The sequence below is a fragment of the Anabrus simplex genome, chromosome 1, assembly GCF_040414725.1.
Source record: "Anabrus simplex isolate iqAnaSimp1 chromosome 1, ASM4041472v1, whole genome shotgun sequence".
Taxonomy (NCBI): Eukaryota; Metazoa; Arthropoda; class Insecta; order Orthoptera; family Tettigoniidae; genus Anabrus; species Anabrus simplex.
Window position 1 is genome coordinate 1,164,294,602 of NC_090265.1, and position 837,429 is coordinate 1,165,132,030.

The 837,429-nt window shown below is 40.0% G+C and overlaps 3 protein-coding genes across 3 annotated transcripts; 2 read left to right on the plus strand and 1 right to left on the minus strand.

The window, feature by feature from the left end:
- Window positions 1-187,886: 187,886 nt before the first annotated feature.
- LOC136858363 (putative protein kinase C delta type homolog) lies at window positions 187,887-582,697 on the plus strand. Its single transcript, XM_068225429.1, has 6 exons — window positions 187,887-188,259; window positions 318,137-318,197; window positions 406,972-407,149; window positions 470,495-470,526; window positions 516,401-516,530; window positions 582,596-582,697. The coding sequence occupies exons 1-5, from the start codon at window positions 188,116-188,118 to the stop codon at window positions 516,424-516,426; spliced, it is 441 nt and encodes a 146-aa protein (XP_068081530.1). The 5' UTR covers window positions 187,887-188,115; the 3' UTR covers window positions 516,427-516,530; window positions 582,596-582,697.
- On the plus strand, window positions 560,875-699,063 carry LOC136858139 (uncharacterized). Its single transcript, XM_067137464.2, has 8 exons — window positions 560,875-566,968; window positions 648,795-649,009; window positions 653,866-654,039; window positions 677,138-677,292; window positions 680,250-680,388; window positions 686,835-687,023; window positions 694,049-694,189; window positions 697,192-699,063. Exons 1-8 carry the CDS (start codon window positions 561,451-561,453, stop codon window positions 697,336-697,338), a joined length of 6,678 nt encoding a protein of 2,225 aa, XP_066993565.2. The 5' UTR covers window positions 560,875-561,450; the 3' UTR covers window positions 697,339-699,063.
- Window positions 699,064-755,181: 56,118 nt separating this feature from the next.
- Window positions 755,182-835,965, minus strand: LOC136877143 (pancreatic triacylglycerol lipase). The gene is made up of 11 exons (XM_067150958.2): window positions 835,696-835,965; window positions 832,986-833,142; window positions 792,978-793,132; window positions 788,885-789,004; window positions 786,890-787,036; window positions 781,120-781,345; window positions 779,798-780,042; window positions 773,609-773,750; window positions 772,908-773,034; window positions 758,316-758,522; window positions 755,182-755,311 (listed from the first exon to the last, which is right to left on the minus strand). The coding sequence occupies exons 1-11, from the start codon at window positions 835,705-835,707 to the stop codon at window positions 755,209-755,211; spliced, it is 1,641 nt and encodes a 546-aa protein (XP_067007059.1). The 5' UTR covers window positions 835,708-835,965; the 3' UTR covers window positions 755,182-755,208.
- Window positions 835,966-837,429: the final 1,464 nt, after the last annotated feature.

The following is an 837,429-nucleotide window of genomic DNA, read 5'->3' on the forward strand; positions in this document are numbered from 1 at the left end:
GACCGGGATTTGAACCACGGTACCCAGTGGTGAGAGGCCGGCGCGCTGCCACCTGAACCAAGGAGGCTCTTATGTTTTAATCATGCAAGGTATTAGAAAATATGTTCAATGAATTGGGGTAAGAATTGTGCGTATATTGTTGTTTTCCTTATTTTCTTGTCCATTTATGCTTATGAGTAAAATGATCTGTAGTGTAATTTCTCTTTATAATTGTACTATGGTAACAAACTGTGTAAACATTCATGATAGGACACAACTGGTTTAATTAAAACATAATTATTTATAGTAAGGAGTTTAATATGACAAACTGTGTTGTTGGTGGACACTAAGTAATGTTATAGTAGTAGAGAAATCAGTTGAAGAGGATGCAGACATTTCTAAATATTATATACAAGGAGTGAATAAGGTTTTAGAACTGGTATTAGAAGGCGGGTCATCTTACGGTCATTGTAAGTAATGTAGTTATGGTGAGATTTTAATTTGAAATGCGGTTTATATTATCATTACTTTCTGATATTAAATGATAAGATGGTTGTTTCTTTTAAGTATGGCTGATATAACTATTTGACCTACGCGTTATTAATTTCTGCTCTCTTTGCCCACATTGTTAGAGAGGTTTTTTTTAAATGTACTTTTCCAATTCCTTTTTCTTTACTTTCATATCTGTACAATATTTCTAAAATTTTCCATGTTATAAACTTATCCTGTTGTTGTTCATTTTGAAGCAGATTGTGATTCCATATCTCTGCAAGGTCTGAAGTAACTAGACACAAATGCAGATGGTAAAGTCTATTAGCTAATCTTTGAATGTTTTAATGGGAATTTTTAAAAATCTTTTTTGAGTGACTTTCTGATACATTGTTTGTATGATGTCTCTCATAATTTGATTTATGCCCTGTTCTTTTGTGTGTATTGCCATCTAAACCTGGTTAAAATTTTGTTAACACAGTGTACGTATTGTTTATTGACCCCACTTCATTGCAGTGGGACATAAAAATAAATTATGTTTTTCATACAACAAGAGCTTTTTAATTGATTTTTTAATGTGGAAATTTTGCTTAGTACTGTTAAACTTGGGTTGGAGGTTGGGAACTGGAGAACTTCAAAAAACTATTTTATGCCAAGTTAGTTTTAAATTTGTGGCCCTTGAATGAAAGTCTGATGTTGTGTCAGCCTGAACTGTTAGTAGATCTTCACTAGTATACCATTCAAACTAACTCTAGATACTGTATATATTGTGGTGTTATTTGTAAATTGCAGACTGTGATTCCTATTGCAGTGAAACTTGTACAGGCTCACTTTCAAACTTCCAAAATATTGCAATGGAGTGCTATTCAAAAAACAATATATGCTACAATTGGTACAGTACTTTTCAAGATATTTGTAAATTCAATTGTTGTGCCTGAAAGTTCTTGAATAATTTGTTAAGAAGGAAGCCATATTTTTCAGTGTCAACTTAGTTAATGTAACTTTAAAACATTTCAGTCTGTTGTAAACACTAATTATAACACATATAACACTAAACAAAATACACACTATTAAACAAATCCTCAGATTCTATCAAATCACTTTGACTTAAATGTCTGGAATGTGGGTTAGGATATTCTTATCTGTATTTACGCAGTGTCTTTCACTAATCAAGATTTTTCTTAGCTTATTATTTAATCAATAAAAATAATTACAAAATACTCTTCAATTCAGTTCTGTGCCTTTATTTCTAAATCATTAACTTGCATTTACTCCCTAATATACAAAATACATTATAACATGAAGAAGCAACATTTCCCCTCCCCTCTCCAATGAACATTGTCATTGAGCACAACATCCCCCTCACTCTCCCAATTTCCCTGCCCCTCTCCACAAAACAGAGTTCATTGCCTACAGAATTTCCTCTCACCCCTGTACTTAGCTACCAAGATCAAGCAAGGACACTGACCATAGTCCAGAACCAGTTGCTGAAGGTAACAGACGATTGATTAGCAGCTTAAAAAAGTCCAGAAACATTTCTGTAAGTTAATAGCATGACAGCTGAAGAACATTACAATCATTATTTGTTGTTTCTTGTTCATAATATCACCAGCTCACAATCAGTGACAAGTTTACACAATGCAAAATATATTGTACATATATACGTGCATGACTTAAAGTGATTTGATAGAATCTGAGGATGTTCTTATAGAACAAAAGATGTCATATTTATAGGATGTTCTTATAGAACGAAAGATGTCATGTTTATTAGTGCGTATTTTGTTTACAGGTATGTTACACGTGTTATAATTAGCATTTTTAACAGACTGTAAAGCTTTAAAGTTACAGTTCTTGATTTCTCAAATTTGTGAGTTTTTGATGTCATGAAATTTTAATATTGTTGCTTTATTTTTGAAATTAGGCTTAAAGAGGGATATGATGCTGATGTGCAGGATGGAGGTTACTGTACATATAGTAGCTGAAAAGCAGCACAGTTACCCAGTAGACTACATTTTGAAAGCAATCAAAGACAACATGCAATCCTAAAACCGGCTGTGAGCTTGCATCCGGGAGATAGTAGGTTCGAATCCCACTATCGGCAGCCCTGAAGATGGTTTTCCATGGTTTCCCATTTTCACACCAGGCAAATGCTGGGGCTGTACCTTAATTAAGGCCACGGCCGCTTCCTTCCAACTCCTAGGCCTTTCCTATCCCATCGTCGCCATAAGACCTAATTGTGTCGGTGCGACGTAAAGCCCCTAGCAATCCTAAAACTACGTTGAGAGAACTGAAGGCCATTAGTGGTCAAAAACCACACTCTGTCATGACTGGTACTTTCATATTTATATAAACAATAACTGCAAATACAGTAGAAGTCAGCTGTAGTGAGTATGGCATATAGTGAGAACTCTGTTTTAATAACAGGTTTTTTTTCCCCTGTCCCTTGAAACTTCCTATATTAAACTGTATATTCTTACGAATAAAACTCCATCTATTTCATTATTCTAATTTATTTCAGGATGACCTAATAAATGCACACACACACGATTCTAACCAGTTGTGAATGGCCACACGTAGTAATTACAAGTCTTTCTACCTTATGGCGCAGCAGGGGTCCAGCCCGCTCCTTTACCTGGGAAGCTAATCCTTACTTTCACTTTCCCCAGGTCCAGTCACATCCAGCAGCTGTGTGTAGACCTCTGGATTTGAACACAGTGCCACTGGCTACACAACACACGATGACTGTTCGTTAATTCGATTCCACAGACAGTCCAGTAATTCACACAGTCACATGCAGTTAAAAACTAAACAGCTCAACAGTATTCAACAGCAGGACGATACTCACAACAGAGAACATTAACAAAGGTCGATTTACCTTAACACTTGTGATAGTGGCTTCTCTCGCTCTGCCTCAGTCCACAGAAATACACAAACACACAGTGCAGTCTTCCGTTCTGTCGTCTCCAGTTCATGCACTCACTGGTCTCTCTGACACCACATCAACTCGCTCGCAGGGGCTTTATATCTCGATGTTGGGCCACTAGAACATTCGGGATTCAACTGGAGATCTAACTTTCCTCACGTATCTTCCAGAAATCGCATGGAAAAACTAGATGAAGGGAACAATGGAGGAAGGACCGTGGGCTGGGAAGTTCCCCGAGCTGGCTTAGTCATCCTCTTTCAGGTAATACCGAATAGGCTGTGACAAGGCTGACGGTCGCTTGAGCACGTAACATCTTCCTCCTTCGAGAGCTGATCGCCCCGATCAGTTACCTTCTTCATCTGCTGCCCGGTAAAGTGCCAATTGGTCCAGATCCACCCCCTTCATCTTGCTTCTCGGGCTCCGTTGTATGCAATAGATGATGTCGTTTAGCCTCTTGACAACATGGTAAGTGCCTTCCCACGCGACTGGAGTTTGGGGGACAGACCCCTCTTCCTTATCAGGTTATACAGCCATACCAGGTCTTCTTCCTGATATCCGGTAAAATCCTCTTTGGTCGTATCGTGCCTTCATTCGGTCGCTCTTTCTTCTCAATCTCTTCAGGACAGTGTTGGGTACATCCTCTAGATTCCTTGTCATATCAAGGCAGTCCTGGTCGGTAGGGGCAGGATGATCGTCATGTCGACCGGACGCTAAATCCACCGGGAGGCGCAGTTCTCTCCCAGACAACGTCCTAGGTGGTGTGTATCCAGTGGCCTCGTGCACTGCAGATCAGTACAATAAGAAGAACGGGGGAAGATTGCGATCCCAGTCTCTCTGATGTTCGGTGATGACTATTCGCAGGTGATTCTCGATAGTCCTATTGAATCGTTCCACCATTCCGTCCGATTGGGGATGTAGAGGTGTGGTCCTTGTCTTCCGGGTACCCAACAAACGTTACAGATTTTGGAAGACCACTGACTCGAAGTTCCAGTGGTACGCCGTATCTACTGACGAACTCGTTCACGAGGGGTTTCGACACCGTAGTCACCTCCTGGTTCGGAAGCGCACGTGCCTCCGGCCACTTTGTGAAATAATGACGTTGAGTGTATAACAATTTCCTGTGTCACTGGTAGGGAATGGTCTGGCCACATCAACTGCCACACTCTCGAGGGACGCGCCCACATTAAAGTCTTCATTCGGCCTTACTTCTCCGACTTGGTCCCTTGCTGGCAGCACACTCGTTGCACCTAGTGCAGAAGCCTTCCACATCAGATCAGCACCTTACCAAGTAGAACCTCTCTTGGACCTTTTCCAAGGTCTTCTTGATTCCGAGGTGCCCTCCTGAAGCTCGACCATGAACTTCTTTCAGAACTTCCGCTACCATACTGCGTGGGACAACCACCTGCTCCCGGAAAGTCTTCCCGTCGCTGCCTTCCCAGACGCGCTTTAGCAATCCATCCCTGGTCACCAGCGAGTCCCATTGCGAACAGTACGACTTAGTTTTGGGGTTGAGGTCACTGACGTTTATCCATCCAGGCTTTGGTACGCGGGCGATATGCCACTCGGCCAGCAGTCTGATGCCCTCGTCGTACCTCTGCGCATTAATCCAAGCTTTGCGACTCCAGCTTTCCTCGAACTGTACGGTGGTCCTTCAGCAGGGAATGTCTGTTCACCTTCCCTCTTGGAGCAGAACTGACAGTCTTTGGTACAAGGCCTTCAAGACAGAGCATCGGCGTTGGAATGGACCCTTGCGGTGTTCGATCACATAATTGTACTGCTGCAGTTTCTCTAGCCATCACGCGAGCTGTCCTTGTGGGTTCTTGAAATTTAGAAGCCACCTGAGTGATGCATGCACAGTTCCAATGAGGAATTCTTGGCCATACAGGTACTTATGAAAAATGCGGGATGGTCTTTACAATGGCCAGCAACTCTTTCCGGGTGACGCAGTAATTTCTTTCCGGTTTGGAGAGGGCCTTACTGAAGTATGCAACTACTAGCTCTTTGTTGTCCATGACCTGAGACAGGACGCCCCCAGTACTAAATTTGCTGGTGTCCCTGTCGAGCACAAATTTCACTCCAGCTCTGGGATATACCAATACCGGTGCTGTACATAGCGCGTGCTTCCGGTGGCATTCCTCTGTCCAGGTAAACCGTCATTCTTCGTAAGACGATGCAACAGCTTGACAATGTTGGCAAATCCCCTGGCGAATCAACGGTAGTAGGTGCAGAGACCCAGGAAGCTTTGAAGCTGAGACGTGTCCTTAAATACTGGCCACTCCATCACCATCATGGTTTTCTCAGGATCCGTTCAGACTCCTTCCCATGAGACGATATGGCTGAGGTACTGTACTTCCTACCTGAAGAGCTGGCATTTCTTTCGGGCTCAAGTTCAGCTGGGCTGCTCTCAATTTTCCCAGAATCTCCCTCAAATTCTTAAGGTGTTCGTCGAAGGTGTTTGCAAGAACGATGACGTCATCGGGGTAAGTGCAGCCCTCTCAGCACATATTCCATAAGGCTCTCAAATGTTGCCGGGGCGTTGCACAACCCGAATGGCATTACCTTGAACTGCCACAGACCATGTCCATCTGAAATTGCAGTCTTCTCTCGGTCTTCAGGAAAATCTCTACTTGCCAGTAGCCACTCTTCAGATCCAGCGTAGGGAACCACTTCGACCCTGATATCGTATCCAGAGTGTCTCAATCCGGGGTAGCGGGTAGCTGTCTTTCTTCGTGACGTCATTTACTCTGTAGTCGACACAAAATTGAGTTAGTCGTCCTTCTTCACCAATACTACCAGGGAGCTCCAAGGGCTTACCGAGGATTCTATTACTTTCTGTTCTTTAATTTCTTCGATCATCTGGTCTACTCATGTTGCTTCACGAGTGGAACTCTTCAAAACGGAGCCTTGATCAGCGCGCTGCCACCCACATCAATCCGCGATGTTGTACGAGTTTCGTCCGGCCGAAATCGTTGCTGTCCAAGGAGAAGACTTTTTGATACTCCAGCAGTAGGTCTTCCAGCTTCTCTCGTTGCCCGCGTTCTAGGCTTCGGTGGATTTTTCATACACCTTCCGCAGGGCCTTTGGCAAGTTCCACCCTGCTCTCGCGCCTGTGTCTGGCTAATCCGACTCGATGGCTTCGTATTGAGCAATGCATACGACGGGCTCACAAACTCCAAGCGTTGTGCCTTGGTGGATGGCGAAGTCGTAGTCATTCAAGTTAGTCAGTCGAACGTAAGGCTGATGAGAGGTGCTGATCAAGGTTTTGGCGATCAGTAATCCCTTTGTTTGACCATCATGATATTCCGGCTCCGCAATGGCAGTCAAACCTCCAGCAGCTCCATCCACACACTCAGCTGCCTCCACCTCGGTCCTCGCTGGGATGGTCAGGTCCGCTCGCAGCTTAACCTGGTGTAAAGCAGTGCCTTCCCGTGCTGGTTGCATGGCAAATTCTTCATCCCCATATCGAAGCATGTTGGAGCTCATATCCAGGATGATTTTATGTTCGTTCAGAAAGTCGAGTCCATGATTATCTCATCCACGATGTCCGCAACGAGAACCCGGTGGTGCTTCACTGTCCGCCGCCCTATGGAGAATTCCATCACTCTCTTGCCGTGGACAGGCATCATCTCTCCTGTGGTAGTAGCCAGGCTGAGGTTCACTGGCAGGGGTCGTATTCTCCACCACTGCGCAACTGTTGGCCTCACAATGTTTCTCGTTGCTCCAGTGTCAACCAGCATGCTCCGCGCTATCCTGTCAACGACTCCGTCTACCATTAGGCTGCTACTATCTGATCACACTCTCGTTATGCGTGCGTGGGCTGCTGGGGCTTGACAACTTTCCTGAGCCAACCTTCGCCGCCGCCCCCCACCCCGCAAGGCTGGCTAATAGTAGTATCCCTGACTGGTGTATTTCTTGGCTGTTGGGACATCAGATGGAGGCTCCCGTCTTCGGCGGTCTTCGCAGTTCCGGCTTATATGGCCCTTGGTACCACAATTCCAACAGGTGACAGGTCTTCGAGGTACCCAATGGCTCGAGCGTTGTTTCGTTGCCTCGCTCGCTGGGTTCCGCTTGGCTTCATAGAAACTTCCCACTGCTTCAAGGAAGTCGGTCAGGGACTTATCGTCCTGTAACCGCGGAGTTTCGTCCACTTCCAATTGGCACACCCTAGTTTGTAGTCTCGACTCCTGCTTCGCAGCCTCCAACTCCAACGCGTGGCTGAGAGCGTCTCCTAGGGTCTTGCGGCGAGCGAGGCGAAGGGCCCGTTGAGTATCTGGGACGCGTAATACATCTATGAAGGTCTGCCTACCGAGCTGTTCGAGGAACTCTTCTGGTGCTGAAGGATAGGCCAGGTGAACGAGACGGGCGACATCTGTCTCGAATTCCTGGAGTGTCTCCATACTCTTCTGAGTTCTGGTTCGAAGCTGGGTCTGGTATGCCTGTTGTAGGTGGCGATCTCCATAAATGGTGTCCTTTGGGCTAGCGCGGTGTAGTTGTTCTGACCGTCTTCTGGTAATGCATGTAGTACATTGAAGGCTTAACCCTCAGAGCCACGACGAGGGCTGTAGCTTTGTCCCCTTCACTCCAGTGGTTAGCGGAACAGGCTGTCTCGAACTGCCGCAGGTACGTACTCCATGGTATCTTCCCATCGAACGTTGGTGGCGTCACCTTGGTCGAACTCGGTACTGCAGACGATGGCCCATATCCGTAGGTCCCGTCTCGTACGTTATCGCGTAGCTGGGCGACATCATGCTTCAGGTCCTGGCAAATAGCATTGAATTTTTGATCGACTGTAGCTATTTTATCGTCAACCGTCCCTATTTTTTCATCAATTTTCTCATGTCTTCAAGTTCGTCTTTCATTTTAGTTATTTCTACGTACAGAATATCCTTTATCCCGGGGTGACCCTGCTTGATCTGCCTCTATATGTTTTCTACCTTCTTCTGGCCTTCTTTCATCTCCTTTTGATTTTCTTCCATCTCCATCTTCTTTTGATTTTCTTCCATCTTCATCATTATATCAAAGAGCGCATTTAACTGTCCTCAATTTTCGTGTGGCCTCTGGTATCAACAGGCTTGCAGTAATTAATAAAAGATGAAAAAGAGATTTGTACGTGTGTGCATTTACTATACACCGACGTTCTGGAATGTTCCCAATGACGGTCGAAACCTTCAGTATCTGGTCCGCTGATTCACGCTGATTACAATGATGTATCACACAAGGGGTCTATTCTAACTTCTGACACAGTTTTGTTATGAATAAAACTCCATCTATTTCATTACTCTAATTTATTTCAGGATGACCTAATAAATGCACACACACACACATATATATATATATTTAAACGCACACAATTGTAACCAGTTATGAATGGCCACGCTTAATAATTACAAGTCTATTGACAAGTCTCTCTACCTTTTGGCGCAGCAGGGGTCTAGCCTATTTCTTTACCTGGGACGCTAATACTTTCACATTCCCCAAGTCCAGTCACCACCTACAGCAGCTATGCGTAGACCGCTGGATTTGAACGCAGTGCCACTGGCTACACAACGCACGATGACTATTCGTTGGTTTGATTCTACAGACAGTCAAGTAACTCACACAGTCACATGCAGTTAACAACTAAACAGCTCAACAGTATTCAACAGCAGGACAATACTCACAACAGTGAACATTAACACAGGTCCATTTACCTTCACACTCGCGATAGTGGCTTCCCTCGCCCTGCCTCAGTCCACAGAAATAGGCGAACACACAGTAGCCTACAGTCTTCCGTTCTGTCTCCGTTTACGCACTCACTGGTCTCTCCGACGCAACAGCAACTCGGTCACAGTGGCCTTGTATTTATACCTCAATGTTGGGCCACCAGAACATTCAGGGTTCGACTGGAGATCGAAATTTTCCCGACGTATCTTCCAGAAATCGCATGGAGAAACTAGATGAAGGGAACAATAGAGGAAGGGCTGTGGCATGAGGTAATACCGAAGGTGTTGTAACCAAGGTTGAAGTTTACAAAACACAACTTTTATTGCTTCACTTTATGATATTTACACAAATAACTGAAATTTATTTTGAAGCAAAAAGGAATATTGAATCTTGAGAAAAGTCTGTCTTTATACAATATGTACAGGTTTGCAGTCTTTATATACACTTCTATCTTGAAAAGATAGTATTTCTGAATTGACACTTTGATAGTCGAGAACTATCTGGCACACTAACATAAATGTTCATGAGAGTCCTAGTTTGTTGAAGTGCCTGAATTCCTAAAAAGCAAGTTCAATTGATTGAAGAAATTCCACCTAGCGAAACTAAGGGAGCTTGCATAAGTTAGGGAATGAAAATGGCTTGTAAAAGAATTACGGAACATAGGCAGCGGACACAGGTAAGGAGCGGTGACCAGAGGTGAAACCTCGTACTGCCAGAAATTCAGTCCACCTGGTCGAAGCACATTTTCAAGAGGAGTAGCCTCCGTGCTCGACGTAGGGTGTATTCTGGAGCTGGACACCGGGGCAAGTGGGCGATTGAGCAGGAAGGGAGCTCCTATTTATAGTACACTCGATGGTCAGGCACGCGCACTGAGGGCTGCGCGTCGAAGCTAGCAGAATGATACACAGGCGCGCGTGCAGCTGGCTGGTGGAGCGAGACGAGAGCGCCGGACATACAACACCCTCCCCTCCTAAATGCGCCGGTACGGCGTGAAACGGCGGCGGCGCTGGCGGCGACTGCGATGCTGGGGCGGAGCTGCTGATGTCGCTGTTGTATTGTCCGGGGCTGGAACTGGGCGGAGTGGCGCTGTCTCGTCCTGAAAGGAACCCATTGTTATTAAATGATCTAAAGCTCGTTCTGCAATAGATTTATCAGGTTTAGCAATAGCATCAATAGCTGGACAGGGGCGGTAGCGCAGACGTATCTGATCTTGATGGCGGCAGATACGTTTCTCCGTAGTCTGTATCTCGTAGAGACGATGACCCAAAGATCTGCAGATGACTCCAGGTATCCAGAGTGGGTTGGATTTGAATGTCCTGGTGTAGACCTTGTCGTTGAGGGAGAACTTCGTTGGTGAGGTCTTATGCTGGGCCGGAAGAGGCTGTAACAGAGAAAGTAAAGTTCTGTGAGGTCGTCCATGGAGCTTCTGTGCAGGAGTGATATTATCAGCGCCGGGTAGAGTTCTGTAGTTGTTTAAGAGTTGGAGCAAGGCTTGGTCTTTAGTTAAGCCTGAAGAGACAGCTTTCTTCATACTTCTTTTAAATGTTTGTACGAAGCGTTCAGCTTCACCATTAGATTGAGGGTGAAAAGGTGGTGCTAGGATATGACGAATGCCATTATGTGTACAAAAGTTCTGAAAAGCAGTAGCTGTAAATTGAGGTCCGTTGTCCGAAATGAGGACTTGCGGTAAACCTTCTGTAGTAAAGATTTTCTGGAGAGCACGAATGGTAGCTTCGGTTGTAGTAGTCGAATGCATATCCACGACATATGGAAAGTTTGACAGTGAATCGATGACTATTAACCACATGGAATTGAGGAAAGGACCTGCGAAATCGATGTGAACTCGTTCCCATGGAGTAGTAGCAGGAGGCCATGAAGCAAGATCAGAAGACGGGGCGTTCTGATTCGTTTGACATTGCTCACAATGACGTATTAGCTTTTCGATGGCGGCATCAATACCGGGCCAGTAGCAGTGTTGACGGGCGAGTTGCTTTGTTCTGGAGATACCCCAATGGCTTTGGTGTAATAATCCGAGAACTTGTTTCTGTAGGCTAAGTGGGATAACCACGCGGAAGATGGTGCCTGCTTCTAGTAATACAACTCCGGCACGAGTCGTGAGACGATGCTGCATACGATGATAAGGTGCCAGGTGGGCAGGAAGTGTGCTCTGAAGAGGCCAACCGTTGCGGATGTAAGTACGTACAGTAGCAAGTGTACTGTCCTTATCCGTAGCTTTAGCTATGCAGGTAGCATCAATAGGAAAACTGGATACAGTATCTTCAAGTTCTATGTCCAACTGAAGACATTCAGATTCTTGAGAATCGAAGGCAGTATCAGGACCAACGGGTAAGCGGGAGAGGGCATCAGCATTACAATGCTGGGATGTGGCTCGATATACAATCTGATAGGAATAATCAGAAAGGAACATGGACCATCTTTGAAGCTTTCTGAGGGAATTCTCTGGGATCTTATTACCAGGATGGAATAAGTGTACGAGAGGCTTATGATCGGTAATGATCAGGAAATGGTTGCCATACAGATATTCATTGAAACGGCGAATACCAAAGATGATGGCTAAAGCTTCTTTCTCTATCTGTGAGTATCGACGTTGATGGTCATTAAGTGTTTTCGAAGCGAAGGCGATGGGGCGTTCTTGTCCATGACGATCCTTCTGGGAGAGAACGGCACCGACACCGTAGTCTGAAGCGTCAGTAGCTAGCGTGATGATCTTGTCAGGCTGAAAATGAGTGAGTTGTATAGCTTGAATTAAGGCGTTGTTGATTGTTTTCCATGCCTGTTGGCATTGCGGAGTCCACTGAAACTTAACACCTTTTTTACGTAGAGCGTTTAATGGAGCTGCCACTGTAGCGAAGCGTGGAATGAACTTATTATAATAGTTCGCTTTGCCTATGAAGGACTGAAGCTGCTTGAGGTTCTGAGGTGCTGGCATGTTTACTATCGCTGAGACATTCTGTGTACTAGGACGAATTCCATTCTTATCAAGTATATGTCCTAGGTAGTGAACTTGAGGCTGAAAGAAGGTACATTTAGCAAGATTCGCTCGTAGTCCATTGTCTTTCAATTTCTGGAGAAGAAGGCGGAGATTGGTTAAATGTTCCTGATGATCTTTTCCAGTAACAATAATATCATCCAGGTAGTTAGCACAACCGGGAATTGAGGCGGTGAGTTGAGCCAAATAGCGCTGAAAAATAGCCGCTGAGGATGAAACACCGAATGGGAGCCGCTGGAGCTGGAGCAGTCCGAGAGGAGTGTTGAGTGTGAGAAATTTCTTAGATTCTTCGTCTAAAAGTAGCTGGAGATATGCTTCTTTAAGATCAACTCGAGAGAAGAATTGTCCACCAGAGAGACGACGGAATAAGTCTTCTGGACGTGGAATATGAAAGATATCGGTTTCGAGTTGTGCGTTGACTGTAGATCGAAAATCGCCACAAAGTCGAACATTACCATCAGGTTTCTTGATTACCACGAGTGGAGTAGCCCATTGACTAGAAGTAACTGGTACAACAATTCCAGTTTGTATCCATCTTTCTAATTCTTTCGTGACCTGGTCTTGAAGTGCTAGGGGTACTGGACGAGCTTTGAAGAAGCGAGGCTTAGCTCCGGATTTCAGCTGTATGTGAGCTGTATAGTCTTTTGCTGTTCCGAGCTGAGAGTCGAAGACTTCAGGAAACTGCGCTAGGAGAGCGGTAACGTCAGAAGTAGGATGCAATGTAGATACGACGTTAATGTTGTCATGTATCTGGAAACCAAATAAGTTAAATAGATCCATGCCCATAATGTTTGATGCAGTGTAGTTGTTAACTACGAGAAGAGGAATGGCCTTCTGAATTCCTTTATAACTAGCCTGAAGTTTGATTTGACCTTTGATGTCAATTTTCTTCTTGTTAAATGTCACGAGCTGGATGTCAGCTGGAGAGCATGAAGGTGAACCTAAGTCGTGGTAGGTAGTCAGGTTAATAATGGAGACAGGTGATCCTGTGTCTAATTGAAAATCGACAGATCGATCAGAGAATGAGAGAGGAATGATGATTTTGTGAGAATCCTTTGTGGGAAGAATAAGATTGATCTGATCAACTTCCATGTCTTGGCGGGGCTGTATATGCTTCCGGCGTGCTGCAGTAGTCTTAGCAGGGCGGAGCGAACTTTGACAGACAGTCTGAATGTGTCCAAGTTTATTACATCGTTCACAAGTAGCTTTGAAAAAACGACAGTCACGACGTTCATGATGCTTGAAACAACCTCGGCAGGAAGGCAGGAGTTTCGAGGTGCTTTTAGAATTGGGCTTCCTTGTAGCATTACGAGAGGGAACCTGGCGAGAATGCTTGGTGGAGAGCGCCTTATTCGTACGGTTCACTGTAGCAGAGGACTTGCGGGCCTGAGGCGAGACTTGTGCAACTTCGTGTGGAGAAGCTATGGCTGCGGCAGTCTTGGTAGTAAGCTCATAAATCGTAGCAATACGCTGGACGTCTTCTAAAGAAGGGTTACTCTGCTTGACAGCGTCAAAACGTATTTTGTCTTCAGGAGTATGTAAAATTATCATGTCCCGAATGAGAGAATCAGTGTAGGATGAACCACAACCGTCCTTGGAGCAGATGAACTGGCAGGGTTTAGCTAGACCACGCAATTCAGTTATCCATTCAGTATGTGTCTGATGGGGTGGCTTTCTGCTCTGAAAAAATTTATAGCGAGCAGCCACTATGTGAGGAGCTTTGGCATAGTGTTCCGTGAGACGAGCCAAGAGCTGCGTGAAGGGTACCTCAGATAAGTGTTCTTCCGGACTTAATTTACGTAGTAATTCACACGTAGCATTGCCAACCGAACTAAGAAATAGTGCGCGGCGGCGGTGGTCATCTGTGACAGAATGGCAGATGAAATGCTGTTGCAAGCGGGCTAAATAAACTGACCATTCTTCCTTAGCTGGATCAAAAGCAGAGAACGGAGGAATAGCTGATGGCTGTGTAGAGACAGAAATAGCTTGAATAGCCTGAAGTAATGCTGCCTGTTGTTGTTGCATAAACTGTTGTTGTTGTTGCTGTAAGGCTTGGAAGACCGTAGCGAGTTGTTCCGCAGTAGCCATTGCGAGATGCGTGCAAGAAAGAGTAAGGGAAGCTGTGTGTCAGAACTGGTTGGAGTGTCGTTGTTGTTTAGCACGTCGCCGTAGAGTTGACAACTGGGCCTGTTGAATTGTAGTGTCGTGTTTACCTCGTTGCTATAGAGTTGGCGATTGGGGCTGATGACGTGTAGTTTGTTGCTTTTTACCTCGTCGCTATAGAGTTGGCAACTGGGACCGAAGAATTGTAGTTTGTTGCTGTTTTTACCTCGTCGCCATAGAGTTGTGTTGTAACCAAGGTTGAAGTTTACAAAACACAACTTTTATTGCTTCACTTTATGATATTTACACAAATAACTGAAATTTATTTTGAAGCAAAAAGGAATATTGAATCTTGAGAAAAGTCTGTCTTTATACAATATGTACAGGTTTGCAGTCTTTATATACACTTCTATCTTGAAAAGATAGTATTTCTGAATTGACACTTTGATAGTCGAGAACTATCTGGCACACTAACATAAATGTTCATGAGAGTCCTAGTTTGTTGAAGTGCCTGAATTCCTAAAAAGCAAGTTCAATTGATTGAAGAAATTCCACCTAGCGAAACTAAGGGAGCTTGCATAAGTTAGGGAATGAAAATGGCTTGTAAAAGAATTACGGAACATAGGCAGCGGACACAGGTAAGGAGCGGTGACCAGAGGTGAAACCTCGTACTGCCAGAAATTCAGTCCACCTGGTCGAAGCACATTTTCAAGAGGAGTAGCCTCCGTGCTCGACGTAGGGTGTATTCTGGAGCTGGACACCGGGGCAAGTGGGCGATTGAGCAGGAAGGGAGCTCCTATTTATAGTACACTCGATGGTCAGGCACGCGCACTGAGGGCTGCGCGTCGAAGCTAGCAGAATGATACACAGGCGCGCGTGCAGCTGGCTGGTGGAGCGAGACGAGAGCGCCGGACATACAACAGAAGGGGCTGCAATAGGCTGACGATCGCTTGAGCACGTAACAATATTACAGCGGGAACCCTATCATTGATGCACGAGCGATTAAGTGTGCGTATTTTTTTTTTTCATTGTTGATATTTGTGCACTCCAGCGATTATATTGAATGCGATTGGCCATCTTCGGTATAGTCAAGACCATCTACAATACCTCAGACCTTAACCAACCTATCTAAACTATCCATAATGGCAGCACTTGGAGTGCTAGCATGTGTTTGTTTTGATTAGTGTTAAGACATGTTCTTACCAAATATTTATGGAAATTTGAATATTATTAATCGTAAATTATATTTCTTTATATTCTTAAAAGGCTTTAGAATCTCTTTCATTGTCATAAGGAGATGTTTGTTCTTAAAAAAGCTAATTTATTCGAACAATGTCCGTGGTGATTTGGTTATTGCTTTTTCTCGTATTCTTATCTGAAAGAATGTCCGGCTCCATGGCTAAATGGTTAGCGTGCTGGCTTTTGGCCACAGGGGTCCCGGGTTCGATTCCCGGCAGGGTCGGTAATTTTAGCCATCATTGGTTAATTTCTCTGGTACGGGGGCTGGGTGCATGTGTTGTCTTCGTTATCATTTCATCCTCATCACGATGCGCAGGTCGCCTATGGGAGTCAAATCAAAAGACCTGCACCTGGCGAGCCGAACCCGTCCTGTGATCTCCCGGTACTAAAAGCCATACGCCATTTAATTTCATCTGAAAAAAATTTTCTTTATATTTTTTTGCCTGTGCATTTTGTTTATAGTTTAATGTGCTGTATTCCTTGATGTAAGTCCCAATATAGGGGTAGTGCACAAGCTTCAGTGTTCAGATTTCCATAAAACCCAGTAGTAAGTCAGAAATGGTTGAAATACATTCATAGGGAAAATTAGAACAAATGATAGGCCTAATGGTGTTGTGTGCATTAATAATTTTGATAACGGTACCAAAATTATCGTTAGGGAAGATGTTATACCCATAGAAGGTGATCGAGTTCGGGTGCCACGCAAACTTCTGAAGTTACCTAATGATGCCTATCCTAGCATTTTCCCCTATGAGCCAGAAAATCATGACCAAGATTTATGCTTGAAAGGCGAAAATAATTTTAAACGATGGTGCAAGAATGATGTAATTTATCATTTTCAGTGTTTTTCAACGGAGGTGCGTTAACTAAACCTAACCCCATTTCTCGTGAGTGAAAATGAGGAGTACGTTCCTTTTTATAATATATTACTAGAGGATGATGTACCATCAATTCAGGTGAGTTTTAAGATGACTATTGCTTTAGATGGTCAAGTGTATCCTCAGCAATTCACATGGGTTTTGGAGAGTTGACATTTTGTTTGCATGTTTTCATAATGGTCTTTGGTTAATGTGATGTCGCATAGTATTTCATGTAAGGTTAATAATGGTATTTGTTGACATCTATTTATCAGCAGCGGCTGCTGAGAGGAACTGGCGGAGGGACACACTACTTTTTCACAAATTTTCATTATTACTAAGCACACATGAGTAAAGAAATTCATACCCGGATACACATCATACAATGTTAAATACTTGATCATTACTCACCTACTTCACTGTTATCTTCATTTTAAGAGAAACTGTGGAATGAAATGTTGGTGTCCGTTCGAAGAAGGCAGCGATCCTGACTCTTCATCACCCTAAGTATCTTGAACTATTTAAATGTACAGCACCTACTGTCACTAACGTATCTTGAACTATTTAAATGTACAGTACTACTGTCACTAATGTTTCTTGAACTATTTCAATGTACCGTACCTATTGCCACTGAAGTCTATCTGAAATACGTTCACAGCGCTTTATACATTATGGAACTACCGTTGGATGGCCTTGTAATCCAGAAGTCCATTCAAATTACTGTACCGACTGATAGGCCTACTACTGAGTCTACAGGACGAATGAAGTACAGTCTACTCGCCCTGGCCATACAAATGAAGAATACGGTAGGGCCTTGTTCAACGACCGCAGTGTTATCCCTTTATTTAAACACGAATTCCATTCTTCTATGCCTTAAATTCACAAACTTAGAAATGACTTTATCGTCAAAGTCAGGCATATCGTAAATAAGCACTTTCGCAATAGAAATCGTTGCCAGAGCAGATAGTCGTTCTTCGGTCATTGTGTTGCGTAGAAATGTCTTAATACGAGCCAGTGTCGAAAAACAGCGCTCTGCTTCGGCTGTGGACATGGGTGTCGTCACAATTATCCTGAGAAGCTTTAGCGTTTCTTTGAACGTTGATTTCAGATTATTTTCTAAAATAAAAGCGAGGAGTGGTAGAGCTCCTTTACCTTGCCTGAAATCTGTCCGTTTATAAATCACTTCTAATTCCGTCTTTAGCCTTTCTTTCTGCAACATTGGATAATGTAACACAGTAGAATTTAATACATTTTGTGGAAAGTTTATAGAGAATTTGTCAAATGAATCGGAGTACAGTAGTGTTGCAGCTTCAATATACCCAGTAAATGCAAACCTATCATGCACCTGATTCATTACATCACATACTTCTTTCGCTGCAATGGTCCTTGTGTCGCTTGCTCTACGTCTTTTATCGGAATTATTGTAGTATGTGAGATCACGTGAAATTGTATCCATTTCTCCACGTTGTTGTGTCACACACTTTGCGAAGTCAGAAATAGCTTTTTTTTTATTTGGACTGAATCTGTTTCGCGTTTTTGTAGCTGATTGTACAAAATGTCAACATGCGGCATTAATTTGTGAAAAATAGACAACCAGAACATGAATATGGTATCCTCAACAGCACATCGCAGTCCACTGGCTTCATTTACGCTAACAGACGTTTTACCTTCTTCCATTCTACGAAAGCACTCAATCAGTTTATCTATATTCTCGTAAACTATATTCACCGTACGAATGTTGTCGTTCCAGCGAGTAGTGATTGTCCGAGGGAGTCTAGTCTTCATTATTTCATTCAAGAGGTCACTTCTGTGAGACGAGTTGGAATTGCGGACTGGTTACAGAAATATAATTTGACTTGGGGATTGTACGAACAAGCCTTCTGTATTGTCAAATTTAGCTGGTGTCCATAACAATGAATGAAATGTGCATTAGGGTAGTGTACTTTCAATTTCGCCAGCACACCCCCTGTTCTTCCGCTCATTACGCTGGCTCCGTCATAACTCTGACAAATAAATTTATGTGGTGTGTCCCTTAATGGGATTAATTTGCTCTAACAGACATTTTGACTTAATCCATCCGCTGTCCTGTCGGTTGGATTCATGAACCCCCAGAATCTTGCATGGACGTGACCCTCTAATGCATATCGAAAAACAAGTACCAATTGGCATTTGTTTGAAACATCCGTTGTTTCATCTGCTTCTATTGCAACGAATTGGGATTCCCCAATTTCTGAAGAAATGTATTCTCTGCACACATTCAACATACGGTCAAGAAGCTCGTTCTGAATGGTCTTTGAAGTACCTTTAAATACAGAAGCTTTGGCCAGGCGTTCTTTCATAGCAACGTTAGCTGGGCACTAGTGCTTTTTGTTTCACAAGGTGCACGAGTTCCCCCTTAAAGTCACCATACACCTGCCACTTGTGTTCCTGGTACTTTACTTCGCACAGCATATTTCTCGCATTATAACTAAATGTGTAATGGAAACTGATGCAAGTTTGTTTTTGTTGTGAAGAAAGACACACTTCAAACTACGCTTGGAGGCATCAATAAAAAGTCTCCAGTGGGTAGGGTCACACTGTGGTACTTCTAGATTCAGCATACACTACAGAATGCTGTTGCAGTAAACCATACTTCCCTCTTCAGAAAAGAAGAGTGCAAATTCTTCTTCGAAATGACCGTACCAGTAATACTTCATCCCTGGTGCCAACATATTACTTTAATGGAATCTAGAACCAAGTATGTCTACAGATTGTTTTGCAAGATTAAGATCTCAAACAAAGTAATTTAATACACTTTACTCATAAACTTGGGGTTGATTTTTCAACATCTTCTGGTGAAAAATCACAGTCGGAGATAGCACCAACCATTTCTGCCTCAGATTCAGAAGACTACAAAGCTTTTAAAATATGTAAGGTGAACCTTATTCAATACTATAACAATTTGTTGTGTAGACGTAATTACAACATATTATATTTATTCAGAACTAGTTTCGACGCTATACTGCGTCATCATCAGCTGAACAGAAGCATCGGAAAACTGGCAATCGTATGAATATTATAAACATCAACATTATCACAAATTAAAAACTTATAATATTACAATTAAAATTAATATATTGAACCAGAACCTCCGTGGCTCAGACGGCAGCGCGTCGACCTCTCACCACTGGATACCGTGGTTCAAATTCCGGTCACTCCATGTGAGATTTGTGCTGGACAAAGCGGAGGCGGGACATGTTTTTCTCCGGGTACTCCGGTTTTCCCTGTCATCTTTCATTCCAGCAACACACTCCACTCTCATTCCATAGCATTTCTCAGTCATTAATAAATAACTTTGGGAGTGGCGACCCCATCGTTCTAATAGCCTATGTATGATTCATTCATTCATCCCTGATCCGGTCAATAACTGGAAAACAGGTTGTAGGTTTTCATTTTCATATTGAACCAGAAAGGCATAGGCCATGGCACATCAGGTTATAAAATCTTTAATAATGAAAGAATGGCTGAGTTGTGACATAGGAACAGCTGTCCGAGGGAATGCTCTCGTCTCTAATACTCTGTGTAAGTGTGAGGGAGACAGCAAGAGAGGAAAACAAGGTCAAGTGACGTCAGGGCCACATGTATCTCACCTCCCCATGGAAACGTCTAGAAATGATTTTTATAACTTCTAAACGGCTTAATATATATAAAAGAGACAAACACCAACATGTAGCCCACATTTCAAATGTACAATGTTCAAAATTTGAGATCAATCCACCTAGTAGTTTAAAACATACGACAGGTAGAAATTTGGAATGCATAAACACCCCTCTGTCGCCTGACTCAGTGAGCTCGTTTCCAGCAGAATATAAATAGGTCAACGACTCAAAGGTATAGCCAGTTAAAATATACAACTCGATCATGGCTAGAAGTCATACTGCTCCATCGCGCTTCGCGAGAGATGTGTAAATCATATTCTAAAACTTTGAATTTGTGCGAGATTGTAGTAAGTGAAGTTTCAACCGCGTCGTGGACTTGTGAGATGTTATAAACTTCTATCAAACTGAGTTTCGTAGTCTAAAATTTACGGATTTCTTGAAAAGTGATCTTGTTATAGAGACTGTACATTTAGGTAGAAATGAGAATACCAGTGTTTAATTTACCATTCGACAGAATTATGGACTTTGTTAATTCCTCATACATTTGAATCCTGTCGTGATCATTTACAGTGACAGCCATATTCTGAAATTGTGCGTGATAATTTAAACCTTCAATTAGTGACAATTTCATTAATTTGGAGACGCATTTCTCGTATACAATTACGATTGTGAATTATTTGAAGTACTATTCCACTCAAATATTCAGTAATTAATAGGACTGAGTGTGGCTAATTTCACGTTCTTCCTTGAAAATTCTATTAGTGTCATAAGAAAAGACTGAATATTAAGGACATTGTATGGTGATATTAGGTCATACGAACTCTTATTATGAGAACTCATTCATAAAAACCACCTAAGCAATGAATATTAGGATTCAAGAGACTGTTCTAGAAGTGACTTTAATTACATTTATTCGAGTATTTAACGTACTGTGATCGTCATTCTTATACTTAATTACGACAAAATATGTGATTATGATAAACTGCTAGTGTCTCATTTCATGTCTTATAAACTGTGTGGTGAAAGACTGTGCTTTGCCCTGCAGAAGCGATATAATTTTATTATTACAGTAACTTGACTTATAGCTCGGACTGTGACATAGACTGTACTATTCCAAGTCACGTATCTAATGCCATAGCACAAACGTGCGAGTATAAACTGTACATTCGGACTTATTTCAGTGTGGAATACAATTCATTAATGATAATTAATAGTCCTATAACTCGCTGTGTAGTGCCAATTGAACTTTCCCGTGTTTGAAAATTTATTTTTGAAAACACCGGAAATCTTGGCGAAGTGTCGTAATATCACACTATGTAGAACGTCATATCCAGCGTTGGATTATTCGTGGTGTCTTCGAGGGACATTCGTGGTATCTAGCGAGTGATTAATCGTGGTATCTACGAGGGATTAAACATGGTGTCGTCGTGGGATGGAACGTAGTACGCTGTTGGTGCTGAGTTCGAGCTCAGGCTGTTCGCTGCAGAAGCTCCAGTCACAAAGCTGCAGAGCTGTACTTCATCCATTCTTACGAGCAGAACACAGGTGATATAAGTGTATTTTAGCTTTTCTTAAACGAGTAATTACACTTTGACAATAACTGACCTTTTAATAATGAACTCAGTCACTCAACAGTGCTACGTTGATCAAATGAAAAGTGCTTCGTAACTTTTGATCATGAGAATTCTGCCTGTAGAAATTGTAGGAGACCTCAAGTCATATTTCAATGAACTTTAGGTTTCTCTTCGAAGTTGTGTAAACTGAAATCATTTCACAATAACAATAACTGTAGGGCTTGTCATATAACAAGTGCACAATTTAACAAATATATTTGTTTAGATGAACTGTAGGATTTCTTCGGCAAGTGATTGAAATATTTAATTTGACCTACTAAAGCAAGTGTCAGTTAATATTGTGTTCAATAATTTTAGAAAGACTTTAGGTTTTCACCACAAATGATGAATTTAATTTGCAATTTAAAAACCTTGGTAAATCAACAAGTGGTTGAATTAAGTTCTATGAACAGAGTGTTATTTTGAATTTGAGTCTAGAGATTCTAGATGAACTGTAGAGTGTATTGAGATCTCAGAAATCTGGTATTTATTCTGAACATTATTAACATCGAGTGGATGTATTGGATTATAACAGCACATATATTTCATTTACGTGATTGCATTCTGAAGAGATCAAGTGAAAATTTAATGTTGACGAATGAGAAGCAAGGTGATTCACTTGAGATTATCAATAAATATTGTCAAAAATTTTTAATTACCATCTATTATTCGCCCTGCGAAATCATCCTTCTCTGTACCGACTCCAATCGCAACCGCACACTACCTGAGATCCTTCCCATTCTCTGGCCCCATAACTATTTCCCGGTAAAATATGTATTTAAAAAGATATAGTGTTTGTCCTTCCTTTCTGAACAAATCGAAGACTTGCAGGTGTGTTGTACCAAATTATTAAAACCATATGCGATCGGGTTCACTATAATTATTGTAATTTTAGGTGCATTCGAATTAAAATTCATAACACAAAGTTATTAAATAGTTTTGTTCATAACATTCTTTGTGATTAATTAAATACACTTCATAATTCTGCGAATAGTGCTATCGTAAAAACAGATTCAAGAGAGGAACAATCATGCAATTGTTCCAGATGTTGCAGTACTGGTATATCACGTCCATGGGGAATGGGTAAAACTGAAGATGAAATATTGCTTGGATCCCTGCTGTTAAATCCCTTCGCATTCACAGAACAGAAGTAGAAGTGCGTACTGTGGTCTGTAGGTTGTTATTTTGGTTATTTTGCACCGCTGTTTCATTGACACGAAACTTCCACACATATAGCAAGATGTATCTGTTGCGTTATTGCAGCAACAACGTGGCATGTTGATGTAAGTTCAATAAAAAGTTTAATGCACTATGTCACTCATGTAGATGACACGATGACAAAACTCTCTTTTCACTAGCAAGCGAAGAACGACTCAGGCGTGACGCACAAAGCACTGCAACAGAACAGTGCCACTCAGCAAAATCTGCCACTGTTGTTGGCTCTAGGCTGGTTGTCATTATACAGGATTGCCAGGTTACTGCAGATCGCATTAATAAATGCATGATATGGAAATAGTTTTCTTAGGGAACCTGAAGTATTTGTCCCGAATGAGTAAATTATAATACCATTATAATGGGTCCGTTATTGGACATAATATATTTTCAGGCTAACTCATTCCTGTTGCCAATGTTTCGCCCCCATGGTGCTAATTTGAGCTCGTCAGTTTGTAAATAGCACACCTTCCAAGACGCATGGCTTAGTGCATACTGTGCAGCCCACTGCGTAGGCTATGTGAAGCTACCGGCAGTGCCAATTGATTATGAGAGACTTTGCTTCTTTTACAAAAGCTCAAGTTTGCCAGGGTAACACATGATATAGATACAGATTCCCTAAGGGAATCTGAATGACCAATTATACAGAAATCTTATTTAAACCAACACTTCTACTAACAACATAATGATTGAAGTGAATAAAACCTAACTGAAGCTAAGTTTTAAACATTTTTGAGATGTATTTCTGGTTCATGTGAATAAAAGACTAGAATCTACTACATAGGATATAAACTTCACGGTTTTGATCCGTATTGAATTGTGATCACAATAATAATTATTAAATTAATGTCGTATGGTCCACATTTTTCAATACTATATTATGCATTATTATTGAATTACATTACTAAACTACGGACTAGCTTCGGCCTTGGCTGGCCATCTTCAACCTTAATGTAATACAACTAATAACTAAACAAATGTAAAAACAAACAACTGACATGAAAACTAATGTACAAACACACAATTAACCAAATCTTTAAAAAGCATGATGTAAAAGTAGTTTTCAAAACCAACAATAGGAATGCACAAGTCTTACATAATGCCACATCCATTAACAAGTTCAGAAGCTTTTCAAAATCAGGAGTATACAGGATTATTTGCAACAGTTGTCATTCTTCTTAAGTCGGACAGACCGGGAGGAATTTTAATATAAGATACTCGGAACATGTCAATGCCCTGAAGTACAATAGATTTTCAGCTGTAGGACAGCATATGCATGACTGTAATCACAAATTCACTGACTTAAAACAAGATATGGAAATTCTCAAAATCATCAGCAAAGGACCCCTCCTTAACATTACTGAAAGCTGCTTCATACATATAGATTAATATTTTAACCCGAATCAAGATCTTAATGACATTTCAGAAAAGCCAAATATCATATTTGACCTTCTAACTTCCATTTTTAGAAACGTCAAATCAACAAGTCATATTCAGTTTTTCATAATATTCACAGCACCTTTCCTCAGCCGCCATCTCTTTTCACGCATCATTCGACCCCGCCTTAATTACCCCCTTCCCCTCCCCATCTCTTTTTCCCGAACTCTTCCCTTGCCCCGCCCCTTCCTTTTCCTTTGAACCACACAACCGTTAGTATGAGGCACCACACACCGCATACTGCAACGAGAGGCAAGTCTCATATAACGTATGCCATTTGACTACCACGCGCTCTCTCTCCTTCTACTCATTAATTTCATCTATCATTTATTCACGTTAACTTAATGGACATCGCAATGAACTGCGAATTTATACCAGCCACACATTTGAATGTGTCAGTTTTAACCATATCTTCTTGTGCCGTCCTGACAATGTCTAACAGCATTGCAGCATGATTTTAACAAACACTACAGACATTTCATTTTATTTCGATGTGAAAACACCATCTAGCAGTTCTGCATCAGCTGGCGGTTATTTACAGTGTCATCCAGTGGCTTGCATACTGCTAACACCACTCAAGTAGATTCGGTGATTGATGATCCGACCACAGAATCAACATCTACCAGTTCCCGTTTTGCAATTGAAATTGTAATGGTTAGCAGTGATGCAACTAACAATTCTATGAATATCAATATAAGAAAGAGTCTGGATGATGAGCATACTCCAGAATTTAGAGCCTAATTTACTTTTCAGATTTTACACTTAGTTCATCCCATATTTTAATATTAATTGTATGTTTGTACACTAGTTTTCATGTCAATTGTGTGTTTTTACATTTGTTTAGTTATTATATGTTATATTATTAAGGCTGAAGATGGTCAGTCAAGGCCGAAACCAGTCCCTAGTTTAGTAAAGTAATTCAATAATATTGCATAATATAGTATTGAAAAAGGTGAACCATACAACATTAATTTAACAATTTTTATTAGAATCTACTACACCTAGATGTATTTTGCTTTTTCCGGGCAGGCTAGATACATCTTCATTTTGGTGTGAATAAAAAGTACATTCTACTTACACTAGTGTCCAAAAGTTAAGCGTAATCACTAAACGAGGCCATACCGCCTGATAGGAATGTCAGACGGATTGCTGAACAAACGGAAGCCGACTCACACACCATATGTCACATAACTTGTCCAAAAAAACCAGTGTCAGAAAGTTTCTGATAGCTAAGGTACACCTTTGACAACAACTAACAAAACTTGGTAATGTTTTCCACAACAAAGTATGCTGTTAACGGCCACACATGCTTCGCAGCGACGTGGAATGCTCTCTTATCAGATGGTCCAAGAGCTCTTGTGGCGGTCGATCCCATTCCTCCGAAAAGGCAATGCGAAGGTCTTTTAGGGTCCTTGGTAGAGGCTGACGGGATGAAATTCGCCTCCCCAATGCATCCCAGGCATGTTCTATAGGATTCACATCCACAGACCTCGCTGGCAGTCCATGCAATGAATGTCCTCCCCAGCCATAAATTCATCCACCAGAGCAGTGCGGTGCGGTCGGGCATTATCGTCCATTAAGCGGAAGTCTAGACCAACCGCACCTCTGAAGAGTCGAACATGTGGTTTCAGTACCTCATCCCTGTATCTCCGAGCATTAACAGTGTTTCTCAGACCACCCATGAAGGTTTGCAGGTCCGTACGGGCATTCAACATGACGCCGCCCCACACCATGGCGCCTCCAGCACCATACTGGTCCCGTTCCATGATATTCCTGTGGTTGTATCGACTATCCGTTTCTCTCCAGATTAATGTTCGACGGGAATCGTTCTGCAAACGAAGCGGAATCCATCTGTGAAGAGCACATGCCTCCATTCATTCATGATTCAGTTTCGATGTAGACGGCTCATAGTAAACGGGCCCGTCTCTGTGCTGGACACACACCGTTTGCCGGGAAACAGCAACCCCTGAGATGGCTGCAAGCTCTGCTGATAATTGTCTTGCAGGTGCACTCCGATTTCGTCGGGCAGTTAAGGCCAGATATCGGTCCTTTTGTGGGGTGGTTACTCTTGGTCGACCTGGTACTGGCCTACGACTAACATCTCCTGTGTCTCGAAATTGTCTCCCAAGCCTGGAAATGACTCTTTGTAGCACATTCAATGATATGGCGACTTCGGTCTGTGTCTGGCCTGCTTGCAGGCAACAGAGTTTTCTAACCTGTAAAACGGAGTCCAAATGGCATCGTTGTGCCATTATGTTGTCACTTTCACCACGAGGCTACACTCCGCACACTATTAACAGGACAAACACAACTGGCTGTGTTTATCTTGCGGTTACGTCGCTAGTCAAAGCAGGGAACACTCCTTTCCTATACAGAGCGAACACGTAAGGTTGGTAGGTGCATATGTCGTGCGATTTGCGGTCTATTTCCTGCTTACTCGTAACTTATGCTTACCTTTGGGACACTAGTGTATTTTGTCTAAATATATCTCAATTTTCATAAGACTGTCGTGGGACATGCTAGCTTTCTCCACTGCTTGTGAGTTCACATCATGGCGATGTTCATGCCAGTTGGACAAGAGAAAACATACCGTGTTCAAAGATATGCGAGCAAATGTAAGGAACTCTTACATTTCAATAGTGAAAATGTAGACTTTTTAAACATCGGAATTTTGAAAATGTAGACTTTTTAAACATCGGAATTTTTGGGAGTAACTGAAGAAACGTGAGGGGGAAGTCTCATCCCCCATAAAATTGATGAAGATACTTCTTCGTTGCATGGGTTATCCAGGCTTTCAGGGTGGAGTAGCAAAGGACTTTGGAGCTGATCGAACAACTGTATGTAAAACTGTTAATTTTGTTATGGATTGTGTTCTCGACAAAATTTCCTTCCACAATGCAGGAAATTAATAATGCTAAGTTACACTGGCAAACACATTTTCATCTGCCAAATGGCATAGGTGCATTGGAATGCACATAACTAGAAATAAAGAAACCATATGTGCATGACGATGAGTACATAAATCGGAAAGGGTATGTCAGTATCAATGTGCAAGCTATTGTCAATCCCAATGACAATTTTACAAGCATACGTTCAGAGTGGCCTGGTAACGTGCATGATGCTAAGGCATGGAGACTGGAGGCGTAGCCCAATTACGAACATCATTTCTTAGTTCAATGGTAATGCTTGGTTGCTTGGCGATTTGGACTATGGAATATATCCACGGCTTATCACTCCGATTAAGCCGGCAGGAAATGCTATTGAACGTCGCTTCAACTTGTCTCATGCCAGAGTGAGAGAGAGTAATAGTGGAAAGAACCATTGGTCATGTCCGATCCTTGGTGATCCTTGGTCCGAGTTGCCGCGGAAAGGATCCCCAAATAAATTGTCACGTGTGGCGTGCTGCACAGCGTTGCTAAGCACTTGAAATGTCCCATTTGAGTATGACGTGGAAGACAGAGAAGAAGCAGAGGACAAGGATGATCACGATTTCGAAGAACCTGTTGGCAGACAACACGAGTACATGACTAAAGTTCGTGGTAAATAGAAGCCCTGGAACATGTTAGATTTTATATGGTCTTTTGTAATTTAGTTATATTTTACAAAGTTCTTGGTAGTTAAAGAAATAGCTCTTTTTTACAACTGGCTTTATGTCGCACAGACAAAGATGGGTCTTATGACGACGAATTAGAGAAATAATATAAAATGTTTGTAAATAAAAAGTAATGAAAAAATTATTTTTAAGTTGAAAATCTATATATATATAATAAGAGTTTCGTCTGTACATTGCTCAGAATTTAAAAAAGAATGGTATTTCTGTATCGATCGTGTCCGCAGCAACGAGGAGTTGCACTTCTTAATTTTCTGTAATTTCTGTCGGTCTATGCGTATGGTACTGTATGTACACACATCACGAGAGAACAGCTGAAGAGAATTTACCGGTAACGAAAATCGGTAAGTCAGGGAATAACTCACTACAATCTAGGCCATAAATGATGTTATTCACACTGAGTGAAATCGTTGTTTAGGGGAAGGCCTAAAATTTAATTCCCAAATATTGATGTTATTAGTGGTCCTATCGACAAATACTACATAACTAAGGGTTATTTAGTATTAAATTTCCGATCATTTACACTTTATACAATTTTACCCCACCGGATATGATAACAGGGACATTCATGAATTTGGATTTTTGTTATAAAGTCCATATCAACACTGAGCACCAAGAAGATGGGTAAACATAATTTAATGAAAATTGGCATGTAAAGTCGGGAATAAGGAACTACAGTCTACGCTATAAATAATTTAATTTGGGGTCATAAGGCTAGTGCCTCTATCACCTGAACCACTCAGCCCGACGAATTTAGACTTTTGTTGCTTTTTCCATATTGCAGAGTCGGAAAAGTGAATGTCTACAATATAGAAAGCATTTCCGACAAGGAAATATTGTTCAATCACGATGGATTTTGTCATGATTGTCTTCAGGTCTAAAAACGCATGGTTTTTGGTGTGTATCAACAGGGAAAATTGTGAAGATGATAGTGAAAATGAGAAAAAATTCTAAAGGAACGATTGTTTGAATATAAGACAAGAGGGTGTCATGAAAGAAAGAAGGACTCACTTTGGATAAGATGCCCAAATATTACAGAATCTGAAAAGTGAATGCCTACAATATAGAAAGCTCATAAAATTGATCAATAATAACATTACATTGACCATTGTCTGTCGTGATATGCGTTGTGGCTTCTGCTGCCATTCATCTCCGACAGATGGGATGGGATTATTTCTGCGTAACGAGTATAACAGCCTGCCTGAATATTGGCGGGAAGTAGCTGGGGAGTTAGATAACTCTCTTCTTTAGCATGTCATTCCTCTGGTTCATAAATTTCCTCATACCACTGGTACATAACACACTGGTTCATCATAGTATTCCAGCTATTCGATCGCTACTCTGAAGCACTGATTGGAATCAGCAGTGTGCACACTTAACGGAATAATGACATACAACTACTTAGAAATTAGTTACAGGAATGTACACAGCTGTCTGCGGTCTGGTCATTCCAGCTCTTTATGTTAGATCGGCAGCGTAATACTGTTTGTTAAAAGTGAGGAAATGTGCTGTTCTTAATTTGATCACGTATTTCATATAGCATTGCTTTTAATTACGACATTCCTACTATACATAAACTTAACCATATTAGGTATTTGAGTTGGTCCTGTATTGACACGTCTAAATCTATTATAGAAACTATTTAAAATAGTTTAGGTTGGGTCCACCTTATCAATACACTTTTAATGATTGAAAATTATTTATTCATTCATGTATGTTTCAGGAACAATATGCATTCCCTTCATCAGTGAAGTCAAATCAAAGCATAAAACTATGTTGAATAGTTTCTTTAATAGATTCCTACTGGCGTCATTGTAATGACCTATGTTGACTTCAGTTGAGAACACCACAAAGACAGTCTTTTGGAGGATGTAAAAAGGCAGGTGGTGAGTGAGTGTATGCCATTATAATGAAAACTACTTAACTCAATTTGTGACTGGTAGTAGGTAAGTGCACCTAGCATCTTAATGAAAACTCCCAACTTGACTGTGACTGATAGTAGGCAAGAGAGCCTGCCATTACAATGAAAATTCCCTTCCCTTCGCGTTTCTGGAGTAACATTAAGAGCTATGCATTTTAATACAATCTTACCTCCCAACATGTACACTACTTAACCTAGAATTCTGTATACAGTGTAAAATTCCATAGCAAAGCACGGGTACATCAGCTAGTGTGCAATAAACAAAAATTAAACTAGTCTGGTGAAAACAAGGAAAAATATAAATTAAATAAAAAGTAGGCTTAAAAAGGCATCCTTCCAATTTTACGACGCACAAAATTTATGAGACATCACGATGGTTGGCGCATGACAGGAACTGTGCCGCTTTATGCGTGGCAGTTGAGAAGGCCCTGCTCCCTTACATCACATGGGTGTCTTGCCTTGTGCACCTCTTTCTATAGTATTGTACCAAGATCAGTTGTATTTTTCATTTTATTTTATATTTACTCCATTTTTAATTTATTTTATACGCACATGGATAGGGGTGAACAATACAATACTATAATACAATTACAATCAAAGTAACACATACAGTGCAATCTACAATTGATATAAGGTATAACAATGGTCATCTGTTTCAGACATTATATAGGCTTTTGGACTTCCAGTATGCCGTGTCCAGAAAAGAAGGTGAAATTCTTTACGTTTCGCAGAAAACCTTGCTTTGCGTATTCAGAAGAAAATCTCGACCGTCCACGAGAAAGGCTTCTCAAACAATTAGGTTTGTAGTTAAACGTTATAATAGAAGTGGAAGTGGTATGTTCATTCATCACCAGATGGCTCCCCGGACGCGGTACAGCGCTAGCATTCGAAGCGGAAGCTGATGGAACCATCAGAATCAGTCCGAGAGTGTCACATAACATAACAGATGTATGCACATATGAAAGTATGACATTGACATGGAATGAAACATCTGGCGATGACGTCTAAATTCAAACCTCATTGTTTGAGAAGCCTTTCTTATGGACAGTCGAGATTTTCTTCTGAACACTCAGAGCAAAGTTCTCTGCAAAACGTAAAGAATTTCACTGTATTTTCTTGACACGGCTTAAGCCCAAAAGCCTATATCATGTCTATAAGTACGGGCCGTGAAAGGATCAATGTCCTCTGTTTCAGCTGAGCTGTCCCAAAAGTTTTACTCAGTTTCTCAAGCACTTTTGTTTCTTCTCCTTTTTCGTTTTCTTCTATTGCTGAAGTAACAAGCCTTTGCAGGTGAGGCAGTGACAAATATTTTGTTTTGTCGGCTTCATTGGACATCAGCTTTTTCTTACACCAGGTCTAATATACAAGTTTATTGTAGATGTGGCTTTGGATGTTGATACGGTCGTATTTGCTGATAAATTACCGGTACTTTGCTAGTTTTCATTACCAGGACTGATCGCTTCGGTTGCTGAATCGTGTTTGGCACCTACTGGAGCACTTACTAGCACTTTGTTGAAACCAGGGTTTTCTTCTTTGGAAAGCAATGAAAAAAGGTCTTTTTCCCAGTTCTTTACCTCAATTCGTCCTTAACTGGTTTATTTCTGGTTACTTCGATGTCCATTTTCTTCTTTATCTGACTCTTCATATTTATGAATGATGTATTCAACTGAGCAACACTAATATTTTTACCCGTTACATGGGCGTATTACTTTGTAATACTATCATACATATTCTTTTTTCTTGAACTACCCTACCTTAGGTACGGTACTCTAAATTTATCACGGATAACAATGTGTTCTGATAATTTAATAAATATTTGTATGTTTCCATAAATTTTATAAGCCTTCAACTTCACTGAACGACATGCTGCAGTTGTGAATTTGCACGGAGAGCGAGAGAAAGAGAGAGAGAGAGAGAGAGAGAGAGAGAAGTGTTGTTGACAGGTTGCAACTTGAATTCCTTCAAGCGGAAACTAAGATGTATGTATATTGTGATCAGGGGCGGTGCGTGGTATTGTTGCAGGTTTGCACAACTCCCAATAATTCTACGCTTCATTTGTCGCCTTTTCTTCCTATTTTGCAGTTTAATAAACCTAACATGTACTCTAAAATGTGTTACGGCCAAGCACCTTTTGTCGTTCGATGTACTAATACTTCGTAACGAACCATTAAACTCCGCCATCTTCAAATCAAACTCAGGGGGTTGACTTTCCTACGCCAAACTCCCTAGCGCACAGCGCGCCGCTACTTAGTTTCAGCAGGGTCAAGCCTAAGCCTGTATACGATGTATAGCATCAGGTAGCAAGCCCGCCAGTATCGGTCCTAGGGAGTTGCATGAGACCAGCAAGTCCCCTATCGAAAAACAACTCCAAATGTCCCCGTTAGATTGCACCACTCTGCAGAGATGACTTCATCCCTGCTTTCTCTCCACTCCAACGAGCTAATATTCTAGCTCGTTGCTCCACTCGCAACGGGAATTTCTTTTCCACGCCACTAGGGTAAGGGTAAGCTGCACAGCACCATTCACAATGTTACCAACATTGGTACTTCATGGGCAATCATAAACTTTTATTAAATCCCAAAATTTGTTTTGAGGATATACTTTCGGAGGAAACGTTTTCTCATCAGCATAACTTCATGTTATACATTTGCCAACCGTAAAACGAGCTTTGTGGCAACATTGTCACATGTTTGTAAACGGCTGGACTATTGCGACATGGAGTTGTTGGTGTTAATGTAGACGTTATGTTTACATTTATCACGTGCAGGTCTTGGTGTGTTTTCAGATGATTGAGTGTTTTGGTTCTAGATAATTTTTCTGTGCGTTATTATTAAAACTGATGGATTCTAAATTGTGAGTAAGAGTTCGTCACAAAGCTGCCGGTGTTTGTGTAGTTTAGTTTCAACAAATAGTGTATACGGTTTTGGACAAACTGAAACTACGCCATGAACTATCGTCCATCTATTTAGCACAAGAAAGCAAAGCAAAGTCACCTACGTACAGGCCATGAAGGCCCTTGTAGGAGTGGAAGGTAAAGGCTTCCACCATTGTTAACCTCGGCACATGATGGGGTAGAGTGGTTAGCTCTACGCCTGGCCACCTTTGCCCCTAGAAATTAACCTGGTACTCATTTTTGGTGTAGGCTGAGTGAACCTCAGGGCTGTATGCACCTCCGGAAGTGGAAATCTCGTTTCTTAAATTTTACGACTTCCTGACGGGGATTCGAACCCACGTCCTTCCGGGCGAACCGAGCACGCCTTTACCGCCTCGGCCAGGCAGTCCCTATTTAGCACAAGAATTCAGATCATTGTCGGGTCCTGTTTGTTTAGCAGAGTTTATAATAACCAACAACCTAGAGAGGACGTTCACTGAACTGAGTGCTTGAAACTGCTGAAGTCTCACATACGACCAGCCGCCACTGATTGTGATGTCTTCCAATTGACTTTGCATGTTAACTCAGAATGCTGAGTTTAACACTTTTAACATGTTGGCATGTTTTCCGCTCCAAGTGGAAAACATGTCAAGTGAATTCGTTGTTCGTGAGATGTCGGCACAGATTCGGCAATTCCGTGCTGTTTCCATTCCAACAGATAGCCTAAACGACGCAAACGATGTACTTCTCGTGAAGTTGGATTATAGTTACACCACTCAGCAATACTCCTTTTTTCTTTCTTATGAGCTAGAAATATAGTAAGCGCACGTATGTCGTTCTCTCTGCACTATATCGGTATTAAAATTTATAGTTAGAAATGGGCCTTGTTTGTGGGATGTCTCATCAAAGGAATACAGAGATAAAGCGAAGAAAGCCGATAGTTTCCAGGAACTCGAAATTATCTTTAATTGTTCCCGCGAGTTCATTGAAACTAACGTCGCTCCGCTCTCAGTACAGCCGAGATTTGTAAAAGGTTCAGAAAATTCGGATGGGGGTGGGGGTGAGGGGAAGCGGACGAAGTTTATACTTCAAAGTGGTTTGCTTTTGAAGCAATGAGCAGGATGAGGGGAGGAAATGTGCCTAATAAAACTGCATTTCTAAATCATAACAAGAAGCAACAGTGGCAATAACAAAGGCCAAATACTCTTCATCGTTTTTTCTTTAGTGGCTTTACGTCGCACCGACACAGATAGGTATTATGGCGACGATGGGATAGCAAAGGCCTAGGATTTGGAAGGAATCGACCATGGTCTTAACTAAGGTACAGCCCCAGCATTTGCCTGGTGTGAAAATGGAAAACCACGGAAAACCATCCTCAGGGCTGCCGACAGTGGGATTCGAACCCACTATCTCCAGGATGCAAGCTCACAGCCGCGTGCCCCTAACCACACAGCCAACTCGCCTGGTAATCCTCTTCATCTGAGTCCATTGTCCTTGTTTGAAAATGTTACCACAAATTGATATAATGAACTACCTGTATGTAGAAAAAGGAAGTCAAGTTTAACATGTTTATTACGTGTGGACACAATGTTAAATGAAACAGTATTCAACATTTAACATGTTGATGGTGTCGCCAGTTAACATTTAACATGTTATTGTTAAATGTTTATCAGTAGAGACCGGCCTTTAGGCTACTTGTTTTCCGGACAGAGAGGATAAAACTACCTAGACTTAGCTTCTGTTTATTCACCTCAAAATTAGTTGACGCTAAGTCTAGGCACTAGATTCTACTAGGTAGATTCTATCTTTTATTCACTTTACTCAATAAGTGCATTACAGCACTAAAAATGTAATATCAGATTTTAAAGAAATGTGACATGATGTGGGAAAATTAATGCCGGATCCTGATTCAGGATGCAAACGTCATCCTAAAAAACAATAGAAGATGGTGGCAACGAAACGACTACAGGTTACTGGTATTTGGTCATAAAAACCTGGACATAAAATAATGGGCTATGGCATTGTCCTGTCGGAAATATCTACAATCGTTACATTTCTGCGTCAGTTCATTAAAAAATGGACACAAAATTGTTCTCACATACAAAAATATATGTCCGGTTCCTCTATACATCACAAACCGAACCTGTTGTACACCACTTTTTCATTAATTTCAAAACACTATTTTTTTTTAGAATGCTAGTCAGGATGTGTACGAGCAAATCTCTGAACATCAAGTTCAAGGAAAGGATTAACTCAAAATTTCAAGTTTCGAAAACCGAACATAGTACAGAAGAAGTCTGTTACAGTGAGAATTCATAACGGCAAAAACATTTACTCACTATAGCGGACTGTTGTAAGTTTTTTTTGTAAAAATCGGGGGATGACCTTCACGCATTGAAATCAGTATGAAACGGCAAAATGTTTGTTCAAAACTTGCGTTTTTGCAGATTTCCATACTACGGCATACTCATTAGAATTTTTCTTTTTCCAATTCTGAGACAACATGAACGCATATGTTCAATTTTATTCTGAAAGATGGAGTAGTATCACTCCAGTGACTTCTGTGGCGAACATTTCATTTTTCTTATTCAAACAGTGTCATCTAACCTATCTTAACCTTATACATATCATGAAAATATATTTCAAGCGCTAGTAAAGTAACTCTAAATGTGCATAGGAATAGCCTTTCCGATTTTTTAAGAACATGCTATTTACTCGGAGCGTCGACCTAAGAAGATCCTTCGCCCCTACTTTGCACCATATGTTGTGAACCTGTGTGTATTTGGAAATGGCGGATCTGTAAAGTGTTGAATGTGAGGACGATACAAACACCCAGTTCCCAGGCCAGGGATATTAGTCATTTACAATTAAAAACCTCTGACCCGGCCGGGAATCGAACCCGGGGTCGCCGGGTGAAAGGCGGATGCGTTGCCCCATACACCGCGGGACCGGACGTTTCCAAAATTTAAAAATACAGTGATGCCTTGATAGTGCATTCCTCATTAACAAGATTTCTCACTTAGTACGTCGTAAATTAGAAGTCCCGGTTCACATCGTATTAAAAATCTATATAAAAAATGCCTCATCGCGTCACAAATTTTCACTATTAACGCTTAATACAATCACATCTTTCCTAGCCCTGAAAATGTACTTTGTCATCCCTTGTGAAAGGAACATGATTTGCAACACAGATAAGAGCCCTTGCCACAGGAGAGGTGGTTGGGAAAGGTTGCGCGAAAACGGGAAATGGCCTTGAATTCCTGAACTTTACAGGGTAAAATTACACCTTCGGGAAACAAGCCATTAGGCTCGGAAAGTACAATTTTGTTCTCTGCTTTTCATTGATGTTGATGAATAACCCAGTAAGTCTGTTTGTGCTTCTATTTTGCAATACATTCAGAAGCAGAAATGTATTCTGTTCCGAATGATACAGTGAAGGGTAGCAAATATTTGTCACGCGATAGACTATAGTGTAGTCAACTTCATACAATTACGTTCCTAATCCGGAGGGAGTGGTGCATATTTATTTGTCTTGTGGTGCCCCAGTTATGGATACTGAAAAAGTCGTGAAATCGCTGACTAATAAAGACAAAATTAAAACCAAGGAAATGGACAGGTATCTGAATCTTTCAACAATGGCGCATATGTTTAAACTCGACTCGAGTCGATCAAAGTGCTGTCGCATTCAAGATAACGGTCAAAATCATTCTCTCATACACGGCCGAGTTCAACCTCTAAATAATTCATAGTCGATGAGTGTGACCGGAAAACAATGTTTAATAATCCATTAGTACAAAAAATAAGGCTTCAGCTGAAATTTGTTTTAGAAAGAGTGTGATCTACAATAAACCACTGATACTTTTATAGGCCCCAGTGCAAATGTTTTTATATTTGTTATCTGACGTTTTACACACCTTTTAATACACTGATGTTATTTAATAAGACCCAGTGGAAAAGGTTTTCGTATTTGTTCTCTCATCCTTTTCACATCTTTTAACATTCTCATCTCATCTTTAGAAATGATCGTTCACTGTATCCGTACATAAAGGACTTAAAAATACGCATGTGACATGTCGGGGAAAAACAAAGCAAGTGTTTACATATTCTTGTTTGATAGTTTTTATTTGTGTATTCAATAGTACGATTTCTCGCTTAACCCATTCTCTTTCTTTGTCCCCTGCAGAACATCCTAATTAAGTGTTGGCGATCCATTTAGCCAGAGTCCATTTAGATCGAGTCCATTTAGCTGCGGTCAAAATTAGATAGACACACATGAACGCAGCGCGTCGAGCCCAGCTCTTGACAGTAATAATAATAATAATACAGTAATAGCCGATTTACTTTTATTTACCGATATATTTATTCATTTACAAAAATTATGAAGCGAAATCTGAAAAAAATGCAAGAAAAACATGAAATAGAAAACCTCGGGTAAAAGGAGAAGAAACAACAGTTCTATTCATTCGAAAAGTCTACAGAAGAATTTATTGTAAGATTTACACTTGAGATGTTGAAATATTTATGGATACAGCTCTACAGCATCTCTCCAAGTGCTGCCATTATGGATAGTTTAGATAGGTTGGTTAAGGTCTGAGGTATTGTAGATGGTCTTGACTATACCGAATCGCATTCAATATAATCGCTGGAGTGCACAAATATCAATAATGAAAAAAAAATACGCACAACGAGAAACATTCTATCAGAATCTAAGGGAAATGGAAAAGAATGTACTGGAAGATTACTTCTGGTTACTAAAAAGAGGAAATCCAATTGTAGCTCACAAGCGAAGAGCAATGCAAAGAAGTTTCTTATAAAAAGTCAAGATATCATAAAATTTAAACTGTAGATTGTCATTCTAGAACATTTAACCAGTAAAACAGTGCAAACCGGTATGGATAGATGCTTTTAAATGGTGTTTTCCACAAAACTGTTTACACAATACATTACTTATCTTTATATTATTCTCATAAATATAACAGTGTAATATAGAAGTGTTCAAATGAGTAAAAATAACAAGAAAAATTATCCCTTACATGTGATAGATAATAAAGTGTATTCTGTATGTAAGTGAGAGTTTCATATATTCATTTTGATTTTGCAAAGAAACCTGGTGTGAAGGAGAAAAACTGTTGATCCAGGTTCAGAATGCTTGTAATGATGAAAAATCATTATGCAATGATTTCAGTTTCTTTGAACAACATGTTATTTTTGTTTTGGATAGAGATGCTATAATATGGGCCTCCTTGAACAATTGTTTCTTTAAGTACTTCTGATCTACTCCTTATCTTCCTGTCAAGTTTATACAAGTTTATATTTCTTTCCTATAATTCTTAACTTAAATCACTCAGCTCTTGAAGAGCATCAAACTTTATACCCAAATTCAAAGTAAAAGGACAAGATATAATTTGTCTTCAACAGGTAGTCATAATGATACCGCTCTGTTTTGGTTTTTGCAGTATCCTTCTGTGCTTTTTTGAAATGATGGAAGTAGAGAATGACTGCTCGGAGGAAAAAGGAGATAAGAAAATGGAAATAATAGATGGAAAAAAGAAGAGAACCCGATAACATGATTGGAACTTGAAAGGGCAGTGAAAGCAATGACCAAAGGTAAAGCAAGTGGGAAAGACGAATTCAATGCTGATATGATTAAGGCAGCAGGAAGCATTGGATTACAGTGGCTATACAGAACCTTCAATACCACATGGAAGTATGAAAGGATACCTGAAAATTGGCAACAAGGAAGCATTGTACCATGGTTCAAAAAAGGAAATAGGAAGAAATTTGAAAATTACAGAGGTATAACCCTATTATCACATGGGCTAAAAATAATGGAGAAAGTCATAGACAAAAGACTGAGGGATATAATAGAAACACGGTTAGAGGAAGAACAATATGGCTTTAGACCAAATAGATCAACAATAGACTCTATATTTACAGTGAGAACGATAATGTAAAAGCATCTGGAAAGGAACAAGGAAATCATCTTCGTATTTTTGGATTTGGAAAAAAGCTTATAATGCAGTTAAGAGAAAACATGTATGGGAATGCCTACTGACAAGGAATTTACCAATATCATTAACAAGATAAAAATGTTGTATCATGAGAGTAAAAGCAGTGTACAAGTGGGGAGTGGAACATTTTATACAAAGAAAGGTCTCAAGCAAGGAAGTGCTCTGTCACCATTATTGTTTATTATATTATGGATGAAATCATAAACCGTGTAAAACAGAGTCTCAATAGTGATGAAGTGAATGCTTTGGTATTTGCAGATGATGTAGTGATGATTTGGGGAAAGGGAGAAAAGGAAGTACAAAGGAGACTGGACATTTGGAATGAAAATCTGAAGGAGTTTGGAATGGTAATTAGTAAAAAGACAACTGTAGTCATGCACTGTGGAAAAGAGAAAAAGAGATGCCAAGTGAACATAGACGGAGAAGGTTAGAGAATGTAGAACAGTTTACATATCTGGGTAGAATTATTAATGGAAGTAATGAAATCAATCCTGAAATTAATAACAGACAGGCAGGGGATACCGCGGGTGTATTCTACGTGTGCGTCCCCCACCCGCAGGGGGTAGTGTGTTTGGTCCGCGAGAGGTATTTTATTTCCCTCAAGTCCTCCGGTAAGCCGAGATTTTCAATGAACTTAGAATTGAAAAGTGGATTTAAGCGTTCATCAAGTTAAGAATCCGAGATAGGCAAGCAGCAAGGTTGTTATTAATTTCGTTGTGTAACATGTCCGAAGGTTATAAGTAGAGATTGTCATACGATCATCGAGACACTATTTTGCGGCATGATGTGGTATGGATATCGAATATTTTGAACGAATGACTAGTGACAAGAGATCTTCGACATTAAATAAAATACGGATGTAGTAGGATGTCATATTAATAAAATCATTATCACCTGGTTTAATGTAGGTTATGTTCTTTGTGAAGTTGCTTAGTACGAATCTTTGTAGATAGTAGACATTCACAACTCTCTTCAGGAGGACAGTTCCGCGAATCCAGATGCCGTTTATCATTGTTAGATCTTATTGATTATGTAGTATCAGCTAGATATTGTGCATTTTAGGCGGCGAACGTGAGTCTCTGGCGCATGCTGTTTTATTTCAATTGAATCATTGCTGAATCCAATTATCATATCCTTTAAATACTGGATGATCGCACATTTAAGGATGGTCATGCTGATGACAGATCACTATTAGGAAACTCAAGTTGATTAGCACTTAGGCAATTTATGAGAAGAACGATAGAATGATAGGGCGTTGAAAGATGAAATCTTGGATAAATGAACGACAGAAACAAGTGAGACATTTTTTCTTTCATTTTATTATTTTATAACGGGCCGACAATTCATAATAATGAATTATTTTTTTCTGAGTGAGGATATGCCTTCAGCAGGTTCCATATTTGTTTTCATCAAGCTAGAATTTTCAATTTTAATTAATTTTAATGATCGTGAATTACATAAATATTGGCACACAAAGATTTTAATTTCATTTATCTGATTATTATCCAATCATTCCACGATGCAAATATTATTGTAGTAGCTTAATTATTATGATTTCATTACATTGGGAAAATCCTTCCCAGAAACTAACATTTGATATCTTCTTATTCAAATGAGGTATATTTTAGTCTTGCATAATCTGATGAACAATTATTTATTACAATATTTAGGATCTTGCGTTAAATGCCAGTAGAACTGCATGGGTACCCATCGAATGTCCATGCCCTGAGTGGAGACTTGTGCATCACCGTTGACTCCGGCCGAGGCTTAATTTCAACACCTACGAACCCTCAATATCCCCGGGCAATGGACGGTTAAAATATATATATAAATTGTGAAATTACGTTTGGAAGCTATTTGATATTTACTCTTCTGGAATATACTGGTCATCTATTCTCATATTATTTCCATTGACCTTATCACAATTGAAATGAGTTATTGTTCATATTTAATTACATATCATAAAGAAAATAATAAAATGCGTTTTTAGCATGGAAAGTTATTGGTTAAATTAATTTGAAAGATCATTCTTTACATCAGTTCTCGTTGGTTTTTTGTTTAGGAACAGATTCGGAGAATATTAGTATTTTGGTTTGTTAGTCTTTCAAGATAAGCTTCCAGAAAATGACAAGTTTCTCAATCGATAACACAAGTCTGCTTCTATTTACATTAAATTATTGCATTAACCATTATCATGCTCAATATTAACTCATTGTTAAAAGTAAATCATCAGTGGACGTATAACAAGGTTATAATATACATATAGGCGTTTGGGCTTATGCCGTGTCAAGAAAATAAGGTGAAATTCTTTTCGTTTCGCAGAGAACTATGCTCTACGTCATCAGAAGAAAATCTCGACTGTCCTCTCGAGAACCTCCATTAATCATACTATCACCTGGCATTGCATATCGAAGATCCTACAATTATTCCTTTCATACACTTTACATATAATATGGCATAACATGTCTAATTGAAATCCTTTGCTCTCATTGAAACACTATTATCACGTTATTACATTCCCTAACTGGGGTTTGTCTTATTTGATGAAGACTACCTGTCCTCTCGAGGACAGTCGAGATTTTGTTCTGATGACGTTCGTTGACGGTCCGATGGCTTTAAGCAACTCTGGATATATGCCATCAAAGCCAACGGCTTTGTTTACCTTTAGCATATTCAAGGCTTTTTCAAGTTCCTCAATGCAGAAGTCACGTGAGTAGACTGGTGTGGTTTTAGATGGGACCTCTTTATGTACAGTTCATTCTTTACAGTTCGTGTCTGTTCTTTCTAATGACCTGGAAAGGCTAGATCAAGCACCAAGGAAACATTTGTGGATAGTACTTAAGAATCTTAGAAAGGGAGGGATACAGAAAATGAACAGTGTTTTGGGTAAATCAGGTGAACTCATGATAGATCGCGTTAGACTCTAGTTCCGGTTACCAGTACATGATGAAAAGGGTCTTCAGAAGGTGATGGCAAAGTATTTTGTGAGTGGAGCAGTTGAGCAAGGTCACATCACTGGACCCAAAAGGAATGGCGACATAGACAGTGGATTTCAGGCTCAAAAAACGTACAGAAGAGAAGGTCTTGTTGGCAAGTCTAACATACTGCTACCTCCACTTCATATCAAACTAAAGCTTATGAAGCAATACGTTTAAGCTGTAAGCAATTAAGTTGAATGCTTTCAATGACTTTGTTATCGATTCTTAAGCATCAGTAATACCAAAATCAAAGAGGACATCTTCATAGGTCAAGATATCAGAAAACTTCTTTCTGATGCTAATTTTGAAAATGATATGAATGCAGCAGGACGATTGTATAAAAAGGAAGTTGCTTAACACGGAAATACGAAGTGGAGAAGAAGACAGACATTTGTGGAGCAGTAATTGAGGAATCCGGGAAAACAAAAGCAAAGGTTAAGGGAAAGGAGACATGGTGGTGTACAGACAAAATGAAAAAAATAAAAGAAAGGAACAAGGTAAAGAAAGAAATAGATAAGGAAAAGCAAAAAACGTATCAGAGGGATGAGAAAAGATAGAAAGTTTACAGGTGGAATACAAAAGATTGAAACTACAAGTAAAGGGGGTATCAAGGAAGAAAACGAGAAATGTTGGTCTGCATCTGCGAAGCTCGTTCGAGAGTTATTCAAAGAGTACCTCGTTGGTGACGTTGAAGAGTGCCTTGGCAAGATGAAAAAATGTGAAATGCCATGTTAATCACAAACTTACATAATATGTGCATTAACTTGTTTCCCCCTTGTGCAGAAGACCTGTTTTAGTTCTATGAACGTAATGTTTAAAACTAATTAATGTTGGGTGATGTGGTTGATTATGAATGGGTTGACATGAGAAATTGCAAACATTGCTGAGAGAAGCATGCAGTATACAGAGTGGTAACTAGCATCTATTATTATAACACAGGGCATGCACAGAATAATTGCATGTACTTTATATCCATAATCACATTTCTGTATATCGATATGACTGATGCCATCATGTAATGAAGAATACTTTTAAAACTGAAGTAGTAAAACAGATTACCCCAAAATAAGCAGATTCACTAAAAAAGGAGGACATTTTGGATTGAAGAAGGGATGAGGGGAGGAAATGTGCCTAATAAAACTGCATTTCTAAATCAAAACAAGAAGCAACAGTGGCAATAACAAAGGCCAAATACTCTTCATCGTTTTTTCCTTTTAGGTATAGTTCCGTTTCTATGTGTTTCGACGTGACAGTTAACCGGAAGTCAGACATTGGTGCCAAATTGTTACGAGTACAAACCCCTATCCGCCACCTGGGACGCGCCACGTGGGAGTACCACCTCTCCCCCTGCTACGCCAGCTGTGCTAGGAAAGTTAATATAGTGACGGTATGTTACATATAATTTGTTCATAAAACTCTTAAATCTGTTTACTGCAGCCATAATACTTACTTATCATTAGCAGATAATTACAAATGATGTTTGGCAAAGTGGCTTTACGTCGCACCGACACAGATAGGTATTATGGCGACGATGGAATAGCAAAGGCCTGCCTGAATATTGGCGGGAAGTAGCTGGGGAGTTAGATAACTCTCTTCTTTAGCATGTCATTCCTCTGGTTCATAAATTTCCTCATACCACTGGTACATAACACTGGTTCATCATAGTATTCCAGCTATTCGATCGCTACTCTGAGGCACTGATTGGAATCAGCAGTGTGCACAGTTAACGGAATAATGACATACAACTACTTAGAAATTAGTTACAGGAATGTACACAGCTGTCTGCGGTCTGGTCATTCCAGAGGCCGGAGCACCGTCTCCACTCTACTACTTTAAAGTGCCAGGCCATGTTTAATGGAAATACTTATATTTTAATATTCGCTTATATCTACCAATGTATGGAAGATACCGGCAAGAATTTTTTTGTATTTCGACTACATAGAATAAACAACTGATATATAGTTGTCGATAACGTTTATTTTTGGGAAGAGAAAAACACTTTCGCACTTTCTCTCTCAATATCTACTTTGAAAAAAGCATTTACGACACAAAAGGATATACGCAATGATATATAATGTATTTCTAAATACAATTCTATACAAAAATTAATTTGAACAAGAAAAATAAAAACGTTAAAATTAAAAATTCAAACGCATGTCACTAGTAAAAACAAGACAGTTTTACGATAAAATTCGCGTATATGTAACGATGTAGGCCTATGGCAAATACTAACAAGATATTTTATACGCGTGGACTACATAGTATGAGAATAATTCTGAATTATAAATAATAGTAGTTGATATTATAGTTTTTTGTTTTCCGGAAGAAACTTTTCTCGTTTTCGGTTCTAGTATCTATTTGAAAAAGTATTTTACAATGCAACAGAATATATGCACTTAAAAATCTACGGCGCTAAACTCCTGATTTGCTTTGGCCTACCAAGCGACCGCTGGTAAGTTCGAAGACCTGCAGTTGACGAGGTAACTCATGGTCGGTGAGACGAACCCTCTCGGTCATTACTCTTGGTTTTCTAGACAGGGGTTCTGCTCTCACCCTCAGATATCTCCTCAAATGCGATCACTAAGAGTCACTTTCGTTGTGTGGACCTCGAACCAACCCTCAGGCCCTTGTAAACATTCTTGACCAGGTCTGCAAACGAACCCATGACTTCCGGGTGAGAGGCAGGCACGCTATACTTTACCCGCGGGGACGGGAATGTACCGGTACGTAATGATAGAGGACTATATGTGACTATAAAATTTAGGAGAGAGAAAGTGAAAAGTAAATTGAAGTATGATATGGGCGGAGAATCAGTTGGAGGGGCATGTTTAGGTCCAAGAAGCTCCCTGCAGGAGACAGGAAATTGAGAAATGTTGTCGTGTTTATTGGGAGAAATTTCCACAAAATGTTCTCCATAGACTTTGGCAATTTAAATGGCTGAAGCTAGCACTACCGCTTGGCTGCAAGAGGGTTAATAGTTAAGATTTATACAATGTGTTATTTGCAGTTTTCTGTTATAACTAAAGTCAACTTAGATTTAAGCTGTTGAATTATCGCTTCTCTTGATATTTAATGACATGTCAGATGGAGACGTCCATCAATCCTGATAAGAGGTAAAAATATTTAGCATTTCAGCGTTGTCTGGATCCCACGTTATAAATACTAATGAAGATTCGAAAAATGAACCCCGAGATCTCGTCGCGATTTTGTTACGTCACCTATCTTGGACGCGGGAATGGCGTAATATGAACTTAGCAACAAAAATAGAACTTCATGAATATCTCTGTTATCATAGCTGGTATGGTAAAAATGTTTAGGACGTAAATGATAAGAAATTTAATTTTATATAATTAATATTATAAATATTTATATAATTTTATTTATGTAGTATTTTTCTATACGATGACTAATAGCATAGTCTACCATTCCAGTATAAACGTTGGCTCCGGCTATTGATCCACGGGTCGAATACGAGTGGTCCCCGGTGATATTTCGAAACATAAAATAAGAATTTAAATTAATAGATAAAGAGTAAAAAATAATAAGATTATGAATGAGAAACTTCTTGCAAACTAATTTATTTTATACGTTGGCAGTGTGACATAGAGAAAGATATGAAGGACAATAAAAATATAAAAATAGTAGTATAATTGGATGGTTCGGCGGCCTCCTCCCGCGGGAAATTTGAATTCTGGCGGGAAATTTGAATTTTTGGCGGGAAATTTGTAAACAAAGCTTTTTGACAGCTGTCATCGACAACAACGCATCGCTAACCTCACTGCTGCCATCTCGACGGGCCTAAACCTCAGTAGTGCCAACTTAACATAACTAGCGCGAGGTAAACAAAGCCACGTGTTTTTTGACAGCCACGTGCTTTCTGACAGACAACAACGCATCGCTAACCTCAGTACTGCCATCTTGACGGGCCTAAACCTCAGTAGTGCCAGCTTAACCTAACTAGCGTGTGGTAAACAAAGCCACGTGTTTTTTGACAGCCACGTGCTTTTTGACAGACAACAACGCATCGCTAACCTCAGTACTGCCATCTTGACGGGCCTAAACCTTAGTGGTACCAACTTAACCTAACTAGCGTGTGGTAAACAAAGCCACGTGCTTTTTTGACAGCTGTCATCCGCCATATTTAAACCACAGAGCACTGTGCTGCCCTCTTTATCGTAGTAGATGTAAAATTCGTCACCTGTCATCGGCAGTGCTGCCATCTTGGCGGGCCTAAACCTTAGTGCTACCAACTTAACCTCACTAGCGTGAGATAAACAAATCCACATGCAGCTGTCATCCGCCATCTTTAATCTATAGAGCGCAGTGCTGCACTCTTTAGCTACTTACCTTTGAAATGTGGTGGCGGATAATTTGAAAAATGCTTTTTTGACAGCAGCCATCTTTAATCACCGTGCTGCCCTCTATGTGGCTGCGGTAAATTCCACGTGCTTTACAAACCTATATGCTTTTCTGACAGCTGTCATCCGCCATCTTTAATCCAGAGAGAACAGTGCTGCCCTCTATGTGGTGGCGGCAAATTCCACGTGCTCTTGTTTGGAAATAAATCAACATGCTTTTTTGACAGCTGTCAACCGCCATCTTTAATCACCGTGCTGCCCTCTTTGTGGCGGTGGCAAATTCCACGTGCTTTACAAACCTATATGCTTTTCTGACAGCTGTCATCCGCCATATTTAATCCAGAGAGAACAGTGCTGCCCTCTATGTGGTGGCGGCAAATTCAACGTGCTCTTGTTTGGAAACAAAGCCATGTGCTTTTTTTGACAGCTGTCATCCGCCATCTTTAATCACCGTGCTGCCCTCTTTAGCTACTTACCTTTGAAATGTGGTGGTAGTAAATTGTACGCGCTCTTGTTTGGAAACAAACCGGCAATTTCGTTAGCTGTCATCCACCATCTTTAATGAACAGAGCACCGTGCTGCCCTCATGCGGGGCAATTTCGTTAGCTGTTATCCGCTCGCATACCCGCAGTGAGGCATGTTTAGACTTGAACACACACATACTACTGTTCAAAACTTATTACAACTTGACTGCATACTAGTGTTCGATGTTGTTGAACACTGCATTGTATAACTGGAATCGGGCACTGTTTAGAAAGAAAAACAAAATATCTTCTCAACATACTTACTAACTGCTCTTCCTCCTCAATCAAGCTACATCTCTATCGAACGTGCATTGCAAAAGCAAGAGTATTGCAAGTTTAGACTTGAACACATACTACCGTTTATAGTTCGATGTTGTTGAACACTGCATTGCAATCAAACACTGTTTAGAAAAAACATGAGCTAGACAATAACATACTTACGAATCTGCTCAACACCTTCTTTCTTGCTTTTCTTCTTTGAGTAATAAACAAAAACTCTATCTTGCAAATAAGGAGCGGGAGGAAGGTAATACCTAACCTAAAATAAAAGAATATGTCAATTCTACATTATTTATTTACATCTTGTATGTACAAGTTTTATCTCGAATCGTTTTACCCTAGTGATGTTTGCGTACTTCTCGATGCAATTCTTGTATGTACAAGTTTAAACTTGCTGTGCTACGCTCTCAGCGTACCTCTCCCTACAATATGTACAGTGAATTGTGATGTAAGGCAGCGTAACGTAAGTACACACCTCTAGCATAATGTTTACACACACATCTGCTTTATGTAAAGTAGTACCTATCAATACTACTATGCCCCCAGGCTAGCGTGTTGGTAGAATTTGGAATGACAAACCGTTTGCAATCAACATTATTAAGGGCTACCTTACGATTTAAATGAGTGTACAACTGGTGCTTCTTGCTTCTAATGACAGACATTTGCTTATGCAAAACAGGTGGATTACTTTTAATGCAATTGTTATAGTTTTCAAAACTTAGCTGATTCTGAACGACATTCTTTTTAACCCCCTTCAATCTCTTTATTTGTAATTCATTTAAGAGTTTTATGCAATACGACTTGGATTTAGTACCTACAAATGAATCGATAATATTCCCAGCACATTCATCTTTCATTTTACCTAGAACCTTTTTGTTCACTAGCGGTAGATGATATTGATTATTTGCAGGATAGTTACTTGTATCAAACCTACCCAAGTCTGGCTTTATATCATTGTAATAGTCATCAGTTTTGATTTGATAAATAAACGAATCGGTATCTGTGTAGAGCAATTGCGCATTATGCGCGTACTTCTTCATCATATAATCGTAATGGAATTCATACATGAGTGTTTTAGCCAATTCAAGTACTGCAAAGCCGACGTAGGTAGGTTTGTCATACTTAACCTTAACACGATTCATCTGTATAATAACTAAATTCTCATGTATGATGGTGCAGCTGTGGAAATTTGGTTTACTTATTAAATAGTTAGCACCATACCTTTTCTTAATATTATCCCAGTTTGTAATCAATTTTATATCAACGCGTTTGACAACATTTTCCATAGTCGTACCAAACACACTGTTATTCATGAGCTTGTAGAAATCTTTTTCAAACTCGTTAACCGCATTCGTTCTTAAATTATTGTTCAGATCGATATATGGCTTTAGCCACGGTGACTGATTAAATTCTAGTACGCGATGAATTTTGGATAACTTCAAACCATGCTGCAAACACTGTTTTAAATTTCGGTAATGAATGATATACTTAGATTTTTCGCACAAATTAGCAATGAGCATTTTCGTCGTTGATGCGATGTACGGGGGCTTCATATTTTCAGGGCAGAACGGTAAGTCATTATGAGAAGTGTGTAACTCTTTAGGACACTGTAAGTCAACTTCGAGGAAATAGCGTTTATCAGCTTCATCGCCTAGGGCGTGTAGCTGTAAAGCATCAATTTCGCACTGCGTTAGCCAGCGGAAACCACTCACCGGTAGATGCTGACTCATCGCCCATCCATACTGATTATTAGCATCGAGGTAAACGATATACTGAGAATCCTGACTAGAATCGAAACTCGGCATGTACTTATTATTTGCCTTGGAATACCGCCCGCTGCACTGACTTAGACCGCCTCGAATAGATGATTTTATAAAGTGCACCATATCAATATCAGTTAGCAGTTCCAAATTCACCTGCGTGTGTTTTAACATCGCGTCCCAACTTAACCCAGGCGCAGTAAAATACTGCCATGGGTCAAGGCTGTAGGTTTTCTTGCAAACACAGCGAAAATTTTCAAAAACATCAGCTAACAAAAGTACATCCGTCTTTAAATATAAATCGGAGTATTCACCCAGCGTTTGAACGTGGAACTGCTCCCAGATATGTTGTGCATGTAAATAGTCATCATCACTAATATCTGCTGAATTCAGCGAGCTGTAAAAGGATTGTTTCGATGGTAAGGCACGTTCTCCGAGGCGTTCTAAGCAGTCAAGATATTCATAACAAAAACACCCTTACGCCGAAGTAAATTAAACTGCGCTTCTTCGGGAAAAACGCGTCGAATTTCCGTAAATTGTTCAGGCTGTAAATGACTAGAAAGTTTATCGAGGCTACTCGCCATAAAGCGAAACGAGTCAAGGAATCTCAGTTTTATAGAATGCTCAGCATCTACTTTTACAGACTTTGCAAACGCAATGTACCGCTCTTTATTCTGAGGGATTATATCTACTTTTTCATCTGAAGCTCCAAATTGTGAAATGACGAAATGAGAGTCGTAACCAGATAAGTTATAAAAAATTACAGGGATAAATTTAGGAACTCTATACTTAAGATTACAGCTATAATGAGCGGCACATCTGTAGAAACCAGTTAAATGATCATGATCAAAAACTTTAGGGTCATTTTCGGAAAATTCCCCATCACAAATGCTACACTTTGTAGCACGTTCATGATCATTTAACTGAATTTCGGTGAGTGGCTTCATAGGAATATTACTATTTAGAATACGACCAAGACGAACTGCATCACTTTCAAGTCTTTCTAAAAATACTTTAGCAGCATCATGTCCTCGATACAGCTCTAACTTGTTAAGCGTACTATCGTAACTACACTTGATGTAATACGCGAAGCTATACGGGACATGCATGTGCGTAGTATTAGTGAAAGAGTTGTCAGGATTAGGTAAGCATGTGCTGCATGGCGTGAGGATGGCTTCAAAGTCTGCATAAATCACGAACGGTACCCACATCTGCTTGTGAAAATTTGTAAATTTTAAAACATTATTGCCTGTAGTAGGTATCTCTGTACGTACATGATTGCAGTCATTCTTGGAATGCTTCGTTAACTGATCTTCAGTTCTAAAATACTGCAAGCATCCATCACATAGCCACTTTTTGTTACACCTGTTTGACAACTGACTACCAACAAGTCTACTCAGATTTTTAATCCAGCAAATGTGGCTATTCTCACTGTTTTCATTATAGAGTAAATTAACAAGAGTACTCTTCTTATGACATGTATAATACAGAGGACCTACTACAGACTTTTTCTCTACACCATACACATTAATGCTAATGTTATTTAGTTCCTCAAAGCGTTTAATATCCTTTATCTGCACAGGAAATTCTATACTATCGAAATTTAGCTGCGTTGAATAGTGTGGATAGGATGATGTTCTCTTAGCTACGTCTGATTTCGCAGGATTTAAAGCCGACATCACCGCCCATGCAAAACATGCTTCGTCATTGTTTTGGATGTTTACAACAGCTTCTTTTCGCGGAATCCATGTCGGCAGCTCGATGTACGATGAACCTCGCATGGGATTGTACTTATTGATGTTAACTTCTAGATACATTATTTCAACTAAAGCCCACCCTGATTCCTTTTCCTGGAATTCCTCGCTCTTAGTTGAAATAATGTTAGAGACATCCCTAAGTACATCACCAAAATTAGTCGACTGACTTATGACAAAATTCTTCGTATTAAATGATTTAATGTCCGTTATTTCGGATTCATCCGTGCTTTTAATGTACAAAGCGAAAAGTTCAAAATTAACTTTAAATAAATTATGATTGGACAAAGATTTAGCAAGAAGCTGCTGTACATCCGGTTGAACGCAATTTAAAAAGTTTGAAGTGCTCTGAAACTTTTGACTGGTGCGAATTCTGTAACTAGCAATCCTACTTTTAAATGCTGTATTAATTTCCTCTATGTTTGCGTTACTACCACTTCTACACGCATTATTTTTATGCGCATTACTCCGTAAGTGTCCCTGAAAATGCGAAGATGGTACATCAGTGTTACAGTGCTCGCAGTGAATAGTTTGAAGTTCATGATTTTTTCTAGGTTTTTTACTACTAGTACTTTCTACAGCTACATCAGTAGCTGCACGCTTTTCCCCTACTACTACCTGAGGGCAAGTAGATATTTGGTGTACCTCTACTAAGTGAGCCTCGTATCGCTCTACGTTAGCGAAATACACACTACAAACTTTACATAAAGCAGATGTTATGCTAGGGTGTTTTGATTTCATATGGCGCATGAAGTTATCTCGCCTTGTAAACGTTACATTACATTCCTCGCAGCAGGGGAACATCTGAAAAGAGAACGACCAATAGAGATTAGGCGGAAGTTACGATGTTCGGAAGAAACCAAGTTTCAACGTATAGAGGTCGGAGATGGCTGTGAGTTTGAAATTATAAGATTAACCTCTTCTATAGCATGAGGATTGAAGAGAACGACTATTTATGAATAGACTAAAGTTACGATGTTTTAGAAGAAACCAGGTTTCAGCCTGTTGAGGTCAGACATAGCTATGTGTGTGTTTGAAATTATAAAATTAACCTAGCCCATAGCATGAGGATTGAAGAGAACGACTATTTATCAATAGACTATACGATGTTCGGAAGAAACCAAGTTTCAATGTATAGAGGTCGGACATTGCTGTGAGTTTGAAATTATAAGATTAACCTCGTCTATAGCATGAGGATTGAAGAGAACAACTATTTATGATTAGCTTAAAGTTAAGATGTTCGGAAGAAACCAAGTTTCAACGTATAGAGGTCGGACATTGCTGTGAGTTTGAAATTATAAGATTAACCTCTTCTATGACATGCAGATTAAAGAAAATAACTATTTGTCAATAGACTAAAGTTACGATGTTTTAGAAGAAACCAAGTTTCAGCCTGTTGAGGTCAGACATAGCTATGTGTGTGTTTGAAATTATAAAATTAACCTCGTCTATAGCATGAGGATTGAAGAGAACAACTATTTATCAATAGTCTAAAGTTACGATGTTTTAGAAGAAACCAAGTTTCAGCCTGTTGAGGGCAGACATAGCTATGTGTGCGTGTTTGAAATTATAAGATTAACCTCGTCTATAGCATGAGGATTGAAGAGAACGACTATTTATCAATAGACTAAAGTTACAATGTTTTAGAAGAAACCAAGTTTCAGCCTGTTGAGGACAGACATAGCTATGTGTGCGTGTTTGAAATTATAAGATTAACCTCGTCTATAGCATGAGGATTGAAGAGAACGACTATTTATCAATAGACTAAAGTTACGATGTTTTAGAAGAAACCAAGTTTCAGCCTGTTGAGGACAGACATAGCTATGTGTGCTTGTTTGAAATTATAAGATTAACCTCGTCTATAGCATGAGGATTGAAGAGAACAACTATTTATGATTAGCTAAAAGTTACGATGTTTTAGAAGAAACCAAGTTTCAGCCTGTTGAGGACAGACATAGCTATGTGTGCGTGTTTGAAATTATAAGATTAACCTCGTCTATAGCATGAGGATTGAAGAGAACAACTATTTATGATTAGCTTAAAGTTACGATGTTTTAGAAGAAACCAAGTTTCAACGAATAGAGGTCAGACATACCTTAAAATCTTCGCACTGCAGACTGTTACTCGGATGAATAAAGTGCGTACTTTCAAGCCTGTAACTCGAATGATAATATTCTGGTCGTATCTAAAAAGAAAAGAACAAACATATATGAATGTAGTGTAGGGTACATCAGTTAGCCTAGCTATCTTTACAACTCAAAGTTCGAAAACAGACCTTAAAAATGCACGTGCTGCAGACTGTTACTCGGATAAATAAAATGCGTACGTTCAAGCCTGAAACTCGAATGATAATATTCTGGTCGAATCTAAAAAGAACAAACATATATGAATGTAATGTAGGGTACATCAGTTAACCTAGCTATCTTTACAACTCAAAGTTCGAAAACATACTGCACCGTACGGGGTACATTATTCGTATTGTGCCTTTTCCCTCACTGCCTCAAATACTCCGGCTAATACTCTAATATAAAATGTTGGATGGACAAATAAATATAATCATCTCCTAAAAATTAAGGACGACGCGCAGATAAGAATAAAATAATTACATCAGCTTAGGTCTGCGACCAAATCATATTACCATCATCTGTATCTGCAAAAAAAAAATCATTTGTATCTTCCATCCCATCCAACATGTGCATTGATTTATCTACATCGATACTGGCTTATCTCGGTGAATAACACATGAGAACCATATTTTATCATCAAATCATATATTCGTTCGCTGCACAATACCTTTCAGGGATACTCATTTCAATTAACCTTTTTATATATCGTGGACTCAACTGAGTAATGCACAGCCTTTTCCCCAAATCCGTCCGCAAAATCAATTCCAATTAACTGTAGTCAACAATAAAATAGATCTTTGACTTTATCTATTGATTATTTATAATTACTCCATCTAATACCTCTTCCAATGATGAATTGAATAAATAACAAGAATTCCAGTTGAAATCCTTATCTCCTATTTTATTGAAAAAAAATTCGTTGTACTTGGAGTGAAGTATAATTACAATTACATATTCTGTTACACTCTTAGGAATTCCAATTCCAAATTGAGATACAATTCAATAATTTTCTTATCATATATAAAAAAAAAATGTTGACATTAACATTACAATCTCGTTTCAATATTTTTGAAATACTAATAATTCATCGAAATGTTATTAAAACCTTGTAAAATATCCCCTAAATATTGTCGAGATGTCGTTGGAATGGTCGAAACACCTTGGAATATCGGTGAAAATCATGTTTCAATATTGCTTAATAATTATTGAAAGGTCACTGAAGTGACTGAAATTCCATGAAATATCGGCGGAATAATGTTTCAATATAGCTTAATAATTATTGAAAGGTCACTGAAGTGACTGAAATTCCAAGAAATATCGGCGGAATAATGTCTCAATATTGCTTAATAATTATTGAAAGGTCACTGAAGTGACTGAAATTCCATGAAATATCGGCGGAATAATGTTTCAATATTGCTTAATAATTATTGAAAGGTCACTGAAGTGACTGAAATTCCAAGAAATATCGGCGGAATAATGTTTCAATATTGCTTAATAATTATTGAAAGGTCACTGAAGTGACTGAAATTCCATGAAATATCGGCGGAATAATGTCTCAATATTGCTTAATAATTATTGAAAGGTCACTGAAGTGACTGAAATTCCAAGAAATATCGGCGGAATAATGTTTCAATATTGCGTAATAATTATTGAAAGGTCACTGAAGTGACTGAAATTCCATGAAATATCGGCGGAATAATGTCTCAATATTGCTTAATAATTATTGAAAGGTCACTGAAGTGACTGAAATTCCATGAAATATCGGCGGAATAATGTTTCAATATTGCTTAATAATTATTGAAAGGTCACTGAAGTGACTGAAATTCCAAGAAATATCGGCGGAATAATGTTTCAATATTGCTTAATAATTATTGAAAGGTCACTGAAGTGACTGAAATTCCATGAAATATCGGCGGAATAATGTTTCAATATTGCTTAATTATTATTGAAAGGTCACTGAAGTGACTGAAATTCCAAGAAATATCGGCGGAATAATGTTTCAATATTGCGTAATAATTATTGAAAGGTCACTGTAGTGACTGAAATTCCATGAAATATCGGCGGAATAATGTCTCAATATTGCGTAATAATTATTGAAAGGTCACTGAAGTGACTGAAATTCCAAGAAATATCGGCGGAATAATGTTTCAATATTGCTTAATAATTATTGAAAGGTCACTGAAGTGACTGAAATTCCATGAAATATCGGCGGAATAATGTTTCAATATTGCTTAATAATTATTGAAAGGTCACTGAAGTGACTGAAATTCCAAGAAATATCGGCGGAATAATGTTTCAATATTGCTTAATAATTATTGAAAGGTCACTGAAGTGACTGAAATTCCATGAAATATCGGCGGAATAATGTTTCAATATTGCTTAATAATTATTGAAAGGTCACTGAAGTGACTGAAATTCCATGAAATATCGGCGGAATAATGTCTCAATATTGCGTAATAATTATTGAAAGGTCACTGAAGTGACTGAAATTCCATGAAATATCGGCGGAATAATGTTTCAATATAGCTTAATAATTATTGAAAGGTCACTGAAGTGACTGAAATTCCATGAAATATCGGCGGAATAATGTCGAAATATCAAGAATATTAATTATCACTCAAATATCAACTAGACACCATTATAATAACGTTAGAGTTTCTTTGTATATCCTAAAAAAAAAAATTCATAAATTTATGATCTTTGCTTTCTTTGTTTTCTCAAGTCTTCATTGTGTAATAACGAAAACAACATAAGTAAGTTCCATAAATATGGTTCAAGAATCACCATACAGCTATATATATATGTATATATATCGACTCAAAATAAAACCGAAAATGAAATATTCTTTATACTAGGTAAACTAATTCGGTCATAAAACCATCTGAAAAATAAATAAATAGGATTAGCCTACCATAACATACGTATGCAAACAAGCTAATCAAACATCTAGGAATGCAATACTTCCATTCGTAAATAAACATCTTTCTGCAAAATTAAAACAGAAAATGGTATCGGAAATTTGCCTGTCCATAAGCAGTAGTCATTTTAGTCATGAAGACGTTTCCTCCCTCCAAACCTGCGTTCGACAGAACTTCAACTTAGGCTTAGTTTATTATGTGAGATTCAATTGAAAAAATAAATAAATATATGTTGACTTTCAGTCGCGAATGCCTTGTTTTAGGATATAATTTTTGATGACCATATACCATAAGTAGCCTGTAAATTCATTTACCTCTTAGAATCGTATGCATGTGCCACATAACCCAACTTCGTATACTGCTACGTAATTCACACGACGAAAACATCAACTGTAACGTAACATTAGCATTATGTCGCTTAAATATTACCAACTGCTCCAATCTATTCGTATTTCTCTAAATACTCATTCTGCCACTAATAATTCCTTATTACTTATACACTTCCCTATCTCCATTCTTTAGCTTATAATCTCTAAAGATTATCGGTCATAACAACGATTCCACCTAACAAAATCATTCGTTGCTCTAACTGTAGTGCAGTATACGTATAATCCATTCACATATTCTCATCATCTATCATGGGTTTACGGCATTCCGTAACACAAGCAATCACATATTCTCAGCAAAACAATGCGAGTATTAATATTTCAGGTTCTACTTACTTACTTTTAGTGTCAAATTATCGTCAAATGAAATTCTATTAATTTAGAAGACGGTCTAATACCATTCTGCATTGGACTGGAGTTGAATTACCCAGTGAAAGGCATAAGTCTTCAGAATTACATCGATAACGTCGGTTTTCAAAGCTTCACATAAAATAAACAAGCACTCCTACTCGTTGATTATAGATTTGAAACGTCAAAGACTACCTAACTCCGTATCTTAAATAAACTATAAGGATTCCTTTTTAATGACCCTACTCATAGAATTTTATCTTGAAGAATTAAACATTAACCATATTGCAATCATGTATTAAATTAAATATTTACTATCGTTCATTCAAATATACGTAACTTTAACTACGAGAATTTAAATATAAGGAACTTGACTTATCTTGCTTTCGTTATTCGACTGGGATGGTCTTCATTCTGGATCTCTGCCTCCCGACTCGACTTGCGGTTCACGTCATCATTGGTTACTGGTGACTGGCCTCGGGTGTGGGTGATGTCGGCTGGCACGGGCTCCCACCGGATTGCGATCCCATTCTTGTGGTTTAGCTAGCCATCGTATCTCCGTCGATTACGTGCGGTAAAAAACATAATAAAAGATAGCATTAGGGAATAAATAATTTCGAATATATATATTTTAGCTATCTAGTAGGTTATTCGTGAAGATGCAATATTTAGCCCAAATACTTTCGGTATTTCTAGTTTGTCGCTAGCTTAAAGAATAAGCTGCCGATCTCTAATTCTTCTTTAAAATTTCGGCTATCAGTTCGTGTTGGCAAATCTTATGGGCGATTCACTTCTTTCACGCCCGATGCTTTCACTTCGTACTTTATGGCTTATTCACCGCCGTAGTTATATTATTCGCAGATTTCTTCTGTAAATTCAACCTCTTCTTTTCTTGAATATCAGTTCTTGCTGACAATCTCGTTCTGATGATCAATACCAAATTTTTTTTTAAAAGTGTCGTCTTTTTTTACTCGGGACAACAATCTGATTCTCTTATCACGGCCATTTGGATTGCTAAGGTCCGATCGTCGCAATATTAACTCATGGCCTACTTGATTAGTTATATCTGCATTTTCTCTTCCATTATGTAACCTCCGTCATTTTTATCGCGATGCATGGCAAGTATTAGGGATGCAACTCCCGATCATGACGCAAATCGGGCAATGAAATGGTACATTTTACTTCCCCGTCAAAAGGTAAATAAATGTACTGCTTGCAGTATATTTATTTCGTTTCTACTTCTGTATAAAAAATGGAGCTTTCATTGACCCTTTTGTTTCAGATCGTCCCACATAAACTTAATAACGTGTTTTCTTTAATATTTAGATCCTATTCCTGGTCTTCTTCATAATATAATTTTAGACTAGATGCGTTATATACATTCCTGTAGGTTCCAGTTAAGTTCTCGACTACATATGCGTTGTTGCCTAACGCTTTCCTTATTACGTATGGACCATCATACAAATGAACAAATTTCGCGAATATTCGTTCTGATACATTGGAATTAGGTGCTTTTCGAATCAATACTTTGTCATTAGTCTTAAAGGGTAGATGGAACTTTTTATTTTGGACCCTTTTTAACCGTTTATTTGCTTGCTCTACGAGTTTGGCTGTCACCATCTGATTGATCTCGACGCTACTGGGGTTGGGTTCATCATTTTCCCCTATAACTTTATCCCAAGGTCTTTGTGGTTGTTCATTCAAGTGTATCATACGGGGTATCTGATTAGTTGACTCATGGATAGTATTATTCATGCATTCCTCGATTATATTTATAACGTTGATCCATCTCCAATGGCTTTCTGAACAATATATTCTACAATATTTTGCTATTTCCCGCATACATCGCTCTACGGGGTTCGCTGATGGGTGTCTGACCGAACAGAGTATATGTTTAATTTCCAGGTTCTCCATCATCTCTTCAAACTCTACTGACGTAAATTGGGTTCCCCTGTCAGTTAATATTTTTTTCGGCTTCCCCATTCGAGGTATTATGTCTCTACTTATTGCTTTAAGCACCTGCTTAGATGTTGCTCTTTGGATTGGTTGTAATACTGTGAATTTTGAAAATACGTCCATGGTAACGATTATATATTTATGTCCTCTAACAGCTGTTGGCAACTTTCCATATATGTCCATTGCAAAAATTTCTCTCGGTGCTGTTGGTATTATAGCTATCGGTTGATGCTTGGTTAGGAATGAATTGTATTTTGTTCTTTGACAGATATCACATGTTTTAATCACGTCCTTGATGTTTTTCGTGATTCCTTTCCATGTGAACCTCTCCAGTATTGTTTTCGTTACCTTTTCTATTCCCCCATGTCCGATTATTCTGTGAGTATGCCAGATTAGTCCTTTTTGTAATGATGCTGGTACTACTATTCTCAATTTATTGAAATCCTTGTTAATACGTTTCATTAGCATTCCGTTTTTTAATACAAATGGATTGCTTTCATCTTGTAAATCCCCGTTTTCTGAGTTATCGTGCTCAATTCTCCTGATCTCCAATATTAGGTTCTCGTCTGCTCTTTGCAATAGTGCGATATCCCCTAGTTTTCCCAGAAATTCTTCATCCTGTTGTACCAATTCAATATGTTGAACAAGTTGTTCTTTCTCTACCGGGTTTCTACTAAGTGCATCCGCAAGAATGTTGTCTTTTCCACTACAATGTTCGATTTTAATGTTAAACTGTTGCGTAAATAACATCCATCGTGTAATTCTTTCACTCGACATGGCTGCTTTTAACCCAAACTGTAAGGCTTTGTGATCTGTTCGGATCTTTACTGGGAAGTCGTATACTATCTTCTTCCACTGCTGTAGGGCATATATAATAGCTAGTAATTCCTGTTCAGTCGTCGTGTAATTGATTTCATGGTTACGTAATTTTCTACTGGCAAATGCTAAATAGGTTCGACTCTTTGGATCCTCTGTCGTTTCCTGATATAAGTAAGCACCAATTCCTATACTGGAAGCATCAGTCTGTATTATAAATTCCTTAGTGTAATCAGGATATCCCAGCTTTATGCTGTTAGCTAATAATTTCTTCATTGCGAGGAACGCTTCTTCGGTCTTTTCGTTCCACTTCCATTTGTTGTTTGCCTTTAACAACTCTTGCAAAGGTGCTGCCGTTTCCGTATACCCTTTGCAATGGTTGGCAAAAAATTGTGTCATTCCCAAGAATTGCCTGACTTGTTTGATCCGCATTGGGCGTGGGAATTCGCATATCGCTTGAATTTTTATAGGGTTCGGTTTTACCCCATCTCCATCAATGACATGTCCAACGAATAAAATTTGTTCCTGACAAAATTTTGATTTTTCCAAATTGATTTTAAACCCTGTGTTTTCTAAATTCTCTAATAACCGATCGAGTTTATTACAATGATCATCAAATGTTTCACTTGCCAATACCAGGTCATCTACGTAACACGTCACGTATTCTTTTACCTCAGGTAACAAATTTCTATCCAGGGCTCTTATCAACACAGCGCAGCTGTTTTTTAGTCCAAAGGGCAATCTGCAGTACGCGTAAGTTTGATTGTTGAACATAAAACCGGTTAGTAGTCTGGACTTCTCTTCTAGCAATATATGATGAAATGACGAAGTAAAATCTAGGCTTGTGAAATATTTCATATTTCTAAATCTCCTTATTATTTCCTTGATCTTTGGGACTTGATCATATTCTGGGATTAGTTTTTCATTTAATCTCCTAGCATCTAGGCACATTCTTAGCTTTCCATTACTTTTTTTAACGATAACGATCGGATTCAGATATGGTGTTGTTGTTTTAACGATTATTCCGTCATCCATCATTTCTTGAATAATTTTCTTTACTTCTTGAAAATACTTTTCGGGAACATCGTATAATTTTCCTTTGAACGGTGTCCAATCGTTGACAATTATTTTATATTTAAAATTCGGTATTTGACCAGGTTTGTCTTTAAATATCTCTGAGTGCTTCTCTATGATTGCGTATAACTTCAGCTTCTCTTTGGCCTCTAGGTTGGTTTCAGCAATTTTTTTCCATAAACTTGGTTCTTCTTTTTCTTCATCGACCGCTAAAATCTTTTCCAAACTTTGTATTATTTCTTCTCCGCTCTCGGCTTCAGTCAGTCTCCCGCTTGATTCATATTCATCCATTAGCCCCTGTACTTCCAATCCTTCGAATTTCATAAGTTCTATGTCTTGAATCACGTTATTCAATTTAATTCTCTCTTTAATTATCTTTCCATCATCCTCAGTGATAGGAAACCTTATTTCTTGCTTTCTTAGGTCTATAGTCATTTTTGTAGTTGTCATAAAGTCAATCCCAAGGATCACATTGTATCTTATTTTATTCATCACTATGAATGGTTGTTCGAATATTAGTTCGCCGATCCTGATTTTCAAATATGTTTGTATTTTGCATTCAATTGATTTATCGGGTATTATTCCCCGTATCTTTGTCTGGGCAATTGGTATTATGGGTACCTTCTCCTTTCGACTGATTTCGTCGAATAATACTTTCGATATGACGCTAATACTTGCCCCAGAGTCGATTAAACAGTGTGTCTTCAATCCATTCACTCGTATCACAATAATAGGCAAACGTGCTTTATTTTCTTTACTTCTTTCCACTGGTTCATCCACTAACTCGTCTGGGTCTACGTCCCACGATTCGATTTGTAATATGTACCAACTTCCAATTTTGTTATTTGTTTCATTCCAAGTACAACTTATTTCATTTGCTAATTCAACATCGGCGTTTTTTTTTACTCCCGACGTCCAATTCGTATGTCTGGGCATCTGGGTTTAGTTTATGTTCGTCTTTCTTCTTCCTTTTAAATTCTTGGAGCTCCAAACTTTCGGCTCCTTCTAAATCCCCATTAATGTTCTGGTTATTAATTGCATCCTCCCATTTCTTCCTTTCCTGGGTTTCTCTCCTTGAATTTTGATTATATTGCCTGTTTCTGTTTTCTCTATTATAGTGATTATTTATTTGTGTTCCTCGATATGTTGTATTTCGTCTAAAACTGCCTCGATTTCTGCCGTCTCTGTACTGAATGGATGGTCGATGATAAGGCACAAATTTTTCATGTATTTGCCTTTCATTCCCATTACCATTCTGTTTACACTTACATCGGCTTTGTTCTCTTAATCCCCCTTCGTCATCACTATATTCCCTTTTCTTGGGATTCTTATCGGTATCTCTTCGCTCAGGAAACGATCTTTTCTGATTGTTTTCCCAGTTCAGCACATTTATCTCCTCCTGGTTACTTGTATTTCTATTTATTTTTGGCGCTGTATGACTAGATGTCATATCGAGTTGCCTCAATATGTTCTCCATCTCCACTGCTGATTTTACATTTGCCGCCGCCAGCAATCTTTGAGTTTCCGGAGGGAATTGTTTCTGAATAGTTCTTATCGCTTCCAACTCACTGGGCGCTGAATCTAGGTCTTGGAACCTATGGAATTGGTACGAAAAATAATCGCTGTACCTAGTCTGCCCTATTGATGAATATTTTCTAGAATACAGTTCCAGCCTAAGGTTTTGTTGGATTTCTGGGTTCCAAAATCTTTTTAAGAAAGCAATCTTAAATTCCTCATAATCGTGAAATGTATATTTAAATGCTTGATACCATACGTTCGGATTGGCATCCAGATGTTTCTCAATTACTCTGAGCTTCTTCTCGTCGGGAATTCTATTCTCCCGGAAGTACTCTTCCATTTCTCTTAAAAATCTCTTCGGAGACATTGCTGCAGAGTTATTGAAATGCTTAGGTCTGTCATCGTAAGTTTTGATGATATTGATTATCGCTGGGCTTCCATTCCCATTATTTCCAATCATCACGTCCTTGCTACTTCGTTCTGTTTCTCCACTTATCGTGGGTGTCCCTTCTCTTTCGTTGATCTGTATATCCACCATCCTTTGCTCGTTTAATTGTTTTGATACCTCTGCTTTCGTTATCTGTATTTCCCCTCTGATGTTCTGAATCTCTTTCTTCATTTCGTCTATTCCTTGCTCTGTTCTAAGCATTCTCTCTTCTGCTTCGTTTTTATTCTTTCTCATTTCATCATTTATCATCTCCATTTTGCTTCCAATCTGGTCATGTGCTAGAGTGAATTTATCCTCCACAGTTTTGTTTGTGGACATTACATTTTCATTTATCTTCTTTAACTCCTCATTATATTGACTCCATTTTTCCTGAGAATCTATACTTATCGATTCCATATTCTCGGTCAATTTCTTGATCTCGTCTTCTTTCAATCCTTGGATACAATTCTTACTTTCCGTTAGTTCGCTTCTAATTTTATTTATTTCACCGTAGATCTCTCTGTTCTTGTCTTCCATTTTCTCCATCATTTCTGTTTGCAGATCATCTAATCTGGCTTTCATCTTGGAAACTTCTTCTTCAATTTTTCCAATTCCTGTCTTTATCATTTCCTCTTGTCTCTTCTCCATTTTTCTTATCTCTTCCATCTGGTTTCGATGCCTTTCTTCTTGCTTCTGCTGATATTCTTCTTGCTTCTGCTGATATTCTTCTTGCTTCTGCTGATATTCTTCTTGCTTCTGCTGATATTCTTCTTGCTTCTGCTGATGTCTTCCTAATATCTCTTCTAACTGCTTCTTCTGTCTTTCTTCTTGCCTCTCCTCTTGTTTCATCATCATTTCTCGTAACATTTCTATCATTCCTTTTTGTTCTTCTTTCGTCTTCTCTAGATCCTCGGTTATCTTATTTATCTTCTCCTCCTTTTCTTTCAATCTCTCCTTCTGTTCTTCTTTAGCCTTTTCAAACTCCTCGATTATTCTGTTTATCTCCTCATCCTTTTCCTTTTGGTATTCCTCAACTTGTGACCTCAATTGATTAATAGTCGCCATTTTATGTCTATTATTGCTCAACCTCGCTAAAGACTCTATTTTGCTAATTGTTTATAGTTTACAACCAATAAAATATATCAGTATTTCAATTCAGTATGAGATCAACAATCCGGTCCTCCCCCACATAACCAACCATTCCATCGCCCCAGTTATTTATGAGACTTGAGAAAACAAAGAAATCATTCTTGATATTTCGGGACTTATTAACTTATTTGCTATCTCTACCTTAATAGAAAACAAAAATCATACAGCGATCTAACTTAACATTATTAACTATCTTAACTAACTATTTATCTGAAATATTCCTGCTACATATTCATTATCATTATCATCCACTTCTTCTTCAACTCCCATTCTCGATCATATGACTCTTTGCTTAGTTCTCCATTCCTTCTTCTCTAGGTTTCCTTCATAATTATCGACTCTCAATCATTTGCTTCCTATCAGTTCTGCTTCATATCTGGGTAAATCTTTCTCACATCCACCATTTTCTATTTAACTCTTCATGTTACATCTCCTCAGTTTTACTTCGTTCCTGGATGTCAATTATTGCAATTATTCTTCTCTAACGACGAGCGTTAATTAATGTCGCAGCTATTTTCCAGAGACTGCTCGGCATTGTCAAATAATGTGCTAACAGTTAACTAATAACTTGGTTTAGCATCCACAGCCTTGCTTTAACAATGAGAGCAAATTAATGCTCATTATTCATCTCATCATCGGACTGGGTGTCCTCACTTTACTTCCATGTTAATGCTGTGCCCCTGGGTATCCTCAGTTTCTGCTCCACGAATGGGCGCCAATTTATGCACCGTACGGGGTACATTATTCGTATTGTGCCTTTTCCCTCACTGCCTCAAATACTCCGGCTAATACTCTAATATAAAATGTTGGATGGACAAATAAATATAATCATCTCCTAAAAATTAAGGACGACGCGCAGATAAGAATAAAATAATTACATCAGCTTAGGTCTGCGACCAAATCATATTACCATCATCTGTATCTGCAAAAAAAAATCATTTGTATCTTCCATCCCATCCAACATGTGCATTGATTTATCTACATCGATACTGGCTTATCTCGGTGAATAACACATGAGAACCATATTTTATCATCAAATCATATATTCGTTCGCTGCACAATACCTTTCAGGGATACTCATTTCAATTAACCTTTTTATATATCGTGGACTCAACTGAGTAATGCACAGCCTTTTCCCCAAATCCGTCCGCAAAATCAATTCCAATTAACTGTAGTCAACAATAAAATAGATCTTTGACTTTATCTATTGATTATTTATAATTACTCCATCTAATACCTCTTCCAATGATGAATTGAATAAATAACAAGAATTCCAGTTGAAATCCTTATCTCCTATTTTATTGAAAAAAAATTCGTTGTACTTGGAGTGAAGTATAATTACAATTACATATTCTGTTACACTCTTAGGAATTCCAATTCCAAATTGAGATACAATTCAATAATTTTCTTATCATATATAAAAAAAATTGTTGACATTAACATTACAATCTCGTTTCAATATTTTTGAAATACTAATAATTCATCGAAATGTTATTAAAACCTTGTAAAATATCCCCTAAATATTGTCGAGATGTCGTTGGAATGGTCGAAACACCTTGGAATATCGGTGAAAATCATGTTTCAATATTGCTTAATAATTATTGAAAGGTCACTGAAGTGACTGAAATTCCATGAAATATCGGCGGAATAATGTTTCAATATAGCTTAATAATTATTGAAAGGTCACTGAAGTGACTGAAATTCCAAGAAATATCGGCGGAATAATGTCTCAATATTGCTTAATAATTATTGAAAGGTCACTGAAGTGACTGAAATTCCATGAAATATCGGCGGAATAATGTTTCAATATTGCTTAATAATTATTGAAAGGTCACTGAAGTGACTGAAATTCCAAGAAATATCGGCGGAATAATGTTTCAATATTGCTTAATAATTATTGAAAGGTCACTGAAGTGACTGAAATTCCATGAAATATCGGCGGAATAATGTCTCAATATTGCTTAATAATTATTGAAAGGTCACTGAAGTGACTGAAATTCCAAGAAATATCGGCGGAATAATGTTTCAATATTGCGTAATAATTATTGAAAGGTCACTGAAGTGACTGAAATTCCATGAAATATCGGCGGAATAATGTCTCAATATTGCTTAATAATTATTGAAAGGTCACTGAAGTGACTGAAATTCCATGAAATATCGGCGGAATAATGTTTCAATATTGCTTAATAATTATTGAAAGGTCACTGAAGTGACTGAAATTCCAAGAAATATCGGCGGAATAATGTTTCAATATTGCTTAATAATTATTGAAAGGTCACTGAAGTGACTGAAATTCCATGAAATATCGGCGGAATAATGTTTCAATATTGCTTAATTATTATTGAAAGGTCACTGAAGTGACTGAAATTCCAAGAAATATCGGCGGAATAATGTTTCAATATTGCGTAATAATTATTGAAAGGTCACTGTAGTGACTGAAATTCCATGAAATATCGGCGGAATAATGTCTCAATATTGCGTAATAATTATTGAAAGGTCACTGAAGTGACTGAAATTCCAAGAAATATCGGCGGAATAATGTTTCAATATTGCTTAATAATTATTGAAAGGTCACTGAAGTGACTGAAATTCCATGAAATATCGGCGGAATAATGTTTCAATATTGCTTAATAATTATTGAAAGGTCACTGAAGTGACTGAAATTCCAAGAAATATCGGCGGAATAATGTTTCAATATTGCTTAATAATTATTGAAAGGTCACTGAAGTGACTGAAATTCCATGAAATATCGGCGGAATAATGTTTCAATATTGCTTAATAATTATTGAAAGGTCACTGAAGTGACTGAAATTCCATGAAATATCGGCGGAATAATGTCTCAATATTGCGTAATAATTATTGAAAGGTCACTGAAGTGACTGAAATTCCATGAAATATCGGCGGAATAATGTTTCAATATAGCTTAATAATTATTGAAAGGTCACTGAAGTGACTGAAATTCCATGAAATATCGGCGGAATAATGTCGAAATATCAAGAATATTAATTAAGTATCACTCAAATATCAACTAGACACCATTATAATAACGTTAGAGTTTCTTTGTATATCCTAAAAAAAAAAAAATTCATAAATTCATGATCTTTGCTTTCTTTGTTTTCTCAAGTCTTCATTGTGTAATAACGAAAACAACATAAGTAAGTTCCATAAATATGGTTCAAGAATCACCATACAGCTATATATATATGTATATATATCGACTCAAAATAAAACCGAAAATGAAATATTCTTTATACTAGGTAAACTAATTCGGTCATAAAACCATCTGAAAAATAAATAAATAGGATTAGCCTACCATAACATACGTATGCAAACAAGCTAATCAAACATCTAGGAATGCAATACTTCCATTCGTAAATAAACATCTTTCTGCAAAATTAAAACAGAAAATGGTATCGGAAATTTGCCTGTCCATAAGCAGTAGTCATTTTAGTCATGAAGACGTTTCCTCCCTCCAAACCTGCGTTCGACAGAACTTCAACTTAGGCTTAGTTTATTATGTGAGATTCAATTGAAAAAATAAATAAATATATGTTGACTTTCAGTCGCGAATGCCTTGTTTTAGGATATAATTTTTGATGACCATATACCATAAGTAGCCTGTAAATTCATTTACCTCTTAGAATCGTATGCATGTGCCACATAACCCAACTTCGTATACTGCTACGTAATTCACACGACGAAAACATCAACTGTAACGTAACATTAGCATTATGTCGCTTAAATATTACCAACTGCTCCAATCTATTCGTATTTCTCTAAATACTCATTCTGCCACTAATAATTCCTTATTACTTATACACTTCCCTATCTCCATTCTTTAGCTTATAATCTCTAAAGATTATCGGTCATAACAACGATTCCACCTAACAAAATCATTCGTTGCTCTAACTGTAGTGCAGTATACGTATAATCCATTCACATATTCTCATCATCTATCATGGGTTTACGGCATTCCGTAACACAAGCAATCACATATTCTCAGCAAAACAATGCGAGTATTAATATTTCAGGTTCTACTTACTTACTTTTAGTGTCAAATTATCGTCAAATGAAATTCTATTAATTTAGAAGACGGTCTAATACCATTCTGCATTGGACTGGAGTTGAATTACCCAGTGAAAGGCATAAGTCTTCAGAATTACATCGATAACGTCGGTTTTCAAAGCTTCACATAAAATAAACAAGCACTCCTACTCGTTGATTATAGATTTGAAACGTCAAAGACTACCTAACTCCGTATCTTAAATAAACTATAAGGATTCCTTTTTAATGACCCTACTCATAGAATTTTATCTTGAAGAATTAAACATTAACCATATTGCAATCATGTATTAAATTAAATATTTACTATCGTTCATTCAAATATACGTAACTTTAACTACGAGAATTTAAATATAAGGAACTTGACTTATCTTGCTTTCGTTATTCGACTGGGATGGTCTTCATTCTGGATCTCTGCCTCCCGACTCGACTTGCGGTTCACGTCATCATTGGTTACTGGTGACTGGCCTCGGGTGTGGGTGATGTCGGCTGGCACGGGCTCCCACCGGATTGCGATCCCATTCTTGTGGTTTAGCTAGCCATCGTATCTCCGTCGATTACGTGCGGTAAAAAACATAATAAAAGATAGCATTAGGGAATAAATAATTTCGAATATATATATTTTAGCTATCTAGTAGGTTATTCGTGAAGATGCAATATTTAGCCCAAATACTTTCGGTATTTCTAGTTTGTCGCTAGCTTAAAGAATAAGCTGCCGATCTCTAATTCTTCTTTAAAATTTCGGCTATCAGTTCGTGTTGGCAAATCTTATGGGCGATTCACTTCTTTCACGCCCGATGCTTTCACTTCGTACTTTATGGCTTATTCACCGCCGTAGTTATATTATTCGCAGATTTCTTCTGTAAATTCAACCTCTTCTTTTCTTGAATATCAGTTCTTGCTGACAATCTCGTTCTGATGATCAATACCAAATTTTTTTTTAAAAGTGTCGTCTTTTTTTACTCGGGACAACAATCTGATTCTCTTATCACGGCCATTTGGATTGCTAAGGTCCGATCGTCGCAATATTAACTCATGGCCTACTTGATTAGTTATATCTGCATTTTCTCTTCCATTATGTAACCTCCGTCATTTTTATCGCGATGCATGGCAAGTATTAGGGATGCAACTCCCGATCATGACGCAAATCGGGCAATGAAATGGTACAATACCTTAAAAATGCACGTGCTGCAGACTGTTACTCGGATGAATAAAATGCGTACGTTCAAGCCTGTAACTCGAATGGTACCTAAAAAAAAGAAAAGAACAAACATATATGAATGTAGATGTCTATTACCTAGCGTAGAAGTTGCTTTGCAAACAGTAACTAACAGTTCTAGCTTACCTTAAGATAAAGGCTGAAGAATAATATTCACAGCAGACAGTACTTACACGGGAGATGCGTACGTAATAAACGCATACAGAGAACTGTGAGCGCTTCACGCAGACTGCAGCGAGTAAATATGCTGCTTGTTACCAAGCGGATGTGAAAATCGCTGACAACTGCAGTACAGTCAGAACGAAGTGTTTATGCAACAAGAGCTCTCCTGAGGGTCTTACACTGAGTCCAGCAGGCTGACGTATTTAAGCCGGAATCGAACCTCCTGTTGATGCCGAGGTGTCAGAATTTAAGAGTTCTGCAGCGGATCGAGCCTTGGAATGTTAGCGCGCGATCCTCGACTTCTGGACTTAAACGGGAGGGTACTAAGCTACATCCGCGGTATTCCTTACCTGTAGGCACTTAAAGGTATTGAGCTAAGACTACATTTAGCTAGATCATGTAGTTACACATTATGACGATCGCGCAGGCCCCCCTCGCCTAGCATTTGCTATTTTTTACGGCTTCTAACAGTAGGAGTTCTAACCCGCTATCTTCCGAAGTAGCGAGAATGATTGAAGAGTGTTGAGGGTGATTCATTTGTCGGATGGAGGCGTTAAGCTATGTGCAGGCTTCTTCGGTGGGAGTAGGCTATGTGCCGGTACCGGGACATCTAGTTATAAAACCCGCTACAACAAATTTATCGCGTATACTGCGATTTAAAATCCTAGTCAGGAAGGGTAACCGGTTGTAAAACTATGGTGTATGATCTAAGAGGCGGTGTGTGCAAAAAAGCCAGCAATAAGTAAGGGCTGTTGATAGGGGGCGTTAAACCTTGTGCAGGCTCCTTCGAAAATGATTTTGAGTACAAGACGTTGATGGTGATTCATCTGTCGGATGGAGGGAATAAGCCTTGTGCAGGCTTCTTCGGTAGGAGTAGGCTATGTGCCGGTACCGGGACATCTACTTATAAAACCCGCTACAACAAATTTATCACGTATACTGCGATTTAAAATCCTAGTCAGGAAGGGTAACCGGTTGTAAAACTATGGTGTATGATCTAAGAGGCGGTGTGTGCAAAAAAGCCAGCAATAAGTAAGGGCTGTTGATAGGGGGCGTTAAACCTTGTGCAGGCTCCTTCGAAAATGATTTTGAGTACAAGACGTTGATGGTGATTCATCTGTCGGATGGAGGGAATAAGCCTTGTGCAGGCTTCTTCGTTAGGAGTAGGCTATGTGCCGGTACCGGGACATCTACTTATAAAACCCGCTACAACAAATTTATCACGTATACTGCGATTTAAAATCCTAGTCAGGAAGGGTAACCGGTTGTAAAACTATGGTGTATGATCTAAGAGGCGGTGTGTGCAAAAAAGCCAGCAATAAGTAAGGGCTGTTGATAGGAGGCGTTAAACCTTGTGCAGGCTCCTTCGAAAATGATTTTGAGTACAAGACGTTGATGGTGATTCATCTGTCGGATGGAGGGAATAAGCCTTGTGCCGGCTTCTTCGGTAGGAGTAGGCTATGTGCCGGTACCGGGACATCTACTTATAAAACCCGCTATAACAAATTTATCGCGTATACTGCGATTTAAAAACCTAGTCAGGAAGGGCAACCGGTCGTAAAACTATGGTGTATGATCTAAGAGGCGGGGTGTGCAAAAAAGCCAACAATAAGTAAGGGCTGTTGATAGGGGGCGTTAAACCTTGTGCAGGCTCCTCGAAAATGATTTTGAGTACAAGACATTGATGGTGATTCATCTGTTGGATGGAGGCAATAAGCCTTGTGCAGGCTTCTTCGGTGGGAGTAGGCTATGTGCCGGTACCGGGATATCTAGTTATAAAACCCGCTATAACAAATTTATCGCGTATACTGCGATTTAAAATCCTAGTCAGGAAGGGCAATCGGTCGTAAAACTATGGTGTATGATCTAAGAGGCGGGGTGTGCACAAAAGCCAGCAATAAGTAAGGACTGTTGATAGGGGGCGTTAAACCTTGTGCAGGCTCCTTCGAAAATGATTTTGAGTACAAGACGTTGATGGTGATTCATCTGTTGGATGGAGGCAATAAGCCTTGTGCAGGCTTCTTCGGTAGGAGTAGGCTATGTGCCGGTACCGGGATATCTAGTTATAAAACCCGCTATAACAAATTTATCGCGTATACTGCGATTTAAAATCCTAGTCAGGAAGGGCAACCGGTCGTAAAACTATGGTGTATGATCTAAGAGGCGGGGTGTGCAAAAAAGCCAGCATTAAGTAAGGGCTGTTGATGTGTTTTAACCTCTCCGTACAATCATGATAATTTATGTTAGGAGCTTACACAGGCTACGTGAGTTACAAGTTGCTTATCAGCACACCGTGTCTTCGTTCAAGGTTAGTGTGGCCGGAAGCCGAGTGTACAATTTCAGCTAACACATACATTCCACACCTCGCTTCAGACTGCGCCGATACAACTTCAAAGATAGTGTTCTATGTAGTAGAACAGAAAATGTAACCCATAACCCGTTCCTAAAGCTTAAAACTGTAAATGTTTGAAGCTCCTGTTTTTACAGCTAGATGTGGTTCCTAACGTAGCAGGACCGGGATTAAAAATATGTTTTAAAGCCGAGTGCCTCCTCCTGACGCAGGAGTTTAAAACGCGAGAATTTGTTTTACGACCGGTTGCCCTTCCTCACGCGAGATTTTAAATCACAAGAATCCGTTTTACAACTGGATACCCTCCTAGGATTTTAAATAGCAGTATCTAGCCTCTTACATCATACACTATTGTTTTCGACCGGTTGCCCTTCCTGACGTCAAAGAACTGGGATTAAGAATCTGTTTTACAACTTCTAACACGAGAATCGGGGATTTACAGCTAGACGCACTTCTTAGATTTTAAATCGCTGTATCACGAACTATTGTTTTACAGCCGGATGCCCTTCCTGACACAAAACTAAGATTTTAAATCGCAAGAATTTGTTTTAAGACTAGTTGCCCTTCCTGACGCAAAACTAGCAGTATCTAGCCTCTTACATCATACACTATTGTTTTCGGCCGGTTGCCCTTCCTGACGTTAAAGAACTCGGATTAAGAAAATGTTTTACAACTTCTAACACGAGAATCGGAGATTTATAGCTAGATGCTCTTCTTAGATTTTAAATCGCTCTATCACGAACTATTGTTTTACAACCGGATGCCCTTCCTGACGCAAAACTGAGATTTTAAATCGCAAGAATTTGTTTTAAGACTAGTTGCCCTTCCTGACGCAAAACTAGCAGTATCTAGCCTCTTACATTATACACTATTGTTTTCAACCGGTTGCCCTTCCTGACGTCAAAGAACTCGGATTAAGAATCTGTTTTACAACTTCTAACACGAGAATCGGGGATTTACAGCTAGATGCTCTTCTTATATTTTAAATCGCTGAATCATGAACTATTGTTTTACAGCCGGATGCCCTTCCTGACGCAAAGCTAAGATTTTAAATCGCAAGAATTTGTTTTAAGAGTTCGATAAACATGGAATGGTCTTACCTGGCTGATAGAAGGCAGATCTTTACCACATACCCGTTGATAAACACGTTAAATGTGAACGGAAGGAGGTGCAACGTGGCCAGCGTTCTACCACACACCACACAAGTTGACAGTACATAACGCAGTAGTTTTATCATACCAGTACAGAGTGAAGTAAACAACCATAGTTGTCAAACACACTAGTTCTCCGATCAGCGCGAATAAAACTGAAACACCACATACATTAGCAGAAAGCGAGGGACCAAGTGAAAATTTACAGACCACAATGAACCAAAATGGCTCAACTACACATGGTAGAGACCACAAATTTTTGACGAGGTTTTAAGGACTCTTTTGTAACGTTTTAGAAAATTTCGAGGCGTAATAGTAAGTTCCACATGTCTAAAATGACCTGAGAGGTCTGCCCCGATTTTGAGGTTAAGTTTAACACACACGTAACATCGTTAGCATAACTAAGTCAGTTCACATTGTTGGTATTAGCATTCGAAGGATCACCGAAATAATGATGATATATTACGCTTGCTTGCTGACGTGTAAGCCAGTTTATGTGCCATAGCATTAATTATTCAACCTTTTGTGAGTAAGAATTACATATTAAGAAAAGGGGTAAATAAATGAAATGGTCCAAGAATTCAATATACTAATATCGAGAGTCAACTCAAGAGAACAGAGTAATAATTTTGAATATTTAAGATGGATCATGGAATCCAGTGGTAAGTTACAGTAATTTTTCCTCAGCCAAATTAAGTCAAATTTAATAAACGTAACCTGAACACCTAACAGCAAATTATTAGTTCGAATACCATTATAGTTTCCACATTCGTTTACATGAAATACTATCAATCGTCCACATATTACATAATTCCAGAGGTCAGCACATATAACAGAAACCTACCAAAACAATGGACAGAGAGGATAAATGAATGGAGGATACAGGGAGGTAACAATGTATAAGCTTATTACAAGATGGACCTTGGAGTATTCACAACGATAAACCGTCTACAGTAGCCAGGTAACCCAGAACATGAAGTAGCTTAGGAAAACAAGTTGTAAAGGGACAGAAAACATAGTAAACCAAACCATCCATAACCATATCGCAGGGATCAAATGGAAAACCGTCCAAGAATAAAGAAGCAATGGCAATAACTGGAGACTTAGTCGACATAATAATAGGTGAAGGGGAGCTTACAAATGTGTCCTCAAGGAATACCATGCAACAATTACCAAGGTCAACAACCACATGACAGCGGACAATTACAGAAAGGATGATAGCAAACAACTGAAAAGAATAGAAGATTATATTACAGTACCAACCAGAACCAGCTCAAAGCAACAGAAATAAGGGCCAAAAAATTCAAGGAAAATTTCATCTCCATATAAATAATCTTCGAAAACAACATGCACAGGTGTTTCATCAAGCTTTCAAGAGAACCTCTGGAAAATCCAGGACTATTAATATGGTGGCGAAAGGACAGTCCACCCTGTGAGATTAAGCCAATCAACACAGACACCCTTCCAACCAGTCGGAGTTCACGGGATATAATAAAATATAAACGATGGAGAATGATAGATAAGACGATCCCAAAGCTCTTGAGTTTTGGAGAGGAACTTTCAATCAATCAATCAATCAATCAATCAATCAATCAATGACCTTGACTTTAGGGCGAAACTAGTTCTAAATAAATGTTTCATTTGTAATATAACCCGCATCACAAAAATGTTGTATTGGTAAGGTGAAACGGTTAAACTGAACTTTTAATTTTATATGTAATCACAGTTGAATTCGGACCATTCTACATGAACTTTATATCCCTTTATGCTATATGGATGCCAAATCATACAGAATACAGAACAAAGATATATGAAGGAGAACCGGCGTGAAAGACGCTCTTGACGACAGCCGATCAGCTAAAATGGAAATGGGGAGAAAACGTAGCGAGACTAGACCAACATCGATGGACTCACAAAATGACAAAAATCGAGAAGGGCAGACTGGTTTGCAAGATAGGGAGGAAAACAATGGATAAGAAGAGCAAAGACAAGGCAAGAGTGGAAAGACCTAGGGAAACCTTATACGAGTTATCCACTCAGACGGGATATACATTTGGTTCAGGCCCTGTTATATGCTAGGTCGATTCAAATACCATATTACAGAAATTGTGCATGGGTGAAATATACAACAGTGCGCTTCCACAAAGAGGGACACCTGAAAGTCACCTTCCTGATCACTCCAGGATAAAAGAGTAGAGGTGCCAAGAATACAACAAGAGGTTTTTATAAAGTGGTGAACATAAAAACCATCGCGCACACTGTGGAAAGTAGTCGTATAAGTGTGAAATATGTTATAGTTCGTTCTCCGGTCAGGAAAGAAATATACAACATACAATAGTACTCATCCACGATCCACGAAGAGGGAATCATGGTGGTCATCATCTGATCCCTTAGGGAAGTAGCAAGACTGGTGTCAAATTGACATTAAGACTTTCGCATAAAGTGTTGATCTTCTAAGTCATCATGGAACACATGGTAAAAAGTGGACACGCAAGTGCAACGTATGTAATTGAGAATTTCCATGTGGGGAGAAACTCAAACTTAAAAGACACCTCTACACACATCCTCAGGAGAAGCTATGCAAGAAAGAAATGTGCAGGGTAAGCTTTAGCGAAAAAGGAATCTCAATCCTCCCTGGCGAAAAACTGTACTAGTGCCAATAATGTAATGTGTTTTTGCATTGTTTATCTCGAAAGACACAATTAAATCCACTCAAAGGTGAAACTACACAAATGTACAACGTAAGGTAATGAACTGAAATGGAAATGGCATATGGCTTTAGTGCCAGGAGTGTCCGAGGACAAGTTCAGCACGCCAGATGCAGGTCTTTTGATTTGACTCCCGTAGGTGACCTGCGCGTTGTGATGATGATGATGATGATGATGTTGATGAAATGATGACGAAGACGACACATACACCCAGCTCCCGTGTCAGCGGAATTAACCAATTATGGTTAAAATTTTCGACCCTGCCGAGAACCGAACCCCGGATCCCTGTGACCAAAGGCCAGCACGCTAACCATTTAGCCATGGAGCCGGACATACATTCTCAGGAAACAAACTAGGAAATAATCTATATAATAATGCTCCTCAGGCAGGACCTGCTCACTTGATATGATAAACTGAGCATTGTCCATGGCCCTTAGGGGATTTACAAGGCTATTTATTTATTTATTTATTTATTTATTTATTTATTTATTTATTTATTTATTTATTTATTTATTTATTTATTTATTTATTTATTTATTTATTTATTTATTTATTTATTTTATATACAATAAGACCTACCTTTGCCAACTTGTGTGCACAAGTGCTTCACCTCGCAATGTATTTCATTCTTATTAACATCGGAAACATCTTCAGTCCATAAAAACAAGGACAGAGAAATGTTTCCATCTTATTCTCGTATAATTCTTTTTTTAATAAGTTCCTTTACATCGCACCGACACAGATAGGTCTTTCGGCTATGATGGGATAGGAAAGGGCTAGGGCGGAGGAGAGAATGGCCGTGGCTTTAATAAAGGTACAGCCTCTGCATTTTCGTCATGTGAAAATGTGAAACCACCTAAAACTATCTTCAGGGCTGCCGACAGTGGGGCTTGAACCCACTATCTGCCGAATGTCAGCTCACATCTTCATGTCCCTAACCGCCACGGCCAACTCGCCCGGTTGTATACATTTAGAACATCTACCTTTCATCGTCACCATAACTTCCTTGTCAGCAGGTCCCTGCTAACATTCGTGTTTGAAGCTGTGAAACCACAGCAGTACATTCTGAATGGTTGTCTTTCTTGCACATTCCAAGTCACCCTGTGGCATCATTGAACAGTTGTAAGAAATCAATTAAATCCTTCATAACAACTTCGTCTATTGACTCCATTTTACTTTTTAGTTTTGTTTTCACCTATCACTAGCGTCAGCACTTGACAAGACTGCCAGAATTTTGTCAAACTGATATAAAAAACAATTTTACCATTTGCAACATTTTGGGTATCGACGTCTTGATATCGTGTTTTTTCTAGTAATGCCACCACACCAGTTCGTTTAAATTATTCCACAACCAATACTTCTGTACTTCGTTATGTAGGAATCCTTCATTGAAAGTATGCCTCAATAGTATATTCAAACAGTGTGTTGATTGAGGGATTCAAGAAAAGCCTTCTTGAACTTCAAACGTCTTCTTCGTACTCCAACCCTGATCAGTTACAAAAGTAACCTTTCGTAGATCTGACAACTGAACACCCAACAAGCCACTCCGTTGTATAATTTCTTGAATAATATTGTCACCAGACTTTGGTACTTTAGGGAAGAGGCATGTGAATATTATTCTACTTTTGAGGACCGAATGATGAAAGATATGCACAGTGAACAACAGGAAATATTTTTAAATAATTGTCTGTATTAGCTGAAAGATTATCTCTGATTGCCTCTACGACTTCCGGAATACTGAGCGACGAGTGTTGTTGACTAACTCATGATATTGGCATGTAATAGTTGCAGACAATGAATCTCATGTTAGATCCGTATTGACGGTTGAACTTCTTACAAAATTGTACAAAATTATTTTGATATCCTCTTAGTCAGTACTATAATTTTTTTACGTTCAGTTAAGATGAAACTTAACACAGACATTTGTTTTGGCCCCGCATTGGCTCATCCTCAGTAAGACATATATAATGAATTAAAAACATCCGACGCGAAAAATGAAATCTTAGTTAAAAGCGTTTTCTTAAAAAAGCATGATATATATATTTTGTACCCGTCCAAATGGTATTTTATTGGATTTAGAGTGGATGGTTCAATTCTCGTGATGTAACACAGGTCTACTCACAAACCATAGAGTTAGTAAATGAAACACTAGAGGTAGCATTGGCGCTGCAGTCGCGTGCGAAGTTGAACGAGCACGCTGTTTGGCAAAAGCTGGATTGTTTGGCACTGTCACTAATGGAACTTCCCGATAAATTGAAGTATATACTTCTTTGAAGGAAAATGTCAGTTTCCTGTGCAGCTTATGGCTGCATAGAGAGGTTCATAAAGGGCCATGGCATATCATTTCACAGGTATTTTCTGTGAAATTTATTTCCGTACGTATAAAATAATACTTTGCATGACACTCATTGTCATGTGAATTGGCCTACTTGGGCTGACTTCACAACTGATATCCCTGTCGGCGTGAATGAGATTCTTTGGATCTTACCTTGAAGACTGAAATTAATGTTTTACGAAATATAAGGGATGACATTTTCCTTTCAGTGAATGGCCATGTGCGTGATACCGAGCTAGTGGCTGCAGGCTTAGGTCACGTAGCTGTCAGTTTACATTCAGGACATAGTGGGTTTCAACCCCACTGTCGCAAGCCCTGAAGATGGTTTCCAATTCTCACACGATGCAAATGCTGGAGCTGTACCTTGATTAAGGCCACAGTCGTTTTCTTCCCATTCCTAGCCTTTTCCTATCCTATAGTCATCGTAAGACCTATTTTACAATGTAGAGACTAGATATGCCACACCGTGTGAACATCTGAGTCCTTTACTTTCGTCAATATTATTATTCCTTTAAATGTCACATAGGACTATATACAAGCATAATGTATTATTAACTGAACGAGTTGGCGGTGCGGTTAGGGCCACGGAACTGTAAGCTTGCTTTCGGGAAATAGTGGGTTCAAACCACACTGTCGGCAGCCCCGAATATGGTCTCCGGGGTTTCCTATTTTCACACCAGGCAAATGCTGGGGCTGTATCTTAATTGAGCCCACGGGCACTTCCTTCTATTTCCTAACCCAGCATCGCCGTAAGGCCTATCTGTGTCGGTGCGATGTAAATCAAATTGTAAAAAATAATCTAAGTATTTTTTTTCAATTCTCTTCAATCATATAATTTACCACTCTCCCTTTCCATTAACGGAAATTATTTTACAAGTTAAAATCTTAAAGTGAATCATACATTTCAGGAAAAGCTAAATAAAAACTCCATAATAGGCTGAAACCACAACCGAGAGTCATATTTCCACTTGTAATGACGTTTAGAAAACATCGACAATAATAATAATAATAATAATAATAATAATAATAATAATAATAATAATAATAATAATAATAATAATAATAATAATAATAATGGCTTTACGTCCCACTACGTAGGCCTACTTGCACGGTTTTCGGAGACGCTGAGGTGTCAGAATTTTTTCCCCACGGGAGTTCCTTCATGTGCTACAAGAGGCTGACTTATTTAAGCACCATCAAGTAGGGCCTATCACTGGACTGAGCCAGGCTCGAACCTGCCAACTTGGGTTCAGAAAGCTTGGGTCTAAACCGGCGATGGTAATATTTTGTCTACTCTACCCCAAAATCTCGCCAACGTTTTTAGGCCTAAAATCTCGCTCATCCGCTTCGTACGAGAGAGGACATTTTCGGTCGTTGGGCAGAATTATACCAAATTTCTGGTCATTTACACAAAAAATAGCGAAATATACGAGCCCTCCTTCTAAACGTATGTTGTTAGAAGACTTAATATGAACAGCAAATTGATTTTTGTTACTTAACTGCACCTGAACACCGTCCTCTTATTACGCATTTAATCCTGTATCCATGCTCTTTGGGCTTTCTTTTTTACTGGAGAGGAGCATCACAAGTATACTGTAGTATCTGAGAATATTTACATGTAAGAATTTTAAACCTTATGTATATCCACACAGTTTTAAAAGGCCCCGTTTTAACATTGATGAGTACGGTGGAATGAGCTTTTTGCCAAACAGCTGCGATTTCAACATGCTCCGCACGCTACACTGATTCTCTCGTAGACGGTGGCGCCAATGCTACCTCTAGTGAATCATTTACTAACTCTATGTCACAAACGAGGATCAGCTGGTTACCAGGCCGTTCCTCTGCGGGCGAGTTAAAACTGTGTCAGGTGGCCAAGGACATCATACGTCATAAGGTTTACGTCACATAGCGAGTGCCGGAGACGAAGGGGAGTGAGATTCCAGAAAAAAACTGCTCCAAATATGGAATAAAGAATCACGTCGCAGAATAGCTGTCGACCAATGAGAATTAGCGAATCCGTTCTATAGTCAGAGAACCATTCTGGAAGGAAGACGAAAGGTGTGTTTTAGTAAGACTGGGAGACAGATAGAGTACGATAGTCACTGCTAGAGCTGTTGAAGAAATTAGTTGACTATGAGATGATACTGCTCGACGTTATGGTATTTGAGTATGCTAATTTAATTTTCTGTACAGACGAATCAGTCTAGTACGATATCTCATTGCAGTACATTTGCCTGGGTGAAAGATTCCAAACCACGGACAGTCACTGCAAGACGTTACGTCGAGTTTTGCCGCAGAAACTTATGGAATGTTCTATTAGGTACTACGAAGGGAGATAATCATTGAAATGGAAGCTTCTTCGAGAGTAAACCTGGCCGAGGAACATCATTTTCAACAGTGAAATGAAATGTCGTATGGCTTTTAGTGCCGGGATATCCCAGGATGGGTTCGGCTCGCCAGGTGCAGGTCTTTCTATTTGACGTCCGTAGGTGACCTGCGCGTCGTGATGAGGATGAAATGATGATGAAGACAACACAGCCCTCGTGCCATTGGAATTAACCAATTAAGGTTAAAATCCCCGACCCGGCCGGGACCCTCTGAACCAATGGCCAGTACGCTGACCGTCCAGCCAACGAGTCGGACATTTTCAACAGTAATATACCGTAGTGGAATATTCGAGATTACGACAACTCATTGAAGTGCTGTAAACTGATAAATGAGGTCAAGATTTGAAGCTTTATGTAGGGTTAAACCACATTGTGCATCATTGCGCCAGTTAAGTATTGTAAGGCAAACTATTAGTCTACAACGTGTGTGGATCAAATTTTAATATAAAATTTTAGTTTCACCAACATCAACGAAGGCCAGTTGTCATCAACCGACCGACCAAGAAGGAAATCCTGGGGAGCTCTAAAACGCAGCTGGAGTGATTCTACACTATTTGACTGCACATATATCCTGATGTGATAAGACGACGCGTGTGAGCCAGCACGATGGATTTGTTCATCTACATCTACAATCCGCCATAATCCAGAGGAGGAACCTACATCTACACCTATATTCAAGACGCCGGAGATTTAGATCGGAATAAGTACTTTTGTCACATTTTCCTTTCTTTCGGTAGATTGCTAGTTGGATTGTATTCTTATATAATGAAACGTTAGATTTAGTTAGAGATGTAGTATTTAAATTGTGGTGATGTCAGAGTGGTCATTGATTTATTGGTTCATTGATTTCATTTTGTTGATTTCTTGGAATATTGTTGTGTTGATTCAGTGATTGATAACCCCAGTTGTTACCGTAGTGAATGTCACGAAGTTACGTGTATAATTAAGGTCTTCAAGAATGGATTACGGGGAAATGAAAGCTAATAATAATAATAATTGTACCGGGTGGTACACCTCCATCTCGCTAATTCAAACTTTGCGCCTGTTGAAACTCCCCTACTGGAGGAAGTCTGAACTTTATCTAATGTGTTAATTTTCAAGTTTCTCAGAAGATGTCACTACTTGGAAATTTTGAAGTTTCTGAACTGGGTCGTTTTCGATGTATTTTTGTTTTACCTGTAGTAAGAAGTGTGAACTTTCTCTTCTAGAGGACACTACTGAAGAACTACAATGGTGCACCCTAGTGCGAAGTGAAAGAACTGTTTTTTGGAGAAATTTTTATTTCAAAAGTTTGTTCCTTGTTAAATTTCTTTCTGTTATTGTTTAAGTTGGCTGTATAACACTTTCCTTCCCCTTGTTTTGAATCTAGCCAATCCCGAATTTCTCGAATTAATTTTCCACCAATAATGTGTTTCTTCTTCACCTTGTGTAGGGGTTTTCTTGGTTAGCTAATAAAGTTTTTGTGGGAGGGTGTTCTCATTCCTGAAACGCCTCGAACTTTCCGCGAGAGTATATAAACTGCTGATTTTTGGGTCTCCGCGCCACTTCTGTAACATCTTTCAGTGTGTAAAGTACGTAGCAGGGGGCGGGAAGCGCCTCTTTCTTCGGGCAGCAGTTCATCCACAAGGTAATGGCCGTTTAATAACTTTTCTTGTTAGCTCAGCAGTTTAACTCTCGGGGCAGGTCCGAAGCTTTTCCACCATGTAACTTTTCCCTAAAATGTAAAGACACTTTGTATCTATTCTCTTTTAAGCTACATATTGGGATAGAGAGTGCTTAACCCTCTCGAGCTCCCACTCATATTGCATTGAGGTGAACTTATTTTTCACAACCGTTCCTTCCTTAACGTAATGTAAATTGTTTCCTTCTATAAGTCACCTCTTTAGTATGGGATTAGCCCTCGCATTAACGGCCTAGTGCCAAGTAGGTTTTACTCAAAATGTGTTAGGAGTGCAAGAATGCCTCCTCTCAAGTTGGTATTTTAGAGGCTATGTAATTAACCTTTTCTGACTTAATAGGCCTCAGTAGGTTGGGTATTTTACCCCTGTGTTTATGTCCTTAGAGAGCAGCTTGAAGGTGGAATTTGGTGTGGCCTTTGATAGGCTAGAACGTTGAGAGCTGGTTGCTCTTTCCCAAATAAAAAAATTGTGTTTTCTGCGCGCCTCGAGGAGGCTTTACTGTGTAATTGGGAGCAAGTGCTCCTGGGCATAATTGGGGTCTTCTGCCCCTTTGTTGAATTCTGTATATCGTAAAATTGGGCTAATTGCTCAAGAATTGTGTGTCTGGCTCTCGGAGCCCAAATCCTGTAACTCTGTAATTGTACATTCTCGAATAGTGGCTTTGCTACTCTGTACCTGCCATTCTTGTTATTTCTTGATTTTGCAAAGAAAATATAACCTTGTTAAATTTTAAATTAACTTTAATTTCGTAGCCTGAGACCTGTTCACCCCTGCACCTTCTTTCGCCTCTGCTGTTCCACAGATACCTCGGAACAAGTGGTAGCAGAGCGTGGTTGAATGGGTCTCAATCTAGCCCCTTTTGACGGCTAAACATTGCTTTGATCCGAACTCTAACATTTTTCTCAGTTGCTGGAATTTTTTGATTTTTCTTTTTCGAAATTGTTCTAATAATAATACGGATGATGTATGACTTCATTAAAATCATGACGATAAAGATAATTATCGGATTATATTAAAGCAATGTTTTAATGGAAGCATTGGTAGAGAATGACTTGTGAAGTAATTCTGACCTTAGAAGGGAAGGTGATAGCTGTGGACAGTAGGCAGCTTATTGAGATAATGCGTTTAGGAATAATAATCATGGATATAATAATAAGTCGGAACAATTTAAAGTTGTTGTTGAGAGTTAAATGTGAGCGATGATTAATTTTTATGATAATAATAGAAAACATAATGACCGCTAGGGTACATGTTAGTCGTAAGGGTATTGTGATATATGGTGATATGGTTAATTATTCAGGGAATAATAATAAATTTTGGCTAAACAACTTGTATTGTGTAAAGTAAAGACTTAGTCATTTTTGTATGAGGTTATATGAGTGCATTATTCGATGTATCCCTAACTGATGGTGGTGATAATTGTTTTTTATTAATCCTATTTGGGTCATTCATCGCATGTCATGGTGATTCATTGTTATTATCTGCAAATAATGCGAAAGTCTTCACCCTAATTCTGAAGGGAGATAATAATATAATAATAATAATATTGATAATCTTGATTGATAAAATCTGCTGATAAATAATTGGGGAGATTGTGTAATTGTAACTCCATTGAAAATAAATGAGTTGCAAAAATAATTAAATGAATCGTCAAGAATAGTATTTTCCTTTTCAATGAATTTCAAAAGAAAAACTCATTGCCATGAACCCTAGGTTACGTGTAGCAAAATCGTTACCAAAAATTCATAAGGCTAACACCCCTATACGACCAATTATCAACTTTAAGGTCAGTCCGTCGTACACATTATCTCAATTTATTAAAGATTATCTTAGTACTATCGAGTGAATACCACGATAAAGACCTCCATAGAACTTTGCAAAATAATATATATATATATATATATATATATATATATATATATATATAAAATAACACGTCCTGACTGACTGAGTGATTCTTCATCACCGAGCCAAAACTACTAGACATAAAGCTATGAAATTTTGGGGATACATTTATATTACAATGCAGGTGCTCACTGAGGGATGATTTTTGGATATTCCATCGTTAAGGGGGTGAAAGGGGGGTTGAAATTTTATAATGAGTGTGTCTATATCTCAAAAACTTAACACTTTAAAGACTTGAAAGTTGGTATTTGGTATTGGAATCTCCTTTTAAAATAAGGAACATTCATTTTTTTGTTTTTGAAAATTCTGTTATCAGGGGGTGAAAAAAGGTTAAAAATGGGTTGAAACCTTTTATGAGGATACTTATATCTCAAAAACTGAAGATGTTACAGAAATGAAAACTGGTGTTTAGAATCTCCTTTAAAAGTATAGAAACATGTATTTTATTGTTTTTGTAAAATCCAATTAATGGGGGGGGGGGTGAACAGGAGTGGCAAGTGGGATGAATGAAGAAGAAAATACTTTATCTACAGTATATCTCAGAAACTTCAGGTGTTTCGGACGTGAAAATTTGTATTTTAATATCTTTTAAAAATAAAGAAACATTTTTTGTTTATGGAAAAACCACTTGGGAGCGGGAGGTAAAAGGACTGAAAAAGGAGATGAATTTTTATTAGGATACTGATATCTCAAAAACTGGCATGTTACAGACATGAAAATTGGTATTTGGAGTCTCCTTTAAAACTAAACATATATATATATATATATTTGGAAAATCCACTTGGGGGGGATGAAAGAATTGGAAAATTAGTTGAATTATTTGTATGAGGAGACATATTTCAAAAACTAAAGATGTTGCAGATGTGAAAAATGGTAGTTATTTTTAATCTCTTTTAAAAAAAGAAACATGCATATTTGGGGAAAATCAACTTGTGGCGGGGGGTGGGTAGATTACAAATGAGTTAAATTCCTTTTGTGAGGATTCATATATTTCAAAAACTGAAGATGTTGCAGTCATGATAATTGGTATTTGGAAGCTCCTTTATAAATAAAGAAACGCATATTTTTTCAGAAAATTCACTAAAGTGTGGAGGGTGAAAGGAAGTGAAAGAAACTGAATTCATTTTATGGGGATACTTATATCTCAAAAACTGAAGGTTTCAGACGTGAAAATTGGTATTTGTAATCTCTTTTAAAGGAGCACCATTTTTTGCGGTGGGAAGTCAGCTTGGTGGTGGGGGGGGGGGGGTGAAAAAGGAGTTGAATTCTTTTTATGAGGATACTTATATCAATAAATTAATTTAAAAACCAATCGATACTTTGTTTTTTTTGCCTTGGGCAAAATTAAAAATACATTAGCACACACAGAACATGTTTCGACCACTTAGTGGTCATCTTCAGCTGTATAAAGATAGTTGAGATGAAAAACATTTGGACAGTAAGCACATTAAACCTTAAAATGATGTCCCATGTGATCTTGAAAACTATTGCTCTAGATGCTCTAAAAGAAGGGTAGGGGCGGGGGGTTGGGGGTAAGGTAATATGTGTGGATGATACTTAAATTACACTTCGCGTCTACAATTGTTTGAAAAACTTATTAACTAATATACATATTTAAAACATTTAAAGTGTCTGTGGTGATACACTTTTCGTTATAACACTAGGTGGCATGAATAAAAAAGTCAATGTTTGTAACAGTCTTCAGGCATTTGTGAGAGGGTTAATTAAATTAAAATTCGCGTCTACATGATGTTAAAAAACTTATTTACTAATAAACATATTTAAAAAATATCTTTAAGCGTCTATGGTGAGGCACTTCTTAAAAACACTTGGTCTTGAATAAAAAGTCTATGCAGAGTATATTCCAGTCTTCGGGTATTTGTTGTTTGTATTTTGTGATGATATCTTCTTAAATGTTACTCATTATGTTATGGTAAAAGCCGTATTGACTGTTTGATTTGCAAATATTACTCTTTAGATTGTGGTGAAAGGATGTGTTGATAGTTTGAATTACAAAGGTCCTTTGGTAGCTTCTATGTTATATAAAATGGCGGTCTTCTAATTACGGCAGCTTGCCTCACGATCTTAACTGGAAAGATGTTTATTCCGCGCCGCCTTGAGGAACTGTCTTTGTACACGACCTAGTGTGGTAGCGATGTGACACGATCACACATGTGAAAATAAGTTAATAAGTTTTCCAAACAACTGTAGACGCGAATTGTAATTTAAGTATCATCCACACATATTACCTTACCCCGCCCCTACCCTTCTTTTAGAGCATCTAGAGCAATAGTTTTCAAGATCCCATGGGACATAGTTTTAAGGTTTAATGTGCTTACTCTCCAAATGTTTTTCATCTCAACTATCTTTATACAGCTGAAGATGACCACTAAGTGGTCGAAACATGTCCTGTGTGTGCTAATGTATTTTTAATTTTGCCCAAGGCAAAAAATAAAATATCGATTAGGTGGTTTTTAAATTAATTTGTTGATCGTACTCATCGATGCGGTCATGAAGTGGAGGCTTGCAAAACAAGGATACTTATATCTCAAAAACTGAAGATGTTACAGACGTGAAAATTGGTATTTGGAATCTCCTTTATAAATGAAAGAAAAACGCTTTTTTGGGGTGGTAAATCAACTTAACAGGGGGGGGGGGGGTGACATGAAAACGAGTTGAAATCTGTTCATGTGGATACAAAAACTGAAGGTATTAGAGATGTGAAATTTGTTATTTTGCATCTCCTTTAAAAAGAAACACGTACTTTTTCCGAAAAGTACTATTAAGGGGAGGGGGTAAAAAGAAGTGAAGAAGTTGATTTTTTATGAGGATACTTATACCTAAAAAACTGAAGATGTTACAGACGTGAAAACTGGTATTTGAAATCTCATTTAAAAATAAAGGAACACAATTTTTTGTTTTTGGAAAATCCGCTTAAGGGGGTGTAAAGAATTGAAAAAGCAGGTGAATTTTTAATACGTTGAGTGCCAGACCGAATTTCATAGGATTGTAGTCAGTGCCGTTAGCTAATAACATCAAGTTACTCCCTGGTGCCCAAACGTTCACAGACTTAACCAAGCAAATGATCGCTGAAATGAGGATGTATTTATGGTATATTAGGTTAACTTATTATGTATATTAGGTAAAATATTGCGACCCCATATGGGGTCATATTGGTTATTACGAGTTATACACATACACGCGCCCCCATACGGGGCCGTACTTATACAGTAGTTGCTGTCCCGACGCTTAATCATACTTACCTTTTCCTCTGCAGGGACGCGTTATATGCTGCTGATTATGAGAGATGTGTTAGCTTGTTCATACTGGAGCCGTAAAAATGTACGATCCCTGATTTTAGGTCAGGAAATGTTTGTAAGTGACGATCTTCCGATTTTAGGTTAGGAAATTTTCGTATAAAATGTAGTTATATAAAGTAGTGAAAATCGTGTGAATTTGCTAAATTAGGATGTAAGAGCATAATATTATAAGAAGAATTAGTAGTTAAGGAATATTGAATAAGTATATAATTTTGTTTCTATAAATTTTAATTTGAGTAAGAGAACCTACTGTAGCAGCGATGATTGTGCAACATGGGAAACCAGTGAATATATCGTTGAAGACGATCATAATTGTTGCAACAGCTAGCTTGGAAACCCGGAGTGCAGTGGGGATGTGTATGCTGAAGACTGTAATTCATCAACGTGGATGAACGTGCGAGATCGCTATTTGCTCTGTAATGGGTTCAAAATCACTGTAACTATATACTACTTCGTCTACATCATCATTGTCCGACTTGTTCGATATATCGTCGAGAATATCTGGACTATTTTACTGCTCGATTTACTCATAACGACTTAAAAACAAAAGGAAACTCAGAGCACTGCACACTTCCATAAACAATCCGTGCGCGAGATAGACAATGACTTTGTCACCCTACAAAGCACTCTTGATGTACCCATATGGGGTCGCGCCAAAACATGAATTGAGGAATGGAATGTGGACTATGCGCGTACTTAAATAGACGACCAGCAGATGGCAGGAAGAGACTTTATACAGCTTTGAAATACATATTTACTGAGTACCCAAATGGGTTCGCACAGTTCTCGATTTAGAATGAACGCACGACCCCATATTATGGGGACATGAAGTTCAACAACTTGACTACTCTCGCGTACCCATATGGGGTTGCTTGGCACTCAACGTGTTAAAATGAGTACCAGTATATCTACAGTATACTGTATGTCAAAAATGTAAGATGCTACAGACATGAAACTTGGTATTGGAAAGTCCTTTAAAAATACAGGACCATGCATTTTCTTTTTGTTTGCGGACAATGCACTTAACGGGGGTGAAAAGAAGTGAAAGAAAGAGTTGAATTATTTTTACTAGGATACTTATAACTCAAAAATTGAAGATGTTACAGATGTGGAAATAGGTATTTGGAATCTCCTTTAAATAAAGAAAGATGTATTTTTTTCAATTTGAGAGACGACTGTTTCTCACATGTACAGTTCTATGTCGCATGGCCATCTTATCCCCCAAAGGCAATATCACAAACGTGGCTAACAAAGTCTTTCTGGGGTATCCTCCTGTGGGCAGGGGCAGTAGAATAACACCCACAGTATCCCCTGCCTGTAGTAAGAGGCGACTAAAAGGGGCCCCAGGGGCTCTAAACTTTGAAGTGTAGGCTGGCGACCAAGGGGCCCTCAGCTGAGTCCTGGCATTGCTTCCACTTTCTTGTGCCACGCTCCTCACTTTCATCTATCCTATCCGACCTTCTTTTGTCGACTCTTGTTCTTTTCCGAATCCACGCTAGTAGGTTTACAAGGGCTAGGGAGTCTTGCATTTTTACGCCCTTCATGGCCCTTGCCTTTCTTTGGCCGATACCTTCATTTTACAACTTGCAATGTGTCAGATCCTTTCCATTTTTCTCTCTGATTGGTGTTATATAGAGAATGGTTGCCTAGTTGTACTTCATATTAAAACAGTAATCAACACCACCACCATCTTTCTGGGGTAAATGAAACTCATATTTTCGGCGAGTCCTTATATTTTAGGGATTTTCAGATAATGTCTTAGCACAGTACCGAGGAATAATTACTTTTATCAACTTACAAAATCCATGCGAGCGAAACTGCGGGTAACTGCTAGTAACATATGTGAAGGTATCAAAACACTACAAGATCCTTTCATTTGATGTTGTCAATATGTATGCCAATATCCCCGTTAAAACCACTATAAATTTAATACGGAATAATTTAACCAAATTCAGTAAATTAAGCATTGGTGAAGTAGATGAGTTCACAGGCTAATTAAAATTCAATTGTTTCGTTTTTGAGAATTAAATCTACCAGCAGACAAGTTTACCTATGGGAGCACCATCCTCGAGTTTTTTGGTGAATGTATATGTGGACCACTTAGAACACACAAATATCATAAATAAGATCAGCACTATGGAATACTGGACACGTTACATCGACGATGTTCTAGCCATCATAGCTAGTTGCATTAATTAAGGAAAGGAAATTTTGGAACTACTCAACAGTTTTCATCAGAATATTAAATTCACTATGGAAATGGAGAACAATAACACATTTAGTTATTTAGACATAACATTATCTCACCATAAGAATAATTACCTGGCATTTAAAATTTATCGGAAACCAACTTACACTGCTAACAAAATTAAACAAAGTTCAATACATCCTGAAGTTCATAAAAAAGTTGCCTATAATAGCATGTTAGGAAGAGCTTTAAAAATCACGCTCTCAAAGAAAAATTTGAAAAAAGGAAATCAGGACCGTCCACGAAATAGCCTTGAACAACGGATTCAGTACAAAATTTATAAATAAGCTAATCAATACACATACTAACAAGACCACAACTACTTTGACGAAAGAGTGAAAAACTAAAGAAAAATATACCACATTCACATTTAGCAATCATAATATACATATAATCACTAACATCCTAAGAAAACAGAACCTAAAAATTGCTTTCAAAACCAGCAACACTAATGAACAGAATTTAACTCTCACACAGTAAATACTAACAATAAATACATAAATTCTGGGATATATAAACTGCAATGCAAGGGATGAGGGTCAAGTTATGTTGGAAAAACTGGTAGGAATTTCCTCATAAGATATACAGAACACCGCAACGCTTTAAAATATAATTGTTTCTCTGCCATGAGTGACCATCACAAAGACTATAATCATAATTATACCACAATAGATCTAAAAATTCTACAGCGTGAACAAAATCGTCCACTACTCAACATCTTAGAGAATTTTTACATTATTATGGATCAATATAAGAACCCAGCCCTCAACTTAAATGAGATAAATGAAAAACGAACATAATATGGGAAACTTTCATTCCAATTATTTGTAGTAAAAAGCAGGAACAGAAAAACTCAGTTTCAGTCACCGCTCCCAGTATTCTGCATACTCCCACTCTCCCGCAAGCCCTGCCCCATTCCTCACTCCACCTCTTCCTAGTAACATGTCTTGCGTCTCGACTGCGGGAGCAAGTAAGTCGAGAGCTGGACTCCGTAGTCAGAGAACATGGGTGATACAAGCGGGCCACGTAACGTAAGTTAATTTTCGTTCTTCATAACTTACTTTAAATGTTTTCCTGTTGGTCACCATTTTTCAACTCTTAATTCGATTTGTATTATCCATTTTACAGACTAAACATCAGATGGTTCAACTTCAATAATGATTATGTATATCAGCCCATGTCGGAACATAACAACTAAGCCAACAGTTTACAGATACTAGTTGAACCATACCAAGGAACAGCAAAAACATGGAAACAAAGAGACCTCAGGCTCAAGACTGTTTTAATGATCACCGTCTCACAGTTTTTAACTGTCATCATGCTTTTTAAGAAAGCACTTTTGAACTATGATTTCATTTTAAATTCATTATAAATGTGTTACTGAGGTTGACTCAATGTGGGTTCGAAACATGTCTATGTCTGTGTAAAGTTTCTTCTTAATTGGACGTAAAATATTATACGGAGGTCGAGTCATAAGTCATAGCAACTATTTTTTTTCTGGCAAACAGGAGACAACACGGAAAATCTAGGATATGCATTTGGAAACGTTCGGTACGTACTTGCGTATGATGCCACTAGATGGTGTGTGTAAGTAACAGTGTGGGTCTAAGCATGCCCCCAATTTCATTGTATGAGTGAGAGCGTCACAAAATGGAAGCCAACAAGCAGAAGCAACGACCTTATATTAAAATAGCAGTTCTCCGTGGCAGAAATGCACGCCAATGTCATGCAGAGCTTCGGGAAGAATTCGTTGTGTGACTATGATCTAATCCCCAAAGTCAAGAAGCCATTACGTGGACAACGGTTTGCTAACAAAGAGGACATCGTAACAGCATTACAGAGAGAAGTGTCACATGTTAGCGATACACATGCAGCGAATGGTATTCCGCGCCTGCCCCACCCCTGGCAACGCACAGTGGAAACCTTGAGTGATTATTTCGAAGGTCTGTAACCAGTGGAGACCTGTCCTTTGTACGTAGTCTTATGCATTTGCTGTCTATACCATAATAAAACAATGTTTACCAATGGCCTGTGTTCTGTCACTTTCCTACGAGAATCTCTTGAAGTTAGAATTTTTTCTTCAGGCACTATGCATAAGTACATGCCCTATATTTCCAAATGCATATCTTAGATTTTCTGTGTTGTCCCCTGTCCGTGAGAAAAAAATTCCATGACTTATGACTCGACCCTCGTAGTACTAGCAAATGCACCCGTGTTTCGCTACGGTATTCTACACTGTATACGGATATCGCAGTAAATTACTGTACATGGAGTGAAAAAGAATTTTTTAAATTGCATCTCTCTTAGCATTATCCAATGTAAAGTGCGAGTTGCAGAGTTATGATGATAACGGCATGCTCGCTTGCCTACTGCCATTCACAACCGAGCGGGGATGTTTTCATTATAGTGAGAGGCCCCATTACCTACTGTGCGGTCACAATCGACTTCGAGAGTTTTCATTACATTTACAGCCGCCCTTTCCTACTTCCAGACAGATTATAGTTGAGGAGTTTCCAGTCAAAATTGAGTTGTGCTGTTATAATGACAGGCCCCTTTTCTTAATGACAGTCACACCGAGATTGTGATTTTCCATTATAATAGCAAGGCCACTATGCCTAATGCCAGTTACATTTTAGATGGGTAAATTTGTTTATAATGGCGGGCTCACTTGCCTACTCCCATACACAGTTGGTTAGGGGAGTTTTGAACAAAATTGCATGCTCTCTTGACTTCTGCCAGTCAAATCAAGAAGGGAATTATTAATTACAATGGTAGTCCATCCTTACTATTGCTAGTTACAAAGAAGCTGGAGAAGGATCCCATTCCTACTGCCAGTCAAAGTCGATGTGGAGAGTAATGATTACAATAGCATACGCCCTCCTGCTGAGATTCACTATCGATGTAAAATATTATGTATAATGGCAAACACACCCTTTCTACATCGCTACAAATCAACTTCAATGAAAGTAGAGTACCTAGAAGAAAGCTGGACCAGAGTTTCGATAGAAGAATTCTGGACCAGCGGCAGCCACTGCGCATGCCCCGTGCGCTTCACTCCCTGAAGGGGCCTCTCACTTGGCAAGGCACGTGCGGGGGGCGCCTCTCGCTGTCAAGGCTACACACAAGTGTGGAATGTCGCTCCTTGCGGTAGCTTACTACTGCTATGCTTAGGGTGGGTGGGCGTGATAGGTGACATCACTTGTTTTGGTGCGTAATTGAGTATCTTTTTACTGAAAGGTATTGTAAGAGCAAAACAAGTTCACTATTAACCTCACTCTTCTAGTAGAGATTAAAAAAAAAGATCCTCTATTGAGTGTAATAAAAGTGCTTAGCTCAATTATAAAAAAAAAAAATATTCTACCCTACTTGCCTATGTGATTACCTCTTGAAATGTTTATGTTGGTGACAGGAAAGACATTTTGACAAAAATCATCATGTTAGATATGGTACTAAATTTATATATTTTTTTTGCAGAGTTCTTTTTACTTGTTAGGGTGCATGTAGGAAATGTTAACTACACTTACCCAGAGGTCTTTATGTAAGAGGTAAATATTTCTTGAAAGGCAAGGTTCTGTGAGTAGATTTGCTTCTAAAAGTTACTTGGTGGAGTTTCTCTCACTGTTCAAGGTGAGACAGCTACATGTTAAATAATTGCAGCAACTGGATTTGCTTGACAAGGTTACTTGCTGCCCAAAAGGTGAACAGGATATGAGATTTTTTTTGTAAAAAAGAATCGCTCCTCTCCTCCAGCTTTGGTCTGTTGAAGGTTAGCGAGTAACAACTCTAGCCAACTGGTTGGTGATGAGTGAAGGACAACACAAAAGTGCTTAGTTTAATTAAATAATAAAAATATTTTTCATGACTACTTACCTTTAATTATTTTTTCAACAGGATGCACATCTAGCTGTAATTCTTGACGATAGATACACGCATTGTTTACTAACCTTACATCAATAAATGTCATCTATGAAATATCATTGTACTAGGTAAAAAACAAAATTTAAAAAAAAAACTCGGATAAAGTCTGAAATCAGAGGTTGATTAAGACATTCCGTTGTTACGAACGCGATAGTATGAATTTTTACATACGGAATAAAACAAAAACATCTCGCCATTTTTGTTGGATACGTCGGCAACTGTGTATACTCATCGAGGTCAAACAGCTCATACATGAGAGTGTCATGTCTGTGATTTCTTATTATCTTTGTCCAAGATGGCTAACACAAAAAAAATGCATTATGATCTCTGAACTAATAAATTAGTTAGGCAAACACATGATGTGCTATCTCATCAAAAATTATATCGAATATATATGTTTAGCACGGAAGATGAAATAATAAATCGTCTAATGAATCGGTTAGGGGTGCGTGAATTCACCGCAAAGAACAACAGCAAAGAACTTCAGTGAACAAAGACATCAAACACGACAGTGTTTTAACAAAACAAAAGAACGTGCTGCCACGTAGCTGAAATATTGGTTGAAAAACTGTAAAGCATGGTTTCTTTTTAAATAAAATATTACGAATTATTTCTTAATCAACCTCTGAATTGAGACAGTGTGTGAGTGAAAGCTATAATTTGTCACACCTACACAGGTTGGTGATTTGAGGATAGAAAAATAAAATCTGGTAAAGGATTCAAGGTTATAGCATTTGGATGGTGTAAAAAAAAAATATGTGTATGCATATATAGGTTAGGATGAATTATTCAAGCAACTCGAATAATAAGTGGAACATCACACTGTTTTATTTACCTGTTAGTTCAAAATACATGATTAAATTCTTTCTTACATGCTTCACAGTCTTTAATCATTGGAATCGCTCCGTCAAAACCATCAACCTCGTCTTGTCCTCTGTAGCAATAATGTCTGACACACGGGCTGCAAACTGCTATTTCCAGTTTTGCTTTTACATAGTAGGGTAGTTTCTCCCATGCTTCATCTAAATCTTTAGCGGCATATGTTGAGAGAAACCCAGATGGTAAATAGCGAATTAGATGTTGTGGCATTCGAAGTAAACTGCCATGTGTATAGTATGATGTAATACCCTCACTTACTAATGAGAAATATATTGTACGTAAAGGATCAGGTTTAATACTTGGTGTACAAAGTTCACATTTACACTGGATGTTACGGTTTCTCTTCTCACCAAACTCATTCTTTACTTGTCGCTCCATGACTGATGACACGCACACACTGTTGCCAACAAAGAGAATACCTTAATATTTATTCACACACTTTTTTAAATAGTGTGCTACAGTTTACGTTACGTCACACTGACATGGTGTATACTCCAGTTAGCTTTAAAGTACACTTCTCTTAGCAGTTACCTAGTGTTAAAATAGCGAACTAGAGAGAATAATTTTATGATTGGCAACGAGGAGGATCGAACTTGTACTCATCTAGATGTGAGCGAATTCACTTGCTTTATATAAAAATTTTAATGCTAGGTGTAAGATAATCTCACATTATATTACCAGACGCAACTTTATTGTGTGTAAAATTATTATTTTGTAGACATATGTTTGAAGCAGAACATTCCTTTGTAGTGTATATCTATCCCGGATGTTTTCTGCAAGCAGCTTTCGCATAAACCGGTTAACGCCTTACTTCTTTCGCGGTCATTGCTGGTCATGGTCGTGCTTTGACCACGGTTTCATCAAGGCTACAAAAAAAGAGGATGCGTGAACTCAAGTGCGGATCGCTACGCAGCTTACTAGCAGATGTTGTATCCAGGCAGGTTTTTTGAAACTAGTTGTTTTTTTGTTTTTTTTTCAAATTACATATCACCGTTAGAACAGGTATATATACTGCGATCGCTTGCTGTAGGTACGTTACAGTTTCAAACTGCCTTCGAAATGCCGTCCGTCCAAGAAACTCTCTTTGAAAAGCTTCTCGCGCTGCGGGAAATAGTTAGATTAATGGAAATGTGTGAGATAAATAATATAGTAGAAGTACAGGGCTCATTTGAAAGAGCGATCGTTAACAGAATTCGGCATATGACTAACGAAGAGTTTCGGCTTCTCGTTAGGCTGCATACACGTATTTTGTTACGGCGCGAAAGCCCGAACTTCAATATATTATTTATCCACAAATTTAGTTTCTTTTCGTGCAACGCGATGTTAGCAGAACTAAGAGAGCTAATGGACGATCACGGAAGTGATGGCGATATTTTTGGTGAGTTTTAACTTTTTTCTAAATTTCAAGACTTCGTCTATTGTCGGATTGCGAAAGATTTTAATCTTACATTAACTTTTTCTTTCTATATAGGAGAAGATTAAGAAGTGATCCTGGAGGAGGAGGAGAATTTAATTTATTTGAACTGTTATAGGTGAGTGCAAAAATATATTTTATTTATCTTGCTTTCTTTTCTGCTCTTAGGAAGATAAACTAATTAAATATAATTTTTTTACGTCGCACTAACACAGATACGTAAAGGAGTAGGAAAAAGGTTGGAATTTAATATTAAAAAAATTACAAGAGGTTATCTTTAGTTAAATTTTGTTTATTATATTTTATTAAGATACATGTTACACAAATGTTTCGAATTAATTATGCAGAGTTGAGGTGGAAATATCTTCTTGCTTGATGTAATGTCCAACGTTGTCATCAACAAAACAAACAGCACAGTTTCTTGGGCAAGGGAAGTCTGCAACAATAGAGAGAGGACACTATAAGATGGTAAATCTATCAGACATTAGAGTAAAAAATTAAAAATATATTATACTAGCGTACTTACTATTGATTTTTGTTTAGAATACATATTCCTTCGGAATCCATGAATTATGCGTGGCGTCGAATCCTAGCCACGATACGAAAACTTTGTCGTTCTTTCTTTTTAAAATTTTATCAATGAGGTATATTTTAGGATGTTTTGTCTTCTGCAGTTCTTGTTCATAGAACGCACCAAATATTGGTTTATTTTGATAGTCGTGAAGCAAGTAAGTTCTCGGTGATGTTTCTTTTACTTTTCTTACAGTAAATAATTCATTACTCCAATTAGGAGTATAGCCCTTTGTAAAATATCGCTTAATTTTACTTATTCGTACTGTGTCACCTACTTTAAATTTTGGTGGATAAGGTGACTTCTTTTTCTTCATTTCCCGTAATTTGTACACAGTAGCAAGTTGTTGTAGATTGTTTGTGACGTCTATAGGTTTCATACCAATCGTACGATGTTTTCGATTATTATATTCATCTAATAGTTTTGGTAGCATGCGAAGCCAGTGGTATGATCCGCACGCCGAGAATTTCCTCCACATCCACTGCTTCAGTGTTCGATTGAAGCGTTCAGCTACGCTTGCCTTCAAGCTGCTCCCTGTCGAATAGTGCTTAATTTTTCTTATTGTAATCCACTGTTGAAAAATCTTATTATAAAATTCTTTTCCCCTGTCAGTTTGCAGATGTTTTGGATAGCGTTTACATTTTGAATAGATGCGTTCCATATTCTCCACTACTTCGTTTCCTGTTTTTGTTTTAAGTGGAACTGCCCAGGCATACTTTGAATAAACATCAATAACAGTTAACATGTATTTATATCCACTATTAACTTTCGAAAACAGAGACATATCAACAAGATCCGCTTGATGTAAATCATCTCTCCCCCGGCTAATAACGCTCCGTCTTTCAAAATTCTTTCGCACTGGAGCGTGGAGTTCTTTCGCTATTTCTTCTCTGATATTGTTCATAAAGTATAGGTAAAAGAATTCGTTCTGTGTCGTCTATTCGTTTCTTGAATCGCAGTCGATCTATAGCCAGTTGTTGCCAGTTGCTTCTTCTGTCTTCACATCCAATTTCATAGATTACTGAAATATCCTTTGAGAATCTAACCGCTTTAAATATATTTGCGAACGGAAGTTCGTCCCACCGCGCAGTGTTCATTTATTCGATGTACCTCGACTTTCGAAGTTCTTCTTCGATTGACAAGATTTCGTTTTCGTGTGACGAATGACCAGCACTTCTAGATGCTATTAACTTTTTCAATCTCTCCACTAGACTGTTTGGATCATTCCAGTGAACTAATTCGATCTTCTTTCTTTGTTCATTTTTCCACTTGGCTACTTTTGATCCTCTTCCTGTACGTTTGTATTTGTGTACACTTACAAATTTTGGTGTGCTCCTTCCTTTTTTCACTTTTGCATCTTCTACTAATGGCTTGATAATTTTTTGAAATTTGAGCGATTTCGTGCCTCTCATTGGCTTGCCTGCGTCATACTGTTTCCTGTGCACGTTAGTGTAATTTAATATATGACTGTAAGCTGACAGATCCTTATCATCATACAACTGTGCGTCCGGATCTTTCTGAAATATTAATTCAAGGAGACCTTCAGTTAAAGGATAGTTAAAATTGTCAATTATAAGATTGTTATCGCGAAACAGTACTTTTTTTCTCCCTAAATAGTGTTCTCCATGAACTACTCGAACCCCGAATATTCTATCAACTTTGTGTCTCAATTGTGGGTTAAGATAATTTTGCAGGAGAGTTGTAACCTTTCTGTCCAGAGTTTCTTCTTCTTCTTCTTCCGATTCTTCTTCTGCCTCATCACTTATATAACTATTTAATTTTCGATTTTTCTTTGCAACTAATCCATTCGAGTTAACTGTAAGCTGCTGTAGTTTATTTAATGGTGCAGTTATTGGTTTAAATGTTTCTTCTAACTTTAGTTGGTTTAAAGCCATATCTGCTTTAAGAGAGTTATATTTTTTTTTACATCTTTTCTTAATTTTGCTAGTCTATCCTTTACACGACTTTTTTCCACTATGTTCGCCTGCATTTTTTAAACTGAAGCGTAACGTCTATTGTTTTACTCATATATAGTATATTCAAAGAGTATATGGAGCGGAAGATCGTTAGTATTCCATTGTTCTGGGTCTTTTAGGCGGAATTGAATTTCATCACCTTCCTTTACAGCAATTGGTGTACCTACTTCTAATTCGATTGGATTGTTCACGTGATTAATCATCGCATATACCAGAGAACCACGTGTACTTGTTAACGGTGTAAGTGTACCCGTGTAGGGAAGCTTATACATAAGACGACAGTTTTGTAGCATATATATTGGTGACTGATTTGACGGTAGACTGTTAATTTGAAAAAGAGCTTTTCTTGGTTTTTTGTGCAGTTCCTTTTTCATCACTTCAAACTCTTCTTTTGCAGTTGCAAACGTTTCTAAATACTGTTTGTTAACAACATCTTGCTCGTGGATAGGTGAATCAACATTTGTAATTCGTTTGTTCTTCATATTTAATTCTCCGTTAGATTCTACTGGTAGAGAATTTTTCTGAAGTTTAGATACGACAAGTTTTAACTCGTCAACTTCTCTCCGTGCAGCTGCATACTGTTCTACAAAGACTTTATTTGCAACATCTTTCTCATTTAACGGATTATGTACGTTAGTAATTCGCTTATTTTCCATACTCAAAGTACCACCCCCATCAACGTTTAGTTTCTGTTGATTGCTTATTTCATTCTTCAGTTTTTCGAGTTCTTCACGCGCTGCTGAATGTTTTTCCAGGTATGCTTTATTAATCGCATCCGTCGAATGAATAGGTTTGCCGATGTTTGTTACTCGTTTATTTTGCATATCTATCGATCCATCGTCATTCACTTGTAGTAGTCTACCTTTTGTATGCTTTTCTAAAAATAAAAGCGAAATTGCATCTTGTTCCTCTTCAGGATCTGCCACACCCGATATTCTCTTGTTGTTCATGTTGAGGATATTGTCAGTTACAGGAAGGTGATCATCCACAATATCACGTAAAAGAGAATCAACATATTCTATGCGTGCAGAAACGTCGTTAACTCGTTTCTCTAAATTTCTCTGCACATGGTTAGTGTGCGTACGCATTGTGTCAAGCGAAACTGCTTCGTTTCCATTCATCGCTGGAGCTATTCCTTTCAGCCTTTTGTTCTTAAAATCAACTGCATCCTCTTCTAGTTCACATATGTCATGTATTTCATTTTTAAGATCTAAAATGTCACGTTGTATTTCTTCTTTATTAATACTGTCCTTAACGGTTTTTAACACATAATTTTTATTACAAGCATCCTCCATGTTTATAGGATTGCCGACGTTCTTTAAACGTTTACCATGAATACTTAAGTTTCCGTCAGATGTTGATGTTACGTAATTTGTATTAACCATCATTTTTTCATCTACATATGATTTAGTAGCAATATCATGACGTGATGATGGTCGCGTTACATACACGTTACTGGTTCTGTTGTTTGATGCCATCGTGATGTTCTTTCTCTACTCAACAATTCGAAAATGAGTTCGTTAATGTATACACTCTCGTATTTATATCACATAAAATATATCGAATCCATTTCGATATCGACCTTTGCTTATTTCGCTATCCTTATCGATAACGAGAAAGCTGAATTTCGACTGTGACCAACAACGATAACATAAATCAGTGAACTGGTTGTAACTCATATCGGTGTTCACGTGATCGTCGTAGACATGCCGAAGATTTCTTGCATCTTGTTTAAACAGAATAATGAAATTAGCGTTGTCTCTAATAAGTTGTTTGGGAATGCAGGAATAGGTCTGACATAAGTAAAAAACATCCACGATATGGTGTCGACCTCTACTAAAGTAGTCTTTCATGTGCTGCTGTTTGTCGCTTGCTACATCGTCAAAAATAAACACGGAATTTCTTTGAGCTTTTTCTGGCGGTATTACTTGCTCACGATCAGAGTAAAACTCGCATTTTATTTCTTTAATAGATTTTAAAAGCTTCTCTAGCTCAATATATTTCTTCTGCGACAATGATTTTGAGTAAACATACACATTCTCAAAACGTAACCCGTTCGGTTGCAATAACAAATTAATCATTACATTAGTCTTCCCTGCATTCGATGGTCCGCATATGAGACAGCGTATTGTGTCCGGCAACAGTTTACTATGTTTATTTTTCTTTCCTACTGAACGTTTTGTGTCGTTCAGATTTGCAACAGGTAAAGATATCGATTGTTTTATTGTCTTCACCATCACTTTCTTTTGATGATGATAATTTTCAACGATCGAGTGCACAGTGGATTTCTTTTTTCTCAAAGTTATTGTTGATTACTAAATAAACACGAACTTTTTTTTTACCTTCTGTTTTACTTATCTAGTTCCAAAATGGTTCGTGCATCACACTACACGTAGTATTAAGAAGTGCTGGAAGAGCTGTCCTGTTATAGTGATCTAATACTATGTTGCCAACTTCACAACCTCTCATATACCGACAAGAAGGCGACCATTTTCTATGTTCTGTTAACGGATCATCATCTTTATCCCACGAAAATAATTCGATTCCGCAAAAAATACATTTAATTGCGTCTAGGTATCCCGTGAAGTAAAATCCAGCTTTAGCTAAACTTAAGGGGTCTATCCACGGTACACGCCATCTAGCGAAAGTCCTTATCCGATCTACCTCAGATTTTAAATTTAACGGACGAGGAATGTACGCCATGTCGCTGTAAAATGAGGAGAGCAGAAAAATATCTCTCTTATATATATATATATATATCTTTCTACCTTTCAGAAAAAAAAAGAAAAAAAATAAACTTACATACATTTTTAGTACTCAACAGTTGCACATCGTGTAAAAATGTAATTCGTATATAACAACACACTTGATAGCAGGAGCTCTTATTTGAGTATGCTGCGTCGAAGACGCAACGTTGTAGCAGCTCCATGTAAACGAGTAGGGAAAGGAGGAATAATAGGCAAAGTTCTTAATAAAGCTATAGATAATTTACCAGTAGAATTGCACATACCAGGTTATGAATTCTGTGGACCTGGGACAAAGCTAGAAAAACGACTTAAGCGTGGTGATCAAGGAATAAATCTATTAGATAAGGCATGTAAAGAACACGATATCGCTTACGCTACATACAAAGACCAGAACAGAAGGAAAGAAGCAGATGAAATCTTAGCCTCTAAGGCTTGGTCTCGTGTAAACTCTCAGGACGCATCATTAGGAGAAAGAGCAGCTGCACTAGCAGTTACGGGTATTATGAAAGCGAAAACTAAAGTAGGTGGTGGTAGACGAAGAAGAAAATCAAAACATCGAAGAGAACGAGTAAAACCAAAAAAAAGACAACATGCTGTAAAAAAAAAGAAAGGTGGTTTTCTTCCACTCCTTCCGATATTTGCAGCCTTGTCGGGCTTGGGCGGTCTAGCAAGTGGAGCTGCGGGCATAGCATCGGCTGTAAACAAGGCGAAAGCTGCACAGGAAGAATTAAAAGAAATGAAGCGCCACAATCGAATGCTAGAAGCGATGCGTGGGAAAGGGCTTTCTACTCGAAACAAAGGAAAGGGCATTTACTTAAATCCTCCAGCATACAAAAGATAATGGAAGGTCTGCCGAATAGAGCATTAACTAACATAGATCTGTATCGTTATGCATATCGTTTAAAAATTCCCTACTTCAGAGGTGTGTTTATGCGAGATACGTTACCGAAAATTTCTCGTAAAAATGAGAGTTGTATTTTGAATTTAGATCCGATAAGTAAATCTGGTTCGCACTGGGTTGCGTTCAGTAAACGAGGTGCGTATGTCTACTACTTCGATAGTTTTGGTAATTTACGTCCCCCTAAAGAGGTATTAGAATATTTAAGAAACTGTTACATTCGATATAATTTTCATTCTTATCAAACTTTTAATTCATCAATTTGTGGTCATCTGTGTTTACTATTTTTATACTGTATAAATAAAGCAAGACCTTAGTATTTGTGTTCAGTGTGCACGATGCCGTATGAAAGACGGATTACACTCGAGGGTAGAGGCTCGAAGATTGATGTAGTATTAGAAACTCCGATTTATTTGAATAGAGCTTCTTTCTATGAAATAGGTCTTGCCGCACTATTTACATCTAATAGTATTCGAAATGTCACTAGTAAAAATAATAAGTTTGCTATATATTTGAATGGTAAAAAAATTCTTTTGAGTGTAGCAGAAGGCATTTATGAATTCGAAGATCTTGTTGCAAAAATAGAAAGTTTGCTAACTATTAAAAATGTGAAACTATTTCTGCGGGAGTACACTCCAAAACTTAGTTTTTTTATCTCGACTACTAACAACAAACCTACTATGCATTCTCCGTTTGACATTGATTTCAATGTACCGAACAGTGTTGGCACTAGCTTAGGTTATCTGTTAAATGTATATGAGAAATATGCTAACCATGAATCACAGCTGAATGAAATAGGTAACGTAATCGTTAATAGCACAAATAACCAGATTGGTATTAAAATGAAGGGAGACAAAACAACTGTACTCACATTACCGGAAGGTAGTTACACTTTTTCGGAAATAGGAGCTCTAGTTCAAGAAGCAATAATTAACAACTTTCCTATTCTCGAAGAGGAGAATGACCCTCTAGATGGAGATAGTAAACTTATTACTATTACTTACGAAAAGACCTATCTTCGCTGTAAAATGTCCTCCAACCTAGACGTAGACTTTGATGTTTCCGATTCAATTGCTGATTTGTTAGGATTTTCACGCCGAAAATATGATGCTAATAAATTACATATTTCAGGAGAGATTATTAAAATTAATAACGTGAACTCGATTCGTGTATGTTGTAATCTCGTGTTAGGTTCCGGTTCCTACCTCAACGGTAAACAAACACATTCGTTATACAATTTTAAACCGCTTGTTCCAGCAGGCTATTCTATCGTAGTTCAACCGTCAACTATAAGCTTCTTACCGGTAAACACTAGTGTTATTCAACATATATCCGTTGTACTCGAAGATCAGTTCGAAAACCCAATCGACTTACAAAATGAGGATGTAACAGTAGAGTTAATTATTCGTCCAGTAAAAATACAGTAATCATATATAACATAAAGCGTACACTTATGTACTATCATTCGAGTAAGGAACAGTTGAACAACAACATCATGGTAGTAATTTACAACATCCAGTCAAAAAACCGAGGATTAAAAGAGGAAGCAGCTAGAGTAGTAAAATATAGAGTAAAGCTAAAAAAACAATCTCATCGTGTACGCGACAAGAAAAAATTAACCACAAACAATAAAGACTTTTTACAATCGCTAGGCTACCGACTACTATAAGTTCTATTTCTCCTACAGAAACTACTTTACTCTCTTTTCGTGTGCGTAATCAAGGTAACATCACTCTCTTTTTGTGTGAATTCACTTTACAATGCTACCGACTACCCCCCTAGGATAAAGCATATAAATTCTAATTCTCTACCAAAAACTACTTTAGTCTCTTTTTGTGTACAATCACGCTAACATCAAGGAGAAATATGTTCAACGTAACGGACAAAGTTATATTTGACAACAGAGTTGCTAGGCGGGAAGTAAGGAGCTATCATCCATATGCTGGCACGAAATATGAAAACAACGATGAAATTCGAGTTCCTGTACACAACCAAGAACATATATTTTTACCCTCTGAAGCTGATGTTCACATCGAAGGTGAAATAGTTAGATCAAGCGCAGATAATACACCATCAGCTACAGCCGTTCCCGATCAAAACTTTGCAGCAAATCTCTTCGATGAAATGCGTATTGAATTGAATGGGAAAGAGATTGAAAGAACACGACGTGTAGGCACAACTAGTGCTATAAAAACTTTCGCCTCTTATTCTAAAAATGAAATGTTAGCGCTGCAAAATGCAGGCTATTTTCTATCAATTTCTACACCACCAAACGAAGCTAATATTGCCCACGCAACTACAAAGCTGTTCCACGCAATTATCCCACTGAGTCTTCTTTGTGGATTATTTGAAGACTACAGGAAACCATTCATAAACTGTAAACTTGAATTTATCTTTATTCGTTCTAGAGATGACAAATGTGCACTGTTTTCAGCCAACGCGGAAGATACAGCTAAGGTCAAAGTACGAAAAATGTATATAAAGCTACCAACTCTAATACTGTCCGACGAGGAAGAAGTTAAACGCATAAAGTTAATCCAAAAAAATCCTTCTATTCCTGTAGCATTTCGATCGTGGAGTTATCACGAGTTACCTACTATTCCAAATTCAACGAAAATTAATTGGACTGTTATGACTACGTCACAAATAGAAAAACCGAGAGTTTTTATGCTTGCTTTCCAAACCGATCGTAAGAAAATTAATGTTTCTTCTTCTCTGTTCGATCACTGTAATATTCGATCCGTTGGCGTATTCTTAAATTCAAACTTTTATCCCTATGAAAAGGCTGTAGCTAATTTTAACAATGGTGACTACAGTGAATTGTATGATATGTTCATCAAGTTTCGTAATGCGTACTATCAGCTTGATGATAATCGTTCCGAACCGAACATATCACGAAGTGAATTTCACTCGCATTGTCCTATTGTTGTTGTTAATTGCATGGAACAGGTTGAATCGATAAAATCTTCTTCTGTAGATGTTCGCGTTGAAATTGAAACGAACGAACCTATTCCAGCCAACACTACTCTGCATTGCATTATTATTCATGATCGCATAATAAATTATAAACCACTAACGAATGAAGTATTTTTCTTCCAATAATCTTGCGCGAGTTTTTCTTCCTTTTTTTTCCTTGCTAATAGTGTATATAAACGAGAGAGTGAAGATTCTCTGCTTCAGTTCTTCGATATCAAGCACACCATGAGTGCAAAACCCAGAGGAGTGATAGTTGACATTCAGAGGTTACCTACTGGAGGTTACGAGATAGCCTGTTGTAATATAGATTCGTCTACAAATGTGTTATCTACTGCTCTATTAGGTATGAGTGTACCTAATTTAGATTTCACGCTTACGTCGTTTTTCAATCTTCTCAGTGAACAACAATACCAATATCTGGTTGTGTGCAACTGTGTTAATGAGTTACGTCTATTAGCACTGCAAGAGTATCCTCGTACATGCATAATTGACTTGAACACTATAGAAGGTGTACCTGATTTAAGAACAATGCGTAACGAGTGTTTCCCTGTTGACTGTCCGCGCCATTTACCACATGTTGCAAGACATTCAGGCAGCTGTGCTATGTTCAACGTTCACGCAGTTCATAGTTGGCTAAAATCGACAGATGGTGTGATGAGAATAGTGTGTTCAGTGATAAACAAATTTAAGAAAGAAGGTGTGAGCAGATTCAATAAATTTGAGTGGGCTTTCTTCCCTGAAAACATATTATCTATTTACGAACAACATCAGTTAAGTGCGCTCTGGCAGTATCTACCAGATCATCTGAAGGCGAACTTACACCAGGCTTGTCAGGATTCAGGAGCTAACAACAACGACATCGTCCGAGCTTGATATCAGCTACTAATACATCAATTATTAAGGTGAAAAAAAATATAGATATAATACCATCCTTTTTTCCTTGGTTGTTTTTTTTTCGGTTTTATTCTGCTTCTAACTAATTTATTTATTTTTTCTCCTCTGCAGGTGTCTCCTCATAGTGTGATCAACAACAACAACAACAACGACGTCTGAGCTTGATATTAGTTACTATTTCATCAATTATTAAGGTAAAGAAAAAAAAATAGTTTCCTTTTTTTTTCTTGCTTGCTTTTTCTGTTTTATGCTGCTATCAACTAATTTTTCTTTCTTTTTTTCCCCTCTGCAGGACTCTCCTCTGGTGGCGGTAGAAGATTCAGTCTCTGCAGATCTCTCCTCGTGGTTGCAGTTACAAATTCAATCAGAAGTTTATATTTTGAAAAACCTCTGTAGTTTCCTATTCAATAAACTTGATTGTAAAAAAGAAATATGTTCTCTTTTTTTTTTTCATTCTCCTACTCCTACTTTAGTTAAGAGTACAAGGAATAAAAGGAGAGGCTGCGCAGGATAGTTTGAAAGAAAATCAAACTTTTTGATCATCTAGTGTAGAGTTTTTATTTTTTTCGAAAAAGAAAAAAGATTAAATAAAGGTTTACAATGCACTTTAATATATAAATGATAGAAAATTAACTTACAGTACAATACTAGTTAGTACAATAGTATACAATGTACTTAAACAGCGAGTGTAATTCTATAAGATTCCTTTTTTTTTCATAATTAAATAAATATAATAGTATGCAATGTACTTTAAAAGTATAAATACAGTACAATACATTGAATAAAAGAAACAGCGAGTGAAATGTTTATCTAGTTTGAAATTCTATAAGCTTACATTTTTTTTCATTAATTACAGAATGAAACAAAAGTTTCTCTAAAATAAAAAATGATTAAAGTAATCATAGGAGCTTCTCCTCTTATTACTTAATATTCACCTTCAGAGAAAATTACATTATTTTACATACAGAGGGGTAAACTGATGACAAAGTGGAGGAGGTGTTCACAAAAAAAGCAAACCTACTTTGCAAGATAGCTATACATTAGTTATACTTCTTTTCTCTGCAAGACTGTAATGTCCAAATGGTAATGTATTAATTTTGTTATCTGTGATGTACCTTTTGTCATCATTAGCTGTGAGTGCTAGTTTGTATTGACGAACCGTGAACACAGAATGAGAATTGGAAGTAATGCACACTTGTAGTTTGGTCACTTGTTCACCTTCATACAGACAACGTCTATACTGATCAATTGTAAGGTGATCGACAACATTTTTTTTGACACCCTTAGCTTTACATGTAGGTTTCTCTTTTTCACACAACTTAATAGCATACATCTTTGGTCTCAAACCTACAAATTCTTCAACAATACTTCCACCGTTTTCATCCTTCATCAAACCTATTTCACCTGAATTTTTTCTTTCAATTTGGAAAGGATTATTTTCATCATAATTTCCTGTATCAAACAAAACTGAATTTTCCTTCATAAACTCATATATATCAAATGAAAAATTGTATATTAAACTGTCGGTGTCAGTGTAGAGTAGTTGTGAGTTTGATTCTGTGTTTCTCAAAATAACGTTGTAGTGAAAATCGTTCATTTTCATTTTTGACAAATCTAAAATTGTAGCACCGAGGTAAACCGGTTGATTGTGATGAATTTGAAGTTTCTTCATTTCGATAACCATACACTGTTCGTCTACTATAATACGACGTTTGAAGTTTGCTCTTGAGATCAACGTACCAGCACCATAACGTCCCTTCCACTGTGTGACCCATCTGACGTCGCGCAGCTTCCTTACGTTCATTAATGAACGACCAAAAATTGCGTTATTCATTAATTTATAGAAACTTTTCTCGAACTCATTTTTTGCTAACTTTCGTTTCTCTGTGTTCAAATCAATGTAGCATTTTAACCATGCGCTCTGATTAAACTGAATCGCTCTGTAAATGTGAGCTACTTTCATACCTAATTCTACACACTGTTTTAATAGCCTATAATGAAGAACATACCGTTCCTTGTTGTAAAGAGTGCTCATTAGTTTCGTAGATTTTTCAGGACACAATGGATAATCGGCATGTTTATCATGAAGTTCTAGCGGGTAGATTAAATCAACTTCTACCATAAACCCAACATCAGCTTCATCTCCTACATTCATAATGTCTAAATTCTCAACGTTTTCGACCCATTGAAAGCCGCCCGTTGGAAGAAACTGTTGCATAGCGAATCCATACAAATTGTTCACGTCAAAGTACATTATGTATGATTCCGGTTTGGACTCATCGTATGTTAACATGTACTTGTTATTTGCTACTGCATGCCGCGTAACGCATTGCACATTACCACCGCGTATGGAGCGTTCGAAAAACTGCAGCATGTCGATATCCTGAAGTAATTCTAGCTGGACAGCTGTTATTTTCTTCATAGCACTCCATGCCATAGACGGTACCGTGTAGAAATGAGCGGCATCAATACCATATGTCTCTTTTCCACTCAATCTAAAGTTTTCAAATACATCGGCCAAGAGTAAAGTATCGATTTTCAAGTAAAGATCCGAATATTCACCCAACGATTTACAGTTAAACTTATTCCAAATAAGCTGAGCAAACGCGTAGTTTTCTTCCGAAACAGTTTCACCCTTTAAAGAGCTAAAGAATGAACTCCTTGACGGTAAACTAGTGTCGTCTAACACCTCCATACTAGTAACATATTCGTATGGAAATATCCCTTTCCGAGAAGCGAGTTTAAACTGTAAATCATCGGTGAAATACCGTCTCGTTACAAGCTTTGACTCGTCACTAAGTAATAGCGACATTTTGTCCAGCGAAAAAGGAATAAAGTTGTAAGTGTCTATAAATCTTAGTTCAACACACTGTCTTTGGTTATAACGTATAAAGTTTGAAAATCCTTTGTATCGTTCCATGTTCACTGCTAATAGTTTAATGTTCGTTCTGTGATTTGTCACAACATCCCCTCCCTTCCTATGCAGTTCTCTAATTATGAAATGACCATCATAGGCTGTCAAATTATGGAATGCTACCGGCAAGATAGAAATTTTACGATACTGTAAGTTACACAATTGATGTGCTGATCCCCTGTAAACACCCGTTAAATGACAATGATCGCGAACTTTAATTTCATTATCTGCAATTTCCTTCTCACATATGTGACATAATGTAGACGAAAGAAATTCATTTTCTTGCTCAACAGTTAATGCTAACATTGGTTTCGTATCAAAATAATAGGGCGCAAGCGTGTCCACCAAGTTATACATCTCATCTACGAACCATTTTACACAATCACTACCTCGATAGAGTTTGAAAGAGCACAAATCTCTGTCAAAACTACAGTGTAAATAATATGCTACGCTGTATGGCACATGTTCGTGAATTGGAGTTGAATGTGAGGTGTCATCACTTAGAAAACAAGTAGACACAGGTTTCAGTATGCATTCTGTGTCAGCATACACAATAAAAGGCACTGGCTCTTTAACCTTATACTCGGTAAAGTACACTAGCCGTTCGCTATCCGAAGGCATTATACTTTTGCCCACCGGAAATTGTATACAGTTATTAGTATGCAAAGCTAATTTTTCCTTATTAGAAAAGTAAGACAAACACCGTCTGCAAATATAAATTCTATTATGGTTCTTCGTAAGAGATGAGCGCACAAGACGTGGAAGATTCTTAATCAAACAAAAGTGATACTTCTCACTGTCGCCAATCTGAAGCATTAGAAGGTCTACGATCTTTTCACACGTTTTATGTGAAATGTACAATGGTACAAGAGTAAACTCTTTTTTGTCATCATTCCGTCCTATGCACACCCAGTTGTTCTCGTCATACTGCGCTCCGAATACATTCACGGAGATTTCGTTTTGATCTTCAAATTTTCTCATGTATCTCATTTCCATCGGGATTGGTATGTCTTTTAAATTTAAAATTGCATTATAATGTGGATAAGAAGAAATGCGATCTACATGATGTTTAGCTGGAACTAAGCCAGCAACTACACTCCACGCAAAGCAAGCATCTCGTGTGTTCCGCAGATTAATAACTGCTTTCTTGTTTCGAATTGCTGTAGGCAACGTTAGACTAGTTGGCGACTTGCCCACGTGAAAACCTACATTTTTATTAATGTTTATCCGCAATTCGCGAATTCGTAGCAGAGACCATCCCGAATCACGAGCCTCGAACTCTGATAATTTTTTCAGAATCGGTCTCGTTACATGTTCGTTGTACCATTCTCTTAAATTAGTACCTTCAGTAATTTCAGCGTTCCTTGAATGAAAATAATTGTTATCGATTTTATCGTGAAGGACATGTTGTGTGCAGAGAACGGTATTTACTTTTAGTGCTTGTGTCTTGAGTGCTTCCTTCACGTATTTATTAAACCACACGTAAGATTTATCTAGGAACTCTTCGGGGAGTAAGAAATCATTGTTAACATTTACCACCGCTAGTGTGTACACTCTGCGCCGAAAAGCTTCCTCGATTTGTTTACACTGGAAAGCAGACAAATCTTCTATCTGAAAAGTTAGTCCATTAACAGCGCGAGCGTGAAAATAAATTTCTAACATCTGATTACGCATTTCCTCTAGCTCGTTAAGATTTTCAATCAGCTTGAACTGAGCTTCTTCTCGCTCGTCGCTAGGTTCGAACCGATATGAAATTAGTATTGATCCATTTACCTCCCTCATAAACGCGCGAATGCGTTCAAACGCTCTATCAAAATGAGTTTGCATTCTACCCGCATCTTCATCTGTCTGTAAATTAATGTCTAGTTTCCTACGTTTGCTGCTCGAAGGATACTCCATGACTACAAAAAAAAAAAATTACGATTTGGTGCTAAATTTTTCAGCAATCTCAAGACAAGTCCAGCAGTTGCTGTAGCAACGACTTATCAAGAATGTACAATCCGTCATTACACAGTATAACCATCGAGCTAGGTCACTACCTTCTGCATCGCGTGAACAGTGTACAGCTTCGCTAGGAAACTCCTCCTGAAGCTTCCCTAGCAATGTATTACGGTAATAGGAAATGTTATTTGAATTTTGTGACGAAAAGGAAAATTCAATTTTATAAATTTCTTCGAATGTATTATACCCAAGAAATAGTAGAAAATGTTCATTACTTGAAAGTTCACTCAAAAGAAATCGCACTACAGCAGCTGTCACTTCCTGCTGGCTTTCATAAGCTTTACTCAGGTTCGTCACATATACTGTATAATTAAAAAGAGAACCCCCTCTGTTCCATAGTTCAATACAATTAGCACTCACTTCTTGTTCTTGTTGTGCGCTCAGTTGTCCCGCTTCATCTTCAACAGGCTGTGAAGTAGCGACCACATCCTCCTCTCGATGTACTTGAAGACGACGACTCTGTATGCTTGGATATGCTTGATGTTCAGTTCCTGGTTTAATCTCAACTTTCTTCCACTTCATCATATTACCACCTCGGACCTGAAAAGAAACACCACATACTATTTTCAATTAACAAAACAATTATGCGAATACGGCGAAAAAAAAAATTACATTAAGAACGAAAATACTCTCTGCATACTTACTTAGTTAAAATAGATGTCGTAACTGATGACATTCTACTGTAGGAAGCACACTTGATGGTAGCCCCTCTCCATGCCTCTGTACATCATTTTCAAGTTGTTTTTTAAAGAATTTATTTCTTCTATTTCTTCTGCTGTAAGTTTTGAGAATTGCGCCGGCAGGAAAACACTCACAGTCTCCTCATCTTCCCCTTCTATATCAACGATTATTTTCCTCCCAAATCTTGTTTCTACCGCTCTCAGCGCTTTAACCTTAAATGGATGGTTAAGTTGCAACTCACTTAACTTTCTATTATGAAATTGTGGTGCCTTGGCAATTTTGTTTAATTTCATTAACATATCCATTTTGTTGAAACTGCTATATCTTTTTTAAAATTAACAAACTAAATAAACTTACACTTACTGAAGAGGAAAGAAAAGTAGTAGTAGTAGAGAACTCTTCCCACTAGATGATAGTTTTCATGTTGTGCTCTGCTCCTTAAATACTCCCTGCCACCACCTTCACTCCTCACCAGTAGGCTGGACTTGTCACTAGTTCACCTTCACTCAAAATTACAACCTACAATAAACATCCTGTTCGTGACAGAGATAACCTTCAACAAGTTAGAAAGCGGATCTTGCCTAGTAACAGCTGCACTGTAGCACTCCTTAGTGTTTCCCCCTCACCCCTCTAGTAAGAGAGGAGTGAGGGATCATTTTTTTTTTTACATAAACTAACATCCTGTTCAGCTTTCACCAGCAAGTGACCTATTAAAGCAAATCCAGTTGCCACATAGTTACTGTACCTTGCCCACAAGAGTAACCTTTCAAGAAAATTAATTACCTCTTACATAAAGACCTCTGAGTGTGTTGTCCTCATTCTACATGTGGTTGACCCCCTTAGCCAGTGAAAGCTACTCCAGCAAAATCCAGTCACAGCACCTTGCCCCCCCACACCTTTCAAGAATTAATTACCTCTCACATTAAGACCTTGCAGTATGTGTAGTTAACATTCCACACACGCCTTGCCAAGTGAGAGGCCCCTTCAGGGAGTGAAGCGCACGGGGCATGCGCAGTGGCTGCCGCTGGTCCAGAATTCTTCTATCGAAACTCTGGTCCAGCTTTCTTCTAGGTACTCTACTAATGAATATATATAGATCGACATGTGAAGTATATGTACTGTATGTTCACAATATTGCAAACCTTCATTTACAGATTAACGGCTGCTAAATGATACATCATATCGACAAACGGATTGTACCATAAGATGCCTCATTTACCGGTCTAAATGGCTGGTCTTAAGATATTTTCTCCTGTCTCATCTATTTATGGGTAAAATTGGTTAGAAACACTGATTAGGGTGAAATTTGGGCAACGTACTACTCGGTACTAATGTGACAGCTACAAATATAGAATTTGGCTCACGTATGGATACTGGGTGGGCCAATGTTCGTGTAGAATTAGATGATTCTGTCTTTTGTATAAGTGATTCGAACTACGAATTATATGTGTACAAAAAGAGAAATGTAGGTATAATTAAGAAATAGAGACAAATCTAACATATAAAGAATAAGACGAAACATAATAGGACCAAAGTTGTAGATCACTTCAAAGGTCTGCACCGGCATTAAAATTGCCTCAATATTCCGATATTTTTCGGGGGTAAAAATGAGATATTTAAAGATCTTGGAAGCTTCCCGTCGATTACAGGCTTAGACATCTAATTTTGCCAAATTTCATTTTTTTATCTCGTCTGGCAGATTGTTCTTCAATATTGCTTTGGGGCAGGGGAAGGGGGGGTAAAAAATGAAGACTTTTAGGAAGCTAAAGCTAACAAATATGCAGATAGTCATTATTACACCTGAAACGGATAATTGTACGAAAATTTCGCCAAAATATTCAATGTACAGACGCACAGTCATTACGATTTTATTTATATAGATAACGAATCTGCTCTATGCAAAACACCTTTTGGGCTATGTCCGCTGGATTTAGCCTACAAAACCGACCATTCATGATATCTCCCTTATTCATCCTCCTATCGAAAAAATGCACATGAGAAAAATGTTTTAGAAATGGACCATCAAGGTTGGTTGATTTCCAGTCAGGTTGGCCTTGTATATGTTGTGGGAGAGTAAAATCGCTATGGACGTGGCAATCAATGATGGTTTGTTATCCATATTACTTCTGTATAGCTTGCCACTCAGTTTTGAATACTTGCAGTGCACGATAGAATCTCATGACATACTTCCAAAGCCCGAGGTATTGCGCATAAAAATTGCTGAAGAATGTGATGCGAGGAGCAGTGACCAAAACAACGTGATGCAGAGTGACACAAGACAGACTCTGGACTACCTCAACAATAAATTATTTCATCTCCACCTGCAACTTGCCAGCACTCTGTCGCTCAATGATTGGACCACGTTAGACAGCATTAGCAACACACAATCCCAGCGTACACTGGAACTAGCCACTGCCAAGCAAAACAAGAAATTCAACCGCCTCTTACAAAAACAGAAACCGGAACCACCTGCTCCACTGAAGAAGAATGTAATAGTAAACCTCACAGATAAGCCACTCAGTGAACCCACTACCTCGGTCTTGAGAAAAGGACTCAACTACGCAGTAGCTCCGAATAGTATACCGGTAGAAGAAATAATTAGCAAAGTAGAAATTGCAATCCGGCACCTTCCTACCGAATCTGCAGAGGAGATCAGACAGGATGTATCATGTCTACTGAGATCCGCAAAGCCGCCGCCATCCAATTTGACTAAAGAAGAAATTCATGCCCTAAAAACACTACGTCAAGATACGGAAACAATTATCCTACCCGCAGATAAAGGCAACGCTACGGTGATAATGACACGCACAGACTACACTCGGAAAATAGAACAATTACTCACCGATTCTACATACAGGAAAATTAGGAACCCTACCAACCGCATTAAGAACAAACTCCACACACTAGTAACAAATTCCAGTATCCCAGCCGAAATACAGAAGAAACTGATATCCTCGGACCCGATACCTCCAAAATTGTATGGCCTGCCTAAAATCCACAAAGAAGGCATACCTCTGCGACCTATCGTGAGCGCTATAGGCTCTCCCACGCACGAGATCGCCCGCTACCTAGCTGGACTACTTCAGCCACATACAGGTAACACTGAAACCTACGTGAAGGACTCCCGACATTTCATCCAGCTCCTTAAGGACCAATCAATTGAAAGTACGGACCTATTAGTAAGCTTTGACGTCACGTCACTTTTCACCAAGGTGCCGCTAACAGAAGTATTTCCGCTATTAGATCAGAAACTTCCAGAAGACCTGTCAACACTAGCTAAAGAATGCCTTAGCGCCACTTACTTCTATTTCAACGGGGAGTTCTACGAACAGACTGAAGGGGCCGCGATGGGGTCGCCACTCTCTCCAATAATAGCAAACATGTATATGGAACACTTCGAACAGAAAGCCTTAGCTACATCTGTCCTGAAACCGAAATGTTTTCTGCGTTTTGTGGACGACACTTTTGTAATCTGGCCTCACGGGAGCAATAACCTACAGCTATTTCTCGACCATCTCAACTCCATACACGTAAATATTCAGTTCACCATGGAAATAGAAGTAGACGGAAAACTACCGTTCCTGGATGTGCTAGTAATACGTAACCCCAATGGGACGCTGAGTCGCGCAGTATACAGGAAACCCACTCACACAGACAGGTACCTACACGCCTCGTCTCATCATCACCCATCACAAAAGCAGGCTGTCCTAACATCACTAGTAAACAGGGCCATAGCGATATCTGACGCAGAGCACCTCGAGGAAGAAAAAGAACACCTCACGGAAACCCTTAGGAAAAATGGCTACTCGCTCAATAACATCCGACGAGTCCTTAAAAAATCAGAAGAGAAGAAAGAAAAGACCGCCGCAGGAGAAAACAACGGGAAAGAAGAACTGACCCGCCAGAAAACAGCGATACTGCCATACATTAAAAACACTACAGACAGGATCGGCAAGATACTGGGCAAATACAACATAAAAACTATCTATAAACCTCACCGTAAGCTAACCCGTTATCTACCACCAGTAAAAGACACAATAGAATTACAGGCCCCTGGAGTGTATCACATTGAATGTAGCTGCGGAGCTTGTTATGTAGGTGAGACAAAACGTCTGATCTCCACCCGCCTAAAAGAACATATCCGTCACACCAAGAACCAAAACACAGATATTTCAGCAGTAGCCAAGCATTCCTACGAAACTAGGCACGGAATATCATTTGACAAGACCAAGATCCTAGCAGCCATCCCTTGGAATCTGGAAAGAAAAATCCGCGAGGCTATCGAAATCAAGAAACATCCGAATAACATAAATTTAGAAGAAGGATACAAAATCAGTAATTCTTGGATGCCCATCATTCATAGTATAAGACATACAGACCACAACATAAACACACGGGCCGCAACCCCATTACACAACAGCGCGGGCAAGCCCCCGCTACCTGGCTGTGACATAAACTTTCCAGAAGCCTCGCGAGACAGCCAGGGCTTACGCCAGCCAGATAGGCTAGGATATAAAAGGCCAAGATCAAGGCCACTCTAGTAGTGTAACTCTGCCTGGGAGACTGATTACCTCGGATCGAGTAGGGGTATTTCAGTCGCCTTGACAATGAATACTGCAATGTATTCGAAACGTCGGCAAACTGTACGTGATATACGTACAAGTACAACACGGTTCAACCCGGAAAATAAATTAAATAATTCTTCACACCGTGGAAGCTTCACTTCTAAGAGTAGAATTTGATGTTTCTGATAATTTAAAATTAAAAACAGCTCCGTGATGAAACTAACGAGGGAATACATACATGCGTTTCACTCGGATTCAGTTGAAATTTGGTAGGAATATTCGTGGGAGGCAGTAGAATGCTAAGGTGAAAACTGCATGTCCCCAGCGCAAGTTTAAACGCCAAAATAGAACAAATAAATAGTCGTAAAATTTGAAGTGCCGCGGGAGCATCTGGGTGTGGCGGAGAGGGAGGGAGGGAGGAGCGAAGCAGCGGACGTGAGCAGCGTATAGTCGGGCTGCTCGCTCGAGTCGAATGAATGACCACCCACCCCACCCTCCCGGCCACTCTTTACTACACCGCACTTCGCACATACCTCGTATCTTCCCGATTAGAAACGTCAAAGCAGATCAAGAGGTGCACATTGATTAGTTGTCCGATGAGACAACGTTCTTACAATGACAGGTAAAATTTGACGTTCTTATAGTCATTTTTATGAATGGTGATTGTATATTTACTTTAACCATGTATGGTAATAATTGATTTTTTACACCTAGTTACAAAAAACGCCCACTACAGAAGTCATTCAATCCGTGGAATGTAGTAGTGTGCCTTCAGAATTGTTTTGCGGAGTGTGACAAAAAAGACACCCCTTTTTACGAAGATGACAGGAATTTGGGATTGGAGTTATATCGTCAGTAGATCAATGTATTTATATATATTTACTTTTACGAGAAAAACAAGCGTTCACAGGAATTGCGTTCTTGTCTCCGTTTTACAGGTCTAATTGCCGACAGGGTTTTGGATACCGAATATGACAGTGGAACTGGATGGCACATTGGATATGTCAGATGATGACTTTGATTTCGAGGAAGACAATATTGAAACACCGTTATTTGACCTCGTCTCCAAATATGTTGCTCCTAACCCTGCATCCACAACAACGGCTGACCGATGCTTAATCCCAATAACTTATAAGAAGCAGGTCGTCGAATACTGGCAAAACAAAGGTGGGAAACAGAGGAGCTTCGCATCAGTGAAACACAGGTTTTGTAAATTAAAGTTCCGGCAAGAGCTTTACAGGTGGGAGCAACAACTGGAAAACGGTGGCACAGTGGGAGAAAAAATAAATTTGTTACGAAGAAGACTTATCAAAAGTTCAAAGAAAGTAGACAACGAAACAAAATTGTTCACGATATAAATATTAAAAAATGGGCCTTAAAGTACGCTCGTCTAGTTAACTACGACACGTTTCGAGCGTCTCATTCCTGGGTTATGAGTTTTAAAAAGATATTCAAAATTGGATCAAGAAAAATTAGCAAATTCGTATCTAAAAAGTACCAATTTGAACAAGAAGATTCTAATTGTAACGCGACACTGTTTGTTGAAGAAGTGTCGCAATTAATAGAAAGTCACGGCCCAGAGTGCGTGTTTAATACTGATCAGTCTGGTTTTGATGAAGAGTCCCATTCTGGCAGGACCCATAATGAACGAGGAGAAAAAGTCGTATTAGCGGAAGCACAATCTATGAATTCACTAAGCCATAGCTACACAATACAGCCAATAATTTCGGCAGATGGACAACTCCTGCCGAAGTTGCTAGTGGTATTGAAAGAACAAATGGCAAATTTGGTCCTAATATAGAAAAAAAACTATTTACTGCACCAAATGTGTACACTTTGCCTTCAAAGTCTGGAAAACTGACCAAAGAACTTGTACAGAAATTGTTACGGGATGTTTATTGTGAGCTAGTACCAGAGTACAGTGTTTTAGTTCTCGATTCCTGGACCGGTCAGAAAGAAGAAAATATTTTAAATGCTAAAATTGGGAGTAGGAAAATCATTAATGTTCAAACAATTCCGAAAGGAGCCACTGGACTTATCCAGCCGTTAGATGTTTTGGGCTTCCGCATTTGGAAGCACTTTATACGTATTTTGTACGATTTAATTTTGTTAAACTCGTTAGACATCAAGGTACATTTAAGGAACAACATTTTAAAAGTGCAATCTTTGACGCACAACCAGTTCTCCACTCCGCCTTTTCGTAGCATGTGGCAGTACAGTTGGTACAAATGTGGCTATGTTAACAAGAAACATTCACAATTTGTTAATCCAGTCGATTATTGTTTCAAAGAAGAGCTTTCCTATAATCAATGTAATACTTGTGAAAGCGACAGCGCTGTAAGATGTGCATGGTGCACACAGTATCTGTGCCCTGTACACTTTTTTTTAAACAATCACTATTGCACTAATTACAACGAGTAACAAGAACTCGGGCGTGAATTCTTCAAACCTTATTGGCATCGTTGTTCAAACATCGTCCTTTGTACACTTGTTTCATGTGCTGTTTTCATATTTACGTTGTGCACATTTAATCGGGAAGTTAAGGGGAACGCGTTAACTATACGCTGCCTGGCTGCCGGCGCAGCTCGACAGAGCCCGGTTGGCTCACGTCCGCTGCTTCGCTCCTCCCTACCTCTCCGCCAAACCCCGATACTCCCGCGGCACTTCTAATTTTACGATTATTTATTTGTTCTATTTTGGAGTTTAAACTTGCGCTGGGGACATGCAGTTTTCACCTTAGCATTCTACTGCCTCCCACGAATATTCCTACCAAATTTCAACCGAATCCAAGTGAAACACATGTATGTGTTCCCTCGTAAGTGCAAATGGTGTTGTGGCAGTGTCAACGAGCATTGATGGTTGCATTAAATGTTTTAATTCTATGTGTTACCGTGTTTTAGCGGTAGGTAGAGGTGAAAGAAGGTGCGGGTGTGAATGGATCTCAAGCTACGAAATTATAGTGCCTGTAAAGTAAATTTAAAATTTAATACGGTTATATTTTCTTTTCAAAATAAATAAGTAACAAGCATGGCAGGTACACAATAGGAAGTCAAATAAGGTAGTTACAATATTTACAGAATTTGGGCTTCGCGCCCCGAGTTCACAATGCTTGGGCAATCAGCTCAGTTTTACCCCAAACACAAGTTTTAACAGAGGGGCAGAAAACCCCATTCATACCTAGGAGCCCTTGCTCCAAATTACACTGAAAAGCCTCCTCGAGGCATACAACATACCATTTTCAAAAGAGCCACTCGCTCTCAAATTTAAGCCTCTACCAGGCCACACCAAACTCCACCTTCAAGCTGTCCTCAACGGACATAAACAGGGGTAAAATACCCAATCTACTGAGGTCTATTAAACGAAAAGAATGTTAATTAAATGACCTCTAAAATAACAATTTGAGAGGAGGCGAACTTGCACTCCTAATACACTAGATTAAGACCTACTTGGCGCTAGGCCGTTAATACAAGGGCTAATCCCATACTAAAGAGGTGACTTAAGAAGAGAACCATTTGTTTTACATTAACGAAGAATAGGTTGAGAAAAATAAGTTCACCTCAAAACAATATGAGTGGGAGCTCGAGAGGGTTAGCACTCTCTATCCCCGAATGTAGCTTTACAAGAGAATAGATGAAAAGAGTAGTTACATTTACATTTTAGGAAAAGGTTACATGGTGGAACGCTTCGCACCCGCCCCGAGAGTTAAACTGCTGAGCTAGCAAAGAAAGAATTTATTAATCGGCCATTACCTTATTGATGACCGCAGCCGAGGAAAGAGGCGCTTCCCGCCTCCTGCTATGTACTTAATACACTGAAAGATGGAACAGAAGTGGCCCGGAGACCCAAAAATCAGCAGTTTATATCCTCTCGCGGAAGGTTCTAGGTGTTAGGGGAAAGAAAACACCCTCCCACAAACTTTTTATTGGCTAGGGTATAGAAACATATTCAAGTTGGGGGAAGATACCTATGATTGGTCAGAAATTAATAACAGAAATTCGGGATTGGTCAAATGCAAAACAAGGGGAAAGAGAGGGGTATACAGCCAACTTAAACAATAACAGAAAGAAATTTAACAAAGAACAAACTTTTGAAATAAAATTTTCTCCAAAGAACAGTTATTTTTCTTCCCACTAGGGTGCACTATTGTAGTTTTTCAGTGGTGTCCTCTAGAAGAGAAAGTTCACACTTCTTACTTCAAGTAAAACAAAAGTACGTCGAAAATGACACAGTTCACAAACTCAAAAATTTCCAGGTGGTGACATCTTCTGAGAAACTAGAAAATTAATAGGGTAAATAAAGTTCAGACTTCCTCCAGCAGAGGAGTTTCCACAGGCGCACATTTTAAATTAGCGGAGTGGAGGTGTACCGCCCGGTACAGACCTCCCCTCCCCAAAAAGTTCCTCCAGGGATGACACATGAAGTCAGTTTGAAACAAGTTCCAAGTTATGATGTGAATATGAAGATAGATTGCAGAAGCATTTATGAGATTTTCTTAATTTGGTTTGTTTCAGTTTCAAAATTTTGTTGTTGCAAGTGAAGTAAAGTCTTTCTGTTTGTATTAGTTGAATTCTGAGGATAAACTTTTAATACTTAAAAGTGAAGAAAAATTTTGCAATGTCCACCAAATATTGCTGTTGAATTCCCATGAAACGGTATTAAGGTTGAACAGGAATGTCTATGTAGTTGATGTAGGCTAAGTTGGATGGCCAGACCGGCCGTTACAGCTTGCGTCCAAAGGAAGCCGCTCGGACCCCTCAAGTACCCTGAGATACCGCTCACCCGCACTATGAGGGGAGCAGAGGTGTTGAAGCACGCCGCACCCGCGGTGAACATATACAGGCTGCGGGCAAGTAGCAGGTCGTGCGCCGCACATCAGCCTTGGCCGGGAGGAGAGCTCCGGCTCGCCGTGCACATGTCGTCCTCGCTGGGGCCGAGGGGGCCCGTCCTCGAACCCAGCCGCGGCACAGCGCCGCGCGGCTGCGGGGGCACTGAAACATTAAAGCTAGGCGGCAGAATTGTGTTGGACCATCATGTTTCTTTTGAGGGCACAGGCATGTAGAGAGATTGAGGGGCCAGCGGCGTGCAGATATCCATGGTATTTCATCTAAGCCAGCCACTGTGTGTAGTGGAGCAGGAGACGGGAGCGTGGTAATGGCCGTGACAAGGACAGGATGGCAGTTTAACAATCGGGGGAGGTTTACAAGAAATGCTTACATATAAAATAAAATAGAAGGAGCAGAATGCCTTAAGAGTGGAACTCACAAAAAATATAACCTTCATATACCCCCCCATGGCACTACAGCCCTTGAAGAGCCTTGGCCTACCAAGCGACCGCTGCTCAGCCCGAAGGCCTGCAGATTACGAGGTGTCATGTGGTCAGCACGACGAATCCTCTCGGCCGTTATTCTTGGATTTCTAGACCGGGGCCGCTATCTCACCGTCAGATAGCTCCTCAATTCTAATCACGTAGGCTGAGTGGACCTCGAACCAGCCCTCAGGTCCAGGTAAAAATCCCTGACCTGGCCGGGAATCGAACCCGGGGCCTCCGGGTAAGAGGCAGGGACGCTACCCCTACACCACGGGGGCCGGCACACCTTCATATTCCTATCAAATTATATGAAGCAAGTTGGCACACAATTTACACCGGTTTCACCTGGGACAGGTGAACCCTAAATATCCTCTCGGTGGCTGGATTGCTTACTAACAATGTAACCGGAGTAAGAAAATCGAGAATGATGCATGGCCCATGAAATCTGGGGGCAAGCTTGCCCGCGGGAACAAAATTCTTGACCATCACCTGGTCACCTACCTTCAAAGTGGTGGGTCTCCGTCCACGATCATACTTTTCCCTAACCTTTTCATGAGATACCTTAAGATTGGCTTTAGCCTTCTTCCAAAGATCTTTAATGTTGTCCGGATCTATTGTCTCGGGTAGAATGTCACTCAGAGACCAGAGGTTAGAGAGCGGCGTGTTGGGAACAAACTTGAACATCAAAGAAGCTGGAGTAAACTTGTGAGATTCATGAACCGCCGAATTCAAAGCAAAAGCTATCCAATGCAGGGACGTGTCCCACCTGGAAGGATCTTCATGATGATAGGCAATAAGTGCGGACCTGAGATTCCGGTTAACCCGTTCAGCCAGAGATGGTTGAGGGTAATAAGCCGAAGTAGTTACATGAGAGATGGACAAGTCAAAACAGAATTTACGAAATAAATTAGATGTAAAAGCCTTAGCATTATCAGATACAATATATTGGCACGTACCAAAAGAAGCAAAAATAGAATTTAAGCAAGTAATGTTAGATTGAGCGGTAGCCAGCTTAGTCGGAAATAACCAGGAAAATCTAGTAAACCCATCTACACACACAAAGATGAACTTGTTGGCATTACCCTTTGACTGGGGGAAGGGTCCTACATAATCAATATACAGGCGTTCCATGGGGCGCGACGCTTGCTGAGAAGACAAGAGGCCTACCTTGGTGGACATGGTCGGTTTACTAAGCAAACAGGATTTACAAGCCTTTACTAGTTCACGGATTTCACCGTCCATACCTTTCCAGATGAACATATCACGAATCTTTTCACGAGTTTTAAAGATACCCAGATGCCCTCCTAATGGGGTCTCATGATAATACTTGAAGATCATAGGTACAAGAACCGCTGGAACAACAACTTTCATCATCTTATCATGCCTCGAAGGGCAACATAGAACCCCATTCCTCAGAACATAAGGGACAACATGTTCCCCAGAAGAAAGGGTTTCCATTATCGGAGCCAGCGTCGGATCTTCACGTTGGTATTTCTCGATATCCCTAAAAAGCATGGGAGCATCTGTTAGGATGGCATTAACCTCAGATAGTATGGACTCGGAAGGTGATGAACTGTCGACCGGTTCGTGGGTCTCGACGTCGTTAGAAAACATACGGCTGAGTCCATCAGCAACAACATTTTCGATACCTCTGATATGTCTAACATCAAATTGGAAGGCAGAAATACGGATGGCCCAACGGGCTATACGACCAGTACGACGCGGTCTACCTAAGACCCAGCTTAAGGCTTGATTATCTGTCTCCAGGTCGAATTTGACGTGTTCCAGATAGAGACGGAACTTTTCTAAGGCGAATAAGACTGCCAAAACCTTCAAGCTCATATATGGAGTACTTTGCTTCTTGAGCCGAGAGAGTCCTAGATGCATAGGCGATGGGGCGCCTCCCTAGTTCAGTCTCTTGGAGAAGGACTGCAGCTACCGCCGACGACGACGCGTCGGTTTGGACGATGAATTTCTTCGAGAAATCAGGCATAGCAAGTACAGGGGCATTACAGAGAGCTAATTTAAGGTCTTCAAAAGCGGCTTGTTGAGAAGGTCCCCACTCGAATTTGATGCCTTTCCTACGAAGAAGGTTTAAGGGCGCCGCTCTATTAGCGAAGTTAGGAATAAACTTCCTGAAGAAATTCACCATACCAATGAACCTGGCGATACCTTTAATGTCCTTGGGAGGTTTAAAATCACGGATGGCCTGTGTTCTAGAATGATCGACTGCTACACCATCGGGTGACACAATATGCCCTAGGAATGACATAGAGGGCTTAGCAAAGGCAACCTTGGACAACTTAACAGTTAGCCCAGCCTTACGAAGGCGATCGAGAACTTCTCGCAGATGATCTAGATGTTCTTCAAAAGTCTCTGAAAATACGACGACATCATCTAAGTAGTGATATAAGTACTCGAATTTGATGTCGGAGAAGACCCTATCTAGTAGCCTGGTGAGCACAGCTGCCCCCGTGGGGAGCCCGAAAGGTACGCGGTTGTATTCATATAAATTCCAGTCCGTGGCAAACGCTGTAAGGTGTTTAGACTCTTCGGCAAGGGGAATTTGATTATAGGCCTGATTCAAGTCCAAGATGGTGAAGAACTTGGCCTTACGAAACCATGAAAAACAAGAATGAAGGTCAGGAAGGGGCACAGATTGCAACATCACCTTCCGATTGAGAGCCCTGTAATCAATGACAGGCCTGAAGCCTCCTTGGGGTTTCGGGACTAGAAAAATAGGCGATGAATACGCCGACTTAGAGGGCCTAATAATACCATCCTTCAACATCTGATCGATAATTTCTTTCAGAGCCTTCATTTTAGGTGGAGATAGCCTATAAGGTGGAAAACGGACAGGAATCGAATCCGTGACCTCAATTTTGTATTCAATAAGGTCAGTAACACCAAGAGTATCAGAGAACACCTCGGGAAACGACTGACACAGTTTGCGAATACTATCAGCCTGCTCCTCAGGTATATGTCTAAGGTCTAACAACATCTCATCCTGGGTAGGCGAAATAGAAGAACATGACACAGAATTACACTTTAATAGTGGGATTTTACAATTAGAAGCAAATTTGAATGTGCACGACCTAGACTGGAGATCGAGCACAAGACCAGTGTGAGAAATAAAGTCAACTCCCAATATAATGGGGCAAGACAATTGCTTGGCCACAAACAATTTAACTTTCCATGTAAACTTAAAAATGCGAATTTTGACCAGTAAGGAACCTAGAATTTCTAATGGAGATGAATTAGCCGATACGTATTGAACAGGAGAAGAGACATAGTCAGGAAGTTTACAAACCGTTTTCAATTTAGAATACCATTCAGCCGAAATAATCGAGCAAACACTTCCTGAATCTAAGAGAGCTGTTATAGGCTCGTTATTTAACTCAATCTTAAGAAAAGGAACAGGTGCGGGGGTATCCGCCGCAATCCTAAGACATTCTTTAGAGCATTCAAAAGATGAATTTGAAGGCTGATCGTTCTCTGCATTTACAACCTGTTTACTAGGGGCTGAGTCTCGAGAAGATGGATTAGTCGACTCAGCCGAAGCCACTAGTCACTTTTTATTATTGGCATAGGTGGAATTTGCACCAGAAGTTGAGCAGGAGGGGGTGCTATTTGAGTTTGGGCAATTCTTGGCGATATGTGAGAAGGCTCCACACTTAAAACAGCCTTGTGATGACCCGGCTCCATTCCTTGTCCCACTTGACTTGATCAGTGGACACTTGTTGCGCAGATGGTCAGGCGACCCGCAAGCGTAACATTTACGGGGATTGACTGGTCGGCGAGGTGGAGGCCGAGTGTTACTAAAGGAAGGCGGGGGTTCTTTCGCGACACGCAAGGAATCGGCGTATCTAACTCCTTCCGCTGAGACGGCCAATGCTTCAAGTTCAGAGAAACTTTGCGGGCACGCCGCGAAACACAAATATGACCTATAGGGAGGTGAAATTCCCTCTACAATAGCCTGTACAATCTGATCTTCAGGAAAATGAAGGGCAAACACCCTAGTATAAAACTTAATGTCCTGTATGAAATCAGCCAAGTTTTCATCCAAGCGCTGTACACGATAATAGTACTTCTGAATAAGGGAGGACCTGGCCCTAGCCGGGATGAAATTAGCTAGCAAATGGGCATGGAAATCCTCAATAGATGATTGCTCGGCAATGGCTCTTACGATTTTATCTGAGAGAATACCAATAGCATACGGATAGATAATTTGCAAAATTTGACATGGAGAAAGAGAAAACACAAGGGCATGATCCTGAAATTCAACTAGAAATCTTAAAAATGAAATTACATCACTGGTGGTATTAACAGAAAACTTAGAAATACCTCTGAGCAACATTGCCAATGGATGAGGCAAGCTGCTAAACCCGGGTGACATAGTAGGTAAAGGTTTCAATGGCAAGGAAGTTAATTCAGAACGGATGTTACTCAATGATGCACGACGTTCAGATTCGTTGTCCAATGGGGCAGGGATAGTTTGAGCAGCAACGGTTATCCTATTAACTTCTCCCTTGGGAGGCGCTTCCTCCCTACCTGCATTCACTATGGTGGGTTGATCAGATTTGGGAGGAACTTCCCCAGTTAACAATAGAGTGACCTTACTAGATAATTCGGAAATATTTTCCAGGAGCGTACTAGCTTCCTTCCTCTGAACGTCATTCAGTTTTAGAGACAACAGATCGTTAACCCTATTCGAAAAATGATATAGCCTGCCTTGCACACGCTTAATTTGATTAGGAGACGGATCATTTTCATCAAAAAAACTAACTACAGAAGCTAGCCCAGTAATATTCTCGACGATCGTGGAAAGAGAGTCATCAATTTCTTTCTCTCCCAAATTGGGGATGGAAATGGGCAAATCAAGGGACTCTCTAAGCTTGTTAGTGTCTACTGCAACCGTGCCTCCAGATTGCACATTTCTGATAGTTAATTCATAGATCAACTCCTCTTTGCGCAAATAATTAAGATGGAGAACATTGCGAGGGCCTGGCATGATGACAGAACAATTCTGAAAAAGTCAAAAAATTCCAGCAACTGAGAAAATGGTTAGAGTTCGGATCAAAACAATGTGTAGCCGTCAAAAGGGGCTAAATTGAGACCCATTCAACCACGCTCTGCTACCACTTGTTACCGTGTTTTAGCGGTAGGTAGAGGTGAAAGAAGGTGCGGGTGTGAATGGATCTCAAGCTAGAAATTATAGTGCCTGTAAAGTAAATTTAAAATTTAATACGGTTATATTTTCTTTTCAAAATAAATAAGTAACAAGCATGGCAGGTACACAATAGGAAGTCAAATAAGGTAGTTACAATATTTACAGAATTTGGGCTTCGCGCCCCGAGTTCACAATGCTTGGGCAATCAGCTCAGTTTTACCCCAAACACAAGTTTTAACAGAGGGGCAGAAAACCCCATTCATTCCTAGGAGCCCTTGCTCCAAATTACACTGAAAAGCCTCCTCGAGGCATACAACATACCATTTTCAAAAGAGCCACTCGCTCTCAAATTTAAGCCTCTACCAGGCCACACCAAACTCCACCTTCAAGCTGTCCTCAACGGACATAAACAGGGGTAAAATACCCAATCTACTGAGGTCTATTAAACGAAAAGAATGTTAATTAAATGACCTCTAAAATAACAATTTGAGAGGAGGCGAACTTGCACTCCTAATACACTAGATTAAGACCTACTTGGCGCTAGGCCGTTAATACAAGGGCTAATCCCATACTAAAGAGGTGACTTAAGAAGAGAACCATTTGTTTTACATTAACGAAGAATAGGTTGAGAAAAATAAGTTCACCTCAAAACAATATGAGTGGGAGCTCGAGAGGGTTAGCACTCTCTATCCCCGAATGTAGCTTTACAAGAGAATAGATGAAAAGAGTAGTTACATTTACATTTTAGGAAAAGGTTACATGGTGGAACGCTTCGCACCCGCCCCGAGAGTTAAACTGCTGAGCTAGCAAAGAAAGAATTTATTAATCGGCCATTACCTTATTGATGACCGCAGCCGAGGAAAGAGGCGCTTCCCGCCTCCTGCTATGTACTTAATACACTGAAAGATGGAACAGAAGTGGCCCGGAGACCCAAAAATCAGCAGTTTATATCCTCTCGCGGAAGGTTCTAGGTGTTAGGGGAAAGAAAACACCCTCCCACAAACTTTTTATTGGCTAGGGTATAGAAACATATTCAAGTTGGGGGAAGATACCTATGATTGGTCAGAAATTAATAACAGAAATTCGGGATTGGTCAAATGCAAAACAAGGGGAAAGAGAGGGGTATACAGCCAACTTAAACAATAACAGAAAGAAATTTAACAAAGAACAAACTTTTGAAATAAAATTTTCTCCAAAGAACAGTTATTTTTCTTCCCACTAGGGTGCACTATTGTAGTTTTTCAGTGGTGTCCTCTAGAAGAGAAAGTTCACACTTCTTACTTCAAGTAAAACAAAAGTACGTCGAAAATGACACAGTTCACAAACTCAAAAATTTCCAGGTGGTGACATCTTCTGAGAAACTAGAAAATTAATAGGGTAAATAAAGTTCAGACTTCCTCCAGCAGAGGAGTTTCCACAGGCGCACATTTTAAATTAGCGGAGTGGAGGTGTACCGCCCGGTACACTATGCAATGCATTAGGCCAATTCAAAGCACTGCTGAAGAGCTCCGGTATCCTATGATGCCTGAGCCTGACGATTCTGCATAACCCAGTGCAAAATGGAGTAGCTGAAAGAGTAAAGACATATACTCGTCAAGATGGCCAGATGTTTATTAATGCAGTCCGGACTTCCTCCCTCTTTCTGGACAGAGGCTGTTGCAACAGCAAATTACATTAGGAACAGGTGCCCCACAGGTAAACTGGAATGGTTCCAAATGTTTGTAAATTCAAAATATTTTGGATGTGATACTGCCTAAACCGTTTGCCAAACATGGGAAAATTCAACCCTCTCTACAAAAAGGGCATTTAGCTCGGATATGTGGAGCAGTCTAGAGATTTCAGACTTTGGATACCACAGGGATGAAAAGTGGAATTCTCACGTGATGTCAAGTTTTTAGAAAGAGATGGAAAAGAGCAAAAATACAATCGTGATTTTTTCCCAAGTCAATGCACAAATTTATATCTTCAACAAGAGCACTTCGGTGACAATTATCTTGACAAGGAGTCGAAGCAGATTGATTCCTTCATTAATGTAAATATAACTCCTAAATGCACAGAACATACAGAAAGCATTGCAGATTTGGATAGTTCAGAAGAGGAATTTCTTGGTTTTGAAAATGAACCAGAACCAGAATATAACAGTATTGACATTCTCCAGGGAATCCAAAACTGATTCGTTCGGTAACACAAAGTAGACCTTGATTACCAGCAATATGATGGAGGACGAATTGATATCTGTCTGAAGTTAAAATTCAGATGGCATTTTTAGGTGCAGAGAAAAATAAATGGATGCTGGCAATGGCAAATGAATTTGTCTCTATTCTGAAAGACAAGACCTGGGACCATGCAGACCACCAAAAAAATAGGACAACAATTAGAAGTCATGTTGTCCTTAGGAATAGTATGGAGCAAATGGCGAGATCACAAGAAGTAAGGTTAGAGTCGTGGCCAGAGGTTTTTTTTACAGATGCGGGGTATAGATTATACCGAAACGTTCGCCCCAGTAGCACAACTCAACTGCAATGCATCCAGATATATCTCATGCAGCGAGTGTGTTAAGCCAATACAGTGATTCTTTTGGCAAAGAACACTGGGAAGTGGCAAAGATGGTACTGAGGCACCTAAAGGATTCTTCTGACGTGGGAATCACTTTTGGAAGTGATGGCAGTAATTTAACTGGATATGTGTAATGCTGATTGGGCTGTATTCTGGCTTCACCTGTACAATGTACAGCAAAGTCGTATTTTGGGAATCCAGCAAATAGTGGACAGTGGCATTGTCTTCAACAGAAGCTGAATAGGGTATTTGGTCTTGAGTGACGCTTCAAATGAGGCAATGCACTTACGACGACTAGCAAGGGAGATAGGCATTAACAGCATGTCAACTTTACAGTTATATAATGAGAACATTGGATCTCTGAAGCTTGCTGGAAATGACGTTTTCCTCTCTTGGACTAGGCACATTGATGTGTGACATCATTTTGTACGAGAGGTTCTTTCATCTGGGGACATTCGTCTCGAATACTTGTTAACTGAGAAGATGCCTGCAGACATATTAACCGAGGGACTGTCGAACGTGAAGCCTCCGTGGCTCAGGCGGCAGTGCGCCAGCCTCTCACCGCTGGATACCGTGGTTCAAATCCCGGTCACTCCATGTGAGATTTGTGCTGGACAAAGCGGAGGCAGGGCAGGTTTTTCTCCGGGTACTCTGGTTTTCCCTGTCATCTTCCATTCCAGCAACACTCTCCAATATCATTTCATTTCGTTAATCATTCATTAATCATTGCCCCAGAGGAGTGCGACAGGCTTCGGTAGCCAGCACATTTCCTATCCTGACCACTAGACGGGGCTTCATTCATTCCATTCCTGACTCAGTGGAATGACTGGAAACAGGCTGTTGATTTTTTCACTACCGAATGTCTGGGTGTCAGAAGATTGAAATGTTGAAGCTGGTTCAGCCTTCAAGAGGGGGTGTTGAGAATAGTGATATATATATTCACATGACTATGACTGACTGAGCTACCGTCAAGTAGCACCACGCCACTTACACACTATATTTCTTTTCTTTTTTTTTTTTTCATTCTGACTCATGATTATAATCTCCATGTTTATTGTATCCATCTATGATTTACGTCTGTAATACATATAGTTATTCTGATATAAACTGTGCTGATCTTATTTTTTACTGAAACACCATGCCTCTACTTTAAAAATTGACATGTTTTGCAGTACCCTCACCTACTTACCCACATCTACATGTCCTGACTGACTGACTGACTGACTGACTGACTGACTGATTCATCATTGCCCAGCCAAAACTACTGGACATAAAGAAATGAAATTTTGAGGATACATTTATATTAAAATGTAGGTGCTTGCTAAGGAAGGATTTTTGGATATTCCATCGCTAAGAGGGTGAAAAGGGGGTGAATTTTCAAAATGAGTGTATCTATATTTCAAAACTTTAAAAGTTTATAGATGTAAAAATTGGTATTTAGAATCTCCTTTAAAAATAAAGAAACACGTATTTTTTGTTTTCGGAAAATCCTAATAGAAGGGGTGAAAAGGGTGAAAAAGGGGTTGAATACCTTTAATGAGGAAATTTATATCTCAGAAACTGAAGATATTACAGACCTGAAAATTGGCATTTGGGATCTTCCTTAAAAATAAAGAAACACGTATTTTTTGTTTTTGGAAATTCTAATTAATGGTGGCTGAAAAGGGGGTGAATTTTTAAAATGAGTGTATCTATATCTCTAAACTTTAAAAGATTACAGATGTAAAAATTGGTATTTAGAATCTCCTTTAAAAATAAAGAAACACGCATTTTTTGTTTTCGGAAAATCCCAATAGGTGGGGTGAAAAGGGTGAAAAAGGGGATGAATGCCTTTAATGAGGAAATTTATATCTCAGAAACTGAAGATATTACATACCTGAAAATTGGTATTTGGGATCTCCTTTAAACATATAGAAACATGTATTTTTTGTTTTTGGAAAGTCCAGTTAATGGGGGTTAAACAGGAGTGACAATTTGGGGTGAATTTTTAGAAAGACAATATCTACAGTATATCTCAGAAACGTAAAATGTTACAGACGCAAAAACTGGTATTTGGAATCTCCTGTAAAAGTAAAGAAACGTAGGTGATTTGTTTTTGAAAACTCCACTTAAGGGAAACTAAAAAGAGGGTGAAATTTTAAAATGAGTATTTCTACAGTATATCTCAAAAACGTAACGTGTTACAGAAGTGAAAAATGGTATTTTTAAATCTCTATTAAAAATAAAGACACATGTATTTTTTTGGAAAAACCACTTGGATGTGGGGGGTAAAGTGGCTGAAAATGGGGTTGAATTCTTTTAATTAGGATACTGATATCTCCAAAACTGAAGATGTTACAGACGTGAAATTTGATATTTTGAATATCCTTTAAAAATAAAGAAATACGTATTGTTTTCCAGAAATCCACTTAAAGGGGCGGGAGGGAAATGAAAAATTAGTTGAATTATTTGTATGAAGATACTATTGTCTCAAAAACGAAAGTTTTGCAGACGTGAAAATTGGTATTTGAAATCTGTCTTAAAAGTAAAGAAACACGTATTCTCGGAAAAACCAATGAAGGGGGAGGGAGGTGAAAGAATTGAAAAATTAATTGAATTAATTGTGTGAGGATACTTACATCTAATAAAAACTAAATTTGTTACAGACGTGAAAATTGGTATTTAGATCTCCTTTATGAACAAAGAATAAGGCGTTTTTTGGGGAAGGGGAATCATCTTGGGGGTTGGGGGTGAAAAGGAGTTGAATTCCTTTTATGAGGACACATGTCTAAAAAGCTAAAGATGTTAGAGTCGTGATAATTGGTATTTCGAAGGCCCTTTACTATTAAAGAAACATGTATTTTTTGCCGAAAAATTCACTTGGGGGGAAGGTGAGAAAGGAAGTGAAATAAATGGAATTTTTTATGGGGATACTTATATCTCAAAACAGAAGGTAACAGACGGGAAAGTTGGTATTTGGAATATCCTTTAAAAATAAAGAAATACGTATTTTTTTGTTTTCCGAAATCCACTTAAAAGCAGGGGGCGGGGGGAGAATTGAAAAATTACTTGAATTAGTTGTACGAAGATACTATTATCTCAAAAATGAAGGATTTTGCAGACGTGAAAATGGGTATTTGGAATCTGCTTTATTAGTAAAAAAACACGTATTCTCGTAAAATCTAATGAATGGGGGTGGGGGGAGGTGAAGGAATTGAAAAATTAATTGAATTCATTGTATGAGGATACTTACATCTAATAAAAACTAAAGTTTTCAAGACGTGAAAATTGTTATTTGGATCTCCTTTATAAACAAAGAAGAAGGCGGTTTTTGGGGGGAAATCATCTTGGGGTGGGGGTGAAAGGAGTTGAATTCCTTTTATGAGTACACATATCCCAAAAAAGATGTTAGAGTCGTGATAATTGGCATTTAGAAGGTCCTTTACTTTGAAATAAACAAGTATTTTTGTCGGAAAATTCACTTGTGGGGGGGGGGGTGAAAGGAAGTGAAATAAAGTTAATTCTTTTCATGGGGATACATATCTCAAAACAGAAGGTAATAGGCGTGCAATTTGGTATTTGGAATATCCTTTAAAATAAAGAAATACGTATTTTTGTTTTCGGAAATACACTTAAAGGCGTGGAAGCGGGGGAATTGAATCATTAGTTGAATTATTGTATGAAGATACTATTATCTCAAAAACGAAAGATTTTGCAGACGTGAAAATTGGTCGAAACAGACTTTCAACGTATTAGGTCGTGTTACGTACATGTAGTACGTGTTGAAGAGATGTTAAGTACAGAACAAAAATGGCCAGCCGGACACCAGTGGGATCCGAACCCACAACCTCCCGATTTCGCGTCGGTTGCTCTTCAACACTTAACATCTCTTCAACACGTACTACATGTACGTAACACGACCTAATACGTTGAAAGTCTGTTTCGATTACAATGCGGTCGTGAAAATTCAATATTCATTAACATGCCCCACAACGGGCGACTTAAACGCACTCTACAGTGTGCTAGCAGCAGTGCCAGACCTGTAGCTCAGATCCTTTCAAACAGAACAAAGATGGCCTAGGCCACCATAGCTCAATTGGTAGAGCAACCGACGCGAAATCGGGAGGTTGTGGGTTCGGATCCCACTGGTGTCCGGCTGGCCACTTTTGTTCTGTACTTAACATCTCTTCAACACGTACTACATGTACGTAACACGACCTAATACGTTGAAAGTCTGTTTCGATTACAATGCGGTCGTGAAAATTGGTATTTGGAATCTCCTTTAAACGTAAAGAAACACGTATTCTCGGAAAATCCAACGAAGGGGGGAGGTGAAGGAATAGAAGAATTAATTGAATTGTATGAGGATACTTACATCTAATGAAAACTAAAGTAGTTACAGACGTGAACATTGGTATTTGGAATCCCCTTTAAACAAAAAGAAACACGCCTTCTTTTTTTGGGCGGGGGTAAATCAACTTGACGGCGGTGGGGTGAAAAAGGAATTAAGACCAATTGATTTTACTGTTCATAATGTACTAATTCTGATAATAAACCGACCATTTTTATCATTCCCGGGTTTGTTTTCAAGAGCCATTTGTTCATTTGGAGAACTTAGAGTTAGTTTACAGTAGATTTCCCTGACATATAAATAAAAATTTGAACACATTTGAAATACCGGTAAATGATTGGAATGATATTGACCGTACAATTGTTCACCTCTATAATAAAGTCAATAATGCACGGAAGTACCTATATAATTCGTATCGCCAGAAATCCCGCGCACTTGCCTATACCGGTCGAGTTGGCCGTGCGGTTAGGAGCGCCCAGCTGTGAGCTGCATCCGGGAGATAGTGGGTTCGAACCCCACTGTCGGCAGCCCTGAAGATGGTTTTCAGTGGTTTCCCATTTTCACACCAGGCAAATGCTGGGGCTGTTCCGTAATTAAGGCCACGGCCGCTTCCTTCCCGTCCCTAGGCCTTTCCTATCCCATCGTCGCCATAAGACCTATCTGTGTCGTAAAACAAATAGCAAAAATAGCACTTGCCTACGCGCGACAATGGCGCTGGTCACATTGCCAGCAATGGCAATGGCAGCAGATGTAATTTACCGCCAAGTAGCGGTCTTGCATCTTGCTGTGGATCCAGAACATCAAAAATAATATTTGTTTATTTTTTTGCTAATAATTGACGTCGCACCGACACACGTAGGTCTCATGGCGACGACGGGACAGGATAGGCCTAGGAATGTGAAGGAAGTTGCCATGGCCTTAATTGAGGTACAGGTATTTGCCTGTTGTGAAAATAGGAAACCACGGAAAATCATCTTCACGGCTGCCGACAGTGGGCTTCGAAACCCACTATCTCCCGGATGTGAGCTCACAGCTGCGCGCCCCTAACCGAACGGCTACTCAGAAAACGAGTCAGATCACGAATTTTGGCGGATTCTCTCAGAAAACGTGTCAGATCGCGAATTTCGGCCGATTATATATAAAAAGTTAAGCATTTCACTATAAATTTCAGTCTAATATCATAGCGATGCACGGGTATCTTGCCAATCTATATATATAAAATAACTTGTCCTGACTAACTGACTGATTCATCATCGCCGAGCCAAAACTACTGGACATAAAGAAATCGAATTTTGGGGATACATTCATATTAAGACGTGAGTGCTCGCTAAGAGAGGATTTTTGGATATTCCGTCGCTGAAGGGGTGAAAAGGGGGGTGACATTTTAAAATGAGTGTATCTATATCTCAAAACTTTAAAAGTTTACAGATGTAAAAATTTGTATTTAGAATCTTCCTTTAAAATAAGGAAACACATATTATTTTGTTTTCAGAAAATCCCAATAGGAGGGGTGAAAAAGGGTGAAAAACGGTTTTGAATGCCTTTAATCAGGATACGGGTACTTATATCTCAAGTACTGAAGATATTACAGGCCTGAAAATTGGTACTTTCAATGTCTTTTAAAAATAAAGAAACACGTATTTTTTGTTTTTAGAAAATCCAATTAATGGGAGGATGAAAAGGATGGGATGAATTTTAAAAATTAAAATATCTCAAAACTTTGAAAGTTTACAGATGTAAAAATTGTTATTTAGAATCTTCATTTTAAAAAAAGAAACACGTCTTTTTTGTTTTCTGAAAATCCCAATAGGAGGGGTGAAATGGGGCGAAAAATGGGTCTAATGCCTTAATGAGGATACTTATATCTCAGAAACTGAAGATATTACAGACCTGAAAATTGGTGTTTGGAATCTCCTTTAAAAATAAAGAAACACGCATTTTTTGTTTTAGGAAAATGCAATTAAGTTGGGGGTGAAAAGGGGGTGAATTTTTAAAATCAGTGTATCTATATCTCAAAGTTTTTAAAGTTTATAGATGTAAAAATTAGAATTTAGAATCTCCTTTAAAAATAAAGAAACACGTATTTTTGTTTTCGGAAAATCCCAATAGGAAGGGTGGAAAAAGGTGAAAAATGGAAAGGGTGATAGACATAAAGCTGAAAATTACAGGCCAGTAAGTTTGACATGCGTTGTATGTAAGCTTTGGGAAGGCATTCTTTCTGATTATATTAGACATGTTTGTGAAATTAATAACTGGTTCGAGAGAAGGCAGTTCGGTTTTAGGAAAGGTTATTCCACTGAAGCTCAACTGGTAGGATTCCAGCAAGATATAGCAGATATCTTGGATTGAGGAGGTCAAATGGCCTGTATCGCGATTGACCTGTCCAAAGCATTTGATAGGGTGGATCATGGGAGACCACTGGCAAAAATGAGTGCAATTGGACTAGACAAAAGAGTGACTGAATGGGGTTGCTATATTTCTAGAAAATAGATCTCAGAGAATTAGAGTAGGTGAAGCTTTATCTGACCGTGTAATAATTAAGAGGGGAATTCCTCAAGGCAGTATTATCGGACCTTTATGTTTTCTTATATATATAAATGATATGAGTAAAGGAATGGAATCGGAGGTAAGGCTTTTTGCGGATGATGTTATTCTCTATAGAGTAATAAATAAGTTACAAGATTGTGAGCAACTGCAACATGACCTCGAAAATGTTGTGAGATGGACAGCAGACAATGGTATGTTGATAAACGGGGTTAAAAGTCAGGTTGTGAGTTTCACAAATAGGAAAAGTCCTCTCAGTTTTAATTACTGCGTTGATGGGGTGAAAGTTCCTTTTGGTGATCATTGTGAGTATCTAGGTGTTAATGTAAGGAAAGACCTTCATTGGGGTAATCACATAAATGGGATTGTAAATAAAGGGTACCGATCTCTGCACATGGTTATGAGGGTGTTTAGGGGTTGTAGTAAGGATGTAAAGGAGAGGGCATATAAGTCTTTGGTAAGACCCCAACTAGAGTATGGTTCTAGTGTATGGGACCCTCACCAGGATTACCTGATTCAAGAACTGGAAAAAATCCAAAGGAAAGCAGCTCGATTTGTTGTGGGTGATTTCCGAGAAAAGAGTAGCGTTATAAAAATGTTGCAAAGTTTGGGCTGGGAAGAACTGAGAGAAAGAAGAAGAGCTGCTCGACTAAGTGGTATGTTCCGAGCTGTCAGCGGAGAGATGGAGTGGAATGACATTAGTAGACGAATAAGTTTGAGTGGCGTTTATAAAAGTAGGAAAGATCACAATATGAAGATAAAGTTGGAATTCAAGAGGACAAACTGGGGCAAATATTCATTTATAGGAAGGGGAGTTAGGGATTGGGATATCTTACCAAGGGAGAAGTTCAATAAATTTCCAATATCTGAAATCATTTAGGAAAAGGCTAAGAAAACAACAGATAGGGAATCTGCCACCTGGGCGACTGCCCTAAATGCAGATCAGTATTGATTGATTGATTCATTGTTGAATGCCTTTAATGAGGCTACTTATATTTCAGAACATGAAGATATTACAGACCTTAAAATTGGTATTTGGGATCTACTTTAAAAATAAAGAAACAGGTATTTTTCGTTTTTGGAAAATCCAAATAATGGGGGGGGGGGTGAAAAGGGGGGGTTAATTTTTAAAATGCGTGTATCTACGTCTTAAAACTTCGCAGATGTAAAAATTGGTATTTAGAATCTCCTTTAAAAATAGAGAAACATGTATTTTTTGTTTTCGGAAAATCCCAATAGGAGGGGTGAAAAAGGGGTTGAATGCCTTTAATGAGGGTACTTATATCTCAGAAACTGAAGATATTACAGACCTGAAAGTTGGTATTTGGGATCTCCTCTAAAAATAAATAAACACTTTATTTTTTGCTTTTGGAAAATCCAAATAGTGGGGTGTGAAAAGGGGGTGGATTTTTAAAATGAGTTTATCTATATCTCAAAACTTTAAAAGTTTGCACATGTAAAAATTGAATCTCCTTTAAAAATAAAGGAACACGTATTTTTTTGTTTTCTGTAAATCCCAATAGCAGGGGTGTAAAAGGGTGAATAATGGGCTGAATGCCTTTAATGAGGATACATATATCTCTGAAACTTAATATATTACAGAACTGAAAATTTGTATATGGGATCTCTTTTAAAAGTAAAGAAACACGTATTTTTTTGTTTTTGGAAAATCCAATTAATGTCTGTTATAATCAGGAGTGACCATTTGGGCTGATTTTTTTGAAAGACTATATCTACAGAATATCTGAGAAACGTAAAATGTTACAGACGTAAAAAGTGGTATTTGGAATCTCCTGTAAATGTAAAGAAACGTAGGTGTTATATTTTTGGAAACCCCACTTAGGGGAACTAAAAAGAGGTGGAATTTTAAAATGAAAATTTCTACAGTATATCTCAAAAACATAACATGTTTCAGAAGTGAAAAATGGTATTGTTTATCTCTATTAAAAATAAAGAAACGAGTATTTTTAGTTTTCAGAAATACCACTTGGGTAGAGGGGGGAGGTAAAAGTGACTGAAAATGGTGTTGAATTCTTTTAATTAGGCTACTGATATCTCAAAAATGTTGATGTTACAGTCGTGAAATTTGATATTTGGAATCTGCTTTAAAAGTAAAGAAACACGTATTCTCGGAAAATCCAAAGAGGTGGGGGGGGGGGGGGGGGAGGGGTAGGTGAAAGTTGAAAAATTAATTGACCTAATTGTATGAGAAAGGGGCTGCCTGGCCGAAGCGGTAAAGGCGTGCTCGGTTCACCCGGAAGGACGTTGGTTCGAATCCCCGTCAGGAAGTCGTAAAATTTAAGAAACGAGATTTCCACTTCCGGAGGTGCATATGGCCCTGAGGTTCACTCAGCCTACGCCAAAAATGAGTACCAGGTTAATTCCTGGGGGCAAAGGCGGCTGGGTGTAGAGCTAACCACTCTACCCTATCACGTGCCGAGGTTAACAATGGTGGAAGGCTTTACCTTTCACTCCTCTAAGGGCCTTCATGGCATGTACGGAGGTGGCTTTGCAATTGTATGAGAATACTTACAATTATAAAAGCTAAAGTTGTTACAGACGTGAAAGTTGATCTCCTTTAAAAACAAAGAAAAACGCGTTTGGGGGGGGGGGGGGGAATCATCTTGGTGGGTGGGAGTGAAAAGGAGTTTAATTCCTTTGACACATAAATCATAAACTGAAGAAGTTAGAGTCGTGATAATTGGTATCTAGAAGAGCCTTTACTATTAAAGAAACAAGTATTTTTTGCCGGAAAATTCACTTTTGGTGGTGGGGGGTGGGAAGGGGTGTAAAAGGAAGTGCAAAAAAGTGAATTACTTTTATGGGGATACTTATATCTCAAAACTGAAGGTAATAGACGTGAACATTGGTGTTTGGAATCTCCTTTAAACATAAAAAAACACGGCTTCTTTTAATTTTTTGGGCGGGAGGGGGGGGGGCGTAAATAAACTTAACGGCGGTGGGGTGTAAAAGGAGGTGAGACCAATTGATTTTACTGTTCATAATGTGCTTGTAAGGAGCCTCCGTTGTTCAGGTGGCAGCGCGCCGGCCTCTGTGCTGGGTTCCGTGGTTCAAATCCTGGTCATTCCATGTGACATTCGTGCTGGACAAAATGGAGGCGGGACAGGATTTTCTACGGATACTCCGGTTTTCCCGGTCATCATTCATTCCAGCAATATTGTCCAATATCATTTCATTTCATTTGTCATTCATTAATCATTGCCCCAGAGGAGTGCGACAGGCTTCGGCAGCCGGCACAATTCCTATTATCGCCGCTAGATGGGGGCTTTATTCACTCCATTCCTGACCCTGTCGAATGACTGGAAACAGGCTGTAGATTTTCGATGTACTTATTCTGATCATAAACCGATCATTTATAATCTTTCCTGGGTTCGTTTCCAAAACACATCTTTTCCTTCGGAGAACGTTCTTAGATTACAGTAGATTCTCCTGGCATTTAAATAAAAATGTAAACACATTTGAAATAAACGATAGGAATGAGATTGACCGTCCAATTGTTCACCTCTATAATAAGGTCAATAATGCACGGAAGTATGTCATTCGTATCGCCAGAAATCGCGCACAATTGCCTACGCGCGACAATGGTGCTGGTCACATTGTCAACAATGACAATGGCAGCAGATATAATTTACCGCCATGTAGCGGTCTTGCGCCTTGCTATGGGGTCCAGAACATCTATAATAATAATAATAATAATAATAATAATAATAATAATAATAATAATAATAATAATAATAATAATAATAATAATAATAATAATAATAATAATAATAATAATAATAATAATAGTGTTCTGGACCGTCGTCAAAAGTGCGGACCGCGCTGGAAAAGGGTCCTGGACGGGCAATGACTAAGAATGCAGTCCGGCCGCGGGTTCAGTACTGCCAAGTCACCTAAGAGGACACCACGGCGTATCTCCTCAAGGATTTGATCCATATTAAAAATGCTTATAGGAAAAGATGGCAAAGATTTAGGGACCCAACTGACCGGGTGGAATACCTGGACATAGCCCGGGAAGTACGAAATCGATTGCTGGAAAGAAAGATTGAAAAATAGGAGGAAACTTGCCGTAATCTATTAGAAAACGAGTCAGATCGCAAAGTTTTGGCGGATTCCCTCAGAAAACGAGTCAGATCGCGAATTTCGGCGGATTATGTGTAAAACAATGAGCATTCAATTATAAATTTCAGTACAATACCGTAGCGAAGCACGGGTATCTTGCTAGTCTATATATATAAAATAACTTGTCCTGACTGACTGATTCATCATCGCCGAGCCAAAACTACTGGACATAAAGGAATGAAATTTTGGGAATACGTTCATATTACAAAGTAGGTTCTCGCTAAGGGAGGATTTTTGGATATTCCGTCGCTAATGGCGTGAAAAGGGGGTGAATTTTTAAAACGAGTGTATCTATATCTCGAAAACTGAACAGTTTAAAGACATGAAATTTGCTATTTGGAATCTCCTTTAAAAATAAAGAAACACGTATTTGTTGTTTCCGGAAAATCCCATTGAGGGGGATGAAAAAGGGGGAAAATTGGTTGAACACCTTTTATGAGGAGACATATCTTAAAAACTGACGATGTTACAGACATGAAAATTCGTATTAGGAATCTCCTTTACAAATAAAGAAACACGTATATTTTTGTTTTTGGAAAATCCAATTAATGGGGGTTAAACGGGAGTGACAAATGGGGTGAATTTTTAGACATTTTTAAAATTAGTGTATCTTTATCTCAAAACTTTAAAAGTTTACAGATGTAAAAATTGGTATTTAGAATCTCCTTTAAAAATAAAGAAACACGTACTTTTTGTTGCTAAGGAGGTGAAAAGGGGGGTGAAATTTTTAAATGAAGATATCTAAATATCAAAAGCTTAAAAGTTTACAGACATAAAACTTGGTATTTGGAATCTCCTTTAAAAATAAGTGAACACGTGTTTTATGTTTTCGCAAAATCCCATTAAGTGGGGTAAAAAGGGGGGAAATTGGTCGAATACCTTTTATGAGGATACTTATATCTCAAAAACTGAAGGTATTACAGACATCAACATTGGTAAGCACGTATTTCTTTCTTTTTGAAAAATCCAATGAATAGGGGGTGAACGGGAGTGACAAATGGGGTGGAATTTAAAAAAGTTAAGGCCTACAATGTATCATAGATACTTAACATGTTACAGACTTGAAAACTGGTACTTGGGATCTCCTGTAAAAGTAAAGAGACAGATAATTTTTTTGGAAAATCCACTTAAGAGGAACACAAAACGGGAGTGAATTTTTAGAATGAGCATATCTACAGTATATCTCGAAAACTTAACATGTTACAGAAGTGAAAATTGGTACTTTTGATCCCTTTCAAAAATAAGAAACACGTATTTTTTGTTTTCGAAAAAAAAAAAAACACTTGGCGGGGTGGGGGAAGGGGCGGGTAGAAAGGACTGAAAAGTAGGTTGAATTCTTTGCATTAGGATACTGATATCTCAAAAAACTGGAGACGTTACAGACATAAAAATTGGTGATTGGAATCTCAAAAAGAAATGCATATTTTTTTTTTTTCGGAAAATCCGCTTAGGCGGGGTGAAAAAATTGAAAAATTAGATTATTTGTATGTGTCAGCATATATCTCAAAAACTATAGATGTTGCAGACGTGAAAATTGGTGTTTGGATTCCCCTTTAGAAGTAGAGTAACACATATTCCTTTGATTTCGGAAAACTCAATTAAGGGGGTGAAATAATTGAAAAATTTATTGACTTATTTGTATGAGGATACTTATATCTTATGAAAACGTAAGTTGTTACAGACGTGAAAATTGGTATTTGGAAGCTCCTTTATAAATAAACACCTAAGGAGGGAGGGTGAAAGGAAGTGAAAAATAAAGAAACGCGCATTTTAGGAGGAAAATAAACTTGGGAGGAGGGGGGTGAAAAGGAATTGAATTCCGTTTATGAGGACACATATCTCGAAAACTGATGATGTTACAGTCGTGATAATTGGTATTTAGAAACTCCTTTATAAATAAACACATATTTTTGATTTTCGAAAAATTCACCTAAGGAGGGAGGGAGTGGAAAAATTGAATTCTTTTTATGTGGATACTCATATCTCAAAAACTGATGGTTGCAGACGTGAAAATTGGTGTTTGAAATCTCCTTTAAAATAAAGAAACACGCATTTGGGGTGGGGGGAGGAGGAATCAACTTAACGGGGGGTGGGGTGAAAAAGAAGTTCAATTCTTTTTGTGAGGATACTTATATCTAAAAGAAAACAGACGTGAAAATTGGTATTTGGAATCTTCTTTAAAAATAAAGAAACCGGGCGAGTTGGCCGTGCTCGTAGAGGCGCGCGGCTGTGAGCTTGCATCCGGGAGATAGTAGGTTCGAATCCCACTATCGGCAGCCCTGAAAATGGTTTTCCGTGGTTTCCCATTTTCACACCAGGCAAATGCTGGGGCTGTACCTTAATTAAGGCCACGGCCGCTTCCTTCCAACTCCTAGGCCTTTCCTATCCCATCGTCGCCATAAGACCTATCTGTGTCGGTGCGACGTAAAGCCCCTAGCAAAAAAAAAAAAAAAAAAAAACAACAAGAAACACGTCCTCTTTTGTTTTCGGAAATCCACTTACGGGGGAAAGAATTGAAATCTTTGAATTATTTCTATGAGGATACTTATATCTCTAAAAGATATGGATGTTACAGATGTGAAACTTGGCATTTGGAATCTCCTTTAAAAAACACGTATTTTTTGTTTTCGGGAAATCGACTTCGGGTGGGGGGGGGAGGGTGGGGTGAAAATAAGTAAAGAAGGAGTTGAATTATGTTTAAGAATAAACTAAGCTGGTTTGGTCATGTAAAGAAGATGGAAGAGAATGGAATTCCAAGACAGATGCTGGAGGGAAAAGTGCGAGGGCAAGAGAGCAAAAGGAAGACCTAGAACAAGGTGGATTGAATCATTGAAGAGCAACATAAGATGATTAAATTTAGACTGGGACAAGATCGTGGAAGAGGAATATGGAAGTAAAGAGGAAGATGGAGAAGTGCCATAAATACCCTGACCCGGCAGGAGCAGGTTAATGGGAAATGATGATGATGATGATGATGATGAGTAGAGAGATAAAATATACAAGTTAAACAAGTTAGCAAGCAAAGTAAATGATACATAAATTGAAAGCTTACTTACATTTACTCAGTCAAATTTTTCCATTTCCTGTAGAATCTGCGTATTTTAGTATTTTGCGAGTGTTCTCTGGAAGGTTCGTCACGTGCAATCGACCAACAGAAATCAGATATAATATTTACATCCTAACGTCCCTGGTAGCACCATTCTGCATCTTTGAGATCCTGGTGGAACCTTTCACCTTGCTCTTCACTTACAGCTCCTAAATTTGGAGGGAAGTAGTCGAGATGTGACGTTAAGTAATGAAGCTTTAGGCTCATATTACAACTGAGTTGGTTAAACTTGTCACTACATTTTTGAATGCATTCCATCCATCTTCCTCAGTTCTGGTCATTGTTTCTGTGAAGTTTTTATTCATCATCAGTTTAAGAATCTGTGGTCCATCAAATACTCCTCCTTTGATTTTTGCATCTGATAATGTGAAAAATTGAGCTATTTCTAAACCACCTAAATGGAGATGAATGGATGCCTTCCTTTCTTGGATGTTCTAGTAAGATGGCTCTGGCTGCTTAGGATATACCATCTATTGTAAGCCTACCCAAACGTACCACTATCTCACCACCATCCAGCACAAAAACAGGGCATTCTCACGACACTCACCAAGAGCATATGAGTAACAACACAGTAAAGGTTTCCACCTATTCAATACAAATATATTCACAATATTTTAAAAATTACATGGTACTAGTTTCGACCCTAGACCCTAGACCCTAGACCCTAGACCCTAGGGTCGAAACTAGTACCATGTAATTTTTAAAATATTGTGAATATATTTGTATTGAATAGGTGGAAACCTTTACTGTGTTGTTACTCATATGTTATTCTCAGTTCAATACGGACCAACAACATGAAATTTATAATCCTTAATACTCACCAAGAGGGCGATACAAATTTGTGAGCCATCAAATATCCAGGAGGAGATGGACACACACCTTTGAACTCTGATATTATGTTAAATAAGGAATCATTAATATGGACAATCATGAAATTTATATCATGTTACAGTTATACAGTATATAGCTGAAGTTTCTCAGGACCTTCTGTCCAGACCACAAATGTATCATCAACATACCTACACCAAATCATAGGTTTGATGAGCACTGAAGTGATAGCCTCCTCCTCAAAATGCTCCATAAAGAAATTAGCCACTACCAGTGAAAGTGGACTTCCCATACCCCATCCATCTGTTCGTAAAATTGCCCACTCCACAAGAAATAGCTTGAAGTGCAGAAGTGAAGTAGCTTAGTAAAGAATTTCACCTTATTTTCTTGCCATGCTATAAGACCAAAAAGCCTATATCATATCTACAAGCTATTACTGTCTATCTCTAGGACGATATGAATTTGTTGAGCCATCAAATATGTGAGAAGATGGACACACTCAAAGCCACGTTCAAGGGTAATGGTTACAGTGATGTACAGATTCATAGAGCCCTGAATCCCAGAGAGACAGCTGAGCATGCCCTATCATCAGGCCATGATGTCATGTTCCAAGATGTTCAAGCTCTTTCCCACACTAAACACTACAGGTCTAGGATTATATGGAAAGCTGCAGAGAGTTGAAAAGTATAAACTAAGCTGGTTTAGTCATGTAAAGAGAATGGAGGAGAATAGAATTCCAAGACAGATGCTGGAGGCAAAGTGCAAGGGCAAAAGAGCAAGAGGAAGACCTAGAACAAGCTGTGAAAATACATAGAAATCCTAACAATTTCAACAGGGACACTGGCTATCAATTCAGTAATATGTTGTTGCCAGCCATTAAGGATTTACATAGGTAGTTCTCTTCCCTGTCATTTCAGTATTCTTATTTCATTTTTGTGTTTTCGAAATTAGTACATTCCTCACCACCAGATGTTCCATTCCAGGCTTGTGTTAGTGTCATAACATATGTACGCCTGTTTTGCCCCCCTCCCAGACCAACTCTAGATGGTGCCGTCAGCTGCTACTTGGAATGCTAGTGCTGTGCCAGCGTATTGTGAGCCATCTGGTGATGAATGAATGTACCACTTCTGATTACTAACGGCCAAATTCAAACCCTCATTATTGGAGAAGTCTTCCTCGTGGACAGTCAAGATTTGCTTCTGAAGATGTGGAGCAAAGTTTTCTGTGAAATGTAAAGAATTTCACCTTATTTTCTTGACATAGCATAAGTCCAAAAAGCCTATATCATATCTACAAGCTACTACTGTCTATATTTAGGACATTTTCTGAGAGAGGGTCAGTTATGGATGATTTCCTGGTTAGATGCTAGTTACTCTGTTAGTTGTAGACAATTTATTTGAATGTGATAATGGTTAATAATATGCAACTGGATTATGATCTATTTTCAGTTATTTTAGACAAAAAAAGTCCAATATCTCATTTTTTCAGTTTCCCTCATTGATACACCTCTGATCCCTGCAGATATTTTCATGGTATTATTTTCTATATTCCACCATTTTTATCACTAGAATGATGTTTATTTTCAACTGCCTAGAACAATTGCAGCCGTCATTTTGACTGCAGTAAGAAAAAGTAAGATACATATTGTACAGAATTCAAACATCATGTTCACAGTATTTATTAGGTTTCATTATATTTTCAGTGTTATTTTAGTTCCTTTATTACATTTTACCAGTTGCATTTTACAACTATATATTTTGTTAATACGAAAGTAAAATACACATTGTACAGAACTCAAACGTCATGTTTACAGTATTTGTTAGGTTTTATCATCATTTCTGTGTTATTTTAGTTCCTTTATTACACTTTATCAGTTACATTTTACAATATACATAACATTTTATAACACTTTACAACTACATATTTCATAACTGCTTAACACGATATATTTGTGTTTCAGAGCAAGAACATCGTTTGTGATATCAGTTGCAATCAAATAAGTTACTGCTTGGTTTATCAGTGACACATTTCTTGCAATACACCTTCTTGATGCAGCATTCTTGGCATTTTCCACAGGTGGACTTGTCACATGACTAACAATAATTTTGTGTGTGTTACAGCAGAATGAGCACTGGTGACATTTTTTACCAGTGGCCTCTGTACTGCAAGGAAGGATTGTGGTCACCTCTTGGTCAAAGTGTGTGGTGATCTTAGTTCATTCAAGAAGTTTAAAATGAAGCATCTTTGAGAAATTTCCAAAGAATTACATGTGTGAAATAAAATCCAGGCATCTCAGTTACCTGCAGATTAAAATGTTCCAATTGCAGAGCAATCTACATAGGTCAAATGAGCAGGAGTTTTATTAATCGGTACTTAGAATACACTAACACCCTAAAATACAACTGCTTCTCTGCAAAGGGATAACATATGGCCAATTTCTATTTTATTGAACAAGATTTAGAAATTCTCAAAATCACTCAAAAATGTACTTTGCTTGATAATGTCAAGGAACGCTACATACATTTAGATCAATATGTCAATCCAAACTACAATCTGAACAAGTTCAGAAAAAACGAATGTTTTATTTAATACAATTGTCCATTTAAATGTCAATCAGTATTTCAAAAAGTTCATAATTCAACACAATATACACTCTCACCAATCTCCTCCATCCGCTCTCCCTCTCCCTCTCCCTCTCCCTCTCCCTCTCCCTCTCCCTCTCCCTCCATCTCACAGCTTAGATAACAATCAATCAATCAATACTGATCTGCATTTAGGGCAGTCGCCCAGGTGGCAGATTCCCTATCTGTTGCTTTCCTAGCCTTTTCCGAAATGATTTCAAAGAAATTGGAAATTTATTGAACATCTCCCTTGGTAAGTTATTCCAATCCCTAACTCCCCTTCCTATAAATGAATATTTGCCCCAGTTTGTCCTCTTGAATTCCAACTTTATCTTCATATTGTGATCTTTCCTACTTTTATAGATGCCATTCAAACTTATTCGTCTACTAATGTCATTCCACGCCATCTCTCCGCTGACAGCTCGGAACATACCACTTAGTCGAGCAGCTCTTCTTCTTTCTCTCAATTCTTCCCAACCCAAACATTGCAACATTTTTGTAACGCTACTCTTTTGTAGGAAATCACCCAGAACAAATCGAGCTGCTTTTCTTTGGATTTTTTCCAGTTCTTGAATCAGGTAATCCTGGTGAGGGTCCCATACACTGAAACCATACTCTAGTTGGGGTCTTACCAGAGACTTATATGCACTCTCCTTTACATCCTTACTACAACCCCTAAACACCCTCATAACCATGTGTAGAGATCGGTACCCTTTATTTACAATCCCATTTATGTGATTACCCCAGTGAAGATCTTTCCTTATATTAACACCTAGATACTTACAATGATCCGCAAAAGGAACTTTCACCCCATCAACGCAGTAATTAAAACTGAGAGGACTTTTCCTATTTGTAAAACTCACAACCTGACTTTTAGCCCCGTTTATCAACATACCATTGCCTGCTGTCCATCTCACAATATTTTCGAGGTCACGTTGCAGTTGCTCACAATCTTGTAACTTATTTATCACTCTATAGAGAATAACATCATCCGCAAAAAGCCTTACCTCCGATTCCACTCCTTTACTCATATCATTTATATATATAAGAAAACATAAAGGTCCGATAACACTGCCCTGAGGAACTCCCCTCTCAACTATTACAGGGTCAGACAAAGCTTCACCTACTCTAACTCTCTGAGATCTATTTTCTAGAAATATTGCAACCCATTCAGTCACTATTTTGTCTAGTCCAATTGCACTCATTTTTGCCAGTAGTCTCCCATGATCCACCCTATCAAATGCTTTAGACATGTCAATCGCGATACAGTCCATTTGACCTCCAGAATCCAAGATATCTGCTATATCTTGCTGGAATCCTACAAGTTGAGCTTCAGCGGAATAACCTTTCCTAAAACCGAATTGCCTTCTATCGAACCAGTTATTAATTTCACAAACATGTCTAATATAATCAGAAGGAATGCCTTCCCAAAGCTTACATACAATGCATGTCAAACTTACTGGCCTGTAATTTTCAGCTTTATGTCTATCACCCTTTCCTTTATACACAGGGGCTACTATAGCAACTCTCCATTCATCTGGTATAGCTCCTTCGGCCAAACAATAATCAAATAAGTACTTCAGATATGGTACTATATTCCATCCCATTGTCTTTAGTATATCCCCAGAAATCTGATCAATTCCAGCCGCTTTTCTAGTTTTCAACTTTTGTATCTTATTGTAAATGTCATTGTTATCATACGTAAATTTTATTACTTCTTTGGCCTTAGTCTCTTCCTCTATCTCGACATTATCCTTGTAACCAACAATCTTTACATACTGCTGACTGAATACTTCTGCCTTTTGAAGATCCTCACATACACACTCCCCTTGTTCATTAATTATTCCTGGAATGTCCTTCTTGGAACCTGTTTCTGCCTTAAAATACCTATACATACCCTTCCATTTTTCACTAAAATTCGTATGACTGCCAATTATGCTTGCCATCATGTTATCCTTAGCTGCCTTCTTTGCTAGATTCAATTTTCTAGTAAGTTCCTTCAATTTCTCCTTACTTCCACAGCCATTTCTAACTCTATTTCTTTCCAGTCTGCACTTCCTTCTTAGTCTCTTTATTTCTCTATTATAATAAGGTGGGTCTTTACCATTCCTTACCACCCTTAAAGGTACAAACCTGTTTTCGCATTCCTCAACAATTTCTTTAAACCCATCCCAGAGTCTGTTTACATTTTTATTTACCGTTTTCCACCGATCATAGTTACTTTTTAGAAACTGCCTCATACCTGCTTTATCAGCCATATGGTACTGCCTAACAGTCCTACTTTTAAGACCTTCCTTTCTATCACATTTATTTTTAACTACCACAAAAACAGCTTCATGATCACTAATACCATCTATTACTTCAGTTTCCCTGTAGAGCTCATCTGGTTTTATCAGCACCACATCCAAAATATTTTTTCTCTCTGGTTGGTTCCATCACTTTCTGAATCAGCTGTCCTTCCCATATTAACTTATTTGCCATTTGTTGGTCATGCTTCCTGTCGTTCGCATTTCCTTCCCAATTGACATCTGGCAAATTCAGATCTCCCGCTACAATCACATTTCTTTCCATGTCGTTTCCCACATAGCTGACTATCCTATCAAATAATTCCGAATTCGCGTCAGTGCTACCCTTTCCCGATCTGTACACTCCAAATATATCAAGTTGCCTATTATCTTTAGAAATGAGCCTTACACCTAGAATTTCATGTGTCTCATCTTTAACTTTTTCGTAGCTTACAAATTCTTCTTTCACCAGAATGAAAACTCCCCCTCCCACCTTTCCTATCCTATCTCTACGATACACACTCCAGTGCGGTGAGAAAATTTCTGCATCCATTATATCATTTCTCAGCCATGATTCAACTCCTATTACAATATCTGGTAACTCGCTGCAAGCAGCAGATAACACACAGTGCCCCACAAATACAGCTGCTGGAAACAAAATCATACAGAACCGAGGGAATAAGTTGAAACGTTGATTTCATTCTAGTCAGATTTCTATCTCTTTCTTTACAGACATCCTTCCATTCAATTCAACTCTCAACATAGAATAGCTCTTGGCAATTCCCTAAATCCAAAAATATAACTCTTAATTTCATCATCAGAGAGCAACAAACTCAGGTTAACTACTAAACAACAGTGCAATGAACTACAACTGCAGAATCAAAGTTTCACAGTACTGCACAATTTATTATGTTTTTTAAGAATATAGTTTGAACATACAATACCAATGTAACATTTTAACAACATTTTAAAACCCATCTAGTGCAACAGAAAGATCAATTCTTACTCACCTAACATTATAACACTTTATGGACAGTAACAGAACTGTGACATGTTTTCTATATTAATTTTTTCTATGGACTCATTTAATTAGTGCTGTCTGATAGTTTTTGAGTTGAGGATGACCAAGATGAGGGTCAAAACTAGTGCTAATTATATAAGATTTTAATTTTGCAACTGTGAATCTTTGTGTACTGATCAGATGGAACATCCCACCTTTGAACTCAGATATTATATTAAGAAATCATTAACATGGACAATCATGAAATTTATATAATATTCCAGTTATACAGTAGTTGTAGAAGATGTAAACAGGTCATCGTCTTGACGCTGACAGAGTCATGTATGAGTGGCTCATTTGGTCAAGAACATCCACTCCACATTTAGTGGAGTTAAAAATATTACAGTTACCACTATTTTTTTCTTAATTGTTAGCTACTTCAATCTGCTTGTGCATGGTACTCAGAATGCAAGCATTTTTTCTTTGTTTGCCCTGGTCAACAGTAAGAGTATTTTGTCATTCACCAATATGTTTGATGAAAAGCATTCTCCACTTGTGTATTTGCAAATTGGCAGATGTTCTAAGCAATATAATCATGTAGTACCTATCAATAAGAATTGTCCCTTTGGTCAGCAGAGAGTTTGCAAGCTATTGTGATGTAAGAAAATTGTCAGTTGTGACATTTCTTTCCTTATAAGGACAAACCACATATTCACCAAGATGCATACATCTGTCCCTTTCTTCATCTTTTACGAAGTACACGAAACCACTCAAGAAGTGTTTGGTTTCAAGATTTACAGCCAATCAGAATTTCAGGCCAAACTTATCAGGCTTATTCGTCATATACTGGATGAACTTACAATGCGCTTTACATAGTTCATTAAATTTGATATATTCACCAGCTGTAAATCACAGCTGAAAGTTCACAACAAACGGGAACCATAATTCAGAAGCTAGGGCAAATTTGTTGTTGATCAGCTGATTCAAACACATTGTTTTTCTGTCAAACTGTAGGAACATCAAAATTTCATTGAAGCGATCACACAACATGGTTTTGGGAATTACTGGAGGTCCCCATTTCATGTCTTCCCTTGTATATACTAAAGTAAAAGAAAAGCTTTCAGTTGTACCAGACAATCATCCCATGATTCTGACTTCAATTGTGTGTGAACTTCTTCAATGGGGCACTTTTGAATATGCTTCATTATAAATAAATCAATGAATCATTCAATGATCTGCATTTAGGGCTGTTGCCCAGGTGGCAGTGACAGATTCCCCATTAATTGTTTACCTAACATTTCCTTAAATATTTTCAAAGAACTTGGAAATTTATCAAACATTTCCCTTGATAAATTATTTCAATCCCTTATTCCTCATCCTATAAATGAATCTGGAAACAACAGTCACCATGGTGACGCGTCATTCCCTCCAATATTATCTCCATGCATACGGAGTAGGTCCTTGCTTGTACTTTTCCTTGTATTTTCCACTCAGATCCAGTTCTAGGCCTGTCCTATCCCATTCTCACCATACTCCTGTCCTATCTTTACCATAAGATCTCACTGAGTTGTTGAAAAAAAGAAAAGCAAAATATATATGAGCCGCTGAGGGCCAAAGTGGTCTAAGTCAAGAAATGTCAGTTTTTGAATTATACCACTCAGTGCAGTTATAAAGCATGAAAATTTGTTGTGAAGAAGTGGTATAATGATAACTCCCATGGGAGATGCTTGAGAGCGCCAGTTGCATTCTTCCCATCATGCCAGAGTGGAGCACATTTACAGGAATAGTGATATAAGTCAAGCATCACAGCCAAGACACAAAACTCAGTCAAGGAAATGGAAATGTCATAGCCATAACTTTCGATCTTCAGAAAGCACTGGTTTTCCCAAAGGTATCAACATCATAAACCTATTATTGGAGGAACTTGTATGTGTATAACTGTGTCATTCATGACCTCAGAACAGACAATGGCTTTATGTACATTTGGGATGAGACTTTGCTCATCAAAAGGCTCCCAAGAAGTAGGTTCCTTCCTTCTAAAGCATGTTGAACTCCATGCCCATGATGCTCATCATGTGATAGCATACAGTGACGCAGCAACTGGTCAAAATCGGAATTCCAAACTTGCAGTGATTTGGATAGAGATTGTAAAGAACTCGAGAAATGAAATCTAAGTGGTTGACCATAAGTTCATGCTATTAGGACACTCCTTTCTTCCAAACGATCACCATTTTGGAGTTATCGAGAGAAAATCAAGACTTGCTCAAATTTTCACTCCGGATGATTGGTGTAATACCATTCAAAAGGCAAGGAGAAAACAACCCTTTGCCATTTATAGAATGGTTCTGAATGACTTTGTCTCAACAAAAGACATAGAGAAAAGTGTAACATTTAGAAAGATGAACACGCAAAATGAAAAGTTCAGTTGGCTTCATGTTCGATGGCTTCGTTTTCAGAAAGACTCTCCTCATTTCATTCTCTACAAGGAATCTCTTGATGAAGGAATCCCTTTCAAAACTTTGGACATTACTCCTTCACATCGTGTTCGTGGCCGTCCTCGTTTGTCTTTGTCTGGTGTTCAACTCATCCATCTCAACAATGCTGTGCGACCTGTCACCGAGGCTAAGAAGAGAGATGTGATGACCCTTCTCCCATACATCCCTCCAGTGAATTTGGCTGTGGAGTATGGACCTGATTATTTCGACCCATTACAAGAGGAATATGACGTAGATTGTGAAATTGAGTAAACAGGCATCTTCCATTATAAAGTCTGTTTAAATTTCAGCATGATAATTTAATTTTCAGAAATACTGACATTTGGGCAAAACAATTTATTTATAATTCATGAGTGTCTGTACTGCTGAACTATTAGACCAGATTTAACAACAGAGCAATTATTTTAACTCAGTCTGTGAGAGAGAAAAGTTCTAATGGAAGCCGTATGTGCAGTTTCACATCTACTGTGCAACATTATGTTTTATTAACCATTATTTTATAAATACATTGCCATATTAGAGGTTAAAACACAACCTATACATTTTCCTTTTACTCAATTTCTCCAAAACATTTATCAGAAGAGTGGTACAACTCTTGATTTCGCTATGAGTAAACTGCAGACAGGAAAAGTGGTACTCCAAATTTTAGGAACAATAAAAAGCAATTTAAGGAACAAATAACTAAAATGTCTTTATTTAATATAATTTTAATATATTGTCTGCATATTTCATCAAATGAATCATGAATTCTTGTAAAGCCTGAATTTACATGAAATGAAACGCAAAACCTTTAATTTCTCAGAATGGGAAAAAGTTGACTTAGACCACTTTGGCCCTCAGCGGCTCATATATTTGTAAATTAAATAGTGTATCATTGAAAGGAAGTGACGAAAGCCTTAATTAAGGTATGGCCCCATCATTTGTCTGGTGTGAAAATGAGAAATGGAAAACCATCTTCAAGGTTGCCGACAGTGGTGTCGAACCCCCTTCACCTGCATATGAGCTAACAGTTACTCACCTCAAAACGAGCAGCCAGCTCGCTTGGTGTGATATTCTATCCTGATCTACTCGAATAAAAGTTCTATCCTATGTTTCTTTTTAATGAATGTTTAACATCATAACACATGTAAAAAGTGGATTGATGGAAGAGATAATGATGATAGTCTTTCTTGCACTTGCATTGACCTACAGTATATATTTGTGCTTAGCACAAAAAATGAGCATTCTGTGGAGCATATTGTGACAGGAATACTTTTAAAAAAATGCTATTTGTTTAGGGCGTCGACCCATGTGGATCTTTCACCTCTACTGGCACCATATTGTAGGAACCTGCATATAATTGGAATGGCAGTTGTGTGGAATGTTGTATGTGAGGAAAGGAAGATTAATGACGTCACAAACACCCAGTCTCCAGCCAGGGATATTAATCATTACAATTAAAAACCCCTGAACCAGCCGGGAATCGAACCCAGGGCTGCCAGATGACAGATGGACGCATTGCCCCCTACACCGCGGGGCCGGCCACAGGAATACTTACTACTAACTCTATGAGTTTGAATATCCAATTTCACTTCATTGGTGTGCATGAAATTTATTATGTCCAGTTCAGACTGTTTAGGGTAACCAGACATACTCTTTTATCCGGACATGTCCCCATTTTTAGATCTTGTCCGGGGTCTGGGTGGATTATTTAAAAAATCCAAAATGTCCTCCTTTTTTAGTGAATCTGCTTATTTTGGGGTAATCTGTTTTACTACTTCAGTTTTAAAAGTATTCTTCATTACATGATGGCATCAGTCATATCGATATACAGAAATGTGATTATGGATATAAAGTACACGCAATTATTCTATGCATGCCTTGTGTTATAATAATAGATGCTAGTTACCACTCTGTATACTGCATGCTTCTCTCAGCAATTCCCCAGCAGAACACTGCTGTGTTAATGTGTGACAGCTGACAATATGACAAGTGACGGGAGATAACTGGGATTTGAAGGAAATCTTTTTTAACCGGCTAGTGCTAAAAAGTGATATTGATTATTGTGGTGTTGAAAAATATATTCTGTATTTGCAAGCTAAATCCTTTCAGACTGATGATGTGAATTCTTTTGATCAGTTCTGCAATTTCAAAATATTCCTGAATGAGAGTAGTAATGAAAAGATCCCGTCAAGTTATCTTGTAGTCAGAAATGGGCTATTTCAATTCATGTTTGACTGTAGTTGACTGTTATTAAAACTTGCAGAATATTTTTGTTTCTATATCAGGGCACAATGAAAATCTAAAAAGATTAATTTCATTGGTCTCAGCACAATGGATTGGTAGTAGGAACCATTTCAAAGTAGAATCTGTGAAAATCTTAATGGTTCAGTACAATCTAAAGCAATTTATATGTGTGTCTTTTTACATGTTACACACACCAAAACTCATAAAGGCAACTGAATCTTCAGAAAAGTATCAACAAGGCATGAAAATTAGTTTCATTGTTAAAATTTTGTAAGAGTTTACTGTGTGATATGTAAATGGATACATTTTGTTCATGTATGCAAAAATTAGAATATATGTCTAAATTCAGACTCTCAATGGAGGAATTTTGTGTCCTCTTTTTTCCAGCATTGCCCTCCTTTTTAAATAGCTTTGACCCCCTTTTTTTATCTACTTGCATCCGCTCTCCCTAAGACTGTTCATTTTTTTTCTGATACTCATTCAAGAAAAGTGATCTTTTAACTATCAGTAACACACACTTCTAACAACTGTGCAGACATGGTCTTTCAATGACATCTCTCAGTGGAACAGCTCAGTTAGCAGCAGCTACTCCTTAATCCTCAATTTTTTCTCAGCTGGGTGGCTTACAGGCTATATTTCAGCTACCTCGCTGACTCTAAGAAAACAAATTGGCTGACACCTCGTTGGTAATCGGCCTCCCCACATCGTGCGTACCTGCATAGTTCCCAACTTTGACACCCCCATCTCCACTCAAGCCATCCTCAATGAACTCCACCTAGATGGCGTACCAGTTCACCAAGTCGCCAGGATTACAAAAGGCTCCGCACCAACGCTATTCGTCTGCCTCTATTTTGCCTCCGAAGACGACGTCCTGGAACTCATTTGCACTGGTGTCCGTATCTTCCGCCAGCTCCATCCAGTGGAACCCAGTCGTCGATATACACCACCTCCGCCACCTGCCGCCGCTTCAGTCCCACCTGCACCACCTGCATGGACAGTGTCACCATCGACATCAACCTCCTTCTACACTTCCCCCGCCACCACCATCACCACCACCATCACCACCATTATCACAACATCTGCCTACTCCCTTCCTTCAGTTCCTATCACTACTACAGTAATGACCCATATTTCCCCTATTATGACTTCAACTCTCCCCATCCAGCCCACACAACACCAACAACCTCAGCATCAATCCGAAACCCTCCAGCAGTCGGACGACACCATCTCATCAGCCCTGGACACATCTACAGACACGGCACGACGACCATCACCATTGCCGCCACCAACAGCCCAAGCCAATATGTTCAGCTGCGTCGTCCGTGGAGTCGACCCCGTAGTTCCTGAAGAAGAAGATGTCCGAGGACTCCACTTGGAGGACTACCCCGTCCGCAGAGCTTTCCGCATATACAACGCCCATGGACCAACTTACCTCGTGTGCCTCCATCTTCTGCATCCAGAGGACGTTCAACATCTCATCGCCCACGGAGCTCACTTCTACGGCCGTCTCTATAAAGTTGAATCTTCTCGCTCCTCTCCCCAACCCATGAACCGACATCCCACCAACACAACCCGCCGCCGTCCTTGGCCAGTTCCACCTCCATTCCAACCTAGCCATCACGTCAGTTTTCATCCTCGCCAACCAATTTTCTTCCCTCCACCGCTAACACCCAATCTTCTCCAACCCCTCCTAACTTCTATTGTTCATTACGCTTCTACATTTCACATCCTTGTTCTTCACCTTATCCATAACACTCCTGTCTAAGTCTCCAACTCCTTCCAATCTCACTAGCCAAGAGAACCCATACCAAACTCAATATTGCTGCTCTCACTTAAGATATCTTGAAAATATACACCACCAAAAAAAAAAAGAAAAGTTTGAAATATCAAGGATGCAATGCAATAAAAGTTAAAGAATAAACTTTAAACTCAAATGCTTTGCTTCCAGTGTCTAATGTAAATGAAAAAATAATAATGAAAAGGTCACAATTTTTGTTGTTCTTTAGTGAAGGTTGTCCCTTCTTCACTCTCCCTTAGAACTGGGTATGCCTCTTCTGGCATTGTTCAGCCCTCTGACACTCTGTGGCATGCTTGCGATCAGTATATTGACATCATCTTGAGGAAGCAAATCCCATTCCATCTGGGCAACTCTAATGAGGCCTGGGAGTGTCTGTGCAGGTTGTGGATGATCGTAAATGGGCTTTTTATAACCTGTCCCATGCATGCTGAATGCAATTCATGTCCATGGAATTAGCTGGCCAGTTCATATGGTGGATACCCGCCCCTCTCATGAAGCTTCTCACTGATGCACCTTGATGAGGGCAAGCATTGTCATCGACAAAAATGAATTCAGCACCATATTCATCCCTAAAGGGTTGTACAGATGGTCTAACAAGGGAACGATTGATAAAGTTATATCAAAACCGATGATGCAATTTCGCTGAGAGGATGAGGTGACCATAAAATAGCTTTGTACAAAAATTTAGCTGCCATTTTGAATTGGAAGGTGTTGAAATCTTGATTTAAAATCCATGTGATAACGCAGCTACTGGACAACCCTTGCATCGTGTTGGTAAGGCACACAATGGAGTAAAGTTGTAGTTGTGCTGGAGAGAGGTAGAATGAACCAGCAAATTACTGTGCAACAAGGTCACTTTAATGTTAGGGAACAAATGTGAAACCTAAATGAGGCGTATTAATTGCATGGCAAAAACACAAATATTTTTGGTACCATGCACAACAAATATGCTCTTTAAGACCACATTGTTCTTCACAGTTTTCCTCACTTGTTTGAAGGCAATATTTTGCATCCACTTTGAACTCTCCCTTGTGTAAATGATTGCAAACCATGAGTTTTTAATCATGTCCTTGAACCGTGGGGGAAGGAAATTGTACAGGAATTTACATGAATTGCACAACAAACACGCACCAAAGCGTAATGTGAGAGTAACACGCTCGCCCTGTCCTTGGCCTACTTCTGATGTTAAGACTATGTTGAAAGAATGAGACGCACTACACCGACGCTATAAACAGACTCAACTAGCTGACGTACATGAGCAGTACCGTGTTATTTGAAACCGAATTAAGCTTGTTAGATTCACAATTAAGTATTTATTTATTTTCCACCTAGTCGATACAATGATTGCTTCAGGCAATTTAATGGTTAAAAGTGGTACATGTTTCATATATTATCAACATCTTCAGCCACATAACACTGTTTAGATGAAAAATATGTATAAATTGACAAAGTAATGCTTTAGAGGAAGTGTCCTTAAAATTAACATAAGAATGACAACATTAAAACAAATAAATAACTCAAGAGAAAATATATAAATTATTTCTACAATTGAAAGCAGTCGTCAAGGAAACACTTGTCACCGAGCTCGATAGCTGCAGTCGCTTAAGTGCGGTCAGTATCCAGTATTCGGGAGATAGTAGGTTCGAATCCCACTGTGGCAGTCCTGAAAATGGTTTTCCGTGGTTTCCCATTTTCACACCAGGCAAATGCTGGGGCTGTACCTTAATTAAGGCCACAGCCACTTCCTTCCCACTCCTAACCCCTTCCTGTCCCATCGTCGCCATAAGACATATCTGTGTCGGTGCAACGTAAAGCAACTAGCAAAAAAAAAAACCCACTTGTACAATATTCCATAGAGAATATGTCCTAATGAATATTCTTTTCTTAATAATTCATGAAAAAAAGTCAATTTAAAAATTAAAAATATACAGTTTATAAGTAATTGTCAAAATGAAGAAATCCAGATATCACAGTGTGGCTCTTAATATTAATGCAGATGAAAATATAACTAATTCCTAGTTGTCAATTCTTATTAAGCCTGCTTTCCTTTGGAACAGTAACTCCTGTCATTCTTTCACAGTTTTGTGTCTGGTGTAATATTGATGATGAGTTCTTCCTTGCTCTTGCACTTGAGGAGGTGGAGGAGTGGGGGATATAGGTGTGTCAAGAACCTCGTTGCTGTCACCTATAGCTTCAACTGAGGAGGAATAAGTTGTAGGGCTATCTGTAGGTGGAGAAATTCCAATTCTTTTTTTGTGATCGTTCTCAAGCATTTTCAAATATACTAGAATGTGATAATATAATGGATTCTTATATTCTACAGCCTCATTAAGGTTATAATTTTTCTTTACAAGTTGGTCTAGATGAATGTATAGATCTTCATATGTGTTCATTAAGTTGCCCTTTTTTAATTTTTTTTATGATGGTCAGGTCTTGTTCTATGTTGGTAAATTTATGACCTGTGGCAGTCATGTGTGATCCCATAGCTGAGAATCTTCAATGTTTTTCAGCATTCACATGTTCCAAATATCTAACTTTAAAATTGCGGCCAGATTGTCCTATGTATGTATTCTTTCATTCAAAGCATGTGAGTTTATATATTCCCGAATCAAAAAATTTATCTTTCTTCAAGAGATTTATTGTATCATGGTTGAAAATACTGTTTCATGTTATTATTGGTGGAAAATGCAATTTTGAAATTTTTTCTCTTAAATAAATTTGTTATTACATGTATGTTTGGATTATTATATGTGAACTTGATGTATTTTTCAGTTTTACTAGGTTCGATTGCTAATTTAGATTGTTGCTTCTCCAAAAATTTATTAATTATTTTATCAATCATGTTATTGTTGAAACCATTCAAGAGGGCTTGTTGTCGGATAAACAACAGTTCTTTATTCCTTTCAGATTTGGATAAAGGAATACTAAACGCTCTGTTAATGTAACTATAATATGCTGATCTTTTCTGTGCCTCAGGGTATAATGAGTTGTTCTTGATAGTGGTCAGTGTGAAAGTGGATTTTCTGTGTATTTTGAAAGAAAATCCTTTTTCTTCTCTCGTTGTGACTATGTCCAGAAAATTCAGTGATCTTTCTACTTCTTCTTCTAAAGTGAATTTTATATTGGAATCCAAATTATTCAATATATTTAAAACTTTATTGCTATCGGTGAGTTTGTTATCTATTATAGCGTAAACATCGTCCACATAACGTGTCCAAAAATCCAAACCCTCTATTTGATTAATAATTTTCATCTGTTCCAAATAGTCTAAGTATATATTAGCCAATATTCCTGATGCTGGGGCTCCCATAAAGAGTCCTTTTTGTCGGTAAATTTTATTATTAAACATAAAATAATTTTGATTTAAACAAATTTTAAAACATTAATCAAATCTTCAATTTCTGGTATGCTTACTAATTTGTTCTTCATTAAATTCTTCTTAATGATTCTGATAGTGTCTTCTATTGGAATGTTTGTATACATGTTGGTTATGTCAAACGAACATGTCGTGTGAGATGATCCAAGTTTAAGATCTTTAACTAGATTACAAAAATCCACTGAGTTTTTGATAGGTATTTTACAATGAAATATGTGTTTACTTGATAAGAAATCATGTATAAATCTAGTTTTATAAATGGGGCTATTTTTGAAATTTATGATAGGTCTAATTGGTTCTCCTTGTTTATATAATTTTGGCAGTGCTCTTGCAGTCAGGAGTCTAAGGTTCATATTTATTAATGTTTGCACATCATGTTCATTAAACAAGAAAGACTTGCTTTTTAATAGTTTTTTAAGATCCCTCTGAATACGTGATGTCGGGTCTTTATCAACTGTACTAAATGAATTGTTATTAAAAAATGTTTCTGTTTTTTCAATATTCGCAATAAGATATATAATTATTTCCAGTATTAACGCTTGTTCCACATGCCAACAACTTCGAGCACTGTGTATTGGCAAACCACTTGCGAGGTGTCCCTCGATGAAAATACATATTTCTCCATGGAACGTCTCACTCTTGACTCACTGACAGTACAAAACACCATTGACAATATATTAAGGCAACAATCACCAGTCTGTCCAGTATTTAAATTTGATACTGTTATAGAGCATGAAGTAAGAAAGGAAGTTATGTCAATTAAATCTCGTGCAACAGGAGCTGATGAAATTCCCATTTCATTTGGGACCAACATAATCGACATAATATTGCCCATGATTACACATTTAATTAATACCTGCCTTACTTCAGGCAATATCCCAATTAAATGGAAAGATGCACTCATTGTGCCAGTCCCGAAAAACTCTCCTGCAAGCAATACATCTGACTACTGATCTGTCTGCATCCTCACAGCACTTTCTAAGGTTCTGGAGAAAATTATGCATAAACAATAGTGCATTGGCACTGCTGGTGGCTTCAGGTAGCCTATGCAGTGGCCTCCACGGTATGCACTAGCCTTGCGTCTTGGGAGGTGTGCTAAGTCCCAACTGACGAGCCCAACTTAGCACACGAGGGTGAAACGCAGGCAACCAAGAATAAGGTAGCTGGAAAATTTATAATGTCCAATAACGGACCATTATATTGGTATTATAAATTTACTCATTCAGGACAAATATTTTAAGTTCCCTATGGGAATCAACATCTATATTATCTGATGGCCAGGCAGGCATCAATTTTTGGAAGTGAGACATAGCTCTCATAGTGCATTGGCACTGCTGGTGGCTCCAGGTAGCCTATGCAGTGGCCTCCACGGTATGCACTAGCCTTGCGTCTTGGTAGGTGTGCTAAGTCCCAACTAACGAGCCCAACTTAGCACACAAGGGCGAAATGTAGGCAGCCAAGAATGAGTTAGCTGGAAAATTTTTAATGTCCAATAACGGACCATTATATTGGTATTATAAATTTACTCATTCAGGACAAATATTTTAAGTTCCCTATGGGAATCAACATCTATATTACATAAATAAATAGTTAAATACTTGGAAAAACATTCTGAACTTGATCTCTTACAGTCTGGTTTTAAGAAAGGACACAGTACTGCAACAACACTAATCAAAATCATGGATGACATTAGACGGGCTATGGACGAACGGAAACTGACTGTACTTATCCTACTTGACTTCAGCAGTGTGTTTGATACTGTAAATATTGACATATTGTTAGCCAAGTTACAAAAACTTCACATGGCTCATTCTGCTGATTCTGTTCTTGGTCTTATACCTCACAAATAGATGACAGCGAGTTGTTTCAAACGTGACGACTACAGAATGGGGACTAAGCTATCTGTCATTCCCCAAAGGTCTGTTCTTGGACCTCTTTTATTCTTAATGTATATTAATGACATTTCTTCTCATCCAAATGACTACAACTACCATCTTTATGCTGATGATCTTCAGATATACTCACACTTCAAAGTCTCCGACACTGACAAAGCAATTCACCAAATGAACTCGACTCTAAATTTAATTAGCTCGTATGCAAAAGAGAACTGCCTATTAATTAACCCGAAGAAAATGCAAGCTATCATAATAGGACAATCTAGGCTTTTAAATACACTAAATATCACACAACAGCCTACTCTTATGCTCTGCGGTGAAGCTATACCTTTTTAAAAGTCTGTAAAAAACCTAGGCATTGTCATGATTGACACATTAAATTGGAATGACCATATAACAAGTGTCTGCAGAAAGGTATATGCATCTCTCCACTCCCTAAAAGTGAAACAATCCATTCTTCCACATGGTATGAAAATAAAACATTCAAACTTTTCCAATAATTCATTACTGTGATGTCGTATTAACCAATGCAAATGTAGAACAAACTATGAAACTTCAAAGGGCAATGAACTCTTGCATACGATTCATATTTTCTTTGAATTTTAGGACACATATTTCCCCATATTATGAGAAGCTATCCTGGCTGAAAATCGATCAACTAAGAAACCTACATACTGTGACATTAATTTTTTGACTTCTGAACGAATCTACACCTGAATACCTATCCTCACATTTTAACTTCCTCTCATCTATCCATGGACATAATACCAGATTGACTTCTACCCTTATGATACTGATTAATCACTCATCTGTATACAGCCACTCATTTCAAGTGTCTGGGGCAAGGCTATGGAACACTCCCCCTGTCAGTATACGTAATAGCACTTCAATAGTCTCATTTAAATGGTCTTGTCAAGATTTCCCCTTAAATACGTGATCAGCTTGTATGAATGTTAGTGTGTATGAGTGCAAGTATGATTTAGAGCTAGGTGATGTAGATTAGATAATATTAATTATTAAAAAAACAATTATAATAAGTTATAGGCTAATATTACTCCAGTAATAAGTGGTATGTTTCGAGCTGTCAGTGGAGAGATGATGTGGAATGACATTAGTAGACGAATAAGTCTGAGTGGTGTCTTTAAAAGTAGGAAAGATCACAATATGAAGAAAAAGTTGGAATTCAAGAGGTAAAATTGCGGCAAATATTCGTTTATAGGAAGGGGAGTTAGGGATTGGAATAACTTACCAAGGAAGACGTTCAATAAGTTTCCAAATTTCTTTGAAATCATTCAAGGAAAGGCTAGGAAAACAACAGATAGGGAATCTTCCACCTGGACGACTGACCTAAATGCAGATCAGTAGTGATTGGCAGAGTTACCATACTCATGAGCAAATATTCAACATTAAACAACTTACAGAAAAGGGAAGAAAGTACTATACACCCATGTACTTCAGCTTTGTTGATTCTGAAAAAGCATTTCATAATCTCAGTTGGGGAAATCTCTGGAAAATCCTGGGGGAGATGGATACACCACCCCACCTTTTCCATCTGCTGAAAAGTCTGTATGACTCTTGCCACTCAGTTGGAAAGTTTGACAACATCCTGTCCTGCAAATGCCGCATCAGGAAGGGAGTCTGCCAAGGATGTAACCTGTCACCATTTCTATACATTGTTTATAGTGCATACATCATGTGAGGCATCTTAGATAAGTGGGATGGAGGAGTTTCCATTGGTGGAATTAAGATCTCAAACTTCTTTGCCAATGACACTGCTCTGATTATATCTCGCCAAGAAGAACTTGGAGAACTGATGTGCAAGCTGGAGGATGTTAGTGCTGAATATGGTACACATATCAGTGCCAGTAAAACCAAATTTATATTTGTGGACCATGAAAATCTGAATCAGCCAAATGTTAACAGGACTGGCAGATCTGAGGTGGTGAACTAAATCTCTATAGACACACACAGAACTAACACATCTGTCCTCGAGGAAATAGGACCGGGAAAAATATTGTCAACCTTGATATCAGTAGCGTAGTCAGGATCTGCAAATGGTGGGGGTTAAAGTTACAAAATTATGATGCAATGTAATGTAGGTGTTTGTATGACTTGACACTAATACAAGTGAATTATGTTGATATTCAGGTTGCAGTGCACTAACAAATGTTACATTAAAATACAGAACAAGAACAATTTCAGCCAAGGACAACAGTTTTACAGTGAATGGTATGTTCAGTTTACAATCTAAAATCCAACTTTTGAGGCTTCTTAGAAAATAAATTCAACAGATCTGTTGGATCTACAGTATGTCTCTATTTAGTTTATTGTTAGTTTCTGTTTATTTTCTTTTTGTAAAATTTCCATGGGGGGTTCTAACACTTAGTAACCCCCATCCCCTTGCTTGATACACAAAAGAATCCTTAAACTCTTTGTGTATATTTCTCGTAGCCCCAGCATTGAGAAGCGCGTGTCCAGGGGAAGTCCTACTTGAAGCGACAACATGGGAGGCCGCCGACCTGTTGGACTGTCCTCATAGAAACCTTGCTCAATACCAACCTGGAGGAAGCAACCCCGCGCAGGCTGAACACCGTAATTGATGGTGAGGAGCAGTATGACATGCACTACACACCATAACCAAAACATTATTGCCAGCACAAGTCTGTAAAGACATTAGTAGTATGATGATGACAGCACACATAGCATGCATACAGAAATCACCCTTGGTATTTGGTAAATCTTTGTTTTATGTGAGATCGCAACTGCATGGAATGTTACACATGTCACATATAAGGAGAAGCAAAGAATGGTGCAGTTTATCATAGAGTGGAAATATACATAGGTGAGTACAAACTCTTTTACCAAGCGAGTTGGCCATGCATTTAAGGGTGCACAGCTGTGAGCTTGCATTTGGGAGAGAGTGGGTTCGAACCACACTGTTAGCAACCCTGAAGATAGTTTTCTGTGGTTTCCCCATTTTCACACCAGGCAAATGCTGGGAGTGTACCTTAATTAAGGCCATGGCCACTTCCTTCTCACTCCTAGCCCTTTCCTATCCTATCGTTGCCAATCTGTATTGGTGTGAAGTAAAGCCAATTGTAAAAATAAAAATTAACAACTCTCTTATAAAATGGCCTTCTGCCTAATCATTTTTAGAATCAACATGAACTGCACCATTAACTTGTAGTTTTATTTCAAATCAATTTTCTGGTCATATGGGTATTTTATTCAATTCATTATGTGAACTACAGATTCATCTTTTTTCCCATATCACAGAACATTGACTGCAGACTTTGTGTTTATGGTTACTGCAAGAAGTATGGCATCAGTTTGTGGTGAAATAGCTGTGACTAAATGAAAATGAGGTGTAAAAAGTATTATTTACAAATGAGAGAGAATTTAGAGAGCATATCTAAGCATATGAAAACTACAAAGGCAGAACAATTACCGGTATGAGAATTCTAGGTTATGATTGCAAGCAAGTTGGATACCGTACATTAATATTTTTTGTGGAATGCTTACTGATTGGTGTTATTCTATTATGATTACCGGTATTCAAATTAGGTATTTATGATACTGTCCAACTGTTGCAGATGCAAGTGGAAATTCAGATGTACTGGTAATAGACTTATGTTGTTTCTAATATTTGGAACAAAAAATGAGCTTGGCAGTTATTTATAGAGCCAGATGGAAGCATTTGCCTTTGCAAGAAGTCAATTAAGATTATCAGAAGACAACTACATTCTAAGTAAAGACCTAAAGTGCACACATACGAATACTGGTTGTTCAGTTCTGCTGGTCACATTTAAATTTGTAAGTCAGCATTTTTATCTGTCCATCATGTCTCTGACAGCAAATTGCAAAAACAAGGAAACCTTCTAAGTGTTGGTAAATCATTCAGAGCTATAACAATCAAGTGCATTTCATTGTAGGCAACGTTAACAGGTTTCTTACTAATGAGGGTAACTATGCAGGTGGAGAGTACAAATACTTGTTGCCGAATCTTAGGTAATGTGCCAAGTTATGCAAATAGCTTTGGTCAGAGCGCCCTTGAAATGAAAGTTTACATACTGGCTTTATTGGAATATATTCCATGAAAATTTAATCAATTTCAGACTTGTGCATCTTTCATCTGCAAACAATTAGAAGAGAGAAAAATAAAAGCTTCAACTTAAATGATAGTGCTAAGGGACTCATGCACATTGCATCTGTGAACAATTAAAAGAGAAAAAAAGAACAACTTAAATGACAATGGTAAGAATTCAGTAATAGCAGAGCAGGTGGTTTGCAGAAGACAAACTGGTAAGTTCTACAATAAAATAGACAACATGTGTCAAGAATGTACAGGTGTTGCTAGCATCCTTATTTATTGCTATCTGTGCTCCCACAATGAAGGAACATCTCTAGAGAGAGTTGAAGGAGCTTTTTGCATATTCAGGGAGCATGAACTGCCGGTGTGGTCAAAACTCAAAATTTCATTGCTAAGTTGCACAAAAATATGGTACCTTCTTCTTCTTCTTCTTCTTCTTCTTCTTCTTCTTCTTCTTCTTCTTCTTCTTCTTCTTCTTCTTCTTCTTCTTCTTCTTCTTCTTCTTCTTCTTCACTTTGTGCCTGTTAAATGGGGTTGGCATTTCTGGTCGTTCTCCTCCAGTACTTCCTGCCGTGGACCCTAGCAGAATCAGCATTGGAATTTTCCGAGTTCTTCATAATTCTAGCTCTCCACCTAATTATTTTTGGCATTCGAGTGCTGGTTCACCCTCTAATGCTATCCTCTCAAATCAATAAGCTACATAGGCTCCTGGTTGTCTTTTAATATGACCAATCCATCTGAGGTGGCTTTCTTTGTGGTTGGTAGCCAGCCAGCCTGGTCACACCTCAAGCCCATCAGAGTAGGGTTGGGCACTATGTCCCTGTTTTGGCACACTGTGCCAGTGCACAGTCATGTTCCGCTGTTCCAGAACACCGAGTGTCAGTTGTTCTGAAACATTCTCATACGAGACAGAGACAGTGGCTTGCTATCGCATCAGAAGCGCCACTATGCACTGCCCTTCGCCTACTAGCTGACTGTTGATACTGGCAGTATGCCGCCATGTGCTGGAGTGTTCCGTGTTCCGTGTTCCGTGTTCTGTCATATCCTCTTTGTTCTGTGAGTTCCATTGCACCGGCAACTGGCCTTCGGTACATGTGAATAACTTAATGTGTTCTGTTTTTGTTTTCAACTGTTTTGTAAGAGTGTTTTCATTGAAGCCTAGTAATATATACCATAAACTTTTCATAATGTCGCACCAGAGTCCTGTTTAGGACATTTTTACTTGAATAAAACCAGACAGAGTGAAATACTATTTATGTTCTTCTATTTTGTCTGCAAAGGGATCTTCAACCGGCACAATGATGAGACATTTCAAACATAAACATCCCACAATTTTTATTTTCGTGTTCTGCTTGTATATTGTGTATATGAATAGAGTACTAACGAGTATATATTTAATTGGTGAAAATAACATTGTGCTGTTTGTAAACACATCTACTGTCAGTATAATTGTGACAGGTGTATTTCAGAATGAATGAAAACATTCTTATCCCCAAAACAACATGTAGACATAATTTTTTGGGGTGCATATTTAAGAGTTCTGACTGCTTTTACATGTGCTGTGAAGTTTTATCCTGGCCCTAAACACTCACAATACAGGCCAACACATTCAGCTGGTGAAAATATCCTTGGATTAGTTACTTTTAAACACCTGTACTGTCATTGTAAACATGTTATGTGTCTTTCATACTGACCAAAAAAACTTAACCTAAAAGCAGCCTTTAAAACGTGATTATTGGGCATGAATTTCAGTGTTCCGACTGTTCTTTCATGTTCCGTGCAGCTTTATGCTGGCTGTAACTACACACAGCATGTCCGATACAGACACATTCCCGCTGACACGGAGCATGTCGTGTTGCCTCATGAAATTCTCTCTACTGCGCAGTCACAGTCCCATGTGCCATGTGCCATGTGCTGGCACACAGTACCGAAACACTCCACCTCAAGCGCCTAATGTTTCAGAACAACTGACTGTACCTTTCTAAATAAAGTTTTTGAGAGTCCACCTTTTCAATACAATATGTTTTTATTGATTTACATTAAAAAATTGACATTATTATGTCTTAACGGGACATGTTTCACCCACATTTTCTGGGCATGTTCCTACACTCTACGATAAAAAATAGCCAGGATCCTGGGTATTTGTTTACTGATTAAATACTTAAAATTGTCAAGCTAACATGGATACTATTTAATAAAATATTTACCGGGCGAGTTGGCCGTGCGCGTAGAGGCGCGCGGCTGTGAGCTTGCAATACCAATATAATGGTCCGTTATTGGACATTATAAATTTTCCAGCTAACTCATTCTTGGTTGCCTGCGTTTCGCCCTCGTGTGCTAAGTTAGGCTCGTCAGTTGGGACTTAGCACACCACCCAAGACGCAAGGCTAGTGCATACCGTGGAGGCCACTGCATAGGCTATTTGAAGCCACCAGCAGTGCCAATGCACTATGACAACTATGTCTCATTTTCTAAAAATAGATGCCTGCCTGGCCATCAAATGATGTAGATGTTGATTCCCATAGGGAACCTAAAATATTTGTCCTGAATGAGTAAATTTATAATACCAATATAATGGTCCGTTATTGGACATTATAAATTTTCCAGCTAACTCATTCTTGGTTGCCTGCGTTTCGCCCTCGTGTGCTAAGTTAGGCTCGTCAGTTGGGACTTAGCACACCACCCAAGACGCAAGGCTAGTGCATACCGTGGAGGCCACTGCATAGGCTATTTTAGGTTCCCTATGGGAATCAACATCTACATCATTTGATGGCCAGGCAGGCATCTATTTTTAGAAAATGAGACATAGTTGTCATAGTGCATTGGCACTGCTGGTGGCTTCAAATAGCCTATGCAGTGGCCTCCACGGTATGCACTAGCCTTGCGTCTTGGGTGGTGTGCTAAGTCCCAACTGACGAGCCTAACTTAGCACACGAGGGCGAAACGCAGGCAACCAAGAATGAGTTAGCTGGAAAATTTATAATGTCCAATAACGGACCATTATATTGGTATTATAAATTTACTCATTCAGGACAAATATTTTAGGTTCCCTATGGGAATCAACATCTACATCATTTGATGGCCAGGCAGGCATCTATTTTTAGAAAATGAGACATAGTTGTCATAGTGCATTGGCACTGCTGGTGGCTTCAAATAGCCTATGCAGTGGCCTCCACGGTATGCACTAGCCTTGCGTCTTGGGTGGTGTGCTAAGTCCCAACTGACGAGCCTAACTTAGCACACGAGGGCGAAACGCAGGCAACCAAGAATGAGTTAGCTGGAAAATTTATAATGTCCAATAACGGACCATTATATTGGTATTATAAATTTACTCATTCAGGACAAATATTTTAGGTTCCCTATGGGAATCAACATCTACATCATGTGAGCTTGCATCCGGGAGATCGTGGGTTCGAGCCCCACTGTCGGCAGCCCTGAAGATGGTTTTCCGTGGTTTACCATTTTCACACCAGGCAAATGCTGGGGCTGTACCTTAATTAAGGCCACGGCCGCTTCCTTCCAACTCCTAGGCCTTTCCCATCCCATCGTCGCCATAAGACCTATCTGTGTCGGTGCGACGTAAAGCAACTAGCAAAAAAAAAAAAAAAATATATATATTTAATAAAAATTTAATAAAACATGTTTTTGTGTGTCTGTGGAAACTTCCGGCTGATTTGAATTATTTAGACTGGTGAAATGTGCTATATATTTAAAAAAAAAACATTTACATTACACACAATTATTCTGTTTAAAAAAGTGAGTCTACACTTGCTGAACATTTGATAAAAATGTAAAATGTTATGCTTATAACTTTTGAAATGACATTAGTTGATTTGAATTTTTCAGTCTTTAATATCCAAAGAGCATGTTCTCCTGGTTGGCTGGGTTGTGTGATCTTGAATATCCAATTTGGGTGTTCTCATTGGAATGTTCTTGAACTTGAGTGTCACCTTGGGACTTATATTTTGTTGGCATAATTGTAAGATATTATATGATCCATTGGAAATGTTAATTCTGGTGCTTAAAATCATGAACAATCATGCCTCCTGTCACTATGTAGGTTCGAAGAGGGGACTTCTCAAAGTTGTTATGACAATATGTTGTGGACTTGTTGCTTCAATTCAATAGTTGAATGTTGGTTGATTGAACTTGCATCGTGATAGGAGGCACGATTGTTCATGATTTTAAGTACCAGAAGTAACATTTCCAATGGATCACATAATATCTTACAAATAAGCCAACAAAATTTAAGTCCCAAGGTGACACTCAAGTTTGAGAACATTCCAATGAGAGCACCCAAATCGGATATTCAAGATCACACGACCCAGCCAACCAGGAGAACACGCTCATTGGATATTAAAGACTGAATAATTCAAACCAACTAACATAATTTCAAAAGTTATAAAGCAAAGCACAACAATTTAGGTTTTTATCAAATGTTTAACAAGTGTATACTCACTTTTTTTACAAAATAATTGTGTGTAATCTAAATTTTTTTTCACATTTCACCAGTCAAAATAATTTTAATCAGCCGGAAGTTTCCACAGACACACAAAAACATATTTTATTAAATTTTTATTAAATATTTTATTAAATAGTATCCATGTTAGCTTGACAATTTTAAGTATTTTATCAGTAAACAAATACCCAGGATCCTGGCTATTTTTTATCTTAGAGCGTAGGAACAATGGCTGATGAGGCCCAAAAAATGTGGGTGAAATATGTCATGTAAAGACATATAATAATGTAAATTTTTTATATTAATCAATAAAAACGTATTGTATTAAAAAGGTGGACTCTCAAAAAACTTTATTTAGAAAGGTATATGTTGCTCAATACAGACCCACCGAAATGAAATGGCGTATGGCTTTTAGTGCCGGGGGTGTCCGAGGACAAGTTCGGCTCGCCAGACGCAGGTCTTTTGATTTGACGCCATTAGGCGACCTGCGCATCATGACGAGGATGAAATGGTGATGAAGACGACTCATACACCCAGCCCCCATGCTGACGAAATTAACCAATTAAGGTTAGAATTCCCAACCCCGCCGGGAATCGAACCCAGGACCCCTGTGGCCAAAGGCCAGCACGCTAACCATTTAGCCATGGAGCCGGACACAGACCCACTGAGAGATGTATAACTTGTAACAACTGACTGTAGAATATACATAGAAGTTACAACATTAATTAAAACCACCTTTCCAATACATAAAATTCCTTATGTTTAAGATATAAACATTATATAGATGTTAGAACTAGGACACGTTTCACTTATACTTCATAAGCATCATCAGCTAGAAAAAAGACTTAAACTGAGGTAGGTCAGGGCCCTGTATCCAGTTCATATAATATAAAATGTTCATAAGGTCTAATATTACATTTATAAAAATTAATTTTGACAATTTAAAACCATTCAGTAAGACTATATTATATCAATTAAAAAGTGGTAACCATAAAATTGCTGATGGGTATGTGAGGTGAGTGACACAGAAATGTTACAGTGAGTTGCTATAAATGATTGTTTGTATAATATTTGAGATCATAACAATCTTCACAAGGTGGCATTTGTATGCTTGTGATTAAGAACAGTTTTTTCCAGTAACAGTGAGCTGATATGGAATTATGAGCTGTGGTCTCATTTCATTTCATAGATTAAAACGTGGTGAGGTGTGTAGAAATCACGTGCTGGGTTGGTTGAAAAACAAATTTTGTGAAGAATAAAATGTCGCATGAATTGGCGTGAAACTCGAGGGACTTCCTCACGTTGTCTCCGATCGTTATTATCGTGGATTGGCGATCTGTTATCTTGAGCTTCAAATGGGGAATCAACTAATCTTTAAAAATGAATAGGCAGAATCGATCGGGTTGAACACCCGTATGTTGGCTGCGAGGTGATTATTCCCTTGGTTGTTTAAGAAGGTCTATCGGTCTATCCCTACAAAATATATTAAATGGATATTGCAATTGTTAACACTTTAAACCAAACCAAACCAAACCTCATGGCGCAACAGCCCCGAAGGGCCATGGCGTACCAAGTGACTGCTGCTCAGCCCGGAGGCCTGCAGATTAAAAAGTGTCGTGAGGTCAGCACAACGGATCCTCTCGGCCGTTATTCTTGGCGTTCTAGACCGGGGCCGCCATCTCATACTCAGATAGCTCCTCAATTGTAAGCACATAGGCTGAGTGGACCTTGAACCAGCCCTCAGCTGCAGGCAATAATCCCTGGTCTGGCTGGAAATCGAACCTGGGGCGTCCATGTAAGAGGCAGGCATGCTACCCCTACACCACGAGGCTGGCTGTTAACATTTTAATAAATAGATCTAATGGCTTGTCTCTGACTCTGGCAGTAGTGACTTAGTGTTGTATATCTATATACACTGACTGACAGAGCAAATGCAACACCAAGAAGGAGTGGTCAGAACTTTATGCCAATTGCAGGGTAGACTGACGTCACTGAGGTATGCTCATGATGTGAAATGCGCCGCTGTGCTGCGCACGTAGCGAACGATAAATGGGACACGGCGTTGGCGAATGGCCCACTTCGTACCGTGATTTCTCAGCCGACAGTCATTGTAGAACGTGTTGTCGTGTGCCACAGGACACGTGTATAGCTAAGAATGCCAGGCCGCCATCAACGGAGGCATTTCCGGCAGACAGACGACTTTACGAGGGGTATGGTGATCGGGCTGAGAAGGGCAGGTTGGTCGCTTCGTCAAATCGCAGCCGATATCCATAGGGATGTGTCCACGGTGCAGCGCCTGTGGCAAAGATGGTTGGCGCAGGGACATGTGGCACGTGGCACGTGGCACGTGCGAGGGGTCCAGGCGCAGCCCGAGTGACGTCAGCACGCGAGGATCGGCGCATCCGCCGCCAAGCGGTGGCAGCCCCGCACGCCACGTCAACCGCCATTCTTCAGCATGTGCAAGACACCCTGGCTGTTCCAATATCGACCAGAACAATTTCCCGTCGATTGGTTGAAGGAGGCCTGCACTCCCGGCGTCCGCTCAGAAGACTACCATTGACTCCACAGCATAGACGTGCACGGCTGGCATGGTGCCGGGCTAGAGCGACTTGGATGAGGGAATGGCGGAACGTCGTGTTCTCCGATGAGTCACGCTTCTGTTCTGTCAGTGATAGTCACCGCAGACGAGTGTGGCGTCGGCGTGGAGAAAGGTCAAATCTGGCAGTAACTGTGGAGCACCCTACCGCTAGACAACACGGCATCATGGTGTGGGGCGCTATTGCGTATGATTCTACGTCACCTCTAGTGCGTGTTCAAGGCACGTTAAATGCCCACCGCTACGTTCAGCATGTGCTGCGGCCGGTGGCACTCCCGTACCTTCAGGGGCTGCCCAATGCTCTGTTTCAGCAGGATAATGCCCGCCCACACACTGCTCGCATCTCCCAACAGGCTCTACGAGGTGTACAGATGCTTCCGTGGCCAGCGTACTCTCCGGATCTCTCACCAATCGAACACATGTGGGATCTCATTGGACGCCGTTTGCAAACTCTGCCCCAGCCTCGTATGGACGACCAACTGTGGCAAATGGTTGACAGAGAATGGAGAACCATCCCTCAGGACACCATCCGCACTCTTATTGACTCTGTACCTCGACGTGTTTCTGCGTGCATCGCCGCTCGCGGTGGTCCTACATCCTACTGAGTCGATGCCGTGCGCATTGTGTAACCTGCATATCGGTTTGAAATAAACATCAATTATTCGTCCGTGCCGTCTCTGTTTTTTCCCCAACTTTCATCCCTTTCGAACCACTCCTTCTTGGTGTTGCATTTGCTCTGTCAGTCAGTGAATATAAAATAAGAGTTTTGTCTGTACATTGCTCAGAATTTGAAAAGAATGGTATTTCTGTATCGATCATGTCCACAGTAACAAGAAAATGCAGTTTTTACTTTTCCGTAATTTCTGTCTGTCTGTCTGTATGTACACGCATCACGAGAAAACAGCTGAAGAGAATTTAATAAAAATCGGTGTGCAGTGTTGGGGGGTGAGCCACTACAATCTAGGCTATAAATTATTTTATTCACGCTGAGTGAAATGGTAGTTTAGGGGAAGGCCTAAAATTCAATTCTCAAATATTTATATTATTAGTGGTCATATCGATAAATACTACATAACTAAAGTTATATAGAAGTAAATTTCTGACAATTTTCGTTTTATGCATTTTTACCATACCGGCTATGATAACACAGATATTCATGAATTTGGATTTGTGTTGCTAGGTCCATATCAACGCCGAGCCCCGACAAAATGGGTAAACAGAATTTAATGAAAATCGATATATAGAGTCGGGGAATAAGAAACTACAGTTTAAGCTATGAACAATGTTATTCACCCTGGGTGAAATGGTAGTTTAGGGAAAGGCACCTAAAATTTAATTTTTAAATACCTATGTTCTTGGTCCTATGGAAAAGTACTACATAACAAAAGTTATAGAGAATATAATTTCCGATCATTTATGTTTTATTCAGTTTTACTGCACCGACTATGATAAGAGTGGTATTTCAGAACCGGAAGACAATTAATAATGTGAAGGCCTACAATATCGAAAGCGCGTAACATAGATCAACAATAACATTGCACTGACCGTTGTTTGTTGTAATGTTCTTTGACTCTTATGCTGACATTCAACTCCGATAGATGGGATTACTGCTGTGTACAGAGTATAACAGTCTAACTGAATACTGGCGGTAAATAGCTGAGGAGTTAGATAACTTTCTTCTTTAGCATGCCAATCCTCTGGTTCATACATTTTCTGATACTGCTGGTACGTTACACACTGGTTCATCATAGTATGCCAGCTATTCGATACCTAGTCTGACGCGCTGTTTTGAATGAGCAGTGTGCGCACTTGTCAGAGGCTCAGTTAGTAGTAGTAGTAGGAGTAGTAGTATGAACTTGTCTGGAATTACAATTTAGCCCTATTCCAAATTATAGTAACATAATTCACTAAATAACTAAAAAAAAATTCAACCTTGAAAAGACCCGTTTCTTATTAAAAGCTTCTTCCTCTTCACTTTCATTAAATCTACATTAATTTTATTCCAAATTAGCAGCGAAGATGTGGTTTCTCACTGGCTTGGAGGAAAAATTGCCTCCACGTCAGATAGTGCTTTCCCCCGCCAGTGTAGTGAATTGAGATTTTCCGACTCATCGGGTACTCCCAGGAAACAGATAAGTAAAGGGGCATAGTTTTTGCCCTGGGACTATCCACTATTTGAACAGATGTCTGCGTCTTGGTCATTCCAGCTCTGTAGCTTTGGACTGTTAGTTCGGCAGCATAGTACTGTTCGTTAAAAGTGAGAAAATGTGTGGTTTTTCATTTGATCGAGTATTTCATATGAAGGTATTGCTTTTAATCGTGCCATTCCTACTGACATCATTGTAATGACCCATGTTCATTTCAGTTGGGAAAACCACCAAGAGAGTCTCTCTGAGAATCTATAAAGGCAGGCGGAGAGTGTCTGCCATTATAATGAAAACTCCCCAACCTGATTGTGACTGACGGTAGGCAAGCTGGCCTACCATTGCAATGAAAATTCCCTAACCCAGTCTTCATATGAGAAAAGACATTAGTGACTTGCCCGTTGTGCTTCTAGGAGAACATTAAGAGCTATGCAACTTAATACAATCTTGCTTACCACGTTTACACTACCTAACCTAGAATTCTGTATAAAATTTAGAATTCCGTAGCGAAGCACGGGTACATCAGCTATTAAAAATAAAAGGAATGCAGGGTATGTGCTCAAACAGTGTAGTGTTACCAACCAAGTTTCTGGAAAGTAATAGTTTTGTTGATTTTTATCACTGAAAAACTAAATAAAATATAATAACCTGATAACTACTATATTCCTTTGAAGTTTTCATATATCTTCCTATGTTTTCATTTTTTTAAATGAAAATCTTCCTGCTGTTGTACAAAACAAATCTGACATCCTTACGAAACAATCTAAAGTACATTTTTATAGAACTTGTAAATAAGAAGAGTCTTGTGAATCAACACAAGCTGTATGAAAGTTTAATCCACACTACTGTACAAAGTACCAAATGTTAAAAATGTATCTGCATACCTCATAGCTAAGTATCCGTGGCTCAGGCGGCAGCGTGCCAGCCTCTCACTGCTGGGTTCTGTGGTTCAAATCCTGGTCACTCCATATGAGATTTGTGCTGGACAAAGCGGAGGCAGGACAGGTTTTTCTCTGGGTACTCCGCTTTTCCCTATGATATTTCATTCCAGCAACACTCTCCAATATCATTTCATTTCATCTGTCAGTCATTAAGCGTTGCCCCAGAGGAGTGCGACAGGCTTCAGCAGCTGACACAATTCCTATCCTCGCCACTAGATGGAGGCTTCATTCATTCCATTCCTGACCCAGTCAAATGACTGGAAACAGGCTGTGGATTTTCGTTTTTCACCTAATAGCTAATTGTGAAATCAGTTGTAATCGAGCAAGCGAAGTGAGAGGACGTATTGTGTGTAGGTGCTGAACAAGGAATATGGGTATTCGTATTCAACAGTATAGGGTGACTATAGGTCGATGGCATGGACGTGTGAAGTGTGAGCATGCAACATATGCGAAGAGTAACTGGCAACAACATGGATTGCAGGTATCGCTGATGGCAGCAGCAATGGTAACAATACTACTTGTAATAGGGGTTGTCGAGATGAATCCTGGTCCCTGACTAGTAGGATCAATTGGCTGGGAAAAGAAGGAGAAGATCAAAGAAATAGTCAGGGAGGTGTGCCAGGTGGAACAAACTAGTAACGTTATTTGGGAACAGTATAATGAAATGAAGGAGATAAAAGAATGTGTAAAAGAGGAACTGAGAATAATAACAGAGAAGGTTGTGCAGAATGCTGGTGAGCAAGTTTTCAAGAGTGTTTGAATGCTGGTGAGTTAGAAATATTGAGGGCCAAAGCTAAGGGTTTAGAGGAGGAGTTAAGACATATAAAGTGGCAAGAAAATATGGTCAATCAGGGAATCAGGAGGAAAAATATTTTTATTTACGGTGTACCTGAGAGTGAAACCGAAAATGTATACGATACTGTGAATAAGAAATTATACACAACTGTATGAAGGTAAATTGCAGTGAAATAGACATAGGAGATGTGCACAGAGTGGGGAGAGTGAAGGGAAAAGGCAAATTAAAGTCAAGTTATTATCAGTTCTGGTGGTAAATAAAATTTTAAGGAACACTAAGAACTTGAAAGGAGAAAAAATATGGGTGGAAAGGGACACGGATAAAGATACCATCATGGAGCAGAGAATTCCACATTACATGCGAGGACACTGATAGTTGGTGATGGTAATTGGTGGTGAACTTGGACACTAGTGCAGCTAAAGTAAATGGATGAGAAGCAACAGTAACAGCAAAGTGTGGCGCGTATGACAGATGAAGGAATGTGCGAGACTGCTACAAGTAATTATAGCACTTGTGCAGCAACATGTGCAACTGTGGATAGGAGAGAGGTTCAGTGCATTGCAAGGTCAGTGAAAGGAAGTGAACAGACAATTGTACCTGCAGAAGTTGTGGACGTTGGACAAGCTGTCTGCCGGCTTGAGTCACGTACAGGGGTAGTGGGACAGAAGACAAGAAGAGAGAAACAATGGCCAGAGGTAAATGTTTAAGTTTAGATGACTTATGGTCCAAAAAGGGAAAGTCACATGAGGACACCATGGACAAGGATATTATTGGTTCACTAGAAGGCAGTATATAAGAAGTAGGGAAATCAAGAGTAACAAGAAGTAAGGCTACCAACCTGACAGAGGGTAAAAATAAAAAATAACTAGAATGAAGACGGGTGTGTGTGAATATAGGGGGATTCAGGGGATAATAAAACTAACTAGAATGGAGACTAAAGTGTGTGAATATAGGGGGATTTATAAACAAGACAGGAAACAAAGAGGTAAAACAATTAATGGCCAAAATGCATATTATAACCATTGTTGTGAGTTGGGTTGCACCAGGGTATGAAGTCCATGTGGACGGTTTTAAAATACATAGCCAAACAAGAGATAGGAGAGCTTGAATGGGCAGATATCCTGGTGGAATACTAACCTTCATAAGGGATGATATACAAGAGAAAATTGAACTTAGAGAAACAGAAATGGAAGAAGATTTTTGGATAAAAGTAGAGATGAATGGGAAGTGTGAATTACGCTTAAGTCTTGCTTTTATCTACAGCCCTCCAAAAGGTTCCCCATTAGCAAACAAAGATTTCTTCCTTGAGTCGGGAACAAAAATAAACAGATTAAGGAATTGTGTGAAGATGTGTGATGAGGGACTTCAATGTGAGGATTGCAGATAAAAAACCAGTGTATTGTAAAGAGGTAGAGGTAGGAGTAGTTAGAACAAGTCAAAATGAAGGGTATAATAGATAGATAGGGCAAAAAATTACTAGAACTATATGGTACAGAAGAATTGTATATTCTGAATGGGTGGTGGCCAGGAGATGAAATGGGTAACTTGACATTTATAACAGAAACGGGAGGAAGTGTTATAGATCTAGTATTGTGTTCAAGAGGGGCATCAGCATTCGTCAAAAGGATAACAATATTAAAGACGGGGCAGAATCTAACCACTTACCAATTATCATTCACCTGATAAGTATCTAAGAGTGTAGTGTGGCTTGTGTTATTATTTGAGTCATCAGTCCATAGACTGGTTTGATGCAGCTTCCCATGCCATCCTATCCTGTGCTAACCTTTTCATTTCTACATAACTGCTGCATCCCACATCTGCTCTAATCTGCTTGTCATATTCATACCTTGGTCTACCCCTATCATTCTTACCCCCTATACTTCCCTCAAAAACCAGCTGCACAAGTCCTGGGTGTCTCTTCTATCTCTTCCTCTTGTCAAATTTAGCCACAATGATCTCCTCTCACCAATTTGATTCAGTATCTCTTCATTCATGATTTGATCTATCCATGTAATCTTCAGCATTATTCTGTAACACCACATTTCAAAAGCTTCTATTCTCTTTCTTTCTGGGCGAGTTATCGTCCATGTTTCACTTTCATACAATGCCATGCTCCAAACAAAAGTCTTTGAAAACATTTTTCTAATTCCTATATCAATATCGAAGTGGGCAAATTTCTTTTCTTAAGAAGGGCCTTCCTTGCTTGTGCTAGCCTGCATTTTATGTCCTCCTTACTTCTGCCATCATTAGTTATTTTACTACCCAAGTAATGATATCCATCCATCCATCCATATTAATTTCCTAATCAAATATTTCCTGCATCACCTGACTTCATACTACTGCACTCCGTTACATTTGTTTCGGACTTGTTTATTTTCATCTTGTATTCCTCATCCAAGACTCCATCCATACCATTCAGCAAGTTCTCCAGATCTCTGCATTCTCAGATAAAATAACAATATCGTTGGTAAATCTCAGGGTTTTGATTTTCTCTCCTTGGATTGTGATTCCCTTTCCAAATTCTTCTTTGATTTCCTTTACTGCCTGTTGTATATAAACATTGAAAAGGAAGGGGGACAAACTGCAGCCTTGACTCAACCCTTTCTGGATTGCTGCTTCTTTTTCATAGCCCTCGATTCTTATAACTGCAGACTGATTTTTATATAGATTGTAGATAATTCTTCTGTCTTGGTACCTGATCCAGATCACCTTCAGAATCTTAAATAGCTTGGTCCAATCAACATTATCAAATGCCTTTTCTAGACCTATGAACGCCATGTATGCGGGCTTGCCCTTCTTAATTCGATCCTCAACGATCAGACGTGAAGTCAGAATTGCTTCACGTGTTCCTACATTTCTTTTGAAGCCAAATTGATCTTCTCCCAACTCAGTTTCAACTTGTCTTTCCATTCTTCTGCAGATAATACGTGTTAGAATTTTGTAGGCATGAGATATTAAACTAATGGTGCGGTAGTTTTCACACTTGTCAACACTGGCTTTCTTGGGAATAGGTATAACAACATTCTGCTAAAAATCGGAGGGCACTTCTCCTGTTTCATACATCTTGCACACTAAATGGAATAACCTTGCCATGCTGGTTTATGATAAAGCAGTCAGTAATTCAGAGGGAATGCCATCAATTCCAGGTGCTTTGCACCTATTTATGTCTCTCAAAGCTCTGTCGAATTCTGATCTCAGAATTGGGTCACCCATTTCATCAGCATCAACAGCCTCTTCTTGTTTTAGAACAATATCATCTACGTCCTTACCTTGATACAACTGTTGGATACATTCATGCCATCTTTCTGCCTTATCTTCTTTCTCTAGAAGTGGTCTTCCATCTGAGCTCTTAATAATCGTACACCTAGTTTTCCTTTCTCCAAAGGTTTCCTTGATTTTCTTGTATGCAGCATCTATCTTTCCTAGGACCATACAACTTTCAATATCCTTGCACTTCTCCGTCAGCCATTCTTCCTTAGCTGCCCTGCACTTCCTGTCCACTTCATTCTTTAATTGCCTGTATTTTTTTCTGCCCTCTTCATTTTTTGCATTCTTGTATTTTCGTCATTCATCAATCAGGTATTTCTTGAGTTATCCATTGATTCTTACTTGATTTTTCCTTTCTTCCTAACATCTCTTCAGTAGCTCTACTGACCTCATTCTTCATGACTGTTCATTCTTCTTCTACTGTGTTTCCTTCAGCCTTTACATTTAGTCCTTGTGCAACATGTTCCTTGAAACAATCCTTCACACTCTTTTCTTTCAACTTGTCTAGATCCCATCTCACTGGATACCTTCCCTTCTTCAATTTCTTCAACTTCAGATGGCATTTCATGATCAACAAGTTGTGATCAGAGTCCACGTCTGCTCCAACACCTGGTTTCTGAATCTCTGCCTAATCATAATGAAGTCTATTTGATACCTTCCAGTGTCTCCAGGTCTCGTCCATGTGTGTAGCCATCGTTTGTGGTGTTTGAACCAAGTATTAGCAAGGACTAAATTGTGATTGGTGCAGAATTCAACCAGGTGATGTCCTCTTTCATTTCTTTGCTTCAATCTGAAATTTCCTACTGCATTACCTTCTCTTCCTTGGCCTACCACTGCATTCCAGTCTCCCATCGCAATTAGATTCTTGCCACCTTTTACATACTGTTTTAAATCTTCTATCTCTTCATATTTTCTTTCGTTTTCCTCATCATCCACTGAACTAGTAGGCATATACTTTGTAGACCTACACTATTGCAGTGGGCATTGGTTTGGTGTCTATCTTGACAACAATAATCCTTTCACTATGGTGGTCATAGTAGCTTACCCACTTCTCCATTTCCTTATTCATTATTAAACCAACTCCTGCATTTCCCCTGTTTGATTTTGAGTTGATAATTCTGTAGTCACCTGACCAAACATCCTGCTCTTCCTGCCAACGTACTTCACTTATACAAACTACATCTAACTTTAGTCTATCCATCTCCCTTTTCAGATTCTCTAACCTACCACAACAATTCAAACTTCTAACATTCCACGCTCCGACACACAAAATGTTGGTATCCATCTTCCTGATGTTCGCCTTCTCTCATGTAGTCCCCACCCGGAGATCTGAATGGGGGACTATTTTACCTTCGGAATATTTTACCCGGCAGGAGGCCATCATCAGTACATCATTCATACAGAGAGAGCTGCATGTCCTCAGGATTTAGTTACGGCTGTAGTTTCCTGTTGCTTTCAGCCATGCAGCAGTATCAACGGAGCTAAGCCATGTTGAGTATGACTACTAGTCCATATCAGTCAATCATCTAGACTGCCACCCTTGTAATTTCTGAAAGGCTGCTACCCTCTTTCGATGAACCATTCATTAGTCTGGTATCTCGACATATACCCGTCCGATATGGTTGCACCTGCAGCTCGGTTATCTGCTTCGTTGGAACGTGCAAGCCTCCCCACTGTGGCAAGATCACATGATTCACAGGGGAGGAGTGTGGCTTATGAAGGAAATATTTAAAAAGTATTAAAAAATAAAAAATAAAAAATATTAAAAATATTAAAATATTAAAAAGAGATAAATGAAGGAATGATTTTGAAGATTATTTTAAAGGGAGAAATTTCAAAATTATGAAGACAGGGATAGGACTTAGGATTGAAAATAATCAAATAGATGAAGTAATACAGCTTGTAGAAAATAATATACTGTTAGCAGGACAGAAAATGCGAGTGCAGGGATCAAGGCTGCCAAGAAATACTGGGTGGTACAGTGAAGAATGGAGAAAGAAAAGGGCAGAGAAATAAAAAAATTTAAAATCATACAGGAAGGTAGGGGGGTCTTGAAACAAGAATTACATTCTGTAACAAACTAAAAGAGTACAGAAAACTATTGGAAAACACAAAGTACTTGTGGCAGAAGAAGTAGAAGAAGGCGAATATTGTTAAATGAATAATTAAATATTGGTTGAGGCTAAAGTCGGAGGCAGGGGGTGAAATTCTAAGGATAGCATACCAACATCAAATGAAACATAAATATGTGGGTTACTGGATAGAGGGGGTGAAGAAACTACTGAATGACATAGGAACGGGGTACTATTGGGAAATGAATTTATCGGGTTATATGGGAGCATGTAAATGGGTGGTCCAAAGAGTGAAAGACAAACAATAAGGACAGATTGTAATAGCAAGAGAACATTTATTGAATTTTGTAGAATAAGTAAAAATATGACAGAAAAGACTGAAATGTTAACAAAAAGGGAAATGGGAGGGATAATTTGGTGGCTGATATGAGTATATAAGAATAAAGCTATAAGACAAAAAAATGAGCAAAATTGATGTATTTTATGCAATAAAGATATGGAAGTGACTCACCTACTGAAAGACTGTAAGGAAATAAGAAAGATGGGAAGGAGAGAGGTAAAATAGAAAATAACCCTGAACTTTACACTATTGCTAAGTTATTAAACAGAAAATGGAGGACACCTGGGAGATTAGCAAAACTGTGCATTATTTAACCCTCCAAGTGGCAAACGCCTGATATCAGGCATTTTATGCGTTTGCCCAGTGGCAACGCCTGATATCAGGCATTTTGACAGGCTCTTTATTTTGATAATCAAATTATTATTTATCAAAATGTGCTAATTACGAATCAATCAAAGGAGAAATTTTCAGTCATAATCATGAAATAGTTTGTATAATAGCATGTTGCACTAATCTAGTAGCATCATATTCCCACTGTCTTGTGCTAGTTGCTACATACTCAGCGGCCAGCCACACGTATGTCTCAGCTGAGCCAGGTATATTTAGTCTCCAGTTTTCCTTCTGATATCAATCTGAAATGTTGATATGCACTCATGTCAGTAATACTGAATCATTTCCTCGTTCTACTGGCCGAATGAATTGCTGGCTAGCGATATAAATTTCATGTTAGTCGTTAGAGAGATACGTATCTTATTGACGTTGTCAGGAGTAATGTTCCGCATGTGTTTGTGCCTCTAAATATTGTCGTAATTGATCTAAGAGTTTCCGGTTCATGAATGTGTAAATACCTTTATTATGGCAGATCATTTTCTGGATCGCTCCAGTGATATTCAAGAAATTCTCGAGGCATATTTTCAGTGATGGTGAGGGTTCAGATTTTGTAATTGATGAGGACAGTGAAGTGCAGTTGGAAGATTTTTCATCAGGAAGTGGTGAAGAATATGTGCCATCAAACTGTATCACGTCTGATGGTGAAGATGAAGAAAATGTGGAAGATGTTCCAACAGTAAGCCTAGGTCATATAAGTTCAGCAAGTGCAAGTAGAAGTTCTTCTCCTGCTCCTTTTAATGTGTCTCCAGTTTGGTCAGAGTTTATTCCCCTGAACCTCCAAAGAACCCTGAATTCAAGGTAAGAGAAGCAAGTGCAGATATAAAGGACTGTCCACAAAGAACTTCACACCCTATAGATTACTTTTATTTGTTTTTTACTCCAGCTGTGTGAAACTTGATTGTAAGAAAGACAAATATTTATGCTAGTGAAAAAATCGTCGCAAAATGTTGCTCTGGTGAAGTACCGAGGCACACCAGAATATGCGGGTGGGTAGATGTCACTTTAGCTGAAATAAAGAAATTTATAGTAATAATTATCAATATGGGTTTGACATTTCACAACAATATTACACATTATTGGAACACGGATCCACTTGAAAGAATACCCTTTTATGCAGAGACCATGTCACTAAGGAGATTTCAGTTGATATCATCAATGATACATTTGAACTCAGGACATCGTATTCCTAAGGGGCAACCTGGTCATGATCCCTGGTTCAAAGTACGTCCTTTTCTAGATGCCATCAATGCTTCATTCAAGAGGCATTTCATACCATCTCAGGAAATATGCATCGACGAATAAATGATAAGCATGAAGAACCGATGCGTGTTTATACAATATATGCCAAATAAAAGATGCTCGGTTTGGCATTTAAAAATTTGAAGTGCGTGACAGTAGGGCCTCGTATGTTTCACATGTGGAACTTTATAGCGGGAAAGATTTCCTATCTGATGGAAATAATCCATTTACCCAAAAGGTCATTTTAGCTTTGCTAGAAAGAACCCACTTATTAGACAAAGGGTACCACTTATTCACGGATAACTGGTATACAAAAATCCCCTTGGCTAACAAACTACTTGAAAGGGATACGTACCTCACAGGAACAGTGAATAAATCTTCAAAGGGACTGTCTCAGATTGTTTTAGGTACAAAACTTGAACCTAGGCAAACCATTTACTTTAGGCAAAGTGATGTTCTACTGGTTACTTATAAAGAGAAGAAAACACGCAAACCAGTTTATTGTCTCACAACTGGATGTCATGCTGAGGACAATGTTGTAAGCACTTGAAAGGGAAACGAAGGGTTGAAACCACTACTGATTCATAAGTACAATATCTTCATGGGAGGCATAGATGATAAAGATAAGTGCATTTACCATGCCACTTGTTCCAGACTGACCAGAAGGTACTGGAAGCAAATTTTTTCAAATCTTCTATATATAACATTATTTGACGCATACATCCTGTACATAAAGAACACTGATAAGGCTTTAGCAAGACAAGACTTCAGGGTCAGTATAGTTAGGGGATTGCTAAATGAACAGTTCCCAATTCCAGTTGTGAGGCCAACAGGTCATGTAGGAGACCCCTCTCATGCTCTCGAAAAATTGCCACAGAATAACAATCGCCTTTGTGTTGTGTGCTTGCAAGAGAAGAAGAAGAAGAAGAAGAAGAAGAAGAAGAAGAAGAAGAAGACGACGACGAAGAAGAAGAAGAAGAAGAAGAAGAAGAAGAAGAAGAAGAAGAAGAAGAAGAAGAAGTCTACATTCTGGTGTCCAGGATGTAATGGTGGTATTCACCAGGGGTGTCATCATAAACTAGTGCACTTTTGGAGGCCTGAGAATCATGGAGTAAAAAGAAAGACCCACCCAAGTGATTCTGAGTGAAATGTACAAGTGGTAGCATACAATTGTTGTATACATTGTTGTATTTTTTTTCAGCTAAGAACAGTATTATAAACTATATACTGGTATGCAACTATTTACTATGAACTGGTGCTCCTTTTGTATATGTCATTTTTTTTTTTAAATTTACCTAAATATAAACATATTATATATAGCAAAACTTTTGCAAAAATAAATAATATAAACAAATTCAATATATTTTTGGTCTTACACTTTTTGGATGATAAATAACAGCTTTAGTCTCATTATCATCATTTTATTTCTTGTACTTTTGAGGATAAAAGGGTGTGCTGTTTATGTATGTATAACATGTCAACGATTTTTAACATAATTTACACTAAGAGTCTGCAACACCGGTAAAATATCGCTGCCACTACAGGATAAATGACCGCCACTTCGAGGGTTAAGAGGAATGTGGGAAAAGAAATTAAAAGAGTATGAATATGGAGAAGATTCATGTACCTTGTAGTAAGAACATGTTTATGGAGGTATCGTAGACTCTGTTAAAGTCTAGGAAGTACCTCAAATGCTAAGTTAATAATGTACTTTAGTAGTAAATTATAGTGTAACGATGTGTTGTGACAGTTTTTTAATTGAAATAAGTGGTTTTTTAAAAATTACTGCGTAACGAAGCTAGTTGCATGCTATTGTGATGGTTGCTGTGGGTGGATGTTCTCTCTCCAGTTGGTGGTCATCTGTGACTGGGGGAAGGGGTCTGTTCATTGTCTTTGTCCATTCATATGCAGTAGGAATATATAACAGGGGGTATCCTGGACTCTATAACAAGGTTAAGGTCTAGGAAATGCCTCAGAAGGCTAAGGTTGTAATAATTTTTAAAAATATTATATATTATTTAAAAGAAACTAACTGCATATAGTATTATATTATGATTACAATAAATGCATACTCTCTCCCCAGTTGGTGGTCATGACTGGGAGAGAAAAGTATTCTATTCATTCATTCATTCATAATTGTGAAATCTAAAGAGAAAGAACCTGTACTGGTACCACTTCAGGAAAAGTAGTTTTAATTCAATCAGTCAATAGCCTACTGATCTGCATTTAGGACAGATTCCCTATCTGTTGTTTTCCTAGCTTTTCAAAAAATGATTTAAAAGATATTGGATATTTATTGAACATCTCCCTTGGTAACTTGTTTCAATCCCTAACTCCCCTTCCTATAAACGAATATTACTAACAAAACTGTGCAATATTTAAGAGGAATGTGTACTGTGTTACTGTACTAAGGAGTATTGGGATAAGACTGTAATAAACCTGAAGAGATCAAATTTAAATCTGGAACATTGAACTATATTGTAGAATGTATAAACGTTGATGTAACTCAGGGTAATTACTGTATATGCCTCTTCTACAAATTTTACCCACATATTCAAATTTTTACAAAATAAAAATGGAAAATAACCTGAAAGTAATAATTTCTTTTGTGAAATAGTCTTTCTAAGATTTATTTTTCTTCTTTTAGGTACACTTTGGGAATAATTTTAAAAATTAAAGCATGGCATGTTTCATGTTACAATATTAAAAATATAGGTGTGAATCAAACTGACAATTTTGGCAAAATTCATGAAGAAATCAAGGTCTTTGTTTACAGCAGTGACGAGCCCCAGCTGGGGCAGAGAATTTTGTATTTACATTTTTATTCCTTAGAACAATTTCTTATCAAGTAAAAAAACTGCAGACAGCTAAGTCAAGGCAAGTACAGCTGTCTCAGTAACACGCTCGCTTTACGGCAGTCCAGACCTCTAGTGAGCTGGGTTTCTTTGACGGCGCAAAACCAGTCTAGGTCTCTCCAGCGAGCTGGGTTCCTTTGCTGGCGCAAAAGGGAGCTACTCCAGCGAAATTCAAGTCGCTTGGTTGACGTATGCGCATTAAGCCTCCTTTTCTTGAGGAGGTGGGGTGATAGCTATTGGCCTCGCTCAAGATTCACAGCGTCTTACGGTGGGGGGAGCAGCTAGTTTGGGTACACATTAGTTGTAATAGCTAACACTCAAAGTGTTCAGCACCACACACCAGAGACTGCAAGATAAAATAGTATAGCCACTTGCACATAGTCTTGCTGATAAAAATAGCCATTTTAAGAAATCAATTGTAATAAAAGTATTTATTCTATTTTTGGATTTTGGCATGCATGAAGTTTTTGGGAGTGATTCATTGATGGCATTTGTAAACGATGCTTTTTGATATAACGTACGTGGAAAAATAATGAGGTTGCCCAGCATGAAAACAGAGCCAAGCGCGAAGTGCAAAATATTTTGTACGGTATTTGGTTGCTTTGTATGAGTGGGTTTGTCTGTAATGGTGGTATATTGTGAAGTTTCTCTTGGAATTAAGGTGAAGTTTTTGTGAGTTCTGTGGCATACTTCATGAATATAACAGTGATATACGTCGTGAGGAATATTTTCTCTCATTTTTCATTGCTGTACCTACATTCAGTAAGCAAGTGAAACTGTAAAACTTTGGGAACACTAAAATATATGTTAAATTTTGCTCATTCAGTTTAGATTAGGCTTTTTAAGCTAAGAAACAAAAATGTAGTCTCAGCATATTTCTGTGAAAACCATGACCATGATGCATCAGTGTGTAAAACTGTAAGTAAAATATTTAAAATCTGATGTAGCTTAAGTTATGATGGTGCCATCACTACCGTGGATACCAATTTGGAAATATGTGTGAATATGTAGTTGAAAATATTCTTATTCAAGTGAGTTATTATTTCATAAGTTCTTTAGTAGGCCTACCTATGTAAATTGTTTTATTCATTGTCTGATCTGTTTGCTTGTTATATTTCCACTTAGTTATCAAGTGAGTTTATAAAATAGTAATGTTGGCATTAGAGAGTGGTAGGGCTGCGATTGCCTTTTTTTTTTTTTAAATTTCAGCTGGGGTAACGAATGTGTTTGTTGCATGACACTGGTTTACAGGATCTTCCACATTGATATAGTTTTCAACAAATGATATAATTTATTTCTTTATACTTATATATAAAATCAATGGTAGAGTTACGGTACCGGTACGGTATGTTTTATAGTCTAGCTTTTCTATTGAGGGAAATAAACTTGTCATTGAAAATTAACAACAGATAATTGATTAAATTATAGTTTTCTTTCTGAAACGTGTATAAAAGCCCTAAATCATTGATTGAAATATTAAAAAGTTGTAGCTTTCTATTATTTAAGTGCCTCATAAATAATGTAGGTACGGCAAATAGTGTCACATATTTTGCATTAATTTCAGGTTTTATTAGATATCACCAATAATATTATTAGCTTACTTAATAGAAAATCAACAATGAATTGTTGCGAGGGAAGTACCGGATTTTCCTGAAGTGTATGCAGTCAGCAATACAAATACAGATTTGCAATTTAATTTCCATTAACTGTAGACCCTACTGCTGCTCCTTTATTAATATTGTAATGAATACTAAATGTGTTCAGTATACTTTCATTTTATTAACTATGGCTATGAACGCTAAATAAAGTAATTTAAGAGGGACCAACATTTTAATAATAATATTAAAAAAAAGCTATTGGTTTAGCGCCTGCCATTTTATCTCGTTGTGATGTCATTTCCGGTCACATGGTCACGCGCACTCATCACTGAACCAATCAGACTAGCACTGTAGAAGACTCTTACGTTCTTTTTACATTTATTTTTCTGTTGCCAAATTTGTCTTCTAGTGTTTAAATAGTGCGAAGAAGAGTGTGGAGAAAACAAAAAAACATGGTGTATCCACTTCACCGACCGTCCGAGCGCGCTGATGTGTTTCGTTGCTCGTTTGTTTAGTGTACCGGTATTGTGTTATTCATTTTTTCTTCCCTCTCTTTAATCCTTCAGTTTCAACTATGCTAATTCGCGTCTGTTTTACGGCAATTATTCCTTGTGTGTTAACAAGAATGGACACTGCAAACAAATAGCACTCGGTGTAGTGGTTCTTTACCTGGTGTGTGAATTTCCTTAAGCGTTGGTGATGAGAATATTAGCAGACAAAATGATGTTTACAGGAGGTGGTCACAATAAGAAACGAACTACAAGCACCTCAGGACACCAACAGAAGCGCTATAGCCCCTCCCAAGAGAAACATTATGATAGATGGCGCCTTAGTTACCAAGAGGTGAGTAACAACCATTCGCCATGGCATCTTCTGTTTTTTTCTCTTTTTTAGCCGGACATTCCGAAGTCACGTGTTGTATAGAGGGAAGGAACGACCAGGCGAAGCCCGTCTTGTCTCTCACCTCCTGTTCGTTCGCTGTGTGTCAGCGTGGCTAAAAATACAAATCGCTGCAAGAAACTTCACAGTGCACTCGAAATAGATGAAATTAATATTTAACCTCGAAAACATCAGCAGAAGAAGAGGTTCCAAGCATGTGCAGAGCAAAAGAAATCATCACTCAGTCTGTTTATATGACCCGACGACTGTCGGGCATTTGTGAGGACCATTTTATTGCTACGAGGAAAGGAAATGTGTAGAGTTCTATTAGTGTTCGAACATTCCGACTTGAGTTCGTTAGGTTTTCTCTAGAGGCGGGACTAGAAAGAATCGAATTCAGACGTGTGAGATAGGATTAACGAATGCTATTTTTGTAGTCAGAAAGAGATGGAGGCAGGTAGTGTGTGTAATAGAGGAGGATTCGAGTACCGGTAGTGCATTTAAATGTTTATTCAATTATTCTTGCATTAGTTATGAAATAAATTTATTTTAAGACCTACTATTTAGGCTTTTCTTCGTTTTCACATTTTGATTTATAAGCTATGATCCCAGAGGTTAGATCGATGCATTCTTTTGAATTTAGTATTCCAGTCGCTTTACAAAGTTGGAAATTAGACCTACCGGGTGTAATTGATATTCGGTATTGAATCTTTTAAAATAATTAATGCATGTATTTAAATTATTTTCCCCCCTGTTATGTTTATTCATGCGATGAATGATCTTTCTCGAAAAGTTACTCTTGACAAACTAGCACCCTTAATTTCCGCGACTATTCGTGTTCATTTGCTGTGCTTGTAATTTCCTAATAAAACCTTAGGAAAAGGAATTACATTACGCAGTTTTGTGGCACGCTGATTAACGTATGACATTACCGTAAAGTGCAGAGTGAAGAATATGAATTGGTGTGCATATTTTGGCGATGATTCGCTGGGCGTCTTCTCATGAATGACTTCAAGAACGGTCCACAAAATAATGAATGAAACTCACATCAATGGCCCCATCTCTTTTAAGTTTGGCTGACAGTCTTGCATACTCTATGTACAAAGGCATGTGTGTGTGTGTGTGTATTCCGATCAGTGTGGGGTATTGACTTACTGCTTATTAACAATTACAATATGTCAATCAGATACAAAAGGTATAATTATTGTTTGGATAAAATCACCATATTCAAGTTCCTCAAGGATATAAGTTTAGTCATAGTAATCTAGTTAATCGAAATTAACATTGTTCGAAATATTATTGTCTTCTTTTACTTTCATTCTTATCATTGGGCGATTTGTTTAGCAATGAAATGAACAGGGATTTTTTCGAGTATCTCGATTTTCTAGCTTTAGTTTACTCTTTTTTTTCCAATGTTCATGTGAATTATTATTACACTTTCAGTGTAAACTTCTGAAGTAATATAAACTCACAGTCGGTACCTGTGAAGTACATTTGATATTCATTCCACGCGGTTTGGCTCACGTAGCTATCAGCTTGCATTCGGGAGAGAGTAGGTTCAAACCCCACTGTCGGCAGCCCTGTAGATGGTTTTCCGTGGTTTCGCATTTTCACATCAGACAAATGCTGGGGCTGTACCTTAACTAAGGCCACGGCCGCTTCCTTCCCCCTCCTATCCCTTTCCTCTTCCATCCTCGAAATTAAGACCTGTCTGTGTTAGTGCGACGTAAAGCAAATTGTAAACATAAATATTTATTTATTTATTTATTTATTTATTCATTCTACATTTTGGAATTATGAAAGATGGGCGAGATAGAGAGTTATAACGTGAAAAATTAAAGCTATTCTGTCGCCTTAAACTACTGTAGGAATTGAACAAATACTGTATATATCTAAAGAGCTGATCCATCTATGTTTAGATGTTTTGCGACCACTTGCTTTAGACCTGTGACTTACATACTAACATGTTCGTAGTGCTACCGAGCGAGTGGCTGTGCGGTTTGTGTCACGTAGCTGTGGAGCTGGCATCGGGGATATAGTGGATTCAAACCCCACTTTCCTCTCCCATCATCGCTATTAGAGCTGTCTATGCCGGTGCGACGTAAAAAAGGTAGAACAGTTCCTAATGCTAATTGAAAGTTAATTTTACCTCAAGCTGTTAAGGATAACGCATACTCGTAACTCAATTCGAGTAACCCCTCCCCATGGCCCAACAGCCCCGAAGGAGCATGGCTTACCAAGCGACCGCTGCTCAGCCCGAAGGCCTGCAGATTTAGAGGTGTTGTGTGGTCAGCACGACGAATCCTCTCGGCCGTTATTCTTGGCTTTCTAGACCGCGGCCGCCATCTCACTGTCGGATAGCTCCTCAATTGTAATCACGTAGGCTGAGTGGATCTCGAACCAGCCCTCAGATATAGGTAAAAATCCCTGACCTGGTCGGGAATCGAGTCTGGGGCCTCCAGGCACGCTACTCCTGCACCGCGGGGCCGGCTACTAAATTCGAGTAGCTTATAGAATATGCATTACTATCCCATTTTAACCAACTTCGCGAAAGTTGTGTGTTCGTATATTGTCATGAAGTCGCATTATCAATGTTTAACTTAACTGTCTGCGAATTGACTCAAGCTTTGTTCTAAAATGTTTCTGTTTTCAGACACATCTAACCGTTCACATCATACTTAATGGGAAATTGCATTCGTGGTTGAATACGTTTACCTTGTATCGCACATTACGAAATACGAATCTCCGAATATGGAAACAATTATCTAGGCCATATAAATTAAATTGTAATGTTGTCTGTATAGTTAAAATGTATGCCATATATTTAGTTTTCATTTCGTGTTGGGTATAGGCCTACAAACGTTGAAAGTGGATTCAGTTCATTGTTTGTTTGCTTCCTTGTTTCTTTCTTTCTTTCTTACATCTCGGGAAAACGGCATAACATGATTTCTAGAAGCTCAGTATTTAAGTTCAGGTATAGCAATATTGTGTTATAGGCTATATATTATTTGATTAGTGTAAAGTGGCATTTCAGTATTAAGGGATTAACATTGAAAATGTAAAATTTTCCGTTAATTGTGTGGAAAAACTGCACGTCATAAAAAGTAGTGCAAAATATAACTTAAGATCGAAACCGTCTTTCAACCTATTAGGTCATGTTACGTACATTTAGTACGTATTGAAGAGATGTTAAGTACAGAGCAAAACGGAGATGATATTATTATTATTATTATTATTATTATTATTATTATTATTATTATTATTATTATTATTATTATTATTATTATTATCCTATTATTATTCTATTATTATTACAAATTTATAGACTTCCAAATATCTCTGCAAATAATAGTTCTATCTATGTACATGACGAACATTAAAAAAAACCCAGCAATTTCCAGTCGTTTATGTCTCATACGTCTTTTATCGCACGAGTTAAGATAGGCCTAATTAAGATTTTCATTCATTTAGATTGTTTTTGCTTAGTCCGTCAGTGGCGAGCATCCCCGATGTGTTCAGTCGTCATGGTAGCGAACTAATTGGCGACGATAGTTCCTGTTGTCGTAAATACATTTATAAGGCACAAATCCGTATGGCCATTAGCCCCTGTGAAGATGCTCACTGAAATATTAAAAACGTGATGAATAAAAGAAAAGTAAATTTTGAAAGGGGGCATTGAAAACCTAGGTCTCGAATGGCCTGTTATCGTCGAGCAGAAAGAAATCAAAATGTGCGTACAATGTCATAACTTATCAACAAGACACTGATTTTATTTTGTTGTTAGTTGGGTTGTTGTACCAAATACAGTAGAGACAATACGCGACACTTCCGGATTTAGCCTTGTTAAAATGGGAGAAAAGACGCAAGTGGCGCTCCTAGTGGCTTGACCTGAAAATTCGCACTAATTTCAAATATGAATGGAAATGTATATACGGAAACAGATAAATAAATCACGTCTAGAAAGAAAGTGTTATTAAGATATTAACTTCAAAGCTGCTAAAGCAATTCTGGATAAATGAATGAAGAATTATTTAACAGGTTATTATTAAAGACTGAAATTAGACATATAATCAAGATGTGAAATGGACTGCTGTGAAAGGGCTTGATCTTTAATTTATGCATTACATTTTTAGCTTTAGAATTCCTGCCTGAACGTTCACGGCTAGATTTTTCTTTTTTCTTATTTAAAAGCATTGTATCATCATATTAAAACACTTGTCAACAAAAATATCGGCACATTCCTTACACACATGATTCTATGAATTTATATTTAAGAGCTGGACAATTTTCCTTTTAACTTGAAGCCTAATAACAGAAAGAAAATCTATATATTTAGCCTCAAAAACATTCAAACTTTCTCCATGAGCAATACTTGCCATAATGCCATTACATTAGTGTAAAGCAAATTTGCATCATCATATTGTTTCAACAAAATATGTACGTTTCTTAAATCACCCATATTTTCTTCAGTGCTTGACAACGCATTACGGCATTCCAAATGGGGTAACTTGGAACACAACCAGCCACACTCATATGCATATGTATTTTCCTGAATTAAATCAAACCCACAGATCACACCTACAACAATACATCGGTTGTGCACTATACATGTATTTTAAGCCAGTTAAAATGTGGGCCGAGCATGTCAGAAGATCATGAAGTACTATAAAAATCTCTTTGTCACTGGAAGAATATATATGCAAACACAGTATTACTTACATTTTCTTATCACTAGGGAAACGGAAGAAAGACAGCGCATTCTTCTCTACTTCATAGTTACTGCAGCCAAACACAGCACATACCTTTCCCCTCATGTTGAGAGGAGATATCAAGGAATGACACACGCTACTATTTAATTATGTCAACTCACTGAAAACGCATAAATAACACCAAAAACTTCACACACAAATACACGAGCTCTTATGACAGAATCAGTAGTTCTCAGGTCAATCCGCTAGAGAGAGCTCTAATAGCTGTCCCTCGATATCTCGCCGAGTGTCGCGTATTGTCTCTACTGTATTTGGTTGTACGTAGTGGTGGAAAATCTTTTCAATATATCGATATATTAGTTTTTCGATACATCGTTATTAAAATATCGATGTCATTGATATATCGGCCTTCGAAATATCGATATATCACCGATATATCAGTTTAAAAAATATTGGTGCTATTATCCATTATTGTAAGTCTAGTTTTATATTTAACACAATTATTAAAGTATTCAAGATGTAATAAGTCTGGACACAGATCAGAAAACAAGCTTAAAATAATGACCGAGTAACATGACTTTTTCACAACATAACACATTATAAAAACATTTACTGCCGAAAGATGTTATGATACATAGAAAAGCAGTATATGCAAGGTGTCTAGTAACGAGCTAATAACATACACCGAAAAATTATATGAAAAAACTGCACACGTATAATTTGTGTACGAAGTTCATCTAATAATTATCACAGCTCTATAAAATAATAAAAACATTTCCTTCCCAGTTTCTTCCATTTGTTCGTAAAAAAAAAAAAAAACCATGAGATCGTGGGTCTATTTCCAATACCTCTTAGGTAAGCCATTTAGAAAAAGCAGCTTGGATAACAGTTTGCCACCTAATCGGTTTCTCTTTTCCGTAATGGTTGTTACCGGCCTTTGAAAACAGTCTTTCTGCTGAGACAGAGGTCGCTACGATGCTCAAGTATTGTCTAGCTAACTTGTAAAGCTTAGAACAAACTGGTTTCGGGTCTTCCCACAATTCGAGCGGATTCGCTCTGTGATTTACTGCTACAGGCGTTGACAAGTAGACTTATCTCTGACTGTAACTCCATACGAGGTATGCACGGTGAATGAGTTATGATCACTGTAAGTTGTTTACCGAAGTGAATTGAGAAATGAAAACTCAAATTTCGTAACTACAGTATGCAAATATTGAAGGGACCTGAAAAAGAATCAAATCGTAGCCAAAAGTATTAAATTAGACAGAAATCTTGATATATTGGACACAAAATATCGATATCGACAATATATCGGACCTCAAAATATCGATGTCAATATATCGGCATTTCCCTCTCAAAATATCTATATTTCCGATATATCGTTATTCGTTTGCCATTTCTAGTTGTACTGTACATTCTATTATGCTGCCACTTATCTCCACTAGATGACATTACTGCTGCAATTACAAACACTGGCTCGTCAAGAACGGGTACACAACAACTACTCATTACTATTTTAATGACCATATGGAAAACTTTGTTCGTATTTTTCATTTAATTTGGGATGAATGATCAGAGTAATCCCATTAGGTGAATCGGATACCTTTATTAGTTGACATTTAAGTCGTCTTGATCCAGAAATTCCTGCAGAGCCAGGTGTCATTTTTTCACCTCAGCAGTTCTTGTACAATCTCGTTATGGATCTGATGAAGTTTATACTTGAAGAATGCACTTATTTTTATGTGGACACATTTCTTAACTGTCCATGTTCTTAGGCACTAGGGTAAACATGATTATTTTCACAGGTATTTTTTTCCTGGATTGTGAATAATATATGCATTTTTTAATATCATTTCATGCAAACGTTATCCGATTAATGTTGTTCACTCACTCTAAAGCAAAATGCCAAGGCAGTTAGATTCTAATTTTTGCAGAAACTCTCAGAACTGTATTTAGGAATGGCGAACGGGAAGATCGCAATGCCAGTGTCATTGACAATTCTATCATTGTGTAAGAGTAGTATAATTGGATGGTTCTGCCGCCACCACCCCCACCGGCTCCCAGAGGCCTCCTCCACCACCACCACCACCACAGCCAGAGGCATCCCAGAGGCCTCCTCCACCACCACCACCACAGCCAGAGGCCTCCCAGAGGCCTCCTCCACCACCACCACAGCCAGAGGCCTTCCCAGAGGCCCGCTCCACCACCAGCGGGAAATTTGAATTGGTAAACAAAGCCACGTGCTTTTTGACAGCTATCATCGACAACAACGCATCGCTAACCTCAGTACTGCCATCTTGACGGGCCTAAACCTCAGTAGTACCAACTTAACCTAACTAGCGCGAGATTTGAATGGGTAAACAAATCCACGCGTTTTTTGACAGCCACGTGCTTTTTGACAGACAACAACGTATCGCGAACCTCAGTGCAGCCATCTTGACGGACCTAAACCTCAGTGCTACCAACTTAACCTCACTAGCGCGAGATTTGATTCGGTAAACAAAGCCACGTGCAGCTGTCATCCGCCATCTTTAATCCAGAGAGCACCGTGCTGCCCTCTTTATCGCAGTAGCTGCAAATTCGTCACCTGTCATCGGCAATGCAGCCATCTTGGCGAGCCTAAACATTAGTGCTACCAACTTAACCTCACTAGCGCCACGTTTGAATCGGTAAACAAATCTACGTGCTTTTTTGACAGCTGTCATCCGCCATCTTTAATCTATAGAACACAGTGCTGCCCTCTTTAGCTACTTACCTTTGAAATGTGGTGGCGGATAATTTGAAAAATGCTTTTTGACAGCAGCTATCTTTGAGCACCGTGCTGCCCTCTTTAGCTAGATACCTTTGAAATGTGGTGACAGACAATTCCACGTGACAGCAGCCATCTTTGAGCACAGTGCTGCCCTCTTTGTGGTGGCGGGAAATTCCACATGCTTTTGTTTGGAAACAAACTCACGTGCTATTTTCTGACAGCTGTCACCCGCCATCTTGCATCACAAACCTCAGTGCTGCACTCTTTAGCTAGATACCTTTGAATTGTGGTGGCGGCAATTTGAAAAATTCTATGTGCTCTTGTTCGGAAACAAAGCCACGTGCTTTTTTTCTGACAGCTGTCATCCGCCATCTTTAATCAATAGAACACTGTCCTGCTATCATGCGGGCAATTTCGTCAGCTGTCATCCGCCATCCTTAATCCACGGAGCACCGTGCTGCCCTCTGTAGTAGCGGGCAATTTGAAAAGTTCTGCTAGCTGTCATCCGCCATCTTTAATCAAGAGAGCACCGTTTAGCTAGATACCTTTGAAATGTGGTGGCGGCAAATTCGAAGTGCTTTACAAACTCACGTGCTTTTGTCATCCGCCATCTTTAATCCACAGAGCACCGTGCTGCCCTCTGTAGTAGCGGGCAATTTGAAAAGTTCTGTCAGCTATCAACCGCCGTCTTTAATCAAGAGAGCACCGTGCTGCCATCTTTAGCTAGATACCTTTGAAATGTGGTGGCGGCAAATTGAAAAATTCCACGTGCTCTTGTTTGGTAAACAAACTCACGTGCTTTTTGTCAGCTGTCATCTTACATCGCAAACCTCAGTGCTACACTCTTTAGGTACATACCTTTGAAATATGGTGGCGGATAATTTAAAAAGAAAAATTCTACAGCAGCCATCTCTCGACGCTAATTGCACAAGATAGTGGCTATACATGACTCCTTAAAGGTGCTTATGCAAGATGACCACTATACATAGGTTCTTATGAGACCCTTGGGATGCTTGCGCAAGATGGCAGGTATACAAGGCTCCTTATGAGACGCCCTAGGGATGCTTGCGCAAGATGGCGGATGCTCTTATGAGGCGGCTTAAGGGTCCTTGCACAAGATGGCTAGAGACGCCCTAAGGATGCTTGCACAAGATGGCGGACACAAGATGGCGGCTATACACGACTCCTTACGAGACGCCTTAAGGGTGCTTGCGCATGATGGCTGCTGCTCTTATGAAGAAAGCTAGCTTAGAGGCTAACGTGTCGTGCTAGTTCGATTCGTTAAATTTGGGGCTTAAATGCAAAATGTTAAATATCTCGAAAACGGTGCATCGTAGAGCAAAATGGACAAAATTAATCTGCCCAATACCTAGGTTCGCAGTATGAGGAACATGATAGCATAAGAAAAACATAGTCTAATGATGGGATCAACGGTTCGGTTCCTACTTAGGCCTTTTATCATTTGCTCTGTTTTAGCTTGTATTGAAGCGAGTCTTCGTAACATGATCAGGTCTAGCTATGGTAGAGAGTATAACGTACCGTGCTTGTTCGATTCATTAAATTTGGGGCTTAAATGCAAAATGTTCAATATCTCGAAAACGGTACATCGTAGAGCAAAACGGACAAAATTTTTCCGCCTAATACCCAGGTTCGCAGTATCAGGAACAAGAAAACATAGTCTAATGATGAGATCAACGGTTCGATTCCTACTTAAACCCTTTGGCATTGGCAGCTATCTAATTCTACAAGATGGTGGCTGCTCTTATGAGACACAAGATGGCTTGAGACGTCCTAGGGATGCTTATGCAAGATGGCGGACACAAAATAGTGACTATACATAGCTCCTTATGAGACAGCCTAGGGGTGCTCGCACAAGATGGTGGCTAGTCTTACGAAGAAAGCTAGCTTAGGGGCTACTGCGCAAGATAACGGCTGCTGTTATGCATGTGGTGGAGGGCAATTTGAAATTCTATGTGCAAAATCAACAGAGCACCCTGCTGCCCTCTTTAGCTGAAATGTGGTGGCGGATAATTTGAAAAATTCTTTTGACAGCTGTCATCTTTAAACAATGGTGACTATACATAGGCTGTTAAAGCCTTATCATTCTAGTCCTCCTCCTTCTCTACCTCCTCCTCCTCCTCCTCCTCCTCCGCCTCTTATGTCAAGGCATAGTTTTATATCGAACAAGTTTAAACCTGCATCGCGAAAGGCAAGCGTATGCAGCGATAACATTATTGTGCATGTTTAGACTTGCGAAACATTAGAAGAGTAGAATCAAACGCTGTACTCGATACAACATGTGATCAGAATATTGATTGATGTGTTCAGAACACAAAATAAGTGATCAGACTAGAATCGAACACTGTACAATACATCATGTGTTTAGAACATGTCAGGGGATACCCTTGTTCTAAGAAGATCAGATTGAAACATAACAAGACTAGAATCGAACACTGTAATCGATGTTGTTAATTTCAACATATGATCAGAACATTGTTTGATGTGTTCAGAGCAAAAGTACAATTTTAATGATTTGCTTAGTGTAAAATCAAAAACTATGGAAACACACTGTGCACATATCGCGTAGCTAACTCGCTCAGTAAACGATATTGGAAAACTACAACTTCAATGATTTGCCTAGTATAAAAAAACACTGTACACATACTGCGCAGCTAACTCGCTCGGTAAACGATATAGCAAATTTACAACTTCAAATGATTTACCTTCCATCATTCGTCTTGTGTGAAAATCAGTCGAACAAATTATCGCATAAACATGTAACATGAAATATCAGTCAATCTGTTGGCATGGGTTACAAGCATGTAGCTTATGCGGGAAGTAAAATTAAACAGAACGCTAGTGCTATAAGAAATACTCTGCTTACATTTAAGTCCCTTAGCTGTTGAACAAGTTATTACATAAATATGTAACATGAAATATCGGTTCGGAAACATATTGTTTCAATCTGTTGACGTGGGTTATAAGCATGTAGCTTGTGCAGGCGAGGGCTACTATGCAAAATGCTGAGCCGAAAAAAAATAATCGTGATAGGGTATGGAATCCAGGGCTTAAGTCTTATCAGAAGGGCAAAAAAGGATGAAAGTACTCTTCCGCCTCCTTACTGCACATTCCTTGGTTAAAGGGCTAATGGGCAAAAGGGCTAATGGGCTTAAGGGCTAATAGGCAAAAGGGCTAAAGGGCTAAAGGAGCAACAACCTCATCGATCGCTATCAGCAAGAACGCTTGTACTTTGTTAAGTGTAGAAAATTAATCTTTATTTGTAAATGGTTTCATGTTCAGAACAAGGAATGGAACCTAGGGGTTACGTCTTACCTAATAAAACCCCCGAGGTGCGATGAGTTACGTTTTTTCGAACTAGTGTTTGGAACACTGAACTTTTCAAGATGATAGCAGAGAGTTTAGCAATGTTCTGTTGTTGGATTATAAATTCCGCGCTACAACATGCATAAGGTGGCAGCCTTGAGGTTTACCGCCGTAGAGATGACAAGAGTGAGGTTAGCAATGTTCCGTTGTTGGATTTTAAATTCCGCGCTATAACATTCATAAGGTGGCAGCCTTGAGGTTTACCGCCGTAAAGATGGCAGCAGTGAGGTTAACGACGGTCTATTGTCCTTCAAAGTGAGGTTAGGGTTCGTCAAGAAGACAGCTGTCAAAAAAGCACGGGAGGCCTCTGGCTGTGGTGGTGGTGGAGGAGGCCTCTGGGAGCCGGTGGGGGTGGTGGCGGCAGAACCATCCAATTATACTACTTGTAAGTGATTATTACATGCTTGTAAGATATGTTAGTTTATTCAGGAAATAATGACCAAGATTCGCTCAGTTATGTATAGAAAAGAAATTGTTTATTGTTCAAAGTTGATAACACTAATATCCTTACGTTCACATCGCAATAAATGAAACAACATGCTGATAATATAAGTTAATTCAAGAGTAAGTCTGGTCTCTTACAGTGACTACAAAATATGTAGTGAATTTTAGTTGTGCTGTGTCTTTAAAGTGGCAATGTGTACTGCAGGTTATCACAGATGATCGGATAGAGAAGTAGCCTAGTGGCTACATCCCCGACATTTGCCTGATATTAAAATGGAATACCACGGAGAACTACCTTCGGTGCTGCCGATGGTGGTGTTCAAATCCACTATAACTTACAAGGACATAGAGCTGCGCCGCCCCGGCACGAAGGCACAGTTTGCTTTTAGTTAACTACAGCATAAGAAAGTAATTATAATCATAGTGATAGGCTTACGCCATAATCAACACGCTCTGTGTAGTAGCTGTTGCTCAAAGTCAACATTTTAGCACTAATATCCCATAAATTGGCAGTACATTACACTAAGCAGACCCTACACGATCAATAAAACTGTCAGTACCGAAAAATATTGACAGTAATACTGATCGCGTGTGGACTGGAATGATGGAATGAAGGCCAGTACTGAAGCAGATCCGGATTTCCTGATCTGCGAGCGTCAGTACTGTAGAGTGGTGGGGATACTGACAGTTATACTGACCGTGTGAGGGCGCTTGTCATTATTTCTGTCAGTATCAACGGAGCAGCGGTGGACGACAAATGCGTTTCTCACCAAGGCCAAGTAGAGGTTGTTGTGGAACCGTGAAGTAGGCCTATTGCAAAAGTTTATCGAGCTATAAGAAACGCTGCTAGAATAAACGTACGGTACTTAACACAATACTTTACATGTTTCCACATCTGCTGTACTGATGGAAACTGGTGACATTATAGCGGAAAACTTTAAATCTTCAAAATTTATACCAGTTGTAAGATACCTCACTGTCACCGCTAATCTCTCTGCCACCGATAAACAGCACCGCATGTTTGTATTTTGCCTTATTACCAAATGCTCTACCAATCTTCAAAATTTATACCAGTTGTAAGATACCTCACCGTCACCGCTAATCTCTCTGCCACCGATAAACAGCACCGCATGTTTGTATTTTACCTTATTACAAAAGGCTCTAACATTCGTAGTAATTTCGCAAAAGTACCCTCACGCATTCGGAGATAGTTCTGATAATCTTCTGCTTCGGTATATTGTGTTTCCCTCAACACTTCATATGAGAATACTCTTCTCTTTTCCTAAGCCAATCTTTAACCCATCGTTTACGTTTAAAACTGCGTTTCGTGCAGTACTAATATGATAGCTACAAAATGCCCGTCTTTTACGATCTATTTTGATAGAATACCGCAATTGCATGTTATAAATCTCATTCCGTAGTGACGGTTATTGACTTTATTTGTAAAGTGAGAATGCCGCAATGGTAAGCTAGTGCACTGGTACTGACCAAAATATTGACAGTAATAATGATCGTGTAAGGTCGCTACAATATTGATGCGTACTGTCAGTATTATTGACTCAGTATTACTGATCAGTATTACTGACCATGTAGGGTCTGCTTAACGCGTCAAATTGGTTCCCTAGTTTGGTTCGTCCTTTATATACGAAGAATAATGTAACGCTATTATGTCCCCCTATGGGTGGGGGCGGTAGAATAACACCCACGGTATCCCTGCCTGTCGTAAGACGCGACTAAAAGGGGGACCCAGGGCTCTTAACTTCGGAACGTAGGTAGACGACCATGGGGCTCGTAGCTGAGTCCTGGCATTGCTTCCACTTACTTGCGCTAGGCACCTCACTTTCATTTATACTATCTGACCTACCGTGGTCAACTCTTGTTCTTTTCCAACCACGAAGGTATTAGAGCATTCGAGGCCAAGGGAATCTTTCATTTTCACGCCCTTCGTGGCCCTCGCCATTTTATGGCCGATGCCTTCATTTTTCTAAGTGCCCAATCCCTTCCATATTTTCACTCTGATTAGTGTTAAGGTGCCTACGTGTACCTCTTAAAACAATAATCACCACCACCACTACTACTGTTCTTCTCATGACTGCCGTTGTTGATATCATTCAAGTTTTACCAATAAACTAAATAATCACTTCCAATATAGTCGGCTCCATGTCTAAATGGTTAGCTTTCTGGCCTTTGGCCACAGGAGTCCCGGGTTCGATTCCTGACAGGGTCGGGAATTTTAACCATAATTGGTTAATTCCGCTGGCACGGGGGCTGGGTGTAAGTGTCGTCTTCATCATCATTTCATCCTCATCACGACGCGCAGGTTGCCTACGGGAGTCAGATCAAAAGACGTGCATCTGGCGAGCCGAACTTGTCCTCGGACACTCCCGGCACTAAAAGCCGTACGCCATTTCATTTTACTTCCAATATATTTTCGAAGCGTTATTTATTGGTGACTACAGAAAATTGTAGAGGACTATACTCGGACTTTGTACTCGTATCACTGATTTCAATACGCTCGTGTAATATTTGCGAGATATAAATGATTCATCATTTCCATTACACGATTCGTATAGGTGATACATTGGATAGTCACATGCTTATCTTTGCTTCATATTTTGATTGTTTGATGGTTACCCGTAAGTAACTGTACAACATATTTGCTGGTGCTGCTAAAGGTTGATATAATGTATTTCACTTAGCTTATGGAATGCAAATTGTTCCATCAAGCCTACCATAAGACTTAAATGCTAATTCATAGGGATATTTCAAAACTATCCGCAGGTGACAATAAGAGGGCGTAATTGAAGTTTACTAGTATAGGGACCTAGTGAACCAACTACTGCCGAATTCAGTCCATTTCGTTTCGGTTCAGTTTACAGCATATAAGATCATTTTCTGTTCTATGGCTGGTTCGAAAGAGAAAAGGTGAAGGTAAACAAAAACACAGATGAAGTATTATTGATATCGTTGAGGACTGAAATCAAGTCTCTTGACTTTAGCTGTCTCATCTTTATTAGGCTACTCTGTTATTATACTTGAGTCGAAAACGTACAAATTTACCGTTAATGCACAAGTCAGTTCGAAGTACACCAAACATAACATGTTGGATAATATTACACATGCCCACTATTTTGCAATGTCCGACCCGTTGGCTGAACGGTCAGCGTACTGGCCTTAGGTTGAGAGGGTCCCGGGTTCGATTCCCGGCCGGGTCGGGGATGTTAAACTTAATTGGTTAATTCCAATGGCCCGCGGGATGGGTGTGTGTGTTGTCTTCATCACCATTTCATCCCCATCACGACGCGCAGGTCGCCTACAGGAGTCAAATAGAAAGACCTGCACCCGGCGAGCCGAACCCGTCCTGGGATATCCCGCCACTAAAAGCCATACGACATTTCATTTACTATTTTGCAATGTCCAATGCACTCGGTGTTGCTTGTAGGAGATCATCCTTTGTGCAAGTTGTTGGGCACAGAGGGCACTGAAGTATGTGGCTCGTGGTTTGTTCTTGTCCACATTCACATCTTGTACCACTTGTGCTAAACCCCCAATTTCTTCAAGTTATCCCTGGATCAGTGGCGACTCGTGCTGAGTTATGTTGGTGGTTATGCTCTGTGACGCCCAGTCCATTGCAGTAAGTGTAATTGACAAATCTAAATTCGTACTGCATACGGGGAGTGCTAACTTAGTTCGTGTACATGCGTCCTCCAGTCCCGCAGAAACACCTTACTCCCTGTCCTATCATGTCCTATCACATTTGAAGTTCCCAAAAATGTACAGAAAAAATACAAGTAATACACCTCAATTTGTAAGACCCCGATTTCGAGGGAAATCGACGATATAAATAACTGACTTGCACAAAATACAACAATTGAAAAGTTACAAAAAAGCCTTTCCTCCGCTTATCGAAAAAATGATCTAGTATGGACACACACTATTTACAGAGGTTCCGAGACTTGCGTACATCATTAGGAGCTGGCTTTCTCAATGGAGGGGTAACATAATATATCTGATGGTATTAACGTTCCTGTTTTGATTTTCATGACTACGTAACTCCGAAGAATTCACTACCATTACGAAAAAAACATATTCATGATTACTTGCAGGCCTAAAAACTCGCTCATTCGCTTCGTACGAGAGAAAATATTTTTGGTCGTTGGATATAATTTTGCTGAAGTCCTGGCCATTTACACAAAAGGTAGAGTAATATGCGTACCCCCAATCTTAAAGTACGTTGTTTGAAGACTTAACATGAACAGTAAATTGATTTTGAATCACTTAATCGCAACTGAACACCGTCCTCTTTTATCACGCATTTCTCCTTTATTTAAGCTTTTTGGGGTTTCTTTCTACTGAGCAGAAGCATCACTACTATACTGTAGTATCCTGAGAATGTTGACATGTAAGAATTTCAAACCATATCAATATTCACACAGTTTTAAAAATTCTCTTTTTACATTCATGACTACAGCGGAGGGAGCTTTTGGACAAACAGCTGAGATTTCAACATGCTCTGTTCGCTGAAGTGATTTTCTCGCAGACGGTGGCACTGGTGCTACCTCTAGTGTGTTAAAACTAACTCTTTGGTCTCAGGGATGCAGTTCTTCCAATACACGCGAATAGGCCAGCGGTGCTGCAAGGCGTGCAGTTCATTAAGTTGGGTGACTCTTATTCACCTATCGGAGACACCTGTAGTTAAGTGTGCTCTCGTGCTTTCAACCTTATATTCTGTCGTTCACAGACCCTAACAAGGTTGCCAGATCGCCAGTATCTGAATGGGTATCGATCTTTGGCTCGATAACAACACTCAGTATGAAGGAAGGGATCGCTAATCGCTGTATATTATATCTTTCACTTTGGCGGTTCTGCAACTCTGCAGATCGTATTATGAAGCCACGCCTGCCATGGATCTCCCCACTCCTGATCGTAGCCTGATCAGGGACTTCCACACTAGCCAGCTTTCATTATGTCCAGGTGATAACTACTCAGCTGCTGGCATCCCTCCGCGGAGGTGAGGGATCCTCTTTTTCCACAGCCCCAGCCTGACCTTCTCTAGTGAAACAGTAAGCACCTCAGATGTCCTCAGGAAGCTCTTCCGGGATCTCAGTCGTTGCTGAAGAGGGCTATATCCATGCAGCGGGTGGGCGCTCTTCTGTTCCACTTCAAGCCTCTCCCTCTTGGCAGCTACTTCTCTACGTACATAGGGGGGCGCTATTCCAGCCAGATAATAGAAATCTGTTGGAGTAGGCTTTAGGCAACCTGTAATCAACCTACAGGTTTCATCGAGAGCCGTATCTACCTCTCTGAGATGAGGTGAACTGTACTAGAGTAGGGAAGCATATTCAGCAACATAAGAAAACACGGTGCCATTGCTGAAGTTCGGATTGGTTGAGGATGAGAACCCCATTGTGTTCCTAACAATTTGCGAATAAGATTGTGTCGTGTGGAGATTTTCATCTTATTACTCTTACAATGGGTTTTGGACGTAAAAGCTCTATCCAGGGTCACTCCCAGATATTTTGGAGTGTGACAGTGCTGCAAATGGATATCTCACCATTCTAGATGTAAGTCACGATGAGCTTCCCTATATCTCAAATAAAAGGCACATACTTGTTTCCTGGAAAGATTGGGTCTGATATGGTACTGGTTGTAGTACCTTGACGGATTACTAAGGGTAGTTGTCAAATTTCTCTCCACGGATTCGAAGCAAGAGCCTTGTGCACTAAGGGCTAAATCATCTGCATATAAGAAGCTTCTTGTGAGGTCAACGGCTGGTCGTTGGCATAGGTGTTGAAGAGAGCTGGAGTCAAGGCGCTCCCCTGAGGTAGGAAATTTTTCTGTGCTCTGACCTAGGAAGTCAACAAAATCCTGCGGTTTTGAAGGATAGTGCTGGTAAGTCTACTTAGATGGAAGTCATTGATTAGATTGAACAACCTGACATGAAGTAACCGGTGATTGGCAGTGTCTTACGCTGCTGTTAGATCCACAAAGATCACCCCTGTCACCTGGTGAGTTTCATAACAATCCAGTATGAACTGAGTGAGATTCAAAATTTGGCCTGTGCAGCTTTTCTTAGGCCGAAATCTTGCTTGCTCGATTATGAGTAGGGGATCAATTACAGGCATTATTATATTTAGAATCGTACGGTCAACCCGTTTATAGAGGTGGCTTGGAAGACTAAAGGGCCTGTTGTTCTTGGGATGGTTTGCTTCCTAGTCATGCTATCATTGGCGCTAGCTCATGCAAGTATTGACAAGCTGAAAGATTCATTCTCTTATTGGTGGACCAAAATTCTTAATTTGCTCCATCCGGATGTCGTCTAAACCGGCTGCTTTCCCAGTGTTTCTTTCCTTGGTAGCCTAGTTTAGTTCTTTTAACTTGAATGGGATAGTAAGTTCGCTCTTCTAGTCCTGAAACTCATGATGGGTTTTAGGTACTTTGTGACTAACTTTCCCATTCATGAGCAGTTCGTGAGCTGTCTGGTGTACAGTGATGTTGCAATGTGCAGTGGATCTGGTTGGGTTGTTATTGAGACGCTTGAGTAGTCACCACGTTTTGTAGCTGTTTCTAGTTACATCAAGTTATTTTATAGTTTTAACCTAGCAATTGTCAGCGGTTTGACGAGTTTCTTCCCAGCTGCTAATGTTGCCTCACCAAGTAGATCTTATTCAGATAGCGTCTTATACTCTGTAAACTGAGTAGCAAGCTCTGAAGTAAGACCAGGGATATATGATGTACGACAACCGCGAGGTATGGCCCTTCTGGAGCATCTCTTCACAGCCTCAACAAATGAAAGCATCGTACTATCCAGGTGTGGGTTCTATGGTGGAAACTACAGCATCCATCATGTCTGTAAACTCTGGCCAGTTGTCTTTTCTGAAACTGAACTTTCTTCGAAACGGAACACTCTGTGGCCTAACTGCTGTGAATATTTCGCACATGATAGGCCTGTGTTGCGTATTTGGAATGGGGTTACAGACTGTTTTTATGCACTGTTTATTGTTGTGTACCTTAACGCATGCGGTTTGTCCATTGGTTCTCCTGTATAATGAACGAGTGTAAAGAGAACCGCAGTGATCACTGACAAATTTATGGAAAACAAATAATTACATTTCTAAAGAAAGGAGAAGTTGGCTACTGGCGTTAAAATACGTACATAGATGTGAATAGCGATTATAGAGTAGAATATTAAATCTTCAAGTGTGATATTTTGATAATTATGACAGTGTTTACATAGTACATTTCTAAATAGGTAGAGATCGACTATCCTTCTTTTAAACCTCTTTCGGCGTATTTATCTTCTTCTAGATCTCCATTTACTTCTTTCATCTTCTACATTCGAGTTCATTCCTTAGTAAGTCTCTCCCCACTCGCTACCATCGAACCCCATCTGGGTGGAGACATAGAATCCACGATACTCCCAGCCTCTCGAAGGAGGAGATTGAAAGGGATAACTTCCCAGGGAATTTCAATTAGGTAGTATGGGTTGGCGACCACAGGTGCCTGAGCTGTGTTCAGAATTGTTTCCAGTTATTTGCATCGGTCCCCTTCCTTGCAACTTTCCTATATGACCTCCATTGGCTAACTCTTGTTCTCTTCCGACCGTGACGGTATTTGGTTTGGGAGGCCTAGGGAGTCTTTCATTTTCACACCCTTGATGGTTCTTCACTTCTTTTGCCGATACTTTCTTTCTTGGGAGGGAATAATCACGCCGTTTTCCTTTTTAATTAGTAATTATCGCATGCCGTTTAGCGCCGGGAGTGTCTGAGGACATTTTCGGCTCGTCTGTTGCAGGTATTTCTATTTGATTACCATGGGGGACCTGCACATCTGGATGATGTTGTTGTTGTTGTAGTGGTGATGGTGGTGGTGGTGGGATGATGATACTGAGGAAGGGAGAGGGTGAAACGCGGTGTCGGCACGTAACCTACTCCTGTCGAATAACACTATCACCATCAACAGCATCGTATACAAAATGTGAACCACCACATCTCCTGCCCTGCTGGCCAACATTCTGGTGGTGAAATGTTTTCGACCAACGGGACTCGAACCGGCTAACCACAGGGTTAGATCATATAGACTTGACCCCATAACGATCATGGCCACCAGGCGGGTCCTTTTGATTAGTGTTAAGAAATTATGACTATTAAGTTGTACTTGCCCCTAGGGTAATCACTGAATGAGTTGGCCATGTGGTTAATGGCGCGCAGCTGTGAATTTGCATTCGGGAGATAGTGGGTTCGAATCTCAATTTCTGCAGCCCTGAAGATGGTGTTCGGTGGTTTCCCGTTTTCACACCTTGAAGTTGCTGGGTTTATACCTTAACTAAGGCCATGACAGCTTTTTTCTCATTCCTAGCCCCTTCCGATCTCATCGTCTCCGTAAGACCTAACTGTGTCGGCGCGATGTAAAACATATTGTAAAAAGAGAAGGTAATAATCCCCACTTCGCTGCACAATCCTTCATCCAACATGTTCATTCTTATATTGACGTTTATAATTTGATAGTTACCTCCTTTTCAAACCAACAATCAATCAATCAATCAATCAATCAATCAATCAATCAATCAATCAATCAATCAATCAATCAATCAATCAATCAATCAATCAATCAATCAATCAATCAATCAATCAATCAATCAATCAATCAATCAATCAATCAATCAATCAATCAATCAATCAATCAATCAATCAATCAATCAATCAATCAATCAATCAATCAATCAATCAATCAATCAATCAATCAATCAATCAATCAATCAATCAATCAATCAATCAATCCTGATCTGCATTTAGGGCAGTCGCCCAGGTGGCAGGTTCCCTATCTGTTGGTTTCCTAGCCGTTTCTTAAATGATTGCAAAGAAATTAGAAATGTATTGAACATCTCCCTTGGTAAGTTATTCCAATCCCTAACTCCCCTTCCTATAAACGAATATTTGGCCCAATTTGTCCTCTTGAATTCCAACTTTATCTTCATATTGTGATCTTTCCTACTTTTAAAGACACCACTCAAAGTTATTCGTCTACTGATGTCCTCCCACGCCATATCTCCACTGACAGCTCTGAACGTACCATTTAGTTGAGCAACTCGTCTCCTTTCTACCAAGTCTTTCCAGCCCAAACTTTGCAACCTTTTTCTAACGCTACTCTTTTGTCGGAAATCGCCCAGAACAAATCGAGCTGCTTTTATTTGGATGTTTTCCAGTTCTTGAATGAAGTAATCCTGGTGAGGGTCCTATACACTAGAACCATACTGTAGTTGGGGTCTTACCAGAGACTTATATGCCCTCTCCTTTACATCCTTACTACAACCCCTAAATACGCTCATAACCATGTGCAGAGATCTGTACCCTTTATTTACAATCATATTTACGTGATTACCCCAATGAAGATCTTTCCTTATATTAATACCTAGGCATTTACGTTCGTTCGTATACTGTTTACCCTCCATGGTCGGTTTTTCCCTAGGTCTCAGCGAGGGATCCCACCTCTACCGTCTCAAGGGCAGTGTCCTGGAGATTCAGACTTTGGGTCGGGATACAACTGGGGAGAATGACCAGTACCTCGCCCAGGCGGCCTCATCTGCTATGCTGAACAGGGGCCTTGTGGAGGGATGAGAAGATTGGGTGGGCCAGGCAATGAAGAGGGAAGGAAGCGGCCGTGGCCTTAAGTTAGGCAATATTCCGGCATTTGCCTGGAGGAGAAGTGGGAAACCACTGAAAACCACTTCCAGGATGGCTGAGATGGGAATCGAACCCACCTCTACTCAATTGACCTTCCGAGGCAGAGTGGACCCCGTTGCAGCCCTCGTGGCAGAGCCGGGAATCGAACCCGGACCTCCGGGAGTGGCAGCTAATCACGCTAACCACTACACCATACTACACTACACCATCCCATCAACGCAGTAATTAAAACTGAGAGGACTTTTCCTATTTGTGAAACTCACAACCTGACTTTTAACCCCGTTTATCATCATACCATTGCCTACTGTCCATCTCACAACATTATCGACGTCATTTTGCAGTTGCTCACAATATTGTAACTTATTTATTACTCTGTACAGAATAAAATCATCTGCAAAAAGCCTTAACTCTGATTTCACTTCTTTATTAATTCATCCTCATTAAGGCCATTATTATATACAGCGTGTTTCAGCCACCGCTTCCAATGTAGTTTTATGCGGCCCACAATATTCATTCCGTTATGAAAACGTCTGCCTTGCTGGTATGCTCAGACAACACAACCGGATATCTTGGTATTTGCCGTCTCACCTTGATAGGACGCCGTCATGTTATACTCGTATTAAACACTGGGAGACATGCGTATGCCTTCTGGATCATATGAACCTGACACGCCGGCGAAACACTAAATTGATATTGTTATCGCAGTAAACCTAATACTTGCTATAAGCTGCCCAGTGTGCTGTTCGGAACCGTAATGTAGTTGGTAAAGGCGTGGCGGAGTAGGACTGCATGTCAGGTGGGAGGTTCGAGTCCGGGGCGATGATTATGAACTTTTGAAATATTTAAGGAATATTGAATTTTCACGACCGCATTGTAATCGAAACAGACTTTCAACCTATTAGGTCATGTTACGTACATTTGGTACGTGTCAAAGAGGTGTCAAGTACAGAACAAAAATGGCCAACCAGACACCAGTGGGATCCGAACCCACAACCTTCCGATTTCGCGTCGGTTGCTCTACCAATTGAGCTATGGTTGTGGGTTCGGATCCCACTGGTGTCTGGTTGGCCATTTTTGTTCTGTACTTAACATCTCTTCAACATGTACTAAATGTACGTAACACGACCTAATAGGTTGAAAGTCTGTTTCAATTTTGAAATATTTGTTTAATATGTACCGCACGCAGTGTAAGTTCAATACCCGATTTCATACAAATTGTGTGTGAATGAATGTGTTCGTGGCCCTAAGAAGGGCCAATTAGTTACCAGGCAGAACACATACAGACCGGAAATAATAGGAACACAACTGCCCTGACAATGTTTTATCGCAGCAAATGCTCGATTAGATGACCGTTTTGGTTTATGCACATTCGGGCCCGGTGTCCAATAGATCGTCTTGCACGCTGAAGCATTCCAGGTGTAATTGCTCGGCAGGCGTCCGTGATGAGTTTCTGGAGCTGGTTAGGGTTTTCCAGCGCTTGAGTGTAAAGGACGTTCTTCAAATGTCCTCACAAGAAGAAGTCTAACGGCGTTAAATCCGGTGATCTAGTGGGCCAAGAAATAGGGCCTCCTCGTCCTATCCATTTCCCTGGCAGTTCCTCGTTCAGATGGTTACGAACGGGCAAAGTCGAATGTGGTGGAGCTCCATCCTGTTGCAACCACATCGTCATACGATCGTGCAGGGTCATATCCTTCAGCAGCAGTGGGAGTTCCTGTCGCAGAAAATGCAGGTAGCGTGGGCCTGTCCAATGGCCCTCAAAGAAATAAGGTTCAATCAGGCGATCCCCCAAGATTCCAAACCGAAACTTTACTCCCCATCGTACTTGATGGACCGCCTGTCACACCCAGTGAGGATTGTCCGGACTCCAATAGTGCATGTTGTGGCGATTGACGTTCCCATTATTGTAGAAGCCGGATTCGTCCGAGAACAAAATATGCGATACGAATGCTGCATCATTGTCCAACCTGCCTAATAGCCACCGTCAGAACTCTATTCGAGCTTCGAAATCCCGCTCATGGAGCGCTTGGTGTAGCTCAAGGTGGTACGGGTGAAATTTATGTTCATGCAGTATTCTCCAGACGAACGGCTGGCTGGTGTTCACCTGTCGTGCAATCGCCCTTGTACTGATGTGTGGATTATTACGAGCTGCTTCCATAACGGCCTCTTCTGTTTCACCCTACGCAATGGGCCTATCGCGGATTCGTGGCTGGTTGGAAATCACGCCTGTTATCCTTAGGCGTCTTTCAACACGGCGGAATATCGTAACAGTCGGGTGTCGCCTGTCGGGATACCGTTTCTGGTACAGACGTAGTGCCTCGCACGCGTTTTTTCTTGCTTCCTCATAAATAAGGAGCATGTCAACGTACTCCTCTATGGAAAACATGCCGAATGACAGCAGAGATTACAGTACATTCAGGCCCTAACCAGCGAAGTATGAGCAGGGCACAATATGAATAACAGCGCCATTCTACTGTTTGAATGTAGCAAACGTGGGCCTGTGTTTACGTATTCAAACATACCGATGCAAGATTATTTGAACGATGCATGATTCGAACCGCCGCTGGCACATTTCGATTGTTAGGCGAACGCCTAACCACATCCGCTACGCTACACTGCAGGAAACATGCTGGTAGTACGACGAGAGCAGAGTACATACGCCACCCGGTTCGGTGCGACATTAATTACTGCACTGTTAACTAGTTTAATGCATTGATTCCTCTCTTCGTTACACCCGGTCACGAGGCACGACACATTTACATAGCTGCATGGTAAAAGGACGTTGCTACATGATTTCAAGGCGTCATGTTTTGCGAACGGGTGACATAACATTTCGCTAGGGTTCAGATTCGTGTACAAAATGTGCTCACTGAACATTAGTACCGTACAGCACGCCTGCAGGGTAATAGCACCCCTATAACCAAGTGCACGTTAGTTGGGCTGCAGCAAACGATATTGGAAGGGGCTGCTGAATTACACTGTATATCACCTGACTGCATTTCCCGGAGTTTAATATTATCGTCCTTTAACGCCTTCAGCTGGGCCTCGCGTAAAATCTCAAACAAATTGTTTATATTTTGTAACGCATGAAACATGTTCCTAAGTTCATTATTATTTCTACGATCGTGTTGTGGAACTTTTTTTTTCAGCCGACCAATCCCAGCTTTCATCTTCACAATCTTCGTCGACTATCTACTTCTTTTTCCGTTTTCGCACCTCTTTGAACTGAGGATCCAAAGTGAGTCTTTCCGCTATGGCCTTAGCTTCCGATATCATATCAGTTACATTTGTAGTGTTCGTTCGATTATCCTGAAACTCCTCGATAAGTTGGTTGATGTAGTTAACAGATCTGTCAATGGTGGTATCTCCTTTTTGCGAAATTTTGTTTACAGTATCAATTCGTGTTAGCTGCTTGAGCCAAAAACAAGAAGCTGTAATAAATTCAAAAGTACTGACATTTTTCAAAAGGTCTGTACGTTCTGTTTTCATCTCAATGGTGGATGTCGTACCAGATACAAGCTCATTTAAAGCGTTGATCATCTCATCTCTTTGAGATGTTTGTACACAACTGTTACAGCTCCTCTCTTAGTTGACCATCTAGTAGAAGGCAGTAGATTCAGATATAACGACACGTACTTCAGCATAATATCCCATCTGTTCTTAGACAATACAAAGAATGAACAGAGACAGTTTAATATTCCAAAATGTGTTTCTGCCTGGCGCGACGCACTTGAAGCGTTTACTCCAACCAAATTTAATGAATGTGCAGCGCACGGTACGAAGTATGCTAAGTTATTTTCTTCATGTGAATGAAATTGAAAACCTTTGCACTTTACAGCCATGTTAGCACCGTTGTCGTAAGATTGGCCACGGCAATTTTTAAACTCCAACCCAACACTTTCGATATTCTGCAATGTTAATTCTTGTACTAATCGTTAAAAAGTCAATGAAATTTTCACGAATCTTTACACCACATTCATTGAATTTTTACATATCTGATAATTTGCGACATCTGCTCATAATGTCTTACATCAAGGGTGCAGTCGAATATAATAGACAAGTATTTTCTTTCTTTAATATCGCTCACTATTTTGTCCATTATTTATTTTGGATCCAATTACTTAAAAAAATCATCTTGGATGCCATGTGAAAGGAGCTGACTTGACCTTTTTGGGAACGACTTGCATGCTCTCTCAGTGCGATGTGGTAGCGAGATACTTCCCACATCTTGGATCACCAACCTCTGAACATCTGAACCTCTAAAAGGACTGCCTTGTTTTACCAAATGCAGAATCACACCAACAATGACAACTAAAGCCGATTTCCAATGCTTCTCCTCCTCCGATATTTTTTGTTGCATCTCTTTATCAATGCCACCATTAGCGGTGCCTCTAATGTTTTCCAAGAGCAAAAACTTTTTGCATGGCTCAATCCGTGCTCTGGAATCTTTTCATTTACATTTTTCCACAGAGTGAGACCATCCTTATCCATACAAGAAAGATTTTTCTAAGATGTTATCATGAAATAGTTTGCATGGTATGCAAAACAAAGCATTTCTTGATTTACGGTAGGCTAACCAAGAACGGCACACCTGTTAACCATTAGGAAGCTGTTTATAAAACCAGTCTTTTGACATTTTGTTCCCCCTCTAAGGAAATCACGTCTGGTTCAATTTTCCTTACCGAGCTCGATAGCTGCAGTCGCTTGTTAAGTGCGGCCAGTATCCAGTATTCGGGAGATAGTAGGTTCGAACCCCGCTGTCGGCAGCCCTGAAAATGGTTTTCCGTGGTTTCCTGTTTTCACACCAGGCAGATGCTGGGGCTGAACCTTAATTAAGGCTACGGCCGCTTCCTTCCCACTTCTAGCCCTTCCCTGTCTCATCGTCGCCATAAGACCGATCTGTGTCGGTGCAACGTAAAATAAATAATTAAAAAAAAGCAATTTTGCCTTCGCTTAATTTTTCAACAATCAGCCATCTCTCTGCGTCTGAAACCTCTCACTGGCCAGGTCTCTGGATCTTTAAAATCAAATAGGTAGATATTTATGTTGAGCTGTGCAGAGGGATAACGAGTAAAAGTACTGGCTGTACCATTATTTGAAGTTCCCGTCACTTCCTCTGCAGTAGAAGTAGACCCTAAATAGCATTCTTAAAAAAAAAAAAAAGTTCCGCTTCCTCCTCCTTTGAAGAATTTAATAGTACTTGATAGTCGTATGTAGACACGTGTTCGAATATATACGTATTTCCGTTAACTTTCTTTCTAGCTCCACAATCATCTGAAATAAAAATACAACCTGGTGAAATGCTTTCACTAGTTGTACTAAGAAAGCAGTTTAATTTTTATGGAACATTTGAAAATACAGTGGACACCGGAAATTGCTGAATTATAGATGAGTCATATCGCATTGAATTGAAAATGGAAGTAAACTAAAGAAAATTTTGTAATATTGTAATAGTTCGCGGCGCCGCTGTATGAGATAGCCACGACTCCCCAGGGCGCCGCAACGCACACTTTGGGATCCACTGGCTTATTATAATCAAATTCCGGTTATTGTTGTCAAATATTCAGTTTTCAGGAAATTCACATTAAAAATTGTATTCAAAACTTTCTTTAAATTATTCTAACATAATAATGAGTTTTTACTTGAAGTAAAAAAGAATCGATAGCATGAGTCGATGAGTCAAAGTTCGAGAAGTGGTCACGTTTTTCGCCAACTTATATGAAATGCAGAAATTGTTATAATATGGAAGTACTAATCGAAATATATTATAGTTTTAAATATATTTGCAAAAATCAATTTATTATAAAGGTTATGATCAAATAATTTTTACGCAGCGTTTATTTCTGAAATATTAATAACTTGAGAAAAGCATTCAAAATTTATGACATTTATAACTATAATATATTTCGATTAGTACTTTCATTATATAATAATATATAATATATAATATATAATATATAATATATAATATATAATATATAATATATAATATATAATATATAATATATAATATATAATCTAGTCCCTTTACATGAATCACTTCTACAATTTGGAGCGACACAACAACCCACGACAACTTAATCTCACTGCACTGTATAACACACACAGTGGAGGCCACTGGTCCCAATATGGTCGCTGCCGCAAAAAATTCTGGGAGCGTGACCAGACCTGTGTATGTAGACCTTGCTGTGGAAAGTTTGCACCACAGGATGTTGCCGTGATAGTTCTTCGCTAGTCCCAACAAAAAGCAGTTGCGTGTATGTATACAGTACAAGCAAAACTACGATCTCTGTTGTAAAGGATAGTTGAATGTCAACGACGGAACTAGAGAATTTCGTAGTTTAAGCAACGGGCAAATTTTAATTGCTGCAAACATTTGGCAAATCCGCTAGCGAAACGTTTGAGATGATAAAGTCGAAATCGCCCGGATCAGCACGACGCGAAAAAGACGCGAACAGACAGGTCAAAAGACTATGTGATCTTTGAACTGTTAGCATCAGTCCACGAACGTACTGAATGTAGTACTTACATAGGTGTACTCTGTGTTGCTTACTCTGTAAGCGCCAGTCCAAGAAGTTATTTAATGTAGTACATTAGTGTACGCCGTGTTGTCTATACTGTAGGCGCCAGTGCACAAACTTACTGAACGTATAAGGAAAATTTTATCTTGAACCATTAGAGCTATTTTGTTGAACTGTATTGCAGTTAATTAATTGAAATACCCACAAGTTGAGCATAATGTCTGGTGTTACCACACCATGTACACTTTCACATTCCGATCACTTCAGTTTACAAAACAAAATTCCAGTTAATTTAAATACGTCATTTTACAATTCTGTAAACAGGTTTTTAGATAATTTTGAAAGAACATTTGGATTCACATATATTATGTAAACAAAATAATTGTTTGTAATAATCAAAATAGTATTTCTTAAAACTAAGACATTTAAATATATTCTGTTTATTAGAGTTCTCATTTGCCTTCATATAGCCACTGTAAAAAAGTCGTGCTCAAAGCAATAGTGGGTTTTGAGAAAATTTTCCTTATGTAATTGGAGAATTTAATTTTTTTTATTTAGATAAAGTAGCAAAAATATGCATATTTTACTTTCGTAACAGTATGATGTATTCTTGTAGCACATGTTTATGTGCATGCCAATTGGGAACATGCATCATTTCCCAAAATATTTTTTTTGGAAAGTACACCAATGAAATAGTACGTAAACGTATTACATTGTGGTATGTTGCCTTGTTTTCTACCATTAAAAAAATATTTAATAGTGCCTTTCCGCAAGGCGAGTGAAACGGCCTCTGACGTAAGCGGCGCGCTGTGACGTCACGATCCAGTACCGCATGGAGCTCTACCAGCCGTTGTGCATCAGCCGTTGCTAAAAGCCGATTGTTTATTATTCATGATCGCGAATAACTTCGAAATGACAGAAGAAAGGTTCAAAACAGCACAGTCAGACAATCTACCATGTGTAGATGTCATCATTCTTGAAAAATGTGACTTTTGTGGCCGCAGAAATTCGCGGATAACAAGCAAGTTTGTAAGTGGCGTCTTTTATATACGTGCAATGTACTGTAACCCATAGTATTAGGATAACAACGAACCTGGATAGATATCACATCACTTTCAACATTTCCCTTCTAAAATGATTCCCCTATTAAAGAATAACATTACATTTTCGGGCTTTCAGCATTAGTAAAGTAAGAAATCTGATTTCAGCACTAACATAAACATATAGGTAGCATTATAGTACTAGTCCGCTTCTGTGGTGTAGTGGTTAATGTGTTCCACTCCCGGAGGCCCGGTTTCGATTCCCGGCTCTGCCATGAACGTTGAAAACAAATAGTACGAGGACTGGAACGGGGTCTACTCAGCCTCGGGAGGTCAACTGAGTAGAAGGGTTTCGAATCCCACCTCAGCCATCCTCGAAGTGGTTTTTCGTATTTTCCTACTTCTCCTCCAGGCACCTAAGGCCACGGCCGTTTCCTTCCCTCTTCCTTGTCTATCCCTTCCGATCCTCCCATCCTCCAACAAGGCCCCTGTTGAGCATAACAGGTGAGGCCGCCTGGGCGAGGTAATGGCCCTCCTCACCAGTTTCATCACCATACTCAAAGTCTCACGTTCCCGGACACTGCCCTTGAAGTGGTAGAGGTGAAATCCCTCGCTGAGTCCGAGAGAAAACCAACCCTGAAGGAAAGGATAAACTGATTAAGAAAGAAAGAAAGAAAGAAGGAAAGAAAGAAAGAAAGAAAGAAAGAAAGAAAGAAAGAAAGAAAGAAAGAAAGATCATAGTACTATAGGGCTATAATCTATCGTTCCCAAAAATATATATATTTATGGTTGGGACACCTGGCCTACCCACTTCCAGGGCCCATGAAAGAGAATTAAATATCTTTGTGGAGGGAAAAAGTTAAACATGATAAAGATACACTGACTGACAGAGCAAATGCAACACCAAGAAGGAGTGGTTCGAAAGGGATGAAAGTTGGGGAAAAAACAGAGACGGCACGGGCGAATAATTGATGTTTATTTCAAACCGATATGCAGGTTACACAATGCGCGCGGCATCGACTCAGTAGGATGTAGGACCACCGCGAGCGGCGATGCACGCAGAAACACGTCGAGGTACAGAGTCAATAAGAGTGCGGATGGTGTCCTGAGGGATGGTTCTCCATTCTCTGTCAACCATTTGCCACAGTTGGTCGTCCGTACGAGGCTGGGGCAGAGTTTGCAAACGGCGTCCAATGAGATCCCACACGTGTTCGATTGGTGAGAGATCCGGAGAGTACGCTGGCCACGGAAGCATATGTACACCTCGTAGAGCCTGTTGGGAGATGCGAGCAGTGTGTGGGCGGGCATTATCCTGCTGAAACAGAGCATTGGGCAGCCCCTGAAGGTACGGGAGTGCCACCGGCCGCAGCACATGCTGCACGTAGCGGTGGGCATTTAACGTGCCTTGAATACGCACTAGAGGTGACGTGGAATCATACGCAATAGCGCCCCAAACCATGATGCCGCGTTGTCTAGCGGTAGGGCGCTCCACAGTTACTGCCGGATTTGACCTTTCTCCACGCCGACGCCACACTCGTCTGCGGTGACTATCACTGACAGAACAGAAGCGTGACTCATCGGAGAACACGACGTTCCGCCATTCCCTCATCCAAGTCGCTCTAGCCCGGCACCATGCCAGGCGTGCACGTCTATGCTGTGGAGTCAATGGTAGTCTTCTGAGCGGACGCCGGGAGTGCAGGCCTCCTTCAACCAATCGACGGGAAATTGTTCTGGTCGATATTGGAACAGTCAGGGTGTCTTGCACATGCTGAAGAATGGCGGTTGACGTGGCGTGCGGGGCTGCCACCGCTTGGCGGCGGATGCGCCGATCCTCGCGTGCTGACGTCACTCGGGCTGCGCCTGGACCCCTCGCACGTGCCACATGTCCCTGCGCCAACCATCTTCGCCACAGGCGCTGCACCGTGGACACATCCCTATGGGTATCGGCTGCGATTTGACGAAGCGACCAACCTGCCCTTCTCAGCCCGATCACCATACCCCTCGTAAAGTCGTCTGTCTGCTGGAAATGCCTCCGTTGACGGCGGCCTGGCATTCTTAGCTATACACGTGTCCTGTGGCACACGACAACACGTTCTACAATGACTGTCGGCTGAGAAATCACGGTACGAAGTGGGCCATTCGCCAACGCCGTGTCCCATTTATCGTTCGCTACGTGCGCAGCACAGCGGCGCATTTCACATCATGAGCATACCTCAGTGACGTCAGTCTACCCTGCAATTGGCATAAAGTTCTGACCACTCCTTCTTGGTGTTGCATTTGCTCTGTCAGTCAGTGTAAATATGACTTCATCTAGTTTTCACAAGTCGGGCTGAGTGGTTCAGACTGTTGAGGTACCTGGCCTTCTGACCCCAACTTGGCAGGTTCGATCCTGGTTCAGTCCGGTGGTAGTTGAAGGTGCTCAAATACGTCAGCCTCGTGTCGGTAGATTTACTGGCACGTAAAAGAACTCCTGCAGGACTAAATTCCTCCACATCGGCGTCTCCGAAAATCGTAGAAGTAGTTAGTGGGGCGTGAAGCCAATAACATTAATTACATTTGGCTTTTAACAAGCTGAGCATATCAGGAAAGAAAAGTGTCCTGGTGACATTTTAGTCGCTCAATACAGGAATATCTTTGGGTGCCGTGACTTTCACTTTTTTTTGCTGTTTTCTTTACGTCACACCGTCACATATAGGTCTTATGGCGACGATGGGACAGGAAAGGCCTAGGAATGGGAACAAAGCGGCCGTGGCCTTAGGTACAGCCTCAGCATTTGCCTGATGTGAAAATGGGAAACCAAGGAAAACCATCTTCAGGGCTGCCGGCAGTGGGGTTCAAAACCCACTATCTTCCGGATGCCAGCTCACAGCTGCGCGCTCCTAACCGCACGGCCAACTCGCGTGGTATTTTTACCCTTCGGTTTATTGACTTGGCTTGTATAACCTAAAACTTAGGCTAAGTTGGATAATATTTTAAACACCTACACCACTATTTTCACCTGTGTGCAATTATGTTATTTATTTCATTAATATTATGATAATTATTATAATTGAGCATTGTTAACTTATAAGACCCCAACAGACAAGCATTGGTTTTGTGTAGAGTTATACATTTGTTAAATTCACGTTGTTTCCTTTCATGATGTACACGCCTATTCTTTGTTACATTATAGAGTATTTAGATATAGCCTAAATTTCTTTACCAATTAAGCTCTTCAATAAAGACATACATATCTGTCCCATGCCATTATGCCAAGATATATTGGTAGAATTAGAACTGTCAAAATGGTTCATAACCCCTTTGATTTATTATCTTGACAAGGATCACGCAAAACATAGGTTAGGTTTGGAGAATACTTTAATAATCAGCATTATTTAATGCACTGTTTATTACTTTCATATTCCAAGATGTAATTGAAGCATTTAAATAAAGCATCATACATTAAAATTTAAAGTTTTACCACTAGAACAGCTGACATGGAAAAGTGATTTGAAAATTCAAACAAATTCATCTGGCGTTTAAAGCTTCAAAAAAATAAACTGTAGAATTTTCCGATATATCACCAGTATTTCTCCAGCTTGTGCTATTGCACATCGGAACTCTACACCATTTATAAGTTTTCTGCCTCACACTCTGCGCAGGATTCATTTTAAGTCTAAAATATACCACTCAGATTATTATCCAATGTATAGACCTCGAATTTAACCATACTAGACACTAACGTAAAGTAGAAATACGCGAAGTGTATCCTGCTTCTCACAGCACACTATGTGTTATTTCGTCTGCTAATTCAGTCAACCTGTACGATGACGTCAGACCAATGAGATCGCGTACTTGCGTGACGTGACATTTTCGTAGATTTTTATCACGTTTGGAGTTATTATTTGTACATTCTGACCACATTTTTGAACTCTGCATGAAATTTTGAATCAGATTAGCATATTTTTAATTAAAACCCCGAATCATGCATGTTCCCTATTTGGTGAAGTTACGATCATAGATCTGCAATATTGCATACATCCCCTCCTACATATGTCAAAGGGAGGAAGAGGTAGATGATTGTTAGATCTCTTAACAGTTCTCAAAGGGAATAAGGGGTGTTAAGTCTCTTGAAAATTGTCAAAGGACGTTCTCTTAACAGTTGTCAAAGGGAAAAAGAGTTAACAGTTCTCAAAAGAGGGAGAGCAGAAAATTGAATTGGATTGTTCATCAGATACAAGTAGTACACAACATAGCCTCTGTCAGTTAAACTAACATATGGAAAGAGGATGAGGACTAAGAATGTCTGAGTATCTAGGGAGAGGATAAATGCACGTTTTACGAGAAGTTAAACTATGGAAGGTCAAGTATCAGTAATAATAGTAGCTAAATGCTAATGGATTACTTCATTATACTGAAATGACTGGAAACAATGCAGGTTATGAGAATATTGTAGGTTAACTGAAGAAAATATGTAAGCTAACTTAGATGGAGGTGCTTGGTGAACTTTATACATGATCATTCGTTTCATATTCATTATTCGAGTACAAGTCATTTTTAACACACCTAGAAGAGTACGGGCTCCAAATGTATAGTACACTTTGAATTCGAGATGGTTTTAGGAATGTGTTATTATATATGTGTTTTTTCTATGATATCGACCCCTATCTGATCTATCTGTTTGCTACCGGACAAGAGTGAAGAACCTTAAGGATAAACAATTATACCGTATAGCGTGCGCCAGGTTAGTGTAAGGTTCCTAAGAAGACCAGAATATTGAAAAGAAACAAATAGTAAAATGAAACACAATTCTAAACCCAATAAAGGAATGTCAAAGGTGAAAGATCATTAGGTCTGTTTAGTTGTCAAAGGCAAGAAGAGGTGAGAGATTGTTAGGTCTCTTAACAGTTATCAAAGGAAAGGAGAAATGTAAGATTATTTGATCTCTTAAAAGTTATCAGATGGAGGAAGAGGTGGGAAATAGTCAAGTCCCTTAAAAGTTATAAAATTATAAAATTGAGGAGGAGGTGGGAAATTGTTAGGATCCTCAAATGTTATCAAATGGAGGAAGAGGTGAGAGATTGTTAGGTCTTTTAACAGCTGTAAGAGGAAGAAAGAGTTGAGATATTGTTAGGTCTCTTAACAATTGCCAAAGGTAAGAAGAATTCCCTTAAAAGTTATCAAATGGAGAAAGATGAGGGAGAATATTAAATCTCCTAACAGTTGTCAGAGAGCAGAAAAGGTGGAATATCGTTATCTTATCAGTACTGGGCGAGTTGGCCGTGCTAAGGTGTTTCAGAATCGATGCGACAAAACTTACTATGTTGTGTGTTACGGAAAATTGGTCATTTTTAAAGTTATACATGGAATACTATGTCTAAATTCTCTACTACGGAAATGCATAAATTGGGTGTTGTAGGGCGTCAAAGTTTGAAAACGCTTCGGATATGGTACTTTAATATTTAGTCAAGAAACCTTCACCAACCGTACCAGAGCATCTCAACGTGCATAAAATTATACAAGGAATTCGAACTGTCAACCTCGACTTCATTACAGAGCCTACATCGTCGGTGCAGAGATTAGCGCACGTGGTTGTGTGCTCAGTATTTTAGTTACTGCATGGATTCTTATAAGATCCTTCTTTGATGAAACAGGAATCTCATACAACAATTCGAACCTTTTTTGCAATTTAATTCACGTTGCGATTCTCTTGTTAGGTTGATGGAGGTTTCTCGACAAAATGTGGAACGAACATCAATTGCCATATTCTAAGTGTTGTCAAATTATAACGCCCTACTGCGCCCAAACCATGCATTTTTTGGTATGGGTTCCCACTTGAAAATTGATCAGTTGCCTCCCCGTACAACATAGTAACCGTAGTTGCATTCATTCCGTATCACCTCGCAGTGAGAAATTATTATACTCGAGTCGAAAATGTACCAATTTACAGTTAATGTGCAAGTCAGTTTGAAGTTCACAAAACATAACATGTGAGATCGTATTACACATATACAGCATTTTGCAATGTCCAATTCACTGTGGATGGCCTGTAGGAGTTCATTCTCTGTGCATGATGTAGGGCACAGAGGGCACTGATCCATGTGGCTCGTAGTTTGTTCTTGTCCACATTCACATCTTGTATCACTTGCTCTCAATATCCATTTTTCTTCAAGTTATGCCTGGATATTTCCACTCCTGATCGTAGGCTGTTCAGGGACTTCCACAACAGCCACATTTCATTATGTCCAGGTGGTAACTATTCAGCTGCTGGCATCCATCCGCGGAGGTAAGGAGTCCTCTTCTACCACAGCTCAAGGCTTGCCTTCTCTAGCGAGACAGTAAGCACCTCAGATATCCTCCGTAAGCTCTTCCGGGATCTCACCCGTTGCGGAGGAGGACTATGTCCATGCAGTTGGTGTGTGCTGTTCTTTTCCACTTTAACCCATTAGTGCATTAAGTTAATTTTTTGTGTTTTATTTCAATTTATCTACAAATTTCTACTCTTAATAATTATTGCAGAAACACATTCCAACATTCAGAAAGTTCATACATGTGATAGGTCTGTATACATAGGCCGTCCGATATATCGGACGCTATGCACTAAGGTCAGTACAGCAACACTAGTTGCTCAGCATTATATTGTGCAATAATGTTGCAAGCTAGGTAGTGTTAGAGAGTTAGATTACCTTATCCAATTTACACTGTAAAGTAGATCTACAATATGCACTAAAGACTTATCACAATACTGGTTGTGATATACTTCCTAGATTCACTGAGATGACGATTAACTGTGTGCTGAAAAGGACCGAGAAGATGTTTCCGTTATGAAAGGATTAGCCGATGCCCAGGGAACGCCCGATTGCTTCATAACTCTTAAGTGGGTCGCAATCTTCGGGAAGGCACCTTTATTGTTCCACCAGTGCCGTGACGGATCTAGGGGGGCAGAGGGGAGGGGGCAAGCTGCCTCGGGCACAGAGTTAAGGGGGGTGCCAAAATGGAAAGAAGCGTTAGAATAATTTTTATGGTTTTTGGGGAGATAAACAAATGAACTAGTATAAATAACGTCACGTTAGTAATAATAAGTTATAAATAGTTTTATTTGCATTCCTGTCCGTTTTACAACTTTTACATACATAAATGTCTCAGCTTGGCCCGCGATTCTTAGATGACAAGTGCTGACTGAGTTACCGGTCACCCGCCGACCACGGAGAATCAAATTTGTTGAAATGGAATGGTGTATGGCTTTTAGTGCCGAGATGTGTCCGAGAACTTCGGCTCGCCAGGTGCAGTCTATTGATTTGACTCTCGTAAGTGACCTGCACCACGTGATGAGGATGAAATGATGATGAAGACAACACATACACCCAGCCCCCGTGCCAGCAAAATTAACCAATGATGGTCAAAATTCCCGACCCTGCCGTAAATCGAACCCGGGACCCCTATGACCAAAGCCCAGCACGATAACAATTTAGCCATGGAGCTAGACTACTTGCCTTCTTTTTCCCGTGATAGGCTTTGTTGGTAAGAATTCGGATCTATATTTGTTATAATGTAAACAATTTCTGCTTTTGAGGTCGGTGTAATTCTTGTTGGATACTGAAAAATATTTGTAGTGTTATGTATTGTGAGTATATCACACAATTTCTTATAAGACACAGTTTCAGTTGAACAATCTTCGAGGGTTGGAACTTAAATAGTGGCAACACTGCTGTGGAGACGCTATGCAACGGAATCTAATATTGTCGCTTATAGCACACGTTGGTTACATACCTACCTTACCTTAGAGCAAATGCACTCGCCCTTCCCACATCACCTGCATTCGCACAACCGAGTGAAACACAGTCACGTGTGAGCTAGCGGTCTAACGTAACGTTGTCACCATGTTTTCCAAACAGGAACAACGGAGTACGATCAAGATTGAATGTGCCAGAGGTCGTACAGCACGTCAGTGTCATCAAGGTCTTCAAGAGGCTTGCGGGGAATCTGCATTGCTTTACAGAACAGTGGCACATTGGGTAAAAGCCTTCAACGATGGTCGGCAAACTGTGGCGGACATTCATCGGGCAGGTCATCCTAGGAGTGAAGAAGAAGTGCATGCTCTTTCCGCGTTACTGGACAGTGATCGAAACCAGACGATTCGTGAGCATTCGCTTCAGGACTGTTGCACAGATTCGACAGGCAGTAGACCGCTCCATTCACACCATCAACATGAACATGTCCTGTGAATATGAACTTTCTATCTCTAGTCTTTGAAGATGTTCTGTTTTTTTTTTGTGAACATGGGTGCATAACTCATTATTCAGGAAATTGACCCTCAACGGGTTTAACATAAGACACAGAAATGTAAGATTTTTATGTTTTTATGGAGTATAAATCTCTCTGTTTCTCGATGGCTAAAATATCTACTCTTCTCGTTGCTACCGTTTTCAGCTAAGCAGTTCACTTCTTCATATACTTTCCACCCGTTATCGCGAAAAGCTTTTGCCAAACGGCTGCGAATTGTGTGATGGCGAGCATTCCTAAGGAATGAGCCGAACGGACAAAAGTCGTGAACATGTCCCAATGTGTCAGGCACACATCCGTTGGTTGTGATCCTGGCTTCCACCATACAAGTTTCTAACTAGAGCCACGTCTGCCATCATTTTGATGCTTTCAGTCCACTCTGATGTTAAAAGGCCTACCTTTACTACAAACAGTTTATTTCCTCGAGGGTGGGCAATTCCTTGACTTTTATTTGGCAAGGGAGCACCATTTTTTGAACTCCTCGCTTCTTAGCCTTTCCCCGATAGCTTTGCTATTTGATTTTGTTGTTGTTTCTCCCGCAGCAATGTTCAAATTACGGAAGCAGTCGGCTTTTTTTCCTTCAGTATTTAACCCACAGTGTGCACATACGTTGTTGGATTTTCCAGAATGTCCAGCACTTTAACGATGTTGAATAAATGCTTCCACTGGGCCTTAACTAACGCTAAACCTTTGTATTTTGTAGGTGAATGAATCATGGGATCCGGAACATTTATAGGAAGGGAAAGAATCTCTTTGAGCGCAATCTTTAACAACTGCTCCAAGTCGTTAAGGAATCCTTTTTGGCAGCTGATCGAGCGGGGCATTTTGTAATGGATATACAAGCGTTGCCATATGTGGTTATTTAGTATCTTTAATATTTAATCAGCATTCAGAAGTGGAGTGGCGATTCATTGATCTAGTTTATCTTTTTTTAGGTTATTAATAACTTTACTAAGATTTACGGTGAAAGTCTTAGAAAAATCTACTCACAAATATTTCATTGTTTCGCTAATGCGAATACGTTTGATCATTATTTTCTCTGATATATGGTGATTTATTTATTTAAGATTTCTTTTATCGTTTTTAATGCACCGAGCTCGATAGCTGTAGTCGCTTAAGTGCGGCCAGTATCCAGTATTCGGGAGATAGTAGGTTCGAACCCCACTGTCGGCAGCCCTGAAAATGGTTTTCCGTGGTTTCCCATTTTCACACCAGGCAAATGCTGGGGCTGTACCTTAATTAAGGCCACGGCCGCTTCCTTCCCACTCTTAGCCCTTCCCTGTCCCATCGTCGTCATAAGGCCTATCTGTGTCGGTGCGACGTAAAGCAACTAGCCGGAACTCTTGGATTCGTTGACTTCCATCTCAATACTTTCAAGCATTTTAATAGCCTTGCTTCCCAGTTCCTCAACAGATGATTGATCTTTTGCTACAAACGCAATATCATGTGCGAAACACGGATATTCAAAGGCCTTCGTAACTGGTTTTTCCGCATTACGATTCGATACATATATTAAAAATTATTGGAGAAAGTGGTGAACCCTTGAAGAAGGACCCTCTGAGGATTAATATGTTTTGTTACACCCTTAATCGTCCGTATTCTAGTGTCGTTTCCAGACTGTAAATTTATAATTAATAATTAATCTAATTAAATTTGGTGATAAACTGGATGCTTCCAGTGAGGAGCAAACATAATGACCGAAATCACCATATGCCTTCGTTATATTAAGGAATAATATTGCTGCGTTAGGATTTTATTGTTTTACGTTCTCTCAGTGCCATGTATTGTACTCCAGCTACTCCAGCGCTTCTGGTGCAAAGAATTTTCTATGTACATTTTCTTATTATTCCTTAGTACGATTCTTTATGAAGTAAAAACAACTGCAGACAGGTAAGTCAAGGCATGTACAGCTCTCTCGATAATACAGTTCGCTCTACCGCAGTTCAGGTCTCTCCAGCGAGCTGGGTTTCTTTCCTGGCGCGGAAGAGAGCTACCCCAGCGAAATTCAAGTCGCATGGTTGATGTATGCGCTTTACGCCTCCTTTCCTTGGGGAGGTGGGGTGATAGCTGTTCACTCGAGATTCACAGCGTCTTAAAAATTTAAAAAATGCCCCTACTTTGCACCATATGTTGTGAACCTCCGTGTATTTGGAAATGGCGGAAGTGTAAGGTGTTGAATGTGAGGAAAGGAACATTAAGGATGACACAAACACCCATTCCCTAGGTCAGGGATATTAATCACTTACAATTAAAAACTCCTCACCCGGCCGGTAATCGCACTCGGAGCCGCCGTGTGACAGGCGGACGCGTTGCCCCCTACATCGCGGGGCCGGACTGGGTACATGTTAGTTGTAATAGCTAACACTCGAAGTGTTCAGCGCTAAACACCAGAAGCTACAAGAAAAAGTAGTGTAGCCACTTGCACATAGTCTTGCTAACAATAAAGTCATTTTATGAAATAAATTGTAATAAAAGTAGTTAGTTTTATGTTTGGATTTCGGCATGTATGAAGTTTTTGAGAGCGATTCATTGATGGCAAATGTAGAGGATGTTTTTTGAGACACGCGGAAAAATAATTAGGTTGCTTGGTATAAACACAGAGCCAAACGCGAAGTACAATATATATATATATATATTTGCCTGTAATGGTGGTATATTGTGCATTTTTGTAGCGTTCCTCTTGGATTACAGGTGAAGCTCTCGCGAGTTCTGTGGCATTATTCGTTATTATAACAGTGGTATACGTCATGAGGTACATTTTCTCTCGTTTGTCAGTAAGCGACGGTAAAATATCTGCTAAATATTGCTCATTCAGTTTAGATTAGGCTTTTTAATAATAATAATAATAATAATAATAATAATAATAATAATAATAAAGAACGTTACTCTTAGCATATTTCCGTGAAAACCATGACTGTACTAGGATGAAGGAAGGTTGTCTAGTTGTTCTTCCTCTTTAAACAATAATCACCACCACCATCGTCAGTGTGTGAAACTGTAAGTAAAATGCTTAAAATTTGCTGTAGCTTAAGTTATGATGGTACCGTGTCTGAATACCAATTTGGAAATGTGTGCGAGTATGTGGTTGAAAATATTCTTATTCATGTGAGTTATTATTTCATAAGTTCTTTAATACCTAAGTTGTTTTATTCATTGTCTCATCTGTTTGCATGTTATATTTTCACTTAGTTATAGAATGAGTTTATAAAATACTAATGTTGGCTTTAGAGAGAGTGGTGGGGCTGCGATGTTTTTTCTCTTTAATTTTTCGGAATGTCTTCACCACACGCCACTGCGTTCTCCAATACTGAACTAATGATTGAAGTATTAATATATGCTCGAGGAAGTCTGGTAAAACCTCTTTGATTTGGATTAAAGGAGATGACATCTTTCAACCGTTTATCTAATACCTTCTTTTTCTTTATCTGTTTACCCTCCAGGGCCGATTTTTTCCTCGGTCTCAGCGAGGGATCTGACCTCTACCGCCTCAAGGGCAGTGTCCTGGAGCTTCTGACTCTGGGTCGTGGGATACAACTGGGGAGAATGGCCAATACCTCGCCCAGGCGGCCTCACCTGCTATGTTGAACAGCGGCCTTACGGGGGGATGGGAAGATTGGAAGGGATAGACAAGGAAGAGGGAAGGAAGTGGCCGTGGCCTTAAGTTACGTACCATCCCGGCATTTGCCTGGAGGAGAAGTGGGAAACCACGAAAAACCACTTCCAGGATGGCTGAGGTAGGAATCGAACCCAACTCTACTCAGTTGACCTCCCGAGGCTGAGTGTACCCCGTTCCAGCCCTCATACCACTTTTCAAATTCCGTGGCAGAACCGGGAATCGAACCCGATCCTCCGGGGGTGGCAGCTAATTACACTAACCACTACACCACAGAAACGGACTAATACCTTTTCAATAGGTATTTTTAGGACTGAACATACAGTTATTGGTTTCCATTTATTTATATCATTCATATCTCCTCTGTTATGAATTAAAACTGTACGAGCAACCTTGAAACATTCAGGAACTCATGTCTCTGTCAGCATTATACCTATATATCGACACCCCATGTACCGCTGCCTTCAGTTATAGCCCACGATGAGTAACGAACTGATATTCCTGATGAAAGTAGCATAGTAGCTACCGCGATAAGAAGTCACCCCCGCCTACCGCCATCCACCATTGGTAGCACTGGTACGGTAGTGTCGTACTTTGTTAGAAGTGCACTCGATAGATAGCCAACTCTTGTTTTAAAATCTGCGGCTGGAACCCAGATAATTTTAAGACATATCTGTGTCGGTGAGACGTAAAACAAAAAATTATCTTCAAATTGAAACATGGCTTTTACCCAATCCTTCGGGAATTTGAACGGAGGTTGGATGCTAAATGACTCTCACTAGTTAGCTCATTATCTGAATTGGCGCAGTCCAAGGGATTTACAGTACCTGCTCCGGATGAATGATAATGATATACAATGGGGATTTCCTTATGGCTTATCACTGTAGAGTGTTTCTGAGAACAGGTTAGGAACACTGTACAAAGCAACTTGAAGGTAAAGAGCTTGGAAGTACCTCACCTTGACCTGTGAAGAACTTCAGTCCTGTCTGTGTGTCTGTATGCTTCATTGAAATCAATTTTCAAGTATATTTTACTTTGTTTATGATAACTGTATACAATTTTCATGTAACATCTGTCATGGTCTTGTACGAATACAAAATACCAACATAAATTGAATGCTGAATTAACATTATTCCAGAAAATCTCTGGATAGTACATCACTACGTAGCAAAAGACATTCAAATGAATATTTTCAAACGTGAACTCGATTTAACGCTGCCCTATTTATTGTGCCAACTACACGTAGAAAAATTTGATGACGTTACAACGAGGGATAACTGTCGTTAGTATTTTTGCGATTATATTGGCTACTCGTGTACATTTAACAACCCTCATAAGAACCTTGTCCGGACCAGGCGCTGTATCTATCGCCGTTTTCGTCATAGCATTAATTACTCCTTCAGAGCTCACTGTCATGTTTTCATAAGTAGAGGGATCTGAATGTAGTGCTGGATAATTTACTCTAACAGCTGTGTTTGGGGATAGAGAATTTCTTACTGAATGCCTGATGAAGAAGGTTAGGATCAATCGTACAGACATGCTTGTTATTCTTCAATATCATCTGACTAACTTTCCGCATCTGATTGTAAAAAACATATTGTGCTTTTTCACATTCGTACTTCTCTCTTTTAATCTGCCTCTCCCTCTTTTCCTTTCTTTATGGATTACTTGATGATTTAAAATAATTTCGATCTATAGGTATTTGAATTTCTGGCTTTGTAGTACCTTGCTGCCAGATGTTTAGGCCCAGGAAGCATATCAATCGCATTTGCAAGAAATTTAACATATCCTTCACTTTGTATGTTAACAATTTCCGCATTAGATATTGTAACCATAATGCGGTGCACCAAGCTTGTACGCCAGATGTAACAATCTATATATAAGGTGAGCGCCACAGCTAATATCAATGAAGACTACCCCTGGATCAGAGTTCATAATGTACCTTATCATCCTGGAGTGCACAGAAGTTACGTGGTCAATAACACTGCACCACACACATAAATGTAATAGTGGAAAGCAGTGCTGAAGTGGTCGTATCGCTCCAAACACATACCATCCTCGACTACTCAGCGAATACCGTCCGTTTAATACAGTCAAATACGAGAGCAATGATTCCATCTCTAGGGAGTAAGTTTCTTAGCAGTAATGCACGGCATTTATTGCATGATGAGCATACAATTGTAATATAAAGTTCTCAGAAGAGCACTGACATCTATGTACACTCTTAATAAGCAAGTGACATGTCATCAAACTACTAAATAACAACCAACTTGTGTTACTGAGAGGGAGGCTTCTCTGTTTATTCATTGAAAGAATGTGAAAATGTAAGAGACCACAATAATTGCTTGTTTAACCAAAAATATTTAAAAATAACTTCGGCCAGTAAGAATACGGTACCAATAATTCAGTCTGAGTAAGACAGCTAATACTTGAAATAAGAAATCAATTTAAACTGTAAATAATAACTCACACCATGACTAAACTAACACATACAGGTGTGATGATAATGCTGAGATCTGTCCACCAGGTCAATAAAAATATACGATATTCAATAACGTCAACCTAAAATCAAACTGACACATAATATGTACTAACTAATCAGTACAAAGGCCTTTGCTGGCGAGATGTAGTGTTTACAGTGCACTATGTCTTCTAGTATGGGCTATATCAAATTTGTTACTTTCATTGACCTGTCTCAGTCTCATCCTTGGCTTTGACAATATGAAAGTGACTGAGGTATGAGTGATGCTAGTAATACCATTGCTTATGCAGCCAGTCCCTGTTATGAATGGTGTGAAAATATCGCTCATAGGGTCGGTTGGTGCATGCATTTCATGGGCTTGGCAGACTGATATGTAATAGCAACGGCTGGCTCGGTGAGGAAAGCAACGGGTAACTACCTCACTCCTCATTTCCCTAGTACGCCTATTCAGTGACGGGTAGGCTATTTATGACAGCTGTTGGCGGAGCTGCAGAGGATCAAACCAGCCTTCGGGCTGAATACCCAACATGCATACATAATCAGTACAAGTATCCTCTATTATATATACTCTCAGCAGTTCTAAGTGACTGAAATATTTTCATCTTGCTAGTGGCTTTACGTCGCACCGACACAGATGGGTCTTATGGCGACGATGGAATAGGGAAGGCCTAAGAGTTGGAAGGAAGCGGCCGTAGCCTTAATTAAGGTGAAAATGGGAAACCACGGAAAACCATTTTCAGGGCTGCCGACAGTGGGATTCGAACCCACTATCTCCCGGATGCAAGCTCACAGCCGCGCGCCTCTAACCGCACGGCCAACTCGCCCGGTTATTTTCATCTTGTGGATCTTTCTTTCATATGGGCAGAATAAGAAGTATTCATAGTATAATAAACATAATTGACAAATATATGGCTAGACAATAAATGTGGGTAATAAATATGAGCAGTTTAATAACGTGGGTAGTAATTATAAGCAATTTAATAAGCGCGGGCGGTAAATAGTTTATTCATTCCTGGAGTAACGGCGGTCGATAAGCATCCGGTATTCGACAAATTGATTCCTTAATTGCGGAAATGGAATATCAATGATCAGTTAATTAACTACAAACAAAATTATGTAGGTGTAGTTCGAAGGAAAACTACCGATGAAAGTAAACAAAGAGCAGCCATTAGAATTCATAATAAACACAGCAGCCATGTTGAAATATCAACCAATAAAAAAATAGCAACCATAGAAAATATCAACGAATGACAACGTATGAGGAAGTACATGGCGGCTATATTGAATTTCAAGCTCAACAATGTGCTTAGGCAGATCAACGTTGTCACCAGTTGCGTATACTGACTGCTACCAAGACTATCGGTGAAGCCCAAACCTCAAATGAGAACGATGGAAATCTAAAGCACACGATAATGTAAGCATCTGGCACATTGTTCCACTTACAAAACTTGAAAGCAGTGAGAAAAAACGTCAACACGTATTTCTGAGAGCAGGGCATCGGTGAGTGATATTGCAGTCCAAGCGCTGTGTCCATCTCCTCTCGCCTCACATCGCGCCGCATGCTGCTTAATGTCTGATAGGTGCGGGGACCGGGGGGGATAGGTGTGCTAGGTTTCACTCCATCAGATCGCTACTGCTAGCTAACAACCATGCGTTACTCATCACCTCATAGTTCTGGCTTAATTATATAGATGACAGAGTGTTGGTTTTACACTCCCCTTTACTTCTACGTCCTTTTAGGAAGAGACTGCAGGGCTACTGTTATCGAAGTAATAGAGTGTTTTTTTTTGTAGGTAGATCTGCTAAAATGAAATGCAATCTTTCAGGTTTAGTGTTCTCTTTTGTTGGTTGGAAGAGAACCCGTGATCATACTGTAGGTCGGACACCACCACTGATCTCTCGCGGAAACTAATAAACCAATGAAGTACTAGTAAACTAATAAACCAATGAGTACGACCGCTATTAATGCTGTAAAATACAAAATTTTAATGTAATAATAATAATAATAATAATAATAATAATAATAATAATAATAATAATAATAATGGTTCATGGCATCTGTATAGCCTTGGTGGGGACCTAATGAGGTTGAAATGAATGGCGAAGACGTCATAAACATCCCGTTTGATTCTGAGAACTGAACCGGGGCCATCGCACCAAAGTCAAGTATTTTATCCGTTTAGCCACAAAGCTGGACTTTAATTGGCTACCATCTCCACTGATCAGGTGTTGATTATTGACAGTAGCAGAGGCCAGGGCAGTAGCTTGTGAAACAGCCTTGTCAACACAGCAGGCTACTCCGTTGGCTATTTGCTGCAGCTCAAAACGCTTAAGGCTTGACGTTCACTAAACAAAGTATCGAAAAGGGGTAACCTAATTCTAGTGATAGCCCAGGCCTTGATCCCAGCATACGCCATTGGTTGTCACGGCCTGTAACGTCAAGTATGAAAATAACACACAAATATATACCACTGGCTCCATCTGAAAAAGAAAACAAGTAGCATATTACGAAACAACCAAGCTACTACAGGCAATTAAAATATACAGTACGTTTTACTGAAGATTCCTTTCCGACAATAACCCAAATATTCCTAAGTACCACTGTAATATACTGTAAATACAGATGATTATATTCTCCAGCTTGAAATACACGGTAACCTAACATACATAGTCACGAATCACATAGGCGGTCTCTGTAACAAAATAAAATCAACCAGGGGGGAATATACTAATACATTCTATTCAACGATCCCATACAATATATCACGGTCAATTCTCACTCAGGAGTACATTATTATCTGACCTATCTCATATATTGTACGCACACGACGACTCTAATCACGGCATAACTAGTCATGACTTATAACGAAGACGTACTACTACACCACCTACCTATTCTTGATAGGTCGAAACAGCCAGGAGCTGAATCCGCGCCTCTTAGACTAGAGAACCAACTTATAAAAGGCATGTCCCCAAAGTAGAGAGATAATAACGTAGACCAGAGGTCAATTTAAATGAATTACAGTACCGGTCAAAAGTTTAGAACCACATTAAAAAATCATGAAGTTCCATCTACAACCTAAAATTTTGCTAATAGACCTCTGTATTTTTTTTCTGAGCTCTCGCATCTAGTATGATATACGTCGCATGATTTCAGTGATTCATGCCAAGTAGTGTATAAGTTATACATTTTTAACTGTTGGAAGGTCACGTCAGAAAGTCAACATTTTTGGAAATATTATGTACTATATACTCTAATCGGCTTCAAGTATCACCAACAAGATTATTTTATAGACTTAGCGATAGTTAGGGGTCATTTTGGTATAAATAGAAAAATCCCGAAAAACTGCGGCACCGACTTTTGTGCTTTTATTTTTTGTTTCAAATCAGCTCTAAAATGGTCAGTTTTTCCTTGTTCTTGTCATAGGTATCAGTGTGAGCTATCGTCATCAGATATGTGTTCTTGGTTGCCATCCACAAAGTGCAAATGTTACTATCAGGGCAGATAAGTTTCATGCCGATAGCTCGCCCTGAGACGTTGGGCCATACGTGACAAAGACAAAGAAAAATCAACCATTTTGGCCCTGGTTAAAAAAAATAAAACACGCCAAAAATGGTGCCGCATAATTTTGGAAGTTTTATATTTATACTAAAATGGCCCCCACCTATCTCTAAGTCTACAAAAAATTTTTGGCGGTGATACTTGCGACCAATTAGAGTGTACAGTACATTATATAACAAAAATTTTTGATCTTTTGTTGTGACCGTCCAAGAGTTAAAAATTCATAACTTCCACATTATTTCGCCTAACTCAATGAAATCAGGCGACATATATCCTATTAGATGTGAGAGCTCAGAAAGAAAATTACAGATATCTCGTGGCACAATTTTAGGTTCTAGATGACATTTCGTGATTTCTTTACGTGGTCCTAAACTTCTGATCGGTACTGTAGGTTTATTAACATAAACTAGAAGGAAAAGGTTTGAATATAGGCATAAAACAAATAAACGGGAAATACAGGGAGTCAAATATTTACATATATGGTTTGTAAATATGCGGCAATCACAATCAAATCGCTTGACTTATCAATCTGAATCTTATAAAATCTTACACCGTCGCAACAGAGGTATCATGAACTGTGATACAACTATTTTTATTTATTAACCAGACACTGCAATTAAAACGTGGTCCAAAGTATTTCTCTCTTAAGGACCATATACCATCATGAGGTGAAAATAACAGCTTTCATACAATACAATTATCACGGTTCCCCGGACAAAGTCAAGGCATTTGTCTAAAAAAAAAAAAAAAAAGAAAAAGGAAAAAAACGAAGCATGGCTCCCAACAATCTCCATAGAGACTGCATCCCCAGATATCAAAGACGCCAGTGAACCAAGGCTGGCAGAAAAGTAAACAAATATGGAACACAAGGAAGTAAAAAAGGAGTTGCCATAGTTACGGAAACAAATAAATATGAGTCATAAAGCAAGTAAAATGAGAGAAAAATCCCGTAATAAACATATTAAACGGCTGAGGAAGCCGGAAACAATAACGAGATAAATTAAGAATAATGACAAAAGCAAAAATCCATAAGATACTGAAAAATAACACAGGTCCTATAACCATTTCACCCCCCACACCCCCAGAGACCAAACATGCGAAGCAGAGTTATGACAAGAATCGTAACAGCATGACATGAATCAGTCAACGGCTCATGGGCTTGACCTGAGAGCACAGGTCAGATACCTGGGTCACCGCAAAGAGGCCTGGCTCACCCAGTCAAAACACATAACGTAAATAACATACACGCCGCATGACACGTATTCATATCGCACACACCAAGGCGAACATGAAACGTACAGTATCATCGTTAAACCATAATGCAAGAACATAAGCTCGAGCCAAACGTCGAAGACGTAGAGAAATAAAATGCCCTCAATCAAAAACCACAAACAAACTCATCACACACACGTATGATCGGATCGGTGCTACTTTCCGCTCTTTGTAGGAACGATTACATAACAAGCAGACATGAAGAGAAAGGGAGGACAATGAAATAAGTCTGCAGCAAAATTATAAAAGAACTAGCTGATGTACCCGTGCTTCGCTACGGAATTCTACATTGTATAAAGAATTCTAGGTTAGGCAGTGTACACGTTGTGAGCAAGATTGTCTTGAATTGCATAGCTCTTAACGTTACCCTAGAAACGCGACGGGAGGTCACCAAACATCTTTTCTCATATGAAGACTGAGGGAATTTTCACTGTAATGGTAGACCCAATTTCATACCATCAGTCACAATCAGGTTGGGATGTTTTCATTATAATGCCTTTTTACATCCTCAGAAAGACTGTCTTAGTGGTTTTCCCAACTGAAATGAACATACAATGACGTCAATAGGAATGGCGCGACTAAAAGCAATGCTTTCATATTACGAAATACTCGTTCAAGTGAAACACCACACATTTTCTCACTTTTAACGAACAGTACTACGCCGCCTATCTAACAGTCCAAAGTTCCAGACCTGAAATGACCAAATCGCAGACAGCCGTGATCCGTGAACACTCTTCGGCTTTCTTCGTTGGGGAGAGGGTCGAATAGTGGAGACTTCCAGGACAAAAACTATGCCCAATTACTATTCTGTTTGCTAGGAGTACCCGATGAGTCGGAAAATATCAATTCACTACACTGGCGGCGGAAAATCTATCTGACTTGAAGGCAAATTTTTCCTTCACTGCTAGTTTGGAATAAATTGAATGTAGAAATTTAATAAAAGTGAAGAGAAAGAAGCTTTTCTTAAGAAACGGCTTTTTTCAGAGTTGAATTTTGAGTTAGTGAATATTGTGGTGCTATAATTTGGAAAAGGCCTAAATTGTTATTCTAGACCAGGCCATAATACTACTACTACAACTACTACTACTACTACCACTAAGTGAGGCTCTGCCTTAAGTATCCACACTGCTCATTCAAAACAGCGCGTCAGAATAGGGATTGAATAGCTGAAATACCATGATGATCCAGTGTGTTACGTACCAGCTGTATCAGAAAATGTATGAACCAGAGGAATGGCATGCTAAAGAAGAAAGTTTTCTAACTCCACGGTTATTTCCCGCCAATATTCAGTCAACATATTGGTACACCCTGCGACACCCGCAATACTCAAAATAAAATGTAAGTCTGTTAAAGAAAATAATTGCTTCATTTGAGGAAAAAACTTTTGTAGCAGTAAATCAGCATATTAGGAAATCTCATCCTAAAGAGTATAGAGAAAAATTTCTATCGAAATACCAATCCAAAGATATTAAATCAGGAGAAGGTAGCAGAAACACGAGGGAAAAATCTACCTAAAAAGTCTCACAAAGAAGAGAACAATGAATTTCACACAGGCTTAGAAAATTGTCAGAAGAATATATTGCTGTCTTTCATAAAGGAGAATGAGCCACAGGCATTTCCCTAATCTTTATTTTCTGGAAATTAAAAGAGGGAATTCAAATACAAGGTGGTGCACATTTCTTGAACCATGTTATAGTCAAGTTTCAATCTCACGTCATGACTGATTTATTCTAAGTGCCTCAATAGTAGAATATAAACATGGAATTAATATGTTCTATATTTTCATCGTATTTGTATTAAATGGACTAGGAAATCAGGTTATCTTATCAGGAGTTCACAGTAAGTCATTCAACAATCTGAGTAGTCAATTTGTTTTCTACAATCACGTCAGACTATATTCATCGTCATTCTTATGTGAACTGTCTTCCTGCAATGATATATATTATCGCATCGGTAGAGGCAACAATGACTACCAGTATTATACTATGTGTGAAATTTATTTCTCTGGGAAGAGACACGCAGTAATGAAAGCGTACAATATGGTCTTTTCTAACGTAAAGTTGTGTATATTCACAAGAAATTTCTGAATGTATGATAAATTAAACTGAAATACCGTTGTAAATGACACTGTTTATAAAGTTCAACAAACCCGCCATCGGTGATGTGTATATTTTGTACATATCGGCAGTTACAAAGTAGATGTTTTGTGCTAAGCATTCCGGTACGCAGCTGTAATCCTCGGAGTTGAGAGGCAGCATAAGAGACAAAGAACATCACAATAAACAATGGTCAATGTAATGTTATTGTTGATCAATGTTATGTACTTTCTATATTATAGGCCTTCACATTTCGTTTTCTTCCGACTCTGAAATACCACTCTTATCATAGTCGGTACGGTAAAACTGAATAAAAGATAAATGATCGGAAATTATATTCTCTATAACTTTTTTATATAGTACTTTTCGATAGGATCAATAGCATTGGTATTTAAAAATTACATTTTAGGCACCTTCCCCTAAACTACAATTTCATCCAGGATGAATAAAACTGTTTATAGCTTAGACTGTAGTTTCTTACTCCCCGACTCTATATACCGATTTTCATTAAATTATGTTAACCCATTTTCTCGTGGCTCGGCGTTGATACTTAGCAACAAAAATACAAATTCATAAATATCTGTGTTATCATAGCCGGTACGGTAAAAATGTATAAGGCATAAATGGTCGGAAATTTAATTCTCTATAACTTTGGTTATGTAGTATTTATCGATACAACTAATAATATTGTACCCGATGCATTTACTGGACGTATTAAAAATGGCGCCTACGGAAGGTAGAGGCCAGCCAAGGCAAAGAAATGTATAATCGGATATCGATATTGATGTATGCTAGGAGGCCATGACTAACTTAAACCTACGACTATGAAGGCGGTGTACAATGGTGTAGAATCAATAGAATTGTTTTTAAAAAAATAAGAAGGATCAAACAGATTATTATAAAAACTGACTTAAAAAATTGACGTGGTGAAGACAAGACGTTCCGAACATTACTCTCAGAAATAAGCGAGATTGGCAATATTTAGCGTAAAGTATTAAGCTGAGAAGAAGGAAATATTGAGCGAATCGAATAGATAAACGTCGAAATACTATAAAAAAGGAATAAAATCCTGAAGCTTTGAAAAGTACGTCAAGATATTTAGACGCAAAATCGTTTGAAAACCAGAACTTGATTGAGACGTGAGAGCTCGAGATTGAGCCACATTTAGTAAAAATAGTCACAAGGACAACCTAAAATAAGAAGCAATCACCATAAATATATATATTCTACGCAGAACCATGACGAATTTATATATTTCAGAATCAACGCATATTGTCTACTGTGTTGCTGAACAGATGATGGCTTGCTAAATCGGCATAGACCAACCTGGAGGGAGATGTCATCCTGGCCGTTAAAACCACCCGACCCGTGTGGAGGAGGTCACTCTACCTGAAATACCAGTGGTGGAGATCCTGACCAGTTCCCGATCCAAGGACTACGATCACACCGAGGAGCAACTAAGGCCCGAGATATTGAATGGCGAGCTAAGTAATAGTATTAAATAGTATAATTTCTTATGTAGAGTATTACCAGTATATACAATAGATCTGAATAGCCTAAGCGTGAGATAATTAAGTGTGCTGTGAATATGAGAAAGTGCAGTGTGAAATATTTAAGACGATATTTTATCACGGAATGGTAACGTGTTTACTACATTATTTTATCCAAGTATGAAGGAATACGATTTAAAAATACGACATAGTGTAACAGCTGTTTTCAAAGAATCCCGGTTAGTTAGAAAGATCCATGAGTGATGTAGTACTAGTCAAACCCAGTTACGTCATAGAGGGACGCATGTCGAATTGATTAAGATAAGTTACCATACTCTTTGCTGTGTGACTTTATTGAAAGAAAAGACACTGAATTTGGGGTTATATACGGAATTGTATGATAAAATGCGTTTTGAGGAACGAATTCTGCGCTAATGATGAGATACATATCGTTGTGTTTAATTAATATTGGAGGTTAAACGCGGTAATTGTGAATGTTAAAAGAATTAAATATGGGTTGGATTGAAGGTTAGTAGTAAGATAATGGAAGTGTGTATAGTATTTTAATTGATATATTGCGCAGATTATCAGGAAGTAAAGCATATATGATATATTTTATGTGCGATGTTGGAGCACATGTAATGCGATTACAGAATGTAAGTATGCCCCAGGGAGGAACCATAGCAAGGTATGGATAATAATAGTACGTATATTTTAATGAAGTGTGAAAGTGGTTTGACAATAATAACAACCGGTGATGGGTAAATGAATACATGATTATATCATATTCTGAATGAATGGATATTGCATGGGAGAACAAGCTTGTATGCAAGTAGTATGATAATGTAGTGTTGAAATATCCTTGTGTAGGCATTAGCACACCTATATATGATAAATGCTTATTGGCTGTATGTATATCGAGCTGGAATACGATACATAAGAAATTATTTAGCTAAAATAGGGAATTATTTGACATTTACGTAGGATATCATCGATGTTTTGTTAATATGAAATATTATTAAAGCAAATACTTAGTTAGGAGCCGTAATTTAAATGGCAATCGGACCGAGAAACTTAGTGCGTCATTCAATATTTCATTTTCTTTACTATGATCTGCACCAACGAACTCAGATAATTTTCAATGTAACTTAGGTCACTGATATTTAAATTCAGAATACATTATTCAAATTCAGGTCATTTCTGCGGTAACTTAAACAATGTTATGGTTGTATTTTTCGATGAAGGTATATAATTAACACCGTGAGTGATGGAATAATTTATTGATATACTGATTTTTTGACCATGATCTGAAGACTGTGATGTAATATACTTAAGTGACCAAATGTAATTTTAATGGGAAGATAATTCATTTCAGGAATATGTGACCTGGACTGTTAAGATGTAAACTTAGTTTAGGAATTAGGCAGCGCTGACCTTAAATATTTGATTCATTAATTAAAACATTTATTTATTAGATTGATAATCGAAAGCTTACGAGCCATACTTGATATTAACCATTTCTTTTGCGAATCTTGACAATTTAATAAATGTGTTTCTTGATTAGCTTTTTATATAATGAAGTGAGTTTTCATTTATATTGGTAATCAATAGTTGTACTTAGTAAGTAAGGTTCTCGTTGTGCGAACATATATTATTTTTTAAGGTTGACTGAAGTTTACGTTCACGAAAACTACTACTGGGCGTTGAGTTACGTAATTCTGAACCGCGTATGATACCGTTATTTCTCTTCGAACACACGTTAAACTAGACATAGAAAAATTAACCATTTTTCTGGAGGCATGGATACCCTGAGACATATATAACTGACTAGTTGGGAATTACTGTGGTTACCCTGACCCGTAGGGTGCAGTATAAATATTTGAGAATTATATTTAGGCCTTCCCCTACACTACCACTTCACTTAGCGTAAATAAAATTAATTATAACTTAAATTGTAGTGGCTCATTTTCCGACTTAGCATACCAATTTTCAATGAAATAGGACCACTAATAACGTAAATATTTAAAAATTAAATTTTAGGCCTTGCCGTAAACTACCATTTCACTCAGCGTGAATAAAATTATTTATAGGCTAGATTGTAGCGACGTATTCCTCTACTTTGCATACCAATTTTTATGAAGATAGGACTACTAAAACATAAATATTTGAAAATTAAATTTTAGGCCTTCCCCTAAACAACCATTTCTATCAGCGTGAATAAAATTATTTATGGCCTAGATTGTAGCGACTTATTTCCCGACTTTGAATACCGATTTTCATTAAATTCTCTTTGGCCGTTTTCTAGTGATTCGTGTACATACATACATACATACAGACAGACAGACAGACAGACAGACAGACAGACAGACAGACAGACAGACAGACAGACAGACAGACAGACAGACAGACAGACAGACAGACAGACAGACAGACAGACAGACAGACAGACAGACAGACAGACAGACAGACAGACAGACATTACGGAAAAGTAAAAAGTGCATTTCCTGGTTACTGTGGACATGGCCGATGTAGAAATACAATTCTTTTCAAATTCTGAGCAATGTACAGACAAAACTCTTATTTTATATATATATAGATAATACACTCAATATGTATCTCTCAGAAAGCAAACTAGCATAACTATTGTAAGCCAAGAAAGGATAAGTAGGATAAATACCTTGAGATTGAAGAAGTCATATTCAGTGACTCTAATTAGTCGTTTTCATTGACTATGAATTAATAATAATTTCGTGTGTCTTTATTTCTAGCCGAGTACAGCCCTTGTAAGGCAGACCCTCCGATGAGAGTGGGTGGCATCTGACATGTGTAGGGAACTGCGTGTTATTGTGGTGGAGGATGGTGTTATGTGTAGTGTGTGAGTTTCAGGGATGTTGGGGACAGCACACACCCCCAGCCCCCGAGCCATTAGAATTAACCGATGAAGGTTAAAATCCCCGACCCGGCCGGGAATCGAACCCGAGGCCCTCTGAACCGAAGGCCAGTACGCTGACCATACAGCCAACGAGTCGGACGACTCTGAACTATTTGTACGAGTCATCTCGTAGACCAACGTCTCCATCCTTCTTATTATTACTAGCAAATGTACCCGTGCTTCGCTACTGTATTCTACATTGTATACGGATATCGAAGTAAATTACTGTACATGGAGTGAATAAGACTTTTTTAAATTGTGTGTCTCTTATCGTTATCCAGAAACAGCAGGGGGAGGTTCCCATAAGTTGTTTCCAATGTAAAGTGCGAGTTGCGGAGTTGTGATGATAACGACAGGTTCACTTGCCTACTGCAATTCACAATCAAGTAGGTAAGTTTTCATTATAATGGAAGGCCCTATTACCTACTGCGTGGTCACAATCGATTTGGGAGTTTTCGTTACAATGGCAGGCGCCCTTTCCTACTTCAAGACAGATTACAGTTGGTAAGATTTTATTATAACAGCAGGCACCTTCCCTACTGCCAGTCAAAACTGAGTTGTGCTGTTATCATTATAATGACAGGCCCCTTTTCTTAATGACAGTCACACCGAGTTGGTGAGTTTCCATTATAATAGCAAGGCCACTATGCCTAATGCCAGTCACATTTCAGATGCCTAAATTTGTTTATAATGGCGGACTCAATTGCCTACTCCCAAACACAATCGGGTAGGTGAGTTTTGAACAAAATTGCATGCTCCCTTGACTTCTGCCAGTCAAATCCAGGAGGGAATTATTAAGTACAATGGTAGTCCCTCTTTACTAATGCTAGTTATAAAGGAGTTGGAGAAGGATCCTATTCCTACTGCCAGTCAAAGTCGATGTGGAGAGTAATGATTACAATAGCAGACGCCCTCCTGCTGAGAGTCATTATCGATGTAAAATATTAATTATAATGGCAAACACACTCTTCCTACATCGCTACAAATCGATTTCAATGAATATATCTAGATCGACATATGAAGTATCTGCATGTTTTACAATGTTGCAAACCTTTATTTACAGATTAACTGCTGCTAAACGATACATCATATCGGCAAACGGATTGTACCATAAGACGCCTCATTTAGCGGTATAAATGGCTGGTATTGAGCTATTTTCTCCTGATTCGTCTATTTATGAGTAAAGTTGAGTTAGAAACGTTGAATAGGTTGAAATTTGGGTAAGGATTTCTCACAGTAAATTTCTGTTTGGTACTAATGTGACAGCTACAAACATAGAATTTGCCTCACGTATGGATACTGGGTGCGCCAATGTTCGTGAAGAATTAGATGATTCTAGCCTTCATAAAAGTGATTCGAACTACGAATTATACGTGTACAAAGAACAACATATAGCCATAATCGAGAAATGGAGAAAATCTAACACATAATGAATAGAGATACGATGAAACGTCATAGGACCAAAGTTGTAGATCACTCCAAATTGAACTAAGATTGTGCCATGCGTTTTGTGAGACGACTTACCGCTTAGCCGCGAAATACCGAAGGTCTGCACCGACATTAAAATTGCCTCAATATTCCGATATTTTTTGGGGGTAAAAAATGCAATATTTAAAGATCTTGGAAGGTTTCCGTCGATTACAGGCCAAGGTATATAATTTTGCCAAAACTCCAATTTTCTAGTTCGTCTGACAGATTGTATCCCAATATTGCTTTCGGGCAAGGGAGGGGTGTTAAAAATGAGAACTTTCAGAAAACTATGGCTAAAAATGATGCAGATGATCATTATTACCCCTTAAACCGATAACTGTACGGAAATTTTGCCAAAATAATCGATGTACAGACGCATGGTCGTTACGATTTTATTTATATAGATGATAGATAAGCATGGGCATGTTTGTAAGTACAGACCTTCATTTCGAGATTTACTGCTTCTAAATGGTACATCATATTAACAAGCGGTTTAAACCATCAGGCGCCCCTTTTATCGCTCTACATGTTCGGTCATAAAACATTTTCTCGTATCTCCCATACTTATATGTTCGATTGAGTTACGTTGTTTGAATGGAGTTAAATTAGGGTACATTTTTATGATTTTACATTATTTTTCACATACTTATGTGGAAGCTAGAATCATGAAATTTGGTTCACAAGTAGCCATTGGTCGTGTCAATCCTTCCCTATAAGTGTGTCAAACTATGTAATATACATGTAAAAAGCACAAAATTTACGAACAACCGAGAAATACAACCAAATCTAACGTATAACGGAGAGAGAGAGACGACAAGAAGTTATAGGACCAATGTTGCAGATTGAACTGAGGTTGCGCCATCCGTTTTGTGAGATGACTTACCGTTTAGCCGCGAAATACCTCGAAACGAAGGTCTGCAACGACATTGAAATTGCCTCAAAATTCCGATATTTTTGGGGGGTAAAAGAAAAGGCAATATTTAAAGATCTTGGAAGCTTCCCGTCGATTACAGGCTAAGACATATAATTTTTACCAAAACTTCGGTTTTCCATCTCGTCTGGCATATTGTGCCTCAATCTTGTTTTGTGGAAGGGGAAGGGGTTTTAAAAATGAGAACTTTCAGGAAACTATAGCTAAAAATTATGCAGATGATCATTATTACCCCTTCGCCAAAATAATAAATGCACAGGCACACGATCGTTACGACTTTATTTATATAGATAGATAAGGCATCTGCTCCTCATACAATACCTTTTGGGCTATGTCCGCTGGACTTAGCCTGTAAAACCGACCGTTCATGATATCTCCCTTACTAATCCTCCTGTCGAAAAAATGCATATGAGAAAAAAAAATAGTTTTAGAATTGGATTTCCATCAAGGTTGGTCGATTTACAGTCAGGATGGTTTTGTATATATCGTGGGAGAGTAAAATCACTGTTTCGATTCCCTATAAACCCCTAGTCATTTCCGGGAATTTGAAATAGTATAGACCTTAAAATCTACCGTTGTACAGGTGGATGTTAATATGAAATTTGGTTGAAATATCTTCAGTATTCAAGTTTTAAGAAATACGCTGTATACGCACCCGCTCTTGAGTAAAGTCCGGTGGGACTTGTACCGAAAAACGGTCTGTTAATGATATCTCCCTAATTAATCCTCGTATCGAAATGATACACATGAGGAAAAGGTTTAGAAATTGATTTCTATTAAGGCAGGTAGATTTCCATTAAGTTTGGTTGTGTATATTTTGTGGGAGTGCAAAATCACTTATTCCTTTTCGCATAAACCCCCAGTCAGTTTAGGGATTTTGAAACAATCTTGGCCCTAAAACCTACTCGAGGACAGGGGAATTCCAAATATGAAGTTTGGTAGAAATATATCCAGTAGTTTTCAGGTTATAGACAAAAAACAAACAAACAAACAAACAAACAAACAAACAAACAAACAAACAAACAAACAAACAAACAAACAAACAAACAAACAAACAAACAAACAAACAAACAAACAAACAAACAAACAAACAAACAAACAAACAAACAAACAAACAAACAAACAAACACCAAAGGTAAAAAAATATGCAGACGGTCATTATTACACCTGAAATGAATAACTGTACAGAAATTTCGCCAAAATAGTCAGTGCACAGACACACGGTGGTTACGATTTTATTTATGCAGATGACAGATAAGCATGGGCACGTTTGTAAGTGTAGACCTTAATTTCTTTCTTTCTTTCTTTCTTTCTTTCTTTCTTTCTTAATCAGTTTACCCTCCAGGTTAGCTTCTCCCTCGGACTTAGCGAGGGATCCACCTCTACCGCCTCAAGGGCAGTGTCCTGGAGCTTCAGACTCTGGGTCGGGGGATACAACTGGGGAGGATGACCAGTAGCTCGCCCAGGCGGCCTCACCTGCTATGCCGAACAGGGGCCTTGCGGGGGATGGGAATATTGGAAGGGATTGATAAGGAAGAGGGAAGGAACCGCCCGTGGCTTTAAGTTAGGTACTATCCCGGCATTTGCCTGGAGGATAAGTGGGAAACCACGGAAAACCACTTCCAGGATGGCTGAGGTGGGAATCGAACCAACCTCTACTCAGTTGACCTCCAGAGGCTGAGTGGACCCCGTTCCAGCCCTCGTACCACTTTTCAAATTTCGTGGCAGAGCCGCGAATCGAACCCGGGCCTCCGGGGGTGGCAGCTAATCACACTAACCACTACACCACAGAGGCGGACCATTTCGAGATTTACTACTCCTAAATGGTACATCACATCAACAAGCGGTTCACACCATCAGACGTCCCTTTTATCGATCTACATGTTCGGTCATAAAAACTTTCTCGTATATCCCATATTTATAATTATGTTCGATTGAGTTACATTGTTTGAATGGGGTACATTTGGGTACATTTTTAAAATTTTGCATAATATTTCACATACTTATGTGGAAGCTAGAATAATGAAATTGGGTCACGTATGGCCATTGGTCGTATCAATGTGCGTGCCAAATTCGATGACTCTATCGTTCTTATAAGTGTGTCAAACTATGTAATATACGTGTAAAAGCACAAAATTTACGAACAATCGAAGATTACAGCCAAATCTGACGTATAACGGGGAGAGAGACGACAAAAAGTCATAGGACTAATGTTGTAGATGACTCCAAATTGAACTGAGATTGTGCCATCCGTTTTGTGACACGACTTACCGTTTAGCCGCAAAATACCTCGAAACAAAGGTCTGCACCGTCATTCAAAATTGCCTCCTTATTTCTATATTATTAGGGGATAAAAATGAAAAAATAGAGATCTTGGAAGTTTTTCGTCGGTTACAGGCTAAAATGTATAATATTGCCTAATTTCAATTTTCTAGCTCGTCTGGCAGATTGTGGCGCAATCTTGATTATGGGCGTGGCATTGGGGGGGGGTAACATTGTTTACTTTCAGGAAACTATAGCTAAAAATATGCAGATGGTCATTATTACCCCTTAAACGGATAGCTGTGCGAATATTTGGCCAAAATAATCAATGCACAGACACACTGTCGTTGCGACTTTATTTATATGGATAGATAAGGAATCTGCTCCACGTACAACACCTTTTGGGCTAAAACATGGCGGAACCAATCAGAATGAAGCACTCGTTGGCTACACTGTACATATAGAGTCACTGTAGTATAGACTATAGAGTCAAACATGCATGCCAATTGAGTGGATACGCGGAAACTCTTTTGTTCCAAGTTCTTGTAAAGTAGCAGCAGGTCGCCTGGAATATTGTAACATCTATCTTTCAAAATTATGTTATACTGAAGTCTTACCAGTTCTCTTTGAAATTTGACTGGAGAATGCTCAACATTTACAGAAAAAGGTTTGATTCAGGGACATTTATTCCATATTTCTAAACCATTGTCGAGTTGTTTACGGGCTTGGCAGTTACTATCAGTGTTACAATCCGACAAGTCATTTGATTTCAAAGATGTGAATTCCTCAAAATTCTTCTCCTGTAATTGCTTTCCGAACAACGAAGTTTCCACCATAAAAGCACGAACTCTCTCCCTCGCAGGACCAATAAACACTTATTTGTCTTGAAAAGAAACATTTAAATCACTAAAGTGGTTTGTAATGTCCACTAAAAGAGCAAGGTCAGCAACCCAGCGTGTGCGTTCTTACATCACAACAGTGACGAGGCAGCGTCCTCAAACGCTGAGTTGGATTGGCCTGCGTAAGCCTACGAATGAAGGTGTATGAGAGGGTAAAACTGCACTTCAACCAATAGTCAACTTAGCAGCACTGTGTTTCACATACTAGAGGTGGCAGATATATGACCAATCACATGGATAGTGTCGTATAAAGAACATAACTGACCTGAAACTAGGATCGTTAATGAACCGACAAGGCGCCATTCCATTTATCCAATATCAACACTAACGACCAACTTCTTCCCCAAGTTGCATTTTCCAATTTAAATAGCGTATGATATTTGACATAATACTGTATTTTCTGTATTTTTCTGTATAATTCGTAAATAAACATATAAATAAATAAATAAATGGAAAATGACCGCCTAATCGCAAGTAGGACATTCAGTTAGGCACTCGCCTTGTATGCTCAAGGCTGCGAGATCGAATCCCAAAAGAGTCGCTTAGCATTGCAGAGTAATTGAATGCGAACCATCTGTGATTTCAGATTTACTGACACAATAATGAACTACTTTTCACGGAAAAATGAAGCATGGCACTTCTTATGATCTATAATTTGTGAATGCGCATTCGCCACACACTATTCTTAGACAGAATGTGCGTTCGTGAGAGAGAGACAGAGAGACATACCACTACATTATAGATTGTTATGCCTTTCAGCCTTCAATATGCAAGCCACTGTAAATTAACTAAGCACCTCCACAATCCTCTATTTGTAACTAGCTCTGTCACCCTGTTTAGCCCCACACCATCATTAAATCATTAAAAAGTGAGTCTACTCAACGTTGTCTTGGTATCGCTCTAGTTCTCTTACCTTCCATATCCGAATCCAATATTCAATCCTTCCCCATTCGCCTCACAAGATCCCGTTACCGAAGGCGGTCTATGCGTACAGCTTCATCCATCGAGTTTATTACTATCATTATCTCCTCATTTCGAATACTCTCTTGCCGTTATTCCCACCAATTTCCACCGGCAATCATTCTCGCTACTTTCATATCTGTTACTTCTAAATCGTAATTAATATAGGGCCTATTCTGGGTCCAGCCGGCCTTACGTCGGCAGTTGCAGAGTGGGTTTCGGCTGGTCCGACAGCTCTGCACTCCGACCGACCAACCGAGCAGAGGAGGGGTGTCCGTGACTCTGTCGTGGCTCTACGCTTCTGCATTCGGGAGACGGAGACGCCATCCTCGGCTGTCCTGAGAATGGGTTTCCGTGGTTTTCCATTCTCCTGTACTAAGGCGAATGCCGGGACAGTTCCTAGTATAGGCCACGACCGCCAACACTCTCACCTTCTCTGCACATCTCCTTCATCGTAACAAATCTCCTAGCCTGAGAGACGGCGTCACCGTCTAAGAGGCCCGCCTCCCCCTTCAGGGGAGGAATGAAAGCATTTTAGTAGTAATAGTACCCAGCCTTTACTCCCGTACATCAAAGTCGGTCTGAGAACTCAATTCATTCTTACAGAAAACCGTTGATCGCAGCTGCGAGCTCACTTCATTAGTTCTGTTGCACTTTGATTGAACTTGACTTAGTATAGTACCATCCTGGGAGAATACACATCCCAAATCTTGAAATAATCCACCTGTTCTAATTTCATATTCCCTTCCTCGCATAAAATATTTCTACGTTTCGTTACGATTGACATCACCTACAGTACTGGACATACTGCTTTTCAAGTCATACTGGCTGCAGTTATTTTCTGTTCAGAATGGAACCTTGCAGCCCAGTTTGTTATTTAGACCAAGTCACCGGCATAAGCCAGACTGCTTAGTACATTTGCACCAAACTGAATCCTTCTCTCATGTTTTGTACCTTTCAGTAAGTGATCCATGTAGTCTATTCCATGAACGACAAAGGTGAAAGATTACAGCCGTGTGTAGCCCCCGTAACTACTTTTAACCAAGAACTCATTCCACTATAAATTCTCATTGCAGCTCGATTATCCCTATGCCTTTCTGCCTGTAATAACGTACCCCTAATCCCATAATCCCTCAGTACGGCTAATATCATTTCCCATGATACTCTGTCATACACCTTCTCATAGATCTACGAAACATAAACATAACTGTTTATTCCTCTTGTAGCATTCTTGAATTATTTGATGCACGCTGAAAATCTGGACCTGAATGTCTTCTGTCTAACTTACTCTCTCCCACCGATTTCACCTTCCTTTACAAAATCCCTTTGAACACCTTGTCTGGCATACTAACCCATGAAATACTTCGACCGAGCGAGTTGGCTGTGCGGTACGGGCCATATAACTGTAGGCTGCGAGTTCGAATTCCACCATAGTGACCCTCGTTGAACTTCGCGTAGCTGCTGGACGGTCTCACTCCCGATGAATGACTCGTCACGGACTATCGACCGTCTCGAACTGCTTAGTTTCACTCGTGGTAGACCCACACAAGACTGATTCACTACCGAATGACTGGCGTGCTTCAGTTGCGATCTTTATAAAGGTCCGTACAAGATCCTCAGTAGCTCGCACTACCGTATCATTCTGGACACCTAGTCCATTGTTCAGATTCTAGCTTTGTTCCTTGTCGCGGGTCCTAACAATTGACCAGTTGCTCGCTGCTGGCCCAGTCTACATGTTCATAACTGCATCGCAGTTATCATCTCTCGCTCGCATTATTGCTGACCGTCCCACACTCGGCCTTGGCAGTCACGATATTTTGAAACAAATTTCACTTAAAGTAATTCTAACGTTCACTTAAGTCTGATATCCCCGGTCTAATATGTGCACTGGGTTTAAAAATACAGTCGACTCTCGATAATTTGACACTCGTTAATTTGAATCTCTCGATAATTTGAAGTTTTCTCCTTGTCCCTTGAAAAATACTCGATAAAAATTGAAAAAAATCAATGTTATTTGGTCCCCTCGGTAATTTGAAGTTGTAGGAATGGCATCTTGCTCGCCGACATTCTATAATTTGAAGTCGGGCTTCCCTACTCTCCATAATTTGAAGTCGGTGATTACAGTATGTATTGTTATCGTGCACAGACCTGTCGTTTGTTTACATCAATAATGACATGTATGAGTGAGTTTGCAGTCGTGAGTCTTCTTTCAAACGTTAAAGTGTGGTACAGTATGTTAACGTTTGATTTGTAATTTTTAAGCATCACAATGAGTTCAAGAAAGAACAAGTGTCTTTCCGTAAGTGAAAAAAAGCGTGTGATTCAAGCTGTGGAGGATGGACAAATAAAAAAAATCATGTCGCCAAACAGTTCGGTATTTTACCATCAATATTGTCGATGATTTTGAAAAATAAAGATCGCGTCACCGAAAGTGCCCTAAGTGCGAGTAGAAAAAGGTCACGTCAGCGTGAATTTCCCCGTCTTGAAGAGTGCTTGCTTAAGTGGATTCGCCAGTGTAGAGGACAAAACGTTCCCCTGGGCGGTTTCGTGTTAAAGGAAAAAGCCAAGTCTTTTGCGCAGTCTCACGGGATTAAAGGATTTGCAGCAAGTGAGGGGTGGCTTTCAAATTTAAAAATCCGACACGCCATCACATTTAAAAAGATCTGCGGAGAGAGCGCCAGCGTGCATAGTTCCATTTGTTCCGAATGGACTGACGAACTAAATGAACTTTTGAATGGCTATGACCCAAGGAACATATTCAACACAGACGAAACCGGGCTTTTTTATAAATGTCTTCCTGATCGCACCCTGACGTTCAAAGACGAGAAGTGTCATGGAGGGAAACTGAGCAAGGAAAGAATGACTGTCCTTCTAGCATGTAACATGGACGGATCTCAAAAGTTGAAACCACTCATTATAGGGAAATCTGCCCAACCACGCTGCTTCAAAGGAATAAAATCGTTGCCCACAGCTTATCGGCCAAACAAAAAGCATGGATGACGACGGAGTTGTTTAATGAATGGCTGACCTCGGTTAACAGTGACATGAAAAAGGAAAAACGCAAAATCTTGCTGTTTTTGGACCATTGCATCATGCATAATAACCCACCAACATTAGACCACGTAAAATTGATTTTCTTTCCACCCAACACGACATCAAGATTGCAACCATTAGACCAAGACATTATTCAAAATTTTAAAACTCTCTACCGCAGAGAAATTGTTTCTCTTGTGCTGGATAGCATCGAAAAAGGTGAGAAGGCGAATATAACAGTTTTGACCGCTATAATCATGACTGATAAGGTCTGGAAAAATGTCAACTCTATCACCATTTATAACTGCTTCAAAAAGTGCGGGTTTAAGCAAACCGAAAACGTGGAACAGTCATCAGAGCCGCCAAAATTTACGAATTTTGACTCAGGATGGGGACTTCCACCTAACTGTGGAGAGTTAACGTTTGAGGATTACGTTCAAGTTGACGATGACATCGGTGTCCACGGTGCCCAAACCGATGCTGAACTGTTGGATTTAGCTTCTCTGGATGAGGACGAGGAAGAAAACGAAGAAGAACAACCGCCAATTCCAGTCACATTGAGCGAGGCAAGAACAGCTCTTACTACCATACGCTCCTACGCCCTCAGAACGGACACAAGTGACGATTTCTTCTCAGCTCTCACCACTATCGAAAATTCATTGGAACATGATAGATGGAAGTCGCTCACTCAAAAGAAAATTACGGACTTTTTTCAAAATGAACATTTCTGTATGAACATTCAAATGAACATTTACTCTATGAACATTCAAATGAACATTTCTGTATGAACATTTCATAATTGTACAAATGGTGTGAAAGAAATGATTAAGTATAAGTGAAACTCTTGTTTATTTGAATTTTTCCCTCCCTCCCTCTTGGTTACTTGAACTCCTATTATTTTGAACTCTCGGTAAATTGAACTTTTTCTCTGGTCCCTTGAGTTGAGGGAAACGGGATGGCATAGGGAGCGGTGATAAGGGAACAGGGAACTGGAAATTAAGTAGGGATGACATAAAATTGTTAGTGTTGAACTGTAGAAGTATTGTAAGGAAAGGAATAGAATTAAGTAATTTAATAGATATATATTTACCAGATATTGTAATAGGAGTTGAATCATGGCTGAGAAATGATATAATGGATGCAGAAATTTTCTCACGGCACTGGAGTGTGTATCGTAGAGATAGGATAGGAAGGGTGGGAGGGGGAGTGTTCATTCTGGTGAAAGAAGAATTTGTAAGCTACGAAAAAGTTAAAGATGAGACACATGAAATTCTAGGTGTAAGGCTCATTTCTAAAGATAATAGGCAACTTGATATATGTGGAGTGTACAGATCGGGAAAGGGTAGCACTGACGCGGATTCGGAATTATTTGATAGGATAGTGAGCTATGTGGGAAACGACATGGAAAGAAATGTGATTGTAGCGGGAGATCTGAATTTGCCAGATGTCAATTGGGAAGGAAATGCGAACGACAGGAAGCATGACCAACAAATGGCGAATTTAATATGGGAAGGACAGCTGATTCAGAAAGTGATGGAACCAACCAGAGGGAAAAATATCCTGGATGTGGTGCTGATAAAACCAGATGAGCTCTATAGGGAAAGTGAAGTAATAGATGGTATTAGTGATCATGAAGCTGTTTTTGTGGTAGTTAAAAATAAATGTGATAGAAAGGAAGGTCTTAAAAATAGGACTGTTAGGCAGTACCATATGGCTGATAAAGCAGGCATGAGGCAGTTTCTAAAAAGTAACTATGATCGGTGGAAAACGGTAAATAAAAATGTAAACAGACTCTGGGATGGGTTTAAAGAAATTGTTGAGGAATGCGAAAACAGGTTTGTACCATTAAGGGTGGTAAGGAATGGTAAAGACCCACCTTATTATAATAGAGAAATAAAGAGACTAAGAAGGAGGTGCAGACTGGAAAGAAATAGAGTTAGAAATGGCTGTGGAAGTAAGGAGAAATTGAAGGAACTTACTAGAAAATTGAATCTAGCAAAGAAGGCAGCTAAGGATAACATGATGGCAAGCATAATTGGCAGTCATACGAATTTTAGTGAAAAATGGAAGGGTATGTATAGTTATATTAAGGCAGAAACAGGTTCCAAGAAGGACATTCCAGGAATAATTAATGAACAAGGGGAGTGTGTATGTGAGGATCTTCAAAAGGCAGAAGTATTCAGTCAGCAGTATGTAAAGATTGTTGGTTACAAGGATAATGTCGAGATAAAGGAGGAGACTAAGGCCAAAGAAGTAATAAAATTTACATGTGATAACAATGACATTTTCAATAAGATACAAAAGTTGAAAACTAGAAAAGCGGCTGGAATTGATCAGATTTCTGGGGATATTCTAAAGACAATGGGTTGGGATATAGTACCATATCTGAAGTACTTATTTGATTATTGTTTGGTCGGAGGAGCTATACCAGATGAATGGAGAGTTGCTATAGTAGCCCCTGTGTATAAAGGAAAGGGTGATAGACATAAAGCTGAAAAGTACAGGCCAGTAAGTTTGACATGCATTGTATGTAAGCTTTGGGAAGGCATTCTTTCTGATTATATTAGACATGTTTGTGAAATTAGAGTAGGTGAAGCTTTATCTGACCCTGTAATAATTAAGAGGGGAATTCCTCAAGGCAGTATTATCGGAACTTTATGTTTTCTTATATATATATATATATATAAACTAGCAAGATACCCGTGCTTCGCTACGGTATTATACTGAAATTTATAATTGAATGCTTATGGTTTTAGATATATAATCCGCCGAAATTCGCGATCTGACTCGTTTTCTGCGAGAATCCTCCAAAATTCCCGATCTGACTCGTTTTCTATTATTTTACAGCACGCTTCCTCCCATTTTTCAATATTCCTTTCCAACAATCGATTTCGTACTTCCCGGGCTAGGCTCAGGTATTCCTCCTGGTCAGTTGGGTCCGTATATCTTTGCCATCTTTTCCGTTAATCATTTTTAATATGGATAAAATCCTTCAGGAGATCCGGCGTGGTGTCATATTGGGTGATTTGGCGGCACTGAACCCGCGGCCGGACTGCATTCTTAGTCATTACCCGTCCAGGAGCCGTTGCCAGCGCGGTCCGCACATTTGACGACGGTCCGGAACATTATTATTATTATTATTATTATTATTATTATTATTATTATGTGTTGCTGGAATGGCTGATGACAGGGAAAACCGGAGTATCCGGAGAAAACCTATCCCGCCTCCGTTTTGTCCAGCACGAATGTCACATGGAGTGACCGGGATTTGAACCACGGAACCCAGCTTTGAGAGGCCGGAGCGGTGCCGCCTGAGCAACGGAGGATCCTTATAAGTACATTAATAACAGTAAAATCAATTGGTCTCACCTCCTTCTACACCCCACCGCCGTTAAGTTTATTTACCGCCACCTCCCCCCCCCCAAAAAAAAAATTAAAAGAAGGCTTGTTTCTTTATGTTTAAGGGAGATTCCAAACACCAATGTTCACGTCTATTACCTTCAGTTTTGAGATATAAGTATCCCCATAAAAGTAATTTACTTTTTTCACTTCATTTCACACTACTCCCCCCCCCCTAAGTGAACTTTCCCGAAAAAAATACTTGTTTCTTTAATAGTAAAGGATCTTCTAAATACCAATTATCACGACTCTAACTTCTTCAGTTTTTGATTTTTGTGTCCTCATGAAAGGAATTCAACTCCTTTACACTCCCGCCCTCCAAGATAGTTTCCCGCCCAAAACGCGTTTTTCTTTGTTTTTAAATGAGATCCAAATACGAATTTTCACATCTGTAATAACTTAATTTTTATTAGATGTATGTATTCTCATACAATTAAGCCAATTAATTTTTCAATTCTTTCACCCCCCCCCCCCGCTTCATTGGATTTTTAGAGAGTACGTGTATTTTTACTTTTAAAGCAGATTGAAAATATCAAATTTCACGTCTGTAAAATCTGCATTTTTGATATATCAGTAGCCTAATTAAAAGAATTCAACACCAGTTTCAGTCACTTTTACCCCCCCCCCTCCACCCAGGTGATATTTCCGAAAACTAAAAATACACGTTTCTTTATGTTTAATAGAGATAAAAAAATACCATTTTTCACTTCTGTAACATGTTAAGTTTTTTAGATATACTGTAAAAATTCTCATTTCAAAATTTCACCCCTTTTGAGTTCCCCTTAAGTGGAGTTTCCAAAAACAAATCACCTATGTTTCTTTACATTTACAGGAGATTCCAAACACCCACTTTTTACGTCTGTAACATTTTACGATTCCAAGATATTCTGTAGATATAGTCTTTCAAAAAATTCACCCCAATTTGTCACTCCTGTTTAACCGCCATTAAATGGATTTTCCAAAAACTAAAAAATACGTGTTTCTTTATTTTTAAAGGAGATCCCATATACAAATTTTCAGTTCTGTAATATCTTTTGTTTCTGAGATATATGTATTCTCATTAAAGGCATTCAACCCATTTTTCCCCCTTTTACACCCCTCCTATTGCGATTCACAGGAAACAAAAAAATATGTGTTCCTTTATTTTTAGAGGAGATTCTAACTACCAAATTTTACATCTGTAAATTTTAAAGTTTTAAGATGTAGACACACTCATTTTAAAAAATTCACCCCCCCCTTTTCACCCCCAACATTTGGATTTTCCAAAAACGAAAATATACGTGTTTCCTTACTTTTAAAGTAGATCCCAAATACCAATTTTCAAGTCTGTAATATCTTCAGGTTCTGAAATATAAGTAGACTCATGAAAAGCATTCGACCCCTTTCTCAACCTTTTCTTCCCTTCTTATTAGGGTTTTCCGAAAACAAAATATAAGTGTTTCTTTATTTTTAAAAGAGATTTTAAATACCAATTTTCACATCTATAACCTTTACAAGTTTTGAGATATAGATACACTCATTTTAAAATATTACCCCCTTTTCACCCCCTCCCTTAATTGGATTTTCCAGAAACAAAAAATACGTGTTTCTTTATTTTTAAAGGAGATCCCAAACACCGATTTTCAGGTCTGTAATATCTTCAGTTTCTGAGATATAAGTAGCCTCATTAAAGGCATTCAACCCTTTTTCCACCCCTTTTCACTCCTCCTATTGCGATTTTCCGAAAACAAAAAAAATACGTGTTTCTTTATTTTTAATGAAGATTCTAAATACCAATTTTTACTTCTGCAAACTTTAAAAGTTTTGAGATATAGATTCACTCATTCTAAAAATTCACCCCCTTTTCACCCTCCCATTAATTGGATTTTCCAAAAACAAAAAAATACGTGTTTCTTTATTTTTAAAAGAGATCAAAAGTACCAATTTTCAGGTCTGTAATATGTTCAGTTTCTGAGATATAAGTACCGGTATCCTCATTAAAGGCATTCAACCACTATTTCACCCTTTTTCACCCCTCCCATTGGAATTTTCCGAAAACAAAAAAATACGTGTTTCCTTATTTTTAAAGGAAATTCTAAATACCAATTTTTACATCTGTAAACCTTTAAAGTGTTGAGATATAGATACACTCATTTTAAAATTTCACCCCCTTTTTCACCCCCTTAGAGACGGAATATCCAAAAATCCTCTCTTAGCGAGCACCTGCATCGTATTATGAATGTATCCTCAAAATTTCATTTCTTTATGTCAAGTAGTTTTGGCTCGGCGATGATGAATCAGTCAGTCAGTCAGGACAAGTTACTTTATATATATATAGATGATATGAGTAAAGGAGTGGAATCGGAGGTAAGGCTTTTTGCGGATGATGTTATTCTCTGTAGAGTGATAAATAAGTTACAAGACTGTGAGCAACTGCAACGTGACCTCGAAATGTTGTGAGATGGACAGCAGGCAATGGTGTGTTGATAAACGGGGTTAAAAGTCAGGTTGTGAGTTTCACAAATAGGAAAAGTCCTCTCAGTTTTAATTACTGCGTTGATGGGGTGAAAGTTCCTTTTGGAGATCATTGTAAGTATATAAGGAAAGATCTTCATTGGGGTAATCACATAAATGGGATTGAAAATAAAGGGTACAGATCTCTGCACATGGTTATGAGGGTGTTTAGGGGTTGTAGTAAGGATGTAAAGGAGAGTGCATGTAAGTCTCTGGTAAGACCCCAACTAGAGTATGGTTCCAGTGTACCGGGCGAGTTGGCCGTGCGCGTAGAGGCGCGCGGCTGTGAGCTTGCATCCGGGAGATAGTAGGTTCGAATCCCACTATCGGCAGCCCTGAAGATGGTTTTCCGTGGTTTCCCATTTTCACACCAGTCAAATGCTGGAGCAGTACCTTACATAAGGCCACGGCCGCTTCCTTCCAACTCCTAGGCCTTTCCTATCCCATCGTCGCTATAAGACCTATCTGTGTCGGTGCGACGTAAAGCCCCTAGCAAAAAAAAAGGTTCCAGTGTATGGGACCCTCACCAGGATTACCTGATTCAAGAACTGGAAAAAATCCAAAGAAAAGCAGCTCGATTTGTTCTGGGTGATTTCCGAGAAAAGAGTAGCGTTACAAAAATGTTGCAAAGTTTAGGTTGGGAAGAATTGAGAGAAAGAAGAAGAGCTTCTCGACTAAGTGGTATGTTCCGAGCTGTCAGCGGAGAGATGGCGTGGAATGACATTAGTAGACGAATAAGTTTGAATGGCGTTTATAAAGGTAGGAAAGATCACAATATGAAGATAAAGTTGGAATTCAAGAGGACAAACTGGGGCAAATATTCGTTTATAGGAAGGGGAGTTAGGGATTGGAATAACTTACCAAGGGAGACGTTCCATAAATTTCCAATTTCTTTGAAATCACTTAGGAAAAGGCTAGGAAAGCAACATATAGGGAATCTGCCACCTGAGCGACTGCCCTAAATGCAGATCAGTATTGATTGATTGATTTATCGAGAATCGACTGTAATAGTGTTATTGGCTTTACGTCCCACTAACTACTTTTACAGTTTTGGAGACGCCGATGTGCCAGAATTTAGTCGTGCAGGAGTTCTTTTACGTGCCAGTAAATCTACCGACACGAGGCTGACATATTTGTGCACCTTCAAATACCACCGAAATGAGCCGGGATCGAACCTACCAAGTTGGGGTCAGAAGGCCAGGGCCTCAACCATCTGAGCCACTCAGTGCGGCGCGTTGGGTTTAGCCTGTTCGGACAAGCAAATGGCAAACGAAAGGAAAGTTGGAATGCTTTTATAGTTCAGCTCTGATGTATTTAGCGAGCTTAATCTGGCAGTCTATTAGTTAATAACAATGTTGTAGTCCTTCCAAATGATTTCAACAAATTTGTTTCACAGGAGTTCTTTAACGATTCGGAATCCCATGGCACAGATTGTCGTACTATAATGTCTTTAAATCACCGAACTCAGTCAGGACCAAACTTGGAAATAAAAAGACGACTGGGCCAAATTATTGATTTCCCGAAAGGTGTTGTGGGAGTTATAACATTTATGTGGAACATGGTGGTAGCCTCCGTGGCTCAGGCGGCAGCGCGCCAGTCTCTATCTGCTGGGTTCCGTGGTTCAAATCCCGGTCACTCCATGTGGGATTTGTGCTGGTCAAAGCGGAGGCGGGACAGGTTTTTCTCCTGGTACACCGGTTTTCCCTGTAATATTTCACTCCAGCAACAATATAATTTCATTTCATCTATCATTCATTAATCATTACCCCAGAGGAGTGCGACAGTCTTCGGCAGCCGGCACAATTCCTATCCTCGCCGCTAGATGGGGGCCTTCATTAATTCCATTCCTGACCCGGTCGAATGACTGGAAACAGGCTGTGGATTTTCATTTTCATGTGAAACATGGTCTTTACTGGCCAGTTAGAATATGAATAAACTTACAACCATTATAAGCAAGCGAGGATAATCTGTTGCGCTGCACTTAACCAAAAGTGCTTAAGGAAGCCTCACAACCGAGAAAGGGAACTGAAAGCCGTCGTATTATTGGCATGAGGGAATGTAATGATTTTTGTTCGAGAAACCGCTGTTTGTGCGGAGCATAGAATATGCAAGAAAGGCTCGGGCAATAATAATAATAATAATAATAATAATAATAATAATAATAATAATAATAATAATAATAATAATAATAATAATATTGTGGACATTTTTGTCAAACAACATAGTTGTTGATGTAGGTATTTGTCAGACGAATCTGCTCCATTGCCGGCTTGAATGGAGGTCTACCGAGCTCGGTAGCTGCAGTCGCTTAAGTGCGGCCAGTATCTAGTATTCGGGAGATAGTAGGTTCGAACCCCACTGTCGGCAGCCCTGAAAATGGTTTTCCGTGGTTTCCCATTTTCACACCAGGCAAATGCTGGGGCTGTACCTTAATAAAGGCCACGGCCGCTTCCTTCCCATTCCTAGCCCTTCCTTGTCCCATCGTTGCCATAAGACATATCTGTGTCGGTGCGACGTAAAGCAACTAGAAAAAAAAAGAATGGAGGACTGGCGTAGGCCTACTCTAGCTTGTTGAACTACGTCAGCTGTGAAAAGTATGTTGTTGTATGTTGCGTATTCACCTGAAGGCCGGTCCGATCCCCAACAGCTCCGCCACCAGCCGCCATAGATGGCCTAGGCGACACTGAAGAGGTATACTAGGGAAATGAGGAGTGAGGTAGTTTCCCGTTGCTTTCCTCACTGGGCCAGAAATTGCTATTACATAACAGCCTGCCAAGCCCACTGAAATGCATGCACCAACCGACCCTATGAGTAACATTTTCACACCATTCATAACAGGGGCTGGTTGCGTAAGGAATGACATTACTAGCATCGCATCATACCTCAGTCACTTTCATATTATCAAAGCCAAGGATAAGACTGAGACATGCGTATGGCTTTTAGTGCCGGGAGATCCCAGGACGGGTTTGGCTCGCCAAGTGCAGGTCTTTTGATGTGACTCCCGTAGGCGACCTTCGCGTCGTGATGAGGATGAAATGATGATGAAGACAACACATACACCCAGCCCCCGTGCCAGGGAAATTAACCAATGATGGTTAAAATTCCCGGCCCTGCCGGGAATCGAACCCGGGACACCTGTGACCAACGGCCAGTACGCTAACCATTTTACCGGGCGAGTTGGCCGTGCGCGTAGAGGCGCGCGGCTGTGAGCTTGCATCCGGGAGATAGTAGGTTCGAATCCCACTATCGGCAGCCCTGAAAATGGTTTTCCGTGGTTTCCCATTTTCACACCAGGCAAATGCTGGGGCTGTACCTTAATTAAGGCCACGGTCACTTCCTTCCAACTCCTAGGCCTTTCCTATCCCATCGTCGCCATAATACCTATCTGTGTCGGTGCGACGTAAAGCCCCTAGCAAAAAAAAAAAAAAGCTAACCATTTAGCCATGGAGCTGGAGAACAGATCAATGAAAGTAACAAACTTGATCTAGCCCATACCAGAAGACAAAGTGAACAGTAACACTAGGTCTCACCAGCAACCATAAATACTATTATTTTTGGGATTAATTCTCTTTGGCCTCTTCTGAGGCTACTTAATGTGCCCGGATCCAGGCTTCAATGGTACGTCGAGTGGTTTTGGGCAGGCCTGTCCAGACTTTGCGCACCAACACGCTGATAAGCTGTGCTGCGCGCCGAGTCCCAACCAAGTCGATTGCGCTCAACTGGCACCATAGCGTAGAAGGATCTCAGCGTGCGGCATTCGAATGCATTTTGTGGAAGACTCATATTTTCGTCGCCATAAGACCTATCTGTGTCGGTGCGACGTAAAGCCACTAGAAGAGAAAGGAAGTCCCATAATAATAATTTTCTTTTCTTGGCGTTTTTGAGTACTGCCCTAAAAGTTATTGTACCGTTTACAAAATACCTCTTTTGAACGTCGAATTACTGCAACATAGTTATATAAGTCTAAGTCCTAGCCACTGTTCCAACAGTACAAGTTTTGTCTTGAACGCCTCAATTTTATCAAATATCTCTGTAATCAGATGGTCATTATGTTGCATAGATTAAGTTGAGAGCGTTGCGGTGACCCATAATGTCAGAAAGAAACCCTTAATTTGAAATCCAGCCAGGATCGTAATGTGTTTTACTGATGTTCCGTTCATCTCCAAAAATGTTTTTATTCTCTCAAGTGGAAACTTGCCATCGGACCTCGCAATGATAGGACATTTCGTCGTACTCCGCATTCACAGATGCAAGGCATTTCTTGAATTTACAACGTTTGAGGCATTGAAACCTAAGAAAGTTCAGAGTGCGGACAACATCCATTACCTCTCCCATTTTCACCGCCTTTCCACAAAGTGTTTCCTGACAGTGCACTGACGATACGAACGTGATGCCCAAAGTACCTGTTTTAGCTCTTTATTTAATGAAGCCAATTTACTGTACTAGCATGGCCGTTGCACCGTTATGGTCACGAAGAGCTTCCATCCTATCTACAACATCCACCTTAACCTGAAAAATATCGGCACCGGTGGTAGTGTCTCTGCGAGGAACAACATCTGGTAACTTCTCGGTCGCGCGAGGGCCGTCGTTAATCCTGAGTGCACAAATCGAGCGATAGGTCGGTAGATTCATCCAAGGCAAGCGAATATGTACCAAATTTTCCACATTTCTCCGTAATCTTCATTTGTACATCTCGGCCATGTCAGTGATGTGACATGTTACTTTCTGATGAGAGTCTGATGCCGTTACATTGTCCAGCATTACAGTATTTCAAAAAATCATCTTCCGAAAATGGCTTGGCTAATTCAGTGATTTTTTACGAATATTTTCTAGTTCGCGTGGAGAGATGGACTCAATATTTCAGGTTGCTGTGAACAGACATGCACCACGACATATTAGCAAAAGCACTACACGCATGTCGGAGGCCACGAGGTTGATAACACGCATGAAATCAATTAAAAAGATAAATAAAGATAAAAATAGAAAATACAGTAACATACGCGATGAAAACCACTTACTACGTACCTCGCGGTGTGAGGTCAACTGTAACGCCTTCTTACATCCTCTCAGCTTCATTTCATGATCAACTCCTAGTAGAACGCCGTAGGTCTCCTTGCTTTTGATTATAAAGCCGTTCCAGGGAATATTTCTTCAAATTTAAAATAACGAGTTTACAATAAATAGATATAGCGTTTTCGCAATTTGAAATGCAAAAATAATCACCTTTCACTCCTATTTGAAGATTGACGACTCTCTGTATCTTTTCAAGACTTACCATAGTTGAAATGCTACCATCAAACACACAATTTTCGCCCTATCGCAAGCGCGGAGTACTGTAAGTGTGAGGTAAGCAAGCGAGAATTTGCATGACCCATGCAACTGTTCACGGTGCGGAACTTTCTGGCGCGCTGCTGGATCGCTTCTGCCACGCTGCTGCACCAGGAGCACTGTTTGGACAGCTCTGTTGTAGTGGGACCCACTAATGGATATCATTATCTAGTCGGATTTCGTTAGAACTAAGGGCCTCCTTGAGTTTCAATTCGCTACTAAGGAGGTTTTATGTACACAGTAGCAGCGAATTATAGACTGAACTATTAGTAATGGTAGGTAGGCCCTACAAAGATGATTAACATTATGTAGATCGTGCTGCTCTGTGGTGAGCATACATGAAAGAAATTACGTACGAATTTAGCTCAATGTATGGTAGTACTAACTGTGGTAACTGTACTAAGAGTGGTTTTGTAAGTAATAACAACGGGGTTTCCAATAGAAGAACGAACGATTTACGACGAAGCAAAAGGGTCATACTACAAGTTTGTTTGCATTTCTCCGGTTGCAACACTATTATCACATGTCCATGAAGGGGATTAAGATTGTCCTCAATGTATTGGTATTAATACTGTCGACAGGGCTAAAAGAAACATAATTCTTTTCGTGAGACCATAATTAGTTGTTGATAAGACAAATGAATTATCAGTTTCATACGATAATGTACTGTGACAAGAAACAACACGCAATTTCGTATGACCTTCGCTTTCCTTAATGTTGCAGGGGCCAATATGAGAGCTGTTCGAACTGGGCTGAGTGGCTCAGATGGTTGAGGCGCTGGCTTTCTGACTCCGACTCGGCAGGTTGGATCCTGGCTCAGTCTGGTGGTATTTGAAGGTGCTCAAATGCATCAGCCTCGTGCCGGTAGATTTACTAGCACGTAAAAGAACTACTGCAGGACTACATTCCGGCACCTCGGCGTCTCCGAAAACCGTAAAAGTAGTTAGTGGGACGTAAAGCCAATAACATTAAAAGAATTATTTCTGTATCCGTCTTTGTGGTGTAGAGGTTAGTGTGATTAGGTGCCACCGACGGAGAGTCGGGTTCGATTCCAGGCTGTGCCACGAAATTTGAAAAGTGGTACGAGGGCTGGAACGGGGTCCACTCGACCTCAGAAGGTCAACTGACTAGAGGTGGGTTCGATTCCTACCTCGGCCATCCTCGAAGTGGTTTTCCGTGATTTACCATTTCTCCTCCAGGCAAATGTCGGGAAGGTACCTAACTTAACGCCACGGCCGCTTCCTTCCCTCTTCCTTGTCTATTCTTTCCAATCTTCTCATCCCCCCACAAGGCCCCTGTTCAGCATAGCAGATGAGGCCACCTGGACGAGGTACTGGTCCTCCTCTACAGGTGTATAACCCGACCCAAAGTCTCCCGCTCCAGGACACTGCCCTTGAGGTGGTAGGGGTGAGATCCCTCGCTGAGTCCGAGCGAAAAAACAACCCGGGAGAGTAAGCAGATTAAGAAAGGAAGAACGGTCAGTGTTAAATTACACTTAAATGTTTACAGTGAGTGGAGTGCGTGAGTTACAAGGAATGCTGTGATAGAGTAAGCCGTATAATGATTCACCTTCATTATATGTAATACCCGCCTCCGTAGCGTAACGGTTAATTTTATTAGCTGCCGTCCTCGGGGGGCCGGGTTCGATTCCCGGTACCGGCAGAAATTTAAGTATGGCAGTAGGGCTAGTCTGTGGTTGAAATAGTACATGCAGCTCATGTGCCTGAAAAGAGCTGCACCACCTCGGGATGAGAACACGAGTTTTTTTTAAACTTATATCTAATGGATTAAAACTTGATCTATCTGTAAGGACGGTCATATTATGTGAAACCAGAAATTGCGGGAAAATGTCTGAACTCCAGGACTCTTCCAAGACAAGGTTCCATGGAATCGCCTGATCATCGTTTAGTGTAATAAGGTTTTCATATCTTGGGCAGTGACGCGGATTGTAACCTCGCCAGCCTGCACAAATCTGTCGCGGAAGAATGTGTGCTCGAATTGTCACTGTCAGCAGTAACAGTATTTTAAAAGTAATCCAGTTCGTGAAGCAAAAATAATCCGCTGAACTTAAGTTAGTAGGAAAATAAGTGAATAATATTTTAAAAGGTATGGTGTTCATTCCTTGAGTCAGAGGAGATCTAGGATGCGGGACAACCCAGCTTTGAAACTAAACGTGAGACTCGCACATATTTTAAAATGCAATTAACGAAAATCCTTTGAAAATTATGAGCGGTTGTTGGCACATAATCACTAGCAACGATACTGCCTCGCACAACCGACGTAGCCTTTACTTCATACTGTTGCCCTCAGTATAAATGGATACAGTTTGCTGACTGAGGTAGTATTACGGCACACCTTCAACTGTCCAGTCAATTGAGATGCCTTGTTTCTTTTACATAACATAAGACAAAACACCCCTACAACCAAAGGTACTCTTTCCACCCCGTCAACATCCACGCGTACCAACCACTGTTTATTTCACGTGGGTCCTCCCCATCACATTACGGCAGGCTTCAGGAGTACCTCTGGCTCAACCTCAAAGACAAGTTGTAGCTGCGCCCTGCGCCATTAGGCAATAATGTTAAAAGCTTAGCGTGAACTCCCTAGGTCTCAGTATGTTACACCTATCTCGAAGAGATAGATGTTTGTGTTGTGCCGATACCGGTGTCTCCATCGAGACTCCTCTGTCAGCCTTTTGTGGTAGTTTTCTGTAGTGTATTTTGTTAATAAGTAATTTATCTGTTGTGTGTTAGTTTTTCGTATGTTGATTGATTTCAGTTGCGGTAATTTATGTGTTCGTGTGTGTGTTGTAGTCACCCATCCAGTGGGTGACCACTCCCAATGTTGCTTAATTGTCTGTGTATAGTGTATCTGTGTGTGGTAGTGTTTTGTAAATGTGTCAGGTGCCTGGGGCAAGATGCTCATTCGGTGACATGGCTAGCACAGTTGTTGTGTGTACGATGTTGCTCACCCTGTCAATATCCAGAGCCTGCGTAGCTTGGTGTTGCTTTCGGAGATCTGCAACGCTACATCGTACTTAGGTTCGCAGCTTGCTATTTTTGTATATAAAATTAGCAGTGATTGCGGGTGTTAGTGAAGAATCAGCATTAAGGTGTTGAATTTAGAAAAATCAGCATCTGTAATGTGCAGTTGTTGGTACACCGCCTCGGCTGTACCCTAGTTCAGTGGTTTGGGAAGTGAGGATTTAATCTTGGTATCTGGGAAAGGAGGTATTCTTGGCGGGGCGTGAGATACTTGGTGGTGATGAGGTGTGAGTTTCTTGGAGGGAATGTCTTGGATTCAGGGGCTCAGCTACTCAATCCACCGAGTTGACAATGAATTATGAGAGATTAGTTGAAGGGGAGGATGTAGGGGTCGGGACATTGGAGGGACCAGCAGTCCAGGTTCTCGTCCAAGGAGAGTGGTGTCCCTGGACATAGGGAGATTGTGAAAAATCGTATATATACCCCGTTATGGCAATCCACATCACATACGAGTGTTAAGGTATTAGCCCCAGTTAAGAATTGCTGGTAAATCTAAAACACTGAACGTAAGTTGAACATTGAAGCTTGAAATTTTCTTCACCAAACGAAAACGAAAAATAATTCATGCAGTAAAGGGTTAAAAGAAGATAATCTTTTTTTTTTTGGACATATTCTAAGTTCGCAAGACTATTGAAATGTTTCAATCACTTCTCACCGTAATTTCGTATAGTTGGCTGTAGACTCCGATTGCGTACTGTCACATCGCGGCACGAACTTCCATCAGACAACCGCCCTGGTTCGACTGTGGGAGAAGACTGTGTCGTGTTGAATTTTCGCTCCTCTTTTATGCCAAAGTCGCGGAGATTGCAGCTGTTTCATTTCTGTTAATATCTTCCTTAATCCGAGGTGAATTTTAACGAAACTTGGTGGTATTGGAGATATTGGAATGGTGTAGACGGTGATGTTATCATATTCGTATTGTAACATGCAACATGCTGGCTGTCATCAGTTGCTCTGTTAGCTCGCGATGCGTACTTTAAGTTTGAAATACTTAAACTCTAATGCTGGACCAGCGTTCCTGGTACAATACATACATACATACATACATACATTTTCATTATAGACTGTTATGCCTTCAGCGTTCAGTCTGCACATCTCTCAAACGTCTCAGAATTCACATCACGCCATTACAGTTCTTTTGTAATTTACCTTCAAATCATTAGAAACTGAATATAACTATCCTCGTCTTGATCTCCCTCTACTTCTCTTACCCTCATGACCGAGTCGATTATTCTCCTAGGTAACCTACCCTCATGCCTTTGCTGGCGGGATCTAGTGTTTACAGTGCACTATGTCTTCTGGTATGGGCTAGAGCAATTTTGTTACTTTCATTGATCTGTCTCAGCTTTATCCTTGCCTTTGACAAAATGAAAGTGACTGAGGTATGAGTGATGCTAGTAATGCCATTCCTTCTGCAGCCAGTCCCTGCTATGAATGGTGTGAAAATATTACTCATAGGGTCAGTTGATGCATGCATTTCAGTGGGCTTGGCAGACTGATGTTTAATAGCAACTTCTGGCTCGGTGAGGAAAGCAACGGGAAACTACCTCACTCCTCGTTTCCCTAGTACACCTCTTCAGTGATGCCTAGGCTATCTATGACATCTGATGGCGGAACTGTTGAGGATCTAACCAGCCTTCGGGCTGAGGACTAAACATACATACAACCTACCCTCCTCAGTTCCCCACATATGACCTGACCACCGAAGCCAGTTTGTTAGTACAGCTTCATCAATTGAGTTCATTTCTAACTTAGCATCTCTTCATTCCGAATACCCTCCTGCCATTGTTGTCACCTGAAATGAAATGGAGTATGGCTTTTAGTACCGGGAGTGTCCGAGGACAAGTTCGGCTCGCCAGATGCAGGTCTTTTGATTTGACACCCGTAGGCGATCTGCGCGTCGTGATGAGGATGCAGTGATGATGAAGACGACACATACGCCCAGCCCCCATGCTAGCAAAATTAACCAATTATGGTTAAAATTTCCGACCCTGTCGGGAATCGAACCCGGGACCCCTGTGACCAAAGACCAGCATGCTAACCATTTAGCCATGTAGCCGGACATTTTTCTCACCTGTTTGTACCAGTGATCATTCTCTCATGTCTGTTAATCTATGAATAAGGTATCCTGAGTCCAACCAGTTATCACTCCCGTAAAGCAAAGTTGGTCTGAAAACAGACCATTGTAAAGGTAGCTTCGTCCGCGAGCATTAGCTTTGCTGCGCCTTGATTCAGTTTCACTTGTTATAGTGCCATTCTAGGAGAATACACTTGAAATTATCTACCTGTTCTAGCTGTACCCTTTATTTACAATCATATTTATGTGTTGTTGCTGTGTGGTGTTGAAGTGAAGAGTGTCGATTTCACAGCTCTAAAGCAGGTTTTCAAAAGGTGACCAGCGTTCGTGAATTAAAATTGCTAGTCTAGTCGTGATCTCTCAATACAAGCTTAAATATTCCGCAGAACTTCATACAATCGATCATTTTGGAAAGCACACTTATATATATTTCCAGTTGTTGATTGTGATTTGTTTTTTCTTCGTGATGTGCACGACTTAGCTGTGTTGGTAGATTTACACTGCCGGTAGAACTGAGATTGAATACGTTATGCACGAGGGCTGTAAATAAAGTACCGTAGTGGGAATATTGACCCATCGTCCAAGCGTCCCATACCGTAATGCATTCTCGCCACAGGTTTCACGTAATCCTCGATAACATTCTGATGTATTTTTGCCACGGGCAACCATCGATGGACTGTCCGGGAATGATCCGTAGAGGTTGGTCTCAGTCATGAAATGAAGTGGCACATACTGATGAAATGTCTTAACACGGGGAAAATTGCGTCCCGTTGAGTTCCACATCAACGTACAGAAACAGCACCGGGGGGCACTGGCTGGTATCCACCTGGACAGATACCGCAACGAAGGAGACGCACTTCTGCAGCGTATTATCGCGATTGATGAGACGTGGGCTCGGTTGTACCGCCGGTATTCGGTCGCCATTGACCCAATCTATGATAACAGGGAGCACCACGAGAAGGTTGGGTTTGACATTTGGCTGAGAGAGGCTGTGTATTGCGCATCATCAGCCCTTGCTCCTTCATTATATCTTTAATTCATCTTCCTACCAATTGTCATTGCAATCGGTCTGGTCCAAGCAAAACAGTTTCCTTGTTTTAGCATAGAAAAGGCATGGACGGCTCAGGAATAGTGAGAAGCGCACAATCTGAGTATAAGGTTACCTTCACTTATGGAAGTTAGGTACAAACATTTAGGGGGTGCCTGCACTTGATAAGCCAGTGTATACACAGTTACAGTAGCGGTGTTTTAAATACATCCTACCATCCCTCCTCCTTCGTAATCGGAATAGTTTCGCTCATGAACAGAGGAACATTATCGTGCTCAAAGCTATTTTATCACACGAGATACGTTCACTTCCTTGCATAAAACTACTTTATTGCCGCTACGTCGATTCCTCGACAACACGCAGTTATACACAATTATACACAGCGCTACACTATTGAGGGAAACACACTGAAGCAATTTGCTATCGATTCTGTCAAGTAAGGATATCGACAAGATATCGACACTGATTATTCACTTAGCCATCACAATGCAAGACTGACTACCCTCTTACTCAAGTCGATTCTGAAAAGTACAGATATCAACCAACTCCTCAGCTCACTGTTACACTCACTCTGACCCACACACTACATTCTCTTACTGCACTGTTTAACTGACTTACTCACTCGCTCACTCTCACTGCCAGCTCGATATATATACTGTTCGACACACACTCTAGAAATATCGACTTATGGAAATGTTCTTGCAACACTCTAAATCGATCGACCAACCTCTCGATTGGAGTAAATCAAACTCAAATGTTCGATTACATATTATAAACATACATGAAGAAATCTATAATATTCCTAATGTTTCTTCATGTAGGCTATCTGGATTATAAATCATTACAGCAAATTTCCAGAAACCTCCACATATATCAGAATGATAGTGGATTATACCTAATATACGAATATTCAAGAGTTTTCTACAGTTTTCGACTACACAAATTTTGAGGCTAGACATATTCACAATACGTATTTGAGGTTATACAAATGTAAAATACATATTTACAGGGTATAGTCGTACTTAACATTTAATAAAAGAATTATATATATTAAACATAGTAATTGAAGGTTTTACAAGAGTTAGGTTATGTGTAGGACGGCGTACATACGACAACAGCGGATCGCGCAAACGCGTTCTTCTTAACCATGTTCGTGCTTTGAAAGAAGGAACACGGACTTTCATGAACAGCGTGCAAACACTGAATTTTATTATCATTTTTTGAACCTCTGGAGGCTTTCGTAATGTTAGCGATAGTGTATAATGATTCGGTGATGGCGTGATCAAAAATGTTACAGAATCATCGGCGTCTTGAAAGAGTACCGAGAATAGATGCTGTTAATAAGTGCTTTGGTCGGCTTATCCATTCGAAATTAATTCGTGAAGGCGAAACATTTGTTAGTCCATCCGACATAACCAGCCTGATGAGATATGGTGAAGTGGACAATGGTTCTTTCTCTATGACAACACACCTGCACATTAGTCCTAACTGGTTTCAGGTTTTGTCGTCAAACATGGATTTTATTGCTATAATGTCCTGTTTGTTCATCCGTATCAGTCCCATGCGCCTTTTATCTCCTTCTAAGGATGAAAAATTATTTGAAGGGATGTCATCTTGCATCTGAAAATGAGGCAAGAGCAACATCGTAAAAAACATTGAAAAATTTGTAAGACATAGCTTCCGTAGTGCTTCCAGACATTTTACCAACGCTGTCAAAAGTGTACAGTCACTTAAGAGGATTACTTTGAATGTAGTTGTAAATCGTTGTTTTAATGCATTTGTGGCAAAGAACTATACACGAAGTCACTGAAGTTTTGGATTCTACATCGTATTTACCAGGCTCCTTTCTCGGAAAACACTCTTTTTCAAACGGACGATAATAGTGTGTTGGTGATAGCTGTTCTACGGGGCGGAATAGGAATGATCAAACATAAAAGCAGTCTCGGAGTATTGCATGACTGTTAATATAATTTTACATCTCGAAAATCGCACGTGCAATGGCCGGAATCCGAACTATGGTAGCCTTGATGAGAAGCTGACTCAGGTATGACATCCGCCCTCTGGAAGGATGACGATATCCCCTAAATAAATGGCAAGATCATGAAAGATAGAAAAGTGCAAGCCTAGGATTCCTATTACCGTCGGAGTATTAGGATATCCAAGGTTACGATTTTCTTATTTCCATGATTCTAGTGCTCTGAAATATCTATTCTTCTAAGGTCAATACTTTTCTTTCTTCCTTTGACGTTCTGAAGATGGAGATTTCAGGCCTCACATTTGTTAGTCATAAATGGTGACTAAGATTGTAAAGTGGCTTTAGCCCACATCATCAGGGTGCACACCTCCTCACGACCAACGTATTGGCGCTTCAGATAACCGCAGTGGAATGGTCTGCCTAGAACGCTATAGGAACTTATATAGCAACGCACGAAACGGGCGCCAGCGTTAAATCAGAGACGAGAGTGTATTTTGGATCGATGTACACATTCATCGTTGCAACGAGCACCACTATACCGATGAAACCGAGAGAGTTGGCCGTGCGGTTAGGGGCGCGTAGCTGTGAGCTTGCATTCGGGAGATAGTGGGTTCGAACCTCACTGTCGGCAGCTCTGAAGATGGCTTTCCGTGGTTTCCAATTTTCACACCAGGAAAATGCTGGCGCTGTACCTTAATTAAGGTCGCGGCCGCTTCCTTCCCACTGCTAGGCCCTTTGCTATCCCGTCATCGCCATAAGACCTGTCTGTGTCGGTGCGACGTAAAGCAAATTCTATTTTTTATAAATCTTCGTCCAAACAAATTAAAAGGTACTATATTACCATATTCCTGAAGGTTTGGAGTGTCTAGTACCAAGATCCTCACTTAAAATTGATAATTCCATGTCACTGGCTTCCAGAATGTTAAATAATCTCCTGCAGGATCAAATTATAAGACACCGGGGTATATAAAATCTTTAACAATTGAAGTGTCGTTAAAAATCACACGATGAAGAATTCATGAAATAGATTAAAATGTTGTAATGTTCATATCTAAGATTCCTAACCGAGATGTAACATTTAATACTTACAGTATGTTATTTGAAATGCGGAAGATGCTTTCTACTGGTAAGCGTGAATTTTAAACTTGACTATGAGGTGAGTATCCAACTTTCTACTGGAAGGTTCTGACAAGTTGCTATCACCAGTAACTCTACCGACACTATTATCTGCATTCTTTGCATATAAGCACTCTTAAATGCCAGCCGTCTCGGTCGGGATTCGAACATGCATCTTTGAACATAGCGCTTCAAGCGAGCGCCTCGACCACGAAAGCTAAACAGCCGACCGGTTTATGACCAATGGATTTCCTCTCTGAACAATTGACTCAACTGAGAAAGTGATTTTGATGTAACTTCGTTTTAAAAGGTAACATTTCGGTATAATGGAGGGCCTTAAATTTTACTTCCCTCGTAGCACATTAGTGATTTTGTTCGGAGAGCATAACTATGAGATGTTCGCGAAACATAATAGATTTTAGGCAGATAGTTATAACCACGATATAGTGGTAGAACAGGCTAAATCCACAGTATAGCTAATTCCGCAATAACTTTACTGCAGTTCAACCACAACGCGAAGAGAAACTATAATGGGTTTTTGAGGTCCTCTTAACATCTAGTACTCTGGTGGTGAAGGTTGTAAATTGTACACTGGATAATGCTTTAGAGTAAAACATAAATATAGAATAGAACAGAATAGAATAGAAAGAAATAGAATAGAAAATAACAGAATAGAATAAAATATAATATAATATTCCCATCCCCTATTCCTATTTCTCGATCACCAGTAGCAGAGCATTCATTTATTGAAATCCAAATTGTTTTGAAGAATGTTCACATAATTGTTATTACAGTTCCTTCATCAAATAGTAAAACTAGATCTAGTAAATATTGTGTATCCATTATAATTATTATCAGTTTTCCTTTCGTTTGTGACCAAGATGAGAAACAGTGTTAACAGTATTATACACTCATTAGCAATTGAATTAGAGATACATTGCTGGTCGTGTGTAGCAGCCTGTTTCACCTTGACGACAGCGACAGTGTGGCGTGGTATGGACTCCACAAGACACCTGAAGCGTTGGGCAGACATACTGACTCATAATCGCTGCACAGCCGCCCATAATCTACGAAGATTGGTCGGAGCAGGGTTCAGGGCACGCACATCCCTCTCGACATTATCCAACAATTTACTTTTACGTCGCACTGAGACACACAGGTCTTATGGCGACGATGGGGTATGAAAGGTTTAGGGGTAAGAAGGAAGCAGCCGTCGTGGATTTAATTAAGGTACATTTGCCTGGTGCGAAAATGAGAATCCATCTTCAGGGCTTCCGACGGTGGGGTTCGAACTCACCATCTCCAGAATGCAAGCTCATAGCTGTGTGAACCTAACCGTACGGCCAACTCGCTTGGTCGACAGCATCCGAGATGTGCTCGGTGGGATTGAGGTCAGGACTTCTCAGGGGCCAGGCAAGCATCTTCATATTCGTGGAATACTCATCGAACCAGTTAAGCACAATTCGGCAGCGATGGGCTTGTCTTGCTGTAGGTGCTGGAGGCGAACAAAGTGGTGAACATAGTCTGCCAGAAGGTTCCTGTAACGTTCGCCAGTGAGGGATGTTGTCACATGTACCAGGGGTCCCATTTCATCCCACGTGAACTGTCCCCATGCGAGGATACCACCGCAAACGACCTAAACTTTACCCTGCTGACAAGAGGGATCCATTGCCTCATATGGTTGACGATGCAGACGTACCTGGCCATCGGTGTTTACCAACTGATACCTCGACTCATCTGTCCAGGGGAATTTTTCACATTCTTCGAGCGCCAATGACAGTGTTTCTTTGCCCGTATCAGTCGTTGTGCCTAGTGGCGGGTGTTGAGCAGAGGTACCTTCGTGGGACACTTGCTTCTGCACCCTATGGTGACGAGATGGTTCTGGATGGTACGGCTGCGCACACGTCGTCGTTGTCCAGCATTGAATTGAAGAGTGATTTGCAGGACTGTGGCCGGTCTCTCCGCTCTTACAGTCTGATCCGAGCTAGCCGACGCTGGTCCCTGAATCCACGTACTCACGGTACACTCTTGATACCGCGGCCCTTTGAAAGCCCAGTGCCTTCACGACTTCAGAGATGGAGTGGCCCATACGTCTGACGCCAACAATATGTACGCCATCAAATGAGCTGAGCTCTCTTGTCTTACCCATCTTGTTGTCTACTGTTACTCACACAGCCCGTATGAGATCCGACGCTCTTGCTGTTACATGCCACACTATCCTATTACATTCATGAGGCCGTGCAGAACGCCATTTGCGCACTACGGCAGCTATCTCTAATTCAGTTGCTCATGAGCACGGTTCGAATATTCAGGAAATGTAATGTTTTCCTGCCTTCCGTTTAGGCTATTCGTTAGAATTAAGCACGTATCGGACTTTTATGAGCATATTTAGCTTTATTTTATAGGCCATATAAATGCATATTTCACTATTTTTATTCTTTCCGTCATATTTCGGTCATTCTAGTTGCTTAAAGTCATATTTTGCACGAAAGAATGTACATTGAGTTCTATGATTGATGTTGCTTTTGTAAATGTGTTTGTAACATTTTGACGAAGCTTGAGGCTCGGGCTCGTATTTGACGCTTATTGTACACATCTGAGTTTACATCACTAGTTTTAGAGTAACTTCCTTTACAGTAAGACTTGCAGTGCGGGTATTTACCTCCACTGTTAAGATACAAGGGCTTTTCTTCGTATCCGCCTTAGCTTTTGTGGTTCATGAACACTTCAGGTAGCGCTTAAATTATCTTTCTCTCCGCACCTTTCTTAAAAATGTCAACGGAGACAATTTTCAAGACTTCGTAGTTGCAATAACAGTGACATAGCTGACACAAGGATACCTGAAGAAAGTGTTAAATTAAGAAATTGCGTTAAGGAGTTCAGGGAGTAATGCATTCCTACCGAAGGAAATTACATCTTCTGTAAAGTGTGCGAAATTAAAGCAAGTGCTATAGAACATTTTAATGTCCAACAGCATAGTGACACTGCTAGACAAAAAGGAATGGTGAGACGAATGTTGAATAAGAGGTATATATTTTATTAACTTCAATTAAATATTTTGTGCCCACGGCAACTGTCATAGGCAAACATTTGTATAGGTAAATTTTAATACTTCTTTAGTATTAGTCACCTCCTCCATCTGGACATCTGCTTGTAACCAACATACTGCTGACTGAATAATTCTGCCTTTTAAAGATCCTCACATACGTACTCCCGTTGTTCATTAACAAATCCTGGAAAGTCCTTCTTGGAACCTGATTACCCTTCCACTCTTAATTTCTTAATTTCGATAACTAATACAGTTTTCATTTGTTTGCAGGAGCAAACTAAAGTATTGTGTCATCAGCATAATCATCTACCAAAGGCAATGCCTTGTCGCTCTTCTGCTAGCCTCTTCATGTTGTTGCAGGAACCACGTGTCAGTTCACCGACGGAGTTCCTGATGTATGGGATCCTTGGTCGTTCCCTGGGTCTCTTCCCCCGTTCTTCTTTTTATTGCTACTGGCTTTACGTCGCACCGACGCAGATAGGTCTTATGGCGACGATGGGATAGGAAAGGAAGCGGCCGTGGCCTTAATTAAGGTACAGCCCCAGCATTTGCCTGGTGTGAAGATGGGAAATCACGGAAAACCATCTTCAGGGCTGCCGACAGTGGGATTAGAATCCACTATCTCCCGGATGCAAGCTCACGGCCGCGCGCCCCTAACCGCACGGCCAACTCTCCCGGTACTTTACCTTCAATTATAGTTTGGAGAAGAGAGTAATGTCTCAGTACATGTCCAAGGAGCTTTGTTTTCCTCTTCTTTATCGTATTTAATAACCGTCGATCCTCTTTTACGTTCTTCAAAACAAGGTCATTTGTTTTTTATCCATCCAACTTGTTTTTGTAATTCTTCACCAAAACAACATTTCTGCAGCCTCAAGTTTAGTTTCTTCCTGTCTTCCTAATGTCCAGGTTTCACATCCATACAGTAGCATACTCCAAATAAATGTCTTGAGAAATTATTTTCTGGTCTCAAAACCTGATGGTTGTTTAGCAGTAAGTTTTTCTAATTTCAGAAGGTTTGTTTTGCTACCACAAAGGCGATGAGAAATTATTTTCTGGTCTCCAAACTCAGATGGTTGCTTAGAAATAAGTTTTTCTTATTTCGGAAGGCTTGTTTTTCTGCCACTATTCCTTTCTTGATTTCCGAAAGGGGCTTGTTATCAGAGGTAATTACACTACCCAAACAGGAAAATTCTGTGACTTGTTCTATCGGTGTATTATTTAATTTTTTCTACCTGTAGGCTTCTTTTTGTCTTCTATAATGAATTTTGTTTTCTTTACATTTATTTTTAGTTTAAATTTTTCTAAGAATTTGTTGAATGTTCTTATAAACTTACTCATATCCTTTTCAGAATTAGCTAATTTTGTAAGACTGAAATATTAATTAAAAAATTATGTTCGGTACTGACCACAGTTTAACGACTGATAATTAATTTATGAAAGAGACTAGTAGAATTAAAATAATTAGTAAGAAAATTAGTTAAAGTAGTGCAGTACGGTTGTATAATGAATTGTATCTTTAATATAGAATAACTAACGGCAAAAGTCATTAGTTGGAAGTACATATGTTTGGTATATTTAGCCATTTTAAGAGCATATTTTCTTGCATATATGGGAGAATTTTAGGACTTAAACATTCGAACCCTACTCACGAGTGTATATTCTAATACACACATGTACTTTACCCTTTATTATATACATTAGTGCTTATTTTCTTTTCCTTTGACGCATACTATTTAATTTTGCTGTCCTTCCCCGTGGGATCCATTCTACGTTTAATAATTTGATAGTTGTGTGAAATTCTTTCTCCCCTTTTATTTTAGCTTTAGATTGTATTTCCACGTGAATCTATCTCCCTACACACTCTCAACAGAAGTGTCTCTTCCGTTGCGTCTCAAGGAAACAAACAAGGACTCTCGTCATCTTTCTCTCTTTGACCTTTATTCTTGTAAGAACCCATTAACCACCTCACATACTTCTCTATTTCCTTTTACTGTCAACTTTGTTCTAATTTCGTGGAATTCTAGTAATGCTATTTTGGTCTTACATTCTGACATGATCATCGTTTCTCAGTATCTTTCACTTTCGTTATTACTTACTCAGCATCTTTTCTTCGTTATGAATATCTTTATCCCAGTAGTCTTCCAATTCTATTCTATCTTGAAACCTTTTCTCCTCGTTTACCCAGTAATCTTCGTGTAAATGTTTCGTCTGATATTGATAAGGTAAACATAGCATAAATAACAATTTTGTTCCCGTGTATACGTATTATTTTGATAATCATTTTCAAAATGTGTCACACTTCCAATTTTGTCTTAATATTGCGGATTTAGCCGAGTCTTCCCTATAATTTTACCTCCCTCCTGGGCTTGTATGAAAGATCGATAGGCTGGCTGCGACAATATGAATTACTCCTCCATACCCTAGTGCTAATACGATGTATATTCTTAGATATAACTTGGAACCTATGTCAAGTGCTTCAAATCTAAATCCCGAGGATTTTCAGCAGTTAAACGGAGTGTAGTGTAGTTTAATTTCATTAGAGGGAAATTTATTTAACATTCTTCAGCTTCTGAATCGAATGTATGCTCAAATAAATTGATTTATCATACATATTACTATGAGATGTCGAACAAAGTCAGATGGCGTGGGAAATATCAGACTGGGAAGTGAAACTTTAAAAGAAATATTGGTACACGAGTAGAAAACTAACCGCATCTGGGAGATAGTGGGTTCGAATCCCACTGTCGGCAGCCCTGAAGCTGGCCTGGTTTCCCATTTTCAAACTAGGCAAATGCTCGGGCTTTACCTTAATTAAGGCCACGGCCGCTTCTTTCAACTCCTAGGTCTTTCCTATCCCATCGTCGCCATAAGACCTATCTGTGTCGGTGCGACGTAAAGCAACTAACTAGAAAACTAACCGATAACGACAGATTAGGTCGGAGAATATTAATTTTTTTTATATTTGCTTTACGTCACACCGACACAGATAGGTCTTATTGCGACGATGGGACAGGAAAGGGCTAGGACTGGGAAGGAAGCGGAGCATTTGCCTGGTCTGAAAATGGGAAACCACGGTAAACCATCTTCAGGGCTGCCGACAGTTGGGTTCGAACCCACTATCTCCCGAATACTGGATACTGACCGCACTTAAGCGACTGCAGCTATCGAACTCGGTAAATATTAAATAATGATTAAGCCTAGCATGAACGGCCTTTCTTTACAAAATACATTTCTTCATTTCAAACATATAGATATGCACTTCAGGAAGATGTTAATGTAGTGTGAAGTGTGGCCCTCATTAAATGGAAGTGAAATATAGATGATTAACTAGTGCAGAAAGAATTAGATTGGATACTTTTAAAAAGTTGTGTTACTGAAGAATGTTGAATGTAATAAGCATAGACTGCGTCACAAATGAAGGTATACCTACTAAATTAAGTTAAAGAGAGGAAGACAATTTTGCGAAATTCAAACCAGAAGATTCACTGGTCAGTTTTAGAGGACAGCATACAAGGTAATAATGATGATGATGATAATTTAAAAAAATAGTAATCGTAATAATCGTATGGCCTCACGTTCCATGTGCATCCGTTTTAAACTGATGCCATGTAGACTGCCGGCGCATCAATTTTGACGTTCCCGTTTACTTTACCAGATGGTAGAGTACACCATACCTCTGTTGGGTGATCTATGGCTGAGTTTCAATTAAATAATTAATTCATTCATTGAAACTCAGCCATAGATTAATTAATTAATTAATTAGGGTAAACTCCAAATGTGCACCAGAGGTGTTTTGCATGCCGACATCGTACGACATGGAGTGGTCTAATGGACATTTCCCGCCCTCTGTCGGGTTTAAACCCGTGATCTTGGGAATCAGAGGTCGACACTCTACAACTGATCCATTGAAGGAAAGAATGATAGAATAAAACAGATTAGAATGGATGCAGCTTATGTTGAGATGAATAGGTTACCATGGACAGCTGTGTCAATAGTGATGATGATGATGATGATGATAATAATAATAATAATAATAATAATAATAATAATAATAATAATAATAATAATTTCACTAATCACTTCTGTGGTTTTCAGAGAAGCCGAGGTGCCGTGAATTTGTCCCTCAGGAGTTATTTGCGTGACAGAGGCTGGCGTATTTGAACACTTGGAACTACCACTGGACTGAGCGGAGATCGAACACGCCAGCATGGGCTCAGATCAGCGCTTTACCTTCTAAGCCACTCAGCCCAGTGGCATCGAGTGTTTTGTTGTTGTTGTTGCTAGAGGTTTAACGCCCAACTAACTCAGATAGATTTTCAGTGACGATAGAACATTACCCTGGTGTGAAAATGGAAACAATGTGAAACCACCTTGAGTTCTGCCGACGGTGGGGTTCGAATCCACCATTTCTAGAAAAGAAGGTGACAGTTACATGACTCGAAAATCTATGGACTGATGATTTTATTAACACAACTACAGCGGTGGACCACTACTTGCCTGTATAAACAGATGATTTGAGAAATGAGAACGGGAGAAGTGAGCTTCTCCCACCGACCCCGACTGAACAATAAACTGTTCTGCTCGCTGTCACCCAGACAACCCAGTATTTTTAAGTCTCAGCAATGTCTGGCTCTTTGTTGCTCGTGTCATGCCGTTTATACGCTTCTCCGTCCAAAAGGTACTGTACGTCACCATAGATACCACATCATTCACCTGAGATTGAAGTTTGAAGCGCATGTAATACCTCTCCCCACCTTTCTGTACTGTCTTGATATTTGTTAATGATCCAGGCTTTGTTTCCTGTTAGTAGTATAATCGGTTAGTAGACTTGTTTACTTCAGCCAACTTTGGAATATCTGTCCACCATAAGTGTTTGTTCGAACCTTCAGTTCTTCTTTCTCTTCTCTGGCTATTGCTTTTACATGAAAAAAGTACGTGTTTTTTCACAAACACTGGTGATGAAATATTATCTATATAAAATCCACAATGGGTTTACCTGTCCGATAATTTTTTTTAATGAAAATATTTACTCTGTTTTAAAAGTACTGACATTTTATTTAAACTCCATCTGTATTCTGTCGGAATAATAATAATAATAATAATAATAATAATAATAATAATAATAATAATAATAATAATAATAATAATAATAATAATGGCAGAAAAATGGAACTCTGCTGGGTGACCTATGGTTGACTATTAATTCCTTTGTGGGCTAAACACCCACAGATGTGTCACCAGACAAATTTTATATGGTGTGTGGAGTGGATTTCTTTCCGCCATTCAAAAACTCTACCTCTGCTCCCTCTATCACTGATCCACAGAGTTAGCTAGGCCTTTCATTGTATCTCACTTCACTTGCGCTTCTCGTCCCTTTGTTTCATTTCTCTTCACGTCACGCTGTCTCTCCTTACGTCAATTTTCCTCTTCTTATTTCACATCACCTCCTGTTTCTGTCCGCCACCGTAGCGTAACGGTTAGTGTTAATATCTGCCGTCCTCGGGGGCCCGGGTGCGATTCCCGGTACTACCTGAAAGTTAAGACTGCCAGGAGGGCTGGTATGTGGTATGAGCTCACATCCAATGGGGGTATGCCTGAAAAAAGCTGCACCACCTCGGGATGAGGACACGAGTTTACCTTACCTCCTGTGTCTTCATTTATTTTCACTTCATATCGTGCCCTGTCTCTTTACTTTACTTTTCCTCTGCTCAGTTCACACCACTTACTGTCTCTTCATTTATTTTCACTTCATATCGTGCCCTGTCTCTTTACTTTACTTTTCCTCTGCTCAGTTCACACCACTTACTGTCTCTTCATTTATTTTCACTTCATATCGTGCCCTGTCTCTTTACTTTACTTTTCCTCTGCTCAGTTCACACCACTTACTGTCTCTTCATTTATTTTCACTTCATATCGTGCCCTGTCTCTTTACTTTACTTTTTCTCTGCTCAGTTCACACCACTTACTGTCTCTTCATTTATTTTCACTTCATATCGTGCTCTGTCTCTTTACTTTACTTTTCCTCTGCTCAGTTCACACCACTTACTGTCTCTTCATTTATTTTCACTTCATATCGTGCCCTGTCTCTTTACTTTACTTTTCCTCTGCTCAGTTCACACCACTTACTGTCTCTTCATTTATTTTCACTTCATATCGTGCCCTGTCTCTTTACTTTACTTTTCCTCTGCTCAGTTCACACCACTTACTGTCTCTTCATTTATTTTCACTTCATATCGTGCCCTGTCTCTTTACTTTACTTTTCCTCTGCTCAGTTCACACCACTTACTGTCTCTTCATTTATTTTCACTTCATATCGTGCCCTGTCTCTTTACTTTACTTTTCCTCTGCTCAGTTCACACCACTTACTGTCTCTTCATTTATTTTCACTTCATATCGTGCCCTGTCTCTTTACTTTACTTTTCCTCTGCTCAGTTCACACCACTTACTGTCTCTTCATTTATTTTCACTTCATATCGTGCCCTGTCTCTTTACTTTACTTTTCCTCTGCTCAGTTCACACCACTTACTGTCTCTTCATTTAATTTCACTTCTTACCATGCCCTGTCTCTTTACTTTACTTTTCCTCTGCTCAGTTCACACCACTTACTGTCTCTTCATTTATTTTCACTTCATATCGTGCCCTGTCTCTTTACTTTACTTTTCCTCTGCTCAGTTCACACCACTTACTGTCTCTTCATTTATTTTCACTTCATATCGTGCCCTGTCTCTTTACTTTACTTTTCCTCTGCTCAGTTCACACCACTTACTGTCTCTTCATTTATTTTCACTTCATATCGTGCCCTGTCTCTTTACTTTACTTTTCCTCTGCTCAGTTCACACCACTTACTGTCTCTTCATTTATTTTCACTTCATATCGTGCCCTGTCTCTTTACTTTACTTTTCCTCTGCTCAGTTCACACCACTTACTGTCTCTTCATTTATTTTCACTTCATATCGTGCTCTGTCTCTTTACTTTACTTTTCCTCTGCTCAGTTCACACCACTTACTGTCTCTTCATTTATTTTCACTTCATATCGTGCCCTGTCTCTTTACTTTACTTTTCCTCTGCTCAGTTCACACCACTTACTGTCTCTTCATTTATTTTCACTTCATATCGTGCCCTGTCTCTTTACTTTACTTTTCCTCTGCTCAGTTCACACCACTTACTGTCTCTTCATTTATTTTCACTTCATATCGTGCCCTGTCTCTTTACTTTACTTTTCCTCTGCTCAGTTCACACCACTTACTGTCTCTTCATTTATTTTCACTTCATATCGTGCCCTCTCTCTTTACTTTACTTTTCCTCTGCTCAGTTCACACCACTTACTGTCTCTTCATTTATTTTCACTTCATATCGTGCTCTGTCTCTTTACTTTACTTTTCCTCTGCTCAGTTCACACCACTTACTGTCTCTTCATTTATTTTCACTTCATATCGTGCCCTGTCTCTTTACTTTACTTTTCCTCTGCTCAGTTCACACCACTTACTGTCTCTTCATTTATTTTCACTTCATATCGTGCCCTGTCTCTTTACTTTACTTTTCCTCTGCTCAGTTCACACCACTTACTGTCTCTTCATTTATTTTCACTTCATGTCGTGCTCTGTCTCTTTACTTTACTTTTCCTCTGCTCAGTTCACACCACTTACTGTCTCTTCATTTAATTTCACTTCTTACCATGCCCTGTCTAACGAGCCTCCGTGACGCCGGCCTCTCGCCGCTGGGTTCCTAGGTTCAAATTCCGATTATTCCATGTAAGATTTGTGCTGGACAAAGCGGAGGCGGGACAGATTTTTCTCCGGGTACCCCGGTTTTCCCTGTCATCTTTCATTCTAGCAACACGCTCCACTATCATTTCATTTCATATGCCAGTCATTAATCATTGCCCCAGAGGAGTGTTACAGGCTTCGGTAGCCGACACAATTCCTATCCTCGCCGGTAGGTGGGGGATTCATTCCATTCCTGACCCGGTCGAACGACTGAAAACGGGGCGTAGATCTTTAATCGCGAAATGTCTCTTTACTTCATTTTCCCTCTGCTCACTTCGCATCACTTCCTGTCTCTTCGTTTCATTTCGTGTCATATCATGCTTTGTCTCTTTACTTCACTTTTCCTCTCCTCGCTTCACATTGCTTCATGGCCCTTCCCTTCACGCACTGTATCAGCTCATCTCCTGTCAATATCAATCAATACTGATCTGCATTTAGAACAGTCGTTTACCGAGCTCGATAGCTGCAGTCGCTTAAATGCGGCCAGTATCCAGTATTCGGGAGATAGTAGGTTCGAACCCCACTGTCGGCAGCCCTGAAAATGGTTTTCCGTGGTTTTCCAATTTCACACCAGGCAAATGCTGGGGCTGTCCCTTAATTAAGGCCACGGCCGCTTCCTTCCCACTCCTAGCCCTTTCCTGTCCCATCGTAGCCATAAGACCTATCTGTGTCGGTGCGACGTAAAGCAACTAGAAAAAAAAGAACAGTCGCCCAGGTGGCAGATTCCCTATCTGTTGTTTTCTTAGCCTTTTCTTAAATGTTTGCAAAGAAATTGGAAATCTATTGAACATCTCCCTTGGTAAGTTATTCCAATCCTTAAATCCCCTTCCTACAAACGAATATTTGCCCCAATTTGCCCTCTTGAATTTCTACTTTTATCTTCATATTGAGATCTTTCCTACCTTTAAAGACACCACTCATATTCGTCTACTGATGTCCTCCCACGCCATCTCTCCACTGACAGTTCGAAACATACATACCACTTAGTCGAGGAGCTCGTCTTCTTTCTCCCAAGTCATCCGAGCTCAAACCTTGCAACGTTTTCGTAACGCTACTCTTTTCTTTGGATTTTTTCCAGTTCTTGAATGAAGTAATTCTGGTGATGGTCCCATACACAGGAACCATACACTATTTGGGGTCTTATCAGAGACTTCATCTTATTCTCGTTTTCATCTTCATCTTATTTCCCATTCCATCGTTCCTCCTCACCTCACGGTGCACCTTCATGTCTCTACACTTCAATTTTATTCTCCTCTACCTGGTTCTTGTAATATCCCGTCCTTTCATTTCACTTCACCTCTTCTCACTACATCTTGTTTCCGTTTACCTCATTTTCTGTTCCTTCTATTTACGTCACCCACGTCCCTTCCCTTCCCGTAACTTTACTTCCTCTTCAGGGAAGGACCATGAGTAAGATTACCTTCCCGAGAATAAGCAATGTGTTTAAACGCAATCCTTACATAATATAATATAATATAATATAATATAATATAATATAATATAATATAATATAATATAATATAATATAATATAATATAATATAATATAATATAATATAATATAATATGAGGGTCAAGTCATAAGTCGTGGCAACTATTTGTTTTCTCGCGAACAGGAAACAACATGGAAAATCTAAGATATGCATTTGGAAATATAGGGCATGTACTTATGCATAGTGCGTGAAGAAAAATTCTGACTTCAGGAGATTCTCTTAGGAAAGTGACAGAACTCAGGCCATTGGTAGACATTGTTTTATTATCATATAGATAGCAAATGCATAAGACCACATACAAAGGATAGGTCTCCACTGGTTACAGACCTTCGAAATAATCACTCAAGGTTTCCACTGTGCCTAGCCAGCGGTGGGGAGACGCTGAATACCATTCGCTACATGTGCATCGCTAATGTGTGACACCTCTCTCCGAAATGCTGTTACGATATCCTCTTTGTTAGCAAACCGTTCTCCACGTAATGGCTTCTTGACTTTGGGGATTAGATCACAGTCACATGGGCTCAGATCAGGAGAATAAGGCGGGTGTGGAAGAACCTCCCATCCCCACCCTTGTAAGCGACGCTGAACGATGGCTGCTGTGTGAACTCTCGCGTTATCGTGTAGGATTATGGCGTTGTCCAAACGATCTCGACGTTTTGTTCGCACTGCACGGCGCAGTTGGTACAACACAAACACTAATCGATCACCATTATCCGTACATCTTTGTCCATGGACACTGGACGGCCTGGGCGAGGCAAATCGGCAGTTGATACTCTACCCCGTTTGATCGTCTCCACCCACCTCGCCACTGTTCTATAGGGCATGGCATGCACACCTAATGCTTCCCGCAACTCTGCATGGCATTGACGTGCATTTTTGCTGCGGAGAACTGCTATTTTAATATACCATCGTTGCTCCTGCTTGTTGACTTCCATTTTGAGACGCTCTTACTCACTCACTGAACTTGGGGGCATGCTTAGACCCACACTGTTGTTTACATACACCACCTAACGGCATCATACGCAAGTACATACCGTGCGTTTCCAAATGCATATCTTAGATTTTCCGTGTTATCTCCTGTTCGCGAGAAAAAAATAGTTGCCATGACTTATGACTCGTCCTACGTATATGACGGGAATCAGTGCTTTAATATGGCAACACTTTAGACAAAAGTGTTAAAAATATAATAATAATAATAATAATAATAATAATAATAATAATAATAATAATAATAATAATAATAATAATAATAATAATAATTAATAATAATAATAATTGTACCGGGCGGTACACCTCCACGCCGCTAATTCAAACTTTGCGCCAGTTGAAAATCCTCTGCTGGAGGAAGTCCGAACTTTATCTAATGTATTAATTTTCTAGTTACCCAGAAGATGTCACTACTTGGAAATTTTGAAGTTTCTGAACTGGGTCGTTTTCGACGTATTTTTGTTTTGCTTGTAGTAAGAAGTGTGAACTTTCTCTTCTAGAGGACACTACTGAAGAACTACTATAGTGCACCCTAGTGCAAGGTGAAAGAACTGTTTTTTTGGAGAAATTTTTATTTCAAAAGTTTGTTTTTTGTTAAATTTCTTTCTGGTATTGTTTAAGTTGGCTGTATACCCCTTTGTTTCCCCTTGTTTTGAATTTAGCCAATCCCGAATTTCTTTAATTAATTTATGACCAATAAGGTGTTTCTTCTTCAAATTGGATATGCTGCTTAACCCTAACCAATAAATGATTGTGGGCGGGTGTTTTCTTTCCTGAAACGCCTCGAACTTTCCGCGAGAGTATATAAACTGCTGATTTTAGGGTCTCTGCGCCACTTCTGTACCATCTTTCAGTGTGTAAAGTACATAGCAGGGGGCGGGAAGCGCCGCTTTCTTCGGATAGCAGTTCAACAACCAGGTAATGGCCGTATAATAACTTCTTTTCTTGCTAGCTCAGCAGTTTAACTCTCGGGGCGGGTCCGAAGCTTTTCCAACATGTAACCTTTCCCTAAAATGTAAAGACTCTTAGCATCTATTCTCTTTTATGCTACATATTGGGATAGAGAGTGCTTAACCCTCTCGAGCTCCCACTCATATTGTTTTGAGGTGAACTTACCTTTTCACAACCAATTCTTCTTTAACGTAATGTAAATTGTTTCCTTCTAAAGTCACCTCATTAGTATGGGATTAGCCCTTGCATTTGTGGCCTAGAGCCAGATTAGGTTTTAAAACAAAATGTATTAGGAGTGCAGTTCGCCTCCTCTCACATTGGTATTTTAGAGGCCATGTAATTATCCTTTTCTCGCTTAATAGGCCTCAGTAGGTTGGGTATTTTACCCCTGTGTTTACGTCCTTAGAGGACAGCTTGAAGGTCGAGTTAGGTGTGGCCTTTTGATAGGCTTAAAACTTAAAGAGCGGATCGCTCTTTTGAAATTTGTTTCTGCGTGCCTCTAGGAGGTCTTACTGTGTAATTTGGAGCAAGTGCTCCTGGGCATGATTGGGGTTTTCTGCCCCTTTGTTAAACCTTATGTACATGTAAGCTTGGGCTAACTGCTCAAGAATTGTGAGTTCGGGGCTCGAAGCCCAAAGCCTGTAAATACTGTTGTTGCTCTTTTGTTGCCTTGCTACTCTGTACCTGCCATTCGTATTATTTCTGAATTTTGAAAAGAAAATATAACCTTGTTAAATTTTAAATTAACTTTAATTTCGTAGTTTGAGACCCGTTCACCCCCGCACCTTCTTTCACCTCTACCTACCACAAAAATACGGTAACAATAATAATAATAAAATGAAATGGCGTATGGCTTTTAGTGCCGGGAATGTCCGAGGACATCTTCTTCTCGCCAGGTGCAGGTCATTTGATTTGACGACCTGCGCGTCGTGATGAGGATGAAATGATGATGAAGACGACACATACACCCAGCCCCCGTGCCAGTGAAATTAACCAATATTGATTTAAATTCCCGACCCTGTCGGGAATCGAACCCGGAATCCCTGTGACCAAGGGCCAGCACGCTAACCATGAAGCCATGGAGCCGGACATAATAATAATAATAATAATAATAATAATAATAATAATAATAATAATAATAATAATAATAATAATGAAAACCTACAACCTGTTTTCCAGTCATTGACCGGGTCAGGGATGTAATGAATGAAGCAGATATAGGCTATTAGTACGATGGGGTCGCCACTCCCAAAGTGATTAATAATAATAATAATAATAATAATAATAATAATAATAATAATAATAATAATAATAATAATAATAATAGACTATAATTATCGAAAAAAAGCAAAGACTCGTGTTAGTTACAATATGATAATATTGTTGATAACATATTCGAGAGGTGATCGAACTGTAGAGGATGACGAAAAGCGCAGTGAATTTTTTGAATCTGAGCGTTGGAGACTTGTCAGTGACCTTAACTAAACTATGGAAGGAGTCACCCTGAAGCGGGTTTTACTTACGTAGGGTGACCAGTTAGTTTCGCTGCTCCTCCAGTCAACAGCTCGTGTTGTAGGCCTATTCAACAAAGTGTTGACCACGACCCATGTTGCATTGCTTCGGATCTTACGGGATAGCGGACACAAAATTGGTTTCGATGGGTGGTTTGTTCTTTAATGATAGGTAATTTTCAAATAAGTAAACTCCGGGTACGAGGCAGGGTCGCTACCCTAAGACGGCGCGGCTGGCTAGTGTCAGTTTTACAGGTGTTTTATTGTTTTAAAGAAATTCGTCTCTACCGTTTAAAAATACATTATTATAAAAGTTACGAAAGAGGGTTGAAAACTGAAGAATGATACAGGCCTACTGGTCGCGGTATATCTAGAACTATGGAAAATCATAACTTTTTCGTCGAGATTCCATAACACTTAAAATACAGACAGTTAAAACAACAACAACAAATATTAAGATAAAAAAGCAACCCAGCTACCAATCATCACCAATTGCATAACTGACAAAAATATTTTAACCGATTCACTTTTCAAAATTCAGAATGGAAGGATGTATTACCCAGCGACCGCTGCTCAGCCCGGAGACTTGCGGGTGATGCGTGGTCAGCGCGACGAATCCTCTCGGTCGTTATTCTTGGCTTTCTAGACCAGACTGCCAGATAACTCTTCAATAGTTCTCACAAAGTCTGAGCGGACCTCGAACCAAGCCTCAGATAGAGGTAAAGATTCCTGACCTGGCCGTGAATGGATCCCATGGCCTCCGGCTAAGAGGCCGTCTCGCTACCCCTTGACCGTGGCTACCCACGATTGCCTTGTTGTATTCCTCTTAAAACAATAATCACCACCATCACCACCTTGACCTCGGGACGGGCTTACCAAAAGTATGTGCAGTTCATTTGCCTGAAACTGGGTTTCTGTGACCGGAAGGTCATGATGAGGTCCCCGCAGCTTCTTTACCTCATAATTTCTCATTTCATTGCTATTGTATCATACTGATTATTGTCCGACTCGTTGGCTGAATGGTCAGCGTTCTGGCCTTCGGTTCGGAGGGTCCCGGGTTCGATTCCCGGCCGGGTCGGGGATTTTAACCTTAATTGGTTAATTCCAGTGGCCTGGGGGCTGGGTGTTTGTGCTGTCCCCAACATCCCTGCAACTCACACACCACACATAACACTATCCTCCTCCACAATAACACGCAGTTACCTACAAATGGCAGATGCCGCCCACCCTCATCGGAGGGTCTGCCTTACAAGGGCTGCACTCGGCTAGAAATAGCCACACGAAATTAAATTATACTGATTATTTTTATTTCTGTGTTTTTTACGTCGCACGACACAGGTAGATCTTACGGCGACGATGGGATAGGAAAGGCCTAAGAGTGGGAAGGAAGCGTCGGTGGCCTTAATTAAGGTACTATACGCGATCCTTTTCTTAATACCTGAGCTCCCTAGTACTGAATCGGTAGACCTCGGTTATCTTCGAGATTCGTATTGGCAACCTTTGAAGCACAAACTATGAATCGCTTATGCATCGCCGTGAGACATCTGGCGTACATTTCACGTACTAGTACTGTTATTGTTTACACAGCAAAGCCAAACTATAGAATTCATGCTAGGAACAAGATTCGCATCGAAAAATGTTATATAAGGTGTGTGTGACACACTTGTTGGCTTAAGATAAAAAAAAAAGTTGAGTAAATTAATGTCGATCGATCATATTATCGATTCAGTTCAGATTTCATTTCCATTCAGTTGGCAGTATAACCGGAACCGGCAGAGCTCCCTCCTTACTCCTCACCCCTGTAAAACTTGGGATCAAGAAAAGGTTCGCGTATGGTACAGCCCCCAGTATTTGCCTAGTGTGAAAATGGGAAACTACCGAAAACCATCTTCAGGGCTGCCAACCTCCATGGCTAAATGGTTAGCGCGTTGGCCTTTGGTCATAGGATCCCGGGTTCGATTCCCGGCGGGATCAGGCATTTTAACCATGATTGGTTAATTCCGCTAGCACGGGGGCTGGGTGTATGTGTCGTATTCATCATTATTTCATCCTCATCACGACGCGCAGGTCGCCTAAGGGAATCAAACCAAAGGACCTGCACATGGCGAGCCGAACATGTCCTCGGACACTCCCGGCACTAGAAGTCATACGGCGTTTCATTTTACGGATGCCGTTATAAGGAAATAGCACGATAGGTTTTATGTCAAGAACCAGAATAAAAGATCGCTAAATGCTTTCTTTAGTTCAATGACACATGATAACATCGTAGCCTGCCACCCGAAATACCCTCCTCCCCTCCTTTTCTCTGCATGCTCGACGTCGTGGAGATACCGGCTTCTAAGGGGTGTCCATAGTTTTCCTGTAGCAAGCATTCTGTATCGTCTCGCATATTTATTTCTTTGCGTGTTCAACATCGTCACTATATTATATCAGTATGCATGCGCTCTTCATATCTGATTCCAACATAAGAGAGTAAATCTCTCGCGGTGTGGCCATTCACTTGAAACGGAACAATACTCTTCTACAAGACAGAAATGATGGGTTTGATGGATAATTAGACAATTTGCTACGTGTTATGTTCACCCAGCGGGAAGTAAGTTCGATTTTCCGTCAGAAAGCCGAAAAATCTACAAAAGGAATTCACTCAGCCTACACCAAAAATGAGTACCAGAAGCAAAGGTGGTCTGACATAGAGCTAAACACTCTATCATTCTTAGTATCGAGGTTGCAAATAATACTGGAAAGTTTCTCCTTCGACAGCTTAATATCCGAGCACCCAAAAGTCAAGCGTACAATTTAAATCGCAAAAATGTAGGGGCCTCAACAGTACAGGAAATCGGGCAATATTTAAATTACACAAGACTGATGACTGGATGTCCCTAGCCCCTAAAACGAAGCAGTCTACTAAACAGCAAAATCATATCAGTAGACCTACAGGTCATGAAGGCCTGCTTACTTTGTATTCCAAGTTCAGATTGGAAACACTCAACATTTTCTTCCTTAACCTTTCATGAAACATGAGCTATCGCGCATGACCATCTTCGTGGCCTTTTACTCAGTTTTTTGGGATCTGCAATTGATATCAATGCCGCCCTGTTTTACGGCTGGGTACCCTTCCTGACACCAACACTATGTGGAGGGTTGTATTCACTGCTGCGTGTTTATTTGGTGGTTGATAGTGTGGTGTGTAGATGAAGAGGAATATGAAGATAAACGCAAGCTCCCCGGGCAGTGGAATTATGAAACGTCTATTCTATTCTATTACTAGCAATTTATTGGTTTTACGTTCCATAACTACTTTTACGGTTTACACTGAGGTGCCGGAATATGGTACCACAGTTTAGGCGCCAGTAAATTTACTGGTCCGATGGTATTTGAACACCTTTAAATACCACCGGACTGAGCCGGGATCGAACCTACCAATTTGCGATCAGAAGGTCAGCGATGTCCTGTCTTTTTTATTTATTTACTATTTGCTTTACGTCGCACCGACGGCGATAGGTCTTATGGCGACGATGGGATAGGAAAGGGCTAGGATTTGCAAGGAAGCGGCCGTGGCCTTGATTAAAGTACAGCTCCAGCATTTGCTTGATGTGAAAATGAGCTTCAGAGCTGCTGACAGTGGGGTTCGAACCCACCATCTCCCGAATACAAGCTGACAGTACGTGACCCGAGCAGTGCAGCCACTTGTTTGGTCACTCTTCTGTATAATCCACTTGACCTGGTCTCTTCTATTCCATCATTAAGAACTATCCTTCGTCCGGCTCCATGGCTAAATTGTTAGCGTTCTGGCCTTTGGTCATAGGAGTCCCGGGTTCGATTCCCGGCAGGGTGGAATTTTAACCATCATTGGTTAATTTCGCTGACACGGGGGCTGGGCGTATGTGCCGTCTTCATCATCATTTCATCCTCATGACGACGTGCAGGTCGCCTGTGGGCGTCAAATCAATAGACCTGCACCTGGCGAGCCGAACATGTCCTCGGACACTTCCGGCACTAAAGCCGTACGCCATTTCATTTCTTTAAGAACTATCCTTAAGTGAGGTATCCTATATTTTACTACTCTGCGATGTGTTTATTACTGGCTGTTTGTTCTGTAAGGTCAAACCTTAAAGAGAAACGTTTCGAAGGGTGGTAACGTGCTAACTATTATGTGTGAACGAGCGGTTAGGTCACCAGTCCTGCCTGCATAACGAGAGGTACTCTGGTGGACTACATTGACGAACGGCTATTTTCTGGATTCAAGCAGCTGTGACTGGAATAGACACGCTATTTGGAGTCAATAGGTTTCGCGTGTTAGCAGAAAAGCAGCTTAGGACATGTTTTAATTTACTTGAAGAGCCTAATAGAAGGAGACGAAAACATTACGTTTAAGACGTGTACTTACAACTACTTCACAGTATATTTCTTATTTTATATGATATAAACCTTTTAACGTTGAATACTTTCGTTTTTTTTTTTTTTTTTTTTTTTTTTTTTTTTTTTTTTTTTTTTTTAGAATCTATTTGGTCAATTGCGACACACAGGTTGCATTACCAACAGGCGAAAAGCGCATCCGTGTATTATGTCATAGTCATCGTTAGCATAAATTAGTTAGGTATATAACTTCAGTCTGTGAAAAATAACCCTATTTATATACACTCATTTGCAGGGACGGGAGGAGTACAAGAAAAAAGTAACTCGGCTGATTTACAGTTCATTCTTTATCCGATTACCCTCCAGGGTTGGTTTTTCCCTCTGACTCAGCGAGAGATCCCACCTCTACCACCGTAAGGGCAGTGTTCTAGAGCGTGAGACTTTGGATCGGGGGATAAAACTGGGGAGGAGGACCAGTACCTCTCCCAGAAGGCCTCACCTGCTATGCTGAACGAGGACCTTGTGGAGGGATGGGAAGGAATAGGGAAAGAAGCGGCCGTGGCCTTAAGTTATGTACCATCCCGGTATATGCATGGAGGAGAAGTGGGAAACCACGGAAAACCACTTCGAGGGCGGCTGAGGTGGGAATTGAACCCCCTCTATTCTGCTGACCTCCCGAGGCTGAGTGGACCCCGTTCCAGCCCTCGTACACATTTTCAAATTTCAGGCAGAGCCGGGAATCGAACCCGGGCCTCCGGGGGTGGCAGCTAACCACTACACCACAGAGGCGGCCTGATTTACAGTTACCTAAGAAATATTTTACTCAATTACAATTACAATTTATAGAACGATAGTCTTAAGGAAATCACAGACTTTCTTTTCACATGGGGCTGTAACAAAACTAACATTTGCAACGAAAATATATTTCTTCATTTTCTGTCGTTCTTTTTAGCATAGAGACATTAAGTGGCTATCATTATTAAGTTAGAATAAAGATAATAACTTGGAAATTTTGAAATTATCTACTCCCTTTTTTTTCTATTTGCTTTACGTCGCACAGACACAGGCAGGTCTTATGGCGACAATGGTAGAGGGAAGTGCTGGGAATGGAAAGGAAGCGGCCGTGACCTTAATGAGGGCACAGTCTCAGCATTTGGCTGGTATGAAAATGGGAAATCACGGAAAAACCATTCTCAGGGCTGCCGACAGTGGGGTTCGAACCCACTATATCCAGAATGTAAGCTCATAGCTGCGCGACCCTAACCGCACGACCACTTGTTCGGTCATTTTTATTTTATTTAATGACTTGAAGCGTGTCCGCCTCTGTGGTGTAGTGGTTGGTTAGCGTGATTAGTTGCCACCCCCGTAGGTTCGGGTTCGATTCCCCGTTTTGCCACGAAATTTGAAACGTGGTACGAGGGCTGGAACGGGGTCTACTCAGCCTCGGGAGTCAACGGAGTAGAGTTGGGTTCGATCCCCACCTCAGACATCCTAGAAGTGATTTTCCCACTTCTCCTTTATGGCCACGGCCGCTTCCTTCCTTCTTCCTTGCCTGGCCCTTCCAATCTTCCCTTCCGTCCTCAAGATCCCTGTTCAGCACAGCAGGTAAAGCAGCTAGGGCAAGTTACTGGGCCTCCTTGCCAGTTAAATCACCTGACCGAAAGTCGCGCTCCAGGACACTGCTCTTGAGGCAGTAGAGGTGGGATCCCTGGCTGAGTCCGAGGGAAAAATCGACCCTGGAGGGTAAACAGATTAAGAAAGGAAGAAAGAAAAAAGGAAAGAAATGGTTTTGTTCAATGTATTTTGAAATACAGTTGTTGTTTTTCGTCGTTCTGTCTGGTAAATGAATTTTAAAACATCAATTGTTTGCATAGCAAAGGGATATCACGCATTGATTCATAATGAATTTCAAGCGCCAGTTTTTGAAAAAAAAAATTATCCATGAACTGTTGAAAACTTATTGCCAATATGTGACATCTTCAGTAATGTTAAAGTTTCTTTCCCGAGTGATTTTTCCAGCAGAAATGTAACTGTGGCAAGCCTGCCTTCGTGCGATGCTTGTGGTGTGCAATATTTCTGGTTCGATTTTTTTTTTTTTTGCTATTTGCTTTACGTCGCACCGACACAGATAGGTCTTATGGCGATGATGGGACAGGAAAGACCTAGGAATGGGAAGGAAGCGGCCCTTGGCCTTATTTAAGGTACAGCCCCACTATTTGCCTGGTGTGAAAATGGGAAACCACGGAAAACCATCTTCAGGGCTCCCGACAGTGGGGTTCGAACGCACTATCTCCCGCATGCGAGATCATAGCTGCGCGCCCCTAACCGCACGGCCGTGGAATATTTCTACGATCGGCATCATCCAAAGGAATGCCCCATATCTACCTGAAGCGTCAATGTAAGAATGAACTTACAAAAAATTGTAATCCCTGAAGAATACCATATACATAAATATAATAAACACATAACACGTATTGTGAAGCCCAGTTGTAATTTTACAATCAACATAACGCCCTTGTATCCACTAACTTCTTTCTTTCTTAATCTGTTTACCCTGTAGGGTCGGTTTTCCCCTCGGACTCAGCGAGGGATCCCACTTCTACCGGCGCAAGGGCAGTGTCCTGGAGCGTGAGAATTAGCGTCGGGGGATACAATTGAGAAGGGGGACCAGTACCTTGCCCAGGAGGCCTCACCTGCTATACTGAAGAACGGCCTTGTTGGGGGGTGGGGAGGGAGTGGGATGGATAGACAAAGGAGAGAGAAGGAAGCGGTCGTGGTTTGAAGTTAGGTACCACCCCGGCATTTGCCTGGAGGAGAAGTGGGAAACCACGGAAAACCACTTCGAGGATGGCTGAAGTGGGAATCGAACCTACCTCTACTCAGTTGACCTCCCAAGGCTGAGTGGACCCTGTTCCAGCCCTCCGACCACTTTTCAAATTTCACGGCAGAGCCGGGAATCGAACTCGAGCCTTCGGAGGTGGCAGCTAATCACGCTAAACACTACACCACAGATCCACTAACTTGATAAGAAAAATTCGAGTAGTAATCGTCAATGGACATCAGTAGAAAAGCAAAAGAAACAAAAAAAACAAAATCATCAGGATTGGAACACGGGGCGCAGAAGTGTGAAATCGCGGCGATAGCTGCTGCGCCACCGCGTCAGTCGAACTTGTTACCCTCTAAAAGGCACGTAAAGCACGTCGGAAACTTCGCCCGTCATTTTCTCGGGAACGTTCGAGTGTCTACGGATAAGCCGAAACATGCTTTCGCTTATTTCGACCCCTCTTTCGCTGAGCGAAGTTTTTGGGAAATCGGGTTGTTATACTTGGCGGGTTCCCTTCGTGAGATGTTAAACCGGTGACGTGTTAGTAGTCATCCTGCAGAAAACCGTGTTATTAGGCACCGTGTGGTGGCTAGGAATGGCCTGCAACTTATTACATTCACAACATAAAATATTCCACCGTGTGGTGGCTAGGAAGAGCCTGCAATTTATTACATTCACAACATAAAATATTCCACCGTGTGGTGGCTAGGAAGAGCCTGCAACTTATTACATTCGCAACATACAATATTCCACCGTGTTAGTAGCCACCGTGTGGTGGCTAGGAAGAGCCTGCAACATATTACATTCGCAACATAAAATATTCCACCGTGTTAGTTGCCAGCCCGCAGAAAACCGTGTTAGTAGCCACCGTGTGGTGGCTAGGAAGAGCCTGCAACTTATTACATTCACAACATAAAAACATTCCATCAAGAAATAAGGACTGCAAACTCTTTTATGATTTAGACGAGAGAATCTATAGATGTCGTAGATGTCTTAGTTTTGGTTCAGCCGCTTATATATCACTAAACCGATATGGTATAAATTATTATAAACTAAGTTTGGCAATAAATAAGCGGCCTTTCGGCCTTGTCAGTCTCGTCATCTATCTTGTAAGGGTCGTCAAAATGTGTACTATTTACGTGTTTTGCAACATTTTCTTTCTTTCTTTCTTTCTTTCTTTCTTTCTTTCTTAATATGTTTACCCTTGGACTCTGCGAGGGATCCCACCTCTACCGCCTCAAGGGCAGTGTCCTGGAGCGGGAGACATTGGGTCGGAGGGTTAAAACTGGGGAGGAGGACCAGTACCTTGCCCAGGCGGCCTCACCTGCTATGCTGAACAGGGCGCTTGTAGGGGGATGAGAATATTGGAAGGGATAGACAAGGAAGAGGGAAGGAAGTGGCTGTGGCCTTAAGTTAGGTAACATCCCGGCATTTGACTGAAGGGCAGAAGTGGGAAACCACGGAAAACCATTTCGAGGGTGGCTGAGGAGGGAATCGAAATCCCCTCTATTTAGTTGACCTCCCGAGGCTGAGTGAACCCCGTTTCAGCCCTCATACCACTTTTCAAATTTCGTAGCAGAGCCGGAAATCGAACCCGGGCCTCCGAGGCTGGCAGCTAATCATGCTAACCACTACACCACAAAGGCTGCAACCTTCTTCATATTTATAATATATGTTGGCATTTGGTCTGTAAGACCATGCTGTTCATTTATAAAACAGGAAGGTCAAAAAGCAACATCTTTACAACATGGGACCTTTCATGGCATTGTGGCTAATTGGTGATAGAAAGCCACGGTACAGGAACTTGGGTTGGATGAGAACAGTTTAAATACAGACTATAGAACAAAAGTATCACAATGTTAAATTGGCTTCACTAAAAAATTTGGCTATTTCTTGATATATGTAGGTTTCATAGCTGCTTAACAACGACGAAACGGAAGTGGGAAGTAGAACTTTGAGTTGTATAAGCGTTTCATGTAAATTAGTTACTTGTGGTTTGCATGTAATGCATCCTAAAATTGTATGGTTGAGGCCTGCCTCTTGATTGGGGTCAGAGGAACAATTTGGGGACTCTATAACGCTGAGTCTGAACAGATGACTGGTGTAAGATGCATGTCCAAGTCTCATTCTGATAATTGATGTGATATGGCGGCTAGTTAGAGATAGTATATTGAACCATGGTTTCTGTGAGATTTGTCTCTGGCTAGCGGCGTAATGCTTGCCTTTGATGACTTCAGTTGTTGCTCGGTAACTTGAACATTCTTTGTAAGCCTATTCCTTGGTGTGGCTTTGGAAGTCCGTGTATGGTAGGGGTAATGCTTGGAACTGGCCTTCTGTAATGCTCTCATTTGCCAGTTGGTCTACTGTCTCATTGTGTATAATTCCAGTGTGGCCTTTGATCCACATAAGATGAACTTCTTTTCCGTTTTCCTTAGCTTGGTAGATGCTTACCTAGGATGCCCATGATGTATTTATTCGAACGCGTGTTCCTGCATGGTTGTTCTAGTTTTTGAAGTGCACTCTTGGAGTCCGTGAGAATTAATATCCTGCTGAAGTGCTGGACGCCGTACGTGTTGGCTGAGTTAATGGCGAGTATTTCAGCTGTGAATACTGAAGCTTCGTTGGGAAGAGAGAACATTTTGCAAGTGTTGAGTGCAGGGCAGTAGTACGCATAACCGACTCTTTCTTCGGTCTTAGATCCATCTGTGTATATTTGAGTATAACTGCCCCAAAATGCATCGATGAAATTTGTTACTTTTTCGTTGACATTTGTATTGCAGATTATAAAATCTGGAATATGAAATGTGGATGGTTGAAATACTGAAAGTTCATACCTCTGTCGAAATACTGGAAGTGATGTATCTTGAAGAGTAATGGGTATAATATACTGTAATTTCTTGATACTTTTGACCAATAGAGGTGTCCGTAGTCTTCTGTTTGTTCCTCTCTCACACAGTGGAAGGAGGTGGCGCAGTTTAAATGTTAGAGGGTGGCTAGATATGGACGAGCGTTGCAGAAGAAAGTTGTTGGCAAGCAGATCTCGTCTTATCTGAAGGGGCACTTATTTAGCCTCTACCAGTAGTGCGTTAGAAGGACTTGAATCCATGGCTCCGAGACATATTCTGAGTGCACGGAACTGTAGGACATCTAGTTTTCGAAGAACATACTGTGGTGCATTGCCGAAAAAGATGCAACCATAATCTAGTACAGATCGTATTAACGATCTATATAATAGTAATAGGACAGATGGGTCAGCTCCCCACCATACTCGACATAATGCTCTGATAATGTTTAACGTTCGGCCCACTTTAGTTGCCAGGTACCTTTGTTGGCAGGACCTAGTGTTTACAGTGCACTGTGTCTTATGGTATGGGCTAGAGCAATTTTGTTACTTTCATAGATCTGTCTCTGTCTTATATGAAAGTGACTGAGGTATGAGTGATGCTAGTAATGCAATTCCTTATGCAGCCAGTCCCTGCTATGAATGGTGTGAAAATGTTGCTCGTAGGTTCGGTTGTTGCATGCATTTCAGTGGGCTTGGCAGACTGATATGTAATAGCAACTCTGGCTCGGTGAGGGAAGCAACGGGAAACTACCTCACTTCTCATTTCCCTAGTACGCATCTTCAGTGATGCCTAGACCATCTATTACGGCTGATGGCAGAGCTGTTGAGGATCCCACCAGCGGCATCGCTGACGGACTGAAACATACATACATACTCGACATTGGTTCTCCATGTAAGTTTACTATCGAGGTATACCTATGCCTTGTAGTTTGTCTGAAGGGGAAGGAATATGGCGCAAGATGTGCAGATAGTGATGTGTAGTGAAGCTTCTTTCGAGTGAAGACAATAATAGAATATTTTGTTGGGGATAAATTCAGACCTGTTTGAAATGTCCAGGTTTGGAGTTTCCTTGCAGCGTCATCTAGCCATAAACATGTTAACCAAAGAGACTGAGATGATGCGTAGATATATACGTCATCTGCATACTGCAGAACTTTGCCTGTTTGTTTAAACATGATAGAGATGTGCAGTGTAGATGGCATACAGTAAAGGACTCAGTATAGCACCCTGAGGGAGTCCTTTTGTTACTAGTCTTGGCCCATAAAGGTGTTATCTTGGGTTCGAATATAGATTGTCCGCCGGAAAAATAAATTATATATACCCTGCACGTATATTTCGGGCAGACCTAGGTTTTGTAGTTTTTCAGGAAGTACTTGTATAATAACGCTGCCATATATCCCAGATATACCGGGGAATATGACGGTAAGGTAACCATAGTTTAGAAATGTACGTTTGATGTCCGTAGTAAGAATTCTAAGATGGTCGTAAGTAGAGCAACTTTTCCGGCACCCATATTGAGAGCGAGGCGATAAATTGTGAAACTCTAACCACCACTCCAGTCTAAGTTTCAACAGCCGTTCAAAAGTTTTAGCTATGCATGAAGATAGAGCGATGGGTCTGTAAGAAGCAGCTTCGTTCGGATCTTTACCCTGTTTTAAAATTAGGACAATAACCTGCGTCGTCCAGTCCTCGGGAAAATTGTTTTCATTCCAAATACACGTGAAAAGTAATGGCAATATTTCCTTGGCGTTGCGAGATGTTAGAAAGCATGAAATAATGTATATGGTCATATCCAGGCGCAGAGTTAGCAGTAGTTTTTAAAACTTGTTCTAATTCATGTAACATGAAAGGAGATGTAAGAATATCTTGGGTAGGTCGGGAAAGTTCCAACCGTGGATGCTGTTTTGGGGGAAGCGAGGTCATACGTGGAGCAATAAGGTCTGAAAACTCTTCTGTCCAACATTTAAGCCCTTGACGGGTTGGCGTTTTTTCTTCATTTTGTTAACCATCGACCATATTTTGCGATTGGGGTGTATCTTTGGTCAGTTTTTCACAATAAGATCCCCAGCTATTCCTTTTTACCATATTCAGAAAGCGTTTGAATGCTGCATCTATATTATTGTAACTGAGGAAATTTTCCATTGTAGTTGCTCGTTTTAACTTGCTGAAGGCCTGATTTATCTTCGTTATCTGTCGACTGCATTGGGAATTCAACCACGGGGTAGGCAATCTTTTTGAGATGTTGGTTTGTTTCCGTTCCGGAATGGATATGGCGGCAGCTAAATGAAGGGTGTGTGCGAAGGCGCTGTATTTATCAAGCGTGGTTTTCGATGTAACACAGAGTGTATATTTGCGTCTATCACCCTTCTGTATTTGACCCAGTCAGCGTTTTGAACGTTAATTTTAATAGTGGGTTTGACCGGTGAAGAACGAAATGGTAAAACAGGTGAAATGATGATAGCATAATGATTAGAACCCATTGAAAACAGCAAGATTTTCCAATGAAAATCAGATGAGATATTAGAAGGAAAAAGCTTAGGTCGACAGCGGAGGGACGTTGTCCCGGTACTGGTAACAGAGTAGCCGATCCATCGTTTAACAGAAATAAATTGTAAGGCAGCCTCACCTTATGTATCATTTACCTCGCAACCCCATGTTGTGCTATGTGCGTTATAATCACTACAAAAGAGGAAAGGTGGCTCTATCTGTTGCGTAAGCCGAGACCATTCTTGAAGTTGAATTTTTGTTCGTGGTGGGCTATATAATCTTGGTTGTTAATACGAACTCTTGCGGCAACGGCCTGAACACTTGCAATCTGCGAGTGATCAATAACTGTTTCTACGTATGGAATTGTATTTATTAATATTGCTAACCCTCCATAACCGTCCACTTGATCTTGTCGGATGGCATTATAGCCAGGAATGGTTAGATTAGAATCGTTCTTAAGCCAAGTTTCACTCAAGGTGGTTAAATCAATACCTTCAGTGTATAAAACTCTCCGTAAAATCTCTTTATTCGCAAGTACAGATCGTGCGTTCCATTGGAGTATTTTATTCATTATCTGAAGTAAATATACTTGCGATCATGTTATGCATTATAACCGGGTTAAAGACCTCGGGCGTTGTATATTGAGCTTGAGTAATGAGGAGCATGATAAAGTTAAATATCTTTCCGATCAGATGCTCATAATTTTGGGAGGCGGTTGTCATGATGTTATGTGGTTGGAGGGACAGGGGTTGTGGGAAATTGGAGTTACAGGCAAATGTGGGGGAATATACTGACGTTGTTGAATCGATGGATAATTCGGTTTCAGGTAGATGGGTGACGAGGTCTCTGGGGCCGATGCAATTGCTTTGGTGTGCGAGGATGTACTCTCATCGGCGTTTGTTGTCTTTGAGGAGGAAGTATTTGTTGTTGATGGTGCTGTGAGATTAACGGCGAATTGGTCAGGTTGTTTACTTGCTGAGAAACCTGTTCTGGATTCCGAGGCTGCATGTTAGCCGGCGAGATATCCGTGCGTGGTAGATGTGGCTGAAAGTCAGCTTGAGACGGGACCGCTGATTGTGAGAGAGGAGGAAATTATTCCATGCTTTGCCAATTGAAAGACGGGGCCATTACAGCAGTAGAATAATTTCTGTTATGGTACATATTGGTTGCTACTTCTTGAGATACATTATTCTGAGCCTCAAGGTATTTGATTTCGGACCATTTTTTGTACTCGAGACAGTCCCTATCCGTGGCTAAGTGTGGACCGTTGCAATAAATTCATGTTGGTGGTGCGGTGTCAGTACAAGTTCTTACGTCATGGCGTCCCGCACACCTACTGCAGCGTTATTGTCCTCTGCATTGAGATATTGAATGGTTATATCTTAAACATCGGTGACATTGCATCACTAGAAAGATGTAAGGTTGAACTTCGCATCGTGTTCCTTGGATATACATATTTTGAGGTAGGTGTTGGGTACGAAATGTAATGAGGCAGACTGGAATTGGTCGCGTGTCTCCATTGGGAAGCTTCTTTGTAAATCGTTTCACTTGAAAAAATGGGAGCATCACTCTGAATTTCTTTTAGAATTTCATTTTTATTAAATGTCGTGTCTACATTTCTAATAATCCCTAGCCTGTGCACAACATTACTTGGAATATAGACATCAAGGTGTTTTTCCTTCAAAAAGTTTTGATTCAACTAGCTTGTTTCTTACTATTCCGCATAAGGTCTCGATACGAAATCTATTCTTGCTAGTGGCTTTACGTCGCACCGATACAGACAGGCCTTATGGTGACGATGGGATAGGAAAGGCCTAGGAGTTGGAAGGAAGCGGCCGTGGCCTTACTTAAGGTACAGCCGCAGCATTTGCCTGGCGTGAAAATGGGAAACCACGGAAAACCATCTTCAGGGCTGCCGACAGTGGGATTCGAACCCACTATCTCCCGGATGTAAGCTCACAGCCGCGCGCTCCTAACCGTACGGCCAACTCACCCAGTAAGTCTGTTTTTACCAGAATGTTTAATATCCAGATCTTGTTGACGGGGAATTAAATTTTCACTAAAGATCAATCGCCCTATTGACATCGGATGTGACCGAGCTTGATAGCTTCAGTCGCTTAAGTGCGGCCAGTATCCAGTATTCGGGAGATAGTAGGTTCGAACCCCACTGTCGACAGCCCTGAAAATGGTTTTCCGTGGTTTCCCATTTTCACACCAGGCAAATGTTGGGGCTGTACCTTAGTTAAGGCCACGGCCGCTTCCTTCCCACTCCTAGCCCTTCCCTGTGCCATCGTCGCCATAAGACCTACCTGTGTCGGTGCGACGTAAAGCAACTAGCAAAAAAAAAAAAAAAAAAAAAAAAGACATTGGATGTAAGTTCCCTAGATTATCCTTCAACAAGGAACGGTCCATTATCAGTATTATTGTACCTATGAAATTAAATGTATGGCTTTTAGTGCCAGGAAATCCCAATCCGGGTTCGGTTCGCCAGGTGCAGTTCTTTCTATTTGACTCCCGTAGGCGACCTGCGCGTCGTAATGAGTATGAAATGATGATGAAGACAACACATACATCCAGCCCCCGTGCCATTGGAATTAACCAATTAAAGTTAAAATCCCCGACCCGGCCGGGACCCTCTGAACCGAAGACCAGTACGCTGACCGTTCAGCCAACGAGTCGGACATTGTACCTATTATTTTGAATGAGACGAGATGACGGCGGTGTACCCCCCGGTAGAAGTTGCTGGGGCAGCTAATGGGGTTTAACAGGAAGTTGGTTTGATGCATTTGTGTTATTAGTGTGTCGGAAGAGTCATTTTCATTCTCAGTATCCATATCTACTGAATGCTCCATATGTAAATTGGGATCGGCACGAAAACGCTCAGTTTTAGGGTCTAAATTGTACTTCATATTAGAACTATTATTACTATGTGTACCTGTGCTTGATTCTCGTTTTGTTGATAAGTTGCCGGTGCTGACGTTGCTCTCTTCATGATGTCTAGTACGTAAAGGGTGATGTTGCTCCACTGGGAGGGCTTGTTGCTGTTGATTTTGAAGATTTGATTGAAAATCAAGAGGATTTATTCGTTTTATCTACGTAACAAATCTGTAGGGCAGAATTAATAATAATCTGCCCCGTATCGGACGGATCATTCATAGTCCAGTTGATAATGTTAGCTGCAGTTTAAGGACAATAAATATCCTACACGAACACTGAAATCCGTACGACTGAAACACTAGGTTATGAATGAGTCACACGTAGCGAGCACGAAAGCAACTGCACTCCACGAAGTTTGCGAACGTGCAAACATTGGTTAAAATGGTATATACAGTACATCCTGACAGGTCAGCTTCGGGGAAAACGTCATCCAGTGCTTCTTGTAATGCTGCTTCAAAGTATACTTTCATCTTTTTCTGGAGACCAATCCACCCTTTTCTTGGTGGAAACCCCTTTGATGTATGTTGATTTTGTTTTATCTTCTAGAAGTACATATGCTACAGGCAACATATTTGTTACCTCGTCGGAGCTCCCGATGTCGGCAATAATTGTGAAAACCTGCTTAAACTGCATCGGAAAGCTTTTAAAGGTGCTGTCCAAGAATAATTTTTCAATTGTTTAAAAATATTCTTCCCTTTTGCGCTACTAAAGTCGAGAGCCCACCACAAGTCTCATCGAATAGAAGAAAACTAGATTTATCAGACATAGTCAAGAGATCTTCATTGAGCTCAATTTCACTGCTGGTTTTCGGATTTTGTGCTGTACCTAAGGCCTCTCTTCTCATTTCACATAGCGAACATTTAATCTTGGTGTAGGTTTTAACTTCTCCTACAAATGAAGGGTGTAACCCCAAAACCTGCTATGTGCCATTAATTTTCTTTTTTTCATTGTGCCTACAACACATCTATGTACCATTGCCATTTTACCCGAGACATGGCCATGTGCCACAGTGGTTATTTTAGTTCATACATTCATCGCAAGGTGGAAGCTCTGCTATGTTGCTCACTAGTTTACCCAGAAGTCTGTTAAGTATCAATAGCTACGGATGGGTTGCGAACGGAGTCGCGAAGAGTCGAGGCTGCTGCTTCTGGAACCGACACTCTCGACTCCGCTGATGCACTAGCGCCATCTAACAACTGTTTTTGGAACTGCTTGGATAGTTCCACGTTATTTCCTTGATAACTTATGATACGATGATTACAAGATGATAAATAGCCAGCAATCATTAAATATTGTTTCGGGTTATTATCATCGCTATTGTCCGACTCGTTGGCTGAACGGTCAGCGTACTGGTCTTCGGTTCAGAGGGTCCCGGCCGGGTCGGGGATTTTAACCTTAATTGGTTAATTCCAATGGCACGGGGGCTGGGTGTATGTGTTGTCTTCATCATCATTTCATCCTCATCACGACGCGCAGGTCGCCTAAGGGAGTCAAATAGAAAGACCTGCACCTGGTGAGCCGAACCCTTCCTGAGATATCCCGGCACTAAAAGCCACACGACATTTCATTTCATCGTCGTTATTGTTAATGTTGTAGGTCTATTTTCGCGGCGATGATGATAATAGAAGTGGTAATAATAATCTGACAGTATACCTTTTAATAATCACCATTGTTAACTTCAATGACGTAACACAGAAAAAAAGGCGAGTGCTTAGAGTATGATTTTATAACAAATATTTTACCAATTATTGTGCATCATAATAGTCGCCTCCGCAGTCTAGGGAGGCCCCGAGATCGATTCCGGCCAGGTCAGAGATTTTTACCTGTATCTTAGCTTTCGTGATGACGGTGAGGTAGAAGTCCTAGTCTAGAAAGCCAAGAATAACGGCCGAGAGGATTCGTCGTGCTGACCACACGTCATCTCGTAATCTACTGGCCTTTGAGCTGGGCAGAGATCACTTGGTAGGCCAAGGCCAACCAGGGCTGTCGCGAGAAGGTTCTTTTGTGCATAATAATAATAATAATAATAATAATAATAATAATAATAATAATAATAATAATAATAATAAAGTAAAATTATATGCTGAGAGAATAATCTTCAATAATCGCCAACGTGAACTTGAACCACATCATATTTTCATTTATGAATGGAATATTACAACAAATTTTTCACCAGTATTATTGTTTATAATATTTTCCTCGCATATAATATGTTATCAGACTTAATTTTAATTAATATCAAAGTCTATTTTTTTTGCTATTGGCTTCACATCGCGCCGACACAGATAGGTCGTATGGTGACGATGGGACAGGAAAGGGCTAGGCCGTGGCCTTTATTAAGGTACAGTCCCAGCATTTGCCTGGTGTGAACATGGGAAACCACGGAAAACCATTTTCAGGGCTGCCGACAGTGGGGTACGAACCAAGTATAATTTACACCTTATGTACTGTAGATACAAACTTTGTGGCTATCCACAGCAAACATTAGATCTGTAGGTCGAATTGTTCCTGAGAGAAGTGTACCTGCGAGGAACATGGACATGAGCATCACTTGCAAGTTCCTCCCTCAGCAACGTTTGTATTAGTATGATGCATAGACTTCATGTGGATTATCATACTCGATGTTGTAGGATAATAATACATTATATCACTTTACTAGTTTTCGTTATCGATTTTAAATTGGTCCCACGCTGCTGATCTCTTCCGCGTAGCCATTACACCTATATACAATCTGAGTGCACAATAATCACTTGCTACGTACGAAAGTTCAACTTACAAGTGATCTATAACACGCTTGTGGCTCATTGTGTCCTTTTAAATTTCTCTGTTTTGTAGTCTGCGCCCTAGTGCAGATTTACTCTGCAGTGATTCCACATGTAAGACATTTTCACTCAGTTGAGTGTAATTCGTGCAGTATATCTGTGGATGCCACTTACGTATGTAGTGTGAATAAAACAAGCAAAGCAAGATTAGAGTTTTGCGTGATCAACACTACTTGGAAGTGACTTCACATTTCGCGGACTGGATGTTTATGTTTGTTCCAACACATTCCTTTTCGTATTCACACAACACTTCACACCACCAATCACCACAGAAACACGCAATAGTGAATACGTCCCTCCACACAGGGTTGGTGTCAGGAAGAACATCTGGCCGTAAAACATCGCCAAGTCCAATGTGCGACACAGTCTGCACCCATCACCCTACCAGTATATGAGAAAAAAAAACGGTAGAAGAAGCTGGTAATATCGTTCATATACTGGAAGTACCTTACTATCCCATGTGAAACATGGGCGTCATTGGTATAGTTCATTCGGTATACGCCTTTTGTGCGACCGATATTATTCAGTGTTCATTGTCCCATTGTATAGCCATCGACATGTATGTGAGACGACATTGGCGGATTTGGTCAAGGCTTCATTCACAGTGTTTATTTTTAAAGGTTTCATCTACATTCGGTGCGACTCGTTGGCTGAATGGTCACCGTATTGGCCTTCGATTCCCGGCTGGGTCGGGGATTTTAACCTTCATTGGTTAATTCCAATGGTTTGGCGACTGGGTGTCTGTGCTGTCCCCACCATCCCTGCAACTCACACACCACACATAACACTATCCTCCACCACAATAACACGCAGTTACCTACACATGGCAGATGCCGCCCACCCTCATCGGAGGGTCTGTCTTACAAGGGCTGCACTCGGCTAGAAATAGCCACACGAAATTATTATTGAAGAGAAATGAAGTCACTCTCTATTATAAAACTGAGAAACATCTAGAAGGAACCTAGCGTAGAGTTTTATATGACTAATAAGTAACAAACCACGCGGACCGAGCGAGTGGTTGCGTGGTTTGGGTCACGTAGAACTCACCTTGCATTCGGGAGAGAGTGGGTTCGAATCCCACGGTCGGCAGCCCTGAAGATGGCTTTCCGTGGTTTCCCATTTTAACACTAGGCAAATGCTGGAGCTGTACCTCAATCAAGGCCACCGACGCTTCCTTCCTACTCCTAGCCCTTTCCTATAGTCTACCGTCACCGCCATAAGACGTATCTGTGTCGGCGCGACGTAATACCAAACTATAAAAAATAAACTATGCGACCTACTGATTTATGTGGAATTATGTCAGCTTATCCATAGTTCTGAAAAATACGTCAGCCTCGTATTGGTAGATTTACTGGCACGTAAAAGAACTCATGCGGGACAAATTTCCGGCATCTCGGCGTCTCCGAAAACGGTAAAAGTAGTTAGCGGGACGTAAATCAAATAATTATTAGTTCTGAAAAACTTGCATTTTATGGCCACCTTGGTGAGAAACTAGCAAATGAAGTCACTGATCTCCATAGTGTATTGTCTCTTACACAACCTAAGATGGTGATTAAATGGTTCCGTTTCATTAAGTCCCGGTCCAGCTAATCACAGTCATACACACTGCCACATCAAAACAAGTTATTAGACAGTATTTGCTCATACGTGCCTACATATTCACGAGGCATATAAGCCCTCAATATGAAAAACAAACCATGTTTATTGTAAGCAGTGTGGAATTATTAAGTGTAGTCATACTTCAGCGAATATTGGATAAGAGAGAATTCTCGTCCTAGGCCTTGTAAAAGCAAAGCAAAGCAAAGGCTTCCACCATTGTTAACCTCGGCACGTGATGGGGTAGAGTGGTTAGCTCTACGCCCGGCCGCCTTTGCCCCCAGGAATTAACCTGGTACTCATTTTTGGTGTAGGCTGAGTGAACCTCAGGGCCGTATGCACCTCCGGAAGTGGAGGTTTCATAAATTTTTACGACTACCTGACGAGTATTCGAACCCACGTCCTTCCGGGCGAACCGAGCACGCCTTTACCGCCTCGGCCAGGCAGCCCCTGTCCTAGGCCTTGTGGTGGAGGATAGTGTTATGTGTGGTGTGTGAGTTGCAGGGATGTTTGGGGACAGCACAAACACCCAGCCCTCGGGCCATTGGAATTAACCAATGAAGGTTAAAATCTCCGACCCGGCCGGGAATCGAACCCGGAACCCTCTGAACTGAAGGCCAGTACGCTGACCGTTCAGCCAATGAGTCGGGCATTTCTCTTCAATGAAAGCACCCTTCCAAATGTTTTCTCATTCTCATCATGCTCCTACCGTTCGTTCCAGTTCATTGAAATATCGACGCTTATGTTCTGATGGTGGTGGTCGATTACTATTTTAGAAAACCGTCCTCTTTTATATTAATCAGAAGAGAAACTGCTGCGGAAGAGTGAGGGTATCGAAAGTAAAGAGAAGGGCCACGAATGTCGTGGTAGGAAATACTCTTCAGGCCTCGCAAACCTAATACCGTTGAGGTCCGAGGAGAACAAGAGTTGATCAAAGGAGGCCAGGCAGGAAACAAAAACGTGAGTAAACTAGCAAAAGGAAGTCAGACTCAGCTAGGCTCTCCTTTCCAAGCGGAGAGAACCGGGGGTACTGAGGTCTACCTGAAATAATACTTGAGGACACGTTTGTAATTAGTTCAAGACACTTGCGTAAAACCTCAGAATAGTGAATTACAGGGAAATTACTTGCATATTCATCCTCAAAGGGTGACAGTTTGGGAGCTTGAAGTGGCGACAAAGGGGCCCCTAGCTGAGTCCAACATTGCGACGACTTTCTTGAGCCAAGCTCTTCCCTTACACAATACCTATTCGGGCTCCTTTGGCCAACTCTTGTTGTTTTCAAATTCCGACGGAATTACAGTAGGTCTGCAATGCCTAGGGAGTCTAATTTTCACGGTCTTCTCTTTCTTTTTTCAATATCCACATTCTTCGAAGAGTAAAATGGTTACCTAGTTATTCTTGCCCTAAAAACAGTAATAAAGGGGTGACAACTAGACGATACGGGTTGTATAGTTGAGAACTTGCATTCGGGAGAAGATGTGTTTGAATCACAGCCCTGAAGATGGCTCTGTATGGTTTCACTGTTGTCAAGTCAGACTGAGTAGTGTCCCGGCACCGAGTGAGTAGGCCATGCGGTTAGGATCACTCAGTATTCGGGAGATGCTGAGTTCGAACCCCGCTGTCGGCAGACCTGAAGTTGATTTTCCGTGGTTTTCCATTTTCACACCAGGCAAATGCTGGTGTTGTACCTCAATTAAGGCCACGGTCGCTTCTATCCCACACCTATTCCGTTCCTATCCTGTCGTCACTATAACACCTATCTGTGTCGGTGCGACATAAAGCAGATTGTAGTGTCCCGGTGCTCGCCAACACACCCTTCCACGCTAGTCCCTGATGCATTTTAATTATGGTCGCAGTCACTATCTTTCCAGTACAAGCCCTCCATCATCTCAGCGTCGCAAAATCGTGCCAGTGAAAGAGCGACGTTAACCACTAATAAAGAAGATTTGTGCTTTAACGTTGTAAATAAATTGAAGATCTTGCAAAGATCGTGTCATTATCAATCTGCATATATAAAGATGTAAGGATGTAACGATCGCTATCCGGAAACGAATGAAAACAAACTTCTTTTTTATAAGGAAGAGAAAGAGGAAGAACAACTGGGCAACCATCTTCCTTTAACACTACTGAGAAGGAAAACGAAAGAAGTCCGACACTTCGAAAAATGAAAGAACGGGAAGGGGACTATATCGCAGATCTCTTCATAAATGATCGCTCAGAAACTGTTGAGAAACCGAAAGATCTGGAGATTCTCAACTGTGAGCTGGATAAAGCACTTGGTCAAGCAATATCTGGTAAAGTCATCCAACCAAATGAAATAAATGCAGAGCTGCCTAAGGGGATTGATATTAATAATGATGACTTCCTTTTGAAGCTGTTCAGCCACATGTACAACTGAGGAAACATCCCCGCAGACTGGGTGGGGGGTGGGGGGAGGGGGCTGCCAAAAAAATTGAATTCCTAAAGGTGTAGTGATTACAAGCTGATGAGTCACGCTCTGAAAGTATTTTTAAAAATAATTGTGGATCAAAACATTCTGCGATTATGGAAATTATGCAGAAAAATAGACATAAAGGTCAGTGAAGCCCAGTTTGGGGTTAGAAAAAGTCTTGCACTAGGGACGCCCTTGTGTCTGTACAAGTTGTAATTTACAAATATCTTCTTTGCAAAGGAAGTAAACACTTTCGATTGAAGCGGAGAGAGCTTGACGATTCAAAGTTTTTCTTCGTCACTTTGTTTTATTAACTGTGCACGGACAGAGTTATTCGATTCCTGTAACCTACAGGTTTCAAGAGCCACAGCTTTCGCATGCTTTTAAAAATTCGTGTGCTTCTCTAATTTGCCCTTACTTCCTGTAGATTTCCGAAACATAATAAAAGGCACCGCTACGAACATACCACCGGTTTTTTTTGGTATAGCTTCAAGATCAGTTTTTAACACTAAAAGGATCGGGCAGGGCCTCTGAAACTCAGCAGTATGAACATTTGCAATTACCCCAAGGTCTCAGCATTCAGAGGGCTGTATGTCCTTTTACCTGTCTTTAATGGTCATAGGAATATGTTGCAGTTTTTATCTAGGAGATTCATCAGTTAGTCTTTTTCTGTCCCTTGCACAAAGTAGCAGTGGGTCTCTCAGGCTCCACCTGACCGTTGACGTGCCGTACCTAATTCTGTCAAACAGGCAACAAGGTTATTTCCTGTGGTTTGAGTTTCAAAGCTCTTGCTAAGTTCACATCTTCTATAAACAATAGTATTAGCCTTTTTTGTGAGCCTCCGTGGCTCAGACGGCAGCGCGTCGGCCTCTCACCGCTGGATACCGTGGTTCAAATCCCGGCCATTCCATCTGAGATTTGTGCTGGACAAAGCGGAGGCGGGACAGGTTTTTCTCCACGTACTTCGGTTTTCCCTGTCATCTTTCATTCCAGCAACACTCTCCATTCTCATTTCATAGCATCTGTCATTCTTTAATATATCACTTTGAGAGTGGCGACCCCATCGTAATAATAGCCTATATATATGATTCATTCATTACATCCCTGACCCGGTCACTGACTGGAGAACAGGTTGTAGGTTTTTTCATTAGTATTTTTATGACATTTTGAATATGGCAGCATCAAGTGGAAGGATTTCAACATTTGAAATAGGTGAAATTTTATACGATGATGAATTTGATGATTCAGACGCTGAACCGGATTTTGTGATAAGCAGTGATTATGAATACAACAGTTAATTTAGCGAAGGAGAAGAAGACACCAGATATGCAGCTATACCCAGTTCCAGTGTTACGGTGATTACAGAGGATTCAAGTGCAGTTAGTTCTCGTTATTTTGTTGATAAAGACAGAAAAACGAAGGAATCGGAGCTGTATGTGTTATTTATATGTTACATTTTTCTCGGCATATTGAGAATCATTGTCTTCATTTTTGGAAAATGGTGTTAACACACACATATAGCAAGTACATCCCTGAATGTTATGCTAATTTTCAGCTGACATTTTTTAATTTGTTATGGAGTCAAGCTTCTAAAGAAATGCTTTCAGGGTACTTATATTATGCCGTTTTATTGTAAAATATTTTTTTATTAGAAATTAATTGCTATAAAGGCGAACATATTTAAAAAAAATATTGGTCCAACCAGACCCAACCCGACCGATCACGTTACGTTTTCTGCCCGACCGCTCTAGGGTTAAATGTCTCACACAATTTGCAAAATGCACCACCCATATTTTGATCAAAATATAACCATTCTCCCATTTATACTGATATTTGAATTCACGTTCACGATCGCTTTGTTCTTGTACACTTACGGTAGCAAGAATATCCTCGTTTGAACAACGTGGAAGAACAACTGAATAACTTGTTTCACTTTCGCCTTCTGGTGTTACTATCCCTTTGCATGAATTATCTTCAAAACATTGTTTCTTCGGAAGAAAGGAAAATAGCGTTTGAGATTTTGACTTATTCAATATGAAAATACAATAACTTCACACAGAGCTGAGCATAGACCAACCGACTCACAGACCACGCCTGTATGGGAACACGGTCAGGAATGCCAATCATAGAGAAATTAAAACCAACGTTGAGTTCGTTAAGGACACATTATAAGAAATTAATTTAAAAATAGGCTGATTGTTGTCACAGCGGGTTTTGTGATTGTCGAGTTAATTTCACCAAATGCGATTGAACAAAACTTACATATTTATATCTCAAAGCCGAATCATCCAGTTAATCATTAATTTGTTATTTACTTTTAACTTTATTGCATTTCTAACAGAGAAACGGCTTGTGAAAAGCACCGGAGATTCATGTTAAATGACATTGACGCGCAAGAGACTGAAAAGCGGTTCGTAGTTCTTGCTATCCGAAAGATGATTATTATAATGAAGGTACATGTTCCGGAATTGTTATCAATTTGTATTATACTGCAACTGAAGTCTGTACATGTTGAAGTTCAGTCTGACCTTGACTTTACAAAGGTCTGTTTCACTCGAACAGAGGATGGAGAAGACAATCACAAATAGGCTACTATTACTACTGAAATGATTTTATTCCGTTCCCTGAAGGGGTAAGGCGGGCCTTCCAGAGGGTTACTCTCTCTCCCAGGCCAAGAAGATTTGAAACGGTGATTTGATGTGTGGAAAAGGTGAGAGGTGGCGGCCGTCGCCTGTGAGAGGATCTGTCCCGGCAATTTCCTTTAGTGCAAGAGAACGGGAAACCACGGAAAACCATTCTCAGGACATCCGACGAAGAGGACTGATCCCTCCGCCTTGGGAACGCAGAGCTGCAAGCATGGGCGTAACTAAGCGCCCGTAGGGCTCACCGTGCTCAGGGGGCACTTAAACCTGAATACGTAATTTGTGACCAGAGTTTTGTTATGGGTGAAATCATAGGTGCTAGAAAAGTAAACAATATTCTTTGTGTTTTGCAGTGTTAAATAAAACGTAGAATCAAATGCACTAGTAGAAATGGCTGTGGAAATAAGGAGATGTTGAAGGAACCTACTTAGAAAATTGAATCTAGCAAAGAAGGCAGCTAAGGATAACATGATGACAAGCATAATTGGCAGTCATCCAAATTTTAGTGAAGAACGGAAGGGTATGTATAGGTACTTTAAGGCAGAAACAGGTCCCAGGAAGGACATTCCAGGAATAATTAATGAACAAGGGGAGTGTGTATGTGAGGATCTTCACAAGGCAGAAGTATTCAGTCAGCAGTATGTAAAAATTGTTGGTTACAAGGATCATGTCCAGATTGAGGAAGTGACTAATGCTAAAGAAGTATTAAAACTTACCTGTAACAACAATGGAATTTACAGTAAGATACAAGAGTTGAAAACTAGAAAAGCAGCTGGAAGGTTTTGGGGGATATACTGTAGTACCATATCTGAAGTACTTCTTTCATTATTGTTTGGTCGAAGGAGCTATACCAAATGAATGGAGAGTTGCTATAGTAGCCCCTGTGTATAAAGGAAAGGGTGATAGACATAAAGCTGAAATTTACAGGCCAGTAAGTTTGACATGCGTTGCATGTAAGCTTTGGGAAGGCATCCTTTCTGATTATATTAGACATGTTTTGCGAAATTAGTAACTGGTTCGATAGAAGGCAATTCGGTTTTAGGAAAGGTTATTCCACTGAAGCTCAGCTTATAGGATTCCAGCAAGATATAGCAGATATCTTGGATTCAGGAGGTCAAAGGGACTGAATCGCGATTGACCTGTCTAAAGCATTTGATAGGGTGGATCATGGGAGACTACGGGCAAAAATGAGTGCAATCGGACTAGAAACAAAGTGACTGAATGGGTTGCAATATTTCTAGATCACAGAGAATTAGAGTAGGCGAAGCTTTATCTGACCCTTTAATAATTGAGAGGGAATTCCTCAAGGCAGTATTATTGGACTTTTATGTTTTCTCATATACGTAAATGATATGAGTAAAGAAGTGGAATCGGAGGTAAGGCTTTTTGCGGATGATGTTTTTCTGTGTAGAGTAATAAATAAGTTACAATATTGTGAGCAACTGCAAAATGACCTCGATAATGTTGTGAGATGGACGGTGGGCAATGGTGTGATGATAAACGGGGTTAAAAGTCAGGTTGTGAGTTTCACAAATAGGAAAAAGTCCTCTCAGTTTTAATTTCTGCGTTGATGGGGTGAAAGTTCCTTTTGTGGATCATTGTAAGTATCTAGGTGTTAATATAAGGAAAGATCTTCATTGGGGTAATCGCATAAATGAGATTGTAAATAAGGGGTACAGAATTTTGCACATGGTTATGAGGGTGTTTAGGGGTTGTAGTAAGGATGTAAAGGAGAGGGCATATAAGTCTCTGGTAAGACCCCAACTAGATTATTCTTCCAGTGTATGGGACTCTCACCAGGATTACTTGATTCAAGAACTGGAAAAAATCCAAAGAAAAGCAGCTCGATTTGTTCTGGGTGATTTCCGAGAAAAGAGTAGCGTTACAAAAATGTTTCAAAGTTTGGGCAGGGCAGACTTGGAAGAAAGAAGACGAGCTGCTCCACTATGTGGTATGTTCCGAACTGGCAGCGGAGAGACGGCATGGGATGACATTAGTAGACGAATAAGTTTGAGTGGCGCCTTTAAAAGTAGGAAAGATCACAATATGATGATAAAGTTGGAATTCAAGAGGACAAATTGGGGCAAATGTTCATTTATAGGAAGGGGAGTTAGTTGTTGGAATAACTTACCAAGGGAGATGTTCAATAAATTTCCAATTCCTTTGAAATCATTTAAGAAACGACTTGGAAAACAACACATAGGGAATCTGCCACCTGGGCGACTGCCCTAAATGCAGATCAGTATTGATTGATTGATTGATTGATTGATTGATTGATTGATTTTGACATTGTTGTCTGTGTTAATAGAGTGATTTTTACAAGTAGGCCTAACCAAATAGTAAGGCTGCAGTGAACTTCGATAAAGTAACTAGAAGACTTGATCAAACGGAAGCGATACTAATTTTTGTTGGTATTTCTTTCGTTAACACGATATATCAGAGCTGTACACTGTGTTAACGAGGTTTTGCAGTTTGTAAGAGGAGCGGGAATCAGTCAGTCATTCAACTGGTCCGGTAATGACCGAGCTGTTGGCCAGGCACCAGTACTAATTAAAGGCAAACACAATAGAGAAACAGACAGACAAGTGGCGTGAGCCAGCCTCACACCTGACTCACACTTAACTGCTTTCATTTAAATATCTAAAACTTTCCATGCAAAAGTAGAGGGACGTCAAGAAACAGATGCATTTCTCAGTATGTTGAACATCAATTGACCTTTTTGAACCTAGAAATATAGAATAATAGGTTAGATACACTCAAGAACACAAAATTGGCTGTCACAGAAGATGATTTTCTTTCAAAATATTCTTGTTAGAAGTAGGACGGACATATTGTGCACGTTATCTGATTCTAAGTATCATCTTTTCGGCCACCGGCTATCCACAGTTTTCGAGAATGTATAACATTAATTTCTTTGCCGGCCGATGTTTGTGCGGCTGGGAGTTCATCGTTAACGATTCTTTGAGAAGAATATTTCGTGGGAAAGTAAGTAAAAGAAACTCACGTAATAGCAGTCTGTAATAAATGTTAGTCGATTTAGTTGAATATTGAAGGATGTAATTATTCAAACAATAGGCGACTTACTCAGTAAGTAACGGAATAAATAGGTCCGAGGTCCGGGCTCAAGACCAGTTTCAAGGCTCACGCCTTAGTATCTGAGCTACACCACCCAGCGTAGTGCCACTACTAGTAGTAGTGTTAGTAGTAGCAGTAGTTCTTGCTCTGTGCAAGGTAGTTGTAGGGTGTGTTGACGTCAAGCGTCTCATGTATTTAGTGTGTGAAGTTTGTTCTAACACGTATGTTGTCTAAACTGGAGAGTGCATTTTCAAATTTTGCATCCAGGCTGCAACTAGGCTGTGGAAGGGAGAGAGAGAGAGAGAGAGAGAGAGAGAGAGAGAGAGAGCAGAATAAATTGAAATGGTTAAACTAGGAACATTCTAGTGCGGTTGAGAATGACATAAGCTCCTTGTCTTCTCATTTACGTTATCTGGGTTGAGTATATCCTATTCGCGTCTATCAATCCCCTCTCAAACGTGTGTTAGAACCGAGAACCGAAACCTATTCAATTGTCTGGGAGGTTACTATGCTAACCACAGAGGCCATGTTCCTATCCATACAATGTTTTCAACTTAATAAAACATTAGATATTGATTTTACACCATCTAATAACTATTTTAGTTATTTTACTAAACTTTGTGCAGACATTATATTTATGACATTTTCATGTTCACCCTCTAGATATGTTTAGGCAAGCATCTAATTATCTCTGTTATCGGTATTTCATTTCGATCATTTTATCCTGTTCCCTTTGTCCGGCTCCATGGCTAAATGGTTAGCGTGCTGGCCTTTGGTCACAGGGGTCCCGGATTCCTTTCCCGGCAGGGTCGGGAATTTTAACCATAATTGGTTAATTCCGCTGACACGGGGGCTGGGTGTATGTGTAGTCTTCATCATCATTTCATCTTCATCACGACGAGCAGGTCGCCTACAGGTGTCAAGTCAAAAGACCTGCACCTGGCGAGCAGAACTTGTCCTCGGACACTTCCGGCACTAAAAGACATACGCCACTTCATTTCATTTTATTTATCCTGTTCCCTTTGAAACAATAATCAACCACTCTTCAATTTTCCAGTCCTTCTATTCAGTTGACTCATCATAACACTTAATTTAGTAGACTTACTTTTCTATGTGAAGAACTTAAGTGAACTGAATATTAAGGAAATACTGCAATCTATTTCAGGTCACAAGCTTTCCTTTGGCCACTAGTTAACAAGTTACCGAGCTCGATAGCTGCAGTCGCTTAAGTGCGGCCAGTATCCAGTAATCGGGAGATAGTGGGTTTGAACCCCACTGTCGGCAGCCCTGAAGATGGTTTTCCGTGGCTTCCCATTTTCACTTTTATTTTTCATTTTCATTTTTACCTTAATTAAGGCCACGGCCACTTCCTTCCCATTCCTAGGCCTTTCCTATCCCATCGTCGCCATAAGACATATATGTGTCGGTGCGACGTAAAGCAAATAGCAAAGAAAAAAAAGAAGTTAACAAGTTAAGGCTTATCGTGGGTTCACTTGCTCATGACTGGACGAATGGCTGCGCGGTTTGGTTCACGTAGCTGCCAGCTTACATTCGGGAGATAGTGGATTCGAACCCCACAGTCGGCAGCCATGAATATAAATTTCCGTGGTTTCCAATTTTCACACCAGGCGAATGCTGGGGTTGTACCTGAATTAAGGCCACGGCCGATTCCTTCCCACTCCAAGTCATTTTCTATCCTAATCGTGGCCATAAGAACTACTCGTGTCGCCGTGCCGTAAAGCAAACTGAAAAAAATACCCCACATTTATCTCACGGCCCACGCTCGTCTGTTTCAGGTTCGGCCCTCCTCCAGGCCTATCCTCGTACACAAGCAGTACCGGGACCGAGACGATGAAGGTAAGTACCGGTACCAGGTTTAACTACAAATTTATTTTGAAGCAGTCATATGAACTGCAGTGGTTGGTTTAAATGTGACTGGTTTTATTATATGCAAGAATCGGTATCATTAGATAGTGTTACGAATTATCCTTTATGGCTTTCAGAAGTGATTTTTATTTAATAGAGTTTAATTGTCTCACTAACTCAGATAGGTTTTTCGGTGATAACGGGGTAGGGAAGGGAAAGGAATGTGAAGGAAGTGACCGTAGCCTTAACCAAGGTCAATAATTGTTCGCCTGTGTAAAACCACGAAAAACTATCTTCAAGCCTACCGATGATGGTGTTCGAACCCACTCTCTCCAGAATGCAAGCTTACGGCTATGCGGCCTGTACCACGCAGCTAACTCATTCGGTTTTCAAAAGTGTTACCGTAAGTTTTCTAACGTTGTGACTGCGAAGTTTCAATGAACACTAGGAGTGATATTGTGATATTGAAGGTGATTTCAGTTCAGGATTTGGTGTCGTAAAACTTGCGCCGAGTAAAAGTCGCGCCGTGTTAAAATCAGTAAAACTTGCACCGTGTCATTAATCATTCTAGGATCTCATTAGCGAGAGGTCTTGTTTCGTGTTTCAGAATGTGACAGTGTCCACTGCCTACTTACCCCTCATAAGAGTTTTCAAAATATTATTTCTGACTTCTTCATCTTTATATCAGCATCACTGTTTGAAACAATTTAATTTGTCATTTATTAATCTTTTATACCCAGGGAAATGCGACAGTTCTCGCCAGGACACACAATTTCCTTTCCTTGGCAGTAGCTATGGTTCATTCTTGACTCCTATCACTTCATAAGGAGTGCATGTCAGGGGAAACGTGGGGTGAGACAGTTTTTTTCTGTTTCCACCGGTCATTATTTATTCAACAAATTCGCTATCATTTCATTTGCCATCCATTAATTTTTGTCAGGAAAAGCACGCCAGACCTCGAATTCGGCAGTATTTTCTTCCTTTAGTGGTATTTCATCCTTCATTCATTCTATTCCTGACCCTATCAGTTAGCTACAAACAGGCTGTGGATATTCTTCATAAGACTGAAAAGCTGATTCCATGTTTCCACACTTGGTTTGTAAATAAAAGTCAAACTACGTAGTTATACACATTTCACCCACTGATATAAATACGATGCAGGTCTTTTAAATGTGCAAGAAACCAACATTGATACAGTGAAAAACATTTTATATACACTGACTGACAGAGCAAATGCAACACCAAGAAGGAGTGGTCAGAACTTTATGCCAATTGCAGGGTAGACTGACGTCACTGAGGTATGCTCATGATGTGAAATGCGCCGCTGTGCTGCGCACGTAGCGAACGATAAATGGGACACGGCGTTGGCGAATGGCCCACTTCGTACCGTGATTTCTCAGCCGACAGTCATTGTAGAACGTGTTGTCGTGTGCCACAGGACACGTGTATAGCTAAGAATGCCAGGCCGCCGTCAACGGAGGCATTTCCAGCAGACAGACGACTTTACGAGGGGTATGGTGATCGGGCTGAGAAGGGCAGGTTGGTCGCTTCGTCAAATCGCAGCCGATACCCACAGGGATGTGTCCACGGTGCAGCGCCTGTGGCGAAGATGGTTGGCGCAGGGACATGTGGCACGTGCGAGGGGTCCAGGCGCAGCCCGAGTGACGTCAGCACGCGAGGATCGGCGCATCCGCCGCCAAGCGGTGGCAGCCCCGCACGCCACGTCAACCGCCATTCTTCAGCATGTGCAAGACACCCTGGCTGTTCCAATATCGACCAGAACAATTTCCCGTCGATTGGTTGAAGGAGGCCTGCACTCCCGGCGTCCGCTCAGAAGACTACCATTGACTCCACAGCATAGACGTGCACGCCTGGCATGGTGCCGGGCTAGAGCGACTTGGATGAGGGAATGGCGGAACGTCGTGTTCTCCGATGAGTCACGCTTCTGTTCTGTCAGTGATAGTCACCGCAGACGAGTGTGGCGTCGGCGTGGAGAAAGGTCAAATCCGGCAGTAACTGTGGAGCGCCCTACCGCTAGACAACGCGGCATCATGGTTTGGGGCGCTATTGCGTATGATTCCACGTCACCTCTAGTGCGTATTCAAGGCACGTTAAATGCCCACCGCTACGTGCAGCATGTGCTGCGGCCGGTGGCACTCCCGTACCTTCAGGGGCTGCCCAATGCTCTGTTTCAGCAGGATAATGCCCGCCCACACACTGCTCGCATCTCCCAACAGGCTCTACGAGGTGTACAGATGCTTCCGTGGCCAGCGTACTCTCCGGATCTCTCACCAATCGAACACGTGTGGGATCTCATTGGACGCCGTTTGCAAACTCTGCCCCAGCCTCGTACGGACGACCAACTGTGGCAAATGGTTGACAGAGAATGGAGAACCATCCCTCAGGACACCATCCGCACTCTTATTGACTCTGTACCTCGACGTGTTTCTGCGTGCATCGCCGCTCGCGGTGGTCCTACATCCTACTGAGTCGATGCCGTGCGCATTGTTTAACCTGCATATCGGTTTGAAATAAACATCAATTATTCGTCCGTGCCGTCTCTGTTTTTTCCCCAACTTTCATCCCTTTCGAACCACTCCTTCTTGGTGTTGCATTTGCTCTGTCAGTCAGTGTATATTAACTAGCAATTACCCGTGGCTTCGCTCGCGTGGATTTTGAAATTTGAACAAACTAATCGTTCCTCGGCATTGTACTAAGATATTACCGGTATCTGATAATTCATAAAGTATAAAATCTCATCCAAAAATTGAGTTTCATTTACCACAGAAATTCTTTGTAAACCATGTTTGTGCTATTGGGGCTAATTGGGGCTAATACGACCGTGCGACATACAACTGTACATGCGAGAAACAGTCTTCTCTCAAGTCGAAAAAATAAATACATGTTTCTTTATGTTTAAAGGAGATTCCAAATACCTATTCCCACATCTGTAACATCTTCAGTTTTTGAGATATGCAAAAGTATACCCATAGAAAAAATGCAACCCCTCGATCAGTCCTTCCCCCACTCCCACCCCCATCTAAGTGTATTTTCCGAAAATTAAATTCGTGTATCTTTATTTTTAAAGAAGGTTCCAAATACCAATTTTTCACGTCTGTAACATCTTCAGTTCTTAAGATATAAGTATCCTTATAAAAATAATTCAAATATTTTTCACTTCTTTTCACCCCCCGTTAAGTGGCTTCTCCGAAAACAAAAAGGCGCATGTTCCTGTATTTTTAAGGACTCTCAAAATACCAAGTTTCTTGTCTCTAACATGTTAATTTTTTGACACATAATGTAAATATACCGGTACTCATTTTAAAAATTTACCCGCTTTTCCAATTCTTTTCAGCCCCTTAACTGGATTATCCGAAAACCAAAAAGTACGTGTTTCATTATTTTTAAGGAGATTCCAAATACCAGTTTTCATGTCTGTACGTGCGTAACACCTTCAGTTTTTGAGATAAATGTATACTCATAAAAATAATTCAACTTCTTCTTCTTCACTTCTTTCCACCCCTCTCCGCTTTAAGTGGACTTCCCGAAAACAAAAAAATCGTGCTTATTTTGAAAGGAAATTGAATATACCAACTTTTACGTCTATAACAGCTTCATTTTTTAAGATCAAGCATTCTCATAAATATATTTCAACTCCTTATTTACTTATTTTCAAATCCACACCCCTTACGTCGATTTTACGAAAAAGACACATGCGTGTTTCTTTATTTTTAATGGAAATTCCAAATACTAATTTACACGGCTGTAACATCTTCAGTTTTGATATATAAGAATCCTCATAAAAGTAATTCAACTCCTTTTTCATTCCCCTTCCTACCCGTTAATTCCCCAATCCGAAAAAGTGCGTGTATATTTTTAAAGGAGATTCCAAATACCAATTTTCACGTATTTAGCATCTTTAGTTTTTGAGATATAAGTATCCTTATACAAATAATTCAACTGATTTTTCAATTCATTCATCCCCCTTAGGTGGATTTTACGAAGACACAAGAACACGTGTTTCTTTACTTTGAAAGAAGATTCCAAATACAGTACAAATGCTCATGCCTCTAACATCTTCAGTTTTTGAGATATAAGTATTCTCATAAAAAGAATACAACTCTTTTTTCACTCCAGCCCGTTAGGTTGATTCCCCCCACTCCTCCAAAAATGCGTGTTTCTGTATTTTTAAAGGAGATTCCAAGTACAAATTCTCACGTGTGTAACCTTAAGTTGTTGAGATAGAAGTTTCTCCATAAAAAGAATTAATTTTTTCACTTCCTTTCACCCTCCCCCTCTTTAAGTCAGTTTTCCGAAAACCAAAAATACCCGTTTTTTATTTATAAAGGAGCTTTCAAATGCCAGTTATCACGACTGTAACATCTTCAGTTTTGAGAGTTGATTCCCCCCCCCCAAAATGCGTGTTTTTTAATTTTTAAAAGAGATTCCAAACATTAATTTTCACGTCTGTAACATCTTTAGTTTTTGAGATATAAGTATCCTCATTAAAGGAATTAAACTCATTTTTCACTCCAAACCCGCCCGTTAAGTTGGTTTCGCCCACCCAAAAAAATTCGTTTTTCTTTATTTTTAATGGTGACTCCAAATATCAATTTCCACGTCTTGTAACCTTCAGTTTTGAGATATAATTTTCTCCAGAAAAAGAATTCAATTTTTTAACGCCCTTTCGCACTCCCCACTCTAACGATTTTTTCAAAAACAAACAATACCCGTTCGTTTAAAATAGCTTCCAAATACCGGTACCAATTATCACGACTGTAACTTCTTCAGTTTTTGAGATATATGTATCCTCGTAAAAGGAATTCATCTCCGTTTTCACCCCCCCTCCAACACATTGATCCTCCCCCCCGCAAAATGCGTGTTTATTTTTACAGGTGATTCCAAATACCAGTTTTCACGTTTGTAACATCTTTAGAATTTTGGTATATATATTCTCATAAAAATAATTCAACTAATTTTTCAATTCCTCCACCCCCACCCCCGTCAAGTTTTTTTTTCGAAAACCAAAGATTACGTGTTTCCTTATTTTTAAAGGAGATTCCAAATACCAATGTTCAGGTCTGCAACATCTTACATTATTCATATACTGTAGATATGCTAATTTTATAATTTTACTCCCTTTTTTCACTTCCTCTTAAGTGGATTTTCCGAAAAAAATTCTTTACCTTTACAGGAAATTCCAAATACCAGTTTTCAAATCTGTAATATGTTACGTATCTGAAATAATTTGCAGATATAGTCTTTTTTTTTAAATTCACCCCGTTTGTCACTCCTGTTCACCCCCTATTCGTCCGATTATCCAAAAACACAAAAATACGTGTTTCTTTATTTTCAAAGCAGATTCCAAATGCCAATTTTCACGTCTGTAACATCTTAACTTTTTAAGATATAAGTCTCCTCATAGAAGGTTATCAACCCCTTTTGCCCCTTTTTTCACCCCCCTTAATGCGATTTTCTGAAAACAAATACGTGTTTCTTTATTTTTAAAGGAGATTCCAAATACCAATTTTTACGTCTGTAAACTTTCAAGTTTTTGAGATATAGATATCCTCATTTTAAAAATTCACCCCCTTTTCGCCCCCTCAGCGACGGAATATCTAAAAATCCTCCCTTAGTGAGCACCTATACCCTAATATAAATGTGTGCCGAAAATTTTTAAGACAGCTGTCAAACCACTTCTACTCCCGGCGGGGAATCTCCACGGCGCAACATTTACTCGGCGCAACTTAAACAGAACCCAGGATTTTTTCTAAATTCAGTGGCAATGTCGACTATCCATAATAATTCTGTTTCCAAAATAGCGGGTTCGATCCCATGGAATATGAGAGTGTTGAAATATGACAACTCCATATCGTTGGTTTCCAGCATGTTAAAGAATACCTGTTGGAAAAATTGTGATACTTCTTACGTATGTCACTATTGAACATCCTATTATTATTATTATTATTATTATTATTATTATTATTATTATTATTATTGTTCCTGGGTTACCCGTGGAACGCAGAGGTGAAAGAAGATGCCGGGATGAATGAGTCTAACTACAATGTCAAGAAAAGAATTTAAAAACTTAACTGAAGGTTATATTTTTGAAAAAACAAATTCAACAACTTTTCATAACAATGAAACGTAAGATACGATGACAAATTGCAGACAAGATAAGAAAATCCAAAATTTAGTGACTTTAAAAATCTAGGCTTCAAAGCCCGTCGCTTTTACAATTCTTGTGCTCCTGGCTCAAATTTACAAAAGAGCACAAATTTATACAAGGGCAGAAATCTCCTAATACATGGAGCACTTGCTTCCTCGATTCCAATATCAGGCCTCCAAGAGGCACTTTTACAACACTTGAAAAGAGCTAACGTGCTCAAAGTTCTCCCAAGCCTACTCAAGGCAACATTACATGAAAATCTACTAATCACAGGCCTTACAAGGCACTATTTACAAATTTGAAACAGGGGTATCTTGTACCCAACCTATTGGGCCGTTGCGGAAAGAAACAGGTTAAGTAAATGGCCCTAAACACAAATTGAATGGAGGCGTGTACTTGCACTCCTAGATATGAATACTTAAAACCTAAAGGGCACCAGGCCGATGAAACAGGGGCTATTCCCAACCTACTGAGGTTGCACGCATGGAAATAACTTTAACACATTGCAGAAATGAAAGCGTGGCACCTCAAACCAAGATGAAGGGGAGCTCGAGAGGGTCAATCACTCTCTATCCCCGATTTACAGTTAAAGATTTTATGAATTAATTACATAAGCCGGCAGAGAATTACATTTTTAGGGAAGAAGGTTACATAGTTGATGATTCGGACCTTTCCCTCGGGTTAAACTGCGGAGCTAGCAAGAAATAAAGATGTTATGTGGCCATTACCTGGTCGAAGAACTGCTGCCTGGTGAAAGAGGCCTCCCGCCTCCTGCTTGACACACACTTACACACTTAGTAAGCTGACGATGAATTGGCCAAGAGCCGTGAAAATCCGCAGTTTATAAACCCTCAGGGAAGGTTCGAGATCATTCATGAACAATCAAGACAAACTCACATAATTTTATTGATTGAGTTCAAAAGTGACACTCAGAATCGGAGCAGAAGCCTGTGATAGGTGGAAAATTAATTATACAAATTATTGATCGGTTGGCTTCAAAACTGGCGGAAAGAAAAGATAAATATTGCCAACCCAAAAATAAAGGAACATCAATTAGTTAATACAAAACTTCTTTAAATCAAAAGTTCATTCACTTCGCACCAGGGTGCATGGTCATAGTTTTTGTAGTAACATCTATGAAAGAATATCCAAACTTCTTGATGAAGGGCAAACAAAACAAGTAGAAATACAGTCAGTTCAGGAAACTTCAAAATAAAATTTCATTAGATTTCTGTAGTGACATCTTCTGAGTAAAGGTTTAAGTAGGTCTAGTTTCAGGTTCACGGTTCCTCCAGTAGAGGAGTTCTTGCCGGCAAGAGTAGGGAAAAGGTAATGCTGGTTAAGTGTACGAGCTCGTGGATGTAACATCTGAGTCGGACACGAGAGTCACCCGTTTACGTTACTGGAAGGATGTGTCGAAGAGAAAATTTTAAGAAGCAGGCAACTGTTGTGTGCGCTTCCAATTTATTGAGACTGCGATTGGGAAGTAAAAGACCGCTGCATTGAAAATGATAGTGAGAAATAACGAAAGATAGTTTCAAGAACAGCTGATGGAATTAGAGCCCAATTAATTATCAAGATACGCTGATCAGTGTTTCAACTTTCTGAGCTACTATGGAGGATAAACGAAGATAGGGGTGAGGATGATTGCCGTTTTCAGGGGAAGTACCACGTGATAATCATGCCCTCACTAGAAAGTTTCTTGTCGGCTGATCACTCGCAGTAAAGAAACCAACAAGAAAAACCTTTCTTTGGGCAGTGTTATGGTATTAATCGTGTAACTGTTCGCTCTCCTAAGCTTCTCATTAGAGGAGACGAAAGTTAATACCTGGGGACACATGAATATAAAACTAAACTATATGTGGCTTGCCCGCAAATTGCCACGCAAATAGAATCAATTATCATTCCATGGTTTTCCATTTCTCTATGTAATGTTTGGGCGCCAGCGTTACAGTTTTAAACGAAACTGTAAAGCAAAATTTATATTTACTAGCATAGAGACTTATACTTAAATCACAGGGGTAGGATTTTAAATAACTAACCATTAAGTATCGCTTAAGAAAGAAAATTAACGCAATACAAATGAATGTATTATACAAAAAATGAGATGAATCGGAAAAGTTCCTTTAAGCTTGGAGGGAAGTTAGAATTTACGTTAATGAATTTACTGTTGCTTGCTTTATCTAATTGAAGCTCACCAATTGCAGCTTCCGTTGAGGTCATCTGTGTTCCGTGGTTACTCGCTCACCTCTTCTTGTTGTAGAATTGGCTCCATGGACATCCTTCCTTCTGTGATGTAATTTGGGCTATCTGGACTAGCACTCCCTAATTGCCTAGTCTTTAAATTAGACATTGGTTCTATACTTGTGAAAATTGATCAGCATTGATCGTAGGAGGAGAAAATTCAGAGATATGAATTTTTCCATGTTAGCAGAAATCTTAATCCACCTTAGCTAATCTACTGATACTATACAGACTTGTACCAAAGGCCATGGACTTGAACTAAACGTAGTTCTTCGTCCAGAATAATTACTGAATATCTCACAATCCGTAAGCTTGTTTCGTCTCACGCAGATCCGACAGCATCACAGCAGCTAAGTACTGTGTCGAAGCGACAACACACTGTACGAAAATAACTGTCTCGAAGCGAGCACTCACTGTCTCAAAAATAATAAAGTAGTTGACGTTCTCGTAGTGATGTGTGTATGTATCTCGAGGGTTGCTCCGCGCTAGATAATATACCTCCGGGCTCTCCCCACTCTTGATAATAGATCAATACCAATTCTCTATATAACGAAGCATCTGATTCGTAGATCGCATTATCATCTCCCTCTCTTCATACTTGACAAGTCCAGTAGGCGTGGCGATGATGTAGTATGCTAGCCTTGCACGCAGGTAGCTGTGTAGTGCCTTTTGCTCATGAGTTTAATCCAGTGACTCATGCAACTTCCCCGTTTCAAGAATAACTTCTCCGTGTACACAAGTATGAGATGAAACGACAACAACTCTGTCTCAACATTGATCATATTTACAGTTCATAATGAATTCCTATGCTACATAATATAATAATTTAAATAATAAATGATAAATATATACAATATAATTCCAAAAGCCTTATTTATAATGATTGAAGTTAAAACAAATATGTCATGTAAATAATTGCCGATGGCGGATAATCTTGATATCGAGTGATATCGCGTAAAAGTATGGCTGGAGAAGCCTGGACGGTTACAATCGAGAGAATTACTGGAAGACCATCACTGGCCAGCTGAGACATATATTATTGAGTGGAAATCAGTTCGGAAATAGGATATCTATATAAATAAAGTTGTAGGGGGTCCGCTGTCTGTAATTTCGTTTGTTTGGCCTATTTTTCAGATATTTATCCGTTTTAGGTCAACTCGACCGAATCGGTGGTTTTTATCTTTCGTGTCTGTTTGTCTGTTTGTTCTACCATCACGGTGAAATGGCTGGATAGATCTCAACCAAACTTCATATTTAGATTATACTCATCCCGAGGAAGGTTTCGATATGCATATCATATTAAAATCTTTGAATAGACGGGGGGCTTATAGGAAAACCAGAACGGTTTTCCTCCATTTTCTCTTATACTACTGATTGTCTGTAAACTACGTGGACCGTATGTGAAACGCATCTTCGTTATAAACAACTTTCGTTATGTTCATAATTTACCGTACCTTACTCTTCAAATGACGGAGAAATTTACTATTTTCTGCAGGCATCATGCTCTGCATTGAGTGATCGACAAACCGACAACGAACCTACAGGTTACCATGGCAACATCTCTGACTGCATGCCAGCAGCGAAGTAACGTATTGCCATTTTCCTCATCATGCGTTTAAATTTGTGGTTTTTCCTTGGGTAGAAGGCAAAAGAGGCGTCAATCGGCCATTCTGCGGGATATTGGCGGAATATCGTTGGAGGTTATAACCGTCCTCGAATAGCCCAAGTAATAAACACCATTACTCATCTTCTTATCTGTTTACCTAAGAATCCCTGCAACTAAATTTCTCTCCTATTACCGCTTTCTTAAATCCATAACTCACACCAGCATAATTTATTGAGGGACATTTGATTTTCCAATACATTCACTTGGTATTTACATATTTGTCGTCATCCGGCTATCCTCAGTTATAATCCATTTTCCATTAATGTCAGCTTTCTTAGCTGTATTATTTTCTTCCTCAATTACTCGGTATGTGTGCGAGTGCTAATCCCGAAAGCTGGACACTCTTTTCTTTGAGGAAATATTCTAAGCTATGCAAATGTATAACTTTTGGCCCCGGAAAATGTCGAAATACGGATGCAATTTAAAGATGGTGCAGACCTTTGTTTCGGAATAATTGGTGGCTAATCGGTAAGTCGTATCACAAATCAGAAAGCACAATCGCGTTTTATTTTGGAGAGATCTGAAACTTTGGTCCTATGACTTTTTGTCGTATTTCTATCCCTTATACGTTAAATAGAGCTGTATTTCTCGATTTCAAATTAATTTTGTACTTTTACACGTACTTTTACTCACATGAGTATAAAAAATATAATGTAGTATGTAAAAACTGTACAAAATTTCACCCCATTCAATGAATAACTGAATCTAACCCATAAATGTAGGAGAGACGAGAAATGTCATAGAACCAACCATGTAGAACACTGATGGCGAGGTCCGTTTGTAGATATGTCGTACAGTTTCAAAGCAGTAACTCTCGAAATAAAGGTCTGCACTGCTAGACCTGTCCATGCTTATCTATATAAAGTTGTAGGGGGTCCGCTGTCTGTAATTTCGTTTGTTTTGCCTTTTTTTTCAGACATTTATCCGTTTTAGGTCAACTCAAGACCGAATCGGTGGTTTTTGTTTTTCATGTCTGTCAGTTTGTCTGTTTGTCTGTCTGTTCCACCATCACAGCGATACTGCTGGATAGATCTCGACCAAACGTCATATTTAGTGTATAATCATCCCGGTGACGGTTCTGATATGCATATCGTTTTAAAATCTTTGAATAGACTGGGGTTTATACGAAAACCAGAACGGTTTTCCTCCATTTTCTCTTATACGATTGATTTTCTGTAAACACCGTGAACTTTATGTGAAACGCCCCTTCATTATAAACAACTTTTGTAATGTTCATAATTTACCTTACTCTTCAAATAACGGAGAAATTTACTATTTTCTGCGGGTATCATGCTCTGCATTGAGTGACCGACAGACCGACAACGAACCTACAGGTTACCATGGCTACGTCTCTGACTGCATGGCAGCAGGGAAGTAACGTATTGCCATTTTCGTCATAATTCCTGTAAGTTCGTGGTTGTTCCTTGAGTAGAAAGCATGAGAGGGGTCAATCGGGCATACTGCGAGATATTGGTGGAATATCGTTGGAGGTTATAACTGTCCTCGAATAGCTCAAATAATAACACCATTAGTCATCTTCTTATCTGTTTACCTAAGAATCCCTGCGCCTAAATTCCTCCTCTGTTACCGCTTTCTTATATCCATAACTCATACCAGCATAATTTATTGAGGGGCATTTGATTTTCCAATACATTCACTTGGAATTTACATATTTGTACTCATCCCGCTGTCCTCAGTTATAATCCTATTTTCTATTAATTTCAACTTTCTCAACTGTATTACTTTCTTCCTTAATTACTCCGTATGTATGCGAGTGCTAATCCCGAAACCTGGACAAACTTTTCTGGAGGAAATACATCTTCCAGGCTATGAAAATGTATAACTTTTGGCCCCGGAAAATATCGGAATATGATTAAATTTTAACGACGGTACAGACCTTCCTTTCGGAATAATTGGTGGCTAAATCGTAAGTCGTATCACAAAAGATCGCGTTTCAATTTGGAGAGATCTACAACTTTGTGCCTATGACATTTTGTCGTATCTCTATCCCTTATTCGTTAAATAGTACTGCATTTCTCGAGTTCAAGTTAATGTCGTTCTTTTTACACGTGTAACTTATGTTATCATTTAGCACACTTATAGGAAAGATGCAATCATGACATTGGGCACGCACATTGACATGACCAGTGGCCATATGTTCGCACAATTTTATGATTCCAGGGTCACATGTATATCAAAAAAAGAAAGTAACAAGTGAAAACTGTACCAAATTTCACTCCATTCAATGAATAAGTGAATTTAACCAAAAATATAGGAGATACGAGAAAATGTTATACGACCAACCATGTAGAACACTGAACGAGTCGTCTGATGGTGAAGTTCGTTTATAGGTGCAATTTAATATAGTCTTATTCACTGCCTTTACAGTAATTTACGGAGAAATCCGTATACAATGTAGAATACCGTAGCGAAGCACGGGTGCATTTGCTAGTTAACAATAAATGTGAAATATTGTAATAATATGTATAAAACAATACGCAGAATTACAAAATACGAAAATATTTGAAATGTCTTTTCCCTGGCTTTTTCTCAACTCATTCAGGTCGGCACTTGAAGTGGACCTGGCCCAGTTTTATGGTTACATGTCCTTCTAGATGCCAACCACATGTGGAGGGATGTATTCACTATTTTTTGTTTCTGTGGTGTGGAGACGATTGTATTGGGACACATACTCTCAGTCGTTGAGTCGCAGGAATAGATCGTACGCAATCATATAACTGACCCGGCACAAAATCGAGCCCCATTGTCGGCAGCCGTGAAGATTGTTTTGTTATACCATTATCTCACAAGGAAAATGCTGTGGCTGTACCTTAATTCCAAGACCATTGCCGCTGTCTTCCTAGTCCTGATTTTTCCCTTATTATTATTATTATTATTATTATTATTATTATTATTATTATTATTATTATTATTATTATTATTATTTCCTCGTTATCAAATACAAGTATTACGATTTGAAACTTTTGGACGATTTGCATGTAGTTTTCTTACGAACCGCGCTATCAACAAGAGTTTGTAGACTCTGCAAATAAAGGAAGATTTCTAAGCAGGTAATTTGTAGGAACATAACTTCAATATATATTTAGAGTGATCACCTAATGTGTACTGCAGGTTTTGTCCATATTTCGACATGAATTACGTGAGGAGCTGTAGACTTCCATACCTTCGAAAACCCACTGACTTCGGCTGGAAGCGAACTCGAGTTGAAAACTCACGCCCTTTTGATTCAGATTCCTCGTCAAACTAGAAGTCTCGTAACTATGATCGCGATATCTGTAGTTACATATAACTAAAGGTTTCTTTGAACTTGAGAGAGAGATATCCGGCTAACGTCTAGAAGATGGCACATTAAGAATCAGATACACATTTTATCTGAAAGTACACCAGACATGTTACTTCGTACGTCATGAAATTATAAATTCATTTCTGTGGCTGTTATAGTGATCATTTGCATGCGCATTACGTTTTCATCTCTCTGAAACTTTGAATCTCAGTTCTATTTGTTTTACTGTATACTGTCTCTAGAAACAACCGGGTGGGTATGTGAAGAGTCATTCGCGAGACGAAAGCGAGGTTGTGGCGGCAGGCGGACTGGCCATACCCCCTCTTCACACAGCTATAAATACAACGCCAATCTCACCTGTGCGCTTGTATGTGGCTGAGTCATACACAGACACCACTCATCTGCTTCGCCACATTTTCGGGAACTAGTTACTGAGGGAGGCTTAATAATAATAATAATAATAATAATAATAATAATAATAATAATAATAATAATAATAATAATAATAATAATATCCTACTAACTATTGTATTTTGAAGGTTTTTGGAGACGCCGATATGCCGGAATTTTGCCCTGAAAGAGTTCTTTTACGTACTGGTAAACCTACCGACACGAGGTAGGAATACTTGAGCTCTCACTACCGGACTGCTCCGGTATTGTATCCACGAAATTGGGTTCAGAAAACCAGGGCTTTGCTGACCGATCCACTCCGCTCAATGAACCAACAACTGTCTTTGTAACTTCTATTGCTATTTGCTTCATATCGCACAGACGCAGACGATGGGATACGAAAGCACTGGGATTGGGAAGAAAGTGACCGCGGCCGTACTTAAGGTACAGCCCCGGAATTTGCTTGGTGTGAAAATGGGAAACAACGGAAAACCATCTACAGAGCTGCCGAAATTGGGGTTCGAACTCACCACCTCCAGGATTCCAGGCTCAGAGCTACGTGACCCACACCGCGCGGTCAACTTGCTCGGTTTGTAACTTATTAAAACCAGTATCAAGACATATTAATTCCTCATCAGTCTCTACAATATAATAAGAAGGAATTCAGAATTCAGTACAATTTTGTTTTGCAACAGTAAATTTAGCATCCCTAAGAGGCTCTTAATCTAGCTAAATTTGAGATATATTTTTTTGCTTGCTGAAGTCCGATTACTTTCGTTCGTCTGTCTTGTAGGATTATTCCCTCGTTGTTCGTGTTAAGGGTAATATGCCTGACTGGAGTGCAGGTAGTTCAGGTTTCGAATCTCGAGCAAGTAAATCATTTTTGGTATGGTGTATATGTGATTTATTTTTATTTTTGTAATTTTGTAAGGTACTTGAAACCCATTAATTCATCAATTACCGGGCAAGTTGGCCGCGCGGTTAGGGTCGCGCAGCTGTGAGCTGCATACGGGAGATAGTGGGTTCGAACCCCACTGTTGGCAGCCCTGAAGATGGTTTTCCGTGGTTCCCCATTTCCACACCAGGCAAATGCTGGGAGTGTACCTTAATTAAGGCCACGGTCGCTTCCTTCCCACTCCTAGCCCTTTCCTGTCCCATCGTCACCTTAAGGCCTATCTGTGTCGGTGCGACGTAAAGCCATCAGCAAAAAAGAAAAAAAAACCTAGAAATGTTCGAAGCAAGCAGGCAAATAAGTAAGCGACCCGAAGTTTTTTGTAACTATACGTTGCATAATTATGGTCGTAAAACCTCTAGATTTACGTGGAATCTGAACGAAAAGAGCATGACTTCGGCTTCAAATCTCCTACATGCATTGACCGGCATTTGAACTCCATCTTGTTGAGAAGTCAGGTACGATGTTACATAGTTCTCATACATCCTTAAAATCATTCATTAACGCCATAAAATACTTTCCAAACTAGAGTCTTAATTGTATTCAGACGTGACAGTGCTCACTTCCGATCATACATGGAAAGTTCACGTTACGAAAATAAATGGTCTGTTTCTGATGTACTATAAGTGAATAATTCAATATGTTGATAACTCAAGGTCTCAACTAAATATCCCAATAATACACTCATGTCCATAAGTTAAGGGATCTTCGATATCAACAAGAAATGATTGCGTCATGGCGATGATGTACGGACTAAATTGTGGCTGGACAACATGAAAACACGTAACAGATCTGGCAGCCCAGTACGAGACCGGTAAGTGTGCCTGAAACAGTCCGTGTAGGCAGTGGCCTTGGGTACAGCGGTTCTGACTGCGTGTTGTGTGCATTTGGCACACGCTGTTCGAGTCGTAGGGAAGCAGCATGGCACAGAAAACACATCTGGATGACATGACTTACACGTGTTCGGATCATCTTCAGATTAGAAGCCGGCCACAGTGAGCGTTAGGCGGGCCAGGAGATGAATGTCCGCGCGTCTGTGGAGAAGATTCCGGGAGGGAGGAAACATTAAAAGGCTATAGGGCAAGATAGACCACGTGTTGCAAACAAGCCTTAGGATCGTTATCTTGCCTTACGTGTCCGAAGGCGTCGAACCAGCACAGCACCTGCATTGGCCAGAGACCTCACAGTAGTTTCTGGGTACACATCTCTCGACAGAATGTGTATCGTCGGCTTCGAGAGGTTACTCGGTATGCTCGGGAACCCGTCAGACGCATTCCCCTCACACAAAGGCACCGCGTGGCTCGTCGAATATGATGTCTTGTTCATCGTGATTGTGGGATAGTGTCCTGTTCATGGATGAGTCACGATTTAGCTTGGAGAGTGATTCTCGTGTCTGTTCATGTTGTAGCGCGCCCCTTGGACTCGTTACAACCTTGCCAATATTGTGGAAATAGGCCGATATGACAGTGCCAATGTTCTCGTCTGCGGCGGCATCATGTTAGGAGCACGTACGCCAATGCATATGTTTCCTGCGGATAATGTGACGGGTGCTGTATATAGAGCTGACGCCCTGAAACAGTATGGGTGGCTTTTTTTTGGTGCCTACGGGTCTAGGTTCCATCTGAGGGACGATAATGCCCGCTTACACAGGACTGATCTGATGGATGAGTACGTGCAACATGAGGACATCATACGTGTAGAGTGGCCAGCACGCTCTTCGGACTTAAATCCGATTGAACATACATGGGACGCTGCAGGCCGAAGGACTGTAGCCCTAATACCGCCATCACGGACCATTGTTGACCTCCAAAGGGCGCTTGTCCAGCAATGTGATGCGTTAGCCTACCGCAAGCCATGCTGGGCGGCCTGATCCAGAGTATGGGGAGCATCCTGTATTGCTAATGTGAGGTCATCACACCCACTGTTGACGTTCTACATGCCACCGGCAGACGGAAACCACACAGATCAGTGCCACCTACTGTCCAGGTCTGGTTTTTCTGTATACCTGGTATCAGTAACACTGTATCACGAGTTAAATTGTTACCAGGGCACCTTTTTGTGCACACAATATCACTGTACCCCATGTTTTTGCATGAATTTCGAAGAGCCCTGGACATGAGTGGAAATTTAGTGGGATCGTGCAACTTCTCTCCATGGGGGCCTCCTGCTTTCAGCGACTGGTTACGCGCACTCAGTGCATTTCGGAGCGTCGTAGAGAATGAACGCATGACCGTCTCACTTTGCACGCAAATAGACAGGATAAGGCACATTATGTCGAATACAATAACAGTTTGTGAACAAGTAAATGTTAACTGTGAAGATCTGTACCAAAGTTTTGAAAAATCAGCTATATCCATCTAAATATCAATTTCGATCCTTTAAGTGGGGCTACCATTTGCTCAAGATGATGGTACCACAACGGTGTCCTATCACCCGTAGGGACAAAGTTATGTGGGATCAAATATGTGAACATATGGTAATTTGCTTCATATCGACTTGTGAAGGTAAAATCCGATCCATGATGTGTGTATCCTTGAAGAGAGAATCTTACAAGGAATATAACGGTATCATTCCGGTATACTTAGGTCAATTAGGACATAAGTTACATGATGTAAGCTACACAATTTATGTATTACCAAATGTATTGAAACATAAAATGCTCGGGGTATATAAATAGTGATCTGCGTCAACAGGCGACCAGCCAGATAAGTTTGGAATAAATAACATCAATAACATAACAGCCCTAAAAATAAAATACCGGTAACTTCGTTGCTTTTTTATTTCTTTCATTTTATTTATTCGCGTGACAGCTGCCCCTACAGTGGCATTCATCTTTTTGTCTGCGGTTATTATCGGCCACTTGTAAGTAAAATTGTATTGAATTGTCTATCTAACGTGTTTAACCGGAAGTCGAACTTGTGCTGGACGACATTGTCACGAAAACCCAGAGGGACAGTCCCTTCCCTGTCTCCATCTGCACTTTTTATCTACTCCCAGTCCGATTCGTTGGCTGAATGGTCAGCATACTGGCCTTCGGTTCAGAGGGTCCCGGGTTCGATTCCCGGCCGGGTCGGGGATTTTAACCTTAATTGGTTAATTCCAATGGCTCGGGGGCTGGGTGTGTGTGGCGTATTCAACATTAGAAATCATTCTAGGTAGGGCTCTCATCTGCATCTTCACAGACATGCAGGTAGCCTAATAGGCCGTCTACTAGAAAAAGACCTGCACCAGGCCTCTCCGCAGGCCATACGCCATTATTATTGTTATTATCCACTCCCACAGCAAGAACTAAGCGTTTTCTAAACAGTTCTGCGTTTGAAAACGAGGCATTTTCTGGGCCCGTGAAATCAAATTATGGCATGTAATTAATATACCTAATATCAAATACTTACTATTGAACCCTTGAGCTTTGAATTATGGGTTCAATATAACAACGTAAACGAAGAACTCTCAACAATTCTGATGTGTTATATACAATCCCACTTTCTCACTTCTTTCTAATATGCTTCTTTCCATACATTTTGTGTTTTTATTGTGATAGATTACATTACATAATACAACATGCGTGGTTTGAATATTTTTGTACGTGTGTAATTTAAGCACTAAACCAGGGGATCCCAAACATTTTCGTTCGCAGCACACTATAACAGCAAACGCCAGCATACAAACAACTTGTTTGTCCAACCCTTGTCCCGTTTCCCTACGGGGTCGGGTATGAGGTGAGATGAATTTGTCGTGGCGGTTTTTTATGACCGGATGCCCTTCCTGACGTCAACCTCATCAGAGGAGTTAATGAGAGATGAAATGAATGACGTGAAATATGATAGTAGGGAGAGGGTGAAACCCGGTGCCGGCACATAGCCTACTCCTGTCGAATAGCACCAAGGGGTCTGCTCAAGGCTTAACGTCCCCATCCGACGGACGAATCACCATCAACAGCGTCATATGCCCTCACTCCATATGAGCACTGCGGAGAGGTTTGGAATTTAATCCAGGCTTTTGGCACGCAATCTAGTGATTAGAAATTGTATACCACCACCTCCCCTACCCTGCCGGCCAACATTCTGATGGTGAAATTTTTTTCGACCAACGGGACTCGAACCGGCTAACCTCGGTGTTAGACCGTTTTTAGACTTCAGCGCCTTAACGATCATGGCCACCAGGCGGGCTAGCATACAAACAACTATGCCTGCTTTATAGGATTTTTTCTTTCTTTTTGCTATTTGCTTTACGTCGCTCCGACACAGGTAGGTCTTATGACGACGATGGGAGAGGAAAGGCCTAGGAATGGGAAGGAAGCGGCCGTGGCCTTAATTAAGGTACAGCCCCAGCATTTGCCTGGTGTGAAAATAGGAAACCACGAAAAACCATCTTCAGGGCTGCCGACAGTGAGATTCGAACCCACTATCTCCCGGATGCGAGCTCACACCTGCGCGTCGCTAACCACACGGACAACTCGCCCGGTAGAGGAATTTCGAACGCTACAGGTCTGTCCCGAAAGACGTAGCCGTTAGTAGAGAAACATGTCGATCCCTCCCGTACCCTAGTGGAGCACATTCAAACCAATCAACAGCCACCTGCAGTCAGTTGAGTATTTCATTTGGAAACGGAGAGATGTTTAAATGTAGTACAGAACTTAGTGCAATTGATTGTTGAATAAGTCGCAATGTTTGGTGTTGTTATAAAACTGAAGTAAGTATACAGATATTGTGTTGTAATATGGAGAAGTTTTTAATTAAACGCCTACGATTAAACAGCAGTGAAGAACATTAGAGTGAAAAAGAACAAACGAATCACCCGGATAGTGTATCAGTGAGAAGCGACATCCGCAGCAGAGCAGTTCATCGCCTGGTGCTGTGCGCAGGTATCAGGATTGTTATTTGAGCTTTGGATTTACATTCAGAGAATCTGGAAATCGTGAACTTCCTGAGTGTGTTGTATGTTGTGAAAAATTAAGCAATGGATGTATGGTTCCAAGCAAACTAAAGAGACACTTGAATATGAAACACAGTCACTTGGAAAATAAAGATAAAGCTTATTTCAGTCGTTTATTGTCTTCTCAAATTAAAGAAGGGAATGCAATGAAAAACTGATTACAACTTCAGAAAAAGCGCTAGTGGCTAGCTATAAAGTAGCAGAAATAATTGCCAAGAATATGCAGTCACATACAGCAGCAGGAACTATGATTTTACCTGCTTGTAAAGAAATAGTTAAATCCATGTTTGGAGAGGCAGCCGAGGAAAAGATATCCAAAGTACCTTGTCAAATGATACAATTGATTGCCGCATAGAAGATATGTCAGCTGATATTAAAAAACAAGTAGTGGAAAAATTACATAAAGGTAAAAAAATTTGCACTTCAACTGGACGAATACATAGACATAAGTAAAAATGTCAATTAATGAGCTACATAAGATTGTTAAACGATGAATCACTTACTGAACAGTTTCTCTCCTGACAAGAATTACCTCTGACGTCAACACGATCAGATATATATTTTACGAGCGCGACATTGGAAGAAAATGAACTGAGTTGGAACAATTGTATTTCAGTGTGCACTGATGGAGCCCCAGCAGTGATTGGTCGAATGAGACATTTTACTTCAAGGTTGAAGCAACATTTTCCGCACATTCGATCCACACATTGTTTTTTTTACATCGGTGGCTAAAACCATTCCTTCAGATCTAAGAAACGTAACGAGCTCGGTTGTTCAAATGTTTCATTACGTAAAAATTAGAGCTCTAAAAGCTAGACTTCTCATAGTCAAGTGTCAGGAAGCAGGAGCTGTTCATGAAACTCTGGTCCTTCACACCTAAATTCGCTGCTTGTCCAAAAGAAGTGTACTTTTCAGATTTTATGAACTTAGAAATGAGTTATTACAAATGTTTGCCACAGAAGAACCTGAGTTTGGGGACCTCATTAGCGACGAAACTTGATGTTCCAAAGTTGCATACCTAGCTGATATTTTTCGACATTTGAATAATCTCAATGCCAGGAAGCAAGGGAAGAAAGAGAACATACTTACATAAACTGACAAGCTGAATGGGTTCTTAAGAAAAATTCAACTGTTGAAGTCAAAATTTGAAAAAAGTGATCTTGAAATATTTTGTCTCACATCAGATACCGACATCTGTTCCAGTCTGATTTTAGAACATATTCTGTTTTGGACAATAAACTGCAAGAATGTTTTCCTTCCCTCAGTGTGAATGCGACTGGGTTCGCAATCACTTTGCCGTTACTGCTGACGACACAAAACATCTACCATTAGAAGAGGCAGAAGAATCGGCTGAACTTCAAGCCGATCGAACTTTGAAGCTGAAATTTAGGGAAGAAACATTAGGCTACTTAAGTTCTGGATTTAAGTGAAAAGAGTGTTCTCAGTGTTATCAGAGCATGCCATGTTTTCAACAACGTATGAGTGCGAAGAGGGATTTTCGGCACTGACCAGCATTAAAAATAAGAAACGGGAGCGATTTCTTTCTGTAGACCAAGAATTGCGGGTGTATTTGTCTGCGATTCCTCCCCGGACTGAACAGTTGTGCAAAAGTAAACAAGCTCACATTTCCCATTAAACTGCAGCAATAGTGTAATATTATTGACAGACCAACTTATTTTTTGAGTTCTTACTGCATGTAGGCTTACGGCATTCTGTAATATTAATAAATAGTATTACTACAATATTGAGTACACAAGCATTCTTTTCGCGGCACAGTCGTACAAATTCACGAAACACTAGTGTGCCGCGGCACAGTTGTACAAATTCACGACACACTAGTGTGCCGCGGCACAGTTGTACAAATTCACGACACACTAGTGTGCCGCGGCACGGTCTTACAAATTCACGACACACTAGTGTGCCGCGGCACACCCGTTGAGAACCCTTGCACTAGACACTTAAATCTTTCCCCTCATAAGAATTAGAAAGGTCACCTTTTTGCGCGCGTTACATAAATAACTGTTATTTATACATTAAATACGGTTTGTGAACCAGTTTCCCTGATCTTGCTTTCTGTAAATTGATACAATTAAGAACGGAATTCTGACACTTTTGGCACAATCGTTGTCCTTCCTTTCCCATTATAGTGTGTTCTTTTCTCGGCTGAGATCGGTGGCATTTAAGGACGTTGGAAACAATTCCGCATCACTGCCTTCTGGCACATCAAAATGACTTTCTGCGGTACAACATTCTCACACCCCAGCATCTCATTAGGTAATGTGAAAAAAATATATTCTCCGGTTGAAAGCGGAATATACAGTCTAATATCGTTGTTGCGCCTAGAAAAACAGGTATGCGATAATATTTCAGCTTAGAACTCTGACCAGAAAGGTTTTGTCATCCAAGGTTCAGTACTGTATAAACTATATCAACGATTTTTCGTTCGAAGTGATACATGTGCTGCGGGTCAGTATTACTCCCGTCAGTGTTGTCACATAACGGCATTTCGAAGGACAAAGACGATACGTAATTATCACTGTGACTAGGAACATGTATCAGTCAATTAAGGCTTTCAAGGCCGCAGATCAAGAAATAGTCTGTGTTATTAGGCGTGCCAGTCCAACTGACGAGCACAAATGGCTTGACCAGGGCGAAACGCTACACGCACACCGCATAATAATCCAGTCTATTTTTGTTATTTTTTTATCAGCATAAATATTCCACCTTCAACTAAGCACAGGTAAACACAGGTGGACTCGAACCAACAAACAAGCGCCAGTTCAGTTACAAAAGGAACGTCTCAGCACTTGAACGCCCTGTATTAGATTAAGCACGTAGATATTAGCAACAGGGAACTCTCATAATCTGGTCTCCCTGTGGGTGGGGGCGGTAGAATAACACCCACAGATTTCCCCTGCCTGTCGTAAGAGGTGACTAAAAGTGGCCTTAAGGGCTCTGAATTTAGGAGCGTGGGTTGACGACCACGTGGCCCAAGGTGAGGTCTGACGTTGCTTTCCCTTCTGCCAGGCTCCTCACTTTCACCTATCCTATGTGACTTCCCTTGGTCAGCTCTTGTTCTTTTCCGACCCCGACGATATTAAATTGCGAGGGCTAGGGAGTCTTTCATTTTCACGCCCTTCGTGGCATTTTTCTTTCCTTGGCCGATACCTTCATATTTCGAAGTGTCGGATCTCTTCCTTTTTCTCTCTGATTAGTGTTATATATTTCCTCTTAAAACAGTAATTACTACCACCACGACCACCATTTCACAATCTGGATGTGTTCTACATAGCAACTAACTGAGACGGGCGCCACGAAAACGTGCAAACCTGGGAAGTCCGTTAGCAAACTCTTCACTTAAAAAAATTCAAGGAAAATATAATCAGCCATGTCGTATTTCACTGTGATGTATCGTTCAGAATCAAGATGTGCATACTGCTAGTTAGGCTTGGGCCTGTATGGGTTGATACATGCAAGAAACCAACAGCGGGTGCGGAAGGACGTCCCATCCAAGCGATTTCAAGGTGTCTTCCAATGGTTTTGCTATGTGAGACGGCGCATTGCCGTGTAACAAACTCTCTTTGCCATGTATTCTGGCCCATTCCGGTCGTCTTTCGATCAATGCGTGATTTAAGTTAATGATTAGTTGGCGATAGCGATGTGCATTAACGGTTTCGCTGGGCTTCAAGAGTTCATAATACACAACACCACTTTTGTGGTCTACCAGAGCGCGCACTGTCTTTCTCATCGAAATCGCCATGTTTAAATTGTCGAAACCATGCCTCACATGTTCTAATCGATGGAGCGTGTTCACGATATGTCTCTACCAGCAAACGATGACTTTCGACGTACTTTTTCTTTTAATTAAATAAGAAAAGCAGTGTGTGCCGCAAATGTTCTTTTTCAGGCACAAACGTCCACATCATCACTGAAAGACGCTAGTGTTTGGCGGACTCAACTTGTGTGTGTTGGTAGGTTAATGTCAGACGAACAAACTGACGTATGTGTCAAATTCATACGCTGCGTATTGTTTGCTGGCGCTATCTCTTAGTGAAACCGGGAAAGACATGCATACACCTGGTACAATTTAAAAATGGAACTTGAGCAGGCCAATCTATGTGCTCGTTTAGAGCAAAATAAACTTGAACGGTATCACTGTGTAAATTGAGCAGGAGTCTTGCTGAAACCGGTTCACCTTATCAGGATAGCGTATTCTGACACTCGTATTCATAAAATATTGAATGAGATGCAAACATTAGTCAGCGGTGAGAAGCCAATTCTGCGGCGAAGCATCTCTTCCTAGATGATAATATCCACCCCGAACACTACATAGTAGAGGTGCAACAGAAGGCTGAACCATGGTAGCTAGAGACCAGGAATTGCTAACCTGTTAAAGGAGACGTGAATTCTCCGGTTCCAAACTATGTATAACTTACTCCCCATGGAGTATTGAGCAGTTGGTCTGCCATTGCTAAGCAGTCTTGGAGGGGCGTGGCAATCCAACTGATGGACGCAAATGGCACGTCTGGGCGAAACTCTGCAAACGTACATGGCCTGACCACCTGAAAGCTGGTTCTTTCCTGTGATTTTTACATCTGCGGCCGTAAGCATTTTTTTTACATTAACTCCTTTTTAGAAAAACTTTATAACAAGTATCAAGCACCAAGGTATTAAGCCCGGACGTTGTTGTTTTTAATATTACATTACTATTTACTATTTATTACTATTCTAATGGATAGTTATTATTTGGTTTAAAATAGTTTATTATTATTATTATTATTATTATTATTAGTATTATTATTGTACCGGGCGGTACACCTCCACGCCGCTAATTCAAACCTTGCGCCAGTTGAAACCCCCCTACTGGAAGAAGTCTGAACTTTGTCTTATGTGTTAATTTTCAAGTTATCCTGAAGATGTCACTACTTGGAAATTTTGAAGTTTCTGAACTGTGTTGTTTTCGACGTATTTTTGTTTTGCTTGTAGTAAGAAGTGTGAACATTCTCTTCTAGAGGACACTACTGAAGAACTACAACGGTGCACCCTAGTGCGAAGTGAAAGAACTGTTTTTTTTTTCGGAGAAAATTTAATTTCAAAAGTTTGTTCTTTGCTAAATTTCTTTCAGTCATTGTTTAAGTTGGCAATATTAACCCTTTCTTTCCCCTTGTTTTGAATTTAGCCAATCCCGAATTTCTTTAATTAATTTTCCACCAATAATGTGTTTCTTCTTCATCTTGTGTAGGGGTTTTCATTATCCACCAATAAAATGTTTGTGGGGGGGTGTTTTCCTTCCTGAAACGCCTCGAACTTTCTGCGAGAGTATATAAACTGCTGATTTTAGGGTCTCTGCGCCACTTCTCTACCATCTTTCAGTGTGTAAAGTACATAGCAGGGGGCGGGAAGCGCCTCTTCCTTCGGACAGCAGTTCAACAACCAGGTAATGGCCGTATAATAACTTCTTTTCTTGCTAGCTCAGCAGTTTAACTCTCGGGGCGGGTCCGAAGCGTTTCCACCATGTAACTTTCCCTAATATGTAAAGACACTTTGTATTTATTCTATCTTTTAAACTACATATTGGGATAGAGAGTGCTTAACCCTCTCGAGCTCCCACTCATATTGTTCTGAGGTGAACTTATTTTTCTCAACTGATTCTTCCGTAACAGTAATGTAAATTGTTTCTTTCTTAAGTCACCTCTTTAGTATGGGATTAGCCCTTGCATTAGCGGCCTAGTGCCAGATTAGGTTTTTAAACAAAGTGTATTAGGAGCGCAAGTTCGCCTCCTCTCAAATTGGTAGTTTAGAGGCCATGTAATTAATTTTCTCACTTAATAGGCCTCAGTAGGTTGGGTATCTTTACCCCTGTGTTTATGTCCTTAGAGGACAACTTGAAGGTGGAGTTTGGTGTGGCCTTTGATAGGCTTAACCTTTGAGAGCAGATCGCTCTTTTGAAGTTTGTTTCTGCGCGCCTCGAGGAGGCTTTATGATGTAATTGGGAGCAAGTGCTCCTGGGCTTGATTGGGGTCTTCTGCCCCTTTGTTGAATTCTGTATATCGTAAAGTTGGGCTAATTGCTCAAGAATTGTGTGTCTGGCTCTCGGAGCCCCAAATCCTGTAATTGTACATTCTCGATTAGTGGTTTTGCTACTCTGTACCTGCCATTATTGTTATTTCTTGTTTTTTGCTAAGAAAATATAACCTTGTTAAATTTTAAATTCACTTTAATTTCGTAGCCTGAGACCTGTTCACCCCCCGCACCTTCTTTCACCTCTAACTACCACGGAAAACTCCGTAACAAGTGGTAGCAGAGCGTGGTTGAATGGGTCTCAATTTAGCCCCTTTTGACGGCTAAACATTGCTTTGATCCGAACTCCAACAATTTTCTCAGTTGCTGGAATTTTTGATTTGTCCTGTTTCAAAATTGTTCTGTCATCGTGCCCGGCCCTCGCGATGTTCTCCATCTTAACTATTTGCGCAAGGAGGAGTTGATCTATGAGTTAACTATCAGAAATGTGCAATCTGGAGGCACGGTTGCAGTAGACACAAACAAGCTTAGAAAGTCCCTTGATTTGCCCATTTCCATCCCCACTTTGGGAGAGAAAGAAATTGACGACTCTCTTTCCACGATCATCGAGAATATTACTGGGCTAGCATCTGTAGTTAGTTTTTTTGACGAAAATGATCCTTCTCCTAATCAAATTAAGCGTGTACAAGCCAGGCTATTTCATTTTTCAAATAGAGTTAACGATCTGTTGTCTCTAAATTTGAATGACGTTCAGAGGAAAGAAGCTAGTACGGTGCTTGAAAATATTTCTGAATTATCTAGTAAGGTCACTCAATTGTTAACTGGGGAAGTTCCTCCCAAAACTAATCAACCCGCTACGGTGAATGTAGGTAGCGAGGAAGAGCCTCCTAAGGGAGAAGTCAATAGGAAAACTGTTGCAGCTCAAACAACCTCTGCCCCATTGGACAACGAGTTTGAACGCCGAACCTCGTTGAATAATGTACGTTCTGAATTAACGTCCTTACCACTTAAACCTTTACCTACGATATCACCTGGGTTCAGCAGCTTGCCTCATCCATTAGCAATGTTGCTCAGAGGCATCTCTAAGTTTTCTGTTAATACCACCAGTGAAGTAATTTCATTTTTAAGATTTTTAGTTGAATTTCAGGATCATGCCCTTGTTTTTTCTCTTTCTCCGTGTCAAATTTTACAGATAATTTATCCTTATTCAATAGGGATTCTCTCAGACAAAATAGTTAGAGTCATTGCCGAGCAGTCATCGATTGAAGACTTCCACGCCCACTTGCTAGCTAACTTCATCCCGGCTAGGGCAAGGTCCTCCCTTATTCAGAAGTACTATTATCGGGTACAGCGCTTGGATGAAAACTTGGCAGATTTCATCCAAGATATTAAATTCTATACTAGGGTGTTTGCTCTTCACTTCCCTGAGGATCAGATTGTACAAGCTATTGTGGAAGGCATTTCACCATCCTACAGGTCATATTTGTGTTTCGCGGCGTGCCCGCAAACTTTCTCTGAACTTGAAGCATTGGCCGTCTCAGCGGAAGGAGTTAGATACGCCGATTCCTTGCGTGTCGCGAAAGAACCCCCTCCTTCGTTTAGTAATACTCGGCCTCCATCTCGCCGATCAGTCACACCCCGTAAATGTTATGCTTGCGGGTCGCCTGACCATCTTCGCAATAAATGTCCATCGGTCAAAACTAGTAGGGCAAATAATGGAGCTGGTTCATCACAAGGCTGTTTTAAATGTGGGGCTTTCTCACATATCGCCAAAAATTGCCCAAATTCAAATAGCACCCCCTCCTGCTCAACCTCTGGTGCAAATTCCACCAATGCCAATAATACAAAATGACTAGTGGCTTCGGCTGAGTCGACTAATCCCTCTTCCCGAGGCTCAGCCCCTGGTAAACAGGTCAAAAATTCTGGGAACGTTCAATCTTCAAATTCATCTTTTGAATGCCCCAAAGAGTGTCTTAGGATTGCGGCGGATACCCCCGCACCGGTTCCCTTTCTCAAAATTGAGTTAAATAATGAGCCTATAACAGCTCTATTAGATTCAGGCAGTGTTTGTTCTATTGTTTCGGCTGAATGGTATGCAAAATTGAAATCTGTTTGTAAACTTCCTGACTATTGTTCCTCTTCGATCCAATATGTTTCGGCTAATTCATCTCCATTAGAAATTCTCGGTTCTGTAAATGTCAAAATTCGTATTTTTAAATTTACATGGAAAATCAAATTGTTTGTGGCTAAGCACTTGTCTTGCCCCATCATATTGGGAGCCGACTTTATTTCTCACACGGGTCTTGTGCTCGATCTTCAGAGTAAGTCGTGCACATTCAAATTTGCTTCCAATTGTAAAATTCCCTTGTTAAAATGTAATTCTGCGTCATGTTCATCTATTTCGCCTACCCAGGATGAGATGTTGTTAGACCTTAGACATCTACCTGAGGAGCAGGCTGATAGTATTCGTAAGTTGTGTCAGTCGTTCCCAGAGGTGTTCTCTGATACTCTTGGTGTTACTGACCTTATCGAATACAAAATTGAGGTCACGGATTCGATTCCTGTCCGTTTTCCGCCATATAGGCTATCTCCACCTAAAATGAAGGCATTGAAAGAAATCATCGATCAGATGTTGAAGGATGGTATTATTAGGCCCTCTAAGTCGGCGTATTCTTCGCCTATTTTTCTAGTCCCGAAACCCCAAGGGGGCTTCAGGCCTGTCATTGATTATAGGGCTCTCAATCGGAAGGTGGTGTTACAATCTGTGCCCCTTCCTGACCTTCATTCTTGCTTTTCATGGTTTCGTAAGGCCAAGTTCTTTACTATCTTGGACTTGAATCAGGCCTATAATCAAATTCCCCGTGCCGAAGAGTCTAAACATCTTACAGCGTTTGCCACGGATTGGAATTTATACGAATAAAACCGCGTGCCTTTCGGGCTCCCCACGGGAGCAGCTGTACTCATTAGGCTGCTAGATAGGGTCTTCTCCGACATCAAATTTGAGTACTTGTATCACTACTTGGATGATGTCGTCGTATTTTCGGAGACCTTTGAAGAACATCTAGATCATCTGCGAGAAGTTCTCAATCGCCTTCGTAAGGCGGGGTTAACTGTCAAGTTGTCCAAGGTTGCCTTTGCTAAGCCCTCTATGTCATTCCTAGGGCATATTGTGTCACCCGATGGTGTTGCAGTCGATCATTCTAGAACACAGGCCATCCGTGATTTTAAACCTCCCAAGGATATTAAAGGTATCGCCAGGTTCATTGGTATGGTGAATTTCTTCAGGAAGTTTATTCCTAACTTCGCTAATAGAGCGGCGCCCTTAAACCTTCTTCGTAGGAAAGGCATCAAATTCGAGTGGGGACCTTCTCAACAAGCCGCTTTTGAAGATCTTAAATTAGCTCTCTGTAATGCCCCTGTCCTTGCTATGCCTGATTTCTCAAAGAAATTCATCGTCCAAACTGACGCGTCGTCGTCAGCAGTAGCTGCAGTCCTTCTTCAAGAGACTGAACTAGGGAGGCGACCAATCGCCTATGCATCTAGGACTCTATCGGCTCAAGAAGCCAAGTATTCCATCTATGAGCTCGAAGGTTTGGCAGTCTTATTTGCCTTAGAAAAGTTCCGTCTCTATCTGGAACATGTCAAATTCGACCTGGAGACAGATAATCAAGCCTTAAGCTGGGTCTTAGGCAGGCCGCGTCGAACTGGTCGTATAGCCCGTTGGGCCATCCGTATTTCTGCCTTCCAATTCGATGTCAGGCATATCCGAGGTACCGAAAATGTTGTTGCTGATGGACTCAGCCGTATGTTTTCCAACGAGGTCGAGACCCATGATCCGGTCGATAGTTCTTCACCTCCCGAGTCCATGCTATCTGATGTTAATGCCATCTTAACAGATGCTCCCATGCTCTTTAGGGATATCGAGAAATACCAACGTGAAGATCCGACGCTGGCTCCGATAATGGAAACCCTTTCTTCTGGGGAACATGTCGTCCCTTATGTTCTGAGGAATGGTGTTTTATGTTGCCAATCAAGGCATGATAAGATGATGAAGGTTGTCGTTCCAGCTGTTCTTGTACCTATGATCTTCAAGTACTATCATGAGACCCCATTAGGGGGGCATCTTGGAATCTTTAAAACTCGTGAAAAGATTCGTGAAAGGCTCATCTGGAAGGGTATGGACGGTGAAATCCGTGAACTAGTAAAAGCTTGTAAATCTTGTTTGCTTAGTAAACCAACCATGTCCACCAAGGTAGGCCTTCTGTCTTCGCATCAAGCGTCGCGCCCCATGGAACGCCTGTATATTGATTATGTAGGACCCTTCCCCCAGTCAAAGGGAAATGCCAACAAGTTCATCTTTGTATGCGTAGATGGTTTTACAAGATTTTCCTGGTTATTTCCGACTAAGCTGGCTACCGCTCAGTCCACCATTACTTGCCTAAATTCTATTTTTGCTTCTTTTGGTCCGTGCCAATATATTGTGTCTGATAATGCTAAGGCGTTCACATCAAATCTTTTTTGTAAATTCTGTTTTGACTTGTCCATCTCTCATGTGACGACTTCTGCTTATTACCCTCAACCATCTCTGGCTGAACGGGTTAATCGTAATCTCAGGTCCACGCTTATTGCCTATCATCATGAAGATCATTCTAGGTGGGACACGTCCCTGCATTGGTTAGCTTTTGCTTTGAATTCGGCGGTTCATGAATCTCACAAGTTTACTCCAGCTTCTTTGATGTTTAAGTTCGTTCCAAACACGCTGCTCTCTAACCTCTGGTCTCTGAGTGACATTCTACCCGAGACAATAGATCCGGATAATATCAAAGATCTTTGGAAGAAAGCTAAAGCCAATCTTAAGGTGTCTCATGAAAAGGTTAGGGAAAGATATGATCGTGGACGGAGACCCACCAATTTGAAGGTAGGTGACCAGGTGATGGTCAAGAACTTTGTTCCCGCGGGCAAGCTTGCCCCCAGATTTCATGGGCCGTGTATCATTCTCGATTTCCTTACGCCGGTTACGTTGTTATTAAGTAATCCAGCCACCGAGAGGATATTTAGGGTTCACCTGTCACAGGTGAAACCGGTGTAATTTCTGTGTTAACTTGCTTCATATTATTTTGAAAGAAATAGGAAGGTTATATTCTTTTTTTCTCTGAGAGGTTTCACTTTTAGGCCTTCTGCCCTTGCAATCTGTTTCCTTTAAGCGTAATTATTTTTTGTAAACCTCCCCCGATCAGTTGAACTGCCATCCTGTCCTTGCCACGGCCATTACCACGCTCCCGTCTCCTGCTCCACACACACAGTGGCTTATAAAATGCCATGGATATCTGCACGCCACTGGCCCCTCAACCTCTTCACAAAGCCTGTGCCCTCAAAAAAAATGATGATGGTCCAACAAAATTCTGCCGCCTAGCTTTAATGTTTCAGTGCCCCCGCAGCCGCGCGGCGCCGTGCCGCGACTGGGATAGAGAAAGGGCCCCCTCTACTCCAGCGACGACGACAGGTGCACGGCGAGCCGGAGCCTTCCTCCCGGCCAAGGCTGATGTGCGGCGCACAACCTGTAACTGGCCCGCGACCTGCATGTTCACCGCGGGCGCGGCGTGCTTCAACACCACTGCTCCTTTCATAGTGCGGGCGAGCGGTATCTCAGGGTACTTGAGGGGTCCGAGCGGCCGCCTTCGGACACAAGCTGCAACGGCCGGTCTGGCCATCCAACTTAATCAACATCGAAATATTTAATCAACTACATGGACATTTACTATCAGCAATTACTACACTTGGTAATTCAACAGCAATATCTGGTGGACTTAGAAGATTTTTTTCCCTCAACTTCAAAAACTAAAATTTTCCTTCTGAATTCAACTTCTACAAACATAAAGACATTATTTCAACAGTTACTACAAGAATTTTGAAACTGGATCAGAACAAATTTAGAAAATTTTTATACTTCTGCAATTAATCTCCATATCAACATCATAACTTGGACCTTGTTTTTAACGAATTTCCTGTGTCACCCCTGGAGGGACTTTTGGGGGGGGGGGGGTCTGTACCGGGCGGTACACCTCCACGCCGCTAATTCAAACCTTGCTCCAGTTGAAACCCCCCTACTGGAAGAAGTCTGAACTTTGTCTTATGTGTTAATTTTCAAGTTATCCTGAAGATGTCACTACTTGGAAATTTTGAAGTTTCTGAACTGTGTTGTTTTCGACGTATTTTTGTTTTGCTTGTAGTAAGAAGTGTGAACATTCTCTTCTAGAGGACACTACTGAAGAACTACAACGGTGCACCCTAGTGCGAAGTGAAAGAACTGTTTTTTTTTTCGGAGAAAATTTAATTTCAAAAGTTTGTTTTTTGCTAAATTTCTTTCAGTCATTGTTTAAGTTGGCAATATTAACCCTTTCTTTCCCCTTGTTTTGAATTTAGCCAATCCCGAATTTCTTTAATTAATTTTCCACCAATAATGTGTTTCTTCTTCATCTTGTGTAGGGGTTTTCTTTATCCACCAATAAAATGTTTGTGGGCGGGTGTTTTCCTTCCTGAAACGCCTCGAACTTTCTGCGAGAGTATATAAACTGCTGATTTTAGGGTCTCTGCGCCACTTCTCTACCATCTTTCAGTGTGTAAAGTACATAGCAGGGGGCGGGAAGCGCCTCTTCCTTCGGACAGCAGTTCAACAACCAGGTAATGGCCGTATAATAACTTCTTTTCTTGCTAGCTCAGCAGTTTAACTCTCGGGGCGGGTCCGAAGCGTTTCCACCATGTAACTTTCCCTAATATGTAAAGACACTTTGTATTTATTCTATCTTTTAAACTACATATTGGGATAGAGAGTGCTTAACCCTCTCGAGCTCCCACTCATATTGTTCTGAGGTGAACTTATTTTTCTCAACTGATTCTTCCGTAACAGTAATGTAAATTGTTTCTTTCTTAAGTCACCTCTTTAGTATGGGATTAGCCCTTGCATTAGCGGCCTAGTGCCAGATTAGGTTTTTAAACAAAGTGTATTAGGAGCGCAAGTTCGCCTCCTCTCAAATTGGTAGTTTAGAGGCCATGTAATTAATTTTCTCACTTAATAGGCCTCAGTAGGTTGGGTATCTTTACCCCTGTGTTTATGTCCTTAGAGGACAACTTGAAGGTGGAGTTTGGTGTGGCCTTTGATAGGCTTAACCTTTGAGAGCAGATCGCTCTTTTGAAGTTTGTTTCTGCGCGCCTCGAGGAGGCTTTATGATGTAATTGGGAGCAAGTGCTCCTGGGCTTGATTGGGGTCTTCTGCCCCTTTGTTGAATTCTGTATATCGTAAAGTTGGGCTAATTGCTCAAGAATTGTGTGTCTGGCTCTCGGAGCCCCAAATCCTGTAATTGTACATTCTCGATTAGTGGTTTTGCTACTCTGTACCTGCCATTATTGTTATTTCTTGTTTTTTGCTAAGAAAATATAACCTTGTTAAATTTTAAATTCACTTTAATTTCGTAGCCTGAGACCTGTTCACCCCCCGCACCTTCTTTCACCTCTAACTACCACGGAAAACTCCGTAACAATTATTATTATTATTATTATTATTATTATTATTATTATTATTATTATTATTATTATTATTATTAGCAAATGTACCCGTGCTTCGCTACGGTATTCTACATTGTATACGGATATGGAAGTAAATTACTGTACATGCAGTGAATAAGATTTTTTAATTTGCATGCCACTTAGCGTTATAACGAACAGCACGGGGAGGTTCTCATACGTTTTTCCAATGTAAAGTGCGATTTGCGGAGTTGTGATGATAACGGCAGGCTCACTTGCCTACCGCCATTCACAATATAGTAAGAAAGTATTCATTATAATTGGAGGTTCTATTACCTACTGCGCGGTCACAATCGATTTTGGGTGTTTTCGTTACAATGGCAGGCGCCCTTTCCTACTTCCAGACAGATTACAGTTGAGGAGTTTGTATTATAAAATCAGGCACCTTCTCTACTGCCAGTTAAAATTTAGTTATGCTGCTGTCATTATAATTACAGGCCAGTCACATTTTAGATGGGTAAATTTGTTTATAATGGAGGGCACACTTGCCTACTTCCAAACACAATCTGTTAGGGGAGTTTTGAAAAAAAAATGCATGCTCCCTTGACTTCTGGCAGTCAAGTCGAGAAGTGAAATATTATTTACAATGGTAGTCCCTCGTTACTAATTCTAGATATAAAGGAGTTGCCAGTCAAAGTCCATGGGAAGAGTAATTATTACAATAGCAGACGCCCTCCTGCTGAGAGTCACTATCGATGTAAAACATTAATTACAATGGCAAACACACCCTTTCTACATCGCTACAAATCGACTTCAGTGAATATATACAGATCGGCACACGAAGTACACTGACTTAGCAAATGTCATGGGATGATCACCTAATAGCGTGTGGGACCTCCTCTGGCCCTGCGAACTGCAGTGAGACGCCGTGGAAGTGAGTCGACAAGTCCCTGGTAGTCCTCTAGACGCAGCTGACACCAAATCGTTTGCAGAGCGGCCGCCAATGCTGGTCTGTTCGTGGGTGCAGGATCTATGGCTCGGAGCCTGTGTTCCAGGACATGACAGATATGCTCGATAGGGTTCATATCGGGCCTCCTGGGTGGCCATGGCAGTCGTTGGACCTCCGCTGCATGTTCCTGGAACCATTCCCGGGTGACGTGGGAGCGATGTGGCGGCGCGTTATCATCTTGAAACGGTTGCTGGAAGGTGCTGGAAGGCCAAAAATGGGTGGAGATGGTCTCCGAGCAGTTCAACATACCGCGTACCATTCAAGGCTTCTTCCAGAACAACTACGGGGCCCATTACATACCAGGAAAATGCACCCCAGACCATAACAGAGACACCAGCGCCCTGGACCACACCTTCGAGGCAGGCGGGATCCATCGCTTCATGTGGTCTGCGCCATACACGGTGCCTCCCATCGGCATGGTGCAGTTGAAATCGTAGTTCGTCCGACCATATCACGTTACGCCATTGTTCCAGTGTCCATCCCTGGTGACTGGCGACAAATGCGCGTCGTTGTGCCCGATGACGTTGGGTTAACAGTGGTGCCCGTGTGCGGCGCCGGCTCCCATACCCCATAGAAGCCATGTTCCTACGGATGTCTACTGGGAGACGTTTCTAGCACGGCCTGTGTTGAATTGAGCCGTGATTTGTTGCACAGTTGCCCGTCTGTCACTATTGACAATCCGTCTCAGATGTCGCCGGTCACGGTCATTGAGGGTGGCTGGACGGCCGGCCGTTCGTCTGTTGTGGACGGTGACACCCGCATTCAACCATTGACGATACACCCTGGACACGGTTGATCGTGTGAAGCAGAATTCCCGCACCACTTCCGAAATCGCACTTCCCATCCGTCGGGTACCGACCACCGTACCCCGTTCGAACGGTGTCAGCTCATGACGACGTTCCGTGTTACACCTGTCACATGCACAGCCACTGCTCACAAGGTCTCCTATACAACTGCCGCTGGCACAGGGGGCGTGTGGTGCGCAGACAACACACCTGCGCATCAGTGCTCCGCTATCCCATGACATTTGCTCAGTCAGTGTATGTTTACAATATTGCAAACCTTCATCTACAGATTAATTGCTGCTACACGATACATCATATCGGCAAACGGATTGTACTATAAGACGCGTCATTTAGCGGTCTAAATGGCTGGTATTACGATAGCATTACTTTTGGGTACTAATATGACAGCTACAAACATAGAATTTGGCTTACATATGGATACCGGGTGGGCCATGCTTGTGCAGAATTACATGATTCTACGTTTCGTATAAGTGATTCGAACTACACATTATACGTGTACAAAGAACAATATGTCGGTATAATTGAGAAATAGAGAAAAATCTAACATACAGTATAAGGAATAGAGATACGACGAAACTTCATAGGACAAAAGTTGTAGATCACACCAAATTGAACTGAGATTGTGCCATCCGTTTTGTGATACGACTTACAGTTTAGCTGCGAAATACCTCGAAACGAAGGTCTGCACCGTCATTAAAATTGCCTAAATATTATTCTGGGGTAAAAAATGAAGTATTTAAAGGTCTTGGAAGTTTACCGTCGATTACAGGTTAAGACATATAACTTCGCCAAATTTTAATTTTGTAGCTCGTCTGGCAGATTGTGCCCCAGTCGTGATTGGGGAAGGTTAAAATGAGGACTATCGGGAAACTATAGCTGACAAATTTGCATATTGTCATTATTGCACTTGAAAATGATAGCTGTACGAAACTTTAGCCAAAAAGGTCAATGTAGAGGCACACGGTCGTTACGAATATTTATATAGATAAGGAATCTGCTATACGTAAAACACATTTTGAGCTCTATTTCTGCTGGGCTTACGCTGCAAAACAGACCGTTCATGATATCTTCATTCTTAATCCTCCTACCGAAAAAACTGTACTTGAGAAAAAAAATTGAAATGTATTTCCATCAAGATTGGTCGACTTCCAGTCATATTGTTCTTGTATGTTTTTGAAGAGTAAAATCACTCTTTCGGTTCCCTATAAACCCTGGAATTTGTCATAGCATGGACCTAAAACTTATATTTCGTCAGGTGGATGCTAAAAATGAAGTTTGGTTGAAATATCTCCAGTAGTTTTCAAGTTGTAAGAAATACGCTTTACGCGCACCTGCTCTTGCTTTACGTCCGGTGGGACTTGTACCGAAAAACGGTCCGTTAATGATATCCCCCTTATTAATGCACATGAGATAAAAGTTTTAGAAATTAATTTTCATTAAGGCAGGTAGATTTCCATTAAGTCTGGCTGTGTATATTTTGAGGGAGTGCAAAATCACGGTTTCCTATAATCCCCCAGTCAGCTCAGGGATTTAGAAACAATTTTTGCCTTAAAACCTACCCAAGGACAGGTGGATTCTAAATATGAAGTTTGGTGGAAATATATCCAGTAGTTTTCAAGTGAAAGAAGGACAGGCAAACAGACAAACAGACAAACAGACACCAAAGCTGAAAATTAAGCAGATGGTCATTATTACATCTGAAACGAATAACTGTACGGAAATTTCACCAGAATATTCAATGTACAGATACACGGTCGTTACGATTTTATTTATATAGATTAGCTTTACATCACACCGATGCAGATAGGTCCTATGGCGATAATGGGATAGGAAAGGGTGTGGGAAGTCAGCGGCCGTGGCCGCATTTGCCTGGTGTGAAAATGGGAAACTACAGAAAACAATCTTCAGGACTGTCGACAGTGGGGTTCGAACCCACTATCTCCCGAATGCAAGGTCACACCCGCGCGACCCTAACCGCACGGCCACTTGCTCGGTTAAAAAAGTTTAAAATGCATAAATATATTTATAAATAGGTTTATTGTTCACCCTCTTAAGTTATACTTGATGGTTTTTGGTAACTTCTTTCTTCTTACTATTTGTTTTACGTGGTACACGTGATTAGCTCAGTGGATTAAGCGCTGGCTTCCCGCGCGGAAGGTGCAGGTTCGAATCGCAGTCGATCCTGAGTTGAGATTTTCATCTCGGAATTCACGTGTCATCAGGAAGGGCACCCGTCCAAAACAAAAATGAGTCTGGTTGGCTCCAGCGACCCCAGAATAAACTGGGATAAACTGATGGAAGTTACTTTATTTTTTACGTCACACCGACACAGGAATGTCTTATGGTGACTATAGGTTAAGACTGGGAATAAAACGACCGTGGCCTTCATTAAGCCTGCTGTAAAAGTGGGAAACCATGGAAAACCACCTTCAGGGCTGCGGAAGTGAGGTTCGAACTCACTATCTTCCGAATGTACGCTGACAGCTACGCTCGGTTTTGCGTTAACTGTGACCACAGCAGAGTACCCTCAGCTGTTGAAAACGATGTCTGTGTGTCATTTTTGACCAAGTATGCCCTCGAACGAAAAAAAAAAAAAAGAGCCATATTACATTAATGGTAAAGGCCTAGAATCTGTTGTTATATTGTAAGATGTGACCTATTGAGCAGGGGATAGTGAAGTGCCATGGCAGGTTTGTGAACATGGAGATCCTTGACGTCACGAATGATACCGCCCACGCCCACGCAACAGATAAGAGAAGAGAGTCACAGCAAGTAGAGCAAACTATAAACAGGGACTGAACCAATACACCACTGCTATTTCTAGTGCCTAGCAACATAGAGATGGGAGCAGAAGGAGAGAGGGATCACATTCTTTCGTTGAGCTTGTATCAACAGATGTCTGCTGGGTAGTATGTTCAAACGTTGATTGGGCGCGCTTAAACTCTATGTTCAGTATAATGTATTCAGAATTATATATACATTTTTTTCTTAATCTCAGCTTACAACTCTTGTACTGGCTTGTCCGTGCTTCTGCTCTTCGTAACACGGTGCCATGTACCAGCACTTGGTGAAAGTAAAAGCATCAGTGAAGGCGAACCCTATCTATTTTTCGATTTTCTGAGTAATTACGAGTGATTTAATGTATAACGGAGTAACGAGGCCAGACTTAGTGGCTCTGCCGGCGAGCACAAATTAGTAAGTACGATCACGGTTCAATCCGGTGGTATACTAAGGTGATCAAATACGCCAGCCTCATGTCAGTTGATTTACCGGCACGTAAAAGAACTATTGTGGGACAAAAATCACCTCTGTGTCTCCCAGAACCATAAAGGTAGTTGATAGAACATAAAACCAATAACATTGTTTTAAATGGTCGAGGACCGAGCTCGATAGCTGCAGTGGCTTAAGTGCGGCCACTATCCAGTATTCGGGAGATAGTAGGTTCGAACCCCACTATCGGCAGCCCTGAAAATGGTTTTCAGTGGTTACCCATTTGCACATCAGACAAATGCTGGGGCTGTACCCTAATTAAGGCCACGGCCGCTTCCTTCCCACTCCTATCCCTCTCCTGTCCCATCGTCGCCATAAGACGTATCTGTGTCGGTGCGACGTAAAGCAACTAGCAAAAAAAAAAAAAAAAAAATGGTCGAGGATGAGATTTCTGGTGATAAGAGTCCTCGACTTGTAACAAATTGTTCATAACTGTTTTCCTACTCCTACATTCTACGTAATAAGAATAGATTTGTTATCATCATAATTGGATTGAATAAGTAAAGCAAAACTATAATTTTTCTTCTTCTTCTTCTTCCTGACAAGTAGCCTATTAGGCCTCGAGACCTGTTCTGTTTGTAACCCATGTTTTTCTTGAACTTTCAAACTTCTACTCCGGACCGGTATATCATAACAGAGAAGTATAGAAACTAAGAAGGAGGTGCAGGTCGGAAAGAAATATAGTTAGAAATGGTTGTGGAAGTTAGGAGAAATTGAAGGAACTTCCTAGGAAATTGCATCTAGTGAAGAAGTCATCTAAGAATAACATAATTGGCAGTTATGCATATTTGAGTGACAAATAGAGGGGTATTATAGGTACTTTAAGGAAGAAAGACGTTCATAGAAGGACATTCTAGGAAGTATTAATGAACAAGGGGAGTGTGTATGTGAGGATCAACTGGAGGCAGAAGTATTCAGTCAGCAGTATGTAAAGATTGTTGGACATAAGGATAAAGTCCAGATAGACGAGGTGACTAATATTAGCGAAGTATTGATATTTACCTACGATAAAAAGGACATTTACAATAAGATACAAAAGTTGAAAACTAGAAAAGCAGCTGGAATTGATATGATTTCGGTGAATATACTAAAGAAAATGGGTTGGGATATAGTACCATATCTGATTACTGTTTTGCAAGGGTGATAAACAAAACAAAAACAAAAAAGCCGAAAATTACAGGCCAGTCAGTTTGACACGTGTTGCATGTAATCTTTGGGAAAGTATTCTTTATGATTATCTTAGACATATTTGCGAAATTAATAACTGGTTCGATAGAAGGCAGTTTGGGTTCAGGAAATGCTATTCCACTGAATCTCAACTTGTAGGATTCCAGCAAGATACAGCAAACATTGACCTATCTAAGGCATTTGATAGGGTAGATCATCGGAGACTACTGGCGTAAATGAGTGCAATTAGACTAGATAAAAGAATGACTGAATAGATGGCCATATATATAGAAAATAGAACTCAGAGAATAGGTGAAGCATTATCTGATCATGTAATCATTTAGAGTGGAATTCATCAAGGCAGTATTATTGGACCTTTATGATTTCTTATAAATATAAATGATATGAGTAAAGAAAATCAGAGATCTATCTTTTTGCGGATGATGTTATTCTGTATAGAGTAATAAATAAGTTACAAGATTGTGAACAACTGCAAAAAGTAAATAAACCCTCGGCAATGGTATGATGATAAACAGGGTTAAAATTCAGATTGTGAGTTTTACTAATAGTTTCTCGGTTTTAATTATGCGGATCACTATAAGTACCTACTTTAGCCGGGCTGAGTTGCTCAGACGGTTGAGGCGCTGGCCTTCTGACACCAACTTGGTAGGTTCCATCCTGGCTCAGTCCGGTGGTATTTAAAGTGCTCAAATACGTCAGCCTCGTGTCGGTAGGTTTACTGGGTCGTAAAAGAACTCCTGCGAGACTAAATTCGGGTACCTCGGCGTCTCCGAAAACCGTAAAAGTGGTAAGTGGGACGTAGAGCGAATAACATTATTATTACTACAAGTACTATAAGTAAACGGGATTGTAAATAAAAGTACAAATCTCTGCACATGGTTATGAGGGTATTTCGTGGTTGTAGTGAGGAATTAAAGGAGAGGGCATTTAAGTCTCTGATGAGACCCCAACTAGAGTATGGTTCCAGTGTATGGGACTCTCATCAGGATTACTGGGAAAAATCCAAAGAAATGTAGTTCGATTTGTTCTGGGTGATTTCCGACAAACGTGTAGCGTTACGAAAATGTTGCAGCGTCTGGGCTGGGAAGACGAGCTGTTCGACTAAGTTGTATGTTCCGAGCTGTCAGTTGAGAGATGGCGTCGTGGAATGGCATTAGTAGACGAATACGTTTGAGTGGTGCTTTTAAAAGAAGGAAAGATCACAATATGAAGATAAAGTTGGAATTCAAGAGGACAAATCGGGGCAAATATTCCTTTATAGGAAGAGGAGTTAGGGATTGGAATAATTTTCCAAGGGAGATGTTCAATAAATTTCCAAATGCTTTGCAATTATTTACGAAAAGATCAGGTAAACAACAGACAGGGAGTCTGCCACCTGGGAAACTCCCCTAAATGCAGATCAGTAGTGAATGTTGATTGATTGACCGTACTGATATGAAGTTTTGGCGCATGTCTTTGGGTTAATACGTTCTACATGATCTTTCCATTTTATTCTATTTGCGCAAGTATAGACGAACGTCCTCGTTATGAACCCTATCTGTAAGCAAGTATTCCTCGACTTGTCGCAGTAGTCTAGTTTCAGATGACTGGTTGTAACTCCTATAATTTTTCAGAACCCAAGTTTGAATCTATGAAACATAATCAGAACAGCCATGTTCTTATAAAATTTGAGCTGATATTCTTCGAAAGTGTTCTGATAGTTCCATTAATGCTTGACCTTCTTCATGGCTGTTTTTCCATTTTGCGGTCGGCACTTGTGATGGATTTGTCCCAATTTTATGGCCAGATGCCCTTCCTGACGCCAACCCTATGTGGAGGGATGTGTTATTGTTGCGTGTTTCTATGGCTGTTTGTAGTGTGGTGTGATATGTAGATATGAAGAGAAGTGTATTAAGACTAACACAGACACCCAGTCCCCGAATCAGAGAAATTAACTGCGCGCAGTTAAATTTCTTGGCCCCACCGGTAATCGAACCCGAGGTCCTTTGAACCGAAGGCCAGTATCTTTCAGCCAAGGAGCCGGAATACACATTTGCTTGATATCATTGAAATATTGTGTGGCTATCATGTCGTAGCTCAATTCACATCCCAGGAAGAATGAAGCTGACAGCAGCTGTTCAATAGGTAGATTATCAAGTACTATTTTTGTTCTTGTAGGTGATTCGCCTCAAAAGACCATGCATTTAGCTTTTCAGACACAGATGAAAATGTGAATATAAGAAACCCCTGTCAGTACACCTGCTGGCACTTTACAGAACCTATCTCAGGGCAAATGCCGGACTGAGTGGCTCAGACGGTTAAGGCGCTGTCTTTCTGAGCAGAGGTTGGCAGGTTCGATCCTGGCTCAGTCCAGTGATATTTGAATGTGCTCAAATACGTCAGCCTCGTGTCGGTAGATTTACCGGCACGTAAAAGAACTCCCACGCGACAAAATTTCGGCGCCTTGGCGTCTCCGAAAACCGTAAAAGTAGTTAGTGGGATGTAAAACCAATAAGTTTATTATTAGGGCAAAAATACGGCATTCCGTTGTTTCTTACTATCTATAGCAATTGAAGAGAAAGCGGATATTAAGTTTACATTTTGATGTGGCTATTGATATCCTAATCAAAGCCACGGTACCTCCAGTTTTACGTGAAATCAGAACCATTATGAGGTGACATTTCAGAAATCTCGTATGCATTGACCAGGATTCGAACCCCATCCACCTTAGTGAGAGTCCAGTGGCTTTGCCATTCGGCTATCACGCTTTCAATTGAGGTGATGTCTAAGTAAAAAGATTATTATTATTATTATTATTATTATTATTATTATTATTATAGAACTCCTCTGTGGTGTAGTGGTTAGTGTGATTAGCTGCCACCCTCGGAGGCCCCGGGTTCGATTCCCGGTTCTGCCACGAAATTTGAAAAAGTGGTTTGAGGGCTGGAACGGGGTCCACTCAGCCTCGGGAGGTCAACTGAGTAGAAGGTGGGGGGGGGGGAGGAGTTCGATTACCTCCTCAGCCATCCTCGAAGTGGTTTTCTGTGGTTTCCCACTTCTCTTCCAGGTGAATTGCGGGATGGTACCTAACATAAGGCCACGGCCGCTTCCTTCCTCTTCCTTGTCTATCCCTCCCAGTCTTCCCATTCCCCTATAAGGCTCCCGTTCAACTCAGCAGGTAAGGCCGCCTGGTTGAGGTACTGGCCCTCCTCCCCAGTTTATGCCCCGACCAAAAGTTTCAAGCTCCAGGACACTGCCTTGAGGCGGTAGAGGTGGGATCCCTCCCTGAGTCCGAGGGAAAAACCAACCCCGGAAGGTATACTGATTAAGAAGAAGAATAGGATTATTATTATTAATTTCAAGGGAAGATTGAGTAATACGTATATGAAGGTATGCATGCGGCTGACGGATGATAAATGCGGCCACTGTCATGTAACTACAACGTGTATTGAAGAAATGCTAACCGGGTGAGTTAGCCGTGCGGTTAGGGGCGCGCAGCTGTGAGCTTGCATCAGGGAGATAGTGGGTTCTAACCCCACTGTCAGCAGTCCTGAAGATGGTTTTCCGTGGTTTCCCATTTTTACACCAGACAAATGCTGGAGCTGTACCTTAATTAAGGTCACGGCCGCTTCTTTGTTACTCCTAGGCCTATCTTTTCCCTTCGCCACCATAAGATTTATCTGTGTCGATGCGATGCAAAGCCAATTGTAAAAAAGAAGTCGTCAGTTATGCTTTAACGGTTTAATTACAGTTCCTCGACCATGACTAATAGGAACGATCCTATTTTTTTCTAAAAAATACATTTTCCGCTCTAGTATGGAGGGTAGAACATAAGGCTCGGTCGTGTGCCGGAGACTGACTTTTTGTAACACATCCAGAGTGACGCTATGCAACTCTTACGAACACAGTCGTGCGACGTGCTCACCGCGGTACACTGCGTAGCGAACATGTAACAATTTCTATTTGAAGCTAGGAGAATGTCACGCAACGATGGGGGAAATATTTCTAAACATCTGAATGATTTTTCTACAGTAGCGGCCGGCCTTTCGGGACTCCCGGATGGTCTCCTCCCTAGAGAGCGGTAAGGTTCTTTGATTTTCTCTCGACATTTCAAGTCAAATATTGGACTCGAATCATTTCATTGTAAAACCGTAAATTCTCATATATAAGGAAGACTGCTCGGCAATATCAAACTTAGGTGACTGACTCACTTTCAGCGCGCAGTCCACAGGTAAATGTTTTAAAGTTGAAGATAGGCGCGGACTCTCGAGCTTCCGTCCGAGGATATAGTTAGGGTGAGGGGATGAGACGTAAGGAGGAAGCGCGCTGGTGGACGGTTTCGGGGTGTAGAAGGGTGCGGGAAGAAGCTTTCAATTGGGCAGAGTCCGTAGCAGTGTAGCAGTAAGGATGTCCTCACAAACCCCTATACGAGACAATTCTCCATAGTCGCATACCATAAAATGAAATATTATTTATTATTTATATTTTAAGAAGAAAAATAATTATATTGAAATATATCATTTGAGACCTGAAAATTTGATTCAAACTGGGCCTCTAGCTTGCATCCCGCGTTTTGTGAGGGTTGGTAGCCATGAATTTGTTCGTTTCCGCGCGGAAGACTTGAATGAGTGAGATGGTACTGGTCAGTAGCGACGCTAAAGTTGTGGGGAAAAAGAACTATGGCCACCCTGCCGTCCTAAGAGTCCACCGACCGCCACTGTATTTTCTGGTTTAAGATGGTGATAATTTGATAATGATTGCTACTTTAGAGAGCCCCTCACAGCAGGAATAGTGGTAAAGAGACGTCAACACTGAACCGAGTTGACTAGTTCAGATGGTTGAGCACTGGCTTCTGAGCCCAAGTTAATGGGTTCGATCCTGACTCAGTCAGGTGGTACTTGAAGGTGTTCAAATACGTCAGCCCCGTATCGGTAGATTTACCGCCATGTAAGAACTCCTGTTGGACATAATTTCGACACTTCTCCATCTCTGAAAAACGAAAAAAAGAAAAACACCTTACAACCAATAAAACTATTATTAGAAATACTTCGAGTTTGATTTCTGAAGAATACGATGAAAGAGTTGAAAATAAAATACAAGGTGTCGCAAAAGTCGGTTTACTTAGTTGGAGTTTTGAAACTAAAACCTACCGAGCTCGATAGCTGCAGTCGCTTAAGTGCGGCCGGTATCCAGTAATCGGGAGATAGTGGGTTCGAGCCCCACTGTCGGCAGCCCTGAAGATGGTTTTCCGTGGTTTCCCATTTTCACACCAGGCAAATGCAAGGGCTGTACCTTAATTAAGGCCACGGCCACTTCCTTCCACTTCCTAGGCCTTTCCTATCCTATCGTCGCCATAAGACGTATCTGTGTCTGTGCGACGTAAAGCAAAAAAACTAAAACTAAAACCTTGTGATTTATTTCTCTATACTTGGTACCAATCTTCAAAATCGATGATAATCAGATGATCTAATAGCTAATTATGCTGTTTTGGATACACTAACTTTATGCATGTTCGATAAATTCATACAATATTTTTCTTAAGTAACGCAGTATGTTGTAATAAATAAATTAAATAAATAAATAAATAAATAAATAAATAAATAAATAAAGAATAAATAAATAAATAAATAAATAAATAAATAAATAAATAAATAAATAAATAAATAAATAAATTCTGGTGGGCTCCTCTTATCCTAGAGAACCACGGGATGCAACTTACGCACCCACGAAGTAAACATAGGACGTAACTTACGATATATTTTTACTTGGGAACGCAATGCGCGGTCCCCGCCTAGCGCATTCTGTTCGGTCGTCATACATTACCAGGATTGAAATGTTCTATGAGAGAGGCGGAGACTGAAATTGAGGCCCCTGACCAGAACTTCTTAGCCGATCTGTAGACTGCGACAGAATCTTGACGGAAAGTATAATATTGATTGGTGATGGTGAACGCTCTCGAGAACTCAACAGCAAAAATAATTGAATGAGTGTGGTACTTGCAAAATGCAACATGAAACCATTGACCGAGCTAGTGTGCTAGGGGGAATTGGTCAAGGAAGCTATCAAAATATTCTAACAGAACATTCTGTGAAGCAGTAGTTCCTGCTAGAGGTTGTGGTGGTAGTGGTGATTATTGTTTTAAGAGGAACTACAACTAGGCAACCATGCTCTATATAACACTAATCAGAGAGAACACTGGAAGCAGTCCGACACTTCGAAAAATGAAGGTATCGACCAAAGAAAGACAAGGGCCACGAAGGGTATGAAAATGAAAGACTTCCTAGGCTTCCATACGTAATACCATCGGGATAGGAAAAGAACGAGAGTTGACCAAGGGAGGTCGAATAGGATAGATGAAATCGACTAGCCCCGCACTAAAAATGGAAGCAATTACAGGACTCTGAGATAAGGGCCTCGTGGTCGCCAACCCACTCTCTCAAGTTAAGAACCCCTTTTGGTAGCCTCTTACGAGAGGCAGGGGATACCGTGGATGAATTCTACCACCCCCACCCAAATGGGGTAGTTTTTGCTAGACTGTCACTAAGGAGGATGAAACCTCGGTCTGTGTCAACAACTTGAACTCCAAACAGCAGTCCAGTATTTGGAAATGTCCAAAATCCTGGACCGGAGAACTGACGTAAAGCAAAAGTAAGTAGTCCCTCGCCGACCCCAGATAATTGGGAAAGGGTCAGAAAAACCAAGAAAAGTAACTAGTCCCTAATTAATTGCCTCTGAACAAAGAATAATTGTTTACAAGGAGTTTGTCCAGTTAAGGTTGCCTTCTTCACCGTAGTAATGCACCAGCCTAACGCTGTTCTCCTTTCTCAACAGGTCTTAGCGAGTGTTTATTTTCACATGCTGTTCAAAGTCAGTTTTACATAAAATCTCAATCTGAACCAAATGGTCGTAACTTTCCATTTAAACATCTCATACATATTGATCGGGATACGACCCGCATCCACCGAGTGATGATGGCATTCGATTACCGGTCGTAAATAAGAGGACACTAGTATGTGATCTTCCATACTCATTAGCTCATTAGACCTAACTCATTTCCTTCATCTTCAAAACAACGGCCCTATTACTATTCAAGTAATCTGCAGAGCTATTAAATGAAGAGAACGGTTTTGTTTTTCATGTCCTGAAATCAACGAAACGAAGATTAAAACTCAGTCATATGCCTGTCAACGAAGTTACGGTTTCTCTGCCACCAGGTAAGTAAACGAGAATGTTGAAATTGAAACGCAGGCAGTTTAAATGTCCAACTCAAAATTATTATTATTATTATTATTATTGTTATTATTATTGTTACGGACCTTTCCGTGGTAGTTAGAGGTGAAAGAAGGTGCTGGGGTGAACGGGTCTCAGACTACGAAATTAAAGTTAATTTAAAATTTAACAACGTTATATTTTCTTTTCAAAATTAAGAAATAACAAGCATGGCAGGTACAGAGTAGCAAAGCCACTATTCGAGAATGTACAATTACAGAGTTACAGGATGGGCTCCGAGAGCCAAACCCACAATACATGAACAATTAGCCCAATCTTACGATATAAAGAAATTCAACAAAGGGGCAGAAGACCCCAATCATGCCCAGGAGCACTTGCTCCCAATTACACAGTAAAGCCTCCTCGAGGCATACAACACTCAATTTTCGAGAAAGAGCCACTCGCTCTCAACATTAAGCCTATTAAAGGCCACACCAAACTCCACCTTCAAGTTGTCCTCTAAGGACATAGATACAGGAGTAAAATACCCAACCTACTGAGGCCTATTAAGTAAGAAAAAGGTTAATTACATGACCTCTAAACTAACCACTTGAGAGGAGGCGATCTGCACTCCTAATACACTTGTTTAAAAACCTAATCTGGCACTAGGCCGCTAATGCAAGGGCTAATCCCATACTAAAGAGGTGACTTAAGAAAGAAACAATTTACATTACTGTTACGGAAGAATCGGTTGAGAAAAATAAGTTCACCTCAGAACAATATGAATGGGAGCTCGAGAGGGTTAAGCACTCTCTATCCCAATATGTAGTTTAAAAGATAAAATAAATACAAGGTGTCTTTACATTTTAGGGAAGTTACATGGTGGAAACGCTTCGGACCCGCCCCGAGAGTTAAACTGCTGAGCTAGCAAGAAAAGAAGTTATTATACGGCCATTACCTGTTGTTGAACTGCTGCCCGAAGAAAGAGGCGCTACCCGCCCCCTGCTATGTACTTTACACACTGAAAGATAGTACTGAAGTGGCCCGGAGACCCTAAAATCAGCAGTTTATATACTCTCGCGGAAAGTTCGAGGCGTTTGGGGAATGAGAACACCCTCCCACAAAAACTTTATTGGCTAACCAAGAAAACCCCTACACAATATGAAGAAGAAACACATAATTGGTGGAAAATTAATTCAAGAAATTCGGGATTGGCTAAATTCAAAACAAGGGGAAAGAAAGGGTTAATATTGCCAACTTAAACAATGACTGAAAGAAATTTAACAAGGAACAAACTTATGAATTCAAAATTTCTCCAAAAGCATAGTTCTTTCACTTCACACTAGGGTGCACCATTGTAGTTCTTCAGCAGTGTCCTCTAGAAGAGAAAGTTCACACTTCTTACTACAGGTAAAACAAAAATACATCGAAAACGACCCAGTTCAGAAACTTCAAAATTTCCAAGTAGTGACATCTTCTGAGAAACTTGAAAATTAACACCTTAAATAAAGTTCAGACTTTCTCCAGCAGAGGAGTTTCAACTGGCGCAAAATTTTAAATTAGCGGTGTGGAGGTGTACCGTCCGGTACAATTATTATTATTATTATTATTATTATTATTATTATTATTATTATTATTATTATTATAAGATATGAAAATATTAGCTTCTTAATGGTTAATTACAACTGAATGTACAGACAGTTTCCGAACGATCTTTAGAAATAAACGTTTGCTGGATTAGTTTTGATCGAGGAGTATTTCCGTTCCTCCCCCATTCCACACTTATAATGTATTCGAAAAAAAAATTTTGTGGACCATTCGGTGTTATACATTGTAGAAATACAAACTAAAGAAAATTATTAATATACATTGTAAGGGTGAAAAGGAGAAGTGGACGGAAATACCCCATGATCAAAATTAACCCAGGTGACCTTACATACTATTCCTGATCGAAGGCTTGTAGATATCTTCATAGATAAAGTATAGTTTTGCAGTAGTAAGTAATTTGTAACAGAAAATTCACCTTGCTCTTTCTACCTTATGACAACGTGTTTCTTAATATTTACTTAGTATAAAACTAGCTGATATACCCTGCTTCGCTACGGGATTCTCAGAAAGACTGACTTTGTGGGTTTCCTAACCGAAGTCAATATAGGTCATTACAAAAATGTCAGTGGAATGTAGCGATTAAAAGCAATGTTCTCATATAAAACACTTGGTCAAATGAAAAACTGCACATTTTCTCACTTTTAACGAATAGTACTACGGTGCCGATATAACAGTCCAAAGTTCCAGTGCTGGAATGACCAGGCCGCAGACAGCCGTGAACACTTCTCTGCCATTATTCCATTAAATATGCACACTTCTCACTTCAATCAATGCCTCAGCGTAGGGATTGAATAGCTCGAATTCTATGATGAACCAGTGTGTCACGTGCGGTACCAGTAGTATCGGAAAATTTATGAAACTGAGGAATGGCATGCTAAAGAAGAAAGTTACCTAACTCCTCAGCTACTTCCCGCCAATATTTAGGCAGACTGTTATACTCGTACGACTGGGCGAGTTGGCCGTGTGGTTAGGGGCGCGCAGCTGTGAGCTTGCATCCGGGAGATAGAGGATTCGAACCCCATTTTCGGCAGCCTTGAAGGTGTTATTCTGTGGATTCCCATTTTCACACCAGGTAAATACTGGGGCTATACCTTAATTAAGGCCAAGGCCGCTTCCTTCACACTCATAGCCCTTTAATATCCTATCGTCGCCATAAGACCTAACTGTGTCGGTGCGACGTAAGGCAAATTTAAAAAAATACTCGGTACACAATAGTAATCGTATCTATCGAAGATGAGTGGCAACAGAAGACACAAAGCACATCACAACAAACAATGGTCAATGTAATGTTATTGTTGATCAATTTTGTGAGCTTTCTATATTGTAGGCCTTCACATTTAGTTTTCTTTCGACTCTGTGATCTTAGGGCGTCTTATAAAATTATTTATAGCGTAGACTGTAGTTCCTTATTCTCCGACTTTACAGACCGATTTTCATTAAATCCTGGTTACCCATTTTCTCGTGACTCGGCGCTGATAAGGACTTAGTAACAGAAATCCAAATTCATGATACCTCTAATCATAGCTGGTATGGTAACAACATAAATGATCGGAAATATAATACTATATAACTTTAGTTATTCAGTAGTTATAGATACGACCACATATAACATCATTATTTGGGAATTAAATTTTAGGCCTACCTCTAAACTACCATTTAATTTAGCGTGAATAACATTATGTATGGCTTAGATTATAGCAACTTATTCTCCGACTTTGCATACCGACTTTCATTAAGATAGGACCACTAATAACATAAATATTTGAGAATTCCATTGTAGGTCTTCCCCTAAACTACAATATTTCTCAGCGTGAATACAATTATTTATGGCCTAGATTATAGCGACTTATTCCTCGACTTTCCCTACCGAGTTTCGTTAAGATACGACCATTAATAACAAATATAGAGAATTAAATTTTAGGCCTTCCCCTAAACTACAATTTCACTCAGCGTGAGTAAGCTTATTTATGACCCAGATTATAGCGACTTATTCCCTTACTTAGTATACCGATTTTCATTAAGATATAACCACTAATAACATAAATATTTGAGAATTAAATTTTAGGCCTTCCGCTAAACTACCCTTTCAGTCAGCGTGAATAAAATTAGTTATGGCCTAGATTGTAGCGACTCATTACCCGACGTTGCATACTGATTTTCATTAAATTCTATTCAGCCGTTTTCTTGTGACGCGTGTACAGACAGACAGACAGACAGACAGACAGACAGACAGACAGACAGACAGACAGACAGACAGACAGACAGACAGACAGACAGACAGACAGACAGACAGACAGACAGACAGACAGACAGACAGACAGACAGACAGACAGACAGACAGACAGACAGACAGACAGACATTACGGAAAAGTAAAAAGCGTATTTCCCCTTTACTGTGGGCACGACGGATGTAGAAATACCATCCTTTTTAAATTCTGAGCAATGTACAGACAAAACTCTTACTTTATATATATAGTGCACCCGCTCACTTCCTGAGTCCCAGACTAGCATTTATCTCAGGGGTGATCAGTTCAAAAACGATAAAAAAATGTATATAAAGAAAATCAAATAAATATATCGGCGCATCAAATGAACACAGGGATGAACGGGGCATGCAAATTAAGGTTACGGGGGATAACTCATTCATGGATACAAATTTTTGACTCCACAATAGGACTGGGAAGTGACAACTTAAATTCCATGGGCATACTGGACTAACTACAATAAAAAGATATGGAAACTGTTTCCTATTGAAATTGCAATGAGGAGCAATTTATTCACTTATTTTGCATACTACACATGATGACAATTATTACATTGGGACACTTCCATCCTGAAAAATAAATGACATACTACTTGGATTTACCTCGCTACTCTGGTAGTGTAAACATCTGGTGAATTCGCCCCAATTGGTTACTGGGGATCGAATTCACATCCGTATGATTGGACGTTTCACCGCTGGAGATCTTCTTTCGGAGACGAAGGCACGACAGTAACTTTTTACTGTCGTCTCCTCGTTCCGTTTGGACATGAGACACTTCCAGTATGTACATTCTGGTGAGCCGGACACCCACCGTGGAAATGTTATCGTCTCGAAAAAACGGGAATTTATAGTACGGAAAAACTCTAGCCTATTATTTCCAGATTCACAAACACGCCAGGTAGAGCTCATTAACTCAAAGCCTATTTCAATATTTACACTTGTCAATACGACAAGACGTACGGAAAGGTTCATTACTATGCTCCGACAATGAGGACATGTGCCGTCCGTGGGTTATTTACGTATCTACCGCTAACAATCTCCCCGTGAAAACCCAACATCTGGTTCTGAGCAGTTCGACACAGGACGACTGTCCCTATCTTATCCTCCTATGATTATTAAATAATATCATTACCATTCTTTATCTGATCATTATCATATTCTGTGACTACCATCAATTAATTTATTATTATCATTAATTTCAATTATAATCCTATTTTTGATTATTATCATTTCATCCGGGATGATTATATGCCAACCCTTGCCGACGTTTCAAACGAAGGGTCGTTCTTCCTCCTAATTTATCCGCACAATTTAATGATCAGCTTCCTCATAAATTATTATTATTATTATTATTATTATTATTATTATTATTATTATTATTATTATTATTATTATATTCGTAACAATGAATCATCGCCCATTATATATCTTAATTTCCTTTCATCATAATATTTATTCTCAAATTACTATTGCAAGTTCTTTATCTTCTGCTTCTTCAACTTTTCATTATTATTATTATTATTATTATTATTATTATTATTATTATTATTATTATTATTAACATTATTATTAATAGTGGAAATCGTGATTATCGTAACCCGTAATCATCCTCGCTATAATACTTCAACTTCTCGCTCTTATTATTTTCATCAAAAAAATAAAAAATAAAAAAAGTAGCCTCATTGGTTGTTCTTCTTCTCCTTCTTCAAATATTTTATTTATTATTATTATTAGTTAAAAATCTCAAATTTTTCATTTCTACTCCCAACATCATTATTATGTCCAAAATATAAAAAGTAAATTCTTCTTCTTCTTCAAATATTTATTTTTTTATTATTATTTCACGTTTACACTACCGTTAGCGATCTTTATGGTTAAATGCATAAACCTTTACAATTTCAGTCTACTTTGGCACTAAGCAATTGATTTACGACAAGATTCACTTGGAGTAGGATTATTATTATTATTATTATTATTATTATTAAAAATGGAAAGATGATATTTTAATTTCCACTCTTTAGAATTTAGTTACATATGTTAAATCCCATTATGAACCACTAAGATCTGCTTTATATCGGTCGGGACAACACGGTATTCGGGACCGTACCTTCAATTTCGTACTGCCGTTAATTTTATATGGGGACACACGTCCTCCCAAGATACATCTCACAACATATGGCACATCGCGGCTGGGCAAATACCTCCAATGCCGGCGATTGCTAAACTATTCCTTCCAATTTGAAGTCCATTTCCTTTTTTCGGAACTCTTCAAACATTTAATTCATAAATTAATCCTCGGTGCGTGGATTCTACCACTAATAACACCGGCATATGCATTTTATATCATCTTAGGCCTTGAGATTCATCTTTTTCATCATTACAAACAATACGGCTCAATTTATTTCACGCCGGATATTCGTCCCTCATGACTTCCAACTCTAAATATGGGCTCAAACCACTCTGGGCTCTTAACATATCGTGACCATTCTAATTCACGTGCCTCTATCGCTTTTAAACAAATTTTAATGGTTAAAATAAAATCCAAAAACGTGAAATCAAAAATTTACGTAAAATCAAACTGATTACGCGAATGAAAGTCTTTAACGCTACATGTCATCTCCACATTGATTATTATTTGCACTAGCTAATTCACGAAGCACTGTCATTGTTATTATTATACTTTAACTTGCAAACGCACAAATATTATTATTATTATTAATTTACTTTCCTTTGTCAACTCATAAACATTGTTATTATTAGTATTTTAATGACCTTCCGTACGCAACACAAATTTTACATACTCTGGCTCTTTCATAATCTGGCTGTCAGGTAGAAAATATTCCTAATTAAAATACAAATGATCACCGCAGTGATTGAAATCAAATAAATGGGTTAGCACAAAAAGGAATTTAACACTTGAAATGAACTTAAGTCAAAGTCTTACAAACAGCATGCATTAATTGAAAGAAATATATCCCATATTTACATTATATACGACAAACAAATACTCAAATTAATTAATCTAACCCATTATTACGTTAATATAAATTAGTTCGTCCGTCTAACAAAAAAATAAAATCATGGACTCGGGAGGCGGACCATGTTAAGTAACCATAATTAATTTACACTGAACCCCGTTTAGTCGCGATAATATCCCCCAAATATCAAATTTGTTTACTCATTCCTATGTAGAATTCCATTGTCTCGTAGCGGATGAGATATAGGCCTTACGGCCCCATGGTGATTTACTCGTCCATCATGTCGCACAATATAAATTTAACACAATAAAACACTTCTGGGTGACTACCCATGATTACCACCTTATTACACTATTTTATACAAGAATACTAATTACAAAAAAAAAAAACACTTATAGGTGCTCCTATGCCTTTGCTGGCGAGATGTAGTGTTTACAGTGCACTATGTCTTCTGGTATGGGCTATATCAAATTTGTTACTTTCATTGACCTGTCACAGTCTCATCCTTGGCTTTGACGATATGAAAGTGACTGAGGTATGAGTGATGGTAGTAATACCATTCCTTATGCAGCCAGTCCCTGTTATGAATGGTGTGAAAATATCGCTCATAGGGTCAGTTGGTGCATACATTTCAGTGGGCTTGGCAGACTGATATGTAAGAGCAACTGCTGGCTCGGTGAGGAAAGCAACGGGAAACTACCTCACTCCTCGTTTCCCTAGTACGCCTCTTCAGTGACGCCTAGGCTGTTTATGACAGCTGTTGGCGAAGCTGCAGAGGATCAAACCAGCCTTCGGGCTGATTACCCAACATACATATACAGGTGCTCCTAGACCCCTGACACTCGCACAATATACTCTTCATATACGCCCGAAACACACGTCGTGACACATTACGACGAAATGTCGTTCATTTGAACCGGCGCGTATCACGTCTTCAACCGACACTTCCTGGGTTATTTCTAAGCCGTCTTGATAATCGCCTAACTCCTATAGTTCCCTGCTCGGATGGTTATTCACCGTCTATCTTGAGCTATTTACTTCAGGCTCCGCACACTGCCTTCCAAAGGTACTATCGGCGTTCCGTTAATTATTTATTATTTAATCACATGACATTTATTAAATTCAACATACAGTTGTACTGATTATTTACACTCGGTACTATGAATAATCTCACTGTTCGTCTTCATTCTCCTAACAACTCACGCACTTTCAGCTTTAACTGACTTCGAATGCGTCCCGAGGTACTGACTTACAGAGTCAACGTGTCAGAGTCTCAACTATTTCATACGACTGACACGACTGGTGACCGATAACGACTGGTGACTGGTAAGAACTAAGTGATGTGAGGTCCGACCGGTCACAACTGGTGACTTCAAACGACTGGGGTGATGTGAGGTCCGACCGGTCACAACTGGTGACTTCAAACGACTGGGTGATGTGAGGTCCCACTACTGGACTTTTATGGACGATACGGTTTCCCGCCGGGGTCATCCGCGGTCATCTCCTGGAGAGGGGGGTTGGTTATCCTAAATCGGCATATGCAGGTGGATTTGGATCTCTTGCTTTATCCTACTTAATACACTGGCGATACACATTCATGTGTCGTATTCTGAACTCATATCGTTCGGTGATCATGGAAATATCACTTAATTCCTGTCCTCCACCTTTCGCGCGCTAACTCGGCGTCCCTGATGGCGTGCTCATCTCGACCAATGGCGAGATAGCGTGGGTCATTTCCACGAATTCATTACTTTAATTTATTACGATTACAATTAATCAACATGGGAATGATATCACAAAAATCCCCTCTATTCAATTATGTGGTTGGAATAATTTAATTATTGTTATCGGAGAAGCTAACTGGAGTTCACTCTGAGTTTTTCTTATGTTGGTTTATCTGCGGGCCTATGATAAATTTTCCCATTGGTCAACACCGCTTCGGTTAGTTTGAAATCTCTTCCTTGTAACGTGACAACACCAAATGCCTCGGGGCGTGGAAAAACTGGTACGTCATATTCTCGGTATTGGTGATACATCTGCTCGCCCTTGGTCCGAAATATATATTCTTTCACTTCCTCGTAGTCATTATTCTGTTGTTGTGAGCTCTAGATTTAATCCTCTTAGCTTCTGGCCAAGAAACATTCTCCCCATAATGACAAGCTTAACTGTGGCGACGGCTTGTCGCGATCACGTCTGGCTATGGTGAAATTCTCCCGTCCACACAAAACTGACACTGTATTCCATTTAATATTCCTACATATCTGTATTCATCTTCAAAAAAACCAAATCATGAAACTAGGGCCTATCTCATCAGGGTACAAAAGATAATAGATAAAGTCCTCGATCCTGTCTGTCTGTGTGTCTGTCTGTCTGTGACGGCTAATCTCAAGAACCACTGAGTGACTATGATGCGGTTTTCACCATTCTATTCATCATTTCTCGAGAAAGGCTTAGGTATAAAAACATTTATCTACGGCCAAAGGAAGCTGACGAGCAGTAACGATTTCAGTTAATCAAGTCGAAGGAAAGAACGGCCGTTCGTGCGCTTTTTTAGCTTATGCTGACTAAACCGTTAAAGATATATCTATATGAGGCTAAGAATTGTTCATCATAAGAAGTTCTGCAAAATAGCCCGCGACAGTTCTCTGTAATAAGCACGTGAAAGAAAAACCGGTCGTCCGTGCGCCTTTCTAGCTTGCACTGGCTAAGCCGTTAAAGATACATCTATACTATATGGGTAAGGATCGTTCAGCATCATAAGTTCTACAAAAAAGTCCGGGACAACATAGCCTATACCTACCATTAACCCATAACCCACTATAACTGATTTTTACTGCAAAATGTAACAGTAAAGAATATCAAATTTAAAAACTACTTTTAAATTACGTAAGTTAATTAGTTAATCCTTATCAAAATAAATAGTTTATTCCCCTTAAGTAACTAATGTGGATTAAAATGTAACTTACACAGTTTTATTTTCATCTATACTTTCGGAAATATCATCGTATAGCAGTATAGCAGACCTTTCACCGAGGGTGGGCGGCATTTGTCGTGTATGGGAACTGTGTGTTCTTGTAGTGGAGGATAGCATTGTTTAAGTTACAGGGATGTTGGGGGCAGTACAAATACCCTGTTCCTAAGCTAGGGGAAATGGCCGTTTACAGGGTCAGACATGTGGCGTGGCTGGAGTTGATCTCAGTGGACAGTTTTACGTGTCCCTTTCGCGAGTTACATCAAAACAAAATCTTTTCTCATTACTGGGGGAAAACCGACTAATGTCGTAGACAAGGAAATCTTATGTTATCGGTTAGAAGTGACATATCGCCTTAAATTCATAACTGCTCCCATGTGAACCCGGCGGGGGTATGTAGTTCAACATATTAAAGAGAAAGAATTACTACTCGTCAATCATATCTGGACGTTGAAAGGAAACGTTTTATTAAATTAAGGGAATAAGAAACACTACTTTCAAGTTCTCTAAACATAAATCTTCTCTTACTGACCGAAGACAATGCCTGCTATTGAGAAAAGAAGCGTTCCTCGTCATAAGACGCCATCCTTCCGTACCAGAGGGACGATGACAGTAACACATCATAAATTTCTCTTCAGATAGCTCAGCTATTTTGTTTACAGCTAACAAAATATATTCACCCACTAGCTTCCATTTCTAATAATCATCATTAATTACTCAAATGTTAAAATTTACTTTCATTTTGAGGTAATTCTGACATTAATCAAGAAACTTGCATTACCTGGCAATTATGTTAAGTGTTACCATTCAGTTAATTTAGTTTAATAAATTATAATAGAGTAATCAAGTGTGTGATAGAGTGAATTTAAATCAAAATAGATTATGATACTGGTTGAGAGGGGTGACGTTAACATGTACGATACAATAATATACCCGATCTACCATTACATCTTTTAGAATAATATTCACCAACCTTACAATTGTAGAAATTTTGTTTATGAAACAAAAATTTCTTACAAGTGTAGGAACATCGACTTGTAACTACAACTTGTACTTGTAAATAAACTGCGTGTCTGAGTAATGTATAGTGCGTGAGTTGTAGGAGTGTAGGAAGAGAACAAACATCCCTTCCCTAGACACACGAATTATCCATACTCGGTTAAGTCCCACGAATCGGCTGGGAACCGTTTTGATGATTTTTACCTACCGTTGTCATCGTTGTTGCCTTCATTGTTGTTCCTTGTTATTGCCTTCGTTGTCTTCTTGTCTTTCTTGTTTTATGATCTTGTTATCGTTCATTTCTATATTGTTAGCAGTTAAATGTGTTATATTATTAGTGTAAAATGACCTCATCAGGCAGTACCAAATAAATAAATAAATAAATAAATAAATAAATAAATAAATAAATAAATAAATAAATAAATAAATAAATAAATAAATAAATAAATAAATAAATAAATAAATAAATAAATAAATAAATAAATAAATAAATAAATAAATAAATAAATAAACCCGTGTGGGGATTTACCGGTTACCTCCATCGGGCGCGTCCCATTGGAATTGGGGAAGCTCGCTGGCTCTGCCGCCAGCAGAGTCAGAGGGTAGTAGGGAAATAAAATACCACCGTGAAAAAAAAAACTGGTCCCTTGCCAGGGTTACGGCGAAGACTGGTAAATGACCAGAAGCCAGAAAACATCTTGAGGCAACCTCTAGGGCTAACAACCCTAGTTGTAAAAGGATGGGTTCCCGTCCAAAGCAAAGTCAAGTCAAAAAGCATGATGGCACAACATTTCAAGAAACATACCCCAGGGGGTAAATCTTCGGATAAATCCCTCGTCGTGAACGCCACGGCGCACAAGTCTCGTTCGGATTCTGGGGGAGACTCGACATCATGCAAGAGACGAGTCGGAGCGTCTCAGTGTACCCCGAAGAGTCAAAAACTCAGGCCAAAATGTAAAACCTTTCTGGCAACTTTCAACATAAATTCACTTACACAAACTGGCAAGCTGAAAACCCTCACCAAAGCTCTTCACGAATATCAGATATCCATAATGGCCCTACAGGAAACAAGGTACCCAGATGAAAAGATTTTTGAATCCGAAGGCTACCGATTTTTCAAGAGCAAAGCGCAAAGAGCAATCCTCAACGGAGCTGTGATGCTTGGAACCGCGTTTGCTGTTAGAACCAAGATCCTTAAATCGGTTGCAAATTTCGAACCTGTGAATGACAGATTGTCTATACTCACAATTAAATGCGCGAACAAAACCTACGCCCTAGTTAACGCACATGCTCCTACAAACGATAAGAACAAGTCTGATCCAGACGAAGTTGATAATTTCTGGGACCTACTGGATGAAAAATTAAACAAAATCCCCAAACACCATGTCAAGCTTCTTTTGGGTGACTTCAATGCCCAACTAGGTCGTGAACAGAAGAACAAGAAAGTTATAGGAAATTGCCCTGCTCACAAAAGAACCAATCCCAACGGCAAAAGACTGGTGTCCATTTGCGAAAATCACAACCTGCAGGTCATGTCGACCCACTTTCGCCATCTACCCAGAAAGCAAATGACTTGGCGTTCTCCCGTCCAAGCTCTCGGAGAGTTCCAAATTGATCATGTTGCAATCTCCAGGAGAAACAGCCCTGAGATTATGAATGTCAAGGTAAAGAAAGGCATCAATGTGGCCTCAGATCATTGTATGTCTCTTATCAAATTCAAACCAATTCCCGCAAACACAAGGAAGACAACCAAACAGATCACACGCTTCGACAATGATAAACTTCGGCAAAGGGTCGAGGAGTTCCAGGAGAAGGCTAGACCAAATGACTGTGACTTTCACAACGCCAAACGTCTCCTTGTTGAGGCCGCCAAGGACGTTGCAGAAATCAAGAGAAGCAAAAAGCATGCCTGGTGGAATGGTACCTGCGAATCAGTCCTCCAAGGAAGACTCAATGCGTGGAAACAGTACTACTCTACGAAATCAGAAAATGATTGGGAAACCTACAAAACCCAACATGCCCAAGTAGCTAGGGTGTTCAGAACTGAGAAACGTAAATACGAAAAATCTCTCATTGAAAAGATAGAACAAAACTTTAGGAAGAATGAAAGCAGAGAGTACTACAGGGCCTTCAAACGCAAACTCACTGGCTATAAACCACCATCTCTATGCTTTGAGCGAAAGGACGGCACACTGGCGACGTCAAATGAAGAAAATTGCAGCATTCTGGCAGATTACTTCAAGAATTTACTTAATTGCTCTAAACCGCAAAGCGCCATTGAGACCAAGGAACCCTTACTCAGGTACCCAGATTCCAGACCACCCGACAGAGGTGAAATCAAGCGCCACATTGCCCGTCTCAAAAATAACAAAGCGCCGGGGGAAGACTCAGTAGTAGCAGAGCTATGGAAATATGCCCCAGAGGAATCACTTGATATCTTGCAAAAGCAAATAGAAGAAATTTGGAACAAGGAGACCCTACCCGAAGATTGGAAAATAGCTTTGATCCATCCATTACACAAAGAACATCAACAACTACAGAGGAATATCTTTGCTACCCATGACTTACAAAATTCTATCACTTGCCATCCTGGAGCGTTTGGAAGCACAAGTCGAACATGAAATAGGTGAATACCAAGGAGGGTTCAGAAAAGGTCGCTCAACAGCTGAACAGATCCAAAATCTCAAAACGATCATCAGATATTGTACACTAAGGTCCAAGCAGTATGTGTCCGTCTTTGTGGACTTTAAGAAAGCGTACGACTCCATTGACCGGGAAGTCCTGCTAAACATCTTAAATGAATTTGTAGTTGATTTGAAACTGCTGGAATTAATTAGAGCCACGCTGACCGATACAAAATCCAAGGTGAAGTTCCACGGATGTCTCTCGCATTCCTTTGACATCAAAACAGGAGTCCGACAAGGTGATGGGCTATCCCCGATACTCTTCAACTGTGTTCTTGAAAAGATCATCAGAACCTGGCGGGTGAGATTACAGGAAACCAACTACAGTCCATTGAGAATAGGAACCAAATCCAAGGGGATCGCAACAGACTGCTTAGCATTTGCCGATGATATTGCTGTTCTCTCAAACGACATAGAAACCGCTAGAGCTCAAGTTGAAATTTTAAAGGAAATTGCCGAAAAAACTGGTTTGCAGATATCGTTTGAGAAAACAGAAGTAATGACTAACATCAAAAAGGCTCCACCAAAACTCCATACAAAATACGGGGACATCACCCGAGTAGACAAATTCAAATACCTGGGTGAGATCATAATGAAAAATGGACTGGACAAAGAAGCACTTCAGGAGCGAGTACGCAAACTCTGGAAATAGCCTACCAAACATCCCGCACAATCTACAACAAAAAATGCCTTTCCCAAAACACCAAGATTCGTTACTATGAAACAGTTCTGAAGCCAGTAGTTCTATATGCAGCCGAAACCCTGTCTCTAAATGCCAACAAAGGACTCTTTGAAGAACTGGAGAAAAGAGAACGCAAAATTGTGAGAGGAATCTTGGGATCAAAGTACAGAAATGGAATCCATCAAAAGAGATCCAACAAGGAAGTCTACAGCAAAATAGAGAAAATTACCGACACAATCAGAAAAAGACGGGCACGATTTTACGGTCATCTGAAAAGAATGGACGGAAGAAAGTTAACTAAAGAAATATTTCACTTTTTGGATTCAAACCCCAAAACCACAATTCCCTGGTTTAGAAATACCAAAGAAGACCTGCAAATGCTACATATCACAGCTGAAGACGCCCTTATCAGAGATCTCTTCCGCAAGAAAATATTGACGAACGGGCTAAATCGAGACGAGCAACCGAAGAGAAGACACGGTGCCCCTTGGACAGAGGAGCGTAAACAGGCCCACTCACAAAGAATGAGGGAAATTTGGGCTCTAAAGAAGGCCAAGTTCAGTGTCAAATGCAACAAGACTTAACGTGGTCCTTGATGGCCCCAGCGAATTAAATAAATAAATAAATAAATAAAATAAATAAATAAATAAATAAAAAAGTTCAAACTAAATCAAGCTTGCAGTTTGGGTGACTTTTGATATCGTGATCATAGCCACACGACTTCAAGTTTTGCGTGAAATATGGAGCACAGGGACGTGATATTTCATTTCCAAAATTCCCCGTACATTGGCCGGAATTCAAATCGCAGCCGTTCTTGTGAGAGGTCAGTGATGACACCACTCCTCCTGTACAATTCGATAGCAGCAGTGATAGTGAACCGTGGCAAACTAATGACGTATTGCGTATACTATACTAGGGCTGTCTAGCTGATGCAGTAAAGGCGTGCCCGGTTCACCTGGGGCCTGTTTCATAAAGCTACAAGTCTACAAGTTACGAGTAATTTTTCATACAAGTTGTTGGAAGAAAGTAATTTCTGTTTCATAAAAGCACTTGTAGGTACAAGTGTATTTATACAAGCTACAAGACTTGTCAACAAGTCAAAATTCATGTTGTGTTTCATAAAGATACTTGCAAAGTACAAGAACTTGTAGAAAATACAATTTTTCTTACAAGTTGTTTTAGACATGTAAGGTTGAATACAAGTCCGTGTAATTTGCTGTTAAATACTCAATAATCAGTTTTCAAGATTTGTGTTAATTTTTGTGTGGAAATGTATTTGTTATGAACTAGCAACGATAGTGATGAATATATAATAGGGGATGGACAAAGACGTAAAAGAACTTTGAGAAGTAGGCTTAACATGGCTTTCACAAGCTTTTATGGATACAATGAAAGATTTAGAATGAGTTCACTGAAACTGGAGTCACTTCTACAAGATGTAGGTAATCAACTTCAACATGCAACTAACAGAAACTGTGCTCTATCCCCAAAATAACAGTTACTTATAGCATTACACTGGTTAGGAAATGGAGGGCAATATCATGCAGTAGGTGATATACGTGGTGTATCAAAATCTAGTGCGTGCATAGCAGTTCATTCAGTTGTGAATGCAGTGAATATTGTCAAGTTTCCCACAGTTGTTGACTGGCCAGAGGAAACTGGCCGCATAGTTCGAGAGTTCCATGCTATTGCTCGTATACCTCAAGTATGTGAATGTATTGATGGAACACCAATAAACATTGATGCTCCTAGTTAGTACATGAGAGCGAATTTATTGATAGGCATGGGAACCATTCCATAAATTGCATGGTAGTGTGTGGGCCAAATCTTAAATTTCACTATGCAAGTGCTAACTGGCCTAGAAGTGTGCTTACCTAAAATATCAAGTGAAATAATGTCTTATAAAGGTAAAATATATTGTAAAATAATGTCATATAAAAGGCGTTTAATATACAGGAGAAAATAATAAAATATAAATGCAAAATCATACATTAGCTTCTTCAGCCACTTCTTCTTCTTCTTCTTCTTCTTCTTTTCCAGCCTATTTCAATCCACTGCTGGACATTGGCCTCTTCCATATGCTTCCATCGTCTTCGGTCTTGAGCCACTTTGAACCAGCGTGTTCCAGCCAACAGCTTTATGTCTTCGAGCCATCTCTTCTGGGGTCTTCAGCCACTTAATTTGTTAAAATAGAATATACTCATCCTCTCCCTCTTTTACATTCTCATCACACTTTGTAATGTCCTTTGTGTATTGAGACTTGGGTAGGACCACCCCACTCCATTCCACTCTCTTTGTCTTCTTTCGTGAGTGAAGTATAGAAAGCTCCAAACAAAATTTATTTTGCTTCCCTGATTTTATTCAGGATTAAAATTTTATTTGCAACTTATTGCTGTTTAGGATTACTCATGTTTGACTCCACTTGGCTATCGCACAGAAATCCGCTGACTTGTAAGACTTGTAGTGAAATGTACATAACATTCATTTTTATTGTTTCTTTTACGTCCCGCTAACTACTTTTGACGGTTTTTGGAGACGCCGAAGTGCATAAATGTTGTCCCGCAGGAGTTATTTTACTTGCCAGTAAATCTACCGGGACGAGGCTGACGTATTTGAGCACCTTCAAATACCGCTAGACTGAGCCAGGATGAATCTGCCGAGTTGGGGTCAGAAGGCCAGGCCCTCAACCGTCTGAGCCACGCAGCTCGGCTCGAATAGAATGGTATTCGAAAAGCAAAGCCGTCTTCATTACAGGCCATTAAGGCCCTTAGAGGAGTGGAAGTACAGGCTTCCACTGTCTGCAACCTTGGGACTTTTATCCTGACGTTGTACTTCTCTCATTGTCTCATGATATCAACACTGTTCTAGGCAATAGCAAGCTATTGCGTTAAGAAAGTCCTCTACTTAGAGCCTATTTTCTCCATTGCGAGTGAATAAATATAGTTTATGAATATTCACTTACATTTTCCAGTTATCTTGGTGCAAGCTCTGAATAGTCGGTCACTTGGGGTTCTCTCGAATTCGGTTGAACACGCACCCACACTGTACTGCACGATAGACTTCACTGATGGACTGAACTCAACTGCTCGGCTGATGGAAGTGAACGATGGAAGTGTACTGACGAAAAGAAGTGTGCTCCTGGTTCGTTTCACGTCTGTTATAAGCCTTCGGTCCGACTACGTGATTCTAACTCAACTTCCAGTGATATTACGGAGCGTCACAAATTAATCCAATGGCTTCATTCATGTATTCACCGGTGTCCGTGACTCCTTATTTTTATTGCATCACGGTACGGAGTTGAAAGTATGAGTGTGATCGCACCGTTTCGTATAATTCACTTGGCGTTGGTTCAATTAAACTAACGTCGGCTATTTGCTTGATGGTGCTACTATTGTTACTTCCGCTTGCACCCACGATTATTATTCCATCGACGTTGTAATTACTTTAACTGGGTCCACCAAAAGTTTTCTTCACTCCGATACAGTTATTAGAAGCCCAATTAATGTGCAATCTTTCACAAACTTACTAGATAGACAAAAATATTCCCAGCGGAAATTTCTGCGGCTAAGAATGGAGCAATTAGTTTTTCTGCCTAACACAGCTGCGTGAAAATTTCTAAAACAACGTTCTCAAGGTGTGGCAATCGAATTTTCCCAAGGTATAGCGGGCGGAAGTTCCCCCAACAGAACGTGCTCTACCTCTCACAAGGTGGCTTAAATCTTCTTCGTTGGTAGGCTTAGACCATTCTACAGACCTCGCTAAAATTGTCTAATGTTACATTCTTACTTAGAATCTAATGAATTGAATATTCCATCATATAGTCTAAGGCAATTTGGGTGCAGTACAAACTACCCAAACGTTGCTTGTACCCATGAATTTCACCTTCAGAAGTAAACTCCAGAGAACCAGTAAGGAACAAGAATGATTTTATACTAACTCAAAAACGATTTAGTAACATGATCAAAAGAGTGGCAACATGTCCTGGTGCAGACATTGGCTCAGATCATGTCCCAGTAGTAGCATATGTACAGTTGAAATTAAAAAAAAGCGAACCTACAAGATATTACAACGAGACAAGCAATTAAAGAAGAGTCTAACAGTAACATAGGGAATGGCTTACTCACAAATGTTGATAACGCACAAACGCAGTGGGAAGTAGTGAAAAACTTATTGGTTGGCGTTTGTAGAAAACATCTAAGGAGAAGAGAGATAAGAAGAGGAAGAAATGGATTATGGATGAGATACGGAAGCTCATGGAACAAAGACGACTAACAAAATGCACTGAAGAGAATTATCGGTAGATACAAAGAGAAATTAGAAGAAAAATTAAAAAATAGAAAAATGGATGGCAGAAATGTGCTAATAACTGATCGAGATATGTGAAAAACATGATAATTTCAAACTGCACAAGAAGATTAAGGAGATAGGCCTACACGGTTATACAAAAACCAACATCAGCCACTCTTCTTTTTATCTGTTATTTTGCTTTACGTCGCACCGACACAGATAGGTCTTATGGCAATAATGGGATAGGAAAGGCCTAGGAATGGGAAGGAAGCGGCCGTGGCGTTAAGGTACAACCCCAGCATTTTCCTGGTGTGAAAATGGGAAACCACGGAAAACCATCTTCAGGGCTGCCGACAGTGGGATTCGATCCCACTATCTCCCGGATGAAAGCTCACAGCTGCGCGCCACTCTTCTTGACAGTGCCAATAGATACAGTTTGGATGAGCAGGAAATCGCACACACTTGGGAGAAATTCACAAATCAACAGTTCGGGGTGAGAGAGGCGAGAATATGAAATTCAGTACTGCTGATGGCCCAGAAACACTGAAGGACTAGCTGCTGCCTTCTCTAGCTTTTACTCCTAATAATAAAACACCATATCAGATCCGAACTGAAGTTTTAAAACTGATAATTGAAAACAATATTGATCAGACCACCAAGCTCTTTAACACAATATACAGTACCGGTACAGGAGAAATTCTGGAATTCTGGAATGACTGGCTTGAATCATCTTTCATTTCCATAGCAAAGAAATGCCAACGGCCGTAGCCGCGTTGAAACACCGGATCCCGTGAGATCTCCGAAGTTAAGCAACATTGGGCGTGGTCAGGAGTTGGATGGGTTGCCGCGCGCTGTTGGTGGGGGTAAGGGAATGGAGGAGCGGAAAGGAACTGGCCACCCTACCGCACGTAAACTCCGGCTCAGGAAAATCTCTGTGGAGGTTCGGACCTGCCTTCGGGCAGAATAACCCTTACCTTACCTAGCAAAGAAATCACACCCAAGGAAATGTGATGATTACCGTCTTATAGGTGTAATGAGATACATGCAGAAGATATTTCTGCATATTATACATGCAGGTCCCCATACGTTCTTTCCCGTGTAAGGCGCGAGTTGTGGAGTTGTTATGATAACGGCAGGCTCACTTGCCGACTGCCATTCACAATCGAGCTGGAAAGTTTCATTATAATGGCAGGCACCTTCCCTGCTGCCAGTCAAAATTGAGTTATGCTGTTACATTAGGCCCATTTTCTAAATGCCAGTCAGCTTACTGCCAGTCACACTTGAGGTATAATAGCAGGTCACTTCGCCTAATGCCAGTCACATATTAAATGTTTTTAGTTTATTTATAATGGTGGCCAACCTTGCCTACTGCCAGACACAATCGGATAGGGAAGATTTCAACAAAACTGATGTTCTATTGCCTTCTGCTAGTAAAACTGAGACCGAGCTCGATAGCTGCAGTCGCTTAAATGCGCCCATTATGCAGTATTCGGGAGATAGTGGGTTCGAACCCCACTGTCGGCAGCCCTGGAGATGGTTTTCCGTGGTTTCCCATTTTCACACCACAAAATGCTGGGGCAGTACCTTAATTAAGGTCACGGCCACTTCCTTCCCACTCCTAACACTTTCCTGTCACATCGTCGCAATAAGACCCATCTGTGTCGGTGCGACGTGAAACAACTTGTAAAAAACGTAAAACCGAGAAGGGAATTATTCATTAAAATGGTAGGCCTTCCTTACTAATGCCAGTTACACAGAAGTTGGAGAAGGACCATATTCCTACTGCAAGTTAAAGTAGATGTGAGGAGAATTGATTACACTAGGAGAAAACCTCTTGCTGACAGTCACTATCAATTTGTAAAGTGTTAATAATAATGGCAGACATACCCTTTCTAGATCGCTACAAATCAACTTCAATGAATATAGACCGATATACGAAGGTATATGCACTTTTATAATATAGCAGTCATTTACAGATAAACTGCTGCTTAACGGTACGTCATATCGACAAACGGATCGCAAAATCAGATGCACTTTTTAGCGATGTACATGGTAGATCCTATGACATTTTATGGGTTAGATTGAGATAGAAACGTTGAATAGGGCGAAATTTGGGTACAGTTTTCACACACTGCATTACTTTCCGTATACTTATGTGACAGCTGGAAACATACAATTTGGTTCACATAACTTAGACCACTATGTGGGCCAATGTTCGTTCCGAATTTGATGATTCTGTCTTTCTTATAAGTGTGTCAAACTATGAAATATACGTGTAAAAATCAAAAACTTACGTAGAATCGAGAAATACAGCCAAATAAAACGTATAAGGGAGAGAGATACGACGAAAAGTCATAGTACCAAAGCTGTAGATCACTCCGAATTGAACGAAGATTGTGCCATCCGTTATGTGATATGACTTACAATTTAACCAACATATACCTCGAAAGGAAGGTCTGCACCGTCATTGAAATTGTCTCCATATTTCGAGGATAAAAAGTGAAAAATGTTAACGTCTTGGAAATTTTTCCGTCGGTTACAGGCTAAAAGCTATAATTTCGCCGTATTTAAATTTTCTAGCTCGTCCGACATTTTGTACCGCCATCTTCAATTGGGGGAAGGGGTAAAATTATGAATTTCATTAAAGTTTCTAAGCCTGCGAAACCTGTAGGTTAACCGCTTTGGATAAATATGTACGACTGCGTTCTTATGCTGAGCTCAAAATCTGAACCCCGCCAGCGTGCCCCCCTCAGATAATTTTGATAATTTTCGATTTTTCTATGGATCCCTAGGTCATCAGCTTCTCTGGTACCAAGTTGTAAGTTTCTGAGATGCCTGGAAGTGCCTCAATATTTCACGTCTATTTTCATTTTTAAACTTTTACTAGCAAATGTACCCGTGCTTCGCCACGGTATTCTACATTGTATACGAATATTGAAGTAAATTACTGTACACGCAGTGAATAAGTTATTTTTAAATTGCACGCCTCTTAGCGTTATCCAAGAAATAGCATTGGAAGGTCCCCATACGTTGTCTCCAATGTAAAGTACGAGTTGCGGAGTTGTGATGATAACGGCAGGCTCACTTGCCTACTGCCATTCACAATCGAAGAGGGAAGTTTTCATTATAATGGCAGGCTCCATTACCTACTGTGCGGTCACAATCGATTTGGGGAGTTTTCGTTACAATGGCAGGCCCCCATTTCCTACTTTCAGACATATTACAGTTGAGGAGTTTTTATTATAATGGGAGGCACTTTCCCTACTGCCAGTCAAAATTGAGTTGTGCTGTTATCATTATAATGGCAGGCCCCTCTTCTTAATGCCAGACACAGGGTTGGTGAGTTTCCATTGCAATAGCAGGCCACTATGCCTAATGCCGGTCACATTTTAGATGGGTAAACTTGTTTATAATGACGGCCACATTTGTCTACTCCCAAATACAATCGGTTAGAGGAGTTTTGAACAAAATTGCATGCTGCCTTGACTTCTGCCAGTCAAATCGAGAAGGGAATTATTCATTACAATGGTGGTCCCTCCTTACTAATGCCAGTTACACAAGACTTGGAGAAGGATCCCATTCCTACTGCCAGTCAAAGTCGATGCGGAGAGTTATGATTACAATAGCAGACACCTTTCTGCTGAGAGACACTATCGATTTGTAAAATATTAGTTATAATGGCAGACACACCCTTTCTACATCGCTACAGATCGACTTCAGTGAGTATATATAAATCGACATACGAAGAATATGCATGTTTACAATATTGCAAAGCTTCATTTACAGATTAGCTGCTGCTTAACAATACGTCATATCCACAAACGGATTGTACCATAAAACGCCTCATTTAGTCTCTTATCTCATCTATTTGTGGGTAAGATTGAGTTAGAAACGATGAATAGGGTGAAATTTGTGTAAGGGTTTCTCACAGTGCATTAATTTTGTATACTCATACGACATCTACAAACATAGAATTTGGCTCACGTATGGATACTGGGTGGGCCAATGTTCGTGTAGAATTAGATGATTCTATCTTTCGTATAAGACATTCAAACTATGAATTATACGTGTACGAAGTGCAAAATGTACGTACAATCGGGAATTAGAGACAAATCTAACGTATAGGGAATAGAGATACGACAAAGCGTCATAGGACCAAATTGTAGATCGCTCCAAATGGAACTCAGACTGTGCCATCCCTTTTATGATACGGCTTACCGTTTAGTCACGAAATATCTCGAAACGAAAGACTGCACCAACATTAAAATTGCCTCAATATTTAGAAGTTTTTCGGGGGTAGAAAGCGAAATATTTGAAGATCTTGGAAGCTTCCCGTTGGGTACAGGCTAAGACATATGATTTTGCCAAATAATATTCTAGCTCTTCTGGCAGATTGTGCCGCAATCTTGCTCTGGAGGGGGGGGGGGGGGTTAGGGGAGGGGAGTAAAATGAGGAATTTCAGGAAACTAAAGCTAACAAATATGCAGATGGTCATTACTCATTATTAAACCTGAAACTGTTAACTGTCCGAAAAATCCGCCAAAATAGTCAATGTACAGACATACGGTCGTTACGATTTTATTTATATACTAGCAAATACACGGATTTGTGATGATAACGACAGGCTCACTTGCCTACTGCCATTCACAATCGAGTTGGGAAGTTTACATTATAATTGCAGGCCCCATTGCCTACTGCGCGGTCACAATCGATTTGGGGAGTTTTCGTTACATTGGCAGACCCCCTTTCCTACTTACAGACAGATAACAGTCGAGGAGTTTCTATTGTAATGGCAGGCAACTACCCTACTATCAGTCGAAATTGAGTTCTGCAGTTATCATTATAATGTCAGGCCCTTTTTCCTACTGCCAGCCAGCTTACTGCCAGTCACACCAAGTTGGTGAGTTTCCATCAAAAGAGCAGCCCACTATGCCTAATGCCAGTCATATTTTAGATGATATTTGTTTATAATTGCGGGCACCCTGGCCTACAGCCAAACACAATCGGATAGGGGAGTTTTAAACAAAACTGCATGCTCCCTTGCCTTCTGTAAGTCAATCGAGAAGTGAATTATTCATTACAATGGTAGGCCTTCCCTACTAATGCCAGTTACACAGGAGTTGGAGAAGGACCCCATACCTACTGCCAGTCAAAGTCGGTGTGGGGACTACTGATTACAATAGCAGACACACCCTTTTTTGATCACTACAAATCGACATCAGTGAATATATATAGATCGACGTACGGAAGTATATGCGTGTGTACAATATTGCAGACTTTCATTTACAGATTAACTGCTGCTAAACGTACGTCATATCGACAAAGGATTGTACCATAAGACGCCGGATTTAGTAGCCTAAATGGCCGGTCCTATGATACCTCATCTATTGTTGGGTCAGATTGAGTTACAAACGTTGAACAGGGTAAAGTTTCTGTAAGATTATCTCACATTGCATTACTTTTCGGATAATTATGTGACAGCTACATACATAGCATTTGGCTCACATATGGCTACTGGGTGGGCCAATTTTCGTGAAGAGTTTGATGATTCTATATTTCCTATAAGTGATTGAAAGTATGAATTATACATGTGAAAAGTACAAATTTATTTAATATCGATTAATAGAGAAAAATCAAATGTAAAAGAGATACATATACGACAAAAAGTCATAAGACCAAGGTTGTAGATCGTTCCAAATTGAACGGAGATTGTGCAATCCGTTACGTGATAGGACTTCACCATCATTAAAATTGCCTCCATATTTCGATATTCTTCGGGGATAAAATGTGAAAAATTTAAAGATCTTGGAAGCTTTCCGTCCGTTACAGGCTAAAACGTATAATTTTGTCAAATTTCAATTTTCTTTTTCGTCAGGCAGTTTATGCCGCAATCTGGATTTTGGGCGAGGAGGGTAAAAATTAGGACTTTCAGGAAACTAACCCCCCCCCCCCAAAAGCAGATGGTCATCATTGCCCCTTAAACGGGTAGCTGTGCGAACATTTCGCCAAAATAGTCAATCTAGAGGCACACAGTCGTTACGATTTTATTTCTAAAGATAGATAAGGAATCTGCTCCACGTACAACACCTTTTGGACTATGTCCGCTGGACTTAACCTGCAAAACTGACCATTCATGATATCTCCCTTATTAATCCTTCTGACGAAAAAATGCACATGAAAAAATGTTTTAGAGATGGAATTCCATCACGTTTGGTCGGTTTCCAGTCAGGTTGGTCTTGTGCTGTATATATTGTGGAAGAGTAAAATCACCATTTCGGTTCCCTATAAACCACCAGTCCATTCCGGGAACTTGAAATGTTATTGTCCTTTAAAAACTTCTTTTGGACAGGTGGATGCTAAATATAGTTTGGTTCGAATACCTTCAGTAGTTTTCAAGTTGTAAGAAATACGCTTATCACGCACCCGCTCTTGAGTTAAGTCCGATGGGACTTGTACCGAAAAACGGTCCGTTAATGATATCTCCCTTATTAATCCTCGTATCGAAATGATGCACATGAGGAAAAAGGTTTAGAAATTAATTTCCATTAAGCCAGGTAGATTTCCATTAAGTTTGGTTGTGTATATTTTGTGGGAGTGCAATACACGGTTTCGGTTTCGTATAAACCCCTAGTCAGTTCAGGGATTTAGAAACAATATTTGCCCTAAACCTACCCAAGGACAGGTGGATTCTAAATATGATGTTTGGTGAAAATATATCCAGTAGATTCTAACACTCGCGTACATACGGAGTAATTAAGGAAGAAAGTAATACAGTTATTATTATTTTATTATTATTATTATTATTATTATTATTATTATTATTATTATTATTATTATTATTATTATTATTATTATTATTATTACAACTTCCCCCATGCGGAGGCTGCCACAAGGACAAAGTATGTCGACTACACAGTATTTTGTCTTCTAAGTTACTGTTGACTTTGCTAGTGTGCCAGGTAGAAGATTCCCCAAAAGGCTCAGGAATAGATTTGCAATACGGTTCGTCAGATGTTATATAGATGATTGCGGAGTATGGTCACTGAACCTCGTATTGCGGCGATAGCGATGTCGTGGAGTCGTGTCCGGCTGAGACCGAGAGAATCCCATAGCTGTACTTAAGAAAGTTGAAATTAATAGAAAATGGATTATAACTGAGGACAGCCGAATAAGGACAAATATGTAAATGCCAAATAAATGTATTGGAAAATCAAATGCCCCTCAGTAAATTATACTGGTGTGAATTATGGATATAATAAAGCGGTAACAGAGGAGAAATTTAGGCGCAGTGATTCTTATTTAAACAGATAAGAAGATGACTAATGGTGTTATTACTTAATCTATTCGAGGGCGGTTATAACCTCCAACGATATTCCGTCAATATCCCGCAGATAGGCCGATTGACGCCTCTCTTGCCTTCTACCCAAGGAACAACCACGAATTTAAAGGCATGATGAGGAAAATGGCAATACGTTACTTCCCTGCTGGCAAGCAGAGACGTTGCCATGGCAACCTGTAGGTTCGTTGTCCGTCTGTCGATCACTCAATGCAGAGCTTGATACCCGCAGAAAATAGTAAATTTCTCCGTCATGTGAAGAGTAAGGTAAATTATGAACATAACGAAAGTTATTTATAACGAAGAGACGTTTCAAATACGGTCCAGGGAGTTTACAGAAAATCAATAGTATAAGAGAAAATGGAGGAAAACCGTTCTAGTTTTCCTATAAACCCCCCGTCTATTCAAAGATTTAAAAATGATACCCATATCGGGACCTTCTCCGGGATGAGTATACTCTAAATATGAAGTTTGGTTAAGATCTATCCACCCGTTTCGACGTGATGGTGGAACAGACAGACAAACAGACACGAAAAGTAAAAACCACCGATTCGGTCTTGAGTTGACCTAAAACGGATAAATATCTGAAAAATTGGCAAAACAAAAGAAATTACAGACAGCGGACCCCCTACAACTTTATTTGTATAGATATAAGGAATGGCCACTTCCTTCCCATTCCTAGGCCTTTTCTATCCCATCGTCGCCATAAGACTTATCTGTGTAGGTGTGACGTAAAGCCAATTGTAAAAAAGTAATAATTTCCGAATTTTTTTGCTACCACGTGTCCTGTCGATAAATGCTACATAACAAAAGTTGTAGAACATAACATCTCCGATCTTATACGCAGAAAACTTGATCTTACGACAACTAATCTATATAAATAAAATTGTACGGGGTCCGCTGTCTGTAATTTCTTTTGTTTTGCCAATTTTTCAGATATTTATCCGTTTTAGGTCAACTCAAGACCGAATCGGTGGTTTTTACGTTTCGTGTCTGTTTGTCTGTTCCACCATCATGTCGAAACGGTTGGATAGATCTCATCCACACTTCATATTTAGAGTATACTCATCCCGGGGAAGGTTTCGATATGCATATCGTTTTAAAATCTTTGAATACACGGCGGGTTTATAGGAAAACCAGAATGGTTTTTCCACCATCACGTCGAAACGGACTCGATAGATCTCAACCAAACTTCATATTTAGAGTATACTCATCCCGGGGAAGGTTTCTATATGCATATCATTTTAAAATCTTTGAATACACGGGGGGTTTATAAGAAAATCAGGATGGTTTTTCCACCATCACGTCGAAACGGCTGGATAGATCACAACCAAACTTCATATTTAGAGTACACTCATCCCGGGGAAGGTTACGATATGCATATCATTTTAAAATCTTTGAATAGACGGGGGTTTTATAGGAAAACCTGAATGGTTTTTCCACCATCACTTCGAAACGGCTGGATAGATCTCAACCAAACTTCATATTTAGAGTATACTCATCCCGGGAAAGGTTTCGATATGCATATTGTTTCAAAATCTTTGAATAGACGGGGGGTTTATAGGAAAACCAGAATGGTTTTCCTCCATTTTCTCTTATACTATTGATTTTCTTTAAACTTAGTTTACCGTACGTGAAACGTCTCTTCATTATAAACAACTTTCGTTATGTTCATAATTTACCTTACTCTTCACATGACGGAGAAATTTACAATTTTCCGCTGGTATCATGCTTTGCATTGAGTGACCGACAGACCGACAACGAACCTACAGGTTACCATGGCAACGTCTCTGACTGCATGCTAGCAGGGAAGTAACGTATTGCCATTTTCCTCATCATGCTTTTAAATTCGTGGTTGTTCCTTGGGTAGAAGGCAAGAGAGGCGTCGATCGGCCTATCTGCGGGATATTGGCGAAATATCGTTTGATGTTATAACCGCCCTCGAATAGATTAAGTAATAACACCATTAGTCATCTTCTTATTATTTGTTTACCTAAGAATCACTGGACCTAAATTTCTCCTCTGTTACCGCTTTATTATATATTAACTCACACTGGCATAATTTATTGAGGAGCATTTGATTTTCCAATACATTCACTTGGCATTTACATATTTGTCGTTATCCGGCTGTCCTCAGTTATAATCCATTTTCTATTACTTTCAACTTTCTTAACTGTATTATTTTCTTCCTTAATTACGCTGTATGTACGCGAGTGCTACAAACTACTGGATGTATTTCCACCAAGACTCATATTTAGAATACACCTGTCCTTGATAGGTTTTAGGGCAAATATTGTTTCTAAATCTCTGAACTGACTGGGGGTTTATACGAAACCGAAACAGTGATTTTGCACTTCCACAAAATATACACAACCAAACTTAATGGAAATCTACCTGGCTTAATGCAAATTAATTTCTAAACATTTTTTCTCATGTGCATCATTTCGATACGAGGATTAATAAGGGAGATATCATTAACGGACCGTTTTTCGGTACAAGTCCCATCTGACTTAACTCACGAGCGGGTGCGTGTAAAGCGTATTCCTTACAACTTGAAAACTACTGAAGACATTCGAACCAAAATTTATATTTAGCATCCACCTGTCCAAAGGTAGATTTTAAACGTAAATAACATTTCATGTTCCGGAATGGACTGGCGGTTTATAGGGAACCGAAATGGTGATTTTTCTCTTCCACAATATATACAGAACAAGACCAACCTGACTGGAAATCGACCAAACGTGATGGAATTCCACCTCTAAACCTTTTTTTTTCATGTGCATGTTTTCGTAAGGAGGATTAATAAGGGAGATATCATGAATGGTCAGTTTTGCAGGTTAAGTCCAGCGGACATAGCCCAAAAGGTGTTTTACATGGAGCAGATTCCTTATCTATATAAATCAAATCGTAACGACTGTGTGCCTCTACACTGACTATTTTGGCGAAATTTTCGTACAGCTTTCCGTTTAAGGGGTAATAATGACCATCTCCATAATTTTCGGTTTAGTTTCCTGAAAGTCCTAATTTTTACCCGCCTCGCCGAAAATCCAGATTGCGGCATAATCTGCCAGAAGAAAAAGAAGATAATTGAAATTTGACAAAATTATACGTTTTAGCCTGTAACGAACGGAAAACATCCTAGAACATTAAATTTTTCCCTTTTTATCCCCGAAGAATATCGAAATATGCAGGCAATTTTAATGATGGTGCAGACCTTCGGAAATTCCTATCACATAACGGATTGCACAATCTCCGTTCAATTTGGAATGATCTACAACCTTGGTCTTATGACTTTTTGCCGTATCTGTATCCCTTTTACGTTTGATTTTTCTCTATTAATCGATGTTAAGTCAATTTGGAATTTTCACATGCATAATTCATACTTTCAATTACTTAGATGAAATACAGAATCATCAAACTCTTCACGAAAATTGGCCCACCCAGTAGCCATATGTGAGCCAAATGCTATGTATGTAGCTGTCACATAATTATCCGAAAAGTAATGTAATGTGAGATAATCTTACAAAACCTTTACCCTGTTCCACGTTTCTAACTCAAACTGAACCAAGAATAGATGACATATCATAAGACCAGCCATTTAGACCACTAAATCCGGCGTGTCTTATGGTATAATCCTTTGTCGATATGACGTACGTTTAGTAGCAGTTAATGTGTAAATGAAGGTCTTCAATATTGAAAACAGGCATATACTTTCGTATGTCGATCTATATATATTCACTGATGTCGATTTTTAGTGATCGAGAAAGGGAGGGTCTGCTATTGTAATCAGTACTCCCCACACCGACTTTGACTGGCAGTAGGAAAGGATTCCTTCTCCAACTACTGTGTAAATGTCATTAGTAAGGAAGGCCTACAATTGTAATGAATAGTTCCCTTCTCGATTTGACTTGCAGAAGGCAAGCGAGTATGCAGTTTTGTTTAAAACTCCCCTACCCGATTGTGTTTGGCAGTAGGCAAGGGTGCCCGCCATTATAAAGAAATGTCCTCATCTAAAATGTGACTGGCATTAGGCATAGTGGCCTGCTATTTTGATGGAAACTCACCAATTTGGTGTGACTGGCAGTAAGCTGGCTGGCAGTAGGAAAATGGGCCTGGCATTATAATGATAACTGCACAACTCAATTTCGAGTGATAGTAGAGAAATTGCCTGCCATTATAATAGAAACTCCTCAACTGTAATCTGTCTGGAAGTAGGAAAGGGGGGTTGCCATTTTAACGAAAACTCCCCAAATCGATTCTGTCCGCGTAGTAGGCAATGGGGCCTGCAATTATAATGTAAACTTCCCAACTCGATTGTGAATGGCAGTAGGCAAGTGAGTCTGCCGTTATATCACAAATCCGTAACAAACACTTTACATTGGAAACAACGTACGGGGACCTCCCAATGCTCTTTCTCGGATAACGCAAAGAGACATGCAATTTTAAAACAATCTTATTTACTGCATGTACACTATTTACTTCGATATTCGAATACAATGTAGAATACCGTAGCGAAGCACGGGTACATTCGCTAGTAAGAAAGATATTTACGAATTTATTTTAAAAGTATTTCCATCCGCCTCTGTGGTGTAGTGGTTAGTGTAGTAGTGTAGTGGTTAGTTTTTTCTCAAGCATATTTTTCGATAGGAGGATTAATAAAGGCGATATTATTAACGGAATATTTTAGTCAAAGTCCCAGCGGACATAGCCCAAAAGCGGGTGCGCATAGGGCAAATTTCTTATAACTGGAAAACTGCCACGAAATTTGAAGAGTGGTACGAGGACTGGAAGGGGGTCCACTTAGCCTCTGGAGTCAATTGAGCAGAGGGGGGATCGATTTCCACCTCAGCCATTCTCGAAGTGGTTTGCCGTGGTTTCCCACTTCTCATCAAGGGAAATGCCAGAATAGCATCTAACTTAAAGCCACGGTCTATTCCTTCCCTCGTCCTTGTCTATCCCATCCAATCTTCCCATCCCCCACAAGGCCCGTAGCAGGTAAGGCCACCTTGGTGAGGTACTGGTCTTTCTCCCCAATTGTATTCCCCTGAATCAAAGTATCACGCTCCAGGACACTGCCCTTAAGGCGGTAGAGGTGGGATCCCTTGCTGAGTCCGAGGGAAAAACCAACCCCGGAGGGTAAAGAGATTAAAAAGATTGAAAGAATAATAGGCAATAAAAATAATAATCTCAGCTACCTTGTGTAGGCATTTTTGATTCGACGCTATTTAGGCAGCCTGCGTACCAATTTCAATGCTCCGATTTATTCTACCAGATGGAAGAGAAACAGATCAGTGTCCGGTTATCAATGGTCCGTTAGGTCATTAGCCCAGAGGCTGGTTGCATCCTCAAATAGCACCACCAAACGCTATGCAGTTATAGGGAAACAGCAAAAGCCAATGGCAGAGCCCAAATGAGGCGTACTAGGTCAGATGAGGAGTGAGGTAGTTTGCCATTGCTTTCCTCACTGGGCCAGAATGTGCCACAGCAGCACGACTGACCCTATGAGCAACACCTTTCATAATACTCAGACACTGTGCTCCGAATGTCATTATTCAGCACCACCCATACCCCAGCAACTTCCATATTGTCACAGCCATGAATGAGATTGGGACTTCAGTGGAAGCTACACTTTGCTCTGGCCTGTGCCAAGAGACGGATACAAAAGTACTGCATCAATCAAGAAATGGCTTGATTTTAATTAATTTTGGCGAGTAAACACCAAATGTGATTTTGATATAGCCTATTTAATTTATCACCAGACCTCAAAAATCAGAAGAGATGAGACTTGGTATTCTTCAAACACGATAATGATGAATACGCAAATACTTGATTTTTTAACCTAATTTTGCGTGTCCCTTACCGATTATAGCATACCGGTACCTACATCGTGTGAGTCTTGACTGTACAATCTATTTTCATTCATTTTTAAACAGATCTGGTAAGCTAAATGAGACTTCTTAGAATATATCAAAACCATTTTTCAGCATCTCTTCACTCGGCCAACCAGCATAATTTTATTCCAAGAGAAAATTCCCTTGGCATCTAAGTTCTAAGAATCGTTGTCCGATTCACCAATGCATGGCTTGATACATTCTGTGCCAAAAAATATAATAATTCAATGTTGATATTTGTCACGGCTGTTACGGTTCTGAAGGACATGCATCCCAGCTGAACACCAACATGCACAAGGTCGAGGGCTCTCAGACTCCATATCTCGTCGTCGCCATTCCATTCTGCCCTCTCTATCTAACGTTTAAAAATATTTGGACGCTGCCATTTCATTCCTTCTCGCTCTTACTCACTTCCGCTAGTCTTTCTCTGGCGGCCTTCAGTCGCTCACGCGTTCTCCTTCATTCATAAGGCACAGCTTCCCAGATTGGCTCACCAGATGGCACCGATTACAGCAGTGGAATGATGCGTCTGGTAGAGGGCAGGAGTATGCACTGAGAAAGCATGTCACATGTACTTTTATAGCCGACCACTAGATGTCTCAGTAATGTGCAGCATTTAGAAGATTTCATTTTCTCTTTCGCTACAGGATGTCGTTGAGAGACCAGCTGGATATATGTGGCAGCCATATTGGCAGACAACCGAAAGACATTAGTAGACTTACAAAGTTTCAGTACATGGGGTCAAACTGCAATAATCCGCAGTAATAATAATAATAATAATAATAATAATAATAATAATAATAATAATAATAATAATAATAATAATAATAATAATAATAATAATCCGCCTCTGTGGTGTAGTGGTTAGCATGATTAACTGCCACTCCCGGAGGCCCGGATTCGATTTCCGGCTCTGCCACGAAATGTGAAAAGTGGTACGAGGGGGCTGGAACGGGGTCCACTCAGCCTCGGGAGATCAGCTGAGTACAGGGGAGTTCGATTTCCACCTCAGCCATCCTCGAAGTGGTTTTCCATGGTTACCCACTTCTCCTCCAGGCAAATGCCGGGATGGTACCTAACTTAAGGCCACGGCCACTTTCTTCCTCTCCCCTCTCTATCCTTCCTACGCATATGTCCCCTGTTCAGCGCAGGTGAGGCAGCCTGGGCCAGGTACTGGTCCACCTCCCCAGTTGTATCCCCGAACGAAAGTCTCACGCTCCAGGACACTGTCCTTGAGACGGTAGAGGTAGAATCCCTCGCTGAGTCTGAAGGAAAACTAACCCTGGAGGGTAAACAGATAAGAAAGAATAATAGTTAATTTTGATTTGACTCTGTTTAAGCAGCCTGCGTACTAATTTCAATTTTCCGTTTTATTCTACCAGATGACAGAGAAACAGATCAGTGTCGGGTTATCAGTGGCTTGGTTTTAATTAATTTTGGTGAGTAAACAGCAAATGTGTCACCAGAAATCTTTTACATACCGACATCGTACGACATGGAGTGCCGAATGAACTTTCTTCCAGCTCTCTAAAATCCGACTACTTCTGCCGGGTTTGAACCCATGATATTGGCATACGGAGATCGACACTCTACAACTGATGCACAGAGGGAGCTCATATTGAAATATTATCAGTATTTATATAACAATAATTTGCAGTGTGAGATAAATTACGATAGGTGAAGTCAGGAGCTAATCAGCACCTTCTTGAAGTCCCGGCAGAGACATGCAAGGGGCCTCTATAGCGTTTAATAATATTAATAATATTAATAGTAACAATAATAATACTAATAATCATATTAATAATGTCCGCCTCTGTGGTGTAGTGGTTAGCGTGATTAGCTGCCCCCCCCCCCACCGGAGGCCCGGGTTCGATTCCCAGCTCTGCCACAAAATTTGAAAAGTGGTACGAGGGCTGGAACGGGGTCTACTCAGCCTCGGGAGGTCAATTGAGTACAGGGGGGTTCGATTCCCACTTCAGCCATCCTCGAAGTGGTTTTCCGTGGTTTCTCCCGTGGTTTCTCACTTCTGCTTCAGGCATATGCCGGGATGGTACCTAACTTAAGGCCACGGCCGCTTCCTTCCCTCTTCCTTGTCTATCCCTTTCAATTTTCCCATCCCTCCACAAGCATAGCAAGAGAAGCCGCCTGGGAGAGGTACTGGTCCTCCTTCCCAGTTGTATCCCCTTTACGTCGCACCGACACAAATAGGTCTTATAGCGACGATGGGACAGGAATGGCCTAGGAATGGGAAGGAAGCGGCCGTGACCTTAATTAAGGTATAGCCCCAGTATTTGCCTGGTGTGAAAATAGGAAACTACGGAAAACTATCTTCAGGGCTGCAGACAGTGGGTTTCGAACCCACTATCTCCTGGATGCGAGCTCACAGCTGCGCGCCCCTAAACTCATGGCCAACTCGCCCGGTTAACCGAAATTTGAAAACGGTAATCGACAAAAGTATTCTTTTCAATTGTTCTAAATTTGTTTCTCATTGCATTTCTGTAAAATACGGGGGTTATGGGGGTATAATTAGCGCAGTGGCTTAGCTATTAATTTTTCGACCGCGTAGCCAAGGTTCGAATTCCGGTCGATCCTGCGATGGAATTTTCCACTAAAAAATTACGTGGCGCCTTAACCCAGGGATCAAAACCGAAATGAACTGGGTTTCTCCAGAGATCCTAGAAATATCTGGGATAAGGCGAAGAAAGCACTTTGCCTCAAATTATGTTAGCATTATATAATATTTGAACCGACCTTTCCCTAGAACTCAAAACTTGTTTAGTTTTTCCATTGTATTTAAAATAAGTTGGAGAATAGGAGGCCCCTTAAACAGCAGGGCACGGGGCGGATGCCATTTCCTCCAGGCCTATTACCTTAAAACGGTCCTGTGTGCAGTGCTTCTAAACTGCTTCCATTTGAGGGGATTTCGTAATAAAATTATTAGGGCTTGGAAGTTCATGCAGTTGCATATTTTAGCACCTATATGGCATATTTTAATCAGTGTAATGGTTTTTACAGTATTTTTAAATCAGCTTTTTTCATCTGGTTGATGTTGGCAGTAATGTTGCGCATGATGACGCAACTTGTCATGTGGCGAGGAGTCGTGATGTCACGCAGTGAATCCCCTGTTTCATCATCAACCCTCACGTTTTGTGCTTAGCTGTTGACTGGCTGTCCATTGAGTCGTGTGACGGTGTTGTGAACTGGTTGTGACCGAACTATGTTTCACGTATAAAGTGTCCGTTGGAAAGATTTTAAAAAGCCAAAAATAAGAGCAACTTCGAGTTGTAGATTAACTAATTTACAAAAGGAGTCTTCAGGTGACTTAATATCTACAGATAATGGGGAACTGTTCTGTGGAGCGTGTGAGAAAACTATAGGGAATGAGATAAGATTTCAAATACTTCAACACATAAACACAGCAAAACATAAGGAGAGTTTAACTAGCAAACTCGCAAATAAAGAGCCTCTTCAAAAACAACTATTACACATAAACACAGCAAAACATAAGGAGAATTTAACTAGCACACTCGCAAATAAAGAGTCTGTTCATAAACAACTATTAGAGTGTTTAGGATGTAGGATTAGTGAATTTTCTTACGACTTGTGCCAAGCATTTTTAGCTGCTGATATTCCCCTGTATAAAGTTAATAACCCCACATTAAAATATGTTCTTGCCATATACACTCAACAACGTGTGCCTGAAGCAAGTACATTGCGTAAGACTTACGCAGGACGCTGTTACAATTACGTATTGTCACATTTACAAATTGAATTAGCGGATCAGTTTGTGTGGTTGTCTATTGATGAAGCCACTGATTCTGAGGGCCGATATATTGCTAATGTAATTGTGGGCGCCTTAAATAAGGAAAAAAGACGATACCATATCTTCTTAATTTGTGTGAATTGCCGGCCACTAACAATGTAACTGTAACGCAGTGTGTGATGGATTCATTGAAATTATTATGGCCATCTGGAATCAAATACGACCGGCTACTTTTATTTGTTACCGATGCAGGTACTTATATGGTAATACCAGGACAAACACTGGATAGCAGTTTTCCTAACTTAATTCATATAACTTGTTTGGCATATGCTCTTAATTGCATTGCTGAGACAGTACGCAATTCTTTCCCATTGGTAGATCGATTTGTGGCCGGTTCAAAGAAAATTTTTGTTAAATCTCCTTCAAGAGTCAAGTTGTTTAGATTAACAGCACCGAATATCCCACTTCCTCCTGCGCCAGTGTTAACACGATGGGGAACATGGCTGGATGCAGCTTTGTATTATGCTCAGCACATAGAAGTATTCAAAGAGGTTGTTAATTCTTTGGACTCGAATGAAGCTGCATCAATACAAACAGTGCAAAATATTCTGTCAGGCATTGAGTTAGAAGAGAATCTTGTTTTTATAAATGCTCATTTTTCTTTTTTTGCCAACTGCCATAACGTCACTCGAAGCTGTAGGATCTCCCTTAAAGGAAATACCTACTGTTTTCGAAAAAACGACATCCAATCTAAATTCGGTTCCTGGTATTATAGGACAAAAAGTGAAAGAAAACTAATTTATATAACTTCAAAAAATCCTGGTTATAAACATTCTCGAAGGAAAACCGTCTGTTACACGAAGAGACTTGCCTCATTCTGCGGAGCAGTTATCATCATTTAAATATGCCCCAATAACATCTTTGATGTGAAAAGAAGTTTTGCACATTAAAAAAGTGTTTTGCGAGCCAACAGACGATGTTATTCAGTTGAAAATTTGTGAAAAGTGATGGTTGTGAACTGCAATTCATCACTCAGCATTGTTGGCAGCAGGACCATTTCTGCTTCAACCTCCAAGGAATAAATGTAAGTTTATTATTATCAATACTAACCTGACTTGTCTGCTGCCATTTTTTCATTTTAATAGTGCATATTTATTGGCATATTTTCAATTTTTAAGAGCATATTTGCATGCATATTTATTAGTTTTTAGGACATGAACTTCCGAGCCTTAAAAATTATATATTCTGAGGAACATAGTCGTCTTCTCGTAGCATTTGCTTAGTTTCTTGCTTCTCTGCGTAGAATACTGAATAACAGGGTCTCAGAATGTCTTTCATAAGGGTCACATTTTCCCGTCATAACGAATTTCCATTCGAAGGGGAATAAAGAAAATTACGATGACGTTCATATTCTGATGTATAAATAATTCGTATTTCAAGCAGAAGTTTTATATTACTTTCAGATTTGCACGCTTTGGCTGTACATGAATTTTTCCTTTTCCATGTTTCCAACGTCGAACTAATACGGATAGATTTTCATCAACGTTGGAATAGAAACAGACCAGGACTAGGAAGGTAACGTCCGTGGCCTTAATTAAGGTACGGGCCTAATATTTGCTCGGTGTGAAGATAAAAGAAACACGGAAAACCGTACTCATTGCTACCAATGATGGGGTTCTAACCCACTGTCACCCGAATGTAAGCTTACCACTATACGATTCATATCACGTGCCAGTAGCCGAAATGGTTTCTCCTCAATACAGATATTCGCGAAAATATTGAACGCATTATTGAAGATTTTTTAAAGCCATGCTGAAGAATAACCCACGGAAACCATTGGAAGAGCCCTGCGTGGTATACAAAATAGTATTCGCATCCGCAACGCATCCTCACTTCCTTCATCCGCACCCGCATACGCATTCGCGAATGGTTATCCGCATCCGCGATTTGTTATCCGCGGATATTGTAAATATTTAACTACGGTATATTACATCCAAGGTACTGAAACTGATAGATCTGTTAACATAATACAATAGGCCTGACACCTAGCAACAGAACCCCTACAGCAGGGCCTCTCAAACGCCCAAAATCTCACGCGTGCAGAGCGAGGCGCAAGAGCTCCGTGGACTGTGCATCGGTGTTGCTCGGTATGACTCGGATCAACGCTTCGTCTCTGGGCTACTCGGCTAAGCTCGGCTCTACTCGGCTATAGTCGGCTAAACTCAGCCCGGATTTGGAGCACTACGGCGCAAGTGGGGCAGAGGGAGACAGGCGGAGCGAGCGAGACAGGCGTGAGGAAAGAGAGAGTTAGCGCTATTGCTCCAAATCGAGGAGTGGGAGGTCTGCACTCTGGTCAACCAAGCCAAGTCGTCTTTTGCACCGTGCACAGTGCATGCACCACGCGCATGCACCCTGAGAGGCGCTGCCCTACAGTCACAGGTTTATGAGGGATTTTCTCTTGGCGACAGCTACCGATCTTTGTTCCTTCCTTCCATTAATTGCGGACAGGAGCCAAGTAGGCTCAAGTCATATTTACGTCTTTATGGTCTCTAGGATCTTTATATATCACCATTCTCCCATTACACTGTAAAGGGTTGCCTAATCGCAAGCATAAACAAGAGTATACCTAAGTGAAAATCAATTGTGGTGTGTTGCATGTAGATGAAGAGACAACTACACGACTCGCACTACCACTAACTTCGCGGATATCCGCGGACATCCCTATCCGTGCAGGGAGAGAAATCTTTTGAGAAGTAAATTTATTTTCTCTTTCTTTGCTGGTTGATATGGATTTGACCCAGATATATGGCCGGATGGCCTTTCAGAAGACAACCGTGTGTGGAGAGTTGTATTCACTATTGTGCGTTCCTGTGGTGGTTGGTATTGTGGTGTGTTGCATGTAGATGAAGAGACAACTACACGACTCTCACTACCTAGCCAGCTCGCATGATTTTCACAAGGAACTCTCAGTCCCTGAGACGGAAAAATTAACCATATTTAAAATCCTCAGGCCGGCCGGGAATTGAACCCGCTGTCCTCTGAAACCGAAGTCCAGTATGCTGACCATTCAGCCAAGGAAGGAAAGACGAAATTGCTGGGATGAATTTATTTCAATTCATGAACTGTCTATTCTCCCACCTGAGTTCGTTTCCTATTTGGGCTCTGGAATGGCCAGATAAAACTCTGGTGATATACATTGTGCAGAATATACTGTATGTCCTGGTATGGGGTAAGTGTAGTTAGTAACTTTCGTCTTCCTGTCTCAGTTTCATGCTTGGCTTTAACAATATGAAAGTGGCAGAGGTGTGAGCAATGCTAGTAACATCATTTCCTATACAGCCAGTCTCTGTTATAATGGTGTCCAAGTGTTGCTCATAGGGTCAGTTGGTATATGCATTTTAGTAACAGAACATTCTGTCTCTATGGGGAAAGCAACGGGAAGCCACTTCACTCCTTATTTTTCTAGTACCCCTCTTCAGTGACGCCTAGGCGACCTATGGCAGCTGATGGTGGATCTTTTAAGAATCTAACCAACAACGGGTTGAGGACTCAACATACAACTTAGATCGATATATTTATTCCTCTGACTTTCCAAAAACAGATAAGGTTAAGTTTGACTACCGTGTCGTCAGCATATGAGTTAATGTTTGCATTACAGTTTAGCTCATACAAATCATTGATATATAACAGAAAATGAATTGGTCCTAACCCTGTTCCTTGGGGTACTCCGATTTTTTTACTTGAGCACTTTTCCTTAGGGTATCCTTGATTTTTATGTGTCATAATAAAGTAAGTACTTTAGAAACTTCTAGTGGTAACAGTCTAATGGCTTTCGTCTCTAACGTTACGAAAATATAAATTACAATTTCTGACTTTCGCCTATCAATACCCAAGTTACAGTTGAGCATCTAATAGAAAGTGCGTGTTTTGAAAATACTAACAGTTCAAATCCTTAAGTCCACTTTCGTTAAAATTATCCGGTAACGTTTGAAATAGCCGTGGGTTATACTGTAGATCTACTGTAGTTTGTATGCTTGAAGAAATCAGTTCGAATCACATGACCAAATCATTTGGTGTAAAAAGAAATGCTCGAAATGTCTATTATAAACTTTACTCGGGTTTGCCTACTTACTTTACTTTCACCACGAACTCACATAATCTAATATCTATCCCTTGTTAGTGTTATTTAATCCACTTAAAGGTAATAAGAATGAAACGCATATAGCCACATGACATATACTCCACCGAGCTCGATAGCTGCAGTCGCTTAAGTGCGGCCAGTATCCAGTATTCGGGAGATAGTGGGTTAGAACCCCACTGTCGGCAGCCCTGAAGATGGTTTTCCGTGGTTTCCCATTTTCACACCAGGCAAATGCTGGGGCTGTAGCTTAATTAAGGCCACGGCCGCTTCCTTCCCACTCCTAGCCCTTCCCTGTCCCATCGTCTCCATAAGATCTATCTGTGTCGGCGCGACGTAAAGCAACTTGCTTGATATATACTCCTGCACTCGCAAAGTTCGGAAGATATTGTTTCAAACATTGTGATAGTATTTTATTCTAACATCAGTTTGAGTTTGCTATTAGATTCAAAACTGATGGGGCCGATGACCTCAGATGTTAGGCCCCTTTAAACAACAACAATCATCATCATCATCATCAAAACAGTTGTTTCTCCTATAAATAGAAAGCCATTTCACAAGACATACTAGAGAGTACACCTGATGTTTCCTAAAGTTTCATGTATTGTGGGTCCATGCAGATGTTGTCTGATGGTTGCTACATAGAACGTCATGGTCAGTATTTCTATAATCAATATTACTACCCAATCCTCAAATTATTTTTCTAAATTTTATGTTCTCATCACTTTATAAATATTCAGACAATTGTTCCTCTTACGTCTGCGTGGATGATCGGCTTAGAAACAGGGTGGCACATGAAATGATACACCATTTATTTTTCTTTTCGTGTTTTAACAATCATACTAGTAATCACATTCCGTGTCCCAAAAACAGGTGCAGTAGCCCTTGGAGAAACAAGTAAAGTGTAATAAAGTGTGTGTGTGTGTGCAGCACTGCGGACGAAAGAAGACGTGCAACGCAATAGCGATCATCGACTAAGTTTGCTGAATCAAGAAGCAGTGTTGGACTCAGATGTGTTTTGGAGAACATCTCCGTACACGGTGGACCACTTCAAGAAAAGTACGAATAATTTCAAATGGACGGAACAATATTGCAACCGAAGCCTGTGCATTCTCCCGACAATATTGAAGCTATTAGAGTCACTGTGCCGAGGAGCCTCGGCAAGTCATTCCTGGAGGTTTCTAGAAGAAAGATGTTTCCGGAAAGGCCACAAGGTGTAATGGAACTCAGAAGACTTGTTGTTCATGCCTGTGGTGAAATATCGGAAGAGGTGCGTCGTAGAGTAATCAATAACATTGGTGTTCGTTTAACTAAAGTAACAATGAAAATGGTAATCATTGAGCGTGTGCTGCATTAGAAACATATTTCAGTATTTATTGTGATAGAGACGTATGTGTACATCCGACGTTTGTATGATATATATGTTAAATCCAACAACAAAATGGGGGATCATTTCATGCGCCACCCTGCAGTAGAGCGAGCGTTGGCTTTCTGTGCCCAAGGTGATAGGTTCAATCCCGAGGCAGTCCGGTGGTATTTGAAGGTGCTTTTTATTAAATACGTTAGCCTGTATCAGTAGATTTACCAGCATGTAAAGAAACTCCAATGGAATAAAATACTGGCACATAAGTGTCTCCAAAATTCGTATTATTTTAATTTATTATTAATACTAATAATGATGAAAATCCACAGCCTGTTTCCAGTCATCCAACGGGGTCAGGAATGGAATATATGAAGTCCCCATCTAGCGGCGAAGATAGGAAATGTGCCGGCTGCCGAAGTCTGTCACACTCCTTTGGAGCGATGATTAATGAATGACAGATGAAATGAAATGTTAATGGAGAGTGTCGCTGGAATGAAAGATGACAGGGAAAACCGGAGTACCCGGAGAAAACCTGTCCCGCCTCCGCTTTGTCCAGCACAAATCTCACATGGAGTGACAGGGATTTGAACCATGGTATCGAGGGGTGATAGGCCGGCGCGCTGCCGCCTGAGCTATGGAGGTTCTGTACTAATAATTATATTCATCATAATTAATTTTAATTCATATAGAAGATTATATCTATGGTTAGAAATCCAATCTAACGCTCTTTGTCTCTTAGCTTACGACTGCAACATTTAAGTGATATAATACTACGAGCTTTCTGGCTAGCTTCTCTCTCAGAAAGTAAAGAGACAATTATTCTGCTCCGAGGAGCTTTACTAAGCTGGATTTGACTTATCTTCCGCAGTCCAAGAGCATGAAAGGCACGCAATGAAGTTGTGATTACGTTCGATGAGTTCGACGTTGGATATTATGTCATGTTATCTGATAGCTTTACGTCTAAATCACCAGCTTATGAGTGAGATTGAAGCAAACTTACAACTATATCCGGAGTATTTTCTTGTTGGGTGCACTTGAATTGGTAATTATCATTACTGTGCTATGGATATAAAGGGTCTTTTTTAATTAGCTTAAATATTTAAATTAAAATAGTAATTTGATTTCTTATTTCTTTTCAGCGAGTAGTTCGACGCTGTCAAGTTTATCAGAGGAAGATTTTCCTCGTCGAGGACGCGCCATTACGAAGCGTCGCGGCGCCATCAAGCATCATAAGGTGCATGAGGTGAAGGGGCACAAGTTCGTAGCCAAGTTCTTCCGTCAACCCACTTTCTGTGCATTCTGCAGGGATTTCCTCTGGTAAGTAGGCTGCCACTTCCTGAATGTTTACCAAGAAGTCTCGTAGAATGCATTAACACAATCTAGAATTGATTTATTTGAATGCTTTGTTATCTAATTGACTGCAGCTTACTCATATAAATATATCAAATTTCATTACAAAATAAATTCAGACATCAAGGAATTCGGCCAGGTGAAGCCTGGCTGAAGAAAATAAATTAAAGTAAAAATAGTTCCTCACCACTTTCAGCAACTTGAGCTTCTACTCATTGTGATGTAAAATAAAATCGAAAGAGTTCATTTGTAAGTAATAGCAAGTCTCGGACCTATGGGAGTAACGGTATCCCACCTCCATTTGACAGATGAAGGACTCTGAAAACAACTTGGAAAACGAAATGTAATTTAATTAGTAGCTATTAATATTAATGGAGCTTATGGAAGAAAGAAAGCAGAAATGGCTGAGGCAGGAAAGATGGTGCGCCTCGATATGTTAGGAGTTAATGATATTAGGGTAAGGGGAGATAAAGAAGAAGAAATGAGAGAATATAAAGTTTGATTAACAGGAGTTAAAAAGGGAAGGGTGTGGTCGTGTGGAGTAGGTCTTTTTATCAGGAATACTATTGCACGCAACATAATTTCTGTTAGGCACGTAAATGAGCGAATGGTGTGGGTATATTGTAGCAGCTTCGTATAAATTAATTAATGAACTGTTTGAAACCCTTGCGAGTGACATTACGAGTGTTTGGATAACTGTAAATAAATGGAACGAAATGCTGGATAAGTAACCTAGGTAACGAAATAAATTACTTTTATTGTGTCTTCCTGGAGTTAACTTACTTGATATATTCTGTTTCTCCTGGTATTTTAACTTAGGTCTTCGACGTAGCATCGCCAGAAAATTCACACTCGTACCATCGCTTCCACCTCTCCCCACATCCTTTCTTGTCTTCTTCATTGCCCTCTACCATGGCATTCTTAGTCTGCACCTAGGTATTTCTGTTTGGGATATGACTCCAAATTGCCATCTGTTTCTTAGACTGTGTGACTATTATATTTTAATATGCACACTAAGTGGTTCGAGTGGTAGAGCTAAAACTCTGAGGAAACTACAGTTCATTGAGCACAGTGACCGTTGTTCTGGCTCTTCTAGGGTTGATACTCTTAAGTTAGGCACTTTAACAACAAAACAACAACAACAACAACAAAATCACCACCAGCAACAATCCTGGCTTAGACCTAACCACTCACACGTCAGTTTTCGGGACTGGAATACTAGATTCAGTAAATAACTTATCATTTACATGAAAATGAAAACCTACAGCCTGTTTTCCAGTCTTTGACCAGATCAGGAATATAATGAATGAAACAGATAATATTAATACAATGGGGTCACCACTGCCAAGGTAATTATTAATGACTGATAAATGCTATGAAATGATAATGGAGAGTGTTGCTGGAATGCAAGATGACAGGGAAAACCGGAGTACCCGGAGAAGAACTTGCCCCGCCTCCGCCTTGTCCAGCACAAATATCACATGGAATGACCGGGATTTGAACCACGATATCCAGCGGTGAGAGGCCGGCGCGCTGCCGTCTGAGCCACGGAAGCTCTATCATTTACATACTCTGGGCTAAATCTGCAGCTTGTGATTGATTGAATTTTACTAGACTTGTTTAACACTCCAGCATCCATGCCCGCCGTTCTTTTGAAATTGTCCAAGCCCGTAGTTTCTATGGGCTTGAGAGTAAGATTAACTCAAAAAATCTGTACGCAATTTTTATGGCCTTTGTTGTAGCTACAGTACATGTTCGTGGGAGTATATTGTAACGAGTTCTGTTACTAGAAGGGATTTAATAGCGGTTTTTGTTATATTTTTCATGAATCAAGAATAGGGTGCAGAATGTACTGTATCATTTATTACTGTAGGTGCAAAATTCTAAGAGAGGACGAAATAATTAACTCTGATAGGAAAAAGTTGAATTGGGACGGTACTGATAGTATGTTTGAAGGTAAATCATTTTGAGAAGGCCTAAATCGTAGCGTTTTGAATACTTTAAAAGTATAAAAAATGGCTCTGTAATGACAATATGGATATGGTATGAAAGGTACCTCACCAACAAACAATGTGATAACTTGTGAATTATTTAGTAGGTAGCATAAATTCGTTGATGTGTAGCTTGTATCACCTTTCACAGCCTGTGTTTAACACTAATTGAGAAATACATTGGTTGAAATTACTTTTACATTTTCAATTTACATAGTCATAAAGAACATTACAGTACTTTCGAAAGATTTATAATATTTTAATGCTGTAAGTGGGATATAAATGCATAAGACCTCACCTTTTCAGATGGTGTATCGCAAATTAAACTCCATTGATTAGGTAAAAGGCAGGATGATTCTTAAAAATAATTAAAATTTCTTGGAATCTGGGTACAGGTAAAAAATAGGGCTTACACTGGAGAGTGTTACCTTGGTTTGAGAGAGAAATAACATGATAACGGCAATGCCTGTAGTACGGAGCACCGAGCGCTTGCATACCGCTGATACTAACCCGTAGTACATGTTCCTTGACAGATGCTCCCTTGGAACTTCAGAACCTATTTTATGTTGATAAGAGATCTTCACTTATGTAAATAAATATATTTCAATCTACGATTTAGTACGAAACCGACGGGTAAACAATCGGTACTATATTATTATTTTATAGAAGTGTGTGTTGATAAACTCTTGGTAAAATGACGCTCAGGATAAGCGATCCAAACCTTGTAATTTCAGCCGTATACGGAATGGATACGACAATAATGAATTAGAAACTTCGACAACTGACACACACACACACACACACACACACACACGCGCGCGCGCGCGCGCGCGCGCGCTCATATTAGATTCGTTAAGTCCGTGGACTGGTCGACTAGTGTCGCTGTGGTGCACTACTGTGGAAAGTTTGCACCACAGGATGTTGCCGTGATAGTTCTTCGCTAGTCCCAGCAAGAAGTAGTTGCGTGCATACAGTATATGCAGAACTACGGTCTCTGTTGTAAAGAATAGCGGCGGAACTTGAAAATGTCGTAGTTTAAGCAACGGGCAAATTTCAAGTTCTGCCAAAAATTAGGCAAATTCATTAGCGAAACATTTGAGATGGTCAAGTGGAAATCGCCTGGATCACCACGACGTGGAAAAGACGTGCAAAGACAGGTCAAGATGTTTATGTGATCCTTCAACTGTTAGCGTCAGTCCACGAACATATTGACAGTAGTACGTACATAGGTGTACACTGTGTTGCCTACTCTGTAAGCACTAGTCCAAGAAGTTATTGACTGTAGTACACTAGAGTACGCCGTGTTGTCTACACTGTAAGCGCCAGTCCAAGAAGTTATTGACTGTAGTAGGTATTAGTGTACGCCGTGTTGCCTACACTGTAAGCGCCAGTCCAAGAAGTTATTGACTGTATACTCCGCACGGCCTTACTTCTAAATTGAAGTTTCGCAAAACAAATGAGCATCGCCTTTCCTCCGTTGCCAGCGCGCTACACCCGCGAGAAGAGCTGATGCAATTCGACCGCGGTAAACAGCCCTAGTCAAATGTAATATCGTACTCAGAAAAACTAATGAATATGGATTGAACACAATTTCACAAAAACTACACTTACTAACATCTGACACGAAAAGAGAATATTTTATTAAGAATAAAAGAGAATGATGAGGAAATAACACATCACTCACCGCTAATGGCTGGCACAGAAAGAGGTTATGGCCTACAAAGGGAATATTCAACTGATCTCAGAGTCACTGGAAACCTCCAACAATATGAAAAACACACTAATTACTGAAGGGAAATGTAAAAGATCGCGAACCGTACTGAATACCATACACGCTGAGCGAGATAGGTTAACCACGTGGTGAATGTAAATATTAGAGTTGGCAACTAGGTTTCGAGATCGTGTTCTGCCGATATAAATCGATATGAATGGCAGATTGGGATTGGTTGGATGTCTATGCTTCGGCACATAACCACCAGACAGAGCCAAAATCTACCAAAACGTCAATTTAGAAGTAGAGCCGTTCGGAGTATAGTAGGTATTACTGTACGCCGTGTTGCCTACACTGTAAGCGCCAGTCCAAGAAGTTATTGACTGTAGTAGGTATTACTGTACGCCGTGTTGCCTGCACTGTAGGCACCAGTCAACTAACTTTTACTTCATTTTTTATCCATGATCAGGAATATAAAGGTCGAAAAGAAGCTTCGAGCAAGCGGAATAAGTAGATTTGTGGCAATGGTATGGGGCGAATTTCTTTGATATTAAAAGCTTTGGTACTATGGCCACATGAGGTCACCAAAGGCATTGTTACAACATACGCCTATTCTATACCACTCGTGTATCTGGTGGTGGAGGTTATTGTTTTACGAAGAAGTACAGTTGGACAACCATCCTATATCAGCAGTAATCTGAGAGACGAAGGAAGAACGAAGGTATCATAAAAAAGGGATGGACACCTGTATACCTGCATACGACGTTAGTTCCCTGGCATTCGAAATAATCTGCACTATTTGGACACAGTATTGATTTGATTTTTATATCCTTCATATACATTTTATTTAGTGTTGCGAAAGAATACTACCTTGCTGTACCCCGTAAGAACCGAATGTAATCAATGGTAATTACGAGTGGTTTTCCTTTTCACAGCCGATTTTCCATTTTTCAGATAATTTATGCATTTTCTTTTCGTTCCTGTCTACAATGTCTCCATGGTTTAATTAAATACCCCAGATAAATTAATTTGAAAATATATTTACCGTTTTACTTTGGTTCAATGCCCTAATAATTTTTAATAATAATAGACTAATAGTGACAATAGACCTCAGGGTGGCGTATTTCCATTGAGTAGAATTGTGTACACAATGGGGTCTCACCCCGATTCTAGCATTGCTTCCACTTGTGCCAAAGTCTCTTCATGTTATCTTTATTTTAAAGCCTCCCTTGGTAAAATCTTGTTCTCTTCTGATCCCTACATGATTCGGTTTACGAGCACTATGAAAAGTCTTTAAATTGTCACGCCATTCATGGTCCTTCCCACTCTTTTTCTAACTTCTGATTAGTGTAAAGAGGGGATGATCATCTACCAGTACCTCTCCTCTTAAACATTTTCACCATCACTGTGTATGCTGCTAGAGACAACTAGCTGTCTACCAGCCGTCGGAAGGGATTTAAGAACTGTGACCAATGGTGAAGAACGGAGAGAAACATTGCCTCACGTTGGGAATCACTGAGTGTCAGCTGGGTTTGGTAATAGTAATTATTATTGTTCTGAGGAGAATTGCAGCAAGAAAATCGTCCCTTGGCTGAGTCCGATGGGGGGTTGTTACTAAAAAACCCAAATCCCATTGCACAACAACCTCGAAGGGCCACGGCCTATCAAGCCACCGCACCTCAGCCCGAAGGCCTGCATATTACGAGGTGGCGTGTGGTCAACGCGTCGAATAATTTCGGCCGTTATTCTTGGCTTTCTAGACCGGGGTCGCTATCTCACCGTCAGGTAGCTCATCACTTGTAATCTTGGAGGGTGGGCGGACCACGAACCAGCCCTGGCTAGCCGGGAATCGAGCCGAGGGCTGACATCGTGGAGGCAGGCACGCTACCCCTACACCGAGGGGCCGGCATGGTGGGTGATTACTATCTTACATTATTTCACCTGGTTGTTCTGGCTGTTCTCTTTTATACACAGTGTTCGGAAATTCCCACTGCGAACTCCTAGGACTTGTAGAAGGGAGTGAGTAGGTAACATTTTGTGTAAAAGGAATCCCTGCCCGGAAAGTATAGCAATCGGTACGTAGAGCTATACACTAAAACGCAAATATCACCGCCCTATTATATTCTTTTGTTAATGGATCATCACTGCTGCCAACTTGACTACTTGCATATCAAAATTACCAGACATAACCTCAATGAAAGCATCAATGATGAGGTTCTCTTACCCAAGTAAATGATAAGGTAAGAGATTCATAATTAAGTCGGTTTTCTAGCTCAATGAGGAATTTAATCATACTCTCTCTCCCTCACTCAAGTTATATATTTCTGTCTTTATTTGGATATACGCATTACCATAACCGTATTCTTCCGGTGTATGCCTCGTGTTCAGCTCAGTTCTTGTAATTTGCTGTTACTTGTCGGGCTGAAGTGAAACAACGCTGTAATAATACATATGACCAAATATATTACATGAAAATATGCCGTATGTCCATAAGAGTACACAAAGGCTAAGTCTGTAAACCGTACAAAAGTGGAGATAAGGTTAGATTAAGTTGACAATGAAATTTCGTTCCATTACAACTAATTCTCAATATGTCAGAAACATAGCATAGAATAGAGGAGGTAACGTTGCTCTCCATTTTGGAGGAGTTATTTCAATTTTTTTTTTTAATAGATGTCCTAAATGAATTCTATACATACGAAATGGACCGTATTAGTTAATAAAATACTGCGTTCCTCATTTCATTATTCGAACATGCCACAATTCTACTTATCTGGTATTATCCAGATAGATTTACAATATTCTCGCGAATGTTACAGTAGTAAAATGTCTCAAGTCAGCAAAATAACATGCGAGATGAAGTGTAATTGTAAGACGTGGTATAGGAAAATTTCAAGAAAGTAGCTGAGTCAAACACCGGAAGAATAGGCCTACGGTTATAGTAATGCATATATCAAAACAAAGGCAGAAATACACTGACTGACAGAGCAAATGCAACACCAAGAAGGAGTGGTCAGAACTTTATGCCAATTGCAGGGTAGACTGACGTCACTGAGGTATGCTCATGATGTGAAATGCGCCGCTGTGCTGCGCACGTAGCGTACGATAAATGGGACACGGTGTTGGCGAATGGCCCACTTCGTACCGTGATTTCTCAGCCGACAGTCATTGTAGAACGTGTTGTCGTGTGCCACAGGACACGTGTATAGCTAAGAATGCCGGCCGCCGTCAACGGAGGCATTTCCAGCAGACAGACGACTTTACGAGGGGTATGGTGATCGGGCTGAGAAGGGCAGGTTGGTCGCTTCGTCAAATCGCAGCCGATACCCATAGGGATGTGTCCACGGTGCAGCGCCTGTGGCGAAGATGGTTGGCGCAGGGACATGTGGCGCGTGCGAGGGGTCCAGGCGCAGCCCGAGTGACGTCAGCACGCGAGGATCGGCGCATCCGCCGCCAAGCGGTGGCAGCCCCGCACGCCACGTCAACCGCCATTCTTCAGCATGTGCAAGACACCCTGGCTGTTCCAATATCGACCAGAACAATTTCCCGTCCCGTCGATTGGTTGAAGGAGGTCTGCACTCCCGGCGTCCGCTCAGAAGACTACCATTGACTCCACAGCATAGACGTGCACGCATGGCATGGTGCCGGGCTAGAGCGACTTGGATGAGGGAATGGCGGAACGTCGTGTTCTCCGATGAGTCACGCTTCTGTTCTGTCAGTGATAGTCACCGCAGACGAGTGTGGCGTCGGCGTGGAGAAAGGTCAAATCCGGCAGTAACTGTGGAGCGCCCTACCGCTAGACAACGCGGCATCATGGTTTGGGGCGCTATTGCGTATGATTCCACGTCACCTCTAGTGCGTATTCAAGGCACGTTAAATGCCCACCGCTACGTGCAGCATGTGCTGCTGCCGGTGGCACTCCCGTACCTTCAGGGGCTGCCCAATGCTCTGTTTCAGCAGGATAATGCCCGCCCACACACTGCTCGCATCTCCCAACAGGCTCTACGAGGTGTACAGATGCTTCCGTAGCCAGCGTACTCTCCGGATCTCTCACCAATCGAACACGTGTGGGATCTCATTGGACGCCGTTTGCAAACTCTGCCCCAGCCTCGTACGGACGACCAACTGTGGCAAATGGTTGACAGAGAATGGAGAACGATCCCTCAGGACACCATCCGCACTCTTATTGACTCTGTACCTCGACGTGTTTCTGCGTGCATCGCCGCTCGCGGTGGTCCTACGTCCTACTGAGTCGATGCCGTGCGCATTGTGTAACCTGCATATCGGTTTGAAATAAACATCAATTATTCGTCCGTGCTGTCTCTGTTTTTTCCCCAACTTTCATCCCTTTCGAACCACTCCTTCTTGGTGTTGCATTTGCTCTGTCAGTCAGTGTATATAGCCTAACTTTAACTTGAGTGAGGTAGAGAGTATGATTATTTTCTTAATTCCTCATTCAGCTAGAAAACCGACTTAATTATGAATATCTTACTTTATCATTCACTTGGGTAAGGGAACCTCCATTGCTGATGTTTACATTGAGATTATGATCATGACTGCATAGCGACACTGAATCGACTACAACAGTTAGAAAATAACTGTAAATCACTACCTCCAGTACGAATAGGGCACTACTACTACTAAAATGTTTTCGTTCCTCCCCTGAAGGTGGAGGCGGGCCCCTTAGGCGGTCACGCCGTCTCTCAGGCCGGGAGATTTGTTACGGTGAAGGAGATGCTCGGAGAAAGTGAGAGAGTTGGCAGCCCTGGCCTATACTAGGAACTGTCCCGGCATTCCCCTTAGTGCAGGAAAATGGAAAACCACGGAAAACCATTCCTAGCACTGCCGACGGTTGGGGCCAGCCATTAGGTCAGCCCTGTCCCGTCTCCCGAATGCAGAAGCGTAGAGCCACGGTGGAGCCTTGGCCTCCCATCCTCTGCTCGGTTGGCTGGTCATACTGCAGAGCTGTTGGACCACGGACCAGCCGTGGCCACTTACGCTCTGAGACCCATTCTGCGTCTACCAACGATGAATAGGGGAGAAAGAGTAAAGTTGTTCCCTTAGTTCATACGCTTGCACGCGAGTAGTATACAACAGTTTTAACTTAAATGATTAAATCTCTCGTTTATGCTGGGTGAAGGAGTGATAGTAATTTAATTAATTTAGACTCTGTTAATTACGTGTAGGCCTATTCAACCATGTTCATCAGAGACGCAATGGCAAGTGAACGAGACGTCCAGATCCGAGCAGTATTGTGAAGAGGTAGAGGCAGCATGTGATTGTCGCATTGTAATGACGTAACCTTAGCACTCACACTTTGTCAACCTGGTTGCATACCAGTACGGGTAAACTTCATACGCAGTTGTAATCTCCCCTTCATTCAGTACGCGCGGGAGAGTGAAACACTTGATTTGAAGTTCTTGTATGTCTGCCTGGAGCGCGGAAACTGTACATTTCTGAACATGGGTTTCAATACGATACGATATCTACTCAGTCTTTTCTGCAAGCCCAAGGAGTTTGTAATAAACATTTTCGAACAGGTATGTTCTGTCCGATCACCCTAGGTCAACACTTGTTCTTTTTTCACCCCAGTGGTATTGACATTCCGAGACTCGGGGAATATAGACTTTCCCATCTCTCTTGGTTGATCCCGTTTTTTAATTGATACCGTCATTCTTTAAGGTGCGGAAATCTTCTCTATTGTCTTCTTATTGATATAGTCACTACGTACATTGGATCCGCAGCCAACATCAAAGCGAGTTGAAATCCTTAGAAAAAGGTCTCTAAGTGGTGTAATTGGGCTTCTTCTATATATATAAAAGCAAGTCGGTCTGGAGCGATGTATATATAAATATTTAAAAATGAAAAAAGACGTGAATTAATGAGGCATTTCCAGAAATCTCAGAAATTTGAAACTTGGTACGGGAGAATCTAATGACTCCAGGATCCCTAGAAAAATCAAAAATTCTCAAAATTCCCTCAAGGGGGCACGCTGGGGGGCCTCAAATTTTGGGCTCAGCATAAGAACGCAGTCGTCTAATTTATCCAAAACGACAACCTATAGGTTTCGTGGGCTTAAAAATTTTCGGGAATTTCCTAATTTTTATCCCCCGTACCCCCAAATAAAGATGGCGGCACAACCTGCCAGACGAGGTAGAAAATTGAAATTTGGTAAAATTATAGCTTTTGGTCCCTACCCGGCGGAAAAATTCCAAGATGTGCAAATTTTTCACTTTTTACCCCCCAAAGATATCGAAATATGGAGGCAATTTTAATGACTGTGCAGACATTCCTTTTGAGCTATTTGTTGGCTAAACGGAAAATCGTATCACAAAACGGATGGCACAATCTCGCTTCAATTCGGAGTGATCTACAACTTTGGTCCTATGACATTTTGCCGTATCTCTCTGCCTTATACGTTAGATTTGGCCGTATTTCTGGATTCTTCGTAAATTTGGTGATGTTTACATTTATATTTCATGGTTTGACACACTTATATGAACGATAGGATCATCAAGTTGGGTTCGCACATTGGCACAATCAAGGGTCATATGTGGACCAAACTTCATGATTCTAGCTTATACATGAGTAGGCAAAAAGTAATGTAAAACGTTACAAATGTACCCAAATTTCACCCTATTCAAATTTTGAACTCAATTTATCCACTAAATAGTGGCGATACGAGGAAATGGTATAGCAAGCAACATGTAGAGCGATAAACGAGGCGCCTGATGGTGCAAACCGTTTGTTAATATCATGCACCGTTTAGGAGTTATGAATCTCTAAGTGAAAGTCTGCACTTTTCAGCGTGCTCATGATTATCCCTCTTCTATATAAATAAAGTTGTAGGGTTCCGCTGTCTGTAATTTCGTTTGTTTTGGCAATTTTTCAGATATTTATCCGTGTTGGGTCAACTAAATACGGAATCGGTGGTTTTTACTTTTCGTGTCTGTTTGTCTGTCTGTCTGTCTGTTTGTCTGTTCCACCATCACGTTGAAACGGCTGGGTAGATCTCAACCAAACTTCATATTTAGAGTATACGCATGCCGGGGAAGGTTTCGATATGCATATCATTTTAAAATCTTTGAATAGACGGGGGGTTTATGGGAAAACCAGAACGGTTTTCCTCCATTTTCTCTTATACTATTGATTTTCTGTAAACTCCGTGGGCCGTACGTGAAACGTCTCTTCATTATAAACAACTTTCGTTATGTTCATAATTTATCTTACTCTTCACATGACGGAGAAATTTACTATTTTATGCGGGTATCATGCTCTACATTGAGTGACCGACAGACCGAGATGAACCTACAGGTTACCATGGCAACGTCTCTGACTGTTTGCCAGCAAGGAACTAACGTATTGCCATTTTACTCATGCTTTTAAATTCGTGGTTGTTTCTTGGGTAGAAGGCAAGAGAGGCGTCAATCGGCCTATCTGCGAGATTTTGGCGGAATATTGTTTGAGGTTATAACCGCCCTCGAATAGCTTAAGTAATAACACCATAAGTCATCTTCTTATCTGTTGACTAAGAATCACTGCGCCTGAATTTCTCCTCTGTTACCGCTTTATTATATCCATAACTCACGCCAGCATAATTTATTGAGGGGTATTTTATTTTCCAATACATTCACTTGGGATTCACATATTTGTCGTTATACAGCTCCTCAGTTATAATCCATTTTCTATTAATTTCAACTTTCTTAACTGTATTCGTTTTTCCTTAATTATTCCGTATGTACGCGAGTGCTAGAATCTACTGGATATATTTCCACCAAACTTCATGTTTAGAATCCACCTGTCCTTCGGTAGGTCTTAGGGCAAATATTGTTTCTAAATCCCTGAACTAACTGGGGGTTTATACGAAACCGAAACCGTGATTTTGCACTCCCACAAAATATACACAACCAAAATGGAAATCTACCTGCCTTAAGGGAAAATAATTTCTAAACCTTTTTTCGCATGTGCATCATTTCCATACGAGGATTCATAAGGGAGATATTATTAACGGGCCGTTTTTCGGTACAAGTCCCATCGGACTTAACTCAAGAGCGGGTGCGTGTAAATTGTATTTCTTACAACTTGAAAACTACTGAAGATATTCGAACCAAACTAGCATCCACCAGTCCAAAGGTAGGTTTTAAAGGTCTATAACATTCATGTTTCCGGAATGGACTGGTGGTTTATGGGGAACCGAAATGGTGATTTTTCCAAAATATGTACAGTACAAGACCAACCTGACTGGAAATCTACCAAACACGATGGAATTCCATCTCTAAAACTTTTTATGCGCATTTTTTCGTCAGGAGGATTAATAAGGGAGATATTATGAAAGGTCAGTTTTGCAGGTTAAGGCCAGCGTACATAGCCCAAAAGGTGTTGTACGTGGAGCAGATTCCTTATTTATCTATATAAATAAAATCGTAACGACTGTGTGCCTGTACATTGACTATTTTGGCGAAATTTTCGCACAGCTACCCGTTTAAGGGATAATAATGGCCAATTCCATATTTTTTTGGTTTAGTTTCCTGAAAGTCCTAATTTTTACCCTCCTCGCCAAGAATCTAGATTACGGCATAATCTGCCAGACGAAAAAGAAAAAGGAAATTTGACAAAATTATACGTTTTAGCCTGTAACGGACGGAAAACTACCAAGATTAAATTTTTCCCTTTTTATCCCCGAAGAATATCGAAATATGGAGGCTATTTTAATGATGGTGCAGACCTTCGGGAATTCCTATCACATAACGGATTGCACAATCTCCGTTCAATTTGGAATGATCTACAACCTTGGTCTTATGACCTTTCTGTCGTATCTGTGTCCTTTTTACGTTTGATTTTTCTCTGTTAATCGATGTTAAGTAAATTTGGACTTTTCACATGCGTAATTCATATTTTAAATCACTTATAGGGAATATAGAATCATCAAACTCTTCACGAAAATTGGCCCACCCAGTAGCCATATGTGAGCCAAATGCTATGTACGTAGCTGTCACATAATTATCCGAAAAGTAATGCAATGTGAGATAATATTACAAGAACTTTACCCTGTTCAACTTTTCTAACTCAATCTGACCCAAGCATAGATGAGATATCATAGGACCAGCCATTTAGGCCAGTAAATCCGGCGTCTTATGGTACAATGCTTTGTCGATATGACGTACGTTTAGCAGCAGTTATCTGTAAATGAAGGTCTGCAATATTGTAAACAAGTATATACTTTCGTATGTCGATCTATATATATTCTCTGATGTCGATTTGTGGCGACCGAGAAAGGGTGTGTCTGCTATTGTAATCAGTACTCTCCTCACCGACTTTGACTGGCAGTAGGGATGGGGTCCTTCTCCAACTCTTGTGTAACGGGCATTAGTAAGGAAGGCCTACCATTGTAATGAATAATTCACTTCTCGATTTGACTTGCAGAAGGCAAGGGAGCATGCAGTTTTGTTTAAAACTCCCCTACCCGATTGTGTTTGGCAGTGGGCAATGTGTTGTAAACAAGATAAGGTTTACAAGAACACAACTTATTTATTTGCTTCACACAGAATTCTACAGTATGTACAGGAATAAAACATAAAATTGTCTTGAAGCAAAGTAGATGATTAATCTTGAGAGAGTTTCTGTTTCTATACCCTATGTATACTCTGAATGTATTTACACTCACTGCTATCTTGAAAAGATAGTTCTTGGGAAAGATATAGTTCGTGATAGTTGAAAACTATCATTTGCACTAGCATAGATTAATTAAGAGAGTTCCTTCTAACTTGAAGTGTCTGAGTTCATAAGCTTGTACTAAATGAAAGCTATGTTCACAATTAGAGAATCTAATGTGTGTGTCGGAGCTTGAGTGAGCTTGGGGATGTGTGGCATACAACATCGGGGCTCGACATGGATGGAGGAACGGGAAAGTGGAGTAGTGACCTGAGGTGAAACCTCATACTACCAGAAGTCCGTCCACCTGGTCGAGACACATTTTTAAGAGGAGTAGCCTCCGTGTTCAACGTTCAGTGAATTCTGGAGCAGGACACTGGGGAAAATCCTGATGAGTGACAGAGCTCCTTATATACTGCACACGACGTAACCGACACGCGCACTGAAGACTGCGCGCCGAGTCTCGAATGATCCACGCTTGCGTGCGTGCGGCTGGCTGGCGCTGAACGAAGAGAGCGGAGGACATACAACACAATGGTGCCCGCAATTATAAACAAATGTCCTCATCTAAAATGTGACTGGCATTAGGCATAGTGGCCTGCTATTTTGATGGAAACTCACCATCTTGGTGTGACTGGCAGTAAGCTAGCTGGCAGTAGGATAAGGGGCCTGACATTATAATGATAACTGCACAACTCAATTTCGACTGATATTAGGGTAGTTGCCTGCCATTATAATAAAAACTCCTCAACTGTTATCTGTGTGGAAGTAGGAAAGGGGGCTGCCATGGTAACGAAAACTCCCTGAATCGATTGTGACCGCGCAGTAGGCAATGGGGCCTGCAATGATAATGTAAACTTCCCAACTCGATTGTGAATGGCAGTAGGCAAGTGAGCCTGCCGTTATCATCACAAATCCGTAACAAAGACTTTGCATTGGAACAGCGTATGGCGACCTCCCCATGTTGTTTCTCGGATAACGCTAAGAGATATGCGATTTTAAAACAATCTAATTTACTGCATGTACAGTATTTACTTCGATATTTGAATACAATTTAGAATACCGTAGCGAAGCACGGGTACATTTGCTAGTCAAATATATTTACTGGCTTTAGTGTATCCCGGTATTTAAAGCAGTAGCGCGTGTTTCGATTTTCTTTAGTGCTTTTAGGTGTCTACGTACCGTACCTAGTAGCCTAGGTATGGGCCGTTAATAGCTTTTGAGAGTGATATAGGACAAAGCAAGTGTGCCTGTGGGCTAGGGATATAATAAATGTAGCGTTAAATTAAGAACGTTTGTATTTTTTAATCTATAATTAGCAACCACCACCGCTACAAGCACCATGCAGGAAAATAATTGGGTACAACACTCATTTAAGTATATATACACAGCCCGAGAAAAAAAATATGCACCCAGAAGGAGTGGTCTAATATTATCCCATTTCGATATACATGCATACCATTGATGTAGGAGTAAACGATTAGACATACAAGGGTCTCTAATATGTAGAACGCCCACTAGAATGCATTCGTGATGGCACCGTCCTGTTGTTGATAAGTTGTTACCAGCCAACTGCTGTGAGTCAGTGCAGAGAGAACTACGTACGGCACGAAGCATCCGCCATGCTACGCAGACGCGTTAGACAGCCTATCCACCAATTGAAAGCATTTGACAGAGACCGCGTTGTGAGACTGCATGAGGCTGGTTTGTCTATTGTGCAATTGCCAGGCATGTGGGCCATTCAGATGTCACAATGATCCGATGATGGACTTAATGGGCACATGTTCGTACCCAGTCACGTCGTTCAGGTTCCGGTCGTCCAAGAAACACCACTTTTTGCTCTGTTAGGTCCTTTCTGTTATTTTATGTCTTTTCACTTGTCCCTGTTTTCTTTCTGTAACATTTTTACCATTGTATATTGTTGATGGCCAAATTTCCTACGGACGAAGGCCATAATAAAGAAAAAAGAAACACCACCCCGAGGGGCGGCCATTGTATGGTACGCCAAGCATTGCGGGATCCCATAGCTTCGGCACCCACCATCCGCGAACATGTACGAGAGACTCTACAACATCCTGCGAGTTCCCGTACAGTGTCTCGACGACTCGCATCCGCCGGATTGAGGTTCTACCATCCCATGCGTCGGTTGCCGTTGACACTAGAACACCAAAGCCTGCGTTTGGAGTGTTGCCTTGCCCGGGAGGCATGGACAGAGGACGACTGGCGTCGTATCATGTTCAGTGATGAGTCCCGCTTCGCTATATCCTCTGATGACCATCACGTGCGGGTTTGGCAGTGTCGAGCGCAGAGGGCAGATCCTGCCCATATTGTGGAAAGACACACAGGCGTAATCCCTGGCATCATGGTGTGGGGTGCCATACGATATGCATTCAGGTCACCTCTAATAGTGCTTCGGCAGATTTCGACGGCACAGCGAAACGTCACAGACATTCTGCGTCCTCAGGTTCTACCCCTTAAGGCACAACACCCTGGGACAGTGTTCCAACAAGATAATGCACGTCCACACACAGCACGCGTGTCTATTGACTGCCTAAAGCATGCTGAGGTCCTCACGTGGCCAGCAAGATCTCAGGATCTCTGCATCATTGAACACGTGTGGGATGATATTGGAAGGGGACTGCGTCCCAGTACCAACCTACGGGATCTGGAGGGACTGCTGCAACAACTGTGAACGAACGTGCCTAAGGAGAGGATCCAAAGGCTGTTTGACACCATTCTGAACCGCATAAGGGCATGCATTGCGACCGGGAAGCGGAGGGGGGGGGGACACCCTACCGACCTGGTGCCAACATTCCACCTGTAACTGCCTACGGCCTTGTCTCTTTTATCCCATCGTAACTTTTTTGATGACTACCAAATAAATAATAATAAATATAATATATATATCATAAATAAAAATATTTCTAAAAACTTAATAAAATTAATAAGCATAATTAACCGAAATGTCCGTAGTATGGGCGCCAGAGTTCACCAGAATGCATCCCTCGAATTTAGATAAGAGCATGATAGACTTTATATCCCAGGGCGTGTACATAATGCTGCGTACTGGTACATCTGCTGCAGGCCTTACCTAACCTCCTGAAAACGACTAATTAGGTAGGAACTGCACCTAGGTTTATCAATAACACTGATTCTAAAATAGCTAACTATATTCTGAACAAATTCCGTCCATGAGCACCTCATCAACATACAACATTATACATATAATACACACATAAAATATTGCTGGAAGACTCCATATTTACAACAACAACAATAATGAAAACCGTGGGAAAACGAAAGCGAGAACTAAGCTACCATTTGTAGATAGTCCGATGAACAATGTACATGTATGAAGATAAATACCCTTCACTGTCTCTATATCAATTCGACTTACTGATTCTCATAATCGGCAGTTATCACATCACACAGATACTGTACCTTGTACTTCTGTGTTCACATATTTTAACACTTGTTGTAGAGATATATACACACGTCTGTCGATCCTCAACATAAATTTATGGAAAGTCTGAGATAGCTTTCACCAACATATAATGCTAGGCCGCCACAAGTGCTACACTACTTAATGCGCAAGCACTCTCCACAATCAGCCACTTTCCACAAACACAACAAGACTACGCTCCACAAACGTTTGAAGTCCAGTCCATTGCAGCCGTGTCACTCCAGTACCGTGTATCAGCACCACTTCCTTCCCGTACAGTGCCTCAGTTGTAGTTGTAGTTGTAGTTATCTTCCTTCTCGTTCCTTTACAATCACCTCTACAATCACCCTTACAATGTTCCTTACAATGTCCTGGTTGCCGCCGTATGATCAACCTTTATAGACATCAACATCCCCCTCCTCTCAGATGATCCGTCTGGATTGGTGCTTGCTAGCCAATCATGAGTAAACCTCTTCTTTCTCCCAAGTTATAAACAAACACTCGGGAGTTTTACATGAATCATCAAATTTCCCTGGTACAACAACAAGCTCATCTCATCAGGCTGGGATATATACATGACTCATTAATTTCCCGACACAAGTACATCATAACAAACACTGGGGCAGCCATATGACTCATTCAAATTACCAGAGTTATTAAAGCAATGTTTTCCCACTCGTGCAAAACAAATTACTCATACCTACATATGTGGATATCTTCCAGCTTACCAATATAAATGGCAAAATATACAAATGAAATACTGATAATAATAATAATAATAATAATAATAATAATAATAATAATAATAATAATAATAATAATAATAAATCGAATACTGACAATAATATCTCTAACTTCTACATATAATTCTGGGGTGTGATATATGTACTATCACACCATATTGTAATAATTTCAATAAAGGCACATGGTCTTTCAGCATATGTAGTTTCATTCACTTTTAACCACTCCTGGGTGCTTAACTTTTTGTGTCAGGCACTGTAATAAGAAAGATTCACAAAGCTTTTGGCAGACATTAGTATAATATTTGGGTCTATGACCTTGCTGTTAGGTCCCTTTAAACAACAAACAAGGTGTAATATTAAATAAGACGCAAATTTAGCTGTAAGCAGAGTTTATTTTAACATTAATCACATTGTAAAAATATTTTAATAAAAATAATTAAAAAAACATGATTTTATGAAAACTAGTTCCAGTTTTATGTTCCACTAATCCATAATAAAAATAAACTGATTTATCATTCATTATTTTTAAATCTGATTTTTCAGTAATTTTTAAATATCTATGTGGTAAAGTTATTGTAAATAAGTTATCTAAAGTAACATTTATTTTATTCCCCTAATTAGTATCTACAAATTGGCAATTTGAACATTTATTTTTTCTTTCAATCTCAAGATCAGTGACATTCTGTTGTATTGTTTAATTTGTATGTATAAAGGATAACAATAATAAAATTATTTAGGTTTTATCATTTTATTACTACATCTTTTTATTTATAAATGAAAACAGAAAACTCGATACCTAAAAAGAACATGCAATAAATGCAATGAAACAAAAAGTATAGATTCTTTTGTTCATAATAAAAAATGAAAGATGTTTTTCACAATACTTGTAAGGCTTGCACATATGAGGGGAAAAAACAAAACTATACGAACAATAAAGCCAAATAAGAGAGTATATTGAGAATGACAGAGAAGGAATAAGATAATATTTTCAGAATTATAAACCGGAATATCAAGAAAAATATGCTGAAAGCAACAAAAATATTATGAAGAATAAGGAAAAATTTCTTCAAAAGGTTTTTTTTGATTGTGGAAAATATGAATGTAAAACATATCTTAAGAATCATCAACAAAGTATGATGTGTAATACAGAGCAGCAAAATTGTTGGTTATTTTTTAAATATCAATTTTCAAGTTAATAATTTGTTTATATATAAATGGAAGCACATCAAGCAGTTCCAAACTGCTTCTTTTTGGTTTTGCCTGGTGAGGGCTACATGATCAATTTGAAACTCGTCTAAATATTGATTGGGGGATCTCCAGGTCATTTTCTTTCTGGGTAGAGCCAAGAAGTGTGTTGACATTAGTTTTATATTGAATATTTTGCATAAGTCTTCTTTCTCCATTTCTGTTTGTTTTTTTATGTGCTGGATGGTGGTCCTGCTTCACCGCATTACCTGACAGTTCGTATTTGCATGTCTGCATGCATTGTACTAAAGACAAACGAGTGCAGTAACTGTAGTACAACAGTTACGGCGAGTCCTATCGGCCGTTATTCTTGGCTTTCTAGTCCCAGGCCGCCACTCACCGTCAGATAGTTCCTCAATTGTAATTACGTAGGGTGAGTGGGGTGGACCTCGAACCAGCTCTCAGATGCAGGTAAAAATCCCTGACCTGTGCGGGAATCGAACCCGAGGCCTCCGAGTAAGAGGCAGGTACGCTACCCCGGGCATGTGTAGTCATGTGTAGTCTACTGTTAAAAGTTTCTAAACCGAGCGAGTTCGCCGTGCGGTTAGAGTCGCGCGGCAGCTTGCATCCGGGAGATAGTGGGTTCGAATCCCGCTGCCGACAGCCCTGAAGATAATTTTCCGTGGTTTTCTATTTTCACACCAGGCAAATGCTGGGGCTGTACCTTAATTAAGGCCACGGCCGCTTCCTTCCCACTCCTAGGCCTTCTATATCCCATCGTCTGTGTCGGTGCGACGTAAAACAACTACCAAGAAGAAGTTTCTAACATACATCTGAACTCAAGGTTGAAAGGCCAGTTTATACTGACTCCAACGAATTATTGCGGCCGAACAGTAGAGATGATTTGAATATAATGTGATAGAGATCGCGGTTTTAAGTGATTTACCAGCCTTTCACTCCTCCTCTGTTGTTCTACTGACATGTTCGAGGGTTTAGCAGGTTTTGCACGATATCTGCTCAGATCTGCAACTTTCTAATTATGCTTCCTTCTTGTATACTCTATTTTTTTGCATCTCTCTCAGCCAAGCGGCGACGGGTTTTCCATTTCTCCTGAAGCGCAAGTATCTTATATGCCAGTTTTTCCGCGTTCACTCTCATCACATGTCCGTAAAGGGTCAACTCCTCTTTTACGCTGTGGTGGATATATTTTTCATTTTCGCATATAATTCCTCGCAATAGCGTAGTGAGGATCGACCGATGGTTGGGGCTGGGGGTGGGGGATATAGTACATCATGAAGGTGCTTGCGCGTGTGTGGTGCATGAGTGTGATTATGACACTGATACAAATGAATTACGTTGATATTCAGATTGCTGTATAGGCCTACTACAAAATCTTATATTAAAATACAGAACAATATGATCAAGGTCAACAGTTTTAAAGCGAATGATATGTTCAGATTACAATCTAAAATGCAACTTCCGAAGCGTCTTAGAAAATAGATTCAAGAAATTCAAAAGAGTCGACTTTCACTTATTTATTGTAAGTTTCTATTTATTTTCTTTTGTGAAAATTCCATGAGGGGGGATTTAACACCACGTACACTCCCCGTCCCCCACCTATGCCTATGATTCCTCGGGACTAGAACTGAAAATGAAACCACCGTGGCTTTAATTCAGGTAGAGGCCAAGTATTTGTCTGGTGTGAAAATGTGATTCTTCAGGACTGGTGACAGTGGGGTTCAAACCCACCATCCCTCGAATGCAAGCTAGCAGCTGCATCACTTGAACCATGCAGCCATCTCGCTCGGCGAATCAAGATAGTGGAAGCAATGTCACACCAAGCGAGGATCTTCGTGGTCACAACTAAACACTCCCAGGTTAAGGAGTCGTAAAGCCGCTAGTCTCTTGTGACAGCCAAGGGGATGGTGAGTATGTGTTTTATCACTCATTCTAAGAATAGCAGTACAAGATAACTCGATGTTAGATGTTCTATTAACCTACTTTTCCGTGATGATTTTGAGGCTGAATATACCTAACATTGAAACATTAGTTGTAGTTCATGTCAGAGACGGGAACCATGATGATGATGATGATGCTTGTTGTTTAAAGGGGCCTAACATCGACGTCATCGGCCCCTGATGGTACGAAATGAAATAACAAAAAAATCAAATTAAAATAAAAATGTCATGAAGAATGAATGGATGGACATGAACCCTACAAAAACAAAAGCAAGCAAGCAAACAAACAAACAAACAAACAAACAAAAACAGTGGATCAGACCCAAAAAGAAGGTAGTTAATTAGAGTATTACTGACCAAGGGACCATTTATAAAGCACAATGATGCTTGATGTCGGAAGGGGTGCTAAATTCACGTCTAAGGCCCCACAGAATGGTTCCTGTCGCGAGTAAAGTAGAACCATGGTATTTGTCATATCGGGGTACTGATCAAAAGTAGCGAAGACTCACGGTGGTCCACACAAGATGGTACTACTCACAAGTATTGCAATTCGTACAGGGAACGCAGACCTATGGTGTTTCGCACACAATGGCGCCACTCATAGCCAACGCAAACCGGTAAGATTCCTCACCTAGGTGTACTAGTCATGGGCGCCGGTATTCCCGTGGTGTTCCTCACATAGTGGGTACCAATCACAGGCAACGCTGACCCACGGTGCCGCTCATATAGCGGTACAACTCACAGGCTACGCCCAGACCCGCGGTGTTGCTCACATGGGTACGACGCACGGGTACTGGAATCCACAACTAATCACAAACCTATTTCGTACCAATTTAGTGATACTACTCGCAAGTACATGCAACCCATGGTGTTCCCCGCATGATGGTACGAATCAAGAGTAGTTTCATGGTTCTAATTCAATCATCCCTTGGTCGCCCCTTGTAGTCGCCTCTTACGACAGGCAGGGGATACCGCGGGTGTATTCTACATGTGCGTCCCCCACCCGCAGGGGATAGTGTGTTTGGTCCGCGAGAGGTATTTTATTTCCCTCAAGTCCGCCGGCAAGCCGGTTAGGACCCCCCTATCCGCCACCTGGGACGCGCCACGTGGGAGTATCACCTCTCCCCCTGCTACGCCTGCGTAGCAGGTTCGTGGAGACGGGAATCAAATGCAGGTCAGTCGTGACAGAAGCTTTATACTATTGCACACAGAGCAACAGGAAGGAATAGAGAAGAAAATGAAGAAATCTAGTCAGTGCCAGTACGGGGTGTGATAGTCGTGTGGCATTGTCACTGGCTTCTCTTCAAGGCGGTAGAGGTTCGAATCTCGCCCAATGCTTGTGGGAGTTTTGAAATGAAAATTCATGTCCCTGTGATTTATATTCCACGTCAAACCATGACTATGATCAACAGGCACAAACATGCTTGTTTAGTCAGTGCCAGAGTTAATGAGGATAAAAAGACGCGGCTAAATAAGAACCGTGGAGTTCAATATTCCTTAACGCCAGCTTTTTTTAATTTCGTGTGGCTATTTCTAGCCGAGTGCAGTCCTTGTAAGGCAGACCCTCCGATGAGGGTGGGCGGCATCTGCCATGTGTAGGTAACTGCGTGTTATTGTGGTGGAGGATAGTGTTATGTGAGTTGCAGGAATGTTTGGACAGCACAAACACCCAGCCCCCGGATCATTGGAATTAACCAATGAAGGTTAAAATCCCCGACCCGGCCGGGAATCGAACCCGGGACCTTCTGAACCGAAGGACAGTACGCTGACCATTCAGCCAACGAGTCGGACAAAGCCAGCTGTAAGCTGTTCTTACTAGTTACACACATTATACGACTTCGTATTACACTGCTTTCAAATCAGAGATTACCAAACATACTGTATCGCTTCCAGCTAACCATTGTGTACACATACTGGTGGTGTACGTGCCAAATGGGAGACAAACAACAAGATGAGGTGTATGTCATCAGGCTCGCAGCCAAAATGGTTTTAGGGAACAAGAATGGAGAGCTGAAAAGAGAATGTTAGAAAAAAGTACAAAAATAAAGAAACAATTTCTTGTAAATGTTCTAGGGATGATTCAGGATACGTAATGGACCACCCGGTAGCTGACAAGACTTTCAATGAATGATCCACTCACATCGCTGTACAACTACCACGATCTGTGCTGTACGGGACTTGCATTTTTATCGCATAGTCCTGAAAGGAAACTTTTGTGAAGCCTCTGAAAGAAACTGATATAATACTGAATAAGACAGAAAGTTCTTTGTAGTAACTTAAGTTGCCTATTGCGGTAATTCTATATGTTTATACATTTTGATAAGGAAATAATAATAACAATGATTGTTGTTCTTGTTGTTTAAAGAAACCTAACATCTAGGTCATCGTTACAAAAATCCTGCAAGTGTAAATTGCAGGATTATTGTGTCCCCCATCCTAAAATTGACAAAACACTATATGGTTTATTTGCACTCCATCAACAAAAAGTCCTTACGGGCGAGTTGGCCGTGCGTTCAGGAGCGCCCTCCTGTGAGCTTGCATCCGGGAGATAGTGACTTCGAATCCCACTGTCGGCAGCCCTGAAGATAGTTTCCGTGGTTTCCCATTTTCACACCAGGCAAATGCTGGGGATGTATCTTAATTAAGGCCACGGCCGCTTCCTTCCAACTCCTAGGCGTTTCCTCTCCTATCGTCGCCATAAGACCCATCTATGTCGGTGCGACGTAAAGCCACTAGCAAAAAAAAAAAAAAAAAGTCAATTTGCAATTCCTTGTAAACACTTAGAGATAACGACTTTTCCTCATGGTGCAACTTTGTTAGATCAACTTTCAGATGCATCCTTTTCTTGTAATCAGTGTTAAAAGCTGAAGTAGTATGATAATAAGGAAAACGAAGAAGTCCATTACGTACCCTTATTATTATTATTATTATTATTATTATTATTATTATTATTAGTAGTAGTAGTAGTAGTAGTAGTAGTAGTAGTAGTAGTAGTATTTCCGCCACCGTAACGTAACTGTTAACAGTATTAGGCGTCGTCTTCGGATTTCCGGGACTGCCAGAAATTTAGGATTGGCGGAAGGCTGGTATGTGGTTAGAAAGGTACATGCAGCTCGCCTCTGCTGAGGGTATGCCTGAAAAGAGCTGCACCATCTCTGGGTGAAGACACAAATTTACTTTTGCTTTTATTATTATTACTACTATTTTTTGATTCGTTATGCCCAACTGAGGAGCGTGTGTGAACTTATTTAGCACAACGTTTCTTCTTGTCTTCCCAAAATCTCTTCATCCTTTCGCTGTGCTTCTTTTTGCGTTCTTCCTTCCATCCTGTAGCTTGCCTTTTAGGTTGATCAGCAAATTTGTGTTTCTTTATGAGATTTCTGAATTTTTTTCTGTCTTGCATGATTTTTTCATTTATACCAATTTCCTGAAACTCTTTGTTTATTTCTGTATGCTAGTTGTGATGCTTTAGAGATACTGCGAGATTAAGTATTTTCTTTGTTAGCCTATTTTTATCCATCCTGATCAGGTGACCATAGAATTTTAATCTTTTTTTTAATGATGTCTGTGATTTTTCCTGTTACTTCATAGATTCACTTTGATTTACTTTTCACCCAATGCTATTTCCGCATTTAAGTCCTAGAATTTTCCTGAGAATTTTCCTCTCTTGTTTTTCAATGTTTTTCATTTGTGATTTGTCACCAGTTATCAGAGTTTCTGATGCACAAAGGGTTTCTAGTTTGACAACTGTGTTGTAGTGTCGTAATTTTGCGTTTTGGGATATAGATTTTTTTATTGTATCTGCTCCAGACAATTTTACTTTTGTAATTGTATAATTCTTTCTCTGTTTACTTGTTGATTTATCCCGTTTGGTTGTATAATTTCGCCAAGGTATTTGAATGTATCTACTTGGAAAATTTTCCCATATCTAGTGATTAGAGGATGGTTGTTAAATCCCGATTTTGCATCTTCCATATACTTTGTCTTTTCATATGAAATTTGCAGACCTGTTCTTGCCGCTATTTCATGAAGTTTTTCTACGGACTGGAGTGCTTCTTGTTTGTTTTTGGAAAGGACTGCCAAGTCATCTGCAAAGGTGAAGCAATCAAGGTGATTTTTTTAGTAGTCTACCAATATTGACCCCTTTATTTTCATTTTTCCATTCTTGAACCACTTTTTCCAGAACTAGATTGAATAGTAGTGGTGATAATCCTTCGCCTTGTCTGACATATGTTGTAATTTCGAATGGCTCTGAAATTTCTCCTAAAAATTTAACTTTCGCTTTTGTGTCTGTTAGAGTTTGCTTGATCAGTTCCCTTGTTTTTATGTCGACTTGAAATTCCTCAAGTACGTTGAATAGAGTCTGTCGGTCTATTGAATCATAAGCTTGTTTGAAGTCAACAAAGGTAATTATTGTTTGTTTTGTTTTACGAATTGGTAAAATAGATTTTAGGTTAAAGAATTGTTTTGGACATGATCTTCCTTTTCGAAAACCTGCCTGATATCCTTCAATGAGGTGGTCGGTTAGTTTTTCTAATCTATTCAGTAGAGCTTTAGAGAAAATTTTGTAGACGACTGATAGTAAGGAAATCCCTCTGTGATTGTTTATATCTGATTTATCCCCTTTCTTGTGGAGTGGGTGAATTAGTGCACATTTCCAGTCTTCTGGAATTTTCTTAGTATTCCAGATGTTCTGTATGATTTCCTGAATTGCGTAAGCCATTTTCTCACCACCTGTTTTCAACATTTCAGCAACGTCAGTAGGAAAGTAGCGATTAAAAGCAATGTTATCATATAAAATACTTTATCAAATGAAAAACCGCACACTTTCTCACTTTTAACGAACAGTACTACGATGTTATCTTCTCGATGAATGTCAAAAACGTGCTGTTGTGGTTCTAGATGATTTCATGTTGGAAAATCAAGATATTGCGATAAATTTAAGAAACGGAAGACATAAACAGATTGACAGTTTTTATTTAGCTCAAACTTATTCAAAAATTCCTAAACAGTTGAATTTTAATTCACTACATAATATTCAGACAAGATGAGAAAGTAGGTAGGGACACGAAATGTGAAGATTTTAAAAATATTTGTAACAATTGTTGGATCGAAGATTTTGGTTTTATTACAATTGATATGACTCGTAAAACTAATGATGGAAAATATCGTAACGAAATGGAAAGATTTCTACAAATATAAAACATCAAAAATATCAGTAGTGATTTTTAAAATAAATTGTTTAGATATCAGTTTTTTCCGTAAAAATTTACTAAGTTTAACATATATTGGTAAATAAAAATATTTTATAATTACACTGACTGACAGAGCAAATGCAACACCAAGAAGGAGTGGTCAGAACTTTATACCAATTGCAGGGTAGACTGACGTCACTGAGGTATGATCATGATGTGAAATGCGCCGCTGTGCTGCGCACGTAGCGAACGATAAATGGGACACGGCGTTGGCGAATGGCCCACTTCGTACCGTGATTTCTCAGCCGACAGTCATTGTAGAACGTGTTGTCGTGTGCCACAGGACACGTGTATAGCTAAGAATGCCAGGCCGCCGTCAACGGAGGCATTTCCAGCAGACAGACGACTTTACGAGGGGTATGGTGATCGGGCTGAGAAGGGCAGGTTGGTCGCTTCGTCAAATCGCAGCCGATACCCATAGGGATGTGTCCACGGTGCAGCGCCTGTGGCGAAGATGGTTGGCGCAGGGACATGTGGCACGTGCGAGGTGTCCAGGCGCAGCCCGAGTGACGTCAGCACGCGAGGATCGGCGCATCCGCCGCCAAGCGGTGGCAGCCCCGCACGCCACGTCAACCGCCATTCTTCAGCATGTGCAAGACACCCTGGCTGTTCCAATATCGACCAGAACAATTTCCCGTCGATTGGTTGAAGGAGGCCTGCACTCCCGACGTCCGCTCAGAAGACTACCATTGACTCCACAGCATAGACGTGCACGCCTGGCATGGTGCTGGGCTAGAGCGACTTGGATGAGGGAATGGCGGAACGTCGTGTTCTCCGATGAGTCACGCTTCTGTTCTGTCATTGATAGCCACCGCAGACGAGTGTGGCGTCGGCGTGGAGAAAGGTCAAATCCGGCAGTAACTGTGGAGCGCCCTACCGCTAGACAACCCGGCATCATGGTTTGGGGCGCTATTGCGTATGATTCCACGTCACCTCTAGTGCGTATTCAAGGCACGTTAAATACCCACCGCTACGTGCAGCATGTGTTGCGGCCGGTGGCACTCCCGTACCTTCAGGGGCTGCCCAATGCTCTGTTTCAGCAGGATAATGCCCGCCCACACACTGCTCGCATCTCCCAACAGGCTCTACGAGGTGTACAGATGCTTCCGTGGCCAGCGTACTCTCCGGATCTCTCACCAATCGAACACGTGTGGGATCTCATTGGACGCCGTTTGCAAACTCTACCCCAGCCTCGTACGGACGACCAACTGTGGCAAATGGTTGACAGAGAATGGAGAACCATCCCTCAGGACACCATCCGCACTCTTATTGACTCTGTACCTCGACGTGTTTCTGCGTGCATCGCCGCTCGCGGTGGTCCTACATCCTACTGAGTCGATGCCGTACGCATTGTGTAACCTGCATATCGGTTTGAAATAAACATCAATTATTCGTCCGTGCCGTCTCTGTATTTTCCCCAACTTTCATCCCTTTCGAACCACTCCTTCTTGGTGTTGCATTTGCTCTGTCAGTCAGTGTATAATTAAATACATTGATACATTCGTACTTGATGAATAGCATGGAAGTAACAAGTTACATTCCATTGGATATGCATGACCAAAATTACAATTATATTTTATAAACTAGCTGATGTACCCGTGCTCCGCTACGGGACTCAGAAAGACTGACCTTGTGGTTTTCTAACTGAAGTCAACAAGGGCCATTACAAAAACGTCAGTAGGAAAGTAGCAATGCTATCATATAAAATACTTTATCAAATGAAAAACTGCACACTTTCCCATTTTTAACGAACAGTACTACGGTGCCGATCTAACAGTCCAAAGTTCCAGAGCTGGAATGACCAGGCCACAGACAGTCGTGAATACTTCTCTGCCATTATTCCGTTAAATATGCACACTGCTCATTTCAATCAGTGCCTCAGAGGAGGGATTGAATAGCTCGAATGCTATGGTGAACCAATGTGTTACGTACCAGTAGTATCAGAAAATTTATGACTCAGAGGAATGACATGCTAAAGACCTCCCCAGCTACTTCCCGCCAATATTCAGGCAGGCTGTTACAGTCGGTACGGCCGGGCGAGTTGGCCGTGTGGTTAAGAGCGCGCAGCTGTGAGCTTGCATCTGGGAGATAGTGGATTCGAACCCCACTGTCGGCAGCCCTAAGGATGGTATTCCGTGGTTTCCCATTTTCACACTAGGCAAATGCTGGGGCTGTATCCTACACTCCTGCCACTTTCCTATCCCATCGTCGCCATGAGACCTATCTGTGTCGGTGCGCCGTAAGGCAAATTTTAAAAAATACTGGGTACACAGCAGTAATCCTATCTATCGTAGATGAGTGGCAACAGATGACACAAAGCACAAAATTAAAGATGTTGTTAAAAGCTAAATATCCAAACCATATATTCCTAGCAAATATTATATCGACACGATGAAAATTTATTGTAGCAGTACCTCATTTCCTAAGAATTTTGTAAGACCTAACGGTCTACATGTGGGATTATATAGAATCCATTTATTTTCAGATTCCAATTTTAAAATTGCAATCTGTAAGTGTAAAATAGCAGGGACGTATTCAATGACATTTCTTTTTTGAATACACACATGTGGTTGTTCATGATAAAGGTTTTATGTGTGTTTTGTTTAAGCAACGTTAAAATCAAAAGTGTCACGTGGAAATATGTGTATCACGACTATGGTAGTAGACTTAATAGGTATACTATCCCTCAGTCCCAAAGAGCCATTTTTAAAAATTTCCATTCAGCTGTATAGCCTATTGGCTCCGTGCGTACATCAATATGCTGCTGCGGGCAGAAATTACGAGAACTACTTAGGGGTAGGCCTACTTCAACAACAGCTGACCATAAGAAGCTGGAATATGCGTGACGTTTACATACATATATTCAATCATTTTATAATGGCCCTATATTGCTGAATCCCTGTCTGTGTTTTTGTCTAAAACCATTATTAGAATCTAAGACCATATTCCCTATGTGATGATCCGGTCATGTTTGTGATGTAGATAGCCGCCGTGATGGATTACATTGGCGTGAAGAGTAGAACCTTGTGTCCCTGTACATTCTCTATCCCAAGTTTTTGTTTTGTTTTTGATACAATATATGATACCTACGTGTGCTTTTTCAGCTAATTTCTTATCTTCCCCCTTTTACAATATCATCCTTCATAGTTTTGGCTTTACTCGAAAAAACGACTGGTGGCTGGATATAACACGAAAGCGAAAACCAATAAATGAATTAAAAAGGAGAATAAGTAGAAGAAGAAGAATCATTTGTGATCTTTTAGAGCACACACATTATAATAGATACACATTGTATTGTATTTCCATAGTCTTAATTATAGCCAGTAGAATAATAATAATAATAATAATAATAATAATAATAATAATAATAATAATAATAATAATAATTTTACAATGCTGTCTTCAGATTGTTATTTTTTAGTGTCATACTTTCGGGCAGAACTATATGCTTGCTGTTGGCTCCGTTAATAGATACTGGTATACAACGGTTTTCTTCACGACCTCTTGATATGCATTTGAAAAGACGGTGGATCATAGCAGTAAAGCGCAAGAAGTAATTTGCGATTTTTTCATTTTAATTAATACAAAATAACTCTTTGCAACATGTATTTTAACCATTTTATAAATTGGTTAACAATTAGAAACAAATTATAATAGCAATGTTACATGTGCAAAGCAGGCTGGAGTAGGCCATCTTTTTTAGAGCACACACATTATAATAGATACACATTGTATTGTATTGCCTTAGTCTTAATTATAGCCACTAAAATAATAATAATAATATACCGTACTGTACTAAACACAAAGTGTGAAATGTTATAGTATTCCGTTACAACCTAACGAAATAGATTTCAAAGTCAGTAGACAAATATAATTACATAAAAAGGCCTCCATTACGCAATATCAATAGCTCACAGAAATACCGTATTTTACATCCGTAAATTCATGTCCTCGTCCCGAGGTTGTGCATTTCTTTTCAAGCACACCAATCTCATGCCAGTCTTAAGTTTCTGGCAGTTTCAGGACTCAAGCTCGGGCTCCCGAGGAAGGCAGCTGGTAGATCCAACCGTTATATTACAGCGGTGGACTTGATCATATTATAAATACAGACACACAATATAAATGATATAAATCACTTTAAGTGATTCTGAACTTTTCTTCTCATGCGTAATTTTTGATAGTGTACATGCGGTTTCAATATCAGGAATTTCAATAGGTCCAACATCAAGCCAGAGCCTCTCTATCAGAAAATGTTCCTCTACTCTCTTCCCCCTGTTGTAGTTTTCTTTCCCTACGTTTGAGATGCGAGGTCGAGACCATTCACATGGTCAATCAGTACGCGAGGTGACACAAGACCAAGACCAACTACAATATATCAGACCAGGACGAATAGAAATGAATAGTGTGACGACTCCCTCTGAATCACATGTTAACGGACACGGTGTACATGTTTTCCGCCACCTGCAACGCTGCCGTCAATAATTGTCCAAGTACGCGCGCTTTTTGTCCGCTTAATGTGGAATTGTGTAAACACTTTATGGTCTTTTTCGGTAGTTTTATATATTCTTCAATTTTATACGTGCAAAATACATGGTGTTAACTTTTCGTGAACTGAAAAGTGAAAAAGATTAAGCATTTGAGAAGTAGGACTTATACTTTGGCATATGCATCAATTTACTAACGCATGTGAATTTGCCTACAACTTGCTATGTCCCGGGTTGCAAGTCGGGTTACGATAAATATTCGAATGAAAAACTGTACTTTTTCACACCCAAAAGGTCCCACTCTATTCTCAAAGTGCCTTTAAGTGATAGTACTCTTAACATCATATTTTCAGTCAAATGAGAACCATGGCAAAAGCTGTTGTCAAAGAGAATGCCAAAATCATAAGTACAGCTCAGGAAAGAATTGCAGGAAACTTACCTTTGATCATCCACTATTATCAAGTTGGAAAGGTGAACAAATAGTTCCTTTCACCAGTTCAAAAATGAATGTTATTCATCACTTCTGTGGGGATATTGTTAAACATGCGAGCAAAGTGACAGATTTTAGAGCATGTATTGGTTCTCTGCAAAACAATACAGAGGAGTTCGGCTCCATGGCTAAATGGTTAGCGTGCTGGCCTTTGGTCACAGGGGTCCCGCTGGCACGGGGGCTGGGTGTATGCGTCTTGTTTTCATCTTCACCACGTCGCGACGCACAGGTCGCCTAAGGAAGTCAAATCAAAATAACTGCATCTGGCGAGCCAACTTGCCCTCGGACACTCCCGGCACTAAAAGCCATACGCCATTTTATTTAATACAGAGGAGGCAAAAGGCAGTCCGTTTTAAGTCCTAACAAGTCTACCAGAATATACGTAGTAACTCACCCAACTATCCCATTTACCCACCGAATTAATTATTTATGTTTTCTCATGTAGAGGAAGTTGTGGGAACTGTTAGTGTACAAGAAGCATTATGGGGAAAAATATTTCAAGAATGCCTGGACAGTTTACCTTCAATTACTGTTTCTCATGGATTTGGCGCTGTACTGGAAATTGCGCAGGACTTGGTACCAAAATTAATTTTGCATTACAGTACGATGCCGATTTTATTTCCGAATAAAAGTAAGAAAGAAATGCAACCTCGTACGACCGCAAAATATACCCGGAAAATGTCAAAGGTGTCCAGTTAACTGACTGATAGGGTGAAGTACTGGCAAGATTCATTAAGTTAAGCATGTTAATATATTTTAAAGTAATTGTATAGGAATTAAATGTGTATGCCATACCGGTACGTAACAATTATGTGGGTGCCTGCAGAGTTATAATATGTGCGCCGTTCCCGCGTCCAGGTCGAGTCGCAAAAAGACCCATACTAGGTCAATATTTTCATTAGTGCCGATTGGGGTCGCAAGTTCTGATAGAAAAGTCACCGAATAAGACAAAGGGATGTATTTGTATTTTATCAACGCGCTGGACGTCTCCATCTCGCGATTCAAATCATATCATCATAAATTCCTATCATTCTTAGCCTATGAATACTTATAAGTATATGCTTAACCTAAGTAGGCATTGAAAGAATAAATACATTTATCTAACCTTTGTTAAATTAAAAGATCTTGAAAATAGTATGAAAATCGAATATCTTGAAGATAATCTAGTTATCTCATCACCTAACTAACCTAATTAATATTTATAGAACATCTAAAGGCCTTTGATCTCAAATGAAAAATATAAGTTCTTGCTATATACATGATTTTTGTGGGATATAGAGAATGATTAAAATGCTCATTATTTATTATAAATTATTGAATTAAAATCACGTTTCATATTCTTTCTTTGCTTTTACACAACCCAATTTCTTGAATTCTTCTCTTAATTTTATACACAATTGCAAATCTATTCATAGGTTTTCATTTTTGTTTTGCCTGCATCTATCTGTCAACATATTGTCATTACAGTTATATCACGTTTGTTAACCTCCATGTAAGAAAAGCATTCGTTTTCTCATTCGCGTGTGTATCGATTATTTCAAAATATATGTCCCTACATTCATACTTCCTAACAATAACCAACGACCGGATTACAAAATCTTGTTTATTCCTTCTTCTGTTGTCTCTTGGTCGATTGCCTCCTTTTCTCAGGAAGAAAAGATAAGACAAGTCATTGAATCATCACATCACTCTCAAAATAATCAAAGCTAGCATTACTGATTATTGTTTAAGTCATTCATCAAAAATAAATATAAATTTCCAAGATGAATTTAAGTGCCAACTATATTTAATATTTGTGATCTGTCACCATGTTACCAGTTATTCCTGACATCTTGTTTAATGTTATTTCTGGAAATTCTGGAGTCTTTCATCTAAGAAGACTCTAATAACCAATGTCATTATCATTCAATTACTGAAAACCTCTTCAGTGATGCCATTTAATATGAGCAAACAAGCCTCCTAACTCTATTTGTTTGAATAAACACATTTGTGGTTAATAATTCAGGATAATTTGAGTTAAGTTCATTTTAACTTTCCTATATGGATTCGTTTTTTGATGATCTACAGGTATTTAATCAACATAAGCAAGTTACATGGGTCGTATTTAGTGTTATATATGGAATACTGAAGGATTAATATGCGTTATGGAATCGAATACATCTACTCTCAACCTTAAATTGCGTCAACTAACTTATCATAGTCAATAAAATATATCCATCTCTTCAATCTCGACGAAAAAATAATACTCACCATCATTATTCTTCTTATTACTCGACCATTCTTCACATATACATCATCTGCTTCGTATTTCTCATAATTTCCTTATAATAACCACAATAATCTATCTTAACTTGACGCATGTGACTTATGTATTCCATTTCCTTCTCAATTTTATTCAGATTCCTCTCAAATTCTTCATATGTCTTCCTATGACCTCGATATAACCTGTATATGGCATTACATTACCTCCATTTCGTATTATAATATCCTAATATAATCATAACACTAACCACAATGTCGTATCATATCAACAGCTGAAGTAAGTTAACCTCTTTACTCAATATTGATAGCATTACGAACGCATGACTTGGTTATCACTGGTTAAATATATCCTAACTCAAAGAACTTGTCATTTTGGTCAGATGACCACCTAAAACCTCCTATGTTGTTAAATCGTGCCTTTCCACATGTAACATCACTTCTCTTGAATATAAATTCACGACAGCACTGCACATACATATTTCATACAAATAGAAAATGGCACTTCTCAAAAACTATGTTATTTAAATTACTTACGGTAATGATATTTTAATAAACTGTACGGAAATAAAAGATATTTCCGTTTTCCCTAGCTGCTGTGTGTCCAAATGCTCAGGACATGTCGTCAATACGACTGTAGCATCGTGTTAGTCTTCGGGAAATATCTGGGTAGGTCTCTCTTCCTTCTCCGTCATCTGGGCTTCAAGTCCCCATCTCCAAACAGCCTTTCCTCGGTCTTCTTAGCACATAATGCTGGCCATTTCTTGTGCAGTTAGAACAGAAATATAGATTAAGACGGTCAGTTTCGTCATCTTAGTGTACAAAGCCTTCTATGATTTAGAAATATATTGATACTAATGCTTCTTTCAGTCGAATCGTGCTAATGTCTTGCAGACTACTAACATGGCTATAAAGATTTCAATTATACTGTGATTTAATTTCCTATAGTTGTTTCTGAACTGCTGTAGTATTTCTTCTCTTCTTGCGAGCGAGTTATGATGCTGCGTATTTCTTTCACTTGGTATCTCGACGTAGCTGGTTACGTAACGATTCTGACAAGTCGTTCTATTTCAATTTATTAATTTAAAAGTCTGCAGTATTTTCGTTGTCTCGCACAATTTCCCTTCTTAATTAAAACCTTCTTCTATAGATGTTGTCTCCTTTCTGAATTAATATATATCGCAGCGAACTGCTTGCGTTGGTTCCTTCTCGAATAATTTTTTTAAATAATAAATTTGTAACAATATTCTATCTTTCATTCTTTTCCACCGCCTTCTAGATGTTATTTCTCGGTTTGTACCAGATAAAAGAATGATATTCTCGACATTTAAGGTTAGATTTCCGTCTTATTTTTAATGTTCCCGCGGCATAGCGTCCATTTTTGTACCACACTATTCACTGCTAACTGTGAAATGACACATACTGTATGTTTATATTACGTAGCATGTACACTAACAGTTAAACATGGGTCTTAAGGTTATAATTGATAATTGCAACTGAGTTTGATATCGGGGTCAATTAATGAAAGATTACTTAGCTCTATAGACACAAACACGTTTCAGATATTCGTTAAGATACTGACGAACCAATTTCAGAAGTAATGGCATTAAATCATTACTAAATGCAAAATATTTCCTGCGTGTTTTTCACTTATTACTTTCAAAACAAGGAACACTGTATCTTAATTCGAACGAAACACATACCACACATAAACACAGTCATCGTTCAGTAAACAGAATACACAGTCCTGAAACATCACAATAATTAACACACGGTTTAAAATAATTTATTTAAACGATAAACTCCGAATTAAGTCACATCAGATCTCATTTAGAATCACATGTTCGGAGACAGCTGATCACTTTCTATCGACGCCAGCGCCGCGTGGTGTAGGAACATATCAACCAGAAGAAGTCGTCACACTATGCGTTTCTATTCGTCCTGATCAGACCTTGATGCAGCTATCGATATTACCTAAAATGGCCACGCAATCGGTTTGTTCAAATGTAAACATGAGCATGTGCGAAGTATCAGTTTAGTTCTTTCTGTTCGTTTGGTTTGATTGGGAAACGTTAGTGTAGTGATGTATTTATTGAAATTTGGCTTTAAAACTATTTTGATATATTAGGACGTGTCGATCGTATTGTGTGTCTGGATATAATTCATATTACAGCAGATGCAATTACATTCAGATCAAGTGTACTTAATGCACCGTGATGATTTCGTAGTTACAAATATTTATTACGGTGCATTAAAATATTCGACGATAAATTTGTCAACAGAGAGGATGTTTTCCATGTACTTGATGGGCTATTTTGTTTCGGATAAGGCCAAATGTCAGTGTTGGTGCATATTCTAGTACATTTCTCAATTACTATTCTTTTTGAGGTTTTAGAAAGTGATATTATAAAATGTGATAAAGCTATTTATTTTATCTGTGAATGAAGATTACATGCTCTTTGTTAAATTAGAGGACAAGTTATCAACTGATAAACTGTCACTTACAGTACGTATTTACGTTGCCAACGATTTTGGTGTTAAAGTGCTTTATACGAAAATGTATCTCCCACCAGAGAACTTCAAATTGATTCTCCTATTAATTATCTTTTTTTTTTTTTTTTTTTTTTTTTTTTTTTTTTTTTTTTTTTGCAAGTTGCTTTACGTCGCACCGACACAGGTAGGTCTTACGGCGACGATGGATAGGAACACGTGGGGAGGAAACGATCGTGGCCTCACTTATGGTACAGCCCCAGCATTTGCCTAGTGTGAAAATGGGAAACCACGGAAAACCATCTTCAGGGCTGCCGACAGTGGGTTTCGAACCCACTATCTCCCGAATACTTATTAATTATCTGAAGTGAAACAGATATATAGCAGCTTGGTGAGCCATTATCAGAATCATTGTTTTGAGATAACTGAAATTCGTGACAAGGTTATGTTTCTAGTAAATTTCTTGAACGAGGTAGGCTATTGTATTTAAAAGCGTACGGTATGGTAATATAGAGGTCATTCAAATAAATGTCTTTCTAAAACAAGTATTGATTTATAGGAAGAAGAATTACGGTCTGGAATAATTTACTAATGGTGCCCCCTACTCTATACTATACGACAGCCGTAAATTCAGATCATTGGCGATTGCTTGCTTGCTTGCTTGCTTGCTTGTTTGCTTGCTTGATTGATTGATTGATTGATTGATTGATTGATTGATTGATTGCTTGCTTGATTGATTGATTGATTGATTCATTGATTGAATTGAAACTGCCACACTTTGAAACGCATCAGATATTCCCTCAGGACTGATATTTTAGAATGCAAGACTATATAACAGGTACCTATTTCCTGGACCATACTAGTTCATAGGAAAGACTTATATTTTGAATTTTCCACTTATTGCTTATCTAAATATAGGCTATTTCTAGACGGTATTGGTCTATTACGCAAAGTATTATTATTTTCGTTATTATTGACAAGTTAGAAATTCAATACGATAATCCAAAGGTTGTTTATGTATCACAGGCTTGTTTACATTCAACCGATGCGTCGGCCATGTTGATTTTGTATTAAGGTCTAATAATATTGTAGATGGTCTTGGGTGACATGTTCTGAGCAAAATAAACAATAAACAAGAGCTGAAATATGCTTACATTTCATGGAAACTATTCGCCTTCATGAAATAATAACGATTGTTATCAAGAACTTCCTTAGAACATGGTTATGTTTAAAATGAATTAAAATTTAAAATTAATTGCCTCCCTAGCAGCATTAACCTACGCTAACATGATATCGTATTAGAAATAGACCAAGGATATTGTGCTGAAGACAGCATTGTTGAATGTGTATATGAACATTGATCTCGTTATCACCACTACCAATACATAAATTACTACGTTGCCTCTATCGTGAAATTTTAGGACATCTAGTGAACCAAAGTTTCTTCCTGATCACATTTGCAGTTATTGTTCTGTTGCTATTTCCTGCGAACTGTTTTTCTTGTAAATTTATTACATGACCACTTTTTTGCAAATTTGGAATAATGTGGCCAATTGTTGTTGCATAAAACACTCTGAAATCCCACTGTTATTATTTAGTCGGCCATGGCAGGACAGGACGCAGTGAGACGACAGCGGATATGTGGGCAGTGAAACCACCGCCGTCTCAATCTCTATATACTGCCTCCTCTGTCCTGCCAGAATTGCGTTTTCAGCGACATTATAGATGGCAGCACTTAATGCACCCAAAACATATGTTAATTGAATGAGAGTTTGTCCGTAAGATCAATATAACATGAGAAATCCTTAACATGCTACTACTAATTGAGAAAATAATGCACATACTGAAGCTAAAATTTCACTTTTGGGCCTGATATAAGATATAGAGGATTAAAATGTATATTAAAAAATCTTACCATTTACAGTAGATACTGTATATAAGCATCAACCCACTGGAAGTAAGCAACAGGAATAATGAACTTAAAGGCCGCTTACAACAAAAACGCAACAGTTTATTCGCGAGAGCAAGATATTTTCCAATATATATGCCGTTGACACCCTCAGCACTGACCACGCCTTCGAACTTATCAGTGGTTCGGTAGCAGAGGAACCTTTCCTTAATAGTCATTTCATCGGCAATCACTGTTACAATTCTCTCTGTTGGTTGGAGAGTTTTACATTCAGATTTAGGTCCTTCCTTCAATAATTGGGAAATCCCGACACCACACTTAATATTTCCCGTTGTACAGCACCTGACCAGAGTACTTCACGATGGAACTGACACTCGACTGGAAGTCCTACCATATTCGTAACTGAGCTCGATAGCTGCAGTCGCTTAAGTGCGGCCAGTATCCAGTATTCGGGAGATTGTAGGTTCGAACCCCACTGTCGGCAGCCCTGAAAATGGTTTTCCGTGGTTTCCCCATTTTCACACCAGGCAAATGCTGGGACTGTACCTTAATTAAGGCCACGGCCGCTTCCTTCTAACTGCTAGCCCTTTCCCGTCCCATCGTCGCCATAAGACCTATCTGTGTCGGTGCGACGTAAACCAGCTAGCATATTCGTAACCTTTTGGGGGTACTATTCTCCATGCCACACAGTACCTTATATTTTTTCTAACCACGCGGGTATTGTCTTGCGAAAATTATTGATTTGATCTAAAAGATAAAGGGTCTTTTGATCATTATCTTTATCTGCTTCCTTTATTCCCTTCAGATGATCAATTTCTGGATTGTCTTCAAATGTAGTCTCAGAATTACCGATCAGAGCTCCTGATGTATGATCTTCTAATGTCTGCTGTCATTATTACTGGTTGGGATATCGACTTGGAGTGAGACATCATTGTTCACATGGATTTCGTGCTCGATATCCAATGTATTTCCTGTGGTTGAAGAGCTTATTCCCTCAAGGATTTGTTCCAAAGAAATCGCTGTCTGGTCTTTCGTGGAGCATTTTTTCTGGTTTGAAGCTAATAGGGATAATTCGGAAACTGGTTTGGTACAAGATCCGGCTTCAGCATCTTTCTCTTACAGTTTTCTCGGCAATCCCCATCACTACAGTTCAGGCTACAAACACGAGAACAATAGGATAGAATCCATTCACTACCCTTGTTTGGTCCTTGCCTTAATATGCGTCAAGCCATTTTCTCCGAAGTTCTTTACTTGAGGGAATTTCATGAAACCTCACACCTGAAGAATTTGAATCTCTTTGCTTTGATATACAGAGGGGAACACAACATTCACCATGTTACAGCCAGAAACACACACACAAATATTCGAAGTAAACGCGCGGGAACTCAAGTACATCGGTACGGAGATAAGCTGGCGCTCCTAGCGGAGGTTTGTGATACTGAACGCTCACGCTAAGTTGTATGTTAACCGCATACCATAGAGCAGGCAGTATATAGAGATTGAGACGGCGGTAAGTGAAAAGCATTAACTTACAATGTTCGCCATTCGCAGCGCAGTGATTCACTTCTCCCATCAGCGCACGGAGCCTATAGCCTACTCCTCAAACACTGGACTGGATGTAGTTGATAAAAATCACGATTTTTTAGAAAGGCCTTCGAACAAGAAACTTAAAATTTATCCTCAGTTACTACTTGAAAACAATTAAAAAACGAAAGTTATCTTCATTGTTATTTAACATTGCTTTATATTCGAGTCAAGGAAGAATTGAATATTTGTTGGCTGTACGCATAAAGTGATCAGTGGAAAGAGACACAGAAAATAACATGATTTCTACTCCAGGCAGCAGAACATTCTTATTGAAGTCATATCGCCTAACAACCCAGTTTCATGCTAAATATATACTCCTTAGATCTCGTTGACTACAAATTAAATATGTCAAGCATCGTTTGTCACATTAGCCACACATTCTTACTGTTCCGACATCTCTTGTCATATTGAAGTACTAGCTGATGTGTACCCGTGCTTCGCTACGGAGTTCTACATTGTATACAGAATTCTAGGTTAGGTAGTGTATACGTTGTAAGTAAGATTGTAATCAATTGCGTAGCCCTTAACTTTACCCTAGAAACGCGACGGGGAAGTCACCCAACATCATTTTTCTTTTTAATGTGAAGACTGGGTTAGGGAATCTCCATTGTAATGGTAGGCCCTCTTCCCGCCTGAAATCAACATAGGTCATTTCAATGACGCCAATGACGCCAGTAGGAATGTCGCGATTAAAAGCAATGCTATCATATGAAATACTCGATCAAATGAAAAATCACACATTTTCTCATTTTAACGAACAGTAGTACGCTGCCGATCTAACCGTCCAAAATTCCAGAGCTGGAATGACCAGGCCCCAGACAGCCGTGAGCCTTGAACACTCTGTTATTTTCTGAGGGCGGGGGGTAGAGGAGGGCGAAGAGTGGAGAATCCCAGGGCAAAAACTATGCCCTTCTACTCTCTGTTTCCTAGGAGTACCCGATGAGTTGGAAAATCTCAATTCACTACACTGGCGGGGGGAAATCTATCTGACTTGGAGGCAAATTTTTCCTCAAAGCCAGAGGAGAAACCCCCTCTTGGCTCTTAATTTGGAATTAAATGAATGTAGAATTTAATAACAGTAAAGAGGAAGAAGCTTTTCTTAAGAAATGTCTCATTTCAGGGTTGAATTTTAAGTTATTTATTGAATTGTGGTGCTATCATTTGGAATAGGCAGAAATTGTAATTCTAGACCAGGTCGTAAGTGAGCCTCTGCCATTATACCGTTAATTGTGCACACTGATCAATCCAATCAGCGCATCAGTGTAGGGATCGAATAGCTGGAATACCATGATGAGCCAGCGTGTTATGTGCCAGCAGTGTCAGAAAATGCATGAACCAGAGGAATGGTACGCTACAGAAAACAATTTTCTAACTCCCCTGCTATTTCCCGCCAATATTCAGGTAGGCTGTCATACTCGGTACGCAGCGGTGATCCCATCTATCGGAGATGAGTGGCAGCATAAGAGGCAAAGATCACAACAAGCAATAGTCAACGTAATGTTATTGTTGATCAATTTTATGAGTTTTCGATATTGCAGGCTCTCTCAAATAACACTCTTATCATAGTCGGTACGGTAAAACTGTATAAAACATAAATGATCCGGAAATTATATTCTTTTCGATAGGACCCATTTTAGGCGCCTTCCCTTAAACTACCATTTCATCCAGGGTGAATAAAATTGTTTATAGCTTAGACCGTAGTTTCTTATTCCCCGACTTTATATACCGGTTTTCATTAAATTTTGTTTACCTATGTTCTCCTGATTCAGCGTTGATATGGACTTAGCAACAAAAATACAAATTCATGAATATATCTGTTATAGCTGGCACGGTAAAAATATGTAAGACATAAATGATCCAAAATTTAATTCTATATAACTTTAGTTATGCAGTATTTATCGATAAGATCACTAATAACATAAATATTTGAGAATTAAATTTTAGGACTTCCACTAAACTACTATTCCGTTCAGCGTGAATAAAATGATTTATAGCCTAAATTGTAGTGGCTCATTCCTCGACTTTACATACCGATTTTCATTAAATTCTCTTTAGCCGTTTTCTCGTGATGCGTGTACAGACAGACAGACAGACAGACAGACAGACAGACAGACAGACAGACAGACAGACAGACAGACAGACAGACAGACAGACAGACAGACAGACAGACAGACAGACAGACAGACAGACAGACAGACAGACAGACAGACAGACAGACAGACAGACAGACAGACAGACAGACAGACAGACAGACAGACAGACAGACAGACAGACAGACAGACAGACAGACGGACAGACGGACAGACAGACAGACAGACAGACAGACAGACAGACAGACAGAAATTACGTTAAAGTAAAAAGTGCATTTCCTTGTTACTGTGGACACGGCCGACTCAGAAATAACCATTTTTAAATTCTGAGCAATGTAGAGACAAAACTCTTATTTTATATTATACTAGCAAATGTACCCGTGCTTCGCTACGGTATTCTACAATGTATACGGATATCGAAGTAAATTGCTGTACATGAAGTGAATAAAAAAATTAATTGCATGTCTCTTGGCGTTATCCGAGAAAAATCATAGGGAGGTCCGCAGACGTTTCCAATGTAAAGTGCGAGTTGCAGAGTTGTATGATAACGACAGGTCCACTTGTCTGCCGCAATACACTATGCGTAACGTCAGTCACATTTTGATGGGTAAATTTGTTTATAATCGGGGGCACCTATACCTAATGATGAAGAGAATCAGGTGAAAGAGTTTAAAAAAATGCACGCTCCCTTGCCTTCTGCTAGTCAAATCAAGAAGGGAATTATACATTACAATGGTACACAGGCGTTGGAGAACTACCCCATTCCTATTGCTAGTTAAGGTCGATGTGGGGAGTACTGATTACAACAGCAGACGCCCTCCTGCTGAGAGTCACTATTGATTTGTAAAGTATTAATTACGATGTAAGACACACCCCTTTCTAGGTACTACAAATCGACTTAAATTAATAAATGTAGATCGACATACGGAAGTATATGCATGTTCACCTTCGTTTACAGAATAACTGCTGCTAAACGGTGCATTCATATTGAAAATCGGATTGTATAAAAAGACGACTCTGGCCTCATTTAGCTATCTAAATGGCTGGCCCTATGGTATTTCCTAGTATCTCATCTATTTAAAGGCAAGATTATTTTAGAACCGTTGAATAGGGTGAAATTTGTGTAAGATTTTCACACAGTGAATTACTTTTCAGATACTTATGCGACAGCTTCAAACATAGAATTTGGCTGGGTGGGCCAATATTCGTGTAGAATTTGATGATCCCGTCTTTCCTATAAGTGAATCAAACCATGAATTTTCGTGTACAAAGTGAAAAATTTAGGTAGATCCAGAAATAGAGCCAAATTTAACATAAGGGACAGAGATACAACGAAAAGTCATAGGATCAAAGTTGTAGATCACTCTAAATTGAACGGAGATTGTGCCATCCCTTTTGTGATACGACTTACCGTCTAGCCACCAAATACCTCGAAAGGAAAGTCTGCACCGTCATTAAAATTGCCTCCATATTTCGATATTTTTGGGGGGTAAAACAATTTTTAAATATCTCGTAAATCTTCCATCGATTACAGGCAAAAAGCTATAATTTTGCCAAATTTCTATTTTCTAACTCGTCTGGGAGATTGTGCTGCCATCTTGATATGGGGAGGGGGTTACAAAATTAGGACTTTCAGGAAAATGTTAAGCCCATGAAACGTATAGGTCATCCTTCAGGCTAAATATCACCGACTGTGTTCTTATGCAGATTTGAAACTCCCAGCGTGTCCCTCTTAGAGAATTTTGAGAATTTTAGATTTTTCTAGGGATCCTGAAGTCATCAGGTTGTCTGGTACCAAGTTTTAAGTTTCTAGGATGCCTAGAATGGTCTCATTAATTCACGCCTGTTTTCATTTTTGTGCCTTAATTCATATATGTATAGTACAGTATATATAGATCGCGCCAAACTGACTTCTATTTATTAATATGGATTATATATTTCACCCGCTTCCGAAGTGGTTCTAGGGGCGTCTTACTCCCACAGTGTGTTTTCCAGGTAGTAAGTCATACTTGAAAGTCATATTGGAACATACACACGTCTATTACCTTGGGCATATTTGACAATTTATTTTTTCACCCTTTCTCACCCTCTATACCAAAGGGGGGTGAAGCTGGACTTTAAAAATCCGGAATGTTACTATTCATTTCAGCGACATGGAAAACTATGGATTAGGCAGTATATTCGATTATTATTATTATATCTCATTCCCCTCCCCCCTAAAGGGGGTTAAACTTTGAGTTTTAAAAAACCGGGAGTGTTACTATTCATCTCAGCGACCCCGAAAACTATGGCTTCGACACTATTTTCGATTATTTTAAAATCTGAATCCCCCTCAACCCCACCAGAAATGGGGATGAACTTGGACTTGTAAAATATCCGGGGTCTCAACATTCGTCTCAGCGACCCCGACAACTATGGATTCAACAATATTTTCGTTTATTTTTATATATCACTCTCTAACTGCCACGTACCACGAAGGGGGCTGAACTTTAAAAAATTCCGGAGTGCCATTATTCATCTCAGCGACCCCGAAAAGTATGGATTCGACACTACTTTCGATGATTTGTATATCTCAGCCACTCGCCCCCCACCCCTAATGTTTCCTGGGGTGTATTACCTCCACGTGGTTTGTCTCCTGATACTAAAATTCCGGAGTGTCACTATTCATCTCAGCGACCCCGAAGACTACGTATCCGACAGTATTTTCTATTATTTCTATATATCAATCCCCCATCCCCCCCCCCCCACAAAGAGGGCTGAACTTGGACATTAAAAATTTCCGGAGTGTTGCTATTCATTTCAGGGAGCCCGAAAAGTATTGATTCGACACTACTTTCGATGATATATATATGTCTCACCCCCTCGCCCCCCGCCCCTAAGCGTTCCTGGGGTGTCCTACCCCCACGTGTTTTTGTCTCCTGATACTAAAAATGCGAAGCGTACCATTCACCTCGGCGACCCCGAAAACTATGATTTCGACACTATTTTCGATTAATTTTATATATCACTCCCACCTCGCCCCCCACCCCAAAGGGGGATAAACTTTGACTTATAAAATATCCGGAGTCTCACAATTCATCTCAGCGACCCCGACAACTATGGATTCGACACTTTCGATTATTTTTATATATCACTCTCCCATCGCCCCCCACCACGAAGGGGGCTGAACTTGGACTTGAAAAAATTCCGGAATGTGACTATTCATCTCAGCGACCACGAAAAGTATGGATTCAACACTACTTTTGATGATTTTTGTTTCTGAGCCCCTTTGCCCCCCTGCCCCTAAGGTTTCTTGGGGTGTATTACCCCCACGGGGTTTGTTTTCTGATACTAAAAATCCGGAGTGTCATTATTCATCCAGCGACCTCGAAAACTGTGGATTCGACACTATTTTCTATTATTTTTATATATTACTCCCCCATCGCCCCCCACCCCGAAAGGGGCTGAACTTGGACATTTGAAAATTCCGGAGTGTCACTATTCGTTTCGGCGAGCCCGAAAAGTATGTATTCGACACTACTTTCGATTATTTTAATATCTCACCCCCTCGCCCCCCCCCCGCCACTAAGGTTTCCTGGGCTGTCTAACCCCCACGTGGTTTGTCTCCTGATACTAAAAATGCGGACTGTACAATTCACCTCGGCGACCCCGAAAACTATATATTCGACACTATTTTCGTTTAATTTTATATATTACTCCCCCCTTGCCCCCACCCGAAAGGGGACTGAACTTGGACTTTTAAAAAACTCCAGAGTGTCACTATTCATCCCAGCGACCCCGAAAAGTATGGATTCGACACTATTTTCGTTAATTTGTGTATCTGACCCCCTCACCCCCCCCTAAGGTTTCCTGTGCTGTATTACCCCCCACGTGGTTTATCTCCTGATACTAAAAATCCCAAGTGAATTCACCTCGGCGACCCCGAAAACTATGTATTCGACACCTTTTTCGTTTAATTTTATATATCACTCCCCCCTCACCCCAACCCCAAAGCTGACTCAACTTGGACTTTAAAAAATCCGGAGTGTCACTATTCATCTCAGCGACCCTGAAAAATATGGATTCGACACTATTAACAAAGAAGATCGGATATATAATCTTCTTCTTCTTCTCCTCCTTCTACCGCTTTTCCCACCCCTGTGGGGTCGCGGGTGCGAACAGTGTCACACATGTGGACTTGGCCCTGTTTTACGGCCGGATACCCTTCCTGACGCCAATCTTATATGGAAGGATGTAATCACTATTGCGTGTTTATGTAGTGGTTAGTAGTGTAGTGTGTTGTCTGTATATGAAGAGGGAAGTGTTGAAACAAACACAAACACCCAGTACCGAACCAGAAGAATTAATCAAACACGGTTAAAAATCCCCGACCCGACCGGGAATCAAACCCGGAACCCTTTGTACCGAAGGCCTCATCGCTGACCATTCAGCCAATAAGTCGGACAAGATCCGACATACTGTACAATCATCATCATCATCATCTGTATCTGTTTACCCTCCAGGTTCGGCTTTTTCCCTCGGACTCAGCGAGGGATCCCACCTCTACCGCCTCAAGGGCAGTGTCCTGGAGCTTCAGACTCTTGGTCGGGGGATACAAGTGGGGAGTATGACCAGTACCTCGCCCAGGCGGCCTCACCTGCTATGGTGAACAGGGGCCTTGTAGGGGAATGGGAAGACTGGAAGGGATAGGCAAGGATGAGGGAAGAAAGCGGCCGTGGCCTTAAGTTAGGTACCATCCCGGCATTCGCCTGGAGGTGAAGTGGGAAACCACGGAAAACCACTTCGAGGATGGCTGAGGTGAGAATCGAACCCACCTCTACTCAGTTGACCTCCCGAGGCTGAGTGGACCCCGTTCCAGCCCTCGTACCACTTTTTAAATTTCGTGGCAGAGCCGGGAATCGAACCCGGACCTCCGGGGGTGGCAGCTAATCACGCTAACCACTACACCACAGAGGCGGATCCGACATACAATACTATTCTTAAAAACATTTTACACATGTGTTACGACATATTAAATAAACGTGTTCCTACTTCTTCATAAAAGAGCAAAGCAAAGTCTTCTCCGTACAGGCCATGAAGGCCCTTGGAGGGGTGGAAGGCAAAGGCTTCCACTTTCCGTAACCTCGGCACTTGATGGGGATGAGTGGTTAGCTCTACGTCCGGCCACCTTTGCCCCCTAGGAATTAACCTGGTACTCATTTTTGGTGTAGGCTGAGTGAACCTCAGGGCCATGTGCACCTTCGGAAGTGGAAAACTCGTTTCTTAAATTTTACGACTTCCTGACGGGGATTCAAACCCACGTCCTTCCGGGCGAACCAAGCCCGCCTTTGCCGCCTCGGCCAGGCAGCCCATACTTCTTGTTCATACTTCCTTGTAATCGCACAGTGCTATATGTCCAGTCACTACTTCGTTACTTACGCATTGAGACTGTTTTGCTACAGGCAGTCCGAGTCCCGCACTTCGCGAGAGAAATGTTCAGAGGACGTTGTGGTTCGCACACGCACGGAGGGATCGCAGCACTGTTCACCTTGATTCGAGAGGTACTATGAGATTCTCGATATTTTGGCTGCCAGCCGTAAGACTCTCGAGCGAGAAGAAATAATTTCATCCGTACTTAAAATGCTGAAAACTGGGTCCAATGTGTCCAAGAAAACTGTACACCAGGCAATTCACCTCAAGTAAAATTAATTGTTCGACGAGATTGTTGAATTTGTTTTCAGTGTCATAAACAAAAAACAAAAAAAAATATGGAGTGATGAGCGAAATCGTTTTAGTATGTCATTAATCAAATCGAACTGTGTACGAGAGAAGATTTAAAATATACTCACATTGAATTTTTTACATGGACTTTATAGGCTTGTTCAGAATGAATGACTTTTTAAAACCATTTGCACAATATTTTAACAATGAAATTACTGTTATTCGTTGTCTGTTTTGAGAATTTTTAAGGAAGAGTAAATAATTTTTTCCACTCCCGGAGGCCCGGATTCGATTTCCGGCTCTGCCACTAAATTTGAAAGTTATAACAGGGCTGGAACGGGGTCCACTCAGCATCGGGAGGTCAACTGAGTAGAGGGGGTGTTCGACTCCCACCTCAGCCATCCTCGAAGTGATTTTCCGTGGTTTCCCACTTCTCCTACAGGCAAATGCCGGGATGGTACCTAACTTAAGGCCACGGCCGCTTCCTTCCACCTTATTTGTCTATCCGATCCTCCCATCCCCCCCACAAGGCCCCTGTTCAGCATAGCAGGTGAGGCCGCCTGGGCGAGGTACTGGTGCTCTTTCCCAGTTGTATCCCCGAACCAAAGTCTGACGCTCGAGGACACTGTCCTTGAGGCCGTAGAGGTGGAATCCCTCGCTGAATCTGAGGGAAAAGCAAATCCTGGAGGGTAAACAGATTAAGAAAGAAAGAAATCAAGGAAACGAAAGAATTTATAATGGTAGTAGGCCTAGTAATAAAATGTTGAATACTGTTTGGTTTATCTTTTTTTCACCATTTAGTCAATCTTCTTCTTCCTCTTCTACTACTTTTTCTCCACACCCTGTTGGGGTCGTGGGTGCCAACTGTGTTGCACATGCGGACTTGGCAGGATGGCCTTCCTGACGCCAAACCTATGTGGATGGTTACGTGTTTCTGTTGTGGTTTGTGATGTGGTGTGTTGTGTTGCGCGTAACTTATATGGAGAGGAGTGTATTGGGACAAAATCCAACACTCAGTCCACCAGTCAGAGGAATTAACTATAAGCGATTAAAACCCTCGACCCGTCCGGAAATCGAATCTGCGACGCTCTGAGCGAAGGGCTTGACTTGGCCATTCAGCCAAGGAAGTAAACTTTCGTAAGTCTATCCATTATCCTAATTAGTACGCTTACAAAATTTGTTGTTTCGTGAACTTAAACTTCGTGTATCCAACTACGCATAGGCCTAACTGAGAACGTACCACCACTTCCTACAAATTCTTCGTCATTATTTCCCTCTTCCTTTCACATATCTCCTTCTTATTCTTTTCTTCTTCTTCTTCTTCGTCTTCTTCTTCTTCTTCTTCTTCTTACTAATCCTTCTCTTCACCTCTCAATTGAAGGCGATATCTCGGTATACTGTAGAAATGTATATATTTTCTAAACTTTCTCTTAAGTAGTAGTTATAGTACTCATTAATCATATATTTTTAATGTACTCTACGTGCGATGTGTATTATATAGATGATATGATTTTTTTACGTGTGATTACTTTTATTAATTCTATTACTGTTATTATTGTTAATATTTTTATCATTTAATTGTCATCAGTAGTTATTATTAACAGTGTTAAGTGTAAGAAAGGGAGTGAATCCCTTACTTTGCCAGAATAAATAAAACATTATTATTATTATTATTATTATTATTATTATTATTATTATTATTATTATTATTATTATTATTATTATTATTATTATTATTATTATTATTATTATTATTATTATTATTATTATTATTATTATTATTATTATGTATCACAGGAAAAATAGGGATAGAATACACACACGGGATGTTTTTCCTCACTTCTTCAGATCTGATGTATCATTTAGCAATCACTGGATCATTCCTTTTTTTTTCTTTAATGAATCATCAAACGTTTTGGGCCTTTGGTATCAAATGCTACACCGATGTCTAATCTTACCATCATTTTGACATAAATATAACGTATTGCTGGCCGTACGGTTAGGAGCACGCAGCTGTGAGCTTGCAACCGGGAGATAGTGGGTTCGAACCCCACTGTCGGCAGCCCTGAAGATGGTTTCCCGTGGTTTCCCATTTTCACACCAGGAAAATGCTGGGGATGTACCTTAATTAAGGCCACGGCCACTCCTAGACCTTTCCTATCCCGTTGTCGCCATAAGACCTATCTGCGTTGGTGCGACGTAAACCCATTATAAAATAAACTAGTTTATAAAGGATCAGATAAACACAATGTTAATAATTACAGACCTATCTGAATTCTTCCTGTCATGTTTAAAGACAATGGAAAAGGTGGTAAAAAGATATTATTGACATTTATAGTACATGACAATTATTTGTATCCTTATCAGTACGGTTGCCTACCGAATTCAAGTACGCACAGTGTCATGAAAGATAGTATTGTTAAATTACAAGAAGCCTTAGACAAGGGCATGCTAGCATCTGGTCTATTCATAGATCGTAAAAAGGCTACTGCCATTGACTGATTCAAGGGCTATCTTGATGGCAGAGAACAATTTGTTCGTTGTATGAATAAAGACAGTACTCCTCAAAAAATCTCAATTGGTGCATCGCAGGGTTCTGTATTAGGACCTATTTTACTTTTATATTTGTTATGATGTTGGATGTTTAAATTATACGGAAGACTACCGAGCTCGATAGCTGCAGTCGCTTAAGTGCAGTCAGTGTCCAGTAATCGGGAGATAGTGGGTTCGAGTCCCACTGACGGCAGCCTTGAAGATGGTTTTCCGTGGTTTCCCATTTTCACACCAGGCAAATGTCGGGGCTGTACTACAATTAAGGCCACGGCCGCTTCCTTCCAACTCCTATGCCTTTCCTATCCCATCGTCGCCATAAGACCTATCTGTGTCAGTGCGACGTAAAGCAAATAGCAAAAAAAAAAAAAAAAAATACGGAAGTTTATTTTTATATGCTGATAATACTAATATTATTTACGTTGGTAATTCCCGTCATGATCTTAAACAAAAATGCAGCCCAATGTGAGCATAATTCAATGTTGGCTAGATCAAAATAGATTAAAAATCAACCTTGCGAAGGCAAATTGTATTGTTTTCACACATCTTCATACGGCCTTCCTTTGAACATACACTGACTGACAGAGCAAATGCAACACCAAGAAGGAGTGGTCAGAACTTTATGCCAATTGCAGGGTAGACTGACGTCACTGAGGTATGCTCATGATGTGAAATGCGCCGCTGTGCTGCGCACGTAGCGAACGATAAATGGGACACGGCGTTGGCGAATGGCCCACTTCGTACCGTGATTTCTCAGCCGACAGTCATTGTAGAACATGTTGTGTGCCACAGGACACGTGTATAGCTAAGAATGCCAGGCCGCTGTCAACGGAGGCATTTCCAGCAGACAGACGACTTTACGAGGGGTATGGTGATCGGGCTGAGAAGGGCAGGTTGGTCGCTTCGTCAAATCGCAGCCGATACCCATAGGGATGTGTCCACGGTGCAGCGCCTGTGGCGAAGATGGTTGGCGCAGGGACATATGGCACGTGCGAGGGGTCCAGGCGCAGCCCGAGTGACGTCAGCACGCGAGGATCGGCGCATCCACCGCCAAGCGGTGGCAGCCCCGCACGCCACGTCAACCGCCATTCTTCAGCATGTGCAAGACACCCTGGCTGTTCCAATATCGACCAGAACAATTTCCCGTCGATTGGTTGAAGGAGGCCTGCACTCCCGGCGTCCGCTCAGAAGACTACCATTGACTCCACAGCATAGACGTGCACGCCTGGCATGGTGCCGGGCTAGAGCGACTTGGATGAGGGAATGGCGGAACGTCGTGTTCTCCGATGAGTCACGCTTCTGTTCTGTCAGTGATAGTCACCGCAGACGAGTGTGGCGTCGGCGTGGAGAAAGGTCAAATCCGGCAGTAACTGTGGAGCGCCCTACCGCTAGACAACGCGGCATCATGGTTTGGGGCGCTATTGCGTATGATTCCACGTCACCTCTAGTGCGTATTCAAGGCACGTTAAATGCCCACCGCTACGTGCAGCATGTGCTGCGGCCGGTGGCACTCCCGTACCTTCAGGGGCTGCCCAATGCTCTGTTTCAGCAGGATAATGCCCGCCCACACACTGCTCGTATCTCCCAACAGGCTCTACGAGGTGTACAGATGCTTCCGTGGCCAGCGTACTCTCCGGATCTCTCACCAATCGATCACGTGTGGGATCTCATTGGACGCCGTTTGCAAACTCTGCCCCAGCCTCGTACGGACGACCAACTGTGGCAAATGGTTGACAGAGAATGGAGAACCATCCCTCAGGACACCATCCGCACTCTTATTGACTCTGTACCTCGACGTGTTTCTGCGTGCATCGCCGCTCGCGGTGGTCCTACATCCTACTGAGTCGATGCCGTGCGCATTGTGTAACCTGCATATCGGTTTGAAATAAACATCAATTATTCGTCCGTGCCGTCTCTGTTTTTTCCCCAACTTTCATCCCTTTCGAACCACTCCTTCTTGGTGTTGCATTTGCTCTGTCAGTGTATTATTGTTACTCTATGGTCAATATATTATTCGTGTGAAGTCAACAAGGTTTCTTGGGTTAATTATGGATGAATCACTCCTTTGCGTAACCATATTCAAGCCATTTGTGATTATATTTCTGCTATAGGTATCTTGAGCAGACTGAAATACAAGGAAATGCGTGGACTGCTAAGGAGTCTCACTTATTGGGAGCCACCTCACTTACATGATCCATATACAGGCATATTACAGGAAGGAACAATTTGAAAAAAAAAAGTGTTGCATAACACAGCATTAAAATATTTTTGCTAACCCATGTTGACTCCAACTCCACATTTGTACAAATATCGTAACATACTGACACTCACTAGCCTCCATCAAGGAGCCCCGGCTATCATGGCTATCAAGTTAAAGCAAGGCTAATTCAGACTAACATAGAAATGCTTCAAAAATCATGTTACACAACTCATTATAGAATTACTCTATACATATTTTAATTGGCTTCCCTGTTATGAATGTTGTGAAAATGTAGCTCATAGGATTGGTTGATGCGGGCATTTCAGTGCGCTTGGCAGACTGATATGTAACAGCAAGTTCCGGCTCAGTGAAGAAGGCAACGGGAAACTACCTCACTCCTCATTTCCCTAGTACGCCTCTTCAGTGACGCCCGGGAGACCCATGACGGCTGAAAGTGGAGCTATTCAGGTCAAAACCAGCCTCCGAGCTGAGCCCTCAACGAATATAGGTACATACCCTGAGAACATGAGAGAAATGCACATTGTTTACTTTCAAACGTAAACTTGTGAACTCATGTCAGTCACTGTTTATGTATAAAGTAGATTGTTTCTGCTGTTTAGTTAATGTATGTTCACGTCCGTTGCGTAACGGTTAGCACTATTAGCTGCCGTCCTCCGTGGCCAGGGTTCGATTCCCGGTACTTTCAGAATGTAAGAATGGTAGAAGGGCTGGTACAGTATGTTGTTAAAACGGTACATGCAGCTGAGCTAAAATGGCGGTGTGCCTCAAAAAGCATTTATTGAATGTTTAAATTGTCGAGAGGGGAACGATTTGGCGAAATTTGATCAAAATAAAATACAGAATGCTAGAACACATCTTAAGACACCCAGGACTTGTTCACTTGGTTTTTGAGGGGAGTGTGGATGTAAAGAACGGCAAGGGTAGACCAGATGAGAGTAGATATACGACGTAGCAGTTACGTAGAAATGAAAAGAAATAGCACAGACTAGGGTGGCATAGACAGCTGCATCAAACCAGTCTATGGATTGATGATCCAAAAGACAACAACAACAACAACAACAAGTGGTGCTCTATTACGAGATTAAGCTCAGGTGTGGTCCAAATAAAAGTTCCTCGTGTGATATAGTAATAATTATTCTGATCATAATTATTAAAGTAGCAAGAGGTCAAAGCCACTCACAGCTAGCTGTAGAGACTTGCCAGCCAAAACGTCAACATTGTGGCGGTGAAATATGAGTCATGACGTGCCAGATATATACGTTACTACTTGCTGTCACAAGTACACAAGTCTTCTCTGTGTTTGAATTGTGCACATAAATACAGCATTATACAGGTAGCCCACCATCACCGGCTGGAAAGCAACCATTCAAATAGGAGAGAGCACGAAGTGTTTTCTATATTGAGGGGGCAATATCTACGAGACTGCCGTTAGTTAAGAGAAAATCAGTGAAGGAAACTGAAAACAATGTAGGCTACTTATATGACTGAATTACTAAACTGTCACATTATAAAGCTAAATAATAATAATAATAATAATAATAATAATAATAATAATAATAATAATAATAATAATAATAATAATAATCTGTGAATATTCTAGTGAACCCTGAATAATGTTAGTTTAAGAATTAGGAAACAGATTTTGAAAGCGGTCATTCATAATGCAAGTATGCAAATGCTTGCCCCTGTTGATCGATATACTGACACAAACGTCGTTCAGTACTTTCGTGCCGGGCTGAGTGGCTCAGGCGGTTGAGGCGCGCTGGCCTTCTGGCCCCAACTTGGCAGATTCCATCCTGGTTCAGACAGGTGGTATTTGAAGGTGCTGAAATATGTCAGCCCCATGTCAGTAGATTTACTGGTACCGAGCTCGATAGCTGCAGTCGCTTAAGTGCGGCCAGTATCCAGTATTCGGGAGATAGTAGGTTCGAACCCCACTGTCGGCAGCCCTGAAAATGGTTTTCCGTGGTTTCCCATTTTCACACCAGGCAAATGCTGGGGCTGTACCTTAATCAAGGCCACGGCCGCTTCCTTCCCACTCCTAGCCCTTTCATGTTCCATCGTCGCCATAAGACCTACCGTGTCGGTGCGACATAAAGCAACTAGCAAAAAAAAAAAAGATTTACTGGCACGTAAAAGAATTCCTGCGGGACTAAATTCCGGCACTTCGACGTCTCCGAAAACCGTAAAACAAGTAGTTAGTGGGACGTAAAGCCACTAACATTATTATTATTATTATTATTATTATTATTATTATTATTATTATTACTTTCGTGAACTCGCCTGGGCATGTCTGGACTCACAGACGCAAATACCTGATTAATTTTCTGAAATGATTCCTCTATTTGGAACACTTTAGTTATAATGTAACCCAACAGGAAAAAAGACAAAGGAGTGGGGTTAAATAATGAGATCCTTCTCTCCAAAGCAAAAGACCACCTCGACCAATCCAGGGTTCAGAATACACTTGTTTACGATTATTCCTAACAGGTTGCTCGGAAGCCCTTGAAATGTGAATCCACCAGAGGATGCTCAGAATTTCATGGGTTGCTCGACTAACGAACAAAGAAGTACTCAGAAGTGAAAGGGCGAGTCGGGAACTCATTCGAACAATAAAGCGCCGGAGGATTTCTTACCTTGGCCACTTCCTCAGAAATGACCGTTACCCAATCTCACAGAGGATTGTTCAAGGCAAAATACAGGCTAACAAGGGATCGCACAACATTCGCCAAAGAGATCGCCAACGTCAGGGAGGCCTGATATGGTACTTTGAAGAAGAAGAGGAAGAAGAAGGTCGGAAATAATGAGGTGATTTGCCATACCACTGGAACCGATGTTGTACTCTCAGTCGAAGTGGAGTGTCTTCCGGCAAATTCCCCACAACATTTTGGACGAATTCCAGATATCTACCAAATCTAGGTGGGAGAGAGACAGGTCTGATGAGCTGGTCTTCAAGAATACCACTCCATACGTTTACACTCCAGCATTTCTGTTGATGCCCCTCTCGAACTCAATGAGAGTTTATGAGGAGCCCAGTAGGGAAGGTTGTGCCCGTTGACGATGGCGTTATTTGTGAAATAACACTCATCACTCAACATAACGCGCTGAATAAAGTCAGAACTATCATCAAGCATTTGAATACACTAACTCTTGTGCAATAATCAAGTCTGCACTGAAAATCCTTTCCGTACAGTTGTTGCTTGAGGTCAACTTGGTACGGATGCCACGCCCTCTCCATCAAAATTTTCAGCAATGGCGTTCTGGAAACCTCCCGCACACCAGATGCTCTTCTATGACCTGTAGAATGATCAGACACTGCGGATGATTTCCAACACGAACCTTCTATCACACCCAAAATAGTCCCAACTGTGCTGTTGATAATAATAATAATAATAATAATAATAATAATAATAATAATAATAATAATAATAATAATAATAATAATAATAATAATAATAATAATAATAATAATAATGATGATAATAATAATAATAATAATAATAATAATAATAATAATAATAATAATAATAATAATAATAATAATAATAATACGAGGGGCGTACTATATTGTTCAGACTTCATTTTTGTACGTGTGGGTATGGTTCACATTTCACTTTTGAAGGCAGTGACGTGTAACTAGTATCTTGTTCCACCGTTTGGTAGCAGCACACGCACAGGGACCAACGAATGCACTCGTCATAGCCATTATATAACAACACTATCAGCGTAGGAGCAGGCAACATGGAAAGCAACCGTCAGTAACAGCGCTATACGACTTGGTTCCTATGGAAAGAAGGCGTGACCATTGCAGAAATTCATCGGCGTTTGGTGGCAGTCTGTGGAGAATATGCGCCGTCATGGAAAACAGTTTACATCTGGGTGGAAGGTTGGAAAACAGGGCGCACATCGGTGGGCAAGGGAACCAGTTCTGGAAGGAATGTGACAGTGTCAACACCAGCCAACATTGCCCGGGTCGAAAAGGCCATGCAAGGAAACAAATGCATCACATTTACGGAAATCGAGGCAGCCACGGGAATTAGCCGAAACACCCTGCAGCGGATCGTGCACGGCCACTTACAGTTGGGAAGGTGTCATCCACGTGGGCGCCTAGACTTTTGTCTGCAGACGAAAAGCAGAGGCGTGTGGACGTGTGTAAAGAACTTTTGCAACGCCATGATCAAGATCCAGCCGACTTCATGGTTAGGCTTGTGACTGTTGATGAGACATGGCTCCATTACCATGAGCCTCAAACGAAACAACAATCGATGCAATGGAAGCATAGGGGCAGTCCATCGCCAAAGAAATGTCGAATTGTGCCATCAGTTGGCAAGCGAATGGCTACAATATTCTTGGACACAAAGGGCATCATCCTCATTGACTGGCTGGAATTTGGGGCCACGATTAACAGTGCAGCATATGTGGAAACCCTTAAGCGCTTACGTTGTGCTATTCAAACTAAGCGGCCAGAAAAATTGGCTAAAGATGTGATCCTGCAACATGACAATGCCCGGCCCCACACTCTCCGAGAGACCACGGCTGCCATTGATAAAATCGGATTCACGGTGCTGCCATACCCACCATACTCTCCCGACTTGGTATCAAGTGATTATCACCTGTTCGGGAACATGAAGAAACCTCTGCGTGGTCGCCGTTTTGCTGATTTTGCAGAACTAGACCTCGCTGTCAATGCATGGGTACGCAGCACTCCGGAAGAATGGTTTCAGGAAGGTCTGGAGAGACTGACACATCGATGGCAAAAGTGAATACAGTTACAAGTAGATTATGTTGAGAAGGTGGGTGTAACAACAGATGTGTAATGCACTTAATTTGGGTAGAAAAAAATAAAGTGTAAAACAATATAGTACGCCCTTCGTAATAATAATAATAATAATAATAATAATAATAATAATAATAATAATAATAATAATAATAATAATAATAATATGATGTACCTACGTTAGAAACTGCACTTAACGATGCGTCGGATTTTCCTCAAAATAATGAACAACGTACTGTACCATTTCCTCTCTCTTGGTGGTTGGAATTAAATGTTCTGTTAGTCCGTACGTTCATCGTCGTATGCTTAAAAATGTGTACTGAAGGTAACCAATGCAATGGGAACCTCTCTTTGTAAAGTCTACAAACTGCAGCAGCATTTTTCTCCGTTTCACAGTACAGAAAAACATTGTCAGTGTATTTCTCGTTAGTAAACGCACCAGCACCATCACCCAGGTCAACAAAAACTGAAGGCCTGCTGATTACTGTTAGTAACTGTACCCAACAGAAGAGAAACGGAGCAGTCTCAGTGATTTCAGAAGTCTTGTATTTCAGGTTTCGACTACTAGAAAGACATTCACGGTAATTAATTAATTTCGTGTGGCTATTTCTAGCCGAGTGCAGCCCTTGTAAGGCAGACCCTCCGATGAGGGTGGGCGGCATCTGCATGTGTAGGTAACTGCGTGTTATTGTGGTGGAGGATAGTGTTATGTGTGGTGTATGAGTTGCAGGGATGTTGGGGACAGTAGAAACACCCAGCCCCCGGTCATTGGAATTAACCAATGAAGGTTAAAATTCCCGACCCGGTCGGGAATCGAACCCGGGACCCTCACAGTGAAACGCAATCTCAACTCGTTACGCCTTTGAATTTTGCAATTGGTCAACATGGTCTGCACGGCTCTATTCGTTACGCCCTTACATTACTCCTGAATACAGAAAACACTCCTTGCTTATCAAGTTTGAATTGTTGTCTATTTCTGTTTTCTTTTTCTTACGGCTCTGGCGGGTACGTGGTATGGCACGGAAGTTCAAATGAGATTTTGCGAGAGGGAAAAATGGTGAGTTTGTGCAAAGATATGAGATGAAAATGCCTAACCTCGGCACTGTGGGCCATCTAGAGTAATAACGGGTTAATAACAATTATCCTCAGCAAAGAGTGTGAAAAGGTAATGAATTGAATGTCTGCTCAAGACGTTATTCGTGACAATGTGTAGCGTGCTGACCTTTGGCCACAGGGGTCCCAGATTCGATTCCCGGTAGGGTCGGGAATTTTAACCATCATTGGTTAATTTCGCTGGCACGAGGGCTGGTTGTATGTGTCATCTTTATCATCATTTCACCTTCATCACGACGCGCAGGTCGCCTACGGGAGTCATATCAAAAGACCTGCACATGGCGAGCCGAACATGTCCTCGAACACTCCCGGCACTAAAAGCCTTACGCCATTTTATTTCATATAGCCATGCGTTCATATGATAAAAATTACAGTAATACTGAAGTTGGTTTGAGGCACCTGAGGCTCATGTTGTGCATTGAAGAATTAGCTGCTCTCACAGAACTGAGTTAATTACATTGCTTTCCTAAAATTATTAGAATTCAAAGATCTCCGAGCTTATCGACGTAGACAGTACCCACTAATATTTTGTGAGACATGAACACGAACACCTCTTTCAAACGTTCGGCTCCTGGACGTCAGACGTCACACACTATATTGTTGCGAACAGGTGCTTTGGCAGACCACACACTACAGTCTGTCTGGTTGTCATCTCATGATCCACCTGCTTCATTATTTGTAATAACAGGTTAAGACTAGTCCACTTCAAAATAAAGGTACATTACCGACAAATATCTGTCACCTATCATTAATACTGGGAATGACTCTTCTATAACAAGAACCAATACAATTTAAATTAAAAGGGGTGTCACAAAGGAACGTTCTCAGAACTGGATAGCATTACGGAGTATATCTTGTGTTTTTGTTTGTTTCCCTGCTAGTGATGCTATCATCGTATTGGGATTGTTCATATGGGATGTAATGAAACCCCTGGTACACCTGCCAACATTCCTCAGCGTGAATGATACAGAAACTTGCTGTCTACCCATTTGTTCGCCTCTAGCACCCCGCAGAAGACATGCACCTACAGCAAAGACAATGTGCCGGTCCTTCTCTCCCAAACTGTGACCAGTCGTTCGATGAACACTCCAGGGACAGGAGACTGTAGTACTAACCCAGGGTCATCTGACCTCAGTCCCTTAGACCACAAGTGGGATGCTGTAAATAGGAATGTGTGCACCCTGGTATTTCGTCCGACCAATCTCCGCAAATTATGCGAGGCTGTGCAGTGGTCATGGACCAGCACGTCTCTCCAAATATTCCGGTGTGCTGTGGAGTTTATGTCTCGCTACATCGCCCCCATCGTTCGGTCGAAAGTGAGTGTTACACGCTACTATCCAGGTACAGTGTCTCTAATTCAAGTGTACAACCCTCCGCGAAGGGTTGGCGTCAGGAAAGATATGTGGCCTTAACATGGGATGAATTAATACAATATACCGACCCCAGGTAACTGACACAAGGCCAGTAAGAGGAATAAGTTATGTATTTGCTATATACTCTGTTCCTTGTGTCAGTCGGTTGGTGGCGGTATGGCTTTCTTTGAAGTAGTAATTCATACAGGTTTGCTCTGCAGGTGTGTGTGAAGGAAGGGGACATGTATTGTGTTAGTCATTACTGGCTTCTTACCAAATTAACCATAATTTGAATCTCAGCCGATGCGTATAGAATAATTGAAATAGGAAGTCACGTGGTTATTATGTGTGTAGTACCTTCATATTTATCCTGATCCATACAGAATTATCTCAGTTAGATCATTTCGCTGGAGAAAATAAGAAAAACACAAAACAAACGAAGTATCATCATCATCATCATCATCATCATCATCTGTTTACCCTCCAGGTTCGGTTTTTCCCTCGGACTTAGCGAGGGATCCCACCTCTACTGCCTCAAGGGCAGTGTCCTGGAGCTTCAGACTCTTGGTCGGGGGATACAACTGGGGAGTATGACCAGTACCTCGCCCAGGCGGCCTCACCTGCTATGCTGAACAGGGGCCTTGTGGAGGGATGGGAAGATTGGAAGGGATAGGCAAGGAAGAGGGAAGGAAGCGGCCGTGGCCTTAAGTTAGGTACCATCCCGGCATTCGCCTGGAGGAGAAGTGGGAAACCACGGAAAACCACTTCCAGGATGGCTGAGGTGGGAATCGAACCCACCTCTACTCAGTTGACCTCCCGAGGCTGAGTGGACCCCGTTCCAGCCCACGTACCACTTTTAAAATTTCGTGGCAGAGCCGGGAATCGAACCCGGGCCTCCGGGGGTGGCAGCTAATCACGCTAACCACTACACCACAGAGGCGGACACAAACGAAGTATATGAAATTAATATACATCTTGCGGCACGTGTGTCTTCATGGGCACACCCCGTCGCGGATAACTAGCAACCTGGGGTAGGAGCCCCTGTTACAAGCCGACAATCTCCTGTCCAACAATCACTCTCGTCTCCCTTCTCCACTCCTCTCTACGCTATCCAGTAGCAAAGGAGGCTATCGTTTAAAAAAATGCTTGCTTAATGTTACATGTACCTACCGCAACAACCCCAGCTGACTTGACGCTCTCCATCCTTACGAATAGCCACTAAGAGCCGGTTTATATCCTCCCCTTCGTCCCCGTCGTATCTTCCATCCTTCCAAAATCTTTCGGATAGGTAACTCAGCTGTCTAATATCACCCATGCAGACATACCCTCTGACTTCCCCAGCTCGGATAGCCGTTAGCTAGGGGAGTACACTCCCAAACGTCTTCTCTTTTGCTGAATTAAAGCACGCCTAACATATACATTTAACACATGTCTTTCTGTTGAAAAATGAAAATGAATACCTACAACCTGTTTTCCAATCATTGACCGGGTCAGGGATGTAATGAATGAAACATATATAGGCTGTTATTACAATGGGGTCGCCACTCCCAAGGTGATTTATTAATGAGTGATAAATGCTATGAAATGATAATGGAGAGTGTTGCTGGAATGAAAGATGACAGGGAAAACCGGAGTACCCGGAGAAAAACCTGTCCCGCCTCCGCTTTGTCCAGCACAAATCTCAAATGGAGTCACCGGGATTTGAACGACGGTATCCAGCGGTGAGAGGCCGACGCGCTGCCGTCTGAGCCACGGAGGCTCTGTCTTTCTGTTAAGGCAGCTAATTGACACACATAGTCCTTTCTAACTACATCTAAAATCTACTTCTTACCATTTAACAAATTGTCTTGACACTCATTCACGATTTTTTTTATTTTAGTAACTGGAGTATTCTAATACTATACAGTTCCTTACACACTTTAACACTTGACTTCTAGTAACTGAATTTTCCTTACACACTATACACAGATGAAGCTACTTTTTCTTCTATCTACTCACAATTCTTACCTCAACGTTTTCTTTACACTCTTTACACAGGCCTTCCTCGCTACATCTAAAAATCTGCTTATATTAGTCGTATTTTTCCAATATTCAACCAACCACTCTGTGATTTTATGATCATTACCTTCCAGTTTTAAGGCATCAAACTGACTCTCATTCACGAATTTTCTTCTAATAAAAAGAGTTCCCTTATAAGCTTTTAACAAGTTCAAATATTCTGGTTTTTCACCACAAAACATACATATCGTATTGTCCTTTTCCAATGACCACCCCTTATGCATGTACATACCCAAAAACCACTATATCAGACCTCTTCTTGCCGTTCTGTTAACGTGCCCTATCTGCATGTTAATCTCTTGGCTTATTCTATTAAACATCCTGAGGGACGGTCTGCTCCTGCATTCAGCCTCCAGCTCTTGCTTTTGAATACCTTTCACTCTTCTTACAATATTCTTCCAATTTGTTCCTTTATTCTTTACCCAATCTCTCTCTCAGTAATGGCCAAAACTCAGATTCTCCAAATTACTTTTCATCTTATCTACCCAATATTCTCCATCCTTGCTTTTAATCTGATGCTGGTATGCTTTATGCTATCTGCAGAAGTTAATCTCCCTCTCTTTTCAGTCTTAACCAGCAACTTTTCACTCTCTTTAAGACATCTACCTTTATGCATTCGTTGCACATTAACCTTGCTCCCGCATTGGCCGCACAGTATGGGAGACCCATTCCAATTTTACTAAATTTACTAACTACTTGATCGAATTCTTCACTCTCCCTCACTAGCCTCCATATAAAACTCTGCTTTTAACTACCGTTCGGAAAACCATTCTCTGGATCTTGTACTCAATGTTCGCGAACTTATTTTAGAATATCTGCGAGAGTGCAGCTAATCCTTTCCACTTAAATTGTTTAATTGGGTCGGTCCATCTCCCATTCCTAGTTATAAGTATAACCAGATACTCTAGAGTGTCCGCTGCCTCAATTGTCTCGTCCTTTGTTTCCCATTTCCTCTTAGCCTTTCTTCTCCTATCTTTTGTACACATCATCACCTTTGTCTTACTATTATTGATTTTCAACTACCAATTACCGGCATACTTCACCACCTCATCAACATTTTTTGTAGACCTCCGGCTGACAGCACCAACAAGAGGACATCATCCGCAAAAATCAGGCCCGGAACCTCTTGCTTCCCTGACACAGGACAATTACATCGTTATTGTTCGGAGTTCACGTAAAACTGGAGTTCCTCTGTCTTTGACCACGCAACAGTGACTTAAAACTACTAACTTGCTGTTTAACATCCATCCTGATTCAAAAATTCAAAGCCCCATTCAGTGGCGTCCACTGGACTTCTACTGGGTCTCGCACTTATTTGTGGTATTACCTTCCCTATCAACTGTTGTTCCCTTCCTAATCCTCTGATATTAGAGAGACTTAGATTTTCTGGTCTCTGAAAGTTCTTTTCTTTCTTTATGTGATATGTTCATTCCTTCTTATTCTTCTTATTTCTTCTATAGTTAGTGCAAATAGGATTTGATAATCCGGTTATTTTGACTCTCAAATCAACAAATTATATGAGTTTGTACACAGATTTGTTTTTAGAATTATTACATGTATTCCATCACAAACATCATCAAAGTTTCATTGGGGGTTTCACTTTCTTCAGGAATGGCTTTTTGTGTGAACAAGTCCCTGGTTGCTTTTGTGAAAAGGACAAATTTCGGTGATGAGCAAAAGAGGTTTATGACCCTTTTCTTACAAAGTGGTTACGTCAGATGATACCCGGCAGGTAGCAGCAACAGCACAGCCTCACGTAATCTCAAAAGTTACTTCTCTGCACGACGGTTGTTCTTGTAAAGATCGCCTCAGTTACAAGCAAGAGCTAATGAAAATAATGATGACCCTGCCTTCTGAAACGAGCCAATAATAACAACAATGTCAATAATAACAACAATGCTATCGAGAGCAGGACTCTTTGGAGCTCAAATACTGAATTCCCGCCTGGTGGTTAATGGAATACGACTGATGTATGACCCCGCTAATTATACTGACCTGGAAGAAATTGTGTGTGTAAACGGGCTGCTAACTACATCGAACGATCTTTCTCTTCTTTAGAGAGCTATCTTTAGCAGCAAATTGGTGGACACATTGTTCGCTATTAGAGCATGTGCCAGAGTTTGTTGAATATAATCCAAAGGACTAGTCATGGCACAGAGTACTGTGTGGAATGTGCCAGTTTGGCCATATTTTTATTGGCAGCTTATATTTTCTATTAATAATTGCTATCCTGAAAGAACGCCACCATAAGCATTGTACACGTAATCTGATCTTCAAATGTTTTCTTTTGTTTCAGGGGTTTTGGGAAGCAGGGATACCAATGCCAATGTAAGTACTGGTAGAATATTTTCCTAATGGTACTTAGCCACATAATATTTATTTAGCATTCTAAAATTAACTGTTCGTAAAAATACAGTTCTAAATTGTATACAGTGTAGGTGTTCTATGTTATATAACATTGTCTATATTCAAACAAGCAAGTCACTCAGAGAAAAAGGTTCTGTATTGTAGAGTCATAAAGACAAGAATATTGTTATACAGAAACTGTGCCAACACTTACCCAAAATCTTATCTAATACGAGGGTGGTTCAGTTCATAAGTTTCCGTTTGCTGTAACATTTTTATTTCTCAATATACGCGTTTAATGTCTGTATGCCCAGATGTAAGTTCCACCAGCGTCGAGGCATTTACTCCAACGCTGCATCAATTTTTCGAACTCTTCTGCAAACTTTAAACACCGCCCTCACGGTGGCCTGGCTCTCAGCATCAGTTTGAAAAACCATCTTTAACTATGTCCCTGAATTTCGTCAAAAAGGCCAATTTCTCCTTCAGCGAACATTTTGCGCCATCTTGTCACAATTTGCACAAACATCACTGAATCGTTATACAGTACAAAACAACGAGTTTCTTGCGGACTTTGTTGAGTGTGTAGCCATTTGAAACGGATCATAGCATCCAATTCTTCCCGATACCATGTCTTCAGAACACGAGCTTCTGCCATAATTAAATACTGTATCTTACTGGTGCAAATCCGATTTTTTCCCATTACGCCTTTGTTGAGAGCTTCACAGCGGTTACTACTACTACTACTACTACTAAAATGATTCCATTCCTCCCCTGAAGGGGGACGGTGGCGCCGTCTCTCAGGCCGGAAGATTTGTTGCGGTGAAAGAGATGCACGGAGAAGGTGAGGGGGTTGGCGGCCGTGGCCTATACTAGGAAGTGCCCCGGCATTCGCCTTAGTGCGCGAGAATGGAAAAGCATGGAAAACCATCCTCAGGACAGCCGAAAATGGGGACTTGCCGTGAGGTCCAGCCCTTTCCCGTCCCTCGAATACAGAGGCGTAGAGCCACGGTAGAGCCGTGGCTACCCCTCCTCTACTCGGGTGGCCAGTCACAATGCAGAGCTGTCGAGCCACGGACTAGCTGTGGCCATTTGTCGATCGAAACCCGCTCTGCATCTACCGACTCGCAGCGGTTACGCGTTCATTTCTGCACATTAACTGACTACTGTTAATTGTAGGGGAAAAATTACGCTAGATAAGCTTGTACACTCAATAGCACAAAAATAGGCCGTCGCAGAAGATGAATTTCGTTCAAAATCCTCTTGTTTGAAATAGGAAGGCATATTGTGCCGGTGATAGGATTCCAAGTATCAACTCTTCGGCCACCGGCTGTCCACAGATGGCGAGAATGTATAAAATTAAATATTTCTTGCCAGCCGATCTTTGTACGGCTGAGTATACATCATTACTTCGCTACCTTTTTAACCATGTTCACACAGAAGGGAAATATTAATATTAAAAGAACTATATTGTACTCTCAAAGAGACATACAACTTTGCACGGGAAGAGTCTGATTACGTTTCGAGTACTTGTGACCATTAACGAATAGCAAATGTTACACATGATCAATACAGGGTAGCGTACCCTGTATAATATTAGAATCTTTAAGAACAATCTATTTTGAAGAAATAAATGAGAAAATACGCAATGTGATTGGCGACAATTTCGGCGATATGAACTTCTATTAGTCTACTTGAAACATGTTTCAATTAATCACCATTGATCTGCATTTTGGGCAGTCTCCCAGGTGGCAGATTTCCTATTAGTTGTTTACCTAGCGTTTTCTTAAATAATTTAACAAGAATTTGGAAATTTATGGAACATCTCCGTTGGTAAATTATTCAAATCCATAACTCCCCTTTTTATAAACGAATATTTTCCCTAATTTGCCCTTTTGAACTGAAATGAAATGGCGTATGGCTTTTAGTGCTGGGAGTGTCCGAAGACATGTTCGGCTCGCCAGATGCAGGTCTTTCGATTTGACTCCCGTAGGCGACCTGAGCGTAGTAATGAGGATGAAATGATGATGAAGACAACACATACACCCAGCCCCCGTGCCAGCGAAATTAACCAATGATGGTTAAAAATTCCCGACCCTACCGGGAATCGAACCCGGGACCCCTGTGACCAAAGGCCAGCACGCTAACCATTTAGCCATGGAGCCGGACCCTTTTGAAGTATCCCCGCTATAGGATGATAGTAAGCCGGGAAGTATGGTCTAATATACTTCTACTGTTTGTCAATTACAGTTCATCGAACACTCATCGTGTTGCATTGCCTCTACCAAGCGGCAGCTACCACCACTGCTGTGACGTTTTTCTTGCCCTCTTACACGAGGTGAACTCATGAGCAGTCTGCCCGAGGTCTCGCACACACCCATATTCATATTCATACTGTCCATTGAACTTCGACTGAGTTTTAGCAAATAGCTACTTGCTATTACTAAGGACTGACTGTTGATCTAGTGAACTGGACTGTAAATCTTCACCTTATCATCATCGTTATCACTCCCTTGCTTTTTGCTATAGAAGAGCGACCCTGCACAGATGTGGTAAACGTAGAATCTTGTCAGATGAAGGGAACGGGTTGAAACAGTTGTAACCTTGAGGAAGTTTTATTGTGTGCTTTCCGAAGTATATAATGTGAGGACCTGATTCTAGGTTTGGATTATCGGTAGTCCTCAAAAGGATTATTGTAGTGAAGAGGTTAATACGATGGCCATTCAACGATTGCCTCCCTTATTCATTGAGGTACGAAACCTGTCAGGCTGCGGAACTAGGCCTCATTGTCCGCTCTAGTTGCACAAGTGTTCTAACCGTCGTGTGACTCTTCGAGAAGTAGCAGAAGAATGTAACATCTCGATACGATCATGTCATGAAATTCTCATGTCAAAATTAGAAATCTGTTGGAAACATTCGAAGCTCGTTCCACAACTCCTTACTGAGGATCAGAGAGACCTCCGAGTTTCCAACTATCAGGAATTTTCATATTGCTCTAATAAAAACTATAACTTTATAAAGATAATCAAAAGTAGTGATGAAACATGGGTTTATGGATGCGACACTGAAACGAAAATACAATCACAGTGGTGTGGAGAAAAATCGCCGCAACCGAAGAAAGCGCGGTAGATGGATGTGTTGTAGATGGTCTTCTTTTGACGTCAGCTATGTTGCTGTGTTGTGCACCATGAACTACTACCTGAGGGCAAATGGCGAACCGCTTGTATTCTCTCCAATTCTTGAGACGGTTGAGAGAAAATATCAGAAGAAAAGGATTGGAGAAACAACTCCTTGAGCCTCCACCAAGACACGCGTCAGCTCACACATCACTGTTGATTTGTGAGTTTTGGACGAACATGGACACAACTGTACTTCTTATCTGTACCTGATATAGCCCCAGAAGACTTTTATTCTATTTCTCAAAGTGAAATTCGGCACGAAGCACGACAATTTCAGTCAATTAGATATCAAACGAAAATTGCAGGCGGGAAGGCTTGGCTTTTACGACTCGACGCATGTGAGGCACGAGGTACGTGGCCTGCTAAGCGTTCTACTTTCGCAATGGCTTAGCGATGCTTTAGGGTTTCTCACAATGTGAAGTCACGTTCCGTCCAATGGATCTAGCCACCTGCGTGCTACTCTAGGAAGAGAACGCCAGTGATGAAGAGGACATTCTCCTGCGCCTTTCTAGTGGGGTAGTGGAGGTGGTGCTAGTGGTGGTGTTTTAAGATGAAGTACAACAGGGTAACCATCTTCTAGTAACGCTAATCGGAGGAAGTAAAGGGAAGAGGTCCAACTATTGATGGGAGTATCGAATGAAAACTACCGAATTATTCGATAGTCGTCAACTACCGTTACATCAGATTATTTCCGTTTCCATTCGGTTTTTCATTCGGATCGCAAATTCCAATTGTTTCCAGTAATCAGCGCTTAAATTAACCTCCACTTTCGTTATGGAGTGAAGTTAGTCAACAAAAGAAACATGCTGTAAAAATCGGTAGTATAATACAACAATCCACATTTCGGTAGTTACTAGCAAATGACTTATTACTAGTACTACCGCAGTACAAAACGTATAGGCCTATTACTACTTTATAACTGATTTCAAACCGAATGAAAAGTATCGAATGTTTTCACTCGATAGTCACGCTCCACAATCGGTAGTCTACCGATAGTTTAAAACATTCGATATTCCCATCACTAGGTCCAACCATTCGAAAAATGGTATCGGTAAAAGAAAGAGAAGGGTCACGAAGGGCATGGAAGACTCCGTAAGGCCTCATAAACCTAATACCGTCGAGATTGGGAGAGCAAAACGAGTTAACCAACGGAAGTCAGAAAGAGATGAGCCTGGTAGAAGTGGAAGTACCGTGCATATAATCTGACACCCTCACCTACAGGGAGCTTTGTTAAAACGCCATCCACTAACAGACAGTGAAACTAAACTCATAATTTACCTGAGTATCGAGGGACCTTTTCCGCAGTATTCTGCATGTCATAAAATACGTGTATATTAGCAAAGACCCGAGTCACGGATATAGAAGAACCATTTCATTGGGTAAATTCGACTTGTTAATGAGTTTCTCGTCCATTTCATCAGTAAAAATCATCTTGACTCGATGCAGAATAGAGACCACTTGTCGAAGCCTCTCACAAATCTGGCGGAATTAATCTGTGCGAGGGGACGCAGCAAAGTATCTCAGCGAACATGCGCAGACCACGCACCGCGTAACTTCAAAATGTTTTCTCCATAGCTACTGTAGTTCGAATATGTGCAAAGCGTTTACGTACCCTGCGCCTCGCATACATCAAGTCACAAAAAACAAACCTGAACTGCACGCAATCCCCCAGATTGCCTACCAAGACTGCTTCCGTAAGTGGAAACAGTGCTGGGAACGTTGTATTAGAGAAGTCTCCCGAAGATTCAAAGTTGGGTTAATTTCTGAACATGTCTTGTGTTCTTAGAGTGCTGTAGGTAAAGTTCCCAATTTTCATTCTCGTTTTACAGGCGAATATTTTCCGTGATGTGCTTTTCTGTGTTTGTTTATTTCTAAAAATATCTGTCCTAGTGAAGTAACAAGTATTTATACTTTTGTAAAGGCTCTGGACAGTACATGGCACATCAGCGTGTTTATTCCTTTCGAACCCCAGCTCTTTAGTTCTCTATCATACTAGACGGTTCCGAAGGTCTAGGAATACATAGGAATGAAGAATATTGGTGGAAATTTCCCTTTCCTCTGTTGCTTCTAAAATAAAAGTTTGTAACATATAACTGATCCGCTCGCACGGTCTAGAGTTTGCGGGCCTACTTCTTAAACAGAGGTCCCGGGTGTGCTTCCCTGTATCTGAGGGCTGGATCGAGGATAACTCAGCCTACGTGACAACCAGTGAGGAGCTATCTGACTGTGAAATAGCGTCCCTGGTCTAGAAAACCAAGAATAACAGCTGAGAGGATTCGTTACGCCGACTATGTGTCCTCTCATAATTTGCAGGCGTTCGGGTTCAGCAGTGGACACTGAAGCGCCGTGAGGTTTTGTTTGTATTAAATTACTGAGCATACCTCGTGGTGTAGGGGTAAAGCGTTCTTTTATTCGGAGCTCGATATCTGGCTCGTCCAATGATGTTAATTCTCGACCTGTGATTACTCAAGCTGAGCAGCAGCCTGGTATGAGATGCAGAGGACGCAAACAAGAAACCCAGTCAATACGGTCAACGAAAATTCGTTACGCTGACATTTAATATTCTAATATCTGCAGGCCATCTGTTTGGACAGCAGTCATCTTGGGAGAGTAGGATTCTTCATGAGCTGTATGTTTCACAGGCTTATATTTTAATAACTATCTAAAGAATGGGTAGGGGCTGTGACTTCTCGCAACAGCAGTATTACGGGAAATATCTAGAAGGCTTGTACTTTCGTATTTTCATTTTTCAGGTCGTGTAAACCAACTTTTCGAAACCATGACAAAATGCGAAACATACTAAAAATGCTAAAATTGTACTGAAGTACGATATAAGTGCAAAATTAACGATTTCTTCAAATAAACTGTTAGGATTTTATTCTTCTTTAACTTAAACCGAGGAGTTTGTGCACCAACCATGTGGCCGCAGGGTTGGGTCACGTAGCAATCAGCTTGCATTCGGGAGATAGTGGGTTCAAACCCCATTGTCGCCTTCCCTGAAGATGGTTTCCCGTGGTTTCCCAATTTCATACCAGGCTAATGCTGGGGCTGTACCATAATCAAGGCCACGGTCGCTTCCTTCCCATTTCTAGCCTTTCCTATCCCATCGTCGCCATAAGACCTATGTGTGTCGGTGCGACGTAACGGAAACTGGAAAAACAAAGACTTTGTGCGCCCTTAAACTGCTTGCCCAAGCTATTGGCTGTTAAGCTCAGATACCGACGGTTTGACCAAGCAGTTTTGCAATGTATTTGGAGTTCTACTAAGGTTGTAGATACTGAAATATTCTTCACTAGATACAACTTAATTGTAAGTGATAGGAGAACACGAATGACAGAAGTTAATTTTGTATATTTTATTTTCTTTATTACGATTTAACATCTATTACAAATATTCTGTCACGCTTTGTCAATTGAAATGTATGTTTTTCTTAATGTTATTATGCTGTATGCATCTCTGTTTTACCATTGACCCCTCTCTGTTGACGCTGCAGCCCTGATGAGCCTTGGCCTATCAAGTAACCCTTGCTTAGTCCGAAGACCTGCAGATTACGAGGTGATGCTTGGTCAGCGCTAGATGAATCTTATCGGCCGTTATCCTTGGCCTTCCAGACAGGTGTCGCTCTCTTACCGTCAGATAGCTCCTCAATTGTAGGTAATCTAATCACATTGATTGATTGGACCTCGATCCAGCTCTTAGATGCAGGTAAAAATCCCTGACCTGGCAGGAAATCAAAAGTTGGGCCTCCGGCCAAGAGGCATGCACGTTACCTCTAGAACAGTGGTATTCAAAATTTTTGGTTGGCGTACCCCCAAAATCCAATCGTTTTACCTTCGTACCCCCGAAGTACGAGTCTACTGCGATTATACCAGAAAAAAAAATATTTTTACTGGATACCAAATTCTATTATCTATAATTATCACCATCATCATCATCATCATCATCATCATCATCTTCCGCAGCTTATCCCGCTTGCTCAGCGTTCCTGCACGCACTGAGGCACGAAAGAGTTGTGGCCGGGGATTTAAGGTCCCATGCCCTTCCTGACACCATGGCATTTTCAACTGAAAATCCCATCCCAGCAGCACCAAGAATCAAACGACGGTCGCTTGGATGACAGGCAAACAACTAACCCAATACACCACTGTGTTCTCCAGTAATAACAATAATGTATTGTATATAGTCATCACTGGGCAGATATCCGGCTCCATGGCTAAATGGTTAGCGCGCTGGCCTTTGGTCACAGGGGTCCCGGGTTCGAGTCCCAGCGGGGTCGGGAATTTTAACCATCATTGGTTAATTTCTCTGGCACGGGGGCTTGGTATATGTGTCGTCTTCATCATCATTTCATCCCCATCACGACGCGCAGGTCACCTCCGGGTGTCAAATCAAAAGACCTGCATCTGGGGAGCCGAACATGTGCTCGGAGACTCCCGGCACTAAAAGCCATACGCAATTTCATTTCACTGGGCAGATGAAACCTCGTAACTCCTTCGGAGTAAAGTTTACAGAAGAAGCCCAGAACTGAGTGGTCAGCAAGGGCTGAAGAACAGTTCCTGGCATTTTAGTGCTTGATGATAGCACAATTATTTTTGTTTGCTAGTGGCTTTACGTCACACCGACACAGATAGGCTTTATGGCGACGATGGGATAGAAAAGGGAAGGAAGCGGCCGTGGCCTTAATTAAGGTACAGCCCCAGCATTTTCCTGGTGTGAAAATGGGAAACCACAGAAAACCATCTTCAGGGCTGCCGATAGCGGGATTTGAGCTTGCTGTCTCCCGGATGCAAGCTCACAGCTGCGCGCCCCTAACCGCACGGTCAACTCGCCCGGTAGCCGAATTATTCGACCATAGGAGTCTTCTGTTCCCTTACGGCAAGCTTAAGTTTATTTCGTGAATGTAATTATGAGGTTTTCGTTGCATAGCAGCGATATAAATCTTCTTCTTCTTCTTCTTCTTCTTCTTCTTAATCTGTTTATTGTCCAGGGTTGGCTTTTCCCTCGGACTTAGCGAGGGATCCCACCTCTACCGCCTCAAGGGCAGTGTCCTGGAGCTTCAGACATCGGATCGGGGGATACAACTGGGGAGAATGATCAGTACCTCGCCCAGGCGGCCTCACCTGCTATACTGAACAGGGGCCTTGGTGGGGGATGGGAAGATTCGAAGGGATAGACAAGGAAGAGGGAAGGAAGCGGCCGTGGCCTTAAGTTAGGTACCATCCCGGCATTTGCCTGGAGGAGAAGTGGGAAACCACGGAAAACCACTTCCAGGATGGATGAGGTGGAAATCGAACCCACCTCTACTCAGTTGCCCTCCCGAGGCTGAGTGGACCCCGTTCCAGCCCTCGTACCACTTTTCAAATTTCGTGGCAGAGCCGGGAATCGAACCCGGCCCTCCGGGGGTGGCAGCTAATCACACTAACCACTACACCACAGAGGCGGACAGCGATATAAACACGAGTATTATTAATGCAACAATTACTCTTGTACTATAATATACATTGCTACTGAAAAACTGAAGTGAATGAGTGGACTTCGAAACACAAATTTTAAAAACAGCAATGCAGCATTAGTAAGCATTTTTACATATCTAGACAATGGGAGGTGCAAACTAACAGTTAGAAGCTGTGATAAATTTGCGTAACTCTTGAGACGATGTCGCGTACCACACTTTGAATACCACTGCTCTAGACCACGGCACCGACATGTTACTATCAGCTCTATGCAAATGCGGTCTAAATTTCACATTAATATATAAAATATATTTTAAAGTTGCTTTACGACACAGATAGGTCTAATGGCGACGATGGGATAGGAAAGGGCTAGGAGTGGGAAGGAAGCGGCCGCAGTCTTAATTAAGGTACAGCCCCAGCATTTATCTGGTGTGAAAATGGGAAACCACAGAAAACCATTTTCAGGGCTGCCGGGAGTGGGGTTCGAACACAATCTCTCGAATGCAAGTTCACAGTTTCGCGCCCCTAACCGTACGGCCAACTCGCTTGGTACATTAATATTATAAAAAAAAAACCATTACCTACTTATAAGAATTAACTCAAATTCTACATTATTCTTCAGAATGCCTATAAAGACTACAAAATCCTAAATATACAAAACAAACTGATAAATTTCTGATTATGAAACGACGAAAATTACCACATCTAATTATTATCTATGTAGTATACTATATCTTTATTGGCCTATGATTAATGTAAATATATATGGCAATACAGTCCATTGCTGCAGGATAGCAAGACCAAATAATGGTAGAGGTTGCATTAAAATGTTCAAATTTTTGTGAAATAATGATAAGCATTCCTTTGCTAATGCTGTAATATAGGTCTAGCTATTGTACTGAGTACGCTCACTGAACATGGTTTACACGGTTTCCATTCTTCATTATGGTAAATGTTTTATATGTTATAAGAGTACACTGACGGAGCATTTCGTGTTGTAGCATGCCAGACAGCCGTTCACAAGAAGTGCCACGACAAGTTTCTCGGGAAGTGTCCAGGCTCGGGTCGGGAGTCCGAGAGCACCATTGTGAGTATTATACTAGTTCCTTCCTTCGTTCGTGTATTTTGTCTTTCTTTATTGCTTTCTTTCTTTCTTTCTTTCTTTCTTTCTTTCTTTCTTTCTTTCTTTGTTCGGTCGTGCCGTCCTTCCTCTCTTCTTCGTTCGCATCTTTCTTCCTCTCTTCCTCTTTATCTCTTCTTCATTCATGCATACCTTTCTCTCTTCATTCATTCGTATCTTCATATCTTTCTCTTTTCTTCATACATGTCTTCTTTCCTGTCTTCTTTCTTTCTTTTCTTTCTTTCTTTCTTTCTTTCTTTCTTTCTTTCTTTCTTTTTTCTTTACACTGTCCTTATTTTTCATCTTGACTATATATCAAGGGTCAGGGGAAAAACCAGGTAAGTCAACTTCCTTCAGAACTCAGAAAAACGAAATTTTTATTTCAAAACGTTACTAGATAACAAATAAAAAGTTATAAAAGAATATGCCTCGATTAATTGAAGTTCGGAATGTAGTAAAGTGCATTAAGCTTGGTCTGATTTCCCAGTTTCTCACGGCTATTTACAAGTTTCTCCCCTGACCTTTCATATATTATTGTTTAACCCCATACAAAGCTTTTTTCGAGTTTTTCAGGTTGAGAAACCAATATCCTACACACATCGTCATTTTCATTTTAGTTACAAAATTCACAAAATTATACAAAAGTCAGTAATTTTCAGTTACCACACTTCATCTACAAGTACAGTGTTCTTTCGTCTTGGTGACTGAATTCAAAATAAATACCTGTGTAGCTGAAGAAACCTGGGAAGACCCGGTAAAATCTTGCAAATGCTCCAATCTTAATAAATAAAATTAGAGACATTAAGAAAAATATTGCATTGGAGGCATTAATGTGTATTGAGAAACTTTCACATTCTGTAACACATTTGTACAGAGCGAACCATGTAACCGTTTACAATACTCATGACAGCTTTTCAACCAATAACAGCAAACGTGTGCAATCTATTTTGAATTACAGAGCGACTGTGGGAGATCCCTCAGAACAAATATGAAAAAAATGTCTCTCCACCTCATTCATACACAACTGTAATTATCGCACCGAATTCCGTGATGATCTTCGAAGTACATCCTCGTCAATGTTACTGATTTCATTCCTAATTGCTTAACGGAGTTCAGCAAGTGACCGCGGTATATTCGCGTGTACTCTGTCCTTCAAGTAGCCCCATAAGAAGAGCAAACGGGTTGGGTTAGATGATCTGGAGGGCCATTTCTTTTAGATTAGTCGATCACCGAAGAAGTTGGCTGCAAGTTCCATGGAATCAGACGTATGACATGTTGCACCATCTTGCTAGAAATAGCCTTCTGTCAGTTCAGTGCCATCCTGTTGTTCCACGAATTAATTGAACATGTGCCCATAAACCTTAGTGGTTACCATATTGTCGTAGAAAATGGACCAAAAATTCTGGTAGCTGATACCGCGCACCAGACTCCAAACTTTTCAGAATGCAGTGGTGTGTCGGGGATGATACTCGGATTTTCAGTAGCCGAAGATGTGTTGATTTGTGCGCTGAAAGGTGGAATCATGCCTTATTCATAAAGTAAGTCATGGAGAGAATGTCTGGAGTTGAACTAAGAAGAGCGTGAAACCATTGAGTTCGCTTTTTCACGTCCGGTTCTTTCAATTCCTGCACTGCATGCACACTTATGTAAGAGGAAAACCATAGAACCACTTCTGCTATTGCCAGGAATTTAATTCTAACTCAGTTCTAATCTTAGGGGATGCACCGCGTCTTCTCCCCATCTGGCTTTTATGAAAGTTAGTAATGAGGCGACCGGGCGAGTTGGCCGTGCGCATAGAGGCGCGCGGCTGTGAGCTTGCATCCGGGAGATCGTGGGTTCGAGCCCTACTGTCGGCAGCCCTGAAGATGGTTTTCCGTGGTTTCCCATTTTCACACCAGGTAAATGCTGGGGCTGTACCTTAATTAAGGCCACGGCCGCTTCCTTCCAACTCCTAGGCCTTTCACATCCCATCGTCGCCACAAGACCTATCTGTGTCGGTGCGACGTAAACTAGCAAAAAAAAAAGTAATGAGGCGTGCATTCAGATAAAATCCGTGAAGTTGCTTGGTTAGAGCTCTTTCTATCTCGAATTTTGAAAGAAAAACTTTGTAAGTGTCTTTGGGATCAGTGCTGATGAACTCGTGGACAGGGATCTAAAAGCTCTCAGCGGTTCTGTTCTCATTGTGAGACGTCATCTATACTCATCAGAATAAGATCAACTGTTCTAAAGTCCAAATAATACAAGTTTTGTAGGAATTAATTATGGGTTGTAGATGTAGTTCTACACGAATATTCCGTTTCAGATACTCAAGTTTCGACTTAATTAAAAGTCATCTCTGCATCCGGGAGATAGTAAGTTCGAATCCCACTGTCAGCAGCCCTGAAAATGGTTTACCGTGGTTTTCCATTTTAACACCAGGCAAATGCTGGGGCTGTACCTTAATTAAGGCCACGGCCGCTTCCTTCCAACTCCTAGGCAACCATAAGGCCTATCTGTGTCGGTGCGAGGTAAAGCCCCTAGCAAACAAAAAAAGTCATCTCCAGCCTATAAATACAACAAAAATTATGCTAAGTTTTGTTCCATAAATGCAGACTCTATAGATTAGTCTTACAAACTAAGGTGCATTTGAATATCAAACGTAAAGTAAGAAACATATGTTTTTAAATCCCTGGACAAATCTTCTGTAGTGTGAACGTTAGACGACATCAAAAGTTACAGATAAATGACAACCGGGTAGTGGAAATGAGTTATGGGATGGAACTGTACAATGTATTAATCACAGAGTGTTCAGGGCAGAAAGTCTCTTGGTTTAAATGCAGTTCTTATTTCTCAAAATTATGAAAAGTAATGATACCGTCAGTAAGGAAAGTAAAAGTGGTGTATACAAATTAAATTGCTGGGACTGCAACTCCGTTTACGTAGGTCAGACAGGACAAAAGAACATATTAGATCATGGAAACCCACAGACTTACAGTTATACAAACACCTCGTAACGAAAAATCATACTTTCAACCCGAATCATCACCGCAAAATTCTTTACAATGAAAACACGGGCTCCATATGAAAACTTTTAGAAATTTTAAAAATACAAGAGTGTGTCAAAAATAATCAAGAGACGGCATAAATGAACAAACTTTCATCCCTGAACACTCTGTGATTAACACATTGTACAGTTCCATCCCATATTTCCGCTACCCGGTTTTCGTTTGTATGCAACTTACGTTGACGTCTAACGGTATTTATGTAACAAAAATTAGCTTGATTCTTTTGTATTTACAGACTGAAGATGACTTTCAATAAAGTCGAAACTGGAGGAGCTGAAAGGGAATATTCGTGATAAAAACTACATCTAAACCCATCATTATGAGTGAATACCTCAATATATCTGCTGCAACCATTATTATGAATTATTTATCAAGTTTTTCTGATAACATTTTAAATATTTTTAGCTTTAAAATTCACTAATTGTTTTTGAAAAATTGTTTAAATTTTTAGGTCTAAATTCACAGTTTTGTTAATTTTCGAGTTCCTTATTTACAAACTATTCCTTTCTTAATCAGCTTTCACTGAATTGTTTATTCCTTCTCTTCGAGTAGCCTCTAGGTGGAGGAAGAATTTATAATTTTAAAAACGGTAAGTCCACTTTCTTTGCAGCTCTCTGAGTTGTGCCATATCGGTAGCCTGTCTTCTGGATCAATCAGTGTGATGATTTGTTTGGTGTGTTTATATGGAGAATAACTGTCTATATTAATGTATTCTCCTAAACGCTACTTGTTGTTTTAATGCCAAATATTCGATTCAATGAATCAACTTCAGGTCTGTATTTTTCACTCTTGCTGAGGAGCGAGCCACTTGTCACCATCGATAAAATTATTGGCCTGGTTGGATCTTCGCACATACCGAATTCTCTTCGAAATGCACAAATTGTTTCAATCAAGGAATTTGCCGAAGAGAGTGCTGCATGTTCTTGTTGTGACTACAAAACCTAGAGAATGGAAACTGGTTAATAATAGCCCCCAATAACCAACAATAGTCAAATGGCAAGGGTACCAATATATCCACTGAGATCATTAAAATCAATTTCAAGTATACACTAGCTTTCGGAGGGAAATTATAACTTATTAAAATTGTAAATGTTAATATGGAGTATGAATAAAATGACCAGTTTTTCCATCTCTCTTTATATATTATGTTTGTTGAGTCCCTAACCCAAAGGCTGATCGGATCCCATCAGTAGACATAGACAGATCACTGCTGAGGCGTAAATTAGTGCAGTAGTTTCCCCATTGCTTTCCTCACTGATCCAGAAGAAGCTTTTACATATTAGTCGGCCAGGTAAGCTAAAATATACTCAGCAACTGACGCAATAAGTGACACTTTCACATCATTGATAACAAGGACTGACTGCATAATGAATGGCATCGCTCGCACCCAGGTCACTTTCATTTTGTCAAGCCAAAGATAAACTGAGACTGCCTAGTGAAAGTAACAAATCTGTTCTAGTCCATACCAGAAGACACTGTAAAACATACCGGAAATGGATATGGGTTTATTTCTCTCGCTAAAATCTCTGTATTCCACAATTATTTGTTGTTCCAGCGAACAGAATGGATAATTACCTCGTTCATTCAAGCCATCTAACTATACTAACTCATTTCAGTACCATAGATCACACTTTCGACTAAACATTAAGAAAATAATGCTTTCTGCTTTAGGTTGACAGATGTCTTCCTCGCCTCTCCGTAAAATATTCTCGCGACATTACACATGCATTTCTCTACATGAAAACCTGGAAATGGAATGTATGCAGTTTACTTGGATTTTGCTGACAGCCCATTTGCACAACGTACAAAGGCTGGTTGGTTCTAACCAAGCAGGCTTGAAAGAGGAACTTGTGCTACGTGTTCACCATTAAGCGTACTATTTTTGCCATAATTCATCCACTTCCCTAGTGAGGTGTAAAATTGCAAGTTTCCAGGAAAGGACCCATTTTCACTCGCGCCTTTAGGTGAGATAGACCTAAGAATGACCATTGGATGTATCAATACAATAACCAGCCAACTCCACTAGTCATAGTTTTGAGGAAAATAAAGGAATATTCGTATAATCGTTGAAAATTCGGGCTTTTCTTGTTCGTGAACCAAAGACAATTAAAATACTATGTATCAGCAAATGCTAGGGGCTTTTCGTCGCACCGACACAGATAGGTCTTATGGCGACGATGGGATAGGAAAGGCCTAGGAGTTGGAAGGAAGCGGCCGTGGCCTTAATTAAGGTACAGCCCCAGCATTTGCCTGGTGTGAAAATGGGAAACCACGGAAAACCATCTTCAGGGCTGCCGTTAGTGGGATTCGAACCTACTATCTCCCGGATGCAAGCTCACAGCCGCGCGCCTCTACGCGCACGGCCAACTCGCCCGGTTATCAGCAAATGAAGTGCAGAGCAAGTGATATAAAACATCTCTCTTATTTGGATCAATTTGTCTATGGTAGGCAATACATGACGCAAGCAGAACATTTCTCACTCTGAAAGAAGAATACCTTAATATACTTGTGAAACACTAACATCTCAAATGCTATTCTGATTCTAGCGCCCTCCTCTAACCCGAACTATAATACTGAAGGTTGATCACAAACCAATGGAAACCAATAAATAACTTTTTTTTTTTTACAATTGGCTTTACGTTGCACCGACACAGATAGGTCTTATGGCGACGATGGGACCGGGAAAGGCTATAAGTGGGAAGGAATCGGCGTGGCCTTAATTAAGATTCAGACCCAGCATTTGCCTGATTTGAAAGTCGGAAATCACTGGCAACAGTGGGGTTCGAAACCACTATATCCCGAATGCAAGCTCACAGCTGTGCGCCCTAGCCGCACGTCTAACTCGCTCGATAAATAACTCTATGACTTAAATTCGATATTTATGATTTGGTTTACTATTGATTACATGATATTATATTATTACCTTTTTCTTTTGCACAAATGCGTGTAATACACTGATAAAATACCTGTGACTATTTCTTGAAGGTTGTAGTAATTTTGCATCTGTCTTTCGGCACAGGCCAGAGCAGTTAGACCTTTTCTTCAAGAGTTCATAAAATGTTTCGGTCTGACAATGGTGTAGTCCTTTCTCTGTCTTGATTTCGAGTTCCTTTTCCTCCTTCGTAATAAGTCTAGGCCATTTTTTTCCATAATGCTTCATTTCTGACAACTACCTTAACATGGTTTGCCAAAAACATATTGAAGGTATTGCTAAAATGCCTGTAGGAGTGATTATAAGACTCTTAAAAGATTTGTTCTCCTTCCTGACGTTTTCATTGCTCAAACTAACATTTCTGTATGCATATATGTATGTATTTGTGTATACCTCATAGTCCCGTTTCTCATAGTAAGTTCACTCACAGAAAATAGTGTTCTCAATTGTCACTTCTGCTACAATGTGATATGCTCCTTAAGAGACTTGTAATACACTGCCTGATCAAAGTATCCGGACACCCCTATGTAATACGGAATTGAACCCTAGATGTCACGAGAGGTGGCCCTGCCAGTATAAAAGGAGGCAGGGAGTATTGTGTTGTCAGTATAGAATCAGTAACAGCAGAATGGATCGGTCAGAAGAGCTCAGTGACTTCGAACGTGGACTAGTCATTGGATGTTACCTGATAACAAATCCATCAGGAACATTTCAACCCTTCTAAATCTTCCCAAGTCAACTGTTGGTGATGTGATTGTGAAGTAGAAATGTGAAGCAACAACCGCAGCTAATCCAAGATTAGGTAGACATCATTTAATGACTATCAGGGACCGTTGAGTATTGCGGAAGGTGGTTGTAAACCATCGCAAGACACCAGTGGAAGGAATCACTCGTGAGTTCCCAAGTGCTACCAGCAGAATAGCCAGCACAATGACTGTGTGTCTGGAGTTAAAAAGAATGGGAAACCATGTTCGAGCTGCTGCTCATAAGCCAAACATTTCTGTAAAAAATGCTAAGTGACGCTTGAGGTGGTGTAGAGAGGGATGCCAATGGACTGTGGGTGACTGGAAACGAGTGATTTGAAGTGATGAAGGGTTTGGGTCTGGCGGATGCCTGGAGAACCTTACCTTCAATCATGTGTTGTGACGACAGTAAAGTACGGAGGTGTTTTCCGTGGTGAGGGTGTGGTTCCTTACTGCGCTTAAGAAAATTCTAAATGCGTGAGAATATGAACACGTTTTAAACCATTGTGTACTGCGTACAGTAGAGAACCAGTTTGTAGACGATGATTGTTGGTATTGGCATGGAAATGCACTCTGTCATAAAGCTGCATCTTTGAGGCAATAGTTTGTAGACAATAACATTCCTAAAATGGACTGGCCTGCCCAGAGTACCGACCTGAACCCAATCGAATCCCTTGGGTGAGTTAGAACGTCGATTTCACTCTAGAACCCAGCATCCAATATTATTACCTTTCCTGGTTTCGGCTCTTGAGGAAGGAGGGGCTGCCATTCCTCCAAAGTCATTTAGTCACCTCAATGAATGTGTCCCCAGCAGAGATAACGCTGTCATAAAGGCGAAGGGTGAACCCTCCCGATATTAATGTCCAATAATAGGAAACTTGACACGGATGAAGTCTCAGATAGGTGTCCGGATACTTTTGATCAGGTAGTGTGTGTGCATGAGAGGTGCTTTCAAATGGTCTGAAAATTGCAAACCATTTGGTGCAATGAAACAGTACGTCCCGGACATATCCGGTTCTTGTGCCGAACAGCTGGTAGAGTCAAGTCTGTAGATCTAAATAGGCTGAATGGATCTTTACTCTTCTTGTAAGGAGTTAAAATATTGGCATCAATATGAATTCTTATCTCCATACAGTATATAAAATTCCTGCCTTTCACAGCAGTGTTGAGAAAAAGAGAACGCTTTAACAGATAAAATTAGCACCATATATAGATTATTGTCTCACATTTACATGAAGAATACAATGAAACTCTAACGACCACGACCTTTGTTTTTACCTCACTAGGGGCTGCACGGTTAGGGTCATGTGCTGTCAGCTTGCATTCGGGACATAGTGGGTTCAACCGCACTGAAGATGGATTTCTATAGTTTCCCATTTTCACACCAGGCAAATGCTAGGTCTGTACCTGAATTAAGATCACACCCGCTTCCTTCCCACTTCTGGACATTTACTATCCTATCGTCACCATAGGACCTGTCTGTGTCGGTGCGAAGTAAAGCAAATAGTAAAGATATAATAATAACGTGACACTGACTTCGTAGAACGGGATGGTGTTAATTAAGGTCATAAGGGTAGTTTGTCCAACGGGACAAGTTTGACTCTATTGAAGTTATACGAAAATATCCTTCATGCAGAATTCTGACCAGCTCAGTCTCAGGAAGAGAGTGTTATATTTCAAAGATTTAACTCATGTTAAACCTGACAGATCCGACTCTTACATTCAATGGTCAGCAGAGTCACCTTCGGTTCAGAAGGCCCCGGTTTCGATTTAATTAATTAATTCCTGTAGTTCAGGGGCTGTCGTCTTGATACTCATCTTCATTTACAAAAGTCTCACACTACCAATACATCCTGGAGTTAGTGTCAGGAAAGACATTACTGGGTGTAATCTATACAAAGTGCCGGCACCAGCTGATTGGGAAAAGGCCAAAAAGAGCAAGAAAAATCCTAATTTATTATTCTTTCTTAAACATAGATGTTTTCCTGTAATGGTAACCTTCTCTGTCGCGATCTATGTCACAGGGACAAAGTTTACATAATGTTGGGATAAATTTATGTTTAGCCATGGTCAGCTGATAGTTTTCTCAATAGCACGCAAATACATAGATATCAAAGTGAAACTCCCGTCTGCAAAATACACTCAGTAGGGTTTATGAGGGATGATCTAATACCTGTTCTGATTATATTCAAATGCCTTTTATGTACCATGAAAGCGTATCAATCCATAAGATATAATAACAAGTCCAAATACATTATGATGTTCGTTTAAAATTTCCAGTTACTTCTCACACATTAATTTTGACTGTCGGAGACAGGCTTACGTACTGATATACTGTAAGGCAAGGGTATATTCTGTCCGAACCTCCGCAAAGGTGTGCCTGAGCCGGAGTTTACGTACGGTAGGATGGCCAGTTCCTTTCCGCTCCTCCATTCCCTTACCCCGCCCCCTCTCAACCAACAACGCATGGCAACCCATCCAAATCTTTACTACGCCCAATGTTGTTTAACTTCGGAGATCTCACGGGATCCGATGTTTCAACACGGTTACGGCCGTTGGCACATACTAATATGGACGTAAGATATTTTTGGCAACAATAACAACAAAAAGGACTTAATAGGGAACATGCATGATCCGGGGTTTTAATTAAAAATATGCTAATCTTATTCAAAATTTCATGCAGAATTCAAAAATGTGATCAGAATGTACAAATAATAACTCCAAATGTGATAAAAATCTACGAAAATGTCACGTCACGCAAGCACGCGATCTCATTGGTCTGACGTCATCGTACAGGTTGACTGAATTAGCAGACGAAGTAACACATAGTGTGCTGTGAGAAGCAGGATACACCTCGCGTATTTCTACTTTACGTTAGTGTCTAGTATGGTTAAATTCGAGGTCTATACATTGGATAATAATCTGAGTGGTATATTTTAGACTTAAAATGAATCCTGCGCAGACAGTGAGGCAGAAAACTTATAAATGGTGTAGAGTTCCGATGTGCAATAGCACATCGCATACCATACCAAACAAATTGTTTATAAATGTTCCAAAGACGCTAAAACTAGGGAGAAATGGATTTTGGCGAGCCGGAGAAATGCTGGTGATATATCGGAAAAGTCTATAGTTTTTTTTTTTTTTTTTTTGAAGATTTTAACGTAAGATGAATTTGTTTGAATTTTCAAATCACTTTTCCATGTCAGCTGTTCTAGTGGTAAAACTTTAAATTTTAATGTATGATGCTTTATTTAAATGCTTCAATTACATCTTGGAATATGAAAGTAAAAAACAGTGCATTAAATAATGCTAATTATTAAAGTATTCTCCAAACCTAACCTATGTTTTGGGTGATCCATGTCAAGATAATAAATCAAAGGGGTTATGAACCATTTTGACAGCTCTAATTCTACCAATATATCTTGGTATGGGACAGTTATATATGTCTTTATTGAGGAGCTTAATTGGTAAAGAAATTTAGGCTATATCTAAATACTCTATAATGTAACAAAGGATAGGCGTGTACATCATGAAAGGAAACAACGTGAATTTAACAAATGTATAACTCTACACAAAACCAATGCTTGTCTGTTGGGGTCTTATAAGTTAACAATGCTCAATTATAATAATTATCATAATTTTAATGAAATAAATAACATAATTGCACACAGGTGAAAATAGTGATGTAGGTGTTTAAAATATTATCCAACTTAGCCTAAGTTTTACGTTATACAAGCCAAGTCAATAAACCGAAGGGTAAAAATACCGCGCGAGTTGGCCGTGCGGTTAGGAGCGCGCAGCTGTGAGCTCGCATCCGGGAGATAGTGGGTTTTGAACCCCATTGCTGGCAGCCCTGAAGGTGGTTTTCCGTGGTTTCCCATTTTCACACCAGGCAAGTGCTGAGGCTGTACCTAAGGCCACGGCCGCTTTGTTCCCATTCCTAGGCCTTTCCTGTCCCATCGTCGCCATAAGACCTATATGTGACGGTGTGACGTAAAGCAAAAAAAAAAAAAAAAGTAAAAGCACAGCACCCAAAGACATTCCTGTATTGAGCGACTAAAATGTCACCAGGACACTTTTCTTTCCTGATATGCTGAGCTTGTTAAAAGCCAAATGTAATTAATGTTACTGGCTTCACGCCCCGCTAACTACTTCTACGATTTTCGGAGACGCCGATGTGCAGGAATTTAGTCCTGCAGGAGTTATTTTACGTGCCAGTAAATCTACCGACACGAGGCTGACGTATTTGAGCACCTTCAACTACCACCGGACTGAACCAGGATCGAACCTGCCAAGTTGGGGTCAGAAGGCCAGCACCTCAACAGTCTGAACCACTCAGCCGACTTGTGAAAACTAGATGAAGTCATATTTATCTTTATCATGTTTAACTTTTTCCCTCCACAAAGATATTTAATTCTCTTTCATGGGCCCTGGAAGTGGGTAGGCCAGTTGTCCCAACCATAAATATATATTTTTTTTGGGAATGATAGATTATAGCCCTATAGTACTATGATCTTTCTTTCCTTCTTTCTTTCTTTCTTTCTTTCTTTCTTTCTTTCTTTCTTTCTTTCTTAATCAGTGTATCCTTCAGGGTTGGTTTTCTCTCGGACTCAGCGAGGGATTTCACGTCTACCACTTCAAGGGCAGTGTCCTGGAACGTGAGACTTTGAGTATGGGATGAAACTGGTGAGGAGGGCCATTACCTCGCCCAGGCGGCCTCACCTGTTATGCTCAACAGGGGCCTTGTTGGAGGATGGGAGGATCGGAAGGGATAGACAAGGAAGAGGGAAGGAAACGGCCGTGGCCTTAGGTGCCTGGAGGAGAAGTAGGAAAATACGAAAAACCACTTCGTGGATGGCTGAGGTGGGATTCGAAACCATTCTACTCAGTTGACCTCCCGAGGCTGAGTAGACCCCGTTCCAGTCCTCGTACTATTTGTTTTCAACTTTCATGGCAGAGCCGGGAATCGAAACCGGGCCTCCGGGAGTGGCACACATTAACCACTACACCACAGAAGCGGACTAGTACTATAATGCTACCTATATGTTTATGTTAGTGCTGAAATCCGATTTCTTACTTTACTAATGCTGAAAGCCCGAAAATGTAATGTTCTTCTTTAATAGGGGAATCAGTCTAGAAGGAAATGTTGAAAGTGATGTGATATCTATCCAGGTTCGTTGTTATCCTAATACTATGGGTTACAGTACATTGTACGTATATAAAAGACGCCACTTACAAACTTGCTTGTTATCCGAGAATTTCTGCGGCCACAAAAGTCACATTTTTCAAGAATGATGACATCTACACATGGTAGATTGTCTGACTGTGCTGTTTCGAACCTTTCTTCTGTCATTTCGAAGTTATTCGCGATCGTGAATAATAAACAATCGGCTTTTAGCAACGGCTGATGCACAACGGCTGATAGAGCTCCATGCGGTACTGGATCGTGACGTCACAGCGCGCCGCTTACGTCAGAGGCCGTTTCACTCGCCTTGCGGAAAGGCACTATTAAAAATTTTTTTAATGGTAGAAAACAAGGCAACATACCACAATGTAATACGTTTACGTACTATTTCATTGGTGTACTTTTCAAAAAAAATATTTTTGAAAATGATGCATGTTCCCAATTATAATCAGTGTAGGACACATGTAGGACGACCATGTTGTCCTTGAACAGAAGTTTGGTATATCTGCCACTGCTATCTGCTACCACACACTGGAAGATGTTGGCCGCGACGTGTGTGTTTCCCAAGAAATGTTCTAACACCGGCGATAGATTTAGTGTATAAACCTTCGACTGGACTACGATGGCAAGGAACAGATGCGAGAGAGTTGTTCAAATCTGTTGAGGCACTTTCCGATACTCAGACATCACACGTTACCAACATCAATATAGGCCTACTTCGAATTGCCGATGCTTATATGGATTTGGAATAGCCTTAGTCAAACTATGTAAAACCAAACCCCATGGCACTACAGCCCTGAGGGGCCTTGGCCTAACAGCAGATGACTGCTGCTCAGCCCCAAGGCCTGCAGATTACGAGATGTCGCATGGTCAATGCGACGAATCCTCTTGGCCTTCATTCTTGGTTTTCTAGGCCGGTGTCGCTATCTCACCGTGAGAAAGCTCCTCAACTGTAATCACTCAGGCTGAGAGCACCTCGAACCAACCCTCAAGACCAGGTGAAAATCCCTGACCTGGCCCCGAATCGAACTCGGGGCCTCCGGGTGAGAGGCAGCGACGCTACCCCTAGACCGCGTGGACATCAGTCAAACTATGTACTTTTCTTAAATGTGGCAGATCTAAATTTTAACCGGTAACACCCTCAGGACTAGAACCCAGACCTTTCCGATTTCTAGTCAAGTTCTCCAGAACCTACGAGCGAGGACGTTCTTTGCCTACCTCTCTTGATTTTATAGTTTACAATTTACAAAGCCCGTATTTTTATTTAATTTTCGACATTCTACTTTGCGTATTAAATTTCGTATCTCGGGTAGGTAAAATCAAGCAGGCTCCTGAGATTCATCTGTATAACTTTATTATTAGTTTGTATTTTCATTTCACTGTACTACATTTCCTTGTGGTGGAGGTGGGGCTGTAGAATACATCCACGGCATTTCCTACTTGTCGTAAGAGGTGACCCGAATCGCGAATCGCTAGTTTTAGACACCTCACTTTAATCTTTCCTGTCTGACCTTCCATGGCCAACTCTTGTTCTCTTCCGACCCCTATAGTCTTAGATTCGCGAGACATAGGAAGTCTTTCATTTTCACGTCCTTCGTGGCCCTACCCTTTCTTTTGTCGATGCCTTCATCCTTCGAAGTGTCGATCCTCTTACATTTTTCCGTCTGGTTAGAATGGTGGCCCATTTTTCCTTCTCCTTAACACAATAAACACCATCTCAAATCACATTATTGTTCAGTGTTGTCATGTGAAACACCTGATGTTTGACATATTTAAGACCGTCTCTCTAGTTTCAGAGTCTCCGTGGCTCAGGTGGCGGCGCGCCGGCCTCTCACCTCTGGGTTTCGTGGTTCAAATCCCGGTCATTCCTGTGAGATTTGTGCTGGACAAAGCGGAGGCGGGGCAGGTTTTTCTTCGGGTACTCCGGTTTTTCTTGTCATATTTCATTTCAGCGACTCTCGCCTTTATCATTTCATTTCATCTGTCAGTCATTAGTCATAGCCCCAGAGGCGTGCGACAGCTTCGACAGCTGACACAATTTCTATCCTCGCCGCTGGATGGATGGAGGCTTCACTTATTCCATTCCTGGCCCGGTCGAATAACTGGAAATAAGCTGAGGATTTTTATTTTCTCTAATTTCATATTATCATTTGCACCTGTAATCTGACAACACACTTAACAAGACCACTAGAGGCAGGGATGAAACGAGAGACAAATCGCCCCTGACCTGGCGCTCAGGTGTCGTGGTCACACCTTACTCTTCTGGCTCCACCTTGGGTGGTATATAGATAGCTGGTAATTACCTTCACATTAAGAGGCCACCTACTTCTGCCAGTTTGTTGACAACTTTACTGTTGTTCCTCATGGACGAACAAAACATATCCCTGCCAGTCTATTCTTGTGTGGTATGCTGCACTCATTGCTCTCGGAATATGTCTTTGTGCCACCACAGTGAACATTTGCTGGAACTATTAGTAACAGTATCAGCGAGGCCATGAGACATTTTCGGTAAACAGTGGTCTCTGTATAGTTTTGAAGATATTAGAGAGCGAGTCTCCTCAAACGTGCACACTGCACCTGTGCCAACTGCTGGGTCACTGTGGAATGCATGATGCAGTTACAACTCTTTGACCGAAGCACGAGTGGTGAAACACTGTTCTGCTAGTATCATTGCGTGTTCCATGTAGACATTTTCTCTAACTGCAAAAGTTGCCCCAATTGCTACACCTATGTTCAGAGTAAGGCACTAAAATGGAGTTGTCCTGAAATTTGTAGTAATTTCCCCAAGCTAACTTTCCATGATTTCACCGAGAAGCTCCTAAAATGGCTGTGCTGTGGTCCATTTATATATCTGAAAGAGTTTCCGCTGTGCTTAACAAGAAGCAAAGACTGCAGTCTGGTCAGGCGAAAAATCTTTTAAAGCTTTCTGTCCATCAGATAGTTGCTCACGGTATTATATATTAGCACAATGAAGGAGACTCAAGCAGAAAATGCTATTTTATTCAGTGTTGTTTTTCCAAATACATCGGCAGACACCGAACGAGTTGGGTATACGGTTCGGGTCGTTTAGCTCTCAGCTCACATACATTCCGGTGAATGTGGGTTTGAACCCCATATCGGCAGCTCGTCGTTTCCTATTTTCACATGAGGTAAAATCTCGGGTCCGCCTCCGTGATGTAGTGGTTAGTGTAATTAGCTGCCACCTCCGAAAGCCCGGGTTCGATTCCCGGCTCTGCCACGAAATTTGAAATGTGGTACGAGGACTGGAACGGGGTCCACTCAGCCTCGAGGCGTCAACTGAGTAGAGGTAGGTTCGATTCCTACCTCAGTCATCCTGGAAGTGGTTTTCCGGGGTTTCCCTCTTCTCCTCCAGGCAAATGCCGGGATGGTACCTAACTTAAGGCCACGGCCGCTTCCTTCCCTCTTCTTTACCTATACTCTCCAATCTTCCCATCTCCCATCAAAGCCCCTGTTCAGCATAGCAGTGGGCGAGGTACTGGTCATTCTCCCCAGTTTCATCCCCCGATCCAATGTCTCACGCTCCAGGACACTGCCCTTGAGGCGGTAGAGATGGGATCCCTCGCTGAGTCGGAGGGAACAACCGACCCTAGAGGGTAAACGGATAAAGAAGAAGAAGGTAGAATCTCGGGCTGTGCCTTAATTAAAGCTATGGTCACTTCCTTCGTTTTCCTATTCCCGTATTCAACACAAAAGTCTGCCTGAGTTGGTGTGACGTAAACTACAATTAAAAACACTGACTGGCCGTTTAACGAATATATTGGGGTTGGTAAGTGATGTGAACTGACCCCAGTTTTACGCCCGGAAGCCAACCCTATGTGCAGGGGTGTATTAACTATTGCCTGGATCTGTGGTGGTTGGTAGTGTTGTGTAGATGAAGAGAGGTGTGTTAAGAGGAACGCAAACACCCTGTCCCCGGGACAGATGAATTAACTACTCGTAGGTAAAATCCCTGACCCGACCGAGAATCGAACCCGAGATTGTCTGAACCTAAGGTCAGTATGCTGACCATGCAGTCAATGAGCCGAGCGATGATATTATTATTATTATTATTATTATTATTATTATTATTATTATTATTTGTTCAGTGGTCCTTAAATCGCTATATTATTCTTTCAGAAAACTCCAGATCGTTTGAATTTTGTCCACAGGAGTTCTTAAACGTGCCGGAAGACAATGACAAGAGTAGTTACAATTAAATGTCCTAAAATGCTAGCTCACTCGGGATGGAACCTGCCATCTTGGAAACAGAAGAAAACGACTAACCAACTGTTCCACTGGGGTTGTAATAATAACAATAATAGTAGGCGTCGTAATAGCCGAGTGACATCGTCACTGGCTTTTCACCGTGATGGCCGTTCGACTACTTGGCTGAATGGTCGACACAGTGGCTTCCACTTCAGAGGGTCCTGAGTTCGATTCCCGACCAGGTCTGGGATTTTAATCATAAATGGCCCATTTTCTTGGCTCTGGAATGGATGTTTGTGCTGTTCCCAACATCCCTGCAACTCATGCACCACACACAGCACTATTCTCGACCACATTAACACGCAGTTTTTCATACACGGCAGATGCCGCCACCTTCGTCGGAGAGTCCAGCTTACAAGGGATGCACCAGGCTAGCAACGGACACACGAAATTATATTATACCATGGAGGCTGTAGTTAGAATCAAGGCCAAAACATGTGAGACTGATGAACTGAACCTGCTGTGGTTCGGATGCCTTTTAAAGCTGAAGATCCCGTGGCTATGATCGCGATATCAACAGTAAAGTAAAATTACAGCCTTGTTTTATTTATTCACCTATTGTAGATCAGATGAGTATATTATTTGAGAAAACAACACCTCGACATATAAACTCACTTTCTGACACGATTATTATTATTATTATTATTATTATTATTATTATTATTATTATTATTATTATTATTATTATTATTAGTATTATTATTTAATCCGTTTACCATCCTGAATTTGTTTTCCTCCAGATCTAGCGGGAGATCCCACCTCTACTACCTCAGTGGTAGTGACACGAGGTAATTAATCGGGGCATGTTGATTGGGCCCACGATCAGTGATGTCTGTAGGGAACCACGTACTATTCTTTGACTCTTGATATAGTTTCCGAGAAACCTTCCGCTATTATTAACCAAGAAGGCTGTGATGGTTTTGAATGAACAAGTGATAGTGCTTGTATTAAATTTATGCTGCATTTCAGTTAAAATAAAAAATAAAAATGAAATGTGTTTTGGTTATTACTAGAGCCCGGATTTTTATGCATTAATAGGTTAGAATGGAAACTTACTGAAGCAAGTCTAGTCTACCTTCACAACGACTGTGCTATGGGGTTTGCTTGAACGTTAGGGGTACGGCCCATCAGAACCCCTATAATTTATGTTACTCTTGCTACATTGTGGAAGAGCGGATGGCCGACACTTCCTACTAATCAAACTAGTTTGCAATCTAACCTGTTGCTGCATAAAAATCTGGGCTTTAGTTATTACGTTACGCGTAGGCTAACTCGTTGAAGACCTACAATTGGTGGCCTCGAAGCATTACGATAATATGTGTTAACCTTACATTGCTTGCCATCTGCACCAAAATGGCGAGTAAAAATAGTGACGATGCACAACAATCAATTGAAAAGGTGAGTGTAAAATTACCTCCTTTCTGGGTTGAAAAATCCAGAAATGTGGTTTTCGCAAGTAGAAGTGGAATTTAACCTTATCGGAATCACAAATGAAAACACAAAATTTACTGTAACTATCATATGGTTCAACTCGATCTTTGTTGAATGCATTTGGGACTTGGTATCATCAAACGAGCAGAATAATTACACGATCGCTAAGGAACGACTTTTGACGATTTACCGTGAAAGTGAAGAAAGACAAATCAAAACGCTAGTTAGTGAGATTGAACCTGGTGACTTAAAAAAAAAGCCAATTACTTCGAAAAATGAAAGTTCTCAGTGGTACTGAAATTTCGGATAAACTCTGGAAAATATTGTGGCTTGACTAATTACGTCAGGAAATTCGCAGTATATTAGTGATTGCTGGCGGTCCCGTGGTGTAGGGGTAGCGTGCCTGCCTCTTACCCGGAGGCCCCGGGTTCGATTCCCGGCCAGATCAGGGATTTTTAACTTGACCTGTGGACTGGCTCGAGGTCCACTCAGCCTACGTTATTAGAACTGAGGAGCTATCTGATGGTGAGATAGCGGACCCGGTCTAGAAAGCCAAGAATAACGGACGAGAGGATTCATCGTACTGACCACACGACACCTCGTAATCTGCAGGCCTTCGGGCTGAGCAGCGGTCGCTTGGGAGGCCAAGGCCCTTCAAGGGCTATAGTGCCATGGGGGGATTAGAGATTGCTGACGGTGATGTTAATAAACTTGCAGATATTGTTGATAAGATATGGGAAATTAAGTCCCCTGGTATTGATGAAGTTAGGCCAGTAACGTCGACCTCTAACCCCACTTCTGGTTTCTCTCTTCATGAAATCAGGCCAGCAGAAGGCCCAGAAGGAAAATACTGTTATTAAGATTTCAGGTTTGGTTCCAAGTGCAAGCCTGAAAAATGTGCGTCACCATGCCAGTGGAATTATCAGGTAAACACGAGGTAGCAGCCACTGTAGCGGTTGCGTGTGCTGCCAGTGATTCATTGAAAGGCCGCTCACATAATTACCGTCTGTTCGTCAAAGATCGTCATTCAGGACAATGTTTTTTGGTCGGTAGTGGAGCTGTTGTTTCCGTTATACCAGTAACAACATTGACAGGAAGTAAACCGATTTCAAGCTTTTTGCAGCCAATGGGACTCAGATCCAACTTTTGGTTCGAAATTAATGAATAGTGATTTAGGGCTAAAGAGAAAGCACGAATGGCCCTTTATTATTACTCAAACATCCAAGGGTATTTTAGGAGCTGATTTTATTAACCAATTCGGTTTATTAATTTATTTAAAAAACAAACAATTGATTGACAGAAACACGAAATTGACTGTTTCAGCTGACCTAGCGACTGTATCGGAGGCTGATTCAGTTAGTATATTGAAGGCTAACTGCCAATTTTCTGATCTTCTAATGAAATTTCCTGATATAACAAAACCTGCCATTACACCTGGAGAGATCAAGCATGACGTTCGACATTTCATTACATCTAGTGGCCCACCAGTATTCTGCAAACCTCGTAGACTGGATCCTCAGAAGCTTCGTCTGCCAAAACAAGAATGACAATTTATGTTGAATAATAACATTATCCGACCATCGAAGTCTCAATGGGCTAGTCCTCTGCACCTTGTTTCCAAGAAGAACGGAAAATGGAGAGTGTGTGGTGATTATCGTCGACTTAACGATCGCACCATTCCAGATCGCTATCCCATTCCAAGGATCGATGACGTTAGCCAGATCTTACATAGCAAATGCATATTTTCCAAGCTAGATCTCCTACAGGCGTATTATCAAATACCCGTAGCTGAAGAATACAAGAAAAGACTGCTGTTATTAAACCATTTGGACTTTATGAATTCAATTTTATGCCATTCGGGTTACGGGATGCCCCGAGTACCTTCCAAAGATTCATCAACGAAGTGGTACGATGGATGGACTTATGCTCGCCTACCTCGACGACATTCTAGTTGCTTCTAAATGCACAGAAGAGCATGCTGAACATCTTAGCTTAATTTCTGAGAGACTAAACCATTTTGGACTGCGCCTTAACATCAGCAAGTCCATATTTAGAGCAAAAGAAATAGTATTTCTTGGTTACCTAATCAGCGAAAAGGGAACACAATCAGACCCCGAAAGAGTAACTGTTATAAAGAACCATAAGCGACCTGAGACTGTCAGAGAACTTAGAGCATTCCTTGGTTTAATCAATTTATATCGCTGACACATAAAGGACGCTGCTAAAAATCAAGGCCTTCTGAATGAGTACGTCAGAAACTCTAAGAAGAATGACAATCGCCAAATAGAGTGGACTGAAGAGACAAATGCACAATTCGAGAAGTACAAAGAAGATCTATGCAATGCGGCTCTCTTAACATGCCCCAGCATGGACTATGTTTGTGGATACTTCCGATTTTGCGGCTTGTGCTGCCATCCACCAAAGAAAAGAAGGTGAAATTCTAAGTTCTCTGGTGCCCAAAGAAAATATTCGACATATGACCGTAAACTGCTCAGTATTTTTCTCGCAGTCAAGTACTTCAAGCACCTGATAGACGGCAGAGTTTTCTTAATTTACACAGATCATAAGCCCCTTATTTTTGCCTTTAACCAAAACAATAAGAAAGCTTATCCAAGATAACTTCGACATCTCCAGTACATTTCGCAATTCACAACTGACTTGCGCCATGTATCAGGAAAAGAAAAATCTATATGTGCTACACAGTTTGCATCCGTGACCCCACAGGTGTAGGAAAAGCGGAAGAGGAAGTCTGTAGGTACTATGATTGAACGTTGAAAAAGACAACACTTTTATGTAAGGTAATATATTAGGTGAGAACATGCTTCTGTACGCTGTGTCACTCCCGTCGCAAGGGCAAGGGACTTGTTGTGACAAACACAACACACCTGGGCGAAGGTCAGTGTAGTAGAATAAACCACAACAAGTACACGAACTGGTTATGTAACGTGATATTTACAGAAACTCGCTGTGCGTAACAGACACAAGGGCCGTGGTTGTTTGAATGGCGGTCACCCGTGTGGAGTTAGTACGAGTACAAATGTGTTCACAAACAATCGCTAAGTGTGCGACGTAAAACAGAACGGAAAACATAGAGTTTTCTCCTTGTGGACAATAACAGGGCATTGATAACTGTATCATATTGTAGCAAATATGCTTCCTATACACCCGTCATGCTTTCGATATTACTTTCCTTTACATACTGTATATTGAGATATAATGGATGACAGCTGAATGCCGAACTGTAACACCAATATAAGCTCTTAACTAATTCGTTTACAGGCTGGAACCTGGAGCAATATTGATCAGACTGATATTAGTTACGTCCCTAATCGGCTATGTTCAAAAGAGTGGCCTCCATTGCCGCTATAGGATTCCTTAAGAGATATTGACAAGTACTTTCAGAAATTATGACTTAAAAGTGATTCATTTCTAATTTTTTTGAATAAATTAATTTTAAGTCTGTATAGACAATAATAATTCCCTGTTGTCATCAGTAGAATAATAGTATGTGCCTTACTCTCATGTAGTTCAATCCCTCTTCCTGTGAAGAATGTAAATAAATATGGAGTAATTATGATAATGTTGTATGCGACGATATTGTAAAATCCCTTTCTTTTCTGAACAGATTAAAAATGTCGCGCATTTTTTAAATGTAAAGTGACGTCTTCCAGTTGGGTTACTTATCCATAAAATTCTTACATTTGAACATCCGTATTGCGAAAATACGTTACTCAAGTTTGCTTTAATTTATGCCACTAAAGAGGATTCAGATAGCTAATAAAAAGCCATATGAAGTGTTATGGGGGTATTAATCGTGTTTAATAAATAAAGAGAGCCGCTTTGAAATCTAAATATTTCTCAACACCCGGCTCACAGCTGTTTACGTAAGACCAACGGAGCTGCCGTATAGGAAAGGAATGACGTCAGCCTCACTCCATTTCCGTTAGGGAGTTCAATGAAAACAAACTTGATTTCTTTTTTCACTTTTCTGCCCTCACTTATCTTTATTCTTTGTCAAGGAAAATTAGATGGTCATAAGATCATTTACAAAATTTGGTAATGAATTATTACGGTGAGAAAGGAAGGAAGGGAGAGGGAAGTAGGAGGTAGTGTGATGAAAGTAACTATTTTTCCCCGCGTCATTAGAAAGCTTGTAGTTTAACCTGACGTCATGCTCAAAGCCGCGGACACTCCAGCTTGACGTGGAATCCGGGCCGCAGGGACGTGACTTTTATTTTTAAAATCCCACATGAATTGACCAGGATGCTGACCGCAGCCAGCCTCCTACCCCGTCGGCCTAATTTGGTGGATCGACATTTTATGATTTCCTAAAGAAGGTAGTGTCCCTGTAGGACGTCATTTTAATAGTTCCTTGAGATAAAACGTAATTTTACTATATATTAACTACTCATGCTTTGGTATCAAAGGTAACGCAAGTTTTATTTTCACGGTTACCATGTATCATAGAGAAACATGTCACTCCAACTGATTGCTTAAATTAAACGTGTAATAATAATAATAATAATAATAATAATAATAATAATAATAATAATAATAATAATAATAATAATAATAATAATGAAATGAAATGCGTATGCCTTTTAGTGCCGGGAGTGCCCGAGGACAAGTTCGGCTCGCCAGATGCAGGTCTTTTGATTTGACGCCCGTAGACGACCTGCGCGTCATGATGAGAATTAAATGATGATGAAAACAACACATACACCCAGCCCCCGTGCCAGCGGAATTAACCAATGATGGTTAAAATTCTCGACCCCACCGGAATCGAACCCGAGACCGCTGTGACCAAAGGCCAGCACGCTGACCATTTAGCTATGGAGCCGGACAATAATAATAATAATAATAATAATAATAATAATAATAATAATAATAATAATAATAATAATGATAATAATTTTCTTCTTCTTATTATTAATAACAATAATAATAATAATAATAATAATAATAATAATAATAATGGCGTGTGGCCTCCGAAGAGGCCTGATGCAGGTCTTCCTACCTGTGTACAGTTACTCCCATAAATATTCGGTCACTCTGATTTTTGACACACTTTTATTGGGTAGCTGTTCTTACACTATAATGATAACGTATAATACAACGAAACATGTCGGAAAACATAGTAACACGTTCTGGAAACATCGTGATGTAAGTCAAACTCTTCTGACAGTCATTAGTACGCCATCTGTCGTACTTTAAATAAAAGCAGTAATTGCAGTGCCGCCTCAAAAATATTCGGCCACTATACAAAAAGCAAAATACTCTCGCATAATTGACAACCCTGTTACACATTCGGTACTTCGTAGGTCCAAATTGATGTTTTATGAGCTATTGCAGTCGATTCGGCATACTGGCGATAATTTTCTTGGTATAATCAGGGTTTAATGCCGCCCATTCTTGTAGCAGTCTCCTCTTCAGTTCTGTGAGGAAACTTGGAGGCCGCAATTGCAAAGCTCCCTTCATTCTACTCCACACATTCTCGATGGGGTTCAGGTCGGCTGATTGTGGTGGAGTCTCCAAAACCTTCGGACAGTTGTACAGCAGCCACTCCCTGACAAGTTACAACTTGTGTTTAGGGTTGTTATCTTGGTAGAACTTGAAAGTACGCTGTATACCAAGTTGTTCCGCAAATTGTCGCAAACCGTCTTTGAGGATAGCCAAAAGCCCTCTTTTGTCGAAGTATGTTCAGTGAAACTGAGTGAACAAACCCCGTTCGATGCTACACATCCCCATACAATTACACTTCCTCCACCATATTTTACCGTTGCTTGTAAATTGCTTGTTTTCAGTTCCTCGTGACGTTTCCGCCACGCCAATTACTTTCCATCGGACCCGAAGATGTTGAACTTCGACTCATCAACAAATAACACATCCACCCACCAAGCACTGGGTTTGCTTACGAAGGTTTTTGCGAACTCTAGCTGCTTATTTTTATTTACCGCACTAATGTATGGTTTCCTCCTAGCTCTTCTCTCAAAGAACCCATTACTTCGCAGTGCTCTTCGCGCGCTTTCAGTACCCACATTGTTTCCACACCCCTCTAAAAGAGCTGCTGCCAGTTTCGGGGCACTAATTTTCGGATTTCGTTTCACATTCCGAAGCACAAACCGCTCCTCTCGTTCTTTCAGCCTTCTTGGTCTGCCTGTCTGGGAAATTGAATTAATTCTGTCTTCATTTTCGAATCGTCTTAGCGTATCTCCAACTGCTGTTCTGCTTATTTTAAGCATCTGCGATAACTTTATATGCGATTTACCTCGAGAATGATGGAATATCACAAGCTAGCGTTCTTCAAACGTGGTACTGTGTTGTCTTTTGCACCCCATTTGATATCAGTCCGCAACACTGCATCAAATGACTTCGGCACGACATGTTTTGCAGCACCGCACTACTGAAATCAACGTTTTGCAACACTATCTGCCCTGTCGCCGCCAATGAACAAAGCGATAATCCCGGCCTTTCCGGGTGACCGAATATGTTTCATATATATACACTGACTGACAGTGACAATGCAACACCAAGGAGGAGTGGTTCGAAAGGGATGAAAGTTGGGGAAAAAACAGAGACGGCACGGATGAATAATTGATGTTTATTTCAAACCGATATGCAGGTTACACAATGCGCACGGCATCGACTCAGTAGGATGTAGGACCACCGCGAGCGGCGATGCACGCAGAAACACGTCGAGATACAGAGTCAATAAGAGTGCGGATGGTGTCCTGAGGGATGGTTCTCCATTCTCTGTCAACCATTTGCCACAGTTGGTCGTCCGTACGAGGCTGGGGCAGAGTTTGCAAACGGCGTCCAATGAGATCCCACACGTGTTCGATTGGTGAGAGATCCGGAGAGTACGCTGGCCACGGAAGCATCTGTACACCTCGTAGAGCCTGTTGGGAGATGCGAGCAGTGTGTGGGCGGGCATTATCCTGCTGAAACAGAGCATTGGGCAGCCCCTGAAGGTACGGGAGTGCCACCGGCCGCAGTATATGCTGCACGTAGCGGTGGGCATTTAACGTGCCTTGAATACGCACTAGAGGTGACGTGGAATCATACGCAATAGCGCCCCAAACCATGATGCCGCGTTGTCTAGCGGTAGGGCGCTCCACAATTACTGCCGGATTTGACCTTTCTCCACGCCGACGCCACACTCGTCTGCGGTGACTATCACTGACAGAACAGAAGCGTGACTCATCGGAGAACACGACGTTCCGCCATTCCCTCATCCAAGTCGCTCTAGCCCGGCACCATGCCAGGCGTGCACGTCTATGCTGTGGAGTCAATGGTAGTCTTCTGAGCGGCCGCCGGGAGTGCAGGCCTCCTTCAACCAATCGACGGGAAATTGTTCTGGTCGATATTGGAACAGCCAGGGTGTCTTGCACATGCTGAAGAATGGCGGTTGACGTGGCGTGCGGGGCTGCCACCGCTTGGCGGCGGATGCGCCGATCCTCGCGTGCTGACGTCACTCGGGCTGCGCCTGGACCCCTCGCACGTGCCACATGTCCCTGCGCCAACCATCTTCGCCACAGGCGCTGCACCGTGGACACATCCCTATGGGTATCGGCTGCGATTTGACGAAGCGACCAACCTGCCCTTCTCAGCCCGATCACCATACCCCTCGTAAAGTCGTCTGTCTGCTGGAAATGCCTCCGTTGACGGCGGCCTGGCATTCTTAGCTATGCACGTGTCCTGTGGCACACGACAACACATTCTACAATGACTGTCGGCTGAGAAATCACGGTACGAAGTGGGCCATTCGCCAACGCCGTGTCCCATTTATCGTTCGCTACGTGCGCAGCACAGCGGCGCATTTCACATCATGAGCACACCTCAGTGACGTCAGTCTACCCTGCAATTGGCATAAAGTTCTGACCACTCCTTCTTGGTGTTGCATTTGCTCTGTCAGTCAGTGTATATATCACCCATCTGCACAATGTCCTTTCTTTTACAGCATACTGAACATCAATGTTCCGTGATTCTTCTTCGGCATAAGCAAACACGTTTAGTTCCATTAGTAGGACACATTTCGTTTCACATTCTGTTCATGGTTACGTTCTTGTCATCACATTGCCGTGGATTTTATCAGTGGCCGAGTGACTGTATGTATGTTCAGTCCGTCAGCGATTCCGCTGGTGGGATCCTCAACAGCTCTGCCATCAGCTGTCGTAGATGGCCTAGGCATCACTGAAGAGGCGTACTAGGGAAATGAGGAGTGAGGTAGTTTCCCGTTGCTTTCCTCACCGAGCCAGAGTTGCTATTACATATCAGTCTGCCAAGCCCAACTGAAATGCTTGCACCAACTGACCCTATGAGCAACATTTTCACATCATTCATAGCAGGGACTGGCTGCATAAGGATTGACATTACTAGCATCGCTCATACCTCAGTCACTATCATATTGTCAAAGCCAAGAATAAGACAGAGACAGATCAATCAAAGTAACAAAATTGCTCTGAAGCCCCTACCCACTAGCTTTAACCAATAAAGGTTAAAATCGCAGACCGGACCTGGAATCGAACCCGAGACCCCAGAACTAAAGGCCGGCACGCTAACTACTAGCCATGGAGCCGGACATTAAAAATGTGATTTGATGGAATCTGATGATGTTCTTTGAAGAACGAAACATTTCATTCCGTTTTTAATTAATGGTATATTTTTTAGGTATAATCTGTTAGTACGTATTTTTTTCGGGTAATTTCTAAATGTATGTTATACTGAATTAGTTTCAACACTCTGAAGAACCTCACACGTATAAGTTAACTAAGTTCAAACTAAATAAAAATGGCTTCCATTATTTAAAAAAATGTCATTTAAATTCTTCCCAAGAGCATAGACGTCTGCCCTGTTATTGGCAAAGTGTAGTTTATCCTCCATGTATTGACTAGCCATGAAATCTCTATATCTGTGTGCTCCTGTCTTTCAGTCGTGTTCGAGTAAAGAGATCTTCAGCGGATCAGCGACAGGAAGTCCGAATATCTATAACATTAATGATGTACTGCCCATGGCTGAAGTTGTATCGCAGAAAGCTTATCAAAGCTGTAATATATCTTAGTTATAACTTATGTATGTATAATAATCGATTCTGTTATGCCTGGCTAAACTTTAGTCGATAGACAGCACAAAATTCCTCACAAGGATCGTTGTGATTATGAATGAGTTAGTGGATGTATCATCAGTCAGCTGAGGAATTTTACAATATCGTCGCCTACAACATTATCATAATTACTCCTTATGTATCTATATTCTTCACAGGAAGAGGGATTGGACAACATGAGAGTAAAGCACGTACTGTACTATTATTCTACTGATGACAGCAGGGAGTTATTTTTGTCTAAAAAGACTCCAAATTGCGTTATTCAATATAGCTAAAAATGAATAAAAAGTGTGTGCGAAATTGAACATCGTAACAATAATAACAATAAAGGGTTTACGTAACTTAAGATTACGTGAATAATTGGTTCACATGCCTCGTCAGTATAAGGCGGATTTCCTTGACTACACAACAATACTCTCTCGCTCTCAACAATACCGTCTAACATTCCAAAAAGTCTATGTTTATATATATCATCATTGTTCCAAGAAGAATGAAATATAAATTAAATCTACTCCAAGAACATAATTCACAACAAATTGTGTACTTGAAAATATTTACGTTAAGATTAGTTCATAACCTCGCACATTGTGGAACTCTCCTTATATTCTTTATCATAATTAATATTCTGGTATGTTGCGCATCCACTGTCTTAAGAAAGGGTAATTCTTACTTTCCTTGAAAGTACGGATTCATCTACGCAAGTAAAACATACCTTCCTACTCATGAAAGAAATTAGATAATGAACGATCTAGCTTTAATTTGAAGGAAGACTGCCAATAAGATGTAAACTACGATTTCCGGTGTGCTGCAAAAACAATAAACACTGACGAAAAATAACACACCATGCAAAACCAACGTTGTTCCAGCCATCAGGAATCTGCCTCCATTCTAGTCCTTTTATTAGTAAGCCGTCTGCCATTTCTTAACGTCACGATAACACAAATCTGGAATAAAACATCTGGCGACGAGGAATGTACGAATTTGGAAAACACCGAGACGAAATAACAATAGTAAAGGGACCGGCAAGGGAACTATCTACGTAAATTCTTAATGGCTGGCAACCAGGTATTACTTAATTGATAGCCGGTGTCCCTGTTGAAATTGTGTCTATGCCATACACCTGCAAATATCATGTGTTACTCAAACACGTGATATGAACCTCTTAGACTGATTGTGATGTTTCGGTCAGCTTCCGCTTCGCACGCTAGCATTGCCACGTCCTGGGGGCCATCTGGTGGCGAATGAACGTACCATTTTCCACTTCTATTATAACGTTCCAAATTTAAAGTGTCATTGTTTAAGAAGCCTTTCTCGTGGACAGTCGAGATTTCTTCTGAGGACGCAGGGCACAGTTCCTTGCGAAACGTTAAGAATTTCACCTTATTTTCTTGACACGGCATAAGCCTATACAGTATCATGTCTTAAAGTACGGGCCGTGAAAGTATTAATGACAACATGTTATCAGATTTAATTATACAAGAGAACGTATTTAAGTAATGAATATCTGTTTATTAACATCTCCATTTAAACATACAGAAAATCAACATAAAATGACTCCTTACTAAATAAAAAATACAGGTCATTCGAATATCATTTTTTTACATAGGACATAAGTATTTATACAAGAACGAACTTATGTTGTATCTATAAGTAACATCTTCACCAAATCTTTTCTTAATACTTGATATAGAGTCATTTGTTATGGATGACTTGTGTAAGCCGTTTTGGCATGGAATATTACTAATTTCCTTGTTATTTCGCAACCGATTGCGTTCCATTCTTGTAGTAACACTTCCTTTAACCTTTGTTTGCTGGTAATGTCATGCTTCCTTACTCTTTCCCCAGCTCGTTTCACAAATGCTCGATCGGATTCAGGTATGGGGACTAAGTTGGGGTTCTCAGGGTGTGTGGTGTATTATGGAGCAGCCAGAGACGGACAGTTTCCGCAGTGTGTTAGACGTCATTAATTTGCTGCAAATATAAATTGTCCCCAATGCCCAGTTTGACGACACTCTTCTGCAAATTTTCCTTTACTACATTCAGGTAACCAAATATGTCCATAATTCCACCATAGTACCCCTGAAGCTGCCCATTATCATTACTTCTGCTCCACAGTACCCTGGCTACTTTTCATGTCCATCTCAGTATTAGGCTTTCTCGTACATCGTTGTGAAATATATTCAATCTACTTTCGTAGCTAAATAAAACTCGGTCCCAAAATCCATTATCTTTTGCTGCATACTCATTGGCAAAATGCAATATGGCTACTTGATTTTTCTTACTAACGTAGGGTTTATTTCTGGGGCCCCTAGCTTTATGCTCTGCGCGATGAAGCACTCTTCTTATGGTTCTACTAGTGACTCGTTTACCATAATATTCGTCTACATGGGCTTTAAGGGAGCGTTAAATTAGCTTTCTCCCAAATGGTCGAAAACAGTTTAAAATTCATTTTCTCGGCAATGCTTTCACCATTGTATCTGAAATTTTGTCCAGATACCATATGCATATAATTGCTAATAGACAAGAAATATAAAATATGTATGCTACAGGGATACCAACTTACAGCTACCAAATTTTACCACTTTTATCTCTAATATACTGTCACTAAAGGCACATTTTAAAAACAAGTTATGTAATGAGACCACTGAAACTTCTTAGTCATAAAGAGGTATGCCTTTGGAATGATCTAACGAAGAAAAATTGTTATAATTCGTCAACTTTTAAAATTATGATTTTATAAACTTTTCTTAAAATGTCTATAAATTTAGTTTTTAAGAATATTTTTCTTCTAACCGTTCGTCAAATTATGCTCATGAGGGATATAAAGCATCCCTAAAATTTTTATCCAATATCCTTGGCTAGCCTTTGAGAAAATGTACCTTATGTGGACAAATATTCAATTTAGAGATAAACCCGTTCAAAGAAAAGTTGCTGTGAGCCACACCCACTTAAACGTCAAACTTCATTGGCCCATGCATCAGAAAGTAACAGAGATATTAACACTAAACAACTTTTCCTAGTATGTTTAACGTCTGCAACATTCAACAAGACAAAAAAGTAAAATGTTATTTTTTTTTACCGAAAAGATAAGCTTCTACCTTAATTTCCGTCTCACTTATCTTCGGTTTCTTCATGACTGTTTTCACTACCATCCTCCTTTCTCGAGTCGTCAGTTTATATGGTCGTCCTGGTCTTTTGCTGTTTAAAAGGGTTCTGTTTGTTTTAAACCGCTGTATGACACTTTGGACAGTATCACAGCTTCTACATACAACTACATTTGCGATTTCATAATATGATTTATTTTGATTATGAAGCCATGATCTCTCTCCTAGCAGCCGTAGTTTCCTTGGTCTTGCACCCTACTCGGATAACAATACGAGTTTGTACTCTGTACAGGTGCTATGAACTGCTCATCGACGTCTAGTCAACAGCTGCTGGGCAATGAATAGGGAGGGGGACGTAACCACTGCATGTACAGTTCAAAGACAAACCAGGTTTATGAATACTTATGTCACTGGGTTAATCCAGATTAATGACGTACTTCGTTATTACTTACAAACTTTTTCCATTTATTCACATTGTGTCGTTTACAATGTTTAGTGATGAAGCATCTGCGTTCATGATTTAGTGATCTCAACTGCGTTCATAAGGCAAGTAGTACTTTCGTGTCGATATCAGGCTGTATGAATGCGTATGTCCCCCACTGTATGAGCAAGAGGCCAGTGAAATAAAATCACTTACTACTACTACTACTACTACTACTACTACTACTACTACTACTATTGTACATTCCTTTCAATGCCGTAGACATTTCTTGGTACACGCTCATTCCCCGTGAATTCTGCTGACAGACAGGGGACACACTATTCCACGTCGGAATGTTACCTAATTAACTCCTTGGCATTGTACACTACATGTTTCCCAGAGGCGAGTTTACTGGGAACACGAGAACCTACAGGAATTCCCCCATCGAAATCTTTATAAGAAAGTCACAAAACTGGCGACTGCTTTACAGCTGGTGCACTATTGTCATGGATTAGTGTTCTATTACGCTCAAATTGATATTTGTTGAAATACTACGTTGAGGAAGAGATTTATATAGCAGCCATGCCTGCAGACCTCATATCGAACTTCTCACAGTAAGTTGGTTCATGCAGGCATGCAAACGACCTACCTTGACCTACCGTATTTAATTCAAGTACCGTATATGAATATCGGCCAAGTATCGTGCAAGTATGTTTATTTTGTACTCTTTTCAGCAACAAATACCATTCAGCTTCGTTTAACTAGAGGTTGATTAGTAGAGAAAGCATTCCAAACAAACGTGTCCTATAATCGGGTTAGTAAGAGAGATGTGTTCTAGGAGTTAAAGGCCAGCTGTTCCACATGCCACTCATAACTGTTATACAAATGGCTCCTCAACAATGCATCTGAACCCTATGCAGCCAACAGACAACCATGTTCATAAATTTGTCATCCGATCCGAACAACTAATAGAACTCTGAAAATCTGGCTCCAATCATCAGACGCACTACTTCTATAGATGTTCTTTTTCTTTATACAGTGACCTCCAAGCAAGAGTTTACGGCGAACGTGCAGAGAGTGCTGGCGGGGAGAACAAGCTGTATTTCCCAGAACCTTACCGCTGGAGATAGCCGCTGTTTTATTCAACAAGAATGAATTAGAAATAGCCTCACTATCATTAAAAAAACAGGAGAGAAATTTAAAGCAGGCAATGATTTTATCATAGCAGCTACTGAAAATGGTTCTGATGGTGTAGAACGTTCCGGAAATCGTTTGCAGTATTTTCGCACACAACGATCATGCGATGTTTATTGAAAATACGTTTCAACAATAAACTCTCGCTTTTCAATGGTGTACATTACCATGATAATTGTTACTATGTACTTTATAATCACAATCAGTGAACGTGTCAGGAAACTTACGTGTCTCATTAACACAAGCACAGAGCTCTACTAACGACCGAGCCTTACAGGTATAGGTAAGGTAAGGGTGTATTCTGCCCGAAGGCAGGTTCGAACCTCCACAGAGGTGTACATGAGCCGGAGTTTAGGTACGATAGGGTGGCCAGTTCTTTTCCGCTCCCCCATTCCCTTACTACCCCACCAATAGCGCGTGGCAACCTATCCAAGCCCTGCTTAACTTCGGAGATCTCACGGGATTCGGTGTTTCAACACGGCTACGGCCGTTGGCCTACAGGATAGAGGATGGGACAAAGAAGCCGTTATCTCCCGCCAGGTAGCTCCTTGCCACTGATCTCTATATATGGATCGCTGATGGCAGCTCTCCGCTGCAGGAGAAAGTACGCCAAGTTGAGCGCGCGGTTTGCCATGTTGGCGTACCCATCCTAGAGCTCTCCTTATGGGGAAGCAATGATAATATAGTCAATTTTAAATCGCAATTAATGGCGCGTTGGAATAATTAAAAATATAAGGACATGTTCACTCAAAGCATAAGGACATTGGGATCACTGACACGTCGTTCCGAGGTCAGTAAATCTCCGGGATAGCAATAAAAATCAGTGTATAATAACGGGCGACTAATATTATCTTAGGTGCTGAATACATGCAATTAGCGATCGGTAACACAATACGAGTGAAAATCAGTTTCTGGAAACATTGCTGTAAATTGTATACATGTATGTCACGAAATTATGCATTCTTAAAATGATGTACCTATAAACGTAGCTCACTATACAGGCCTAGATTCGACATACCATAATCGGTGCTTGATAATGAATTCCTGTTTCCTGTTTCTATGAAATAACGCGCAGTTTATCAAATTAAAATATAATTGAAGCAAATGTACACATTCATAAAACCAGCAAATATTCAAAACTTGTCAATATATCACATTACCTGCAGCTTAATTTACTATTACAGACCTCTTTAATTAAATTCAGCTACCAAAGCAATATTGATGGTCATCATCAGAAATATGTAACACCCGTTAAATGAGCCCCAAATACCACAACTAGTATAACGGGATAGCCTAAAACACCCACCACACTTTGTCTTCTCCCACCACTCCAGTGTCTGAAACCCATAATTATTACTGATGTAAATAAGGTCTAGAATTCCTCCAGACTTTATTTTCTAAGATTGTTATAAGGTCACGTCAATTATTTCATCAAAGCCGTCAGTTTAATTATGACAAATAAATAAAAATATAAGTAAATCTTTACTTGCAGTTAATGTTCAGTAAAATTGAAAACAGCTATACATCAGTTCTAAGGCGTGCAGTTTGTCCATTTTTATCTAAACAGTCTTCCTCAAAGTGATGGGAGCAGAGAACAGCTGTTTTAGAAGGCTTCCAAGTCTCCCGCCTGATACTCCTAATCCATGATCTTAGATGTTCGGGTTTCGAGAAAGGAAACCTAGAAAAATTGCCATTTTGCTCCCAGAACATGCGAAATAAGATACAATAACCTAAAACTCAAAACACTACCCTAGGAAGATTATTATGTACAGTATAAAACTCACCGATGAAATGATTTCTCCTTCTGCTGATCGTTTCTGTTTGTACATCCATAAGCTGAACACTGCGGTATGTTAATACCCGGTAGGATGTTTCTTCATTCGGATTTCACATAAATACATGCACATTTAAATTTAATTTTGTAATTTACAAGCAGTGTCCGCCTCTGTGGTGTAGTGTTTAGTGTGATTAGCTGCCACCCCCAGAGGCCCGGGTTCGATAGCTGCAGTCGCTTAAGTGCGGCCAGTATCCAGTATTCGGGAGATAGTAGGTTCGAACCCCACTGTCGGCAGCTTCTGAAAATGGTTTTCCGTGGTTTCCCATTTTCACACCAGGCAAATACTGGGGCTGTACCTTAATTAAGGCCACGGCCGCTTCCTTCCCACTCCTAGCCCTTTCGTGTCCTATCGTCGCCGTAAGACCTATCTGTGTCGGTGCGACGTAAAACAACTAGAAAAACAAAACAAAAAAATTCCCCGGTACTGCCACGAAATTTGAAAAGTGGTATGAGGGCTGGAACGGGGTCCACTCAGCCTCGGAAGGTCAACTGAGTAAAGGGGGGTTCGATTCCCTCCTCAGCCATCGTGGAAGTGGTTTTCCGTGGTTACCCACTTCTCCTCCAGGCAAATGACGGGATGGTACCTAACTTAAGGCCAAGGCCGCTTCCTTCCCTCTTCCTTGTCTCTATCCCTTCCAAACTTCCCATCCCCCAACAAAACCCCTGTTCAGCATAGCAGGTGAAGCCGCCTGTGCGAGGTGCTGGCCATACTCCCCAGTTGTATCCCCGACCGAAAGTCTGAATCTCCAGGACACTGCCCTTGAGGCGGTAGAGGTGGGATCGCTCGCTGAGTCCGAGGGAAAAACCAACCCTGGAGGATAAACAGATTACGAACGAACGAATTTACAAGCATACTACAAGGCAACAAACATAAATTCATAAAATACACTACTATTTCTTTTGAAATAGCACAGAACACCCGTGGAACTACAATCAAGGGGGTTGGCGTCACTGAACTAAGCATAAACAAAGCAAGCGCGCTCCTCGTGGTCTATTCAATGGGTCTACTGCACCGTGCGCTCGCTGCCATCTTACTACGCCAGTCATCTTCTATTCGGCTTACTGCTACCCAAGCCACCAGCCATCCATGTATAGAGATCAGTGCTCCTTGCTTATCCCTCGAGTGAGGGAATACAAGCTGTCCTTCGTGTCAGGACGCTATAAGCACCTCGTTTCAGTTTGCCGTAAATTACTGTTTGGTGGTCACTGTAATATGGAATTGTAGGTTCGTAAGCGTTGCACGTTTCTGTATGTTCCACTGGTTGGGTTTCAGAGGCCTCAGTTCTAACTTTACGGTAAATACACGAGTCGAGCCTGTTGGAATCGCTATCATAAAATTACTATCCACTTAGAGTACTACCCATTGAGCGTGAAGTCTATTTGGAACAGAATTGGGAAATCAACCATATAGGTATAAACACCTTTCTTATTTGTAGACGGTCGCATTCGTACGTCGAGGAATTTAAAAAAAGGACATCTTAATGAATGTACTGAAACTAACGACCTCCCATTTTGCTCCAGACGAGGTACGAGTAACCAAATTGATGTTATTATTTATGCATTTTTAAGGGCATTCATAGTTCCTACAATTCTAAAATAATACAGGCCCTATGAACATAGCTGCCAAAGTTTCCTGCGAAGTAAGAAACATCGTCTTCTTGGAATTTAAAATATAAATTAAAGAGCGCGAATACGAGTGCATGGTAATGTAATACAACACCAACAGCCAAGCTGAGTGATTCGGAGTGCTGGCTTTCTGTAACAAAGTTACAGTAATTGATCTCATTTCAGTCTGTTGGTGTTTGAAGGTACTTGAATGCGTCAGCCTTGAATCACTTGATTTATGGGCACGTAAAAGAACTTGTGTGGGACAAAATTCCAGCACCTTAGCTTCTCCTAAAACCGTAAGCCTATAAGTATAAAGTGAGATATACAGTAAGTAACTTCCACCAAAATTCGTTCTCAGTTTTCATACTTGTCCATTGATAAAATCGAAGATCGTCCGTTATACTCGCCATCTGTAAATTGGTGCTGTATTCTGATACTGTCAATGTCTCAGAAAGTTTAGCGGCTGCTTGACAAAGCTGGTATGATTGTCATCTCTTCCATACATGCATTTAGGTAGCTTCAATGTTTTAAGCGCTTTCCGCTCGAGAAAGAATTTAAATTTGAATTTGTTAGTAACTATTTGCCACTGAGTCTAATGGGGTCCTTTATGTAGCGTCTACGTTGAATACGATATAGAATTATTTCATAGTTCTTCCAAACTTAAAATGAAATTGTAAACATATAGTAAGTCATTACAAAAACATATTATATTTAATTATTAAAAATCTTAAATGAGAAAATCCTGAATTGGGTAGAGGTATATAAACTAGATATAAAGTGATTTGCAGGTGGTTAATCTTAAGTATTACAATGATTACAGACATTTAGTTGGGCAAATTTGTTTACAATAAAGAACTTTGTCTATGATGAACTAGAAAGAGTTAATTAGATTTTCTTAAATCGTGCTAAATGAAGAAATGATATGGTGACACATCGAAATAATATGGAAGACGGGATTAGTATCCATCTTCATATTTATAAAGAAATTCTTGGAACGACTGAGCAGCGTGTTGACGTAGATTTTCATGCAATGGGAGCCATTACCCACGTGCTAAGATTTCAGGTCAGAAGCATCATGTTTTATTTCCACGTGTCTCTACTAGGTAGTATGATAGCACATGAGTGAGTATATTATATGAAAGCAACTGTGGCAGGGTTTCTGAAATTACTGTAGATTGAGTCATAGAACCACTATAAACTTAGGTTGAACTTCAACATATTTGTTTCAACTTGTTCTAGTATCTCCGGGAACGCTTCAAACTTGACGTGCCACACCGTTTCAAGACGCATAACTTCATGTCGCCGACATTCTGTGATCACTGTGGCTCGCTGCTCTATGGTCTCTTCAGACAAGGACTCAAATGTGAAGGTAAGTGTCAACTCTTTTCCCCACGGTAGGGCAGTGGTCCTGTAGTAGAAATGTTGCTGACTTTGTCCTCTAACAGCTAGGAGGATTCTATATTACGATCAATACAATATCACATATATGGTCAAAAATGGAAATAAAATTTAGAAATTTATTCAAAAAATAATAGGTGGATAGGTCTTTCTTTAGTTTACCAAAGAATACCAATTAGGCATAACAGTTTATATTTTAAATATCACCTAAAGACAAATAGTAATGTATATATTTAATTTTTCACTTGAAGAAAATTTGTATTATTAGGCTGATTAGTTTATTGGAACTATGTTGTGTAACATTGCGGAAATGGCGAGCTAACTACTCTGTGAGCGTGAAGTGTGCTGAATTGTGTGAGATCCGTAGGCCAGTTGGGGTCAGAGAAAACTTAGGTAGTTTTCGATTTTTACTTCAGACTCCTTAAAACGAACGTACTGTTTTTATATTTACAAAATGTTGAGGAATTTGCTAAATGTATCTAACTAGCCTAATAATAATATGGTCCTCTGGCAGCTAGAGTGGGACGAAGTGAACTCATAAATTTGTACACACATCAAGAACATAATTTATTTACTTAATTATTTATTTTAGTTTACATTATTCAAAATGGAATAGTTCAGTCAATATTTCAGTTTATCCCACATAAACGAACATATGTGTCGGCTTGTAAACATTACATACATTGCATCAACAAATAATTTCAATAACAAGTGGCTAAAAAGTAGTTTAATGGGAAGTAAAATTATGTCACCTGTTCAGTCTTGAGTTATTTAACTATTTTTCTTTCACCATTCGAATATTGTTCTGGAAAACATAATAATACCTTTATATGTGTATACATTTTACTTAATTATGAAATACTGAAAGAATTTTAAACAACTTAGAGTTGTATGTAGAAATTTAGATACGTTTTCAATGTAATTCCATTTTAAAAGTTCTATATTTACAGGATAACATACCTAGAAAAGTAATGCTTATTGCAAAGATCGACGTAATTTGCATTTTAATTGTCACACGACGTTGTTATTTGCCTTTCCAAGATTCTTACAAAATATTTCTTTTTAAAAGTATAACATACTTTCATAAATTAATGAAATACTCTCTAGAAATAATTCAGAATTAAAGTATGTTTTGTTATCTTAAGTGAAGCGTTGTGCTATGCGCTATAAATACCCCGGGAAACATTATCAGGTTATGTGTGCTTACATTGCCTTCGTGAAACGTGCCAATTGAGATATTGTTCACAATCGATTTAATTTCAGTTTTCATACAATACAATGATAGCAGTGAAACTCCTTAGTCATTACCATCCTCCTAAGTTCAAAGTTCCCTTCAACGAAAGTTCGTCAATTCCTTCGTACATTTTCGTGCATGATAATAATACACCTTTGCTGAAGATAGAAGTAGAGATTGCGTTTCATTGTACGCCATTGTAAGTCTGCTATTGCGCCTCTCGTGTCATTATGTAGGACAGCCCTTGACGGCCAGAAGTAAATATTTATTGTGAGACGCTAGCCAAAAGTCCTCTAGAATAATCCGGCAACACAGCTGCATTTTGGCACAGCTCCATGACGAGCGTCGTTGACCAGAGTACAATAGCTCGTAAGAGGCAGGCGTCTGAAAACATTATAAGAATTATGATTGGGTTTGGGAGGACCACTGCCATACCTTCCCTGAGTTCATTGCCCTGTACATCGAAGACGAAACTAAATGATTTCTATTTACAAACTTCAGGAATAATTTTCTGTATAAAGTGATTTTCTTCTGCTGCAGATACCTTTCGTCTTATAACATGGGCACTAAATAATTTAGTGATTTCCTTACATTATGTAGATCTAACTGAAATGCTTCATCACCGTTTAAAACGGTCAATCCACTCCTTTCATTTTAGCAATAATTATCAGCCACTGTGAAAGTAACATTTTCTCAGAATCGTGTGTATATACATTGATATAAATACGTATTTTGTTCGCTGAGATTTGAGGAAAATTTATCCTTGTCTTTATGTTAAATGATTGATTCATATAAAATAATAATAAATATGAACAATGTGGTCAACTGAGTAGCTGATGATATGAGAAGCAGTGAATACGATCAGTAATAGGAAGTAAAACGACAGAGGAAGTCGTCTTACTGAGCACGTGATGATTCAATATTTGTAGGCCCATGGCCGTGTGAGCAACAGCGTTACTGTAGTTTACCTTCTACATGTAAATTAGTAAAGTAATTGCGCGTAATGGATAATTAATTGCCAAACTTTAATGTTATTGATTATAGGATCTTCTTCAGTTGATGGCAGGTGGTGATCGTTGTTTTGATGAGCCAGATAACGAATTATCGGCATCCACAAACGTTAGGGTCATGAAAATTACAAACTGAAGAAACCCTTACGCCTATTAAATTACACGCCGTCGGGGCAGTCAAGAACAAGAGTCGGTTAAAGGAAGTATGTGCAGAATGGTGAGAATAAGGACCCTGCCTTAAGGTAAAAGAATCAATGCCAGACTCAGCTATGGCCTTGTGATTGCCACATATATTTCTCAAGGTATGATTCCCGGCGGGTTATCGACTGGTGGCTGTGGAAATAAGAACGAAATAATGTGGAGATTAATGTTCAGTAGTAGCATATATATAATTTCGTAAAGGTAGGGGAGATGTGTGTATCAATCAAAACTAGTCATTCAAATACAATTTACCGGTATTTTAATTATATTACTACAGCTATAATTTATTAATTGATTATTATTATTTCCGGTCGAAGATCTTACTGTGAATGGAAGAAACTAACAAAGAGATTCAAGGAATAGCATTGATTATAGTTTTATGTTTCACTCAAACAGAATTTCAATGTTGAAGTAGGTGGTTTAAACAGGCAACTTCCTGCCCCTCTTACGTACGCCATTGATGTTGAAGTTAAGCAGTTTTATATCCAAGATCATTAACAATATTGAGGATGAAACTTTCCGTAAATAACAAGCCATATTTCAGTTTCTTTTGTTATATATTAAGGCTTTGACGACTTACCTGAACGAATAAATTAATTGAGTCTTTCATTCATATCGAATAGTACTTCATGAGGAAAGTTTAGCTTTTATGCGATGACCGTAAGAAGCTTATTGTAGTTAGTATAGATTCAATATTTTAATAATAATTTTTGTACTAATAATTTCAGTTAACTGTTAAAAACCAGAAAGCAAATCAAAAGCCTTCAGAACGGGCATAACATTTGGATGCAGATTTCGTGTAACCTTACAATAAATTAATTTCGTTTAAGCACTGTTCGTTCCATCGACATCAACTTGAAGTAACTTGTTCTAGTTAAGAGAACAATGAAACTCTGTTCACGATCTGCGATGAGTTGTTTATAACTCTGTCTGGGCTTGCCAGATTGTTATAAGGAAGTTCCTCGGCCTTCATGTTTCCAAGTATTCGTCATGGTACATTTAGAAATAAAGATAGTTCCGCATATTTTCATCGTCCAGTAAGAATACATAGATCCTGTGAACTTTGAGTTACATTTAATCGATTATATATTTCACTGGCTCTAATCATTTTCGGGTATAATAATATGAAAATAATGTAATCAATTTCTTTAAAATAGCGAATGATACTAATGTGGAATATACACTGCCTCGCAGTATATCGACTTATAATGTGTATTAGTAGCAGGTATGAAGAAAATCTTGGGAATGACATTTTCTCAATTATGTCTTAGATCGCAACCACGAATGTCTATTATTCATACTGTAACAAATCGGCTCCTTTAAAATATATAAGGGAAGATATACGTTATATTTAGTCAAGAATTCCATACATAAATATCACGCGGACATGGATGAATTGAGATTAGTCTGCCTGCTGGACGTTGGCGCGGAAATGGTTGCATCGATCTTCAAGAAACTTAAAAGACTGCTTTGTAAATATTCAGGACATACGATGGGCGATGTGTTATGCCTGTGAAAGATTAGGTCCAGCTGTAAAAGTGTCCTAGGAACTAATTTAATACAGGGATTTATTAAGACACTTTACTTGGGCAGAGCAAGGAAGGTACGAAATGGGCCTTATTTTAAAAAATATTTTCTCTTTCACAGTAAGCTACTAACTTGACTTTGGTGGTCGCGTAATATTTTATTATCACATACTCATTGTGTTTGGATATGTACCTTCTTCCAGGGTGATACCTGCGTAGAATGAAACACATTTTATACTAGGTGGCCCGGCAGCGACGTACTTTCTACCGGTAAGTCTCCCGCATGCATGAATGGGATGCCTAATAACTGATTTTCACAGGGTTATTACTGCCTGCAGGTAGGTTACGTAACAATACAAAGAGATTACAACAGGACGGCCGCTCACTGCATATTCCTCAACGCTACCCGTCTATTGAACCCCGTTGCGTTAATAAGCCTCGTTTTCGAACGCACAGTTGTGGGCTGGTATTTGGTACAGTTACACTACAGTTGCTGCCAACGTATCGATAGCGGCCGGTGTGCTCACCAACGACGGATATACATACATAGTTTTAATCTAGGGATAATCTGGTTGAAATGCAGCCGAAGCCCGGGGACGGTATGCGCAGGAGTTTCCAAATGGCCGCCTGCGTATTTCGCAGAACAGAGTTATAATTAAGATCTAATGCAGGGCCTCTGAACTCCCAAAATTTCACGCGTGCAAATCGAGGCGCAGAGACTCCGTACACTGCGCATCGGCTCGGCTTGACTCGGATGGTATAGTGTGCTGAGAGCGACGAAGCGTTCGGTGGTAGACAGCTTGTTTATCAGTGAAATAGATGAGCGCAAAACAACAATATAAACATGGAGCAACGTGTTTCGAAGGAAGCAAATACTTTCGAAAGTCTATTTCAATCGAACTGGAAACGTTCGTATTTTTACCCCAGTCGTGACGATAAAGCCAAATGCTTAATCTGTGGGACAATAATTACGTGATCATAAAAAAATCTATTTTTTAATACAAAGGCTTTGCTCGAATTCTACGAAAATGTATTGAAGAAAGATTTTCCTAAGCTGCATCGAGAATCACCTAAGTTTATGTTTGAATCCACATGCATATGTCAAAGTTTTCTTTTTATTCTGCTTTGACTTATACGAAAACTAGATTGCGTAATTTAATTAACGCTCTCAGAATTGCTGTCAGCCGATCCCTTGTTCCAGATATTACTGGTATAATTGCAAAGATAAAGTTAAAAAAGAGCTGGAGAAGATAAAATGTCAGCTCAAACCATATTGAAAGATGAGTTTTTAACACCGGTAACATTGTCCATTACAACTGAGTGTCTCCGCTCACCGCACATAAACATTTCCCAGTAAGGGGAAAATAATTGGGAAAGGTGAAGAAGGTGGAGACAGGCCGAACATATGAGAGAGATGTAGGGAAACAGGAGTGGGGTTTTGCACTCTGGACAACCTAGTGAAGTCGTCTTCTGCACCTTGCGCCGTGCAGTGCACGGGCGCATGCACCCTGAGAGGCCCTGATCTAATGGATCCTTCAAGGCACAGACAAGCAACTCTTTGGTAGAACGGAATGTCTGTATGCGTATCCATTAATGATGATGATGATAATGATGATGCTTGCTGTTTAAAGGGGCCTAACATCTAAGGTCATCGACCCATGAATTAATGAGTTATTATTCTGTACCATCGGCGTATTTTCAAAAGCGCCCTTTGTAGTTAAATTACCGCTATTGGTTTCATATCCGAAATATAGCATATTGCAGTACTCCTTTGTAAACCAGTGATTAGGCATCCCGCTCATCATCAGTGGATCCGGGACATAAGCAGAAAGTGCGGGGCTGGACGGTCACCCGGTACAGTTTGTTTCTCAATTGTGACAGCAATGTTTGCTTACTTTTATACATTTTCTTCAAAATGAAATTACTGAAGTCACGTGATCAATAAGATGTCTTCTTCCGTCGTATTACTCGGTATTACTGACCGTACTCACGACCTCGCATATCAATCAGATACTCACTTGACCTCGTAAGGCAGATTGAACTACAGTACATTCCAAACTTCAGATCACATGTAAATGAATAAAGTAATACAATCCAATGAATCATTTATCGCCGTACTTTAATTTTATTGTTCAGGAGATGTTCTTGAATTGATGACAGGTAGTGGTCGTTGTTTTCAGAAGCAAGAAAACAAGATTATCGCCCTCCATAGACATTACTTGGAGGCGGTAAAGTTCTTAGCCATTGAATAATTTAATATTCATACTTAATTTTCATACAGGTAGCTGCTGTCAAGTCGAAGCTTACTCTATTCAGTGACCGGATTCTGTTCTCTTCTCGTAGTCAACAACTAAGCATCCACTTTACAAGTAAGGATAGTTGCCAATATTGTTCCACATTGAAACGGAAACTACTGTTTCAAAACAATATAACTTTTAGACTAGGGCACGAAATTTCCGGTTGCCAGGTCGCTTTTGGTGGCCAAGTATTTGAAGCAATCGTATCATATTTAAGTGTCTGCGCGGGAACGCTCGTTTTTGATTCGAGAAATTAAAAAAGCTACGTGGGAAAAGTATGTGTCTTCCATGACGGCACATACTTCATCATCACAAGTGTGGATAAAACTCCACCGTATTGTCGGAGTACGGAATGTGCCCTCAGTCCCCGGAATCTCCATTAATCGAGATATAGTTACGATTCCTTCAGTCATTGCAGACTACATTGCGTCACATTTCTCAGATACGTCCAGCTCCGGGAGATACAACTCTGCATTTCTTCCAATTAAGCGCGAAGCAGAGGCACACTATCTATCTTTCGCCTCTGGTGCTTCACATTCTTACAAAGTACCTTCACGGAGTGGGAGTTGCGGATGCACTCGCGCTATGCAGAGACACGGCTCGTGGACCGGACAAAATCCACAATCGAATGCTGAAGCATTTGAGTGACAGATGTCTCAAGGATATTCTCACCCTATTCAACAGAATATGAAGTGAGGGTGTGTTTCCATTTCAATGGCGTGAGGGAATTGTGATACAAATTCCCAAGCCAAGTATAGATCCAAAAACTTCTGGATAATTATAGGCCAATTTGCCTTACAAATGGCCTTCGTAAGCTATTTGAAAGGATGGTTAACCGGCATCTTGCGTGGGCCATGGAAAAGGAAGGTCTCTTGTCTAACTACCAGTGTAGTTTCGCTCTCATCGGTTTGCCACTGATCATCTGGACAGACTGGAGAGCGCCATTCAGGAGGCCTTTCTCTGGAAGGAACACCTAATTGCCGTGTTCTTTGACCTGGAGAAAGCTTACGGTACTACCTGGCGATATGGGATTATCTCCACACCACACCAGTGGGGATTTCGGGGAAATTTGCCAACCTTTATTGAGAACTTCATGTCTCTCCGGCTCTTTCGAGTCCGAGTAGGGAATGCTTTTTATCAATATTATGTTCAGGAAAATGGAGTACCTCAGGGATCGGTACTGAGTGTCACGCTGTTCGCAATCGCCATCAACGTTATAGTTGCCGCTGCTGGGCCCTCAATCGTTCCATCGCCGCATGTAGACGATTTAGCTCTACATTAGAGCTCCGGAAGGGCGGCGTTTGGTGAGAGACAGCTACAACATATTATTAACCGAGTCGACAGATGGTCCCTGCAACATTGTTTTCGATTTTCAGCGGCGAAAACCTCAGTTGCACACTTCTGTCGACGTCGGCTTGGGCATCATGAACCAGAGCTCCACTGGGAAACAGTGCCTTACCAGTGGTAGACACCTGCAGATTCCTGGGTCTCCATTTTGATAAGATACTAACGTGGCAGCCCCGCATCCGTCAGCTGAAGGTTGCCTTCATGAAGAGACTTAACACGCTTAAGTTTCTCAGCAGCACGTCGTGGGATGCTGACTATGCGGTACTGTTACGTTTTTACTCGGCAAAGGTCCTCTCCCGAATTGACTACGGAAGTGCGGATTATGGCTCAGCATCAAAATCTACACTGAACTTTTTAGACAGTATTCACCATAGTGGAGTTAGGCTGGCAACGGGAGCTTTCCGTACTAGCCCCATTTCCAGCCTACTTGCTGAAGCGGGAGTTCCATCTTTACGGATAAGGAGGCAGCACTTAATCCTCACGTACGCTGCCAAAATTCGTAAAATGCCGCTACATCCAAGCTATCGATGTATCTTTAGTACCCAATACCACCAGAGGTACCAAGACCGGCCGAATGCAACACGGCCGGACGGGTTTCGAATTGATAGCTTATGTCGTGATTTAAATATAGATATCGGTGGTTGTCTTGAACAAACTTTTAGCGAGGTATCTACGTGGTTAGTTCCACGACCGGAAATACGTCTAGATCTACTCCGTGGACCCAAGGTCAACACGGATTCCTCCGTTTATCGGAGGTATTTCCAGGACTTCGTTCACCAATATCCGGCCGCGAGACATATCTTCACGAATGGTTCTAAAATCGGAGAAAATTTTGGTTGCTCTTTCGTCACCGATGATACGAGCACGAAGATTTCGCTTCTTAGTGTATGTGCTGTGTATACTGCGGAGCTTTACGCCATCTTAGAAGCTCTGCAGTTTGCACTGCGTGACGAAAGCCACTTTCTTATGTGTAACGACTCGTCAAGCTCTCTGCAGTCTATTGAAACCTGGTTCTCGCAACACCCACTGGTTCAGCGGATTCATGATCTTCTAGCCAGGTTAAGAGATGCTGGCACCAGAATCACTTTCGCGTGGCTTCCAAGTTACGTTGGGATTGCGGGAAACGAATTTTCCGAAGAAGCTGCAAAGGCAACGGCACTTTTACCTTTAATACGTATCAATGTACCTGCTGAAGATATTTGTTCTAAGCTACGTCGATCCATCTTGGTGTCCTGGGGATCGGAGTGGCTAGCTATCCGAACTCCGAACACGCTGAGAGCAATTAAGAAGACAACTGCCGTGAGGCTTTCCTTTCAGGCTTTCACGGAGAGAGCCCATAGTATTGTGTAGGCTGAGGATAGGTCATGGACGATCTACACACACTTTTCTCCTAAAGAGTGTGTGCTTGTGGTTCCGACTTCACGTAGCCCACATCCTCACAGAGTGCGCCGATCTCTCTGGCCTAAGACGGAACCTCGGCCTGTAGAAAACACTCGGACGCATACTAGCCGATGACGCGACTACCGCTGATCTCGTCATCCACTTTATGTGTGATATGGATTAATTAAGGGTGTGTAAATTTCAAGTGTACTGCTACTCAGGAGACGCACCTTCCATTGTGATTCGTTAGTAATTTTTCGGCCTAATTCAATATTTTTTGTTTTATTTTGTACTGCGTTTCCAAATTCCTTCGTTGAATTAATTATTTTAGTTTATTTTAAATGTCTTTTCCACTAATTTGTTCAGAGAGGACGATTACCAACTTGCACTTCCTCTTAAAACAAAAATCATCACCATCACCACCACAACCGACCGAGTTTTAATATTCATAACATATTGGCTTTTCACAATGATGAAAGTGGACGGTAGTGATTTCTTATGTGTTCACATTACTTACACTGTTTAAATACTGTAAATAGATACCGTCCAGTAGCGCCGACATGTGATGGGTTATGCGTTTCTCTGTGCTGTTTAAAGAGGAATCCTTGTTTTTACATAACAAGAGCAAAGTGCACTGTGGAAATGTTTCGGGTGTAGAGGTAAAGGAATGGCCTTCGGAAAAATCGAGGGCAAAATATGTTAAGAAATGTTTTCTCACCTCACCAGTGTATTTCATGTGGCTTACAACGAATATAGAAGAAACTAATACAAGAAGGGGAAACAGTGTTTTTTAGCAAAGCCATCTCCGCACAGGCCATGAAGGTCTATGGAGGAGTGGAAGGTAATGGCGCTAAGTGGGATACAGTGGTTAGCTCTATGCCTGGCCGCCTTTGCTCCCAGGAACTAACCTGGCAATCAGTTTTGGTGAGGGTTGAGTTAACCTCAGAGCTATCTGCCGCTCCATAAGTAGAAATGTCTTTTCTTAAAGTGTTCGACCTCCTTTACCGCCTCGGGTAAGCAGGTCTTGTAATATTCCGTAACTTCAATTATGTTCGTGAGGAATAAAGTTAGTGGTTATCAAAAATGTTGTAATTAACTGCTGGAGATATAACGACGCATTACGTCCAGTTGTTTGTAAATCTGGCTTATTACCGTGGCAGTATGTATGTATGTCTTGGTACGCCATGCGAATCCATCATTGACCTCTAAGGAAGAAAAGTGAGCAGATTTATATTCGCAGGGTCAACAAACGAAATATAGCAAATGTTTTCATTTTATGATTTTGAACTTTCCAATTCTTTTCTTTCGCGTAAACTTAAGAATAAAAGACAAGGGCATTTCTTAATATATGGGGAATTTAAACACATAATGTATGTAATAATGTTACTTTCACAGTGTCTTCTCTATTGTGAAGACGGTATACAGAATGCGTTTCTTAACGAACATTTAGATTCTTTAAAAATGTTGGAACATATTACTTTGCTAAATATATGTTTTAGATTCATCAATCAAATATATACATAAAGATTCACTGAATGCTACTGAAATCAGTAATGTATGTTCTTTAGTGGCTGTTCTATGCTAGCAAGGTGTACAAAGAAGTAATTCAATTTAAAAGATACTGCTGCCTCTCAAGAGACGTAACACGAAAGATTCAATATTCTCCTGTAATATTGTTATAATCATGATAAGTGTTAATTTATTTAATATTTTTGTTAGTATGTACGATGATTACTGACAAAGTGGAATAATTTCACTGCATTAAGGATTGTGAAAACTGTGGGTTTTTTTTTTTGATGAGGGAACTTAAAAATAATGGATAGACTATTCATGGAATTACAATGTTATATTAATAATAATACGTAATTGAATTAACCAAAAATCATCCTGATAAACCTTTTAAAAAACCCTAATTTGTAAGGTTTTAGAAATAAGCCTGAAATAATGGAGACTGTGTGTTAAAGTTTTGAGTATTAATTTATTATTGTCAATACTCGAGTTCAGAAAATTCAGTGCTTTGGTAGACACCGTAATACATTGTGTATATATGTGCCTGTTTCTCAACAACTATTATCATTTTTGAAGGACCAAAACTATCCGTTTTATAAACATCTGACCTCATGATTGTTATGGGTATAATGGTAATGTAGTGAAATCAGTCTGGTATGGATTTATGATTCACTTAAAACTTTAACTGTAACGTACATATTATGAATGTAAATAACATCTGTAATATATTCATGTCTTATATTAACTATATATATTAAGTGTGGATTAGTGTTATTTTGAAGGTATTTATTTTCGTCCTCAACTAATGTATTTCTTTATGTATTAAGTGTGGCCTGGTGCTTATTTACAGTACATCATGAAGAACAACGTGTTCTAGTTATTTAATAGGTGCTGCTATAGTGATCTGTTGTAACTCGAAGTGGTCATGTATCGATGATGCTCTTGATGTAAATAACATTAAGTCACCCCTGTTTTAAATAATCTTTTCAGCTCCTTCGCTGATTGGTCAGAATAGCGAACTACAATACAGAGGGCCTCGGGCTCCATTCCCGGCCGAGCCGGAGATTTTAGCCACGTGCGGTTAACTTTTCTGGTTCGGCGACTGGGTGTTTGTTTTAATATACACCTGTTCGTCTTAAAAACAATACATCACACTTACAACCCTCACAGATACACTTAATAGTCGAACGCATACCTCCACATACTTTTGGCTCCAGAAAGGGAAAGAGATAGAAGACTGGGCTAGGTCTACACGGGTGACAGACCTGCCAGGGTATGGTAAAAGTCGCCAAAAAGAAAGAGAACGAAAGATAGAAAGATATTATTATTATTATTATTATTATTATTATTATTATTATTATTATTATTATTATTAAATAATAAATATAATAATAAATAATAATAATAACCTTGTAACGTTAGTACTATGCTTTTTTTCTATTTTTTATGGTAATACAAGATGATTTGTTTTGAACTTCCATTATCATTTCATGACTAATATTTTTATTTTATTCAAAATCCCTGGCCTGTCCGGAAATCTAACCCGAGGACTCCGGGTAAGAGACAGGCACGCTAGCCCTACACCATAGGATAGGCTGTGAATTATCTAGGGGAATAGAAATGTTATGATGTGTTACATTGAAATGTTAATTTGTTGTTCAGTATATATGCATCTTTAAAAATATATTCATAGTTGTTAACGTATCTTCACTCAAGTAATATCATCCTGCCCTTCACTCAATGTTCATCTTTCCTCCCTTGAAACATAGCCGTTGAGCAGATGTGGGAAACCTGCTCCTCGGCATAAAAATATTATGTCATTTCTTCACTGCGGCACTCAGATAATATATGGGTAAGTTTCTCCCCCCACCTCCGAAAAGATACATTAATTGTTGAGAGAGATGATATATAGTACGTGGTCATGTTTCAATCACCTAGAAGTTTACAGACTATGAAGTTCCCTGAAAGAGTGGTACACAACCTTGTCACTCAATGGTTTAGACGAGTGATTAACTGTATCCCAGCCCACTTTTGCCCCTAGAATTTAACCTGGTATTCATTTCTGGTGTATCCCGAGGAACCCCATCCCCATGGCCATATGCCTTTACCTCGTGCGGGTGAGGCCGTAGAATAAATCCACGGTATCCCCCTTCTGTCGTAAGAGGTGATTGACACAGGAACCCTTAGGGGCTCTCAACTTGAGAACATGGGCTGGTGATCAAGGGGTCTCTAGCTAACTGACAAAACTTCTTCTTACTTCTGACAGGCTCCTCAACTCTTAAATGCATAATTTTTTTTTGGAAATATAAACATTATGTTAGGATTTCCTGAAAGATTCATAGCAAGGGAAAAATGATATAAAATTCCATGTCGATATTTTAAAGAACAAAGATTTTCTGTATGTTTCATATATGTTAGTTAATGGATAAGCAGTTGTTACACTATCGACATGTTATTACGTACGATATGCTGTACATAAACAAGTGTTCTTTCTCTTTTTTCAACTTATTTGCCACAAATGATTTGCATACATAGTGTGTGTCCATTCACTCACAAAATTCAGCCTCCTCTCGTGGTTTCAGGTTTTTGTAACTTTAGGGTCATTGTATCACATTAATCACTCCAGGCTACTGATGGAAACCTGTGTAGCAATTCTTTGTTGAAATAAAGAAACATTCCAAATTCTGTGAAAGAAACATATATCACCGCACTGTATCTAGGAAATTTGCATCCATTTCGTTTGGTATTCCACTTGACCAAAATATCGGTTGAGTCTTGAGTCTTCAAAATATGGCTTATAGAGACAAAAGAAATTCCAGACTTCAGCTGAACGCATCATAATGTAACCTCTTCACTCGAATTCGAAAATACCACTGTAGATCCACAGTGCGGCCAGACTGAGCAACCAATGTCAAAGATATTGTATTAACATCGTGGAATATGTGGGAAGCATACATTAGTTCATGAAATTCCCTCCAGTGGTATCCACATCATTTTGTAAAGCCACATTGCAGTTACGCTTCACCATGCATTTGAGAGTTAAGTCTGTTCATATCGGACATCCCTTCGTCAACTCCTGGTCTCTTTGTATTCCGACGGTAGTAAGTTTTCTTCACTTTCACACTTTTCGTGGTCCTTCCTTTCCTTCCATTTTTCGTAGGATAGGTTATATTTCTTTATCATTTTTGGTTATTTGGGAGGGGATGCTTGCCTCCTGTTTGTTTCAACAGTATGAATACTCCAATTTAACACAGAATAAAACGAATGGATGGACCAAACCTAAGTACACTAAATCATATCTGCAATATTTCTGCGTTTAGGGGAAATATACATTTTTTCATATTCCGTGCTATAATTATTTTAGTTGGAACGGTAATAGTAGGCCTACTCATTTTTGGCCGTCTGCGAAAGAAAACTCGCCTATAAAACTCCATAAAATCAATCTGCGTCATGCAATCATAATAAACTCTTAATATGCCATTACCGGGCGAGTTGGCCGTGCGCGTAGAGGCGCGCGGCTGTGAGCTTGCATCCGGGAGATAGTAGGTTCGAATCCCACTATCGGCAGCCCTGAAGATGGTTTTCTGTGGTTTCCCATTTTCACACCAGGCAAATGCTGGGGCTGTACCTTAATTAAGGCCACGGCCGCTTCCTTCCAACTCCTAGGCCTTTCCTATCCCATCGTCGCCATAAGACCTATCTGTGTCGGTGCGACGGAAAGCCCCTAGCAAAAAAAAAAAAAATATGCCATTAGCACCTGTAAGTGTTCTTAACATGTTTGCAAACTTGCAGACCTTAATCACCATCATTTATAATCAGTTTAATGTAGAAATGGATTCTCAGTACTGCAAAATCGGACGAATATTTAGAATCATAATGAGGTATCTAGTAAAAATATCTATACTGAGCGACGTGGTTCCGCGGTTCGTGCCATGTAGCCGTTAGCTTGCATTTGGGAAACGGCAGACTCGAACCCCACTATTGGCAGTCTTGAAAATGGTTTTCCATGGTTTCCCTCTTTCACAATACGCAAATTCTTAATCAAAACCACGTTCGCTTCCTTCCCTGTCCTAACCCTACCACAGCGTCGACTGTCGAGTTTCTTCGGCGTTAAGCCAGGTGGCAAAAATGTTCTTATTTCCACATGTCACAGACGCCCACCTTTCTCAATGAAAAACAATTTTCCGCAAGATCATTTTTTAAATCATTGAGGTTCATAACGTATAGATAACGTACAGAATTAATCGATGTCTACTTCGGAGTTATACTGTAGCAAAAGGTTGAATGCAGTATTTGTGATATATTATATGTTGGATGAAGGATCTGTGAAGTTCTAGTCATTAAATTCCTTATCACCTCAGTTTCAACGCAAAAGTGTCCAGATCTTCATTAAGAGTTTTATGTCGTACCAAGTAGTGCATACCTGTCACCTGGAAAGGGGTGCCAACTGGGGCAGTAGGGCGCCCATCGCAAGGCCAGGTAATTTTAGAGAAATCTACTAATTGTTGTCCCGCTTCTGAACATAGGGAATGGATACAGACATACACTCGACTAGAATTTTTGAAAGTCCCTGATATATTAGAGTTCAATCATTGTCAAAATACTTTTATTCCACGCCAGCCTAAATTATTTTATATACGATTATATTAACACTTGAGGGCCGGCCTAATGTCCACGACTGTTAAAGGGTCAAGATTATATGGTATGATGCCGTGGTTAGCCAGTTCGAGTCCCGTTGGTGGAAGAAAACTTCCAAATCAGAATGTTAGCCGGCAGGGTAGGAGAGGTGGGGATATGCAATCTCTAATCACTAGATTGCGTGCCGAAAGCGTGAATTAAATTCTAAATCTCTCCGCATTGTTAATATGGAGTGAGGATATATGAAGCTGTTGATGGTGATTCATCCGTCGGATGGAGACGTTAAGCCTTCAGTAGAGTACGCGCCGACATCGGGGTTCAAACTTTTCCTGCCTCATTATCTTCATCATCGCCGCACATCCAGACGTGCAGGTCGCCCATGGGAGTCAATGGAAAGACCTTCACCAGACGAGCTGAACATGTCGTTTTATAATGTTATGTTCAATCTTTCCTTCGCTGTTAATCGTACTTCACCGTTCCATTGTTCTCCTTCGTAGCGTAACGATTAGCGCTATTAGCTACCGTCCTCGGAGCCCCGTATTCGACTCCCGATTATGCCAGAGATTTAAGAATGGTAGGAGGGCTGGCATGTGGTTAAATGGTGCATGCAGCTAACATGCATTGTAGGTGTGTGTGTATGTGTGTGTGTGTGTGTGTGTGTGTGTGTGTGTGTGTGTGAAAAGAGCTGTATGATGAAAACTACGGTCTATAAATGATGATATTATTTTGAAGCCATTGTATAAACTACCAATTTTACTGTTTATCATGGATTATATAATGTAGGGCATCGCAAGGAACCTGCGAATGTGTAGGCGCTCAAAAAACCCAGCGTACGGTACAGTATAAATTCCTCTCACGTACCCTTTCCTCGAAAACACCTGAACCTTTGGATATAATGTTTGTTGTGGGTTCCACAGGGATTGTATATACATGGGAGGTGAATTATCCATTGATAATAATTAAGTCTGATAAAATGTAAAATAACCGCCTCTGTGGTGTAGTGGCTAGTGTGGTTAGCTACCACCCCCGGAGGCCTGGGTTCGATTCGCGGCCCTGCCACGAAATTTGAAAAGTGGTACGAGTACTGGAACGGGGTCCACTCAGCCTCGGGAGGTCATCTGAGTACAGGGGGGTTCGATTCCCTCCGTAGCCATCCTCGAAGTGGTTTCACATGGTTTCCCACTTCTCCTCCAGGCAAATGACGTGATAGTACCTAACGGCCGCTTCCTTCCCTCTTCCTTGTCTATCCTTTCCATCCCCCCACAAGGTCCCTATTCAGCATAGCAGGTGAGGCCGCCTGGGTGATGTGCTGGTCCTACTGTCCATTTGTATCCCCCCACCCAAAGTTTCATGTTCCAGGACACTCCTCTTGAGGCGGTAGATGTGGGATCCCTCTCTAGGTCCGAGATAAAATCCAACGCTGGAGGGTAAACGGATTAAGAAAGAGAGAAAAAGAAAGAAAGATAATAAATATTAAATGCGAAGAAAATACATAACCATGCGCTCATTTTTTAAGCGGCTGTACAAGGATGGACAAAATACTGTTTGTTGATAAAATTGTGATCTGAGGAAAGGGTGATACAGGAGACCAAGAACAGCCTGATGCAACAAATGGAAGCTAAAAGATTGGGGAATCGGGGAACAGAATTTAGAGATCAAGATATTGATAGAATAGATTATTGATTTTTACGATCTATTACGTACTTTTAGAGTTGCTTATAGTTGCTTATATGTGTTCGTTTTCGAGTTTTGATTATTTCATTTTGTAGTAAAACTTTGACCTTGTGGAAGCCCTAATTGACTGAAAAATATTTGATCTTTTCAAAAAATAATAAGTATTTATATATTTACCCGTCGCGCTATAGATATGGTGTACACGATTCCAACTGTCAGTGAGACTGTGACCAATCAGCCTTGCGACCCCAAAAACTGTGGATTCAGCATTAACCTCGGTCATTTTAGTCTATTTTCTTTTCACTCCATCTCAGCCCCCGTTCAATGGAGGCTGAACGTGGGCTTAAACGGAAACTAGAGCGTCACAATTCATCTCAGCGAAGAAATAAACAGTGCATTCGACATTAATATCGGTTATTTTACATTACTTTTACATGTCATCCCCTCACAATCCTCGCCCCTAGCGGGGATAGGAATTACAACAACCGAATTGCCAGTATTCATCTCAGTGACCCTAGAAACTATGGCTCGTTTACTATTATTCTCATATTTCACGCCCTCTCCACCTCCGCCCGTAGGGGCCCTACCTCACAGTTTTCTTTCCGTAATAGTAAGGAATATGCGTGTCCTGCTCCGCGGTGTAGGGGGCAACGCGTCCGCCTGTCAACCAGCGGCCCCGGGTTCGATTCCCGGCCAGGTTTTTAATTGTATTTGATTAATAGACCTGGTCTGGGGATTGGGTGTTTGTGTCGTCCTTAATGTTCCTTTCCTCACATTCAACACTTTACACTTCCCCAATTTCCATATACACGCAGGTCCATAACATATGGTGCAAAGTAGGGGTAAAAGATCTTTCTAGGTCGACGCCCCGAATAAATAGCATTAAAAAGGCACCAAGTCTGGTTGAGAGCTATGCTCGAATATTCACACGTACATCCATAATCTCGGTCATTTTTGACATTTTTCACCCCTTCTAAGCCCATATCCCAATTGGGAGTGAACTTTGACTTAAACGGCATGCAGAGTGTCACAGTTCATCTCAGCTAACCCAAAAGGTATGGATTCGACATTAATATCAGCAATTTTCGGATAATTTTACATCTAATCCCATTCTTTTAGGGGTCCTAGGGGTTTATTGCCCTTGCAGTAATTTTTCCAGATGGTAAGTTATATATATGTGTATCAAGTTTGGTTGAGAGCTATGCTGGAACCTACACACATGCATCCGTAATCTCTGTCATTTTCGATATTTTCTTTTTTCACCCCTTCTCGCCCTATATGCCGATGGGGACTGAACTTGGACTTAAACGACATCCGGAGTGTAACTATTCGTATCAGTGATCCCAAAAACTATGGATTCTACATTAATATTGGTCGCTTTGTATTATTATATTTCACCCCTTTCTATCTCCGCTCCTAGAGGTCTTAAGGGTGTCTTACCCACGCAGTATTTTTCTCAGATAATAAGTCATATTATGTGTGCCAAGTTTGGTAGACAGCTATACTGGAACATACACAGACATAAGTCCATAATCTCGCTCATTTTTGAACATTTTCCTTTTCACTCCATATCACCCCCTATGCGAACTGGGGCTGAACATTGATTTAAATGGCATCGACAGCGCCAAATTTCATCTCAGCGGCCCCAGAAACTATGGATTGTAAACTAACATTGGACGTTTTCGATTATTTTTTATTTTGCCTCCACTCCTATGAATGATAGGGGTGTCATGCCCCCTCTTTCAGGTAGTAAGTCACAGTTGTGCCAGCTTTGGTTGAGAGCTATGTTGGAATATGCACACATAATATATGCCCATAATCTCGCTCATTATTGGACACTTTCTTTTTCACTCTTTCTCACCCCCTATGCCGGGGGCTGAACTTGGACTTAAACGACATCCGGAGTGTCACTGTTTATCTCAACGACCCCGAAAACTAGAGATTCTATTATTTTATATACCCCCATCCCTAGGGGTGTTAGGGGTGGCTTACCCCAACAGTGTTTGTCTCCAGATAGTAAGTCATAAGTTTAGCAAGTTCGGCTGAAATTACTCCAGTGTTTAGGAGAAGATGTGGAATTTATACGGATAGCCTAAATACTTCCAATTTTACGTTATATTAAATATAATACTCGCCTTTGCTGTTGGGAATCCCCAGTTGTTATTCGTTAGGACTGGTTGATAACCTGTGTAATTCCACTGTTGACATTCTACATTTTTCAAAGTTTTTAAAACATTTTTTCACACAGCTACAATTTTCAGACTGGGCAGACCTATCGAATTTGGTCTTACTGTATGACATGAAACTACATCTCGATCACGGCATGTTGGATTAATATTTCCAAATAACAGGCAGGGCCATGGACCTCTTAGGAAGAAAGGCACGTTACAAAACATGGCGGCGTGTTCCCATCTTCCTATATAGAGCAAGTCTTACCGGACTATCATAGCGTATGCTCCTGTCGCCTAGCGACAATCTGTCCATGAAGTCGATCCAATCTTGGTTTGGCTTTGCAATTAACCCTTTCAGACCTGAAAGAAAACTGGAAGTGTGAATTTTTGTTTGTATGTCAAAAACTGACTAAAATGCTCCTCAGTACACATATTGATAGTTTATTTTACAATAAAACCTAACATCCGAAAAAAAAGGACCCACACAATTGTGCGTATCAAAATTTATAACCTTGTTGTATCACATACGATGATGTATCTTCAAAATTTACGTTCACTAACCAATGTACACACTTCAATGAATATATTGCGGTATTCAGTAAAGCTTCTAGATTAATATAAACGCAATAAATAAATACTTACTTTTGGCACTACTGCTTCCTGCCATCTCGCCGATCAACTGTGCTTTTTAAACTCTTCTTCCTTCGCCCTGGTGGTCAAGCGCATACTAAAAACAATTGAAATACACGCCACGTATCCCGCACAAACTGCAGTCCGGTCTTGCGCCGAAAAAACGTCAAATATGGTCAGGGATAAATAAAATACGAACCCGAACAATTGTGCGTACACGGTCTGAAAGGGTTAAATGAATTACATAAAATTACTCATCATAAAATAATTACTCATAGGATCTTGTTCAAACCACTTCCTAAACCCTCCCAGGAGTAACAAGAACAACTTGTGAAATTTTCAGCGAAATCGGTCCAGTAGTTTTTGAGTCCATTCGGGACAAACAAACAAACATCTTTATATAGATAGAGGGATTGATAGATACAGATATAATTGTCCTTCTCTTGGTACATTTCTAATTGTTGCTTGATTAAGATGAACAACATAACGATCAGTTCCACCTCCGATTCATTTTTATGTGTTTTTCCTCTTACGATAGGCAGGGGATGCCCTGGTTGATAGTCTACCACCCACTTCCAAGGTGTGTGTGTGTATTTTCATTAATGTCTTTTTACAATGATGCATTTCTTACTAACTATTAAATCTCACAGCCGGCTACACAGTACTCGTTGCTCTAGCGTCAGCCATGGCAGTCTTCAACAGGTCACATTTCTCCAAGATATCTTAATTGCCGTGTTTCTCTACAAGTGACATGGATGACACAACGCGTGCCTGGACGAGTCAGCTGGTGCCCTTGGCAGCATCTCCCAGCTGTGACTGTGACTGACTTACTCAATAACCTCAACAGAAGATATTTATCACTCACTAACCTGGCACATGCACTAGCCTATGCATTACGGAAACGAGCACCATTTCCACATCGACCTTTGTTCCGAGGACACTCGTATTCTGGAGTGTTGCGCTAGGATTCCTATATATATGTCACGAACTCAAAGCTTTGTATGTACAGGTATATTAGCTATTGTTTCCGTCGTTGACTGGTTAAAATTCGTATATCTTCATTTATTCCTTCTGTAGTAATGCCTCTAGCGGAAATGAGTGGCAGTCGAAGAGAGCGCCTATAAAAATGAACAATAGTTATTGAAGTTACCATACTAGTGGTTTAACGTCGAACTTACTGAGATATAAGACAGAAAAGAGCTAGGTCTGGGAACAAAAGGGTCGTGGTCTTAATTAAGGTACAGTCCCAGACTTTTCTTGGTGAGAAAATGGGAAACCACGACTGGGGAATCAGGGCTGCCAATGATGGGGTTCGAACTCACAGTCTCCCGAACGCCAGCTCACAGCTGCAAAGCCTATACCACACAGCCAATTTACTCGGTGTCAATCAGGGCAATGTTACTATTGAATAATTTTAGGTGTTAGAGCACTGTAGGAGAAAACTCCTGCGTAATTGAATGTGCCGAAATGTGTCTGACAGCCGGTGTTTTTCTGGTGACTCTAGCAGTGTGTCCGCTGTAACTGTAATTATTGGAATTAACATTTGGGCAGGCGCCTCAGGACTTGAAGTAAGGCATTCGCACAGTTTATTTTGGAGAGTGTGGAATACCCTGGTGAAAAACGCAATCGTTTTAACCACGTAATTTTTTATTATTATTATTATTATTATTATTATTATTATTATTATTATTATTATTATTATTATTATTATTATTATTATTATTATTTAAATATAAAACAATGTTCAAATTATCTTTCCTAGAACTTTCCTAATGTGCACTTTTTTCGAAAAAGGAAAGATTTGCTAAAATCTATAGGAGCCTCTCTAAACTCTCTTCTGTTAAGGAATATTATTTGAATGTTTAGCCCTGTTTCGTTTCTAGAAATCCTTATGTTCAAATACCAACTTTCAGATTAATCAATCCACTAAGTTTTGTAAGAGGAGACTAAAAGGGGCCCCAGGGGCTCTAAATTTTGGAGCGTGGGTTGGTGACCACAGGGCCCTTAGTTGAGTCCTGACATTGCTTCCACTTACTTGTGTCAGGCTCCTCACTTTCATCTATCCTATCAGACGTCCTTTGGTCAACTAGCGTTCTTTTTCGACCCCGACGGTATTAGAGCATTCCAGGCCTAGGGATTTTTTCATATTGCCTTTTCTTTCTATTTGCTTTACGTCGCACCGGCACAGATAGGTCTTATAGCGACGATGGGATAGGAAAGGCCTAGTAGTTGGAAGGAAGTGCCCGTGGCCTTAATTAAGGTACAGCCTCAGCATTTTCCTGGTGTGAAAACCACGGAAAACCATCTTCAGGGCTGTCGACAGTGGGGTTCGAACCCACTACCTCCCGCATGCAGCTTTTCATGTTCACGCTCTCCGTGGCCTTTGTCTTTATCTACCGATACTTTAATTTTTCGAAGTGTCCGATGCCTTCCATTTTCTCCTTTGATTAGTGTTAATAGAGGATGGTTACCCAGTTGTACTTCCTCTTAAAACAATGATCTTGCATCCGGGAGATAGTAGGTTCAAATCCCACTATCGGCAGCCCTGAAGATGGTTTTCCGTGGTTTCCCATTTTCACACCAGGCAAATGCTGGGGCTGTACCTTAATTAAGGCCACGGCCGCTTCCTTCCAACTCCTAGGCCTTTCCTATCCCATCGTCGCCATAAGACCTATCTGTGTCGGTGCGACGTAAAGCCCCTAGCAAAAAAAAAAAAAAACAAAACAATGATCACTACCACCATTAAAATCTGCATCATTCTTTATGTTAAACACGAATCGTCCGCAGCAACTGAGTAAGTACTTTAAGTGACACAATTGGATATGCGGTATCCGTGTTATTATTGTGGGTCTACCTTTGGGAGTTGATGGGTTCAGACCCCATCATCCTCAACGCCAAAACAGTTTTTTTAAAAATAATTTCCCATCATGACGGTATGACGGTTTCAGTAGTTACGGAATCTATACCAGTCGCCTTTGTTATATTACGCTGCAGTTCTTTAACTATTTGTACTCTTGCAGACTACTCTCGAAGGCAGGGCATAGTTAGGGTGAGGGTAGTCACGCCCTAGTTGAACCATGGGCAACGGCTGAGTGGCCTAAGAAGTGGTCCTGAGAGTCGAGATAACAGTAGCTATGGAATAGGGATGAGAATCTCGGACATATTCTGAGTCTTGGCCCTCCTTTTTTGATCAGGCGCTTACGACTATACACTCCACCAGTGGTCCCTAACCCGTCAGAGGAAAGATTATTATTAATAATAGTATTTGCTTTACGTACCACTAACTGCTTTTACGGTTTTCGGAGACGCCGAGGTGCCGGAATTTTGTCCCGCAGGAGTTCTTTTTACGTGCCAGTAAATCTTCCGACACGAGGCTGACGTATTTGAGCACCTTCAAATACCGCCGAACTGAGACAGGATCGAACCTGCCAAGTTGTGGTCCGAAGGCCAGCACCTCAACCGTCTGAGCCACTCGGCCTGGCAGAGGAAAGATTCTCACTGGGACTGTGTGTAAGTAGGGTAGCATCCTACTCCGTAAAATTTACCGAGCTCAGAGTACACTAAGGATAGAAAATGTGTTGGCTGCCGAAACCTGTTGCACTCCTCTGGGGCATTGATTAATGACCGACAGATGAAATGATATTGGAAAGTGTTGCTGGAATGGAAGATGACAGTGAACACCAGTGTACCCGGAGAAAAATCTGTTCCTCTTCCGCGTTGTCCAGCACAAATCTCACATAGAGTGACCGAAATTTGAACAACGGAACCCAGCGCTGAGAGGCCGGCGCGCTGCTGCCTGAGCCACGGAGGCTCTTCTTCAGATGTAACCCGCGAGAATCACGAAGTTCTTGGATTTCTGCACGGGACAACTTTCTTCAGAACATCTGCGTATACAATCTTCAAATGCTACGTCTCTATTCCGATCCCCAGGTTTGGGAACGTTTTCTGGTTCCCCACAAGCACAGATTATTGCAAATAACGTTCGCAAGCAACGTGGTTTACGTATACGTGTGTGAGTCGCTTCAAGTGAAGGATAATGTCAGATGTTATCTCCTTATCAGAAGACCATATTGCTGGCATGCTTCTGTCGTGTAACACTCTCTTGACTCCCTTCTTCACTAGTAACATTTACAGATGGCATAATTCCCTATTCTGCATACTAACTGTTGACATTCTCCCTACTACCACTTCTCCACGTTATCACCGTTTCCATCTTGTATTAATTTTAACTTGCACATACTAATTCGGTTTAGCACCGATGGTCTAGTCGTTAGGGATTTTTAAATTACAATCATCATTAATAATTCGGTATATCTGCGTAAGCGTGGACACACACTTGTTTAACTCCTTGTTATTTGTTATTTGCTATTTGCTTTACGTCGCACCGACACAGATAGGTCTTATGGCGACGATGGAATAGGGAAGGTCTAGGAGTAGGAAGGAAGTGGCCGTGGCCTCAATTAAGGTACAGCTCCAGCATTTGCCTGGTGAGAAAATGGGAAACCAGGGTAAACCATCTTCAGGGCTGCCGACAGTGGGTTTCGAACCCACTATCTCCCGGATGCAATCTCACTGCTGCGCGACTCTAACCGCACGACCAACTCGCCCGGTCACTTTAACTTCGAATAGAGCCGTTAGTATAGTCTTTTTTGAAGAAACTCTTGCAATTACTTGGAGTTCCCGTTGTTCATGAAATATTAATTGTTATTATTGTTGAAATAAATGCAACGGTAGTCTGATACTCTATTTTTCGCACATGAACTCATTTTTGGTTCTCCACATTACTTCCAGGGCACTGACGTATCATCCATCGATTATTGGTGTTAAAATGTCGATTTTCAGTTTCCAGCTGATTGGATTCGCCATTACCGAGCTCGATAGCTGTAGTCGCTTAAATGCGGCCAGTATCCAGTATTCGGGAGTTAGCGGGTTCGAACCCCACTGTCAGCAGCCCTGAAGGTGATTTTTCGTGGTTTCCCATTTTTACAGTAGGCAAATGCTGGGGCTGTACCTTAATTAAGGCCACGGACGCTCCCTTCTCACTCCTAGCCCTTCCCTGTCCCATCGTCGCCATAAGACCTATCTGCGTCAGTGCGACATAAAGCAACTTGTAAAAACAAAAAGAAGAAAAAGATTCGCCATTATGCGTTTTTTAGGCATACAGTATATGTAGAGGTATGAGAAATGTTTTACAGAGGTGCAAACTCCTATATTAATATGCGCTCTGAATATCTTTAATAACCACGGATTCTACAGAACTACCCATCCATTGTGGATATCAAGCTGGGAAGATTTAACGAGAGTCGCGTATTGGGCTCTGTACATAGGATATCCTACACATTAATGTATTATTCAGTAAGTTATTTCTCTGAATTCCTTTGGGAAACATTCCAAAACGCTCCTTCCTTAATGCCTGGCGAATGGTGATTAATTTGCATTTTGTTACGATCTCAAAATGCCTTCGGTTGATATTCATATGAAGTATTTTGGTTTTTACTTGCTTGTCATCCCTTGTGGGGAATGATTGAACATGAATCCAATGTAAGTAAAATCTAAACATGCGGTAGCCCTCTTATCTGGAAATCTATTACATAGTAAAAAAAATCATAAACCCAAATCATGCCATCACGATAGAATTCAGTAACAAATTCAGTGGAATACACTTTCGAAATTATGCCTAAAGCGATCATTACCATCTGCCCTAAACGGCTTTGACGTGTGCATCCTGTTTCAGTCTCTCAATCTAGTCTTAAATTTACAGCTTATCCAGGAGTCAAGCCCTAATCAATCAAGTGTGAAAATACTGTGTGCCCCTAAACTATGGTAGAGAAGGTATCGAATTTCATCCGTTTTTATTAACAGTTGAAATCGCCGATTTTAACCAGTTGAAAGGCTAGGTGTTGATAGCGTTATCTTATTGTAATAAGTATAATAGAAAATAGGTTTACCGAGTGAGTTTGACTACCAATTAAGGGTTGTGAAGTTGTCAGCATATACTGTGATTTAATCCTGCGATGAAGATACTGTATGGCTACCCACTTTCTTATTTGAACTCCAGGCAAATGCAGACGCTATATACGAATTAAAACCACGTTCGCTAGCTTTCTCTTTCTAGCCATTACCTCTACCTTCCTGTATTTATGTGTTGAAAAGTACCTAGAAAAATGATAAATTTTGAGCCAAATTCAAACACAGTTCAGTTTGACGTACCGCTAATCGGCGGGGAAAGATGAGAGAGGAGCAAAGATCGCGAGGTGTTTGCTAGGGCATCGACCTGGCGGCGTGTAACAACAGAGTTAATCGTCCCATCACCACTAGAAGTTAGCAAGGTGCCAAGTAGCACCGATGAGCTTCCTTTTATCACCTGGTAGTGGCGAACAAAACAATCGGACTGAAGGTGAAAGACTTAACAGCTGACAATGTAGAACTCTATTCCGCTACGTAATGTACGGGCATGAACAACAAGTTTCAACTTTGTGAATGGACTCAATGGTCCGAAGTCGACTGATTTTCAGTAAACTATTATTTCTATTTTAGAGAACGTCGTATGATAGAACCCTTAAAAATGTAGGTAAAACTTTAGAAAGCTCATAATTTCTTAAGTGTTTTAGTCTAGATGCACCAATACAGCCTCTTCCAGTACATGCGCTGTTAGAAATAACACATTCAATTTATCGACTAAATGACCCCTTGTTCCATTCAAGGTGACCGGAGTCGATACACAGTTGTCAGTGTTTCTGGCATTATTTTGCAGTTCATCCGTCACCCGTTTTAGGATGGTCACAATGTCTTCATCGAGTCTTCAGTGTTCTTTTCATTTGAGAAAAGAAATGGGAATCGCACGGTAACACACATAGTGACGACATTATCAGGTGTGTACGACTGATGAGGAATAACTGTCATTTTGTGTTTAACTATACATTACTGGACCAATACATCAAAATGTGAAAAGACACTTTCATTCAGTAAGAAATATGATTCTGAAGTCATGCCCAGAGTCGCATCCATCTGGAATTCATCTGAATCAGCTTTACGGGAACAACCGCGACGTCACTGATTATAAAATATAGACCAAATTGTGGAATTTTCATGATGAAGACGTATTTCTCCGCTCCACGTATAGTACGTGTTTGTTATCCAGTAGCGGTTCGTGCATGAAGGGCTTTTAGGCGCCGCCCCGCCGCCTTTTCAAAAGCATTTAACGTTATTTCACTCTGTGAATAATTACATAAAGAGATGGATAAGTGTAGCGAAGTCGAACTTATGTGATGTGATATTCAGTTCTACAATGTTATCTTTATTGTTTCGGCTGTAAACATTTTGCTTTTCTGTTTTCAAGGAAACAGCCGAGAATAACGGCCGAGAGGATTCGTCGTGCTGACCACACGACACCTCGTAATCTGCAGGCCGTCGTGCTGAGTAGCGGTCGCTTAGTAGGCCAAGGCCCTTCAAGGGCTGTAGAGCCATGGGGTTTGGTTTGGTTTGTTTTCAAGAAAATGGCAAAGGCTTTCAGCCCGTGGCTGCTGTCCAGCAAGCACGATGTTTTCTCTTTAGTCGTGAGCGCTCGGACTGAGGCAGCAGAGCCCTGAATAGGGCCCCATACTTTGCTAGTATGCGGGGTGCGGGAGGAGCCTGGAAGGACGATGTGGGCTTGTCAGGGGAAGGAAGAGTGCAGGCGGGTTTGCTCTGTCCGGCAGAGCCCTCAGTAGGTCCCAAACGTTAGTGCGCTGCGCAGAGTCCAAGAACAAACAAAGAAGAAGAAGAAGAAGGTCCCAAACGTTTGCAAGTGTGCAGGGTGCGGGAGGAGCCTGGAAGAACGATATGGGCTTGCCAGGGATAAGAACAGTGCAGGCGGGTGTAAGCGCTGAGCGACGGAGCCCTTAGCAACATTGACAACCAATTTAAAATGTACTGTACATAGGCTTTTCCCCCTACGTTTTATATTAATGTTGTTGTTAGAGATTAATTCCAAAACATTTTACAAAACAATGAATTCCATTATAGTGACTATTTAAACAATACAGTTCTATAAACAATCTAAAATAAAGATTCAAAATATAACCGTAACGTGACGGCACTATTTGTAAGGTGCTCATATTGTAAAATACGTTGTCGTCTTTTGAAATTTGAGCAAGGAGATAGAAATTCGGGAGTGCACTGTTTATTTGTTTTCATGAATGTTATTATCATTTGTGATTGTGATCAGTGCAGTGCCATAATAGTCGGGATTGCATTAGCTGTTAGCCTGTTAATGTGTGTAGATAAATGCCATTGTAGTGTAGTTAATTGATTAATTAATTAATTAATGCTGTAGTGCAAACAGATTTGTATTCAGTCAGTGTCATCGGATTATAATAATAATAATAATTATAATAATAATTATTATTAATCATCTAAAAGTATCGTGGTGCTGCTTAGTGAAAACTGGACTGATTGGGGAGGGGGAAGAGATAGTGGCACAGCCCTGTCAGAGTAAAATTTCACGAACCGCCACTGTTATCTTGTTTATTCTACTTGCCGTAACATTCATCTCTTTGACAGTGAGACCTTGCTTTTCATTCAGTTTAACAAACTTATAATATAAACAAAAGTTGAAAATTCATACATTATTGCACATCAAACTTTAATTAAAATTTATGAAATATTTTATTTCAACTCATGTCTTCTATCGTAAGAAACAACAGCGCACTCTGCTGAATTCTGATGAACTAGGGAACTGATTTATCTCTCACAGGTTCTTGTTTTATAGATTTTCCCAAATGTCACTTTTCCCTTCCGTAATAATATTAATTGGAGACTTAATTCTCGCTTAATTTAATTTCATCTTGTTAAGAATTCAGCAATGCAGTACGTTCCTATATTTGTTGGTATTAAATTATTGGCGTTCATTGCCACTGGTATGTAATGTGTTCTCTTTTTGTTTCATGCTTTGTTTCAAGAACGGCATAGAAGTTTATGACTAAACTCCAAAAATTCTACCAGGGAACGAAAAAGAGTTATTTTCGCTTGTAATGTCGCGTTTTCAGATCATTATTACTCCCCATGTCATCTCGTACCCCGCGCATGTATGGCAATACTTCGACTGATCTGATTGCAAATGGAGAAGGGAAATTGGGAGTTGCAACTTAACGTTTGAGTATACATTATATCGTAATCATTGCTTTACCAAGTCACTGTATAGAGAGTGGAAATCTTTCGTTACATCCTATTTTGTTAGACTGTTAATAAGGAAGGTCGTTGTTGGTAACTTGCCAGTCTTGTCGCTCATCGATAAAAAGGAGTTCTCCGAATACCAGAATACAAGGTTTCTATACTTCACTACTTTATCGTTTCAATTATGTTTCTACAATTAAGAACCGAAAATAATGGGCAGCACTTATTATATCAACATTTCTTTTCCTTAGGATGTTAATCAGTCGAATAGAAGATCTATTGGTCGAACTAACGAAAGAAAATATCAAAAGGAAATTTTCAATTGAGGACTTGCATCATACGAACACATGTTTATTATTTTACGGCATTTTCTTCTTCTTCTTCTTCTTCTTCTTCTTCTTCTTCTTCTTCTTCTCTTTTTCATCCCGTTTTAATGTATGGTCTTCTTGTTTGCACTTCGATTTCAATTTCACTCAGCCAGCAACCTCCTGAACGATAACTCCCGTGTTGGATATATCACTGCATGATGATTCAGACCAACACTTCTTAGGTCACTGTCGTAGTCAGTGGTCTCCAGAAATCAAATCCAGTGCTATCGTTGCACCTGAATTGCTGTTGCTCTGCAGTACATGTTCTTACCATCGTAGGAAAATGTCTCATTATTGATTAGTAATTGGTGCTACGCGAGCCTCCGTGGCCCAGACGGCAGCGCACCGGCCTTTTACCGCTTGGTTACGTGGTTCAAATGCCGCTCACTCCATGTGAGATTTGTGCTGGACAAAGCGGAGGCGAGATGTTTTTTTTTTCTCCGGGTATTCCGGTTATCCCTGTCATCTTTCATTTCAGCAACACTCACCAACATCATTCAATTTCATCCGTCAGACATTCATCATTGCCCAGAAGAGTGCGACAGGCTTCGACAGTCGGCACAGTTCCTATCCTCGCGGTTAGATGGACGCTTAATTCATTCCAATCCTGACCCGGTCGAATGACTGAAAACAGGCTGTGCATTTTCAATTGGTGCGACGGAGAATGTAATAATAATAATAATATTCTTCTTCTTCTTTTTATACAGCTTTTCCCACATTTGTGGGGTCGCGGGTGCGAACTGTGTTGCACATCTGGATTTGGCCCTGTTTTACGGCTGAATGCCCTTCCTGACACAACCCTATATGGCGGGATGTAATCACTATTGCGTGTTTCTATGGTGGTTGAAGTGTAGTGTGTTGTCTAAATATGAAGTGAAAAGTGTTGGAACAAACACAAACACTGAGTCCCCGGGCCAGAAGAATTAATCAGAGATGATTAAAATCCCCGACCCGGCCGGGAATCGAACGCGGGACCCTCTGAAACGAAGGCCTCAATGATGACCATTCAGCCAATGAGTCGGACACACAGAATGTAATAATATTGTTCACTTAACGTCTCACTAACTACTCTTACGGTTTTCGGAGGTGCCGGAATATTGTCCCGTAAGAGTTTGTTTACGTGCCGGTAAATCTAACGCAAAACTAGCATATTTGACCACATTCAAATACTACCGGACTGAGCCGTGATCGAACTCACTTAGATGGATACGAAGCGGCAGTAGTCCTCCATTGGAGCCACTCATACCGATTATCATATCTTTCAGACTGTATATTTGACGAAATACGTAGCTCTGATATCTTTTTCCTCTCCAAATGACAATCACTGAACAGAAAAACGCAGTAAGAAATGCATATTGAAACTAATAATAGTAATACTAATAGGAAATAGATGCTGAAAATAAAACCAATCCGAATCTCCCATTCTCTAAACAGTTACACTGACGGTTTCCCGCAAGTCAGTACGAGAATACTATACTGATCTCTTTGATGTTCAGTTGGCAATTTCTGGTGATATCTGCAGGACATGGACTAAATTGCCACTTAGTAATTCGCGTCTTACCAGCAAGGGTAACAACGCTACTTCTTATCTGCAAGGCCTTGAATTCGATTCCCATCTGGTCCAAGGAATTTAATTATTTCCTGAGAGTTGGAATACAGTTCACTGAGACCCGTCAGGTCACTTGAACGGACTGTGTATTTTCAAGAAATAAACCGACCATAAGCCACCTGAGGGACACCAACATCTGGAATTTTAAAGGATGAAACCATCTCGTCAGATTGTTGTGGCTTCATTCCCGGAATGTGTCGTGTGGGCGAGAAGAGGGGACAGCCGCTGTTATCTGCAGTGTTACGCAGTCGATGGGCTGGCTACACGTGTGGTGGATCAGACACAATCTAACTTTAACTGTGACCACTTGTTCCACACGGGATTAATAGACTGGCATCCGGAACTTCTGCTGCCCATCTTCGGATCCGTTGTGGTGGCAGTACTAGGTTCATTGTCATTTCTGTTGAAACCATTTCTTGATGAGAGAGACAGTCTTATCGACACTGATCAACTAGAGAATGTTCAAGATGTTATTCGTTATTTTTCTTTTTACATGCCACTGACTGAGATAGATCTTATGGCGACGATGGGCAGTTGTAGTTTTACACGATCTTGGCCACGGGACCTCCATTTTAATGTGATTCTCAACCATAGGGGGGTAATTTTAATTTCAAAAATTCTACGTTCAGAACCTAGATTCCAAGTATGGCCATCTTGGAAAAAGAACGATTGATTACGCCAATCGTCTATACGTTCTAGTTTTGAACATTTCAGTCCTCAGTCCGAAGTCTTGTCGAATCCTCAACAGCTGTCAGAGAAAGCTCGGGTGACAGTGAAGAGGCGCATTAAGTAAAGGTTGAATCGGTTTTCACTTGCTTTCCTAGCATATCCGGAAACGAACCCTGGACAAACCATGTGGGAAGTTACCACGATAATACCTATTTTAGTAACTGAAATTGGAAAAGAACAACAATACAATACTTACTTTATTTATTAGGTTACTATTTTACATTTTTGTAAGGCGAGCTAGATTTTTATAATAAAATCGACATTATTGTATATTTCTGAAAGTCGTACCACGCTGTTGGTTACACATTACAAACAAATCACTGTAGTGTTTATAGTTGAAACTGTTGGAAAGGCCTTTTTATCTTATTTTTGCTCGCGGTTTAACGTCACTGTGACGCATCGAAAGTTCTCAACGACGCGTCAGTGGGAAAGGGATTGGATTGGGAAGGTAGCAACTGTGACCTTAATTAAGGTGAAAATAAGAAATCACGGAAAACTATCTTCAGGGTTGTCGACGGTGGGATTCGAACCCACCATCTCCCGAACGCAAGCTCACAGCTACTCGGCCAAGTCACTCGGTTTGAAATGATAGGGCTTATCATTTTTGAAAGAATCGTTTTTATTTCCTGTTAGATACTACAGTTTTCATAATTTTATCGGGCAAAATTTTGAAGAGAGCAATCAAGGTGGCTATGATTTGAATCTAAGTCAACACATGTGGGATTTTCGAAATTGAAAATCACGTCCGTATGGTTCAGATTCTGCGTAAAGCTGGAGGTTCAAGAACATATAATTATAGAAGTTTTTTTTTTTTACGACAGAATTATCGCCCAGTAGATTTTTGGAAATGTCTCTTAAGTTTTTCAGTATCAAAATTTTACGAGATCGGTCTCATGTAATTACCTTACTCTTTCATCCGTCTATCTTCTCGAGTCGTCGTACTGCTTTCTCTTCCACAGTTTTTAATTTGACATACTTACATGCTATCCTCTTTCCCACAACCACATCACTTCTGATAGTAAGCTCGGTCGCAATATTTTAACTATAATTTTAAAGTGAAGAAATTCTCTTTGAACTTATGAATGCGTGCATAAATTGATTAATTAGTCAATCAATGCTGTATCATCCTTCAAAATGTGTCGATATACAAGTGAAAATGGAAGAGAGGAACGCTAATGCAGAAATCTGTGTTTCCCATCTCGTCCGTGATGACAGGCAAATACGAAATAGAAGACCATTTACGTTCAAAAAGGCAGAACAGGAAAAATAAAATGTCAGTGTTTCAGTAAAAGAAGTTAATGTGGAGAGATCCACGTTTAAATTTAAACAATGAAAATGTGATAACAAACCTCGGTTCCTCTTAAAATTATAATATGAACTGATGATATAATAGTTGAAATAAAAAGTTATCAAACCCAGAATGACGTTTTTCTCAATCAATGGACATCACCAGCTCTCTTAAATACCAAACCAAACCAAACCCCATGGCAGTACAGTCTTTGAGGGGCCTTGGCCTACCAAGCGACCGCTGTTCAGCCCGAAGGCCTGCAGGTTACGAGGTGTCGTGTGGTCAACACAACGAATCCTCTCGGCCGTTATTCATGGCTTTCAATACTGGGGCCGCTATCTCACCGTCAGACAGCTCTTCAATTCCAATCATGTAGGCTGAGTGGACCTCGAACCAGCCCTCAGATCCAAGTAAAAGTCCCTGACCTGGCCGGGAATCGAACCCGGGGCCTCCGGGTAAGAGGCAGGCACGCTACCTCTACATCACGGGGCCGGCTGATCTCTTAAATAACATAAATTAATATTAATAAGTCATGTAAGAAAATATATGAAAAAACATTAGTAGGGTGTGTACAATATCAAGCACTTGTGTATGTATTATTACCCAAAACGACATTTTTATTGTAATTTCAGAATTGAATATGTCCCGTTCTCAATACAGTATTGTTTTTAGTTTACCTACTGTGTCTTAACTGCCAAATAATACAAGTTGTATTGGAACGACTGGAAAGCATGTTCACATTTGGACTGTTAACATGTAGACAGCTTGTAAGGAATCATATTAATTTAAAAAGGCATAGTGACTAGGTTTCAGACTCTTATAGCAATGCAGTAATTGTTTATTATCTTTTGCTGCTATCAATGTAGATGAACCGACAGGTGGTGGATGTGGACATGGTCCAAGATCGACCACAGCCCATCTATCGTCCTGTCAGCTGTTGGCGAGGGCAGCTGGGTGGTGGTAAGCGGCCGTGAAACTGCCATAGCGGCTAAATCGAACCTCCACGGTTATAAGAATAACAACGGGAAAGCACGGTTAGAGTTAGCACGAGGAAGTGCGCCTTGGCTTTAAAAAGCAAACTTGGCTGTTGGTATCATGATCATGGCCACGGACCTTCCCATTTTATGTTGAATTCGAACGTTTCGAAAAACCCGCATGTATAGACTCGGTTTTAGTTTACCTCACATTCTAATCTTTCGGTCCTATTAGTATGAATCTCTTCACTAACCTGATATTGCTCTATAAAATGGTACATTTTCAACCATTTATGTTGTTCGCATCAGTGGAGACTTTATCCCACCTTCGACATTTGCGACTCCTCGGTAAGGGACTATCGGATCCCTAGCTGAGTCTGAAATTGCTTCCTGTTTCTTGAGCCTGGCTCCTCGTTTTCATGTTTCTTACCCGCTTTTCGTTGCCTCACTCTCATCCTATTTCGACCCCGATAGTATTAGGTTTACGACGCCTACTGGATCCTTCATTATCACGTCCATCTCTATCTTGTTTTTTTTTTTCTATTTGCTTTACGTCGCACCGACACAGATAGGTCTTATGGCGACGATAGGACAGGAAAGGCCTAGGAATGGCAACGAAGCCGCCGTGGCCTTAATTAAGATACAGCCCCAGCATTTTCCTGGTGTGAAAATGGGAAACTACGGAAAACCATCTTCAGGGCTGCCGACAGTGGGGTTTGAACCCACTATCTCCCGGATGCGAGCTCACAGCTGCGCGCTCCTAACCGCTCTCTATCTTTTGCGGTTACCTTCATTCTTAGAAAGGACAGACTTCTTACATTTTATCTTGTAATGAGTGTTAAGAGAGGGCGATTTTTGTGTGTGTTTAACGTCCCACCAGCTGATACAGTGTTTCAGTGCCGAGTAAAAACCGAGAGGAAAATCATGTTTTAATTACTATGCTGATGGTTTGAAAGTACCTCATGGAGATCACTGTAAGTATTTAAGTGTCAGTATTAGGAAATGTCTTCATTGGAGCAGTCACATCAGCGAGGTTGTAAATGAACTTTACAGATCTCTTCATATGATATTCTGAATGTATTTAGGCATTGTTGTTAGGAGAGGACGTGTAAATCTCTGGTAAGCCCCCAATTAGAGTATGGTTCAGGTGTATGGCATCCTCACCAGGATTACGGGATACGAGAAATGGAAAAGATCCAAAGAAAAACAGCACGATTTCTGGGTGATTTCGGATGAATGAGTAAGTGCTACGAAAATTTTTCAAACTTTGGGCTGGGAATACTTGCGAGCAAGGAGATGAGCTGCTCGATCTGTCATTGGAGAGATGACGTGGGATGTTTCTTTTTTTAAATGCTATTTATTCGGGGCGTCGACCTAGAAAGATCTTTTGCCCCTACTTAGCACCATCTGTTATGAACCTGCGTGTACATAAAAATTGCGGAAGTGTAAAGTGTTGAATGTGAGGAAAGGAACATTAAGGACGACACAAACACCCAGTCCCCAGGCCAGCGATATTAATCATTTCCAATTAAAAACCCCTGACTCGGTCAGGGCCGCCGGATGACAGGTGGACGCGTTGCCCCCTACACCGCGGGACCGGACAAATAAATAGTACCTCGTACTTGCCTTCTGTGAGGATTGAACTCACGATCCCTGCCAAACGAGACCAGTGCTCTACCAGGCTTTGGGATGGTGTTTAGTAGACGATCAAGCTTGAGTGGAACTTTTAAAAGTTTGAAGGTAAAGTTGGAAAGAGGGCAAGTTGGAGCAAATACTCATTTATAGGAAGAAGAATTAGTGAATGAAATAATTTATCAAGGGAAATTTTAAATAAATATCTACGTTATTTGTAGTTATTTAAGAAAATACAATTGATAGGAAATTAGTCACCTGGGCGACAGTCCTAAATGCAGATCATTGATGATTGATTGATTGATTGATTGATTGATTAACTGAAAGCAACGACTGGGAAGATAACGACCCTGGCTTTAATTACGGTACTAGAAGGATAAAATTAACTGTCCTCATCAGAAGCTCATTCTAAAACTATTCAACATACGAATTCGCTCATGTATTGGAGAAATATTAATTGCATTCACCTGTTATATGCTGTTAATGTAACAAATGAACTGAATTTAATAGTTCATATTGAAATACCCATTGATTAGGGAATACCACACTTTGCACTATCAGTCATTTCTCCTTCGTATAAATTATTGATATCGTTTGTTGACGAAGTGCTCTTCCGTATTCTGTATTCTAACAGGTATCTCAATGTCCAAACACCTGCTGCGAAATAAGAGGGTATATTGAGCTGTGACGCTATTCAATAGTCATCGTCACTCCTCAGTAAGTCGCTAGTGCGCTATTTTTATTCTTGAACGGTTCATTCACGAGCTTGTTTATTTACGCTCCATACTTGTTCCGTAGTAGAGCTTTCAAATACATAGGAACTAACTATAGCTTGGGATGTTTGGTCCGCCTTTCAATGTCCGGGTGCGATACAGGTTACTGAACTCAAACATATCCTCAATCATTTTAGAGAGACTTGAAGGATGTTGAAAATCGGTTCTTATAGGAAAGATGTATGGAAAAACAAAACGAAATATTGTTATATTCATAACTATTTTCAAGTAATGCCTTACTGTTTACTAGTTACTCGGTTTCTTAACGTCGGTCGCTGCAGAAAGGGGTATTTTTACGCCGACAGTAGAAGATGTAAATCATAATTTATATGTATATATATAATGTAATGTATTCTTGTTTTTGTGGTGCCATATCTTCACAGAAGGTTGCATTGTGGATGGTAAGCCACTTTCAGAGTTTCCATGCCCAGAATATTCTACTTCGTCACGTCCACCTCCTTCAGTTTATCACGTCTTGACTGCTGTGTTAGAGTAGCGTGAGTGCTCCTTACCTAGAAGCCCTCAGTGCAATTCCCGGCCAGTGCAAGGATTTTAGTGTTGGACTAAAGGCTTGAACAGGATTCACTCAACCTCTTGAGACCAAATGAGAAGTTGTCTGATATGAGAGGCAGAGTACCCTGTCACGAAAAGTAAGTAATACGCCTGAGTATGTCGTTAAACTGACCATGTTGTACTCAAGTATGTGCAGGACATCTAGCTGGGTAGCAGTCGTTTTAACATTCCAAGGCCCTGATTGGGGTTAATTTGCGATAGATTTGCTCTTTGACCGACTGTAAATTCCAGGGTATGATGTCACCTACAACTGGGTAGCATGTTATGTCTTCTGAACAGATGTACAGCTGTTTCACTTCTATAGATATAATAATAATACCCGGCTCAATAGCTAAATGGTTAGCTTGCTAGCTTCATCTACGGTGTCGGGCTCGATTTCCGGCCCGGTCGAGTATTTTAACCGTATTTGGTTAATTCCCCTGCGTCGTGGACTGGTTGTGTGTGACGTCTCAACATTAGAATTCCTCATAGACGCGCAGGTCGCTTATAGGCGTCAATCAGAAAGACGTGTACTAGGTCTATCTGGAGGCCATACTCAATTAAAACAATATCAATAACAATACTATTAATGGTTTGATGCCCCTCTAAGTACATTTACCGCTCTCGGAGATGCCGAGGTGCCGGAAGTCTGTCCTTCAGGAGAAGTTCTGTTACGGGCCAGTAAACCTGCCGACACGAGGCTGGCGTAATTTGCGTACCTTCAAACATAACGGGACTGAGCTAGGATCGAACCCACCAACTTGAACTCAGAATGCCAGTGCTCTACCCTCTAAGTCCCTCAGCCCGGCACCTGTAGAATTATTTTCAGATGATCGACACTTGCATGATAAAATTCAGTATAACCGTAACACAGTACTGAGGATGGTGATATGAAAAATGATAATAATAACTGAATCAGAAATAATACCTTCACGACTGAGTACAGTATTACTCCTCTTCTCCCTGCCGTAAGTAGAATGTATCCATATTGTTGTCATAGATATAATGAATAGCTGCAGTGCGCGTCATTGACGGCACATTCACATAGCGTGTGCAAAGTTATCTAACTCCCCAGCTAATTTCCGCCGATATTCAGGCATGCTGTTTTACTCACGATGCGGCAGTAATTCCATTTATCGGAGATGAGTGGCAGCCAAATCACATCAATCACATCACAACAATGGTCAATGGAACGTTATTCCTGATCAGTTTCATGAGCTCTCGATATTGTCGGCCTTTTCTTCCAACTCTGGGATATTAAGGAGAGCATCTAATACCGGGCGAGTTGGCCGTGCGCGTAGAGGCGCGCGGCTGTGAGCTTGCATCCGGGAGATAGTAGGTTCGAATCCCACTATCGACAGCCCTGAAGATGGTTTTCCGTGGTTTCCCATTTTCACACCAGGCAAATGCTGGGGCTGTACCTTAATTAAGGCCACGGCCGCTTCCTTCCAACTCCTAGGCCTTTCCTATCCCATCGTCGCCATAAGACCTATCTGTGTCGGTGCGACGTAAAGCCCCTAGCAAAAAAAAAGAGCATCTAATGTAAAGGTTCCTTCTTTCATTACTCCCTCTGGTTTTATTCCTCGAGCGATCGTTCTTTTACGATTTTTCTCATTTTTGAAATAATCATCTTAACAATTTATATTGTAGGTACGGACATATGACCACGTGGTTTTACACCTTAAGACAATCGTGACAACAACCATCGCCAGTTAACACAATTGAGCAATATTTCCTTGTTAGCAATGCTCGGTATTGACATGAGTTTAGCAACAAAAATCGAAATAAATGAATAGGGCCTATGTCTGTTATCATAGCCGGTTCAGTAAAAATGTATAAGACACAAATTATCGGAAATTTAATTCTACATAATTTTAGTTTTGTAGTATTTGTCGATAGGACCACTAATAACATAAATATTTGAGAATTAATTTTAAGGCCTTCCCCTAAACTACCATTTCACTCAGAGTGAATACAATTATTTATAGTCTAGATTGTAGTGCCCCATTACCCGGGTTAACTCACCAAATTTCATTAAATTATCTTCAGCCATTTTATCCTGATTCCTGTACATACATACATGCATACATACATACATACACATAGAGAGAGAGACAGACAGACAGGGATGACGGAAAATTTAAAAGTGCATTTCCTTGTTACTGAGGACACGACATGTATAGAAATACCATTCTTTTTAAATTCTGAACAATGTACAGACACAACTCTTATATATAGATACGTTCTTTTAACAGCGCTGATAGTGTCCTTTTGGTTCTTCTCTACTTATATTTTAGTGTACCTCCGGTGGAATATGACAACCCATAGGAAAGCCGCGATGTGCATCCTTTTTCTCATCAAAGACTACCTTCTCTATAGAAGCTTTATTCGCTTGATAATCATAAAACATTCGGAAAGTCTGCAGATCCTCGTACACTTATAGGCCTAGAGTAGTGAAGTGAAGAAAAAGTACATTTTTCATTGACTCGTACGAACATGACGAGATTTAGTACTGATAGTAGGGGTGGTGGCAGCACTATACAATGCAATGATTAAGAACAGAGGAGGAAAGAAAGCCTAATTAAATCAGTCTATTTCTTTGAGGTGTCCACTGTTCTTTCATTAAACTAAAACTTCTTTCCACATTGGAATTGTGAGCAAGTACTGTATTGCATAAAAACTCACATATCTTCAGAAATTCAGAATAAAGTGACATTTCATTAGACAATGCTTCACCGAACTTTTTAACATAATCTTTTCTCCATAGACAAATGTTCAAAATGAAAGAAATGATCATATAGAAGAGACCCTACATAATAACTCTACTCTCATGCATTAAGCATTAAGCTCCTGCAATAGCCAATGAGAAGAGCTGTGTAAGAATGACTTGCTGCTGGTAACTACGTTGACTTGCTAGACGTTTTGTAATTGGGTAACGTTTCTACATTAGCCTCAACATGTATTCTTTAATTTAAATTTGCCGGTTGAGTAAGATAGTTTAAGAAAAGAGTACTTTACTGAGGAAAGATACATATATATTTACAATTTGCATTATGTCACACCCGCACATATATGTCATATGGCAATGGGATAGGAAAGGGTCAGTAGGAAGGAAGCGGCCATGGCCTTAATTAAGGTATAGCTACAGCATTTGCCTGATGTGAAAATGGAGAGCCACGGAAAACCATCTTCAGGGCTGCCGACAGTAGGGTTCGAACCCAAAAATAGGGGCACACCTGAACAAGAGTTCATTTATTCCTAAAGGAGCATACCTGTTTACCCTATACTTATCAAGTTTTTCCGCCATTATTGATGTTTTCGGGAGTTATTTCTTGTGTAGTTACGTCGGTATTATTACAGCCAGGCGCGACCAATAGTCACAATACACTATGACTTCCCGTACCCGTATTACAAGAATTCAATTCCCCACTAAATCTGCTAAGAAGGCAGAGAGAGTACAGTATGTCAGTCGCGAACATGGTAATTTATTCTCATGCGCTTGTGATGAATGAAGGCTCTTGCAACAATAATGTGGATCCTTGTATGAAAGTGTGTACGGATTCTCGAAGTTGCCGAGTGCCAAAAGTGAAAACTAAGGAACATTATTACCAGCAGCAGTCTTGACAAGTGGTGGAGTTCCCCCATGGAGATGTGGCACCTTCCTGACTGCACGCACGGCGGGCATGATAGAGGTGGGCGATTCTTTCTGGCTCACACAGGACTCTCGCGATTTATGACATCAGCCTGCCTACTTCTTTTGACAAGAAAGAGCCGGTGTTGACCTTGTATTTTTATGACGGCCGTTGCTGATAGCACTAATGAAGCTGGCTCAACTTCATAACGCTATACGCTCCAACGATTGGCCATCATTTCCTCTTCTTCTAGACTACCTCAGCTGAGGTGGTTTGAAGAATCGACCTAGTAATTGATGATACTTCTGTAAAGAGTTTGGATCATCGAGGTCTACAGTCACATGTTGTTAGCGTGTATTTGAAGTCTATCTGTTAGCGCGTAAAACTATGATATCGACAAGGGAAACGATAAAGCAAGTTTGGTCCAAGTTAATAATAATAAGAAAACAAACCGAGTGACTATGCGATTTGGGCTGCTAGCTGTCAGCTTTCATTCGGAAGATAGTTGGTTCTAACCCCAAAGTCGGTAACCTTGAAGGTGGTTTTCCGCGGTTTTCAATTTTCACATCAGGCAAATTTTAACAATCCTTGGTTTATTTCGCTGGCACGGGTACTGGGTGATGTGTAGTATTCACCATCATTTCATTCTCATTACGACGCGCAGGTCGCCTACGGCCGTCAAATCAAAAGACCTGCACCTGGCGAGCCGAATAGGCTATGTCCTTGGACACTCCCCGCACTAAAAACCATACGCCATTTAATTTCATTATTATTATTATTATTATTATTATTATTATTATTATTTCCGCGTCTGTGGTGTAGTGGTTAGTGTGATTAGCTGCCACCCCCGGAGGCCCGGGTTCGATTCCCGGCTCGGCCACGAAATTTGAAAAGTGGTACGAGGGCTGAAACGGTGTCCACTCAGCCTCGGGAGGTCAACAGAGTAGTGGGGGTTCGATTCCCACCTCAGCCATCCTCGAAATGGTTTTCCGTGGTTTCCCACTTCTCCTCCAGGCAAATGCCGAGATGGTACCTAACTTAAGGCCACGGTCGCTTCCTTCCTCTTCCATGCCTATCCCTTCCATACTTCCTAACCCCCCCCTACATGGCCCCTATGCGGCCGCCTGGGCGAGGTACTTGTCCTCCTTCCCAGTTGTATCCCCATGCCCAAAGTCTCACGGTCCAGGACACTGCCCTCGAGATGGTAGAGGTGGGATCCCTCGCTGAGTCTGAGAGAGAAACCAACCCTGGAGGGTAAACAGATTAAGAAAAGAAATATTATTATTATTATTATTATTATTATTATTATTATTATTATTATTATACCCTAATTATTTAGCCTATTATGATATTTTTAATGTCGAGCTGAGTGGTTCACAAGGTAAAGTGATAGCCTTCTGAGCCGAAGTTGGAGGATTCAATCCCAGCTCAGGCCGGTGGTATTTAAAAGTGCTCAATAAACGCCAGCCTCGCGATGGTATACTAGCACGCTAAAGAACTCTTGCAAACAAATTTCCGCCCTCTGTACAGTACATTTCCGGAAAACAAAAAAGTAGTTGGACATAAAATTATTATTATTATTATTATTATTATTATTATTATTATTATTATTATTATTATTATTATTATTATTATTATCGTCATCATCATTCACCTTCGTAACATAATGGTTATCGCTATTTGTTGCCGGTGCTGGCAGGAACTTAAGATTGACAGGAATAAACGCTTATTGAATTCAAGATCTTACGTTTAGTCGGAATTCTAAAATGTTATTGAGGATCTCATTTCCCCAGTGCATTCACTTTGCGGAACCTTTCTAATATTTATCGACGTTACGCTTTTCTTTGTTATCTGTTATATAATAACCGCTGGTGGTTTTGATCGCTAAGGTGTCAAGTCTATTTGATCTGACTCCGTGGGTAGCCGGTTCGTGTCCCGTTGGTGGAAAAAAAGTCATCATCAGAATGTTGGCCGGCAATGTAGGAGGGGTGGTGGTATCCAATTTCTAATCACTAGATTGTGTGCCAAAAACGTAGATTAAATTCCAAACCTCTAATCAGTGTTCAGATGGAGCGAGAGCATCATCTCACACCTAGAGTGCAGGTCACCCATGGGGGTCAAATAGAAAGAACTGCACCGGACGAGCAACAGAACAATATATCCTCGCACACTCCCGGAACTAAAAGCCGTACGCTAAATAAATAAATAAATAAATAAATAAATAAATAAATAAATAAATAAATAAATAAATAAATAAATAAATAAATAAATCTGAAACTTGTACATTTAGCGCAGTAACTTCAGTATATATTATCAGTTCACTCATACATTTCAATTGCCTGCCTTCTCAGTGACAGTATTTACGAAGGTTTAGGCCTATAAGTAGAGCTCAGGTTTCTATGATAATAGGCCATATTTTTTCATCTCTGTCTTTTTATCTTTTTTTTTTACAAACTTGAGTTATGTTAAACACATTATTTTTTCTAGCTTTTGTGAACAACGCGGCAAATTTTTTGCTCGTTTTATACATACGTAATTTATCATTCAGTCATATAATAATAATAATAATAATAATAATAATAATAATAATAATAATAATAATAATAATAATAATAATAAGCAAAGCAGTTACCTCCGTACAGGCCATGAAGGCCCTTGGAGGAGTAAAAGGTAAAGGCTTCCACCATTGTTAACCTCGGCACGTGATGGGGTAGAGTGGTTAGCTCTACGTCCGGCCGCCTTTGCCCCCAGGAATTAACCTGGTACTCATTTTTGGTTTAGGCTGAGTGAACCTCAGGGCCATATGCACCTCCGGAAGTGGAAATCTCGTTTCTTAAATTTTACGACGACTTCCTGACGGGGACTCAAACCCACGTCCTTCCGGGCGAACCGAGCACGCCTTTACCGCCTCGGCCAATAATAATAATAATAATAATAATAATAATAATAATAATAATAATAATAATAATAATAATAATAATACCAAGCTCGATAGCTGCAGTCGGTTAAGTGCGGCCAGTATCCAGTATTCAGTATTTGGTAGATAGCGGGTTCGAACCCCATTGTCTGCAGCCCTGAAGATGGTTTTGCTTGGTTTCCCATTTTCACACCAGGCAAGCTGTACCTTAATTAAGGCCACGGCCGTTTCCTTCCCACTCCTAGCCCTTTCCTGTCCCATCGTCGCCATAAGACCTATCTGAGTCGGTGCGACGTAAAACAACTAATAATAATAATAATAATAATAATAATAATAATAATAATAATAATAATAATATTGTAGGTTTTACGGCCACTAATTTCGTTTACGGTTGTCGGAGACGCCGTGTGCCGGAATTGTATCCCCACATGAGTTACATTTCGTGTCGGTAAATCTATCAGCACGAGGCTGACGTATTTGAGCCCCTTCAGATACCAACAATCTGTGAAAGCCAACGCTCTAACGTCAGAGTCTTTCAAGCAAAGTAATCTTGCAGTTTTACGTGTCAGTTAATATCGTGTTAATAGCCACGCGACTTCCAGTCACGTGAAAACCGAACCACACGAACTTGATTTTTCATTTCAAAAATCCTATATTTATTGGCCGAGATTCGAACCACGGCCGTCTGTTTGGGGATGCCAGTGACAATGCCACTCGGCTGAATCATTCATCCCGGCATTATTATTATTATTATTATTATTATTATTATTATTATTATTATTATTATTATTATTATTATTATCATTATTACATTAAAGTTAAGTACATGTTTTGTTAGCAGTACCGGTAGTCAGATTTCGAGATGTCAACAAGATATGAGGGTCGTATCTCCTCTGCAGTTTATGTCTACGCACCACAATAGAGTGATGGTTAGAAGAGTAATGATGGAGAAAGGTTGTAAGTCATCTCTTTCTCTCCCTTACGAAAGCGGTCGGTCCGGTATATTTAGCGCTCTGGGTCTCGTACAATAGCGAGCTGGTCGGCAGTCCGCCAGTCAGTGAGTGGCGAGTGTTCAAGAAGGAAGAAGAGCCTGCGGCTCCTTTCAGCCGAGTGATACCTGCTCGTGTGATCCATGTGTGTAGCTCAAGTGTACAGTGTCTGTGTTCAACATGCTTCTTGACTCAGTGGTGCCACACTTCATCGTATACTACTCCTCAGTGCTACTGGAGAAGTACACCAAACAAAAGAACTATACGTGACAAAGTTAATATGATGGTGGGAGTTGTGTGTGGTGTGTGACTGCCTCGGCCATGAGTGCTACAAGGGTGTGTGTGATTTTTCCAGCGTAATCATAGCTTATTCTGTGATCAATTTAATCGGTTCATTGAAACAATTCTGTTTGTGTCATCCTTAATTTTTAATTCAAGAAGAATCTCTCGTGCATGTTATCGTGCATATTTTTTTAACTCTCCGTTCATTATTTATAAAATATACAGACTTCGTGAACTACTGCCGCAAGATTAGTTCTATTATCGAAATCTTTTACTAGTTTATAAATATATTACCTCGAACGTTGCTCCATTTGGTTTAAAGACACTTCTGTTCGTGTAAGACATTTTCTGACTCGTCGTATCCTAAACCTTCAAGATGCCGCTCTATAACGATATTAACCTGTACTATGGGTCATCCTCCCTCACTAACCCTCTTCCATCATCCTCTTACTACAGTCCTTTTGGGCTCCCATCCCGCTCGGTGTACTCTGGTGGAACGTTAGGTCTAATGCCGACACCTCGCCTTCTCCCCTCGCGAGCGGGTTATTCCCCACTTCTCCCAACCATCTCGGAAACGTCGTCATTTACTTCGCTACCTCGCCGCCCTTTAACACCACTGTCGAGAATCGGGTCTCCGCGAATCACTTCCTCTTATCTACCTCCGAAGCCCATCAGGATAGACACAGCGGATATCGACGTATCGACACCTCGCACTCCACGTGTCGACCGAGAGAGAAGTCGAGAACAAGAAGGTCAGGAATTCAGTCGTCAAGGTACTATCAAGAGAGGCCGCACCGTTGTTCGTTTACATACCAAGAAACCGAAAGATAATCCTGCATTGCAAAGGCGCAAACAAACTCCTGGTGAGAGACTGATGGAAAAATTCCTTATAAAAGATAAGATAGCGGAGGCTGCGAAGGAAGAACGTCAAAGAAAACTAGATGAACAAGAACGACTTGAACGTTTGCAGGCTGAGGCGCTGAAAACTGCTGAACAACCACTAGTACCTCCGCAACCACCAAGTGAAGACCATTCATCTATCATACTGACTGAGAATGCAGCTCTCGATATTCTACTTTCTACTCAAGAGGAGGTAGATTCACATTTAGTCGAGACAGCGCGAACTGAAGAGAAAAAGGAGACCAGAAATAGAACTATGAGGCTGGGCAAGAAGACGAAAAAGCGCGATTTAATTAGACAGACATCGGAACCTTCTGAAACCATATGGATGATGGAAGATGAATCAGGCACGGAGAAAAGCCCTCTCCAGAGACGAAATACAGTCAAGAAATTACGGAGGAACTCGCAAGATATCTCAGACTCGGAAACTATATCCTGTCCAAATTCCAGACGTTCGTCCTTAGACGTAGATGCTCCTCCGATTGTAGCAGAAGAAGAGGAATTGAAGCTAGCGAAGAATATTACAGTGAAACGGAAAAGGGGTGATAAACAGAAGATTGTGGCCGATATTTCTGTAGACAATTCAATATCAGCGGCTCCATTATTGAAGTCTCCGGTTAAGTTTATAGTAGATGATATTCAGGTGGAGGAATCTCCGGCCTCACCCAGGACTCTTGCGAAGAAATTTAGGTATGAGGTAACCGTACAAGAATTGGATGAGAGTCCAAGTAGAAATTCTGGCAAAGAAAACAGAGTCTCAGGAGATAAGAAGCTCAAGAAGAAGGCAAAAGGAGTTCAAAGTAAGCAACAAGCATCTAAAACATCAAAAATAGCCGACGAAAAATTAAAGAAATCTCCACTGAAGTCGGAAATGTTACAAGAAGAGAGTATTAAAGACTGTAAACCTAATGTTACTTCGAAATCATTCCAAAGTTTGCATAAGAGCATACATGAGAACCAGACAAGTGTGTTACAAAAGACAAGCGATTCCCACGTGGATAGTAAACAGCAGTCACTACTGAAAGATAAAACTGTTAATTTAGAACTTATTGTGGAAGGGAAAGTAGAAAATCGTAAGCCACTAGTATCAAATAAACAGAAGGAGAGTAAACTAGAAGCTGGTGTTGAGAGAGATGAGGGTTATGTTTCTAAACGAAGAAGATCTGACCCAAAGATTGCAAAAGTAAAAGACAAAGAGGTACAAAGTGGGGTGTTTATTGCAGAGAAAAAGAAGTCTCCAATCATGACTAAGATTATCCCAAAGCTGGAAGACATTAAGACTGGCAAACGTGTGATCGAGAAGAGGCCTGAAGAGAAGAAGAAAGGTCCGAAGCGTCAAGGAGATCCGGCCATTTCACTAGAACCAGAAGAAACACCAACACCTACGGACACAGGGGTGAACTTTTGGGCGTTCCTTAATAGCCTTGATGATGAGTACAAACCTGTCACTTTAAAAAAGGCCCTGTCGCTCGACATAGTAAGTGCGTCCGATGTATCTCAGAACGAACAAAGTGCAGGTCCTTCTCCTCCTTGTGAAAGTTCTTTTAGAAAGGACGTTAAGACTGAAGAACCAATTCAAAAATCAACATTGGTGAAGAACGAATCAGGAAAGGCTCCAGTTAATGATAAGAAATCTATGGTCAAGACTTCGGAAGAGAAACCAGTTCCCAAATGGAAGGTAGCAAAACGCAATACAAACACAGCGACTGAGGTTCCAATGAAGATTGAGACAAATATACCTAAAACAATGGAGACGATACTCTCTAAAAAAGAAGACATTAAAAATAATATTGTTTCAATCTCTGAAGAAAGTAAGCAACAGAAGTCGAAAGTGCCGATAAAAGAGAGACATACAACTCAGAATCTGTCGGAAAGTAACACAAATACACAGTGTTTGGAATCGAAGGTGAATACAAACGATGCCATAACAATAACAAAGGAAGCTATTAATGAACTTGCTAGTGTTGCCGTTTCTGTGACAGATTCTAAAGATACAATTTCAATCAATGAAGATAAATTGTCAAAACAAGTAGCTCAACCATCCATTGATAATTTAGAATCTAAATTAACAACTTGCATAGAAAATAAAAAGACAGACGTTTCTTTAGATTCGCCGAAGTTAGGTGAAAAGCCTGTTCAAAAATGGAAAACGGGAAAAATGTTAGAGTCTCCTAAGAAGGTGTTATTGAAAGACAAAAATTCTAATAGTGCTAATATTACTGCAAAACCACTGTCTCCACTAAAAAAAGATGAAGCAGCTGTCAAAATACAACATAATACTCCTAAAGATGAAACTTTATCAAATAAAGAGGAACAGGACAATATCTCACTAGAAACCAAATCACTATCAAATGAAGAACCATCTGGAAGCCACGGCCTGCAGTGGAAAATGACTAAAATGACGGACGCTATAGATCAAGCTTCCGATCTAAGTTCAAATACTTCTCTTGCAGAGTTTAAAACATCGATGGATATTGTAAAGGACCATCCAGAGGAGGTTTCAGTAATCAACAAGTCTGCAGGTGATAAGACTATTGGTAAGACAGATAAAGTTCTACCACTGTCACCGAAACAAGTACCAGAAACTCCCGGTAATAAGACTGTACCTAAATGGAAATTGAATAAAACTACAGAACTACAGAAGAAAGTAAATGTTGGTGAGAAAACCAAGAAACTGAAACCACAAACCTCTGATCAAACGAAGTCTGAAACACCTGCTAGTGCTATTTCTGATGATGATTTTTGGGGAGCAATTACTGGTACCGCTACAATCGATGAACATCAACCAGCTGCTGCACTCTCTACTCCTCTTACAGAAATAGCGAAACTGCCAGAAACAAAGGAAGAACATTCACCAGTTAAAGAACAAGAACCCCAAAAAGTTATGGAGAAGCGCGTTCCGAAGTTGAAGGTAGGAAAGTCTTCAGAAACTCCAAATAAATGCACACCAAAAGAGAAACCGATTGCCCCTAAGAAACCATCTTCGGACACTGCTGATGTAAGCCTGCTGGCAGATAAAAGTAAATCAAATCAACTTAGTCCTTCGGTGATAACTGCAATTGCATCCAAGGAAAAGGATCAAGAAAATTATACTGAATCTCCAAAGACGCCGTCTACTCCAGCATTTCCCCAAACTAATAAGAAGCCAACAGAGACTGAAGCAGAAAAATGTGTTCCAAAGGGGAAAGCTGATAAAGTTACCGAATTGCCTAAGAAACCAATTCAGAAGGATAAATCTACAACCGATACCGTTTTATCAGTTGAAAAAACAACAGAAACAGCGCAAGATGAAGATTTCTGGGGCAAGATAACAGCAGAAGAAAGTCGTGAGAATAAGAAGCCAGAAACGGCTTCTATAGCAATACCAGGTTCTCCTAGATCACCCTTTGAATCATCTCCTACGTCTAAAGATGTGAAAATATTGGAATCCGTTCAACAAGATGAGAAGCGCATTCCCAAGTGGAAGATAGGGAAGTTTTCAGAAACTCCAAAGAAACCCGTATCAAAAGAGAAAGCGATTGACACTAAGACACCATCTCCGGACTCTAAGTCGACTGTTGATGTACGTCTACTAGACGATAAATGTAATTTGACAATTCCACCTGTAGTAGTAATGGAAAAAGAGCCTCCATCTGATAAGGACCAAAAGGTATCCGAAGGAGTGGCAGAACATGTGGACGTCAAGGACAGGAATGAAAAAGAAAAGTTTGTCAAAGTGAAGAAAGTTGCAAAACGTACGGAGACGGAGGAAAGTATGTCATCATCCCCTGTTGCAAAACGTACCTCAGCACTTGGGGTGGTAGGCGACAAAATAGCTGAATTTAAGGATACAACTATACCGGTAGATTCCATAAGCGAATCTAAACTTACAGAAAGATCTACTGAAGCAAATGAAGCTATTTCCCAGCCATCTCCAATCTCAAAACCAGAAACTCCTCATCCTAAGCCTATACCAAAGGTAAAGTTTGTAAAACCTCCTGAATCACCAAAGAAACCATTGCTGAAAGGAGAAGTTTGTACGGAAGCAGAAAATAATTCTCCACATGGGGAAAGTAACATTAAAGATGTGAAAGTTAAGAAGTCTGAAACTTCTACTGAGCTGTCTACCGTACTAAATAACGATAAAAACGCGCCTACAAGCAAGTTACAGAACACAGAGAAAGAAACAATCAAAACTGATCCGTCATCAGCAAACTCTAAATTTACTTTAGCTTCTCCAAAACCATCATCCACACCTATTACATTACTACCTGAAACTTTACAGCCTGTAGAAGCTGAAGTGGCTAGTGATACGAAAGACGTTCAGAAGAAGACTGCAGAAGGAAAGCCTGCTCCTACGAAGAAAGTGGTTGCAGCTAAGAAACCTAAACAGGACAAACAGGCAGGCAAGATTCCTGACAAGACAATTGAAAAGAAGCAAGGAGAGGTCAATGTTTCTGAATCTACCACTCAGAAAGAGAAAGTTGAATCGTCGGAGCACACTGCAACAGTTCCAGAACTCGCACCAATCAAAGAGAAAGAAACAACAAAGGAATTTGCAGAGTCCGGTTCCAAAACAATGGGAGTTTCAAAGCGAATGGAGAAAGACAGCAATGACAAACCGAAACCTAAGGTTGTGAAAGTAAAGAAAGTTGCCAAAATTGATGAAAACTCTTCTTCAAAAACGGATTCTAAAGAAACGTCTACTTCTGGTGAAGATAAAAACAAACCAAATGTACTTCTCCCAGAAACCGATACTTCTTTGCAATTAAAGCAAGGAGTCGATATGAAGAGTAGTGATACTAGAAAACTACTTTCTCCTGGCAGTGAAGACAGTTCTTTAGGTAAAGGACAGGAGGTGGAAAAGAAGAACGGTTCTTTATCAGATACAGCAGTCGACAAGAAGGAGGAGGAGACAGATGAGGACGAGACTACAACCAACAGCGTGTCAACCCAAAGGGGCAGCACTTCGTCAGATGATTCCGGATTTGACAGCCTGCCCACTTCCATGCCCGGTAATCTAATATGTACTTAGGATGATATTTACTAACTGAGTGTATTGAGTTAGGAGTAACATTCCTGAGCAGTAATTGCCTGCCCGATAATCTCCATTATCTTTCTTTTTTTCGCTCGAAATGTTCTATTTTCGTACTAGGTTATTTATTGAATCATCATTCAATCAAATATGACATTCGTGTTAATCAGATTATTATTATTATTATTATTATTATTATTATTATTATTATTATTATTATTTCTTAACATTATATGCTATATTCGCATATTTACAGTCTGAAAAAGAATCCAGCCCACTTCGAGATAGGGAAATCACAATGTTGTTGATATCATTGTAAGCACCATGCAACTAGTCCATATGCATAATAGAGAGTGATGAGATATGCTTTATCCGATGTTTGCTTTTGGGCGAGCTCCCCAGTAGTTCGCAATGAGCGGGAAGAGAATGGTGTGGTGTACTGTCATATGTTCTGTTCCCTTACCTCGGCTATTGCTTTGTGTGCGCGCGCATCCCTCCTAACTGACCTTGCACAAGTGTTCGATGTCGCAGTCGTATTTAAGCTATTTCCAAGGGCGTGTGTTTTGTTATTTTCTTAATTCTGTAATTAGTCATAAAGTCTTTTCTTTTTCCGTTTTTTAAAAATTAGCTTTACGTTGCACCGACACAGATGGTCTTATGGCGACAAAGTCATAAATTCTCTTATGGCTCGTGCGTTTTTTATCGGCACAGTGTGTCTTTATGTACTGTATGAACCATATGTGTTGACTCAGTCATCCCAAAGGCGGTTTAAAGAAAGATTCCCGTTCCAAGTAGTTAAATAGTCCACAATCTTCGTAACACATATCTGGAAAATAGAAGTATACAGCCTAAGAAACCAGACAAGCAGCATTGGGTTTTTACCGAAGAAAACATAGATGACATTGGTCAGCGTTTGCAAAATTCTCCTACAAAATCACTTCATCCTCTTACGCAACATTTCATATGGATCTGCTCTAAGGGCTACTGAATTGTTACACTTAAACCCCTATAAAATAACTGTGGCGCATGCTCTTTGACCAGGCGAAAGAGTACATACATGTATATCTTGTAAATGGAGTCTGCGAAATGTATACAATGGACAAAATATTCTTCCCGGACGAGGCCTGGTTTCATCTCCATGGTTACGTGCGTATAACAAAACAGTCATTACTAGAGTGCTCTTAAACTTAACTTCGTACATGAAGTGCCCCTTCATGACACCAAAATCAGTGTATGAAGTGTATAACGAAAGAATAAAGAGACCTATTACTCTTTTGAGAATAAGGTCAATTCCGTTACTTATGTAAATACCATATTAACCTCTGTCTTTTTTTTAGAGATTTAACCGACAGGGAGAGTGATATTGCATCTTTTTCAATACGACTCTGCCACTGCTCACACTGCGAATAATTCGATGAGAGATATTCGCAAAATTGTTTCCACGGAATAGAATTATTAGTAGGGATTTTTGGTCCATCTCGTTCCCCCTATTTGTCCATCTACGATTGTCTCTGCGGTAAATAAAAAATACCGTGTACAGGACGAACCCGCACACAACATAATATTCGTCAGGAAATTGCCGAGATTCCTTAACATGAACGATCGCGAGTGATGAATAATTTCCTAACGAGATATCAAAAGTGTGTATAGAATAGAAATGGGCAGTTTAAACACCTCCTTTCGTAATTTGGTAAGTTATGAACTTCTTAAAAAAATGTTTGTGGTTACTGCTGTGTGGTTTACCTTCCCGCTGACCTCGACCCGTACGCAGCAAACGATCGCGCGCTCGCCTATTGCAAAAAAATATCGCGCACCGGAGAAAAGCATATTATTATGTTATATTATTATTATTATTATTATTATTATTATTATTATTATTATTATTATTATTATTATTATTTTGTTCCCTCTGTATTAGGTCCTAATGGAAAACCATTTACCTCTGAAAAGAAAAATCATCTATTGGTGACGGAAATTATTCAAAAAGTTGCCGTCGTCAGAGTTCAAAAAATTATTAAAGCATATTTTAACTTGTATTACGATGATCATTTGAAGAACCAGTCACTGAACTAATCACAGTTAATTCTATCTGAATGAGAAGCGAAGTCCTTCGATGTGATGGACCATTCAAACGATCAGATGTGAAATAACATTACTATATAAATGTGCCATTTTCGACGTTCTGTTTAACTCTACCGGATGGCAGGGAAAACAGTGCTCTATTAGCCAACCTGACTGAGAGGTGGTGGTGATTATTGTTTTAAGAGAAAGTATAGGTAAACTCATTACAACCTAACTTCTTGTTTTTTGTTGATTAAGCATCGATTGTGTCTCATAAAACATGTAACATACCGACACAGTATAACGTGGAGTGCCGAATGTACGTTATACTACCCTGTACAAATTCCATCTACCTCTACGCGATTTGAATTCGTGATCTTGTGATACGGTGGCCGCCATCCTACCGCTGATGCACATACCGAGTTAAGAATGTAAGTAATATCATATTAGAAAATATTATACAATTTACTTGAAATAAATAAAGGCCCTATTGTATTTTACAGAACATAATAAGTGGTGCTATATTGTTTCGCAGGTGGAAATTAATAGATCTGGATTCCGTTTTGCTGGATATTAGTAAACAAATTTAGGATACTATTACATACGACATTCTTTAAAACACCAAACGTTTCATTTGATTTTCCCAAATGGAAATTAGACACAATTGTTTTTCGACCAACTCCAATGTTATTACGCTTGCGAGGCCCAGGGAGTCTTTAATTTCCACGTCAGTCACAATTATTCCTTCTCTTCCGTCGATATCTTCATATTTCGATTGGACGGACCTGTTAAATGTTCACCTTCGATACACTCATTGCTCCTACCCACACCTCTACAACAAACACCAGCTTGTAATCGTCCGGCTCCATGGCTAAATGATTAGCGTGCTGGCCTTTTGGTCACAGGATTCCCGGGTTCGATTCCTACCTCTACTCAGTTGACCTCTCGAGGGTGAGTGAACCCGTTCCTGTCCCCGTACCACTTTTTAAATTTCGTGGCAGAGCCAAAAATCGAACCAGTGCCTCCGGGGGTGGCAGCTAATCACACTAACCACTACGCCACAGAGGCGGACTGATTATTAAAAACTACAGGAGTGAATGAATAAGCTCTGTGTCGTGGCCTTTTTTGATAGCTCAGAAGTTCGGGCTGCATATACAGCGTTATTCAGCCGCCCCTTCCATTGTAGTTTTATGCAACCCACGAATCTTCGTAGCGAGATTTTACGACCGGACGTCCTTGCACAGAGGGAGATATGAATGACGTGATATATGATAACAGGAAGGTAGAGGGTAGAACCTGGTGCAAAATATTACAGCTGAAATAATAAAAATAACATTGTATAACTGAAATTCACATCACATAAGTTCGGCTTCGTTGCATTTGTCCATCTCTTTATGTAATCAATCATTTCTTCTTCTCTATCTGTTTACCCTCCAGGGCAGTGTCCTGGAGCTTCGGACTCTGGGTCGGAGGATACAACTGGTGAGGATGACCAGTACCTCGCCCAGGTGGCCTCGCCTGCTATGCTGAACAGGAGCCTTGTGGGGGGGATGGGAAGATTGGAAGGGATAGACAAGGAAGAGGGAAGGAAGCGGCCGTGGCCTTAAGTTAGGTACCATCCCGGCATTTGCCTGGAGTAGAAGTGGGAAACCACGGAAAACCACTTCTAGGATGGCTGAGGTGGGAATCGAACCCACCTCTACTCAGTTGACCTCCCGAGGCTGAGTGGACCCCGCTCCAGCCCTCGTACCCCTTTTCAAATTTCGTGGCAGAGCCGGGAATCGAACCCGGGCCTCCGGGGGGTGGCAGCTAATCACGCTAACCACTACACCACAGAGGCGGACAATCAATCATTTACAGAGTGAAATAACGTTAAATGCTTTTGTAAAGGCGGCGGGGCGGCGCCCAAAATCCCTTCATGCACGAACCACCACTGCATCATACCACTGTCCATTGTCCATCTCACAACACTGTCTGGGTCCCCCGTGCAGTCGCTCACAATCCTGCAACTCATTTACTACTCTATACAGTATAACATCTTCTGCAAATAGCCTTGTCTGTTATTCCAGTCCTTTACTCATTCTCCACCGAGCTCGATAGCTGCAGTCGCTTAAGTGCGGCCAGTATCCAGTATTCGGGAGGTAGTAGATTCGAACCCCACTATCGGAAGCCCTGAAAATGGTTTTCCGAGGTTTCCCATTTTCACACCCGGCAAATGCTGGGGCTGTACCTTAACTAAGGCCACGTCCGCTTCCTTCCCACTCCTAGCCCTTTCCTGTCCCATCGTCGCCGTAAGACCTATCTGTGTCGGTGCGACGTAAAACAACTAGCAAAAATAATACTCATTCTCCCGGAAACCGTAAAGGTATTTAGTCGGACGTAAAGCCAAATGCATTGTGATTTACCTTTACTCATATTATTTGTCAGCACCTCTTCTACCATGCCGACCAGCAATATTCGATCAACGGGACTCGAAACTGCTAACCACGATGTCAGACAATGTAGACTTGCGCCTTAACGATCATGGCCAACAGGTCACCTGACTTCGACCTATAGAGAGGGATGTATTCACTAATGCGAGTTTCTATGGTGGTTGATAGTGTAGTTTGTTGTGTTTGAATTAAGAGGAATGTGTTGGGACAGACACCAAAACCCAATCTCCGAGTCAGAGGAATTAAACAGAGGTGATTAAAATCCTCGACCCGAATGGCAATCGAACACGGCACGCCGCTAAACTGGACACCGCGAACTGACCATTCAGTCGACTAACCGGACAATTAAAGCCTTCTAATATTGTAAAGAAGGGGCTGCCTGGTCGAGGCGGCAAAGGCGTGCTCGGTTCGCCCGGAAGGACGTGGGTTCGAATCCCCGTCAGAAAGTCGTAATATTTAAGAAATGAACCACTTCCGAAGGTGCATATGGCCCTGAGGTTCACTCAGCCTACACCAAAAATTAGTACCAGGTTAATTCCTGGTAGCAAAGGCGGCCGGGTGTAAAGCTAACCACTCTACCCCATCACGTGCCGAGGTTAACAATGGTGAAAGACTTTACCTTCCACTCTTCCAAGGGCCTTCATAGCCTGTACGGAGGTGACTTTGCTTTAATATTATAAAGAAATTGTCATGGAAATTATTTTATGGCAAATTAGTACTAGTTCAACCGTTTTAAAACCTGACTCGACATCGGGTTATACTGTATGTGCTCCATTAGAAGACGAGAAAGTCACATTTCAGTGACATAACTTTAAATACCCATCATACATGTGTATATTCCCCGTGGGTTTTATACACATACTCTTGACAGCTTCTTGTTCATCACATTATTTATCTTAAGTTCAAGTAAATAGAATGTTATTCCTGTAAACTGCTATTCTGTTTCTCTGCTTTTAAGACAAGGAAGACGGAAGGAAGTGGCCGAGGTCGTAAGTTAGGTACCTTCCCGGCAATTGCCTGGAGAAGAAGTGGGAAACCTCGTAAAACCTCTTCGGGGATGACTGAGGTAGGAATCGAACCCCCACTACTCAGTTGATCTCCAGAGAGTGAGTGGACCTCGTTGCAGCCCTCGTGCCACTTTAAGGGGCTTTTATGCTTGTGAATAATGAGCATTGACAACTGAAAGTTCATTTAGAACTGCGGGTTTACTGGAATTTTTTAAAAATAACTACATATAACAACAGACACGGATTGAAATCATATGAGTTGCATGTAATACTTGAACAAAAGGACTGAAAAACGTGATCGCCCTGAGGACTGGAACCCGCATCTCTGCTCTCGGGACAGGTTAATCGATTCTGCTAGGACGCTCAACATACGCAGGAGGAACATTCAAAGTTTGAGTAAAGCCGTTTCTGAGTTTCAAGGAGCTCTTTTTCTCTGGAATGTGTGAATTCGAAAACAGACCAATTACCAAAAATTGAATCTTTTGAAACAGTTGAAGGAATACTTTCTGAAATATTTATTCCTGTATATGTTATAATGTGTTTACTGCTCACTCTGCTGCTGAACACAGGAACTAGGTAATTTCATTGTTTATTATCCGCTTCCACAAAGTAACGATTACCACTATTAGCTGCCGTTCTCGGGGGGCCGGATTCGATTCCCGATTCTGCCAGATGTTAAAGAATAGCAAGAGAGCTGGTATGTGGTTAAAATTGTACATGCAGCTCCAGTGGGGTTGTGGCTGAAAAGAGCTGCACCACTTCAGGACGAGACACGAGTTTACTTTCATTTTATTTATTTTAAAGAAATAATTTATATGGGATGATGGTATTATTGGTGGAGGGGGGAGACACGATCGAAATGTGAACGTCGAGCGCCTGGATAATGTGATCAGCACTCGGCTGATGAATGTTACCCCCTACTTCATTGGCCTTGCGGTCAAGGGGCGCGCAGCTGTGAGCTTGCATCCGGGAGATTGTGGGTTCGAACCCCACTGTCGGCAGCACTGAAAATGGTTTTACGTGGTTTCCTATTTTCACACCAGACAAATGCTGGGGCTGGACCGTAATTAAGGCCCCGGTCGCTTCTTTCCCACTCCTCGGCCTTCCCTATCCCACTGTCGCCATAAGATTTCATTACTAACACTACAATCTCTAATGAGTTGTTTCTTTGCAACTTATGATTTATAAATGTCCAATTATTCTCATTTTATGATTGCTGGAATGTCACTCCGGCGTGTGGGTTTTTACCTGGACAACTCCCAAGTATGTGATGTATGGTATTCGCTATGGAGCGTTTAATGCAGGTGGAGATTCAAAGATCTCCAAATAGACTCTTGTGTCACTACATTTTTGAAATTACATCAGCAATATACAGTACATACTTTACACTACACTACACTACCCTGCAAGAAAACAGAAACTTCTCTTGTTGGTTGTTATAGGTTATTTATTGGCTTCTGTCCTGAGATGTATTGCCCTCTATGTGACGGAAAACTGAACTGGCAGGTAGCATTAGCTAAGTGTTCTCAAACTGCAATGTCCAAAATTCGGACAGCTTGAGGGAAAGTTTACTTTAAAGAGATCAAAGTCTAATAGTTATCGTAGTCCGTATGTACCATATACTCTGTCGGTTCAAAAGGCTATTATAATAGATTTAGACTACTGTGTGCTAAGGTAAGAAGTGGTAAGGGGCATGATAGTCGGAGTGACATCGTCAATGGCTACTAACGAAGGAGGACCGGGCGAGTGTGCCGTGCGCGTAGAGGCGCGCGGCTGTGAGCTTGCATCCGGGAGATAGTAGGTTCGAATCCCACTATCGGCAGCCCTGAAAATGGTTTTCCGTGGTTTCCCATTTTCACACCAGGCAAATGCTGGGGCTGTACCTTAATTAAGGCCACGGCTGCTTCCTTCCAACTCCTAGGCCTTTCCAATCCCATCGTCGCCATAAGACCTATCTGTGTCGGCGCGACGTAAAGCCCCTAGCAAAAAAAAAAAAAAAACTAACGAAGGAGGCCACGGTTTGAATACCGGCCAATGAAAGTGGGATTTTTAAAATTATAAGTCTTGTATTTGTGGTTCGGATTCCTCGTAAAACTGGAGGTCGCCTGGCTAAGATCTAGATATCGATAGCCACATAAAACTACAAGCCTGCTTCGCTTTACCGTGATGCAGGGTCGAGTAACAGTACGTTGCAGTAGGTTAGCGCCTAAGCGCGACTGAATGCCAGAGACCTGTGTAATTGGATTTCCCGAAACGTGAAAGAACCTTTTTCCTGAACCAACTCATGCTTGTCAAAATTGTCAGCTGTTTAAAGAGTGGCTATTGTTTCAACGGAGAAAACAACGTTAATCGCACCGAGCAAGCTGGCTGTGTGGATCTGACCATGTACTTGTTAGCTTGTATTCGAAAGATGGTGGTTTCCATCCCCATTATGAAGATGTTTTCCCGTGGCTTCCGATTTTCACAGCAGACAAATTCTGGGGCTGTAGCTTAATTAACATGACAGTCACTTCCCAGTGCAACTTTGTCCTTTCCCACCGTTCCTATAAGACCTGCCTGAATTGGTGTGACATAAAAAAATAGCGTTAATCGTAGAAGGAGCAAGTATTTCTACCATCTGAGAATGAAAAGATCGGCTAAAGAATGAGAATAGATATGAAGGGATTGAAAATGAAAAGTTCTGTAAGCTTGAAAGACGGCAAGGGTGGACCAATTGTATGGGGTAGGAAAGGTAAAGTGAGGAGTGTGGCCCAAGCGGAAGCAATGCTAGATTTGGTCGGGATCCTGTGATTATTACAGCACAATTATGAACCACTGAAGAAATTTAAGAATTCAGTATTTTTTTCTCGCCTTTTCCCAACTGTCTAGGGTTGGCATTAATGTGGATTAAGATCAGTTTTACGGTCGAATACCGACATCATTGCGTAATTCTGTGGCACTTGGAAATGTGATGTGTTTTATCTGGATGAAGATGTACATTAAGACGATCATACTAGAAGAATTAAATTCCTGTCTGGCCGGATATTCAATGCAGGGCCCTCTGAACCGAATGCGACTACATTTACCTTTCAGACAAGTAGCCGAGTCATTTTGAGAATGTAATACGTATTATTATTATTATTATTATTATTATTATTATTATTATTATTATTATTATTATTATTATTATTATTATTGCACCCAGATTCTATGTATTGTCGTTCTGTGAATATCACTTCTCAGAACCACCCATAACTCAGCACTTTTCGTATTATCACTACCATAAAGGAGGCAGAACTTTGTATTTTGCGTGTGTAGATTTCCTGTCCGAGAACATGTATAAATCTGGTGAGAGCAGATTATTATTTATTTTTTTACAAGTTGCTTTACGTCGCACTGACACAGATAGGTCTTATGGCGACGATGGAACAGGAAGGGGCTAGGAGTTGGAAGGAAGCGGCCGTGGCCTTAATTAAACCACGGAAAATCATCTTCAGGGCTGCCGACAGTGGGGTTCGAACCCACTATCTCCCGGATACTGAACACTAGCCGCACTTAAGCGATTGCAGCTACCGAGTTCGGTAAGAGAGAGTAGGATTGGGAAGGGAGTGATCTTGGTTTGTTAGATAAAGTAAAATTAAACTCGTGTCCTCGTCCCGAGGTGGTGCTGCTCTCTTCAAACACACCCTCAATGCACAATTTTAACAACTTATCGCCCCTCCTGGCATCCTTACTTCAATAGCAGCACCGGAAATCGAAGTGGAACCTCCGAGAATGGCAGTTAAAATCGCTGTTACTCTACGAAGGCATACACCTGTTAGACAGACCTACGATCCTGACATACATGTGAACGGGAAAACAACGGAACTTCACTTATCTGAGACTGAATGCATCTCATGACAGTTCCTAGAGACTAGCTTACTCCTTTCAAACATGAATTTTTCTCCAGGGGACGAAAATATATACTTTTACAAAATTTTGGCCCTCTGAGAGAATACGAAACGAGCTCCAGACTTAAAATTATTATTTTTTAGTTGTTATTTATGTATGTATTTATTTAATTTATTTATTTATTTATTTATTTATTTATTTATTTATTTATTTATTTATTTATTTATTTATTTATTTATTTATTTATTTATTTATTTATTTATTTATTTATTTGGCATAAGATGATCACGTACAAAGTATTATAAAACTGGCACTACCTTTCTTAAACCATTTGTGACAATATGTTACAAAGAAGGTAAATTAAATCCAAGATATGTCCATGTTTCATAGTGTTTATCTGCCGTCTTCCGAAGGCCGGGTTCGATTTTCCGTGCTGCCAGAAATTTAAGATTGGCTGGAAGAGCTGGTATGTAGTTAAAGAAAGTACATGCAGCTCAAACAACACACACACACACACACACACACACACACACACACACACACACACACACACACACACACACACACCTTGGAGGGGGGGGGGGTGCCTGGGAAGAGCTACACCACCTCAAGACGAGGACAAGAACTTACCTTCTTTATTTTTACTTAATCAGAAAATTGAGATCATTCACCCTATGCATGCTCAGCCAGGATTGCAAACTGTTGTAAATTTATTCTCTCACGTTCACCGACTCCTTCTAACGTAAGTGGTACCATAATACTGAAAGCAGAAGCTAGGAAGTCCACGACTGAGCGAGTTGACTACGTTGTTTGAGTCACGTAGTTGTCAGCTTGCAATGATGAGATAGTGGGTTTGAACCCCTCTGCCGGCAGCCTTGAAGAAGGTTTCCCGTGGTTTTCCATTTTTACACCAGGTTGTACGTTAATTAAAGCTACGGTCGCTTCCTTCTCAGTCCTAGTTCTTTCCTATCGCATCGCCATCAGACGATGTGTCGAGACGACGTAAAACAAACTGCAAAAAAGTTTCTACGAACACGTACAGTCACAAGAAAAAGAAGGCGTGAATGGTGTTGTATAAGTCCCTCACAGATACACTTTTCTCAGAAACAATCAGCGGTGTGCGGTGAACATATTCATTACCCCAGCTGCAAAAATGTATTTTGAATATAAACAATCGTAGCCCCACTACACTCTCTAAAGTCAACATTACCATTTTATAAGGCAGCATTTTTCGTGGAAAGGTCTACCCGAGAAAGATCTTACACGAAGATTTTCAACCACACGCTCGCACATACTTCCAAATTGATATTCACTGCAGTGATGACACCATCACAACTTAATCTATAACAGATTTTAAACAATGTAGCCTACGTACAATTTTATCCAGTGACGCTTCGTGAGGGGGTTCAGTGCACGCCACTGGAAACAATTGAATGCTTGTTGTGGGTACGTACGTGGAAGTGAATGATATAAATTAAATCTGGTAACATATTAAATATGTGGAACATGCAAACACATATTGTCATTATTTTCTGAGCGACTATGCAGCCTTACCAAAAGTTGTGAATTTGAAATAAAGCATTGCAAAAACTACGAAAGTATTTGTGCATTATTATGGGCAGAGTCCACTTCTATGGTATAGTGGTTAGTGTGATTAGCTGCCACCCCCGGAGGCCCGGGTTCTATTTCCGGCTCTGCCACGAAATTTGAAAAGTGGTACGAGGGCTGGAACTGGGTCCACTCAGCCTCGAGAGGTCAACTGAGTAGAAGTGAGTTCTATTCCCACCTCAGTCAACCTCGAAGTGGTTTTCCGTGATTTCCCATTTCTCCCCCAGGCAAATGCCGGGATGGTACCTAACCTAAGGCCACGACCGCTTCTTTCCCCCTTCCTTGTCTATCTCTTCCATTCTTCCCATCCCACCGCAAGGCCCCTGTTCAGTAGAGCAGGTGAGGCCACCTGGGAGAGGTACTGGTCATCCTCCCCAGTTGTATCCCCCGACCCAATGTCTCACGCTCCAGGACACTGCCCTTGAGGCGGTAGAGATTGGATCCCTCGCTGAGTCCGAGGGGAAACAGATTAAGAAATAAAGAAAGAAGAAGAAATAATGGACACGGGGTGTGAAAAAGTTAAATTTGTGGAAGTGCTAGAAAGTGAAACCACAAAACCCGGCATTGGTAACAATTTTACTGGCACGTACATCATAGCTCTCAACATGATACCTTATGTTATGTGGATACAGACAAGATTTACTCACAAAGCTTGCATCCTTACAGAACTTTACTGGTTACTGTACCGCACAAAATATACTACGTTCCTTGTGTTTTGGAAGCTTGTTCCGAGTTACCAATGCTTATCTATCTAAATCTGTTTACCCTCCAGGGTTGGCTTTTCCCTCGGACTCGGCGAGGGATCCCACCTCTACCGCCTCAAGGGCAGTGTCCTGGAGTTTCAGACTTTGGGTCGGGGATACAACTGGGGAAAATGACCAGTACCTCGCCCAGGCGGCCTCACCTGCTATGCTGAACAGGGGCCTTGTGGAGGGATGGGCAGATTGGAAGGGATAGACAAGGAAGAGAGAAGGAAGCGGCCGTGGCCTTAAGTGAGGTACCATCCCGGCATTTACCTGGAGGAGAAGTGGGAAACCACGGAAAACCACTTCCAGGATGGCTGAGGGAGGAATCGAACCCACTTCTACTCAGTTGACCTCCCGAGGCTGAGTGCACCCCGTTCCAGCCCTCGTACCACTTTTCAAATTTCGTGCCAGAGCCGGGAATCGAACCCGGACCTCCGAGGGTGGCAGCTAATCACGCTAACCACTACACCACAGAGGCGGACACCAATGCTTGTAAACAACCTAAATCATATTATGAGGTGTTCCGTTGGACACTCTTTCGAAAGTATCACCTCTGAATTATTATTATTATTATTATTATTATTATTATTATTATTATTATTATTATTATTATTTTTGCTATTTGCTTTACATCGCACCGACATAGATATGTCTTATGGCGACGATGGGATAGGAAAGGCCTAGAAATGGGAAGGAAGCGGCCGTGGCCTTAATTAAGGTACAGCCCCGGCATTTGCCTAATTAAGGTACAGACCCAGCATTTGTCTGGTGTGAAAATGAGAAACCACGGAAAATCATCTTCAGGGCTGCCGACAGTAGGGCTCGAACCCTCTATCTCCCGATTACTGGATACTGGCCGCACTTAAGCGACTGCAGCTATCGAGCTCGGTGCCTCTGAAATTAGCTACAATTTAAAACTAATATGTCCGACTCGTTGGCTGAATGGTCAGCGTACTGGCCTTCGGTTAAGAGCGTCCTGGATTCGATTCCCGGCTGGGTCAGCGATTTTAACCTTCATTGGTTAATTCCAATGGCTTGGGGGCTGGGTATTTGTGCTGTCCCCAACATCTCTGCAACTCACACACTACACATAACACTATCCTTCACAACAATAACACGCAGTTACCTACACATGGCAGATGCCGCGCACGCTCATCGGAGGGTCTGCCTTACAAGGGCTGCACCCGGCTAGAAATAGCCACACGAAACTAATTAAACATCTAATATCAATTCTTACCGGGGTGTGAAACCTCCGACAGTGGTTTGATATCCGCAACACGGTAACCATAATATGGGAATCGCGAAACGAACATTTAGTTCATGGTGGTCATCAACTTTCTCTGAGGAGACGGCACGGTGATCTTGATATCTGCAGTCCACTACGTACTGCCCACTAAGGTGTTCCGCAGAAATATTGCCTTTTCCCGTTGATAAATGAGTGCTACCGTTATATTATTAGATATATTCAAGTTACATTTCTACTGTATCTGACTCCGTGGCTGAAAAACCAACATTCTGGTGTTCGGGCTATGGAATTTTGAGTTCGTTTTCCAGCCTACAGGCAGACACCCTTCAGGAGAAATTCAAAAGAAATTGTCAAAAAATGCTTTCACAGCCGCAGATCTCTACTCTAGCAAGAACGATCTCGGGATTCTTCAAAATACTAATTTCTCATTTATATTACCGACACTAAATCTGAAGAAGGAACATGATGTAATTCATGTGGCTCGTGGTCTGAGTGTTCATGAGTGTTTTATGCAAGCAATTAACACACTACATTGTCTAGAACTTCCGAGCGAATTGGCCGTGCGGTTAGGGGCACGCAGCTGTGAGCTTTCATTCGGAAGATAGTGGGTTCGAACCCTACTGTCGGCAGCCCCGAAGATGCTTTTCCGTGGTTTCCCATTTTTACACAAGGCAAATGCCGGGGCTGTACCTTAATTAATGCCATGGGCGCTTGCTTCCCACTCCTAACCCTTTCCTGACTCATCGTCGCCATAAGACCTATCTGTGTTGGTGTGACGTAAAGCCAATTGTAAAAAAATTTAAACTGTTTAGAACTACACTAATATACGTTTATTCGTTTACAATAACCACACCAGTCTATAATGGGCCACGCAAGAAAACCAACAAGGAAGAGCAGTTTGATACTCTTATGTTTTCAATTCTAATTGGATTTAATCGTGATTGATTTAGTAACGCTGAGAAAAATAAGTGCTTCGTGCGGTTAATTACGTATTTCAGAAGCCAAAATAAAATGTACATATATTGTGTGAACGCATGTACCATGGATTGCAGACTAGATCCAATATGTTGTTACTAACATCTAAATCACATACCGAAATTAAAATACCGTACCAAAGTTCCCTCGACATGTTACGCTATTATATAATAGGAAACTCCACTCTCTGGAGTTTTCCTTGCTTTCTAATGAATGATCACAACTGAAAATTAAGTAACCCATTACATGAGTTACCGTTACAAATGTATCACCATATGACTGAATGTGAATACTGGATCATATGTGTAAAATATTTCTCGCCAGTGATGTATGTTACAAAATTCCCTTTGTTAGTACAAGTTTGACGCCGCTTAAGATATGAGTCACATATTATTACCTTTTTGTATTTACAACTATTGGCTTTACGTCGAACTGACATAGGCAGGTCTTGTGGCGACGATAGGATAGGAGTAGGAAGGAAACGATTGTGGCTTTAATTAAGGCACAACTTAGCATGAAAATGAAAAGTCACGGGAAACCATCTTCAGCGCTGCCGACAGTAGGGTTCGAATGCAAGGTGATAGCTACGTGACCCAAAACCACGCGGCCACTTTCTCGGTTTATTAACTTCATATAGAATATTCTCTTATGCTTAGCCCTTAGCTCTTTTTATAGGGAATTGAGGGAGATATGTTTAGCCGAGATGGTAAAGGCGTGCAGTTTCACGTGATTGGACAACGGTCAGGATATCTAAGCACATGACCCTTGGGTTTACTCAGTCTATAACAGAAATGAACACCATTTTAATTCCTTGAGGCAAAGACAACTAGAAAAGGAGCTACGAACTTTATCCCTCTTAGAGCCTTTGATATTCGCTCCTCCAAGCGGTTTAGTGGTATTGAATTAGATATTTAACTTGAAAATGATCATTAAGGGGGTGTATTGTCTAGGTGTTAAACATATGCTTGGTTTACTTGGAAGAACATGAGTTCTGTTCCCTGTCCAGTGGTTGAGAAATTTGGAAACTGGACTTTCACTTTTAGGAGATGTCTAATCGAGGCCGTAAAGGCATTCTTCATTCACCCGGAAGACGTTGCGGACAGTGGAAACCTATATTTTCCACTCGTCCAAGGGCCTTCGTGACCTGCACGGAGGTGGTTTTGATATTACTTCAATTTCTAGACAATAAGCATGGCACTTGCGTTCACTAATTGTACAACATAAATGATTTCCAGATCGCCTTCTGGAAGGAAAGACGGACGCTCATAGCACTGACTTCTCTATCGCATGTCATGCCGAGGTTTCAATTAATGGAAGTAATTATCTTCCGACTTTCACGGTACTTCATGACCAATAAGAATATGACTCCATATACAGGTGTTTCAATAAATCATTAGGCCAACTATCAGTATTTACCTCCATTGGGAAGAAGACATAACTTTCGTCTGCTATTCTGTAAGTAAGTACATCTATTAGCATAAAGGATTTATGTTGTAGAGAATGTGTCCTAATCCTTATCGCGGTGGTTCTTAGTATCAGAAGTAATCTGTTATTAAGGTCTTCGTTCGATAAATGTGAAGATATTTGCACGACGAAAGCACCAGGCCACACTGCACATGTGTTTATATGTTACTGTTGTGTGATGTAGAGCTTGCTTTACAGACTGCGATGTGAACTGTCATAAGAAGTGCGAGAAGTTGATGCCTCATCTGTGTGGGGTAAACCAGAAGCTGATTGTGGAGGCGCTGTCAGCTCTCAAGAGAGGTAGGACTACTTTATGACTTTGCTGCCTAGTTACAGTGCCCATATTTATGTAAGTCTACTGCTTACCTCAAACCAGCAGATATTGCACAAGAATATCACATGGTTTACTTTGTTGTTAGTCTTCTTCGGAACCGATAAAGTTATCTTAGTACCTTGAAGAACTAACTATGAAGGAGTCCATTCAAAAGAGACTGCATTAGAATAACACTGTTAGTCATACCTTAATTAATTTTCTGCTGTTTCTCGTTTCATTTCCTCAAAGCTGTTTCAAGGATACAGCCGATAATCTCCTAATGTGACTTACAATGTATTGTACATGTCTACTAGAGGAGATAACATAGTAGCACAGGTTATTATTATTATTATTATTATTATTATTATTATTATTATTATTATTATTATTATTATTATTATTATTATAGGCATTGTACGCCTACATAAATATATCCTTCACGAGAGGTTCATCTTTATTAATGTTATTACTGAAGGTTTAGTCGCGCAGGACTGATCTCGGGGTTCTTAAAAATACTGATTTCAGGAATCGAAATCGACTTTCAACATATTAGGTCGTGTTACGTACATATAGTACGTGTAGAAGAGAAGTTATATACAGAAAAGAATAGCCAGCCGGACACCGAAAGATCCGAACTCACAACCTCTCGATTTCGATTCCAAAACGATCGTGAAAATTCAATACATTCATTGACTTGACCCACAACGGGCGACTTGCACGCACTCTACAGTGGGATGGCAGTAGTGCCAGACCTGTAGCTTAGATCAAATACAGTAGAAATAATACAGGACATCGAGGGACTGTGATTAGAGCTCTGTCTAGTGGAGTTACTTAGCTTGTCATAAGAGCGCGTGCATTAGTTTGTGAAGTTTTTGGTGTATTTATTAGTTTGGAGTAAGTTAAAAATCAGTAAATAATAGCGTGTGTCATTATTTATATCTCCTCTCGTCATGAGTAGAAAGATACGGTATGTGGTGTGTTTTGTTATAATAATTATAAAGTGCAGAATAATTCGTGGTCCTTCTTCCGTTTCCCTCGTGACAGGAAAATGTAATTAGATATCGTGTTTTCATTTATTTTCTTCCATTGACAACGAGATTTATACTTCCTAAACATCTGAGCTACGCGACCCATATTTTAACTTGCTTAAAATATAATCTTATTTTATTGTATAGTGTAGCAGGTTCTCTTCAATACCAATGTGTTGTTGTAAGGGTGATCTGTGTGTTTTGAAATGTCAGAGAAGTGGCTTGGATAAGACATACAAGAAAGAAGGCATGTTACGCTTGAATAAGAATGATAATAATAATAATAATAATAATAATAATAATAATAATAATAATAATAATAATAATAATGTTATTTGTTTTACGTCCCACTAACTACTCTTTTACGGTTTTCGGAGACGCCAAGGTGCTGGAATTTTGTCCCGCAGGAGTTCTTTTTACGTGCCAGTAAATCTACCGACACGAGGCTGACGTATTTGAGCACCTTCAAATACCACCGGACTGAGCCAGGATCGAACCTGCCAAGTTGGGGTCAGAAGGCCAACGCCTCAACCGTCTGAGCCACTCAGCCCGGCAGAATAAGAATGATAACACCTGTTCAGAATAATTTCCAGGTCAGCGGCTTTAGAAAACCCCGACTATACAGCCAAGGGTATGGTATATTGTTACTCAAAACGTAACAACCGATACAATTGTCATGCTTTTCTTTCTTGTATCCCTCTCCTCAGATTAAAGCCGGGATCTGTATCAAAACAGAATCTCCCGAAAAGAACAAACAAAAAAATCAACGCTACCGCTCCTTCCGAAAGAGTTAGTCCATCTAAATCAAAAGACTAATCCTGCCGATCTGTTTATTGACAAGTGTCCTAATGTGTTGATACAATGTTTTTGCAAGGAAGAAAAATACTAATCTAACCGTAAATATTCAGGCAGGAATGCTAAAGCAAAAAAAAGAAGAAGAATAAAGAAAAAGTAAAAATGAATGAAAGATCAAGCCCTTTCACAGCAGTGCATTTCATATCTTGAATATATGTCTAATTTTAGTCTTTAAATAATAAACTGCTTATTAGTTCTTCTATCATTTAACCAGAATTGTTTCGACAACTTTGACGTTAATATCTTAATAACAATTTCTTTCTAGGCGTAATTTATTTATCCATTTCTGTATATGAATTTCCATTGTTACGTATTTCAATTCGGCGCGAGTTTCCAGGTCTCACCACTACGAGCGAATTGTCTCCCATTTTAACAAAGTTAAATGCGGAAGTGTCCTGTATTTGTTTATACTGTATCTGATTAGATCTTTTCCAACAGAACAAATGGGACCTAGGCCACCATACATCAATGGCAGAGCAACCGACGCGAAATCGGGAGGGTGTGGGTTCGGATTCCACCGGTGTTCGGTTGGCCATTTTTGTTCTATATTTAACATCACTTCAACACGTACTATATGTACGTAACACGACTTACCCAATAGGTTGAAAGTCCATTTCGATTACAATGAGGTCTGAAAATTCAATATTCACTGATTTCTGCTTTTTATTACCGTACCGACACTAAATCTGAAGAAGGAACGTTAAATTAGGAAAATAAGGGACATAGCCATTTACATGAATTTCAAACGGGTGAGGAATGGAATGAATGAAGCCTCGATCTAGCGGCGAGGATAGGAACTGTTCCGGCTGCCGAAGTCTGTCGCTCTCCTCTGGGGCGATGGTTATTGACTGACAGATGAAATGAAATGATATTGGAGAGTGTTGCTGGAATGTAAGATGACAGGGAAAACCGGAGTGCCCGGAGAAAAGCCTTGTCCTGCCTCCATTTGGTCCAGCACAAATCCCATGTGGAGTGACCGGTATTTGAACCACGGAACGCAGCGGTGAGAGGCCGGCGCGCTATTGCCTGAGCCACGGAAGCTCGCCATTTACATGAAATACTAATCCATATTCTTTTGTCACAAAAAGCTCTTTTCAGCGTCGCAATAACTCAACCGCAGTGGTCCACAGAGGGAGCTAATAAATACAGTGGCTTATCCGAGCAGACATTTTGATTTAACACAATTTAGGCTGCCTGCCTGTCATTTCGACGTTCCATTTTTCACTACCAGATGGAAAACAAACTAGAAAGTTTTCTTGGTAACTTACTGTATGGCTGACTTTTTATTAACTTTCAATCAAGTCGATAATCAATCACTACTGATCTGCATTTAGGGCAGTCGCCCAGTTGGCAGATTCCCTATCTGTTGTTTTCCTAGCCTTTTCTTAAATGATAGCAATAAATTGGAAAATTATTGAACATTTCCCCTGGGAAGTTATTACAGTCCCTAACTCCCCTTCCTATAAACGAATATTTGTCCCAATTCCTCCTCTTGAATTCCAACGCTATCTTCATCTTGATATTGTGATCTTTCCTACTTTTAAAGACACGACTCAAACTTATTCTTCTACTGATGTCCTCCCAGGCCATCTCTCCACTGACAGCTCGGAACATACCACTTAATCGAGCAGTTCGTCTCCTTTCTCCCAAATCTTCCCAGCCCAAACTTTGCAAAATTTTTGTAACGCTACTCTTTTGTCGGAAATCACCCAGAAAAAATCGAGCTGCTTTTCTTTGGATTTTTTCCAGTTCTTGAATCAAGTAATCCTGGTGAAGGTCCCATACACTGAAACCATACTCTAGTTGGGGTCTCACCAGAGATATGCCCTCTCCTTTACTTCCTTACTACAACCCCTAAACACCCTCATAACCATGTGCAGCGATCTGTCCTTTATTTACAATCCCATTTATGTGATTACCCCAATGAAGATCTTTCCTTATATCAACACCTAGATACTTACAATGATCCCCAAAAGGAACTTTCACCCCATCAACGCAGTAATTAAAACTGAGAGGACTTTTCCTATTTGTGAAACTCACAACCTGACTTTTAACCCCGTTTATCAACATACCATTGCCTGCTGTCCATCTCACAACATTTTCGAGGTCACGTTGCAGTTGCTCACAATCTTGTAACTTATTTATTACTCTGTACAGAATAACATTATCTGCAAACAGCCTTATCTCTGATTCCACTTCTTTACACATATCATTAATATATAAGAAAACATAAAGGTCCGATAATACTGCCTTGAGGAATTCCCCTCTTAATTATTACAGGGTCAGATAAAGCTTCACCTACTCTAATTCTCTGAGTTCTGTTTTCTAGAAATTTAGCCACCCATTCAGTAACTCTTTTTTCTAGTCCAATTGCACTCATTTTTGCCAGTAGTCTTCCATGATCTACCCTATCAAATGCCTTAGATAGGTCAATCACAATACAGTCTATTTGGCCTCCTGAATCCAGGATATCTGCTATATCTTGCTGAAATCCTACAAGCTGAGCTTCAGTCGAATAATCTTTCCTAAACCCAAACTGCATTCTGTCAAACCAGTTATTAATTTCGCCAACATGTCTAATATAATCAGAAAGAATGCTTTCCCAAAGCTTACATACAATGCATATCAAACTGACTGGCCTGTAATTTTCAGCTTTATGTCTATCACCCTTTCCTTTATACACAGGGGCTACTATAGCAACTCTCCATTCATCTGGTATAGCTCCTCCGACCAAACACTAATCAAATAAGTATTTCAGATATGGTGTTATATCCCAACCCATTGCCTTTAGTATATCCCCAGAAATCTTATCAATTCCAGCTGCTTTTCTAGTTTTCTAGTTGTGGGGTAACCTTCTAGGATGTCATTAGACATCTTTCATACACCGGTATCGTGCGATATGGAGGGTCGAATGGACTTTCTTCCACCGTTAAAAAACCGACAACCTCCTATGATCCGGAGGTGGACTCACTACCACTGCTCCATAGAAGGAGTCGCTGAAGTACCTAAATCGAGACAACTGTCGTTCAGTGCATTACTAACTCGACGTATCCCAGAAGGCACAACATCGTCTGGGTTTTAAAGTTCCCCTGCTGTTGGGGAAAATCGGACCAGAGGAAAATATAGTTGATAAACGTGAACTATGGAAGTATTCAATTGAAGATTAGTCATATTTCATTTTGACACCAGCTCTGTGGAGGAGTAGAATAATAATCCGAATGATGAGTACAGTGCTTTAGTGTAGGGCAGCACCATGAACTAACAGTACGCTGTGGACGGTTGAAAGAGAGGGTCGGCGGATGCAGAGTGGGGTTCGGCCCACGAGTCGCCACGGCTGGTCCGTTGTTCGACCGGCCAACCGCGGCTCTACGCCTCTGCATTCGGGAGATGGGCCTGGGGCACAGAGCCGGATTTCACGCCTGGCCCCACCCGTCGGCTGTCCTAAGAATGGTTTTCCGTGGTTTCACATTCTCCTGCACTAAGGCGAATGCCGGGACAGTTCCTAGTACAGGCCACGGCCGCCAACCCTCTCACCTTCTCCACACATCTCATTCTCCGATACAAATCTTTAGGCTTGAGAGACGGCGTCACCGTCTAGGAGGCCCGCCCCCCCCTTCAGGGGACGAATTAAAACATTGACTTGTAGTAGTAGTTGAAAGAGAAAACCATAGCATTTCACCAGATGTGAGAACCCTGGAAAAAGTATTCTATGGGCTCAGTTTTGAAATATTGTAAAAATGGCGAGTATTTGTTTTATACCTTCAAATTTTAGAATGATTTAACTTACAATTGGCGCCTATTATTAATTATTTAGAAAAAATCACAGTGGGCAAAACAATTGCTATTACACAACGGTTGTCGCCGAAACAGTTACGTGCAGACAACCGGTTTATAAAACTGTTGCAAAATAACGTACTCCTACCGATATGGATAGAACAGTGCGCAACCGCGGCAGCGTCTCACGATACCGACCAGCCGGTGATCCACATCATTCAAACCAGTACAAACTGATATATAAGAAGTGAATTAATTTACGTATTTCAGTCACATAGCATAAACATGGGATAAAGATTCCAACGTGCGTGACCAAGAACACAGTTTTCCAACCACCCTGAGCCAAAAACGAAAGTCCTACAAAATTGATAACATTTTCTTCGTCGAAATATAACGTTGTAAAATGTATAAACAACGTATAGAAACATTCCATTGTACATTGTGTTAAAATTTGGATTGATCAGATAACGTGTGTCCGGAGACGCAGAAGTGCCGGAATTTCGTCCCGCCGGAGTTTTTTAACGTGCCAGTAAATCTACCGACATGAGGCTGACGTATTGGAGCACCTTCAAATACTACAGAAATGAGCCAGGATCGAACCTGCAAAGTTGGGCTCAGAAGGCCAGCGTTCCACCGTCCGACCCGTTGTGAGAGTGTCTTTGTAATTACAGAGTCCGGCTCCATGGCTAAATGGTTAGCGTGCTGGCTTTTGGTCGCAGAGTCCCGTTCGATTCCCGGCAGAGTCGGGAATTTTAAGCAACATTGGTTAAATTCGCTGGCACGGGGGCTGGGTGTATGTGTCGTCTTCTTCATCATTTCATCCTCATCACGACGCTCAGGTCGCCTACGGGAGTCAAATCAAAAGACCTGCACTGGCGAGCCGAACATATCCTCGAACACTCCCAGCACTAAAATCCATACGCCATTTCATTTCATTTAATTACAGAGATGGGTTTGAAATAGTATATTTCTATTAGTTTTAAATGATTAATGTTAGGGCATCTAAAGATCCGTATTCTGTATTTCATGACTGAGTGGAGTGTAACCAGAATAACTAACACGATTAACTCAGTAAAGCTACGAGTAACTGTCCCTTCCATCACTCGAGCCATGTTTGCATCTAGCATAGCACTGTACTGTATTGTGGCTCGTGGTGACGTCAGGCTCATCAGTCAAGCAGCGCAGATCTCCGGAATGGCCTACCTGACCTGTGAGTTATTCTACTGTATTACATTGAAAAACCCCAGTTTCAGTACCGGTTGTGAAATTTTGAAACGGGCACTGGTGAAGAACGCAACAGCAGAGCGACACTGCAACTGCAAACTGTTACTTTGTTGCAATAGTTTCGTTCAACAACGGTTGTGTTCCCGGCTATGACTGCAAAGGTTTATGCCTTCAACTACTGACTCAAGGCACTCGTAGACTGAGAAGAGTATTGAAAAGTAAGGAGTCACAAGATTATATATAATTCAGTGACAGCTGCTCCTGCTTATCGGTAAGGTAAGGTAATCTTCTTAGAATGTGGTAGATTTAGTTGAAACACTAATTTAATAGTTACGGGCTGAAAATAAAGAGATGGAAATAATTTAACTAGCAGAACGCACTCGTCGTTGATGGAGTGATAGTTCATGATGTCACTCACTTTTTTGGTACCCATCGTTGACGTGCGCGCAGTCATTTTAAGACATTGGTAACGAATTGAGTTCAGGTAACAGCTCTGTGTGAATAAGTTACCAAAGGCCTCTTCATGCACTATATTAGTGGCCATTCACCTGCAGCAAGAATAAAGGAGTCACTTCTTTTACTGACTCTAGACATTGTTTAATACAACTTCCTCCATTAGGAGACTGTCACAGGGACAAAGTATGTCGACTACAGTAGTTTGTCTTCTAAGTTATTGGTGAGTTTGCTTGTGTACCAGATAGAAATAACAATCACAAGGATCAGGAATAAATATGGAATGTGGCATGATGTAAGGTTCTTCAAATGTTATATAGATGATTGCGGAGTATGGTTATTGAACCTCGTGTCCGACTCGTTGGCTGAACGGTCAGCGTACTGGCCTTCGGCTCAGAGGGTCCCGGGTTCGATTCCCAGCCGGGTTGGGGATTTTAACTTTAATTGGTTAATTCCAATGGCACGGGGGCTGGGTGTATGTGTTGTCTTCATCACCATTTCATCCTCATCACGACGCGCAGGTCGCCTACGGGAGTCAAATAGAAAGACCTGCACCTGGCGAGTCGAACGCGCCCTAAGATATCCCGGCACTAAAAGCCATACGACATTTCATTTCATTGAACCTCGTATTGCGGCGATAGCGATGTCGTGAAGTCGTGTCCGGTTGAGATCAAATACCGCTCACTGATCCCTATATCTCCGGATCCAAAAGACTTAGAAAGCTGAAATTAGGAACATAGGTTCATCTTTTGCCCTAGAAGTGCACTAAGAAAGGGTTTTTCAAACTTCAGCTTCTGTCCTTGACTTCGGTCCTTTGCCCAATAGCATACGCTAATAGAGGCGAAAATCGAATTTGTCATACAAGAACAAGGTAAAACTCATTTTAAATCTTATGACGCGAGGAATAAATCACGGTATACCTCTTTGGGCCCTAAAATTAATCGTTTTCGAGATATTGGCACGACACTGCCACCGCTCAAAGTACTGGACAGAAGATGTTGGCAGACGCATGGACGAGCCGATCGGAATAATTCCAAGTTCCGCTTGGGAAAACTGCGTAAGACATGCAGAAAGATTGCAGGAAGAGAATTGCATGGTACTCACTGGTCAACTCTTGTTCTTTTCCGACCCCGACGGTGTTAGGTTCTCGAAGCCTAGCGAGTCCTTCATTTTACGTCCTTCTTGGCCCTCGTCTTTCTTTGGCCGATATCTTCATTTTTCGAAGTGTCTCACCCATTCAATTTTTTCCCTCTGATTAATGCTAACAGTAACAACCACCACCACCACAACACTTCTTAATACTTTCCACCTTTTCTACCTTTTTGGTCACAACGCTGTGGTCGTTATACCAGCCTTTCCTAGAGTTCCTGTGTACTGGCGTTCCTGTTACTCACAGCTGACTATTTTCCTTCGTTTTCTTTCCATATTTATATTTTATACCTCGAAAAGCAAAGATGGGCTTCTGCGTGCAGCTGTCTCATTTTAAAGCAGCACGATCAAGCGTGCTTCTGCGTACTGTCATACTACTTCATAGAGCTCAATGAAATAACTTTTATTCGTCATGTACATCTTATTTTATTTTATTTTTTCAGAGTCATTTTGGTCACATTGATATAGTTGCTATACGACGTTTTCCTTCCTGTTTACCTACAGCTGATATATAAGGGCATATAAGTCTCTGGTATGACCCCAACTAGAGTATGGTTCCAGTGTATGGGACCCTCACTAGAATTACCCGATTCAAGAACTGGAAAAATTCCAAATAAAAGCAGCTCGATTTGTTCTGGGTGATTTCCGACAAAACAATAGCGTTACAAAAATGTTGCAAAGTTTGGGCTGGGAAGAATGGGGACAAAGAAGACGAGCTGCTCGACTAAGTGGTATGTTCAAAGCTGTCAGCGGAAAGATGGCGTGGACTGATATTAGTCGACGAATATGTTTGAGTGGCGCCTTTAAAAGTAGGCAGATAAAGTTGGAATTCAAGAGGACAAATTGGGGCAAATATTCATGTATTCATTTATAGGAAGGGGAGTTAGGGATTGGAATAACTTACCTAGGGATATGTTCAATAAATTTCCAATTTCTTTCAAATCATTTAAGAAAAGGCTAGGAAAACAACAGATAGGGAATCTGCCACCTGGGCGACTGCCCTAAATGCAGATCAGTAGGTGTATTGATTGATAATGATTGATAGTATTTTGTAGTTCCTGTTTCTCATAGCTGACTCCATTTTCCTTTCCTTTTCCACAATAAGACTCGTTAGGCATGAAGCTCATTTTTATTGGCGGCGTAATGGTACCTCACTATGTTCTACCTTCGAAAGGAGATGGGTCCTGTTTTTTTCATTTCTACTATACTTCATGCAAGGCACTGACTCGCTGGCGCCTCAGTTGTGGGTTTGTGATGTACATACAGCACATTTGTAACAACTGACAACTGTTTCAAGTGTTTACTATGATGTCATGTGTGGAAACTTGTACAGAACCATGGTTGAGTACCATGCTTGTATGTCCCTTCCCACCTCATACGCAACCCACTGCAAAATTGCGGCTGCTGGTGAAAAATACCCTCACCATCTGGCGGTGTATCGTGAAGGGAATGTGATAGGTGTAATAGAGACTGAAGAGCCTATTGAGTGAAGGGGCGTATTAAGTTTTAAGAGTTCTGGTCCCGTGACGTCATTGCAATTTGAACCACCCATACCTCGTATGCCCCTCCTCATTAATACTACCCCCCCTCCACCCCCGCGCCAGCAGTCGCTAGCCCTGAGCTTACATCACTTAATGTAATCAGCCCTGCAAGTTTTTATGATCAGTGCTCTGCCAATGACAAAACTGACAATAAATTTCCTCTCATTGATTATCATCCTCTTCCTAAAAAGAAGTGTCTTTCTGTCGTGCCTGATGATGATCTAAATTCTCCCTGACTCAAAAACAGTTCAAAAGTTCCATCATTCTATGAAAAGAAAAGTGGAAAAAAAGCGCTGCGCTAGATTCATCAATAGAACTAAGATAAAAAACATAGAGTGTCTGTAAAAAAACGAATTTCTGTAGTTGAGTTTTAATAAATTGTAAAGAGTAAACACAAAATGAGTCCCCAGAGATCTTTTACGTGCCGAAATCGTATAACATGGTTTGGCGATTGGACTTACTTCTACCCTAAAAAAATCAGACTTCCTCTGGCGGGTTTCAACCCGCGGACTTTGGGATCTGCAGACCTACCCGCTACCATTGATGCGTACAAGTTAGCTTGGCGTTGTTGTGAAAAAATCTCACTGAAACAATGTGTAGGTAAGGCCAGCACGTTGCTTCACAGGAAGTTTTGTCTCACGTTCGGAATGTCTTGTTACGAAGGGTACCCTGGAAGGAAAAACACTGTTTATCAAATTCTATGGTTGGTCGGTAAATTCAAACCTAGTGAACTTTTTTTTACAGCAGGGCAGTTGTGAGTCCTTTTCCTCTCCTCCCTCGTTGCGGTGACTAACATGACTGTAAGTCAATCACTTTCATGACAGCACGTTTACTCTAGGAGGGCAACGCCTCTCTTTGGAGAAAAATCTCCATTCAGACCAGGTACTTGAGTAAGGAGACGAGTTCAGCTCCTAGCGTCCTTGGAGTAGTCAGGAATCTGCGAGTCTGATGGGAAGAGGGTAACGTTCCTCAGTTGGTATCCGAAATGACTGAACACAAACTCACGGTTAATAATACCAGCAGTTATGTAACCTTCGTTTCACGACTCTTTTATACCGCTCTTCGCCATGCTATTTGTTACAGAGTGAGTAACAGCTGCTGTCAGAACGTAGCGACCTTTAAGACTGCCTCATTAAGCTTGTGTGGGGGCGTCGCCTGAAAACAACGTAGTAATGTCTCGCTGATAGTGAGCAAAGTATATGCCGACGGTAGCTGGTCAGGAGCTCGCTACTGTGCTCAGTTTGTGGAATTGAACGAAGGCACAGCCGGTTGGCATAAGAGTGCTTAAATGCAAAAACCTCCAGGTCAGAAAGCGGTTTGGCACACAACGATTCGCCACGTTGATATCTCTCATTCAGCCTCGTGGTGCAGCGGTAGGTGTCCGCTCCTTATCCGGGGGCCAACAGATTCGATTCTCAACTAACCTCACAAATAACTTTCTGCTGTTACCTATGGTAAAACACACGGTTAAAATTCATTAAACATGATCGGAATTTATATTTTTCACAACTCTTATTATGTACAACTTCCTTCTGCTCATTCCAGGGTTGAACCTTATTAAAACCTAAACCATGTGAGTAAAACAAATACCGTCTATTGTAGCGATCGTTTACGGGTTAGTTGTTGTATGTATCTTTATCATACCCTCAGCAGTAATGATATCATCATCATCATCCTTTCATGTATTACTCCTATAGAAGAACTGTTACGGTCTATACAAAAGATTTGCATTTTCACGCCATCTCTTCCTGTGGCGTCTCAGAGATCTCTTCCCACCGGGGCAGTAGTTTATGACTGCTTTGGGGATGCTGCTTCTGTCCATCCTGTTTAGGTGTTCTAGCCTATTTCTCTGGTATTCATAGATGTATTCCAATATAGGTATGCTTTTAAGGTCATTCAGCACATCTGTATTCCTTTTGTGTTCCCACTTAGTGACACCTGCTGTTCGCCGCATGTATTTCATTTCAGCTGTAGTTATTCTTCTCTCATCACTTTTCCTCAGGGTCCACGCTTCACTTCCATAGCAAAGTACAGGTCTTGCCAAGGTTTTGTAGATTCTTGTACGGGTGTGCTTGTGAACTAATGATGGTCTAAAAACTTTATTGATGATTCCCAGATATCGGTTGAATTTGGAGGTTTTCTCGGGTATGTCCAGTTCTTCAAAGAAATACAGTTTGTAGCCGAGGTATTTAAAATCATTTACTCTTTCCAAAATGTCGTTATTTAAGCATATTTTCCTTTTTACTGGTTCCTTGCCACAGAAAGCCATTATCTTAGTTTTCCCATGGAATATTTGCATTGAGTACCTTTCTGAGACTAGGTTTAGGTTATACATAGAACGCTGTAAATCATCTCCTGAGGTGGCGACAGCACTAAGTCATCTGCAAATAATATTGTGTCCAGCTGTAGATTTCTGTTAATGCGGATAGCAGTAATGGTATCTAGCGGAAATGAGTTGCAACAGACACAGAGAATATCATTACCAGAAATAAACTTTCAACGTATTAAGCCGTGTTCAGTACACGTGGTACATACACAAGTGATATTAAGTAGAGAACAAACATGGCCAACCTTCTTGTAGCTTAGATCCATTCCAACAAAATAAATATGACCTAGGCCACCATAGCTCAACTGGTTATAGCGTCTGACGCGAAATTGGATGGTTGTGGGTTCGGATCTCACTGGTCTGGCGCAGGTCGTTCGAAATGACACCTATAGGCGACATGCGCGTCTGTGAGCATGGGGCTCTAGCTATGATGAATTCTAATGTTTAAGTCGGCACACAAACCCAGCCTCTGTGTCATTGGAACCAACAAATGAAGACCGAGAATCAAATCCGGGACCCTTGGTTCAAACGCCAACACGCTAACCATTTAGCAATGGAGCCGGACAAAGTAAACCCGTGTCCTCATTCCTCATCAGGCATACCCCCAATGGAGATGAGCTGCATGTACCATTTTAACCATGCACCAGTCCCTCTGGCAGTACCGGGAATCGAACCCGGACCTCGGAGGAGTTTGGCATCTACTAGTGCTAACCGTTACGCTGTGGAGGCTGACCCTCGCAGGGTAAAAACGCGTGAAACATAAAGACCAAAATTTATATTTTGCCCATTTTTATTAAGTACGTACAGTTTCTCGATGCAGCTGATAATATTGGAGAAATTTAACATTTTCTATTTTGGCCCCCTAAATTTTGCTATGGGGTCGATGACCTAGATGTTAGCCCCGTTGGATTGTGGAAATATGTTTTGCAATAGTAGACACTTTCTCGTCTCCCTCCCTGGACTTTCTTGTCACTGTACAGCCCTAGGTGTTTCTTCTCATTGCTATCAGTGAAATGACTTGAACGTTCTTCAGCAGAATAAATAAGAATTGTTATGAAAAATACAAAATCCTTAAAAATATTTTCGTTTTTGACGGTAATACCTATATAAATACAGTTGTAGGGGGTCCGCTGTCTGTAATTTCGTTTGTTTTGCCAAATTTTCAGATATCTATCCGTTTTAGGTCAACTCAAAACTACCGCGCGAGTTGGCCGTGCGGTCAGGGCCACGTGACTGTGAGCTTGCATCCGGGAGATAGTGGGTTCGAATCCCACTGTTGGCAGCCCTGAAGATGGTTTTCCGTGGTTTCCCTATTTTCACACCAGGCAAATGCTGGGACTGTACCTTAATTAAGGCCACGGCCGCTTCCTTCATACTCCTAGGCCTTTCCTATACCATCGTCGCCATAAGACCTATCTGCGTCGGTGCGACGTAAAACAACTAAACAACAACTCAAAACCTTATCAGTGGATTTTAGCTTTCGTGTCTGTTTATCCGTCTGTTCGAACATCACGGTGAAACGGCTGGATAGATCTCAACCAAACTTCAAATGTATAGTATACTCATTCAGGGGAAGGTTTAGATATACAAATAATTTAAAACTCACTGAATAGACTGAGAGTTTATAGGAAAACCAGAACAGTTTTCTTTAATTTTCTTTTATACTAGTGATTTTCTGTAAAATCCGTGGACTGTGTGGGAAACGGTCCTTCATTTTAAACAACTTTTGTTATGTACATAATTCCGTTTGCTCTTCTAATGAAGGACAAAATTACTATTTTCTGGGGCTTTCATGCTCTGCACTGAGTGACCGACAGACCGACATCGAACCTACCGGTTACCATGGCAACATCTCTAGCTGTTTGCCTGAAAGGAAGTACCGTTATGCCATTTTCGTCATCATTCCTGTAAACTCGTTGTTGTTGCTTGGGTAGAACGTGAGAGAGACGTCAAGCTCCCGTTCTGTGGGATATTTGCGGAATACCGTTGGGGGTTACAATCGTCTTCGAATAGCACTGAGGGTGGCTGTTAATATTTGAACAGTACCACGGAGTGTAGTACATTATCTCACACCGTAAGGTGTTTTCTGGCATTTACTAAAAAAAAATTCTGTATTTCTCTTCTACTTCTCTTTTCTGCTTTATTTCCTTGTCTCAGCCTTGCCTCTTTAGGTTTAAGTAATAACACCATAAGTCATCTTCTTATCTAAGAATCGATGCGCCTAAATTTCTCCTCTGTTATCGCTTTCTTAAATCCATAACTCGTATCATCATAATTTAGTGAGGGATATTTCATTTTCCAAAACATCCACTTGGTATTTACATGTTTGTCCTACTCGGCTATCCTCAGTTACTGTCCTATTTTTTTATTTTTTATTAATATCCTTAATTTCTCCATGTGTATGCGAGTGCTAATCCCGAAACCTGGACACACTTTCCGTTGAGGAAAAATTCCGAGCTGTTCAAATGTATATCTTATTGGCTTCAAAAAATATGGAGTCATTTTAAAATACGGTGCATATCTTCGTTTCGGGGTAATTGGTGGCTAAACGGTAAGTCGTATCACAAAGCATATAGTAGGCTACAATCGCCGTTCAATTTGGTGAGCTCTACAACTTTGGTCCTATGACTTTTGGTCTATCTCGTTCCTTATACGTTAAAAAGGGCTACATTACTCGATTATAAGTTAATTTCGTACTTTTTACACGTTTATGTTATTGTTCGACACACTTGATAGAATCAAATTTGGCACGCACATTGACACGACCAGTGGTCATATGTAAGCCAAATTGTATAATCCCAGCTGACACGTAAGTATCCGAAAACTGAAGTAATATGTGAAAACTGTATCCAAATTTCACCATATTCAATGTTTCTAACTCAATCTGACCCATAATATAGGAGATACGTGAAAATGTCATAGGACCAACCATGTAGAACACTAAAAGAGGTGTCTGATGGCGAATTTTTTTGTCGATATATCGTACCGTTTCAAAGCAGTAAATCTCGAAATGAAGGTCTCCACTTATAAACATACCCATGGTTATCTATGTAAATAAAGTTGTGCGGGGTCCGCTGTCTGTAATTGCGTTTATTTTGAAATTTTTTCGGACATTTATCCATTTTAGGTCAACTCAAAACCGTATCAGTGGTTTTTAGCTTTCGCGTCTCTTTGTCCATCTGTTCTACCATCAAGGTGAAATGGCTAGATAGATCTCAACCAAACTTCATATTTGGAGTACACTCATAAGGGACCAGGTTTAGATATGCATATGATTTAAAACTCACTGAATATACTGGGGTTTTATAGGAAGACCAGAACAGGATTTTTTAATTTTCTCTTATACTATTGATTTTTTGTAAAATCCGTAGACTATACGTGAAACGGCCCTTCATTTTAAACAAATTTTGTTATGTAAATAATTTCGCTTATTCTTCAAATGACGGAGAAAATTACTATTTTCTGCGAGTTTCATGCTCTGCAATCAGTGACGGATATCTGCGCTGACCGACAACGAACCTACTGGTCACTATGGCAACGTCTCTGACTGTTTGCCAGAAGGGAAGTAACGTAATGCCATTTTTCGTCGTTATTCCTATAAACTCGTGGTTGTTCGTTCGGTAGAAGGCGAGAGCGACGTCAAACTGCCATTCTGCGGGATATTTGCGGAATACCGTTGGGGGTTACAATCGTCTTCGAATAGCACTAGGGGATCTGATATTATTTGAACAGTACCGCGGAGTATAGCCCATTATTTCACAACGTAAGGTATTTTTCTGGCATTTGCTATAATTTTTACTGTATTTCTCTTCTGTTTCTGTTTTCTGCTTTAATTTCTTGCCTCTGTCTTGCCTCTTTAGGCTTACATAATAACACCATAAGTCATCTTCTTATCTAGGAATCGCTGCACCTAAATTTCTCCTCTGTTACCGCTTTCTTAAATCCGTAACTGATATCATCACAATTTAGTGAGGTACATTTCATTTTCCCATTACATCCACTTGGTATTTATATATTTGTCCTATCCGACTGTCGTCTGTTATTATCCTATCTTCAATTAATGTCAACTTTCTTAACTGTACTTTCTTCAATTTCTCCGTACGTACCGGGCGAGTTGGCCATGTGGTTAGCTGTGAGCTTGCATCCGGGAGATAATGGGTTCGATCCCCACTGTCGGCAGCCTTGAAGATGTTTTTCCGTAGTTTCTCATTTTACATCACAAAAATGCTGGGGCTTTACCTTAATTAAGGCCACGAACGATTCCTTTCCACTCCTAGGCTTTTCCTATCCAATCGTCGCCATAAGACCTATCTGTGTCGGTGCGACGTAAAAGAGATTGTATAAAAAATCCCTGTATGTATGCGAGTGCTAGTTCCGAAATCTGGACTCTCTTTCCTTTGAGGGTTCCAAAATGTTCAGTTGTGTAATGATTTGGTCCCGAAACATATCGAAATGTTGAGGCAATTTTAATGACGGTGCAGACGTTCGTTTCGGGTTATTTGGTGGCTAAACGGTAAGTCGTATCAGAAAACAGATAGCGCAACCACCACTCCATTTCGAGAGATCTAAAACTTTGGTTCCATGGCATTTGTTGATATCTATATCCTTTGTACGTTGGGTAGAGCTGCATTTATCGAATATAATCCAATTTCCCCAACTCATTGTAACGGGCATTAGGAAAAGGGGCCTGTCTTTATAGTGAAAACTCCCCATCACCATGGTGAATGTCAGATTTCAGGTGATGAATTGTTTAATACGGGAAGCAGCGGACCGTGGTGCTAAAACAGGTAATGCGGCTAAGAATACCGTTATGATGAACATGGGCATGCTAATATCTGCAGATCACTCAGCTGGGCAGCAGACGTTTTGGTAGGCCAAAGCTACTTGAGCCGTGGTTTATTTGGAGCCCCTTTTTTGTTTTGTTAATTTTTTTATAATTTACACTTTTTACTAATATATATTTTTCTTATTTTCCTCATTCTCTCTTTGTTTTTCTTGCACGTTCTGTTTGAGGACGACACACACACCCAGCCCCCGGGCCAGTGGAAATAACCAATTAAGGTTAAAATCCTCGACCCGGCCGGGAATTCGAACCCGGGGCCCCTTGAGCCAAAGGCCAGCACGCTAACCATTTAGTCATAGATCCGGACATACTTGAAACAGTAGTACCTGAAAGGGAACTGAAATGTATTATTATTATTATTATTATTATTATTATTATTATTATTATTATTATCGTGGGCTTGCTTAGGAGGGTTATTGGGAAGTACATGTGTAAACTGGTTGTACTAGGAACAGGTGAAGAGAGTACAGGGAGCTGTAAGTCAAGTAAGGATGAAATACCTTTAAAGTAGTTAGCTTCTAAGCACTGTAAGGAATGGAATATAATTAATTTACTAGATACACATTTACCGGATATTGTAATATGAGTTGAATCAAGGCTGAGAAGTGATATTATGGATGCGAAATTTTTTTCGTGTAACTGGAGTGTTCATCGTGGCGACAGGATAGCAACGGTAGGAGGAGGAATGAAAGAAGAATTGGTAAGCTACCAAAAAGTTAAGGATGAGAAACATGAAATTCTAGGTGTAAGGCCCATCTCTAAAGATGATAGGCAACTTGGTGTTTTCGTATGTAGAGACATGAAAAGGGTGACGCTGTCGCTTATGCGGAATTATTTGATAATATTTATATAATTAATATTATATTATATTATATTATATTATATTATATTATATTATATTATATTATATTATATTATATTATATTATATTATATTATATTATATTATATTATATTATATTATATTATATTATATTATATTATATTATATTATATTATATTATATTATATTATATTATAATTGTAATTTATATAATTCACCACATGTTAACTGGGAAGGTAATGCGAATGACAGAAGGAGTGAAAAAGTTGTGTTGAAAGGACAACTGAATCAGAAAGCGGTGGTACCACATAGAGAGGAGAATGTCTTAGATGTGGTGATGATACAACCACATCTCTACATAGAAACTTAGTGATAGGTGGTATAAGTGACCATGAAGCTGTTTTAGTTATATTACAAATAAATTTGATAGAAATAATGTACCTAATGGTGAAAAGGAGTTTAGAAAAAGTAATTATGATAGCTAGAAAATTGCAAATAAAAATACAACCTGCCAATGGGATGGTTTTAATGAAGTTGTTGACAAGTGTGAAAACAAGTATGTATTGTACCTTTAAAGGTGATAAGGAATGGCAAAGACGAGATATACTAACATGTATGTTGTATGATGGGTATTCAGCCTGAAGGCTGGTTTGATCCTCTGCAGCTCCGCCAACAGCTGTCATAAATAGCCTAGGCATCACTGAAAATGCGTACTAGGGAAATGAGGAGTGAGGTAGTTTCCCGTTGCTTTCCTCACCGAGCCAGCAGTTGTTTTTACATATCAGTATGCCAAGCCCACTGAAATGCATGCACCAACCGACCCTACGAGCGATATTTTCACACCATTCATAACAGGGACTGGCTGCATAAGGAATGGTATTACTAGCATCACACATACCTCAGTCACTTTCATTTTGTCAAAGCCAAGGATGAGACTGAGACAGGTCAATGAAAGTAACAAATTTGATATAGCCCATACCAGAAGACATAGTGCACTGTAAACACTACATCTTGCCAGCAAATGCATCCAAAGAAATAATGAGATTAAAAATGAGCGAGTTGGCCTTGCGGTAGTGTCACGTAGTTATGAGCTTGCTTTCTGGAGATAGTGGATTCGAATACTACCGTCGGCAGCCCTGAATATGGTTTTCCATGCTTTCCCATTTATACACTTTACCTTAATGAAGGCAACGGCCAATACCTTCCCAATCCTAGCCCTTTCCCGTGTTTCCGTCGCCAAAATCCTTTGATGTGTTAGTGCGATCTTAAACAAGTAGAAATAAATGATTCGAATGGAGGTGCATATTAGAAAGAACTGGAGTTAGGAATAGTCATAGTTGTGGAAATAAGGGGAGATTGAAGCATCTCACCAAGAAATTGAATTTATCAAAACAGTCAGCTAAAGATAACATGATGGCAATCATAAATGGAAGTCGTGAATTTAAGTGGAAAAAATGGAAGGGTGTGCATAGATACTAAGGCAGAAACAGGTTCCAGGAAGGGCATTCAAGGAAGCATTAATGAGCAAGGGGAGTGTTTATGTCAGAATTTACAGAAGGCTGAAGTATTTGGTTAGCAGTGTGTAAAAATACTGTAGTTGGATATAAGGATAATGTCCAGGTAGAGGAAGTGATTAATATTAACGAAGAACTCAAATTTGCCTACGGTAATGAAACAGACGCATAAGTTGGAAACTAGAAAAGCAGATAGAATTGATATATATATATACTAAAAGCAATGGGTTGGGATGTAATACCATATATGAGGTAGTTATATGATTACTGTTTGCATGAATGAGCTATATCAAATTAATACAAATTTGCTATAGAAGCCCTAGTGTACAAAGAAGAGGGTGATAAACATAAATCGGATAACTACAGGCCAGTCAGCTTGACGTATTGAATGAAAGCTCTGTGAAATCATTTTCTGATGATATTAGACACGTTTGAGAAATTACTAACTGGTTTAATAGAAGGGAATTTGAGTTTAGGCAATTTTACTCTTGTGAGGCTCTACTTAAAAGATTCCAAGAAGATATAAGAAATATTTCTGATTTAGAAGGTGATATTGACTGTATGGCCATTGACATTTTCAAAGCTTTTGATAGAATAGCTCATGGAAGACTACTGACGAAAGTAAGGGCTATTGGATTAAATAAAAGAGTGACTCAATGGGTGGTTAAATCTAGAAAACAGAACTCAGAAAATTAGAGAAGATAAAGTATTATCTGATCCTGTAATGATTAAAGGGTGGTTAGGAAAGACGGTGCTATTGGAGTAGAAAAGCTGAAATCACAGATTTTATTTTGCGGTCAATGTTATACTTAGCAATTAAAAACTGTATAATATTATTAGCAACTGCATAATGACCTCGACAAAGTTGTGAGATAGGCAGCAGACAATAGCACGATGGTAAACGGGGCGAAAACTTAGGTTGTAAGTTTCACCAAAATGAACACTCCTGAACGGGGTGAAAGTACTGTAAGGACATTGGTGTTAACACAAGGAAATATCTTCATTTGGGTAATTACAATAACGAGGTTGTAAATAATGTTTATGGATCTCTTTTTATGGTTATCTATGAGGGCATTTAGAGTCTGCGATAAGGATGTAAAGAAGAAGACGTATGAGTCACTGGTTAGATCCACATAGAGTACGGTTCCACCCTCGCCAGGATTGCTTGATTCGAGTACTCGAAATATCCAGACAAAAGCAGACGATTACTTCTGAGTGATTTCCAACGAAAGCTAATGTAAAATACCTCTGGTGAGATATTAGTCATAGACCACCTAAGAGTGAGCCAATTTAGTCTGCCATCTGGTGGAGTAAAACGGATCATCGAAATTGACACTCAAGCAGCCTGGATGGCGTCACGTCAAAATGTCTGCACACGGTAACTGATGCCCTAAGATAGTTGTTATTATCACGAATATTATTATTGTGCTGGGAAGGAATGAAAGTGACTCGAGTTTCTTCGACACTTTTAGTTCAATTCTTTTGTTGTAGAATTTTACATAATATTTACGCTTTGATATTTTGTCGTTGAAATTTCAATAGCATTGAATGTGACTAGCTTCTGAATATGTGACCAATGGGGTATAAAAACATCAGGTTTTTCATCCAAAAACAGTTACATAGACCGCCTCTGTGGTGTAGTCGTTAGCGTGATTAGCCGCCATCCCCGGAGGCCCGGGTTCGATTCCAGGCTCTGCCACGAAATTTGAAAAAGTAGTATGAGGGATGGAACGGGGTCCACTCATCCTCGAGAGGTCACCTGAGTAGAGGTAGGTTCGATTCCCTCCTCAGCCGTCCTGGAAGTTGTTTTCTATGGTACCGAGCTCGATAGCTGCAGTCGCTTAAGTGCGGCCAGTATCCAGTATTCGGGAGATAGTGGGTTCGAATCCCACTGTCGGCAGCCCTCAAGATGGTTTTCCGTGGTTTCCCATTTTCACAGCAGGCAAATGCTGGCCACGGACGCTTCCTTCCCATTTCTATGCCTTTCCTGTCCCATCGTCGGCATAAGACCTATCTGTGTCGGTGCGACGTAAAACAAATAGCGTTTTCCATGGTTTCCCACTTCTCCTCCAGGCAAATGCCGGGATGGTACCTAACTTAAGGCCACGGCCGCCTTCTTTCCTCTTCCTTGCCTATCCCTTCCAGTCTCCCCATCCCTCCACAAGCATAGCAGGTAAGACAGACTGGGTGATGCACTGGTCCTCCTCTCCAGTTGTATCCCCGACCCATTGTCTCGCGCTCAGGCACACTGCCCTTGAGGTGGTAGAGGTGAGATCCCTCGCCGAGTCCGAGGGAAAAGCCGACCCTGGAGAGTGAACAGATTAAGAGAGAAAGAAAGAAAGAAGAACAGTAACATATCTGCGCAATTTTGTCATTTTCGTTTTACCACTTCGCGCCTACGTGGACATTTTCTTAACAAAATTCATCAGAACAACGCACCGAAATATTTTTATAGCTTCTGTGGTCTTAGCATCCAGTGTCTTCAGTAACACCTCTCACCACAGAAGAGTACAGTTAACAGGATATAACTCTGTTATTCTGATGTAGCCGACAGCGGACATATTGGCTGCGACCCAAAGAATTTAAATGGAAAAAAACAATATATTTCCGTTCTGAATTTTTTTTTGTAATATATTAAAGCCAGACCATGACACAAGGAAATCAAATCTATATATTAATTTTTTTTATGAAAACTAAAGTCCGTCAGTCTCGCCGTTCTATCCGGTCGATTTCCTTCATTTTTTTAAATCTGAAAGGTATTCATGCACAGATTTGTCATCAGGTACTATAAATCACTTAGCTTCCGCCTTCCTCAAATTATTTGATTTTTCAATGTCTCTTTGAAGCAATCATATATTTGGTTCTAATTGAGATACGGAGTTCGTTTTGGCCTATCAACACTCAGTGGATCAAGCGCTTTCTTTTGAGGTAATAACTACTTAAATTGGTAGATTCTGAGAAAAGTTATGAGTACATTTGTCTCCATGACGAAGATCTTTGAAGGACTTTTTAACAGTTCGGCGCGTAGTGTTGTTCCAAGGAACGTTTAATTCAATTTCTTTGTGTGATGTATTTTCAAGTGTTTTGTTGACATAATATTACATTCTATTACCTCAGCAGATCATGTGCTTTATTTCATTAATTCGAAACTTTGCAAAAACATCTGTGAGAATAGTAACGAACAACACCATACTTTGTACATAGCGGGTGGAGCCAGCGGGAAACTGCTAGTAACTATGTATTAGATTTGTTTTATTATTATTCACTTGTAATTTCCTTTCTTATTTAATTTTGTGGCCGGCTCCGTGGTGTAGGGGTAGCGTGCCTGCCTCTTACCCGGAAGCCTCGGATTCGATTCCCGGCCAGGGCAGGGATTTTTACCTGGATCTGAGGGCTGGTTCAAGGTCCACTCTGCCTACGTGATTAGAATTGAGGAGCTATCTGACGGTGAGATGGCGTCCCTAGTCTAGAAAGTCAAGAATAACGGCCGAGAGGATTCGTCGTGATGACCACACGACACCTCGAAATCTGCAAGCCTTAGGACTGAGTAGCCCTTCAGGGCCATGGTGGGTTGGGGGGTATTTAATTTTGTAGTCATTAGCTAATCAAATTAAATACGACTCAAGGTAAATTCTGGCAATGCGTTTTGTTAGTTACTGAGCTACAGCTTTCTGTCTAGTCCTAAATATTTCAGAAAAAGTGATGAGCCCTCTCCAAAAATAAGAATGATTAGTATATCTGCTGGAACATGTCGGAAGTTATGAAACCAAGAAGCTCCTATAACACATCAAATCTTTACGATACACAGTACATTTTAATTTTAGGGGTTTTACTACTTGATACTAAATAATTATTGTCATTATCTTATGTAAAGCGTACCGGGATGACTGGCTCAGACGGTACAGTTCTGACATTTTGAGCCCATGTTAGTGGATTCGATGTCGGCTAAGTCCGCTCAGATACGCCTGCTTTGTTTCGGTAGATATACCAGCACGCAAGGAACTCCTGCAGAAGAAAATTTCACCACCTTGATGGCTCCAACATCCGCAAAAGTAGTTAGTGTGACGTAGGACTAATACATTTACCCGCAATCTCTAATGTAAAATTCTGTAAATAAAATTTACAAATGAAACTTTCGTAGTTCTGAACATATTTTTTACGATTGATTTTACGTCACAGAGACTCAGAAATGCCGATGGTAGGGCTCGAACCCACCAACTACCGAATGCAAGGTCACTGCTACGTGACTCGGATCACACAGCGAACTTGCTCGGATTGAAATGTCTGTTATATTCCTAACGCTCTTTCATTGTTGTAGCAGACAGAAGGTTCTAGAATAGAAGTAGCTTCTTGAAATAACTTGTGCGAGCCAAGTCCTCTCTCTGCCTCATGTTTCTCTCCTCACCTCGTCCTTATTTGTTTACACCGTCCTTTATTATGTCCGCTTCACTCAAGATAGTGGCCTTAACTTTTCTGTAATATTTCAACATATATTATCCACTATCGATATATTATCCACTAATACGTAAGTTTTATACGGTATTGGAATGGAATCAAAACAAGTATCGTAGAATTTCCTTACAAACTATACTGAGTGCAGTTGTAGCTCGGAGTTGTACTTTGACGTCTATGGATCTGTGTACTCTTGAGAAACGTACGTACTGTACAGTATAACTGTCCAAAACACTGGAGCGGAGAGATTTATCCCAACATTAAAATTGATCTTGGTGACTTATTCATTGTGACAGACAAGGGTAAATTCAGAGAAAATTGCCACCTTTCAAGAAAGAAAGTGATGGGGGAGGATGGCATGCGTGTTTTACAGTCAGTAAGTACTATAGTGTGAAAAACTGGTGAATGGCTCAAGGACTGAACATCTGTACTAATTCCTCTTCAAAAAAAGGGGGGGGGTCCGCAAAGGATTGTTCCAATTATCGTACTATTGCATTAATATCTCATGCAAGCAAAGTCTTGCTCTACATAATAAATCAACTCCTAAAACCATTCCTGCAACCTCAGATATCCGCAGAATATGCAGGCTTTGTTGCAGGTAAAGAACACGAGAGTCAATCCTGAACATGAGGCAGATAATCGAGAAAAGTCGTGAGTTTTGTGTCCCTGCTTTTTTTTTTTTTTTTTTTTTTGCTTCCTTGACTACAAAAAGGCCTTTGATTGTGTTATGTGGGACAAGTTGTGGCAGGTGCTGCAGGAATTTGGCGTTCCACTGCATTTAATATAATTATTGAATGGTCTCTATAAAAACCATGCAGCAACCATAAAGGTGGATGGTGATCTCTCGGACATTTTCAATTGAGTAAGGCAAGGTTGCATATTATCAACTCAACTCGACAACATCTATGCAGAGTGTATCTTCAAGAGAGCTCTCGATGGCTGGAAGGGTGGAATCTCATTGGCGGTAGAAAAACTACCAACCTGCGATTTTCAGATGACACTTCCATTATAGCTGGAAGTGAAGAAGAGTTCACTGACCTGTTCACACGAGTGAAGTATATTAGCCTTCACTATGGTATAGAGATAAACATGAAGAAGACCAAACTAGTGGTAGTTGATCGGCAAGGTCAAATTCAACTTACAGGATGTTTAAAGGACCTGAAGAGAGTAAAGGATTTTGTGTACCTTGCGTCATATGAATAATAACACAGTAGAGATTTCCACCTATTCAGTACTAAGATGTATACCTTGCGTCAGTTATCAGTGACACGGGAAGCTGTGAATTAGAGATCACAAGACGTATTGTTCTAGGTCGTGCTGCAATGGTCAAACTCACTAAGATCTGACAGAACCGGACAATATCAAAAGCTACGAAGATGCTCTAGTGTTCTGAGTCTTTTTATACGGCTGTGAGACCTGGACCGTGAATGCTAGAGACAAAAGTCGAATTGATGCCTTTGAGATGTGGTGTTGGCGCAGAATACTGCGTGTACCCTGGACGGAAAGAAGAACCAATGTTTACATTCTGAATGAACTGATCATCAAGAAACGTCTATCTTCTCGTGTGAATGAGTGTTAGCTCCAGTTCCTCGGCCATATTTTCAGAAGAGAACTTGGAAAATACCATTTTTAAGACAAAGTTGAAGGCAGTAGACCACGGGGAAGAACAGTAAGTAGATGGCTGCCACACAGCAGTGAGAGAGTTATGAGGTCTCGACGCTCAGCAATGAGCAAAACGGCTAATGATGAGGATGATGAAGAAGAAAGAATGGCATACCTGGATTCAGAGGTGCCAAATCTATTCTTGGAATGAAACACTTTCTTCCTGAAGCTGAGTCCTTCTGAATTTTTGCATGGACGATATTTTCGTCAGCTTCCATGAATTCAATCTCGTCCTATTGCACAAATCAGCCTTACTGAATTCACTAACATCATCGCTATGGGGAAAAATCTAACGTGCGTTATTTGGTCACCTATCAAATTATTTAAAACCTATTGGTTAATGAGGTTAACTTGTTCGTTTTTTGGTCAAAAAACTGATAGTTTGGTAAACATTGTACTCTGACTTGGATGAAAATGAGAACCAAGTGAATATCGTACAATAATTTTTTGAAATACTGTTTTGTTGAATCTGAGCAGTATCATTTGACCTAGTTCTCCGTTTTCGAGTTTTATAATTCATTCAGTGAAGTTAATCCTGAGCGATAAAGTAGAATATTTTAAATTTGACTGGACAGTCTGTTCTGTAACAATGAGGAATTACTGCCAGGTACAGTCTGAAGCCTGCACCAAGCAAGATCAGTTTTCTAACGAAAGGTGATTTGTTGTTCACTATAAGTAGCTGACCTACAACTGAAGGGGCGTAAAGGGGAGCCACGGTTGCCTCGTTCCATTTGATTAATTCAACCTGTCTCATTTACTCCGCGTCTTCTGACATTCTTATGTTACACGAATGTAGAGTCATTTCTCTGGCTTTGACTCAATTTATCTTTCTCCGAACGTCTCGTTTTAGCTTCAACTGTTTGTCTCTGTACTGCATATTTCATCTCTTCCTCGTTTACCTTTGTTTACTCTTTTCGTCTTTCTCTTGGAATTTTAGCACGTTGGATGGTCGGCTCATTGAAGAAAAATTGATTTAACACACATACGGCCGTTCTTCGTCTTCTTCTTAATCTGTTTACCCTCCAGGGTCGGTTTTCCCCTCGGACTTAGCGTGGGATCCCACCTCTACCGCCTCAAGGGCAGTGTCCTGGAGCGTCAGACTCTGGGTCGGGGATACAACTGGGCAGGATGACCAGTACCTCGCCCAGGCGGCCTCACGTGCTATGCTGAACAGGAACCTTGCGGGGGATGGAAAGATTGGAAGGGATAGACAAGGAAGAGGGAAGGAAGCGGCCGTGGTCTTAAGTTAGGTACTATCCCGGCATTTCCTTGGAGGAGAAGTGGGAAACCACAGAAAACCACTTCCAGGATGGCTGAGGTGGAAATTGAACCCACCTCTACTCATTTGACCTCCAGAGGCTGAGTGGACTCCGTTCCATCCCTCGTACCACTTTTCAAATTTCGTGGCAGAACCGGGAATCGAACCCGGGCCTCCGGGGGTGTCAGCTAATCACACTAACCACTACACCCCAGAGGCGGACACATACAGCCGTTGACGATTGAAAATTGAAATGAACGACGTGATATATGATAGTAGGGAGGGAGAGGATTAAGCCCAGTTAAATAATAATAATAATAATAATAATAATAATAATAATAATAATAATAATAATAATAATAATAATAATAATAATAATAATAATAAATGTATGGCCTCAGCTACGGTGTGCAGACATTTCAATTTGACGCCATCTGGCTGTCTAATCGTCAGTTTCGACGTTCTGTTTTACTCTAGGCCTACTAGATGGCATGCGCAATAGGAAGACCGCGATCAATAATCCAAGGTGTTATCGACACATATAAAAGCAATGGAGGGGTACAAACCAAAGTAGGGAGAGGACAGAAACCAGTGTTGCAGGACAGAGGTAAACGTATCATAATCCGACAATTCTGCAAAGACCCACATGCAAGTATTCCCAAACTGACGTCTGATGTAGTGTCCACGATTAATCGATCGGTGTCATGTGAAACCGTTAGCAGGACACTAAGATCGGCAAACTTCCATGGACGAGTGTCAAGGAAGAAGCCATGGTGGATTAGTGAGATGAACCAACGGAAAGGACTAAGGTTCGCTAAAGTATACAGAAATAGTTCAGATGGCTTCTGGAACTCTGTGCTTTTTAGCGATGGGAGTAAATTTAACATCTTCGGATCAGATGGCTGTCGGTACGTGCGGCGGCAACCTAATACAGCCTATGAAGAAGGCAAAGTACGTCCGTCGGTGAAACATTATGGTGGTTCGGTAATGGTATGGAGCTGAATGTCTCCCTCTAGAGTGGGTAATCTGCACATTATTGGCACGAAAATGGACCAGTCTGTGTACATTTCCATACTGAACAAGAACATCAAACAAAGTGCAGCCAAACTGGAACTAGGTGCCCCCTCTTATTTCCAGCAAGATAACGACCCCAAGCACACCGCTCACAATGTGCGGTTTTGGATGTTATATAACGTACCGAAAAGACTGGAAACACCCGCACAATCACCGGACCTCAATCCTATTGAGAATGAAAGTGGCACTTGGAGAAAAAGAATGGAAGCACATAAAGTGACCAGGAAGTAACAACTCAAGAGGGTCCTACAGGAGGAATGGAGCAAGATTTCACCGTCGTTTACGAAGAAACTCGTGGACTCTATGCCAAACAGACTGGAAGCAGTGGTGCGATCTAAAGGACGTGTAATCAAGTACCGAATAAGTGGATATCTGCTGAAATTATATCATTATACACTCTCTTTTTTGGTGTACTTCAGTTTTGTGTGACCGATAGGAAACATTTTCGTTCGTTTTTGTATAGCCAGTGAGTATATAGGTTGAACAGTTATTATATTTTGTAACCAGATGGTCGTGCAATGCATTTATTTTTCATAATACATAATGTGAAAGAGTGCCTCCGTGGCTCAGGCGGCAGCGCGTCGGCCTCTCACCACCGGGTTCTGTAGTTTAAAACCCGGTCACTCCATGTGAGATTTGTGCTGGACAAAGCGGAGGCTGGACAGGTTTTTCTCCGTGTATTCCGGTTTTCCGTGTCATATTTCATTCCAACAACACTCTCCTATATAATTTCATTTCATTTCATCTGTTATTCATTAATAATTTCCCCAGAGGAATGCGACAGGCTTCGGCAGCCGGCACAATCCCTATCCTCGCGGCTTGATGGGGGCTTCATTCATTCCATTCCTGACTCAGTCGAATGACTGGAAACAGCCTGAGGTTTTTCATTTTCACATAACGTGAAAGAAGTACATATTTTGCGTTAATGTATCCCTAGCCGATTGGTGTACGTTCAATTATGTGAGCCACTGTGTATTTCTTGTATTTATATGGATACCCACTTTTATGAAAAATATACAAACCTTCCGAGAAATAGAGTGACAAGTTACTGATATTGATTATTAATTATCTGTTTCCCTAAATTTGTAAAAGTTTCCAAAAACGTGTGAGCATAATTTTAGAATGATTCTAGAAACATATTTTGTGAGGCTCCTTGACTGAATGGTCAGTGTCGCGGCCTTTGATTCAGAGGCTTCCGTGTTCAATTTTCGGCCGGATCGGTGATTTTTTTTGCTAGGGGCTTTACGTCGCGCCGACACAGATAGGTCTTATGGCGACGACGGGATAGGAAAGGCCTAGGAGTTGGAAGGAAGCGGCCGTGGCCTTAATTAAGGTACAGCCCCAGCATTTGCCTGGTGTGAAAATGGGAAACCACGGAAAAACATTTTCAGGGCTGCCGATAGTGGGATTCGAACCTGCTATCTCCCGGATGCAAGCTCACAGCCGCGCGCCTCTACGCGCACAGGCAACTCGCCCGGTGATCGGTGATTTTAACCACGCTTAGTTCATTCCTCTGATTCGGGAGCTGGATGTTTGTGTATGTTTCGATATTCACATCGTCATGCACATACAAATTACCACACTACCAACCACCACAGAAACATACAATAGTGAATATATCTCTTCGCGTAGAGTTGTCATCAGGAGGAGTATTCGGACGTAAAATAGGGCGAAATTCACAAGTGTGGCATAATATGCACCACATTTCCACCAAGGTGAAAAATAATGCAGCGGAATATGAAGCTTTCTTTCTTTCTTTCTTTTGCAATTTGTTTTACGACGTACCGACACAGATGATGGCGACAGTGGGATGGGAAAGGACTAGGACTGGGAGTGGAAAGGAAGCGGCCGTGGTCTTAATTAATGTACAGTCTCAGCATTTTCCTGGGGTGAAAATGGGAAACCACGGAAAACCATGTTCAGGGTGGACGACAGTGAGGCTCAAACCCACAATCTCCCGAATGCAAGCTCACAGATGTCCAACCCTAACTTCAAGGCAACTCGCGCGGTGAATAATAAGAAGAAGAAGTTTCTAGAAAATTATTTGAAAAATACACAACACCTCGTTCTTGATTATTCTTCTCTCCACAAATCAACTAGTTTCAAGTATGATTTTATGAAACATTGTCATTATCGTTAATGGCAGATGAAGCAGCTAGTTGTGGTCTAATTGATACTTAGACTGTTTCTTTGCAAGATGAGGTCGGAATGAGTGCACCTGCTGGCACTCTCTGACTATGGGATGCTGACAGCTTTCTAATTTGGACCGCATATGAGGTTAATTAGTGAGTGCAATGGACGAAGATGAGCCTTCTCCTCGCTCTCATGTACTCTCTTCCATGTATTTTATTGTCATTCTTCCAAGGTATGAAGGTGTGATACGGTAATTAATAGTCCTCTGAACTTCTTGATCTTTTGTTTGCTAAGATTAGTCAATTATTTACTTTTTTGAGTAATGAATACTATACGGTCGACATTCGTGAGGCAGGTGGTAAAAACAATAAACTATATTTCGAGAATATATTAGCAATAAGAATATGTATTTGCTTTTTCTTCCTTTGTTTCAAGTAACGCATGGTTGCATACATGTATCCTACCAGGGGTTGTCGACAGCCTGTAGTGATACGAAATACTGATTCGTAATAAACATTTCGGGGTGGAATCTTGTGCGAGAGAGAATAAATGTTTTAAACCTGGAGATAGTCATGCTGAGTAGCTCAGGCGATAGAGCGCTGGCTTTCTGAGCTCACGTTCGCAGATTCGATCCCTGCTCAATCCGGTGGTATTTGAAGGTGCTCATATACATCAGTGTCGTGTTGGTTGTTTTTAGAGGCACATAAGAGAACTCCTGTGAGGAAAATTTCCGATACCTTGGCGTCTCCTAAAACCATAAAAGCAGTTAGTGGGACGTAAAACGAATAACGTTACTTTTAAACCTGCAGAAAACGTTTTGGTACTTCTGCAAAGGGCTTGAGATTTCTTCGCGAACAATCACATGTACTTAGCGAATGTGAGACCTGTCTGATAACATGCATAAAGCTATTGCAAATGGCATACGAATCATATTATTTTCCTTTACGGGTAATCAAAATATTTTGGACAATTTTCTAAATATTATTCTAAATAAAATATAGTCGTGTATCCAGGTGTTTCTGGTAATACATTTGCGCATAAGCTCCAGAAAAGTTCCTAATGAACCATAAATGGAAAGTTCTTCTCTGTTACTAAGTCTGTGCACTTCTGGTTTGCAAATGAAATGCAGAGAATTGCTCGTCTTTTTGGACATGCTTTACATCCAAAATGTGATCTCCTCGCTGCATTCCCTCCACATTCAATTCAGGAAAAAATTTGCATTGGATAAAAAATTTAATTCATCACTCTATGCAATCATAGACAAAAATACGTATTCGAACTCACTTTATCACACAGTGGTGTCACCCAGAATCCAGAGATGGACGTGCGTGGACTTTACGTGTGTAAACTTTCATACAATCGATAGTTTCATTATTGCCGTCCTTAAGAGATGCACAACTAAAGTTTGATTGTTTCGATATAGAACCAGTATTGTGTGAATTTTTAACACCTAAGCACTGGATATCTACAAAAGGTGTTGTTTCTCATTTGTGTCGCGGTGCGTGAGTTATGCACCCTGTTACAAAGCAGGGTAGCTAAGTCCTAAGTTTGAGATTCCAGCCTACTACTACAAGTACAACAATTAATATTACATGCTCACGTAAGTATAATACTTTACAAACTAAAAGAAATTCGGAAATATTTAGCATGTTGGAAGAAATATTTACGAACATCCAACGTGTTCAATTTCTATCATTCTAAAGGTTTCAACAGGAAAAATTCATTATAGTTCAGCTGTTATTGTTGACTCTTGCAGCGATGTGTTTTGTCCTGCGTATCTGTGAGAGTATACACTGTCTGTTAACGAGTAATATTACGCAGTCTCTAGTATTGTGATTAACAACAATAACTTTAGCAAACATTTGAAATAAGCGTCTCAAGATTGTAAATAAACGTTGTTGTTCTTTTTGTGTTTTTTTTTTTTTTTTTTTTTTTTACAATTTGCTTTACGTCACACCGACACAGATAGGTGTTATGGCGACGATGGGATAGGAAAGGGCTAGGAGTACGCAGGAAGCGAACATGGCCTTAATTAAGGTACAGCCCCAGCATTTGCCTGGTGTGAAAATGGGAAATCACGGTAAACCATCTTCGGGGCTGCCGATAGTGGGTTAAGAACCCACTATCTCCCGAATGGAACTTCACAGCTGCGCGACTCTAACCACACGGCCAACTCGCTCGGTCCAGCATGTTGTGGATTATGATCACGAAGGATCTTAACTAAGCTATCAAGCCTGACATTTTAAGAAAGTTTAATATTAAAATATTGCGAAAAAGTTTCCTTGATTTTGTAATCAACATTTTATTTCTATTCATGATTATGTGCCACTGGATGTCCGTAAGTGCTGGCAAATCTTACGACACGACACTGGCGTGTTTGATCATTTTAAAATAAGTTGCCACTGAACTGTGACTGAACCCACCACATTGGAAACAGCCATCTGAGCCACTCGGCCTGGCACGTCTGCTAAAATTGACTTATTTTCTACTCTGCTCTATCCGGTCCATGGCTAAATGGTTGGCGTGTTGGTCTTTGGTCACAGGGGTCCCGGGTTCGATACCCAACAGGGTCGAGAATTTTAACATTCATTGGTTAATTTCGCTGACACGAGGCTGGGAGTATGTGTCGTCTTCATCATCATTTTATCCCCAGCACTACGCGCAGGTCGCCTACGGGAATCAAATCAAAAGACCTGCACCTGGCGAGGCGAACATGTCCTCGGAAAGTTACGGAAGCAGTTTAAATAAAAACCATCATCCGAATATAGTTTTTTCGTTCGATCGTCCAGTTACTGCACTGCATTAGCCGCTTACTCTGAGTGGACAAGAGTAAACAGGTGGTAGTCACATGGTGACGAGTTGTCTCGTGGTGTGTCGTCACTGTGACGCAAACAATGCTAAGAATACAAGGGTCAGATCCACCTCTGGGTAACCTTGCAGCTCGGCCAGCCCACGAACACTGCTCTCATTCTAATTGTGCTGCTTCATCTAAACACTAGATCTGTTGTTCACTATCCACAGTGGTTGCCAGAAACACATGCACTTTTTTCGGTTTCTTTTGTGGCGAAATTTTTGGGATTTTTCTACCACCTATATGCATTCTTGGCGCTTTTGAATTTTATTCTACTTAACATATCAATCAATATGCCGCAGAATATGAGAGTAGAATGAGACAAGCATTCTCTACCTCACTAAATAATTAATTCTTTTTTTTTTTTTTGCAACTTGCTTTACGTCGCACCGATACAGATAGGTCTTGTGGCGGCGATGGAATAGGAAAGGCCTAGGAGTGGGAAGGAAGCGGCCGGTGTGAAAAATGGGAAACCACGGAAAATCATCTTCAGGGCTGCCGACAGTGGGGTTCGAAACCACTATCTCCGGATGCAATCTCACAGCTGCGTGGCCCTAACCACACGGCCAACTCTCCAGGTAAATAATGATTTCAATCAGCAATTTGCTGCTCTTACTCGGACATATCAGCAGTGTAGTTCACTTAAAACCAAGAAAATTTGCTGTTTTACACGACTGTTGATATCGTAATCATTCCCACGGGGCCTCTTGTTTTGTGTAGAATCTGAAGCATAGGGACTTGACACTTCATTTTAAAGAATCCCACGTGCATTTCATTGGATTAGAATTGCGATCTCCTTCGTAAGAAGGCAGGCACGATGTCACTCAACTACCACCCGACCCACTCCCCACATCTGCAGTTTAAACTGCCATGACCCCTGATGTCCTGTACTGCCCCAGTCCGGTAGTGGTAAACATCGTTCTAGCGGGAAGAAAACGTGTTATTAAAATTATTTTAACATTAATCGTAAAAAAATAATTGAGGTGGATGAAAAGGAACGTAAGACGAAAGACTCCCTAAACCTAGCAAACCTAATACCGTTGAGGTCGGAAGAGAACAGGAGTTGACCAAAAGTGATCGGACAGATGTGGCAGTACAGAGAAACTTTACGTTAGTAAGTAGAACAAATGCTGGACTGCGCTGGGATCACCACGCTATGTCTCACAATGTGTGATCCTTTCAGAATCAAGGAAGGTGTAAATTCCCATTGAATCTTTATTAAATACTAGATCATACTGTATTTGGTGATACTGTATTTTGAATAATTCTCTTTTCTGGGATAACATAAGTCGTACTTAGCAGGTGTCTATTTTTTTAAAATGTTCAGCGTAGCGACTTTCGATTCATAGTTCCTGGATTCGATTCCCGGACGGGACGGGAATTTTACCTGTGTTTGGTTAATACAGTAGTTGGATGTACCCAACAGCCATCATTAACGTTGCCTCTTTTCGTCCGGGATTCGTAAATTTTAAATGAGACAATTCTTCACCATTCTTCAGAGGGTCAGTTAATTCCGTTTCAGATTATAGTACCAAGAAGTATTCTGAGACAGGAACAGAAATGTAACCCAACTCTACCGGACAGCAGTCACATACACCATGCTTTTGGCTAGGTAATGGAATATTCACAGACACAGCGCTAACTTAGCGCAGACCGTCTAGAAGATGGCTGGATATGTGTTTAGAAGGCATAGGAATATTTATCATTTCGAAACTAATTTCCAAGCAAACAACAGAAAGATATTTTCACCTTTCTATTACAAAAACGTTGAATTTTAGCGCTTGGATTCGTATTAGTACAACGAATTAAATTAGATAATAAAACGATCCCGTGAAAAGTAGATCTTGAAAAGATGTTCGCGAAAATAGTCGAGACTGTATTAGTTACATATACTGTGTATACACATCTCTTAGATTATTTCATTATTCCCTTCATCAAGAGCTACCCATGAGACTTTTTATTATAGATTATTATTTTTAAATGGTCTATATTTTATACAAAGAGATGTTCGATTGCGCAGGCGGTTTCCATAATGAGGTTCAAATATGAAGCACACTTTAAACGGTCCTAGACCAAGCTCGATAGCTGCAGTCGCTTAAGTGCGGCCAGTATCCAGTAATCGGTAGATAGTGGGTTCGAGCCCCACTGTCGGCAGCCCTGAAGATGGTTTTCCGTGGTTTCCCATTTTCACACCAGGCAAATGCCGGGGCTGTACCTTAATTAAGGCCACGGTCGCTTCCTTCCAATTCCTAGGCCTTTCTTATCCCATCATCGCAATAAGACCTATCTGTGTCGGTGCGACGTAAAGCAAAAAAAAAGAAAAAAGAAAACGGTCGGAGGAGAGGGAAAGGAGACATAGTGAGGAGATGAAGAAGAATGAACAACAAAGGATAAAGCATTGAAATTGTCACGGAGTCCCCAGAAGACCTTAACAGAGAAATAATAATAATAATAATAATAATAATAATAATAATAATAATAATAATAATAATAATAATAATAATAATATCCTTCAATTGCTATGGATTTTGAGAACCCGGAGTTCTGAAAGTTTTACTTAATGGAGATTTATATTTCTTTTCTGGAATATTTAAGTAGTCATAAGCGCAAACCGGCTGCACCGAGATTCAAATCTGCAACTCTAAGCATAATGTAAAACAGCCAGCCAGAGCCTTAAATTATCGCACTCGCGCTAATTACATACTTGTATGTAGGTGCTTATATTCGACTTAATAAGTTAATATTTGAAGAACAAAGGTGTTCTTGTAACTCTTTGGTGTTACCAAGGGCGCAAGAAATGAAAACACGACCAGCGTCGATCTCTAGAAGGATGTATTTACCGATTAGGCCAGGGCAGTGCATGAACGAAATGACCACACTTCGAACCTTCATATGCTCAGTAGCTTCTGTGTTGAGTAACTCTGGCAAAGACAAGACACTATGATTTCTTTTGGCGGTGGTTGCCCATTGAAACCTACCACCCTGAGTATTCACCCATCTTACGTGTTCAGGTTACTTTTGCCCTTAGTTTTGAACGTTTGATTTCAACAGGTGCGTATAGATCACCCATAATTATGTGATCAGTTCCACTAAAAGTTCGTACTTGGGGATTCTCAAGCCTGGAAGTGATCCGCTTGCGATATTTATGCCCGACGCATTTAGACGTAGGATAAAGCTACACCAGATGCTGGTACGTCAAAGAGCTTGGCAACGAGTTATCACGTAGTGTGCGGATCAGTAACAGAATAAAACCATGACGTCTTCAAGGAATAAATATAGCGTTTCTTCTGCTCCATTGAGTCTGTGCTTGATACTGCTTATGATAGGCATAGCTTGTGCCATCTCGCTCGTTCTATTTAGTCCAAAGTTGAATACGCTGATGTAGCAACCAAAAGATTAATCAAATAGTAAAGGAACTTTGAAGCCACAGTGCAGTGGTGATTGCTATTTAAGAAACAAAAGAACGTGCTTGTTATGCCTCATGGCATAAATCGTAAGAAGAGGTTTAAGCAGAGTCCTATTGCCTTAAAGAAAGGAAGAGCTATGGATGAGAATGAGAGTTGACTGGGGGAGTTTACTGTGGAAATATGCAATGGAAAGGTGGCACAAGTAAACGGAAAGAGTGCCAGGGTCAGTTTCCATCCTGTGATGGTCACGCATGTGTCACATGGTTTGAACTCCTGGGAGAAAATTATAATTTTGTGCCGACTATAGTACCTTTATAACACGACAAATCTGAACACATGATCTATTCCTTTAGTAACAATGGCAAACTCTGGCAGGCTATAAAGAATTCCAAAGTGTTCAACCAATGTTTTATTCAGTCGTTAACAATTCAGTCATCTCTTAGAGGTAATAGTCGTTCAACACGCTGTAGGAAGATTTGATTGATGTCTGAATTGTTAGCGAATGGATGGAGATAACGACGCGCGTGGCGATGAGCCAATACAATTGACAGTGGACAGTTTTATTGAGATGTGTGACGTTGTTAGGGAGTGACTCGATGGGATTTAGTGTTCTTAACATAACAGTTACTGTGACCTTGAAATAGACTTTCAGTTGAGTAGATATCGAAGAGATATTAAGTTCGTTCGTTCGTAATCAGTTTACCCTCCTGGGTCGGTTTTTCCCTCGGACTCAGCGAGGGATCCCACCTCTACAACCTCAAGGGCAGTGTCATGGAGCTTCAGACTCTGGGTCTGCGGAAACAACTGGGGAGGATGACCTCGCCCAGGCGGCCTCACCTGCTATGCTGAACAGGGGCCTTGTGGGGGGATGGGACGATTGGAAAGGATAGACAAGGAAGAGGGAAGGAAGCGGACGTGGCCTTAAGTTAGGTTCCATCCCGGCATTTGTCTGGAGGAGAAGTGGGAAACCACGGAAAACCACTTCGAGGATGGCTGAGGAGGGAATCGAACCCCCCTCTACTCAGTTGACCTCCCGAGGCTGAGTGGACCCCGTTCCAGCCCTCGTACCACATTTCAAGTTTCGTGGCAGAGCCGGGAATCGAACCCGAGCCTCAGGGGGTGGCAGCTAATCACACTAACCAGTACACCACAGAGGCGGACATAGATGCTAAGTACAGAACGAAAGCGGCCAACAGGCAGGAACACGAAACGTTCAGATTTCACGTCCGATACTACAGCTATTGTGTTACGGTGTCCTTGATCATTCTTGTTTTCTTGCCAGAGATCAGTTATTGCGACCGTCAATGCAGCCCAGGTGAAAATTTGATCGTGCACCGAGTCACTGCGTACCTAGGTTCTGCGATGTGCATAGCACGTATCTAGGAGGAAACTCGAAGCAACAGTCTGACCACTAGCAGCAAGTTAAATGCTTAGAAATGAGGTCGACTACCCGCCAGAGAAGGGGTAGGGGTTCGAGGGGTTAGGAGGCTAGAGAAATGCATAATGAGTCAAAATATATTCGTGAGTCATTATTTCGCCACGGCTGGTCTTCAGAACTGAGAACCGTTCGCATAAGCTGTCTCTCAGTCGTGAGGGATTTGCCAGCATGAGGGTTCATAAGAAAAAAGCAAGAAACCCTAAACCTAACCAGATAAAGTACCAACAGATGTAATGGTCTAACTACTCAACTCCCAAACCGAGTGTTGCGGGTTCTAATCCTGGATATAAAGGGTGGAATTTTCACTAGGACCAAGGCGCGGGGTGAAGCATGGGAAGGAGACACCGGAAGAAAATCCATCCAGAGAAGCATAGACCCTGTTTCACATAATGATGACGCGTTCGACCCGGCTCACTCCGGTAGTATTCGAAGGTTCTCAAATACACCTGCTTCATTGTGGTAGATTTACTGGCATTGCGGTGTTTCGCTAGTGGCTTAAAGTTACACTAGCACAGTGAAGGTTTTCGGTAACGCAAGGATCGGAAAAGGTTAGTATTGGGAAGGAAGTTACCGTGGCCCAAATTAAGGTACAACCTCGTGTGCGGATGGGAAACCACGGAGAAACATCCTCAGGGCTGCCGACGATGGGATTAGAATCCATCATCTCCCGAATGCAACCTCACAGCTACTTAACGCTAACCACACCGTAAGTGTATTAGTAGGACGTAAAATGAACATAATCACACACACACGATGGCATATAAAAAGGAACGACAAAGAAGTGATATAATACATGAACAGACAAGGGAATGTCTACACTACATGCCAGCTGAACGAGCTATGTTAGCGCAAAAGTTTACCGATTATTATCTGTGATGCCGTTCGGGGATTCCCTCAATCCCCTTTGCATTAGCTATGACTGTCGTAAGGTTCTGTCAGTCACATCTTCAACCGCAGAAACTATGCTTAAGGGAAATCGGAGTCTTAAAAACGGAAAACGTACTGATTCTAGATTTTCGTACCAGGAAATAATTTAAAATTTTGTCATAAACGTTGGTGTATCATTTGTTTCTAACGCTTGCTAAATTATAGTTTACAATATACCATTATTCACGTAGTTCTATTGTAATCTTCCCTTTTCCTAAATCAATACTGATACAGAAGGCATTGGATTCCATGAATATATAGTAAAATACTTCGTTCTTTACATTGGTGTATTATCATAATACGTATGACTGTCCAGAGTAAACTTAATTTTGGATGACAAATATCACAATTTACAGTGTGTCACTGATTCGGACCAAGCCTGATCTTAATTTTGAGATAAATTTCCTGGAAAGCCATTTAAGACGTCAAAATAATATATTGTAGACTTTTTCCGATGACTTTCCCACAACTTCAATTTCCATAAGAATAAGGCATATTATTTCAAAACCTACTGCATTTGTCAACATCGAATTATTAAATTGTTTTTATGGATTGTTGTGTATTAATCTGATGAAAATTTTTAGTTGTGCTGCCAATTAAACTTAAGAACAAATTGATAATTTTTTCTTGATCATGACATTTCTGGATAAAAATTGAAGAAAAAATGAAACACTAGATCAAAAATGAATCCATGGGCAGTAAAGTGTGTATTCTTCTATACTTATGCCTAATTTGACATCTAATTTAATAGTAATCTCACACAAGCAGCTTTTTTTGAAGGCTTACAACAGGAATTCTTTCATTTCTAATGTTGGTAAAAGCGAGAGGTCTTTCCTTTCAGGATTTTAAACAGAGATGAGAAGTAATTAAAAGCAATCAAACGAATTACTTGTAATGAATACTTTTTAAGTAATTTTTACTTGTAATCATAACATTCACAAAATGAAACTCTCACTCGTAATTTTCTTATTACCGGGTGAGTTGGCCGTGCGATTAGGAGCGCGCAGCTGTAAGCTTGCGTCCGAGAGATAGTAGGCAGCCCTGAAGATGGTTTTCCGTGGTTTCCATTATCTTAATTAAGGCCACGGCCGCTTCCTTCCCATTCCTAAGACTTTCCTGTCCCATCGTCGCCGTAAGACCTATCTATGTCAATGCGACGTAAAGCAATAGCAAAAAAAAAAAAAAAAAAAAAATGGATATCCGCCTCTGTGGTGTAGCGGTTAGTGTGGTTAGCTGCCAACCCCGGAGGCACTGGTTCGATTTTCGGCTCTGCCACGAAATTTAAAAATTGGTACGGGGACTGGAACGGGATCCACTCAGCCTCGAGAGATCAACTGAGTAGAGGTGGGTTCGATTCCCACCTCAGCCATCCTCGAAGTGTTTTCCGTGGTTTCCCACCTCTTATCTAGGCAAATGTTGGGATGGAACTTAAGGCCACGACTGATTACTTTCCTCATCCTTACCTATCCCTTCCCCACAAGGCCCCTGTCCATCATAGCAGGTGAGGCCGCCTGAGTGAGGCCCTGGTCCTCCTCCCTAGTTGTATCCCCGACTAAGTGTCTCACGCTCCAGGACACTGCCCTTCAGGCGACAGAGGTGAGATCCATTGCTTAGTCCAAAATAAAAACCAACCCTGGGTGGTAAACGGATTAAATAATAATAATAATAATAATAATAATAATAATAATAATAATAATAATAATAATAATAATTGTCTCCTTGAATTAAAATTGTGATCGTTACATTTTACTAATTGTTATCTTGTACATCGTAACAAGAGCTTGGAAACGAACCAGTGCTGGATGAGATACTTTCTTACCTCTCTAGCTACCAAAGACACCAAATTTATTTATTTATTTATTTATTTATTTATTTATTTATTTATTTATTTATTTATTTATTTATTTATTTATTTATTTATTTATTTATTTTTGCTAGTTGCTTTACGTCGCACCGACACAGATAGATCTTATGGCAACGATGGGACAGGAAAGGGCTAGGAGTGGGAAGGAAGCGGCCGTGGCCTTAGTTAAGGTACAGCCACAGCATTTGCCTGGTGTGAAAATGTGAAACCACGGAAAACCATTTTCAGGGCTGCCGACAGTGGGGTTCGAACATACTATTTCCCGAATACTGGATACTGGCCGCACTTAAGCGACTGCAGCTATCGAGCTTGGTGACCCCAAATTTATCCTACAATATCCATCACTATTGAGGATGCTCTAAAAATTAAAAACAGGCATTTCAATAAGAACCCTTGAAAAGCGTCTTTGAAAAAAATGCAAAGATGCACTTTCCCGCAAGAGGTCGAGACTTAGAGATGAGAAATTCAAAAACCATTTATTTTGTCAAATAAGTGGCAAATTATTGTAAATGCTTGAAATCACAAAATAAAAATTATGGGAAACAATCAATTTGAAAGTTCCAAGGCATCATGCATAGTTCTCTTGCGTGATGATAGCCACATAATGTTTCAATAGCAAAATACACAAAGTCAAGTACGGTATTACCGTATAATATATTTTCCTTGCAAACCTTAGTATCATTCCAGCAGTATGTGAAAAATACGGTAATGGGAATTATTTCCTTAAAACTGGCATTGTCCGCCTCTGTGGTGTAGTGGTTAGTGCGATTAGCTGCCACCCTCGGAGGCCCGGGTTCGATTCCTGGCTCTGCCACGAAATTTGAAAAGTGGTACGAGGGCTGGAACGGGGTCCATCCAGCTTCGGGAGGTCAACTGAGTAAAGGGGGGTTCGATTCCCATCTCAGCCATCCTCGAAGTGGTTTTCCGTGGTTTCTCGCTTCTTCTCCAGGCAAATGCCGGGATGGTACCTAACTTAAGGCCACGGCCGCTTCTTTCCCTCTTTGTTGTCCATACTTTCCCATCTTCCCATTCCCCCACAAGTCCTCTGTTCAGCATAGCAGGTGAGGCCTTCTGGGCGAGCTACTGGTCCTCGTCCCCAGTTGTTTCTCCTCAACCCAAAGTCTCACGCTCAAGACACTGCCCTTGAGTTGGAAGAGGTGGTATCCCTCGCTGAGTCCGAGATAAAAAACCAAGCCTGGAGGGTAAACAGATTAAGAAAGAGAAAGAAAGCCTTGCGTTTAGTGAAGTAATTGTAACTTTACTGATCACAGTTCTTGCTGAAAATATTTGTAATTGTAATTGAGTACAATGTTTTTCATATAACTGTAATTCATCGCAGTTACTTCTTCTTTGTACTTTTCCCATACTTTATTTTAACAATTAAATCTTGTCACGTGAGTTCAGTTATCCTGTGTATAAATTTTCATTACAATTGAATCACTGGTTCTAAAGGTAGGCGAATGATATTGGAAGAAGAGCAATCTGATATGTAAATCAGTCGGTACCGCCTTAGCAGCTTCATTGCACGAGTGTTGTTAACAAAATACTTCGATCATAGTTTCTAGTATTTCACATATTCAGTATAATGTGTACCTCTGTAGAAAAAACTACTGAACGCATAATGTTCAAATTTTCATTAAATTTTTAGAACAATAACGAAGAACCTCTTAACTAAAATCGTAGTACCGTCTTTCTCTTTGTTGGCATTAGAGAGACATATATTTCCTTTCAAGGATTTAAGAGGATTTGAGTAAAAAAAATCTTACCCAAGTTAAAGGAATAACTTTATTCTAGTACATTAACCTTACAAAGGATGTCAAAACAGCCCTCATTAAAAAGAAAATGGTACCTAGAGGTTTTTGTGCAGTATAGGGATATACACATGTCGAGTTTTAACGCCGATGAGGCAGGACATTCCAAAAGTATTTTTGTGATTATTTAACCCATTAGTTCAATGACCAAATCTGTATAAGAATATCAGGAACTTCAACGAATCGACGGCCGTCTATCACCACAATGTTATCATTTTCGTGTTATCATTTTTATTTCGTCGCACCTACAGTACGTGCACTTGTCTTTATTTCATTTCATGAGAAGAGTGCACTGAAACATCTTCAAAAACACCTTTGACCACAGACCACGCAATCAGCTGGACGTAACTGTGTTATTCTAATGAAGCCGACAACCGACACATTGGAATACTGCGGACCAAAGTGTTTAAACGTAAAAATAAAACAATAAATTTTGGTGCTGAACGTTTTTTCTCTGTATAGGTTATGAATGTCTACTCTGTGCATTTAATTTGTTTAAAATATATGCACTTTTGTTATCAATACTTTTTTACTTTGATAGTTATTCGCTAAATAGTCGATATGAATACAACTCGAGCTCCAGAAACTACTGGATAATATCCCTCGTAGCTCACGAATTTATCGATATCGTTATATTACGACAGACAATTCCGATAGAAGCCCCTTTTGTTGTACCAAAATATCAAGAATGGCGCCTATGTTCATGAAAAAATTAACTCAACACCGGTGAAAATTTCGGATGGGTGGTGTATTTTTCAAAATTACGAATTATAGGTAGGCCTGTATATAATATTTTCTTTATGATTTATTATTATATTACAAAAGGAAACTTGCGAAAAAGGAAACACTAGTTTATGCACTGATTAGATAATTAAAAATGTTATTGGTGTTAAGTCTTCTTTTACGTGCTGGTAAATCTACCGACACAGGGCTGAAATATATTTGAATACTTCCGAATATCACCGGACAGAGCCAGGATCTAACCTGCCAACTTGGGCTCCGAAAGCCACCACCTTAACAGTCTGAACCACTCAGTCGGAGTTACTGATTTGAAATTTGAAGTATACTTCCGTAGCTTTGTCACAGAAGTGTTTTCTTTTAGAAGTTATATAAGAACGGAGTTTGGAGGTATGTCCGGCCAATATGAGAGTTCCACGCTCGAATCCACGAGAAGGTTATGATTCTCGCATAAGTACTGAAGTTGTGTTATCGTGTTGATATATGAAAATATACTGGATGATTCAAAGCAACACCGGCAACGTTTAGTATGTTGAAGAAGTCGCATTGCTCACTTTTTACGACGGAAGCCATGTCCGTAAATGGATGGTTTACCGGGTGAGTTGGCCGTGCGGTTAGAGGCGCGCAGCTGTGAGCTCGCATCCGGGAGATAGTGGGTTCGAATCCCACTGCCGGAAGCCCTAAAGATGGTTTTCCGTGGTTTCCCATTTTCATGCTGGGGTGGTACCGTACCTTAATTAAGGCCACGGCCGCTTCCTTCCCATTCCTAGGCCTTTCCTGCCCCATCGTCGCCATAAGACCTATCTGTGTCAGTGTGATGTAAAACAAATAGCAAAAAAAAAAAAAAAAAAAAAATGCATGGTTTGGGCGTAATGTGGCTTCACAGTTTGGCAACGCCTCGGATATGTGGCAAGAAATCCTGAAACAAAACAAACGATAATTATTTTATCAATCTGAAAAACTACATAATTATACTGTACATTATTTGACAACGTGCGTCAATCTCTGCACCGCTGATGTAGGCTCTGTAATCAAGTAAGAGGTCGACAATTCGAACACCTTACAGTGACGGCTGGTGACAATGTGGCTGGTAGCGATAATAATAATAATAATAATAATAATAATAATAATAATAATAATAATAATAATAATAATAATAATAATAATAATAATAATAATAATAATAAATTCTAGCAATTGAATTATAATTCTTAATGTTTGGTGATCGACTGATGGTTTCTTAGTGACTGACTCGGCAACATAGCGCACATCCCTCAGTGAAGTGACACTATCCTTCACATTCCAGTCATCGCCCAATCGGCCACACTATAATAATAATAATAATTTCGTGTGGCTATTTCTAGCCGAGTGCAGCCCTTGTAAGGCAGACCCTCCGATGAGGGTGGGCGGCAACTGCCATGTGTAGGTAACTGCGTGTTATTGTGGTGGAGGATAGTGTTATGTGTGGTGTGTGAGTTGCAGGGATATTGGGGACAGCACAAACATCAGCCCCCGGGCCATTGGAATTAACCAATGAACGTTAAAATCCCCGACCCGGCCGGGAATCGAACCCGGGGACCCTCTGAACCGAAGGCCAGTACGCTGACCATTCAGCCAACGAGTCGGACATCGGCCACACTTTGAGAAACATACAAAATAAGTTCGTACTATCGGACCTTGGTGTTTACAGAACTATGAACTAAATTTAAAATGAAAATAAGCCTACTGCATTTCAGATAAATTATTGCCTGAATTTAGCCTACCAGGTAAACATTAAGCTAGGGAGTGACATGTCACCGTGTAACTTTCCCTAGAGCCACACCTGCCCTTTTGTAATTTAGCGCACAAATTTCTTGACGAAGTGTGAATCCTTCACGTTTCAGTCATCGCCGAATCGGCTACACGTTGCCAAATTTTGACGCCCCCATAACGCCCAAACCATGCATTTGCGAACAGGGGTTTCCTCTTAAAGAAAGACCAGTTTTCAATCCTGCACAACATACTAAGCGTGGTTGGTGCACCCTGTACGTGCTCTAATTACTTTATTTACGTTTCATTAATGATGTTACTGATTTTACATCCCACTAACTACTTTTTACGGTTTTCATAGACACCATGATGCCGGAATTTTATTGCACAGTTCCTTATGTGTCCATAAATCTACCGACAAGGATTGTCATTCTTGAGCACCTCTATATACCTCCGGACCACTCAGCTTGGCATTGCCACTATATTAAAGGCATGAAAATGATCATGAGACATTACTTACGGGTTGAGACGTCTCAAATTATTTTACTTCGTTTCGGAGTTGGTGCTAATTTAACATATTGACTGTCGATGAAAGCTGAAATTATAGCCTACGGAAGTTGTTCTCCTACGATTCCCCTGCCGTGATGATTTAAAGATTAAGTTATGAAGATCTTTTTAGACAAAACTAGAGCATGTGCGAGTGCTCAGCTGATGGCGCGGACAGGTGTTGCCCTCCACCCACGCAACACACCGCTACTAGGTCCTCATTCACATGCAGAAATTAAAACACAGTATCATAGCCACCGATGTAAATTCGGATTTATAAATTGTAATGAAAATCTTTGTTCAGATGAGAAGAAGGAAAAAGGAACCCGTGAGCTGTCACACCTACAGACGCAGATGGTAGCAAGTTATCGTTTGCCTCTATGTGGCATTAAATATTCGATTACATACAAAGTACGAAAGCAGGATATTATTGAGTTATTTAACCATTTCAAAACCAGGTGAAACTTCATGATATGTAAAATGTATTTCATTTGTTCTTGGTATTTTATTTTTACTCACCATGTCAAGAAATGTAACCTGAGTATCGTCAAGGAGTTCAAGATTATCCCCCAGTTTAGTTTAATTTTTTTATTGTTTTACAAAGAATCCATTCACCTTTCTATCAATTTCATTATTTCTTTTAGTCCGAGCTGTCTTATATGTATTTATAGAATCTTGAACTAATGTTTAATTGGATGGTTTTTTTTTCTAATGTATATTTTAATGGCATTGTAGGCCTACTTTTATTTTTATTCTGGAATGTCCTACTTAACACTCTTGTAAAACAGTAACATTATTTTCTTAAAGACAGAGATAAGAAGTGTATTGTAAAAGCATATATCATTGTCGAGGATTCAATAACGGTCGTCTTTGTTGTAAGCTCGTGACGGAGTAATTGAGCCATCACGTTCTCTACCTAAGCTTTGTTCATACTATTGAATATTTGTAGAGACCTTTAGTGAGATGTTGGAACGTAAATGCCATTAGAGATCAAATCTCTGCTATGGATGACGATAGTAAATCAGTTTTCAAAATGTCTCCTCAGTAAAACATGACTTGATTATTGGCTATAAGGACAGATGAATGAAATCCACAGCCTGTTTCCAGACTGTATAAGGACAGATAATTTTGATAAAATTGTCCTCAAACACCATTTTTCATTCCCGTCTTTGACCTATTTCTGATTCCTATATGAAGGCTTGAATCTGGCCGTGATAGAGTTCTTGATATTAGTTGAGCGGAAAGGGAACTGTTAACACTCTTTGTCGCAACTGTTGGCATGTTAAAGACTTGTGCTGGCCTTCTGAGCATCTACCCAACAAAATCAATCCCTCGACCTAAGAAATCATTAGCATTCTGAAACATTCTCAGTTGGAAAGCACATTTTCATAGAAATACATGTCACCAGCCCACAGAGTCATCTACATTAATAAATGGAAGTCGGAGTGGAGCGATGTATAAATGTCGGTGGAAGAATGAAAATAGACATGAGTTAATGAAGCACTTATAGAAAGCTTAAAATGTTGTACTTAAAAGTACGGTATACCAAACATTAGTGGAAAAATAAAAAGTTATTTCAAGTCCCCGGGGGGAGGGGGGGAGGCGAGCTGATGCGGGGTCAAAATGTGGACTCAGAAGTGAAACACAGCAAGTACATAAGCGTATAATTTTCCCAATCAGTGGAATTTTATCCAAGTCGATGACGTGTGGTTTTACGTAGGCTGAAAAATTTCCTGAAAATTCAAAGTAATTTTTAACATCAAGCCCCGAGGAAACATCCAGGGAAACGTTCAAAATATAAGGGAAGTGAGGATAAATAATTTTGTCAATAAAGGAATCTTCATTAAACTGGTCCTGTTGGTTGGTAGTATGCGATGAGTCTTGCTACCAACACAGTAAGACATTATTAAATTGGGTGTTGGTGCTATGCGGATCAATAAATGTAAGTATTAATTAAAATTACCTACTGCAAGAAATGAAATACACTGAAATGACGTCCTTAAGAACAAAACACGTGTATTGTCACTTAATTTAGTACAAAAATAAATCTGCATGAAAATGAAATGTCATATGGCTTTTAGTACCGGGATATCCCAGGACGGGTTCGGCTCGCCAGGTGCAGGTCTTTCTATTTGACTCCCGTAGGCGACCTGCGCGTCGTGATGAGGATGAAATGATGATGAAGACAACACAAACACCCAGCCCCCGTGCCATTGGAATCAACCAATTAAGGTTAAAATCCCCGACCCGGCCGGGAATCCTTCCTAGTCCTAGGCCTTTCCTATCCCATCGTTGCCTTAATACCTATCTGTGTCGGTGCGACGTAAAGCAAATTGTAAATAATAATAATAATAATAATAATAATAATAATAATAATAATAATAATAATAATAATAATAATAATAATAATAATTCTTAAAATTCATCCGTTATCCGTACTGAGAGATTACGGGATTAGGGGCAGGTTATTACTGGAAATGAAAGACATTCATGTTGACAATCGGCCCTCAGAATTGATGGTAGAATGAGTTCTTGGTTCAAAGTAGTTACAAGGGTTACACAGGCTATAATATTTCAACTTTGTTGGTCATAGTATACATGGATCATTTACTGAAAGGTATAAAACGGCAGGGAGGGATTCAGTTGGGTGGAAATGTGTTAAGAAGTTTGGCCTATGGCAATTAATGGCTGGCTGTGCTGAAAGCCTGCAGTCTAATAGTTTGGAGATTGAACAGGAGGACAGCTTGTATGATATGAATTATAATTTCCAAGGCTAAAGTGATGTCATTAGGGAAGAAACCTAAGAGGATTTAATATCTAGTAGGGAATACGGAACTGAACAGGTTGATCATTTCAAGTACGTTGATGATATACTACGCGAAACTGAATCAAGGTGCAGCAAAGCTAATGCTGTGAGCTCGCAGTTGAAATCAATGGTATTCTATAAGACATTGACATTGAAACTGAAGAAGTATTTGATAGAATGGATAGTATGACAGGTCAGTACTCAATGTTATTCTGCACAGTTAAAGACGTTTAACCATTAATAACTGGCTTCTTTAACATAGGAAGTGAAGTCATGTTGACTTCACGTAGTGTCCGTTGTGTCGTTTATTGCCTCCAACAACATTCTAGTAGGATCTTGGCAGGAACACATACCGCTGCGAACAATTAACAGAGTTCACAATAAATCACCACTGCCTGACTTAGAGGACCGCAAAACAGCAGACAAAAAGAGAGAGAAAGACTGAAGGAACGCGAGCTAGTTTAGGAGAATAATCTTAATTCTCTACGCATTTAAACAATTTTCGCCTAGGAGGTACTATTTCTGAACGTGAACTGCTGACGTTAAAATGAAACAGGTCTGCGAATTCCTTCTTCATTTTTAATCCTACTTTCTAAATCTGTATTGACTGAGCGAGTTGGCTGCGATGCACAGGTCGTGTGGATTTGAGCTTCCAACCCCACCGTCGACAGCCATGGAGTTTCCATGCTTTCCCGCTTTTACGTCAGGCAAATACCGGGGATGTACCTTAATTAAGGCTATTGTAGTCACATTTTACAATCCTAGCCCACCGGGCTGAGAGGCTTAGACAATAGAGGACTGGATTTCTGTGCCCTAGATGGCGGTTGCAATACACCAGCCTCGTGTCAGTAGATTCGCCGGCACGTAAAAGAACTCCCGAGGAATAAAATATTGGCAACTTGGCGTCTCCAAACACCGTAATAAATGTTTAGTTGGACGTAAAATTAATAATACAAATAAAATTAGGTCCTTTCCTGGCTACCGTCGCCGTAAACCTGTATGGGTTAGTGATTTGTTGAACTACACGCAAAAGAGAACATTATCGATTTACTGTAGCAATATTTTCATATAATCACAAATTGAAACGTAGGCTACGAATTGTAAGTGGTGAATATTACTCCCTTTCCATGTATTGTTTTATTATTTGTTTATTTTGAAATGAAGTATAACAGAATGCCGAATTTCAGAGATCCGTAATAAATCTCGTATGTACAATACACCAACATCTTCTTGAGAAATGTATCGACAGTGAATTACGCAGATAGTTCTTGATTTTTAAAACTGTTGCAGTTGAAGACGTAATTGATTTTCATATTTATGTCTATTATAGCTTTCAAGACTGTTAAAACGGATGCACTTTTAAAATATTTGTAGCTCTGTTAGTAGGGGCTATGTTAAGTTTGTTACTTTCAATTTGCGTCTGTTACCCTTCCTAACCTTATTATAAAAAATTAACTTTTCTCAGCTCATCCTAGGTATTTATGGGCTCATTTCGGTTTTTGCCGGGGGATTAAGGTCGGGTGTCCTTCCTGACGCCACATGATAAAAGCAGTTCGATTTGTTCTGGGTGATTTCCGACAAAAGAGTAGCGTTACAAAAATGTTGCAAAGTTTGGGTTGGGAAGAATTGAGAGAAAGAAGACGAGCTGCTCGACTAAGTGGTATGTTCCGGCTGTCAGCGGAGAGATGGCGTGGAATGACATTAGTAGACGAATAAGTTTGAGTGGCGTCTTTAAAACTAGGAAAGATCACAATATGAAGATAAAGTTGGAATTCAAGAGGACAAACTGGGGCAAATATTCATTTATAGGAAGGGGAGTTAGGGATTGGAATAACTTACCAAGGGAGACGTTCAATAAATTTCCAATGTCTTTGAAATCATTTAGGAAAAGGCTAGGAAAACAACAGATAGGGAATCTGCCACCTGGGCGACTGCCCTAAATGCAGATCAGTATTGATTGATTGATATTTAAGATGAAAATCTCAACCCAGAGATCTTTTTTTTTTTTTTTTGCTTTACGTCGCGCCGACACAGATAGGTCTTATGGCGACGATGGGACAGGGAAGAGCTGGGAGTGGGAAGGAAGCGGCCGTGGCCTTAATTAAGGTACAGCCCCAGCATTGGCCTAGTGTGAAAATGGGAAACCACGGAAAACCATTTTCAGGGCTGTCGACAGTGTGGAATACTGGATACTGGCCGCACTTAAGCGACTGCAGCTATCGAGCTCGGTGACCCAGAGATCAGCCGGGATTTAAACCTTGGTCTTCGGGTGAAAATCCAGCAGCTAATCCCCCTTATTATAGCCAAGTGTAAACAAATTCAGTTGAATTAAATTATTATCCTTGACTTTGATGAAAGTAGCAGAGATATGAGCACGGATGCTGACACCATTCCTTATGCAGTCAGTCCCTGTGTCGAAGGTGTGAAGGTGTCGCTCATGGGCTTGGTTTGTGTACACATAAAAGTGAGCTTGGCAGATTGATGTGTAGCAACATTTTTCTGTCTGAATGATGAAAGCAACGGAAAAGGCCTCATTCTTTTTTTCCATAGTGTGTCCGTTTAGAGAAACATAGTATTTATGGCAGTCTATGGTAGACCTGCTGGGGATAGAACTGACGTTCATCTTGAAGACTCAACGTAATGCATAAGTTATAGCCAAGATAGGTAGGTCTATCTATAGGCGGATATTGAAGTTTTGTTGGTCTGACCATATTATATCCAACTATGGAGCATTGAAAACAAATTATGAAAACAATAATTAAAAAAGGAAACCTGAGCACCAGGACTGAGATCGAGTTTGGTAGCTGCAGCCGCTTGAGTGCGGCCAGTATCCAGTATTCGGGAGATAGTGGGTTCGAACCCCACTGTCGGCAGCCCTAAAGATTGTTTTCCATGGTTTCCCATTTTCACACCAGGAAAATGCTGGGGCTGTACCTTAGTCCACGGCCACTTTCTTCCCACTCCTAGCCCTTTCCTCTCCCATGGTCGCTATAAGATCTATCTGTGTCGGTGCGACGTAAAGCCAATTGTAGGGGAAAAAAGAGAATATCCTGAGAAACACGGCCACTAAAAGACTTCGGTACTTCAAGAAAAAAATGCCAGTAGACGTGGACGAAATATTTAATGCCAAAATAATATTTTAAAACGAGGTTTCAGATTTCACACGCTGAGCTGTTCCGAGCTGCAGTAAGCAAGCACAAGATTGTCCTGTGGACCTCCAAGACCCGATAACGGAGGGATACTTGAAGGAGAATAATAATAAGAAGGTTCTTATATTTTAAGGACCGTAAAATTGTGTTAATTGTCGCCATACAAATCACAAAATTGAGAAAATTGACCCTATCTGAGCTTTTAGTTTCATGGAACCCTTAACTGATTATCACTGAGAGGATTAACAATGTTACTTGTTTTACGCCCCACTGATTGACAAGGGCACCCCGTGACTTTTCTCCCATCTGATATTTATGAAACAGTAATAATGCGAGCATTGAGTTAAAAAATAACATCCCTGTAGTTTATTTCGGAGCGCTTTCCCTCTCGAATTATTGAAAGGAAAACTTTGACTTTTCCCTGTGGTTAGGCAACATGGAAGCGCATTTTGGTAAAATTACGTTTAAGAGTCATTTCATTTCAGTTCGTATCGAGACATGCATCTCATGTGAACATATGAAGAAGAAGGAGAATAAATAATTAGCTGTAAAAGTGAAATGTCATGTGGTGGGGTTACTTCATGGTACCGATAACGAAATCTTCATGACAGAATTTCCATAACCCAAATGAACTCTTTTATTTATAACTACCTGTGTTTATACAAGTAACAACCAATGCTTCGCAATGCTGGTAAGCAGAAGGTTGTATTCCTACTGCCTCTCGTCTTCAATGTGCAAATATTCTAAACATCAATGTTCATGTGTCATAAAGCTGTAGTGTAAATAATTGTGATGAAAATGCTTTCGTGGTGTGATCCTTGTACGGTAATAAACTGTGCATTAAACATTGTGTTCCTCGGCTACATTGCCGCGAAATTTTTGGCTCCATGGCGAAATAATTAGCGTGCTGGCCTCTGGTCACAGGGGTCCCAGGTTCGATTTCCGACAGGGCCAGGAATTTTAACCATCATTGGTTAATTTCGCTGGCACAAGGGCTGGGTGTATGTTTTGTCTTCACCATAATTTAATCCTCATTACGACGCTTACGGCGTCAAATGAATAGACCTGCACCCTGGCGAGCCGAACATGTCCTCGGACACTCCCGGTACTAAACGCCATATGCAATTTCACCGCGAAGTGCCCTCATCACATTACTTCCGTTTTATAGGTAATTTATACTAATTACTCTTATTTTGTTCAAATAAAACGCATTTTCTGAAAGGAATTCAGCCGATATAATTTTTAGAAGCTTGAAGGTTACCTTCCTACTGGGAGGATTTTAAAGTTTTATAGTAACTCGTGATAGAGCTGTGAAACAAACTATTCATGTTCATTAAAAAAAAAGAACACCTTGAAATACTAGAGATAGAAAATTCATATTCATATTTTGGGATTCTGAAAAAAGAAACATTTGAAATTCCGTGTTATTAATTCTTCATTAATGCTCAATTTTTAGCATCTTCTCACAACTATAGATATTTTTTACTACTTTTCCGTATACATGAATGATACATTCAACAGTTATACGGGAGTAATATTTTAAGTTTTAAATAAGTCGTGTCGACTCTTGATTAACTTAATATTCAACCTTGTCTCTTACTTCAGTTTCTCTAGCATTGATCATAATTAGTTTTCTTTTCTGTCTTCATCATATTTGTAACTCTTGTCTTCTTTAATGTTGCTTTTTTCGCCCTTTAAGTCATGCGTACTACTCCTGCTATCCCACGTATCAATTTTCATTTCTAATTAATTGTTCTACTATTTTGACTCCCTGTTACTTATTGATTTCAGCTATCGCTTTGTTTTATTTATATCTCATATGTCAAAGAAGATTAAAGTGAGCAAATCATATTTCATTGGATTACGTTTTGTAACGTTTGTATTGTTTGTTACTATCCTTTTTCATGACATTTATTCCTAAATTTCTTACTCTTGTTTCCATTGTGTTCTTCTGTGTTGCAGTCTGACTCCTAGTGATTAACTGTATATATCTTTATTGGCTTTTAATGTTGAAATTGGTAAGATATTTGTAAAGGGCATAAAATGAACTACAGACCAATATGAAAGCCAAGCGCCGATTAAGAATATTAAGTTAATCAAGAGTCCAAACCACTTCTTTAAAATTTAAAATATTTTTCCCGTATAGCTGTTGAATGTATCATTCATGTATAGGGAAAAATAGTAAAAAAAAAATCTATATTTGTGAAAGGATGCTAAAAATTGAGCGTTAATGAAGAATTAATAACACGAAATTTCAAATGTTTCTATTTTTCAAAATCCCACAATATAAATTGGAGATATATACAAAATCTGAAAAATAGAATAAATTTTATATCATTTGTATCCTTAGTACACTGTGCTAAAATTGTGAAAACTCACAACACACTAGGGATAAAGTGGGACGTTACTCTTAGAGTATGGGAACGTGCGATTTTGACAGTCTACATCTACGATGCTACGATTCGCCTGTCGCTAAAACGGGGTTGTATCTCTGAACATAAATGATATACAGAAAAATCAATACACGTTGTTTCTTGAACTTTTATTATCTACTAAATTCCAAATGTTCAATAAAATTGCAATGGAAATGGATGGATTTGAGATTTTCAAGGCTATTCATTTTTAAAAACTATACAAAATTACCTTTCCAGTAGGTTATGAGAATACCTTGTCTATTATTTAGAAGACATACCCTGAAAATGACATGAAAATACATAGCCTACAGTTATTTCCTAACTTTCCCCTTTGTAATAATACAACAATATCATGAACTCGAGAGACGTATGTTAGATTCACTGGTATGTTATAAAAGCCCTCTTCAAGCCAAAATTCCGACACTCGGGCGTTTCCTAAGACTATCAGAAGCTACTTCTTCTCTTCTTCTTATGATCATGTCTTTCATAACCTCGACCTCTTGATTCATTACCTTCGAATTAGTTCCTTTTATGGATAGTACTCACTTTCGGCGATCAAATAGTAATATATTTTTCCTATTTTATTATTTAATGCTGGTAACAGCAGAACTAGCTACTATTTCTGCCCGATGTAAGGTCTCACGGACTGTTTATCTTCAGCTGGACAACTCCCAATAATACTACGCCTACTCATTCTTTTAAATAAACATGCGTTGTTTCGTGGCAGTTGGCCTTTCTTTATAATGTTTTGTGAAGTAAATTGTAATGTTACGTAAGGAATAATATTATTGTATGCGTGTGCACGTCTTGTTGGAGAATGACAGAATGACAAATGAGTGTACAGGGTTGCGTACCACAACTGGTAAAGATTCTGAATTAGTTAAGGTTCGAACCTGGCTCACTCCGGTAGTATTTAGAGGTGCTCAAATACGTTAACCTCGTGTCGGAAGATTTACCGGCAGGTTAGAGAAGTCCTGCGGGACAAAATTCCGACACCTCGGAGGCTTAGAAAGCCGTAAAGTAGTTAGTAGAACGTAAAACCAATAACATAAACATTCTTTTTTTACAATTGGCATAACGTCGCACCGATACAGATAGGTCTTATGGAGACGAAGGGATAGGAAAGGGCTATGAAGCGACCGTGGCCTTCATTAAGGTACGGCACCAGCATGTGCCTGATGTGAAAATGGTAAACCACAGAAAACCATCTTCAGGGGTGCCGACAGTGGGGTTAGAACCTACTACCTCCCGAATGCCAGCTCCGAACTGCGCGACCATAACCGCACGGCCAACTTGCTCGGTACATAGGTATTCAAGTAGTTAAAAGTGTACATTTTCAAAATACTTCTTTTTAGGGCTCACCTAATGACAACCAGAAAACAGAATTCTAATAAAATATTGGTATTTAGCTAGTGAACATATTTCCCTTACATTATTCTTATACATTCTGCTACTTAAGGTATGATATGCATAAAATATTAATTTCAAATCGATACACTTACTAATTTAGAGACAATTTTGTATACGCCTTAAGCCCTGAATTTCCAGATATTATTACATTAAATATAATGGTACTGTTCTCTGTTCTGAAAGTATTCCTATCCATGTATCTTTCCGTCCATATAGTTTCTTCTTCTTCTTAATCTGTTTACCCTCCAGGATCGGTTTTTCCCTCGGACTCAGCGAGAGACCCCACCTCTACTGCCTCAAGAGCAGTGTCCTCGAGCTTCAGACTCTGGGTCGGGGATACAACTGGGGAGGATGACCAGTACCTCGCCGAGGGGCCCCACCTGCTATGCTGAACAGGGCCTTGTCGGGGGGATGGGAGGATCGGAAGGGATATACAAGGCATAGGGAAGGGAGCGGTCGTGGCCTTAAGTTAGGTACCATCCCGGCATTTGCCTGGAGGATAAGTGGAAAACCACGGAAAACCACTTCCAGGATGGCTGAGGTGGCAATCGAACCCACCTCTACCGAGCTCGATAGCTGCAGTCGCTTAAGTGCGGCCAGTATCCAGTATTCGGGAGATAGTAGGTTCGAACCCCACTGTCGGCAGCCCTGAAAATGGTTTTCCGTGGTTTCCCATTTTCACACCAGGCAAAGCTGGGGCTGTACCTTAATTAAAGCCACGGCTGCTTCCTTCCAACTTCTAGCCCTTCCTTGTCCCATCGTCGCCATAAGAACTATCTGTGTCGGTGCGACGTAAAGCAACTAGCAAAAAAAAAAAGAACCCACCTCTATTCAGTTCACCTTCCGAGGCTGAGTGGACCCCGTTCTACCACTTTTCAAATTTCGTGGCAGAGCCGGGAGTCGAACCCGGGCCTCCGGGGGTGGCAGCTAATCACACTAACCACTACACCACAGAGGCGGACCCATATATTTTCATACTTTAAATTCTTGGAGTTCGTTTTAGTATTCGCCATCAAATTCGATAGGCCTACTAGTCCAGTTTTAATAATTGTCGTTTTCCTCGTTTATCCAGACTAAATGTATCATTAGTGTGTACTTTCCCAGCATTTATCTTCATCATGTTCTTTATATCATTGAGTACTTGAAAGACATTTCACAAGTCCATCTCATTCTGTACTTATTCTTCGTTTCATTTCTCCAGCCACTTCAAATATCTTAATCCTTCACTTTTTCTTTCTGCAGTTATTGTCCTGTGTTTTCCTGAATCACCTCTTCTCAGATAATTCATAACTCTCCATTGACACACGTTTCTTTCTTTACAATGGTTATGAATAGGTTCCTTAGTTTGTTCAGCTCGGCGTCCTCTCTTTCTATGCCTTTTAATGATTCTCCACAACCTCTCAACTTCTTTCATCCCAGGTTTTTAACTTGATAGTGAAGAGTTAAACCACGGGGCAACTAGCTGTGTCTGACATTGTTTCCACGTACTTACACTACGCTTCTTTTCTAATCTTTTTCAGCTAGTCTCTTCCAATACTGATAATATTAAATTTGCGAGGTAGTCTTTCATTTTCATATCGTTGATTGTCCGTCCTCTTCTTTTGTCCATAATTTAATGCTTCGTATAATTGGACCTCTTCTTCTTTCTCCTTTAATTAGAGCTAACGAGGGTGATATGTACTTTGATTTGTACTTTCTATTAAACCAATAACCACCACCACCACTCCTTGCTTCCATTAGAAATCGTATTAGCAATTATCAGTGAAACTGTAAACAGCAAAGAGTGTGAGACTACCAAATGGGACCATTTACTCTAAACTGACTTAAAAATTTATTAAAAGCTTCGTATAAAAAGACAAGTTTAATAGTGACGCAAACTCTATATATATTTTTTGAGTACTGAAAATGATCTCCTTGGAAGAGGAAATGTTGTTTACTAATTTGTCCAGTAACTTTGAACAGTTTCATGCCCAGTAATAATGCCATTGAAGGGCAGTGCCATAGTAATATGAAAATTAACTTTGCAACTATGAGATTTGCGTTCAGAAATGTAATAGAAATTAATATTATTATTAGTTTACACAGTTATTCCTTGTAAATATCGGTGGTACTTTACCCAAGCCGTTAGGCTTCCAGTAGTCTAGGGGTCTGTCCCCTCTCTTCCCAAGGCACAAGGGAACTTTACAAACACAATAGGTCATTCCGTGCAAACTTGAATGTTTTTGGTGGGGCGACGGCTACAAGCTTGACATCTGTGTCCGGTGATTGGAACTCTCGAGGCATGCCATTTCTTGGGATGTGCGGCCTTGTCTTAAATCTCTGCGCCGATATAGCGCTACGTGTCTTATTGACACAAAAGCGAGACTAACAAAATCTCTGGACATGTACATTCTGAAGTCCTTCAGTCTCATTTTAGGATGTTTCATTTGGTCTGAAGTTCTTTCCGAGTAATAATACAAATATAAGTCGCTAAATAGCATTAATTGACGATATCTAGAAAACATGCATGCACTCGTCTCATTTAGCTAAAAAAATCAGAGCTCTGTATATTATAAAGTCATCAAGGACCCACCATCTACGAAGCAATACTCAACAGATTTACTCTGGAACAAAGAATAATAGGTTACGAGAGATAAATCTAGACATTATATTCTTCCACCTGTTAATGGCTTAAAATTTTTCTAGAAACAGTACTGAAAAGTGGTTTAGGGAATAAACCATAACACTTCAGTAAGGGTCCCTCAAAAATTGATACATACTTTTTACCACCACTTATTAAACTATTAAATGAATATTAAACCAATAAACGAATGAACACCAAGCATGAAAGAGTTATAGTCTAAGTGAATGGGAAATTCCCGATCAGTTCCAGTACCGACCAATTACTGCAGTAAAGTGCGTGGTGTTGGTGGAAGTGTGCAGTGGTTTAGCTATTAGATTTCCACCCTGGTATGCAAAGCTCTGGTCTCGGTGACTGCAAAGTGGCACTTGTCCCTTGAAGGGGTAGCAAGCCTGCCTCTTACCGGAGACCTTGGGTTCGATTCCTCGAGAGATCAGGCAATTTTTTTACCTGAATCTGAGGCCTGGTTTGAGGTCCATTCAGTCTACGTGAGAACAGTTGATGTGATCTGATGGCGAGAATAACGGCGGAGACGATTCCTCACACGAAGCGCGCCTTACTTCGTAATCTGGAAGCCATCGGGCTCAATCACGGCTGCTTGGTAGGACAACGCTCATCAGCGCCATGGGGAGTTGTTTGTTTTAATTCATGTTCTTCTAAGCATTAGAAAATGTGTAATCTCGAATTCTGTTATCCAGAATAATTGTACATTGTATACGGATATCGAAGTAAATCACTGTATATGCAGTAAATAAGATGTCTTTTAAATTGCATATCTCTTAGCGTTATCCAGAAACAGCAGGGGGGAGGTTCCCACACGTTGTTTCCAATGTAAAGTGCGAGTTGCGGAGTTGTGATGATAACGGCAGGCTTCCTTGCCTACTTCCATCACAATCGAGTAGGCAAGTTTTCATTATAATGGGTGGCCCCATTCATTATCTACTGCGCGGTCAGGATCGATTTGGGAAGTTTTGGTTACAGTGGCAGGCGCCATTTCATACTTGCAGACAGATTACAGTTGAGAAGTTTTATTATAATAGCAGGCACCTTCCCTACTGCCAATCAAAATCGAGTTGTGCTGTTATCATCACAATCACAGGGCCATTTTCTTAATGACAGTCACACCGAGTTGGTGAGTTTCCTACGCCTAATGCCAGTCACATTTTGGATTGGTAAATTTGTTTATAATGGCGGGAACACTTGTCTACTCCCAAACACAATCAGTTAGGGGAGTTTTGAACAAAATTGCATTCTCCCTTGACTTATTCCAGTCAAATTGAGAAGGGAATCATTAATTACAATGGTAGTCCCTCCTTACTAATGCTAGTTACAAAGGAGTTGGAGTAGGATTCCATTCATACTGCCAGTCAAAGTCGATGTAGAGAATAATGATTAGCAGACACCCTCCTGCTGAGAGTCACTATCGATGTAAAATATTAATTATAATGGCAAACACACCCTTTCTACTTCGCTACAAATCGACTTCAATGAATATATATAGATCGACATAGGAAGTATATGCATGTTTACAATATTGCAAACCTTCATTAACAGATAAACTGCTGCTAAACGATACATCATATTGACAAACGGATTGTACCATAAGACGCCTCATTTGGCGGTCTAAATGGCTGGTCTTAAGATATTTTCTCCTTTTTCGTCTATTTATGGGTAAAATTGAATTAGAAACGTTGAATAGAATTTGGCTCACGTATGGTAATTGGGTGGGCCAATGTTCGTGTAGAATTAGATGATTCTATCTTTCATATAAGTGATTCGAACTACGAATGATACGTGTACAGAGAGTAAAATGTAGGTATAATCGAAAAATAGAGACAAATCTAACTTACAACGTCATAGGATCAAAGTTGTAAATCACTGAAAATAGAATTGAGATTGTGCCATCTGTTTTGTAATACGAATTACCGTTTAGCCGCGAAAACCCTCGAAACGAAGGTCTGCACCGACATTGAAATTGCCTCAATATTCCGATATTTTTCGGGGGTATAAAATGAAATATTTAAAGATCTGGGAAGCTTTCCGTCGATTACAGGCTAAAACGTATAATTTTGCCCAATTTCATTTTGGGCGAGGGGGGTAAAATTTTGGACTTTCAGGAAAGTATAGCTAAAAATATGCAGATGGTCATTATTATCCCTTAAACGGATAGCTAGTACGAACATTTCGCCAAAACAGTCAATGCACAGACACACGGTAGTTACGATTTTATTTATATAGATAGATAATGAATCAGCTCCACGTACAACACCTTTAGGGCTATGTCCGCTGGACTTGGCCTGCAAAACCGACCGTTCATGATATCTCCCTTATTAATCCCCCTGTCGAAAAAATGCACATGAGAAAAAAGTTTTACAAATGGATTTCCCTCAAGGTTGGTCGATTTCCAGTCAGGTTGGTCTTGTATATATTGTGGGAGAGTAAAATCACTGTATCGATTCCCTATACACCCCCAGTCCATTCCGTAATTTGAAATGGTATGGACCCTAAAACGTACCTTTGGACAGGTGTATGCCAAATATAAAGTTTGGTTGAAATATCTTCATTAGTTTTCATGTTATAAGTTAAAATAAGCTTTATACGCTCCCGCTCTTGAGTTAAGTCCGGTGGGACTTGTACTGAAAAAAGGTCCGTTAATGATACCGGTATATCCCTTATTAATCCTCGCATCGAAATCTTGCACATGAGAAGAAAAGTTTAGAAATTGATTTCCATTAATGCAGGTGGATTTCCATTCAGGTTGGTTGTGTATATTTTGCGGGACTGCAAAATGACGGTTTCGGTTTCGTGGAAACTCCCAGTCAGTTTAGGGATTTAGAAACAATATTGGTCCTAAAACCTACCCAAGGACTGGTGGATTCTAAATATGAAGTTTGGTAGAAATATATCCAGTAGTTTTCAGTTTATAGACAAACAGACAAACAGACACCAAAGCTAAAAAGTAGGCAGATGATCAGTATTACATCTGAAACGGATAACTGTACGGAAATTTCATCAAACCAGTCAATGTACAGACACACGGCCGTTACGATTTTATTTATATAGATTGAATTACAAAGCATATAATTATGATGAAAGTAAATGCAACATCAGGGTATTCTTCTTCTTCTTCTTCTTCTTCTTCGTTTAGGCCTACGATGGACCACGTGGTTCTTAACTCTGGTGAGCTTTTTTCTTCCTCTTAGCCCAGTATTCTTTCATTCTAGCGCTATGGATGTCTTTTTTTTCTTGAGTCCATTTCACTTCTACTCCTGGACGCAGTGATTTAGTTGTTAGTGACTGGAGAGAGTCAGATGTCTTGACTAACTTTCTGAATTTATCTCGGTTGTAAATGTCAATGTGATCAATGTTTAGGTATTGTAGGTCTTTCCGTACTAAATTCGTCCATTTGGCATTTGTTGCTTTCCCTCTAGATACAGTGTTGAAGATTCTTGAAGTGAGCCTCTGGCTGTCCATCCTGACTACATGACCATAGAAGATTAGTCTTCTCTTCCTCATAGCTGTTGTAATGCTCTCTATTTTACTGTACAGTTCCTTGTTGTGCCTGATTCTGTAGCCATCTCCTTCTTTAATGGGACCCATAATCCTTCTGAGGATCTTTCGCTCTTTCAGTTCTAGTTTTCTGAGTTGTCCTTTCCGGGTCATGTTTAGGCATTCTGAGGCATACAGTACAGATGGTCTTACTACGGTGTTGTAGTGTCTAAGTTTAAGATTCAAGGAGAGGGATTTAGACTTGTATATGTTCTTACAAAGATGATAAGCTCTTTCTAATTTAGTGCATCTACTCTTCATTGCAAGATCCTCATTAACATTTGGGGTTATCCACTCTCCAAGATATTTGAATGAGTTGGCCTTGTGTATTATTTTGTCCCCCAAAGAAATGAAGTTGGGTTCTTCTCTGATGTTTGTCAGAAATTCTGTTTTGTTGACAGCGATCTTTAGCCCTGCTTTACGAGGTGCAGTGGTCGCCGATTTAAAGCTTTCCTCGTGAATTATTTTCTGGTAGTAGAATATAACAAGACTGGAGTAGTCAACTTGTTTTATGAATTAAACTCTGGCAAACACTAATAGGACGCTCTTCGGATGAGGTTGTTGAGGATGTCAACCAACTACAATACACTCCAAGCGCTTAGGGTAGGGCTTGTTGAAAACTTAAAATACATACGAGAGTAACTTACGTGTCGTACTGAATCATTATAACAGGTCACCCATCAAAATAATGAGAGATTTCCATCACCAGAAATTACAAGATGTATATCCATGTATTTGGTATTGTATACTCTTTACAGAGTTGTTAAGATATTGTTCTTGAAGGATGATGTAGTACCAAAGGCATGGTTCGGGTGCATACGTTTTGATTGCACAAAGACAGAATAATAGGCTGAAATGACCTGTATTCTTCAGTTTTAAACACCAATGTGTTTCAAGTAATAGTTTGCTCCTGTATCACTATGTATAACTGCTTTTACATCATGCGAGATTTTTAAAAACATTTCTATCTGTGCCACATCTCACCGACACAAACAGGTCACCCTCTGTGGATTAGTGGTAGAATATCGGCCTCCAGATCCCAAGATCCCCGGCAGAGTAGTCGAATATTTGAACGACAGACAAAAGTCCATCCGATACTCCATGTCGTACGATGTCTGCATGTAACAGATCTCACATTTGGTGTTCACCCGACAAAATGAATCAAAACTTAGCCATAGACGCCCAAAAGATGTTCAGTTTACCATGCATCTAGTAGGTCCAGAGTAAAACGGAATGTCGAAATTGACAAGCAGGCACCCAATGACGTCAAATCTATCTATATAAAGCAGAATGTCTGTCTGCCTCTCTATCTGTCTGTCTGTACCTTATACAATTCCATGCCGTTCCACCAATTTGAACCAAATTTTGTATACTGGCACCCTGCGGGTAAACCCATCTACAATAAATTTTAACATATCTCTCCATTCCCTAGATTTAGGTCCTTTGGCACATTAACATCGGCTAATATGAGCAAAATATTCAATTTGCCGTACAAGGACGAGACAAAGCTCATTTTGAGCCTCACGACGTGTAGAACAAAGCTCGGAAAGGCCCTAGGGGCCCCGAAAACCATGAGTATTAAGGGCCTAAAATCAACCGTTTTGGAGACATTGAGATCACACTTCCCCGCTCCAGGAAATGGATGAAGAAATGATAAGCAGTAACCATGGCAACGTCAGTTCAAGGATTCTGCAGTAGAATACAAGCTTGTGTCGGAAGTAGGCACGTGCGTGAATGTAGGCTAGACCAAGGAGAGGTTCTGCTACACATATGACTGTCTCGGAAAAAGTACTGTTGGGTAAGCCACCCCTATGTTTTGTGGTCTGGAGGGGGTGGCATATAAAAAATAATCGCAAATAGTTCGAAACCATAGGTTTCGGGGTCGCTGAGATGAACAGTGACAATCCGCTTGTCGTTTAAGTTCAAGTTCAATCCCCATCGCCATGGCGGTGAGAAGGGCTGAAAAAAGTCCAAAGTGGCTCAGTTTATGGATTTATGTGTGTTCACCCCTCTGAGCGGAAGTGGAAATGGGATGAAGTAAAACAGTAATATAAAACGACCAATATTAAAGTATAATCCATAGTTTTCCGCGTTACTGAGATGAATAGTGACACTCCAGGTGTCGTTTAAGTCCAAGTTCACTCACATCGGCACGTGGGTGAGAAGGGATGAAAGAGAAAATATCCAAAATAACCAAGATTATGGGTGAATGTATGTTCCAGCATAGCTTTCATACAGACAAACAAACAATAAATGACTGTGGAGGCAGGACTCCCACAACACCATGACTCTTTGGATGCCGTTAAAGTCATAGTTCAGGCCTAGTCGGAATGGAGGTTTGAAGGGTTGAGAGAAGGAGTGTCCAAAATGACCGAGGCTATGGATGTATATTTTATATTCCAGCATAGCTCTCAACTAAAACTGGTGCATAGATGACTTACTATAATATCTGGAAAAAAATTACTTGGGGTAAGACACCCCTAGCACCCCCTGCGGAAGGGATGATACTAAAAAATAATCGAAAACGACGAATATTATTGCCGAATCCATAGTTTTCAGGGTTGATTAGATAAATACTGACACTCAGGATGCCTTTAAGTTGAAGTTCAAAGCTCATCACAGCTCTCAAACAACTCTGTACGGATATGAGTTATTATCTCGAAAAGATACTGTAGGCGTAAGACCCCCCTCGGGGAAGCGCTGACGTAAAATAATCTAAAATAGCTGATATTAGTGTCGAATTCTTAGTTTCTGGTGTCACTGGGATGAATAGTGACACTCCGGATGTCGTTTAAGTCGACGTTCAGCACCCATAGGCATGGCGATTCAGAGGGGGGATAAAGAAAATGTCCAAATTCACCGAGATTAAAGTTTTTTCCACAGTTTTTGGTGTCGATCGGCTGATTGGTGACAGTCCCTGTGACAGCTGGAATCGTGTACGTCATATCTATAATGGGACGCGTAAATGTATTACGTTGTAACTTGTTTCTGTTGTAACTTTTTTAAAGGATCAACAATTTCCCAGACTATCTGAGCTGCCAGAAGGAAATACTTTAAGTAGAAACAAAATAAGCTAGAACGTACAGTTATACACAAAATAATATTTCAATTTAAAAATTTACAAAAGAGTTCATAAACAACCAATTAAGAAAAAAAATCACTTGAAATAAGTAATACAAATCCTAAAAGTAAAAGGTGTGAAGGAGAAAATGACTCAAATTGTAGATGTACGTGTGTACAATATCTTTCAGAATAGCTCTCAACCAAACTTCGTACAAATACAAATTACTTACTGTCTCGAAAATATACTGGAGGAATAAAACATCTTCTAGCAAACCTAAGTGAGGGAATGACGTACAAGAATAATCGAAAACAACTAATATTAGGATCGATTCCATAGTTTCCGTGTCGCTAAGTTATATTGGGGCACTCTGGATGCCGTTTAAGTACCAGTTCAGCTGCGTTGGCATGGCGAAAAGTGGGGATGAAGAAAATATCCAAACTTACCGAGATTAGTTTGATTAACGAGAGAGAAAATAATCTATAAGATTTGAAATTAAACACAGCAATAACTTCCAAACTACAAAATAACGTCATAATAATGAAATGTACAAAAATTCTCTTCACAGATACTTAACAGGTAATAAAATACCTAAAGGAAACGATAAAATGGCCCGGGCAGCGCCGGGTAATATAGCTAGTTATAAATAGAGACTAATTTAATTGTAAATAATTATATATCTTTTATTTTAGATTTATATCCATTGTACATAGCTTGGATCTTTGTAGTTCGTCGTTATGATGTTCCTGATCCTGAATAAATAAATACATAAATTAAAATGCCTGAACACGGTAGCTGAGGCCATATGATTATTATTTTTATTATTATTACTATTATTATTATCATCTTTCTATCTTTCTTTCTTAATCTGTTTACACTCCGGGGTTGGTTTCTCCCTCGGACTCACCGAGGGATCCCTCCTCTGCCACCTCAAGGGCAGTGTCCTGGAGAGTGAGACTTTGGTGCGGGGATACAACTGGGAAGGAGGACAAGTACCTCGCCCAGGCGGGCCTCATCTGCTATGCTGAACAGGGGTCTTGTCGGGGGGATGGGAGGATCGGAAGGGATAGACAAGGAAGAGGGAAGGAAGCGGCCGTGGCCTTAAGTTAGGTACCATCGCGGCATTTGCCTGTAGAATAAGTGGAAAACCACGGAAAATAACTTCGAGGATGGCTGAGGTGGGATTCGAACCCACATCTACTCAGTTGACCTCCCGAGGCTGAGCGGACCCTGTTCCAGCCCTCGTACCACTTTTCAAGTTTCGTGGCAGAGCCGGGAATTGAACCCGGGCCTCCGAGGGTAGCAACTAATCACGCTAACCACTACACCACAGAGGTGGACTATTCTTCTTCTTCTTCTTCTTCTTCTTCTTATTATTATTATTATTATTATTATTGTGACTATGGGATAGGAAAGGGCTTTAAATGGGAAGGCAGCTACCGTGGCCTTAATTAAGTTACAACTCCGGCATTTGTTTGGTGTGAAAATGGGGAAACCACGAAAAAATATCTCAGTGCTAACGACAGTGGGGTTCAAACCCACTATTTCCTGAATGCAAGATTTGTGGGAAATATATTCTCGTTAAATTTAAGAATGATATGAGTGGAGATAAGCAACTGTTTCTTTAATTTTCCAGTTCCCTCGTCGTCCAGTAGCGAGGGTCGTGATCCGGTCTCTCCGGCACCTTCACTGGCATCGAACCCCAGCTTGGATCCGTACGATGATGGCAGCTCAGATTCGTCGCGGCCTGGTTGGCAGACTCCGCCAGCGATGTCCCTACCCCGCTTCAGGAAGTACACGGTGGAGGACTTCCAGTTCCTCAAGGTCCTGGGCAAGGGCAGCTTCGGGAAGGTATTGTACACTGAAAACTGGCCCATTGATCACGTATTGTAAATGTGTAGTGTACTTGATATAATCCAAGTCAGAATGAAAGTCCCCAATCATGTGTGATCCTTTCGTTACTATACTAATTGTAGAGCTCTACAAATCTGTCCTATTTTTTCGTCCTATCCTGCCCGCTTCATGCGCTACGGGCTTCCTGTTTCATCCTGTTGTGAAACATGGGCTGTCCTCGTCCTGCCCGCCGCTATATCGCGCATTTACCGTCCCGTCCTGTCCCACATCCCGATCTTGCCAGTCCTGCATATTTTTACGGAGACAGGACGAAGGAGATCGCGAGCAGGCAGGTATTTTGAGGTGAGGAGAGATCTCTGCAACTACACACGGATATATTGCGCAAGGTTTGAAATGTTTCTTTATTGATTTCAGTAGTAAACCCACGTATAATATCAAGTCCATCCCTTTGTAATGTTTAAATAGAACGTTGTTTAAAAAAATAATCGCCCTATGCCGTCAAAACTGTCATATAATTTTCCATGAACACATTACCTAGATTAATCCTGCTCATACAACCCGCCATGTCCTACACTCAACCCTGCACGAGTTGGTCGCTACATGTCACCCTCCCTGTCCTGTTTCCTGCACTAGCCCGTTCTCTCTCAGCCCGTCCAATCCTGCCTTTGTGAAATGCCGACTAGGTATTCCGGCCTTCCTGTGCATACAAGTGGTACAGGGTGCAAACTGCAGTTTATATACCTACTTCTATATACAGACGAACAACTGCATTATGACCACCTACCTAAAACGATGTAGGACCACCTTTTGATTCAACGAGGCAGAAGGTATCCTGGGGTATCTGGTACCACAGGCGCAACAGCTGATCCTCTGGTTGGTGTACACTGGTGGGCGGTGCTCATGTAGGATGAACACACTTCTCCAAGTCGAACCAATAATGTTCAATGGTGTCCAAATCGCGGCTGTGTGGAAGCCACACACGGCATTGAAGCACATTCACTTTCACGTTCCTCGAACTAGTCCTTCGCAATCTTGGTAGTGTGGTACGGCGCATTGTTCTATTGGAAGTAGCCTTGCACCATCAGGACACATTTTCATTTCTCCCAGCGGTTTAACGTTGCACTAACATAATGAAGTGTTTCGGCGACGCAATAACTAAGAACCATCTGCATCGGTGCGACGTAAATCAGTTTGTAAAAGAAAAGAAATAAAGAGCAGAGAATCTGAGATGAAAACATTTATATCTTTGTTTATTTCCTTCTCGAAAAATTTCGCATACAGATTCGAACCGCGGTCTTCTTGAAGAGAAGCCAGTGCCGATTCACTCAGCTAACACAGGCCTAAAGTGAATTTAACAAAGATCACAAAAGACGGAAGTATAATAACGAGAGAACCTCCTAATATCCTTAATCACTCTACTAATGTCCGGCTCCATGGCTAAATGGTTAGCGTGCTGGCCTTTGGTCACAGGGGTCCCGGGTTCGATTCCCGGCAGGGCCGGGAATTTTAACCATAATTGGTTAATTTCGCTGGCACGGGGACTGGGTGTATGTGTCGTCTTCATCATCATTTCATCCTCATCACGACGCGCAGGTCGCCTACGGGAGTAAAATCAAACAACCTGCATCTGGCGAGCCGAACTTGTCCTCGGACACTCCCGGCACTAAAAGCCATGCGCCATTTCATTTCATACTCTACTAATAAATACTCTATCGATATTATTGGTATTAGGTTTGATAGGGGTTTCATACAAATCTAGGTGCCAAAGTACCAAGCGAGTTGGCCATACGGCTACGGGCACTCAGATGTGAGCTTGCATTCCGAATATAGTGGTTTCGAACCCCACTGTCAGCAGTCCTGAAGAGAGATTTCCATGGTTTCCCATTTTCACACCACTCAAATGCTGGGGTTGTACCTTAATTAAGGCCAAGACAATTTCCTTCCAACTCCTAGCCCTTTCCTATCCCATCGTCGCCATAAGATATATCTGTGTCGGTGCGACATAAAGCCAATTGTAAAAAAAATGTGAGACATAGATGTTCCTTTCATGCTTCTAACCAAGCGTACTCGTATGTGCTAAACCCGGTTGTATAATCTGTTTGTATACGGTGCATCTTTGCAATGAGGTCAGTGGTTTCGTCAGTACGTAGATGTTAAGCTGTTCTCTTTTCATCTCTGTTCATCCCCTTTTTTTTTTTTTTTTTTGCTAGGGGCTTTACGTCACACCGACACAGATAGGTCTTATGGTGACGATGGGATAGGAAAGGCCTGGGAGTTGGAAGGAAGCGGCCGTGGCCTTAATTAAGGTACAGCCCCAGCATTTGCCTGGTGTGAAAATGGGAAACCACGGAAAACCATCTTCAGGGCTGCCGATAGTGGGATTCGAACCTACTATCTCCCGGATGCAAGCTCACAGCCGCGCGCCTCTACGCGCACGGCCAACTCGCCCGGTCTGTTCATCCCTAAGGTGGCATTAGATGACATTCAATCCCTATATTTTTAATGGAATACTTCAAATATGACATAGTTCAAGGAATGTAGTTGCCATAAATAATTCATAAAATGTAATAGACATGCGAAAACATATAACTGACCCTGTTAACAAATACTAATACTTGTTGAAAACCAAAATTCACCTTACTTGTTAAAATTTCGATCTGAACTACCTCTATATTCTATTGTGTTCCTGAATTCTATTATTCTATCGCAAGAATTCATAATTTATTCATCAATAAGAAGAGGAAAGCTTTTCTTTTACGATATACTTTATGTAATAAAAACGGAGAACATTAAAATTAAGTACACCTTTATTAATTTTTGAGAGGATTAGTTAAATTGCTGAATTGTGAATAAATTTTCATTTTCATTTACATTACATTACAATCTACAAATAGTCACGTTCTTAGAAAATGTTACTGCAGTGAAGTACATGTTTGAACATATTTTTTGATTTGTACAAAGGCCCCATGTAGGTTGCCACTAACTAGGCTACTCATATTATCCAGGTTCCTGGTGCATCATGCTGACAGCCGAGCGCGTGTACGCCGGTTTCCATCGGAGGCTATGGCACATGGTTGTCCGGTATCTGGACGTTATTAGGATCCAAGTCCATCCGTTCATCAACGGTGTTCCCTGACCGAGCGAGTTGACCATGCGCTTAGGGTCAAGTAGCTGTGAGCTTGCCTTCGGGAGATGTTGGGTTCGAATCCTACCGCTGGCAGCCCTGAAGATAGTTTTCCGTTGTTGCCCATTTCTACATTGCACCTTCATTAAGGAATAGACCGTGGCCTTAATTAAGATAGAGTCCCAGCATTTGCCTGGTGTGAAAATGGGAAACCACGGAAAACATTTTCAGGATTGCCGACAGTGGGGTTCGAACCCACTATCTTCCAAATGCAAACTGATAGCTAGCTACGTGACCCAAACCGCACAGCCACTAGCTTGGTTTTTAGTTCTTCTTTTCGCAGCTTAGTTCAAATGAAAACGGCCAGGGACAACGTTCAAACAGTTTGGCACTCTTAACAATGGTTGCGTTCACTTCACTCGGTACTCCCGGCGAAGTTGGGCAAAGTTCCTAACGAAAGCTCGATATTTTTAAGACTAAGACAGCAGAGACCCAAAACCATTTATAATGTCGAGTGGATATTTGTTCCGGATTTCGAAAGAACTTAAATAGCCTAAACTACAACATGTGTACTATTATTCATGAAATATGATCTCGAAATGTTGTTTTGGTCATCAGACTGGTCTGATGCAGCCGTCCATGGCACTCTACCCTGTGCTAACTCTAATCTGGCATATTCATGACTTATTCACCGCCTACCATTCTTACCCATTACACTTCCCTGAGAAGTTAATTACGCAAGTCCTAGATGCCTGAAGATGTGTCCTATCAATCTCTTGTCTCCTGTTGACATTTCACCGAATAGTTCTCCTGCAATCCATTACTTTTGTTTTGGATTCATTTATTTTTTACTATTCTCCAAGACTGTGTAAGCCTATATACTATTCAGTAATTGTCCTAGAGCTTCTACAGACTCGGATAAAATAATAATAACATCGGAAAATCTCAGAGCTTTGATTTCCTCTCCTTGGACTGTGATTCATTTTGCAAATTCCCCTTTGATTTCCATTACCGCCAGTTCTATATAAACGTTGAAAATGAGGGGCACAAACTGCAGCCCAGCCTCATTCTTTCTTGAATAGTTTCTCCTTTCTCATAGCCCTCAATTATTATCAATGCAAAATTATTTTTGAGCAGATATGGATAACTCTGCATTTTCGGTATTTCATCCCGATCACCATCAGAATCTTTTCTAGGACAACATATGACTTTTACGTGAGCATAAAGCAATTGGCACATTCTTTAGAACAATAGGCCTACTCTATGAAAAAAAAATTAATATAGCCATTATTGGGTCGTCAATAGTAATTCAATTGCAAACAAATAAAGCAAGCTTTGTAGTTTTGTGTGATTATGGATATCGTGATCAACACATGGGGTCTACAGTTTACGACATGTACAAACCATAGGAATGTGAATTTTCATTTCAAAAGTCTCATGCGCATTGGCTGGGATTTAAATCAATTTCCTCGTATCTGTTTTATGTTCCCAACTTTGAAATAAAATTCAATTGTTCATTTATTGCTCAAGATTCCGCAAAATTATTCATTTATTATTCTATCATTGGAGATATTCTCACACTTAAGAAGAATATATTTTACGTAGGGTGCATGACATTACTGCATTTATATTTTATGCATCCTTCACCCAATAGTTATGAATTTTTGAGAGAGTAATAGACAGGGATTTGGAGGTTTAATTCCTATAAGAAGACATTCTTCTGTTTCAGGTTCTTTTGGCTGAGCTTAAGGGCACAGACCGCTACTACGCCGTCAAATGCCTGAAGAAGGACGTGGTGTTGGAGGACGATGATGTGGAATGCACTCTCATAGAGCGCAAGGTGTTGGCTCTGGGGACGAAACATCCCTACCTCTGTCACTTGTTCTGTACCTTCCAAACTGAGGTGAGCTGCTGATCATACACTAAGCCTAGGGTATCTCCTCTCTGAATAGTTATAATCTGGCCACTAATACGCTAACCTTCAAGGCAATACAGACTTTCAAACTGTGGAATATAGAAGAAGAATTTCCATTCCATATCACAGTAAGATGTGTTAGTGTATTTTTGTAATTTGTTCCGTTTTCTTAGTGTATATAATAATAATAATAATAATAATAATAATAATAATAATAATAATAATAATAATAATAATAATAGAAAGACTGAACTTTGAAAAGCCCATGCCCAACCCCGATTCACAGCCACCGACAATACAGGAAACAGCAGAGATTATACGATCGCTTAAAAATAATAAAGCTCCTGGAGAGGACGGCATCACTGCGGAGATGTGTAAACTTGGAGATGATCTTGTAAGCAAAATTCATGCAATCCTAGTAGAAATATGGGAAACGGAAATGATTCCACAGGATTGGAAGTGTGCATTAATACACCCATTGCACAAGAAAGGTGACAAGGCAGATCCAAACAACTATAGAGGCATATCTCTACTGCCAATCGCATACAAAATCCTTTCCAAAGCTCTCTTGAACCGGTTAGAAAAACAGACAGATCATCTGATTGGCGAGTACCAAGCGGGTTTCAGGAAAGGTCGATCATGTGCAGAACAAATATGGAACTTGAAGACGATATTAAGGATTCGCCGAAGTGCCAGCACGATCGTCACCTTTGTGGATTTTAAGAAGGCGTATGACTCTGTGGACAGACAGACAGTATTTGATACCCTAGAAGAACTCAGAGTGGACAAGAAGACCAGAGCACTTATCCAGCAGACCCTCACAAGTACGACCTCTAAAGTGAAATTCCTTGGAGAAATCTCTGAGCCTTTTGAAATATGTACGGGCGTTCGTCAAGGTGACAGCATCTCCCCTATTCTGTTTAACTTAGTTCTAGACAAAGTTATTAGAGAGTGGGAAAAGGATATCAAGGGTGTGAACATCGGAAATTTGGGAAGCAAGGTCAATGTGAAATGTTTAGCATTTGCTGATGATCTCGCAATCATTACTAAGACCAAGGATGAAACAAAGTATGCCATACAGAGACTACACAATATAGCATCAAAGGCAGGCCTCCAGATATCCTACGAGAAAACCAAGTACATGGAAAATCTACGTCAAAATAGCAAAAGAACTCCGCTAGAGATGGAAAACGGCACAATTTCACAGGTGCCCTCCTTCAAATACCTTGGAGAAATTATACTACCATCAGGATTAGACAGTAGTGCCAATGTAGAAAGAAACACCAAACTACATAAGGCATACAGACTGACGTGGAATTACTACAACAAAAGAGTCATATCGCGTAATGCAAAATTACGACACTACAAGACAGTTGTATTGCCCGAAGCTTTATATGCCTCAGAAACCATATGCTTAGGTGGTCACTCTAAAATTACAGAAATTGAAAAGCAGGAGCGGAAAATTCTCAGGAAAATTTATGGTCCTACGAGAGAAAATGGAATGTGGATTAAGAGGAAAACAGCGGATCTCTACTCCTTCACCGACAGGTTTACTGATGCTGTACGGAAAAGGCGCCTTTATTTCTATGGCCATATCTACAGAATGAACAGCGACAGACTAACTAAAAGATTATTCAAAGTAATCGACTCAAAGAAGGTCAAAATAAAATGGCTAGAAGAAACTAAGGCGGACCTCCAAGAAATAAATATTACAGACGACATCATGGAAAATCGTGGAGCTTTTAGAACCAAAGTAGCTAATCATAAATTTAGGGAGAAACCAAAAAAGACAACTGGTAGGAAGTGGTCGACAGAACGCAAGATGCAACACAGTGCATTCATGAAGAGATTTTGGGAGGATAAGAAGGCACAAACCATCAAACCAACTATCAAGTTCAAACGCGCTCTATGAATGGGCATAACGAAGGAATAATAATAATAATAATAATAATAATAATAATAATAATAATAATGTCCGCTTCTGTGGTGTAGTAGTTAGCGTGATTAGCTGCTACCACCCGGGGGCGCGGGTTCGATTCCCGGCTCTACCACGAAGTTTTTAAAAAGTGGTACGAGAGCTGGAACGGCGTCCGCTCAGTCTCGAGAGGTTAACTGAGGAGAAGTGGGTTCGATTCCTACCTCAGCCATCCTTGAAGTGGTTTTCCGTGGTTTATCACTTCTCCTCCAGGCAAATACCGGGCTGGTACTTAAGGCCATGGCTGCTTCCTTACCTCTTCCTTGCCTAACCCTTCCAGTCTTCCCATCCCTCCGCAAGGCCCCTGTTCAGCATAGCAGGTGAGGCCACCTGGACGAGGTACTGGTCCTCCTACCCGTTGTATCCCTGTACCCAATATCTCGCTCTCCAGGACACTGCCCTTGAGGCGGTAGAGGTAGAATCCCTCGCTGAGTCCGAGGGAAAACCTACCCTGGAGGGTAAATATATTAAGAAAGAAAGAAAGAAAGAAAGAAAGAAAGATGATGATAATAATAATAATAATAATAATAATAATAATAATAATAATAATAATAATAATAATAATAATAATAATAATAATAATAATAATAATAAACCAAACCCCATGCCACAACACACCAGAAGGGTCATAGCGTATGAAGCGACCGCTGTTCAGCCCAAAGGCCTGCAGATTACGAGGTGTCATATCATGTGGTTGGCACAACGAATCCTTTCAGCCATTAATTTTGGCTTTCTAGACCGGGGCGCTATCTCACCGTCAGATAGCTCTTCAATTGTAATCACATAGACTCAGTGGACCTCAAACCAGTCCTCGGATCCTGTCCTGGACGAAAATCAAACCCGGGGCCTCCGCGTAAGATACAGGGACGCTACTCCTACACCACGGGGTCGGCAATAATAATAATGATAATAATAATAATAATAATAATAGTAATAATAATAATAATAATAATAATAATAATAATAATAATAATAATAATAATAATAATGGCGTGTGGCCTCGAAAGAGGCCTGGTGCAGGCCTTTCGAGTTAAAGCCGTATAAACGACTTGCGCGTCTAAAAGTAAGTTCGTGTCCTCAGCCCGAGGTGGTGGAGCGACTGCAGCTATCGAGCTCGGTTCCGCTTTCATTAATTTGTCTATTAGTCTAAGATGGGAGCCATGCTTTCCAGTGTCGATTTAATTAAATTCACCGAGCTCGATAGCTGCAGTCGCTTAAATGCGGCCAGTATCCAGTATTCGGGAGATAGTAGGTTCGAACCCCACTGTCGGCAGCCCTGAAAATGGTTTTCCGTGGTTGCCCATTTTCACACCAGGCAAATGCTGGGGCTGTACCTTAATTAAGGCCACGGCCGCTTCCTTCCAACTCCTAGCCCTTCCCTGTTCCATCGTCGCCATAAGACCTATCTGTGTCGGTGCGACGTAAAAAAAAACTTCAACTTTTTTGAAGCATATATACGCATGCAAGAAAGTGATTTGAAAAAATTGGGAATATTCAATTCAATTGGCTTTTTCCCCTTTTAGGTTATGTTCTAGTGTTTTATAATTGTTATCTTGTGTTCAACATACTGAAAAGCTTAAAGGTTATTTTTCGATAATCTGTCACACCGAACTCTCAATCCCCTAACTAGCAACTTTGCCGTATTTTCTTGGCACTATTTTTAAAAGGAACAATTGGTTTTACGTCTCACCGACACAGATAGGTCTTATGGCGACGGTGGGATAGTGAAGGTCTACGAGTAGGAAGGAAGCGACCATGGGGTTGATTAACGTATAGCCCCAGTGTTTGCCTTCTATGAACATGGGAAACCACGGAAAGGCGCTATTTTTGCAATAGTGCGGAAACAGGCCCTTTTCGAAGTAACGGATTAAGCCATAGCAAGTTTGTTCTCGTTTCTGCTTCGAGAGAAAGTATAATATGTATTTCAGCTGTTCAAATCATTCCGAAACATACATGACATATGTTTGGCAGACTGAACACTGATAAGTTGAACTGACTATCGAATGTACGTATTTTGCTTGGGCATGTACAGTATAGTCCGCTTCTGTGGTATACTGCTTAGTATGATTAGCTGCCACCCCAGGATACCCGGATTCTCTTCCCGGCTCTGCCACGAAATTTGAAAAGTGATACGAAGGCTGGAACGGGATCCACTCAATCTCGGGAGGTCAACTGCGTAGAGGGGATTCGATTCCGACCTCAGCCATCCTGAAGGTGGTTTTCCGTGGTTTCCCACTTCTCCTCCAGGCAAATGCCGGGTTGGTACCTAACTTAAGGCCACGGTCGCTTCCTTCCCTCTTCCTTGCCTGTCCCTTCCAATCTTCCCGCCCCTACAAGCCCCCTCTTCAGCATAATAGCTGAGGCCACCTCGGCGAGGTACTGGCCCTACTCATCCGTTGTCTCACGTTCTAAGTCACTGCCCTTGAGGCGGTAGAGGTGGGAATTCTCGCTGAGTCCGGGGGAGAAACCAAACTAGGACGGTAAACTGACTGACTGACTGACTGAATAATAATAATAATAATAATAATAATAATAATAATAATAATAATAATAATAATAATAATAATAATAATATGAAACGTGGCATTCAATAGAGGCGCATGTGTGTTGGTTTATAGTTGAATAACTACATTAGTAAATTTATAGAACTTCGAAAATTCTCCAAAAAGTGTCTACCATTCATATTTTTGCCCGTGTTCATTGTTATAGCTGTTACAACTTTGATATTGATACAGGAACTTTTTAAGTGTTCGAATAAAACTATAAAATTCATCCAGAAGGACAAAATGCTGGTAAAACCGACATAAGTGAGTCTGTTTAAGAAACTCTGTAGATGAAAACAGCGATGCAATGTTCATTTTTCAAATTTGTTGTTAATCCATACAGTGTTTCAAGAGTTATAGCGTCCGGATCCATGGCTAAATGGTTAGCGTGCTGGCCTCTGGTCACAGGAGTCCCGGGTTCGATTCTCGGCGTGGTCGAGAATTTTAACCATCATTGGTTAATTTCTCAGGCACGGGGGCTGAGTGTATGTGTCGTCTTCATCACCATTTCATCATCACGACGCGCAGGTCGCCTAAGGGAGTCAAATAGAAAGACCTGCACTTGGCGAGCCGAACATGTCCTCGGATACTCCCGGCACTAAAAGCCATACGCCATTTCATTTCAAAGTTATAGCCAGATAACCGGTAAATATTCAGTTTCTCGCTGTTCTGGTCTGGTGCGGCTAATATTATAGGAAAGCCATTCTCTACGGTTAGGCAGCGTGCTGACCTTTGGTCACAGGGATCCGGGGTTCGATTCCCGGCCGGCTCCGGGATTTTAACTTTCATTAGTTGATTCCTGTGGTTCAGGGACTGGTTGTTTGTATCGTGAGGGCCCCACCCCCACAGACGCGCAGGTCGCCTATATGGCATTAATTCAAAAGACACCGGACTGAGTGACTCAGACGGCTGAGGCGCTGGTCTTCTGACCTCAATTTGGCAAGTTCGACCCTGGCTCAGTCCGGTGGTATTTGAAGATGCTCAGATAAGTCATGCTCAGATACGTCATCCTCGTGTCGCTAGATTTACTGTCACGTAAAAGAACTCCTGCGGTACAAAATTCTGGCACCTCGGCGTCCCCGAAAACCATAAAATGTAGCAAAACAAGCAAAGTGAATAGGCCGTTGTGACCCAGAAATGTTCGAAAATAATTTGTGATGTATTTATTTATCGCATGACTTTTGCATGCAGAACTACGGTATTGATTGAAAGATGACAAAAGGTACTATATATACATAAATATACCTGCCTGCTGTCATATCTTGATGGATACAGTACTTTTGCATCCATCTCTTGGCACAGGCCAGAGTAAAGTGTAGTTTCCACCGAAGTCCCAGTCAACATCCATGGCTGTGACAATATGCTGGGGTATGGGTAGTGCTGAGTAATGACATTCAGAGCATGACTAGTGCATCTGAGTGTTATTAAAGGTGCTGCTCATAGGGTCAGTCGTGCTGCAATAGTACTTTCTGACCCAGTGAGGAAAGCAATGGCAAACTACCTCACTCCTCATCTTGCCTAGTATGCCTCATTTTGGTGCTGCCATTGGTTTTTGGGGTTTCCTTATAACCGCATAACCTTTGGTGGTGCTATTTGAGGTTCCAACCCGCCTCTGGGCTGATGACCTAACAGACAGACAGACATAAATATACATGGCTAGAAACAACATGTCTATATTCTTAAGACCAAACTATCCAGCCACTTTATCCCAGAAGGTGAGGCCTGGGATCACCTTCTTAGACCCGCAGTCTGCACTCGAATATGATAATAATAATTTATAATTTCATGTGGCTATTTCTAGCCGAGTGCAGCCCTTGTAAGGCAGACCCTCCGATGAGGGTGGGCGGCATCTGCCATGTGTAGGTAACTGCGTGTGATTGTAGTGGAGGATAGTGTTATGTGTGGTGTGTGAGTTGCAGGGATGTTGGGGACAGCACAAACACCCAGCCCCCGGGCCATTGGAATTAACCAATGAAGGTTAAAATCCCCGACCCGGCCGGGAATCGACCCCGGGACCCTCTGAACCGAAGGCCAGTACGCTGACCATTCAGCCAACGAGTCGGACCTCGAATATGATAGACAGCGGACAATGCCCTCTTTGGAAATGAAATCCTGGAACAGGACTGTTTTTGCTGAGCAGAGGCCAAAGAAGATGGTCGGTGTTGTCAGTCCACTCCTCTTTTCATTCATTGAATGGATTAAAGTGGCTCTCGGTTTGTTCCTGGGGCTAAACAATAGGTGGATGACCGGAGTTCAACCTGCCCCTCTGAGGGTCTAGGATTGTCGTCGTGAAGAGGAGGGTCCAGATTAGCCATTATCTTCTCATATTCTCTGACAAGAGCGACTTTTCTTCGCAGGTGAGGTGGCATGATGTGGCTCAGGATAAGAAGCCAGTACGTTGCAGTGGATCAGGGTCCGCAGGAATTACCTATAAATTGCCCTGTACGTGTCCCCTGGGTGTTGCTAAGCGAGCAACAACATACTGGTGCCAAACTATCTACTGTAGATCTCCTGGCAATACGAGACATGCATAGTTCTTCTAACAAAAAAGGCTCTTTTCAGAGCCCCACGACAAGAACGATGGAAAACAACATCAAAATCCTACAACTAAATGTTGAAGGTATTAGGCCTTTGATTTATTAAAATGTATCAATTACCTATCTACTCAGTCCCCCACTACAAACCCTCAAAGTGTAAAAAAATAGGAATTTATATACGCAATATATATCACAAAATGCAGAATTTCAGTACAATAGAGGAACCCGATATTGTGGAGGTGATCGCATCCATAGTAAAGGATAGAAAAATAATGCAATAGGAACACAACAATTCTTAGAATGTATACGCATATGCTGTATAACCCTAATGAAAATAGATTTAGTATTACATCAACGGGCTGATGATGATGATGCTTGATTTTTAAGGGGCCTAACATAGAAGGTCATCGGCCCAACATCAATGGGAAAAAACAATTTAAAATACTATCACTTACACGTAAAGACCAATATCGTGACATACGTGGTAATTCCGTAATATGGTGTCGGTAATACGGTGATTAATTTCATCTTCATCTATATGTACACACAACTCGTTTATCAAAAGAAATGTTTATAATAATAACACAATGAAAATAGCCAGTACCAAAAATAATTACATGCAGGACCTACTTATAGTTTCATAATCATCATCCGAAATCACAATATTGTCACAGTTTCTACACATGAACTTTGGATATTCACCCACTCGAGCGCAATTTCCGTGAAACCATGCACAATAAAACCCGCACTGAATCCATTCTGTATAATTTGTAAGAGCAACATCATTGGAACATGAACGAAAAATCACCCCACGAACAGTGTCATTCCTATTGTTAAATTTTCCACTTTTGATAACTGCGCTCAAGCTAGCTCTGGTAGTTTTCTGTGGCCTTCCCCGAGGTCTTGATTCTGCTATTGCGGGGGTGGGGGTGGGGGTGGGGGGGTGAGTTCTTTAGCCTTGGGGATCTTTTATTTTTCGTCGCGTTATTCTAGTAACATTGAATGCGAATCCCATCTGCTGCATTTCAATTGCAAACTTGCCAGCTTTAGTTCAATTACTTTAAATAGAACGAAAGGCTCTCCGAGTTTCGGTATCTCGTGAGGTTTTTCGTCATTATGACGACTCATATGGTCTTCTAAGGTACTCCATGGTTCAACAAACTATTTAGAAGTGTTGTACAGCGTCCAGTTCTCAATAACAACCTTTACTACAGCACTTAGAAGTTAATTATTAGTATAGCTGCATCGCCGCGATTTTTGATTTCCCGCTCACTTAGGCACACCAACTCGAGATATGTGAAAAATAAGTCCAAATTCATAAGCATCCCAAGTTCCCTCCATTACTCGTAACTAACATCAAAGCATACAGAGAAACCGAGCTTTCTTTCTACTATATAATAATGCGAATATATTTTGCCTACCACGCACACAGAATATTTAACACAGTTAACACTAACCTCAACACATTTAACACACTACTTACCCTCTTCCCAATTCACATTTTGATTTCCTTTTCTGTTGTATCTGTGGCTTCTTGGTCAGCGTCATGGTGCTCACTGCAGGTCTACAGTCCAAGGAAACTATTCGCCTTAGAAGCGCTCCTCTGCTCCGTTTAGTATTACCGTTATAGAAGTTCAAATGAGGTATCCACGATAATACCACATACCACGATAATACCTAACTGTACCTTAAATGCTATATACTCGGTCCCCCCTGAAAGCCCTCAAAGTGTGTAATAGGAATTTAGATACACCCTATGTACTGTACATAAAAAAAGTCAAATTTCAGTATAATCGAGGAACCCAATATTGTGCAGGAGTTCGCGTCCATAGCGAACTAAATTCGTTTGAAAGAGGTTGATTTTCAAGATGTTGAATCTCGTCGTGGAACTTATCATCTCACAGATATTCGTTCCCAATTAGTATATCAAAACTGCAATTCAACTGAGAGTTAGATAATAACATACAACCGGGCTGAGTGGCTCAGACGGTTGAGGCGCTGGCCTTCTGATCCCAACTTGGCAGGTTCGATCCCTGGCTCAGCCCGGTGGTATTTGAAGGTGCTCAAATACGTCAGCTTCTTGTCGGCAGATTTACTGGCACGTGTAAGAACTCGTGCGGGACGAAATTCCGGCACCTCGGCGTGATGGTGTCTCCAAAAACCATCAGAAGTAGTTAGTGGGACGTAAAAGCAGTAACATTATTATAATAACATATACAACTTTATAGCGTTTCAACATATGAACATGTATGTAAATAATTTTCTGGAGATGGACGAACCTCAGATTTAAGAGGAAGATGGCAGATGTAGGGCCTACCTCCTGTTCGGGGAATCCTGGCCCTAAAAATTTTGTTAAAAAATTTGAGCAAAATCTCAGAGGCCTTGGTTTGGAAAGTAGCTCTTCAGTCAAAAGAAACGTTCTGATTATGAGTGCCCTCTCTTGTTAAATTATGATACTGAAAGAGAAACTCTAGGAGAAGCAGACGACAGTGGACTCATTTCGTAAATAATATTGTAAATCTTTGTCTTTTAACATAAAATGTATTAGACAATATCAACAGTAAGTGTAATTAGCTTTTTTTACCTGTTAAAATAACAATGGCGTGTGCAGGTCTTTTGAACTGACGCCTATAGGCGACCTAAGCGTCTGCGAGGATGGGGCCCTACCTATGATGAATTTTAATGTTGAAGACGACACACACAACAAGTTTCCGAGCTACCCTTCCTCTTCTAAACTCCAACAAATAAGTAGTATGAATGCATTTTATTTATTTATTTATTTATTTATTTATTTATTTATTTATTTATTATTTATTTATTTATTTATTTATTTATTTATTTATTTATTTATTTATTTATTTATTTATTTATTTAATTATTTATTTATTTTTGCTTAGCGGCTTAACGTCACTAACACATCGATAGTTTTCGGCGACGCAAAGGTAGGAAAGTAGCGATCGTAGCCTTAATGAAGGTACAGCCCCAGCATTTGCCTGGCGTGAAAATGGTAATCACGAAAAACTATCTTCAGTGCCAACGGTGGGATTCGAACCCACCATCTCCCGATGCAAGCTCACATCTACACTACCCTCACCGTACGGCCAACTCGATCGCTAGAATACATGTCTAGTCAAGTAAGTACATGGAAGGAAATTGTTCGTCTATAACAAAAACTGCTAGAAGGAAGGAAGGAAGGAAAGGAAGGAAGGAAGGAAGTGCAATATCAATCAAAACTTCGCCTTCATAATGTTTTGCACATAGAGACTATAATTAGTTAACAATGCTCCCTTTGTGGATGTGCCGGCTGGGATCAAATTATTCGTGTCCAAGGTCAAGGCGGTACGATGTTTGGCAGAGAGGAAATCAACATTCCGCAGCCTGGCCATTCTTTAAAGTGAGAAGTTTAATTGTCTCATGGATCACCCATCAAAACCTACAGCTCTCAAGAGCTATATGAAACCGACATGTTGGAAAATTAAATTACTGAGGATCTAATAAACCTGTGGTAGGTTGACGAGAAAATCATCGATGTTTTTACACTGTAAATTCCCTCGTTTGTCAGCTACCGCTTTCGAATGCTTCACCAGACGAAGTGCAGAAGAAGTGAAGAAATTAGTTATAAAAAAATAAATTGAAACTGAATTTCGTAGTTATAAAGTAACAAGTAAATCTGCTATTTATTGAACTTCAAGGTTAAGGTAATTATTGAGGCTACAATCCGATTTGAACGGAGCATTGTACTGTACAAGTGGAGACTGTCAACCATGAAGGCAATATGACCCAACAATGGTTCCTAGTCAGTACGTCTAAAGGCAGATGAAAAGCAGGATCTGATAAACCTGTGGTGGGTTGACGAGAAAATCCTCGATGTTTATACACTGTAAATTCCCTCATTTATCAGCCACCACTTCCGAATGCTTCGTCTGACGAACTGCAGAACTGCCCAAACATCTTGTAGTAAATAAGGTCTAGGTAAAAGATGGCTAACAGCTCTTTGCCAGGCTATCAATATTAGACTAATAATGCATTTAGGAAGGTCTGTTAGAGGCGTACAATAACGAAGAAGACGCCACAGCAACGCAAGTAAATGAAATGAATTGGCGTATGGCTTTTAGTGCCCGGATGTGTCCGAGGACTTCGGCTCGCCAGGTGCAGGTCTTTTGATTTGACACCCGTTGGCGACCTGCGCGTCGGGATGAAGGTGAAATTATGATGAAGACGACACATACACCCAGTTCCCGTGCCAGGGGAATTAACAAATTTTGGTTAAAATTCCGGACCCTGCCGGGAATTGAACCCGGGACCATATGACCAAAGACCAGCGTTCAGTCTGCAAGCCTCTGTGAATTTACTAAACATCACCACAATCCTCTATTTGTAACTAGTGCTGTGGCCCCATTTAGTTCTATATGACTTTTCTTTAAATCGTTACAAACTGAGTCTAACCATCGTGATCTTGGTTTCCCTCTACTTCTCTTACCCTCCATAATAGAGTCCACTATTCTCCCAGGTAACCCATCTTCCTCCATTTGCCTCACATGGCCCCACCACCGAAGCCGATTTATGCGTACAGCTTCATCCATCGAGTTCATTTTTAACTTAGCCTTTATCTCCTCATTCCGAATACCTACTGCCATTGTTCCCACCTGTTTGCACCAGCAGTCATTCTCGCTACTTTCATGTCTGTTACTTCCAACTTATGAATAAGACATCCTGAGTCCACTCTGCGAGATCACTGCATTAACTTTACTGCACCTTGATTCAATCCCCTCCGCCTCTGTGGTGTAGTGCTTAGCGTGATTAGCTGCCACCCCCGGAGGTCCGGGTTCGATTCCGGGCTCTGCCACGAAATTTGAATAGTGGTACGAGGGCTGGAACGGGGTCCACTCAGCCTCGGGAGGTCAACTGAGTAGAGGTGGGTTCGAATCCCACCTCAGCCATCCTGGAAGTGGTTTTCCGTGGTTTCCCACTTCTCCTCCAGGCAAATGCCGGGATGGTACCTCACTTAAGGCCACGGCCGCTTCCTTCCTTCTTCCTTGTCTATCTCTTCCAAACTTCCCATCCCTCCACAAGGCCCCTGTTCAGCATAGCAGGTGAGGCCGCCTGGGCGAAGTACTGGTCATTCTCCCCAGTTGTATCCCCGACCCAAAGTCTGAAGCTCCAGGACACTGTCCTTGAGGCAGTAGAGGTGGGATCCCTCGCTGATTCTGAGGGAAAAACCAACCCTGGAGGATAAACAGATTAAGAGAGAGAGAGAGATTCAATCCCACTTACAATATTACCATCCTGGGAGAACACACAACCTAAATACTTAAAATTATCGACCTGGTCTAGCTTTGTATCATCAATCTGACATTCAATTCTGTTGACTTTCTTACCTAATGACATCAATTTAGTCTTAGAAAGGCTGAATTTCATACCATACTCATTGCACCTATTTTCAACTTCCAAGATATTAGACTGCAGGCTTTCGGCATAATCTAACATTAAGGGGACTTGTACGTCAACATCATAGAGAAAAGCTCCAATATTTGCTTATATTCATGGTACTCCAGCTACAGAAATGTACACTGACTGACAGAGCAAATGCAACACCAAGAAGGAGTGGTCAGAACTTTATGCCAATTGCAGGGTAGACTGACGTCACTGAGGTATGCTCATGATGTGAAATGCGCCGCTGTGCTGCGCACGTAGCGAACGATAAATGGGACACGGCGTTGGCGAATGGCCCACTTCGTACCGTGATTTCTCAGCCGACAGTCATTGTAGAACGTGTTGTCGTGTGCCACAGGACACGTGTATAGCTAAGAATGCCAGGCCGCCGTCAACGGAGGCATTTCCAGCAGACAGACGACTTTACGAGGGGTATGGTGATCGGGCTGAGAAGGGCAGGTTGGTCGCTTCGTCAAATCGCAGTCGATACCCATAGGGATGTGTCCACGGTGCAGCGCCTGTGGCGAAGATGGTTGGCGCAGGGACATGTGGCACGTGCGAGGGGTCCAGGCGCAGCCCGAGTGACGTCAGCACGCGAGGATCGGCGCATCCGCCGCCAAGCGGTGGCAGCCCCGCACGCCACGTCAACCGCCATTCTTCAGCATGTGCAAGACACCCTGGCTGTTCCAATATCGACCAGAACAATTTCCCTTTCCCGTCGATTGGTTGAAGGAGGCCTGCACTCCCGGCGTCCGCTCAGAAGACTACCATTGACTCCACAGCATAGACGTGCACGCCTGGCATGGTGCCGGGCTAGAGCGACTTGGATGAGGGAATGGCGGAACGTCGTGTTCTCCGATGAGTCACGCTTCTGTTCTGTCAGTGATAGTCACCGCAGACGAGTGTGGCGTCGGCGTGGAGAAAGGTCAAATCCGGCAGTAACTGTGGAGCGCCCTACCGCTAGACAACGCGGCATCATGGTTTGGGGCGCTATTGCGTATGATTCCACGTCACCTCTAGTGCGTATTCAAGGCACGTTAAATGCCCACCGCTACGTGCAGCATGTGCTGCGGCCGGTGGCACTCCCGTACCTTCAGGGGCTGCCCAATGCTCTGTTTCAGCAGGATAATGCCCGCCCACACACTGCTCGCATCTCCCAACAGGCTCTACGAGGTGTACAGATGTTTCCGTGGCCAGCGTACTCTCCGGATCTCTCACCAATCGAACACGTGTGGGATCTCATTGGACGCCGTTTGCAAACTCTGCCCCAGCCTCGTACGGACGACCAACTGTGGCAAATGGTTGACAGAGAATGGAGAACCATCCCTCAGGACACCATCCGCACTCTTATTGACTCTGTACCTCGACGTGTTTCTGCGTGCATCGCCGCTCGCGGTGGTCCTACATCCTACTGAGTCGATGCCGTGCGCATTGTGTAACCTGCATATCGGTTTGAAATAAACATCAATTATTCGTCCGTGCCGTCTCTGTTTTTTCCCCAACTTTCATCCCTTTCGAACCACTCCTTCTTGGTGTTGCATTTGCTCTGTCAGTCAGTGTATAATGCCCAAGGTTATAATTATTGCGATAATTTCACTATACTTCTAGAAGCATTTTAAACCTATAAAATTTGTGCTTTCCAAACAAGTATAGGCTATTTGTTGTACATTTTTAAATGAGTTTTTGCAACATTCAATAAATTTTGTCACTTCATGGGTTGATACATGCATCTCAGAAACTATTGAAGATAGAGAGCTGAAATTTTGTACAGAACTCTTATACAGATATTACATTAATGTAGACTATTTTTAGGGTTCTAGGTGAACTAATTTCCATATTTAGTTAGGACCAACAACTGAATATTTTCAACATTTTTTTGTTTTTAAACATACAAATTCACAATGTACAATTCTCACACACTAGAAACACAATAATAGTCTACATTGAAGACCAGATTATGGCGAGCAACTACGAAAATTTCATTGCAGTCAAGTTGCCGGTTTCTGAGACATGTACCAACCTATGATGTGACAACATTTATTGCATGTTACAAAAACTCATTAAAATATTTATAACAAAAGTAATTTTTAGGAAAGCACAACCTTTACGGCTTTAAAATACTTCTAAAGGTATAGTGAAATTGTCATAATAATTAAAACCTTGTGCATTATAAATTTCAATAACACGAGTATCATTAATATAAGCAAATATTGGAGCACATTCTATGATGTTCACATACAAGTCCCCTTAAGATCAAGTCGTCAACATAGGCCAGACTGATTACTACATTTCCACCTAACTGAATCCCTCTTTGCCACTTTATACCTTTCAGCAGATGCTCCATGTAAACTACAAACAACAAAGGTGAAAGATTACAATCTTGTCTAACCCCTGTAAGTACCCTGAACCAAGAACTCATTCTACCACCAATTCTCACTGCAGCCCAATTATCAACATAAATGCTGTGATTGATTTTAATAATCTATCCTTAATCCCATAGTCCCCATAGTCCCCCAGTATGGTGAACATCTTTTCCCTCGGTACCCTGTCATATGCTTTTTGTAGATCTGCGAAACATAAACACAGCTGTTTATTCCTCCCGTAGCATTTTTCAATTACCTGGCGCATACTAAAAATCTGATCCTGACAGCCCCTCTGTGGTCTGAAACCACACTGGTTTTTATCCATTTTTCTTTTAACCATTGATCGCACCCTCGCTTCCAGTATACCAGTGAATATTTGGCTCGTATACCTCGAGATACCTCGATAGTTGTTGCAATCCTTCCTGTTCCCTTGCTTATAGATAGGTGCAATTACTGCTTTTGTCGAATCTGAAGGTACCTTACTAACACTCCATGCTAATTTTACTACTCTATGAAGCCGTTTCATCCCTGACTTACCACTATATTTCACCATTTCAGGTCTGATTTCATCTGTTCGTGCTGCTATATGACAATGGAGTTCTTTTACCATCCTTTCCACTTCCTCAAGCGTTTTTTCACTAACATTACTTTCCTCCTCCCCATGAGCTCGGTTATGAATTTCTTTTTTTTCTTGTTTTGCTATTTGCTTTACGTCGCACTGACACAGAAAGGTCTAATGGCGACGGTGGGACAGGAAAGGCCTAGGAATGGAAAGGAAGAGGCCGTGGCCTTAATTAAGGTACAGCCCCAGCATTTTCCTGGTGCGAAAATGGGAAACCACGGAAAATCATCTTCAGGGCTGCCGGCAGTGGGATTCGTACCCACTATCTCCCGGATGCGAGCTCACAGCTGCGCGGCCCTAACCGTACGGCCAACTCTCCCGGTCACCACCATGAAGATTTCCTTTTACGTTGAGAATATTTTCAAAATAATTCCTCCACCTGTCCAGTGATTCCCTGGGATTTATTATGAGTTCGCCTGAATTACCTAAAACACTGTTCATTTCCTTTTCCATTCCCTTCCTAATATTCTTTATTACTGTCCAGAAAGGTTTCCGTGCTGCTTGACCTAGCCTTTCCAGGTTATTACCAAAATTTTCCAACGACTTCTTTTTGGATTCAACAACTATTTGTTTCGCTCTGTTTCTTTCATCTACGTACAATTCCCTATCTGCATCAGCCCTTATTTGGAGCCGTTTCTGATAAGCCTTCTTACATTTACAAGCTGCTATAACTTCGTCGTTCCACCAAGATGTTCGCTTTTTCCCATCTTTACACACAGTTGTTCCTAGGCATTCCCTTTTTGTTTCCACTACAGCATCCCTGTATGCCGCCCATTCTCTTTCTATTCTCTTTCTCACTAATCATATCCGCGTACTTCTAATTTCCTCGTCCTAGAGATTTTCTACCCTTATTCGTTTGCAGAAAGATTTTTCTCTATCCTAGGTCTAGAGATATTTAGTTCACTGCAGATAAGATAGTGGTCTGTATCATCGAAAAATTCCCGATAAAACCCGTACATTCCTAACAGATTTCCTGAATTCGAAGTCGGTTAAGATATAGTCTATTATGGATCTCGTAACCCTAGCCTCCCATGTGTACCAATGAATAGCCTTATTCTTGAAGAATGTATTCGTAACTGCTAAACACATACTAGCACAGATATCCAGCAAACGCTTCCCAATCCTGTTAGCTTCCATATCTTCCCCACATTTACCAATCACCCTTTCATATCCTTGAGTTCTATTTACAACTCTCGCATTGAAATCGCCTGTTAGCACTATCCTATCCTTGCTGTTCACCCAGACTACGATGTCACTCAATGCTTCATAAAATATGTCAACTTCATTCTCATCTGCAGTCTCCATTGCTCAGGCGGCAGTGCCCCGGCCCTCTCACCGCTTTATACCATGTTCAAATCCCATGTGAGATTTGTGCTGGACAAAGCGGAGGCGGGACAGGTTTTTCTCCGGGTACTCCGGTTTTCCCTGCCATCTTTCATTCCAGCAACACTCTCCAGTATCATTTCATTTCATTTGTCAATCATTAATCATTGCGCCAGAGGAGTGCGACAGGCCTCGGCAGCCGGCACAATTCCTATTCTCGCCGCAAGTTGGGGGCTTAATTCATCCAATTCCTGACAAGGTCATTGACTGGAAAACAGGTAGTAGGTTTTCATTCTCATTTGCACCCTCACATGGTGAATACACTGAGACAATTCTCGTCCTAATTCCTCCAACTGCCAAATCTACCCACATCATTCGCTCATTTACGTGCCCAACAGAAACTATGTTGCGTGCAATGGTATTCCTGATAACCAGCCCTACCCCATACTCTGCCGTTCTTTTTTTAACACCCGTCAAGTACACTTTATAATCTCCTATCTCTTCGTCGTTATCTCCCCTTACCCGAACATCACTCACTCCTAGCACATCCAGATGCATCCTCTTTGCTTACTCAGTCAGTTCTACTTTCTTTCTCCCATAAGCCCCATTAATATTGATAGCTTCCCATCGAACTCCATTTCGTTCGCCAAGTTGTTTCCAAGGAGTCCCTCGCCTGTCAAATGGGAGTGGGACTCCATTACTCCCATAGGTCCGAGGCTTGCTTAAAGTGTTCTGAGCTCGGTAAATTCATGAAGCAGGATGCTACCCTACTTGCACATAGTCCAAGTAAGGATCTCTCCTCTGACGGGTTATGGACCGCCGGTGAATTGTATAGTCCTAGCCGCCTGAGCACAAGGAGGGCCACGACTCAGAATATGTCCGAGATGTTCACTCCCATTCCGTAGCAACTGGTATCCCGACTCTCAGGACCACTCACTAGGCCACTATTACGATGATGATGATGATGATGAAGATTATTATTATTACTTTATTATTATTATTATTATTATTATTATTATTATTATTATTATTATTATTATTATTATTATTATTATACCGCTTTTCCTACAATTCTGTGGGATCGCGTATGCGAACTGTGCCGCACAGCCTCGTGTCAGTAGATTTACTGGCACGTAAAATAACTCTTGTGTGACTAAATTCCGGCACCTCGCCGTCTCTGAAATCCGCAAGAGTAGTTAGTGGGACTTAAAGCAATTATTATTATTATTATTATTATTATTATTATTATTATTATTATTATTATTATTATTATTATTATTATTATTATTATATCGCTTATGTACATTTTGTCCTGTTTTACTGCCGGTTGCCATTTCTGACGCTAACACTATGCGGACGGATGTAGTTAGATCTGTTTACTATTACGTGTTCCTGTTGTGGTTGCCAATATAGTGAGAATGTGAAGAGAAGTGTGTTGGGATGAACACAATCACCCAATCTCCGAGTCAGGTGAATTAACCAGATGCGATTAATATCCCCAAACCGGCCGATAATCGAACCCAGGGCCCTCTGAACCGAAGATCACTATACCGACCATTCAGCCAAGGAGATTGACGCTCTTTGGATATAATGTCCGAAATTAGTGTCTTTAAAATAATTATCATATTTACCACCATTATCCGTTTGTCAGCAGTTCTTAATGCAACGGAATCGACGAAGGGCGTACTGTATTGGTTTACACTTCATTTTTTCTACCCAAATTAAGTACCTACATTACACATCAGTTGTTAGGTCCACCTTCTCAACATAATCTCCTTGCAACTGTATGCACTATCGCCATCCATGTGTCTATCTCTCCAGACCTTCCTGAAACCATTCTTTCGGAGTGCTGTGTACCCATGCCTTGACAGCTGTGTCCCGTTCTGCAAAATCCGCAAAACGGTGACCACGCAGAGGTTTCTTCATGTTCCCGAATAGGTGATAATCACTTGGTGCCAAGTCGGGAGAGTATGGAGGGTATGGCAGCACCCATTGCATCGATTGTTGTTTCGTTTGTGGCTCATGGTAATGGAGCCATGTCTCATCACCAGTCACAAGCCTAACCGTGAAGTCGGCTGGATCTTGATCATGGCGTTGCGAAAGTTCTCCTCACACGTCCACACGCCTCTGCTTTTCGTCTGCAGACAAGAGTCTAGGCACCCACGTGGATGACACCTTCCCCAACTGTAAGTGGCCGTGCACGATCCGCTGCAGGGAGTTTGGGCTAATTCCCGTGGCTGACTCAATTTCCGTAAATGTGATGTATTTTTTTCCTTGGATGGCCTGTTCGACCCGAGCAATGTTGGCTGGTGTTGACACTGTCACATTCCTTCCAGAACTGGTTCTCTTGTCCACCGATGTGCACCCTGTTTTCCAACCTTCCATCCAGTTGTAAACTATTTTCCGTGACGCCTCATGTTCTCCAGACTGCCTCCAGACTGCCACCAAGCGCCGATGAATTTCTGCAGTGGTCAGGCCTTCTTTCCATAGGAACCAAGTCGTATAGCGCTGTCCCTGACGGTTGCTTTCCATGTTGTCTGCTCCTACGCTGATAGTTTTGTTATGTAATGGCTATGACGAGTGCATTCGTTGGTGCCTGTGCGTGTGCTACCAAAGGGTGGAACAAGATACTAGTTACACGTCACTACCTTCAAAAGTGAAATGTGAACCATACACGAACGTACAAAAACAATATAGGCTAGTACGCGTTTTCATTATACAAGTCTACACACTTTCAATGATCACTACCAAAATGTACACCAAGGCGCATGAGGCACTCGGACGAATCACAGATGTAGTTATATTGTCAATTTCAAATTTTAATTCCATGTTGTAAGGGAAAACGAAACAAAAAGCCATAAAATAGGTAAAATATTGAAGTTGTCATAGAAGGACCGAACACAGCTTAATTTTCGCCCCTCACTTCGAGAAACAATGCTCGGTGAGTCCCACAGTGACCCCGAAAACTACATTTCAAAGCCCTAAAATCAACCGTTTACGAGATATTTCCAAAATACTCTCCACTCTTGGAAACTGATCAAGGAATCAGACTTAACAACGGTAACGCCAGCTTAGGATGTCTCATTCAGCTTTCCCTCTAGCTCTGTAAGAGGCGGTGTCCAAGAAATGTTGGGGATAACTTCAACAACTGCGTATTGTGGTGTCACCTCTCGACGTCCTCAAAAACGTTTCTCTTAGTCTTCAAGTCCTGTTGTGATAGTTTACTGTACAGCTGGATTTGGCTCCATGATGCATTCTAGCAATTCATTCTCTGTAAAATCTCACTCAGTTCCATAAATGAGTATGAAATGTTTGCTTTCAGGTACGGATTGCTTGCTTCAGTATTAAGTAGCAAGGTTTTGCATTCCTCTCCCTTTCTTAGTTCTAAAATGAAGCCTTTATTATGTATTTTCTTGACTCTGTTTATTCCAACCTGTAGAGACTTCGTTTCAGTCATAGACTCCACCAGCTGGTAAATCTGCTCTTTCACCTCAACTTCACCACTAGTATCATAAACTGTCACTGGTTTATGAGATTGTACTACATTAGCATAACGATTTTTTTGCGATGATTGTAAATAAAACTCGAGTACAAGCATTGAATGTTGCATGGATTAATTTAGAAACACCCCCTTTCTGTCATAGTCACTTTTATGTAGCTTGCTTTAGGGGTTACGGCACACATTAAGGTAGGTGTTAGTGAAATTTCATGCTAATTTCTGTTTTAAATACAAGATAACAATGACTTTAAGGTAAATGAAGAGTAAAGTTCGGTGACCCTTAGTCAATAATATTATTAAAATATCCATTACATGACTTTCTTTACTTGGTCACCGCGCTTTATAGAAGCTCTTGTGAAAATGCAGAATCTATCTCTTGTGAAGTCCTTTGTTTTCATTCATTATACGTCCTTGTTTGTAAGAACATATTATGACATTGAATTAGGACGTACTGTAGACCGTACCGTAACAGTTAATTAGTTTCTATGAAATAAAGCATTTGTACACTTTTCACCTCCATCTTTGGCTTTGAACTATCTACGCCAGCCATGGACAAAAATATTTGGACTTCATAGACATAGTATTCGACATTCTTTGTTTTCAGCTCTGGACCTCAACAGGTAACGAAAGACGGTACATTCAAGCTCAGTGCCACTGAAGAAAGCCATATCTGCAGCTATATACACTGCCTGACAAAAAAAAATGTTAAGCACCCAGAAGGAGTGGTTGAAAGTGAACGAAACTACATATGCTGAAAGACCGTGTGCCTTTATTGAACTGATTTGCCCTTATGCGGTTAGGAATGGTGTCAAACAGTCTTTGGATCCTTTCCTGAGGCAAGTTCGTTCACAGTTGTTGCAGCTGTACCTCCAGATCCCGCAGTCCCCTTCCAACGTCATCCCACACGTGTTCAATGATGCAGAGATCCGGAGATCTTGGTGGCCACTGGAGGACCTTAACATGCTCTAGGCAGTCCATAGACACGCGTGCTGTGTGTGGACGTGCGTTATTCTTGTTGGAACACTGTCCCAGGGGGCTGTGCCGTAAGGGGTAGGACGTGCGGACGCAGAATGTCTGTGACATATCGCTGTGCCATCAAAGTCTACCGAAGTATTATTAGAGGTGACCTGGACACATATCCTATGGCTTCCCACACCGTGATGCCAAGGATTACGCCTGTGTGTCTTTCCACAATATGGACAGGATCTGCCCTCTGCCCTCGACGTTGCCAAACCCGCACACGATGGTCATCGGAGGTTATGGAGAAGCGGGACTCATCACTGAACATGATGCGACGCCAGTCGTTCTCTGTCCATGCCTCCCGGGCAAGGCACCACTCCAAACGCAGGCGTTGGTGTTCTGGTGTCAATGGCAACCGACGCATGGGGCGGAAGGACTCCAATCCGATGGATACGAGTCGTTGAGACACTGTGCGGGAAGTCACAGGATGTTGTAGAGTCTCCAGTACATGTTCGCGGATGGCGGGTGCTGAAGTTATGGCATCCCGCAATGGTTGGTGCGCTATACGACGGTCCTTCCTCTGGGTGATGTTTTTTGGTCGACCCGAACCTTCACGACGTAATTGGGTGCCCTCGTGTACCCATTGATTCGAAGATCGGACCACTATGACATCTGAATTGTCCACATGCCTGGCAATTGCACGAAACGACCAACCGGCCTCATGCAGTTCCACCAATGCGGCCTCTGTCAAATGCTGTCATTTGGTGGATGGTCTGTCTAACGCGTCCGCGAGGCATCGCGGGTGCTTCGTACTGTGCGTCAGACTCACAGCAGTTGAGTGGTAACAACTTATCAACAACAAGACGGTGCCATCATGGGCGTTCTAGACATTACAGATCCTTGTATGGCTAATCGTTTACTCACACATCAGTGGTTGATAATATTGGACCACTCCTTCTGGGTGCTTAACATTTTTGTGCGGAAGTGTAGGTGTGGGTATGAACATAAATATATTTTGACGTTTTAATAACAATATTTACTAATGATCACCAAATTTTACTCTTGACTTACCTTAAAACCATTATGACCTTGTGTTTAAAACAAAAATTAGCCTGAAATTTCACTAACACTAAAATGTGTCGTAACCTGCGACGGTGCTGGGTTAATGACTTCACAGTTATAAAAGATGTACAAAGTTACTGAACTGATATCAATAATTCGCAATAAGTTCAAGAAAAACAAATTTAATTCATTTTCTATGTGTGATCTATTTTCAAGAGTTTGTTGATATAACATTACATTCTATTACCGGGGCCAATGACCTTAGATGTTAGGCCCCTTTAAACAACAAGCATCATCATCATCATCACATTCTATTACCACAACAGTTCATGTGAATTATTATTTCATCACCTACCTCCAAACTTGGCAAGTACATGTGAGGGGATATTAATGAAGAACATGATTTATTGCGGATAGAGCCCGCGGGAAACTGCTAGTAAATTATAATGATCAATGCCCTATTCCTTTGAAACTAGCAACTTGCGTGCATTCAGCGCACTCACTTATTTCTAATACCATATTTTCACGCAGGTGACTGCATTCTACGGATAGTCCTTAAGGCTGGTGGTGCCGTTAGTAATGTAATAATCCAGCCTCAAGTCCCCCACCTCCGAAGATATCTGGCTATGTCATTGCTTTAGACCATGTGGTCATTTCTTGATAAGAATGTTTTGAAAAGAAGGTCGTCTTCGCATTCGAACCCACATTCTCCTAGCTATCTATAAGACACTTGACAGAACAATTTTCCATTTAAGTGGATGTGTTCCAGTCGCACCTGTTGTTTGTGATGGAGTACCTGAACGGCGGTGACCTCATGTTCCACATCCAACAGAGTGGTCGCTTTCCTGAGCCCAGAGCACGCTTCTACGCTGCGGAAATCGTGTGCGGCCTCAAGTTCCTGCACAAGAAGGGAATCGTCTACAGGTAACGCTAATATTACTTTCAATTTTTTTAAAAAGCTATATGGATTATTATTATTATTATTATTATTATTATTATTATTATTATTATTATTATTGTATGTACAACTTACTGCCATATATCCTAGTCGTTGTTAACCAACAAGACCTAATAATGGTGTCTGATGGATTGCCTTCCTTAGATCTCATTCAACACGAGGTCCTGAGGTCCTTGGCTCAGTTCCCCTGCTACGACGTCCACATTCCCTGTCCCAGTTGTACTTCTCTGCTCCTAGTGAGGACCTTGTTGAGATAAGGAACTCGTTTTCTTTAGTGATGGACCCCGGATTTTCACTGTAAGCAGTAATAGGTTAGAGGAATTGTCGCCTAGCCCGCACTTTCGTAATGTAGCAAGAGTAACATAAATTCCAGGGATTCTGATGAGCCGTACCCCTAATATTTTTGAAAGGCTGATAGCATAACCATTTTGCAGGCTTGAATAAGCTTGTTACTCGCTTAAGTAAGTTTGGATTCTAACCTATAGAAAATCCACAGGCTGTTTCAAGGGTTTTTTTTTTTTTTTGCTGGTGGCTTTATGTCGCACCGACACAGATAGGTCTTATGGCGACTATGGGATAGGAAAGGCCTAGGAGTTAGAAGGAAGCGGCCGTGGCTTTAATTAAGGTACAGCCCCCGCATTTGCCTGGTGTGAAAACATGAAACCACGTAAACCATCTTCAGGGCTGCCGAAGGTGGAACTCGAACCCACTATCTCCCGGATGCAAGCTCACATCCGCGCGCCTCTAACCGCACGGCCAACTCGTCCGGTGTTTCAAGTTTTAACCGGGTCAGGAATTGAATGAAGATCCCCATCTATAGGCCTCTGTCGCACTCCTCTGGGGCAATGATTCATGACTGACAGATGAAATGAAATGGAATTGGAGAGTGTTGCTGGAACGAAAGATGACAGGGAAAACCGGGGTACTCGGAGAAAAATCTATCCCACCTCCGCTTTGTCCAGCACAAATCTTACATGGAGTGACCGGGATTTGAACAACAAAATCCAGTGGTAAGAGGCCGGCGCGCTACCGCCTGAGCCACGGAGGCACTTGCATCCTAACCTATTACTGCCTAATAATTCGGTCTCTAGAGACAACCAGTCAGTCATGAGCTGGTAACGCATATCAACTAACCTAATAACGCTTCCATATGAACTAGAGAACAACAAATCCATCTCTCCAGCTAGCTTGTTTGGCTTGTTCATCGGCTTCCGTATTCCATTTGTTAGAATAACGAATCAAATTTTTTCCGCCCTTGTGTTCTTGTCGTTCTGTTCTTCTTATTCTTATCGTGGTGTGTTGTCCTCACAGAAGGCTGGTTACCATGCAGTAACCATTCCTATTTCACACTTCTTAATACAGAATCTTTGTAAGGTGGTGGTGGGTGGGTGGTATCTTCCATGTATGGGAAACAGTGTGTTGGTATGGTGGAGAATAGTGCTTTGTGTGGCACCGTTTACGAGTTTCACGAATGTTGGGGACTGCACAAACATCCAGTGCCTGAGCCAAGGAAATTAAGCGTTTAAGATAAACATCTCTCGACACAACCGGGAATCGAGTCCGGTGCCCCTAGGACCGAAGACCAAGATACTGACTGCTCAGCCACTGAGCCAGGCTATGATCACTTTTATCAGGTTGCATTTGTCGGTTCGGTGACGGAGCTTGGAGTATCCAGCCTTCGACATCGCAAAGCACACATTAGGCTACACTTCACAACACGCCAACGGAAGTCACGTTTGCACACAAGGTGTTTAAATTTTAAAATCACGCCCTTTGTAATGCCAATTCTGAATTCTATCGATCTGCTGCTTTGTGGAAGGTTCACTTATTGTGGTAAATGCAGTATTAAAATTATCATGAAAATAATTAGCATATTAAGATTATGTTTATTTGTTGTTTTCCGATTGCAGCACCAGTATATTCGGTCCTTACTTCTGTAGTTGTGAATGTCGAAACTTAAATTAACATTTTGGAAGAATAATCTCCCCATTTCTCCCAAACTAATTCATCCTTCATATTACACAGTACGCCCCATTGGCTTTTGGATTTTTCCTGTACTAGCATAAACTTCAGAGGTACTATCTGAAGAACCAACCAGCCTCCGGGCTGTTGACCGCACAGATATAGGCCTACAATCTGTCCCTGAACTAAGAATAAAAGTAACAGAGGAATATCGAATCGATCTCGACTATTGTGATAAAGGAAAGTAGTACAACTAGGCAAGGGCTTACGTTTTCGGACTGCTTCAAAATTTGTCTGGTCTTAACCCGATAGAGAATTTTTGGGTGTTCATCAAGAATTAGTTACGATAACTCGACTGTAGCATGAGGGATACAGTGAGAAGGTAAATGGTAAAATGTTATTTTTAAACCTCAAATAACTGAAAGGCAAGATTATCATAGATTTGATGTTTTATAGTTATTGTCATTCAAAACCACAGAACAATTACATATTAAATAATTTTCATTAAGTGTATTGGGCGGAGTATTTCAGAAATTTTATGCTAGTCTCGTGTAGATAGATTTATTGGCACGTAAAAGAAGTTCTAAGGGACAAACTTCCAGCACCTCGACGTCTCCGAAACGTAAAAAGGTAAAGCCAATCCAGATGTTTCAAAATGTATCAACAATAATTTGTATAGTATGTTCACATTCATTTGCACATGACTTTTAGGAATTATTTAATGTTATTTAGTTCCTTAATAAAATTATACAGTCATAAGAAGTATCGAAACGTTATCGACTGCTCCAAAATTCTCATCCTGTTATTTCCTCCTCCACCTTGAAAATAGGAGTGGTAGATATATAAACGAAATAAATGTAAATAATATGAAATTATTATTATTATTATTATTATTATTATTATTATTATTATTATTATTATTATTATTATTATTATTATTATTATTATTATTATTATTCAGGGACCTGAAACTTGATAACATTCTTCTGGACTTTGAGGGCCATGTGAGAATCGCAGATTTCGGCATGTGCAAACTGCAGATCTTCCTGGAACGGACAGCGGATACGTTCTGTGGAACCCCAGATTATATGGCGCCAGAGGTGAGTACAATGTTGACATGATTTATTTCGGCACCGTGGCAGGTGTAAGTTCGTCTAACAACTAATTAAAGGATAATCAATAGGAGAAAAGTTTGTGTTATACTAACAGGTTACTGGGAATGATGAATAGCAGACGACAGTTCGTTTCTGTTCGTATAAGTCCCGAAAATCTAATTGACCTCTCGAAGTTTACATAACGTTAAGAGGAAAATTTTACCAACAAGACGGCAGAGAACGACAATTCTATCATCTTCTTGATAAATGTTCAACCTCCAGCAATCACTAATGAAACACAGTGCGATTCTCGGCAAACACACAGTTGTTCGACTGTTGAAATTGAAAAATTAGAAGCAAGGTTCAATATAATTCATAAGCTTTGGCTTCACAGCACCCATTACTTCTAACCTTACACAAAGATATTACAATACCATTGCGTGGAATGACATTAGTAGACGAATACACTGGAGTGGAGTTTTTCAGGGTAGGAAAGAACAAATCGAGGCAAATATTCATTTATAAGACGAGTAGTAAGGGATTTGAATAATTTATCAACGGGAATGTTCGATACATGTCCACGTTCTTTGAAACCTTTAAGAAAATATTAGGTAAACAATTTATAGGGAATCTGCTATTTGCGTGACAGTCCTAAATGCAGATCATTGATTGATTGATTGATTGGTTGATTGATTGACGGTGGGGTTGAGTGGCTCAGACGGTTAAGGCGCTGGCTTTGCAAGCCCAAGTTGGCAGGTTCGATCCTGGCTCAGTCCGGTGGTATTTAAGGGTGCTCAAATACGTCAGCCCTGTGTCCATAGATTTACCTGTATGTAAAAGGACTCCTGGGGGGGAAGCAGAATTCCTGCACCTTATTACAATAAGATTTGACTCAATTGGACCTATTATTTGTACACATCTACACTAAGACTTTTACAATATGGGGTTTCAGTTTTTGTTATTGTTGCCGCAAGCCCTGTAAGAACTACCAGCAAGAGAGCTTTGGTAAAATCTGTTTCATCTCTCTTACAGTATGATTCACACGAATTTTCAAATTACCTCGAGATGACATTAAATCACTCACTGTCTCTTGCCACGCAAGACATGACGTAATATAATAAAATACTGCCGTAAATACTAATTTGCCTGGCGTGAAAATCGGAAACCACTGAAAACCATCTTTAGGGATGCCGACAGTGTGGTTGGAACCCACTAACTCCCTGCAAGCTCACAGCTACGCGGCCCTAACCCCAGTCTTAACAAGTGAGGTGCCAAAAGAAACATAATATCCAGGAGCAGTGACGAATTACAATTTCACTTTATAAATATTGACGATTTGTTTGAAAAAGCCTCTCATATTTGTTTTGACTGGGGAAATACGTAGTTGTACAGGTCTTAACTTCCTCTGCCATCTACTACTTGCTATGGGACTACTTCTCTTTGCTATTTGCTTTTACGTCGCACCGACACAGATATGTCTTATGGCGACGATGGGATAGGAAAGGCCTAGGAATTGGAAGGAAGCAGCCGTGGCCTTAATTAAGGTACAGCCCCGGCATTTGCCTGGTGTGAAAATGGGAAACCACGGAAAACCATCTTCAGGGCTGCCGACAGTGGGGCTCGAACCCACTATCTCCCGATTACTGGATACTAGCCTCACTTAAGCGACTGCAGCTATCGAGCTCGGTGGACTAGTTCTCACGCATCATTGATTTGTCGTAAAGAATACATTCTAAACATTTTTAAATATTTTTGTATTTATTAAAGAAAGCAAAAAACAAACTGTCAAGGACTGAGTCATTACTTCCCATGTTGCTTTTAAGGAAGTGTTGTAAACAGTAAATAGTATTGAATAAACGTCCGTGAAAAAAAACCCGCTTCAAGTAAATTAAAATATACATATGTTTTCAAAACATTTTAAGCAAGCCTCGGAACTATGGGAGTAACGGAGTTCCAGTCCCATTTGACAGGTGAGGGACTCCTTGGATAGAACTTGGCGAACGAAATGGAATTCGATGGGGAGTTATCAATATTAATGAGGCTTATGGAAGAAAGAAAGTAGAACTGGCTGAGTCAGCAAAGAGGATGCATCTGGATGTACTAGGAGTAAGTGATATTCGGGTAAGGGGAGATAACGAGGAAGAGATGGGGGCTTATAAAGTGTACCTGATGGGAATTAAAAAGGGAAGGGCAAAGTGTGGGGTAGCGCTGTTTGTCAGGAATACTACTGCACGCAACATACTTTCTTTTAGGCACATAAATGAGCGAATGATGTGAGTAGATTTGTCAGTTGGGGGAATTAGGACAAGAATTGTGTCCGTGTATTCACCATGTGAGGGTGCAGATGAGGATGAAGTTGACAAGTCTGAGTGGCATCGTAGACAGCAAGGATAGGATAGTGCTAATGGGTGATTTCAATGCGAGAGTTGGAAATAGAACTGAAGGATACGAAAGGGTGATTGGTAAATGTGGAGAAGATATGGAAGCTAATGGTAATGGGAAACGTTTGCTCGACTTCTGTGCTAGTATGTGTTTAGCAGTAACGAATACATTCTTCAAGCACAAGGCTATTCACCGCTACACATGGGAGGCTAGGAGTGCGAGATCCATAATAAACTATATCTTAACCGACTTTGAATCCAGAAAGTCGGTTAGGAATGTACGGGTTTTTCGGGGTTTTCGATGATACAGCCCACTATGGGGCATACAGGGATGCTGTAGTAGAAACGGCAAGGGAACGCCTAGGAGCGAGTGTGTGTAAGATAGGAAAAAGCGAACACCTTGATGGAATGATGAAGTGAGAGCAGCATGTAAACGTAAAAAGAAGGCTTATCAGAAATAGCTCCAAACAAGGGCCGATGCAGACAGGGAATTGTACGTAGATGAAAGAAACAGAGCGAAACAAATAGTTTTTAAATCCAAAAAGAAATCATGGGAATATTTTGGTAATAACCTGGAAAGACTAGGTCAAGCAGCAGGGAAACCTTTCCGGACAGTAATGAAGAATCTTAGGAAGGGAGGGAAAAGGGAAATTAACAGTGTTTTGGGTAATTCAGGTGAACTCATAATAGATCCCAGGGAATCACTGGAGAGGTGGAGGGAATATTTTGAACATCTCCTCAATGTAAAAGGAAATCATCCTGGTGATGTTGCGAACAGCCAAGCTCATGGGGAGGAGGAAAATTATGTTTGTGAAATGATGCTTGAGGAAGTAGAAAGGATGGTAAATAAACGCCATTGTGATAAATCAGCAGAAATAGGTGAAATTAGACGTGAAATGGTGAAGTATAGTGGGAAAGCAGGGATGAAATGACTTCATAGAGTAGTAAGATTAGCATGGAGTGTTGGCAAGGTACCTTCAAATTGGACAAAGGCAGTAATTGCACCTATATATAAGCAAGGGAACAGGAAGGATTGCAACAACTATCGAGGTACCAGGCAAAGTATTCACTGGCATCTTGGAAGGGAGCGTGCGATCAGTGGTTGAGAGAAAGTTGGATGAAAACCAGTGTGGTTTCAGACCACAGAGAGGCTGTCAGGATCATATTTTCAGTATGCGCCAGGTAATTGAAAAATGTTACGAGGGGAATAGATAGTTATTTTTACGTTTCGTAGATCTACAGAAAGTATATGACAGGGTACCGAGGGAAAATATGTTCGCCATATTGGGGGACTATGAAATTAAGGGTAGATTATTAAGATCAATCAAAGGCATTTATGTTGACAATTGGTCTGCAGTGAGAATTGATGATAGAATGAGTTCTTGGTTCAGGGTACTTACAGGGGTTAGACAAGGCTGTAATATTTCACTTTGCTGTTCGTAGTTTACATGGATCATCTGCTGGAAGGTATAAAATGGCAGGGAGGGATTCAGTTAGGTGGAAATGTAGTAAGCAGTTTGGCCTATGCTGACGACTTGGTCTTAATGGCAGACTGTGCCGAAATCCTGCAGTGTAATATCTTGGAACTTGAAAATAGGTGCAATGAGTATGCTATGAAAATTAGCCTTTCGTAGACTAAATTGACGTCAGTAGGTATGATATTAAACAGAATTTAATGTCAGGGTGATGATACAAAGCTCGAACAGGTAGAAAATTTTAAGTATTTAGGTTGTATGTTCTCCCAGGATGGTAATATAGTAAGTGAGATTGAATCAAGGTGTCGTAAAGCTAATGCAGTGAACTCGCAGTTGCGATAAACAGTGTTCTGTAAGAAGGAAGTCAACTCCCGGATGAAACTGTCTTTACATCGGTCTGTTTTCAGACCAATTTTGCTTTACGGGAGCGGAAGCTGGGTGGACTCAGGATATATTATTCATATGTTAGAAGTAACAGACATGAAAGTAGCGAGAATGATTGCTGGTACAAACAATTGGGAGCAATGGTAGGAGGGTACTCGAAATGAGGAGATAAAGACTGTTAGGAATGAACACGATGGATGAAGCTGTGTTCATAACCCGGCTTCGGTGGTGGGGTCATGTGAAATGGATGGAGGGGGATAAGTTACCTAGGAGAATAATGGAGTCTGCTATGGAGGGTAAGAGAAGTAGAAGGAGACCAAGACGCGATGGTTAGAATCAGTTTCTAACGATTTAAAGATAAGAGGTGTAGAACTAAATGAGGCAACATCAGTAGTTGCAAATAAGAGGATTGCAGCGACGATTAGTAAATTCACAGAGGCTTGCAGACTGAACGCTGAAAGGCATAACGGTCTATAATGATAATGTATGTATGTATGTATGTATGTATGTATGTATGTATGTATGTATGTATTCCATAAGTAATTGATAGTAAGGTTTATACAAATCTTATATACATAAACACGTTTCGTTATCATCTTTTACCCTTCGTACGGATGTGTGGAAAGGGGGATGGGTCGTACTGTAATATTCTACGGCCTTTTTTTTTTTTTTTTTTCTGTGAGAAATGTTTATTTTAATAAGCTTACCATTGTTGCTCTCCGACTACCTGCTACTTTGGTAGATGAACACGGGAGAACTCGTGACAGATTTATTTTACTCTAGCATTAACCCGCGGCTCCGCCCCTGTCGACAAAGTTTTACGATTCCAAGAGATTGTGTCCTTCGAGCTCGTGAAATATCACTAAATGGAACACAAAATTGTATGAAATAGATTTGAATAAACTTAGGGTAAACTTATACAAGTATCAGAAATGTTCTTCTTGTACCTAGCGCAGGCTTTTTACTGCTAACAAACATAAAAACGGCTGTTGTGGGTGACTATTTAAAGACAGGTATGTGATCCTGCGGACTTTGCTTGTATTCTTACGCATATAGTTCGCGGATATATTTGACGGATCTCAATCCGAGAAATGCGTGTGGCATAATTTTCTTCGAGTTGTTTCACAGAGACCGTTACTGTTCGGCTTACTTCCCTTCACAAACGGAAATCGTCCCCGGAGATCCTCTCTAGGCAACAGCGAAAGTCTCATAAAGTCTGTCCAGAGGTTCTCGAGTTATAACCGAATACAGTAACTTACATTCACACTACCTTGCATAGGCTACGTACATACATGCAATAAATAAATACGTACATACATACATACATGCATACATACATACACAGAAAGGCCGAGTTTTTTTTGTAGAGATATGCGAACTACAGCAGGTTAACTGTAATTCTGGAGTCACCCGCTACGTTTACTACAACCTACTACTCATATCTCCCTGATGATGTTGGTGATACCTGGGCTAGCTCTACAGCTTTGGGGTGTCCTTTCAAGGAGAACTACAGTACAGTACCTATGGTCTGCCCGCTAGCAAGCCCTTCCTGTTTGAGAAAGTCGAATTAAATCTGCGGGATCATGACATCGCAGCACCGTATTGACATACTTGGAGTCGTTTCATTCAAGGGCTAGAAACCATTCATGCAATTCATACAATTGATAAGAATTTAATTCACTTAATGCAAGGACATTTACAGTACGCAGCCGCAGTGAGAAGGTTTCGGGTGAAATTTAATCCTTAAGACGTTCACATTTTCGGCTTTTTCATCATAGAATAATTTTGTTTTCTTAATACGACAATTTTGGACATGTCTCCTTCTGCAAAGCCGTTGTGCCTTCCTCGATCGATTTTGAAATTGTGACAGACAGCGTTAAGGAACCTTTAAATGGCGGAGGCTTTGGTTGGTATCAGACGGTGGGCTTAAGGCCTGCCCAGTGAATTTGGTGATGGTTTGTGTTTGGGGCCAGAATTAAATATTCAGTTAGTCATCATTTGTATACACCGTTACACATACAAGTCTGCTCATCATAAACTATATCACAAAGACATCTAAGTTAAGGATAAACTCTAGACATTTAAATCTCTCTTATCCTCTCAGAAGAACATAGAATTTTAAACAATATCGAGTGGTTGATAATTACAGTTAATTCATAATAGAATACCTCCTAAACTAAATATGACTTATAGTATCCTTTTGTTGTTACAGATCATCAAAGGTCTGAAGTACAACCAGTGTGTGGACTGGTGGTCGTTCGGAGTGCTACTGTTCGAGATGCTGGTCGGTGTATCGCCTTTCAACGGCTGTGATGAGGACGACTTGTTCTGGTCCATCTGTAATGAACAACCACACTACCCACGTTTCCTGTCCCGCGAGGCTAACTCCATCCTAACTATGGTAGGTTACGTTATTTACCTCATACCAACATCTCCAATGACGTCTATACTGTTATCCTTTCTTGCATGTCAGAGCCTTCGTATGACCATAGATAACGTTCCAGAATAAACCGTCCTGATCAACCGCAGAGCGTATCGGAAGAGCCTGGCTTAGAAAGTCGTATTTTCCTCTCCCGTATACAACACACAGGGACAGGTGTATTATGTTTTCTGCTTTATTTGGGAACGATAGAAAATATAACGAACAGAAACACAACAAAATTCACTAAAAACAGATATGACTTGTGACTTTATGGTCACGCTAGTCCTTAATCATCATCAATAAAATCAATCATTCACCACTGATCTGCATTTAGGGCAGTCGCCCAGGTTGCAGATTCCCTGTCTGTTTTTACCTAGTTTTTCTTAAATAATTGTGAAGAATTTAGAAATGTAATGAACATCTCCCTTGGTAAATTATTCCAATCCGTAACTTCTCTTCATATAAACGAATATTTACCCCAATTTGTCCTCTTGAATTCCAACTTTATCTTCATATTGCGATCTATCCTACTTTTCAAACGTATTCGTCTGCTAATGTCATTCCATGCCATCTCTCCACTAACAGGTCGGAACATACCACCTAATCGAGCAGCTCGTCTCATTTCCCCCCAAGTCTGCTCAGCCCAAACTTTGCAACATTTTCGTAATGCTACTCTTTTGTCTCGAAATCACCCAGAAAAATCGAGCTACTTAATGAAGTATATATTTAGGAAACAAAACGCACTTGCGCATACGAACATTATTTCGTCTACCTCTTGTATTTCCAAATTTACGGTCCATTTTACGTTCTTTCACGTGCTATTTGGTGTGATAAGCCTCAATGTATGGCCACACAGTTCTACATCACACTTCCTGCACTGAGTGTGTCCTACACTGGAACAGAATTCTCTGGCGTACCACCCCTTTTATTTATCATAACAGGTTCAATATAGTAATCCTTCCAGTCAAACCTGACATACGGAACACGATCACAAGATTTTCAAGCCGAAGGATGCCCTGGACATTTATGTAGCATATATTTTGGTACCTGCTGAAAGTACCTTTCGTTCGAAGTTCAGCTACGAAATATCTGTTCCACTTATTTCTATTAAAACAGTGTGAATACAAGAGAATATGAACCACCACCACGTTTCCTCTAACTGCAACATGATATATTCCCACATTTGCATCCATCTGATTGCTCCTTCCCATGTAGTATGTATGTCAAGTGCTCAGCCATTTATTTGTTATATTTTGTGATGAAATTTGGTCGGCCGACTTTCATATTTTTTTCATCCTCAGACTGTGAATAGCGGTCGGCTTCTGTTATTGGTTTTATCCCGTTCGCTCTTGACTACTGTTGCAGTAGTACTGTCCATACAACTAGCCACTAACATTACACTGTTGTTGATGACAGCGATATCATATGTTCTCCTCCTAGCTTCCTTCAAGATTACTGGATTCTTCACTGAACAATCTTCAGGAATGCGCTTTGGCTTAATTGAGCCTCAACATTCGCATCCCAACTTCTTCAGCTGTAACAGATGAGGAATTCCGGTGAGAAGATTGTCAAAGTAAAAGCATGGCCGCAGACATCTGGTTCTTTTTTTTTTTTAAGGGAATTTATCTGCAATGTGTTACTCTAGAGCATACTAACTTCATCTCACCCTCGTGTGCTGAATCTCCATCATCATCAAATCAAATCTCCAGCTCAATGATTAATGGTTAGCATGCTGGCCTTTGGTCCAAGTCCAAGGGGGTCCCGGGTTTGATTCTCTGCTGGGTCTAGGATTTTAATTTTCATTGTTTAATTCCTATGACTCAGGGGCTGAAGTGTTTATGCCGTCTTCAACATTAGAATTCATCTTTGGTAGGACCCATCCTCAAAGACGTGCATGATGCCTATAAGGTGTCAGCTAGAAAAACCTGCACCAGGCCTCTCCTGAGGCCACACATTATTATTATTATTAAATTTACTCAACCATGGCATTCATCCCGCTTTCGTTGTTAGTTGACACCATTGGAATGTCGAATTTGGTATACAGGATGCCTAGATGGTACCACTCGGAAAGTCTGCAAGCTGTGGTCATACATTATTATTATTATTATTATTATTATTATTATTATTATTATTATTATTATTATTATTATTATGTTCACGTTTAGGATTTGTATTACCTTTCTTAAGTGAATATTTTAGATTTCTTTATTGTGACGTTGATGGATAGTTTACGAACTTTGTAGACTTAGAAATATTGTTATGTGGTTATGAGTATAATTTTAATTTTTTAATTTGAGATTATTTAGTTTTGCGTTAAACTATTTCCTTGTGCCACCCCAGACTGTCCGAGGAAGTAGTTGGATCCTTCCAAACAAATAATAATAGTAAGTTATAACCAGAGTCTGGAAGTTAGATAAAATGTTGGGTTTTTTTTAATTTGGGTGTTTATATCAAAGTGCCAAATAGAGACAAACATATTTCTGAACATTTCGGGATGGCAGGATCAGTCTTTATTTTGCCTTTTTTGCCTGTTTCAGATTCCGGTGCCCTTTTTTTGCCTCTTTTGAGTTGTGGATATTTTCTGCTGTTATTTATTTATTAAAATGAAACAATGGAAAGAAAAAGAAAATATGATTCCAATGTACTGTGTTAATAATAGAGAAGACAATTTCATATTAATATATAAAAGTATATTTACATAAACGATATTTTAATATTAGACAAATCCCTCCTGAAAACACTCCACAAGCTAAATAATCGAGAGAGTTGCCAGGTCCCGTTCCTGCTGTATAAGATTAAGTGGTGATGGTGACTATTGTTTTAAGAGAAATAACAACTTGGTAACAATCCTCTGATGACAGTAAACAGAAGGAAAATGGAAGAGGTTTGACACTTCGAAAAATGAAGTTAAGAAAGGAAAGGGCCACGAACGGCCCTAAGGTCCGAAAACCTAATAGTGTTGGAGTCGGAAAAGAACAAGAGTTGACCAAGTGAGTTCGGGTATGAAAGATAAAAGAGAGGAGCCTGACACATACAAGTGGAAGCAACGGCATACTCAGCTAGAGGAACTGTAGTCGCTAACCCACACTCCCAAGTTGAGAGCCCCTGTTCCTCCTTTTTAGTCGCCTCTGACGATTGGCAGGGGATACCGTTGATGTTGTTCTATCACTCCCACGCATAGGGGAACGTAAGATTAAGTAGTAAAACGGGATGCAGATGAGCATTACGTAGCTTACATTAAACCATCTTTTTTTTTTTTTGCTAGTTGCTTTACGTCGCACCGAAACAGATAGGTCTTATGGCGACGATGGGACAGGAAAGGGCTAGGAGTGGGAAGGAAGCGGCCGTGGCCTGAATTAAGATACAGCCCCAGCATTTGTCTGGTGTGAAAATGGGAAACCACGGAAAACCATTTCCAGGGCTGCCGACAGTGGGGTTCGAACGTACTATCTCCCGAATACTGGATACTGGCCACACTTAAGCGACTGCAGCTATCGAGCTAGGTCTTTATTATTTTAGGGCATATTTTTGTCATTATAAATGCCTATTTTAATTATTTTACTGCCTATGTCGTAAATTTTAATTGCTCATTTTCCTGCCTATTTTAGCCAAAATAAATGCCTGAACTTCCGGGCTCTAGTTATAACTGCATATATTTACGCATCACGCTATAGATATGATGTACACGATTCCAACTGTCACTTGGACTGTCGCCAATCAGCTTAGGGACCCCAAAAACTATGGAATCACTGTTCTCGGTCATTTTGGACATTTCCTTATTCACTCCTTCCGAATCCTCATACCAATGGGGGCTGAACTTGGACTTAACGGCATTCAGAGTGTCGCAATTCATCTCAGCGACTCCAAGAACTATTGATTCGAGACTAATATCGGTCGTTTTCGATTTTTTTTTTTTACATGCCATTCCCTCCTCTAGAGGTGCTAGGGATATCTTAACCCCCAGTATTTTTTTCCAGATAATAAGTCATATGTCTACGAAGTCTGCTTGATAGCTATGCTGTAACATCCATCCATCCATAATCTCGGTCATTTTGGACATTTTCTTTATCACCCGTTCCCAACCACCTATGCCGATACAGGTTGAGTGTCGCTATTCATCTCAGTGACCCCAAAAACTATGGATTCTACATTAATATAGGTCGTCTTCTATTATTTTTATATTTCACCCAATTTCACCCCTGCCCTTCGCGTTATTACTGGTGTCTTACCCCCACAATAGGTTTTTTTTCGTATAGTAAGTAATGTGTATACCTCGGATTTTTAGGTGGTAATAGGTTAGAATGCAAAGAAATTTGGTTTGTAGGAAGTATGATGCAACCCGTTGTTCCACAGTGTAGGAAGAGTAGCATAAATTCAAGGAGTTTGATAGGCTGTACCCCTAATATCTATGCAAATCTCATAGCATAACCGTTGTACAGTGGAGGGTATACTTGTTACTGGCTTAAGTAAGTTTGCATTCTAACCTATCAGCACCTAATAATCCGGACTCTAGTAATGTGTGTACCAAGTTTTGTTGAGAGCTATTCTGGAACATACACACATGCATTTATTATCTCAGCCATTTTGGACAAATTTTTTTCATATCTTCTCAATTAACATGCTGATGGAGGGTCAATTTGGACTTAAACAGCATTCAGAGTATAACAGTTCATCTCAGGAAACCCAGAAAACCAAGGATTCGACACTAATATTGGTAATTTTCGAATATTTTTACATGTTACCCCCTCCTCATCCCCGTACCAAGGGATGCTAGCGGTTTATTACCCCTTACAGTATTTTTGTTTAAGTTAGTAATTTATATGTGTACAATGTTCATTTAAGAGGTATACTCAGGGCCAAATTTGCAACGCCTTTGGTCCCGAATAATGTTGCGCCCCCTTCCTTAAATTTGATCAAACAAAATTGCAATTACTGTACTATTATTTTTATATAACGAATAAAATAATACAGTAGAATGCCTCCAAGGTAAAATATCAGACATTAATACCTTTAAACGAAATAACGTATGGCTCTTAGTGCCGGGAGATCCCAGGACGGGTTTGGCTTGCCAAGTGCAGGTCTTTTGATTTGACGCCCGTAGGCGACCTGTGCGTCGTGATGAGGATGAAATGATGATGAAGACAGCACATACACCCAGCCCCCGTGCCAGGGAAATTAACCAGTGATGGTTAAAATTCCCGGGACGCCTGAGACCAAATGCCAGCACGCTAACCATTTAGCCATGGAGCCGGACGTACCTTTAAATAATAAGGCACTACATTACAGTGGTGAAACCGGAATGCCTATATGCAAGTGAATGCCTGAGGTACCGGTACTAGAAAGGAGAATCATGAGAAAAATCTTAGGTCCTATGAAAACAACAGAAGTATAGAAATTAATATCTAATGATGAAATATATAGGAACATAGAAAACATAACAGAAACCATAAGAAAAAAAGAGATTACAACTTTTTGGAAATATTTACAGAATAGATTATTCCAGAGTAACAAAAAGAATTTTCAAGTACCTTTGGGACAAAAAGGCAACAACTAGCTGGATTCAAGAAGTAAAGAAAGATTTAGAAAGAAATAATATAAGAGAAGAAGAAACTATGGACATAGAGATTTTTAGAAAGAGGGTAGTATGGAAGGATTCCAAGGAAGATTGAGCAAGAAATTTGGTGCGAAGTGGTCCGACGACAGAAAGAAACAGCATAGTGAAAGGATGAAAGAACATTGGAAGGAACGGAAGAGAAAAAAACAAAGTATGAAGAATTGAATTGAAATTGGCACGTGGTCCTTAGCAGCCCTCATCGGAAATAATAATAATAATAATAATAATAATAATAATAATAATAATAATAATATAATATAATATAATATAATATAATATAATATAATATAATATAATATAATATAATATAATATAATATAATATAATATAATATAATATAATATAATATAATATAATATAATATAATATAATATAATATAATATAATATAATAATACAGCTCTGGGTATACTAAAAATACATACCTGCATCCATAATCTCAGTCATTTGAACATTCTTTTTCTCCCCTTCTCAACATCCATTCCAACTGGGGCTGATCTATGACTTAAACACATTCAGAGACTACAGTAATAGTTCATCTCGGCGACTCCAAAAACTATGGATTTGACACTAGCACACGTCGTATTTTGTTAATTTTAGGCCTACATTTTAACTCCAGCCCTAGAAATGGAAGTGCTAGGGGCGTCATGCCCCCACAGACTTTTTTCCAAATAGTAAGTCATATGTGTACCAAGTTTGGTTGAGAGCTATGCTGGACCATACAACCATACACACATTCATCCATAATCTTGGTCATTTAGGACATTTTCACTTTCACCCCCTCTCACGCCCGTGTCAATGGACTTAAATGACATCTGGAGTGTCACTATTAATCTCAGTGCCCCGACAACTATGGATTCTATGTTAATATTGGCCGTTTTTTTTTATTTTTATACTTCACCCCCCCCCCTCCCTTTCCACCTCTGTCCAGAGGGGTGCTATGGTTGGTTTAGTCACACAGTATTTTTTTTTTGAGATGGTAAGTGATATGTGTCCCGGTCTAGAAAGCCAAGAATAACGGCCGACAGGATTCGTCGTGCTGACCACATGACACCTCGTAATCTGCAGGCCTTCGGGCTGAGCAGCAGTCGCTTGATAGGCCAAGGCCCTTCAGAGTTCTAGTGCCATGGGGTTAGGGGATAGTAAGTGATTCGTGTACCAAGTTTGGTTGACAGTTATGCTGGAACATACACACATACATCCAACTGTATCTCCATGCCTTCTCCAAATATACCTATTTCTGAATTAGTATATTTTACATTTTTAAAGCTTGTATATATAGCCTGTATGTCCGACAAAAACAGCATGATATACATTCTAATTCAGCAATACGTAATTTCAGCTACTTTAAATATCACTTCTTATCATATTCTCTGTTTCTGTGTGTCCAGTTGTTGGAGAAAGATGCATCAAAACGTCTGGGTACGCCTTTTAACAACACTGGAGATGTGGCCGACCACCCCTTCTTCAGAAGTATTGACTGGATAGCTCTGGAACATAGAGAATTGGATCCGCCCTTCAAGCCAAGAGTGGTGAGTAAACATCTCTACCTCTGAACATTCGTAAACTAGATTTGTAATGTGGCAAATATAGTTAACAAAACCTTTCTCACTTTTCCTTAAGAAAGGCTTAAGGAAGGCTATTGTAAAAGTTTCACAAACTCACTGTAGTTAATCTCAGTATAGCAGTTGTCCTTCTGTTCTCTTCTTCTTCTTAATCTGTTTACGCTCCAGGGTCGGTTTTTCCCTCGGACTCAGCGAGGAATCCCACCTTTGCCCTTAAGGCGGTAACGTCCTGGAACGTGAGACAATGGGTCGGGGTATACAGCTGGGGAGGATGACCAGTACCTCACCCAGGCGGCCTCACCTGCTATGCTGAACAGGGGCCTTGTGGGGGGATGGGAAGATTGGAAGGGATAGGGAAGGAAGCGGCCATAGCTTTAGTTAGGTACCATCCCGGCATTTTCCTGGAGGAGAAGTGGGAAACCACGGGAAAACACTTCCAGGATGGCTGAGGTGGGAATCGAACCCACCTCTGTTCAGTTGACCTCCCGAGGCTGAGTGGACCCCATTCCAGCCCTCGTACCACTTTTCAAAAATGTCGTGGCAGAGCCGGGAATCGAACTGGACCTCCGGGGGTGGCAGCTAATCACACTAACCACCCTTCTGTTCTCAAGATAGTATTTTCAGTCTTAGCTGAGACCATTCATATTTGAATATGTTTGAATATAGCAGCTTCAAGTTGTTGGCTTCAAAAACATCAAAGAACTCATGCTGGATATAATTCCAATAACCTGGCATCTCTTAACATCTATAGGAACTTATTAAATGAAACGAAATTAAATTATTAAATTATTAATCCCTCTGTAAGAGTGAGTTGACACTGGTATCATCCCACAATTAGAGATTTCTTCAATCCTAAGATAAAGCATGGCTAGGACTAGATCATTGTGCCAACCAGGGTCTCCAAGAGAATTTTCTCGCCCCTATGCAACAGTTTCCATGGGCCCCTCCCATTCCTCTGCCTGCCATTTAATAACTTAGCCCACTTAACAGCAACAGCAACCAATCCATTCAGACTCATACACTTTGTACCGTACATCATTCCTTATTTCATTAGCCTATTTGCTACATAGTCAATGACACACACTTAAGAATTTTAAGTAAAAAGTTTATATTATACCTCTGTAAATATGATGAGTCCACCTCTGTGGTGTGGTTAGTGTGATAAGCTGCCACCCCCGGAGGTCTGGGTTCGGTTCCCAGCTTTACCACAAAATTTGAAAAATGGTATGAGGACTAGAAAGGGGTCCGCTCAGCCTTGGGAGGTCAACTGAGTAGAGAGAGTTCGATTCCCAACTCAGCCATCCTCAAAGTGGTTTTCCATGGCTTCCCACTTTTTCTCCAGGCAAATGCCAGGATGGTACCTAACTTGAGACCACAGCCGCTGCCTTCCCTCTTCCAATCTCCCCGTTCCCCACAAGACCTCTGTTCAGCATAGCATGTGAGGCCACCTCTGTGAGGTACTGGTCCTCTTTCTCAGTTGTATCTGCTATCAAATGTCTCATGCTCCAGGACACTATCCTTGAAGTGATAGAGGTGGGATTCCTCACTGCGTCCAGGCCAAAAAGTAACCCTGGAGTGCAAATGGATTAAATAAATACTGTAATAATAATGATGAACAGCAGTACCGTATGTTTAATTATACAAATAGCTATTTAATTTACACAGAATAAACAAATTCTTAAATTCCTGAATGCTCCAGCACTAGAAGTATCAAAGAAGCTTACAGTTGCTATCAAGGCATTCACTAGGAATAGCTTTCACATCTCGCACTCATTCTTCACACCTCAGGTCAATTATAATGTATCTATTACCAACTTACAGCAACCATCCCAGCTGTACTGTTTTATTCTATGACTTTCTTTTTTCTGGAACCATGTGTTCTTATCAGCAAGTTATTCCTTAAGCACAGATCAAGGAAAAGTTCTCCTTCCACGTTCCTTGCCGCATATCCAAAAGGCCTCACAGTCCCTTCATATTCAGTTGTATCTACTTCTATCTGGGCATTACAGTCACCCATTAGTAACAGGTTCTCCTCATTTATGCTGTCCTCTTCTTGCTGGAGGAAGTTCAGCTTTTTTCTTTACAAACAACCCTGCTGAGGGGCATAGACCTACGCAACTGTTAGATATACTCCTTTCAACCACACTTTCACTTTAATAATCCCTTCATTAATGAGAATAGTATCAGAAATGCAGTCAATGTCCCTGTGAAGAACAATGCCAACTCCATCTGTTGCTTCTATCTTATTTCTGCAGCAGTACAGTTTGCATCCGTCATTTAGTAGTTTTGTGTTGTATCCCTTCCACTTCAATTCACTTAGACCTAAGATGTTAATGTTTTTTGAAGTACATAAAGAGTTTATACAAAAGTCAAATGATAATCTAGATTCTTCACTGGTTCACCTTCTGCGACTTGCAACTACAAATATTGAAGTGGACATCCAATCTCTAGTAAATACTGCAGATTGGCTCCAATTTTGATACTGAACATTGATAACTTACTGTGAATAAGTTTAAGAAGTTTTATGTTTTCTTTTTTTTTATTATTATTCATTAATATATAAGTTATTTTAGTGAAATAAATTTGAATTATCTGATTTTAATTTGAAATGCAACTGTTTCCCTGCCTGCTGCGTAGGCATTAACTGTAGAGAATCAGATGTAGCTAAAATGGTCACAATCTTCTTTTAATGGAATAATTGTACAGTCTTGGAAAAACTGATTGTACATAATGTAAGCAAAATAATTTACTGTTTTTAACTTTTATTTGTTATTCTGTTCTTGATTTATTAATCATTTGTAATTTTTTTAAATCTAATAGTTTTTGTACCCCTCCCCTTACTTCCTTGATACTGTTGTGACCCTCTGGCCTTTTGAAGTTTGAAACTCCTGGGTTTAAACTGGCAAATGTCTTTTGGTTGTTAATATTATTTTCATATAATGTAATTAAAAATTATTCCATGTTTTCAGAAACATCCACTGGATGTGCAGTACTTTGACAAGGCTTTCACAGCAGAGAAGGCTATACTCACACCAATTGACAAGAGTATTCTGCAGTCTATGGACCAGACTCAGTTTCAAGGCTTCAGCTACACTAACCCCAATGCTACCGACTGAGGAGGAACAACGTAATCAACAGATCCGTCCAAAGCATTTCTGGTGGTTCAGTGTGCCATCTTCAGAGGAGCATGCAGCTCTTCATTGATTTTATAACACTGCCGTTGACAAGCGGGATTAGGTTAAAGCTTCCCATGAAGAAAATTATGCTAGCTTTTTAACAATCACTTTTCAGAGTGCAAAGGCTTACTTTATTACAGTAGTTCTGAACATGTAACAGTTCTACTGACAAAAATAGATGCAAATATTTAATGAGAAAAGGGAAGAATATTGCTACAGGAGTAACCATGAGAGGTGGAGTGCCACTGTGGTAAATGAGGCCATTTTGCAAGACGTGACTATGTGTTGAGTGCTTTTGTAATGTTTAAGTTATCTATTAGGGCACAATTTTGTGACTGCTTGGAGAGGTACTAGACACTCTTCTCCTTCTATCAGGCATTTGTTGTCTCTTATTATATGCTAGCAGCCAGTAAATAACAGTGATATACCAAGCTGCAGTTACCAAGTGATAGCATTGTATTTAAAATGTGAAGAATCACAAAAATAATTAGCCAAACATTGATAGCTTTCACTATACCAGTACTACAAACAAAAATAATAGAGAAGATTTAAACAGCAGTTCCTCTAATCGGGTCATTCAGTGTGTGAGAATACAAGAAGGAATTATGTCCGGAAAATTGATGGAAAGAGCCTTGATAATTAATATGAACTGTTTCTGAAACAAAGAGAAAATAACAATGAGGCAATTCAGAGGCAAAAATGTTTTCTTCCATCATTTATTTGTTTTCTATTACCGAGTTTCTTGTTAGCAGCATATACATCTTTAAAAAGTTCAAAAGCAAAATACATTTCAAACTATTGACTTAGCATGGAAGAAAACAATAAATTAAGCATGAAAATTTAGTATTCTCAGGAGTTTTCTCCCAAGAGAAACTGATAGTGAGCTTTTCACACAATGCATGATGATCGTTAGGGAACTCACTCATAAATGCTCATTGCAGACGTTATGGGAACTGTGAGTTAGATATTGCAAGTGTTGAGCAGTGTGCTGCAAAACGTATTAGGTTAGACAAAGTACAGATAGCAAATGACCAGACAACCTACATAGATGAGTCGGTAAGAGAAAATAGAGCAGTAATTGTGCCGTTGAACTGTTAGACTTCAGTCCTCATGGTTGAACAGACTTCCACTCACATTGATCTCCAGTGGTTCAACATGCCCTGATCTGAGTCCTAAGTTGTTTATTTCAAGCAGTTTTGAATTTTCTGCATGAACTAAAACTAGCTTTCATTCTCTATGCTATGCAAGTTTAATTATTAATCATTTTTGTATGATAGAAAAAGAGATAATTACTCATTTTGAAACAAGAAGTACTCTAGTGGTTGCCAATGTGTGTTTTCTGAACAAAGAGTGAATGGGGAAGAAACTGAATGGACATTAGTGAAGATCATTTGAAGTGGACTGCATTTCTGACATAGTACGTCACTTTTCAGAATCACAGAATTATCTGTTTGGAGATTAGTTCTGTCACTATGTGCAAGGACACTAGAAATTCGGTATACATTTTAAAAGTAAGATTAAATCTTGTATTTGTTTTATTAACGCTTTATATGTCCTGTAGAATGGTTTTGTCTGTCTACAGGAATATGTATTGACTGCAACCAGATAAAGTTGTTCACATCAATGCTCGATATGCAAATTATACGATTCTATGTTATTAAATAATTTGTTTTGGAATTGATACCTACCACTTTCCCTTATAAACCTTGTACTCAGAAGTCACTTCCTTCAATTTATTGTTTCTGTCCAGGCAGCGGTATATCCAATGACCCACACAGGTAACTGTGGTTTGAATCTTGGTTAATGCAGAAGGGATTTTTTAAAATAAAGTCATGTCACCGCAGTTCAGCTTCAATCAAATATCATCAATACGGACCAAAAATGATATTTATTACATGTAAAGTTCAGCTTCCATGTAAAACTGGAGGACTTGGCTATAATTATATCAAAAGTCACATTAAACTACAAATTAGCTTGGTCTTTTTTTCTGTATTTTCTCTGAATGAAAAGGAGGTGAAAAAAGAAAGAAGGAGACAGCAAGAATGTGTCTTCAGAATATTATTTTCAAACAGTTAATAGTGAATTTTAGGTATGATGTTGGAGCGGTCAATCTAAAAAAAAATTTTAAAAAAAGCCATTAATAATCTTGTAATGTCTGGTCAAAATCCATTGAAAAAGTATGAGAAACTACTGTTATGAACACTAGAAAAAAATGTTTGAAATTTAGGCTAAAAGATTTTGTTTTCCATATTTAGATTTGGTATACAAAAATTACTTTCTATATGTTATCCCAATTAACTTCTGAATGCTACATTCTGTTTCAACGACCGTAACACCTGAACAAAATATAAAATTTGTTCGTTTGTCTACTATGTACACTTCCCAACACTAAAAGTGATCAGCTGAAAATATTTACATTAAGCACATTAGTACAAGAACGATTAAAAGGAAGGAGCATGTTATCATACAGATTTCATGGCTAGTTAGCAATGCTGGTTCGTGGTATAATTTACAGGTTGACCAAAAATGTGGCTTCCAATTGTGATAGCTAAATAAAATTCAGGAAACTCAATCGTCAAAAATTACCAGTGTTTCACCCCAGTGAATGGTGTGCTGGATGGCCAGTGCCTTGGGAAGGTGTGGTGTCCAACTGACGAGCCCATGCTGCACTGGGGCAAAACACTGGATTTTTTTTTGACAATTAAGTTTCCTGAATTTTATTTAGCTATCTCAATCGCAAGCCATATTTTTGGTCATGCTAGCCCGGGAGGGAATATACAGCAAGTGGAGATGCAATTCTCCCCTAGTACGTAAGCACTACATTGTACTTATCACATGTATATATTGCAGTGGTGTCATCGGCCAGAGAGAGAGCGTAACCCTCTAGGTGGTCCGCCCCAACACTTCAGGGTGGGGAATGAAAGCATTTGAACAATAACGGAGGTCAGTTAGACTGTATCGCGATTGACCTGGCAAAAATGAGTGCAATTGGACTTGACAAAAGAGTGACTGAATGGGTGGCTCTGTTTCTTATTTAGTATTAAAAACTTCATTTTTTGTCCGTATGGACTCAAGATTTTACAATGCTTAGTAAAGCTAAAGGTTCCACCTATTCAATACGTTATCGTAATGGTCTATTTAGAACATCACATATTTATTTAACTTATCATAAAATACATCTTTGGGACCGGTTTCGGCAATCCACTATGCCATCATCAGCCATTGAGTTTTTTATAGCAAGGAACATTCAAAAATTTAAAAATATGCAATAGCAAGTCCTATTCTTACATGAAAAACATTAAAAATATAGCTAAATAGCATAGGCCCATTGTACTATACAAATAACATGTCTTTTTTTGAAAAATACATAAAATCATAAATAATAAGACATTCAATAATATAGCCTTCTGGGCCAGATTTATAGATGATACATTTATAATAATGGATCAACGCACTACCGACGCCCCTTCCACCTTAATACATCTCAACAACATCGATAATGATATAAAATTCACAATAGAATCTGAAAGCAATAAAACCCTAATTTTTTTAGATCTAACCATTACCAGGCGCCCATCCTCTTTTGAATACAAAGTCTACAGAAAACCGACACATACAGCCACGACCATCAAACACGATTCTGAACATCCTCCTAGTCATAAAAGAGCTACATACAATAATTTAATACAGAGAGCATTTAATATACCCATGTCCAATATAGAACGTAAAAAAGAACTCAACACTATACGCAAAATCGCATCTTATAATGGCTACAACAAATGTTTTATAGAACGCATAATAAATAAATTTAAACATCAACCCAATACTAAATTACAAAAAGAAACACCCAAAACAAAAACATATGCTACTTTTACTTTTAACTCTGACATTTTCCGTTTAACCAATATTTTTAAAAAAAGAAATGTCAATATTGCCTTCAAAACCAATAATAGAAATTTAGATATTTTTTACAACTCCAAATCGGTTAATATACAAAACCCATTCGATAGATCAGGTGTATATAGGTTTCACTGCAACGACTGTACCAGTGTATACCTTGGACAGACTGGGAGATCATTTCATATCAGATACAATGAACATGTCAATGCCATAAAATATAGAAAATTTTCGGCAATAGGTCAGCACATACAGGAATACAAACACAATTTTTACGGTATCAACAAGGACTTGGACATCATCGAAACAATAAATAAAGGCCCACTCCTAGACCTAACAGAGCAATGTTCCATTACTTTAGATCAATATTACAATCCCAATTACAATTTAAATGATATTTCGGAAAAACCTACAATTTTATTTGACATGCTTATTTCATTGATTAACAGTTTAAAAATTCCTAAAAATCAATCTATATATATAAAGTAGCTTGTCCTGACTGACTGACTGACTGATTCATCATCGCCGAGCCAAAACTACTGGACATAAAGAAATGAAATTTTGGGGATATATTCATATTAAGATGTAGGTGCTCGCTAAGAGAGGAGTTTTGGATATTCCGTCGCTAAAGGGGTGAAAAGGGGGGTGAAATTTTAAAACGAGTGTGTCTATATCTCAAAACTTTAAAAGTTTACACATGTGAAAATTGGTATTTAGAATCTTCTTTAAAAATAAGGAAACACGCGTATTTTTTTGTTTTCAGAAAATCCCAATAGGAGGGGTGAAAAAGGGTGAAGAAGGGTGAAAAAGGGGTTGAATGCCTTTAATCAGGATACCGGTACTTATATCTAAGAAACTGAAGATATTACAGACCTCAAAATTGGTACTTTTGATCTCTTTCAAAAATAAAGAAACACATATCTTTTTGTTTTTGGAAAATTTAATTAATGCGAGGGTGAAAAGGGGGGTGAATGTTTAAAATGAGTGCATCTATATCTCAAAAGTTTTAAAGTTTAGAGATGTAAAAATTGGTATTTAGAATCTTCATTAATAATAAAGGAACAAGTATTTTTTGTTTTCGGAAAGTCCCAATAAGAGGGGAGAAAGGGGGTGAAAAAGTGGTAGAATGCCTTTAAAGAGAATGCTTATATCTTAGAAACTGAAGATATTACAGACCTGAAAATTGGTGTTTGTGATCTCCTTTAAAAATAAAGACACGCGTATTTTTTGTTTTTAGAAAATCCAAATAATGGTGGGGGGTAAAAGGGGGATGATTTTTTTAATATGAGTGTATCTATACCTCAAAACTTTTAAAGCTTATAGATGTAAACGTTGGTATTTATAATGCCCTTTAAAAATAAAGAAACACGTATTTTTTGTTTTTGGAAAATCCAATTAATCGGAGGGTAAAAAAGGGGTGAATTTTTAAAATGAGTGAATCTATATCTCCAAACTTTTAAAGTTTACAGATGTAAAAATTGGTATTTAGAATCTTCATTGAACATAAAGAAACACGTATTTTTTTGTTTTCGGAAAATCGCAATAGGAGGAGTGAAAATGGGTGAAAAAGTGGTTGAATGCCTTTAATGAGGCTACTTGTAACTCAGAAACTTAAGATATTACAGACCTAAAAATTGGTGTTTGGGATCTTCTTTAAAAGTAAAGAAACACGTATTTTTTCGTTTTTGAAAAAATCCAAATATTGGGGGGTGAAAAGGGAGGTGAATTTTTTAAAATGAGTGTGTCTACATCTTAAAACTTTAAAATTTACAGATGTAAAATTGGTACTTAGAATCTCCTCTAAAAATAAAGGAACACGTATTTTTTTGTTTCCTTAAATCGCAATAGGAGGGGTTTAAAACGGTGAAAAATGGGTTGAATGCCTTTAATGAGTATACATATAACTCAGAAACGAAAGATATTACAGAACTGAAAATTTGTATATGGGATCTCCTTTAAAAATAAAGAAACACGTATTTTTTAGTTTTTGGAAAATCCAATTAATGGCGGTTAAACAGGAGTGACAAATTGGGGTGAATTTTTTAAAAGACTATATCTACAGAATATCTTGGAAACGTAAAATGTTACAGACGTAAAAGTGGGTGTTTGGAATCTTCTGTAAATGTAAAGAAACATAGGTGATTTGTCTTTGGAAACTCCACTTAAGGGGAACTCAAAAGGGGTGAAATTTTAAAATGAGAATTTTTACAGTATATCTCAAAAAACTTAACATGTTACAGAAGTGAAAAATGGTATTTTTTATCTCTATTAAACATAAAGAAACGTGTATTTTTAGTTTTCGGTAATTCCACTTGGGTGGAGGGGGGGTAAAAGTGACTGAAAATGGTGTTGAATTTTTTTAATTAGGCTACTGATATCTCAAAAATGAAGATGTTACAGACGTGAAATTTGATATTTGCAATCTTCTTTAAAAGTAAAGAAACATGTAATTATTTTTATGGCGATACTTATATCTCAAAGCTGAAGGTAATAGACGTGAACATTGGTGTTTGGAATCTCCCTTAAACATAAAGAAACAAGCCTTCTTTAATTTTTTCTTGGAGGGGGGGAGGGAGGTGGCGGTAAATAAACTTAACGGCGGTGGGGTGTAGAAGGAGGTGAGACCAATTGATTTTACTGTTATTAATGTACTTATAAGGATCCTCCGTTGCTCAGGCGGCAGCGCGCCGGCCCCTCACAGCTGGGTTCCGTGGTTCAAATCCCGGTCACTCCATGTGTCATTCGTGCTGGACAAAACGGAGGTGGGACAGGTTTTTCTCCGGATACTCCGGTTTTTCTGTCATCAGCCATTCCAGCAACACATAATAATAATAATAATAATAATAATAATAATAATGTTCCTGACCGTCGTCAAATGTGCGGACCGCGCTGGAAAGGGCTCCTGAACGGGTAATGACTAAGAATGCAGCCCGGCCGCGGGTTCAGTGCTGCCAAGGCACCCAATATGACACCACGCCGGATCTCCTGAAGGATTTTATCCATATTAAAAATGATTATAGGAAAAGATGGCACAGATTTACGGACCCAACTGACCGGGAGGAATACCTGAGCCTAACCCGGGAAGTACGAAATCGATTGCTGAAAAGGAAGATTGAAAAATGGGAGGAAACGTGCCGTAAAATAATAGAAAACGAATCAGATCGGGAATTTAGGTGGATTCTCGCAGAAAACGAGTCAGATCGCGAATTTCGGAGGATTATATATCTAAAACAATAAGCATTCAATCATAAATTTCAGTATAATACCGTAGCGAAGCACGGGTATCTTGCTAGTCAGTATATAAAATATTACGTAGCGCGCTAGCCTACTATCCCCGGCAAAGCCCACGCCCCCCTGACACACAGGCACACGCGAACGCAACCTCTCCTGCGTCCCCTTCCCCTACATAATACGCCCCGCCTTACAGCTGAGCCGGCTGGTTGGCGTTAGACATTCAGCAGTTGCTTCTCACTCTTTCTACGCGCTGTTACATTCAACCTGAGGTGAGTTTCACATCTTCAATTCTTTTCTATAGTACCGCGTATCGTTCTCAATAACTCATACTCATTTCACTATTTCCTCTTTTAGGTCCGTACTGGTTCGAGATTAACACTATTTACGGCCCATTTCCATCTGGCACATAAAATAATATTCAAGATCTTAACCATAGTTTCGGCCTCAGCCACACAGTTATTTACATTGGAAAATACTAGAAGCAAGGTTCAAATACTCAAACAAGAAAAAACACATCAGAATCTGCTACTCCTTACATAATCCAACAGACTGTTGTGTCAATAAGTTTTAAGGAAGAAGAACCTGTATTATTATCTAAAACAGTACAAGTCGCATATTGTGAGGAACTAAGAAACTGTGTTTAAAAAATGACAGAGGTTTTTATAGAAACATTCATCAATTTTATAGAAAATTTCCTGTGTATCAACTATATCAAACCATAGACTTTTTAAGCACCTAAAAACAATTCTAGACGCACCAAATAATACTATATTTTTTAACAAGACATGTTACTTGTATAACATAAAAAAAGGTTAATACTAACTAGCCAAGTTTTAATATTTTCCATGTAAAATAGGACTTGTTGTTTTAAAACTGTGGTTAAATGGCAAAAAGTAGATTTTTTTATCAATTTTACATGATTCTATTGTACATAAGCTACACCAAATCATAGACTTTGCCAATTATATATAAATAATTTTAGATGCACTAAATAATATTGTATTTTTCAAAAAAGACATGTTATTTGTATAGTACAATGGGCCTATGCTATTTAGCTATATTTTTAATGTTTTTCATGTAAGAATAGAACTTGCTATTGCATATTTTTAAATTTTTGAATGTTCCTTGCTATAAAAAACTCAATGGCTGATGATGGCATAGTGGATTGCCGAAACCGGTCCCAAAGATGTATTTTATGATAAGTTAAATAAATATGTGATGTTCTAAATAGACCATTACGATAACGTATTGAATAGGTGGAACCTTTAGCTTTACTAAGCATTGTAAAAAAAAAAAGGCTCTGTTTCTAGAAAATAGAGACTTAGAGTAGGTGAAGCTTTATCGGTCCCTGTAATAATTAAGAGCGGAATTCCTCAGGAAGTAATAGATGGTATTAGTGATCACGAAGCTGTTTTTGTCGTAGTTAAAAATAAATGTGAAAGAAAGGAAGGTATTAAAATTAGGACTATTAGGCAGTACCATATGGCTGATAAAACAGGCATGAGGGAGTTTTAAAAATGTAACTATGATCGGTGGAAAATGGTAAATAAAAATGTAAACAGACTCTGGGATGGGTTTAAAGCAATTGTCGAGGAATGTGAAAATAGGTTTGTACCTTTAAAGGTGGTAAGGAATGGTAAATATCCACTATATTATAACGGAGAAGTAAAGAGACTAAGAAGGAGGTGCAGACTGGAACAAAATAGTGTTAGAAATGGTTATGGAAGTAAGGAGAAATTGAAGGAACTTACTATTATCTGCGCACTTTTTAGTGATAGATTTTTGTACTCGTTGGAGAAGTAAGAAGGGTTCCGTTAATACTGCCAACTGAATGGAGATGAAATCTGAATTGAATCGATAATATGATCGATCGATATGAATTTTATAAACCTTTATTATTTTAAGCAAACAACTGTGTCACACACACAATATATAATACTATATAACATTTCCCATTGCGAAACGTGTTCCTAGCATGAATTCTATAGTTTGGCTTTGCTGTGTAAACAACAACAGTACGAGTACTTAAAGTGTACGCCAGATGTCGCACAGCGATGATAAGCGATTCTTAGTTTGTGTTTCAAAGGTTGCCAATACGAATCTCGAAGATAACCGAAGTCGACCACTTCAGCACTAGGGTGTAAATCAATCACTAAAAAGAGCGCAGATAATAGTTAATTGAGTCTAGCAAAGAAGTCAGCTAAGGATAACATGATGGCAGCATAATTAGTGGTCATACAAATTTTAGTGAAAAATAGAAGGGTATGTATAGGAAAGGCAGAAACAGGTTCAAAGGAGGACATTCCAGGAATCATTAATGAACAAGGGGAGTGTGTATGCAAGGATCTTCAAAGTGTATGCAAGGATCTTCAAAAGGCAGAAGTATTCAGTCACCAGTATGAAAAGATTGTTGTTTACAAGGATAATGTCCAGATAGGGGATGTGAGTAATACTAAAGAAGTATTCAAATTTACCTATGATGACAATGACATTTACAGTAAGATACAAAAGTTGAAAACTAGAAAAGCAGCTGGAACTGATAAGATTTCTGGGGATATACTAAAGGCAATGGGTTGGGATATAGTACCATATCTGATATACTTATTTGATTATTGTTTGGTTGAAGGAGCTATACCAAATGAATGGAGAGTTGCTATACTAGCCCCTGTGTATAAAGGAAAGTGTGATAGACATAAAGCTAAAAATTACAGGACAGTAAGTTTGACATGCATTGCATGTAAGCTTTGGGAAAGCATTCTTTCTGATTATATTAGACATGTTTGTGAAATTAATAACTGGTTTGATAAAAGGCAACTTGGGTTTAGGAACGGTTATTCCACTGAAGCTCAGCTTGTAGGATTTCAGTAAGATATAGCAGATAAATTGGATTCAGGAGGCCGAATGGACTGCATTGCGATTGACCTATCTAAGGCATTTGATAGGGTAGATCATTGAAGACTACTGGCAAAAATGAGTGCTATTGGACTAGAAAAAGGAGTGACTGAATGGGTGGCTATATTTCTAGAAAATAGAATTCAGAAAATCAGAGTAGGCAAAGCTTTATCTGACCCTGTAATAACTAAGAGGGGAATTCCTCAAGGCACTATATTTGGACCTTTATGTTTTCTTATATATATCAATGGTATGTGTAAAGAAGTGGAATCAGAGATAAGGCTGTTTGCAGATGGTGTTATTCTATACAGAGTAATAAATAAGTTACAAGATTGTGAGTGGCTGCAGGGTGACCTCAATAGTGTTCTGAGATGGACGGAAGGCAATGGTATGATGATAAACAGGGTTAAAAGTCAGGTTGTGAGTTTCACAAATAGGAAAAGTCCTCTCAGTTTTAATTACTGTATTGATGGGGTGAAAGTTACTTTTGGGGATCATTGTAAGTACCTAGGTGTTAATATAAGAAAATACCTTCATTGGGGTGATCACATAAATATGATTGTTAATGAAGGGTACAGATCTCTGCACATGGTTATGAGGGTATTTAAGGGTTGTAGTAAGGATGTAAAGGAGAGGGCATATAAGTCTCTGATAATACCCCAACTAGAGTATGGTTCCAGTGTATGGGACCCTCATCAGGATTACTTGATTCAAGAACTGGAAAAAATCCACAGAAAAGCAGCTCGATTTGTTCTGGGTGATTTCTGACAAAATAGTAGCGTTACAAAAATGTTGCAAGGTTTGGACTGGGAAGACTTGGGAGAAAGGAGGCGAGCTGCTCGATTAAGTGGTATGTAATGAAGTAAAATAAATAATAAAGTTTAATTATTCCACCTATTCAATACATAAAAAGAGATGTTAATAAAGAATTAAATCTGTAAATAAAACTATAGGGACATATTTCGCCCATTAATTAACGGCATCTTCAGCCTAATCTCAATCTGAAAGTTAATTAATTAGGTACCTGATTTTAATTAAAATACATAAGAATATGAAGATGATGTTGGAAATGTGTTTCAAATGGTGAGCGAAATGGTTGACAATAGTTTTGGTATTCTTAAAATGAAACCTTAATAAAGTCTAATATACAAATAGTCGTAAATTTATGAATGTCCTTGTTTAAAAATTGGTAACAAATTGTATACTGGTAGTTTTTTAAGAACGTAAATTTTGTAAAGAGACGTCTCGGTTGCTCACTTCAAGTGAGGTTTGAAATAAATTGTTACATTGAAACAGGTAAAGCGGGGCCTTTTGTTGGTTGAGGGTGTTAGAGAAAATTTATCGGGTATTAAACAGTTCAAGCGTCAGCATAAAAATTGTTAGACTGTTGAAACTCTCATGTGAAGAGATGAAACTGCAGTCTTCTAGAAGCACGAGTGAAGAAGAGTGCTTGATGGTAAGTATCTGTGTTAAATATGAAGTCTGTAACAATAGGAGAATTTACGTGTTAATGAATGAAATTGAATGAAAGGAGAGTTTAAATGGTATTTACAATGATCCCCAAAAGGAACTTTCACCTCATCAATGCAGTAATTAAAACTGAGAGGACTTTTCCTATTTGTGAAACTCACAACCTGACATTTAACCCTGTTTATCAACATACCATTGTCTGCTGTCCATCTCACATTATCGAGGTCATGTTGCAGTTGCTCACAATCTTGTAACTCTATACAGAATAACATCATCCGCAAAAAGCCTTACCTCTGATTCCACTTGTTTACTCATACCATTTATATATATAAGAAAACAAAGGTCCACTAATACATACCAAAAATTGATGACTGCCTGGCCATCAGATGATATAGAAGTTGATTCCCGTAGTGAACCTGAAATACCTGTCCCAAATTAGTAAATTTATAATACCCATATAAATGGTCAGTTATTGAACATTATAAATATTCCAGCTAACTCATTCCTGGTTGCCAGCATTTCGCCCCAGTGTGCTAAGTTAGGCTCATCAGCTGGTAAATAGCACACCTACCATACCGTGGAGGCCAGTGGGGTGAAACGCTGGCAACCAGGAATGAGTTAGCTGGAAAATTTATAATATCCAATAACGGACCATTTATATTGGTATCATAAATTCACGTATTTGGAACAGGTATTTCAGGTTCCCTATGGGAATCAACTGCTATATCAATGTAGCACTTGGTCGAGCAGCGTATCTTCTTTCTCTGCAGTCTTCCCAGCCCAAAATTTGCAAAATGTTTGTAACGCTACTCTTTTGTTGGAAATTACCCAGAAATAAATCTAGCTGTTTTTCTTTGGTTTTTTCCAGTTCTTGAATCAAGTAACCCTCGTGAGGGCCCCATACACTGGAACCATACTCTAGTTGGGGTCTTACCAGAGACTTATATGCACTCTCCTTCACACCCTTACTACAACCCCTAGAAACCTGCATAACCATGTGCAGAGATCTGTACCCTTTATTTACAATCATATTTATGTGATCAACCCAATGAAGATCTTTTCTTATATTAACACATAGATACTTACAATGATCCTCAAAAGGAACTTTCATCCCATTAACGCAGTAATTAAAAAATAATTTTTCCTATTTGTGAAACACACAACCTGACTTTTAGCCCCGTTTATCATCATACCATTGCCTGCTGCCCATCTCACAACAATATCGACGTCATTTTGCAGTTGCTCACAATCTTTTAACTTATGTATTACTCTATACAGAATAACATAATCTGCAAAAAGCCTTATCTCTGATTCCACTTCCTTACTCATATCATTTATAAATATATACAGGAAAATATAAATTTCCAATAATACTGCTTGAGGAATCCCCCTCTTAATTATTACAGGGTCAGATAAAGCACCACCAACTCTAATTCTCTGAAATCTATTTTCTAGAACTTTAGCAACCCATTCAGTCACTCTTTTTGTCTAATCAAATTGCACTCATATTTGCCAGTAGTCTCCCATGATCCACCCTATCAAATGCTTTAGACAGGTCAATAGGATACAGTCCATTTGACCTCCTGAATCCAATTTATCTGCTATATCTTGCTGGAATCCTACAAGTTGAGCTTCAGTGGAATAATCTTTCCTAAAACCGAAATGCCTTCTATCGAATCAGTTATTAATTTGGCAAACATGTCTAATATAATCAGAAAGAATGCTTTCCCAAAGCTTACATGCAATGCATGTCAAACTTACTGTCCTGTAATTTTCAGCTTTATGTCTATCACCCTTTCCTTTATACACAGGGGCTAGTATAGCAACTCTCCATTCATTTGGTATAGCTCCTTCAACCAAACAATAATGAAAGAAGTACTTCAGATGTGGTACTATATCCCAACCCTTTATCTTTAGTATATTCCCAGAAACTTATCAATTCCAGCTGATTTCATAGGTTTCAACTTTTGTATCTTATTGTAAATGTCCTTGTTATCATATGTAAATTTTAATACTTCTTTAGCACTAGTCACCTCCTCTATCTGGACATTATCCTTGGAACCAACAATCTTTACATACTGCGACTGAATACTTCTGCCTTTTGAAGATCCTCACATACATACTCCCCTTGTTCATTAATGATTCCTGGAATGTACTTCTTGGAACTTGTTTCTGCCTTAAATTACCTATACATACCCTTCCATTTTTCACTAATATTTGTATGACTGCCAATCATGCTTGCCATCCTGTTATCCTTAGCTGACTTCTTCACTAGATTCAATTTCCTAGTAAGTTCCTTCAATTTCTCTTTACTTCCACAGCCATTTCTAACTCTATTTATTTCCTATCTGCACCTCCTTCTTAGTCTCTTTATTCCTCTATTTTAATAAGGTGGGTCTTTACCATTCCTTACGACCTTTAAAGGTACAAACCTATTGTCACATTCCTCAACAATTGCTTTAAACCCATCCCAGAATTTGTTTACATTCTTTTTACTGTTTTCCACCAATCATAGTTACCTTTAAAAAATTCCCTCAAGCCTGCTTTATCAGCCATATGGTACTGCCTAATAGTCCTACTTTTATTATCTTCCTTTCTATCACATTTATTTTTAACTACGGCAAAAACAGCTTCATGATCACTAATACAATCTATTACTTCGGTTTCTCTACAGAGCTCATCTGGTTTTATCAGCACCACGTCCACGGTATTTTCCCTCTAGTTGGTTCCATCTCTTTCTGAATCAGCTGTCCTTCCCATATTAGCTTATTTGCCATTTGCTGGTCATGCTTCCTGTCGTTCGCATTACCTTCCCAATTGACATTTGGTAAATTCAGATCTCCTGCTACAATCACATTCCTTTCCATGTCGTTTCCCACATAGCTGCTTATCATTTCAAATAATTCTGAATCAGTGTCAGTGCTACCCTTTTCCGGTCTGTACACTCCAAGGACATCTAGTTGCCTATTTCTTTAGAAATGAGCTTTACACCTAGAATTTAATGTTTGCTATCTTTCACTTTTTTCATAGCTTACAAATTCTTCTTTCACAAGAATCCTCCCACCATTCCTACCTATCTCTATGGCACATGCTCCAGTTCTGTGAGAAAATTTCTGCATCCATTATATCATTTCTCAGCCATGATTCAACTATTACAATATCTGGTAAGTATAGATCCACTAAATTAATTCAATTCCTTTCTTTACAATACTTCTACAGTTCAACACTAACATTTTTATGTCATCCCTACTTGACTTACAGATCCCTGTAACCTTATCACTGCTCCCAAGGTCACCCCATTTCCCTGAATGTACCTCCCTATATCCCTTCTAAACAAATTTCCTAACTTATATGTACCACTGTGGTTTAAGTGAAGGCCATCTGAGAGCAGATCCCTATCTCCTACCCATCCATTACGATCTAAAATCTCACTCCCAGTTTCCCACATACCCACTCCATAGTCTCATTAAAATCCCCAAACACCCTCCAGTCATTATCCCTCCTACACATTATTCCACTGATAACAATCTCTGCTTCCTTAAACTTCATCCGTGCTGCATTTACTAGATCCCACACATCCCCAACTATGTTGGTACTTAAATACCAGCTTGCCTTATGTTGTTGGTACCAATGTGAAACACTACCACCTTTCCCTTCCCCTCCTCCTTCTCTTCTACTTTCCTCAACATCTGCCTCAATCTAATTCCTGGATAACACTCAACCCTGGTTCCCTTTACTCCACACACTTTCCCCACATATCTAACAATGGAATCACCCATGACCAGAGCCTCAACCCTACCCACTACATTTGATCCCCTCCCCTCCTGGTCAGCCCTATCTTTCCTGATAGCTGCGGAAGCTACTTCCTCCTCCCTTTTCTCCCTCCCATGATCCTGTTCCACCTGTCTTTCCCTTTCCTCTACTCTCCATTTCCCTTCCCTACCTTTTCCCTTCCTCCTACTTACACACATCTCAGCAACAGTTCCCTCTTCCTCATCTTCCCTCTCAATTTCTCACAGACACCTGTTCTGAATTCTGATCCTGAATAGAGTCCTTAGCCTGCAATCTCCTTCCCCTTAGAACATTAGACCACCTGTCTTCTGCAATTCCCTCCCTTTCCTTCCCATCCGTCTTTCACACCTACTGTATCCTGTATATTATTTGAGGGAGGCCTACCTTCCTTCCTGTCTTCTGAGAGAATCCTTATTATCTCTCTCAAACTCTCCAACTCCTCCCTCATACTCCTCAGTTTCTCGCCACACCCACAGTTCCTACACTTGCACTCCCCAGCCATTCTTTATGGAAAAATGAAAAGAAAAGGAAAAATAAAATAACTTATTTCCTTGCAAAAAAAAAATAAAAGGAAATATAGTCTAGGATAGTACACAAAAATCACACATCAATAAGGTAATTATTATACCACTATACTACAATACTACTTAGTCATACTCTATTTTTATCCTACAACACAACTGCCATTTATTACTGAATACCAAAAGGAATACACAAGAATTATACAGTTCTAAACTTCAGTTAAGCCAATCCTAATTACAACTACAGAATTCTAGTAAGAGAATTTCTACGGATACCTCTACTATACTACACAATTATTTTACAATAATATAATAAGCACGCTAATTTCTAATAAGATATTACTCATGTACTACTGTACAGTACACTACAATAATTTTAAACTACGTTCAGGTGTATCTTAATTACAATAACGTATGTTACTACTGAGCACAAACAGAAATGAAAATTCATGGGGTTTCACCCCTGGACTCTTTTTTCTCTTCTATAGTGGAACCAAGTGGTGTTTGGCGATTACAAGTGTTTCTTCGGACTTGCATACAGACAGACCAGTATACATTGTCTTCAGCTATCATCTTTTCTTACGGGGCCATTGCAGCAGTACAGCAGTGCGGTAAACTTCTAGCACCATCATGTACCCCACTGTAACCACCACAACCACCACACTGACTACCACCATTTTAGACGCCATTCAATCAGCTGCTGAGTTAGCTACCATTTCAAACACACAGCCATCATGTCTTCACATACTGCTCCAAACTACCAAGCTCGGTTTCTACCTATGACCGCAGCTCCCTAGTGGGACGACGCTCAAACACCGTCTAAGCATACAGCTTCACTACTCCCTGGTAAAGAGGAGCCAGCCCCTCGCCGTTGTGCTCTGGTTCCACCGTCATTGCCTACTGAACCCATCACCGGAGCGCCACCACCTTCTATGAACACCAACAATCAACTACTACTCCAGGACCCACCTGCCCCATCCGACCTCCCCACCTCCCAATCTCGTCGACCCATCACAAACCTCCACTCACTTCAGCCACACCCTACTGGCACTCCCACCACAGACTTCCGTTCCTTGGCCCATATCTTAAAAATCCTTATTCCGCTTCAATATGAGACATGATGAAATCGCTGACTTCTCATGGGATGCTCATCAAACTCAATGGAGAAGCCGCTGCTCAGAGACTCACTCAAACAATAGGTACAGCTCAATTAGGATCATCAGTCCCTTTGAACTCTTCTCCACCACAACCCTTAACACCGGGCGAGTTGGTTGTGCTGTTAGGAGCATGCAGCTGTGAGCTTGTATCCGGGAGATAGTGGGTTCGAACCCCACTGTCGGCAGCCCTGAAGATGGTTTTCTGTGGTTTTCCATCTCTACACCGGGCAAATGCTGGGGCTGTACCTTAATTAAGCCCATGGCCGCTTCCTCCCCATTCCTAAGCCTTTCCTATCCCATCGTCGCCATAAGATCTATCTGTGTTGGTGCGACGTAAAACAAATAGCAACACTTAAACCACCACCCCCACCCCACCGTCACAGTTTAGTCAGTTGCGTAATCAGTGGGGTGGATCCCGCCATCTCCAATGGTGATATTCTCAGTCAGCTTCATGCGGAAGGAATTCTGATTTGGAAAGCCTTTCACATCGTTAATTCCTCCAGGCCCACATACATGGTCCACATACTATTGCTCACTGTCGAGGATATAGATCATGTCATCGCCAGTGAAGTTTCTATTTTTCAGCGTCATCATAGGGTGGAATCCTCTAAAGCCCTCCCTCCTCAGTCCATCCGTTGTGACAGGTGTCTAGTTTACAATCAGCACCCCACGGCCCGATGCACACCGAACAACCAGCCTGCGTTCACTGTTCCCAATCCTATCACGTCTCCAAATGCCCTCATCTTCAACTTCCCCCAAAATGCCATACTTTTGGGGACACTCTCCCCACGTATTTGCACAAATGTAAGGCCCACCCGTCCCCTCCCGTCAACTGACCGGATCTAGTAGTCCCCATCCGCATGATTGAATCGCCCACTGGCCCCAACCACTCTCTCTTTCCACCACCAACCTTAGATGAACTACTCCACTTCATTACCATCTCCCTCCTCAATACCCATCTCTCTCATCAATCTTTCATCCTCGAAAAACTTCAAGCAGCTGCCAATCAAACTTTAAACTTGCATTACCAAACCTCCCATTCCCGTCTGAAAACACATTTCACCTTCACCCTCCTTGAGACAATGGTTTAGTTCCCTACACTCCCCGGCCCCTTTTACTACCCCGACCACTCAACCCCGCTCCCACTCTAGGATGATGACCTCTATAACTGGACGGGTCACCCTTCGATAATTTTCATATCCACCTAGCTTAGCAGTCACCCAAGATAACTCAAATACTGTGGCAAAATCTGTACCTTGGCTACATCACTCCTACCCACAGGGAATAATTTAATTAATATTACTGTAGATTACATGACAATGTTCTGGTGTTCCAATTTTGTATATAGTAATGTACATTCTGTCCACCTTCCCATTTCTTCCTTCAATAATTACTTATGTACTGGTCAACTTAGATGAAGTATTTCCTGTCTGTTAATTACGTCAACCTTGTAACTTGTACATGATATAGTGTCACTATGAAAAAAAATAATTAAGAAACAACAAAAAACCAACAACAGGATGAAAGAAAAATTACAAAAACCCTTTTTAATGCTTGTAAACCAATAATTGATACAATAAAGAAATTAGCCCATAGGCAAAAACACAACCACATCACCTTCTCACCTCACATCCTTTTCCCCTCTTTGCAATCCCTCATCTCCTCTTCAACCTACCCAAATCTCTTGGCCAGAGAGAGGGCGTAACCATCCCCTTTCAGGATGGGGAATGAATACATAATAAAAAAGTCAGGTCAGTAGATGTAGAGTGGGTCACAGCCCTTAAGTGGCCACGGCTGGTCCGTGGTCCAACAGCTCTGCACTATGACCGGCCAACCAAGCAGGGGAGGGGTGGTTATGGCTCTACCGTGGCTTTATGCCCCTGCAGTTGGGAGACAGGATAGGGCTGAACCTCACAGCTGGCCCCAACCATTGGCTTTCCTGAGAGTGGTTTTCTATTCTCCAGCACTAAGGCAAATGCCGGGACAGTTCCTAGTATAGGCCATGGCCGCCTACCCCCTTACTTTCTGCGAGCATCTCCTTCACTGTAACAAATCTCCCGGCCTGAGAGATGGCATCACTGTCTAAGAGGCCCGCCTCCCCCTTCAGAGGAGGAATGAAAACATTTTAGTAGTAGGAGTAGCAGTGGTGCAGGTACCAGCGTGCTAGCTGGCCAGTGTCTTTGGAAGGTGCGATATCCAACTGATGCCGCACTGGGGTGAAACACAGGTAATTTTTTACGATTGAGTTTCCTGAATTTTATTTCATTTACAGGTTGTTGCAGTTTACCACAGTTTAAATGAATCATCAATCAGTCACCACTGATCTGCATTTAGTGTAGTTGCCCAGGTGGCATATTTCCTGTCTGTTGTTTTCCTAGTCTTTTGTTAATTAATTGCAAAGAATTTGGAAATTTATTGAACACCTTCTTCAGTAAATAAATCCAATCCCCAACTCCCCTTACTATAAATGAATATTTGCCCCAGTTTTTCCTCTTGAATTATCCATAGACACTCAACCGTTTCTGAGAAAATGATGGTCGAAGTTTCCGACGTGCTTTACGTACCTTTTAGAGTGCTATGATTTCAGCTGACATGGTGGTACAGTGGCTATTCAGCCCCTCCTTTACTGAACAAAGTTTCTGGGAAATTGGTTTGTTACACTTGGCGGTTACCCTCGTTAGTTGAGCAGCTCATCTCCTTTCTCCCAAGTCTTCCCACCCTAACTTTGCAACATTTTCGTAATGCTACTATTTTGTCAGAAATCACCCAGAACAAATCGAGCTGCTTTTCTTAGTATTTTTCTAGTTCTTTAATTAAGTAATCCTCATGAGGGTCCCATACACTGGAACATTGTACTGTAACTAAAAGCAGCTCAATTCAAACTTGCAAGATTATTAGCTGAACGACGCGCTGCACGGGTTTGTGATATTCAAATCCTTTCAGTTTGATTTCGCTCTTCAAGTTGTTGTGCAGTCCGATTAGACTGAAAATTAGCTTGGCTTATAGCATTTCAAGTTCTTCAACCGAAGTTACTCTGCCTGCGTCTTATAGGTGGCATGAGTCTTGAAATTAGTATACTGTATATGGAAGCTCACACAAAATAAACCAATCAACCAAAGAAATCGATGAACTTGTTTGCTGAGAAGCATTTGTTGAGAAGCAAAGATTTAAAAACAATCAGGGTAGACAAAGGTCTCCAACTATAACAAAACACGACACTGCATGTGACTGTCTAGAGAGCGTATGTTTGGGAGATCCGTACCGGCAGTCGAGGCAGCCAGACAGCCAGACAGCCAGCCAGCCTCAAGCACCAAACCAAAACCCAAGGAGATATTCTTCCTGTCACAAACTGAGAACTAAGCAAGATAAGAACTTGGGGTTTGTTTTAAAAATAACTTCCATATCTGAAGACCATTTGCTTCACTTTGAACCCCCCATGCAACTTCAATAGCAAAGAAATTGGCCAGCGACTGACTTTTTCGTGTCTGCACATAAAAAATCTCTGAAATGACTGAAAAGAAACATAAGTAGTGCATGTTCTTATCATTTAAATTCTAAAACAAACTTATCTATGTTGAGCTGAAGTGTTCCTTTACCAGCAGTGAAAAAATTACAAATATAGTCAATATAAAATAGGAGTTATGACATGATAAGTTCTATGCAATGAAGATTTTGCATTTGAGGTAACATTCCATTATATTAACATTTTCACACTCAATTATTTTGTAAACCTTTTTTTGTTAATGGCATCAAATGCGGCTTGAAATTTTGTACATAATCCAATATTCATCCATTTTAACCGATAACATTCAGATTTACAGACATTTGGCACACGCGCTGGATTAGAGGAGGACAGCGCTAATCGCAAACATGGGAGAAGGAAAGAGAGACGAACAGTTTGAATGGAAAAAGGGAAATGGGGCTGTTGCGTTTTTCCTGGCATTTTTTTCAACTTTTCTCTTTGTTAAATCCTTACTCGGACTTCGACGAATATTTGAAAAAAAGAATTAGCCGAATTGGTCCAGCCGTTCCCAAGTTTTGCGCTTAGCAACACATTTAGCGATTCATTTTTATTTATATAGATAGACTAGCATATGTACCCGTGCTTCACTATGGTATTCTACATTGTATGAAGAATTCTAGGTTAGGTAGTGTACACGTTGTGAGTAAGATTGTAATAAATTACATAACTCTTAATGTTATCCTAAAAATGCGATGAGGAAGTCACCAAAGAAAAGTAGTACGCTGCCAGTCTAACAGTCCAACATTCCAGAGCTGGAATGACTAGGCCACAAACAGCCGCGAGCCGTGAACACTCTTCTATTTTTGGGGGAGAAAGGGGGGCGAAGAGTGCAGAGTCCCAGGGCAAAAACTATGCTCTTTTACTCTCTGCTTCCTAGGAGTACCCAATGAGTTGGAAAATCTCAATTCACTATACTGGCGGGGAAAATTCTATCTGACTTGGAGGCAAATTCTTCCTCCAAGCCAGAGGAGGAAACCCCTCTTCACTGCTAATTTGGAATAAAATTATTGTAGAATTTAATAAAAGTGAAGAGGAGTATGATTTTCTTAAGAAACGGTTCATTTCAGGGTTGAATTTTGAGTTATTTAGTGAATTGTGGTGCTATCATTTGGAATAGGCCAAAATTGTAATTCTAGACCAGGTAATAAGTGAGCCTCTGCCATTATTCCATTAATTCTGCACACTGATCAAACCAATCAGTGCATCAGAGTAGGGATCGAATATCTGGAATGCTATGATGAACCAGCATGTTACGTACCAGCAGTATCAGAAAATGTATGAAGCAGAGGAATGGTATGCTAGAGAATAAAGTTATATAACTTCCCTGCAATTTCCCACCAATATTCCGACAGGATGTTATACTTGGTACGCAGCAGTAATCCCATCTGTCAGGGATGAGTGGCAGCATAAGACACAACGAACATCACAACAAACAATGGTCAACGTAATGCTATTGTTGATCAATTTTATGATCTTTCGATATTGTAGGGATTTTCATTAAATTCTGTTTACCCATTTTCTCATGGCTCGGCATTGATATGGACTTAGCAACAAAAATACAAATTCATGAATATCTCTGTTATCACAGCCGGTATGGTAAAAATGTATAAGACATACATGATCGGAAATTTAATTGATATATATTTAGTTATGCAATATTTATCGATAGGACCACTAATAACAGAAATATTTGAGAAATACATTTTAGGCCTTCCCCTAAACTGCCATTTTGTTCAACGTGAATAAAATAATTTATAGCCTAGATTGTAGTGGCTCATTCCCCCACTTTACATACTGATTTTCATTAAATTCTCTTCAGCTGTTTCCTTGTGATGCGTGTACATACAGACGGACAGAAATTATGGAAAAGTAAAAAGTATATTTCCTTGTTACTGTGGATACGACAGATACAGAAATACCATTATTTTAAAATTCTGAGCAATGTACAGACAAAACTTTATTTTATATATATAGATTATAATCATTATTGTTATTCTCTCTCTCTCTCTTTCCAAGTGTTTATCACAACACACAAGCTCTGCTTTTTGCTGTATCTCCTCCATTTTGGTCTGTTGTTGACATCTTCAGCTTTTAAGCCAGCGCCATATATTTCAACTTGGATGTCATTGGTCCACCGCTTTAAGAGGCTTCATGTGATTGTATTCCATCTGGGTCAAATAGGAGAGCTGTGTTTACAACTCAGTAGTCCTGCCTTCTCATTACATGACTGTACCAGTGAAGAGAAGCTTCCCTTCATTTTTCTACAATTGGAACAATGCAAAATCTTTATCAAACATCTGTGTTTCTCACGTGATCACATTGAGTCAGTCCAAGAATCCATTGAAGCATCTCCATGGTATGAAGAGCCTACTCATTTTTTTTTCATCATTGGGTAACATTCTGCCCCATGAATAACTGCTGGGCATACCACAGTGCTGTAAATATTTTTTAGATGTTTAGGCAACTTTTTACCACAGAGGATTCCAGTAACTTGTCTCGACTTCAGCCAAGCTGTGTTTACCCTCACCCAGCTATCAGAAGTGGCATCATTAAAATGCATAATATTCTGCAGGTTGTGATCACTAATTCTGGTGGTACCACTGATTTGGGGGACACATTCTAGGTATTCAGTTTTATGGATGTTGAGGCACAGTCCATTATCAGCTGGTCTATCCATCCAAGTTCAAGCCTGGTGTTGGAATTCGAAGCGAGTTTCTTGGGCAAGTACGACGTCGTCCATGTAGAGAAGGGTCCAGTGCGGTGGCTGTATATCAGCCATTGCTGTACCCATGCAGAGGATGAATAACAGTGGTGATACAACAAAACTTTGATGTTCACCTAGAGTGATATCAAAAGGCAGAGAAATTCCAGCTGGACTCTGGACCATGCTAGTGATATTGTGATATAGTAGTAGTATCCAGCTTACTTGGACTTCTCAAACTCAATGGCAGAAAAGAGCTTGCCGAATAAGGTTGTGTGGGGCTTGGTTGAAAGCTTTCTCCAGGTCTGGAAATGCTGTATTTTCACTCTTCTGCATTTTTCTGTGTTTTTTCATCAATAGGCTTGTCACATGGATTGCATCAATGGTGCTGTAGGACAGTTTGGGTGCTACCTTGATAATGTTTCTGAGCCTGTTATCCACCACTCGCTCAGATATCTCCGGTGTATGACAGAGGAGCTAAATAAGGTGGTAAGTCAAACAATCACTCACATTTCCCTTACCTTTCCGAATTGGAACTATTGTGTTAGTTGATCATGTGTGAGGAAGTTTGTTCTTGGTGATGATCTGGTTAAGAGAGTAGCAAGGAATTCTGAAGAAGGCTTTCCAAGCATTTTCCATATTTCTGCTGGTGTGTCATCTGGGCCAGTAATTTTCCTATTCTTCATCTTCTTGATGGAAGTCAATACTTCCTCAGCTGTAAAAAAAAAAAAAGGCACAGGTCCAAAAGTGGGAGCAGGACTTGCAAGTGGTGGATGTGTAAATTCTATATTGCTGATATCAGCAGAGTAGTCAAACCATCATTAGAGGATAGCTGATTGGTCTTAGAGTAGTTTGTTGTCAGCATCCTTGATATGCATTACATGTCCCAAATCCTGGGTTGAACAGTTAAGAGATTTAGCAAGGTAATATACTTTGATTTCTCTTGATGGCATGCCAAGCTGTTTGCACAGATCTTTGTAATAATAGTCTTTTGCGGCAGCCAATGCTGATATGTCTGATAATTTCAGTACTCTGTACCAGTGAAGGTCAGCATCAAGACGTGTATTCCAACAAGTCTTAATGCTATCCTTTTCTCCTTACTCGCGGGACTTCAACATTGCACCGCCAGGTCTGTTTGTCAAAGTATTTTCACTCGGATATTGTTTATTTCCAGAGTGATTGGTGCTGCATGATGTATCTGTTTCACATCATCTTTCCACATATCTTCTACTGATTGGTCAGGTTTTATTAATATTATTATTACAGCAAAGAAGCTCTACACTTAGATTTGGATGAAATAGTAAACGAGTTTATCACTAGATATGAAATTTACACACAGACATTTGCAATGAAGAACTTATTTACAATGTCACTCTTCTGTTCTACAATAATTACAGTATTATTTTAATAATGCACACTGGACCTGAAAACTAGTGCTGTTGCTGCTCAATAAATTGAAAAACAGACTGAGCACAGTGTCACTGTTAACGATATTCTTTGCTACAATAGAAAAAGACTTTATTATCTGTTCAGAATTGTTACTCAGCATAAAATCGTGCTTTATAACTTGATTGTGACATCGTTCAAAGAGATAGCACCGCCAATGAAATTGACAAATTTATGCCTAATGGGAAGTATTACAGATACTTAAATACAAGGTCTTTTAATCTGAACATTATTTCATGAATGATAACGATGGATCAACAGCAAGGGAATGATGTAGAGGATTCGATGATACTTGGAGCTCTTAAGTGAAAAAGGATATCAGGTTAATGAGGATGTTCATGATGCTTCTATAATGGATGACACATGATCATAGTAATACAGCCTGGCTTTGATAGAAGTCCAGAACGAAAAGCGTATTTATGAACCAATTGTTTCTTACTACTGACAGAAATTAATTTATCAGACATCGGAGCCTGAGAAACAATTCCTAATATGTTCATAAAATTCTTACAAAGTGCAAATTAGACAATTCGCATCAAGCAAGTCCTATGTACTCCCAGAGGATCACTTCACATTCTGAAAAATCATTTGCATGGCACTCATTAGGAAAGATTGTAATTTATCATGTGTCATGGATAATTTATGGTAAGAAAACCTATTCCACTTTCAGTTATTTCTTTATTTAAATGTCTTTCATTTCTGTATCCTTATTACATTTCTTTTTCTTATACATAGCAATCTGCAACTGGCAGAAGCAGAATTTAGAAAAAATATCCTTTATCATTATTCTCTCTCTCTCTCTCTTTCCTAGCATTTATTCCAATGCACAGTGTCTGCTCTTTCATTATATCTCCTTCATTCCATCTATTGTTGACATCTTCAGGTTTTAAGCCAACGTCATGCATGTTGGCCTGGATGTTATCAGTCCAACGATTTAATGGGCTTCCATGTGGTTGTATTCCACCTGGGTCAAATTGTAGAGCTGTTATTGCAACTCAGTAGTCTTGTCTTTTCATTACATGACTGTACCAGTGGAGACAAGCTTCCCTTACTTTTTTCTACAATTGGAGCAATGCCAAATCTTTATCAAACATCTGTATTTCTCACATAGTCACAACAAGTCAGTTCAAGAGTCCATCAAAGCATCTTCATCTTCATGGTATGAAGAGCTTACTTATGTTTTATTATTAATAATCTTGACCAGATTGGCCGGTATTGGATCCGTATTGACATAATCACAACAAATATATTGGTAAATGATCTGCCTAGTCAATACTATATTTTATATTGATTTTTATTACATTACATTACATCTAGTACATGTTTCGAGAATATATACAGATACATTCTCTTCTTCAGCTAATGAATTAAAATTCCAGTATACAATAAGACCTAGCAAAAGAGGGGGCCCCCAGTAAGAAATCTAAAACTATGATCATTACATGTTTTATTGTCACTGGGCAGCGTTCTGCCTCATAAATGACTGCTAGGCATACCATGTTGCTGTAAATTTTTTGTTTTTATATACTGAGGCATCTTATTATCACAGAGGATTCCAGTAACTTGTCTCCGCTTAAGCCAAGCTGTGTTTACCCTTGCCTGGGTATCAGAAGTAGCATGGCAATTTGAGGTGACAATGGACCGTAGGTAGTGAAATTGCATGGTCTTCTGCAGGTCATGATCATTAATTCTGATGATACTACTGGTTTGAGGGCCACATTCTAGGTACTTTATTCAGTTTTCTGGATGTTGAGGTGCAGTCCATTCTCAACTGGTCTATTCATCCAAGTTTGCTCCTGGTGTTGGAATCTGAAGCGTGTTTCTTGGGCAAGTTCCACATCATCAATGTAGAGTGCGGTGTCTGTTATATCAGCCATTGCTGTACCCATGCAGAGGGTGAATAATAGTAGTGATCTAGCAGAGCTCTGATGTACTCCTAGAGTGATATCAAAAGACAGAGAAATTCCAGCCGGACTCCAGACCACGCTAGTGATACTGTGGTATAGAAGTAGTATCCAGCTTACATAGACTTCTGGAGCTCAATGACAGCAAAGAGCTCACCAAATAAGGTTATGGGGCTTGGTTGAATCCTTTTTCCAGGTCTGCAAATGCAATGTATACCCACTTCTGCCTCTCTCTGTGTTTTTCCATCAATGGTCATGAGGCACAAACTGCATCAGTGGTGTAGTAGCACTTAACAAATCCACAGTGGTTAGGTGTTACATTGATAACGATTCAAATTTTGTTGTCCACCACTTGCTTGAAAATTTTCAGTAGGCTATGATGGAGGAGTCAAATAGGATGGTAAGTCAAGCAGTCGCTCACACCTCTTTTTTTTTTTTACCCTTCCGAACTGGAACTGTCGTGCTAGTTGTCCATGTCTGAGGACGTTCGCTCTCTGTTTTGTTTTGGTTGAAGAGTGTAGCAAGGAATTCTGAAGCAGGCTTTCCAAGTATTTTCCATATTTCTACTGGTGTGTCATCTCAGCCATTTATTTCCCTATTCTTCATCTTCTTGATGGCAGTCATTACTTCCTCAGCTATAATAAATGATACAGGTCCAAAGGTGGGAGCAGGACTTGCAATATTGATGGTATCATTGGAGGGTAACTGATTGGTCTTGGAGTAGTTTGTTGCCAGCTCTCTTGGTACGCATTACATGTCCAAAATCCTGGGTTGATCGGTTATGAGAGTTAGCAAGGCAATATACGTCTTCTCCTGGTGGCATGTCAAGCTGGAAGTACAGAGCTTTGTAATAGCGGTGTTTTGCAACAACCACTGTTCTTTTTGCTGTTAATTTCAGTACTTGATATTGGTGAAGGTCAGCATCAAGATATGTGTTCCAAGAAGTCTTCAAGACAAAATTTTTATCCCCCCCACCAGGTCTGTTTATTATAAATGTATTTTTGGCCAGGTATTGTGCTTTTCCCAGAGTTACTGTTGCTGCCTGATGTACCAGTTTTAGAGTACCTTTTCACATACCTTCTACTGATTGCTCAGGCTTCACTGAGAAATTGGTAGTGATTACTATTATTATTATTATTATTATTATTATTATTATTATTATTATTATTATTATTATTATTATTATTATTATTATTATTATTATTATTATTACAGAGAAAAAGGTCTGCATTTAGATTTGAATTAAATAGTAAATAAGCTCATCACTGGAAATTAAAATCACAGACAGATATTTGCAATGACAAACTAATTTACAATGTTACCCTTCTGTGCTACAATAATTATGTTCTGGTTTATGATCTTACTAGCAAGGTACCCGTGCTTCGCTATGGTATTATACTGAAATTTGTAATTGAATGCTTATTGTTTTAGATATATAATCCGCCGAAATTCGCGATCTGACACGTTTTCAGCGAGAATCCACCAATATTCCCGATCTGACTCGTTTTCTATTAGATTACGCCACGTTTCCTCCCATTTTTCAATCTTCCTTTCCAGCAATCGATTTCGTACTTCCCGGGCTAGGCTCAGGTATTCATCCCGGTCAGTTGGGTCCGTAAATCTTTGTCAGACCGTATTTTCCTATAATCATTTTTAATCTGGATAAAATCCTTCAGGAGATCCGGCGTGGTGTCATATTGGGTGCCTTGGCGGCACTGAACCCGCGGTCGGACTGCATTCTTAGTCATTACCCGTCCAGGAGCTGTTTCCAGCGCGGTCCGCACATTTGACGACGGTCTGGAACAATATTATTATTATTATTATTATTATTATTATTATTATTATTATTATTAATGTTATTCTTCTTCTTATTATTATTATTATTATTACTACTATTATGTGTTGCTGGGATGAATGATGACAGGGAAAACCGGAGTATCCGGAGAAAAACCTGTCCCGCCTCCGTTTTGTCCAGCACGAATGTCACATGGAGTGACCGGGATTTGAACCACGGAACCCAGCTGTGAGAGGCCGGCGCGCTACCGCCTGAGCAACGGAGGATCCTTATAAGTACATTAAGAACAGTAAAATCAATTGGTCTCACCTCCTTTTACACCCCACCGCCGTTAGTTTTTACTGCCAACCCCCTCCCCCCCAAATTAAAAGAACGCGTGTTTCTTTATGTTTAAGGGAGATTCCAAACACCAATGTTCACGTCTATTACCTTCAGTTTTGAGATATAAGTATCCCCATAAATATAATTTACTTTTGTCACTTCATTTCAAACTACTCCCCCCCCCCAAGTGAATTTTCCCGCAAAAAATACTTGTTTCTTTAATAGTGAAGGATCTTCTAAATACCAATTATCACGAGTCTAACTTCTTCACTTTTAGATTTATGTGTCCTCATGAAAGGAATTCAACTCCTTTACACTCCCGCCCCCCAAGATGGTTTCCCCCCCAAAACGCGTTTTTCTTCGTTTTTAAAGGAGATCAAAATACGAATTTTCACGCCTGTAACAACTTTAGTTTTTATTAGATGTATATATTCTCATACAATTAAAGTCAATTAATTTTTCAATTCTTTCACCCCCCTCCCCCCGCTTCATTGGATTTTCCGAGAATACGTGTTTCTTTACTTTTAAAGCAGATTGCAAATATCAAATTTCACGTCTGTAACATCTTCATTTTTAAGATATCAGTAGCCTAATTAAAAGAATTCAACACCATGTTCAGTCACTTTCACCCCCACTCCACCCAAGTGGTATTTCCGAAAATTAAAAATACACGTTTCTTTAGGTTTAATAGAGATAAAAAATACCATTTTTCACTTCTGTAACATGTAAAGTTTTTTTAGATATACTATAAAAATTCTCATTTTAAAATTTCACCCTTTTTGGGTTCCCCTTAAATGGAGTTTCCAAAAACAAATCACCTATCTTTCTTTACATTTACAGGAGATTCCAAACACCCACTTTTTACGTCTGTAACATTTTACGTTTCCATGATAATCTTTCAAAAAATTCCCCCCAATTTGTCACTTATGTTTAACAGCCATTAATAGGATTTTCCAAAAACTAAAAAAATACGTGTTTCTTTATTTTTAAAGGAGATCCCATATACAAATTTTCAGTTCTGTAATATCTTCCGTTTCTGAGATATATGTATCCTCATTAAAGGCATTCAACCCATTTTTCACCCTTTTACACCCCTCCTATTGGGATTTGCAGGAAACAAAAAAATACGTGTTCCTTTGTTTTTAGAGGAGATTCTAACTACCAATTTTTACATCTGTAAATTTTAAAGTTTTAAGATGTAGACACATTCATTTTAAAAAGTTCACCCCCCTTTTCACCCCTCAATATTTGGATTTTCCAAAAACGAAAAAATACGTGTTTCTTTATATTTAAAGTAGATCCCAAATACCAATTTTTAGGTCTGTAATATCTTCAGGTTCTGAAATATAAGTAGCCTCATTAAAGGCATTCAACCCATTATTCACCCTTTTACACCCTTCCTATTGCGATTTTCCGAAAACAAAAGAATACGTGTTTCTTTATTTTTAAAGGAGATTCTAAATACCAATTTTTACATCTATAAATTGTAACAGTTTTGAGATATAGATACACTCATTTTAAAAAGTCACCCCCTTTTCACCCCCCATTAACTGGATTTTCCAAAAACAAAAAAATACGTGTTTCTTTATTTTTTAAGGAGATCCTAAACACCAATTTTCAGGTTTGTAATATCTTCAGTTTCTGAAATATAAGTAGCCTCATCAAAGGCATACAACCCCTTCTTCACCCCTTTTCACCCCTCCTATTGCGATTTTCCGAAAACAAAAAAATACTTGTTTCTTTATGTTTAATGAAGATTCTAAATACCAATTTTTACATCTGCAAACTTTAAAAGTTTGGAGATATAGATTCACTCATTTTAAAAATTCACCCCCTTTTCACCCTCCCATTAATTGTATTTTGCAAAAACAAAAAAATACGTGTTTCCTTATTTTTAAAAGAGATCAAAAGTACCAATGTTCAGGTCTGTAATATCTTCAGTTTCTGAGATATAAGTACTGGTATCCTGATTAAGGGCATTCAACCCATTTTCCCCATTTTCACCCCTTTTCACCCCTCCTATTGGGATTTTCTGAAAACAAAAAAATACGTGTTTCCTTATTTTTAAAGAAGATTCTAAATACCAATTTTTACATCTGTAAACTTTTAAACTTTTGAGATATAGACACACTCATTTTAAAATTTCACCCCTCTTTTCACCCCCTTAGCGAAGGAATATCCAAAAATCCTCTCTTAGCGAGCACCTACATCTTAATATGAATATATCCCCAAAATTTCATTTCTTTACGTCCAGTAGTTTTGGCTCTGCGATGATGAATCAGTCAGTCAGTCAGGACAAGTTATTTTATATATATAGACTAGCAAGATACCCGTGCTTCGCTACGGTATTATACTGAAATTTATAATTGAATGCTTATTGTTTTAAGTAGTATAATTGGACAGTTCTGCGGCCACCGCCACCTCCGGCTCCCAGTGGCCACCTCCACCTCCACCTCAGCCAGAGGCCTCCCAGTGGCCACCTCCACCTCAGCCAGAGGCCTCCCAGTGGCCACCTCCACCTCCACCTCAGCCAGAGGCCTCCCAGATACCTCCTCCACCTCCCGCGGGAAATTTGAATTTGTAAACAAAGCCACGTGCTTTTTGACAGACAACAACGCACCGCTAACCTCAGTACTGCCATCTTGACGGGCCTAAACCTCAGTAGTACCAACTTAACCTAACTAGCGCGAGGACAAAGCCACGTGCTTTTTGACAGCCACGTGCTTTTTTGACAGCTGTCATCCGCCATCTTTAAACCACAGAGCACTGTGCTGCCCTCTTTATCGTAGTAGATGTAAAATTCATCACCTGTCATCGGCAGTGCTGCCATCTTGACGAGCCTAAACCTTAGTGCTACCAACTTAACCTCACTAGCGCTTGGTAAACAAAGCCACGTGCTTTTTGACAGCCACATGCTTTTTTGACAGCTGTCATCCGCCATCTTTAAACTACAGAGCACTGTGCTGCCCTCTTGCGTCACCTGTCATCGGCAGTGCTGTCATCTTGGCGGGCCTAAACCTTAGTGCTACCAACTTAACCTAACTAGCGCGTGTTAAACAAAGCCACGTGCTGTTTTGACAGCTGTCATCCGCCATCTTTAAACCACAAAGCACTGTGCTGCCCTCTTTCGTCACCTGTCATCGGCAGTGCTGCCATCTTGACGGGTCTAAACCTTAGTGCTACCAACTTAACCTAACTAGCGTGAGGTAAACAAAGCCAAGTGTTTTTTTTGACAGCTGTCATTCACCATCTTTAATCTATAGAGCACAGTGCTGCCCTCTTTAGCTACTTACCTTTGAAATGTGGTGGCGGATAATTTGAAAAATGCTTTTCGACAAGCAGCCATCTTTAATCCAGAGAGAACAGTGCTGCCCTCTATGTGGTGGCGGCAAATTGAAAAATTCCACGTGCTCTTGTTTGAAAACAAACTCACGTGCTTTTTGACAGCTGTCATCTGCCATCTTTAATCTATAGAGCACAGTGCTGCCCTCTTTAGTTTGAAACGTGGTGGCGGTAAATTCTACGTGCTCTTGTTTGGAAACAAAGCCATGTGCTTTTTGACAGCTGTCATCCGCCATCTTTAATCAACAGAGCACCGTGCTGCTATCATGCGGGCAATTTCATCACCTATCACCCGCCATCTTTAATCTACAGAACACCGTGCTGCCCTCTTTATGGCTACTACCTTAAGCATGTAGTAGCGGGCAATTTGAAAAGTTCTGTTAGCTATCATCCACCATCTTTAATCAAGAGAGCACCGTGCCGCCATCTTTAGTTGAAATGTGGTGGCGGCAAATTCCACGTGCTCTTGTTTGGAAACAAAGCCATGTGCTTTTTTGACAGCTGTCATCCGCCATCTTTAATCAACAGAGCACCGTGCTGCTATCATGCGGGCAATTTCATCACCTATCACCCGCCATCTTTAATCTACAGAACACCGTGCTGCCCTCTTTATGGCTACTACCTTAAGCATGTAGTAGCGGGCAATTTGAAAAGTTCTGTTAGCTATCATCTACCATCTTTAATCAAGAGAGCACCGTGCTGCCATCTTTAGCTAGATACCTTTGAAATGTGGTGGCGGCAAATTGAAAAATTCCACGTGCTCTTGTTTGGAAACAAACTCACGTGCTTTTTTGTCAGCTACCATCCGCCATCTTTAATCAACAGAGCATAGTGCTGCCCTCTTTAGTTTGAAATGTGGTGGCGGCAAATTCCACATGCTCTTGTTTGGTAAACATAGCTACGTGCTTTTTTGACAGCTATCATCCGCCATCTTTGAGCACCGTGCTGCCCTCTTTATCGCAGTAGATGTAAATTCGTCACCTGTCATACGCAGTGCTGCTATCTTTAGCTAGATACCTTTGAAATGTGGTGGTGGATAATTTAAAAAGAAAAATTCTACAGCAGTCCTCTCTCAACGCTAATTGCATAAGATGGCGGCTATACATGACTCCTTAAGGGTGCTTACGCAAGATGGCTGCTATACACAGGTTCTTATGAGACGCCCTTGGGATGCTTGCGCAAGATGGCAGTTATACATGGCTCCTTATGAGATAACCTAGGGATGCTTGCGCAAGATAGCGGCTGATCTTATGAGGCGGCTTAAGGGTCCTTGCACAAGATGGCTAGAGACGCCCTAAGGATACTTGCGCAAGATGGCGGACACAAGATGGCGGCTATACACGTCTCCTTATGAGACGCCTTAAGGGTGCTTGCGCAAGATGGCTGCTGCTCTTAGCTTAGAGACTAACGTGTCGTGCTAGTTCGATTCATTAAATTTAGGGCTTAAATGCAAAATGTTAAATATCTCGAAAGCAGTGCATCGTAGAGCAAAACGGACAAAAAATGTTCTGCCCAATACCTCGGTTCGCAGTACGAGGATCAAGTAAAACATAGTCTAATGATGAGATCAACGGTTCGGTTCCTACTTAGGCCCTTTGGCATTCACTCTGTTTTAGCTTGTATTGAAGTAAGTCTTCGTAACATGATCAGGTCTAGCTATGGTAGAGAGTATAACGTGCCGTGCAGGTTCGATTCATTAAATTTGGGGCTTAAATGCAAAATGTTAAATATCTCGAAAACGGATAAAATTTTTCTACCTGATACCTAGGTTTGCAGTATCAGGAACATGAAAAAAACATAGTCTAATGATGAGATCGACGGTTCGATCCTTACTTAGGCCCTTTGGCATTGGCAGCTATCTATTTCTACAAGATGGTGACTATACATAGCTTCTTATGAGACAGCTTAAGAGCGCTTGCACAAGATGGCTGCTGCTCTTATGAGACGCCCTAGGGGTGCTTGCGGGAGGTAGCAGCGACAAGACGGTGACTATACACAGCTGCTTATGATACGGCCTAGAGGTGCTCACACAAGATGGTGGCTGCTCTGATGAAGAAAGTTAGCTTTGCATCGTGCAGGTATCTTTACAGCACTAAACCTCATACCTTTGAAATGTGGTGGCAGGTAATTTGAAAAATTCGACGTGCTTTTTCTTCACAGCAGCTATCTTTAAACAATAGCGGCTATACATAAGCTGTTAAGGCCTCCTCTTATGTCAAGGTATAGCTCTATCGAACAAGTTTAAACCTGCATCGGGATAGCTAGAGTAAGCATGTGCTGCAGTGATGACGTCATTATGCATGTTTAGACTTGCAAATCACTAAAGAAACATAACAAGACTAGAATCGAACACCGCACTCTATGCCGTTAACTTTATCATGTGATCGGAACATTGATTGAAGTGTTTAGAACACTAAATAAGTGATCAAGACTATAATAGAACACTGTACTCGATACAACATGTGTTTAGAACATGTCAGGGGATACCTTTGTTCTAAGAAGATTAGATTACCGCACATTCCTTGGCTAAAGGGCTAATGGGCTAAAGGGCTAATGGGCTAAAGGGCTAAAGGGCTAAAGGGCTAAAGGGCTAATGGGCTAATGGGCTAATGGGCTAAAGGGCTAGGGCGCCTCTCCTCTCTTTATCCGGGCTTGAGACCGGCTCTACAACTAGAGGCGGAGTTAACACCCTAAGGAAGGGAGAATGTTGGGAAATAATCTATACGAATATAGCTACTCGATCGACTATATACTACAGATGGATGACTTAGGTGAGGGTAAGCGCTTACTTAATAATACCAACACGACGTAATTCATGCTCTATTTCAAAAATATCTTCTTTGTACTGTGTGTAACCAGCATCATGATAGGCTCTTAGCAGTTGTAAACGTTTTACCAGTACGTTGGGGTCTTTACAGTAGCTTATATCTACATAGGGTAACAGAGGCTTGTTGTGAACTTTGAGTCTATATGCAGACAGTTGATGTGCAGGGACTTGTTTTGATATAATACGTGCTTCAGCAGTAGCGTTTCTAGGTACAAACATAACTTGTTTCGATAGCGATGAAGCGTTGAAATTTCCTTCTTCTTTACCTTGCATCTCTTCTTGAGATGTTTGCACTTCGACAGAACGTGTAGTAGGCTTAGGAAATGAAGTAAAATCATCAAGCTGTAATGGCAATGAATTTTCTTCTTCTTCTACTTTCCCTTTACTACTGTTTTGATCAACATCATTATCCTTATTATCATAATCATGATCTTGCCTCTCTTTATCTTGAAGTTTGTGCTCAGTAACAGAACTTGCAGCAGGCCTAGACAGCAAGGGAGAATTAAAAATCTCTCGCAGAGGTGTACTTTTTAAACATAAATCAGTGTTCGCTGGAATATGGTTGAGCTCTTTGTATTTTGTTCCCGATGAAGCTACATTACACGCGGCTTCATGACGTTGAGCGTTGTATGCGTTCTTGAACTCTCTTCTACAATGTTTGCATTGAAAAATCGTCCTACATGATATCTCATGACGTCTCCTGTGATAGCTTCGGGAAAATGCTTTTCCACACTCTTCGCAAATATACCTAGAAATAGGTTTTTCCATGACGGACTTTTATCTTCTGCTAACAGATTCTTCTTTAAATCTACTCGACATTTGTTACTCTCTACTTCGATGATGCGAACAGCTTAGCGATTAATAGTAAACTAACACAAAAGCGTATAACCAAGGTAGCAACAGTAAGGTTTAAGCCCATCAAGATGGCAAGAGTGAGGTTAGCGACGTTCTGCTGTTGGATTTTAAATTCCGCGCTGTAACATGCATAAGGTGGCAGCCTTGAGGTTTACTGCCGTAAAGATGGCAGCAGTGAGGTTAGCGACGCTCTATTGTCCTTCAAAGTGAGGTTAGGGTTCGTCAAGAAGACAGCTGTCAAAAAAGCACGTGGCTATGTTTATCAAACAAGAGCACGTGGTCGTGACGTCACGGTCACTTCATCAATCCTTAGCTCTACGTCGTTAAGAGCAGCATTAGGATTAGCTATGTTTAAAAATCTTAGGAACAGAGCAGCAGTATGAATAGCCATGTTTTAAAGCGTGTAGACATCACCTATCGATTTTACATGCATCGACTCTCGTACTAAACTTCTTCCGCTAGATCGTGCTGCTATCTTAGCATAACCTATACGCATGACCTTAAAGTACAATGAATAGTCATGTTTCAACGCGTGTACGCATCAACTATCGATTTTGCATGTATCGAATCTCGTACTGAACTTCTTCGGGTAGATTGTGCAGGTATCTTAGCATGAACTTAAAGTACAAAGAATAGCCATGTTTCAAAGCGTGTACACAACACCTATCGATTTCGCATTCATCGAGTCTCGTACTAAACTTCTTGCGCTAGATTGCGCTGCTATCTTAGCATAACCTATACCCATGAACTTAAAGTACAAAGAATAGCCATGTTTCAAAGCGTGTACATATTACTTATCGATTTTGCAAGCATCGACTCTCGTACTAAACTTCTTCCTCTAGATTGTGCTGCTATCTTAGCATAACCTATGTGCATGAACTTAAAGTACAAAGAATAATCATGTTTCAAAGCGTGTACAGATCACCCTGAACTTCTCCCGCTAGATTGTACTCCTATCTTAGCATAGCCTATACGCACGAACTTAAAGCACAAAAATAACGATGTTTAACAGCGTGTACACATCACCTATTGATTTTGCATGCATCGACTATTTTTTACCGCCAGAGTGTACAACGATCGCATATGTGTATTGCTAACGTATGTGTATAAAGTTAAAGCACAAAGAATAGCTATGCTCTAAATCGTGTACACATCACCTATCAATTTTGCATGCATCGACTATCGTACTAAACTTCTACCGCTAGAGTGTACAACGTTCGCAATTGTGTGCTGCTACCTATGTGCGTGAACTTAAAGCACAAAGAATAGCGTGTACACAACACGAGTCAATTTTGCATGCATTAACTCTTGTACTAAACTTCTGTCACAACAGCGTGCGATCATCGCTTGTGTGTGCTGCAATCTTAACATAACCTATGTGCACGAAGTTAAAGCACAAAGAATACCCAAGTTCAAAGCGTGTACACATCACCTATCGATTTTGCATGCATCGTCTTTCTTACTAAACTTTTCCACTAGAGCGTGCAACAACCTTATAAGTATGCTGCTAACTTAGTATAACTTATACGCATGAACTTAAAGCATAAAGAATAGCGATGTATAAAAATCTTGTGAACATAGCAGCAGCAGTAAGAATAGCAATGTTTTAAAAGCGTGTACGCATTGCCTATCGATTATACATGCATCAACTAGAGTACTAAACTTCTCCCGCTAGAGTGTGCTGCTATCTTAGCATAACCTATGTGCACGGATTTAAAGCACAAAGAATAGTTAAGTTTCAAAGCGTGTACACAACACCTATCGATTTTGCATGCATCAACTATCGTACTAAACACATTCCGCTAGAATGTACAACGTTCGCATGTGTTTGCTCTGCTACTTTAGCATGACCTATGCGAACGAACTTAAAGCACAAAGAATAGCGATCTTTGAAAATCTTGGGAACATAGTAGCAGTAAGAATAGCAAGGTTTAAAAGCGTGTACGTATCACCTTTTGATAATTCATGCATCTTCTACTAGAGCACGTGACCATCGCTTGTACGTGTGCTGCTATCTTAATATATCCTATGTGCACGAACTTAAAGCATAAAAAATAGTTGTGAGTAAAAATTTTGTGAACATAGCAGAGTGTTTACTACGTAGGTGTAGACATTGAACATTGCATGCTGAAGCAGCATACTACGTGACCGTGACGTTACGACCACGTGCTCTTGTTTGGTAAACATAGCCACGTGCTTTTTTGACAGCTGTCTTCTTGACGAACCCTAACCTCACTTTGAAGGACAATAGAGCGTCGCTAACCTCACTGCTGCCATCTTTACGGCAGTAAACCTCAAGGCTGCCACCTTATGCATGTTACAGCGCGGAATTTAAAATCCAACAGCAGAACGTCGCTAACCTCACTCTTGCCATCTTGATGGGCTTAAACCTTACTGTTGCTACCTTGGTTATACGCTTTTGTGTTAGTTTACTATTAATCGCTAAGCTGTTCGCATCATCGAAGTAGAGAATAACAAATGTCGAGTAGATTTAAAGAAGAATCTGTTAGCAGAAGATAAAAGTCCGTCATGGAAAAACCTATTTCTAGGTATATTTGCGAAGAGTGTGGAAAAGCATTTTCCCGAAGCTATCACAGGAGACGTCATGAGATATCATGTAGGACGATTTTTCAATGCAAACATTGTAGAAGAGAGTTCAAGAACGCATACAACGCTCAACGTCATGAAGCCGCGTGTAATGTAGCTTCATCGGGAACAAAATACAAAGAGCTCAACCATATTCCAGCGAACACTGATTTATGTTTAAAAAGTACACCTCTGCGAGAGATTTTTAATTCTCCCTTGCTGTCTAGGCCTGCTGCAAGTTCTGTTACTGAGCACAAACTTCAAGATAAAGAGAGGCAAGATCATGATTATGATAATAAGGATAATGATGTTGATCAAAACAGTAGTAAAGGGAAAGTAGAAGAAGAAGAAAATTCATTGCCATTACAGCTTGATGATTTTACTTCATTTCCTAAGCCTACTACACGTTCTGTCGAAGTGCAAACATCTCAAGAAGAGATGCAAGGTAAAGAAGAAGGAAATTTCAACGCTTCATCGCTATCGAAACAAGTTATGTTTGTACCTAGAAACGCTACTGCTGAAGCACGTATTATATCAAAACAAGTCCCTGCACATCAACTGTCTGCATATAGACTCAAAGTTCACAACAAGCCTCTGTTACCCTATGTAGATATAAGCTACTGTAAAGACCCCAACGTACTGGTAAAACGTTTACAACTGCTAAGAGCCTATCATGATGCTGGTTACACACAGTACAAAGAAGATATTTTTGAAATAGAGCATGAATTACGTCGTGTTGGTATTATTAAGTAAGCGCTTACCCTCACCTAAGTCATCCATCTGTAGTATATAGTCGATCGAGTAGCTATATTCGTATAGATTATTTCCCAACATTCTCCCTTCCTTAGGGTGTTAACTCCGCCTCTAGTTGTAGAGCCGGTCTCAAGCCCGGATAAAGAGAGGAGAGGCGCCCTAGCCCTTTAGCCCATTAGCCCATTAGCCCATTAGCCCTTTAGCCCTTTAGCCCTTTAGCCCTTTAGCCCATTAGCCCTTTAGCCCATTAGCCCTTTAGCCAAGGAATGTGCGGTAATCTAATCTTCTTAGAACAAAGGTATCCCCTGACATGTTCTAAACACATGTTGTATCGAGTACAGTGTTCTATTATAGTCTTGATCACTTATTTAGTGTTCTAAACACTTCAATCAATGTTCCGATCACATGATAAAGTTAACGGCATAGAGTGCGGTGTTCGATTCTAGTCTTGTTATGTTTCTTTAGTGATTTGCAAGTCTAAACATGCATAATGACGTCATCACTGCAGCACATGCTTACTCTAGCTATCCCGATGCAGGTTTAAACTTGTTCGATAGAGCTATACCTTGACATAAGAGGAGGCCTTAACAGCTTATGTATAGCCGCTATTGTTTAAAGATAGCTGCTGTGAAGAAAAAGCACGTCGAATTTTTCAAATTACCTGCCACCACATTTCAAAGGTATGAGGTTTAGTGCTGTAAAGATACCTGCACGATGCAAAGCTAACTTTCTTCATCAGAGCAGCCACCATCTTGTGTGAGCACCTCTAGGCCGTATCATAAGCAGCTGTGTATAGTCACCGTCTTGTCGCTGCTACCTCCCGCAAGCACCCCTAGGGCGTCTCATAAGAGCAGCAGCCATCTTGTGCAAGCGCTCTTAAGCTGTCTCATAAGAAGCTATGTATAGTCACCATCTTGTAGAAATAGATAGCTGCCAATGCCAAAGGGCCTAAGTAAGGATCGAACCGTCGATCTCATCATTAGACTATGTTTTTTTCATGTTCCTGATACTGCAAACCTAGGTATCAGGTAGAAAAATTTTATCCGTTTTCGAGATATTTAACATTTTGCATTTAAGCCCCAAATTTAATGAATCGAACCTGCACGGTACGTTATACTCTCTACCATAGCTAGACCTGATCATGTTACGAAGACTTACTTCAATACAAGCTAAAACAGAGTGAATGCCAAAGGGCCTAAGTAGGAACCGAACCGTTGATCTCATCATTAGACTATGTTTTACTTGATCCTCGTACTGCGAACCGAGGTATTGGGCAGAACATTTTTTGTCCGTTTTGCTCTACGATGCACTGCTTTCGAGATATTTAACATTTTGCATTTAAGCCCTAAATTTAATGAATCGAACTAGCACGACACGTTAGTCTCTAAGCTAAGAGCAGCAGCCATCTTGCGCAAGCACCCTTAAGGCGTCTCATAAGGAGACGTGTATAGCCGCCATCTTGTGTCCGCCATCTTGCGCAAGTATCCTTAGGGCGTCTCTAGCCATCTTGTGCAAGGACCCTTAAGCCGCCTCATAAGATCAGCCGCTATCTTGCGCAAGCATCCCTAGGTTATCTCATAAGGAGCCATGTATAACTGCCATCTTGCGCAAGCATCCCAAGGGCGTCTCATAAGAACCTGTGTATAGCAGCCATCTTGCGTAAGCACCCTTAAGGAGTCATGTATAGCCGCCATCTTATGCAATTAGCGTTGAGAGAGGACTGCTGTAGAATTTTTCTTTTTAAATTATCCACCACCACATTTCAAAGGTATCTAGCTAAAGATAGCAGCACTGCGTATGACAGGTGACGAATTTACATCTACTGCGATAAAGAGGGCAGCACGGTGCTCAAAGATGGCGGATGATAGCTGTCAAAAAAGCACGTAGCTATGTTTACCAAACAAGAGCATGTGGAATTTGCCGCCACCACATTTCAAACTAAAGAGGGCAGCACTATGCTCTGTTGATTAAAGATGGCGGATGGTAGCTGACAAAAAAGCACGTGAGTTTGTTTCCAAACAAGAGCACGTGGAATTTTTCAATTTGCCGCCACCACATTTCAAAGGTATCTAGCTAAAGATGGCAGCACGGTGCTCTCTTGATTAAAGATGGTAGATGATAGCTAACAGAACTTTTCAAATTGCCCGCTACTACATGCTTAAGGTAGTAGCCATAAAGAGGGCAGCACGGTGTTCTGTAGATTAAAGATGGCGGGTGATAGGTGATGAAATTGCCCGCATGATAGCAGCACGGTGCTCTGTTGATTAAAGATGGCGGATGACAGCTGTCAAAAAAGCACATGGCTTTGTTTCCAAACAAGAGCACGTGGAATTTGCCGCCACCACATTTCAACTAAAGATGGCGGCACGGTGCTCTCTTGATTAAAGATGGTGGATGATAGCTAACAGAACTTTTCAAATTGCCCGCTACTACATGCTTAAGGTAGTAGCCATAAAGAGGGCAGCACGGTGTTCTGTAGATTAAAGATGGCGGGTGATAGGTGATGAAATTGCCCGCATGATAGCAGCACGGTGCTCTGTTGATTAAAGATGGCGGATGACAGCTGTCAAAAAGCACATGGCTTTGTTTCCAAACAAGAGCACGTAGAATTTACCGCCACCACGTTTCAAACTAAAGAGGGCAGCACTGTGCTCTATAGATTAAAGATGGCAGATGACAGCTGTCAAAAAAGCACGTGAGTTTGTTTTCAAACAAGAGCACGTGGAATTTTTCAATTTGCCGCCACCACATAGAGGGCAGCACTGTTCTCTCTGGATTAAAGATGGCTGCTTGTCGAAAAGCATTTTTCAAATTATCCGCCACCACATTTCAAAGGTAAGTAGCTAAAGAGGGCAGCACTGTGCTCTATAGATTAAAGATGGTGGATGACAGCTGTCAAAAAAAACACGTGGCTTTGTTTACCTCACGCTAGTTAGGTTAAGTTGGTAGCACTAAGGTTTAGACCCGTCAAGATGGCAGCACTGCCGATGACAGGTGACGAAAGTGGGCAGCACAGTGCTTTGTGGTTTAAAGATGGCGGATGACAGCTGTCAAAACAGCACGTGGCTTTGTTTAACACGCGCTAGTTAGGTTAAGTTGGTAGCACTAAGGTTTAGGCCCGCCAAGATGACAGCACTGCCGATGACAGGTGACGCAAGAGGGCAGCACAGTGCTCTGTAGTTTAAAGATGGCGGATGACAGCTGTCAAAAAAGCATGTGGCTGTCAAAAAGCACGTGGCTTTGTTTACCAAGCGCTAGTGAGGTTAAGTTGGTAGCACTAAGGTTTAGGCTCGTCAAGATGGCAGCACTGCCGATGACAGGTGATGAATTTTACATCTACTACGATAAAGAGGGCAGCACAGTGCTCTGTGGTTTAAAGATGGCGGATGACAGCTGTCAAAAAAGCACGTGGCTGTCAAAAAGCACGTGGCTTTGTTTACCTCGCGCTAGTTAGGTTAAGTTGGTACTACTGAGGTTTAGGCCCGTCAAGATGGCAGTACTGAGGTTAGCGGTGCGTTGTTGTCTGTCAAAAAGCACGTGGCTTTGTTTACAAATTCAAATTTCCCGCGGGAGGTGGAGGAGGTATCTGGGAGGCCTCTGGCTGAGGTGGAGGTGGAGGTGGCCACTGGGAGGCCTCTGGCTGAGGTGGAGGTGGAGGTGGCCACTGGGAGGCCTCTGGCTGAGGTGGAGGTGGAGGTGGCCACTGGGAGCCGGAGGTGGCGGTGGCCGCAGAACTGTCCAATTATACTACTGTTTTAGATATATAATCCACCGAAATTCGCGATCTGCCTCGTTTTCTGCGAGAATCCACCAAAATTCCCGATCTGACTCGTTTTCTATTAGATTACGGCACGTTTCCTCCCATTTTTCAATCTTCCTTTCCAGCAATCGATTTCGTACTTCCCGGGCTAGGCTCAGGTATTCCTCCCGGTCAGTTGAGTCCGTAAATCTTTGCCATCTTTTCCTATAATAATTGTAATATGTATGAAATCCTTCAGGAGATCCGGCGCGGTGTCATATTGGGTGCTTTGGCGGCACTGAACCCGCGGCCGGACTGCATTCTTAGTCATTAGTCGTCCAGGAGCCGTTGCCAGCGCGGTCCGCACATTTGACGACGGTCCGGAACATTATTATTATTATTATTATTATTATTATTATTATTATTATTATTATTACTATTATGTGTTGCTGGAGTGGCTGATGACAGGGAAAACCGGAGTATCCGGAGAAAAACCGGTCCCGCCTCCGGTTTTTCCAGCACGAATGTCACATGGAGTGACCGGGTTTTGAACCACGGAACCCAGCTGTGAGAGGCCGGCGCGCTGCCGCCTGAGCAACGGAGGATACTTATAAGTACATTAAGAACAGTAAAATCAATTGGTCTCACCTCCTTCTACACCCCACCGCCGTTAAGTTTATTTACCGCCACCCCCGCACCCCCCTTCCAAAAAAAAATTAAAAGAAGGCTTGTTTCTTTATGTTTAAAGGGGATTCCAAACACCAATGTTCACGTCTATTGCCTTCAGTTTTGAGATATAAGTATCCCCATAAAAATTATTTTTTTCACTTCATTTCACACTACTCTTCCCCCCCCCCTAAGTGAATTTTCCCGCAAAAAATACTTGTTTCTTTAATAGTAAAAGATCTTCTAAATACCAATTATCATGACTCTAACTTCTTCAGTTTTGATTTATGTGTCCCCATGAAAGGAATTCAACTCCTTTACACTCCCACCCTCCAAGATGGTTTCCCCACCAAAACGCGTTTTTCTTTGTTTTTAAAGGAGATCTAAATACGCATTTTCACGTCTGTAACAACTTTAGTTTTTATTAGATGTATGCATTCTCATACAATCAAGTCAATTAAATTTTCAATTCTTGCACCCCCCCCCCCCCTTCATTGGATTTTCCGAGAATACGTCTTTCTTTACTTTTAAAGCAGATTGCAAATATCAAATTTCACGTCTGTAACATCTTCATTTTTGAGATATCAGTAGCCTAATTCAAAGAAGTCAACACCATTTTCAGTCACTTTTACCCACCCCCCACCAGCCAAGTGGTATTTCTGAAAACTAAAAATACACGATTCGTTATGTTTAATAGAGATAAAAAAACCATTTTTCACTTCTGTAATATGTTAAGTTTTTTAGATATACTGTAAAAATTCTCATTTTAAAATTTCACCCCTTTTGAGTTCCCCTTAAGTGGAGTTTCCAAAAACAAATCACCTATGTTTCTTCACATTTACAGGAGATTCCAAACACCCACTTTTTACGTCTGTAACATTTTACGTTTCCAAGATATTCTGTAAATATAGTCTTTCAAAAAATTCACCCCAATTTGTCACTCCTGTTTAACCGCCATTAATTGGATTTTCCGAAAACTAAAAAATACATGTTTCTTTATTTTTAAAGGAGGTCCCATATACAAATTTTTAGTTCTGTAATATCTTCAGGTTCTGAAATATAAGTATCCTCATTAAAGGCATTCAACCCATTTTTCACCCTTTTACACCCCTCCTATTGGGATTTACAGGAAACAAAAAATACGTGTTCCTTTATTTTTAGAGGAGATTCTAACTACCAATTTTTACATCTGTAAATTTTAAAGTTTTAAGATGTAGACACACTCATTTTAAAAAATTCACCCCCCTTTTCACCCCCCAATATTTGGATATTCCAAAAACGAAAGAATACGTGTTTCTTTACTTTTAAAGTAGATCCCAAATACCAATTTTCAGGTCTGTAGTATCTTCAGGTTCTGAGATATAAGTAGCCTCATTAAAGGCATTCAACCAATTTTTCACCCCTTTTCACGATTCCTATTGTGATTTTCTGAAAACAAAAAAATGCGTGTTTCTTTATTTTTAATGAAGATTCTAAATACCAATTTTTACATCTGCAAACTTTAAAAGTTTGGAGATATAGATTCACTCATTTTTAAAATTCACCCCGTTTTCACCCTCCCATTAATTGGATTTTCCAAAAACAAAAAAATACGTGTTTCTTTATTTTTAAGAGAGATCAAAAGTACCAATTTTCAGGTCTGTAATATCTTCAGTTTCTGAGATATAAGCACCGGTATCCTGATTAGGCATTCAACCCCTTTTTCACCCTTTTTCACCCCTCCTATTGGGATTGTCTGAAAACAAAAAAATACGTGTTTCCTTATTTTTAAAGAAGATTCTAAATACCAATTTTCACATCTGTAAACTTTTAAAGTTTTGAGATATAAACACACTAATTTTAAAATTTTGCCCCCCTTTTCACCCCCTTAGCGATGGAATATCCAAAAATCCTCTCTTAGCGAGCACCTACATCTTAATATGATTATATCCCCAAAATTTCATTTCTTTATGTCCAGTAGTTTTGGCTCAGCGATGATGAATCAGTCAGTCAGTCAGGACAAACTACTTTATATATATAGATTAATTCGCACTGGACATGAAAACTAGTGCTTTTGCTGCTCAATAAATTTAAAAACAGACTATGACCACAGTGTCACTGTTAATGATGTTCTTTGCTATAATAAAAAAAGACTATTATTTGTTCAGAATTGTTACCGGTACTCAACATAAAATCACGTTCTTTAACTTGACTGTGGCACCATTTAAAGGGACAACACTGCCAATAAATTTCACAAGTTTGTTCCTCTGGTGGGATATTTTACAGGTACTTAAGTAGAAGGCTTTTTCATCTGAGCATTATTTCATGTATGATAACGAATGTATGTTAGGCATAAAATATATTGTTTAAGTAATGTTTGTTATTGATGAGTTACAAAAATTAGAATTCTACTTAATATAAACTAACAAAAGGTTGACCTCAATCCAAAAGTAAATGTGTGTATTGGGTCTGTAGAATTCATTAATCAGAAATGGGGATTAAAGATGGCAGGTTAAAAGTGTAACATCAAACAAAATTTCACATAACAAATAAAAGATTTATTTACACTCTTCATAAAACTGAACACACAAACAAAATAACAATAGCATCACACAATGCAGTATACATTAATAACCCAAGCTACTATCTAGTAGGAAGCTGTATTAGTGATTAAAACTATAAGACTTTACAATGGAGACCAATCTTTATAGTCAATAACTATGAGAACCATCTCATTATTCAGCTATGTATAGGCATTTGGTAGTCATTCTATGAAAGCAACTGTGATTAATTTAAGTATGAATGCCAGTACTGCTACACTATTGTCGTTTATATAATAATTGTACTTTATTTTCTGAACTTCATGTTGATAAACATTTTTGATAGATTCAAATTTGAGTTAAACTTATTCTAAGTTTGGAATTAAATCAAAGTTTGCAATAAAGTAGCCAAAAGAAGGGGGAAGAGAATCTGTAGACATACGTAATATCTTTGGCAGAGGACAATAAAATACTGTACACTACTTAAGTGGTACGTTAAAGTAGCCTACTTATAATGAAGTGTTGGCATAGAGTTTTTTCCCAAGTTGGCTCTTTTATTTGATGAGGAAGTTGAGAACATGATGGAGCCACTTGACTTCTAAGCTGAGTGTCCTGAATTTTAAACTTAGTAACTTGTATTAAGACTTTCATTATAACCAGAGCATGAAGGTAAGAAAAGGCATCTACCCTTAAAACCCAGGTAAGTTTCAGACTGAGTCTTGGTTCACTGCCAACACCATACAAACATGGAAAGGTAATGCTTTGATAATTTTAAAAGAAAATTACTTTCATTTGATGATGAAAACATATGCATATTTTTCAGTCTGTCGCTGGTGCCATGTAATATTGTGAGTTTCAACACTGACTGTAAATCTTGACTGCTCACTTGCTTTAAGTCTCATTCATTTAAACATGTTGGAGCCATCTGAATAATTCAAAAGAGAAATCCTAAGATTTTGTAGAGAACGATGACCTCTTCAAGTTTGAACACCATGATTATCATCGATACAGACAATGGTGCCCAAGAAGATTAAATAATGCCTCTGATATTTTAGATTGTAAATAATCTGTCAAAGCTGAAGAGAAAGTTTATAAAAATTACAGAAAAGGAGAAAGAGGGGAGAACTTTACCACATAGTGTCAAGTGTCAATATCATGCACAGATGACACATTCACTGCTGGTAATGAAACTATTTGGATTATTTGATATCTTTGCTACCTGTCTGATAACACAAAACCAAATGTTTCTTTATGAGAGTAAAAGATATAAAACCTTTCAATATGACATTAGACTTGCATCAGATTACCAGTTTATTTGTTTGGCTCCATGGCTGAGTGGTCTTCGTTTCAATTCCCAATCAGGTCAAGCGATTCTAATCCTAAGTGGTTAATTCCCATGGCTCTGGAACTGGATGTCCACCATACTAATATGTAGATGCCATCCACCCTTGCAGTATGTGCAGGGATGTATTCACTATTGCTTGTTTTCGTGGTGGTTGATAGGATGATGATGATGATGATGATGATGATGTTTATTATTATTTCTTTCTTTGTTATGCCCATTCAAAGAGTGCATTTGATGATGATGATGATCCTTGTTGTTTTAAGGGGCCTAACATCGAAGGTCATTGGCCCCAAGTGCGTTTGAACTTGTTTGTACGCCTGATGGTTTCTCCTTCTTATCCTCCCAAAATGTTATTGTTGTTGTTGTTGTTGTTGTTGTATCTTATAGCTAGCCTGGATTACAATCCATCAGCTTTCTTGCATTCCATTATAGTGGAGTGAGATTTCCTGAAGTTCATGCTGTCACATCAAGTTTGTTGGAATGTAGCAGGTGTTTCTTATCCATTTTGCTTTCAGGGGCATGGCAAAGTGTGCATTTTTTGGTTCTCAGGATGTTGATTTGTTTCAGATGAGCTGCAAGACAGTTGTGGCCAATGTTAAGTCTGAAGAAGGCTACAGCTTCTCTTCTTGGTTTTGTTTTATACTGATCCCATTTAGCATCAATATCCTTCCATAATTTGGTTTCTGCTGTTTTCTTTGCCATTTCTTCATGCCTTTTTTAAATAGTATTTTTCAGAATCCTTTTTGCTGACATAAAATCAGTTTTACTAACAGGTTGTTTAGTGTGGTACCTTTTTTGGCTAATCTGTCTGCTTCTTCATTACCTGTTATTCCATCATGAGAAGGAATCCACTGAAATGAGATCTGTTTGTGGAGTCTTTGGAGGGTTTTTAACATACATAGAATTTCTTTGAGTTCTTTATTTTGGGACATTATTTGATGAGATGGCTTGGATGGCTGCTTTTGCATCTGTAGGGATAAAAATATTTGGCAATCATTGTTTCTGCCTAATAACTGTTGTAGTGCATGGGAAATTGCTTTTATCTCTGCAACAAAATTTGTTTTATTTTGCCCTACTGGGAAGTGGAGTGAGAAGAGAGATGAATGTATTTTTGCCCCAGTTCTGTTTTCCTTGTCCTGTGAGCCATCTGTACGGTATATATTTTTAGTAATTGATTAGATGGATATCTTTCTTCTATTGTACAGAGGGCCAGCTGTCTTAGATCATATGGTGAACAGTCTTTCTTCCAAGCCTCTTCTTGCAAAGTAAGATCTACAGTTACTTGTATATATTCAATAGGGTTGACTGGTATACAGAGTGGTTCAAGTTTTATTTGCAGATTGCTGTTATTAATATATTCTTTGGCAAGACTCAAAGTATCCTTTTGGGTTTTAAGATTGGGGCTAGTAACTGTTTTTTTGGCCCAGGTCATTTGGAGTAGTCTTTGTAAGCTGAGATATGCGTTGGCTGTTTGTTGTTTTATCCCTTCTTCTCTTGGTAAGTTGTGGGTATACAACTGTAAGGCGGTTACAGGCGTGGTTTTTATTGCACCTGTTATGATTCGTAGGGCATTATTCTGACACCTCTCAAGGCGATCAATGTTTGATTGCGGTGCTGTAGTAAGTACTTCACTGCTATATTTTATAATAGGTTTGATGTAAGTGTTGTAGGTTCTGTTGAGTGTGTCTTGAGTGCTCCCCAAGTTGTTCCTGCTAGTCTCCTTAGCAATTTAATCTGTTTGTTTACTTTCTCCTCCACATGTTGTATGTTTTTGGTCCAGTTCAGCTTCTTGTCCATGATGATACCTAGGTACTTCATGAATGCACTGTGTTGCATCTTGCATTCTGTGGACCACTTCCAACCAGTTTTCTTTTTAGGTTTATTAACGAATTTGTGCTTGGCTCCACGATCTTCTATGATGTCATCTGTGATATTCATTTCTTGGGGGTCTGCCTTAGTTTCTTCTAGCCAGTTTATTTTGACCTTCTTTGAGTTGATTACTTTAAATAATATTTTGGTGAGTCTGTCACTGTCCATTCCACAGATATGGCCACAGAATTTCAGGTGTATCTTGCGTACGGTATCAGTGAACCTGTCAGTTAATGAGTAGAGGTCCTCTGTTCTCCTCTTAGTCCACACTCCATTTTCTCTTGTGGGATTATTATTATTATTATTATTATTATTATTATTATTATTATTATTATTATTATTATTATTATTATTATTATTTGCACTGTGTTCAACTAGATCTGTCTTCCTTTCACATACCAGTATTAGGAAAGTATAAGTTTACCTTCTACTTCACATGCTCCTTTGACCTACTACTGTGTTATGAGATATCTTGAAAGTAAACTTAGGCTTCTGTTCCATACTGCTGGATGGACATATCTGCTCTCCAGCCAATAGAAGCTTCACTTTCTGCAGGAAGTTATTTTGGAACATTAAGAAATCCTCTTTCTCTGAAGTATGCAAACTCTCTATCTTCACATATCCCAGCAGATACAGAAAACAAGAGAGAAAACTTTTCAAATGAGATATTTTAGGGAAGTAAATGAAGGTCTTCTTCTTCCTGATCTTTTCCCTATTAAATGGGGTAAACATTTGGAGTGGATTTGACCAATATTTACAGCCAGGTTCCCTTTCTTCTTCCAATGGTATGTGCAGGGATGTATACAGTATGGTTGTTTTTGTGGTGGTTGGTACACGTGATGTATTGTATGCAAATGAAGAGAAGTGTATTAAGAAAAAAGCAAATACCTAGTCTCTGAGCCAAAGAAATGAACCATATGGACCATATGCAATTTAAACCCCTGGCCTGTCAGTAATCGAACCCTGGAGCCCTTTGAACTAAAGGCCAGGTCACTGACCACTCAGCCAAGGAGCCCGATAGGTAAGTAATTGAAGGTCAAGAATTGAAATTGGATTAAAGAAGACATTTTCTTCAGCTTATTCCAGATATTTCTGGGGGTCACTGGAACCATCCTCATTTTTCTCTTGGCCGAGGGTTTAAGTCCAGATGCCTTTCTTTATCACACACGATTTTTCACTGGAAAGTTACAACCCAGGACTAACTGGGATTCAGACCTCACTCATCCAAACAGGTAGTCAGCAGGTAATAGCCCCAAGAAAATTGAAGTAAATAAAATTAGCTATGTATAATATAATGATTGAAATTGTATATATAATTGATATAAATATTATTTATAAATAGCATAATCTAGAATATTTACATCTAGAATATTTAAATATGACTTATGGCTGCCTATACATACTGAGAACACTGAGACAGTTGCCAATAGCCTTGTTAAAAGTACGTTTCAAATATTTGCCACCTTTTATCTATATCTATATACAGCTTTAGTAAGCGTGAGTTATTTTTAACTTTGTTGAAACGCATTATAATATAACATTCTCTTATAGTTACCCAAGAGTCCGTATCTCAGATTAAATACGGTTACTTTGCAACAGATAATGATGAGCGAATTAAAATTAAAAATATTGTATTAAAGAAGTAGGTAACAAAAATAGATATAAAGATAATAATTTGTACAAGTTTATAAAATTGTCTTACCTAACACAAGGGTCTGTATTTCAGATTAAATACTTTGTGACAAAAAACTCATCATCATAGGTTGTTAAGGAAGTTGGTAACAAAATAGAGGTAAAAATAACAATTTGTACAAGTCTGAAATCATAAAATACATGTATGTTATGGATATACAAAATATATCTAAGTAAAGAATACTGCTTAGTATAAGAGAACTCAGGTACATGTAAAATATAACTAAACATAACTATAGTACGTGAACCTTTTCTTGATACCTGAGCTCCCTAGTGCTTAATCGGAACTTGGTATCAAGAAAAGGTTCGCGTACTGTACTGATACTAGTATTAATAAAGAAAAGTGTGAGCTCAGTGCTGAGATAGACTGAGATTCTAGAAGGATGCTATCAAACATATTACATACAGTAGTTTCTATCTTCAATGTAGTCTTTGAAAACTGTTAGCATTAATTTCTTATTTATTTTCCTTGCTATTACAACCTTTTCCATTAGCATGAAATGTATTGAGAAGACATATATATACAGGATCTCTCTTACAAACCCCGACCAAGTGCACGGTGTTTGTACTCTGCGCTACAGCAGCTGCCTAAGCCCAAGTTACACCGCGCGGGGCCGCCCTGCTTTAAGCGTGTATACGATCTTATATGAAATCTTACCTTATAAAAGATGATGGAAATGTCATCCTTCATAATGAGGGACTTCATAAATACCATTAGGATTTTCTGCACATCAATAGTGAGAGTTATGACTGTTCACACGACCATTAAGATGAAACTAGGCCTCATCCGTAAAGAACACCAGCTGTGGGTCGAATGAACGATCATTCAATGATGCAAGATACCACTCACAATATCTCACTCCTGTAGCTGAATCAGCAGGTTTTAAACAAAATAATAATAATAATAATAATAATAATAATCGTATGGCCTCAGCTACCATGTGCAGACATTTCAATTTGACGCCATCTGGCTGTCTGCTCATCAATTTCGACGTTCCGTTTTACTCTAGGCCCACTAGATGGCAGACCAAGTAAACCGAAACTCTCTTGGGCGTCTATGGCTGAGATTTAATGAATTTTGTCGGGTAAACACCAAATGTGTCACCAGAGATCTTTCACATGCCGACATCGTACGACATGGAGTGTCGAATGGACTTTTTTCCGCCCTTCAAAAATCTGACTACCTCTCCCAGGTTTGAACCCACTGTCTTGGGATCCGGAGGCCGACACTCTACCACTGATCCACAGAGGCAGCTTAGGTTTTAAACAATGCGCCCATGTTAACCTGTACAGTTCGATGTGTAGCAGCTTTGTAGCTCTGTGCGCAGAAGAAAACGAAACCCCTATTTGTTGTGCTAATTTGGTGAGTGATTTATTCGGTGTCCGTTCAAGATTCACACCAACGTCATCTAGCTTTTCTTCTTTTAAAACTGTTCATGTGCACACATGTTTTTTATTGAGCACTGACCCAGTAGTTTCAAATTTATTTACAATTACATGACTCTGTACTCATGAAGGCGGCATTTCATCAGGAAATTACTGAACAAATGCATCGCGTACCCATCGAGCCGACTTGTACTTAAAATAACTTTTACATATGAAAATATGGTGTTGCAATGATAACTGTCTCACTATGTTAACAGCTGAGATTCAGATTGACTATTGATGCTAGGTTGCACATGTGCACGCTCCTTGCAAGGTCAAGAACTAAACACGTGCCTTCCATACAGCTGCTTAGGTCTTGGAGATTAAAAGTGCCACTGGACAGTCTGGCTTTATAAGAGAGACCCTGTATATAAATGTACAGAACTCATGCCTGTTGTGATCCTTTCAAAGCATGACGTTTCTTAATGTTGTACTCAGTGTGCTGCCTATAATTTTTGGTAAATGGAGGTCCTTTAGAGAAAGAGGATTGAAATATGATAATGGCAGCTGGTACCTTGTAAGTACCTAGGTCTACATTTTATACAAACAAGTGAGCATATGATATGTCATGACAGGCTGTATAAATGAAAAAGTTGAATGTGGTGGTACAATAGCTATTATTTTAAGGAAGGAGCAAAAGAATTGCATTCTCAGTCTCTACGTGTAGAAGATCAAAGAGCAATATAGAGGTACCAAGGCTCATTTTTGTAAAGCAAGAGCAAGAAATATTTTTGTTTTTGTTTTTAGAGACAATTTAAAGTTGATAGCCTTTGGAATGGATTCTCAGCTTTTCTAAATCATCATAAGGCATTTAAAGGCAACAATAATCTATATGACCAACTGAAATGTCCAAAATACACTTAAAGGAAAACTAGCTTTTGGTTAGAGTAAATTTCTGTAGATCGAAGAAATCCAATGCCAGAAAGCACTTGATTTGTATCAAAACAAATTTCCCTAATTAAAATAACAACTGTTAAAAAGTAATTTAATTTATCTGTACCTTAAATACTGAAATTTCACTTGCATATTGATCAATTACAGTGTTAAAATGTTGAAAATCACAAAAATCTGTAACAAAAATTTGGTTCCCAAGATGTATTTTTGACCTACCTTTAGCCTATCAGAATACTAAATTCATACTTCTTTGTGGTTATAGTTTTATAATATATATTTTTAGCCCTTAAACATATTTAAAAATTTGTTCACGTACCGTATTGTCATTTTTAATGATCTATGGTACAAAGCTCATTTCTGATTTGTCAAGAGTTAAATATACAAATTAGTTTGCTTTTATATAGATTGTGAGCCAATACCTAGCTACTGGGTGTAACTGCATATTTTGCCAGCAATTTGAATACAATAAATAAATTATTATTATTATTATTATTATTATTATTATTATTATTAGTATTATTATTATTATTATTATTATTATTATTATTATTATTATTATTACAGTAGTAGTAATGTATCAATATTATTTTGAAATCTACCTCCTGAATTAGTGTACAGTATAAATGTTTGAGCCCTAGTAACAATCTCTGGTTCATTTGTATACAAGTCTGTCATAATTTATCCTGAAGAGAGAAAAGAAAGAAGTCAATGGGGTAATTGAATCAACCTAAGAAAGTACAAAATGTGTGACAGATTTTTAAACATCAGAATTTTTCAGTTTTAACTTAGAAATCAGCACACTGTGACAGATAGATCTCCTAGACAATCCTAAATTTGATATATATCAACTAAAACAACATTACCAGTACTGTTTCAGCATATATGGATATGTATGTATATTTGGATTAGTATTTGAATAATGAAATCCTTACTTACAGACTGCATCTTAATAATTCTATGAGAGGGAAGAAAAAGCAACTCTGCTCAACAAATCTGAATAGAGGTTTTATATATATCTATAGGAAGAGGTCCTTAACTTTTTTAAAGAAACTACTATAAAAGGACTCAGTTCTTTTATGTAGCAAGGATATTAAAACATGTCTTGAAAAATATCAATTGAATGAATCCTAATTTGTAAATATCACAAGGTCAGCGCCACTCTTCTACAAAGTAACAAATACCCTTTGGTAATAACCTAGTCAAACATAACATAAAACCACAATAACATCACATTAAAGGAGTAGGAATTGTTGAGAAAAATAACCTCAAGTCTGATATGCCTCCACTTGCAACCCAGAGACTTCTGGCATTCACCACAATTGATTTTTTGTGAGATTGTAACTTTGAAATAAGAAATCAATAAAAGTAAACTGGTGGGTGACATGAGGAGTATTTGAACTTTGACTTTGTGCTACTGTTCACTGTCCACCTCTATAGTGTAATGGTTAGTGCCGTTAGCCTTTAAATTGCTCTCATGTTTAATAAATGGCACATTAAGCTACTAGTATCTTTCACATGTTAGAACTTTTGTGATAGTTTTCCTTGTGGAGGCCTACAGTGTTTACCATTTTATCTCCAAATCAGCTTGCATGGCAGCTGCACTACCGAGTACAACACCTCTCCTGGTACCTAAGTCGTCTACAGATGATTCCGTGTCTAGACATCAAACAGAGGTATACTCATGATCAACAGCTAGAAGTAGGTGGATTGGAGGGTTAAATCCCAACACGACCTCCTGAGTTGCTCCATTCAGCAAAGTCACTGGGCTTGTACAGCGCCCCCACTGATGTGACGTGCCTAGTAAAGTCAGACTGTTTGGAGGCTTTTGACTCACAGGACATGTGAGAGATATTGTTGCCAACATGGCTAGAAGGAATTTGACGTTAGAGACATTCAGGCTTAATCCGAGTGCATGAACCAAATGTTCGAACCTGCAGTTCCTCTCATACTGAACAGGATTACTATCGCAATGACTAGTCATCGTAACCTGGCTCACGTTTTCTATTAGTGGGTGAACAATCCAATGCTTGGCGAATTCTGCTTCACAATGATAAGAAGAATCAACATTAAAGAGTCAAAAAGCAACATCACTATGAACGCTTGGCTGCCACAAGCCAGTTATCCTTGTGGTAACATTTTTGACACCTCCTGCTGGAAACTCTCTAAGCCAAAAGGATCGATAGGCCATGCTTTTGCAGTCCCAGTGTGTACTGAACATTGGGATCAAGCCAGCTTTTGCCCTTTTGCTCCAGGTGTGGTTTCTGTCCTCGCTGAGCTGGCCTTAGGATACCTGCATTATTCTTTGACAGATGCACCACCCCAGTCAAACTCGCCACCTGACAGTGTCCTCGAATCAGATCATACGAGAGAGTAATTTGCAAGGCTACAGTCATCTGCCACACGCGCATGTACAGGGAAGAATCCCAGATGCACGATAACGACACGACGGATGAGGGTCTGCGAGTACGGCACATCCTTAATACACTTGGCTCAAGAACACTGTGATGCCAGGGCTGAAAGCCAGTGGCGCATGCGCTCCGCCCAACGGAGTAAGTAAAGAAACTATGAAAGTAGTTTGATAGAAATAGTATTAGCTAGTATCCTCTCTTTTCACCTCGCCATAAAAGTCGCACATATTGGAGATAACACCATAACTGTAAAAGGTCATGTAAAAACCATCAGTGTTGTTGATACTTCGCTCCCAATATTTTTGTAGGGAGTGGTAATGTAAATTAGCCCATTCTTAATGTACTTAACATGCAGTTTTTTCATTATGCCTACCCGAGGCAGTAAAGGTGTGTTCAGTTCACCCAGAAGGAATGTGGATTCAATTCTCCATCCCCATCAGAAAGTCGAAAAGTTTAAGAAACTACATTTCCACTTCTGGAGCGGTATTTGGCTCTAAGGTTCTCTCAGCCTATTCTAAAAATAGGTGCAGTGTTTATTCCCAGAGGAAAATGTGACTGGGCATAGGGCTAACCACTCTATGCCACTTCGTGCTGAGGGTATGGACAGTGGATGCCTTTACCTTCCACACCCACAAGGCCTGCATGGAGATGATATTACTTGTTTTGAAATGTACTGAGTTTAAAAGAATCATGCCAGCTTTCATAAAGTCTTACCTGAGTGTAACAGGCTGTCTAGAGTAACCATAGTTTTCTTTAAGAAAACTAAATTAAATAATTACCAGTATGACAATCTAACAAAATTATAACAACACTACTACAGGGATTTTTAAGGTAAACACATTAAGCTCCTTTCAGCTGAATTTTTTGTGGTTTTCATCACAAGATATCAAGTATTCCTATCTGGGAGTCAGTTGTCAGAGACAATAAAATGCATCAGTTGGAAGTTCTTGAAAGAGATATAACTTATTCAAAATACTATTGCATTTGAGCGAGGTGGGACAAGCATTCATTCATCGCAATGGGTACAAAACAATGGGGTGAACAGCAGGTATGTCAGTGGACCAAGTATAGTCAGCTCATGAGTCTTGCATCACCAACAAGGTAAGACAAGTTTTAGAGAAGAATGTGTGAGTGCTACAAATACAAAAACAATAAGGGGAATATAGAATGAAATGTGTGTTGATTGTTTAGAGGCTAGCAATTTTTTGGTCAAGACTGAAAAAAGAACCACTGTTTCACCATGGTTTGACCGACTCTACTCCTGTAGTTGGCGATAGAGCCTGATATAAACAGCAATGGTTCCTGGTAGAGCTGAGTGCTATCATACTTTAAACATGTAATAACTGAATGACCATAAAAAAATCTCTATCGTTAAGTCATCATCATTCCTGTTAGGACTGATTATTACTTCATAATGGATGTCAACACTGAAGATTATGGCAAATTTTTGACAGAAACAAGGAATACGGATGTTTCAATATTTCATTAGTTTGGATCTTATTATATACACAATCCCACCAGGACTTTTATATTTTTAATCAATATTAGATTGAAAGATGAACAGAATTTGAAATTATCTTTTAAATTCTGCTTAATTAGCATTGTGAATGCTTTTGTAGCCAAGTGCAGTAAAGTCAGTTCAGCAAGCATCGGCATTCAGACACTCACTCTACTGGTACATATCATGAACATACCTGATACAGTCAACAATATTGTGAATTAAATCTGCAGTACATTGCACTTCTGTATTTCACTTGTGAGATAGGCCTACCTCAACAAAATTACCATCTAGATCAGTGCATTCAACACATTGTCCTTCATATTCTCTAGAACTATCCTAGGAGAAACCTGCTTTTATCTTCTTCCTACTTCCGTGATTCTATTGAAAATCATTTTCATCCCACTGTGAGAGAGAGATTCTGATATTTAGAGAGAAAATTAGGAACTCAGTTGACTTAAACTAGTCTCTGCTTTCTAGAATTACAGATATATTTTCTCTGTTAACCATCTGTTATCTGTTTATGAAGTTTTTTTCCTGTCTTTTTCCTCTCCAAATTATCAACTGTATGCAGTATCACAGCAGTATGAACAATTAGAATTCATGTTTTAAAAATCTATTTTTTGACTCTTCGTATAGCTGACTATAAATGGTTAGGCTTCCCTCCTTATTGAGAAACACACTGACAGAACACTGAAATATAAGAAGCTAGGTGGAATATACACACAGGTGATGTGATCTAGGAGCAGTCGACAAAAATGGCAGAAGAACGTGAGGCAATATCTGCATACTCCTTGCTGCCTGGGCTACATAAAGCACTGGTCACTTCCACCTCCCGTTTACTGTAACAAAAACATAAGCATGAAGAGATTTCTTGATAATAAAGCACACAGCATCTACAGCACTTGTAACTCCAATATCTATATAAATGAAATTATAATTTTGCCCATACTCTTCAAATTTTTGCTGTGTATTTTGTATTTAAAGTAGGTTACAGACACAAAAATAAAAAGCTTGGTCAGTTAAATTTGTGTCTGTCATTTTGCTTGTTTGTGTGAACATCACAGAAAAAATGGCTGAACAGATTTCTCGGAATTCAGTACACAAGAAACTCGTTTATCCAGCCCTCATTAATCTGGATCACCAGTTTATCCGGATCGAAAATAATAAAAATTTATTTTTACTCGTACATTATTTCTTTTACAGGGTTGACTCTTCTTGAATGTCTTTTCCACCAAGAATAATTCAGGACAGGTATTGGAAGTAATTCGGCTACGGTCTATAAGAGGTACCGTCCTGGCATTCACCTAGAATTGAGAATAGGAAACCGTGGAAAACCATTCCCAGGACAGCCGAGGTGGGATTGGAACCCACGCTCTTCTGAATGCAACGCACTACTAATTCCCTAATGGTGAATTCAAAAATGAAACCGGCGCTCCATCAGAGGAAACAATGACTCAAGGAGAGGCAACAATTCAGCTGGACAAACTGATGGCCTATTTAGAATCTTAGACTGAAACCGCACTGGCAGAACTGATGTTAGTAAAACGTCTTTGTGATCATGCTGCCTGCAAACGCTATACCAATGTAAAACAGAAAGAACTTACACATTATTTTAGTGTATAAAACAGGCATAAATGTAAGAAAAGTGTTCTTATATTTTTTTGTACAATTCAAAAAGGTATTACTGTCAACTTATGTTAATAAATTATATAACATATATTGTAGGCTATTTGTTTTTTAGTTTTTTCTGGATTATCCGGATTTTCGTTAATCAGGATCAGTTCCGGTCCCACTTAATCCGTATAAATGAGGTTCTTGTGTATTTAAGTTCAGGGATATCCAAGGTGTGCACTAGGTTATATACTATCTGATTAGTTTACAGTTGTGTAGCATATTAGGGAGCCAAAACAGAACATATCATTTTTATCTGTTAATATTTGCCATATCAAAATTGTGAACATATTAAAAGTTATGTAAAATACAGTTTCCAATATTTTGATTCATGCATTTTCACTGTTATGGAGGCATGCACGATTATTACATTTTCACAAACTTTCAAATATCTCCAGCAATATTACCAGTTCTAGATAAAGTTCTTACAGCCAATCAGTTCTATTAAATACTTCTTATTTATTCAAGCAGTCATATTTCACATTGTTTGTAACTTTCTTCAGTGCATAATTATTTTGATTAAATTATATATTAGCCTTTCTTCTCTCTTTAAAGATAACTTCTTGGCTATGATATTTTCCAGCTCCCCAGAACTTCTTGTATGGTATCAATACAAGTCCTATCTTGCCTTCCTTTGGGTCACTTTTACCAAGTCCTCCTGAGTGTACATCCACATCTGCTTGGGTGACCATTTCTGTTCAGGTGTCCAAACCCTCTAAGTTGAGCTTGTTGTTACTTTATTAACAGTTAGTAAATGTATTTTATTTTTTAATGAGAATGCACCAATATATTTCATGAAACAGAATGATATCAGCACCTTTTTTTTTTTTTTTTTTTACAAACAGGAAAGTATGGTAGAGTGTTACGGAGCTATTACGCTAAGGCAGATGTTGAGGAATGTAGAAGGGAAGGAGGAGGCTAACGAGAAGGTGGCATTTTCCACATGGTACGAACAATGTAAGGCAAGCAGGAATAGGTACTATTATAGTTGGGGATGCCTAGGAACTGGTTATGACAGCATGGGAGATGTTAAAGGGATGTTAAACTGTTATCAGTGCAAAACTGTGTAGGAGGAATATTGATTGATTGATTGATTGATTGATTGATTGATTGATTGATTGATTGATTGATTGATTGATTGATTGATTGATTGATTGATTGATTGATTGATTGATTGGGGATTTAAATGAGACTATGGAGGATTGATTGATTGATTGATTGATTGATTGATTGATTGATTGATTGATTGATTGATTGATTGATTGATTGATTGATTGATTGATTGATTGATTGATTGATTGATTGATTGATTGATTGATTGATTGATTAGAAAATTTGGCAGGGTGCTTTTGTTGAACATTGTTGTTAGTCCCCAATTTTTATTGTTGCATCAGCATTTTTATTTCTGTAACCCATAAACAGTATAAGAGCAATCATTGAAAGTTTGCTCTACAATGCATCAGTCTGTTAGTGGCTTATTTCATAAATAAATAATTTTGTAGTGGACATTAATCTACTGTAGTTTGTGTCCTGGTTTAGTGGTTTACAAATGATTTTGAAGAGTTGGTTTGTAAGGAAAAAAATTAAAATTCTTCTATACAACCAAGGAATAATTCCAAAACAGAAGAGTCTTTGGAGAAATGCTGCATGTTGTTCTCAAATATCATGCGAGAATAACCATTCTGGTTTGTGAAATTTTCCATTTCAACTCCTGTAAGTAATACATTTGTCAATCTTCTGAACATAGGATTCAGTGTTAGAGCTGCAAACATTGGGCTCAAATTGAATATGCCCAGATCGACTGTTGAGCAAAACCATGTGTACAAAAATTATGTAATCAACAATGTCTGTATTGAGTACTTAAATAACATGCTTCTCATTAAGGAAAGTCACTTTTCTTTCTCTTTTCACTTTGTGCGACGTAATTGCATACTTTCAAGATGTCAGATACCTAAGAGTACTTATTTTCTACTATTTCATAAAACCAGCCTACAACAAATCCAAGTGTTTCAATTTCAGTAATTACTATATTGTTCTTTTCCTAAATCAACAAGTGCATATTTCAGCACTAAAATTTTGAATCTGGTTCAAAAATCTAACAATAAGCACTCTTAGGCAGTTATACCCTAATTAGTATGTTATCTACTGATATTGCAGGAAAGACAGATATACCTTCTCATCGCCATGTCCACCTCAGCTACTTCAATGCGAGACACGTAGAGATGGTCGTTACACCAAAAGAAACACAGAGAACGTGGCTGAAGCACATCCATGTCATATTCCCAGTAAAACTCGACTCTCCGTACAGGTCCACCCAGGTCGCTGGGATGTGTCACCACAAAACTTCGGGTCTGGCCATGCTGGAGCTTGATATATCCACTGTGAAAAATACAAGAAAAATACATAAAAATATGCCATAGAATTTGATATCACCTCATCCTCAACCTCTTATCAGGAAATGCAACTAAAGAGCAAGAGGCATACATCACAGGATAGATACTTTGAGTAAAGGCCTTCTAGAATTTTGATGAAATAAGGAAATAAGAAAAACACCCATGACTTCTATCATAAAACAACGCAGCTCTTATTTTTATGGAGTTCAATCACCTACAGAGGAAATGTACAGTATATAGAACAGGGAAATATAGGGCAGAGGCGTAGCCGGGGGGTTAGAACCTTCTCCCCATCCCCATGGGAAGTTTACAAAAGAAAATAAACAGAAACTGACAATAAACAAGTGAAAGTCAACTCAAAGTGTTGGCTTTTTTTTTTTCTTTTCGCAAGTTGCTTTACATCGCACTGACACAGATAGGTCTTATGGCAACAATGGGACAGGAAAGGGCTAGGAGTGGGAAGGAAGCATCCGTTGCCTTAATTAAGGTGCAGCTCCAGCATTTGTTTGGTATGAAAATGGGAAACGACAGAAAACCATCTTCAGGGCTGCCGACAGTGCGATTCGAGCCCACTGTCTGAGGAATACTGGATACTGGCCGCACTTAAGCAACTGCAGCTATCGAGCTCAGTTTTGGCTCTTTTGAACATTCACAGAGACATAATTGTAAAATCAACAGAACTCTTGAATCCATTTTCTAAAAAGTCTCAAAAGTTGGATTTTAGATTGTAATTTGAACATACCATTTGCTATAAAATTGTTGACCTTGATCATGTTCTTCTCATTCTGTATTTTAATGTAATATTTTATAGTGTACTGCAACCTGAATATCAACATAATTCACTTGTATCAGTGTCCTTATAAAGACACTCATGCATGTGCACACCACACACACATAAATACCTTCATGATGTTCTATTTTGTAACTATAATCCCCCCATCGGTCGATCCTGGCTATGCTACGGACTTCTATAATATCATGCTCGTATATCCACTGTTGAGTAACTAGGATAAAAAATAAATAATTATGTAAATAATTCTTTGAATATGACAATAATAATACAGATCACATGAGATACACATTTAAATTACTTCGCAGTGAGTAACACAATGTCCAAGTGTACAGTAGTGTGCATGTGTGAGCATGTGATCACTTACAACTAATCAGTATCTAGAACCAAATCTTGGATTTCTGGTCTGTAGACTTACTGTTAATAAATATAGGGCTGAGGGCGGGCTAGTGGTTGGGAACATGTCGAAGGCAGCAGTCGGCCGAACGCAGAGGGGCCACCTGAGCCATTACCCCAGCTGTCTAAAATACAGGGAGGACTCTATTTCGGTTAATTTAAAAGTAGGTCATTGACACCTGCTGTGCGGGTTGCCTACCTCACAGGTGCTACCCACACCCCCCACCCCCATTTTCAATTCAACCTTTTAACAACTTCCCTTACTCATATTGTATTTCTTCTGAACCATTTCGTTGACTAGCCGCCTCTGTGGTGTAGTGGTTAGTATGATTAGCTGCTATCCCCGGAGGCCCAGGTTCAATTCCTGGCTCTTTCACAAAATTTGGAAAGTGGTACGAGGACTGGAGTGCGATCCACTCAGCCTCAGGAGGTCAATGAGTAGAGGGAGGTTTCGATTCCCTCCTCAGCCGTCCTCGAAGTGGTTTCTCATGGATTCCCACTTCTCCTCCAAGTGAATGCCAGGATGGCACCTAACTTATGGCCATGCCCGCTTTCTTCCCTCTTCCTTGTTTATCCCTTCCAATCTTCCCATCCCCTCACAAGGACTCTGTTCAGCATAGCATGTGAGGCTGCATGGGTGAAGTACAGGTCCTCCTCCCCATAAGTCTTCTACTCCAGGACACTGCCCTTGAGGTGGTAGAGGTGGGATCGCTCGCTGAGTCCGAGGGAAAAACCAATCCTGGAGGGTAAACGGATTAAGAAAGGAAGAAAAAAAGAAATAAACTAGGCCTATTACCAATTTTGTTACTGTGTTTTAAACAATTCTATCTTATTTAGGTCACATACAGTATGTTTGTAAAAGTAGGGTACATGTTAAACAAAATTCATGATAATTTTACTTGTAGAAATGGATTTTATTAAGCCTTTTATTTATTGCACTTCATTACCCATGATTTCAGTGTACATGTTTAACAGTGAAGTGTGGTCTTGGGGTAAGACACTGGAATGCAAATGCGGAATACTTGGAGTTTGATTCCCGGACAGGCTGACGATGTTTACTGAATGTTAAAAGAATATGACTTTGAATAATAGAGTACCAAGGAAGTGAGAGGTGCAGAGCAACCAAGAGGAACAAGTTAGACACAATAGCTGAGTAGGAGGTTGAACCATATCGTTATATGCTTCAGGTATGTAACATAGTATTGTGAGGGAGTCAATTAGAAGACGGTTGGATACTGGGCCGTGCTAATGTACGAGACAAGCCAGTAACTTGCTGGTATCAATGATTCTTTCAAATTTGAACGAAGTCGGTGGGGAGAGCCGCTGCATCGCTCTTTGTTCCGCGAGTTCGAACTCAGCCAATCACAAGCTGGTAGGAAGAGTATGAGGTGCCTGGGAGCCACCGAACAACAATATCAAGACAACCACCAACTTTGTAAACTTCAGGACTGAACCAGTAAGATATTACAAGAGGAATCCATCATCGCGCCAATATTCCACAGTTCTGATACGTCCAGAGTGACAGACGTGATTTTACCAATGCCTGTATGCGGAAATGTTGATTACTTGCAGTTGATAGAAAGATGTCACGTTCTCAACGGCTTGCTGTTTAAACTCAAGCAGCGGTTGAACCAACATTCTATTCACTCAGGGCGACTCCCCGGTTTCAAATGGAAGTGAGTGAGTCTTTATTCCTGTGCTGTTCGTCAATGTTACTCGTTCGCTAACCGACACCGTATTTTGCTAACGACGCTTTATTCTGGAGATATTTGTTGAACGAAGCCATTTGCTATATTCGAGAAGTAATATTTTGACTATGAAATTTATGCACAATGCCTGTGCTGTGTAAACTATTCCGATTCGGGAGTGATATCAGTTTAATTGAATTAAGGTAGTAACCTCTACCCGTGACGATTATTAAGGTAACGCCAAGGTGGGGGTTGACGCATAAGTTATGTAACTCACCAAAAGACGGTATGAATGGTATCAATTATCAACGTATAAAACCCCGCAGACTAATTAAGTGAATTTCTGTAGACTACACCGGTTCGTGTTTTGTGGTCGCGTGATGTCCGTATGCGTATCGATATATTGCTGCAACAAGAACTGATGGTGCCTGGACGTTGAGTCCTTAATTTAATGGTGCGCAAATTGAAATAAAATTCATACATAGGCTGTAGCAAATTGATGGCCAAGCATTAAGGGTGGAATCTTTGTACACGTGTACTACTAGCGGGGAAGAGAACATACCTAACACCATCTGTATTGCAGGAGTTCAACATACTCAGGACAATGGAGACATCACCGAGGATCGATGGAGTGGCTACTAGCACCTGGAGTTTGTCATTATCATGGCCTAAGCCGTTGTGATGCTTGCGGCCATGTGAGCACCACGGATGCTGAGATTGACACAAGCTAAGTTCTACATGTCCAAATTTTAAGCATGCGTGGGGTAGTAGTTTCATGCTAGTAAAGATCATAAAGTAAATAAAGGGTTTAATGTTAAATGTCAGCCAGTTTGGCACTGATTTTGAGTCTTATTTCATGTAAAGTAAATATCCAGAGCTGTCTGCATGTTCAAGTTTTTCTTTTTATTATTTTTAGTTAGAAGTGAACAAGAGATTATTAGGGTAGATATAGGAGTGTACATATTTCTTTTCAGTATATTCCTATTTGTGTGTAATAGGAGATGAGAGATTTGGTCATTGTTTTTATAGGCTGCACACCATTAGTATTTGTATGGGATAATATGTTCATAGTAGCAGTGCAGATTTTGTCTTTTGTGTAATGCATGGGTTTTTCAGGCATAGTTACGAACCAGAGACAAGGAGACTCTTGACGTTGCCTAGTTAGAGTGTTATTATGATGCAATGAAGGCAGGTTATGCAGGAAGAATGAACTACGGATCTGATGTTTATGAAGCCAGATGTGCACAAAATTATAAGGTGGTTTCAAACCACAGGGCTGGTTAGAAGAAGGCTCGAGGAGCCTGGAGATAGGTATAAATGATTGAAGGGGAGCAATGGAAGACTGCATTATTTAGACAAGGCTAGATGTGCCCATATTTAAGAATAGAGGGGAGATATGAACCCGAGTACTGCCAAGTGTATGGCCTGAATTTGTCTTAGAGTTATGAATGGTGCTGCGTAAGAGGCTTGAGGCCTTATCGATGTGAAACTGAGTGTTATAGAGAATTGAGACCATGGTTTATTTTATGAAATGTTAGCAGTGGTTTAACTGAGAAGATATGAGAAGAAAGGGCAGGTCGAGGTAGTGAAAGTACAGCATGGTAAAGTTAGTCCCTTGTCGAGTGTAGTTGAATGAACAGGCCAGCCCGGTGTTCTTGTGAAGGTCGTCCGCAGAGATTGGTTTGCTCGGTCCCGTAAACTTGCATTCCATTGTCAACCAAGGAGACATTTCTCTAGGTCACAGATGTTCTGAGCACAAAGAGAGTGATGTTGGTGAGATGCCTCAATGTGTTGCTTGGAGACACAACCCTGCACCTATATTTTATTGGTTTTGATCCCAATAAATCATGTATGGTTGTTAATGTAGTGTGATTATATTAATGCCTTTAGTTAATAAATCCATTTTTGCCCTTATTTCTGTTCCTTATTCACATAGTTATGTACCCGTGATCCTGTCCATATACCTATGGTATATACCTCATCAGGAGGTTAGTTTTGTTTGCATCGCCTGCCCATTTTTTAATTACGAATGGTTACCACACGGTCTTACCGCTGAGTCTGGCATAATTTGAGAACAGGAACGGTTCAAGGTGTCATTGAAGCAACATGGTCGGTTTCAGAAACTTAAAAGCAAATATCTGAAATATGGCGGATGAGAAAATATGAAGTAAGGAATTCTGAAAAATGACAATGTCCAGGAAATGGTTGAGAAGAAATATGGTATGAGTAAGGTATGGTGTTCAAGGGTTGAATTGAACATGAGGGTAGAGCCTGTGAGGCAGGCAACCCGCACAGCAGGGGTCAACGACCTAATTTTAAACAAACCTTTATAGAATCCTCCCTGTATTTTAGACAGCTGAGGTAATGGCTCCGGTTTCCCCTTTTGGGTTGGCCGACCGCTGCCTTCGACGTGTTCCCAACCCCTAGCCCGCCCTTGGCTCTACAGGTATTAACAAACCCGAAATCCACGATTTGTTCCTGGTTACTGATTGATTGTAAGCGATCACATGCTCACACATGCTCACTACAGTATATTGGTACTTGCTATTGTTCTTTAGAATGAGCACAGTCATTTCCACGTTCACTACTACCGACATGTATATATTCTTTTGCTTGTAGACTACTTCATTACATTTTTTGTTTGAGTTCCTGTACGTTTTTCATCACGTAATTTTTTGTGCTGATGACACTACTTAGCGATGTCTCAACAACTTCCATTATCAGACTCTATTGTAAATTTTATGATTTAATTTCACTACTCCTATAATCATCTGTACATATATTAATTATCCTTGTTGTGTAAATTTCAGGTACCGTAATTAAAGTATTTTTTTGTGAATGCAGAAATAAATCACGTTAACCCGCGAGTGGTCGCTAGCCAAAATGTAACGTGAGTGGTCGCGTGTGAGACTTTCTCTCACATTAAAATAAATATGACATTTTTCACAGTTATGTGGGGTATAAGGCTGAAATTTACTACTGAAATGAAACACAAGTTCTACCTTATATATTTTAGATAAATTAAATGAAATGGCGTATATCTTTTAGTGCTGGGAGTGTCCGAGGACAAGTTCGGCTCGGCAGATGCAGGTCTTTCGATTTGACGTCCGTAGGCGACCTGTGCGTCGTGATGAGGATGAAATGATGATGAAGACGACACATACACCCACATACACCCAGCCCCGCACCAACGAAATTAACCAATTAAGGTTACATTTTTGGACCCTGCCAGGAATCGAACCCAGGACCCCTGTGACCAAAGGCCAGCACGCTAACCATTTAGCCATGGAGCCGGACATATTTTAGATAAAAATGAAATGATTAGCTGTTTATTAAAGACACAAATTACTACTTAAAGTAACATATGCAATGTACATAAAAATAACTTCCGTCCTGAAGTTGTAAAAAATAAAATCTCACACATGCATTATATCTAGTAATATTTATGTACAAAGCAAGGTTTCTGAACACAATAATATTTTCAAAAACAAGAAGTGCTCATAATTCAAATACTAACGCGTACAATAGGAGTAAGTTACCCGCTCCACTTCAACATTACACCAACGTCACTGGTCGCACGATGAGAGAAACTCTCACGCAGTGTGCACAGACACATAGGAACCTTTGTTCTGACTAGGGGAGGGGGTGCTTACCCTTCAAATGTGAATCGCTCTACTCATGACAGTTATAAACTCAGCTAGAAGAGGGAACAGTCACCTCCCTTTCATCACTGTGAAGTAATATCACAATAAAAAATAATGTGAGGGAAAATCTCATATAGCGACCACTTGTGGGTCAAGAGAAAAGAATCACTATTACCTGCTCATGTATGTGTGTGTTAAAATATTCAATAAGTACTCGCAATGATTTTGGAGGTTTGCCATCTTATCACAAACGATAGAATAGCCCTATGATAAGTGTAAGCATCATGGCAGCCTATATCAAATATGATTTTTCTGGATGTGATGAGGTAAGAACACACCATTGAGTTATTGTTGACTAATTATTGACTAATATCTATTGATGTACATGTGAGGTAGTGGTCAGTAGTTAACTTCCATAGAATCAAGGGTTAGCGGAAGGTAGTGGATGAGGTGACCCACAGGATTTGGTGTATTTTTAACCGCAACATGCTCTCCTACACATTTTGTCCTCATACCAGAACACTAGGATCTGATTATGGTTTCTAATTAGTACTAATTCTTATTATTTTGTTGAATACCACCTATTCAATACAATAATAACGTAATGAAAACTTACATAGTTATTAAGTTGTTGATATGGTACATGTTTCGTTCCTTTTTTCGTGAGCATCATCAGCCAATTATCATTTACTTAAGGTTATATAAGATCATGAATCTATTCTATTGGATTAAATTATGCTTGTAAACCTGATTGACAAGTCTTATAATATTTTACAAGTCATATAACAATAAAATTATGTCTTTAAGTTAAAACATATTTGTCTAAAATCTATCTAACATTTTATTGATGAAACTAATCTGGTGAACATCCTTTAAAATTATTTTAAAAACCTTTCGAGATCTGGCTGATTGTATTAATTCAATGTTGCTTGACTTGTATGATTGTCGTTGAAACTTCGTTAACTATATTAACCATTTTCTACAGTTGATAACTGCTTATGTTATGAACATTTAACTTGTTCTCGATGTTACTGGAGTAACATTTGTACAAAATGTATTGGCATTCATTTTATGTTGTCAATATGAGAATATTGTTTATGAACAAACTTGTTGAAGTTGATTTTCTCTGAACAATATTTTTTGTTGTTGTGGGGTGCTCATCTTGGAAACTACTAAAGATACCAGTATGAAATTTGTATCACCTTTAAAATCAACACTGCCCTCCATATTAAACACAAATTCATTATTTAACAATGGAAAATTTCTACATATAATATATATATGTGAAAAAATGGTGATTTTTTTGCTTATCAGAAAAAAGTAAACAATAAAAAACAGTCAACTTGTTTTTTGTTAAAATGCATTTAACACAGAGGTAAAGGCGGTTGGTATAACCATACCAAATTTCACTGCTCTATCTGCAGTAGTTTGGAAGATGAGCACCCCCAAGTTTAGCAAATTTAGCATTGCTCATATAGGGAGTACTTGGTCCCCTTAAAGAAGAATGAGTTATTTACTACTAAAAAAAAAAAAAAAAAAATGCTATATTGGGATTTGAATTCCAGCATTCATAATGGAGTATGTTACCCCAAGACCACACATCACTGTCGAACGTTGGTATTGAGATACTGGGTAATGAAGTTCAAGAGAAAAGGGAGCTAAAAAAATCCATTCGCGCTGATAAGTGGAAGTGTAAGGGTGGGCTAATTGATGGGAAAACTTCAAAGGCAACTGTTGTCAGACCCCAAAATATGTCGTTGATTCATATTGTGGAGATTGCCTACCTCACAGACACATGTATCACTTTCAGTCTAACCCTTGAACGCAGTCTTTACTCATACCGTCCTTCCAGGACTTCCCATCTTCAGACTTCTTTCTACATGTTCTCGCATCTGTCATATTTCAGACATGCGTTTCCAAGTTGTATCCCCCTGACCCAAAGTCTTATGCTCCAGGACACTGCCCTGAGGCAGTAGAGGTGTGACCCCTCGCCAAAGCCAAGGGAAAAACCAACTCTCAAGGATAAACAGACTAAGAAAGAAAGAAAGAAAGATAATAATAGGAGCATAAAAAATAGAACATCCGAAAGTAAAATACAACGTGTCATTGACCTAACGAGGGAGTGGGGCATGGCGTAGTGGAAGGTCAGCCAGCTGGGCTCACACCAGTCACAGAGCAACAGTTTTTCAACACCTCGCATTCTATGCTAGAGTGGAGAGAAAAGAGGACTCAATTCAGATAAGTTCCAGATTTCAAGTTCCTAGCTATTTAAAAAAAATTTTAAATTTGCTTTACGTCATGGTATTTAAACAAAAATAAACATAAATATTTATATATTTATAAATACCTGAGTGTGATTTGATAGAATCTGATGATGTGCCTTCAAGAATGAAACATTTCATTCTATTTCAACTTGCATCCTTGATAATTTTTGGTAGTAACTTTGTGTAATGAATGTGATTGATATCTTCCTCTATACTAAGACTTCACGTGTCACATGGACAGGATTTCTTGAATATGTGTTCTTAGTGTGAACATAGCACCTTGACTCTGAAAAATGATTGCTAATATACTTCTCAGTGTGAGGGAATGCACGTGTGTGCAAATTCATCTATTTCCTAGGTTTTGAATAAATTTGTGTCTAAGCTTTTGAGTCTTTGTCTGGTAAACATATGTTTTAGTTATCACATAATCTTTTTAATTATATTTGGCTGAAGATGGCTACTAAGTGGCTGAAACAAGTCCCAAGACTGATGTGATATAAGTTACTTGATATATTGTATTGTTAATTCATTTCTTATAAATTTGTGTAGGTATATAAACGTAAAACACAAACTGTGCAAGTTACTTTGTGCTCAGTTTTCCTTCATCCTGTTCTTTTCCCATTAAAGTTGTAGGTTCATGGTTGGAAGAAATGCTTATGCAAGTTAAGTGTGACAATCTTGGTAAATACAGGTAATTTATTTGTTATGAAATAATTACCATTCACAGTTTTTATTAATTTGTATTCCATAACGTGTTTCAGAGCTTATACTCTATCTTAAGGTAGTGAAATTGTGACATTTGATTGTTGCTCTATTTAATACACAGTTGTTTTCTGAGAATATTATACTATTTTATTGAAGACTAGGTTCTGTGTGGATTATGAATTTGTTACATCTATGTTGAGTCAACTATAGGTGTATGTCATCTCAGTAATATTCCGTTGCTGCGGAAGCTTAGTTTTTAAATATTTATTTTCAATTTTATCATTGAGTATGCATTAAGGATCTATTAATTGATTCCTATAAATTTCTAGAGTTTCTAAAATGTTCAGTTTTATCCTTTTCGGATAATAAGAATTTCATGTGGCTTAGCCGAGTGCAGCCCTTGTAAGGCAAACCCTCCGATGAGGGTGGGCAGCATCTGCCATGTGTAGGTAACTGCGTGTTATTGTGGTGGAGGATAGTGATATGTGTGGTGTGTGAGTTGCAGGGATGTTGAGGACAGCACAAACACCCAGCCCCCGGGCCATTGGAATTAACCAATGAAGGTTAAAATCCTTGACCCAGCCGGGAATCGAACCCGGCACCCTCTGAACCGAAGGCCAGTATGCTAACCATTCAGCCTACAAATCGGACCCCTTTTGGATGTACATTCAGTATTTTCAAAATACTTCATGTTTCCGTGGAAGAATAGTAAATAACCACTGAGGAATATAGGTGTAGGAACTGCAGATAGAGTGAGAACATTTTTTTATATTTGATGCTTAGTGACTGTGTCATGTAGATACGCAACAACTGGTGATTTTTCATGCATATGTAAATAAAATAAAATGCATATGATGATCATATGAGCACTTTCAACATTCATAAGACTCAGGAGCATAGCCAAGGAGGAATTTAATAGCAGTTAGAACCCACTCCCCCTCCCCCATGGAATTTTTTAAAAAGAAAATATACCAAAACTGACAATAAAGAAGTGAAAGTCGATTCACTGTGTTGGTTCTTTTGTACATTCACAGAGACATAATTGTAAAACCAACAGAATTCTTGAATCCATTATCTAATAAGCCTCAGAAGTTGGATTTTAGATTGTAATCTAAACATACCATTCGCTGTGAAATCGTTGACCTTGAAGACATTGTTCTCGTTCTGCACTTTAATGTAAGATTTTGTAGTTTACTGCATTCTCTACATCAACATAATTCACTTGTATTAGTGTCCTTATAAAGACACTCATGCATGCGCATACGACGCACTCATAAGTACCTTCATTATGTTCTATCATAATTTTGTAACTATAACCACCACCACCCCCCATCGGTCGATCCTGGCTATGCTACTGATACAGAGTCAAGTACATCATTGCTGTATGATGTGTATGTAGCCAAAAATGGCAGCTGTTTTAAAATTTAAGTTAAGCATTTTCTTCAAACTTGGAATGTACAGTTTTTCACTGTTGAAAATATTAGGGCAGTTCTATCATCCAGCTTGTTTAGGTACTTATTGAAGTGTAGGCTGAATGGAATTATTAAAGCTTAAGTATTTCATTGTGTTATTTGGAAATGCCAAAGATTTTGAAAGCCCAGATCCACTTCTGATGAGATACAGCCTTCAGTGTGTAGGCCTACTAGCAGTGGCGGCTCATTTGGGAGGCGCTAAGGCGCGCGCCCCCCACGGGGTTCCATTAAATTCGGGAATTTTAATCTTAAATGTTAACAAGGGAAATATTTTACTATAAGATTATTATTATCAAGGGCGCGAGTTGTACTGTGCTGCGGCGCGATGCGCTGCTGGCCCTACGCAGGAGGGCGCTCTCTCACAGCGGACCAAATACTCCCGAGTCTCGCTTGACTGGCCTTGAGGGAGCCAATCAGGGGCGCAGTAGAGATGTGCTGTTCTACGGAGATTCCGGCGCGTTTCTGCCGCGGCCCATCGTTGCATCCAACCTACCCGAAACATTGGTGATCTGATTTCTATTTAACAGGGGTCAGTTTATGTCATTTCTCTCCTAAAACTAGGAACTATTTTACTGAGGCACTTACCCGAGTTAAATGTGCCGGTATACATTTAAAATAGTCTTGTAATTTTTAGGATTATTAACTAACGAAACGAGTAACGACTGTAACTACTGGCTCCTCGCACTTGACTCATGTTGGCCATACTCACTGGAGAGCGTGATGTTTAGCTGTGTGTTGATGAATGATCTCGTGAGGTGACTGTGACGAGGTGAAATTAGGAGAAAGGTTGTGATTTATATGTAGGCGTAGTGTTATGTTTCCTCTTCGTACAGTATGATTACCGTCGAACATATTAAAGAACTAACGTTTTCTTCCTCTTTCTATCGAGAAGAAAGTCGAACTGAAGGAGTGTTTTAGGCCGACACCAGACTTCTTGTTGAAAAAGAGACAAAGAAAAATGAAAATAGGGTTTTCCAAAGACAAATTAGTTCTCCTGATGTATATAACAAGAACTCGCGGATATGTGAAAGTGCTATCTCAGAAACCTTTTACTGTTTTCCTTGCCTGCTATTCTCCCGTTCTAGGAAAGGAGATAAATGGATCACCACAGGGGTGATATCAATAGTACCATGGACTTTGAAATGCTTGGTGAAGTCAATGTCGTGTCTTGTGTAAGTGATCACCACAATGAAACTATTCGTAAACATAACTCGATGGTGGACAAGAACAGGCAAATATTATTATTATTATTATTATTCATAATAATTATATAATGTAATAATAATAATTATAATAATAATAAATCTGTATGTATGTTCAGTCTTCAGCACTAAGGCTGGTTGGATCCTCAACAGCTCTGCCATCAGCTGTCATAGATGGCCTAGGCATCACTGAAGAGGCGTACTAGGGAAATGAGGAGTGAGGTAGTTTCCCGTTGCTTTCCTCACTGAGCCAGAAGTTGCTGTTACATATCAGTCTGCCAAGCCCACTGAAATGCACGCACCAACCGACCCTATGAGCAAAATTTTCACACCATTCATAGCAGGGACTGGCTGCAGAAGGAATGGAATTACTAGCATCACTCATACCTCAGTCACTTTCATATTGTCAAAGCCAAGGATAAGACAGAGACAGGGCAGTTAAAGTAACAAAATTGCTCTAGCCCACACCAGAAGACATAGTGCACTGTAAACACTAGGTCCTGCCAGAAAAGGCATATAATAATAATAATAATAATAATAATAATAATAATAATAATAATAATAATAATAATAATAATAAGAATCTCTTTCGAGAAAACAGCATTCATGGATTCTATAAAAAAAGGCGACACGGACAGACTTGTTACATTGTATGGGGATATCCAGCGTGTGCAAAAATTTAAATACCTGGGAGAAATACTCACCCCCAATGGAGATGAAAAGGAGGGATTAAAGGAGAGGGTGAGAAGGATGGAGCTGGCATTCAGACTATGTCATGACACCTATAAGTCCAAGTCTCTCTCAATTCAGGCTAAGTTAAAACATTACTGCACAGTGGTTAGAACCGAGTGCCTTTATGGAGCAGAAACCTTGACGAGGATGGCTGACCCAGTCCTTGAAAAAAGAGAAAGAAGATTCTTGCGAAAAATCTTAGGCCCTAGAAAGTCGACGAGTGACCCAAACACATTCCGGTTAAGATCGAATTTGGAGCTCTACAAGACAGTAGAAAGAATCACGACTGTGATGAGAAAAAGGAGACTGACGTTTTATGGACATATCAAAAGAATGAACCCTGAGAGATTGACCAACAGGATACTTCTTCTGCAGGAAAGGTGGAAAAAACAACCGGGATGGCTTACACACGTGCACAATGACTTGGCAGAAATAGGTATCAAGGAGGAGGATATAAAAGAAAGGACATCATTTAGGAAGAAGGTTGCGGGATTGAGGGATGCGTCTGAAGAGCAACATGCGAAGCCACGGAACATCTCGGTGGAAGAACGAGCAAGAAGAAGTCAAAGACTCAAGAATCTTTGGCGAGAGTGTAAAGAGAAGGGTATCAGTCTGCGTGACAGAAGGAAGATTGTGTAAACGTGGCCCACAGGTAGCCGTATCGATTAATAATAATAATAATAATAATAATAATAATAATAATAATAATAATAATAATAATAATAAAAACAATTGCATATGCATTGCACCTTATAGTGTTCGAAGTGTGTATCTTGATGACATGTTTTGAAGAAGAGATATTTTGTGGAATTATGAAACTAAGGTGCGCCCCCCACTGCTGATATCCACGAGCCGCCACTGCGTACTAGTCTTCTACAGTAGTATGGACTGCTGCTTTATTACTTTAATCTACCTGTGTCAGTGTGGTCTTTGGCTTTGACAATTTGAAGGTGACTAAGATATGGGCAATGGTAGTAATGATATTATTTATACAGCTGAAAGTATTGCTTGTATGATTGTTTGGAAAGCATATAATATTTTTTTATACCTACCTGGTACTGGTAATTATAATATTCAAATTAAAAGTTATACATGATAAATTACTGTACCATGCTTTAGTCTTTCTTGAGTCACAGATACCGATACTATAACATTAGCATAATCAGGTACAATGTGAAGCAACTTTAATTAATTATTTAAAACATTGGGCCGATGACCTTCGATGTTAGGCCCCTTAAAACAACAAGCAAGCATTAAAACATACATTGGAACCTGGGCTAGTTTGTTCTGGTAACCACATCAGTTAAATCATACTAGTACAAAATAATCAGAAAATTCATTCAATAAAATATTTTGAGATTAAATAGATATTTCAGCTTCAGTTTTAAGAACAATTAATCACTCTGATGTGATTTTATGACATCAGAAGTTCCTTAATCTCTCTAGTAAAAATGAACCTGGTACGCTCAGCTATTTACCTGGGAGTAAGATCCAGATTGTTGATAACTCCATTATCACTGTGAAGAGAAATCCTCATAAAACCTTGAACCCAGGACTCGGCTTTAGGAGGATGCGCCAACTGGATTGTCACTTTGTAGTGGCGATCTGTCGGGAAGAACACTGCTGTAGAATATCTAGTCCATACACATACACACATATACTCACACATAGCTTCCCATCATAAATTTTAAAAGTAAATTTCAATTCTCATTACATGAATTTTGGTTGATTTATAAAGAAAAATAGCACATCATAACACCTTCTGCCAATAGTGAAGTTGTGACATAGAATACCATTTCAAAGATGGCCCCACCTGTTTCTCGAATCTATGCATCTAAAGTTAATCCCTCAATATGTTGCACTGATTTGACCAGCTAATATATTTTATAGTAAAATAAAGCTAAGACATAAGCTTCTGTTATAATCTTGGCAGCAAGTGGGATAGAGCAGTCAACTGAACGTCGAGCTGTCTTTGCCTCAAGCTGTTAACTTTTCACTCATTGCTGTCATAATACAAATTACCCCAAGGGTTAAGTGCTTCTGCAGAAATGGCAACCCCCGTTTCTAAACTTCTTAACCACCTGACTAGTGAACTTCTACACTTAACTATTTCACAGTGGGTTTAAACATATCTATAATATTCGTAAAGTAAATTTTGGATGAATATGGAGCTACTCACGGCAGTACGGGTACTCCTTGCCCGTAGTGATGAAGTATTTGTTCCCAGAAGGCCTGTCTGGAGACTGGGCAAAGAACTCGTCAGCTCTCAGACCCATGATGGCACAGCTGCTAGAGTTATCACGGCAAGAGAAGCAACGACCCTGGAACATCAGTCAGATTGAAAAATATGAAGGAAAAACTAATATAACATGAAATAAATGATTTTTATTTACTTAACTTACAGTTTGTTAAGAAGGAACCCTTTTTTTCAGTGTCAACTAAGTTAATGTAACTTTTAAATATTTCACTCTGTCGAAAACACAAATTATAACACATATAACATACCTTTAAAACAAACACACACTAATGAACAAAGATTGACATGTTTCATTCTGTGAAAACATCCTCAAATTACATCAAATCACTTTCAATCATGGATGTATATGTACAGTACTGTTTACATTGCATAAACTTGTCAATGATTACAAATGGTGATGTTATGAACAAAGTGTTTAAAGAAATGTGTAATTAATTAGTGGGTTAAAAAATCTAAAAGATATAAATAAGAGGAAAGATCAGTGAGGAATAAGGAAACTGTAAAACTGTTGACAGTCCAGTGTTGTTAAATGGTGTTAAAAAAAAAAAAAAACAAACAAACTCTGTTGACAATATAGTGGATAAGTTACTATAAGGTAGATGAATAGGTGTAAGCAAAGAAGAGAGATGAAAAGATTTGGAAAAGGGAGGGAGGGGGGGAATATAAGGTGGAAGGATGGGTTGCGAAAGACCCATCCCTAGGTGAGTAAAACAAACATGTCCGCACGTAGAAATAATGGAGAATCAAGATGGGAGCAGGCAATGTGTTTTATGACGACTCAGATTAGTAGGCGGGACAATAGATAAGAGCATGACGAATCAGGTATCCTCCTTGGCAATTCGTCAAGCAAAGAATGGGAGGGAAACACGTTGCCATAGAGGTTTAGGTGGGATGTCATCTGACCCACGGGTGTGGCTGATAGTGGTGTCATGGGTGGAAGGGATTCCCTCACTATCAGGGGATACCACGATCAGCCAGTTGTCCTTTTTTTTTTTTTTTTGTTAGTTAGTTGTAGTAGTAGAATATTAGTTTTAGTGTAGGGTGGTGATGCTTATGGTCAGGAAATCCGCCTCTGCAGCGCCACCATACAAGTTAGAGTTTGGAGTAAGTAGTTTTATAGAGTTAAGTAGTTTTAAGGGTTAAATAGTAGATATTGTTTGATTAGTGTAGGGTGGCACAGCCCAAGGTCTGGTTATCCACCTGGGGGACACCACTAAATTAGTTAGGGAAGGTAGTTAGTAGTTTTAAGAAACATAGATTAGATATTGTTTGTTTAAAGTTTGTATTTGTTTCTGTGTGTTTTGTTGTCTTTATTGCCTGTAAGCCGATGGTGTATACTAGGGTGGGCAATAAAGAGATATTCTATTTTTATGAACAAAGTGAGACAAATTATGATTGTAGTAGTCCTCCACCATCACCTTAGTAACTTTGAGAAAGCTTTCTGTACTAATCCCAAGCTGTTAATCATTGCTGCTTTATATTAAGTACAGAAAACTTTCTCAATGTTACTAAGGCTACAGTCAAGGATTACTAAAATCAAAATTTGTCTTACTAGTTTATAACATCACCATGCACATTAATTGACAAGTTTATGCAACCTAAGCAATATTATACATACATATGCATAATTTAAAGTGTTTGGAAAGTATCTGAGTAGGTGTGTTCTTGTAGAACAAAACAGGTCATTCTTTGTTGATTAATGTGTGTGCTTTTCTTACAGTTATGTTATAATTAGTGCTTTTAAGAGATGGGAAATCTTTAAAGTTACATCAACTTATAGATCTGTTCTATTCAGGACAGACTGAGAGGCAAAATGAAAAAGAAATTAATAAAATATGTATATGCTACATTAAAGGTTGTCTGTTAGATCAGAGTCTGAGAATATCCCTATGTACCGGTATGTCTTATAGTGTAATACAGTCAAGGTCACAGGAGGAAACAATCAAGGGCAAGATTGGACAGGATGGTTAAAATGATGAGAAAATGAAATTAAATGCATTACCCAGGAATCATTTCATATATCTTGAGCATTCCATCAAGAATGTGAACACAGTCCATTTTTTTACTTGTTTTTATTATTATTTAGTTTGGTATTGAATTTATAGGCCTACAATACTAGAAGAATGCATCTGTCCTTGATGGGCCACTTTCTAATATCATCATTGACTGCAGTTTCAGCAGTTATCATGTTTGGTTTCCACACAACTCTTCACCTGTCATGGTGAGGATCCTGTTTGTGAGTCTGTAGGGGTTCATGCAGTTCAAGACCATAGAAGGCTAGTTGCCTTTTCATATTCATGGTTGTGCCTGATCCTGTAGGTGCCATCCTCTTCTTTTATGGGTCCTAGTATCCTCCACAGAATTTTCCTTTCCTTGAGTTCTAGTTTCCTGTGCAGGTCCTTCCTATTCATCAAGAGACGTTAAGAGGGACAAGGTATGGAGGGTCATTCTACTGAGTTGTAAAGCTTGTGCTTGAGGTTGTTGCAGGTATAAATGCTCCTGTGGGAGTGGAAAGTCCTCTTCACATGATGTGTATGGCCAGGGTCTTACTCTTGTTTGCTGAGATCCATTTCCCTATGTACTTGACTGTACAGAGGTTAAGTATGATGGTGTCTTTTGGTGGGATTGTAGAAGGACGATTACATTTATTATATAACATTCCTTCATTTACCTAATATAGCACAGATATCTATGTTCTTTTTTTGTTTCATGTTTCCTGGAAACCCTCAATAGGCTACATAGGGAATTTGAAATGATATGTACGGTATGGTAACTACAAAATAATTTCTAAGTTGGACCATTCTAATAAAATTTGGTTGAAATATTTCCCGTGTTTTCTTATTATAAGCATATAAACTGACACCCTAACAAAAGAAATTCATATTTGGACTTCAAATAGTCCGAAACACAAAATATATGTCAAAAATAGAATGTAGAAGTAGGCAAACTTTGAATTACAGTTAAGCCTGGAGTGGTCGCATGGGTTTTGTTAATATTAATGGTCGCACTGGGTCTCTCAGACCCATGTTTTTCTCAGTGTTTTACTATTAGATTTTTATACTTTATTTCCAGTTACAATATTATAGGACATTATTTCATTTATTTTAATGCAGTTTATATGACTACAATATTTAACTGTCCTGTTTCTTAACCAAAAAGTATATTTTTATAATTACACTGAAAAATCTTATGTTTTCTGTTAACCTGTGAAAGGTAAAACATGGTAACGGTAAAATGTATTTTACATCATTTTTTTCATTTTTTCCTGCATCTACATGCACAAAGCAACACTTTCATCTATTTTCTACACAGTCTTAATAAAACATATTTTTGAGAATTTCACACTTGAACTATTGGTACAAAAATATGGATTTTTTTAGGTATGTATGAATTTTGTGCCATAATTCATAAAAGAAAAATCAAATTCATTTTAGAAACATCCAAGTACAGGGAAACATCACTTTAATCAATTTCTATGCACATTCTGCAGACAAGTTGTCCATGTTCTCCGCAAATGAAATTTTGGCACTTGGGGCAGATGAAGGATGTCTTCCTGTCTTTGTTTGTTGGGCAGACATGACCAAGACCTTCTTCGTCTTCAGATTCCTCCATGGAACGAATCCAGGCAGAATTAGCTTCATCCATTGTTACACAGAAGAAAAAGTGTACTAATCTAACAATGCAAAGTTTGACAACAAAGACCGACGTTAACAGTCGCACCGGGTCTGCAAGACCCTGAACAGCCTGTATGCGCAAAGTTTCCAAGGCAACTGAGACTGGGCTACTCTGTTTGGTTGGAGGTCAGGAGCCAAGAAGCTATCAAGGATGGCGAAGCGCTCAGTGCATTCCAACAACAGGAACACCAATAAGTATGTCCGCCCGGGTCTCGTAGACCTTTCGCGACCACTCCAAGGTTAAGAACATTCACTGTTTAGATTAATGCTTGTACAGCCCAGAATATTATGTTATGACATGTGAAATGGGACAAACTCCAAGGAAACTGTACAGTTTGTGACGACTTTATTCTGTTTCTCAGAAATTAACCATTACTGACCTAATTTCATCACATTCTGAAGCAAAAGCAGAGCATAATTTTCACAAACTGTAGGCCTAAAGTTTCCCAAGTTCCATGTGTAACAAACAGATGTCCAAGAACAATCAAATCACCACTTAAAATGCTTTGTTACTTTTTGTTAGAGCACACTAGCAGGCAAAATATATCTTGTCCAAAAGAAATCAAATCACCATTTTAAGGGGAGTCATACACTAGCCTTGCCATGTTTAGTTACCACTTGACAAAAATATATTTCCTACATTATTTCAAGTAGGGCATTGAAAATTAATATGGTGATATATAACATCCTGAACTATTGTTTGATATAGTAAATTCAAAATGTAATGTTAAGTAGCCATTTCATATTAACCACATGATAATACAGGAAACCTGATAACTCCTCAAATATGACCTTAATTGTTCTTTTCTTTTTTCTGAATTAAAACTCACAGAATATTGTAGAGAATGGACTAAGATAAAATATCTTAGCGCATTAAAATTAATTTGTCAGATTTTAAAAACAATGTATATAATTTTTACCTATTTAATCATTATATTAAGCCTAAATTTTGTCTCAGTTGCATTATTTTAGTTCATCCACTATAGAATTCATATTTGAACAATTGAGAAAAAATTAATTTAGATCAAATAAATGGTTCTTGTTATATTATGTTTCTTGTTTGAAAAAATAAATTTTTTAGGAAAACGCTTGTAAAGTTGTAATCCACGGTACACCTTAGAAGGCTCCACTGGCATATGTTATACTGTCTGTCTGGATGTTTTTGGATTTTTCTTCCAGTCTGAGCCTTTGCCTAGACCTTCTAGGCTCCAATGTTGAGTTTCTTTCTTAATTTTTTCATCTGAACCTCCCCTTCCCTGGTTGAACTTGTACAAAGCTTCCGGAGTATTCCTCCCAACTTTGATTCCCAATGCAATCAGTACTTGTAGGCTACTGCTAGCTCCATCATTAAAACTGGCCACTGCACTGCAGGTTGCTATTTGAACAATTTTATTACTACTGCATGATGTTTTGGGACATATGGACCAAAATTTCCAGTTTAAGACTCATTTGCATTTTGGTTTCTCCCTTTTAGACATCTTCTCTATAACTCTGTTTTGCTAAGATCTTTGAAAACAGGCTGTATGGTGTCCATTACAGGTTTGGCAATGGGATGTGGGTGTTTGTTGTAAGTACTAACTGCCCCCTCTGATTCAGCTTGTCGATAGCTACACCAGGATTTTGAGCCATTGGGACAAAAGGTGACGTAACTTCTGGTCCGTTTCCTCGCTGATGAAGGATACTAGTTACCTCAGCAATAATATTGCCATTATCACCTCTCTCTTGATTGGAAAAGCGATTTTCAGCAAATCTTCTCTATCTCCGTCTTATTATATTATTATATTCTTATATTATTATATTCTTATATTATTAAATTCTTATATTATTATATTACCATATTCCTTTTCTAAACACCATGTAATGGAAAGTTTCAAAACAAACTGCTACTACTGCCAAGGAGAACACAACAGAAACCTTGGAAATAGAAGCTCAAAGCTCTCCGCTCTCAAAGACAACTCACTAAACCATGGATAGAGGCATGGCCTATGCATATACTATCCATGCAGCCAGTGTTATAAGAAATTGATGAAAAGAGAAACCATACAACTGCCTGCTGCTGTACATTTGCATCCAATGCCACATTGCAATGTGCAAGGTATTACTAAAATGTAAATATCTCTAAAACTATGAGGAATTTTTACATAAAACTGTGTATGTATATTTAGAAAGCCACAACCTTTTGTCTCAAATTTTCTTTAAATGGCATATTTTAGCATGGTCTACTGTACAACCCTCCTTAAACGTTTTGTTAGAGCTGGAATATCAGCAGGTCTACTAAAAGAATGTAATGTACAAAAGCATTAAAATCACCACTCTAAAGGATCTGTTACTATCTTGTTTGAGCTGGTTTGTGTTGCTGGTACCAGTGAGTATACTGAATGACTGCAGAAAATCAAAGACAGTAGAAGAGAATCAAGTACTGTTACTGATGACTTACCTGCAGAAAGCGCTGGTAGGAATCGCACTGGTGTGCCACATATGGGCATTCTCCGTTGATGGAGTCTGTGAAGAGCTTGATGGCACGAATGTGGTTGCAAGCCACGAGAACACGACTAGCCTCTTCCAGGCCTTCTTTGATGAGAGTCAGTGGCAATGGGGTCTCTGTGAGGTCACATCCAGGCTGCTCCTTGCCGTTGTTTGGGTAGAAGTCCACGTGACCACAGGGCTGGCTCATCCCATATCCTAAAGGCAAACAAAGTGTCCTTACTCACATTGTAACAAATCCAGGTATACATCCTGTGACAATAAAGTTCGGTGAATGAAGTCAGAACGGTCGATCCGGCAACACTGGCGATACGCAATGCTGCACCTGCGTAGCAGCAGGTTTTGACCACCTGCCCCCAGCATTGTTCAGTTGAGCATCGGGTGTGTGCCGTGTAAGACCTATCTGACACAGTGCTTGTTTAGTGCGTTGGTTCTGAACTGTGAACAGGAACATGAATGACCAAAAGATCAATGTACAGTTTTGTTTTAAGCTTGGCAACACACCGAAAGAAACGCATGCGATGCTGGTACGTGTTTATGAAGATCAAGCACTGTCCTTGAAGTGTGTGTACGAGAGGTTCGCTCGTTTTCGAGGAGCCCGGGAAAGTGTTTCTGACAACCCCTGTAGCGGAAGACCAGTGGCCGCCGTCTGTGATGAAAACATTGAGAAGGTTAGGACATTAATCACGAACAATCGGCGATTAACTGTGCGCATGATAGCAGATGAACTGCAGATTAACCATGAATCCACTCACCCACACACAGCCAATATCGTCAAACAGTTCATGGCAAAAAAGGGGGTGGTGCAACTTGAACATCCCCCATATTCGCCAGATCTCAATCCTCCAGACTTCTTCCTATTTCCATTACTCAAACTCACTTTGAAAGGAAAGAGATTTGATGATATTTCTGACATCCAACGAAACGTGGTGAGGCTTTTGAACACCATCCCAAAGGAAGCCTTCTTGCAAAGTTTCCAGGACATGTGTTGCCGATCTCAGCAGTGCATAGTTATGGGAGGGGACTACTTCGAAGGACAGTAAGGTCACTATCATGCATTGTTCATCTGTGCTGATAGTACAGGACTATTCACCAAACTTTATTGTCACAGGTTGTAATGACATAGGCTATTTTTGAGTGGGGATCATATGATTATCCCTATATCTAACATCTGATTACCTCACTGTTATACCCCACTTCCCCATCAAACTAGAATGTCTCACAGAAACATCAAATGAGAATTATTCATTTCCAGAGAGCACTTTGTTAACTTACCGAGTAGGAAGATGGACTTTCCATCTGTGTGGATGACATCCACCAGTTTAGCATCAGTTGGATCAAGACGTACCATAGGAGGCAAACCTTGGAAGTATGGCTCAGCAGGATCCAGCCCTGTTATACGTCCCAAACCTTCAATGCGCTCACCGGCGTACCCTGCTGTGTGAGCTCCAAGACTATGGCCAATCATGTGGACATCTGCCGGGTCCAGCCCGAAGTGTTTCTGTTGACAATGACAAGCATGTCATAAGATGCGATCAAGATTGTATGTCCAGACACGAAGAACTACTGCTAACAGATCTGAAAACAGCCGCCATGCCATTATAGATTGAACGCATGTACTGTAATTTCTTTAGGGTGCAGTGAATTACCATGAATCTGATGGTTTATTATGTAAACTTCTTTCAGTGCTATCATAGGAAGATGTTATTGGTGACTGTAGCATTTTTGTTTGATATTCAGAGTTTAGAATCAAAATCTGCCAAAAATTTTACTAGTACTCAGTAACATCATGTAGCATCTTTGAGATTAACTTATAAGTTGAGCTTTTTATTATTCTGTAAAGGTGAAAGAACACATTTTATGTACAAAATGATATAATTTCTTAAAGGTGAAAGAACACATTTTATGTACAAAATGACATAATTTCTTAAAGGTGAAAGAACACATTTTATGTACAAAATGACATAATTTCTTAAAGGTGAAAGAACACATTTTATGTACAAAATGACATAATTTCTTAAAGGTGAAAGAACACATTTTATGTACAAAATGACATAATTTCTTAAAGGTGAAAGAACACATTTTATGTACAAAATGACATAATTTCTTAAAGGTGAAAGAACACATTTTATGTACAAAATGACATAATTTCTTAAAGATGAAAGAACACATTTTATGTACAAAATGACATAATTTCTTAAAGGTGAAAGAACACATTTTATGTACAAAATGATATAATTTCTTAAAGGTGAAAGAACACATTTTATGTACAAAATGACATAATTTCTTAAAGGTGAAAGAACACATTTTATGTACAAAATGATATAATTTCTTAAAGGTGAAAGAACACATTTTATGTACAAAATGACATAATTTCTTAAAGGTGAAAGAACACATTTTATGTACAAAATGATATAATTTCTTAAAGGTGAAAGAACACATTTTATGTACAAAATGACATAATTTCTTGTCTATCCTTGAAAAGGAAAGGTGGCAGGGTGACCATCATGTAATTTTATGTTGCCCTGCCTGTCCAATTGGTTTTCCATTTTGTCCTGTTTTCCAAACATTTTTACAAATTAGAGAAAAATGTATAATATTTTGATAGCAGGTGGGTATATAAAGTTTAATAACCATGTACTGTACATATGTAAACTGTTGGGAAAGAGCAAGAAAATGAGTTCTTCTGAAACTCCACCTTTTCACTTTGTTTCCTTGAGTCTTTTCTAGTTATCTTGATTACATTTTGAGTTATAACTTACAAAGACAGAGAATATTACTACTTCATCATACCAATTTTTAATTTAATAGTTTTGTTATTGAGAATAATAATATTCATATTGAACTTAATTTATAGTGCTGAAGATGTTTTTGAGTAAAATTAAAAATTGTATAAAGACTTTAGCTCCTTATACTTGCAAGTACAATATTAAAATGAAAATAAATTACTTAAATCGTTTTTATGGTACACAAGAACCTCGTTTATCCGGATTAAGTGGGACCGGAACTGATCTGGATAATCGAAAATCCGGATAATCCGGAAAAATAAAAAAATAAAAATAAAAATAGAGTACATATTATATAATCTATTAACATAAGTTGCACAGTAATACCTGTTTTCTATTGTACAAAAAAAAAAGAACACTTTTCGTACATTTACGACTCTGTTTTATACACTAAAATAACGTGTGTTTTCAAAATCAAAATCAAAATCTCTTTATTTGCAAATGAGGTGTCTACCTCGGTGGCAAATGGTACACTAAAATACATTGTCAAGCACTAAATTTTAAATTAACAGGAGACGAAGAAAATTTTCCTAGAATACAATATTATACAATTTACGCTAATAATTTTTTCTATTAAACACACACATCATCCTTAATAAATTTATATTGTTTACAAAATTCTACTTATAATATCTTACAAACATAGTCAACTCATACACAGTACGGTATGTGAAATTACTTCTAATAATACTATACAACTGGTATAAGATTAAAATTAACACTGAATTTATTTACATATTTATATTTTACCCATTTTGGAACCTAAGTAGCATAACGACCTGCTGCGTCTTAACCAGAGCCCCTTTTGCCACCACTTTTCAGAGTTCCTGAAGGGCCTTCTCAGCTACCGTAGCGGTCCCAGGGCCCTCGAAGTCCCCACTGTACTTCACCCCTACAGGCAGTCCCCTACTTGGGCTGTCCAAACTCCTTAGACCAGGGGATGGAATTAATTTAATCACACACATTTATTATTTACAATATCCTGCACTGGTCGAATGCCCTCTAACATTTAATTTATTATCTCTGTTGTTGTTTATTCTCTTCTTGAATATCTGTACAGATTTTGGAAAAGGATCAAACACTACCCCTGGTAAACTGTTCCACTCCTTCACGCCCTTCCCAATGAAAGAAAATTTACCCCAATCGCTTCTACTAAAATTCCTTCTAATTTTGTACTTGTGGTCAGTTCTACCAATATAATTATTTTCCAACCGAAGCCTCTCACGGATATCTCCCCATGCTTCTTCTCCTGTATAGGCTCTATATAATCCTATAAGTCTAGTTTTCTCCCTTCTCTTACTTAAAGTTTCCCACCCAAGTTCCTTTAACATTTCTGATACACTACTCTTTCTCCTGAAATCCCCTGTTACAAACCTTGCTGCTTTCCTCTGCACACCATCTAGTTCTTTTATTAGGTATTCTTCTTTTTCCTGTTGTATAGCGTTTGCACGCAGACGATCACGAAGATGTTTTATTAACATCAGTTCTGCGGTGTGGTTTCAGTCAAGGATTCTAAATAGGTCATCAGTTTGTCCAGCTGCATTGTTACCTCACCATGAGTCATTGTTTCTTCTGATGCAGCGCCGGTTTCATTTTCGAATTCACCATCAGTGAATTAGTACTGCGTTGTATTCAGAAGAGCGTGGGTTCGAATCCCACCTTGGCCATCCTGGGAATGGTTTTCTACGGTTTCCCATTCTCAATTCCAGACGAATCCCGGGACGGTACCTTTGATAGACCGTGGCCGAATTACTTCCAAACCCTGTCCTTAACTATCCTTGTCGGAAAAGACAGTCAAGAAGAATCGACCCCGTAAAAGAAATACTGTACAAATAAAAACAAATTTTTATTATTTTCGATCCGGATAAACCGGAGATCCGGATTAATGAAGGCCGGATAAACGAGGTTCTTGTGTACGTTCTGAAATATGGTCATTTTGAGTGTTGAGTAATAATGTAATACGTAGGTGATTTACTTTGTGGGAAATGGTGATAGTAGGACCATGTAAACTAGTTTTCTCAGACTTATTTGTGCATTTTTATGATGTCCTGTGTTTGCATTTTTTATTGTCCTGGCCCTCCCCTCCAAATAACTCCAACTCCAACACTGCCATGGGGACATACTCAGCACAAATAATATTTGTTGACAGAGACTTACGGTCTGTGATTACATCAACATTTTCTAGCACAAATAATGTCTGTTGACAAAAATAAGATAGTTGAGGTCTGTGGTCCTGTCAACATATCATCATCATCATCATCTGTTTACCCTCCAGGTAATTACTTAGCGAGGGATCCAACCTCTACCGCCTCAAGGGCAGTGTCCTGGAGCTTCAGACACTTGGTCGGGGGATACAACTGGGGAGTATGACCAGTACCTCGCCCAGGCGGCCTCACCTGCTATGCTGAACAGGGGCCTTGTGGAGGGATGGGAAGATTGGAAGGGATAGGCAAAGAAGAGGGAAGGAAGCGGCCGTGGCCTTAAGTTAGGTACCATCCCGGCATTCGCCTGGAGGAGAAGTGGGAAACCACGGAAAACCACTTCCAGGATGGCTGAGATGGGAATCGAACCCACCTCTACTCAGTTGACCTCCCGAGGCTGAGTGGACCCCGTTCCAGCCCTCGTACCACTTTTCAAATTTCGTGGCAGAGCCGGGAATCGAACCCGGGCCTCCGGGGGTGGCAGCTAATCACGCTAACCACTACACCACAGAGGCGGACCCTGTCAACATATTCATCACAATAATGTCTGTTGACAGTAATAAGGTCATGACCATTTGGACATATTTAACATGAAGAAGTTATGGTGACAGAAATAAGACAAAGTGTGCGTATGTTCAGCACAAAGAGCCTATGTTGACAAAATTATCAAGGATTTATCAACCTTCTTAAGACTGTAAACACCCTTCATAACCCCCTCCCTTATATGTAATATTAAGTATCTGAGAACCATTGAGGTTATTGAGATCCTTGAGCTTTGATGTTACTCAGAATTTCAGTGATGTCAAGGGATAAGCTATGCATAAAGATTCCTGGAATATTAATCAGTTAATCATGATCATGCTCTGTTCTTAAGATACTTCATGAGAAATATTTCTTTCACAGGTAAGGTAGGTCATCTCAAACATAGTCAAATAGCGAGCTCGATAGCTGCAGTCGCTTAAGTGCGGCCAGTATCCAGTAATCGGGAGATCGTGGGTTCGAGCCCCACTGTCGCCAGCCCTGAAGATGGTTTTCCGTGGTTTTCCATTTTCACACCAGGGAAATGCCGGGGCTGTACCTTAATTAAGGCCACGGCCGCTTCCTTCCACTTCCTAGGCCTTTCCCGTCCCATCGTCGCCATAAGACATATCTGTGTCGGTGCGACGTAAAGTAAATAGCAAAAAAACAAAACATAGTCAAATATTTTAGAGAAACACACCACGGTACATGAAACGTTTGTATCTCCTGTTGCTGGAAAGACTATAAATTTTTCCTTTTGCAAAGAAATATTTTAGCCCTAATGAGTTCTGGAGACGTATTACTTCAAGTTTCACAAGAGCAGCTGTATCATTCTCTTGAATAACCTTGATATTTCTGGCGAAGTCCGCATTGAATTGAAAGGGGTTGTATACCATGTTCTAGGATGTGTTGCCGTTCACTGTCACTTCTGTAGAAAGAAATATTTCTAATTTGAAATGAAATGCAAATATAATTTCATTTCATTGTGATTTGTTCACCCTGAACACAGGCCTCAGGAGTGTTCGTACTTGCGAGCACTTGTTTACCTTCATAAGAAGTACTCCTAATCCCATTTAAAGAACACCTTGGTGCTCGTGAGCGCCAGGTTGAGAACGCCTTATGTATGTACTACTTTTTTTTGTTTTATTATGAACGCTTGTTTAAGCAATTTTATATTTTTTAATTTTATGTGGCTATTGCTAGTCTGGTGCAGCCCTTATAAGGCAGACTGTCCGCATGGTAAATTTCGTTTTACTGTGGTGGAGGATAGTGTTGCATGATGAGGAGTGTGATTTGCAGAAATGTTGGGGACAGCACCAACACCCAGTCCACCGAGCATGGAAATTTTACGATAAAAATCCATCAACTAAGCTGAGAATCGAACCCGAGATAAGAGGATCGAACGCTGAGATACTTTCTGCTCAGCCATGGAACAAGTCACTAATGTGAATAATCAGGAAATACACATAAAATCATGATTTCTAAGCTTTCTGAATATAAGCACTTACTTGATTTACAATGAATTAAGCATTAAAGTACCTGCAAGTAATTAACAAAGTAGGCCAGCTCCAGTCCCACTAGCCGTGTATTGGCTGTAGCCTGAGTGTACAGAGGCAATGATCCTCCTGCCCAATCCACGAGTATAACATTCCAGTCTGCGTGCCTTACCAGCTCTCGTCGCATCTCCTGCAATAGAAAGTTCTTGTGTAAGGCTCAGATAACAATTTCCATGTTTTGTACTCTCTAGACCTATACTGCATTCAAATAATCCCCTGAGTTTCTACAATATCATGCAATGTATAAATCAGAAATGATAAGGAAGATAACAAGAAATATGAAATAAAAGTTAATCACACGGCTCAGAAACTCATACTACCACCTCAACGAACTCCGGTTATATCGAAGAGAGCCCTTAAGTAAATGAGGTTTTTGAGTACATTGAGAGGTAAGTCCAAATACAATATTTTATACTGAGCAGTCTATCCGTATTGATGATCATAATGACAATGAAATGGTATGGCTTTTAATGCCGGGAGTGTCCGAGGACAAGTTCGGCTCGCCAGATGCAGGTCTTTTGATTTGACACCCGTAGGCGACCTGCGCATCGTGATGAGGATGAAATGATGAGGATGACGACACATACACCCAGCCCCTGTGCCAGGCGGAATTAACCAATTATGGTTGAAATTCCCGACCCTGACGAGAATCGAACCCGGGACCCCTGTGACCAAAGGCCAGCATGCTAGCTATTTAGCCATGGAGCCGCACGATGATCATAATCATCTGACGAATGACCCACTGAACTCTGTGACGTAGAGAGCTTCGCCAACGAGATATATGGGAACATGGTACAACGGTTGTTTTACTGAAACATAGACCAATGTGTAGAAATGGAACACGTATGTATTGGAGAGCAAAACGGCCCCATACTGAGATAATTTGAGAAAGTCTATCGTTTAGGCACCTGTCCCTATACTGAACAAGTTTCTCCATATCCTCTGCAATGAAGGAGTCGGATTGCTGATTGAACCACTCTTACACAGCAGTTCTTCAGCAGACCAAAATAAATGACTGTCGTAAGGGGTGCGATCTTGACTGTAAGGCAGGTGATCCATAAGGCGGTAGGTAGCCAAAACAGCGCCAACTCTCCATCGTTGCGTTGGCAGTGCGTGGACGAGCGTTACCGAGGAGTACAGTTTTCCCGGTCAAAGCACTATCTTTGCAAATGAACTGAATACGCCGTATTCATTTGGACGTAACCATTAAACACGAATGCTCCTTCAACATTTTCCTTTACCTAGAGGACGCGAGCCTCAGACCGACCACGTTCTGAGTTATTCTTACAAACACCATGGTCAATTGGATCCCTCACTGCGCTAAGGAGCTAGCTAGAGGGACGCATCAAGTCGGCCGTGCAAACACTAAACCATGCAGGGCCGTCACCCGTGAGTTATTTGCAGTGTTGCCAACTCTGTCTAGGTTTCAATTGAACAACCCTTAAATTTTCCCATTTCTAGTTAAGTTCATTCCTCCCCCTGTGGGTGCGAACGGTAGAATACATCCATGGTATCTCCCTTCTGTCGTAAAATGCTGTTAAAAGGGGGATCACGGGCTCTCAACTTGGGAATGTCGGTTGGTGACCGCGAATCCCCTAGCTGAGTCTGACAATGCGTCCACTTACTTGTGTCAGATTCGTCACTTTCATATTTCCTATCCGACCACCATTGGTCAACTCTTGTTTTCTTCCGCCCAGATGATATTAGGTTTGCGAGGCCTAGCGAATCTTTCATTTTTACGCTCTTCGTCGCCATTCCCTTCCTTTTGCCGATAGCTTCATTCTTCGAAGTGTCGGACCTCGTCCTTTTTTTCACCTCTGATTTGTGTTAAGAGGGAATCGTTGCCCAGTTTTACGTCCTATTAAAACAGTTATCACCACCACTAATGAGTTAATTTGAGGTTCTTATTGCATGCGGGCGGGTAGCTCTGTGTTATCAATAACATGTGTTAGTATATAAAATACTGGTAGTATCTTACCTTGACCCAGTTGCTGAGTGGTGTGTCAATAAAGCCGTGGATGATGAACTTGGTAGGCTTCTTGGGATCGAAATTGGACTTGCGAATGCTGTGGTCATTCCTGACCCGCAGGACCTGACCCTGAAATGGACATCCATCATGAGTTGTATTCCAAAATATTTTACTTGTCAGAGAGAAAATTGATAGTCTATATCTACACGTTCTTTATAGCTAAATTAGGAAAATTAATAGTTCTATCACTGCAATTGAAGTACTCGTGCCTCCCGCTTTCACGCAGCTCGTGAGAAGTAGGGCTACAAGACAAAAGTTGAATCTCAGCCGAGTCCAACAACAACAACAACAACAACAACATCAACAAAACAATGACAAATAATAACAACAAACACAACTTACTTGAGCAAGACACCGTTATTGACGCATTTGGTTAAATTATATTATTTTCCGAACCAACAGTATTAGTGTAGTAGTTAGTGTGATTAGCTGCCACCCCCGGAAGCCCAGGTTCGATTCCTGGCTCTGCCACAAAATTTGAAAAGTGGTGCTAGGGCTGGAACGGTCCACTCAGCCTCGGGAGGCCAACTGAGTAGAGGGGGTTCAATTCCCTCCTCAGCCATCCTCGAAGTGGTTTTCCGTGGTCTCCGAGTTCTCCTCCAGGCAAATGCCGGGATGGTACCTAACTTAAGGCAACGGCCGCTTCCTTCCCTCTTCCTTTTCTAACCCTTCCAATCTTCCCATCCCCCACCAAGCCCCCTGTTCAGCACAGCAGGTGAGGCCGCCTGGGCGAAATTCTGGTCATCCTCCCCAGTTTTATCCCCACCCAAAGTCTCAAGCTCCAGGACACTGCCGTTGAGGCCAAAGACTTTAATATTACTTGTTGAAGTGGTAGAGGTGGGATCCCTCGCTGAGTCCGAGGGAATAACCAACCCTGGAGGGTAAGCAAATTAAGAAGAAGAAGAAGAAGAAGAAGAAGGTAATTCATCCATTCAGTTATGTAGGATAGATAGATACTTCCACTGAATTATAATTCAAAACAATTACATTCTGTAGGGTAGATACAGTAGATGCTTAAAGTGAATTGAATCAATCTTCCAGATGTGACGGGTAGGAATGTCCGACTCATTGGCTGAATGGTCAGCGTTGAGGCTTTCGGTTCAGAGGGTCCCGGGTTCGATTCCCGGCGGGGTCGGGGATTTTAATCGCCTTTGATTAATTCTTCTGGCCCGGGGACTGGGTGTTCGTGTTTGTCCCAATACTTTCGTCTTCATATTCAGACAACGTACTACACTACCAACCACCACAGAAATACGGAATAGTGAATGCATCCTTCCATATAGGGTTAACGTCAGGAAGGGTCGTAAAACATGACCAAATCCACATGTGCGACACAGATCGCACCCGCGACCCCGCAGGTGTGGGAAAAGCGGTATAAAAAAGAAAGAAAGATATGACGAGTAGAAAGGTGCTTAATTAAATTAAATCATTCAAACATTTTTGGTATACCTTGGAGCAATGGAAGAGGTTGAGGTAGAGATGATTGACCCTTTGTATATACAATGAAAAACTTATTGGAATGGAACAGCTGTCCTTAATGGTAGTTATTCGTTGTACTTACGTTCATAGGATAGTGATGAGTTAGCTTTCGACACATTGAAGAATTCCTGAAACCTAAACCCTTTGCACATTTTGAAACAAACAGACATTTCACATTTAAATGCCAGCAATCCCAGCAATCAGTAAATGTATCCCAATATAATGAATGAATTCACCTCTTTCTGGAAGGGCGTTAAGATGATCCGCACGCGGCTGTGAGCTTGCATCCGGAAGATAGTGGGTTAGAATTCTACTATCGGCAGCCCTGAAGATAATAATAATTTCGTGTGGCTATTTCTAGCCGTGCAGCCCTTGTAAGGCATACCCTCCGATGAGGGTGGGCGGCATCTATCATGTGTAGGTAACTGCGTGTTATTGTGGTGGAGGATAGTGTTATGTGTGGTGTGTGAGTTACAGGGATGTTGGGGACAGTACAAACACCCAGCCCCCGGGCCACTGGAATTAACCAATGAAGATTAAAATCCCCGACCTGGCCGTGAATCGAACCCGGGACCCTCTGAACCGAAGACCAGTACATTGACCATTCAGCCAACGAGTCGGACGTCCTGAAGATAGTTTTCCGTGGTTTCTCATTTTCACATCAGGCAAATGCTGGGGCTGTACTTTAATTAAGGCCACGGACGCTTCCTTCCAACTCCTAGGCCTTTCCTATCACATTGTCGCCATAAGACCTATCTGTGTCGGTGCAACGTAAAGCCACTGGCAAGAAAAAAAAGATGATTTGCGTTAAGATCTCGTCTGAGTAAAATGACATGCAATAGAAAGTTTTAACATCCGCTATAACTACTGACGGTTTTAACAAACGGCCTTCGTTGCCAAGGCGACTGCTGTCGAGTCATATGGCCTGCAGATATTCGAATTCCAAATGGTCTGCGTAACGGTGTCCTGTCGTGAACGGGTCCGCAGACTCTCATATCAGCCAGCTCCTCATTTGGTCTCATAAGGCTGAGTGGACGCCATTCCAGCCCTCATCACAAAAGTAAAATTCTTTGACTGGTTAGGGATATATATATATTTATTTATTTATTTATTTATTTATTTATTTATTTATTTATTTAGTCAATCAATTCTTTACAGAGTTATCTTCCTTTATTAGACTCTAAGTAATAGGGAATAAACGAATCAAAACAAGCTTAAGTAACTATTTAAACAAGATAAGGAGTGGGACCGTCAACTTGGTCCTTAACACAAAATAAATAGAAATTCTTAAGACCCGGCAGCCGGCAACGTTGGCAAATGATCTATATAAAAAAAAATGATACGAAACCTGTCATTTAGGTTACGTATCAAAATAACAAACAGGCAATCTCGTTATATTAGCAAGCTAACACTGGTCAGGAATCGAACATAGGTTTATAGGTAAGAAGCAGTCACGTTATCCCTTTATCACGGCATTAAAGAAATTCGTGATAAAAAATTCCTGCACCTCAGCTCTTGTTAACTCTGTCAACTGGTTTTAAGCAAGTAACATTATTCTTTACTCGCCGGTTTTAGTGACAAAATCGGTCAGACGTTGGCCTTCTATCCCTCAGATAGTTGTGAACTCGGCTGAAGTCAGTCGTACATGCAATAATTCTGTGTCGTTAGCTTCTACCAAGTTAAGGAACTACCGCGAGACAAAAGTTGGCGTGCGTTAAAACAGCAGTTTTAACAAAGGTATATATAAAAAAAATCTAGAACCGGTTTCAGTTAATTCTATGTCATTATTAACTCAGACGAGATTTTAGTCCAGATTAACCTGACGTCTTTTCAAAAGGATGGATAACATTCAAAGAGAAGTTCATTAATTATAATCTTGAGACACATTTTCTGATTGTGGATAGCATTCTGATGTGTACATTTCCAAATGTATGTTTATTTCAGCAAGACAAGGAGTATTGATCTGTTGTGTCTGATTAATGAAAGAATAGCTCTGAATTTTTATTGCGTGAAATAATTCAGAGGTTTCTGGGTTAAAATAAAGAAGTACTTGGAAGTAAAAAAAAACTCGTGTCCTCATCCCGAGGGGTTGCAGCTCTTTTCAGGCACACCCCCATTGGAGGTGAGCTGCATGTACCATTTCAACCACATACCAGCCCTCCTGCCATTCTTAAATTTCTGGCAGTACCGGGAATCGAACCCGGGCCCCCAAGGACGGCAGCTAATAACACTAACCGTTACGCTATGGAGGCGGACACTTGGAAGTAATCATCGCTAATCAGTAATCACACTTGTATTATGCAATGCACCTTCTCTCGGCATTGCTCGTTGGGTTGCCTACAAAGTAGGGGTCAGCAGTAGGCTACTCGCATAGCATGCAGTATCAGAGTTACCTGAACTCTTGTTGGTTAGTACGAAGTTCATGCAACTAAATGTTCATTTTCCAATTACCTTTAACAGAAAGTATAATCGGTAAGAAATGTGTTAGGTTTATAAATAGTTGAATGAAGCATCCTTGGTGTCATATTACAACTCACTGATCATAAATTGCAGACATAATTACCTCAGTAGGGTTGCGGCGCGTGTAGAGAACGAACTTAGTATCAATCACCTCCCTGGGCAGAGGAAACACATTGAAAGGCCGGTAGATGAGGTGATACCACTCCCTCGTCACATTGAGGCAGCCTAACTCATCGTAACACCGTGTCTCGTTCTCAACTGGAACAACAGTAGTTTGTATTACTGTAGTGTTTAATAAAGGCAGACATTCAGGAAATCAGTACAAGTTGCTCATGAAAGAGGTGATTTAGCCTACTTGGTCTACGTTTCGTAGACATTGTATGAATCAATACAGATATAATTCTAGATGACTGGTGGAGTCATACCAAATCCTTGACACAGTGACGGGTTATAGATAATGTTCAAACGTGTATTGGTTAAGCAAACGAAAACTATAATTTTTCTTAAATGTTTCATGACATGTTTACACATTTTCAATGTGATCTTATTCCTGACATAGAATATTGGGAGTAAAATTTTAAAATATGAGTTGTCTATTAGACGACTGTCTGTAGGCTATATTTCAGAGCACATAACATGCATACATTTTCTTTAACTGAACTAGATATCCATGATAGCTGATCTAACAACGAGAAATTAACACACGACTCTAATAGTACCGTATAAGGAAATGGATATGGTTGTGCAAAATGGTGGGGAAAAATAACATATTATTCGCAAATAGTCACTATAACGAAACATTCAGAGGAAAAGTAAACTTTTCTTTAAGTACTGTACATATATTTACACTTAAAAGTAATGCAAATTCATTAATTAATTATTTATTTATTTATTTATTTAATTAATTAAATAAATAAATAAATAAATAAATAAATAAATAAATAAATAAATAAATAAGCATATACACAACTGGCCCTTTAATCCATTAGTACAATTTATCCTAAAACTTTCAATATATTTAATGATAAAAATAAAAAGTAATTCTTGCCTTAAAATATTCTTGACAAGTATGGTTTATTCATTATCACGAAATACATACGTTAATGTAATTATTAGGGCACCATTGGTGACAATAATCTTAAGAGGGTTCCTGGATATGGTTTTATTGATTTAATTAAATTCATTTATATTGTATTTATTTATTTATTTATTTATTTATGATAACAATGTGATTTTCACCCAGTTACATTAAAATAGACAAAAATTTCATGAATTAAATAAGTAAATTATAACAATAGATATTTCAGAATGTTAAAAATGTACACAATATGGTAAGCCATATTACGAGACTATAAGGTTAAGAACTAAAGAAGTTAAAAGTAATGCCAAAATATTAGTAAATAAATAAATAAATAAATAAATAAATAAATAAATAAATAAATAAATAAATAAATAAATAAATAAATAAGGGGAGAGGAGAACTAAAGAATAATGATCAGTGGCATTTGTATAAGAGAATTCCAAAGAATAGCAAGTAGTACAACGCAAAATAACCAATGTTTAGAACCGTAATAAATGAAATAGAATTGGTAAGTATAAGTTATACAATACATTATTAGCATGAAAATATAGTGGTGCATGTTGCATGTTAACAGTAATACAATTAACTGCGTAATTTAATTATGCGAATCGCATTATAGCAGAAAGTAAGGAACATATATATAATTTATTCGAATATATGTTGATGGTTGGATGAAGAGAATTACTCTTTACCCTTTTTCCTCTGGCTCGGAATTTCAATGCATTTATTTTAACATCATTAAGTCACTTTCTACTCAGGCGAGATGAGATTTAAAATTTTTAAGGTGAAAATAAGGCATTCTAAATTATATTGATTTGTGCATCTGTTCTATTCCAATTAATTAAAAAGAAGAGAGGAAGAAACGGAGAACAGGAGGTAGAAGAGAAGGAATGAATAAAGGGACTTTGGTTGGTAGAAAGGAAGGAAAAAATGTACGAAGGTACGAAGAAAGGAAGGGGCGAAAGTATGAAGGAATGATGTAGGAAGAAGGAAGGAATAAAGGCAAACAGGAAATAGAGACGAAGGAAGTTAATTAATTAGTTAGGGAGAATTTAAGATAGTGAAAAAGAAAAACAAAATTATAACAAATTATAACAACACAACACAAATATAACAATATATATTTATATATATTACCACTTTATTAGGGAATGTCATTGGTGTCAGAGACGAAAACGTCAGTTACGTTACCAGGGTTACCTATAGTATTTTGTATGTCATCCATAAAATAGACATCAAATTGCATAATTTGATATTAGCGGGTAAAATATTCATCGGATCATATCCCTACCGTATTTACAGAAAACGAACTGTTATATTGTTAACTATCCAGTGCACAGTTACTTGATAAAAGAAACAATAAGCAATAGTTTATCTTCTTCCTGTCTAGAATTAAGAACACCACAGGCATGAGAAATCTCTCCTATTAAAAGAAAGGCGGTCTTAGTTACTGCGTAAAGGCCAGAGAAACAGCATGAAATATATTAAAAACAAGCTGCTGACACGCAATGTTTAACCAGATTGAGAAAGTGACAATAAAAAATTTAAATAAGTAGTGCGTCATCATCTGGCACGAGAGCAATGGACATGCCGATATTCTGAAAGAACCTCGCATTTGGTTGCCTCAGTACTAATATGGTATTATAAATCGATCCTATGTGTGTCTCAAAATACAATATCTACAGAACAAATAGCTGCCCTTACCTTTCCTTTCACAATCCTGAGCGTCGAATAACAAACATGGAAGTTCCTTGCTCGCTGCTGATCGTGATGTAACAATGTGTCACGTCTGAAATCAGTCTTCCGTTTTCTTTCCCAACCAACTACAGTCTTATGTTTCATACATTGGATTTTCTTAGTCGTTACTGCGGTACTGTTTTACATTAGCGGCGTAGGAAATCGCGATCGTTATCAAACCGTATTTTCACTGTTTCTTCTTCTTCTTCCTCTTGGACTTTTCATAGTTATTTGAGATCGGCACTACATGTACAGTTGGCCGATTTTTACGGCGGATGTTCTTCTGGCGCCAACCACACGTGGAGGGATATATTCTTTATGGGGTCTCTGTGGTACTTGGTAGTGTGGAGTGGTTTGTGTAAACGGAGGTGTGTATTGAGACGAACACAAACGCTCAGTCCCTGAACCAGAGGAATCAACAAGAAACGGCTGAAAATCTTGACTCGACTAGGAACCGAACCCAAGACTTTCTGAACTGAAGGCCGCTACGCCATCGGGAGCATTTCAGAACATCTTGCGGTAATATACTGCTTGTCAACTGAGACCAACAGGCACACGAACATGATCAGGAAGATGAAAGAAAGCTAGAAGACTATGATAAAGGAGATTGAAAAAGGCCAGAAGAAGATGGATGAAAGCCAGAAGATGACGGAGAAGATAGAAGAAGACTAGAAGAAGATGGAAGAAATCCAGACAAGATAGAAAAAAACATAATATGATGGAGAGGAAGATGGAAGAAAGCCAGAAATAGAGAAAAGCCTTAAGATGATGGAGAAAAAGATGGAAGAAAGCTAGAAGTAGATGAAAAAAGATCGGAAGAAGATGACATTCAAGAAGATGGAATAAGGGCGGAAGATGATGAAGGTGAAGATGTAAGAACAGAGTAAGGTGGGATACGGACGAAGAAAGATCGCATATTTTGCAGGTCGACGCTGTGCCCAGATGACAGGAAGTTCTGCTCCAAGAGCGAGGGCGAGCACAAAGCTCCCTGTCGGAGGACCACCGTGGACTTTGAGGGAAACTGGAGCTGACGTCTGGATGGAAGCGCAGAGGAACTGTGGTCATAACGTTCCCCTATTCCTCTTGGCATACCAGTCTGCAATCCCGAGACCAAGGGATACACATCAACAAGGATGTTGTTTGGAAGAGAACTGACTCTCCCGATGGATTTAGCGTTTGGTCGACCTGGGGACTATCCTGTTCTGCTCGACCAGTATTGCCTGAAAATGGCAAGGAAACTGAAGAATCTACACGCCACCGTCCGGAAGAGATTCAGTGACCGAATGAACGCACGATACGACCAACGAGCGGATGGTGCCGGTACTCGTGAGAACGACCTAGTTCGTTTGTACACTCCTATTAGGAACAGAGGCTGCCCTCACGCTCTGGAAGCGCGCGAAAGCCCTTGCCGTGTAATGAAGGGAATAAATAACGCCATATAACGCATACACGGAGCCGAAGATGCAAGAATGTGGTGCATCTGGACCGATTGGCGCTTTACCGAGGAACAGCTCAAAATAGAATCTGAAAGGGGGCCAGCGCTTCGTGCTCATGTAACTGCCAGCCCTCTGGAAGACCCCTCCTGTATTTTCTGGAAGGGATGAGTGAGTCAGGCTAGGGATCTCCTAGCCGGCTGGAGGGCATGTGACGGCCTCTGCTTATATTATCCTTTACGTCTGGTGTCTCCGTGGATTTTCTGGAAGGGAAATTAGAACGTTCCTATTCCAGACGCACCCCAAATATACTAGAACTTTATTACAAGGTATATAAAAGGAGGCTCAACGCGAATATGGGTAGTGCTGGTCACAGTTGAATTGTTGGTGTTGAGTTATGTTGTGTTATCTTGTCTTGTGATATGTGTTGAGTAGTTCAGTGTGTGAAACAGTCACATGAGTTGATTGTGAGAGTTATCGGTCTTGTCTGGAATGGAACCAGGTGTACAGCAGTCGTGTTTTGTGATAACCAATGGACATGCTTTCGAACCTGGCTACATGAAGCTGATGTGTGAAGTGACTGGTGCATGAAAAGTGAACTGAAAGGTGAAACCTGTCAGCCAAGATTAGGAAAAGAGCTCCCGTTCTAGGTAAATACTGCCAGTTGGAGACAGTTATTTGTGAAGTGTTGTCATTCCTTGTAAAGAAAAATTATGTGTGAGTCCTAATTGGACCACGCTTGATTAATATGTCCAATGAAAACAGTCAGTGTTTTATATGTAATTCCCACAGTTAATACGGCCGCTTCGATTGTGGTTTTCGGTGTCTAACACAGGGATTCATTCTATGAATATTCAAAATTAATTACTTTGATCGCAGTTTCTAGCGTTTGATGTTTTCAACTAGGCTGAACATGCACCTTCATCTCATGAATTACGAGAGGTCTCCAAACGTAAATTTACAAAACGTTTGTTATCTATAAACGTGAAGTTAGGCTGGTTGCAATTGCAGCGGAACATTGTTTATGTTTCAGTTCATATTTTCATATCGGTTGGTATCACTGTGCTCTGCCATCTTGGTGAAACAAGCCAGGTAAGGATGAAGGGTCCACTGGACCGCAATGTTATTCGTTTCCAACATGCGAAAAATGTGCCGGCTAAGGAAATTCGCCTTCAGCTGGTTAAAACTACGGTGGAAGTGTGACAAGTCCTCAGAGTGTGGCAAAATTATGCTCCGAATTTCGAACCAGGAGAGTGCGGAGTGACAGACCACAACAGTTAGCACGGCAAATAAATGATTTTTATCCTCTTCTAGCTTTGAAGGGGCCTTGGGAGGCATAGATTTCAATGTGATAATAATGTCATAACAGCGGTCATAACAGTGGCTTCAAAAAATGTGTCCCACAATCAGATAAATGCATCAATTGCCATTAACACTATTTAGGAAAGAAAGTGCTAAGAATACGGTGTATAGTGTGTTGGGTACAAATTAATATATAAAACTGATAAATATACAAGGTAAACTTTCCTTCGGGACACCTTACTAAGCGGATAGTGTTAGAATTTTTACGACAGTAGAAATAAGTAACTGAACAAATTCCGTGGCAAAGATATTCTCATTATTCAAATAAGACACATTTTACTATGTCCGTTCACCTCCAAAAAAGTTATGTATAAAAGGAAATCAATCGTAAGCAAACCATAAACCACAATTTGATTCAGTGGATATGTAAGTCTAAGTACAAAGGGCACTAGGAAAGTTTTTCAGTGTGAGTGAATGCTTGAGACTTTTTCAAAATAATTTTCGCCACACTCAATACACTTCCCCATACGTCGAAACCAGTCACTAAACCAACTCTGCCACTTTTCTTCTTGATCCCATGCTGCCAGAAGCTCCTAATCGGATGCAAAACGCCGCCCTTTCAGCTTCATCTCCACTTCTGGGAAGAGCGCGAAGTCACATGGGGTAAGATCAGGACTGTATGGAGAGTGATCTAGCACAGTCAACCTTGATCTGGCAAGAAAATCCATTGTTACATTAGCACGATGTGCTGGTGCATTGTCGTGATGCAAGAGCTAAGTATTGAGCCGTGACCTTGGACGGAGCTGCTTGAGAGCCTGGATGACCTGAGGCAGACAAGTCTCTCTGTACCACTTCACAGTAACTGTGTTTCCAGTACAACCCGAGTCAGGATGCTCCGTTTAGTGAAGAATACCGCCATCATCCTTTTCTTAATTGACCTTGACTTTCGCACAGTCACAGGAGTACCCTCATCTTCAAATAGCCACACCTTGTTCTGGGATTTTGCTGGGACACCGAAATAATAAAGCCAAGTTTCGTCACTTGGAACGATGCTATTGACGTTACGCGAAGTCCCATTTTCAAACTGTTTTAGCCTTTCTCGACACCATTTCATTCGATGTGCCCTTTGTTCCTCTGAAGGTGAATGGGGCACCCAAAGGGAACAAACCTTTCTAACATGGAGATGGTCGTGTAGAAATGAATGAATAGCTAGTGCAGGGATGTGGTGGGTCTCTTCTGCCTGCCAATAAGTCAACCGCCTCTCTTGCTGCAACATTTTCCTCACAGCTTCAATGTTTTCCTCAGTCACTGATTCAGACGCTCGCCCAGAACGAGGATCGTCTTCAACCCCAAAATTTCCCATCTGGAACTCTTTGTACCAGCGGAAAATTGTTGTCCGATGTGGACAGTCTTTCCCCAGCACAGGAGTCATTTCCTCCAGGCACTGGTCAACAGGTAATCCACGAGCAAAATTGAAGCGGATACTTGCGCGATATTCACCTTTAGACCTTTGCTTTCAGTCCCACTGCTTGGTAAGAACTGATGTGAAGGTCGCGCCTTGCTGTCTTCTAGACCAGTTTTCACCCCTCGTTTCATCCCTCACCATAACAGGGGTGTCCAGCCAACCGCTTTTGCGTATTGCAAAATTTCCTAGTGCCCTTTGTACCGAATACAAATCTAAAAATATCAAAGTTCCTAATGGACGTTTGCGAGATACAAGGACATCAACTGTACAATTTTAACTTTGGTGAGATATTGCATTCCGACACATTATCGCCTTCATTACCAATGATAAATGATAACTTTATTAGTGTCTTTAAAACTACAATCATCATAAATATTGTCAACTTCATCATCACCATCAGATAACGAGTCTGAAAACGATGGAAGTACCTTGCCCCTAAAATGAGTCATTAGCAACATTATCGGTTAAATTTCTTTCACACGCTTTCCTTGGCATAATAATCAATTGTGATCAAAAAGTGAAAATAATATTCTTTTTAACGCAGACGTTCTTACTTTAGACGCTGTAAATTTCTTTCAGATCTACTAAGATCTTCTAGCGTTGTTTTTGTTTTTTGTGTAACAAATAATAGTTGTTATTAAATACGGGGAAAGTTTCCCACTTTGCGTGGAGACGCGTGCAGGACAGGAAATACCAACATGCAAGAAACCTAACAAAAGAAAGTTCATCAACAGGGATGCAAAAGAGCTCGATGTCTCACTTCTAAACGCGAAAGGGAGAAGAGTTCACCAGTGCAAAGATCTGTGCAGCACACAAGAACAGGACATCGTTGACATACTCTCCATGGTGGTGGATTCGATATTAACATCCATACTCAATTTCAGATGGAACCACGTGGAATAGTCACTGGCTTTTCAACATGCCGACTGCGATTCGAAACCCCGCCAATGCACGTGGGAATACATATTCATTATGGACTGTTATGCCTTTCGAAGTTCAGTCTGATAGCTCCTGATAATTAACTAAACAATCCTCTATTTTCAACTAGCTCTGTGTCCTCGTTTATTTTCACATACATCTCTTACCAATAACTTATTAAAAACTGAATCTATCCATCGTCGACATTATCTCCATCTGCCTCTCTAGCCTTCCATGGCCGAGTCCATTATTCTCCTGCTGTGGGTTACTGTAGTCACGTTCTGTCTCGTGAACCATGGGCAATGGCTAAATGTAAATGGCCTAGTAAGTTGTCCGAGTCAGGATTGCTAAGGAAAAGGAGTGGTATCTCAGATCTAATCTGAGTCGTGGCTCTCCGAGTGCTTAGTCGGATAGGGCTATCCAAACTACTGGTGGTTCATGCGTCATTCTCTTGGGCTATGTGTAAGAATACTTAACCAAAGCCGATAAATTTTACTCAATGAGGAGGCAGTTCCGAAAAGAATTTCGTAAGGTAGAATCCCTCACGGCAATAGCCATGGATTTAAAAAAATTGCCGATACCAAACATCGCAACAAACGATATTTACTACAGGCGGCAACTAAATTTTCACTCTTTTAATATTCATATCCTGTCCAACAATGATTCAGTTTTCTACACCTACGAGGACCAGACGACGTTTGCTCCTTTCTATACCAGTTTGTGATTGAAGTTCTCCCTCAAAAAGTTTGTGAACTTAAGATTTTTTTGTGACTCTTGTGGTGGCCAGAATAAGAACTTCAACGTATTCCGCTTTCCCCATCATCTCGTCATAGAGAAACATTGGTTTGATTGCGTGAAGGTCTTCTTCCCAGTTGGGGGCCATTCCTACATGGAATGCGACCGGAATATGGCCATTGTCAACCAGAAATCAAACGTCAAACCCCACATGAGTGGAGAGAAGTGATTAAGAACAGCCGGTTTGAGCCGTCTCCTTTCAAAGTAATCGTCTGCAAACGAGAAATCTTCGAAAGATGGACTAAGCACTTGGAAGAAGTCTGTAAACCGAAGTGCCCTTTCCCCATACGTTCAATTCGTTGCCTGAAAGTCGAATCTGACACTCCTGCTATGGTTTTTCACCGTGTCACTTTTTGTGGATCTTACAAAAGTTCCAATGTAAAGTGGCAAGCACCAAAAAAGAGGAAAAAGTAAGGATAAACCACAAGCAAGACGATTACCATTGGAAACAATCTATAATGGATCTTTGCCACTTGCGACAGCAAAATACAACGATCTCTGGCATTTGAAAAGTTTCTGGAAAAACCGAAATCCATATATTTCTATGAAAACCGTCCACAAAGTGATGAAGTTGGTGAAAATGAAGAAGACCTATATTTGTTGGACGAACTGTTGGACTAAATGGGTGTATAAAGTTGGCTAGTTTTGTACTCCATTAGAAAGTAATCTTATTCCCTCAGAGTCATGTTACTAATTTTTAGAGTAGGCTATATTACTAATATTGTTACGAGAACCTTGTATAAAGTGCAGCATTTAGTGAAAAAGAAGAATGTATTATGGATAAACTTTTGGATTAACAAGACTGTAAGACCATGATCAATACCTTGTTTTACTTAACATTTTTGCATTTTTTTACAATAATATTATGAATAATAAATCTTTTTGAAAAATACTGAATAAAAGTATTAACGTACACAGGTACATAAAACATTTCTGGTACCAGAAATTGAAATTGATTATTACATAACAAAAAGGTACAAATATTAGATTTTACTGATGTTTTGAACAAACTGTACTAATGGAGCCTCATCTTTTTCCCCTGAAAATATGTGCAACACAAAATATTTTGAAAAACTTCATTAGATTAAACTTTTCTATTTTCTGTCATAAAAGCTTTAAGTAGTGTCCTTACATACTTCATTATGCTAAAAACCTGTATTTAAGTTGATACTTACGTACCTAGGAGACTTGAAACTTTCTTTTTCATTTTCTGAAAAGACTACAAAGGGTGGACCCTCATCGTTTTGTACGTGCACCCTTCAAATGTTATGTCCGTGTGTTTGGGATTCCACATAAAACTGAAGATCTAGAATCTATGATCATGATATCAACAGTTAGATGAAACTGCAAGCTTACTTTTATCAATTTCAGATGGCGGGTATACATCACTGCCGAACTCGAGAAATCAGCGAACTATCAAAAACTAAGGCACTAATCCTCCTCCTGCATTCAGCTTAGTTCTTGGAAGGGTAGCGGCCATGGCCTTATTAAGGAACAGCCTGCTGTGAAAATGGGACTGGTGTGAAAATGGGAAACCACACAAAGCCTCATTCAGGGCTGCTGACGGTGGGATTCGAACCTAATAACTCCCGAATGCAGGCTTACAGCTACGCGACCCTAATCATGCGATCAAGAATATCCTTCGCAAACCACCGGCCATTTCCTTAACTCTTATAGGACCTATTCACGATGTATCGTCAATGCCTACCCCTGTGACAAAGACCGACGGACTATGTTGAACTCATCATTAACAGTTTTCAAAATTGACCCCTAAACTTACTAGCCACCGTAGCCGCGAAATACATTGTTGGGAAAGGAGCATTCATTTTTGCACCATTACTTGAGGATCGTGCCTTTGCTGGCAGGACCTAGTGTTTACAGTGCACTAAGTCTTCTGGTATGGGCTAGAGTAATTTTGTTACTTTCATTGATCTGTCTCTGTCTTATCCTTGGCTTTGACAAAATGAAAGTGACTGAGGTATGAGCGATGCTAGTAATGCCATTCCTTACGCAGCCAGTCCCTGCTACGAATGGTGTGAAAATATTGCTCATAGGGTCGGTTGGTGTATGCATTTCAGTGGGCTTGGCAGACTGATTTGTAATAGCAACTTTTGGCTCGGTGGGGAAAGCAACGGGAAACTACCTCACTCCTCATTTCCCTAGTACGCCTCTTCAGTGATGCCTAGGCCATCTATGACAGCTCATAGCGGAACTGTTGAGGATCCAACCAGCCTTCGGGCTGATGACTAAACATACGTACATACTTGAGGATCACCCCGTGTCTTCTTCATTTTCGCATCCGTGGGGTAAAAGCTTTGAGGCTGGATTGTAATCTCTTTGGGCAGGAAAGGAATCCAGATTTATAAGATCCTAGGGGAGAATCTCGGATGAATTCGAGTATACTCGTGGTTAATTTCTAAAGTACGATAATTATCCAGATGTAAATTAAAACTTGCATTGGCTCAGTGGAACACCCAGTAAATTGGAAAGAATTATTATGTTATCAATTCTCTTCTGGCCAAAGACGGAAAGATTGTGGTAGACCCTGGCAAGATTCTGACCGACTATAAGCCACGCGCGTATGTCGTCATAGTGGGGGAAAATTATTTATCCGACCCACCCTTCAGCATTTTAGACCTTTTAGAGACAAATTTAATTTATGAAATCATGAGATTCATATTACTCGAATTTTTCTGAACATTATGAATATCAACCAAAAAAAAATGAGACCCGTGGGATAACAGAGTTGTCTACTGTGATGCAACCTTTATATCACTTTCCCGCGCCAAAACGCAGGCATATACTATGATGGCCGACTGAGAACCAACCATTCTATAATTAACAGTTCGGGTGTTAAGACCTGTGCTTTCTCCTGGTCATTTATTTATTTGTGAATGGTAATAAATATTCAGGTTTTGTCATGGTAAGAATGAATACCAGCCCAGAAGAAGTATAGTAAGAACAGGTGGAGTGTGAAATGAAATAAATACTCATATTCGTGTGAATATAAAGTTCGTCCTGTATTTGGCGAGGGAAAGCAATAAAAACTCAACGGCATATCTCAGCACGTGAATTTCAGTATATTTCTCTTGCCTGTTAAATGTGTCGGATAGCGTAAATATTAAAGTATGAATTATAAGTGAATTGATAATAAATTATATGTTATAAGTGTACAGTGTTTTATATGGATATCCTATGAATGTAAGAATATCCGAGAAGAAACGTGTGAAATAACATTGAAGATTCACATATTTGTTAAGTATTAAACTTTTCAGTGTGTAGAATGTAAGAAATAAAATGGAATAATGTTCTTAATTAAGAATCTCTGAGAAGAAATATGTGAAATATGCATAATGTGTGTCAACATAGTGCGTTAAGCCCTTGCTGAACGTTCGGCGAACGGCAATATCTGATAATATGCCATTGTTTAGCAATAATCCAGGTGGGTGGCATTATTTGTATTCTCTAAAGTGTATTCTGCATCGTTATATTCTGTGTAAATAAGGACTAAAGTTTCAGGGCGATAGCTTGTTTGTTTTTTTTCTTTGCTTTTGTGTAAATATTAAGTGCTGTGTGGTACAAAGATGTTTTTCGTGTGGTCAGTAGTGAGACGTTTACGCAGATTTTATGTTAAAATCCCGGAGTTTCAGATAATTATTTTAAATCAGATTAAAAGAGGTATCGGATAAAGACAAGTTTTATGCCAGTTTGTCGTTAAAGAATTAGTGTGTCAAGATTTTGTGTCAAATTATAATGTATTAATGTACTGTAGTTGAGTGTTGGTAAATTTGTTTTGTAGATATCGGATACAGATATCGTAATGTCTTAATGAAGTCAAGATAAGCGTGATTTTTCTGTCATTCGAAGTTTGACATTTGTTATAAGTTTTCTCCAGTAGTTTACGTAATTTCAGAACGACGACGAATCCGCGAAATAAGCCACGGTATAAAATAAAAATAAAAAGACTAGCTGTAGTACTCGGCGTTGCCCGGATAGTTTCTGAATATTTACCTTTTAAGATTTGCATTACCAATTAGTTATGTGTGAAGTGAATTTTTATAGAATTCCTTTTTGACTTGCAGATTGATATGTTACGATCTATTATATAGTTTTAGAATTATTTAAATGCGTTTGATTTCAAGTTTTAGATTATTTAATTTTCGAGTAAAACTTTGTCCTTATGGAAGCTCGAATCTACTGGGAAGTATTTGATCCTGTCAAAAATAATAAGTGATAACTATATGTATTTAGCCATCGCACTATAGATACGATGTACAGGATTTCAAATGTCGATGAGACTGACCCCTCTCGCCCCCACCCATAAGAGATAAAAAATCTGGATTGTCACCATTCATCTCAGTGACCCCGAAAATTGTAGATTCGACACGGTTTTCGATTATTTTTATATCTCATTCCCCCCCATCACCCACACCCAAAAGGGGGCTGAACATGAACTTAAAAAAATTCGGAGTGTCACTATTCATTTCAGCGACCAAGAAAACTATGAAGTCGATGCTATTCTAGATTATTTTTATACCACCCCCCTCGCCCCCTGCCCATAAGGGTGCTAGGGGTGTCTTACCCCCACGCGGTTTGTCTCCTGATACTAATTGATAAGTGTACCAAGTTTGGTGAAATTGCTCCAGTGGTTTAGGAGATGTGTCATTTACACACACGTACATCCATTTTTATATATACAGTATTAAGATTTTTATATTTCACCCCCTTCCCATCCCCGCGCAAAGGAGTCCTATGAGTGCCTTACACAACAGTATATTTTTTCCAGATAGTAGGTATTATGTGTACCAACTTTGGTTGGCAGCTATGCCCAAACATACACGCATAATCTCGCTGCTCTAGAATCCTGGAGCTGACGTTGCCATGGTTACGGCAGTTCATTTCTTTTATCCGATTCCTAGAGCAGGGGTAGTGTGGTGCCGAAATCTCCGTAACGGTGGGTTTTAGGGCCTTAAAACATGGTTTTCGGGCCCATATGGCTTACCGAGTTTTGTTCTTTGCGTCAAGAGGATTAAATTGAGCTTTGTCTCGTCCTAATGCGACAAATTCGATATTTTGCCTATATTAGCCTATTATTTTTATATCTCCCTCCCGTGCCCCCTCACCTTGAATTGTTTTGAAAATAAAATACAGCCCATGTTACTCGCAGGCAATATAGCTTTCGATAGGTGAAGACATTTTTAAAATCGGTTCAGAAGTTTTTGAGTCTATTCGTTACAAATAAACATATAATTTTTTCCTCTATAATATTAGTATAGATTAAGATAGGCCATATAAAATTGTGTAAGAAATTACTCTGAGATCATATATAAACCCAATAGCCATGATGAGGAAGGGACGGACCATTAGAAACAGTGTTAAATAAATTAGTGGAGTTGAATTCCGGAATGATGTGATGCCCCGAAGGAAATAATAGAAGTCAGGATGTGTGATGCCCCTGAAAAGGGTAGTGAATGAGTTCCGGGATGATTCCCCGTGGAAATAATGTGTTAGAATAACATGAAAAGCATTATGAGAAAAAATTAATTTATAATGAATATATATAATCTGGCTTGTCTCAAAGTGATTCTTCCCATGTAACGTTACCGCAGGTATACAGTAAAATGACAGGTGTTAGTCGGCTAGGAGTGAGGACCTGCAAGCCTTTAGCCCGACGAGATGATAATGAGGAGCAACCAATCAAAATATTTAATGTCCACCTGTGGTCAAAATTGAATTTGATATATTTTCATGGCGTATTTTTTGTGCTGTACAAGTTCCTGCATTAAGATTTTATCTATCTGTATAATATAACATTGAAATACTATCTTGAAAGGGAGCGGTGAAAACAAATCGTACATTGTCCACGCGGGTGACTGAATCAGGACGTATAATGTCTACCAATGACATACGGTATTTTCATTTTACTTTACTTTCATAAAATGTAATAAATGTAGTCTATTCTAGACTATAACATTCTGCTTATAATAAATTTTTGTACTGAATCAGTTTTTACAAAGTAATTTTAGCCATCGTTGAATTCCTTAAGGCAGGTATTCATTTTATACTGTTCTAAGTAGTATTGTAAATTTGAAGTTATTGAAATGCTAATTTTTTAACTTATAATTTTCAGGTATTACAATTAATGTGAACTAATGATGATAAAAATACAATAAATTCATTAAAACATGTAATGTCCAATAAAATAGATCAAAACGTATATTGTCCAAAATATAAACTAACTTTTTAACATCCCCAACAAACTATTGATCTCTTGCAACATGACATGTAAGTCAGTATCCCAATAAGAAACCAACTGTGAAAACTGCATTATATTTTATTGAATAATTCAGGAGCTATCAGTTTTTCGCTTCTCCTGAAAAACTCGTATTAATGGACATTACACGTTTTGATTGGTTGCTCCCCATATACCGTATTTAGACCACTGCGAGCCAGTTATTGGACGACTGTCTGGGAATATTTAAGAATGCCAGAAGTAATAATAATAATAATATTACGTGGACCTCGTAAATGATAGATACAATGTTTTGTATACTAGATTCATGTTCTTTGAGATGTGGGAGAGATTGTTACAGAGAAATCTCGACACAGTTAGTTTGTTGTGACAGTAAATTATTAGTGTGTGTTGTGGCGAATTTATCGAATGGTAAAGGTAGTTTTGACGGCGCTCGTCTGCCACACACCAACAGCTGGGATTTGTGGTTTATTTATTAGATGGGATCACTTCTGGCTGTCTGATAGACCATTACGTTATTAGATTTGTACGGCAGTGGTCTGTTAAAACGTAGTGAGTGCGGCTAGACTCACACGCATTTTATTACTTTGTTAGCGGACCACATGGAGAGTTGTAAATAATGTCAATATTTTAGGGTTAAAAGGAGTTAACGATGAAGGAAATATTGTTTCATGTCATTATTTCCGTACCTTGTAATAGAAAAGAATCGATATTCGTTCAGTGGAGAGCCACTACTTAATTATTAACTCAATTTAGATATTTTGTTCAGTCGCCAATTATCAGTGTTCAGTTTGTTTTCAATGTTAATCATTATTCAAGTCAGACATGTAACTTAGTCGCCAATTATCAGTGTTCAGTTTGTTTTCAATGTTAATCATTATTCAAGTCAGACATGTAACTTAGTCTACAATTATCAGTGTTCAGTTTGTTTTCAATGTTAATCATTATTCAAGTCAGACATGTAACTTAGTCGCCAATTATCAGTGTTCAGTTTGTTTTCAATGTTAATCATTATTCAAGTCAGACATGTAACTTAGTCTACAATTATCAGTGTTCAGTTTGTTTTCAATGTTAATCATTATTCAAGTCAGACATGTAACTTAGTCTACAATTATCAGTGTTCAGTTTGTTTTCAATGTTAATCATTATTCAAGTCAGACATGTAACTTAGTCTACAATTATCAGTGTTCAGTTTGTTTTCAATGTTAATCATTATTCAAGTCAGACATGTAACTTAGTCTACAATTATCAGTGTTCAGTTTGTTTTCAATGTTAATCATTATTCAAGTCAGACATGTAACTTAGTCTACAATTATCAGTGTTCAGTTTGTTTTCAATGTTAATCATTATTCAAGTCAGACATGTAACTTAGTCGCCAATTATCAGTGTTCAGTTTGTTTTCAATGTTAATCATTATTCAAGTCAGACATGTAACTTAGTCTACAATTATCAGTGTTCAGTTTGTTTTCAATGTTAATCATTATTCAAGTCAGACATGTAACTTAGTCGCCAATTATCAGTGTTCAGTTTGTTTCAATGTTAATCATTATTCAAGTCAGACATGTAACTTAGTCTACAATTATCAGTGTTCAGTTTGTTTTCAATGTTAATCATTATTCAAGTCAGACATGTAACTTAGTCGCCAATTATCAGTGTTCAGTTTGTTTTCAATGTTAATCATTATTCAAGTCAGACATGTAACTTAGTCTACAATTATCAGTGTTCAGTTTGTTTTCAATGTTAATCATTATTCAAGTCAGACATGTAACTTAGTCTACAATGATCAGTGTTCAGTTTATTTTCAAAGTTAATCATTATCCAAGTCAGACACTCAACTCAGTCTGCAATGATCATTTTCAGATGACCGTGCTTATTGGTTTATTCATTTTAAATTAGTCTATTATAAACTAACATAACCTGAAATTTATTTGTGTGTTAACTTAAACGTAAACTCAAGTTTTATTTACATTTTCATAAATATTGCAGTTCAGTTGAACAATATTCTACATAATTTAAAAATAGTTAATAATTAAAGTAACTTTATTTCTGGGTGTCTGGTTGTGACACATGTATTTTTATAGAGATATCAGGGATTGATAATATTGAATTTTGGAGCACCATGCCTTGCCAAGGAGCAAGTTAACCTGTGAAGTAAATGCCTTTTAGCGTATAATTAATCGGTTCAAATATAACCGGAGATTGTTTCGGTTCCATTCGGAGTCCGGTTGCGTAACTGAATTTTCACGCACCAAGTGAATTGACCAACGGCGTTACTTGTAATCAGATAGTAATTTTCAGGTTTTTATCTTTTCATTTTGTTGTTATTGAATTCTATTCTGGCAATGACAATTGACGTTTAAATTAATTCAATAACAATAAAAATAATTTTTCTGAGGTCTTCATTTTTATCCACGTTTAGGTCAAATTTCTGTCAGCTGTTTCGTTGACGCCATTTTTAAATTTTATTCGATGCCTCACATCTATTGAATTTAGTATTAATTATTTTTATAATGAATCCATTTTAGCCCACTTCTTGAATTTTATTTCAAGTAATAATTAGATTTCCTTTTTGCCACCCGCCGATTCAAGTCAACAAGTGACTGAAGAACCCGAAACCCCCTGAGAATAGAAGAATCTACATTTACAAGAGCCAGAGTCAGATGTTGACAATCGGTAAGCAAGGGTGCAATATATTGCCGATGTGCACACGAGCTAAAGAGATGGGCTGGTGATATTTCGTCGATAGAATAAACCAAATATTTCTTTAAATAAATGTTTCAAACAAAACTTATTTATCTTCCCTATGAAAAACGTTAGTTTTGCAATATTTTGGAAACATTTTGGTTTGACGTAATCTAGGTTATGGCGTTCCATTCTACTCTACCGGAAGGTAGACCTATGGCTGAATTTTACTTTTATTTATTTATTTATTTATTTATTTATTTATTTATTTATTTATTTATTTATTTATTTATTTATTTATTTTTCTGGTGGTTTCAAAGTCGCACTAACACATCGTAGGTTTACGGTGACACTAGGATTGGAAAGGTAGCGGCCGTGGCCTTAATTAAGGTATCAGCATTTTCCAGGTATGTAAATGAGAAACTAAGGAAAACCATCTTCAGGGCTGCCGACGATGGGACTCGAACCCACTACCTTCAGAATGAAAGCTTACAGCTACGCGATCCTAACCGTACGGTCAACTCGCTCAATGAATTTTACTAATTTTCGGATAAACTTCAAATTCCGACATTATAAGACGAGGAATGCTGAATCGACTTTGTTCCACCTTTCAAAATTCCGTTTACGTCTGCAGGTTTGAACCCACGATCTTTGGATCCGAATATTGACACTGGGCCACAGATATACACACCCATACTACAGATATGTGAAAGGAGAACCACAAAATATGTCACGAGCGCCTCGGTCTCGTTAACCACAATAATACCAACCCGTGGCACAACAGCCCATCAGGAAGTTGATCTGCCAAAACGACTGCTGCCCATCCAGATGGCTCACATATAGTGGAGTCCACGTGATCAGCGTGATGACATCCTCGGAGTTATTACTTCTTTTCCTTGGTTGAGTCCACTGTGACTAATATCTACCAGTTCATCAGTTGGTGTCACTAGGCTAAGTTAAACTACTTCCTGCAACAGGGGTCAAGTAACAACAGCAGCAAAAAGAATTTAATTCATATGTTTAGTATAGGTTGAAAAATAGAAATCCTAAGGCGAATGTTTTTACACTCTTCCTCAATGGTTTCCTTTTCAGTCCATCAGTCGTGTCAAACTGGACTTCAGGACAGATATAGTTTTATTTTTACTGCGTAAGTTGGCCACGTGGTTTGGGTCATATAGCTGTGAGCTGGCATTCAGAAGATGGTGAGTTTGAACTCCACTGTCAGCAGACCTGAATATGGTTTTCCGTGGTTTCCCATTTTCAGAACAGGTAAATGGGCTTTACCTTAATGAAGGCCACTCTTAGCCCTTCCCTACTAGCCGATAGTCGCCATGAGACCTATCTGTGTCGGTACGACGTATAGCAAATTTTAAAACATGCAATATTTATGAGAGTGACAATATGAAGGAAACTAGTCCATATAGAGTACAGTGAAACATTGCCACACTATCTTAAATACAATATAAAATATTACAGATCATTGCACTGTTCATTATTTACAGATTTGTGCACATATAGAGAAGTAGCACTGTAGTTTCAACTAGGTTTGAACTGCAGTTTCCAGATTAAAAGTATCACATTTCATAAAGAGCTCAAGTTTCGTTACCATCTTGAAAGACATAAAATGCATATTAAAATGACAGTTCAAACTTGATCTAAGCACTTGCTGTCCACATCACTTTATAATAATAATAATAATAATAATAATAATAATAATAATAATAATAATAATAATAATAATAATAATCGATCTTCTTCTTCTCCTTCTCCATAATAGAAAACAAGCCCTCGGCTATCATCAACCGTTAATAACCGTTAATTATCAGTGTATTCATTTGCCATTAACAGTTTCTCTAGTTTTAAAATAATGACTGTGGATCGATTAGAAGACTCCCGCCTCGCTATTTCAAACCTACCAGACAGAGTAATAATATGTGTTCGTTTTCCGCAACTGTAAATTATTCTATTAACTCATATTACTCTAAGTGTTCATTAAGTCATTCCTCTGGGATTCGCTGCTGACGGGCGAAGAAAGTGGTGCTTTCAGTCGTTCGCGTGATCTCTCTCCCTAAACTCTTAATTAGTATTCCTAGTCTTTGTTAATTTCTTCTTTATCACAAGACACTCGCAATGTCTGCTCTTTCCTTTATTTTCTTTGATAGTGGTTTGACCTAGCACTAACACATGGAAGAAATTTGGTGACGTGAGGATGAGCCAGAGTTAGGATTAGGGAGCAAGCGGCCGTGGCGTTAATTAAGATACAGATCCAGCATTTGCCTAGTGTGAAAATGGGAAACCACAGAAACTTCTTTTCAGGCCTGCCGGCAGTGGTGTTCAAACCAATATCTGTTGTATTTTCACAGTTTTTTTACTACACCTACTGCACATTCATTAACGGAGATTTGCGACCACTTTTCGTATTACCTGTCGATATTTTTCTGCTTGTCTCAGACTTTCAGAGGTAGGAGACTTAGTTTGGTTCACTGTCTTATTATGCAACTATGATATATTTATTTCTTTTCATATTTCTGTTCAAGTCCTGTTAGCTGCATTTACGATCTTCGGATACACCGAGGTGCAGGAATTTTGTCCCGTAAGACTTATTTTACGTATACTCAGTACATATACCACACTGGGTATTATTTGAACTTATTTGAACAATTTTAACCTTTTCACTCCCAAGTTTCTTTCAGCCTTATGCATGCCGCATACCAGATTTTTCTGCAGGTTTCGACAGTGGTTGTAATAGGCCAAAATAATTTGTATTTACACAGCTACTGAAAGGTCATGGAACGACAATATTAGCAATAGTTTTCTCCTAACACTTTTTCCAAAACTTGAAAGAACTTAGCGTGGTAAATGTCGACAACTTGTTTCACTGAAACTTATGTCCGACTCGTTGGCTGAATGGTCAGCGTACTGGCCTTCAGTTCAGAGGGTCCCGGGTTCGATTCCCGGCCGGGTTGGGGATTTTAACCTTCATTGGTTAATTCCAATGGCTCGGGGGCTGGGTGTTTGTGCTGTCCCCAACATTCCTGCAACTCACACACCACACATAATACTATCACAATACTCCATCACAATAACACGCAGTTACCTACACATGGCAGATGCCGCCTACCCTCATCGGAGGGTCTGCCTTACAAGGGCTGCACCCGGCTAGAAATAGCCACACGAAATTAATTAAAAAAAACTGAAACTTATCTCCACTATATGCATAAAAAATAGACTCATCATAATTGCCTAAAATTTATAAAATATGATATTTCGTTATGCTTTCTTTACACTCCCGTGCACCCATCTCAGAAGACAGCTGTGAAACAAAAACACAAGGCACATAATTATTGTCAAAAAACGGTATACGATTTATGAATCGTCCGTCGTCTGAACAAAGCAGCGGGAGAAATGTTGACATCCGAGTTAACTCGGGCATGGGATGGAAAAGGTTAAATACCACCGAACAGAGTTTCTACCATCTGAATCACTCAGTCCAGCAAATTCACATAATAGCAGACGCTTTTGCTTCGGTGTCATACAGTAGCATACCACGTATTGTTCATTTTTTCAATCGAGAATCAAATGTTTGCAAGAAAGGATTTGTCTATAACGATATTTTCACTTCTGGAAAGGCACAATACACATGATGAATTTCTCCGACCAAAGCTAACAACTCTATTCCATTTACAGTAATGTCCCAGTTACTTATTTGTTTTGATTATTTATGTAAACGTTATTTCTGTACATGATACAGAAATGGTACAGTAATACCAACAATATATGTTGCAAAATTTCAGAATGTATGGTTTCTTATTTAAACCCCCAGAAATGAACATTCAACAATGAGGCGATCCTCATGCTCCCTTGCTCCAGGTACTTCTATGATGAGTTCTGGGGCAGTCGTGCACCGGGTACCAGAGTCCAGTGTCGGCTACTTGTTTTACGTCGCACCTACTCAGAATGTCTCACGGCGACGGTGTGACAGGGCAGGGCTAGGATTGGGAGGTAACTGACCGTGGTACAGCCTGGTATGAGGATGGGAAACAGTGAACAATCATTTCTTAGAGCTGACGACAGTGGGATTCGAACCCACTATCTACCGAATGCAAGCTAACAGCTACACGGTCCCGCCCTTGCAGCCATTTCACTCGGCAACGCTGTCAGTAAGTCGGTGTCTGTACAGTCCATTAGTAGTTAAAACGTATGTTAATCAAGAAACATTATTATTATTAATCCAGCGAGTCGGATACGCTGTTTGGTTCACGTAGCTGCATTCGGAAGATACTGGGTTCGAGCTCCATTGCCGACATCCCTGAAGATGGTTTTCCGTGGTTTCTCATTTTTGCATGAGGCAAATGTTGGGACTGTTCCTTAATTAAGGCCACATTCACTTCTTTCCAAATCCTAGCCCTTTCCTATCCCATCGTCGCCATAACACCTGTCTGTGTCAGTGTGACGTTAAGCAAATAGCTGTAAGAAATATTATTATTATCATTATTAGCCTACATACGGTGAGCATCAAGGCCTTCGGTTCAGAGGGTGCTGGATGCGATTCTCGGCTGCGGCGGGTATTTGAATCGCGTGTGGCTACTTGTTCTTCCTGAGGGACTGGATGTTCGTGTTTGTTCCAACGCACTGAACTTCATACACACATTATACCCCACTACCAACCAACACAGATACACACAATAGTGATAGGGTTGGCAGCAGGAAGGGCATCCGGTCGTAAAACAGGGTCAAATCTTCATGTGCTGCGCAGATCGCAGCCACGATTCCACAAGGGTGTGGGGAAAGTGGTAGTTGAAGACTAACCTACGCACATGCATATATCACACATATATTTTCATTATGTCTAGGTAGACTGCTATGCCCTTCAGCATTCAGCCTGCAAGCCTGTGATATTGAACTAAACGCTTCAAAAATCATCTTTTTGCACCTAGTTCAGAGGCTTTATTATTATTATTATTATTATTATTATTATTATTATTATTATTATTATTATTATTATTATTATTATCGTCATCATCATTATCATCGATTTTTGACATCACGAAGGCCCCCTGTTTGGTAGGCGTGACTAATTTGCGGAATGAGAAACTGGCCACGCCAGGAGACCATCCGGGTCCTGAAACTACGGTTTAAGCAGTTTGACTAGGCCTATGTTGGTCATAGCTGTGTCGAGTATGCTGGGTAATGATCAGGTGCACCAGTACACGTTTTGTACTGACTCCACATCCTTATTTATTAGGATTTACCAGTAGGCACTTTATTTTTCCACTGTGTGGATTTCCAGAGGTGATAAAGAAGTGCTTGGCTCGCCCGGACGGACGAAGGTGTGATTCCGAATCAAGAAGAGGAAAAAATGTAGAAATTGGACTTCCACTATCGGTAAGGTAAGGTTCACTCAGTCTGAGTACCAGGTTTCCCACTCTATCCTACTTATAATTAGTGCCGTGGTAACGAATGGTAGAAACCTTTACCGTCTCAACTCCAAGGGTCTTCACCGCCAGTAAGGGAATGGCTTCTCTTCTTTATGCGTTTTTCTTCTACGATCATTTTAGCATTCATCATACTAATCCATAATTATAACAAAGGGACGTGATAACCAAGTGAGTTCATCACCATCTTCTTACAAAGGCGGCCGCGGTTCGAATCCCGGCCAAAGCATGTGGAATTTTTTACATGGAAATTCACGTTCCTGTGGTTCGGATTCCACGTAAAACTGGCAGTGACGTGAAACTACAAGCTTTCTCGCTTTGCTTTTGCTTAATTATTCGTGGTAAGATGCTTAGCCCACGCAACACACAAATCTGCATAAAGCCTCCTTTCCGTTCCCACTGTCCGGCTCCATGGCTAAATGGTTAGCATGCTGGCCTTTGGCCACAGGGGTCCCGGGTTCGATTCCCGGTAGGGTCGGGAATTTTAACCATCATTGGTTAATTTCGCTGGCAAGAGGGCTGGGTGTATGTGTCGTCTTCATCATCATTTCATCTTCATCACGACGCGCAGGTCACCTACGGGTGTCAAATCAAAAGACCTGCACCTGGCGAGCCGAACATGTCCTCGGACACTCCCGGCACTAAAAGCCATACGCCATTTCATTTCCGTTCCCACTTCTACTATCTTTGCACTAACAGTACGTTCATGTAGCAGAGATTATATTGACAGGGCAGTGGATAAAGTTAAAAGATATCGAGAGTGAACTGTCCACGTCACTCCCATGGCTAAGGTCAAGGAAATGTTTTCTTTTTAATTTTATTTTTCAGTTGTTTGACGTCGTACTAACAGATAGGTTTTCGGTGACCCTAGATTTAAGAAAAGACTTGGATTGGGAAGGTAGTAGCCATAACCGCGTTTGACAAGTGTGAAAATGAGAAAACTCGACACTTTACTATCTCCTGAACACAAACTTATCAAGGAAATGCCTGAGAAGCTCATACACAATTTGTGGCAAGCATTGCTCCCTAGCTGATTCAACCAGTCTCCTATAATTTACCACGTCCGACCTCCCTTCTCGCTTTTGCTCACTTCTAGCCCAGTGATGTGAGGTCTAGTATGTGGTTAATTTCCCTCACCCTTCTTTCTTTTGACGTGGAAATCTCTTTCTTTTCGGTCCGGCGCTGGGCGTCTACTAGCGCTGAAACGCCCGTCACAAAACGTGACGCTATTTTGCAGTGCTGATATCTCCGCATCTATCATTGATATCGCCATTGTGACTTTGTCTCAAATAATAAACTCTTAAACTACATTGTGACCAAAAAAAATGGGAAACGATGTGACGTCACTCGTCAAAATAAGATGGCCGCCAAATAAGAGCCCATTTTGTAGGTACCGCGCTCGAGGGCAATCGTTATAACTTCGTAACCGCCAGTCCGATATAGAAAAACAAAGTGTCCTTGTTTGGAAGCCAATGTAATACCCTACAAAACGACGTAAAATAATTTCAGATGGCAAAATTTGTGTGGTCCGCCTCTGTGGTGTAGTGGTTAGCGTGATTAGCTGCCACCCCCGGAGGTCCGGGTTCGATTCCCGGCTCTGCCACGAAATTTGAAAAGTGGTACGAGGGATGGAACGGGGTCCACTCAGCCTCGGGAGGTCAACTGAGTAGAGGTGGGTTCGATTCCCACCTCAGCCATCCTCGAAGTGGTTTTCCGTGGTTTCCCACTTCTCCTCCAGGTGAATGCCGGGATGGTACCTAACTTAAGGCCACGGCCGCTTCCTTCCCTCTTCCTTGCCTATCCCATCCAATCTTCCCATCCCTCCACAAGGCCCCTGTTCAGCATAGCAGGTGAGGCTGCCTGGGCGAGGTACTGGTCATTCTCCCCAGTTGTATCCCACGACCTAGAGTCTGAAGCTCCAGGACACTGCCCTTGAGGCGGTAGAGGTGGGATCCCTCGCTGAGTCCGAGGGAAAAACCGAACCTGGAGGGTAAACAGATGATGATGATGATGATGAAAATTTGTGTGAAATTTTCACAATGTCCAACTTCAAACCACAACAAAATAGGCAAAAATGTCCGATTACTCCACCATTGATGTGACCACTAAATTATCAACAAAATGAGATTAAAACAGGTTTTCAGGACCGAAATCTAGTGCGCAGTGATCGTGAGCGCAAGAAGAAGGTTCAACAACTAAATCAATCCATTATTTATAATTGTTATCCTCTACTCATTCCTGGTACTGTATTCTCATTAGTGAAAAGGAATTTGCAGGTCAGTTAACAATTAAACGAAATGATGGCATAAAAATACTTTATATTAGACGTTTTCACTCCTTTAATAGCTGCCTATGTGGATCAGCGGTAGAGTGTCGGCCTCCCGATCCCAGGATAGCGGGTTCAAACCCGGCAGAGGTAGTCGGATTTTTGAAGGGCGGAAAAAAGTCCATTCGACACTCCATGTCGTACGATGTTGGCATGTAAAAGATCTCTGGTGACGCATTTGGTGTTTACCCGACAAAATTCATTAAATCTCAGCCATAGACGCCCAAGAGAGTTTCGGTTTACTCGGTCTGCCATCTAGTCGGCCTAGAGTAAAACGGAACGTCGAAATTGACGAGCAGACAGCCAGACGGCGTCAAATTAAAATGTCTGCACACAGTAGCTGAGGCCATACGATTATTATTATCATTATTATTATTATTATTACTCCTTTAATGACAACTCGCCCAATATTTTATCCCAAACAGTCAAGCTTAATATTTCTCAATCGATTAATGTTATGTAGAGCAAACATCATAGAATCCACAGTGAATGCATCCCTCGATATAGAATTGGCGTCAGAAAGGGCAACAAAACAGGGACAAGTGCACATGTGCGATACTGTCCGCGACTGTGACCCTACCAGTGCGTCGGGAAAGTGGCAGAAAGAAAGAAGAAAGAAAGAAAGAAAGAAAGAAAGAAAGAAAGAAAGAAAGAAAGAAAGAAAGAAAGAAGAAGAGCATTGCTGTGAAGTGATAGTTGTGGTGGAAAGAGTCCTGACCCTTCGATCTATTAAAGACAGATTATTTCGTTGTACTTCCTGGCAAAGCAACAGTGGTAACCCCCATAAGAACAATCTACACAAATCAAAATAATACCATCTATCTGAAACACAGGATTTCCCCCACCGAAAATTGGAAATTTTAGTACACGGCGAATAGTTGCAGAAAATCTGTTCGTGAATGTTAGTGTGTCTTTTACGTCACACACAAGACGCAGCGGAAATATTTTAAAGAAGTTGGAATTGGAGCCCACTTTTATAAAAGCTAATAATATAGGAATCTTCCCGTATTATATTCAGGAATAAATATTGAGAGAATTATGGCCACATGCTGCTTTCTTCCCACTCCTAGCCCTCTCCTATACCATTGTCACCATAAGACCTGTCTGTATCGGTGCGACGCACAGCAACCTGAAAGAAGTAATATCTCAGAACAGGAACGATTTATTAGAGGTACTCAATTTATAGCAACGATTGTTTCCTGCATAATTTCTCTAGGGTTATGTTGATGTTTCTAACCTTCAGAGTGCTATTGACGAAAGGGTTTGTCGTAAGTACTACCACGTGGTCATCTTTAAGCCCACTGTTTCATCTTTCATTTACTTTGTGATATTCTTTAGAACCATTTAATTTACATTTACAACTTCTAACGTGGTGTGTAATACGTATTCATATCGATGGCTTTCTTTTAAAACCTCGTAAGTCCGAATACTCTTCTTATCCATTATAAGGACTGGTCACGCCTCCCAGTCCCATATTTATATGCAGTCCAAAAGAATAATTTTCGTTATGGTCATTTTCCTTTGCCAATTTGTAAAGGAAAACGAACCTTAAATACATTTTACTGTAGGAGTGTGAGTGCAATCAACATCCCTACAATACGGTACGGTAAGGTCCATTTTCCTTTAGCCATAAGCAAAGGAAAATTAACACAGCAAAAATTATTCCGATGGACTGCATACAAAAATATATGATCGGGAGACGTGACCAGTCTTAAGGAATATAATGGGTAGGAAGAACATTTGGACATACGAGGTTTTAAAAGAAAGCCGTCGATATGGCAACATTCACAATTCAGTGGCAGTGCGCCGCGTAGTACTTCTAGTACTGGTGCGTCTGAACGTCAGCGAGCAGTTATTCGGGAGGCAGAGGGCTAATGCAAATGCCAAGACAGTCCATTTTATAGGCCACGGCCGCTCCCCTCTCAAATCACGGCAACACATCTTCTGGAGTCATCATCTAGGAGTCCCGGCTCTACCACATCAGCGTACGGAACGAAAGCGTTTTGTAGTAGTAGTAGTTCTAAAGGCCGACATCTTGGCTGAATAGTCAGCGTTGAGGCTTTCAGGGGCCCTGGTTCGACTCCCGGTCAGGTCGGGGATTCTAATCGCGTCTGATTAATACTTCTGGCTCGGGGACTGTCTGTTTGTGTTTCTCCCAACACTCTCCTCTTCATATTCAGACAACACGCCACACTACCAATCACCGCACAAACACGCAATAGTGATTACATCCCTTCACATAGGGTTGGCGTTAGGAAGGGCATCCGTCCGTAAAACAGGGCCAAATCCACAAGCGCGACACAGTTCGAACCCGCGACCCCACAGGTATGGGAAAAGAAGTAGTAGTAGTAGTAGTAGTAACTTAGTTCTAAACCTGTCAGTATGCTAACTTTCGATCGTATAATTTGACTGCTTGTTAATTCAGAGTCTGAAGGAGATTTAGAAACCTTTGTTAGTGATTCAGGCACAAGTTACAGCTCAGAAAGTAACAAAGATAGTGTGTATTTGGAGGCTTATAAGCCAGTGTCACCCTCCTGTTTTATTTCCGCGGAACAGTAAGAACGAATTCATTTCTGAAGATTCCACTTTTGATCCTGTAGACACCGATTCTAAATCTGAAGACTAGTAGCAAAAAAGGGTGTTGAATTTTGTAAGAGTGCTATATCAGCAAATATTATGGCAACATTATGCATTATTCACTATTTTAACATCGAATTCAAACCTTCCGCCAACCTCGGTCTTCGAAATTGGTATGGCGCAAATCTTGATATAAGTCTTCGCATTTTGATGCCACAAAAGCGTATACTTTCCTTGCGCAAATATTGTTCAAAATACGAACTGATACTTTTCCCTATATATTCTAAAATCATGTTGTTGTTGTTGTTGTTGTTGTTGTTTGAGTAATCAGTCCCTAAACTGGTTTGATGCAGATCTCCATGCCACCCTATCCTGTGCTAACCTTTTCATTTCTACGTAACTATTGCATCCTACAACTGCTCTAATCTGCTTGTCATATTCATACCTTGGTCTACCCCTACCGTTCTTACCACCTACACTTCCTTCAAAAACCAACCGAACAAGTCCTGGGTGTCTTAAGATGTGTCCTATCATTCTATCTCTTCTTCTCGTCAAATTTAGCCAAATCGATCTCCTCTCACCAATTCGATTCAATATCTCTTCATTCGTGATTCGATCTATCCATCTCACCTTCAGCATTCTTCTGTAACACCACATTTCAAAAGCTTCTATTCTCTTTCTTTCTAAGCTAGTTATCGTCCATGTTTCACTTCCATACAATGCCACGCTCCAAACGAAAGTCTTCAAAAACATCTTTCTAACTCCGATATCAATATTTGAAGTGAGCAAATTTCTTTTCTTAAGAAAGCTCTTCTTTGCTTGTGCTAGTCTGCATCTTATGTCCTCCTTACGTCTGCCATCGTTAGTTATTTTACTACCCAAGTAACAATATTCATCTACTTCCTTTAAGACTTCATTTCCTAATCTAATATTTCCTGTATCAACTGCCTTCGTTCGACTGCACTCCATTACTTTTGTTTTGGACTTATTTATTTTCATCTTGTACTCCTTACCCAAGATTTCATCCATACCATTCAGCAACTTCTCGAGATCTTCTACAGTCTCAGATAAAATAACAAGATCATCAGCAAATCTGAAAGTTTTGATTTCCTCTCCTTGGACTGTGATTCCCTTTCCAAATTTCTCTTTGATTTCCTTTACTGCCTGTTCTATGTAAACATTGAAAAGGAGAGGGGACAAACTGCAGCCTTGCCTCACTCCTTTCTGGATTGCTGCTTCTCTTTCAAAACCCTCGATTCTTATCACTGCAGACTGATTTTTATACAGCTTGTAGATAATTCTTCGTTCTCGGTATCTGATCCCTATCATCTTCAGACTTATAAATAGCTTGGTCCAATCAACATTATCGAATGCCTTTTATAGATCTAGGAATGCCATGTACGTGGGCTTGTCCTTCTTGATTCGATCCTCTAAGATCAGACGTAAAGTCAGGATTGCTTCATGTGTTCCTACATTTCTCCTGAAGCCAAATTGATCTTTTCCCAACTAAGCTTCAACTTGTTTTTCCATTCTTCTGCAAATAATACGTGTTAACATTTTGCAGGCATGAGATACTAAACTAATGGTGCGGTAGTTTTCACACCTGTCAGCACCGGCTTTCTTGGGAATAGGTATAAAAACGTTCTTCCGAAAATCGGATGGAACTTCTCCTGTCTCATACATCTTGCACACTAAATGAAATAACCTTGCCATGCTGGTTTCTCCTAAGACAGTCAGTAATTCAGACGGAATGTCATCAATTCCAGGTGCCTTGTTTCTATTGAGGTCACTCACAACTCTGTCAAACTCTGACCCCAAAATTGGGTCTCCCATTTCATCAGCATCAACAGCCTCTTCATGTTCCAGAACCAAATTATCTACGTCTTTACCTTCATACAACTGTTGGATATGCTCCTGCCATCTTTCTGCTTTGTCTTCTTTCCCTAGAAGTGGCTTTCCATCTGAGCTCATAATATTCATACACCTAGATTGCCTTTCTCCAAAGGTTTCCTTGTTTTTCCTGTATGCAGCATCTACCTTTCCCAGGACCATACAGCCTTCGACATCCTTTCACTTCTCCTTCAGCCATTCTTCCTTAGCTACCTTGCACTTTCTATCCACTTGATTATTTAATCGCCTGTATTCTTTTCTGCCCTCTACATTTCTAGCATTCTTGTATTTTCGTCGTTCATCAATCAGGTCTAGTATCTCCTGAGTTATCCACTGATTCTTAGTTGATCTTTTCTTCCTTCCTAACATTTCTTCAGCAGCCCTACTGACTTCATTTTTCATGACTCTCCACTCTTCCTCTATAGTGTTTCCTTCAGCCTTTTCATTTAGTCCTTGTGCAACATGTTCCTTGAAACAATCCCTCACACTCTTTTCTTTCAACTTGTCTAGATCCCATCTTTTTGCATTCTTTCCTTTCTTAAATTTCTTCAACTTCAGATGGCATTTCATGACCAACAAGTTGTGGTCAGAGTCCACGTCTGCTCCTGGGAAAGTTTTGCAATCCAACACCTGGTTTCTGAATCTCTGTCTAATCATAATGAAGTCTGTTTGATACCTTCCAGTGTCTCCAGGTCTCGTCCACGTATACAGCCGTCGTTTGTGGTGTTTGAACCAAGTATTGGCAAGGACTAAATTATGATCAGTGCAGAATTCAACCAGCCGACTTCCTCTTTCGTTCCTTTGTCCCAATCCAAATTCTCCTACCGTACTACCTTCTCTTCCTTGGCCTACCACTGCATTCCAGTCTCCCATCACAATTAGATTCTCGTCACCTTTTACATATTGTATTAAATCTTCTATCTCCTCATATATTCTTTCGATTTCTTCATCATCCGCTGAACTAGTAGGCATATAGACCTGCACTATTGTGGGGGGCATTGGTTTGGTGTCTATCTTGACGACAATAATTCTTTCACTATGCTGGTCGTAGTAGCTTACCCGCTGGCCTATTTTCTTATTCATTATTAAACCAACTCCTGCATTTCCCCTGTTTGATTTTGTGTTGATAATTCGGTAGTCGCCTGACCAAAAATCTTGTTCTTCCTGCCAACGTACTTCACTTATACCAACTACATCTAACTTTAGCCTATCCATCTCCCTTTTCAGATTCTCTAACCTACCACAACGATTCAAACTTCTAACATTCCACGCTCCGACTCGCAGAATGTCAGTATCCATCTTCCTGATGATCGCCCCCTCTCGTGTAGTCCCCACCCGGAGATCCGAATGGGAGACTAGTTTACCTCCGGAATATTTTACCCGGAAGGAAGCCATCATCAGTACATCATTCATACAGAGAGAGCTGCATGTCCTCGGGAGTTAGTTACGGCTGTAGTTTCCCGTTGCTTTCAGCAGTGTAGCAGTATCTACACAGCTAAGCCATGTTGAGTTTTATTACAAGGCCGTATCAGTCAATCATCTAGACTTCCGCCCTTGTAACTTCCGAAAGGCTGCTACCCCCCTTTCGATGAACCATTCGTTAGTCTGGTCTCTCAACAGATACCCATCCGATATGGTTGCACCTGCGGCTCGGCTATCTGCATCATTGGGACACGCAAGACTTCCCACCGCGGCAAGGTCACATGGTTCTCATAGTGAGAGAAAAATTTCTACTTTTTATAAGCGTGATACATTTCTACGATGATGACAGGTATCTGTACAAGATCTGTTGCGGTACCTCCCCTGTGGGTGGGGGCGGTAGAATATATCCACGATATTTCCTGCCTATCGCAAGAAATGGCTAAAAGGGGATCCAGGAGATTTCACCTTGTGAGCGTGGCTTGGCGGCCGCGGGTCTCATAGCTGAGCCTAACAGTGCTTCCACTTACAGTGGCTCAAAAAAGTATTGGTCTGCCCATAGCCGTGGTATGAACGGAACTGTTTGGTACAAATAATGGTACATACAATGGAATTATACATACGTAGATATGTAGGACAGTCAAGTGCATCAGTAGGTTGAATGTAGAGCCAAGAAGATTCACGCTGTTTGCAAACGGACCAATAATACAACGGCGTGCGTCATTACCCGGTAAACAAGTATTGGTCTAGTACACAATATCATCGTGCTGTCTGCTGCATCTGGCGCATTGTGTCTGTGTTGAAATGTCGGAAGGTAATATTCACACTGTTTCCGTCTTCAGCTAGCAATGTGAAGGAAAATGAAAGAAACAACCTTGGAAGAAAGGCAGATTGTAGTGCGACTATTTCGGGAAGGTAAATCTTTCAAGGGCATACATGAAATTATTGGAAGAGCTGTTACAACTGTTAAAAATATTGTGTACAGGTACAAAGGAACAAATAAAATAGAAAATAGACAACGAAGTAGCCGTCCTTCATACTTATCAGTACAAGACAAAAGGCAAGTTGTACGTCAAGTAGCCCAAAATCCTCGGCTAAGTGCGCCGAAGATAGCTGTTGCTTTACAACAAGATGTAGGAGTGCAAGTGTCATCTTAAACTATCCGAAATGTGCTATGCGAAAGAGAATATGAGGGCACAACAGCCCGTAGAAAGCCGTACATCAGTAAGGCTAACAGAAAGAAGAGACTTGCGTACGCTAAAGAGCACAGAAATGACAGCTATATGGATTGGAAGACAGTCGTATTTACTGATGAGAGTAAATTTACCCTCTTCAAGTCAGACAGGAGAGTGAATGTGTGGAGGAAGACGAATTCTGAACTTGAATAGAAGAACCTGACAGCTACTGTGAAACATGGAGGTGGTTCCCTGATGGAGTGGGGTTGCATGAGTGCGAATGGTGTAGGTGAATTAGCCTTTCCTGAAGGAACTATGGATCACAAAGCATACATTAACATCCTCAAGACACATCTTCCATCAAGTGTACAAAAAATGGGATTCTCAGCAAAGTATACGTTTACGCAAGATAATGACCCCAAACACACAGCCCTGAATACGAAGCTGTGGCTGTTATATAATACACCGCGTTGGATGAAAACTCAAACACAATCTCACGACATCAACCCCATCGAGAATTTGTGGCACTATTTGGAGCAAAACTTGAGAAAGCATGCAATATCAAACAAAGCTGGCCTGAAAGAAGCCTTACTCACCGAATGGAATAACATACCAATGAAAACTACGGAAACCTTGGTTCGATCGATGCCAAATAGGTTAGATGAGATTATAAAGAGGAAATGAGGACCTACCAAGTACTGAAACGTTCACGAAGGATCAAGAAATTGCGTTAATTCAGACCAGTACTTTTTTGGTGGCAAGTGAAAGTGATTGTTTTACGTTATCGCTTTTTGGTTATATGGACATGGAAGAATTATGTTTCTTACAATGAACATGTTGCACAAGATGATAAATAATCAGGGATTCTAGTATATGTCAATTTTTGTCATCATTCCCTTAGATTCCTCGTCCTCATATGTAGCATATCTCGACAGACCAATACTTTCTTGAGCCACTGTATTTTTGTCAGAGTCCTCACCTTCATCGTTCCTCTCCGACCTCTTTCTTTTGACGATACTTTTATTCTTCGAAGTGTACTTCTTCTTTGACAGTAATCACCACCACTCTCATATATTTGTTATATTGTGAACGTATTGTAATGACATAAAGATTTAGTTATACCGGAGATAGAATTTCAGTTGCAACTTCATGAATTTATTAGCGACATTTTCAAACCTTTGAATCTGAAACACTACAGCGATATCAGAGAACGCAGTGTACTGCTAGAGCACGTTGAGCTCACCGCTACGGACACAGGCTTTAGAGAAATTTCTAACCCAAAACTGAGGAAACGACCTTGCGTTCTTAGTTGACATATTTGAACACATTATTAATTTAAATTTGCAGCTGCAATGCAAAAAGCTTTTAATTTATGGTACGACAGAACCGGTTAATAACTTCAAGGTGAAGCTTTTGTTGTGGATATAACTTATTAGTTTCAGCATATTCAGTCACTGGATACAGCATATTGTACAGAAAGTCATTGCAGTGTATTGAAACTTATACATTTTTGCACCCCTGTTGCTGCTCATTCCTGCTGTTATGGTAGTCCCCTCCAGCGCGAGGAATCGAAGAAGCTCGTTCACTGTTCTTTGACACCGCTGATATATTACTTTAAAACAAAACGGCATTATGTCGTATTTTTCCTTCTTTCCCTCCAAGGTGTAAAATTCACCCGATTTTGGGAAATTTTGCACTTCCTGAAAACCCTGCCGTCCGTCAATGTCGTGTCCATACCAATCTAGACAAAGTGAATTCTGGCATAACATACCGAAGAACAATCAGTGAAATGTATTCTGTACTTAAGTCATTCTTATTTTCTGCATAAAATTGTCAAGTGATGTTGAAGAAGTGGTTTAGTTTCTCTTTCACTTTGTTGTGGATGAATTTTGCTAATGAAAATTCACCATTTTTCCATGATGCAATTATAAAAACTGGAACTGAAGACGACACTTCTAAATTGTTATATACTTGTTAATACTTATATGTAAAAAAATTAAAGATTTTACAGACGTGAAAATTGGTACTTGGAATCTTTTTAAAAAATAAAGAAACACGTATTCTTTTGTTTTGGGAAAATCAATTTAACGGGGGTGGGGGTGAAATAATTGAAAAAGTTGAATTATTTGTGTGAGAATAAACTTATATCTAAATAAGCTAAAAATGTTACAAACGTGAAAACTGTGTTTTGCAATTTCTATTAAAAATAAAGAAACCTGCATTTTGTGTTTGTGTGTATGGGGGGGGGGGTTGAATTAACTTGGTGGTGGTGGGTAGATGAAAACGGAGTTGAATTCTTTTTATGACGATACTTATATCTAAAAAGAACTGAAGGTTTTACAGTCGTAATAATTATTATTTGGAAGCTATTTTATAAATAAAGAAACACATATGTTTTGTTTTCGAAAAATTCACTTGAGGGGGAGTGTGAGATGAAGTGAAAAAATAGAATCCTGTTTATGGAGAAACACATACCTGAAAAAATGAAGCTAATTGACGTTAAATGGTATTTGAAATCTCCTTTAAAACTAAACGCACATTTGTTTGGATGGGGGAAATCAACTTAACGAGCGGGGGTGGGGTGAAAAAAGAGTTGAATTCTTTTTTATGAGGATACTTATATCTCAAAACTGAAGTGTTACAGATGTGGAAATATGTATTTGGAGTTTCCTTTAAAAATAAAGAAACGTGTTTATGTTTTTCGATTTGAGGTAAGACTTAACCCCGAAAGATAACACCACAAGCGTGGTTTACAAAGATTTTCTGGGGTAAATGAAACTCAATTTTTCGGTGAGTTTTTATACTTTAGGGATTTTCAGATAATGTCTTAGTACAATGGCGAGAAACGATTACTTTTATCAAATTACGAAATCACGCGAGCGAAGCCGCGAGTAACTGCTAGTATATATATATATATATATATATATGTGTGTGTGTGTGTGTGTAAAATAACATGTCCTGACTGACTGATTCATCATCGCCGAGCCAAAACTACTGGACATAAAGAAATGAAAATTTGGGGATACATTTATATTATAGTCTAGGTGCTCACTAAGGAAGGATTTTTACTATTCCGTCTCTAAGGGTGTGAAAAGGGGATGAATGAATTAAATGGGCATATCTATATCTCAAAAACTTAAAAGTTTGGTACGTAGAAATTGGTATTTAGAATCTCATTTAAAAATAAACATATAATAATTTTTTTGTTTTCGGAAAATCCCCCCAAGGGACGTGAAAAAGGGGTTTAATACCTTTTATGAGGATACTTATATGTCGGAAACTGAAGGTGTCACAGACATTAAAATTGGTATTTGGAATCCCCTTTGAAAATAAAGATACACGTATTTTTTTGTTTTTGAAAATCCGATTAATGGGGGTGAACAGGAGTGACAAAGTGGGTGAATTATAAAAATATTCTGCAGTATATCTCAGAAAAATGAATGGTTACAGACGTAAAAACTAGTATTTGGAATCTCCTGTAAAAGTAAAGAAACATAGATAATTTATTTTCTGAAATTGCACTTAAGGGGAACTGAAAAATGGGGTGAATGTTTTAAATGAGAATATCTACAGAGCATCTCATAAACTTGATATGTTACAGACGTGAACATTGGTATTTTTAATCTATTTTAAAATAAAGAGACATGTTTTTTATTTTCGTAATAAAACACTTAAGGGGGGTGAAAGATTTGAAATATTAGGTAAATTCTTTGTATGGGGATATTTATATCTCAAAAACCTAAATATGTTGTTGACGTGAAAATTAATATTTGGAATCTCCTTTAAAAATAAAAATACATGTATTCTTTTTTCGCAAAATCCACTTAAGGGAGGTGAAAAAATAAAAAATTAGTTGAATTATTCGTATGAGGATACTTAAATATAAAAAATGAAGTTGTAACACGTAAAAATTGGTATTCGGAATCTCCTTTAAAAATAAATAATACGCATTTTTGAGGAAAAATAAACTTGGGTGTGTGTGTGTGTGTGTGTGTGTGTGTGTGTGTGTGTGTGTGTGTGTGTGTGTGTGTGTGTGTGTAAAAAGGAGTTGACTTATTTTTATGAGGATACATATATCTCAAAAACGGAAGATGTTATAGACATGATAATCGGTATTTGGAAGCTCCTTCATAAAAAAAGAAACACGTGTTTTAGTTTTTGGAAAATTCACTTGAGGGGGAAAAGGTGAAAGGAAGTGAAAACATTGAGTTCTTATTAAGGAGATACTTATATTTTAAAAACTGAAGATGTTACAGACGTGAAAATTTGTATTTGGAACCTCCTTTAAAAATAAAGAAACACGTATTTGGGGGGGGGGATTAACTTGGGGGAGAGGAGTAAAAAGGCGTTGAATTATTTTGTGTGGATACTTATATCTGAAAACTTGAAGACGTTACAGGCAAGAAAATTGGAATCTTCTTTCAATGTAAAGATGATGATGATGCTTGTTGTTTAAAGGGGCCTAACATCGAAGGTCATCGGCCCCTCAATGTAAAGAAACGCTCATTCTTTTGTTTTTGGAAAAATCAATTTGAGGAGGGGAGTTGAATGAATTAAACAATTAGTTGAAATCCTAGTATGAGGGTACTTATATCTCAAAACTAAAGATGTTATAGACGTAAAAATTGGTATATGGAATCTCCTTTAAAAATAAAGAAACACACTGAACCCCATGGGTTCAACACATTTTCAGATTAAGGGGGTGGGGGTGTAAAAAGAGTTGATTTGGTTTTATGAAAAATAGCTAAAAAAAACTGAAGAAGTTACAGACATGAAAACTTGTATTTGAAAGAAGATTCCAACTAAAGGAAAACGTAATCTTTGGTTTCGGAAAATTCACTTAAGTGGGGGGGAGGGGAGGGGTATTGAAAATATGTAAAGAAGTTGAATTATGTTTGTGAGGATACTTATATCTCAGAAACTGAAGAAGCCACAGACGTGAAAGTTGGTCTTTCGAATCTCCTTTAAAAATAAAGAAGCATGCATTTATTGTTTTCGGAAAGTCCACTTAAGGGGAGAGAGGGGGGGGGAGAAGTGAAGAAGAAGTTGAATTCTTTTTATGTGGATACTTATATCTCCAAAACTGAAGATGTTACAGACGTGAAAATTGGTATTTGGAATCTCTTTTAAAAACAAAGGAACCCTTTTTTGTTTTAGGAAATTCCTCTTAAGGGGGTGAAAAGAATTGAAAAACCGGGTGAATTTTTAATATGAATACCGGTATATCTACAGAATATAAGTCAAAAACTTGTTACAGACACGGAACTTGGTATTTGGGTAGTCCTTTAAAAATACAGGAACATATTTTATTTTCGGAAAAGACACTTAACGGGGGTGAAAAGAAGTGAAAAAAGAGTTGAATTCATTTTTGTGAGGATACTTACATCTCAGAAACTGAAGATGTTACACACGTGGAAATAGGTATTTGGAATCTCTTCTTCGACTTGAGAGAAGACTGTTTCTCACATGAACAGATCTATATCGCATGGTCATCTTAGCCCCCACAGGCAATACCACAAACGTGGTTTGCAAACTATGTCTGGGGTAAATGAAACTCAATTTTTCAGTGAGTTCTTATACCTTAGCGATTTTCAGATATTGTTTTAGTACAGTACCGAGGAACGATTACTTTTAACAAATTACGAAATCAACGCGAGCGAAGCCGCGGGTAACTGCTAGTATGAAGATAAAGTGTAATTCAACAGAACAAATTGTGATATATACTCGTTTAAAGGAAGGACAAAAAAGAAATGTGGAGAAAAATCCGGTTAAATAAAATAAGGTAAGTTTTCCTTGGTTACTATTTTCAACCGTCCCTATCTTATAGCACCATTGGATAAATTCTGTAGTAATAGTTATCTCTTCATTAGTCCATGTTGATTATCTCAGTATTTGAAATAATTGAAATAATTTACCAAGGAAAATGTTTGATAAGTTTCCAACTTCTTTGAAACCTTTTAAGAAAAGACTAAGTGACAACTGATAGGGAATCAGCCACATGGGCGACAGTCCTAAATTCAGATCAATTGTGATTGATTGATTGATTGATTGATTGATTGATTGATTGATTGATTGATTGATTGATTGATTGATTGATTGATTGATTGATTGATTGATGTTCTTTCGTATCTTTAAATACAATATTTCAGCAGTCACATAAAGCTACACTCTTGCTGTCGTAGATCCTTCATCCAACTATTTACCATCTGAGGTCTTGTTAATGGTATCTACAGCCTTCTTGTGTTTTGTTTACCCACACTTAGTTAAACTTGATTGTAAGAGCTATTCGTATTATTCCAAGTTATAGAATATTGTAATATACGAAGTAATTTGGACGAATGTCAGTTGACTTACAGTTATAAACTCTACTATCCAAATTGTTTCGAAATCTGTTATTTTAATAAGCTCTTCCATCTTGGACAAAAACAAATGTGGAGAAAAATCCGGTTAAATAAAATAAGGTAAGTTTTTCTTGGATACTATTTTCAACCGACCCTAACTTATAGCACCAATGGATAAATTCTGTAGTAATAGTTATCTCTTCATTAGTCCATGTTGGTTATCTCAGTATTTGAAACTGAGAGGCGCAGTGAACGTCTACAATCAGTAGGAGGGTTCAATTTTTGCTATTTGAATTTGTCTGTAACATATGTCTAAATCATCAACCCAGAGGCTGGTTGGTCCTTCGAATAGCATTACCGAAGATAATGGTAACAAGAAAGCTACAAACTCAAGAAACGAGTTCAAGTTAATTCTTTGAGAAAATGGCAGTCGGGCATAGAGCTAACCATTCAATCCCACAGTGCTGAGGTTATAGGCAGTGGAGTAACTAATTAAAACAGTGCCCATGACAAGTCGTAAATTGTCGCCCCCACTCCGCACACACACTCCTCTCAATTTCCAAATATTAGCATGGAGCTTAACAATGTAAATCTGGAATTCGGTAAATTAATGTGAAAATGTGTAGCACTAAAGAGTTTGTTTAAACATTTCTCTACTTAGGTGAGCAAGATCACTCAGACATTGTTGACCTATGGATGCTCTCGAAAAATTAGGCTAATGGCACATCTCGGAGAGTCTTTATTTACGTAACGAGGTAACAAAGAAGTCTGCCTTTGTCTTACTTATTTTATTGAGAGATGTCGTTAGCCTATGCCGCATTAAATGTGATACCACATAAATGAAACAGAAATATTATAAAATAAATTTAACTAAACATTACACAACTTTTATTTATTTATTTATTTATTTATTTATTTATTTATTTATTTATTTATTTATTTATTTATTTATTTGAGTCCGTCAAATGGCGTCCCAGAGGCACATGCCACTGCAGAACGTCTTAACTCTGCTGAAATATCGAATTGTGTAAGATCTCCAAGTTCAGTAAGTTGGGCATGAAAAAGATTTGTATCGGTAGTCCTCTCTTGACTGTAAGAACAGAAAATGACTACCCACTCTAATACTCGAAGTAACGTCTGGACGAGAAAGTCTCTACAGAAGATTAAAATAATCTACTAGTTAATTATTCGAACATGTATTGAAAATGAATTTAAACTGTAACACTTCTTTACAAGTTTGACTGCAAATGCATTTTCTGTATAAGTGGTGAGTTCCACTTACAGGGCAGCCAGGGGATGTTAACCAGCTGCTGGATGCGATCTGCGCGCGCCCAGTCGAGGAAGCCGGTGGTGCTCGAGCGGGCCAGCATCACCACGAGCACCACCGCCAGACAGCATCGGCCACTGCCGGGCACCATTCTGCTCACCGCTACTTTCTGCTGAAACATGGTGGATCTCCATTAGCATTGCGCATAATAATAATAATAATAATAATAATAATAATAATAATAATAATAATAATAATAATAATAATAATAGCATTGAACATGTCTGTTAGTTATTTTGTCCAGAAATAAGCTTTCCTCAAGATGTCGTCATAAACGATGACTGGGGCTAACATCGACATTTTTGTTTGTTTTCTGTTTGTTTGTTTGTTTGTTTGTTTGTTACCTCAGCATGGGGAAACGGCTGATTCACTTCTGTTGAAACTTCATATTTACGCTTCGGAGAGTCAAAATTTCAATATAGGGTACATTTTGTGTTGTTACTCAAAACTAACGGTACTAATATAGGTACCATTATTGTCCCTCCAGATGAAAGATTTCTAAAGTCTCTTTATTGAGTGGTTGAGGTTATTATGCCATTTTATATATATCGTAGTAGTCTCCCATATGTTTTAAATATTTTACAATATGTTGTGAAGAGGAAAGTATCTATTCTTTGCTGTCTGAGCGCAGAAAGACTATCCAAATTTACGATGACCAAAAATCCGGGGTCACATTTTGAAAACCTACGGCTGTGGGACAACGTCTCCTCTAACAAATTACCATCTTTGCATCTCCTTATCGAATAATCTCTTCGGATCAATTAGAAAAGGCAATCGTGGCAGAAAAACCTGACAGTGGCGATAGACCGATTCACACTACGGTAGTAGATTGGGTAATTTCATCATTACTGTCTAAGAACAATGCACAGTATAATGGAGTGAAGCCTCCGACATGTTAATCGTTAAGATTAATCGGTGTTTGCATAATGATCAAATGAAACGATTTTGTGAGCAAATGTATCAAACAATCTTTGGATGACGATGTTATGTCATAAAGACGGTTCATTACACAAAATAGATATTAATATCATACAGTATATGAATTCTGTTTGGGAAGGGAATGTGTTTTTTTTCTTTTTCTAGTAGTTCAACGTCGCACTAACACATCGAAGGTGCTCTGCGGCGCAAGGACGAGAAAGAGTTTGGATTGGGAAGGTACCATCCGCTGCCTTTATTAAGGTAGAGCCCCAGTATTTGATCGTTTTTAAATAATTAATTAGTATGGTCCCTCAGTGCCTAGGAGGAAGTCTCAAGTGAAACGATTGGCGGTTAGTCAATGCCTTCAACGAGGAGTTTTTGGTTACAGTAAAGTGACTAGATATACAGTATCTCACTGTGTAATAAGTGAAATATCTATGAACTGTCATCTTGGTATCACTTCGAGACAATAAAAATAGTAATGGCAATCCACAGAAGGTAACAAACATATAAACCAGCATTGAAGTTGTGTAATAAATTATCTGCAAGAGAAAATGAAAAGTAATTGTTCTTCACACTTAAATATTTACTAGATCATAGAGTAATGTCACATAGTTTCATGAATTTTTGTATTCAGAAAGAGATTGGAGACCTAGTGAAATAAGAGTCCAGCAGAGAGAATAATGGAGTACTCCACAGCAGTGGGTTCCAAGTTCCCAGTCCGCCGACCCCTTCAAAAGAAATTAAAATTTCACGAACGCTTTCTGAGCTTTGAAATAAAACAGTAAATACGTAATTAAATCTTATGCTTTAATTCAGATGTGTTAAAATAAAAAAGGCAAAATGATAACATGAATGACAGAACAATGAAGCTCCTTTTGTACAATTAGCTCTGCAATGTTGGCTCACTGAGCTGCACGACATGTAAGGCTTCACATTTTTTGTCCAAATATTTCAATTTTAGAAAAAAATGCCATTAACAAGGTTTCCTTTCTTAGCTACCATATCATTTGTAATTAGTATTTATCTAAGAATCAGCAACCGCCACTGCATTCATTGTCCGTATGTGCCTCTATCTAGCGATTCGTTCCTAACTACTTGGTATTTGCTGGCTTTGCATGTTGAGTATTAACATAGTAAATCTCTAGCCTGCTCCTGTTAACAGCCACATCCCTCCAACCATCTCCGTCAATCCTTTACATCGCCTACAACCGCCCTCATCTCCTTATCAGAGGGAGGGCGTAACCATAAAGAAAAACCGACTTACACTGCCTTTCAGCGACTAGTTACTAAAGTAGTATATCTGGGTAGACAGATCTACCCTTCAGGGTAAGGAATCAGCAGCAGCATGCTGCTCACCTTGTGGTTTGTCCACACATGCTACAATACCTAGTACTCGCTATTGATGAGCAAGCCACGCCTTGCACTTGAACTGAACCAGTACAATCTACTGTGTGTGAGGAGACGTGGCATCGTCACTAGGTTACCACCAAGTCAGCCGTAGTTCGAATGCCAGTCAAAACATGGGATTTTTCAGTGAAAACGGACATTATTGTGGCTCGGACTCCCCGTAAAACTGGAGGTTCTGATATTAAGATCCAATAATGTAAAAAATACAAAATTGCTTTTCTCCTACTGAATGTTATTAGCTTCAATTCCAGAGTTTATTACGAGAAATTTGTTTCACTTGTCTCAGGTCTGGTTATAGAGGAATGTGAAAAAGAGACTCATTTCAACAGATACTTACTGGAAGTTCCATTGATTGTCTTTTAAATAAAGTAGATGCGAAGTCAAAGAAGATCACAATTTCTTGCTCGCGGGAACTGAAAGTCGGGAAGTTTATCTCGCACTCTGTGCACCAGAGATCTGAGGCACCAAACCCGATGTTTTGCAGACCGACTTACAACTGATGTGGAACACATGCGTCGCATCGAAGTTATCTGTTCTCACAGAAAGAATTCACTAATGCATTCCCCACCTTCCCCTTCCTTCCTGTCCCAGCCAATGATGTAATTTCCTAGCCTCCGATGAACCTATTGCTTCCATACCCGCGCTTTGCCGAAGTCACTGAGTGGCGTGCTACGGTTGATAAAAGATAACAGACGGCAAAATATATTGACATGATTCATCAAAGAAAGATAACCCGCAGTTTAGGGATCTAGTGATTCTACTTTCCGGGTGCACCGCCATGGTTAGAGGTTATCACAGAAAAATATAAATTTTGTATTAAGCTTTTATTTGTTTTGATGTTTGTTGTTTATTAAAGGGACCTAACAGCTAGGTCATCGGCCCGTATTAGGCTTTTAAACTACAGTTCTTCTTCTTTTACAGCGAATTAATACTTTAATGACTCTTGCTTGTTGGCTTGTTGACATCTAGGTCATCAGCCCAAAAACTCTTCACCGAGCGAGATGGCTACGGGCAGCTTAGCTGTAAGGTTCCATTTGAGAGATGGTGGGTTCTAATCCCACCGTCGACATTCCTAAAAGTGATTTCCTTGATTTCCCACTTACACATCAGGCAACTACTATGGCTGTAACTTAATTAACGCCGCGGTCGCTTCGTCGCTGAAAACTTACCTGAGTTATTGGAACGTTAAACCATCAGAATAATAATAATAATAATAATAATAATAATAATAATAATAATAATAATAATAATAATAAAATGCTTTTGGGATACACTTCTGCTTTTTTAACCTTTTAATTATATTTCTACCTACTAGATATATGCTTTAAATTCGATTTCTCTTGATCTTTTATGATATTTATAAGTATATTTTAAAGTCACTGCCTCGTGTATTATCACATTTTATTATTTCTATGGAAGATAAGGCATTATAAATCCGACATTACTTTAAGCCCATCCACATTTTCACACTAATTAATGAATCATCATCAGGGCCGATGAACTAGAGGTTAGGCGCCGTAAAACAACAATAATAATTTGCTTGGCTTACCTCAGACGGTACAGCGCTGGTCTCTGAGGTCAAGCTGGCTGGTTCGATCCTGGCTTAGTTCGGTGGTATATGAAGGTGCTCAAATACGTTAGACTCGGGTCCATAGATTTACCGGCACGTTAAAGGACTCCTGCGGGACAGGGCTCCGGCACCTCGCCGTGTCCCCAAACCGTACACATAGTTAGTGGGACGTAAAACCATCACAGTAGTTCTCCACTCATTTCGTCAGAGGCTATGCCTCGAATGAAGTCAGTGTTGCCTCAGGTAAAATCTGATAAAGAAATGAGTAAAATCCTGCTCTCGGTTATTCTAGAAATAGTTTCTACTTTAACTCCGCGATCTATCTTTCCTCAGTTACTCTGTGGTGACAAGTACTGTACACACACTGACTAGAGCAGAGCGCAGTCCTTTTAGGCCAAACGACCCTATTACTGTGCGATTTTTTGGAACCAGTTTCAAGTAGGTTTTCTTCTTCTTCTTCTTCTTCTTCTTCTTCTTCCTCTTCGTCTTAATCTGTTTACC

Coding starts and splice junctions, on each gene's coding strand:
- LOC136858363 (XM_068225429.1), top strand. CDS start 188,116: ATGAGAATATTAGCAGACAAAATGATGTTTACAGGAGGTGGTCACAAT. Junction 318,198..406,971: donor CCGGGACCGAGACGATGAAG/GTAAGTACCGGT, acceptor ATTTCTTTTCAG/CGAGTAGTTCGACGCTGTCA. Junction 470,527..516,400: donor GCAGGGATACCAATGCCAAT/GTAAGTACTGGT, acceptor AACTTGTTCTAG/TATCTCCGGGAACGCTTCAA.
- LOC136858139 (XM_067137464.2), top strand. CDS start 561,451: ATGCCGCTCTATAACGATATTAACCTGTACTATGGGTCATCCTCCCTC. Junction 654,040..677,137: donor TCTGTACCTTCCAAACTGAG/GTGAGCTGCTGA, acceptor GATGTGTTCCAG/TCGCACCTGTTGTTTGTGAT. Junction 694,190..697,191: donor CGCCCTTCAAGCCAAGAGTG/GTGAGTAAACAT, acceptor CCATGTTTTCAG/AAACATCCACTGGATGTGCA.
- LOC136877143 (XM_067150958.2), bottom strand. Junction 789,005..792,977: donor CGCGCCGCAACCCTACTGAG/GTAATTATGTCT, acceptor TGTCCATTTCAG/GGTCAGGTCCTGCGGGTCAG. Junction 780,043..781,119: donor AAAGTCCATCTTCCTACTCG/GTAAGTTAACAA, acceptor GTTTGCCTTTAG/GATATGGGATGAGCCAGCCC.